A 1,153,433-nucleotide genomic window follows, 5' to 3' on the forward strand; every position below is an offset into this window, starting at 1 on the left:
GAAGGAGAATGCCAGCCACCATACGTAGAAGAAGGTATGGATGCACAGATGCTTAGTGTATTTAGTAGAGGGGTCATGGGAAGGGCATTTTAGGGTATTGGGCTTGAGTGAGTTACAAGAGGCTAAGAACACAATTCAGGGAAGAGAGAGAGATTGAAGCCCAAGAAACCCTGAAGGAGGTTAGGGGAAGGGAAACTATGGAGACACTTTCTATATGAGATACAAGGTGAAAGACGTCTATGAGTGAAGATAAAAGGCGATTAACAGGCGGAGAGGAAGGGACTTGCAAATCTTCCTGCGCAGTGGCTTCTGTTTTTCTGGCCATGACAGAATACTGAGTCAGCTCCTAATATAAATGAGGAGATTTAGCACAATCACTGGTCTGGAAAATGTTGATGGCCAGAGAAGGATAAATAAATTAATTGTGGCAGGAACAGTCCTCTGAGATTTTAAATCCAAATGTGTAGTTGATTCATTTAGTGAATATGTATTGAATACCTACTGTGTGCCTAGGTTAGGTGCTGTGTATACAGCAGAACAAGATAGACACATTTGCAGTTCTCAAGGAGTTCAGAGTCTTGCATGGTAAACAAGTATCAGAAAATTATTACATTACTTAATATTCATTGTAATGGTGAGAAAGATTCTTGCATACAAGAGTCACAATAGAAAGGACTTCTCTGAAGAAGTGTTAGGATACGACACGAAGGATGAGAAGGATTGGGCGTGGGTAGGGAGGCAGAGAAAGGAATGGGTGGAGATACCCAGGCAGGGGAATGCTGAGCAGAGGCCCTGGGGAAGGACTTGCTGGCAGGTGGTGGGCAGGGCTTCCCGCCCATCAGTGGTGTGGTGCCTCTAGTGGGCGACAGGTGTGTCGAATAGTCGTCTGTTCAGCTCTTATGTTGTTACCTCAAATTTGGCACATCTCCAGATGATTTTCTTTTGTATTTTTCTTTTCTTTTTAGCTGGGGGATAATTGTTTTACAGTGTTGTGTTGGTTTCTGCCATACAACAATGTGAATCAGCCCAAAGTATACGCATATCCCCTCCCTTTTGCATCTCCTTCCCACCACCCACCCCATCCCATCCCTATAGGCTGTCTCAAAGCACCAGGTTGAGCTCCCTGTGTTATACAGCAGCTTCCCACCGGCTATCTATTTTGCATATGGTGATACGTAGGTTTCAGTGCTACTCTCTCAATTTGGCCCACCCTCTTCTCCACATGTTTTTACATTTTGTGTGTTTATAGTCATTGAATTAATTTATTTATAAAATATATATTTGATAAAATGATGCTACATTTACCTGTGCTAATCTTAAAAATATTATAAACCAACCCACTGATAGTGTGTGAAATGTAAGTTTATCTTGGGGTTGCTTACCAAAAAACTGGGACAATTCTCTTATTTTAGGCAGCTCGTATCCAAGTCTATGCCCCAACCAGTAATGCTGAAGAAGCTGAAGTTGAACGATTCTATGAAGACCTACAAGACCTTTTAGAACTAACACCCACAAAAGATGTCCTTTTCAATATAGGGGACTGGAATGCAAAAGTAGAAAGTCAAGAAACACCTGGAGTAACAGGCAAATTTGGCCTTGGAATACGGAATGAAGCAGGGCAAAGACTAATAGAGTTTTGCCAAGAAAATGCACTGGTCATAACAAACACCCTCTTCCAACAACACAAGAGAAGACTCTATACATGGACATCACCAGATGGTCAACACTGAAATCAGACTGATTATATTCTTTGCAGCCAAAGATGGAGAAGCTCTATACAGTCAGCAAAAACAAGACCGGGAGCTGACTGTGGCTCAGACCATGAACTCCTTATTGCCAAATTAAGACTTAAATTGAAGAAAGTAGGGAAAACCACTAGACCATTCAGGTATGACCTAAATCAAATCCCTTATGATTATACAGTGGAAGTGAGAAATAGATTTAAGGGCCTAGATCTGATAGACAGAGTGCCTGATGAACTATGGACAGAGGTTTGTGACATTGTACAGGAGACAGGGATCAAGACCATCCCCATGGAAAGGAAATGCAAAAAAGCAAAATGGCTGTCTGAGGAGGCCTTACAAATAGCTGTGAAAAGAAGAGAAGCAAAAAGCAAAGGAGAAAAGGAATGATATAAACATCTGAATGCAGAGTCCCAAAGAATAGCAAGAAGAGATAAGAAAGCCTTCCTCAGCGATCAATGCAAAGAAATAAAGGAAAACAACAGAATGGGAAAGACTAGGGATCTCTTCAAGAAAATCAGAGATACCAAAGGAACATTTCATGCAAAGATGGGCTCGATAAAGGACAGAAATGGTAAGGACCTAACAGAAGCAGAAGATATTAAGAAGAGATGGCAAGAATACACAGAAGAACTGTACAAAAAAGATCTTCACGACCCAGATAATCACGATGGTGTGATCACTGACCTAGAGCCAGACATCCTGGAATGTGAAGTCAAGTGGGCCTTAGAAAGCATCACTATGAACAAAGCTAGTGGAGGTGATGGAATTCCAGTGGAGCTATTCCAAATCCTGAAAGATGATGCTGTGAAAGTGCTGCACTCAATATGCCAGCAAATTTGGAAAACTCAGCAGTGGCTACAGGACTGGAAAAGGTCAGTTTTCATTCCAATCTCAAAGAAAGGCACTTCCAAAGAATGCTCAAACTACCGCACAATTGCACTCATCTCACATGCTAGTGAAGTAATGCTCAAAATTCTCCAAGCCAGGCTTCAGCAATATGTGAACTGTGAAATTCCTGATGTTCAAGCTGGTTTTAGAAAAGGCAGAGGAACCAGAGATCAAATTGCCAACATCTGCTGGATCATGGAAAAAGCAAGAGAGTTCCAGAAAAGCATCTATTTCTGCTTTATTGACTATGCCAAAGCCTTTGACTGTGTGGATCACAATCAACTGTGGAAAATTCTGAAAGAGATGGGAATACCAGACCACCTGATCTGCCTCTTGAGAAATTTGTATGCAGGTCAGGAAGCAACAGTTTGAACTGGATATGGAACAACAGACTGGTTCCAAATAGGAAAAGGAGTTCGTCAAGGCTGTATATTGTCACCCTGTTTATTTAACTTCTATGCAGAGTACATCATGAGAAATGCTGGACTGGAAGAAACACAAGCTGGAATCAAGATCGCCAGGAGAAATATCAATAACCTCACATATGCAGATGACACCACCCTTATGGCAGAAAGTGAAGAGGAACTAAAAGGCCTCTTGATGAAAGTGAAAGTGGAGAGTGAAAAAGTTGGCTTAAAGTTCAACATTAAGAAAACTAAGATCATGGCATCTGGTCCCATCACTTTGTGGGAAATAGATGGGGAAACAGTGGAAACAGTGTCAGACTTTATTTTTCTGGGCTCCAAGATCACTACAAATGGCGACTGCAGCCATGAAATTAAAAGACGCTTACTCCTTGGAAGGAAAGTTATGACCAACCTAGACAGCATATTCAAAAGCAGAGACATTACTTTGCCAACAAAGGTTCGTCTAGTCAAGGTTATGGTGTTTCCTGTGGTCATTTATGGATGTGAGAATTGGCCTGTGAAGAAGGCTGAGCGCCGAAGAATTGATGCTTTTGAACTGTGGTGTTGGAGAAGACTCTTGAGAGTCCCTTGGACTGCAAGGAGATCCAACCAGTCCATTGTGAAGGAGATCAGCCCTGGGATTTCTTTGGAAGGAATGATGCTAAAGCTGAAACTCCAGTACTTTGGCCACCTCATGCGAAGAGCTGACTCATTGGAAAACACTCTGATGCTGGGAGGGATTGGGGGCAAGAGGAGAAGGGGACGACAGAGGATGAGATGGCTGGATGGCATCACTGACTCGATGGACGTGAGTCTTCGTGAACTCCGGGAGTTGGTGATGGACATGGAGGCCTGGCGTGCTGCGATTCATGGGGTCGCAAAGAGTTGGACACAACTGAGCGACTGATCTGATCTGATGAGGGAAAGTTTTCTCTCATTTCTTTTTTTTTTTAATTGAGTACTATCAGTACAATAGAATAAGACTGAGAGTAATTTCAAGTTATTTAATATTGAAGCAAAAGAATTCCAAGTGTAATATTCAGACAGACAGATTAAATAAGCAATTTAGAATATCATTCATAAAGTTCAGGCAAAAATAAACCAAATTAGTTCCTGGAGAAAACCGAAACTGTTGCCTGGAATTACCCAGCTCCACTGACTATATTTACTTTTTAGAATGCATATTTATCTACTTTCCCTCTATAAATGACACTTATTTAGAAAGAAGCAAAAACTTGGCATTGCTTTTGTCACCTGTGGCTTGTTAGACTTCTGTGAAAGCATATGTGTTTACCACTGTCTTAAATTGTTCGTTTGTGGTTACTTGATTTTATTGGAATTTTTAAAGCATACTTTTTTTTATTTGTGTAGAAAAAAATTCTTTTAATGTTCTATAAATTTCTGATGGTGATTTGTATTATCATTTACAAAAAGTACCTATTGTTTCAGGTCCTAAGTAAGCTTCATGCATAGAAAAGACCCCACTGCTCTTTCTTCTTGTACCCAAATGCAAACTTCTGGTGACCAGAAAGAGTGAAAAGCATCGAGTGTGTGTGTCCATGGTAATCTGCTGGCTGTGTGCAGGAAGTTACAGCAGCATTAAGCCATGAAAAGGATCAATTGTTTTTGTGAAAAACCCTCAAGATGTGCCTTGAATTCAAAGAATCAAGTTCATTATAATCGTAAACTACTTATTAATCTTTTTTTTAATCTGAAATGTCCTCAGTGGTCAGTGGTATTTTAAAGAGCAAAATGAAAAATATGATTAAAACCAAAAATTGTTGAAGATTGTGGAATGAAATTCTCAATGTTTTTCTCTTCCTGAAAAGTTTTTAGTGGACACTTGCTATACTTCTAAGCATGGAACGGAATGTAACGTGAGATTGATATCTTTCATTCATTTATTTGCTTATGTGCCAGACTGGTTTTACAGATGAGAACATCCCAGGGTTTTCTGCTAGGTTTCCCATAGATAATCTGGTGGACAGGGAATTAAGGGCAACGTGGTACGAGGGGCTGATTAAACTACATTAATTTCTGTTGGATGTTCCAGGGAAATGGGGGTGGGCTTTTCCCCTCTGGGGAGAGACAGCAAGGCCTGCTATGGCATCTCATTATACTGCATACCCGCTCCTGCTGACTGACGGGGCTCTGTGTGAGATGGAAAGCCGAGTCAAGGCATGGCATTACCACCCACTCCCCTGGCCTGGAACACTACCTCAGATCAGCACAGGCTCTCTGCTCGGTGGTGCGGGGACATCGCATCCTCCAGACATTGTACTACCTAGAGTTTTCAGGCAGACAGTGAGTGCTTAGCCTCAGGCTTCTAGCTCAGATCTTGAGAAAAGCCAAGCAGTGCTCCTTGCTCTCACTCCAGAGAGGCTTCTGAGAATTCTGCCCTTATAAGAAACATTTATTTAAATATTACATGAAGCAAAACATTTCAGTTAGTTGGAAGTACGTAGAGGTCAGTTAAAAGGCTTGTCAATTTCTGTAAGATATTTTTTCTGGGGTTAAAAGTGGTAGTTTAAAATAATGTATATTCCACATCCGCATCTCTATTCCTGCCCTGAAAATAGGTCCATCTGTATCATTTTTCTAGATTCCATATATATGTGTTAATATATGACACAGAGGGAAGGGGAGGGTGGGACTAATTGGGGATTAGGATTGACGTATACACTGCTAAGTCGCTTCAGTCGTGTCCGACTCTGTGTGACCCCATAGACGGCAGCCCACTATGCTCCTCTGTCCCTGGGATTCTCTAGGCAAGAACACTGGAGTGGGTTGCCATTTCCTTCTCCAGTGCATATAAGTGAAAAATGAAAGTGAAGTTGCTCAGTCGTGCCCGACTCTTAGCGACCCCATGGACTTCAGCCTACCAGGCTCCTCCGTCCATGGGATTTTCCAGGCAAGAGTACTAGAGTGGGTCGCCACTGCCTTCTCCAACATATACACTACCTTGTGTAAAATAAACAGTAAGAAACTGCTGTTTAGCACAGGGAGCTCAGGTTGGTGCTCTGTGATGACCTAGAGGGGTGGGATGAGGATGGGGGGTTGGGATGGGAGAGAGGTTCAGAAGGGAGGGGACATACATAAATATAGCTGTACACATTTGTTAAGAAACTACCACAACATTGAAAAGCAGTTAAACTCCAATTAAAAAATAAAAGTAAAATAATAATAATAATAAAGTAAAATAATGTATAGTTCAGCAGTTACTGTTTTCTTAGCTTGCCGGTGACCTTGAGTGACATGTTCAAGCACTTGAGGCATTATGCTGCTCCTTTGTAACCTCTTTGAAGAGCTTCTGTTTTAAGCTGTGCGTCCCTTAGTGTGTGGGGTTTAATGTGAATCCACTGACTATTAAATGAATTCTGCATGCACATTCCATTTGACACCACTGTGATGCAATGGGGCATTCTACAGAATTGGATTTTTAATAAGTAATTAAAATATATCCTTTGAAGCACAAATTATTTTAAAATCTCCCCAGTATTTTGATGAAAATCTTTAAAAATATAAATAGATTTTTCTACCTTTTCAAAAAGATTTTTCACATAATTTAACTTTTTAAATGATATATCAGTATTCTTATCTGTAGTAGTTTTTTAAAATGCTGTTAAAGAATGAGAGCCAGTTTTCCCATCATTAAGTAATTCATTTCTACTTTTGAGCTTGTCTTTCTGATTTTTAATGGTGGTATGGTCAACTTCCTCAACTATCTACTGTTAGTTTTTGATGATATTTGAATTTCTTGCCCCAGATTTTCTTCTTTATATTAGACACAGTTTCCTATATTAAATCCATTACTGTGGAATAGTTTTTGCAACTTACTTTCATCTGGATTCATGATAGTTACATGTATGTTGAAGATGCCAAAATAGGAACTTCAGGTATTGCTAATGTGATATAAAAGAATTATATGTCCTCGTTGGCTTTGAAGCTATTTCTGTAATCGTTCAGCTTTTTCTTTCTTTGGCTGTACCATGCAGCACACAGGATCCTGGTTCCCTGGGCAGGGATCAGATCTGTGCCCCCCCCACCCCACAGTGGAAGCACGGAAACTTAACCACTCAACCATGAGGGAGATTACACTGTTCTGCTTTTAAAGTGAATCAATGTCTGTTAAATTAAATTTTGTTTATTATTGACAGCTTAGTTCTCCTTTGGATCTTTTTCAGTTATATTAAGTATGTTATTGAGTAAATCTGACTATAAAACGTTGGTAGAAAATGTGTTCTTTTCCCTGTTTTGAAATTCAGTGGACATATTTCTGAAAATATCTTCATGTAAAACGACTTGCCACTCCCCATTTGTTGGCAAATTAAGTTTGTTGTTTTGCAAAAATATGTGTGTGTGTGTGTGTGTGTGTGTGTAATTTGATTGGAAGGACTGATGCTGAAGCTGAAGCTCCAATACTTTGGCCACCTGATGTGAAGCACCAACTCTGGAAAAGCACCAACTCTTGGAAAAGACTCTGATTCTGGGAAACGTTAAGGCCAGGAAGAGAATTGGCCGACAGAGGTTGGATGGCATCACCGATTCAATGCACATGGGTTTGAGTAAAATTCGGGAGATAGTGAAGGACAGGGAAGTCTGGTGTGCTGCAGTTCATGGGGTCACAAAGAGTCAGACACAACTTAGTGACTGAACAACAAAATGTTGATACTGATTATTATACCCACTTTATAGATATGGGAGTTGAGACTTAGAAACATTGACTTGCCCAAAGAGCTAATAAACAATCCAACAGTCATTTTCAGCAATATTAATTGACTAATGTCTCTCACGTGGAACATAAAAGAATGGACAGAGAAAATTCTTGCCCTCCACAGTTCATTAAATAACCACTGTTCGTTCTATAAAATAATGTGTCAATCAGCTTCAGTTTACTTCCCAGATGAAAACATAATTGCTTATGTTTATAAATACATTCAAATGAATAATTCCTTGGACTCCCAACCCCCATTACCAGTATAGGAGGGAGTTATTTTTCAGATAGAGGAACTGAGTCACTGAGGGGGCAAATGACTCTTCCAAAGGCCCACAGCTGGGAAGTTTAATAGCCAGGATTTAAATTCCTAGCTCTTCTGTCTCCATCTCTAGTTCTGATCTCTTCCTATTATGATACACAGTCTTTCAAAGTATATCACAAATGAAAACCAGCTCTTCAGTTTTGTGAGCAGCACCCTTTACTGGAGAAGCTGAGCTGTTGTAGGAGGCAAGTAGCTGTAAACTATATAACATGAATATAAAACCTTTTAGTGAAATATTGGTGCTAAATATAAAGGCCTAACATCTCTAAACATTTAGCCTTTGCCTTTTCATCTTATAATTTCTGTTCAATCAGTATGACCATTTAAAGAATAAATATGGGAGAAAAGAAGAGCATTATTTTTAATCAAAAGTTCATTGTTTATATTTATATATAAGAGTAGACTTGGAATGATTGTAGCATTTCTTTTACTCGTGGATCTGTTCAGTCACTCCTTTGTTCTCCTGTTTAAAACTCAAGACATCAATACAATAGCATTTACTTGAGCACCAAGTGGGTAGGGTATTATTTTATTTCCAAGGTTAAATCAATGTTTTGGCTAGATATATAGTAGGTTATCAGTTAAACACTTTCCACCAAAAATATTAGCCCTTAATGAAATCAGTGGCAAAAAGCCTAAACTTCAGGAAGGTGTGAAGTCAGGTGGATGTTTAAAAATGTATTGAAGAAAACGTAAATTCTATCTCAATATTTATATCTTCATGATATACATATATGAATCCCAAGGCCTAAATCTTTTTATAATAAACATCTTTTGTTTTCACATTGCAAAGATGCCACCCTTTATATGTTATAAGGTGTTTTTTTTAATTTAACGATCACTGTTGTCATATTAGATACCACAGGAAGGTGTTAATTATCTTGAGGTGGCCCAGTGGCCCAGTAACTCTAAGGCAAAATGCCAGCTGAGTCCTGGTTGCAATCCAGGTGGAAAACACTGCATTAACTTGTTCAGTGTCTTAACGTCCTTACAAACAGAATGATAAGCCTGGAGAGAAAACATATTTGTTCCAACTGAGTTAACTATTCCAAAATAAATATATCCAACCCCTGGCTAACCATTTGTGATTGTGTGTAAAAAGTAACTAATGAGCACTATTCTCCAAGGTTGTTAATTATCTTCTGAACAGGAATGCTTTTTAGATATTGTTCCTCTGAGTGCAGTAAACCTGGGTTATCTAGGCAACCTAATGAGCATCTTTGAGCATCTGCTGCTGCAGAGAGCTTTCAAGTTTCAGGCAGAAGTTAGGAAAAGCTTTTGCAGCAGCGGGCCAGTAAGACCCAGCGCTGTCGTTGGTGTGGAGCTGTCACCAGAGCAAGATTTGAAGATAAATGTGTTGGGACTGACGATTGATGTTGGTGGTTCCATGATATTCATGGAACCACCAAGTTCCATGGAGAATGTACATCTACAGGATAAAGATAAGAGAGTATAAGTGGGATGTTCTACAAAAAGTAGAGGCCTTGTAGGGGGAATAGGGCTGGGGGTGGTGTTCGTGAAAATATCAGGCAGAGGAAATCCAATAAAACTTATCTGCTAGCCAGATGGAGCATCCCTGTACTGTGCCAACCCATTGAGCCTGTAGGATTTGAGGAGTTTCACTAATATAAAATACATTTTATACAGTGAATAAGCTTTGTATAAAAAAAAGTTTTCCTTTTTTCCAAACCAGTGAAGTCAAAATGAAAAACGAAAATGAATTTTCAGTCAGTACTCTGGAAAGAAGTCAAGAAAATCTCTCTGTCTTGCCCAGATGTAACTACATAGTCAAATCAGTCAACACACTGGCAGCAGTTTTAACAGATGAACCACACCTATTTCAGAGTAGGTTGCCAACTCCAAGTTGCCAGATTTTCCCACTTAATGGATAGAGTCTATCTTTGGGCTTGATTTTATCTAAGCAAAAGGCGTTATTAGAAGTAAGACACAAATTTAAATAAGGCTCCTTCAAGGTCTACCCAAAAACAAATGATCCAGTCAGTCTGATAATTTTGGCCAATAAGATGATCCATGAGCTACTGTACTGCCTATTTTGCTATGGCTCTTGCTTTTAGTTTTCTTGGTAGCTGAAGTGCTCAGATTGCCTACCATGTGTAGACTTGGCTATACTTCACCTCAATATGTGGTTAACACTAGCATTAACACTAACTAATGCATTCAGGCTCTTGTGAATAAGGAGAAGATTTTTATTGTAAAATCCAAGATAAGCAATGAAAAAATGGGTTTCAAGCTTTTCCTTACCCCATCTTCAAAATATAGTTATATATTTGTCTTTAAGCAATTTTGCTGTAGAATTAGAAATATTATTTCAAAGTGCATATATACTTTTACATTTTTAAAATACTAACATACAAACTCATAAAATGTATGCAAAGCATATAAGAACTTATAAAAAAGTAAAAATCACTCCAAGTGTCACCACATGAGGAGATTTACATTTTTGAATATATGTAATAGTTTCAAAATGGCATCATAACTTGATAATGTTTTGTATCATGTGCATTTCTTCCCATCAGTAAGTATTTGGGAAACTTAATTGTAATGGAATCACATAATTTCATATTATGAACATTATGTAATTTATTTAGATTTCTTCCACTTTTTGAACATTAACATACTTTCCTATTGTTCACTGTTACTTTCAGTGCTTTGAACATCTTGGTACATGGCACTTTGTTCTCATCTCTGCTCATCATTTAAAATATATTCCTTGGAATAGAATTACTGTCTCAAAGGCTATGAAGTATTTTAAGAATCTTGTTAACTTTTGCCAGCTTACTTTCCGTAGAGTTTATACTAGTTCATACTTTCACCTGTGTGCAAAAGAACATCTCAAGTTATTTTGAGCATCATTGAATATTTTAAAAATTAAAATAATAAACCTTTGACTATTTGATAACTGAAAAATGATGTCTCAGTGTTATTTTAAATTCTGTTTTTTTGATAGTCTAATAGTTCTGTATAGCTTTAATAATTATTTTTGCATTTTAAAAATTTCTCTGCTCATGTATTTGCCTTTAGTGATTTGTAAGAATTCTATATGTTTGAAATATATCATTATATTTGTTGAATGTGTTTTAATGGGGTTTCCCAGGTAGCACTAGTGGTAAAGAACTGTCCTGCTAATTTAGGAGACAGTAAAAGACACAAGTTTGAGACCTGGATCAGGAAGATCCCCTGGAGGAGGGCATGGCAACCCACTCCAGAATTCTTGCCTGGAGAATCCCATGGACAGAAGAGCCTGGTGGGCTACAGTCCATAGGATCTCAAAGAGTCAGACGTGACTGAAGTGACTTACGATGCACACACGCAATCTATACTTATTGACAAACATGGAATGTTTTGGGCTTCCCTGGTGGCTCAGAAAGTAAAGAATCTGCCTGCAATGTAGAAGACCCAGGTTCGATCCCTGGGTCAGGAAGATCCTTTGGAGAAGAGGATGGCAACCCATTACAGTATTCTCGCCTGGAAAATTCCATGGACAGAAGAGCCTGGTTGGCTAACAGCCCATGGGGTCTCAAAAGAGTTGATCGTGACTTAGCTATAAAACAACAATGAACATTAGAATCATTTTGCCTATTAAAAATACCCCATTGAGACTGAACTGTTCATTAATAATATGGAGAGAACTGATAACTTTCCCCAAGTTCAATGTTCCCATTTAAGGATGTGGTAGACCTCTTTATTTATTCATATTTTTATATTAATAATAGTTCATCTCTTTATGCAGTTTTTGGTGTTTTACGCTTTTCATGGTAGATGTGAATGGAATCACATTTTATTCTCTGTTTGGCTATTTTAGGATGTCAGTTGTCGAGAATTTCCCACCAATCCTAATCCTTGAGCAACACAGCAGACATTCTTGCCCTACACCTAATTTTAGTAAGAGCACATGGGCATAAGACTTCATGACAGAACCATTATTTAGATTGTTGAATAATAACACACTGCTATTATACAGATAATATTATGAAAGTATGCTATGCTCTGCTTAGTCGCTCAGTCATGTCTAGCTCTTTGCAACCCCATGGACTCTAGCCCACCAAGCTCCTCTTATCCATGGGGATTCTCTAGGCAAGAATACTGGAGTAGGTTGCCGTACCCTCCAGGGGATGTTCCCAACCCAGGGATCGAACCCAGGTCTCCCACATTTCAGTCAGATTGTTTACCATATGAGCCACCAGGGAAGCCCATGAATACTGGACTGGGTAGCCCATCCCTTCTCCAGAGAAGCTTCCTGACCCAGAATCAAACCAGAATCTCCTGCATTCCAGGGGGATTCTTTACCAGCTGAGCTACCAGGGAAGTCCTTATAATAGTATACAATGGCATAATAATATAATAATACATAACCTATATGCAGTTAGGAAGCAACAGTTAGAACTGGACATGGAACAACAGACTGGTTCCAAATAGGAAAAGCAGTACATCAAGGCTGTATATTGTCACCCTGTTTATTTACTTATATGCAGAGTACATCATGAGAAACACTGGGCTGGAAGAAACACAAGCTGGAACCAAGATTGCTGTGAGAAATATCAATAACCTCAGATATGCAGATGACACCACCCTTATGGCAGAAAGTGAAAAGGAACTAAAAAGCCTCTTGATGAAAGTGAAAGTGGAGAGTGAAAAAGTTGGCTTAAAACTCAACATTCAGAAAATGAAGATCATGGCATCCGGTCCCATCACTTCATGGGAAATAGATGGGGAAACAGTGGAAACAGTGTCAGACTTCATTTTTTTGGGCTCCAAAATCACTGCACATGGTGACTGCAGCCATGAAATTAAAAGACGCTTACTCCTTGGAAGAAAGTTATGACCAACATAGATAGCATATTGAAAAGCAGAGACATTACTTTGCCAACAAAGTTCCGTCTAGTCAAGGCTGTGGTTTTTCCATTGGTCATGTATGGATGTGAGAGTTGGACTGTGAAGAAAGCTGAGTGCCGAAGAATTGATGCTTTTGAACTGTGGTATTAGAGAAGACTCTTGAGAGTCCCTTGGACCTCAGAGAGATCCAACCAGTCCATTCTGAAGGAGATCAGCCCTGGGATTTCTTTGGAAGGAATGATGCTGAAGCTGAAACTCCAGTACTTTGGCCACTTCATGTGAAGAGTTGACTCATTGGAAAAGACTCTGATGCTGGGAGGGATTGGGGACAGGAGGAGAAGGGGACGACAGAGGATGAGATGGCTGGAAGGCATCACTGACCTGATGGATGTGAGTCTGAGTGAACTCCAGGAGTTGGTGATGGACAGGGAGGCCTGGCGTGCTGCAATTCATGGGGTCGCAAAGAGTCGGACACGACTGAGCGACTGAACTGAACTGAACTGAACACAAATATAATAACATATTTTGTAATGTGATTAATTCATTTTTTATATACATTTTGCATACAGATTTTTGCATACTTTTAATATTATTTTTTGGAGTAGGAAATGGCAACCCACTCCAGAATTCTTACCCAGAGAATCCCCACAGACAGAGGAGCCTGGCGGGCTACAGTCCATGGGGGTCACAAAGAGTCAGACATGACTGAGCAACTAAGCACAATAGTTATCTTTCAGTTCAGTTCAGTTCAGTCGCTCAGTCGTGTCCGACTCTTTGTGACCCTATGAACCACAGCACACCAGGCCTCCCTGTCCATCGCCAACTCCTGAAATCCACCCAAACCCATGTTCATCTAGTCGGTGATGCCACCCAACCATCTCATCCTCGTCGTCCCCTTCTCCTCCTGCCCTCAATCTCTCCCAGCATCAGGGTCTTGTCAAATGAGTCAGCTCTTTGCATGAGGTGGCCAAAGTATTGGAATTTCAGCTTCAACATCAGTTCTTCCAATGAACACCCAGGACTGATACCCATGTTATTTCTATCTCTGTTCTTGTTATCACTGTTTCATCAACAACTGAGTTTTTCTCTTATACTAGAATAAATTCACTGTTAGTTATGGAGGTAAAACAAAGTATAATTATTGTAGTACTGTACAATAATAATGAGCTTGTTCCATTTTAGTGTTTTATTGGTGTTCTAGAAGAAGACTGATAGGAAAAAAAAGAAAGGAAGAAAGTGAAAGTGAAGTCGCTCAGTCGTGTCCGACTCTTGGCGACCCCGTGGACTGTAGCCTACCGGGCTCCTCCATCCATGAAAAGTGGCACTTAATTTCCTGCTCAACACCCTTACTCTATCTGAAATATTTCAGTCCCTCTCCCCAAGTCTTTCCTCATCAAAATCTATACTCAAAAGCTTTAGGTTCAAACTAGCTTAATGGAAAATTTTATCACTCATATCATTTAATCCTAAGGAATAAATTTTCCAAATCTAAATCAGCCTTTTATTTTAATATCAAAAAAATAGTGAATGCTTCAAGTGAACTATTATGGTGCTATAAAACCATATTTATTAACTTGAGACATGAATGATTATTATGTAGAAAAAGCAAGTAACTAAATAATGAAACAATGTAATTCAGTTAATGTAAAGTTATTATATTGCATAGCATAACATTTAAAAAACATATATAATGTACAGGATTGTAAATACTAGTTTATGGTGGAGATGGGATTACAGGTGATCTTTTAAATTAGTTTTGCTTAACTTTATTTTTTAAAATTTATCTGAAATAGGTATTACTATATGATCAAGATAAAATTATTAACATGTTTTCAACAGAAAATGCTTCAACTTTATGAATATAGATAAATCACATTAGGTAAACATATATAAGTATAAGAAAATATCCTGGTGACATTCCAAGACAAGCCTATGAATATTTTGAGTTTTCATTGAATAGGTTTGGTAGACATATTGCCAACATACAAACCCTCTCTGGAAGGTATACACAGTCCTCAGTGTCTAAGGAGCACTAAGATATAATTGCTCACCTCCAAACCCTTCCCTAGTCCTATGAAAAATTTGTATTTAATTGGACATCTGACTACGAAAACAAACATATGGAGGAAATGGCTCCCTCTGTTTTTCACATTGTCCATTAAGTTCAATCTTCCCATCTCTTTTTACAATTTACCAGTGCCTCAGGGATCTGCTTTGTCATCTCTTTAATCTTATCATTAAATAAAGAAGTCACCTGTACTCTAACAACATATTTTTCCAGAATTCTTATCTTTAATAATATGGATTCATGTGCCCTTCTATTTGGAGATAATCTGCAGTTTAAGTTTTAAAATGGTAAAAAGTACTTAAATTTATTTATTTTCGGTTCAGTTAAGTTCAGTCGCTCAGTCGTGTCCAACTCTTTGCGACCCCGTGAATCGCAGCACGCCAGGCCTCCCTGTCCATCACCAGCTCCCGGAGTTCACTCAGACTCAACGTCCATCGAGTCAGTGATGCCATCCAGCCATCTCATCCTCTGTCGTCCCCTTCTTCTCAGAGGCTAATTACAATATTGTATTGGTTTTGCCATACATCAACATGAATCCACCATGGGTGTACAGAACATAGGCAAAACACTCTCCGACATACATCACAGCAGGATCCTCTATGACCCACCTCCCAGAATATTGGAAATAAAAGCAAAATTAAACAAAAGGGATCTAATTAAAAGCTTCTTACTCTAAGCGATGCAGCCCGCAGCCGCTAATACAATTTTGTAAAGTTTAAAAATAAAAAAAAATAAAAAAAAAATAAAAGCTTCTGCACAACAAAATAAACTATAAGCAAGGTGAAAAGACAGCCTTCAGAATGGGAGAAAACAATAGCAAATGAAGCAACTGACAAACAACTAATCTCAAAAATATACAAGCAACTCCTGCAGCTCAATTCCAGAAAAATAAACAACCCAATCAAAAAATGGGCCAAAGAACTAAATAGACATTTCTCCAAAGAAGACATACAGATGGCTAACAAACACATGAAAAGATGCTCAACATCACTCATTATCAGAGAAATGCAAATCAAAACCACTATGAGGTACCATTTCACGCCAGTCAGAATGGCTGCGATCCAAAAGTCTACAAGCAATAAATGCTGGAGAGGGTGTGGAGAAAAGGGAATCCTCTTACACTGTTGGTGGGAATGCAAACTAGTACAGCCACTATGGAGAACAGTGTGGAGATTCCTTAAAAAACTGGAAATAGAACTGCCATATGACCCAGCAATCCCACTGCTGGGCATATACACTGAGGAAACCAGAATTGAAGGAGACACGTGTACCCCAATGTTCATCACAGTACTGTTTATAATAGCCAGGACATGGAAGCAACCTAGATGTCCATCAGCAGATGAATGGATAAAAAAGCACTTATATTTTTAAACCTCTGCAAAGGGGAGAAAACTAATGGTATTCTTTTTTTCTAACCCTGGAAAACAGTTGGAATTGGAAGATAGGTGGTTTGGAGGAGGTTATTGCAGCAATGAAATTAAAAGACACTTAACTCCTTGGAAGGAAAGTTATGACCAACCTAGATAAGCATATTCAAAAGCAGAGACATTACTTTGCCAACACAGGTCCGTCTAGTCAAGGCTATGGTTTTTCCAGTGGTCATGTATGGATGTGAGAGTTGGACTGTGAAGAAAGCTGAGCACCAAAGAATTGATGCTGTTGAACTGTGGTGTTAGAGAAGACTCTTGAGAGTCCCTTGGACTGCAAGGAGATCCAACCAGTCCATCCTAAAGGAGTTCAGTCCTGGGTGTTCATTGGAAGGACTGATGTTGAAGCTGAAACTCCAATACTTTGGCCACCTGATGCGAAGAGTTGACTCATTGGAAAAGATCCTGATGTTTTGAAAGATTGAGGGCAGGAGGAGAAGGGGACGACAGAGGATGAGATGGTTGGATGGCATCATCGACTCGATGGACATGGGTTTGGGTGGACTCCAGGAGTTGGTGATGTACAGGGAGGCCTGGCGTGCTGCAGTCCATAGGGTCGCAAAGAGTCAGACACGACTTGAGCAACTGAACTGAACTGAATATATGTGTATTTTTTAAAGTTACATCTGTAGTAATTAACAGTAAGTGCCATGTTTGAACTATAAATATGCACTAAACAAGTTACCTGAATTACCATAATTAATTAAATTATGTTTCACAAATGTCTTTGCATATATACTGGATACAAGTATATATTCCAGATAGGTAAAAATGGAGTATGTGGAAGTCGTTCAGTTGTCAGACTCTTTGAGACCCCATGGACTATACAGTCCATGGAATTCTCCAGGTCAGAATACTGGAGTGGGTAGCCTTTCCTCTTCTTCAGGGGATCTTCCCAACCCAGGGATCAAACCCAGGTCTCCTGCATTACAGATAGATTCTTTACTAGCTGAGCCACAGGGAAGCCCTAAAAAATGTGCTAACACAATTCAAAAGCAAACTAATAGTCAACATTGAATGACAGGAAAATGCCCGGTCAAGCCTGCCATGTATGGTATTATGATTTTATAGACTCTGTGGTGTACTCACGATATAGCAGATTTAATTCTGCTTGGAAAGTTTGCCTTGGTTGACTCATCAAGGTTTTGGTTTAGACCACTTGAGTCAAAAACTCAGCTTCCTTTACAAACAAAGGTATTGACAATAGAATATCTAAAGGAATAAAAGACTTTTGTAGCCAGATGATGTGTTCACAGCTGATTTTCTCCTTAAAGGAACTCATTTCTGATTTTACATTTTTTCTTCTCTGAGAGGGGATTGCTCTTCTTTTGTTTTGAGTAATTGATGGTTATGACTACCGTAACCATCAATCTTTATTATCATTGGTACGTCAGCCTTATCCATATCTGTCAATCACTCTGATAATCCTAGTCTGTTTATGGGCTTTCCCAGGTTCTTCTTCAAGTGGTCAGTAGCCACTGACCTATTTTCTTCTACCACCCTCTACCTCTTTCACTTGTTAGAAATATTTGTTTGTGCTTGTTTATTTAATATTTTTCTTTAAAGTATACTCAATATACAAAATATATTGAACACTTTCCAGTATGTCTTTCCTGTTTTGAAAGGAATTCTAGATAAGAGGAGAGTATAGGATGAAATCAAAAAGTGAAAATTGATGTGACTTTTGTATCATGGTGAGCTGTCACCAAAAATAAGTCCCTAGGGACCTATACAGCCCCCGCCCCCCATAGGATAGCCCAGCTGGCTGCCCAAATCCCTGGTTTGCCACTTCTTGGTGCCCAATGCCCTTCCTCTATATGATCCATTTTGGTCCCTCTCCCAAGTCTTTCCTCATCAAAGTCTATACTCAAAAGCTTTAAAGATTCATCTCTAAATTCTATTCCTTCTTTTCTACCTTTCCAGATTTCTCCCATCAACTGACTTCCTTTTCCCCCTCCTCTGAAGTTCCTTAGTGATATTTTTAAAGGCTGTGAAATATATTATCATTACCTTGGAAATTATCATTTACCTTGGAAAAGTCTACTTTGAGAAATCCAGTTTCAGAATCCCAGTCTTCAGATTTTTATCTGTGGCTGTTTTCTACCTGAAGTTTCTTTTTCTGCTTATGTGTTACTAAGTTGCTTCAGTCATGTTCAACTCTTTGAGACCATATGGACTGTAGCCTGCCAGGCTTCCCCTTCCATGGGAATCTCCAGGGGAGAATACTGGAGTGGGTTGCCATGCCCTCCTCCAGGGGACCTTCTCAACCCAGGGATCGAACCCGGGTCTCTAACGTCCCCTGCATTGGCAGGGGGGTTCTTTACCATTAGCACCACCTGGGAAGTCTTTTTCTGTGGACCACTCTTTCTTCTGTCATACATTTAGCCTCTTAATAGCATTTTGTTTGTGTGTGTGTGTGTGTGTGTTGTCAGAGCATGGCTGCTAGATTATATGGTAGAATTCAAGTGATGAATTGTTGATCAGCATAAAGCAGAGACTTTCTTTAGCCATTCAGGGCAAAATCAGAGGGATTTATATAGTTCAAAATACTTGTAGTGATATTTTATTTATTTTTTTGTAGTGATATTTTAATACAAAATGAGTACCTTGAGTTTTTCTTTGTTTAAAAAAATAAGCAAAAAATGCTGAATTTATATACATCTTCCCTCTAGTTGTTATCAAAACTTTGATTTCCATTATGTGGATCTAAAGAAAAGTAAAGGAATATGTGGCATATAAATGTTTGCAAAATATGTAAATGCTCACAATAAGTATAAGCTTGAATAGATTGAAGCAGTGACATTTAAAGTTACCTAAAAGCCTGGAGAATCCCAGGGACGGGGGAGCCTGGTGGGCTGCCGTCTATGGGGTCGCACAGAGTTGGACACGACTGAAACGACTTAGCAGTAGCAGCAGCAGCAAAATAGTATAAACCAAATTTCTCTCAATTTTGGTAGCCCCTTCATGAAGAATAATTTTTCAGGACAAATTTTAGTTACCTTTTAAAAAGGTTTACTAATGTTTATGTTCTTACTCTGCATCATGTGTACCAATCATTCTTGAAATTTATTTCTTAGTTTTATCCCTACAAAACACTCACACTGAAGCAGATGGAGCAAATACTTTTAAACAGAAAGAAACAAAATATACAAGCTAAAGAAGCTAAAACCCACAGAAACAAAAAGTAATTCTATATTTCATTATTTTAATTGATTTTAAAACATATAAGCACTTTGATAGACTCTACTTTATATAGGATTTACTGGTTTTCAAAGTATACAATGCAACAAAAAAAAGTGAACCTAGATTCTTTTTTTCTTGTTCATTGGAGCTATCACATCTCATCTATCAGACATCTAAGTAGAATTTTAAAAGTGGGGTACTCTCTCACGCCCAAGGACCATGTAATTAGCATATGAATGTGTAACGGATTGTTTGAAGTAACAATTAAGGGAACAATACATAAAGGAACTGAAGAGAGCTACCAACACCTGGGAATCTTGTATTGAAAAAAGCTTTCTTAACGTAAGTAATTAAAAACCAAGGACAAATGCTGATTGTGTAGCAGTAAAGCCCTCCAAGGAAAGCTAAAATCTGCTGATATTTTGCTGTCGTCCTTTAGCCTGAATCATTAAAACAAGAGCTTACTGTTTTTTTTTTTTTCAATGGAATACTTGTTAATTATAGGTTCTACATGGCATTTGGTCTTCTAAAATCACCAAAATGCATTTATATGTCAAAAATGTCTTTACATTTTAAAAAATATTTTTATTCAAAACATAAATGATGAGAATCTTTTCCCTATGGGCAGGGCAGAGTTTCAGAGGAAAATTCCAAGTGATGGCCAGGTCAGTTCAGATATATGGTCAATTCTCTTTATTTGCCCAAATAATTCCTGCTGGGAAATTCAACCCCAGTAAATTTTTTTTTTTATTTTGTTTCTCTTGAAGAGGTTCCTACTTAGGCAGAGAACTTAAGAGAATAACCACTAACTCCAGATTGTTAGGAACCCTTGATATTGGGGAAGACTTAGTGAGTAGGAGGCAGGAGCCATGGATTATTGTTTCCATTTTTTTCACTTTTTGCCGTACAAACCACTTAAATTTCCATTGAAAAGATTTGTCTTATCTCTAAAATAGGAATTTTTGTAGGCTGTTAAATTCTGAATCAAATGACCTTTGAGGTCCTCACATCTAGTTGTATGTATTCCTTGATCATGAAAAAACACTTGTCCCCAGAATTTAACCTTAAATGACTACCCTTTTATGGACAATGCTAAAAAATGTGTTATGAGCCTAATGTTTAATTTTTAAATAGAAAAGCAAATATATGCATGAATATTCAAAGCGGTATTTTTCATAATAGCCCCAAAGAGGATACAACCCAAGTATCCAACAGTTGATGAATGGATAAATAGAAAGTGGCATAGCCAACATCAAAACAAAAATTGTGGCATACAAAATGAAACAGGCAAACAAAACTGTATTCAAGGCAATTGCAGTAGGGCAAGAAGGCAGACCCGAATCTGAACTCAACTCTGATGAGGCCGAGAGGGTAAGGTGTTTTGAGAGCTAGGTTGATCCCAGTGTAAATGTAATTCAGGACATTGGAGAAAGTCATTGGCCATCTGCATTTGCTAGTTGGCTCCACCCAAAAGAAAAATAAGCCTATATCATTATGCAGAGGTAGTTTTTACAACTTGGAGCAAGACACCTTAATAGAAGTTAGTCTGCTACCCTCCCACAGAACGTGGGAGATAAGGGTGCTTATTTCCTTTGATAGTTTCTTTTCAGAGAGATGTTTTCCTTAGTTTTGATAAGTACAGTCCTAGTTGTAGAATGACATATGGGCTATTTAAAAAAATGTACTTCTCAAAGTAACAAAGAAAGAATGTATAAATGAAATGTTGGAAGAAATAGGAGGTCAGAAACATAGAGCTAGGACGTAGCCTGTCCTAAGTTTAGTCAAGCTGAGGGGAGCTTTAAGGCCATCTTGGACACGAACAATGGAATACTATTAGACAATAAAAAGGAATGAAGTATTACACTGCAGTATTTAAAGTGGATAACCAATAATGGCCTACTGTATAGCACATGCACCTGTTCTCAGTGTTGTATGGCAGCCTGGATGGGAGGGAAGTTTGGGGAGAATGGATACGTGTATGTGCCTGCATATGTGTTCACTCATGTCTGACTTTTTGCGCCCCATGGACTGGGGCCCGCCAGGCTCCTCTGTCCTTGGAGTTTTCCAGGCAAGAAATACTGGAGTGGGTTGCCATTTCCTACTCCAGGGGATCTTTCTGACCCAGGGATCAAACCCATGTCTCTTGTATCTTCTGCATTGGCAATTAGATTTCTTTATCAGCTGAGACACCAGAGAAACCCAGATACATGAATGAAAAGTGAAAGTGTTAGTCGCTCAGTCGTGTCCAACTCTTTGCGACTCCATGGACTGTCACCCACCAGGCTCTTCTGTTCATGGAATTCTCCACGCAAGAATACTGGAGTGGGTTGCCATTTCCTTCTCCAGGTGATATTCACCTGAAACTGTCACAACATTGTTAATCGACTATACTCCAATACAAAATAAAAAGTTTAAAAAAAGGAATGCAGGACTCATATATTCTACAACATGGATAAACCTTGAAAACATTAATTTGCTAAGTTAAAGAAGCCAGCCATAAAAATCCATGTATTACATGATTATGTATTTAGAAATATCTGGAATATCCAAATCTATAAATTAATGGAAGTCGAGGTGGGGTTGGGGGTGGCAGCTAAAGGTATGAGGTTTCTTTTGGGGGATAATAAAGATGCTTTAAAATTTTCTGTAGTGATGATTGTATAACTCTGAATATAGTAAGTGCCATTAAGTTGTACACTTTCCTGGGTGAATTGTAAGGTGCGTAAATCATATTTCAATAAAACCGTTATCAAAACAAATGTTTGTTGAAATGTGCTACATGGTCAATAGAATATTTACCTATATTTATGGGTAGAGAAATTTTTAAAACAATTTTTTTTGCTTTCTCCAAGCTAGGTTTTGGTTTTCAATAATCTATGGATTCAGAATGTGTATTTCTGTAAGATAGCCTGCTTTTAAGTTTTTGTAAAATTTTAGTATGTATTGATGTGTTCTGCTAATCAGATTGTGTATAACATGGAATTGAAGAAAAATAATTTCTGAAACGTGCTTGAGATATTTGCCTCCCTTAAATTGGGAACTGTCAAAAAAGAAAAAAACATCTGTGTAAAGAGAATAAGAGGAAATAAGAGTCTCTCTTCAAAACTGATGAGAAATACATATAATATGTATGCATATCTGCAGTATGGTATAAATAAATCCTTGTATTCAAATGAAAACCATATGGACAGAACCCCAATTTATGAATATGTAATGTTCCACATGTTCATTTGTAAACTAGCTATTTGCAGCCTTTTCTTTTTTTGGTCATGCCATGTGACTTACAGGATCTCAGTTCCCCAACCAGGGACTGAACTCACCACAGCAGTGAAAGCCCGGAATTCTAACCACCAGGCAACCAGGAAATTCCTGTAGCCTTTTCTACAGAAACAGTTTTGGCAACACTGATTAGCTTCCAAACCTAGCTCACAAAGATGTATTTTGCTCACAATGTAGCTGAAATGGCGTAGTAGTGTTAAGACAGGCTGGAATTAAGGGACAATCGCACGAAGAGGAGAATGGATCATAACGTCCCCGTTTCTTGGGTACAGGCATGACTCCAGGCAAAATTATGAACTATATAGAGTGAGCCTTTGGCTTCCATCCATTTTCCTTTCTGTAGCCCTTGCCCCATGTTCAAGAACTAGAGCTTCTCTCTCTAGGTCATGAAGAGTCCACTATTTTATGATGCCCCAAGCTTCCCACTGGATTATCGCCCTCAGGCATCATTGTTCCTCTAAGAGACAAATTCACTTACACTGTCTAACACAAGCTTTGTCCCGGCCAACATGCACGCGCACACGAGTGCGCACACACACACACATACACACACACACACACTGAAATTTCCATTTCTTCAAGACTATTAATTTTGTTGTGCCTTAGAAGTAAATTTTGAAAACATGGTAACCTCTGGATCTCCTAGAAGCATTTACAGATACAACTTGGGTTGTAACTTGAAAAGTATCACTGCTGCTGCTAAGTCACATCAGATGTGTTTGACTCTGTGTGACCCCATAGATGGCGGCCCACCAGGCTCCCATCCCTGGGATTCTCCAGGCAAGCATACTGGAGTGGGTTGCCATTTCCTTCTCCAGTGCATAAAAGTGAAAAGTGAAAGTGAAGTTGCTCAGTCCTGTCCAACTCTTTGTGACCCCATGGACTGTAGCCTACCAGGCTCCTCCGTCCATGGGATTTCCCAAGCAAGAGTACTGGAGTGGGGTGCCATTACCTTCTCCGACCATTCTATCTTGCTGCTGCTGCTGCTGCTGCTAAGTCGCTTCAGTCGTGTCCGACTCTGTGTGACCCCATAGACGGCAGCCCACCAGGCTCTGCTGTCCCTGGGATTCTCTAGTTAGTAGGATTTCGTGTATTCAATCGAGGGAATGGTAAGAAAAATCTAAAGATAGAATAGGCTGTCCTTTCTGACCCTAGTCGCTCTATGAGATGAAATCCTCTAGGTTGCTCATGCTTTTCACAGAATACCTTCTTTGTCTCTGCCTGAACTTCAGCAGTTTTAACATGTGCCCTGCTAAAAGTTACACTAATTTCCAGAAGAGGGATGGTGGAGTCTATAATGGTGGCAGTTGAAATTGTGAAGATGACGTAGAAAAGAATAATCGAGGACCGTTATTGTATGAATGGTGCTTTGGGCTTCTTATGTTTTTTAAAATTTGTACATATACATTTTTCTACACATTGATCAATTGGTTTTTTTTCTTGGTTGTAGATTGGATTTATGGATACTACAGACAACAGAGAAAACTTGTTGAAGAGATTGGTTGGTCCTATACAGGTAAATATATTAGAATATAATGAAATTCAATGAAAATTATCATTGTTTTTTGTATCTGCTCTTATATGTAAAAGAAAATTTTGTATCTCCACACATCATTTTAACTTAGCTATATGGGAATGCAATTAATCACTAAAAATATATCATATGCAAAATGATTTCTAGTGAATTTCCATTAGCAAATTGGCAGAATAGAGTATATTGATCTCAGACAGAGCTAGATTTGTATCTCAGATCCACACTAGCTATATCTCCTTGGGAAAAGTATGTACCCTAACTGAGTCTCAGTTTTCTCATCTGTGAAATGGAAGAGTTTTCTGAACATTAAATGGAGTTGACACAGTGCCTCCTTGTAAATAGAAAATTCTCAATAAACTTTATCAGCTATGCTTGTTATGATCACAGTTGTTGTTATGATTAATATTAACAAATAATGATGGTAGTCTTGCCTTCAAAAGGAGTTTCCTTCTGAATTAGTGCGCTGAGTTAATTGGAATCAGGGTTAAATGTGATTTTGTGTGATTACTGGACTTGAGTTAGAGCATCATTAATAGCTGATGTTGGCTTAAAATAATTCCATCAGAAATGATGATCAAAAACCTTAGGAAAGACGAGAAGCTCTAGGCCTGATTGGATGAGCTTGGGTGGACTCTGGAGGGAACAGAACATGCCTGATAACCATCTGAGATAGAGTTCAGTGGTAGAGTTGGGTACTCATTAGAGATAAGATTGGGTTAATAAATTGGAATCAAATTAAAAGACCTTTAACATGAATCTAGCCAATCTGTTTTATAGATGAAAGAGAGCAGCACCATGAATTTTGTAGTGAGGTATGCATTTTCTTTTTTTAATTCTTACTTTAAAAGTAGAAATTAAAAAAAAATTCATTCAAATACAAAGAAGAATATAAAACCACTGTTTACTCCCTCCAGGTATATCCACTAGAAAATTTGGTATATTCTTTTCAGGACAGTTTTTATTATATTATGTTTATATTATATTATTATATTATGTGTATATGCTTTTTACCTAGAGTTTTGCATCCAATTTATTCTAGTAATTATTTTTTTTAATTTTATTTTATTTTTAAACTTTACATAATTGTATTAGTTTTGCCAAATATCAAAATGAATCCGCCACAGGTATACATGTGTTCCCCATCCTGAACCCTCCTCCCTCCTATCTCCCCATTCCATCCCTCTGGGTTGTCCCAGTGCACTAGCCCCAAGCATCCAGTATCGTGCATCGAACCTGGACTGGCAACTCGTTTCATACATGATATTTTACATGTTTCAATGCCATTCTCCCATTTCCTTATTTTAGTGATAATCCCTATTGATCCTGGTACTTAGTGTCTGCCTAACAGTCTATAGGATAAATGTTTCATTTTTAATATTTGGATATTCAGGCTGTTATAAACAATGATAAATAGATGAATAGAAATGGTTTATATTTTTATCATTTTTATTAAAGAATCCTTGATATACCATTACTGAATAGAAAAAAACAAATGCTTTCAGAATTCTAGATACACATGACCTAGTTGGCCTCTAGAGAGCATGTATGTGCTTATGTATAAGTAAGTGACCACCCCACTGAATAAACCAGGATTTAAAGACTGTCATTTTGAAAATCTTCACTAATCTGATATGCTTAAAAAATGACATTTTAATTTTAATTTGTTCTGTTTGATTACTCTTGAAGTCAGGATTTTAATTTTTATTAGCTATTTATATCACCTTTTTGATGGAATGAGTTAAATTAGAACATAGAATAATCAAGATATACATTAAAGCAGGAAAAATTGAACAAATTAAGGCATGTCTAGCTTGTGACTTCTGTGCAGATGGGTGTGTGGTAGTTCTACATGACATTATATATAAAGACTTGCCTTTAATTTACCCATTTATAATTATGACCTATATATAAGGACATTCTTTTTATTATTAATTTTTTAATCTTGAGAAATACATAACAAAGATTCTCCATAACTTTGTGCCATTTTTAATTATTTAAATTTATTATTTTGTAAAGTTTTGTTTATGTTTTGCTATTATATATCCAAGGTAATGAACATTCTCGAATTCTATTTCCTTGAGCAATTGTTTTTTCAGAAAAAATAGACTTTAACAAAGAGAGAGTTGTTGGATCAAATTGCCAAGTGTTTTTAATATTGATATAATGGTCAAATTTTAGAAAATTGTTTTTCCCCACATTTTTATCCATTTCCTCACATTTTTACTCACACTTGTTTTAAAAATCTGGTCAACTTGATTGACAAAAAGTAAAATCCGATTTTTAATTTGCTTTTTTCTAAATATTTAATTTGTTGTTCAGAAACTAGAAACAAGAAATTAAAGTGTCTGACTCATTGCAGCTCATGCACTGAAGCACACCAGGCTTCCCTGTCCTTCACTATCTCCATGAATTTGCTTAAACTTGTGTCCATTGAGTCAATGATACCATCCAACCATCTCATCCTCTGTCAACCCCTTCTCCTCCTGCCCTCAATCTTTCCCAGCATCAGGGTCTTTTCCAGTGAGTTGGCTCATCACATCACTGGCCAAAGTATTGGAGCTTCAGCTTCAGCATCAGTCCTTCCAATGAATATTCAGGGTTGATTTCCTTTTGGATTAACTGGAATTGATGCTTTCAGATTGTGGTGCTGAGGAAGACTCTTGAGAGTCCCTTGGTCAACAAGGAGATCAAAGCAGTCAATTACTTAATTTCTTAAATTACTCCAAGTAACAGGGTTTAGGTTAGGGTTTTGGGAGGATGAATGGTAAATAAATACTGCCTGGGTAATGGTTAATTGAATAAGAATGGTAGACCTGAGTAACTGGTATTAAAAAAAAAAAAAAAGGACAATCCATTTATTTAACTTAGTTTCACTTTTGTTTTCAGTAAAAGGGTGTGTTATATTCTTTTTTAATAAATTTCTGTCTTAGTTTCTCTGGATTTGATTCCAGGACCTGCTTATAGTTTCAGATGAGGACATTTTACAGCTGCTTAGCTCAAGCTGAGTGCAGATTGAGTATTTTGTCTGAATTCATAGAATGTCAAAAAGAAAACAAATAAAAAAAAGCCTTTATCCAAATGAACACTTCTCTCCCAAGTAAATCATACCCAAGTCAAAAATTTTAAATATGGATTAATCAATGTTAAGTATATTATCTCTTTTTATTTTTAATATAATAATGGTTGGTAGTATTTTCAATTTCTATGCTTATTATGCCACCTGGAAAATGAAAAACTATGTGTGATAACTATAAAATTTCAGGATAAATTAGTTTTAAGAGTCTTAAATTTAATTGATGAACAGCTGAAGTAAATTGATTTTGACCACACTTAGTCCTAGTTTTGTTCATAATAGCTTATCTTGTTGAGCTGTTAGACTGTCTTCAATCTTGGAAGAAAAGACTTGCCCTTGAATGTATATATAGAATTCTATTCATAAAAGTTACTAAGAGCATCATAACATCTGCCTGTAAGAGAGCTCATTGCTTTACCATAAGCTATTTAAAAATGTCACATGGCACATCAAACATGATTTAAATAGAATCACTTAAGCTAAGATTGTTTCAGAAATATTATACAACTGCAATATGTGGAGAAACAATAAAAATCCATGTTGGCTGTCAGATGGATAGAGAAACAGTGGAAGAGGAGGAGAAGAGATTACTCTTTCAGTTGTGTTTTTTTTTAGCATAGACTATAAACAACTTTTCTATTCAGGATATATCCTATAATTACGCTGAGAAATGGCAGGGTTGGTAAAGACAGTGAACAGTCCCATTTTTAAAGTTATTACAAGAAGGTGAGCAAAGTTTATCACTCTGCAATGAAAGAGCGAATAGTAAATCTGAGAACGTCGGCACTAAAATCCAATTCTTTCCTTAGTAACTTCATTTCATGTAAGGATTTCAGAAAATGAATGTCCTTCTGTCTATTAATGATAACTTTTGTATTAACAATATCTATACAATGACAATTCAATTAAGAAAGAAAAACTAAGTCATTTGGTCTTTTTTTTTAATATATATCATGAACATGTAGCCCACAATGATCACGAGATTAAAATCTTCCCTCTGTTTGAGTTGTTAGACCTTATCACCTTAAGCAATGAGAAGATCATCAGAAATGAATGGACTTCCACTGCTTATTTCTTAGAAGTGATCACTATTGAAATGATTTCCTGGATTTTAAAATACATATATTCAGATGTTTCTTTTCACCATATTTTAAGACATCTTGAAACTGGAAATTGTATATTGATATATTTTCAAGTGTTCTTAAACCCAGAGAACTTTAAAGTTTTAGTTAAGAGGTTGCATTGGCAAAACAAGATTGCATTAGACCACACAGGAGTCACTACTGGACACCTGACTGAACACCTCAGAAGGAGGGAACCTCTGAATGCCAAACTGATTCTGCTTCCTCAAATAGAATATCCTGTCTAAATAGTATTTCCAACAAATATATAGACTAGAAGATACTACTTATGGAAAACAAAGGAACCATAATATAAGGGTGTGTATTGTGTGGTTTGGTGTTTGGCATTTATTTTTGGACATAGTTGGGTTTAGTAATTTTGCTTCTCTTAACCTAGGAGAAATAGGTAACTCAGAAAGAAAATTTAAATCTGTATTGAATAATGACTGATTTTTGACTCATTCGGTCATCTCTTTACATCTGGAATCTGAAAATTCTTTTAACATATGATGCTTTCCTCTGAATCATCGCTCCTTATCTTAGACTATTCATTTCTCATTTCCAACTTAAGAATGAAAAGGCACGTTCTAGAACTCTGTGTATAGAGTTGCCTCATTTTTGTAAAATATTATATATTTATATGACATAGAAGAGAAACCTGGAAGGTTATACACCACCCTGTTGGCAGTGGTTTACCCCTGAAGAAGGAGACTGTGGAGGGCCACTGGAGGCAGGAGACCTTCACCTCTTACTGTATGCTATTGTATCATGCTCATTTTTTAAACACGTATATTCTAGCAAAAGGTTTTCAACACGCTTCTGTTAGTTTTAGCTAAGAAGGGCAAAGTAGTTAGATAATGAGCCCAGCTTTGCATTTTCACCAGTCAGGATGTAGGGACTGTGCTGAGCTGAGGTGTGAGGCTGCAACAGATATCTAATCAGAACATGAGGACTTCCTGGTCACCCCTAACATTCAGACTGACCAGACTGTTTGCTCTGTATTTCAATTTTCTTTCAGTAAATAATTTTTAATAACACTCTGCCTAATTGTGCATGAATCAAATCAGTGTTTCACTTTGTGAAATCTCTTTGAACAATTACACTACAGATTGAGCAGATCCAGTCACTTGAACAGATCCAAGTGATCATTAGTTGGCAGTATGGCACCCCACTCCAGTACTCTTGCCTGGAAAATCCCATGGATGGAGGAGCCTGGAAGGCTGCAGTCCATGGGGTCACTGAGGGTTGGACACGACTGAACGACTTCACTTCACTTTTCACTTTCATGCATTGGAGAAGGAAATGGCAACCCACTCCAGTGTTCTTGCCTGGAGAATCTCAGGGATGGGGAAGCCTGGCTGGCTATAGAGCATTCTTTGGCATTGCCTTTCTTAGGGATTGGAATGAAAACTGACCTTTTCCAGTCCTGTGGCCACTGCTGAGTTTTCCAAATTTGCTGACTTATTGACTGCAGCACTTTCACAGCATCATCTTTCAGGATTTGAAATGACTCAACTGGAATTTCATCACCTCCACTAACTTTGTTCGTAGTGATGCTTCCTAAGGCCCACTTGACTTCACATTCCAAGATATCTCACACTAGGCGAGTGATCACACCACCGTGATTATCTGGGTCATAAAGATCTTTTTTATATAGTTCTTCTGTGTATTTTTGCCATCTCTTCTTAATATCTTCTGCTTCTGTTAGGTCCTTACCATTTCTGTCCTTTATTGAGCCCATCTTTGCATGAAATAGTCCTTTGGTATCTCTAATTTTCTTGAAGAGATCTCTAGCCTTTCCCATTCTATTGTTTTCCTCTATTTCTTTGCATTGATCACTGAGGAAGGCTTTCTTATCTCTCCTTGCTATTCTTTGGAACTCTGCATTCAAATGGGTATATCTTTTCTTTTCTCCTTTACTTTTGGCATCTTTTCTTTTCACAGCTATTTGTAAGGCCTCTTCAGACAACCATTTTGCTTTTTTGCATTTCTTCTTCTTGGGGATGGTCTTGATCCCTGTCTCCTGTACAATGTCATGAACCTCCATCCATAGTTCAGCAGTCAATCTGTCTATCAGATCTAGGCCCTTAAATCTATTTCTCACTTCCACTGTATAATCATAAGGGATTTGATTTAGGTCATACTTGAATGTTCTAGTGGTTTTCCCTACTTCTTCAATTTAAGTCTGAATTTGACAATAAGGAGTTCATGACTGAGCCACAGTCAGCTCCCAGTGTTGTTTTTGCTGACTGTATAGAGCTTCTCCATCTTTGGCTGCAAAGAATATAATCAATCTGATTTCAGTGTTGGCCATCTGGTGATGTCCATGTGTAGAGTCTTCTCTTGTGTTGTTGGAAGAGGGTGTTTGCTATGACCAATGCGTTCTCTTTGCAAAACTCTAGTAGCCTTTGCCCTGCTTCATTCTGTATTCCAAGGCCAAATTTGCCTGTTACCTCAGGTGTTTCTTGACTTGCTACTTTTACATTCCAGTCTCCTGTAATGAAAAGGACATCTTTTTTGGGTGTTAGTTCTAGAAAGCCTTATAGGTCTTCATAGAACTGTTCAACTTCAGCTTCTTCAGTGTTACTGGTTGGGGCATAGACTTGGATAACCGTGATATTGAATAGTTTGCCTTGGAGACGAACAGAGATCATTCTGTCATTTTTGAGATTGCATCCAAGTACTGCGTTTTGGACTCTTGTTGACTATGATGGCTGCTCCATTTCTTCTAAGGGATTCCTGCCCACAGTAGTGGATATAATGGTCATCTGAGTTAAATTTACCCATTCCAGTCCATTTTAGTTCGCTGATTCCTAAAATGTCGACATTTACTCTTGCCATCTCCTGTTTGATCACTTACAATTTGCCTTGATTCGTGAACTTAACATTCCAGGTTTCTATGCAATATTGCTCTTTACAGCATCGGACTTTGCTTCCATCACCAGTCACATCCACAACTGGGTGTTGTTTTTGCTTTGGCTCTTTCTCTTCCTTCTTTCTGGAGTTATTTCTCCACCGATCTCCAGTAGCATATTGGGCACCTACCAACCTGGGGATTTCATCTTTCAGTGTTCTATCTTTTTGCCTTTCATACTGTTCATGTGGTTCTCAAGGCAGGAATACTGAAGTGGTTTGCCATTCCCTTCTCTAGTGACCACATTTTGTCAGAACTCTCCACCATGACCCATCCGTCTTGGATGGCCCTACATGGCATGGCTCATAGTTTCATTGAGTTAGACAAGGCTGTGGTGCATGTGATTAGATTGTTTAGTTTTCTGTGATGGTGGTTTTCAGTCTGTCTGCCCTTGGATGGAGAAGGATAAGAGGCTTATGAAAGCTTTCTGATGGGATACACTGACTGAGGGGGAAACTGGGTCTTGTTCTGATGGGTGGGGCCATGCTCAATAAATCTTTAATCCAGTTTTCTGTTGATGGGTGGAGCTGTTTTCCTTCCCTGCCATTTACCTGGGGCCAAACTCTGGTGGAGGTAATGAACATAATGGTGACCTCCCTCAAAAGATCCCAGGCATGTACTGCTACAGTTTGTGCCCCCAACCCTGCAGCAGGCCACCACTGACCCATGCCTTTGCCGGAGACTCCCAGACACCCACAGGCAAGTCTCCTGTGGGGTCACTGTTCCTTTCTCCTGGGTTCTTGTGCACATGGTTCTGTTGTGTCCTCCAAGAGTCTCAGTCCTATATAAGTTCTGGAAGCTCTATAGTGGGGTTAATGGCAACCTTCTCCAAGAGGACTTAATCCATACCCACACCAAGAGCTCCTGTCCCTGCAGCAGACCACTGCCGACCTGTACCTCCACAGGAGATGCTCAATCACAGTTCTGTCTCAGTCTCTGTGGGGTCCCTGGGTCCTGGTGCACACAAGGTTTGTTTGAGCCCTCTGAGCTTCTCTGGCGGGAACGGGGTTTGATTCTAAATGCAAATTTGCCCCCCTACAGTCTTGCTGGGGCTTCTCCTTTGTCCTTGGACATGGGGTATCTGCTCCCAGCCGCTCCAGTGCCTACTGGCGTTTTTCTGACTTTGGCCGTGGGATATCTCCACCTGGCAGGTTCAGCAAAGCTCAGCCTCTACTCCTGACCTTGGACGTGGGGTAGTGGCACCTGGTATGTCCCTGCAATTTATTTCTGGCATGAGTGAATAAATCTGGGATGTGATAGTGTTTTCATTTTACAAGATGAAGTCACCTGCTCAGATTTAAAAACTGAGCAGAAGACTGGAAACTTGAATCTGGGGCTTGACTCCCAGTGCTCTTCTTGAGACTTCTTATGGCCACATCTGAGTCTTGTGTTTCAGTGATGTGGGTAACAACACAGAGCTGTTAGATCTCATAATTATCATGTAAATATGTTTTAAAATGCTGATTCCAAAGCCAGTGTGTTTGATATGGTCCTTTTTTTTTTTTTTTTTTTTGCTTTATGCATGTATCTTTTAAAATAATGTATTAAGAGCAGTCTCTTCTGAAAAGTGAAATTGTGGGGGCCTTTTATTTTCATCTCTGCTTGTCCATATCTTCCGGCCTGTCTACACTAAACATATATTTATTTTATAGCCGAGTTGGGGAAAGGGGGCTTAAAACGTCTAATTAATATAGTATAGAATAAATTTATTTAAATTAATTTTTTTTTAATTCTGTGTGTGACGAATGAGTTGTTTTGCATCACAGAAAGTCTTCTGCTTCATTGTCTGTCCTCATTTCATATAATGATCTAATAGTTTATGTGTCTGAGGGCCTTGTATCTGGGTCTCTTCCTAATTGACTGAAGCAGAACTTCTTTACTGATCAGTCAAGTCGGAAATACTGTGTTAATCGTTAATGTCCTTAAAAAGCAGGTAATAAATTTAGTGTGGAAATGGATACGATGCTCCTAGAAGGATAGGCATATCACGGTCCACTTGCATTTTACCCAAACTCGATCTAACCAGGATTCCAGGGAGGGCACTTAAAATCTCACACAATTGGATTTTCTTCTCTGCTGTAGTGCAGTATATTCACTTTGCATTCGTTTCACAGTCAGGATCATTATCCTAGCTCAGTGAGAATCAATTTCTCATAGTTGATTGTCTGAATCACTGCCAACTCAGTCACATTTTCTACATCATTTACCAGAAAGTATAGTTTTTTAAAACATCAGAACAATTTATGCAGGTAACCTGTAGCCTCACTCTGCCCTCAGATGTGCTTCAGAGCAGTCACCCGCTCCTGGAGCTCAAATGCTTCTGCAGATTGATTGACAGTGTTGCTGACCTGTAGATCAAAGGATCCCCCATTCCACTTCCCCATTTTCTAAGTGAGCTTCTATAGACATGAAAGAGTTCATTCTCTGTTGCGAGGAGAACAGTTCTTTAGAGTGCAGTGTCTATTGTTTCCTTTAGAAGAATAATTACATCTTTAGTTTCTGTGGATGTAGTGAAGAAAGCCAGTATGGGACGTGTGTATGGGGCTTTGGAGTAGATTTGAGGAGAAAATTCTGTGACTTTTAATTATTATCCTTTACCCCGCATGTGTGCATGTTTTGGTAAATTATAATAACTGTTCTACTACTTTCATTTATGGTGATTGAGGTTGCTTTTTTTATGCTTCAACACAAGAAAGAAGATTTGATTTAAAGTCTAAGTCATATTGACATGTTTTTATCCCATCAACATTTTTTAAAAGTAAATTGAGTGGAAAATTAAGTTTGGGCACATGATATAAATTCCACTAGTGTGTCTGACCTTTGTTTAATCATTTATGAGTTATCACTGCAAGATGTTTATATAGATTAGATACCACAGAGATCTAAGGAACCGTATTATCTGATCCTAATTAATATTTGACATTAAATAGTCTCATCACCTTCCAGTTTCCTAATGCTAAACATTAAATAGCAAGCAGCTGTTGGTCAGATAAGTGTTAAACTTTGTCAATTTTATACACACACACACACACACACACACACACACAAGTTTCTCGCCATATTTGGTCTGTGTTAGAATAGATTACAAGACATGATGAAATTCACACGTCTTAAGACTGTATGTTATAGGTTATTGCTAAAATTATCTGTTTAATAGTGTTAAGATTCTGGCTAAATTATCACAAATAGTTGTATATCATATAGTTGCTCACAGTATATGAATATCCATCAACTAAAAATAACCTTTTGTGACTATATGAAAGTTCTCCCTATTTAAATAACAAGAGCCAGACATCCTGGAATGTGAAGTCAAGTGGGCCTTAGAAAGCATCACTACGAACAAAGCTAGTGGAGGTGATGGAATTCCAGTTGAGCTATTTCAAATCCTGAAAGATGATGCTGTGAAAGTGCTGCAGTCAATATGCCAACAAATTTGGAAAACTCAGCAGTGGCCACAGGACTGGAAAAGGTCAGTTTTCATTCCAATCCCTAAGAAAGGCAATGCCAAAGAATGCTCAAACTACCACACAATTGCACTCCTCTCACATGCTAGTAAAGTAATGCTCAAAATTCTCCAAGCCAGGCTTCAGCAATATGTGGACTGTGAACTTCCTGATGTTCAAGCTGGTTTTAGAAAAGGCAGAGGAACCAGAGATCAAATTGTCAACATCCACTGGATCATGGAAAAAGCAAGGGAGTTCCAGAAAAGCATCTATTTCTGCTTTATTGACTATGCCAAAGCCTTTGACTGTGTGGATCACAATCAACTGTGGAAAATTCTGAAAGAAATGGGAATCCCAGACCACCTGATCTGCCTCTTGAGAAATTTGTATGCAGGTCAGGAAGCAACAGTTAGAACTGGACATGGAACAACAGACTGGTTCCAAATAGGAAAAGGAGTACGTCAAGGCTGTATATTGTCACCCTGTTTATTTAACTTATATGCAGAGTACATCATGAAAAACGCTGGACTGGAAGAAGCACAAGCTGGAATCAAGATTGCCGGGAGAAATATAAATACCTCAGATATGCAGATGACACCACTCTTATGGCAGAAAGTGAAGAGGAACTCAAAAGCCTCTTGATGAAAGTGAAAGTGGAGAGTGAAAAAGTTGGCTTAAAGCTCAACATTCAGAAAACGAAGATCATGGCATCCAGTCCCATCACTTTGTGGGAAATAGATGGGGAAACAGTGGAAACAGTGTCAGACTTTATTTTTGGGGCTCCAAAATCACTGCAGATGGTGCTTGCAGCCATGAAATTAAAAGACGCTTACTCCTTGGAAGGAAAGTTACGACCAACCTAGATAGCATATTCAAAAGCAGAGACATTACTTTGCCAACAAAGGTTCGTCTAGTCAAGGCTATGGTTTTTCCTGTGGTCATGTATGGATGTGAGAGTTGGACTGTGAAGAATACTGAGCGCCGAAGAATTAATGCTTTTGAACTGTGGTGTTGGAGAAGACTCTTGAGAGTCCCTTGGACTGCAAGGAGATCCAACCAGTCCATTCTAAAGGAGATCAGCCCTGGGATTTCTTTGGAAGGAATGATGCTAAAGCTGAAACTCTAGTACTTTGGCCACCTCATGCGAAGAGTTGACTCATTGGAAAAGACTCTGATGCTGGGAGGGATTGGGGGTAGGAGGAGAAGGGGACAACAGAGGATGAGATGACTGGATGGCATCACTGACCTGATGGATGTGAGTCTGAGTGAACTCCGGGAGTTGGTGATAGACAGGGAGGCCTGGCATGCTGCGATTCATGGGGTCGCAAAGAGTAGGACACCACTGAGCGACAGAACTGAACTGAACTGAAAAATAATAAAATGCTAGATTAGTATGGGATTCCATTTTCTTAATTGGGTTGTTCCTAAGCTTTTTTGATAACCCACTCAAGTATTCCTGCTTGGAGAATTCAGAGGATAGAGGAGCCTGGTGGACTATAGTCCCTGGGGTCACAAAGAGTTGGACATAATTGAGCGACTAACACTTTCACTAAGCTTTTACATTTTCCTCCTTTTTTGAAAATAAAATTGCCAAAGCAGAAATTATAATGATAAAACTTAATAGAAACATTAAACTGATAGCTAATAATATAAATCAGTGGTTTTTAACTTTGGTGTGCATCAGAATTACCTGAATATTGTGAAATTAATCTAAAATAGGATTGCTGGGTCTGAATTCCAGAATTTCTGATTCAGTAAATCTGAGGTAGAGGCTGTAAATTTAATACCCAGCAATTCTCCAGTGATTTTGCTGCTGTTGTTCTGGGGAACCTCATCCTGCCATTTCCAGAGTCTAGATCATTCTCTCCTTGTGTGGCCTTAATTTGGGGAATGAATGAATAATACAGTATACGAGAGAAAGCACATGTTTGAATACATTTATCCACGTGGAAGTGCTTTAGCTCTCTGGATGTGGTATATTCACTTGGAAGAATATTATTATTGCTTCTGTTTAACATATGAGAATATTCTAAATGTTATTTTCAAAACCTGCTGTCTGCATCAGTAAAGAGAGAAGATAAGCTTTTGAACAGTTGTTAACACAACTTCTGTTGATTTGCTTATTTAGACAGGGCATCTTTACCTGCCTGGCTGAGTCCAGTGAGAATCCCTCACTAGTGAGTCTGGCTGCAGGCCATCTTTATCTTGAATTACTCTAGACACATTTATCTCTAGTAATTGCCAAGGAAAGTTCTTTTTCATAACCTTTTAAAAATCATTTTCTTCCATGTCCTGGCTATTATAAACAGTGCTGCGATGAACATTGGGGTACACGTGTCTCTCTCAATTCTGGTTTCCTCAGTGTGTATGCCCAGCAGTGGAATTGCTGGGTCATAAGGCAGTTCTATTTCCAGTTTTTTAAGGAATCTCCACACTGTTCTCCATAGTGGCTGTACTAGTTTGCATTCCCACCAACGGTATAAGAGGGTTCCCTTTTCTCCATACCCTCTCCAGCATTTATTGCTTGTAGACTTTTGGATCGCAGCCATTCTGACTGGCATGAAATGGTACCTCATAGTGGTTTTGATTTGCATTTCTCTGATAATGAGTGATGTTGAGCATCTTTTCATGTGTTTGTTAGCCATCTGTATGTCTTCTTTGGAGAAATGTCTATTTAGTTCTTTGGCCCATTTTTTGACTGGGTCATTTATTTTTCTGGAATTGAGCTGTAGGAGTTGCTTGTATATTTTTGAGATTAGTTGTTTGTCAGTTGCTTCATTTGCTATTATTTTCTCCCATTCTGAAGGCTGTCTTTTCACTTTGCTTATAGTTATAATAGCCAGGACATGGAAGCAACCTAGATGTCCATCCCCAGATGAATGGATAAGAAAGCTGTGGTACATATACACAATGGAGTATTACTCAGCCATTAAAAAGAATACATTTGAATCAGTTCTAATGAGGTGGATGAAACTTTAGCCTATTATACAGAATGAAGTAAGCCAGAAAGAAAAACACCAATATAGTATACTAACGCATATATATGGAATTTAGAAAGATGGTAACAATAACCCTGCGTACGAGACAGCAAAAGAGACACTGATGTATAGAACAGTCTTTTGGACTCTGTGGGAGAGAGTGAGGGTGAGATGATTTGGGAGAATGGCATTGAAACATGTATAATATCATATATGAAACGAGTTGCCAGTCCAGGTTCGATGCATGATACTGGATGCTTGGGGCTGGTGCACTGGGATGACCCAGAGGGATGGTACAGGGAGGGAGGAGGGAGGAGGGTTCAGGATGGGGAACACGTGTATACCTGTGGCGGATTCATGTTGATATATGGCAAAACCAATACAATATAAAGTTAAAAAATAAAAAATAAGATAAATAAAAATCATTTTCTATTGACCTGGTTCCAAAACAGCCTGGGTTCTAATGCTATCCGAATGGTATTATTAGTTTCTGAATTCTTTTTTCTTTTCTTTTGACTTTCCAAATTCCAGTCTTGTAGTTCTCCTAATACTAGAGTAGGTTGCCATTTCTTACTCCAGGGCATCTTCCCAACCCAGGGATCAAACCCATGTCTCCTGTGTCTCATGCATTTTCTGGCTGATTCTTTATCACTGAACCATGTGCAAAGCACTAGTTCTCTTAAAGAAAAGTGAAAGTCGCTCAGTAGTGTCCGACTCTTTGCGTCCCCATGGACTGTAGCCTGCCAGGCTTGTCTGTCCATGGAATTCTCCAGACCAGAATACTGGAGTGTGTAGCTGTTCTCTTCTCTAGGGGATCTTCCCAGCCCAGGGATCGAACCCAGGTCTCCCGCATTGCGGGCAAATTCTTTACTGTCTGAGCCACCAAGGAAGCCAAGTTCTCCTAAACTATACTTCTAATAGCGATTTCCTCCTAAATATTTTGGCTGTTGGTAATGTAATTTAATGTCACCTTCACAACTTGACAAGTAAGATTGAAATTTTTCTGAATTTTTTTTTTTTTTTTTAGTAAATGTTATCCATTTCTTTCTTCAGTAGCTGTTTCAAAGTAAGTAACTCATATGTTTGTCACTTTTCAAGTCACTAATGGGAGCTCAGCTGATAAACAATCCACCTGCAATGTAGGAGACCCTGATTCATTTCCTGGGTCTGGAAGATCAATTGGAGAAGGGATAGGCTACATATCCCTTCTGATATTCTTGGGCTTCCCTGGTGGCTCAGACAGTAAAGAATCCGCTTGCAATGCAGGAGACCTGGGTTTGATCCCTGGGTTGAGAAGATCCCCTGGAGAAGGGAACAGCTACCCACTCTAGTATTCTGGCCTGGAGAATTCCATGCACAGAGGAGCCTGGCAGGCTATACAGTCAGTCCATGGGATCGCAAAGAGTCGGACATGACTAAGGGACTTTCACTTGCAATGTCAACCACACAGACTAAATGATTTTACTGCTATTTATACAAATTGTATTTTCCATCACTGGGCTGTATTTTGTTTGGAATTTAGTCTCTCATTCTTGGGAGGGGGCAATATTTTTGAAAGTTTTAATATTTGTCCATAGAAACTGAGGGAAAGAAAGCATCTGTCAGATCTCATTATCCCAGCAGAAAACTTGTTTGAAACTCTTACAGTGGATGATAGAGCCTTAACTTGCTAGACAGTCCACTTCATTCATTTATTCATTCATTCACCACATTTTAATTAAGCGCTGCTTATTTGGCAGCAGAAAACAAGCATCTCTAGGTAAAGGAAGTGACTCCTAGTGACTTAAACTTAATGTTGCATAAAGATGCCACCTCATTCATGAATATTGTGTACAGTCATTTTTAGTCTGTTATCCTCTGGACACTCTCCAGAATTATACAGATTAACTTTATTCAAGTAAATATGTGTGCATGTTCAGTCATGTCCGACTATTTGCTACCCTATGGACTGTAGTCTGTCAGGCTCCTCTTCCATGGGATGTTCCAGGCAGGAATACTGGAGCAGGTTGCCATTTCCTCCTCCAGGGGATCTTCCCGACCCAGGGATCACTGGTTGGGAACCCGAGTATCCTATATTGCAGGCAGATTGTTTACCCCTGAGGCACGTGCATTCAAGTAAATAAACAACAACAAAATTTGTAAGGACACGCCATGTCTTAATTTAAATAAATGTTAGTTTTGATAAGTTTTTTGAATGGAAAGTTTGGGGAAAACTTTTTTTGAAATTTCCTTTTGACTCAATTTTGCCCTTTGGCTTGGGAGGATTCATAATATTACCCCAGGTGATATAAAGTTTCAGTTAAGCCTTGCTTAGACTTAGTCAACGTTGGCAAGTCCTAAAAAACTACAGAACACAGTCTAGTTTTCACTAAGATCTATAACTAGGCTATCCACTGTTGCTTTGCATTCTGAAGCTCCCTTCATTCTCACCCTGGTGGCAGTGGGTCAAGTATAACATCTATATCCAAGTCCAGTGCAGAGAGAAGATATTCCCTCTTTTGTTAGCCATGGGATATCCCTCCTGGGTTAAAGACAGCTGCTTCTCTAGAACCCTGAGAGGAATGCTAGACTTAGTGACAGGGTCATTTTCTCAAAAGTTTGGAAGAAGCAGCTTATCATTCTGGTCAAATTCCAAGTACTTGCAGAATAGAATTCAGTAGGGATCATGTCCTGAGTATGGAGTCTCCTTTACTCATTTAACATTCTGCACCCCACCAACCATGCATGTACTATTAGATGTTGGTCAGGAATCTAGATGATTAGTGACAGAGAAGCCAGAGGAACACTCAGACTCCAGTCTGATTATGAGTGGCAAATACTTTTTAGAGGTCTTGAATTTGAAATGAGAATTTTCATCCTAGTCTGAGAAGTGGGGAAAGGACCTAGGATTACCTATAAATACCTAAGTAACTATTCATCAATATAGAGCCACTGTTCAGCAATCCGAAGATCTCCATATTCCTGGGCTTACATGATGAGGGAGAACATGAGTCTGTCAGGGAATTCAAAGCCTCCCTCCTGGGAACCTGTGGAACGTTGGAGTTGTTTCTGTCCTACGCTAACCCTAAAATCAGTTGCCATGGCTTTTAATCATTTCTTGGAAAAGAGACTGAACATAACAAGAAGCAGAAAAGTTGCACAGAGCCTCCTTTAGAAATGGTGTCATCCTCAAGATTTAAAGATATTCTCTTGGTATGGTTGCACGCTGAAAGACCACCTTAACCCAGCAGAGTAAAATGGGAAACAACCCTGAGTAGTGGTCCATTGGATTCATGTTCTTCAAGAGTCCCCAAATCCTAGTAGATAACTCAGTGTTTCCCGTATAGAACCTCATAACTTCCCTGGCAGTCCAGTGGTTAAGAGTCTGCCTTCCAATGCAGAGGATGTGGTTTGATCCCTTGTCAGGGAACTAAGATCCCACATGCAGCAGGGCACTTAAACCCCGGTGCAGCAACAAAAGATCCTGCATGCAACAATGAAGACCCAACACAGCCAAAAATAAATAAATAAATAAATATTAAAAAGGAGAACCCCTAGGACCTCTGAGAAATGGAAGAATCAGGTTTATCTTTACAAGCCAAATCAACTGTAAGAGTTAAGGGGGGCACTGAAAGGCTAAGGGAGCCTCGTGGAACAGATGATGCTATTCTTGAAGGGTTCCCAAAACTTCAGCCTGCAGTCTCAACCCTCAGCCTTGGCACACCCAGTGAGCACACCTCACTTACCAACTCTCTGGATACACAGACTGGCGTGGCCCTTCCTGAGATAGTAGGATTGATAGGGTGGGGAAGCAGTTACTGAAAGGGGATGGTTTGAGTCCACTCCCTTGAGTGTTGCCAGCCTGCCAAGAAAACATGATTTTCTCACTTTGTGAAGAGTCTAGTCTAACCTGTTTCAGCTTCATTCAGCTTTTTAGATGTTCATCCTGACTAATCCTAGTCTTTTTGTATTCTCCCTCAATCCCTATAATCTGACACACAGGTTGGCTTCTTCCTGGCCTCTTACCTGCCTATGTCTTGCTAACTTTGTGACTTACTGATCCCCACACCCTACCATCATGGAATTCAGAGTAGCTTATTTTTGCACTACAAATGTGATACTCTGGTTGCCTTGGTTAATTTATTCTTGAAGGGTGTTGGATTTCATAAGAGTGCATAATAACTGATATTTTTGTATACAGTTTTTCTTGTAAAAAGAAGACATAAAATTTAAGTAAAATTTATTTCAAGATTGAAGATGTCTCTATTTTTAAACATATTCAGAGTTACTTAACAAAATTGCCTTGGCAAGGGTGTAATTTAATCTAATTAAAAACCCTGTATTACTTTCACATCTCAACAGAATGATATCACAACACGTGTAAATATTACTTAACACAACTGCTTATAGATTATATATGTGTAGTTGCTAAGTCATGTCTGACTCTTTGCAACCCCATGGACTGTAGCCTGCCAGGCTCCCCTGTCCATGGGATTCTCCAGGCAAGAATACTGGAGTGGGTTGCCATTTCCTCCTCCAATATAATATATATGATATGAGATATTCTTATAGTAACACCCTAGTGTTTCTAAAATGGCTTAACGACTGCGCTAAGAAAACTGATGATATGAAGTTTTCGTTCAAGTAACATTACTGAGGAATACAGCTTTATTATATTTTACCCATGGTTAGTCAACTAGTTTGTTCTCTTTGATTTCATAATTTCTTACTTTTATATAACAAAACTGTTAAAATAGAAGAATTATCATTTAACAAAATAAGCCAGTTTTGGCTAACCAATGAAAGCAAAGTGCAACTTTTGTGGTCGTCTAAATTTTCAAATTTCTCGTATTTCTCCATTCCCTCAGAGACTGTGAAGCATGTGTGCTTTGACTCAAAGCAAGTCCCTGAAACTGCTCTTTGGGCACCATTTCTCCCAATAAACCACCTTAGACACCCTGCACGCAACTCCAGCCGCTACCCTGACCACCATCTTTTTTTCTCCACAGAACCTGCCTTTCAGGCACACCCCGTTCTTAGGAATTTACCAGTAATCTGCTCTTCTATGTATCAACCTTTCATCTAAAGCCTCATACGCAGCTATCTGTCCTTGACAACTTCATCTCTAAGTACTTGTTCTCAAATATTGTTTTCCTGATCTGATGAGCTGCACTTGGAGACAGGAATAGGAACTAGTGAGTTCACGGGAGCTCTCTCAGGGGAGATGTCACACTGTCTTTGTAGGATGAATCCTTGAAAGAATAATTTTGTAAGAACTGCAGGCACAATGTCAGTTTGTAAGGGAGATAATTTTGATCAGCAAGCCTTTTTATGCCTTTCAAATCATACCAGATAAAAGAATAGTTTCATTTTCATTAGAATAGAATATTTTGCTTGTTATCTCATGCTTTAGCAGCTTTCTAGAAGCCATAAATCAAGGAAGTTATGACTGCATTATAGTTTCTCTAAAATTTGTTGCTCTGTTTTAATGTGATGAGATTTGTATACTGAGATTAAAAACATGGGGGTCCATATACATTATTTGAGGCTTTGGTTGTAATAAAGAAAATTGTAATCAACCTTATTGTCCAAAAGTAGGGGGGTAAATAAACTGCACATGTCTGTGTGTGTGTAAAATAAGCTATCATATATCCATGCTATGGGATATTATCCAGTCACTTTTTAAAATGTGGCTTATACTGAATGATCTCCAACACATTATTGTTTAGAGGCAACAAGCAGGTCATATCGACATATGTAACATAATTCTCATTTATGTAGAAAAATAAGAAGATAAATGATTACAAATATGTGCTTATATACACAAATGTAAATGCATAAACAGAGAACTGGAGGTCTTCCTCTGTTTTTCCTCTTCCCTTCATTTCCCTTTTGTTGCATTTTTTCCTATTTCAGTCTTAAAGCCATTAGGATATAGCATTGTGTACTTACTGCTATATCTAAAATGGATAACCAACGGGGACCTACTGTATATCACTGGGAATTCTGCTTGATGTTATGAAGCAGCCTGGAGGGGAAGGGAGTTTGGAGGAAAATGGTTACATGTATATGTATGGCTGAGTCCCTTTGATGTCGCCATGAAACTATCACAACATTGTTAATAAGTTATACTCCAATATAAAATAAAAGGTGTTTTGTTTTCTGTTTTTTAAAAATCCATTGGGAGAGGGCAAGCAAAATAAAAGTTTGAGACAGTGGAATGATCAACCAAAGGTGGACTAACCAGGACAGTGTTAAGTGCAAAGAGGAGGGCATCCACTCAAGATGATGGTTTGGCCCAGGGAATCAGAGACCTGTTGGTTCAAAGAGAGTGTCATATAGGAATGTTGGATTCAACCAGCCATAGACTGGAAATATTCAGGAAAAAAAATCCAGAAAGTTCCAAAAAACAAAGCTTGGATTTGCCCAGGTGCTGGTAACTATTTACATAGCATTTACGTTGTATTTACAAATATTTGTGTGACATTTACATTGTATTCAACATCATGAGCCATCTAGACATGATTTTAAATGTATGGGAGGATGTATATTGGTTATATGCAAATATTACATCATTTTATGTAAGGGAGTTAAGTATCCATCAGCTGCAGTATATGAGAGGGTCCTGGAATCAGTCCCCCATGGATACTGGGGGATAATTTTATACCAACTAGTTAACAAGTCTTACATTTTTTAAAAAAAGGAATAGAAGGTGAAGAAGGTTATGGAGTTTTTTTTACAATTCATATGGGTTGCTCTTTACATTTAGAATATATGAAAATTTTACTTAATAGAAAAAAAAGGAAAGATATTATCACAGAGCCCACCAATATATGCCTATCAGAGCAGAAATGAGATTACACTAGTCTCAACTACTGCATTACCTCTAGTTTTAACTGAAAACAAAGATAGTTGAATTGGTAATTCTACATTGAATTTATAGAACCTTTTTCTATAGAAGCAATTTGGGTTAGAAAATAATGCATGGAGCCTCATAAATACATCATTTTATTTGAACTACCCTTTATTCAAGTATGCCAGAAATTCTAACTAAAATAAATGAAAGTAGGGTGTTGCAGTAAAAATCTATTTTGTAATTCTTTAAGATTCTGCTACTTAGCCTCTATTAGAATTTTGTTTGTGAGGCCAAATCCAGACAAAACTATAAATTGATCTGTCATGGTAGCATTACCATTCTGGATTTTAAATAAGTGTTTTCTTTTAATGCACATATTGAAATCTCTTACTGTGACAAACTGGGGCACATGAAATGGGGTTTCATGCTCCACTGAACTGAATTCTCTGCAGCTGTTTAGAGAGTTTTAGTGGATTTATTAATCTTAGTGACCCTGTTTCCCCTTACATTTGTGAAATACATACTGCTATACATTTTAGTTATTCAAAAATGTTAATTCATTGATCTATCTGCCTGCTTGAAAGAGCATTCATGAGAACTAAGAGAAATGATACATGCTAATAAATACAATAAAAAGAATAATTGTAAGTGATACTTACCAATTTGTGGTTCAGATGGTAAAGCGTCTGCCTACAATGCAGGAGACCCAGGTTCGATCCCTGGGTTGGGAAGATCCTCTGGAGAAGGAAATGGCAACCCACTCCAGTACTCTTGCCTGGAAAATCCCATGGATGGAGGAGCGTGGTCCATGGGGTCCATGGGGTCGCAAAGAGTCAGACACGACTGAGTGACTTCACTTGGTCTAGTCTCTATAGATACAACAATTAACAGAACAGATAAGGTACTTGCTCTGATTAGGTTTCCTTGCAATTAGGGAAAGAAAAACAAATAACAAGATAATGACAGAGTGTGGGAAGTATTTTCAAAAGAATAAGCAGTGATATGATAGGCAACAACCTAGCAGATGTGGGAGGGCCTTTCTAAGAGGGGGACGTTTCAGCTGAGATATGAAGGAAGAGAAGGAGACTGCCAGTGAGGAAGAGAATGTGAACGTGAAGTCGCTCAGTTGTGTCCGACTCTTTGTGACCCCATGGGATTTTCCAGGCAAGAGTACTGGAGTGGATTGCCATTGGAGGTCAGCTTTTCAAGCAGGAGTATGGTGAGTGCAAAGGAACTGGGACCAAAAAAAAAAAAAAGAGTAGTGTGATTGAGAGAGAGTGAAGTGTGATCATAAAATGGAGAGTACATAACCCATTATTTTGTGTTAACTACTACGCTAATGGTTTTCCCCGTACTAGCTCATAGTACTTAGTTCTAGGAGGCTCATGCTAATATGCTGCATATTTCCAGCTAGTAATACTGAGGAATAGAGAGGAAAAGAGTCTTGCCTATAAAATTAGTCATCCAATAGGGGACATGATTTTCACCAAGGAAATCTGGCTTCATAACCCACACTTCCAACATTATGCCATGTTATTTCCCAAAGAAAGCACCATACAATGTTAATTATAATTAGTATCACTTTTAATTATGATAAAGTTTTAGTTATCTCTTATAGGTTAGAAAACTCATCTATATTTCCATATTTCATTGCTTAAAGAACGTTGTGCCCTCTTGTAGATGCCAGGCTTTACAAAGAATGCAGACAAAGTAGAGACTGGAAGAAATCTTCTAGTTGGCTAAGAATCTTGATAGATGTGAAACAAGTGTGATCCTATCATTTAAAAGTTAAGACTCAGGAGACTGCAGGGTCAGGATCTGTGTATTTAGAGGGTCATCTTGTGGGAAAATAAACATTTTATATGGCCCCAAGTAGATGTAATTTGGAGAGAAATTGCATTTGGAGAGGAACTTATTTTGATAGAAGAAATGACTTTCTAATATTGAAAAAATAAGAAATTGGAATAAGCTATGCTGGAGGAGATAAAGAGACCCTAACATCAGAGATATTTAAGCCTAGGCAGAAAAATCTATTAAGGGTGATGTGGCAGTCGTCCCCAAACTTTTTGGCACCAGGGACTGGTTTCTTCGAAGCTAAATTTTCCAGGGATGGTGGAGGACGTGGTTTCGGGATGATTCAAGTGCATTGCATTACATGTGTTTATTTATTGTGCACTTTATTTCTATCTTTATCACATCAGCTCCACCTCAGCTCATCAGGCATTCGATCTCAGAGGTTGGGGATCCCTGGAGAGGATTCAAGCAATGGTGGGATAATTGAACTAGGCTGGGTTTTCCCATTCCTTATATTGTATGGTGGACAAGCCATAATCAGAAATCAGGATAGAAAACTTGACAGAGCATGGTGTAAAACCCAGATGCCAGATAATAAGTGAAGGAGCAAAGTAAGATCCCAAACAGGAGGGTTGTAATTAAAAACCAAATCACCGTTTCTTCTCTAGTATCAAAGGGAACTGGTGATCTGGCTTGGGCTAGAAAGCAGGAGTAATCCTGTCTTAGTGAGCACATGGTGCTCAGCTTTCTACATTTCAGAACCAATCATATCATCCCAGGGGAGAATGAACTCATGTATATGTATGGCTGAGTCCCTTTGCTGTCCACCTGCAGTTATCACAACTTTGTTAACTGGATACACTCCAGTATAAAATGAAACATTAAAAAAATATATATATATATAACCCTAGGGAATTGGCCATGTAAATATGTCTCTATTAAGTTACCTTTAATTCTCATTCCATTGATTGGTTTATCCATATGTCTTCTCCTTCTAGACCTTAGACTGACTGAAGAAAAACTTATGTTTGTGTTTTCAGCTCTAGAAGTATTGACAAAAAAATAGTCACTGAGACAATCAGTAGTAGACCCCCTACAAGTCCAGAGAATAGATCAGAAAAAGTCAAAGCTGGATTTAGAAACATAACATTTGTGGCCAGCATTCACTTTCCAACTACCCATCAAAGTCATAGACTTGTGTTTTTTAAACATGAAATCAGAAGACTAATTCATTAAATATATTTTTGATTTAGAAGATTAATGACTTAATGATTTAATGAAAGTCATGACGCATTGTGATGGAATTAGATCTTTGATCTGGAAGATTTTCTCCATTTGGTGTTCTAGAGATCTACCAAATGGAGTCACAGTGAATTAGTTGAAAATAAATATTTTGTGCTAAACCAATTTGTCAGTCTTTATAGAGATACTGTCTAGGGTCAGCTTCTTTGAAGCTCGCAACATTTTAAATAGATTTCTTAAAGAATCACAGTGACTCTTTGGAGCAGTCTACCACTGAGGAAAACATTTGCAATACCATTTGGTATTATTAGCATAACTTTTTAAAGTCTTGTCTTGAGGGAGTGGAAAATAGGGACTTATTTGAAGAGTTTTCCTAATGTGGCTGTCTTGAACACTTTTTAGAAATGTGGTGTATATTATTTGTTAATGGTGTATGCAAAGTCATGGATACCACATTAAACCGGAGCAAACAAAGACATTTGCTCTTCTGTACACGCATTGTTGATTTTTACCTCTTTCTTGATTTTGGCATTCCTCGGTTTTAATTAGTTGGAAATATCTAAAACAGATGTCAGCTGGGGCCCCCCAACTTTTCAAAGATCTAGCTTCTATTGGCTTAAAGGCCAGCCCTGCCGCTTCATCCGCTCAGGTTCTGACGGCTGTGTAAGTCCTGAGCCTTCTCCAGGAGTTTTGTAACTTCTCAAGGGGCTTCTCTCTGCTTCCTTTGCTCTCTCTCACTCTCTTTGCTCCAGCTTCCTGTCACACCATCTTTGTTTCATCTTGAAGTGGGGCAGGAACCTGCTCATTGGAAAAGAATCTATAGTAACTGAAAACACTGTTACACAATCTTTCACTGATCTGGACACAAGATATATTTGATTCCATGCAAATATATCCTTATTTTACATACAAGATAAAACCTTGAAGAATCAATTGATTAAAAATCAAATATAATTGACTTGCTTGACAGTTTTAATATTTTTTTCTTATTGGAGATTGATAATCCATTGGCAGAGACTCATATCATTTTAGTTAAAGCCTTTAGCCTTCTATGTGTATGCTTAAAGAGCAGGAGCACTTGCAAGTTTAATGGACTGCTGCAATAAATCTCTTTGTGGTATAAATTGATTACCACTTCATTTTATCTGAATTATAAATTACCATGTACTGGAATTAGTTATCTTCAAAAACTCTTATTTAAGCATCACTAAAAGATACATTAGAAAAAAAAAAAGAAAGAAAGAATCAGTGCTCAGACTTCTCTGTTTTCTGATGTTTCCTAACTTGAGACTAATTAAAAAAGTAAGTGGAGATTCAGAAAACAGAAAGGCAGCAGAAACACAGCAGTAGACTATGTGTTTCTCACTAGCTGTTTACAACAGCTTACAACAGTTTAATGTTTACAACATTAAAACAATTTATTGTAATTTATGAGTCAACTTTAAGATTTTTTTAAGCCAAGAATTAAATTTTCTATCTTTAAATAGAAATTTAGTTTTATTAGCACTTAACCACTTTTTTCTCACTTGAGGTTTTTAACTGGGGTAATGATGTTTCATCATCTATTTCTTTTATATTTCATAAGTTCTGTTAGCTTTCATTGGACAGTTTATTTCAAATTGTTAATGAAGAAAACAATTTTAGTTATCGTTATTTTATCCAAGTAAAATCCATATGTCTGTCTATATAGCCTTTACCTTGTTTGGAAGGGCCATGATATAATAACAAGACTGAGAAAGTTAAATTTATGCAAAAGGCAAACAGGCCTTCAACTCTTTGGGGGAATTTTTTTTTAAACTCTAACCCTTTCTGTTCTTTTCAGAAACCTTTCTGGTTTTATTTTGTTTTAAGAGCAATCAAAATGATTACTGATGTCACATAGTTTATTATTATTCAGCAGTCTAATGTTTGAAAAGTCTGGTATCATTAAATTATTCTTTATGTTGCTTTTGGTGAGACCAATGTTTTTATTGGCATTTTCCATTTTCTCATATATGGAATCATCAGGCTAAAATTTTTATATAATATTAGTTCCCTGAAACCGGCCACCATGATCTTCAAAGACCTGGAATCAATGGTGCCACTTTAGCCACAGCCACGGCAGAGCTTTGACTTGCAGAAGCATTCAGTTAGGGCTCCTTCATGCTATTCCCTGGGGTTATTGGGTCTGTGTGTATTTGTGCGTGCATGCTAAGTCGCTTCAGTCGTGTCCAACTCTTTGCAACCCTTTGGACTGTAACCTGTCAGGCTCCTCTGTCCATGGGATTCTCCAGGCAAGAATACTGGAGTGGGTTGCCATGCCCTCCTCCCGGGGATCTTCCTGATGCAGGGATTTAACCCACGTCTTTTATGTCTCCTGCATTGGTAGGCAGGTTCTTTACCACTAGCACCACCTGGGAAGCCCTATTGGGTCTATAGTGTAGACCGTAGAAAATTGTGGTTCTCCCTTCCCTGAAAGGAATGCCTAGTTGCATGGTGGCCATGGTGAATGACATGGGAGAGAATGACCTGGCAAGAGGTCCCTTGGGGGAATATAAACGGTTTCCTCTTGACTGGCGGCGTTGCGATCCTCAACCACCCAAGCCAGAGTCATTAAAGTGACCATTCACTACCCCACTGCTAATCAACTCCTCAGCCCTGAGATTTTTCCTCTCCCTCTTTCTCTGTCCCCCAGCTTAGATCCTAACTATTCTTCACCTGAACTGTTGCTCAGACTTTTAATTGACTTGCCATCAGTTTTGTCTCTTCAACTCTGTAACCGTAGTTACCTCCATGAAACTTACACATAACTTTTGCCATCTACAACTGAAATCTCTTCAATAGCCTCCTGGAAAAGTTCAAACCCTTTATCGAGGCATTTAGATCTTCAGTGTCTCCTCACCGTACTCAGTCCTGTCTCCTCTCTGCCTTGCCTTTTATGTATCAGCATATAAAATTTCTGGGTCTTTTTCTCAGATAACCATTCTTTCTCTCTCTCTTCTGAATTCATGTGATTCTATCTTCTTGGGTACCTTCAGCCCTGGATTTTTTCCCCACGTTTAATTTGATAATACTTGCCCATCATTTGGGCTTTCCTGGTGGTTCAGATTGTAAACAGTCTGCCTGCAATGTGGGAGACCTGGGTTCTATCCCTGGATTGGGAAGATCTCCTGGAGAAGGGAATGGCTACTCACTCCAGTACTCATAGCTGGAGAATTCCATGGTGAGAGGAGCCAGGTGGGCTACAGTCAATGGGGTTGCAGAGAGTCAGACATGACTGAGCGGACCCATCATTTAAGACTTATCTCAGGCAACTTGTCATTCAGGAAGCCTTCTTTGTCTCTTGTCCCATCTGGGTTAGCTACACCTCTTTTATGTCCCTGGAATATTCTATGCATATCTCTGCTATTATCCTTAGTAGACTGTATTATATTTAACAGCTGCTATGTCTTGGGTTCTCACTATAAAATGAGTTCTTTGATGAAGGATGCTGTTTTATTTGTCTTTGAATCTTTTGTACCAGGCGTTTATTCTGTCTCACACCAGGCACTCCATAAATATTTCATGAGTGAATAAATGAACAAGTAAAAGCTGTATTTAATGAAATTAAGTTTTGATGGGATTTGAAGATGATATAAAACAGAATTCTTAGCTGGACCAATGTATTTGTGATATTCATCCACAGCTTTTGTAATAAACATACAGAAAGGAGATGGTCTATATAGGAATTGAATCATAAACTTTGGTCTAATAGGCAGCATGTTCTGTAATCAAAACATTGAAACAACACTGTAGGAAAATTTTCAGAAGTTCCATTACAAATAAAGTGTTCGCTTGCTCCTTGGAAGTAAAGCTGTAACAAACCTTGTGCTTGCATGCTGTCACTTCAGTCCTGCCCAACTCTGTGCGACCCTATAGACTGCAGCCCGCCAGGGAATCTCCAGGCAAGAGTACTGGAGTGGGTTGCCTTGCCCTTCTCCAGGGTTTCCAACCTAGGGATCGAACCTGTGTCTCTTATGTCTTCTGCATTGGCAGGCAGGTTCTTTACCACTAGCACCACCTGGGAAGCCTTAGACAGTGTATTAAAAAGTAAAGACATCACTTTGGGAACAAAGATCCATGTAGTTAAAGCTATGGTTTTTCCAGTAGTCATGTATGGATGTGAGAGTTGGACCATAAAGAAGGCTGAGTGCCAAATAATTGATGTTTTTGAATTGTGGTGCTGGAGAAGACTCTTGAGAGTCTTTTGGACTGCAAAGAGATCAAACCAGTCAATCCTAAAGGAAATCAACCCTGAATATTCATTGGAAGGACTGATGCTGAAGCTGAAGCTCCAATCCTGTGGCCACCTGATGCGAAGAGCTGACTCATTGGAAAAGACCCTGATGCTGGGAAAGATTGAAGACAAAAAAAGAAAATGAAAGAGGATGAGATGGTTGGATGGCATCACTGACTCAACGGACATGAATTTGAGCAAACTCCAGGAGATAGTGGAGGACAGGGGAGCCAGGCATGCTGCTGTCCATGAGGTTGCAAAGAGTCGCACACTACTTAGTAACTGAACAGCAATTACAGATGGAAAGATCTCAGGTTATATCTGTGTCTCAGACTTCAACTCTGAATCCCTGATCCTCCTAGCAAAAGCAGGAAACAGAGCCTCAGTCATGCACCATACCAATAATAAGTATGTGGGCAATGCGCTGTGAGCACACATACGGCGGTGGTGTCACTCTCACCGCTGCTACCACGGTTCTCTATTGTGCTGTTTCCTTGCTGAAAGCGTTTGCTTCTTCATTTGTCAGAGAAGAGGAAGACTTAATGACCACAGAGGAGTTTACAGTGACTCTAAAGCAACTTTCACAGCCAATCTGTAAGAGTCTTTTCTCAAGGAGTAATTTCCAAGGATGTTTTGGAGTCTGTATTTGCCATCTCCCTGGTAATAGTCAGACTGCAGCAACAATGAAATCTTGCCCCATATCTCTCTCATCATTCCCTAGGTAGTTTGCCTGCCTTTCACTGAGGTCAGATAGTTAAGAGCAGATGCTATACTGAAGTCCTGTAGTTAATCAGTCGTCACTGCCTTCAGTCTCAATTCTGAATATTAAACACAATGGACTCATTTGGAGAGAATCAGGCAGATATAAAGGTCATAACATTAATCACTCACTCACTCACTTCAGTCACTCAGTCGTGTCCAACTCTTTGCGACCCCACGAACCTCAGCATGCCAGGCCTCCCTGTCCATCATCAACTCCTGGAGTCCACCCAAACCCATGTCCATCGAGTCGGTAATGCCGTCCAACCATCTCATCCTCTGTCATCCCCTTTTCCTCCTGCCCTCAATCTTTCAAAACATTAGGGTCTTTTCAAATGAGTCAGCTCTTCACATCAGGTGGCCAAAGTACTGAAGTTTCAGCTTCAACATCAGTCCTTCCAATGAACACCCAGGACTGATCTTCTTTAGAATGGACTGGTTGGATCTCCTTGCAGTCCAAGGGACTCTCAAGAGGCTTCTCCGACACCACAGTTCAAAAGCATCAATTCTTCGGTGCTCAGCTTTCTTCACAATCCAACTCTCACATCCATACATGACCACTGGAAAAACCATAGCCTTGACTAGACGGACCTTTATTGGCAAATAATGTCTCTGCTTTTTAATATGCTGTCTAGGTTGGTCATAGCTTTCCTTCCAAGGAGTAAGGGTCTTTTAATTTCATTGCTGCAAGCACCATCTGCAGTGATTTTGGAGAAATAAAAAGAAAAATAAAGTCAACCACTGTTTCCACTGTTTCCCCATCTATTTCCCATGAAGTGATAGGACCAGATGCCATGATCTTAGTTTTCTGAATGTTGAGCTTTAAGCCAACTTTTTCACTCTCCTCTTTCACTTTCATCAAGAGGCTTTTTAGTTCTTCTTTACTTTCTGCCATAAGGGTGGTGTCATCTGCATATCTGAGGTTATTGATATTTCTCCCAGCAATCTTGATTCCAGCTTGTGCTTCTTCCAGTCCAGTGTTTATCATGATGTACTCTGCATATAAGTTAAATAAGCAGGAGGACAATATACAGCCTTGACGTACTCCTTTTCCTATTTGGAACCAGTCTGTTGTTCCATGTCCAGTTCTAACTGTTGCTTCCTGACCTGCATACAGGTTTCTCAAGAGGCAGGTCAGGTGGTCTGGCATTCCCATCTCTTTCAGAATTTTCCACAGTTTATTGTGATCCACACAGTCAAAAGCTTTGTTGTAGTCAGTAAAGCAGAAATAGATGTTTTTCTGGAACTCTCTTGCTTTTTTGATGATCCAGAAGATGTTGGCAATTTGATCTCTTGCTCCTCTGCCTTTTCTAAAACCAGCTTGAACATCTGGAAGTTCGTGGTTCAGGCATTGCCGAAGCCTGGCTTGGAGAATTTGGGGCATTACTTTACTAGCGTGTAAGATAAGTGCATTACAGAGTTACCTAAAACCTAAACCGTTTCTTTCTTTTAGAGGTGATGGCTTTTTGGCAGGTGATGATAGAGCACAAAACCCCCTCATGGTTTCTGGGGATTGCTGAATTTCAGTGGTATTTTTCTGATTTTGATTAAGTATTTGATACCAGGCTATAGCAATGGAAACACTGCAATACTGGGCTTCACCATTTTGTAACAGTTCATTTTATAACAAAATGAAGGATGACAGATGACTCTGTGGTTGTAGCTGTTTAATGGCCTTTAAAAAAAAATTATGTTTCTACACATGTATACCTGTGGCGGATTCATTTAGATATTTGGCAAAACTAATACAGTTATGTAAAGTTTAAAAATAAAATAAAATTAAAAAAAAATTATGTTTCTATCCTCCACCAGATTTGAGACTGGGGGTTGGAAGGGAGCTTCAATACTCTTTATCCAGAGTCTCCAGTTCCCTGACCTTCTGTTAGTCCATCACACACATCCTACTGATCTCCATAGTGGGACTGCAACTCTTCTACTTGCTGCACTTGTCCACCAGGAATACTAATTTTCCAAAAACGAAAGCCCGCACGAGCACACTTTTCAGTGCTGCCTTGACAAGTTCGTGGTTGCCCGCACCAGTGGAGTCCTCAGTGTTTTCCATCAGTCTTGAATGTCCACAATTTCATTTTCCACCCGTTTCCTCAAGCCCATTATCTTTCTTGTATCTCTCCCACAGCCATTGTATCTTGGTTCCAGTTTTCCTGAGAAAATAAAGACAAGGGTGAAGGAAATTCATGCTATCTGCCAGCATATTTACATGTATTATCTCATTTAATTTGCCCAGTGTGCGAGAAAGAGATGATTATTCCTGTGACAGAGAAAGTAACTGAGCCTCAAGTGAACGGTGCCTATAAATGATGGCCGTGGGATCGAACCATAGTCGGCTCAACTGCCAACCTCTTTTCCTTCCATGGGATGAGATTCTACTCCACACCTGAAGCTCTGTGGTTTGAACCATCAGATTTTTTATTCCTCTATCTCTGCTGCTGCTAAGTCGCGTCAGTCGTGTTCGACTCTGTGCGACCCCATAGACGGCAGCCCACCAGGCTCCCCCATCCCTGGGATTCTCCAGGCAAGAACACTGGAGTGGGCTGCCATTTCCTTCTCCAATGCATGAAAGTGAAAAGTGAAAGTGAAGTCGCTCAGTCGTGTCCGACTCTAGCGACCCCACGGACTGCAGCCCACCAGGCTCCTCCATCCATGGGATTTTCCAGACAAGAGTACTGGAGTGGGCTGCCATTTCCTTCTCCAATGCATGAAAGTGAAAAGTGAAAGGGAAGTAGCTCAGTTGTGTCCGACTCTAGCGACCCCATGGACTGCAGCCTACCAGGCTCCTCCGTCCATGGGATTTTCCAGGCAAGAGTACGGGGAGTGGGGTGCCACTGCGCTTGCCTGCAAATCCATATTTCCTTGATTTTTTAAAAATGTTTCTTTTCCTCTCACAGGCTATAATCCTCCATCCATAGTTTACCTTCCTCCCTTAGGGAGACCTCAATCATGGACCTCACATTATTCAAGCTCCTTCTTGTAATAACTCTTTGACCTCTTTATATATGCATGCTTAAATTTCTGTCTTTAAAAAAAAGCATTCCTCATGCTTGCATCAGTCTTTGTATGCTGCCCTGTCTTCTTACTTCATAACAAGCTTTAAAAAACTCTTTTTTGATGCTACACTGTCATCTTAATTTAATCTTCTGCCTACTGTAGTCTAAATTTCAGATCCACCATTTCATTTAAATAGTTTTATTCTAGAAATACAGGATTTGGAGTTAAGAAATGACTCACTCCCATAGTTGTTCTTCAGTCATGACCCTGTGGGCTTTCTAATGTGTGTGATGTTTACTTTGGGATAATCTCTCATTGCTGTAACCATCCTTCTATGACTTTCAGGATAAGGTTTTCTTCTAAATTTGCAATTCTCCTTCAGGCCACTTATTCTTAATTTCTTTGGGTACTTCCTCCTTCCCTTGGACTCCCTAAATGTTAATACTCTTCACTGTCTTATCATTAACCTTCTTGCTTGTTAAGTTGAAGTATTTCATCCATGTTCATGGTTTTAAATTGTCCTCTCATGCTGTGTTCCCCAGTACCTGTCTGTGGTCCAGACTTCTTAACGGCTCTCAGATTCATATTTTTGATTGCCTGACCAACTTCCATGGAAATCTCAGGTGCAGTCTTTCCTCCCATCCATTCTCTCTATCGGTGGCACAGGTACCCTGATACACCCAGGTGTGTTCCAGTCAGGATCTTGGGAGTCATCCTTTGCCTCTCTCCCCTTTTCATTTCCCCGGTGGCTCAGATGGTAAGGAATCTGCCTGCAGTGCAGGAGATCTGCATTTGATCCCTGGGTCACAAAGATCCCCTGGAGAAGGGAATGGCTACCCACTCCAGTATTCTTCAGAGCCTGGAGAATTCCACAGACAGAGGACCTGGCAGGCTGCAGTCCGTGGGGTCGCAAAGTCGGACACGACTGAGCAGCTAACACTTGCACTTTCAGTTCTTTCTCACTTTCAAATAAAAATCATTTAAACATTCCTAAATCCTTGAAATGGCATCCTACTTTTAGTCTTCAATTCTATTGTGTTGGTTTGTACCCCGCACAATTTCCTGCCTTAATTTAATTCTTCTTTCCTTCTCTATAGGCTTCATTTCATTTTCAAATTAAAGCACTAGTTAATTGTGACTCGTTGTGAGTACCATTTTCCGTGTCCTGCACATTGATTCCATTTATACCCACCACATATTATCAGGTTGTGATTACTTATCTTCAGAGTAATAATACTCTACTGTGTCATTGTCCTCAGATCTTCTTCATCTTGTGTTTCTTTTTTTTTCTGTGGTCTGGAAAATCTTAAGTTGTTTATTACATTGTGCATGTGTGTGTGCTCAGTCGTGTCCTACTCATTGCCAACCCTATGTACTGTAGCCAGCCAGACTCCTCTGTCCATGGGATTTTCCAGGCAAGAATACCGGAGTGGGTTGCAATTTCCTCCTCCAGGGGATCTTCCTGACCCAGGGATGAAACCTGCAATTCCTTTGTCTCCTGCATTGCAGGTAGATTCTTTACCACTGAGCCATTATTACATTTTAGAGCAGTAATTTTTATTGTTATTATTCTCTGAGATTTTTGTTTATCTCAGATTTTTCCAAGCTAGTAAAGTTGACATGTATACACTGCTATATTTAAAATGGATAACCAACAAAGTCCTACTATATAGCACAGGGAACACTGCTCAGTGTTATGTGACAGCCTGGAAGGGAGGGGTTTTGGGGGAAAATGGATACATGTTAATATATGACTGAATCCCTTCACTGCTCACCTGAAATTATCACAACATTGGTATTTGGCTATTCAGTTTAGTTCAGTTCAGTCTCTCAGTCGTGTCCAACTCTTTGCGACCGCATGAACTGCAGCATGCCAGGCCTCCCTGTCCATCACCACCTCCCAGAGTTTACCCAAACTCATGTCCACTGAGTCGGTGATGCCATCCAACCATCTTATCCTCTGCTGTCCCCTTATCCTCCCGACTTCTATCTTTCCCAACATCAGGGTCTTTTCCACTGAGTCAGCTCTTCACATCAGGTGGCCAAAGTATTGGAGTTTCAGCTTCAGCATCAGTCCTGCCAATGAACACTCCAGACTGATCTCCTTTAAGATGGACTGGTTGGATCTCCTTGCAGTCCAAGGGAATCTCAAAAGTCTTCTCTAACACCACAGTTCAAAAGCATCAATTCTTCAGTGCTCAGCTTTCTTTATAGTCCAACTCTCACATCCATACATGACCACTGGAAAAACCATAGCCTTGACTAGACGGACCTTTGTTGACAAAGTAATGTCTCTGCTTTTTAATATGCTGTCTAGGTTGGTCGTAACTCTCCTTCCAAGGAGTAAGTGTTTTTTAATTTCATGGCTGCAGTCACCATCTGCAGTGATTTTGGAGCCGAAAAAAATAAAGTCTGCCACTGTTTCCATTGTTTCCCCATCTATTTCCCATGAAGTGATGGGACCGGATGCCATGATCTTAGTTTTCTGAATGTTAAGCTTTAGGCCAACTTTTTCACTCTCTTTCACTTTCATCAAGAGGCTCTTTAGTTCTTCTTCACTTTCTGCCATAAGGGTGGTGTCATCTGCATATCTGAGTTTATTGATATTTCTCCTGGCAATCTTGATTCCAGCTTGTGCTTCATGCAGCCCAGCATTTCTCATGATGTACTCTGCACATAAGTTAAGTAAGCAGCATGACAGTGTACAGCCTTGGCATACTCCTTTTCCTATTTGGAACCAGTCTGTTGTTCCAGTTCTAACTGTTGCTTCCTGACCTTCATACAGCTTTCTCAAGAGGCAGGTCAGGTGGTCTGGTATTCCCATCTCTTTCAGAATTTTCCACAGTTTGTTGTGATCCACACAGTCAAAGGCTTTGGCATAGTCAATAAAGCAGAAATAGATGTTTTCTGGAACTCTCTTGCTTTTTCCGTGATCCAGCGGATGTTAGCAATTTGATCTCTGGTTCCTCTGCCTTTTCTAAAACCAGCTTGAACATTTGGAAATTCACGGGTCACGTATTGCTGAAGCCTGGCTTGGAGAATTTTGAGCATTACTCTACTAGTGTGTGAGATGAGTGGAATTGTGTGGTCATTTGAACATCCTTTGTCATTGCCTTTCTTTGGGATTGGAATGAAAACTGACCTTTTCCAGTCCTGTGGCCACTGCTGAGTTTTCCAAATTTGCTGACATATTGAGTGCAGCACTTTTACAACATCATCTTTTAGGATTTGAAATAACTCAACTGGAATTCCATCACATCCACTAGCTTTGTTCGTAGTGATGCTTCCTAAGCATCACTAAGAATTGACTTCCCATTCCAGGATGTCTGGCTCTAGGTGAGTGATCACACCATTGTGATCATCTGGGTCATGAAGATCTTTTTTTGTACAGTTCTGTGTATTCTTGCCATCTCTTCTTAATATCTTCTGCTTCTGTTAGGTCCATACCATCTCTGTCCTTTATCGAGCCCATCTTTGCATGAAATGTTCCCTTGGTATCTCTAATTTTCTTGAAGAGATCTCTAGTCTTTCCCATTCTACTGTTTCCCTCTATTTCTTTGCACTGATCATTGAGGAAGGCTTTCTTTTCTCTCCTTGCTATTATTTGGAACTCTGAATTCCAATGGGTATATCTTTCCTTTTCTCCTTTGCTTTTTGCTTCTCTTCTAAAGAAGAAAAATTCATAAAATATTAGACAGTAACTTGGAAGTAAATTTCTAATCACTCCTTGTATTTATTTTTACTGAACATTAGCTAATAATCTTCTTTAATATCATAGTCCTTAAGGAAATCTTGTGCTAGCCTTTTCCTGTATAAATTGATAAGTACCTTCCCTGACATTTGTAACCCTCTGTCAGTTGGATGTATCTGCCAGGCTTGCAAAGCTTCTCTGCTGCCCTAATGTCAGCATCCCATAGGGCAGATGGAAAATGCCATCCTGACTAAACAACGTGTCATGCTGAAATTGTTTGCATTTTATCTGCTTTCAGCACATTTTTAATAGCAACCATAATTTATATTTGCCAACTGCTTTGATCTCTCTAGCTCCGGAAACCTCTCTTTAACCAAAACCATAAGCTGGCATGCCGATTTGTGCTTATAAAAATACATCCTCATTCTTCTTCTCAACGTGGAAAGTTACCTCGGACATCTTTCTTCCTTTGCTTTCAAATTATGTGAAGATATTTACTGGTGTGACATGAAATCACTCAATGACTGTTACTCAGTACTTTGGGAGTTTATTTTCTTATCTTTGAGGAAACCCACTTTCTAAAGTAGCTGATTATATCATCTGAAAAGTGTTTAAATACCTAAATATATTTATCCATTTTGCTGGAGTACAGTTATAGGCTATATTTTTATTGAAAGTAACACTGATTTACTTCATTTCTGTATTTAAATAAACTGAAATTTGAATCTGTGACATCTCACTGCTGATAACTTTGTGCTACTTCAGTGACTTACCCATTTAGCTTTTGGTGTATTTGTTAGTACCTATGAAGCAAGTCCAGTGTACTTTATAAAGCTTTGATTTATGGCATGTGGAATCTTGAGAGGAGTTTATTCAAAGCAGTTACTTGCATTAATGCCACAATCATTATTGTAGTCTACATTCTAATATTACATTTATATTTTCCTCTTAATAATATTTTATATGTAAATATGTAGAGGCACAAATGTTTTCTTACATCAAAATCTGGACTAGACAAGAAATCCATTAAGATTAAAAGCAGTATATGTTTTTCTTAACAATATCTTGATTTTTAAAGAATCAGTTCCAAGTCTTCTGTTATTCAAATCTTGTTAAATATCAGTAATTTATGGTAACCTCGAAAAGAAATAAACATTGGGATTTTAAATCATGTTTATATGAATTTCAGTGGATCTTTGCTGAATGCCTTATACTATATTTTAATTATTTTATTAACTTTTCTGATACTGGAAGATTAGACTCAAGAATCGTGCAAAAAAGAGGGGAACAATGATTTTTTTCCTTTGATTTTCATTTTCATCATTTTCTCACTTTTCAAATATTAAAAATATACATTGGTATTTTACTCACCCTTCTTTATTTTAAACTCTAGTTTTCCCCAGTTGATATTTTTATGCTGAAGACTGATGGAGTAATAAATACTTTCCTACACAAAATGTTTTTTAGAGTGTGTTCCTATTTAGAAGGTGTGTAGTACAAAGATATTGAAGTACAGGTAACTATAGATATTTTCTTGAACTATTGTTCATTCAGGAAATATTTATTTAGGCCTTAAGTGCCAGGTTCTAAGAAAGGTTCTGTGAAATTACAGTATGAGCAAGAAACAGAAGCATACTGTATTCCAAATAGATACAGGCTATCTTAGCCATTCAGGCTTCTACAACAAAATACCATAGACTGGTGGCTTATAAACAACAGAAGTTTTATTTGTCACAGTTCTGAAGAACCAAAGTCCAAGGTCAAGGCACCAGCAGACTTTGTATCTAGTGAGGGCTGCTTCTTAGATCACTGTTTTTTCACTGTAACCTCATATTTAGGAGGGGCAAGGGATCTCTCTGGGGTCTCTTTAATAAAGGCACTAATCCTTGATGTCAGTTAGAGCCCTTATGACCTAATCACCTCCTAAAGACCCCACCTCCAAAGGCTATCACATGGAGATTAGGATTCTAACATATAAATTTTGGAGGGATTTAAACATTCAGTCCATTGCACTAGGATTGGGCTTCCCTGGTGGCTCAGACAGAGAAGAGTCTGCCTGCAATGCTGAAGACCTGGGTTGATTCCCTATATCAGGAAGATCCCTTGGAGAAGGAAATGGCAATCCATTCTGGTACTCTTGCTTGGAAAATTCTATGGACAGGGGAGCCTGGCAAGCTATAGTCCATGCGGTTGCAAAGAGTCAGATACAACTGAGCAACTAACTTTATCAAATCAGATGAAGACACATAGAAGATGCCAGTGGAAGTGTCCACTCATTATGCAGCCTCCCTCTTCCTGCTCATCCTGCGTTCCTGCCAGTTCAACCTCTCTGATGAGGCAGCAGTGAGCTCCTTAGTGTTCCAAAGCCTCAGTGCCTCCCACTGGCCTCCCTAACTACATCTGATTACAGCCTGCCTTTCCGTCTCCCTCGGTAAAGAGGCATTCACTCCCTGCTCACTTCTCTCTGAGCATTGCCTGCACTTTTCTCCCATAGTGAGTTTGCTCAGGCTCATCACCCAAGCAGACATGCTCTCAGTTGCCCTCTGCCTTCTGGATTCTGTCCGTCCCTGAAAACCTGCATTGCATGCGTTGATAACCGTGTTTACCTTCTTTCATCCCATCTACTCCTTTATGCACTTGTCTTACTTTTTATTGAACACATTCCCAACCTTCTGGAATGAAAGAATAAACAAGGATCAAACAAACTTGAACTCATGCATATTTCCTACAGAGCCTACAATTGCTTTCCATTCTGCTTGGAATCAAGAGTGCATAGGATGTAAGTACTGGATATACTCGCTAGGTGTTCAAAGTTTATTGCCCAAGCACTTAATTTGTGTCTACCATGTGCCAGACTCAGAGTTTGGCGATAAGATATAGATGTGATAGATAAGTTGACAAACAACATACAGTCTGTGAAGTGCTCCAGTAGAGGTGAGCGCAGGAAATTCATAGGGGTAGCACTAATTCAGGTGAGTCAATGAATGCATGAAAGAATGGACGACTATGTGAATGAATAATTTAATTCTCCAGAGCTGTCATTTAGTAGTCTGCAGTCCTCCTGATGGGTGAATCACCGTGCTGATCTTCTGCTGCAATGACAATGCATATCCTAATTTCTTCCTTCACAACATTTGTTAATAACCCTCAAGTGATACAGTATAGTTCTAATGAATTCTGTACACCTGCTTTCTTGGATACATCATCCTGGCTTTAATTACTACATGGACTGCAGTCTCCAACTGCAAAATTAAAAACATTAATTTGGGAATTTTAAAAATAATATTGAAGCATAGGGTTAAATATTGCTTCATTATCAAAACAGCTAAAGTATATTTAATGCTTCTTTGATTTATAGTTCATCCTTGTGCACAATTTTAACACAATTTTCTTTTCCTGGATTTCTACTTATGAGTATCTGAAACATCCTTTTTTCAGAGTCCATTGCAAAAATAACATCAAGGTCTTATATTTTTGGACTTTTTCTGTTTTACAGCCTTTTCACTGAGAAATTTTCTTTTCCCTGTTCTAACTCTTTTGTCTTTTAATCATAGAAATTAAGGAGTCTTCCTAAACCTATGCTGTAGTTGGCATGATGAGCTAGTAGGTGATTTAAACTGAGTCCACACTCAGTGTAGTCATTTGATGCACTTCAGACATAATCCAGTGACTCGGGATCATATACTGTCAGACAACACCCAGTTTGGACATCAGATCTTTCTTGAGATCCTTTAGCAGAAGTTTAGTTGGGACTACTCAACAAAATTGTCATATAACAGACAGGTAGATGTGGCCTACAGTTGAATTTAGAAATGTTCTTTAGTTGGTCAGTTTTCTTTCTGTTTTTTTTTCTTATTTTCATCCTATGTTAGACCCCTGTGAGCTCAGACTAATAAAATGAAAGACATTTTATTTAAAATATATATTAAAAAAATGTTTTTAATATAACATTTTTTGTCTGATTCAGTCATTCAACAAACATTTATTGAATACCTACCATGTGCCAGGCTTTTCTCTAGATGCTAGAGTGTGGAAACAAATAAATAAACATAATTAGTATCTTGTGCTGTGCTGTGCTGGCGCTTCAGTGATGTCTGACTCTTTGCGACCCCATGAACTATAGCCCACCAAGCTCCTCTGTCTATGGGATTTTCCAGGCAAGAATACTGGAGTGGGTTGCCATGCCCTCCTCCAGGTGATCTTCCCCACCCAGGGGTCAAACCCACATCTCTTATGTCTCCTGCATTGGCAGGCAGATTCTTTACCACTAGCGCTACCTAGGAAGCCCCAGTTAGTAACTTAGGAGAAGAAAAATAAAATAAGGAGAAGTGATTGAGAATTGCTGAGGAAGGGAAGTGTATTTTATACAGATTGTTTAGAGAAAGCCTCTCTCTAAAGAGATGCATTTGGGAAGAGACCTGATCAGAAGAAGCCTTGCAGACAAATGGGGCAGAAGATTCCAGAAAGTGAGTGGCAGCAACTGGCAAGCCCCTAGGCTTCTCATGCTTAACGAACAGAAAAGAAGTCAGTATGGCTTGAATAGAGAGTCATCACCACAGAGTGGCAGAAAATGAGATCCGAGTGGATGTGACTGGTGACATCATACAGGGTCTGTCAGCCCTGGGAAAGAGTCTGTATATTTTATTCTAATATGAAAATGCATTGGAAGGACCTAAGTCAATGGCACCCCACTCCAGCACTCTTGCCTGGAAAATCCCATGGATGGAGGAGCCTGGTGGACCGCAGTCCATGGGGTCGCTAAGAGTCGGACATGACTGAGCGAATTCACTTTCACTTTTCACTTTCATGCATTGGAGAAGGAAATGGCAACCCACTCCAGTGTTCTTGCCTGGAGAATCCCAGGGACGGGGGAGCCTAATGGGCTGCCGTCCATGGGGTCCCACAGAGTCGGACACGACTGAAGTGACTTAGCAGCAGCAGCAGCAGCAGCAAGTCAAGGAGTTATGCGTAATCTAACATGTGCTTTAAAAGATGACTAGCTACAGATTGCATTATGCCACACAGCAAATTACTACAAATTTAGTAGCTTAACCTGTATTATCTCATGGTGGGCATGGGTCACTTTATTGTTGTTTAGTTGCTAAGTCATGTCCGACTCTTTGCAACCCCATGGATTGCAGCATGCCAGGTTTCCTTGTCTTTCACTGTCTCCCAGAGTTTGCTCAAACTAATGCCCATTGAGTCTATGATGCCATCCAACCATCTCATCCTCTGTTGCCCCCTTCTCCTCCTGCTCTCAATCTTTCCCAGCAACAGGGTCTTTTTCCAATGAGTCGGCTTTTCTCATCAGGTGGCCAAAGTATTGGAGCTTCAGCTTCAGCATCAGTCCTTCCAATAAATGTTCAAGGTTGATTTCCTTTAAGATTGACTGATTTGATCTCCTTGTTGTCCAAGGAGCTCTCAAGAGTATTCTTCACCACCACAGTTTGAAAACATCAATTCTTCAGTATTTAGCCTTCTTTATGGTCCAACTCTTACATCCATGACTACTGGATATGTCTAAGTCATTGTCAAAATTTAATGTGTATATGAATCTCCTGCAGATTGTGTTAAAATGCAGATTCTGACTTGGTGAAGCTGCAGTGGAGACCTGACTCTCCTAACAATCTCCTAGTTGATGGTGATGCTGCTTGTGGAACAGCAAGACTTCAGGCCAGGAATGAGGGTAGCTTGGACTAGGGCGCTAACAGTGGAGATGAGAAACGACCTAATTAAGGAAATATTTTGAAGGTAGATCCCAAAGGGCTTGCTGAGGAGGAAACAGAGGCATGAGGATGACTTCTGTGTTTATGAACGACAGTGAACATAGGAGGCACTAACTTGTAGGGCAGAAATCAAGTGTTCAGTTATGGATGTGCTAAGTTAGAATCCACATAAAGATGAGCACAAAATATTATGGACAAAACAGGTTATAAATCGTATTCAGTGTTACTAGGGACTTAAAACTTTGTGTTTCTATGCATCACAACTATCAGACTCTTCCTAAGTGTGCTCAGAATTTATTGTACTGTTTTTAAAAATTTAAGTAATAGGAAGAGCTTTATTGATTCATACCGCAGTTTCTCTCTCTCATTTCTCTTACAATGACATGAGTAAAACAAACAGTGCTTTCTTGTCTCCATGCCAATGTTCTTTACAGTGAAATTAACGTAGTATTTTTACTCAATTCTTTAAAGTTGTTCCTAGAAGCCAAAATGTGCATCACTGTGCATATTTAAAGCATATTGTATTCAAGCACTCTCTAAGCTTAGAGCTAAGATTTTAAAACAAAATAAGTTTTCAGCACCTATTATTGATTCTGGTGAATGCCTCACTAAGAGATGAATTGCCTAATTTTCCCAGGCTATGCAGGCAATTCCATGGTGTGATTAATTATTATTTCTTTCCTGGGTTAAATTATGCAAAATGAGCTTTAGCACACAATGACAGCTTGCGTGAAAGTCATCCTCACCGATTCCCTTATCCCAAAAAGATGGTATAGACTAGAGTTGTATGGATAGTATGTTTTCTTATAATTTCTCTGAATATCAATCGTCTAAAATCTTGGCCTTGCCCATACTCATGTTCAAAAAGAAAAGCATTTGAAAGGAAGAAGCTTAAAATGGTGTTGCTACCTTCTCTTTCATGGAATGGCTGCAGAAATGCTAGAGTTTAGCCAGAGAAAAGGTTGAGACTTGGATCTGCAACATTTCCTGTATTTTAATAAATGAACATTAAATAAGACATACCTATTCTTAGCACTGCATGGGTACTTAGCTCAGTTAATATCCAGTGAGGTAAGGTTATGAGAGATGGTTTATGGCTTCAGGTAGTGTTGAAATAAAGGCATTACAGGGCAATTTTGGTTGGACTGTTCATTCTATGGAACAGATGAAAATTCCCTTACAGTAAACAAAATTCTGGAAAGCCCTGTTTTATTTTTCTTCTTGTTAAACAATAACATCTGTTAAGTTTTATGACCAGAAAAAAAGAAAAGAGAGAGGGAAAAGAAAGAGATATTTCAAAGATAGCCCAGATGATTACGTTTATATAAATGAGACCCTGAGCAGATGGAAATTTGGGCTTCCCTGGTGGCTCAGATAGTAAAGAATCTGCCTGCAATGCAGGAGACTGGGGTTTGATCCCTGGGTCAGGAAGATCCCCTGGAGAAGGGAATGACTATCTACTCCAGTGTTCTTGCCTGGAGAATTTCATGGACAGAGGAGCCTGGCTGGCTACAGAGTGGGATTGCATGGGATTGCAGAGTCAGACACGACTGAGTGACTAACACACAACACACACACAGATGGAAATTAAACCAAATCAGTCAATGGCTGGGATGACATACAGTCTACAGCCTCCATCTTCACCCCATGGAGAGTGCTAAGGAAGTCAGATCATAATCTAACTCCTATCAACTGGACATGTTTTAATCTGGAACCCTGGGTTAGGACTAACATCTGATAAGACAAATGGATTTTATGTGGATTTGCAAGTGTGATGGCTAAACAAAGGTCTCGTTGACCCCTTGTCTTGTTCTTATGATGTATAATATTAAAACCCAGAATCTAAATCTAGGAATACAGTTGTTTCTCAGTATCAGAGAGGGATTGTTCCAGGATTCCTCCGGATACCAAAATTTGTGGATGTGCAAGTCCCTTATATAAAATGGTGTAGTATTTTCATATAACCTATATACAGGCTTCCATAGTCTTCAAATCATCTCTAGATTATTTATAATAGCTAATACAATGTGGCTCACATTGTACAGGAGACAGGGATCAAGATCATCCTCAAGAAAAAGGCAAAAAAGCAAAATGGCTCTCTGAGGAGGCCTTACAAATAGCTGTGAAAAGAAAAGAAGCAAAAAACAAAGGAGAAAAGGATAGATATTCCCATCTGAATGCAGAGTTCCAAAGAAGAGCAAGGAGACATAAGAAAGCCTTCCTCAATGATCAGTGCAAAGAAATAGAGGAAAACAATAGAATGGGAAAGACTAGAGATCTCTTCAAGAAAATTAGAGATTCCAAGGGAACATTTCATGCAAAGATGGGCTCGATAAAGGACAGAAATGGTATGGACCTAACAGAAGCAGAAGATATTAAGAAGAGGTGCCAAAAATACACAGAAGAACTGTACAAAAAAGATCTTTATGACCCAGATGATCACAATGGTGTGATTACTCACCTAGAGCCAGACATCCTGGAATGGGAAGTCAAGGGGGCTTAGGAAGCATCACTACAAACAAAGCTAGTGGAGGTGATGGAATTCCAGTTGAGCTATTCCAACTCCTGAAAGATGATGCTGTGAAAGTGCTGCACTCAATATGTCAGCAAATGTGGAAAACTCAGCAGTGGCCACAGGACTGGAAAAGGTCAGTTTTCATTCTAATCTCAAAGAAAGGCAATGACAAAGGATGTTCAAATGACCACACAATTCCACTCGTCTCACACACTAGTAAAGTAATGCTCAAAATTCTCCAAGCCAGGCTTCAACAATACGTGAACCATGAACTTCCAAATGTTCATGCTGGTTTTAGAAAAGGCAGAGGAGCAAGAGATCAAATTGCCAACATCTGCTGGATCACTGGAAAATGCAAGAGAGTTCCAAAAAAACATCAATTTCTGCTTTATTGACTATGCCAAAACCTTTGACTATGTAGATCACAACAAACTGTGGAAAATTCTGTAAGAGGTGGGAATACCAGACCACCTGATCTGCCTCTTGAGAAATCTGTATGCAGGTCAAGAGCAACAGTTAGAACTGGGCATGGAACAACAGACTGGTTCCAAATAGGAAAAGGAGTATGTCAGGGCTGTATATTATCACCCTGCTTATTTAACTTATATGCAAAGTACATCATGAGAAACGCTTGGCCTGATGAAGCACAAGCTGGAATCAAGATTGCCAGGAGAAATATCAATAAAGTCAGATATGCAGATGACACCACCCTTATGGCAGAAAGTGAAGAAGAACTAAAGAGCAGTTGATGAAAATGAAAGAGGGGAGTGAAAAAGTTGGCTTAAAGCTCAACATTCAGAAAAGTAAGATCATGGTCTCTGGTCCCATCACGTCATGGCAAATAGATGGGGAAACAATGGAAACAGTGGCAGATTTTAGTTTTGGGGGCTCCAAAATCACTGCAGATGGTGATTGCAGCCATGAAATTAAAAGACGCTTGCTCCTTGGAAGGAAAGTTATGACCAACCTAGACAGCATATTAAAAAGCAGAGACATTACTTTGTCAACAAAGGTCCATCTAGTCAAGGCTATCATTTTTCCAGTGGTCATGTATGGATGTGAAAGTTGGAGTATAAAGAAAGCTGAGCACCAAAGAATTGATGCTTTTGAACTGTGGTGTTGGAGAAGACTCTTGAGAGTCCCTTGGACTGCAAGGAGGTCCAACCAGTCCACCCTAAAGGAGATCAGTCCTGAGTGTTCATTGGAAGGACTCATGTTGAATCTGAAACTCCAATACTTTGGCCAGCTGATGCGAAAAACTGACTCGTTTGAAAAGGCCCTGATGCTGGGAAAGATTGAAGGCAGGAGTAGAAGGGGACGACAGAGGATGAGATGGCAGGATGGAATCACCAACTCAGTGGACATGAGTTTGAGTAAACTCCGTGAATTGGTGATGGACAGGGAGGCCTGGTGTGCTGCTGTCCATGGGGCTGGGGATCGCAAAGAGTCAGACATGACTGAGGGACTGAATTGAACTGAATAGAATGTAAATACTGTGTAAACAGTTGCATATACGATATAAATACTATGTAAATAGTTGTCAGCACTTGGCAAGTTAAAGTTTCCTTGGAACAGTCTGGAGTTTTTTCCCACATATTTTTGCTCTGAGGTTGGTTGAATTTGCAATTGTGGAACCCGTGAATACAGAGGACCAATTGTAATTGTTCTTAAAAATTGGTTTAAAGATTTTGCAGTTTTTCCCAATGTTGTATCTATTTTTATGTAACATTAACTACTTTATAAACATGAAATTTAGCTTTTGCATAGTTATTTAAAAACCAAACTTATTGCCATTTTTTCCTCTAGGAGCATTGAATCAAAAAAATTGGGGAAAGAAATATCCAACATGTAATAGCCCCAAACAGTCTCCTATCAATATTGATGAAGATCTTACACAAGTAAATGTGAATCTGAAGAAACTTAAATTTCAGGATTGGGATAAAACGTCTTTGGAAAACACATTCATTCATAACACTGGGAAAACAGGTAAAATACTTGCATTTTATTTCTGACTTTAATATGTTTATCAAACTTAGAGTGTGTTTAGATTATTTTCATTATATTTTTCTTTGAATGGCATATGTAGTATGAACTGGCTAGAAACTATGGGTACAAGAAATCAAATAGAAAATTGGAAATTTAGACCTTTTGAAATGTGTACAAACATTAAATAACCAAAGTCATAATATTCTCCAGTAATATAGCAATAAAGATGCCTCCACAGGAAGAGCTGATAAAGATAATATATAGCTAATTAACTTAATAACTCTATCGCTGGTTAATCACTTAGTCAATCAGGATTTCTTTCTCTTGGGCATTTTATTTGATCTTTTCTACTCAGTCGTATGTTATGTTCAATATTTGGATGTGAAAATATAATTGAATTTTAAGAAAGTATTGGCCCTTCTAGACAGAAAGTTTTAAATTATATACTATACTTAGGAAGCACTCTCTAATAAAGTCTTTTTTCTTAGTGCAAATATAATGCCATAAATATTCCAGTAAGCAACAAATAGAAATTTACAAAAGCGAACATTTTTTTCTGATGTTATATTTTAAATGAAATTGTATGTATGTCAACAAGTTATGTAAAAGCAAATATACTCATGGGAAAAAGATTAGAAAAAACATTCACTATAGCAGTAGCCATGTTGGGGTGATTTTATTGTAAGTGATATTTTTCTCTCTTTTCCATATTTTGCTAATATAATTATGTGAATATGGTAATTTAAATTCTGTGAAGGTAGGAATTTTTCTGGATCAGTGCTTGACAGATTATAAGCACTCAGTAAGTATTTGTTGAATGAATAATTTTATATGTTATAAGAGGCCTGGCGTGCTGTGGTTCATGGGGTCGCAAAGAGTCAGACACGACTGAGCGCCTGAACTGAACTGATAATGTATTATTAATTAAATATATAATAGTATATTGTCCTAAATGTTAGACATTTTAATTACCAGTTTTAGTGGGTGTTACAAAGAAGTAAAGCATGTAATCTCTGCTTCATTTTTCTTAGTGGAGTGTGGTCAAGCACTTGATCTTTAGAGCCATACTTTCTAGGTTCAATTCTGGCCATTTAAAGCACAATGTGGAACCTTGAGCAAGTTCTTTAACCTTGCTGTGACCAATTTCCTTATCTTGTAAAATAGGAATTGTAATGGTATCATCTTCCATTGTGTAGGATCAAATATTTAATACATGTAAAGTAGTGTAATGCCTGTCATGTCATAAGTGATAAATGAATGTTGACCATTATTGTTGTTGTTTGTTGCTATTGTTATTATTCATGAAAATGTATATCTCTAACTAGCTGTGTCTGCTGGAAAAAAAAATGCAGCCTAGAAATTATGTTTTACTCAGAAGTCTTTACACTGCGCAGTATGTTGGATTCAGTTCCAAATGCCAAAAGTGATTTCCACCTAATGAAACAAAGACTATTTAAATCTGACTGAGAGACATTGAAATCCTGCATTAAACTCTCAAGAGAATCATTAATCCCCAGATGACTCCTAAAATACAGACAGTAGATGGTATCTGCTAGGGATCTCTAGAGTTTAAGATTTTGAGACTTGCCAACGAGGGTTCAAACATGAGATGGCTGAAACCCCTTCAAAAGGAAAAGGTCTCCCACCTTCCTTGCCATAGTCTAGGACAGAAATTCTGAAGCTTGATGAAGCCTGAGGTGATGCTTGGAAACATAAGGAGATGGGACAAAAGCAGCAGCAGCTTGATAAGGAAGAGAAACAGGAACATGAGAAGGTTGGAGAAAAGACCTTTCCTTTCCAGTCTCCTGTTCTTCTCACTTTAACTGTCCCCTCACCACTATGTGAGGCATTAGGGAAGCAGGGTTTTGGACACCAAACAGAAAAAACGTAGGCTACCAGACAGACAGGGTAGGTGAACCGCCTGTCTCTTGCTTTAAGTGTTGTATGGCAGTTAAGGTCTTGGATTTATTTTACACTTGCGGCAATAGGATACATTAAGTATATTATGCAGTTACTAAGTTCAGCTTTCAAAATTGTAGCTTATTTTTTTAATTTATCAAATACATTATGTTCTTAATGTACCTTAATAGAAGAAAATTTAAACTTGTAATTTTTATTTTCAAAAACTTAGATGTCAATTTATTGGTTTTTTTTTTTCAAGTGGAAATTAATCTCACTAATGACTACCGTCTCAGTGGAGGGGTTTCAGAAACAGTGTTCAAAGCAAGCAAGATAGCTTTTCACTGGGGAAAATGCAATATGTCATCTGATGGATCAGAACATAGTTTAGAAGGGCAAAAATTTCCACTAGAGGTAAGTCAGTAGTCCCACTACTTACTATTTCATTTTCTAAGTCACTGGGATTTCATTTAACATATAATTTGATTCCTTTGTAATGTAACTTTGTAATTTATACAGTTATATTTTGTTTACTTGGTTAATATCTGCATTTCTCTCTGAACTGAGCTGTATAAGATCTATAGTTGATTTTCCACTTTCTAGTAATGCTGAGTGCCACATTATATTATAGATGATTAGTAAATATTGATGAGTGAATGGATGAATGAAATTCTTCCCATAGCCCACTAGGGAAAAAAGGGGGAAACTTCATCAATGTACTAAAAAATCAAGAAACTTCAAATTAAAGTGATAAAAAGTTTCAAATTTAAAATCAGCAAATAAATATAATGCATAGTAATATACAATGAAAAATGTGAACACTTTCGCACATGTCTGGAGAAGGTATAAATTGGCAAGACTTTCTGGGAAGCATTTCACTTGTTCTTATCAATAACTTTAGATGTTTTATTCTCAATACTTACATTTCAATTTATTGCAATTTAGTCTAAAGAATAATTAAGGACATACTCAAAAATTTGGAGGCAAAGACTTATTTACAATAATAAAAGTTGAAACAAAAGGAAATGATTACATTACAATGGATTATTATAGATCTTGTGAAAATTCTGTTTTAGAATGATTTATTTAACAGAAAAGGTTCATCATAAGATATGAATGCTTTTAAAAAGCAGAAGGTAAAATAGTATATACAGTGTTATTATTCTAAATTTTGTAAAGCGTGAAACTAATTAATGGCCGAGAGAGAGTACAGAGTCTAAGTCAAACTGACGAGGCTTGAATATTGGCTTCACATTTAGTTAGTAGGTACATGACATGACATTGTATGAATTATTTAATTTCCCTAAGCTTCTGTTTCTCGTCTGTGAAATTGACTTAATAGTAGTAACACTTCTCTATAGAGTTATTAGGAGGATTAAATGAAAGGTTGATCTATTACTATTGTAAAAATAATGGAAGGAAACCAAGAAAACATTAATTATAATTTTCTCTGGGTGATGGCATTATTACCTTTTCTTCTTTAAAATTCTCATATTTTCTAGATCACCTGTGTTAAAGTTGTATTTTTACTTTTATAATTCAAAGCATTTATTGATAATAAAAATAAAATGAGTTAGTTATTTAATATAGGATTAAAAAATAATGTGGATAAGCACATTCAAATGTGTGGCTTATAATTTCTTAAATATCCTTAAAAAAGTATATTTATCAAATCTTGTTTGTCAGAAATACGAAAATCAACTCATTAAACAGGTAACATTCTCAATTCTGAGAGTTTAGCTCTCTCACAGTACTCCTTAGAACAAAGGTGAAAATCAAGAAAACCCTAAAAATAACACAAGCCATGATTCAGTAAAATTGTACAGAATCTGTGTACTAAACCTCCTATATTTTTCTTATTTAGAAGCCCCTCAAATCATCCCTCAGAACTAAACCTCATATATTTTTCTTATTTAGAAGCCCCTCAAATCATCCCTCAGATGTCATTTGTTTGTTGTTTCTTTTTATTCAATTTGTAAACATTAATGGGTTTTATTTATTTACTTTTTTTTTTGCCAAACCATGTGCTTTGCAGAATCTTGGTTCTTCAAAGGGGATGGAACTGAAGCCCCCCGCAGTGAAAGCCCTGAATCCTAATTACTGGACCATCAGGGAACTCCCTGTTGTTTATTTTTTAAAACATTCACCATATAATTGTGCAAGCAGGAGCAACTATACTCCAAGAAAAAAAAATAATAATAATAAACTGTCTCTCCAGATTTTGGTTTCTTGAGTTGTGCTAAATTAAGTGATGGAAGTTTATTGAATAGCTAGGTCATTCTCAAATAAAATAATTTACTGAAACATTTAAAAAAAAATTGTGCAAGTGGAGAAACTAGAGGGTATCCTTGATTTGCTCTTTTTCCCTGGCCTCTCACATCCTATAATCATCTCCTTAGTTCTGCCCCTAAATGATGTGTGAGGTCAGAAAAAGTTTCCAGCCATCTTAGTCTCTTACTTGGATGTCCCTGAAGCTAGTTTCTCTCCAGTCTTAATCCTTCCACTGGCCACCCCTACCCCTTAGCCCTGCCCCCCCCGCCCCCATCAAGGACTTTCTATTGCCCTCTGGCCCAAACTGCTGGGACTACCTCACAGTCCTTCTTGCTGTGACCCCTGCCCACTTCTCCAGTCTCATATCTCTCTTCTCTTCTCACATGTGCTCAGCTGAAATCCTAACACTTTCAGTTTCCCACACTTCTCATACTTTCTTGCCTGTAGGCTTTTCCTAGCCAGACCCTCTGACTTGAACACACTTCTCTTCTGCCTTCTCATTTGCCAGCTTTAAAATCGTTCATGCTTCAGGGTGGCTGAAAGGTTTTGGTGACTACCCAAGACAGGAGACACTGCTTTCTTCTGCTTCACACCCACTATTTCTCTGATCGCAGCCCTCACTGCACATTAATCATCTCTGAGGGTTCTGTTCTTACCTTAGTTACATCTCTAAACTACCTGTATCTAATTTCCAAGCCCATGACACTAGGAACATCAACCTATCAGAGAGTGAAGGCTATCATAGATGTATGGACTGAAGTAGAAATCAACAAGGTGTCTCAGATAGGGAAGACTCTGCCTGCAGTGTGGGAGACCTGGGTTCAATCCTTGGGTCAGGAAGATCCCTAGAGAAGGAAATGGCTAACCACTCCAGTATTCTTGCCTGGGGAATTTCACAGACAGAGGAGCCTGGTGAACCCATGGGAGCCCATGGGATCACAGGGTCAGACACGACTGAGTGACTAACACACACACATAACCTCACAGCAGGAGGAGAGACTTGAAATAAGGAATTTAGGACTCCTTTGGTATTTTTTAGGTAGAAGCAGAGATTCCTTGAGGGTTTCACTCTTAGTAGAGCTCAAGACAGTAATATCCAAAACTGGTAACTCAGACCATCAAGTAAGTCACATCCATTCAAGGAAGGTTGAAACCATATTTGAAAGAATTCCATCAAAATAGTTAAAATAGCATCTGATTATTTATTTTACTTGGAAATTCCCTGATAGTCCAGGGAGTAGGACTTTGTACTTTCACTGCCAAGGATGAAGGTTCAGTCCCTGGTTGGAGAACTAAGATCCTGCAAACCACTCAAAGTACAGCCCAAAACATTAAAGTAAAATAAATTTATTACATTTGAAAATTGCTCAAAGGGGTAATTTCAGGTCTAGATCTGTTTAACTTCATATTTTGTTCTTTGTTGAAGGGTAATTGATAGTAAATGTAGCTTTGTATACATGTAATTAATAAAATATTTTGAAATTTTGCAAAATATAGAATTATATCATTTATAAAATGTCTCAAATTGAATTTATTGAACTGATAAATTATTTAATTATTTTATTGTCTTTTTGCTGAAGTTTTTGTGAAGTCTTTGTAATAAAGCCATCAATATTATGTTTATAGATGCAGATCTACTGCTTTGATGCAGACCGATTTTCAAGTTTTGAAGAAGCAATTAAAGGAAAAGGGAAGTTAAGAGCTTTATCCATTTTATTTGAGGTAATCATATGTGTGTATATATTCACATAGGGATTTAGCACTAACTTTTCAATCATGGGGAATATCAAAGCACATTTTTTTAACAAATAGAAGAGCTCACAAATGGAATGATAACTGGTCATCATTTCAAAGAGAACAACCTCTTACCTGGTATGTTTAAAAGGGGACTCTTACTCACAGACTTAGAGAACGAACTTATGGTTGCCAGCGGAGGGGTTGGGGGGAAGGGATAGTTAGGGATTTTGGAACGAACGTATACATTCTGCTGTGTTTAAAATGGATAACCAACAAGGACCTGCCCTGTTGCACATGGAACTCTGCTCTATGTTATGTGGCAGCCTGGATGGGAGGGGAGTTTGGGGGAGAATGGATACATGTATGTGTATGGCTGAGTCTCTTCACTGTTCACCTGAAACTCGCAACATTGTGCTATACACCAATACAAAATAGAAAGGTTTTTGTTGAAGGGCTCTTGTATTCCTTAGTTAGGAATGTCACTTCCAATCTCTATACTTGTACACTATGAGATTGGCCCATTTGCAGAGCATCAATGTGATACAGCAACGACTGTGAATAGTAACATTTTAAAATATTTTTTTCTTAATTGAAAATTGAAGTAATCAGGTGTTTGTTTTATTCATTCTTACTTTGCTGTGGGAAAAAAGTGTGCCTTTAGAGGACATTACTTTGGAATAGTTAAAATGGAATTCACTAATCGATACATGAATACCTAGTCAAATATTTTATACCATTTTTAGAATGTCATTCTTTCACAGGTTGGAATAGAAGAAAATTTGGACTACAAGGCAATTATAGATGGAGTGGAGAGAGTTAGTCGTTTTGGTAAGCTATCTGGAGAAATCTCTTTCTTCCAGATTTACTTTGGATTCGTATGAATTTGCAATGTTATTAAAATTGCTTGTACCAAGGAATAAGGAAAGATATTTGTAAACAGGAGAAATCTCTCACATCTGACCCTTGACAATTTATACATTTCTCACTGAAGAACAATTTAATCAGAAATTTTTGTCACAGAAAATCATAAAATGTTAATGTAAGTAGGAAGTTGAAGTTTTCTAATTTTATTATTGAAAATAATTTAATCACATTATGCATTTAAATGTATTTTTTTACTCTATGTCTGCTTCGTTCATCTATAAAAGACTCTAATGTGTGATCTGAAACCAGTTAATTTTAATAAAAATTATATTCTAAAGTGAAAAGGGAATTGTTACTCAAGTTCAAATTATTCCATGGTGGTTTCCTTGGTAAGTCCTTCGCTTTACCAATATAAGATTTTTTGGAGGGCAAATGCTTACATATAACAAGACACGTTGTGCTTTTATATTGTTCTGCTTCCCATCTCATAGATCTTGTAATTTGTCACAGCACATGCTTTTGACAATGTTGGCAGGAAACAGAAAACACATTATTTTATTTTTATTAAGTACCCACAAACAGGGTATTAATGTTGTCCTGAGTTATCAATAAAAAGAGGATTATTCCTCTTGGGAAAGCTGCAAAATTTGAAATCAGAAACACAACTCACAACTGATCGTTTTCTTGAAAGCAGAAGTCTGGACTAGGATTAATTCATCTTTGTCAATTTTATGTGAGAATCTGAATTAACCAATCTTTTCAGAAGTAGGGAATATGTGAGCTCCTACAGTGCAGCTTTCATTTTTTTTTGTTTTGAAAGGTATAGTCAAACACAGCATCAAGCTGTTAGTTATCTCCTTGCATCTACCCAGATTGTAAAATTTAACACTGAGTACCATAAGCCACACTTAATTTTTTCCTCATTTAGTCAGAAAGTGGAGTCTATGCAGACTGCGAGAAGGCAACTAGTTTGAAATCCTACACTTAAAATGATGTAAAATGTGAACATGAATGTTCCCAGGCCTTGCGCCAGGCTGTGGGGACCACAGAAGTGATGCTGACACTAGCTGTTAGTCCTGATTTGTGCACCTGTGACACTCGGACCACTTCCTTGAGGCCTCTTCAGTGTTTCTGGGGGACTGTAGGAGGGGATAGGACCTAAATCAAACCCCTCATGATTATACAGTGGAAGTGAGAAATAGATTTAAGGGTCTAGATCTGATAGATAGAGTGCCTGATGAACTATGGAATGAGGTTCGTGACATTGTACAGGAGACAGGGATCAAGACCATCCCCATGGAAAAGAACTGCAAAGCAAAATGGCTGTCTGGGGAGGCCTTACAAATAGCTGTGAAAAGAAGAGAAGCGAAAAGCAAAGGAGAAAAGGAAAGATATAAACATCTGAATGCAGAGTTCCACAGAATAGCAAGAAGATATAAGAAAGCCTTCTTCAGCGATCAATGCAAAGAAATAGAGGAAAACAACAGAATGGGAAAGACTAGGGATCTCTTCAAGAAAATCAGAGATGCCAAAGGAACATTTCATGCAAAGATGAGCTCGATAAAGGACAGAAATGGTATGGACCTAACAGAAGCAGAAGATATTAAGAAGAGATGGCAAGAATACACAGAAGAACTGTGCAAAAAAGATCTTCACGACCCAGATAATCACGATGGTGTGATCACTCACCTAGAGCCAGACATCCTGGAATGTGAAGTCAAGTGGGACTTAGAAAGCATCACTATGAACAAAGCTAGTGGAGGTGATGGAATTCCAGTTGCGCTATTCCAAGTCCTGAAAGATGATGCTGTGAAAGTGCTGCACTCAATATGCCAGCAAATTTGGAAAACTCAGCAGTGGCCACAGGACTGGAAAAGGTCAGTTTTCATTCCAATCCCAAAGAAAGGCAATGCCAAAGAATGCTCAAACTACCGCACAATTGCACTCATCTCACATGCTAGTAAAGTAATGGTCAAAATTCTCCAAGCCAGGCTTCAGCAATATGTGAACCGTGAACTTCCTGATGTTCAAGCTGGTTTTAGAAAAGGCAGAGGAACCAGAGATCAAATTGCCAACATCCGCTGGATCATGGAAAAAGCAAGAGAGTTCCAGAAAAGCATCTATTTCTGCTTTATTGACTATGCCAAAGCCTTTGACTGTGTGGATCACAATCAACTGTGGAAAATTCTGAAAGAGATGGGAATACCAGACCACCTGATCTGCCTCTTGAGAAATTTGTATGCAGGTCATGAAGCAACAGTTAGAACTGGATATGGAACAACAGACTGGTTCCAAATAGGAAAAGGAGTTCGTCAAGGCTGTATATTGTCACCCTGCTTATTTAACTTATATGCAGAGTACATCATGTGAAACGCTGGACTGGAAGAAACACAAGCTGGAATCAAGATTGCCAGGAGAAATATCAATAACCTCATATATGCAGATGACACCACTCTTATGGCAGAAAGTGAAGAGGAACTCAAAAGCCTCTTGATGAAAGTGAAAGTGGAGAGTGAAAAAGTTGGCTTAAAGCTCAACATTCAGAAAACGAAGATCGTGGCAACCGGTCCCACCACTTCATGGTAAATAGATGGGGAAACAGTGGAAACAGTGTCAGACTTTATTTTTCTGGGCTCCAAAATCGCTGCAGATGGTGACTGCAGCCATGAAATTAAAAGACGCTTACTCCTTGGAAGGAAAGTTATGACCAACCTAGATAGCATATTCAAAAGCAGAGACATTACTTTGCCAACAAAGGTTCATCTAGTCAAGGCTATGGTTTTTCCTGTGGTCATGTATGGATGTGAGAGTTGGACTGTGAAGAAGACTGAGCACCAAAGAATTGATGCTTTTGAACTGTGGTATTGGAGAAGCCTCTTGAGAGTCCCTTGGACTGCAAGGAGATCTAACCAGTGCATTCTGAAGATCAGCCCTGGGATTTCTTTGGAGGGATTGATGGTAAAGCTGAAACTCCAGTACTTTGGCCACCTCATGCGAAGAGTTGACTCATTGGAAAAGACTCTGATGCTGGGAGGGATTGTGGGCAGGAGGAGAAGGGGACAACAGAGGATGAGATGGCTGGATGGCATCACTGACTCAATGGACGTGAGTTTGAGTGAACTCCGGGAGTTGGCGATGGACAGGGAGGCCTGGCATGCTGCGATTCATGGGGTCGAAAAGAGTCGGACACGACTGAGCGACTGATCTGATCTGATCTAATAGGAGGGTATAGTACGAGCTTAGGAAATCAGTTTGCTCATGTTCTTGAACTAAACTTTCCTTTCTAATATCTACTGTCTGTAAGCCATTAAGGGGGATACTTGATCAGAACCTGTTGTATAATACCCTCCCTGGGAATATGGGTTTCCTGATAGCATCCTGAGTCTGTCCCGGCTCTTAATTCAGAAGCAGAACAAATGGTCCCCTGGGCTGTCTGGGAACACATACTTGTTTGCCCTCTGTTCCCCTCTCTGTCTTCTGTCTCTCTACCAGTGTACCAACTTCTTCCCTCCTTTTTTTTTTTTTAACCAAAAAATAAAATCCTCTACACCTATCAACTCATCTACTCAATATTTCCATATACTTAGCAAGAACACCTAAGCCCATACAACTGGTAAGTGGTAAAGCCAGGATTTAGAACCTGTCTGTGCAAAAAGATTGTTCCAATATATTGTAGAGATTTATAGTAGTTCTATATTTCCAAACACATATAAAACACCTGTCAATTTGATTGAAATAGTTGTGAAATATGATCTGTCCAAACTAAGCAAATTAAGTCCTCCCAGAGTTAAATGTTTCCATTTTGAGAATTCTTGGATTAAATTTAATCCTGTTTCAGAGTCTAGAAAGTCCCCCAGTGCCCAATAAGCAGAAGGCTTCCCAATATTGGCTGCCAGCCATCGCTGCTGGGAATTTGAAGGCAATGCTGGTCTTTAGACAGTGACTCAGAAACTGCAGCTAAACTCCCAAATCCTGCCACATATTCTTCATATAACGTGAGTTCCACAAAAACCAACATTTCCCAAACATCCTTCTGATTATAAAATCTGTCTTACCACAGTGTGAGCTGGTGGCTCAGTTCCTGTATTTTTCTCTAAGAGACAAGCCCATCTTTTCCCTTCCCTCTTTCTTGTGTTCTTTTCTTTCCCTTTCTTCGGTCACACTTGCTCTATGTTAGGCATTGCTCTCACATGGAGTGGTGAGAAATAGGGTATATAGCAATACAAAGATAACAATAGAAAGATAATGCATTAATCTTCCCCAAACAGAGCCCGTGCACACGCACACAAAAATTATTCATTGAAATCTTTCAAGTTGCAAGGAAGAGGTAACATCGTCACACCCAGGTAACATCGTCAGTGATTCTCAAATGGGAATTCTCATCAGATGACTTGTGTACAAAGGTCATCTGATTAGTCAAGTGATTAGGAAAGCATTCCTAATCACAAACGCAGCCCAGGAATTTGTATCTTGACAAATCCTTACCACCACCATCCTAAGTCTAATTATCCTAGGTGATGAATTGGTTTTAAGTATTAAATGGCTCTTTCCTTGCCCTGGACCTAGAAATGGTCTTTGTCTTTATCTCCCTCTCACTCTCCTCATCTTTCCCCCTCCTGCCATCAGCCTCCCTTGGAAGGAAGATCTGATTGGTTTATCACTGATTAAGAAAGAAGAGGATGACAGAGTGAATGACTGATCACAAATAGAGCAACACTGACTCATGTATGATTCTTGTTGAGCAATAGTGAGGTTATTCAGATGAAGTGCATGTTTTTGCAAGCCACGAGAAACCACCTTAGTCCAGTTTTCTTGTAAGGTGATGGTGGAATTAAAAAATACTACTGTGATTGCAAAGTCTTGTAATATTGGAAAGAAACTTAGGACATGCAGGTACATAATAAAAAAAATAAGGTAGAAAGTACTCAACATATTCATAACAGAGACTAGGTGAGTGGTGTGAGCTTCAGAGGCAGGAAGAATGGATTCTGTATAGGAATGAGAGAAGGAGGAATCACCTTTTTTTCTGATTCTTTCGCTTCTTCCTAACTTTTCCCCCCTTTTATTTCTTTCCCGATTTCACAAAAATTATCTACTTCACCATCCCTATTCAAATCTGATTTTCCTTTTCTGGCCTCTAGGTCTCCTGTTGTCAGTTTCATTTCCCACCTAAATTAGCAGGGAGTCAATTTCTGACTCCTTACTTAATTAGTGTTCTCCACCTCCATACTTCCACAAAACATTTGTAAAAGAAGTTTTTCCTTCATCAAAGGAAGAAATGTAGTCCACTGATGATTAAAAAGGAGGCTATTTAATCACAAATTTTCGAGATATCAAAAACATAAATTTGAAAATGTTTAAATATTCACATGTTTGAAATAGTTTCCTTAGTTTCTGAGAACTTGAATCTGAGTCTGAATTCTAAATAATCTTGTCTTGACATTGCAGGAGAGGAAAACATACTTTTAGAAGTTACTAATTAATCCTTTAAACCTAATGTAACCTGAATTTTCTAGTGGATTAAAACTAGATTTGGGTTGTACGTACACAGCACTATCAATTCAATCAACAGGTTTTTACTTCTAAGATTTAGTCTTAACTTCAGACTGGAAGAAGTTATCTATACTTTTATTAGCACTATCCCTCTTCCTGAGAAAAATTTCTGTATTACAGGAAAATTAATATTCAATAATTTAAATTTTGTGTGTGCTAGTGTGCTCAGTCGTGTCCAGCTCTTTGCAACCTCATGAACTGTAGCCCACCAGACTTCTCTGTCCCTGGAATTTTCCAGGCAAGAATACTAGAGCGGGTTGTCATTTTCCTACTCCAGAGGATCTTCCCGACCCAAGGATCAAACCCAGGTCTCTTGCATCTCCTGCATTAGCAGGCAGATTCTTTACCACTGAGTCACCTGGAAAGCCCAGTGGAAATAATTTTTTTCCATGAGGATGTGTCCAGTCTTCATATCGTGTAGAACTGTAATATACTGTTAAGGTCATCTGATCCAATTATTTCATTTTAAAAGGAGGACTGTGGGATTCACTAAGACTACAATCTTGCAAAGCCTTCACTCTACTTGAGGTTTTCAACCATGGCTGCATGTTTGAATCACCTAGGGATTCCTTTTAAAACATGTAGGCACACCTAGCCTAAAAAATGTAGATACCTAAGTCTGCTGCAGATGGGGTCTGGGACACTGGTATTTTTTTTTTTAATGCTCCCCAGATAATTCATATGGTACTATTCTGCACTGTGGCACCTCACTTAGACTAGATGAAATTAGCTTTGGGGACTATTTCTTAATGACCAAAATGTACAAAACAGAAAAGAAGACATGCACTTGGCTGGGTAAGAGTTAAGAGGATGGGAAAATAAGTTAGATACTGGTAAGCATGCCTGCGTGCATGCTCAGTCACTTCAGTCATGTCCAACTCTTTGCAACCCTGTGGACTGTAGCCAGCCAGGCTCCTCTGTCCGTGGGATCCTCTAGGCAAAAATACTGGACTGGGTTGCCATGCCGTCTTCCAGGGGATCTTCCCCCACCCAGGGATTGCAGGCAGATTCTTTACCTACTGAGCCACCTGGGAAGCTTCTGGGAAGCATATTGCTACCCATATGAGTGAGAACTGGTACACAGAGAGCTAAATGGCCAAGGCAGTGCCTTTGGTAAGAGCCATTTGAAAGATGCAAGATCAAAAATGGGACTTTTCAAGGAGACAGCTATAATTGGGTTGTTTCAAGGTTCCCAGACTTAGGAAAGCTCTACCAATTTTTTGTAGGAATTCTCTATTCTCGATTCAACTTATAAATAAAAAATCAATATTTTTATTATAAAATAATAATATTTTCATATATAAAATTTGAAATACATTTCCTATTCTTTGTCTTGCCTTTTTACTCTCTAAATGGTGACTGTTGACAAATAGACTGAGTATCAAGTAGATCATTTTTCCCTCTGTGAATAACACTTTTTGCAAGCTATTTCATAAATCTCAACCTATCCTACGATTATGAAGATAATTTTCTATGTTTTAGTCTAAAATCTTTATTGTTCTGTCCACATTTAGATCCAGACTCGACTTAGAATTGATTTGTGATTATGGTGTGAAGGAGGGAATAAAGATTCATGGTTTGCATAAGTATATCTGATTGATATAGCATGGTTTATTGAAAAGGCCATGCATTTCAACTATGTAATAATTTTTCCTGTTATAAGTCAAATAATCACATATGTGTGGATGTGGACTCTTTATTCTCTTCCATTGTTCTCTTAGTCCATCTTTGCCTTTTTTTCCTTTTTCTTACTTTATTGTAAGTAAAAAAAATGTCCTGGTCCTCCAGTTCAGTGTAAGAAATGGTGCTAGAAGATGTCCTTGTTTCTTTCTTTATCACTAGGGGAAAACCTTTCAGGAAGTCATCCTAAAATATGATGTTCATTATAGATAATTTTCATCAGAATATGGTTTTGTTTTCCAAAAGTTGATATTCAGTCTTATTGAATGATTTCCTGGTATCTCTTCATATGGCCATATGATTTCTGAATCTTTCATATGGAAAAATAATCTTTCCAGCATCTTGCCCATGTAAAGATAGAGCAACTAACACGATGTTGTGATATGTGCAAGAAAATTTAGAATTATGTCAGTTTTATCTCCATTTTAGTTATGTGTCTAAAATGTTCTTAAAATTTCAGTTCTGATTAAATACATACCAAAATAGATGTTTCAGTTGCATAGAGGCTTTGAACAGCTAAGTTCCAGGGTTAGGATTTCAGCTGAGGTGTATATGATTCCTTTGTAGGGAAGCAGGCTGCGTTGGATCCATTCACATTGCTGAACCTTCTGCCAAACTCAACTGACAAGTATTATACTTACAACGGCTCCCTGACATCTCCTCCCTGCACAGACACCGTTGACTGGATCATTTTTAAAGATACAGTTAGCATTTCTGAAAGCCAGGTAATCTTGGACGTTCAAACAAATGGAGTCATTTGAAGCAATTTAAAAAGAAATATTTTCTACAGAATATCTGTTTTAAAGCATTTGCTGATATGCCTTTGAAGCAAGTATGTTAAATTATAAGTTAAATTATCTTCTTTCCAGTTGGCTGTTTTCTGTGAAGTTCTTACAATGCAACAGTCTGGTTATGTCATGTTGATGGACTACTTACAAAATAATTTTCGAGAACAACAATACAAGTTCTCCAGGCAGGTGTTTTCCTCATATACCGGAAAGGAAGAGATTCATGAAGCAGGTGTGTACTGAAATATAATTTTTCTGTAAGTCCTATGAAATTCAGTGTTGTAGGAGGTAATTGTGGCATCATGGACAATATGCAAGACTTCGATTTTTGGAAATATTTTGATTATAGAGTTGTAGCCTTAGATAAGCTATTTAACTTCTCTGAATCTCAGTTGCCATATTTATAAAATGACAATTAAAAATATCTGTCCTGGGGACTTCCCTGGTGGTCCAGTGGTTAAGATTCTTCCCTGCAACATGCCAGGGAGCAGCTACACCCAGGCACAACTCGAGAGCCCATGCCACAAGGAAAGACCCCACACGATGTGACGAAGATCCAGCGTACCATAGTAAGACCCAACACAGCCAAATAAACAATACAATTGTGAATCATGTGCACACACTATGAAGAAAATCTGTTCCTCCTTCCATGAATAACACCATTTTGCAAGTAAGAAACATTTAGATTCAGGAAGGAAAGTCTTTTCCTAAAACATATAGTACTTGGTGGCAAAGCCACCTACACACCTCCAAATTCACTTTATGGCATTTGCTTGTGTAACAGCTCTAAGAGGGGAAAGAATAAGGGTGAGGTGTTCAGAGCTTGGGAAGATGGCTTCTTGTTGGGATGACTTGGGAATCTCCGTGGGAGAAGCACATTTGACCTGAGTCTTGACGTGTGTTGGGGTTTTAAAGAAGTACTCAACTGTGTGTTGGCAGCTCCCAGAGAGGCTAGTGCCTAGTAAGGACAGAAACCCAAGACACTGAATTATTAATGAATAAAAAGTGAGTCCTTTCCCCAGTTTCCTTCTTTGAAAGAAAAGAAGTTTGTCCTTGTCAAGCCCAGGCGATGGAGAGGAGGCAGAGGGAAAGGCTGCAGAGTGCCCTCTGGGTCTTTTGAAGCTGACACGGCAGTCAGAGGCCTTTCAAAGTGTCCAGAGGACACAGTCATCACGTCTACTGACTTGTTCTTTTCAGTTCACCGTGAGGGTGCGCTGGTTCATGAAAGAGTTGAAGTGGCCTCTGCTTTGGGGACTGAAAACCTTTCTAAGAACATGGTCTTCTTTGATCCCAGCCCCGTAATGAATTTTTGGCTGTGTATAATATTAATTCAATAATCGTCTGCTTTTGAAGATTAGGTATTAAAGCAGCATGTTTCTGTGGTTTCAAAGTAGTATTTGTGAGATTGTTTATCCTTTAACAACAACATAAACAAAGTACAACAGTAATGAATTGCTGTATTTACTGTGACATTGTTTCAAATTAATTGCTCCAAAGTGAGGAAATTTAATTATATTTCTACCAACAATACTAAATACTAAGACCTCCTGTGTGGTAAATAATCCCCAATTGATTAAAAAATAAATAAAGGGATCTAACCATCTCCTTTTCTGAAATACAAATGACCAAATAACAAAATATATACAATGTTTGGCCATGTATTAGTCATACTGTATTAGTTGTACGAGTTATTAGTTATATTGTATTAAAACTCTTCAGTGGCTCCCATGGGCTTTCCAGGTGGCTCACTGGTAAAGAATCTGCCTGCCCCAGTGCAGGAGAATCAAGAGACATGGGTTTCATCCCTGGGTCAGGAAGATCCCCTGAAGGAGGAAATGCAACCCACTCCAGTATTCTTGCTTAAAAAATTTCATGGACAGAGTAACCTGGAGAGCTACAGTCCATGGGGTCACAAAGAGTTGGACACGAATCAGTGACTGAGCGAGCACAGCACACAAAAGTGGCTCCCACTGCGTTTAGAATAAAATCCAAATTGTTTATCATAGTGTGGTAGGTCCTGTCTAGTACTTACTGGCCCCAGTGCTTACTCTTCCCCGGCCAACTTCCTTCCTTTATTCTGAACTCAGTGAGGTCCCTGAAGAGGGCAGACCACACTCTCCCAGGTTGCACCTAGACGCGCTTTTTCCTTCCCATGGCGTGTTCTTCCTTGCAGTCTTCCTTTGTTGTCTCCCCCTCATCCTCAAGACTCAAGTACATAAACAGTTGCCTCCGCCAAGGAGCCATGTCTGACCCTCCACCCAGCCCTACCAAGCCTGACGCTGGCCCAAGAAAGGACTGTGCATTTATGGAAGTGCTGAGCCCATAGGGTACCAGATAAATGATGCTCTTCTTCTGGAGGTGCAGTGTGCCAGGAGCTCCTACACGCTGTGCATCCAGACTTCCTAGCAGGTGCCGCGGTATGATACTCTGTTTATTTATCTGTCCCCACCACCACCCTCTGAAGGAAGTAACTAAGTCTTTTATCACTTTGCCTCGATTGCTGGGCGAAAGTAAAGCTCTCATTCATCAAATATTCACAAAATGAAGGAATTGATTTGTGTATAATAAAAGTATGGCAAGATATAGCTTGATGGGTGCTTCTTGCATCATTTAATGTGTAAACCCATATGAATGGATTTAATGTAGAATATTGGTTTTTCTTTTTTTTGAATTTTTAAAAAAATTTTGGCCATGCCTCATGGCATGTGGGATCTTATTCCCTGACCAGGGATCAAACCCGCATCCCCTTCCTTTGAAAACTCAGTGTCTTAACCACTGGAACACCAGGGAAGTCCCTATTTTCACAGTTAAGTGATTATGGCTAAAAGTAATAATAACAAAAGCAGTAATGGCTAACATATATCACATGAACCAGTGTGTTCAACCAGGCATTAGGCTTGTTTTTCTCATTTAGTTTGGGAAGCTGATATTAACTGGTTCACCCAAGTTCACAGAACTGTAAAAGGTTGGAGTCAGTATTTGTACCCTGATCTTCCTGATTCTGAAGACTTACAAAGCTCTCTCCACTATGCTTTATATTTATAAGGGAACATAATTTATCCTTGCATAATTTTATAATAAAAACTGATGACTTTAATAACAAAACTTTTTAAAAAACTTAGTATTGGCTTTTTTCAAAACCTAGAATGATGGTTGAATTCTTGCATTTTCCATCATGAGTATTTGCATTCAACAAGCACTTATTTTCCATGTGCATATTCCTATGATTTTTTTTTTTTCCTTAATGATACAGTATTGCCCTTTTACTTTCTGGAACTGAATTTGAAAATAAGAATTTAGGGTTGCATTTATGTTCAAGATTTAATCTTTATTAGATTTAATCTGAAAGTATGTTTTTATTACATGAACATTGTAAAAAAGGAAAAAATAGATAAGCACACAGAAGAAAATAAAAATCCCCTATAATGTTATTACCCAGAGATAACTGCTATGAGAATTTGGGGGAATATCTTTCTAGCCTTTCTCTTAAGTTAAAAATATATTATTATGTCTCACAAAAATGAGGCTGTATCATACTTCTTTGTTTTTTGATTTTGCATCACTGAATGATATAAAATATCATTAATACCATTCTTAATTTTATGTATAGTATCGTCATAGCAATTTATTAAGTTTGTCACCCAGCTTGGGACTTTCAGGTTATACTTATTTATTTTGCTATTTTAAATATCTAATGTCCTCATTTTGACCAAGAGAGAAGGAAAACGTGTCATGAAAATTGTTAGAATCCTACTCTTGGTAAATGCATGGTAGAAAAATATATTTTGCAAAATACATTGCAAGTAATTGCAAAAGCCATGTGAGGTCTGCATATCCATGTAAACTTCTTGAGGGGAGAGATCAAGCCTTATTTGTTGTTGTTTTTTTTTTTTTTGCATTCATAGGAAAACTCAATAAACATTTGTGAATGAATATTTTATCAGAACTCAGTCCTCTATTTTTGCATTTTTACATAGCATTGCTATTATTAAAAGGCATGCATTTTTGGCATCATGGAATGGGCGCTGGCTCTTCTAAGAATCACAGAATTTAGTAGAACCATTTGATCTTGAAGGAATTAGTAAAAATTGTCTTTTAGTTCATGAGAAATATATGTCAGTAACCACACAAACAGGAGGTGATCTCCAGCTTTGTCCCCTGCCTCCCAGGAGCCAATACCTGCCCGCTGCCCTCTCCTCCCACTAGCAAGACTCTGCCTCTAGAAGCCAGGGCCTCCTGCAGTGCAGTGGGAAGGGGCTGGGGCTTTAAAGCCCGGTCAACTTTTGGTTTCAAACCCCAGCGCAAATACTTATTAGTTACATGCTGCTGCTGCTGCTAAGTTGCTTCAGTCGGGTCCGACTCTGTGCGACCCCATGGACTGCAGCCCACCAGGCTCCCCCGTCCATGGGGATTCTCCATGCAAGAACACTGGAGTGGGTTGCCATTTCCTTCTCCAAGGCATGAAAGTGGAAAGTGAAAGTGAAGTCGCTCAGTCGTGTCTGACTCTTAGCGACCCCATGGACTGCAGCCTACCAGGCTCCTCCATCCATGGAATTTTCCAGGCAACAGTACTGGAGTGGGGTGCCATTGTCTTCTCCGTTAGAAGTCTTAATCACTGGATGGCCAGGGAAGTCCCAAGGTGGGCATTTTAAACTCATTTTATCAGTGAAGAGAATAAGGCTTAAAAAAATTAAATAACTTGACAATATTTGTATAATATAATATTGTTACATAATATTTATGTAACTAAATTAAATTTATGTAGCTAAATTAAATATTAGTTATGTAATATTTATGTAACTAAATACATAAATATTGTCAAGTTATTTAATCTTTTTAAGCCTCATTCTCTTCACTGATAAAACGAGTTTAACATGCGCACCTTGGGACTTCCCTGGCCATCCAGTGATTAAGACTTCGTGCTTCCACTGCAGGGGGCACAAGTGCACTAGCTGGTCAAGGAGCTAAAATCCTACAGGCCACAAGCCATGGCCAAAATACATATATATTTTTAATTTTTTAAAATGGCTACCTTGTAGGGTTGTTGTGAGGTTTAAATAAGTTAAAGATTGCAAGGCAGTCCAGTCCCTTGAACATAATATACTCCAGATCTGTAACTTCTATTAATACAGTGTGTGTGTGTATGTGTGTGTGTATACTCTTGTATACTCCAGATCCATAGCTTCTATTAATACCGTATGTGTGTGTGTGTTTACATATGTGCTCTTGTATGTGTGTGTGTGTGTGTGTGCGTGTGTGTGCAGCTGTATGTTTGTATATAGAGACAGAGAGCAAGCTATCACAAGTATAGGGTGCTATCCAAGTTTTCCATGTTTAAGGTTTTTATTTGTTAAGTAGAGTTATAAATGCACTTTAAATCTCATTTGCTAGCATTGTAATATACATAATGCAAACTTTAAAAAAACTATAAAATATGAAATGATTTTCAAGGAAGGGTAGCATGAAAAGCGTGTCTTCATAGCTTAATGTTATATTTGAGCTATGAGAAATTTTCTGTAATTTCCTGAGAAAATGTCACGATGAATTATGCATCAGAAGACCCACCTTCTTGAGAAGGTCAGTAGTTGTAAATAGCATTCATTAAGGTCACATGTACATTCATTTGTGCTCTAACTATATAGAGAAAAGCACAGGAAGATTATTTACTTCTTGGAAGATTGTATGTTATGAATTGAATGGTTGACAAAGTTACTGTGTATTCCTAGAGAAGACTGACTGACTGAGGTACAGTTTGAAAGTTTTTTTTTTTTTTTTTTTTTTTTTGGTTACTTATCTAAAGGGAATGGCGTGTAATCATTGAAAAGTACAAAGCAATAACAGATCATTTTTAGTTCTTATTTTTAACATTTGTGGCAATCTTTACATTAGTTTTGTTAACATCTGCTACTCCCTGAAGGGACATCACAACCTTAATACTGATTGTCTTCTGAGTCTGTCCCTCTTCGGGTTCTTCTCACAGTAGTCATTAAATTACCTGTCTCGATAATTTTTAAAATGAGGCTCATAAACCTCAAGCAAGAAGGTGGAGGATTTACTAGTGTGCACTCATGGAAGTACTTTGCCATGGGCTGTGTTCACCTGTACCAGACCTCAAGACAGTGGGAAATACTGGGTAAAAACCTAGGGACGTTCTCTCTGCCACTCCCCCAAAATCATCACCCGATCTTTTCACCTCCCTCTTCATTTTTATCCATGATCCATGGAGCTAAGACTGCACCATCTCCCCCAGGGCATGTGTCCCTTTCCCAAGGTGGGCACGTACAGCAGCAGAGGCAGAAGGGACCTTCTGTCTCCCTGGACCATCTGCACTGGCTTTAATGATGAGCTGGTCACGAGACTTGTCACAGTGAGAGTTGTCAGGTTCTCCTCCTTTGTGCTTTTCTTCACCTATTTCCTTTTCTTTTCCTACCTTTTTTTCTTGTTTCCTCATGACACTCAGTGCCTAGCCTATTAATCTTATGTGGACATTCCTGTGTAGGAGGTGTTCACTCTTCATAGCCATTCATTTAAGTAATGAGAAGGTGGAGGACTTTGTGAGCTATGTTTGTGAAGTTTTTACAATTTCTAGTGGGTACAAACCTATACTTTTGAAAAGCACAACCTAATTTGGCTAAATCACAGAATTTTTTTTACAGTTTATTTTGCCTTCCTCTGTAAATGGCATCTAGGATTTGGAAACTAAAAGCACCCATTACATTTAATGGCTTACTAAATTTAAGGGTGAGAGACTATCCTAGAAATGAGTTTCCTGAAGGCAAAGATGGTACCTCCTTTATTTGTATGTCCAAGAGTGCCTAGAGCCAAGCAGATGAGAAGTGAATATTAAAAACAAGTTTTTAATTAAGAACCTCTCATTCTTTATATGTGAGGATCCTTTGCAGTTGTGCTGAGTGCTCAGTCATGTCCAACTCTTTGAGGCCCCATGGACTGTAGCCCGCCAGACTCCTCTGTCCATTGAGTTTTCCAGGCGAGAATATTGGAGTGGGTTGTCATGCCCTCCTCCAGGAGATGGTCTGGACCCCGGGATTGAACCCACATCTCTTGTGTCTCCTGTATTGGCAGGCAGATTCTTTACTACTAGTGCCATCTGGGTTGCACTTATACTCAAGTATTGCTTGTATTCTGTGCAACTTGACAAGGACCCCAGCTTTGTCACAGCCTGGCTCATAGCCTCGAGCCTGCAGGAACCAGATTCTCCTTGGTCAGTGTTCCTTAAAGAATCAGTGACTATGATCCAGGTCACATGTAGCTCGTAGAAAGGAATCAGGGCATGTGATTCATTCCTAAAGAAGGAAATGGGACCGCAACATAGTTCTGGTAGGTAGGTTTATTTGCTCAGTCATGTCTGACTCTTGCGACCCCATGGACTATAGCGCACCAGGCTCCTCCGTCCATGGGATTCTCCAGCCAAGAATACTGGAGTAGGTTGCCATTTCCTTCTCCACAACATAGTACTGAGCTCCCTATAATCAAGGAAATTATATTTTTGTTACTCTTATTAATGTAGCTTGTAATTGGTGTCAGTATATGTTGATCTGGAAAGCCCTTCTTGATTTTTCAGTCCAGATAATATGTTTTATAAACTGTATGCCCTTCTAATAAGATAAACTAATTTTAATATGAAGAACAAGGGAAGCTTAGAAAACTTAGTGAAAATTAATAACTTACTTTGTAGTCAGTTTTACATCTGAAACATTACCCAGTTTTATGTCTGAACACCAAGTGGTGAATTAGCAAGATTGTTATTTAGGAGATAGGTAGGATGTCCTACCTTAGAAGAGTAACCTGTTGGCAAGGTCATAGACTATATATAGAAGTACTAGTCTTTCTCTTGAATACATTCTAAAGTATATATTTTTTTCTATAAAATTCTGTATTTCAGCATCTAAAAGATAAGCTTCAGCTATAGCTTATAATGTGTTACTAAGCTATGATTATCAATAAACAAAAGGAGTGTTTAAAAATAAGCTTCTAATTACAACATACATTTTAACTATTAAATTACTAATAAGCTTTTACAGATATATAAAGAAGAAAGTAAATGAATTAAAACCTGGTGGCAAAGAAATGTGATTTTCTTTTTAGAGTCCTATTTTATATTAATGCTGATTCTTAGAATTTGAAGTACCTGCTGATTTCTAATACTAAGGGGAGATAAACACAGACACCTGATCAAAATTCTTGCACTATTGAGGAAGCAGTCCTTTGTGTATTTTGAAGTCAGTAATTTTATATTTTTCTCCGATTTTTATGTTTTGTGTGCGTGCATAAAACTTTCATGCATTTTAAGATAGTTTCATCTTTGAGGAAAAGATAGTTCACTTTAAATCATTCTCACTCTATGCAAAGTGGGGTTGACTTTTGAACAAAATCTACAAATGATATTGTCCAAAATCACTTTCAGCCTTTTAAAAACAGACATGAGGTTCATCAGAAGCAAGACTAAGGCAATCTTGTGTCTCTAATGGTAAGTTAAGTGACCGCCTCATTTTTGAGACGATGTGATGGTCTTCTGCCATCTGGTGGACATTTGTAGAAATGTCACTAGATAGAGTAATGATGCAGTCTAGACCTAAATAGGAATACATTTTCTTATTCTGAATTCATGTTTTTTGATAATGAAAGAATTGTTCTCTTATTTCCAGAGGAACACTGCACCATATATCCCTGACCAACAAATAATATTATAATTTTAACAGTGAAAAGTTCTGTCTCTAACTCATATAAAGTTATTCCTATATTGATTTAAAGCATATATGTGTATATGTATTTACATTGCTTTGAGTCACTCCTGTACCATTGCATAGCATACATATGCTAAAATGTCTATTATTGAATACTGTATATAAAATGTTTCCATTTATAAGGTCAGTTGTTAGTTTTGGGTGCCCTCCTGTGTTCATGGGGAAAACTACAGCCCAGTAAAGACGGCTTTTTGGTCACATTCTCATGGTGCTGCCTGCGTGTTTCCATTGAGTCCTAGAAACAGTTTTGGTAGTGGTGATGATTGGTTGACTTCAATGGACTGTGTGGTCTCGTGTGGTGACTTTGTAACTTCAGGTATACCTTTAAAGCAAAGCCTGGATTCTGTGAGCATAGTGATTACTATTTGACCTTGGAGACCTTTCTCTCCCTCTCTTCCCCAAATCTCTCCAGCCTGGAAGATATTATATTTATTACTGTGCTTCATTAGCATGATATCAAGCATTTTAAATTTTTTGTTGTTCACAACTAGTTCAGATGATCACATTATGAATGTATTTCATAAAGTATCAGACTGCTCTTTCTGATGGGACTGCATTTTTGCCATGAGTTCCAGCACGGGCTTCAGTTCATTTTAAGAAGTCCCCAAACGAGTTTCAAAATATTTTTTCAGCTGAGACAGACATATCTTATAATTCTCTGAAATTAATTGCTTTATCTATTTATAAGGCCAATGTGGGACTTTTTTGTCAGCAGGTCTGAAAAATATTGAAATAATAGTTTCAGTTGTTCTCCTATGGTTTTCTGTGATAGGGAATTTTTAATTATTTCAAAGATTTACAAACAAGACCATCTTTTAGTTTTGAAATTCTCCTCATATGAGCTAAGCATATTTGTCAGATGCCAAATAAGAATAATAAAAACACCATAAACTTGAAGATATCCTTTGTTTATTTATGAAAATGAATTTGTATTCCCCATACATTTAAGACAGTTTTCTATGCAATATAGAAGTTAAAAAAAAATTCTGGTTATTATGCTTATAATCTACTCACAGAATAAAGATTGGCTTTCCAAGTGGCGCTAGTGGTAAAAAACCTGCCTGCCAATACAGGAGATGTGCATTAAATCCCTGGCTCGGGAAGATCCCCTGGAGAAGGGCATGGCGACCCACTCCAGTATTCTTGCCTGCAGAATCCCATGGACAGAGGAGCCTAGCAGGCTACAGTCATAGGGTCACAAGGAGTTGGACATGACTGAGCGACTTAGCATGCACACACAGAGGAGCAAAGACTTGTTCAGAAAAGAATAATATAAGAGAACATACAATTAATGCAATAATTGTGGTAAAACAAGACAGACAATTGAAAATGACACATATCAATCCAGCAGAGGTCAGAGTGTGCATAACAGAGAATACTGCACGTGGTAAAGACATTCTTTGAAGGTCAGACTTGAACAGAGGTAGGAGGTGTTGATTGAAAAAAAATGCACAAGCTAAAAGTCAAGAGTTATGGATTATTTGGTGGACATTCTGAGGACTTCAACCCTGGGAGACAGGACTCTCAGATCACATTGAGGGGCTGCTCTAAAGAAGCAAAGGGGGAGTCCGGATATGTAGGAGTTTTTGCATCAAAGACCACATAGTAGGAACACCAAAAGATTACTGTTAATTAGAGAAACCAGAACTCTCAAGGAAGTTAGCACTTTTCTGTGTATGGGAAGGTTCGAGAGTCTGGTCTCATTGAAATTGCTCCTTGGGTATAGACCTCAGCTACCTGGGGACCAGTTTCCTGTGTTTTCTCATCCTGAGTTTCCTCAGGGTACACCATTAGGGAGGCTCTAATGCGATGGCTTGATGGTTGTAACATCCTTTGTTTACTAGCCAGGCAGGCAGTCTTTTTCCTTCACAGTGGGGAATGGAAAAGTATTTCAGATACAGGAAATGGCATGGACAAAAGAGCCACAGTGGGAAAGTGTAACTTTTCAACCTCTATTAAAATACAGCAAAAATATTCATAGAATGTGTTTCACTTGTTAAGATTCTAGAGGGTGACAGTTGTGTCAATAACTGTACTTTTTTTTCCTCCGAAGTTTGTAGTTCAGAACCAGAAAATGTTCAAGCTGACCCAGAGAATTATACTAGCCTTCTCGTTACGTGGGAGAGACCTCGAGTAGTTTATGATACCATGATCGAGAAGTTTGCCGTTCTGTACCAGCAGTTGGAGGGAGAAGACCAAACCAAGCATGAGTTTTTGACAGATGGCTATCAAGATTTGGTAACTATAAGATCAATTGTTTCATGTATTGATAGCATTGTAGTAATTGTAGTTTAATATCTAGGATAAGAACTTACAAATGATTGTATATTGTTGCCTTTGATGACTTCAGGCTTTGTTTGAAGCTCTCTAGTGGGGAGAGAGGGATGCGGAAACTATATTTAATTATTCAAAATTTACAGTGATTAATACTAGGAAGTGAAAATGTAGTCGGTCAGTCATGTCTGACTTTTTGCGAATCCATGGACTATAGCCCGCCAGACTCCTCTGTCGATGGAATTCTCCAGGCAAGAATACTGGAGTGGGTAGCCATTCCCTTCTCCAGGGAATCTTTCAACCCAAAGATCGAATGTATGTCTCCTGCATTGCAGGTGGATCCTTTACCATCCAAGCCACCAAGCAAGCCCTAGGTTCTTACTAATATTTTTAATTATATGGAGACTACAACTCTGCCGATAATAATTTTCAGAAGACTTAGAACTGGATATCATCTAGTATAACCTTTCTTTACAAAGAAAAGGACTCAAAGAACAAATACTTTGTACTCTCACAGTTGGATGTGAGAGTTGGACCATAAAGAAGGCTGAGTGCCAAAGAATTAATGCTTCCGAATTGTGGTGCTGGAAAAGGCTCTTGAGAGCCTCTTGGACAGCAAGGAGATCAAACTAATCAATCCTCAAGGAAATCAATCCTGAATATTCATTGGAAGGACTGATGCTGAAGCTGAAACTCCAGTACTTTGGCCATCTGATGTGAAGAGCCAACTCATTGGAGAAGACCCTGATGCTGGGAAAGATTGAGGGCAGGAGGAGAAGGGGACAACAGAGGATGAGATGGTTGGATAGTATCACTGACTCAATGGACATGAGTTTGAGCAAGCCCTAGGAGGTTGTGAAGGATAGGGAAGCCTGGTGTGCTGCAGTCCATGTGGTCGCAGAGTCGGATATGACTTAGTGAAAGAACAACTTCCAGTTAGGGAAGGAATTGGGTCTAGAATATCAGTCCTGTGATACAGTTGTCTATTGTTTCCTCATCCTACTGTATCAGCACAAGGGAAATAGAGTAGAAAATAGTGTAGAGGTCTTGAAAGTCCTTTTCTTTGATTCAAATTTCCAAGTAACAAATGTGAAATCAATTGAGACAGAATTTTTGGGACACAAGGCAGGTAATCCTTAGGAAACGATGCATGTCTTCTTCCTGTCCACCCATGACAAGAATTAAAGAAAATAAAGTACAGATTCTGAGCATCTCAGTATTAACTTTTCCTCGGTGGTTGTGGTGTAATTGAGAAAATCCCATCTTGGTGTGGCTTAGGGAAGCCCCCAGTGCAGGTCCAGGACACTGAACTCTGAATACAGACAGCAGGAGTCCCTCAAGCCCTACGAGCCTGCATCTAAACAAAAACCGGTGTGGAAATCATATAAACAAAATGAGGAGATTTGTAACAACTTTTTAATTTAGATGTCTAGAACAAACACTGTGAATTGAGAAATTTTTAAGTGGAATTTATGAGAATATACTATTATTCATTTCATAATGATGTGAAGAAGGTAATAATTCTATTACTATCTGGTTTACATATTGTTAAGAAAAAGAAAGAAATTAGTTTTTCACATTTTGCTTCTTATAAATGCTACATGTTTGTCTAAAATAGTAATCCACACTTTTGGCTACTCATTTATGAATTTCATGAGTTTGAGTTAAAAAATGAAATTTTCTGAAACTAAATCTGATTTTTACAGAGCAAAAAAATAAATAAATAAAAGCATAGTTTACCAGTATCTTCCTAACTCACAAATATCACAAGCTCAGCCTGATAACATTGTGTAAAATTTTTTCTCAGGTTAATAAAATACAAAATTTTTTATTGACAAATGAGAAAATGTTTTCTAAGAAGAGATGTCTAGTATATTAGCACTCCTCTGAGAATGACAAATTTGTATAGTTATTGCCATCTTTTTTTTAGGGTGCTATTCTTAATAATTTACTACCCAATATGAGTTATGTTCTTCAAATAGTAGCCATATGCACTAATGGCTTATATGGAAAATATAGTGACCAGCTGATTGTGGACATGCCTTCTGATGACCCTGGTAAGTGCCCCCCTGATATACCTTATTAAATAAAGGAGGCTAGTTTAATTTCTGAATGCATTGGTGCTTTCTCTCTGACTTTATGTTCTTTGTCCAAAAGGCAAAGTGATTTCTTTTTTAGTCTGGATTATCAGGTAATTTTGTAAAGCGCAGAGCTCCTTTTTCATTTTCATTCAGCAGATATGGTATAGCACAATATGTGAATTTATTCTTAATACTGAAGTTTTCTATTTGTAAAATAAGAACTGCCAAACCTATTGTAATGTCTGTAGTGGTCGTCAATGAAAATAGCTAAGAAAATATAAAGACTTTGATTCTGAATAATGAAGAGTTTGTTTCATTTGTGTTTATTTCCTCCCTCTTTCAGCCCCCAAAGTATTTTGTAGTAAGTATGTACATGATTTAAGGATCATGTGAGGTACTTTGAAATACCTATACAAAGCATCTCAGGAGTTTGTCTTAGATATTTTCATCTATCTTTTATAAATTGGTGATGAGGGGGATCTTTCTTCTTAGGTTTGCCAGGTTTATTCCATAAAAGCAAGCAAAAAAGTTGTTTCTGATTGTATTTTATTTGCATGCATCTTTAAGTATTACAGGAAAATCTTTGATCTCAAAGCATATGCAATAATTGAAGGAGGTTCTGGCTATCATAATTGGACAGTTTACAAATGTACATAACTAAAGTCTGTCTTTTGTTAGTATAAGCAATTTTAAAGTAATAAATGAAATTATATAGTACATATACATGTATATGCATGTATACACACATACATGTCATGCATATGCATGTTCATAAATGTATACAAACACACATACACAAATGTAAATATTCTTTGGTCATCCCTATTATGAGGCTACTCTCTGAAATTTTCACAGGTTTTTAATAGCAGTGGTTACAAGTGATACTAATTGGAGCATGTTTCACTTTTATGTATAGAAGGAAATCTGATGTCTGTTGATTTTCCTTTGTGGTCTGTGTGCCATAGCAGGGTCTTGTTCATAACATCATAGTTCTTAACTAGTTGAGTTTTTAAGTTAAAGAATTTATCAGAACATTAGATGTTAGATTCTGGATCCTTCCAAGCCACAGGCCATAAAACTTGCCAAAGTATTTCCCAACTTAGAACATTTACAGCTAATGAATATTACTACTCTCATGATGGGCTTCCCTGGTAGTTCAGATGGTAAAGAATCCACCTACAATGCAGAAGACCTGGGTTCAATCCCTGCGTTAGGAAGATCCCCTGGAGGAGGGCATGGTAACCCACTCCAGTATTCTTGCCTGGAGAATCCCATGAACAGAGGAGCCTGGTGGACCACAGTCCATGGGGTTGCAAAGAGTCGAGACATGACTGAGCGACTAAGCACAGGACAGCACTCTCATAATGGCAATATCATTATTTACAAATAATATTATGACCTGCCTCATGTCTAGGTATAACCATCTTTCCTACTGTTTTTATTTAAAGTTATTTTGCAAAATCAGGTTATTTTTAAATGGAATGTGAGCTCTAAGTGTTATTGAAAGATGAGTATCAAATTAACTTACCATGGTTTCAGCTATACCATATGATGCTTTTCCATTGAATGTCATCCCTCACTGAAGTTCCACATATTGATCCATTCCAAAAATGACATCTTTAGCAGTGCACCGTTGACTTTGTTGGCCAGTATCACATGTGAATTGATTAAATATGGTGTATAAAAATCTCCTCTAGTCCTATTGTGTATTTTAGGTGATGAATTATATTAAAACCATTCGTTTCATTTTACTGTCTTGGTTTAATTATACCACTCTAATTTCTGAACATAGTACAATTTCCCAGTCAAAAAAAATAATTTAGCTATTTATGTTGTGCATTTTCTAACTCTTCCTTAAGAAAGGAATGGCAACCCACTCCAGTGTTCTTGCCTGGAGAATTCCAGGGACAGAAGAGCCTGGCGGGCTGCAGTCCATGGGGTTGCAAAGAGTCTGACATGACTGAACAACTAACACTTCTTACTCTAGCCACTACGATAAAAGTTTAGACTTTTTGAATTTTTTCTTTCTAATTTTTAAGAAAGAAACTTATTGCATATGGAAAAACAGATCAAATGTCTGTTATCTATAGATATAATTTCTGAGTGATCCTTTCAGACTGAGTCTATATTGGCACAAAGTACAAGTTCTTGTATCATTTGTAGCACTTTCACATTTGTACAAAATAGAAAGTATTATAACTTAATTTCTATTTATTCAAAGGGTCGGGACACCATTGAACTAATGAGATGCTAGCTTGGACACATCACTTAATCTCCATGGATGTCTCAGTGCCTTAGAGGATTTTGTACATTAATATGTTTTAGTAAAAGGTCATATTTGATTTGATATACTGGTATGATATTACTCTTAAAAATCAAGGGTTAAAATTTAGTTTATCCCTTAGTTATTCCAGAAAGTTCTTCGTTGAAGACCAATTTAGGCAAAGTTTCAGCTCTTCCTATTTTTATAAGGAAAATATTAGTTGTCTCCAGAACTCATTCTTTCTGATCAGGAAGACTACAATGGCATTTCAGTCCATATATTTTTAGTTCATTATTGAAATTACGTTATCTTAAATATTGTTTCTATAATAAATATATAGCAGTAAAAGTCTTGACAGCAGTACCGTCCTGTGGTTCAGTGTGATGGTTCCTACAAGATTTGTAAATTTTATGATTTATGTGGCTAATATAGATGTTAAGTGTCTTTTGAGTTTGCTGTTTATTTCATGGGTTTTACTAGTACCATTTTATCCTATTAATCATGTTGTTTCATTACCTAATGTTGTAATGTACCTTATTGACTTATTCTATCATTATTTTGGATAAGCTGTTTTCTAAAGACTGTACTATTTGTTGCTTCTGTTAAAAAGGAATGACAGAGGTCACGTATAATTGCCCTCATCCTTTCAGTCACAGATTTTAAATATTCTAATCAATATCTGTGAAGTAAAACCCAATCTTCCAAATTGTGCATTTAAAGTTGGCTAATTTAATTAATTTATTGCTTGTGCATTTTAATTATATTTGTTGTGTACAGCAGTATCACCATAGTGTCCATTAGATGTTATTATAAATTGCTATTTTAAAATTAACACATAAACTCATGTTCAGAAAAGAATTTAAACCTTGTCAAGGTTAAACTAAAGTGGACATTCTTTTTAAAAACTTTTTTATTTGGTTGTAGCTATAATTATGCTTATTTCTACAATATAGATGTAATTATTATATAGTTATAGAAGACATTATTTGAGTACATGTCTTAGGGTCTTGATAATCATATGTATTCAATTTAAATACATGGTGAATTAGATCAGTGCATTTTCCTGTTTTGTGTCCTTTTCATTTGTATAACAACTGTCTTTGTTAAATCACTATACATTGTCCTTGTTCAGCCTGTACCATACTACACTACAGGTAATGTTATATAATGATATTTAAAAATCACCCTTTAAAAAGATTGCAGTTTATATTGCTTTTGCCTTTTCGCATTGTGAAACTTGGCTTAAAACCTTTGAACAATTAAATAAGCCTTGCTTGCCTACCTACATCAGTGTTGCTTTTTTGTTTTGTGGAATGTTGAGTAACATGCTGTTTTAGAAAATCTAACAAAACCAGAATGACCCATAGGTTTTATTCTGTTATCCCATAAATGTGAATTTTAAGTGTTCAGTAAAAAAAAAATATTGACAATCTTCACTACTGGACTGTTTTTGCAGCCTTCTTGGAGTCTGTTTTGATGAAGTGAGAAGATTCTGTAAACCCCAGTAGTGCCTGAGCCAGACTGGTAACCACTAAAACGTTAGTTATTATTTGCAAGGAAGCAGCAGGCCAAAGGACTTCCCAGGTGGCTCAGTGGTAAAGAATCCACCTGCAATGGCAGGAGACAAGGATTCAATCTCTGTATCAGGAAGATCCTTTGGAGAAGGAAATGGAAACCCACTCCAGTATTCTTGCCTGGAGAAGTCCATGGATAGAGGAGCCTGGTGGGCTACAGTCCATGAGGTCGCAAATAGTCAGATATGACTTAGCAACTTAACAATAACAACAACAGCAGGCCAGTGGGGACCCATCCTGAGACCTTCGTCAGTCAGCAGTTAGGCCTTGAGTGCTGTGAACTTTCAGACCCAGGAGTATGGCTCAGATTCTCCAGGGAGTTAGAAGCAATCTTTTAAAATTATTTTATTTCAAAATTGTTCTGAGGAGTCTCAGCAGAAGACTTCTGGGTTATTTTGGGCAGGGCTCTTAAAGTATTCCTGGACAACACCAGTATTTCAGTCAATTCAAATGATCTGAGTCTAGTAGGAAATCACAAGGAAGATCCTTCAAAGTGGGTTTTTACATACCAACATGAAGGCACCCACACCTGATTCACCCATGAGTGTGCTATGAAATAAAGAGATCACAGGGCTTCTTGGACCTGTAGATTCTGTTCCTAGGGCCTGAGGGGGCCTAAAGGAAACTTCTTACTTCTTATTGTGGTAAACAGCAAAGCCAGTTATGGTAGAACTCGCTGATCCCAGTACTCATAGACAGTATGATTAAGTAGAATTATGTATTTTAGCTTAATGGGAATTATAACCTATATAGTTAAGTTATTCTCTGATTAAAGGATAACAATTAATCAAATGCAGTACACACAGAGTACTGAAAGAAAAAAATTGTCCTTAATGTGATAATTATATACACTCCACCCCAACCCTGACAATTAATAAGAGAATCACCTTTCGTCATTACAAGTATAAGTTAAATGAAGTTAGGCCCTTTTTAAAAAACACCTCTGTAAGCATGTTGAAGAGAATGGACTCTTATTGAGATGTTTTTCTGTAGCTTCTTAACAAAATAAAATCTAAAGTATAATATATGTGTGTATGCTGCTGCTGCTGCTCCTGCTGCTGCTGCTGCTGCTAAGTGGCTTCAGTCGTGTCCGACTCTGTATGATCCCACAGACGGCAGCCCATCAGGCTCCCCCATCCCTGGGATTCTCCAGGCAAGAACAGTGGAGTGGGTTGCCATTTCCTTCTCCAATGCATGAAAGGAAAAGTGAAAGTGAAGTCGCTCAGCCGTGTCCGACTCCTAGCAACCCCATGGACCCCAGCCCACCAGGCTCCTCCGTCCATGGGATTTTACAGGCGAGAGTACTATATATATATATATATATAAAAATATATATATATCTCAAAATAGTATTTGACTATGATTTGTCCTTATTAATATTAAAGTAATTTTAAAGTACATGAAAAGCTGTGACTCCATATAAAAATATTTTTAGTAAAATTATGTATTGTCTCATATGCTGAAATTGGAGATTTTTACATGCATGAACTTCTCTCATTGTAGTTTTTAGAAAATCATATTAAAGGTTCTTTTTATTTCTCTCTCACAGTTAAGTTGAATCCTGTTTTTAAATTCACATTATATTGGTTTCCTTGAAGGTTATAGAGACATAGTTGTATCAGACTATTGAAATCATTTTAATTTTAAAAAGTAAAGACTAAATAACATGAAAAACAGGGTGAGTAAGAGGTTTCACGGTGACAAAAATAGAAAAAGGAAAACACTAAAGATCCAAATGAAAGTTGTCAGATTCTTTCATGGTTAGTTTTAACAAGAAAATAATAATAATTGAGAGTTAAAATTTAAGATATGACTGTTTACAGTGACTATTTTCATTTTTATTGCACCAAAAATTGTTCAGGGTGAGTAACTTTAAAATACTTAACTAGTCAGTAGTATTAATTTTATCTAAAACCTCATGGGGGCTGGACTTCTATATTTTACTTGAATTCTCTTCTAAATAAAATTCAAACATATTACAGTATTTTATAGTTTTACATTTCTTAGTACCTAGAAGTTTTTTCATGAAAATAAACCCAATACAGTTTATATGATAAAGCAGGCCTGGATTTGGTAAATACTTAATGTTAGTTCCTTTATGCCTTTGAAAATTCTGTAGAACATGCATTTCCTTTGAGGATCTACAGAGGCATAAAAAAAAATAGAACATAAACAGCCTTAGGGTAGTGAAAAGCATAAACTTTGGAGATGGGATAGATTCTCTAAAATAATAGGAATAAGAAAGGTATCTTTGTAATAATGCTCAAGCCCTAATAGTTACCCTGACTTCTGTCTCCCTGATGCAGCTTGAAGAGTGAGGATAAGTGGTCCTCAAGCCCTTTGGTAACTTGGCAGAGGGCCTAGATTCCTTACTGGAGAGAGAGAACTATTAGTAGCTCCTCATCTTTTCTAACATTTACTGATGGGTCTTGTTTTAGGATTAAGCTATCCTTAGACTGGGCTTCCCTGGTAGTTCAGCTGGTAAAGAATCTGCCTGCAGTGCCAGAGACCCTGGTTCGATTCCTGGATCTGGAAGATCCCCTGGAAAAGGGATAGGCTACCCACTCCAGTATTCATGGGCTTCCCTGGTGGCTCAGATGGTAAAAAATCTGCCTGCAATGTGGGATACCTGGGTTTGATCCCTGGGTTGGGAAGATCCCCCTGGAGGAGGGCATGGCAACCCAGTCCAGTATTCTTGCCTGGAGAATCCCCATGGACAGGCTACAGTCCATGGGGTCGCAAAGAGTCAGACACAACTGAGCGACTAAGCACGACACAGCCACATGAAATATGCCGATTCTGTCCAGTTGGGAAAGTCAGACTTAAATGATCCTGGTCCTTACATTCCTTTCATAAGCAGTATTAGTTGTGTATCCCTGGGAAGAAGTCATGGGAATCACTCTGGTCTGTCCTTCCTGCTGCCAATCCAGGCTGGACCTGCTAGAAAACATTCTTGCTTCTACCTGGGGCAGCACCCTGTGTACAAATACGTATAAGCCCAAATCTGAAGAGTAAAAAGAACTATTTGGGACTTCCCTGGTGGGGCAGTAGTTAAGAATTTTCCTTCCAATCCAGGGAACGTGGGTTTGATCTCTGGTCCGGGAAGATTCCACATGCTTCTGAGCAAAGTCCATGTGAATAACTACCAAGTCCATGCTCTAGAGCCCATGCTCTGCAACAAGAGAAGTCCATGCAGCGCAACTATAGAGTAGCCTCTGCTCACCACAACTAGGGAAAGCCCCTCATGCAGCAACTGAGGACCCTGCACAGCCAAAAATTAATTTAAAAAAATAACTATTTGACCTTCAGTCAGAAGAAGACCTTAAGGAATAAGTAGTTGAATAAGAATATCTGTCACTTATCCCCTGGCATTTTCCCAACTATGCTTTTATCAGCAGTAAGTCTGCACTGATGAAAAATTACTTGGGTTTCTTTGCACCCAGTAATATCAGTCTCACTGTCTTCTTTTCCCTTCTTAGTTTCAATCATAGTTGGGGTGGAAATAGGGAAAGGAGTTGGAGTGGAGGATAGAGATCAAGATTTTGAGTGCAGTTTCCTGTACGTTTACATAGTGCTGTGTTATGTAATGTTCAGTAGTATTGGAAACTGAAATTTGAAATTTTCTTTGAGCAATTCTGTATTTTCCAAGCTAACAGTATTATTTTTTTTTCCTTTTCTCTTTCCATCCAAAAGTAGACCAATAAAGCTGAAATAGTTGAATAAAAATGTTAATAATTTTGTTTTTAATTTTGTAGAACTTGACCTCTTTCCCGAATTAATTGGAACTGAAGAAATAATCAAGGTATCATAGCTATTTTTTATTCAAGTGCTTAAATTAAAAAGTCTATTTTGAATTATTGGTTAGGTTTCAGATGTTGCATTAATAAAAAGTTCGTGTTGCATGCATGATTCATTGTTTGTAGAACTAGTTGCTGAGCTTTGTAGATTAATGTATAATTAATAACATGAGTTTTATGAAGAAGTTGGAAGACACTTTAATTGGTATAGTTTTTAAAAAGAGATAGAAAAGGTTTTTTGATAATTAGAAAAATGATGGACTAAAAATAATGATAGCTATGAACTGTAGTTGCAAATTGGAACTTTTTCATTTTCTAAATGTTTCTAACAAACTAAAGTAATATTTAAGCAATTCATAATGTTGCTACAGCTTATTTTTGACTAACTTAACCAGTGATTGATAGATTGATAATAAATGTGAACCAGAATATAAAGTATATATATTCTTTTGCCCATTTAATTTGATTATTTTTGTTTGGACTACGCATATTATAAAGTCTGTTGCCAGCACAAGGTCCTTTAAGTAAATGGGCCTTTAAGGATATTTATAAATTTTAACATTGTCGTAGGTTTTGAAATAGAGAGAAAATGACTGTTTGTATCTTATATTTCATCCTAAGCCCAAATATGCTATTCATCAGAACTGAGATAATATGTTAAATCCAGGTTTTCTATTGTTAATGGTAGTAGGAATGTGTCCATTAGTACATATATGTGTATGAGCTGATAACTTGTGAAAACGAATATTCTTATCTAGCTGTAAATAGTGGTTAGGTTGTGTTTTCACATGAACCGTTATCTCAGTGATTTTTTATCTTATGGCAATTCTCTCTTACAAAGGACTATTTTAGCAAAATGAGCAGTCCACATTTCATCAAGAGTTCACAATAGAATTCAGCTAAGCATATCTGTGTGTGTGTGTGATGTGTGTCAAACACCCTTCCAGTTGTAGACTGCAGACTTGTGTCCTCACATGGTGGAGAAGAGCAGAAGAAGCAACCTTTCATGACTCAATATAAAGGCACAAATCCCATTCATGGGGCTTCCACCTCTGGCCTCATTTAATACTAATGACTCCCAAAGGCCCCAATTCCTGAGACCGTCACTTTGAGAGGGTAGGGTTTCAGCATGTGAATTTAGAGGGGACACAAACACAGTTCATAACACTATTCACCTTCCTTGATTCATGCAGGAATGAATGATAGAAGTTGGCAAACACCTGGAATGTATCAGTAATGGTTTTAAGCCTGAATATGGGTTTCCCTGGTGGCTCAGTGGTAAAGAATATGCCTTCCAATGCAAGAGATGCAGGTTCAATCCCTGGGTTGGGAAGATGCCCTGGAGAGGGAAATGGCAACCCACTCCAGTATTCTTGCCTGGGCAATCCCATAGACTGAGAAGCCTGGCAGGTTACAGTCCATGGTGTCGCAAAAGAGTCAGACATGACTGAGCAAGTAAACAACAACAACAACAACAACAACGTGGAAATGAATAGTTTCGGGAATGTTCCTCAAGTTTTCTTCCAATAGGAATGCCTGACTTTGAAAGACAAACTATCTCCAGCACAATCAAGGCTTTTCAATAAAAAATTTTAATAGATATCATAAAGGATAACAGGTATGATCCATATCAAAACCATAGAGGAGGAAAGATTCACATAACTTAATCTTGGGAAACAGTGTCCATTAAAATATTTGTTTTTTCATATATATAAAGTAATCATAGAACATGAATCTTATGTTCTTCTTGAAACGTTGACATGAGACAGTATGACCCCATAGAGATGTACAAGACTTAGTTGGGTGGATTAATAAAAGGTCCATCATCTTCTTCAGATTCTAAGAATCTCACAGTGATGAAAGAGAAATTTGTGTTTTGTGTGTGTATAGTTTTTATTCCCCAAAAATGTAACAGAATAAAGGGTGACTGGCATTATGTTTTAAGAACAATGTTATAGAAGTCTACATAGCTTATAGTAGGAGGATAATAAAGGAGGTTTGTGTGGGATAATAAGCAAAGAGGAAGAGAAGCAATGGTATGTGGAATTTGAAAGAAAGTGTCAGATCAGGGACTTCTAGTCTCTGGTGGTCCAGTGGTTGAGACTCCGAGCTTCCAATGCAGGGGGCACGGATTCAATTCCTGGCCAGGGAACTAAGATCCCACATGCTGCACAATGAAGCAAAAAACAAATAAATAAATAAAAGTTCTAAAGAAAAGAAATTGTCAGAGGATATAGAGAAGATAGATGACATGTGTTTTGGGAACTTTATTGTGAAGAAAAGGGAAGAGGTAAAATGAATACTAGGCGTTGAAGTAGAGATGTTCCATTATGCTCCTTTTAAATACGAGAGATCTGGGTTTGAGCTGGTAAGAGTGATCCATTTAAGAAAGCAAAATTGAAAATACAAAGTGGAGGGAAATAGTTGTGTTCAATTCCTGAGAGGATGATAGAGAATGGATTAGAACACAAATGCAGAAATTAGAAAGGAAGTAGAACAACAACTCTGTTACAACAGGATGAGAAGAGCAGAGGTCGATTTGGTTGGTCCTGGTGGGTTTTGATGTTTTAATGCTAGGAAGAGTTGAGTTTTTTTCTGGTGGCTTCTACTACCTCTGTAATCAGGAAAACCATCTGCTGAGAATGAAGAGAGAAGAAAATGGAGGTTTGAATAGAGGAGAGCAAAGTTTAAATGTCTTGGTAGAGGGTAAGAGTGTGGTGTGATACCAGAAAACTGGCAAGTATCCAGATTTAGAAAAGTGAGAAAGAATTCAGAAACTACATATTGCTAAGGTTAACACTGATCCTCACCAAAACTGTATCAGATTATAAAGCAAATGTTTGTAAGAACTTCTAAGGAAAGAAGAGTGTTTTCCACCAAGAGTGAGTCGAAGCAAACTGTTCTTATTTCCTTTTGCGTGAAGTTTTGGGGCCTGAAGATGAGAGGAATATTTATTTAGGAAATTATGTGGTTAAATCTTCTAGTTGTCCTTGTGAACATGGCATCAATCAGAATGCAAAATTTTATCAAGGAATACTACTAGGGAGGAAATGGATCTGGAGAATCTAAAAGAATATCCATTTTAGCATTAATACAATCCAGAGCATTAAGGCTGACTCACTTCTCAGGGTTGTCGCATATGCCTTAAGATTAAAAAACAACTTTAAATCAACTGAATAATTAAGCTCTAGATAACAATGCAGTCATTAAGCTTGAAATCTTGTGTTTCATACATGTAGCTTTCCGTGTGTCTGAGACAAAAGCTCATGAGCACACATGACCTAAGATTCAGATTCTTTCTACTGATACTGGTCAGGTTCTCACTGACCAATTTGTATTTGGTCATTTTTTTCTTTTTTTCAAGGAGCGTGACCTTAAAAGATCTAATAGATGACATTGCTACCAAACTGACAAATTCATGTCCCATGTGAACAAAAAATATCATATCTTAATATGTTTGGCAATTCAATGTTTTAAACATATGATTAGACATATTATAATATATACAGTTTAAATAAAAAGAGACCATGGATTTTGGTTAACCTCTAGCCAGATCACTCCTGGGCCATCATAGTAACTAAGTGCTCATGAGAGACTGGGTCACCTGAATGGTATTTCTAAAGGAAACACAAAATTAAATGACTAGAACTAGGCCCATATTTTGACCAGTTGTTAAAAATGTCTGCCTAGGTTTAAGATGAACTCCTAGGGAAAAGTATTTAAAACAAAAACGAACAAAGCCAAAAACCTCTTCCAGTCTTGAAACTTTCCTGTTAGGATAGCTTTAAAATTGTGATGTATTCTGAATATATACAAATAGTCTGAATATACAACTACTTTGATCTTTTAAATAAGTTGTTTTATTGCCATTTTACATTACAAGAAGCTAATTATTATTTAGCTTGTTGCTAGATGAACTAAACAGAGAAATATAAACACAAGAAAATAAATACCATGTTAAATAACACTCTCAGTAAATAAATACCACTACACTGTGTCTTCTTTTCAAAGCTGTGATATCTATTAATTACTTCCATAAAGTAAAATTTTAAGAAGCAGCCATAAGTAAGATATTTTCCTTGAGTTGAATTACTGTCCCTCAAGGGTGGATAATACTGGTTACAAGATAGAGGCGTGTCTTCTAGAGGGGTGGTGCTTTATGAGAAGTTTCCAAAATCCCACAAGTGAAGAATCACAGTATAATGCAGTTTAAGATATTATTAAGATTTCATGGAAAAGGAAATGGCAACCCACTCCAATATTCTTGCCTGGAAAAGTCCATGGACAGAGGAGCCTGGAGGGCTGCAGTCCATGGGGTTACACGACTGAGCATGCATGTATGAGAAGGGTGGAGGGAGATAGGTTGGTAGCAATACACTGGTAGAACTAAAAAAAAAAAAAAAAAAAAAATTCACTTTTCTCTAATTTCCTTATATCCCATTAAATCTTACTTGCTTTTCAAAGGAAGAAGAGGGAAAGGACATGGAAGGAGACACTGTTGTGAATCCTGGTAGAGACGGTGCCACAAACCAGATTAGGAGAAAGGAACCCCAGATTCCTACCACAACAAATTACAACCGAGTGGGGACCAAATACAACGAGGCTAAGACTAACCGCTCCCCAGCAAGAGGAAGCGAGTTCTCTGGAAAGAGTGATATTCCCAACACATCTTTAGATTCCACTTTCCAGCCAGTCACTGAATTAGACCCAGAAAAAGACGTTCCTTCGACTTCACAGACTGTGACCCAGCCTCCCCCTCTCACTCTGGCAGGCACTTCAGCCTCTTCAAGTGACGGCTCTAAAACCATTCTCCGATTTCCACAGATGAACTTGTCCGGGACGGTGGAATATTCAGATACAGTTTCTACGACGGAATCGCAAGAGGTATCTACTGATATCAGTGAGGAAGAGAGTTTATTGACCAGTTTCAAGCTCGATCCAGGAGCGGATGATTCTTCTGGCTCCAGTCCCGCAGCAACTTCCGCTGTGCCGTTTGTCTCCGAGAACACCCCCCATGGCGATGTATTTCCTTCAGAACACCCAGAGTTCGTCACATACGATGTCTTTATCCCAGAATCTGCGAGAAATGCTTCAGAAGATTCAGCCTCCTCAGGTTCGGAAGAATCTCTCAAGGATCCTTCCGTAGATGGAAATGTGTGGTTTCCTAGTACGACAGACGTGACAACACTGCCCGATGTCGGGTCAGGTAGAGAGAGCCTTCTCCAGACTAATTACACCGGCGTGGATAGTGACGAATCTAAGACAACAGAATCCTCTCCTCCAGGCCCACTGCTGTCACGGGGTCCCTCGGTCTCAGATGTGCGAATGCCACAGTATTCTACCTTTGCGTACTTCCCCACTGAGGTGACACCTCACGCTTTTACTCCGTCCTCCGGACAACACCATTCGGTCCCCACCGTCAACGTGGTACACGCGCAGACAACTCAACCAGTGTACAATGGTGAGGCACCTCTCCAACCTCCCTACAGTAGTGAAGTCTTTCCTCTAGTCACCCCCTTGTTGCTTGACAACCAGACCCTCAACACTACCCCTGCTGCTTCAAGTAGTGATCGGGCCTTGCATGCTACACCTGTATTTCCCAGTGTCGGTGTGTCAGTCGAATCCATCCTGTCTTCTTATGATGGTGCGCCTTTGCTCTCGTTTTCCTCCGCTTCCTCCAGTAGTGAATTGCTTCACCGTGTGTATACGATCTCTCAGATCCTTCCGCAAGTTACTGCAGCTCTTGAGAGCGATCAGGGGTCCCTGCATGTTTCTCTGCCGGTGGCTGGGGGTGATTTGCTGTTAGAGCCCAGCCTTGCTCCGTATTCTGATGCCGTGTCGCATCAGATCACTACGCGTGCTGCTTCGGAGACCTTGGAATTTGGTGCTAGCAAGCCTGCTGTTCTTTATCAAACGCTTGTGTTTTCTCCAGCTGAAGCATCCAGCAGTGATGTCATGATGCATGCACGTTCTTCAGGGCCTGAACCTTCTTATGCCTTAACTAATGAGGAGGGCTCCCAACACCTCTTCAGGGTTTCTGACAGTTCTGTGGTACCTGGGCGTGATTCTGTTCAGGGTTCCTTATCTAGCAGCCCTAGTCACCACCTACCGATGCCCGAGTCTCCCTTAGTAACCCCAAGCGCATTGTTGCTGCAGCCCACTCAGGGGCTCTCTGGTGATGGGGAGTGGTCTGGAGCCTCCTCTGATAGTGAATTTTTTGTGCCTGACACAGACGGTCTGACAACCCTTAACATGTCTTCACCCGTTTCTGTAGCTGAATTTACATATCCAACCTCTATGTCTGGTGACGATAACAAGCTACTTTCTAAAAGTGACAGAATACACGGCGAGGAGACAGAACGGCACATTTCTTCTTTCAGTGACCTGGTTTACCCCTCTGAAAGCACAGTCATGCCTGACCTATATGATCGTGTAAATACATTGAATGCCTCTTTACAAGAATCCTCTGCCTCCACTTCTAGCCCAGAGGGCATCCTCCCAGAGCTTCTTGCTTTTACTGCCACTAAGGTATATGATCATGAGATTAGTCAAATTCCAGAAAATAACTTTCCGGTTCAGTCTTCACACGCTGTATCTCAAGCATTTGGTGACACTTCACTTAAACCTGCGCTTAGTGCACACTCAGAGCCAGCATCCTCTGACCCTACTTCTAGTGAAATGTTATCTCCTTCAACTCAGCTCTTAGTTTATGAGCCCTCAGCTTCTTTTAGTACTGAAGTATTGCTGCAACCTTCCTTTCAGGCTTCTGGTGTTGACTTGTTGCTTAAAACTGCTTTGCCAGCTGTGCCTAATGACCCAATAGTGGTTGAAACCCCCAAGGTTGATCACATTAGTTCTACAGTACCACATCTCATGGCATCCAATGCCGCTTCAAGGGAAAATACGCTGCACTCTCCATCTGTACCAATCTCTGATGTATCATCTACTCCTAATACGCATGCTGCTTCACTTCAAGTTTTAACCATTTCTTATGCAAGTGAGAAATATTCTGAACCACTTTTGCATAAAAGCAAAAGTTCCCACCAAACAGTACCTTCATTGTACAGTAATGATGAGTTGTTCCAAACTGCCAATTTGGAGCTTAACCAGGCCTTTCCTACACAAGGAAGGCATGCATTTGCTACTCCTGTTTTATCAGTTGCACCACCAGATACGCTTATAAATAAGCTTGTTTATTCTGATGAAGTCTTCACCTCCACCAAGGGCCCTGTCACCAATGAGGTATTGGCTGGTATTCCTACAGTTGTTTCTGATCCAGTTGTAACTGCTGATCCTTCTGTCCCTTTAGGAAATGTGTATGTTTCCATTTCAGCCATTTCTCCCAACAAGGATGGTTCTGTAACCACAACCAAGTTGCTGTTTCCTTCCAGAACAACTTCTGAGCCAATTCAAAGTGCCCGATCTGATGCCAGTTTGGTGGGTGGTGGTGACAGTGGTGATATTGATGATTACGGTGATGATGATTATGATGACAGAGATAAGGATGGCTTATCCATCAATAGGTGTATGTCATGCTTCTCCTATAGAGAATCACAGGAAAAGGTGATGAATGACTCAGACACCCAGCAGAACAGTTCTGTGGATCAGAATAACCCAATCTCATATGCACTATCTCAGAATTCTGAAGAAGGAAATAGAATCACAGGTGTCATATCAGACGATCAGACTGATATGGACAGAAGTCCTGATAAATCACCACCAACAAATGTGCCACCCCAGAAGCGCAATGATGGAAAACAGGAAAATGATGTTCAGACTCACAATACCCTGCTTCCTTTCAGTCCAGAATCTAACGCTTGGGCAGTTCTTACAAGTGATGAAGAGAGTGGATCAGGGCAAGGTGCCTCAGATAGCCTTAATGATAATGAGACTTCCACAGATTTCAGTTTTCCTGATATTAATGAAAAAGATGGTGATGGGGTACTGGAAACAGGTGACTCAGAAATAACTCCTGGATCCCCACAGTCCTCAACACCAACTATTACTAGCGGGCATTCAGAAGTGTTCAACATTTCAGAGGCAGGTTAGTTATGGATCCAAGGGATAGACTGAGGTGTGATGGCTTTCTGCCTCAAAAAAAAAAAAAAAAAAAGAAAGAAAAATCTTGGAAAGAGGTATTTGGTAAAATGGCCATCGTTTTTAAAAATCAGGATATTTATAAATCAATTTGCAGGTTTTAAAATTTGATTTTTTTCATTATTTCAAAGAAATACTCGATGTGTTTTCATCCTTAGATTAACTCTCTCCAAAACAGATAAAATGATTTCTATTGTCAATTTTTTCATATTCCACAAGATGCCTGTTATATGTGAGAGCAATTATGTGTATATAATACATTTTTAGTACACTGCTTTTTAAATAATAGATTGGAGTGTATTTTGGATGATTTTAGTTTTAATATTTGTGCATATTCTAAATTACATTGCCAACTAAATCTATCGAATTACAAACTCTGATATAATATGACATATGTGTCTCTCTCTGACCCACTCAGTGGAAAGCAATTAGATATTTTGGACATCCACATCAGATTGGGGACTTTAGAAAAAAGTTCTATTGCTATGTTTTGAAAGTTTAATGGTAAGATATTTTTTTAAGATTTAATTTTTTAAGAATGTCTCTTTGATTACCTTAACATTGCCTAAAGAGGGCAGTGTGAACTAACAAAATACCTTCTACTTTATACTTGTTGTTACATGCCTTTCTAAGAAGTTAGATAATGGCCATTAATATGCATAATATGTATAGGTATTGTATGACAAGGTGTACAACACAAGAACATTTTCTGTAGAAATGCATTTCATTTGTTCATGTATTTTATGCAAACTAATTTATAGCCAGATGTTTCTTCCAGCAGATTGCTTGCAGTATATATAATACAGATGTTTGCTTTAGATGCCGGGGGGTGGTGGGGGGTGGTGCAGAAAGGGGAAATTCAGTGCCATTAAGAATATGAAATACTAGATAATTTCATTGCCTTGATCTTAAGTTTTATAATTTGCTTTTACTACATTTTAAGGCATCTTTTTAAATGAACAATGAAAAATATTTAAATCTCAACAGCGAGTCAAAAAATAAAGTAACATCTTGCACTATCATTGTGTAAAAGTAGGTATTTAAAATCCAGAACATAGATACCAATCTTATTAGGATAGTTTTCCTCTTTGTTATTTCCTTTCCTTGAATGAGTTATGTACTTTTCCTTCAGCGCAGCAGCAATTAAAAGCGTGTACATTTTGATAGAGAAGTTTTTCTACATTCTGATTTGATACCTACTTAACGTTGCATTCCAGTTTTCAACACTTAAACTCTGTTATGTGAAAATAAGTATAATTCATGGGTCACCATATTCATTAGTATTGCCTTATATATGAATTGTTATCCGGCTTCAATTATAGTTCTTTTGGTTTTTTAATTTTTATTAGATTGATTTAAAAAGAAAACATCAGGAATGCATCCATTTTTCTATCTTATTTTATAGTGACATCATCTATATGTTATTGCTAGATTATTCTGTTATGAAAAGACTATATACTATAAAATGTCAAACCTGAAATTACTGACTAAAATTACTGCATTTTCTCTTCAATGCACTGATTAGATTTATTTAATTTGAGGATGTTTTCCTACTGATGAGGAGAAAACAATATGAATATAACATCTAAAAGCATCAAGTAATGTAATTGATGACATAAATAAGATCATATAGGGGAAAATTGTTGCCTGTTTTTAAAACATATCTAAAAAATCATATGTAGTTTGTCTTGTCCAATAATTGAAAATGCCTCTCTATCAAATGCATATAGACTAATTCTGAAACTTACCATTTTATTACCTATTTTTTAGAATGTAGAATAATTTATAAGACATGCTCCTCAAAATAATATAGATAAGACAGATATTAGTACCTGCAACTTATGAATGCGTAGACTGAGTCCTAAAGATACTAGACTGCTTGATCAAGGTCACACAGGAAGTTAATAAAAAAAACTAAGACTGGAAACATGTGTCATTGGTGTCTGTCTCTTAGAGACTACATTTTCATGATTGAGAACAGTAGAATATATATAAATATAAATAATGCTTAATTTGTAAACCAATATTATTCTTATTTCTTTATTTCCTAATCATTAGCACATTCTTGCCTTATTATTTAGGTAACTCATATATACTATGGAGCCATATACAAACATATTTTAGTGTCAACTAATGAATATAAAAAGCAGTATAACTAGTTGCTCTTCATTATAGTATACAAAGCAGCCAGTTGATTGTTTTTACTTTCATGTGGTAGCTCATATAAAATATTTAGGTTTCATTATATGTAATTATCTTGGCTTTATCATTCTAATTCCCTAATTAAAAGGTTTGTTTTAAAATCAGACATCCCAGAGAACTTACGAGTAAAGTCTACATACAAGATTCTGAGTGTATGCATGTGTGTGTATAATGTATGTATATAGTATGCATGACATATATATATATTGCGATTTGTTACATATTTCATGTTATATATCTGACATATGTATCACATATTTGATCAGACATATCTCATATATATGTATATACATACATCTATATAAATGAGATATGTACACATCTAAATACATATATATACACACATACAGCTATATGCCTACTGCAATGAATATTTGTGGTCATTGAAGACTAGTGAAATTATATAAACTCACTTTGTAGGTAAGTTAATGTACATCATTGGTTCTTAAAATTTAATGTGGATCAGAATCACCCAGAGGGTTTGTTAAAACATTGATTGCTGGGTTTTACCTACAGAGTTTCTTTTTCAGTAGATTTGGGATGGTTGAAGAAGGGCCCTAAATATACATTTCTAAGAAGTTTCAGGTGATGCCGATGCCACTATTCTGGGGGACCTACTTCAAGAATGACTGAAATAGATAATAATACTAACCTTCATTTGTAATTTCTAGGTACCAGAGACTTTGCTAAGTGGATTATTTCCTTTATTAACCACAAACTATTTCTATTGTAACAATAGAAAAAAAAATGGGAAGACAGTTGTGTATGAAACAAAATGCTTTCCTAAATTTCATAAAGCAATACCAGTGCATTCAAACTTAGGCTTCTGAATGAGTCTCCCCACAGTAGGTAATGACCAGAGTGTACGGTTAATATAATAGAAGGCGAAGTTTAGCCTTCTCTCATAAGAATATTAACTACAGCTCAAGGATCAACTGACTTACAATATTCCCACTTTTATACAGTTTCATTATTTCCAGTCACAACTTTGAATTCCATTTTTTTCTCACAAATGCTTCTGTAATTATAAAAATACACATCTTGGAATATTTGGTTGCAACTTATAATCCTTTGATGCATTTCCTATATGTGGATTAAATTCTTGACCCTTTCTGCATCACCTCTCTTTACAGAAGGAGTCTATTGTTTTAACTCTCAAGTTCTCTCCAGTTAGACATATTTCAGTGCTGTATTTATGAATCTGTGACTGTAAAATTTATCCTCAGATATTTTCCAGTAAATTGATAGTATTTTCAATTAAATTAATGCCCATTGTCTATACTAAGTCTATACTATACTATATATAAGTCTATATAAGTCTATACTATACTAAGAGTATAGTACTTAGTATACCAAGGTACTTTTATACCAGATGTACCATATATGTTGGAAGCAAGGTAGACTCTGATGAGGAATTTAAACTTAGTTACTCCAGAAATCCTACAGGTGGACAGGATAAGGACTGTTAGTTTGTAGCGGTGTCAGCTTGCAGCATCCTGTTAGGGTTCTGATGTACAATCATCTTGGTTTCCCACTGCAGTCACACCTCAAAGTAGAAGGGAGGAATTGTGACTAGTCTCTGACACTCTGAAGTTCTAAAACTTTTTTTAACAACTTAGAAAGATAGCTTTGTTTGCAGTGATTTTGAAGTTGTAGAACAAAAATGTACCTGATTTGTCACAAAAAAATAGTTATTTGCTATCTTCTAAAATAACCCAAGGACAGAATTTAGACTTTTTCATAATTTACACTTGCGTATTTAAAAAGAATACCTTAGATCTGTGCATTCCTTCAATTCACATGCAAAGGTATTTTTATTTTTGATAAAAACAGTTGACAATAAGGGAATTCAAAATGTCTAAATTTTAAATAGTTTTTTGGATTGAAGGGTTATCTTAATGTAAGAAGAGTTATCCTAAGAGTCTCTCTTTATGAAATTATTAATTGCTCCTAATTATTTACCTAACTGTGGGATGAAAAATATTTCCACTACAATTCATTTTGGGAAATCAAGATTATATATGGTGATTCAGTAAGTAGCATTGTTTTTCTGGATCATTTTTATTAAAAACTGAATAGTTTTTATTTTAATACTTTAGTTTCCCTTTTCACAAGCTTTTCAAAGCAATATTTTGCTTCCTGGTTACCAGCCTTTGTTGGATATTATAGTTCCTGAGCTCTGATAGCCTGACTTCCTTTTTTCTCTTTTTCTATGAGCTTGTTTGTTTGTGAAGTGTAATTGATCTGTAACACCATGTTAGTCCTTGTTGCCCAACATAGTAATTCGATACTTCTGAACATTTCAAATTGATCACCACAATAAGTCTATTACCATAAGGATATTGCATAATTATTGACTAAATTCCCCACACAGTATATTTCACACCTATGACTCATTTATTTTGCAACTGCCTTACTTTTAAGCTTTGGGTCAGAGAAATTTTAAAGGTAAGCAACAGCAAGAAGAATGCAGTTATTCGGTTGAAAAATGTTGTGCTTTTCCCTTAAGCTTAAATATCAACTTTCTCAATTTTCTCCGACTACAGAGGCCAGTAATAGTAGCCATGAGTCTCGTATTGGTCTAGCTGAGGGGCTGGAATCCGAGAAGAAGGCAGTTATACCCCTTGTGATCGTGTCGGCCCTGACTTTTATCTGTCTAGTGGTTCTTGTGGGTATTCTCATCTACTGGAGGTAAGTTGAATGTTTTGGATGTGTATTTCATAGAGCTCAGATTTTACTTTTGTTTTACCTGAATGTTCTGCAAAACATACTCTAAATTCACTGTACTTGAGAGCTACCACTAATTTATCCAGGTAACTCTGAGTAAGAAGAATTTGTGAATCCAAAGACATCATAATAAAAGATCTGACTATTCTTCACACTTCTGTCAAGCAATTAAAGGTAAAATGGAGGAACTTTGACTTCAGTTAATATTTAATACAGTATTTTGACAGTTTTACCTTCATGTTAATCTAATGAACATTCTGATGTTACCATAACCTCTAAGGTTCTCAGTTAAATGCTTGAGCTTTTATAACTTTAAAAGTTATTATTTTGGAAAACATGGTTTTTGATATAGTGAAAAATATTTTTATGGCAGTGGATTTTGTACAAGATACATATCAACTGCATGCTAATACAAAAAATGATAACCCATACACAAAAGTACAAATCAAGCATTAAAATAGAATACAATTTGAAGATAAAGTAAATGACTATATTAAGAGGAATGGGATTTTAAAATTCATTATTGTTTGCCTTGAGGATGAAATACAGCTTCATTCTTATCAATAACCTATTGAAACTTTTAAACGGCACGGAACATTGCACCTGACATAAACTTCTGATCCTACGGCAAACGGAACACAGTGCAAATTTATGTTTACTAGGGATGTAATACAAATCAGTATAACTGCTATACCCGTGTCTGTTGGGAAGCAAGGACTTTATGATGATATAAGGAAACCTATCTAAACCAAGAAAGGGCATAACTTAGTACTTTATCCTTTTGTTTTAAAAGAGAGTTTTGTTCAGAAGATTTATACTCCATTTCCTTTTGTTTAGCAACATCCATCTATAAGTTTATCATCACCACTCTTTGTGTTATTCCAAAATATCTTTTCTCAGTTTATTAAAAAATATTTAGTATGTTTGTTGACTGTTTCCCATGTGCTCAGTATTGTGTGAAATACTGTGGGAGCATATAAAAAAAGGAATGAATGGAGAGTCACCACTGTCAAGATGTTTATGCTTATTGAAGAGAAAGAGTTTTCAGTGAAAAATGTGTAAAATATTACACAGAAGTGTATGCATGGGAGCTTAAATCTCTCTTTTTTAATATAAATTTATTTATTTTAATTGGAGGCTAATTACTCGACAATATTGTATTGGTTTTGCCATACATCCACATGAATCCGCCATGGGTGTACACGTGTTCCCCATCCTGAACCCCCCTCCCACCTCTCTCCCCGTACCATCCCTCTGGGTCATCTCAGTGCACCAGCCCCAAGCATCCTGTATCATGCATAGAACCTGGACTGGCAATTCGTTTCATATATGATATTATACATGTTTCAATGCCATTCTCCCAAATCATCCCACCCTCTCCTTCTCCCACAGAGTCCAAAAGACTGTTCTGTACATCTGTGTCTCTTTTGCGGTCTCACATACAGGGTTATCATTACCATCTTTCTAAATTCCATATATAAGCATTAGTATACTGTATTGGTGTTTTTCTTTCTGGCTTACTTCACTCTGTATAATAGGCTCCAGTTTCATCCACCTCATTAGAACTGATACAAATGTATTCTTTTTAATGGCTGAGTAATACTCCATTGTGTATATGTACCACTGCTTTCTTATCCATTCATCTGCTGATGGACATCTAGGTTCCAAGTCCTGGCTATTATAAACAGTGCTGCGATGAACATTGGGGTCCATGTGTCTCTTTCAATTCTGGTTTCCTCAGTGTGTATGCCCAGTAGTGGGATTGCTGGGTCATAAGGCAGTTCTATTTCCAGTTTTTTAAGGAATCTCCACACTGTTCTCCATAGTGGCTGAACTAGTTTGCATTCCCACCAACAGTGTAAGAGGGCTCCCTTTTCTCCACATCCTCTCCAGCATTTATTGCTTGTAGACTTGTGGATCGCAGCCATTCTGACTGGCGTGAAATGGTACCTCACTGTGGTTCTGATTTGCATTTCTCTGATAATGAGTGATGTTGAGCATCTTTTCATGTGTTTGTTAGCCATCTGTATGTCTTCTTTGGAGAAATGTCTGTTTAGTTCTTTGGCCTATTTTTTGATTGGGTCGTTTATTTTTCTGGAATTGAGCTTCAGGAGTTGTTTTTATATTTTTGAGATTAGTTCTTTGTCAGTTGCTTCATTTGCTATTATTTTATCCCATTCTGAAGGCTGTCTTTTCACCTTGCTTATAGTTTCCTTTGTTGTGCAGAAGCTTTTAATTTTAATTAGGTCCTTTTTGTTTATTTTTGCTTTTATTTCCAATATTCTGGGAGGTAGGTCATAGAGGATCCTGCTGTGGTTTATGTTGGAGAGTGTTTTGCCTATGTTCTCCTCTAGGAGTTTTATAGTTTCTAGTCTATCATTTAGATCTGTAATCCATTTTGAGTTTATTTTTGTGTATGGTGTTAGAAAGTGTTCTAGTTTCATTCTTTTACAAGTGGTTGACCAGTTTTCCCAGCACCACTTGTTAAAGAGATTGTCTTTTCTCCATTGTATATTCTTGCCTCCTTTGTCAAAGATAAGGTGTCCATAGGTATGTGGATTTATCTCTGGGCTTTCTATTTTGTTCCATTGATCTATATTTCTGTCTTTGTGCCAGTACCATACTGTCTTGATGACTGTGGCTTTGTAGTAGAGCCTGAAGTCAGGCAGGTTGATTCCTCTAGTTCCATTCTTTCTCAAGATTGCTTTGGCTATTCGAGGTTTTTTGTATTTCCATACAAATTGTGAAATTATTTGTTCTAGCTCTGTGAAAAATACTGTTGGTAGCTTGATAGGGATTGCATTGAATCTATAGATTGCTTTGGGTAGTATACTCATTTTCTCTATATTGATTCTTCCAATCCATGAACACGGTATATTTCTCCGTCTATTAGTGTCCTCTTTTGGAGAAGCCAATGGCACCTCACTCCAGTACTCTTGCCTGGAAAATCCCACGGATGGAGGAGCCTGGTGGGCTGCAGCCCATGGGGTCGCTAAGAGTTGGCACGACTAAGTGACTTCACTTTCACTTTTCACTTTCATGCATTGGAGAAGGAAATATCAACCCACTCCAGTGTTCTTGCATGGAGAATCCCAGGGACGGGGGAGCCTGATGGGCTGCCGTCTATGGGGTCGCACAGAGTCGGACACGACTGAAGCAACTTAGCAGCAGCAGCAGTGTCCTCTTTGATTTCTTTCAACAGAGTTTTATAGTTTTCTATATATAGGTCTTTAGTTTCTTTAGGTAGATATATTCCTAAGTATTTTATTCTTTTCGTTGCAATGGTGAATGGAATTGTTTCCTTAATATCTCTTTCTATTTTCTCATTATTAGTGTATAGGAATGCAAGGGATTTCTGTGTGTCGATTTTATATCCTGCAACTTTACTGTATTCATTGATTAGCTCTAGTAATTTTCTGGTGGAGTCTTTAGGGTTTTCTATATAGAGAATCATGTCATCTGCAAATAGTGAGAGTTTTACTTCTTTTCCAATTTGGATTCCTTCTATTTATTTTTCTGCTCTGATTGCTGTGGCCAAAACTTCCAAAACTATGTTGAATAGTAGTGGTGAAAGTGGGCACCCATGTCTTGTTTCTGACTTTAGGGGAAATGCTTTCAATTTTTCACCATTGAGGATAAAGTTTGGTGTGGGTTTGTCATATATAGCTTTTATTATGTTGAGGTATGTTCCTTCTATTCCTGCTTTCTGGAGAGTTTTTATCATAAATGGATGTTGGATTTTGTCAAAGACTTTCTCTGCATCTATTGAGATGATCATATGGCTTTTATTTTTCAGTTTGTTAATGTGGTGTATTACATTGATTGATTTGCAGATATTGAAGAATCCTTGCATCCCTGGGATAAGGCCCACTTGGGCATGGTGTATGATCTTTTTAATGTGTTGTTAGATTCTGATTGCTAGAATTTTGTTAAGGATTTTTGCATCTATGTTCATCGGTGATATTGGCCTATAGTTTTCTTTTTTTGTGGCATCGTTGTCAGGTTTTGGTAGCTGAAATCTCTTAATGCTAAGAGTAGTCAGAGAAAAAAGGAGCTTGGTGGGCCAGAATGGACAGCATAAATGAGAAATGTTGAGCTTGAGCTGGATAGGATTCACAAAGAGGAACTAAAGGAGAAGGGTGTGCCAGGCAGGGTCCCCACAGGTAGGAAGGCTGGAAAGGAGGGATGAGCTGTGTGTGTCTGAGACTGTGGGGTTGGATCATCTAGCTGCATGTGGTTGTATATTGGTTGACTAAGGTAGACTGTTTCCATGAGCAGCCATATTTCATATCTGACTTCTTTTGAAGAACAGAGTAGACTGCAGACTATAGCAAACAGATCATGCTTTTGTTATCATGAATGGATTAGGAGTCTGTTGTGTCCATAACATCATGCAAACAAAACTGCTTTCTTTAATGATTCCTGTAATCACCAGTGCCTCTTTTGACAGAAGATTTCATGTTTAGCAGAGTACCACCAGCACAGTACCTAATGCATAAATGTCTGCTCAGCAAGAATTCATACTGCTTTTCTTCTTACTCCCCACGGGACTTGTTGGCCAGACTTCTTACCAACACTGATGTCCATGTTTGTTCAGATTACTGTTTTATATCTAAGCTAATTTTCCCTGCCAAGTCAGTTTTTGAAGTTAATGGGAATTGAAGTTAGACAAACTTAAAATAGGGTGGGAAATGAGATCATATTCTATTTCATAGTAAATAGTGTTAGAATAAATTTCAGTTAAAGTGTTAGATAGTTTATAGTTAAAAGGTTGAAGTAATTAGAATGAGTTTTTTAATGTTACTTAATATTCCAAGTTTATTTTCTACAAAATTGAAAATCAGTGCCTTATTTAATATGACTTGAGATTTCATGGTAAAGTCAAGCCTGGAGTGATTTATATCTTTTGTTATTAGTAGGCCATTCCATCCATACTTATGTGGATAAAAAAAGATGAAATTATAAGTTGGAAAACACTAATTTGACCTTCCTCCATGAAATGTTTCTGTTTTCCTTACAAATAACACATATAATTTGCGTACAGAGTGTTAGTTTAAAATATGAACACTCTTAGAGTTTTATGTATATATTTTATATCTAATTGGAGAAGGCAATGGCACCCCAGTCCAGTACTCTTGCCTGGAAAATCCCATGGACGGAGGAGCCTGGTGGGCTGCAGTCCATGGGGTCGCTAAGAGTCGGACACGACTGAGAGACTTCACTTTCACTTTTCACTTTCATGCATTGGAGAAGGAAATGGCAACCCACTCCAGTGTTCTTGCCTGGAGAATCCCAGGTACGGGGGAGCCTGGTGGGCTGCCGTCTATGGGGTCGCACAGAGTCAGACACGACTGAAGCGACTTAGCTTTATATCTAATAATCAAACATCCTGATAAAATTTGTTACTCTTACTTATCCGTTTACAAATTTAACATAACTGTCCAACTTACAGCCATTTGAAGTTAATTCACTCCCAAATGTAACTTTTTAAATCAGTGAGACGAATACACTAGGAGTACTGTTTGCTAAATTACAAAATGACAATGGTAGTGCATTCTTCAGGGTTTGTCTGAATTGTTCACATTCAAAGGTAGCTGCATTTCTGAGCAACATGATTTCATTCACCAATATGGAAACATTTTAGACCTTTGTGCAAACTAGAGCCGGTAGAAAGGTTTAAAAATCTAATGACATACCAACAAGAGTCTTAATAGTAACATTGTCCTTATAAGTTTTTCCAGTTTATATATTAAAACACTTTTCTAACCTAATTATTTAGGAGAAAAAATAATCACAAATGGTATGATAAATCCTCTCTTTTGCCTAATTTACCTAACTCAAAGTGGTCTCTTAGGTTTGGTATAAATCTTAAGAGAAAGCATGCCATAGCAGGAAGACAGAACAAATCAGAGACAATAAAATCTGGGTCTCTTTTCCAGTTCTGCCCAACATTTATTATATGTCTTTGGGCAAGTCACTCACCCATCTAGGAATTAGTGTCCTCTTTTTACTATTTGGGGGAGAGATTATCTTTTAGATTGGAGTCAGATTTTCTTCAGGGTTTCTGTGATGAATACAGCATAACGAATATTGTTTCGTATTTGTGTAAGGATCCAAAAACTGGAATAATAATTATACATTTCTAGCTTTTAATTCCAAATACTGTCATGAAAAGGTGTAAATTAAATAATCAGATTAACATTGATTGATAGGACCTATGTCTGCAAGTTTAAAACAGTCATCACTTTTTTCTTCATGGCTGAGTGATAATTAGCAGGAGACGTAGTTATCAACACTTAGCACATAGACGTGAAGACACTCACTGCTGATACAGAACAGATGGACCATAGATACCGAATCTTGTCATACATTAAATAATATGCCTTGAAATTATTTTCCAGATGTTTTAAGGTATAATTTACATGAGCCAAATCATAAGTTTCCAAGACACAAAATTATTTCCCTAAGAATAGCTTCAAAAAGTTCTTTTTAAAGATAACAAAGAGAAAATTTTGGAGAGCTTTTTTTAATAGTTAGAATCTGAAAAATACCAAAAATGTGTTCAAATAAACAGCACTCCATCAAAAGGAATATAGAACAGAATTTTCCTTAGGCACCCTTGTTCTGACTGGGGAGAGTGGGAAGAGAAGCAATATAATTTTTCTCTTGATATTAAATTTAAATTTGTGGGTCATTGGTAGCTACCATCCAGAATGGAGGACTCCCAGTGCCATGCTACCTTTTATATAGAATGTCACCTCCTAGGTAAGACTGTACCATAAAGAGTTCCTAAGCCACATACAGATGCTCTTCATCCAGAATGAATCCTGTACTGTTTTAATTGTTTCCTACTTTTAAGGTTATTGGTATGATTTATAAGATTCTTTTGTTACCTGTTAATACAAGTAACATTACTAGACCACTTATTTTCTAAAACCAACAAATATTTGATTACATAGCTGAAAAGAGGAGCTGGAATTTACTACAAGGAATATTAGCAACATCTTAAACCTTGGTACTGATATGTCTTAATTTGCCTTTTCCCATTGTAAGAGATGTTGCCTTCTTCCCATTCTCTCAGACACATCCTCCGTCTAGGCATCCATCCATCCATCCATCCACCCATCAATCCATCCTTCTCTAGCTGTATATTCTACCTCTTCCTCCCAAATGTTTTGAAATTTTAAGTTAGTCTCATTTGAGGCTCCAGTAGGCAAGAGAGTCTAGGATGCAGCTGTATACATTATAGTTGGTGGAATTCTACTGGAAATTCTACTGGAAATCCATCTAATCATTCAACATTTAATACCTATTGCACTCCTGGCATTGTATTTAAAATTGGGTCTACATAAATCAAAAGACATGGCCCCATCTTTAAAAAATATATATAATGAGGATAAAGGCCCAAAACAAATATACTACAAAATGATTACTTTTACCACCAATTAATTAAAATATTTAAAATAAATTGAAGGGCATTCTTGGATTAAGCATATTTTTTAAAGCAATCTTTTTAAACAAGAGTGTGAATGGACGTTTGTGTTCATTATAATAGAAACAGAAACTGGAGTGCAAGAATCTGCTTAAGAAATGAGAGGCTGTTTCACAGAGAAGATGCCACTGAGCTGTGTTTTGACAGGAAATATTTGCATGGCACATTAGTGACCGAGGCATTTTGGTCAGAAGAAGAACCATGTTTAAAGCAGGGAGAAGAAATAACTGAGTTCGAGCAGGCAAGACATGTTCAGTGATCTACAACATGTTTGTTATTGGACATAAACTTCAAGGAGAAAAGTCAAAAAAGGTTTGGCCCACAGATAGGTAGGGTTTAGGTATTTAAAGATTTGGACACTACAATCTAAAAATCTATAAGGTACAGAGCTAAAGCCAATATGTCAAAGTAACAGGGAGATAGGTTTGAGGCTCAATATAAGAAAAATATCAACAGTAAGAGGCGTTATATTGGAACAAGAGGGTCTCCTCTTTGGGTACCATTTGGAGATACTTACAAGGGATTGATTTTTGGGTTAGTATAAGAAATGTGTAGTAGCTAAAGATGATTCATAGAGAAGTAAGCTCCTTGTCACGGGAGGATTCAAACTGAATCCTTTTTATATGTCAGAGATGCTAGAGGAAGGACTCTGGTATTAGCTGTGATATTGCACTAGGTCCCTTAAGGTATTAAATATTTTACAACTTTAAGATTCATTGAAAAATAAAGAAAAGCCCTTTCAGCTGGCTTTTGCAACCATATTTTAAAGGAATCAAAGAGATTTTTAGTCCTGTGATCTTAAAAGCAAGTATCAAATCCAGTGTCTCCCTATCAGTGGGGCAGAAGATACTACATCTGTGGTTGCACAGATGACCCACACTTTCCTGAAGTTTCTGCTCCAGACTGGTGTCAGTTCTGCTCAGATGTGGATTTTCAATAGAGAAGAATCTTTATCTTGAGACCTGTGGCCCTCCTCTTTCCATTTCTCATTACTCTGCCAGACTTCTTCCACTGTTCAGGATATGAGCCTTGCTTGGGGCCTTTTTGCCCCACATCGCAGTTGATGGTACATGCACTTGTCTTCCTCCTACATCACCTCTTCCCTGTCGAAGACATTCGTGTGTTCTGTCAATTATCTGTACTCTCACAGGTTTGATTATGATTATACTATCACAGCAGATAGCTATTTTTTTTGCTGTGCACATCATTACCTTTGGATTTGTTTTTAAACTTGTGACATTAGAGTTATAAATAAACTATATAATTTTGTACTATTGATACCTATGGCAGTGAATTCATTGAACAAATATTCCAGGGCACCTATAACACGCCAGACATTATTATGAGGACTAACACTACATTAAGACCAAATGTCTTGCCTTTTGTTGGGCTTCACAGGTTGCTCAGTGGTAAAGAATCTGCCTGCCAGTGCAGGAGAAACAGGAGATGTGGCTTCAATCCTTGGGTCAGTAAGGTCCCCTGGAGAAGGAAATGGTAAACCACTCCAGTATTCTTGCCTGGAAAATTCCATGAACAGAGGAGCCTGATGGGCCACAGGTCATAGGGCTGCAAAGAGTCAGACACGACTGAGCATGCACATCTTTGCTTTTGGGGGACTTACATTCTGGTGAGGGAGGACCAACTAAAATTATGAACAATGAATAAACAAATATATAACTAAAGTATTTCAGAGAGTGATAAGTGCCATAAAACAAGCAAAAAAGGGGCAGAATAGTGACTTAGCCCAGAGGGGCTTATAGTTTTATTAATAGCTTAGGTGGTCAGAGGACTCTCAGAGGAAGTGGCATTTAAGCCAATGTGTGAGTGATGGGAAAGAGGCAAGTGGCCAGAGGGAACACCAAGAACCACGACCCTGGGGTAATATTGCAGGACTTCTTGGAAAGAGAAAGGGATGACCAGTGGGTTAGAGCCTAGTGGTTGCAGAAGAAGTAATGAGATGAGACTGCTGGTGGGGATATGGAGGGGGAACCAGGTCACAGAGGGTCTAACCGCCCTTGCTGAAATAATGGAATATCGTTCTTATTCCAGTGGGAAACCATTCAAGAATTTTATGCAGAGAACTGATTATTGATAGAAAATACCACAATTGAAGTGTGTCATATAAGAACAAATGTTAAAGTTCATTAGGATAAATATCTTGTTGCTTGGATTTTTCAAATGAAAAATGAGATTGGCACTTTCACTCAAACAGATCTTTCCATTTAAACTTAACCACTTATGAGTAATGCTTCAAATAAATTAAATGACCCACATCAAAGAGTGTCATTAGCAGTTTTAATTATCTACATTTTTTAATTAATGATAGTTTACATTAGTTTACAGCAGCAGTTGGTTCTTTGCTCTTCTCAATAGTTTACATGAGCTCTTACCAGATGTTACTCTTATTATCTAAATGAAAATAGATTCAGGTGACCTTGTAGGTCATAGTTGTGGTTGATTCCAAATATATTCATTCTCAAAACCCTCATCAAGGCTAGCATCTGTTGGAGAGAAAATCACTCCTGTTTTTGGTTACACGCTCATTATTTCTTCACTTCGTTTTGTCCTTACAACATTGTCACACTTGTAATATAAAGCTGTCTTTTTTCATCAAAATGTTACCATAGTGGAAATTCGCTTCTACCTGGTCATTCCTTGCTAACTTTTGCTAGCAGCTGAATAGCCTCAGAATGGCATGATCCTTTAAATATTGAGTGAAAAATAGCTTTGGATAGGCTATCTTTTCCACTCTGATCCTGTCCAAAGTGGCAGGACACTCTGGTATACAGCAACAGTAGAAGAGCAGCTAGGGTATTGAGCTATCCTACTCCTTGGCACCAACTGCAAGTTCAAGTGTTACCTTTGCTTATAGCATGTCTGATACCTGCTCGCTCTTCTGCATCCGGTACAGGTAAAACTGAGATAAATTTGGAGGCTGTAAAATTCTTTAATACCTGTGTTTTGTAAAAGTAGGTGATAGATTTCCACTTATGTTTTTTAATTCTGAAGATTTCTGTCATAATTTTTAAGCATCTCAGAAGTTGTCCATTCTTGTCCGTTCCAGCTAGTAGTATAAATTGCCTTCTTTTCTTTCCAGGAAATGTTTCCAGACTGCACATTTTTATTTAGAGGACAGTACGTCCCCTCGAGTAATATCCACACCTCCAACACCTATCTTTCCAATTTCAGGTAATAGCTTAAAGTGTGACCCGGAGTAGCTGGTAGATGTTAAATGAAAAGCATGATGTTGGAAGGTTTGTCCTTATTGAAGTACTTTGCAAATGCTATAATGTAGATTAGTAAATGTGTTGCCTAAAATATTATGTATCAGGCATTCAGGTTTTTAACTTGTTAATTTTGAATAGTCTTAACCATACAGGTGATGTGACAAAATAATTTATAGTTGTTCAGATTGTTATGTTCAGTTGTATGTTAAAGAACATAAATATTAATAGCAATAATATATTAGTAAGGAATAATGCTGACTTTCAGTCATTTCAATTACTTTAGTGGATATCTAAACACCAAAAGTCAGACTAAATCAATGCAGTAAGGATGGACAGGACAAAACCACAAAAATAAGAATAAACTTTAATTTCTTTCTGATTATCTGAGTGAATGTAGGAAAAGTTTTCTTAACTACATTAAGGGAAAATAAAGAAACTATATAATGGTGAAGGTAGAAAAGAAACATGAGCACAAAGAAAGTGTGGTTGCCGGAAATATGTGAAGTAAAAATGTCAGACGGTTGAATACCTGGGAAAGCATCAACTGCTTTATCAGAACTTACCTAGTTAACAATATTCAAGTATTAACAGGAGTCACTTTAAGACTCTCACTGACTCTGGAAATCACATTGTCACTAAGGTCGCAGACACTTGTTGAATTAACATTTTATAACATTTCAGGATGAAAAGTGGTAACAACAAAAAGTTGTCTAGAAATGTGGGAATTAAGGAAGAACAGGAGGACAGAGGATGATACAAGGACAAGGAGACCAGGGAAAGCAAAAGGAAACATTCCTCTCTGTGTCTTTGTACAGAAGTCTCTTTTTAAATTGTCTGAGATGCCATATGTTACTGCTTGAGGTGCACATTCTACAGGATGTTATCTTCTGAAGTCTCATGCAATTTAAAAAACAGAAGAATAAAACAGAAGCATTTTCATTGTAATTTTCAACAGACGTAGGAGTTAGACCTGTCTTGCTCTTTCACCTCTTTTATCAACTTTGTGTCTTTAACCACCACTGTTTTATTGGCTTTTCCAGTTTATATTAAAATTCTGTCCTTTCTTTTAGTACTGCACCATTTCTTATTAACATGCTTAGAATTTTTGAGACTGATTGCTCTCAGTTATCTGTTGGGTTTAGTTCCCTTCACTGTCAAACATACCTCTCCTACATACCCTGTCAGCATGGGTAAGCAAATTAACTCTAACATTATCTAAAGTCCAACACAGTTTATTATTAACAATAAATAAAATAATCCAAAATTGGGTTGTCCAGGAAATCCAGAACCCCCTGTTGGTGATCAAGGGCATCTCCTCCTTTCATCTGCTCAGCTCTCAAAGATGCACTCTTGAGCACCCCCAACATATGCATACGTTCATGTGAAATCAGAAAATAAAAAGATAAGCTAGTCTCACCTACTTGCAGACCAATTCGTAAAAGAAATTACTGGAAGACATGATAGCAAGTGAGAAGTAATCAATTTACTCATGGAAAGAGGTTAGCTCTGCTGAGGAATATCCATGGGTTTGACAGAGCTTAGGACTAATGATTTAGATGTGACAAGTTATTTCTGTTTTCTTATCTAATTATAAAAGCTACTTCCAGGCAAGATGCTTCTGTAGGTGTGAAGGTGGAATTACACCTTTGTCTAGTGTTTCTTAAGCTTAACTTGCTAATTCAATTTTAGTATTCAGGTACACTTATCTGAAAGAGAACAGATGGATTCTAATTTTTTTTTTAAATCAACAAATTCTTGGTAACTGAAGCTTAAAAGTATTAAATGGCCTAGATGCTGAACATCTGTTGATGTAAATAACTGTTTCTAGTGAAATGTGTTTGATGTTTCCTTGTCAGAGATATCACTTGTGAAGTTGCACACTGTGAACTAGTAATATGTTTAATCTAAGAAAGCCTTTCCAGGGGGGAAAAAAGAGAAAAAACAGAAACAGGTAAAAAAATTGGCCCCTTCACAATTAATTAACAGATCCAGTGACTTTGTTTACATAGCATTTTTTCAAGTTAGAATTCTTGAAATTTTACAGATTAAAAGTCCCAAAGGTTCTTGACAGTATACTTAATGAATAGTCTGCATATAAATGTTTTCTATTATTTATAGAGAAAAAGAAAAAATGTTTTCAAATGTAAACATCTGACAATTTAATGGAGAGACTCTAAACCATACAATTGTATAAAACTGAAATTGCACTGTATATTATGTTAAATCCATAGTAAAATTGAAAATATATTATTTCTGCATTTTTTTCCCCAGAATTGACAGGCAACTCCCACTCATGTTAAAGAAAATTACCCATAAAGCGATGCAGTCCATTGGGTGTTTTTTATAACTTAACATTGAAAATTAATTGTTTTCTCTTTAGTGTATGAAAGGAAAAGATTCCTGATGAAATCAGAATTCTAAAATGCAGGTTATGATTAATAGTAAATGTAGAGAAAATTGATAATTGTTGTTTATTGTTTCTCTGAACATAGATTCAGTTGAGATTATAGGAATAATTGAATTTTGAAGTTGTTTTAGAAGAAAGCTCTTTATAAATCCCCACAAATGAGAGGCACATTTATTTCTGTTGAGTTATCCTTTCAACTTAATTTTTTTTATTCACTTAGATGATGTTGGAGCAATTCCAATAAAGCACTTTCCAAAGCATGTTGCAGACTTACATGCAAGTAGTGGGTTTACTGAAGAATTTGAGGTATGATTTTAATATGTCTCTTTTAAACAGTATGGAAAATAGTAATTTTTTGAAATTCACCAATAGGCTATTTCTTGAATTGAAACCATTTCCATTCTAGTGAAATTATTATTTCCATAATCAGTTATGTGTTTAGGATATGTGTGATAGTTATATAATTTAGCAAATTGGTTTTCCATTTTAAAATTCAGTTGTACTAGTTGGAAAAACAAAACCATGTTTAATTCCCATAAAATCAGAACTATAGTATTCTTTTTTAAATCTGAATTGGTAACACTGATTCCTTTTAATTTTCTAAACCATATAGATTATAATAAACTAGTAAATTTCATAATTTTGAGCCAAAGTACATACAGACTCCTACCTGTAAGGATTACAACAGTGTAAATGCAAAAACGCTTATTATACAAGGCATAATAAATATTATCCAAGGTAAAGTCCCATCTTCTCAAGAAAATACGCATTTCTAAGAAACATTGGAACTTCACAATCACTGAAAATTTTTCTAGTAGTATTCTGTAAAACACTCTTAGATGGTAGGCACAGGGAAATTTACTGCAAATTTATCAAGGCCCACTGAATTATCAGTTAAGAAGATTTTTCAAAATAGTGTGCCCTCAGCCAACAGTTACCAGTAAAAACCACAGCATAAAGTCACCTTCGTTGAGCACTCCCTACATGTCAGTCATTGTACTAGATACGACTACAATCAACCTTCACCCAATTCTGGAAGTTATTTGTTTTTATATCTAATCATATTGATGAAAGCATCTTCAACAAAAGTTAATTATTAACAACTAATAAACAGCATGGGCTTCCCAGGTGGTGCCAGTAGTAAAGAACCAGTCTAAGAAATGTTGCGAAGATCCTCTGGAGAAGGAAATGGCAACCCACTCCGGTATCCTTACCAGGTGAATCCCATGGATAGAGGAGCCTGGAGGGCTACAATCCATAGCCTTGCAAAGAGTTGGACACCAGTGAATGGACTTAGCACCTATGAATGTGTAATCTCCATCTGCCTCACTCTTATGAGGATTTAGGATTGAAGGCATTTGGAGCTCACCTGGATAATATAGTATAATCTCCCTATCTCAAGTATCTTATCTTAGTACATAGCAGGGTGGGGCTTCCCAGGTGGCTCAGTGGTAAAGAATCTGCCTGCCAAGCAGGAGATGCAGGAAGTTCAGTTCAGTCGCTCAGTCCTGTCCAACTCTTTGCAACCCCATGAACCGCAGCATGCCAGGCCTTCCTGTCCATCACCAACTCCCACAGTTTACTCAAACTCATGTCCATTGACTCAGTGATGCCATCCAACCATCTCATCCTCTGTCATCCCCTTCTCCTCCTGCCCTCAGTCTTTCCCAGCATCAGGGTCTTTTCAGATGAGTTACCTCTTCATATCAGGTGGCCAAAAATTGGAATCTCAGCTTCAACATCAGTCCTTCCAATGAACACCCAGGATTGATCTCCTTTAGGATGGACTGGCTGGATCTCCTTGCAGTCCAAGGGACTCTCAAGAGTTTTCTCCAACACCACAGTTCAAAAGCATCAATTCTTCAGCGCTCAGCTTTCTTTATAATCCAACTCTCACATCCATACATGACTACTGGAAAAACCATAGCCTTGACTAGACAGACCTTTGTTGACAAAGTAATGTCTCTGTTTTTTAATATGCAGTCTAGGTTGGTCATAACTTTCCTTTCAAGGTAAGCGTCTTTTAATTTCATAGCTGCAGTCACCATCTGCAGTGATTTTGGAGCCCCCAAAAATAAAGTCAGCCACTGTTTCCCCATCTATTTGCCATGAAGTGATGAGACCAGATGCCATGATCTTAGTTTTCTGAATGTTGAGCTTGAAGCCAACTTTTTAACTCCCCTCTTTCACTTTCAACAAGAGGCTCTTTAATTCTTCTTCACTTTCTGCCATAAGGGTGGTGTCATCTGCATATCTGAGATTATTGATATTTCTCCAAGCAATCTTCATTCCAGCTTGTGATTCATCCAGCCCAGCATTTCTCATGATGTACTCGGCATGTAAGTTAAATAAGCAGGGTGACAATATACAGCCTTGACGTACTCCTTTTCCTATTTGGAACCAGTCTGTTTTTCCATGTCCAGTTCTAACTGTTGCTTCCGTCACCTGCATATAGGTTTCTCAAGAGGCAGGTCAGGTGGTCTGGTATTCCCATCTCTTTCAGAATTTTCCACAGTTTATTGTGATCCACACAGTCAAAGGCTTTGGCATAGTCAATAAAACAGAAATATAAGTTTTTCTGGAACTCTCTTGCTTTTTCCATGATCCAGCAGATGTTGGCAATTTGATCTCTGGTTCCTCTGCCTTTTCTAAAACCAGCTTGAACATCTGGAAGTTCACAGTTCACATATTGCTGAAGCCTGATTTGGAGAATTTTGAGCATTTCTTTACTAGCATGTGCTGATGCTGCTGCTAAGTTGCATCAGTCATGTCCGACTCTGTGTGACCCCATAAACGGCAGCCTACCAGGCTCCTCCATCCATGGTATTCTCCAGGCAAAAGTACTGGAGTGAGTTGCCATTGCCTTCTCCATACTAGCATGTGTGATGAATGCAATTGTGCGGTAGTTTGAGCATTCTTTGGCATTGCCTTTCTTAGGGATTGGAATGAAAACTGACCTTTTCCAGTCCTGTGACCACTGCTGAGTTTTCCAGATTTGCTGGTGTATTGAGTGCAGCACTTTCACAGCATCATCTCTGAGAATTTGAAATAGCTCAACTAGAATTCCATCACCTCCACTAGCTTTGTTTGTAGTGATGCTTCCTAAGGCCCACGTGACTTCACATTCCAGGATGTCTGGCTCTAGGTCAGTGATCACACAGTCATGATTATCTTGGTCGTGAAGATCTTTTTTGTACAGTTCTATATGTTCTTGCCACCTCTTCTTAATATCTTCTGCTTCTGTTAGGTCCATACTATTTCTGTCCTTTATTGAGCCCATCTTTGCATAAAATGTTCCCTTGGTATCTCTAATTTTCTTGAAGAGATCTCTAGTCTTTCCCATTCTATTGTTTTCCTCTATTTCTTTGCACTGATCACTGAAGGCTTTTTTATCTCTCCTTGCTATTCTTTGGCACTCTACATTCAGATGCTTATAGCTTTCCTTTTCTCCTTTGCTTTTCACTTATCTTCTTTTCACAGCTATTTGTAAGGCCCCCTCTGACAGCCATTTTGCCTTTTTGCATTTCTTTTTCTTAGGAATGGTCTTGATCCCTGTCTCCTGTACAATGTCATGAACCTCTGTCCATAGTTTATCAGGCACTCTATCTATCAGATCTAGTCCCTTAAATCTATTTCTCACCTACACTATATAATCATAAGGGATTTGATTTAGGTCATACCTGAATGGTCTAGTAGTTTTCCCCACTTTATTCAATTTAAGTCTGAATTTGGCCATAAGGAGTTCATGATCTGAGCTACAGTCAGCTCCCGGCCTCATTTTTGCTGACTGTATAGAGCTTGTCCATCTTTGGCTGCAAAGAATATAATCAATCTGAGTGTTGACCATCTGGTGATGTCCATGTGTAGAGTCTTCTCTTGTGTTGTTGGAAGAGGGTGTTTGCTATGACCACTGCGTTCTCTTGGCAAAACTCTATTAGCCTTTGCCCTGCTTCATTCTGTACTCCAAGGCCAGATTTGCCTGTTACTCCAGGTGTTTCTTGACTTCCTACTTTTTCATTTCAGTCCCCTATGATGAAAAGGACATCTTTTTTGGGTGTTAGTTCTAAAAGGTGTTGTAGGTCTTCATAGAACTGTTCAGCTTCTTCAGCATTACTGGTCAGGGCATAGACTTGGATTACCATGATATTGAATGGTTTGCCTTGGAAACAAACAGAGATCATTCTGTCGTTTTTGAGATTGCATCCAAGTACTGCATATTGGACTCTATTGTTGACTATGATGGCTACTCCATTTCTTCTAAGTGATTCCTGCCCACAGTAGTAGATACAATGGTCATCTGAGTTAAATTCATCTATTCCAGTCCATTTTAGTTCACTGATTCCTAGAATGTTGACGTTCACTCTTGCCATCTCCTATTTGATCACTTCCAATTTGCCTTGATTCATGGACCTAACATTCCAGGTTCCTATGCAGTATTGCTCTTTACAGCATCGGACCTTGCTTCCATCACCAGTCACATCCACAACTGTGTGTTGTTTTTGCTTTGGCTCCATCGCTTCATTCTTTCTGGAGTTATTTCTCCACTGATCTCCAGTAGCATATTGGGCACCTACCGACCTGGGAAGCTCATCTTTCAGTGTCCTGTCTTTTTGCCTTGAGAACCCCATGAACAGTATGAAAAGGCAAAAAAAAGGAGATGCAGGAAATATAGGTTCTATCTGCAGGTCAGGAAGATAGCCTAGAAAAAGAAATGGCAATCCATTCCAGTATTCTTGGCTGGGAAATCCCATGGACAAAGGAGACTAGCAGGCTGCAGTCCATAGGGTCCCAAAGAGTCACAATTGAGCATTCAAGCAAATAGCAGGGCTGGGATTGAAATCTAACACTCTTGTCCTTTCCATTCTAGAAATCAGGGGCTCCCCAGCCCAACCACAGCCTCTCCAAGTACTCAATCGACGTCCCTCTTTGAAGCCCTTTGATATCTGACCCTGATCAGAGGCTATACCACAGTACCTAATACACCCCGCAACTTCTTCCCATGAATCAGATCCCCAAGAGCATAGTTATGGAAGGAAAATGCCAGAGATTAGAAAGCTTTAAAAAAACCAAAGGAAAGATAAATGAAATATATGTTTTCACTAAATTAAAAACAGTAAAAGTCAGCTAATTTAATCTTAAAAGAAATCTAAGTCATAGCTATATTGAATAAGAAAGTACTATGAGGTGACTACTAAATAAAATGGAATAATATGAAGAATTATATTTTTAAAACATCAAATTATTTTTTCCTATCATAACAGAGGTTACTAGGTGGTGCAGTATGAACTTACAGAAACTATCAGGCATCGATCAAACAAAATCCTAGTTGCAAAAAGGAGAATATATTAAGGATGGGTCTAACATTCAAGATGTTAAAAACCATGAGGAAAAATAGACAATTTATTGTAAAAGTTGCTGATAGCATAAATACAAAAGTAGATACACAGTTTTCATAATTATAAAATCATAAATAATTTTAAATAGTATTAGGCAGTTCATGATGATTAAATTAATAAAATAGCCTTACACTTTTACTCAAAAAGTATATTCTTAATTCCATTGCTCTTAACTCACTGATTGAAGAAAGCTTTTTATTAACTTAATATGTAGCTTAATAATTCTGTACCTTTTAAGTGGGTCATATATTAAATTGTTTTTAAATCTAGAATCAGAATGACTTGCTGCACAAGAGGCCTTGGGATGCTTGTTTAGTAAAGGGCTGAGCCATTTTGCCAATGAATCAGATTTATATTTAGATTGTATATTTTCTCAAAAATTATAAGGCTTTCATGTTATTATCTTAATGTGTACTAAATAATTGAAAATTCCAAACTAATATATTTAGATAGACGATATCCCTTAGAAGGATTTTAATTCTTTTTAAAAGCTAAATGGCAGGAATAATTTTTCTCAACTCATTGAGGTTTTATTTTAATTAATAAGAAGTCTACTAATTAAGTGTGTAGAAAGTTATACTATTTAAATTTTATTTCCAAAGACATAATATATATGATAAAAAACTGTAGGAGATGTCTAATGTGTTGACAACTCTAAATCTGTTACAAACCACCTAATTAAGGACGCTGTTTAGTCTTAAAATTACTCAAAATCAACAACAAAAAAAGTATCACTAATTCAGTTTCAATTAATTCTATCATGATCAAATACAATTGTATTTGAATATTAGCAAATCTGACTCATATGTCAAAATGTATCATCAAATATGTGGTTTTTCTCATCAACATTTTAAAAATTCATCATATTATTATACCACTGTCCCCTTTTAAAAGTGTTATTTTTTCCTTTTACATGATTTTAAGGTTCCGAACTGTTAGAAATTTTGATTTGCATGCAACTGTTTGAAACATTCTGTTGTGTTAGTATTTGACAAATGTATTTATTGCATGATCATGGTTTTCCATTGTAAACCTAATATGAACACTTTTTTTTCTCATTTGTCGTGTGCTGTGGAATTTGATTTCTTTACTTTTTTGGCATTCATTCCCTCATTAGACACTGAAAGAGTTTTACCAGGTAAGGCATTATTTCACTGCATTTTCTTATAGCCAAGAAATAGTTGATATAACATGTAAAAATTTTTTTTTGATAGATTGTTTTGTTTGTTGTCTTCCTTAGTGTATTTTAAGGCACTTTGTTTGAAAGGATGTGTATTAAAATGTTACCCATGCAATTTCTTTACAGGAGGTGCAGAGCTGTACTGTTGATTTAGGTATCACAGCAGACAGCTCCAATCACCCCGACAATAAGCACAAGAACCGATACATAAATATTGTTGCCTGTAAGTATATCCTTCACTCAACTCTGACCTTATCATTGCAGTGCTTTTAATTCAGTGTCCTGAAGTTCTCTGACAGTGAACCTCAGTGAAGCTGTTTCAGGACCTTTGTATCAGGACATGAGACTTGTGTTAGATAATACATATCGTTTAACTACTCCAGCTTAAATGCAATTAATGGCATCTATTTCTTTTGAACAAAATAAACTCGTGTTTTAATCCAGTCCTTTCTTCAGACCTCATAGCCTGTAAATTTGTTCTTATGTTTTCTGTCATTGTTTCTATTCCGTTGTTCTATTTTCACTTGAGATCCCCATTATGTGAATTTACTAACCAAAAGGGATTTTCTTTAGACTCTTTTTTTTCCCCTAATGTTTCTGTTCCTCTCTTGCCATTCTCCCTGGGGGCTGATAAAAGGTTAGTTGGATTCTTTCTTTTTATTTCTTCTCTCCTTTTATTGCCCTTTTCTCCTCCATGAATAGGTGTCTGGCTCTTTTCTTTAGGGCAAGTATACCTATTTATTTTCCTATGAAATTATCATGTTTCTTCCATCTTCTTACAGCAGGTCTTGTTTACATCTGTTCCCTTTTATTTTCCTTTATATCCCCCTCATCTCTTGAAATCCATCTTCATTCTTCCCCAAAACTTCAACTTACTTCCTTTCTTATATATTCAGTAAGTCTTCCTAGATTTGTGTGAACATGGTGTTACAGCATGGTTGTTTAAATTCTGGTTCCATCCTAGTTTCTGGAATGGAAACTTTTATGATCACACTGCTAAGTAGTTTGCATAGATGTTGGGTTTTTTCCCTACAAGGTTTACACCAATTTTTCAATGTTGATAGAAGATTCTGCTTCATGTTTGGCCTCCTCAGTGGAAGCAACTGTCTTACTACATGTAAAAGCTCAGCTGTATTCAATTGCTTCTTAGAGTGAAGTGGTTGTTAGACCATTTCCTCTACAAGCTAAATAGAAAATGCATGGGTGCATGCTAAGTTGATTCAGTTGTGTCCAATGCTTTGCGACCCTATGGACTTTCATCCACCAGGCTCCTCTGTCCATGGGATTCTCCAGGCAGAAATACTGGAGTGGGTTGCCATACCCTCTTCCAGGGGATCTTCTCAACCCAGGGATAGAACCCATGACTTCTTCATTGCAGGCATATTCTTTACCACTGAGCCCCAGGGAAGCCCAAATAGAAAATCCCTACCAGTAATTAAGAAGGGAATGGAGATTAACATTTGTTGAACACCTACTATATGCCTGGCACTGTAAATCTGTTATTTCAACTGACTCATTTTGCTATATAGCAGAAACTAACAAAACACTGTAAATCAACTCCAGTAAATCATACTCCAATAAAAATTAATTTTAGGAAGCAACCTAGATGTCCATCAGCAGATGAATGGATAAGAAAGCTGTGGTACATATACACAATGGAGTATTACTCAGCCATTAAAAAGAATACATTTGAATCAGTTCTAATGAGGTGGATGAAACTGGAGCCTATTATATAGAGTGAAGTAAGCCAGAAAGAAAAACACCAATACAGTATACTAATGCTTATATATGGAATTTAGAAAGATGGTAATAATAACCCTGTATGAGAGACAGCAAAAGAGACACAGATGTACAGAACAGTCTTTTGGACTCTGTGGGAGAGAGAGAGGGTGGGATGATTTGGGAGAATGGCATTGAAACATGTATAATATCATATATGAAATGAATCGCCAGTCCAGGTTCTATGCATGATACAGGATGCTTGGGGCTGGTGCACTGGGATGACCCAGAGGGATGGTATGGGGAGGGAGATGGGAGGGGGGTTCAGGATGGAGAACATGTGTACACCCGTGGCGGATTCATGTCAATGTATGGCAAAACCAATACAATATTGTAAAGTAATTAACCTCCAATAAAATAAATTTATATTTTAAAAAAGAAAGAAAAAAATTAATTTAAAAATATTTTAAGTGAATTAAATAAATAAATCTGTTATTTCATTTCATCCCTGAAAGAACCTGGCAAGATAGGTAATAACATTTCTACTTTACAGATGAAGAAAAAAACCAGAAAGTTTACCAGTAAGACCCTTCAGCACCGAAATACAAAAATAGGTCAGCGTGGCATTGAAGCCATCTTTCCATGGTCACACATCTGTTTCTGTGTACATTTCCTGCATCTTTGTGAGCTGCAATATCACCAAAGTATTACTATTCCAGAATCTCTCATTTGGTCTGTATTCATTTCTTCATCCTTGAAAAAACTAGTCTGCCCAGGGAAACCACCAAGTGTCCTTCTAGTGATGCTTTGCTTTCTTATTAAGCAGTTCCTCCAAACATAGTTTCTCTGTAGAACTGAAGTTATTCCAAAACTCCTCATTTCAACACATTTAATTATGACCATGCACTATGTATAACTATGAGAAATGCTGGGCTGGAGGAAGCACAAGCTGAAATCAAGATTGCCAGGAGAAATATCAATAACCTCAGATATGCAGATGACACCACCCTTATGGCAGAAAGTGAAGAACTAAGAGCCTCTTGATGAAAGTGAAAGAGGGGAGTGAAAAAGTTGGCTTAAAGCTCAACATTCAGAAAATGAAGATCATGGCATCTGGTCCCATCACTTCATGGGAAATAGATGAGGAAACAGTGGAAACAGTGGCAGACTTTATTTTGCAGGGGGCTCCAAAATCACTGCAGATGGTGATTGTAGCCATGAAATTAAAAGACACTCCTTGGAAGGAAAGTTATGACCAACCTAGACAGCATATTCAAAAGCAGAGACATTTCTTTGCCAACAAAGGTCCATCTAGTCAAGGCTATGGTTTTTCCAATGGTCATGTATGGATGTGAGAGTTGAACTATAAAGAAAGCTGAGCGCTGAAGAATTGATGCTTTTGAACTGTGGTGTTGGAGAAGACTCTTGAGAGTCCCTTGGACTGCAAGGAGATCCAACCAGTCCATCCTAAAGGAGATCAGTCCTGAGTGTTCATTGGAAGGACTGATGTTGAAGCTGAAACTCCAATACTTTGGTCACCTGATGCAAAGAGCTGACTCATTGGAAAAGACCCTGATGCTGGGAAAGATTGAGGGCAGGAGGAGAAGGGGACGACAGAGGATGAGATGGTTGGAGGGCATCACCGACTCAATGGACATGAGTTTGGGTAATCTCCGGGAGTTGGTGGTAGACAGGGAGGCCTGGCGTGGTGCAGTGCATGGGGTTGCAAAGACTCAGACACGACTGAGTGACTGAACTATGTACAAGTTACCATGGTCTTCATGCCATCTTCACTGACAGTGCAGGATCCATGCCCTTCATTCTTGGCCAGTTGTTCTCCTGCCTCCCTTTGCAGTAGTTCCTCTTTGAGGTCTTCCCTTGAAAGAGCTGCCTGCTGTAACTAATCACAGAAACTCCCTGGAGCCCTCCTGCTTCCTTCTCTACTTTCTTTTACTCTGTCAGCCTCCTTTTCAAAGCATCCATGCTACCATCCTTCCTTAGCTTGTTCTCTCCCCTTCACTGGCTCTACAGTGTTCATAGCCCCAGTATCTACCTTTAGAAGCCCATCTAAAATGCCAAGTTTAGGAGTCAACCTCTATGAAAAGGTTTATTTTCATCCCAAACCAGTGTTCCCTTAGGACTCTGCACTTCTCTCTTGACACCCAAACATTCTTTTTTGTGTATATGTCCATTCCCACCTTCTATATTGGAAACCTTCCTGAAAGAAATGGTTTTTGTTGTCATCTATATTTATCTATGTTTTTGTCATCTTTGTATCTTCCAGAAGCCAACTAAAGTAAATGATGTTTGCTCTGGTTTCAATTGTATTTGATAAATGATCATGTAAATGTAAATGACCTTTATGCTGAAAAGCAGTTCATGATGTAGTGAAATACTTTCTTTTTCTATTACAGATGATCATAGTAGGGTTAAACTCGCACAACTTGCTGAAAAGGATGGCAAACTGACTGATTACATCAATGCCAATTATGTTGATGTAAGCATATTTAAAATAAAATTTATGAAAATTATATTAGATTGTGAATATATTATACCAGAGTATTGTACACATAATAGTGCTTAACATATATTATGTGAAAGATAAAAAATACAAATCAGCAGTAAGAGATCCCATGGCTAAAGGTTTTCAGATTGAATGGCACTCAAGCTCTGGTTTATTTCCTAGGTGAGAGAGGGAATTTGGGCTGAGAATGTACATGCAAGGTAGGATGTATGTATTCTGATAAGTTTGTAACTCCTTAAATTAAAAGGTGTAGGATCAGTGTTTGTTTGGCATTTCCATCCCATAGTCCCTACTGCAAAATTATGTAGATAGCAGATAATCAATAAATTTTGATTGCAAAGTTCCCACAGAAGAACTGGCTAAAAGGCAAACATGTGATTACTATACCAGTAACCAGCCTTTATAACCTTGGGCATGTATCGGGATACCCAGCTTTGTGAAACTTACTGGCGATCTCCAGGGGCTGTAGACCACTGAGTCACTTCCTGCTGTTTCCCGGTGGTCAGCTGAATGCCAGTGGAACTCGGTTATTTTCCTGACACTGACCTTACAGTCTAGTTGCCTTCAGGTTAATTCAAAGAAAAAAATAGTTAATTCAAAGAAAGAAAGTGAAAGTGAAGTTGCTCAGTCCGTTCTGACTTTTTGTGACCCCATGAGCTATGGCCTTTGAGGCTCCTCCATCCATGGAATTTTCCAGGCAAGAGTACTGGAGTGGGTTGCCGTTTCCTTTTCGAGGAAATCTTCCCTACCCAGGGATCAAACCTGGGTCTTCCGAGTTGCAAGCAGATCCTTTTACCATCTGACCCCCCAGGGAAGCTCCCTAATTCAAAGAAGTGAGCACCAAATATAAGTATCCAGTGGGTTTGTTTTAGGCAGTCACTTCAGGCTTCCATGTCTGTGAGTGTGTGCGTCAGACTGAATATGGGCTTTGGACTTGGAACTGGCTCTGAATTGCAACTCTGCCATTGGCTAACTGAAAGCTTGGAAAGCCACTTAACTCTTCTGAGCTTCAGCTTGCTTATCCCCAAATTAAGAATGATTCTTCCATTTTGCATGTAAATTATGGATTAGGGTTAATGTTTGTACACTTGGCCAACAGCAGGTAATAAGTGAAGATAGCTGTGAATGATTAGCATTGCTCAGGTCTACCATAAGGAGAAAACACCAAAGGTTTCCTGATTACAGACAACTGCGCCCTAATGCCTCAAACACATTTCAAAGCTGCACAATTAAGGACCAGATATTAAGCACAGTAAACAGACTTGGATTAAATGCACTAAGACTGGAGGTGCAAAGAACAATGGTTGTGTCAATGCAAAGAATATATATATATATACCATAGTTAAAGAAGAATTGTTGTCTTTGCTGTGCTAGTACATTTTTCTGGCTTTGAAGTATTTTTTTAATGGTTTTCTTTGATAGCAAAACTGTGCTGATCTTAGAAACTGAACAGGTAAAAATGGCATACAAATGTGTTAATGAGAAACATTTGTCATTTGTCTCTTCAGGGCTACAACAGACCAAAAGCTTACATTGCTGCCCAAGGCCCACTGAAATCCACAGCCGAAGATTTCTGGAGAATGATATGGGAGCATAATGTGGAAGTTATTGTCATGATAACGAACCTTGTGGAGAAAGGAAGGGTATGTAGGTTATCTTTTATGCCCTCCCCAAGATAGCGATTGGAAGTGCTTTAAGTTATTTGTGATTGAGTCAGCGTTAGGAAGCAGCAAAAGTTAGGAAAGCTCATCAGGATTTCTTTCTAGTAGATAAAACAGCTAAAGAGAAATGGTAGCATTGAAACATATACATTACCATATGTAAAATTGACAGCCAGTGGGAATTTGCTGTATGATGCAGGGAGCTCAACTGGGTGCTCTGTGATTACCCAGGAGGGTGGGATGGGGTGGGAGGTGGGAGGGAGGTTCAAAAGGGAAGGGACATGTGTATGCCTATGGCTAATTCACATTGATGCATGGAAGAAACCAACAAAAATATTTTAAAAGTTACCCTCCAATGATGAATAAATACATTTAAAATAAATAAATAAATAAATAAAAATAAAGGGAAACAGAGGTCAAATCTTCACTATATATTAAGCTATGGGTTATTTAAATGCATTCTTCATTCCATGAGAAAAAGCAAATGAGGTTCATTGAAAAGCTATGCAGAGTGAAGTAGATTTTAATTCACAGGAGCTGGATTCTAGTCCTGGCTTCACAGTGACTCAGGACATCTGGCCTCACTTTTCTCATCCTAAAGAGGGAGGAGTTTGGATCCATCATCTCAGGTCTTTCAGCCCCATAGCTCTCTCTTTTCTCTTCTCTACAACTAACTCACAGTCACTGAGAAAGGAAAGAAATTGTTTAGAAGAATAAGGGTGTCATGGTATCAGATCTTTACTGATTTCAGGGGTGACTTAGACTAAGCATTTGAAATATGAAAATAGCATTTTTCCTTTCTCTTTCACAGAGAAAGTGTGACCAGTACTGGCCTGTGGATGGCAGTGAAGAGTATGGGAACTTTCTGGTCACTCAAAAGAGTATTCAAGTGCTTGCTTATTATACTGTGAGGAATTTTACTCTAAGAAACACAAAGATCAAAAAGGTGAGTCCACACATGATGGATACCATCAATTGAATTCTACATCTCGGTCCATCATACCATCTTGTTTAAAGGGAACAAGTGATATAACCAAAACAGAGTAAAAATACATGTAAGTAAAAGCACTGAGAGTTCTTAATTGGGACTTCCCTGGTGGTCCAGTGGTTAAGAATCCATCTTCTAATACAACAGATGTGGGTGGGAACCCTGGCCAGGGAACTGAGATCCTACATGTCGTGGGGCAACTAAGCTCCCGCACTGCAGCTACTGAGCCCATGAGCCTGGGGTGCCTGCTCCACAAGAGAAGCCACCGCAATGAGAAGCCCATGCACCACCAAGAAGACCCAGCACAGTCAAAAAAGAAAAGAAAACTTCTTATCACAGCTACAGCTCCATCCCAAAGGTGTCTTCCAAACCTCTTAATCCCAGATGTGGCTTTGGCACCACATTCCCTGTAGTGCCAATAGTTTCAGTGAAACACGAACAACAGTTCTTGTGCCATATGATGACTGCACATCCAACTAAAATAGTGGAAACTGAGAAGGAGGAGGAAAAGAAAAAGAGCAAGTTATAAGTCAGAGTTCCTTAGAAAAACATATGTATGTTTATATAAATATATATGTATTTAGAGAGAGAGGTTTTTTTTTTTTTTTTTCTTTAAGAATTTATTCCAAGCTAGAAATTCAGGCAAGATTTCTACATTGCAGTCTTGAGAATACCTTCTTTTTCAGGAAACCTCAGTCTTTGCTCTCGAGTTCTTTAACTGATATTTCCGAGCCTCACCCACTTTACTGGAAGTCTTACTGGTTTAGATGTCAATCATATCTTAAAAAATACCTTGATGGTAACATTTGTTGTGACTGGTTTGACCAAGCTAGTGACCACCATTGCCTAACCAAGTTGATATGTGAAATTAACCATCACAAATGACGATGTACTTTTTTGAGCTTTGTTATGAACCACCAGCCGGAGAAGGCAATGGCAATCCACTCCAGTACTCTTGCCTGGAGAATCCCATGGACGGAGGAGCCTGGTAGGCTACAGTCCATGGGGTCGCTAAGAGTCAGACACGACTGAGCAACTTCACTTTCACTTTTCACTTTCATGCATTGGAGAAGGAAATGGCAACCCACTCCAGTTTTCTTGCCTGGAGAATCCCAGGGACAGAGGAGCCTGTTGGGCTGCCGTCTATGGGGTCACACAGAGTCCGACACGACTGACTCAACTTAGCAGCAGCAGCAGCAGCATGAACCACCAGCATCAAGCTCTGAATCCTAAGTTGATGTTTAAGGACCCCATTTGTGTGTGTTCCTGTAATTAGCTGATAGCTGTCTGGTCTCTCTTAGGGTTCCCAGAAAGGAAGACCCAGTGGGCGCGTGGTTACCCAGTACCACTACACTCAGTGGCCTGACATGGGAGTGCCTGAGTACTCGCTGCCCGTGCTAACCTTCGTGAGAAAGGCCTCGCGTGCCAAGCGCCACGCAGTAGGGCCTGTTGTTGTCCACTGCAGGTGAGTTTCAGCGCCGGGTTGTAAACCCATAGAATTGCTTATGCTAATAAAAAGGGAATCAGTGCAACAAAGGTTTTGCCAAAATGGAAATGATTTCACGAAGGGAGGGGCGTGAAATATTGGTCCCTAGGAAGTGAGTATGCCAGACTCAGAATTGGATTCCTGAATGTTTCAAAGCACCAGTTATTTCTATGATGTATATTATTCTATGTGATTGTGTAATTGGATTTCAACTTATGAAAGGTGTGAAGCAGGCAGAACAATGTCTTGTAATTAAACAAACATTTATTACAATATAGTGTGAGATAAAAATCCTTGAGATGCAACCCATGTTCCTAGGAGTTAATAGTCTATTGTAGACTTCATAAGCCAGGTTTATATTAGAAGAATCAAAGCCCACAAAATGTGAGGAATTCAGGAAAATACTTTTAATTTGTTTTTAAACAGTTTGGGGTCAAAACTCATATTCCTGAGTTCTTTCTAATACATCCTATTGAAAGCCCAGGTACTTCCAAGACAGGATGGATTAATAGAAATAATGATATTTCAAAGAAAGAGAAAAATGGATTAGAGGATTTAATTTAATATCTTTCAATTAAAACAAAAATAGCAGTTAATATTTACTGAGTGCTAACCACAAAAATCTAATTCGCTTCTACGTGGAGCACTTTTGTCAAAGCAGCATCTGTATTTTTACAGAAACAAGTGTTTTCCTTTGATATGCAGTGTATCTCACACATTCTAATTACCTATTTCAGGAGTTAGGCTCAGACAAAGTTTGAGAGATCTATCCTCAGGTTTTTTATCTGAGCCTGGAAGTTGAGGGAAACAGGAAGATGCAAGAAAAATAGCTCTGAAGGTCAGAGATTGTTTCCTGGTGAATGGAGGAGGCCCAGAGCATTTTGAGAGCAGCTGCTAATTCTTCACTGTAGTACTTCCTACTCGTCAGAGCGTTTGAAAGGAATCCGTGTCTCTGAATACTGTCCCTCTGCTAGAGGCTTTGAAGAAGTCGATAGATAATGGCCCTTTAGAAATGACTGAAGTTATGCTTTATTCCTCACCATCTCAGGGAAATGATATTCTCAGCTGAAAGCCTTCACAAACGCTTTCTTCCCATTAATGCAGAAACCTTTACAAACCTGTTTACCTGACAGTACCGACCTGGAGACCTTGTCTTTTCAGAGTTTGGAGAAGCTGATGTTTTCATTTTTCTCAAATTAAATGTCTGTTTGCTAGACTCTGATACATAATATTTTCATTGTATCATATAAGCTGAATAATAACTGTAATGATTGAACATAAAAAGTCTCCAACAGAAATGATCAGATTGCTTTGGAGTTTGACCTGTTGGCAAAAAAGAAAAGAGAAAACTTTGTTATTTGAAGCATTCTGCTTAACTCTTAAGCTGCTTACTTTGGGGACTGCTAAATTACCTACTAAGTGGCTTGGAAAAGGAAATTAATTTACAAGACAGCCAGTTGTGACCGATCGTCAAATGTACTTGATACTTGACGTTGAACGAGCTCTTTCTTTGTGTGCTCCTCAGTGCTGGAGTTGGAAGAACGGGCACATACATTGTGCTAGACAGCATGCTGCAGCAGATTCAACATGAAGGAACCGTCAATGTATTTGGCTTTTTAAAACACATTCGTTCACAAAGAAATTACTTGGTGCAAACTGAGGTATGATAAGGAGGATAATTTAATTTATAATTTAATTTATCTAAGGATTGGAAATGTCCCTAAATGCTGGATAGACCAGAGTCTGTATTACCAGATTCGTTAGTCCCATGGGGCACCCCTTGATAAAGTGCTATGAACTGGGTGGCTTAAAACAACAGAAATGTATCATCTCCTAGTTCTGGAGGATAGAAGTCCAAAATCAAGGTGTGGGCAGCAGGGCCATGCTCCCTCCACATCCTCTAAGGAAGGATCCTTCCATGTCTCTTCAAGTTTCTGATAGTCTCATATTTCCCTGGATTTATCAGCCTAACTCCAGTCTCTGCCTGTATCTTCACACGGCTGTCTTCCCCCTGTGTCTGTGTCCAAATTTCCCCTTTCTTATAAGGATGTCAGCCTACCTCATTTAACTAACGACATCTGCATCATCTCTGTTTACAAATAAGGTCACATTCTGAGGTACTAGGAGGTTAGGGTTTCAGCATATCTATTTCCTGTGTGTAGTGAGCAAATAGATTCATTCTCCTATTTAAATAATATGAATTATGCTCAAATTAGGGCTTTAATGCAGGAGACATAAGAGAGTCGGGTTTGATCCCTGGGTCGGGAAGATCCCCTGGAGGAGGAAATAGCAACTCACTCTGGTATTCTTGCCTGGAGAATCCCATGGACGGAGGAGCCAGGTGGGGTATAGTCTGTAGGGTCGCAAAGAGTTGGATACAACTGAAGCAATTTAGCGCACATGCATGCTCAAATTAAATTCTATTTTAAGCCCATTTCATTTGCCCATATGTGACACAGGACAAAGTCTCCATACCTGTGTTTTATTTTCACTATTTCTAAATAAAAATGGATTTAAATTGAAAACTATGGATGGCAGCTTGAAAACAATAAGAAACCTATGACTGAATGGCTTTGAAACCAATCAAACTTCAATCCATCAAGGAGATGACATTCTAGTTAGATAAGACCAGGGAAGAGTCCCATCCATGAAATAGAAGATAACTATTAAAAACGTATAGATAATTCTGCTGAATTACATTTAACTGGCTAAAAGGAAAACTGGAATGGACAGAAGGGAAAGACCCATCAGAAGTAGGGAAGTTAGTGCAAAATATGGAAGAGGGTCTCAGGTAAGACATTGCTTTGCCTCCCAAAATCTTCCAGTGGTCTCCTTCTCTAAATGTCAATGCACATGAAATAAAGAGATGAGAGTGGAAACAGTTGTGTTCTTTCTGTATTACTCCTTTTCCTCCATCTGACTTCCTGCCAGGACTGGTAAGCAACCTCTGTGAGTTCTCCCTCCCACTTTGTAAAACTCTTTGTCTGTCAATGAAAGATACTACTTTCAAAAAAAAAAAATTTAATTTGTTTTGTGTGCACTGGGTTTTAATTGTGGCATGGGGGATCTCAGTTACGGCCCTCAAACTCTTAGTTGCCACACGTGGGATCTAGTTCCCTGATCAAGGATTGAACCCAGGCCCTCTGCATTGGGCGTGCAGACCCCCATGGGTCTGGAATACCAGGGAAGTTCCAGGAAAATACTAGTTTTGTGCCGAGACACTTGGTGGCTCAGATGATAAAGAATCTGCCTGCAGTACAGGAGATTGGGCTCAATCCCTGGGTCAGGAAGATCTCCTGGAGAAGGAAATGGCTACCCACTCCAGCATTCTTGCTTGGAGAATCCCATGGACAGCAAAGGCTGGTGGTCTACAGTCCATGGGGTTGCGAAAAGTCAAACACAACTGAACGACTAACGCTTGCAAGAACTTTTCATGTATAGGGAGAGCCTATAGTGATGTTCCTGTTTGTCATTGTTTTGCCAGGAACAGTATGTCTTCATTCATGATGCGCTGGTAGAGGCCATACTCAGTAAAGAAACTGAGGTCCCAGACAGCCACATCCATGCCTATGTTAATGGGCTCCTCATTCCTGGACCAACTGGCAAAACAAAGCTAGAGAAACAATTCAAGGTGAGTTCTCTTCAGAGTCCCTCTCTCGGGTGTCACCATGGGTTGGCATGTTCCCGCATCTCCTCATTTGAGTGGACAAGGCCATGTGGACAGGCTCGGTATTCTGTTGGTCCAGTGGCTATACTGTGTTCTTTACAACCGGCCACAAAGCCACTTAGTAAATTTCAATGAGAACCTTAGAGTCGCAAGAGGGAAAGTTCCCAGAAACCCTAGAAATGCAGGCATTGTCCAGGAAACAGAGGGCACAGAGTAGAGCAGGATGAACAGGCAGAACTTCTAACACAGACAGTCTAAGTGCTCTTCTCACTTTAAGAAAACCAGACCACTTAACCACGAGTGCTGCGACTCCGGCTGTCTGTGCTGCTCCCTGGAAGAATCTGTCTCACTTGAAGCCTTGGACTAGAATAGGCCACCCCGTAAGAATAGCTTCTTCAACCCCAGTTTCTGCCTCCCACCCTGTCACAAGGCAGTCAGCTACACAAGGGGAGCATGCTTTGTTCAACATCCTACCTCCCACAACTTAACTTAGCTGTCTGACTTCCAGAAACCAGTGAGCAAAGAATTCAGAAAGCAGTTGTTATCAGACCTGCTGGTGGAGATAGGGAGATTAAAAGAGTTGTGGCTTTCCAGAGGAACGAAGGCTATGTTGTTTTATTGTCTATTATTCCTGTTGTTCAGTCACTCAGTCATGTCCGACTCTTTGCGACCCCATGGACTGCAGCATGCCAGGCTTCCCTGTCCTTTACTGTCTCCCAAAGTTTGCTCAAACTCATGTCCATTGAGTCGGTGATGCCATCAACTATCTCATTCTCTGTCGTCCCCTTCTCCTCTTGCCTTCAATCTTTCCCAGCATCAGGGTCTTTTCAAATGAGTCAGCTCTTCACATCAGGTGGCCAAAGGATTGGAGTTTCAGCTTCAGCATCAGTCCTTCCAATGAATATTCAGGGTTGATTTCCTTTAGGGTTGACTGTTTTGATCTCCTTGCTGCCTAAGGGACTCTCAAAAGTCTCCTCTACCACCACAGTTCAAAAGCATCACTTCTTTGGCGCTCAGTCTTCTTTATGGTCCAACTCTCACATTCATACATGACTTCTGGAAAAACCATAGCTTTGACTAATCAAATCATTGTCTCCAAAGTGGTGCCTCTGCCTTTTAATATACTGTCTAGATTTATCATAGCTTTTCTTCCAAGGAGTAAGCATCTTTTAATTTCATACCTGCAGTGATATTGGAGCCCAATAAAATAAAGTCTGTTACTGTTTCCATTGTTTCCCCATCTATTTTCCATGAAGTGATGGGACCAGCGCCATGATCTTAGTTTTTATTCCTATACCAACCTCTTACTTCCCTGGGTTGCTAGAGAAGCAGGGCCAGTTTCTTCTGAAGGAGTATCTCGGAAGAATTCAGGAAGCCCTGGAAAAACCCAGGAGAGTTAACAAACCTTGAGATTGAAGTTCTTTATCTTTCTTTTCTCCAGCTTACAACATAGAAGATGTAGTCATTATGAATTCCCTGACTTTCTGCCTTCTCATTCAGCATCTTTTGGGCTCTGGGAGGAGTAAGGGACAGGTTAGGTTTAGAACCTGAACTTAAAATCTGAAGAGAGGGAGACATACATGTTTATTCAGCTAAACTTATCTGAGTAGTTAATAAACAATTCAAGGAACAAAAGTGCTCAGTCCAGCTTCCAGAAACAGATAAGAAAGAAATATAAAGCATTAACAGGATGTTGCTAAGATGGCTTTTCTCTAAGTTAAAAAATACATATGTATTAGCCATTTCCAACATAATTTTCACTTAAATATGATTTACCCCTTACACAATTACCTAAAAGAATTTATATCACTTATACTGGGTAATTCAGGATCAGAATGAAAATATCAATTATGAAACAGAATCCATTTTAAAAAGATAGACATTTGACTGTTTCCTGTTAGCATCCTACCTAGGGAAATTTAGGGGTGTGTGCTTGTGTGTGTGTGTGTGTGTGTGTACACTGTCCTATAAACAACAGGTATTTATTCAGGTTTATCCAATGAAAAATATTCTTAAAGTGAAATTGCGTGTCTATGTATCCAACAAATATCTATCACAAATGTACCTCATGCCAGGCTTTTGTGTTTGATTCTGATTTTGAAATCTACATTGAAAAGTAAAGAACCAAAAATATTCAAAGCAATACTGAACAATAAGGAATAGAAATTTCTTGAACTATATGTGAAAGACCTTTTATGGAATGACAATGTTGAAAAACAGACAAATCAGCCAGAGGAACCATGTGCATGTGGAAATTGTTATGTGATAGATATGACATTAAACATTGGTGAAGAAAGAGGGACTGTAAGTATCAGTAAATGATACTGGGACAGTTTCCACGTGGAAACAAGTACAATTACGTATCTACCGTACCTCAAACACTGAAATTATTCAAGAAGGATTAAATTCTTAAAATGGAAATAGTTTTATAACTACTGTAAGAAAATATTGGAAAATGTATTTTGAGGACATGAAGGTAGAGAAGAACTTCTTAAATAAAAATGTAATTTACAAAGATCTTAAGGAAAAACAGTAATTCAGTTATAAATGTCTATTTGATAAAGAGAACAAGGACATTTGCAACTTTCTTAGTAGACTGTAGATTTACATTTAAGGCATCAAACCCCCGGCAAATTAATGAAAATGAAATATAAATATGAAAAGGCAATCATCAAAGAAGAAATAACTAAAATTCACAATTGCACTATAATTAAGAAAATGCTAATCAAAACCACACTATACTACTTTTCATCTGTTAGCCTGTCAAAAATTTAACACCAATGACTGCAAATTCTTTATAGAAACCCTCACGTATCTGCATATTAAGAAATATACAAGTGCTGTTCATTGCTACAAAGTTTGAAATAGCAACGTTGAAAGTAATGCAAACATTCACTAATTGCAGAATAGATAAATAGCAAGTAGATTATTTATGTGATGAAGTATTAAAATAATGAATGTGCTGTGCTTAGTTGCTCAGTCATGTCCGACGCTGCGACCCCATGGACTGTAGCCCACCAGGCTCCTCTGTCCATGGGGATTCTCCAGGTGAGAATCCTGGAGTGGGTTGTCATTCTCTCTCACATTGCAGGTGGACTCTTTAGTCGAATACACTAGGGAAGCCCAAAATAATGAATAAAAAACGATATGCATATATAAGGGCTTCCCTGGTGACTCAGTGGTAAAGAATCTGTCTGCCAATGCAGGAGATGTGGTTTTTATCCCTGGGTTCGGAAGATCCCTTGGAGAAGGAAATGGCAACCACTCTAGTATTCTTACCTGGAAAATCCAATGGACAGAGGGAGCCTGGCAGGCTACAGTCCATGGGGTCGCAAAGAGCTGGACACGACTTAGCAACTAAACAACAACATGTATGTATGTGTATATATATATATATATATACACACACACACACACACACACACACACACACACACGATGCAGTTTATCTCCAGCTGCAGTGTGAGATTCAAATAGAGAACATGGAGAGCACAAACCATAGAGGAAGGGTCCCAATGCTCAAAGTCAAACTAGGTATCAAGCTTTCCCTGCTTCTTCCATCCCTCCTGGAATAGAATATAAAACATAAATGTATCAGGGAGTCCCCTAAACAACTTTAATTCAAGGAATTCTTGGAAAATAAGTCAAATATCTTGTAGCTCAGTCGGTAAAGAATCTGCCTGCAGTGCAGGAGACCCGGGTTCGATCCCTGGGTTGGGAAGATCCCCTGGAGAAGGAAATGTCAACCCACTCCAGTATCCTTGCCTGGAAAATCTCATGGACAGAGGAGCCTGATGGGCTGCAGTCCATGGGGTTGCAAAGAGTCGGACACAACTAAACTAACTATCTTTGTTGAGTCACATGTGTAAATATGAGTATGAGTGTGTGAGTGTGTGTGTGTGGTTTAATATTTGAGTGGCTTAAACGAAATGATTTATATTTTCCCTTGACATTCTTTCTCAGCTCTTGAGTCAATCAAATATACAGCAGAGTGACTATTCTACAGCCCTAAAGCAATGCAACAGAGAAAAGAACAGAACGTCTTCCATCATCCCTGGTAAGCTATGTTGAACTTTGGAAGAAAAAGGAAAACCAACTTTTAAAATAATATTAATAGAAGCCTTGTAGGTAATTTAACAATATTTTTCCATCTTGGAACAAAAGCAATATACTCATTTAATTATGTCAGATAATATAACTTAACAAGGACTCAAACTTTGAGGGCAAAATACATAGAAAAATTAGCTAAAAAGTCAAAGACACTGAACTTGCAAAATGCAGCTATATTTTTCCATTTGAGGAGGTGGGAAGGAGGTATAGAACTAGAGCTTACTTGTTTATGATGAATGTTCTGTGTTCCCAGTGGAAAGATCCAGGGTTGGCATTTCATCCCTGAGTGGTGAAGGCGCAGACTACATCAATGCCTCCTACATCATGGTAAGTCAGAGAGCTACTGGGAAGACTGAGTGCAAGCTTATGTTGCCAGAACCAAAACAGGGTGGTCTGCCTGAATCAGTGACTGGCAAATACCACAGGTGGACACGAGTCAAATCTGATGACTGCAGGTTCGCAGCCCACAGCAGCAATGGAATCACAGCATTCCTTGGTGTTTTCATGTGTGCTGGGACTGGAGAACCCTCAGTCAATGCAACTGAGTAGATGCAGGAACCAAACTCACCATTCAGAACTGATGTTCAGTTCAGTTCAGTTGCTCAGTCGTGTCCGACTCTTTGCAACCCCATGAACTGCAGCATGCCAGGCCTCCCTGTCCATCACCAACTCCCAGAGTCCACTCAAACTCATGTCCATCGAGTCGGTGATGCCATCCAACCATCTCATCCCCTGTTGTCCCCTTCCCCGCCTGCCTTCAGTCTTTCCCAGCATCAGGGTCTTTTCAGATGAGTCAGTTCTTCGCATCAGTGGCCAAAGGATTGGAGTTTCAGCTTCAACGTGATGAATAGACACAAAACATCCACTTACCCATCTGAGTGGCTCCATTTCATTCACCAAAGCAAATTTCCTGCAGAACCAGGATACACCAGCATTAGCAAGTCCAGTCTCACTGACATCACTCCAGGTCTGCAGCACAGTTCTCACCCTGCAAACTGGGCTCATTTGGCGACTTAGATTTCTAAAGATTCAACACTTTCTGTCTGCATTTAGCTCTACTATGAGAGGAGTGAGTGCTTTAGTAGCTGTTTTTTGACCTTCATTTCCATTTCAGGCCAGTCCATCACAGAGCTTGCCTTCAGATGAGAGGGTCCTAACTCCCATGCCCAAATCACTATTCTATTTAACTAGAAAAGAAAATACTAAGGCATATCTATACAGGAAACAAGGAGATATATGTCGGTGGCATCTAAAAGGGTTTCCCTGGTGGCTCAGATGGTAAAGAGTCTGCTTGCAATGCAGGAGACATGGGTTCAATCCCTGGAGCAGGAAGATCCCTTGGAGAATGGAATGGCTACCCACTCCAGTATTCTTGCCTAAAAAATTCCATGGATTTTTGTGTATGGTGTTAGAAAGTGTTCTAGTTTCATTCTTTTACAAGTGGTTGACCAGATTTCCCAGCACCACTTGTTAAAGAGATTGTCTTTAATCCATTGTATATTCTTGCCTCCTTTGTCAAAGATAAGGTGTCCATATGTGCGTGGATTTATCTCTGGGCTTTCTGTTTTGTTCCATTGATCTGTATTTCTGTCTTTGTGCCAGTACCATACTGTCTTGATAACTGTGGCTTTGTAGTAGAGCCTGAAGTCAGGTAGGTTGATTCCTCCAGTTCCATTCTTCTTTCTCAAGATCGCTTTGGCTATTCGAGGTTTTTTGTATTTCCATACAAATTGTGAAATTATTTGTTCTAGCTCTGTGAAGAATGCTGTTGGTAGCTTGATAGGGATTGCATTGAATCTATAAATTGCTTTGGGTAGTATACTCATTTTCACTATATTGATTCTTCCAATCCATGAACATGGTATATTTCTCCATCTGTTAGTGTCCTCTTTGATTTCTTTCACCAGTGTTTTATAGTTTTCTATATATAGGTCTTTAGTTTCTTTAGGTAGATATATTCCTAAGTATTTTATTCTTTCCGTTGCAATGGTGAATGGAATTGTTTCCTTAATTTCTCTTTCTGTTTTCTCATTATTAGTGTATAGGAATGCAAGGGATTTCTGTGTGTTGATTTTATATCCTGCAACTTTACTATAGTCATTGATTAGCTCTAGTAATTTTCTGGTGGAGTCTTTAGGGTTTTCTATGTAGAGGATCATGTCATCTGCAAACAGTGAGAGCTTTACTTCTTCTTTTCCAATTTGGATTCCTTTTATTTCTTTTTCTGCTCTGATTGCTGTGGCCAAAACTTCCAAAACTATGTTGAATAGTAATGGTGAAAGTGGGCACCCTTGTCTTGTTCCTGACTTTAGAGGAAATGCTTTCAATTTTTCACCATTGAGGATAATGTTTGCTGTGGGTTTGTCATATATAGCTTTTATTATGTTGAGGTATGTTCCTTCTATTCCTGCTTTCTGGAGAGTTTTGATCATAAATGGATGTTGAATTTTGTCAAAGGCTTTCTCTGCATCTATTGAGATAATCATATGGTTTTTATTTTTCAATTTGTTAATGTGGTGTATTACATTGATTGATTTGCGGATATTGAAGAATCCTTGCATCCCTGGGATAAAGCCCACTTGGTCATGGTGTATGATCTTTTTAATGTGTTGTTGAATTCTGATTGCTAGAATTTTGTTAAGGATTTTTGCATCTATGTTCATCAGTGATATTGGCCTGTAGTTTTCTTTTTTTGTGGGATCTTTGTCAGGTTTTGGTATTAGGGTGATGGTGGCCTCATAGAATGAGTTTGGAAGTTTACCATCCTCTGCAATTTTCTGGAAGAGTTTGAGCAGGATAGGTGTTAGCTCTTCTCTTAATTTTTGGTAGAATTCAGCTGTGAAGCCGTCTGGACCTGGGCTTTTGTTTGCTGGAAGATTTTTGATTACAGTTTCAATTTCCGTGCTTGTGATGGGTCTGTTAAGATTTTCTATTTCTTCCTGGTTAAGTTTTGGAAAGTTGTACTTTTCTAAGAATTTGTCCATTTCTTCCACGTTGTCAATTTTATTGGCATATAATTGTTGATAGTACTCTCTTATGATCCTTTGTATTTCTGTGTTGTCTGTTGTGATCTCTCCATTTTCATTTCTAATTTTATTGATTTGATTTTTCTCCCTTTGTTTCTTGATGAGTCTGGCTAATGGTTTGTCAATTTTATTTATCCTTTCAAAGAACCAGATTTTGGTTTTGTTGATTTTTGCTATGGTCTCTTTTGTTTCTTTTGCATTTATTTCTGCTCTAATTTTTAAGATTTCTTTCCTTCTACTAACCCTGGGGTTCTTCATTTCTTCCTTTTCTAATTGCTTTAGATGTAGAGTTAGGTTATTTATTTGACTTTTTTCTTGTTTCTTGAGGTGTGCCTGTATTGCTATGAACTTTCCCCTTAGGACTGCTTTTACCGTGTCGCACAGGTTTTGGGTTGTTGTGTTTTCATTTTCATTCGTTTCTATGCAAATTTTGATTTCTTTTTTGATTTCTTCTGTGATTTGTTGGTTATTCAGCAGCGTGTTGTTCAGCCTCCATATGTTGGATTTTTTAATAGTTTTTCTCCTGTAATTGAGATCTAATCTTACTGCATTGTGGTCAGAAAAGATGCTTGGAATGATTTCAATTTTTTTGAATTTACCAAGGCTAGCTTTATGGCCCAGGATGTGATCTATCCTGGAGAAGGTTCCATGTGCGCTTGAGAAGAAGGTGAAATTCATTGTTTTGGGATGAAATGTCCTATAGATATCAATTAGGTCTAACTGGTCTATTGTATCGTTTAAAGTTTGTGTTTCCTTGTTAATTTTCTGTTTAGTTGATCTATCCATAGGTGTGAGTGGGGTATTAAAGTCTCCCACTATTATTGTGTTATTGTTAATTTCTTCTTTCATACTTGTTAGCATTTGTCTTACATACTGCGGTGCTCCCATGTTGGGTGCATATATATTTATAATTGTTATATCTTCTTCTTGGATTGATCCTTTGATCATTATGTAGTGACCATCTTTGTCTCTTTTCACAGTCTTTGTTTTAAAGTCTATTTTATCTGATATGAGTATTGCTACTCCTGCTTTCTTTTGGTCCCTATTTGCATGGAAAATCTTTTTCCAGCCCTTCACTTTCAGTCTGTATGTGTCCCCTGTTTTGAGGTGGGTCTCTTGTAGACAACATATGTAGGGGTCTTGTTTTTGTATCCATTCAGCCAGTCTTTGTCTTTTGGTTGGGGCATTCAACCCATTTACGTTTAAGGTAATTACTGATAAGTATGACCCCGTTGCCATTTACTTTATTGTTTTGGGTTCGAATTTATACACCATTTTTGTGTTTCCTGTCTAGAGAATATCCTTTAGTATCTGTTGGAGAGCTGGTTTGGTGGTGCAGAATTCTCTCAGCTTTTGCTTGTCTGAAAAGCTTTTGATTTCTCCTTCATACTTGAATGAGATCCTTGCTGGGTACAATAATCTGGGCTGTAGGTTATTTTCTTTCATCACTTTAAGTATGTCTTGCCATTCCCTCCTGGCTTGAAGAGTTTCTATTGAAAGATCAGCTGTTATCCTTATGGGTATTCCCTTGTGTGTTATTTGTTGTTTTTCCCTTGCTGCTTTTAATATTTGTTCTTTGTGTTTGATCTTTGTTAATTTGATTAATATGTGTCTTGGGGTGTTTCGCCTTGGGTTTATCCTGTTTGGGACTCTCTGGGTTTCTTGGACTTGGGTGATTATTTCCTTCCCCATTTTAGGGAAGTTTTCAACTATTATCTCCTCAAGTATTTTCTCATGGTCTTTCTTTTTGTCTTCTTCTTCTGGGACCCCTATGATTCGAATGTTGTAGCGTTTAATATTGTCCTGGAGGTCTCTGAGATTGTCCTCATTTCTTTTAATTCGTTTTTCTTTTGTCCTCTCTGATTCATTTATTTCTACCATTCTATCTTCTGATTTACTAATGGATTAAAGATCTCAATGTAAGACCAGAAACTATAAAACTCCTAGAGGAGAACAAAGGCAAAACACTCTCTGACATACATCACAGCAGGATCCTCTATGACCCACCTCCCAGAATATTGGAAATAAAAGCAAAAATAAACAAATGGGACCTAATTAACCTTAAAAGCTTCTGCACATCAAAGGAAACTATTAGCAAGGTGAAAAGACAGCCTTCAGAATGGGAGAAGATAATAGCAAATGAAGCAACTGACAAACAACTAATCTCGAGAATATACAAGCAACTCCTACAGCTCAACTCCAGAAAAATAAATGACCCAATCAAAACATGGGCCAAAGAACTAAATAGACATTTCTCCAAAGAAGACATCCAGATGGCTAACAAACACATGAAAAGATGCTCAACATCACTCATTATCAGAGAAATGCAAATCAAAACCACTATGAGGTACCATTTCACACCAGTCAGAATGGCTGCGATCCAAAAGTCTACAAGTAATAAATGCTGGAGAGGGTGTGGAGAAAAGGGAACCCTCTTCCACTGTTGGTGGGAATGCAAACTAGTACAGCCACTATGGAGAACAGTGTGGAGATTCCTTAAAAAACTGGAAATAGACCTGCCTTATGATCCAGCAATCCCACTGCTGGGCATACACACTGAGGAAACCAGAAGGGAAAGAGACACGTGTACCCCAATGTTCATCGCAGCACTGTTTATAATAGCCAGGACATGGAAGCAACCTAGATGTCCATCAGCAGATGAATGGATAAGAAAGCTATGGTACATATACACAATGGAGTATTATTCAGCCATTAAAAAGAATACATTTGAATCAGTTCTAATGAGATGGATGAAACTGGAGCCTATTATACAGAGTGAAGTAAGCCAGAAAGAAAAACACCAATACAGTATACTAACGCATATATATGGAATTTAGAAAGATGGTAACAATAACCCTGTGTACGAGACAGCAAAAGAGACACTGATGTATAGAACAGTCTTATGGACGCTGTGAGAGAGGGAGAGGGTGGGAAGATTTGGGAGAATGGCATTGAAACATGTAAAATATCATGTATGAAACGAGTTGCCAGTCCAGGTTCGAAGGACGATACTGGATGCTTGGGGCTGATGCACTGGGACGACCCAGAGGGATGGAATGGGGAGGGAGGAGGGAGGAGGGTTCAGGATGGGGAACACATGTATACCTGTGGCGGATTCATTTTGATATTTGGCAAAACTAATACAGTTATGTAAAGTTTAAAAATAAAATAAAATTAAAAAAAAAAAATTCCATGGACAGAGGAGTCTGGAGGGCTACAGTCCCTGGGGTCACAAAGAGTCGGACATGACGGAGTGACTAACACTTTCATTTTTAGGGCTTCCCAGGTGGCACAGTGGTAGAGAATCTGACTGCCAATGCAAGAGGTGCAGGAGTTATCTAAAAGCATGCCATACTTAAACAGGGGCTTCTTAATACTACAGGAAGCAGATGTTTTTCCTCAAAAATCGAGAATGGATTGAGAACAAATGTAAATATTGCTTTGTGTGTTAGTTAGATAAAAGGCTGTTCTTTTCAAGAAAATAATTAAATGTTGGCTACCTACAAAGCTTGCCACAGTACGTCTGAAGATTTGCAAAATAGGATGAATTTTTATCTACTTGGAATGATATGGGATATGGACTGAAGTTGCAGGATAGACTGGAAGTCCTTTCAAGGTCTTTTCCTGGGCTTCCCTGGTGCTCAGTGGTAAAGAATCCACCTGCCAATGCAGGAGACACAGGCTCAATCCCTGATCTGGGAAGATTCCATGTGCTGAGGGGCAGCTAAGCCCATGTGCCACAGCTATTGAGCGTAAGCTATAGAGCCTGGGAGCCCCAAACAACTGAGCCTACGTGGCACAGCTACTGAAGCCCGCAAGCCCTAGAGCTCGTGTTCCACAAGAGCGGCCACTGAAATGAGAAGCCCGTGCACCATAATTAGAGAGGAGCCCCCCACCCCCCCCCACCCCCCCGCTCACTGCAGGTAGACAGAAGCCCTCAAAACAGCAAAGACCCAGCAGGACCAGAAACAAATAAAATTATTGTTTTAAAGATCTTTTCGTACCCAAAGCATCTACAATTAACAAGAAAAACATTTAATTATGTACAACCTACTCATTCAAATCTGAATATATGAACTTAAAAGTTTTCTGCTTATCAAATAAGATTGTAACCAAAAGAAAGTAAGTTGAGTAGAATTCTACTTGATGAATAAATGAAGATAAAGCTTAAAAAAAGTAAAAAACATTCCATACTTCAAATGAGTCTATGGGAGCTAGAAATGGGATCTAAGAGATTCCATTGCAGAAGGAGCCATGGTTTTGGTAAGCAGCAGCATGGAAATCATGATTAATTCAATGGCACCAGCTTTTAGGTTTCTGCAGCAACATTTGCAAGGTGGCACCGCTAGTTCCTGGAGAATGAAATGGCAACCCACTCCAGTACCCTTTTCTGGAAAATCCCATGGACGGAGGAGCCTTGTATGCTACAGTCCATGGGGTCGCAAAGAGTCAGACACGACTGAGCAACTTCACTCACTCACTCACACCCCTAGTTCCTCTCTTGTAGAGGCAGTCAAGATGTAAAGTATCCTATTGCCAGTGGGTGTGAAATTTGGCATTGCCATTGGGACTTATGAAGTTTAAGAAATGCAGAGTTTCTAGATTTCTGTTCTATCTAGTGTGGGAGACATAGTCCACAAGCCATTTCGTTAAGTCTCTTCCTAGAAGAGATAACTGTGTGATAACATAAGATGATAACTTCTTCAGCTTCAGTTTAATTATGTATGAAGTGAAGCTCACATTCCCTTTCTCATAGTACTGCTGTGAGGAATAAAGAAGGAAAATGCTTAGCACTGTACCTGGCATATAGGATGGGTCCATAACATTGGCTATAATAATCACATTATTATTTACAGACACAATCTAAAAATAAAAAGACTAACATGACCATTAACCTATAACTGTTTCTTAAATATTTACAGTCATATGCCAAGGCTCTTTCTATCCTCTCTTTGATTATGTAGGGCTATTATCAGAGCAATGAATTCATCATCACCCAGCATCCCCTTCTCCACACCATCAAGGATTTCTGGAGGATGATATGGGACCATAATGCCCAGCTGGTTGTTATGCTTCCAGATGGTCAGAATATGGTAAGCCCTTCAGGTCACTTTTGGCACTTTCTTTTTAGAGTAGGTATCAAGGCACAACTACTCAAAAGTCCAGTACACAAAGTATTTTTTTCAACTAATAAACTAATATTGAAGTTGTACCTTGTCTTTTATTGGATCTGGTTTGAATGCAATATCTCAGGTCTGAAATTGTTGAATGACAGTTTTAAATAAAAGTAGGTTGAAATTAACTTAAGTATTTATTATGCTGCTTAGGGAATTAGAATTGCAATCATGAATGAAGTCAGTCCATATACTTCTACTTGCGTTTTTTAAATAAAACTTGTTAGGATATTTTAAGAGTAAATTTTGAGATTCAAAGAAAAATTTGAGTTGAATTTTCTACGCAACCTGTTAACTTTGTTTCACAGTCTGACTTAGACATTTTATTAAATCTAGAATCATCTTTGTCTTTTAATCCTCCAGGCAGAAGATGAATTTGTTTACTGGCCAAATAAAGATGAGCCTATAAATTGTGAGAGTTTTAAGGTCACTCTTATGGCTGAAGAACACAAATGTCTGTCTAACGAGGAAAAACTTATAATGCAAGATTTTATCCTAGAAGCTACACAGGTATGGACATAGTTTAAATGATAAACTTTTCATCTTTTTAAATATATGCCAGTTTAAAGATCTCTCCTAGAAATTAAAAGAAGGAATCTGATTTCTTATAAATTGAGGCAAATTACCCAAATAATAAATTTTACCTTACATGTTATTTTCATTTTTTTAAATCTTATAGAATCATTAAACAATTAGCCATCACTAAACTCCACCATCCTTGATTTCTACACACACAGGAAGTCAAAAATTTCTTCTTTACTCCAAAGCAGTTGCTGATAGAAGTTAAGTTGAAACTAAACAGAATAAAAACAAATAATTTTATTAATCCTAATTCTCATGTTTTAAGGCCAGTGTTTACCTTGTCTTCTCCTAAGTAAAATGGGAAAAATATTACCTACCAGTAAAAACAAGTTTACTGTCCTCTACTGATGTACAGGGGGTTGTTCAGTGAAGAACTGCTTTGAAAACATGCAGTGCAATGAATTAGGGTTTTACTAAACTCTTGATTGTCTACAGTTTGAATTCTTTGTCAATAATTATTTCTGTAATTACAGCATAGTTCATAAATTATTGTATGGCTCCTGTAAAAGACTAAAAGATGCTAATAATGATCAGTAAGGTATGTGAAATTTGGAGGACTTGCTCAATCAGAAAAAAATTAAATCATATTTTAGATGGTTTAAATGTTTCACTTTAATTCTGAAACTGGTAAAAAACATATAGGATATATAAGAAGATTCAGTATTTGCTAGAATATTTGGTTGACCAACACTTATAAAATTGATGATGCAAATACATTGTTTTCTAAATGTTTTATAGTTCTGCTTGAAATTGATGTTTCATATTATATTTTGTGAGTCGAGTCCAGTTTTATTGTTTCATGTGAATAGCCATTGTTCCAGCATCATTTATAGATCAACAATACCAGTTCAGTCATTAATCAGATTCCTGTATATGTATAATCCACTTTAGGAAACTGAGGATCAGAAGTTTAAGAGCGTTAAAGTCATTCAACCTGGTTTGGTCACTTAAGCAAGGGTTTGAACTGGGGCTAGAGTGGGACCCATGTCTCCATCCTCCTTGCCAGTACTTCCCACACTGTGTCATGCAATCATATTCTTGCCTTAGTTGAACCTGAGTAATGCTGCTATTTGAAGAAGTCTATGCTATCTTTTTCTTTTTTACTTCAAATACAGATGATTTACAATATTATATGTTACAGGTACACAATATAATGATTCATAATTTTTAAAGGAATGTCTGTGCAATTTTTAAAGCAAATTTTAAAACAGAAGATTTCTCTTTGTAAGTTTTTGTAAGTTTAATTTTATGGACACAACCACATCTCTGTTCATGATTTGATTGGCAATATAAAGTCCACCAACAAGGATTATTTTAGAATAAAAAAAAGGCCACATCTGTACACGGCAAATGTGGTGTCATGGTGATTTCTCCCTTCCATGATGACGGACGGGCTACAACGACTGCTACACTCCGTGTGTGACTTGGTTTCATCACCTTCCTGCAATTCCTGATTTTCACAGAAATAATTATTGACAAAGAATTCAAATTGGTGTCTTGTAGATAGTCAGGAGTTTAGTTTAAAGAAAAAAAAACAACCCTGGTTTGTTGCACTATGATTCAATGAATGGACTCCTGCACTCAGCATATGATTTGGTTTTATTGCATTCCTGTAGTTACTGATTTTCCTCAATTCATCTACTCACCACCCAATATGACACTTTTTAAAACACTGATTTTACCTCTTCTTGTAGGATGATTATGTACTTGAAGTGCGGCACTTTCAGTGTCCCAAATGGCCAAATCCAGACAGCCCCATTAGTAAAACTTTTGAACTTATAAGTATTATCAAAGAAGAAGCTGCCACCAGGGATGGGCCCATGATTGTTCATGATGAGTAAGTGCCACACCTTAAACCTCTTCACACCTGACATGCTCTGGGTGTGTGTATATTTCTGTTATCTTTGTACTAACCTAATATTTTGGACCCATGGTGAATTATTCAGCCAGGGTAGATTATTGCTTCTCATGGACATGATTAACACAGAATAGTTTGGGGGTTTTTTCCACTTAGAGCTCCTGCTGAAGGCAGAAGATGGGTGCAGGGTCATAGGCATTTGCTCTCGCATCCTATGCTAAGACAACTTTCTGTGATGAGTCAGTGTTTTAGAACCTGGATTTTTACAGATTCTAACCACGGAGACATTCCTCAGCCACTGACTTCATGGGACTGGAGTAAAATTGATATCATGATATCATTTTTATTTACCAGAAATAGAAATCTGTATCCAATTGATCTTTCCAGGTTTCTGTTGTAAACCAAAATGCATGTGCATATTACATATGATACTTAGATACTTATTTTATAATATATATTATTATTTAACCTCAGTCAGATTATTTTGATTTATGGCCAACCCATTCCATAGTATAACAAAACGAAATGTATAACCAAATACTTAATTTCTATAAAGTGCCTCATTACTAATATTGTGAACACTCCACAATGTTTCAAATTAAACCATAGTTCCATGGACAATAAAGTGAGGAGACAATATGTTAAAAATTTCAGTGTCCTTACTGCCAAGTTGTCAAGGCCACATGCTCTGTGAGTTCCAAATGTGAATGTTTGATGCATCTGAATGGAGTCTTTGTCCCTTCCATTTGCTTCCAGGCATGGAGGAGTGACAGCTGGAACTTTCTGTGCTCTGACGACCCTTATGCACCAACTTGAAAAAGAAAATTCCATGGATGTGTACCAGGTAGCCAAGATGATCAATTTGATGAGGCCAGGAGTCTTTGCCGACATTGTAAGTAACAAGACAGCGACTCAAGCTTTTCCTGTTAGAGCACCTGTTACTTTCTAGGGGCTACCAAAATCATTTTGTTGTGTACCTAAAAGAACACATTGATAACATTAAGTTTTCAAGCTGAATTATATTCCATTTGCAATCCATAGAACTGGAACTATAAACAATAAACATTTAAAGTTTATCTTCCAGAAAATTGATGGATCAAAAATTTTCAATTTCATTGTGTGCTTTTTTGTGAGACTTAGTATAATTCTGAAAAAATATCTTTAGTAGAAGCACCAACTAATCTGATTTATCTAACAAAATAAACAGTTTATTCCAGCGTTCAAGTTCTGCATAGCCTCAAAGAGCAGTCAGAAGATAGAATTCAATTGTTCGCTTTTTTATCAAGCCAAATTCATTTTCTAAACTTAAGAAGTAGCTAATTCTGAGAGTACTCTTTAAAAAAGAGAAAGACACTCATACAATCAAGAAAGAGCATAACACATCTGGAAAGATAAGTCTCAACTCTGAGAATAATTTGGAAGCTTTTATACTAGAAAAAAGGGCTAGAAAGACAATAGGGAACTTTGTGCATGCCCTAGTGGGAGAAGCTTAGGTGAATGCAGAAATCATAGGCTCCCTTCTAACTTTCTGGTCTGTATATGGAAGGGCCTTATAAAGGGTCCATCTTCAAAGCTCCAGCCCACACCAGCTGGTCAGAGAGCAGGGAAAGCCTTGTGCACACACACTTCAGAGGAGCCCTTGTTAAAAGTCTCATTCAGGCAAGGTGAGTTGTATGTGCCAAGCTTGTCATTTGAAATTGCTTTCTGGAGACTAAACTACACCCAAGTTTCACAAATGCATTTACTAAGACATGTGGTCCTAATGGTTTCCTACTGTGGTGCCAGCCATTAGCTCACAGCCTTTGCAACTGCCTTGCCCCCACCTCACCATCCCCAGGTTGGCATCTGAAAGAGAGCAACTCTTTATTCTTCTCTGTGTCTCTGAAACCAGAGCAGGACACATGCTCTCCTTTGCACCAAGCAGGACATAGGACTGCCCGGGCTGGTAGAGTGTGAAGAATACTGGGTAAACAGTGGGTCCTGTCAAAGGCCTGCATTCCCCTTGAATTCCCTGCTGACAGTGCAGTCCTGAGGTTTCATAACAACTGGAGAATGGAGAATGAATAACTCAGTGGGAATCAAGAGTCGAGTGCCAAAGGGCTTGCACACAAGTTGATAAATCAGTATTAGAACCTTATCACATCTCCTTCTGATTGATTCCATGACGTTTGAGTAGGAATGGAGTGCTTACCATTGGCAAATGTATATGGGCCAATGTTCTAGGTCCGTAAGGGTTGGCTAATTGTAGAGCTACTTTAAAATTTAATCAGAAGGAGACATTAATATGGATGGTGTACCTCTGCCAACCTCTGCCAATTATAACAGAGCCATTCACACAATGACCTTCCTTGGTCAGTGGCAAAGGATGACTGCAAACATGCCTTCTTTTTAAAATTGTATATCTTCACTGAGTTTCCTGTTTCCTACCACCTCTGTTCTCCAGGAGCAGTATCAGTTTCTCTACAAAGCAGTCCTCAGCCTTGTGAGCACAAGGCAGGAAGAGAACCCGTCCACCTCTCTGGACAGTAATGGCGCAGCATTGGCTGATGGAAATATAGCCGAGAGTTTAGAGTCTTTAGTTTGACATGGAAAGGGGTGAGAAGAGTCCACATGTGAGCCTTGCTTTCCTCTTCCTAAAATTAGACTGGAAAATCAGTTCAGTTCTGTTATCTGTTTACTTCACATCACCTGACAGTTACTACCATGACATAGGATTCTGCTGCCAAATTTACATCATTAACAATGTGTGCCTTTTTTGCAAAACTTCTTGTAATTCACTTATTGTGTTTAAACTAAAATGATTGAAATTGACAGTATTTCTAAGAATGGAATTGTGGTATCTTTTTTTCATATTGATTTTAACAGAAAATTTCAATTTACAGATACTAGAAATTCCCAACTAGAATCCCAAACAAAAAACATGTTTGTTTTTAGTGTCAAATTTTTAGCTGTATTTGTAGCAATCATCAGGTTTGCTAGAAATATAACTTTTAATATAGTATACTGTAAATAAAACACCCTGTTCCCTATGATAGTCAACATTTTACAACTGCATTATTCACCTAATGTAGAAATAATCTAATACTTACTGTAAATACTGCTCTAGCGTCTCCATGGACCAAATTTATATTTATAATTGTAGATTTTTATATTTTACTACTGAGTCAGTTTTCTAGTTCTGTGTAATTATTTAGTTTAATGATGCAGCTCATTATCTGGTCTTACTCTGTGAGTCTTCTTGATATTGTTTTGTGTTGTGATTAACTGCTTTAGCATGTAATTTTAACTTTTATGGAAAATAAAAATGCATTTGTTTTGAAGGAAGATGTTTTTATGAGAATAACACCTTACCTGACATTGTTTAAATGGTTTTTATCCAAGACATTGCAAAAATAAATATAAATATCACCATCAGTTTGTGTTTGCTTGTGGAGTATTGAGGCATATGTAGAAGAAAATTATGGATATGTTCCCTCTGAAATGATGGACATAAAACAAGGTTGATGGGATGGGACAGTGTGTAGAGTTGACTCCCAAACTGTGCAGTAAGGCCCACAGGAAACAGAATTGAACATCTGAGGACAGCAGAGCAGTGTGTATTAACACAGCACAAATACCCCTATTAAAGTATTTGGTTCTTGTTATTCACTCAGTCGTGTCTGACTGTGACCCCATAGACGGTAGCCCACCCAGCTCCTCTGTCCATGAAATTCTCCAGGCAAGAATACTGCAGTGGGTACCCATTCACTTCTCCAGGGGATATTCCCTACCCAGGGATCGAACCTGGATCTCCTGCATAGCAGGCAGATTCTTTACTGTTTGAGCCACCAGGAAGCTTCAAGTTAGGACTTAACTCTGTGTTTTGTATTTCTTGCTAATTAAGTAAAATTAAAAATGAGTGTTAGGACTAAAAGAAAATTGGAAATAGGAAGTTATTAGATTAGCTGCCAGTGACTAACAAATATTTCTTCAGAACAGGCAACTTTTCTCACTGGATCCTTTCCAGTAGAATTCAAGTCTGATCAATATATTTCCAATACAATCACCAAATGTAAACCATTGTAAAGAAGACTAATCTATACAAAAGATAAGACTAGCTACCTGCATGGCTATGCAAATTGTGCATTGCATCTACTGGGGAGCCAATCAAAGCACAGTACGGTTCAGTCGCTCAGTCGCTCAGTCGCTCAGTCGTGTCCGACTCTTTGCGACCCCATGAATCACAGCACGCCAGGCCTCCCTGTCCATCACCAACTCCCAGAGTTTATTCAAACTCATGTCCATCGAGTCAGTGATGCCATCCAGCTGTCTCATCCTCTGTCATCCCCTTCTCCTGCCCTCAATCCCTCCCAGCATCAGGGTCTTTTCCAATGAGTCAACTCTTCGCATGAGGTGGCCAAAGTATTTGAGTTTCACCTTCAGCATCAGTCCTTCCAATGAACACCCAGGACTGATCTCCTTTAGGATGGACTGGTTGGATCTCCTTGGAGTCCAAGGGACTCTCAAGAGTCTTCTCCAACACCACAGTTCAAAAGCATCAATTCTTCGGTGCTCAGCTTTCTTTATAGTCCAACTCTCATGTCCATACATGACCACAGACATTGAATATTGATTAGGATGTGGAGAAGGCAGTGGCAACCCACTCGAGTCCTCTTGCCTGGAAAATCCCATGGACAGAGGAGCCTGGTAGGCTGCAGTCCATGGGGTCGCTAGGAGTCAGACACGACTGAGTGACTTCACTTTCACTTTTCACTTTCATGCATTGGAGAAGGAAATGGCAACCCACTCCAGTATTCTTGCCTGGAGAATCCCAGGGACGGGGGAGCCTGGTGGGCTGCCGTCTATGGGGTCGCACAGAGTCGGACACAACTGAAGTGACTTAGCAGCAGCAGCAGTACTTAATACAATTAATATTTATTATAACATTATGATTAATATGACTTTTTCCATTAGACAATAAGTGTATTGTTCTTATTTACATATTTGATGACAATTTTTTGACAGAAGTACCTAGAAGGAGTACTTTTCTCTAATTCTCAAAAAGGCCTCATTTGGGCTAGTGGTGACCCTAACAACCCATGGTAAGGGTGGTTTTATAAATCAGAGTTCTTCCCAAATTTTATAAAGTATCCTGGGTTTTTCAATGCTGATCAAATTTCAGTAGTACGTCTTATCACTTTAGGCAAGTCATTTAACTTTGTGAGACATATTTTCTCTTCTGTAGTCAGAGCTGGCCTAATGATAATTTTGGTCTCTTCTCTATAACCACTTTACGACTCTCCTTATGGAGCAGATACATCCATGACTTGCCTGAGAGGCATGGATCCTTGAGTCTTCCAAATGTATCCAAAACATTGAAAAATATCTCCAAGCTAAAAATATCATTATCTTTAATGTAAATTTCAAGCAAATTGTTATTGAAAAGAGTATTGCAAAAAAAAAAAGAAAAACTAGTGTTTTTGAACATCTACTAGACATCAGGCTTTTACATTCTCTCAGACCCTTTATAACCATGCTATGGGTTATTGTTGTCCTCAATTTATGGAAAAGGAAAGAGCTTGTATGTGGTAGAAACAATCACATTGCTTCTCAGAGGAACTTCTAGTGTCTCATGAGTCTAGGACAAGGAAAACGGGAAATATAAATACCAGTTTTGTCTGGAGGCCAAAAAAGATAGAAAAATCCGGAAGATGTGAGCATTAAGCCTATCAAAAGCTTTAGACCAGGGATTCACAAATGTAGCTCAAGGGCTAAATGCTCATAATTGTAATCTATCCATCCACCCAGATCCTACCACCACCACCTTTACTACTAAAATCCTTGCTGGACAGCTTTAATTGGAGGATAATTGCTTTACAATGTTGTGTTGGTTTCTGCTGTACAACACAGATCAGTCATAACTCTCTCTCTCTCTCTCTCTCTATATATATATATATATAATGTATATCCCCTCCCTCTTGAACCTCCCCCCATTCCGCCTCTAAGTCATCGCAGAGCACTGAGCTGACTCCCTGTGCTACACAGCAACTTCCCACCAGCTATTTTACACACACATATATATATGTCAATATTACTCTCTCAATTTGTCCCAGCCTCTCCTTCCCTGGCTGTGTGCCCACAACTGTCCTCTACATTTGTGTCTCTATTCCTGTCTTGCAGATAGGTCCATCAGTACCATTTTTCTAGATTTCACCTGTATGCTTTAGTATATGACTTGTTATTGCGAGCCAATGCAGTGTTTCTATCTTCCTTTACTCAAGCTTACTGACGTTTCCTTTTCTAGCACTAGATCCCCCTCTTCAATCCTACCCCCTTATCACTTAAAGCCCAAACCGTTGCTATGTTCTCTTAGTGGGTTCCCCCTCCCACCCTAGTTCCCTGGATCCCATGTCATCTGAGTGCTCTTCCAGACTGCAAGCGGAATCAATGCAACACAGCCGTTGTTGATGTTCATTGCTCAGTCATGTCCGACTCTGTGACCCCCTGGACTGCAGCACGCCAGGCTTCCCTGTCCTTCACCATCTGCCGGAGCTTGCTCAAACTCATTGAGTCGGTGATGCCATCCAATCAGCTCGTCCTCTGTTGTCTCCTTCTCTTCCTGTCTTCTGTCTTTCCCAGCATCACAGTCTTTTCCAGTGAGTCAGCTCTTCACATCAGGTGGCCAAAGTATTGAAGCTTCAGCTTCAGCATCGGTCCTTCCAATGAATATTCAACACAAGCATTATCTCCTGATTATATTAAAATCAATGTTGTAATTAAAAAAAAAAACTGCCATAACAGATATGTCTTTACTTATTTATAGATTATTGATCTCTACATAATTATTTTTGACAAGTGGGACCAGGCCTTAATCAACTTTGATCCTTTTCAAATAGCATAGATATTTTCTCAACTGCCATATGTCCCAAGTATCATACCTGTTTATTTTGACAGCAGAATTAGTTTCATATGCCAGAATATGAGCACAGTCTCACAGAAGGTTTAATTTATATCCCTCAACATAAGCATTTTTCCTTCAAGGAGAAAAATAAAGTTTAATTTGTACAACTTGATAAATAATTCTCACCCCATACAATTCACACAAAGTGCACAGTTCAGCAGTTTTTAGTATAGTCACAGAGTAGTACCTCCATTACCACAAAATCAATTCTGTAACATTTTCATCATCAGCCTCCCCAAAACCCCAAATTCTTTAGCAGTCACTCCCACTTCTCCCCAACATCCCCCAGCCCTAGGCAACCACTAACCTACTTTCTCCATATAGAGATTTAACAATTCTGGACATTTCATACAAATCAAATCACACAATATGTGGCTTTTCCTGCCTGGCTTCTTTCACTTGAAGTTTATCCATGTCGTGGCATGTATTAGTACCCAATTTCTTTTTAATTGCTTAATAATATTCCATTGTCTGGATATGCCACATTTTGTTTATTTGATGGGTATTTGACTTGTTTTTATTTCTGGCTGTTATGAATAATGCCACTATAAACATCTGTTTACAAGTTGTGTGGATGCATTTTCATTTTTTCCTATAGCTAAGAGTGGAATTACTGGATAATATGGTGAAAGTGAAGTCACTCAGACGTGTCCAACTTTTTGCAACCCCACTGTAGCATACCAGGCTCCTCCGTCCATGGGACTTTCCAGGCAAAGGTACTGGAGTGGGTTGCCATTTCCTTCTCCAGAGGATCTTCCTGACCCAGGGATCGAACCCAGGTCTCCCACATTGCAGGCAGACACTGTGCTGCCTGAGCCACCAGGGAAGCCTCACCCTTCACCAGGGATAATATGGTAATTCTATGTTTAACCATTTGAGGAACTGCCAAACTGTTTCTCCAAGCAGCCATACCATTTTATATTTCCACCAGCAGTTTATGAGGATTCCAATTTCTCCACATTTTCACCAACACTTACTATTTTTTCACAATAGCTATCCAGGTGATGTTGAAGTGCTATCTCATTGTAGATTTAACTTCTATTTCCCTGATAGCTAACATGTGTTAAGCATCTTTTCATGTGCTCAGCGGTCTTTTGTGTATCTTCTTTTGAGAACTGTCAATTCCGATCCTTTATCCTTTTTTTTAAATTAGGCTCTTTGACTTTTTATTGAATACAATAGTTCTCTATCTATTCAAGTTCTTCTCTTACCTGACATATAATTTGCAACATTTTCTCATTCTCTGGGATGTCTTTTGCCTTTTTGATGGTATTATTAAAAGCACAGAAAGTTTTAATCACGATGATATCCAATTTATCTATTTTCTTCCTTTTGTTGCTCGTGCTTTGGTGTCATTTATTTCAGAAACCATTGTCTAATCCAAGGTCAGGAAGATTTACAGCTGTGATTTCATCTAAAAGTGTTACAGCGTTTGCTCTTATATTTGGGTATTTGGTCCATTTTAAGATAAGTTTTATATGTGCTGTGAGGTAGGGAGTCCAACTTTATTCTTTTGCATGTGGCTATCCAGTTGTTTCAGCACCATTTGATGAAAAGACTATTTTTCTCAACTGAATTAGCACCTTTTTCAAAAGTCAATAAGCATTATTTCTGAACTCTCATTCTATTCCTATTCTACACTTTTTTAAGAATTCTTTTCTTAATATCATTTTTGCTTTATTCATTGATACTGTGTACCAGTACAATCAGTTTTTGAATGTTAATCTTGTATCCTGCAACTGATGAACTCATGTATTAGATCTAATGTTTTCTTAGATTATTCTTTTGCATTTTCTATGTATAAGATTATACCATCTGCAAACAGAGATAGTTTTACATCTTTCTTTCTAATCTGGATGTCTTTTATTTCATTTTCTTGCCTAATTGTCCCATCTAGACCTACCAGTAAAAGCTGAATAGAAATGGCATGAGTGTACATCTCTCTCTTGTCCCTGATTTCAGGGGAGAATCCGTCAGTCTTTCATCATTGAGTATGATATTAGCTCTGGGTTTTTCATAGATACACTTTATCAGGTTAAAGAATTCCCTTCTATTCCTAGTTTGTTGAGTGCTTTTTATCACAAAAGGATGTTGAATTTGTTAGATTCTTTTCCTGTGCCTAATGAGCTGATCCTGTAGATTTTGATTTAATCTTACCTATTCCTTTTCTAAACATTAAAGAGGAAACTATCAGAAATGTAACTTTCTTAAATCATAATTTTACAAAAAGGCACAAAATAGCATTATTGCAAAAGCTTGTAGACAGGTAATCTAGAAACATTCAGCTGAATCAGTCTGAAAAACAAGAGCAAAACAAAAATAAAGCTGTGTGAAGAAATTTTCTTCTTACTAAAAAGATAAAACTTCACCTGCTAATTATAGGAAAATATATTCTTGTAAGAAAAAAAGTTGCATAATAAGTTAACAAGTAGTACAAGCATTATCATTTTTACATACACATGAAAAAAATACATGATAGAATTATTAAAGTTCTCTGATAATTACTGGCATCTCTCATAACAAATGTTTTCATATTAAAATAGAGATTTATATTTCAAAAACACCATTGTATTGACATATCAAAACATATCATGCTTTATGTTTTAAAATATCACATTAACAAGCATGTTTGCTGCACAGAAGTTCAGAGCTGTGTTGGCTGGGAAGATAAAAACAAAATATAATTCTCAATTATAGTTTGATTGTGCTCTGTGTAGTATACATAATGCCTTCTGCTTTAATTCGCTCCAATATTGGTCCATAGATCTCCTTTGAAAAGGGTCCCATCAGGCCTTTAGCTTGAATTTCACCTAGAAGAAAGTAAGTTTGAAGTTACCATTTGTGGTAAGAACAGTTAATTTCTACAGCAAGAATTACCATATAGCAGTAAACTCCAAGTTAATGAATTGTTGGCAGCCTAGGGATTTTTTTTTAATAGCAGCTTAAATATCTCTTACCAAATTATTACATAATCAACACACTGTAAGGAAAAGGGGTTCATGGATAGCACAGCTGAACTTAGGGGCTGAGTCTGATTTTATACACTTAACTGCATTAACTACCAGATCAGAGAAAAAAGTATAAGAAGAAAGAAAACTTGTAAACCTAACTGGTCTGATTTGCTGATGTCATTTTTGAACACCAACACAATGAAATTACCCCAATCTGAGGGAATTCCCTGGCAGTTCAGTGGTTAAGACTCCACACTTCCACTGCAGGAGGCATAGGTTCAATTCCCAGTCTGGGAACTTAGATCCTACATGCTGCACGGTGTGGCCAAAAAAATATATATATATATATGAAACCAATCTGGTAACTTGGGCACTGGCATCTGTTAGGATGGCTGAAAGAATAAATTTGGGTACTTTCCTTAAAGGCCATGATGACCTCATCCCACATCACTTCTTCACTGTAGTTCCTCAATAGCTAGTAGGTAGTTTAACTGGATATAGACTAACATTCCTGGTGGCTCAGTGTTAGAGAATCCACCTACCAGTGCAGGAGACACAGGTTTGATCTCTGGCCTGGGAAAATCCCCTGGAGAAGGATATAGCAAACCACTCCAGTATTCTTGCCTGGAAAATTCTACAGACAGGTGGGGGGGAGGGGGGGTGGGCTGCAGTCCATAGGGTCATGAAGAGTTGGACACAACTTAGCAACTAAACAACAGCAATATGCTACTATAGATATATCTTCTGTTTATTTCACATTTATATGCTTTGATGGTTTTTATTCCCTTCACACCTTTACAAGGACAAAATGAGGTGTTATATTCAGAGATAATGCTTACTGAAAGCATATATGACCTTAAGGAAAGTTGAAATTTGAATTCTTTTAGTTCAAAACATATACTGAGCATTGATAGTATGTTGTGATATGAGGATTAATAAAATATGGCTTATATTTTTGAAGATCTGGAAGTGACTACCCTTTACTATTTCAGTGTTACCACTCCTAAAATACAAAAAAGAAAAAAAGGAAAGAAAAGAAGGCAGTTAATATTCCCTGGGGACCCCTTCTATGTGATAGGAGGTTTATGTATTATTTCACTTTGGTGTCATCAACCCTATGAATCAGTGATGACAATTTCCCCACTTTACAGATGAAGGAACTCTGAGGCAGAGATTCTAAGTAACTGGCATTCCATCACTCAGCCGTCTTGGGGCTTACCTGGAACAGAAATCAGGTCTAACTCCAAAGCCCATAATTTTTACTCATCACAAGGTGATCTCCCAGTCAGCCAGAACTTGGATCTTCTGAACTGGCTCACTTTTAGTGAAAGCCAGTGTCACACTGAAGACTAATTATTTGATTAGTCTTGGTGTCATCCAGGTGTTGAATGACTTGGAGATAATATGGAGACAGACTTGGCCCTTAAACGAAAGAACTTACCATCAAGTAACATCTTGGCTGCCATAGCAGTGGGTAACCCCACAGTTTTAGCCATGGCTGAAAAACCATTGACATCCCCATAAACCACAAGATCAATAGTTTTATTTTCCAAATGTCCAGAAGGATGTCTGATTCCAAAGCTGTCTCTCATCACAATCATATCTTTCTCTCCAGGACCTTAAAATTAATAAATATACATTTGAAAATGTCATTATCATTACAACTCCAATACCATATTTCATCCCCCTGCTCCTCCCCTTCTGCTTTCAAGTTTTCCTTCCCATTATGTATATCCTTAAATAGTTAGATATACTGCTTTGTAGCCCAAGGAACAAATTAAAAATTCAAGGAAATGATAACTCTGACCAGATTCCCCTGTCCAGACTGGTCTCACTGTAACCCAGTTACAGACATGAGAGTACTTCTGGAAAGGCCATCCTCTCCTCCCCAGAGTGCTGCTTCAGCATTCCCTTAATGCGTCAAAAATTAAAAGCAAAACTAATAATGGTTTCCTTTGCCATATTTTCAAGTTCACTCTTACTTAGTAGTTCTCTTATTCTTCCCTCTGGAGAAATAGCCCTAGTGCTCTTTCCCTCATATCACGTTTGTCCATTCCCACTGTGTGACTCCTGCCCTCCAGTCTAATTCACTGGCTCTTAAGATCCTTCTGGGATGTTTAGCTCATAGCCCATGGCCTACCATAGGAAAGTTTCACGGCCAAATGCTTGGAGAGGGCATCCACGAGAGACTCGGCCTGAGGGACTTGTTCATCCCCGAGTAGGCCCAACCTGAGAAGAATAAGAGATGGCTGCGTTAATTCCAAGTCCTACATATACGCTCACCTGGGAAGCAGAAGGGAACACTCATTGGATTTCATCTTGAAAGGGCAGAATCATAAGATGACAGCTCAAGTTATAGGACTCCCAAGTTACTGTTAAATAATAACAGTAATGTTTTCACCTCTAGAATCATCCCCAGACTCTTCCATGAGTGCTGCCTGGAGCCAGACCTGACTCAGTCAGCGCGCACTGTTGCCAAGCTTCTGAGATTAACTTACAGGTTGGTTGTCCTGAAGGATACCAGCAGAATGTGTCAAGGCCAGGTGAATAAGTATTTTAAAGTAGTTAAAGAAGAGTGGGAGAATCTCCTAAAGGAGAGAAAAAATGCCCCACCTTTCTGGAAAACTGAGTAGTGATGTTTCTCAAAAATAAGTATTTCCCAAGTTATAATTGCCATTGAATTCCTCTCTCTACCTACTTTTTAATCCCATTATGAACATAGTATGTGGTAATCTCTCTACAACGGGCCAACATTAGAGCAGCAAATTCATCAAAGACAATGTGAAATGTCTGTTTCTATCCTGACCTTTCTTCGACTAGAAAGAACTAAGTGATCATTGATCCAGTGTTTTGCTCTAGGTTGACTGGTGCGTGCCTACCATTCGAGAGCCTCCAGCTGGGTTGTGTCTCCTCCCAGTTTCTTAAAGACAGCTTCCTTAAGCACATCACATTTGGAAGAGGATGAAATCCCAACTAGATCACAGAGGAGTTCTTTCTGATTAGAAAAACAAAGATACAACTTCTAAGTTCCAAATAGAATAAAAAATAAATTTAGAGATTATCCTAGGAAGACACGGGACCTCAAATTGTAAATTAGAGATCATTAGAAACAGTAAATTGTGGCGCACACATGTGCATACATATGTCTGCACACCTACACATCAATAAATGGATGGTATTTTAGCATGATATTTCAGCGATAAAAATGAGTCATAACACCAAATCAACACCAAAAGAGTAATATCATATTTGTGATCACTTTGCCTGCCTTTGCAGATCTTCTTCATCACCTTTCACCCATTATCCCTCGCCCTCCAGAAGTCTAGGATTTGGTATTCTTGTTTTGGCCAGGATAGAGTAAAAGGATCTTTGCTGTGGTTGCTAGTAGCAACCACGATTCTTTTGTAAGTTCAGGAAATGAGGGAGATTGTGCAGATAATAAAATCTCAAAGGAAGAACAGTTAAATGGTGGTCATAGCTTTTTTCACTTTCTAAACAAGACTTTCTCCAGGCTGTGCTCTAGATTAAAGATCAACAAGCTTGCTCGGCAAGGGAAGAAGGTGGACAAATGGGGAGAGTGGATATATATATATATATATACACTCATACACACACACACACTATATATACACTACCATGTGTAAAATATACCTAGCGGGAAGTTGCTATATAGCACAGGGAGCTGAGTTTGGTGCTCTGTGATGACCTGGGTGGGGGGATGGGGGTTGGTAGGGAGGGACAAGAGGGAGAGGATATATGTATACATGTAGCTGATTTACTTTGTTGTACAGCAGAAACTAACACAACACTGTAAGGCAATTATCCTCCAATTAAAAATCACAAACCTTCCCACAAAGAGGGAAAAAAAACAAACAAACTAGTTCACAGACCAAATTGAGATCACCATCTGGTTTTGTAAATAAAAACTTTTATTGAAACATAGTCATGCTCATTTTTTTATAAGCAGTCTGAACTGAGTAATCTGACAGAGACCATGTGACCCATAAAAGCCTTAAAAAGTTACAGTCTGGTCTTTGACCGAAAAAACAGTTTGCCAGCCCCTGTTCTAGACTGTAGCTGCCAAGATAAGGGGACCAGCCCCAAGAATGCTTGTACCAACCTTCCCAATCAAATTGCCTCAATATCAGATTCATTCCATGGATATTTATTCACTTCTGTCCAACAAGTTAATTTATGAAAGCTGAAACTTAGATTGAAAAAACTCTTATATACACAAAAAATGAGAATTTAAAAGCAACCAGCTAACAAGAATACCACAGCTTCACTGGGAGACTTATGGGATTAGCAGTACAGATTCTTATCTCCTTAGGACAGATTTCTGGCATCTCTATTGAAATATGGGCATGTTAATTTAAGTTGGACAACCAGTTGGTAACAAATTAATTCTTGGCAGTTAGTGGAAGCTTTATTTACATTCAGTTCCAAGTCTCCAGGGCTTCCCTGATAGCTCAGCTGGTAAAGAATCTGCCTGCAATGCAGGAGACCTGGGTTCGATCCCTCCGTTGGGAAGATCCCCTGGAGAAGGGAAAGGCTACCCACTCCAGTATTCTGGCCTGGAGAATTCCATGGACTGTATAGTCTACGGGGTCGCAAAGAGTCGGACACAACTGAGCGACTTTCACTCACTCACTCCAAGTCTCCAAAGTTCCTTCTAACCCTGAGACTGTAGGATTTAAATACAATACAGATATGTGCATAAACTCAGTACTTAAAAACTCAAACTCCTCATGGTTACAAATGGTCAAATGAAAGACCTAATTTGGGCATTGGGAATCAGTTCTGGAATACCACCAGGAGCTCTCCTGCCTTCCCAGGTTCAGGAGGCCCTAGTTTAACTCTCGTCAATGGGGCCAGCACTTAGACAAGCGGCAAAGCTCAGAGCCTAACGCAGAGGGCAAGCCCATTTCTGCTCAGGGCTGAGGGGGCAATCAAGTGGTACAAGCTGCCACAGGAAATAGGCCCCATGGGTCAGCCTCCATGTCCCCTCCATCCTCCCAAAACAGTGAAGGGAAAGGGGGCTTTGGAACTAGGACTTAACTTCCTGCACATATACCATAGGATGGGTTCTTGCTAGTCAAAACCCAGGTTCAAACCTGACCATTTCAGAAGGCATTTCTGAAGAGCAGCAGACAACGTGTAATTCCAGAGTCACTCACCCAGGTGAGCGGATTGGCATCAGGTTGAAGGGCAGGAAACGCATCTCTGTTTATGAGACCCAACTTCACAAATCCACTCAAAGCTTTGGCATACCCCTGTAATGAGAGTTGGTAAGCAACACATGAAAATGTCTTTAAAAATTTTTTTTAATTCTTTTGAAAAGAAGAACCTATCTTCATAGTTCATTTAGAAAACTGGCAGAAGATAGCCATTTGTATTGCTAGCATTGATGCAGCCACCCTTTGGTTCAAACCAAAATCAGTAGCGTAACAACCATTCCACTGGTTTACTTAAGAGAACAGGGTCTTTACTTTTTCTTGGTAACATGTGAGTGGTGCTTTTCTGACAGCATACAAGCAAATTTCCTCTTGTGTTACACACTCAAGTCAGCAGAATTATATTTAACAGAACAGTTGTCCTCTCTTTTATAATGGAAGAAGGAGCATGTAAGAATACCCCCAAAGCAGAAAATCCATTCTACTCCTTGAGTCATTATTCTAATGCAAATAAGGAGCAGGGGGAAAGGTAAGAATTTGAAATTTCTAAAATGTCACCACTGATAAAAATTCCTCATGTGTCCTTCATTCTTGTAGGACAGGCCAAAGTTCTTGGCATGAAACCCATGCCAATACACCCCTCCATCCTGACTCACTAATGATCTTCTCCACCACTCACATTCCCTAAATAAGCTGCTGGGCTCTTCCAGAGACATGGGCCTTGGTGCACACTGTGCCTATGCCTGGAATGTGGTAACACCTCTTTCTCACCTATGAAATGTTTACTCTTAAGACCCAGTTCAGTGCATCTGAACTCACCACTAGGTAAGTGGGCACTCCCTTCTGCTCTGGGTTCCTGCAGTATTTTGTGCATACCTCTACATGGCACTTAACACAAACTGTAATTCACTGTCTATTCAGCTGCTGAACTGAAGGCATAGAAAGTATGTGTGTCCTTCATCCCCATGCCTTCACCCCATTATCCATCATCCGGTATGCTAAAAACAAATGGCAGCATGCATGGATTCTGAATGATAATAAAGTGAAGGAAGATCATAATGTATGTTTCCTTGTGAGCAAATCATGGTGGGGGGAGGGTGCAATGAGAAAGTCAAAATAAGGGGCTTTATAGCCACTGCAGTTAGAGAGAGAGAAAGAGAGAGAGAATAGAAGGAAGAAGAGGAAGAAGAGAAAGGCAGGAAATTATTTCAGAAAGCAATAAAGTTATTAAGATATAGTTTCTGTTGCCATTGGATATTTCATCATTTAATGTGTGGATTTTCACATTTCTGAAAAGCTGTACCACCCAAACTGTTCAAAGGTTACTAATTAAAGAATTCACACTCATTTGCTCTAACCCAATGTAAATACAGTTCAAAGAGGAGAAACAAAACAGCAGTAATTCCAGCTTGCTTCTAGGATCTGATAAATGCTGGAGTGCTTTTCTTCCAAAATCTCAGATACTGAGACATGTCTGAGCCATTTCTCAATCTCAGAAATATATTTTTATGGTGACCTCTGGAGATGAATTTATTATGTGTATTCCTTTATCAGTAAGTCCTTAGCAAATTGCTGTGCTTAGGGCTGAGGCCACAGAGATGAAATATGCATTCCCCACCCATGAAGACACTATAGTCCAGGAGAAGGCTCAGATAAGACAAATGAATAAGGCCTGGTCCGTAGAGAGCAAAACCACGACCACTGGGGACTGCCCTACAGTGGGCTATCATAGCTGTGGGAGCACCAAGGAGAACTCACACAGATGTGGGGGAGGGGAGTCAAGGAGAGGAGTTAAGATCCCATGAGAAGGTGATATTAAGCTGGGTCTAGAAGGACTCATGTGATAAGCAGGTGCAGGGAAAAAGTCAAAGTCTCCCAATCATACTTGGGTGACAGGGTCTCATCTCTAACACTGGAAAGAGCATTCTGGCTACTTGAAGGGTTACTGACATTGCTCAGGGTGGTGGCGCTCATGAATATGAACTCTGGGAGCTGATTGTAGCTCAGATCATGAACTCCTTATTGCCAAATTCAGACTTAAATTGAAGAAAGTAGGGAAAACCACTAGACCATTTAGGTATGACCTAAATCAAATCCCTTATGATTATACAGTGGAAGTGAGAAATAGATTTAAGGGCCTAGATCTGATAGATAGAGTGCCTGAAGAATATGGAATGCAGTTCATGACATTGCACAGGAGACAGGGATCAAGACCATCCCCATGGAAATGAAATGCAAAAAAGCAAAATGGCTATCTGGGGAGGCCTTACAAATAGCTGTGAAAAGAAGAGAAGTGAAAAGCAAAGGAGAAAAGGAAAGATACAAGTATCTGAATGCAGAGTTCCAAAGAATACCAAGGAGAGATAAGAAAGCCTTCCTTAGCGATCAATGCAAAGAAATAGAGGAAAACAACAGAATGGGGAAGACTAGAGATCTCACCAAGAAAATTAGAGATACCAAGGGAACATTTCATGCAAAGCTGGGCTCGATAAAGGACAAAAATGGTATGGACCTAACAGAAGCAGAAGATATTAAGAACAGGTGGCAAGAATACACAGAAGAACTGTACAAAAAAGATCTTCATGACCCAAATAATCACGATGGTGTGATCACTCACCTAGAGCCAGACATCCTGGAATGTGAAGTCAAGGGGGCCTTAGAAAGCATCACTACAAACAAAGCTAGTGGAGGTGATGGAATTCCAGTTAAGCTATTTCAAATCCTGGAAGATGATGCTGTGAAAGTGCTGCACTCAATATGCCAGCAAATTTGGAAAACTCAGCAGTGACCACAGGACTTGAAAAGGTCAGTTTTCATTCCAATCCCAAAGAAAGGTCAGGAGGGGCCAACCTCGTCATTTAAGAATGAACTAAAGCTCTCAAGAATGTGTAGGGGTGAGAACCATCCCACCGAACCTGAGAGAATGAATGTTACAGAGTTCATATTCATGAGGGCCACCACCCTGAGCAATGTCAGTAACCCTTCAAGTAGCCAGAATGCTCTTTCCAGTGTTAGAGATGAGACCCTGTCACCCAAGTATGATTGGGAGACTTTGACTTTTTCCCTGCACCTGCTTATCACATGAGTCCTTCTAGACCCAGCTTAATATCACCTTCTCATGGGATCTTAACTCCTCTCCTTGACTCCCCTCCCCCACATCTGTGTGAGTTCTCCTTGGTGCTTCCACAGCTATGATAGCCCACCTGACCTGCCTCTTGAGAAACCCATATGCAGGTCAGGAAGCAACAGTTAGAACTGGACATGGAACAACAGACTGGTTGGAATAGGAGCACATCAAGGCTGTATATTGTCACCCTGCTTATTTAACTTCTATGCAGAGTACATCATGAGAAACGCTGGGCTGGAAGAAGCACAAGCTGGAATCAAGATTGCCGGGAGAAATATCAATAACCTCAGATATGCAGATGACACCACACTTATGGAAGAAAGTGAAGAGGAACTAAAATGCCTCTTGATGAAAGTGTAAGAGGAGAGTGAAAAAGTTGGCTTGAAGCTCAACATTCAAAAAACAAAGATCATGGCATCTGGTCCCATCACTTCATGGCAAATAGATGGGGAAACAGTGGAAACAGTGGCAGACTTTATTTTTTGGGGCTCCAAAATCACTGCAGATGGTGACTGCTGCCATGAAATTAAACGACACTTACTCCTTGGAAGAAAAGTTATGACCAACCCAGATAGCATATTGAAAAGCAGAGACATTACTTGGCCAACAAAGGTCTGTCTAGTCAAGGCTAAGTTTTTTCCAGTGGTCATGTATGGACGTGAGAGTTGGACTGTGAAGAAAGCTGAGTGCCGAAGAATTGATGCTTTTGAACTGTGGTGTTGGAGAAGACTCTTGAGAGTCCCTTGGACTGCAAGGAGATCCAACCAGTCCATTCTAAAGGAGATTAGTCCTGGGTGTTCATTGGAAGGACTGATGTTGAAGCTGAAACCCCAATACTTTGGCCACCTCATGCGAAGAGTTGACTCTTTGGAAAAGACCCTGACGTTGGGAGGGATTGGGGGCAGGAGGAGGAGACGACAGAGGATGAGATGGCTGGATGGCATCACCGACTGGATGGATATGAGTTTAGGTAAACTCTCGGAGTTGGTGATGGACAGGGAGGCCTGGCGTGCTGCAGTTCATGGGGTCCCAAAGAGTCGGACACTACTGAGTGAATGAACTGACTGAACTGACTGAACTGACTAACTGATCAGAAAGTCCTAACTTCTGAATCCCCTGAAAAAAATAGTCCCTACTTACTGTCTTAGAACAAGAGGTAAACAGAATCAAGAATCTGCCAGATCTGGGGAGGGCATGACTTCAATTTCCACTAGAATTTGTCCTGTGCCTAAAGGCTTATGAAACATCCATGTTTCTTCTATCTACTTAAGATGTTATCACTGACAATTCATTTAGTTCCCAGTGAGGAAATCATATTCATGAGAGCACAGGTACCAGGAAATCTCACAGGGCAGTGAGATCTGAAATCAGATCCCTAATTTTTAGAGATCTATGTATATTAGGTATGCTAGTAATAGAGGGTTGAATATGTACCCGTCATAATTCAGGGCCACTCAGGACCTCAAAGACCTCATGTAAATCTTTGCAAATGTAATTAGTTAAGGATCTCAGTATTTAGGGTGGGTCCTAAATACAGTGACTGGTGTCCTGGCAAGAAGATGACAGGACACAGTGACATAAGCAGGAGAAGATGATATGAAGATGGAGGCAGAGATGGGACCAGTACGTCTACAAGTTAAAGAACACGAAGAACTGCCTGCAATCACTGGAAGTGAGGCGAGAGTGGCACGAGAAGGTTTCTCCCTGGAAACCTCCAGAAGACACAAACCCTACACACATTCTGTTGAGAGGATACATTTCTGTTGTTAAAACTTTCATAGTAATTCATTATACAGCCCTAGGAAACCATTATACTGATTGTCTTAATCTGGTCACACTTGTAACTATTCTTCTGTGATTCAAAAATGTGTACTGGACATTTGTATTTATGGTCCTAGTATCTACACTCTATTTTGTGGCTAAAAAACATTTAAGATTTGCTCTGGGGAAGGTGACACTGACTACATTATCAGCTCTGGGGATGAAAAACAGGGGCCAAAGCTGATTGGCACCTTTTTTTGCACTGATCTCAGGGGCCCATGAGATTAAAAGTCTACTTCTGACTGTGAAGATGTAGTTTTTCATTCTCAGTGGATTTGAACCTAAGATCTGCTACCATCCTGCCATTCTGTGAGGCAGGGGACACAACCAAAGCTTGAAGGAAGAGCTGAGAGGTGGAGAGAAACCAAAGTCCCTGTGAGGTCACTGGACCCCCAAACCTGAGTACATCTGAAGCTGGCCCTTCACCTTCCCCAATTCTCATGAGTCAAAAACTCCATTTTTGCTCCAGCCGCGTTATCTCCTGAAACAATCAATCCAAAGAGTTCTCAGAAAACAGATTCCAATCTGGTTTATCATCTTAATTATTTTGATTATGAAGAAAAATTACATGCTTGCATTACTTACATCAAAACGGGCAACCTGTTCATCTCAAATAGAGCCACTTACCTTGTACCTCAGTGTCCCTCGTAATAAAGTGTGAGCAGATGGAATGCCATAAATCTCAGCATACTTCGTACTGTCTCTGTTAGGATAACCTTCCAAATTTAATCCAGGGAAATAATCCATGGGAGTGACTGCATCCAGAAAGGAGACACCTCCTACAGCATTCACAACCTGGGAACATTGAAAAGGCACATGTGGAGTGAAAACAGTGGATTCTCTCTTTGGACTTATCTTCACCCTTTGTATACAAAAAAAGAATTAGCTTTTACCAAAAAAAAAAAAAAGCAATAGGTGATTTGAAAAAAATAATGGCTTCCCTGGTGGCTCAGGTGGTAAGGAATCTACCTGCATTGCAAGAGACCTGGGTTCAATCCCTGGGTTGGGAAGATCCCCTGGAGGAGGGCATGCAACCCACTCCAGTATTCTTGCCTGGAGAATTCCATGGACAGAGGAGCCTTGTGGGTTACACAGTCCATGGGATTGCAAAGAGTCAGACACGACTGAGGAACCAACACTCACCCTGGTCAACACCCCATGTTCAGCCTGTTCCACTAATAACTTAATTCACAAGGGCATTGTTCTCCCAAGCTTTAAAATCTGACTTAAAGCATTTCATTTTTTACTAAGATCTTGTTTCTGATTTCCCCTAGCCCCTGGATAAGATGTCACTGGATTATGTCCCCTAGAGTTCTGTTTTTAAATAGGCACCACACTATACGAACAGATATTCAAGGTGCCTTCTGTGTTCACACAGAAATGGCCACATTCTCACTCTGTTCTTTCTCTTCACTCCCATCCCCTGTCTTGAATGCTCAGGTACCATTCACATCCATTCACACCTGGCATTTACAGAGCACCTGCTATGTGTGTGCCAGGATGTCACCTGGGAATAGGAGAGTGATGAATAAGACTCAGCTCCTGTCTCCACACAGTCCTTTCTTCACTGAACAAACCTTTACTTAATGTCCATCAAGATCCAGGAGCAGCACTGAGCAGCATAAGACATTCACAGCCTAGACCAGTCAACCAGCCTGTGGATGTCGGGAAAGGGAGTCGGGGAGACGCCCTCTCACAAGGACAATGCAATGAACACACAGTGAGACTCCAAAAAAAATAAATAATAAATAAATAAAAATGCTACCTCCTGATCTTACTGCTGGTGAGAAATCACAACACTGATCCCAAGCTCTTCTGGTGTCCTCTTTCCCACACCTCTCCCTGCATCACACACAATCAAGATGCAGTGAAGGATTTTTTTCCCTTTCATCTTGAATAAAGGGCTAATTTCTTCTTTCAACTTGTGAGGCAGGTGATCATCCCTGAGGTCATGGAAAACATTCTGGATGAATACAATCAGAACTGAGCATCTTGGAACTAGATTCGGTCCTGCTCCCACCCCTGGAAGTAATCTCTGACAACGTCTGAGAGCTTCACAAAACAACACTGTTCGAGGCAGCTGGCGATGGACCTTTGGATGGAGTCTGGGGAATTTGCTCAAAGGAGCTTTTGGCTAAACGTAATGCTTCGTGAGGTTTATTTGTAGGGAAGTTTGACGTGTGTCTTGGTATGAAGGGGGAAATGGAAACATATGCATATAGGACTGAAGTCTCAGGAGGAAATGGGCAGTTCTGACCTCAGAGTCAGGCCTGGTGGGGTCTCCGCAGTCAAAGGCTCACTTTAGGGGCTTCCCTGGTGGTCCTGTACTTAAGACTCTGCCCTGCCAATTCAGGGGGAAAGGGTTTGATCCCTGGATGGGGAACTAAGATTCCACATGCCATGAGGCATGGCTATTAAAAAAAAAAAAAAAGCCTCACTTTAAAGAGCATCAGTTCAGTTCAGTTCAGTCGCTCAGTCGTGTCCGACTCTTCGCGACCCCATGAATCACAGCATGCCAGGCCTCCCTGTCCATCACCAACTCCCGGAGTTCACTCAGACTCACGTCCATCAAGTCAGTGATGCCATCCAGCCATCTCATCCTCTGTCATCCCCTTCTCCTCCTGCCCCCAATCCCTCCCAGCATCAGAGTCTTTTCCAATGAGTCAACTCTTCGCATGAGGGGGCCAAAGTACTGGCGTTTCAGCTTCAGCATCATTCCCTCCAAAGAAATCCCAGGGCTGATCTCCTTCAGAATGGACTGGTTGGATCTCCTTGCAGTCCAAGGGACTCTCAAGAGTCTTCTCCAACACCACAGTTCAAAAGCATCAATTCTTCGGCACTCAGCCTTCTTCACAGTCCAACTCTCACATCCATACATGACCACAGGAAAAACCATAGCCTTGACTAGACAGACCTTTGTTGGCCAAGTAATGTCTCTGCTTTTGAATATGCTATCTAGGTTGGTCATAACTTTCTTTCCAAGGAGTAAGCGTCTTTTAATTTCATGGCTGCAGTCACCATCTGCAGTGATTTTGGAGCCCCCAAAAATAAAGTCTGCCACTGTTTCCACTGTTTCCCCATCTATTTGCCATGAAGTGGTGGGACCATATGGCATGATCTTCGTTTTCTGAATGTTGAGCTTTAAGCCAACTTTTTCATTCTCCTCTTACACTTTCATCAAGAGGCTTTTTAGTTCCTCTTCACTTTCTGCCATAATAGTGTTGTTATCTGCATATCTGAGGTTATTGATATTTCTCCCGGCAATCTTGATTCCAGCTTGTGCTTCTTCCAGCCCAGCGTTTCTCATGATGTACTCTGCATATAAGTTAAATAAGCAGCGTGACAATATACAGCCTTAACGTACTCCTTTTCCTAGCACCATCAAAAATTCCAAGAGGGAGAATCAGAAGGAAGTGAGGAATGCTTTTAGTTTAATTTTCTTGTGAAACTCTCCTGAACTTCACAGTAAACATTTCCCAAATGCACTTTTCTTTAAAGCAAACTTCTTCTATCAGGATTCTAAATTTTTTTTTAAGTCTAATAAATAGGCAAATGTTAACTTTTAGAGTCTTCTTACCTATCTCTCTTCTACAACCTATGACAATTCTAAAATTTGGTTACATGTTTGAAAGTTAGGGATTTTTAAGAAAAAGTCAATAAAGAGCACTATATTCCAGCACTGTACTAGTCAAAAATAAATCAGCTGGTTCCTAAGTCTGTCATGAGATCCTTATAAGGAAAATAGGGAAATATAAGCTGAATGGTAATGATCCATTTATTGATTGAAATGGAAGCAACTGGACCCCAACATTACTGGGTAATTTGGTATCAATTCAGAGTTGTATTTCTAGTGACCTATCATGGGATTCATTCAGAAGGCCTTTTCTGTATGACTTGGACAAGAAAGAAACATACTTATCTATTTGGCAGAGAATATGCATTTTTTTCTGACTCGACAATTACATCCAAGATCCACTTCCAGCAGAGACACTGGCTCATTACTCACGGCTGGTGTAGGCTGCTGTAAGTGCAAGACTTCCCTACATGTCACCCACACTGACATGTCTCCCAGCCACTGAGGACCACTGACAATAAGCTTGACTGCTAAACCAACAACACATTTAACACAAGCAGTATGCAGACAAGCATTTATGCAGGGCCCACTGCGTGCCAGGTGCCTTATATACATAACCTTTAATCCACACAGAAACCCATTTTTCAGAGGTGAAAACTGAGGCTGAGACAGTCACTCAGAGGCAGATTTAAACACAGGTCTATTTGAATTTCATTTCATGCAAAGATGGGCACAATAAAGGACAGAAATGGTAGGGACCTAACAGAAATAGAAGATATTAAGAAGAGGTGGCAAGAATACACAGAAGAACTATAAAAAAAAGATCTTCATGACCCAGACAACCACGATGGTGTGATCACTCATCTAGAGCCAGACATCCTGGAATACAAAGTCAAGTGGGCCTTAGAAAGCATCACTACAAACAAAGCTAGTGGGAAATTCCAGCTCAGCTATTTCAAATCCTAAAAGGTGATGTTGTGAAAGTGCTGCACTCAACATGCCAGCAAATTTGGAAACTCAGCAGTGACCACAGGACTGGAAAAGGTCAGTTTTCATTCTAATCCCAACGAAAGGCAATGCCAAAGAATGCTCAAACTACTGCACAATTGCACTGATCTAACACGCTAGCAAAGTAATGCTCAAAATTCTCCAAGCTAAGCTTCAATAGTACTTGAACTGTGATCTTCCAGATGGTCAAGCTGGATTTAGAAAAGGCAGAGGAACCAGAGATCACACTGCAAACATTTGTTGGATCATTGAAAAACCGAGAGAATTCCAGAAAAACATCTACTTCTGCTTTTGAATATGCCAAAGCCTTTGACTGTGTAGGTCAAAACAAACTGGAAAATTTTTAAAGAGATGGGAATACGAGACCACCTGACCTCCCTTCTGAGAAGTCTGTATGAAGGTTAGAAAGCAACAGTTAGAACTGAACATGGAACAACAGACTGGTTCCAAATCCAGAAAGGAGTACATCAATGCTTATATTGTCACCCTGCTTATTTAACTTATATGCAGAGTACATCATGAGAAATGCTGGACTGGATGAAGCACAAGTTGGAATCAAGATTGCTGGAAGAAATATCAATAACCTCAGATATGCAGATGACACCACCCTTATGGCAGAAAGCAAAGAACCAGAGTCTCTCAATGAAAGTGAAAGAGGAGAGTGAAAAAGCTGACTTAAAACTCAACATTCAAAAAACTAAGATCATGGCATCCGGTCCCATCACTTCATGGCAAATAGATGGGGAAACAATGGAAAAAGTGACAGACTTTATTTTGGGGTGCTCCAAAATCACTGCAGATGGTGACTGCAGCCATGAAATTAAAAGACGCTTGCTGCTTGTAAGAAAACCTATAACCAACTTAGCATTATTAAAAAGCAGAGACATTACTTTGCCAACAAAGGTCCATCTAGTCAAAGCTATGGTTTTTTCCACAGTCATGTATGTATGTGACAGTTGGACACAAAGAAAGCTGAGTGCTGAAAAATTGATGCTTTTGAGTTGCTGGTGTTGGAGAAGACTCTTGAGAGTCCCTTGCACTGCAAGGAGATCCAACCAGTCCATCCTAAAGGAAATCAGTCCTGGGTGTTCATTGGAAGGACTGACGCTGAAGCTGAAACTCCAATCCTTTGACCACCTGATGTGAAGAACTGACTCATTGGAAAAGACTCTGATGCTGGGAAAGATTGAAGGCAGGGGGAGAAGGGGATGACAGAGGATGAGATGGTTGGATGGCATTACCAACTCGATGGACATGAGTTTGGGCAAACTCCAGGAGTTGGTGATGGACAGCAAAGCCTGGCGTGCTGCAGTCCATGGGGTTGCAAAGAGTTGGATATGACTGAGCAACTGAACTAAACTGAAGTATTTGAATCCAACATCCGTGTTCTTTCTACTATACCATTTGTTGCTGTTGTTTAGTCACTAAATCGTGTTTGTCTTTTTTGTGACCTCATGGACTATAGCCCACCAGGCTCCTTTGTCCATGGAATTCTCCAGACAAGAAAGCGGAGTGGAAAGGTTTCCATTTCCTTCTCCAGGGCATCTTCCCGACCCAGGGATTAAATCCATATCTCCTACACTGGCAGATGGATTCTTTACCACTGAGGGATTCTATAGGGATTCTATACCCCTACTATACCGTGCTGCTGCTGCTGCTGCTAAGTCGCTTCAGTCATGGCCGACTCTGTGCGACCTCATAGATGCCAGCCCACCAGGCTCCCCCGACCCTGGGATTCTCCAGGCAAGAACACTGGAGTGGGTTACTATACCATACTCTCCCCTTAATGGTGCTCATTTGTGGATCAGTGTTTTGAGAAGGATATTGATGAACCAGGTATAGCATTCCTGATCATGCCACTGGTGATGCACCTGAAAATTACATTAAGAATGGCTGCAGGCAGTGGAGAGCTGCAACTACAATGGGGAGGCAGGGTGCTGAAATCAAGAGAGTGGCAGGCAATGGAAAAAGAGGCAGGAAACCCATCTCAAAGCTGTGTTTGCAGAACAAACACAATCCTTACTTATAGTATGTGTTTTGCTTGTGAGTGACTTGGAGAGGAGGCTGAAGGAGATGATGGCAAAGGTCTGCCACGTCACAACCAGATGCCATCAATGTTCCACCACCCATGGAGAGAAGACAACTCAGAGAAGACACAGTCACTGTCTCCAAATGTATGCAAGGAAATCAGATGTGTTGGAAACAGGATTAGAAGTTAGAAGTGAACAACAGTACTGGTAATAGAGCTCATGGCCCTACATCCTTGTGGTAATTTCCAGTGAGAAACATCTTAAATCTTAGGCTCCTCTCTGAGTTGCTGGAAAAGTTTAAGGTTTTGATTTCAAGCAGAAGCCAAAGAAGCCACCTGGCTCTGTCGTGATGATTCTGTGAATTATGTAAGACCTGCTCCATGGCAGAAGGTGATGGTGACGGACAGGATGGAGGGACAAGAGAGGCTTCAAGAAGTCTAACAATCCAGGTTAGGAGATAGACTGATGCACTTGAATCGCTGAGTGAATAATACAGCATCCGGGAAGTTCTTAGACACAGACAATCAAAGTGTGGGAGTTCAGACAAGAGAATAGCTAACAGGGCCTGGAGTGGTCAGGACAAGCTGCAGTCACAAGAGGAGACCTTGAGAAAAGTATCGTTTTAGCAAAGAAAAGAAAGGCATCGTGTTTTCTCTTGGTGTCCTCCACAGTGTCAGGGAGATGCAAAAAGCACTCCTCTTTTACAAAAGGAGTTCAGGATGAAAGGGGAAAACTTCAAATTCAACAAATACAACTTCTACTGCCTGAAAACAACTCTTGCTTTCCCTGAGTTCTCATCACCATTTATTTCTTTATGCAGCTAATATTTGCTGGGGACTTAAGACATGCCTGACAATCTGCTGTTAAGCAGAGTGTAATTTATATGACCTCACAAAGCCCGACTGCAAGAACCCTGCAAGGCTGGTATGATTATGCTTATCTTCAGGCAGGGAACCCAAAGCTCAGAGAGATGAAATGATGGCTTGAGTACTGCCCAGCCAGCAATGGCAGAGCTAGAGCACCATGCCAGGCCCCATGGCATCAGGCTCCCTGCCCTTTCTGTTGCACATATTGCTCTCCACTGACCTCCTTGCTATAATCTTTATCTGGCCATATAATCTTTATATAGCTTCCTGATAATAAGCATTTTGTGTGACTGTAGCAAGAATTCTTCTTGCATTCATATGTAAGTTTATACCAAGTGTGGGTCAGTCTCTGATCCACACAGCAGCAGGTGGAAGGGGCTGTTGACACACAACAGGAGATCGGCAGTGGTGTAGAAAAGGATGTGTGCCTGGTAGAATCTCAGACTGGGGCCCAAACCTTCATGATTTGTAGACCTGGGAAACTAGATGGAAACTTAGTGCCCACCATCGGGACACTGATGCCCAGTTGGCCTTTACAACTGCATGGTCTTTGGTGACACTCAGGGATATCAGCACTTGGACCAGAACCTAGGGGTCCTGTTTCATATCCTGAAACATGTGAATGTGTCTTTCCAGAATCAACATAAAGTGTCCTGCTTGCTCTGTTATGTTTTAAGTTCAGCTTTGGTCCTCTGGTCATTAAATCAGTTCATCTCAATTTCAGCTGCACATTAGAATCATTTGGGAGGTTTTTAAAGATCCCCAAGCCCAGGCAAATCAGAATCTCTGGGGAATGTAGCCCAGACATCTGTATTTTTAAAGTGCCTTGGCAATTCCAGTTTGTAGGCAAGGCTGGGAGCCACACTCATCATAGGTACAGAACCTAGTGGTTGATAATAACATTCACCCTAAGAAATTCTTTCAATTTACTTTTTTCACATGAAATACATTTAGATCACAGATACACTGAGAACTTATAATACCGCTGCCAGAATAATCTTTTTTAAGATCCACGTCTGATCACATAATTTGTCACTCCCTGTAGAGGTAGGACTAGCATGAGGTGAGTGAGGTGCTTGGGGCACAAAACATAAAGAGGAACCCTTGGTCCAGTTATATTTGTTCCCAACTGCGAGTCTTTCCTTACAGTCAAGAGCATAAAGTATCAAAGCAGATCAATGTGATTTGGACACTGGCAATCCCTGGTGGCTCAGATGGTAAAGAATCTGGTTGCAATGCAGGAGACCTGGGTTCGATCCCTGGGTTGGGAAGATCCCCTGGAGAAGAGAATGGCTACCCACTCCAGGATTCTGGCCTGGAGAACTCCATGGACAGAAGAGCCTGGGAAGCTACAGTCCATGCCAGGCTACAGTTCATGGGGTCACAAAGAGTTGGACACAACTGAGCAACTTTCACTAATGCCAATTGCCATCTCTAACTGAGGCTGAGTTAGCGCTTCTTATGCCTGTTTCTATCTTGGAAACCTCATCAGTTCAGTCGCTCAGTTGTGTCCGACTCTTTGCGACCCCATGAACTGCAGCACGCCAGGCCTCCCTGTCCATCACCAACTCCCGCAGTTTACCCAAACTCATGTCCATTGAGTCAGTGATGACATCTAACCATCTCATCCTCTTTCGTCCCTTTCTCCTCCTGACTTCAATCTTTCCCAACATCAGGGTCTTTTCAAATGAGTCAGTTCTTCATATCGGGTGGCCAAAATATTGGAGTTTCAACTTCAACATCAATCCTTCCGATGAACACTCAGGACTGATTTCCTTTAGGATGGACTGGTTGGATCTCTTTGAAGTCCAAGGGACTCTCAAGAGTCTTCTTCAACACCACAGTTCAAAAATATCAATTCTTCGGCGCTCAGCTTTCTTTATAGTCCAACTCTCACATCCATAAATGACCACTGGAAAAACTATAGCCTTGACTAGACAGACCTTTGTTGACAAAGTAATGTCTCTGCTTTTTAATATGCAGTCTGGGTTGGTCATAACTTTCCTTCTAAGGAGTAAGCATCTATTAATTTCATGGCTGCAATCACCATCTGCAGTGATTTTTGAGCCCCCCAAAATAAAGTCTGACACTGTTTCCACTGTTTCCCCATCTATTTGCATGAAGTGATGGGACTGGATGCCATGACCTTAGTTTTCTGAATGTTGAGCTTTTAAGCCAACTTCAGTATTCAGTATTTAAGCCACTTCAGTATTCTTGCCTTGAGAAGCCCATGAACAGTATGAAAAGGTAACCTTATAGCATTATTGTAAGAATTAGATGAAATTGACACTCAGCACAGTCATGAGTGGCAGTGTCTCTGCCAGGCTGGCACCTTCTTAACCCTCAAAGCTGAGTACATCTCTTCCTGCTAATTTTCCTCTTCCCAACCTCCTCACCAAAATCAAGTCAATTCCTCTTTCATCTGCGTCACTGTGACATGTTCGCATACTTTGGAACTTCTCTCATTGAATTATACCAATTTTTCCAGTGTCTGCCTTTCCTGCCATGAAGCTATCTGGTAAAAAAGGGGGTAAAAAGGCTTAGACCTGGATTTGAATCCCAGCTAAATGGCTGTGAACATTCTCTTTGAGCCACAGTTTCCTTATAGTAAAATGATGAAAACAGTACTAAACTCAGAGAGCTCTTACATTCTGCCACACAGCAGCTGGGAAAGAAATGTTAGTTTCTTTCCCTCACCCACCAAATTCTCCATCCCAAGAGCCACCCCATTCCAGTCATGAGTTCTCTGAGATCAGGAACTTCATTCAGCATGATAACCTTTAGTGCCTTGGCCCAAGTCTAGCACATAATAGGGACTCAGTAAACATTTGTCATGCTGAAATAAACTGCAAGATGACCAGCAGATACACATGCAGAGAAGCCGAGTGTTTAAACTGCAGAAACAACTTGCAAGAAGGCAAAGAGGAAAGAATGAGCTTTGCTGGGGATGGTGGGGAGAGCACACTGAAAAGAACAGAAAATACACGCCGGGAAACACTGCAGGAGGAGGAAATGAGGACAAGCGGCACAGCCAGCACTGAAGGGCCTTGGAATCAGGGAAAAGGATTTTGGATTTTCTTAGGCAGTTATTTTGGGTTTCTATCTCTAAAGCTTTGATGAGCCTCCTTCACCTTTCCATTGAGCAGGTAGGTAGCGGGCTGCATTATGTTCATCAGAACTCCCACTGGACTCCAGCTAAATTTGTATCTCAAAGGATTGTCTGAACATTCAGGAGCTGGAAGGCCACCGCAGTAGGAAACATAAGATTCAATCTGTAAAATAAAGAATCAGCAATAAGATAGAATAATCTATCCAAATAATTAAGTACAATGACACAAATCAAGTAAACTTGTTAGAGTTTCTCCTTTCTTAAAGTTACAAAGGCTTTCAAAAATACATCCTTAAAGCCAAACACCACTTAAGTCCATTATATTTATATATATATATTTTTTTAATCCTCTAGATACTGTGACTAACATTTTGCTCTATTAAAACTCCAACTGTTAGTTCAATTCTGCTTGATCATTGCCTCCTTTTAATTCAAATTATATATTTGATTATAATTTGGTTATGTGTGCATAATTATTCATACTGATTAATATGTTAATATAAAATATTGTTAATTATATGATACAGTTTAATTAATTAGAATTTTTATTTGATTATATACATATATAATCTATTTTAGGTTATATATAATCTGATTCATCACATTTTATGTCCAATAGCTCCTTCTTATGTATAAAAGATACTTTACATACCAACAGATTGATAATATTATAAAGAATTTTTCTCACTTTTAAAAGTCAAACCATACTACAGAATTTTCAAAGCAGTCTAAAGATCAAAAAGCAAAATATTTTTTGCTGTAATTTATGTCAAAGAGTATTCTGCTGATGTTTTCCTTTAGAAGTTTCATGGTTTCTGGTCTTACACTTAGGTCTCTAGTCTATTTTGGATGAAGTAGCAGTCTAAGTCTTTTATCAAACCAAAATATTATAGTAGCATCTATTTCTCTAAAAATTTATGCTAAGACTTGGACTGTTTTTAACTACACAAATATTTCTGCAGTTTCAAAATTATACTTGAAATTTCTAGTCACAGTATGAGTTAGAATGCAGCAGCTTTTTCTCAAAATAGACTGAAGACCCAAGTGTGAAACCAGAAACCATGAAACTCCTAAAGGAAACACAGGCAGAACACTCTTTGACACAAATTAGAGCCATATATATATATATTTGGATCCATCTGCCAGTGCAAAGGAAATAAAAGCAAAAATAAACAAATGAGACCTAATTAAAATTTAAAGCTTTTGCACAGTAGAGAAAACCATTGACAAAACAAATGACAATCTACTGAATGGGAGAAAGTATTTGTAAATGATATGACTAATAACACGTTAATACTTAAAATATATAAACAGCTCATTCAACCCAACATCAAAAAAACAAACAACCTGATTTAAAAATGGGCAGAAGGCCTGAACAGGCATTTTTCCAAAGAGGAAATGCAAACGGCCAACAGGCACATGGAAAGATGCTCAACATTGCTAATCATCAGGGAAATGCAAAGTAAATCACAATCAGAAATATCACCTCACACATGTCAGAGTAACTATCATCAATAAGAACAGAAATAACAAACGTTGGAGAGGATGTGAAGAAAAGGGAACCGTATACACTATTGGTGGGAAAGTATATTGGTACAGCTGCTGTGGAAAACAGCATGGATATTTCTCAAAAAACTAAAAATAGAATTACCATATTACATACCATATATATCACTCCTGGGTATATATCTGAAAAAAATACTAATTTAAAAAGATGCATGCATCCTAATGTTCATCACGGCATTATTTATAGTTGCCAAGATACAGAAGCACCTAAGTGTCCATCAACAGATGAATGGATAAATAAGATGGGGTATATGTATACAATGGAATACTACTCAGTGATAAAAATAATTAAATCTTGCCATTTGCAACAACATGGATGGACTTGTAGGGTATTATGCTAAGTGAAATAAGCAGACAGAGAAAGACTGCATGATATCACTTATATGTGGAATCTAAAAAAACTAGCAAATATAACAAAAAAGAAGCAGAGTCACAGATAAAAGAGAACCAACTAGTGGTTACCATTGGGGAAAGAGAAGCGGGGAGGTGCAGTAGAGGGGCAGGGTATTAAGAGGTACAAACTATTATGCATAAATAATACCTAGCACTGTTTATTGGATCACCACTGGTTTCATAATGTAAATACTATATATTGAACAAATTAAATGTCAAATTTTTTATTACCATAGTTCATATTACTAGTGGGGTTTTCAGGGGTTTAGAGATTTCTTTTTGGTTAACATTCAGTGCAAAAGTACTAGATGGTGTATAACTCTAGAATTGAGTTTTAAGGGATTCCCTAATATGTATACTATCTTTTTATCTGAAGTAATAAACTATGATTTTGAAAGTGCCTGAAAAAAAAAAAAGCTATAAGGAAATATTGTACAACAGAGGGAACATAGCCAACATTTTATAATAATTATAAGTGGAATACAACCTTTAAAAAATATAGCCGTTTCTTTAATCAAAGTTGTAGAAAAATTATTTCCGTACACAAAAATCTAGACCTCTTAATAATTTCCTAAATGGAACTTTGGGTGTCAATTGGGCTCACCGTGGCTCCCACTTCTTTGGCCTTATCTATTGTTTCCATTGCCAACATATGATCAAGACCAGGGTCCAATCCCAATTCGCCAATGACTGTGATGCCAGCATCTTCGACACTAAAAGAGGTAGAAAGAGAAAGAAGGAAACTTCGGATAGAAAAATTTAAAAATTCCATGGAGCTGCTGAAAACTGACTGACACTTACCTCTTTTCTAATTCTTTTAGCGCTGGGGTGATGTAGCTTGCAGTGATCATGTTAACTTTGCTTGCGATGCATGCCTTGGCCACAAGAGGATGCAATACATAAGGCAGTAAGCTTAAAAACAGAGGGAGAAACTCATCAGAACTTTCTTTTCCAACTCTCCTTCCAACACACCTTGACCTGCACTGAAGTGAAGCATCATGCTGATAATTCTCTCAGAGATGATCAATTACTCCTTGAAGACTATCGAATAAATTCATCCTGTTTTTGTATTTAAAGCTCTTCTCAATATGATCTTCAGTTCACCTTTCCATTTTTCCTCCCTTTATCTCCTTTATAAACTATAGAAGCTATTATAATTCTCCACTCACAGCCTTTACTTTTCCATTTCTGAAACTACTTTCACTATATTTTCCACTTAAAATTGTCCCTCACCTGCCCATCCCCATCCAGGTCAAACCTTCCTTAAAGAAAAGTCTGAAAAGGTACATCCTCCAGGAAACTTTCCCAGATTTTCCCAAATCCAGACCTTCCTCTGTATGCACTCAGCTATCCCTTTATAACATTTAATGGAATTTATTTTACTTATCCTTATATTTCTATGATTTTCTGTCTTGAGTTCCCTAATAAAAGATAAGGTTGCTATTCTTTTTACCTCCAAGTATTCCAAACGGCTGTCATTAAACTAAGTCAAGGTAATCCATACTACTACTACTACTAAGTCGCTTCAGTCGTGTCTGACTCTATGCGACCCCACAGATGGCAGCTCACCAGGCTCCGCCATCCCTGGGATTTTCCAGGCAAGAGTACTGGAGTGGATTGCCATTGCCTTCTCCGAAGGTAATCTATACGTTACATTAGAAAGGAGAGTCTAGGCAAGGCCAGAGGAGAAGGGGATGGCAACCCACTCCGGTCCTCTTGCCTGGAAAATCCCATGGACGGAGGAGCCTGGTAGGCTGCAGTTCATGGGGTCGCTAAGAGTCGGACACGACTGAACGACTTCACTTTCACTTTTCACTTTCATGCATTGGAGAAGGAAATGGCAACCCACTCCGGTGTTCTTGCCTGGAGAATCCCAGGGACGGTGGAGCCCGGCGGGGTACTGTCTATGGGATCGCACAGAGTTGGACACGACTGAAGCGACTTAGCAGCAGCAGCAACAGCAAGCAAGGCCAGAGAAGGAAATGAGTTTTAAGGGTATTGATTGTTGTAAAAGCTATCAAAACAGCTAAAAGTTTATGCACGCGTGCTACGTTGCTTCAGTTGTTTCCGACTCCTTGCGACGCTATGGACTGAAGCCCACCAGGCTCCTTTGTCCATAGGATTCTCCAGGCAAGAATGCTGGAGTATGATGTTTGGCAGAAATCAACAAAATTCTGTAAAGCAATTATCCTTCAATTTAAAAAATAGATAAATTAAAAAAAAAAAAAGAAAAGAAAAGAATGCTGGAGTGGGTTGCCATGCCCTCCTCCAGGGGATCTTCCCCACCCAGGGATGGCACCCGCATCTCTTACGTCTCCTGCATTGGCAGGTGGGTTCTTTATCACCTAAGAAGCCCTAAAAGTCTATATGGTGAGCAAAAACAGAAACTGTACTCAAAACTCAACTTTAAGTTTTCTAAGCATCTCGCTCAGATGTTTTACTTTGGTGCTGGGACTACACAATCACAAAAAAATGACTTTCCACAAATATTGATATATATTAGTATATTCATATTCTGCTGCTTCTGCTGCTAAGTCACTTCAGTCGTGTCCGATTCTGTGCAATCCCATAGACGGCAGCCCACCAGACTCCCCCATCCCTGGGATTCTCCAGGCAAGAACACTGGAGTGGGTTGCCATTTCCTTCTCCAATGCATGAAAGTGAAAAGTGAAAGTGAAGTCGCTCAGTCGTGTCCGACTCTTAGGGACCCCATGGACTGCAGCCTACCAGGCTCCTCCATCCATGGGATTTTCCAGGCAAGAGTACTGGAGTGGGGTGCCATTGCCTTCTCCATTCATATTCTATCCAAGGACTAATAAGCATCCTATCAGTCACATAACAATAAGTTCTACTAGCTTATTACCTATTTGGTAAAGCTATCTACACAGTATAATGAAAATATAAATACAAACTTATAAACATTATTATAGTGTATCACTGTTCTTGTTGCGTTCATCCTGTTTATTTCAGATTTTTTGCATTTCACATAAAATCAGACAATAAAATTACCTCTTAGGCACTTATCTCTCCTCAGGTTAACAGAACGGAGTACTGTTACTTAGATTTATTACCATGCAGAACAGAATTATGTACATATCTTGCCAATGACAATATGAAAACTCTTTATCTCTGTATTTCAGCTTTTTTAATCAAAAATAATTGTTACTGAATATAGTAACCTTTCAAAAGCCAATGTACCAAATATCTGCAAAACTCTTTGTTGGAAAAGTATTAACAGAAAATGTTCCATGGCATCATCTTAAGGGTTAAGTGAAGTGTTTCTTTTTTTGTCACATTCTTCACAATGAAAACTTGCCTGATCAAAATTTTATCAAGATCTAAGAATATTTTTTAAATTTTGGCATTATCAGCACTAATCACTAATAATCACTATATTAATCACTATAATCACTAATATGCTGAGAACTAGAACGATAGGACTTTGACTGGTGGTGCCTATATAAGACAAAGGGATTAGAATTCATAATTCGTTATGTATGTAAGACAGCATCTATTCACCAGCACATAACTCAATCCAAATAGTTGGAAATGCCAACACTTGTGCAAACATAGACAAAATATAAATCTAATTCTCAAAGTAATATATCAAACTCAATTATGACTTTTCATTAGCTCATTAAAAACTAAAATGCAAAATACAACCATAAGAACTTGACATATTATTACAAAATCTTGTGAAACATTCTCCATACATTTTACTTTGATAGCCCCTAACATTTTACATCAAAACATTCTTTCTCCAAATTAAAAAATAAAAAGGTATTTAAGAAACACTACAGGATAGCAATGTTTAACAGCATTTCCACTATTCAGCATAGAAACTCAATCAACTAAGAAAAATTAAATATAAAGCAGATTTTGCTAATGTTAAATCTTATTAAAGGTCACAAGTTCAATGAATTTTAAAATTTATACCTATTATTAGCTTATTGTCTGTGTCCATGATTTTGTCATATTTTGCTTCCAATTTTGTTCAAAATGTGTTTTATTATCTTTTCTTTTTTTAATCAAACAACAATTTTATATTTAGGTACCTATGTGTGGCAAAACAAATTCTCTTTATCAGTAGGCTACAATATTCCATTTTGAATAAGGGCTTGCTTTCATAATCATATCCTGAAAGACAAGGTCTATTGGTTATTAATAAATTTTTACTGAAAAATAATTAATGCACATTAAATTTTTATAAATTGAATAATGCTTTTGAGTGTTCAAAGTGATCCTATATGAAGAGATAATGTGAAAGTTCCACTTAGAATTACCTTTCATTGGGTCTGTTTTCCAAGCCCCCCTATCTTTTTTAAGGAGGACATCATAGAACTTCTCCCAAAGATATCATTTGAGTTGGAACTATGAAAGTGATATAATTATGAAAGAGCAGCTTAAGTTCCTTCTGTCTTCTAGGAAAAAAATATATTCTAGGAATAAACAGCTTATTCTCATCACTTTGGTAATTTCAAAATGAAGTATCTAATATCATGTAGCCCTATATCTAGAAGTTAGATCTCTATTTGTATTAGATAGTAATAAATTATATATTTCAAGGTCTGTTTCTCTGCTAAGGCTAAAAATGGTCACAGGGCTAAAGAATCTACTCACTCTAATTTAAGCTTTATAAGTCCAAAGGTTAAAATAGCCACCAAAATATGACTCATGAGTGCCTCATGACCCAGCAATTTCACTTCTAGGTAAATATCCAACAGAAATGCATATATATGGTAACCAAAAGACAAGGACTAAAGTGTTCATAGCAGCACAATTCATAATAGCCAAATTCTGGGAACAACCTAAACATCCATCACTAGTCAAATGGATAATAATAGTATATTCACATAATGGAACATTACACAGCAAAGAGAATAAACTACAGTTACAGACAACAACACAGAGGACTCTCACAGTCACAATACTGAATGAAAGAAGGCAGCCACAAAAGGGGGCACACTGAAAGATTTTGATTGTACAGAATGAAAAGTAGCAGAAATGCATCTCTATGTTAGAAGCCAGGACAGTGCTTACCCTTGAAGGATGGGACTAGTAATAAATAGAGGCACAAGGAGAGCTTCTTGGCTGCTATTATATTCTGTTTCTGATGTGAGTGATGGTTACATGCTGTGTTCACTTTGTGAAAATTTATGGAACTACCTAGCTCTGTGCACTTTCCCAGATGCACACTTCAATTTAAAAGTTTATTGAGAGAAGAGAAAAGGAGAAGAGACAGGAAGGAAGGATAGGGGGAGAAGGGGAAAGGAGAAGACAGAAGAGGAGCGAAACTAAAAAATAACAACGAGACATATGTCAATCATTTCTTGCTACATACTAACCTGATGACAAGATCCTGTGTTGCCACCAAGGAGCTCAACTTCTCTTCTTGTTTACCAACGTGCAGGCTAACAGGATTAATATTATATTTCTTGCCTAATTGTTCAATTTGATTCTTCATGTCAGAACCTGTTTCAAGAATTAAAAAGTCCAAGCTTTAGATTTCCTTTCAATAATCAGAGAGTAAAACACACTTTAACACCTCCAAAAATAATTTTTTGAAGTTTAGAAACAAGACTGTGATTTAAAATTCACAGAGTAACATGTTTTGAAACCAGTTTTACTTCTTCTTCTTTAAAAATCAGGGCTTATTTACCTACTGTGATTTCAATACTGTCATCTCTCAACAGGTATTCCAATACAGGCTCAGATACGTAACCAGATCCAAGAACCAAGACCTTCTTCTTGGTGCCCATTGAAAGTGACTGAGCATGTTCCCTATAAATAAAAGGAGGGGAGAAAATATTAACAAAAAATGTTTTAAATAAAACATTACTGTCCCCAAACCAAACTAAAACTTAGACTGTGAAGCAGGAGGCAGTCCGGAGGCGGTCCTAAGGTGGCGGAGGAATAAGGACGTGGAGACCACTTTCTGCCCCACAAATTCATCAAAAGAACATTTGAACGCTGAGTAAATTCCACAAAACAACTTCTGAATGCCAGCAGAGGTCATCAGACACCCAGAAAAGCAGCCCATTGTCTTCAAAAGGAGGTAGGAAAAAATAAAAATGATACAAAGAGAGACAAAAGAGATAGGGACAGAGATCCATCCTGGAAAGGGAGTCTTAAAAAAGAGAAAAGTTTCCAAACACCAGGAAACACTCTCACTGGTGAGTCTGTGGCGAGCCTTGGAACCTCAGAGGGCAACATAACTGGGAGGGAAAATAAATAAATAATTAAAACCCACAGATTACGTGCCCAACGGTAACTCCAGAGAAGTTACTGCTCTTCTCCAGCAGAGAAGCAGCGCAGACGCCCGCATCCGCCACTAGCAAGCGGGGGCTGGGCAGGGAGGTGTGGGCTGCATTGCTTAGAGTAAGGACTGCTCCTGAATGCCCCAAGGGCAATCTGAGGGAACTAACTTGAGATAGCAAACCAGACTGTGGGATAGCTACTCCAGGAAAAGCCCTAACCTAAGACACTGTCAGGCCCGCTCACAGAACAAAGGACTGAGAAGAGCTAGCCGGCCGTGGACTGGCCCATCCCCCACTGGAGACAGGCAGGCGGGGGCAGCCAGAACCAGAATGGGGCAATTGCAGCCCTGGAGAGGCATCATTCACCAAACTGCAAGCAGGCTTCATTGCTAACCAAGACTTCTTGGGATTCTGGACGGTCGACATTCACCTGAGAAGGTGCGCCAGTTGTACACCCAGAAAACCGAGCGGCAGGGACAGGGGAGGCAGTAAGTTGCAGCAACTGCGCTCGCCAAACACTGGTCACCTGAGCTGCTCTGACCTGGGAAGGGCACAAAATGCAGGCCCAACCGAGTCTGTGCCTTTGAGGACTACCCGAGTCCCTGAACCTGAGCGGCTTAGACCTGGGAAGTGCATACAACCCAGGGCCAGCCTCAGACAGTTCCCGGCAGAGCAACTTAGAGCCTGACCAGTATAGACAGGGAAAGCACAGACGCCATGAGCGGGGGCAAACCCAATGTGGCCGAGAGTCTGCGAGCACTCCCCACACATACCAGTGTTATTTGTTTGCAGCGTCCCTCCCTCCCCACAGCATGACTGAACAAGTGAGCCTAAAAAAGTGTCCACCACCGCCCCCCTTATGTCAGGGCAGAAATTAAACACTGAAGAGACTAGCAAACAGAAGCTAAAACAGAGGGAACCGCCTCAGAAGTGACAGACTGAGAAGTCTTGAGGCTACTGTAAGAATAAGACTGAAAACCAGAGGAAGGAGGCTTAAGTCCAAATCCTGAGAACACCAGAGAACTCCTGACTCCAGGGAACATTAATCGATAGGAGCTCTTCAAATGCCTCCATACCTACACTGAAACCAAGCACCACCCAAGGGCCAACAAGAGCAAGACATACCAAACAAATTCTCCAGCAACACAGGAACATAGCCCTGAGCTTCAATATACAGGCTGCCCAAAGTCACTCCAAACCCATTGACATCTCATAGCTCATTATTGGATACTTCATTGCACTCCAGAGAGAAGAAATCCAGCTCCACCCACCAGAACACCGACACAAGCTTCCCTAACCAGGAAATCTTGAAAAGCCACCCATCCAAGCCCACCCACCAAGAGGAAACTCCACAAAAAAGAGAACTCCACAAACTGCCAGAATACTGAAAGGCCATCCCAAATGCAGCAATATAAACAAGATGAAGAGGCAGAGAAATACCCAGCAGGTAAAGGAACAGAATAAATGCCCACCAAATCAAACAAAAGAGGAAGAGCTAGGGAATCTACCTGATAAGGAATTCTGAATAATGATAGTGAAAATGATCCAAAATCTTGAAAACAAAATGGAGTTACAGATAAATAGATTAGAGACAAGGATTGAGAAGATGCAAGAAAGGTTTAACAAGGACCTAGAAGAAATCAAAAAGAGTAAATATATAATGAATAATGCAATAAATGAGATCAAAAACACTCTGGAAGGAACCAACAGTAGAATAACAGAGGCAGAAGATAGGATAAGTGAGGTAGAAGATAGAATGGTAGAAATAAATGAAATAGAAAGTAAAAAAGAAAAATGAATTGACAATCTCAGAGACCTCTGGGACAATGTTAAACGCCCCAACATTCGAATCAGAGGAGTCCCAGAAGAAGAAGACAAAAAGAAAGACCATGAGAAAATACTTGAGGAGATAATAGTTGAAAACTTCCCTAAAATGGGGAAGGAAATAATCACCCAAGTCCAAGAAACCCAGAGAGTCCCAAACAGGATAAACCCAAGCCGAAACACCACAAGACAAATATTAATCAAATTAACAAAGATCAAACACAAAGAACAAATATTAAAAGCAGCAAGGGAAAAACAAAAAATAACACACAAGGGGATTCCCATAAGGATAACAGCTGATCTTTCAGTAGAAACTCTTCAGGCCAGAAGGGAATGGCAGGACATACTTAAAGTGATGAAAGAAAATAACCTACAGCCCAGATTACTGTACCTAGCAAGGATCTCATTCAAATATGAAGGAGAAATCAAAAGCATTACAGACAAGCAAAAGCTGAGAGAATTCAGCACCACCAAACCAGCTCTCCAACAAATGCTAAAGGATCTTCTCTAGACAGGGAACACAGAAAGGGTGTATAAACTCGAACCCAAACAATAAAGTAAATGGCAACGGGATCATACTTATCAATAATTACCTTAAATGTAAATGGGTTGAATTCCCCAACCAAAAGACAAAGACTGGCTGAATGGACACAAAAACAAGACCCCTATATATGTTGTCTACAAGAGACCCACCTTGAAACAAGGGACACATACAGACTGAAAGTGAAGGGCTGGAAAAAGATATTCCATGTAAATAGAGACCAAAAGAAAGCAGGAGTAGTAATACTCATATCAGATAAAATAGACTTTAAAACAAAGGCTGTGAAAAGAGACAAAGAAGGATACTACATAATGATCAAAGGATCAATCCAAGAAGATATAGCAATTATAAATATATATGCACCCAACATAGGAGCACTGCGATATGTAAGACAAATGCTAACAAGTATGAAAGCGGAAATTAACAGTAACACAATAATAGTGGGAGACTTTAATACCCCACTCACACCTATGGATAGATCAACTAAACAGAAAATTAACAAGGAAACACAAACTTTAAATGATACAATAGACCAGTGAGACCTAATTGATATCTATAGGACGTTTCACCCCAAAACAATGAATTTCACCTTTTTCTCAAGTGCACACAGAACCTTCTCCAGGATAGATCACATCCTGGGCCATAAATCTAGCCTTGGTAAATTCAAAAAAAATTTAAATCTTTCCAAGCATCTTTTCTGACCACAATGCAGTAAGATTAGATCTCAATTACAGGAGAAAAACTATTAAAAATTTCAACATATGGAGGCTGAACAACACGCTGCTGAATAACCAACAAATCACAGAAGAAATCAAAAAAGAAATCAAAATATGCATAGAAATGAATGAAAATGAAAACACAACAACCCAAAACCTGTGGGACACTGTAAAAGCAGTGCTAAGGGGAAGGTTCATAGCAATACAGGCATCCCTCAAGAAACAAGAAAAAAGTCAAATAAATAACTTAACTTTACAACTAAAGCAACTAGAAAAGGAAGAAATGAAGAACCCCAGGGTTAGTAGAAGGAAAGAAATCTTAAAAATTAGGGCAGATATAAATGCAAAAGAAACAAAAGAGACCATAGTAAAAATCAACAAAGCCAAAAGCTGGTTCTTTGACAGGATAAATAAAATTGGCAAACCATTAGCCAGACTCATCAAGAAACAAAGGGAGAAAAATCAAGTCAATAAAACTAGAAATGAAAATGGAGAGATCACAACAGACAACACAGAAATACAAAGGATCATAAGAAATTACTATCAGCAATTATATGCCAATAAAATGAACAACGTGGAAGAAATGGACAAATTTTTAGAAAAGTACAACTTTCCAAAACCAAACCAGGAAGAAGTAGAAAACCTTAACAGATCCATCACAAGCACGGAAATTGAAATTGTAATCAGAAATCTTCCAGCAAACAAAAGCCCAGGTCCATATGGCTTAACAACTAAATTCTACCAAAAATTTAGAGAAGAGCTAACACCTATCCTACTCAAACTCTTCCAGCAAATTGCAGAGGAAGGTAAACTTCCTAACTCATTCTATGAGGCCACCATCACCCTAATACCAAAACCTGACGAAGATGCCACAAAAAAAGAAAACTACAGGCCAATATCACTGATGAACATAGATGCAAAAATCCTTAACAAAATTCTAAGCAATCAGAATCCAACACATTAAAAAGATCATACATCATGACCAATTGGCTTTATCCCAGGGATGCAAGGATTCTTCAGTATCTGCAAATCAATCAATGCAATACACCACATTAACAAATTGAAAAATAAAAGCCATATGATCATCTCAATAGATGCAGAGAAAGCCTATGACAAAATTCAACATCCATTTATGATAAAAAAAAAAATACCCCTCCAGAAAGCAGGAATAGAGGAACATACCTCAACATAATAAAAGCTATACATGACAAACCCACAGCAAACATTATCCTTAATGGTGAAAAATTGAAAGCATTTCCCCTAAAGTCAGGAACAAGACAAGGGTGCCCCCTTTCACCACTACTATTCAACATAGTTTTGGAAGTTTTGGCCACAGCAATCAGAGCAGAAAAAGAAATAAAAGGAATCCAAATTGGAAAAGAAGAAGTAAAACTCTCACTATTTGCAGATGATGTGATCCTCTATATCAGTTCAGTTCAGTTCAGTCGCTCAGTCATGTCCAACTCTTTGTGACCCCATGATTTGCAGCATGCCAGGCCTCCCTGTCCATCACCAACTCCCGGAGTTCACTCAAACTCACATCCATCGAGTCGGTGATGCCTTCCAGCCATTCTCATCCTCTGTCGTCCCCTTCTCCTCCTGCTCCCAATCCCACCCAGCATCAGAGTCTTTTCCAGTGAGTCAGCTCTTCACATGAGGTGGCCAAAGTATTGGAGTTTCAGCTTTAGCATCAGTCCTTCAAAAGGACACCCAGGACTGATCTCCTTTAGAATCCACTGGTTGGATCTCCTTGCAGTCCAAGGGACTCTCAAGAGTCTTCTCCAACACCACAGTTCAAAAGCATCAATTCTTCGATGCTCAGCTTTCTTCACAGTCCAACTCTCACATCTGTACATGACTACTGGAAAAACCAAAGCCTTGACTAGATAGACCTTTGTTGGCAAATAATGTCTTTGCTTTTCAATATGCTATCTAGGTTGGTCATAACTTTCCTTCCAAGGAGTAAGCATCTTTTAATTTCATGGCTGCAATCACCATCTGCAGTGATTTTGGAGCCCAAAAAAATAAAGTCTGACACTGTTTCCCCAACTATTTGCCATGAAGTGATGGGACAAGATGCCAAGATCTTAGTTTTCTGAATGTTGAGCTTTAAGCAACTTTTTCACTCTCCTCTTTCACTTTCATCAAGAGGCTTTTTAGTTCCTCTTCACTTTCTGCCATATAGGAAACTCTAAAGACTCTACCAGGAAATTACTAGAGTTAATCAATGAATATAGTAAAGTTGCAGGATATAAAATCAATGCACAGAAATCCCTTGCATTCCTATACACTAATAATGAGAAAATAGAGAAATTAAGGAAACAATTCCATTCACCATTACAACAAAAAGAATAAAATACTTAGGAATATATGTACCTAAAGAAACTAAAGACCTATATATAGAAAACTATAAAACACTGGTGAAAGAAATCAAAGAGAACAGTAATAGATGGAGAGATACTGTGTTCATGGATCGGAAGAATCAATATAGTGAAAATGAGTATACTACCCAAAGTAATCTATAGATTCAATGCAATCCCTATCAAGCTACCAACGGTATTTTTCACAGAGCTAGAACAAATAATTTCACAATTTGTATGGAAATACAAAAAACCTCGAATAACCAAAGCTATCTTGAGAAAGAAGAATGGAACTGGAGGAATCAACCTGCCTGACTTCACGCTCTACTATAAAGCCACAGTCATCAAGACAGTATGGTACTGGCACAAAGACAGAAATACAGATCAATGGAACAAAATAGGAAGCCCAGAGATAAATCCACGTACCTATGGACACCTTATCTTTGACAAAGGAGGCAAGAATATACAATGGAGAAAAGACAATCTCTTTAACAAGTGGTGCTGGGAAAACTGGTCACCCACTTGTAAAAGAATGAAACTAGAACACTTTCTAACACCATACACAAAAATAAACTCAAAATGGATTAAAAATCTAAATGATAGACTAGAAACTATAAAACTCCTAGAGGAGAACATAGGCAAAACACTCTCTGACATAAATCACAGCAGGATCCTCTATGACCCACCTCCCAGAATATTGGAAATAAAAGCAAAAATAAACAAGTGGGGCCAAAATTAAAATTAAAAGCTTCTGCACAACAAAAGAAACTATAAGCAAGGTGAAAAGACAGCCTTCAGAGTGGGAGAAAATAACAGCAAATGAAGCAACTGACAAAGAATTAATCTCAAAAATATATAAGCAACTCCTGCAGCTCAACTTCAGAAAAATAAATGACCCAATCAAAAAAATGGGCCAAAGAACTAAACAGACATTTCTCCAAAGAAGATAAACAGATGGCTAACAAACACATGAAAAGATGCTCAACATCACTCATTATCAGAGAAATGCAAATCAAAACTGCAGTGAGGTACCATTTCACGCCAGTCAGAATGGCTGTGATCCAAAAGACTACAAGCAATAAATGCTGGAGAGGGTGTGGAGAAAAGGGAACCCTCTTACACTGTTGGTGGGAATGCAAACTAATACAACCACTATGGAGAACAGTGTGGAGATCCTTTAAAAACTGGAAATAGAACTGCCATACAACCCAGCAATCCCACTTCTGGGCATACACACTGAGGAAACCAGAATTGAAAGAGACATGTGTACCCCAATGTTCATCACAGCACTGTTTATAATAGCCAGGACATGGAAGCAACCTAGATGTCCATCAGCAGACAAATGGATAAGAAAGCTGTGGTACATATACACAATGGAGTATTACTCAACCATTAAAAAGAATACATTTGAATCAGTTCTAATGAGGTGGATGAAACCGGAGCCTATTATACAGAGTGAAGTAAGCCAGAAAGAAAAACACCAATACAGTATACTAACACATATATATGGAATTTAGAAAGATGGTAATGATAACCTTGTATGCGAGACAGCAAGAGACACAGATGTATAGAACAGTCTTTTGGACTCTGTGGGAGAGGGTAAGGGTGGGATGGTTTGGGAGAATGGCATTGAAACATGTATATTATCATATGTGAAATGAATTACCAGTCCAGGTTTGATGCATGATACAGGATGCTCGGGGCTGGTGCACTGGGATGACCCAGAGGGATGGTACGGGGAGGAAGGTGGGAAGGGGTTTCAGGATGGGGAACACATGTACACCCATGACGGATTCATGTCAATGTATGGCAAAACCAATACAATATTGTAAAGTAATTAGCCTCCAATTAAAATAAATAAATTTATATTAAATAAAACTTAGACTGTGAAGCAATCATTTCCCCCCCACATTTCTTACAATAAGAATCTCATCAGGAGTTCCCAATACCAACATTTTACATTAATTATTTTATATCCCATATAATGAACAATAGATCCAGACATCTTTGATAGGTATGAATTCCCAGTACCACTAGTGAGGTAGAAGTGTTGGACCAATGCCTGGCTGTTCACAACTGAGTCACTTGGTCTCACACTTTATCATTCTAGGGAAGGACATTGATTCAAAATCATGCTAGGGGCCTTTTATCAGAAACCTATTTACTCCTCACAACAATCTGAGGATACTACAATCTGAGCAGGAAGTTATTATCCATATTAGACACAGTCTTGTGATTTATCTTTCAGGTCACTTGAAACCAGTGAAAACCATTATTTTGTTTCTCTCTCTCTTTTTTTTTTTTCCCAAACTCTAAACTTTTTATTTTGTATTGGGATATAGCTGATTAACAACGTTGTGATTAAAAAAAAAAACAAAAAAACAAAGAAAAAACAATGTTGTGATAGTTTCAGGTGAACAATGAAGAAACTCAGCTATACATATACATGTATCCATTTTCCCCCAAACCCTTCTCCCATCCAGGCTGCCACATAACATTGAGCAGAGTTCCATGTACTACACAGTAGGTCTTTGTTGGTTTTGTTGGTTATCCCTTTTGAATATATCAATGTGTACATGACCTTACCAAATTCCCTAACTATCCCTTCCCTTTGGGAAACTGAATGTTCATTTTCTAAGTTTGTGAGTCTCTTTCTAAAACTATAATCTTGAAATCACAAATGGAATGGGTTAAATGTAGAAACCTAAGATGAGTCACTAGGCAGAACTCTAATTCTTGAATTTCTTTGTTGTTGGAATTTGTACTTGCCTGACAGTTAATGATTTGTCTTTCGTACAAACTCTGACCTCCAAGATAGTGACTAAGTCTTCTCCATCTTTATAAGCCCACTATTGCTCATTGCATTCTGTCTTAAAGATACTCATTAAAAGTCTTCTGAATCAAATTCCCAGATATCAATACAAAACCGTGGAAATGGTTTGGTGCCAGAGACTTAAGCAGAAGGCTCTGTTGCTGGAATCTTTTAGGCTAGGATGTCTCTCAAGCTTTAACCTTAATTTTATTTCACTTAATTTCATTAATTATAAGTAAATAAAAATAAATGTAAATATAAAATTCTCCCACCCCTCTTCACCCCCAACACTCCTATCACTGATGATGGGAGCTTTCATTTAACTTCCACCTCTATCCCATTTCACCTCCCAGAAGGAAGCACTATTATTGGCTATTATAGATCCTTTCTAATAACACCTTCTGTAGTTTGGGTATATGAAACACATTATTTTGATCTCTAAAAAGAAAATGTTCAAAATACATTTTAAAAAACATATTTCTAGATATTAATATTATCTGCCCCATCAGCAACCCCAACTGGTTAATAATTACTGTGCTAAATAAAGGGGCTTCCCTGGTGGCTCAGATGGTAAAAGAATTGCCTGCAATGTGGGAGACCTGGGTCAGGAAGATCCCTTGGAGGAGTGCATGGCAACCCATTCTGGCATTCTTGCTTGGAGAATCCCCATGAATAGAGAAGCCTGGCAAGGTACAGTCCATGGGGTTGTAAAGAATTGGACACAACTGAGCGACTAAGCACAGGACAAGGAATAAAGAGAACAAAACAATAAGGCAGGAATTCAAGGAAACTCTAATTTCCTTCCAAAATGCAATCTTCATTTTCAATCTCTTGGCACAAGATTCTACCTGGGAAGGAAGGCAGGAAGTCCTAGCAGTCACACCTGCTGCTACATGGAATATGGTGTATAAAGTGGGACTAGTCATGTTAGACATGTCATTGAGATTAGTCATGTAAGAAAGAGATCATCAGAATGAAAATCCAAAGATAAAACTATGAAAAACAAATATATGAAGTTTCCCCCAGAAGACACTCACCTATGGAGTTCTATAAACCAATTGCTTTTTCATTAAAAAAAAAAAATTATATACCCCTGGTTTCACGCCAGAATATTTCACTAACACACAAAAGTAAGTATAAGCTAACAAACACACATGGAAAAGGCATAACAATAATACTTGATCTTTTATTTACTTCTTATAGGTGGAATAACAGAGAGAAGATCAGGCAGTTTGTTTCTAATTTTCCCACTCTGGCTTCTCCTGAGAATTCAATGCATGGGTCATTTTGTTAAATGTGAATAGACCAATAGAGCAGGTATAAACACAGACCAAGTACAACCAGCTGGAGACCAGAACATTCCAATGTCGATGTTTATGTTTCCAATTTTGAGTAGTAACGCCAATTATGGAAACCAAGGCCTGAGCTAAGTATCTTCCTAAGAGAACTGTTCTCTCCAGTGGATTTGTCTCATTACTTTTTGACACTTTCCTCCTAATAAGAACCCCAGGGAAAACTGACCTCTCACCATTTTCTTTTTTCAGTACTTTTCTTAATTGCTAACCAAGAGTCCAGTTTGCTAAATATTATCCTAAGCAAAAGAGAATCCAAATCCTCAACTAGAAATCAATCTGAATGTGCCAAGGAAAGGGTTAGCTTGCTCATTTTCCTTTGAGAGAATAGTTGAGACATTACAATATGCAAAATGCTAGAGAAAGAACAGGGACTGAGCTTTTGAAGTTTTGCTTACCTACACACAAGTCTACATGGATATTAGAAAGCCAAAATGATGCTACAATACTGTTCAAAGGAAAATAATTCACATTGGTTTCAGCCAGTCACTTCATTTGAAATTCCTAATATTTACAGACATTAAAAAAAAATACATATTGCATAATCCTAGCATCAAGAACTCATATGGAAGCATTTAAAAAATACTCATGAGATCCAAGAATAAATGTATTAAACAAGAAGTTGTAAATGATGCTTACCTGTTCTCTCGGAGTTTCTGGATATATTTATACTTGTTAGACAGCATGCCGTTAGATGCAATCACTGCCTGAATATATATGATACAAGACAATTCTTTAGTCAGCACATTTAGTCCCACAATCATGGGCTCATGACTAACAGAGAAAAGAGAGAGTGACAGAGATGGAGAAAGACAGACAGGGAGGGAAAGAGGAAAAGGGATCAAGGAAAGTGTGGAAAAAATACATTCATGAAAAGAAATACTTTTCATAACTTACATCTCGCACCACAGGAGAAAAATTCTGACTTTCAAGAGGCTGTGTCGCATCTGATAGTATCTGAAAAGGAAATGAAATTGGAAAAAGATAAATGATGTTGCAAAGAAGGCGTCTTGCAATTTTATCTATATTAAAATATTAGTCAAAGGAAAAAAATGTTTAGAAAAGTTTTTTGAAAATCACTGAATTGTATAATTAATTGGCAAAAGGAGTCTTCTGCAAGCAATGAATTCTGCCCCCCAAAACATGTTTATTCAGTACAATTTCCAATTCCAAAACCTTAATCACATTTGCTTACTGGAAACACAAAAAACTTAGACTTCCCCACCAGTTAGATGTGTCATATTGAGTTTATGTTGTTTAGTCGCTCAGTCATGTCCAACTCTTTGCTACTCTTTGAACTGTAACCTGCCAGGCTCCTCTGTCCGTGGGAGTTTTCAGGCAAGAATACTGGAGTGGGTTGCCATTTCATTCTCCAGGGAATCTTCCTGACCTAGAGATCAAACCCTCATCTCCTGTGTCTCCTGCATTGCAGGTAGATTCTTTAACCCCTGAGACACCAGGGAAGCCTGTGTCAAGTTGAGCATGCTGGCAAATATCACCACAAGCTTTATCACCACAGTCCTCACTCTGAGGACCTCCATCCCATCCCAAAGGTTCAGCCTGTTCTATTAGCAATAGAAAATGGGGTATGCTACCATTGGGAGTCTCCCTCAGGTCAGCAATGGTTCCATATATAGACACATCAGCATTTCAGAAGTGTCAAGGAAAATGACTTGACCCAGTAGACTCAAAAAATCCTTCATACCCTGCCCATTATCTCACAAGCATGAGTCGATGGCCAGCAACAAAAGCCACACCTCATACTGACACCCCAGCATTCCAGTCCTTCGCATTTCCTCCAAGGCATCTAACTTTTGAATAGATGCCAAGGGGTAAAGATCTGATAAGTATGACTGCTTCTAAGGGGTGGGGCCTTAAGGCCAATGAGATAATCAAGACCCTACAGTACTCACCTAACTAAGAAAGTGTTAAATGTACCTACCGGATGCTGGCAGAACAGTATTTATTTACTGTATTAAATGAAATACAAAACTACTTTCATGTATCTAAAACATCAGATACCTAGGCTCACTATTCCTGGGAAAACAGCATTTAAAAAAAAAAAAAAAAAAAAGACAGGTATACATATTTATAAGCCAGGCATTCTTAGGGGAATCAATGAAACTGACACTTGGGGTCTTCCCACTGCCTCTTTCTCCCAGCTACCTTTAGAGTATTTCCTTCTCAAGCTGACTCCTCCACCTACCAACCCTGTCAACGAGGCAAGAGCCATTTATAGATAATAAAATGAGTTCATATCTCACTCAGTATATGGTTAAATCACTCAACTCCTATGTATCTTTTTACTCTCTCTCTCTGCTCTTCATCTCTAATACTATAGCCTTATGTAGGCCTTACTGGGACCATGGGAACTACCTCCCACATCTCTTCCCTCCATTTATCTCCAATCTGAAAAACAAATCTGATTGTTTGTATTTAAACAGGCTCCTGTGCTTGTTTAAAATAATTCAGTAGATCTCCATTGCCTTCGAGTTAGTCTCAAGCTCCCTCTATAGTCTGGCTCTGCCTCTCCTGCCTCAACCCCCGCATTGGCCTCACACCCAACACTCCAATCATGTGAACAGCCTGGAGCTGGGTATCCACATCACGTCCTCACCTGCCTCTTGGCCACACCATGTAGCCAACTCACACGTTACTCTGCTGCTTCCAACTCCTTCGCTTTGTTCTCCGAGATGCAGCTGAAGAACTGCCTTCTCTGTGAAGAGAAGCCTTTATCAAAGTGAAAGTCACTCAGTTGTGTCCACCTCTTTGCAACCCAATGGACAATACAGTCCATGGAATTCTCCAGCCCAGAATACTGGAGTGGGTAGCCTTTCCCTTCTCCAGGGGAATTCCCAGCCTAGGGATTGAACCCAGGTCTCCCACATTACAGGCGGATTTTTTACCAGTTGAGCCACAAGGGAAGCTTATCAAAACCTGCCCCCTAACAGACCTGGAAAGTAGGAACTGCACTTGGCATCTTGCTATAAGGCTACTAATTGTAAGATGGCAAATATTCAATAAATATATTAGTGGATACATGCAGTCTTTATTGAAAATTCAGAGCATTTTTTCCCCAAGAAACTAATAATTGTCACAAGTCCACCTACAGAGAGACAAATATCAAACAAAGACAAAAGGTTGCTTGGGGACTTCCCTGGTCGTCCAGTGGCTAAGACTCCCCCTCTCCCAATGCAGGGGGCCTGGATTCGATCCCTGCTCAGGGAACTAGATCCCACATGCCGTAACTAACAGTTCACCTGCCACAACTAAAGATCCTGCATGCCGCAACAAAGATCAAGATCCTTTGTGTCATAACTAAGACCTGAGACAGCCAAATAAATAAAATTAAAAAAAAAAAAAAAAAGGCTACTAAATTACTGCATTTAACTGTTTCCCTTGCTAGAATTCATCCAATACAAAACTGCAAGCACAGCCTCCTGAAGCATATGGTAGGTATTGTCACTTTCACATACAACACTTTTGAGGCTCATCACTCTTTTCTAAATTAATTTCAAGCTATTTTCCCAGTGTTAAGACCCCTTTTAACATGGAACCAATATATTTACCTTAATTCCATCTGATCTGACAGTACACAGAAACCTTATGTTAAATTAGCTCCCACCTTTGCTCCCCCATCTACATCACACAGTATGCCTCCTACTTCCACTTTCCCGACTTCCTCAACTGGACAGATCCTCTCCCTCCACAATGTCATTAGCATCTTCCTGTGACTATCACATTCCATCTTTCAGTAGAATTGCACACGTGTTTTATGCCCTTCTTGGACCTCATGCATCTATAGATCAGCAGCTGTGTTTAAATTCTCTTCATTTAGATGTCTGCCTTGTTCCAATAGACAATAAATATCTACTGAATTCAACTGAAACAAAACTTCCATATTGGTTCAAAAGGATATCCTATGCCCTGGAATGCTATAGGGTCTGTCACGTCAAAAAAGAAAATCAGGGGGAAACAGGACAGTGCATATACAGCTATATCTTGTTTTATTGTGGTTCAACTTACTGTCATTTACAGGTATTGATTTTTTTCTTCATTGAAGATTTGTGGCAACTTTGTATTGAGCAAGTCTATTGGTGCCCTTTTTCCAACAGATTTGTTCACTCTGTGTCTCTGTCTCACATTTTGGTAATTCTCACAATATTTCAAAATCATTATTTTTACTTTTGTTATGCTGATGTGTGATCAGTAATCTTTGACATTACTATTGCCAAAAAGATTATGACTCACTGAAGGCTCAGATGATGGTTAACATATTTTAGCAATATTCTTTTTCTTTTTTAAAATTGAACTATAGTTGATACGGGCTTCCCTGGTGGCTCAGTGGTAAAGAATCTGCCTGAAATGCAGGAGATGCATGTTCGATCCCAGGGTCTGGAAGATCTCTTGGAGGAGGGCATGGCAACCCACTTCAGTATTCTTACCTGGAGAATTCCATGGACAGAAAAGCCTGATGGGCTACAGTCCATGGGGTCACAAAGAATTGGATACAACTGAAGCAACTTAATTGGAGAAGGCACTGGCAACCCACTCCAGTACTCTTGCCTGGAAACTCCCATGGACAGAGGAGCCTAGTGGGCTGCAGTCCACGGAGGAGCCTGGTGGGCTGCAGTCCATGGGGTCGCTAAGAGTCAGACACAACTGAGTGACTTCACTTTCACTTTTCACTTTCATGCATTGGAGAAGGAAATGGCAACCCACTCCAGTGTTCTTGCCTGGAGAATCCCAGGGACGGGGGAGCCTGGTAGGCTGCCGTCTATGGGGTCGCACAGAGTCGGACACAACTGACGTGACTTAGCAGTAGCAGCAGCAGCAGAAGCAACTTAATACACACACATAGTTGATATATAATACTGTATTTCTTAATTAAGGTATGTATGTCATCTTTAGACCTATGGTTATTGTACACTTAACAGACTATAGTATAGTTTAAACATAACATATATGCACTGGGAAACCAAAAAATTTGTGTTACTCATTTTATTGTGATATTCATTTTATTGCAGTGGCCTGAAACTAAACCCCAGATATATCCAAGGTACTTTAAATATAGCTTCATACTGTTATCAAAAGAACATAGATAATATACTTAATTTTTTAGTGTCAAGCAGGTACACATATTATCAAGACTACACAGAGATAGTCATCAGTTTTCACATATGTCCAGTGCTGAGACTGATGCCTCCAAGACAATCCCACCACCCTGTTTGGAAGACCAATCTTCCAGAAAAAGAAATGGCCACCCACTCCAGCATTCTTGCCTGGAGAATCCCATGGACAGAGTAGCCTGGCAGGCTACAGTCCATGGGGTTGCAAAGAGTCGGACACGACTGAAGCAACTTGGCAGCAGGGACATATAAAAGGAAGAAGGTGTTAAAATTTAGAGAAGTTGGCTGTGTCAACAAATCTAAGCACTTTTCTTAGATGTAGCTGCCAATGTGGAAGCAGTGGCTGGGATGCTAAGCAGAGAGAAACTGAGAAGAGCTTGTGGCTGACCACAGGGTAAAAAAAAAACACTGGAGTTTAAGTTCAGCTGAAGGGGATCCTAATAAAGGCCAGATTTCCATTTGGGATCCTGAAGATTATATTCTAAATAAAGGGTCAACTGAAAAATGTAGTTCTCCAAAGGACCAAGACTCAGCTTTGGAATCACTTCCATTCTTAACTAAACGGAGGTGATTTTCTCCTAGCCTCCTTGCCAGAAACAAAGAAAATCTTCTCTGTGACACACACACCACCATCCAGAGCCTATTCAATAAAAAATAAACAGGCATATTAAATAATAAGAATGGACTAAAAACCAAGAAAAAGTAAAACAAAGAACATTAAACAGACCCAAGAAGTTCATTGGAAGTATCAGAAGTGTTTTTAAACTCTGATTCATATGTTCATAAAATAAAATTTTCCCATAAAAGGCACAGCTAATCCAGTTATAAGTCAAGACACTAGGTCCCTTTAGGAAGGAGAGTCGGGATAGTGCTGGGAGAGGCACAGGGGATTTCTGGGATGTTAACCTTGTTCTCAGAGAAGGCGATGACACCCCACTCCAGTACTCTTGCCTGGAAAATCCCATGGACGGAGGAGCCTGGTGGGCTGCCGTCTATGGGGTCGCACAGAGTCGGACACGACTGAAGGACTTAGCAGCAACCTTGTTCTAGTTTTCACCTTGTAGCATTCACCTGCATGTCTTTGTGATCATTTATCATGCTATATACTTAAGTATCACTTATCTGTGACCCTTTAATATTGTATACTATCATATAATGTAAAAAAATTGTATTTGTTCTTTAATAAAATTTTTTTTTTATTTAAGGACTTCCCCGGTGGTCCAGTGGCTAAGACTCCATGCTCCCAATGAAAAGGGTCTGAGTTTGATCCCTAGTCAGGAAACTAGCATAGAACATGCTGTGGGTGCAGCCAAAACAAAAAAAAAGAAAATTTCATTCAAATTTACTTAGCCCTCATCAGTTACATGGGCTAACTCTCAAACACACTTTACTAAGAATTTCATTGAATTGGCTTGTTTTTCTCCTAACATCTGTATGAGATCAACTGTACTCAATGAAAGGCAATTTTGACTAAGGACAATGAAAAACTGTGGTCTAAGGTCCAAGAAAAATAAACTTGTAATTGAAATTTTTAAGCATGATCATTTGTGAATTGAAAATGGCTAGTAGCAACTTCTTAGACGGTAAATGGTGTCAGAACAGCCAAACAAAATGACATTTCAAGAAATAACAGTCAAATCCTTTCATAAAGGCAAATTAGTATGCAACATTTTCCATAATTTGGCCTTAAAGGCTAAGCATTGCACAACAATGCATACCGGAAGGATTCGAAAAAATGAATTAAAGTCAAAAGCTAAGGCTTGCCTGGTGGCTTAGTGGTAGAGAAACCGTCTGCCAATACAAAAGACATGGGTTCAATCACTGGTCTGGGAAGATCCCACATGCCGTGGAGCAACTGAGCCCATGCACCACGGTTATTGAGCCTGTGCTCTAGAGCCAGGGAACAGCAACTATTGAACCCATGTGCCCTCAAACGCATGCTCCACGAGAGAAGCCACAGCAATAAGAAGCCTTCACACTGCAATGAAGAGGAGCCCCTGCTCGCTGCAACTAGAGAAAAGCCCTCACAGCAACCAAGACCCAGCACAGCAAAAAATAAATAAAATTATATTTTTTAAAAAAGGAAAGAAAGCCAAAGGCTCAGCAACAGCTCTTCTAGCTACTCCAAGACTCTGCTGGAGTCAAGTTGATCTAATCAATGCATTATGACTGACGGGTTCTATTTCAGGTAGGGACGAAGTGCTAACTATCCCTTCTATACAGCACAGCTATAAACTCTGGACAAAATACAAGCAAAACTAACTACATGACAGTTTCAGAGAATGAAGAAGAGCAGGCAGTTTAGGGAGAATGTCAAAACTCAGAAGAAATAATCAGTGCTGAAATTGAGCGTGCGGTCCTTTTGGGTATTGCCCTGAGGAGGGGCCGTGTGCTGTGAGGAAGTAGAATCAGGCAGCAAGCTCACTGACTTTCTGATCTAAGGGAACAGGAACGAAACCCTGGGCACCACAGCCTGCTCTAGAGTGTGAGCGGCAAATGCCAGAAATGACAGACTCAGATAAAAGTGAAGCCCAGCTTCCATGTCAGCTCTGGGCCGAGTCTGGAAGGACTGAGCATGTGCAGGTCAGACGACAAGCAGCCCAGAAAGGATGAAAAAGCTGAACTTTTACTTGAGATACCTGTCTCAGGTGAGACAGAGTTTTCAGTTTAAGTCTAGCCTCATTAATTGTCTGCTTAAAAAAAAAAAAGCCAAATAAACCAAACAAAATCAACACTTTACAGAGAAATGTAACAATCTGGAATTTCCACAGCATGAGTCTTCACTGTATCCACAATGTACTTCAAAATTATTCAGCTTAAGAAAATCAGAAAACTATGACCCGACTCATTCTCAGGGGAAAAGACAATCACTATATTTCAAGCTGAAGTTTACCCAGAATTTTGGAAATAACAGGTAGACCGTGGAGTGGCTTTTACAACTCTGCTCTATGTGATAAGGAAAACTACACTCAAGATAAATCAAAAGAAATTCTCAGGAGAAAAAAAAAAAGAAATTTTAGAACTGCAAAAAAGAAAATCTGAAACAAAAAACTCATGTAAAGGGCTAACAAAAGTTATTGATTCTTCAGGGAAATGATCCCAGAGGGAAATGAATGAGCATCCCTGCAAATAGTAAACATCTGGGTAAATTACTTTTAAAATATATATGTGCCTTTCAGCCACTTAGACATTTACGTTACAGAATGTTAGAACTGGAGGGACCATTAAGATTATGTATTATCAGGACTTCCCTAGTGGTCCAGTGGTTAAGAATCCGCCTGCCAATGAGGAAGACGGGGGTTTAATCCCTGGTTAGGGAAGATCCCACATGCCACAGAGCAGCTAAGCGCAAGCGCCACACCGAGAGAAGCCCACATGCCCTGGATCCTGTGCTCTGCAACGAGAGGAGCCACTGTAGTGACAAACCTGAGCACCCAACTAGAGAGTAGCCCCGCTCACTACAGCCAGAGAAAGCCGGCCCGCAGCGACAAAGAGCCAAAAAGTAAAAATAATAACGGCAAATACATTTTTAAAATATTTTTAACGATTAAATATCATTTTATAGGTAAAATATCCGAGGTGCAGAAAGCAAGTGAGTGCTTGACTCAAGGCCATAAAACAAGTTGACGTCTCCAGTAAAATTTGACATTTGTACTATCCTTTCTCAAGCTACTTTAACTCCTCAGAGTCAATTCCAGACACATCACAAGTCCAGCACCAGATGCGTCAGCAGCCCTTCTCAGCCTTCACTTCTTCGTGTGCCTCAGTTTTCTAATCAGTAAAATAGGTTGATAATGGTACCTACCTGAGAGGGTGATCATGAGTATTTAAAAATTAAAATATATAAAGTAATTTGGGGACATCCCTGGTGGCCCAGTGGTTAAGAGTCCACCTTGCAATACAGGGGATGTGGGTTCGATCCTTAGTTGGGGAACTACGATCTCACATGCCACACAGCAACTAGGCCCTTGAGCTGCAGCTAGACAGCTCGTATGCTGCAAGTGCTGAGCCTGGGCGCTCCAGAGCTGAGTGCCGCAACCAGAGGGCTGGTGCACTGCAACAAAGGATTCCCTTGATGCACCCAAGACCCGATGCAGCCAAATAAACAATCTGAACACTGTCTAGAACATAGTAAGTGCTGTACAATATTGTTTCCAACCATAATAATGCCTGCTACCTGCATTTTCTAAAGCCTGTTATATCTCCCTGCTGACATATTCCAGGAGGAAAAATAAAGGGTCAAAATAGAATAGTAAGTGAAAGAAGATAGACTGGAAGCTGCACGTATTCAGGCCACATTACCTATTGCCCCATCTTAGTTTGAGAGCTCCTGGGTGAAACTATGGATGAAAAGCACAAGAGCCACTCTTCAGACCTTTGGAACCTTGCCAGAGGCAGACAACCATCAGCAACAGAAATAAAGCATGATGGGTGTGAATGTTTAGGATAAATAATGAAACAAGAAAGCCTTTTTCTGACAGAGAAAGTGGAATTTAGATAACACAATACTGGGACTTCCTGGTAGTCCCATGACTAAGACTCTGCTCCCAAAGCAGGGGCCAGGATTCGATCCCTGCTCAGAGAACTAGATCCCACATGCCTGCAGCTAAAGATCCTGCATGCCACAACTAAGACCCGGCAGAGCCCAATAAATAAATAATAAAGGTAAATTATTTTTAAAAAAATAGATAAACCCAGTATTTCAACAATCACTGATCACAGTGAATAATACATGACTAGAACATAGGCTGTCATTTAACTAAGCATTACTGATTAAACTCCAACAAAATATTCCATTTCTGATTTTTCAAATCCATGGTGCAGTGGTAAAGAATCCTCCTGCCAGTGCAGGAGATACAGGAGACATGGCTTCAATCCCTGGGTCAGGAAGATCTTCTGGAGCAGGAAATGGCAACCCACCCCATTATTCTTGCCAGGAAAATCCCATGGACAGAAGACTCTGGTGGGCTACAATCCATAGGGTCAAAAAGAGTCAGACACAACTGAATGACTGAACGCACACATACACACACACACACATCCAGTCACAGTACAGTAAGAACGCCCTAGTATGAACTGATCTAGAAAGCAGAAGAAAAGTGGAAATAAAGTAAACCTCATCTCCAATGTCAGGAACATTCTTAATAAAGTATGCATAATGAGAGGCAAATGCAATTGTAATGAAGCATGATGGCAGTTACATAATAACATTTCCCATGAAACAAGTAAGAAGAATGGGTGAAATAAGAGTGTCAGTAAGTGCTTTGGGGAAGGGCTGGCATTTCATTTTACAACAGATTTCTTAGGTACAGAAGACCAGAATGCTCATAAGATCACTCCAAAGTTCTACTTAAAGCCACAGAGATGTTGCTGATGCTACCAGTCCACTTACCATTTCTTCAACATAAGGGTAAAGCATGTCTCCAAAGTATTCTGTAGATTCAATTGGAAGCTGTGCTGGCAAATTGTCAATGGAACACATCAGAATCCCAGAGCCTTCCACACTAGGAGAAGCAACATGTTTCATTCAGATGGACAAAATTTATGTGTAAGTTCTAACTTTTCCAGATGTCTGCTCTATTATATATTTGTAATTTTGTGCCATGGTATATAAGAAAATAAACAAGCCTTTTCAAATAAAACCTTTCCCTTCTTCAGCAACCCATTTTGAAATGCAGTACATACATACATGTGTGTGCATTTAAGTGCTCAAATTTGTATGTGGTTTTTCCACCAAGTTTTTAAATATATTTGAGCATATCTCTGGAAACTTGCATTGTTGTTGTTGTGCTCAGTCACTCAGTGTGGGTATTTTAGAGTAGCATATCAAAGGAAGTAAATGATATATTGTTATGTATCTCTCCCCATCTAACCGCTTTAGCAAACTCACCTGTCATGAATAATATGCTGATCTGCATCATACATGCAAAAGGGACGCTCTATGGTCGTACACTCAGTCATAAACTCAATGGATCCTCCTGTGTCCGCTGAAATGTCACATATTGCCACAAGTCTGTAAATAACATCAATACTTAGATGAGAGCATGGATCTCTGGAGTTTCCAACAGAATTAAAAATGAATAAAAATGAAAAGTGTTTAGAAATTTTTTAAAGTAGACGGCAAATATTTCTTAGGCTCTTAGCTCTTTTTCCTATGGCTCATTGTTCAGGAAACAGGTCTTCTGGGGTACAGAGAATCTTCCTGATAGGAGTTTTAGTCACCACAAGCAAAAAGAAAAAGAGGAAGACAGGAAACGAAAAGAGATGAAACAAAAAGGAAAAGTCCCTTCCCCATAAACACTGCTATATATAAAATAGATAACTAGTAAGGACTTATTGTACCATGGGAACTCTACTTATTACTCTGTAATGGCCTACAGGGAAAAGAACCTAAAAATGAGTGGATATAGATATATGTGGGCTTCCCTGGTGGCTCAGCAACAGAGAACCTGCCTGCAATGCAGAAGCCACAGGAGACGTGGGTCCAATCCCTGGGTCAGGAAGATCCCCTAGAGGAGGGCATGGCAGCCCACTCCAGTATTCTTGCCTGAAGAATCCCATGGACAGAGGAGCCTGGTGGGCTATAGTCCAGAGTCACAGAGTTGGACAGGACTGAAGTGACTTAGCACGTATGCACACATATGTATTGTATAACTGGTTCACTTGCTGTACACCTGATGCTAACACAACGTTGTAAATCAGCTATGCTTAGTCACTCAGTCACATCCGACTCTCTGCAACCCCATGGACTGTAGCCTGCCAGGCTCCTCTGTCCATGCAATTTTTTTTTCCAGACAAGAATACTGGAGTGGGCTGCCATTTCTTCCTCCAGGGGATTTTCTCGACCCAGGGATAGAACCCATGTCTCCTGTATCCTGCATTGCAGGCGGATCAACTATACTCAATAAAAAGATTTTTTTAAAAAAGCTTTCCTAGAGAAATCACTGACAACAGCCTAAAGCTGAACTACTTAGTTAACTTTAAACAACTTAGATTTTTCAATTGCACTACCTCCACCCTGCTTAGTACTGTATAATTTTACATGTTAATACATGGAAATCTCTGAAATTATGAACAAAAGTTTCAGCCCAGGATTAGAAATCCTTTAGAGGTTGACCACAATTTTCCTGCCCAGTCTCTAGTTTCCAACTGCCCATATAAACCCTATCCTAGGGCTAGACTATCCCACTCACTGTCTTAAATTGTGCTTTGGTGTTTCCATATTTATCAAACACCAACCCTGTGACTTGAAATCCTTGTTCTTACTCCTCTCTAAAGACTTTGCCAAGCCCACACCCCCTCCCACTTTCTTCTAAACTCCTCTGATGTTGATTGCTCCCAGCATTACCGTGGCATTTACCTGATGCCAGCTACATGCGTGAGGGTAACAGTCATATATTTTCTTTATCACTCAGCTTAGCACAGTGCCAGGAAGACCAGGTGCTCCACAAATATGTATGGATTACTTAATTTATTCAACATTAGTTATTATTTGAATGAAATTTGTACTTCAAACAACATACTGGATATCTGTGGTCAAGATAAATAGGGCCCTTATCCTTAAGGAGATTAAGTTCTAGTAAGGCAGGAAAAATCATAAATACAAGAAAATTTAAAATCATAAGCAAAAGAATTCCAGGGGAAAAAACAGTAGCAAACTGAGGAGAGATGGGAATGGGGAAGCAAGTACAGACCTCTCTGAGGAGTTTAATTTTGAGCTACATGTGGATTCATAGAAGTTAAGAGAACAGAATTTCAAGAAGGAGGGAAGGAAATAGACTCATAGACACAGAAAACAAATTTAGGGTTACCAATGGGCACAGCAGGTGAGGGAGGGATAAATTAGGAGTTTGGGATTAACAGATACACACTACTATATATAGAATAGATTTTTTAAAAAGGACCTACTGTATAGCACAGGGAACTATATTTAGTATCTTATTATAACCTATAATGGAAAAGATTCTGAAATAGAATATATATATATATATATACATATATATATATATATATATATATATATATATATATAACTGAATTACTGTGCTTACACCTGAAACTAACATGGCATTGTAAATCAACTATGCTTCAATAAAAAATAAACTGGCTGCCTAGGGCAAAAAGAAAGAAAGAAAGAAAAAGAAACCTTGTTATATCAGTTCTCCCTAACATGTTATCACAGAGTCCAGTGATCACTTAACACAGAAAACTAAATACAGATCACTTAAGTCCAGAACACTTCTTCTAACTTTGGGGATGTTGCTTTATACATACGTATAACTGAATTACTTTGCTGTACACTTGAAACTAACAACATTGTAAATCATTATACTTAAATTTTAAAAAAAAGAGACAGAGAGAGAGAAGGTTAACTGTCAAATATTGCCAGGATATTAAGTAACGTGGAAGAAGCACAAGCTGGAATCAAGATTGCCAGGAGAAATATCAATAACCTAAGATATGCAGATGACACCACCCTTATGGCAGAAAGTGAAGAGGAACTAAAAAGCCTCTTGATGAAAGGGAAAGAGGAGACTGAAAAAGTTGGCTTAAAGCTCAACATTCAGAAAACTAAGATCATGGCATCCAGTCCCATCACTTCATGGCAAATAGATGGGGAAACAGTGGAAACAGTGGCAGACTTTATTTTTGGGGGGCTCCAAAATCACTGCAGATGGTGATTGCAGCCATGAAATTAAAAGACGCTTGCTGCTTGGAAGGAAAGTTATGACCAACCTAGATAGCATATTCAAAAGCAGAGACATTACTTTGTCAACAAAGGTCCGTCTAGTCAAGGCTATGGTTTTCCCAGTAGTCATGTATGGATGTGAGAGTTGAACTGTGAATAAAGCTGAGCGCGGAAGAATTGATGCTTTTGAACTGTGGTGTTGGAGAAGACTCTTGAGAGTCCCTTGGACTACAAGGAGATCCAACCAGTCCATTCTAAAGGAGATCAGTCCTGGGTATTCATTGGAAGGACTGATGCTAAAGCTGAAACTCCAGTACTTTGGCCACCTCATGCGAAGAGTTGACTCATTGGAAAAGACTCTGATGCTGGGAGGGATTGGGGGCAGGAGGAGAAGGGGGGACGACAGAGGATGAGATGGCTGGATGGCATCACCAACTCGATGGACATGGTTTTGGGTGAACTCCGGGAGTTGGTGATGGACAGGGAGGCCTGGTGTGCTGCAATTCATGGGGGTCGCAAAGAGTCTGACACGACTGAGCGACTGAACTGAACTGAACTGAAGGCAGATAACCAGTTACTAACAGTCAAGTCCTGTGCTATTTGGATCCCTGTGTGATACCCTCCCAGCGGGCCTGCTGCTGAACACTGCTGTCATTGCTGAAGTCCTTACTTGTGTGGCAATGCAGGGCAGCCTTCAACACCAGCAACTGGGGACTTGCCTGGAGCCAGGAGACTCTGAGCATCTTGGCGGGTGAGTAGACGAGGGGTGTTCTGTTCCCAGTAGATCCCGTTAATTAAACAAGTTGTATAGGGTGCAATCTGGAAAGGAAATTCCAAGTTCAACAAGATAGGAAATAGCCCTTTTCGGTGCAGCGTGTTGAAAGAGAACTATCAGTAAAATTCATGAGAAACAACATTACCTCTAACTGACTTTGTTATTTGTGAAGTCAGTGGCTACATTTTGAAGCAAAGGCAATAAATATCCACCCAGATTTTGGTGGAGAACTACCTCATAGAAAAACATATGAACATAAATATAATCAATATCAGTGTTCTACAATATACTGCATAGCCGATAAAAGAGAAATAGAAATTTAAGCAACCAAGAGTTCTATTTCCAGCTCAGCCTCTAGTAGAGTATGATCTAAAGCATTCTACCTCAACTTCCCTGGGTTCTGTTTTCCTTACCTGCCAGATGGGGATAATACGTACCCCATTCCTCAATGGAATGCTGTGAAGATTAAATCAGATAACATCTGTAAGCTCCATGGACAAATGTGCTACATGCATGCATACATGATAACTAGGTCATTATAAGTTTTAGGATGCATCCAATCACCAATACTTCTGTGATTGGGGAAAAGAGAAGGGACGGAAATTTACTAGGTTCAAAATTTTTCAATTTGAAACTAGTTTTTATAATTCCTGTTTCTCAAGCATCTCAAGCATTCTCAAGGTGAAGGTAAAGGTCCTTCTTCTATAACATGCTCTACATGTTATAACACTGAATTTCATACCAAAATCTATAAATGCTATATTTGTTCACACATTTAAAATTATTTAAAACCTGCCTTTCCACAAGAGGTGCATGCATTTTTGTTGGCTGATTTTGAGGAGGACGAATGCATAACCAATGACTACAGAGCACACATATATTATCCCTTTTACAAGATGAGACCATTGTGTCCCCAGCAGAAGGATGTGAATTGGAAGTAGCTTTTATACAGTGGAGACCATACTATTTCACGCTGGTTCCCTGTAATCAAAATGTATTTCAAGATGGCTGGCAGAGATTATGATTGCAACTTGTGGTCATAGAAATGATGGACCAATGTTGAAATCAAAACTCATCCACATTGTGCTTTGTCCAAGTACTAACTCACGATAAATACAGAAAACAGTAACCCACAGGAAATGGTTTAGAGCTATTAGGCATGTGCAGACCTCAAGTAGAAGGAGTCAGTGAAGAAAAGGGTACACCCACAGAAGCCACAAAGTTACCAGGCAAAGGCCTCTCCAAACATCAATAAAAGCCAACAATTCCTAAGAACAACTCATAATACCCAAAGGACTCACAACAAATCAATACAGGGAACTGAAAAATCAAGGTACACATTCACAATTTCTTGCCTTAAAAACAGCCTAACTATAGTGTATCATGAGCAAGTGACTCAAAAGCTAGGTCTGATACTCACATCAGTATTAAAACGGCTAATGTAGCGCTCGGGGTATTTGTCATACTCTACAGGGTCATATACACCATCTGTTTTCCTGACAAGATGATGATGGCGACTTAACACTGTCCCGTACACTTTTCTCAGGTCTTGCAGAGGAGAAAGAAATTAGTAAAGTGGGTCACAAGTGATATAGGTTTATGATGATAAAATATTATAATGCACAAACTGTTAAAAACAGTCAAAGATACATACACAGTCACTCTCTCCTCCCCCCTCCTCACCTCCATTTTGGGAAACTTCTTTTAATTCATGTGGCTCCACATACTCACAAGGTAATTCATTGAAGATTTCTTGGGCTCCCTGTAAATAATGCATGAGTGAACATTTTAAAATCAATCGGAAAAGAGCCAATATGTTTTCCTCATTTCCTCAAAAGGTTCCAACTCACTTTCCCCACAGTTACAAGCTCTACCTGCCCTGCCCTGCAGCTGGGACCACAACAGGAAAGTACAGAGGAGCTTCTTGCATACGGCCTGCAAACCATTTAAACACCACTCATTGGAGGGGGGGCTTCCCAGGTGGCTCACTGGGTAAAAAAAACATTGCAGTACAGGAGACACAGGACATGTGGGTCCGCTCCCTGAGTCGGGAAGATCACCTGAAGGAGGCAACTGGAGGCAACTTACTCCAGTATTCTTGCCTGGAGAATCTCATGGACAGAGAAGGCTGGCAGGCTATGGCCCATCGGCTCACAAAGAGCTGGACACAATTGAAGGGACTGAGCACGCACGCATGCATGTTGGGCTTTAATTTTTTACTTAAAGTTATTCAGCACAGACACAAAAGTGTTTAGAATTGAGAGTACAATAAAAATATTTCTATTTAACTTTTGTTCCATTGCAGAAATTATTTGAAGTGGGGAAACTGTATTTCCTACCAAAAAAAAAAAAATCACATGGCTATCTCATAGTATACTATAGCGATGTCCTGTTTGTAAAACAGTCTCATGGAAGAAAGATCTATTTTACAATTATAAGTTTCTCTGCTGCTGCTGCTGCTGCTAAGTCGCTTCAGTCATGTCCGACTCTGTGTGACCCCATAGACAGCAGCCCACCAGGCTCCCCCGTCCCTGGGATTCTCCAGGCAAGAACACTGGAGTGGGTTGCCATTTCCTTCTCCAATGCATGAAAGTGAAAAGTGAAAATGAAGTCACTCAGTTGTGTCTGACTCTTAGCAACCCCATGGACTGCAGCCTACCAGGCTCCTCCATCCATGGGATTTTCCAGGCAAGAGTACTCGAGTGGGGTGCCATTGCCTTCTCTGATAAGTTTCTCTAGGGGATCACAAATGCATTCTCAAAACTACCCCAGAAGGAAGAAAATAACAGTTCTAGTCTTATTAGTTTGGAGAAGGCAATGGCACCCCACTCCAGAACTCCTGCCTGGAAAATCCCATGGATGGAGAAGCCATGGCTGCTCCCATGGCTGCGGTCCATGGGGTCACTAGAGTTGGACACGACTGAGCGACTTCACTTTCCCTTTTCACTTTCATGCATTGGAGAAGGAAATGGCAACCCACTCCAGTGTCCTTGCCTGGAGAATCCCAGGGACGGGGGAACCTTGTGGGCTGCCATCTCTAGGGTCACACAGAGTCGGACACGACTGAGGTGACTTAGCATAGCATAGCATAGCATAGTCTTATTAATTATAAGACTATATATATAGTTATAGGTTATAAGACTTATTACTTATGACATAATTATAGCTATAAGACTTATTCTAGTCTTGAATTAAGTTTCTTAGCATCTCATCTTGGGGTTACTTCTAAATTTTGGGACATCTCAGTGACTGAGGTAAAATAGAGCACCCTAAGAACAGAACTTTTCACTGCAAGGAATTATCTGTCTAAAAGGAAAACAAAAAGCATTCAAAGCCCCTGACCGCTTGGAATCAACTAAAAGCAAAGAGAGTAAGTTTGGACCAGTACTGTTCTTTACTACAGGAAAAGTTCATAGGTAAGAAAAGTACCAAGAATAGAATGCCCAGTCATGGAAAAGAAAGGCTCTGAAACATCAACAAAATGCCCACATCCTTCAGGTTAGTGCCCGAGTTCCATACTGCTTTACGGAAAGAAGACAATTGGAATTTACCTTAGATACATTACCAGTCCCTGTGAACACAAATGTTAAGGGCCCTATTGACTTCGGCATCAAACCCAGAGATATTTCATAGCCAGCATCGCGGACAGCTTGCACAGCCTGACCACTGTTCCTGTAGTTATGAGCCATGCCAATGTGCTGCAAACAAGCATATGTGATTCACATTAGTGGACCACCCATGACACGTTTCTATGTTTAAAATGTGACGTGCTTAAAAAAAAAAAATGAGACACAATAAACATCTCACCATAAAAGGTGTGTGATGTCCCAAAGCAAGGAGCCTTAAACCCATCCCATGAAGAATGTTGATTATCCCTGTTGCAGAATCAGACCGACAGAAAGACGGTTAGTTAGGAGAACTGGAAACTCTTCTCTCCGCCAGTTCTCCAACCTGCTCCATGCTCTGAGGAAGCACGGACCACAGCATCTCAGGTTTGGAAGGGGCCCTGGAAGTTATCTATCCATTCCCTCAAATTTCTGCCATCAAAAGTATTAACCCAGCTGCACCCCCCTCCTGTCCCCTCCACTTCCAATCCTGCTAAAATGGAGTGTGCCTCTTCTTCTCTAAGGTTAATCTTTCCACCTTTGCTCCAGATCCCATCCTTCCTGTCTCACTCAGGAATTTACTCTGGAATTATGTCCTCTTTCTAACCCTCTCTATTGGTTAATTCTTAACATTTAAACACACCTCCATTTCTCGGGTACCAAAAACAAATGAACATGTGGAAAACAAAGTCACCATTAACCTTATGACCCCTCCTCCCACCCTCAGCTATTTCAGTGACCTACACAGCTAAACTCGGTGGACACTTTGCAGACCTTGACTTACTTGTCAGAGGCATTTGGCAATGTGTACTTAGTCACTCAGTTGTGTCTGACTCTTTGTGACCCCATGGACTGTACCCAGCCAGGCTCCTCTGTCCATGGGGATTCTCCAGGCCAGAATACTGCAGTGGGTAGCCTTTCCCTTCTCCAGGGGATCTTCCCAACCCAGGGATCAAACCCAGGTCTCCTGCATTGCAGGCGGATTCTTTAGTCTGAGCCACCAGGGAAGCCCAAGAATACTGGAGTATGTAGACTATCCCTTCTCCAGGGGAACTTCCAGACCGAGGAATCATAATGGGGTCTCTTGCACTGCAGGCAGATTGTAGAGCTTCTTTTTGTTGGAACTCTCTTCCCTCAGCGTGCCTGGCTTGAACACACCATCACCCTAAATTTCTTCATGCTCCTCTTTGCATGCCTATTCTTTGTATATTAGTGTCCCCTGCCCCTTGCTTAACACTGTCACCCCCAGGATTTTGTTCTAGGCTCTCTTCTCTTCAATCTTTACATTTTTATTTTCCTGAGCTAAATTCATTCATTCCTAAATTTCAAGTATTCTCTGCATGCTGATGACTACAAGTCTGTATCTCTAACACAGATATTTTATTTCAAGACCCAGTCAACTACCTCATGGACTTCTCATTTTGGATGTCCTTCAATAGCAAAAACTTAGCATGCCCATAGTGAGGACCTCAGCATCCATTCTCCCCTTCTTCTTCCTCGGAAGAGAACTTTCCCTCTCCATATCTCTGACAAATTTTCTTTGATCTTTTTTCTGATGTTTACTTTTAAGGAATAATTTATACACTATAGATCACACCAATTTAAAGTCTAAACTTTGTTAACTGTTAACAAATGTACACACCCATATTCCCACCAACGTAATTAAGATATAGGCTACTCCCATCACCCAGTCAATCCTCCCCAAGCTTTGGTTCCGAACAACTGATTCTATTTCTGTCTGTGTAGCATAGTTTCTTCTATAGTCGCACACAAATGAAATTTTAAATATTTATTATTCTTTTGTCTGTCTACTCTTACTCAGAATAATGCTTTTGAGATTCATGCATACTTTATGTGTATAAGAAGTTTGCTTCTTTTTATTGCTGAGGAGTGTTCCATTCTATGGCTATACTGCAATTTATTTATCCATTCCTCTGCTGATTGCCTGGGCTATTATGAATGAAGCTACTACAAATAATTCTTTACCAATAATAATTTGCTTCTCTTGACAAATGCCTATAATTTATTTTGTACATTGATATTCAAGAATTTTATTTCTTCGTGAGTTGTGTCTTGCAAGGATTTACCTATTTTGTCAACGTTGTCGTATTTATTGGCCTATCCATAATATTTCCTTATCCTTTTAAAATCTGTGACGTATATAGTGATAATTCCTGTTGTACTCCTAATATTGCTTTTTTTAAAATGTGGCTTCTCTGTCTCTTTTCTTAAAAATTAATCTAACTGGACGTTTATAAAATTTACTGATTTTTTAAAAAATAACCAGCTTTTAGTTTTTGCTTTCTTCTTTTCTAATAAAAGGATTAAATGCTATAAATTTCCTTCTAAACAGCATTTTACCTGCATTCAACAAATTTTTGTGTGCTGTTTTAATTCTTCATTCAACTAAAAATATTTCCTAATTTTTTCTGTGAGGTCTTCTGCACTCATGGATTATTTTTAAAAACATGGTTTATCTTCCAAATATTGGAAATTTTCTAGATATCTTTGCATTATAATACCAAAATCAATTTTATTATAGTCAGAGCACATACTCTATGGTTTTTAAACTTTTGAATTTATTGAGGATTGTTTTGTGACCCAGCACATGGCCCATCTAGGCGGATGTTCCACATGACCTGAAAGGAATGTTTATTCTGTTCTGCAAGCTGCTAGGTGGAATGCTGGGTGCGCAAGAACTGTCACTGATGTCACGGTGGTTGATAGTGCTGTGTGTTCTGTTCCTTACAAATTTTCTGTCTACTTATTCTGACAATCACAGACCTTCAAGTAGTCTGCTGCTCCTGCTGCTGCTAAGTCACTTCAGTCATGTCCGACTCTGTGCGACTCCGTAGATGGCAGCCCACCAGGCTGCTCCGTCCCTGGGATACTCCAGGCAAGAGCACTGTAGTGGATTACCATTTCCTTCTCCAATGCATGAAAGTGAAAAGTGAAAGTGAAGTCGTGTCCGACTCGTAGCGACCCCATGGACTGCAGCCTACCAGGCTCCTCCATCCATGGGATTCTCCAGGCAAGAGCACTGGAGTGGGGTGCCATTGCCTTCTCCGATCTCACCTCTCCCATTTCACCCTTTCTTGCATCCATCAAATTTCTCATCACCAAACTGACCTCTCTTTCCAGCTCCCAAACAGAAAAATTCCAAGCCTATCCATAGCTGTTGTCCTTCTCTCTGTTCCTTTTCTTTATCTCTGTAATATGTGTAGTGTCTCATTTTAGTCCCCTGATATTCATCATCCTTACTCACACTCCCCCATATTTATTTTTATTGGTGGAAATGAACACTCCCATCCCCTTGCCACAGAAAAAACAGTTACTTTTCAGGCAAATTTAGAAAGTGAGCGATGTAGCAGCCTTGGATACCTACCTGCCACACCTGCCCACTGTCCGAATGCCACCACCCGTATTCCTCTATGATCCACCATTTTCTCATAATCAATAAGTCGGATTTCCTGAAGAAATGATAAAAAATGTCTAAATCATCCAGCTTAATTTCAATGGGTAGAACACATATATGAGCAAGTGGGTATTTCACATTTTTCCCTCTTATAAAATATATCTTGACTTGCTAACAGAAGTTACCATGAGGTACACCATGAAACACTTAGAAAATGCTGGGTCGCAAACCAAGGATAGGTTTGTGATGAGAAATGAAAGAATGCTCCTAGCGGGATGCTAATGTCCCTTGATGGCAGGCAATAAAATAACAAAGGCATGATATCTTTTAACTTTTAGCCCAGCACCATCAACCAATATTTCTACATAATGCCCCACTCATCCTCACATCCTTCCCTCTAGTCTCAAAAACAAGTCCTTCCTGAGACTAATCCCTGTGAGCTAGATCCCAGCTTTTTTCTGTGTCCTCCAAGACCACTCTTGAATTTATTCTCATTCTCGCATTGTCTCTCTTTACTGTGTTCCTTCCCCTCAGCCATTCTAAATATGCCCAAGTCTCCCTTATACCTTAAAAATGACAACAAAACACCCTCTCAAGTCCGTACACGCAAATCTATCTCATTCTCTCTCTTCCTCTTCTTCTCTCTCTTTCTGACTCTCTTAGTATCTCTTTCTCTTTCTCTCTGTTTTCTCTCTCCAGGCTTTCACGAGCAAGCTTTATTTAAAAAATAAAACAAACTGCTTGTTTTTCACTTCCTCATTTTCACTAAAATCATATCCTTCCCCTTTCCTTTCCTTCCAAGAAAAGGGAATCTTCCCTTTCTCTTGGAAATCCTCTATTAATTCATACTTAAAAGCTACTAACATATTGTAATTATAGAATGTCTTAAATACTCTATTTATTTCCTCAAAGATAATATAATTTTTACCATGTCCATGTATTTAAGAATATTTAATATTCATCCAACTCCAAGTAATTTGTTTCAAAAATGTTGCCCCAAAGCAGCCCTGCTGGGTCTCTTTTCATTAATTTTCTTGAAATGAACAAAAGTTCATACAACCCAAAAAAAAAGTTTCTGAAGTACTTTTTGAGGAGTTTATCTGCTTAACGTGAAACATTCTTATTATTTTCATTAATTAGTTTTTGAATTTGTTCTTTTGAAACACTACAAATTAACTGTACTCTCTGTTTAGTGAATTTGAAAATAGTAAGGATGTATTCTGGATACCTATATAAAATACATTTTCCTCTACTGCTTTTACTGTTCATGAAATTCTCCTGTCCTCTGCCTACTGTCAAATGCTAGTCTAGTTTCTAAGGGCCTAATATCTTTACTCCAGGACTTAGACCTTGGACTTCTCCATCCACACTTACTCCCTGCCCTCATCCAATCTCATGGCTTTAGATATCTTCTAGTCTCTGACAACTGTGTATCAGGAGGAGCTGGCTTCCTGAACTACAGATTCACATTCAATGGCCCACTCAGCTTCTTCCCTTCAATGTTTAATGGACAAATTAAACTCAACAGGCCCTAAACCCAACTCTCGATCCTTCCAAACAAGCCCGTTCCTCTGGCAGTGGCATCATCTCAATCTAAGGCAACTCCTTTAAGTTACTGAAACCAAAATCTGTTACGAGTCAGCCCTGACTCCTCTCTTTCTCCCATAGTCCACACTCGCTTCATCAGTGGCTCCTGTGGGCTCAGGCCTCTAAAATACACGCAGGTTTTGTCCATGAGTCACAGCCTCTGCTTCTGCCACCTCCGTGCAAGCCACCATCATCGGCAGCCTAGCATCTGGACTAGTCCAGACTAACAGTCTTATTAATTTTGTTCTCCTCCTCTCACTTCCAACTGTTATTCACATAGCAGGCAGAAAAAGCATCTTAGAATATGATTTTCTCTAATCCTCTACTCAAAAAGACTGTCAGGGCTTTGTATTACTATTCTCTTAGCTTAGCAGACTTTGCCCAGATGGATATGGCTTGACCCTTCATCGCCAAAGGTTTGCTCAGTTCCAACTTAGCAAGGAGGCTCTCTCTAGCCATCCTATTTAAACTAGCATTGTCATCTCCCCCAGTGCCCAGCACTCCTTTTTTTCTATTGTATCATATTTACCTCCATTACATATATCACCAAGCAATGTATGAGGTGTCATTTATTTATCATCTGTCTCCTTCCACTCAAATATAAGCTCTGTTCATTGCAGTAATCAGTGTCAGACACAGTGTAGGCACTTGGTAAATACTTGCTGAGTGAATACTCTGTAATTTAAATAGATGCTAGTTTTTCCACAGTATTAATAATCTCAAAAAAGTTTTTTTTTCCCTTATGAATATGTAAAAATAAATGTAAAAATAGTCTCCAGTCCAGTTCTGGTACTACAGAGCATCCTCAGTCAATTTGCTTCACCTCTCTGGGCTCCATCTGAAAAATTAGGGTGGTGGGTTGTATGATCCCTAAGGTTCTTTTCAGCTCTTAAATTCTACTCGGCTATATTTGACCAACTAACCTTATAAATTAATGATCATTTGGGACAAATGCTTCTATCATTCTTTGCATTTTAGAATACAAAAGGAATGAAATATGTTTGATTCTTCTTTTTATGACCCTGCCCTGCAGAGGAGCCCTAACAGCAGCAGAACTATTCAAGCACTATCTTACAGATCATCTTTCCTGTTGAGGTGAATAACATGATGTATTTCCTAGATGCTAAAAGAAAACTAAAACTCCACTTGACAGTTAAAAGCAAAAAAAAAAAAGTTTCAGTGTTAACATTTATGAATATTGCCCACTAAATACCTGTTTTAGGATCTCATCCAGCAAACCCATATTGGCCTCCTGAGCCTTTATTGTGTGGGAGAAGAATGCATAAGTCTTCTTGGGCATTAATTTTTCCTCTGGCGGTCTTTTAACTCCCAAAATTAGACAAGCTTCAGAAATATCCTCCTGGAGAATGCCACCAGCTTTGACATATTCCTGGGAATGCAATTTTGACTGAAAGTTATTCCCCTGATTTGTTGTATTCATATTTTCTTTACCAAATAAATTTAGCAGTTAAAGACACAAACTTTTGAAAGAATAAAACATAAGGAACAAATAATGGGAAAACGACTTCTAAAATTCTTACTTGCTGACTAAAGATGAATTTAACATGTTTGACTTTTGCAGCAAAAACAAAAATCAGAAAATTCAGCACATAATTTTATTTGAGAACAGTTGACTCATTGGAAAAGACTCTGATGCTGGGAGGGATTGGGGGCAGGAGGAGAAGGGGACGACAGAGGATGAGATGGCTGGATGGCATCACTGACACGATGGACGTGAGTCTGAGTGAACTCCGGGAGTTGGTGATGGACAGGGAGGCCTGGCGTGCTGCAATTCATGGGGTGACAAAGAGTTGGACACAACTGAGCAACTGAATCGAATTGAATAGCCACTAACACACTAGAACACGTGATTTAAATATACTTGTAAAATACATGTTTTTCAACAATGCTGTGAAACATGAAATGGTAATAGTAATTTATTGTTGTTATTGTTGTTTAGTCACTAAATTATGTCTGACTCTTTGCAATCCCACAGACAGGAGTCTGGCAGGCTCCTCTGTCTGCAGAATTTCCTAGGCAAGCATACTGGAGTGGGTTGCCATTTTCTTCTCCAGGGGATCCTCTTGATACAGGGATTGAACCCATGTCTCCTGCATTGGCAGGTGGATTCTTTATCACTGAGCCACCAGGGAAGCCCAGTAATTTATTTCTTTAGTATATTTTTAAAAGAAAGACATAAATCTGCAACATTTTCTTTTCTTTCTTTTTTGGGGAGTGGGGTTCAATTAGTATTTACTATTGTCCTACTCTGTATAGTGGATTGTGATAGAGATGAGATAAAACCCAAAGAAAGACAGACAAGCTTCCTCCTGTAAATGAGCTCACAAAATATTGTAGAAAGAATCAGAGGCACAATATATTAGGTTGAATTCAAAAGAATAGTATGATTATTCTTACTTAATATGAATAATCATTACTTAATGATAATTAGTATGATTATTAATAATCTAAATGATATATTAATTTAACAGATATTGAGATAACTCTCAATGGAAATACAGAAATTTAAGTTAATCTAAAAGGCTGAGTTGGATTTGGAGGAACAGAGATAGGAAATACAAGGTGGTAATACCAGTAAGAGGCATTGAAGAAACACATACAAATATTGAGATGGGAAAGTAAGGAGATGTTTAGGGCATAATAAGTGAATCAATTTAGAAAAGTAGATTGAATATCATCATTGTGAATATGAGCTTTATTAAATAAAAATTATAATCATTGATATTTATTAATAAATTACTGTATGCTTTGCTAAGCTCTTTGGGTGAATTATTTAATTCTCAAAACTCCCATGAGGTAGATGCTATTATTATCCCCATTTTATCAATGGGAAACCCGAGTCTTACACATTAAACTGAGATTTCATAACTAGTACATAGAGGCAACAAAGAATTATTTCAGATTTTTAAATAAAGGGGTAGCATAATCCCAGGGATGGGGGAGCCTGGTGGGTTGCCGTCTATGGGGTCGCACAGAGTCGGACACGACTGAAGTGACTTAGCAGCAGCATGATCCAGGCAGAATTTTTAAGGTATCAGAGGTGGCAGTTAAATAAAATGAAGATAAATTTAGTTAGGAATCTACTTGAAAGGAAAGCATAAATCTAGAGGAGAGACAGTAAAAGTAATAAACATGTTCATGTCTGGTTTCTCTGAAAACAATCTGCCCATTTATAGTAGACTGGTTAAATACATCATGATAAATCAGAGAGCAATAATAACAGAGTAATTACTACATAGACATTAAACAGAATGAAGCTGATTTCTATGAACTGACATAGATAGATTTCCAGGATATGCCTTCAGTTCAGTTCGGTTCAGTCACTCAGTCATGTCCAATTCTCTGTGACCCCACGGACTGCAGCACACCAGGTTTTGCTGTCCATCACCCTCTCCCAGAGGTTGCTCAAACTCCATCCATCGAGTCGGTGATGCCGTCAAACCATCTCATGCTCTGTCATCCCCTTCTCCTCCTGCCTTCAATCTTTCCCAGCATCAGGGGATATGCCAAAGAACAAAGCAAGGTGTGAAGGAGTATATACAGTATACAAGGTTCTGCATAAGATTAAAAGGAAAATAAGAAAACACATAACACACATTTTTGTAAGAAGAAACAGGAATGATAGATCAGAAACTAATGAAAACAGTAGCCTACAAGGTAGATAGGAATGGGATGGAGGGGATAAAGATAAGAGCAAGACTTCTCTGTGTTGCATCTTTTTATATGGTTTTAATCTTTACGGAGAAGGCAATGGCAGCCCACTCCAGTACTCCTGCCTGGAAAATCCCATGGGTGGAGAAGCCTGGTGGGCTGCGGTCCATGGGGTCGCTAAGAGTCAGACACGACTGAGCGACTTCACTTTCACTTTTCACTTTCATGCCTTGGAGAAGGAAATGGCAACCCACTCCAGTACTCTTGCCGGGAGAATCCCAGGGTCGGCGGAGCCTGGTGGGCTGCCGTCTATGGGATCGCACAGAGTCAGACACAACTGAAGCGACTTAGCAGCAGCAGCAGCAATCTTTAAAGGGGCTTCCCTTGTGGCTCAGCTGGTAAAGAAATCCCCTGCAATGCAGAAGACCCAGATTCGATCCCTGGGTTGGGAAGATCTCCTGGAGAAGGGAAAGGCTACCCACTCCAGTACTCTAGCCTAGAGAGTTCCATGGACTGTATAGCCCATGGGGTCGCAAAGAGTAGGACACGACTGAGCGACTTTCACTTTCACTAGGTGGCTCAGCACTTAAGAATTCACCTGCAATGCAGGAGATGTGAGTTCGATCCCTGGGTGGGGAAGATTCCCTGGAGAAGGAAATGGCAACCCAACCTAGTATTCTTGCCTAGGAAATCCCATAGACAGAGGAGCTAGAGGGCTACAGTCCATGGGGTCGCAAAAAGTCAGATACGATTTAATGACTGAAAAACAGCAACAACATCTTTAAAACTTATAAATATTTAACTTATTTAAAAAATAAAACTAAATCAAAAAGGATTTAAAAGCAAATGTTAAAATTTAATAGAAACAAAAACAAATAAATCCAACTGGATATCACATTGACATGTAGCCACACAGAAAAACTAGTTCAGATATGTTTTGAACACAGCATTCTGAATATTCTTTGTGAGATGCAGTCTAAAGACAAAAAAAAACATTCTTCTAAGAAATATTAAACTCCATTCAATGTCCTCTTACTGAGGACAGAGGATGAGATGGTTGGATGGCATCACTGACTCAGTGAACATGAATTTGAGTTGGTGATGGACAGGGAAGCCTAGCGTGCTGCAGTCCACGGGGTCGCAAAGAGTCAGATATGACCGAACTGAACATTATATTCATTTCAGGTATATACCAAAGTTAGTTTCAGGTGTATACATTGCAAAAGGATCACCACAATAAGCCTAGTTAACAATAAACCTAGTACTGTTCTAGATTAAAAGAACTAAAGATACATAATAATAAATTCAATGAACCTTATTTAAACCTTGCTTAAAATAAAAACCATAAAAGACATTAGGGACAAGGGGAAATTTGAAATGGGTATGTGTGATGATCTTGTGGAATTATTAATTTCTTAGGTGTGAAAATGAAACGACAGTTATGGTTATGTAGAAAGACTATTTATTCCTAGGAAATGCATACTGAAGCATTTAGAGATAAAGTGTCATTGTCTGCAACATATTTTCAAACGGCTCACAGAAGAAAAACCACATTCGCGTCTCTGAAGTAAAAATAAAAGTTAAATCTGTGTCCTAAGATTATGGTGAAGAATGAAGAGAATGATGAATGTGAGGTGACTGGCAAGGTTAGGACTCGTGAACAAACTCTTCGTAGTAAAGCATTTCCTGGAGACATCGGTCTTCCCAGTCCTAGAACCAGGGTCGCACATGAAAGAATGATGGGAAGGATGTCATCCCTAAACTGGAGAAAGCATGGAATAAGTGAAAATAATACTTATTGGCTAAATTCTGGCTCAAGAAAGTATTCTAACTAGAAGTCGCCTAACTATATAATCTCACTACAACCAAAGTAAAGAAATACTGCTGTGTGGTCCTTAACTGACAGTAGCAAACGTTTTGAGCTTCTCTGGTGGCTCAGACGGTAAAGAATCCACCTGTAATACGGAAGACCTGGGTTTGACCCCTGCATTGGGAAGATCCCCTGGAGGAGGGCACGGCAACCCACTCCAGCATTCTTGCCTGGAGAATCCTCATGGACAGAGAAGCCTGATGGGTCACAGAGTTGGACACAACTGAGCGACTAAGCAAAGCACAGCTAACATTTTATGTTCACTCAGATGCTCTGTAATTTTCATACATAGAGTCATTTCACTTTCACATATCTTTACAAATTGGAAATATTACCTTATCGTGAATGGCTCGCCGATTGGAAGGCTGTATTAAGACCTTGTACCCCAGGTTGGTGATCCCTTTGACGTGCCGGGGAGCCAGAGGAGCCCGCCTTTCCCAGGCATTCACATCTTCCCGCCTCAAGGCCATCACCGCCTTGTGGTGAAGCCCTCTGGAGAGGCTGGGGCTCAGCCTGCCCAGTTTGGTTCTGGACACTTGCAGCATCTTGAAATCTGGTGACTGTAAAGACATTGTAAGAGCAGGACAATGAAAGGCAGGAGGGCTCACAGGTCAGTTCTGGTCTCCTGAGAAATCTGTTGTAAAATCTAACCAACCCAGGTGGTAACACATTCCAGGTGGAGAAGGGAGAGGGAAAACCTGGATGACATTACAGTGTTCCTTTACCCAACCAAATCTGAACTTTCACAAACAAAAGTAAATCCAAAATTAAAAAACAAAGAGTCCCAAGCACTGACAGGACACTAATCAATATTCGCTGTGTCAAAATCATGTTTTTAAAAATATATGTTTTACCAAACCATACATTCAGCACAAAGGTTTTAAGCAAGTTAATCTACAAATACAGGAAGATCATTCATACCAATTTTAACAATGAAAAATTTAGAATCCTTTCATAATGTACAAGATCCTTGACAATCTAGCTCCAACCTCTTTCCAGTTTAATCTCTGATCATTTTCTAAACTGGTTCTACTCAGTGTGTTTTACAGCCTGTTGTCGGTCACTGAACTGCTTTTTACTGGTCCAGGATGAGATGTGTACAGAAATAGAAAGTAGGCACTTAGAAATCTCTATATGACAGGATCATTTTTTCTAGTAATTCATTGGCATTGAATTTTATAAAAGCATTGGTTCTGGCAGATTGGAAAACAAAACAAACATGTTTTTACCACAGGTGTTAGAAGCTGGAAAGCATGCCCCTAAACCCCTGCCCCTCCCGACACCCCTCAGCCTCACTTCGCTGACCCTGTTGTTGCTTTTCGCCTTTCCAACCTGTCCTCTACCCTACCACCCCTCCCTGCTATTACATTAAACCCAGACCTGTCTTAATCAGTTCTCTAACTGCTGTCCCAGATTATATAACTCTATTCATTTGTTCAATTAAGAAATATTTACAAGAGGCTTACTATGTGTCAACACAGAGTAAATTGTACAAAAAATTTTAAAGCATAAATACTAAACAGTTTTCAAATGGGAACATAAACTTAGTCACAGGTTATTTCAGATCATTTGGATGCTAAACCTTGCTTTTCTATGTTTAAGGTTGGCATCAAAATATAGATCTAAATGATATATCTTCTGGAAATTCCCTAGCATATAGCAAAATTCTTATGGAACACATTGCTGTTACATCAGACTGCAATCTCTAAACCAGACCCACCTTAAAGAGATGGAAGCTTTGTCCAAACAATGGAACATACAAGAAATTTCCTAGAGGCGAACTACTTATCACCCTAGATAGAAAATTTGTAGGATAACTCACAACACAGAGTAAAAGAATAAAGCAAACAGCAAGGAGTCCAGCTAAGAAGGCTTTAGAAGAAGAAGGGCAGGGAGAGAAAACACAGCACACAGCAAGTAAACAGTCTGATCATGAGGAGTTCAGGCTAACTTTTACTCAGGCCAAATACAGATGATCAGCATTTCCGTAAGACTGTTACATACTCTATCTAAGGCTTTGATTTATATATATATAGCTTTATTTTTAAACAGACTATGTTAACTCCAAGCCCATAACATTTATTCTCCCTCAAGCCAAAGGAAAATCGGCAATATTTCATAGAACTTGCAACCATATGTTTACGAATGAAATCAGTTCCAAAGACAAGTGATTTTTCTCAACATACTGACAAGCCCACAAACAGTCCCATCTTCCCAGCAGGGGTTTTATCTCACATACCATGGGTGACCAAGTGATCCTAATCTTCTATACTTAGTAGCAGTTCTTGGCACAAAGATTCAGAAACCTATCCAAGTAATTCAGTCTCTCTCCTCAGCCCAAGTTTGATTTAAAACCACAGCTTCCCCTTTCTCAGAAACACTCTTCTGCCTTCTCTTCCTCCATACCTCCTTTGTTTGGAGTTGGGGGTACGGTGTGGGAGGAGAGACACAGACATATACACTCAGGTAATATACACATACGTGTTTGCAAAGGCAGACTTTCCTGGGGAAGAGGAAACGAAAGTAGCAGAGGCTGACCTTCTCTGTTTTATTTAGGAAACTACTTTCACTTTCACTTTTTGTAGGGAATCCTTGAATCCCAATTCCCAACACTTTGTTTCTAAAGAAATAGAACAATAGTTACCACTGATTTAACATTATATGTCAAGCACTATGCTGAGCACTTTATAGACAGTATTTCATTTCCTCCTTGTGGCAGTCTTAAGCAGATACTATTATTCTCGTCATTTTACAGATGAAGCAACTGAAATGAAATCTGACTAGCGTGGTTGCTTTTAAGCCAGAGAAGAATCCCTACGTTAACAGTTAACGCTAGGGATTCTTTGCCAAAGCCTGCAAATGCATACCTCTTATATCCGACACATGTTACTCCTGCCAGCTCAATTCAGAAAGAAATCAGATCCATGTGGTATTGGCTATATGACCAGTTCCCCCACAGCATGGGGTGCCTCCATCAACCCCTTTCCTACATGTCACCAAAAATCCATCCTGAGCCCCGGCCAAGGTAAATTTTAAGTTTCTGGATGCTTAGTAAGGAGATGATTATAGAGAGTCTGATTATATCAGTAACTGCTTGAGCCTTGAACCTTGCTCTCAAGTATAGAACTTTCTGGGACCACCATTCATTTCATTCTCAGGTCATCAAGAAATATGTAACAGTGAGAATTTCTGAATTGCTCCAAGATAGAATATGCACAGAGTCGGACATGATTGAGCAACTGAACTGAACTGAGGGTATTATGACTCATTAGAAAAGACCCTGATGCTGGGAAAGATTGAAGGCAGGAGGAGAAGGGGACAACAGAGGATGAGATGGTTGGATGGCATCACTGACTTTATGGACATGAGTTTGAGCAAACTCTGGGAGATAGTGAAGGACAGGGAAGCCTGGCGTGCTGAAGTTCGTGGGGTCGCAAAGAGTTAGACAGGGCTGAGCAACTCAATAATAAAATACAAAACAGAGTTAGGCTTGCTAAGTTGCTTCAGTCGTGACCGACTCTGTGCGACCCCATAGACGGCAGCCCATCAGGTTCCTCTTTCCCTGGAATTCTCCAGGCAAGAATACTGGAGTGGGTTGCCATGTCCTTCTCCAATGCATGCATTCAGGCTAAGTCACTTCAGTGGTGTCCGACTCTGTGCGACCCTATGGACAGCAGCCCACCAGGCTCCTGTGTCCACAGGATTCTCTAGGCAAGAATACTGGAGTGTGTTGCCATTTCTTGGCCCCTTCTAATTTCTGTTGCTTTCATTGGGATATGTAAAAAGGATTACACGCTCTTTATTAAAGAAAATTTAAGGCCATATCATCTATCTCTAGCCCCCAATCAGAAATGTGCTCTTTGTCCATAAATTTTAGATCTTTGAAATAATTCCACTAGAATACAATCCAGTGACTCACACTAAAACCACCAAATCACAGGGTGAGATTTCTCAATGTCAAGTTGTTTGCATACAATCAGGCATACATTTTGGTTAAATTCAGAGTGACTAAGGATGGAGTAGCCTTCAGCTGACTAAAATAAATAAAGGGTGAGAAATGCAAATGATTTATACCCTCACTTCCAGTTTATTCAAAACATGCAAGTGTATTTAAAAAGCCACGATGGGACTTCCCTGGTGGTTCATTGGCTAAGACTCCAAGCTCCTACTGCAGGGGGCCCAGGTCTAACCCCTGGTCAGGGAACTAGACCCCACATGCCGCAACTAAAGATCCCACATGCCGCAAAGAAGATGGTAGATCCCATGTGCTGCAACAAAGACCTGGCCCAGCCAAATACATAAATATATTTTTTTTAATTAAAAAAATAAAAATAAAAGCCGTAGTTTCCCAGGAAGCCCTGATATAATAAAGGCAAGCAACTTCATGACCACGAGTCTTCACCCACACTACATATTTGGCATCCAGACCATAATGATCCTGAAGAGGTTCATAAGAGTTCCAAATTAACAGAACACCTAGTGATAGCCTAGAACTCCCCCAAGTACCTCCCAACCCCAAGGCTTGTTAGAACAAGACTTGAACATGAACATGAACAAGGCTTGAATGAGGCATGACCATGAGGCTTGAACGCCGTCCTCCATATACTTCTATTTCCTGTTGCATAGCTATATTCTTTTAATGTTAAACTGGTTCCAAAGTGAAAGTGAAAGTGAAAGTGAAGTCTCTCAGTCGTGTAGGACTCTTTGGGACCCCATGGAATATAGCCTGCAGGCTCCTCCATTCATCCATGGGATTTTCCAGGCAAGAGTACTGGAGTGGGTTGCCATTTCCTTCTCCAGGGGGATCTTCCCAATCCAGGGATCGAACCCGGTCTCCCATATTGTAGGCGGACGCTTTTACCGTCTGAGCCACCAGGGGAGTCCAGTTACAAAATAGTTAACTAGAAGTAAAAACAAGTAGACTTGGAGGGAGAGGCATATCTGTTAGTGTTAATTAACCTGATCTAAGATTATCATGTGTTCTCAAGTCTATCAACTACTCAAAGTCATCCAAAGATAATACCACCTACCAGTCTCCTGGTCTTTAGCCTACAAATGTAGCTTCACTGAGATGGAATGCAAAGTTAGTTCTGAATTGGAGTCTTATCCACAATGTTTATTTGCTTAATTTCTCTCTTTGTTAAACTCTATAAATTTTTTGAAGAAATGAATTGTTTTCCTCATCTCTATATTTCTAGTGACTTCCCTACAGGAGAACTTAAATATTTGGCGAAAGAATAAATAAATAAATGAGCAGATTTAAATGAATGTCATAAAGACCAGCAAAGCAAACAAAATAGACTCATGAATAAGAACAGGATTTCATATTTACCACTGGCCCAACAAGGCTCACAAAAGATCTAATCTCCTGTCAAGATCTCATAGATCAATGAATATTATGAAATACAAATAAAAATGGTATTAAAATCCAGATCTGGTTGCTGAGACATATAACTAGATATGGGACTCCTTCCTTGACTTCAATTTCATAATTCAGGCTGGAATATAATGCTAACATCCTTTTCAGCTTTAATATGCTGATTCTATTAAGTACAGTATATAGAGGATGAGATGGTTAGATGGCATCACTGATTCCGTGGACATGAATTTGAGCAAACTCCAGAGACAGTAAAGGACAGTCCATGGGGTCGCTAAAAGTCGGACACAACTGAGCAACTTCACTTTCACTTTTCAACTTTTATGCATTGGAGAAGGAAATGGCAACCCACTCCAATGTTTTTGCCTGGAGAATCTCAGGGACTGGGGAGCCTGGTGGGCTGCCGTCTGTGGGGTGCACAGAGTTGGACTCGACTGAAGCGACTTAGCAGCAGCAGCAGCATAGGGTTATTGAGAAGTTTATTTGCATTAATAGGCATAAAGTGCTGAGCATGTCATAAACACTCAGTAAATACTAAGCAAAAGGCTGCAAAGCTGCCCTCTCCTCAAAGGTAAACACAGCCATCCATGACCCCTGACAGTAGAACATCACTTTCCCTTCCTCTGGGTCACACTGTGGGGAGGCCTTCACAATGACTCTATGTTCATCCCTCCCTCTTCTTACTTCTTTAGAAAAAAAAATTTAAAAAGCCCAGTAAGCCTTCTCTTTACCTTCACCCTTCAGGCATGAGGGTTCAAGATAATAAGTTATCATTTTAATACTATAATTCATCAAATTTAAATTACTTTTTTTCACATTTTAGCATCCTTGAAAGGAGGATACATCTTATCATCGACTATATCTTAATTCTATGAATATGGTAATAACATTGTTGGTTACTTTCCATTCCAGATATACAGCATTTCTGTGATTCCATAAATTCCATAGAATTTTTTGTGGCCTCACCACAGAAACTTGTCACTGTTTGTAGTGTTATCTCTATGAGAAAATTAATACAAGAATATTTGGAAAAAATGAAAATTTTGTGTTAAATGGGATTGGTTACCCACCAAAGATTATTTCCAAAATCCTGCTAATGCTTGAGGACTGGTTAGTTATGGGATAAATTTTCAATTACAAATAAATCAGAGTTCTGATGATGCTCTCACCAATAACAAGCGAGGCTGATAACAAATAGGATTTTCTGGAGAATGGGAAAGTCACTTGGGGACATTGACTTAAACCTTTGTCCTCCTAGCTCATTTTGCAGAAGGGGCCACCACATTACACAGCTAGAACATTCTGTGGCCCACAGGTTCACTCCTCTTTATAGCAAAAAAGGGGGAGGGGGAGTGAGAGGAGTTCACAACACACATACATATATAGAAGCAGTCCACACCAAGTATCATGGTTGGTTTTTTGTTGTTGTTGTTGTTGTTTCAATATAGAGCATATGAAAGCCATATGTCAAAGTCGATGAGCGTTCACTCCTGTGCACAGCTAGGTCGCCCTAATCAATTACATTTTCACATCCGAATAACTGACGACCCACAACATCAAAAAATGTTCGTCTTCGTTCGAGTTATTAAACACACTCTTTCCCTCTCCCCACGCCACAAGCCACTTCCACTCTCCTAAAATCAGTACCTGGAAAGCATATTTCTTCCAGAAGTAGCCAGGGCATTTAGCCCCATTGAGTTAAACAGGGTATTTAACTGCTTCTAACCGCGCCCCCTCCGCGGGCGAATTCTCCCACTGACCCGCACAGCGCCTGCGGGGTCTCAGAAATTCAGGAAACGCTGATATCCAAACATTCAACTTCCGCACTTTTACTGTCTGTCAGAGGATGGAGGGGGATGGCCCCCATCCCAGAGAAACGTCAGGTCCACATGGGCATTGTGAATAAGTCTGTGATCCGAATTTGTTTAAGCAGGCCAGGGGCTGAAAAGGTCAACCAGTAACTGCGCCGAAAGAAAGCCTTGGGGGTGCGAGCGTGCTGGGCCGGAGGGGCGGTGCCCGCCGCCATCCGTCAGCCACCCGCCGCAGCCGTCTATCTAAATAAGCACACAGTCCAAGAATTAACAGAGGCTTTGTTCTACAACTTCAATACCAATTCTTTACTCCCCAGCAACCGCCACCCACCTCAGCCCTGGCCAAAAAAGAAATCCACATTGCCATCCCTTCTCCTGCCTATACAGCAATTCCGGGGCTACGCCCACTGCTCCCGACTTCCCACCCCTCGTCCGCAGGGAAACGCTCGGAGAGAGGCCTGGAGAGGAGGCCCGAACGCTCTTCACGCTCTTCCCCACTCTTGTCCCGGCAACGGCTGGCGTCCGCAGAGTTCCCGGGTCCCCAGCGCCGCAAGGAGGAGTAGGCAGAACACTCGCCCGCACCTCCCGGCGGATAGGCAGAGCCCCGCCAGCGATCTCCAAACTCATCTCACAGGCTGAGCCCACTGCCCATCAGCTCAGCTCCTCCTGGCACCTAACACGCCCTCACCTCGTCCTGTCCCAGCTGCCTTTGAGCTCCCGGGCCCTGGGAGGGGAAGCTCCAAATTCCGAGCCGAAATTGGGATGCAGGCTGTGAGGAGGAGATGTTTGCTCAACTTCTTAGGACGTCATGACTCCTCCTCCGCAGCCAATCAGCACCCGCCCTGAGGGAACAACCTTCTTCTCCTCCAATCGGCGGCGCTGCCAGGTACTAGTCATACCCTGCCCCAGCTCCACCCCGAAAATCTTTCTGCCTTTTCAGATCTCTGACCTACGTCTGTAGCCGGGGACCTCACGTCCTTCCAGAATGGTTATTGACCAAGTTTGTAACTGTCCGCAGCAGGGGACAGGCGGAGACGGTGAAGGATATAGTCCGAACATTACACGTTCAACAGATGGATGTATCTCCTTGGGGGAGGGCGCGGGGGGAGGGGGAGTAGTTTCAAACTCGTGTATATCACGCTCGTTTAGCAATATGCACTTCTCAAAACATTTTCACAGCCTCACAACAAAATTGCGAAGCCTGGTGACCGTTCTTAGAGCAGTTGTAGAGTCCAGCAAACGGAGACTGAGAAATTAAGTGTTGTGTGTCCACATTCAATGAATATTAATTTTCATTAATGAATTTAATAATTTCACATTGAACTTTATTCTTATAAATAGTGTGTAGGCCCAGAGGTTTTTCGCTCAAATCAATGAGATGATCAGAGTTGCGTGCTTAAGGGAATATGGTCTAGGTAGTGTATAGCAGGGATTTGAGTAAAAATGATAGTAAAAACTTTAAAAGGACAGTCAACACTACGGGTAAGGATGACAGGTTAGAGGAAGAACTGAAGCAAATTTGGTGTTTCAAGCTTGGCTAAGTGGTGATTAGGAAGTGGATGATACTGAGAACAGTGCAGAGAAACATAGCAGGAAGGAAAGGCTTTAGAGGAATGATTAGGAATATGATCTTGGCTATGTAAAGCTAAAGATGCAGAGGGAAAACTCAACTTCCAGAGAGGGCTCTAATTTTCTTCGTAATTGGAGATATGAGTGGAGTTTATAAAAATGTTATAGGTTCAATATTGTTGACATGAGCGTTTAAACCCAGATGTGGCAGGTATGAGAAAAGTACATGTTGGAGAAAATTTTCAAAACAGAAGAAAATATTACCCTCTGGCCACTGACACCCTAGGAAGACCACAGTTGGACTTCGTTTTTCAGCTTCGAGAGCTGCAGCTAGTCTTCACAAAAACGGATATTCTCCTGTCTTCCAGGGCCAATTATCCAGGACTTTCTTTTCTTTTCTTTTTTTGTCTGTACTGGGTCTTTGATGCCCACAGGCTTTTCTCTAGTTAAGGAGAGTGGGGCCTACTCTGTCGTTGAGGTACATGGGCTTCTTCTCTTGTTGCAAGCATGGGCCCTAGGGCTCTCGGACTTCAGTAGTTGAGGCACGAGGGCTCAGAAGTTGTGGCTCCTGGACTCTGGAGCACAGGCTCAATAGCTGTGGCACACAGGCTTAATTGCTCTGCAGCATGTGGGATCTTCCCAGACTAGGGATCAAACCCATGTCTCCTACACTGGCTGGCAGATTCTTTACCACTGAGCCACCAGGGAAGCCCTAGTCAGGGCTTTTAAAGAACACTGGACTTTGTCACATATGCATGAATTCTTAATACTCATTGGGTGTGGATATGCTATACTTAATCTTTCAGTCTCAGTTTGCTGAACTCTTTAACTGTTCTGAGCATTGTCTTCTGGCTTCACAGGCTTGTTATGAGGCTGTGAACATACTTTGGAAAGTGCATATCACTAAACAAATGTGATAGTCATGAGTTCAAAACTTTTTTCCAGGAGATACACACATCTGTTTAGTGTATCATGCCCAGACTCTTTTACCCACCGTCCTTCATACAATGTTTGAGTTCCTTCAAGATAGGGCCAAAATCAGCCATCTCAGCTTTATTTCGACAACAACACCAGCCTGAAAAGAATAGTGAACCACAATCTGTCCTTTGTTATCTCCTAAGGATTAAGAGCCTGGATCAGAATCCTTACTTTTCCTCCTCGAAGTATAAGTCAGGAATAAGCTACTTAGTTTTCAAAAAAAACCTAGGTTTCCTTATCTATTAATAGGAAAATAATAGGGACTACTTCAGGGGTTATTGTGGGGATATAAAATGAGATGATGTCCAAAGTGCTCTGCCAAGCATCTAGCTAAGAAACAGACAATTATTATTTATTTTCCCAAAGTCTCTTCTTGTCTGTTTGTCTTCAGTTCTCTGTTGTTTCAGTTAGGTAAATTAGGAGACATGAAGGGAGTGTATGCAGGGATAAAGGAGGGCAACAGATAAAACATGGTGATGCCCACTTGCTCCCCAGGACTAGAAACAGTGAGACACCTGTAGGCCTTAATAGGTCCAGAGGAAGAGACAGTTACCAGAACACAGAAAGAGCTCTACCTGGGCTGTTGCAGAAGCTATAGGGAAAGCCACCAGACAGTGATGACTTTTGACAGGAATGGAGATGCCTAAGGAATCAATAAGCCTGCCCAGAGAGGGATTTATCTAAAGCAAGGGTCAATAAACTCTTTTTTTTCTGTAAAGGACCAGAAAATTAATATTTTAGTCTTTGCAAGCCATTAAATCTCTGTCACAATTCACCAATTCTGACATTTGGAGATTAAAAGCAGCCACAGACAATACTTAAATGGATGAGCATGGCTGTGTGCCGATAAAACGTTATTTGTAAAAATTAACTGCAGGCTAGATTTGGACCCAGGGTCATAGTTTGCAGAACCCCAGCCCATAGAATGAATAACCCGACTTCCTTCTCCTGCCCTCCCACCTCCTGCTAGTGCTCTCTACAAATTTGACACAAGGAAAGCCAGAGGGCTGGTACAGAGCATAAAGGCCAACCCTTCAGGGACAGAGCAGGTACAGAGGAGACAGGAGTTCTAGAAGGTTCAAAGGAGCATATTCAACACAAAAGGTACTCAAGACATGCTTGTTGAAATGAATGATTGATCACCGTGAATTACCCTGCAAATGGTGGAACACTTATGGGAAAACTATCAAAACTGCATCCCTCAATGGGCACAGCCAGGAAAGGCTCCTAGATTGTGGTGATTCTGGAGCCTGTGATGCTCCATTAGCTCTCTCTGCTTTATTTTGAAATCCTGTGCACTTCTGACCTGGTAATGAAATATTAACCTGGCCGGAAAAAAAAAAAAAAAAAAATCCTTCCTTTGAATTCCAAACCATCACTCAGATGTTTATGGTGCTCAAGGATTTTGCAAAATAGGCACATGATAAATACTCATCCTTAAAATGGGAGAATTCAAAGGTTTTTCATCATAGTGACTGTTGTAATAAGTGTGACAGGTATCAGAAATTTCTTCACAATTGAGAGACAATAGATGCAAGAAAAACAAGGCTTGGATACACCTAAAGTGCTTCCAGAGGACTTCTGCGGTCAATCCTTCAGACTCCTTCAATAGGGGAGAACCCTTCTACCCATGTAGGGTGCTAGGTCAATACTCTTGAAATTGGAAAGCTGGATCTAGGCCACTCAAGTTGCCTCTCTTTCTCCACATTCTTTGACTTTCTTCCCTTGTTCCTTACTTTCGTTCTGTTCTTCCTGAGAGGCCATAAGGGTAGTAGTTAGGCATGTGAGCATTGCAGTGAGCCAGACCTAGATTTCATCCCTCCTTCACCAACTCTCTAGCAAGTCATTTTCCCATCAGGACATTGGGAAACATGATAATGTTCTCAAGAAGTTTAAGTGACGGACATACTCAATATGCATGAACTATTATTGAGATTTACTGTTTTACTCTGTTTCATGCACTCCTTTCTTTGTATTCAGAACTCATTCTCAATCTTATGTGAATTTTGCCATAAAAAGAAAAGAGGTGGACATTTGATCTGTTGATCTCTCAAGACTATATTTCTCACATGAACAGTAAATTTCACAGTATCACCTATATCACTCACCCTAATAAGATATTCAACTTATTATAAATAAATTTCTTACTGACAGAAAGTACCAAGTCTTATGTTGTTTAAAATAAGAAGTAGTTTAGGAAAGAAAAATATCTAAGTGACAATTACTATTGTTGCCTAACTCCCAAATTATCCTGGGAAGGAAATGTACCTCCTTTACCACCAAGGAATCTAAAAATCTGATTAGGTAAGATAAGAGCAGGAACCATCCACAGAAAAATCACAATTCCTGCAACAGTTTCTGGGTGAAAACAGTGATGTCCTAGGGGATTATATTTGCCCCCACCTTAGATGAATAAAGCAGATAAAACTACTTTTTATTTCACCTCCTCTGCCATTACCATTATCATTATTTCAGGAGCCTTCCTGAAAAAAAGAATTTTTAAGAAAATTTCAAGGCCTAGGATCAACATTTGTTGGTTTCACAAAATCCCCAAGAGTTCACAACATCCCTCAAGAGTTATGCATCAAGGCTTAACTCACTGGACAGGTTTGCTGCTCACCATCATCTGCTTAGTAATTGTTATTATAAGTCTACCATGATCTCTAAATTTCCAGTTCCACATCTCTGCATTTTATAAATTGAGTAACAATTATATGCTATGGTAATACAAGCAAGTACTGCATTTCGGACTATTTTGTTGACCATGATGGCTACTCCATTTCTTCTGAGGGATTCCTGCCCACAGTAGTAGATATAATGGTCATCTGAGTTAAATTCACCCATTCCAGTCCATTTTAGTTCGCTGATTCCTAGAATGTCGATGTTCACTCTTGCCATCTCTTGTTTGACCACTTTCAATTTGCCTTGATTCATGGACCTGACATTCCAGGTTCCTAGGCAATATTGCTCTTTACAGCATCGGACCTTGCTTTTATCACCAGTCACATCCACATCTGGGTATTGTTTTTGCTTTGGCTCCATCCCTTCATTCTTTCTGGAGTTATTTCTCCACTGATCTCCAGTAGCATATTGGGCACCTACTGACCTGGGGAGTTCCTCTTTCAGTATCCTATCATTTTGCCTTTTCATACTGTTCATGGGGTTCTAAAGGCAAGAATACTGAAGTGGTTTGCCATTCCCTTCTCCAGTGGACCACATTCTGTCAGACCTCTCCACCATGACCAACCCGTCTTGGGTGGCCCCATGGGCATGGCTTAGTTTCATTGAGTTAGACAAGGCTGTGGTCCTAGTGTAATCACAGATTACAATCTAGAAAACTAGATTGACTAGTTTTCTGTGAGTATGGTTTCAGTGTGTCTGCCCTCTGATGCCCTCTTGCAACACCTACCTTCTTACTTGGGTTCCTCTTACCTTGGACGTGGGGTATCTCTTCACGGCTGCTCCAGCAAAGCGCAGCCACTGCTCCTTACCTTGGATGAGGGATATCTCCTCACTGCCGCCCCTCCTGACCTTCAACGTGGAATAGCTCCTCTAGGTCCTCCTGCGCCCGTGCAGCCACCGCTCCTCGGACGTGGGATAGCTCGTCATGGCCGCCGCCCCTGACCTCCGACGGGGGTAGCTCCTCTCAGCAGTGCTAGGTGTGCTGGTCGCAATCTCAAAAACGACAGAACGATCTCTGTTCGTTTCCAAGCGAAACCATTCAATATCACAGTAATCCAAGTCTATGCCCCAACCAGTAACACTGAAGAAGCTGAAGTTGAACAGTTCTATGAAGACCTACAAGACCTTTTAGAACTTACACCCCCAAAATATGTCCTTTTCATTATAGGGGACTGGAATGCAAAAGTAGGAAGTCAGGAAACACCTGGAGTAACAGGCAAATTTGGCCTTGGAATACAGAATGAAGCAGGGCAAAGACTAATAGTGTTTTGCCAAGAAAATGCACTGGTCATAGCAAACACCTTCTTCCAACAACACAAGAGAAGACTCTATACATGGACATCACCAGATGGTCAACACCGAAATCAGATTGATTATATTCTTTGCAGCCAAAGATGGAGAAGCTCTATACAGTCAACAAAAACAAGACTGGGAGCTCACTGTGGCTCAGATCATGAACTCCTTATTGCCAAATTCAGACTTAAATGGAAGAAAGTAGGGAAAACCACTAGACCATTCAGGTATGACCTAAATCAAATCCCTTATGATTATACAGTGGAAGTGAGAAATAGATTTAAGGGACTAGATCTGATAGACAGAGTGCCTGATGAACTATGGACTGAGGTTCGTGACATTGTACAGGAGACAGGGATCAAGACCATCCCCATGGAAAAGAAATGCAAAAAAAGCAAAATGGCTGTCTGGGGAGGCCTTACAAATAGCTGTGAAAAGAAGAAAAGCAAAAAGCAAAGGAGAAAAGGAAAAATATAAGCATCTGAATGCAGAGTTCCAAAGAATAGCAAGGAGAGATAAGAAAGCCTTCCTCAGCAAACAATGCAAAGAAATAAAGGAAAACAACAAAATGGGAAAGACTAGAGATCTCTTCAACAAAATTAGAAATACCAAGGGAATATTTCATGCGAAGATGGGCTCGATAAAGGACAGAAATGGTATGGACCTAACAGAAGCAGAAGATATTAAGAAGAGGTGGCAAGAATACACAGAAGAACTGTACTAAAAAGATCTTCATGACCCAGATAATCATGATGGTGTGATCACTCACCTAGAGCCAGACATCCTGGAATGTGAAGTCAAGTGGGCCTTAGAAAGCATCACTTCGAACAAAGCTAGTGGAGGTGATGGAATGCCAGTGGAGCTATTTCAAATCCTGAAAGATGATGCTGTAAAAGTGCTGCACTCAATGTGTCAGCAAATTTGGAAAACTCAGCAGTGGCCACAGCACTGGAAAAGGTCAGTTTTCATTCCAATCCCAAAGAAAGGCAATGCCAAAGAATGCTCAAACTACTGCACAATTGCACTCATCTCACATGCTAGTAAAGTAATGCTCAAAATTCTCCAAGCCAGGCTTCAGCAATATGTGAACCGTGAACTTCCAGATGTTCAAGCTGGTTTTAGAAAAGGCAGAAGAACCAGAGACAAAATTGTCAACATCCGCTGGATCATCAAAAAAGCAAGAGAGTTCCAGAAAAACATCTATTTCTGCTTTATTGACTATGCCAGAGCCTTTGACTGTGTGGATCACAATAAACTGTGGGAAATTCTGAAAGAGATGGGAATACCAGACCACCTGACCTGCCTCTTGAGAAATTTGTATGCAGGTCAGGAAGCAACAGTTAGAACTGGACATGGAACAACAGACTGGTTCCAAATAGGAAAAGGAGTACGTCAAGGCTATATATTGTCACCCTGCTTATATAACGTCTATGCAGAGTACATCATGAGAAACGCTGGGCTGGAGGAAGCACAAGCTGGAATCAAGATTGCTGGGAAAAATATCAATAACCTCAGATATGCAGATGACACCACCCTTATGGCAGAAAGTGAAGGGGAACTTAAAAGCCTCTTGATGAAAGTGAAAGTGGAGAGTGAAAAAGTTGGCTTAAAGTTCAACATTCAGAAAACGAAGATCATGGCATCTGGTCCCATCACTTCATGGGAAATAGATGGGGAAACAGTGGGAACAGTGTCAGACTTTATTTTTATGAGCTCCAAAATCACTGCAGATGGTGACTGCAGCCATGAAATTAAAAGACGCTTACTCCTTGGAAGAAAAGTTATGACCATCCTAGATAGCATATTAAAAAGCAGAGACATTACTTTACCAACAAAGGTCTGTCTAGTTAAGCCTATGGTTTTTCCTGTGGTCATGTATGGATGTGAGAGTTGGACTGTGAAGAAGGCTGAGTGCTGAAGAATTGATGCTTTTGAACTGTAGTGTTGGAGAAGACTCTTGAGAGTCCCTTGGACTACAAGGAGATCCAACCAGTGCATTCTGAAGGAGATCAGCCCTGAGATTTCTTTGGAAGGAATGATGCTAAAGCTGAAACTCCAGAAGTTTGGCCACCTGATGGGAAGAGTTGACTCATTGGAAAAGACTCTGATACTGAGATTGGGGGTAGGAGGAGAAGGGGACGACAGAGGATGAGATGGCTGGATGGCATCACTGACTCGATGGACGTGAGTCTGAGTGAACTCTGGGAGTTGGTGATGGACAGGGAGGCCTGGCGTGCTGCGATTCATGGGGTCGCAAAGAGTCGGACATGACTGAGCGACTGAACTGAACTGAACTGAATACAAGCAAATCGGGGAAATGCAAATTTTGGAATATATTTTGGAATATATCTCCTTGGCAAATAATGAATCTAATATATTCAAATGTAACTAAAACATATTCAAAACAAGGAAGAAAAACCAGTGTTCCTCCTCTCAGCCTTGTTTGAATGAAAATCTCTGAAGAGAAGATCTCTTAAAGGACTGAGAAAAGATTGGAGAAAGGAGAAAGAATTTAAAGCAAAAAGAAAATACGAGTGCAGTTTTTCTGGAGTCATCATCAGTGTAATTGAGCTGGAGATAAACAGAAGGCCAAGATGAGGAGTTAAGAGGGTGAAGGTTTTCTCACTCTAGCCCTGGTTTGGGTTAGAGAAAGGATGAAACCAATCCTTTACTGCAGTCATCTCACTCAAGAGACAGGAAGAAGAAAAGAATATACATATTGTTTTCTGCAGTGTAAGAAGCAGCAGCTAGGAAAAAGAAACTCAGCATAGACAAGGTCACATCAGGAAGCAGGAAGTCAGGTGGAGAATGTATCCCTGACATTGAACTGACTCTCATGATCCTTGCCATCTGTATAGCTCCCCAGAAACAAACACAATAAAATTTGAAAGGGAGAAAGAACATCAAAGGAAGGAGCTCTCATTGAATGGTGTAATGTGGACATTGCCCATGACAGGCACAGGCTTGTCCATCATTCTCATTTATCATTGAATGACCTAAAACAAAACCAAGGCAAAAGCGTGAAAGACAAGAACTTGCTCCATAAAGAGATTATTTCCTGGGCCCATATATGCGGGCTAACTCCAAATATTTCTTAGCTACTTTGTAAACATAGTTTAAATAAACACAATCCCTACCCTAAGAGGCTAAATGCCCAGTGTCAAAGTTGTGTCAAGACAAATACCACAGCAATGAATAAACTCTTAGGAGTCTAAGACCTGTGCTCTGTCTGTGGAAACTTCCGGTGTCCACTGCCGGCTCTACACCCACTTGGGTCTGAGGGGATCTGTGCAGTTTTGTGAAAGAAATAGATTTAGACCAAGGATGAAACAGGAACAAAATGAGGAAGAGTGGAGAAAATAAGGATAAAGAATGAAGGGGGTAGAAAGTGAGACTCAGGAGCAGAAGGCTTAAGGCAAAGTTTACTCATTGGGCACAAGTCCAATGTGAGGGAGACCGGAGAATGAGTTGCCACAGAGAACAGAAAAGAAAGGGGTTTCAGGAACAACAAAGATAGCAAAGGCTGGGGGATGATACCCACATCTTAGAACACCTCTGTTGAATTTTAAGAAGGAATTAAGTTCAAGAAAACTTTCACTGCTAGAAACCACTTCTGCTTCTTTCCTGCCTCTTTCTAGGGCACAGGCTACCTGGCCTGCTTACATACTCAGCTTCTTGGCTGCCATGAAAGCTCCATGGCTGGCAGATGCCTGGCTGTGCCACCTGCGGAGCCCACAACAGGGAAATACCATCTCTCTTGTCAGGGAGGGAACTGCATTCCTAGCACCTAATGGAATTCAGAGTTTTTGTAGTGGATTGAATGGCACCCTCCTGCCCCAAAATTTATGTCCACCCAGAACCTTGAAATGTGACCTTATCTGGAAATAGAGTCTTTACAGATAAAAAGAAGGAAAGAATCAAAACAAGATCATACCTGATTCAGATGGCTTAAATCCATCACAATATGTCTTTAAAAGAAAAGGGTACAGGGGACTTTCCTGGTGGTCTAATGGCTAAGACTCTGGCTCCCAATGCAAGGGGGCCCAAGTTTGATCCCTGGTCAGGAAACTAGATCTCACATCTCACATGCCACAACTTAAAAAAAACCTCATGTGCCACAACTAAGACCTGGAACAACCAAACAAATTAAAAAGAAAAAAAGGAAACATTAAGGGAAGAAGCCATGACAAACAGAGGTGAAGTTCTAGTACTGCAAGCCAAGGAACCCCAGAAATGACCAGGAACTTGAAGAAGCAAGGAAGTATTCTCCCACAGTGCCTACGGAGGGACCACAGCCTGGTCAACACCTTGATAGCAGACTTCCGGTCTCTAGAGCTGCGAAGCAATAAATTTATGTTGCTCTAAGTCCCCTTGTCCCATCACTTCATGGCAAATAGTTGGGGAAAATGTGGAAACAGTGGCAGATCTTATTTTCTTGGGCTGCAAAATCACTGTGGATAGTGACTGCAGCCATGAAATTAAAAGATGCTTGCTCCTTGGAAGGAAAGCTATAAGAAATCTAGACAACGTATTAAAAAGCAGAGACATTACTTTGCCAACAAAGATCTGTATAGGCAAAGCTATAATTTTTCCAATAGTCATGTACAGATGTGAGAGTTGAATCATAAAGAAGGCTGCACACCGAAGAACTGATGCTTTTGAACTGTGGTGTTGGAGAAGACTCTTGAGGGTCTCTTGGTCAGCAAGGAGATCAAACCAGTCAATCCTAAAGGAAATCAACTTTGAATATTCATTGGAAGGACTGATGTTAAAGCTGAAACTCCAATACTTTGGCCACCTGATGTGAAGAACTGACTCATTGGAAAAGACCCTGATGCTGGGAAAGATTTAGGGCAAGAGGAGAAGGGGGTGACAGAGGATTAGATGGTTGGATAGCATCACCGACTCAATGAACATGAGCTTGAGCAAACTCATGGAGATAGTGAAGGACAGGGAAGCCTGGCACACTGTAGTTCATGGGTCACAAAGAGTCGGACACGACTTAGTGACTGAACAACAACAACCCTAGTCATTGCCACTTTGTTACAGAGGGCCTTGGGAACCTAGTACAGACTTAATTCATCAAACAGCCAGATTGTCCCCCAATATTATGGTGATTGCTCATGTATCACTGAGGACCCACACAAAAAAGTAAAATCGTGCAATGAATGAAGAAGGTAGAAACATACAATAACTGTATCGGCAGCAATTTAAATCAAGATCACTTCTTTAGATTGATCTTTCAAAGGTTGTTTGCTCTAAATGTCTAAAGAAGATGAAACTGAGCTACAGCTTCATTGTGAGCTCTAAAATCAACCTGAAATACAGGTACACTGAGACCGGTTGATTCTACTTTTAAAAGACATACGCCTATGGATTTTGAAGAAACGCCCTTATATCTGCATTTTCTACAGACTCATTAGCAAAAGTATTTTGCTTACAAAAATGCCTATATGAAAAGGTGCCAGAGTCCAGCTCCAGCAGCCAGGGATTCAACCTGAAGGGGTGAGTGGTGTCGGAGAGAGAGAAACTGAGGCAGCCTCTCAGTTTTCTTGGACTGCCTGTTTATTTCAAGCTTATGATTCTTTTTTATACTTTTACAAAAGCATTAGGTCAGAGGTTTGATATTTTTAGTTCCCATGGACCCAGATTTATTTTTCTCCAAAAATCATTGTTGCCCCTCAAAACAAGTTCCTTCCTCAGTGATTCTCGTATCTACTTTTTCTCATGTGTCCTTGTGAATACACTGTAACTCATGCTAATGTCTGGGCTGCATACCACATTCCTCAGTTTAATTCTTATCTTTCTAAGTCCTGTTTACCCCTAGTATCCTAAGCTCCCTATTTCTTAGAAAGGGCTTCTACCTAATAATATCTCTAAAGTCCCTAATTTCTATAAGCTATAGTAGAATATGCTAACATTACAGCAATCCTTAAATCTTTAGCTTCTAACTATTTTAATTATTCCTAAGCCCTAACTTCAGCAAACTCCTTTGCCATAAACTTTTCTCACAAAAGGGCTTCAGATAGCAATCCCTCCCATGGCCTCAAGCTGCGGCCTGTGTGCTCACCCTGGAACACTTTTTTGTAAAAGTCCTTGAACAAATGTCAGTGATTAACTTTATGAATTATTCTTTGAGCACAGCTGCAGAAGGCTTTATGCCTTCTCATGCTCCTCTCAAAAACAATAAGCACCTTAATATTCTCTTCAGTCAACTCAGCCCAAGGAAAGGGAAAAACAAGTCAGAATCACAAAGACTAACTTCTTCATTCTGGGTCCATGCCTACGGAACAAAGGGAGGGGGTTTAGGGCCGTGCCTCTATTTTGTCATAATGCCTGATGCAGCTCCCAACAAAAAGAGAATGGTGGAAACAAACATTTTTAATCACTCATCTCTGACAAGTCTTCTGTAACCCATGCTTCTTCATGAGGTAGATTGACAAAAAGCATATCAAAGTTTTCACTGGTGAGTACTATCTTGAAAATGGTAGTGTTGCTATTATTACATATGGTATACTGGGCACACTAGCCTGACAACATGAGTAAAAAGACAAGGATCACCCTCCAATGAAACAGATGACTAGCACCAAAAGGGAGGTCTTCATTGCAGGGCGTGGGCTTCTCACAGAGGCGGCTGCTCTTGTGGAGCACATGCCCTAGGCTCTCTGGCTCAGTGGTTGTGGTGCCTGGGCCTCGTGGCTCCTGGGAATGTGGAATATTCCTGGACCAGGATCGAACCCATGTCCCCTACTTTGACAGGTAAATTCTTAACTACAAGACCACCAGCTAAGGTGTAGGAACTGTTTTTAAATGAATCACTGAAGGGAGTTTCCAGGTCCCTTTCAGGAGAACCTGTTTTCCTCTCTAGATCTCTATAGGATACAATCCTGTAAACAAGCTGTAACTTGATTGCTTGTTTTCTGCCTGAAGCAATGAAACGATAACCCCAGAACGAGATGCATGGAATCAAAAAGGTAAACAGAATCTTGCCCATGAAAGACAATCATCTGGTCAGGCCAGCAGTGCCCAGATCCCCGTGTTAGAGACACAGGGACAGATCCAGATTTGGGGGGAGCCTGTTGGAATTTCTTAAATAAAAAAGACAAAATTATAAATTTAAAATTAAGTACAATAATGAATTCTTATTTATACTAAGAAAAGAATTCATGATGAATTATTAGGGGCTTGAAAATTCAGGTCTCATTCTTCTGAGATTTCTTCAGGCAATTTACCAAAAACATTTACACAGAAATACTTCCTGGTTTCAACTCTGGCTTCCCTTCTCTACTGGGAATAATCTCCAGTTCCCAGTCAAGCCCAGGACTCACAGGGCTCAAGTAAGGGAGGGGCCAAAGCTGAAACCGATTTTCTTGATGCTACATTCAATTCTGTAGAGAGGGTTATGTCCAGCTATAATCAGACTTCCCTGCACAGGACAGAATACACTGTCAGGCAATGACATGTGTATCTTATAAAAAAACAATAATAAATTGACATTTTTGGCTTTTGAGTTCAATCTGTACGAGTCAGTCCCTAAGATCCCAGAGTGCTGATAACAATGATGACAGCTTGAATGTGGAGATTCTTACAAATAATATCATCCTGAGAATCCGTGGTTGAGCAACTAATCACACACTATGTCTCGGACATCGCCAACAAGCACCACCAGCTCCATATATACAACTTAGCAAGAAATACTGGACTCTTCTCCTTCCTGGATATACACAAACACGCATACACTCCACCCACAATATACAGCTGACTCCTTTCTCTATGGACCAATTATGACCACAGTTTAGGAAGAATTTATATCTAATACAGTAGTTTCTCAACCTTGGCTGCTCATCAGATGCATAAGTAAGAAAAATCCTCTAATAAGAATGTGTACAAAACAGAGTTTAGAAAAAAAAGAATGACTGATTCCAATGGGCCAAGGGGTCAACTCTGAAACAAGGTCATAGCCATGCTGCTGTTCATGAAATGGAGACTGGAAGAGAGTTGTGCTTTTTAGAAAATAGGGAGTAAGGTTGCATGCATATCTAGTATGAGGTACCTACAGGATATACCCAGAAAAAGAAGTTTAGTAACCAAGTACTAGTTACATTCATACATGTCTTCAGCTCCTGGTAAGTTGTGAATCCCATGAAGTAAGATAATATATTTTACACACATTTATTTATAGCGTTGGTGTCCAACTCAGGACCTGCAGTATAAAAGGAATTCAATACATATTTGATGAATGGATGAAAAAACAAGCTAGTGTATGAAGTAAATGAACAGTGTTTGGTAATCTGTTCAAAAACTGTCATCAAAACCAGAGCTTTTCTGTGCACTTGCCAAGTCCCAAACAGAAATGAGAATTCTGATGCCTGAAGCCCTGAAGCCTGAAAATCCTGATTCATTTACTTTGTCCACTTGGCTAGCAGGTTCTTCCAGAGACTAACTTCACTTGGATTCTCACCTCCTTTACCCCACATGCCTATCAGTTAACACCACTACTTATTGCTATGATCTATAATGCTGACTGGTATTCATCTAGAATACCAACTGTTGTCTGTGCCCATATTCTCTGCATTCTCAGCTCTCTTCTCCTAGCCACGTTTTCTCCACCACTTGTAGGTGCATCCCACTGTCAACGGCTATCCTTATCAAGTCCCTCTCAATTTTTTTTCTTCCTTCCGTGGTATATTGTTGTACTAGCAGGAAAGAAATGGCAAACACAAAGACTGTAACTGAAAGAGTTCCATGAAAGAAGTATGGGCAAAGCTTAGTGAAACACTCAGGGATCATCAGCAAGAGTGGCAGATCATTGCTACTTCACAACCAAAGGGACAAAAATGGGAATAGTGTCTCCATAACCTAGAAAAGGTTTGGGACCATAGAAGAGGAACTGAAGGACCAAAGCTGTAGCTATAGAACACAGCCACTGCCACAACTCTGGCCAAGCAAAAGTAAAGGTGCAAAGGGAATAAGTAACCCAACGTGCTTTCCCTTTCACCTCCCAATACCCTGTTATTGTCTCCCTTTGGCCAAACCCAGCTAGAGGCCAAAGGACAAGGGAAGCCTGATAATGGAATCCAATAGAGGTCAGTGTCTGACACACAGAGGGTAAAGAGCATGGTATGGATCAAAGTGTGAGGTGGGGGTATGCAAACAGAGAATAAAGCATACGGTCCATTCATTTTGCTGCTCAGCTTTTACCCTTGACCTTTGCCTAAATGAAGACCTTGTGAACCCTGCACAGGAAATACACAAAATCTCATCAGCCGTAGTGTCATGGTTGAGTGATATCAGTTCTGTCATACTTCGAACCCCTGGAATCTAGACTGTGATGTTAGCCACCACTGACAGTCTTCATAAAATGTAAGAAGGAAAAAGAGGAAAGCAATTCACTTAAAACTGCTGGGAAAGCTTTTTGTAGTTGGCTACAAAACCAATAACAACAGCTTATGTGTTTTACCACTCATTCCTCTACTTTCTACCAGCATCTTGGCTGAACAGAATTCTTTATCTGGTGGAGTTACCCAAACATTTTTGCCTGCAAAATCTGAGTCCTTGGTGTTTCAGGTTTATTGAGCTATTGGAATTTTCCACTGACTAGTGTTTTGAACTGGGAATTCTAGACTTTATCTTTTAATGTACACTCTCCAGAGTACCCAGAAGTGTCCAGTCCATTCCACAATCCACCCCACGGTTGCCATATCAACTAAGTGGAAGACTATTTGGTCCCTCACTACTTTGTTCGCTCCCTGTACTCTATTACATACATGCGTGCTAAGTTACTTCAGTCATGTTCTACTCTTTGTGACCCCATTAACTGTAGCTGGCCAGGCTCCCCTGTCCATGGGATTCTCCAGGCAAGAATACTGGAGTGGGTTGCCATGCCCTCTTCCAGGGTATCTTCCCAACCCAGGGATCAAACCAGAGTCTTCTAAGTCTCCTGCATTGCAGACCGATTCTTTACTGCTGAGCCACTGGTGAAGCTCCATATTCCATCCCATGCCACCTTTAATGATAATTTGAGTAATGTGATGTTATTGTATCCCGTGTCCTCCCAATGAGGATGATATCTATGCATTCAAGTATGTGAATGTTGCAATGTGAGAATTCCATTTTGAGGATCACTCTTGAGACCAGCATAAGTCAGGGTCTCAGCCAGGGACTCTAACTCAGAGTCCCTTGATATATTTTTCCTGTACTCCAAACTTTGGCCAGAGTAGCTCATCAACCCAACTCAACATGAGATCTTAGGGCAAACCCTGGGAATGAAATCCATAGAGGTCAGCCTCCTGGGCCCAGATCAAGTAAGAAACCTGGAGAATGGATGTAATGTAGCACTCAGATAATAATCAGCATCTTGGTCACATCGACATTAAAAAGAAAAAAAAAAACTTATTTTTTTAAGTTATAACTCTTGAATTATAAAATTTAAGGTTGGGAAGAGTTTTTAAAGCATCTTTATGGAGCAAACATCAATATTTGTCCCTCTAAATCAATTAACATGAAAGACTAAATGAACGTGTGTATGTAAGACTCTCTGTTATAGAGGCTTGGTACCCTACTGTCTAAATCCACTTCTAAATGGAAAGATTACTTAGCAAATCCCAACATGCCTTGTAATTATTTTACTTTGATTATATTTTCCTTTTGAGGTTTAATGACTTTTAATAACATGCTGATGCAATTTTGTTAGAATCTATCAATTTTATAAATAATTTATTAAAATTATATTTAATATAATTATAACTGGAAATATTCTTCAATAATACTCTACTTGTTTGCCAATGTCATTTGGAGCAAACAAAATTACCAGAGCATATCTGGACATTTTTTTAAATTTCCTGGCACTAATGAATATTCAACTCTTATCCTTATGATAGTAACAGTCCTTGGAACTGACATTCTCTTTGTTGAATTTTTGTGACCTGTTGCTGCTGCTGCTGCTGCTGCTGCTAAGTCACTTCAGTCATGTCTGACTCTATGCTACCCCAGAGACGGCAGCCCACCAGGCTCCCCTGTCCCTGGGATTCTCCAGGCAAGAATGCTGGAGTGGGTTGCCATTTCCTTCTCCAATGCATGAAAGTGAAAAGTGAAAGTGAAGTCGCTCAATCGTGTCCGACCCTCAGCAACCCCACGGACTGCAGCTTTCCACGCTCCTCCGTCCAGGGGATTTTCCCAGGCAAGAGTACTGGAGTGGGGTGCCATTGCCTTCTCCGTGTGACCTGTTATGATGGCTTATAAAGTTGGGAATGATAGGTGTGAGTTATCCATGTAAATAAGGTTAAAATACAGTGTAATGTAAACACTAAGGAATATTTACAGTTGCTAATGAGTTTCAGTTGGAGAATTTATAGAGCTCTGCTACTGATGGATGGAAATTCAGTTTAACAGTACTGATTATACTTAGCCTTGAAATGGAGCAGAGAAGTGGGAAAGTAGAGAGATTGGAAAAAGTAATATTGGGAAAGGAGAAAGATATGTAATTGGAGGAGCTAAAGAATCACCAAAATAAAATCTTATTAAGACTCAGCATCCGGCTCCCCTGGTGGCTCAGTGGTAAAGGATCTGCCTGCTGATGCAGGATACACAAGTTCAATCCCTGGTTCAGGAAGATCCCAGATTCTACAGAGCAAGTAAGCCCATGCATGACTACTGAACCTGTGCTCTAAAGCCTGAGAGCCGTAATTACTGAGCCCACATGTTGCAGCTACTGAAGCCCACACACCGTAAATTCTGTGCTCTACAACAAGGGAAGCCACAGCAATAAAAAGCCCCCACACTACAACAAGAAAGTAGCCCCCACTTGCAGCAACTGGAGGAAAAACTCTCACAGCAAAAAAGACCCAGCACAGCCAAAAATAAATAAATAATGAAATCGGGAATTAAAAAAAAAAGTCTCAGCATCCTGGCTGAAGAACCATCATTTCCATTTAAATGATTTTATCTGTATAATCTAATGTGGACTTGGTTTAACCTTAAGATCTCCAGACTCAGATATAATGGAAAGCATGTAGATTTGTAGAAATACCCCAATATAAACTTCTAGGGATTTAAGCTCTTTCACTTTAATTCTTGTCATAGTATTCCTAACAATATTTTGATGGTTGGCTTATGTTACTTTCATTCCATGGAGAAGACTAATTCCTGTACTGATGTATTTAAAGCGGGAATATAGGAAAACTATACATAAACACAGATAGCTAATTCTTACATGAAATCAATGAGTTCCTAAATATTTTCTATAGGATATCAGTGAAAAATATGCAGCAAATGATCCTAAAGTACATGAAAACCATAATCTGAAAGGTTTCCATTAAATAAACAAACAAGTATGAACAACAGAGTAGTGAAAGTAGAGGTCAGAATCTAAGAATATAATATATACTTTAGAAAGTCTTAAAAGAGAAATACAATTCATATTTTATGACAAGAAAAATTTGAACATAAAAATTTTTTCTTGGTCCATTGGCCTCCTCTCCCTGCATCCACTGTGCGCTGTGTATCTCCCTTATGCATCAGCAAAACCTCCCCAGAGGCAGAAATACCTGCTCAACCATAAACAGCAACATTCTCCTAGCACCAATAAGATAATCCTTTAAAAGATAACATTCCTTCTTCATCTTATAAGGGGTCACAATGACCCACCTCTGTGTACTTACAGATCTAGGATTGTGTCAGCTGTCAAGAATATACCATTTAAAGTACAGCTCTCTTCTCAAAAAACTTATATCACTGTGCTTTGACCTCTAATGGACAGGACAGTTCTCAGAGTGCTCTGAGATGCTGTTCCTGGGTGTGTGCTCTGTCCTGTCCAACTCCTTGCAACACTATGAACTATAGCCCAACAGCCTCCTCTGTCCATGGGGTTTTCCAGGCAAGAATACTGGACTGGGTTGCCATTTCCTTCTCCAGGGATCTTCTGGACACAGGGATCAAATCCACTTCTCTTGCACTGCAGGCAGATTCTTTAGCTCTTGAATCACTAGGGCTTCCCACTGTTCCTGGGTTATAATCTTCAATTTGGCTTGAATAAAATTTTCCTCTTCTTTCTTAGATCAATCAGTTAAATTTTTATTGACACGAGAAATACATTTAAAATACAAATGTATACAGGGGTAAAATGCAAACAATGTGGTAATTATACGGTAATAAAATGGTAATCAGAAAAGTACCATCTTTGAACACCTACATGCCAGATATTGTGAAAAGTGTTAAATCTATGACAGCCCATGCAAGCCATACACTATCCCATGAGGTAGATATTAATAGTCACAATCAATTTGAGAAAACTCAGACTCAGAAAAGTTAAATGAAGACTCACAGATCCCTGCTGAGGAACTAAGCTTGGGTCCATTTCCTGGTGGACTCCAAAGCTCAAGCTCTTAACCACAATGCTGTTATTCTCAGAAAGAATAATTTGTGAATTTGAACCTGGATTAGTGATTAATTTTAGTAAGATGACTGCCTTTCTATACAATTTTCTATCCCAGAATTTGCCTGCTATAAGGTCCTGAAGCATGAAAGCTTTTATCTTCTCTGGGTGGCAGCCTCTCTCACCTTCAAAATCAATAGAAAATATAATCTGAATATACAAGATGATCTATTTATTTCCAAGGCTGTAGACGTCATGGTGTCTGAACAGAAAGAAATGGATAGATACAGGGTAGGGGAGAAGAAGAAGCTGTGTTTGCAATAGCCTCAAGGAATTATTTATAGATGGACCAACAGAGAAATTCAGTGCTGTCAATAAGGATCTTTGGAGAAAATGTAGGGAAAAAAGCAGAGGTGTTTGGCTTCTTCTGTGTAAAAACAGCAAATGGCGGATGACGCCGCTGATGCCACGGCAGTACCTGGAAGCCCCAGGGCCCTGGAGCACATTCCTGCCTTTTACACAGTGTGGTGTACACAGTGTGTGTTTTAAACCGTCCTGGGCTTCTCCTTAAACCTCCGCTTCTGGGAGGCTTGGGCACCTGTGTCCATGCCCGGGTCACAGCTGAGGCCAACGCTGCAAAGCTGGCAGAGGCAAGGCCAAGGACATGGACTGGCCTTGCCGCCCCCCACACCCAGCCATCCCACTCCTGCCACGTCACCAAGCTGGGCCACTTGGTCACGACATGAAGATCGAGTCCCTGGAGGAGATCTATTTCTTCTCTCTGCCGATCAAGGGATCTGAGATCACTGACTTTTTTCCCCAGGACATCCCTCAAGGAGAAGGTTTTGAAGAATATGCCTGTGCAAAAGCAGCCCTATGCTAGCCAGTAGACCAAGTTCAAGGCATTTGTTGCCATTGGGAATTACAAGGGACATGTCAGTTTTGGTGTCAAGTTCCCAAGGAGGTAACCACTAACATCTGTGGGGCCAGCACTCTGGCCAAGTTCTCCATTGTCAGTGTGCGACGAGGTTACTGGGGGAACAAGATCTGCAAGCCCCATATTGTCCCTTCCAAGGTAGCTGGTCACAGGAGCTGTGTGCTGGAACACCCACTCCCTGCCTGCGTCCAGGGGCTCCTGCCTGGTCTCAGCCCCTGTGCCCAAAAAGCTTCTACTGATGGTCGGAATTGACAGAGTGCCACACCTTTGTCAGGGGCTGCTCCACCATTCTGGGAAACTTGGCCAAGGCCACTTTTGATGCCATTTCCGATCTATAGTTATCTCACTCCTGATCTCTGGAAAGAGACAGTGTTCACCCAGTCTTGGTATTAGGAATTCACTGACCATCTTGCAGAGACCTGCACCAGAGTTTCCATGCAGAGGACCCAGGCTCCAACTGTAGCCACCACATACTTTTCTATGAGAAAAATAAAGTGTACACCCGTGGCGGATTCATGTTGATGTATGGCAAAAGCAATACAATATTGTAAAGTAATTAGCCTCCAATTAAAATTTTAAAAAAAATAAATAAATGGAAAAAAAATAAAGTGAATGAAACTTGTAAGAAAATAGAGAGAGAGAGAGAAAGAGATTTGAAGATTGCCAGTAGTGCACAAATGAAAGTAAAATTAGAGTTTTAAGAGGCAAAAGGGGTGGGGAGGTGGATGGGTAAAGCTCAGATCAAGTAACAGTTTGGGTCATACTTCGGACATATCAAATATGAAATGGTGAAGAGATGAAATACTTGAGAAGAAGGAGATTGGGGACCAGGAAAGTGGTTGGAGAAGTTGCGTAAAAACAAACCAATACTTTAATTTTGCCTAAATGAACATAATCAAGATGAGATGTGTGTAAAATAGAATAAAGTACTCACTGCTCATGGACTTCTCCATACCCCTTCACCCCCACCAAATCTGACATCCCCATCAGAAGGAGTATCTGCAGCACTTATCAAAATAGAAGAAGCGGGAAAGGGGGGAGGAGGAGAAGAAAAAGGAAAAGAAACATCACTAGATTCAAATTCAGAGGTTTGAGATAGTTCAGAAATAAAGGATGGGACAAGCCATCACAAGGTATGTTGTAGCTCTTGGCTGCCAGCTTCTCACACGTTTAACCCAAAAGCATTAAAAATCATTTTGAGGGATTTGCAGAGGAGTCCCATCACTCAGCAAGGATGGCTTTCTTCCCAGCCATTCATATCCATCTCACAGAGCCAGAGAAGAATTTGAAGAATAGTGGGCAAATGCTTCATCTCTTGCATCTCTACTGTTGCCCAGTGCTGTTGTTCAGTCACTCAGTCTTGTCTGACTCTTTGCGACCCCATGGACTGCAGCATGCCAGGCTTCCCTGTCCTTCACATTCTCCCAGAGTTTGCTCAAACTTACATCCATTGAGTCAGTGATGCCATCCAATCTCATCCTCTGTCATCCCCTTCTCCTCCTGCCTTCAATCTTTCCCAGCATCAGGGTCTTTTCCAGTGAGTCAGCTCTTCACATCAGGTGGCCAAAGTATTGGAGCTTCAGCTTCAGCATCAGTCCTTCCAAAGAATATTCAGGGTTGACTTCCTTTAGGATTCACTGGTTTGATCTCCTTGCTGTCCAAGGGACTCTCAAGAGTCTTCTCCAGCACCACGTTCCAAAGCATCAATTCTCTGGTTCTCCATAACTGTTCATTCTGAATCAACGAGAGGAAGCAGGAAAGAGGTGGCCTGTGTTCTGGCTACTGTTGCTGCTACAAAGATAGATAGATTTGTTTCAACATATGTATATTTAAAATGACATTAGCATGGCCAAACTATTACATGTATTATTAGCTCAAAAAATGGGGGAAAAAAAAAGAGATGAAAGTGGATAAATGGAATTTCCTTTTTGCTCTACTTCATTATGATTATCCAATTTGTCCAGGGTCTGATGTTTCCCTTGAGGCCTGATCATTAGTATTTATACTAGTTTGTGTGTGCTGTGCTCTGCTTAGTCACTCAGTCATGTCCAACGCTGAGATCCCATGGACTGTAGCCCACCAGGAACCTCTGTCCATGAGGATTCTCCAGGCAAGAATACTGGAGTGGGTTGCCATTTCCTCCTTCAGGGGATCTTCCCAACCCAAGGATTGAATCAGGGTTTCCTGCATTGAGGCAGATTCTATACCAGCTGAGCTACCAAGGAAGCCCTTATACTAGTTTACAGCTCGCACAATGAATGCATTCCACTGCCTTTGTGGATGGTGTACTAGTTTGCTAGGGCTTCCATAACAAAATACCACAAACTGGGTATTTTAACCAGAAATTAATTTTCTCACAATTCTAGAGGCTGAAAATCCAAGATCAAAATGTCAGCTCATTTGATTTCTCCTGAGGCCTCTTTCCTTGGTTTCCAGATGGCCAGCTTCTTACCACGTCCTTACAGATTTTTGCCTGCACACGTACATCGCTGCTATCTTTCTGTATGTCTAATCTTATCTTTCTATAAGGACACCACTTAAACCAGATTAGGGTCCACTTCACAAGCTCATTTTAACTTAATTATCATTTTGAATAATCTTTAAAGTTAGTCACATCTGAAGTTTAAGGGTTAAGGGCTTCAGCATGAATTTTGAGGTGGGAACAAAGTAACCTCTCAGTTCGGTTCAGTTGCTCAGTCATGTCTGACTCCTTGTGACCCCATGAATCGCAGCACGCCAGGCCTCCCTGTCCATCACCAACTCCCAGAGTTTACTCAAACTCATATCCATTGAGACGGTGATGTTATCCAGCCATCTCATCCTCTGTCGTCCCCTTCTCCTCCTGCCCCCAATCCCTCCCAGCATCAGAGTCTTTTCCAGTGAGTCAACTCTTCGCACGAGGTGGCCAAAGTATTGGCGTTTCAGCTTTAGCATCAGTCCTTCCAATGAACCCCAAGGATTGATCTCCTTTAGAATGGACTGATTGGATATCCTTGCAGTCCAAGGGACTCTAAGGAGTGTTCTCCAACACCATAGTTGAAAAGCATCAACTCTTTGGCACTTAGCTTTCTTCACAGTCCAAATCTCACATCCATACATGACCACATGACCATACATGTGGTCATGTATGGAAAAGGAAAAACCATAGCCTTGACTAGACAGATCTTTATTGGCAAAGTAATGTCTCTGCTTTTGAATATGCTATCTAGGTTGGTCATAACTTTCTTTCCAAGGAGTAAGTGTCTTTTAATTTCATGGCTGCAATCACCATCTGCAGTGATTTTGGAGCCCCCCAAAAATAAAGTCAGCCACTGTTTCCACTGTTTCCCCATCTATTTGCCATGAAGTGATGGGATCAGATGTCATGATCTTAGTTTTCTGAATGTTGAGCTTTAAGCCAACTTTTTCACTCTCCACTTTCACTTTCATCAAGAGGCTTTTGAGTTTCTCTTCACTTTCTGCCTAAAGGTGGTGTCATCTGCATATCTGAGGTTATTGATATTTCTCCCGGCAATCTTGATTCCAACTTGTGCTTCCTCCAGCCCAGTGTTTCTCATTATATACTCTGCATATAAGTTAAATAAGCAGGGTGACAATATACAGTCTTGACATACTCCTTTTCCTATTTGGAACCAGTCTGTTGTTTCATGTCCAGTTCTAACTGTTTCTTCCTGACCTGCATATAGGTTTCTCAAGAGGCAGGTCAGGTGGTCTGGTATGCCCATCTCTTGAAGAATTTTCCACAGTTTATTGTGATCCACACAGTCAAAGGCTCTGGCATAGAAATAAAGCAGAAATAGATGTTTTTCTGGAACTCTTGCTTTTTCAATGATCCAGCGGATGTTGACAATTTCATCTCTGGTTCCCCTGCCTTTTCTAAAACCAGCTTGAACATCTGGAAGTTCACAGTTCATGTATTGCTAAAGCCTGGCTTGGAGAATTTTGAGCATTACTTTACTAGTGTGTGAGATGAGTGCAATTGTGTGGTAGTTTGAGCATTCTTTGGCATTGCCTTTCTTTGGGATTGGAATGGAAACTGACCTTTTCAAGTCCTGTGGCCACTGCTGAGTTTTCCAAATTTGCTGGCAAATTGAGTGCAGCACTTTCACAGCATCATCTTTCAGGATTTGAAATAGCTCCACTGGAATTCCATCACCTCCACTAGCTTTGTTCGTAGTGATGCTTTCTAAGGCCCACTTGACTTCACATTCCAGGATGTCTGGCTCTAGGTGAGTGATCACACCATCGTGATTATCTGGGTTGTGAAGATCTTTTTCGTACAGTTCTTCTGTGTATTCTTGCCACCTCTTCTTAATATCTTCTGCTTCTGTTAGGTCCATACCATTTCTGTCTTTTATCTAGCCCATCTTTGCATGAAATGTTCCTTTGGTATCTCTAATTTACTTGGAGAGATCTCTAGTCTTCCCCATTCTGTTGTTTTCCTCTATTTCTTTGCATTGTTTGCTGAGGAAGGCTTTCTTACCTCTCCTTGGTATTCTTTGGAACTCTGCATTCAGATGCTTATATCTTTCCTTTTCTTCTTTGCTTTTCATTTCTTTCTTTTCACAGCTGTTTGTAAGGCCTCCTCAGACAGCCATTTTGCTTTTTTGCATTTCTTTTCCATGGGGATGGTCTTGATCCCTGTCTCCTGTACAATGTCACGAATCTCCGTCCATAGTTCATCAGGCATTCTGTCTATCAAATCTAGTCCCTTAAATCTATTTCTCACTTCCACTGTATAATCATAAGGGATTTGATTTAGGTCATACCTGAATGGTCTAGTGGTTTTCCCTACGTTCTTCAATTTAAGTCTGAATTTGGCAATAAGGAGTTCATGATCTGAGCCACAGTCAGCTCCTGGTCTTGTTTTTGCTGACTGTATAGAGCTTGTCTATCTTTGGCTGCAAAGAATATAATCAATCTGATTTTGGTGTTGATCATCTGGTGATGTCCATGTGTAGAGTCTTGTCTTGTGTTGTTTGAAGAGGGTGTTTGCTATGATGAGTGCATTCTCTTAGCAAAACTCTATTAGCTTTTGCCCTGCTTCATTCTGTACTCTAAGGCCAAATTTGCCTGTTACTCCAGGTGTTTCTTGACTTCCTACTTTTGCATTCCAGTCCCCTATAATGAAAAGGACATCTCTTTTGGGTGTTAGTTCTAAAAAGTCTTGTAGGTCTTCATAGAACCGTTCAACTTCAGCTTCTTCAGCGTTACTGGTTGGGGCATAGGCTTGGATTACTGTGATACTGAATGGTTTGCCTTGGAAATGAACAGAGATCATTCTGTTGTTTTTGAGATTGCATCCAAGTACTGCATTTCGGACTCTTTTGTTGACCATGAAGGCTACTCCATTTCTTCTATGGGATTTCTGCCCACAGTGGTAGATATAATGGTCATCTAAGTTAAATTCACCCATTCCAGTCCATTTTAGTTCACTGATTCCTAGAATGTCGACCTTCACTCTTGCCATCTGCTGTTTGACCACTTCCAATTTGCCTTGATTCATGGACCTAACATTCCAGGTTCCTATGCAATATTGCTCTTTACAGCATCAGACCTTGCTTCTATCACCAGTAATCTCTACAAGATGGTATATTTTTAATGTAACATCAGTTGTTACAGAATGCAAGTTGGTGAGCCCAACACCATGAGGCCAAACAAATCTAAATGTCCAAGTTTGGAGCAGAGAAAGATTTACTTCAGGGCCAAGCAATGACAATGAGTAGCTTGTGCTCAAAACAAAACCCAAACTCTACACTGGTTTTCAAAGGAGTGTTTTCACAGACAAAATTTGGGGTGAGAGTTGTTTGTTTCCACACTATTATTTCTTGACTATTTCTTCTTCGTTTTTCCATTTCCTCCCTTCCCTAATTAGTAACTTTTGGAATCTGCTCTTTAGAACTCAAGGAAGATCTGGGAGGCTGAAGCTTTTTTCCTATGAACTAAAAATGGTGGACATGGAAGGCTTTTGTACCTGGGAGGGTCTCACAGGGTCTGACTTAGTTTCAGTCCCTCCTTTTCTTTCATAATCCTCAGTCTTGAGGGAAACAGGTATTAGACAAGAAAGAAAATACTGTTTTGGACAGAGAGTTTAATTATAAAGATGGCAGAGGAACTCAGTTTCAATGCCAGGCTATAGTTACATCTCCTTTCCTTCTCCTCCTTGGCAAATTTTCAGAGTTAACTGACAGAAGTTTTTTTTGTTGTTGTTAAAGTTTGTGATGAAGTAGTCTAGTGACAATATATAATTTTCTGAACTCTCTTGGGATATGTTGATACCTATCAGAAATCACCTAGTCATAAAATTATTGGCATGGGGCTTTGACCGTGTAGATGGTAGAGAACCCTGGGGGAGGCACTTGGACTAGTAGAGAAGAAAAAAGGGGCAGCATGTGGTCTGAAACTAATAGGAGCCAATACAAGAGGAGGCTTGAAGTAAGATAAATAAGAGTGAGCCTGAAGAAGTTTCCAAATCAAAACACAGACAGCTGAAAAGGTATTCTTTCAGTTCTCATGACCACCAGCATGGATATACCTGGGGCATTTCAGAAGCAGAAGAAAAGTACATAGACATGGAAAGGAAGATTACATTGATGAGAAAGATAGTACAGAGGTAGAATCAATAGAACATTGAAAATGCCTGGAAAAGAGAGGAGCCAGAAATAGCAGAACTGGAAACAGTAGAATAGAAGGATAGTAACTAACACAGAGTAGGTGGAGTTGAAGTGTCGGGTTAGATAAATTGAATGCAATATTCCAGCAAGATATCTAAATGAGAGTGTATAGTAGGAACTTAGAAATTAAAGACTAGAGTTGTTAGAGCCTGCTGCTGCTGCTGCTGCTGCTAAGTCACTTCAGTCGTGTCCGACTCTGTGTGACCCCATAGATGGCAGCCCACCAGGCTCCCCCGTCCCTGGGATTCTCTAGGCAAGAACAATGGAGTGGATTGCCATTTCCTTCTCCAACGCATGAAAGTGAAAAGTGAAAGTGAAGTTGCTCAGTCGTGTCTGACTCCTAGTGACCCCATGGACTGCAGCCTACCAGGCTCTTCCATCCATGGGATTTTCCAGGCAAGAGTACTGGAGTAGGGTGCCATTGCCTTCTCCGTGTTAGAGACTAGAGTTGTTAAAGACTAGGTTAAAGCTCAGACAGGATTTGGTATTAGTAAGTATAAACAGTGAGGGAAACCACTAAACCATTCAGGTATGACCTAAATCAAACCCGTTATGATTATAACAGTTGAAGTGAGAAATAGATTTAAGGGACTAGATCTGATAGACAGAGTGCCTGATGAACTATGGATAGAGGTTTGTGACATTGTACAGGAGACAGGGATCAAGACCATCCCCATGGAAAAGAAATGCAAAAAAGCAAAATGGCTGTCTGAGGAGGCCTTACAAATAGCTGTTAAAAGAAGAGAAGCAAAAAGCAAAGGAGAAAAGGAAAGATATACCCATTTGAATGCAGAGTTCCAAAGAATAGCAAGGAAAGATAAGAAAACCTTCTTCAGTGATCAATGCAAGAAATAGAGGAAAACAATAGAATGGGAAAGACAAGAGATCTCTTCAAGAAAATTAGATATACCAAGGGAACATTTCATGCAAAGATGGGCTCGATAAAGGACAGAAATGGTATGGACCTAACAGAAGCAGAAGATATTAAGAAGAGGTGGCACAAATACACAGAAGAACTGAACAAAAAAGATCTTCACAAACCAGATAATCACGATGGTGTGATCACTCACCTAGAGCCAGACATCCTGGAATGTGAAGTCAAGTGGGCCTTAGAAAGCATCACTACGAACAAAGCTAGTGGAGGTGATGGAATTCCAGTTGAGCTATTTCAAATCCTGAAAGATGATGCTATGAAAGTGCTACACTCAATATGCCAGCAAATTTGGAAAACTCAGCAGTGGCCACAGGACTGGAAAAGGTCAGTTTCCATTCCAATCCCAAAGAAAGGCAATGCCAAAGAATGCTCAAACTACTGCACAATTGCACTCATCTCACATGCTAGTAAAGTAATGTTCAAAATTCTCCAAGCCAGGCTTCAGCAATATGTGAACTGTGAACTTCCAGATGTTCAAGCTGGTTTTAGAAAAGGCGGAGGAACCTGAGATCAAATTGCCAACATTCGGTGGATCATCAAAAAAGCAAGAGAGTTCCAGAAAAATATCTACTTCTGTTTGATTGACTATGCCAGAGCCTTTGACTGTGTGGATCACAATAAACTGTGGAAAATTCTGAATGAGATGTGAATACCAGACCACCTGAACTGCCTCTTGAGAAACCTGTATGCAGGTCAGGAAGCAACAGTTAGAACTGGACATGGAACAACAGACTGGTTCCAAATAGAAAAGGAGTTCGTCAAGGCTGTATATTGTCACCCTGCTTATTTAACTTATATGCAGAGTATATAATGAGAAACGCTGGGCTGGAAGAAGCACAAGCTGAAATCAAGATTGCTGGAAGAAATATCAATAACCTCAGATATGCAGATGACACCACCCTTATGGCAGAAAGTGAAGAGGAACTACAGAGCCTCTTGATGAAAGGAGGGAGAAAAAGTTGGCTTAAAGCTTAACATTCAGAAAATTAAGATCATGGCATCTGGTCCTGGCACTTCTTGGCAAATAGATGGGGAAACAGTGGAAAAAGTGGCTGACTTTATTTTTGGGGGGCTCCAAAATTACTGCAGATGGTGATTGCAGCCATGAAATTAAAAGACGCTTACTCCTAGAAAGGAAAGTTATGACCAATCTAGATAGCATATTAAAAAGCAGAGACATTACTTAGCCAACAAAGGTCCATCTAGTCAAAGCTATGGTTTTTCCAGCAGTCATGTATGGATGTGAGAGTTGGACTGTGAAGAAAGCTGAGAGCTTGAAGAATTGATGCTTTTGAAGTGTGGTGTTGGAGAAGACTCTTGAGAGTCCCTTGGTCTGGAAGGAGATCCAACCAGTCCATCCTAAAGGAGATCAGTCCTGGATGTTCACTGAAAGGACTGATGTTGAAGCAGAAACTCCAATCCTTTGGTCACCTGATGTGAAGAGCTGACTCATTGGAAAAGACCCTGTTGCTGGGAAAGATTGAGGGCAGGAGGAAAAGGGGACAAGAGAGGCTGAGTTGGTAGGATGGCATCACAGATTCAATGGACAGGAGTTTGAGTAGGCTCTGGGAGTTGGTGATGGACAGGGAGGCCTGGTGTGCTATGGTTCATGAGGTCGCAAAGAGTTGGACATAACTGAGTGACTGAACTGAACTGAAATATAGACAGCAAAAATGAGAGGATACATCTTGTATAGATTCAGACAACCACCACCACAATTAAGATAAAGAATAGTTATATCATCCTCAGAACTCCCTCCATGTTCATAACATCCTTTGTAGCAACATTGTGCTCCTGTGTCTAACCCCAAGCAATCACTGATTTGCTCTCTGTTGCTATTTTTTTATCTTTGCAGGAATGACTTCCCCAGTAGTCCAATAATTAAGACTCTGCCCTTCCAATGCAGGAGGTGTGGGTTCCATCCCTGGTTGAGGAACTAAGATCCCACATGCTGTGCAATGTAGCAAAAAACAAAAACAAAAAAAAAACCATACAAATGGAATCATATTGTATGCAATTTTGTGATAACCTTCTTCTAGTCAGCATTATACATTCAGAAAACATCTAAGTTGTAGAGTGTATCACTAGTTCATTCCATCTTATTGTTGCATAATATTCCATGGTATGTATGTACTACAGTTTATCCATTCACTCACTAAAGAACACTTCAGTGTTTTGACTCCTGGCAGTTTTGAATAGAGTTGCAAATATCTGTAGAGGTTTTTATGTTTTCATTTTACTACCTAGGAGTGGGATTGCTAGGTTTTAGGGAAATTTAACTTCTTAAGAAACTACCAGGACTTCCCTGGTGGTCTCGTGATTAAGAATCTGCCAGCTAAGGCAGGGGATATGTGTTTGATGCCTGGTCCAGGAAGATTCTGCATACCGTGGGGCAACTAAGTGCGTGCACTGCACCTGCGGAGCTCCAGAGCTGCAGCTACTGAAGCCTGCATGCCCTAGGGCCTGTGCTCGAAACGAGAGAAGCCATCGCAAAGAGAAGCTATCAACTGCAAATACAGAGTAGCCACCGTTTACTGCAACTAGAGAAAGCCTGCATGCAGCAACAAAGACCCAGCAGAAAGAAAAATAAACAAAAAAGTTTTAATTTAATAAGAAAAAAAACCTGATAATCTGTTTTCCAGAATGGCTCTACTGTGTTTTATTGTCACCAGTCCAGAAGAGGTCCAGTTACTCTGCATCAGCATTAGGACTTGGTATATTTACTCATCTTAATTTTAGGTATTCTGATTGAGTTACTATAGTGGTATTAAAATTGTGGTATTAATTTGTGTTTTTCTAGTGGCAAATGGTGTTGGATATCTTTTTATGTGCTATTTATTTGCCTTCTACATAAGCTCTTTAGTGAAGTGTCTTTTCAAGCATTTCCACATTTTTAATTGGGTTGTTTTCTCTTCACTTTTGAGATACTTTATGTATTCTGGTTATAAGTCCTCTGTAGAATATCTGAAGTGCAAATATTTTCTTTAAATCTATAACTTCTCTTTTTTTTCCCTGAAAAATGTCTACCACAGAGAAAAAGGTTTTAATTTTTATGAAATCTAATGTGTTAATATTTTTATTTTGTGGACTGTGCTTTTGATACCTTGTCCAGAATTCTTTGTTTAACCCCAGTCATGAAGACTTTTCCTAGGTTTACTACTAAACACTTGTAACACTCTTTTTTCCATATACCATGATGTACAGGTTAAAACACCAACCCACTCCAGCAGTATTCTTGCCTGGAGAATCCCATGGACAGGGGAGCCTGACAGCCTGCAGAGCATGGGGTCGTCAAAGAATCGGACACAACTGAAGTGACTAAATAACAATAACAACGGGTTAAAATGGTCTCCACCTGGGGTATTGTAAAACATAACTGTGCTTTCATCAGACAAAAGTCAAGATTTTGCTGAGAAGGGAGGTAAAGGGATTGTCTGGAGTATTTCTGAGCTTGTTGACAACAGAATATCAGTTGAAAGGAAGAGAGGAGCTGTCGTCAGGGGGAAGTTCAAGGAGGCCTGAGAAGGAGGCACAAGAACAATTAAACTGAACTGGATAAAGATGACAAAGTGGTGAAAACTAAACTAGAGGGTTTTCAGCAGCATTTTAGTTCCTGTAACTGGCCCCTCCTCACTTCTGGGGCTGCCTGGTGAGAGATGATATTATGAAAAATCAAATAGCTAAGCAAGAATTTATTGCCAGTTTTGTTAACAGGAGGGCAAGTATTCTGTATCTCCATGGTAAAAGATGGATGAGAAAGTCCAGTTTAGCTTTAAGTTGATTTGAGATCTTCTACATGGGAGGACGTTAAGGGAAGAAAAGGCAGGTAGAAGGTGGGTGGTTGTGCAGAGCATACATCTGATCACTAACCCAACCAGCAGCATGGATGAGAAGAAGTGGCCCTACCTCATCTACCCAGTCTTCTGCTTGTTGGGAAGACACTCCAATTTATCTAATTTTTGTTTAAATCCAACAGCATATCAAGCTTAACTGGTAGCTCAGACAGTAAAGAATTAGCCTGCAATTTAGGAAACCTGGGTTCCATCCCTGAGTCAAAAAGATCCTCTGGAGAAGTTAGTGGCTTCCCACTCCAGTATTGTTGCCTGAAGAACTCCATGGACAGAGGAACCTGGTGGGCTACAGTCCATGGGGTCACAAAGAGTCAGACACGATTGACTTAAAACTTTCACTTTCTTTCAACAGAGTGTCAGAAAGCTGAGTCTGTGCCACCAAAGGGCATTAATTTAGCACAGTGACTCAGGCTCCACTAAATCAGCCTACCACCCCCAACCCACCTGCCCTGCCCTGGCACCACTACCACCGCTACCACAACTGTGGAGAGGAATGCTTATGGGGTGGAAAAAAAGAAGGCCAGAGGACTCACTTCAAACTTCCTGGGAAGTTAAGTATGGAGTAAAGATGAGACCTAAGATGTAGTGAGTTTGGTATTGAGAGCCAAGGACCAGGAGTCATTGATGAGATAACCTCTGGTTAGATAGAAGGCAAGAACAAGATGCTGTCTGAATTACTTAGGAGATAGTCCCTAAAGAGAGCCACCAGGCTTCCATTTATGATACATCTTATTTGTTGCCTTGATCCATTTAAAGAACCTAGAAAACGACCAAATCTGGGGCTTAGACATCCACTTGAAGTCCTAAAGACACAGTGGCTGAGCTCTAGTCATATCAACCATGCCATGCCAAACACCCTAACTTTTCACCTGTTTTGTTTCTATGCCTCCCCACTCCCTAAGGTGAAACCCTGTATTAGCATTAACTGGTAGTAGGGCCCTAGTTTAACTCCCCCAGACTTTGCTTAATGGACTCCCTCCATTGCCTCCCCACAGATCTGTTTCAAACCATCTATTGAGAAAGGTAAGGAAAAAGACTTGCTCTAGCTTCAGAGGAGGTGGTCACAAGTTCACATCAATTTATGCCTCCCATAATTCTATTTGTTTCCTTTGCATTAAGTGTTCCAAGATAATAAATACCTCCATAGTAACAAAAGTCTGAAAATAAACTGTTACCTTGATTTTCACATTTTCAAAGAAAAATCCCTCAATGGCAACCAAACCAGAAGTCTCAGCAATGAACATGCAATAATGGTTACAAGGTGAACAGTGTTTTTTATTCCATTTTTTTAAACAATACCACTGAGTGATTCTCTTAGAAAGGGATTTAGATTGGATTAGGTGATTTTTTTTTCAGCTGTATAGCATGTTATTAGCAGTTAACTATGCAGTTACTTTTAAAAAATGTAGGTGATAAGTGACTTTGAAGAACATTTATTATATTGTGATACAAATGCTTTATAAATGCAGTTTTACTCTAAAACTTCCATCCTTTCTGTTTCTCTGGTTACAACTGTCAAAGTATTCTGAAAGAAAGAATGTGCATATCTGGGAAAAAAGTACAAAACATTTCAGACATAATAAATGTCTTACAGGCTTAATTCAAAGGACTACTGTGGCTGCACTTTTTTTTTTAAACCAATCCCCTTTTCTCTGTGCACAACGTATTCCAGGGACAACCTCCCTTGTACTGTGTGAAACCAGAAAACACTTTACAATAAGCTCTTAAAATTTGGAAAGACTCTACCTATCACCCACTCCACTACTCTTGCCTGGAAAATCCCATGGATGGAGAAGCCTGGTAGGCTGCAGTCCATGGGGTCGTTAAGAGTCTGACACAACTTCACTTTCACTTTCACTTTTCACTTTCATGCATTGGAGAAGGAAATGGCAACCCACTCCAGGGTTCTTGCCTGGAGAATCCCAGGGATGGGGAAGCCTGGTGGGCTGCCGTCTATGGGGTCGCACAGAGTCGGACACGACTGAAGTGACTTAGCAGCAGCAGCAGCAGCATACCTATCAACCATGAGAAAATTGAATAGGGCAGACAGCAAAGAGGAACAAAAGAGCCTCTTGATGAAGGTGAAAGAGGGAAGTGAAACAGTTGGCTTAGAATTCAACATTCAGAGAATGAAGATCATGGCATCTGGTCCCATCATTTCATGGCAAATAGATGGGGGGGAATGGAAACAGTGACAGATTTTATTTTCTTGCACTCCAAAATCACTTCTGACAGTGACAGCAGTGATGAAATCAAGACGTTTATTCTTCTTTGGAAGAAAAGCTATAACAAATCTAGACAGTGTATTAAAAAGCAGAGACATCACTTTGCTGACAAAGGCCTATACAGTCAAAGCTACCGTTTTTCCAGCAGTCATGTACCAATGTGAGAGTTATACCATGTACCATGTGAGAGTTGGATCATAAAGAAGCTGAGCATCAAAGAATTGATGCTTTTGAACTTTGGTGTTGAAGGAGACTCTTAAGAGTCCCCTGAACTGCAAGAAGATCAAACCAGTCAATCCTAAAGGAAATCAACCTGAATATTTTTTGGAAGGACTGATGCTGAAGCTGAAGCTCCAATATTTTGGCCACCTGATGCAAAGAGCTGACTCATTGGAAAAGACTCTAATGTTGGGAAAGATTGAAGGCTGGAGAAGGGGATGACAGAGGATGAGATGGTTGGATGGCATCATTGACTCAATGGACATGAATTTGAGCTAACTCCAGGAGATGGTGAAGGACAGGGAAGCCGGGCATGCTGCAGTCCATGGAGTCACAAAGAGTCGGACACAACTTAGCAACTGAACAACAATTGCAACTTAAGTTCTGGCAATTTTGAGGGTCTGAGATTCCCAGGGTTCAGCAGCGATATCTTTGTAAGAGTCCAGCTGAACACCTCATATTGAAAAGTTGTTGCTGAGCCTTGAACAACACGGGGATTCTTGGCCTCTGGAAGAGAGGAATTCAATCCGGGGCCAGTGACGAGGCTTGATTGCGCAGAGCTTTTCTGTGATAAAGTTTTATTGAAGTGTGTAAGAGATAGAGAAAGCTTCTGACATAGACATCAGAAGGGGGCAGAAAGAGTGCTCCCCCTGCTAGTCTTTAGCAGGAAGCTATATACCTACTGCTGCTGCTGCTAAGTCGCTTCAGTCGTGTCCCACTCTGTGCGACCCCATAGACGGCAGCCCCCCAGGCTCCCCCTGTCCCTGAGATTCTCCAGGCAAGAACACTGGAGTGGGTTGCCATTTCCTTCTCCAATATACCTACAGCAGGCTTCTAATTAGAGAAAGGAAATGTCTCAAAACTCAGAGAGTGGCACCACGCTCCTCACCCACAAGATGCCTTTTGAGATAATATTGGCACAAGGTGAGTCATTCCAGGCCACGAAACAACTGACATGAATCTTGAAGAAAGTCAGGTTTCTAAGCAAATACATTAACATAGCTCAAGAAAAACACTTCCATAAGAAAAACCACACTGGTTAGCTCAAGGTTTGAGAAAAGTTAAGTTCAGGTGGAACCAGGTGTTGTCATGGCAACACAGAATTTTAAAAGAAACCTCCTTTTAACTTTGTATAGAGAAGGGGGGAAAAAAATCTGGCACTTGTAGTTTGTTTCCTCCTGCCACTTAAGAGAGAGATAAAAGAAAGTCGGACACTTGCAGCCTATTTCTTCCATTTGGAGACCCCAGGCCTTCCTGCCTGTTACCCTCTCAATGTAAAATATGGGCATGTGCAAATCAATTCCTATAAACTGAGAGCTTCAGTGAGCTCAGCGTAAGTTCTGAAAGGACAGCTCCCTAAATGTCTACACTGGCTGGATTGGATATAACCTTAAAAATGAAATACTCACATTTATTTCAATGCTCTAGGCCTTGTGATTGTAGCTTAAGAGAGCCAAAAAATATCACTCCACTCTTCCCTACCCCCAAGAGATGCAGCAATCTAACAGAGACCAAACCATGATCCTTATTATCAATAAAAGATAGAAGGAGGATGTGGCTTAAATGTTCGACCTCAATGCATTTCCTCACACTTTGTCGCTATGTTAAATTTAGACCCTCTGTGGTGATGGGTGGAAACTGTCAATGGAAAAATTAATCAATCAGTCTAAGAAAGAAATGAGAAACGTTACTCAAGCCAAACTGAGGGTTATAACCTGAAAACGGCCTCCCAGAAAGTTCTGAGGACTGTCCCACCCGTTAGCAGTCAAGAGTCATTTATATAAGTTTTTTAAGACAGAGAGCTATACTTTAAATGATGTGTTTTTGAAAGTTTACATAATCCTAGATCTGTAAATATGAAGTGGTGGGTCACTGTGACTCCTTACAAGATCAAGAAGGAATGTTATCTTCTAAGGAGTTACCTTGTTGATGCTCAGAGAATGTCGCTCTTTATGGTTGATCAGGTATTTCTGCCGATGGGGAGGTTTGGTTGATGTATAATGCAGATACACAGTGCATGGTAGAGGGGAGAGAAGAGGCCAAAGAGCAGGAAAAAAATGTTTTGTTTAAATTTTTCTTGTCTTGCCATAAAATGTGAATTTCATTTCACAAAACTAAATTTTTGGTGGTGAGACTGTTGTAGCCACGCATTCTGGGAAACAAACTCACTCAGAAGGACAATGCAGATAGTGGAGTGCAGTTTATTACACCAGCGGGCCCAAGGCAGAGTCTCCTCTTAGCCAAGGACCCTGACCAGTTTTCCTGAAAACCTTATATACCCTAAGTGTACGTGCCCAAACCCACCTCCCCAAATTCCCTGAATCTAGTCTGAACAAAGGAAAAGAAAGATACAATCAAAGTTAACCCGTGATTCATATGACTTAAGCCTCCGTAGTTAACAGTGAACTATTATCAATAGGCCTGTGATCACACCCCAATAAGCATAATAGAATTTATGATTCTATTCGGTTACACAGATAATTAGGGTATTCTTTTAGGCAACAGAAAGTCTAGGTACGAGCCCTGGGGCTCTTCTATCCAGGGGGCCTGGTTTTCCAGTTGGTATGTCATTTCCATAGATACTGGGCATGTAGCTCAAAGTCCACAGTCCGGCCCAAGATGGAGTCCTGCTTTCAAGATGGAGCCTGTTCTGTCTGTTTCCTCCTTCATTCCCTCCTCTTGATGCTCTTAACTCATTCAGTTCAGTTCAGTTCAGTTGCTCAGTTGTGTCCGACTCTTTGCGACCCCATGAATCACAGCACGCCAGGCCTCCCTGTCCATCACCAACTCCCGGAATTCACTCAAACTCATGTCCATCAAGTCGGTGATGTCATCCAGCCATCTCATCCTCTGTCATCCCCTTCTCCCCCTGCCCCAAATCCCTCCCAGCATCAGAGTCTTTTCCAATGAGTCAACTCTTCTCATGAGGTGGCCAGAGTACTGGAGTTTCAGCTTTAGCATCATTCCTTCCAAAGAACACCCAGGACTGATTTCCTTTAGGATTGACTGGTTGGATCTCCTTGAAGTCCAAAGGACTCTCAAGAGCCTTCTTCAATACCACAATTCAAAAGCATCAATTCTTCGGCGCTCAGCTTTCTTCACAGTCCAACTCTCACATCCATACACGACTACTGGAAATACCATAGTTAACTCATAGTATGAGCATCATTCATAGGGATTTATTGCACCCTGACTCTCCGACCTCCAATTTGGGAGAACAACATCAACCTTTGGGTTACAAAGTTCATAATACATTGTAAAATAAAGGGTCCACAAAGCAGAACTATCAAGGCAACTATAACAATGGTAAATATAGTTTTCCTCCAATCACCCTTCACCCAAGATAGGACCAAAGTCCAAAAAGGAAGATTATCCTCAGACATAACTTTTACCTGACCTTTCATGTCATCTAGGGTGGCTGATATATAGCCAGATAAAACAGTAATATATACACATCATTCAACTTTAATTATAGCACAGGTCCCTCTTTGTACTGAAACTATGGTTAGTCGCAAGATGATACCAGCAAGTCCTTGAAGCAGCAGTTGATTGTAGAGCTTCATCTCTTTTTCTTCTTTAAGATGATCTTGGTTTCACGGGGATCAGTGGGGTCCTTTTGCGTAGTCTGCTCGGCGTGCCCTGGGTCTGCATGGTATATGCCCTCTTCACCCTCGTGTGGAGGATCCAGGGAGTGACACCTGCAACTTTAACTGCCACAGGGCTGGTCAGAGCAACAGGATATGGACCCTTCCCACGAGGGGCCAAGGAGTCGTCTTGCCCTTGACCACGCCTGATCCCCAGGCACAAATTCGTGAATCTGTTCCCCAAGGGGAAATGACACCCTTTCTTGCACAAACTTAGCTACCTGATTTATTACCTTACCCAGTTGTTCCATATGCTGTGAAATCTCATCTCCCCTTACCTGAGGTAAATTTGTTGACACCTGCTTTATTATGGGAGGGGGCCTCCCATACACAATTTTGTGTGGAGAAGAGCCATGGGACTGTGGGGTCATCCTGAGTTTGAGCAGAGCCATCAGAAACAAGTCCACCCAGGAACAGTCAGTCTCTAAGATCCACTTGGAGGGTGTCTCTTTAAGTGTCCTGTTGGTTCCTTCCACCATCCCAGAACTCTGGGGCCTATATGTTGTATGTAATTTCCACTTGATGTTTAAAGTTTTGCTTACTCGTTGTACTAAATCAGCTACAAAAGCTGGGCCATTGTCTGATCCAATGCTGGTAGGAAATCCAAATCTGGGAACTATCTCCCTAAGCAAGCACCGGGCTATTTCTGATGCTCTTTCAGTCTGTGTAAGAAAAGTTTCTACCCACCCCGAGAATGTACGTACTATGACCAGCAGGTAATGGTAGTGTCAGTGAGGTTTCATTTCAGTGAAGTCCACTTCCAGGTGTTCAAAGGGCAGTGTGCCTTTTAGCTGAATCCCGGAGGTTTCTGTCTGTGCCGAGAGGCAGCATTGACCTGTGAGCAGGCGGTGCAGTTCTGAGATTCTGTCCTGCATAGGGAAGAGAGGTGGGAAACCAATAAATATTTTCAAATTAGCTCTTCCAGTTTATCATGGCCTAGAGAGTCACTTGGTGTGTTTGGCTTACCAGAGTGGGTGCCAGCTCCTCTGGTACCAATAATTTGCCACTTGGCAATTCCCACCATCCCTTTTCAGTCTGGATGGCCCCTTCTGCTTTGGCTAGTTGGTTTTGGGCTTCAGTGTATTTTGGAGAGTCTAGCGTTAGCTCAAGTAGCTCCGCCAATATGAGAGCTTTAACAGGAGCTTCACTTGTCACCCCCAAGCCCTCAGCTGCTAGTGGTCTTATCTGCCAGTCTGTTCCCTGAGCCCGGGGGGAATCCTCTTTTTTACGTCCTCAGGAGTGTATGACTGCAACCCTTTCTGGTTCCCAGGCAGCATCTAATAGGGTCTTAATTTCTTCTTTATTTTTCATATCTTTTTCACTAGCTGTCAAAGACTTCTCTCCTTATACAGAGCCCTGTAGTGTGGCAAAAGCATACCTGGAGTCTGTGTAAATGTTTGTCTTCTTACCTTTTGACAGCTGGAGGGCCTGGATTAGAGCATATAGTTTGGCCATTGAGTGGAGCGAGCCTCAACGATGGTTTCTTCCATGACTACTGCATATCCCAACAGTCATTGTCCTTGTTTCACCAGGCTGGTGCCCTTGGTGTACAGGAGCAAATATGGGTCCGGGATTGGCTGGTCTCTCAAGTCAGGTCTGCTGGCATATTATCTTACAATAAGGTGAGGGGCCACCTTCTCCCACAAGAAAGAGAGTGGCCAGATTCAGGGCCTGACAAAGCTCAGTAGTAACATGGGGGTTCTCACATAACAGTCCCTGGTATTGAGTAATCCGGGATGTTGACAGCCATTTATGGGGGTCCCCTTGCAGGAGAGTATTGATCTGATGCGGGACTTTTACGAACAAATCTTGGTCCAAAGTCAGCTTGGTTGCCTCCCGGACCAGTAAGACAACTGCAGCAACTGCCCGTAAGCACCCCAGCCACTCAGTGGCAACATTGTCCAGCTGATTAGAGATAAGTCACTGGTCTGTCCCATGTCCCCATAGTCTGGAACAACACTCCCATAGCCACCTTGTCCTTTTCAGTCACGTAAAGAGCAAACAGCTAAGCAAGGTCTGGCAGGCCCAAGGTGGGTACTGACATACTTGTACCGGGTTTGAGTTCTATTACCAGTGGGACTTGTTTTGCAAGCCTGGGGGTGGTTGTCTTCCGCCCAGACCTCAGGGAATTGTTGAGTTAACTCTCTCTCTTGACTGTTTAGCCTGTCCGGTTTCCTTTCCGGGAGATTGTGCAACCTTCATTCATCTTGAGGGGTTACTGAGAGGAAGAGTAAATAGGTGGTTGAGCCCACTCAAACTGTGGGTCTTTCGTGGGGGGAAAGGTCACTTGTGCCCCCAATTTAGACAGCAAGCCTCTTCCTAAGAAAGGTACTGGGCATTCAGGGATGTATAAAAATTCATGAGTCACTTGGTGTCCCCCCATCTGACATTTTCAGGGTAGGCTAGAGACACAAAGGCTGCATTTATCACCATCTGAGAACCAGCAGCCTCTGGCTGGGTCTATTGGTGTATAAAGTCTATAGGCCTCGCACAGTCTTTCACAGAACTCAGAGGGTGATTCGCTTTCCCTTTGAATCACTTCAGAGGGTTTTGCGATACTCATAGCTTTTCGGGCCCCCTTCTTGAGACCTTGTAAAATAGTCACCCGATATCTCTCCAGGTGGCCCTTCCCTTCCTCTGCGTTACAGTCCCAGCTGGGCCTCTCATCAGGGGTGGCTAGTTCTACCCACCGCTGCGGGTTTGTAGTACCCTCAGGTGCCATTTCTCTTAACCATTTTCTGGCCTCAGTTAGGATCCTGTGTCTTTCCTCAGTGCTGACAAGGAAGACTAGTAGTTGGATTATGTCATCCTATGTCATCCTCAGGGCTGTAGGCTCGAAAAATAGTCTCTATTAGCCTAATCATGGCTTGTGGCTCCCCCGAGTATGGTGGAGGGTGTCTCTGCCAGTTTAATATATCCATAGAGGAAAATGGCTGGTAATAACAGGCTACAGGGGGCTGATGGTAGTGCCCCATGGGTCCTGAACTGGAGGCTGTTGTAGCTCTCTGAGGGGCATCTGTAGAGGGGTTCTTTCCCCCTGTTCCTTGGCAGAGCGCAGCCTCTGTCTAACTGCTGTGTTTTCTTCCCCCTTCCCGTCAGTACTCACTGGGAGAGGTGGATACAATCTAGGAGGTCCAGCTGAGGTGGAATTCTGGGGGCATTGACCAGAGGTCTCCATTGCTGGGATTGGAGACTACCAAAACGGCGGCTCTACGAACTCCGGGAGAGCTGATGGAAGAGCATTGGCTGCTGCAGGAACTTCACCTGGCCCTGGATCGGGCAGTAAGGTGGCCTCCTGTCCTGGTGGATCACTGGGAGGCAGGCGCATCATTATCCAGTATGGGGGAGGGGTCAGGTCATCCCCATCCAAATCCTGTAGAATTTCCCTTTTTATCATCAGTCAACTTTTGTGCCATTAATATTTTTCTCTTTCTCTTCTGAATAAAGAAACTTGTCCAAGTAGGAGGGTCTTCAGCTAACCCTAGCCATGAGGAAATATATGGATATTGATCCAGGTGTCCTGGTTCTCCTGTGACTACTGTATAGACTGCTTCCACTATTTTTAAGTTCATGGTGTTCTCTGGTGGTCATCCTACTTCCATAGGGGGCCATTCGACCTCACAGAGTATGTGGAGGCGGTTAGGCTTCATCTTCACCCCATAGTCTCCTCCAAATCTCTTCTTTAAATGTTTAATCATGCACTCCAATACAGTTGCCTTAGATTCACTTCCCCCTATCTTGCTTACCTTCTCGGACCTTCTACTTTTCCTTTTCGTTCTGTCTACGAAGTTCTCAGTACCCTACGTACTTCTGATATTTCCATTCAATGACACTTAAATTGCCATTCAGCCTCCTTCCTAATTGGGGTGAGAAGAGCCTTACCTGCCAGATCCCAGAGGGAGAAGGGGGGTCAGCGTGTCTTCACCTGCCCGTCAGCACAGCCGAACCAGAACACCTCATGATCCAAGCCTGTTTCTCCCTTAACTTTTAAAGTCCATTCTGCCTTGGTGGGCTTGATCAGGTGCGGATGAAAATACAGATGGGTTAAATATCCCACGTCCCAGCCATCTCCGGAAAAGCCAATTCGTACTCACTTATGTATCCCCCTCCTTCTAGCCTGACAATTCCGAGGGGGTCAAGAATTTCATAGCAGAGAGGACACCTCCTTGGGGAGGGCAGAATACAAGCACAAAAAAAACCAAGTTTCTTCTCCTAAAAATCCCCTAGCAATTGCTTGATAATAATTTTCCCCAAGATGGCATGGACACCACCTCCTAAATGACCTTCGCATATTTCCTTCCTAAGCCCTAACACGCTTGTCAACCTGTGTACCAAGCAATCGTTGCCACCTGGCTATTCCAGGCTCCTGTGGGTCTGTGCCCCTTCTAATCCCTCCCAGGGGGCTGATCAGGCCCCCTCTTCCACCCTACCGGGTGGGTTCCTCCTCACCTGAGCGCTCAGTTCCCCTGCTGCCGTCCACTACCTGCTAACATGAAAGGTCCGGGCATTGAGAAGCAGAATCCTTCCAGAAGGGTAAGGCGCCTTCCCCCCTCTAGGAGATTCGAGCTGGAAGGCCTCGGAGTAGTCCCAAATGGGACTTGTCTCCTCAAAGTGAGGAGTTTCCCCGCCCATGCACCAAATGTTGTAGCCACGCGTTCTGGGAAACAAACCCACTCAGAAGGACAATGTAGATAGTGGAGTGCAGTTTATTACACCAGCGGGCCCAAGGCAGAGTCTCCTCTTAGCCAAGGACCCTGACCAGTTTTCCTGAAAACCTTATATACCCTAAGTGTACGTGCCCAAACCCACCTCCCCAAATTCCCTGAATCTAGTCTGAACAAAGGAAAAGAAAGATACAATCAAAGTTAACCCATGATTCATATGACTTAAGCCTAGGTAGCTAACAGTGGACAATTATCAATAGGCCTGTGGTCATAAGCATAATAGAATTTATGATTCTATTCGGTTACACAGATAATTAGGGTACTCTTTTAGGCAACAGAAAGTCTAGGTACGAGCCTTGGGCTCTTCCATCCAGGGGGCCTGGTTTTCCAGTTGGTATGTCATTTCCATAGATACTGGGCATATAGCTCAAAGTCCACAGTCTGGCCCAAGATGGAGTCCTGCTTTCAAGATGGAGCCTGTTCTGTCTGCTTCCTCCTTCAAGACTACTGTAGTGTATACAAAAGCAGAAATATAGTGTTGAACACATGAAACTTATAGAATGTTCTAAACCAATTCTACTCCAATTTTTTTTTTTTAAGATATTCTCTAGAGCACAACAAAGGATCCATTGTACTGAGAGGTGAGACTGCACCTGGACACTTTGAGCGCCTCATGACACTGAATCAACAGGCAGAACAAGAAGACTAGAAGGTACTCTAGCAAGTAGTGCTAAAGGCTGATGCATCCTGAGAGAAGAGGGGGAAATTGAAATTATTAGTACACAGTGAGAGAAAAAATCCTCTGCTGCTGAGTCGCTTCAGTAGTGTCCGACTCTGTACGACCCCATAGACGGCAGCCCACCATGCTCCGCCGTCCCTGGGATTCTCCAGGCAAGAACACTGGTGTGGGTTGCCATTTCCTTCTCCAATGCATGAAAGTAAAAAGTGAAAGTGAAGCCGCTCAGTCGTGTCCGACTCTTAGCCACCCCATGGACTGCAGCCCACCAGGCTCCTCCATCCATGGGATTTTCTGGCAAGAGTACTGGAGTGGGGTGCCAAAATCCTCTAGGACACCTCTTTATTTTATCATATCCTGTGAATAAAAGGGGCTTCCCAGGTGGCTCAGTGGTAAAGAATCTGCCTGCCAATGAGGAAGACACAAGTTTAATCCCTGGGTTGGGAACATCCCCTGGAGTAGAAATGGGAACCCACTCCAGTATTCTTCCCATGGGCAGAGGAGCCTGGCCACAAAGAGCCAGACACGACTGAGCCACTGAACACGCACACACCCTGTGAGTAAAGTCCATGGAAAACAGCAACTATCAATTCAAGCAGAACTTGTAATGATTCAAACCCCTCAGAAATGCAATTTGGGATCACCTCACCAGGCAAAGATTCATGACAAGTTGAGATAAATTCTCAGGACAAATGAAATATGGAAGGGGTAGTGCATGGATGTCACCATAAATATTAGCTACAATCATGTGACCTGTTGCAAAAAGAGGACTGCAATAGCTATGAGTGTTTTTACTTATTTTTATGTGAATATTTTTGTTTTCTTACCTCTTTCACCCTTTATTATCTAACATAAGTTGTATGAATAGTAGAAAACTAAGTGTTTAAGTTAACAGGCTATGAAAGAGGGAGTGTAAATCAGATAGGAGAAGGATAAAGATCCAAAGACAAAAAAGAGACTTGCAGCCTCTCCTCAGAAAAGGGTTAGATGGTTTTTCAGTTATATGTGATAGAGTTACAGCAAGTGAGGTGGAAGTATGACTTTCTTATTGTCACAGTTTGAGATTAACTTTGCTTTAAGAAATGTATTTGCATGCCAAGTAAACAGGGATTGGACTGTGATGGTTTGTTAACTTAGGTAGGTTGAATAATGTATCCCAGAACTCTTTTTTGTGTAAGTTTTTGATTAGGGTGGGTCCCAATAGAGTCTTGTGAGAGACATGAGAGCAGAATGATATATGTATATATCTATCTGTATATGGATAGCTATAAATATATCTTTAAATATGTATATGGTTATTTATTATAAATAAATCTCTATATAAATATAGATATAGATCTTCTCATCCTGACTGTCTGAGCTGTGGGCTTCCAGATTCTGTATCAAATGTGATGACGATGATTTTGTATATACCTCTTAACCAGCTCCACAATTGTTTTATAAGGCCACTTCCTTGCAACAAATCCTTCTTAGGTATAGATACAGACATTGAAGGGTTCTGCCTTTCTAACTGAATCCTGATACATTTCAACAATGGAATCAACAGAATTTTCTGAACATACTGAGCTTAGACTACAAGAGGAAGAGAGGAAACAGGAATGGTTCCTAAGTTTTGGTCTCAGAAATTTAGAATGGAGCTGCCAGTTACTATGGAAGAGAAGGCTGAGACTGAACAGACCTAAGGGAGAAAATCAAGACTATGTTTCTAGTGATGTTATTTTTGAAATGCCTTCTAGATAGCTAGATGGAAGTGTCAGGTGACCATCTGGATGTACAAGTCTGAAGTGGTGAGAAGCCCCGAGATATGAGGGCTTCACTGAAGACAAAAATCTTTGGGAAGTCATCCAGTTTTTAAGTACCATAGATTACTTAACCCATGCAAATGGATAAAAGCACCTAGGGAGTGGATTTAAAGAAGAAAGGTGATCTGGGAATGGGAAAATGACAGAGGAAAAAGAGTTGGAAAAATGAAGAGGATCCACCAAAGGAAATTAAGAAGGAGCAACCAATGAGGTAGAGAAAGTAATGGCAAATGCTTCTGATAGATCAAGATAAATGAGGACCTAAATATTCCACAGGATTTAGGAATGCTTCTTCCCTGGTAGCTCAGCTGGTAAAGAAGGCAGGAGACTGCTGCTCAATTCCTGGATCAGGAAGATCCTCTGGAGAAGGGATAGACTACCCATCCAATATTTTTGGGTTTCCCTGGTGGCTCAGGCAGTAAAGAATTTGCCTGCAATGCGGGAGTCCTGGGTTTGATCCCTAGGTTGAGAAGATCCCCTGGAGTAGGAAATAGCAACCCACTCCAGCATTCTTGCCTGGGAAATCCCATGGACAAAGGAGCCTGGTGGACTACAATCCCTGGGGTCACAAAGAGTCAGACACAACTGAGACTAGGCACAGCACAAAGATTTAGGAATGGGGGGATCATTTCTAACTTTGAGTGGAACAACTCTGAGTACAGTCATGGGAATGAAAGTCTGTTATCATTGTTCATTCGCTCAGTCATGTCTGACTCTTTGTGACCCCATGGACTGTAGCACATCAGGCTTCCCTGTCCATCACCAACTCCTGGAGATTGCTCAAACTCATGTCTATTGAGCCTGTGATGCTATCCAACCATCTCATCCTCTGTCATCCCCTTCTCCTCCTACCTTCAATCTTTCCTAGCATCAGGGTCTTTTCTAGTGAGTCAGCTCTTTGCATCAAGTGGCCAAAGTATTGGAGCTTCAGCCTCAGCATCAGTCCTTCCAAGGAATATTCGAGATTGATTTCCTTTAAGACTGACTGGTTTGATCTCCTTACTGTCCAAGGGAATCTCAAGAGTCTTCTCCTTGAGCAGATTCATGGGAGAATGGGAGGAAGGGAAGTAAGTGTAAAGGCTATTAAGCACAGGTTCATATGCCTGGTACACAGTGAAGCCAAACAAACCAAACATCAGAGTTTGGAGGAGAGAAAAGTTTACTGAAGGGCCATGCAAAGAGAATGGGCAGCTCATGCTCAAGAAACACGAATTCTTAAATGTTTTTAGGGGAACTGTTTTTATAGGCAAATTTGAGGTGAGGGCTGCAAGATGTGTAATTTTTTCCTGATTGGTTGGTGGTGAGGTAACAGGGTGGCACTCCAGAAATCTTGTGCTCTGCCTGAAGTTACCATCCTCCACCCAGGTGGGGGCCTTAGTTTCTGCAAAGGAACTCAATGATATATTGTTAAGGTATATCTCTTGAGGAGAGATATACCTTAACAATATATCATTGAGTTCCTTTGCAGAAACCAGGACCCTGCTTTGTCTCTGCACTGTTGCTCTTGACTGTTCCTCCTGACTGTTCCTCCTTTGTTTCTGTTTAGGGAGGGCCCTTCCCTAATTAGTAACTGTTTGAATCTGCCCTTTGTAACTCAGGGAAGGTCTAGGAGGTGAAAACCTTTTCCTGCAGACAAAAAATGGGGGATGCAGGAAGATTTTGGAACCCTGGAGCCCACAGCATCCTGCTCAGTTTCACTACCTTTCCGAGAAATGTTGTTATCAACAGGAGCAGAGACATGGCAGAAGCCAGTGGAAGATGTGAGATCCAGAGAAACTTATTTTAGATGAGAAATATTACCATATGTTATATACTGATGTGAATAATAATTATTAAAAGAGAAGGGAAGACTTGCTATAGTGATATCCTTGGGAAAGTGAGAAGAAATGGAATTCAGGACACAAGAGGAGAGAGGGACTCAAATGGGACCATAAGCTGTTCATCTCCTTCAAGGGGTAGAAGAAAGTCACATGAGTTTGGGTATTGATACTTTAGTAGATTAGATAGTGGGATCCTGTGTAAATCCTTTGTTAATTACCTCATTTTCTTAGCAAGGAATAAAGCAGGGTCATTAACTGATCATGTAGTTTGGGGAGGGAAAGGTTGGAAATTTGATAATAGAAGAGAAGAATGAAGTGTTCACCAATGAGTAGAAGTGTGACAAGACTAGAAAAATGTGGTAGAATCACTGGGAAGCACTCAGGTCAGTCAGTTCAGTCGCTCAGTCATGTCCCACTCTCTGCAATCCCATGGACTGCAGCACGCCAGGCCTCCCTGTCCATCACCAACTCCCAGAGTTTACTCAAACTCATGTCCATTGAGTCAGGGATGCCATCCAACCATCTCATACTCTGTTGTCTCCTTCTCCTCCTACCTTCAATCTTTCCCAGCATCAGGGTCTTTTCCAATAAGTCAGTTCTTCACCTCAGGTGGCCAAAGGATTAGAACTTCAGCTTCAGCCTCAGTCCTTCCAATGAACATTCAGGGCTGATTTCCTTTAGGATGGACTAGTTGGATCTCCTTGCAGTCCAAGGGACTCTCAAGAGTCCTCTCCAACACCACAGTTCAAAAGCATCAATTCTTCAGTGCTCAGCTTTATTTATAGGTTAACTCTCACATCCATACATGACTGCTCGAAAAACCATAGCTTTGACTAGATGGACCTTTGTTGGCAAAGTAATGTCTCTGCTTTTTAATATGTTGTCTAGGTGGGTCATAGCTTTTCTTCCAAGGAGCAAGTGTATTTAGTTTCCTGGCTGTAGTCACCATCTGCAGTGATTTGGGAGCCCAAACAAATAAAGTCTCTCACTGTTTCCATTGTTTCCCCATTTATTTGCCATGAAGTGATGGGACCAGATGCCATGATCTTCGTTTTCTGAATGCTGAGTTTTAAGCTGGGTTTTCACTCTCCTCTTTCACTTTCATCAAGAGGCCCTTTAGTTCTTCTTTGCTTTCTGCCATAAGGGTGGTGTCATCTGCATATTTGAGGTTATTGATATTTCTCCCAGTGATCTTGATTCCATCTTGTGTTTCATCCAGCCTGGCATTTAACATGATGTACTCTGCATATTAGTTAAATAAGCAGGGTGACAATATACAGCCCTAATGCACTCCTTTCCTGATTTGGAGCCAGTCTGTCTTTCTATGTCCAGTTCCAACTGTTGCCTCTTTACCTGCATACAGATTTCTCAGGAGGTAGATCTCTTTAAGAATTTTCCAGTTTGTTGTGATCTACACAGTCAAAGGCTTTGGCATAGTCAATAAAGCAGAAGTAGATGTTTTTCTGATAGATGTTTTTCTTGAACTCTCTTGCTTTCTTGATGATCCAACGGATGTTGGCAATTTGATCTCTGGTTCCTCTGCCTTTCTAAATCCAGCTTGAACATCTGGAAGTTCACGGTTCACGTACTGTTGAAACCTGGCTTGGAGAATTTTGAGCATTACTTTACTAGCGTGTGAGATAAGTGCAATTGTGCAGTAGTTTGAACATTACTTGGCATTACCTTTATTTGAATTGGAATGAAAACTGACCATTTCAGGCCAGTGGCCACTGCTGAGTTTTCCAAGTTTTCTGATATGTTGTGTGCAGCACTTTCACAGCATCATCTTTTAGGATTTGAAATACCTCAATTGAAATTCCATCATCTCCACTAGCTTTGTTCATAGTGATGCTTCCTAAGGCCCTCTTTACTTCATATTCCAGGATGTCTGGAATATCCTGGATGATCACATCATTATGATTGCCTGGGCCATGAAGATATTTTTTGTATAGTTCTTCTGTGTATTGTTGCCACCTCTTCTTAATTAATATCTTCTGCTTCTGTTAGGTCCATACCATTTCTGTCCTTTATTGTACCCATCTTTGCATGAAATGTTCCCTTGGTATCTCTAGTTTTCTTGAAGAGATCTCTAGTCTTTCCCACTCTATTATTTTCCTCTATTTCTTTGTACTGATCACTGAGGAAGGCTTTCCTATCTCTCCTTGCTATTCTTTGGGACTCTGTATTCAAATGGGTATATCTTTCCTTTTCTCCTTTGCCTTTTGCTTCTCTTCTTTTCTCAGCTATTTGTAAGGCCTCCTCAGACAACCATTGCAACAAATGCAAAAAAGCATTTCTTTTTCTTGGGGATGGTCTTGATCACTGCTTACTGTACAATGTCATGAGCCTCCGTCCATAGTTCTTCAGGCACTCTCTCTATCAGATCTAATCCTTTGAATCTATTTATTACTTCCACTGTAAAGTAAGCAATTTGATTTAGGTCATAGCTGAATGATCTTGTGGTTTTCCCTACTTGCTTCAATTGCAGAAGACCTGGGTATGCCATGAGCCCTCTTGGAGGAGGTTGCCATTAACCCCACCATAGAGCCACCAGAACTGACATAGGACTGGGGAAACAGACTCTTGGAGGGCACAAACAAAAACTTTGTACACAACAGGACCCAGGAGAAAGGAGCAGTGACCCCACAAGAGACTGACACAAACTTGCCCTTGAGTGTCCAGGAGTCTCCAGCGGAGGGGTGGGTCAGCAGTGGCCTGCTGCAGGGTTGGGAGCACTGAGTGCACAGGACCTTTTGAAGGAGGTCTCCATTATCTTCATTACCTCCACCATAGTTTGGTCTCAGGTCAAACAACAGGAAGGGAACACAGCCCCACCCATCAACAGAAAATTGGATTAAATATTTACTGAGCATGGCCCTGCCCATCAGAAGAAGACCCAGTTTCCCCCTCAGTCAGTCTCTCCCATCAGAAAGCTTTGATAAGCCTTTTATGCTTATCCATCAGAGGGCAGACAGAATGAAAACAACCATCACAGAAAACTAACCAATCTGATCACATGGACCACAGCCTTGTCTAACTCAGTCAAACTATGAAGCATGCCATATGGGGCCACCCAAGACAGACACATCATGGTGGAGAGTTCTGACAAAATGTGGTCTGCTGGAGAAGGCAATGGCAAACCATTTCAGTGTTCTTGCCTTGAGAACCCCATGAACAGTATGAAAAGTCAAAAAGATATGACACTGAAAAATGAATTCCCCAGATCAGTAGGTGCCCAGTATGTTACTGGAGATCAGTGGAGAAATAACTCCAGAAAGAATGAAGAGACAGAGCCAAAGCAAAACCAACAGCCAGGTGTGGATATAACAGATGATAGAAGTAAACTGCAGTGCAGTAAAGAGCGATATTGCATAAGAACCTGGAATGTTAGGTCCTTGAATCAAGGCAAATTGGAAGTGATCAAACAGGAGATGGCAAGAGTGAACATAGACACTTCAGGAATCAGTGAACTAAAATGAACTGGAATGCGTGAATTTAACTCAGATGACCATGATATCTATTACCATGGGCAAGAATCCCTTAGAAGAAATGGAGTAGTCATCATAATCAACAATAGAGTCCAAAATGCAGTACTTGGATGCAATCTCAAAAATGACAGAATGATCTCTGTTTGTTTCCAAGGCAAGCCATTCAATATCACAGTAATTCAAGTCTATGCCCCGACCTGTAATGCTGAAGAAACTAAAACTGAATGGTTCTAATGAAAACCTACAAGACCTTCTAGAACTAACACCCCAAAAAGATGTCTTTTTCATTATAGGGGACTGGCATGCAAAAGTAGGAAGTCAAGAGATACCTGTAGTAACAGGCAAATTTGACCTTGGAGCACAAAATTAAGCAGGTCAAAGGCTAACAAACTTACAGACTTTTGCCAAGAGAACACACTAGTCATAGCAAACACCCTCTTCCAACAACACAAGAGAAGACTCTCTATATGGACATCACCAGAGGTCAATACTGAAATCAGACTGATTATATTCTCTGCAGCCAAAGATGGAGAAGCTCTATACAGTCAGCAAAAACAAGACCGGGAGCTGACTGTGGCTCAGATCATGAACTCCTTATTGCCAAATTCAGACTTAAATTGAAGAAAATGGGGTAGCAACAGCAATAGGGAAAACCATTAGACCATTGAGGTATGCCCTAAATCAAATCCCTTATGATTATACACTGGGAAGCACTGGAGCTTAGCAGATCTAAGTGAAGGACAGTGTTGATCTTAGTGTGCTGCCCTGTGGATAGAAGACCAAGACACAGCTCCTTTTTGCACAAGCAGATCTGAAAAAGAGAGAATGTGACAAGGCAGAGATAAGCAGATTCAATTCCAAAATGGATTAAGAATTTGTTACTGTTTTGTTCAGTCACTCAGTCATGTCCGACTATTTGCAACCCCATGGACTGCAGCACGCCAGGCTTCCCTATCTCCTGGATAGTGGATAGTCCTCCACTATCTCCTGGAGTTTGCTCAAATCCATGTCCAGTGAGTCTGTGATGCCAACCAACCATCTCATCCTCCATCATCCCCTTTTCCTCCTGCTTTCAAACTTTCCCAGCATCAGGGTCTTTCCCAAGGAGTCAGCTCTTCGCATCAGGTGGTCAAAGTATTGGAGCTTCAGCTTCAGTAACAGTCCTTCCAGTGAATATTCAGGGTTGATTTCCTTTAGGATTGATTGGTTTGACCTCCTTGCTGTCCAAGGGATTCTCAAGAGTGTTCTCCAGCACCATAGTTTGAAAGCATCAATTCTTCGGTGCTCTGCCTTCTTTGTGGTCCAACTCTCACATCCATACGTGACTATTGGAAAAGCCATAGCTTTGCCTATACACAGCTTTGTCAGCAAAGTGATGTCTCTGCTTTTTTAATACACTGTCCGGGTTTGTTGCAGCCTTTCTTCCAAGGAGCAAGTGTCTTTTAATTTCATGGCTGCAGTCACTGCCCACAGTGATTTTGGAGCCCAAGGAAATAAAATCTGTTTCTGCTGCCTCCAAATGTGAGTGGTGAAAAGAATCCCTTTGGGAGGACATAGAACTTCCAGTCAGCCCAGAATATACTAGCTGTTGGCCACGGTAGAAAAAGTTATGATTTCTGTCCAACAATAAAGCGGTCTCTGCCTGAGACCTTCAAATGACAAAAGCAAATGTTTGGGCATTTCAATGTAATCAAGTTATTGAAAGACAGCTAACAATGAAAACTGTTAGGATATATGTAAAACCAAAGGTGTAAAATGGTAGTTCATTTTATTGTGTATGTTCTGTTTATAGAAGAGTATATTGGTATTATTTTTGCACCAGATGTTTCATCAGGAATGGAACTTTCAGTAGATAAGAGAGTCAGAAGCAGAGTAAGACCCATTTACCTCATTTGCTTCATTTGCTTTCAAAGGTCAAGGGCAGAGAAAGCTAGGGATGAGAAGAGGAGAAGGGCAGCCATCAGAGGTTATGAGATGGAAGCTGCATGTTTAAGGCCAGAGATAGATGGAGTCAGGATCCTGGATGATTGTAGAATGACTGCTCTAAATTGCCTACTCAGACTTTAACATGAGAGAGATCTGTATCTCTGTCTTGTTTAAACTAGTTATTGCTGAATGTTTTTCAACAGCTGAACCTACAATACAAGTCCTAACCAGGTCATTGTGCTATAAATGAATGTCTCATTGAAAAAAAGGATTTTTAATACATATGGCTATAACTCAACCGGTCCTGGTACTTCAACAGAATGCATGTGTCAGCAGGCAGAGTCTCCTACACAATGAGGACTTTCACTCTTATTTTTGGCACCCGGGGAGAGGGGTTTCATATTTTTCCTATGGATGACCGAAAATTTCAGATTTCTGCAAGGCTCGTGTAACTTGAACTAAACATTTTAGAAAGATTTTCAAATTCACAAATATAAAGATTTTATTTAACAGTGCAATATAAAAATCTTTGTCTAATACAGTTGGTGCCAAAGTATAATATGCAAGTTAGATCTTTAAAAAATGTAAGCTTTCCAGCTCTTAGCCATAGTGTAGGAACATATTCCCATTTTATAAATGAAGCAACTCCAGAACATGTTTACCTTCTCTTAATTCAATATTTTTTCTATATTACATTATGCCATATTGCAGTTAAATGTACTTCCAAACTTATGCCATGTTTTTCTTTTATAGTTGCTGGTGTCTCTGTGGGTTACAGGAGATACTAAGGAACCAATTTAGTTTCAGCATGAAATTCTCCTCACAATTGCTCTTATGTGGCAATTCACAATTTTGCCACTAGATGGCACCAAATTTTATCTTTTAAAGTTGCTTTTTTTTTTTTCCCGTTGAAATTGATGCACAAGCAGTAAATATTTAAGTTGCAGAACTTAAATATTCATCAAAAACTAAATACTTCAATCAAGTAAAATCATACCCTAATCCTCTAGTCAACACTACAAAATAACATTTCTGCACCACATGTTTGTAACTGAAGAAACAAAATACGTGTACAAATGAACATAACAATTTAAACTTGGTGACTCAAAGCAAATTGTATGTAACAGCACCAGTGAGGGTTTAAACTTGCTATTACATTAATCCAAAGAAAACTGTTCAAACAAGCTAGGTCACAGCAAACTTGAAGAAACTTGCAATACAGACACAGAAAGCAATGCAAATATGCTCCAGAAACAAGAATTCAGATTGGGAAATACCCAAAGCTTATGATAACCACCTATTTTTCCCAACAGTCTGCTCTAGGAGCTCACTCCAGTGTTTCGTTCCTTTGGTGGATTTTCTCAATCTTGCTGTGGTCTATGAAGTCATCCTTTGATGTCCCCATCAAAGTGACCTTCTCTTAAAGGCAGTGAACCTTCAAGTTGCTCTTGGTTCATGTTTCCAATTTCCTCTGATGGTAATTTACACATCTAATCCACAATTGTACTTTAATCATTTTTCTATGTATGCGCATGTGTGTGCACGCATGCTCAGTGGTATCCTACTCTTTGCTACTCCATGGACTGTAGCTGCCAGGCTCCTCTGTTCATGAGATTTCCCAGGCAAGGATACTGGAGTGGGTTGCCATTTCCTCCTCCAGGGGATCTTCCTGACCCAGAGATCAAACCCACATTTCTTGTGTCTTCTGCATTGGCAGGCAGATTCTTTCTCACTGAGCCACCTGGGAAGCCCCTTTGCAATATGTATTAATATCAAATCATGCCTTAAAATTCCACAGTATTATATGTTAATTATATCTCAAGAAAGCCAGGGGGGAAAAGGTACTTTATCTACTGACGTTGGGCATATCATAAGCAGATGCCCACATACCGCCAAGAAAATAATATGCACAGAAGAAAGAGGAAAACTAGAAAAGGATGGTGCTTGAAAGACAAGAAAAAAGTCTTATAGGACAATTCCTTCCTTCCAGTTGCTCAAACCAGAAATACTTGGAATTATCCTTGACTCCTCTCTTTTTCTCATTGAATGTGTATTCAATTCAGTAGCAAACTCTTATTTTCTCTACCTTCAAAACACATACAAGTCTGCTGTGGTCTGAATGTTTGTATCTCCCTAAAATCTGTATGTTGAAATGTCCATTGTGATGATATTAGGAGGTGGGGTCTTAGAGAAGTGCTGAAGTCGTGAAGGCAGAGCCCTTATGAATGGGACCAGTGCTTTTATAAATCAAACAGACAAAGACTTTCCTGGTGGTCCAGTGGCTAAGATTCTCAGTGCAGGGGGCCTGGTCTCTATGCTTGGTCAGGAAACTAGATCCTACGTACTGTTCAACTGAGACCCAATGCAGTCAAATGAATAAATAAATATTAAAAAAAATAAATACATAAAATAAAACAAACAAAACCCACAAAGCTTCCTAACTTATTCTGCCATGTGAAGATACAGTGAGAAGTGTGCAACCCAGAGAAGACCTAGAAATGGAATTACTGAGTCATAGGGTAGAAGAGGGGCTTCCCTGGTGGTTCAAATGGTAAAGACTGCAATGCAAGAGACCTGGGTTTGACGCCTGGGTTGGGAAGATCCCCTGGAGTAGGGAATGGCTACCCACTCCAGTATTCTTGCCTGGAGAATCCAATGGACAGAGGAACCTGGTGGGCTACAGTCCATGGGGTCGCAAAGAGTCAGACGTGACTGAGCAACTAACACTTTCACACTTTCAGGGTGTGAGAGACATAAATTGGCGTCAGAGCCTTGCTTCTCATAGTTGCTACTTCCCTATATACCTTTTCCTAGGAGGAAAAGCTCCTAGGAGCTTCTCCTAGGAGCACCCCAGTTCTCTTGGGGTCTACATGGAGATCACAGTACCTTGATATGACCCTCATGTCCCCTGGCCACAGAACAGATGATCATTTCCACCTTGCAAATGTGAGAAATGAGTCTCAAAGAGCTCTAATAAGATTCCACACATTTAGTAAGTACATAAAATGAAAGTCAAACCTAAGTCTGCATGACTCCAAAGCTGTGTTCATTTTCCTATACTGCACCCTGACACAAATACAAAAAATTCTGAATATGGAAGCTAAGTGGATTTTCTAGGACTCAGCATCTTGACCCTGGTTGGATCTGTGTTGTTTTCTGAGCAGCAAGAGAGGGGGAAATCCCCACTCATCAAACATTGTGTGGCATCAAAATGTTCTGACTCCACAGGACCACACATCCATGCTTCCGGCTCTCTGGACATGGGTTTTGGTAATACTACAACATGGACTGAATGTTTTCTATTTTGTCTGGGTATTTAGGGGCTATAGAGACCAACAGAATCCGATTAAGTACATACAGTGTTCAAAGTGAGATGCTCTGATAATATTAGCATTTCTGATTCAAGGACTGAGGAAAACTGCTGTCAATAAAAGCATTCATTTATTTGGACCTGATAAAGCACTCAGATATTATTGATATTTATAAACCAGTATATGCTTGTAGTGATAAGGAAAAAAGAATGAGGTGGGTAATTTCCTTGAATTGTATGGAACATGTTTCAGTAGCAGATGTCTGTTTCCCTTTGGTACAATTCTCTCGTCTTACTCTTCTCTAGCCTTACTGAGGTCCAGAGCATACATAGCTTTTACATTCCTCACCAGATCCCCATCAGGTTCTCCAGTGGACAGTGCAACCCTAACAGAACATACTTGCCTGAAGCAAACCTGGGAATTAAGTCATGCTACCTTCTTTAAAGCATCTGTCTTTCCTGTTGTAATAAAACCAGTCAATAGCAATGGTGATGAAGAGGACGTGATAACAACAAACATACATTGAGCATCTATGCATACGCTCAGGCTCCATGGTCTATGGCCCATTTTTATCAAATGTTCTTAATGTCATCGGAGGTAGGTATTTTTTATTTTATTTTATTTTTAAACTTTACAAAATTGTATTAGTTTTGCCAAATATCAAAATGAATCCGCCACAGGTATACATGTGTTCCCCATGTATAGGTATTTTTATTACCCTTTCTTAAGGAAAAGGACACTGAGCTCCTAGGAACTGCCAAGGGAAGCGATAGGGCCACAACTCAAACGTTGATCAGACAGGTTCTTCACGCCCTTGTTCTCACAGGCCTCCTATGTAGTGGCAGCAAGCCAGAGGCCACCATAACTGATCCTTCTCTGGATTCCACATTCCATCACCCCTTCTACTTTACTCAGATTAGAACTTGCCAGTTCTGTGCCTTAGATCTTGGCTGGAAAATTTTATTAAGCAATCTCAAGGGCAAAAATGCCCTTGGTTTATGGACTCTAGTATCTATTTTAAAAACTATTATAGGGACTTCCTTGGTGGTCCAGTGGTTAAGACTCCACACTTCTACTGCAGGGGGCACAGTTTTGATTCCTTGTCAGGGAGCTAAGATCCCGCATGCTGTGTGGTGCAGCAAAATAAAATAAAATGTCATGACCATAATATTCAAAATGACATGACCTAAAAATACAAAATAAACACAATAATATGTCTTAATGTAATTGCCTTAATTCAAAGATGTTATTTCTTGAAGCAAGAGTTGCTGTGCTCTCTGGAAGGAGATGCTGGGCAGGCAGAGATTTCTAGATTTGCCCAAAAGATATTCCCAGTGAAAGGGAGGGAGCATCAGGGGGCACCAGAAGGAAGCCTCCACTGTGGATCCATCCTACTCCAGAACACTTCCTGTCATGCCTGCCTGCATGCTCAGTTGTGTCCCATTCTTTGCAACCCCATGGACATTAGCCCTCCAGACTCTTCTGTCCATGGAATTTTCCAGGCAAGAACACTGGAGTGGGCTGCTATTTCCTAGTCCAGGGCCTGACATGCCTAAACATTATCCAACTAGGCCTCAATCCTTCCAATAAACAAATTCTCTCTCTTTCTATTTTTGTTGTCCTTTTCAGGACTTCTCCCCAAGGAAATATGCTGAAACTCTAGGATCCACAATACAAGTTAGTCATAAGAAAGAAAATTTCTTCACATTGAATCTTGGGCTCCATTATCAACAATGAAACCTAAATTTCTAAGGATACTTTTAAAACTTATCCCAGTGCCTACCATTTCCTCCCCAAACTCCTCCCTAGTTTGCATGAATCAAACCTGGAACAGTTAGGCCTAGAAAGAGGAATGGACTTTTCGATTTCCCAAGAAATTAGCTGATAGTTTATTTTACTTGGTAAGCTTTCTTGCATGTTTTCCATGTCTGTATAATATTCCTATATGGTTACAAATCTTAGTTGAAATGAATAGAAAAAAAACTCAAACTAGCACAAGCCAAAAAGGTAACTAGGAAGTTCAAATGATGAACACACAGACAAAGCTAAATTCAGAGGCTCCAATGATGGCATCAACCTTGGTCTCTTCCCTCCATCTCTCAGTTTTGCTACCTTCTACTCTGGCTTTCTTCTCAGGCATTTTTTGTTTGCTTTCTATGAGATGACCCATTGGCAGCCTCAGGTTTAAATTTTGCTAATATAAAATTCATTCAAAGGTTTTCTTTTGCAATAACTCTAGCAAAAGTCTCAGAATTCAGCCTTCCTTGGTGCCTCAATGGTAAAGAATCCTCTTGCTAATGCAGGATACACAGGTTTGATCCCTGGTCCAGGAAGATCAGCCCATGAGCCACAACTATTGAGCCCAGGAACATCAACTACTGAAGCCTATGGGCACCAAGAGCCTGCAACAAGAGAAGACACTGCAATGAAAAGTCCACAAACTGGGCTCTTTAAAGAGCAGCCCCATCTCGTCATAACTAGAGAAAAGCCTGTGCAGCAATGAAGACCCTGCACAGCCAAAAATAAAAATTGAAATAAATTAGTTAATAAATAAAATTACTTTTCAAAAGTCTCAAAATTCACCTAACTAACCTGGGTTCCAAGCCCAGTTTTGAAGCCATCATAATAGTTGGAAAATGAAACTCTCCCAAAGACCAAGCCTGGGACATATATTCCTACTTCTAGGTAAACCCCAAGCCAGCACATGAATTGAGAGTCAGGTGGTCAAGTCCTCAAAGAGTAAGCAAAGGCGTTGGATGAAGTTTCCTATACCTTCTGTGTCTTAATCAGACCATAAGCTTATCGAGCAATGACTACATCCTATGATTATTTGTATTCCCCAGATAGAACTCAAAACAGTGCTATACATGAGAGCTCATAAATAGAATTTTATTTACCAAGTTTCTAGCTGCTTGAATACAATGGATTAAAAGGTGCCTTTATAATATATGGCAAAACCAATACAATATTGTAAAGTTAAAAAACAAAAATGCCTTTGTCAAAAGATGGTGACATCCTTCTACTCCCAAAACAAACAAACAAACCCATGAAATTAAAACAATGAAAAGGATTGCCAAGAGGCAGTTGAAAAGATGCTCAACAACACTAATTATTCGGTTCAGTTCAGTTCAGTGCTTAGTGTGTCCAACTCTTTGCGACCCCATGAATCCAGCATGCCAGGCCTCCCTGTAGTAATTGTTAGAGAAATGCAAATCAAAATCACGATGAGGTATCAACTCTTACCAGTGAGAATGGCCATCATGAAAAAAATCTACAAACAGTAAATGCTGGAGAGGGTGTGGAGAAAAGGGAATCCTGTTGTACCTTTGGTGGGAATGTAAATTGATACAGCCACCAAGGAGAACAGTGTGGAGGTTCCTTAAAAAACCACAAATAGAACTACCATATGATGCAGCAATCCCACTCCTGGGCATATACCTGGAGAAAACCATAATTAAAAAAAATACATGCACCCCAATGTTTATTGCAACATGTTTTTATGATAAATCAGAGACAGAGATACATATATAAATTTATACCTAAACAGTTGACTTTTGAACATCACAGGTTTGAACTGCATAGGTTCACTCATAAGCAAATTTTTTAAAAAATAAATATAACTATAGCACTATATAATCTGGGTTTAACTGAATGCTCAGAAGCAGAACCACAGATACGGAGGGCTGACTATAAAGTTATGTGTTGGTTGCTCAGTCATGTCTGACTCTTTGTGACCCCATGGACTGTAGCAAGTCAGGCTCCTCTGTCCACGAGATTTTCCAGGCCAGAATATCAGAGTAGGTTGCCATTTCCTCCTCCAGGGGATCTTCCCAACTCAGGGATCAAACCTGTGTCTCCTGCATTGCAGGCAGATTTTTTTACCCACAGAGCCATTGGGGAAGCCAGAATACTGGTGGGTTGCCGTGCCTTCCTCCAGGGGATCTTCCAACCCAGAGATCTAACCCAGGTCTCCCACATTGTAGACGGATTCTTAACCATCTGAACCACCAGGGGAGGCCATGTACGAAGTTATACATGGATATTTTTACAGCCTGGGGGCGTTGGTGCCCCTAACCCCACATTGTTTGAGATTATATATATATATATATATATATATATGCACATACATACAGGGCTTCCTGGATGGCTCGGTGCTAAAGAATCAGCCTGCCAGTGCAGGAGCCGCAGGAGACACGGGTTCAATCCCTGGGTTGCGAAGATCCTTTGGAGGAGGAGATGGCAACCCACTCCAGTATTTTTGCTTGAAAAATTCCATGGACAGAGGAGCCTGGCGGGTTACAGTCCATGGGGTCACAAAGAGTCAGACACGACTGAGCACACACACACAGACACACACCCCTCCAATTGGTTCTGTTTCTCTGGAGGACCCTAACACACTATCATTATTTCAAAATAATACATTAAAAAAAAATAAATATATGCTTGCATACTGAGCAAGTTTGGGTAGGTTTTTTTTTTTTTTTGCTTAAGTGTTGTTATTGTTCAGTCACCCAGTGGTGCCTGACTCTTCATGACCCATGGACTGCAGCACGCCAGGCCTCCCTGTCCCTCACCATCTCTCAGAGTTTGCCCAAGTTCATGTGCATTGCACCAGTGATGCTGTCCAACCGTCTCATCCTCTGTCGCCCTCTTCTCCTTAAGTTTTCCATGGAACAGCAATGTCAGCACTGTCCAGAATCTGAAACTGACAAAACTGCCCTGAAGCCCCAGTTCCTGCTCTGCCAGCAAATTTCTTAACCCACAACCCTCAGTTTCTCATCTGTAAAATGGACTTTATAATAGCTACTGCTCTAGGGATACTGTGAAAATTAAATGAGTCAACTCCTTTAAGCACACCACCCTGTGCCTGTAAAACTGTAAGTATTCAACATATTTAGTTACAGTTAAAATTATATTCATTCATAGTTAAGTATATTATATATCCATGCCCACATAATTTTTTATTTTTGTCATAGTTTTAAACCTGGTACAAATATAAAAAAATGTTATGGGGAGCTATTTTCAACCTCATTTTTGTGCTAGAAGATAATTTATGAAATCTTTCATGGGAAACCTTGGGAGCTTTAATTTTCTTCATTCTCTATTTCTCAGCATGCTGGAAAGTGTATTATGCCATTGGCTATTTAGTCTTGGAATTTCCTTCACACTGTTCTCAGGAAGTGTTGCCAAGGAGCAAAGATGAAAATCAGAATTGAGAGTCTTTCTTGTCCACATCCCACTGCTAGCTTCATCTCTGATGGCTGATCATATAAAAGACTAAAGTAAGTCTAAATCTGACCTTTGGTTTGCATGATCTTTTTATTGAAAAAAAAAAAAACAAAACATTATTTACTCAGATGGCAGCTGGGAGCCCAGAGCCCATGGCTTCTTACAGCATTTTCTAATACAGGCAATTTTCTGCCCTAGAAATAAGACATAAATGGACCAGATACTGGGATGACCAACGGTGGTGAGGGGTCAGAGAGGTATGACAGAAAACTAGGTAAAGGATAAAGACACAATTAAATGTCACTGACCAGTGTCACTATCATCAGAACATCAGATTTCCTGGGGGCATTATTTACATAATCAAATACTGAAAGCTGATTGGTTGAAGATGATCACCACTGGGTAAACTGACAGAGGAAAGAAAATTCAGGAGGTTTAAAATTCTTCATGTAACAAAAGAGACACTGATGTATAGATCAGTCTTATGGACCCTGTGGGAGACGGAGAGGGTGGGAAGATTTGGGAGAATGGCATTGAAACATGTATAATATCATGTATGAAACGAGTCCCCAGTCCAGGTTCAATGCACAATACTGGATGCTTGGGGCTGGTGCACTGGGACGACCCAGAGGGATGGTATGGGGAGGGAGGAGGGAGGAGGGTTCAGGATGGGGAACACAGGTATACCTGTGGCGGATTCATTTCGATATTTGGCAAAACTAATACAATATTGTAAAGTTTAAAAATAAAATTAAAAAAAAATAAATAAAATAAAATTCTTCATGTAAGTCAATCAGCTTATCAGTCCAAACCATTTTATGACTAAATTTTAAAAAACTGGAGTTAGAATTTGTATTTTTGTTTAAAACTTCAGACAAGAAATGCAAAATATTGATGAGATTTAAAATTAAGTAACTGTCAAAGAGTACATTCTAGGTAATTGAGGCAGAATTTTAAAGCTTCTGTCCGGAACACCAGGAGACTCTAACCAAAGGGATGAATTCTCTGATCAAAGAGGACAATTTGCCTTGAGAGTGGCCTGCAGCAAGAGCAGGGGTGTGATGTCTCAGCTCTAGTAGCGATTATTCCGTCATCCAGGTGTTTGAGATTTGCCACCTCTGATTTGTAAAAGTTGTTAGAGGTCCCCTAAAATCTGATTTACCACAGCTGATCTGAGTGTTATGGTCTTATTAAGGACCCAACTGTGGTCATTCTGGTTAAGCTGCCCTGGGCGCTGCCCCCAGAGCCCACTGAACAATGTCTCTGGACATGGATGACTCTTATTATTTCCTAATATTAGTCAGGACTCTTCTGATTGTGTGTGACAGGGCTCTTACTCCAACCAGCCTAAGGAATAAAAAGGAAATACATGGGATCATCCAACCATTAGAAACTAATGTTTACTTACTACTTGACCCACTTTCTCATTCTTTCCCCCTTTAATATATAAAATGTCAAAGTTGCTTGATTATTATTCACCAGAATTTTCTATAAATATATGGATTAATTACTTATCATTATGGCATACATTTAGTAAACTTAATAATGATAAAAACTATAGTAAAAGCCCTATAGTAAGCAACTGATCAAAGGGGATTAAAAAAAAGATCTCAAGTAATTGACTCAATTCAGTCCCTTGCCCATCCTAGGCTAATCACGGTGACTAGAGTTGGTACCTGTCATTCTGATTGGCTGTGTTCAAATCATGTGCTCCAATCATGTGCTTCCCAGATGGAGAGGGAGCTGCTAAAACAGACCTAAAAATGTTCAACTTTAAACATGGCTATCTTAAATGTGCCAGGCATTATAATTAAGATGAAAATAATTACTATGATTATACTTACATATATTTATATAAAATACAATAAATACATCATATAAAATATATATCAATTATTAAACATATTTATAATTATTCTATTATACCTATATTTATATTATAATATATAACAAATTATATATATATACTTATATGAATACTATAATTATAATTAATAAGCATTGTAGTTATAAGATTGCTTCTATCCCTTACCTCACTCCTCGAGAATTAGGTGTTATTCTTACTTTATAGAAAATAACACTGAGGATTCAAGAGTTTAAGTGGTTTCCCAGTCTCACTGCTGGTGAGTGGAGGTGTATGGGTTTGAACCCACACAGTCCAAGTTTCTGCTGGCCGCAGAGTCCCAGCCTTTTTTTCCTGATACTTCTTTATCTGGTAAACATCTGCAAGCCTCTGATCTTCAAATATTTGATTTTCCCCTTTTCTTAATGAAAGACTGAGTTCATTTTAGTAGTCAGATCTATCATTATTCAGGATATCATGGCAAGGAGGGAAGGCCTTCAATTACAGAAATGAGGAAACCAAAACACTAAGATGTTTAGTAAAGACTGGACTCTTTTGTCCTCTCAGCAGAACAACACAGAGCTGAGAGCTCACAGAGGCATGAAGAGGGTGTGATAGAAAGGGCCTCCCAACAGCAAGTCCAGGTTAGGGGTAGAACAGTCAATGGTAGTATGGTGGAATAGGTCTTGCTTTCCGATATAATTATTTGCCCAGCACATCCATTCTTGAACTAGCCTGTCCATATTTGTACCCTAGTTCACGCTGACATCAATAATATAGCTCAGATTCTATAAGGCAAAACAGCTCTAGTCTTTTCATTACCTAAGCTTCCCAAACTCATGACTGCTGAAAATGGAGTCAGCATACTGATAATTTGCATCTTGTGAATCAAAGAATTGATGCCCAGGGCATCATAAATAGCACAAGGAGTGGATAAATTCAACCAGAGCTTCCTTGTGGTCAGTCTTTCATCATAACACTGATGCTCATAAGACATGTGAAGGAGTTATTCTCTTATCAAAATTTTCCTTCAATTGTTGCTTCTATTAGCCAATTCTGAATTGGCCTTCCAGAGACGGAAGTATATTTTACTAAATGCTTGTATAGAGCTATAAATTTTATTCAAAATATATGCATAGTAAGGTGATAAATGACTTCCTTAGAAGTGCATCCAAATTAAATTAACATTAGGAGTGAAGTCTTCATTTTCAAGAGAATCCCACACAATCTACTGCTTTCCCCCTGCTGAGAGTGTTAATTTATTTTTTCTTAACTAGAAAACCATAAGAAGATCTCTCTTAGGACTGGGTTTTCTATTTATTAATTTCTTTCATTGATTCTAAGATACTTTAACAACAACTGGGCATCAATGGTTACAGTATTTTCAAGCTATTTAATGTAATGTCAGACAATATGTTTCATAGTAGAATCCCTTTGGAGTGTTAGGCAGTCTGCCTCCCTGTATAAAGCATCAAAGGACAGAGGCAAGTATTTATCACAGCCTCAGAAATCCAGTGATTGGTTGGAATTCTTTGTTCTACAACAAATAGAGATAAATGTTAATATTCCAAGCATTTTATTTAGAAACCAATTCAGGTGACCATGTCCAAAGAAAGTACTTAGTATTATTAGTGGTTGTCTATGACTTCTCCCTCTATTCACTTAGGAACTCAAAAACTCAGGAAAAACAGTACTGGCACTGCTCTGCTTGTCAAAGGTAATTTCTATTACAACTATTAAGTAAAAACACCTAGGTTAAGTGACTTAGCTATGTCCTCCATACCTAAGACTCCAATTCAAAAACTGTTTCTGCTCTAAAATTAACTTGCAGCTTTAAATATTGTCAGGGTAGGACAGTATAGCTGCACTGATCTTGGGCAAAAAACTTTGTTTCTCTGAATTTAGTTCTTATACATAAAGGACCTTTCTAGCTTACAGGATTATTGTAAAGATTTAATAAGATAGCAAATGCAAAATATTTAGTATACCTCCTAGCAAACAGTTGATGTTATATGGAACATAGCCCATAAAGGGCAATTTGAACCATTTAAAAAATTGAAAAAAATTATATAAATTAGTATCAAATTCTGGAATAGAGAATATGCAGATTGTTTTTACAAGAAAATTTCTCACTGAAGATGAACACATAAGTAAAGTCCACAAGTAATAAGTATATTGCTCAATAAATTTAAAAATATAAACACATCAAGTAACCAAATCAAGAAATAGAACATTACCAGTATTTCAAAAGCCTATTCCTGCATTATTTCTCCCAGTCTCTACCCCACTTTCAAGGTTAATCAGTATTCTGACTTCTGACACTCTATAATGGTTTTGTCCATCCTTCAACTTTATACAAATGGAATACATGGTATGTACTCTTGTGTCTGGCTTATTGCCTTTCAGTATTATTGAGATTAATTCCTGTTGTTGTGTGTATCACAGTACTTCATTTTCATTGCTCTGTTATATACATATACCACAATTTACTTTTCCATTCTAATGTTGATGGATTCTTGGAACTATTATATTATGAAATAATGCTATTATGAAGATTCCTAACATAGTATAATGAAAGTAAAGTTGCTTAGTCATGTCAGACTCTTTGCGACCCCATGGACTGTAGCCTACCAGCCTCCTCTGTCCATGGGACTTTTCAGGCAAGAGTACTAGATGGGTTGCTATTTCCTTCTCCAGGGGATCTTCCTGACCCAGGGATCAAACCCAGGTCTCCCGCATTGGAGGTAGACACTTTACCATCTGAGCCACCAGGGAAGTCACTAGTGATAGTATAGAATAGTGTTAAAATGGAAAAATTGAATTTTTCAATTAGAAAAAGCTATTAAAGCTTCTGAGATTATTTGAAAATTTTTATTAGGAATTTGAAGCACAGAATTGATTTAATCATAACAAGCTTGCCCTTTTTATTTTATCTCAAAAACGTAATGAACATTTGGAATTTCACCACCTAATGCAAGAACTGGAATAGTAATAGTAACTTACATTTACTACTACTAGTGATTAACAGCATGTTAAACATGATTGAAAACAAACTGAAGGACCAAAAAAAGAGAGTTTAGAATTTACCATAATGCCAAGGACCTACTGTATAACTCAATACCCTGTAATAATCTATAAGGGGAAAGAATCTGAAAAAATATACATATATAAGTGAATCACTTTGCTGTACACCTGAAACTAATACAAACCACAGGCAAGACTCAAGAAACTTAAAGAATTGGCGTTGTTCAGGCCACATATCAGAAACTACCAAAAGTGACTGAAAATAAGAGTGTAACTAACAACATTTGGAAGATGAAAGATAAGGAAAGAGCTAAGGGAAAATGTAAAATGCAAAATTTCCTATTTCTTTCCAAAAGGAATAGTATACCTTAAATTTGCCAAATTAAAAATTTGGAAAATTAGTTCCAAATTTTGGAATATTAATTCCAAAAATTTGGAATATAAAGTTATAAGGGTAAGAAGATGTATCAAAAGAAACCAAAAATTGTCAAAATTATAAAAAAAAAACTTGCACACATCAAGAAATTCATTTAGCAAAAGAAAAATTATGAAGTATTAATACTTAGCATGACAAAAATAAATAAATCTCAATATATTTGTTATAATAAATATAAACTGTAAATTCATCTGCTAAAAGAAAAAAAATTTATATTTGGTAAATTTTTTAAATTATATATTGTATGTAAGAGACACATCTAAAACAGTGTGATTCAAAGGCAAGTGTTCAAGTAAAAATTTTTTTCAGTGAACTATCAGAAAGAGAAATTAAGAAAACTACAATTTACAATTGCATCAAAAAGAATAAAATAGTTGGGAATAAACCAAGGAGATGAAAGATTTGTATACTGAAAACTGTAAGGTATTGACAAAAGAAATTGAAGAAGATGCAAATAGGTGGAAAGGTATTCCTTGCTTGTGATCCAAATTCTACCCAAAGTTAGCTACAGAATTAATTCAGTCCCTATCAAAATTCTAATGGCATTTTTCACAAAAATAGCAAAAAAAAAAAAAAAATCCTAAATTTAAATAGAACCAGAAAGTAATTTTGAGAAAGAAAACTGGAGGCATCACACCTCTTGATTTCAAACTATATTACAAAGTTATGGGCTTCCTGGTGGCTCAGATGGTAAAGAATCTGCCTGCAATGTGAGAGATCTGGGTTTGATCCCTGGGTCGGGAAGATCCCCTGGAGAAGGGAGTGCAACCCACTCCAGTATTCTTGCCTGGAGAATTCCATGGGCAGAGGAGCCTGGTGGACTACAGTCCATAGAGTCGCAAAGAGTCAGACATGACTGAGCAACTAACACTGTCCCTTTCTTCACAGTAATTAAAACAATATGGCATTGGTGTGAAGATAGATATATAGATAAATGAAACAGAATAGACAGCCCAGAGATAAATCCACGCATATATGGTCAGTTAATTTTCAACAAAGGAACAGAGGATATACAATGAGGAAAGGATAGTTTCTTCCTTTATAAATGATGTTGGGAAACCTGGACAGCCACAAGCAAAAGAAGGAAACCGGACCCCTATCTCACACCATACACAAAGATTAACTCAAAATGGATTAAAGACTTGAATGTAAGACTTGAAACTACAAAATTCTTGGAAGAAAACATAGGGGGTAAACTTCTTGACATTGGTCTTGGTGATAATTTTTTGGATTTGACACCAAAAGCAAAGCAACCAAAGCAAAAATAAACAAGTGAGACTGTATCTACTAAAAAGCATCTGCTCAGCAAAGGAAAACATTAAGAAAGTGAAAAGGTAAATTTTGGATGGGAGAAAATACTTACAATCCACATATCTGATAATGGTTAATATCCAAAATAGACAAAGGAACTCCTGCATCTGAAAAAAAAATAATGCAATTAAAAAATGGGCAGAAGACTTGACTAGACATTTTTTTCAAAGAGGACATACAAATGGACAATAGATACATGAAAAGGTTTCAACATCACTAATCATCAGGGAAATACGAATCAAAAGCATAATGATTATCACTTCTCATCTGTTAGGATGACTACTACACAAAACACAGGAAATAACAAATGCTCTCGAGCACTGTGGAGAAAAGCAAACCCTTGTACACTGGTGATAGGAAGACAAACTGCTATAGAGGTTCCCCAAGAAATTAAAAACAGAACCACCATAAGCATGTAATGAAAGTCACTCAGTCGTGTCTGACTTTTTGCGACCCCAAATGACTACACAGTCCATGGAATTCTCCAGGCCAGAATACTAGAGTGGTTAGCCTTTCCCTTCTCCAGGGCATCTTCAACCCACCATATGATCCAGCAATCCTACTTCTGAGCACGTATTCACAGGGAGCACAACCACTTTCCCAAAGAGATCTCTGTGTGGCCATGTTCGTTGGTAGCATTATTCACAATAGTCAAGGAATGGAAACTAAGTATCTATTAATGAATGAATGGATCAAGAAAATGTGGTGTGTTTTTACAATGTAGTATGCTGCTGCTGCTGCTAAGTCACTTCAGTCGTGTCCAACTCTGTGCGACCCCATAGAAGGCAGCCCACCAGGCTCCCCCGTCCCTGGGATTCTCCAGGCAAGAATACTGGAGTGGGTTGCCATTTCCTTCTCCAATACATGAAAGTGAAAAGTGAAAGTGAAGTCACTCAGTCGTGACTGACTCCTAGCGACCCGATGGACTGCAGCCTACCAGGCTCCTCCTTCCATGGGATTTGCCAGGCAAGAGTTCTGGAGTGGGTTGCCATTGCCTTCTCTACAATGTAGTATATTCAGTCATAAAAAAGAAAAATTTTATTTGCGACATGATACAACATGATTTATAAGAAATATATATTTGATCTTGGGACTTCCCTGGTGGTCCAGTGGCTAAGACTCCATGCTCCCAATGCAGGGGGCCTAGGTTTGATACCTGGTCAGGGAACTAGATCTTACAGGCCTCAACAAAGAGTTTGCATGACCCAACTAAAAAAGATCCTTCATGCTGCAACTAAGACCTGGTGCAGCCAAATAAATAAATAAAATAAACATCTTTTAAAAGAAATAAATAGTTGGTCTTCATCCCCATTCTGAGCATAGAGCTCCTAAAACCCTTGGAACTTCAGTGATGTTGCTCTTCAGTCGCCAAGTCGTGTCCAACTCTTTTCAACCCCATGGACACCAGGCTCCTCTGTCCTCTACTGTCTCCCAGAGTTTGCTCAAATTCATGTCCATTGAATCAGTGATGCTATATAAACATCTCATCCTCTGCTGCTGGCTTCTCCAGTGATGAGAGCAATTAAAGTGTCTTTTGTTATGTTAATGAGATCACTTTTGGATAGCTTGTTATCAGGGCACACACCATGTGATTGGAGACTGAGAAACTTTCAGCCCAACTCCCTTGACCTCTGGGAGGGGAGAGAACAGAGGCTGATTAACCACTGAAGTCTCTGTAATGAGGTCTCCATAAAAACCCCAAAGAACAGAGTTTGGAGAGCCTTCCAGTTGGCAAATTTGCGGTATTTGGGAAGAGTGATATACTCAAAGAGGGCATGGAAGCTACAAATCTTTTCCCCCTTCCTTGCCCTAAGTATCTCTTGACATGTGATCCTGTGCTTTATCCTTTTTGTAATAAACAGATAATCTGGTAAGTAAAATGTTTCTCTGAGTTGTGTTAGCCACTCTAGCAAATAAATGAAACCTAAGCAGTGGGTCAGAGGAGCTTCTAATCTATAGTCCATCAATCAGAAACACAGGTGACAAACTTGGACTTTTGATTGGCATCAAATGGGTTGGAGGTTGTGGGACGGGGGGTGGGGGGCAGTCTTCTAGGAGTGAGCCCTAAAGCTATGGAATCTGATGCTACCTCCAGGTAGATACCGTTAGAAGTGAGATGAATACTGCTGCTGCTGCTGCTAAGTCACTTCAGTCGTGTCCAACTCTGTGTGACCCCATAAACCCCACCAGGCTCCCCCATCCCTGGGATTCTCCAGGCAAGAACACTGGAGTAGGTTGCCATTCCCTTCTCCAATGCATGAAAGTGAAAAGTGAAAGGGAAGTCGCTCAGTCGTGTCTGACTTTTCGCAAGATGAATACTAGGACACTCAATTGATGCCTGAGAACTGCTTGATGTGAGGGAAAAAGCCCCCACACAGGAACTGGATGCACAACTGGACATGTCTGAACCAGGAGGGCTTTATGCTAAGTGAAATAAGCCAGGGAGAGAAAGGCAAACACTGTGTTGTCACTTATTTGTGAAACATGAAAGAAAGGAAGGAGGGAGGGAGAAAAGGAAGGAAGGGAAAATTCATAGAAGTAAAGAATACAAAAGGAGTTGCCGAAGGTGAAAATGAAAGTCACTCAGTGGAGTGGGTAGCCTTTCCCTTCTCCAGGGGATCTTCCCAACCCAAGGATTGAACCCAGGTCTTCTACATTGCAGGCTAATTCCTTACCAGCTGAGCCACAAGGGAAGCCGTGCCAGGGGTGGGGGTCAGGTAAATAGGGATCAGTTGGTAAAATGGTGCCAAGTTTCAGCAGTAAGAGGGATGCGGATCTAATGGATAACGTAGTTACATTGTTGATTATACTGTATTGTGTAACTGAAAGTTGCTAAGAGAGTAGAACTTAAATGTTTTCATTCAAAAAATCCCAAAAGGTAATTATGTGACGTGATAGATATGTTAATTAACTCAGTGGGGAGAGACCTTTCACAATGTATATGGATATCAGGTTATCATGTTGTATACTTTAAACGTATTACAATTTTGTGAATTCGGCCTCGATAAAGCTGAAAAATAAATATCTGTTTTACATAAATAAAATTATTGCTCACATTTACTAAATGTTATATCAGAAAAGTATGTAACATAGATAATACATTTAATTCTAAAAACAACCTCTGAGGCTTATTGGCCCCATTTTTATGCAAAAGGAGTTCCCTGGTGGCTCAGATGGTAAAGAATCTGCCTGCAAGGAGGGCTTCCCAGGCGGCAATAGTGGTAAACACCCCGTCTGCCAGTGCAGGAGACTTAAGAGACACTTAAGAGACACGGGTTCAATCCCTGGGTCCGGAAGATTCCCTGGAGTAGGAAAAGGCCACCCACTTCAGAACTCTTGCCTGGAGAATCCCACAGACAGGGAAGCCTGGAGGGCTACAGTTCATGGCATAACAAAGAGTCAGACAGGACTGAAGCAACTTTGCACACACAGATGCAGGAACTGAAGCATGAAGAGATTAAATAACTCAAAGTCACAGAACTGGTCATCAGAGGAGACAGGATTCCAATCCCAGTTTCTGGCTCTAGAGCTTCATTGCCTAGCAGCCCCATACTGTCTTAACTACAGTACAAAAAAAAAAAAGAACTTTTAAAACATGAATTTTTATATGTTTAAGACATTTTCCAGGAAAAATAAACTAGAAATTATGAAAATAATAGTTCCCTTTAAGTTAAGTGCCACATTATGGAAGAGATTTTTTCTTTGTTTCAATCTCTTTATTTTCGTTGTTGTTTATTTGAGGGAGGGCTAAAGACCATCATGCATCCAAAAGAATATATGAAACCTCTATTATGAAGCATAACAGTAAAATGAATCCCTGTGAATCACGATATTAAAAAGTATGTTTAGTCTCTCAGTTGTGTCTGACTCTTTGTGACCCCATGGACTGCAGCCCACCAGGTTCCTCTGTCCATGAGGATTCTCCAGGCAAGAACAGCAGAGTGGGTTGCTGTGTCCTCCTCCAGGGGATCTTCCCAACCCAGGGATTGAACCCAGGTCTTCTGCATTGCAAGCAGACTCTTTACCAGCTGAGCCACCAGGGAAGCCCAAGAATACTGGAGTGGGTAGCTTATTCCTTCTCTGGGGGATCTTCCTGACCCAGGAATCAAACCAGGGTCTCCTGCATTGGAGGTGGATTCTTTAGCAGAATTCTTTTATTTATTTCTGGCTGCGCTACAAGGGAAGCCCTAACAAACATTCCAATACTGTTACATTTAGACCTCTATTATAACTTCCTACTCATGTAAATGTAGTACTTTAATTTTTTAAGTAAAAAGTTCAACTAGAAGTGTTTGGATGATCAACAGTATCATTTTTCTCACTGGCAAAACCCACTAACATTTCCCAAGAAATAAAAATAGAATCTGGATACTAAAATCAAGTCTAACCAAGTCTAACCTCTTTTTTCTCTTTTCCTTTCTGGATAGTCTAGTTTCACTTGCTCATCGGGTGCTTGCTTCATGCACAGGCCACGCAGCCCACACTTCAGAGCAGAGTTCCTAGCATGAAATGGCTTCACCGACACCGGAGCTGGGCAGGCCGTGCGATGAAGCATTGCACACAACACTGCAATTCAAGATGGTGGGAGGCAGGCCATGTGCAGAGAGGCTGTGCCCTGGGCCAACCTGGCATTGCAGTCTTGAACCAGGTGCATCACACATGTGTCTGCACAAAATCAGCAAGGACCCAGTCTTTCCCCCTCCCTAAAAACAGCCCCACTCACAGCCTGCCTGGGGCTTCAGTAAGATCACACCTCTCCATTCTTTTTTTTTTTTTTTTTAATTGAAGCATAATTATGGACTTAATTATGGACATAATTATGGAAGCATAATTTACAGACTTTTGCTGTTTTCTGTCAAACCTCAGCATGAATCAGCCATAGGTATACATATATCCCCACCCTTTTGAACCTCCCTCCCATCTCCCTCCCCATCTCACCTCTCTAGGTTGATACAGAATCCCTGTTTGATTTTCCTGAGCCATACAGCAAATTCCTGTTGGCTATTTATTTTACATATGGTAATGTAAGTTTCCATGTTACTTTTTTCATACATTTCACCCTTTCCTCCTCTCTCCCAATGTCCATAAGTCTATTCTCTATGTCTGTTTCTCCACAGCTGCCCTGTAAATAAATTCTTCACTATCATTTTTCTAGATTCCATATATATGCATTAGAATATGATATTTTTCTTTATCTTTCTAACTTACTTCACTCTGTACAATAGGCACTCGTTTTCATCTGCCTCATTAGAACTGACTCAAATGCATTCCTTTTTATGGCTGAGTAATATTCCACTGTGTATATTGTATATGTACCATGACATCTTTATCCACTCATCTGCCAATGTACTTCTAGCTTGCTTCCATGTTCTATCTATTGTAAATAGTGCTGCAATGACCAATAGGATACATGTGTCTTTTTCAATTTTGGTTTCCTCAGGGTATATGCCTAGGAGTTGGATTGCTAGGTCACATCAGCTGGATCATCAAAAAAGCAAGATAGTTCCAGAAAAACATCTATTTCTGCTTTATTGACTATGCCAAAGCCTTTGACTGTGGGGATCACAATAAACTGTAGAACATTCTGAAAGAGATGGGAATACCAGACCACCTGATCTGCCTCCTGAGAAATCTGTATGCAGGTCAGGAAGCAACAGTTAGAACTGGACATGGAACAACAGACTGGTTCCAAATAGGAAAAGGAGTACGTCAAGGCTGTATATTGTCACCCTGCTTATTTAACTTTTATGCAGAGTACATCATGAGAAAGGCGGGCTGGAAGAAGCACAAGCTGGAATCAAGATTGCCGGGAGAAATATCAATAACCTCAGATATGCAGATGACACCACCCTTATGGCAGAAAGCCTCTTGATGAAAGTGAAAGTGGAGAGTGAAAAAATTGGCTTAAAGCTCAACATTCAGAAAACTAAGATCATGGCATCCAGCCCCATCACTTCATGGCAAATAGATGGGGAAACAGTGGAAACAGTGTCAGACTTTATTTTGGGGGGCTCCAAAATTACTGCAGATGGTGACTGCAGCCATGAAATAAAAAGACGCTTACTCTTTGGAAGGAAAGGTATGACCAACCTAGACAGCATATTAAAAAGCAGAGACATTACTTTGCCAACAAAGGTCTGTCTAGTCAAAGCTATGGTTTTTCCAGCAGTCATGTATGGATGTGAGAGTTGGACTATAAAGAAAGCTGAATGCCAAGGAATTGATGCTTTTTAACTGTGGTGTTGGAGAAGACTCTTGAGAGTCCCTTGGACTGCAAGGAGATCCAACTAGTCCACTTAAAGGAAATCAGCCCTGAATGTTTATTGGAAGGACTGGTGCTGAAGCTGAAACTCCAATATTTTGGCCACCTGATGCAAAGAGCTGACTCATTTGAAAAGACCCTGATGCTGGGAAATATTGAAGGCAAGAGGAGAAGGGGACGACAGAGGGTGAGATGGTTGGATGGCATCACCGACTCAATGGACATGAGTTTGAGTAAACTCCGGGAGTTAGTAATGGACAGGGAGGCCTGGCATGCTGCAGTCCATGATGTCACAGAGAGTCAGACACGACTGAGCGACTGAACTGAGCTGAACTGAACTGATGGTGGTTTTATTCGTAGTTTTTTAAGGAATCTCCATACTGTTTTCCATAGTGGCTGTATCAATTTACATTCCCACCAACAGTGCAAGAGTATTCCCTTTTCTCCACACCCTCTCTAGCATTTATTTTTTGTGGACTTTTTGATGATGGCCATTCTGACCAGTGTGAGGTAATATCTCATTGTAGTTTTGATTTACATTTCTCTAATAACGAGTGATGTTGACCATCTTTTCATGTGCTTGTTAGCCATCTGTATGTCTTCTTTGGAAAAATTTCTGTTTAGGTCTTTTTACCACTTTTTGATTGGGTTGTTTGTTTTTCTGATACTGAGTTGTATGAACTGCTTGCATATTTTGGAAATTAATCCTTTGTCAGTTGTTTCATTTGCTATTATTTTCTCCCATTCTGAGGGTTGTCTTTTCACCTTGCTTATAGTTTCCTTTGCTGTGCAAAAGCTTTTAAGTTTAATAAGGTTCCACTTGTTTACTTTTGTTTTTATTTCCATTACTCTAGGAGGTGGGTCATAGAGGGTCTTGCTTTCATTTCGGTGTTCTGCCTATGTGTTCCTCTAAGAGTTTTATAGTTTCTGGTCTTACATTTAGGTCTTTAATCCATTTTGAGTTTATGTTTGTGTATGGTATTAGGAAGTGTTCAAATTTCATTCTTTTACATGTAGCTATCCAGTTTCCCCAGCACCATTTATTGAAGAGTCTGTCTTTGCCCCATTGTATATTTTTGCCTCCTTTGTCAAAAATAAGGTACCCATATGTACATAGGTTTATTTCTGGGCTTTCTATCTTGTTCCATTCATGTATATTTCTGTTTTTGTTGCCAGAGCCATACTGACTTGATGACTGCAGCTTTGTAGTATAATCTGAAGTCAGAAAGGTTGATTCCTCCAGATTCATACTTCTTTCTCAAGACTGCTTTGGATATTCAGGGTCTTTTGCATTTCCATATGAATTGTGAAATTTTTTATTCTAGTTCTGTGAAAAATGCCATTGGTAATTTGATAGGGATCACATTGAATCTGGAGATTGCGTTTGGTAGTATAGTCATTTTCACAATACTGATTCTTCCTACCTAAGAACATGGACTATCTCTCCATCTGTTTATGTCATCTTTGATTTCTTTCATCAGCTCAGTTCAGTCACTCAGTCATGTCTGACTCTCTGTGACCGCATGGACTGCAGCATGCTAGGCCTCCCTGTCTATCTCCAACTCCTGGAGCTTACTCAGACTCATGTTCATTGAGTCAATGATGCCATCCAACCATCTCATCCTCTGTTGTCCCCTTCTCTTCCCACCTTCAATCTTTCCCAGCATCAGGGTCTATTCCAATGAGTCAGTTCTTCACATCAGTTGGCCAAATGATTGGAGTTTCAGCATCAGTCCTTCCAATGAATATTCAGGGCTGATTTCCTTTAGGATGGACTAGTTGGATCTCCTTGCAGTCCAAGGGACTCTCAAGAGTCTTCTCCAACACCACAGTTCAAAAGCATCAATTCCTTGGCATTCAGCTTTCTTTATAGGCCAACTCTCACATCCATACATAACTACTGGAAAAACCATAGCTTTGACTAGATGAATCTTTGTTGGCAAATTAATGTCTCTGCTTTTTAATGTGCTGTCTAGGTTGGTCATAGCTTTTCTTCCAAGGAGCAAGAATCTTTTAATTACCATTCACCATCTGCAGTGATTTTGGAGCCCCCAAAAATAAAGTCTGCCACTGTTTCCATTGTTTCCCCATCTATTTGCCATGAAGTGATGGGACCAGATGCCATGATCTTAGTTTTCTGAATGTTGAGTTTTAAGATAGTTTTTTCACTCTCCTCTTTCACTTTCATCCAGAGGCTCTTTAGTTCTTCTTCACTTTCTGCCATAAGAGTGGTGTCATCTGCATGTCTGAGGTCACTGATATTTCTCCTGCCAATCTGGATTCCATCTTGTGCTTCATCCAGTCCAGCATTTCTCATGATGCACTTTACATGTAAGTTAAATAAGCAGGGTGACAATATACAGCCTTGATATACTCCTTTTCCTATTTGAAACCAGTCTGTTGTTCCTTGTCCAGTTCTAACTGTTGCTTCCTGACTTGCATACAGATTTCTCTGGAGGCAGATCAGGTGGTGTGGTATTCCCATGTCTTTAAGAATTTTCAGTGTCATAATTTTCTCTGTACCGTTCTTTTGTCTCCTTAGGTAAGTTTATTCCTAGATATTTTATTTGTTTTGTTGCAATGGTGAATGGGATTGAGTCCTTAATTTCTCTTTTTTATTTTCCCTTGTTAGTATATAGAAATCCAAGTGATTTCCGTGTATTGATTTTATATCCTGAAACTTTCTAAATTCACTGATTAGGTCTAGAAATTTTCTGATACTGTCTTTAGGGTTTTCTATGCATAGTATCATGTCATCTGCAAACAGTGAGAGCTTTGCTTCTTCTTTTCTGATCTGGATTCCTTTTATTTCTTCTTCTTCTTTGATTGCTATAGCTATGACTTCTAGAACTATGTTGAATAATAGTGGTAAAAGTGGCACCCTTGTCTTGTTCCTTATCTTAGGGGGAATGCTTTCAGTTTTTCACCATTGAGAATAATGTTTGCTGTAGGATTATCATATATAGCCTTTACTATGTTGAGGTATGTTCCTTCTATGTCCATTTTTTGAAGAGTTTTAATCATAAATGGGTGCTGAATTTTGTCAAAGACTTTTTCTGTGTATACTGAGATTGTCATATGGCTTTTATTTCAATTTGTTAATATGATGTATCACATTGCTTGATTTGCATATACTGAAGAATCCTTGCATCCCTGGAAAAAATCAAACTTGATCACGGTGTGTGAGCTTTTTGAGGTGTTGCTGAATTCTGTTTGCTAAAATTTTGTTGAGGATTTTTGCATCTAAGTTCATCAGTGATATTGGCCTGCAGTTTTCTTTTTTTGTGTGTTGTCTTAGGCTGGATTTGGGAGTAGTAGGCTGGCTTTGGTATCAGGGTGATGGTGGCCTCGTAGAATGAATTTGGAAGTGGTCCTTCCTCTGCAATTTTTTGAAAGAGTTTTAGAAGGATAGGCATTAGCTCTTCTCTAAATGTTTGATAGAATTCTCCTGTGAAGCCATCTGGCCATGGGCTTTTGTTTTGGGGGAGATTTTCAATCACAGCTTCAATTTCAGTGCTTATAATTGGTTTGTTCATAATTTCTATTTCTTCTTGGTTCAGTCTTGGAAGATTGAACTTTTCTAAGAATCTGTCCATTTCTTCCAGGTTATGCATTTTATTGCCATATAGTTGTTCATAATAGTCTCTTGTAATCCTTTGTATTTCTGCATTGTCTATTGTAACCTCTCCTTTTTCATTTCTAATTTTGTTGATTTGATTCTTCTCTCTTTTTTTTCTTGATGAGTCTGGCTAAAGGTTTGTCAATGTTGTTACTCTTCTTAAAGAACCAGCTTTTAGTTTTGTTAATCTTTACTATTGTTTTTTCCATTTCTTTTTCATTTATTTCTGCTCAGATCTTTATGATTTCTTTCCTTCTACTAATTTTTGGGGGGCTTTTTGTTGTTGTTCTTCTTTTTCCACTTGTTTTAAGTGTGAATTTAGGTTGTATATTCATGTTTTTCTTGTTTCTTGACATAGGATTGTATTGCTATAAACTTCCCTCTTAGAACTGCTTTGCTGCATCCCATAGGTTTTGAATTGTCATGTTTTCATTATTTGTTTCTAGAAATTTTTTTATTTCCCTTTTGATTTTTTCAGTAACCTGTTGGTTATCTAGAAAAGTATTGTTTAGTCTCCATGTGTTTGTATTTTTTACACTTATTTTCCCCTGTAATTAACATCTAGTCTCATAGCATTGTGGTCAAGAAGATGCTTGATGCAACTTCAATTTTCTTAAATTTACTGAGGTTTGATTTGTGACCCAAGATGTGGTCTATCCTGGAGAATGTTCCATGTGCACTTGAGAAGAAGGTGTGTTCTTCTGCATTTGGATGGGATGTCCTGAAGATATCAATGAGATCCATCTCATCTAATGTATCATTTAAGACTTGTGTATCCTTATTAATTTTCTGTTTTGATGATCTGTCCATTGGTGTGAGTGGGGTGTTCAAGTCTCCTACTATTATTGTGTTACTGTCAATTTCTCCTTTTATGTTTGTCAGTGTTTGTCTTATGAATTGAGGTGCTCCTAAGTTGGGTGCATAGATATTTACAGTTATTATGTCTTCTTCTTGGATTGATCCCTTCATCATTATATAGTGTCCTTCCTTATCTCTTCTAATCTTCTTTATTTTAAGGTCTATTTTGTCTGATAAGAGGATTGCTACTCCAGCTTTCTTTTGCTTCTCATTTGCATGGAATATATTTTTCCATCCTCCTTTTTTCAGTCTATATGTGTCTTTAGATCTGAAGTGGGTTTCCTGTAGACAGCATATATATGGGTCTTGTTTTTGTACCCATTCAACCAGTCTGTGTCTTTTGGTTGGAGCATTTAATCCTTTTACATTTAAAGTAATTATTGATATATATGTTCCTATTGCCATTTTCTTAACTGTTTGTGGTTGATTTTGTAGATCTTTTTCTTCTCTTGTATTTCTTGACTGTATAAGTCCTTTTACATTTGTTGTAAAGCTGGTTTGGTGGTAATGAATTCTCTTAACTTTTGCTTGTCTGAAAAGCTTTTCATTTTTCTATCAATTTTTGAATGAGATCCTTGTGGGTACAGTAATCTTGGTTGTAGATTTTTCCCTTTCAGTATTTTAAATATATTCTGCCATTCTCTTCCGGCCTACAGAGTTTCTGCCGAAAGATCAGCTGATAAACATATGGGGTTTCCCTTGTATGTTACTTGTTGCTTTTCCCTTGCTGCTTTTTAATATTCTTGCTTTGTGTTTAGTCTTTGTTAGTTTGATTAGTATGTATCTTGGTGTGTTTCTCCTTGAGCTTATCTTGTATGGGACTCTGCACCTCTTGGACTTGATTGACTATTTCCTTTTTCATGTTGGGGAAATTTTCAACTATAATCTCTTCAAAAATTTTCTCATCCCCATCTTCTTCTCATAAACTTCTTCATCTGGGACCCCTATAATTCAAATATTGGTGCATTTAATATTGTCCCGGAGGTCTCTGAGATTATCCTCAGTTCTTTTCATTCTTTTTACTTTATTCTGCTCTTCAGAAGTTATTTCCACCATTTTATCTTCCAACTCTGATTCATTCTTCTGCTTTAGATATTCTGCTATTGATTCCTTCTAGAGTATTTTTAATTTCAGTAACTGTGTTGCTTGTCTCTGTGTGTTTATTCTTTAATTCTTCTAGGTCTTTGTTAATTGATTCTTGCATTTTTTCCATTCTGTTTTCAAGGTTTTTTTTTTTTTTTATCATTTTTATTAATCATTGTTCTGAATTGTTTTTCAGGTAGTTTGCCTATTTCCTCTTCATTTATTTGAACTTTTGTGTTTCTAGTTTGTTCCTTAATTTGTGTAGTATTTCTCTGCCTTTTCATTATTTTTTTTAAACTTATTGTGATTGAGGTCTCCTTTTCCCAGGCTTCCAGGTTGAATTCTTTCTTCCTTTTGGTTTCTGCCCTCCTAAGGTTGGTCCAGTGGTATGTGTAAGTTTTGTATAGAGTGAGATTTGTGCTGAGTATTTTTGTTTGTTTTTCCTCTGATGGGCAAGGCTGAGTGAGGTGGTTATCCTGTCTGCTGATAATTGGGTTTGTATTTTTGTTTCATTTGCTGTTTAGATAAGGCATCCTGTACAGGGTGCTTCTGGTGGTTGGGTGATGCAAGGTCTTGTATTCAAGTGGTTTCCTTTGTGTGAGTTCTCACTATTTGATACTCCCTAGGATTAGTTCTCCAGTGGTCTAGGGTCTTGGAGTCAGTGCTCCCACTCCAAAGGCTCAGGGCTTGATCTCTGGTCAGGAACAAAGATTCCACCAGAGATTTGTTATGGCATTAAGTGAGATTAAAACAAGTACCCAAAAATGAGAAACAAAAGAGAAACCCTGGACAAATGGCAGTTACAAAATCAGGCAAATAATAATCAAAATAATGGAATATATACATATACCCATAAGCAAAATCAAAACAGTCCAACAAAAGTAAAGTAGGGTAGATTGACCCAAGGAACAAAGGAAATCAAACATTATATCTACCAGTTAAGAACAAAACCAACTAAAGTACAAACTGAAAAACAAAACTAAAGCAAGGTGCCAAGTGGGGAATAAAGCAATGAAAACAAAACTAACAAATATGTTGAAAGGAAAGGAAAGAAAAAAAAGAAAGAAAGAATAGATATGCAAAGTTAAAGTAAAGAAGATTTATATACATCAAAGTTAACTGCAAAGGGAAAAGAACAGTAGGAAAAGCAAACAAAGGAATAAATGTAGAAAAAATAATAATAGGTTTTTAAAAATTGAAATTAAAATTAAAAAAAGAGAAGAGAAAAGAAGAAAAATAGAAAGAAGAAAGGGGGAAAAAAAAAAAAGGAAAACTCCACAGAACTGCAAAAGCACAATGTAGAGGCAGAGGTTTATAACAACAATAAAAAATGAGGAAAAAAAAGCTCAAAACCTTAAATAGATTTCATAGTGCCAATAAAATCAACAATTACAATTTGGGGGCAGGGAGGGAAGAAAAAAAAAAGAAAAAACTAAAAAAAATCCAAAAGAATCTACAGAAAAGTCAAAACATAAGAATAATAAATGTTTTTCTTGAGTCACTGCTCTTAGAGTTCTTTCCCTTGCTGGGAGTCACAGTCCACCTCACCTCCCTAGGATGCCCTCCAACACTGTGCTGGTCTCTGGACCTGCTGTGGGGGCAGCTCAGCTTCTAATCTGGTCCTACTCCTGTGTGTTCTTGCCTCCAATGTCCGCAGCTATCAGAATTAGTGTGTTTTCTTTTGTGGGAGCTCCCAATGTCCTTTTATATATTCCATAGACACAGAGTCTCCCCAGTTGATCGTGTGGATTTAATCTGCAGCTTGTACAGCTGGTGGAAGGTTTTGGGTCTTCTTCCTTAGCCACACTGTCCCTGGGTTTCAATTATGGTTTTATTTCCAGCTCTGCATGTGGGTTGTCCACTGGGGTTTGCTCCTGAGGCTGCCCTGGAGGACTTGGGTTTGCCCCAGTGAGGGCCAGGTGTGGAGGTGGTGCAGCTGCTTGGGTTGTAGGGGTTCTGGCAGCACCAGGTACTCAGGGGAGTTGGTGGCTAGGGCAGCAGAAAATACAGTGCTCTAGAAGGGTATGGCAACCAGGATTGGCCAATATGCTCCAGTATTCTTGCCTGGAGAACTCCCCTGACAGAGAAGTCTGGCAGGCCACATTATGGCCTTATCAGAATCTTTTTTCGAGCCTCTTGTAGCTGGTGATCAAAAGGCCTCTTTGACCAGTCTTTCTCTGTAGCTCCGCCTGTTCAGGCACGTAGAGGTCTCCCTTGCCTGGGGTCCTTCTCTATTGTTCGGTGCCAAGCACATAGAGGGGCCCCCCTGACTGGGGTCCTACCCTGTAGATTGCCATGTCAGACACTTAAAGGGCACCCTGGGTGGGATTCTACTCTCTAGTTCAGTGTGTCAGGCTTTTGATGGGCCAGCCTCTCTATTGTCCAGCTGCCGATGCTGGCACGTGGGGAGAGAGAGGCTATGGTGATGGCTCCACCCTCTACACGTGACTCAGCAGTATCGCCTTGCTTCCATGGCTGCCTGGCTTTCCTCCACAGGCATTTCCCGCCATAATCCCCTCCCTCCCATCCCCTCTATCTGTCTCTGCACATTCAACAGCAGCCCTCACCCTGGGATTGCTCCACAATCCCTAAACTCCAGCTCCCAGCCACTGCGCATTCCAGGGGACCTGTGTCCCTCTCCAGAGTTATGTATAGCTGTGGCAAGGACTGCCTGATTCTCATTTCATTTAGGCTGCCACAGATCAGCTCTTTCACTCTCAGCCTTAAATGTTTCTCCTCTGACTCAGACAGTTGCCCCACTGTGGGGATCGGAGCCCTGCTTCAGTTCCCCCACCTGCCAAGGGCAGGTCCAGTCCTACTAACACTCGTGTTTCCCCCATTAGTTCCTTCATCCTACCGAGTTTTGCGTGGTTCTATATATTCTTTTCTGCTGGTCAGGTACCCCTGTCCACTTTCAGCTGGTTTTCTGCATGCACTTCTGTGTCTGGAAGGTGTATTCCTGATGTATCCCTGGAGAGAGATGTACTCCACATCCACCTACTCCTCCACCATCTTGTTCTCTCCTCTTTTTTTTTAAGTAATTTTATTTATTTATTTATTTCTGGCTGCACTGGGTCTCCTCTGCTGCATGGGCTTTGCTCTAGTTGCAGCAGGGGAGGGCTACTCTCTAGTTGCGGTGCACCACATTGTGGTGCTTCTCTTGTGGAGCACGGGCTCTAGGGTGTGCAGGGTCAGGAGCTGTGTCACAGAGGCCCCATTGTTCAGTGACATGTGGGATCCTCCCAGGTCAGGGATCAAACCTGTGTCTCCTTCATTGGCAGGCAGATTCTTTACCATTGAGCCACCAGGGAAGCCCTCCTCTCCAATCTTTCACCAAAGAATTAAACATTTCTTTGCTTCTGAACCAACCTGGGTCTCCTTCTAATGGAGAGAGCAACACCAGGCAGAAGAACCCTTGTTGGGTACTGACTTGGGAAGGTCAGTAAGACTTTTGTCTTCTTTATACATTTCTAAATATTTTTTTAAGGAACCAGAGAGTAAAGTGGGGAGGTGAATCAGAATGTCACATTTTCAAAAATGTAGTGGCTTTGAGTTCCAGTCCCATCCAGAGATGCGACAGCACATGGAGCCTCTCAATGCCCTTGATTAAACCCATGTATACCTCACTCGAGGCAATGTGAAACACTGTTGAAATATCCATTGTAAGTTTATGTAACAGGTTATTTTACAACCTCTGAAAGGGAAGTGAATTCCAAAGGGGGAAAAAAGCTATTTTATGCAAGTACTTTGCTTAAAAATAATAAGTGTATGAAAAAAGCTACCCATGGCTAAACACTCTTATCACTATTAAGGATAGCATGAGAACTCATCTCCGCTGTTACAAGCAGCCTTTGTCACAGCACTCTTTGTCTCTGCCAGCATCACTTTTGGCTTAAAAAAAAAAAAAAAAGAAAAGAAAAAAGCACCTGAAAACCTTGAAACCCAACAATCATTCCGACATGATTCTGGGACAAACAAACAAGTATTGTTCAACTGCTCCATAAAAAGGTTAAGGACCTTTAATAACAACGTCAGCACATTGACGATTTTGTCAAAAGCTTTATTCTAATTCTGAACACACAGCAGAATAACTTGTGTCATTGGTGCTTTTAGGTGTTCTTTCAGAAACGTTTAAAACCTGGTAGCATACGAAATCTTAGCACTTAACGGACAAATTTCAATTCTTGAAAATGCTAGTTGCATGAAATAATGTTTTTTTTTTATTAGTAAATTGAGCACCAACAAAAATTTGGAAATAAATTCAAGTTTCTTAGAAATACATTTTATATAATATATCCTTTTCAAGTGATAGTTTGCTTCTTTCATTTGAACTGTTGAAGGGACAGCTCAGGAAATTGGATGTGAAGATGCTATCTGAAACACTACACACACACACACACACACACACACTCAAAACCTATTCTTTAACATAATCTTAGCACTGTTGGCACAGGTATGACTTGAGCAGGAGGATCTGAAAAATATGAGCCAATGTAAGCCATGTTTCTAAAATAATCTATATGTTAGATAGATAATCTGACACATTCCCTATTGCCCTCCTCCTAGCATATATCTACCGCCTTCACCTTCTCACCCCACATCTGCTTCTTGCTGCTTGGTAGCAGGGTAATATAGTGGCTAAGAGCTTGGACTTTGAAAGCAGACTTTTGGGAATCTAATCCTGACTCTGCAATTTACCACCCTTAGCTCTATGATGATGGATGAATTATATAACCTCTCTGTGCCTGTTTTGTCATATGGAAAACAGAGATAATTGTATTATTACAGATATTAAAGGTTCTGTTCAGTTCAGTCACTTAGTCATGTCTGACTCTTTGCAACCCCATGGACTACAGCATGCTAGGCCTCCTTGTCTATCTCCAACTCCTGGAGCTTACTCAGACTCACGTCCATTGAGTCAGTGATGCCATCCAACCACTTCATCCTCTGTCATTCCCTTTTCCTCCTGCTTTCAATCTTCCCCAGCATCAGGGTCTTTTCAAATGAGTCAGCTCTTCACATGAGGTGGCCAAAGGATTGGAGTTTCAGCTTTAGTATCATTCCTTCCAAAGAAATCCCAGGGCTGATCTCCTTCAGAATGGACTGGTTGGATCTCCTTGCAGTCCAAGGGACTCTCAAGAGTCTTCTCCAACACCACAGTTCAAAAGCATCAATTCTTCGGCGCTCAGCTTTCTTTATGGTCCAGCTCTCACATCCATACATGACTACTGGAAAATCCATAGTTTTGACTAGATGGACCTTTGTTGGCAAAGTAATGTCTCTGCTTTTTAATATGCTGTCTAGGTTGGTCATAACTTTCCTTCCAAGGCGTAAGCGTCTTTTAATTTCATGGCTGCAATCACCATTTGCAGTGATTTTGTGGCCCCCCAAAATAAAGTCTGCCACTGTTTCCAATGTTTCTCCATCTATTTGCCATGAAGTGATGGGACCAGATGCCATGATCTTAGTTTTCTGAATGTTGAGCTTTAAGCCAACTCTTTCACTCTCCTCTTCATTTTCATCAAGAGGCTCTTGAGTTCTTTTTCACTTTCTGCCATAAGGGTGGTGTCATCTGCATATCTGAGGTTATTGATATTTCTCCCAGTAATCTTGATCCCAGTCTATGCTTTATCCGGCCTGGCATTTTGCATGATTTACTCTGCATAGAAGTTAGATAAACAGGGTGACAGTATACAGTCTTGATGTACTCCTTTCCTAATTTGGAACCAGTCTGTTGTTGCATGTCCAGTTCTAACTGTTGCTCCTTGACCTGCATACAGGTCACTCCTGTCTCTCCCGTAATGACATATCCACTATTCCTGCTATCATCATGATCACAAGTTTATTAGGAAGAAAACGAACTTCTTTGGACTTCCCTGGTAGTCCAGTAGTTAAGAATCCACCTGCCAATGTAGGGGACACAGATTCGAACCCTGGTCTGGGAAGATTCCACATGCTGTGAGCCACCACTCCTGAAGCCCATGCACCCTAGAATCCTTGCTCCTCAACAAGAGACATCACCACAATGAGAAACCCATGCACCACAGCTAGAGAGTAGACTCTGCTCACAGCAAATAGAGAAAGCCCACGCACAGCAATGAAGACCCAGCACAGCCAAGGACAACTTTTTTTTCTTTCAGAGAAAACACAAATAACAGCACTCAGTTATTGCATTCAGAAACAAAATCTACCCCTACTCCAGAATATCCCTCTCATGGGTGTTCCTTTATATCCATCCTGGCCCTGACTCCATTTCTCAGTCTTTCTCTGGGTCCACATGCATTTCCTCAGACAACTACAGCTCTGTTTCTTTCAAGCTTCAGCTAGGTGTTGGGTTCTTTGGATTACTTTAAACTCACCACTTGTTCTCCACAGCCTTTAAAGTTTCCTTCATCACTGTAGTGCCATCCTGTCCTATGTCCCCAGTACCATCTATTCTAGGTGTCTGGATGAGCGAGAGATAAAGGCCAGAGAGGGTTGTTAGGTAATCGCCAACCATCTTTGGTAATAATTTTGTTTTCTTCCAATCAATCATAGATTGCACACCACCGTATTCGACCATATTCAACAGGGTTTTTGTTTTTTTTCCAATTCATACCATATTCTCTAACGGTGACCTACCACAGATGAACTTGTTGGTTACAACTTGTTAATTACAACACAGCTTAGTTCTACTTCTAACCTACACCCAGCTTAGTGACCAGGCCATCTCCTTCAACTCCCTCAGTAGAGAGAGACTCAAGGGGAGACGCTGAAAGAAATTTTTTTTAAAAATATTTATTCATTTATATTTAGTTATTTGACTGAGCCAGGTCTCAGTGGTAGCACACAGGGTCTTCCATCCAGGGATCAGAGCAAGGCCTCCCACATTGGGAGCAGGGAATCTTAGCCACTGAACCACCAAGGAAGTCCCTGAGAGACCTTTCTATTCCAGTTCACCAGGTTCGTTAAGACAACCTTAGGAGTGATGGGATTGAACTTTCTGCTTGCCTGTAAGTTCTAGGCCTGTAGAGAATTAAAGTAAACCAGGTCTTTGGATGGTACCTGATTCCATGAAGCATAGACAGTCCCTTTTCACAGGGGATTCTGATATGAATTCAATTAGAAGCTGCTTCTTCTGGGATCTGTTGTAGATCATCTTGAAACAATTTTAATGAAGTTTCCAATAAAAATCCAACAATACTATTCCTAACTTTAATCGACACTTCTAAGTGTTTAAAAGACTTTCAGATATTGAGGAGTTAATTAATTCAAACTCCTAAAGGAAGACCCTTAATAACACTTTAATAACAAGAAAACCTAGTAGACCACAAATCTCCCGATTAATTAATATGTAATATGGGAAATACATAATATGGGAAAAAATGTTACATATTTAGTAACAGAGTTTATTTTATGTTAACACATTATTGACGGGGGGATTTTCGCAGAAACTAATGCCTGTGGTCAGTGATTTGTTATGTAAGTGAATACTGAAATGTCTCCAGTCAATAATGTTTGGGAAAATGAACTCAAAGTCAGCAATGGAATGAAGCATAAATCTCCCAAAATTAGGTTATCACCTTCCAGCAAATGCTTCATATAACCTGAAATGCAACTCAGGCTCTTTCTTTGATAATTCTTGTTAAACAGGATGAAATGGGAAATGTTTAAATGAGCAATAAAACTTGAACTGTTGTAAATAGATATGTATGTATGTATGTACATATTTATACATATATTTAAAATGAGGGTAAAAATAAATTCAAGCAGTATTTTTTAACTGAGACTGAGTCCTTTTCGAGGTATCAAGACAAATAAATGCCAGAAGATTTTAATTGTAAGCTTTTATGACAATGCACGGACAAACAGCTGGTCTGACTGAATCGTGCCTTAATGGACTTGCTTGACAAGTAAACAGCGAGGTTTCCTGTAAAGTAGATACATCTTGCTGCTGCTGCTGCTGCTAAGTCACTTCAGTCGTGTCCGACTCTGTGTGACCCCATAGACGGCAGCCCACCAGGCTCCTCAGTCCCTGGGATTCTCCAGACAAGAACACTGGAGTGGGTTGCCATTTCCCTCTTAGACTTTCTGAAATTTTCTACTTATTATCAAAACTACTTTTTAACACTCTTTCCAGTTGCTCGTTTACTTTCCACACCATTGTACACAGCATAAGGAGGCAATATAATGCCAGTTTCCTGCCACTATTTCTTCATGCAGTGTAAAAACTGGCATTGAAAACAACTATATTTTATCCTGAATATAACAGCTTCACTTCTGTAGTCCAATTAGATAAGTCATGGTGTGTGATATAAGTTTTCCTGCTAATCGAATTGGTAACAATTAAACTGCATCAGTAGGCCTATTCCATATTACTTTAGAAGGTACCATCCAACTTAACCACACGTAATAGTGCTGTCCTGGAAAGGATTCTCAAAGACAAGGCTACTCTGGAATTACAGGACAGCTTGAAGCTTCCATCTGTCTGCCCTTCTGTATTCAATAACCACAGTCCTTGGGTTTCAGCCAGCTAACAAAAGACAATAGAGTGCCATCCTTCTTATTAGATTATGCTGTTGACAGTATGATAATCCATGTGCATGAGCGAGGCTGAAAGGACCATGAAGGAGCAGAATTTTCTATTCCCAGCAAGCCTGTGAAGAAAGTCATTTGAATTTTGGTAAAAGACACTGCCCTAAGAGCATCCTTAGCTGTCCTTCGGCGTCTGCACTGTTTAGATTGTATCCTCAGAACATCTGCTTTATTTGTTTGCGCCCTGGCCCCACCCCCACCCCGTGTTGTCAGCTTCTTGGAGGCAGAAAATCCAGTGTGCATTCCTCTGAGATCCCTAGGGAAGTGGTGATCTTCTCTGAACAGTAGGTAATCAATAAGGACTTGTTAGGCTAATTTGTTTGCCACTCCTGTTTGCCAACAGCTCACAGCTACTTCACATTGCTTGAATCAGTGCTTCAGTGAATCCCTTATGAGTCCTTGTAACAGTGTCACATAATGGAATAAAGCAGGGAACAGAGAATTCTAATACCTGGATTTTGGTCCAAATTTGCTGCTAACTTAGGTGTGGGAGATGCTCGGAAAAAATGCCTGTCCATGGGGCTTTCAGATTTTGGGTATCCTCCCACAAGCACCTTTAATGTAATCTTTTAAAAAGAGGCCTTTCCTAACTAGCTTAGTTAAAATTAACACCAGGGCCATCCCTGGTGGTCCCATGGTTAAGAGTCTGCCTTGCAATGCAGTGGACATGGGCTCAGGCCCTGGGTGGGGCACTAAGATCGCACGTACTACTAGAGAGTCCGGCACCACAGTGAAGACCCAGCATGTGGGGACTAGGACCCAGTGCAATCAAATAAATTAATTAATTAAAAAAAATTAAAACCACTACCAACTCCAATCCAGAAGCATTTCCCTTCGTCCTTCCTTTATTTTTCTTTGTAACATTTAATTCCATTTCACATATTAATTTATTTTTTACTACCTCCCCTCATTAGAATGGAATCTCCATGAAATCAGGAGCTTTCATCTCCTTTAACCAATGTATTTCCAATATTTGGGACAATGCATGAGTGATTGTAGGCATTCAATGAACATTTGTCAGTAAGCAATAAATAACTACATTTCACTCAAGAGGCAGAGACGGAATTAACAGATTGGGACTGGAACTAGGATCCATTGCTCTTTGTGGGCTCTTTTCCCAGAAGATAGGCTTCCCTGGCGGCTCAGATGGTAAAGAATCTGCCTGCAATGCAGGAGACCTGGGTTCAATCCCTGGGTCGGGAAGATCCCCTGAAGAAGGAAATGGCTACCCTCTCCAGTATTCTTGCCTGGAGAATTCCATGGACAGAGAAGCTCAGTCCACAGGGCCGCAAAGAGTTGGACACGACTAAGTGACTAACACTTTCACTTCCCAGAAGATAGGCTGTATATTTCAGCAAAGGAAGAGAACATATAATATTGCAAATTTTCTATCACAAGTCCCTGCTTGTTTAGAAATAATGCAAACCTACTCTTGTTTCTTCTGGACAATAGGGAGAAACTTTCCCTTTAGCATTTAGTTTAATAGAAAGTATCAAAAATAATGTGATGATTAGATTCCGGGTTACATAAAACATTTGCTGGAATTTGGCATCCCAGAGAAAGTTAACAAAAACAGATCATAATCACTCCTTTGGGAGACAATACTTCAACACATCAGAGACTCAACTGGAAGTTTCAAGAACCTCTGCTTGTAGTTCATCTCCAATTCTGAGGAGATAATGTCATCTCATGGCCCAGAATCCTTCAGTAATTGCAGAATCCCACCTTTAGGCAAAAGACTGGAAGCAGCAGTTAAACATCTCAGCATTGCTTAGTATCCTATTTGACAGGAAAAAAATGGATTGAAAAACTCTTTAGAATGTTACGTCTCTTGGTGCCCTGCAATTTTCCATTTTATCATCATTTGAACAAGTGAGAAAATAATGTAGTCCAGAGACAGACAGACAGAAGTGCTGTAAGAAAGAGCCTTGCAAAATTCTGGCAAGTATACATGATAATAATTCCTCCAGTCCTTCCCCAAAGGGTTCTATAGCCAGTTGTTTGGGTGATTGTTTACTGAGGAGAGAGAATGCAAAGTTTGTTTGTTGTTTTGTTTTTTCCTAGGACTCTTGGACAAATGGTCTGGGTTGAAGCTGATCTTCAGAGATCTGAAGTGCCATTAGACCCAGTTGCTAGAGTGGCAGAGTGGTAAAGAACCTGCCTGCCAATGCAGGACACTCAAGAGACATGGGTTTGATCCCTGGGCCAGGAATATCTCCTGGAGGAGGGAATGGCTACCCACTCCAGTATTCTTGCCTGGACAAAGTCCATGGATAGAGGAGCCTGGTGGGCTACAGTCCATGGGGGCACAAAGAGTCAGACACAACTGAAGGACTTAGCACAACACACACAGAACTAACATAGTAATTCTTTGACATGCAGGATAAAAATGATTGCAGAGAAGAACACCAGGTAGAAGCTTCTGAATCTTCCCTTTTTCTTGCTGACATAGTGGACAAAAAGCAAGAGACTTCCACTTGCAGTTAGAATACAGAAAATAACAAGAGACTACTGTTCCAACCCTATTGTCAACCAGCTGAAAAAGCTAACCTTCTGCAAAAAAAAAAAAAAAAAAAAAAAAACAACGAGAAAAAGCCATGACATTAAATCAGGTCTTATTTTTCATGACACTAAATCATGGCTTTATTTAACAACCAGAGAGCTGACGACACAAAGAAACCAAAGTAAACTAAAAAACATAGTAATGAGTTTCTTCCATCTCTTGCAGAGCAGAGGGAAGAGGTGGAAGGCACCCTTGGCAGTGGTAAAGAGTGACCAATTGAATCTTCAACAAGCTTCTGGTGGCAGCACGTGTAGATTGGAACCCTGAGGATCCCAAGCCAAGAGTGAATCTGTGCCTACCCCAATTTTCCTATAGGTTTTCACCCAGTACAGAGGGATGATACACAAAAAGATTGGTTACATGTAGGGGAGCCAAGAGAAATATCTCCTGAAGTGCTCTTCAACAACCCGAAAAGCCAGCAACTAGGCTTTAGAGCACAAAGATCTCCAGATATTTGGTAAAGGGGCAACCTTGGTGACTCAGACGTAAAGAATCTGCCTGCAATGCAGGAGACCCACATTTGATCCCTGGGCTGGGAAGATCCCCTGGAGAAGGGAATGGTTACCGACTCCAGTATTCTTACCTGGAGAATCCCCATGGATTCTGGGGAGCCTGGTGGGCTACAGCCTGTGGAGCCACAAAGAGTCGGACATGACTGAGTGATTAACACTTTAACTTTTCTTTCAGAAACGAAGCACTGCTGAAGAAAAGTTCTGATGTTGCCCCCCAAGATATTTAAACCAGAGGTGAATTGAATGTAAAGCTGCAACAAAGTTGAGATTCAGTTCAGTTACAGATGAGATTACCTTAGTGTTCTATACCAGTAGCCTGCCAGAAAAGATGGGATCATTATATCATTTACTTTAATGTCTACTGTTCTCTTACATGTATATGATATCTGACCATACAATCAAACTATGTAAGACACAAGAAGAAACAAAAAAATACCGTCCATGGCCAAGAGAGGAAAACAGTGAATAGAAGCAGATTAAGAGATATCTCAGGTCATAAAATACCCCATAATTATAACATAGTGATTTTAAAGTAACTATGATAAATGTTCAAAAGATTTAGTATAAAAGACATTGTGTATACATATATAGACAGAGAATGTTAGAAGAGAGATGGAACTGTAAACAAAAATTAAATAAAATCACTAGAAATTAAAAATATGAATCCAAATTAAGAATTCAAGCAATATTGGTCAATTAAGCATCAATAAAAGTAAATTAATTTAATTTTTTAAAAAAGAATTCAAGAAATAGTCTTAACAGCACACTGGGTACTACAGAGGAAAAATAAGTAAACTTAAATATGGTGGTGGTGGGTTAGTGGCTAAATCAAGCCCAACTCTTGTGACTCCATGGACTGTAGCCTGCCACGCTCCTCTGTCCATGGGGTTTTCCAGGCAAGAATACTGGGGTAGGTTGCCATTTTCTTCTCCAGGGGATCTTCCCGACCCTACACTGCATGCAGATTCTTTACCACTGAGCCACTAGGGAAGCCCCAAACTTGAAGATAAATCAATAAAAAATATTCGTATTAAAATGCAAAGAGAAAAAAGGTAAAAAATAAAACAGAGCATCTTAAACGTCTGGGACAATAAACATATAAATGGAGTCAAATATACATATAAATGGAGCACCAAAAATAAAAGAGTAAGAAAAGAAACAGAGGAAATATTCAAAGAAATAATGGTAATTTTTCTCTCAAATCATAAAATATATCAAATCATGGATCCAGGCAGTGTAGTGACCACAAGTCGAGTACAAAACACACACACACACACACACACACACACGTATAAGTTAAACTGCTGAAAAAATAGAGATAAAAAGAGGATCTGAAAAATCGGCCAAAAGGAAAAAGAAAAAAAAAACTGGTGTGGGTTATGACTTACTTCTCATCAGAAACAATAAAAAAAGCTAGTGAAAAGGACCAAAAGAGAATGAAAAGAAAAACTTTAAAATGCTGCAAGAAAAAAATTCCTAGCCTAAAATTCCATTTCCAGCAGAATTATCCTTCAAAAATGAAGATGAAATAAAGTCATTCTCATTAGTGACCACCTGAGGAATTTTGTCTCCAGTAGACCTTTACAAGAAACACTGAGAGAAGTTTCTCAGGCTAAAGGAAAATACTGTCAAATGGAGCACTGAATGAGGATGGGAAAGACAAAATAATATATATATGTATATATATAATTTACTTAAAAGACTTAATTATGAAAAACAATATCTGATAATACTGGGGTTATAGACTATACAAAAATAAAACCTAAAAGAATAAGAGAACATGTGTCAGGAGAAAGAATAAAAGCAGTTGTATTATTATACTTTTTCATGAGGTAATACAATGCTATTTGAAGGCACATTGTGAAGTGATAAAACATATTGTCATATTAATAGATGGTGAGAAAGTATTTGATATCTTAACAAATCGAAAAAATGTATTAATGATAAAAACTCTTAATCATGCTAGAAAGAGAAGGAAATTTCCTAGAGACGCAGAAGTAGAGAACAAATAAATGTATGGACACCAAGAAGGGGAAGGAGGAGTGGGGTGAACTGGGAGATCCTGGGATTGACATATATATACGCTGCTGCTGCTGCTGCTAAGTCGCTTCAGTCGTGTCCGACCCTGTGCGACCCCATAGATGGCAGCCCATCAGGCTCCCCCATCCCTGGGATTCTCCAGGCAAGAACACTGGAGTGGGTTGCCATTTCCTTCTCCAATGCATCAAAGTGAAAAGTGAAAGGGAAGTCGCTCAGTCATGTCGGACTCTTAGCGACCCCAGGGACTGCAGCCTACCAGGCTCCTCCATCCATGGGATTTTCCAGGCAAGAGTACTGGACTGGGGTGCCATTGGCTTCTCCCATATATGTACAAAATAGATAACTAATGAGAACCTACTGTATAGCACAGAGAACTCTGCTCAGTGCTCTGTAGTAACCTAAATAGGAAGGAAATCCAAAAAAGAGGGGATATATGTATATGTATAACTGACTCACTTTGCTGTACAGCAAAAACTAACACAACCTTGTAAAGAAACTATGACTCCAGTAATAATTAAAATTTTAAAAAAAGGGGATTTCCTTTTGATAAAGGACATCCATAAAGTACTATTGCTAATGCTAATGCTATACATAATATGAAACACTAACCTCTCTTTCACTAATACTGGGAATGTTGCAGGATGTCTGGTCTCACTTCTTCCATTCAATATTGTACAAGTTCTAGCCAATGTTTCAAAGCAAAAAAAAGAAACATGAAGGGCATAAAAATTAGAAGGAGGAAGCATAATCATCACTACTCTCAGTGAGTGAAAGTTGCTCAGTCGTGTTCGACTCTTTGCGACCCCATAGACTGTCCATGGAATTTTCTAGGCCAGAATACTGGAGTGGGTAGCCTTTCTCTTCTCCAGGGGATCTTCCCAACCCAAGAATCAAATCCAGGTCACTCCCATTGCAGGCGGATTCTTTACCAACTGAGCTATCAGAGAAGCCCACTACTCTCAAATAATGTGCAAATATACATAGAAAACCCAACTGTATCGTCCCAAAGTACTAATAAAATAAAATGCTAATAAATAATGCTATTAAAAATTACTACTACTAAGGAATTTATTAATTTGGTTGAATAAAAGGACAGGATGCAAAAATAGATTGTAATCCAAAACATTTTAAAATTACTTTTTAAAAATATAATTTGCAAGTCCATCAAAAACACCATATAACTAGGAATAAATCCAACAAACAATACAAAATATACCAACATTGGAAACTATTGATAGAAAGCATTACTGAAAGAAATTAAAGAAGACATATACAAATGAAAAGACATAACCCAATTATGGATTGAAGGATTCAATATCATAATATTTCCTCTCTCTCCAAATGCAATGCAATCCCAGTCAAAATTCCAGGAAGGAATTTTACAGAAATATACATACTGATTCTAAAATGTATACAAAAATGCAAAGGACCTACAATATCCAAAGCCATATTTTAAAAGAAGGACAAAGTAAAGAACTTATTCTGCCTGACTCATTGGCTTTATAGCTACAAAAATAAGACATTTATTAAATATTTAATTGGCCTAAGCATCAATGAATACACCAATGAAACAGAATAGAGTCCAGAAACAGATAAATACACGTATGGTCAATTCAGTGGGAAAAGGAAGTCTTTTTAACAAATGATTCTGGAAGGGGATAAGCATATGTAAAAAAATGGACCTCTACCCCTGAGCAGCCACACACAAAAATTAACTTGAGATAGATCATAGACCTAAATGTAAAAGCTAGATCCATAAAGCTTTTAGCAGAAAATATAGGCATATATCTTCATGAATTTGTAGTGGGAAAAGTTTTCTCAAATCTCAAAAAACATTCATCATAAAAGAAAAAATAATAGTTTAGATTTCATTAAATAAAAAAAGTTCAGCTCATCAAAGTCACCTTTAAAAATGAATAATCAGGCCATGGTATTCTGGGGATATGCTTTTAAAAAGAAATCATGGCCTTGCTATATTTTTAGCAACTACTACAAACCAACAAAAAAAGAAAAAAAATCCCCCCTTTTTTTTAAATGGGCAAAAGACTTGAATAGACACTTGATAATAGAAAATATAGGTATAGCCTATATTACAAGAAAAAGTGCTCAAAATCATTAATTATTAGGGGAATTCCCTGGTGGTCCAGTGGTCAGAACTCAGGGCTTTCACTGAGCGCCCAGGATCAATCCCTGGTGGGGAACTGAGATCCCCACAAGCTGTGTGGCATGGCCAGAAAAAAAAAAAAATCACTAATCACTGAAAGTGAAAGTGAAGTCACTCAGTCGCGTCCGACTCTTTGTGACCCCCTGGACTGTAGTACTGGAGTGGGTTGCCATTTTCTTCTCCAGGGGAATCTTCCTGACCCGGGGATCAAACCTGGCTTTCCCACATTGTAGGCAGATGCTTTACCGTCTGAGCCACCAGGGAATCCCACTAATTGTTCATTTCAGTTCAGTCACTCAGTCTTTGCGACCCTGAATTGCAGCACGCCAGGCCTCCCTTTCATCACCAACTCCCGGAGTTCACTCAAATTCACCACGTCCATCGAGTCGGTGATGCCATCCAGCCATCTCATCTTCTGTCGTCCCCTTCTCCTCCTGACCCCAATGCCTCCCAGCATCAGAGTCTTTTCCAATGAAGTCAACTCTTCGCATGAGATGGCCAAAGTACTGGAGTTTCAGCTTTAGCATCATTCCTTCCAAAGAACACCCAGGACTGCTCTCCTTTAGAACGGACTGGTTGGATCTCCTTGCAGTCCAAGGGACTCTCAAGAGTCTTCTCCAACACCACAGTTCAAAAGCATCAACTCTTCTGCCCTCAGCTTTCTTTATAGTCCAACTCTCACATCCATACATGACCACTGGAAAAACCATAGCCTTGACTAGATGGACCTTTGTTGGCAGAGTAATGTCTCTGCTTTTGAATATGCTATCTAGGTTGGTCATAACTTTCCTTCCAAGGAGTAAGCATCTTTTAATTTCATGGCTGCAATCACCATAAAGTCAAATTAAAACCACAATGAGGTACCATATCCCACCTGTTAGAATGGCTAAAGTCAAAAAGTATTCCGTTATCAAATTCTAATGAGAATGTGGATCAATTGATCCTTCCACATAGCACCAAGTGTGAGTGAAAAATTAGTAAAACCACTTTGGGGAATTGTTTGCAAAGTTTTCTAAAAGAGCTCTAAGTCTGGACATCCCTTGTGACATGCCATTGGCCACTCCACCAACGTTATCATGATAAGTAAAACAGAGGAGCAAAAGTAGCTAGTATGTTGAAAGTTTGGGTAAAGCACCTGTATTTTAGAAGATTTAAAATAGACCTTATGGGACTTCCTTGGTGGCTCAGTGGTAAAGAATCTGCCTGCCAATGCAGGAAGTTCAGTTCAGTCACTCAGTCATGTCCGACTCTTTGTGACCCCATGAACCAAAGAACGCCAGGCCTCCCTGTCCATCATCAACTCCCAGAGTTTACCCAAACTCATGTTTATTAAGTTGGTGATGCCATCCAGCCATCTCATCCTCTGTCATCCCCTTCTCCTCTTGCCTTCAATCTTTCCCAACATCAGGGTCTTTTCAAATGAGTCAGCTCTTTGCATCAGGTGGCCAAAATATTGGCGTTTCAGCTTCAACATCAGTCCTTCCAATGAACACCCAGGACTTATTTCCTTTAGGATGGACTGGTTGGATCTCCTTCCAGTCCAAGGGACTCTCAAGAGTCTTCTCCAACACCACAGTTAAAAAGCATCAATTCTTCTGTGCTCAGCTTTCTTTATAGTCCAACTCTCACATCTATACATGAGTATTGGAAAAACCATAGCTTTGACTAGACAGATCTTTGTTGACAAAGTAATGTCTCTGCTTTTTAATATGCTGTCTAGGTTGGTCATAACTTTCCTTCCAAGGAGTAAGTGTATTTTAATTTCATGGCTGCAGTCACCATCTGTAATGATTTCGGAACCTAAAAAAATAAAGTCAGCCACTGTTCTGTTTCTACTGTTTCCCCATCTATTTGCCATGAAGTGATGGGACCGATGCCATGACCTTAGTTTTCTGAATGTTGAGCTTTAAGTCAACTTTTTCACTCTCCTCTTTCACTTTCATCAAGAGGCTTTTGAGTTCCTCTTCACTTTCAGCCATAAGGGTGGTGTCATCTGCATATCTGAGGTGATTGATATTTCTCCCGGCAATCTTGATTCCAGCTTGTGCTTCATCCAGCCCAGTGTTTCTCATGATGTACTCTGCATATAAGTTAAATAAGCAGGGTGACAATATACAGCCTTGACGTACTCCTTTTCCTATTTGGAATCTATCTGTTGTAACACAAGTTCAATCCCTAATCTGGGAAGACCCCACATGCCTTGGGGCAACTAAGCCCAAGTGACACAACAATTGAGCCTGAGCTCTACAGCCCGGGAGCCACAACTACTGAAGCCTGCTCGCCCTGGAGCCTGTGTGCTCCCCAGCAAGAGAAGCCACCACAGTGAGCAGCCCCTGCACGACTACAGAGTAGCTCCCTCTCGCGTCAGCTAGAGAAGTTCTCTCACGGCAACGAAGATCCAGCATAGCCAAATTTCAATAAATTTCAATAAATAAATAAACCTTAAGAAGCCTCAGAAGTCAGCCACATCAGTAAAAGTTGTTTAAGATTTTAGTGGTCTGAGGTATGCCAGGATTATCACATGTTAGGTTCTGGAGACAGCACATTTCACACTTGCAAATGCTGCTCCAAACCATTTACTGGATGACATGGAAGGTTGACAGCTTTTAATAAGATCCAGAGAAGTAAGGGGCCCTGGGGCAGGATTAGGCTGTGGGACAAGCAACCCTGTCACTGGGCTGTATAAGCCAGCAGACCCTATGGTCCTAGAGGAATCCGTGATGGAAAAGATGTTGTGTGGATTTATGGCAAGCTGCTGTGGGAGAATCGAAATGTGAGACATGTACAGTTCTGGAGTAAGGCCATGGCATCCGCAGGAGAGAATGAGCGGGAACTAGATGGAAGTGGTGCATTAGGGATGGGGTCTGAGCAAGGCCAGAGGCACAGTTAGCAGTACCAGCAACGGCCCAGACGCCTGTGACATCCATTACTAGTGCAACGGTGCTTCCTGCTCAGCTCACACGTGTAGCTGAGTGCGAGCGTAGGCCCTGAGGACGGAGGTGACAAGAGGTCAAGCTGCAGTCGTAGATGAGTTGGCTCAGTACATACACGCAGGACAAAAACTGGCTGCAGTGCCACTCTCTCCTCACCTGGAGGGAGAGGAGGTGCCCGGAAGAAAGTGGCAACAGGAAAATCCTCCCGAAAAGCAGTCTTGCATGTGGGCTGCTCCTGGGGAAGAGGTGTTGGAAGGCTCAACCCCTCACCTCCATTCAGGACATCTCTGAAGACTGATCCCAGCTTCACAGCACACAGAGGGGTCGGGTGAGGCTTCTCTTGGACTGCGTTAACAGTCCAACCTCTCCCTCTGCCCGGTCCCGCTTCCCTCCCATCTTTATAGAGGTTATGCCCAAGAATACATCTCAAGTATCTCCAAGTCAGCCTGTTTCCCAGGAAACCCAACTTGCAAACAGTGGATTTAAAAAATCAGTGAGATAAGTCAGGCTTAAAAGTTCTACATTTAGAAAGTTTGTGGGAGGCAAGGAGGATTGTTTGTTCTGTTTGGAAACTTATCAATTTTGAAACTTTTTAAAAGTATTTATCTATTTATGACTGCGCTAGGTCCTTGTTGCTATGCACACTTTCTCTAGTTGAGGCAAGTGGGGGCTACTCTCTAGCTGTGGTTCGCAGGCTTCTCGTTGTGGTGGCTTCTTCTGTGGAGTATTGGCTCTAGGACACTCAGCATCAGTGGTTGCCGCTCACCGGCTCCAGAGCGCCGTCTCAGTAGTTGTGGCGCAGGCTTAGTTGCCCCATGACATGTGGAATCTTCCTAGATCAGGAGTCAACCTCTATCCCATGCACTGGCACGAGGACTCTGTACCACTGAACCACCAGGGAAGACTTTCAACTTGTTTTTTTAATTCTCTTATTTCTGATGGTGGAGACGTACACCTCGACTAGAGCTCTACTAGAATATGGGCTTGGTGAGCGTCCCAGCAGGACTGTCACTCCACTACCTGACAGTAGAGGGCGCTTTTGCCTGGAACATGTGAGAACAGATTTTTTTCTCACTACTTTTCTGCTGCAAGAGGAGGGTAGTTTCCCAAAGGCTTGCTGATGGAATTGAGAGTTCTCTAGTGATCTATCCATCTAAAGGCAAGGTGAATAGTTAATGTCCAGTACTGGGGGGAAAGTGCAGTATGGGAGCAGCCAAGCTTGGAGTATATTACTCAAAGGGCAAATATATATTTCTTTCCTCTTTTCCTTTATCAGAATTATTTTTTGGACATCAAGCACAGATAACTGCACTAACCATAATCCTAAATTCATAACAGGCTTCTATCAGTGATATGCAAAAAGCTCCTATTTATTTATTGTTCATTTGTCAGTTAATTGGTTTCAATAATATAATAAACAATTGTGAAATCACCATCTAAGAGAAAATTTAAATGATGACAACTCACAGCCACATGAGATCCTCACCCATCCTGTGTCCTTGCCTCTCACCTTGAAACTTGAGTTCATTGTTGTCTTTCTTTTTGATATAATATATTAAACTCAACTGTATTTATTAATAGCATAAAGTTTTGTTTGGTTGTCTTAAAACTTATAAAAGGATCTCTTTATTCATTTTTAGTGTATTATATGTCACAATGAAAAGGATTATTTAAAGGCGTCATGCAAGATGTAATCTCTGGGCACTTTTCACTTAAAATTATACTCCAAAAATTCACCTATGGATGAATTGTCATTTATGGCTATTGTCATATGTAGCTGTGTTCATTTATTTTGTTTACTGATTTCTTTTCTGTCTTAAAGATAATGTGAGAACTTCCCTGACAGTCGAGTAGTTAAGACTTTGCCTTCCAATGGAGGGGGTGAATGTTCCATCCCTGGTCAGGGTGCTAAGATCTCACATGCCTTGAGGCCAAAAAAGCAAAGCATAACACAGAAACAATATTGTAACAGACTTTAAAATATTGTACAGACTTTAAAAATGGTCCACATCAAAAAAAAATCTTAAAATAGATAATGTGTTAATTCTGAACAACACAAAAATCTCATCCATTTCTAGAAATGCATCTACAGACAACATCTTTGTCTGCCCCAGCATCCTCATTCACTTTCCTGTGGATCTCATATGTGCCCTGCTGCTTCTTTTTCCAACATGGATTTCAAGGAACCCTGGCATGGCTTGTTTAGTTTCAGGAGGAGGAGTGCTTGTTTTCCTAGAAAACCAGAGCAGAGAAATTCAAAATGCCTTTAATATAAAGCCACATTTGAATGCCCCTTGGGCCAACACATCAACCTTGTTCTTGTAGGTCCCTTAAGCCCACCTGAGACTTTACACCAGTTGAGCTGTTTGTAAAGATTCATTTGATTGGGTATAAAGAAATCTCCCGTGGTATTGAAAACACATCCCTCAGAGAATAAAGGACCAAGCTGTTGGGCATAATGAAAATCAAGTATTAAACATAAGCCCTACAGGCACTTCACACACCTGGAACAACAGCCTCATGGTTGGGAGAGACAATGACAGAAAACAAATCTCATGTGTATTCCAGATGGTTCCTAAGGCTCACAGACAAAAAACATTCGTTCCACCCCCTTTCAGAGCAGCTCCAATGAAAATGTCCTCCCACTCTCAGCGAAATAAAAAAAGTTAAGTGGTTAAATAAACCCCTGAGTTGTGACAGGTTATCTTTATCCTCCCAACTTGAATATGAACGTGAAGTCATCTTGCAGGAAGAAATGACAAACACCCAAACTACCACGATCACACTGACGTTCCCCAGTGGACACGATGACCAGCAGAACACACAGATCACGATGCTGAGATGGATACAGACAGGAGTTTAACATGTGCTGAGCCCCACGGCGCTGGACAGGCAAGGGGTAGGGAGAGAAATCCCTCGCTATGCGGAGTAATAGCAGTGAATGGTGCAGCCACATTTCTGCAGACAGAAAGAACGCAGTCCCACCATTCACAACAGCTTTTAAAAGAGCAAATATTTTCTATTCATTCTAAAGAAAATTATGTTTGTGAGACTGGCAAATTGTGTGGATGCAGATTCTCCAACCTGGTAATTAGCTCTGCTCCATTTCAATAAGTAAAGGTTTGGGGGGGATTATTCACATCCGAATCATTTTCACCGCTTTATATTTGCAGAATAGATTGGAACTGTCTGAATAAAAGACCTTCAACTCCTATTAACATTTTTGCATGCAGTTGAGGCTCTCCAGAAATTAAAAAGACAAACATTGGTAAATCAATAAAAGAAAACATTATTTTATTTCACCTTGGGCTCAGCCACCCACTGCTTAGCTTCTCTCCATCCTTGGAAATTTTTCTTTTGCGCTGACCCAGCTAGAATGTAGACAGGCGGTGAGGAGGCGAGGGTGAGGGAAGTAGGGGGAGCATGGAGGCCGAATGGAGCTGTTTGAACAAAGGTGAAACTTCATGGGGGGGCAGGAAGTGACTTCTTTGGCGGGATTGAAGGGTTCTCGTGTGGAAGCAGTTATAGAGCAGGCACTTTGTGGAGGAATTTGGATGTCACGATAACTGGAAGCCACAGAAGCCATGGAGGTGAGTGAGTGAGCGTGTTGGGGAGGGGAAATGGGTGTTGTCCAAGGACTTGGACTGATAAGGGATAACCATAAGTGGCAATGGACTATTAGAGTACTGTAGCAAAACCTGAAGGCTTTGTGTCAGATATACTGCAACTAAAACATTGTCTTAGCCTCTTCCTAACTCTGCCACCTTGGGCAAATTACTTATCTAAAGCAAAATTACCCCCTCTCCAAATGGGGATGATATTAACAATTCCTAATTCATGGGAGTGGTTGAGAGGATTCAATAAAATCATCTCCACAAAGTACTGGACACATTGTAAGGTTAAGTATAAATATTAGACACGATTGTTATTATCATCTTCAGTGTTATCATTGCTCTTTCAGGAAAATTAATTCTCCATGTGAGATGGGATGAGATGAGAAGTATCAAGATGATATTTATCAAAAGTACCAAAATGAGAAATATGCATCTACTACTGCGCACGGCTCTCATAGGGAGAACCCCATTTTTGGCAATGCTGTAAAGCAAGTAAGATACAGGCTGTTTTCATTTTGAACAGCCTTTACACATATACTTCTCAGAATAAAGAAATTCCTTATTAAAAATGTCCTTAGGGCAAAGTGAACTTCACCTCTTTAAATTGCAAACATTAAACACAGGTGAACTTCAACTTAAGTGTCTCTGTAGATTTTTTGTGGGGAAAAAGTTGGCCCAAGTCTAGAAAAAGAAAGAACTAACTTACATGTTTAAGGCAAGTTGGTGCAAAAAACACACAGTAATGGCTGCGTCAACCAGGGCATCACCTCCTTCCCTCGGGGAGGAGCAGGGGAGCTACAGATTGTAGCAGAAGGGGATTATGTTTTCTTTGTTTAGTTTCATAGGTCTGAGGCCAGAGAACACGACAATTCCATACCCACCTAGTGCCTCCAGTTTTCTTTTTATGAAAGGAATGAGGAAATTCAAAGGAACAGCCATGCTTATTTTCTAAATAGGCTACTTAAAAGTCAAGATTTATGTTACCTATTTAAGCGGGTGGCTGTGTGAGGCAGAGGAAAACTTATTGACATAGACATGGGGTAAGTGAGATCAGATTCCATCTCTTTATTTAGGGGGAGAGAGAGAGACAATGTACAACTTCATTTGTAAGAAAAAGAAAGGGTTTGAATTAGATGATCCAAAAGTTTCTCCCAGGTCTCAATTTCTGATTCTACATTAGCCATATTTTACACAGCAGGGTCTCTGAACTCCTCCAAACCAGATGTGATCTTTCCCTCCATTAAAAACCTGGAGAATTTCCCCTTCTTTTAGAATACTTGCTATGCTCCAGCTTGCATTATATTTAAGAGTATACCTGCCTATTTCTCCCTAATTGACTGTAAGATCCCTTAATGGAAGAGATATTTTTATTCATATTTGCATAAAACCAATAATGTTTAGAAAGAATTACACACTACAGCCAAGTGGGACTTAGTCCAAGTATCTAAGGCTGATCCAACATTAAAAAATCAATTAATGTAATCCACCATGCATGCGTGTGTGTTCAGTCAGGTCTAACTCTTTGCGACCCCATGGACTGTAGTCCGCAAGGCTCCTCTGTCCATGGGATTTCCCAGGCAAGAATACTGGAGTGGGTTGCCACTTCCTCTTCCAGCGGATCTTCCTGACCCAGGGATCAAACCCATGTCTCTTGCACCTCCTGTATTGGCAGGTGGATTCTTTACCACTGAGCCACCTGAGTAACCCCTGCAATCCCCCATGTCAATAGTCTAAAAGAGAAAATTATGTGATCATACCAGTTAATGCAGAAGGAGCATTTGGCAGTATCCAACACCAGTTAGTAATAACTCTCAGCAAACTAGGAATAGAGAAGAACTTACTCAACCTGATAAGTACTATCTTTAATAAATCTACAGCTAACATCAAATCTACTGATGAGCAACTGGATGCTTTACCCCTAAAACTGGGAACAAGGCAAGAATGTTCTGTTTTACCATTCTTCTTCAGTAATGTTCTAGAAGTCCTAGCTAATGCCTGGAACATCTTGCAGCGCCACTGTAAAAAAGTACTCAAATACACACACACAGGCATACACACACACATACACACACTGACAATAATGGGATTATGTGTCAAAAGGACCCAGGAGCCAACTGAAAGAAGTTCCAATTGGCTGAGACAATCTGAGCAAAAAATAAAGTGGTGTTTTATTATAACCCAAAGTATAAAATAAACATCCATCAGCCTATACTGATACATATATATATATGTATGTATGTGTGTGTGTGTGTATATATATATATATATATATATATATATATATATATATATGATTAAATAAATAAATAAATGGGGAAAAATAAATCTCTCATGCGGAAAATTTCCAAATAATTTATGTAGCTACTTTGCCTTCAGGGAGGTGGAACTCCCCAGCTGAAATTGAAACCAGTTGTGTACCGTGGCATTAATCCACTCAGTTTTGTGGTTTTCTTTAGCAGTACTTTAGCAAACTGTGTAGTAAGAGAGAAAACAGGAATATGAATTGATTCAAAGTTGAGGCTTGAAGTGGGGGTACAATGAAATAGAAGGAGACTAAGATGCTGAAAATGCTGACAAGCACGTGGCTGAAGTCATGCTGGCTGTAAAATGCTGAGGATCTGGCTGAAGAAGATCGCTGGAATTAATGAATGGCCTGAAGGATGAGGATGACTTTGTGTAAGAGCAAACTGACCAGGCAGACTTGTATTTTGACTATGGCAGGGGATGAGGAGTGAGAGAACAGCAGGATGGAATGGTCTTAAGGCTAAAATTTTAAGCAGGCTGGATGCAAGCTTGAGGGGTGTCAACCACTGAGCTCTCCCTATCCTGGATCCCCCACCAAGGAAGTTATCAATACGTCTGTAGTTTAGTGTCACAAATAGAAGGATAGTGAGAAACTACTTGGCTGTTTTTGAAAAGTTGCAATTGGGAACTTCCTATTTTCATCCACTTCTGAGAAACTGGATATTTCTTGAAAGCATTGGCAATGTCCATCATTGACTATGAGTCTGAGACTTTTTTCCTTCTACTTTATAGAGGTATGATTAACAAATAAAATCATACATATTTAGGTTATACAACATCATGTTTTGATAAACATATACATTGTGACATGATCTCTGCAATCAGGCTAACTCACATGTCCATCACCTGATATAGTAATTCTTTTTGTGTGTGGTGAGAAAAGGTGAGATCAACTCACTTAGTAAGTTTCAAGGATGTAATACACTAACTATAATCATCCCGTTGTATGTTATGTCTCCAGAACTTATTGTATCTTATAACTGAAAGTGTGTACCCTTTGACCAGCATTTCCATTTTCCACTCACTTTATAGCCTTGGTAATCACCATTCTCCTCTCTGTTAATATGAGTTCAAATTTTTTTTTTTCAGATTCCACAGATAAATGATATCATACAGTATTCATCTTTCCTTGACTGGATTATTTCATTTAGCATATTGTCCTCTGGCTTCATTCATGCCATTGCAAATGACAGAGTTTCCTTCTTTCAGGGCTGAGTAATATTCATATATATGCACATATATATAGGATCTTCTTTATTCATTCATCTATTGATGGACACTTAGGTTGTTTCTATATCTTGGCTGTTGGGAATAATATTGCAATGGACATAGGAGTGCAAATTTTTTTTGTGATAGTAGTTTCCATTTCTTTTAGACATATACCCAGAAGTGGGATTGCTGGATCACACGGTAGCTCTGTTAATTTTTTGAGGACCCTCCCATACTGGAGAGTTATCATGTTTGTCTTCGTGTTGAAGAGGCTAAGAGAACACCAGTGTGGGGGTTATGGAGCAAATGAGAGAGGATGTGGCAGACAATTTAGGTGTAATTATTTCACCTTTGATGTACTGGAGAAATATCTTAAGAAAGACAAAAAATAGCTGTTTAGAACTTTCAGAATGTGGGAATAAAGAGTTCAGAAGTCCTGTTCTCCAGCAAAACAACAATCGAACTGGTAAAAACTATATATTTTATATATGCTTATGTAACATATTATTAAATTATTATACTGTATATATTAAATTGGGTTTCCCATGTGACTCGGTAAAGAATCCGCCTGCCAAAGCAGGAGATGTGGGTTCGATCCTTGAGTTGGGAAGATCCCTTGGAGAAGGAAATGGCAACCCACTTGAATATTTTTGTCTGGAGAATTCCATGGACAGAAGGAGCCTGATGGGCCACAGCCCATAGGGTTACAAAGAGTATGACACAACTAAGCAACAACAAATACATTAAATTATATATGTATTCAGTTCAGTTTAGTTCAGTAGCTCAGTCACGTCTGACTCTGCAACCCCATGAATCGCAGCACGCCAGGCCTCCCTGTCCATCACCAACTCCCGGAGTTCACTCAGACTCACGTCCATCAAGTCAGTGATGCCATCCAGCCATCTCATCCTCTGTCGTCCCCTTCTCCTCCTGCCCCCAATCCCTCCCAGCATCAGAGTCTTTTCCAATGAGTCAACTCTTCGCATGAGGTGGCCAAAGTACTGGAGTTTCAGCTTTTGCATCATTCCTTCCAAAGAAATCCCAGGGCTGATCTCCTTCAGAATGGACTGGTTGGATCTCCTTGCAGTCCAAGGGACTCCCAGGAGTCTTCTCCAACACCACAGTTCAAAAGCATCAATTCTTCGGCGCTTAGCTTTCTTCACAGTCCAACTCTCACATCCATACACGACCACAGGAAAAACCATAGCCTTGACTAGAGGGAGCTTTGTTGGCAGAGTAATGTCTCTGCTTTTCAATATGCTATCTAGGTTGGTCATAACTTTTCTTCCAAGAAGTAAGCGTCTTTTAATTTCATGGCTGCAGTCACCATCTGCAGTGATTTTGGAGCCCAAAAAAATAGTCTGACGCTGTTTCCACTGTTTCCCCATCTATTTGCCATGAAGTGATGGGACCAGATGCCGTGATCTTGGTTTTCTGAATGTTGAGCTTTAAGCGAACTTTTTCACTCTCCTCTTTTACTTTGATCAAGAGGCTTTTTAGTTCCTCTTCACTTTTCTGCCATAAGGGTATATATGTATTACATATACATATATAGATATAGATACAAAATAATCACTTAAAATCTCTGGAAATTATTCTTAAGGGTACATGAGAAGTGCAGAAACATTCATTTAAGAAAATGAACCAAATCCTGTAATTATAGTGAGAGTCAGGGGTGGTTGAACCATGGCCCAGTTCTTTATCATCCTACGCTTAGCTCCACGATACAGAAGCTCAGTCCTGGATCCCTGGGTGCTCTATTGCAGGCAGATACAGTGAAGAAGATAAGTGTTACCCTCTCTCCCACCCCCATCCCCAGCTCCCAGTCTAAAGTACTGGTTTCCTCCTGGAAGGTGCAAGTTGCCTGTGCTTCTCATCCCCTTCTCCCAGGCCCAGGCTGCAGAAACTGGAGATTCCAGGCCCCAGAGTATGCACCCTCCCCCACGCAGCCCCCATCCATAGGGTAGAAGAGCTTCCCCAGGTGCAGCACGGCAGAGAATGCCAGGGATTGGGAGGTGGGGGAGAAAGTGAGTGAGCACCTGTAGGGGTGGGGTTTATTTTTGTGGGGACAAAATTGTTCTCAGCAGTTTTACTAATGATTACATAACCCTATGGATTCACTTTAAAAAATTAGAGTGTATGCTTTAGATGAGTATTTTATATAATATATAAATTATATTTTAATACAGTTGTTGAAGAAGTCAAACTGCTAGGCCCCCTCAGCTGTACTTTGACATTTTGCCAATGGCCCAGGCTGAGCAAAACTACACAAACCAATTTTTAAGAGTTAAGTGTTTACTCAGACATTTTTGAGGATGAAATTCACTGCATCCTCTCAGTGTCTTCTCTCTAGGAAGACCTACCCGTGGAAATTCCTACCGTGTCTCACTACCAGCGTAGTATATTTCTTCCCGACAAATCTTCCCATAGATACAGTCAATCACGACACTGATGAGTTCTCTCTTTTCATGTTTGCTTTTTGAATGCATAAAACAAAATTCGTGTCTCTGTGCCAGGAAACCCCTAAGATCTGGCTATAAGTTCCAGATACTAAACCTAATCCAGGCTTGATTTTATGTTTCCTGCCTCCATTTTCTCACCTGTTAGCTTTAAACTTTATTTTCTTATCATATGTGTGTATTTTAATAACCTATTTTTAATTGCTCCTGGAACAAAACAAAACAAAAAAATAGTTCCCAATACCCTTAAGGAAACCTTTCTTGGAATGTATTTCCAGCTAAATCAAATGAAAATTGTGAGGGTAATTCAGGTGGCCAAGTAGGAGGAAAATGTGTTTCATCACCAGGGTTCTCCTTTAAATGCTACTCTTCAACCTACTCTACCAGTCGTCATAGACTGTTGCTGTGGGGAAAGAAAGAAAGACCTTTTGTAACTCATTTTTTAAGGCTTTTTGATGAGCCTTGAACCTCTAATCTGGGAAAGCTTAGATGGATGGGTAGAATAAACACCCAAACGCCATTCTCTGAGAGGCCAACATGGGATTTCTGGCTGGGATTCATTGTTCTGAGATATTAGCAAAAGGACCCATGGCTGTGATGGAGTCAAGTGTCTAGCACAACGATGCCACTGGCAGCATCCTAGACAGAACCCTGGCTATGCCTTGCCTCCCTTTGTTTCTTTCTGAGTTCAGTGCAAAACTCTGTAACCCAAACTGTGAGCAATAGGATCTGTAAGCCAAATGAATCCTACTCAATAAATTCCTTTTCTTTTCAGATCTACAGATCCAGGTTTGTGGGCTCTTCTCAGAAATCTTGACTAGTACACAGGGCCACTCTCATTTTCTTTCTTTTTTTAATCAATTTTTATTGGAGTACTTGACTTACATCCGTTGGATCATCGAAAAACAAGAGCATTCCAGAAAAACATCTACTTCTGCTTTATTGACTATGTGGATCACCCAAAACTGTGGAAAATTCTTAAAGAGATGGGAATACCAGACCATCAGACCGGCCTCTTGAGAAACCTGTATGCAGGTCAGAAAGCTACAGTTAGAACTGGACATGGAACAGCAGGCTGGTTGCAAATCAACAGGAGTATGTCAAGGCTGTATATTGTCACCCTGCTTATTTAACTTATATGCAGAGTACATCATGAGAAATGCTGGGCTGGATGAAGCACAAGCTGGAATCAAGATTGCCACGAGAAATATCCATAACCTCAGATATGCAGATGACACCACCCTTATGGCAGAAAGTGAAGAAGAACTAAAGAGCCTCTTGATGAAAGTGAAAGAGGAAAGTGAAAAAGTTGGCTTAAACTCAACATTCAGAAAAGTAACATCATGGCATCCGGTCCCATCACTTCATGGCAAACAGATAGGGAAACAATGGAAGCAGTGAGAGACTTCATTTTTGGGGGCTCCAAAATCACTGCAGGTGGTGACTGCAGCCATGAAATTAAAAGATGTTTGCTCCTTGGAAGAAAAGTTATGACCAGCCTGGACAGCATTTTAAAAAGCAGAGACATTTTGGAGCTCCCCCCTCCAAATAAAGTCTGTCACTGTTTCCACTGTTTCCCCATCTATTTGCCATGAAGTGATGGAACCAGATGCCATTATCTTAGTTTTTGCAATGTTGAGTTTTAAGCCAACTTTTTCACTCTCCTCTGGAGTGTGAAATTCTTCAAGAGATGGGAATACCAGACCACCTGACCTGCCTCCTGAGAAATCTGAATGCAGGTCAGGAAGCAACAGTTAGAACTGGAAATGGAAGTTCCAAATAGGAAAAGGAGTACGTCAAGGCTGTGTATTGTCACCCTGCTTATTTAACTTTTATGCAGAGTACATCATGAGAAATGCTGGGCTGGATGAAGCACAAGCTGGAATCAAGATTGATGGGAGAAATATCAATAACCTCAGATATGCAGATAACACCACCCTTATGGCAGAAAGTGAAGAGGAACTAAAAAGCCTCTTGATGAAAGTGAAAGAGGAGAGTGAAAAAGTTGGCTTAAAGCTCAACATTCAGAAAACTAAGGTCATGGCATCGGTCCCATAATTTCATGGCAAATAGATGGGGAAAGAGTGGCTGACTTTATTTTTTGGGGCTCCAAAATCATTGCAGATGGTGATTATAGCCATGAAATTAAAAGATGCTTACTCCTTGGCAGGAAAGTTATGACCAACCTAGACAGCATATTAAAAAGCAGAGACATTACTTTGCCAACAAAGGTCCGTCTAGTCAAGGTTATGGTTTTTCTAGGAGTCATGTATGGATGTGAGAGTTGGACTATAAAGAAAGCTGAGTGCAGAAGAATTGATGCTTTTGAACTGTGGTGTTGGAGAAGACTTTTGAGAGTCCCTTGGACTGGAAGGAGATCCAACCAGTCCATCCTAAAGGAGATCAGTTCTGAATGTTCATTGGAAGGACTGATGTTGAAGCTGAAACTCCAATTCTTTGGCCATCTGATATGAAGAACTGACTCACTGGAAAAGACCCTGATGCTGGGAAAGATTGAAGGCAGGAGGAGAAGGGGATGACAGAGGATGAGATAGATGGTTGGATGGCATCACCGACTCAATGGATATGAGTTTGAGTAAACTCTGGGAGTTGGTGATGGACAGGGAGACCTGGTGAGCTGTGGTCCATGGGGTCACAAAGAGTCAGACATGACTGAGTAACTGAACTGAGCTGATATATAGGTATATATATACCTCTACCTCTTGAGCCTTCCTCCCCACTCCTATCCCACCCCTCAAGGTCATAACAGAGCACCAGGTTGGACTCCCTGTGTTATACAGCAGCTTCGCACTAGCTAGCTGTTTTTCACATAATAGTGTATATCTGTCAATGCTACTCTCTCAATTTGTCCTACCCTCTTCTTCCCCCACTGTGTCCATAACTCCATTCTCAAGGTCTGTGTCATCTCCACTCCATCCCTGCAAACAGGTTCATCAGTGCTATTTTTCTGGATTCCATATATATGCCTCAATATATGATATTTGTAAAACCTTGTTTTTTTTTTAAACTTAACTTTGTAAAATTCCAACCACATTCTAAAGTCCTTTCTCATTTTTTGATGATTTCATGGTTTTTATTATATGAACAAAGTACAGTAAATTTAACCTAGTTCTAAGCATAGATATTGGAGAAGGCAATGGCACCCCACTCCGGTACTCTTGCCTGGAATATCCCATGGATGGAGGAGCCTAGTAGGCTGCAGTCTATGAGGTAGCTAAGAGTTGGACATGACTGAGCAACTTCACTTTCCCTTTACACTTTCGTGCATTGGAGAAGGAAATGGCAACCCACTCCAGTGTTCTTGCCTGGAGAATCCCAGGGATGGGGGAGCCTGGTAGGAGGCTGTCTATGGGGTCGCACAGAGTTGGACACAACTGAAGCGACTTAGCAGCAGCAGCAGCAGGCATAGATATACAAGCTGTTTTCAGTCTTTCCTCTGATAAGTTCTACTGAAATAAATTATATAATAAGAATTTTCCAAATATGAGATAAAGTCATAGAAGTAGAATTGTGGTGTCAAAGGCAATGTGCAACCCATAATTGGAATGGTGTTGTCAAACTGCCCTCCACCCATATTGTATCAGTAGTAACTACCGCCAGTAATGCCTGAGTGCCTGTTTCCACAAACCTCACCAACAAAGTGAGCTAAATCTTTGCTAATCAGATAGGTGAAAATTGCTTCATTGAAGTTTTAATCTACAATTCTCTTAATACAGTGAGGTTGAACATATTCTGATGTTTACCAAACATTTGTATGTTCTTTTTAAAGAACTATTTCTATAAACACTTGTTAAGTACATCCTTTTCATAACAAATGTGTCAGGAACTCTCCTTCATACAGCAAGGATATTTGCTCTATGTTTGGTTTTTAAGTTGCAAACATTCTCCCAGTTTGTGATTTTCTTTTGACTTTGCTTCCTTTTTTTTTAGATGTGCATTTTTTTTCATATTTATGAGGTTAGTTTATACACATCTCTTTAATGTAGTCTGAATTTGTTGCCATACTTAGAAAGTTATCCTCACTACATGAGTATTAAAAAATATTCCATAATTTCTTCTATTTCTTTTATGGTTACATATTTTTCATATAAATATTTGTCCTTTTGCAATTTCCCTTGGTTAAGGCAGGAGGTATGAACCATATGTATTTTTTTCCATGACTACTCAGCTGCCTGTGTAAAACACAAAAAAAACCTGTGGAAAATTCTTCAGTTTAGTCGCTTGGTCATGTCTGACTCTTTGCAACCCCATGGACTGCAGCACACTAGGCCTCCCTGTCCATCACCAACTCCCAGAGTTTACTCAAACTCATGTTCATTAAGTCGGTGATGCCATCCAGCCATTTCATCCTCTGTTGTCCCCTTCTCCTCCTGCCCTCAATCTTTCCCAGCATCAGGGTCTTTTCCAGTGAGTCATTTCTTCACATCAGATGGCCAAAAGATTGGAGTTTCAGCTTCAGTATCAATCCTTCCAAGGAATATTTAGGACTGACTTCCTTTAGGATGGACTGGTTGGATCTCCTCGCAATCCAAGGGACTCTCAAGAGTCCTCTCCAATACCACAGTTCAAAAACATCAATTCTTCAGCACTCAGCTTTCTTTATAGTCCAAGTCTCACATTTACACATGAACTACTGGAAAAACCATAGCTTTGACTAGATGGATCTTTGTTGGCAAAGTAATGTCTCTGCTTTTTAATATGCCGTCTAGGTTGGTCATAGCTTTTCTTCCAAGGAGCAAGCGTTTTTTAATTTCATGGCTGCTGTCACCATCTGCAGTGATTTTGGAGCCCCCCCCCCCCAAAATAAAGTCTGACACCGTTTCCACTGTTTCCCCATCTATTTGCCATGAAGTGATGGGACCAGATGCCATGATCTTCATTTTCTGAATGCTGAGGTTTAAGCCAACTTTTTCACTTTCCTCTTTCACTTTCATCAAGAGGCTCTTTAGTTCTTCTTCAGTTTCTGCCATAAGGGTGGTGTCATCTGCATATCTGAGGTTATTGATATTTCTCCTGAAATCCTGATTCCAGCCTGTGTTTCATCCAGCCCAGCATTTCTCATGATGTACTCTGCATATAAGTTAAATAAGCAGGGTGACAATATACAGCCTTGACGTACTCCTTTCCTGATTTGGAACCAGTCTGTTGTTCCATGTCCAGTTCTAACTGTTGCTTCTTGACCTGAATATAGATTTCTCAGAGGCAGGTCAGGTGGTCTGGTATTTTCATCTCTTTAAGAATATTCCCTGAGAAGGAAATGGCAACCCACTCCAGTATTCTTGCCTAGAGAATCCCGTGCACAGAGGAGCCTGGTGGGTTGCTGTCCATAGGGTCGGACAGAGTCAGACACGGCTGAAGCAACTTAGCATGCATGCATGCCTTGGAGAAGGAAATGGCAACCTACTCCAGTATTCTTGCCTGGACAATCCTGTGGACAGAGGAGCCTGTTGGGCTGCTGTCTATGGGGTAGCACAGAGTTAGACACCACTGAAGCGACTTAGCAGCAGCAGCATCAAGAATATTCCAGTTTGCTGTGATCTACACAGTCAAAGGCTTTGGCGTAATTAATAAAGCCGATGTAGGTGTTTTTCTGGTATTCTCCTGCATTTTCGATGATTCAGCAGATGTTGGCAATTTGATCTCTGGTTCCTCCAGCTTTTCTAAATCCAGCTTGAACATTTGGAAGTTCACAGTTCACATACTGTTGAAGCCTGGCTTGGAGAATTTTGAGCATTACTTTACTAGCATGTGAGATGAGTGCAATTGTGTGGTAGTTTGAGCATTCTTTGACATTGCCTTTCTTTGGGATTGGAATGAAAACTGACTTTTTCCAGTCCTGTGGCCACTGCTGAGTTTTTCAAATGTGCTGGTGTAATGATTGCAGTGCTTTCACAACATCATTTTTTAGGATTTTAAATAGCTCCATTGGAATTCCATCACCTCCACTAGCTTTGTTCGTAGTGATGCTTCCTAAGGCCCACTTGACTTTGCATTCCAGGATGTCTGGCTCTAGGTGAGTGATCATACCATTGTGGTTGTCTGGGTCATGAAGATCTTTTTTGTATAGTTTTTCACTGTATTGTTGCCACCTCTTCTTAATATCTTCTGCTTCTGTTAGGTCCATACCATTTCTGTCCTTTATTGAGCCCATCTTTGCATGAAATGTTCCCTTGGTATCTCTAATTTTCTTGAAGAAATCTCTAGTCTTTCCCATTCTATTGTTTTCCTCTATTTCTTTGCATGGATCACTGAGGAAGGCTTCTTTATCTCTCCTTGCTATTCTTTGGAACTCTGCATTCAAATGGGTGTATCTTTTCTTTTCTCCTTTGCCTTTAGCATCTCTTCTTTTCTCAGCTATTTGTAAGATATATATGATGGATAACAACAATTATATGCATTGGATTTCTTAGGCATTGCAAATTTCTTTGTACTCACTGGGTGCTTACTAGCCTCATTTTCTTGCTGTAAAATTTCTTAGCCTGAAAATTTAATGTGATAGAAAAGTAAATGAGGAATTTAGCAAATCCATAAATGAAAGTGCTGGCAAAAACACTATGCACAAGAAAGACAAATCTATGTACAGAATATGTATCTCTTCCAGCCAAAAACAACGCACTGTCCTTCAAGAGGAAGGAGTCCAGTGTAATCAATGTACCAGCAGCTAGTCATCTGGTCCCATGGTACCATACCAGAGGCTCCTACATTAGGTCCTATATTAGCAAGGAGGTCTTTCATCCATTTAGATCATATCAGTCTTAGTGAAAGGGAAGTCTGTTGAGCCTACACACAATTTTCTGTTTTCCAAGATAAAATGTGAATTCCAGGAACATAAAAGAATATGAGTGTTAATTCTTATTGGATACCCAGACCCAAGCACTTTGAATGAATCAATGAAATAATGAATGAACACTGGTTTTGGTTTTGGTTTTCTTGGTACTGAGTGGCTACACAATGCTGAGGTTTCCCTTTTTTGTACTACTTTTCACTTAACCCTTGCATATATATATTTCTTCTGACTATCTCAAATATCTTAACCAATATAATCTTTCAATTGTCATTTACTCTCACATTTTGCTTCTTTGGAGAGTAGATTCAGTGGTTCTCTTCCTTTACATTCTCTTCCACAAACTGACAGTTATGTAATTGCTTTATTGTAGAATTATTTAATTCTACAAAATGTTTAAGGTTTTCTATTGTAATGGTATTAATGCTAGAATCAGACTAAAAAGAACAGCATAGACAATTAATGCTTTATTCAGATACACAAGTAACACTTTCAGGTGATAGGAATAGGAGTGTTTAGGGAGAAAATGTTTTATGATACAACTTACTGTAAAATATTTTTAAGTGAAAATTTAAATTTAATCAAAGTATTCAGGTTGTATAATATAGTATTGTTTATCATTATCCAGCTTCAACAAGGATTAATTCATGGCCAACGTTACTCATCTGTACTTATACCCCTTCCCTTCTCCTGCATTATTTTAAAGCAAATTCCCGATATCACTTCACTCTTAAATCATTGAATACAGTTCTAAAAGAACTGTTTTTTTTTTTTTTAAACAAAACCACTATTCTTTTTTCATATCTCAAAAAGTAAACATGATTTGTTAATTTTATTAAACAGAGTTCAAATTTCCAATTGTCTCAGATGTTACAAATGACTTTCATTTTTACAGTTTATTTAATTTGGGGTTGAAATAAGATTTATATGTAGCAATTGATTATTAATAGCACTATTTTAGCAACTGTTAAATAGCTATGTTAAAAACATGGCAACCATCTTTAAAATCTCTTTGGGGACTTACCTGGTGGTCCAGCAGTTAAGACTTCCCCTTCTTGCAACTCACAGGTTCAATCCCTGGTGGGGGAGCTAAGATCCTTCATGCCTTTGGGCCAAAAAGCTAAAACATAAAACAGAAGTAATATTGTAACAAATTCGAAAAAGACTTTTAAAAAAATGGTCCACATTAAAAAAAATTTTTTTTAATCTAAGTGATAGCTGTTTTCCTCCTTGCCCTCATCCTCTTCCTCCTTGCCCTCAGCCTTTCTACAGGTCCCCGTACCACTTGCTTCTCTTTTTCCGGCTCTCCCTCCCACTCTCTTACTATTGTTTGTTGAAGAAACTAGGCTGTTTGTTCTATAGAGGTTTCTTGCAAACTTTAGTTCTAGCCAAAATTTTAAAAAATGCAAATCTTACTCAGAAATTTGTGTAAACAATTTACATGTGTGGAATGTTTCACCAATTCCAGGTTTTGTTCACGTTTAACTGACAGATTACATTTCTACGTATGCGTGAGTGCTCAGTCACGTCCAAGTCTTTGCAACCCCGTGGACTGTAGCCCACCAAGCTCCTCTGTCCATGGGATTTCCCAGGCAAGAGTACTGAAACGGTTTGCCAGTTTCTCCTCCAGTTACATTTCTATGTGGGCTATGGTAACAATAACCCTGTGTACGAGACAGCAAAAGAGACACTGATGTATAGAACAGTCTTATGGACTCTGTGGGAGAGGGAGAGGGTGGGAAGATTTGGGAGAATGGCATTGAAACATGTAAAATATCATGTATGAAATGAGTTGCCAGTCCAGGTTCGATGCACGATACTGGATGCTTGGGGCTGGTGCACTGGGACGACCCAGAGGGATGGAATGGGGAGGGAGGAGGGAGGAGGGTTCGGGATGGGGAACATATGTAAACCTGTGGCGGATTCATTTTGATATTTGGCAAATCTAATACAGTTATGTAAAGTTTAAAAATAAAATAAAATTAAAAAAAAAAAAAAAAAAGAGATATCTCAATATTTGCTACTATGCTTCGAGGGTTCTGCATTGGTCTGAACTTTGATATTTCTCACATAAAAAAGTGTATATTATTGCTATCAAGAAGAAGAACATTCAATCAGACTGGAAATCTGTTCTTCTCTGGGGAATAGATTTGTAGCTTGAGTGAGGAACTGGTACATGATACTGTTTCTCCCTACTCCCATAGCTTTGTACCCATGAGAAACATTTGTTTGTTTGACAGCAAAATACTAGCCCTGGAGACTTGTATTGACAGAATTTTATTTCATCTTTATTTAGTAACTTGATCTTCATAAGACCAATAACAATATGATTTCATTTGACACCAATATCACCTTGGACTTGAACAGAAAATGTATATGGTTATTTGTGATATTTGAATGGTCAAATGCATGATGGATTTTGACTTTTCTTCAAAGTTCATTATGAGCAACATGTTACAATACAAGCAGAAAAAATACAATAGCAGAGGTAGCTTTTCCTATCAAGGTCATTTAAAAACCAAGCTTCCTCTTCTTTATTGCCTGGAGTAAGTAACCTATCCTGGCTTGAACTGGCAATTGCTTCAACACCAAGAGAATATTAATGACCAGTGGGTTGATGAATGTATCTGTTTTTAGTCTGCCTAGAGCTGGAATGGACATATGAATAGAGTTCTAGAAACAATGAAATCTATAATAAGGTATCTTATAATTGCAAATATGATTTATTTTTTGGTCTTTAATTAACCTAATGGAAACAAATTTCTTGTGTGAAAGTAACATGTGTTTTTGGCAAAAATATAGAAAAAGGCAATGTTTCCTGGGACCAGACAACAACTGCATATTCTTACCCACTGAGATTTAGGTTTGTGTTTAATTTTCATGCTTTTGAAAATATACTGTTTGTAACAGAGCAAGTCATGATCCCTTAAAATCAAAAACTTTATGCATCATAAAGGTTTTACCTATTAAAAGGGTTTATAAAGTGACAAAAAAAATGTTTCTATAAGAAATAAACCCTAATTTTGAATTTGAGATCATTTGTATTTTATACTATATATTTGGGGATAAATATTTTGCAAAGACAAAATGTTCCATTACAGTTATAACTTAGTCAATGCTTTGAGTTGTCCCCACATTTAACAAAATTATGATTTCTGACTTATCTGCCACTAACTAAGGGGCAACTGTTTAATACAGTGTTCACATTTCTGGAAATTAGATTCCATTGCACCTGTGGATTCATTCCTTTCACATTTAGAAAGAAGCAAAGTTCTACAAAAAACTCACTAAGTTGCAAACTTCACGAACAAATAACTGCTCTGATGAGCCCCTAAAAATCCTTCCATTTACTATTGAAAAATTGACACTTCAGTCCTAATCTTGCACAATAACAACTTGTTCTCAAACTAAATTTTTTAAAGTTGGAACATTTTATATCCTTTGAAAAGAGATTATTAGAAATCAGAATTTGGGATCTGGATTAAAATAAAATTTGTAGGTGTTAATTACTTATGTTATTAATTCCATTCTACATTGTGATTTCCCAAACTGAGCAAAACATAAGGCCCCAGATCAGTAACTTTCTAAAACTGGTTCCTGCAGTCTGATGGGCCACCTTTCCCTGTACCCAAAGTTATTAATAACTCCTGCTGAGAGTTGAAGATAAACCATTCCCCTCTGCAGATAATCAGAAGAATTTAGGAAGATAATCCTTCCTAAAGGAGAGAATTTGCTGGCTAAAGATAGTGGATTGAGATGTGAGTCAATTTGTGATGCATATCATTGGGGTGCCTATCTTATGAATGAACACAAACATTTATATAAGCACACACAAACACAAACATTCAGGTTAGATAGTGAAAGGGCACCTTTTAATATCTGTTGGAAGTGGGAGAACTGTAAGGTCTTCTATTGACTATTAGCTAAGTAGCCCTTTTCATCAATTTTCAACACCCCCTTCCCCAGCGGCCACCACTCCAACTAATCTCTAAGCTCATCCTGTCTTTAAAGAGATTCTCCTTGATGTTCAGTGAGTTCTAACAGCTTTGTCATAAATCAAAGTTCATCGATGATTCACCTCCTGACAAGTAGTTCTCCTGAGTGCTTAGTTTTGAGAATTTCCTTTTGGCTTCTCCTACTTAATCATCACTACTTCAGGCTACTGAAACCTGTGACCAGACAGACAAGGGTTCCATTGCCTGTCTTCTCTGGAATGGCTGCCCCATCCCAAATCAGACCTGCAAAAGGTCATTCAGATTACAATAACAGATCCTCTATACCTCGGCCCCCCTCAACAGACCAATTCTATCCTTCCCTAGAAGACTTCTTTTTCAACACAAGTCAAGGTACACTGGCAGGGGCTAAAAGATGGGAGGACCACTTATAAATACTTCCTAACTATAAGTGTTTTATGGCTTAGTAATTCTCCTCAAATATGCTCATTTTCTTTTCCACCAGTAAAACTGTGTAACCTTGAAAGTCTGGGAGAATTACATCCTGGTTTTGAGAATAAGTTCAAATACTTATTGAGAATAAATTCAAGAGGCAAAGGCCATTTTCTGCCCTTTATAATGACCTTTGACTTCATTCTGTGTACCTAAAGAGAACAAACGCTTTCAAGATTCGACTAAGCCACCTCGATATTCCCCCCAAGCTCCCTGGGGCTCAGGCAGCTGCTCTGAGGGAATGTGGCCAGCACCTCGGACAAGATTTTCCACTTGGCTGAGATATTCAACAGGAATGGCCGTTCTGCCAGCCTCGTAGATTCAGAATTTACCCACCTATGGAATTTCAAAACTCTCCATCTCTTTCTGAAGTTAAATCCAACAGGGATCTAGTCTCAGCAAAGGATAAGGGGAGGTGTGGGGAGGTCAAGAAAAGAGAAAGTTTGGGGTTCGATTTCTAGATTGCCGGATTGGGACTTCAGAGTCCCAGTGCCCCGGGGGCGATGGGGTGACTGATGAAGGGCGTGCGTCCCAGCTCAAGGGCTGGGAAGTCTAGACCCGACCTCTGCACGCGGAACCAGGAATTCCTTACTCTGGGAAGCTCTGCTGTCCACTCCGTGGCCGGAGTCTTGGGCTCCCCAACCCGAGAGGGGTTTCAGTGGAACTTGGCTAGGGTGTCCTGTGGGACCCGCTCACCCACTCGTCGGTGGTCGCCTCACCCAGGATGTCTACCACCTCTCTCACTCTTGGACCGCAGAGGAACCCCTCGGGTCGTCGGCTCTTGGATCCTGGAAGCCGTCAATCCTTCCACTACCTGGAAATGCAGGGCTCTGGTTGACAAGGAAATCGCCGTCTCGCCGGGAGGTGTCCCCTGCCTATCTTCCCTTCCTCCAGCCTGTCGTCTTTCGCCGCATTTCCTTCAGCGCCCCTCAAGACTCTCTTTGAGGCCTGATCAAAAATTTAAACTCCTTCCCCGAACCTCTCTTGCGACCGTCGAGGCACTAGGAGGGCCGGGAAGACCAACTTGCCCCGGTGCGGGAGGGGATCCTAAGCTCTTGGTGAGGATCCGCGGTGGGTTCTGCATCAAAGCCTGGCCTAGCCGGAGCGCCAGGCCGAGGGAGGGGCCGAGATGCACCCCGAGGCTCCCGGGGTTACAGGGACCCCTGCTGCCCACTCCCCCCACCCCCAGCCTCTCTCCCTAGATGTGGCCCCGCTGCAGCAGGATGGCTGGGCTGGGCTGCGGAGCTTGTCTGGCAGCTTCTACTGAGCAGCTAATAGTATAACAACCCGGCTTTGATAAATCTGAACTAATTACCCCTCTTAATTAAAGTCTTTAGCAGTTGTTTCACTGTTTTGGCAAGAAAACAGGAGAGACTTGCAGTTAGAAAACACCAGAGCCCGAGCTCACAGCGGAGCTGCTGATTAACACTTGAAGCATTTCAAGGACCTGGCACCCGCCACAGTTTGGTTTTCATCCACGTTTCCTCCTTGCATGGAGGTATATTCATCTACAAACATACATAGACACATAAAAACATGCAGGCTCCCTTTGCCAGCTGTGTACAAGTCAGTATGTGCCTTCAGGGTATGAACAAGAGATCCCCCATTTACAAGGCATCCTTGTAATCCTGTGTGAAGGTGCGTATTGCATGCACCTTCTAGATATGTTGTTCCCACTTAACTTTGCACCACAAACACATGTGATGGTCAAGGACAAAGATATGCTTCTGTTAGAAAGCCCACATCTTCTGTCTTTGAACTGAATCAAATTTCCTTACTTTACCAAAGTTGTAACAATTTGCTGTTATTTGGAGAGACTATTATTTGCTCTTGGTGAATTGTTTAGAACATTGGGCAGTACTAATCCATGGTTGAACATTTTAAAAAAGGAGAAGGCTGAGGGGGTCAGAATCAGTGATCTCTAGCTGAAAAACAGCAACAGAACCCTGAAGGTTGTTGATTAAATAAGCATGTTCCAAGGATTTATTTCCAACAGTCAATGAAGCAGTTTTCACGTGCAAGAATCAAAACCAAAATTTCAACTTCAAATTCATCCATTATGAACCACCCTTATCTAACGTGTATGTGTGCATATGTGCATGTGCGCTTATGAATGTGGCATGTGTCTTAACAGACACACACACATCTATGCGTGTATATATAACATACACACAGAGTTTGTTTTTGACCTCAGGGAAAGAAAATGGTAATAAACAATCGGCAGGCATCTCGAGATTGCAGAATCAACACAATGGGAATATATACAATAATAAAATTAAAACGGTTGCAGCAAGCCCGCGTAGGATAATACATATCTCAATAAATACAGCAGAAAATTTGTTTTAAAAAACAAAAGAAACAACATCTCTCCACCCGAGATGAAAGTCTTTCCAAATTAAAAAAAAAAATCAGAACACAAACAAACCCCCAAGTTTTCTCATAATTGTTAGTGCCTATATAGCATATAATACACGAAACCATGTAGCAGGTGCATGCAAGAGGCGAAAAGACCGGGGAATTCAGAGGCTTCTGGTTGGCGCTAACGCGTGGGGCCCAACATGCCCTGGGTTCTACAGACGAGTTTGGGTAGAGAGGTCCAGCTCTATTCCGCCAGCTGCTTCGGGAGTGAGGACCCCGGCTGGGGCGGGGAAGAGACTTTGGCCTTGATCACTGGTGGCCCGGATGGAGCCCAGGCTGCAGGGGCCCCGGGGGCGGCAGCGGCGGCGGCAGAGGCGGGAGCGTCGCGGGCCGCGGCGGCGGCTGGAGAGGTGGCGACGGGTCCGCACCTGGCTCCCCAGCCGACGGGCGCGGCAGCCCGAGGCCGCTGTCGTGTAGCTTCCGGACGTGCTTCTTGAGGTCAAAGTTCCGGCAGAAGCCCTTGCCGCACGTGGGGCAGGTGAAGGGCTTCTTGTCGTTGTGGGTGTGCATGTGGAACGTGAGGTTGTAAACCTGGTGGAAAGCCTTGTTGCAAATATTGCACTTGAATTGCTTCTCCCCGCTGTGGGTCAGCTTGTGGTTTTTGTAATTCCCTGCAACAGACAAACGACAGGGACGTGGACCTGAAAAGAGAGCTTGAAAAGGGAGAGGCAGACGATGGAAGGACCAGGAGGCGGGAGAAGAGGGGCCACAGATCCGACAGCCCCGGGCAGGACTTAGATGCCCACCTGCACTCGGCTCCCCGAAGTTATTTTTAAATATCGACAATGAGGTCGTTCCCGCCACATTTCAATACAATAGTTATTAATTCATTTCTATAAAACGAGAACAAGAGGTTAAAAAGAAATATCCCCTCTGTGTACGAGCCATGCCTTTGTCTAATCCCACTTACAGATAGGAGGTTGGAAAGGCAACGCAGGAGCTGGTAACTGGGTGCACTTAAAACACATCTTCTAAAACAGCCCCCAGAACTGAGGGCTTTCGGTAAGACTTACGCGAAAGACAACGCCTTCTGGGTTCCATACCTTTTTGATGAAATCCTTTGCCACAGAATTCACACACAAACGGTTTGTAGCCTGCGTGTATTCGGGTATGCGTGTTTAAAGTAGAACTTCTATTAAACGCTTTGCCACACTGGTTACATTTATGGGGTTTTTCCTAAGCGGAAAGAAGGAACAAGCAGAGAAGTGAAGCTACTTTGTTATTGAGTGGAGTCTGAAAAACTCAAAACACTGTCATGCTCTCCCTCATGCTTTTAAGCAGAACAAAGGTAAACAATACCGGCATTTCCCCTTCGTCCAGCCGGCACATTTCAAACAAACCTTAACTGTAGGGAGTTAAAAGTTTATCGGCCATTAAGACAAAAACAAAACCGTTCGGAAACAAACCAGGTGAAACTGACACAGTCGAACACACCTGGGTGTGAATGATCTTGTGTCTGCACAGGGTGCTGGCTTGCCTGAAGCCCTTTCCACACACTTTGCAAACGAAGGGTCTGGCTCCTGTGTGCACCGGCATGTGACGGGTTAAGTTATAGTGCGCGTTAAAGACCTTAAAATTAAACACAAGTACAACAGGTTAGCCCAAACAGCCCTTGGAGATCATCCCCGGGTAGAGGAAAGCGAAGGAGGTGACAACATTCTGACAAGTGTATACAAATAATTACAAAATAAATTCAGTAGGAAGGAAGGAAAGAAGACTCACCGCCCCCGCCCCCCGCCCCCCAGTACTTGCCTTTCCACACACTTCGCAAGTGAAAACTTTGGGCTTGGTGTTAGGAGAGCCTCGGCTGAAGTCAGAGGTTTTGAATGCTATTTTTTCCGACAGAAGCTGGGCGCTTTCTTTCATGTAGTGCTGCAGCTGAGCCTGAGACAAGTCTTTGAAAGCTACTCCCGAGGGGTACTTCTCCACCGCCGGGACCACCAGTTTATTCCTTTCGGCTAAATACGTTTTTGGCTGCGGGTGCAAAGGGGAACTGAGGAAGTAGGAGGCCACCGGGTGGATGTTGACGCCGGCCGCCGGGTGGCACGGGCCGTCACCTCGGTTCAGGTAGCACAGGGCGCCCATGGCGTGGAAGGAGGAATGGTTGACCACCCGCGGCCTTACCAACTTGTACTGCTGCAGCGGCAGCGCGTCGCGGGCCAGGTCACTCTTGAGACTCAGTGCGCAGTTGAGCAGGTCGCTGCAGCTGAACGCGGGCGCCGCGGGTGCTGAGGCCGGGGCCCCCGGAGCCTCGAGACTCGCCTTTCGGGGCTCCGCGCCCGTCATCCCCGCCTTGGGGTTCGTGTCGTACGCCACAGGCACGAAGGGGATCATGCAGGGGATCGAAGAGTTAAGATGCAGCGAGTGCTTGGGGTCCCCTTTGGGCACGGCTCCCTGCAGGAAGTGGGGGACGGGCAGGGCTTTGGGCTCGGGGGTGCGTGCCATGATTCTTTCGATGGAGAAAGCCAAGGGTTTGGAGGTGTTCATCACGTTGCCCCGGGTCGGAGCAGTCGCTAACATTTTGGCAGTCGCGTTGTGGCAGCTACTGTCCATGTCGGAGTCGCCAGCGTCCGTCGTCAGCCGGGGCCGGGTTGCGCCGTCGTTGCCTTGTTCCCTGCTTGTCACAGACCTGCGGAGAGGGGGACGGGCACCATCACCACCAGCAGCCTCTTCCTCCTCCTCCCCAGCATCACCAGCCGAACCTGCCTGCCCAGCCCAATGGACTCCTGCCAGCCCATCGCAGAGTTCTTGGCGCACCAACGACTCGGGGACAATCACTACTTATTTCTATCAATAGAAAGTGTTGTGTCAATAACGCAGCCAAGATCTCGCCAATCGTTAACTTCCAAGAGGAGAAGGTAAACTAGATAATTGCTCAATTCGCTTCCAACAGTCAACAGGAAAACTTTTTCCCCCACCTCGGCAGTCAGTGACTACTTTTCATTGGTGAGTGAGGTTCCCCCGCCCAGAAGAGGCGGGGGCGCTCTCCTCCGCGCGGCGGGCCCTCCCCTCAGCGCACACACTCTTCGGGCGCACACTTCGGTCTCCTCCGTCCGCCCCCCCTCCCCCGCTTTGCTTTTTCCTCTGTCTTTTTAATTCTCAATCTGCTTAACCAGGCTTTAGAGGCCAAGCAAATCTGAGATCAATTTTCTCGTTTAGCTCTAAATGACATCATCTAAAATCATTGTGCAAGGGCTAAATAAGGAAACAGACTCTAATTCAGGGGCAAACGCCAGGCTATATTTATCAAACGCCAGGCTCTAGAAAGCCACGGCCAGGAAGCCTCCGGCAGCGAAATCCTAGCCTTCCCCGCTTGGTTTCTCCGGGCCGGTGCTGGACCTGGGTGGGAGCCGCGCTTCCTCCTCCGCAGTCTCTCTCTTCCTCTGGGGCCCGGGACCGAGGGCTCCCGGAATCCCGAAGTCTCCGCGGCCCGAACCGACTCTGGACCCTTTGGAAGACGCCAGCAGGTAACTGGCCTCCCTAAATGCCTCTGAGAATTAAAGGCCTACCGGAGGCTTGTTTTATGTTTGTGGTTTTGTAAGTGCGATGCCACGACAAAAGCTTGGGAGAGACACACTCCATCCACAAAGTTAAGGAGGAGTTGCAGGGAATACGCGAGAGTCACACCAAAAGAAACTTCGGCTAGGACCGAGTCCACCCCCACCCCCCTCACACACAAATATACGCGCGCGCCCTCCCGGAACGAGTCTTTCTTTAAGTACCTACGCTCAACTAGAGCTCTCTCGGAGCATTTAAAATAACTGTTGGGCAGAGAAGGGGAACAATGTTATTGATTCCTCCTCCAATCTTCTGATTGCTGGTGTCCGTACGCCTCCCCAAAGAAGCACGGGCGACAACCAGGGTGAGTGTGCAGGGGGGCAAATGGGGGCGATGAGCATAGCGACCTGCCTGCGCTCCGGGAGTGGCCTTAGCCGCGCTTCCGCCTCGGAGAGAACGCTTGGAGACTATGTCCTGCAACGCCCCACTTCCAAGCATCCTCTGGGTGTGGCGTCTGGGCCAAAACTCCCCGGGAGTTGTTGCAGAGCGTAAGGAGTGTTCCCGGAAGACTCCAGGGCCAGCGACTCCGGCAGCGCGGGTTTTCACCGCTCAGGCGGGCCGCGGCCAGGAGCGTTCCGGGAGCAGCGGTGCGCACGATCCTGGTCCCTCCCCTTGGCCAGCCTGCGATCTTGCAGAGCTTAGCCTTGCGACCAGATGTGCTAGTTAGTGCCAGGCGTTTACTAGCCGCTGCACCGGGAGGATGTGGGAGCCGGGAGCCCGCGCCGAGAGGCAGAGGAACAGCGCAGAGATGCCAGCTCCCGGGTCTCGCGGCCTGCAAGCCCTTGTGAGTGGCCACCCGCAGCAGCCCAGGGTGCCATCTACCTGGTGAGTTACCCCGAATGGGTGCGTGTAGAACGGGTGGTGGCGGGTGCCAGACATCGGGCCAAGCGGGTGTGGGCGTCCTCTTCCGGTAGGAGCGATGGAAAGGGTCGGCGGTGGGAAGCCGGATGCAAGCAGACTAGAAACCCTGGAACTGTTGAGCCGCTGATCAATTACACACCGAATGCAAAGTTGGACCCCAAGAGGAGGAAATTGACCTCATATACTCCAAAATAGTCCCTTTTTCATACCCCATTGCCCAGAAGAAGCTAGGAGCCACTCCCTCTGTCTTTTGGGGGGGGATCTATCCCGCCTCTGCTCGGCGGGCCAAGGAGAGGGGAAACCTCGAGTCTGGGCTGGGAGAGCCGGAGATGCCCAGCCGCGAAACAGAGCAGCTGGATGGATGGGGGTGGGGGTGGGGTGGGGGAACCCGATTGCTAAGGAAATGGGGGAGGAGGCGTGAGTCTTATTGGAAGTTGAAGGTAGCCGAAGGCCCAGGTGGGAGGAAGGTCCAGATGCGACCGGCCTTAGCCACTAGGCCTGCAAGTGCCGGGTTTCAGGTCTCGAGGTGGCGCCGGGCTGCTGAGAGGACAAATACAGCGGTAGAGAAGTGCAGAATGGGGCGAGCGCAGAACGCGGGCCGGGGTTCTGGAAGAGGCACCACGCCCCCGGGGGCACTTTGGAGCGGTCCTTGACCCAAGCGTAGTCACCCAGGGTGTGCCCAGGCTGGAAACTGTCTTTCCGTTTGCTGTTGGGGCCGCCGAACTTGTGTCTTCTCCCCTGCTCAGACAAAGAGCGCCGGACGGCTGTGCTAAGGGAAAGTGGGGGTGGGGGTCCCACGACAGATGGATCGTGGGTAAGACTTTAATTGCTGCCTTTTGGGGGCGGATCAGGTTTCCTTTCCTACCTGCCGCTTCTCAACATCGAAAAATCCCCTTCCTGCTGCACGTCTCCGATGCAGTGCCAGTTTAAAGGAAAAAGCAAAGAAGCACGAAACTGCCCGACTCTGGAAAGCTTTGGAGCGCTTAGCTGACATGTACAACTCACCCGCTTCCAGAACGTTACCTGTCTCCTAGGCTGAATGCCACCAGTTTGTTTTACGTTTGTCGCGTGTCCCTCCCTCTTCTTCCCCTCCCCCACTCCCTCCTCCTTAACGGCAAAGAGCCTTGATTTGACCCCGGTAAATTTCTCCTTCATCGGACACTGAATTGTAAAGGAAAATTATTGGCTAAAGTATGTGTTTGGTAGGGTTAATATTTCAGTGGTTTGCTTTTCACTGGTCTCTTGAAGATCTGTCTTTTTGACAAGTGTTGTCTGAAAGTATAGTGTCATTTGAGTAACACAAATATCGCAAAGTAGCAATTATACCCGTCCTTTACTAGACTGGATCTTCCTTACCTTAAAGACTGAGGAGGTGCTTTATAAATCCAGGTCTTGTGATTCTAATACTCCTTGAATATTTTCCATTAAAAAAACTAACCTATATATTAATTTTTAAAAATCTCTATTAAGTTAGGGATCTCTGAAACAAAACGCACAAATTCAGCAAATTCTTCCATTTTATTAACAAATCTACCCAGTACTTTGGGTTTTTTCCAAGCACATTTGGAAAATAACAACAACAAAAACATCACCAATGAAAGCAGAGCTTATTTGACAAATTTAGAAGCTTCTAAAACAGTTCAACACTTTAAAATTGTTTGTTAAAAGAATGCAAAGGAGACCTGTTTGTTTTGTTAATGGCAAAATAGAAACTTGGTTTCTTTGGATTTTCTTGGAGAATCCTATAATCCCCCTTTGCTCACTAGAACTGACGATTAAGTATCCCTCCCCTTCCCAGCCACAGAAAAGCAGTATTCATTTGCCCTACTACTTTAAATCCTCATGGAAGGTGAATTTCAAATGGGTGGTTTATCTTGCATGAGATGTGGAAGCAGAAAAACCTTTGGTAGGAAGAAACCAGATAAAAAACTCTTAACTTAAGACTTTCTGAGAAAAGAAGAAAGAAGTTCTGTTTCGCAAAAGTAATTTAAAAGTTCTCTTCTGTTTTCTAGGGAATCTGATTTTCATCTCAATGCTTCCTAACCTGTGTTCTTGATATTTTTCAAGAACTTGCATAATTTTCACAGGCTTTTCATTTACGTACCTGTCACAAGGAAATGCCATTATGGGTCATGATTAGTGCAATCTGCAATAGAAGACAATATAATAGCGCCATCAGTTACCAAATAATCCACAGTCTTTAACCTCTTCTTCTTTGATGTCACAAAATACTGCTGAATATTTAAAAACTAAAAAGTAGACTGGGAAATATTATAATGTACTCATCCTCCTACCAAGTGCCCTATTTCATCCCCAGTCACATTTTTAAGGTTTTTAAGATTTTCAGGGCTTTCCAACATCTACCACCCCCACCTCTTCAGCAAAAGCAACTATCCAGTTTTCTTTTTGCTTCTTATTAGTTACTGAAAGCTAAAAAAGAGAGAAGAGATTAAGATGATGACCCCTTACACTTTCCCAGGCATTTAGATTCATCCCCACTTTTTTCCTATTTAATAAGTAGTACCAAGGGTAATAACATTCATAAATTCTCCTACAGTTTTGCTCAGTCTTTATCTCTGACTGGTCTTTTGTTATTTCTTGTGTGTGATGGAGGCGGGTGATGGAATAGGACACAAATAGGAAGGGTCTGCAGAGTTCAAGGAAAGAGCCTGTTGTGTTCCTCTGATTAGTTCAGGAATATGCTGTGAGAACTAACTTTCCAGGACATTAACAAATACACAGGCCAAGAGTTCAGATTTAAGGCTTCTACTTTTGCTTTAGGTTAGTTTGGTAGCAAATAAGGAATTCTTGCTAATTTCATATAGCACTTGAAAGGCAGTAAGTATCCCAGGTTAGGAGTATAGGAGGTTAGTTAGCTGGAAGACCCCTCCTTTCTTTTGAGGGAGGAGGGGTGGAGATAGGGCTTGTTTATCCCTAGGTCTTTGTTGTTACCCTTTTTTTCATATTAGGGTTTCCCTTAAACCAAATGAAATTACTCCTCTCAGAACAGCATTTGCATATTAGGTCAGTTTGTCAGAGTAAATGAAGAGCCCCAAAGGTGAGAGCTGGTAATGAGCTGGCAGGACACCTGCCCTGGGTTTGTTTCTGCCCTTCCACTAACGCTGGGCTTTTTCTCACCCGTTCCCACAGGCCTGTGAGGTGTTTTCCCTCCAGACTACCAGGCTGCAATTCAGGGTTGGACTTGATGGAAAATGAAGTTTATAAACAAGCAACCCAATTTCTCCAACATATTCGAGGAGCTGCCTAGAAGTTAAGCAACAACAACAACAACAAAAAAAAACAGCAAAGTTTTGCTGGTAATTTACAGCGATGTTACCGAAACCCGGCAAGTGAACAATGAGAAGAAGGATACCTCAAGTAGGCTCTCTTGTCCTACACTGGTAGTACGGTTATGCAATTTGCCGCTTGGCGTTTTGCCGAGTCGGCATATTTTTTTGAAGGTGCTTTTTTGGTCAAAATAAAAACTGTATTTAACACACAACGCGAACCTTTCCTTGATATTACGCACGAGGTTTAGAGCAGTTTTATTGTCCAAGTTTCTTCCTTATCTCTCACGAAATAAAAGTCGACAGTCACCATTCAAATAACACAGAGCAATGAACGAGCTTAGAAAACCGGAGAAGCAATCGAGGTAAATCAAAATCTTTGGGCGAGACAGAAATCTCTGAGAGTCGTTTATAAATTCAGTTACCTCCCTGGACCCCGGCCGTCCGAGCGCCCCGCGCCGACCTTCAGCGCTCGGGTGCCTGGGCCTCCATCACCGCCTTGACAGTGCCTTGGGGGTGCCTTGGCGCCCCCAGCCCCGGCCTCCGAAGGGGACTGCCTCCCGGTGGCGGTGGCGTGGGAGCTCGGGCGCCGGCCTCACTCCCGACATACAGGCCGGAGCTGAGCCAGGTGATAAAAGCCTGAAGTGAAACACAAAAGCGGACCCAACTCTCCCCGGCCGGACTCTCCACTCATTGGCTCTTGCTCAGAAGTCCCAAACAGTTCAAATGACGTTAGCGAGACCGAGGGCGACCGGGCTCCCCGCGGTGGCCTTGGAGAGGTCTGGGGGCGGTGGCTCCGGCCTCCAGGAGGGGGCTGGGAGCCCGGGGCCGCTCCGACCGCTCGACCCTCCCTCCCCGCCCGCCGCGCGGTGCCGATGCCAGTCTGGCCGACTCCGCAGCCCCGGCTCGGCTTCCTGGGTGCGGGGTCAGCCAGCGCCGCGCGGTCGCCGACCTGATCCCTCTGACCTCGGGCCCTGGGGACCACCACCAGCCCTGGGGGCCCCGCGGCCCCTCCCGGGCGTGATCACTCGCCTCCCTCTCCCCGCGCACCCCAGCGGATCCTGCAGCGGCTGCCCTCCCTCCGGGCCCCAAGGCTGCGAGAAGAAGTGGGGGGGGGGGTTCCAAAATCTCCAAAGGATTTCGGGAGGGGGAGGGGGTGCTGGATTGGGTTTAAAGACCACGTTAACAGATGGCAGAGAAATCGTGTTTGTAAAGTTTTTGAACAGAACATTTGCTAATAGACTTGCTTTGACGACTCAGAGTGTAACTGAAGGGTCATTGAATCTAGTTGTCAGGTGAAAGAAAACAGGCCTGACGCGGTGACACGCCCAAGAAGGAACTAGAACATCTTTTTTATTAGTTTTGCCCATCATTTTGAGTTTCCCGGAGAACACTTTCTTAAGCCAATTTTATATGGAGACGGTGGGGCGGGGGTATCTCTGAGTTCTCCCCCCAAAACCTTTCAGTCCATTGTCCTGTACTGCACTTTTGTAGCGCCCCCCCCCCCCCGGCCTGTCCCCACGAAGAGTCCCTTCGGGCCCTTTTGCTTGAGCTTAGAATGAGTTCGTGTCTTCTGACGGTCCTGGGGAATGCTAGGGAATTTTCCAACTAGATTCTCCTGTTTTAAGACAATTTCCTTCTACCTTCCCCTCTTGCCCTCACCCTCCAATTTGTCCTTTTATTCCGGGTCCTAAACTCTCCCTGTCAAGCCCCTCCTTTTTTCTCCCCTCTTCACAGGAGATGGGACGGCTGTCCACAAAGCACAATGCCCCCGCGGCCGCCTAAAGGTGGCTTCCCCAGTCCTGAAGCTGAGGAGTCGCTCAGCTACTGGCCGGCCCCCTTTTCTCAGTGGGGGCGGACGCTCTTCTGTGATCCCCGCCACCTCCCTCCCTAAGGCCTCTCTCAGACCAGATCCCACAGCTGTTGACCCTTTTCCAAGAGTTGAGCTGTAACACCCACGCCGGGAAGATCCCAAGATGAGGCTTGATCCATCCGTCATTAAGGAATCTGACAACTTTTACCATGTTAGGTTAAATCATTGCCTTCTTAGTTTGAACTCATTTGGAAGTCATTTTTCCTTTTCTCACCGTCTCTTCTTTAAGTTCAATTGAGCCTTTGAATTTAACGAATAGTGGGGCTGCTGCCCTCAGAGATTCCTCTCGGTCTCACAGAGGAAGAGGGTGCCGGAAACCCCGCGAAGCTAAGCCAGCCTCCCGCGTCCATGCGGACCTTGGCCGCAGAGAAACAGCATTCCACGAACCGCGGTGACCTCGACGGTCGGCTGACGTCCGGAACGCGGCCCTCCGCAGCTCCTGGGCCGGGTGGGCGGCTCTGATTCTCTGCAGATCCGCGAGGTCGAGGGCAGGGAGGCAAGCTGGGTCCGGGTAAAAAGCGGGAGGAAGAAACAAGGCTGTGAACCGTTCAAAGGCTGAATGGGGTCGGGTTCCTGCTGAAAGTGGAGGCGAGGGTGGAGGGGGGACCCTCTTCTGTCTAACCCTGTGATTCACAGCTTCTCAGAAATTTACATAATACAAGGGCGTCGATGTAAACCTAAAGGACAAAAATAATAATTCGACAGCACATATTCCGTTTTTCGCACCATGGGCCTGGATATGTTCCCGGTGTTGACACAGTCGCTGATTCTTTGAGCTTTTTGCTCAGGCGGGAGAGTAACTGAAGTTTCACAACCGTGTTGAAAGGCAAGGCAGAGAGGGAGGGAAAAAAAAGGAGAGAAATAGAGATTGGCTTTAGTGATGTTGATTTAGATTTCTCATTGATGGCAAAAGAGTTCTAAAAATTGAGAGCATATGCTGTGTTCAAAAGGCAGTAGACATGATAGTAATTGGGGTCCCTCATTTTCCAAAGGACCTGTTCCCCTCTTATTTGGCTAATGTAGGCCTTTTATTCATAAAGCAAATTCATTGCCCTTTAATATTAATATTAATAGGAAATTTCAATTTATTATTACCCTAGATAAGTGAAGGCCCCACTGTCATCGTGGCTCCAACTGACCAACATAAATGTAAGAGCCAAATGCAAAACACAGGAACTACAAAATATATGTAACTGCTGTCTTACCTTTTGGATTAGGTTATTTTCTTTCTGCATTTGAACTCAGATGTGCGTGTTCAGTGGCTCAGTGGTATCCACCCTTTGGGAGCCCATGGACTGCAGCCCACCAGGCTCCTCTGTCCATGGGATTCTCCAGGCAAGAATACTGGAGTAGGTAATCATTCCTTTTTCCAGGGGATCTTCCTGACCCAGGGATCAAACCCCTGCCTCCAGCATCTCCTTCACTGGAAGGTGGATTCTTTACCACTGGGGATTGTTACTGTTCAGTCTCTAAATTGTGTATGACTCTTGGCGACCCCATGGACTGCAGCATGCCAGGCCTCCCTGTACCTCACCATTTCCGGAGTTCACCGAAATTCAAATTCTGGAGCCCTACTGGAGGCATTTTCTTAATGATTCCCTGTCAACACGAGGCAAGGGAAAACCTAAGGACAAGGTTTGTGGGATCCCAGCATCCCCTTATTTTAGCAGGTGCTCTTTGGACTGGTCTATGCCTCCGCCAAGTGCTTCCCGCCAGGCAAGTCTAGTTGGTCTGTGGGTGAGCAGTGGCATGCTCCCCTCATGCCCAGTTGCTGAGGTGGTTGTCATTGGAAATTGGCAAGAGGAAAGGCCTTTTTTTTTCTCCCATCTCTGCCTTTCTGCATCTGACTGTTATTCCAGCCTCCCCTTTCTCTGCAAAACCTGTGTGCAAAGTTGGCCACATTCTCTAACATTCAGTCCAACCCATTAGCAGTTTACAGTTATTTTAATTTCTAGAGCTTTTAGTTAAACCTGTATAGGCAGGAACTTAAGAGGAGAAAACATCTACTTTTTCAAGTATGCAGTGAATTCTGCCTCCACTAAGCGCCCCCACCCCATTGCTGCCCCATAAAGGGTAAATAATAATCCTCTTTCCTTCTCTTTGTTTCTTTCTATCCTTTTATAACTAGTTTCTTCAATTAGCCATTGAAATTGAGAAACTTTCCTCCCCTCTAAGAAACTTCTTTGTAAGTACTCCTACCGATGTGTCCCAGACATTTTCAGGGCAGAAATAAATGATGCTAGTTTGGCGTCCTGCTTTGGCCTCCTAGCCCGGGAGTGCCAGCTTGGGGAGGGCCACACAGCTAGTGGACTCCTTGTTAACCAGAATGGATGGTGGCAGTTCCTCTTTGCCTTGAATTGTTTTTCTGTAAAATGGGACTAAATCAAAGCCCACTTTATTGTTGGGAGGCTTTGAGATTGAAAAGAGACTTCAAAATAAAACTACTTTGCATATGAAAGGCTATCCATCACCTTGTTAAAAAGTTAAGCTATAAACTTTTCCCAAATGTTTTTCAGACAACTGTATTTTAAAACAACTGTCCTGCTCAATGATTTGCTTTCTGGTTATAGACATGGAAATGCTAAAATACACTTGAAGAATCCCATTTGCTAAATTATTTTTTCACAACCTTGAGGACTTTCCTTATCCTTGGGGGCCTCCTCTTCCACATCCAGCCTTGAGTTCCCCAGAGGACAATTTCTTCTGTAGATGTGCGAATTAACCTTTCACAAAAGCCTTTTAAAAATCCCAATTTGATTAAAGCAGATTTCATCTCTTTAGAAGCTGCTATGCATTTCTAAAATGAATCAAATTTCTGATAGACTGTCCTAATTATATGAAAGAACACACCTAGCAATCACCCAATGTAACAAAACTGCACGGTTTGAATAAATGACTATAAGTAAGCTTCTTCAATATAGCAACTTTGACGTGTGTTTAAAAAATCACTACCCAGTTCTGGGTTTGTATGTGAGGGTTGGGGAGGGATGCTTAACAGAAGCCCTCCCCTGATACAATCTGCTGCTACCCTGGCATTTCTCTGTTTCACTTTTTGACTTTTTGAAATCGAGTCCTGTTGAGTTCTGACCTTTTACTAATATAACCCCTTTTAATGAATTTTTTTTTCTACCTCCCTACCAAAATCTCCTTCCGAAGTTACTATTAGCTTTGCTTCCTTGGCATTTTAAGAAAATACCCTTAACAACAAACTTCAGCATTTAAAGTTTTCTTTCTGGCAATCATACCCAAGAGAGGTGTTACCAGTTGGGTGTCAGAAAGGAGGTGGTGTTAAAAGGCAAACCAGGGACTTTCCTAGTGGTCCAATGGTTAGGAATCTGCTTTGCAACAATGCAGGGGTTCCATTCCCTGGTGGGAGAAATAAGATCCCACAGGCCAGGGAGCAAATAAGCCCACATGCCTCAACTGCTGAGCCCAGGTGCTATAACTGGAGAGTTCGTGGGTGGCAACAGAAAATCCTGCAAGATGCAACTAAGACCCGATGCAGATGAATAGATAAATAAATAATTATTTTAACAAAAGAGAGAGAAAAAAAAAGGTAAACTGGAATTGACAAAGTAGAAAAAGAACTTGACACACCACTTTCAGTTTTTCCAAAGGTGCATACCTTGTAGAGGCTTCATAAACAAGCCTGTGCCAGGGCCCAGGAAAGAGTGCCTGATTGTGCTTGAGTTTGAAATCAACTCTTCACTTCCTCTCAGACCAGAGAACCACTGATCCAAGGGATGGACAACACGAAAGGAGATTTCAGACAAATCTAGAAGACGATTATTGGCTGATTTATTTTTTAATCACACTGCAAATAAGCACACAAATAAAGCTAACTTGAATATAAAATGCAAAGTAGGGGAGATAAAAGTCACCGTGGCATTCCGGAGTGGGAAGTTGGAGGTGGGACCATGAAATCGTGTTCCCTAGGTCTGTAACTCAGAAAGCTGCAAGCAGGATATCTTAAAGGGCTGAGGGGACCGAGGAACATCCCTCCAGCATTAAAAAAAAAAAAAAAAAGCAGTTCTAGTCCCGGCACTTTGGTGAGTGATCGGTTTCTACCTCCTCAAGGCCACTGCGTGCCTGGCCCCGGCATCACCGGGGCTCGCGTCTCCCCCACCATGGGCATCCTGGTTTATGACCCTGGGCGCACCCTCGCCCCACGCAGGGTCTCCACGCTATTGGCGTTTTTCCAACAGTCTACAAGAACTGTCAGTTCAACGCTCGGGGCAAGACTCCATGCTGTCAGTCATCCTAAACGCTGCCGTTTATACTTGGCTACCAAGGCTGAGGTCACGAAGGCCGAGGTTGGGACGGCCTTTGACCTCCTCTGCCTCTCTCTTGATGCCGCTTCGCATTTTCCAAGCGCTTTCTGTGCGAGCATCTCTGGGCTGACTCAGGACGTCATTCTAGCCTCCTTAAACTTTGGAAAACATTAATGAACAGCAATTTGTCCTTGAAAGTCTCTTGAACTCAACCTACTGGGCACAGGCCGAGGCCTGGGATTCCTTGCTTGTGGTTTGACACCCCCAGATCGGAACCGTACAGTTCCGGAGGCCTTGGCCAACAATATACCCATGTGGACCCCAAGACACGTCTCCAGTGGCCTCCCCTCCCAACAGCGAGGCCGAGGGATGCTGGCGCTCTTTGGAGACAATCGAGTTGACCCACCCTGTCTCCTCCCCTTCTACCAGGCTGGCCGTATAAATAACCCTGGAACTGGACGGTTCTAGCCAGTCCATGGACATGCCAGGGACAGGGCTAAAGGTCCACCGAGACGACTGTGATCTGGAAGGACCCTGAGCCAACCCGGAGGAACTGGGCTGTGGGAGAGTGGTCGTGTATACTGGCAGAGCTGACCTCCTACAATTTTTTCTGAATCCACACCTACATTCAGAAATAGTTAATAGGGGGACTTCCCTGGCAGTCCATCCCTTGAGACTCTGCACTTTCACTGCAGTGGGCCCCGGGTTCAATCCCAGGTCAGGGAAATAAGATCCCACATCCCCTGTGGTATGGCCAAAAAAGAAATTAAAAAAAATTAACAATGGTCACAACTTCTTACATGCCTCTAACTCTCACAATCACCTTCTTTACAGAGAGTTTAAGTAACTTGCCTAAGGAGAAGAGCTTGGACGAGGGGACAACGTGTAGCTGTTGGGATTCAAATCCAGATTTTTCTAGCTCTAAGGTCAGTGGCTCTTAACGGTTTCCTAAAGCTGTGTCACGTGCATTCGCTTCTGGGCAGTTCTTTACACCGGGGTCTTTTTCACCTGGGGAAACACATCGCATTGTTGCCTAGCTTCCTTTCTCTAGGTACATACACTCCAGGGTCTCCTTCTCCCCTAAAACGGTCACGTATTGCACCCCGATTGGAGAAGGCGATGGCACTCCACTCCAGTACTCTTGCCTGGAAAATCCCATGGACGAGGAGCCTGGTAGGCTGCAGTCCATGGGGTTGCTAAGAGTCGGACACGACTGAGCGACTTCACTTTCACTTTTCACTTTCATGCATTGGAGAAGGAAATGGCAACCCATTCCAGTGTTCTTGCCTGGAGAATCCCAGGGACGGGGGAGCCTGGTGGGCTGCCGTCTCTGGGGTCGCACAGAGTCGGACACGACTGAAGTGACTTAGCAACAGCAATTGCACCCCGATAGAGGCTGTGGTTGACCCTCCCTGTGACTTCTGGATAACCCCGTTCTCAGAGCTTTGTGCTCACAGCGCCTCTGTTCTCTTCAAGTGTCTTACTTCAACCTTACAGAGATGAAGGCAGGTGCGCTCCGCAGCATCTTCCAGCCCAAACCGGGGTGCGGGTGGGGGTAGGGCACTTGGGAGCTGTCCCTGCTGCTGGGGTCTACCCCGCTCCTCTTTTCGTCTGCCAGGGCCCTAGGCTTGACTCCATCTGCAGCGAAATACCGGGGCCAAGTGAGCCGTCGGCCTTTCCAGAAGGTTCTTGCAGGTCCAGAGAGTCGTACTTGAAGGGAAAAGGAGACCCCCGCCCACGGCGTCTCCCTGCACAGCACCGGGGAAGGGGCGACATAGGGACTCAGCCCCACCCTTCCGAACACACTAGACCTCGGAGCCTCCGGCTGAGCCCGAGGCGGTGGGATGGGTGGAGGGTTGTCGGCCGGGCGGGGGATGCGGGGAAGGGCGAGCACAGAGGCTCCGGGGGCCAACGGACTACGCGATCTCCGGGCGAGTCGCCGCTCTGCTAGCGGCGCGTGAACAGTTCTCAGGAACATCGATCTGTCACCTCCCTTTAGGGATCCGGACCGGGAAATTTCCATCTTCTGTGTCGGGAGGAAGAAATAAAAGCGATCGAGCTCTTGCTCTAATTTCTTCCATCGGGCCTTTTACCAAAGGCGTGGCGGAAGGGTCTCTGGGAGGCCGGGCCTGGGGTCTCCGGGAGGCCGGGCCTGGGGTCTCCGCGGGCCTTCGCGGGGTGGCTGCCGGCGCGCCCCTCTTGCGGCAGAGGGAAGAGGTTTCAGGGTTCAGGAATGGCGATGGCTGACTGGCCGCTTTCCCACTAAGGGCACCTTCCTGGAGCTCAGGGACCCCCTCACCCTCAGTCGCCGCGGGGCCAGACCGGCTGTGCCCCTGGGGGCGCGGCAGGAGTCCCGAGTCGCTTTGCCCGCGTGCTTATTGCAAAAGTAGCAGGAAATCCTTTCTCCAGAGCGAGGGACAATGAACAAGAACTAAAGGGAATTCAAGTGGAAAAATCCGTGAATACAAGAACGACCCACAGCTGGAGCTGCGAGATTTCCATTAAGCTCTGTGTGGTTCTTTCCCTTTCCGGGAAAAAGGCATTATTATTATTATTATTATTATTATTATTATTATTATTCTCCAATAAGTGCTTGGAGAAACTTTCCCTCTAGATGTGTTATTTAATAAACCCATTCCGGCTGGATATTAGACTGTATTATTTATTTTCTCCTGTAACAGTCACCGAACTGTCCAAAGAAGGTTTTTTAATCCCCCCGCCCTTTCTCAAGAAGTTTAGGAAGGTAGAGAGATTCCTTTTAAGTTAAAAATTATTTTCATTTCAAAAATTGTGCTACATTTGTTAGATTTTCAATTAAATTCTTAATTAAAAAAAAACAACACTTGGCTTCCTTTTAATAGACAGATGCTTTGGCATTCACCTTCACAGTTACACACACCAATGAATAATAATATATGAAGTTATTTCAAGCAATCTGCAGTTATATTGAAGAGCATTTCTGGGCAAAAACCCCAAAATAACTTTTCATTCTTTTTCAGGGTAACTTTATAAATTTCTTTCCACACACCTTTCTGTGGCTCAAAGGTGAGTCCATACAGTCCTTACAAAACCGGGAGCATCTCCACTACCTGCCCTGACTGTTGTCCTCTCTGTGCAAGCCATGGAGACTGGAGTTGGGGAGGAAACTTTCAGAAATCTCCTGGGTGTAAAAGGTAAGAACACCCAAATTGGAGAGAAGCTACAAGAGGCTGACCAGCAAAGAAGGCTAGTGACCAGCAAAGAAGGTGACATAGGTCAGGTCAGCAGTGAGACCCTCCTGGTCCCAACTAATTTATTTCCCCTACAACACATGCTTTCCCCTTTATTTCTGAATTCTATCAGCTAGATAGTCCTTGAATATATATATGGCTAAGAGAGTGGGGTCATCATTCATTTTAGGACAAAATGTACCAATTACTCTTAGATATGCTGTTTCAAGGATTAGTTTGGTAGCTCAGTGGTAAAGAACCTGTCTGCCAGTGCCAGAGACTTGGGTTTGATCCCTGGGTCGGGAAGATCCCCTGGAGTAGGAAATGGCAGCCCACTCCAGTATTCTTGCCTGGGAAATCCCATGGACAGAGGAACCTGGTGGGCTATAGTCCACAGGGTCACAAAGAGTTGGACAAGGCTTAGCAACTGTGTGTGCTCAGTCATGTTTGACTCCTTGCAACCCTTAGGACTGTAACCCATCAGGGGAAGTTCCCGACCCAGGGATCGAATCCCCCTCTCTTGCTTCGCAGGCATATTGTTTACCAGACTTAGAGACTAAACAACAAACAAGGTGTGTCAAAGAAACAGGCATTTGACATAAAGGAAAAGAAGTGTGAATAATTTCCAAGTAGAGAGCAATCTGAGCTGTGCAGAGCTACCTTGGGGAGGGTACCACTGGGAATTTGAGGGTAGCATGACTGGACAGTCAAGGACTTGAAAAAAGGATAGTATTGGCATGATGGTGGACAAGAAAGGAAAGGACAGCATGCCAAGACAGACAGACTGCCTGTCAACATAGAGTGGGTCTCTAATCCAAGAAAGAAGAAATTTCCTGTCCTGTTTACCTTGTATTATAGGGTCTCCTAGCCCTAGGACCCAGCACTGAATGAATTTTAAAAAATTTAGAAATTACTTATGAATGAATGCTGACATATTTTTGAAAAAAAAAAATTCAAAGATAAATAGTAATTCAAAATTATAGCCAGAAAATATTTTGGAGGAAGAAAAAAATGTTGATTACATGTCAACTGCTAGTTAACATTATTTGCATTTCTAGTATTACTCATTATTAACACTAATTGATAATGTTAACTAGTAATACATGATATATGAGTATGTAGTCAACATTACCTTTGCTATGGAAATGTGCTGTCATAATAACTAGTTCTTTGAACAAGTGTGTGTCTACTAGGTGGAAAGCAGTGTTAATATCTCATATGCATTTGATTATAAATAAACAAAATAAAAACACAGAGCCAAACTGTTGAGATGTTTGTAATACTGCTAACATTTTTTTACTGCATTTAATTTATACAATCCTAATAAATACAGAGGTGGTTAGGGCCAAGCAGACTTCCACTGCCTGCAAGCTGTTACACTGAGAAGTAGAACATGGTATGTTGAAGGCAGCACGTTTATTACCCACACTTTGAGATTTTTTTTTTATACTTGAAAGAAGACATATTCAGAATGGAACAAGACACAAGTCCATTGGATAATCTAGTCTATATTTGGGTTTGGCAATCCTTTAAGCCCAGGAATACACCTGCAGACCAATTTGGAGTGCTAAGAGCCAAGGTTACACATCACAACAATGATAAATTGACTAGGAGACAAACCTTGCACATAAATGATAAACTGTCAAGTACGCCATTTTAACAAAGGTACGTAAGATGGGACCGGCACAGTGATTAGAAGTGGCTTATTCTCACAATGTTTTATCATGAGAAATACATATCTCACTTCACAACACAGGACATGACTTTGATGTTATTACAGAAAACAAAGGTCAAATCTTCTTCAAAAAAAGATTCATGTTCCAATCACAGAGCCAGCCAAAGGTCATCATTTTAGATCAAGCTACACAAAAAAAGGCTGTTTTTAAAAAAATACTTGCATTTTCTCCTTTAACTCTAATTCCACATTAACTTTTTAACAAGCATTTATATTTGATCCAAACAATCAGTGTAATTACAAGAACAGGTACAAAATAAAGTCAAGGTCCTCCTTCCTTCTGCAGAGCTTCGTGTCATCAGCCTTCTTCTTCTTCATCACTGTCTTTCATCGTGATGCCCTGAAGTCCTCCTCCTTCTGAAACAGAAGCTGTAGCCTCCTCTACCGTTAAACGTCTGTGTAGGGTGTCATAGGTCTTACTGTTCAGGGTGCCTTCCAGCACACCCTGCAGTCGGAAGTCCCTATAGGTTTTCTGGATGAAGGAGAGAGAAACCACTTAGATCCCTTACAGATCATATGTATGGATGTATATGTGTGCATGTGTGCTAAGTTGCTTGAGTTGTGTCTGACTCTCTGTGACCCAATGGACCGTAGCCTGCCAGGCTCTTCTATCCATGGGATTCTCCAGGCAAGAATACTGGAGTGGGTTGCCCTGTCCTCCTCCAGGGATTTTCCTGACTCAGGGATTGAACCTGCGTCTCTTATGTCTCTTGCATTGGCAGACAGGTTCTTTACCACTAGCGCCACCTGGGAAGCCCCTATGGATGTATATGTGTATGTCTAAATGTATATATACTCAGTTGGCATTTCAAAAATGATCTGGTACAATTCACTAATGGATTCAGATTGTAGCTGCCCATGCCAGTCATCCTGTAGGTGTAGTTCCAGGGAGAAAATGAAATGAGAGACTTCTGATAATGCTATTCAAACTAGAATTACTCTAAGTAGATCAAAATGTTGTGACTGTCAGATGACAAATGAGCTTTTTTAACCAAAATATTACTAACTGCACATTTACTATTTGAATAACCTGTAACAAAAGTAAAATGATAAATACTTATGTACATTTTCAATCTGAAGGAATTCTTAGTTTTTCAACTGAGGATTCAAAAATACATTTTATAAACTGCATTAGGTTTTGGGGTGTGTGTGGAGGGAAGAGGATTAATCCTATTATCACTAAAATAAGTCTGCATTTTTAGCATTTGTGAATTATAAAGTTTATTTATAGGTATACTGGGTAAAACTCTGTGAGCACCTAAATGTCCCTATGAATTTTGCCCTTCTGAAATTGCCTTGGAATGTGAAGTGCTAAATTCCAGCATTACGCTTCCTTTGGTTGGCTAATGAAAGACATATTTACACCTTTGTGAAACAGTAAATTATTTGGTGTATTATGTGTCAAAAATAGAACAAATACCATTTTATTGTTTATACAGTGCTTCTTAACAACAGAAATAACTACACAACTCTGATTTCTGTGGCTCTTAAGATATGTAAACTATAGAATTTTCCTCATTTTACTTTTCCCCTTAAGTGAGACTTTCTTCACATGTGACTTTTTTATGACTAAACAAGACTGGCATTTTATTATTGATTTTTAAAGTTGTAGTCAGTTGAATGGGGGATTCTATAGAAACACTTCCAAGGCCATTAAAATGCTGCTGCTGCTAAGTCACTTCAGTCGTGTCCGACTCTGTGCGACCCCATAGACAGCAGCCCACCAGGCTTCCCCGTCCTTGGGATTCTCCAGGCAAGAATACTGGAGTGGGTTGCCATTTCCTTCTCCAATGCATGAAAGTGAAAAGTGAAAGTGAAGTCGCTCAGTCATGTCTGACTCTGTGCGACCCCATGGACTGCAGCCTACCAGGCTCCTCCGTCCATGAGATTTTCCAGGCAAGAGTACTGGAGTGGGGTGCCATTGTCTTCTCCATTAAAATGCTAAATATCTTTAAAGTTTTTTTTTTCTGTCCTATGTTAGATTTAGAATACTAAACAGCCAGGTTTCAGTGGATTGTCCCAGAGTATCAGTACATATCCATTTGCCAGTTTTTTGTTCTAAATGATTGCTAAAAGTCACTTTTTTGGGAGTTGCAGTTAGTAGAAGAAAAAAGTCAAAGAAGAAGAAGGAATGTTGTACTTTCTGGCCCAATGTAACAACTCCAATAGCTGAAACATTATGGGATGCCTGATTTCACTCAACACAATTAGAAGGAAAATATAATATTCAGACAGTTGAGCTGAAAGTGCTTATTCACTTGAGGGCGGAAGTGCTGATGGATGGCATCTTAAGCCCCTGCATATACACACCTGGTCTATGAACTTCTGGGAAGGAGCAGAACCATTACCAGGTAGTGGGGTCATTGGTATTTTCACAGTTTATCTTCGTGTCATCTAAGATTTCATTTATGCCCTATGGTATCATTCACATTTCAGAAGTGATATTCTCTTGTCATAAATAAAATGCATATTTGAAAAGTCTACCACATGTCCAAAAAATAAACTGAACTGTGAGGAACACGGACTGTATCTGAGGTCAGCATCTCAACAGCAAAAAGAGTTTAGTGTTTTTTTTTTTCTTTAGATGACCAAAACGATTCTAATTTGATTTTAATATTTTATATTAAGACACATAAAACCTACCATCCTCATTGTCTCTTTCTAAACCATTCTGGGCCACTAGAGAAGCCCTCTAAACCATTAAACCTTATGATTACTATGGTGATATTTCACACCAAAGTTTATGTAATTTGCTCCAGAACCCACAAAGTAACTCTGTTAGGCCAATTTTGTCTAGAAAATCTGGTACTAGTTTACATAGTATTGCTACATAAGAGATTTTTCAAGCCTCTAACAATGGTCTAACAGGTTAAAAATATATCAAGCATACAAAATATTCATCTACAGATAAAGCATCTGAAATAAAGTATTATTGTTCCACTGACAATTATATACTGAGTTTGTGAGTCCTACTTTATTTTATTGGAATGGCTTTCTTTACATTTACTCTAATTATCAATAAGTTGGCTAGGACAGAGCTATAGTGTGGATTTGCCATATTAAAGGCTTTGTAGTTTGTATAAAATTGGATTCTGCTTCCTTATTTTATTAGGAAGTGATAAGCCATTAGGGGAACTGCAGGGCAGGAACCCTTGCAATCTCTCTCTTTCTCTTTTTTTTAGAATTCATAAAATGTTATTGACACGTAGAGATCCTCTGTGGCTGCCAAGAAGGTCTGCTTGGCTCTTACTTAAGACAAGTGCCTGCCGCGGGGTGCTGCTCACTTGTTGTCTTTTCTCCTGGTAAAAGAGGCAGCTCATTTATGTTAACTGCTTCAAAACGTCAAATGGCCTCTAGGGAGAACAGCAATCCATCAGCCATTTTATTTGAGAATTCTATTTTACCCTTTCCCAAATAAATCATTCTGATATTACAACTTTGTTAATTTCTTAGTCCTACATCTTCTGTGAAAATTTTATTGCAATTTGTTTTTTCTTAGTGAGCAACATGAATGAACCAATGGCTGTCTAGGTGTCTTTGTGGGGCAGAGTTGGTTATCATATACATTTTGATGGCATCCGGGTCTCCATGGGCACAGAAGAATGACAATGCTTGCGAGAACCAGGTTTCTAGGGTCTAGTAGCTGGGCTCCTGAGTAGAATGCACTACTCGGCTGTAACAGGCAGGTCCAGTCCATGTGATGTGGATGGAAGGACAGCCTACTCAGAGCCTGCACAACTCTGTATACGTGCTGTTTAATAGCTGTGTAAATTCACTGGAAAATGAACATTACAACTATATAGGTTCCAAAGAGTGATGAATCTATGTATGAAATTGGCTAGTGTCTGCTTATATTCAAAGTAGAAAAAAAATAACTAGAATACTAAATTAATTCATCCCAATTTTTATTGTAAAAATAATCACTTTTAATTATTAAATAAAACACTAGGACTTGATTAAATGCATCAGCCCAAGAAAGTATTGACTGAGTTTGGGGGCCTGCTTGTGAAAAATAATACCCGGAAAGTCAAACATATATACATGAAATTTTAATCTCATATTATCAGTCTTGATTGCTGGTAGCCATAATGAACACTATATTAAAATAAGATTAAAAAACAAGATAGATTGACTTAGAATAAAATGGAAATGTCACCCTATAATTAACAAAATTATTAATCATTTTTCCTGCTAACTATGTGAACATTAGAATAGGAACGACTTTGAAAGAAAAAATGATGGGTTAATAAAACATGAAGATTCTTATTCTAAAACCAAAAGCTTACCAACCTATCAACTAGTATCAGTTACCTGAGTTTGTAATTTCTGACATCCTGAATACAATATATATTAGCTTGAAAATATGGCTGATCCTAAGGGATATTAGCTGATCCTAAGCTAATCCTAATATTAGTCATATTATTGACTGCAGTCTTAACATGTACATATATTTAGAACATAAACACAGATTATTCTGATTCTCTTTTATGAAAAACAAACTTCATTTGAAAGCTCTCCAAGTCACATTTGTAGAAACAAGGAAGAAATCATAGAGGAGCTAAAGCAAATATGAACATATCGTGGTGTGTTTTCAGTTTTTTTGTAAAATAAATAACACCTGGTAAAAACTGTTCTAGATCAAAGGTAGTTTGTTGATTGAAACGGAATGTGTTTAGTGTATAAAAGTTACTGGATGGCTATAACTTTACTTGCTGTTTATGACTAATCATGATTGCTATCACTGTGACATCATAGGTCTGGTTCTGTTCTAGCAGATTTGCCAGTTTCTGACTTTAGAACTTTCGTCTTGGTGGGTACTTTAATCTATGATAACTTCTGTGTCTATGGTACAAAAGAATCTGCAATCTAATGAGACTGCAGGAACCAAGAGAATGGTGGAAAATATTTTAATATGAATAAAACTTTTAACAATGTGATACAATGGTTCTTCTCAAACTTTATCATCTATCAGAATCCTCTGGAGGGCTTGTTCATGTGCAGATGGCCAGGCGCCGCTCTCAGACACTCTGATTCAGTTGATCTGGGGTGAAGCCCAAGAATTTGCATGTCTAAGTTCTCAGGTGATGCTGGTAATGTTATATCAGGAATGACATTGTCAGAACCACTGCCTAGATGTGTGTATGTACACATACACATACGAATATACATACATATGTATATATGTGCATAAAGATACATGCAAATATATAGGCACACACACGTATATATAAATATATGAGAGTGAAGTGAAAGTGTTAGCCGTTCAGCTGTGCCTGACTCTTTGCGACCCCAAGGACTGTAGCCCAGAACTGCTGATTTGCAATAGCTTAGAGTTGTTTTGGGCCAAAATGTAGAATTTGTCTCAATTTTAAGAAAAAGTTATACCTGTGGTACATTCTGCATTTCTACTAGAATTTCTAAGGTGTGAAAAATCATGTGAGTTTTAAAGGTGTGAATAAGATATTATCTTAAAGTCCCTCCTAAGTATACTCTTGAAAAGCATAAGTCAAGACAGCCTTGGTGAACCGAGATTACATCCGTTGGTGGTTAGGGATGGTCCCCAATACTCACACTGATCCTCTCTCACATATTGGGGTATGCTTCCAAAAGAATTCAGGCTGTGACAATGTTTTACTTTCATATCAGGATATAACAAAAATAATGGAGATTCTCCTTGTCCTAGGGGCAAATATAATTAAAAATCCTTCTAATGATATATTAATAAATGTGAAGGAAATGTATGAGGAAAAAACACTGCTGTACCTAAGATAATTAATACAAAATTATTATGGACTTAGTACACTTAGGTAAATATGGTAGGGGCTTTATGTATATTATCTTAAAATGTGATTCCTTTATGGTAACAAAATACTTTTTACTAGTGGAAACACGATTTCGTGGTCTCACTGAAGATGGAATAAACAGCAGTGCATCATTGCCAGCAGTGATGTTTTTAAAGTACTTACATCCACTCGGTTCTATTAAATATGATTTTCTTATATGTCAGTATCCTGCCATTATTCTTTATAGCTTGGTGGGCAATTCACGTCTCAACACATTTTGTTTACCTTCACAATCTTGATGAGTGTCTTCAGTTGGTAAATATGAAGCTGAAGGTCTAATCTATCAGCCAGCCACACACAGATGACTTTCATGGAGCTGCTGTACCATTGCTGCAAAGAAGGATGGGGGCAGAAGGCAGGAAAACAAAACAAGAAAACAACCTCTGCAGTACTTATTTAACAGATTCGGTAATGAGGGGGTAATGAAACACTCCAAAATGACCACAGATAAGCACTTGAAATCAATAATGCTATAATTTTCTGTTAACAGAATTGTATGTTTTGCTAGAAAATCTGCTAAGTTGACCCAGGCTATTCTTTATATGAATTAACATTACAGTCTTTCAGCTGCAACATATTCATGGGAAACAGTATTTTTGCATTTGCAGCCTAGCAGCCTGCTTTGTAATTTATAGGTAACAATGGGTACTAAATACATAATATGGGAGTGAATGGACTGCCAAGCAGCAGGAAAAAAAATGGGTAAATTATTTTCAAAGGGAAATTTCCCATTAATCTCTAGGTTATGTAAAAATCAGTAGATGCCATAATGCATGTAGGCAATACCTAGAAACAGCATTTTAAAGGAGGGATAGCAAAAAACATCTTCAGTTTACTAACCTCTAATCCCCCAAAACACCTTTATCTATTACTGGTTGTTAAGGATTTGCCAAGATGGCTTAAAACCACCTAAAATAAAGATTTCAGATCTTAGAAAGGAATGTTATCAGGATGGAATTCTTGTGTCTTATAAGAATTACAAAAACACATGTCAGTTGACCAAATTTTAAAAGAAAACAATCTGTTTCATTTTGCAAGTGTTTTCGGAGGGTTCATGTTTTCTGTTTATGAAAACTCTCTTGGGAAAACTGAAATTCTCCTCTAATGTACTTTCTTGCTCCTATATAATGTCTGTGAGTATTGTAAAAGAAGAAATTTTGTTTCCATTTTCAAGAAAATGCAATCTGCCATTAGTGATGACATTTTAAGGGAATTGGTACTCATATGCCAGAGCTAGGTTTAGGTAATACTGTAAGAAAATAATGCTATTCATCCAGATAAGTGCGAGAAATATCAATGGCCACGCAGCATTTAGGAAGTGACGAAAGAGTTTTTGAGAGAGAAGGGATTTTGTGCCTTGCTTGAATATACAAAAACAGTGACACCACAGATCACATATGCATGTGCATATGTTAGGTATTCAAACAGAAAAAAATTCTTCATATTTCTTCCACAATAAAGCAGTAAATTCAAATTTCTAAAAGAAATCTCAAGCGATGTAAGTCTGAAATTCACCTGGACTTGTATTTTATAACATGTTCTAATAAAATTTAGTGTAAGGAATGGTAGTTTAAGCCTAATGTAAAAATGAATTGGTTTAAGATTTCATCAGGCTTGTTTCTTATAATCGGTAGATATACTGGACACACATGCATAAAATGAGATAAGCTATTTGAAAATGAATAACTGATCTATTGAATACTGTGATGTCAAATGGATGAATGACCATTCCAGTTTTTAAACTGTGAGATGGGCTAAGGTTTTTTTAAAAAGTGTTATTCATGTACCCAATTTTGCTTTTTCCTAATGATTACTTTCCTAACTTTCAGAACGTGTAAAGGTATCAGATACAAGTTTTATAAAACAAGATAATCCTAAATTCTTAAAAAATAAACTAATAAATTCAGTACTTCAGCTGACATATTAAATCTTAATAGATTAGTATCTGATATTTAAATCCTCTACTTTCTTATTTTAAATGATAGCCTCAACTTCTTGAGTTCTATTTTAATGCAAGCAAACACTCAGAGGTATTGGTGATGTTGAATATGAGTATACTCAAGTAACGTAACACTCTTACCTTGACTCCACTCTCCAAGTAACTTGAAAGCTAAAATGTAGCTGTAATGGTTATGACTCTTAAATTATAGCGCTTCTTCAAGGGGTAATTTAGTTGGGGGACAAAATATGATATATTGTACTAAGTTTATAACATACGCAATAATCTGGCTGTCAGACTATAAAGTTACTATATATGTGGTAGGTTGTATGAATTTGAGATAAATGAAAATACTTCCTTAAAATTACTCCTTATGCATCTTATGTTCTTAAAAAATCCACAGATAATTTAAAATTAATGTAACTTCATTTTTCTATTACATGTAAATGATACTTATGATTAAGTGATAATTGAAGGGACATCTAATATAACACAGAAACTTATTATTAATATACCTTCTGTAACACAATGCCAAAATTGTAATTTTAAAGAATAATAATTTGGAAATCAAATATCTAAAGTTAACTATAAAATCAGAGAAAAAGAATTAATGTTAATAAAATGCTTAAGCCACTTTATCATCATCTTGCTTTAAAGGCAATCAAATTATTCTACAAGGAACATTCTATAAGGGAAATGATTTCATCCACTAATCATGCATAATTTTAATTCCTAAGTCAAAGCATTTTGAAGAACTTCAGCGAAAGCAAGCAAATGAAGAGAAATAAGCAGCTTAGCTTAGAGTTTATGGTGTTATGAAGAATAAGCTAACAAACCAAAAAAAACCTCACTGGGACTGCTTCTTTCTTGTATACGGTGAAACACACACACACCCCCCCAAAATATGTCAGTAGCATTTCCCTATTTCTTGAGCTCGAATAGAAATGTTCTTCTTTTGGGTGGAGGATGATAGGTCCCATTTTTTTTTTTCCCATTTTGAGAAAAAATTCAAAGGTAAGTTAGCTTCATTCCCCTCACCCACCCACACACTCTACTGAAGCAAACCAATCCCCCAAAACAAAGAAAAAAAAAATTTGAAAGAGGTGAATGTGCAGTGAAGTGTGACTGTTAGAAAATGTGCTTTCAGTTTGGAAAAGTTAATTTTATAAAGCAACTTGGTTGACTATTCACTTTTCCCTTCAGGGGATGACAACGAAGGGGCGCTGGAGCCTGCACTCAAGTCATGGGTATGGCATTACTGCTTTATTCTCTGCTTGGTCTACTTAGGAATAAAGCAGTAAGTGTATATTCTGCACTCTTTTTTTCCCCCTCCATCAATCCATGCCAGCAGCCTACCACTTTAACAAAAAATATGTGGTTTTTTTTTTTTCTTTTTGTGGTTCATTCAACTCCTGTAAGGGCATGCATTACTCACTTCATTTTCTTGAGATATCTCTTTTAAAGCAAAAATAAAAGAAAAGGAAAGGCTAGGGTTGACTCTGTGAGACCCCTGTATTTATTCACACTTATTGTGCATGACTGTAGACTGGTAAATCATATTAGCGGCCCGTCTCCCCATCAAGCTGCTACTTGCTTTCCAGCCCTGGGAAGGTTCAACAAATCAACAGGAGCACGGAAAACAGAACATCAGTCTAATCTAGTGTTTAAGGTGAAGTTTTCAAACCCAATCTAAGAAGATCTTTAGAGCAAGCAACAAGCTGAAGGGCTCAGAAGGTGGTATTGACAATGAAAGAGTGTTGAAATATTGAGAAGCGCAGCACTTGTGCATTTTTAATAACAAGAGGGTCAACAAGGACACAGCTCCCTTAGTGCCAGGAGTTGCCACTGACTATGGAAATTGCCACACCAGGGCTATAAACGCTTGCAGTTCATCAGCTTTCTTAAACAGTTCATCAGCTTTCTTAAACACCCTGAACCCCCTCAGTGGACCTTTAGTCTTGAATTAACAAACCAAAGCAATGAAAGAGGGTGCATTCTGAATGGCTGGCATTGATCCCCAACTGTGTCAGCACTGCTACAGGCCCTGAAAAACTCTCCCCATTGTCAATAGAAATTGACAAACCTCGTCTCCTAAATAGTGCAGCTGAGCCGGGCGGGATCCACGCAGCTGTAAAGGGCGCTGCTCTTGGGGCCGGGGAGCACTAACAATGGAACAAGCATGAGCTCTTTGTCAGTCCCAGACTCGGCAATTTTCTAACAAGGATTAAAGTTGTTTCTCGGCAGTGCTGGTTGAAAAGAGATTTAGCAACACACCGTGCTTTCTTCATGCAAGTTAAAGAGAAGTAGTTAAGGAATTTCATTATTCCCTTGACTAGTGGAAATACAAAACAAATATATTAAATATGCGCGGCTCCCTTTTCCGTCTAATTTATAACATTTGGAGGCAAGAGGATTCAATGCAATATAACACTTCTTGCTTGGAAATAAGCACTCTTACCTTTATTTTGGAAGTTTTATATATTTTTCTTTTTAAGAAAGTCCAGCCGCTTGCCACCTGGAATGAGGTCTCAATACATACTAATGCACAATGTCTTCAGACCCTCTGGGGCTGATATTCCTAAATCTGAATCACAGGACCCCATAGGGTCCATGTATTACGGCGGCTTCGAGCAAATCATTTGTCATAATGCGGCTTCTGATGATGATGGCTGGGTAAAAATAAGTGCTTTGCTGGGGAACAAATCTGTGATCTATTTTCTGCTTAAGTGTTTAGCTTTTTTATTGATTATGAATTGGTACAACTAGTTGATATATTTTCATTCTTCTCCAGCTAGTCTCGTCTCAATAGGTGAACAACAGAGAAAAAAAAAAAAAACAACCCACAACCAATACTTTTTAGTGCCCCCAGATATGGAATGGCTAAATTTCCACAGTATGTATGTATTTCTTCATTTATTTCAAGAGAAGCTGTCTGTTTTTATCAGAGTCAAGTCACTGCGTTCTAGAAAATCTCATCTGAGGAAGTATGTACCTCTTAAATGTTAAGATGAATTGAATAAAAGAACAAATAACAGTTTTGAAAAGGTGAAGGTTTTGAAAAATCTGATAAATATAAAGCATCCTTTAAGATCATGTTGTGGCTTTAGAGGGCTACAAAATATTTAGAAAAGTGAATACCTTACAGTTTCACCAGTACATTAAAAAGTAAATATAAATGCTTCTTTATATATGGAGTGCTCCTTTGGTCCACAGTACATCTGTTTGACATAATTAAATTTGTAGTCACTCCCTTCTCATTTCTTAACACTAAAATGTACTTTTGGTGTAATAATTCCATCCTTCCCCCCTCTATTCAAGGCATCCCCCAGAAACAATTATATTTGGCTCCACAAAACAGATCCTCAAAGCACAAGCATTTTGAGAGTTCTAAAGTGTGGATTTTTTGTTGGTTTGGAATAGGATTAAGGGCTCTATTTAAGGAAAACTGAAACCAGTCTATTAGGTTTAGAATATAGGAAGTGTTCAACCCAGTCTACATCTATCAACCAGCTGGACCCAGAGGCATGCAGGAGGACTTAGTTGCTGAGGGCTGGTCGTGAACACACCAGAGAAGGACGTCATCAACACAGAAGCTTCGGGGGCTGAGTACACGGAAGTCCTGTGAGGCTACCATTTACCTGACTGAGCCTCTTGCTTTCTGTATGCCTCGGTTTTCTCATCTGGGATATGAAGGGCAGCTGAGATGAATCTAGCTTTACAATAAGATTCTTATACTCTCCAGAAATACTTTGAGATTAGATTTAACTATCAAAGGAAAGGGCGTGATTAGAAGCAATGCAGCTTGTGATTCCCCTAAAAATGAACAGAAGGGAAAAGCCAAATTGTCTTTTTTTTAAAATGCTGGTTAAATATAGCTTTGTTCATCCAAATATGCAACTCTCGAATTATAGATGTTTCTATTAGATGTTATTTTGTTTTAAATTTATTCATTTTGGCCTTTTAATGAAGAATAGATATTCTACAAAAATGAAACAATAAAGTATAAAGAAGAATAAATGGAATTTATTAAGAACTCTGAAGTATTATTACTATGTTTTATATTAATAATGCTACCTATATTATATAATATATAATAATAATCTGACTATAAAAGTATCCAGTGTTTTTTTTTTAAATGCCTCCATGGGAAGTTCAAGTGCATCAGTTCAATTTTCATTTGATTCTTATACCAACCGTGATGAGATGGTTCTTATTTTCATTTTGCATGGAAACTGAGCTCACAGAGGTAGAAAACTGAGTTTAGGTTAAATAATTTACTTATTTAAGTTTATATAAGTGGCAGGGTTAAGATTCATCTTATATCTATGCTTCAAAGTCTGTGCTCATGACTACTAGGTTATTCCATTTCCTTCTACAAAACAGTCTGTTTCATCAATGAGGTCTCTGCTTTTTTCAGAACAGTTTGGTATTTGTAGCAGACAACTAAGAAAATAGCTCTATCATTCCTGGTAATCATTCCTTCATGGTTATGATGCAGGATTATGAAATAATATAGGAGAAGCTTATTGTTCCAAAGAAGTCCATCACATTTTCTTACAAGTTAATGTAATCTACATTACCAAAGGTATTTGTACACCTGACAATGTAATTACACAATATAATAAATTTTTTGAAGAACCAGACTCTGTTAGGATAACTAACCAACTGGCTCTTGTGCTATGCATTTCCCACATGTTTTCTTCTTAAGTTCCGTATACTCGAATGCTTTTAAAGTGCCATATACTCTAAAACTTAGGAATGCTGAGAAAATCTTTTTTCACTGCAACAAAACAATGTGGAAAGAAGATCCTAGTTCATTCATGAAGGGATTCGATCTATATGTACAGTTTTCTTATTTTTTAAATACAGAACATAGAAGAACTTGACTCATGCTTTTTCCCCTTCTGTGTTCAATAAACTCACATTTAGGGCGATTTTCATTTTTTAGTTCAATGAAAGTGAAAGTGAAGTCACTCAGTCGTGCCCGACTCTTTGCGACCCTGTGGACTGTAGCCTACCAGGCTCCTCTGTCCATGGGATTCTCCAGGCAAGAATACTGGAGTGGGTTGCCATTTCCTTCTCCAGGGGATCTTCCCGACCCAGGGATCGAACCCAGATCTCCCACATTGCAGGCAGACGCTTTAACCTCTGAGCCACCAGGGAAGCTCTATGAGCTTCTATTAGTTTTATGAGGAAGACTGCAAAGCAGAGTTCATGAACACTATGGTGTCTGTTAAGAAGGAGAAAGTGTAAGAAGTGCAAACATGGGAGGTTTGGCATATAGTTGGTACCTAATAAATGCTTGTTGAATGATGAAACATTTTTCCTACTCTTGAAGTTCAGTACTTTTTTCCATTCTTTTTTAAAATGCATGAATGTAATAACTAATATGCTTCCAGATGCATTCAACCCTCTTCAATCATAAAATAGGGTAAGTTATATAATAGGGTAAGTTCCAGAAACTGGGGGTTGCACAAGCTTTTTTCCACTCACCTCTATTTTATTAACTCCCAAATTTCCTTTCTCCCAAAATATCCTGAAAGTAATATTACTTAACTAGCCTATCTATCCTCACACTACACAAAGAGCATTAAAATCAATACTATTCTTCATTCTTCATTATCATCAAGCAGCCAAGTGCCTTTGTAAATTTATTCTGCGGTTCTCTTCCTTGTGCTAAAACGGCCAGGGATTACAAAGTGAAAATTTCAAATCACCAGTTGTTTCCCTCTCCCCTACTTAATGACAAATGATGGAATGCATACTGGTTGGGCTAATCTTTTGACTAATCAATGGTTTGGCTGAACACAGTGGTCAACCCAGTTATAAGGGTATGTGTACTAGTGTGGGATGCAGACATAGAGTGTGAATGATTTATTTGGGGATAAGACCTGTTCATTTGGTTCAGTGACTCACTTTGAGTACTATACATAAAAGTTTGGTCAATATTGCATTTAAATCAATAATGTAGGATCTGGATAAAAATAAATTAGACTCCTGCAATTTCTATTGAATGGTACAAGTTTGAGATAAAACCTCAGTCTGAGAATGAACAGTTAGCCAGTCTTTTTGCTTCAGTTTCCTTATAAAAAATAGGGAAAAAGTATTCCAAAGGTCCTTTTCCAGAGTGTTGTAGGGACTGAAATAAACAGTTATCCCTCTGTCTCTGACTCATGGTGCACTCTCACAGGAAATGAGTGATCTGCTGCTCTGGTAGATACTGGATTTCTCTATACCTACAAGTTTTGGGTAAGTCAATCCCTCTCTTGGGACTTTTATCCCCACGTACATTTCTTTGGCCAGATTCATGACATTGACGACTCCGTTCAACCATCATTTCTCCTATGAAGCCAACACTATCTCTTACCAGGCAGAATTAGAAGCTCCCATATTTTCTGCCTTTAAATCTCTGTACATGTGTCTGTAGAAATACTGCAGAACGTGCTCTATATCTGCCTCAACAGGATGTGAGTATCTATAAGGCAGAAACCGAGTCTTTTTATTAATATCTCTAGACCTTAGCAGGATGTCCAGCACATAACATGTGTTACATATTTTTTGAGGGACTGAATGCTTCTAAAATATTTGGAGATATAATAGTGGCAGGGCAGCTTTTCAATAGACAAAGGATAATATCAGAGCCAGAGGAACTGTTGACTTGAATGAAACATTTCATTAATAGCAAAATAATTTAATGAATGCTAAAGTTGCAGGCATCACCAAAAAGTAAACAACTGCAATTGGCTAATGAAATTTAACACACGACTAAAACAGAACTGAAAATGTGACAGTCTAATTTCATTGTAGGAGATGAACTAAGTAAAGGAGAAAGTACTGTAAACTAATGAACCCCCCATGCCTAGGTACATATGAGAGTATCCACATATAGGAAATCAACACTTCACTGGAAGGACTGATGCTGAAGCTCCAATAATTTGGCCACCTGATATGAAGAGCCAACTCATTGGAAAAGACCCTGCTGCTGGGAAAGATTGAAGGCAGGAGGAGAAGGAGATGAAAGAGGATAAGATGGTTGGATGGCATCACTGACTCAATGGACATGAGTTTGAGAAAACTCCAGGAGATAGTGAAGGACAGGGAAGTCTGGAGTGCTGCAATTCATGGGATCGCAAAGAGTCAGACACAACTTAGCAACTGAAAGACAACAACACAACATATACATTCTTACACACAAGGATATGATAACATTATATGTGCTCAGAGGTTGATGTGCTCAGCTCCAGACTGGTTTTTCAGAGTCTCTCATGCATGCAGCGGACAACCTTTCTGGCATATGCTCAGGGGTATTAGTAGCTGTTCATGGAGGGTATCAAAGGCTGTGGGGCTACCTAGTGTGGTGCTGTCAGGGCTGCCTCGTGAGTTTTCACCACTAAAGGACATGTCCTGGGTGCCTTTAGTGCTTGCTGGTCTTGTGAGAGGTGTATAAAAAAGGCAGAGAACCGCCATGCTGTGGCACTGTGACTCAGACTTGAGTCTGAGTGAACATGAAGAGCCCTCCTGGGAGGTGGCATAAGCCTGGGTTTTCAGCAGAGAATCTCTGAAGGGTAGAGAGGGAGAGCGTGCCCTTGTTGCACCGTCATGGCATTTGATATTGTAAGCACTAGAGCTAGGCACAACTGTTGAATCAGCTCTACATCCTGGCAGGTTTCCAATCATCCACTTGCAACAGAGAGAAATAAAAACAAGTTAAAGATAATCACTATCTCCTATTTGAAAGCTTTCTAAATTTTAATTCTCCACGGTATACTATTTGAAAAAAACAACAACAATGTCTATTCAGTAGGTGAAAATGTGAAACATTTTAATGTAGAAGTTAACTTTTCCAAAAGACCCATTGACCATAAGAATGTAAGTTCCCTTATTAGAGCAGGAACTTGGTCTATCTTACCTAACATTGTATTCTCAGCCTCTAGCAGCAGTATGTGGCTTCGAGAAAGTAAATACTAGTTGTAATTCGAATCCTACCGAGTCATTGTGACAGAGATACTCAGAGATGTGGGACAAAACCAACGCCTGACCTTTTTTATTTTTTTGGCTGTGGAGCATGTGGGATCTTATTAATAGTTCCCTAACCAAGGACTGAACCTTTGTCATCTGCATTGCAAGTGTGGAGTCTTAACCACTGGGCCACCAGGGAAGTCTCTATGCTTAACCTTCCAGTCTCAATACTTACCACCATTTCTTACACATCCTAATTGAGAGATCAACTGGATTTGTTTTCTAGATCTTATGCACCCAAAACATGAAATGAACAATTTGACATTAATAAACATATATTTTATGTGTATAATATAGGCAGTAACTAAGGAGAAAGGAAAGGAAAATGAAGTCGCTCAGTTGTGTCTGACTCTTTGCGATCCCATGGACCGTAAGCTACCAGGCTCCTCTGTTCATGGGATTTTCTAGGCAAGAGTACTGGAGTGGGTTGCATTTCCTTCTCCAGAGGATCTTCCCGACTCATGGATTGAACCCAGGTCTCCCACGTTGCAGGCAGACACTGTACCATCTGAGCCACCAGGAAAGCCAGAACTAAGGAGAAAGTCAACAAGAAATGTGTGGAGTATATGGAGCCAAATTTATGAGGATCAGTAGAGCAAAAGTATGGGAAAACTTTCCATGAGAATGTATAAATAGGAAGGTGTACAGCCACATTCAAATACTACATCCTATTCCTGGCAAATAGAAGGGAAAACAATGGAAAGTAACAGACTTTATTTTGTTGGGCTCCAAAATCACTGCAGATGGTGACTGTAGCCATGAAATTAAGACACTTGCTCCTTGGGAGAAAAGCTATGACAAACATAGACAGTGTATTAAAAAGCAGAGATATCACTTTGCTGACAAAGGCCTGTCTAGTTAAAGCTATGGTTTCTCCAGTAGTCATGTATGGATGTGAGAGTTGGACCATAAAGAAGGCTGAGAGCCAAAGAACTGATGTTTTTAAACTGTGTGTTGAAGACTCTTGAGAGTCCCCTGGACTGCAAGGAGATCAAACCAGTCACTTCTAAAGGAAATCAGTCCTGAATATTCATTGGAAGGACTGATGCTGAAGCTGAAGCTCCAATAATTTGGCCACCTGATGAGAAGAACTGACTCATCTGAAAAGACCCTGCTACTGGGAAAGGTTGAAGGCAAGAGGAGAAGGGGGTGGCAGAAGATGCAATGGTTTGATGACATCACCGACTTGATGGACATGAGTTTGAGTAAGCTTCTGGGAGACGGTGAAGGACAGGGAAGCCTGGCGTGCTGCAGTCCATGCGGTCGCAAAGAGTCAGACAAGACTTAGTGACTGAACCACAATAACGAATTCCTGACTCTAAAAGCCTAAGCATGACACAGAGCATTTTGAGAAGATTCAAAGGACAGCCCCCCAAAAGATTAAAGGGCTAGAAAAGGGGCCTATGATGAAAAGTTGAGCAAATAGGGATTATTTATCCTGGAGTAGACAAGGATGACAGGTGTCTTACTAACAGTCTTCATATATAGGAAGGATTATTCCCTAGAGATGCTGGCTACCTACTTTTTGTTCTCCACTGAGAAGAAAAGGGGAAATGGGCTTAAAAAACAGCATGAAGAATTTAGGTGAGGTAAGGATTAGAACTTGCTTTATTTCAAATAAAACATTTTGCCCATTTTAAGAGAGTGAAATTTAGATGGTGTCTTACTTAGGGCTGGGCTGAGATCAAGAAATTGAGGGCTCTTGAGTTTAGGTAAGTACCTGTGAAAATTGTTTATAGAGTTTCCTTTCAATGAGTTTAACAAACACCCCGTTTTGCCACAATGATGTTGGTTTACTACAACAGCTGCTTCCTGACACAGACTTTGTTTTTAGTTGGACTTAGTCAACGGTGGCATTTTGGCTGCCACTCCTGTGCTCACTTGTGAATGGCACCCACCATGTAGATGAGGCTGCAGGGGAGGCTTGCAGAGGACGTGTTTGATGGAGGAGGAGATCAACAAGCCACCACAGAAAATGGCTTTAAAGCCATGTGTCATTTGCTTATGAAGTCGGGTTTGAAGAGAAGGAGAATGGTAGCCACCATTTCTATGAAAACATCACACTGGCCAACTGATGGCGATGGCTGGTCTCAGGGGAGCCCTGGGTAGTTTCATTAATAGGTCACTGGGAGCCAGCTGCAGTGCAAGTATGCAAAGCCACCGAGGAAAAGCCAGGCTGTGTGTGGAGAAGCAAGAGTTTCCAGACCATCATCCATGTGAAAGCAGCAAGCAATCAATACTAAATAACTTTTGAACTGCTCAACATGTTGCTTGTAATTATTTCAACTATCTTTGATAAAATCAGGAGGGGGAATATTCTGATTTCTTCCATGACTATTAAGTTACTGTCACTGGCTTGGGTGAATGAAAGCAAATACACATTTATGCATTTGATGTTTAGAAAAATTTCTTGAGGAAAATGCAAGTTTTGACATCTTCGGTTCATCAGAGAGAGTTTTACCATGGTGAAGTGATTTTAAGTGATCAACCCCAATTTTTTTTTCTCCTATTCAAGCAAAAACCTCAGATCAGTTCACAAGTGAGATTTTTTTTTTTTTTTTTAAATTCTGACCACAATTAAAGGTGAGTTAAGGCTCTGGTGGAAATCTAAAGAGCATCAGCAAAATCTGAGCACTGCTCAGCTTTTGAATTGCTTTTCTACTTTTTAGTTCTTTTAAATGGTTTTCTATGGCAGGAACATTTTTCTTAATTAGTCACAGCTAATTAGTGTTCTGGCATAGACAAGTAATCAGAAATGTCAGAGCTGCAAGGCTACATCTCCCTAATCCTTTGATAATAATTTAGCCTCCTGGGAGGGCCCCAAGCTGCGGTAAGTAGTGACTGACAATAAGGCAAAATTAGGTGGGCAGCAGACCATTAGGATAGAAAAATAAAAAGCACTACCCGATCCTGCTGAGCACCATCAGGCAACTAACTGCACTGCCAGATGAGGTGCCTGTTTAAGCCTGTGTTGTTAATTAGCCTGATTCTACCAGACCTGCCACATATGTCCAGGTGCCTCATGCAAAGATGTGTATTTCTGGGCATGTGCCAAATGACAATTGTGTCCCGTGATCACATTTCAAGAATCTAAGGGAGAAGTCCACATATTTCTTGAAGATTCTTTTGAATTATCAAAGAAATAAGATCAACCAGCTACAATACATTTTTTTTCTGGTGGAGTTTCTTTTAGGCAATTAGGCATGCTTAGCTCAGGTTTCTTAGGTCTTCATTCACCAACAGCTTAGATTCAAATGAGGGCCTTTGGCCGTGAGGAGCCGCGTCTGGACTTGCCAAAGTTATTCTGGCACACACTGTACATCTAAAGTAGATTCTTTCATAAATTCTTACACTTACAAATGATAACTCAATATTAAAATAAAGATGATTAACTAAAATGAATGAGACAGCTGTAATTTGAGAGCAGAGGTTTTGAAGAGAAATAAACTTGGCGGGGGGAAGCAGTTAAGGAGCAAGGTTTGTATGCCATTTACTAAAGCAGACATGACCATATATAGAACAAGTGTTGACTACAACTGTCTTAAAAGAGGTCAAACAACTTCTATGTGAGTACAAATACTGTGGATAAAATAAAGTGTGAACAAATACATATAATTACATTAAAAAACACCCCCTGGAAAACAGTATATTAAAGCTGCTAAATAAGAAATTGTTAAAATGTAGGAGAGGCGACATGCCAGTCCTATGAACATGGATAAGAAACAGTCAAGCTTCTGATCTACCTTTAGTGCACAGGGTGACCCCAGGGTATTAAACATAACAGTGGGTAGAAATAAATGATCTTAGTCTCAAGTACATCACTGAGCTTACATCATTCATCTTTTCTAGTGATGGAAAAGCAAAATAATGGTTAGGACATGAGAGTGAGAGCAACGTTTGATTTTGATTGTTGATAGGAAAATCATGGATGGGTCCAAGTTAATGTTTTATATTTGACTTCTTTTTACATAGAGACAACATTGAAGAGAAAATACTCTGTAATCAGAATCTATACTGATTTAGTGGTTCCCAGCCTTTTTGGCACCAGGGACTGGTTTTGTGGAAGACAATTTTTCTATGGACTAGGGAGGGGGGTACAGTTTTGGAATGATTCAAGAAGATTACATTTATTGTACCCTGTATTTCCATTGTTGTCACATCAGCTCCACCTCAGATCAGCAGGCACTAGATCCCTGAGGTTGGGGACCCTTGGATGTAACAACTTGTTTGTCACTTGAAAGTGAAATAACATTGAAAAGAGGAAAACTGTTATTTTAAAATCAACAGTCATATATGAGCAAATGTATCTATCATATTATGGAATTATAAGAAATGCAAGAAGGCAAAGAAGCCCTCTGGGTCTTACTGGGTTCCAGCTTTTGTTTATAATGAGGCTGATTACACATACAAAGAAATTCATCCAAGGAATATGACTGAAAAAGTAGATGGTCAGTTCTAATATATTCTACTGTCTATTAATAGCAGCCATTCTTACTCCTGTTTTGTGGATTTCAAGTATTTCTGGCAAACCAATGAAATAAATTTAATTTTTAAATAAGAATAGTAGCATCAATCTTACTGAGGATGAATAAATTCTTGAATCAAAAAGATTGGGCATGGGTGTGAAACACAGAACTCTAAAACTCTGAGTCCACAGTTTTTTTATTTGGGAGTCCAGAGATAAACAAGAGGTAGAAGTGCAAAATTAGTTTTATTTTGAAAAGCATATTCACTTGCAAGAGTTTCATTTTTTTCCCCCCTTACCATATCTTAAAATGGCCATGAAACTCTTTTCTTTTTTTGGAGTCCAGAGATAAACAAGAGGTAGAAGTGCAAAATTAGTTTTATTTTGTAAAGCATATTCACTTGCAAGAGTTTCATTTTTTTCCCCTCTTACCATATCTTAAAATGGCCATGAAACTCACTGACATTTTTGAAGTTAGTTTTACTTAAAATGCTTAGAGTTTCTTTACCAAAAAGAATCCTTTTCAAGGAAAGTCCTGAAAATTAATCCTTTACAAAGCACTATGTGGATGAATATCACTGATTAACTATCATTTAAAGGATTACTTTTAACTTTAGAAGACATCACAACACAATTAAAAAAAAAATCTCGTTGAGATGAAACTCCTCAACAATTAAATATTTAATCAGTTTATAACACAAGAGAATGCTTAATCTGCATGATTTACCAATTAAAGACTGCACCCTGATGTGTCTTCAGCAACATGAGAGCTAAAACAAAATTGTCTCAGAGGGTCTCAAGATGGGCAATGCCTTGTAAAGGCACAAACGTTTAGAGAGTTAGGTAGGTTTAGTGTCTCTCCCAGACAACGGGATGCACTTCTGTTGACCTCTACTAGCCTCAGCATTTGGGATATTCTTGGACATTGTAAGTGACCACAGAGGGCGCTCTTGTGAAAATTACTGTGAGCGTCAGTTTTGATTTCTGAAACTTCACGACTTTTCAGCCCAGAGACTCAAAGCTCTCTGGGAAAGTGTCCAGCCTCTCTGCTGACCCACGGGTACCTGGGGCAAGCTCTGTGTTTCCTGAAACCTGACAGCGTGAGAAGAAAACTCATAGGAGGCATTAAAAATGGGACTTGTGCTGCATGCTCAGTTGTATCTGACTCTCTGCAACCCTATGGACTATAGCCTGCCAGGCTCCTCCATCCATGGGATTTTAAAGGCAAGAATTCTGGAGTGGATTGCCATTCCCTTCTCCAAAAAAAGAAAAGCATTGCCATGGTTTTACATTGGAATCAGACAAGTTGTAAATGGCTTTGATTTGCTAGCATTTTTTAAACAGCTACTGACAATGATGTTTTATAAGTTGGGATAAGAGAGATTACCTCTAAAGCAGAACTTCTTCTGGTAAATCCATATTCTCTTCTGCTAGAGAACTTCCTTTAAATTTCACTGACTCAGATAAGACACAGTTTTTTAATGTGTCTTAAGGTAAATTTAACATGTGAGATTTTTTTTTCCCATTGGCTAAATTCAAAATACAATGATAATCACTAAGTTTAATTATTTTCTTTTTCAAAAGTATAGTCAAAGCTATGGTTTTTTTCCAGTAGTCATGTATGGATGTCATTGGAAAAGATCCTGATTCGGGGAAAGATTGAAGGCAAAAGAAGAAAGGGGTGGTAGAGGATGAGATGGTTAGACAGCATCTTGACTCACTGGACATAAATCTGAGCAAATTCCAGGAGATAGCAAAGGACAGGGAAGCCTGGCATGCTGCAGTACATGGGGTCACAGAGTTGGACATGACTTAGTGACCAAACAACAAAATAGTTGCTATGTAATATTATTTTAAGGCTTCCCAGGTGGCACTAGTGGCAAAGAACTCTCCTGCCAATGGAGGAGACATAAGAGATGTGGGTTCAGTGCTTGGGTTGGGAAGATCCCTTGGAGAAGAACATGGCAGTCCGCTCTAGTATCCTTGCCTAGAGAATCCCATTGACAGAGTAGCCTGGCAGGTTACACACCACAGGGTCGCAAAGAGTCAGACAAGACTGAAGCAACTTAACACACACAATATTGTATATTACAGGTGTACATGTAGTAACTTACAATTTTTAAAGGTTATACTACATTCAGGGAAGCCTGGCTGCTGCTGTCTATGGGGTCACCAAGAGTCAGACATAATGACTGAACAACAACAGATGCTATAAAATATTGGCTTTATTTCCCATGTTGTACAATATAAGCTACAAGAATATATTGTGCAATTCCGGGAATATTATATTCACATATAGATTTCAGTATGTGTATCACTTGACAAGCAAAGACAGCCTCTATTTAAGATATTCTGGTCATTCTGAAAGACTTAACATGAATATAGAATATACGGGTTCCAACTATTTTTCTACCTGTAGGATTCAGAACCATGGTGGTAGCTGTATAGAATATCAAATGACATTCCTTATGTAGAATCTCTTTTCTACTTATCTACTGTAACTGCTACTGCTTCTTGCTTTCACCTGGCCATCACAAAAACACTTTAGAACTGTCTGCTACTCCGGGGTACAAGACTTGGCATGCAAGCAACCCAGTAACTTTTGTCACCACTGCTGAAATTAAAACTATTTAAAATCTGGAGGGGATTTCAGAAACCATCTGGAGTTCTAGACCAACTTCTTTGGTTTACATGTGCTATCTATACTGAGTTTCAGACAGGTAACAGAACTTCTTGAAGTGCACTTATCCAGTCAATGGCAGAACTATGGCTAGAACTCAGGTTTCTAGATTCCTGGTCCAGTCCTCTTCCTCCAAACACTGTTTTATCATTTCAAATTCTGTAAATCTGAAGCTGTTGTTCAGTCACTCAGTCATGTCTGACTCTTTGCGCCCCATGGACTGTAGCACTCCAGGCTTCCCCGTCCTTCACCATCTCCCAGAGCTTGCTCAAACTCATGTCCACTGAGTTGGAAGTATGGTAGGCATAAGATGGACTTTGAAACTAGAGTGACACAATTTCAAAGTCTGATTTAGTATGTAACAAGTCTTTTATCATCTCTGGATGGGACATTTCTTAACCTGAAAATAAGGCTAGAATGGGGGTGGCAGCATCTACCCACATGGCTTCCCAGGTGGCACTAGTGGTAAAAGAACTCACTTGCAATGCAGGAGACAAAAGAGACACAGGTTCAATCCCTGGGTTGGGAAGATCCCATGGAGAAGGAAATGGCAACCCACTCCAGTATTCTTGTCAGAAGAATTCCATGGACAGAGGAGCCTGGTGGGCTACAGTAATAGGGTCACAAAGAGTAGAACCTGACTGAAGCGACTTGGCACGCATGCAAGCATCTACCCAGGTTAGAGATGATACAGGTCAAGAACCTAGCACCTTTCTTGGTACATGGAGGTGCCCTAGGAATAGCAGTGATGACAGGTAAGGCCACAGGTATAATTTTGACACTGAAAAAATTAGGAATCTATTGGGTTGGCCAAAAAGTTTGTTCGGTTTTAAGTAACAATAAAAGTCATATTTTTTCATTTTCACGATGAATTTTACTGAACAATGCATTCACTAACTGAACAACTTTTTGGCCAACCTAATGCCTTAGTCAAACCCAGTACCTTCTGTTAAATATGGTATCTGCCATCATTTACTGAACATTTTTCTGAAGTTATTTCTGTTTAAAACAGAAAGTGTTTTATAAGTTTAACTTGTGGAGCAAAGCAGAATGTCTTGATATCTGTTCTGATATTAATCATGATCTTCAAATGATACTTTAGTTTTAATACTTCAAGATTTGACCTAAAAGTCTAAGATTATCCTATTTATGGCCTTTTAGATAATATATATTTTAGTCACCTCCCTCTTTCACACATTGAAGAAACCAAAAAAACTTCCATAGAAGCTAAAACAATAATCACAGCAATGTAGGATGCTCAGAAAGAAGGGTGATGGCGTATGGCTGTGTGGGCTGCTCATGGACAATGATAGGAGGTACCATTCTCCTTCATGGTACAGCCCCAAAACAATGGACACAAATCTAGGGCAGTGCCCATCTTTTTGGACCTTAGTCAGTGGTACAATTATTTAAACAGAACCCTAAGGTATTTAGTCAGAAATATTAGGAACTATTATCAGGCTTCCCAGGTGGTGCCAGTGGTAAAGAACCTGTCACCCAATGCAGGAGACACAAGAGGTTTGAGCCCCTAGTCAGGAATATTCCCCCGGAGAAGGGAATGGCCACCCACTCCAGTATTCTTGCCTGGGAAATCCCATGGACAGAAGAGCCTGGAAGGCTACAGTCCATAGGGTTGCAAAGAGTCAGACACGACTGAGCACATATCTCCCTTCAAATTAGGAACTATTAAGATGCTTCATTAATCAAAAAGATTTTAAGACCAGGAACACCATGAGTAATTTATTATTACTCTTAGGACAAGTTTCACAGAATTTTCAGCAGTCTTTTCCATGCATGGGGCATCACGCAGAAAAAGATTCTTTAGTAAAACACCTGATTTCTTTTTTAAAGCATTGGTATTGGAGGCAGGATCAGTGCTTTGTAGAATAATTGATTTATATAGAAATATTAGTATATATTCTAAATGAAGCAAATTTCTTTTGGATAAAAAGCATATCCTTTATAAGGAATGAAGCTCTCTTTCTGTAGCCCCTGTACTCTTACCTGGGTTGGTTAAAACCCCTATATAATGGCTCACTGCTGTGTGTGTGCGTGTGTGTACACATTTTCCTTTGCATCTGAAGGTGGGAGGCTCCATTCCCTTACTTATTCAGGAAACACTTTAATTGGAATAGCAAAAGTTTGTCACTGATGCCTGAATAAAATTGTTCCTTTCAATCTTTATCTGTAATAGACTCAGGTTGCTAACAGTATTTATAGGGTCATTATTTTCAACTGCTTCTTGACACCTAACAATATTATTTTAAGCTACAGCCAAGTGGATTTCCAATAATTATATAATGTCTCTTGGTAATGATTTGTTGCTTAAGATACACATTCTACTTTACCTTTCAACACATACTTGATAACCTCTCATTTACTAACTGTAATTGAGGCAAATTCAGTCTTAGCTAATTAGGGGCTCTTAGTACCCCCTCATCTATGTTATTCTTGATGACCTATCAATAGAATTAGAGTCTACTTTTTTGTTTTTAATTACAGTAATACAAGTGTGCAACTTAAAATTATTAGAATGTTTAAGGACACTGTAACTATTTTACAAATAACAAGTCCAATGCCCTACTGGGGATATTCAAAATGACAAAAGCTTCACAACCAAAACAGAATGGTTTTTGGTTATGGGTTCCTTTTAGAAGCAAACCCAAGCCATGTCTGATGCTTAGGCATTGGAAGGAAAGCGCAATATACACCTACAGCCACGACAATAGAATAAGCACATCATTTTAATGTTGGCCTCTTGGCATCTACTTTAGTTAGCTCCCTTTGTTAACTGCTGCCATACAAAAGTCTCAAAAGAAGTTTGGTGAATGGACGGGAGTTGAAGTGGGAAATATTTTCATGAAGAAAGAAATTCTACCTCTGTTACAAACTGAGGATGAGTTCTGTAGTAAAAAGGTCACCAAGACAAAAAATTGAAGATGTTAAGAAATGTGTAACACACAGAGACACACACACACAGACATGCGTAGTGGGCTATTTGTAGAATGACTCTACCATTTTTTCAACACAGAAAATGTGCTTCCACTATACCAAGAAGAAACATAATGGGAATAACACAAACTCTTCTTTTCTGTTCAACAGTTTTGAAAATTACCACATAAGCAAAAAAAAGTAAAAGAGAACTTGGAAGTGAAACATATGCTCGTAAATTCAGAGCAACACCAAATGGAAGCAGAAGTTGCTAATACGGTTTCAGTATTTTGTAAAAGAGCCAGCTGGATGGATGATAATTTTTCTACCCCTGCAGGGCATCAAAGCTTTTCGGAAATCATTCTCTTCACACATATTAACACTTAGCTTATTAAAACAGATGATACTTTTATTGTAAAACAGCCCGGGTAGAGGCTAGAAACATAAAATACGAAAGAGAAGGCTCATTGTGACCACCCAACCTGACAAACAGCAAACACTGACATGACAGACCATGGTGGAGAGGATGACGTGGCAAGACCTCCTGTAACTGCCACAGCTGAAGTGTCACACGAGGCCTGTGAATTGCTGTTGTGAAAACATTTGCAGTAACTTGCATAATTAAATGAAACTGCCAGAAAAGCATTTCTAAAATGCAGAGAAGATGTACATAAATAAATACAGTTCAGAGCAAATATTACACGTCAGAATCAGCAATGGAATGGATTATGCAAAGTTATGTCATCAGCAAAGTACCATTTCCTTTGAACTGACTGCTGCCTAATTACAAATAAGTGACAACATTGTTATTGAAATGGACTGCTCTCTTAATGAAACTTGTGGATCAAGGCAGCTAAAACTACAACCTCCCCTTCCTAGGAGCTGCCATGCCTCTGTGAAGACCTCCATGAGACCAGAGCAGCATTCTAGCTGTTAGCAAACCTTAGTGCTGGAAAACAAGATGAAAAGGCACACTAACAGTGCAGGGGCAGATATCTGGCTTTACCGAGACTTATTTCTTTGTTTGCATGAAGAATATCATATTGACTTAAGAAAAACTTTTATAGTGGGGCCGAATATATTACAGTATGATTCTGTTTACAGATTGCAGCAAAGGCAATTGATGTAAGCTGTACACAATGGTAAACTGGATATCATCTTGCTTGCTAAAATGAACCTTCAAATGATTTTGAGATTCTCATTCTAATAGAGACAATTTCAAGTATAGGAAAAAAAATCTATTAAGACTTCTGTCAGCAGTCTAAGAAACAAAACAATAAACTATTAGCTGTGTAGAAGAAAAAAAAGGAAAGAAAAAGTGATTTGCAGACACAGCCTCAAAATGCAACTTTTCCCTTCGCAGTACATCTACAATGCCAGCTGGCTCTGGAAGAGTAGCTACTTACATCGAACAACTTTTCTATGTACATTTCCTCATTGACCTTTTCTCGAAGAATGTCTTGATTTTGCCGAACAAACATAATATAGGTATCTGCCAGATCCATTCCTGGTTTCTGTTGTGAGGAAAAAGCACGGGGAATAGAACAATATTAGGTTTTGATTGTGAAAATTTATTTAATCACCACCCTAGAAAAGCATTCATTATATTTCAAAAGTTACACTAGAAAAATATGCTTAAGATCAACAATTGTCGTCGTTCCGTTGCCTAGTCGTGTCCGACTCTTTGTGACCCTATGGACTGCAGCACTCCAGGCCTCTCTGTCCCTCACCGTCTCCTGAAGCTTGCCCAAGTTCATGCCCATTGCATCAGTAATTAAAGAAAAAAGATCAACAATGGACACCTTCAAACTCCATAATTGAAGTAAATAAAAGTTTATTATTGAGGTCTATAACTTGAGATCATAGTTATTGTTCATCATTTAAATGATTAGAAATATGTGGTTGTAAGATAGTAGATACCTTTTTTAAAAAATGGCTACCTTGCAAAGCCAATACGCTGAGTATAAATAGATAAGCTTTTCTAAAAATTCCCATAATCAATAATCATTTCTTAATTGCAACTACAACTTCTTTTTCATCATTTCTGGCTCATTTATCCATATATATATTTAAAAAATGTTAGCTTTCCTTGGGTTGCATTCCTCAACTACTATGGGTGTTCAAGGAATAGAAAATAAGTTTTCTTATTAGGAAGATATTGAACAAAAAACATTTAATGCATTACAAAATGAAATGCAAATCAAAATTTTGTGGGTTATCCATGGCTTCTGCTCATCCATGTTTATCAATACTACCTCAAGGACTTATTTTAGAAATGTGATAAGACTATGGATGAACTAGTCTCCCATGAAGAGCCAAAGGTGTGGACTAGCTAACTTTCCAAAGTTATCCAACATTTCACATCTTCTAATGTTAGATGAGACAGGGCAGTTAATAAAAGTCCTCCTTGCTATGGAATCTACAAAATCTGCACAAGGAGGGGACAGAACTCTGAATGGTTCCTAAGGAGTATTCCTTCTAAACTTATCTTTAGTTCTTTACAGAGTTTCACATAGCTTGACTAGATGATTTGTATACTCTATACCTGGAGTTGATTCATAGTCTGTACTGAGTTATTCATTTAATTAGAATAGGGCAATAATATGATGAAATGGTAAAACTGATGCCCAAATAAGTCAGTCAGTTGTGCATCATTTCATATGTGTAGGATGCACTTAAATAAGCCATCAATGGACTCTTCACAAAAGTAAATAACATAAGGAAATCAGGTGAAAGAGGATGTGAATCATTTAACTACTCAGGAAGATCCCCTGGAGAAGGAAATGGCAAACCACTCCAGTACCCTTGCCTGGAAAATCCCATGGATAGAGGAACCTGGTGGGCTGCAGTTCATGGGGTTTCAAAGAGCTGGGCATGACTGAGTTACTAACACACTGCAGGAAAGACAAGATATACCTCTGAGTGATGTTAGGACAGTGGTCATGCCTTTTCCTTAAATGAAAGACAGAAAGTTCTTATCACTTCTTTTTTTGGGGGGGAGGGATAATAGTTTATATACAATGATAAAACTGCGCATCTCTTAACGAGTGCACAGTGCAGACATTGGCATATCTCACTGATAAAAATTAATTTGACTTTTTGCTAATGAAGTTATTTCTGGGCAATGAAAATCCCAGGAAGTACTTACTGTTCTTATACTTAGCCTAAAGGGAAATTTATATCACATACACTGAAGGATACTTTCAAACATAACCTTGATATAACAAAATTCACGACCAGTTATAACCAGAAACAACTATTTATATAAACGTCTTTATTAATCTTTCCTTCAAGAGCATTCCTACACAATGCAGAAAATATATTCCAAACTTTCCAAACTCATTTTGCTGTTTTTCTACATAATTCTCACCAGCAATGTTTGAAAGTTTAAATAATTGCAAGGGTACTCAAGAGAAACCTAGGCGATTTTCTTCTTTGGGGGCAAGTGGTGTTATATTGAGATTTCCAGTGAAAAGGCAGGGTAATTTGTACAGGATTATTAGCTACTATTAACAGCTGAAGCCCATAAGATAAGGATCTCTCTCCGTGTCTCTCAAACTTTGTCAAAACACTAAAAATTAGTACATTCAGAAAACATACTGCTGCAGAATGAAAAGGACCGAATAATTTTCTATGTATGATAACAAGTCAGTTCCACCTGTGAGTTTCAGTCAAGTGCGTGGAAAGGAAATGCTATGATATGTATAATTCCAAGGCAGCAGGGTTTTGCCCATCTGGACTGAGAGTTAAAGAATAAACACAGGAGAGGCTTGCCTCCTCCACCATTTCTCCTCACCCCACCCCATTTTTATTTCTGCCTTTCAAAAGAGGAGTATGCTTATAAGTTTATACTAGTTAAACACTGGACCCATCAGACTCACTGGAAACTGAGTTATAGCCAGGTGAAATGGAGAATGATGCCTTTATACACCTGCCACAGACTCGGAAGGTAATTTTCTGTTTTCTTGATCACTTTTAAGATAACATTAGACATCATGAAACATTGTCCAAGAAAAACTTATCTTTTGCCACCTGAAACTAACAGACACTTTACAATTTAAGCCTAAAAGAAAACTCTGTGCTGTTCTCTTTGGCAGACCGAAGGGCTGTTAATACTGAAATGTGTAAGCTGAGACAGTTCTACAACTAAGAAAATTAGAATCCCTGGTTGGGGGTGTGAAGTAAGGCTCATTTAAGTTTATTTCAACAAATTAAGTGTCGTCTTTTTCTTCTTGAAATTACATTTTCTCCCCTTTGGCAAATTAAGCTCCGCTTGCCCAGTAAACACAACCTACAATTTTTACATTCCTCATTAGCATTATTTCTTCCTTTATCTTTGAGCTGTTTACCTATTCTTGAAACTGTGACATACGGGAATTTCACACCTAGTGAATATATTTTCATGTAGCTTGTGGCATGAGACTATAATCATTAAAAGAATATACACAAGTAAGAATAACTGCAACAGCTGGTGACATTTACCAATTAGAATTATAGTTCTTTAAAACACTTTATCGTTCCTTTGGTGTATGAAGGGTAATTATCTCTGATAAATTGCTGAAAAAGATATAATTTTCCTTTTAAACAGTTTCTACTTACAGTACAAATGTGTTTGGATAGAAGACATTATCGCTGGCTCAGTGCTCCTTCGTGCTAAGACTCTTGCTTTATGGCAGTAAAATTTACATACTTTGGAAGTCACTGTGTCTCATTCCATTAATACACATTATCTTATTAGGAAATAAAGTTTAGTTAGAAAACAAAAACTGAACACACTTGGTTCAGTTTTCACTTTCTGGTGCGTAAATGAAAGGCATGCATGCAGCCAGATAGAACACTGCTACGCATTTTGGTGCAAGTGGGTGTCCTCAATCTTATCAAAGGAACAGTCAGTTCAACTTCAACAGCTGCAGATTTGGATGAGTTTTTATCAAGAATATTACGTTCTAGAGAGGTACACTTAGAAATGTTTTCTATATCGGTAATTATCAGTTCAGTTGCTCAGTCGTGTCTGACTCTTTGCGACTCCATCGACTGCAGCATGCCAGGCTTCCCTGTCCATCACCAACTCCCAGAGCTTGCTCAAACTCTTGTCCATCGAGTCAGTGATGCCATCCAACCATCTCATCCTCTGTCATCCCCTTCTCCTCCTGCTTTCAATCTTTACAAGCAGCAGGGTCTTTTCCAATGAGTCAGTTCTTTGCATCAGGTGGCCAATGTATTGGAGTTTCATCTTCAGCATCAGTCCTTCCAATGAATATTCAGAACTGATTTCTGATTTCCTTTAGGATGCACTGGTTTGATCTTGCAGTCTAAGGGACTCTCAAGAGTCTTCAACACGGCAGTTCAAAAGCATCAACTCTTTGGTGCTTAGCTTTCTTTATAGTTCAACTCTCACATTCATACATGACTACTGGAAAAATCATAGCTTAGACTAGATGGACCTTTGTTGGCAAAGTAATTTGTAATTATAGTTTTCTTAACAAAGGAGAAAATAACGATTAAAGACCATATAGTAAGCACGCGCGTGTTACGTTGCTTCAGTTGGTTCCAACTCTTTGTGACCCTATGAACTATAGCCCACCAGGCTCTTCTGTCCATGGGATTCTTCAGGCAAGAATACTGGGTGGGTTGCCATGCCCTCCTCCAGGGGATCTTCCTGACTCAGGGATTTAACCCGTGTCTCTTACGTCTCTTGCATTTGCAGGAGGGTTCTTGACCACCAGTGCCATCTGGGAAGCCCTGTAGCAGCACATTATGTATAAAATACCGGGTCTTCTGCATTGCAGGCAGATTCTTTACCATCTGAGGCACCAGGAAAGCCCCAAATACCCCTAAAAGAGAGTCAATGTTGTTTTCCATTCTCCACTTAAAACTTTGAGATCCTCAGTTCACTAAGCACTAACTTCTCCATCTTGCTTTTTAGGGTAGTAATCTCTAAATCAAAATAAGACTTCCTGGATTACTTTTAAATTGATTCAGAAAAGAACAGAATGTGGCTAATGAAATGACAGTAAAAGGAAAAACATCTAAAAAATTCCCCCAGGGGCATAAAGAAATCAATACATATGGAAGGGAACAGAGTATGGAAAGGTGAGTTCCTCTGACTTGGGCCGCATAAGAAACAGAATACACCAGTGAGTGAATGTGTTTAAGTAAGGGTGCAGACTCCAGCAAATTTTCTTCCAGTGTTAATCACTAGTTAACTTAGTGAGATGAACATGCCGTTCAAAAAAAGAAAGAAAAAAATTCCTCGTTAATTATATGCTACAAATGCTCTTACTTCCTGCCGCTGCACCTAATTCCACAGGTGCAAGTCTCCACTTTCCTCATTCATGGGTAGGTGAGTGCAGTGCTGCAGACCTTTTTCACAGCTACAGATTTAGATACAGAAGAAGCCGCTTAACCTTCCACGGAAGGTTAACAATACACTATGCAAACACTGTCATGGTGTCTATTTAACAAGGAGACAAATTTTTAAATATACTATTCTCGTCTCAAAGATTAATAGAAGCTACAGTCTAATTGACTTAATTTGAAAGTGCACGTCTCATAACCTAGAAAAGCCTGCCTTGAAGAAACAATCAAGAGTGGAATTCTGATATCTTGATTTATGATAATCTGCCTGCTTCATAAATGAAATACCTGCACCTGGTCATTATTTTAATTTGCAAGAAAAATGGATCTTCTGAGATTTAAAACAATAGCATGTCTCTTCAATTTGAAGTTGTGGTAGGAAAAATTTACATTTCTATTCTGGCATTTCAGATTCAGGAAAAGTCTATGACTGATCATCGAAGAACACAGGACCTAATTGTACAAACACACAACTTATCCAAGGTACTTTAACAACAACATATTTTTTCTTTTATTGTTTAATTTGTTCCTTATTAGTTTGGAATTTATGAAGCAATTTCTATGTTTTATATTTGAGTGAAAATGCTCTTAAAATTAAGCTTCTCAAAAGTTTAGTTTTGGAGTAGTTTAAGAAGTTCAGTTCAGTCCAGTTCAGTCACTCAGTGTGTCTGACTCTTTGCGACCCGGTGAATTGCACGTTACGTACACTTAAATACTTAAAATAAAAAAAAAAAGTTTTGAGTATAGCTGTGATGATTATATGTAAAACATATATACACTTTTTTAACCAAATTTTCTAAAAACTAGAATAATTATACTGTATTCATTAATATAGAAAATCAAAAGGAAAGAAACCAAACTAAGGTCTTCAAATTAGATTTATTCCAACTTAAATATAAGCCCAGGATAAGGACTAATTCATAAAAAGGGGCAGAAGAAATGTAAATAATGGAAAAGTCATAAGGATATACAATTTTAGAGATTTTCTAATAACAGTTTATCTTAGTTTTTTAAAACAAATTATTTCCAGCAGCAGCCACAGACACCTTTCCCTTTGTTAAATGTAGAGCTATTCAAAATTCTATTAATTCACAGTATAATGCATTTTGAACCCAAATTAGGAAGTAGAAAATTCTGAATTAGATAATGGCATGCACATCCATTTGAAAACCTCTCTCAGACTTGGAGCATGTAACATGTATGTTTTAAGTATGTAATTTCATTCAGTCCCACATTCTAACGGAGAGGGTTCCATTACTCCAGGATCTTGCTCTGGATAAGGGTCTTCTGTTTGCTCCCTGTAAGCACAGTCAGTAAAAAAAGCAGATTCCTATCACAATGCTGTGAGAACATCTTACATCAGAATCTGCTATAATTAACACTCCTATAGTTTATGCAGTCATATTGTTCAAATTCTTAAAATTCACCTGAAAGCTTCACACTATTCCTTCTAAATAGTGACGTATTTTATGTGTTCATTGATTTAAGTGCTAGCACGATTAAACATTTTTGTTGTATCGTGGCAGAAAACCTTCCAAAGAGGAGGTTATTTTAAATATTAAAAGGAATATTGAATAGTAATTTAAAATAATAGCCCAAAGTACTCAAGGAAAAGAGGCAGGTTGATTTTCAACTGAGACTTATGGGCTTTATTTTCATCTTACTATGACTTTCCCACTTGAGGTCACGAGCGTATAGTATCTCTCTTGCTATTTCTGATTGATAAGATCACTAACGTCTCAAGAGTTTTGACGATTGGCTGCTGATACAGAGAGGAAAGTGTTAACATGTATGTCACACATTAGCTTTATACTATTATTTTCATTATTATATATGCTCAATATTATAATATTTCATTATTATGAGTAATAATTAGGGTGATTATGAATATATTAAATCTCCCATTTATAACACTGTTGTAACCTTTCCCCTGTCTATCTATAGTTGCTATGATGTCAACTACAGAAACTACACTGAGGACTTGAAGAAGTAAAATTTAAATGCTGTGGGTATTATTTCATTTCACCTTTAAAATTCAGATTGCCTGGGGTTGTGTTATTTGGCCCTAATTTGGAACCTTTCAGATTTTGGCCTAAAGGACGCATGAGGATGCTAGAATGTTAGGGTCCGGAGGCAGTTCATGGATTTACCTTCTGTAAGAAGAATGAGACAGACAAGAAAACCAAAGAAATAAAGATGAAAGCAGCAAAGCACTCTCCTAGGAAGCACAGAAGGCAACCTCCCCTGCTCCTCTAACGGCGAGACTCTCAGCCTGGTCCTGGTGCGATCTGCCTCTGCAGGTGAACACGTCCCAGTGGGCCCACGCACCATTCCCCGCGTTCTGCCTGCTCTCACTCTGACGTAAAGCACTGAGTGTTCCAGCGGCCTCATCTAAGTAACAAACAATGTCTGAACAAAGGAAGGAGGAAAGACACGTCTTGTCACTGAACTGACTGGCTGTACTTTTAAAAGTCATCACTGGCACATGCAAGGTGCTTGAGAGTCTAAAATAAAAAGAAAATAAATGCAAAGCAATCTAGTGTTTTTCACCCTGTGGAAAACAAATGGTTTTTCTTTTAGAAAATGGTCATGTTCTGAAGCAGAGGGTGCAGGGCAATGTATGGTGCAGGGAGCATCATTCCAGGTAGAAGCGAAGACAATCCTGTTTATATCAATAGTGTGTGACATTTATAAAGCACATAATATATGATTTTATTATTTTTATAATATATATTGATTTTATTATTTTTATAAACAAATACGTACTTTTATTATTATTTAATATTATCCACATTAACATGTGCATCAAATTCTCAAGAGAGCCTACGGAAGGAGGCAGCACAGGGATGACAGCATTATTGTCACTGCCCAGGTGGGGAGCCAGGGGTCAGCCTGCCAGTGAGGGGCAAAGGCGGGACTGGAACTGAGATCCCGGACTCCACACCAAGCCTGTTCAGTATAGTATGCTGTGTGCTTAGCCGCTCAGTCACGTGCGATTCTTTGCAACCCCATGGACTGTAGCCCACCAGGCTCCTCTGTCCATGGGACTTCCCAGGCAAGAGCGGTTGACTCCAGTGTGAACTGGAGTGGGTTGCCATTTCCTTCTCCAGGGAATCGTCCCAACCTGGGATTGAACCCATGTCTCTTCTGTTTCCTGCGTTGACAGGCAGGTTCTTTACCACTAGGACCACCTGGGAAGCCCACACAGTATAGAGCTGAATTCAAGTCACACTGTGGAGAACTGGAAGGTTAGAAATCTTTGGCAAGTGTTAGAGAGAGAAGGATTGAGAGAACTGTTAATGAAGATGGGAAAAAGATAAGCCATCTCCACCTTCTCAGGGAGGACCACCAGGATCAGGCAGCAGCGCTAAGCAGCCAATCCAGGGGGAGTTTCCTTGTCCTTGGTCACCGTCAACCCCATCTTGTCCTCCAGGTCTCTAGCTGTGTCACCTCACTGACTAGCACAGAGATCATATGTGATGTGTGTAACAGGCACTGTTCACACACACACCCATACCAAAATGCCCGATAACCTAACGACCTATAAAACAAAATTTCAGAATTGGAACTGGAAAGGGCTTTTACAAAAAATTCATTTGGTTCCATCCAGTCTCTGCTGTGGCAGGTGGGGTCTTCATTGCGGTGCGCGGACTCTCTAGTTGTGGTGCATGGGCTCACTTGCTGTGAGGTATGTGGGATCTCAGTTTCCTAACCTGGAATCGAACCTGTGTCCTTTGCATTGCCAGGCAGATTCTCAGCCTCTGGACCATTAAAGAAGCCCCAGAAAGGGCTTTTAAATGTCCCTTTAAATGTTAAATGTCATCTGGTTGTTTTCCCCACATAGTTCAGCAATCTGCAGTACCACACCTGGCAAAGAGTGGAGTTACTACTATAATATATCACCCTTGTAAAGAATTTTAGTTTCTTTTTTTTTTGTTCTTAGTACACTGATTTCAGTTCTGCCTCCCACTGGGTTTTAGTTACTGGTCCTTGTTCTGTCCTCTTGACTGATAAATATTGAGGCTTCCTCTTCTGCAAAATGGGAACTCCATACATTAAACAGGGCTCTCTTAGGTTTTTCCTCCCTCAAGAGTAATATCCTGATTCCCCCCCCCACTTTTTTTTCTCTATAAGCCATTATTTCCAGATTCCCTTAACTATGCTGGCTGCTCTCTACAATAGGAGGTAAACTAAAAAGTATATGTTGGTTTTAAAAGACTATTGATAGATTTGCCACATTAACAGATGTGAACAAGATAGTGTAGAACAAAATGATTATTTTTTTAGAATCTGGACACTAGATTTACTATAATCAATAATAATGTTGTATAATGACAGCTAACATTTATCAATCACTAATTTCATTCTAGGAAATCTTGAAAAGTGCTTAACATATTTGCAACAAGCCTAGAAGTGGTATAATTCTATTTCCATTTGATAAAGTAATTGGTGTTCACACAGGTATATGTGTGCTACGTGTTTAGTCGCTCGGTCATGTTTGCTGCTTTTGCAACCTCATGGACTGTAATCCGCCAGGCTCCTCAGTCTATGGAATTTTTCAGGCAAGAATGCTGGAGTGGGTTGCCATTTCCTCCTCCAGAGGATCTTCCCGACACAGGGATTGAACTGGGTTTCTTGTGTCTCCTGCACTGGCAAGTGGATTCTTTACCACTGCACCATCTGGGAAGCCCACACACAGGTATATGCCTATTTCCAAACACATCTAATTATAAACACTAAATATGTGCAGTTTTTAATATTTTTAATATATCATCAGTTTTTAATATTTTTAATATATCAGTTATGCCTCATAAAGCTGTAAAAAAAAAGAAACTGATACTCAAGATTATACAGATACTGAGCAAAGTGATACAGCAAAGGTTGAAACCAAGGCAGTCTGGCTACTGAGTTTGGTTTGTACTTTCTCTGTTGTGTTCCCTCCAAAGGTCCACACTACCTTGTGGTTTTGTTTTTAGTAGCTACCTTACATTACTGCCTCATACAATTTTTCATCCTACTTTCTAACACACATTGCTATCAGCTATATCTTCCCAACCTTATAGGGTGGCAATATGTCTTTTTGGGGGGAGATCCGCTGGATCATGGAAAAAGCAAGAGAGTTCCAGAAAAACATCTATTTCTGCTTTACTGACTATGCCAAAGGCTTTGACTGTGTGGATCACAATAAACTGTGGAAAATTCTGAAAGAGATGGGCATATCAGACCACCTGATCTGTCTCTTGAGAAATTTGTATGCAGGTCAGGAAGCAACAGTTAGAACTGGACATGGAACAACAGACTGGTTCCAAATAGGAAAAGGAGTTCGTCAAGGCTGTATATTGTCACCCTGTTTATTTAACTTCTATGCAGAGTACATCATGAGAAACGCTGGACTGGAAGAAGCACAAGCTGGAATCAAGATTGCCGGGAGAAATATCAATAACCTCAGATATGCAGATGACACCACCCGTATGGCAGAAAGTGAAAAGGAACTCAAAAGCCTCTTGATGAAAGTGAAAGTGGAGAGTGAAAAAGTTGGCTTAAAGCTCAACATTCAGAAAATGAAGATCATGGCATCCGGTCCTATCACTTCATGGGAAATAGATGGGGAAACAGCGGAAACAGTGTCAGACTTTATTTTTATGGGCTCCAAAATCACTGCAGATGGTGATTTCAGCCATGAAATTAAAAGACGCTTACTCCTTGGAAAGAAAGTTATGACCAACCTAGATAGCATATTGAAAAGCAGAGACATTACTTTGCCAACAAAGGTCCGTCTAGTCAAGGCTATGGTTTTTCCTGTGGTCATGTATGGATGTGAGAGTTGGACTGTGAAGAAGGCTGAGTGCCGAAGAATTGATGCTTTTGAACTGTGGTGTTGGAGAAGATTCCTGAGAGTCCCTTGGACTGCAAGGAGATCCAACCAGTCCATTCTTAAGGAGATCAGCCCTGGGATTTCTTTGGAAGGAATGATGCTAAAGTTGAAACTCCAGTACTTTGGCCACCTCATGAGAAGAGTTGACTCATTGGAAAGGACTCTGATGCTGGGAGGGATTGGGGGCAGGAGGAGAAGGGGACGACAGAGGATGAGATGGCTGGATGGCATCACTGACTCGATGGATGTGAGTCTGAGTCGATGGATGTGAGTCTGAGTCAACTCCGGGAGTTGGTGAGGGACAGGGAGGCCTGGTGTGCTGCGATTCATGGGGTCGCAGAGAGTCTGACATGACTGAGCGACTGATCTGATCTGATAGTTTTTGTTTTTTTATTTTTTATTTTTACACTTTACATAATTGTATTAGTTTTGCCAAATGTCAAAATGAATCTGCCACAGGTATACATGTGTTCCCCATCCTGAACCCTCCTCCCTCCCCATTCCATCCCTCTGGGTCGTCCCAGTGCACCAGTTTTAATATACTATCTAAATATTTTTTAATTAAAAAAATTTTATTGGAACAATAGAGACACAGATGTAGAGAATAAATGTTATGGACACCAAGGAGGGGTAGGAGGGGTGAGATGAATTGGGAGAGTGGGACTGACATATTTACACTATTATGTATAAAAGAGCTAACTCCTTCTCCAGGGGATCTTCCCAATCCAGGGATCGAACCCAGGTCTCCCCACTGCAGGTTCATTCTTTACCAGCTAGCCATGAGGGATGCTCAAGAATACTGGAGTGGCTAGCCTATCCCTTCTCCAGGGGATCTTCCTGACCCAGGAATTGAAAAGGGGTCGCCTGCATTGAAGACGGATTCTTTACCAACTGAGCTATCAGGAAAGTCCAACTAATGATAACCTACTGTATAGCACAGGGAACTCTACCCAATGCTCTGTGGTGACCTAAAGTGAAGTTGCTCAGTCATGTCCGACTCTTTGCAACCCCATGGACTGTAGCCTGCCAGGCTCCTTTGTCTATGGGATTCTTCAGGCGAGAATACTGGAGTGGGTTGCCATTTCCTTCTCTAGAGGATCTTCCCCACCCAGGAATCGAATCCGGGTCTCCTGCATTGAAGGCAGATTCTCTACCGAGTGAGCTATGAGGGAAGCCTCTTGTCTCCAGATTAGGGCTATTTAATCAAGAAAAAAATCTATCAAACCATCTGAAGGTCACTATTATCACCTTGACTAGGAAGACGAAGAGGAACTAAAAAGCCTCTTGATGAAAGTGAAAGTGGAGAGTGAAAAAGTTGGCTTAAAGTTCAACATTCAGAAAGCTAAGAACATGGCATCTGGTCCCATCACTTCACGGCAAATAGATGGGGAAACAGTGGAAACAGTGGCAGACTTTATTTTTTTGGGCTCTAAAATCACTGCAGATGGTGACTGCAGCCATGAAATTAAAAGATGCTTACGTAATCCTTGGAAGGAAAGTTATGACCAACCTAGATAGCATATTCAAAAGCAGAGACATTACTTTGCCAACAAAGGTTCGTCTAGTCAAGGCTATGGTTTTTCCTGTGGTCATGTATGGATGTGAGAGTTGGACTGTGAAGAAAGCTGAGTGCTGAAGAATTGATGCTTTTGAACCATGGTGTTGGAGAAGACTCTTGAGAGTCCCTTGGACTACAAGGAGATCCAACCAGTTCATTCTAAAGGAGATAAGTCCTGGGTGTTCGTTGGAAGGAATGATGCTAAAGCTGAAACTCCAGTACTTTGGCCACCTCATGCGAAAAGTTGACTCATTGGAAAAGACTCTGATGCTGAGAGGGATTGGGGGCAGGAGGAGAAGGGGACAACAGAGGATGAGATGGCTGGATGGCATCACTGACTCGATGGACATGAGTTTGAGTGATCTCCGGAAGTTGGTGATGGACAGGGAGGCCTGGCGTGCTGCAATTCATGGGGTCACAAAGAGTCGGACATGACTGAGCGACTGAACTGATTGACTGAGGAAGACATCATGGGGGGCCCTACTAGCATCTTTGCTAAGAAATAGGAGATAATAAAGTTTCTTTTTTTTCAGGAATATATTGATGATTTTTCTCTTATGTATGATTTTCTTTTATACAGAAGTATCATGAAAGTACAAAGATACATAAGACTATGTTCATAACATGCTATATTTAAATGACTAGATTTGAATAATTTTCTGTTATTGACACTTATACATCTTTAGCCTGTGCTATAAGGTATATCTGATAATCAAGTATGTTCCAGGAACACGAATTCCTCCTTCTCTTTTGCATTAGGAATACCACTTAATTGTATGGATATACCACTTCTTGTTTATCCATATGCTAGACTGAAAGACATTTTGGTTACTTTCAATTTTTGATGATTATGAATAAAGTTGCTATGAACACTTTTGCAGGTTTCATTGAGGATATATGTTTTCAGATCAGTTGAATAAATACCTAGGAGTGTAATCAGTGGGTTGCTAAAGCCTATATTTAGGTTTGTAAGAAACTGCCAAATAGTCTCCCAAAGTGGCTGTACAATTTTGCATTTCCACCAGCAACGAATGAGAATCCCTTTTGCACTGGATCTTTGTCAACATTTTGTTATTAACAGTGTTAAATTTTAGCCATACCAATAGGTATGTAATGGTATCTCATTGTTTTAATTTTCATTTCTCTAATGATTAATGATATTGAACATCTTTTCATTTGCCTATTTGATACCTATATGTCTTCACTGTAGTATCTGTTCTGATCTTTTGCCCACTTTTTTAATTGTGCTGTTTGTTTTCTTGAGTGTTAAGAGTTGTTTGTACATTTTACATAAAGTCCTTGAGCAAATATATGTCTGTAGCTTGTCTTTTTACTTCCTTAAAAGTGCAGTGTGCTGTGTGCTTAGTCGCTTAGTTGCATCTGATTCTTTGTGACCCCATGGACTGTACCCCGCCAGGCTCCTCTGTCAATGGGGATTCTCCAGGCAAGAATACTGGAGTGTGCCGGCATGCCCTCCTCCAGGGGATCTTCCCAACCCAGGGTCTCTTGCATTGCAGGCAGATTCTTCACCATCTGAGCCACCTATTAAGTCCAACTTACAATGTTTTTCTTTCATGGATGTTTTGGGGCTTGTATCTAAACTTAAGGTAGTATTTTCTCTTATGTTTTCTTCTATAAGTTTTATAGTTTGCATTCACAAGTAGGTTTTTAAATCAGTTGTGAGTTAATTTTTGTGAAAGAAAATTAACTGTTCTTTTTTCTCATAAGGTTCTCTGTAAAAGACTGCTTCAGAAAGGTATCTTGCTGGAGTTTTAGCATAAAAAAATAGTAACAGCTAACAGATCTCATAATTTTTGAAATAAAAGTTTATTTCCAGATCTAAGGGAGAAACTCTAGCAATCTATCATGGCCACACCACATCTATGGTTTAGTATGCTTTGCTGTGTGTGGCAACTTGATATAATAGTGACATTAGTAAGCTGGAATTCATTAGAGAGTGACTGGTATGAAGAAGAGTCTGAGTCCAATTGCTTATGGCTGTTTCCATGATATGTCTGTTTCCCTGATGTGAGAACTGACTCATTGGAAAAGACCCTGATGCTGGGCAAGATTGAAGGCGGGAGGAGACAGGGATGACAGAGGATGAGATGGTTGGATGGCACCACCGACTCAATGGACATGAATTTGAGTAAGCTCTGGGAGTTCGTAATGGACAGGGAAGCCTGGCGTGCTGCCGATTATGGGGTCGCAAAGAATCAGACACGACTGAGCAACTGAACTGAACTATTTCTCTCTCTCTTTTATTCCTAGACACTGAACAGCTTGCAAGCAGGACATATATATTTTCATTGTAGCCCAGAGTCTAGCACTTAGTGAGTGTTAAATAAGATTTAATCAACAAATTTAGTGAAGAAGTTGAGGATGTTTAATGTAGAAAATAAGAATTCCTTAGACAACAAATCCTTTTGAATAGCCATCATATCTCTTGGGAAGAGGATGCATGATAATTATTACCAAATATCTGAAGGGCTATCATGCAGAAAAGGAATTAGAACCAAAATAGAATTCACAGAAGTACAGAATTTCAACTCATTACACATAAGAGGAAGCTTCCTTATGGTGAGTCTACAATCACTGAAAAAATTAAAAGAGCTTGACTGAATCTTTTTGAGGGCTATTAGGTGAGGTGGTTTCTGCATTGAGAAGGAGCATGAATGAACCACTTTCCATGTCTTTCAACAATGAAGCTCTATGGGCTCTAACAGGTCTAGTACAGAGTCAAATTAAGAATTGCAAAAGCCCTAAGAACAGAAATAATTATGGTTTTCCATTCCATTTGTATTTAATAATTCAAAATTAGAAACAAAATCTATATTATAAAGTACTCATTAAGAACAATAAAGTGCATATGTTCCCATGATGACTTGTCCTTTTCTTCTTCAGATAGCAAACATAAACTATCCCCCTTACTGCTTCCTTTCTCTCTTTCGAGCTGCTTTGCAGGACCACACACATGTGATTGTTTTGCTTATTGCCCAGTACTGATTTTCTGATTCTAATACAAGACAAAGAGTATGCCAAAACTTCTTTGGGAATTATTTGTAAAACTAAAATCAAACAAAACCTACTCCCAAGAAACCCTAGGCAAAGATAGGAAAGTTCATGGCCTTTTCATTTCAAATGTTCATTTTTAATAACTATAGCATCGATAAATCTGGGGACTGTCTAATCCATAGTATAAAATGAAGTCATGCAATTTAAAAATAAGAGCCACCTACAACAGATATACAAAGCTTGCCAGCACTAAAAGTGCTAACATTTATAATAATGACTTAGAGATGGTAATGCTATTCAAGCACAGCCTGAATTAAAGATGAGAGGACTTATATTCCACTTAGTTTTAAATTTTATGTTTTTGTTTTTTCCATTGTGCTTTAACTCGGATATACATGCCAATACACATGATTCAACAGAATATCAGAGGCCTTGATCATATATATGGGATTACAGAATTTTAGGCAAAAACTTTGTTAATGATTGTCAACTTACAAATGCTGTACTAATTTGTTGATTATATTTATCCTGTAAATTTTTTTTCATTGTAGCTAAGTAAGTTTCTTAGTTTACTATCTTAATTTTTGAACAAATATACAGGTTATGCGTTATTTCCCAAGAATTCTGTGAGAAACCAAATGATAAGTAAGTCAACATTGATTTATTTATAACACTTCTGTATTTAGAAAACTAGTCCTCTGATTTAACTGATTCCTCTTGTTTGTTACTTAAACTCCTATAAGACACCTGTTAGAGCCTTCATGAAAAGGGAAGGAGAGTGAACTTTTGTCTATAAATAATGTGAGGCATTTTCTCCCTGATTCTGGAGCTACCCATGAGCTGGTATGTTCTCACGATGAACTGACCTCCATAAGCGTCCGCAAGTTACAACAGAAAAAGTGCACTGAAATAACCTTGCCAGGTTTTGCTATGAGGGCTAGTCCTCCCTTAAGAAAAATAAACTTCTCCCTGAGGGATTCACACTGGTTTAAAGATTTGAAATAAACCCATGCTGAACCATAAATACTTTTTTAGAAGAATTATATATAGTTTTTAAAAGCAAATAAAAAATACTTACTGGAACATCAACATATTTTGCAGCTGCTTTCACCTTAAGTGGAAAAGAGATAATTATGAGAATTATTTTCTTAACTTATAACTACTATGACAGCAGTCAAAAGACAGCAGAGAACTCATTCAAAATACTCACAGTGAACGACAGGATGGATGAAAAGAAAGTGCCTTCGTCATATCTTGAGAGCTTAGACAACACCCCTTCCAGCACTGAAACAAACTAGAATCCAGTTTACGGTTGAGTATTTAGGAAAGGACTGTACACACAAACATATAACAGGGCAAACAATTCTTGAACCAACTTCTACCATGGCACAAAAACCCCAAACGCACAAACTGACACCTAAGAGGTTGACTTGTGATGTTTATTATCTTATTTTGAAGATGAACTCTAAGGTCCTTTCACTTTTCAGGAAATAATATGTACATTTTTAAAGATAAAAGAACAATGTATAATAGGAGTCTGGTTACTATGTGTGAGATAATTTAAACCACTTAGTAAATAACTTTAAATCCCTGAGACTCTTCCTTAAAATAACTTTCAACTCCAGTATAGATGAGTTCTCATCACAAGGAAAAATATAACTATGAATGGGGATGGATGATGTTAAGTAGGCTTATTTTGGTAACCATTTTGAAATTCATACAGGTATCAAATCATTATGTTGTACACCTGCAACTAATATAATGTTGCATGTCAATAAGACCTCAAGAAAAAAATACAGATGTTTAGAAACAACAATGGTCAAGCGTTCAAATCCCATTCTATCATATATCACTTGACCATTCGCCAACTTTTTGTAACCACAGCAGAGGTTGAACGAAAAAGAGAACAGATAATGAAAAGGAGGTGTAACATCTGAGGCTCTTGTAGCACTAAAATGAAGCCTGATCCATTAGCTCGTGAGTATTCACCAAACAGCTCCAACTGGGACATGTAAGGATCAGCCCTGCTTTCAGAAGCTTACAAAGGAATCAGGAGCTCAAACAGAGACACACATGTCAAGGTACAATGGAAAGAGCACCAGGCTGAGAAAAGAAATCCTGATTCTGTTACTGACTGCAACGTGGGCTCCAGACAACCAGTGCACCAGTTCCCCCATCAGTCAAACAGTGTGTTTGTGCTGGGGGAGCAATATGGAATTTAAATTGTCCTAAGAATTTTACCTTTCTAAAACTTTCAGTTTCTATGAAATGAAAATTAAGATATATACATTATATATATATATATATATATATATATATATATACTGTAATGTAATTAAAAACGTGAAGCATTTTATTTCATTGAGTGGGAACATTAATATATGGCATGAAGATAAAGAGATGTTAATAAGGATCTCCTACCCTACATCTTTCCTTTTTAGAACTAAAATAATACGCACTGTTGAAAAATTATACTTTCCCAAAGGGAAAATACTGACAAGGTTTTTTAAATATGAAAAGGGAAATTAATGAAGGCTGGTTTTTGTTCACATAGCAGCTTCTTCAACAAAGTGATAATAGTTCCAGGGACACAGCTTATTGGTCTCTGGTGACCAGGGAACTCGCTGAGAGTGCACAGGAGATAATCTTTTCTCTATGGCTGGTCAATTACTGCAAAATAGTTTATGCAAAAGAAACAAAAACTTCCCTATAGGTTTCTCCATCACATCATTTGTGACATGATGTAAGAACACAGAAACAAATTCATGCAAACTGCTGACTAAAATTTTGTTTTTAAAGAACAAGAATTATGTATGGTTGGTTAGTTATCCTAGGGCACACAAACAGCAAATAATACAAAATTACAAATTGCTCACAACTAAAAGTCACTTGAGCACTTTCCTCCTGCTTGCTCAGATTTCTTACCAATCATAGCTGGCTAACTCAACTTGATGTGGTTGGCAAAGACCCAGAAGGCCAATTCTCCAGGGCTGTGTCAGATCAGGGGAAGGGAATTCCAAAGTTAATGGCCCTCTGTGGAAAATGCCTCATCTCTAGTAACTCAAATCCTGAGCGCTAGTGTGAACTGGGTGATCTCATCTGCCACGAGGAGAGCGACCATTGCTATGGTTACCAGACAACCTGAACCACTGAAGGCTCTAGCACAGCACCTGGTTCCTGGCGCCTGCAAGCAAGTACTTGCTTACACAGGTGAATGATGCTGAGGGGCTAGGCAAGGTAGGGGCCGACCTCGCATGGATTTAGAAGGTCTGAGGTCGAGTTGAAGCTCTGCCTACTCTTTGCCTGTGAGTTAAGAGGCTGGACATTCAGCTTCTCTAGCCTCAGTGCACTCATCAATAAAACGAGGAGGCGGACACTGCTCTGCCCACAAGGATGGGGTGAAGATCAACAGAGATGATTCAGATGAAGGGGCTGTGAAAACGGCAACACTCTAAGAGATGTAAAGAATGAATATTATTGGTATGATTAGCTAAATCACTAGGGAGTATATGTCTAAAAACCTACACATATTAAGTTACAAGTTAGTGCGGGTAACCTTGGGGTTGTTCAGTGGTAAGGAGAAATAATAAATTTGGTTATGAGAGAATGGGTCTTATTCAATGAAATGATATCTGTGGAGGCAGGATAGAGTTGACACCATAAGTCAGAAGACCCAGGTCGGAATACTATCTGCTTCAAGGTCTTGGGGCTGACGGTAGAGGAGGGAGGCTTTGGATACAGGTGGTCTGGCTCCAAAGCTCTGTTTTTTATCATCAAACTACAAAGTTGTAATAATTAAATGATATGACAATTATGTGGCTGGTAAAGAGTTGACTCATTGGAAAAGACTCTGATGCTGGGAGGGATTGGGGGCAAGAGGAGAAGGGGACGACAGAGGATGAGATGGCTGGATGGCATCACTGACTCGATGGACGTGAGTGAGTCTGAGTGAGCTCCGGGAGTTGGTGATGGACAGGGAGGCCTGGCGTGCTGCGATTCATGGGGTCACAAAGAGTAGGACACGACTGAGCAATTGAACTGAACTGAAATGAAATACTATTTCATTATTATTATTGAGCACCTAATATGGGAAATACAAAAAGAAGGAATCTTAGAACCTTCCCTCCAGGAACATACAAGCTAGCAGGATGAAAGAGATGTATACAGTTGGTCATGAGGCAAGGCAGGAAGTGAGGAGGGGCAAACAGTGTAACTTAAACTGACTTCCATCGGAGGACAGTGGGTAAGCTTCATTCACATGGTAGCTTGGGACCTGAGCAGGATAGCTGAAATGCAGTGGCTAAAACAACACTGGGAGAAGTCCATCAGCAGATGACCCGCAGGCAGAAGTTTCCCCACTGTGGCAGATGGCAGCCTGTCTAGCTTGTCCTTTCTTTAGAGTATGAAGCAGCACCAGGTCATACCCCATGAAGTCCAATGTGTGGATGGGTGGTCCTGCTGTACGCATGTCACAGAATTCTTGGCCTCCATTTTAACAACAGGGCAGAGTCTCTCCCTGGGATCCTTCCTACTCCAAATGGTCCTGGGGGAGGCCCCATACAGCAGGGACTCTAAGTGCTTACATGGCAGTGAGCAGTGACTGCCCCCCTGGGACCAACCAGGTGAGCCATATGGTTCCAACAGGAAGGTTTTCTTTGTCAAGGCACATGTGGTGGAAGAGTTACCTTAAAACCCCATATCTATTAACATCAACGTTGACTAACAGCGATATAGTTTCTACCTGGCTTTTAACTGTGTAAAGCTGCAAGAATCCAAAAAAATCCAGTTAAATGCTGGATTTAGTTGCTGTGTCTTTAACTGCTTCCTGTGAACCTTCTCTGTACAGCTCAGGGAGTATATAAATACTCACAGATTGCCTTGAGCTCTGTTCTCCTGAGACCGTCGGGTGGGAATGAAACCCTGTAATCTCTTTGTTTCCCTGCTCTTTATTGTGGATGTCATTTACTGGGTTTGTTGGAATAATACTAAGACCTAAACTCTGTCTGGGTGATTACCAACTCTGCCTCATCACGTACACCTCAGGGAAATTAAAGATGAAGGCACACTGAAGTGGCCGGTAGGATGAAACTTGCAGTGTGCCACATGGCATATGGGTTTAAATTTCCTGCTGGGTTCTAACAGGGTTTAAGAGTCATTCAGAGAAGGCAATGGCACCCCACTCCAGGACTCTTGCCTGGCAAATCCCATGGATGGAGGAGCCTGGTAGGCTGCAGTCCATGGGGTCGCTAGGAGTCGGACACAACTGAGTGACTTCACTTTCACTTTTCCCTTTCATGCATTGGAGAAGGAAATGGCAACCCACTCCAGTGTTCTTGCCTGGAGAATCCCAGGGATGGGGAAGCCTGGTGGGCTGCCACCTTGGGTTGCACAGAGTCGGACACGACTGAAGCGACTTAGCAGCAGCAGCAAGAGTCATTTTCTTATGTGTATATAAAGCTATGAAGACATGCCACAGCCAAAAATACATAAATAAACAAATCTAAAAAAAATACTTAATCAGGTTGAGTTAGGGTTGGGGGAGAAGATATTTTAATTATATCATCCAGACAGGTCAAATCTGTCTTCTGTCCCTCTTAAGGGAAATACAGGGGAAAATATTCTAGGTTATCAAGAAGAATAGGTCTTCATGTGTATGTGTATGTATATGTATTCATGGGCTTCCCAGGTGGCACTAGTGGTAAAGAATCCGCCTGCCAATGCAAGAGACCAGGGTTTGATTCCTGGGTTAAGAAGATCCCCTGGAGAAGGAAATGGCACCCCACTCCAGCATTCTTGCCTGGGAAATCCCATGGACAGAGGAGCCTGGCAGGTTGCAGTCCATGGGGTCACAAAGAGTTGGACATGACTTAGTGACTGAACAACCACCATCTAAGACATATTTTAAGACATTAAATATTGATATATCTCACAAACATCATAAAAGTATATATAAATATGTCACAGACATTATAAAAATGCTTGAAAAGTCCCTGCTAGGTGATCTCTGGGCTGTCTTCTAACTCTAGCACATCGTGTGTGCTATGCAACTTGAGAGCCTGGGCAGAAAAGATGCAGGCCTCTGAGGCCTCCACACAAAAACATATATAAGGATCTTTGCTTTAGACTGAGAAAAGGCTGTAGATATTTTTCTCATCCAATGCTCCTGCTTTTTTGATGAGGACACTGAGTCATGCAAGGAGACCCAGTTGGTAGCATGAAGCAGGAATCAAGTCTAGCTCTCCTGGACTCCCAGTTTGTCTGAGTTAATTCTAATATAAGCTATGACAAACCTAGATAGTGTATTAAAAAGCAGAGACATCACTTTGCCAACAAAGGTCTGTATACTCAAAGCTACAGTTTTTCCAGTAGTCATGTATGGATGTGAGAGTTGGACTATAAAGAAGGCTGAGCACTGAAGAATTGATGCTTTCGAACTGTGGTGTTGGAAAATACTCTTGAGAGTCCCTTGGACTTAACCAATCTTAAAGGAAATCAACACTGATTATTCATGTTCAGCAACAGTTGCTGAAGCTGAAGCTTCAATACTTTGGCCACCTGATGTGAAGAACTGACTCACTGAAAAGGACCCTGATGCTGGGAAAGATTGAGGGCAGGAGGAAAAGGGGACGACAGAGGATGAGATGGACTCAATGGACACGAGTCTGAGCAAACTCCACGAGATAGTGAAGGACAGGGAAGCCTGGCATGCTGTAGTCCACAGGGTGCTGAAGAGTTGGACACATGACTTAGTGACTGAACAACAACAACAATATAAGGTAGCAATAAATGTGGCATTTCTTGTATGCTTTCCTTGGCAAGATTTAATGTTCCTGCCTTCATTTTTTTTTTCTTGGTAAAAATTATCTAAGTCCTTTTCTGGCTAGAAACTTTTTCTTCAGCCACATTCACATAGCATTTGGGACCTTAGTTCCTCAACCAGGAACTGAACCCAAGTTCCCTGCATTGGAAGCACAGAGTATTAAACCCTGGACTGACAGGGAAGTCCCTAGAAGCTTTTGCTTTTGTTTTAAGGTGGTTTCCATTTCTCTACGTCTTCCTCAGGGGTCCCTGTAGATCACAGTTATAACACATAGGCCTGAAAATAGCAGTTACTGATAGAATCATTTCCAATAGCTGACATCTTATGATTACATCAGTATTTCAATCCCATATCCTTCCTCTGAATTCCAGCCCCAAACACCTAAATATCTGAATGTTCCCTTGGTATCTCCTCCTTCCAGTATTTCAGAAGCAGCTCAACTCCCAAATGGCTGATACTGATAATCACTGTCTTTTCCTCTAAATCTGTTCCTCTCCCAGGGCATCCTGCATCACTGAAAAACATCAACATCCATCTCCTGCTTCAGGCTATAAACCTAGATGAATCCTCAATGTTTTTCTTTCTCTCCCCACTACTAACCCCTTGTCTTAGTCTGCTCAGACTGCTGTAACAGAATGCCGTAGATGGGATGGCTTACAAACAACAATAATTTCTCATAGTCAGGAGGCTATAAGACCTTCTAGAACTAACAACAACAACAAAAAACTGTCCTTTTCATCATAGGGGACTGGAATGCAAAAGTAGGCAGTCAAGAGATACCTGGAGTAACAGGCAAGTTTGGCTTTGCAGTACAAAATGAAGCATGGAGAAGCCTAATAGAGTTTTGTCAAGAGAACACACTGGTCATAGCAAGCACCCTGTTTCAAAAAAAGCAAGAGATGACTCTACATATGCACATCACCAGATGGTCAATACAGAAATCACATTGATTACATTCTTTGCAGACGAAGATTGAGAAGCTCTGCTGCTGCTGCTAAGTCACTTCAGTTGTGTCCGACTCTGTGCGACCCCATAGACGGCAGCCAACCAGGCTCCTCCATCCCTGGGGTTCTCCAGGCAAGAACACCAGAGTGTGTTGCCATTTCCTTCTCTAGTGCATGAAAGTGAAAAGTGAAAGTGAAGTCGCTCAGTCGTGTCCGACTCTTAGCGACCCCATGGACTGTAGCCCACCAGGCCCCTCTGTCCATGGGATTTTCCAGGCAAGAGTACTGGAGTGGGGTGCCAAGACGTCAGCAAAAACAAGACTGGGAGCTGACTGTGGCTCAGATCATAACTCCTTATTGTCAAATTCAGACTTAAATTTAAGAAAGTAGGGAAAAGAACTAGACCATTAGGTATAACCTAAATTAAATCCCTTACAGTCATACAGTGGAAGTGACAAATAGATTCAAGGGATTAGATCTGTTAGACAGAGTGCCTGAAGAACTATGGACAGGGGTTCCTGACATTGTACAATAGGCAGTGATCAAGACCATCCCTAAGAAAAAGAAATGCAAAAAAGCAAAATGGTTGTCTGAGGAGGCCTTACAAATAGCTGAGAAGAGAAGAGAAGAGAAGCTAAAGGCAAAGGAGAAAAGGAAAGAAATATCTATCTGAATGCAGGGTTCCAAAGAATAGCAAGGAGAGATAAGAAAGCTATCCTCAGTGATCAATGCAAAGAAATAGAGGAAAACAATAGAATGGGAAAGACTAGAGATCTCTTCAAGAAAATTAGAGATACCAAGGGAACATTTCATGCAAAGATGGGCTTGATAAAGGACAAAAATAGTATAGAAGCAGAAGATATTAAGAGGTGGCAAGAATACACAGAATTATAGGAAAAAGATCTTCATGACCCAAATAACCACAGTGATGTGATCATTCACCTAGAGCAAGAGATCCTGGAGTGTGAAGTCAAGTGGGCCTTAGGAAGCATCACTACCAACAAAGCTAGCGGAAGTGATGGAATACCAGTTGAGTTATTTCAAATCCTAAAAGATGATGCTGTGAAAGTGCTGCACTCAATATGCCAGCAAAATTGGAAAACTCAGCAGTGGCCACAGGACTGGAAAAGCTCAGTCTTCATTCCAATCCCTAAGAAAGGCAATGCCAAAGAATGTTTGAACTACCACACAATTTAACTCATCTCACACACTAACAGAGTAATGCTCAAAACTCTCCAAGCCAGGCTTCAACAGTACATGAACTGAGAATGTCCAGATGCTCCAGTTGGATTTCGAAAAGGCAGAGGAACCAGAGATCAAATTTCTAACATCCTCTAGATCATAGAAAAAGCATGAGAATTCCAGAAAAACATCTACTTTTGCTTCATTGACTATGCTAAAGTCTTTCATTGGGTAGATCACAAGAAACTGTGGAAAATTCTTAAAAGAGATGGGAATACCAGACCACCTTACCTGCCTCCAGAGAAGCCTGTATGCAGGTCAAGAAGCAACAGTTAGAACTGGACATGGAATGATGGGCTGGTTCAAATTTGGGAAAGAATTATGTCAAGGCTGTATACTGTTACCCTGCTTATTTAACTTACATGCAGAGTACATCATGTGAAATGCTGGGCTGAATAAAACACAAGCTGGAATCAAGATTGCTGGGAGAAATATCAATAACCTCAGATATGCAGATGACACCACCCTTATGGCAGAAAGTGAAGAAGAACTAAAGAGCCTCTTGACGAAAGTGAAAGAGGAGGGTGAAAAAACTGGCCTAAAACTCGTCAACATTCAGAAAACTAAGATCATGGCATCTGGTCTCATCACTTCATGGCAAATAGATGGGGAAACAATGGAAACAGTGACAGACTTTATCTTCTTGGGCTCTAAAATCACTGCAGACGGTGACTGCAGCCAGGAAATTAAAAGACGCTTGCTCCTAGGAAGGAAAGCTATGACCAACCTGCTGCTGCTGCTGCTAAGTCACTTCAGTCATGTCCGACTCTGTGAGACCCCATAGACAGCAACCCACCAGGCTCCTCTCTCCCTGGGATTCTCCAGGCAAGAACACTGGAGTTGCCATTTCCTTCTCCAATGCATGCAAGTGAAAAGGGAAAGTGAAGTTGCTCAGTCATGTCCAACTCTTTGCAACCCCATGGACTGCAGCCTACAAGTCTCCTCTGTCCATGGAATTTTCTAGGCAAGAGTACTAGAGTGGGATGACCAACCTAGACAGCATATTAAAAAGCAGAGACGTTATTTTGCCAACAAAGATCCATATAGTCTAGTTCAGTTCAGTTCAGTCACTCAGTCGTGTCCTACTCTTTGCTACCCTGTGGACCGCAGCACGCCAGGCCTCCCTGTCCATCAACAACTCCCAGAGTTTACTCAAACTCATATCCATTGAGTCGGTGATGCCATCCTACCATCTCATCTTCTGTTGTCCCCTTCTCCTCCTGCCTTCAATCTTTCCCAGCATCAGGGTCTTTTCAAATGAGTCAGTTTGTTGCATCATGTGGCTAAAATATTGGAGTTTTAGCTTCAACATCAGTCCTTCCAATGAATATTCAGGGCTGATTTCCTTGCAGTCCAAGGGACTCTCAAGTGTCTTCTCCAACACCACAGTTCAAAAGCCTCAGTTCTTCAGTGCTCAGCTTTCTTTATGGGCCAACTCTCACATCCATACATGACTCCTGGAAAAACCATAGCTTTGACTAGGCAGACTTTTGTTGGCAAAGTAATGTCTCTGCTTTTTAATATGCTGTCTAGATTGATCATAGCTTTTCTCCAAGGAGCAAGCGTCTTTTAATTTCATGGCTGCAGTCACCATCTGCAGTGATTTTGGAGCCCTCAAAAATAAAGTCAGCCACTCTTTCCCCATCTATTTGCCATAAAGTGATGGGACCGGATGCCATGATCTTAGTTTTCTGAATGTTGAGTTTCAAGCCAACTTTTTCACTCTCCTCTTTCATCAGGAGGCTCTTTAGTTCCTCTTCACTTTCTGCCATAAGGGTGGTGTCATCTGAATATCTGAGGTTATTGATATTTCTCCCAGCAATCTTGATTCCAGCTTTTGCTTATTCCAGTCCTGCATTTCTCATGATGTACTCTGCATAAAAGTTAAATAAGCAGGGTGACAACATACAGCCTTGACATACTCTTTTCCCAATTTGGAACCAGTCTGTTCCATGTCCAGTTCTAATTGTTGCTTCTTGACCTGCATACAGATTTCTCAGGAGGCAGGTCAGGTGGTCTGGTATTCCCATCTCTTTTAAGAATCTTCCACAGTTTGTTGTGATCCACACAGTCAAAGTCTTTGGCATAGTCCATGAAGCAGATGTTTTTCTGGAACTCTCTTGGTTTTTTGATGATCCAATGGACGTTGGCAATTTGATCTCTGGTTCCTCTGCCTTTTCTAAAACCAGCTTGACACGGTTCATGTACTGTTGAAGCCTGGCTTGGAGAATTTTGAGCATCACTTGGCTAGAATGTGAGATGAGTGCAATCGTGTCATAGTTTGAGCATTCTTTGGCATTGCCTTTCTTTGGGATTGGAATGAAGACTGAGCTTTTCCAGTTCTGTGGCCACTGCTTAGTTTTGCAAATTTGCTAGCATATTGAGTGCAGCATTTTCACAGTTAGGATTTAAATAGCTTAATGTGAATTCCATCACCGACACTAGGTTTGTTTGTAGTGATGCTTCCTAAGGCCCACTTGACTTCACAATTCAGGATATCTCGCTTTAGGTGAGTAATCATACCATCGTGATTATCTGGGTTGTGAAGATCTTCTTTGTGAAGTTCTCTGTGTATTCTTGCCACCTCTTCTTAATATCTCTGCTTCTGTTAGGTCTTGCTCTGTGGTTTTGTGGTGCCTCATAATGACTGAAGGCAGCCCCCAAAAGAGGAGCCTTGTCAGGGGTTTATACTGACCTGCCAATGCCAAGAGATACCCAAGGTCCCTCCTAGGGGAGCAGCCAGAGGTGGGCAAAGTGTGTGGACTGAACTTTCCTTTCTTGGTCACCTTTTCCTGGACTCTTTGACCATTCTGTAATTGCAGGGGGAATCAGAACTACTAACATAATCTGTTGGATCATAGACTTTCAATGGACTTGTGATTCATGCCGTTACTATATACTTTTACTTAGACCCCAAGCTTGGCAGTCATGGAAGTGCCTAGCCTTGCTAGGAGTTACAAGTTACAATAGCATGTTTGGGAGCGAGGCAGAGCTCTAGCTCCAGGAAAGTCTCAAAGCTATGGTTTTTCCAGTAGTCACATATGGATGTCAGAGTTGGACCATAAAGAAAGCTGAGCGCCGAAGAATTGATGCTTTTGAACTGCGGTGTTGGGAAAGATTCTTGAGAGTCCCTTGGACTGCAAGGAGATTCGACCAGTCAAACCTAAAGGAAATCAGTCCTGAATATTCACTGGAAAGACCCATGCTGATCCCTAAACTCCATTCCTTTGGCCACCTGATGGAAAGAACTGACTTACTGGAAAAGACCCTGATGCTGGGAAAGACTGAAGGCAGAAAAAGGGGATGACAGAGGATGAGATGGTTGGATAGCATTACCAACTCGATGGACATGAGTTTGAGCAAGCTCCAGGAGATGGTGAAGGACAGGAAAGCCTGGTGTGCTGCAGTCCATAGGGTTGCAAAGAGTCGGACATGACTGAGTGACTGAACTGGAGGCTGAGAAGGCAGCAATCAAGGTGCTGGCAGATTTAATGTCTGATGAGGACCCACTTCATGGTTCACGTATGATATCTTCTGGCTGTGTTTTTACCTGGCAGAAAGGACTAGGGAGCTTTGTGGGGTGTTTTATATAAGGAAACTAATCCCATTTATGAGGGCTTTAACCTCATGACCTTATTACCTCTCGAGTGTACCACCTTCAAATACCACCACACTGAGGATTAGGTTTTAATATATGAATTGTGGGAGGACACAAACATTCAGTCTTTAGCACCCTACCCATTGTATATCTTAAATGTCTTTGGATTAGTCCAACAGAGACCAATGTTACAACCTCCTTCCTACTCCCTTTCAATCAGTTTGCTGTGCACAATCAAATGAATCATCTTATAATGCAAATAAATATGATTAATTCCCTACCGCTGCTCTCTGCCACTCCAACCCTTCAATGACTTCTCATTGCTTTTAGGATGAACACACTAAACTCCTCAGGCCCGTAGCTGGGCTTTGCAGCAAGATTCCATACTACCTCTCAGGGAGAGGAGTTTCCCTATATGCTGAGGGAACCGTCAGCGTATAGCTAAATGGGAAGTGGGAAAGTCACAGAAATGTACGGAATAAGTTCAAAAGAAAAGCATAGATGGAAAGTCAAGAATACCACCATTTAGCAGCTAGGTGGAGAGAACACAAGGATGGAAAGCTGAGATCTTTTCCAGGCATGAAAAATGGGTGTGTAGGTGGGACATATGCTGCTGAGTGTTACATGTGATTAACAGCCAATCATCTCAAAATATTTGTGAAGACATGTGGATAAGAATAGGATGCAGAAGCAGAATTGAAGAGAGGAGATAAAAAGAAGGATGTGTTACTTCTTATTCATCCATATGTAATAAACATATTTCTCAATATGCACAGACAACTTAAAGTATGGAACGAAACATTTAGGATATAAGGAATTCACTATTTTATTAATCTACTTTATATTGAATTAATATAATATTGAAATAATTAATATGGTATAAAAAGTCTAGGACAAATCTCTTAGAATTTGCTGTTCATAAAGATCATTAATGTAGAAGTTACATATTTTAATTTTCACAGTCTTTTGCTTTTTACTGATTTCCTGGAGATCTGGAATCAGCAAGTGCATTGGATTGGGAATCTGAAACTCAAAGCTTTGAATCTTGACACTTGCACTTATTAGGTGTGTGACTCTGGTTAGTTTACTCTGCTGGTTTGAAGAATAGATTCCTATCTGTGAAATAGGGTAAGCCCACCTATTTCCTAGGTGCTATGTATGCAGTTTGAATTAAATGATACATGTATAGTTACTCTTTCTCAGTATGTACTTCATAAATATCTCTCTTAAAAAATCATTTCTTCTTTGGTGAAAACAAATGGGAATACACTATCTTGCTAAGTTGCTTCAGTCGTGTCTGACTCTGTGCAACCCCATAGACAGCAGCCCACCAGGCTCCCCCGTCCCTGGGATTCTCCAGGCAAGAACACTGGAGTGGGTTGCCATTTCCTTCTCCAATGCATGAAAGTGAAAAGTGAAAGTGAAGTCACTCAGTCGTGTCCGACCTTCAGCAATCCCATGGACTTCAGCCTACCAGGCTCCTTCGTTCATGGGATTTTCCAGGCAAGAGTACTGGAGTGGGGTGCCATTGCCTTCTCCGTACACTATCTTAGGAGTTGTCTTATTTTTAAATATACTTTAGTCTTAAGGTAGTTTATATAGCCATCTAGGTGCAGGGTCATCAGAGCAGGGGTTCTCAAAGTCTGACTCAGGAACTCCTACAACACATGTATACCTGTGGCGGATTCATTTTGATATTTGGCAAAACTAATACAATTATGTAAAGTTTAAAAATAAAATAAAATTAAAAAAAAATCACCATGATGAATGGTTAAACATGCACAACCCTGTCCTTCTTCCAAAACTTCTGGAAAGCAGGACGTGGGCATCTGCATTTTAAAAAGCTCTCAGGCAATTTTTTGGCACGCTAGCATTTAAGGATTGTAAACAGAATTGTAATAATTTATCTTTGCATAATGATACAAAATTTACTATTTACTGTCATCTTTGTGCAAATAGCATTTTTAAATAAGATGGTTGCCCAAACTACCAAATGAATTTATTTTATACTTTTAAACTAAAGATTATTTAAAAGTGCTATTTGACTATAGGAGAAAGGATCCATAGAGAATAACTACAATCTAGAACTGATTGCTAAATATCATATTAATAGCTAGTTTCAATAGGCTATTTAAAATGAATTAAAATGAAAATTTCAATTCCTCAGTTGCACTAGCCACGTCTCAAGTGCTCTACACCCACATGTTACCATACTGGATGGTGCAGGATAAACATTTATATCATCACAGACAGTTCTAGAGGATGGTGCTGACCTCTGGGACACCATTTCCTGACTCAAATACACTAGTTTTGTGATTATCCAAATGCATTTCATATAGAAAAATTTAGGTTTCCTACTTTGCCAGAAACAAATGCAGAGATGATGTGCAGCCCTGCCTGCCTTTTCTGCACCCCCTCCTCCCCAAACCAAAACTAATTACAGTCTTTTTGCCTTGTTACCTATTTAAACCTTTATGAGCTGCATCTGTGTGAGTGCATGCTCAGTCATGCCTGACTCTTTGTGACCCCATGGGCTGCAGCCTGCCAAGCTCCTCTGTCCATGAGACTCTCCAGGCAAGAATACTGGAGTGGGTTGCCATTTCCTCCTCCAGGGGATCTTCCTGACCCAGGGATTGAACCCATGTTTCCTGCACTGGCAGGCAGATTCTTTACCACTGCGCCACCTGGTAAGCCCTATGAACTGCATGAAAAAAAAGTAAAGTGAAAATGTTAGTCACTCAGTCGTGTCTGACTCTTTGCAACCCTGTGGACTATAGCCTGCTAGGTTCCTTTGTCTATGGAATTCTCCAGTCAAGAATACTGGAGTGGGTAGACCTTTCCTTCCCCAGGGGATCTGGCAGATTCTTTATCTTCTGAGCCACCAGGGAAGCCCTTGCACTTCCAGTAGCTCCCTTTATGTATCATTCTCACGAAAGACAACTTCCACAGAAGAACTGTGCTGACAGTGAGGCTCCATCCGGATAAAATTTCCCTGGATGGCTCACAGGCAATGAAGGTGCTCTGTTAACTATGTCCCTTTGGCGGGCTGGTAGTATACTGCTGCTAAAAGCGACGGCTGGCTAGACTCCTGGGAGGGCAGGAACCTCCTGGTTCTTCCTCTAGGAGCTTCATTCTCCTGCGGTTCACCTCCTCCCCCACCTGCCAGAGGTTTTCCTGTTAACCCTTCTCCGTTGCCCTTGGTGAGTGTTGTCAGTGCGGGTGTTCATTTCTGGGGTGGAAGCCACCAGAGCAAGAGCAAATGGGAGGTGATGTTATTCCAAAATCATTTTTCTTAGTGACTTTTTTCCACCTGAAGACCTGCTACCAGAGAATTTGGAAAACCACGCAAAATAAATTCTAAGCAATCCTCCATACCCTCAAATTAACTATAATCCCACCACCCAGATAAAAGCTCTGTTGACATTCTCAGGTTTATCTATCTTTTCTGTATGTGATAACAATTCGGATCATAGTTTCCACTTCTAAATATTCAGCTTTTTTCCCATTTAACACTATATTATGAAACTTTAATATTCTAGTCTTTGAAAGCAAACTTTCTTAATATAGATGTCCTATAATTTACCACTGATCGCATGTTAGAGATTAAAGTTGATGCCAGTTTTTAATTAGAAATAATGTGACAACTATTAATGTATATAAATTTTGTGCATCTCTCTGAGTAGTATGAAAAAAATATAAAAAGGATTTTAGGTGAATGGGTATCAGTGTACTCGATAGAGTTCTAAACTATCTTCTAGAAAGTTTGTAGCCATTTATACCTTCATATACAGAACATGTGAGTGTACCATTTGACCTTTTCTAAAATCGAGTGATAGCTTAAAAACATCTGTGCTAATTTCTAGAAGAAAATATTATGTAAATTGTAGTTTTTTGGTATTGCTTAAATTCATGAGGCTTAACATTTTTCATGCTTATTGGGCATCTCTAGCTTTTCTTTTCTAAGCAACATGTACTTGGGGACTTCCCCGGTGGTCCAGTGGTAAAGAGTTTGTCTTCCAATGCAGGAAGTGTGAATTTGATCCCTGGTTGGGGAACTAAGAACCCACATACTTTGTGGCTAAAAAACCAAAACATAGAACAGAAGCAATCTTGTAGCAAATTCAATAAAGACCTTGAAAAAATAAACAGCATGTCCTGTGTCTGTTTACTGAATTGAAGGTGGGTTTTCCTTTGTATTTTTTTATTCTTTCACATTCTGTATACACTTCTAATTGTTTTATGAAGTCTAATCTGGGGTTCTTCAATCAAGTATCTGTTCTTATGAAAGTGCCCCTCAGGGACCCATCCGTCCTCCTTCCTCACTCTTTCAGCTCCCCAGGCTCTCAGGCTGTCCATCTCTTTTCCTATCAGCCCCTGATCTCAAATGTCACCTATGGCAGTCTGTTCCACCTTAGTGCTAGTGCTAGTCATTCAGTCGTGTCCGACTCTTTGCGACCCTATAGACAGTAGCCCACCAGGCTCCTCTGTCCATGAGGATTTTCCAGGCAAGAGTATTGGAGTGGGTTGCCATTCACTTCTCTACGGGATCTTCCTGACCCAGGGTTTGAACCCAGGTCTCCTGCATTGCAGGCAGATTTTTACCATCTGAGCCACCAGGGAAGCCCTTAGTGGAATTTTAAATGGAACACTCACTGATGCTTCATCACTACTTATACAACTCAAGGTCATAGCTTTTGTCAAAGATATCTGAAGGAAGTCGTGGGAGGCCTCTGAGTGGAGAACCTCAGACATCACCCTGTCAGCCTTCTTCGTCCAGCTGCCACCACAACCAACAAGCTAATTCCAAGAACCGATGGCCACTCAACTCATCCCTAGAGACAACCAGTAAGAGAATGCGAGTGTGAAAGGGTAAGGGGTTACTGGACAAGAGAGTTATTTCTAGAAGGACAACTGAAAAAAAAAAAAAAAGCCAAAATTAATCATAAACAAAAAACCCAAAAGTTACTGACAAAGAGCATTCATAATTTGATTCTAATTTTTCTTAAAATACGAACTTTTTCACATCTACCTTAAAGTTATTATTTCTCAATCAGGTATTTTGAAACCTAAGACACACATTTCTAAAAATTCAGAGTTGAAAATTATATAAAGAATACCTTACCTTTGAAACTAGGAGTGAAATGATTTCTTTTACAGTGTTGTCAATCAAATCATCTATTTTGGAATGGTACTGCTGCTAGATATTAAAAGACAAAGATGCATTAGCTAAAGTGGACACAAAACTTATTTATGTCATTAGGCATAAATGCTTTAAAGCTACTAGTTATGACATATCAGATTTACACAAAATGACCATTTTGCACCTTAGAAGAACAAAACCTTGAAAATGATCCACCAATCAACACTTTTTACATTGTGGGGTTTGAAAATTTTCCCATGTGCTCTGTTGAGTTAAGCAGCTAATGGGGTTATTATACAGATGAATTGAGTTCTTATTCTTATTCAGACAGAGGAATGTGAAGGATACTTTTTGTCTTCTCCTCTATAATTAAGGTGGCCGAGTATTTTTCTAAAGGGTTGGTTTAGCTGGAGAAGCAAAAAGACTGGAAAAAGATTTAATTAATACAGCATTTCATGTCTGACAACTCTCATTCATAAGTTATTTTAAATGTGCTCTAGAAATAAAATGAGCTCCCAATTGTTCTCGCTGAAAGGACCTTTTTGTCAGCATGGGGAGCCGCAGTTTATACAATTCTTACAATATGCTCAAGCAAGGGCAAAATTAAAATTTCATCAACAAAGGTGATAGATGGTAACAAATTAATAGGCCATAAAAGGTACAATGAAACAGCACTCACTCCCCATAGTTTTTTTTTACTGCTTCCTCATGAAAATGATGCCTTTAAGTAAATGCAAAAAAAAAAAGATGTATTTAAAATAAACCTGAAAGACTCTTTATTTTTTGCCTTCTTTAGAGACTACTAGAGAGTTCTCTTAAATTAGCAGGAGCTTTGGCTTCGGCGGCGTGTGAAGGCACATTCATTGAAACAGTAATTCTTCCTTTAGAAGCATTTATCTGACGGCTGATTGTCCGCAATAGCCACTTCACAGAAAATGTGACTTGTAAAGACTAACCCTATCTTGATGGTTCAAGGCTTCTTGGAACAGCTAACATAATGCATGGAGTAAAAGTACTCAGGTCAGTATAAACATTAGACCAACTTAACAGCTGCTGGTTGAATGGTTTCCAAAGATGTGAGTTTTTGAAAGCTATTTTTCCTTCTGAAAACATGTCTCAAAGTTTCCACACAGAACAAAACATCAACTTAGGTCTGTTCTGGAACACGCAGGAATGAGGTCCCCCCACAGGCTTTCAAAGCGACAAGCCATCATCTACCTGCATAAATAATGAAGAAAGGAGGCAAAATTTTGGAGCACAGGGATTATTTTCTTTTCCTGCTTGTGTGTGTGTGTATGCCTGTGTGTATATGTGTGTGTTGAGAAGAGGTCTTAAATTAAGCACACATATATGAACAGGGAACTTTCTAGGCATGTATTTTTCACTCAGGGAGAGAAAATACTAAGTGTCTATCTCCCCAAATTTGTACTCCCCAAAAGACAAACAGAATGGAAGCCTAGAGGGTGGATTCCTACTGCTGTAGATTTTTTTTTTTTTTTTTGCTTTCAGAACAGCTTGAAGAGAAGGAAAAGGAAAAACAAAACAACAAAACAAAGAAAAGCAAGGTAGAAGAGAAAGAGCTTGAAAAACCTGGCCTAAAACCCTGGCTGGTAGTTGAGATGACCAAGGATACCCCAGAGGTATAGGTACAAAAACATCACTTCCCTCTCCCCACTAACGCCCTCCTCCTAACTGAAACTGTTCCACTGACCAGGCAGTGGAGGAGCTTATGCAACTGAGCCCTGCCCGGCTCCCCCTCCACGCACTCTCTTTTCATATCCTTCTCTCTCCAGATTTGCGCCTGTGTAGCAGGAGGAAATAAAAATAGCAGACTGAGGCTTCTCTTTGGGGTAGAAGAGGAAAGGGATACAGGAGACGGGTTTCAAGCTACTCTCCTTCCTCTACACGGAAAGTGCTAGAAAACATTCAGAGTCACCTGAAGCTGCAAAGTTTCATCTTCTTGCACATGCCTTATCCTCAATGTTTATCTCTTTTTGCCATAACTTTCATTTTTAACTTTCATTTTTCATTTTTAACATTATTTTTAAAAAATAATGAAATGGCATCAGAAAGCTATTGGATATAGAACAGCAGAGCTTCTACACATTTGAATTTTGGGTTGCACTGATTTTTGGCAATTTCTTAAAATCAAGAGATGAGCCACTAAAGAGGTCATTTATATCCTTTTTATTGAAAGGCAGGGAAAAGCAGGCTCTAGGAGCCATCCAATTCTCCTATAATGCACACTTTTAGACTGCTGTTTTCTTTCATGTTCAATCCAGCCAAAAGCAGAGGGAGGGAAAGAGAGCAAGTTAAAAAGGAAGAAACAGGGTGGGAGGGAGGCTCAAGAGGAAGGGTACATGTGTATATTTATAGCTGATCTGCATCGCTGTACAGCAAGAACTAACATAATACTATAAGCTTTTGTAATAAATTATAATCAATTGTAATCAATTACACTCTGATTTAAAAAGTATTTAATTTAAAAAGAGGGGAAAAAAAGTATACATTTTAAATGTGTTAACTGGGTGGAGGGGGCAAACCTAAATAGTATAATGGTTGCTCAGTTGTTTTTTTTTTAATATGAGATTTTGGTGGTGCTAATAGTAAAGAACCTGCCTGCTGATGCAGGAGACACAAGAGAAGTGGGTTCAATCCCTGGGTTGGGAAAATCCCCTGGAGTAGGAAACGGGAATTCACTCCAATATTCTTGCCTGGAAAATTCCATGGACAGAAGAGGCTGGCAGGCTACAGTCAACGGGGCTGCAAAGAGTCGGCCATGACCGAGTGACCGAGCAGTAGTTTGCTACTGTCAATGTATCTGATCAGCTCTGACTTCACTGATACTAAATCTGAAAGCAGCTGGGAACTTCCAGAGTCTGCTCTAGCTGTACAGGTAGCAGATGTGGTCTAGGAGTACTCTGAGTGGAAATGTGGAGGTAGCTTCAGAATTCACATTTTACATACATACTCTGCAAAGAGAATAACCCAGAAATGCCACATATAGGTAACAGAAAGTTAGCTAGAAAAAAGTTATTCATTAGGGGATCCAGATAGTTTTCAAAGACAAATATAAACACACAAAGAGATCAAAACAGTTATGAACAGAATTTATCTGGAAACATGGACATTTCCTAAGCTAAAGTTGATAGGTTTTCATTTAGATTAGCAGGCCAAATTTTTGTTCAAAACCTGACAAGTTTTTGTCTGCAAAATAAAAACTTATAAAATTTCTATCAGAATATTTCAAGTTGGATCAATGATTCTACAAACTGGTACTTTCCAGATCATTCTTAGATGAATTCTTTCCACAACTGACCTCAAAAGTAAACTGTCGGTGCCCTGCTTCTCCATTAGGTGACTCTGCACTTGGATTAAGATGAACTTTGATGGTGACTGCAGCCCTAAAAGAAGCTTGCTCCTTGGAAGAAAAACTATGACCAACGTAGACAGCATATTAAGAAGCAGAGACATTACTTTGCCAACAAAGGTCCATCTAGTCAAAGCTATGATTTTTCTAGTAGTCATGGATGGATGTGAGAGTTGGACTATAAAGAAAGCTGAATGTCGAAGAACTGATGTTTTTGAACTGTGGTGTTGGAGAAGACTCTTGAGAGTCCTTTGGACTGCAAGATCAAACCAGTCAATCCTAAATTAAATCAGTTCTGAATATTCATTGGAAGGACTGATGCTGAAGCTCCAATACTTTGGCCATCTGATGTGAAGAACTGACTCATTGGAAAAGACCCTGATGCTGGGAAAAACTGAAGGTGGGCAGAGAAGGGGACGGCAGAGGATGAGATAGTTGGATGGCATCACCAACTAGATGGACATGAGTTTGAGTAAGCTCCGGGAGTTGGTGATAGACCGGGAAGCCTAGTGTGCTGCAGTCCATGGGTTGCAAAGAGTCAGACACGACTGAGTGACTGGACTGACTGAGGAATTTTTACTTTATGGAGCCCAGGGAATTCAGATCAGGCACGGGTCTGAAGTCCTGGCCCCTTTACACATGGGTAAATATCCTCATCTCACCTGACTGTTCTCATGCAGACATGTAAGAAATGAAGACTAGCCAAATGCCAGTGCAATCCAGTATTCTTAAAAATTTTGGTCCTTCTGCTGGGATGATTTTAAAGGTATTGGATTGCTAGGTCTGGAAATGGAAGTATTTTAAACAAATCCCACATATGTAAGGGTCCCTGAGTTGCTCCATTAATGTGTTTTCACTTTCAATGGATGGACCATGAGATACAGTGGGTCTGAGAGCATATGACTGCTGAAGGCCCATGCAGTCATCTGCTCTTTTGCAGGGATGGATAACGAGGATTTCTAAGCACTGGTGGTTTTCGGATCTCCACATCTGTCCCTGAGGGCCTGGCCTGAGATTGCTGACTCATTACACACAGCTGTCACAAGAGCAGATCATTCGATCACTAATTACTCCATTAAATGCTGTTCTGGGCTGTGGCTGAGAGTGTCTGCATCATCGTATGCCACATAAGAAAACAGCATCATAATTCAGAAGTCCAGAAGGGGCTTCACTGTGGGTAAGGAGTTGTTAAGCTTTTGTCTCAGCAATGATGATATGATAAATTTACTAGAGATTGTGCAGAGGTAATTCCCTTAAATCTAGAAAAAAATAAAATCTGCTAGGTTTACCTACATAGTATACTATATATCTTTATGAGTTTCCAAATTGTGTAATAATCTAGTTTTTTCAATAACTTTAATTTGTTGCTTGCTATACAATGGGGTCCTATACATGGGCTCACCTATGCATGTAATATATTCATCACTTTGCAATCATCCCCAAACTTGTCTTAAACACATACAGAGAGGAAAAGCCGGTACAATTACATGTATATATTTCCTGGAGATTAAAAGCAAAGTATAAAATACTTCTTGTGCACAGAAACTCTTGTTTACCACTTTTCAGGGTTGCTAATGGGTTTTACACCTGCCCATTTTGAAGTATATTAATTGTGTGAAAGTTGTGGGGAACTAATTGTCTCTGGTGAGAAGGTACAGGTGCAGACATAATGAACAACAGCAGATTACTCTTCAAAATCATCCACCTATTAATGTAAAGAATCATTTGACAATGCAACAATGTTTTGTCATTTGTGTGGGCGCCTGCTTTTCTTTCAGAGTACTGGAGTGAGTTGTTTCTTACAGGGGAGGATTTTTTTTAAATGGGGATAAGATTTTTAAAGCAGTGACAAAAAATCAGTGTGCTCATTCAACAAACATTTACTATGTATCTATTGTGTGTCAGGTACTGCAGCCTATGTGAAAACAAGAACAAATGGATAAATCCAGTATTAATGGAAGAGGCAAGAGGATTCCATAAACCTGATGAGAAATGGATGTGTGTATAAAGAGACAGACAATGTTCTCAAGCAGACAATAAAAGGTTTACATCTGGCTATAGAAAACCAAGGTGGTTATGAGCCATTGATAGCCAAGCCAGCTGCCTACTCATTCAGATTATTAGAGATAATAAATCACATTTCAAGAGATCAGAGAATGATAAAACTGAACACTCCATAACACGTATTAGCTCCTTACTTTGTCTGTAAGGTTGTATGCTGTGGTATTAGAAATACACTTTTCCTCCCTGAATTGCTCAAAGAATGAAATACGTGGATATGTGAACAAATTATGGCCAAATAGCTCATGTCTATCTCTTGGTTAAATAAGCATGACATTCAAAATAGTGGATCTTCTTATCCTCTTGTGTAGTATTGTGTGTGTGTGCTCAGCTGTGTCCGACTCATGGACTGTACTCAGGCACCTCTGTCCATGGAATTTCCCAGGAAAGAGTACTGGAGCAGGTTGCCATTTCCTCCATCAGGGTATCTTCCCAACCCAGAGACTGAACACATGCCTCTTGCATCTCCTGCACTGGCAGGTGGATTCTTTACTACTCATCACCTGGGAAACCTCTTATCCTCTTAGTGGTTACCTAAGCCCTTCTGCTTGGATTAGAGTTGTTAGCCAGTGAAGAGTTGGTTCTGAGTTTGACTCCCACGTATCAACTCTAAGAGTTGTAAGATTTAACGTATCCGTAGAGCACAGAAGCATTTGACTTATTAAAAAAATATTTATTTAATCTAGTCAATCCTGTAAGGTATGAAGGGTTTTCAAACAATGTTCCTCCAATCTGGGTGGTACCTCAAGAAGACCTGTGTGCGGAAGGGGAAAGGCTTCTGACACAGGTGGGCTGCTGTCTATGGGGTCGCAGAGAGTCGGACATGACTGAAGCAATTTAGCAGCAGCAGCATCAGCCCTTCCCTGAATCTGATGATGGTGCTATCCCAGACCATGAGTAGGAGGAAAGGCTGTTATCACAGTGGGCATATCCCTCACTGAAATTCACAACTGGGTTCTTCTGTATGGAGTGACCTTAGAGTGGTCTCTTGGTCCTCAAATTTACAGGCTACCCTGTATATATGCTATATGTCATCTATAGCCCCTAACTCTAAATTCTTTTAATATTATTAATGAAAGTATACACTACATATATATGCATCTTAAAAATGTTAACAATCACTCTGCTTCTGAATTCATTTAGAATTTAAAGAAGGGTGAATTCACTTGGTTTTAAATAATTTTATCTTAAAAAATTGTAAAATAGTCTGTGATTCTGCAGCTCAACAGGGAGGAAACATTCACTTTGACATTATTTAAGGTGAAAGTATTTACATGTGTTTTAATGCATCTTTGGGTATTGCTATGAAGTATTATACACATACACACCAACCAAAAACCTGAAAATGGAATTATATTATTTTAATTTGAAAAGATGAACATAAAAAAGGTACACTTACAAGAATAATAATTCAAATGAAATGTGTGTGTGTGTGTGTGTTTTAAATGAAACTTACCCACTGACTATCAAACTGGATCATGCCATGAGGGAAAATAAAACACGATGAAGGAGAACATAAGGGAAAATAAAGAAATGATGAAAAAGTAATTACAATGGGCAAAGATGCAACAAAATATTAACTTAAAGAGATAATCTAAGAAAAAGAGATCCATTTCACCCAATCACCACTCTCAACAAAAATAAAATCACGGGGTAAAATAAACTCTATTTCTGAATACAGAACCAAACAAAATAGAAATCAAAGTGAAACAATGGGGTATTCATTGAAAAAAGCAAAGACCAATTTTCCAGTGTATTTCTACTTGATCTTTTTTTTTTAAAAAGGAAACTTTTGTGTAAATAAAATATTTCATGGGCTATTTTCTGTGGCCTGTTTTTTGGATGCAAACTGGATACTCTATATTTGTATAAACAAAGCAAGTAGCTTTCTAGCTTTCTCATTTGCTTGTGAAAAGCAAGGTTTATGTAAATACACAACACCTAAGCCATTAAAAGGTATATCTGAAATTCAATGGCCACTTGTAAAATTTGGGGCAGTCTTTGTATTAAAAAGAAGAAACCGATAAGAGCAAAGGATAAAGGGGCATTCCATTATTATAATACAGGAAAGATAAAACACTTGTATGGGGAACTAGGTCTATTTCATCTAGTCAAGTCAGAAACTTCTGGAAACAGCATGTCCTTCTCTGCAAGGGCACCCTACATTACCACATGCGACATTCAATCCACTTACCTCCTGTCCTCCATCCAGGGCACAGAGCTTGGTGCTTTGCTTTTTGGCATCAACTAGCACATTAAACATCGTACACATAGAAGCTGGGATGCGCAAGTCAGTGGTTTTGCTTGCCTTTTGCAGCTTGAGTTCAAATGCGGTTCTTGTTCTATTCATTAAAACATGAATTCAGAGTAAGAAATCTGACATGTCCCCCCTGATTTGTAAAAGTGAAATCAACACTACAAGATGCTAATTTAAAACATGCAAATATGGAGTGTGGCATTGCCTGGGAGCTGGGAGGTGGGATGCTCTTCTTTTTAGGTGTCTTGCATGAAAGATCAGACTGTGATACTACCTGGATACTCACTCAGACAGTTAAGTGAAACCGTGAAGTTTTTCCATTCAAAGTACACACTAGGTGTCTGTGTGAGTATCCAAGTAGTATATTAAAGCAGAACAAATCCTCTGTGTGAGGGTTTACCAAATTAAGGACATGTTTGGGAAACACTAAAACACATAATTAATGTGCAACACAGAATATATAATTCTTTTATGTCACTTAGTTTCTCTTTCAAACACCTGAAGTTGCATTTAGGTTTTTTTTTTTTTTTTTTTTTTTTAAAGAAACTGCATAATAGGTGATTTGGAAATGGTTTTGCTAAAATGTCCAAAGAATATTCATAGATTTGATACATTAGAATCACAGATGCCAAAGCTGATATTTTTTAAACATAATCTAATTCATGACTTTGCTTTACAAAGCCATTAAACATGATTTTAAAGACAGAATTTTTCTTGCTTTGAAGATTTCAGTATTATCCAGTTGCTCCAACCAGAATTTGTTATTCCAATATGCTGCCTGCATTGCTCTTGTATATCTTATGAACAAAGGCAATGGGGAAAATAATGCTAATTAGGATGAAATGCTGATTTTGTAAAAAGTATTAAATACAATGAAAGCGCATGTGGAAGAATTCAAAGCCTCATAACTTATTTCTGGTTAAGTTCTGAAGAATGTAACTGGACACTTGGAACTCATCTGATGTGGATAGAGAATATCAGAAAACAGAACAATTGATAGCAATGATCATCATTGAAGTTTGCCACGCCATTTCACAGCACGTGAACATGGTATGTAATTCATAAAGTACTTAAGAGATCTCCTCCATATGTCTCAGGAAGCAGTGCCTTGGGGATTTAAAGTACAGCATTCCCAGAGATAACAATAAGCACAACAGAAAGGATTAACATGGGCATGGGTACTATGGCTGAGAGCAATGATTTATTGTTTAGTCACTAAGTTGTGTCCAACTCCTTGTGACTCCATGGACTGTAGCCCACCAGGTTCCTCTGTTCATGGGATTTTCCAGGCAAGAATACTGGAGTGAGTTGCATGCCCTCCTCCAGGGGATCTTCCCAACCCAGGGATGGAACCCGCTTCTCTGATGTCTCCTGCATTAGCAGGTGGGTTCTTTACCACCAGCGCCACCTGGGAAGCCCCACCGGCAATGGTTAGGAGACCTGAAAAAAAGTAGTGGGCAAATTGCATCAAGTACATTCATCTTCAGAGTTTAGGTCGAAGTACGTAATGTCCTTTAAATTTTGGAAAAGCTATACATATTGAAACCTTTCTTGTGATAGCTATGTAAAAGGTACTTGGTGAAATGTGGTATTTTGGGTGCTTGGCAGAGTAAGCAGCAACTTGAAAATATATGTCTACCTTTTGACACAGGCTTCTATCATGTCACTGGCCATTAGTTTAAGTCTTTGCTCTAAGTGATGGGCAAATTCTTGTTCTGGCCAGTGAAGATCAAAGACAAACATTTGCAGTGCATCAAGTTTCCAAAAAAGGTCTTCTGATGTTGCTGAACCATTGCTAGAAGAAAAAGGAAGAAGGAACATTGTGAACTTCCACTATTAGCTACATGGATCACCCATACATTATTATTATTATTTTTCTCTGTATCAATTGTTGTCAGTGAAAAAATGCTACATAAAACTTCTAATGATCAATATTTTCTTTGCTCAACCTCATAATTTTCCCTTTTCACTTCTTCTTAATGAATGAGGCAAGGCAAGGAGAACAAAATAGAAATACAGCAGTAAAGTTTCATAAAAAGGGGTCAAATAATGGGTAATGACCTTTACTAAAGAAAAAAATAAAATTATATATATAGGAACAGACAAATGTTCTTTACCAACCTCTAGGATAAACATAAAATGCATACTTTCTCCTAGAAATTCAAAGACGTATGTTTTATGCAAGAAAATCCATATGATGGCAACTACAAGCTTTACTCAACTCATGCATATATGCTTCTGTCATCATGATGGCTTCTGTTTGTCTTCATGTATGTTGCCTTCAGCGTTTAAATTTCTCAGTTTCAGGTAAAGGTGAAACAGGTACCGGGAAGGAAATAATAAAGTGGGTAGGGAAGCAAATCTTGCCTCTATTTTGAAATGCTTTGGACCTTTTCTTGCTCATAATTAAATCTTACTTACTACAAGGTATGGTCTAACAGAGAAAAGATATGCAAGGTGTTCTCAAGTTGGAGCAACAACATATATTTCAGGTCCTTCCATCTATCTAACCAAGAAGCCAAGGTCTGCTATGCCTTCACTACTATGGTAAAGGTTACTCTCCTGCTGCTGCTAAGTCGCTTCAGTCGTGTCCGACTCTGTGCGACCCCATAGACAGCAGCCCACCAGGCTCCCCCGTCCCTGGGATTCTCCAGGCAAGAACACTGGAGTGGGTTGCCATTTCCTTCTCCAATGCATGAAAGTGAAAAGTGAAAGTGAAGTTGCTCAGTCGTGTCCAACTCTTAGCAACCCCATGGACTGCAGCTTACCAGGCTCCTCCGTCCATGGGATTTTCCAGGCAAGAGCACTGGAGTGGGGTGCCATTGCCTTCTCCAAAGGTTACTCTAGGGACCATGTTTTCACACCATGCAAGGAGGTAATGTGTCAGAATATATAATATTTGGGCCAATGATAGTATTATTTACTTTCCATTAACCTAGTATACAGCCTAAGAGGAAAAGAGATGATTTGAAAATAACAGTCCTATGTATACTGCAACTTAATTATAAAAGAGAACAATAGAAAAAGAAACAAAAACTGCTGTATGATTCATTTCTGCTTAGCTTTCCAACATTTAACATATACTAACCTGAAATTTATATTTCAGGTGTGTAAAAGAAAAATTTTAAGATAAACTAATTTATCACAAGGGCACTGTGGAAAATTTTTATAAAGAAAAATTCTTTTAAATAACCACATTGTTTAGCTAAACATATCTTAATTAGTCAGCTTAAAAACAATCACCTCCTGCTCTGGCTAATTAAAGGCTTATTTCTATGCCCTTGCTCCCCCATAGCCTCAGCATCTCAGCTCCATCACCAATCTACTCTGCTCTCCTCCTCCCATTCTGCCAGTAATTCCTCATGATCTCCTCATCTAGCCAAGATGTCCTCAGAGTTAAATTCTCAAGGGAGCAATCACAGCAGAGCAGTGAACATTACTCATAGCACTTTCTTCACTTACTGTCTCCAAACCTTAATATTCAGTGCCCCAAAAGTATCATTAAACAAAAGAACCAGAGAACCATACTGACACTGCTATAAAAAAATAGTTTGAGAAAACACTATATTTAATTCATTTTGCCATTTATATAATAAAAATGAGTGAAAAAGATCATGAAGCAAAATCCTTTGATACAGTGTGCAGTTTGGTAGATTAGAAGAACTATGTTTTAAGAGTAATTGAATGTAATTGGCAAAGAAGCAAATTTATTTCTTATAATTTTTCAACAAAACAACAGCAACAAAACCCAACATTAAGAAAAAACCCCAAATAGTAAAGGTAGAATTCTAATAAAAATTGACTTTCTCATAATATGTGACAAACAAACCTTTATAGAGAGTATGGATATATGTTTTTTGTTCTTTGATCCTGTTACAGAATGATTCTAAATGATACATATGCTTAATTGGGAATGTAATTAAGGTAACAAGTGTTTGTTACAATTAAATAGATGAAAAATGTAAATAGGTTTTCTCTCAAGCTGGCATGTATAACCTGCAATTTATTCATAACTTTTTCATTTTAAAATTACTTCTGATTAGTGACCTATCCCTAAAAGTATTAATCACAGGTTAAAGAATCCGAATGTGAAAAATGGAGTGTGAGATAATTTCCTGAAAATGCCAGCAGTAACTTACCTTACTGGCATTCACTCCTAGAGCTAAAAAGGCCAGAATTGTATAGACAGGGAGAGATTTGGAGGAGCATCTATGAAGACGATTTACACACATGTGGGTTCAAAGCCTGTCATTTGCTGACTGTGAGCCACTGGCAAGTTCTGCCTTTTAACTTCTTGGTGACTTAGTTTCCTTAACAGGAAAAAGGGGAAAGTGATATTTACGTCACAGGGTTGTCACAAGGCTTAACCAAGATAAAGAATTTGGCCCTCTATCTCACTTAATGGTAGCTAATTTTCTTCTTTGAATTATTATTTTTTCTAGCTAACTTCATGTGAGATCTTGTGCAAAGCATGAGGTATTACTGAGTTCATTTCATTTCTGTGAGGCTCAAACTTTTGGAAACCATTCAGTTATGGGTAATAATGATGACTGGTGATAATGTAATAATAATTATGCTAATAACAATCATAACGTAGATTGTAGTTATATAGTAGTTATCATGCATGGAGACCCTAGGCTGTGCCAGGCTCTTTTCACAGTGTTTTTTTTTTTTTTTTTAATCCTCCCAAAACATCTTTAAATTAGATGTCATAACCATTTTAGAGTTGAGGAAACTGAGGTTAATGAAGACTTAACGATGAATAAGCTAAGCTAATGATGCATAGGGATCTAAAAGTAAGGCTGATCGATTTCAAAGCCCACGTCCTTTTCACTTTAATGACTCTCATTTACCAAATCTGCAATAGGGAGGCTTGTGACAATCTGGAGTTAATAAATATGGCTTGTAATGATATAAAGATTATTTAAAAATAACAAGATGCAACAAATGGTACATGAAAGGACAAAAGAAGACTTGCTGGTGCTGAGAAACAAGGGACAAACCCTTCTCTGCAACCTGCATGATTGTTTCTTTAAAGGTGAGACTAACATAAAAGCAGGAAAAGATTGTGTTCTTAAAACTGTTCTTACAAAGGTTTTTCTACATAGACAAGATAAATCACACAACTGGAGGCAACAAAGGATCCTGGACATACACAGAGCTAACCACACTGCTTGCCTGAATATGGAACACTCCGGTTATATCACTTACACTAGAGTCCCAACCTAGGGCACAAAATGACCCTGCCCCACAGATCACATATGAACATCAAAGCTGGGAGTACTTTTTTTTTTAAAAGAAAATCTATATTATGTATCATCAATATGCTAAGCTTAGCTTAATAGCTTCAAAAACTCAAACAAATAAAATCAAAACACAGTATTCCTCAACCAATGAAGATAAATGCCATGCAATCTAAACACATTTGCACAGAACACAGCCCAGGCCATGCACCAGCTAACACACCACCAGGAAAGAAGTGAGGGATACACACGTGGACTCATATAAAGAAGCCATCCACGAAGGAGTAGAAAAGCTAGGAATCTGTGGAAGATTAAGAGGCAGACTTGGAACTTTTGGAAGAGCTACATTGGGAAGACTGTTGGCGATATTCCTGTAAAGAAACAGACAACGTGGGAAGGGACCACCATAAGCAATAACTACAGATGGCCATGTGTAAAGTCAGAAGGGCAGGACAGAAGAGACAGGGGCTCTGTGGACACTATTGCAAGATACCTACTTGACAGGCTGCCATGTCTCTTGCTCAAAACCTCTGTGAATTGACTGAGCGATGGAGGACTCCATGAGATCCACGTAGCGGACAACCAAGGGCACAAAGATTTCTTGCAAGTGTTTATGAAATTTTCCATTACATAAAAGTGCTGAAATAGTCAAGCAGAAACAGAGTTTGTCAGAGGGCTTATAGCAGGCATCTGGAAAATACGGATGAAAAACTTTTCTGGAAAGAATATCACACAGAACCAATAAAATACAGAGAATAACGGGCTTTGTTCCTCATACGGGATATCATGCAATGAAAACTAACCAAGAAGTATAGTCACCATCTCCATATGGCTGTAAAAACCATAAATGTATCTCTATAAAATCTTCCTGGCAGGTGGTATGGTTTTATTTTCTAAAAGGATTAGCTCACAAGGCATTTGGCCACTTGTTGGAGATTCAAACGAACTGTGGGGTGCCCTAAAGATCTTGACACATGTAAATATGGCAATTAACCAGAGTTCTAATCTTCATGGGCTTCCCAGGTGGCTCTAGTGGTAAAGAACCCGCCTGCCAATCCAAGAGACATAAGAGATGGGGATTAGATCCCTGAGTCAGGAAGATCCAGGAGGGCATGGCAATCCACTTCAGTATTCTTGCCTGGGAATACTGGGAAAGTCCCTGTAGCTCAGATGGTAAAGAATCTGCCTGAAATGCAGGAGACCTAGGTTTGATCCCTCAGTCAGGAAGATCCCCTGGAGAAGGAAATGGCAACACACTCCAGTATTCTTGCCTGGGGAATTCCATGGATTGAGGAGCCTGGTGGGCTACAGTCCATGGGGTCGAAAAGTCAGACACGACTGAGCGACTAACATACATTCTTGCCTGGAGAGTCCCATGGACAGAAGAGTCTGGTGGGCGAGAGTCTAGGAGGTGGCAGGAGTCAGACACAACTGAAAAGATTTAGCATGTATACATAATCCCTGTGGTATGCTGTGTATCACAGAACTGCTGCTGCTGCTAAGTCGCTTCAGTCGTGTCGGACTCTGTGCGACCCCATAGATGGCAGCCCACCAGGCTCCCCTGTCCCTGGGATTCTCCAGGCAAGAACACTGGAGTGGGTTGCCATTTCCTTCTCCAATGTGTGAAAGTGAAAAGTGAAAAGTGAAGTCTCTCAGTCATGTCAGACTCTTCACGACCCCATGGACTGCAGCCTACAAGGCTCCTCCGTCCATGGGATTTTCCAGGCAAGTGTATTGGAGTGGGGTGCCATCGCCTTCTCCAATCACAGAACTAAACCTATTCAATTAAGTCTGCTTGCTTCTAAGAGATATACTAGTTTAACTCACCAGGAGGGTGACTGTGGCCTTGGGAATGTCTATTCCACTTTATGAACTTTTTAGTTATTTGTGAAATTTTTCTTAATCACTCACTTCTCCATGTGTGTAAGTAAAAAGAGTCAGCATATCACATGCATTTTTTAGTTGTCCATTAGTCTTTAGTGAATTGTGATGAAGTAATAGAACAAACATCCTACCTAATGCCATTGCAGGATACTACTAGGACAGGACTGCTGGACAAGATGCACTTTACCTCCACTAAGAGATGGCTGCTTTCTACGCATAGGTCATAACTGTTTTAGAATAGTCAGTGCTGTGGATGGAATGTCCATGTCCAAAATTCGTATGTTGAAATCCTAACTCCCATTCCCCAATGGCTCAGCATGTAAAATATCCACCCACAAAGCAGGAGACACAGAACACAGGTTCAATCTCTGGGTCTGGCAAATCCCCTGGAGAAGGAGTTGGCAACCCACTCCAGTAGTCTTGCCTGGAAAATCCTATGGACAGAGCAGTGCAGTGGGCTACAATCCTTGGGGTTGCAAAGAGTTGGACAGAACTGAGTGACTGAGGACAGTAAGCACATTAATATGATGGTATTAGGAGACGGGGTCTTTGGGAAGTGTTTAGGTCGAGGGCAGAGCCCTCAACAATAGGATCAGGACCCTTCTTAGAGACCCTAGAGACAATCCTTCGACCCTTTCACCGTGTAAAGTTACAGTGAGAAGATGGTTGGTGGTGAGCCAGGAAATCTAGCCCTCCCTAGACACTGAATCTGCTGGTGCTTTGATGTCAGACTTCCCAGCCTCCAGAACTGTAAGGAAGAAATTTCTGTGACTTATAAGCCACCCAGTGTGAGGTATTCTGTTGTGGTAACTGGAACTGACACAGTGTGTGCCCAAGTTGCACCATGAATGAAGAGAAATTCTGTAGGAAAGTAATGCCAAGCAACTGTCAACAAAGAATTTGTCACTTTTTAGATGATAGTACATATTTCTCAAGGGGACATCCTAAACTCAGTTGTGATTACTTTAAATAATCTTCAAAGTGAAAATGTATTCATTTAAAAAAATACTCTGTGGTTAGCAAAGGTATTTCTTAAGAGATGGTATTTTAACTGAGCCTAAAAAGAGAAGAGTGAACTGAACTGAACTGATGCTAAGTGAAATAAGTCAGACAGAGAAAGACAAATAGTATATAATATCATTACATGTGGAATCTTAAAAATGTACTTATCCAGTAGATAAAAAATACACAGACTCACAGATATAGAGGACAAAATAGTAGTTACCAGTAGGAAGGGGAAGAGGACTAAGAGGCGTGTGCATGCTAAATCGCTTCAGTCGTGTCCGATTCTTTGCGACCCCATGGACTGCAGCCCACCAGGCTCCTCTGTCCGTGGGATTCTCCAGGCAAGAATACTGGAGTGGGGTGCCATGTCCTACTCCAGGGAAGAGGTATAAACTACCAGGTACAACATAAGCTCCAGGGGAACAGAGACATTGACGCAGAGAACAGACTTGTGGACACAGTGCAGGAAGAGGAGGGCAGGATGAACTGAAAGAGTGCGGCATACATACACATTTCAGTGCATAAAACACACAGCTAGCAGGAGTTGTTGTTTAGCAAGGGGAGCTCTGTGATGACCTACAGGGGTAGGATGGGGGGTTGCAGGGAGGCTTAGGAGGGAAAGGACATGTGTACATTTATGGCTGTTTCTTGCTGTTGTATGGCAGAAAACAACACAACATTGTAAAACAATTACCCTCCAATAGAAAATAAAAGAGTATGCTCCAGTGATACCTTGCAAAACACAGGAAATATAGCCCACGTTTCATGGTAAAGATAAATGGAGTGTAACATTTAAAAATTGTTAACCACTACACGGTACACCCATGTATGTGTGTGCGTGTTCAGTCACTCAGTCATGTCTGACTCTTTGTGACCCCATGGACCACAGCCTGCCAGGCTCCTCTCTCCATGGAATTTTTCCAAGCAAGAATAATGAAGTGGGTTGCCATTTTCTACTCCAGGGGATCTTCCTGACCCAGGGATCAAACCTGTGTGTCTCGTGTCTCCTGCACTGGCAGGCTCATTCTTTACCACTACCACCACCTGGGAAGCCCTGTACATCTGTAATATATAATATTTTATGTCAACTATATTTCAATAAATAAAAGTGAACTAACACCGTGAAAATATTCAATGTGCTTATAATACACATTGAAAGGACAATTTCATGGACAATTTTACATGGCTGTACAGCTAGACTGTGTGCCTAAGCCTTCATTTATATGGCCTCTGAATAAAAAGAATAAAGAACCTTAGGCTTTGCATCTTGATGAAAGTGAAAGCAGCTCAGTCATGTCCGACTCTTTGCCACTCCATGGACTATACAGTCTATGGAATTCTAGGTCAGAATACTGGAGTGGGTAGCCTTTCCCTTCTCCAGGGGATCTTCTCAAGCCAGGGATCTAACCCAGGTCTCCCATATTGCAGGTGGATTCTTTAGCAGCTGAGACACAAGGAAGGCCCAAGAATATTGGAGTGGGTAGCCGATTGCTTCTTCAGCAGTTGCATCTTGATAGGTACTATTAAATAGCATCATTATTTTGAACTATACCAAAGCCAAAATACTGACTAATGTTAACAAATCATTTCACCTGCAAATGAGCAGTCTACCTCATCAGTTCAAATGCTACTTTACTACACATTTAGAGATTAGGTAAATTGGCTATTCAGCCATACTTAGTTTGTTAAGATGAAAACACACATAAGGAAAATCAGGCTCAGTTACTATTAAATGCTACAGTGATTCTAAGATTAAGTAGCAGTTGACTCAAATGTATTTCTGGCAAGAGCTCTCTCTTATGAAACAAATTTTACATCTACAAATGAGCACTTTACCTCATTAATTCAAATGCTACTTTACTGTACATTTAGAGATTAGATATGTTGGCTATTAAGTCATGCTTAGTTTGTTAAAATGAAGCACATAAGGAGAATCACACACGATTATTATGTTATTATTACATGTTATACTGATTCTAAGATTAAGTAGCAGTTGACTCAGATTATTTCTAGTAAGAGCTCTTTTTTTTTTATATATACTTGATAAGCACTGGATTCATTACCTTGTTAAACAAGCCTGTTTCTCGTCTCTTATTTTGATCCCAGGAATAAAAACAGATCATCCACCTGATCAATATACTGGCAACCTTGAAGTTGTACCAGAGGGCTTTCCTTCAGTTTCAACATCCAATTAGGAGTGAGAACCTGCATATTTTATATCCTTACTATCTTTCTAGCACATCTCATCCTTCTGTTCATCAACACTGCTGTTGTCCTAGGTCCAACCCTCTCATCTCCCGTCTTGGCTAATGCAGTAATTTCCTAACTGGTCTTAGGCACCTAATTTTCCTTCTGCCCATTCATCTTCTTAAAATCTCAAGCAGAGGAGTGTGCTAAAATATGAAACAAAGAATGTATCTCTTAAAGATTATAATTTTTAAATGGATCCTCAAGACAAACTTCAAAAGCCTTAGCATGAAATGAAAGCCATCTATGAGGTATCTTAATATGACCTCTCTGGCTCATTTTGGTTACCTGACTCCCTTACTTCCTGTAGTCCAGTCATGATGATTCTGATGGTTTAGTTCAAGTAGACACTTTCCCGTCTAAGTCTCTCTTGAAATGTTTCATTCTGTTGTCCTTTTGCCAAATTACTAGTTTCCTCTGTTTATTCTTCACCCTGCACAGGCTTCTACTGTGGTCCATGCTATACTTCTGTACTTGATGACGTATCTCTTTCTTCCTATAAGGGTGTAAGGTCCATGAAGAAGGGACTGTGTCTGTATTCTTAGTACTCAACAAAATCCCTGTCTCAGAGCAAGTGTTCAAATCTTTGTTGAATGAATGACTTGGATACTCTATGAAGACTACTATATAGTTATTACATTATTATTCTGTAGAAGAATGTATCAAGGCCTGTGTATCTTTTCATATTTTATATAAAATATACAGTACTAAATACTTTTATAAGAAATCCTATTTTTAGACCAGTATGTTCAATATTAGACCACTAAGGATTCTACTGGATATTCATTGTTGTTTAGTCATTAAGTTGTGTTTAACTCTTTGTGACCCCATAGACTGTAGCCTGGGCTTCCCCTGATGGCTCAGTAGTAAAGAATTCATGGGCAATACAGCAGCCAGAGGAGACACAGGTTTGACCCCTGGGTTGGGAAGATCCTCTAGGAGGGCATGGCAACCCACTCCAGTATCCTTGCCTGGAGAATCTCATGAACAGAGAAGCTTGGCGGGCGACAGTCCATACGGTCACAAAGAGTAGGATGTGACTGAAATGACTTCATGAACTGTAGCTCACCAGGCTCCTCTGTCCATAGGATTCTCCAGGCAAGAATACTGGAGTGGGTTGCCATTTCCTTCTCCAGGGGATATTCCTGACTCAGGGATCGAACATGTGTCTCCTGCTTGGCAGGTGGATTCTTTACCACTAAACCACCTGGGCAAGCTCCTCTACTGGATATAAATGTCAATTTTGTGTCTCTTATTTCATTATTATTATTCCTTTGGGCACGCTTGTAGGATCTTAATTGCCTGACCAGTGACCAAATCCGGGGTCCCAGCAATGGAAGCCTGGAATCCTAATCACTGGACCTCCAGGGAATTCTATGTTTATTATTTTAGTGAATGTACCAAAGGGAGTATTTCTTCTGTTCAATTATGACTTGACAGCAGACTATTACATCCTGCAGAATTAGGAGAAAATGGAGATTTCCCTTATTTCCTAAGTACGGTCACAAGTGTTGAATTCTGGCCAAAAGTTTGCTCACATTTTAGCAGAGCTTTCCTTTTTTATTAAAAATATCAAATTATAAACCCAAGTTCCAAAGTTTTAGAAAATTGGCAACTGGTAGTACTACTTCTTTAGTAAAAGGCAAGGAAGGATGAAGGGAGAGATGGTACAGAGGAGAGAAAGGAAGAGGAAAAATGAGAAGAAATGAAGAGAAAATACACATAGAAAGGTAAAGAGAGAGAGAGGACTCGGTTTCAAAAAGCAAGACTCCCTGGATACAGACGACACTATACTTGTGTATGTAAATGTATGCTCCTTTTCTCAGTTGCCCATATGCCAGTTTGCATCCCACTCCTATCAGACACTGTCAAAAGCCCTCTTAATACATAGCCCCAGGCATCAGAATGAGTGCGTCTATCTTCCCCATATGGTGTAATGAGGATGGGTTAGGATTTGGGACCGCCACCTGTCCAAATCAAGCCTTTACAAGGCATCCACTGCAACAGCTCATTGGAAGAGGCAGGTTCTCAACACGGCATCATTCAAGAGTGTCGTGACCTTATACCAGAGGTGTGGAAGTAGAAAGAACTGCTCAGAAGATTCTCACATAGTGGTTATAAGAACGTAAGTGGAGGACCAGCATCTACTTTGTTGATAAAAGTATTTTTTTCCAAAAGATTCCATGTTTTCCAAATACCACCTTGTTGAAAATAGGGAAGCATCAATGACATCAAGGCCAACAGTACAATTAGAAATGGCAAAAAAAAAGTAAAAGGCTTAAATAAAAGGTAAACTGGGGTGCAGATGTGCCCAATTATTTTGAGCATTAATTAATTAATTCCAATAATAAATTAGTGTTGATTATTTACATACCCCAAAGAGTCTTACATTTACAAAAGTACTCATCATAGGCTTTTAACAGTCAGATTTCAACAGAGAATTTAAACTTGATCCATTTAGTAACAATTACTAAGACAATAATCGCTGGAAAAATTAAGAATATGCAGATAAAGGAGTTCATGTATTGTGTTTAGGGTTCATGTATCTCCTTTAGGGAGAGGGGAAAGGCTACCCACTCCAGTATGCTGGCCTGGAGAATTCCATGGAGTCCATGGAATTCCATGGGGTAGTAAAGAGTCGGACTCAGCTAAGCAACTTTCACTTTCTTCTGTTGACAGAGCATATAACGGGATCCCCATCACAGGAAGTATGAATATGAAGTTCAGGAGAAAAGCCAGGAGGACTGTAGCCTAAAACAGCATTATAGAAAAATAAAACACACACACACAAAAGCAAACCAAATGTACTCCCCACTCAGATACAGGAACAGTACCCAACCAAGAGTCTGGGACATTAAGCAGCCACTCAGTAAATATGTGTTTACTGAACAAGTATCAGTAAAAATCCAACCCCTAAAGGAAACTCAGAGAGCATCCCACTGAAGTTTAAGTAAAATTTGGCAAAACTAATACAGTTATGTAAAGTTTAAAAATAAAATAAAATTAAAAAAAAAAAGAAAACTCTTCAGGTTTCATTCTCCATTAATTAAAAACATGATCAGCAATTTAATATAGTTTGGTAATATTTAATTTATACTATATTGGAATGAGAACCTCCTAAAACCACACCCAACCATCCCTTTCCTCTCAGTGCAGTTTCAAAAAAAATTATTTGTCTATTTGGCTGCTCCAGGTCTTAGTCATGGCAGGCAGTATCTTTTAGTTACAGCACATGGGATCCAGTTCCCTGACCAGGGATGGAACCTGGGTCCTCTGCATTAGGAGTGCAGAGTCTTAGCCATTAGACCACCAGAGTAGTTCAGGGCACTTGTTAAAAAGTCTCTCTCTCCCTAAAGATAGGAGGTTAGAAGGAGTGAGAGCACTGATGTTATAATGTTTATAATTTGGGGGGCAACAAATCCAACAAATCCAAGTTTAAAACTATAATTAAAAATGTCAGAGCACGTAGTACATATAATTGAATTGCAGCTTTATAATCGGTTGCTTTATACTTAGTAGTGCCCATAGTAGCGCCCATGGATGGGCATAGTAGTATATGCCCATCTCCATTAGATTATATCCTTTTCAAGGGCAGGAATTGTTTTTTATTTATGTACCAGTCATGTATGGATGTGAGAGTTGGACTGTGAAGAAGGCTGAGCGCCGAAGAATTGATGCTTTTGAACTGTGATATTGGAGAAGACTCTTGAGAGTCCCTTGGACTGTAAGGAGATCCAACCAGTCCATTCTGAAGGAGATCAGCCCTGGGATTTCTTTGGAAGGAATGATGCTAAAGCTGAAACTCCAGTACTTTGGCCACCTCATGTGAAGAGTTGACTCATTGGAAAAGACTCTGATGCTGGGAGGGATTGGGGGCAGGAGGAGAAGGGGACGACAGAGGATGAGATGGCTGGAAGGCATCACTGACCTGATGGATGTGAGTTTGAGTGAATTCCAGGAGTTGGTGATGGACAGGGAGGCCTGGCGTGCTGCGATTCATGGGGTCGCAAAGAGTCGGACACAACTGAGTGACTGATCTGATCTGATCTGATCTGACTGACTGAGAGTTGGTAAATCGTAGGCATTCAGACCCTATTTCTTATAGAATTAACTCAGGGAAAAACAAACTAATATAATCATTCAGCAACTTCTATTTTAGTCCTCAGTCATGTCCAACTCTTTTGGGACCCCATGGACTATAGCCTGCCAGGCTCCTCTGTCCAAGGGATTTTCCAGGAAAGAATACTGGAGTGGGTTGCCATCTCCTTCTTCAGGGGATCGTCCTGACCTAGGGATTGAACTGGTGCCTCCTGATTGGCAGGCAGATTCTTTACTACAGAGCTACCTGGGAACATTCAGCAAGGCTTAAGGCAAAAATAAACAGAAAGTCTTGTCTAGCAATTCTCATGCTGCCTTTCATGAGATTAGTATTAAAGCCAAATGGGAAGGTCTGGAATTTTACTCCAGTTACACGCAGCCTTCTGATCTTTGGGGTTATGTCCCTCAATACCGTCCTGGTAATGGAAACAATTGAATATGGCAGTAACACTAACTTCTAAGAAAATACACAAATAGATTAAAATTTAATGTCTACATGGAGTAAAGATTCTAGAGAAGAATTCAATATAAACAAAACTAGTGAGTCATTGCATTTACGCTCCTTTTACTATACTGATGGGTAAAACAAGTTGTGACACATAATTTTGAATTTAATCAACTTTGGGATCGGAGTCATTTTCGTATCTTAGTGGTCATTTCATCGTTTGTAAGAGCATTATAAATCTAAGTGGGCACACAGCCCTGCTATAATCTAGAAGTTACATTCAACTGTTCCTAGTAGATGCATGTACAGATCTATCTGTAAACACTAATTTGTGAATTTCAGACATACAGCTCATTTAAGCACTGAAGGAAGAATGACATGCACGTGCCAGCCCTCCATATTTCAAAGCTTGAAGATTAACCTAATATACAATATGGTGACCTAACAGTTCTTCATTTGAAAGAAATCTGAAAAATAATCTCTGATACAGCCGAAGTGTGAGAATAACCCAGCGGGATTTCCACCTCTTCATTTCTTAATGAGTTTTTTGATAATGAGAGGTGACTTTGCCAGTCACTCTGGGCTCTATTATGGCTAATTTGACTCCACTTCACTCTCCTTGTTAATTATTAACACTAGCCTTTTTATCCTCATGAGACCACATTCCAATTTTTCTTTTTTCGATTTTTATGAGCCCATCTTTATGAAGGTGAAAGTCTTGGAGAATAGGTTTTCACTTAGTGTAGAACCTGAACATTTATTATTCGTTTAGGCAGAGATGCCGTGACACTGATTATATAAGCACGGGTGTTCTTTGGGATGGCTTTAATGTGCTAGCAATGTGAAAAAGGCTGTTAATTAAAGAAGAAGCACCATGGTATTTTTCACCTGGGAATCAGTTCCCAATAGAATGGTCATTTGCCACTTGCTAGCATATCCACAGATTAAAAGGTGACTAGCTCCAAGGGTTTGCCTTTCAGTAGTCCTGAGAGGAATGATTTGTGCTATTTGCAGATGGCTTTCATTTATCAGCAGCAGTCACTAGCCCTACCTATTATCCACAGGACAATTGTGGAAAATAGCACACAAGGGCAGAGTCTATTTGTACCAGCTTCACAGTCATTCAGGATCATTCAACTATCATGCTAATTGCTTCATTATGAAAACATTTATTTTCACTAATTTTAATACATCTCTTTTTCAAAACTGTTTCCTTAGATACCATTTAAAGTGATTATCCATCTAATTAAGGCTTTAGTTGGGGAGAGTGCATCAGGATGGATGGAGGCAGGGCGGAGAGGCAAGCAGGAGTTCAGCCTTTTTTGGACAGAAATGAAGGAGCCCAAGTTTGTTTTCTTCATCAGTTCTGCTCTGGGAACCAGTGGATGAGCCTGTGAGGGGCAGGAGATTGGGGACAGTAGCTAAAATTGTGGTGCAGCTGGTACTCTTCCCTTGAGGAAAATCACGTTGCATCTCTAAGGATTCTCGAGTCTAAGACTTTCCCTAATCATGCACAACTGGAAGGAAACACACCTACCCCAGACACAATTCTTTGCTTCCCCTCCTTAAAACAGCAACCGAATTTGCTATCTTGAATCTCTTTCCCTCTAATTTGTTCAGTCCCTGGAATTCTTGTCATGGATGTTTTACAGTGGATGTGCTAAGATAATACTTTATCTGGTCCTTTCTGCATGCTTTAACTAACCTACTTCTTCTACCTCTATAATTCAAGGTCCTGATAAACATTTTATTAGACAGGAATATAAGTTTAAATGGGCTTCCCTGGTGGCACAGATGATAAAGAACGTGCCTGTGATCCTGAACACACTGGTTCGATCCCTGGGTCAGGAAGATACCCTGGAGAAGGAAATGGCAACCTATTCTGGTATTCTTGCCTGGAGAACTCCATGGACAGAGGAACCTGGTGGGCTATAGTCCATGGGGTCACAAAGAGTCAGCCATGACTGAGTGACTAACACTTTCACTTTCAAAAGCTTAAAGAATCTACTATCTTTAAAAATATTATCTTACTTTCTAATGTCCCCAGAATTGCATTTGTTATTGCAGACCAAGTGGTCAGGCTCCAACTCACTGCTGTACTGGTTTCCTGTCAGCAAGCTCTAGCTGAGGTACCTTACCTCCCAGGTACCTCGCCTCCTAGATGGAAAATGAAGATGTTTGCCTAAGATCCTCTCCACTCCCCTAAAGATAAACAATTATTTTTAAATATCAAAGCATAAATGTTTTCACAAAATAAAGATGGTAAACATCCAGTGCGAACAGCTAAACTATTCATTAAAAAACAAAGACAACTCAGCTAGAAAGCTTCTAAGCACAAATAAAGCACAAATTCTAACTAATATCTGTGTTAGAGGCACGTTAGTAATTTTTATTTTGGAAAAGCAGACATAAGTATGTGACATCATTAATAATAAATCACAACCATTTAAAATTTCTGTATAATTAGTGGTATGCTACTTGTGGGGTAACAGCTGCTGCTGCTGCTGCTAATTTGCTTCAGTCATGTCCAACTCTGTGTGACCCCATAGATGGCAGCCCACCGGGCTCCCCCATCCCTGGGATTCTCCAGGCAAGAACGCTGGAGTGGGTTGCCATTTCCTTCTCCAATGCATGAAAGTGAAAAGTGAAACTGAAGTCGCCCAGTCGTGTCTGACTCTTAGCGACCCCATGGACTGCAGCCTACCAGGCTCCTCCATCCATGGGATTTTCCAGGCAAGAGTACTGGAGTGGGTTGCCGTTGCCTTCTCTGGGGTAACAGCAAGCACTGCTATTCAACAAATTATCTCACCTAACAAGACTGGACAGTTCAGAGCAATCTGTTCCTATTTACCCCTGACTAGTTAAGGTTGAAATTAATTAGAATTTGGACTATAATTCTAATTGGGTCAATATGGTAAAAACTGTCATGCCATGGCAGTGATATAAGAATTTTTCTTTGGGGATGCAGTGGTAAAAGGGTAGAAATTTTATGTTTTTCCATAAGCTTTCCAAAAGGACAATTTGGGGGCAGCTTTAGGTTGACATTTAACATTTGAACTGAATTCACTAAACGACCATCTGAACATTTCAGAAATTTAATAAAACAAACACATGATTATTAATAATAATCTTCATTATTATTATATTCTTCATTATTATACTACAAGCAAAAAAATTTATGTCTTAGCAGCTAGTGAGATATTAATACTAAGCAGTCTTGGCTTTGGATGATAACTTGTGAGTTTGAGTTGAAAGTTACTGTGTTCTATTTCAATTCCCCAGACCACATCGTTTTCCCAATACCAAAAGGAAATTATGGCACAGGGGAACTTTTCTATTTACTTGACTACACAGAGGAGCTGTTTTTCTCTGAAATAATTGATGCTTTCTAAAATATGTTAATCACTGCAAAATCAAACCTAACTGCAAAATTGCCCCCCAAATGGACAGCACTCAAAAGAGATCATTAATAAGTGCTTCTGTGTGATTAAGTAACATGTATAAAAATGACAAAACACACTATGTTATGCATTTTATAGTAGCCAATATTATATAAATGGTTTAAACAGGAGAGGAATATGACATTCTTTTGAATTAAACATTTGGTTAAAAATCACATTCTCTTTTAAAAATCAATTTTTCCCTTTTAGTGTTTTTTTTTTTTTTGGACATTTTAAGAGATCTTAAAAATAAAATTTAAAAGATGTTAATTTATTGGCATCATAGCAGAGGTTGCCCAAGAAAATTTCTAAGAAATCTACAACATATTTTGTTTTCACAATAAATAAATTGCAATATATTGAATAAGTTAAATCATCTTTACTGTGAGCATTAATAAGTATTTTCATCTTAAAATAACCCTCTAATAAATTTAAATATGGTTGATTCTTGAATTTTCACGCAAGTGGAGAAAAGCAATGTTAGAAATAATCCTATACTTATTTATTTTCATTTAGGAACTTAATGCATAATATATTCATCATTTTTGGCAGCAGGTTTATTGCTATATATTTATCATAAGAAAATATTAAACCTGACTTGTAATTTCTTAGCAGAAAAAAATGATGATAAGTGGCTGGGAAAGAAGAAGGTTATTTGAAGTCTGCTAGCTGGAGAATCCCAGGGATGGGGGAGCCTGGTGGCCTGCTGTCTATGGGGTCACACAGAGTCGGACACGACTGAAGCGACTTAGCAGCAGCAGCAGCTGGCAGGAGGGAACTAAACTAGAACTTAAAAACTGGTTGAAGACAATTTGCAGAATAAATGATTCGCATATGGATAACTGGGTGTAGCAACTCCTAAGAGCAGACATTGTTGCTGAAACTGAAGTAGAAATTGTAGCTTAGTTCTTTGACTTATTAATAAGATGTTTTTTGAAATTAAATTGGATAAGAGAATGAATAAGATGGCTAAAGGAATCATGATTGAAATTTTAACTGATTAATATCTAAAATATTTGTTTAGCATTCATTATACATGAGTTATTGCCTTCTTTAATCCTCACCACCAATGACACTGCACGTACTATTATTTCTTTATTTTATAGATAAAGAACTTAAAGTTTACCAAGATTAAGTGATTGTCAAAGGTCAGGTAGCAACTAGCAGAGACAGATGTGAATCTGTTGGGCACTAAAGCCCATGTTATTAATTATTACCACATGATGCCCCTATTACTAAAACAAAGGTTCTTACCCTGATATCCAAAATACAGATGTCCATGGGGAGTCCAATATTACACACAATTTCATATCTATGTAGATGTTTTTTCCCAATAAAAGAGCTGTAGTTTTAGCATAGACTCAAAGGGATGAATAACCAAAGGAAGGTAAGAAATGATGGACTAGAGTAATGAACAAAATCAATAGAGTAATTAAAAAAAAAGATAAAAGTCCAAAAAACGATTTAAGTTTAAACCTAGAAATACAGAGTAGTGATATCCTGGAAAGAGAGAAGGAAAAAGATCTGAAGTTTTCAAAGACAGCAAGTGTGAACTGTATCACCAGTGTGACTAAGCTCCTGGGAGAGAGAGAGCAGTCATGGGCTGCAGGAAGACAAGGCAGAAGATGGGCAGCTCTTCTTGGGGCCTGGGTTACTCAAGTCATGTTGTGGGCACTGTGTTCTACTTAGCACCACACTCCAGAGCAATACTGAAAAATGGAGTAAGGTCTTTTGAGAGGAAGCTGATAAGAATGGTAATGGGCATGAAAATGCTAAAGCCTGAGGCCAAGGGTGGTGGCGGGGAGGAGCAACCCCACATCCAAGGAGCCGTGGCTGCGCGGGCGCAGGAGGGCCTAGAGGAGCTATCCCACATTGAAGGTCAGGAAGGGCAGTGGTGAGGAGATACCCCTCGTCCAAGGTAAGGAGCAATGGCTGCGCTTTGCTGGAGCAGCCGTGAAGAGATACCCCACGCCCAAGGTAAGAGGAACCCAAGTAAGACGGTAGGTGTTGCAAGAGGGCATCAGAGGGCAAACACACTGAAACCATACTCACAGAAAACTAGTCAATCTAATCACACTAGGACCACAGCCTTGTCTAACTCAATGAAACTCAGCCATGCCCGTGGGGCAACCCAAGACGGGCGGGTCATGGTGGAGAGATTTGACAGAATGTGGTCCACTGGAGAAGGGAATGGCAAACCACTTCAGTATTCTTGCCTTGAGAACTCCATGAACAGTATGAAATGGCAAAATGATAGGATACTGAAAGAGAAACTCCCCAGGTCAGTAGGTGCCCAATATGCTACTGGAGATCAGTGGAGAAATAACTCCAGAAAGAATGAAAGGATGGAGCCAAAGCAAAAACAATACCCAGCTGTGGATGTGACTGGTGATAGACGCAAGGTCCGATGCTGTAAAGAGCAATATTGCATAGGAACCTGGAATGTCAGGTCCATGAATCAAGGCAAATTGGAAGTGGTCAAACAAGAAATAGCAAGAGTGAATGTCGACATTCTAGGAATCAGCGAACTGAAATGGACTGGAATGGGTGAATTTAACTCAGATGACCATTATACCTACTACCTTGGGCAGGAATCCCTCAGAAGAAATGGAGTGGCCATCATGGTCAAAAAAAGAGTCCGAAATGCACTACTTGGATGCAATCTCAAAAACGACAGAATGATCTCTGTTCGTTTCCAAGGCAAACAATTCAATATCACAGTAATCCAAGTCTATGCCCCAACCAGTAATGCTGAAGAAGCTGAAGTGGAACAGTTCTAAGAAGACCTACAAGACCTTTTAGAACTAACACCCAAAAAAGATGTCCTTTTCATTATAGGGGACTGGAATGCAAAAAGTAGGAAGTCAAGAAACACTTGGAGTAACAGGCAAATTTGGCCTTGGAATATGGAATGAAGCAGGGCAAAGACTAATAGAGTTTTGCCAAGAAAATGCACTGGTCATAACAAACACCCTCTTCCAACAACACAAGAGAAAACTCTATACATGGACATCACCAGATGGTCAACACCGAAATCAGATTGATTATATTCTTTGCAGCCAAAGATGGAGAAGCTCTACACAGTCAGCAAAAAACAAGACCAGGAGCTGACTGTGGCTCAGACCATGAACTCCTTATTGCCAAATTCAGACTTAAATTGAAGAAAGTAGGGAAAACCACTAGACCATTCAGGTATGACCTAAATCAAATCCCTTATGATTATAAAGTGGAAGTGAGAAATAGATTTAAGGGCCTAGATCTGATAGAGTGCCTGATGAACTATGGAATGAGGTTCGTGACATTGTACAGGAGACAGGGATCAAGACCATCCCCATGGAAAAGAAATGCAAAAAAGCAAAATGGCTGTCTGGGGAGGCCTTACAAATAGCTGTGAAAAGAAGAGAAGAGAAAAGCAAAGGAGAAACAGAAAGATATAAACATCTGAATGCAGAGTTCCAAAGAATAGCAAGAAGAGATAAGAAAGCCTTCTTCAGCGATCAATGCAAAGAAATAGAAGAAAACAACAGAATGGGAAAGACTAGGGATCTCTTCAAGAAAATCAGAGATACCAAAGGAACATTTCATGCAAAGATGAGCTTGATAAAGGACAGAAATGGTATGGACCTAACAGAAGCAGAAGATATTAAGAAGAGATGGCAAGAATACACAGAAGAACTGTACAAAAAAGATCTTCACGACCCAGATAATTACGATGGTGTGATCACTGACCTAGAGCCAGACATCCTGGAGTGTGAAGTCAAGGGGGCCTTAGAAACCATCACTACGAACAAAGCTAGTGGAGGTGATGGAATTCCAGTGGAGCTATTCCAAATCCTGAAAGATGATGCTGTGAAAGTGCTGCACTCAATATGCCAGCAAATTTGGAAAACTCAGCCGTGGCCACAGGACTGGAAAAGGTCAGTTTTCATTCCAATCCCAAAGAAAGGCAATGCCAAAGAATGCTCAAACTACCGCACAATTGCACTCATCTCACATGCTAGTAAAGTAATGCTCAAAATTCTCCAAGCCAGGCTTCAGCAATATGTGAACCATGAATTTCCTGATGTTCAAGCTGGTTTTCGAAAAGGCAGAGGAACCAGAGATCAAATTGCCAACATCTGCTGGATCATGGAAAAAGCAAGAAAGTTCCAGAAAAACATCTATTTCTGCTTTATTGACTATGTCAAAGCCTTTGACTGTGTGGATCACAATAAACTGTGGAAAATTCTGAAAGAGATGGGAAAACCAGACCACCTCATCTGCCTCTTGAGAAATTTGTATGCAGGTCAGGAAGCAACAGTTAGAACTGGACATGGAACAACAGACTGGTTCCAAATAGGAAAAGGAGTTCGTCAAGGCTGTGTATTGTCACCCTGATTATTTAACTTCTATGCAGAGTACATCATGAGAAACGCTGGACTGGAAGAAACACAAGCTGGAATCAAGATTGCCAGGAGAAATATCAATAACCTCAGATATGCAGGTGACACCACCCTTATGGCAGAAAGTGAAGAGGAACTAAAAAGCCTCTTGATGAAAGTGAAAGTGGAGAGTGAAAAAGTTGGTTTAAAGCTCAACATTCAGAAAATGAAGATCATGGCATCCGGTCCCACCACTTCATGGGAAATAGATGGGGAAACAGTGTCAGACTTTATTTTTCTGGGCTCCAAAATCACTACAGATGGTGACTGCAGCCATGAAATTAAAAGACGCTTACTCCTTGGAAGGAAAGTTATGACCAACCTAGATAGCATATTGAAAAGCAGAGACATTACTTTGCCAACAAAGGTCCGTCTAGTCAAGGCTATGGTTTTTCCTGTGGTCATGTATGGATGTGAGAGTTGGACTGTGAAGAAGGCTGAGCGCTGAAGAATTGATGCTTTTGAACTGTGGTGTTGGAGAAGACTCCTGAGAGTCCCTTGGACTGCAAGGTGATCCAACTAGTCCATTCTGAAGGAGATCAGCCCTGGGATCTCTTTGGAGGGAATAATGCTAAAGCTGAAACTCCAGTACTTTGGCCACCTCATGCGAAGAGTTGACTCATTGGAAAGGACTCTGATGCTGGGAGGGATTGGGGGCAGGAGGAGCAGGGGATGACAGAGGATGAGATGGCTGGATGGCATCACTGACTCGATGGACGTGAGTCTCAGTGAACTCCGGGAGTTGGTGATGGACAGGGAGGCCTGGCATGCTGCGATTCATGGGGTCGCAAAGAGTCGGACACGACTGAGTGACTGATCTGATCTGAAATGACTGGGAATAATGGCTGGAGAAAGAACATATGCAACAAAAGAAGGACATTCTATTGACCTAACAGAATAAGTCAGAATCAGAGGTTAGGAGGACACAGAGTTCAACCTGGCTTAAAGTGAGAGGAATGTCCTGGAATAGGGAATTAGTGACTCCAAGACCACTACAAATGTAGAAGCAAAGGCTGTCAGTAGAAACCAAACTTAAGTTGAAGGGAAATTAAAAAAAATTAAATTTTCTAATGGAGTATAATTGCTTTGTAACATCACATTAGTTTCTGCTGTACAGAAAAGTGAATCAGATAATATGTATACATATACAACCTGCCTGTTGAGCCTCCCTCCTACCCCGTAGGTTATCACAGAGCACCAAGCTGAGCTCCTTGTGCTATAGAGCGGCTTCCCATTAGCTGTCTATTTTACACTTGGTGGTGTATATATGTCAATGCTACTCTCTCAATTCTTCCCACCCTCTCCTTGCCCTCCTGTGTCCACAAGTCTGTTTTCTGTGTCTGCATCTAAAAAATCATCATAGGAAAGGCCCACAGGAAACTATATGCTAAGAAATGCCTCCAAAATTTCAGATGAAAACCTGTGTCTATACAATCTGCTAGAAGACCACGGACCAGAATCATGATAAAAGTTATTACTGCATTGGAAAAAATGTCTCAGCAGAGAAACTGTATATTCTCTTTAATTTCTAAATGAGAGAGAGCAAGCCATACCACAGGGCAACATTACTATCATCTGTAGAACCGAATCTGTTCCGCAAGCATTAGCACACTGTGGATTAGCAGAAGCCTTGACATGGCAGGACATCTAGAATAGTAAGTTTCTAGGATGTATTTCAGGGATGTTAGCATTCTCAGGTACTTTAGAAATATTGATCTTTGAAGATTTTCTGATTCACAAGAATGAGAAGGTCCCTGTGCTATCAGTACTCCTGAAGGCAGGAGGGTAGGCATCAGAGCAACTTTGGGGGCCAGTGGAACAATGTGAGAGTGTTGCTGGTCTCCCATGGACCCCAGCCAGATATACCTGGGGAATGAGCAAATGTGTTACCTGGGTCGATCCTTGTTGAGCGAGTGCTAGAACTCTGTAAATACACACTCACACACACAACGTTCTCTCCTCTTCCTCATTTAACACACTAAAAGAAATGCAAATGCTTACCGTCATTTCTGAGGAAATTATTAAGCAGTTGGAAAAGAGGAAAACTGTCCCAGGAGTCTTGTGGTTGTGCTTCAAGTGCTGTATCCATATCCACCGTGAATAAAGCCCAAAATTTCTCTGCATGCTCCGCTAATAAATCAGGCCACCAGGCAAATGCCTGTAAACAAATAAAGAAATAATGTAAACATAGATTACTTGATAGAAACGCACTGTGAAATACTGTGAAATACTGTGAAATACTGTGAAATACTGTGAAAATGTGACTAAAAGTGAAATTGTAGAACATTATTGTAGAATGATACCAAATGTTTTAATATTTCTAGTCATAGAGAAAAATAATTGAAATAAATACACCAAAATATTCATAGTAGTTATGAATAAATTAAGACATACAAGGAATTTTTGTTTTACATATTTTTCAAATGTTTTAAATTGATGTGTTTTTAGAAATAAAATGTCATTTTGTATTTTAACTCTGTATTAGATTTCATGTTTATCAATACAAAATTTGCTTACTATTTAAATATATATCCATAAAATGATTTCTCATTTAAAGAATTACATTTTACTTGTAGTACTTTTTTATGAATCAAGAGTCTAATACTAAAACACACATTCAGACAGAGGGATTTCCGGTCCCTCCAGTGTAAATTAGGTCCCACTAGATAGGACCTAAAAACTCTCTGCTGTTTAAATGGATGAAAAGAATATTTACTTTTTAGGAAGTTCTCGAAAATAATGTGACCTGTCCATGGAAACTGGAAGCAGGCCCACCAACCAGCCCACCTATGGATCTGACCAGCCAGACTACCTAAAATATCTGGCTGAGCTGACTGGTGAAGGCCTTTCCTTGCTGAAGTCAGTCTGTAAAGAAAGGAGGAAGTGACAGTTTCTTCAAAGCACAACAATAATGCAAGACTACAAGAAATATGAAGAATCTAGAAACAGGACACCAAGCAAAAGAACAAAATAAAGCTCCCATAGCCAATTTCAAAGAAATAGAGACCTATAAAGTTTCTAAAAAAGTTCAAAAACTGTTTTAAAGCACTTTAGTGGGTTATAAGAGAGAGAGAAAAAAAAACCCAGATAACTAAATGAAATCAGGAAAATAATATAAGAAAAAAATGAGAAGTTCAACAAAGAGAACAATAAAAAAGAACCAATTATTAATCTGGAGCTGAAGAATACAATAACCAAAAAGTTTAAAGGGTAGCTTCAACAGCAGACTTGATCCAGTAGAAGAGTGAAGCAATGAACTTGAAAACAAATAATTTGAAATTATCTAGTCAGAGGAATGAAAAAAAAAGATCAAAAAAGACTGAAGAAAGCTTATGATATTTGTGGTACATCTTCAAGTGAACCAATCTGATATGTATTATTAGAGTCCCAGAAACAAAAAGAGACAGAAAACTTATTTAAGGAAATAATAACTGAAAACTTCCCAGATCTGGGGAATGAAGTGAACATACAAATTGATGAAGTCCAAAAGATCCAAGCTGGGTTGACTCATAGTGAGACATATTATAATTATAAAATGTCAAAAATTAAAGATAAAGAGAGGATTTTGAAAGCAGCAAGAGAAAAATGACTCATCATATAAAAAAATAAGGCTAATATTATCAGATTTCTCAGCAGAAACCCTGGAGGTTTGGAGGGAGTGGTAAGATACATCCAAAATACTAAAGAAAAACTGCTAACCAAGAATATCATACACAGCAAAACTGTCCTTTAACAATGAAGGCAAGATAATGACTTTCCCAGACTTAGTGAGTTTGTCACCACTAAACCTGCCTTATAGAAAAGTGTGAAAGAAAATTCTCCAAGTTGAAACAAAAGGATGCTAAATCTAACATAAATATGTATGAAAGTATAAATATCACTGGTAAAGGTAAATATATAGACAAATAATACTGTAATGCTGGTACATAAATAACTTTAAACTGTACTATAAAATCCAAAAGAGGAAAGTATTAATAATAACTATAACCATAAAAATTTGTTAAGGGATATATATTAGTACAGAAGAGGTAAAATTTGACACCAATAACATAAAGTGTATTCAGGAAGTAAAACTGCAGGGTTTTGTATGTGACTGGAGTTAAAAATTTAAAATAGATGGTGAAAAGATCTGAAGTCCAGCTGAAAGGTAAGTCTTATCTATCAATAATTTTAAATGTAAATGGATTAAACTCTTTACCAAAAGACACAGAGCGGCTGAATGGATAAAACCACAAGATACAACAATAAGGTTGCTTGCCTATGAGGAAGTCACTTTAAATTTAAGGACACACATAGGCTGAAATTGAAGGGGTATAAAAAATATTCCATGCAAATGAAAACCAAAAATGACCAGTAGTGGCTATACTTACATATGTTAACAATTACCACAAGAAACCAAAAGGTCATTACATAATGGAAAAGGGTCAATTCACCAGAAAACTAGGATAATTATGAATATATAAAGCATGCAAATGGTTGGAAAGATGCCCTGGAGGAGGGCATGGCAACCCACTCTAATATTCTTGCCTGAAATATCCCATGTACTGAGCAGCCTGGTGCGCTATAGTCCATAGGGTTGCAAAGACTCAAACATGACTGAGTGAATGAGCATGCATGCACATACATGGGATATAAAATCAGCGGATTCATTTTGATGTTTGGCAAAACTAATACAATTATGTAAAGTTTAAAAATAAAATAAAAAAAAATCATGTGCATTTCTGTATACACTAATAACAATCTGAAAAAAATTAGAAATCTAATTAGAAAATCTGAAATTAGAAATTAAGAAACAACAGAGTAAAAATTCCTAGAAATAAACCTAACAAAACAGGTAAAAGATTTGTAAACTACAAATTATAAAACACTGATGAAAGAAACTGAAGTAGTCGCAAATAAATGAAAACTACCCAGTGTCATGGATTGGAAGAGTTTATATTGTTAAAATGCCCATATTACCCCAAACAATCTACAGTTTCAACACAAACCCTATCAAAATTCCATTGAACTTTTTTTTTACAGGAATAGAAAAAAAATTCTAAAACTCATATGGAATCACAAATGACCTCACATAGCTAAAATAATGTTAGGAACAAAGCTGAAGACACCACACTTTCTAATATCAAAATAGGTATATTACTAAGCTGTGGTAATTAAATCAATCTTGCACTGACATCAGTACAGACACCTAGACCAATGACACAGAATACTGATCCCAGAAATGAACCCACACATACATGATCAACTAACCTTCAAAAAGGTTATATTCTTGAGGAATATAAAATGAGGAAAGATCAGTCCCTTCAATAAACAGTGCCAGAAAAACTGGATATTCACAAGCAAAATAATCAAACTGGACTATTGTTTTGCATCACATACAAAAATCAACTCAAAAAGCACCAAATACTTAATCTTAAGACATGAAACTATGAAACTCCTGGGAGAAAACACAGAGAAAAAGCTTCTTAGCTTTGCCTTGGCAATGGTTTCTCAGATATGACAACCAAAAGCACAGACAACATAAGCAAAAACAAGCAAATCATCAAACTAAAAACTTAATGAACAGCAAAGAAAACAATCAACAAGGAATGAGAGAAAATATTTGTAGGCCATATACAGGATAAAGGGCTAATATTCAAAATACATAATACATTCCTACAACTCAAAGCAAAAACAAAACAAAAGAAAAAATAAATAACATGACTAAAAGATGGACATAGGACCAAACGGACATTTTTCCAAAGAAGACCAACAAATGGTCAACAGGTATATGAAAAGGTTCTCAATATCACTAATCATCATTTGATTTTCAAGTGCAAATCAAAATCACAATGAGATATTACCTCATACCTGTTAGAGTGGCTATTACTTACAAAAGCAAAAGATAAGTTTTTTTGAGGTTGTAGAGGAAAGAGAACCCTTGTACACTGTTGATAGAAATGTAAATTGGTGCAGCCACTATGGAAAACAGTATGAAAGTTCCTTCAAAAATTAAAAATAGAACTCTCACATGATCCGTCAATCCCATCCTTGGGTATATTTCTAAAGGAATTGAAATAAGAATCTCAAAAGAGATATTTACAGTCACAGTCAATGCAGTACTATTCACAGTAGCTAAGACACAGAGGGCATGACAACTCACTCTAGTATTCCTGCCTGGAGAATCCCCATGGACAGAGCAGCCTGGTGGGCTACAGTCCTTAGGGTTGAAAAGAGTTGGACACAACCGAAGTGACTGAACATGCATGCAAGACACAGAAGTGAGCCATCACTTTGTTGACCAAGGTCTGTCTAGTCAAAGCTATGCTTTTTCCAGTGAGAGCTGGACCATAAAGAAAGCTGAGCGCCAAAGAATTTTTGCATTCAAATTGTGGTGCTGGAGAAGACTCTTGAGAGTCCACTGGACTGCAGGGAGATGAAACCAGTCAATCCTAAAAGAAATCAACCCTGACTATCCATTGGAAGGACTGACACTGAAGCTGAAGCTTCAATACTTCAGCCACCTGATTCGAAGACTTGACTCTTTAGAAAAACCCCTGATGCTGGGAAAGATTGAAGTCGGAGCAGAAGTGGGTGACAGAGGATGAGATGGTTGGATGGCATCACTGACTCAACAGACATGAGTTTGAGCAAACTCCAGGAGATGGTGAAGGAAAGGGAAGCCTGGGGTGCTGTAGTCCATGGGGTCACAGAGAGTTGGACATGACTTAGTGACTGAACAACAATAACAAAAGCCCACAAATGAATGACTGGAAAACAAAGTATGATAGGTACACACAATAAAATAATTTTCACCTGAAAAAAAGAAGGCAATCATGCCATTTGTAGCAACATGATTGAACCTGGAGGACATTATTTTAAGTAAAATTATCCAGACAAAGGACAAATACTTTACATAATCATACTTAATGATTTATATGAGGAATCTAAAATAGTCAGTTTCATAGAAGCAGAGAGTGGAATGGTCAGAGAGTGGACTGACTGGGGAAAGGATCTAAAAGGAGGGTATTCGTGAAAGTGTGGTGATGGTGGTACAAAGATTCAATTATATAAGGTGAACACATCCTAGAGGTCTACTAACAGCACGGTACCTACAACACTGCATTGTATACTTGACATTTTTCTTAGAAGGTATATCTTATTTTTAGTATTCTCATTATGTGCGTGTGTTAGTCACTCAGTTGTGTCTGACTCTTTGTGACCCCCGGACTGTAGTCCACCAGGCTCCTCTGTCCATGGAATTCTCCAGGCAAGAATATCGGAGTGGGCTGGCATTCCCTTCTGCAGGGGATCTTCCTGATCCAGGGATCAAACCTAGGTCTCCTGCATTGCAGGTAGATACTTTACTGTTTGAGCCATCAGAGAATACTCACACAAAAAATAATGTGAGCTTTTCTGGCTATAGTATCTCAGTTTTGTTTTAATCTGAATTTTTCTAATTTTGGATGAATTTAAAATGTTTTAGGGCTCTCTTTCGGAGAAGGCAATGGCACCCCACTCCAGTGTTCTTGCCTGGAGAATTCCAGGGACAGGGGAGCCTGGTGGGCTGCCGTCTATGGGGTTGCAGAGAGTCAGACATGACTGAAGTGACTTAGCAGCAGCAGCAGGGCTCTCTTTACACTGCTTTTAGTGAAATGTCTCTCAGGTCTCCCCCCCCTCTCCTTTTTAAATGTAGCTTTTGATAGCACTATAACTTTTTAACCAAGTAACTATAAAACTATCACACGCATTTGTGTGATACAGATATTTTTGTTATTCTTTCAATTAAAAATAACCTTAGATAAGTTTCATCATACTATACTCAGAGAAGTCCATACTTATTTTGAAGAACTTTCTAAGAACATATGAGATTTGTAGTTGCAAAACTCCATTAATTTCTTCCAATGAAAATTAAATTATAATAAAAAAAAGCCAAACCATAAACCAAAAAAAGTGGATTATAAGATATTGACATATTGAGTATTTTCTTAAAAACTTTTGCCACAGTAATAATGTTCAATATATTTATAAAAAATATTATTGTGTAACTAATTAGTAGGTGGAAAATGAAGAAAACAATAGTTAAATAAAAAGGGTGGTATGGCACAAATAACAGACTCTAGTGTTAGGGACATTTTAATGGTTGACTCCATGCATATAACTTTGACTTTGCTGTTACAAATATATGAATGTAAAAATCTGTTGGAAGCCATATATTTTATGTACATCAAGCTATTGCTCTTTGAAAATATTATATTTGAAATTTTTAAATTTAAATTTCTCTTAGAATGAGTTTATGACAATAATATAAATGCAAAAAAAAATAAAATAAAGTAGCAGACACAATTTCATTGCATGTATCTTGCTCCTGTCTTTTAGAGCTGTGTTAATGACACAGATAAGAAGAATTGGATTCTCTCCTCTGAGTACAGCAGGATAGAAATGCTAGGAAAAATGCAGTACTGCAAAGAGAAACATTTTCAAAGTCTCACTTCCAGTTCACAACCAATAGCTTTGTGAAAGGTTCAAATTAAGAAAATAACAGTCATGTTAGGTCACGACTGTCTCAAGACTGAGAAAAATTTCCAAAGCTCTTTTAAAAGTTAACTTGGAAGATAGAGCCATGATGGAGAATGTAAAGCAATGGAATATAATTTTCTTAAAAACAACACACACACACACACACACACACACACACACACACACAAAACAGCTTCAGGTTGGCAAGACTTTGCTATCGACTTGAAATTTTCATTATGTTTTACGGATGAATATATTTTATGTTTTAAACTGTATTTCTGATAATGTTATTCCTGCTGAACGTAAGACAATCTGTGATGGATACTGATTGTTCTCATGATTAGCTGAGAAAGCTTTAAGCAGCTACTGTCTTTGAAAATGAAAAGCAAGGGTTGCAGGCTGTTACCTTGAGAACACAGGGTCAGTTCTACCACCTGTCTGTCCCCTTCTGCATTTTGCCACCCCTCTGGGTGGCAGTCCTCCCACTCTGGGTTGGTAGTAAGAAGAGAGGCTGTATAATTTCCTACCTACACACCATTTCCTGGGGGTGGCTGAGGCTCCTCAGCATGAGGGGCGCCACCAGGGAGGGGAAAACCCTTCTCAGAAACGCGTTCATCTGTAGGGCACCAGTCAGAAGTCTTGGCCCTAAAGCTAAGCCACGAATTAGTGTAAATGAGACAGCAGGAGCAGAAAGCAACGTTTAACTTGATTAAGAAGAAAGTAAAACAAAACTTGATTGCAGTTCTTTAGCCATACTATTTCTATCAAAATTCTAACAATAGATAAATCTTGTATGGTGAGAAAGATATTTGTGGCTGATAATACTCTGAAAGCCATGTTTGTTTACTCAGTGAAGTTGGAAACAGTGGCAAGTAAGACTATCTCTGAAACTGGAAGAGTACTGAGCTTTTGAACTTGGTGAGACTTGAGTGCTCATGGACAAATCAGTTCGTGGATGGATTTCCACTTCCTCATCTGCAAATTGGCAGTAACAATACTTGTCCTAGCCTCCTCCAGGCTTGTGTGGAAAAGTCAAGGGATATTATCAGCAACACAAAAATGAGTCAAAATTCACACAAATCTTACAATGTTAGTTTTAGATGTTTTAAGAATAGTAATGTCCAATATGAATGGAATAGTTTCTATGTGCTGTTCAAAGACTTTCTGCACATTATTTTACTTAATCCTTTCAGGTAGATGGTACAATTATCCTTATTTTACAGGTTGCATGCTAAGTTGCTTAAGTTGTGTCTGACTCTTTACAACCCTATGGACTGTAGCCCACCAGGCTCCTCTGTCCATGGGTATCTCCAGGCAAGAATACTGGACTGGGTTGCCATGCTCTTCTCCAGAGGATCTTCCCAACCCAGGGGTTTTACAGGTTAGCAAAGTCAGAAAGATTAAGGAACTTGCCCAAAGTCATAAAATTAGTAACAGAGCAATACTTTGAATTTCAGGTCAGCTGGAGTTGTAGAGACCAAGCTCTTACATATATGGCCTCTTCTTAATCAACTCTATATAGAGCACACTGCCTTTCTGTCTTTCTAGTTTCTTAATCAACTACATATTTAGAAGCTGTCTATCTAGTTTCTTAATCAACTATATATATATAGCACACTGCCTTCCTGCTCATCTGTTTGTCTATCTAGTTCTGCAGATCAGACCAATGTTTTTGTCCTCTGAGGATGTTCTTGCCAGAACATCTATTATAGTCTTATTTTAAAAAATATCTTTTCATATTTCTTTGGGGTCTTAGTCTTTTTATTACTTTTACCCTCAAAATGCAGTAAACATTTCATATTTTACAACAACAAAAAAATGATGACTGCATAAATGAGCAAAAACAGCACATCTGATTTTGGAACGTATTACATGCTTCCTTCACACCCCAAAAAGATCAGTTTGTAATCTTGTATTTTGTGGATGATCCTAAAAGCTCTGGACACAGTTCAGTGTCTAGGGTATCATTACACCCCTCAACATACACATACAGTAACATGATGCTGAGAGGCCATATTCCAGAAATATTGAAGCTCTCTTGAGGAGCCAGTAGAATGGATTTGAACCTTCAGAGTGACACCTAAACTTATGCCAAAGGAATCATAGTTTTCTGCAACGCAATTCATGAAAATATCTCCCTAATTTTGTTCCTAGATGAATATAAATATACAAATAATCAAGTGAAACATGGAGCTGAAAATCCTTCAAAAGATATGTCAAGGTAAAGTGCTAGTCTTATTATTACATGTTTGTAAGCTAGTGACTAAAAAACATTTTCGGTAGGGTATTTGTGACCATGCAGTTTTGTCTGAGAGTCCTGCTGCAAGTGGAATTCTTCCTCTATAGCTCAGCCATATGAAAGTCACTTGCTGGTCATCTTTTTCCAAAAAGAGGGACATTTGTTGGACCACAGGCTAATCTAACCCTAAACCTAAACCCATCCTAAAAATGAAAGGTCGATTTATCTCACTGGCTATCCAGATATAGATGCTGTGTAATTAAGATGAACTCACCTGTTGAGATGACTGCAATTACTTAGTAGTGGGTAGTAAACACATCTTGTTTATGAATAAATCACTGGAAAGACTGATTCTAAAGCTGAAGCTCGAATACTTTGGCTACCTGATGTGAACAGGCAACTCATTAGAAAAGACCCTAATGCTGGGAAAGACTGCGGGTGAGAAGAGAAGGGGGCCACAGAGGATGAGATGGTTGGATGGCATCACCAACTCAATGGACATGAGTTTAAGCAAACTCTAGGAGATAGTGGAGGACAGGGAAGCCTGGTGCACTGCAGTTCATGGAGTCACAGAGTCGGACAGGATTTAGTGACTGAACAACAATAAGGATAAGGAATAAACAAAAACAATGGGAAACATTTTTAAAAATCAAACATCCTTTCTCTTTTTGTCAGAATCTATCCAGATGCATGGGCTTCCTTGGTGGCTCAGACAGGAAAGAATTGGCCTGCAATGCAGGAGACCGAGGTTCGATCCCTAGGTTGGGATGATCCCCTGGAGAATGGAACGGCTACCCACTCCAGTATTCTTGCCTGGAGAATGCTATGGACAGAAGAGCCTGGCAGGCTATAAGTTCATGGGGTTGCACAGAGTCAGACATGCCTGAGAGATTTTCACTCACTCACGCACATCCAGACACATAATCTGGCTCAGACACTGATATTTACGTGAATGACCATAATCACAAGTATGCGTGTCCACAATGAACTCCTCTCCCTGCACTCCTCTGCTGCTGGAACAGCCTGGGACCCAGTCAGCTGGAGAGCAGGATACGTCCACCATTCACAGTGAGCCAAGTGGCAAACACCGAATTACTGCCTGACATTTGCCTGACCTACAGTGTCACCAATATGGTGAACGATATCATATTTAAAATATTTTAGGGACCTTCAATTAAGATTCTGCTGCAACAATGAGTCGCAGAGTAATAACCTGAGCTGGGCTCATATCTATCACGCTGTCTCTCTCTCTCTGCCTCTTGCCTAGGGGATATTCCTGACCCTCCATCCCCATAGCCAAGTGCCAGGATCCACCAGGAAAGGAAGAGTCTGACAGGATTGAAAGGGACATCTCAGGCTTGCAGTGTAATCTTTCTCTCTGCATTTACATCCCTGCTATGATGCTGAGTGTCAAACCTGCCAGCAGAACTAAGACAAGAAGCCCATCCCAGCCACTCTACTGAAATTCAGAAATAACAATGTGGCTCCCTGGAAAGTGTAGAGTCTGGAGTCGGCCTGACTGTGTACCTCCGGCAAGTTTTCTCACCAGGAACGTGGTGCATGTGCGTGGAGGCGTGTGCTGGGGTGAGAGCCCAAGGCTTTCCAGAAGGCATCTGGAACTTGCTGCCTTTGTCAGAGTGAGAGGCCTTAGATGGACAGTGGTTGGATCAGTTTGTCTAAATTTCTGGTCAGACACAGTCTCGTCCCAGGAATGTGAAAGAGGGCTTTAAAAATTTTCTGGAAAGGAGCTTAAACTATCTTTCTCAAGAGAAAACACAGAAATTCGGAAGAAAAGCCTGAGGGGAGAGGTTGAGAGGCCCTCAGAGAGAAGGGAGGACTGTCTTAGAAGCAAGTTATTGTGAAAGATCTGAAGGACGTGAAACCTGCTCAACTGAGAAACTGCTGAAGGACAGAAACAACCTCTTGGCCCCGTGAAGTGAACCAGCCCTGAGGAGGGAAGGAGGAGGCGCTGACACACCGCCACTTGAAGGTGTCTCAGACAGAGGCGTTAACCTCCACCTAGGGAGCTGGGTTCTCTTTAGTGCAGTGAAGACAGTCTAGCCTGGACATCCATGGAAACTGTACAACCAAGACTGGTCCATTTAAATACATACAGTCTTTAATTTCAGCTTCCCTGGTAGCTCAGCTGGTAAAGAATCTGCCTGCAAGGCAGGAGACCCAGGTTCAATTCCTGGGTCAGAAAGATCTGCTGGAAAAGGGACAGGGTACCCACTCCAGTATTCTTGGGCTTCCCTGGTGGCTCAGCTGGTAAAGAATCTACTTGCCATTTAGGAGACTTGGGTTTGACTGATCCCCTGGAGAAGGGAATGGCTAATTCCAAGGAGAGGGATTAAGGTAGCTTTAAAACTATAACCCAAGTGGGTTCTATCTTATCTTCACATAAAAGAATTATTCCATGCTAGAAAAATGATGAAAACGATTCTACTCACCTCTCTTCCCTGAGGAATCCCAGGAATTTGGAAGCATTGTGGAATGAAGACATGCCATAGTGTCACAAAGCGTTTTAAAAAGAGGTCATTATAATACTTCTGTATTTTGGCATCTAGTTCAGTGATATTTATAAGTTTTGATTATGTCTGTTCAATAAAATCAACTTTATTTTTGTAGCTTAGAAAATAAGTAATACTTACATTTTAATTGTGTTTGGATATATTGTACTTTAACAAGCAGGTAGTGGTTGCAGGGAGTATTTAACATTATTTACACTTAAAAGACAGAAGAGTTATTATTTTCCTTATTAGTGTAGGAAGATTAAATGTAATTTTTGTGAAATGTAAATTACATGTACCTGTTTAGGTAAAATTGGATAGCCAATCAGAATTTTTTTTTTGAATTCAAAAAGGTCTAATATTCTGATGATAACGCCTTTTAACAAAAGACAAAGACAACACATACATACATTTTTATCATATAATCATTTTCATTGTAACACAGCAGTAGTACTAGCCTAGAAAAGCTCCTCCTGGGAATTCATTTCAAATTATTGAAGCAGCTGTTTCTTCAGTTTAAAATAAAATATCCATAACAAGTTCACACATGACAGATGCAAGGTAAAAACTAGATTCCATAGTGTGAGCTAAAAGCAGATGTTTTGAATGATCATATTTATAAGCAGATACAATACATCTTAGTTATCTATAGCAGGGCTCCATGAATATTCTTTTCTGAGAATTTGCTTAAAATGTACTTCCTATAGTTTCTTATATTTTTGAGGACTAGGCTTCATTAAATATAAATATTCTATAAATTCTTCTGTATCTGTTCTTTTTCCTTCTTGCTCATTTCACATACTTTCTCAAGAATAAAAGGATTGCTAGGGCACTGAAATTTATTACATTTACTTAATTTTATACATTTTCTTTACCTAATCCAAAGTCAGAAAACTCCTGTTTTTACAAAAAAATAAACTCATGGCTATTAGAAAGAATGACACTTTTAAATCTCAGAATAAGCAGCTTGCCTGATGAAATACCATTTTATATCTCTACTGAATGTCAATACATAATTAGAACCAGAACTTTCGAAAACTATTAAAAATGCAGAGTTAGTGAAAAATGAAAGAAAAGCTTGATGGTAAAAGTGAAACACTAGAGTTACCAGTGATGCAGTTATGAATGTCTTCAGTGCGATTTTGTTATTGTTCACTACTTCTCCTTGTGCACGTCGACTAACTTACATTTCTAAACTAAAGCCATCAGGATACAGGGAGAAAAGCTGGTGAGTGATCTGGCATCATTAGATGGGGGTCATGTCCCAGCTTTGCTTCTTGCTAGTTGTACACCTTTGGCAGATCTCATAAGCTCTTCCGTGTTCCGCACAGAAAGACAGTTGTCAGGTACAGATACTAAATTATAGACATACACAATTCCTTTGTAACATATAGGAGTTATATTTCCAGGAAAAGCACACACACTCAGTTTACTATAGATAAATGGCCAGGTGTGTATCAAAGGCTACGGACAGGCCACATCTTCAGTGCCATTCCCACTGTTGCAAAGCATTATGCGCGGCTTTATGTGACAGTTAAAACAAGTCATCACCTCTGCATGATGCTCTTCATTCTGCTGTAAGACTTCGATGCAGAGCTCCGCTAGATGAAGAACCTCTTCCAGCTTCCTCGCAGGAGTCGCCTGGTTCATGGTCTCTATATTAAAAACAAATCATAATCATGTTACCTTGAAAATAAAAAGCCAAGCAGATTCTAAAAGATGTAATGATGAGACCAGGGTGTTGAAACAGAATGAGAAAGCATATTTTTGAGAAATAAGAGAGACAAGAAATACAAATGAATACATTCTTTAAAACAAAAAAAACAACAAAAAAATCAGTTCACCAGATTGCAGAAAATACTTCACCCACAAAGCAATCACAGGAAACGGCAAGTGCTTTGCCATTTAACATATTAGAGCTAACAGGTGCATCAGCACATTAGATGCTCAACTTCTGCAACAAACAAGTTATAATTCTCCTCAAGGTCAGAGATACAAAGAAAAGCAGATACCACAGTCTTTTCCTTCTCTCGGTATTGTATTATCAATACAATACCATTCTCACCAGATGAGTCATTCCTGGCATTAGCGAAACCCAGGCTTTTTTGCTGCTATTTAAATTTCCAGCCTGAAATGTCTAAGGTTCATGTTGATCTTAAACTGAAGAAGTACAAAGTCACCTAAAACAACTCTGACAGGCTGCAATTAACTGATTTCCTCCCTTCCAACTGGGGAAGGGTGGGGAGCCGTTCTTTAAAGCTGAAGGTTCTTTTCGTATTACAGCAAACTAGTATGAAAAGGCCAGGCCACAAAGAGATTAAGTGCAGCTACCTGGAATTCAGAAGGCAAAGCAGTTGATTTCAGAGAGAAAATGAACTGGCAAAAATTAGAGGTGCCCTGTGTAATGAGATTGTTTCAAAATAGAGCTTTCAATAAGGATATTAAAGATAAACATTGTCTTAGATTTCTGGACTCTCTCTTTGCCCATATATAGAGATTGTAGGGAAGAAAAGGAAAATATTCAGATAAAGAGCTTTTTCTGAGGAACCTAAGGAGTCTTTTTTTGGGGGGTGGGGAGCAATAATCTAGTCCCTCAGCATCTCCCTATAACCTCAGCCTTAAATGTGGAGGAGACTTTCATTTGCTCTTAATTTGTCCCCAAGTGACATACAATGATGCAGTGAAACACAGCTTGTGGTTGGTGCTTGTTCATTAAACATTTATTATACACTCACTATAGGTTACAGTGTGATTCACATGGGGGTTCCCATCCTCCAACCCTGGTACCCATCCTCCTAAATTCCCCTGCAGGATGAAAGCCACTGGCCCTTTTGACAAGGATCAAAGAGTAGGTTGATTCTTCAGGAAAACAGTGAGCCAAACACCGCAGAGTGGAGTGTGCCTACAAGGATCTCGGCTGTGAAAAGTGGGAGGAAATACAAGACATGTCCCTGCTTTAAACAGCTCAGACTCCAAAAATCACTCCTGCTAGGACCCTCAGGCATCCATTATCCAATCTTCCCTCTGTTTCATGATCACTTCAACATCCTCACATAAAGGTGAAATCAAGGAGGCTCATGACTTTGCACAGCAGTCTACTCTACTTGGGAACAGTTCTAGCTCTGATGGTAAGGAAATGTAAGAATTTTGGAAACGGTGTCAAGCCAACAGAGGTGATGAAGGGGATGTGAGGAGAGACAGCTAAGAGCAGGTGCATGTGGGGGAATCAGTGGGAAGATAATCAGAAACTGAGGCAAGTCCTAAAGGAGAAACCAATGACCTCGGTAAGTAAAAGAAGCGTTTCTAGAAACGACAGAGACGTGGTGCATTTCAGAGGAAGGTGAGGATGCAGCTGGCTACAAATGTTATCGTTTGTTGAGAACCAAGGATGTGTCAGGTGCAGCACCAGGCACTTCTTATGTGTCATCATACTAATTTTCCCAACAACTTTAAGCCATTTGGCTATTTATTCATGTAAGTCATAGATGAAGAAACAAGCATGGAGAGATGAGATGAAACAGCTAATACATGGTAAAGGTGAGACCTAACTTAGCATGAGCTCTTACCATCTCTGCCCTGCACATGCCTGGATGGAGCAGAAATGTGCTGGGTTATGATGGCTGAGGAGCCTGAGATTAGATCATCCAGGCTTTAAGAAAATAAAAGACTTAGTAACTATATCCTATGGGGCTTCCCAGGTGGCACAGTGGTAAAGAATCTACCTGCAATGCAGGAGACATGGGTTCGATCCCTGGGTCAGGAAGAGCCCCTGGAGGATCAATGGCAATGCACTCCAATATTCATGCCTGGGAAATCCCATGGACAGAGGAGCCTGGTGGGCTACAGTCCATGGGGTCACAAAAGAGTCAGACATAACTGACCACACACACACACACACACACACACACACACACACATTACACAACTCTATGCTATAGGAAACTTGGAACGAATGTTTCTTCCCTGGGCTTTAGAATAAGTTAATTTTGGGAAAATGAATTTGTGACTGTGCAGAACAAGGAAGGACTGGTGGGGGCCAGGTCTAGTGTATGGAGAATGATTGGAAGATGGTAATGGGAACAGAAAAGAAAGAGGAAGGCGGAGGGACACTTTGAGGAGAGGATTTGCAAGCATTTGTGACTGGAAACTGCAAGCCAGAGAGGACAATGACCCTGAGGTCTGCAAACTGTGTGGCTGAGAATGAAGACGCATGGTTGATGAAACTACCAAACAGGTCTTTTTAGGTCACCCCACACATATTGGGAGTAATTACCATGTACATATAAAGTAAGCAAATTATTCTAAACTGAAAGGAAAGTTGTGCATTGTATTAAAATTTGCATCCACAAGGAGTTAGGTCATTTGGATGCTTCGAGCAGAAAACTACTCATCATTTAAGTCATAACTTTAATGTTACCTTAAGTGTGGGACATCCTCAGAGTTTTGAGGCTGAGTGACTTACTCCTCTCTCTGAGCTCTCCTACTAGAGGCTCATGAACCTGTTATTAGACTGGGCTCAGATCAGTGAGAAACTGGGTCTCAAGATCTTGTGCTCTTACTCTCTTGAATAGATGTTGGACCATGATGGGTACTTAATGAATGTTCACGAGAATGCAGTAGTATAATTTTGGGGAATGTACATGTTAAAAACAGAATCAATACACAAATTATTTCATTTCACTTTGTGTGGGATTGCAAATAGCTTTTGGTCACTCACACACCAAAGGTTGACGAGACAGAAGTCCACTGATAAAATGCAGCTGTGGTCTGAGGACACTGCTCAAAAATCAATGAAAGCTGTGTTCTTAAATTAGAGATTTTGGGGGGAAGAGTTTTCAAAATAATTTTGAAATTATTTTTTGGTTCTCAAAGAGCATATCACTTATATCCCTTAATTTTTCCATCTTTAGACTAAGGGTGTCATATGAAATTGAGGATTTCTAACCTTAGGTTTGAGGGAATCCTTGAACCCTTTAAAGTTATATGATAATTTTTGTGTATAGAGGCATTTTTTTTGGTAGTGAAGAGTCACGACTCTCAGATTCTCAAAGTAGTCCATGAGCCACACAAATGACAAAAATCACTGAACCATATACTTTCTGAGACTGCTTCCATCTAAGAGAGTCTAGGAGAAGGCAATGGCACCCCACTCCAGTACTCTTGCCTGGAAAACCCCATGGATGGAGGAGCTTGGTGGGCTGCAGTCCATGGGGTCGCTAAGAGTCGGACACGACTGAGCGACTTCACTTTCACTTTTCACTTTCATGCATTGGAGAAGGACATGGCAACCCACTCCAGTATTCTTGCCTGGAGAATCCCAGGGACGGGGAGCCTGGTGGGCTGCTGTCTATGGGGTCGCACAGAGTCGGACACGACTGAAGAGACTTAGCAGCAGCAGCAGCAGCAAGAGAGTCTAAGCTTCCTTTTGATTTGCGGCTTTACCTATATTGGGTTATATTATTTCAACTTCATGAGGAAAGGGAAAGGCAACAAAATGTAATTGTCTTGATCACAGAAGGGGAATTTATTTCTCCTACATACTTTAGAACATTATTTACTGAATCCCTAAAACCACTCTGCCAGTTAGGGAATCAGGACCCCCATTTCCAGATTAGGGAAAAGAGTCTTAGAGAGGTTAAAACAGTAGTAATACAATAACTTGAATTCTTTTCCACTCAATTCTCTGAATAGGATTAACATACACATATACACACTCAATATATATATATATATATATATATATATATATATACACACACACACACACATATAAATATATAAACTCAGTTTATTCAATATAAATAAACTTCTCAATAAACTCAGAAGTTTATTTAATATAAACTCATCCACCTTTATTTAATATAAACTTCTGAAATAGCTGAAAGTTTGAGATTATAAAGTCACCATATCCTTAGCCACAAGTAGGCAATAATGGAAAAGAACCAAGGAAGCTACCAGAAAACTTATTACGTGTGAATATGTCAAAACTAGCTTTTACATTTGACATTCTCTTAAGGAAAAACTCAGAGTACCTTGTGTTCTGCTGAAACTTAAAAACAGTCTGAAACATTTTCTTCTAGATTAAATTTACTGAGAGTCTCAAAACTTCGTACTTGAACATAATGGCCACTCTAACACTTTAAATAAATAGCATTTTTATCAAGCACACTATGTATGCCATCTCTGGCTGCCACTCATTTGACTACTGCCAAGAAGTTTAATGCATTTTGTAGTCAGAAGTCTATTAGATAACAAGGTTATCAATAGCACCATTAAAATTCTGAATACTGTGAATATTTGAGAAATCACCCTTAAAATGTCTACTTCCCTCTTTTTGTAACATTTCTACAGCATTATAGATGCCTGAATATTCTTCAAGCTTCAACATCAAGTTGCTGATAGTTGTAATACATTTGAAACAGTGATATTAAAAAAAATAGATACCTAAAGTAGCAAGATTTCTTGATGAATTTCAAAGTATTGCTCTTGGCTAAGATGGTTTTTCGTTCTGGAACACTTTTAGTTTTCTATGATAACACTTCTTGGCTCCTCAAAGCAATTCCTTTTAATTATGTGTTGTTGTTTAGTCACTGAGTCGTGTCTGGCTCTGTTGTGACCCCATGGACTGTAGTCCACCAGACTCCTCTGTTCACAGGATTTCCCGGGCAAGAAAACTGGAGTAGATTGCCATTTCCTTCTCCAGGGGATCTTCCTGAGCCAGGGACTGAACCCGTGTCTCCTGCATTGGCAGGCAGATTCTTTACTCCTGGGTCACCAAGGAAGCCCTTTAATTATGTAATCCCATGGAAGGAGGAGCCTGGTAGGTTACAGTCCATGGGGTCTCAAAGAGTCGGACACCACTGATTGGCTTCACTTCTGTACATTTAAGAGGGGCTTCCCAGGTGGCTCACTGGGAAAGCAGCTGCTGCCAATGCAGGAGACACAGGTTCTATCCCTGGCTCAGGAAGATCCCCTGGAGGAGGAAATGGCAACCCACTCCAACATTTTTGCCTGGAAAATCCGATGCACAAGGAGCCTGGTGGACTACAGTCCAAAGGGTTGCAAGAGTCAGACACAATTGAACATGTCATTTAAAAAGACAGCTTGACCACTGTGCATTAGTATGCTTTAACTCTGCTCCCCTGCTTCAAACAGGGTGCACATTCTCAGCATCCTTTCCTTGGCTGCCTCCCTCCCTGCCACTGCCTGTCAAAGTTCCTTGTGGATACACACTGATGCTTATGGTGAAGTTTGTAAGCAGACATGGGGAGAAGACTAGTCTAAAGATCATTTGGCCCATTTTTCTCCATATAAGATATACAGAGATTTGAAATGTATTTGACCTTAACTTTTAACAGACTGACTATATCTGTACTTGCAGCTAAAGAAGAAATAGAACTCAAGATGGTGTTGGATTGAGGACTACGGTGATAATCCCATCACAGTACTGCCTTGTCTTTCTCCTTTGCATCTAGATCATGACAACTAGCTGGTTCTTCACCATCCCCAGATTTTGTGGCCCTGAATTTGATTCAACAAAGCATATACTGTATGTAAGATATTGTATTAATAACTGAGGGGATAGAATGATGAACAGAACTTCTGCCTTCAATGAATTTATGTATCTCTTTCCCTAATCAGCTTATAAGGTAGAGGACAGAGCTGCATCCCATCCCTTTTTGGTCAATAAGTTCTACTAAAAAAGCTCTGACAGAGAGTGAATTAAATGTATTCACTATGCAGAAAGAAATAGGATCAAAGATGTATCAAAAAGAAGGCTTTTAACTGCTTGTGTATAATACATGGAGTTCTTCAGAATCAAATTATCCTCATGGTGGGTGTGTGTTTGAGTTCAGAAACTTTAGATCAGAGAACGTTAGCTGCAGGCTGAAACCGAAGTCGCCCATCTTTCCCCTTCTCCCATCTGAAGAAAAAGAACTCACTCACTCTCCTGTTGTTTCTCGTTCCCTCTAAAGGACAGAAATCAGATGAATGAGGAGAAAGCCCTGACATTCAGGGGGTAACTGAGGAGAGAAACTTGTACACCTGAAGAAGAGATGCTGGGAAAAATTGCAGGTCCTGGGGAGAAAAGGAAAAATAAAGAAATAAAAAGAGAAAGAGGAAAGATGGGGAGGAAATGGAGAAATGACCGTCATCTAGAGAAAGGCGTTAAAGGAAGGTGTACGGCTTGTTCCAAGTAAGGAGATGGGCAACACAGAAGCATCTACACGGGACACTGTGCAGACCCAGACAGGGAGCCTGCCTTGTGAGGTTCAGCTAAACAAGGAGGCTGGTCCAAGGGTACAACAACTGAGTTCTTCTACCTGAAATCCCACAGGTCATTCAGTAGAAAGGACTGTCAGCACCCTCCCTGTGGACTGCTGATCAGAAAAACTTATCTACCCACAGACCCCACTGAGAAATGGTGGAATGGATCCCTCTATTTCCTTGTGCCCCTCCTCCACCAAAGTATTGAGCTGGCCAAAAAGTTCATATGGGTTTCCATAACATTTTATGGAAAAATCCTAATGAACTTCTTGGCCATCTATTGGCCAACCCAAAAGATGGTGACTGCTCCTGTCACCCTCCTCACCCTCTTATAAAAATACAGGGTGGTATCATATTACGGACATATCACATTACGGACATAGGCTGCACACTGCTATGTACACATACATGCTTTATACCAACTAGATCAGAAATTGCTCCATCCGAGCTACCACCTCTATGTTAAATGCTTTTTTTCCATTCATACACCCTTTAGGTCAGCCCAGCTGGCTCAGGGAATTTCTACTGGCTCCCCAGCCTGTCTTAATTTGAATCTTAATTCTTGTCTGGGATCAGTGTTCCCCCTGTACATGTGATTCAGATGGAGAACACAATTGGAAAACGTAAATTTTATTGAGATTTTCTGACTTACCCTCTAGCTCCAGGCACAGCAACCTGGTAAGAGATACAGTGCCAGAGTCTAGTACAGCTAGGTCCTTGGGGGGTCCTACCCCTGGTCAGACCTCAATACTCATGGGCCTTTATATCTCAAGAGGGAAGGAGGGCAGGAGATCAAATACTTTCCCATTAAACAAAACAACTGCTCCTCCTCCCATCTGTCTGCCACTTTAGAGCTTATGACCACATGAGATGATTTGGGGGGAAATGCTCTCAACTTAGTGCCCTAGAGGGAAGAGAATACAACCGGCTGGAGAATCCCAGGGACGGGGGAGCCTGGTAGGCTGCCGTCCATGGGGTCACACAGAGTCGGACACGACTGAAGTGACTGAGCAGAGCAGAATCTAGGGGAGAGGTATTGCCCAAATCTGAACCCCACACTCCCAATCTGATCTATATCTGCTTAGGATACTACTCCCCCAAACTTGGCACTGTTAACTGTTGCAAAAGGATGGCTCATTACCGACTCTCTCTTGAACTGTCTTACTGCAACCTATTATGGTTCTATGAGTTCCAGACGGGCTTCCCTGGTGGCTCAGTAGTAAAGGACCTGCCTGCCAATATAGGAGATACGGGTTCAGTCCCTGGAAGATCCCCTGGAGGAGGAAATGACTACACTCCAGTATTCTTGCCTGGAGAATTCCATGGACAGAGGGGCCTGGTGGGCTACCTTCCATGGGGGTCACAACAACTCAGACAAGACCTAGCTAGCTACTGAGCATGTACGCACACACCCTAGGTGCCTAGACATAATACATAGCTCTAATCAATGAATTGGATGTCTTCAGTATAGGTCTATGATTCACAACTTCATCATGCACCAGAATCACCTGGAGGGCTTGTTGAAACACAGATTGATGACACCACCCCCAGAGTTTTAGATTAAGTAGCTCTCGAGTGGGGGTCAAATAATTCGCAGGTCCCAGGAGGTGCTGGTCTGGGGAATGCACTTTGACAACTATTAGTGTTTATGAAAAACAAAGATAACCTGTTGAAACTTCAAATTATTTCTTCCTTTACCTGCAGTTAAGCTACATGGTTACATAAATTTCATTTTAGAACAAAAAAATGACTTTATTCCGTAAAATCAGAACACACTATCCCTTTCTGTAATGTTATTCCAGATAGGATGAGGTATATTTTTGGACAATCCTTAGGTGAATGAAAATAATCTAGAATGCCTCCCTATAGCCATTTACAATCCCTGAAAATACCAATGCCACAGATGTTTGAAAACATTAGGTCTGTGGCTTCCTAATTCCAAGACTCCCTTTGGGGCCAACTTGTTTAATGACCCTGTCATTTAAAGCAACAGTTGCAGTTAATACCTCCTTGGAATTAATCATGCTAATGATATAGTGCTTTCCAATAATTGTCCTGTGGTCACAGATATATTAAATACTTTACCTGGACTGTCTTTCACATCAATAAATCCATTTTTAAGGAAATGGTTGGCTATAGAGCACAAGAGAATTGACACTGAACTATAGACAATGGCAGCCAAATTGGATCCAATTGAGCAACCTCCATAAGCCACAGCCAGTGATCTATGAGGGACAGGCCAGAAAAAGTCAGATATATTTGGAGGTAAATGTCAGTGACACTTGGTGAAACTTTCTTGAGGAGGAATATGGAGGTACTGTCTCCTCTGAAGATCTTTTTAAAAAAAAATTATCTTATTTTTTATTTATTTACTTAGCTGCTCTGGGTCTTAGCTGTGGCACACTGGGTCTTTGATCTTGGTTGCAGCATGCAGGATCTTTAGCTGTGACATGTGAACTCTGACTTGCTGCCTGTGGGATGCAGTTCCCGGACCAGGGATCAAACCCTGGCTCCCTGCACTGGAAGAATGGAGTCTTAGTCACCGAACTGCCAGGGAAATCCCTTTTCTTAAGATCTTAAAGTGAGGAATGTTGTGATGGAATTACAGATACAGGACTATTAAGATCCATACACAACCAGTTGAGTATTATTTAACATTTGTCACAGGCTTCTAATACGTGACTTTTAAGAGTGCAGAAACAGGGGAGTTGCCTGGTGGCCTACTGGTTTTGGGGTTTCACTGCTGTGGCCCCGATTCCATCTCTGGGCCAGGAACTGAGATCCCGCAAGCAGCAAAGTGGCCAAAAAAAAAAAAAAAAAAAAAAAGGCACGGAGAAACAGATACCCTCATTTGAGTTTTATTCAAGTTTAACTTAGTCCTTTTAGCTATTGAGACTCTGGCTTTCTTCAAATCTGTGAAACCAGAAGATCAAATATCTTAACCGAAATGAAAATTTGCAATGTTGCTGACTGCAGAGCCTATGAAGGCTTGAAAGAAAAGAGAAGAAAATTTTCTTGTGTGCGTATTTACTTTGGCCTGGTTAGCTCTCGCTAGAACTATGTGGCAGGATTCTAATGACAGCAGAATTTTTTTCCATTGGCAGTTCTGACAGCTAATAACTGTACAACAGGTGCTTTTCTAAAGACAAGTCTTCAGCCATGAAATTTATCTGTATCTTACATGCACACACATATCAATACATTCAGCAGCTGAAACTGAGAAATGGTCCCTTCCCTAGTTTTGTTTCTGCTTTATTGACTATGCCAAAGCCTTTGACTGTGTGGATCACAATAAACTGTGGAAAATTCTGAAAGAGATGGGAATACCAGACCACCTGATCTGCCTCTTGAGAAATTTGTATGCAGGTCAGGAAGCAACAGTTAGAACTGGACATGGAACAACAGACTGGTTCTAAATAGGAAAAGGAGTACGCCAAGGCTGTATATTGTCACCCCGTTTAACTTATATGCAGAGTACATCATGAGAAACGCTGGGCTGGATGAAGCACAAGCTGGAATCAAGATTGCCGGGAGAAATATCAATAACCTCAGATATGCAGATGACACCACCCTTATGGCAGAAAGTGAAGAGGAACTAAAAAGCCTCTTGATGAAAGTGAAAGTGGAGAGTGAAAAAGTTGGCTTAAAGCTCAGCATTCAGAAAAGGAAGATCATGGCATCTGGTCCCATCACTTCATGGGAAATAGATGGGGAAACAGTGGAAACAGTGTCAGACTTTATTTTTCTGGGCTCCAAAATCACTGCAGATGGTGACTGCAGCCATGAAATTAAAAGACGCTTACTCCTTGGAAGGAAAGTTATGACCAACCTAGATAGCATATTGAAAAGCAGAGACATTACTTTGCCAACAAAGGTCCGTCTAGTCAAGGCTATGGTTTTTCCTGTGGTCATGTATGGATGTGAGAGTTGGACTGTGAAGAAGGCTGAGCACAGAAGAATTGATGCCTTTGAACTGTGGTGTTGGAGAAGACTCTTGAGAGTCCCTTGGACTGCAAGGAGATCCAACCAGTCCATTCTGAAGGAGATCAGCCCTGGGATTTCTTTGGAAGGAATGATGCTAAAGCTGAAACTCCAGTACTTTGGCCACCTCATGCGAAGAGTTGACTCATTGGAAAAGACTCTGATGCTGGGAGGGATTGGGGGCAGGAGGAGAAGGGGACAACGGAGGATGAGATGGCTAGATGGCATTACTGACTCGATGGACGTGAGTCTCAGTGAACTCCGGGAGTTGGTAATGGGCAGGGAGGCCTGGCGTGCTGCGATTCATGGGGTCGCAAAGAGTTGGATACGACTGAGCGACTGATCTGATCTGATCTGGTTTTATTGCTCTTCACACACACACACACACATATGTATACACATATATATGTATGTGTATGTGTGTGTATGTGTACACACACACACACACACACACTACATACACACACACCATGGACTTCCCTTCCCTGATGGCTCACCAGATAAAGAATCCACTTGCAATGCAGGAGACAAAGGAGATGTGGATTTGATCCCTGGGTTGGGAAGATCCACTGGAGGAGGAAAATGTCAACCCACTCCTGTATTCTTGCCTGGAAAAATCCCATGGACAGAAGCCATGCGGGCTACAGTCTAAAGGGTCACAAAGAGTTGTACATGACTGAGCAAGTAAGCACACACATGTATATACCATATTTATTTCTCCTCAATATAACTCAGATTCAGAAACTGAAAACCATCAGAATAATCTCAATTATAGTAACTATCACACCAATACTAAATTATCATATAATTAAGGCCTGCTGCTGCTACTGCTGCTAAGTTGCTTCAGTTGTGTCCGATTCTGTGCGACCCCATAGATGGCAGCCCACCAGACTCCCCTGTCCCTGGGATTCTCCAGGCAAGAACACTGGAGTGGGTTGCCATTTCCTTCTCCAATGCATGAAAGTGAAAAGTCAAAGTGAAGTTGCTCAGTCGTGTCTGACCCTCAGTGACCCCATGGACTGCAGCCTTCCAGGCTCCTCCATCCGTGGGATTTTCCAATTAAGGCCTATAGCATCTTAAATTTCATGCCTAGTCCTTCCAGTCTTCTGATTGAAAGTGAAAGTGTTAAGTCACTCAGTTATGTCAGACTCTGAGACCCCATGGACTGTATCCTGCCAGGATCCTCTGTCCATGGAATTCTCCAGGCCAGAATATTGGAGAGGGTAGCCTTTCCTTCTCCAGGGGGTCTTCCCGACCCAGGGATCGAACCTGGGTCTCCTGCACTGAAGGCATATTCTTTACCATCTGTGCTACCAGGGAAGTCCCAAGAATAAAGGTAATCAGAAGCTATCTACCTAAAACAAACAGCCTTTCCATGGTCATTCATTACATTCCTACATAAGGGGAGTAACTGCATACCTCCGTACTCATCCTTCTCCTGGCCCTATACTCTTCTTTCCATTTTCTAGGAGAGTCTGCCTGTGAACAATGTGGGTTAGGTAGGCAGGATCCAGTGAGGCAATGGGGTGAAGATGGTTCGCTCAGCAATGAGCAAGGGCCAAGGAGAAAGGCATCTCAGAGGCTTGCCAGCTGGAAGACAAGCTGAAGGAGAAGAAATGAGAAGTTTTCTAGACACAGCAACCACAATTGAAGATTTGTAGCCTTGGATGCTAAGAAATTAGTGAAAAGATCCTTAAGATATGTTTTGTTTTGATGTTCACCATTTAAAAAAAAGTCTTTATTGACTGTTACAATATTGCTGTGCTTTATGTTTTGGGTTTCTGGCCACAAGCCATGTGAAATCTTAGCTCCTTATTCAGGGATTGAACCTGCACACCCTACTTTGGAAGGTGAAGTTTTAACCCTTGGACCACCAAGGAAGTCCCTAGTCAAAAGATTTTGATATCTGTCTGTATGTATGCATGTCTTTGTTTCCTTTGACACATAATCAAGATCTGTTAGGGCAGCCAGCCCATGCATTAGTGGTGATAATGTATCTGAAGCCATGATTTGGAAAAAGTCTAGTTGGGCAAGTCTATAGATCAACTGAAGACAGTACGGTTGGGCTTGGTGACCTCCTGAGCACGTCTACGGTTGCTTGCAACCTCCTGGGTCTGCCTGCCACCGTGAATGTGTGTGTACACTGATGTCTTAGGGATATTTTATAGGTTTCCCTTTTGAAAAAAAAAATCCAGAAATACAAATTCTTTGATTAGGTCTTTTAAATTGAGTGCTTGAAGCTATATGGCCACTTTGCTATGGGCTACAAGATATCTCCCTAATTTCCCAAACTAGTTATCTGTCTAAGGCTTTCAGCACTCACACACCCTGTTGAGAAATAAAGAGATGAAATCTGTCAGTTTGCATTACTCTGGTTTTGTCCAAGTGGAAAGACTTTTTAGTGCATCTAAACTACTCGGATTAACAAGGTGCCACAGGCGCCACACTGCTGCCTGTCACTTGGTTTGCCTGTTGACATGTGTTAGTAAATAAATAAGAGGGTCATCAATCAGCTGGTTTCAAAACCTGGACTTAGAGAATGATACATTTGACAGAATTGCTCAGGAAAGCTAGTTATTTCAAGACTACATTTATCTGTGAGCCACATTCGATACAAAAATAAAAAAAAAACACAAAACAATACACGACACACTGTCAAGTGAGCTGAATAAACTGACATCCTTTCTGAGACCTTCTAGGTAACAGGTGTTGAACACTTGTAATGAGATTTCCATGCATCTTCAGAGGAAGGGGATAAGATTCTAGCAAGAGCTGTTCAGAGTGTTACGGAGCACGGCCAAGGGAATAGTTCTCAGGGAGGAACGCTCTGAAGGAGACATTACATAAACGTTTTGTTTTCTCAGCAGGTGCTTATGTTCTAAGAATTTTTACAGAAGGCAAATATTCACCCAAGAAAAGCTTTTGGAAGGCTGTAACTTTTCCAGATTCTAAGGAATCTGGGGTATATTTAATTAAGTACTCCCAATGCCTTATCTTGGGCATTTACCTCATATTATTTTACAAATCTTCCTTTGAAATGTTGAGAGTCAATATGGTTCATGGAGCACTCAATGTAGCTTTTCAGAGTGTGTGAAGAATTTTTTTTTTCAAGCATAAATGGTTGATTAACAATTCTGCAGAGAAAAATGAAGTTACTAAACTGGAAATTTGGAAAACCGAGGAAGTGAAAATATAAAAATGTTGTCTGATGATAGTTAACAATAAAAAGAATTGAAGCATTTATAATAGTGGATGTTTTCTGTAATACTCTGATGTCTTAAATCTGTCTGGAGACCATGTTTTTTCTTAGAGACAGATTCAGTTTCTCTTAATCCATTTAGCTGCTGCTGCTGTTGTCTTTTTAACATTCCTGGAACAGCCTATCCTTCCAAAGTGATTTGTGGTCCCACTGTATTCTGGATGAAGCACATCAATCTCCCATTTATACACGCCTCTGTCTCTACATTCCTGTTCTGAGTATCTGGTTGATCCTGGGTTTTGGGGATTGTTTTATAAATTGTCTCAGTATGTGGCAAGGCAAGTGTCTATACTGTTTTGCTTTCACCTTAAGTTAATAAAGTTTTCCTGTACCCTGTATTCTTTTATTTACATTTTGAAGTAACTTTTATCAGTTTTCCCTAATATCCTGGAATTCTGATGGATGTTGCTGTGAAATTATAGATTAACTTGGGGGGCGAGTTTATATATTATTAAGTCATCTCTCTTAAGGACTTAGATTACTCGCTGTGACCTTTATTTAAATTTCAAAGTTTTCTTTATAGAAGTCTAGAAGTTCTGTATAGTCTGGCTGGATATCTTCGAGTTTGGTGGTTACTGTGAAAGGTACCTTATCTATCCATCTATCTACCTAGTAGAATGATGGTGCAAAGTAGTATTTCTGAGCATGGTCCATGAACCACTGTGGATCCCCAACACCTTTTGGGGGCCTGCATAGTCAAGAGTACTTTCATAATAAGATGTTTTGCCTTTAAATTCTGTTGACATTTAGACTAATGGTGCAAAAGCAGTAGTAGCTAAAACTTGTTACCTCACCATGAATCAAGGCTTAAGGTGCTCAATTATACTTCTCATGTATTCTTTATCCCTGTGTATTCAAGAAAAAAATGCTGGTTTTACACAGGAATGTCTGATGGGAGAGTAAACATGATTAATTTTATTGAATTTCTACCCTTGAGTATACCTTTAAAAAAAGATCATCTGTGACAAAATGAGAAATTTGTGTAAAGTGCTTTTGTAGACTGAAGCACAGTGACTGTCTTAGGGAAAAGTGTTTGGACTGTTTCAGTCCAAGGCTGAGCTAACTGCATTTTATTCTTTCACAGAGAACCATTTTTAGTTGAGAACTACTGACAAAGTTATGGTTATTCAGACTTGGAAATCTGGCAGATGTTTTCTGAAAAATGAAGAAAACCTGTCACTTTAAGGAAACGAAAGATAGCATTTGATACCAGTGATAAAATGGAAGCTTTCAAGTAAGGGCAGAATTTTAGAAAACATATCTGTCATGAGCTTGATAGCTTCCCAACACTTTTAGGCTTTTTTGATAAGTCAGGGGTGATACTGACAAGGGTGATTTTTTCAGTATTACATAATATTTGTTAATATTAAAAAGATCACAAGTCACTGCATATTTTTCAAGTGATCAATACTTGGTGTTAAAAATTACACAAGGTGAAAGATGTATTCAAAATACACGATAAATCAATGGAACTTAATGAAACATCAGGAAAAGTTTACTGATTTGCTTTCAGATTCCATATTTCAATTAACCTATAATAAACTTCCACTTGCTGAGAAAAAAACTCATATGAAAAGTTTACTAACATTTTTCAACTACAGTAAGTTTGAACACAGATTTTTTTTCCTGTCTTAACCAAAAAGAACACATTGCAATAGACTGAATGCAGAAGTATGTATGAGAATCTAGATGTTTTCAGTTAGGCAAGCAATTAAAAGAGATGTACAAAGAGGTAAGACACTGTTACACTTCTCACAACATAGTTTTTTGTTCATTTTGGACATTTTTTCTTTTCATAAAAATATTTTACGTTAACAAGTAATGGGTTTATGTTTATTTTAAAACATTTTATACGTTTGTTTTATATGTTTGTTTTGCATTAATTTTTAAGAGTATGCTGCTGCTACTGCTATGTCGTTTCAGTTGTGTCTGACTCTGTGCGACCCCATAGACGGCAGCCCACCAGGCTCCCCTGTCCCTGGGATTCTCCAGGCAAGAACACTGGAGAGGGTTGCAATTTCCTTCTCCAATGCAGGAAAGTGAAAAGTGAAAGTGAAGTCACTCAGTCGTGTCCGACTCTGTGCGACCCCATGGACTGCAGCCTACCAGGCTCCTCCATCCATGGGATTTTCCAGGCGAGTACTGGAGTGGGGTGTTTAAGAGGATAATAGGTCCAAAATTATAAAGTTTGAGGATCACTGGTGTAGAGAAAGGCAATTGATTTTAACAGGCTGACTTTATAACCTTGATGAACTCTAGTATATAATAAGTTCTATTTAGATCCTGTAGAATATTCTAGGGAAGATGATCATTTGCAAACAATGGTGGTTTTATCTCCTCTCTTTCCATTCTTTTGATTTACTTTTTTTCATTCCTCTTAGGTAGAGAGTCTGAGACTCAGTATTATGAAAAATTATCTCCTCTCTTTCCATTCTTTTGATTTACTTTTTTTCATTCCTCTTAGGTAGAGAGTCTGAGACTCAGTATTATGAAAAATTATAATGTATATATTTGTCTTATTTCTAATCCTAGAGAATGACTTTAAATTTTCTTCATTAAATATCCACTGTAGGTATTTTTCTATATGAATTTTACAAAGCTAAGGAATTCTTTCTAAGCTAATGGTCTAATCTTTTTAATGCCTAAGTGTTGAACTGTTTCACCCTTTTAAAAATATCTATTGAGGTCATATGATCTTTTTTTAGTTTTTGATGTTGAATCACTTTTATATATTTGAAACAAATCTCACTGATCATGATATGTTATTTTCCAAATATACTGTTGGATTCGTGAGCTAATATATCTAGGCATTTTATATATATATGCTTATAACAAAAAGGACCTATAATAATTCTCTCTTGTTCTATTGTCATTATCAGGCTTGGGAATCAAGATTATGCTTGTTTTATGAAGTGAACTTCCCTCATTTCCCATTTTATTGAACTTATTTTGGATAGGAATTATTTGTTCCTTAAAAGTTTGGTAGAATTTACCTCTAGAGATGGGGGAGCCTGGTGGGCTGCCATCTCTGGGGTCGCACCGAGTCGGACACGACTGAAGTGACTTAGCAGTAGCAGCAGTTGTTCTTAAGGATTTGGGGATGGGAGATTTTTGACAACTACTTCATTTTCTTTAAAACTTATGGCCATTTAAACTTTGTTTCTTGGGCTGATTTTACCAATATACAGCTTTTTGAGAAATGTATCAATTTCTGACTTTCAATTTTTGTGTTTGTTCACAATACTTTTCGAGTATTTTTTCTGTCATGTATCTCTAGTTCATTTTTATTTTCGTACTGTATTTATACGCATTTTTTCCTAAGTAGTCAGATAGAAGTCTATTTTACTATTTCTATTCTTTATAACACTTATATTTTTCTTTTGTATTGTCTACTTATTTCTCCTTTCTTGCTGCCCTCCTTCTAATCACCTAGGTCACTAGCAAGTTTTTCAGCTATATTCATCCTATATCCTGTTTTTCTTACAACCATATTATTTCATACCCAATATTTCCACTCAGTTTTTCACGACTGCTAGTCGCTGCATCATATTGCTAAGCATCTTCCTGTATTGCTTTGAGAATATTATACTCAGTTTAAATTCTTCCTCCACCAGTTCCAGATAATACATATTACTTATTGTCTTTACTAAGAGCTGCACTCCTTAGGGGTCTAGTAATTTTGGATTGAGAGCTCAAGATCATTTGGAAGTACAGAGAATGGGGTGATGGGTGGGCCTGTGCCCTTTGCAGGGACTTTGAAAGATGAGAATCTTAGTCTTTGGAGTAGAGAGTCTCAGGCAACACAGAACCAATACTGATAGATTCCCTTTCATACTAATCCATCAGGCAACTCCTATGGATAGGGATTCACCATTGATTTGTTAGATTTAAAGCAACAGCACTTGGTTAAAAGTCTCCTTACCTTTAGTTCACCAGGCTAGCAGGTTGGGATGCAGAAGAGTAAAGGGATGAGTGGGGGTGGCTCAGCTCTTTCCTGTTTTCATCAAGCTCTCACTGAATCACAGCTGAGCCCCTGTTCTGATAATACCACAGATCTTGGCCCCCTGACCTACTGCTACCAATCCCAATGACTAGAGGTAAGGCATTGGATGTCTCAAGGCAATGTGGTGGGAGGCAGGAGCAGAATTTAAAAGTTTCCCTCCCTCCCTCTCTCCTTCTGACCAGCCATACACCAGACTAGGGTAACTAACTCCCCACCAGACTGGTGAGACTGCAAGGCAATCTTCTTTGGGCCAAGTAGAGTGAAACTTCTTTGGGCAAAGTGGAACGAAAGTGAGTGAAACGAAGGTGAGATTATACCCTGCTCTTTGGATGGCAGCTGAAAGGAGGCAGAACTCAAGATAAGGTATTTTTTAGGGAGATACCAATGTTATAAAAGGAAGGTAAATAATGTAAAAGAATACAGAGGTACAAGTCACAGGAAAAAGAAGGGATATATGATGGAACAAAATACCTCCAGAAAGGGGTAGGTAGAAATGGGGTCAACATCACAGGTGGATGAGTTGGCCTTGAAGAGAAGATAACTCATCTCATCCCCTGATGATGCAGAAGAGAAGAGACAAGTGGGTGTGAGTAACAGGAAGTTTGCAGCTACAGAGCTAGAAAGCTGAGGCTTACTATGCCCTTTATAAGACTAAAAGGTATTGACTGCCCTTAAAAAATCTTAAATTTAGGTGTCATTGAGACTTAGGGTCATGTTCCTATGATAGCCTAATCCGGAAAGAGAACATTTTTCATGATTGACTCAGGTTTTCATACTTTTATATATGGAATACACTATGACTGTCTCTGAAACTGTCCTTATCTATTGCAATTCACACTTAGAATAAAATGATAACTGAAAAAGAGATGGATGACACATTGACAAAGAGACGGATGATCAAGGAAAAGTTCTGTTCACTTAGGTCACAAAAGACTTTATGGCATGACAAGTCATTCAGCACTGGCAATATTAACCCCAATATAAAGGCCAGAAGCCAAAAGCAGAGGGTAGCATGACAGTGCAGCCAACAGTTGCTTTAGATGGAGCAAAACATACTAATGCTTTCCCAGAACTAAAACGAAGGTCAATCAGAAAGGACATTAGAGGAATGCAGACCCAGGACTAATTTTAGAGGAGACAGGGCTAAGTGTCCTGAAATGTCTCCATGATGGACCTAGAGATTGTCATGCTGAGTGAAGGAAGTCAGACAGAGAAAGAGAAATATCATATGACATCCCTTCTATTTAGAATCGAAAAAGAAATGATACAATGAACTTATTTACAAAACAAAAACAGACTCACAGACTTAGGGAACAAACTTATGGGTGCCAGGGGGAAGAATGGGGAAAAGAGACAGTTGGGGCATTTGGGATGGACATGTACACACTGCTATATTCAAAAAAGATAACCAACAAGGACCTACTGTATAGCACAGAGAACTCTGCTCAATGTTACATGGCAGCCTGAATGGGAGGGGAGTTTGGGGGAGAATGGACATATGTATGTGTATGGCTGAGACCCTTTGCTGTCCTCCTGAAACTATTACAACATTGCTAACTAGCTGTTCAGTTCAGTCGCTCAGTTGTGTCCGACTCTTTGCAACCCCATGGACTGCAGCACACCAGTCGTCTCTGTCCATCACCAAATCCCAGAGTTTACTCAAACTCATGTCCATTGAGTCGGTGATGCCATCCAACCATCTCATCCTCTGTCCTCCCCTTCTCCTCCCGCCTTCAATCATTCCCAGCATCTTTTCAAATGAGTCAGTTCTTCGCATCAGGTGGCCAAAGTATTGGAGTTTCAGCTTCAGTATTCCAATATAAAATAAAAAGTTGAAAAGAAATGTCTCCATGCTTTGTCAGAACCCTTGTCCTTTGGTAACTAAAGCTGTGGATAAACAGTGGGTGCAGAGGTCCCAGGCGTGTTGAAAGCACTGCCACCATGCTGCCACTGGCATACAGGGGTGCACCTCAGGTCTTCATTTGACTTTTCACTTAGTTGGTTAGTGACCTGAGTGTACAGAGAGCTAATGAACCACTGTACCACACACTTGTACTCTGTCCTAAGCTGACGGAAGATACACACAGAACATTAAAGCTCTGTTGGACGTAAGCAAATCATGCCTTTGCTTGCCTCTTCTAGTCAATAATCCCTGCAATCCTGCCTGTTATGTTCCCAAACTGGCTTTGGATATATGGAACGAATCTGCCAACTTTGTCATCAGTTGGCTAACTGACATGAACACAAATTTTATATTGCTTATCTTGAGTGCCTAGTGAGTTGGTGCGAGAGAAAAGTTGGGGCAAATAAACATACTAGAAATCCTCATTTATTCCAGATCAGATGTGGAAATAGTCAAAATGAATTTATATTATTTGCATAATGCTTAAAAAAGAATATGGTCTTAATACCTTCTGTACATGCATCATATAGAATAAGGCTAATGGTGTGGCAAGGAGGTATGAAAGACATCAATATATTGACAAGAACATGCTGATAAAAATAGTTTAAAATTAACATTTCAATTGTATCATCCTAGCTGATAGAATCAAAGTAATTTACAGCTATCAGAAAACAATTATCTTCATAGGTAATTTAAATATTTTATTGACCACCTGAAAAATTCTCACAGCTTTTCCTTATATATAGTGCAAAAATGAATTTTAATTTGATCCCTATCTAGATAATCAGCGATACTAAATCAGGGTAGCTCAAAAAAAAAAAAAACCTTTACAGATTTATATGATTTTCTCAAATATTTTAAAGAAAATGACAACAGGTCATTCTGTTTTAGAGTTAGAAATTGTATCTATCAATTTGTCCCTAAACCATCAGTTGAAATCATCAGAAGTAGAAATGGTCACTGAGGGTTTTACTTTCAGGCCAAGATGCCAGAGTCTAAGTCACATTGTCCTAAAAGGCTGGACAGAAATTCTTCAATTCTTTAATTTTATTATTTTCAAGGCAAGGAATTTGGGCTTCCCTGGTGGCTAAGATGGTAAAAAAAATCTGCCTGCATGCAGGAAACCCAGATTCAATTCCTGGGTCAGGAAGATCCCCGGGAGAAGGGGGTAGCAACCCATTCCAGTATTCTTGCCTGTAGAATTTCATGGGCAGAGAAGACTGGCAGGCTACAGTCGATGGGATTGCAAAGGGTCAGACATGGCTGAGCAACTAATTGCATTTCTGCTTGTTTCTTTTAGTACACAAATTACCTCTTGAAAAGTGTTGTCAGGGTTTATGGGAATGCAAGATTTCAGGTCTATTACTTAGACATTCTAGCCTGAATTCATGGTAACACATAATCCTTCAAAAATTTTAAAATCAAATTTGTAAGGAAACTCAAAAAACTTTGATGATAGTAAACTGTTATGTTATCCTGGAAATAGTAGAAAGAAACTATTCATTAACAAAAAAATTTTCATCAACTCTGCAGTTTATATACCTACTTCTGTACACACATGTCCTTAAGTAGAATGTGCGTGCGTCCTAAGTTGCTTCAGTTGTGTCTGACTCTTTGTGACACCATGGACTCCTCTGTCCAGGAGATTCTCTGTCCATGGGATTCTCCAGGCAAGAATACTGGAGTGGGTTGCCATGCCCTCCTCCAGGGGATCTTCCACAACTAGTGATCAAACCTGCATCTCCAGGGGCTCCTGCACTGCAGGCAGATTCTTTACTGATTTCATATATTTATTATTTACCGTTCCACTTTGACAATGAAGTGCTAAATTAAAATGCCACCCAGATGGCAAACACATCCTAATGACGTAAGGAGAGCTGCAGTGCAACTTCCCCACTCAAAGAAAGCAAGCAGCCCTCTGGGAAAGCATGTCTCTCCTGTTCAACTGAGACCTTGAAAATGAGAGCACTAGGGGGTTAGAGCCGGGAACCTGGCAACAAGGGCCCAGACAGATCCTCACTGCACAAAGCCTCTGCGTGTTCATTCCATGCTACCTTCTGTTCAGGGCACCTCCACGTATTGAGATTTACAAGGAGCTTAGGTACCAAACTGATGTAAAACATCTCAGGTCAAGGCAAGCTCTAAGAAGAGGTCTTCCTCCTCTTTTATTGTAACTCACAAAATGTTATGTAGTTTTTAGGAGAAAGCAGAGATGGTTATTAGACATTTTATAGTTGTTTCTGTCCATTAAAAAAATTCCTTGAATTAAAGAACAAATGGATTCTTCTTTAAAAATAACTAATTTGCATCAATAAGGCATGGGATTAGAAAAACACACACACAATTAGAAACCTAGTTTCAGTATCATTTTCAACCTTGGATTATCAATAAAAATGATCCTCCTATTATACAAAAAGTTAGGGGTAAAATTAACCAAAGAGGAAACTAGCTGATTTGGTAACAGTGTAAATCTCAAACAACAACAACAAAAAATTGCTTTCTAGAAATTTCAAGTTCTTCAAATGAATTACAAATGTGTTCTCATAAAACTCATATAAGTAATTTCCAAGAAGGAAAGAAGGCATTTAGAGAGGGCTCATCTGTTTTATTTCATCTAATATAAAGTTGTAAAATTCCTTTTTCTCTTCAAATCTGTGCTGCCAATGGAAAATTTGAAGAATTCCCAAGAATGAAATTCTGAGTCAAACACTGAACATCATTCTAAATTATAGAAACAACTACTGAAACAGGTTAGATTACTAGCTGTAATTAATACAATTGCTGTCTGTAACTTCTGGCTTGTGTGATCCAAAGCCTCTTCACCACGCCTCCCCCAACCTCCACCCTAATAAAGGGCATGAAATTCTGGTTTAATTTTTCCAAATCTAATACAGTTATGTAAAGTTTAAAAATAAAATAAAATTAAAAAAAAAATAATTTTTCCAATCTTGTTATTTTAAATCACTAGTTCGTTTTTGCTCTATACTGTTAACTATTCAGGGGTTGGTTTGAATGACCTTTTGTAAGCCAGCTTGCTAGTTTACAGATATTCTCTCTACTGTAGAGTCTGATCACTGTGCCATAAACTCAATCATTTATTCAATAAAGTTTATATCGAGTAACAACGCACCAGGCATTTTCAGCACTAGAGATACAGCAGTTTTGAAATACACAAGCCCTGCCCTTGAAGGGGAGGGGCTAACATTCTGGGACAATAGCTGGATGAAATAACTCTCTTCCGTGTTAGATCATATGGGTTATAAAGAAAAATAGGGGAGAATCATTCGGGGTTGTAGAGAAGTGGCACATTTTAATTACATTCAACATTTGACACTTTAGAAGTGTCAGGGAAAATAAAGATTTAGTTTCTGGAGTCCTCTTAGCCTTCCACCAGAGACCTGTGCTGTCCAGTTCGGCAGCCACTGGTCACTGTGATATGGATGAGTAGCTACTTCTCACGGAGGTGTGCTGGCAGAGGAAAAGACCCACTGGATTTCAAAAACATCATAGGAAAAAAAGAATGTAAAATATTGTAATAACTGTGTATACTGAATATATTTTTTGTACGGTAGTATTTGGATATATTGGGTTAATAACCTATAATCTTAAAATTAATTTCACTGCTTTTTTAAATACCTCTTAAAAACAACTACCAAAGAATTTTAAGTTACAAATATGGCTTTCATTGTATGTCTATGGGAAGCAATGTTCCATTTCATATGTCCATTTTAACCACGTGCAAAATGGAGAGGAAGGAAGATGCAGGGAAAATATGAAAACAGCTTAATAGGTAGACAGTGGGTTCTAATCTTCCACTTACTAGCTATGTGACCAGAGACCAGCTCGTAGATAATTACCCCTCTGCTTCTGTTTTCTAAAAGGTAATAAAAGTAATATTTAAAATAAAAGTAATATTTACTGTAAAGAGAGGTTGTAAAGGATAAATGGATCCATGTAAAGTGCTTAGAATAGTGCCTAGCATGTAACTGTTTCCTCTTATTAAATATTATTTTTGGAAAAAGTGATTGTACAAATAACCCTTGGCTTTTGTGATGCATGTGAGTGGTTTCTCAGAAAATGTCATGACTTTGGATCAGACAGCCCTGGAGGCAGGGAAGCCAGAGGAAGAGCATGGAGGGGGCTATGGTGACTGAGGAACATGGGTGCAAATCTCAGGTCTGCTGAATTTTAATCGCAGCATGACCTCATGCAAGTTGCTGACTTCTTCTAAAGTCTCAGTTGCCTCATCTGTAAAATATTTATTTTGAAGAGCAGTTTAAGAAACTATTGAAGCAGTATAAATGAAAAACCCCTGGGGCAACAGGCAGGTCAATAGACGACAAAATGATGACAAACCCTGGATGAATTTTATTCTTTGCGTCGTACAAACTAACTAAGGATAATGATTATAATGCTCAAGAGAGTACTATTTCAAAGTTTTATCAAGCTTTTAAGCTCCTCCACATGCAACTGATACTCTCATTTTTACTCACTGTTAAAAGTACCTCCAAGAACATTTACTAAGCAACCCTGTTAACTTGCAACCCAATGAAACTAGAAGAATATAACTACATTTCTTAAAAACCTCTCTTTTGTTACTTCAGAACAGTTTTTCATGGAGGGTAACTTTCTCTTCCATTCACTTAAACTACTGAGACTATACCGATTTTTTTTTCTCTTTTCTAAGCAAGCATTTAAGTTTTAAAAAGTCTTTTTCCCAGAGTCTGCAGCCTAGACAGCTGAGAAATGGCAGGGATGTTAAACACAAGTGAAGGGAAGACTGACTTTTATCTGGTGGAAGTGAGTGCACAGGGGACAGCAAGTTTCACAAGTAGGGCAACTGCCTCTGCTCCATTCTTACCAAGGCGAACTGTGACCCCGTCTCATTTCACGGGGGCCGAAGCGTAGCCACTGTAGGTTGGGGATCAGGATACCTGACTCTAGTCCCAGCTGGCTGACTTGTTTACTCTATGGCAAATGGGAAAACCACTGACAACCCTGGAGTTCTTGTCTGCAAACTACGTAAAAACTATTTTCAACAGAAATGTGGGGGATAAAATGCTCTCAAAGGTTTTGAAAAAGTTTGTTAAAGAGCATGGGACTGTGGCTCTCACAATGGGCTGTCATGAGAAGGGAGGAGAGTCTCACATTCTTTTCCGAATTCATTTTTTTCTAAAGTGCACTTCAGCGATCATTGTAGGTGTGTTCTTTCCCCTTTTCTTCACTCTGAGTGTTTTGTTCCTGACACTTTCTGAGGTCAAATACTGGAAGAGAATTGAAGGTAGGAAAAAACAAAAATGAAATAGTGTCCTGAATGGAAAACTTCAGTTAAAAACAACCCAAGTAAACTTGTCTATAAGACCGCATGCAAAATTTGACTAAGATGAGAAAACTAGCATTAGAAAGGTCCATCACTTGTCTCAAGCACCTTTGTTTTCAGGTGGAACTAACTAATGGCCCATTTGTCTCTCTCCAAGTAGTGAGTATCTACTTTGTGTCATGGGCACAGTACTGGGTGTAGGAGACAAAACAGTGAACAATTTCAGTAGAGACATTGCCTGCAAGAATCTGAAGCAGAGATGGATGGGATGAACTCACAATGGCCCCTAATTAAATTAATTACAATGGGAAAAAGTGGTATGCACACACACAAAAGTAACAAAACCTTTAAAAAACCATAGAGACCTGGAGAAGAACTCTTTCCCAGCAATTTCTTGAGAATGGAGTTTTATAACCTCTGCTATGATGAACAACTTGTGAAGGTAAGAGCAGCTTACTTTTTATTTAACAGTATTATATGTTTTTAATCTCAGGTTATCTTCCGGGAATGATGAAAGGAAGATGGTCCTTTTTTCTAGTTGTAAGAGTCCTTCACATATTGGCGACAGCTCCAAATAAGATTAGTGTACATGCTTAAAACCTGATGCATAACATTAACACAGCCTAACATGTATTGCTTTGAACTCATATCAAAAAATATTACTGAACTTTTGCAGAGATAAATGGCCTGTATTTTCCCTACAAAGCATTAGCAATAGCTCCAACAAAAGTCAAAATCTTTTCGGTATCTTATTCAAAGTGATCAAACAAGACCCCTGAAAGGGAAAGAGCTATTCATCCATATCAAAACACAACACCACCAAGTTAGAAATAACGGCACATGCATGCACAAACATTTATTACCTGTTTCCTTTTCTGCTGGGCCTAAAACATAAGAGAAGAAAATTAAGGAGAAAAGCAAAGTCTATCCATGTCACTCACTTGCATAATGTAAAAGCAAAGAAATCAGCCCACTTCCAATTTCTAACTTAAAGTTGAGTTTGTTCTTGGTCTGATCCTAAGTATGAAGCAAAACTCTATTTTTGAAGATACAAAAAAAGAGGGGAAAGGGAGAAAATGAAAAGCATAAAAGTTTTCCTTTTCTAATAAGCATGCATTTTTTTTTGAAAAGAGACTGCTCAGCAGTCCTACCTGACAAGATTTCTAAGATCCCTTTTCTAGAATGTTCTGAGAGGGATGACTCCAGAAAGGAACAGGTGGGAGAATTCCCTGCTCCCACCCCACTGGACCCTATTTTAGGCTGTCCTCTAACACAGACTTGTTTTTGTTTGTGATTCAGAATAACCATTTCGTTCTGATCACATTGTTAATGTGTTTATTTAGCTGATTAATGAAAGAAGCCCATGGTTCTGCATAAATAAAAGAAAGTTTTTCATTTGTCCATATTAAAATGGACTCTACAACTAGAAAATAAATACAGAAATAAAATTAAAATTATATGGCATATTTTTTCAATATTGTTGGATAAGGTAATGGTCAAAAATATTAACTAAAATAGTTAAGACCAATGTTGGATAAGATAATGGTCAAAAATATTAACTAAAATAGTAAAAACCAAAAGGATTCTCAAAGTTTTTTTGTACAGGGTTCATAATATTTGGATAAAACAATACTGTGTTTGCTTAGGTTATCCACAAGTTTTTTCTCTTTGCCAAACTTGAAAGTTTTAGTATCTCTATTTTTATATAAATTCTTTCAATCCATGTTCACAAAACCCAAAATATTCCCAAAACATGAAAATTGTTTGGATGAGTATTGAAAATGTGAAAACCAATCTGTTTCTACTTTCCCCAAATGATCTAATATTCATCGCTTTTGCTTTAACACAACATGATATCATAATTAATGATGTTAAACTCGTAACTAAGGAGGTCTCATGTTGTTACTCTCGTGATATAATATTGGTTGCTATAGTGATGGGATGGCTTTTTTGTTAATCACTCAGGAGGTTGGTTATCACGTGCTCGTTAGAAAGCCTGATCAGGTTTGGAGAGAAAAAAGGATATAACACAGCCAATTATAATAATCTATTTCACCGTCCCAATTTTGATGAATCTATCATAATATCAACTAATAAACTTATAATTCATTAAGTACACTTTTATATTAGAAGTCATTAAATTTTTTTCTAATGGACAATTATTTTTTATTTTTAGAGATAACTATTTAACACCATAAACTTTTTCTTCCCTAAGTTAAAGCTACATGTATTACACAAGCTAGTTTTATGATAATTAGAGAATCTGAGGTCATTTCTATTGCTTTTAATTATATCAGTCAAAGGACGGTTAGATAAGAGCTGATTGTGTGACTTCGCCACAAATTTCAATCTATGTATTTCTAAGCATCTTAAACCTTAATGAAGAAAATGAATAATTATCCTTAATGAATAAAACCTGAAGAAAGAGAAAAAATGCACAATCCTCTCAAGAGATCTAATCTTTCAAATGCATCAGTATATTGTAAGCAATTAAAAGTTGCAAGAACATTCTATCAGTTTGTTTCAGCCCTCACCATAATCAACAAGTTTCCTCTTTTCTCTGAGAGATGCTGCAGAAGCGAAAATGAAATTATGTAACACTATACTGTTACAGACCAAGAATGAATACACTGCCCATCCTTTAAATGTTAGACATACTCACTGTAATGTCAAAAAATACAACCCATGAAAACACGTTTTGGTTTCTTCAAAACTCAAAATAAGAACAAAGGACAACTTAAGCACGAATCCCGGGTCTTTCATTCAAGCAGAGTCCCAGGAGGCATATTAAAGCAATGAATAGGAAAAAGCTCTTCAGTTCACCAGCTGAGATTTTAATGAGACATTTCCCTTTGCCATGGCACAGGTTTGTTCAGGGAAGGAAAGGACTTCTCACAGAAAATGCGGTTAATAGGCATTGTTGGCTCTCACGGCCACTTCAGCAATTGCTCACTGCACTGACCTTCTATTTTGGCGTATTCTGTGAGTCTCGTGTAATTGATCAAGGCAGCTTTCTCAAGACATTTTCTGACCACTTTTTTCACTTCTTCTGCTGGTATGGGAGTGGCAATATCTTTCATTAAAACCTAGAGAGAGAAAGAGAAAGACAGAGACTGTATAGAATATGAAAAGCAAGTACACAAATTGTCCTAAACGTTATTAGTAGGAAGGGGTCCTAGGTAACCTCGGGGGAGGCAATGAGTAGGCACTTCACAACTGCGCAGTAACCTCTCAGTCTTGGCTCCTCCTGTCTAAGCCTCATGTAAGGACATCAAAAACTCCCATAGGCCAAGCAACCATTCAGTGTGACTGTCACTCTTCCTCCAGGGAAACACAAAGCCACGAGGGCAGCTGTTTCAGATGAGGGTTACGGTGCTTGGGACGAAACTTTTGTCCTTGTGCAAAGTTTACCTTGTACATCCTTGATTTAAAAGCCTTAAATATTTGGAGCAATATGCATGAAAACACAAATTCCATTAAAATAAGCACTATTTACAGACTCTACAAAAATCAAGATCTCTACTCTTACTAATTTTACTTTATTTTGATCTGCTGGAGGCCGGGGAGGGGGGGGCAAAGGGGGGGACTTCTTTGTCTTAGTGAAATGAAAGGACTATTAAATGTCAAAACAAAAGGAAGCTTTCTGAAATTAAAAAAAAAAAAAACAATAAAAAACTGATTACTTTCCTAAATTATTATTATGGGTTCCTAAATTATACTTTTAGATTTTCCATTTACAAGTATTACTGTTGGCAAATGGAAAATGCAATTATATACAGAATTCAAAATATAACTCAGTTAAGTACTTTTATAATGACTCCTTGACAGTTTTACTTGAAACTTTCCTAGTGATAAAAAAACTGCTTACAGTAAGTTTTAATTATACAATTAGTCAAACTCTATCTTCCCTATAAGTAATGTGATTTTTCTTGCTTTGCTTCCATTCCAATTCTACAAGATACAGGTATAGTAAAATCTTAACATAAAGAAGACAATACTTTTGTAAATGTTCTTATTACTCTATCAGTCTTTCACTTTGAAAAAAATATTAAAAGAACATGAAGACATCCATTTCATGCTTCATTATATCATTCTATTTTGACCAGTCTTGGCACTAAGGATTTTATAATCTCGAATTCATTCAATTATTCTAGCACTGGTGCCCCTTGACAACATGTTTCCATCTTGTCAGGCAAGGTTTCCTTCTTAAAACAGCAAATTTTATCACTTAAAACTTCCCTTTCCTATCAAATTAAAATTTCTTCATATTCTCATATTAAAAATCTTTAACACACTGACATATATTCGGCACTTTAACTAGAACTGCACATTAGACTCTTTATTACCACACAGAAAAAATCCTTCTGCCTACAGTTAAAGCATTAACAGGCACTATTCTTTTTAATGTGATTACTACTAAAATTTAAGATTAGACTTTACTATTAGACTTTCCCCATGGTGCCAAGCTTTCAAATAACAGGAACAGCCTTAAAATGTTAAAATCAGGCAGTATTTCATAGTATCTAGAAGCTGGACACTGTCTGAGGTGTGTGTGGGGAAACTGAATCTCCTTTCCTGGAGAAGTACAGATAAAGGACTGGCAAGTGCAAAAGGGAGGCACAACATATGTTTCATGCTTCCTCTCCATGTTTATTCAAGGCATTGTAAGTATCGACAATTCACACACAGATTTTATTTTTCTAAGATGTCAGTAAGTACAGACATGAAAATGAAGAAATAGCCCTTACCATTTCCTCAATTCAGTAAGAGACATGATCAGTTACTATAATTGAAATAAAGGTCACTGTTCATTCTGCCACCTGTCAGTGTAGGGCATGAGGGCATCTCTGCTATTACTAACTCTTCCCTGCTGGGGGAAGGACAGTAGCTCTGTCATGGAAACCAGCACATAGCCAGGCTGCGCTGGGTACCCAGCATGGGATGCCGTTCTAAAAACCAAAGCTGCCTTTAAAGACTTCTGTCTCATCAACAATACCTTAATGCATAGGATGAAATGAAAACTATGAAAAGTCTGAGTTACATGCAGCTTTTAATATTATAAACATTCTAGTAAAATAATTATGACAATAATATTCACAGTGATCAAGGATAAGACAGAGATAGACAGCAACACTAATCTGTATTCCAAAGATCTCACTTCAGTCATCAGTTCTAGCTCTCCTCGCCTAAACCCTTAAATCACTGAACACTGTCTCCCCTTTTTGCTTTTTCAGTGAGGTGCGAATAAATAATGCATTACCTGGAATTCCTTGAGCAGAAAAATCAGTAAGAACAAGTGCTCTGAAGTCAACAAATCAAGACTAGAATAATCAAATCATGAGACAGAGATGATCGCTAGATACACTTCTTAATATGGATAAGGAATAAAACTTGTCCACATTACTCAACTGCTAGTTTCCAACTAGCATGTGAATAGTTTTATAGATAAATGAAATGATATTTCCCTTTCTCACCTAATCTACCACAAAAAAAAGCAGTGGAGAATATACTTTCATTAATAAGTGATTTTTAACATGGACATAAAGCCTTATTTGCTGTTTACTTTTCATATACTTATATAATTTCATGACTTCTATGATCATCAATTTCTGTCATTTGTGAATTCACTCAAAGTAACACATACATTGAATTGAAATAAATTTTGAGACAAATTGAGAATGAAAGAAATGATATGTGTGTGAATATTAAATGCTGAGAACTCTTACAGATATGAGGAATATGACAGGTAGGAGTACAAATAAGGGGGGATAATATAAGACAACTGTAAAGTCTGAGAAACAGATGATTATATTAAGCTGAAATAAAAAATGACTATATTTCCTGAGGGGGTGGGGAAGAGGTAGGAAAAATGGATATTACCAAAAGGATGCTATAAACTCAGGATGGCAGTGGTGTAGGCTTCAGAAAGGTTTTGGAGAAGAAAAGGAGGATATAGAAGAATTTGAATGTAGTAAGAAAAAGTGATAAACTGATGAAATGCAATAAACCTAGAAGATATCACACTCCTAAGGAATGGGGCCGGCGGCCTAGTTCAGTAACTATACAGCCATTGAGAAGGCAAATAGTACTTACAGAGTCATGTTCAAACATACCCTTTCAAGTAATGAAAGTGTTGCTTTCAGCGCACCCTCAGGTCGTCCAAAGGGAAAACAGTATCTTTTAAAAAAGGAACAAAAGAGTCAAACATGTAATATCCAAAAATGCTAAATAATTCCCTTTTCGATTACTTGGCATTAATTGGACAACAGTAAAACATGGTTAAAAGGGCACTGACCCATGCAGGAAATTTTTAACTGCTGAAATTTATATAGTCCCATGATTTAAATGTCTTAAAACGGTAAAGGTATAAACTGTGATGAAAAAGATTCTCAAGTTTCGGTGATACAGGTACATTGAAAAATACGGTAATCAAAGCGGATTCCCTAAGGTCCTATAAAGGAAACTTAAAATGCATTTCCTTCTCATTTCTTGTTTAAGTTTTGTTATTCAAACTCTGTGATAAAATAAAATGATTTCCCCCACTTCTTCGTGTATTTATGTGTGATTTTAAGATGGAAACCCACACCACATATCTAACTTCTGTGGGAAGCAAGGTCCCAGCTCCCCACCTTTCCTCGTATTTACCAGTCTCCGCTGGTTCACTGCATCGTCCCCCCACCCCACCCCTCCTGCCTTCTGCAGCTCTTTTGCCATTAGTCATTTATCCAAAGTATTTCTAGTCCCATGTAATCCTCATACACATGGATAACTGGAGGGCAGGCCATGTGGATATTCTGAAATGAGGGTCGGAGCTGGGAGGGTGCATGGGCTCCTCATAAGTCAGCTGCCACATGGTAAGGGCAGGTTTCCTGCTTTTTACAAGGGGTCCCTCTTAGGGTCACTTTCCACTTAGAGAGCACAGAATGTCAGCCATTCCATCCTGCAGGAGCGCCTCCCTTGGTCAGTTAGGTTCAGCAAAGCCTCCTTCCTTGATCTCTTCCACTCTCCACCCACCCCCGCGCCCCTCCCCCAGATCAAGTGCTTGAGGCAGCTGGGCTATCCTGGCGCCATTTTGCTCTGACTTAGACACCTTCAAACTAATAACTTGGAAAGTTTACCCATTTCCATGTCTTTTGCCATTCATTACCCAAGGGCTCAGTAGACATATTTTCTAAGGCATAATTATCATGGGAATGATTATTTTTCACACTGTAATTTGAAGAGGTTTCCCTCCAAAGCACAGAGAGTTTAAACTCAAGTTCTTTTTCTGGACCCAAATTTTACACGGAAAGACTGATTCCTCACAAAGAAGTAGTTGAATTTATATTCAGATTAGGTTTTAGTTTTGCGAAACTTTCATTGGTGTCAGATAAGTGCAAATAAGTGTCATATAAATCTAGCCACTCACATTTCTCTTTAGAATACTGTGCATTATTTTGTTTACTGTTAAAATTTTCCTTCATTTAATCTTGCCTCTCTGCACCCTCTTAACCCTTTGCCCCACCCATACATAAAAAATATCACCAATTTATTTTGACAGAGTTCCCTGCCCCCCACTCCCACCCCACTGGTGCTTTTCTTTTGAGTATTAGCAAATTAGGAAAGTAGCTTTAGTCATTTTGTATGCCATAAACCTTAATCCATGTTTAAATAAAACACAAATTGGGTTCTTGTAGTCCCCTCCTCCTGCTTAAAATCTTTTCAGTATATTTGCATAATCCACCCATTGTCTTTCCTATTGTTTATTTCCATTAACCTGTGGGTGACACATTTTATGAATGGAATGTTACTGATCCGAAGATTACATTTAGCATTTCAGGGCTCTGAGGTCCCACTGGGTATGTTCTGAATTAGCATTAGCTGCCCATGATGTGTAAATAATTTACCACATTTACAGAGTACAAGTAATCCTGAATCAATAAAATACAGAAAATAACTATACAGAAGCTTAATTAATCCTCACAAAACAAGTTTGAAAAGAAGGGAATCATTTTGTTCTGCTTTTCAGGATAAATATTTTGGGTTTTTACCACTTTGATAACTCTCTAATAGCTAAGCAAAGTGAAAAACACTCAATTATCAAATAAAATTCAACCAAGTTTAATACTTAATCTGAATAAATTAAAGTCACCCTGATTTTCACTTTAGTCAATTAATTACACAGATAAATGAGCCTGCATAGATCTGCCCAATGATTAAACTATTTCTTTTCTTTGAATTTTAAATTAAAAATTTAAATACAGTATCTATTTTTATCAAAGTTACATATGCACATAGCCTAAAAGGAAACTTCTTCTAAGGGGATTTTTATGAAAAACCTGTCTGTTTTTGTCAGTTCCATCCCACTTTTCAAGTAATTTCTCTAGGAAAACATGTTCTAAACTTTTAGCTGATTCTTTTGGTATTTAAATGTCATATCCCTGACCTACATGAAAACATTTCAAATTTTTAATTTTCCAGTTTTAGATATTATCCTACTAACTTCCCACAATGAGAGAGAAGTACTTAACTTAAAAAAATAGATTAAGAGGTATAAGTGATATAGAATGAACTACACATATTTATAAAGTATTCAATTTGATAAATTTTGACAATATGTATGCCTGGCATACATGTGTGAACCCATCACGACAACAAATGCAATATTCATATTCATGACCCCCAACGTTTCCTTCCAACACCTGGGGCCCAGGCAACTGCTCATTTACTGTCATTTAGTTTATATTTTCTTAATTCCACGTTAAGAGAAATCATACAGTATGAACTTTTTAGGTCTGATTTCTCTCAGCTGTTTTGATATCCTTTCATGCTATTGCAATGCATCAACGTTTCATTCCTTTTCATTTCTCAGAAGTAATCTAATACTTTTTTTTATCCATTCTTTGTTGATGGTCACCTGACTTGTTTCCATATTTGGCTATTATGAAAATGCTGGTATAAATATTCATATCAAAGTCTTTCTGTGGGTATATGCCATCACTTCTCTTGCGGAAGTACCTAAAAGTGGAATAGCTGGGTCATACCTTAGGTGTTTCATTTTTTAAAAATCACAAACTATCTTACAAAGTGAGTTGTATCATTTTATAGTTCTGTCAATCAGTGTGGCTTTAGGTTATAGTTCCCTAAAGAGTAATGATGTTGAGCATATTTTTATGTGCCTTTTCACCATCATACATCTTCAATGAAGTATCTGTCAAAACAACTTTCTATTGGGTTGTTTTATTTCTTATTGTTTTAAGAGTTATTTATGGGGAGTTCCCTGGTGACTGAGGAGTCTAGGCCTTTACTGCTGTGGCCTAGGTTCGATCCCTGGTCAGAGAACTGAAATTCTGCAAGTCATGTGGTGCAGCTTAAAAAAAAAAGTGCTATATATTATTGATAGAAGTCTTTTGAGGAATATGTATTGTATAAATATTTTCTCCCATTCTGAGATTCCCTTACAGCTTCTTTGGAAGATCAAAAGTTCTTAATGTTGATAAAATTCAAGGTAACATCTTTCCATTTATGAATCATTATTTCGGTGTTTCATTTAAGCATCTGTGCTTGGTCCAGTGACACAGATTTTGTTTTCTATGTCTATCCATCTTGAATTAAATTTTGGACCAAGTGTGAGCTATAGATCCAGGTTATTATTTTACATTGGGATATCCAATAGTCAGTTTCATGTGTTGAATAAAGTATACTTTGCAAATTATTTATACATTTGTTGAAAATCAGCTGACCATATGTATGTGAGTCTATTACTGGACTCTACACCACATTAATTATTGATTTTTGAGTACATATAGTCTTGCCTTGCTTTTGAACAAAAGTGGAAAACATTCTCCTTTTCTACCATTAAGTATGATGTTAGTTGTAGGTTTCCCATGATGCCTTTAACAGCTTAAACATATGGCATGCGGTAACACTAATTATTTTAATACTGTTGTTCACTAATTCTATCTTCAGTGTCATTTTCACTTTTGCTTGTATTTATTCTCTTAATTGGTTGTAGTTTACTATTTCTTTGTATGCTGAGAATGTTAGACTGGATGTTAGACACTGTTGCTTTACCATATTGGTGGCTGAAAACTTTTGTATTCCTTTAAATATTCTTGAATTTTGTTCTGGAAGGCAGTTAAATTACTTGAAAATAGTTTTATTATATGAATCTTGGTTTTAAACCTCCTTAGGAAAGACCATGACAGTGTTTATTCCAGGGCTAATTTTTTTTCCACTACTGAGGCAAAATCGTCTGTATTCTACCTGATGCTCATGATTTAGGCTTCTATTTTAGATACTAAAAACTGAAACTAGCCCTAGCTCTGTGTAAAGAAATCCCTTATAATCCTTTCCATGATTCTTTGTCCAACTTTGAACAGTTTCTTCACAGTGATGCACAGATCACTACTTAGCTGAAGACTCCAGGGGGACCCTCAGCAAATAGCTGCAGGTCTGTCTACTCTCTCCTTTAGAACTTTGAGTCGAAAACTCTGGCTGCCTTACACTTCCTGGACTCTCAGCTCTGTCTTCTCAAGTCAGGGTGTCACTGGGATCTGCCCAGATTCCTCCTTCCTGGATCATAATCTAGAAACACTGACTTGGTAGTGAAAGTCTCTCGGTCGTGTTCTACTCTTTGTGACCCCATGGACTATACAGTCCATGGAATTCTCCAGGCCAGAATACTAGAGTGGGTTCAGTTCAGTTCAGTTGCTCAGTGGTGTCCCACTCTTTGCAACCCCATGAACCACAGCACGCCAGGCCTCCCTGTCCATCACCAGCTCCTGGAGTCCACCCAAACCCATGTCCATTGAGTCAGTGATGCCATCCAACCATCTCATCCTCTGTTGTCCCCTTCTCCTCCTGCCTTCAATCTTTCCCAGTGTCAGGGTCTTTTCCAATGAGTCAGCTCTACTTATCAGGTGGTCAAACTTCTGGAGTTTCAGCTTCAACATCAGTCCTTCCAATGAACACCCAGGACTGATCTCCTTTAGGATGGACTGGTTGGATCTCCTTGTAGTCCAAGGGACTCTCAAGAGTCTTCTCCAACACCACAGTTCAAAAGCATCAATTCTTCTGCACTCAGCTTTCTTTATAGTACAACTCTCACATCCATACATGACCACTAAGGTAGGTAGCCTCTCCCTTTTCCAGGGGATCTTTTCAACCCAGGGATCAAACCCAGGTCTCCCACATTGCAGGTGGATTCTTTACCAGCTGAGATGGTATGCCCATCTCAGGGATGCCCAGGTGAAAGTGAAAGTCGCTCACTCATGTCTGACTCTTTTCGACCCAGGCCAGAATACTGGAGTGGGTAGCCTTCCCCTTCTCCAGGGGATCTTCCCAACGCAGGGATTGAACCCAGGTCTCCCGCATTGCAGGTGGATTCTTCACCAGCTGAGTCACAAGGGAAGTCCGTCTAGCTAGGGCAATTAAAGGGCCTCTTCATTGTCTCCCATCTCTTAGGAATCATTGTTATTCATTGTCTTACATTTACTAGCTTGAAAAGCATTTTTTCCCCCACATATTTGATCTTTAAAAAATAGTTTCAGGTGGAAGGTAAATATCATCCCATTATTCCATCTTGGATGTAAAGTTGCTTTTTTTAAAGCCCACTTTGTACCACCCTAAACATAATTTCAGTTCCTCCTACCCTTCTGATGCAGTTACATCATTTCTGTGGGTTAGATCTAAATTCACTATCTATGTTAATTATATAAATGTCCTGGATAACTGAGATGTATTTAATATGATTACTTTCCATGTGCCACTATTTTGTTTATAATTAATACTTTGCTAAATTTGTCTCTTTTAATTTTGTTTTTATATACTTAGTCTAATACAACTTCTCTCGTCATGTTAAAATATCTCCGTGGTCTGTCACTTTGACCTACTTGAAGAATTTTCTGACCTGCTTTGGTCAGAACTATTTCCTTTCTAGGCCCAACTCCACTTTGGGAGTCTCTACTAGCTACCACTATGAAGATTCCTTCCTCTCTCACATTGATTTCGTGTTGCAGGCATCTTAATTCTCCCTCTTTGTCTTGGTAAATTTCATTCTCCAGAAAGGAAATATGGGAAGCACATGTTTTCAAAGTATCATTATTTTATGATATCCTGAAAATATCATTATCCTACCACTACCCTTAATGGCTTCCCTCATGGCTAAGACAGTAAAACTTCTGCCTACAATGCGGGAGATCTGGGTTTGATCCCTGGGTGGGGAAGATCCCCTGGAGAAGGAAATGGCAACCCACTCCAATATTCTTGCCTGGAAAATCCCATGGACAAAGGAGCCTGGTAGGCTACAGTCCATGGGGTGGCAAAGAGTTGAACATGACTGAGCAAATTCACTTTCTTCTTTTCTTTCTACCCTTAATGGAGACATTTACTAGTATAGAATTTTAGGCTGGAAATAATTTTGTTCTCAAAATTGTGAAGTCACTGATGCATTGCTTTCTGAATATCAGTACTGCTCCTCCCATCAAAATGAAAGCTAAAGAAAAGGATCATTTAAAGAAATCTGTTCACTGCCTGGCACATAGTAGGCTTTAATAAGTTATTGTATGCGTCAATGTAATTTTTTAAGTTATCACATAAGGTGTTAATTTTAGATGAACCTGGGAGATACATATACAGGAACTTTCTGTCCTCTCTCTGCAATATTTCTATAAATATAATTTCAAAATAAAACATGAAATAAATGTACAAAACAAAAAACTGTTGTAGAGTAAATCAGTGTTGAGAAGTAATTTTGATTCTTGATTTTTTTGTGCTTGGGGATCCCCATTTTTATGTCCAAGATTGTGAAAATTCATAAGAACATACTCTAATGAGTGTCTATTTTAATTCATTGTGCTTGGTACTCAATGAACTCTTTTAACCTGAACACTTATGTCTCTTAATTCTGGAAAATTGTTTTGAATAACTTTATTGATAATTTCCTACCTTCAGCCTTAACTATTTCTGGAATTCCTATTATTTATGATGATGAAATCATGGGAGAAATATCAATAACCTCAGATATGCAGATGAAACCACCATTATGGCAGAAAGTGAAGAAGAACTAAAGAGCCTCTCGATGAAAGTGAAAGAGGAGAGTGAAAAAGTTGGCTTAAACCTCAACATTCAGAAAACTAAGATCATGGCATCCGGTCCCATCACTTCATGGCAAATAGATGGGGAAACAGTGGCTGACTTTATTTTTCTGGGCTCCAAAATCACTGCAGATGGTGACTTCAGCCATGAAATTAAAAGACGCTTACTCCTTGGAAGGAAAGTTATGACCAACCTACACAGCATATTAAAAAGCAGAGACATTACTTTGCCAACAAAGGTCCGTCTAGTCAAGGCTATGGTTTTTCCAGTGGTCATGTATGGATGTGAGAGTTGGACTGTGAAGAAAGCTGAGTGCAGAAGAATTGATGCTTTTGAAGTGTGGTGTTGGAGAAGACTCCTGAGAGTCCCTTGGACTGCAAGGAGATCCAACCAGTCCATCCTAAAGGAGATCAGTCCTGGGTGTTCATTGGAAGGACTGATGTTGAAGCTGAAACTCCAATCCTTTGGCCATCTGATGTGAAGAACTGACTCACTGGAAAAGACCCTGATGCTGGGAAAGATTGAAGGCAGGAGGAGAAGGGGACGACAGAGGATGAGATGGTTGGATGGCATCACTGACTCAATGGACATGGGTTTGAGTGGACTCCAGGAGTTGGTGATGGACAGGGAGGCCTGGCGTGCTGTGGTTCATGGGGTTGCAAAGAATCGACACCACTGAGTGACTGAACTGAACTGAATGATAATGAAATGCCTAAGCAGATGCTTCATTTTTCCTGTCTTCGTAGAGCTATCCCTCAGTATCTGTGGGGGATTGATTCCAGGACCCCAATGGATGTTAAAATCCACAGATACTCATTTCCTTTATATAAAATGGTGCAGTACAATCAGCCCTGTATACGTGCAGATTCAGCTAATCCAAATCGATCCAGCCAGGGATGTGAAACCTGAGGACAGGAAGGGCCAACTCTTTTCCTATTTTCCTATCCTTCTCACTCTCCTACTTTTTGGAAGGTTTCATTCACTTAATTTCTCAACAGTGTGTACGTATCGTTTGTGTCATCTGCATCAATTTCTAAGAGCTCTTATTTTTCCCTAAGATTTTTTTTTAAATCTTGTTTTTGTTTCATAAACACTCTATATTCTCAAATCTCTCCAAATATATTAATAATAGATCCCCACCACCTCCTCCACCATTTTTTCCCCCCATATAGTCTGTTTTTTTCCCCAAGTTGCTGTTTTGTATTACTTGTTTGGGCTTTGAGTCCTACAGTAAATGCTTTCCTCAAATATCTGAAGCCTTACCTTGGCTGTCTGATCATTTTCAAAACTGCATTATTAAATAACTGAACAGAAGCTATACACACCTAGGTGGATATGTGTAGACTATGGTCTTTGCTGACAGGGACTAGAGCTGAGCTGTTTTGTGGGAGTCTTTATTTTTCACAGCTTTAGGTCTTTTCTCTTGGGCTAGTCAGAGTCCCAGGGGAAGACACTTATAATATGTATGGAAGGTGTAAGCCTGTTTGCCTGCCTGCCGGCATTTTGGGTGCCAAGTGCGTGAGGTTGAAGGAGAAGGCTGTGATTCTCAAATTTCAGAATAAACATTTATTTAATCCCCACGTTTCTATATAATCCTGAATTCCAACTGCGCCTGTTTCCTCCCCTCCTCCACCTCACCCCAGGTACCCTCTAATTTTACCCTCTCTAGGGAAAAAACCTGCAGTGCTCTGCTAGGGAAGGGGAGGGGCAGCAGCCTAGCTGATGAGTTAGAAAAGAGATCTGGGGATCTAAGTGTCTTAAGCAGATTTACAGCAAATCGTCCTACTCTTAATTTTCAGGAGGGTTTACAGCAGGCAGTTCCAAATGTTTTGGCGATTGTATGACATAAATCAGATTGCTTCTTTCTTTTTCCCTACTTCCAGTTTATGATCCAGTTTTTCCTGGGTGGCTAAATTAGATACCACCCATTCATCTGACTTCCACATTTTAAACTTTTTTCCATTTTTTCCTCTTTTACTCTTGTCTTTGTAGGTTTCTATCTTCTGAAAAATACTGTTCTGTTGTTTTGGTTAGGTTCTGTTAGAAAGCTGAGCCAGACATGCATTTAACCTGCTGTCTTTAACCAGAAGTCCTGCATTTATGTTTAATTTAATTTGCCTTACTTTATCTGTGTCTTTGAAATTCATTTCTGAAACACAGTTGGGCCTGAATAAATTTTTTATGCAAGAGTTATTAATAGTACTCTGGTTACTTCTTTAGTGTGAGCTGATAAGTAATTTATGTTCTCTCTAAATTTTAATGTATTGATAAATGGCTAAGGAAGATCATTTGATAGAATCCTTAGGAAAATCTTCATGGATAATTTAAGTATGCTTCCAAATTTGTCTATATGGAAACCTAAAATTTCCTCTGTTTTATTTTAACCTCATTTCCTCTCATCCAGTTTTCTATGGACTCAGGAAAGACAAAACATAAAATTTATACCAACTCTAGATATATCAAAAGGGAATATTTTCAGCCCAAAATATCTAGAGCAGTTTGGTTTAGCTCTTATCTTTAGTATATCAAAGAAATAAAAATGAAAAAGAATTCGAGTACATCTTTACAGACTTTACACAGAAAAGTAGAGAAATAAAACTGAGAGAGAGAGGAAATGAATACAATAAATGATGTGGACAGTAGTCATTCTGCGGGCTCAGATGGTAAAGAATCTGCCTGCAATGCAGGAGACTTGGGTTTGATCCCTGGGTTGGAAAGATCCCCTGGAGAAGGAAATGGCAAGCCACTCCAGTATTTTTGTCTTGAAAAAGTCCCATGGACAGAGGAGCCTGGCAGGCTATAGTCCATGGGGTCGCAAAGAGTCGGACACAACTGAGCAACTGACACTTTCACACTTCACAACTCCTTTTGTGGTGGTAGGCTCCTTGGGGGGCTGGTTCTGACCAGGCTGACTCAATCATGGTGGTCCCATCGCTTGTCAGTGAGTAAGCACCTAGTGCATGGGCTTCCTCTGGCCCCTGGGCTGGGTTAAGGACCAGGCCTATGACCTATCTGGGGCAAATGAGATATGAGAGGTGGTTTGCCAGGATCTTCTAAGGCAACTTTCCATCTTAAGAGAGAATCACAGAAAGAGAGAGCCTCTACTAGCTTCCTTTTAAACCTCCATGTATAAATGTGAGGTCAGGAATTCCTGGTCTTGCTACCCATCTAGGGCTAAAGCTACCCCATGAAAAAAGACAGCCATGTGAGAAACACAAAGAAATGGAGCTCTGGCTGCTAACTTCAGCCTGTATTGAAGTTCACCTTATCTGAGAGCTGTGTGTAAGTGAACATATGCATCTATTTGTTTAAACCAATATGAGGTGGGATCTGTTACTTGCACATGAAAGCACTACAAGTAACCATGGAGACTTATACAGCTCCTGATACAGATATTCAACTGAATGGTGAGCTGTGTCTCAATAATGCCAACAACAGAACAACTACATACTTTCATTAAATGGCATACACAATGAATATAATGGTGTCTATACAACCTGAAAGATACTAATTTTGGCAGCAAATGCATAAATATCCTCTGCAAATGTGTTTTCTAATGTGAATTTATTGGCCTTTTGGACAGAATAATTCTCATAATTCTCCAATAATTCTGTCTCATGCATAGCATTTCTAAATACAGCACTGAATGTCTGACCCAGGCCCAATTATCATGAGAAAGTAAATCCTCCCTTATTCACTTACCTTATGTTGGTGGTACCAGCTCCAGCTGAAATCACTAATGCAGGGAAACAGATGAATAGTATATCCTATGATAATTTTTTCCTTCAGGATCATTTTAAAAAATCACAGAGTCTAAGGTTTTCATATTACAAATAAGGAAACTGAGACTCAGAGCAGCCATACACTGTTCACATGGTTAATACAGTGTTTTCAAACTGTTGAGGGCAATATTAACTAAATTTATTTTTCAATAAGTTCATACGAAATGATTCCAAATTACATATCCACAACATAACAGATGTGCTATAAGATACAATACATTGGCATGGCAGCATTTTACAGGATCTGATGATGAGAGTAATAGAAAAAAGGCATAATTCTGTTTTTGGCTGTTAAGTTCTATTAAGCCCTCTATAATCAGGGAAAAAAAGGAATATTATCAAGACATTTATCTTTCATCCTGCACGTTTCTTAGTGTCAGTACTTCAGTTTTTTGACTGAGAAACTGTGCCAGGTGCACTGTGGTCCTTATTCTCACAGAATGTAAATAAAAGGATAACTAAGGACTTAAGAAATATATGTCCTTAGTAGGTGATGGGTGACTAGGGCATAGTACAGATGATGAACAATAAAAGACTTCAGGTTTTCCACTCTCTGCTGGAATAAATGAGAAAGTCTCCTTGCCTGGTGATGCAGGAGGAGGGGGTAAACGTGCCCAGAGCTGACGGAACAGCTTATGCAAAGCTGAGAAGACAGTGTGAGCGGAATGGATATTGCAGGGAGTGGGGGCTACCTAATGAGTTGCGGAAATTGAAAAGGCAGGCTGAGAAGGAGACCACAGATGGAGGAATGTGTCGATCATACCTTGCAAGCAATGGAGGAGAAGCTAACTGATAGTACTTGAGCGGTAGTAGAACAACATAATCCACATTTGTAGGAGATTAGAAGATTGAGTGAATTAAGCAAGCAAACACTTGTACTAATGGAGTACATACCTGAAATGGCTTATCTGATTCTCTAAAAGGGAAGAGAGTCTTTCTTTTATCTCCTCAAATCTCTCTTTTTCTTCCACGGAAACAGTTCCAATTCCATCAGGCCTGAAAGAAAAAGTAGAATCAGTAATTTTAGTGATAGAAAATGAATATATTTTATATTTTTCTATTTCCCTGAAAAATCAAAATAATAAAGGAAAATGCACATTGGCTCACAGTATACATAAAGCTTATTATGTCTACAGTGAAATTTTATTGGAGGTGTTTGCAGTCGTTTGCTCCATATTTTGACCTGGAATGAATGGAAGGCATTTATTCTCTTTTAGAGAGCCTTCAAGGCAAAGGATAACAATAAATAGTTTGCAGATTCAGAAAACAATAACTAGTCCTTGAGAATGGCAATGAAAAGTGTTTTATAGTGATACCAAACAGTTGACCAATTAAATATCCTGAATGGAATTATTATAAAGAATATACTGAGTGTCAGCTAAAATGTCTTAACTGCTTCTCTTCCAAATAAAATTTGAGCTAATGTGAAATTAGAGATTTAATTTTAATTGCTATACAGAAAAGACATTTTGGATGCGTGTAGTGATTTATTGCTCTTTTTGTTTAAATATAAATTAAATATAAACATTTGAATGAAAACACACAGAGAAGAAAGTCTACCTATGTTTCAAGATTTTTGTGCTTAACCAAATAAGCTTATGAAATAAGGTGATGACCGAACAGAAGTATTCTTTTACTAAGAGATTAGAATTGAAAATATAAAATATACCTAATAGCATGGATTCAGAATTTATTCTGTATCAATTTAAGTATCTGGTAGTATAGCACTCATCTAAAATTTTCAATATGTGAATTTAACTGTCTTTGTTAAAAACACAGAAAAAGATACAGGACTTTTGCATTAACTTTACATATTTATACAATTCAACAAAATGAATCTTTCGCATTTCTTAGCACCAATCATTCTTTGTCCAATTAACTTATTTTTTTTAAGATTATATTTTAATTCCCAAAGACTTATCATTTGAACTTACTAATTTTTCATGTTTATGTATAAAATAGGTAGAAGTGAGAATTATGAAAAAAATGGATATTAAAAATAACTTTCCCAACAAGATTTGTATTTGTTGTTCCAATTGTTTTCTACAAAAGGATCTATGCATATGTGTGTGTGTGTATATTTTTGATACTTATAAACTAGTCAAGTAGGATAAAAGCAATTAATTCAAAGATTATATCTGAATCAGACTGGCTTAAAGACCTTCTATTCGTATCAGAAAAAACAGCTATCAGTAAAGTCTGAGAATTTTTTTCTAAAACAGAGTAAATAATTTATTATTTGAGAAAGTTGTATCCTGCTTGAATTTATATGTTGAAAATATTACCTACAATTATATTTCATTCTGATCCATTGAAATGCAGTTTGAAAGTTAACCAAAAAAAAAAAAAAAAAAAAAAAACCACTAATGGCAAAATATTGGTCTTTCAAAATTTTTAAGAAAGAAAAAAGAAAATCTGATTTTAAATTCTGGAGCAATGAACTATGAGCTAGCCTCAATGGTTTATAATAATTTAACACTGGATTTTTTCACATGTTTACTTTGGAGTTATTACTTATCGAGCAAATTACAGCACAAAACCCAGACTATAACCCAAGAATGACTATTACCAATGATCACAGAAGTTGAATTGGATAGTTTTATCTATATAATTCATTAATTTGGGAATGTGGGTAGACAAAAACTATTAACTACATTGTTATTATTAATACATAGCATAAAAACTCTTACCACCAACTTGTAGGTGATTATTTCACTAAATACACCTATGCAAACTTGATGAAAAAGAGCAAAGCCCTTATCTTTTTTGTTCTGATGACTGACACAGCCCTTGATCTGGCTCTCTGACGGATGCCACGTGATTATATTTGAGTGAATTTTACTGTTTGTTTCAACTATCCAAGGAGACTAACCCACAGTGATAGTATACGTCATCAGGTGATATGAAACTTCACTGGGGACATCGCCTACTGACTGAATGGAGCCAGGGGTTCAGTCAGCAAAGAGTGAGAAAAGTTAGTCAGGGGGATGTCGCTTGTGTCACCTTCTCTGAGATACAGACAGTTATTCATACTGAAGGGCTGTCATTTTACTGAGCTTATTACTAAGTTAGGTACACATCTGACAGGTTAAATACATTTTATATTTTGGACCTGCTCTTATTCACATGTCCTTATTTTAGTGTATATGTCAGTGAGTGAAAGTCACTCATGGATTGTAGCCTGCCAGAATCTTCTGTCCGTGGAATTCTCCAGGCAAGAATACTGGAGTGGGTAGGCATTCCCTTCTCCAGGGGAATCTTCCCAACCCAGGGATCAAACTCAGGTCTCCCACATTGCAAGTGGATTTTTTACCATCTGAGCTGCCAGGGAAGCCCAAGAATGCTGGAGTGGGTAACCTATCCCTTCTCCAGGGGATCTTCCCAACCCAGGGATCAAACTGGGGTCTCCTGCATTGCAAGCAGATTCTTTACCATCTGAGCTACAAGTGCAGACCCAATATACCAGACTATGTATACACCAATATACCAGACTATGTACTAAATATCAGGTGTATGAAGTGGCCTTCTATATCTAAAGTATTGAGGCTAAATGGCAACTTTGCTGTAGTCAAGCCTCAAAGTAACAACTCCTTCTAAAATTATTCTTCCCAGGAAATGCAAATACTTCTGTGTCATTAATATCTTCTTGTCATGATTGTTATTAAAACAAACACAGTAATGACCAATGCACTGGGTACTGTGCTGTTTTATATGTATAGTAACATAGGCTAAACACAGTAATCTTCTCCCTAGTCCCCAAGAGAGGAGACTATTGAGGCTCAGGGATGTTAGGTGACTTCCTTAAGGTCACACAGCTTGTAAGGACAGGATCCTGGACTTGGATCTAGGTCTCTTACATTCCAAATCTAGGGCTTTTAGTGCCCATGCATTATTGTCTTTCCTCTATTTTTTTTTTTTTTTGTTGCATCATGAGGCATGTGGGATCTTAGTTCCCCACCCAGGGATCGAACTTGTGCCTCCCGCAGTGGAAGCATGGATCCTTAACCACTGGACTTCCAGGGCAGTCCTTCCTCTATGTTTAAAAGAAAATACAGAGCAATAAAAGAAACCCCTAATAAAAAATGGAAGCTATATTTGAGAAGCAACAATGGTAGAACTTCTTTTCAGTTTCAGTTTCAGTTCAGTCGCTCAGTCGTGTCTGACTCTTTGCGACCCCATGAACCGCAGCACGCCAGGCCTCCCTGTCCATTACCAACTCCCGGAATTTACCCAAACCCATGTCCATTGAGTCAGTGATGCCATCCAACCATCTCATCCTCTGTCGTCCCCTTCTCCTCCTGCCCTCAATCTTTCCCAGAATCAGGGTCTTTTCCAATGAGTCAGCTCTTTGCATCAGGTGGCCAAAGTATTGGAGTTTCAGTCTCAGCATCAGTCCTTCCAATGAATATTCAGGACTGATCTCCTTTAGGATGGACTCATTGGATCTTCTTGCAATCCAAGGGACTCTCAAGAGTCTTCTCCATCACCACAGTTCAAAAGCATCAATTCTTCGGCGTTCCGCTTTCTTTATAGTCCAACTCTCACATTCATACATGACTACTGGAAAAACCATAGCCTTGCCTAGACAGACCTTTGTTGAGAAAGTAATGTCTCTGCTTTTTAATATGCTGTCTAGGTTGGTCATAAATTTCCTTCCAAGGAGTAAGCGTCTTTTAATTTCATGGCTGCAATCACCATCTGCAGTGATTTTAGAGCCCAGAAAAATAAAATCAGCCACTGTTTCCACTGCTTTCCCATCTATTTGCCATGAATTGATGGCCTGGATGCCATGAGCTTAGTTTTCTGAATGTTGAGCTTTAAGCCAACTTTTTCACTCTCCTCCTCCATCTTCATCAAGAGGCTCTTTAGTTCTTCACTTTCTGCCATAAGGGTGGTGTCATCTGCATATCTGAGTTTATTGATATTTCTCCCAGCAATCTTGATTCCAGCCTGTTCTTCCTCCAGCCCAGAGTTTCTCATGATGTACTCTGCATACAAGTTAAATAAGCAGGGTGACAATATACAGCCTTGACATACTCCTTTTCCTATTTGGAACCAGTCTGTTGTTCCATGTCCAGTTCTAACTGTTGCTTCCTGACCTGCATATAGGTTTCTCAAGATGCAGGTCAGGTGGTCTGGTATTCCCATCTCTTTCAGAATTTTCCAGTTTACTGTGATCTCCACAGTCAAAGGCTTTGGCATAGTCAATAAAGCAGAAATAGATGTTTTCCTGGAACTCTCTTGCTTTTTCAATGATCCATCAGATATCACCCTTATTTACATCATAAATTTTGTTACTTGTACAAGGCAGAGAGCTTAAATAGCACTACAATTTAAAACACCTACTATCACATCAGTAATTCAATTAAAACAGACATTAACAAAGGAAATCCTAAAATTCGCTCTTTCATACATTACAACATAGGTACTCACAGAAGCCTTGAGAGAGACTCAAACCAGTCATATTTATGAACATTTACCTAGTAGATTCAGGGTAAGGGGAGATTTAAAATACAATAGTTTTACAAGCTCAGTTTATAAATTAATTTGTCAGCTACATGTTCGAAACCTATTCAGAACTGACCACCCCGACCACTTCTGCTGCTCCCCTTGTTGCTGTCATTCATCACAGGCTCTCCCCTGAGTATGACTACAGCAAACACGGTCTCTCTCTTTCAGTCTTTTCTTTATCAGAGTATTGGCTGCATACTCCTGTGAGCCATTTTCAAGCAGGAGTCATATCCCTGCAGAGGTAACACTCATCGTAAAAGCCAAAAGCCCACTCTGCTCTTCTCTGCCTGCTCAAGGCTAGTCCCTCCACTGCAGCCATGCTGGCCTCCCTACCCCAGTTGTCAAACACAGGAAGCGCCCCGTGCCCCATGGCCTTTCATGTGAAGCTTCCACCGTGCAGGAGCCTTTCCCTAGGCACACCTGTGGCTTTCTCACTTCCTTCATTCTCATCTCTAGTGACATGACTCAGGATTAACGAGGTCATCTCTAACCACCCAATGTAAGAGTGTCATCTCCCATTGCCACAGGCATCTCTGTTGTTTGCCATTATATATTAGATGACTGATGTCGTCTAACATGTTATACATTTGTCTTCTCTGTGCTGTACTACTAATGCCCTGAACAGTAGTTGGCATATGGTTAACATTCAATATATAAATGCTAAAAATATGAATGAGTGCAACGAAGAATAGAAAATATCAGCTATATAGGATTATAAGAATTCATGAATTAATAATATCACATATATTATTATTACTTATTAGTATTAATATGGCATGCAGTATTTGGAATGTCTTAATTATATAACAGTAGGTAAAATAGGAAAATTTTGAAAAGCAAACTATCAGGAATTATAGTCAAGAATTCTGGGTAAAAAGATCTCTAACAAAATTTAATGTACATTTATACTAAGCAGAAAATTTTTAGTGTTTACCTAAACACTATTATTAGTAAAATGAAGTGCTTTAAATCTTAAGAAGAGATTTTTTTCCTGAGATAATAAAAGTAAAAATAACATTGCCTCTTTGACACTGACAATAATGATGTTAAAATGTGGTTATTTAAAATTCTAACAAAGAAGACCAGTTTTCTAATTCGAATGTTAACTGGGGTTTAACTCTCTGTTTCATGTATTAAAGTGGTTCCAATGAGAAGGAAGGGTATGCTCATGTACCAAGAGTTAATATATATTTTCATTTTTTTTCTGAGGTCTGTAGTTATTGAAGTTACATGATTTTAATAAAAATAGAGTGTTAGGAGAAATAAGTTTAAGATATGAATAAATTATAAAGCATAGTTCAATAGTAGACATACTTTTTAAAATAAAAGATACTGCCAAGTGAATTATGACGTAGAACTTCCTTCTGGTATTACATAAAAAGCGACGGAATGCCACAAGCAGTTGCGTCTATGTTAATTATTACCTGAAAGATTCTTAAAAAACAATCTTAGAACTTTCTGCCATTCATTCATGCTTAGTAGACTGATCTTACATCTGTCCATGGGTCATATTCTGTTTTCACAGAAGCCAATACATGTGCACATATGCATGCCTGTGTGTACACACACACACAGAACACCTTTTTTGAAGGGCAGATTCATCCAAAAAAATAGATCCTATACACATATTAAGGCCTGTAAAATTAATTTCACTCAATTCCTTCATGAACTAAGGGATTTTATATTTGTACTATCCATCAATCTGGCACATTAAGCACTTTAAAGCAAACAGAACCCTTTCTGTATATGTGACATCTTGTCGTGATTACCAATTCCTTCCATAATGAGTGCAACATAAACTCTAAGTGAGGTGGTGGTTTAGTCACTAAGTCCTATTTGACTCTTGCGACCCCATGGACTATAGCCCGCCAGGCTCCTCTGTCCATGGGATTTCCCAGGCAAGAATATTGGAGTGAATTGCCATTTTGTTCACCAGGGGATCTTCCCAATCCAGGTCTCCTGAATTACTGCAGTCTCCTGAATCGCAGGCCGATTCTTAACTGACTGAGCCAAGGTCTAAAGTGAGGCAGATGCTCTGAAAAGACAACTGCAGAACAAGAGTGATGTACAGTATTACTCATCCGTTTTCTATAATCTCTGATGGCCTTTGGGGTAGTTCAGGTAATAAATTAGTTTCCATGAAGGGAAAGGATGATTCCACTGTGTTTCAAGAAAGATCTGAGAGGAAAAGAGGACAGAACTGGGTTGCAGAGTTGGATATTTGAGCAGAAGAGAAAATATCACAGAGGTAAGTAAGTGAAGTTGTTCAGTCATGTCTGACTCTCTGCGACCCCTTGGACTGCAGCCTACCAAGCTCCTCTGTCCATGGGACTTTCCAGGCAATAGTACTGGAGTGGATTGCCATTTCCATCTCCAGTGAATCATCCCGACCCAGGGATCGAACCCGGGTCTCCCGCATTGTAGACAGACACTTTACAGTCTGAGCCACCAGGGAAGTCCTATCACAGAGGGGACCTGACTAAATGTTCAGACATGGACTAATCTGGTAGCTTCCCTTCCCTTGACAGGACAGCAAACAGTTTATGTGTTCTGTAGCCCTTTTCTCAGTATCATACAACATTTCAGAGGCCTGTAAGACCAATACAAATTCTGGCATTTTAATATCCATTTTATCTGCACAAATTTGAGTAACGATGATTTACCAGCTACCACCGTATTTTAAGGAGCAACAGTTCTGTGACAAACCCCAACAAAAAGGGTAAAACAGCCCATGTATTTTATTTTTGAATACCACAAATCATGAGAACTTGTTGGAGGTTCCGAGGGCAACCTTGAGGTCTGAGAAGGTTGACAGTAAAGGAATCGGTTTAATTTGCTGTAATGGTGCATCCGGAATTACTCAATCATGGGATCTTCCCACAATTACCACTTAAAAAACACCATTTGGGGATGAGGAGCATTTGTGCTATTAGTGAAAACCATAACATTTCTATGATTATTTTCTTTCTTTTTATAACTTTTTAAAACTTTATTTTTGGCTGTGCTGGCTCTTTGTTGCTGCACTCGGGCTTTCTCTAGTTGCAATGAGTGGGGGCGGCTCTCTAGTTGTGGTGCTCAGGCTTCTCATTGCAGGGGCTCTTCTTGTTGCAAAGTAAGGGCCCTAAGGCACATGGGCTTCAGTAGTTATGGCATGTGGCCTCAATAGCTGCAGCTCCCTGGCTCTACAGCACAGACTCAACATCTGAGGCACCTGCGCTTAGTTGCTCCAAGGCATGTGGGATCTTCCCAGACCAGGGGTTGAATCCACGTCTCCTGCACTGGCAGATGGATTCTTTATTACTGAGCCACAAGGTCAGGCCTATGGTTATTTCCTTAAGCACCTTCATCATCAGGACAGTGTCTAGATACTTAAAGGATAAATGTGCCCTTTGCTTTATAATCTCTAGCAGTGGGCATACCACCTGCACCAGAGTGCTTGGGAAATCTGTGGGTTGAATAAATACCCCAGGAATTAATGCTGCATAGAAAAGTCTGGTAAATTGATGAGATTTCCTTTCCCCTCCTCACACACCTCTTCCTTCCCCAATTCCTCAGGGAAGTTTGCTTATGTTGGCAGTTTGGTGGTTTGTGGTAAAAGATATTTTACAAGTACAGAGTAGGCAAATGATAAAGTTCATGGTGCCTCTGAGTTTCCTACTGGCTGCTTTTCACCTGGCCTCTCTGATGAGGGATATACGACATCCTGGTTTCCACCAGAGAGAGTGAGAAGGGGAGAGACACCTGGAGGGTGGTCTTTCTGAATTGTCAATTCTCCCTGCAGCACAGCAGGTGAAAGTCACTTTGTACTTCGTGTATTTCCCACCAATATCCATTTGTGAACAGAATGAAAAAAAAAAAAAGAAAGACACAGTGCGAGAATGAGAAATGGTAGAAGCTGAGGGAGAAAACAGTAACCTCTCATTTTTGTTCTCTAACCTATAATACCTCCTGTTGTTTCAGACAAAAGGATATATCACTTAGATGGCCATACAATACATAATCAGTGTTCTTTCACTTCCCCTGAAATTTTAAATATCTAGAAGCAGATATTAATTCTACACCTATACATTCACTGAAATAGACGAAACCAATTTTCTAGGTGCAAATATCTTGGAGATTAAATTTAAAAATCATATTCTCTTTTTCCAAACCCTCCTCCATCCTAATCCTTTCCATATTTGAATTTCCAACTTTATGCTATTTTCTTTGGAAGTTTTAGATACTTCTACAAAAAGAGCAGGAATTTGATATGCAATTTTGTGACTTAGTTTTTATGGTAAAGTAGTGATAGACAGGCAAGTAAAGGATAGTTATCAAGTATTTCATAACTGGTCTCTCCTAGAACCAAACTAAAATCATTATTGCACACAATTCTTGAGTTAAAGAAAAATAAAATATTGAGAGGATTTTAAAATAAAAATAAAGAGAATTAAGGTTAACAGTGTTCTCTGATATAAGTATTATATCTAATCAATACCTAATATTATTTTTAAAAATAACTTAAAAATTTTTTATATTAAAAAATTTTTTTTATAACTTTAAAATATTGTATTGATTTTGCCATATATCAAAATGAATCTGCCACAGGCATACATGTGTTCCCCATCCTGAACCCTCCTCCCTCCTCCCTCACCATATCATCCCTCTGGGTCATCCCAGTGCACCAGCCCCAAGCATCCAGTATCGTGCATTGAACCTAGACTGGCGACTCGTTTCATATATGATATTATACATGTTTCAATGCCATTCTCCCAAATCATCCCACCCTCTCCCTCTCCCACAGAGTCCAAAAGACTGTTCTATACATCAGTGTCTCTTTTGCTGACTCGCATACAGGGTTCTCATTACCATCTTTTAAATTCCATATATATGCGTTAGTATACTGTATTGGTGTTTTTCTTTCTGGCTTACTTCACTCTGTATAATAGGCTCCAGTTTCATCCACCTCATTAGAACTGATTCAAATGTATTCTTTTTAATGGCTGAGTAATACACCATTGTGTATATGTACCACAGCTTTCTTATCCATTCATCTGCTGATGGACATCTAGGTTGCTTCCATGTCCTGGCTATTCCAAACAGTGCTGCGATGAACATTGAGGTACACGTGTCTCTTTCAATTCTGGTTTCCTCTGTGTGTATGCCCAGAATTAGGATTGCTGGGTCGTATGGCAGTTCTATTTCCAGTTTTTAAAGGAATCTCCACATTGTTCTCTATAGTGGTTGTACTAGTTTGCATTCCCACCAACAGTGTAAGAGGGTTCCCTTTTCTCCACACCCTCTCCAGCATTTATTGCTTGTAGACTTTTGGATCACAGCCATTTTGACTGGCGTGAAATGGTACCTCATTGTGGTTTTGATTTGCATTTCTCTGATAATGAGTGATGTTGAGCATCTTTTCATGTGTTTGTTAGCCATCTGTATGTCTTCTTTGGAGAAATGTCTATTTAGTTCTTTGGCCCATTTTTTGATCGGGTCATTTATTTTTCTGGAATTGAGCTGTAGGAGTTGCTTGTATATTTTTGAGATTAGTTACTTGTCAGTTGCTTCACTTTTTTAAAAAATTAAAGAACTATATATACATCATAATTTGGGAGAATTCAGAAAAAAACAAAGACAAAAATTTTTGTAAATGCTCCAATCAGAAACAACTGATAATGCCATTTTGTAAATATAACCCAGTCTTCTTTCTATAAATCTATACATATACTACACATTCTGATGTATAATTTGATTCTTTTAATGAAGTATAAACATTTTCTCACATCATTTAAATATCCTAAGATATGCTTTTTAATGGAAGTATGGTATTTCATTATATGGATATACCACAATCTATTTATTCAATATTCCATTAGTAGAAATTTAGACTTTTTCCATTTTTTTATGACCATAAATACAGCTGCAGTAACCAATCTTACACTACATATTTTTAAGCTCTGATTGTTTCCATGGGATAAATTCCTGAAAGTATATTGTTGGGTTAAATGGTGCTATGGATCAAAATGCATTTCCCTAAAAATTCACAAGCTGTAGTGCCAACCCTCAATATTACTGTATTTGGAGACAGGTCTTTTAGGCAGTACTTAAGGTGGAATGAGGTCTTAGGGCTGGGACAGAAATCTGATTGGATTGGTTGCTTTGTTAAAGAGGAAGAATGAGTCTCTCTCTCTCTCTTCCATAAGAACACAGAGAGAAGGCAATCTGCAAATTAGGAAGAGGGTCTTCCTCAGAACCCAAGCACACTGGCATCCTGAACTCAGATTTATAGTCTCTGGAACTGTTAGAAAATACATTTCTGTTCTTTAAGCCATGTAGTCTATGATATATTGTCATGGTAGCCTGAGTTAAGACAAATAAGATGACATTTGCAGGCATTTGATATATATCGCAAAACTGCTTCTTAAGAAAGCACTTATCAGCTTACATTCTGACCCATAGCACATGGAATTATTAATTTCCCTCTGACCTTATCAACTGTGGTCTTTTATCATTTGTTATAATCACTTTCAATTATATATATATATATATGGGTTTTTCATTGTTTTAAGTCATTGATTTCTATGCAGCAAAATGACACAATATTGATGGTTATATGGGGTCTTTCCAAGGGCCAGAAAACTCACTGTAATTGGTTCATTAAGAACACTTAATTGTGAGCTGTATTTATGAAGTGTTCCAACATGTCACCTATAAAATCTGTAAATAGATGGTCCAATGTCATTCATTTAACTTACTCAACGAATATTTACTGAGTACTGGCCAGGTCCTGGTGACAAAATACAAAGCTAGCAGAAATGTCTCCTGCCTTAGCAGAGTTTATAATAGGGAAAGGCACAAAACAGAAAAATCAGACAGTAAGTGTACCTTACGTTAAGAAGGACATAAACACAAAGCTCTGTTGTAATTTGAATTTTAGGTAAGGATGTAGTTTGGGAATGATATTTAAGCAGAGATGCAATGGATGAGCAGCAGTTAATCAGGTGCTGCTTGAAACAGAAGGATTAGGGAGAAAAGCTCAGGAGGTTCTCCTTAGAGATATCCAAATATTTTTCTCAAAATGCAAGTTTTATCACATAATTTTTGCTCCTAGTAGGCTGACACGATACTCCAAAAATCCCTCTTCATTGTGAAGCACCTAAACACTGAATAAAAATATAGGTATACTATTAAGTGTTATGTTATACTTACAAAAAAGGAAAAAAATTTTCCTAAGGGCAGGAAAATAAAAAAATGAACTAGAAGCTGAAACTGAAGGGGGATGTGAACACCAGAGCTGCTTTAGAGGCAAATGTCAATTTCAAGGAGGTCTATGGCTATGTTCGGGGCTTCCCTGACACCTCAGACGGTAAAGAATCTGCCTGAAATGCAGGAGATTCCCATTTGATTCCTGGGTTGGGAATATCCGCTGGAGAAGGGATAAGCTACCCACTCCAGTATTCTTGGGCTTCCCTTGTGGCTCAGCTGGTAAAGAATCTGCCTGCAATGTGGGAGACCTGGGTTCGATCCCTGGGTTGGGAAGTTCCCCTGGAGAAGAGAAAGGCTACCAACTCCAGTATTCTGGCTTGGAGAATTCCATGGACTATACAGTCCAAGGGGTCACAAAGAGTCATACACAACTAAGCGACTTTCACTTTCATGGCTATATTCAAGGGGATGGATGCACCATGAGTCAGAGACCATCTCTACTGCTGCTGCTGCTGCTAAGTTGCTTCATTCGTGTCTGACTCTGTGTGACCCCATAGACGGCAGCCCACCAGGCTCCCCCGTCCCTGGGATTCTCCAGGCAAGAACACTGGAGTGGGTTGCCATTTCCTTCTCCAGTGCATGAAAGTGAAAAGTGAAAGTGAAGTTGCTCAGTTGTGTCCGACTCTTAGCAACCCCATGGACTGCAGCCCACCAGGCTCCTCTGTCCATGGGATTTTCCAGGCAAGAGTACTGGAGTGGGGTGCCATTGTCTTCTCCGAGAGACCATCTCTAGGGGCTGCTGAACCTGAGATGTTTGCAAAAAATGGGACGCTTGAATGGGCTATACCATCAGTGAAAGGATGGGCTAGAAAATAAATATCCTTGCAAAGGAGAGCAAACAAGGAAATCAGTCTGTTTCTAGCACATCCATAGACTGAATAAAAAGAGTCATTCCTGAGAATATGCCTGGGTACCTGGGTTTATGAATATGCTTCATAAACTGGGTACCACCCATGCAATCGAGGAATTTCTAAGATGAAAAATAAGAGAGCTCCTGTATCACTAAGTGAAAACAATAGCAAGTCCTTTTGGGAAGAAAGCATTCTCAACCTGGGCCTTGAATTAGAATTTCCTCAGATTAATCCAATATGTGCTTACTACAAAAAGTGTTAGCAGAATAAGCAAACAGTGACCATGGCAAAAACATCAGCAGAAACAACAGATAAACACACCTAGAAAATGGAAGTTAACAATTAATGAGTGGATCAAAAGGCAGATGTCACAGCTTATTGAGAAATGTGGAAGTAGAGTAAGGGTCAGAAAACTACAGCCCCCCACCTATCTCTGTGAATAAAATTTGTACAGATCACAAGCCACACTCATTCATTTACATACTGTCCATTGACTCCTTTTGCTCTACAGGAAGAGTAAAGTAACTGTGATAGACACCATATTGCCCATAAAGTCCAAAATATTTCCTATGTTTACTATCTGGCCCTTTATAGAAAAAATTTGCTGAGTTTTGAACTAGAAGATAGAACTAAATATATTACACAGAATGAAGCTAGAGAAATAAGTAGATAGAATATATATTAGACATATTCAGAGATATAGAAGATAAAATGCCTAATACATGGTTAATTGGCATTTAAGAGAGAGCAAGTTTAGAGGGAGACAATACTTAAAGAGATTACAATATTCCAGAACTGATGACAAGCATGGATCTTCATATCCCAATCAAGGTAAAATTCCACAAGAAATTTATACCTACCCAATATCAGGGCATGTGGATCAGAAATCCACAGAAATCCCAAACAGAATTCTTTAAAAAGAAATCCACATGTAGTCATACAACAGTTCATCCACAAAACATAAAAAATCAAAATAATCTTAAAAGTCTTAAGTTAAATTCCCCTTCAAAGAATGGTAATGAAGCCTTCTTAACAAAGGAAGTCAGAAGAAAATGGAGTGCTACCTTCAAAGTTTGGAGAGAAAATAACAAAGTAGAATGTATAACAAGCAAAATTTTCTTTCAAAAATGTCAATGAAACAAAGATGACTCCAAATAAAAATTCGTGATCTATAGGTATTCTATTTTAATAATATACTTTGGGAAAAATGTAATTTATAAATTGAAGCAAGTATTGAGTATAAAATAATAAAAGTAATAAAATAATGTCTAATGCTTAATATTAGAAAACAAGTAAGGATAAAATTAAACTACTAGACAGGATAAGGGTTTAAGTCACACACAAGTATTCTAAGGCCTCTGCACTCTCCACTCTCCAGAATGAGAGGAAATTTGCTGATTAGCATAAGATTTAAAATTTTAGCAATATACAAGGTAAAATCTCAAATGGTGAAAACTGTAAATGAGGAGGAAACAAAAAAAAAAGAAAATAACCTGTATGAAACAAAAAGGAGGCAATAAAGAAACAGAAAACTTAGACTCATGAGCCAAAAAGAGTCTCAAATAAAATGGTAGAAATGCATTTACTTATATCAATACATCTGATAATCGTAAATGAACTAAAATGATTAAAAATAGAAATTATTATACTAGATAGTTAAATCAGAATCTAGTTTGCTATTTATAAGACATAAGAGTACAGCAGTGTCAATACGACACTAAAAAAATAAACATATATCAGACAAATGCCAAAAGAAGGCTATGCTAATAACCATCTAAAGAAACTTTAATGTAAAATGCATTATTAATTATGAAAGGGGTCACTAAATCATGAGAATAATTGCCATTTGCCAAGATTTAATAATTTTTAAACCTGAAAGTACCTAATAAACAGCCTAAAATTAGAAAGCAAAAATCGGTAGAAGCAGAGGAAGAAACCACGACTGTAGGGGCAGCTTTCCATTCACCTTGGTTATAACCTTACAGATCAAGTACACAAAAAATCAGTAAGAGTTTGGAAGATTTGAACCACACAACTCCTGCTTGCCCCACCAAGCTACAAAATATATATATTTTTCAAGCAAGATGAAACATTTATAATATTTAACACATAATTGGCCATAAAGGAGTCTCTAGTTATGAAGAATCAATATCACATGGATTACATTCTCTGAACACAAAGAAATTAAGTTAGAAATCAATTTTCAAGTTTCTAACCAAAAGAGATTCACTTTTGTAGAAATTCTAAAATATACTTATAAATAACTCTGTGTCTAAGAAGAAATTATAATGGAAAGTTAGAATTACTTACAATGAATTTTAATCAGATACATTATCAAAATGCATATATGTAATAAAAGCAGTACTTAGTGGAAATTGAACCTTAAATACTTATTTTAGAAAAAGAAGAAAAGATGACTATTAATGAGTTAAATTTAGGAATTTAATTAGTTAATTTAGGAAGGTAGAAAAAAATAACCCAAGAAAGTAGAAGGAAGGAATAATAAACTTAAAGACAAAATTTAATGAAATGGTTGACTATAGAAGGGAGCACACAGGGGAACTTTTAGGGTGACAGAACTGGCACTAGGGTAGTGAATAGATGACTCAATGTATCTGTCAAAACTGACAGAACTGTAAGAACCATACAGCAAAAGAGTGAACTTTACTGTATCAGTCAGTCAGTTCAGTCAGTCGCTCAGTCGTGTCCGACTCTTTGCGACCCCATGAATAGCAGCACGCCAGGCCTCCCTGTCCATCACCAACTCCCGGAGTTCACTCAGACTCACGTCCATCGAGTCGGTGATGCCATCCAGCCATCTCATCCTCTGTCATCCCCTTCTCCTCCTGCCCCCAATCCCTCCCAGCATCAGAATCTTTTCCAATGAGTCAACTCTTCGCATGAGGTGGCCAAAGTACTGGAGTTTCAGCTTTAGCATCATTCCTTCCAAAGAACACCCAGGGCTGATCTCCTTCAGAATGGACTGTTTGGATCTCCTTGCAGTCCAAGGGACTCTCAGGAGTCTTCTTCAACACCACAGTTCAAGAGCATCAATTCTTCAGTGCTCAGCTTTCTTCACAGTCCAACTCTCACATCCATACATGACCACTGGAAAAACCATAGCCTTGACTAGACGGACCTTTGTTAGCAAAGTAATGTCTCTGCTTTTCAATATGCTATCTAGGTTGGTCATAACTTTCCTTCCAAGGAGTAAGCATCTTTTACATGGCTGCAGTCACCATCTGCAGTGATTTTGGAGCCCCCCAAAATAAAGTCTGACACTGTTTCCAGTGTTTCCCCATCTATTTCGCACGAAGTTCCTCAGTGTGTATTTAAAAGGCCCTCATTGCTAATTGTCTTTCTGCTTCTATACATGTAGCATCTGGGATAAAATCTGTCAGGTCAGCCACATGGTATAAATTTCACCTTGCTATGATATTTTATCTGCTTGCTCCCCTGTCCCAGAAGTGAGTCTCTAGATTCATAATGGGTGTGATATTTACACTTAATTTCTCTAAGTCATATATCAAAAGATCAGAATTAAGAAGTGGTAATGAAAATTCTCCATGAGACTATTTGAGGCAATTTTCTATGATTTGACTCCAAATGTGCACCCCTGTCTCTAAAATGAGAAGCAGGAAGTTGAGGCATGATTTCTGAAGTGACAGGTAAGGGGAAATGTTGTCTCTGAAGACGGAGGTATCCTGATACAATGATTTGACTGATACCCATGAAGGCTGTGTACTACTCTGTGGTATGATCTAGAATCCACTGCAGTCACGTTGTCCTCCCTGGACTTGAAAAGCTTGCAGAGCTGAGCTGGCCTTTGTCGGGTACACAGCAGCTCAAAGATGGCCCTACTGGATCACACAAGAGTCAGGGCCTCCTCTGCATTTCTCACATCAAACAGGGACACAAAAGCCCTCTGTGTTCTTGCTTTAGTTTCTCCACCCTCAGCCTGCTCACAAAACCAGGATGCCTAAGCCCGTACATCAGCCTAGAACTCTGCCCGACAGGCATTGTCTCTGAAAGTCTCTTTTCTCCTGGTCAACAGCCCTGCGTGGCGCCGAGGCTGCGGGTGGGGCCGTGTTCTTCATGGCCATGTGAGGCAAGCACGCTGCATCCTGCAGGAGTGGGTCGGTTTTCTGTCCTTGACTCACTTTTCTCTGTCTTCCTTTCCTTCTCTCTCTCTTCCTTGGGTCTTAGTACCAGCCAGATCTCTTCTGTTGAACTCTATTCTCTTACTCCTGAAACACTCAGAGTGCTATTCAGAGATGCTGGGTCTGCTGGGAATGCACACGCCTACGGTGCTGAGTGCCTTGTGACAGCATGGCTCCTGGAAATGGTTCAGAGCCAGACAGCACCGCTGTCGTTTGCGTCCATCCTGAACAAAAGACAGTCTTCCTTTTTTTTGAATTTTGGACAGAGGCAGGTTAGGTAATGAGCAAAGTGACTCTTTGAGGCTGTGTCTTGACAGAAGGAAAAATGATCACAAGAGAATCTGGCCAATGCTGTAGAAAAGTCAGACTTGATGTTGACGGTGTTTTTAATGGAAGTCTGGATAAATATCAGACACCACAGACAGGGATGAGAGAAGTTTATTTTCACAAGAGGAGGTTGCTAAAATCCAGAAACTTCTATCGGTGAAGAAATTAAGAGTGTAATTACATACACACTGAAATATTTCGAGTGAGCCTGCAGTGAAAGTGAAAGTCACTTAGTTGTGTCCAACTTTTTGCAACCCCATGGACTATACAGTCCATGGAATTCTCCCGGCCAGAATATGGAGTGGGTAGCCTTTCCCTTCTCCAGGGGAATCTTTCCAACCCAGGGATTGAACCAGGATCTCCTGCATTGCAGGCGGATTCTTTACCAGCTGAGCCACAAGTGAAGCCCAAGAATACTGGAGTGGGTAGCCTATCCCTTCTCCAGGGGATCTTCCTGACCCAGGAATTGAACCAGAGTCTCCTGCATTGCAGGCAGATTTTTACCAGCTGAGCTACCAGGGAAGCCCTGTATAACTTCTTATTTTTCACATTTTTTTTTTTCCTCTCACAATTCACATGCTTCTGGCTGGCTGACAAAGGGAAACATTAGAATAATGTCCAATCCATATTGATATTGTACTTTGTAATTACCCAGGATCTTCACCTTAGTGTTTCCCTTTTTCCATATGATAATGCCCAGTTTCAGAAAGATTAGATAATTTGCGCAACATGGCTCAGTTTGTAAGTTTCAGAGCCAAGGTTCAAGTAGAGCTCTTCTGCCTCTTATTTCTTTTACTGTGACAGCATGACATTTCTGAGTGACATTTGTTAGACTCCAAACATCATAGTAAGTATTATGTCTTTAAGGTTATCTTGGAACATTTTACCCTAAACTGAGGTTCAAATTTCCCTAAAACCTATACTCTTTCCTTTCTTTTTTCTTAAGATATATCTGACCTAAATGCTGAATCAGAAACTGACTACTGACTATTGAAACTGACTATTCTAAAACCTCACCCAGGGATACCTGCATATGTACACATTTTAACCTGGAAAATGGATTTAATGTGTAATGAAAAGTGAAAGTGTTAGTTATTCAGTTATGTCTCTCTGCAACCCCATGGATTGCAGCCTGCCAGACCCTTCTGTCCATGGAATTCTCCAGGCAAGAATATTGGAGTGGGTACCCATGCCCTTCTCCAGGGGATCTTCCTGACCCAAGGATTGAACCTGGGTCTTTGGCATTGCAGGCAGATTCTTTACAGTCTGGGCCACCAGGGAAGCCCTTAATGTGTAATAGTAAGTATAATATACGCGTGAACATATAAACATACCTTACATTTCACTTTACGGTGTACCACCATAAGAAAAACAATAGTTTATAGAATAGAAGTAACTATAGCAACCTGCAGATTCAAATCACGCTGCCTCCTATGTGGTGACAGGAGCTCCCAGTTACCTCAGCAACTTTCCATTAACATGTGTCTCAAACACATGCATTTTCGGGGGCACATTAGCTAAAATTTCCACTTAATGTTCTCACTTTAATTTCACCTTTCTGTGTTAATGACTAAAACATGCTGATCCTATTGTGCTTTCTGGGCTTGTCTATTTCACAGCAACCTTCTTGTCCTCTTACATTCCAGACTGCTGCCTAAACTTGGAGGCCTAGCTTTTGAAACCCATTGGTCAGGAGAAATTAAGATAGAGCCTGGAGAGAGAAGAGACCGTTTTTACTACAACAGCCCCTTACTTTGCCTATCAAACATTAGTCATCCGGTTATCCTGACTGTCTCATGCTTGCCCTGGCATCTCACCCAATCCCTCAAAGTTTGCTGAGTGCAGAGGGTTTAATTTGGGGTAACAGGAAAAGTGATTAAACTCTGTAGTTAGTGTTAGTCGCACAGTAGTGTCTGACTCCTTGCGACCCCATGAACTGTAGCCTGCCAGCCTCTTCTGTCCATGGGATTTCCCAGGAAAGAATACTGGAGTAGGGTAGCCATTCTCTTCTCAAGGGGATCTTCCCCACCCAGGGATCAAACTGAGGTCTCTCGCATTGCAGGCAGAGCCACCAGGGAAGTAAAAGGAAAAGACAAATGGAAGATGGATAGGCTGTTACTGGAAAAGACATTAACACAAATAATAAAGTCATTCATTCATTCATCAAACGTTTACTGAACACTTAGATTTTGTGCTCAGGTGTTACTTTTTGTTAGGCACTCTGCTAGGAGCTCAGAGAGGTATAGGAGCTGGCTTTATGAGATGATGGATTTAACTTTAAACATGGAGATTTTAAAGCAGCAGCAGAATAGTCAAGCTGCCAGTTGTAGATAGAGACCGATAGCTTAAGAGAATAATTTAGTTGGCATTATCTGTATAAAGAGAGGTCAGCATTAAAGCTGTGGAAAGTGGCAAGACCACAAAGGTAGAATTTTTCACTGAAGTAGAAAAAAATTTTCAGGACAAGAGAGCAAGTTCAAGGACAGATATAAAAACAAAATACCATGCTACACTTGGGGTCTAGAGAAATTATTAAAAAAGAAGTGGCAGAAAAAAAAAATAAAAAGAGGAGAGCTGAAATAGCTACATTGGGGAAAATGAGCAACCTTTACCAGAAGCACAGGGACTTATGAATTCCATAGCACTGACTTCCCCATGAGAGTAAAGAGGGAGGAGCTGGAGAAGGAGATCCGTTTCAAGTAAGCTCACCAACAAAGTGAGGAGCTGGGAGCCAAATGGGGGAAATGGTGAGAGGAGTTTTGTGGGGAAGATGAAGAGAACAATGGAAAGGTAGCTTGACAGGATAATCATACTTAGACAATGTAAACTATCCCTTAACATGCTTTTCTTTGGGGGGGCTCCAAAATCACTGCAGATGGTGACTGCAGCCATGAAATTAAAAGATGCTTGCTCCTTGGAAGAAAAGTTATGACCAAACTACACAGCATATTAAAAAGCAGAGATATTCCTTTGCCAATAAAGGTCCTTCTAGTTAAGGCTATGGTTTTTCCAGTAGTCATTTATGGATGTGAGAGTTGGACTGTACAGAAAGCTGAGTGCCAAAGAATTGATGTTTTTGAACTGTGGTGTTGGAGAAGATTCTTGAGTCCCTTGGACTGCAAGGGGATCCAACTAGTCTATCCTAAAGGAAATCATTCCTGAATATTCATTGGAAGGACTGATGCTGAAGCTGAAACTCCAATACTTTGGCCACTTGATGCGAAGAACTGACTCATTGGAAAAGACCCTGATGCTGGGAAAGATTGAAGGCAGGAAGAGAAGGGGATGACAGAGGATGAGATGGTTGGATGGCATCACGGGCTCAATGGACATGAGTTTGAGTCAACTCCGCGATTTGGTGATGGACAGGGAGGCCTGGCGTGCTGCAGTCCATGGGGTCACAAAGAACTAGACACGACTGAGCGACTGAACTGAACATTCTTTTCACCACTCCCAAGCCAGGCACTGTTCTAAGTGCTTGATGAATCTCTATCACAACAGGATTTCTGAGAGAGATACTATTCTATCTTTCTTAGAGACAGGTAAGTGGAGACACAACTAGATGAAGCAGCTTGCCCTCCCTCACATGGTTAGTGTTATTGTTCTGTTATGTTGTGAGGCTTAGGCTTGTGGGAAGAATGGAAATAAAATAGAGGGAGACAGGAACTTTCCTGGTGGTCTAGTTGGTTAGGAATCTGCCTTCCAATGCAGGGGATGTGGATTTGATCTCTGGTTGGAGAATTAAGATCCCACATGTCTGGGGGCAACCAAGCCCAAGTGTGTCAAAACTACTGAGCTTGCAACTAAGACCCGACACAGCCAAAACACACACACACACACATGTGTATATATATAAAGAAAATAAAGAGGTGATGATGAAAGAATGGCTGAGGCAAGGTACAATGATAAGAGCTACCTCCTTTACGGGAGGAGCCCCCGCTAGCAGAGTTTCCCTGGAAAGAGACTGGGAGAAGAGAGTAAATAATATAAAAGAAAGACCTAAGTTCAGAGATACATAGTTGTGGGGGCCTGCATTATATAATATTTTGCTATTTTGGTAAAACAAGAGGTGAGGTCACTGGCTCAGAGTGCTAAAAGGGGATACCTGTTCTTCAAGTGTGGATCAGCGAAGGGGCTGGGAGGAGACCTACATCAACCCATTATTTATTTTGCTTTATCAATGAACACATTCCACCATGGAAAAGCAAGAATCATTAGGTATTCACAAACCTGCCCACAAACCCTACCCAAACATATATATGCATTACAATAGAAATCCAGAGGACACTCAAGCTAGGCAGAGCCTAGTACTAGGCGGTGCGTAAGAACTAAAAGGCAACTTCTAATCTCACAGATACTCTGTGTTTCAAGTGGTTTTAATGGCAAAAAGAAACATAAAGTGCAGCCCACCTAAATCAACAGCATATTGATGTACATTTTTCCTTTGTGGGTTGTTTTTTTTTCCCTCTTGCAAGAAGTGTTTGCTATTTAAAATCTGTTACTAGGTGATGATGGCAAAGCACGTTTTTCTCTCTTCCCAAGTTCAACCCTCCACATTTCACTGTGTGTTTGCAAGTAAAAATACCTGTTGCCATGCACATGAGAGGCACAGAATGCAAAGCTGTAATGGAGCAGGGTTGGATCAATGACAGCACCGTTTTCCGAATGTTCCATTAGTTCTGTAAGGTAGCAGAGATGTCTGTGACAGCCCCTCACGCCGTAACGGGCACAGTACTCATCCAACACAAAGACCTGGCCAGGGCTAAACCATCCCTGCAAAAGGAAGAACAACAACAGAAAAAAATTATTATTTTTTCTGTACCAGAATTCACTTTTCTGCAGACACTGTTAGGTATTGTAAACAGAAAATGCGTTACAGTGTCTTTTGACAATTTTTTTTTCTATCAGCCGTATGGCAAAACCAATACAATATTGTAAAGTAATTAGCCTCCAATTAAAATAAATAAATTTAAATTAAAAAAAAAATAAAACAGCAAATGCCATCAATTTTGGAACTGGTTTGGGCCACTGACAGCTTAACACCATCCTCTCTTTACTGCCACAGCGAGGCAGGGGCAATCTGCTCTTCTCCTCTGTCACTCACAATTAGTCAAATTTATTCACGGCATCTAAAATGTGGGTTGCAAAGAATAACCTTCCAACAGACTTCAATCTCTATATGAATCAATTAAAAAGAAAATGGCAAAGCAGACCCAATAACTGAAATCACCTAGTTTCCAAAAGCACTGTATAAAGTGAACTGAGAGAATTTCAGTAAGTTTTAGCAGTGGTATTTAAATTATTATATTGGTATTTAAATAGTTTGGATATTGTTCTCACTCTACTGTCTTTCAGTGACAAATATAACAAAGTTAATGTCTTACAGCAGTAGTTTCTGGTTCTCTTGAAAAGAGATGTTAGGGTGGGTACATGAGCTTGGCTAACAAGAGAGGGCCAGGTTAGGGAGAGTCGCTTCACAAAGTATTTCAGTGGATTATATGGATTAATTCAAGATTAAAAAAGAGAAAGGGGGGGGAGGGAGAGGTTTCAAAAGGGGCAGTATAATCACGAAAGAGAAGAAAAAGAAGAGTGTTAAATGCAGAAAGATGAGATAAAAATAAAATGCACTAAAATTCAATAAAAATTTTTAAAAGAAGGAAGAGGAGAAAAAAATACTGGAATAATACTGTGGTGAAGGCACTGTACTAGACACACTGTATATATCTTTACTATTTAGAACTATCATGCATGCTAGTTATTATGATTCCATGTTATAGATACAGAAGCTGAAGTTGAGAGGTGTTCAGAGAATTGCTCAAGACCACAGTGCAAATCAGCTGCTGAGCCCTGTTAACATCCAGGGTCATCTCGAGCGCAAATGCTCTTTCTAACCACACCTGCCCTCAAGGTCCAGTTGAATACACTGTAGTGTTCTCCTCACACTCCATGTGGCCTGTGAGGTCATCCACATGGTCAAAATGACTTTCTGACATTTCAAGAACTAACCCCATGGAGTGGAATCCAAGAGGAAAGTGTTCCTGTTGATGATCAATCTATGTGTGCTTGTCCCTGGAAACACAGATGAGGGTTTTGTGATGACTTGTTTTTTTACTCTCTGTCTAATTATAAAGTTTGGGCTGGATTGGGTTTAAGCTACACAACTGCATGCTGAATAACAGGTACTTAATAGTAAGTCTATAAATGAATTAATGAACATCAGCATAATCATGGAAGTAAGTTATTCCATTTCTTCCTGTCTGTTGAAACATCTCTGATGAGCTTAGAGTATGTCAGGTCTAAAATCTTAAAGACAGAGTAACTGTATTGCATGCAGCTACCATGTTCAGTAGCCAAGAGACTAAGTGGTGATAGAAAAATGAAGATTCTGGCCAGAGGAATTTCAGAGGAATTGCCACCAACAAAATAAATCTTTGGATTTAAAGGCACAAGAGATTTTTAGGCTATAGTTCAATGCACACATTCTAAGGAGTCAAGGATTCCTTCCCTTCTAATTGTAAATTATACCTTGCATTCCAAATTTTGGCTGGTTTAAACAAAAAGTAGCAGTTTAGCTACTCTTAATGTGTTTTTTTTAATAAAGTAATTCCAATTATTTTTGGAGGGTTAGATGAAACTAAAGCTTTCCTCTGTTACACACAGCCATCATAATGTTGTGTATTACACGGTTACTCTCCCCTGTCACTTAGGTAGTCTTTGTAGGAATGAGAGAGAGACATGAATGGTATCACCATTTGGTGAGCAGAATTTAAACCTTAAAATGTCTGTATAGGTGTTAGTAAATACTATCAGAAGTTATTTTTTTAGTCTTTAGTAAAGCCTTCTATTTTCATTCCACCTCTCCAGAGGGACCAAGAAACCACAGTTCAGCGTCTGTTCGAGTCTTTTCTCCTGGCTATTGAGTGGCACAGCAGTGATCTTCAAGTGTATAATTTTCAAATTGGGAAGCAATTGATTGGAATCCTTTATCCCTAACTCCATCTATAGTTATTAAATGAGTCAGGGATAAAAGGCTGCCCCATAACAAGTATTTCTCACTTTAAAAAATCTCTCACTCTAACCTATAGGGGATGAGATAGGTTTGTACTTACCAAGCAAGAATAGGAATCATTCAGCCTATGATCCAAAGTCTGCCTCTGGAGTATTCTAAACAGGAAGGCATGGTCCAGCTTGCAGGGGTTCGCAGAAATAAACTCATCCATACCATGTTTCTGAAAACGGTCTGCATCTGTGAATTCAGAAAAGCATGAACCTTTATTTTTCTGGTTTAATAATAATAGAAAATGAGGTTTTTGAACAACACAAAATGAATGTCTCATAACAGATAAATACTTTGCACTACATAAAGTATGAGGCCACGAATTCAGCAAAAACCATAAAACACAATATTTTTTGTAGCCTAAATAAAAATGTCAGGGAAAAACCTGCCAATCAGTTGGAAGGAGGAAATTCTATTTTCATTCAAAGCTACTTCAAATATCTACCACAGAAATAATCCCATCCCACCCCAATATTAAGAAAAGTTGATACATTTTAAGTATATATTTACTGAGCTGGAAAACAGCCCAGGTCTATTCATAAAAAAAAAATAACAACGATGGCTAGAAGCCTGCTTTCCAAATGGCAAACTAGGGCAGAAATGAACACACTTGCTTCAGCTGGATCACTTCCAGCCTTTTTTTTGTAGGGAGCTTTTAATGGGACCAACTTTAATGTAGAAATGGCAATGAATGCTTCCAGGCTTCAAGTTTAAGAGACATGAAAAAGGGAACATCATGCTTGTGCAAATATGCAGACAAAGCACAACGTCCCAAATGGCACTTCAATCAAAGGCCCAAATTCATTGTTCTTCACAGATTGCATCTTTCAACGCCTGTAGACCCTGCGGGTTTATCAAAAGGCAAGCTTTTATGATTGCCTTCATTAATGGTATGTTTTGTCAAAGTCTTCAATGGTGAGTCCTTTACTAACGATAGAGACAGCGAGTCACACACCACCCCAAAGGAGTGCTGGGGTGTTACTACATTAGCTCCGTAAGAGATGTTGCGCATATTGGGCAAGCAACCAGCTATCAAGCTAAAAGTGGGCTCTCCTCACAATGGTCGGGCTAAGGCTCCATTGTTCCTTAAAATTCACAGAGAGATCTCATTTCTGGTCATCACAAGCAGCACAGTTCTAAATGTAAGCTAAATGTAGTTTTTAAAAACCTAGATGGTCCAACCCTAAAACTGCAATAGGAAAGGAGACAAAAGTTTATTGATTACACCCAATGATAGAGTCCAGCTCATAATAAAACTCAATATTGATCTGTGGACATGATGCTAACATAATCAGTCACATTTAGATATTTAGCCCAGATCATATTGATCCATGTCAAGTTCAACTTTCAGCCATATTTGTGGATGGAAGAAGTATATAATTCAAGCTGAAGGGTCTTCAGAATCACATGTTAAAAAAAAAAGATACAGAAACTAATTTATATCTCACATCAATGAAGGATATCAAAAGGTGAATGCAGCAAGGAAGCAATGAATGGCCACTCATCAATGATGTGAGGTATGAGGTTCTGTCCTTGGAGGAAGTGGCATATATATTCTTTTACATTTAATAATTGCTTATCTGAATGATTAAATACATTACATGTGGTAAATTAGAATTAGTTGCATTTAACACTGAGCTAAACTGCTTTTCCTGAACTGAGAAATGAGACAATCCATCTTCTCCTGTATTTATTCTTAAGTCTGATCACCTTTTAATATAGTTAAATATATGATAATGTGAAATTATCTCAAATGTGAAGGCAGAATATTGAAAACTGCAAGGCACCCATTATAAAATCAGATTTTATATTTTAAAGAATTTATCTTAGAATCTTCATCTCTCCATTTAAAAAAAAAGTTTTTAGCATCACCTTTAGGAAATTATAGTTTTAAAAAACATCTGCTGAATTTTATTCATTATTTCTTTCACCAGAGAAGGTCATAACAAGATGTTAAAAATAACACCCATTAATGGTTTACCTGTTGAGAACATGATATGCAGATATTTCAGAGAAAAAAAAATCCATAATTCCCCTTTTACTATAAAGGTTTATAGAAGGAAATTCTTATTTTAAAATAATAGGTGTACAGTCTTTAAATAAAATATACAAGTTCATGAAAAAATTGAGTCAATAGTTCATTTCTGTAATTAAATCATATTTTCAAAAATGAATTTATGAAGTATTTTTCTCATGAAATATAACTCATATATTATTTAATGTGATAAGCTTTTTCAAATTACACACATAAATGGATAAGTACTTTTCTAGCAAAAACTATTACCAGTAAAAATAATACTTACAATAACAATTTAAGCCACAAACAGACTATACATTGACAGTGAAAAAACATACAGGCAAACCTGCTAAAATTTTTATTAAAAAAAAGAAAAAAACCCTACAATCCCTCCAGGGCTATAAATTCGATGAAAGGGAAATGTTCTCTTAGGGATTATCCCATTTTCAAACACAGGCTGCAAAGACCCTGAGTATTTACTTCTTTTCTACTTCACTATTTACTTCTGTCTGATCAGCACAATTCAAAATATTTTATGCAAACATACTTCACCATGTACTACTTTACTATATTTCTTGAATTTATGAATAAAAATAAATTATAAAGGAGACAGTTTTGATCTTTCTGTAGGAAAACATTTCATTTTAAAATTCTCTCATGAACCAAAGTAAAAAAGGAAAATAGTTAGTTCATAGTTCAGTTGCTCAGTTGTGTCCGACTCTTTGCGACCACATAAATTGCAGCACGCCAGGCCTCCCTGTCCATCACCAACTCCTGGAGTTCACTCAAACTCATGTCCATTGAGTCGGTGACGCCATCCAGCCATCTCATCTTCTGCCGTCCTCTTCTCCTCCTGCCCCCAATCCCTCCCAGCATCACAGTCTTTTTCCAATGAGTCAACTCTTCACATGAGGTGGCCAAAGTACTGGAGTTTCAGCTTTAGCATCATTCCTTCCAAAGAACACCCAGGACTGATCTCCTTTAGAGTGGACTGGTTGGATCTCCTTGCAGTCCAGGGGACTCTCAGGAGTCTTCTCCAAAACCACAGTTCAAAAGCATCAATTCTTCAGCACTCAGCTTTCTTCACAGCCCAACTCTCACATCCATACATGACCACTGCAAAAACCATAGCCTTGACTACACAGACCTTTGTTGGCAAAGTAATGTCTCTGCTTTTGAATATGCTATCTCAGTCCAGTTCAGTTCAGTCCAGCTGCTCAGTCGTGTCCAACTCTGTGCAACCCCATGAACCGCAGCACGCCAGGCCTCCCTGTCCATCACCAACTCCTGGAGTTCACTCAGATTCACATCCATCGAGTCGGTGATGCCATCCAGCCATCTCATCCTCTGTCGTCCCCTTCTCCTCCTTCCTTCAATCCCTCCCAGCATCAGGGTGTTTTCCAATGAGTCAGCTCTTCACATCAGGTGGCTAAAGTACTGGAGTTTCAGCTTCAGCATCAGTCCTTCCAATAAACACCCAGGACTGATCTCCTTTAGGATGGACTGGTTGGATCTCCTTGCAGTCCAAGGGACTCTCGAGAGTCTTCTCCAACAACACAGTTCAAAAGCATCAATTCTTTGGTGCTCGGTTTTCTTCACAGTCCAACTCTCACATCCATACATGACCACTGGAAAAACCATAGCCTTGACTAGACTGACCTTTGTTGGCAAAGTAATGTCTCTGCTTTTTAATATGCTGTCTAGGTTAGTCATAACTTTCCTTCCAAGGAGTAAGCATCTTTTAATTTCATGGCTGCAATCACCATCTGCAGATCTAGCTAGTATTAAATATCTAGTTTCTTATTTTTATAAAATTATATTTTCCATATAGTTTTCTCTTGGTATAACATATCTTCAGTTAACTGTGGGGGTAACACAGAGTTATCAATTGGATTAAATGGAAATCATGCTTTCAATCAATTATGTAACCAAATCCAAGGCTTGGGAGGCTTGCTTTAAAACTGAGTTATACTTGATTCTCTTCAGTTAATGTTCATCATAACACCAAAGTATGGTAACTAGTCTTAAACAGAAAGTTAATCATGGCACTAATCAATTCTTCAAAGGTAGTTTAGTTTGTCTCCTGAAATAATATAAGGAAATTATCAAAAGAAACCAACGAGATATGAGATGAAACAATGTACTGTAAAGCTGTCATAAATTGTGATGATTAACCTCTGGACTAAGTACAGATGTTAGACATGGTAAATTGCATACTGGTGGAGAGTTTCTATGGTAACAGTTGGATACACACTCTAGCGTCTTTAGGTAGTACTGTCACCAGGTGTGGTAAAAGTGGATGGAATAAAACTCAAATTGAGAAAGATTACTATTTGCAATAGATTTAAGAAATGTTAGAGGCTTTATTTAAATGGGATCTGAAAATGTAAGTTTTTCATTAATAGCTGTAGGACGTCAAGAGAAAAGATTAATAAGTAGGCTCACAGTATCAATCTAAACAGTTAACACTGACTAGAAAATAGCTAGCATAGAAAACCCTGTGAGGTCTATTAGCAAGCTGGCAGATCCCACTATGCTGGGAGGGCTATTTGGTGGGAGCTGACCACAGTGAACCCAAACCCTAGGAAGGGCACCTAAGTCAGAGTTCAGAATGTGAGAAAGGAAAAAATTAATTGAAATGTTTCTCTTTCCTTTGCAACTAATTTTAAGGATGCTGAATGTTTTTCCTTTCTTTTCCTTTTTTTGTTGTTCCTGGTGTGAGAGAGATTAGGGATTAACAGAGCAAAGGGAAGGTAAAATAGAGTTGGGAGAAAGGGCAAGAAGAAGAGGAGGCCATTCATTTGCCTTTTAAGACCATTCTGTGCCCAGGTGTCCAGGCCTGGGACCCAGGTACCAAAAGGACTAGTAAGAGGGTGCTGCTAGCTGAGAGCTTGTCTCTTCTGCAAAATCTTGAGCTAAACGAAGTAGCAAATAAACCTTTGGAAATACAACAACTTGTTTTAGAATTACCCTTGTGTTTAGGGGTTTGCTTGTAGCTCCATTTACCACCTCCCACTCCAATTAAACTTTCCTTTTAGCTTCCAACCTTCATTAGCTTGAAGATTCACAGCAAGTTAAAAGTGACACAAAGAACTACCACTTCCCTTTTTATGGCACACATATAGCCTTTAATAGGGAGAGCTAATGTTTTAAAATTTTATGTAGATTTATCTAGTTGGTATGTTCCTGTATGTTTTATGCTGAAGACCTAAGAGAAAAAGTTGGTAGATACTGTTTCTAGAGGAGTCTGTTCATACCTCTTATTATTAACTCAAATAATTTTTTGGCCTATTTTGGTAAATACATTAAAAATGAATGTACAGATTTATATGTCTTACTTTCTGCAGTAGATAACAAATGATACTTTTACATGATGGCAATTTTAATCAACACATACAGACCTATAATCATAGTAAAGTAACATTTATTTTAAATAATCTATTCATCATATTTTACCAGTGAAGGGTGAAATTTAACTTACTAGGGTCAGTGAGGAGAAATTAGCTTAAAAAATTAAATATAAGTTTACAATCTGACTAAAGAATTTTTTAAAAATTTGGCTTAACATTGAAAGGACGTACTCAGGTTCATTTTTGACACTGATTTATTATTGAAAGTCAGCTATTACTGTATTGTATTAGATAACAAACACAATATATTATGTTTGTGCCAAAGTGAAAGGCAAATTTTTTTAAAAGGTGCTTGCATAATCTTTTGTTTGGGGATAACAATGAAGGGTAGTTTAACCAAACAACGTCTGGCAGTTTGGCAAAAGACAGTGCACAGTTTGAAGCAGAAAAACTGGATAGCATTCCTTCAGCCTTGCTTTAAGTCACTTTTTTCCTTAGAATTTCCATGTATCTTTGGCAAAACTAATACAATTATGTAAAGTTTAAAAATAAAATAAAATTTAAAAAAAAAGTCAATGAAACAGGGAAGTAGAACACATCCACTTATCAGATAAATCTATGAATACACACCATTATTTATATTTCAAAAAAGATAATAATGTTGTTCCTAATAAGTTAGATTTGATAATTATTATTTTGTTCTGACTATTCCTAACCATTCAGTATGGTTGGATTTAAAACTGAGCTTTTCTTTTTAAAGTTATAACATAGATACTTCAAAGAAAATTCAGGAAACAGAGGCAATGAATTAGCAATCAATCCCTCTAATTAAACTCATCCACTGTAAATATTTTAGGTATAATTCTACCTATATTAAAAAAATTTTAACAGTGACAATAATATCACATATATAATTTAGCATTTTCTCACTTAATGTTACAGAGCATTTTTGCAAGCTATAGTAACAATTTCATAGCAATTTCCCTTATGCTCACATGAATGAGAGATACTAGGTTGTTTTTACTTCCCTGTTGTGGCAAAAATAAGCATTTCTGTTTCCTAAGTGACAAGGTTACTGTAAATATTCCAGTTCTGCCTAGAAAGCAGTATCATGATACTGTAAATAAGATCATGATATTACTTGAAAAAATTTTATCAGTATAAAAATTTTAATATGGTAAAGCAAAAAAAAGTCATAAAAATACTTACCCTTACCAGCTATAGGCCAGCAAAGAAATGAAAAACATATTTAAATGGGTTAGAAACATTTATTTCTAGTCATTTTAATTTTATGTCATTTTCTCAGTTTCCACTAATGACTCTAGAAGTTGTCTTTCCAAGAGATGATCAAGAAAGAGAGAAAGGAATAATACGGAGGTCAAGGAAGAGAGGAAAATTAAGGCAAAACTACTCTCTGGATCAGTTCAATGGCATCTATGATAAAGGTCATGGTCAGTATCTCATTTAGATAAGACAGAAATACATTTTTCTTTCTTCTTTCCTTTCATTCTAAAGATAAAACATCAGGGTCTGTGAGTAAATAAAAAAAAAAACCTCAACACAACTGGAACAGTTTGGATTTTTAGAACAAATTTAGCTTTTTTAAAGCAAGTTAATCAAGGGGCTAAAAAATTCAGTTCCACTTAGGCTGATCAACACTCCCTTGATAGTACATTGCTATCCAATGGAAAGATTTTGCTGGGAAGACATTATATGGCTCTCTTACTAAACTGATTATCAGATCTTTTATTAAATCCATATCAGGAAGTTATGATTTTAATGTTCTTGACCCAGTGCTTCCCAACCACTTCTCTTTCCACTTTGTGTAAGATGGATGATATCCTTTATAATACAGGCTTCCCTGGTAGCTCAGTGCTAAAGAATTCACCTGCCAATGCAGGAGACATAGATTTGATTCCTGGGTTGGGAAGATCCCCTGGAGAAGGAAAGGGCAAACCACTCCAGGATTCTTGCCTGGGAAATCCCATGAAGAGAGGAGCCTGGCGGGCTACAGTCCATGGGGTTGCAAAATAGTTAGACATGACTTCATTATTGAACAACAACATCCTTTATAACACCAGTACATGTCTTGGGTATTCCTTATACTCAAGATGTGAAGGAAAAAATACTGGAACACAAGTGAATTAGGGAGACATTTTCATAAAAATAATTTCCAAGTCAATGCAACTTGGCAGTTCTTAAATGGTGGTAACCTTCCCCACCTTTGTCTCTGTCCCCTGGAACATTTGACAACATCTAGAGAAAATTCGGAGAAGGCAATGGCACCCCACTCCAGTACTCTTGCCTGGAAAATCCCATGGACGGAGGAGCCTGGTAGGCTGCAGTCCATGAGGTTGCGAGAGTCAGACACCACTGAGTGTCTTCACTTTCACTTTTCACTTTCATGCACTGGAGAGGGAAATGGCAGCCCACTCCAGTGTTCTTGCCTGGAGAACCCCAGGGACGGGGGAGCCTGGTGGGCTGCTTCTATGGGGTTGCACAGAGTTGGACACGACTGAAGCAACTTAGCAGCAGCAGCAGAGAAAATTTTGGTCATTAGACCTGGGACAGTGGAGTCAATTATTACAGGGATCTAGTGGGTAGGAGACAGGGAGGCTACTAATCATCCCATAATACACAGGACAGCCCTCCCCTCCGACCCCTGAAACAAAGAATTATCTAGCCCAAAATGACAGTCTTGCTGAGAAATACTGCTCTAACAAAGAAAACAATCACTCTGCTTCTGGTCAAAACAGTGTAATTAAAAGCAGATTAACCCTCCTACCTGAAACAACTAAAGAAAAAATCATTAAAAATACTTTTAAGAAAGTTCTCAAAATTTTGGATATCCGGCAACATAGCAGAGTAATTTCTGAGAGGCGGGGAAACCAATGAGATGAGCCTTTTAGCTGCCTCAGATTAATACCCAGAGAAACTTTCAAAGCGGTGGCTCTGGGAAGAAGAACTCAGGGAGAGCTAAGGGTCTCTCTGGGCTGAGAAGATGGGAGCTGACAGTTCAGGAAGGTCAAGGCTGCTGAAATTTGCAGGAAAGTTTATTATTTCTTCCCCCTACCCCACTCCTTATTCAAATGAATACTGACCACATCACTCAATGGAGGCAACAATATGAGGATGAGGAAGAATCCTCAAAGGATTAGAGGGGACAGTGCCCACATGCACAGAGACTAGAACAGTGCTTGTTTCCAACAGCCAGAAGGTAAAACTTCAATTTTCACTGCTCATCAGTTGGCATCCAGGTGGTGGTGTTTTAGTCACCAAGTCGCGTCCAACACTTGTGACTCCATGGACTGCAGCCCTCCAGGCTCCTCTGTTCATAGGATTTCCCAGCAAGAATACTGGAGTGGGTTGCCATTTCCTTCTCCAGGGGATCTTCCCAACCCAGGGATCAAACTTGGGTCCCCTGCATTGCAGGCAGATTTCTTTACCCACTGAGCCACCAGGAGAGCCCAGACTAGATGTTATTTGGCTCCACCTAAATGCTAAACCTGAAAGGATTAAATTACTTTTGAGTAATTTAACTACGTCTTAGAATAAAACTCAAGAATATTTTTGTGAAGAAAATTACACCAAAGTACATCATCATTAAATTGCTCAAAACCAGTGTTTAAGCGAAAGGTTTTAAAGCAGCTTGAGATGGGGGTGGGGAACAAACCACAACACACATTATGTACAGAGGAAGAAACAAAAATAATAACAAAATTTTTCATCAGGGAAGAAAAAAAGCAAGTTAGCAGAGAGCAGAGCAAAGTCTTTAAAGAACTGAAAGAAAAGCATCTTTCAAAATGAAGGTAAAACGAAGACGTTTTCATACATAAAAAAGCTAAAAGCTACACACATACTGCAAGAAAAGTCAAAGGACATCCTTCAGGACGTGAAATGTCTCAGTAAGTGAATAAAGACTGCTAGGAATGGTAACTACATGTTTGAGTATATAATATTTTCTCTTATTATTTACATTTCTTTAGAAGGTAATTGACTGTTCCAGGCATAATAATAATATCAATGCATTGTGGGATTTATAACATTTGTAGAAGTAAGATGCATGACCAGAATTGTACAGGAGCCAGGAAGGGAGATACAGAAGTCTACAGTTGTGAGGTCCATGTACTATGTATGAAGTACCATAATCGCTTGAAGATGGATCAGGTAAGTTTGAAGGTGTATGCTAAGAAGTCTAAAGCATGTAGGAATGGGTTGAGCTTAAATCCCATCTTTATTTGGCCTAAAGTGCCTTTGTTTAAGATGTCTAAATGTAATACTAATCGGTGTCTAAGCAGAACAGGAAGTAGTTATTTGATGCATGAAAAGTAAGAGAAGTCAGAATGTTGCTCCCCTGGAGATGAAGCTTGAGAATGAAGGGTGTTGAATGAAAAGTCACGATTTAAGCTTACAGTTAAAGACAAACTGATTTATTACATTACAGGAGAAAACAGAGAAGTTTTGGAAAGGAGTATAAGAAGTTAAAACATTTGGTTTAATGATTACTAAAGCTATGTTTGAAAATGTTTCTATCATTATTACATAATTTGCAATTAATTACTTGCAAATTAAAATGAATAATTTAGTTCTTAATGATTTAAATTAGCATACAGAAAGTGACATGAATATAAAGTTATTTAGAAAAAGAAAGTTGCCTTGATAACTTTTGTTTTCCCTACTTACATCAGAAAATAGGCCTGGTATTCTCTTGGTTTGTTAAGAACAACTCTAAAAAGCGACAGTTCATTGTTTCAGTGTTCTGGAATCTTATCAATGCCAATTTGATTTTGCAATATGCTTCCCATTTCAATAGAACATATAAGTTAAAATTACATTAAGTTTAAATAAAATTTCTCTTATGCTTTTGAGATTCCCAGAGATACCCCAAGGCCTGGCAAATTCATGACTGAAAACCACATGCACCATTTACTCCAGGTTTGTGTGAAAAGCTAGATAACTTATTCTATGACTACTAAAATGAAATATTTTTATTCAATTAGGAATCAGGTAATGATGCAAACTATAATACTGAGCAAATTTGACTCAATTTTATATCTTATTAAGGTTATTAATTGATAATCAAATTATTTTTCAACAAAACTTACAAAGTTGAGCATCTGCATGGAGACTTCCTCCTTTAGGATTCAGCTTCTGGGCTTGAATTGCAGGAATAGGTTTATATGACTGTCCAGTGGCCCTGTACATGGCTTGAACCCACAGTATTCTATCCTGTTCATCATCACTGGCAAATATTACAGTGTCTCCTTCTTTAACAGCATTGAAGAACATATGCCCACCCTGAAGGCCTGTGGAGGAAAAAAAAATTGTTAAAAATTCACACAGTTGGCAGATTTTAGCCTCTTTCATTAAATGGTCTCATGGAAAAGAACTGATCTGCTATTTGTAGCTCAATGCCTTTGAATCATATCCACAATTGAAAATTGAAGGGAAAATGATATGAGAAAGATTTATACTTCCATATCACCTTGGAAATTAAAAATAGCCTAGGAAACAGTTCATAACACAGCAGAGTTCTGCAACACACACAAGAATGCATAGCAAAGTCTGGTATTTCATGCCAGAGAAGACACTCCTTATTTGTTAGCACATTTCTCATTCTATATGTAGAAGACATATATGAAAACAATACAGCTAAGACTAAAATGATATTTACATTGTACAGTATTTTACTTTCGCAAAACTCTTTTACAGGGAAGATATTTTGGATTTTAAGTGATTTATTAGTGTATATAATCACTGACTCTTTTTTCATCTCTCTATATTAATTTCTTATTCTATTTATTAGCAGATACATATATTTCTTTTTTGTTGTTTAGTCGTGAAGTCATGTCCAACTCTTGCGACCCCATGACTGTAGCCCGCTCCTCTACTCATGGGATTTTCCCAGGCAAAAATACTGGAGTGGGTTTCCATTTCTGATCTTCCTGACCCAGAGATCAAACCTGCGTCTTCTTCATTGGCAGATGGATTCTTTAGCACTAAGACACCGGGGAAATCCATATATTTCTTTACCTTGCTGGTTAATTTTATTAATCTCCACATAATCATTCATTTACTCACTCATTCACTAATCTCAGACACTGAGTATCCAGTACTATACCCAGCATTAATACATTAGGAGGGAGGGAGAGAAATATAAGTATCCATTGTTGGGGAGAAAATTAGTAGAATATAATATATGGTAGTAATTCATTAGCCATTTCTTTGCCTATTTCTGTCTCTTGTACCTTTTTGCTTTTCAGTAAAGAAGTTTCTGCAAGCACTGCTGATACTTATCCTATAATTTCCAGATTATAGTATCTTTCAGATATTTCATCCTTTCACTAAGTTAACAGAGATGGTGAGTTATGGCTAAAACTAAGTAGCCTCATAAAGATATAATTTAAATCCCATCAAGTCTTATCTAGCTAGGTATATGAATGAAATATGTTCCATTTATGGAATGGAGTTTGAATGGAAAATAGACACAGGATATTTATGAGAATTTCATGAATACAGGAGAGGCATGACAAGTGATTCAACTAGGAATTACCTGGGTGGGGATCTGTGTAATCCACAGTGTATCCTTCAAGCTGCATTAATTCTTGTGGCTCAGACTTTTTTTCTCTATAACTGCACATAGCAAAGGTGTATTGGCTAACCTGCATGAGAAAAAAAGTTTACATATTGGTTGCATTAAATTTATCTTTTAGTTTTTTCTTTATCAGAAGACTGCCCAAGTTTAAAACCATAACATAAAATTTGCATATGTTATTAAATATTAGCATTTTTTAAAACCTTGCTCAGAGATTAAAGCACTTTTTGTTTATCCATCTACAGTTAGGTCTTTTATGCCTATGATCCAGCATTTCCCAAATTGATGAACTCCTGGCCAAAATTCTATGAACTATTAACAGAAGAGCCATTAAAAAACAGTCATATTAAATATAAATTGGGGACCATAAAACTTTTAGAGGAAAACACAAGCAGAACACCCTTGATATAAACCATAGCAATATATTTTTCAGATCTATCTCCTAGAGCAAAAGAAATGAAAGCAAAAATAAGCAAATGGGACCTAATTAAACTTACAAGGTTTCTCACAGCAAAGGAAACCATCTATCAACATGAAATGAAGACAATCTAGTGAACAGAAGAAGATATTTGCAAATGACCAATAAGGGATTTATATCCGACATATATAAATAGCTCATACAACTGAGTATCAAAAAACCAAGTCACCCTATTAAAAACATGGGCAGAAGACTTGAATAGACGTTTTTCCAGAGAAGACATAGAGATGGCCAATGGGCACATGAAAAGATGCTCAATACCTCTAGTCAATAGGGAACTGCAAAACAAAACCACAATGAGGCATCACTTCACACCTGTCAGAATGGCTAGTATCAAAAAGATCAGAAACGACAAGCGTTAGAGAGGATGTGAAGAAGAGCAACTCGTCTACACTGTTGCTGGTGCAGTCGCCATGGAAAGCAGCATGGAGGGTTCACAGAAAACTAAAGCTAGAACTACCATGTGACCCGAAATTCCACTCTTGGGTGTATATATATGGAAAAAAACAAACAAACAAAAAACCACTAGTTCAAAAGGATACATGCATCCTGATGTCCCTAGCAGCACAATTCTTTACTATTTCTAAGATGTATTACAACATAAAGAGAAGATTTAAGAAAATGTAGAGTGCGCTTTTTTTGGTAAACACTATTCATACATATGAACAGTAGTTATTATTGCAGAGTACAATTATAGGTCATTTAAAGTTTTTTTTTTTTTCCAGTGTTTATGAGTGAAGTCGCTCAGTTGTGTCCGATTTGTGACCCCAAGGACTGTAGCCTACCAGGCTCTTCCTTCCATGGGATTTTCCAGGCAAGAGTACTGGAGTGGGTTGCAGTTTCCTTCTCCATCACTGTTTATAGTTTTTCTCAAAGAATATGAATTACTTTATAAGATGACTTTTTCTAATTTGGGAAAACACCCAAAGCTAGGTTTGGGAATAGTGAATCTAATAACTTGAGACACTTATGGTTCTTGCTACTCTAAGATTGTTGACAATTCTGAAAAAGATGAGAATACCAGACCATCTGACCTGCCTCTTGAGAAATCTGTGTGCAGGTCAGGAAGCAACAGTTAGAACTGGACATGGAACAACAGACTGGTTCCAAATAGGGAAAGGAGTACGTCAAGGCTGATATTATCACCCTGCTTATTTAACTTCTACGCAGAGTACACCATGAGAAATGCTGGGCTGGAGGAAGCACAAGCTGGAATCAAGATTGCTGGGAGAAATTTCAATAACCTCAGATACGCAAATGACACCACCCTTATGGCAGAAAGTGAAGAACTAAAGAGCCTCTTGATGAAAGTGAAAGAGGAGAGTGAAAAAGTTGGCTTAAAACTCAACATTCAGAAAATGAAGATCATGGCATCTGGTCCCATCAGTTCATGGGAAACAGATGAGGAAACAGTGGAAACAGTGGCTGACTTAATTTTTCTGGGCTCCAAGATTGCTGCAGATAGTGATTGTAGCCAAGAACTGACCCACTCCTTGATAGACTAACGTCATAGAACGTATTGTAACCACAACTGGAAGTACATTTCAGAAGAAGAAATGTAGGACTTATCCACTCTGCCAAGGTGATCTATCCATAAAAATCATCTATTCAACCTCCATAAAAAAGAAAAAAGGTTTTTCTACATTAATATATGTCACCATCTCCCTGGGCTCTGCCTGATTAACTCTGGGCCTGGGTTTCTGACACACGGTGAGCAGTTCATTGTGGCCCAGTGTGACCTGCATCATTATCACTTCAAGGACTGTAAGGAGATGCAATCAGTCCATCCTAAAGGAGATCAGTCCTGGGTGTTCATTGGAAGGACTGATGTTGAACCTGAAACTCCAATACTTTGGCCACCTGATGTGAAGAGCTGACTTATTGGAAAAGACCCTGATGCTGGGAAAGACTGAAGGCAGGAGGAGAAGGAGATGACAGATGATGAGATGGTTGGATGGCATCACCGACTCGATGGACATGGCTTTGCATGGACTCTGGGAGTTGGTGATGGACAGGGAGGCCTGGCGTGCTGCAGTTCATGGGGTTGCAAAGAGTCGAACACGACTGAGCAACTGAACTGAACTGAACTTATAGATCACTAAATTTAGTTTCTCACCATAAGGTCATCAAAATGCTAAGAAAATTCAGGAAAAATAAAATGAAACAACAAATAATAAAGCAAAAAACAATTTGGGAAACAACTATTTAGGGAGTGATTATTCACATTTTAAAAGAAATTCTTAACCTTCTCAAAAACATGTGGTTCATATAAGTAATGGTATCTTTCTATATTTCATGCATTTCTACTTCAAGAAAAGAGATCAATATAATAAAATGTACTGCAAACTGAAAGCTGTTCAAACAAAAAACAGTAAGCAGCTTCAAAGCTGTAAAGGAACATAATAAAATGTATAACTTCATTCCAAATTCCAAATATTATTTACATGTGTATCAGATACATATTATATAATAACACATAGGGTTGTTGTATTTTTCAACATTACAGATTTACTTTTTGAGAGTACTGTCATAACATTCTACAAGGTATTTTTTTAATCAGTAAAAATTGACCAAGGGAACAAAATATTGTTACATTTGCTAGAATTACAGGTTTCAATTATGTGGTAAGGATTTTAAAATAATACATTGGAAACTAGAGACTATGATTTCTCACTAAATCAAGCAGCTACTCCCAGAGCTAAGCTTCACTGAAAAGGAAACATAAGATCATTCTCTGAAACATACTGCTAATGAGGGATGAGGGTTTTGAGCCCTTGAGAGTGCGATTTTAACTACAAAGTTCACAGATGTGGAAACTGATTTTCCTAAGGTCACCCAGAAACAGAACGCTATCTGGAATGGAGAACACAAGTTTCTACAATCTAGTAAGTAGTCCTTCCAATGTATCACATTAGAATTCACATTCTGGAACTTACAAACAACTGGATTTCCAAATAACAAGCTGTGCTCTGTGCGGTTAGCTGCTCAGTCATGTCCGACTCATTGCGACCCCTCGGACTATAGCCTGCCAGGCTTCTCTGTCCATGGGATTCTCCAGGCAAGAATACTGGAGTGAGTTGCCATGCCCTCTTCCAGGGGATTTTTCCCAACCCAGGGACTGAACCCAGGTCTCCCAGCATTACAGATAGATTCTTTACCATGTGAGCCACCATGGAAGCCCAAATAACAAGCTAATTGCCTCAAATTCTGGCAAAGCTACTATTTAAGATAGGTGTAAGACATTTACTTAGATATGTCTAAGAATCTATAATCAAAGACTACTAATGGTATGGGAGAGAGGAAAGCGAGTTGAGCAGCAAACAAGTTGAGGCATTATCTGTTTGTTATTTATCTTCTCTCAGGTATATATTTGATAAATCACCCTCATTTGTTTTATAGTAATGTTTATATCTGTAATTGATATAAAAGTATAATCCTTTCATATATTTAATCCTCCTCTTGAATTTAACTCAGTCTGAATTTAACACTGTCATCCTACTTTCTCTCTGTGTTTTAGCCTTTTGTCTGTGGATTCAGAAAAATAAATTTTCTGAATCACAGGAAAATCACATGTGGATTTTGGTTTTTATTCCATTCCAAGAATCTGTCACTAGGTCCATTTAAGTCATTTAAACTAAAAATTCATATATACATATATACATATGAATTTTACATTACATTACAATTATACATATGAATTTTATATATATATTTCTGTCTTCTGCTATATGGTCACTAAAAATTCCTTGGCATCCTATTTTTAATGTATACCATTTTACAAGTTTTCAAAGGCATCACTGACTCCATATTTTCTTTACCTACTGTAAGACAAACCTTTTTTTTTTTTACTGTATATAACTTACATACAGTATATAACTTCCTTATATAACTTTCACAAAATCTGGAGTTTACAATTTCACATATTGTTATAATTACTTAATTACTTCATAAGCCTGTAACCTATTATAGGAATAATTTTTCAAGTTTTTCTTTGAGTCAAAATATTTTGAAACAGTAATTTAGATGTAGCTATCTTTGTTTCTTAACATTATGCTCTTTAATTCTTCTATATTTTAAGTTTGACATTTCTAAGATACTACAACTCATTTACTCGATTCCTGGTCAGGAAGATTCCCTGGAGAAGGGATAGGCTACCCACTCCAGTATTCTCGGGCTTCCTTGGTAGCTTAGACAGTAAAGAATATGGGAGACCTGGGTTCGATCCCTGGGTTGGGAAGATGCCCTGGAGGAGGGCATGGCAACCCACCCCAGTATTTTTGCCTGGAGAATCCCAAGAGCAGAGGAGCATGGATGGGCTACAGTCCACGGGGTTGCAAAGAGTCGGACACAACTGAGCAACTAAGCACAGCCCTGCACACTGATTCACATTTTAAATATCAGAAATTCCCTTTAAATATTTTTAGGAAAGTGAATTGTGTATTTTCTGAATCCCATATTATAATTATAATATAGATTATAATATATATAACCTATAATATAATATAACCTATTATAACCCATATGGGTTATAATATATAACCCATATTATAATACTGGGTTTGGCCAAAAGGTTGGTTTAGCTTTTTCTGGTAAGATGTTGTTATAGAAAAACCTGAACGGTTTGGCCAACCCAATATTTTTTTCCAGTGCTTTTATTCATGAACAACTTCTTGGAGGTATACTGAATTCTCAAGTCGTACAATTTCCCATCAATTCTCTGCAGCTGTAACTCTACTGACTTCCCCAGTTCGGTGTTAAGGAGATATCCGAAGCAACATACACAACCTTAATTGAAAAAATATTTTGAAAGAAATGTTTAGATGAAAATCTGTTTTCACTAAACTTCCTGAAATGTGGGAAGTCTGTGTATCTGCAGACTAATATCTTTCAAATTTCACAAAATGTTTCTTTTGTTGTATTTTGTACTTTTATTCTGATTTCTGCTCTGTTCATCTGTTTTGTCCTCTTCTCTTCACACTTAGAAAAGCAGATTTTTGTTTTATTGGATACTTGCTTTCTTTCCTTAGTATCTGCCATTGTGAGCAGCTTTCAGTTCACACTTGACTCAGAAAAACATGAAAAATGATTCCTAAAATGTTACAGGTGTATGAAATAATTAATTATAACAATATGTAAAACCTAAACTTCAGATTTTGTGAAAGTTATATAAGGAAGTTATATACTGTATGCAAGTTACATTCAGTAAAGAAAAAAAAAAAGATTCGTCTTTCAGAAATGTTTCTTCTTCTATAGAACTGACTTTGAAGCAGTGGTCATTCTGTATGTGTGTGCATGCTCAGTTGCTCAGCTGTATCTGACCCATGCCAGGCTCCTCTGTCCATGGGATTTCCTTGGCTAGAATACTGGAGTAGGTGGCCATTTCCTTCTCCAGGGCATCTTCCTAACCCAGGGATCAAACCCGAGTCTCTATGTCTCCTGCATTGGCAGGTGGGTTCTTTATCACTGAGCCACCTGGGAAGCTCCTCATTCTGTACATCACTACCTAAAATGTGGGCATCAATTATCTGCTGTTTTTAGTTTTAATCCTTCTGATTTCTCTCAGAACTCTTTCATTAATCTCAGACAACTCCTCGTTTTTACAAACTTTTCAATACAGACCGTGTTTCTCATAAATTTAAAAAATAAAATCAATATATTTGATTTCAATATTATAGAATCTCTTCATAGGTCTCCCTTTGTCCCTCCTCCACCGCTTTTTAAATCTATCCTTGAAAAACAGATTTTTCAAAGTCTGCTATTTGCCAAATGATAGGAGAGCCTCATTGATTCCTTGTAGTTTCCCACTGAAGTAGTGACAGAATTCACCTCTTCAGCCTCAAGCTTGAAAGCAAGTAGAAACTAGCAGCTCTCTCTAACCCAATTTTCATTCTTTAGCAGGCATTTATGTAGCAATTTTTAAAAATTGGGGTACAGTTGCTCTACAATGTTGCATTGGTTTCTTCCCTAAAATGAAGTGTATCAGCTATATGTATACATATATTGCCTCCCTTTAGGACTTTCCTCCCCAATCCTACCCATCCAGTGATCGAGCTGAGCTCCCTGTGCTATACAGCGGATTTCCACTCGCTATCTGTTTTACACATGATAGTGAGGTTTTGACAGACATTCTTCCTGTTGCAACTGTATGGTTCTTTACAATCAGAGGCAAAACAATGTATTTTGAAAGTAACATGGTTTCCATCATTTTTTGTTTTCAGCATAACTGTAGAAGGCTCTAATTCTAAAGCCTTCTTGAATTAGCCTTCTAGTTATAAAATGACCAAATATTAAAAATAATAAGATATATCACTTTATGGGGCATCTAACTCAGGAATTAGAAAAAAATTTTGAGACAGTGAGAGATATCACTGTGACAAAGGTTCTGTTCCCATCTGCTTATTTAGATAAGCCAGGCTTCCCCGTGTTCACATTTTGGAACGTTATAAGAAAACATCTTGGAAATGCTCATATCTTGGAAAACAAAAAAGGAATTACTGTGAAATCCTTTCTCATTATAGAATAAGTCATTCACAGGTAAACTGGGAAGGGAAGCTATATCCAGCTCATTGACATAGGCATTTCCAGTCAAATTTAACCTTAATAATTATTCTTCAATTACTCATATGTTTTCATAAGCTGTGCGCTACTTATAATTGTAGTTATACTTCAATACAAAATACATTTGTAATACTTAAAGCCTTCTGGTCACAGGAATTTTTATTTACTCTTCCTCTTGTTTCATTTTTTATAATTAAAAACAATTATTTTTGGCTGTGCTGAGTCTCTGTTGCTGCTCAAGATTTGTTCGAGTTGCAGCAAGCAGGGGCTGCTCTCTAGTTCTGATGTGCAGGCTTCTCACTGTGGTGGATTCCCTTGTGGAGTACGGGCCCCAGGACGTGTGAGCTTCAGTAATTGCAGCACACACGCTTCAGAAGTTGTGGCTCCTGGGCTCTAGAATACAGACTCAGTAGTTGTGGCACAGGGGCTTAGTCACCCCACAGCATGTGGGATCTTCCAGGACCAGGGATTGAACCTGTGTCTCCTGCATTGGCAGGCAGAGTCTTCACCACTGCGCCACCAGGGAAGCCCTTGACTTTTATTTTTCTTCAGGTGAGGCAGTTTGACTGACTTGGTTTTTTCAAACAGAAGGACAAGGGGAAATAAATCTGGGAGTTTAGGAGAAAAAGATCTAGTAACAAAGATTTTTTAGGCAAAGGGGATTTTTGGCCTTCCTGTGTTATTCTTTATATTGGCTCTCTTTGCTCTCTGGATCTTTATTTGGCTTAAACAACAGAAATTTATTGTCTTGAAGTGCTAGAGGCTAGAAGCTGAACTATTAAGGGGTCAGCAGGTTGGTTCCTTCTAAGGGCTGTGAGGGTAATTTGCTCCTTGTCTTTCTCACTTGTAGTGGGTTGCTGGCAAGTTTTGGCACTCCTTGGCTTGTGGAGGTATCATATCCATCTCTGCCTTCATCTTCACTTGGCATTCCCCTGTGCGTGTATCTGCTTCCAAGCTCCCTCTTTTTTAACACGGGCACTAGTCACACTTGATTAGGGGCACACCCTTCTCTGGTATGACCTCATCTTGATTATGCACACAGTGCTATTTTCAAATAAGGTCATATTCTAAGGAACTGGGGTTTAGGACTCTCCAACACAGGAGAGTTTTTTACTCCAATTTTGCAGACATTTTTAATTGCAGAAAAGCGCGGTAGAGGGATCAGATTCTGATGCATAATGTGTGCTTAGTTGCTCAGTCGTGTCCCTTTGTGACCCCATGGACTGTAGACTGCCAGGCTCCTCTGTCCACGGGACTTCTCAGGCAAGAATACTGCAGCGCATTGCCATTTTCTCCTCCAGGTGATCTTCCTAACCCAGGGATCGAACCTGTGTCTCCTGTATTACAGGCAGATAAGCTAAGCCATCAGGGAAGCCCATTGATGCATAATACTTATTTCCTAAGAATAAAATTCTGTTGGGGATCAGTTATGGAAATAAGAATTCAAGGAGAAAAAGCTAATAGTATATAATTTGCAATGGTTCAGTTCAGTTCAGTTCAGTCGCTCAGTCATGTCTGACTCTTTGTGACCCCATGAACTGCAGCACACCAGGCTTCTCTGTCCATCACAACTCCCGGAGTTCACTCAAACTCAGGTCCATCGAGTTGGTGATGCCATCCAGCCATCTCCTCCTCTGTCGTCCCCTTCTCCTCCTGCCCCCCAATCCCTCCCAGCATCAGAGTCTTTGCCAATGAGTCAACTCTTCACATGAGGTGGCCAAAGTACTGGAGTTTCAGCTTTAGCATCATTCCTTCCAAAGGACACCCAGGACTGATCTTTAGAATGGACTGGTTGGATCTCCTTGCAGTCCAAGGGACTCCCAAGAGTCTTCTCCAACACCACAGTTCAAAAGCATCAATTCTTCAGCACTCAGCCTTCTTCACAGTCCAACTCTCACATCCATACATGACCACTGGAAAAACCATAGCCATGACTGGATGGACCTTTGTTGGCAAAGTAATGTCTCTGCTTTTCAATATGCTATCTAGGTTGGTTAGAGATGCACATAAAATCACAACAATATTCACATTCAATTGAGAATGTTTGTTATTGATTTAATGGTTTTATTATAGAAACTACCTCCATTGTAACTAAATTTATGATGAAAAGTTTACAGTGACCTACAGTTGTAAAATCTAGCAAATTAGCAAGACAGTTTGAAGCCTGATGGGCATGCTCCTATTTCTCTCTGGTGTTTTTTAGGAAGATGCATCTGGTTCTTCCTTGATACCTTTTAGAGATATGATAACTAGTATTTCATTTCTTACTAGTCAGAATGGCAAATAACTAACTGTAGTTCTATGTCCACTTTCAATTTTTATTATCTTCTTCCATGTGTAGTTTTCCCTGTTATTCATTCATTCAACAAATATTTATTGAATATTTACAGTGCATTTTTTCTAGGCCTTGAGTATACAATAATGTCCTTGGCATCAGAATAAGAAAAACAAAATAGAAAAATAATATCAATTCTCACATGGTGATATGGAGAAGACTGGATTACAGACAAACAATACCTACAACAATTTGGGCTGTTCTGAATGAGCTGTTTTGAAGAAAAATAAAACAGAGTAAAGAGTATGACAGGGAAGGGAGTCTATTTTTGATAAAGCATCCAGAAAAGGGCTCTCTGAAGACAATCATATTTCAATATTGGAAGTATTTTGATTGGAAGTGAAGGAGGATAAACCATGTTTAACAAATGAGTCTGCCATTTCAAATCTAGGTCCCACTTTCATTTCTCCCTCAATTACTTCTCCTTATTCTTTTCAGCTTCTGTTTGACAAGACCGGGGACATCTCACTCTAACCCTTGTATTGCTCAGCTAGATTTTTTATAAAACAGAGACAATAACATGTGTTCTACAGGTCTTTGAGAGCACTGTGTGCTGAGTTGGTTCAGTTGTGCCCAAATGTTTGCTGCCCAGTGGACTGTAGCCCCCCAGGCTCCTCTGTCCATGGGATTCTCCAGGCAAGAATACTGGAGTGGGCTGCCATTCCTTCCTCCAGGGGATTTTCCTGTCCCAGGGATCAAACCCACGTCTCTCATGTCTCCTGCATTGGCAGATGGGTTCCTTACCACTAGCACCACCTGGGAAGCCCTTGTGAGCACTGGAGATACTAATGCAGAATAGCTAGCACCATGCCTGCCTGATACGCAGTCGTCTCCCAATAAGTCAAATCCAGCTGTCAGGGATCCATCATCCCTCTCTCTCATGTGTCTTTCTAGAGTCATTTCATTGTGGGTTAGAGATACATTTTGTTCTGTAATAGGTAGGAAAGTGTGATGTCAGGATTGACCCCATTTTGAGGCTGTATGTTTCCAGGCTGGGAATGACTAAGGACTGTTGGCCTTCATGCCTCAGGCTTCTGCTTTCCAGCCTCACTGGGTTCTCCCCAACTTATATGTCTACTTCGCCCCAGGCTGATGGGTTGCTTCTTTCCATTAAAAAGATAGCGATCATGGTATTGAAAATACCTGTTGAATATTCAAATACATAAATGGACAAGAAATTGAGGATGAGAAGAAAAATCAGAGATGCCTCTAAATGTAGTTTAGATATTATTCCCTCTATTTCTAATGGATATTATCATGAATATATATTTTAATGTATATATTTTAAAAATGATTCTCTTAAAACAACAAAAGAGATTAATCTCTAAAGGTCTTTATACAAGTCATGTTCATGCTATCGTGCATTAAAGAGTCCAGGCTTGACATGCATAGCATACCTAAAGTGCTAAAAATGTGCTTGCTATTTAAGATCTAGCTTTAAAAACTGCCTGTCAAAAGGCTACTTGTTTTTCATATGCAGTGTAAAATGCTTACATCTATGTTGCTTTTTTCTTTATATAACTTGAAGTGCAGGTTTGGTTGCTGTTTTATGCTTTAAGTACTGTATTTCTAGCTAGCTTTAAATAACACGATTATTTCTTAACATAATGGACATGTTTAAGCACCAATTTCAAAATCTTTGGAGATACCAAGAAAAAAAAAATCCAAGCAAAAAAGCCGCCAGCTTCAGAAAAATCACCTACTTTTGACAACCATGGTGATTTAAGTAAGTATTAAACATATGTTTTATTTTGTACTTCTTTTAATATTGTTTAATATTTCAAAAGTCACCTAACAGTCCTGGAGTTTACCACAGATGATTGGGCCCTGAGGTTTAACGAAGAGCACAGATGGAAGGGAAACAAAATACCAACGACCAACAAAGCTGTCACTGATAATTAGGGAATCTGACCCAGGAGACAATTGAAAAAAGTGCCGTTTGGCTTTTCAATACTTTGGTTCAAGAAGCAAAAAAGTATGAACACCATCCTTTGACTCACTAGCTCCTGGTTCTGTTTCCGTAAAATGACACTGCATTTTATTCTTTTGATTCCTCTAATATCCCCAAGCACCTTCCACTTTTGCCTATTTCTTTTGTAAGGTCATGGTAAATCACCTTACTGAGGCAAACCCTACAATGAACCTGTAGCATAAGATCAAGTGAATCCTTCTGAACAGTGTCAACACCTTGTAGCTACTGGTTTGGCAGCCAGTATCCAGGGTGAGGGTACACTGGAGAAATCCCACTTGGAGATAACTTATTATCAGTTGGCACTAATCTTTAATATATGCTGTGCATGGGTGCTAAGTCGCTTCAGTTGTGTCCGACTCTTGTGACTCTATGGACTGCAGCCTGCCAGGCTCCTCTGTCCATGGGATTCTCCAGGCAAAAATTCTGGAGTGGGTTGCCATTTCCTTCTCCAGGGGATTTTTCTGACCCAGGGATCGAAGTGCGTCTCTTATGTCTCCTGCATTTGCAGGCGGGTTCTTTACCACTAGTGCCACCTGGGAAGCCCTAATATATGCTGCTGAAAGCTAAATGGTAGGGGCCAGGGGTTCCCCATGCTCCCTGTGCTTCCAGCTGAAGGCAGTCTGGCCCATCTCCACATGCCAGGGAATTAGATAGAAACAGGTGGTCGGACCTATTCTGATCTGGTATTTGTTTTCAGGGATAAGCTGACTTATAAGCTTATATAATATACTACATTGCGAATGAAAATCCATTCAGTGGAAAGACAGAGCCATGATAAACATTCAGTATCCTTAACCCAATCTATTCTTAATAACTCCATAAAGAATGGATTTGTTGAGAACTGGGGGATATAAATGTACTTTAATCTGAGGACAGAGTTAAATCAGGCTTTTTTGGCATCACAGGGCGCCTTAATTTGCTGGGGTCCCATGAGGTACCAGCATCTGATCTAGGAAACCTCCCATTTTATTTTCAACTGCCAACCTGTTCAACACCTGTCCGCGTCCACACATGTAAGTGCTAACGATGAGTTCTTAGAGACCACCGCATTCTGGTTTGTATGTTGGGTTCCTACTGCAGGGATCATGTTAACAGCTGGCAGCTTAGCAACTGCCACCGTCTAATTTCAGTAAAGATTAAGGCTTAAAAATCCTTAGCTGGAAATGTTCTTGGCAGAGGCCAAAGGTGCTGCTAGTTATTTAAAAAAAAAAAAAATCCCAGAGCTTAATTTAATCAAGGAAAATGAATATATTTTTCAAGATCATGATGGATTTGAAGGGAATATATATTTACTGTCTTGACCAAATGGCATAAAAAAGATTTAGCAATCAGTGTATAAATTAGAAAGAGGAAAGGCAGTCTTTTAAAAAACAGTGCTCAGAGTGACTCACATATATTCATCTACTGAACAAATATTTAGCCAGTTTCTACTCACAGTAGATTACAAGACAGACAAGGTCTTTATTTTCATGGAGCATATATTCTAGAAGGGATAAAGAGATAATTAGCAAATAAATATTTAAGGATGGATAACTCTGATCAGAGAAAAATGTTCTGAGAAATATAAAATTGGGTAATGTGACAGGGAGTCACTTCAGATTGCGTGGGCAAAAAAAGACCCATTTAAGGTGACATTTGACCTGATACCTAAGTGGGTAGGTAGAACAAACTAGTCATGGGGAAAATGTAAAAGCTAGAATAAATGTTCCGAATTTCTTTAGATGCTTAAGAAGCTAAGCAACAACCAAGTGGAAGAAAGGTGTGTGGTATGTTTAGTCACTAAGTCATGTCTGACCACATGAACTGCAGCAAAACCAGGCTTCCCAGTCCTCGGAAGAAAGGTAGGGAGATTTAATTCAAAGGCATATTTGCATAGAGATCACACTTTAAAAAGAAACTTATATTATTATATATTTGAGAGAGGAGGCTGGTGACCTGGAGGTGCTAAACCCCAGTTCTCGACGCTGCAATTAACCTGGACACAGAGCATTACAAGTCAAGCTGCTGCTCAGTGATAGGCGAGGACTCATCTGAGAGGAAGCTAGAGGCCACAATAGGGACAATATATAGGACTTTCCCTTGGTTATGGCCAGAGGTTTTCTAAGTGTAATAGGCAGTCATGGAAGAATTTACACAGAAAATTGGCAAAACCTGAGTTATGCTTCAAATAGATTATTCTGGCAATGTGAAGAATGGATTGTCAGGAGAATGGTGGAAAGTAGACCCAGAGAGAACAGCTGGGACTCTATTGTGAAAATCCATGTGAAGATAATAACGGTTTCAAATAGAATGATAGCAGAGAAGATGGAAAGAACTGAATGTAAGCAGGATACTATTCTGGCTGTAGATAAAATAGGATTTTCTGATTGACATGGGGTAATGAAAAAAAAGGGGACAAAAACGACACCATGGTTTTGGTTCAAGTATGCTCAAATATGGGCTTCCCCGATGGCTCAATGGTAAAGAATCTGCCTTCAATGCAGGAGATGCAGGTTTGATCCCTGGGTCAGGAAGATCCCCTGGACGAGGATAGTCCATAGGGTTGTAAAAAGTCAGATACACCTGCGCACACACGCACAGATGCTCAAATATAAATCAAGTTTATGTTTTATATAGGTTTGAGAAAGAACCCAAATTAAAGGTGAGATAATATTTACTTATCTTACATTTACCAGTCTTTATCATGCAGCAGGAACACTCCACATGTATGTGTAAAGATATATATGCATATGAATGCATGCATACATATAAATATAAACACATACAGCATTTTAAAGTTGAGTCTTATAAAACAATCAAGTCCATTAACATTCAATTCAGATAAATACGGTTACAATATTGCACATTCCTCATTCATAGGTCTTTACTCTTTCATGTAGGTGTGAGCTAGAAAAGAAGAGAAACAAATATTTTTCTATATGAACATACCAACGCAAATTTTAAAGGAACACAAGGTACATGGAAAAGAGGAATTTTGGCATTGGGATCATTTCCTGATCCTTATGAGATATTTCTTATCAAATTCAGCTCTACTCTCATTCTACTTTCTTTTATAATTTTAACTCTTGAGACATAGGTAAATGATCATTTCAATATATTTTAAAACTATTTTGAAGAGTAAATGCATTATTTCATTTACAGAAAACTTGATTATTACATAGGCTATCATAAAAAGGAAACTTAAAAAATTCTTTTCCTCTGAGATTTTTTTCCCACAGCCAAAACAATTTTCAATTTTCTTTCCTATGTGCATTTTGAAAGATAAAATAATACATGCAACTTGACTCATAATAACCATTAACTATATAAAAAAAGACAAATTAAAAAAAAAACTAAGTTTCAGTGAATATTTAAATATTCATGAGTCATCAAGTTTTATAAATCTTACTTCATATTGTAGGTATCTATGTCCTGGCTCAGCAATTTCATTTCTATAGGAATACTCTAACACACATGGATGAGCCCAGAGATCAAGCATATATATTCCAGCATCATTTGTTGATTAATGAAAGGAACTTAAATTTCTAAAAACAGGGAACTGTTACGTAAATTATTTTAAACTAAATTATGGAATCCAGTCATCCATTAAAAGGAATAAAGTGAATTTTTAGATACTGACATGGTAACTTGATGTTTTATTTTTTATTTATCTTAAATATTTGTTTTAATTAATTTATTTATTTAGCTGTGTCAGTCTTGGTGGCATGTGGGATCTTCAATCTTCATTGCAGCATGCAGGACCTAGTTCCCTGACCAGAGATTAAACCCAGGCCCCTTGCACTGGAAACGGAGTTTTAGTCAACTGGACCACAAGGGAAATCCCATAACACATTTTAAAAGCGGGTCAAAACAATTCAGAAAACAAATATATATGTGGATGATTCCATTAGGATTGGATTATACTGAAACAAGTTTAAAAGTTCAAACTACCAGCGGTGGCTGCTTGGCCACTGGGGGAAAAGACTGAAATCAGGGGGCCATGCTGGTAGGGGTTCTGATGAGGGCCACAGAGACTTCTGTATGGTTTGAGTTCATCCTACACTGAGCATGTCTTGGGTTTGTACATCTTAAATCAGTTTAAAACATAAAGCCAGAGAGACACTACCCCATGACTTTCTTGATTTGACAGCGGTATATCTATTCACTTCGCATTACTATTAGCAAACATCAGCTTATGTCCTAAGACTAAACCTAGATCATCTAATTTCCTGCAGTAGTGGCATTCTCAGATAATGTGACAGCAGTCTGCTGCAGGGTGTGCAGGGTATTTCAGATATCAATAGGCTGGTGCAGCCACTTCTTTAAGCTGAGAGCAGATTTTGATGGCGTCTCATTAAGAGAGTGGATCTCGTATGTTTCCAGCAGGTACAGACCACGTAGTGGCATGGCTGACTGTTTACATCCTGTGCCAGCTCAGCTGATATGTAATTAACATTATGCCTTGATAGCCTGCTGTTGTTTGCAGCAACTTCAAGTCATGATTCTGACACATCGACAATAAGCAGAGAACACTTTGATACGAGGCCAAAACAACAGAGATGTCTATCTACTTGTTTCCAGTAATGTCCCGCGGTAAGTGGGCTTCATGAGTGCGGGTCTCTTTATGCCATCACTCACTGGCCATTTCTTTAAGGTAGTAACACTGTTATGTACCTCATGAAATGAATGTTCCACAGTGATTATGCACATACCTGTTTGTCTTCAGATCAACTGTAGCTGTGTGCATTTATTTGATCATGGCACAGTGACAAAGGATATGGGAGCTTAGCCTCTAGAGACTGACAGAACTGGATCTGATCACCAGACGCTACCTACCACATACTAACTGTATCTGGCCAAATTATTAATATAAAACCTCTTTGTACATCAAGTTAATCTGTACAATGGGGATGATAATACCTATCCTCAAATCTTATTCTGAAGACTAAAAGAGATACTGTGTGGTAAAACAGTGCTTTGCATAAGTGCCTGCCATATTTGCATAATAAATATTAGATTACAGATAGCAATAGTTGTATTAATAGGTGAGTGCTTCAGAAATTTTTATATCACCACAAAATATGCAGCATCTGAGGGCATACAATTATTTGCAGAGGTATTAGCTGAATACAGATTTATGAAATAATTCAGTTTGCTTAAATTGTAGATACAAATATGGAATTTTAAAGCCATTAAATGGTTTATTACAATGAACTAAAACATACTAGTATCATAAGTACTTTACATCAATGATATTCTCCAAATGTAACACCAAAACACTAAATACGCTTAAAAAATTAATAAAAAACACATATAAGTTTAATAAAAACACATGTAAGCTTTGGGAAGATTTTTAACATATTCCTCAAAATCACTGTTCTTTCAGTTTGCCTTGGACCCAAATTTACCTTCATCAGAAACAAATGCAGCCTCAAAAAAAGCATGAAAAATCTTTTTTAATACTGTAAGCATACCGGCTTTAGAATGTAAATGGGGTCCAAAATTAATCTTACTTAGCTCAGTTAACACCCCACAATGATAACTAATTCATTTGCCCATTTTCAACTCTGATTTAAATGTTGATACAAGAGTCTCTGAAAAGTCTCTTCACCTCAGCAACTCTGCAAGTGTTCACTTTGAACAAATGAGACTCTCAATCAATTTTTATGAGCACAAATTCTTGGGCTGATGGCTAGACCTCCAGCTCCATCACTCAGATAATACACACTCACAAGTGGTGATGAGATTCACATTATCACCAGAGCACCATTCTGCCGACGGCAGCAGCAGACACAGCAGGGGCACGCTGTCCTCCTGAAACAACTCCCTCACCTTTCAATAGTGCAGCCCGCAGGTATGGATCCACAGGCCACGTGCCAACGGAATGAGCGCTATCCTAAAGATCCTAATAGAATGACCCACTTCTTCCCAACGAGTACTTCTTGCTGAATCTCCATACACACCCATCTTGATTTTGAAGTGTGTACATCCGTCTTCCCATTACATTTGGAATTGAAAGGATGATTCAATTATATTTAACACTTGAAAAAGTTGTCAGAGTACTGGCATGTAAATCTCAATACACTTGGGCATGGGATTCTCTGTGTGAATACGTGTATATACATATATTTGTATAAAGATACAATGCTTCCTTGGTGGCTCAGACAATAAAGAATCTGCCCGCAATGCAGGAGACCTGGGTTCAATTCCTGGGTCAGGAAGATCCCCTGGAGAAGGGAATGGCAACCCACTGCAGTATTCTTCCCTGGAGAATCCCATGGACAGAAAAGCCTAGTGGGCAACGTCTATGGGGTTGCAAAGAGTAGGACACAACTGAGTGACTAACACTTTCACAATACTTATCACATCAGATCAGATCAGATCAGTCGCTCAGTCATGTCCAACTCTTTGCGACCCCATGAATCGCAGCACGCCAGGCCTCCCTGTCCATCACCAACTCCAGGAGTTCACTCAGACTCACGTCCATCGAGTCAGTGATGCCATCCAGCCATCTCATCCTCTGTCATCCCCTTCTCCTCCTGCCCCCAATCCCTCCCAGCATCAGAGCCTTTTCCAATGAGTCAACTCATCGCATGAGGTGGCCAAAGTACTGGAGTTTCAGCTTCAGCATCATTCCTTCCAAAGAATATGACTTCAAATTTTAAGATGATATGTCAGGTAGAATACATCTGAATTCATGAAAGTTTGGTGGTGTTTATCCTAAATTTTAATTATGGAGTATAGAGGTTAACCTCCTTTGGTTTAAATTGAATGTTCTCATTAAAATGTTAAACATATTTTTGTTATATGGAGAATTTTCCAGCTCTCCAAAGACATGGTTAATGTTCTGTAAAGAACACTTAATGATCTCAAAGCACTGAAATTCTTTTTTTTGAATTTTTTTGAATAAAAGAAGAAAATTCTTTTATTTCTATAAGTCTCTTATGGGGTAATAATGAACATATATATGGTTGCTCTGTAACTTGATTCTTGTGATCATATATCAAAAAATAAGGTAGGGAGCAAAGGATTATCCTGAACTTTACCTGGCTTGAAGTATAAAGTGTCCATCTGAACTCTCAAAACTGATCTATTAAAGCCTAATTTTCATATTAAAACAATGTATATTAGAAACTCTTTTAGCCTACTGTTACTTTACTGGATCTCTACAGGATTCTTTCTTTAAAAATAATGAATATGATCCAGCAATCATGCTCCTTGGTATTTACCCAAAGAAGCTAGAAAGTTATGTTTACACAAAAACCCACACACAAATGTGTATAACAGCTCGATTCATAATTGCCAAAATTTGGAAGCAACCAAGATGTCATTCAGTAGGTGAACAGATAAACTGCTTCATTTGGACAATGGAATATTATTCAGTGCTAAAAAGAAATGAGGTTTTAAGCCATGGAAAAAACATGGAAAAACCTTAAATGAAATTCGTAAGTGAAAGAAGCTACTGAGTAACGGCTACACACTGCAAGACTCCAGCTGTGGTGTTCTGGAAAAGGCAAACCTGCGGTAAAAAGATCAGAGGTTGCCAAAGGTGGGAGGGTGAACAGGCAGAACAGAGAGGATTTTCAAGGGAGTGAAATGCTTTGTATGATATTACAGTAATAAATAGTATGCTTGTTCAAATACACAGATGTACAACACCAAAAGTGAAATCTAAGAAAAAGTATGGACTTTCGATGAAGATGATGTGTCGAGTGTAGTTCACCCTTGGTAACAAATGTACCATTCTGGTGAGATGTTGATAGTGGGGGAAGCTATGTGGGGACAGAGGATAGGTAGGAAATCTCTGTACCTTCCCTTAAATTTTGTTGTGAACCTACAACTGCTCTTAAAAAACCATATTGACTAATAGGTATGACATGTTGAAATCTGTGGTTACTGGGTGACATGCTCATGTGTTCCTATACTTATTTCCATCAGTTCAACTCTATGCTTACTAAGAATCAGTAGCGTTTGATTAGGCCAATAACATCAGCTACTGATCTTATGGGATGAGAACTTACGATATTTTGTGTAAATGCATGATATATGACCATGAAAAAGCAGCTGCAGTTTTTATGAAAAATCATTTGAATGCTTTGGAAAGATTTGACAAAGACAAGTCACTAACACAAACTTGCTAAATTAGACGTAGGTGAGAAAATCTATAAGTGGAAATAAAATAAAAATGTACAGAAAGATACGTGCTCAAACTGCCTAGTAAATGCATTTAAATTTTTGTGCCAGTGGCAAGAAATTAAGCCTAGAAACCAAAGAAGATGCCTTATAGGTGTGACTTTTGGAGGACAGACCATTGAGAACTCCCAACAGGGAGCCCTTACTCAAAGCAAATGTGTGGGTTTTATATAAAATATATTGTCTGTGTGTATGCAAATGTATGTGCATATTTTATTAATCTGGTTGACCAAATATTGGTTCTATTTACTTACTTATAAATTTTGTTATTATTTATTTTTGACTGCATTGCATGGCATGTGGTATCTTGGTTCTCTAACCAGGGATTGAACCAAGGGCCCTTGCAATGGAAGCCTGGAGTCTTAACCTCTGGACCACCGTGGGATTCTCAGTTCTATTTACAAAAGAAAAAGTTACACTTTACCCAGGCAGGGAAAAAAACCCACTTTTGATTAAAAATTTAAGCTTTCATGAAGTTACCATGCTATTATGGCACATCAATAAAATAATTGTATCCAGCAGTAGATAGATTACTTTATTTCTGGAAGATAGCAAATGATTTTCCTTCCTTGGGATATCACCATGTTAACCTGATCTAGTCTATACTTGCTTAATGCGTTGAGTAGGGCTTCCCTGGGGCTCAAGTGGTAAAGAAGTCACCTGCCAATGCTGGAGATGCAAGTTTGGGAAGATCCCTTGGAGGAGGAAATGGCAACCCACTCCAGCATTCTTGTCTGGGGAAATCCCATGGACAGACAGAGCCTGGGGGGATGCTACTGTACATGGGCTTGCAAAATAGTTCAGATATGACTTAGCAACTGAAGAACAACAATAATGTGTGGATAGGAATTGATAAGATTTTACAGACTGTTTTGTGTTAATGATACCAAGAGAGCTTCTCTTTTCATATATATTCATTGGGAATAAGACAGCTTGAATTTATCATGAACTGGAATGACTATTACTCAAAATTATTCTTTAAAGTAACTTTACTAAATGAGTATATTCTATGAGCAAAGGTCATTCATGATCAAACACCAAAACAAAACAAGAGTCTACTGAATTGTACATTGTAGTACTCTGCCTATATTCAGAATCCTATCTCAAACAAATCCACCAGTCAAGGCAATTAAAAAACCTGTACCTCTGAATAAGTGATATATATGATACACTTTTTTTAAAAGGCATGTTTTTATGAATTAAGTTTTATCTATAAAACATCAGAATAATGCAGTGGTTCTCAAGGTATGGTCTTGGGATCCTGGGGATCTTCAAAATCCTTTCAGGGGACTTGTGAGGTCAAAACCATTTTTAAAGTTATGTTTAAACATCTTTGCCCGTTTCACACTTACTCTCTCAAGAACATATAGTGGAGTTTTCCAGAGGCTAAATTTCACCTGAGACTGCAACAGATTGAAGGCAGAATCTGATTTGAAAATACAGCTGCATTCTATTTTTATTAAACCAGACATTGAAGAGGTGCACAAAAGCATAAAATAATGCCATTTAGTTCACTAAAATGTTTGGCTTGAAAAAAGAGCTATTTTAAATAAAAAGGTTAGTTGCATTGGAATGGCCTTACTACTTTCATTTTAAAATGAATAAATATTTTCTAAATTTCTCAGTTTTAATTTCTAATACAGTAGATACTGACAGAATAACCCAAATAAAAGTTTGATTGGCTTAGAGTGGTTATATGACAGGAAAAAAGTGTACTTACCTGAACAAGAACAAAGTAACGTTTTTTCCATCTTTTCCAAACCTTCTGCCCAAGGGCATACAGATATCTGGTAAGAAAAAAATATCTTATATGAATAATGGTGTGGTGCCACATAATCATATTTATTCCACAGGTATTTATTCTCGAAAGCAGCCTGCAAAGTTTAGTTCAACTGGAACCTGTGACAGCACACGACTTCGGTGTTACAAAATGACTGAGTCTGTTCTAAGGCTCTTGAAAGGGAATTGATATATGTGGCTTATCAATTTGTCAGTTCTCTCCACAAATTAAGCCAAGTTGGAAAGGATAATCAAAGAAGCAGTAGGAATTGTATTCTTACACATATTTCTCAGGAGAGACGTATGCTATGAATTGAGGCTAGGGTACCAGATGTTTCAGCTTGCAGGTGACAGAGGCTGAGGAGTGTGGCCTGGCAGGGAGCTGGCTGCAGAGTCCAGAACCCAGGATGAAGAGTCTCCTTCCAGCTGAGTGTCCCCAAGATGTGCCTGTACCAATCTCAGTTTCCAATTCCTTAACTATCAAATCAAAGAAGTATATGTGATGATTTCTAAGGTCCAAGCCCAGTAACTTGGAGATTTATCTGACTTATGTGAGCTTCTTAATGCAAAATTTCCTAACTATGAAACTCAGATACTAATGAAAGTGACATTGTATAGTTTAATAGTGGTTTCAACCAAGACTTCTGTTTAACTGTGCGTTGCTGTTAGTAACCTGAATTGAAATGATTCAAGTAGTTAATCACTGGAGAACAGAACTTTTGTTCTTACTGAATACACAGATGTAGGCTTAAGGATTGAGGAGGAAAGGGAAGAAATTAAATATTAATCAAGTATGAACATGTCATGGAGAGCTATTTAAAATTATATCCCATACCTCCCACAAAAGTGGAAAACATTTTAGAAGTTAAAAAGTATGGATTCATGTTGATGTATGGCAAAACCAATACAATACTGTAATTAGCCTTCAATTAAAATAAATAACTTTATATTAAAAAAGTATGACAGAGACCTAATTTTTAAAGTATGATTTTTCAATATTTTATCACAATTCCTTTTTCTGTAGTCAAGATTTAACATTATAGAGGGTATTCAAACTAATTTAAATTATATACAATTCTGAATGATTAAAAAAAACCCTTTAGCTAATAGTTTGTTGACGGTCTTAAAGTCTTTAGATTTCCTCTCGATTTTTAAAACTGAAATCTTAGCTTCAAATTTTAGCTTCTGTTTTATGAAAATAATTATCCTTTGCAAAAAAAAAGCAAACATACTTTTTGCCCCCTTTTAAAAAATATATGGGATATTGGCTAAGGGGTGCTGAAATGATGGGCTTCCTATTCACTGCTCATGGAGTGTAAAATAAGACCACCTTATTGTAGAATAAGACCACCTTATTGTAGAATACGGAGAAGGCAATGGCACCCCACTCCAGTACTCTTGCTTGGAAAATCCCATGGACAGAGGAGCCTGTTAGGCTGCAATCCATGGGGTCGCTAAGAGTCGGACACGACTGAGCGACTTCACTTTCACTTTTCACTTTCATGCATCGGAGAAGGAAATGGCAACCCGCTCCAGTGTTCTTGCCTGGAGAATCCCAGGGACAGGGGAGCCTGGTGGGCTGCCGTCTATGGGGTCACACAGAGTCGGAAATGACTGAAGTGACTTAGCATTGTAGAATAACATGACATGCAAAGATGCGCTCAATAAAGGATAGAAATGGTATGGACCTAACAGAAGTAGAAGATATTAAGAAGTGGCAAGAATACACAGAAGAACTGTACAAAAGACATCTTCATGACCCAGATAATCACAATGGTGTGATCACTTCACCTAGAGCCAGACATCCTGGAATGTGAAGTCAAGTGGGCCTCAGGAAGCATGACTACTAACAAAGCTAGTGGAGGTGATGGAACTCTCAAATCCTAAAAAGTGATGCTGTGAAAGTGCTGCACTCAATATGTCAGCAAATTTGAAAACTCAGCACTGGCCACAAGACTTGAAAAGGTCAGTTTTTATTACAATCCTAAAGAAAGGCAATGCCAAAGAATGCTCAAACTACCACACAATTGCACTCATCTCACACCCTAAGTAATGCTCAAAATTCTCCAAGCCAGGCTTCAACAATATGTGAACAGTGAAATTCCAGATGTTCAAGCTGGATTTAGAAAAGGCAGAGGAACCAGAGATCAAACTGCCAACACCTGCTGGATCATCAAAAAAGCAGGAGAGTTCCAGAAAAAAATTTATTTCTGCTTTATTGACTGCCAAAGCTTTTGACTGTGTGAATCACAATAAACTGAGGAAAATTCTGAAAGACATGGGAATACCAGACCACCTGACCTGCCTCTTGAGAAATCTGTGTGCAGGTCAGGAAGCAACAATTAGAACTGGATATGGAAAAACAGACTGCTTCCAAACAGGAAAAGGAGTACGTCAAGGCTGTATATTGTTACCCTGCTTATTTAACTTACATGCAGAATACATCATGAGAAATGCTGGGCTGGATGAAGCACAAGCTGGAATCAAGATTGCTGGGAGAAATATCAATAATCTCAGATATGCAGATGACACCACCCTTATGGCAGAAAGAGAAGAAGAACTAAAGAGCCTCTTGATGAAAGTGAAAGAGGAGAGTGAAAACCTGGCTTAAAACTCAGCATTCAGAAAACGAAGATCATGGCATCTGGTCCCATCACCTCATGGCAAATAGACGGAGAAACAGAGGAAACAGTGACAAGACTTTATTTTTTTGGACTCCAAAATCACTGCAGATGGTGACTGCAGCCATGAAAATAAAAGATGCTTGCTCCTTGGAAGAAAAGTTAAGACCAACCTAGACAGCATATTAAAAAGCAGAGACATTACTTTGCCAACAAAGGTCCATCTAGACAAAGCTATGGTTTTTCCAGTAGTCATGCATGGATGAGAGAGCTGGACCATAAAGAAAGCTGAGCACCGAAGAACTGATGCTTTTGAATTGTGGTGCTGGAGAAGACTCTTGAGAGTCCCTTGGAGTGCAAGGAGATTCAACCAGTCCATCCTAAAGGAAATCAGTCCTGAATATTCATTGGAAGGACTGGTGTTGAAGCTGAAGCTCCAATACTTTGGCCACCTGATGCAAAAAGCTGACTCACTGGAAAAGACCCTGATGCTGGGAAAGACTGAAGGCAGGAAGAGAAGGGGACAATAGAGGATGGCATCACCAACCTCATGGGCATGAGTTTGAGTAAACTCCAGGGGTTGGTGATGGACAGGGAGGCCTGATATGCTGCAGTCCATGGGGTCGCAAAGAGTCGGACATGACCGAGTGACTGAACTGAACTGATACAAAAATAGTCCCCCACTTGTTCATCATGGAATTAGGGAAACAGACACACACACGTATACATATGTTACATGGATATACAGAACAGTATTATTCATATTATTAAAAAAGGTAACAATGTCCAACAGTAGGTGAATTGTTTAATAAATGCTGGAAAACGCACATAAAGAAATATTATGCTGCCTCTGAAAAAATATTTTTGATAAAATTAATAACAAGGAATATCTCATGATATAATATTTTATGAAAAAAGTTTCAAAAACATATAAATACTTAAGAGATTTGAAATTTGTAAAAGAAATATATGAAATAGATATTTCAAAAATTTTAGTAATAGGGCCTTTGAATCGTGGGATTATGGAAGATTTAATTTTCCATCTTTATTTCCTGTATTTCTAAATTTTCAGGGAAAAAAAAACACACACACAAACAGAAATGGAGTGACTAAAAGTTGACATAAATCCTAGGCTCCTGCCTAGCAAACATCGCCAGTACTGCCCGAATCAATGATGTAGTTTCTCTCTCTCAGACACATTAGTTAACAGGAGTATTTTGCGAACTTCTATTTAGTTTTATAATACTCGGGATATCCTATCGTCTGCGCTTCTGAATGTAGTAGTGATGCAGTTAGAGACTATCAGAAACATCCGTCAGTACTCTTCTCACCTGCTCACTCTCCCCTCCTGATGGCCCCTGAAAACCCTCTGCCCCACCTTTGCTGCAGCCTCTAATTTCTCTTCTATGGTTCCAGTGATAGGTGTTGAGTTGCTCTCTTCCTGTCTTCCCCATGTAATTTTCCTCTTCTGAAAGGCACACACCCCAGTGCTTATTACAGGGTTAAGAGCAATGACCTCAAGAGCTATATATACTGTGGACATGACAGATGCTCTCTGTACAAATTCACCAGCAAGATGTGCAGCAAACAGCTGCCAAGGAGTCAAGAGGGCATTTGGAATAACTTCTGCCTGTGACCGCAGGCTGCTTCTTCAACGTGTCTCACTTAGCCTGCTGGTCAGACATAAGCGAAAGTGAATAGTGATTCACAAACCATCAACACCACAAGCAAGTGTAAGTCTGGCCTACAGCGAAGGTTCTGCATAAGGGATAATACTGTCAGCAGCAACTTCATTCAAAATGATGCCTCGACACATTCGAAATGAAAAGGCATGATCTCTGTGAAGAGAGAAAGCAAAAGGGTGGGTGGATGCACGTGGGTATATTGAAAGATGTTGTGAAGAATAGAATAAAAGACAATTCAAGATTGGAACCAAGGTAAGCATTTGAATGTTGGGCCTTGAGGCATTATGGGCTACTGTACTGTAAGAATTCAATAGAACATGCACGGAAGAAGTCACCACTGATCATACATTTCTAGAAAGGAATTCCTCATTAGAGTTTTCGTGGCAATATAAAAAAAAATTATATTCAACAGAAGTAAACATTTCTGCATAATGTAAATGTTACCAATGTTATGAGGGAAAAAGAAAATATGACAGTTTCTTCCTTTAGTTTTCCTTGTAGCCAGACAAAAATTTTACATAAGAAATGAACAGAAATAAAAGATGTCAGAAGCAATAACTGATACTAAATAAGAATACATTAAACTTAATTTCAAATCTAACTTTTTTCCTTATAATCATGCCTTCTAGAATTAGGTATCAATAATCATCATCTGGCTGCTTTTTTACTGGTATAAAATCAGATTCTTAGTATAAGAGACACATGTAAAGTTCAGGGGAGAATGAAAAAAAATGTTCACCAATGTCAATCAAGAGCAAAAAGTCACAACCCAAATAAGAATCAAGGAGTCAAAATGATTAGGTTGTCATTAAGAGTGATGCCAAAAAAAATGACATGGAAATTATAACAATGCTAAGTTTTTAAAAAGCTGTCATGTGAACTCATAGTGTATGTATGGCAAAAAAAAAAAAAAAATCCAGAAAGATATATCAAAATGTTACACCTGAAAATTAATACCTGGCTGATCAGATTAAGGATAAATTTCATTTTCTTCTTAATGTCTTTTTGCATTTCCACAATTTCTACATTAATCATGTCTTCATATTTTTTTTTGGTTACCGTTTAAGTAAGGTTTATTGTTAGTGTACTTAAAGCAAAATTCACCCATTTTAGATATATAATTTGATGAAAGTTGACATAGGAGGAATGTAACCACCACAATGAATTTATAGAACATCTCCACTCCTCACCCAAAGGTCTCTTTATGCCTTTTTATAATTAGTCTTCTCCTCACACCCCCAGCTCTGCAACCACTGATCTGACCTTAGAGTTCAGTTTTCCAGAAGGTCATGTAAGTGGAATTGTACACTATGCAGCCTTTTGTGTCTAGCATCTTTCACTTAGGAAAAAGTTTTTGAGATTCAGCTTTTGTCTGTATCAGGAGTTTATTCCTTCTTATTTCAATGTATGACCTCAATGTGTTTATCTTTCACCAGTTGGTAGACATTTGTTTCCACCTGTATGCTAAATGCTACGCTAAGTCACTTCAGTCGTGTCCGACTCTGTGCGACCCCATATGAGAGCATACTAAATCACTTCAGTCATGTCCAGCTCTTTGTGACTCCATGGACTATAGCCCGCCAGGCTTCCCCGTCCCTGGGATTCTCCAGGCAAAAACACTGAAGTGGGTTGCCATTTCCTTCTCCAGTGCATGAAAGTGAAAAGTGAAAGTGAAGTCGCTCAGTCGTGTCCGACCCTCAGCGACCCCATGGACCACAGCCTACCTTTATGGCTATCATAAATAAAGGCTGCTATAATCAGTAACATTTGGACTTTCCCAGTGGCCCAGTAGTTAAGAATCCACCTGCAATGCAGGAGCCGAAAGGAGATGCAGGCTTGATCCCTGGGTTGGGAAGACCTCCTGGAGGAGAGCATGGCAAACCACTCCAGTATACTTGCCTGGAGAATTCTATGGACAGAGGAGCCTGGCGGGCTGTAGTCCATGGAGTCACAAAGAGCTGGACATGACTGAAGTGATTTAATATGCTCTCATAACCATTCATATTTAAGACCTTGTGTGAGCACATATTTTCATTTCTCCAGAGTAAATATCTAGGATTGGGATTATTGAGTTATAGTGAAAATGTGTTTAACTATAGAAACTGCCAAATTGTTTTCCAAAGTGCTGTACAATTTTGCATTACCATTAACAATGCATGAGAACTCATCCTACTAACCTGCTCCCGGCATGCAGCACATGGGATCTTAGTTCCTAGACCAGGGATCAAACCTGTGCCCCCTACATTGGAAGCATGGAGTCTTAACCACTGCACCACCGGGGCAAGTCTCCTCATCTTGCTTTCATAATTAGGAAAAAAAAAACTTTTATTAAGGATTTGAAGGATGTGGACATTACATAAATAATACAGAAATAAATAATATTTATTCTGTAATATTCATTACAGAAATAAATAATATTTCTGCCATGATTAAGCTGAATTCCTAAAGACCAAAGATGAGGATGTCTTGTCACTTTATCTTGAGTACTGTGGCAGGCTCCTATAAGCTTTAATGGTTAAATGGGTTTTCTAGTTTTCAAAGCTTTTTCAAGTCTGGTATTTAAAGCAGTCTAAATTCTTTGAAGGTAGGTGGTCTTATCTGGGGATGACTGAAGTGTAGAGAGAGTAAGGAAAAAGGAGCCCAAATCATTTGAATACTTGATTATAATCAGGTAGTCCATTTATTAGAAAGCATCTATAAAAGTGAAAATGCATTCTCTTCAGACTCATCTTTATGCTGAGCACTACTGTTGAATTGAGAGTATGGTGTTTTGTTTTTAATGTTGAGTGTTAGGCTATTAATTATCTCTTTTATGGATAAAAATGCAGTAATTTTTTAATTTCAGAAAAATATACTAAAGTTACATTTAACATACGTTATATTAAGCAAAAAATTCATTTCATTACAGACATATGCTAAAGCTGAAACTCCAGTACTTTGGCCACCTCATGCAAAGAGTTGACTCATTGGAAAAGACTCTGATGCTGGGAGGGATTGGGGGCAGGAGGAGAAGGGGACGACAGAGGATGAGATGGCTGGATGGCATCACCGACTCGATGGACGTGAGTTTGAGTGAACTCTGGGAGTTGGTGATGGACTGGGAGGCCTGGCATGCTGCGATTCATGGGGTCACAAAGAGTCGGACAGACTGAGCGACTGAACTGAATGGAACTGAACACATATAGAAATGCTTAATTACTGAAAAATGAGTTCTTTTAGGGAGACTATATATACATCTATAATGAATTTTTAAAGAATTTATATACAATAGGTTGACTTGAGTTCAAATAGTCATAAAATATAAATTGATCATTCCTTAATGATTTAGAATAGGACCCTATAAGTATCTCAGGGTGATTACCATGAACATTAATTATAATTGTGCAGTTCTGTAAAAGGAGAAGGTACATCTGATAGGACTAAATCTATTCGACATACAGTGGCAATAGTGTTAATTAAATCCTTGAGAGTTATTTACTTGTCACTTATTTCTGCTTCATAAAAATAGTTTAGAACTTTCAAAAGTCTATTATTAATATTCCATTGCTATGTGAATCTGAACTCTGGAAAAATTCATTTTTTTAATGCTTTATGAAATCTGATTATACCCCAAAAAGGTATAGAGAATATTATCCAAGAGGTGTATTTGTCATCCAGGAGACAGACAGTACCTTGGCTGGTATACTACTCTTAGAGGGGCTGGGGTGGGGGCAGTGGATCTGCTCTGCAGTTGTATTCTCCCCAAATATTCTATAGCCCGTTGAGTCAATATTAGCTTCCTCTAAATACATGATTATCTCAAAAAAAAAAGTTAAGAGTATGTACATCAGACCTGCCAAACAATAGGCAAAATGGGAACAGACATTTAACTGGGTTCTATGTGACAATTTATATAATGTTACCCAATAAAATAAGTATCACACAGCAGGAGAGCAACATTCTTTAACGAATGAATTTTTTTCACCTTATTTAAAGAGGGTTTAAAGAGCAAAGCAAAAGCAAGTCTTTTGTTTAAGTTTTGGTGGGGCTTTAAACATTATTCATTTTCATCTACCTACAGAACTTGGTTTTAAACAAAACCATGTTTTCTCAGCCTGTTAAATAATCTCAGTTAGTAAGAAATGGATGAAGGGACTTCCTTGGTTGTTCAGTGGTTAGGACTCTGAGAATCTAATGCAGGGCATTCAGGCTGGACCTCTGGTTGGGGAACTAAGAGTCCACAAATTGCATGATGTGCCCTCCCAAAAAACCCGAAATGGATAGAAAAGGCACACATATCAGCAGTTTTCACAATCAGAGTCATACTGCATTCTCTTCAGTTCAGTTCAGTTGCTCAGTAGTGTCCAACTCTTTGCGACTCCATGAACTGCAGCACACCAGGCCTCCCTGTCCATCACCAACTCCCGGAGTTTACTCAAACTCATGTCCATCGAGTCGGTGATGCCATCCAGCCATCTCATTCTCTGTCGTCCCCTTCTCCTCTTGCCGCCAAACCCTCCCAGCATCAGAGTCTTTTCCAATGAGTCAACACTTCGCATGAGATGGCCAAAGTATTGGAGTTTCAGCTTCAGCATCAGTCCTTTCAATGAACACCCAGGACTGATCTCCTTTAGAATGGACTGAATGGATCTCCTTGCAGTCCAAGGGACTCTCAAGAGTCTTCTCCAACACCACAGTTCAAAAGCATCAATTCTTCAGCGCTCAGATTTCTTCACAGTCCAACTCTCACATTCATACATGACCACTGGAAAAACCATAGCCTTGACTAGAGGGACTTTTGTTGGCAAAGTAATGTCTCTGCTTTTGAATATGCTATCTAGGTTGGTCATAACTTTCCTTCCAAGGAGTAAGCGTCTTTTAATTTCATGGCTGCAGTCACCATCTGCAGTGATTTTGGAGCCAAAAAAAATAGTCTGACACTGTTTCCCCGTCTATTTCCCATGAAGTGATGGGACCAGATGCCATGATCTTCATTTTCTTAATGTTGAGGTTTAAGCCAACTTTTTCACTCTCCTCTTTTACTTTGATCAAGAGGCTTTTTAGTTCCTCTTCACTTTCTGCCATAAGGGTGGTGTCATCTGCATATCTGAGGTTATTGATATTTCTCCCGGCAATCTTGATTCCAGCTTGTGCTTCTTCCAGCCCAGAGTTTCTCATGATGTACTCTGCATAGAAGTTAAATAAGCAGGGTGACAATATACAGCCTTGACGTACTCCTTTTCCTATTTGGAACCAGTCTGTTGTTCCATGTCCTGTTCTAACTGTTGCTTCCTGACCTGCATATAGATTTCTCAAGAGGCAGGTCAGGTGGTCTGGTATTCCCATTTCTTTCATAATTTTCCACAGTTTATTGTGATCCACACAGTCAAAGGCTTTGGCATAGTCAATAAAGCAGAAGTAGATGTTTTTCTGGAACTCTCTTGCTTTTTCGATGATCCAGTGGATGTTGGCAATTTGATGTCTGGTTCTTCTGACTTTTCTAAAACCAGCTTAAACATGTGGAAGTTCACAGTTCATGTACTGCTGAAGCCTGGCTTGGAGAATTTTGAGCATTACTTTACTAGTGTGTGAGATGAGTGCAATTGTGCGGTAGTTTGAGCATTCTATGGCATTGCCTTTCTTTGGGACTAGAATGAAAACTGACCTTTTCCAGTCCTGTGGTCACTGCTGAGTTTTCCAAATTTGCTGGCATATTGAATGCAGCACTTTCACAGCATCATCTTTCAGGAGTTGGAATAGCTCAACTGGAATTCCATCACCTCCACTAGCTTTGTTCGTAGTGATGCTTTCTAAGGTTGACTTGACTTCACATTCCAAGATGTCTGGCTCTAGGGGAGTGATCACACCATCGTGATTATCTGGGTCATGAAGCTCTTTTTTGTACAGTTCTTCTGTGTATTGTTGCCACCTCTTCTTAATAGCACCTGCTTCTGTTAGGTCCATACCATTTCTGTCCTTTATCGAGCCCATCTTTGCATGAAATGTTCCCTTGGCATCTCTAATTTTCTTGAAAAGATCTCTAGTCTTTCCCATTCTGTTGTTTTCCTCTATTTCTTTGCATTGATCGCTGAGGAAGGCTTTCTTATCTCTCCTTGCTATTCTTTGGAACTCTGCATTCAGATGCTTATGTCTTTCCTTTTCTCCTTTGCTTTTCACTTCTCTTCTTTTCATAGCTATTTGTAAGGCCTCCCCAGACAGCCATTTTGCTTTTTTTGCATTCCTTTTTCATGGGATGGTCTTGATCCCTGTCTTCTGTACAATGTCACGAACCTCTGTCAATAGTTCATCAGGCACTCTATCTATCAGATCTAGTTGCTCCTCTTGGCCCACTGCATTCTCTAGTATTCTGCACTAGAGTATGGTGCTAGGGAAAAATTCCCTAATCAAAGTTAAATTTGATTCAAGATTATTATTTAAATAAGGATAAGAGATATATTCTATTGTGTGTAATATATTTGAAAAGCAAGTATTTCCAATGCTAATTTATACTAAAAATAACACTTTTTCCATTGAATATGTCCAATGTGTCACAATACTCATGTAAACTAGAGTATTTTTGGATTAGTTAAAAATTTAGAAAGATGGTAACAATAACCCTGTGTACGAGACAGCAAAAGAGACACTGATGTATAGATCAGTCTTATGGACTCTGTGGGAGAGGGAGAGGGTGGGGAGATTTGGGAGAATGGCATTGAAACATGTATAATATCATGTATGAAACGAGTCGGCAGTCCAGGTTCAATGCACGATACTGGATGCTTGGGGCTGGTGCACCGGGACGACCCAGAGGGAGGGTATGGGGAGGGAGGAGGGAGGAGGGTTCAGGATGGGGAACACAGGTATACCTGTGGTGGATTCATTTCAATATTTGGCAAAACTAATACAATATTGTAAAGTTTAAAAATAAAATTAAAAAAAATAACTGCTCAGATACTATTGTAAAGTGTTTGCTTTCATCAATAAACCCAACTTAAGTAAGGTATTAAGAAGCTGTTCCCTTTGAACAAAAAAATTGCCTGCTCAACTTTAAAATCTTCTCTGTTTACAAAGAAATGAGCAGCACTGACACAAAGCTCGGATTTAACATATAAGAATAAAGCCTTGAAACATTTGGTTTTATAAATCAGTGTACATACAGCAATAATCTTAAAGTATTAATTCCTCTTCTAGGACTATTTCTAATGAAGAATTCTATTTGCTTCCAAGAAACATAGGAATCAGCTAGGAAATAAGGCACAAAATGAACTAAATGTGTATCAATGCTTCATTCACCTATGATTTTTTTTTTTTGTATTTCTAACTATTCCTAGGTCATGCTCTACCCTCAAATATCAAAGCTAAGAGACAATGAACCTCAAGTCTGTTACTTGTGTACTTAAAATATGGTATGGACATGAAGATTATGTACCATGATAACCATGTTGTTAGGGAAAAATGTCAAGAAAAAAGAAAATAAAAAGAGTTTTGGTATAGTCAAACCTTTAAGTCAATATAGTTATTATCAACAAGGCAAACTGGTCATCATTTTCCATCCATTACAGCACAGTTATATATGAGAATCTCAATATTTAACATTAAAAATCATACAACCTCCATGGTCTCAACGTGATCCTTAAAAGCATTATCTGTTAACTTAAGAAGCCAGCTGGGACACAAACCACAGTTGTTCCTTAAAGTTTTCATTTGTGAATAAAGAAAAGCAGAGTCTTAATGAGATCCATCAGAATACTCTCTGATAACAGGAATAAAAACTTTTCTGTAGAGATATTTTGATCTTAACAGCATGTATTACTCTTAACAGCATGTATTACTAATAAAATGATCTCAACATATTTGTTGAGTAAAATGAAGTTTGGTAAAAATCATCTTCAAGCAAAACAAAAATCCACATAATTAAGAAGTTTATTTCTGCTGAATTTTCAAATAGATATTCATATTTTATCACATGTTCACATTGCAATGCCTATAAAAATAAATTATTTTAAATGCTTGTTTTTTCACACAGTACCCCTGTGAGTATTTAATAAAACAGATTTCCATATAACACTGTATGACTTGCCTTCCTTTAAGCCAGAAAACCTCTGAAACTAGTTTTACTAATAAATTAAGCCACTTTCTACAAATGCTATATATCATCTGCTAATATATATATATATATATAAAATCGGAAAAGTCAATGAAATTTCAAGTGCTCATTTGTTGATTACTTTTAAAAATTTAGATTTAACTTATCTACATAACACAATATGTCTGAATTACAATATACTCTATATTATTCTAGTAAAGAAATAGCCAATATTCTCTAACCATGCCATATTTGAAAAAGAAAATGGAATATTAAAAGAAAATACTGGAAAATGAAATCAAGAATTCATTTATCCAAACATTTTAAAATCACTTTATAAAACCTTTCTAACCAGAAAGTTGTTCAAAGAACACTTTAACATGCAAATTCTCCAGATGTATTACTAAATATTGTAGTTTAGTTTCAATTAGAGCAGTGGCAGACAGTTCTAAAAGAAAGGTGAATATGACGATTTATTTGCACTGAGTCCATGCTGTGGGAGTTCAGAATTTTACTTTATGATGAAAAATCATCACTAATGAATATTTGAGAAACATAATTGTATACAGAATCTGGGAATTATTTGGCACTTAAGGAAAAAAAAGACTGTTACTTTGGGCAGATCACTTATGACTCTAGCTTTTTATTCAAAGAAATGGAACAATCAATCTACATGTGGAATGATAAAGCCTATTCTTCTATGAGCCTTCATTTTTCAAGGAAAAATACAGAAAGAAAAAAAAATCAATATATAGAGTAGTTTAGTCCTGGAAAGGCCTTTCTTAAAGAGAAACCTCAGTCAAGGTTGAAAGAGCAATTAATGCAGGCTCAAAAATCTGGGCCATTCTGATAGAGTTCGGTTAACATGTGGCAGAAGTAATCATCCACTTGTGAAAATGATTTTCGGTTCATTCTCAAACACCTTTCAGACACTCATGATCCCATTTAACTGACAACAATACAGGCTATCCATGGGCACCACTGCATCTGATGTGAAACCAATAGGGACCAAACGCCCTCAGGCACTTTCAGTCATTCCCCACACGGTCTTTGCTTGCAGCTCCCACTCTGCTCCAGAATAAAAGGAATCTTCCTTCTTTCACTACATTCTTTCCTTTATTTAACCCCACAAGATTAAGTCTTTTTTTTTTTTTTTTTTTTTGGTTTTGTTTTCAGCTAAGCATGAGAAAAAGAAACTGATTCAAAACAACAGCGTGACCTGGGCATTAAGATACCTAGAAGTATATACTTGCCAGTTGGCTTTTATAAAACTTCTTGTCTTCTGGGAAGGAGAAAAAGGTGAGGAGGCCAGGGAAGGATCGTCATCAAACAAAACCATAGAACATTTTGAAGGAAATGATAAATGATAAATAAAAAAAAAACCTATTATTAAGTAAGAAGTTAAAATGTGTGTGCTATGTAAACAGGAAACTTGTAATAGCAGAGGAGTAAAATGCAGTTCATTTTCTGTATCACGTTTTGTAGAATCAGTAACATAAAAACTGCCTCTCTTTCTCCCTGAGGAGTCTCATCTCCTGTTAATTTCAGTTAAATCTGAGCTCATATCAGCATTATCAGATTAAGTCTAACAGTCTAAGATATAAAAGCTATCCTTTAAAAACTGGCTTATGGTTAGTCACTCATTTCTGTCTGACTCTTTGCGACTCCATGGACTGTAGGACAACCAGGCTCCTCTGTCCATGGAATTCTCCAGGCAAGAATACTGGAGTGGGTAGCCATTCCCTTCTCCAGGGATCTTCCCAACTCAGGGATCGAACCTGGGTATCCTGCATCTCAGGAGGATTCTTTACCATCTACACCAACACTGTACAAACTGGAAAATGAACACAGGCAAACTTCCAAGATGAGAAGACCTTATAATCATATCCCGCCCTTAGACAAGACATCAAGATCTACAAGTGACCACTCTGAAAGGAGGTGCTCTAAAATAAATGATAATGCACTGTCACCTAGAAACAAAAATGATCTGGGGAAATTTACCCAAGCAGTTCTACAAAAAGTAGTTTTAAATAGCTAAGTACAAGCTAAATCATTCTAGCTGTGCAGAGAAATCTTTTCTTATAGAGACAGTGTTTCCTGTTTTTTTGATAACTGACCATCAATACTCTTTTACATCTCAATTAGCAGAAAAAGTGCCCCAATACAGATGGTTTAATGGTTATCTCATCAATTCTGAAATTTAAAAAGTTATACAAATATGTTAGGCTCTTATTCTAATATACTCTACTACAGAGGGCATATTTTGTAGGCATAGTTTCATGCTTTTCCTCCATTTAAATGTATTTCAAATTACAATGCTTTTCTGTATGTGTGGAAACTTGACTGCCTTGTTAAAAGCTGAAGAAAACTAGTGAACTTACCAAGCTGATTATAAAATGTCTCAGAAGAGAGTAAGAGGAAAACGAATGTTACAAGAATGTACTGAGTAATCTATTCCTATCAGGCAAACTTGCTTAGAGTCAAGCCTATGCCTCCATCCCCTTGGAGGAGGGATACAGGCTGTGAGGATGTGACTCTCTAGGGGTCACGCTATAACACATTCCAAAGGGAACGATACTCTGCACCAGTTAGCAAAATACTTCTGGTGCACTTAATGATGAAAATGAAATAAATTACTTATGCACTCTTAGATATTTTTGTGACACAATCCATTCAACTTTCCTCTCCCTGAAAATGTAAATGGTTTGGTAATAATGAAACAAAAAGTTTTAGCAAAGGCTTTTATGCATGTATCATACTACATCTTATTTACTAGGGGAAATACTTTTCCATTGGGGGCAAAATACTCCTGCTGCTGCTGCTAAGTCGCTTCAGTCGTGTCCGAGTCTGTGCGACCCCATAGACGGCAGCCCACCAGGCTTCCCCATCCCTGGGATTCTCCAGGCAAGAACACTGGAGTGGGTTGCCATTTCCTTCTCCAGTGCATGAAAGTGAAAAGTGAAAGTGAAGTCGCTCAGTCGTGTCCGACTCTTAGCGACCCCATGGACTGCAGCCTACCAGGCTCCTCAGTCCATGGTATTTTCCAGGCAAGAGTACTGGAGTGGGGTGCCATTGCCTTCTCCGAAAATACTCCTAAAGCAATACAAAATGCTTTAACACTTTTAAACATTACATGCAACACGGGTAACCCTGAGTTAACATGGATATTGTAGCTCTCAGTATCCTCTCTTGTAAGTAGATATATCTGTTCTACCTACTTCATATTCAGCATAAATTCAATGAGATACAAACATAAAAATGACAATTTTTATAAACCATACACGCTCTGAAAAAAAAAATGATTGAGAAGATAATATGGGATTCAGTATTGTCCACTGTGTGAGTTTTGGGACATCTGGATAGAAAGTAGTACATGGAGACAAGAATGGATTTGGCGAGCAAATAAATGTGAGAAATACTGAGTTAAGCAAAGCTAACTGCTCTGTGTGTGAGGACTAGTAAAAGGCTGTTACAGACCTGGGAGATGGGATGCTGAAGAGTGGGGACAGGCTAGGGAGAACAGTGTAACTAGTGTCTCCAAAATTACTCTCTCATAGAAGACCATGGAGGAGTCATGTTCTCCAGTGCACACTTTGGGAAATTAGACGAGATGACTAGCGTCTTTAAACACTACAATCTTATAACTCAGTTTTTGCACTCTGTTTGGAATTAACTAATATCCTAATCAGGGCTCAATTGTGTCCAACTCTTTGCGACCCCATGGACTGTAGCCTACAAGGCTCCTCAGTCCATGGAATTTTCCAGGCAAGAGTACTGGAGTGGGTTAACATTTCCTTCTCCAGGGGATCTTCCTGACCCAGGATCGAACCCGGGTCTCCCGTATTGCAGGCAGATGCTTTACTGTCTGAGCCACCAGGGAAGTCCAATATCCTAATCATGATTACAAATATCCTCTTCATTTCTAATATTGTCTTACTTAGAATCTATAAACATTTGTATTTGGAAACAAAAAGTTTTCTGTAAAATTTGGGTCATAATCACCACGTTCTATTTGATTCCTGAAAGGTCTCTGCTTCTATAACATTATTCTCCAGTCTTAGTTAATGAGGACATTTTTGGAGGGCTCTAAAAATTTAGAAGACATACTGTGTATATCCATTTTTAAAGTAACTTTTCTTCACGTCAGCTATTTGCAAAGGTATTTGAATGCCTCCTGACACTCACATACCCCAACAGCCTTGTTCTACCTAAACTGTATCACTTTGAGCTTCACTTCTGTGTTTTGTGACCAGTCTCACCTGCCATCAAGGTGAGTTCTGGGTCAAGACTTGGACTGAGCAGTGAGATCCCTTCACTGTCCTGACAGCTCAACCTTGTACTTTGGCCTCAGCATCCTGTCCCTGCCCTGTTCCCTGGAGCTTACATGGTCGTGCTGATGTCACCCAATACTCTAAGCTGAAGATCCAGCTTTGCTCTTGTTCTCGCTCATCTTTCTCTGATACTCTGCTCTTGAATTCTGGTCTGATTAGGTGGGTGCAGACATTTCCATGATCTCTCACATCTGGAACATTCCTGTGCTGAGATCCTCTCATATTCTTCTTGGCTTTTCTGGGGACACCACCTACTCCTTTGTACTAATACTCTGACTTGTCACTGCTGCTCTGCTTGTCTGTGTGTTGGTTGTCTTACCCCATCAGTCCCACACATCTTACAATGTCATCGATTTCCAGCAATTTAAATTCATTTCATTCTTCCCTCTCAGGTTTCCAATTTCTTCTCATTCCTCAGAGTTCAACTATCACTTTCTCGGAGAAGCTCTCCCTGACGTCCCTAATGAGGTCAGATGCCTTCTTAGATGGATTAGGTGAGATGGAGACATTCCTTCCACGGCTCTGCCACAGCATACGGCACCGTGGACGAAAGTCTATTTCCAGCACAACACAGGAAGCTCCGTGGGGGTAAGGACCACATCCGTTACTACTCACCACCCTGTCATAGCACCATGACTTTATACCGCAGATATTTCATTAACGGTTTTGAAATGACTAAACAGCTACTTTTAGTCTTGCCATTAGGAATGATGATAAGAACCTAATAAAGAAAGTAAATCTCCAGCAAAAATTTATATAATATATACTGAGGTAAAAGAAAAAGTCTTAGGTAGACTTTGGATCTTCCAGGAAGTGGGTGGTTTTATATTTATTTAATCAAGAGTATTCAGCGTTTTAGCAGCAGGATTTCATCCTGATATTTAACTTAACATAGGAGCTCAGAACATAAAGGAAAGTGGAGTGGCTGCTGGAGAAGCAGGCACAAAGGTGCAAGAGTCCCAGCTTGTCCAAAAAGCCCATCATTCCTGAAAGGGACTCCTAGGGCTTCCGGCTGAAAATGGCTTCTAGGCCACAGTATCACAGGAACCTTTTAGTCAAACTCAATAAAATATATTCTGTCCAAAGATCTGAAAATATCACCAGATTTCTAACTACCACTAATATACACAGATTTTAACTTTCTGATACATAAACATGGGTGGGGTCTTGAGAAGGCTCAGTAATTCAGTAGCTCTTTCCTCTGCCTGAGTTTTGAACAAACTGGCTAAAGACAAAAAAAGCTGTTAAGAAAAGGCTAAAAGAGCACCTTCTCACTGATAAATACTGAAGAATCTGGCTTATTTCTGTAAGAGTGGGCTCCCTTATGAGGTTCGGTATTATATCAGACATACTTTCCCCACTCTGTCACAGGCAGTGCTGGTCAGGCCTAATGTGTCCACGTGGAGATCCTGCCCCCGACAGATCCAAATGGAAAGAGCTGAACTATGCACGCCCAGGCTCTGCTCTCAAACTAGTTAATTAGATGTATCAAAAAAAGGGGGGTAGAGAGAAGCCAGGAGTTTTACTGTTATGGATATTCCTTGCATGGAAGGAAATAATACGGGTACAGAATAAGAGCTTTTATAAAATAGAGATGAAAGAATTAAAATAATGAGACAGAAGGACACCAGAGAAAGACGGCGTGAGTGGGAAAATGAATGAGTCTCTTAAGTCTCCTTAACTTTTAACTGTTACGCGTTTGGTGTGCCCTTCACAATTTTTTCACCTGTAAAACAGAAATGCAATATTTGCCCTGATGAAAACAGGTGGTGTCATTACAAATACCTAGTTAAATGATGTATGCAAAGGGGCTTTTGAAATTACAAAGCACAGTGGAAATCAAGGCATCATCTTATTATAGGAGTAGTATAAACTGGAAAATATTTCAATTTAACTTTTTAAAAGACTCTTTGGAAAGCTTTGGGAAAGTGGCTATGAATTTTTCAGTTTTTTCCACTTTAAGAAAAAAACTTATAGAGTGGCACAAAAATTTAAGTATACATTTTCCTACAATGAAGGATAACTATGATATCACACAAGTTACGACAAAACGCCTAGCTCTTATTTGTGAGATAAAAGCAATATTTCTATAGAGTACATGTATTATGTGTCCCAGCTACTTAATTCCTTAGGTTGTTAAGAAATTGCCACTTATCCACCTACTAAAAAACCCTGGACTAACGTGAAAAAGTACACTTTGATGTTCAGTTTCACACTTGCATCTATGTGGAGGAGCATGAATAACAAAAGAAAGGCAACAGTAATAAGAGAGCCATGTACAATCAGGTTGGGATTCATTGGGCTACTCTTGTAAAATGGTTTTCCTTCTCCTTTAACTTAAAGCCTAATAATTCTATTTATTTCTATACTTGCTTATTCATAGGCAATGTTTTTGCCTGTGAATGCAGGATACAAAGAGAAATGAATCGAGATAGTCAGTAGGAGAAAAAAAACCAAAACACACCTCTGACATTTACAAAACATATTCAGAATTGAAAGTCTCAGGGGAACATGTATACAACCGTGGCGGATTCATGTTGTTGTATGGCAAAACCAATACAATATTGTAATTAGCCTCCAATTAAAATAAATAAATTAAAAAAAAGAAAGTCTCAGATATTTTTGGTTCAAATTGACCTTAGTGACATCTTTGATATTCATATAGTGTTAAACATTAAAGTTTTTCTATGTTAATTTGATAAAATGTCTTGACAAGTTTGATATGTCCAAAATGAACTACCACTTCACTTTCTAAAATTTTCTTACAATTAAAAAAATGTCTTGAAGATTACTTAATATTACTTAAATAACACTACCTTTATTATCAAGTTTTCTATTCAACAGATAAAAATAGTTCTTTTCTGGGGGATGCTTGCGCCATCTACTGGAGAACTATATTACTATTTTTGTCAAATGACAACTTGAACATCATTTCCAAAGGTACTTTGTGAAGTTACTTCCCTCTAAACTGCAACACTGGGACAAAATCTGGTCCTTTTCTTTCTTGCACGTGTCAGTACAGGAAATCAGTACTTTTCCCCGCACAATAACACAAACATACATTAGTTCAAGTAATTCGATATTCCCATCTTATTTTGACAGCTATTCGTCCACAGGCAAAAGTAGATGTGGGAGAGAGAAACACAGATGGAGAAAAGAGATTATATAACCCTTTTACTATTTATTTACAAAGTATACAAACATCTAATTTTAAATGAATATAAGCAGAGGTTCTCTCCCATTGAGCCATACAGCTATGGAATAAAGACTAGAATTGATAAATGAATTTGTAGAATGTCAAAATTATTTTAAAGAATTGAAACCATTCTAAAGGTATCTCTGGGTTTTTTCTTAATACATAACCACAATCATAATGAAATGGAGTGTAAAAGAAAAATCACTACACAAAAGACCATGATCTCTAAATAGCTTTTTCCTCTATTCTCTGTATGATGGCACCACCTAAAGCAGAAGAATTTAAGAGCTGTTCATTTTCAATTAAGAAGGCAGGCTATTTTTTTTCCTAGTAAAAGAAATGAGAATCTTGTTTGAAGGTCTGTATCATAATTACATCTCTGGATGTGGGATATGATTCAGTTACAGGCATATATATATCTGCTTTTTAGTGGGATGCTAACATAAATTACTCTAACTATAAATGATTAGAATCCAAATAATTTTTGATTTATGAGAAGCCCTTTTCTCTCCCTCTCTCTCTGTAATTAGAGGAAACAGACAAAAAATAGCCCCTCACTGCACAGACTGAAGACATAAGCTGGAGTTGGTACTCCTTGCTGCTGCTGCTGCTGCTGCTGCTAAGTCGCTTCAGTCGTGTCCGACTCTGTGCGACCCCATAGACGGCAGCCCACCAGGCTCCCCCGTCCCTGGGATTCTCCAGGCAAGAACACTGGAATGGGTTGCCATTTCCTTCTCCAATGCATGCAAGTGAAAAGTGAAAGTGAAGTCGCTCAATCATGTCCTACTCTTTGCAACCCCATGGTCTGCAGCCTACCAGGCTCCTCCGTCCATGGGATTTTCCAGGCAAGAGTATTGGAGTAGGGTGCCATTGCCTTCTCCGTGATTCTCCTTAGGAATAACTAATTTAATATTTTTGTGCATTTTAGGACAGAAGATATGTTCACCATAAACATTAACAAAAGGTAGAAAATACAATGAAAAGTGAACATGAACTACCATGGGAGTTCCTATAACTCAGAGAGTCTCAGATAGATGACCACGGTAAATACATGATCCTTGATCATCAAATAAAATTTAAATGTATTTATGAAACTCTAAAGAGAAATACAGAATTCTAGTAAACATTCAGATCAGATCAGATCAGTCGCTCAGTCGTGTCTCTTTGCGACCCCATGAATCGCAGCACGCCAGGCCTCCCAGTCCATCACCAACTCCCAGAGTTCACTCAGACTCACGTCCATCGAGTCAGTGATGCCATCCAGCCATCTCATCCTCTGTTGTCCCCTTCTCCTCCTGCCGCTAGTCCCTCCCAGCATCAGAGTCTTTTCCAATGAGTCAACTCTTCGCATGAGGTGGCCAAAGTACTGGAGTTTCAGCTTTAGCATCATTCCCTCCAAAGAAATCCCAGGGTTGATCTCCTTCAGAATGGACTGGTTGGATCTCCTTGCAGTCCAAGGGACTCTCAAGAGTCTTCTCCAACACCACAGTTCAAAAGCATCAATTCTTCAGCGCTCAGCTTTCTTCACAGTCCAACTCTCACATCCATACGTGACCACAGGGAAAACCATAGCCTTGACTAGACGGACCTTTGTTGGCAAAGTAATGTCTCTGCTTTTGAATATGCTATCTAGGTTGGTCATAACTTTCCTTCCAAGGAGTAAACATTAAGGTGATTTAATAAAGTCTGAAATTTTAAAATGTTTAAATAAGTTAATTTTGCTAGCATTCAGGTTAACCTTTTCAATCAACCTGAAATTAAAAAAAGTCAAAACCAAAACCAGAAAAAAGTAAGATAACAGATTATAATAGTACATCAGAACATATCCTGTCGTAGCCCACATCCTCCACTGAGATCCTTTGAATCAAGTAACTACTCCCATTGCATTTCATGATTGCTTTGTTTATAGCAGGTTATATTTTATTTTAGGGGATTTACTGAATTCCAGTCACCATGCTTTGCATTTTACATATATTACTTTAATACTCATTAATGATCCTATTAGGTAGGTAGAGTTATTGCTACAAACTACAGGAAACACACAGTTTATAACCAACTTCTGATTCTTTCAGTACTATAGAAACTATATATTAAGCACCACCTTTAAGTTTCAATTAGCAACACTCACTGAATATACTTTCTGACTTTGTTACAAGATTCACTTCAGAGTTGTAGTGAATTGTGAGAGAACAGGCCCCTGCTTCTATATACATGGAACGCTTCTCTTCACTCAAGGTTTAACCTTTCATGGAGAAGGTGGTCTTGAGCCCCAAAGAGTAATCTCAAGGCCAGTCCTTGTACACGGGGTGAAGTCCATTCTGTCCGAGTTGCTGAACTGGGTATGAACGGCAGGCTTTGTATTTTACATATATTACTTTGATTTGGAGAAAAGACTAAGGGCAGATGAGCCAGAGACCATGATGAGATGCCATCTAACTCAAGCCAGCTTTCTGGAGAGATCCCCTGGTATCCCAGGACAGCAGATAAACAGGTCAGAATCCACAGAATCATAGCAAGCTTTATGGGTACTTTCTTGTATTTTCTGTGATTACTTTCTTATTTGCAGGGCAGAAGCTCTGCCCTACTCTAGCTGACCAAAGAGAAATTAGGAAGAAAAGCCTATTATAGAAGAGAAAGAGAATGAGATGCAGGCAGGGCACGTCCGAGGTCTAGCGCAGCATGGAGAGAAGATGTAACAGAATCCCTTCAGGAGGGGAAAACTTGGTTCTGACCTCACAGTCCAGTCACCGTATCTCCAGAAGGTTCTCCTTCCTTCCTAAACCACTGGAGGGCTGGAGTTGTTCTTTTAAGGGCAGAGGTGTTCTCTCCAGGCAGTTTTCACTAACTCTCTGAGACAGAGGAACAAAATTAGCTTTTTACAAACAGAATTAGCATAGTGTCCCTACACTAATATAACATTTAGATAAGAATTCTGAAACTGGTCTCGAGCCTCAGTTCTTCCTAACTATAAACGGAGCTAATGACTGGCTTCTTGATTGCCTGAAACGGTTGAGGATCAAATGACCCAACCAAACCCAAGAGATATAATAGCTCTTACAATAAAGACAAAGACGCTATAAAGATGTAAAGAAATACTATTAGCAGTTTTATGTTAAAATCTAGGTCATGTCAAATGACCTAGGAGTTAAATTTGAGAAATCCCATTAATTGCCCTATTTATCTACATAATATAAAATGATTGATTAAAATTGATTTCTTTTTTTGGGGCGGATGAAAGTGGCTAATCTACTAACTGTTCTGATTCATATGGATCCAGCTGTATAATCACGAATGAAAAATAAATTTAATTCTTTAGAATTATTTATTGTTATAGGAGAGAAAACTTTCCTAAGAAACACATTTGCACAACATTTCAAACATATCTGATAAGTTAATTTTCAACATAACAATTTTTAACAGAAAATTTTAAAGTATACAAAAAATCACTTACTCTAATTCAGTGCTCCTTGAATGTTATTAGCAAGCAACAAAATCAGCATAGAGAGCTTGTGACAACACACACAGCTGGGCCCCATGCTCCAAGTTTCTGACTTAGTGCAGTTGGCCTGAAAATCTGTTTCTACAAGTTCTCAGGTGAGGCTGACGGTTCTCATACAGACAACACGCATTAACCACCGGTTAATCCACACCTATTCTGAAACTTGAACAAAAACTGCAGCCACCTCCAGTTGTAGATTCAAAAAGGTTCTTTACCTAAAAGTATATAATGGGTTACGGTTTCCTTACAGTAGCACTAGGAACACATTTTCTAACTGAAATAAACCTAACAAAATAACATTTTCCCCTTTTCCTCTTAAATTGGATCACAGTGCCCCCAAGTGGATAAAAATGTTACTAATAGGAAAGGAAAACAGTTCTTCACTGGGAGGGAATTGTGCTGTGTGTGTTAAGTTGCTCAGTCATGTCCGACTCTCTTTACACCCCATGGACTGTAGCCCACCAGGCTCCTCGATCCACAGGGATTCTCCAGACAAGAATACTGGAATAGGTTGCCATGCCCTCATCCAGGGCATCTTCCCAACCCACGGATCAAATCCAGGTCTCCTGCATTGCAGGTAGATTCTTTATTGTCCAAGTCACCAGGGAGGGCATTACCTGAATTTATCTTTATATTTCCAGAAGGCCCAACCTAATGCTTTTCCTAGGATATACTCAGTACATGGGTTAATGGAATGAATACCCACATGCACTTTAAAAAGGCTTACCACTCATGCTTTCAGTGTTTCATTTATAAAATGCTAATATTGGTCAAGTAATCCCCAAATCTCTTAGTTCTTAAATTCTATGCTGGCAGGAAGTAACCACAAAAACCTAATTAGAATCAAGTAGAAAGTAGAGAAATAACAGAAATACCAGCATTATTCTCTGCTCTCCATTCTCATCATCATATAGCTCCTCGAACTGGTGACGGAAGGCAATAAGTATTCACTTAAGGTTTAAAAAGAAAATACATGTATTTAAATGATTGAATATAATGCTAGGTGGTTAAAGGGGCTCTGGCTAACCAACCTGCCTCCCCAACACGGCTATGCATAGCACATCCTGGAGAAATTCTTTGGAAGAAAATGCAGCCTATAATTGATAGTATCTTTACAGACACTCCATAGAAATTTGTAGCACTATAATTCATTTACAAATCAACAGGATGGTATTTTTTTTTACTTCAGTGGGCACATATGAAACCAATAAAGAGGCCTTGGTCAATGCCATGAAAAGGATACTGCTGATAGGTTAAAGTTACTTGTGGCTTAAAGCAGGGGTCCCCAACCTCCGGAATCTAATGACTGATAATCTGAGGTGGAGCTGATACAATAATAATAAAACACACTATAACTGGAATGTGCTTGTATCATCCTGAAACCACTCCCCTGACCCTGGCCTGAGGAATAACTGTCTTCCATGAAAACCGGTCCCTGGTGCCAAAGAGGCTGGGGTGTGCTGGCTTAAAGGATTGATATTAAATCTTAATAATTTTCTTACATGCATGTATCTTTCTGCCTATCTCCCTCTCAGTTATTAGCATGTATTTATATACGTGTGTAACTCTGTCTCCTCACTTTTCATCATTCTCTTGATTTCAGAAAAGCGCCTCCTATTTCAAATGTATATCCACAGTCTCATAGTTTTATAAACTGCTCATGTAAATTCATTCTGCCTAAAAATAGGACAGAAATCCAAAGAAGGATGAATACAGGTTTGGTGGCATGATGCTGACATTGGCACATGCTCCAAGGGGGCTAACGCACACGTTTACCTCTTCGCATTTCCCCTGGCTTCCTTAAGTACATGTATTTCTCATATGAAATACACCTAAAGTCTCATGTTATTTCATGCCAATTAACAAATTGCTAACATGTCATGTTAATAAAAAAAGCAATTGACCTAAATAGAAGGGCTAATTAAATGGAGTAAGATAATTAAACGATTCTCAATATGTAATCAAAAATTATGGCTGGAAGTGTTTCACAACGTTGTCTTTTTGTTTTCAAGTATCTGACTATCTGCAAAATTCTAATCAGTGTATCCATATGCATAAAAGACAGATCCAGTGCAGATGTTAATTTGTTGCATGATAGAAATCAGGTGTTCAATTACAAATAATGGGGTGTATGAGAGAACACCCAAGACTTCCATTTAGCTGAACACATGCATCTTAACCAGCAAATGATTGCCGACCATTCATACTGGAATTAGCTACTAACATGCACCCAAGGCACATCACATTCAACTCCTTTATTATCTTCATTATATAATATTCACATCTCCAGCCCTGTGTGTTATCTAATTTGCCACTGATTTAGGAGTGTGAATATTTGGTGATCTAAATTCTCTTTATCGTACCTGAATTCTTTAAAAAGGATGCTTTTGATTTTTATCTAAACTCTAGAGCACTTTAACATGAGCAATTTTGTTTCCTCATATTACATTTTCAACAATCAAAACAATTTGCTTTTGTACTAAGGTAAATTTCTTGAACTAAGAATGTTCAAAGCTGTTAATATGTAAAGCCTATTTCAACAAAGCCCTCTCAACATGCTATCTAAACTTATTTTAGCAAAGTAACCACACAGAGGGGCCAAATAGATTCACTTGGCTAAACGATTTGCTTTTTTAATATAATTTACAACAAAGACACAGGCTTAAAATTTACTTATTAAGATATTCACCATGCCAAGCTCATAGACTGACACAATCCTGAAAGGATGTATAAATACCAGGCTGATGCTGAATTATGTCCTAAATCAAGACCCCTAATATTGAGAATTTGCAAATTGGTTATTCAAGAACTAGCAAGGCTATATACCTCTAAAACTTTTATGTCAGATAATCAGAGGAGACAAAGAAAAAGATATCTGATTAGATGGCAGAATAATAGCAGTGTACTTCAATGGAGACTTCATTGTTTTAAAAGACTATGGAGGAGGTTTTAAAAAAGGAAAGTGCATTAATTTTTAATTCTCTTCATTCTCTTAAAATCAGTTTCAAAATATGTGACTGTGTAAGGTCCCTAACTCATTAAGAAAATAAACAAATGCTATTTCTAAGTATGCGGCAACCAGCTAAGCCTCAACAGTTAAGAATGGTGAGGGATCATTTCTGTAACCAAGACTCAACAATTGTGGCCTGATGAGCCAAATCAGTGGAGAAGGAAATGGCAACCCACTCCAGTGTTCTTGCCTGGAGAATCCCAGGGACGGGGGAGCCTGGTGGGCTGTCGTCTCTGGGGTCGCACAGAGTTGGACACGACTGAAGCGACTTAGCAGCAGCAGCAGAGCCAAATCAGGCCTATAGATGAACTCTGAGAGCTCAGCATCACAAAAAACCAATTCTGAATTTCTTTCTGTAGGGCATGCTACCTTGATTCCATTAATCCTGACTATTTCACTCTTCATGACCTTATGCTTAATCAATCTACATTTCTGTTTGGCTTAATCATTTCATGTTTTGTTTCATGTTTCACACTTTGGGCCATAGGGTGCCTAGATATTTGGTCAAACATTATTTTAGGTGTTTCTGTGAGGATATTTTTGGATAAGAGTAACATTTAAATCAGCACACTGACTAGACTGCCTTCCCTAATATGGGTGGGCTTCATCCAATTAGTTGAAGACCTGGTTAGAACAAAATGCTAACCCTCCTCTGAGTAAGAGAGAATTCTGTCTGACAGCCTTCAAACTGGAACACTTTCAGACTGGGACACTGGCTTTTTCTGGTTGTACAGCAACTTCTAGCCTTTGGGACATTGATTCTGCAGACTTTGGAATTTCTAGTTTCCATAATCACATAAGCCAACTTCTTATGACAAATCTGCTACTGGTTCTTTTTCTCTGGAGAATGCTAATACAGATTTAGTTCTTCTAACACTGAGAAAAGGCAAGCCTGTCATTAAATAACAGCATTCAAGGCCTAGGCCCATTGTACAAGACAAGAAAAGGAGAGAGCAAAGACAGCAAATTAAGAGGAAAAACTGCCATTATTTGCAGATAACACAATCACCTACAGAAAAAAAAATATGACACAATAAACTATTAGAAAAAGAACTGATCAAGTCAGCTAGTTGTAATCAGTCGTCTGCTTCTATACCACAAAAGTGAAGGTAGAATGACAGACTACTTTCCACACAATACTGTGAAAAAACTTACTTGAAAAAACAAAGTTGGAGGCTTTCCTTATTACAACCTATCTAAATAGGAGCTCTATGTGGGTTAAAGACCTAAAGGTATAAGATAAATCTGTAAGTCTAAAAGAAGAAAATAAAGGAGATTATTTCTATGATTTAGGGGTAAAGGATACCTTTTAAATGACTCTAAAGCACAGATATGAACTTCCCCAGTGGCTCAGATGGTAAAGAATCTACCTGCCTTGCCAGAGACCCAGGTTTGATCCCTGAGTTGGGAAGATCCCCTGGAAGAGGGCATGGCAACCTACTTTAGTATTCTTGCCTGGAGAATTCCATGGACAGAGGAGCCTGATGGGCTACAGTCCATGGGGTCGCAAAGAGCTAGACATGAGTGAGCGACTAACACACATGTACACACACAAAGCACAAATATAGGAAGAAAATGGATGGATTTAAATATCAGGCATTTCTGTTCAACAAGGTTATTCAGCAGGTAAAAGAGATGGAGATGATATCTGGAATAGCAAAAACCACCAGAAGATTATCTACAAGTTATCTCCAGAAGATAAATGTGGCTACTTAAATTGATAAAAATTATATGGAATAAAAATGTTTGTTCTTCGATTCCACTGGTTGCATTTTTTAAGTGCTCAAAAGTCACAGTGGTACCCAAATTGTGATAAATGCTGAAACAAAAATAAAGAAAACACTTGAATACTCCAGAAATCTGAAAGCAAGTTAGAAATTCAATTTGGCAAATGAGATGAACATATGAATCACAAAAGCAGGAGCCTAACTAGCAAAAATGTGTGGGGAAAAGGTACTCAGACTTATTAATCAAATGAAACACCCCCACCCACTAATCAGAAAAAGCAAAAATCTGAAAGGTAAGTTTACTGGATAAGCATAAGGGCAAGTAGAATTGTAAACAGAGACAAATAATCTAGAAAGCAATCCTGGAATACTTAACAAAATTAAGTATGTGTATGTCTGATTCTTCATTATATATGGTGGAGAAATTCTGACACAGGCCTACTAGCGGACATGAACAAGGACAATCAGTGGGGTACTGTGTATGGAGATGGACTGGAGACAGTTTTGGGTGGTCATCATAAGAGAACTGCATAAGTAAAATGTAATAAATACTATGGAATGTACATAATATCAAGAAGCAGTGAGCTAGGAGAATATAAACATAATCATGTGTCTAGGCCTTAAAATAATGTTTAATGAAAACATAAGAAGTTGAATATCTTTAGCACAAAATACATAAATTTAAAACACATACACACACTAAATGTATTTTATAAAATTACCTAACATCAAAGGTACACTATCCAATATAGAATGGATACCTATGCAGGTAGGCACAGAAGAAGACACCAGGGAAAAAAGGGCTAGAAAGTAAAACAGCTGCTGATGGTGTGCAATGAAATGAGGAATATGAGAATGCAAATTTCTGCACCTCAAATTCTAGAGAGATAAATAATTGTTTAAACTCTTCTCAAGTACATGTCGTTTTAGGTGATTTTATTTTAACCAGAAAATTTTTAGATGTAATCTAGAATTTTAAGAGTCCACTGAACATGACATTTATAAGTTGATACTTTGGCCACCTGATGTGAAGAACTGACTCATTGAAAAAGACCCTGATGCTGGGAAAGATTGAAGGCAGGAGGAGAAGGGGATGACAGAGGATGAGATGGTTGGATGACATCACCGACTCAATGGAAATGATTTTGAGTGAACTCCGGGAGTTGGTGATGGAATAGGGAGGCCTGGCGTGCTGCAGTCCATGGGGTCACAAAGAGTTAGACACGACTGAGCAACTGAACTGAACTGAATGGAGTGTTAACAGATCATGTAATTTATATAATACTGACATCACTATTTACTGAAGATTTTCCCCAAAAGGCAATAAATGCCAAAACAAACAAACATCAAGAAATCTGAAAGCAATTTAGGAGCTCAACTTAGCGTTATACCAATTTATAAAACATGCTAAGCTTTAAAATATTATAAACTGTGTTAAAGTTCAATAATCAATCCAATAAAAAACGAACTTGTGGCAAATTAAAGAAACATTTCAAATTTTATGATTGTTAACCTTTCCTAACCACAGATCACTCTAACAAAGTCTGCTGTGGGTATGCTCTTGAATTTGGAACTAAATTTATATCTCAGCTCTTATAAATACTCAAAGTAATTATTTCAGAATGAATGTAGAATGACACTTTAATGAGTAATGCATCTCCTGGCAATTAAGATTATCTTGCTTCTCTTGGCAATTAAAATGGCAAGGCATATTATTAAGGTCCCATGATCCTTCATACCTCTTCCTGACAATTACCATAAGAAACATTAAAGGCAAGATCTCAGCTATAATCCATTCACTGAATATTTGGTAGCAGGGTAAACACTTTCTCCTCCTTGCCTAATAATTTTTCATTTCACTCATTACCCATCAATCATTAATGCAATTTGTGCTGTGTCTTACAAAGTTCAATTTTTCATTTTACATAACTTATTACAACCAATTGATTTTGTCGAAATCAAGTATAGGGATACTTTTAATTAAGAAATAATTTTAACCCGTTTATTCATGATATGACTCTAACAATCAGAATATTAAATACACAGAGTGACTGATGCTGGCAGAAAATGTTAGTGGTGGAATATGAGACATCGAAAATGACTGTAAATTGTATATATTAATATAACAAAGATACATGCCCAAAATTATTGATATGGCTGGTGGGGTCAGAGAATAAAGAGTTTTATTTTTAACTTTTAAATACCTAAGATTTTTTTCTCTACCCAGTTTCTTTACCACTTTAAAAAAAAGTTATTGAAGTATAGTTTGATTTATAATGTTGTGTTTATACCTAAGATTTTTTAAAAAGTGGTTTTATGAGGTAACTTTTATGTCCTTGATTCTCTTCTAATTCAAAGTTAAATATGTACTATTACAGTAATAGGAAAATAGTTACATAAATTAAATTTTTATATTATGTAATACTAGTTACATAAAATTAAAACACGGTATTCACATGTGTGTGAAACTTTTGAAAATGGTAAAGCACTATTAAATTTAAAGAACCTTTCATTCAGTAAGGAAAAAACCATGGTATTTAATTGCAAATTAGTGTGAATTAACTGTTTATGATAACAGCTAAAATGTACTGAATGTCAGTTGTGTGCCTGGCACTTTACCGATATTAACTCATGTAACCCTTGCAGCAACCCTGTGAAATAGGCGATTGCTATTCCACTTTACAAGTGAAGAACTGAGGCACAAGGAGGTTAACAAATTTACAGCAAGAGCACACTGTGATGGGGCGAGAGCCAGGCTGCACACTCCAGCCGCTCCAACAAAGCAGTACTGCTATGGCATTACACTGTCCTTTAGAAGCTTTCATTCTGCCTCAAAACGTTTCATCAATTATTCATACATTTCACTATAAACACACCTAACACTGTCACTCTCTCAGATATGCTTAGCAAATCTAACGGTTACACCTCTAAGTGAATAACATACGGCTGTCTATAACTAAGGACAAGTGTTGTTAAGTGTAAGCAGGTCCCGTCAAATGTCCATAACTGTGTCTTGCTTAGTGAAGTCGCTCAGTTGTGTCCAACTCTTTGCGACCCCATGGACTGTAGCCCACCAGGCTCCTCCATCCATGGAATTTTCTAGGCAAGAGTACTGGAGTGGGTTGCCATCTCCTTCTCCAGGGGATCTTCCCGACCCTGGGATCGAACCAGGGTCTCCCGCATTGCGGGTAGACGCTTTACCGTCTGAGTGTCTTGCTTAAGGTCAAGGCAAAAGACTAAACACAAGCAAGCATGTTTTCCTTTGAATAAAAAGGTATATTTGCGTCCAACGCAAAAAGAGGCAAGGTGGGGCCTGATAAGCTATCCATGTTCTCTGCCCTAGTATTTGCAACTGTAACATGACTTTCCGATTTTTTAAAATAGCAGTTTTACTCATTTCCAATCCTTATTTATTTCAGTGATTTCGTTTTGCCTTGGTCATCACAGGCTACATCAGTCTAGAAATTTGATCACTCAGGTTTGATCAATTTTCCTGTTATAGATTTTCACATTTCATAAGAGGGGTTGAGCCATTCTCATTCTTCTTAAATATATCATGTTTGTTTAGTTTACTAAATACTCACAAACACACAGTCCTCACAATTACTACCTACACGGACAATATTGTTCAGTCAACACACTGTTCTCAAGTAATCGTTATATCCCCATTCTTTCACTGACAGGACTGACCAATGAAAACTACACTCGCCCAATTTGGGCAATACCTTCGAAAAAGAGTAATAAACGAGCTTATTTTTAAAACTGTTTTGAATTATGATATAAGGGTTTTGGAAACAGTTGCAAACCACCAGTTAAAGGGATTCTGCGAACCACTTATTTATGATATGCTTTTAATTAGGTTGTAAAGTCATGGAAGAAGCAATTGATACCTGGTAGTCCATTACATTCTGTATATATGACTGTATTTTACCAGCTTCAGTAGTTTTCCATTTTACAGTTTTATTTTCTAGCCTATGCAATTAGTTTAATAGCTACTCTATTTCAGTGGGAGAAGTAATTACTTCTACTATATCTAATGTATCTTTCAGTGCTGGTTAATATCTCTTTTTAAGCATCAATAATTTTATAGCAAATTTAACCCTTTTATTCATTCTTTCATTCAAAAAGTTTGGCACATGGTAATCAATAAATCTGTACTGAATGACCGATTTGATGAAACTAAGCATGTATTCACTGGCTGGTCAAGCAATGGTAAATAATAAACTCCATTCTACAAGGAATTAATTTCAGCTGGAGGGACAAACAAAATTGTGGATGACTATTATTCTGTAACAGAGAATGTTCAGTGTACCTGGAACACAAATTTGGGAGACTGAAGTGAAAAGATGAGGAATATGAAGGAATTTTGCATTCGATCTTCATTTGAAAGTACATAAAATCAACCAGTTATCAGCATTTAAATCCTGTGGGAAATGTAATGAACCAGTTGTTCTAAGGATCCCTGCCTCAAGAGACAACAAAAAAGCTATAGATTTAAGACAAAAATGTAAGTGTAAGTAATAAAAGCCAGAAAAAAGAAAAGGACCTCACATAAAGCTGGAGAAGATATATGCTGGTACAACTATTGGTAAAACTTGTAGTATTGTCTTGTAAAGATAACCTGTGTATTCTCATCAGTTCGGCAATTTCACTCTTAGGTACACATTCAAGAGAAACTACATATGTGCAACAGGAGATAGAATAAGCACTGTCTCAAATAGGACAAATCTGGAAATCACACAAAGGTCTATTTGGATAAAATGGATAAATTATGTTTATAGATCAGCATATTCAGGAAATAGCATACATATAATTAAATATAAGGGCTTCTCAGGTGGCACAGGGGTAAAGAATCCACCTGCTAATGCAGGAGACACAGGATAGGGGTTTGATCCCTGGGTTGGGAAGATCTCCTGAAGGACGAAATGGCAACCCACTCTAGTACTCTTGCCTGGGAAATGCCATGGACAGAGAAGTCTGGTGGGCTCCAGTCCACGGGGCTGCAAAGAGTGAGACACAACTGAGCTTGCATGCTACATATACTAATTAATGTGGTATATGGGACAGGCCAAGAATTAAGACTAATCCAAATTTGTGTATCTAATATATATCAGAAGAGAGGAAAAAAAGTGAATAGGATTTTATAGCAAGACAACAGTGCATAGTATCAGTTAGCCTTTGCTGTGCAATATACCACACTCAAACTTAGCAACTTAAAACAAAAATCATTTATTATTTCTCATGAACACATAGTTAACTGAGCAATTCTACTGATCTGATCTGAGCTCAGCATGACCCACCCATGTGTTTTTACAAGCTGGCTAGTTGGTCTTGGTTCAATCATATGTCTGAGACCTTAGAACAATTGGGTTGATTCAGTTCTGTTCCTCTAGTGGTCTAGCCCACATGTGTCCTCATGATGAAGACAGAGGAAGACAGAAAGTGAAAATGCACAAATGCTTTTTTAAGCCTCTGCTTATGCCAAGTTTGCTACTGTCTCAAGGGCCAAAGTGAGTCACAGGACCAAGCCCAAAGCTGGAGGGGACAATGTAGATACAGGGCAAAGGGTGTGAATTTAGGGAGCCCATTTGTTGGGTCCACTTATGTAGTCAACCCACCACATAGACAATGCATTTTGTAAATAAATATCTCCTCCTTCAATGTAGCAAAGCTCAGGAGGTATGGCCAACTAAAGAGTTTTACATAAGGTCGTAAGGTCGGTCGGTCCTAGGCAGACAGAAGAGGGGTGCTTACCCTCCTGGGGCCTGGAGACTATGTTGAAAGGAAAATGGAGAGGAGGGCAGGCTAGAGGAACACCTTGTACTTAAAGAACACACTAGGGTAGACAATGGAGAAGGCAATGGCACCCCACTCCAGTACTCTTGCCTGGAAAATACCATGGACAGAGAAGCCTGGAAGGCTGTAGTCCATGGGGTCGCTGAGGGTCAGACACGACTGAGCGACTTCACTTTTACTTTTCACTTTCATGCATTGGAGAAGGAAATGGCAGCCCACTCCAGTGTTCTTGCCTGGAGAATCCCAGGGATGGGGGAGCCTGGTGGGCTGCCGTCTATGGGGTCGCACAGAGTCGGACACGACTGAAGTGACTTAGCAGCAGCAGGGTAGACAAGGGCTTCTACCCCACTCCCCACTTCAGATTCTGTGATATAACCTGGTGGGAGCGCTTCCCTGGCGGCTCAACCGGTAAAGAATCCTCCTGCAATGCAGGAGTCCTGGGTTTGATCCCTGGGTTGGGAAGATCCCCTGGAGAAGAGAACGGCTACCCACCTCAGTATTCTGGCCTGGAGAATTTCATGGACTGTATAGTCCATGGGGTCACAAAGAGTCGGACACGGCTGAGGAACTTTCACTTTCAACTTGGTGGGAGGGGTCCTGATGAAGCAGACAGAGGGCTGGAGCTGAGCTGGGCTTATAATTTCGTGGTGTAAAGGATTCAGAAATTCCCTCAAAACCAGAGTCATGGAGATGATGTGATGGGGACTACCCAAGTTTCTGCTCAAGGGCAAGTTAGATTAAGAAGCTATCTTTCTTGGGATGCCTGTACTAGCGTGGGAAAATGTGTAATGCAGAATCAGACTAGTAGGTTTTGTTAAGTGAAAAAGTGGACAAAATAGGATTGCCTTAGTAAAAGCGTATTCAGGGTACATGAACTGACTGATTTGGTTGAAGTTGTCGGGGGTGTTGGGTACAGAGAGGAAAAGAAGTTGTAAAGATGAGATGGGGCCAGGTTTTTGGACAATTTGAATGCTAGGCTAAAAGTGTGAATCTAATTCCACAGGCAATGGGGAGGCACTAGAAGATTTTTAGTAGTGACATTAAATTGTATTCCTAATTCCTGCATGTGTTGGAAAACAGGTAAAACAAGAAAATCAGTACAAAAGTCATTGAACAGGTTTCTATGTTGTTGCTGCTGTTAGGGCAGAGATTGCACTAGGGTTGGCAGAAGGAATGGATTTATCAGTGGGAAACACTACAGGGAAGCAGGAGCTTAACTACAATGAGTGAAGAAGGAGCAGTTAAAGACGAATATAAAGATCAGTCTAACTGGCAGAAAGGATAAGGCTCTCAATTCCACAAAGCTGGAAACAGCGGATATTCAAATTTTATGACTGCTATGCTCTTCTACTCAGGATTCTGGCCTGGAGAATTCCATGGACTGTATAGTCCGTGGGGTCACAAAGAGTTGGATACGACTGAGTGAATTTCACTTTTGTGCTCTTCTAATCTACTGTCACTGGAGAAGGCGATGGCACCTCACTCCAGCACTCTTGCCTGGAAAATCCCATGGACGGAGGAGCCTGGTGGGCAGCAGTCCATGGGGTCGCTAAGAGTCAGACAAGACTCAGTGACTTCACTTTCACTTTTCACTTTCCTGCACTGGATAAGGCAATGGCAACCCACTCCAGTGTTCTTGCCTGGAGAATCCCAGGGACGGGGGAGCCCCGTGGGCTGCCGTCTATGGGGTCGCATGGAGTCGGACACGACTGAAGCAACTTAGCAGCAGCAGCAGCAGCAATCTACTGTCAAAGAAAGTTAAAAAAATTTTTTTCAGAAGTTCTGATACACGAAATAAAGACGCTAAAAGATATTCATACTCCTATAAAGGTAATAAACATGGGGGAGGAAATGATTGACTGAGTTCTAATTTTCCACGGGTCTAAGGAGCCTTCATATTTTCTCGCCCACTCTCCTTCAGTAATTGACGAAACCCAGGCCAAAAAAGATGACTTACCCAAAGTCAGTGACAGAACTGAGACCAAAATACAGGTGTCTTGGCTCTTAAACTAGTTTCATTCTACATAACTATTATCGCACCATCCTCCATCTATGCCACAGTTCAGCTACATGTATCAGAGAAATGAACCAAAAATAGTTATCTTTAAATGTCCAAATTTTTCTTGACCTTCCACCATGCTCAGACCTTTAACAAGACCAAGACTTTTGTTTTATTAATTCAGTGTTAATATTTCCAAACTTCTGGATATATCCAAATAATAAAACATACCACAGTCTCAAGTACATAGTACAAGAATTTTATAGCAAGCCTTCAGTTAAGAGGAAACCATTCCATGATAATTATATATGCTGTTTATAAAATTTTATAGTATTCCTAAATAGTTTTCACTATACCTTTTTGAAAAGTGTCCCAAATTAATTAAGATAACCAATGTATATGATCTGTGGTTTCTGAAATAATGAAAAAGAGAGTTAATCTTCTACCCTTAGTTATTTGACCTAAAATACCATTGTTTAAGATGCCCAGATGTGAAACAAGCATGTCTAAAAGAAAAAAAAATTATTTGGTGCATGAACAGTAGAAAAAAATAATGTATGTTAAGATGTTACCCTCCTACAGAAAAATATTGTGTTGAATAGAAATACACAGTTTAAGGTTAAAGTTACAGACTAATTTGTCACAGGAGCAGAGAAGTTTGCAAAGGAGTATAACAATTATACATATAGTTTAATAATTATTAAAGCCATGTTTGAAAAAATTTCTAACGTTATAATTAATCACTAGTTATTTAAAATGAAACCATAGCTGAATGATTTTTATTAGTATATATAAAATGACATGAATTTTAAGGCAGTTGGCAAAATAAAGTTGGCTTTCTGACTTACTCTTATCATTCTACAATTACTAAATCAATGTACCACAGACAGACTTCTATTACATAAATCATATTTAGAAAAAGAATCAATCATTTTTTAAGAATCTAGCAAATGCTTTGTCAGAAGTTTTGGCAAGGCTATAAGGAGTAAGACTTCAATGAAAATAGGGTAAGCCAGAATGAGGTAGTAAATTGGGAACTGGGAATGCAAATAGACATATATATGTGTGTGTGTGTGTGTGCATATATATATTCAGATGAATGAAGGTCAGATGTCAAAATTTTAGACAAGGGCATATAGAAGCATATAGAAAAGTCATGCTAAAAGGTCAATTTAAAATGAGGAATCAATTTTCCCTGGGGAAAAAAAAAACAAAACAGACTTATCTTTTTTATAAGGTACCCTACAAGTAAATGCCACTTTGACAAAGATAAGATTTTCCTCCTTTTGGTCTTGGACTGTCCCCTAAATTACTCAAAGATCATAAACCTTAAATAAAAAAATAATGAAACTTTATTAGAGTACAGTCATTTCACTTTAGGAGCAAATGCCACACTTGAACATTAAGATTACAACTGCAAGGTTCCCTAAGCACCACACCACAGCCCCTGAATGCCTGGCTGGTCCTCTATACAGGGAAGACACAGCCAGCTTGGGGCTTATCCTGTTCTTCCTGCTTATCTGCTGTCTTGCCCCTGAAGCAAGCAATGGGAACAGGGCATTTTATACCTTTACGATGCAAATTAAGGAGTTTTATATATGACAATCTCAAAGTATTTCAAAATGTCTATTCATTTAATAAATGTTCCAACTGTCAAGCATGACTACACACAAAGTATGATGAGATCTATACGGCAGTGATTTGGCTGACAGTTTATCTTATCAGTTTTAACTGTGAAATAATTATTCTACAGTTATATAAAGTTTTCTTTTTTATTTTTAAGGTAAAAAAAAAATCAGCATCAAGCAGACATTTGTAGATTCTAGTCATAATGCTTCTACCTATTTGTGACAATTTAAGTTTCTTCTTTTTCCTTTTCAATTGTAGATTGGTCATAATAATCATTGCTTTATTAGTTCCACTTTATTTTGTCTTTCTTGTGGCTTAAAAAATAACATTTTAATTAGGAAAACATGATTTAATAAAAATGAGGATAGCAGTACTCAGATTTAATACTGTCACTCAGCCACTAGGCTATGCTAAAGGACAATCCATTTGTTCAAAAGCACTTCTGTTTTCCGGCCACCCAAAAAAAGCAGGAAAGTAAATTCTAAAGCTGAATGTAAATTACTTAACCATTTGAAACCTAGACTGAAATTCATTTAACAGATTTATATAAGGGTTTATGTAATTAGTTTATATGACATACTTCCAAAGAATAAATGTACCCAAATTTTATCACGTGTCATATAGTAATGTTTAGTAGGTTACCCAAATTAAATATCCATTTTCATTTGCATATAGTCAGTCCTGTACGGATGTGAGAGTTGGACTGTGAAGAAGGCTGAGCGCCGAAGAATTGATGCTTTTGAACTGTGGTGTTGGAGAAGACTCGTGAGAGTCCCTTGGACTGCAAGGAGATCCAACCAGTTCATCCTAAAGGAGATCAGTCCTGGGTGTTCATTGGAAGGACCATACTTTGGCCACCTCATGCGAAGAGTTGACTCACTGGAAAAGACCCTGATCCTGGGAGGGATTGGGGGCAGGAGGAGAAGAGGACGACAGAAGATGAGATGGCTGGATGGCATCACTGACTTGATGGACATGAAGGAGTCTGGGTGAACTCCGGGAGTTGGTGATGGACAGGGAGGCCTGGCGTGCTGTGATTCATGGGGTTGCAAGAGTTGGACATGAGGGAGCAACTGAACTGAGTCCTGTTTAAAAAAAACTATAATGTATAGACATGGGCTGATTACCAGAAACATGAGTTTTAGATTGGTTTTATTTTTCTTTTTGGTTCAAAAAAGATCATTTTAAAACACAACAGTTAAGGTCCAAACACCATTTACTTCATTTATTTTAGATATTCTTTTACATTAAATTATACACTATCCTCTAAATCACTTCTAAACCTTTAAAGTTCTTTAACTTAGGAATGTATTCATTACTTTTTCCTTAAAACACTAAGGAGCACACTATTATCACTTCCGTCACTATTCCTATTAATATTTTTGCTGGTTTACACATGGTGGGAAGTAATAGGGGTTCAAATGGGTCTAAGAAACTTATATAGTCAGGAACACATAAAATATAGATAACATTAATAAAAATATTTACATAGTGATAACAGGGCCATATACATATATTAAAAAAGGAGAATTCATGTTAAAACAGTTCATATAAGAGAGGGAAATTGATCACTGTTGTCCATACCATTAAAACAGAGAAAAGGTTTTTATGATGAATGTCCCAAAGATGTCTAGCTCTGAAAAGCTCTCCAAGCACAAAAAGCCATAACCCTCCAATTTATTGTTTGATTTGACAACTGTAAAGATAAATTTTTAAACTGTCTCTCTTTTAATTATTCATTATTCATCTGTTAATCATTCATTATAGGATTACTTATTGATAGAACATAATCCCGCCCAAAAGCAAAATGCTATTAATCTACTATTCCCATGTATGCCTACATTACCAATTTGGCATATGAAAGAGCACTAGAAAGAAAAAGGTTGGGTGACTTTTGCTTCTTCAATGTAATTAAGTTCAGTAAAATCCATCTATGAAGTACCAAAAAGAAAGGCGAATATGGTTGTGATAGCTATGATTATGCGTCAATTCATATTTTTCCATATATATTTAAACACAGGGTGATATTTGAACTGTTTAAAGCTGTTACCTCAGAGGCACTGAGAAACCTAGACAGGTGCTTGTGGCCTGCCCAGAGCGATAAATTACTATTACAGCAATGATGAAATTCTGGTTGATAATTATTATTATGTTCAATAATGGTCTTATATAGCCTTTTTGAATAACTATTAGGAAATACAATATTCTTAATTATGCTTCATAACATACCAACTAGCAGAACAACATCACCGATATTTTCATTTCTAGAATTTCTTTTTACATGCCATAAACTGCAGTTACCTGAATGTTTGGAAATGCTTGCCGGTATCTTTTAGTGAAAGTCAAGTGAAAGTGTTAGCTGCTCAGTCGTGTCCGACTTTTTCCAATCCCATGGACTGTAGCCTGCCAGGCTCCTCTGTTCATGGAATTTTCCAGGCAAGAATACTAGAGTGGGTTGCCATTCCCTTCTCCAAGGGATCTTCCCGACCCAGTGATCAAACCTGGGTCTCCCACACTGGGGTCAGATTCTTTACCATCTGAGTCACCAGGAAAGCCCTTAGTAAAGGTAAATCACGACAGTTCTTAAGTTTTGCAGATTACATTCAGAGACTATGATATATTCTCCTTAGTCATCTCCTTCATCTATAGTCTTGGGCAGTAGTCAACTCCAGAACCATTCTGGGGGTCCTAATTTAGCCAGAGGGCTCTAAGATATGATATCAATCAATTCTCCTTCATTGCAAAGGAATGATAAAAAGGGAATATACATATAAAGTCTTGAAAGGCAGGTGGATTGTCTCACCTGACTGGAATATTCCAGAGCAAGAAAATGCCAAGGATGTGAGAGCAGAACTTACTCTCCACAGGAGCTGAAGGCTTCAGAACCTGCCATGTGCTCAACTTCATATTCAGTTTGGTTCTTGGGACAATCTGAAGGTTCTAAGGGTATTCACCATGGTGCTGCCCATGTGTAAATCAGGGGCTATCTTGGTGTAGCAGTATACAGGTTCCCATTTCTTTTTTTAAATATATATATATTTATATATAAATATATTTTGGCTGCACTGGGTCTTAGTGACAGCATGTGGGATCTAGGAGGGATTGAACCTGGGTCCCCTGCATTGAGAACTCAGAATCTTAGCCACTGGACCACCAGGGAAGTCCCCAGGTTCCCATTTCTTGTGACATTATTCATCAAGAGACTGAATTCAGAAGAGTAGGGAATTAACTATAAGGTTTGAAACATAATGTGTTCCTTTATATCTCCCTCTAGTATCTATTACTCTGTAAGTATTTTAGAGCAGTAGTACTCTCTCTAGTCTAAGCACTCTCCAGAACCAAAATTGTCATGGTTAGCTAACGGCCCTTCCAGATCTCCTGCCCATGTACACCCTATGCCAGATGGCTGGACTGCCTTTCTTCCCCACTGCCCACCGGCTGAATTTATGCCTCAAGCTTCATCTCAAAAGTCAGCTGTCTTCTGAGACTTCCTTTGACCAGCTCCAGCAAGAATCAGGTATTATTTCCACCAGTTCCCACTCCTCTTTTATGGTGCTTATCACTCAGTATCATCATTATTTGTCTACAAGCCTGAACCCCTGGCTAGTCAGTTCCTTCAGGCCTGGGATGGTATCTCACTGAGGTTTGTTCTGGCTGACACAGAGGAAGGGCTCAATCCATGACTGCTTTGTAAATCAACAGTGAGCAGATAGATGGACGGGGGAAGAAAGAGCCCTAGGTTTTAAATCCCAGGAACTCTATCTGAGTCATAGTTACACTGAGCATCACTGCATTAAAGATACGATACTATGGGATATGTAAATTCTTGTTCTTTCTCAGAGCCTACCCACTGAGGTCTTTTTTGCCCAAATATGACTGGTTCTGACAAAGCATACGCTATTGCCTGCTAAAACCAAGGAAGCCATATGGTCCTTAGAGGCTCATCTCAGCTGCAGAAGGTACCTCTGGGTTGCCTCCTGCTCAGTCTAACTTTTCTCCCTAATGGTCATTTGAAGAATCCTTATCTTGTTGACTTACCAGTTAACTCTGGCACAATGTTAGTGATTTAGCTCCAAAACCAGCAGAGATGCCTCTTTGTACAAGAAGAAACAGAAACTGTTAGGTTTGTGGCTAAACTTTCAGTTCAGTTCAGTTCAGTGGCTCAGCTGTTTCCGACTCTTTGCAACCCCATGAACTCCAGCACACCAGGCTTCCCTGTCCATCACCAACTCCCAGAGTTTACTCAAATTCATCTCCATTGAGTCGAAGATGTCATCCAACCATCTCATTCTCTGTTGTCCCCTTCTCCTCCTGCCTTCAATCTTTCCCAGAATCAGGGTCTTTTCACATGAATCAGTTCTTTGCATCAGGTGGCCTAAGTATTGCAGTTTCAGCTTCAGCATCAGTCCTTCCAATGAACACCCAGGACTGATCTCCTTTAGGATGGACTGGTTGGATCTCCTTGCAGTCCAAGGGACTCTCAAGAGTCTTCTCCAACACCACAGTTCAAAATCAATTCTTTGGCCCTCTGCTTTCTTTATAGTCCAATTCTCACATCCATACATGACTACTGGAAAAACCATAGCCTTGACTAGGTGGACCTTTGTTGGCAAAGTAATGTCTCTGCTTTTTAATATGCTGTCTAGGTTGGTCATAGGTTTTCTTCCAAGGAGCAAGTGTCTTTTAATTTCATGGCTGCAGTCACCATCTGCAGTGATTTTGGAGCCCAAGAAAATAGTCTCTCACTGTTTCCCCATCTATTTGCCATGAAGTAATGGGACCAGATGCCATGATCTTAGTTTTCTGAATGTTGAATTTTAAGCCAACTTTTTCACTCTCCGCTTTCACTTTGATCAAGATTCTCTTTAGTTCTTCTAAGCATTCTGCCATAAGTGTGGTGTCATCTGCATGAGGTTATTGATATTTCTCACAGCAATGTTGATTCCAGTTTGTGCTTCAACCAGTCCAGCACATCTCATGATGTACTCTGCAACTAAACTTTAGTCATGAAAATCGTTCCATTTTTTTTTTTAATTTATTTATTATGGCTAGCACCCTAGGCTAGAATTTGGCTGTAGCGAGTCATAAAGCATTAAGCTGGGAAAAATCTGGGTTTAAATAAAGGCTCACTGAATTGTATTCATGAGTTTAGGCCTATTTCCTCATCAGCTACAAGGTAAAAAGGAACCTCAGAGATAAAAGCTGACACTGACCCATGGCAATCCCCAGGGGCCAGTCCCTGCACTATCCACAGGATCAGCTTCCTCCCATATTGATCTGGTTTCTCACTCACATACTGGATAAATACTCACAGCCTTCCCATCAAATCTTATACAGTCTCTTGGGTTATATGTGAACCAGCATTTAACTTTAGTCTATGTAAGTGTATTTCTGGTAATCTGAAAGCTAGGCGTGTTTCAACTATTACTGTATTTTGAAAAATATGTCTTCAATGTTACTTCCATACATCATTGTTCTTTATCCATGTAAATGATGTGTAATACCAGTGTAACCAAGTACCAATAATATGTTAGCATGCAAACAGTTACACTAACTAAATACTCATATATTTAGCTATAAAAATGTCTATACATTTAAAAAATTAAGTTAACCTAGAATGAAATTTGAGGCTTCCCTGATGGCTCAGATGGTAAAAAATTTGCCTCCAACGCAAGACACCAGGGTTTGATCCCTAGATCGGGATAGATCCCCTGGAGAAGGGAATGGCTACCCATTCTAATATCCTTGTCTGGAGAATTCCATGGACAGAGGAGCCTGGTGGGTTATAATCCATGGGGGTGCAAAGAGTTGGACACTAGTGAGCAACTAATGCTTTCACTTGCACCCTTTTCATGAATGTAATTTTGGTGGGGGGGAATTCCATGTGAATGCCCGATACTTTCTCTGAGGAAAATGACAAAAATGATACCATGAAATTCAGTAATTCAGAAGAAAAACCTCTTCAAGTACACACTCACCCACTATGTTTCATATGTGGTGGTTTATCCATTCGCACTGCCAATTTGATTTTTAAGTCAGAGTCCTGGCTATTTTTTGGAACTATCATTCGGTGCAACTCAGCTGATTTGGAGCTATTGGAAGTTGGGTATAATATCACCTGTAAGGAACAAAAAAGAACACATTTAGGTGTATAATACAGAACTTCTAAGGAGCAGAATTCAATCTTTTCTATACATTTTCCTGTCTGAAAAGTTGGAGTCGCACCTAAATGTGTTTGATAAATCATTTCACTCCCACCACAGCAAATGGGTTTTCAATAAAGACTCCTTTATTTTTTTTTGACAAATATGTGTTTTCATATTATCACATAATGAGTTTTCTTCCTGTGTCACTTCATAATGAATTAATAGCACAGCAGCTACATTGACTTGCAGTTGAAAAATACTTAATAGACACCTATACTTTCAAGACCACTCTAAGGAGTTCAGAAAGAAATGGTCTTTGAAATTACAGATAGCATGCTCAAAAAGCAAAACCAATTATTGGAAGTAGCAAACGTATACCTCATGTTTTAATATTTTCATTGCAAAGCAGTATTAAAGGAAATCAACTCAATTAGAGATGGGAAAGACGGATGACCACACATCCATCAATACCCAGGAAGCTTTTTCCTGACTACATGTTTTCAAAACTATAAAGATGATATTATGAGGACTCTAACAAAATAATTATTTTTCATAAAACTGCCAAACTATCAAGTCATTATTTCACAATCCCACAGTCCCACAGAGTCAACATGGGCAAGAAATGCTCTTCAGATGCTAGGTATCAATTAGATAAAAGAAAAAGTATTGTCCCCTTTTCACTCAGTCATGACACCTTTTAGACACAGCCTATATTCAAGTCTTAATGATTATTTTTAAATGGAATAAACATACGGAACTCAGGACATTATATTTTCAGCTATCCTTATTTTAAACTAACGTGAAAAAGTAAATAAACTTGAAGTTTCTAAGTAAATGGGAGAACCATAAACATGCTTAGGTATGATAAAATGTTTTTAAAGCACAACACGGCAACTGAATTTGGTGTACTCTGCAGAAAATAAAAAAATCTTCGTTTCCACATGTAAGTGAAAATATTCACGAAGAAATCTTCAGGCAAGGCTCTTTCTCCAAGAGAGACAACACAGTCATATCATAAAAGCTTCTCAAACTAGTCTCAACTTCCAAGTTGTTAAATGTATCTACTACCTTGAGACTTTTCTCTAGCCCATCCTAGAAGCCATAACCAGGTTCAGTCCAGCATTTCTACACTTGAGCATATGAAGGCTCAGCCAAGAGCAGATTACATGGCATTTGTGATGTTTTCAAAAATTATGATCAGATTCTAGAATTTATTCTTTTTGACTGTTGGAGTAGCCAATGGGATATTTTACAGAAACTTTAAACAAATGGTAAAGGAAAATGAGTTAAAGGTTCCTGGCTCAAACCAGCAGACAAAGGAATGTCATTTTTAATTCAGGCTGCTGCTGCTGCTGCTGCTGCGTCGCTTCAATCATGTCCGACTCTGTGCGACCCCATAGATGGCAGCCAACCAGGCTTCCCCTCCCTGGGATCCTCCAGGCAAGTACACTGGAGTGGGTTGCCATTTCCTTCTCCAATGCATGAAAGTGAAAAGTGAAAGTGAAGTCGCTCAGTCGTGTCCGACTCTAGCAACCCCATGAACTGCAGCCTACCAGGCTCCTCCGTCCATGGGATTTTCCAGGCAAGAGTACTGGAGTGGGATGCCATTGCCTTCTCCTTTTAACTCAAGAGATGATTCCAAAAAAGAAGCCAAGACTAAGACAGAGCTATACATCCTCTGTAGTTGTAACTGCTGTTTCCCTAGCAAGTCTGGAAAGCTTTTTCTATTTCTCCCTATCCCGTCTTTAAAAAATAAAAATTTGGCATGAACCACCTACAGACTTTATTCCTTTTAAATTCTTCTATGTTGATATGAAATTTGGTATTGTTCCAAACTCCAAACGTCTCATACAGGAAGAGAATATTTAAAACTTTTGACAATTTCTTATTCTTTAAACGCCAATAACAGGTTACTAAAAAGGTCCAAAAATAACTATTTGCAGTTGATTCCCAAATTAAGGATCATCTCAGTACTGAGCACCATCATCTCTGTCACATTTTAATTTTCTCATGAATATCTCTAACTGAAGTCAGTGGAAAGATTTATTGCTTATCTCTGTTCAATTAAACATTTAAGGGCTTACTATGTGAGGACACAAAGATGAAAGAATAAGTGAGGAGCTCATGGCTTCTTCCTATTGGAGCTAAAAACTCAGATGATATATGGTAATATCACTTCTTTCTACCGCCTTTCTATCCCTTGGGGTGCAGCAGTTTACTGATTTTGTTAGCCTCTAAGTTTATTCAACATCATTTGTTTGGTGTCTCTGCTCTATTACACATGTAGCTAATTTCCAGTGTTAAATTTCCTCCATTGAAATAACCTGGGATTTTCTGTTTTTCTGGGCACACTGTACTTACTAACTGGAGAAGGCAATGGCACCCCACTTCAGTACTCTCACTTGGAAAATCCCATGAACGGAGTTGCCTGGTGGGCTGCAGTCCATGGGGTCGCTAGGAGTCGGACACGACTGAGCAAATTCACTTTCACTTTTCACTTGTATGCACTGGAGAAGGAAATGGCAACCCACTCCAGTGTTCTTGCCTGGAGAATCCCAGGGACGGGGGAGCCTGGTGGGCTGCCGTATATGGGGTCGCACAGAGTTGGACACGACTGAAGTGACTTAGCAGCAGAAGCACTTACTAACGGTACGAACACTGTACTTAAGGTGCAAATACTCTCATGTGTAACAAATGAAGGCCCATGGATATGAAATCTACTGCTTCTAAAAATGGTACTGGTGAAGAAACTGTGAAATGGTGACCAGATTTCCAAGTAGAAAGTGATCATACTCCTTTACATGATTCAGCCATGGATGACAAGACAAAGAAGTTTCTAAATGTGCAGAGATCAAAGGGCCAGGGAGAATAAAGGATGAAAAAATTCTTTTTAAATGCACAATAATGCAATAATTTCAAATGCATAATAATCAAAAACTCCTGAATACTGCGAGGCATGGAGCCTTCACAGGGTTTGCCATGGCAGCATCTCATTGTTCTCATTGGACAAGTATTGCTCTGTATTTCCCACTTCACATTTGTTTTGAATGAGAAACTTAATTGCAACTTTCCTGCCCCCTAATAAGTTGCTATATATTAGATTTGTGCTTGGGCAGAGTGGGGAGGGGAGGGGGAACAGTAGGCAGTTAACATAAACCCTAGTTTATTGGTCACTAGGCTCCAAAGAGCCACAGCTAGATCTGATTGAGATGCTGGACTTTGGACTGGAAGTAAGGACAGGATGAAATTTTGGGCTGTTTCCCTTGAGTTGAACTGAAAGCATTCTATGGGTGGGAGAAAGGGTAACAATTGTTGTTGCCTTGGCTAGAGGGGTGAGCTATGACAGATCATCTAACTGTCCACCAGGATTCATGCTTTCACTAGTACAGAATTGGTACCAGGAAGCAGCTAGCCAGCCATATCTTCTAGCTCCCCTTGCATCTAAGTAGAAACACATGAAAGTTCCAGCTAAAGGAGTATGAAGACAAGTGGTAAGTCTTTTGGGGTAATGATGATTAAGATATAAGTATGCCTTATTCACTTATTTGCTAGCCAGAAGTAGAGGATTACAATGTTCTAGGAAATGAGACAGCTGTAAGAGGGTGGAAACTAGAGTCCTGAATCACCATATGGAGGAAATCTACCTCAGGAACACCCACAATAAATGCCTGAATAGTCACTGGAAGGACTGATGCTGAAGCTCCAATACTTTGGCCACCTGATGTGACTAGCCAACTCACTGGAAAAGACCCTGATGCTGGGAAAGATTGAGGGCAGGAGGAGAATGGGGTGACAGAGGATGAGCTGGTTGGATGACATCACTGACTCAGTGGACATGAATTTGAGCAAACTCTGGGAGACAGTGGAAGACAGAGGGGCCCGGTATGCAGCAGTCCATGAAGTCGAAAAGGGTCAGACACAACTAAGTGACTGAACAACAACAATTGTTTTAAAATTTTGAAATGTTGTCATTTGTTTGTTATAGCATATAGTAGTATACTAACATTACATTAACAGAGCTTTGCTGCATGAGACTTGCATATCTAGTTGAGTGCTTCAGGATTTTTATTTCATAAGTAGATAAGCAGTTCTTCTTCAATAGGACTTAGTTCATGTTCAGAGAGGGATGTCTGATGTTGCTGTACATAATTAAATAATTATGTACAATAATTAAAATATTTAGTATACATAACATTTTACTAATGATTCTTCTCATATTTTAGTTAAATCATGTGCTCACTTGCTCAGTTGTGTCCAACTCTTTGTGACCCCAAGGACTGTAGCCCACCAGGCTCCTCTGTCCATGGGATTTTCCAGGCAAGAAAACTGGAGTGGATTGCCCCTTCCTTCTGCAGTGGATCATCCCAACTCAGGGATTGAACCTGTGTCTCTTGTGTCTCCTGCATTGGCAGGCAGATTCTTTACCACTGAGCCATAAAGAAAGCCCAACAATTCTTCTCATATTTTAGTTAAATCATGCTGCTGCTGCTAAATCCCTTCAGTCGTGTCCGAATCTGTACAACCCCATAGACGGCAGCCCACCAGGCTCTCCCATCCCTGGGATTCTCCAGGCAAGAACACTGGAGTGGGTTGCCATTTCCTTCTCCAATACATGAAAGTAAAAAGTGAAAGTGAAGTTGCTCAGTCGTGTCCGACTCTTTGCGACCCCATGGACTGCAGCCTACCAGGCTCCTCCGTCCATGGGATATTCCAGGCAAGAGTACTGGAGTGGGGTGCCATTGCCTTCTCCAAGTTAAATCATAGCTCTGTACAAAATAGTTGGCTTCTCATATTATTTAGCAAAATAGCTTGTTCTTTGCTATTCATTTCTCTTAGCTTTTCTACACACATTTCTGTTTCTAGTCTTCTTAGTTTATTTTTATCACCAACACATGAAATGACTTGTTATTTAGCATAACACAACACATTTTACCATTTATTTTAAATATAAAGCCAATGTATCTTCTTCATAATAAAATGGAAACATTACTTTCCATCTTTGCTAAAGTGTAATGGAAAACAAAAAAGAAGTTTTATTCAGGCTTTGTTTAAAATTGTCAAATTTAATACTAAGGAAGATAAAGAAGTGTAAAAGCATATATACATAATATTTAGAGTAATATGGAGTTCAAAAGGATTTTCCTGTTAAAATATACTTGTACAAGCTGACATCTCTACATTTTTTCCTATTACATTAATTAATTAAAGCCAAGCCACATGCATCTGTACATATGCACATATTAGTGTACATATACACTAATGTGTATATGAATTCACACCTTAATATGTCCCTAAACTGTTTCAAAACCTGAAAAACTAAAAACTTGGGAAGGGGTTATCTCGAATAACTGAGAGGGAGCTAGGTAGGATCTGAGTGAGATGAAGAACTCACCATCTTTGCCCATAAATCTCTCAGTCCAGAGGAAGAAAAAAGACCACATGACCATAACAACTGCAATGCAGTCTTTGAGTAAAATAATAGTTACATATTTGATATGAATCGAGCTCAAAGGCAGGTGCAATTGACAAATTCTTGAAGGAATCAGAACAGACTTCATGGAAGAATCACCACTTCATTTTGGAGTCTAAAAGAACAGATATGATTTGCAAGAGAAAAACACAGAGGAGGGCCTGCTAAAGACAGGAGGCTGTTGGAACTGAACCACCCTTAGAGTGGCACCCTAAAACAGGCACATAGTCCCATCTTGATACTGACATTCATCCCACCACCTTTGGTTATTAAGCCCTGCCCCAAGCTTGACTGGTCAGCTCTTTGTTCTCTGGGACCTATGCTTAATCAGTTTACACTGTTTGTCACCAACAAAACGTCAACCGATACAGATGTTCATTACATTTTTTCTGCCATGTCAATTACTCTACTGTATCCAAAGGGAAGGAGAGGACCCTGTGGAACATTAACTTTTAAGGGTGAAGAAAAGAGAGAACTCCATAAGTAAGACCAGAGGTCAAGGAGGCAGAAGAAAAACCAGAAGGGTGGGATTTACTACATTTAAGGCAGCGAGTGTTTTGGGAAATAGGAAGTGGCCATCGATGCCAAGCACAGTGAGGATGGAAAGGCCATTATTGTTTGGTTTAAAAACAGAGAAGTCAATAGAAAGCCCAGAGATAAATCCACGCACATATGGACACCTTATCTTCGACAAAGGAGGCAAGAATATACAATGGATTAAAGACAATCTCTTTAACAAGTGGTGCTGGGAACTCTGGTCAACCACTTGTAAAAGAATGAAACTAGAACACTTTCTAACACCATACACAAAAATAAACTCAAAATGGATTAAAGATCTAAACGTAAGACCAGAAACTATAAAACTCCTAGAGGAGAACATAGGCAAAACACTCTCTGACATACATCACAGCAGGATCCTCTATGACCCACCTCCCAGAATATTGGAAATAAAAGCAAAAATAAACAAATGGGACCTAATTAACCTTAAAAGCTTCTGCACATCAAAGGAAACTATCAGCAAGGTGAAAAGACAGCCTTCAGAATGGGAGAAGATAATAGCAAATGAAGCAACTGACAAACAACTAATCTCGAGAATATACAAGCAACTCCTACAGCTCAACTCCAGAAAAATAAATGACCCAATCAAAAAATGGGCCAAAGAACTAAATAGACATTTCTCCAAAGAAGACATACAGATGGCTAACAAACACATGAAAAGATGCTCAACATCACTCATTATCAGAGAAATGCAAATCAAAACCACTATGAGGTACCATTTCACGCCAGTCAGAATGGCTGCAATCCAAAAGTCTACAAGTAATAAATGCTGGAGAGGGTGTGGAGAAAAGGGAACCCTCTTACACTGTTGGTGGGAATGCAAACTAGTGCAGCCACTATGGAGAACAGTGTGGAGATTCCTTAAAAAACTGGAAATAGACATGCCTTATGATCCAGCAATCCCACTGCTGGGCATACACACTGAGAAAACCAGAAGGGAAAGAGACACGAGTACCCCAATGTTCATCGCAGCACTGTTTATAATAGCCAGGACATGGAAGCAACCTAGATGTCCATCAGCAGATGAATGGATAAGAAAGCTGTGGTACATATACACAATGGAGTATTATTCAGCCATTAAAAAGAATACATTTGAATCAGTTCTAATGAGGTGGATGAAACTGGAGCCTATTATACAGAGTGAAGTAAGCCAGAAAGAAAAACACCAATACAGTATACTAACACATATATATGGAATTTAGAAAGATGGTAACAATAACCCTGTGTACGAGACAGCAAAAGAGACACTGATGTATAGAACAGTCTTATGGACTCTGTGGGAGAGGGAGAGGGTGGGAAGATTTGGGAGAATGGCATTGAAACATGTAAATATCATGTATGAAATGAGTTGCCAGTCCAGGTTCGATGCACGATACTGGATGCTTGGGGCTGGTGCACTGGGACGACCCAGAGGGATGGAATGGGGAGGGAGGAGGGAGGAGGGTTCAGGATGGGGAACACATGTATACCTGTGGCGGATTCATTTTGATATTTGGCAAATCTAATACAGTTATGTAAAGTTTAAAAATAAAATAAAATTTAAAAAAAAAAAAATAAAAAAAAAAAATAAAAACAGAGAAGTCACTAGAGACATCAACAAGAGAAATTTTAGGTGAGGCACAGTATAACGGTTTGAGGGATGAAATCAATTAGGGATGGGGGAAGACATCACTTAACTATTTCATGAACAAGATGGGACAAGATGAGCCAGATCACTTTGGATGGAAGGGACGTTGTGTGCAAAGGAAAGGGGGTGAGGATATGGCCATGTAGACTGAAGAGGGTAAGGAGATAGGAAGGTTGTACTGATAGGTGAGACTGGAAAGGAAGACTGGAGATAGACTGTAAAAGCATAAGTTTTGCTAAGGAGTTTGTATATTATCCCATAACACGTAGTCAAAAGATGCTTCTAAACCAGAGAATGACAATCAAAATGTTGTACTCTTGTGTAAAGAAAATTTCCACCTATCCAGCTGTATACATTCTGGAGAGGAGTCATGTGCAGTCAAGTGTCTAACATCCAGTTAAGAAATGAAATGGCCTTTAAAAATACATCTTTAAAACAGAGTTAGAAGGGACTGCAAATGCTTTTAGCTAGAATGTTTCAATTTGTGATTAGATTTTTTTTTTCCCCTGACAATCAGATGTCCTTGAGACATAGGGTGTTTTAAGGAAGTGTCCAAGGGGACGTCACTCCAGACAAGTAGAGCTATCTCTATGGGAAACCTTGACTTTGGGGGTTCAGTTGACATTTTTCTTTCTCCTTCAACTGAGAATATATTTTGCTGTTTAGCAAAGACTCATGATGACTATTCCTGGTGAACCTTTCAAGTACCTTGTTGAGAGCTTAGAAACTTGATAAAGTATGTACTGTGAAAGGACTAACTGGATTTACTTCATTTCAATAAATTTTTTAATTAGCACATGCTACTAACTAGCATATTTTCTCCAATATTCAAGTCCTATATTTTCAGTGTGTGAAGAAGATTTTTCCTAAGAAAAATTTACATCCTTAAGTAACATTTTCCAGTGTTTTAATACACTTGAGGTTGCTTAGTCTAAATTATTTCTCTTTTTATTTAATATCATTGCCTCCTATCCTACTTAGTTGAAACAAAGAGCAACCTGGTCACTTTCACAAGGGGTTTTTGTTTTTGTTTTTGGTTTTTTTTGCATATTGAAAGACTTGCATTAAGTCTGCAGTCAACTTATGGTCTATAGGCTAAATCCAGTTTCTTGTATTTTCAAGCTGGAAAGAATCCTGGAATTTACAACATAGAATTGGTCAAACCTGCAAGCTCTTAAAGAAGTGTGCCATTGACCTGACAGAAAATTACACATTTCCTTCCTTCTATATGGTACTTTTTTAGAATAGGAAAAGCCATTTTGAAAAATGAGTTAAACAAGAGAAAAAGAAAGTACTATCTGAACTAGGGGCTTCCCTGGTGGCTCAGACAGTAAAGAACCCACCTGCAATGCAGGAGACCAGGGTTTGATCCCTGGGTCAGGAAGATGCCCTGGAGGAAGGCATAGCTACCCACTCCAGTATTGTTGCCTGGAGAATCTCACGGGGTCTCAGAGAGACAGACACAATTGAGCAAATAAGCATGGACTATCTGAACTATGTGTTTTTTCTTGGCATTAGATTTTTTTTTTTTTTTTTAAAAAAGAGGTATATAAACTTTGGGAGAAGGCAATGGCACCCCACTCCAGTACTCTTGCCTGGCAAATCCCATGGACGGAGGAGCTTGGTGGGCTGCAGTCCATGGGGTCTCTAGGAGTCGGACACCACAGAGCAACTTCACTTTCACTTTCATGCATTGGAGAAGGAAATGGAAACCCACTCCAGTGTTCTTGCCTGGAGAATCCCAGGGACGGCGGAGCCTAGTGGGCTGCCGTCTATGGGGTCGCACAGAGTTGGACACGGCTGAAGCGACTTAGAAGCAGCATATAAGCTTTGATATTTGAATAATGGGGGTGGGGGAGACAGCATGGAAAACAAACATCAAGGTAGGTAAATTATTTTGAAATCTTTTCTGATATCACTACTTAATGAACGATTATATGAAGGGGCTCAAGTAATATATTTAGCAGAGTATGCACCTTGAGGGCAAGATCTCATAATGATAGAGTGGTTTCTAGGGTAATTTAAGCCAATATATTCAAGTAAGGCATTTTGTTTTTGACAAGTGTAGTTGATTTACAATATAGTGTTAACTTCAGACATACAGCATAGTGATTTGGTATTTTTGTAGATTCTTTTCTATTGTAGGTTATTATAAGAAAATGGCTATAAACTCCTTCTGTCCTAGAGTATATCCTTGTTGCTTATTTATGTTACATATAATAGCTTGTATCTTATCCCAATACCCCTAATTTGTCTCTCCCCTCCTCCTCTCCCTCTTGCTCACCCCTGGTTTGTTTCCTACATCTCTGAGTGTGTTTCTGTTTTGTATATAAACTAATTTGTACTTTTTTTTTTAGATTCCACATACAAGTGATATCATATAGCATTTGTCTTTTTCTGTCTGACTTATTTCACTAAGCATTATATTGTCTGGGTCTATCCTTACTGCTTCACATCCTAGATACTTACCAAGTATTTGTTGGAAAGATGGGTGGATACTTAGAGAAATGAGAAATAAAGATGCAAAATGCAAACTGATACCTCACTGTGGTGAAAAGAGAAAAAGGCTTGCCAACTAAATTACTGCCAAAACTTTATAACGGAAAATGCCAGTAGCAAATGCCAGAACTTGTATGCCACTTACTTGCCAGTCTCTAAAATATTTTGAAACTCTCATCTTCCCACTTTTCGACTGTAACAGGTAGAACAATTTGTTGTTATTGTTCAGTTGCTCAGTTGTGTCTGACTCTTTGCAACTTTATGGACTGCAGCATGCCTGCCTTCCCGGTCCTTCACTATTTCCCAGAGTTTGCTCAAACTCCTGTCCACCGAGTCAACGATGCCATCCAACCATCTCATCCTCTGTCACCTCTTCTCTTCCTGCCCTCAATCTTTCCCAGCATCAGGGTCTTTTCCAAGAAGTCTGCTCTTCACATCAGGTGGCCAAAGTACTAGAGCTTCAGCATCAGTCCTTCCAATGAATATTCAGGCTTGATTTCCTTTAGGGTTGACTGTTTTGATCTCCTTGCTGTCCAAGAAACTCTCAAGAGTCTTCTCTAACACCAAAGTTCAAAAGCATCTTCTTTGGCGCTCAGCCTTCTTTATGGTCCAACTCTACATCCATACATGACTACTGGAAAAACCTAAGCTTTGACTATATAAATCTTTGTCAGCAAAGTGATGTCTCTGCTTTTTAATATGCTGTCTAGGTTGGTCATAGCTTTTCTTCCAAGGAGCAAGTATCTTTTAATTTAGAATAATAGTCTCCCCAAAATGCCTAGTCCTAATCCCCAGAACCTGTGACTATGTTACTTCCCTGGCAAAGGGGAGTTGTGGTAACAGATGGAATTAAGGTCACTAATAATGGAAATAAGGCCTTAAGAAAGGGAGATTATACAAGTGGGCCCAATGCAATTACAAGGGTTCTCAGAGGTGGAAGACGACGAAAAAGGAGTGATGTAGCAATGTGATGTGAGCAACAATCAGCCATTGCTGGTTTTGGAAATGGAAGAGGGCCATGTATGAGCCAAATACAGGCAGCCTCTAAATGCTGGAAGAAGTAAAAAAAAAAAAAAACAAAAAAAAAACTACATTCTACCTTAGATCTTCTGGATAGGAACACAACCCTGCCAACAGGTTAATTTGAGCCCACCAAGATTCGCTTTGGACCAACACAACTCTAAGATAATAATTCTGTGCTGTTTTAAGGCATGAAGCTTTCCGTAATTTGTTGAAGTGGCAACAGGAAACCAATACACAAGTAATAAAAGCTATAATTTGATCATAACAACATAAAATTTACCTACTAGATTTCTTTAGCTAATTGTGTGACTCAAAGATTTTTACATATAGTTTTCTACCATTATGTGTGATTACTTTAACAAGATGGTTTTATGTATGTGATTATCTCTCTTACTTTCCTGAAGTATTCTGCTTGTATGAAATCTTTTGAAAAAAATGTTTCTCCCTTTGTGTTAAAGCTTTCGCTTATCATAAATCAAAAGAAAAACTTAAAAAGGATTCACAATGAGACAGATTTTGGTGGCTACTAGAATGAAGACCATCATGCCTATATTTTTAGCAAATGTCAAGTTCCACACACCCAAATGCTAAAGGATTACATCTTCCATTTCAAAGTCTTTCTTGAAGACTTTGAAAGATACAGTCAAATTTGTCATGGTATTTTCCATGGCTCAATTAAAGACACTGGCTTTAAATAATCTTCATATATCACTGTTATTGCTTGTAGGGTCTCAATTTCAAACTTCTCCTTGAGTGGAGCAATATATTCCATCACAGCTACGTCTGTCTTTAAGACTTAACTAGACAGCAAAGCATTATTATTAGTCTTGATTTATTCCCCTCAGCCATAAATTATGAATAGCAGTAACCTTTATATTTCCTTACCAATACAGTTTCTCTTAGAGGACTCTGCATGAGTAGCTTTATCTTGAGTGTTTCTTTTTTACTAGTCTGGTTATAATAATGCCTGGCATTTATAAAGAACCTTTCAACTCGGTGCCTCGAAACGCTTTGTGGAATTTAAATTAATTCTCACATCACCCTTAAAAGATAGGCATTGCTCTTGTTATGTAAATAACTTGACATTGAAGTTAAATGAATAGCCAAGGAAAATTACTTCAACATAACGATAGGCACTTTCAATTTTACTTCCCCTCCCCAACACATTCCCTTCATAATTTCACAAACTGTATAAGAACTAATTTAGCTTTGTTCTTACTCTTTGGTTATTAAGTACTATAAGAATTCTTAGAGTCAAACCAATTTTATTTCTGTCAATCCATACATACTATGGTGGGATAGGAAGGAGGAAGTTATGATAATGTCTATGCTTGGATTACTTCAGCTGCATCCTTAAACTGAAAACAATTATAGCTAAGGGTTTGGAAACTAATTTACAGATAAGTGTTGGTATTTATATTAAAAACCAACTGCCACCCTGAAGAATGAAGGTGAATTATTATTCTTCATTTGAATAAGATGTCAAAGCAAGGGCTGATAATTACAACCTCACAATCTGCCAAGATGATAAGATTCATGAAAACCTTCCTAATTTGTCATTCTATATGTATACAAACTAGAAAGAAGTCCTTTAAAGAATGGAAAAAAAGAAGATAGGACAATAGGAGGTTAAGAACTCTTGGTGTTATATTTTCACTTGTTCCAAAGAACTTCATGAATTCAGAGACATAGAAGACGGAAGTGGCGAGGAATAAAGGTCAAGGGAGAGAGCTTCAGTGATTTGTTCATGCCCTATTGTGTATTAAGGCAGAGCTAAAACCACAATTTACATCTTCTGGAAGCAGGTTTCAACTTTTCATTTTGTGATATTCAACAACCAATCTGAATGCTGGATCTTTGACCTAAAGACTTTATTTTTGACTCAAAATACATGTAATAAAAACTAGCAGGAGATAAAAGTACTCAGCTTTTTGGTATTAGTGCTAAAGACAATAAAATAGATGTTCCAAAGAAGCTTTGGGGGGTTCACTGGTGGCTCAGTGGTAAAGAATCCACCTGCCAATACAGGAGACATGGGATCAATCCCTGGGTTGGGAAGATCACCTGGAGAAGGCAACTAACTCCAGTATTCTTGCCTGGGAAATCTGAAGGACAGAGGAGCCTGGCAGGCTACAGTTCATGGGGTCGCAAAAGAGTCAGACGTGACTGAGCAAATGAACAATAGGCTTTGGATAGTTCCCAGATACAGTAACTAAAAGAACAGGTTAGGAACGAATGTGAGGATGTTTCAACCTGCTTCTTCAGTGTATTATAACTAGGAGATGGGCTGAACATCCTAGAATCTTACTTTTACAATTGAATCCAAATCATATATTATTCAGTTATTGCTGTTTAGGCTTATCACTTGGTTAGGGAGCCCAGGTGTTCAAGCAAAACCGACTCACTTTACTGTCTAACCACTCCAGTACTCTTGCCTGGAAAAACCCATGGATGGAGGAGCCTGGTAGGCTGCAGTCCATGGGGTCGCTAAGGGTCAGACATGACTGAGCGACTTCACGTTCACTTTTCACTTTCATGCATTGGAGAAGGAAATGGCAACCCACTCCAGTGTTCTTGCCTGAAGAATCCCAGGGACAGGGGAGCCTGGTGGGCTGCCATCTATCGGGTCGCACAGAGTCGGACACGACTGAGGCGACTTAGCAGCAGCAGCAATAGCACGCAAAGGTGAAATGAAACTGAAATTTCAGGAGATGGTTCATTTGTTCATTCAGCCTTTCAGCAGTAACTGGACATGTACTGTGCATCAGAAACTGTTAGATGCTGCTGCTGCTGCTAAGTCGCGTCAGTCGTGTCCGACTTTGTGTGACCCCATAGATGGCAGCCTAATAGGCTCCTCTGTCCTTGGGATTCTCCAGGCAAGAACACTGGAGTGGGTTGCCATTTCCTTCTCCAATGCATGCAAATGAAAAGTGAAAGGGAAGTCGCTCAGTCGTGTCCGACTCTTAGCGACCCCATGGACTGTAGCCTACCAGGCTCCTCCGTCCATGGGATTCTCCAGGCAAGAGTACTGGAGTGGGGTGCCATTGCCTTCTCTGAGACAGATGCTATTGCTGAAATAATAAGTCCTAGGCCTTACCTTCAATGGGAAATGGAGATATAATATTGCACAGCTCATAAACTACACATGAAATGTTTGTTATATTATCATTTTGAAGTTAGACTAAACTTAAAGCAACATTTAATAGTAATCAATAATAAGCAAACAAAGAAGAAAAATGGAACCAAAAAAATATTGTTAGTCTAAAAGAGAAAAAAAGGAGATATAAAGAACATGGAAGACAGAAAAAAAACCTAAATGACATTTAAACTTAATCATATCCATAATCATACTAAAATACATTTTAAATACTGATTGAAAGGCAGAGATGGTCAGATTGTATAAAAAATAAAGATTCAATCATATGTGGCTTTTAAATACAAAGAAACAAATATATTAAAGGATGTAAAAATATATAATATACTAACATTAGTTAAGAAGAAAGCTTGGATAGCTAAAATAAAGAAGATTTTAAAGCGAAGTATATTACCAGGTATTACAAGGCATAAATGAAATATAATACAAAGTTATTTCAGAGTGACAAAGTGGTCAATTAATGAAGAGGAATAGAAATCCTAAGTATTTATGCAGATAATATTTATCCTAAATATTTATGCATATAATATATCTTCAAAATAAGGGCATCAAAAAATAATAATAATAGGTCCATAATTATACTCAGGTTAATATCAATCTCTCAATAATTGCTTTTTAGAAAGTAGATCCCAAAATTAGTAAAGATTTGGATATTTGAACAACAACTTGAACTAATTGACATTTATAAAATTCTACTGAACACAAGAATATGCAGTTTGTTTGTTTTTTAAACTCTGAATGTGGAATATTCACAGGATAGACCATATTATAAGCTATAAACTAAGACTCAATAAATTTAAAAAGGATCCAACTTATATAAACTATATTCTCTAAGGCCAATAGACTTCAATTAGACATCAATTAGAAATCCATAACATAGAGAGCTCCAAAAAGCTCTCATATATGTGGAAACTAACACATTTCAAATAACCCATGGGTCAATGGAATCAAAATAAAACAATATTTTGAAGAGAATGAAAATGAGAAAAAAAATATAAAAAATTTTCTGGGCTGCTACTAAACTAGTATTTAGGGAATGGGGACTTAGAGCACTAAATGTCTAGATTATTGGGTTGGCCAGAAAGTTCATTTGCATATTAAGATATTGCAGAAAAATCAAAAAGGACTTTCTGGTCAACCCAACAGAAAAAAAAGATTTTTCTTAAATCACTGGATTCAGTTTAATAAAATGTATCACGAATTAAACTCAAAGTATATAGAAGAAACTATAAAGATTAGAGCCAAAATAGATTAAATAAAAAATAGCAGAAGGAATTTTATCAACTTGAGGAAAGGGATCTACCAAAAACCTACAACTAATGTTATATTTAATGTTCAAAGAGTCATTTTTTTCCCCCTAAGATCAAGAATTAGACTAGGATGTCCACTTTCACTATTTCTATTGTGTTAGAGGTTCAAATAAGTACAATAGGACAACCAAAATACATAAATAAAAGCATCCAGATTGCAAAGAAGTAAAATGATCTCTATTAGTAGACAAGAAAATTGTTTATGGAAACATTGTCCACCAAGATACCAGCAGAACTAGTTAGTGAGTTTACCAAGGTTACAGGATGCAAGATCAATATAGAAAAGTCAATTACATTTCAACATAATAACAATATCTAAATTGAAAAATTAAAACTAACAAAATAATGTCATTTAAGGTAGCAACAAAAATATGAAATACTCAGTGACAGATCTGGCAAAAGAAATGCAAGAAGATCTGTACACTGAAAACTATTAAGACATCACTATGGAGAACAAAATAAGACCTAAATAAATACTGTGTTCCTGGGTCAGAGAACTCAACTCTGTTAATCAATTACCAAATTGATATACAGACTCAATATGATCACAGTAAAAATCACAGTTGATTTTTTTTCCCCAGAAATCCCCCAAATGATTTTAAAATTCAGAGGGCAAAACAAAGGACCTATAATAGCCAAAACTATGCAAGAGTTGGAGAGAAAAAAAGAAAGAAACAGAGCTGGAGAACTATCACTACTTAATATAATAGACTTACGATAAAGTCAAGGTAATCATGGCAGTGTGCTACTGGCATTGAGATAGAAAACTAGATAAATGGAACGGAATACAGAGTCCGGAAGTGGACCCAACAAACATGTAGACAACTGATTTTCAACAAGTACTAAGAGAAGAAAGTCTTTACAATAAGTGGTACTAGAACTTGATACTCCTACACAAAAATGTGAACTCTGATTTATTAGTAGCTCTAGAAATAAAAACTAAAAAGATCAAAGAGCTAAATTTAAAAATATGAAACTATAAAACTTCTAGAAGAAAGCATAGGAAAATTTTGACCCGGGGTTAAGCAAAGATTTCTTACATATAGCAACAAAAGTACAAGCCATAAAAGGAAAAAAAAAAAAAGGACTTCATCAAAATTAAGACCGTCACTCTTTGAAACACACTGTTAACAAAATGAAAAGATGAGCTGAATTCTCAGAGAAAAATATTTTCAAATCATAATTCTGGTAAAAGATGCACAAACAACAGATTATTATGGTCTTTCCAAACTTAAGAAAACAGGCAATCCAACTAAAAATTGGAAAAATGTCTGAACGGATGCAAAGAATGACAAAGTAAATCATTATTACTTAAGTCATTACAAATGACAAGTACACATGCAAAAAAGATAACATGATTAGTACTAGTTGTTACAGAAGTATAAATTAAAACCATAATATGACACTATATCTATTAGAAATAAGGATTTGGTATAGTGTATAGGTTGAATACTTATTCTATCTGGGATCAAGGTTGCTGTTGTTAGCTGTTCAGTCATGTCCAACTCTTTGCAAGTCCATGGGCTGTGGCTCACCAAGCTCCTCTGTCCATGGAATACTCCAGGCAAGAATATTAGAGTGGGTAGCCATTCCCTTCTCCAGAGGATCTTCCTGATTTAGGAAACAAACCCAGATCTCCTGCATTGCAGGCAGATTCTTTACCGTTTCAGCCACTAGGGAAGTTTAACTCATTAGCTAAATGAGAAACTAGATAGGTTACTGGTCATGGATGCAGAAGCCCTAATGGAGGTGACTGTTGAAGATACAGGAGTAGAAATTTTGATGCAGAAGAGGGTCTGGACCCTGATTAAATAAAGATATCAAAAGATAGGAGAATGATAAAAAATGAAATGAGAACGATATAAAAAAATAAATAGAACCCACACAGTAGAGAAGTGTGCTATTTCAAGGGGACAGAGAGTAGTCAAAAAACACAGCAGAAAAAATATTAAAGATTTGATTGGACAATAAAATCCATAATCAATTTAAAGGGGTGATTTTAGTTTAATAGTAAGGATGGATGAGTTAGCAATGGATTAAAGGAAGACTAAGTAGTTAAAAAAAAGAAGTTAGTGCATTTCACCCATAAAATGTTCACTGAGGAAAACTTACGGAAAGTGATATGAAAGCTAAGGGGAAACCTGAGTAGGTTTGAGGGAGGCCTCTATTTTTCTGAGGAAACTGAAATGTCAACTGTAATCACCCACATGGACCCACTGTGGAGCATGTCTATTTATAACTTGCTCTTTCAGCACTGAGAAGGAAAGAAAATGCTTTCCTCTCACTTTACTGCGAAGATGATGGCCAACTCCTCAGAGAGGGTCTGAGGGAGACTCCCTAAGGAACAAGTGATTCACGTTATCAGTCTCCTTTCCAAGTCCGACTCAGGATGATTAAGTCTTCTTTAACACTTTACAGATTGTGATTAATGAGCCAGATGTAAGCTGCAAAGAAAAATATCTAGAAAGACTTTGCACCATACATGCCTGATCTCTGGCCCATCACCTGTCTGTGGTCCCTTTCCTGTCACTAGAATGGCTTCTGTGATATGACATCCAAGTCTTGTGACAAATGGCTACAGAAAAGGTACACGACTTGTTGTTTGTAGGACTTCCCAGCAAGAATACTGGAGTGGGTTGCCATTTTCTTCTTCAGGGGATCTTTCCAATCCAGGGATCGAACTCACATCTCCTGCACTGCAGGCAGATTCTTAATTGCTGAGCCACAAAGGAAGCCCCGTACCACTTGTTAGAACTACAAAAATAAAAGTTTACTTTGTATGGTGATGTTAGTTAGATATCTGTGAAATGCAAACAAATGTCCATTCCACTTTGCAGCAGATGATATTAATTTGCTGGCTAAAATAGCTGTCATCTAATATCACCTATTTTAATAAAATTGGATATCAAATTTTGCTTTCAAATGGTAAAATATCTATGATTATGATTTCATGAGCAGTTTCTCTAAAGCTGTTTTGATGCATATGTAGATGAATCAAATTTGTATAATGCTGGAAAGTTTAATCCTCAAATATAAACTTTGAGTGAAGGGAAGACCTAAAATGATTTTTAAGATTTTATAATTATTTGTGAAAACTAGGATTGTTAATTAGTCAATAAAACATCTGTAGTCTATTTGTGATTTACTGCTTTGCATGTTGCAATAAGAAGTTCTATGCTGCCTGTCTATAAACCCAGGCATTCAGAGGCATGATTTAAACTCTATAGGTCTTAACCAGTTCTATATATGGGGTGTAGTTAAATATCCTGAACTTAGCTAAAAATATGTTAGCTCTTGAACATTTTAACATAAATGAAGAACTCAGAGGGAACTCAGCTTGGAGAGTACTATATAAATGAGAATAATTAAAAAGGATATACTCTAGGAAAACAAGAGGGGCAAAAAAGAAAATTAGACCAATGAATTAGAGCTTCTGAAACAGTAATTATCCCCCAAGAAAACAGATGTTTGAACACACTGTATTGCTTCTCTCTTAAACAGAAATCATGCCTATTCTGATAATTCTTCAGATGGATCTCCTTCGATACATCAGAAAGCCACGTAAGAAACAAGTTGATGAAAAAAGCATATATATAAGCTAATTTCGGAGAAGGCAATGGCACCCCACTCCAGCGCTCTTGCCTGGAGAATCCCATGGACGGAGGAGCCTGGTGGGCTGCAGTCCGTGGGGTTGCTGGGAGTCAGACACGACTGAGCGACTTCACTTGCACTTTCATGCATTGGAGAAGGAAATGGTAACCCACTTCACTTCTTGCCTGGAGAATCCCAGGGACCAGGGAGCCTGGTGGGCTGCCATCTATGGGGTCGCACAGAGTCGGACACGACTGAAGCAACTTAGCAGCAGCAGCAGCATAAGCTAATTTGTACCTGTTACATTAAGATGTAACAAGACGTTTTAAAGATAATAGCTCATTTTAATGGAATAATCAATTGAGCAAAGCTAATTTATCTTAATATTTTAAATGTACCTGAACTTTCCATATAGTATTTACGTTTGTAAAACATGCATAATGATTGTCACTTTGAATTGTTAGGTTATGACTATCTCTATATTAAGGAATGTTGAATAAAAGTACAAATACTGAAATATCATTCATCAAATAAGAAAAAAAGGGCACTGTTCTAGCTCCACTGTACCATAAAGAAAATAGATTCTGATTTATATGCTTCTCTATCCTCAGGGAGGCAGAAGAACCAGTGCTCTCCTGTGTATACTGATGATGGGGTACCATGACCATGAGCTCCCAGTGTTTGCACAGATAATAGGTTCTTTTTGTAACAATTGTTGGAAAGAATGTGTTCATAGCAACACTTTTAAAACTAAAAAGTTGTCTGGGTAGAAACTTCAAAAACCCATTTTGGACTCAAGAACACCATTTAAGTTAAACAGTACCAAAGAAAACAATAATTCATCTTGAAAGACTCAACGGAAACTGAACTGCTCACAAATAGATGCCTTGTGGGATTATTTAGATTTTTATATGGTTATGTTATCTAAGCCTTGTTTTTAAAGTTTGAGGGGACAATAGATTATGATAAACCGTATATTTTTGGGTGCTTAACTGGTCCACTATTTACCTGCTTGCACATACCCATAATAAGAAAAATACCCTGTTGTGCCTCTAGGTAGTCCCTCAGCACCCGGTGGGAGGCTGGCCATCAATTCGGATGAAAAATCTCCTTATGCCACCTAGTTTCCATAAATAGGTATTCGCATCTGTCATCTGCTAACAAAATCTACATGCCAAGCATTTGCCAAAAACATAACCTTCAACTGCCTAATACCTATTTAAATTTCAGGTATCATTTCACAAAACTATGTGGTACAATAATTTTTTGGGTTTTTTGTTTGCTTGTATGTTTGTTTACTGAGTTACTAGTTCTCAACACTGGCTGCACATTAGTATCATTGATACTCTCCGTGCCAATGTTTGTCAACCATATATGCACATGACTAGCTCCTGAGAAGTGTTTAAATGCTCCTTTCTGGATTCATCCTAAACCAACTAAAACTGGGAGTCCAGAACTTGAATCTTTTCAAACACTCCCTGAACCATTCCCTGTGTGAACATAAAGTTGATATGCACCATCATAAATGAAAGTAATAAAAGCAGCCAAAGAGTACCCTAATTGTTTCAAATCACTGTATAAAATGATAGAAAATGACCAGACGGACCTTTGTTGGCAAAGTAATGTCTCTGCTTTTTGAATATGCTATCTAGGTTGGTCATAACTTTCCTTCCAAGGAGTAAGTGTCTTTTAATTTCATGGCTGCAGTCACCATCTGCAGTGATTTTGGAGCCCCCCAAAATAAAGTCGGACACTGTTTCCACTGTTTCCCCATATATTTCCCATGAAGTGATGGGACCAGATGCCATGATCTTCATTTTCTGAATGTTGAGCTTTAAGCCAACTTTTTCACTTTCCTCTTTCACTTTCATCAAGAGGCTCTTTAGTTCCTCTTCACTTTCTGCCATAAGGGTGGTGTCATCTGAGAGACTGATCTGATCTGATCTGATGAGAAATATGACAAGGTTGATGCAGAGAATAAAAAGGCTGACATAATGATGGAAGAAAATATATATATATTTCTATACATATACTATACATTTAGTGCAGACTACTAGATTCAAGCATTTTCAATTAGCTGTAAAAAAATGATGCTGTAATAGGAATTAGCAAAATTTTGTTTTCAAATAATATGGAAAGTTCATAGAGAATACATACTCATAGAAAATTGACTAGTTAACAGTTTTATCGAAAAAGCAAGGGAGTTCCAGAAAAACATCTATTTCTGCTTTATTGACTATACCAAAGCCTTTGACTGTGTGGATCACAAAAGACTGTGGAAAATTCTGAAAGAGATGGGAATACAAGACCACCTGACCTGCCTCTTAAGAAACATGTATGCAGGTCAGGAAGCAACAGTTACAACTGGACATGGAACAGCAGACTGGTTCCAAATAGGAAAAGGAGTACGTAAAGGCTGTATATTGTCACCCTGTTTATTTAACTTCTATGCAGAGTACATCATGAGAAACGCTGGGCTGGAAGAAGCACAAGCTGGAATCAAGATTGCTGGGAGAAATATCAATAACCTCAAGGCTATGGTTTTTCCAGTGGTCATGTATGGATGTGAGAGTTGGACTGTGAAGAAGGCTGAGCACTGAAGAATTGATGCTTTTCAACTGTGGTGTTGGAGAAGACTCTTGAGAGTCCCTTGGACTGCAAGGAGATCCAACCAGTCTATTCTAAAGGAGCTCAGCCCTGGGATTTCTTTGGAAGGAATGATGCTAAAGCTGAAACTCCAGTACTTTGGCCACCTCATGCAAAGAGTTGACTCATTGGAAAAGACTCTGATGCTGGGAGGGATTGGGGGCAGGAGGAGAAGGGGACGACAGAGGATGATATGGTTGGATGGCATCACTGACTTGATGGACGTGAATCTGAGTGAACTTTGGGAGTTGATGGACAGGGAGGCCTGGCATGCTGCAATTCATGGGGTCGCAAAGAGTCGGACACGACTGAGCAACTGAACGGAACGGATGCATGAAATGGCTTTAGCTTAAATAATATTCAGTCCTGCTTTAAGTCATGAAATTAAATTGGCCCATACTGACACCATGATTTATAAAAGTCACATTTCCTCATCCTATCAAACAGTATTTAATGATTATTTTAGGAAAGACTTTGGACTCAGAAAGCTCAAGTTCAAATCCAGATTCTTGCAATTGCTGAGTGGTCTTAACCTCTAATTATCATTCTTTAACTAAACATGGACATTACTCTCTTCTTCGAAGAGGATTAAATGGGATATGTGAATAGTAAGCAATCACATACAGCAACCAGTAAAGCAATATAATGGTAGAGAAGGAGAACTAGAAATGACAACAGTATGTGTATTTCACCTAGTTCAATTTACAGACAAGGGGTCAGAGATTCAGAGAGTAAATGCCTCCCAGATCATGCCGAATAAAAAGTCAACCTTACTTAGTATGGCAAAACTGATCTAATAAATCCTTCAGTGAGTTGTTTGGGTGAGAACTATTATCTGATAGATCTGTTGAAGGAAATCTCCATCATGACTGAATTTACAGATATTTTCAGTGATTTTTACCATTTAGAATATAAATAAGATATTTTACCTTTCTATTGCACTGGCTACTTTTAAATAAGGGCCTCCCAGGTGGCGCTAGTAGGAAAGAGCCTACCTACCAATGCAGAAGACTTAAGAGATGGAGGTTTTCTACCTGACTTCAGGCTCTACTACAAAGCCACAGTTATCAAGACAGTATGGTACTGGCACAAAGACAGAAATATAGATCAATGGAACAAAATAGAAAGCCCAGAGATAAATCCACGCACATATGGACACCTTATCTTCGACAAAGGAGGCAAGAATATACAATGGATTAAAGACAATCTCTTTAACAAGTGGTGCTGGGAACTCTGGTCAACCACTTGTAAAAGAATGAAACTAGAACACTTTCTAACATCATACACAAAAATAAACTCAAAATGGATTAAAGATCTAAACGTAAGACCAGAAACTATAAAACTCCTAGAGGAGAACATAGGCAAAACACTCTCTGACATACATCACAGCAGGATCCTCTATGACCCACCTCCCAGAATATTGGAAATAAAAGCAAAAATAAACAAATGGGACCTAATTAACCTTAAAAGCTTCTGCACATCAAAGGAAACTATTAGCAAGGTGAAAAGACAGCCTTCAGAATGGGAGAAGATAATAGCAAATGAAGCAACTGACAAACAACTAATCTCGAGAATATACAAGCAACTCCTACAGCTCAACTCCAGAAAAATAAATGACCCAATCAAAAAATGGGCCAAAGAACTAAATAGACATTTCTCCAAAGAAGACATCCAGATGGCTAACAAACACATGAAAAGATGCTCAACATCACTCATTATCAGAGAAATGCAAATCAAAACCACTATGAGGTACCATTTCACACCAGTCAGAATGGCTGCGATCCAAAAGTCTACAAGTAATAAATGCTGGAGAGGGTGTGGAGAAAAGGGAACCCTCTTACACTGTTGGTGGGAATGCAAACTAGTACAGCCACTATGGAGAACAGTGTGGAGATTCCTTAAAAAACTGGAAATAGAACTGCCTTATGATCCAGCAATCCCACTGCTGGGCATACACACTGAGGAAACCAGAAGGGAAAGAGACACATGTACCCCAATGTTCATCGCAGCACTGTTTATAATAGCCAGGACATGGAAGCCACCTAGATGTCCATCAGCAGATGAATGGATAAGAAAGCTATGGTACATATACACAATGGAGTATTATTCAGCCATTAAAAAGAATACATTTGAACCAGTTCTAATGAGGTGGATGAAACTGGAGCCTATTATACAGAGTGAAGTAAGCCAGAAAGAAAAACACCAATACAGTATACTAACGCATATATATGGAATTTAGAAAGATGGTAACAATAACCCTGTGTACGAGACAGCAAAAGAGACACTGATGTATAGAACAGTCTTATGGACTCTGTGGGAGAGGGAGAGGGTGGGAAGATTGGGGAGAATGGCATTGAAACATGTAAAATATCATGTATGAAATGAGTTGCCAGTCCAGGTTCGATGCACGATACTGGATGCTTGGGGCTGGTGCACTGGGACGACCCAGAGGGATGGAATGGGGAGGGAGGAGGGAGGAGGGTTCAGGATGGGGAACACATGTATACCTGTGGCGGATTAATTTTGATATTTGGCAAATCTAATACAGTTATGTAAAGTTTAAAAATAAAATAAAATTAAAAAAAAAAAAAAAAAAAAAGAGATGGAGGTTTGATCCCTGAGTCAGGAAGATCCCCTGGAAGAGGGCACAGCAACCCACTCCAGTATTCTTGCCTGGAGAATCCCACGGGTAGAGGAGCCTGGGGGGCTACCCTCCATAGGATCACAAAGAGTCAGACATGATTGAAGCAACTTAGCACAATTTTAAATAAAGTAATCAGACATACATCCTTATTGAGATACATTCTAAGGACAAAAAGAACTGCAAAGAAATACCATTACTTTGTAAGTTTTTTGTTGGTTGTGGTACTGGTACAGTATTTCTGGAACAAATTTGTATGTATTATAAAACAGAAAATATTAAATTTATATTGATGCTGCAGAGAACCTGTAAAGTCATGATTTAAAAAAATATTTATCCCTTAACCTGTTCATTTCTTGTTTCTCCCATTGTGGTTTGATGATTTTTCTTAGTAGTATGGTTCTGTTTCTTTCTTCTTAGTTTTTGGGTGTCTATTGTGGGTTTTAAATTTGTGAACAACATGAGGTTCACATATTTGCTTGTTTTAAACTAGGAGTCATTTAAGTTTAAACACACTCTAAAAGAGCCACATTTTTTACTTCCCTCCTCTACATGGTGCTTTGATGTCATATTTTAATTTTCACACTTATCCCTTTACAATTTATTATAGCTATAGTTGCTTTTATAATTTTTGCCTTTTAATCTCCATACTGGCTTAATGTAAGTGGTTGAACCTCAGTCCTTAGTATATATTTGCCTTTCCTAGTGGGATTTTCCTTATTCTATTGATGGCAGAATGTGAAGAGGAACTAAAGAGCCTCTTGACGAAAGTGAAAGAGGAAAGTGAAAAAGTTGGCTTAAAACTCAACATTCAAAAGACTAAGATCATAACATCCAGGCCCATCACTTCATGGCAAAGGATGGGAAAACAATGGAAACAGTAACAGACTTTACTTTTTGGGTTTCAAAATCACTGCAGATGGTGACTGCAGCCATGAAATTAAAAGATGCTTGCTCCTTGGAAGAAAAGCTATGACCAACCTAGACAGCATATTAAAGAACAGAGATGTTACTTTGCCAACAATGGTCCGTCTAGTCAAAGCTATGGCTTTTCCAGGAGTCGTGTATGGATGTGAGAGTTGGACCATAAGGAAAGCTGAGTGCCAAAGAATTGATGCTTTTGAACTGTGGTGTTGGAGAAGACTCTTGAGAGTCCCTTGGACTTCAAGGAGATCCAACCAGTCCATTCTAAAGGAAATCAGTCCCGAATATCCATTGGAAGAACTGATGCTGAAGCTGAAACTCCAATCCTTTGGCCACGTGATGTGAAGAACTGACTTATCTGAAAAGACCCTGATGCTGGGAAAGACTGAAGATGGGAAGAGAAGGGGACGACTGAGGATGAGATACTTAGATGGCATCACCGACTTTTGGATATGAATTTGAGCAAGCTCTGGGAGTTGGCTGATGGACAGGGAAGCCTGGCGTGCTGCAGACCATGGGGTCACAAAGAGTCAGAAACAACTGAGCGACTGAACTGATAGATTCCTATCTTAAAGACCCTTTAATATTTGTTAGAATAGGTTTACTACTAACAAACTCTCAGTTTTTGCTTGCCTGAGAAGTTCTTTATCTTTTCTATTCTAAATGATAATCTTGCTAGGAAGATATCCTAGGTTACAGGTTTCTCCCTTTCAGCACTTTGAATATACCACGTCACTCTCTTTTGGTTTGCAAAGTTTCTGCAGAGAAGATAGCCTTGTAGTGCTGCTGCTGCGCCTAAGTCGCTTCAGTCACGTCCGACCCTGATTCCCTTGTATTTGACGGTTTTGTCTTTCTGCATTTGTAATTCTTTATCTTTTGTCATTTTAATTATGATATGTCTTAGTGTGGGTCTGTTTGAGGTCACCAAGTTCGAAATCTGCTCTGCTTTCAATATCTGGATATTTATTTCCTTCCTCAAGTTTGGAAAGTTTACAACTACTGTTTCCTCAAATAAATTTTCGAACTCCTTTTCTCCTTTCCTTTCTGGGACCTCTATACTGCAAGTATTGGCAGGCTTAATGTTATCCCACAGATCTCAAACTGTTTTCATTAAAAAAAGAAATTTTTTTTTCTGCTGTTCTGATTGGGTGATATCCATTATTCTATCTTCCAGATGACTTATGTGTTTTTCTGTATCACTTAGTGCGCTTTTCATACTTTCATGTGTGATTTTTTAACTTCAGCTCTTGTATTCATTTCTGATTGTATCTTTTTTTCTATTTTCTAGTTTCCTGTTACCAGTTTCATTGAATGTATCTACCCTTTTCCCTAATTTAATTAACATTTTTATTACCAGTGCTTTGAATTCTTTATCTGGCAAGGTGTTTATTTCATTATTTGTTCAGAGGTTTTCTTCTGCTGTTTCAATGACAGCAATCCTTCTACCTCCTTTTGGTTAATTTTCTCTGCCGCTATGAATTTAGGTGAAAGTTACCTACTGTGGTCCTGAAGGAGTATTCTTACGTGGGAGAGTCCCTATGGAGATGTGCCCAATGCCTTTGGTAGGAGAGTTGGATTTGATGTGAACACAAGTCATGTCTTTGCTCAGGGTGTGCTGGCAGCCATGGCCTTGGTAGTGGGTGGGGCTGGAGTTGGCAGGGCAGAGCCAGGTGTGCGGCCGGTCCTCCCCTCTGCTCAGTGACCCTCGACAGCCTACGGGAAGAGAGGTCTGATCCCAAGTTGCTGCAGCAGAATCCCTGAGGGTGAGCCTGAGCTGGCTCTATTCCCTTTAAGGATGGCTTATTCTCTTTCTCTGTACTGGAAACCCATGCCCAACAGTGGGCAGTGCTGAAGCAAATGGGACACATAGTGGCCTCTATGCTCTTGTCTGCTTCAGACAGAGGCCCAAGCTTTCTCTGCTGTGCTGAGTGTGCACCCACAATTGTTTCCCTCACTCTGCTCAGACACAGTCTCAGGTGCAAATCCCTTTGTCGCTCACAGCTGATCACTGCTCCCAGCCTCTGCCGCCCTTGCCCTGTGGTGGAACAACAATGCGGGGCAGGGGAACCCATGTGGTCTTTCAGCACATATGGGGTGGTGAGTGGTGGTGGACTGTCTGCCACAGAGATCTAGGCTGCTTAACTAAATGCTCAACTATGGCCATCACCACCTCACCCAGGCCCTGCCCAGAACTTGGTAGCCTCTGCATCCCACACCTGAGTTTTCTCCCCAGTCGTGGCTGCTTCAGGTCCAGTGTCCTGGGAAACCTGGCAGCCTCCAGGACAGACCTCCCTCCACTCTGACTTGGGGGAGAAGCCAGTGCACTCCTGCTGCTCACAAGCTGAGTTTAGGGTTCCCAGAGTCTACGTGTTTGTCCCAGCAGTTCTCCAGCCAGCTGAGGGGGATCGCCTTCCCTGTTTAGGACGTCAGGACTAAGGTGTGTAATCTGTGGCTCTCACTGCACATTCCCTAGGGCAGGGGTCCAACTGTATTCTCGCTTCTTCTCTAAGTTCCTGTCCAGGGTCACAAGGCTCAACAGGATTGCTTTTCTTCTCTTCGTACTGGATGTTTGTATCTTTTCTACAGCCTTGGCTGTGCAGGAGTCCTTCTGCCAGTTTCCAGTTAGTTTTCAGTGAGAACTGTTGACATGGAGGTCTATTTTTGATGTGTTCAAACACATGTGCACTCCACATTCTCTTACTCCTCCATCTTGACTGATCTCCTGTAATGTACAGTTCTATGTGTTTAGGCAAATGCATACATCCATATACCCAATACCCAGTGTCACACATAAATACTGCTTCACCTTGAAAGATCCCTGAACACCATTTACAGACAACCACTTCCCCCTTGGGTCAATCCCCGGTCAATTCATCTATTTCCTGCTTCTACAGTATTGCCTCTTTTAGAACAAATCATACAATATGTTGTAAGTTTAAGTTTGTTGATCTGCATCCTTGTCAGCATTTGTTCTTGTCAGTTTCTTATATTACAGCCATTCAATGGTATCACCTTGTGTTATCAATCTATTTTAAGGGCTCTTTACTCATCTTTCAAATACCACACTAAATTTTAATTTAAAAACTTCACTCAGCCAAGATCCCCAGATACAGAATTATATAGACTACAGACTTCAGATGATGTAAGGCCTTTTTCTTCAAATTAAACTCTTTATGCTGTTTCTGAGTGTGGTGGTAGTGGTTCAGTTGCTAAGCTGTGTCCAACTCTTGGGACCCCACATGTAAAAGTAGATAAATATATAGAAAACATTACCAACAGCTCTACCATCCAGAGATGACTACCGTTTTCTTCTAATTGTGTGTGAGTGCATATATGGTCATGTCTAAAGACCCAAAGTTTTTTTTAATTAATTAACATGCTTTTGGCTGCACTGGGTCTTTGTTGCTGCATGCAGGCTTCTTACTGCAGCTGCTTCTCTTGTTGCAGAACATGGGCTCTAGAGAACTCAGGCTTCAATAGTTGTGGTTCATGGGCTTAGCTGTCCATGGCATGTGGAATCCTCCTGGATCAGGGATAAAACCCATGTCCCCTGAATTGGCAGGCAGACTCTTAAACCACTGGACCACCAGGGAAGTCCAAATTAATGCTATATTTAATATTCAAAGACTGAGTGTTTCTTCCCTAATATCAAGAATAAGACCAGAATGTCCACTTTCACTATATCCATTCACTGTAGTGGAGAATCTTGTAGATGCAATTGTTGTTAGTCGCTCATTGGTGTCTGACTCTTTGCGACCCCAGGTTCTGCAGCCTGTCAGACTCCTCTGTACATAGGATTCCCAGGCAAGAACACTAGAGTGGATTGCCATTCCCTTCTCCAGAGGATCTTCCCAACCCAGGGATCAAATCCAGGTCTCCTGCATCACAGGCAGATTCTTTACCATCTGAGTCATCAGGGAAGCCCAATAGATGCAATAAAACAGTCAAAATAAGTACAAGCATCTAGATTGGCAGGTGGATTCTTAACCACTGGACCACCAGGGAAGTCTGACCCAAAATTTAAAATCTGATTAGGTTTGAGGAAAGAAAGCCAAGCGTGAAGGAAGAATCATAGTAAACAAGGTGGGTGTAATAGGAGATAAATTTAGAGAGACCTGTTCAGGTGGAGTGGAGTTCTTCAATGTTGATTGTGTCCAATGTTGAGGCCTTGTTAAAAGAGACTGTGGCATCCTACCCACCAAATTTCTGATCCAGCAGAGAGAGATTTGGGCCTGAGAATCTGAATTTGCAACCATCTTCCAGGTGTTGCTGATGCTGCTGGTACAGGGTCCCTTTGAGAACCCTTCCTTGGGCATACCATACTACGATGAAGAGTCTGAGTTTTTTCTTCCAAATAGATGAGAAGACAGTGTAAGGTTTTAAAGACAGAATGATGTGCTTCTATGTTGAATTTTACATAGATAATAGTGGCTGAGGTGTGAAAGCTGAATCAGAGGGGACAGGATGACAAATGAGGAAGCAGTAAGTGGACTACTACTAGTGAGAAATTGTCTTGAATTAGAGTAGAGAAAATGTTAAAGTGTGAACCAACTCAGTATAAATTTAGGAAAAAGCTGACAGAACTTGCAAATAGACTGGATATTAGTCAAAGAAGAAGAAAAAAAGGGCAAGCTGAGGTCACTGCCTTGACAACAGCCTCTATGGAAGACTGGATGGGGTTGCTAATCAAAAGTTCTTATTTCAAAAATATTTAGTGTGCAATATCCATTAATACACTAGAAATACCAAATATGCAAGTTAGATATACAAATCTAAAGCTCCAAGGAAGACAATTTAAAAATGGGACGCCATTAACCCATGAACACATTTATAATCATGGAACCTACTGAGGTCATTAGTATAGATCAATGGCTTGAAGCAGGTCTGCTCCCAGGGGACACTTAGCAATGTCTGGAGACATTTCTTATCGACTTCACTTAAGAGCAGATGAGACAACTGGCATATATTGACCGGAGGTCAGGAATGCTACTCAAATATCATAAAATGCACAGGAGTGCTCCCAACAGCGAAGAATTATCTTCCTCAGAACATCAATAGTGCTGAGGTTGAGAAACTCTTATACAGATAGAAAAATTGGCTTTCGTGTATGATGGGAACACAGGAGTACAAGGCCTTTCTCAGATATACAAACAACTGGAAAATATACCACTTGTGCACATTATTTAGAAGTTGCATCAGTTCAGTTCAGTCACTCGCTAAATCATGTCTGACTCTTTGTGACCCCATGGACTGCAGCACGCCAGGCCTCCCAGTCCATCACCAACTCCCAGAGCCTACCCAAACTCATATCCATCGAGTTGGTGATGCCATCCAACCATCTCATCCTCTGTCATCCCCTTCTCCTCCTGCCCTCAATCTTTCCCAGCAACAACGTCTTTTCAAATTAGTCAGTTCTTCACATCAGGTGGCCACAGGATTGGAGTTTCAGCTTCAGCATCTGTCCTTCCAATGAAAATCCAGGACTGATTTTTTTAGGACTGACTGATTGGATCTCCTTGCAGTCAAAGGGATTCTCAAGAGACTTCCTGAACACCACAGTTCAACAGCATCAATTCTTCAGTACTCAGCTTTCTTTATAGTCCAACTTTCACATCCATACATGACTACAGGAAAAACCATAGCTTTGGCTAGACAGACTTTTGTTGGCAAAGTAATGTCTCTGCTTTTTAATATGCTATCTAGGTTGGTCATAACTTTCCTTCCAAGGAGTAAGTGTCTTTTAATTTCATGGCTGCAGTCACCATCTGCAGTGATTTTGGAGCCCCCCAAAATAAAGTCTCTCACTGTTTCCATTGCTTCCCCGTCTATTTGCCTGAAGTAATGGGAACAGAAGCAATGATCTTAGTTTTCTGAATGTTGAGTTTTAAGCCAGCTTTTTCACTCTCCTCTTTCACTTTCATCAAGAGGCCCTTTAGTTCCTGTTCACTTTCTGCCATAAGGGTGGTATCACCTGCATATCTGAGGTTATTGATATTTCTCCAGGCAATCTTGATTTCAGCTTGTCCTTCACCCAGTTCAGCATTTCACATAATGTACTCTGCATATAAGTTAAATAAGTAGGGTGACAATATACAGCCTTGATGTACTCCTTTCCCAATTGGGAACAAATCTGTTGTTACATGTCTAGTTCTAACTGTTGCTTCTGCATACAGATTTCTCAGGAGGCAGGTCAGGTGGTCTAGTATTCCCATCTCTTTAAAAATTTTTCACAGTTTGTTGTGACCATACAGTCAAAGGCTTTGGTCTAGTCAATAAAGCAGAAGTAGATGTTTTTCTTGAACTCTCTTGCTTTTCCAATGATCCAACAGATGTTGGCAATTTAATCTCTGGTTCCTTTGACTTTTCTAAATCCAGGTTTAACATCTGGAAGTTCATAGTTCATGTACTGTTGAAGGCTGGCTTGGAGAATTTTTTTTTTAATATTTTTTTAAATTTAATTAATTAATTTATTTTACTTTACAATATTGTATTGGTTTTGCCTTACATTGACTTGAATCTGCCATGAGTGTACATGTGTTCCCCATCCTGAACCCCCCTCCCACCTCCCTCCCCATCCTATCCTTCTGGGTCATCCCAGTGCACCAGCCCTGAGCACCCTGTATCATGCATCAAACCTGGACTGGCAATTTGTTTCACATATGATATTTTACATGTTTCAATGCCCTTCTCCCATATCATCCCATCCTCACCCTCTTCCACAGAGTCCAAAAGACTGTTCAATACATCTGTGTCTCTTTTGCTGTCTCGCATACAGGGTTATCATTACCTTCTTTTAAATTCCATATATATGTGTTAGTATACTGTATTGGTGTTTTTCTTTCTGGCTTGCTTCACTCTGTATAATAGGCTCCAGTTTCATCCACCTCATTAGAACTGATTCAAATGTATTCTTTTTAATGGCTGAGTACTACTCCATTGTGTATATGTACCACAGCTTTTTTATCCATTCATCTGCTGATGGACATCTAGGTTGCTTCCATGTCTGGCTATTATAAACAGTGCTGTGATGAATATTGGCGTACACGTGTTTCTTTCAATTCTGGTTTCCTTGGTGTGTATGCCCAGCAGTGGGATTGCTGGGTCATAAGGCAGTTCTATTTCCAGTTTTTTAAGGAATCTCCACACTGTTCTTCATAGTGGCTGTACTAGTTTGCATTCCCACCAACAGCGTAAGAGGGTTCCCTTTTCTCCACATCCTCTCCAGCATTTATTGCTTGTAGACTTTTGGATCGCAGCCATTCTGACTGGCATGAAATGGTACCTCATTGTGGTTTTGATTTGCATTTCTCTGATAATGAGTGATGTTGAGCATCTTTTCATATGTTTGTTTGGCTTGGAGAATTTTGAGCATTACTTTGCTAGCGTGTGAGATGAGTGCAATTGCATGGTAGTTTGAACATTCTTTGGCATTGCCTTTCTTTGGGATATGTATATGCAATTTATATATATACATATATATACACATATATATATATATCTGGAGAGCTGAAGAATAAATTAAATATACCTCAGGTTACATAATAGCATTAGACTTAAATGGCTGGTGCTATTAGACAGTGAAAACACAATAAGGGAATAAGGTAAAATGAATGTAACCATAATTTAAATGAAAAATTTGGCCAGTCAGAATGGCTGCGATCCAAAAGTCTACAAGTAATAAATGCTAGAGAGGATGTGGAGAAAAGGGAACACTCTTACACTGTTGGTGGGAATGCAAACTTGTACAGCCACTATGGAGAACAGTGTGGAGATTCCTTAAAAAACTGGAATCCCACTGCTGGGCATACACACCAAGGAAACCAGAATTGAAAGAGACACGTGTACCCCAGTATTCATCACAGCACTGTTTATAATAGCCGGACATGGAAGCAACCTAGATGTCCATCAGCGGATGAATGGATAAGAAAGCTGTGGTACATATACACAATGGAGTAGTACTCAGCCATTAAAAAGAATATATTTGAATCAGTTCTAATGAGGTGTATGAAACTGGAGCCTATTATACAGAGTGAAGTAAGCCAGAAAGAAAAACACCAATACAGTATACTAACGCATATATATGGAATTTAGAAAGATGGTAACAATAACCCTGTATACGAGACAGCAAAAGAGACACTGATGTATAGAACAGTCTTTTCGACTCTGTGGGAGAGGGAGAGGGTGAGATGATTTGGGAGAATGACACTGAAATATGTATAATATCATATATGAAACGAGTCGCCAGTACAGGTTCGATGCACGATACTGGATGCTTGGGGCTGGTGCACTGGGATGACCCAGAGGGATGGTATGGGAGGGAGGAGGGAGGAGGGTTCAGGATGGGGAACACATGTATGTCTGTGGCGGATTCATTTCGATATATGGCAGAACCAATACAATATTGTGAAGTTTAAAAATAAAATTAAATTAAAAACAACAACAACAGAAAAAAAGAAAATTACAACAGAACACGTCATTCAAAATTTTGAAAACTAATGATAGAGGGAAAATCTTTGAAGCACGTAATAGTTTTGATTATGAGTCTGCAGAATTTTATTCTATTTCATAGGCTTTATGGTCATATTATTATTTTATTTGCTTGAAAAAAAATAATCTGGAAGCACTTTGTAAAACACATCACACTTGAAAGAGACTGATTACAAGAACAAAAGGAAGGAGAGACAAATTGGGAGGTTGTGATCAACATAAACAAACAACTATATTTAGAAAAATAGCTAATAAAAACCTACTGAATAGCACAGGGAACTCTATTCAATACTTGGTAATGATCTATATGGGAATACTCTAAAAAGGAGGGGATTTATGTGTATGTGTAACTGATTCATATTGCTGTTCAGCAGAAACTAACACAACATTGTAAATCAACCATACTCCAATAAAATAATTAAAATAAGAATAAAGACTGTGAAAGAGATGATTACTAGCACAAATGCGAGTTAATGGTGATGTATATTGTCAGTAGAAATAAGAAAACATGCTCAGTTTCTTTAATAAAATCGTGTATATCATTTTAAAAAAAAAAAAGAAAAATTTGGACTCACAAATCCATCACACTATATGGAATCTCCAGGGCTCTTCTCTTAGATTATGCCACCTGTACACCTTTGTTGCATGAATAAATGCACAAATATACAAGCACATGAGTGAATGAACATTATGGTTTAGCTCTCTTAGGTAATTAAGAAATAGATGCAACAGGGAAACAGAAGAGGAAATATAGAATGTAAGTGCAGACTCACGATTTCTGGACTGTGGATAGAGATTCACAAAATCTCTAGAAATGAAAAGAAACTTCAAAGGTGGGTGTAGACCGAAAAGGAGGAAGATTCGAAATCAACAGCAATCCTAACTTTAAGGGGAAGAAAATCCAGTATATACACTAATCCTAGTGTCCTTCAACACGGAGCATCACAGCAGCAATCCACCATTACGAGAAATCCCTGAGAGAGATTTCTTGAGGCTTTATCCTCTGCAAAACACCTGTGAAAGCAGCGCTCAGGTCTGAGTGAAATAGAGCCACATTACAGAAGATAACTTTGTAGACGACTCATCTTCAGAAACAAGACTGCAGAAAATCTTTCACACAGAGAGGTGTTGAGAGCACAACATGTTAACATTCATGCTTTTACAGTCAGAAGATGCTGAGTATAAGTGAAAGAGACAGGAATTAGAGGGGGCTAGGAAGATCCCCTGGAGCGGGAAATGACAATCTACTCTGGTACCTTTGCCTGGAAAATTTCATGGACACAGAGGTCTGGCAGGCTGCAATCCATAATGTTGCAGAGTCAGACACGACTAAAGTGACTCAGCAATCATATTCTAGGTATGAGGAGGTGCCCATGGGGGGAAAAATAATTCTGTGTTAAAAGGTGTGTGACAAAAATCTTCACACAGAGAAGAATAGGTATAAGAGAGAAATACACTTGAGATATTCTTTAATCAGTCTAATCACAATATAAGGAACAGATGACTTCAAAGATAAAGAGGATGCTTTTAGTCCATGGACAGAAACGTTTAAATCAGGGTTACCATTCACCAAGAAGGACGAGTCGGTCCATACCACTCCCTTGCTGGCCAGTGAAGTACGTGGGACAGGAATGACTGTCAGTGACTATGACTTTATGTGTTTCCCTTACACACCCAAGACCTATCACAATACAGTCTAATTACAGCAATTATGTTTAGTAAATCAGAGATGTAAGCTGGGCTCATAGGAAATTACAAATAAATTACTAATGTAGTTCACACACTGCATGCTGGTCCACTTCAACTCTAAATCAAGAGAAGTTAAAACCGTGCTGCCTGGGACATGTGGCGCTGACCATAACTCACCCTTCCCAGCTCTTTATCTTCAAGAGCCAGGACGCCAGTGCTTTCTGTGAAGAGTTTTACTTTGACCACAGGCCGTGGATGAGTAGTGGTGAAGTCTCCTTGTGTTCCCCACCTGCAACAAAGTACCAAAGTTTCGATTTAAAATGCTGCATTAATTTTTGTCTTCCATATAGATGTGTCTCCTTAGAAGGCACATCAAGCAATACAGAATCTTTCGTGGCTCAGTGAGATTTTTATCTTCCCTTTTGATTCTGACAGGTGGCAGTCAAGAAAGAAAATAACAATAAGCTTTACAGCTTGTAATAATTATTCAGCTGGTCAAAAAATTAGCACATTAGACTATAAAACATAAGAATCTAGATGAAGGTAAGCATTAAAGAATATATATGTAACTGGGTCACTGTTGCACACCTTAAACTAACACAACATTATAAATCAACTATACTTCCATAAAAAAGCAAAGCATTGTAGATATAGCTATTGGTACCTATTTTATTAATTTAAATATAAATTACAATACCATCTTTATGGATGGCTGGGGAACATTTCTAGGGGTTTGAATATAAGAGGCAGTGTCTCAGAAACACCATTTTTTCATGTTGAAAATTTCACCCCATCTCTTCTTGTAAAGTCTTTACTAGACATTTATATTTTTAAAAGTGGAGGCAATTATCTTGTCATTTACTTCATATGATTTTTTAAGTTCATGTCAAAAGGAAAGAAATAAGCATCATAAAATATAGGAGTGTTTTGCCATTGATTTCCTAGTACACTCTCCAAAGAATAGAGTAAATCTGTCTATATCTGACTTTTCAAATCATCATAACAAAATAACTTGTTTCCTTGGTTTATCTTTTAATTAACAGCATCTCATCATTACCACATACCAACTCATTCTAGTCTGTTTACAAACTTAACTGGCATACACTTGATATTAAAAAAAATCTTATAAATGTTTCTCATATTTCTGATAGATGAGACATGAGATTTAGCACAGCATGAAGAAAATGCCATTGGGAAAAATAAGAGGAAGAAAGATGTACGACACAAAAGAAAGAGAAATTCAATGAAATAAAGATTCCTATTAAAAATAAATCACTAAATAAAAACACCAATCTCTTAAAAAAAAAAAAAGCAAGCAGTGGCACCATCTAAAGTTTACTTTATAAAACTTATTCAGAAAGCTGAAATACAGAAATAAAAAAAAAAACAAAACTGAGAAACGTATACCAAAATTGAATACTCACGATGTCTTCTCCTATCAATGCAATTTTAATTTTTAACACAGTGATGTATGTTCAGTAAAAGCAGAGGCTGTTTCAATGACTAAAGAAACTAGCATCAAAATGCTAGTTTGTTCTTCTGAAATTAACATAATACTTCAGAGGGAAGGAGGAGATCCATTAAGGATGGAAAACAACTTAATTTCTATCTTAGATTTCTAGAAAGGGATTTGCCAAGAATTTTTTTTTTTTTTTTTTTTTTTGCCATTTCATAGAATTGACAAGGTCTGAGATAAAGTTGAGCTAAAACAGGAATAAAAAATGAAAATAGATTCAGAATCAAAATAAGGAAGGACAGAATGATTTTCAGTTTAGAGTGAGGGGTCTTAAGCCTTAATACAGTCAGGCAATCTGAATGGTAACTCCAGAGTCGATTCCCATGACATATCCCTTTCTTTGTCGAGTATCATATGGCCAAATTTGGAAAACTAACTTTCTAAACAAAGTTCACCTTTTTTAAGTTCTATGTTTATGCATCATATTAGAGAATAAAATTTGTATGGCAGTAATCTTTTAAAATAATTAAAACCAGCTTCATATTATAAAATATTTATCTGTGTGTCTAACTTTTCCATGAGTACTTGAAAACTATTCTGCATTGCGGGTACAGTGTGATATATATGGATATAAGATCAAGGTTGCTACTGTGCTATTTAAATCTATTTTATCCTTGATGAGCTTTGGTATCCCTTATATAGCAGAATATAGGTATTCAGATCTCCTACCAAGACTGAAATTTTGACACTTGCTTTTATATTTTTGTCAACTTCTGGTGTCCTATTTGGTGATGTAAAGTGTTCAGTGAGGCATCACCGACTCAATGGACATAAGTTTGAGAGAGCTTTGGGAGTTGGTGATGGACAGGGAAGCCTGGCATGCTGTAGTCCATGGGGTTGCAGAGTCAGGCATGACTGAGCAACTGAACTGAACTGGAAATGTTAAATAGTAATCATATCCTTTAAGTATGAACAGTTTATTATTTTTCACAATCCCATGGTCTTGTTACTTCTCAATTACTAGACTTGTGTAAAAATAGAGAACTAACACTATGCTAGGAATAGTGATAAGGTAAAAACCAACTTATGCTATGCTAAGTCGCTTCAGTCGTGTCGACTCTGTGTGACCCCACAGACGGCAGCCCACCAGGCTCCCCCGTCCCTGGGATTCTCTAGGCAAGAACACTGGAGTGCGTTGCCATTTCCTTCTTCAATGCATGAAAGTGAAAAGTGAAAGTGAAAGTGAAGTCGCTCAGTTGTGTCCGACTCTTAGCGACCCCATGGACTGCAGCCTACCAGGCTCCTCCATCCATGGGGTTTTCCAAGCAAGAGTACTGGAGTGGGGTGCCATTGCCTTCTCCAAAAAACCAACTTAGAGAAGTCAAATAAGGAATCTAATCAACATATTGCAAGTAGAGACAGTAATTAGAAAACAAAGAGCTAAAATTTAATGGGAAATCACTGATAATATATATAACTTGGGAGGGAATCCAGGATATCTAGTCTCAAAATCAGTAACGCCAATAAAGACAGGAAATAGATGAATATCATAGGCCTGGAGGCAATCCATGAGGGTAGGTACATCTCCCTACAAACAAGGTATAGGAACTCTAAGTCCAGAGTATGGAGTGCTAATGGTCAACTCCTGTGAAATGAGGAAAGCTTAAATAACACGCTTTCAGGAAGGGAGAAGCCAAGGCACAAAGGTATCAGCAGATCCTAACTGTAACAGGCAGACGTCTACATTTTTAGAGGCATTCAACAACAACGAAAATGCAATTTTAAAAGGGTGCATAAATAAAAATACTGCAATGATAGTTCTCATAAATTCCAACATTCCAGGATATAAGCAAACTGGCACCACCTTGATAATTTCTCCATTGAAAAATAAAAGTTAAGAAGTTATGTACAGTTTAAAAATGCTGATGAATTCTATAACGAGTTAATGAAAAAATACAAAGTCTCCCTCCCTTTCCACCAAAAAAGGCAGCATGGAAGAAAGGAAAAAGATAATAGGCCTATTTTCAATATTCACCATGATACTTCCTTGCTTTCTACTTAATTGGCATGTTTAAACACTTTCAGGAATTAATACCAGTTATTATCGTCTTGCTATTTTCTCTGTATTATGTGATGAAAGAATACACTACCCTTGCTGTCAATTTGCTTTGACTCAAAATGCATTGCCTTTTCCTTCTATGAATGTATTATGTATGAGGACTCAGATTTCCAATCTAAATCTTCAAATGAATAAAATATCTACAAAGTATCTATGAGGACTGCAGGGTTTTGCAGCCATGAAAACTGGGTAAGTCATATACAAACTGAAATGACTGACATTATTATGTATTTGCTAATAAGCAGAGGCATTACTTTGCCAAAAAAGGTCCGTCTACTTAAGGCTATGGTTTTTCCAGTGGTCATGTATGGATGTGAGAGTTGGACTGTGAAGAAGGCTGAGTGTGGAAGTATTGATGCTTTTGAACTGTGGTTTTGGAGAAGACTCTTGAGAGTCCCTTGGACTGCAAGGAGATCCAACCAGTCCATTCTGAAGGAGATCAGCCCTGGGATTTCTTTGGAAGGAATGATGCTAAAGCTGAAACTCCAGTACTTTGGCCACCTCACGCACAGAAATGACTCATTGGAAAAGACTCTGATGCTGGGAGGGATTGGGGGCAGGAGGAGAAGGGGACGACAGAGGATGAGATGGCTGGATGGCATCACTGGCTCGATGGACGTGAATCTGAGTGAACTCTGGGAGTTGGTGATGGACAGGGAGGCCTTGCGTGCTGCGATTCATGGGGTTGCAAAGAGTCAGACATGACTGAGCGACTGAACTGAACTGAATAAATAAATATGCTGGAAATTTGTATCAGGAGCCAAAAAAATATGTTCAGTCTATTCACCCAGTAAGGCTATTTCTAGGAATGTATCCTAACAAAACAACCATGTGTAATTAAAAAAAAAAAGTATAAGCAGGAATGTATTCTACCATAGCATTATACATAAATAACAAAAGCAAGCAACCTAAATATCTAATATTAGGGGAAAGATTATGTAAATTATGTGACATCAACGAAAATTTTTGCTGCTATCTATGACAGTTATCAAGGTGATGTAAAACCATGCACGATGTATTAAAAAAGAGGGGACACAAAACTGAATCAGGTGTTGATGTATGGCAAAAACTATCACAATACTGCAAAGTAATTATCCTCCAGTTAAAATAAATCAATTTTAGAAACAGAATCAGGGCCTTTCATTCATTCAAAAAACTTACTGAGTACCTCTTGTGTGCCAGACATATTCTAGTGTCAGTAACCAAAGTCTAACCTCTTAAAAAATACACTCTAATAGAAGATTATAGACATAAATAATTTTATTATTATATTCTGTAGTATATGTCTCCACTCTTGCTCTGCATTCTCAACAGCTAGATACCTCCCATGGTCTCTTAAAGTAGCTAGAGAACTAGATTTATATTGTGATCTGAAAGAATTCTCAAAAGTTAATAGTGTATTTGTTTTAAAGTACATTGAAAACCATAAGTAGTAAAATAGTTATGTCAAAAAAGTACTCAAATCCCTTAACTCAAAATTCGTATTCATTGTGAATACATAATGCACTGTGTTACAGAAGCTAAGAACTTGAAAGCAGTCTCAATCTATATTTTTCATCTATAACCAGTAGTAATGAATTAAAAATATATGTAATCTCAAAATTATTTCATCCATCAACTACCTTTTCATCTTTTCATCTATCCGACGATGTGACTGGAATTGGAAAAGGTAGCAGGCATTCAAAAAAAAAAAAAATCAAGACGACAGATCTCGTATTAAATGAACTCAGACTAATAGGGGAGATAAACATATAAACTCAAATGTAAACAATAAACCAAATCATATAGAACTGAACAGGGGTCTATAAAGTGCACTTTTAAATTACTTCTGGGGTCAAGCACTGTCTTTTTACTGGTCACCTGCATTTCTGGCTTGCCTTTTTATTACCATTGTCTGTTTCTCTCCTAGGCAATTTTTAAAAACTCTTTGTATGATGGACATTAACTGTTGCCATACATATGGCAAATATTTTCATACTTGGTTATTTTCTACTTAACCCATGTATGGCTTTTTAAAATGCACAGTTTCAAAATATTAGGTAGCCAATTCTGTTGATCTAATTTATAGTTTTTGACATTAACATCCTACTTAAAATTTTTCTTCTTAAAGATTATATAAAATTTAACCTACATTTCTGTCATACATTTCCACTGTTTAAATCTTCAATTTGTCTGAAACGCAATAGTAATACTAAAATGGCAGTTTCACTTTTCTTTTTATTCCAATATCACTTGGTTTAGAAATCAAATATATTTATTATTATATAAGGTTGAGTTTGGTTTTAAAGTTTCTATCCTAAAAATCTCTCTCTTAATTGTGCTAACAAAACAATAGTTTCATTAGAGCGTCACAGGATATCTGTTAGAACAAAAAGAATATAGACATTTTCAAATTATATTTGAACTTTGAAATTATATTTAAGAAAAAGAAAAGTCTCCATTAATTAAAATCTATTCCAATATTTCTTGGTAAAGACTTAAACTTTTTTCACATTCCACATAGGTCTTACACATTGCTTACTGAACTCATCTCACAGTACAGCTGATCCCTGAACAGCATGAGGGTTAATCCCCATATAATTATGGTTGGCCTTCGTATCTAGCTCCTCTTCATCTGTGGATCCAACCAACCACTGACTGCGAAGCACCGTAGGATTTACTACTGAAAAATATCCACATGTAAGTGGACCCATACAGTTCAAATTCATGCTATTCAAGGGTCAACTGTATTTCTTATTTTGCGATTCTAAGGAATCTTTTTCCTTTATGTTGTCTGACTATTGGTGTCATATAAGAAAGTTATAAACTCCTTTTTCAAACAGTTTCACTTTATTTTCAATCTAGTGACTGTTTTTCCAAATGATGTCGTCACGAAATTAACATTAGTTCTATTGCAAAAGTTGAGTTATTAATATAATTAAAAATGACATAATTCTATGCTATACATTGCTAACTTTAAAACAGAAACATTAAATAAGGGTTCAATTACAGAGGTAAAGGTGAGCCTTAAAGAATTATATGTAATTCTTAAGCTGTTTTATGCTGAACTTACTTTACAAAACAGTCAAAGTATAGATAAATTAGCATTCTCATAATTTTGGCATTTTAAGATTAAAATAATGTAATATTTACCCAACAATCTTTGCCTACATAAAAGTTTCTGTTCATAACTTAAGCATGAAAGTATCAGATATTTGGTAGCTTTGACTTAAACACCATCGTGGAAAGTAAAAAATGTTTCCAAGTTTTCTGCAATTGACTTCAAATAGGTCTGAGGTCTCTTTCTGCTGTCCTACAGGGAATTTGCCCAAGAAAATGGATTTGGATTATTTTACTCCTATTTGGTGATAAGGTAGGTATCACTCCTCACATACTCCAAGGATCAAAAAGGAATAAAGATGCTTGAGAATGGGATGCAAAGAAAGAGACAAGGGAGAAAGAAATTATGGGTTAAGAAGTGAACAGCAATAGAGAAAAAGGGTAGAGAGGAGGAGAAAAGAGAGAAGGATTAAAAAAGACCAATCTGGAAAGGAGAGCGTTAGAGTACTCTGAATCTTAACCCATTTTTGCACATGATCTTTGATCCTTCTTTTAAAGACCACTTACAGTCTAAAATGCTGTGCCATGCTGTGCTTAGTTGCTCGGCTGTGTCCAGCTCTTTGGGACCCCATGGACTGTTGCCCGCCAGGCTCCTCTGTCCATGGGGATTCTCTAGGCAAGAATACTGGAGTGGGTAACCTATCCCTTCTCCAGGGGATCTCCGTGACTCAGGAATTGAACCAGGGTCTCCTGCATTGCAGGCGGATTCTTTACCAGTGGAGCTACCAGGGAAGCTGACACACTACAAATCTTAATAATAGAAATGAAAAACATCCTTTAAAGTAACTAAGTTTTATCACTCTAAGTTTTGAGAGGATCTTTCAAAAACATCACACTAAAACTTTTTATAATGATAAAAAGACAATACAAAATTATCTGTTTCTTCAACATGACAAAGAAGAAATCTTGGGGTGTATGTTGCAATTTAAGGTAGAACAATATTTGGCAATGGCTTTGGGTGGGTAATGATCACTTTCATAAAGAAAGAAAAATGCTACAGCCTTCACCTTCATTCTCACTTTTACCATCTGTAGGATTTTTCCCTTCAAAGGACAACTCCATTTTAGTGCTCTCAAGATTGCTAAAGCCTCAAGGAAAACAGGATCTCAAAAGTCTGCATTTCATTTATGAAGTATTCAATGCCATTAAACTTCCATATCCAGAGTACAGAGAATCATTATATTTGTACCATTTTCTTCTGAACAAGTCAAACAAGCATGTTAGCACAAAATCAGGTTTCAGAAAAGAAAGAAGATATAATCTCTCATAAGCATTTTTCGTTTTCTCCCTCATAGCAGGGTAGTCCAGAGGCATTACCTTGAGGCATCTAATTTCAAAGAGAACTATTTGTCACGTCACGCATTACAATTTTACTTGGTGAAGACAGGACAAAAAATAAGTTTTATAAAACAGAAATCAAGATTTTTAAGAGCCTACATAGAGAAAGACAAACTAAATAATTGATACAGAAGATAAATTAAAGCATAAAATCTGTTATACACATACAAATCCTTAGAAAGAGGTTTAAATAATAAAATGCAATGGTGTATAAATGAGAACATATTGCATAAACCACTAGTCACCTACAGATATTTATCAATATATGTTCATACTGCTCTCATACCTGTACCTTTGAAACTTGTGAGACCATCATCTGATTTTGTCCTGTTTTTTGATATGAAAATAAAAGGTGAATGTGTTATATGAACTGGAATCAGAAAAAAACTGTTTAAAATGTCATAGAATTAATGTATTGTCCTTTAAAGATAAAAGGAAATTTAAACTATTATACTGCTTCCAACTACTAGGTTATAAGTATCACCAATCAGTACAGCATATTGTTATTAGTAAGTTGGAATGTCCATCAGTTACTGGTATGACTGATCCTTGACCACCACAAGGGATGGGGTGCTGACCCTCTGTGAAGTCACAAATCCAAGTATAGTTTATAGTCAGCCCTTCTTATACAGGCATCTGTTTCTGTTATTCAGTTGCTAAGTCATGCTTGATTCTTTGCGACCCCATGAACTGCAGCGTACCAGACTTCTCGGTTCTTCATTATCTCTTGGAGTTGGTTCAAACTCATGCCCATTGAGTTGGTGACGCCATCCAACCATCTCGTTTGTCACCCTCTTCTCCTGCACTTAATCTTTCCCAGCATCAGAGCCTTTTCTAATGAGCCAGCTCTTCAAATCAGGTGGCCCAAGTATTGGAGCTTCAGCATCAGCATCAGCCTTTCCAATGAATATTCAGGGTTGATTTCCTTTAAGATGGACTGGTTTGATCCCCTTGCTGTCCAGGGGACTCTCAAGTCTTCACCAGCACCACAATTCTACAGCATCAGCTCTTCGGTACTCAGCCTTCTTTATGGTCCAACTCTCACATCTGTGGATTTGACCTACTCAAATCAACAAATTCACATGTAAGTGGACCTGCACTGTTCAGACCCATGTTGTTCAAGGGTCAGCTGGAACTCACTTTACCAGATCTTCCCATGATTAATCTCTAATTTGCTAGAACTTCAAGCAGGGGTTAATGTTCTTTGGGGCTAAACATACCGGCATGAAATGTTTTGAAAATTTATACGTATTTTTAATGTGAAAGCCCTGGAATTGCTAGGGTAATACAATGTTAGTGCATCCCATTCTTAGTGACTTAACATTTGAAAGCAAACACTCATCAGTTGTTTCTAGCTGCTCCAAAGGTAAAAGACTCTTGGCTGTGTCTCTGAGCAGCGGGTTGAAAGGGAAACATCAGACTGAATCATCTACAAAGGCCTGTTTTAGTTTTCGAAAAAGTCCTCTTGGGCTCTGTTTGCAGATAAAATTATTATTATTTTTTTCCATTCCTAAATGACTCTTTTAGGTGAAATGAAAATATTTTCCAAGTGCCGAGTAGTTGGGGAGCCAGGGGAGAAGACTCTGAATTACACCAACATCTCAGATTCCAGAGAGGACTGGAGTCAGCTGGGACCATTTCTGATGGGGATTGAGAAGACAGCCAAAAGCACCAAGCGCTCAACAAGGGCACGATGTATGGTGCGGAAACAAAAGTGGATTTAAATAAAGTAAGCGAAATATGGCAGGATCCAAACCGGCCCCAGGAGCATCAGATGAGGACTTGTGCTCCAGACTGTGCTCTACAGCCCAGAGGTGACATCACAGGCGATTCAGGAGGAACCTGGCAAGCAGCTGGATCTGGTAATTTTCACAGACCATAGTTGCTGCTGACTCTTGATGCTTCTAGATCCTATGAGACCTACCCTGTGTCACTCAGCAAGAGAAACCCCCATTTATTGACTTCTGATGGCCAGTGATTACTCAGTTTTGTGATATTCTCCAACTTAAATGAAAAACAGACATGCTTTTAAAAATTAAGGACATTTAAATTGATTTTTTAAAGAAATGTTGGATACTTATGAGATAGTGGGAACTCCGTTAAGGTTTCAAAAGAGTGAAAGTGACTTATGTTTTTCCCTGTAACTTGCCAAGTTGGCACTTGATGAGACATTTTAATAATGAAACTAATTCTTGCTTCCCTTGTGCAACCTCGAGAATGATATTTAATAAGCACCCAGTATGCCCATTATAGGGATGAATGTTAAAAATACAAAGATGAAAGAAAACAGACTCTGGCCTCAGGGACTTACCTTGTGGGGGAAAAAGAAGCATTAGACAGATAGTATTCTTCTGATTAAAGGCACCCACTGGCTTTCACATTAAGACCATAGTCTCCCACCTATGCCATTACCCTTCTATGTTTATGATTTGTCTAAGGAACCACAGTGAGACCCCTTACCACAACCACCACTGGGCACTGGACATAACAAGACCACATTACACATTCAAGAGAGAAGATGATGATGTGTTAAAAAAAATACAGACTTTGTAATCTAAGAGGACTGGGTGTCAATAGTTGAGTTAATCAGGTATGTCAAACTTTTGAGGATCCATTCTCTTCTTTAGAAAGTAGGAATGAGTCTTCCCTGCCAAGGGTTCAGAAGAGTGAATGAAGTTAAAAAGAAAACATCTATCATAATGTCTGGAAAACTAGAAGGGCATATGAAATAAATGATTGTTCCCAATTCACCTGGGAACCCAATTCTCCTGATAGGAGGACAGAGGTCCAAATGACTAATTCCTGACTGATTTCTCACACTGGTGGGCAAGCAGCTGGACAGTGATCTCACATTCTCTTTTTAGCGGAAAGCAGCAGCAAATATATCAAGTACAAAATAAGACAGGTCCTGAAAACCCTCTAGGTTTTATCCATATTAGGTGGTAACAACATGGGTTTTGCTAATAGCTCTTTGACTTCTGGGAAGTTCATCTGTGTTGACCAGAAAACATGGCTGATGCATGTTTTGCTTTCTGTGCTCCTTCATCAGTGAGAGTTCAGTTTGGTTCAATTCAGTCACTCGGTCGTGTCCGGCTACTTGCGACCGCATGAACTGCAGCACTCCAGGCCTCCCTGTCCATCACCAACTCCCGGAGTCCACCTAAACCCATGTCCATTGAGTCAGTGATGCCATCCAACCATCTCATCCTTTGTCGTCCCCTTCTCCTCCTGCCCTCAATCTTTCCCAGCATCAGGGTCTTTTCAAATGAGTCAGCTCTTTTCATCAGGTGGCCAAAGTATTGGAGTTTCATTTTCATCATCAGTCCTTCCAATGAACACCCAGGACTGATCTTCAGAATGGACTGGTTGGATCTCCTTGCAGTCCAAGGGACTCTCAAGAGTCTTCTCCAACACCACAGTTCAAAAGTATCAATTCTTCTGCACTCAGCTTTCTTTATAGTCCAACTCTCACATCCACACATGACCACTGGAAAAACCATAGCCTTGACTAGTGGGACCTTTGTTGGCAAAGTAATGTCTCTGCTTTTGAATATGCTATCTAGGTTGGTCATAACTTTCCTTCCAAGGAGTAAGTGTCTTTTAATTTCATGGCTGCAGTCACCATTTGCAGTGATTCTGGAGCCCAGAAAAATAAAGTCTGACACTGTTTCCACTGTTTCCCCATCTATTTCCCATGAAGTGGTGGGACCAGATGCCATGATCTTTGTTTTCTGAATGTTGAGCTTTAAGCCAACTTTTTCACTCTCCACTTTCACTTTCATCAAGAGGCTTTTGAGTTCCTCTTCACTTTCTGCCATAAGGGTGGTGTCACCTGCATATCTGAGGTTATTGATATTTCTCCCAGCAATCTTGATTCCAGCTTGTGTTTCTTCCAGCCCAGAGTTTCTCATGATGTACTCTGCATATAAATAAGCAGGGTGACTCTGCATATAAATAAGCAGCTGTATAAATATACAGCCTTGACGAACTCCTTTTCCTATTTGGAACCAGTCTGTTGTTCCATGTCCAGTTCTAACTGTTGCTTCCTGACCTGCATACAAATTTCTCAAGAGGCAGATCAGCTGGTCTGATATTCCCATCTCTTTCAGAATTGTCCACAGTTTATTGTGATCCACACAATCAAAGGCTTTGGCATAGTCAATAAAGCAGAAATAGATGTTTTTCTGGAACTCTCTTGCTTTTTCCATGATCCAGCAGATGTTGGCAATTTGATCTCTGGTTCCTCTGGCTTTTCGAAAACCAGTTTGAACATCAGGAAGTTCATGGTTCACATATTGCTGAAGCCTGGCTTGGAGAATTTTGAGCATTACTTTACTAGCCTGTGAGATATGGTGGAGGTAATTACTGTTTTTCACTTGCTACGTCATGTCTGACTCTTTGTGACCCCATGGACTGCAGCATGCCAGGCTTTCCTATCCTTCTCTATCTCCCAGAGTTTGCTCAAATTCATGTTCATTGATTTAGCAATGCTATCTATCTCATTCCCTGTCACCTTCTTCTTTTGCTTTTAATCCTTCCCAACATCAGAGATTTTTCCCAATGCTCTTCACATCAGGTGACCCAAGTATTGGAACTTTGGCTTCAAATATTCCGAGTTGACTGGTTTGATGCCTTTACTTGTCTTTCTGCTGAGAACTCAAGAGTTACTTTCTCAAAAAGACTTCCCTAACCATCTCCATCTGCAGCACAGGACAATCCCCCAAAGAAGTAAGATTACTGTGTCATTTATTTTGCCTAGGATCATATTCCTTTTCTACAAAGCAGTTACTTACTTTGTAATTATATGTTCCTGGATGTTTCCTTGTTAAGGTATATCTCTGCTTTAGATTTCAAGTGCCATTGCTATAGCCATTTTTAAAATTAATATTTTTTATGTATAGTTGATTTACTAGCTATCTCTGATTTTAATAATTTCAAATCCAGTGCCTGTGTGATACTTAGTGCTCAGTAACTCTCTGTTGCATGAATGATACCATATGCTTTATTCTAACCACTCTTCAAAGAACCAGGAAGTAAGTCAGCAGTTGAATAACCAAGTTTGGTCTACAGTATATTTTGCTGGGCTATACTGTTGTCTCTTGGTGTCTGTGAGAGATGAGTCCCAGTGTGTCCGTCAGATACCAGAATCCGTGGATGCTCAAGCCCCTCGTATAAAATTATTCAGGTAGAGTCGACACGCTTGGTATCTGGTGGGTTCCACATCTGCTGATTCTACCAACTTAGGATCTAGCGCGATTGGCTGAAGCTGTGGACATGGAACCCGTGGTTGTGAGGGGATGACTTACATAGATGGAGAATTAAGATCGGGAGCTGTGCTTCTTTAATTACTCCCACATCGGACAACTGGACAATTTACATGTACCAGAGCCTAGACCAGACTTCCAGTGATATAAACAAAAACATGGAAAATATTTCACGTTTACAGACAGACAGTTCTACGGATAAGGCAGCCAATGCCAAGTGGAAGGGGATGTTGTTAATCACCTGAGTCTGAAAGCCATTTTTGTATTTAAAGCATAACATTACATTTAACTAAAATATCATCAGTAATTTTAATATATTTATAATGTTTCAGAGCAATTCTCAAACAAGTGGATGTCCATATATCAGAATTGTTGAGACTGATAAACAACACATGTACCTTTTTAAAGTATTTACCTAAGATTACTGTTCATTTCTTAATCTCTGTCTCAGTAAACTGTGAAGATATGGAACTTTCTTTAGCCAAAAATTTTTAATGAGTGACAGGTGTGTTTTAGCAATTTATTCAATAAAAATTTCATTTATTTTTTGAGAGCTGAAATTTATTTAAGCTCTTTTTGGAGCTTGGACAAAACAATTTTGTAGTATTTTACCACTTGTCTTTTTGGGCACACATTTCTTATCCTGTCATCATTGCACCTGTGCCCAACTTAAGGACAGAATTATTATAGAATACATCATAAGAATTAAAAGCTACCTGACTGCTTAAGCAGCAATCACAGTTTTATCTATGAGGTGAATCTGAGACAGTATTTACTGAAATAAAAATGAAATCCTGAGGAAAGTCTATTTGTGTGCGTGCTCAGTGGTATTCAGACTCTTTGTGACCTGATGGACTATAGCCTGCCAGGCTCCTTTGTCTATGGGACTTTCCCGGCAAGAATACTGGAATGGGTTGCCATTTCCTACTCCAGGGGATCTTCCTTACCTGGGATCAAAACCCCATCTCCTGTGTCTCCTGCATTGACAGGTGGATTCTTCACCACTGTGCCACCTGGGTCTATTTTGTACATATTATAAAACCAAATACTAATTTAAAATCAGAAAACACTTTGTTTCCAGTTTCCTTTTGAAGACTTCACAAACATTAACCAATGAAATCATGTCTGATATGTTTATAACTTCAGAAGAATCACAAAATTTAATTGTGGATTATATTTCAAATTCAACCAGCTAAAGACACATTTGTCATGTTTGTTTTCAATGAAAGCATACAGAAGTTGGGGCTTCCCCAGTGGCTTAACTGATAAAGAACCTGTCTGCCAGTGCCAGAGACATAAGAGATGTGGGTTCAATCCCTGGGTCAGGAAGATCCTCTGGAGGAGGGCATGGCAACCCACTCCATTATTCTTGTCTGGAGAATCGCATGGATAGATGAGCCTGGAAGGCTATGGTCCATAGGGTTGCTCAGAATCAGACATGAGTGAAGCAACTTAGTATGCACACATAAAGAACTTGTGTAAAGACATATTTCACATATTTTCAAGGGAATAATATGGTTTTAGAAAATGAAATATGATCTGGGTCCTCTGACCACCAAAATCATATATTTACAAAACAGGTGGAATTCAGTTGCCTGGTTGGATATTTCATTATTTTGGAATTGCAGCTTTCTTCTTAAATAACTATATGTATGTAAATTTCGTGGTTGCCTCATTAATCCTTATTTACATATGCAAAATTAGAAGTAAACAATGTGGGTGGCAAACTTTTAAGTGAAAACAAGCACAGTTGTGTCTGGTTAAACAAAAATATTCTACCTTGTTACAAAAATGTCTTTTTGAAAACTGCCCATGTGCTTTAAAAAATTACTATAATAGCTTTAAAGAACTTTACAATTCCAGCTTAAATTTAAGGAGGATTTTCTTCAAGAAACTTCATTTAATTTTTAGAGGAGATTTTAATTTTATATAATGCTTCTGTTGCTGCACAAATATTCTGGATACGCAAGATGGGATGTCAGTGTTGTGCTATTTGCAATTTGTGAAGATCTGGGCCACAGAAGGTCACTGGTACAGTGTCATTTAGCAGACTGTATTTCACTGTACAGTGAGTGGAAATTAGGATGACAACTGGCTCCTAGCTGCTTTTAAGTCTGTTCAGACTCTGGTTCAACACTTGCAAGCACGAATACTAGGTGGTTGTCAGTTTTATAAGCATATCTAATTTATGTTAATCAGTAGTCTCCTTATAGATTACTCTCATGGTTCAACAGAATTTTGTTGCTAATCATTTGAGGTCAAAGGCTTCATCGGCTACAGGTCAAGCACTGAGCCAGACACACTGGAAAAGCAAAGCTGAATAAGACCTGACCTCTGCCTTTAGGGAACTCATAATTAGGTGGTAGCAGAGAGGCAACTACAACACAGAACGAGAGTTCCAGACTATGTGGTTGCTGTTCAGTTGCTAAGTCATGTCCGACTCTTTGCGCCCCCATGGACCGCACCACACCAGGTTCCTCTGCTCTCCTCTATCTCCCAGAGTTTGCTCAAATTCATGTCCACTGAGTTGGTGATGCTATCTAGCCATCTTATCCTCTGCCACCCCTTTCTCCTTTGGCCTTCAATCTTTTCCAGTACCAGGGACATTTCCAATGAGTTGGTTCCTTGTATCAGGTGGCCAAAGTAATGGAGCTTCAACATCAGTCCTTCCAATGAATGTTTGGGGTTGATTTCCTTTAAGATTGACTGGTTTGATCTCCTTGATGTCCAAGGGACTCTCAAGAGTCTTCTCCAGCACCACAATTTGAAAGCATCAGTTCTTTGGCACTCAGCTTTCCTTATGGCCCAACTTTCACATCTGTACATGAATATTGGAAAAACTATAGCTTTGACTATATGGACCTTTGTCAGCAAAGTGATTTCTCTGTTTTTTAAAATGCTGCCTAGGTGTGTCTAGCTTTTCTTCCAAGGAGCAAGCATCTTTTAATTTCAGTCCACAGTGATTTTGGAACCCAAGAAAATTAAATGTCATTGTTTCCACTTTTCCCTCATCTATTTGCCATGAAGTGATGCAGTAGCCCTCACAGTCAACAAAAGGCTGAAATGCAGTACTTGGGTGCAATCTCAAAAATGACAGAATGATCTTGGCTTGTTTCTAGGAAAACCATTCTATATCATAGTTTTCCAAGTCTATGCCCCAAACACTAATGCGGAAGAAGATGAAGTCAAACCATTCTGAAGTCGCTCAGTTGTATCCAACTCTTTGTGACCCCGTGGACTGTAGCTACCAGGCTTCTCCATCTATGGGATTCTCCAGGCAAGAATACTGGAGTGGGTTACCATTTCCTTCTCCAGGGGATCTTTCCGACCCAGATTTCGAACCTGGGTCTCCCGCATTGGAGGCAGATGCTTTAGCCTCTGAGCCACCAGGGAAGCCCACAAGGCCTAGAACTAACACCAAAAAAAAAAAAAAAAAAAAAAATGTCCTTTTCATCATAGGGGATTGGAATGCAAAAGTAGGAAGTCAAGAGATACCTGGAGTAACAAGCAAGTTTGGCCTTGGGGTACAAAATGAAGCAGGGCAAAAATCTAACACAGTTCCATCAAGGGAACACATTGGTCATAGCAAACGCCCTCTTCCAACAACACAAGAGACTATACATGGACATCACCAGATGGTCAATATCAAAATCAGATTGATTATATTCTTTGCAGCAGAAGATGGAAATGCTCTATACAGTTAGCAAAAACAAGACCTGGAGCTGAGTGTAGCTCAGATCATCAGATCATCAGCTCCTTATTGCAAAATTCAGGCTTACATTGAAGAAAGTAGGGAAAACCACTAGGCCATTCAGGTAGGACCTAAATCAAATCCCTTATGATTATACAGTGGAGGTGATGAATAGATATCAGGGATCAGATCTGGTAGACAGAGTGCAAGAAGGCAAAGCGGTTGTCTGAGGAGGCCTTAAAAATAGCTGAGAAAAGAAGAGAAGTGAAAGGCAAATGAAAAAAGAAAAGATATACCCATCTGAATGCAGAGTTCCAGAGCAACTGCAAGGAGAGATAAGAAAGCCTTCTTTTGTGAACAATGAATCTGTTTCCTATCTAATAAAAGAGTGATATTTTCTACTGTGAAATTCTTGCTCATTCATGCCATATGGATAAATATTTCTAGATCAGATTAATTATCCTCCTTGTAATATGTCTTAATTTACATAAGTGATGCTATAAAACTGTGAATAATTTTGATCAATTTAGAAGAATGTGCTGTGAAGTATTACATCTTTGGATTGCTTTAAAGAAAAGGATGAGTATAAAATGGATGTAAATTTTTTGCCCAGGCCATCAGAAGCTACATGATAGAAAGAAAATGAAACAACACATGCAGTAGCTAAGTAAAGGAATTAACCTCTCTGTGAACAGAAAGAGCAGCCCTGTGGAGTCAAACTAACAAAGCCAAGCTCAGCTTGGTGTAAACAAGCGTTCTCTTTCTAAAGATACCACCAACTGAGGAAAAATAGCAAAGGTCACTGGCTAGGTTGGGGACCTTTTCTGAAAAACCAAACCATGAAACATTCACAGATATGCCCAGGGATATTAACAATGAAAATTTAATGTAATCACTCATCTCTCTGATGATGAGAGAAACAGGTCCATCTGTCAGTACGTCTCATCACAAAAGTGATTCATCAACATTAAGCCCACAAACCTGCTCTGAGCCTTCCAGAAATAGTTACTTCTGCAATTTTAATGAGTTTTCATTAGAAATCAAGACCCTTACTTTAAGCCATTAACCATTCTAGTCCTACTACAAGTAGAGTGTGTGCTTAAGCAAGGAGCTCAAATAAATATTGAAGTCCACCAAGTTCCTGCTATGACATGAATTCACTTGAAGTCAAACTTAGAAAAAAGCATGTGTCTGTCCTCGTCCCAACTTGCCAAGGGTTTTATATACTGAAGAACTCATGAGTCTTTCCCCTAGAAGTTTACTCTGGAGCTTTCTCCTAGAATCGAGTATTTGCAATGAAATAACATGAGGAGGTAACCTGAAACACTGATATTTGTAAAGAAAGTAATTGGACGAAAATGTTTTGAATTTTTAGATGGAACCCACAGGAAAACTTGTTTGACACTGACAGAAATGTTAGCTACTGATATTATGTTAATAAAAACTTAAGTTGTTACTTTAGAACCTGGTTTTCAAATGTGGAAGACAAAAGGTTAAGTTTTTACAACTCTAAGATTATATATTCCTGGGCTTCCCTGGTGGCTCAGACAGTAAAGAATCTGCCTGCAAAGCAGGAGACCCAGGTTTGATCCCTGGTGGGGAAGATTCCCTGGAGAAGGGAATGGCAACCCACCTCAGTATTTTTGCGCAGAGAATCCCATGGACAGAGGAGCCTGGTGGGCTCCAGTCCTGGTGTAGCCTGGTGGGTTTGCAAAGAGTCAGACAGGACTGAGCAACAAACACTTTCACTTTTCACTTTCAAGATTATACTCATAGTAAATAGTTTAACTTTTTTTCTAGACATCTATCCTATTTAAACATGAAGTAATACAGCATATGAACAGAAGAAAAATGCTTAAGAATTTGTCTCTGCCACTCTTGCAGTTATGTAAAACTTGCGATTCCCCCCCTCCACATTCAAATATTAAAATCTTTTGAAGATTTCTATGAGAATTTGCCAATTTCAATATGATCCAAATGTTGCCATCTGCCAGCAAAGCTATATTACGGCAAGGAGAGGAAAATTAAAAATTAGAACACAGTGAGAGTTTCACAAAGTTGCTTCAGGTAAAAATTTGCTATTTCATAAGCCAAAGTATCAAATCTTTGCCAGCCAAATTCATCGTGCACTTTGCGTAACAAGGAAATTTGTGCCAGGATAATGATAGCATTAAAATTAATAATTTACTAATGAACTAACTAAAATTTAAAAATTGGCTAATACTTCACTTCTCTTTTGCCAAACTTACTGGTTTCTTTGGTCATTTTAAGTCAATGAGATTTGCTTTAAGAACAAGAGAAATTTTAGAATAGACTTCTTTCTTCATCTTTCAAAACTCTCTTTAAATGATATTACGTCAGTATCTTTGATGCAGTATTTCCAGAGCTGATACTTTTGAGAAGATGGAAAGTACAAAACAAACAACCCCCAAAAGTTTACATAAGACTTATTGTTTCTATGAGGTAAAAGAAAACTTAAGGGAAAACACTGTCACATCTTCCAGATAACAGAGCTTCCATACATTAAGAGTTCTTTTTAAATTTCAGAAAGAAGCAAAAATACTATGAACAATGGGTCTCATTCAGTAAAAGTTATCTGATAATTATCAATACTTTAGAAGATTTAAGTGTCTACTTTCTTCTATACAGAAAGCCTTAGAATTGTAATTTAAAAAATACATGAAATTAAAAATAATCAACTTATAATTAATCTTACTAAATAATTAGTGACAAAGTATCTTTTAAGTAACATTTAATGAAGAAAGCCAGTCATGAATAAAACTTACCTTAGTAGGGGAAAACAAATGTCACTTAGGAAGTATGAGCAGGAATTTCTTAAATTGACAAACCTTTAGTTAGACTATGTTCTATAAAGAGAGACTCAAAATTAGAAATGAAAAAAGGACATTACAACTGATGTCACAGGGATTAAAAAGAGTCAAATGAGACCACTAGGAACAATTATACACCAACAAACTGGATAGCCTAGAAGAGATGGACAAAGTTCCTAGAAACATACAATGTACTAAGACCAATTCATGAAGAAACAGAAAATCTGATAGACTTATAACTGGCAAGGAGATTGAATCAGTAATCAAAAACTTCCCCCCAAAAAGCCCAGAATCAGATGGATTCACTGGTGAATTATACCACAATTTTAAGGAGAATTAATGATAATTATTTTTCCAACTCTTCCAAAAATTTGAAGACAACACCCTGAAGCTCACTTTAAAAGGCCAGCATTATCCAGATGCCAAAGCCACACAAAGACAGAACAAGCACAAGAAAAGACTGTGTATGCTCAGTGGGTTCTGACTCTTTGCAACCCCATGGACTGCAGAATGCCAGGATCCTCTGTCTATGGGATTTCCCAGGCAAAAACACTGAAATGGGTTACCATTTTCTTCTCCAGGGGATCTTTCCAATCTTCCTAACCCAGGGAATGAACCCATGTCTCTTACATCTCCTAAATCTCCTGATTGGCAGGCAGGTTCTTCACTACTAGTGCCACCTGGGAAGCCCACAATGAAAGCAACTACAGGTAAATATCACCTATGTATACTGATACAAAAGTCCTCACAACTTACCAGTGACACACATTCAACAGGATGTGAAAAGGTCATAATACACTCCAGGACAAAGTGAGGTTTCTTCCTGTGCCTGACATATACAAATCAATGTGACATACCATATTAACAGAACGAAGGCTAAAAATCACCTGATCATCAAACCAGAGGCAGAAAAAAATCTTGACAAAATTCAGCATCCTTTTATGATAAAAGACTGACAAACTAAGAATAAAAGGAATTTATTCAATATGATAAGACCATTTATGACAAACTCACAGCTAATATCATACTCAATGGAGAAAAACAGAAAACTTTTCCTCTAAGATCAGGAACAAGGCAAGGCTGTCCATTTTTACCACTTTTATTCAACATAATAACGAAAATTCTACCCAGAGCAATTAGGGAAAAGAAGGAATTTTATAAGCATACAAGTTGGAAAGGGAGAAGTAAAATTATCCAGATGACATTACCTTATCTGTAGAAAACACTAAAGAGTACACAAAAACTCTTGTAACTAATAAATTCAATAAATCTGCAGAATACATAATCAACATACAAAAAAACCAATTGCATTTCTGTACAATAAAAAATGAACTAACCAAAGAAGTTAAGAAAACAATCCCACTAAGAATAGTGCCAAAAGGAACAAAGTATTAAGGAATAAACTTAACTAAGGATATGAAAGACTTACAGAAGGAAAATGATATGAAACTGATGAAAGAATTTAAAGATGACAAAAAATAAATTGGAAGAGACTCCATGTTCATGGATTGGAAAAATCAACATTATTAAAATGTTCATACTAACCAAAGCAATCTACAAATTCTATCAAAATTCCAGTGGTAATATTTTGAACAGAAATAGAAAAAAAAATTCTAAAATTCAAGCAGAACCACAAAAGGCCTTAAATAGCCAAAGCAACCTTGAGTAAAAAAAGAAAAAAGCTGGAGGCATAACACCTTTTGATTTCAAAACACATAACAAAGTTACAGTAATCAAAACAGTATGGTACTGACATAAAAACAGAAATATACACCAATGGAACAGAACAGAGAACCCCCAAATCACTTCAGTTCAGTTCAGTCGCTCAGTCGTGTCTGACTCTTTGTGACCACATGGACTGCAGCATGCCAGGCTTCTCTGTCCATCACTAACTCCCAGAGCTTGATCAAACACATGTCTATCGAGTCAATGATGCCATCCAAGCATCTCATCCTCTGTCGTCCCCTTCACCTTCTGTCTTCAATCTTTCCCAGCATCAGGGTCTTTACCAAGGAGTCAGTTCTTCACATCAGGTGGCCAAAGTATTGGAGTTTCAGCTTCAGCATCTGTCCTTGCAATGAATATTCAGGACTTATTTCCTTTAGAATGGACTGGTTGGATCTCCTCGCAGTCCAAGGGACTGTCAAGAGTCTTCTCCAACACCACAGTTCAAAAGCATCAATTCTTTGGCACTCAGCTTTCTTTATAGTCCAACTCTCACATCCATACATGACTACTGGAAAAACCATAGCTAGATGGACCTTTATAGGCAATGTCTCTGCTTTTTAGTATGCTGTCTAGGTTGGTCAGAGCTTTTCTTCCAAGGAGCAAGTTTCTTTTAATTTCATGGCTGCAGTCACCATCTGCAGTGATTTGGAACCACCCCAAAATAAAGTCTGTCATTTATGGGTTTTCATAAATGAGAAAAACAATGTTTCCATTGTTTCCCCATCTATTCGCCATGAAGCCATGATCTCAGTTTTCTGACCGTTGAGTTTTAAGCCAGGTTTTTCACTCTCCTCTTTCACTTTCATCAAGAGGCTCTTTAGTACTTCTTTGCTTTCTGCCATAAGGGTGGTGTCATCTGCATATCTGAGGTTATTGATATTTCTCCTGGAAGTCTTCATTTCAGCTTGTGCTTCATCCAGTACAGCATTTTGCACGATATACTCTGCATATAAGTTAAATAAACAGGGTGACAATATACGGCTTTGATGTACTCATTTCCCGATTTGGAACCAGTCTGTTGCTCCATGTCTGGTTTTAACTGTTGCTTCTTGAGCTGCATACAGATTTCTCAGGAGGCAGGTCAGGTGGTCTGGTATTCCCATCTCTTTCAGAATTTTCCACAGTTTGTTGTTATCCACACAGTCAAAGGCTTTGGCATAGTTAGTAAAGCACAAGTAGATGTTTTTCTGGAACTTTCTTGTTTTTTTGATGATCCAATGGATGTTGGCAATTTGATCTCTGGTTCCTCGGCCTTTTCTAAATCCAGCTTGTGGAATGAAAACCACAATCACAGAAAACTAATCAAACCGATCACATGGACCACAGCCTTGTCTAACTCAATGGAACTATGAACCATGCTGTGCAGGGCCATTGAAGATGGATGGGTCATGGTGGAGTGTTCTGACAAGACTTGGTCCACTGGAGAGGAAATGGCAAACCACTTCAGTATTCTTGCCTTGAGAACCCCATGAACAGTATGAAAAATCCCCCAAATAAACTCCTACATATATAATCTACTGACATTTCAAAAAGGTATCGAGTATACATAATGTAGAAAAGGTAGTCTCTTCAACAAGTAGTCCTGGGGAAACTGGATATTCACATGCAACAGAATAAAACTGGAACCTTCTCTTACACCATATACACAAAAATAAAATGAAAATGGATTAAGGACTTAAATATAAAAAGTCTGAATTTAAACAACTCCTGGAAGAAAACATAAGGAAGAAGTTTCATGACACTGACCTAGGTAATGATTTATTAGATATGAGACTAAAAGTATTAATATAAGCAACAAAGCAAAAATAGCCAACTAGGACTACATCAAACTGGAAAAAAAACCCTGCTGCAAAACAAAGAAAACAATCAACAGAGTGAAAAGGCAACCTATGGAATAGGAGAAAATATTTACAAACACTGTGTCTGATAATGTGATAATGTGTTAATGTCTAAAACATAGAAGAATCTCATATAACTCAGAAGGAAAAAAACAAGTACCTTGACTAGAAAATGGGCAAAGGACATAAATAGCCATTTCTTCCAAGAAATTATACAAATGGCCAAAAGGTATATTAAAGTCTGCTCAACATTAGTAATCCTTAGGGAAAAACAAATCAAAACCCAATGAGACATCACCCCACACCTGTTATGACGGCTATTATCTTTAGATAGATAGATAGATAGATAGATAGATAGATAGATAGATAGATAAATATATAAAACAAGTACTGGTGAGGATGTGGAGAAGTTGGAACTCATGGAACACTGATGGTGGGAATAAAAAATAATGCAGTTGCTATAGAAAGCAGTATGGAGGTTTCTCAAAAAAATTAAAAACAAAGTTACTATATGACCCAATACCATCCCACGTCTTGGCATATATATGCAAGTGTGTGTGTAAATCAGAATTTGAAAGCGACATTATACTCCCATGTTCACTGCAGCATTATTCACAACAGTTAAAATATGGAACAACCTAAATGATTATCAATGGATGGATGGATAAAGATGCTACTGAGGAAAACACAGGCAATACACTCTTTGACATGAATTGCAGCATGATTCTCTCTGACCCATATCCTAGATTAATGGAAACAAAAACAAAATAAATGGGACCTAATAAAATTTAACAGCTTTTGCACAGCAAAGGAAACTATAAACAAAATGTAAAGACAGTACTCAGAATGAGAGAAAATAACTGCAAATGAAGCAACTGACAAAGGATTAATCTCCAAAATAATAATCAGCTCATATAGCTCAACATCAGAAAAACAAACAACCCAATCAAAAAATGGGCAGAAGACCTAAACAGACATTTCTCCAAAGAAGATATGCAGATACCCAACAAACACATAAAAAGATACTCAGCATCACTCATTGTTCAGTTCAGTCGCTCAGTCGTGCCCGACTCTTTGCGACCCCATGAATCGTAGCACGCCAGGCCTCCCTGTCCATCACCAACTCCCGGAGTTCACTCAAACTCATGTGCATCGAGTCGGTGATGCCATCTAGCCATCTCATCCTCTGCCGTCCCCTTCTCCTCCTGCCCCCAATTCCTCCCAGCATCAGAGTCTTTTCCAATGAGTCAGCTCTTCGCATGAGGTGGCCAAAGTACTGGAGTTTCAGCTTTAGCATTATTCCTTCCAAAGAACACCCGGGACTGATCTCCTTTAGAATGGACTGGTTGGATCTCCTTGCAGTCCAAGGGACTCTCAAGAGTCTTCTCCAACACCACAGTTCAAAAGCATCGATTCTTCAGTGCTCAGCCTTCTTCACAGTCCAACTCTCACATCCATACATGACCACAGGAAAAACCATAGCCGTGACTAGATGGACCTTTGTTGGCAAAGTAATGTCCCTGGTTTTGAATATGCTATCTAGGTTGGTCATAACTTTCCTTCCAAGGAGTAAGCATCTTTTAATTTCATGGCTGCAGTCACCATCTGCAGTGATTTTGGAGCCCAAAAAAATAAAGTCTGACACTGTTTCCACTCATTGTTAGAGAAATGCAAATCAAAACTACAATGAGGTATCACCTCACACCAGTAAGAATGTCCATCAAAAAATCTACAAACAATAAATGCTAGAGACCATGTGTAGAAAAGGAATTCTCCCGTACTACTGGTGGGAATGTAAACTAATAGGAAAACAGTATGGAGATGCCTTAAAAAACTAGAACTAAATCTACCATACGACCCAGAAATCCCACTACTGGGCATATAACCTGAGAAAACCACAATTCTAAAAGACACATGTACCCCAGTGTTCACTGTAGCAATATTTACAACAGCCAGGACATGGAATTAACCTAGATGTCCATCAATAGATGAATGGGCAAAGAAGCTGTCGTACATATATACAATGGAATATTACTCAGCCATAAAAAGGAAGGAATTTGAGTCAGCTCTAGTGAAGCAGATGAACCTAGAGCCTCTTATTCAGAGTTAAGTAAATCAGAAAGGGAATGACAAGTACTGTATATTAATGCATATATATATATATATGTATGAACTCTAGGAAAAGGGTTCTGATGAACCTAGTGGAGAATGGACTTGTTCACCAAGTGAGGGGGGAAGGAGAGGGTGGGATGAAGGGAGGAAGTAGCGCTGACATACATACACTACCATGCGTAAACAGATATAGTCAATGGGAAGTTGCTATATAACACAGGAGTCCAGCCTGGCACTCTGTGATAATCCAGAGGGGTGGGATAGAGGGAGAGGAGGGAAGTATATATACTTCTCTCAAGAGGGAGGGAGGAGATATGTATATAATTATGGCTGATTCGCATTGCTTTATGGCAGAAACCAACACAACACTGTAAAGCAATTTTCTGCCAACTAAAAAAGTAAAAATTAAAATCTCCATCCCCCCATGAAAAAAATGAAATCTGGCCATATGTGACAACAAGGATGAACCCTGAAGGCATTATGTTAAGTTAAATTAGTCACAGAAGGACAAATAGTACATGATCCCACTTACATGAGGTATCTAACAGTCAAATTCATAGAAATAGGGAGTAGAATGGTAACTGTCAGGTCTGGAGTGAAATGGAGATGGAGGTGCTGCTCAACAGCTACAAATTTTCATTTCAGTATAAATTCTACAGATCAGCTGAATGACATTTTGCCTGTAGTCAATAGTACTGTATTGGGCACTCAAAATTCGTTAAGAGGATAGATCTCATATTTTTTGTGTGTGTATTTTTAGAATAAAAACTAATTGTTACTTGCAAAGAATCTCAGTCTTGATCTCATTACAACTATTGCAATGATATCTTATACATTACTCAACTTAAAAAAATCTCCACATAATAATGTGTGTATATAGGTATATATGTTATCAATACATAAACACACACATTATGGATATTACTCCCAAACCCCAAAACTCCTTTCTATGAAGGAGTATATAACTAGTCATTCAGTTCAGTTCAATCGCTCAGTCATGGCCAACTCTTTGCGAACCCATGAATTGCAGAATGCCAGGCCTCCCTGTCCATCACCAACCCCCAGAGTTCACCCAAACTCATGTCCGTTGAGTTGGTGATGCCATCCAGCCATCTCATCCTCCGTCGTCCCCTTCTCCTCCTGCCCCCAATCCCTCCCAGCATTAGAGTCTTTTCCAATGAGTCAATTCTTCACATGAGGTGGCCAACGTATTGGAGTTTCAGCTTCAGCATCAGTCCTTCCAATGAACACCCAGGACTGATCTCCTTTAGGATGGACTGGTTGGATCTCCTTGCAGTCCAAGGGACTCTCAAGAGTCTTCTCCAACACCACAGTTCAAAAGCATCAATTCTTCGGCACTCAGCTTTCTTCACAGTCCAACTCTCACATCCATACATGACCACTGGAAAAACCATAGCCTTGACTAGACGGACCTTTGTTGGCAAAGTAGTGTCTCTGCTTTTCAATATGCTGTCTAGGTTGGTCATAACTTTCCTTCCGAGGAGTAAGCGTCTTTTAATTTCATGGCTGCAATCACCATCTGCAGTGATTTTGGAGCCCCCCAAAATAAAGTCTGACATTAGGATGAACATAAAATATTAAATATAATATGCTGAATTGTGTTTATGTGTTTATACTATATTTATGTATTATACTATGCTTAAGTAAAAAATGCTAATGAAGAAGAGAGTGTGCTGAGATCAGCCTGGGGGCAAAACCTACACCGAGTTCAACTGATCTTTGAATATTATCCACATTTCTTTGGGCAGAGAAAGGCAGGGGAAAGCACCCTGTTCTCACACAGAGGCAGGCCAGTATTGCATTTCTGACCCTGACTCACCGAGGGTCCCCCTGTCACCAAGGCCATTTGAATGCTCTAATTTGCAGAAATAGCCATCTGTATTCTTTCTTACCAGGACATTTTTACCACCTGTTTTAGATTTCCCTGTATCTGAAACAATCCAGGTAATATAAATTGCACTGATTTTAGGATTACCCTTTCTTTTATGGCTCCACATGTCAATTGTAGTGGGAGTCCCTGGCTGAATTTCTATTCCACAGCTCTAGTACACGTCACAGCTGAGTGCCCCACACATAATGTATTAATATGGTGCCAACATAGAAGACACGGTTGCAAAATTATCATCAACAGTAGTGGGACGCTCAGCTGCACAGAGCTGGTGATCCTTTGACAGCTGTGCTTTACCAGAGCAGATATAAATCTTCGATGGCATCAACTGAGAAACAAATCCAATGCTGGTAGCAAACATGTGACAACTGAAGAATGCTGTCCATTCGTGATTGACACTGGGGCATTATTCACGTTGAAAACTACCTCCTTTTGATGGAAACTAACTCATATCTTACCAAAAAAAAATGGTCATAGGATTCGTATCAGATAAATTTAACATGACAAAGAAAACACCCAAGCCAAAAATCAGATGGAACTCAGCGGACCAAAACATATTTGGCTTCAAAATATGTTTGTTCATGTTGTCAAGAGCATTGAATCTTTTTTCAACTATGAGCCCCCTCCTTGAGATTCTTGACTTTAAAACAGGGTGCTAAGAGAAAAGGTTTAAAGAAAGTAGAAAATGAACACAAGGTTAAAGAAACTGAAAATGAACAGAACAAAGGCTAAAACAGAGAACAGTGAGTATATGGGGTGAGACAAAAGCAGAAGAAAATGGGCAAGTGTTCCTATGCACAGTAGGTCAATTATTCACAATATAATCCTTCATACAGGCACCACCGTTCCCATTTTGAGGCTTTCCCGGTGGTTCAGTGGTAAAGAATCCCCTCAGTTTATGCAGGAGACATGGGTTCAATCCCTGGGTTGGGAAGATTCCCTGGAGAAGGGAATCACTACCCACTCCAGTATTCTTGCCTGGAGAATTCTATGGACAGAGCAGCCTGGCAGTCCATGGAGTCACAAAGAGTAGGATGTGACTGAGCAAGCATAGATGTCCCCATTCTACCAATGAAGAAACACCTCACAGACGAAAATAACTAGCCATGATGAGATGGTTAATCTGTGGCAATGCTGAGATCTACACTCTGATCTGTCTCATTCTTTGGTTTACAGCCATGTTGTCCTCATATAGATCACCTTGAAATTAACATTTTAAAATCCTAAAATTTGAATTTTTAAATATCCTACTTTCTTGCCAATTTATCTAATTTCTATGTATTTCTATTTTTAAATATTATAAATTCTGCTCATTAAAAAAAAAAATCAGCTTATTTTACCACTTCACACCAAATGCCATGCAGTTAAATGTAAAATGTCTTTCTTACTTATGGATATTATCATTCTTCTATTTTTAAAATTGTTTTGTTCACAGCAATGTCTAGGTAGTGATTACTGTGCACATGTCTTTTCCCTGGTGGCTCAGACAGTAAAGAATCTGCCTGCAATGTGGGAGACCTGGGTACGATCCCTGGGTTGGGAAGATCCCCTGGAGGAGCTAATGGCAACCCACTCCAGTATTCTTGCCTGGAATCTCCCCATGGACAGAGGAATCTGGCAGGCTACAGTCCATGGAGTCGCAGAGTTTGACACCACTGAACAAGTAAGCACACAGTCTTAAGATGTGTAGTCTTAAGATGCTCATCTGGTCTCCATGAAGATATGTATCAGTGGAATTGAGCCCCAGGGATATCTCCTTGGCCGCTGGTCAGTACTACAGATTTAAGTATAGGAACAGTTAAGAATAAAGGCATCTCTTCTGACTGTCTGAGCTCAGCAGCCTAAGTCTGTAGCACGGCAACAGTAAAGTCTTCTAACCTCAGGACTCAGTCTGGCTCCAAAACACTGCATGTTCTAGAAAAGCAGCCTTCAAAGTTTGTCTCATGTACTTCCTAAAATAATTTTGAAAAATTATGTACCCTCTTCACACATTTTTAAATTGACATATAGAAATTTTAAATATAAATTTAAAGAGTTGCAAAGGGTATGATTTCTGGTGTGTTGGAAACACTGACATTTAACATGAAGCAGTGATATCATTTTTAAGTGGATTCAAGGGAATTTATCACAAAAAATGATTTCATCACCATCCATTAAAAAACATCTCTATAATTCTTCTTTAACAAAAAATTTGATATTGTTTTTTTGCTTTGAATTTTTACTTTGATTCTATTTATTCCTCATAAATTTAGAATTTTACCCTACTATATTTTAATGCTTGACAATAAACTACCACACAAGTACACTCATCTCATATGCTAGCAAAGTAATGCTTAAAATTCTCCAAGCCAGGCTTCAACAGTATGTGAACTATGAACTTATAGACGTTCAAGCTGGATTTAGAAAAGGCAGAGGAACCAGAGATCAAATTGCCAACATCTGTTGGATCATCGAAAAAGCAAGTGAGTTTCAGAAAAATATCTACTTCTGCTTTAGTGACTATGCCAAAGCTTTGACAGTGTGGATCACAACAAACTGTGGAAAATTCTGAAACAGATGGGAATACTGGACCAACTGACCTGCCTCTTGAGAAATCTGTATGTAGATCAAGAAGCACAGTTAGAACTGGACATGGAACAACAGACTGGTTCCAAATCAGGAAAGGAGTACGTCAAGGCTGTATATTGTCACCCTGCTTATTTAACTTATATATGCAGAGTATATCATGCAAAATGCCGGGCTGGATGGAGCACAAGCTGGAATCAAGACTGCCAGGAGAAATACCAATAATCTCAGATTTGCAGATGACACCACTCTTATGGCAGAAAGTGAAGAACTGAAGAGCCTTTTGATGAAAGTGAAAGAGGAGAGTGGAAACATTGGCTTAAAACTCAATATTCTGAACACTAAGATTATGGCATCCAGTCCCATCACTTAATGGCAAATAGATGGGGAAACAATGGAAACAGTGAGATACTATTTTTTTTTTTTTTTGGGCTCCAAAATCACTGCAGACAGTGACTGCAGCCATGAAATTAAAAGACGCTTGCTCCTTAGAAGAAAAGCTATGACCAACCTAGACAGCATACTAAAAAGCAGAGAGATTACTTTGCTGACAAAGGTCCATTTAGTCAAAGCTATGTTGTCATGTATGGATGTGAGAGTTGGACCATGAAGAAAGCTAAGCACCAAAGAATTGATGCTTTTGAACGGTGGTATTGGAAAAGACTCCTGAGAGTCTCTTGGACTGCAAGGAGATCCAACCTGTTTATCCTCAAGGAAATCAGTCCTGAATATTCGTTGGAAGGACTGATGCTAAAGCTGAAACTCCAATCCTTTGGCTACCTGAGGCTAAGAACTGACTCATTGGAAAAGACCCTGATGCTGGGAAAGATTGAAGGCGGGAAGAGAGGGGGATGACAAGAGGATGAGATGATTAGATGGCATCACCGACTTGATGGATATGAATTTGAGTCAACTCCAAGACTGGTGATGGACAGGGAGGCCTGGCGTGCTGCAGTCCATGCGGTCACAAAGAGTCAGACACAACTGAACTGAACATTTTATTGATGCTTTTATAATTATCTGATGCAAACAGCTGACTCATTGGAAAAGTCCCTGATGCTGGAAAAGATGGAAGGCAGGAGAAGAGGGCAACAGAGGATAAGATGGCTGGATGGCCACACTGATTCAATGGACATGAACTTGGGTGAACTCTGGGAAACGATGAGTGACAGAGAAGCCTGGTGTGTTGCAGTCCACAGGGTCATGAAGAGTCAAACATGACTTGGTGATTGAACAACAACATAATTAGCTGTTGTCCAGTCACCCAGTCACATCCAAATTTTAAAAATTATCTGTACCTACCTATATATAAATATGTATATAAACTTTAATTTTCTCTGATCATAAAGCCCTACACGTTGTGGGGGGAGAGAGAGGAAGGAGGGAATGAATGAACGTATTTCCTTCTGGAATATAACTCAACATTATAAAAGCCCACAGATTCATCAGTTCAGTTCAGTCGCTCAGTCGTGTCCGACTCTTTGTGACTCCATGGACTTTCAATTCAGTTCAGTCGCTCAGTCGTGTCCAACTCTTTGCGACCCCATGAATCGCAGCAGACCAGGCCTCTCTGTCCATCACCAACTCCCGGAGTTCACTCAGACTCACGTCCATCAAGTCGGTGATGCCATCCAGCCATCTCATCCTCTGCCGTCCCCTTCTCCTCCTGTCCCCAATCCCTCCCAGCATCAGAGTCTTTTCCAATGAGTCAACTCTTTGCATGAGGCGGCCAAAGTACTGGAGTTTCAGCTTTAGCATCATTCCTTCCAAAGAAAGCCCAGGGCTGATCTCCTTCAGAATGGACTGGTTGGATGTCCTTGCAGTCCATGGGACTCTCAAGAGTCTTCTCCAACGCCACAGTTCAAAAGCATCAGTTCTTCGGCGCTCAGCTTTCTTCACAGTCCAACTCTCACATCCATACATGACCACTGGAAACACCATAGAATTAAAAGACACTTACTCCTTGGAAGGAAAGTTATGTCCAACCTAGATAGCATATTACAAAGCAGAGACATTACTTTGCCAACAAAGGTCCGTCTAGTCAAGGCTATGGTGTTTCCAGTGGTCACAGATTCATAGTTAGCAGCAAAAAACTGAAAGCTTTTCCTCTAAGATTGAGAAGAAGATAAGGGCATCTACCACTTTTAATCAACATAATACTAGAGGTCCTATCCATAATAAAAATGAAAAAGGCAAGAAAAGTGAAAAGCATGAAAACCAGAAAGGAAAAAGTAAAACTGTTGGCATATGACATAATCTCTTCAATAAATGTGCTGAGAAACCTAGATATCCATGTGCAGATGGTACATCTTACACCACACACAAACTCAACTAAAAATGGAGGAAAGACTTATAAACAAGACATAAAATCATAAAACTCCTAAAAGAAAACATAAGGGAAAGTCTCCTTGACATTAGTCTACGCAATGACTTCTTAGATATGACACTAAAAGCACAAGCTGCAAAAACGCAAAAATAGCCAAGGAGGACTGCATCAAACTAAAAGTATCTGCACAGCAAAGGAAACAATCAACAGACTGAAAAGGCAATCTATGCAATGGGAGGAAATATTTGCAAACTGTATCTCTGATAATGAGGCCATATCCAAAATATAAAGAACTTGTATAACTCAATGGCAAAAGGAAAAAACCTAATCAGAAAATAGGCAAAGAACAGAAATAGATATTTCTCCAAAGAAGATACACAAATGGCTAACAGATATATGAAAAGATGCTCAACATCAGTAATCAGGAAAGTGCAATTCAAAACCACAATGAGATGTCACATTACACGTGTAAGGATGGCTATTATCTACATAACAAAAGAAAACAAGTGACTGTAAGGATGCGAAAAAGCTGGAACCCTCCTAACATTGTTCATATGTAAAAAAATGATGTAGTTGCTATGGAGAACATTACTGAGGTTTGTCAAAAATTAACAGTAGATCAACCAAATGATCCAGCAATCCCAGTTCTGAGTATATACTCAGGGATATAAAATCTCCATCTTGAAGAGATAGTTGTACTCCTATGTTTGTTGCATTGGAAGGACTGATGCTGAAGCTCCAGTACTTTTGGACACCTGATGTGAAGAGCTGACTCACTGAGAAAGACCCTAATGCTGGGAAAGATTGAGGACAGGAGGAGAAGGACATGACTCAAAGGACATGAGCCTGTGCAAACTCCGGGAGATAGTGAAAGACAAGGGAAGCCTGGCGTGCTACAGTCCATTGGGTCCTAAAGAGTCAGACACGACTAACACATGTTCATTGCAGTATTATTCACAGCAGCCAACATAGGGAAACAAGTACCCATCTATAGAAAGAATATGTGTCATTCATACAACAGAATATTACACAGCCTTACAAAAGAAGGAAGTCCTGTCATTTGCAATAGCATGGAAATATTGAATGCTTGGAAGACATTACATTAAGTGAAATAAGCCAGACACAAAAAGACAAATAGTGTATTATCTCACTTATATGTGGAATCTTAAACAAAAAATCTAACTCATAATGACAGATAGAATGTTGGTTACCAACAGCCTGGGAGGTGGAGGAAAAGGAAAGATACTGACCAAAGGGTATGAATTTTGAGTTATGAAAGGGTCAAGTACAGCATGGTGACTAATAATACTGTGTATACTTGAAATTTCTTAAGACCAGATCAAGGGTTCTCACCACACTCACACACAAAGGTGACTATGGGAGGTGATGAATATGTGAAATGATTACCATAGTCAGGTCAATTTAAAATGTTTGTACATAACGGGAATCACATCGGACACCTTAAATGCATACAAAATTTGTCAAAAATAAAAATCAAAGTAAAATTCCTTCTAAATTTAGTTTATTACAATTACTATTCAAGTGATCCAAAAGAAGTATGACAAATGAATATTAACAAATATGAAAAGTAAAAATATTCATTAGACATGCATGTCTTAATGAAATGCAGAGAGCTATTTTTCCTATTATTTCATGTATATACAAATGATTGTAGCTTAATTCTACACTGAGACAGTTCAACATCAATTTTAACCCAAGTTTTCCTTCTTTCCTAAAATTTCTAAGAAAATAAGTAGATGGGGCATTATTACAGCACTATCAATTTGTCCCCTTCATATTTGAATGTACAAAAATACAGTGATTGATAAGCAAAAACTATTTTTCAATCATCCAGCAGTTTAAAACTTGAATAAATCCATCAACTTTGTTGAAAGCAGAGAAATAGAAGACATGTAATTTGCAGGAGGATTTATTATATCATTGGTCAACTGTTTTCTCAAAACTACCAGGAACATTAATTTTTTTTGCTTTTTGGATGGTGATGTGGAGGTTTTCCACTCTAGGAAAAACATCATGGTAAGATTCAAGTTGGATGAGAGGTGAACCTTTCTTTTGTAAAGTTAAAGAAAGAAGTCTGAAAAGTGGGTTGAGAGAGAACTTGCATTTAGCAGGCTCTTCCCTGAAAAGAAGGGCTTCAGGGAGCAGTACTTATGAACTAGAAGAATCATATACCAATTCTGTTAAAGCTGAACTTGTGCCTCTGTATCCCTTGGCAAGTCCTCTTGTTTACCCAAGTGGTTCCTCATATCAGGGTAGCCAGGGTAACAAAGATCTGAAAGTGCTTTTGAATTCCAGCCTCAATATGGCACACAGAAGCAGAAGAACTGGTCCTTTAAAGAGAATATGTTTCCCAAGGAACTTCTAGATAAATGGGAGCTTGGGGTGTGAGAATGAGGACTGGATATCCTGTTAATCTGGGTAGGTGCTGGCTCAAGAGTTTTACTCTGATACCTACTGAGAGACTGTATTTTTTAAAATAATCTAAATAGTAGAGAAAACATTTTAATTAGATTACAGACCACAAATGGGCCATATTATCTGTGGCTGGTGCTAGACAAGAACGAGGAGGTATCAAGCCTTTGTATTGAAGGAACTTCCATTTTATTAAAGGTAAAGCGGAAATCGCTCAGTCGTCTCCAACTCTTTGTGACCCCATGGACTGCAGCCCTGCCCCAGGCTCCTCTGTCCATGGGATTCTCCATACAAGAATACTGGAGTGGGTAGCCATTCTCTTCTCCAGGGGATCTTCCTGACCCAGGGATCAAACCTAGGTCTCCAATTTACTGTGTTGGCCTAAAAGTTCATTTGGGTTTTTTCATTAACATCTTATGGAGAAAGCTGAATGAAATTTTGTTGTTGTCCAGTCACTAAGTTGTGTCTGATTCTTGATCCCATGGACTGCAGCACGCCAGGCTGCTCTGCTGCTGCTGCTAAGTCGCTTCAGTCGTGTCCAACTCTGTGCGACCCCATAGACGGCAGCCCAACAGGCTCCCCCATCCCTGGGATTCTCCAGGCAAGAACACTGGAATGGGTTGCCATTTCCTTCCCCAATGCATGAAAGTGAAAAGTGAAAGTGAAGTCGCTCAGTCATGTCCGACTCTTTGTGACCCCATGGACTGCAGCCTACCAGGCTCCTCCTTCCATGGGATTTTCCAGGCAAGAGTACCAGAGTGGGTTGCCATTGCCTTCTCTGGCCAGGCTGCTCTATCCTCTACTAACTCTGGGGTTTGCTCAGATTGATGTCCATTGAGCTGGTGATGCTATCTAACCATCTCATCCACTGCCGCCCTCTTTCTCCCTTCAGGCCAACCCAATATGTGAGCCATCTGCTGAGAAAACTAGATTCAAGCAGGAAGAGGACTTGTGGGTAACATTATTAAAGCAGTGGTTCAGGGGAAGAGGAAAGAAGGTGGCTACACAATGCATTATTCTAGAAAGGAAAAGTGTGAGGTCAGAAGTTCTGGGCAGCAGCGGGTGTTTCTCCAAGGAACTGCACCAGAGAAAAGTTAAATGTGGACATTTTCCATGATAGAAGGCATCTACTAACCAAGAGAGGACCACAGAGAGCACTTATATATTAATACAATGGCATTTTGCCCCTTCACCTCTTCCCTCCTCCAGCCTACCCAAAATTGGTAGAAAAGAACATACGAGCAGGCAATAACAAAATGCAAGTGAGGAACAGACAACAGTACCCTTTCCCCAGGACAGGTTTCTGGGCATGCTGGGAGGAAAGAAAGGAAAAGAATGTGACAGTGAAAGCGTTAGTCGTTCAGTCATGTCTGACTCTTTGCGATCCCATGTTCTGTAGCCCACCAGATTCCTCTGTGAATGGAATTCTCCAGGCAAGAATACTGGAGTGGGTAGCCATTTACCTCTCCAGGGCATCTTTCTGACCCAGGGATTGAACCCGGGTCCCTGCATTGCAGGCAGATGCTTTACCATCTGAGCCACTGGGGAAGCCACCAAGGGAAATCTTACCCTTTTGAAATGGGTAGGTTTTGATTTCAAGTGATAGGAAAATTTGAACACCTAAACATGTTATTTGACACCTGAAAAGTGGTTCAGAGTGTAAAGCATCTGCTTGCAATGCAGGAGACCCAGGTTTCATCTCTGGGTTGGCAAGATACCCTGGAGAAGGAAATGACAACCCACTCCAGTATTCTTGCCTGGAGAATTCCATGGACAGAGGAGCCTGGTGGGCTACAACCCATGGGGTCGCAAAAAGCTGGACACAATCAAGCAACTAACACTCTCACTTTCAAATACGTTATTGGACACCTGAAAATGGGCAGCAAAGCTCTGGTTTCTGCTAAGATCTCTCCCACTAGAACAGGAGGGTATTTCTGGAGCACATTTGAGAGCAGTACCATGAGAGAAGTTGTTTGCTACTTACACTCTGTGAAATGTTTTCCACTCAATAAATTGGCTACATAGATCAAATGATGATGAAAACAGCTCCAAAACATTGCTCTGGAAGAAAGTCAAGGATTATAAGGGGAAGTCAGGGGCTTCCCTGATAGCTCAGTTGGTAAAGAATCTGCCTGCAATGCAGGAGACCCCAGTTTGATTCCTGGGTCAGGAAGATCCCCTGGAGAAGGGATAGACTACCCACCCCAGTATTCTTGGGCTTTCCTTGTGGCTCAGCTGGTAAAAAAAAAATCCACCTGCAATGCAGGAGACCTGGGTTCGATCCCTAGGTTGGGAAGATCCCCTGGAGAAGGGAAAGACTACCCACTCCAGTATTCTGGCCTAGAGAATTCCACGGACTGTGTAGTCCATGGGGTCGCAGAGAGTTGGACATGACTGAGCAACTTTCACTTTCTTTTCACTTTTACTTACAAACTGTAAATCCCTCGTCGAGATGTTGAGACTCACAGACACACACTTTCTCCTGAACTCTCTCAATGCTCTTTTCCATTAGTGCTTTTCAGCAAGCATCTGGAATCTTAATCCATCATGCTTTCCCTCTAATTCAGATGCCACCAATGATCAGGATCCACACATTAGCTTCTTTTACTTCCAAATAAACTCTCAATGAATGTAATTTCTGTATTTGGCCAATGCCTGTCTCTTTAGGCTTCATTTTCTTCTGCACTAGTAGCATGAGTTTTACAAAAATGTTATTTCTTGCAGATTTATTTAAGAGGAGAGAATATCGTATTTTTAAAGATGAAAATGAGAAAAATGAAATGTGTGTGGTTTGTGTTTTCTTTTTGATGCATTAAGAATAGGCATAATTTTGACAGATGATTTTAAAATGTAGTATATTCTATCTTTCGTCAGCAAGAGTAGCTAGATAATGAATAACACTTCAAAACTAATTTTGGCCTTAGTAGATACTAAAATGGAAACAACTATGTTTTTTTGAAAAAATATGGTTACCTTTCTCTTGGTTTATTTTTATTTAATCTCTCTTAAACCTGTGTCCCAGTAGCTTGTCATTCTGTTAAGCTTCCCATAAGTGGCAATAATCTTTCAATAGTTTGACAGATTATTATAATTCTGGTTCAGAATTTAAAGTTTCCAGAAGCAAGTACTGAAGTCTGCGTTTCCCATCATTTCCATGAGGTAGAAGAATGTTCTGTTCCAATAAGCATAAATATATTTGTCTAATGACACAACTCAATAGCTTTTCTTACTGTTCCTTGCCTTTCTATTTTATTATTTTCTTTGATGGGGGTCAGGGACAGAGACCTATTAACCTTCAAGTGTCTTTAATAAGACAGTACCACCGGATGAGAGAGAGAGAGGGTATTGCAAAAAACAGTGCTGCTTCCCAGGATCTTTTCTGTGTGTGGCAAGAACATTTAACAAGAGATCTACCCCTTAAAGAACTTTTAGGAGAACAATACAGTATTGTTAACTATGGGCACAACTACAGACAGCAAATCTCTTGAATTTTAGTCACCTTGCATATTTGAAACATTATACTGGTTGCATTGGAGAAGGAAAAGGCAACCCACTCCAGTACTCTTGCTTGGAGAATCCCATACACAGAGGAGCCTGGTGGGCTACAGTCCATGGGGTCACAAAGAGGTGGACACGACTGAAGTGGCTTAGCATGCACTCCTTGAAAAGTAACTTCCCATTCCCAGCTCCCAGCAGTTCCTGATTTGTTTTTTAAAATGAATTTCCTTGCATTTATTTCCCCAGAACCAAGATCTACCTTGGCCTTCCATAGGGTATCATTTGCTCTTATGTTTTACGCACTCGAAGAATGCTCATTGTCTGTAGGGAAATTGTGTAAGTGTGTAAAGATCACCACATATGAAGAGATTGGTGACCACTACATGACAACAAGAAGTCACTTCCTGTTCCTTCCAGCATCAGCCTGTTGTCTGACTATCTCTCTACTTCTGTTCAGATGGTATCATTAAGGGTATGGGCTAAAACTGAAATAATGAAATGTCTCAAAATGGTAAAAAGCTATCAAAGTGGAGCAATAATGCTGTACGTTATTGCAGAGAACCAAACTTTCCCAGGTTCACTGAGAGACTATGAAACGACGAATTTTCTCGACTGACGATACCATTTGTCTACATTCCCTCATCTCTATTAAAAAAGAAAACAAAGGTAAAAATAAAGCTTCAATAGATGACTACCACTCTTCATGAATCAGACTTGTCTATAAACATCATTTTTATTAGATCCCAGGTTCCATATTCTAAGTTATGTACCAACCTCACACGCTGTTTTCTACCTAATTGCTGGCAGGAAATTTGAATTACAGGAATGAAATAGGCAATGGCTAGAAATCCTGATTACATTTATTTGAAATATGGACTAAATAAGGCACTTTACTATCAGACAGAAGGATGAATCGATCTCCAACAAAGCACAAATTGTTGAAACAGTAAAATTTAGAAAAATTGTCGGAGGCATAATTCACTATTATGATGGAGGAGATGAATCCCTTTCCTGTTGAGTAAGATGAATTCAAGATAAAAGTAACCACATTGCTGAAAAGCTGCAGTTGGTCAGCATTTAGGAGATACATTCTTAAGGAAATTTGTGCTGGGAACAATAATCAACACATCCTTTAGTTCTTACAAATTAACTCAGAATTCATGAGGAAATGCGCATAAGATATTTCAACCAAATTTCCCTGTGGTAAGAGTAATAAAAGGGACTGTCTGTGCATTAAGTCGCTTTAGTCATGTCTAATTCTTTGCAACCCTGTGGACTGCAGCCCACCAGGCTCGTCTTTCCATGGGATTCTCCAGGTAGGAATACTGGAGTGGGTTGCTATTTCCTCCTCCAGGAGATCTTCCTGATTCAGGGACCAAACCTGGGTCTCATAAATCTCCTGCGCTGGCAGGTTGGATGTTTACCACTAGTGCCACCTGGGAAGCCCCCAACAAAATAGTACTGAAGGCTTACTGTAATATTTTCTAACTCACAAACATTTTAATTCATTTAAAGTGTCCATGTGTAATTTTCCTTGTATAGCATCTCTTTATGAATACAATCTGAATTTATTAGAAATTAAATGGGAAGCATTTTTTGAAAATTTTACTATTTGTGGCACAAGTTATTGTTAAAATAACTATATAAAAATTAACTCATTTCATTGAACAAATATTTAAGTATCAAATTAACTCATTTCACTGAACAAATATTTAAGTATCAATTAAATACACTTTGTAGAGATTATGCCAAGAGAAAAAAAAGCCAGATACAAAAGACTATATTTTGCATATCATTTATATGAAATGTTCAGAAAAAAAATTATAGAGCTAGAAAGCATATGAGTGGTTTCCTGGAACTGAGTAAGACTGCAAATGGGAATGAAGTAATTTTGTGAAATAATGTGTTCTGAAACTGAATTGTGATGATAGCACAAGTGTATAAATTTATTAAAAATCATCTAAGTTTCAATAAAAGAAGAGCCACCAGGGAAGTTTTATGTATAAATTATACATCAGTAAAACTTGAAAAAAAAAAAGATTCTTTAAAAACATCATGGTATTGAGCATCTAAGGGCCTTTGCACTCCCTTAAGAACTCATGGAGTACTAGAGTAGGGTAGTGTTTATGAACTCTCCAAATTAATATGCTAACACTGTAATCCCCAATGTGATTTTACTTGGAGGCAGGGCCTCTGGGAGGTAATTGGGCTCAGATGAGGTCATGTGGGGAGAGACCCATGAAAATATGGCTGTCCTTTAAGAGGATGAAGAGAAATGAGATGGTTCTCTTCACTATGTGAAGACACAGCAAGAAGGCAGCCGTCTGTAAAGCAGGTTTTCACTAAGAACCTAACCTAGCAGGGCTATCATGGTTCATTATGTAATCAGAATTAGTAATCACAAAAGACCTACAGACAAAAATCCAACCCCTGATGGTCCTGTTGGTAATTCTACCAAACACATATATGATAATTAATACCAATTTTTCATACCCTTCCAAGAAGTTTTTATGAGGCCAATATAAACCCAGACAGAAGTCACCAAAGAAGGGGTACTACAGACCAGTCTCTTAAGAACATAGATTTTAAAAATCCTCAACAAGATACTAGAACACTTAATCCAGTAACAAAAAGAATTACATATCATGACCAAGTGGCAATTACATCAGAAATGCAAGGTTGGTTTAACACCCCCAATACCATATAATGCAATGTACCATACTGATAGAATAAAAGGCAAATATCACATGATCATCTCAACAGAAGCAAAGAAGACAACTGACAAAGTCTAACACTCTTTCATGGAAAAAAAATCCACTCAAACTAGCAATAGAAAAGAGTTTCGTCAAACAGATAAGGGGTATCTATTAAAAAGGCACAGCTAACATCATGTTTAATGATGAAAGACTATGCTTTTCCCCTATAATCAAGAATGAAAGAATGTACATTCTTGCTATGTCGATCTAACCTTGTACTGAATGAGCTAGGGCAATTACGCAAAAAATTAAAAAGAATTCAGATTGGACAATAAGAAGTAAAAGAACCATTATTTGCAAAGGTCATGTTAAATAGAGAAAAGTCTAAGAAATCCAGTAAAAATTATTAGAATAAACAAGTTCAGTAAGGGTGCATCATATGGAAGTAACATATAAAAATCAACTATTTCTATACACTTGCAATAAATAATTCAAAAATAAATTTAAATGAACAATTCCATTAATAATGACATCAAAAAGAATAAAATACTAGAAATAAACTTAACCAAAGAAGTAAAAAACATATCTTGAAAACTACAAAACACTGTGGAAAAAAATTATAGATTCAGAAATGCAAAGACATCCCATGTTCCTCAGTAGGAAGACTTAATATTGTTAAGATGGCAATACGCTCCAAATTGACCCCAGGTCCATTACGATTCCTATCTGAATCTTAGCTGGTGATATTTACAAAGTTTTTGCAGAAATTGACAGTGATCCTAAAACTAATATGGAAAATCAGAATAGCCAAAATAATCCTGAAAAAGAATGTATTTGGAAGACACACGCACCTGATTTTAAAACTTAATACAAAGCAATGGTAAACAAGATAATCTGATACCAGCATAAGAATAAACATATAGATGTATCATTGGAATAATTTTGAGATTGAGAGTACATAAATAAACCCATATATCTATGGTCAAATGATTTCCAAAAGGGCACCAAGAATACTGAAAGCACAAGTAGTTTCTTCAATAAATGGTGTTGGGACAACTGGATTGTCATACACAAGAGAAGGAAGTTATACCCTACATGAAAAGTGAAGTAGCTCAGTCGTGTCTGACTCTTTGCGACCCCGTGGACTGTAGCCTACCAGGCTCCTCCCTCCATGGGATTCTCCAGGCAAGACTACTGGAGTGGGTTGCCACTTCCTTCTCCAGGGGATCTTCCCAACCCAGGGATCGAACTCTGGTCTCCTGCATTGCAGGCAGATGCTTTAAACTCTGAGCCACCAGGGAAGCCCTACATACCCTACATACTATGTACCAAAATTAGCTTAAAATGGATCAATCACCTAAATATAAAAGCTGAAATATAGAAAGATGGTAACAATAACCCTGTGTACGAGACAGCAAAAGAGACACTGATGTATAGAACAGTCTTATGGACTCTGTGGGAGAGGGAGAGGGTGGGAAGATTTGGGAGAATGGCATTGAAACATGTAAATATCATGTATGAAATGAGTTGCCAGTCCAGGTTCGATGCACGATACTGGATGCTTGGGGCTGGTGCACTGGGACGACCCAGAGGGATGGAATGGGGAGGGAGGAGGGAGGAGGGTTCAGGATGGGGAACACATGTATACCTGTGGCGGATTCATTTTGATATTTGGCAAATCTAATACAGTTATGTAAAGTTTAAAAATAAAATAAAATTAAAAAAAAAATAATAAAATAAAATAAAATTAAATTAAAAAAAATAAAAAATGAAATCTTTCTTAAAAAAAAAAAAAAAAAAAACTGCTTATCTGTGTTTTCCAACTGTAGACTAATTTGCATTTTCTAGATTATATAAAATTGGTATGTACTGCTTTAAAAAAAAAAAAAAAAAGCTGAAATCATGACAGTGTAGGCAAAAAAACACAGGAATAAATAAATGTATGTGACCTTGGATTTGGCACTAGATTCTAAGATTTAACACCAAAAGCATAGGCAACAAAAACTAGATACAACTTATGCTTCAAAAGATTTTTACCAACAAAGTAAAAAGACAATGCATGAATGGAAGAAAACATTTGCAAATCATATATATATATATGTATATATATACATATATATATACATATATATATATATATATATATATATAAAGGGTCTAGTATCTCAGTGATCAGTGCAAAAAAATAGAGGAAAACTATAGAATGAGAAAGACTAGAGATCTCTTCAAGAAAATTAGAGACACCAAGGGAATATTTCAGGCAAAGATGAGCTCAATAAAAGACAGAAATGGTAGGGACCTAACAGAGCAGAAGATATCAAGAAGAGGTGGCAAGAATACACAGAAGAACTGTACAAAAAAGATCTTCTTGACCCAGATAATCACGACGGTGTGATCACTCACCTAGAGCCAGACATCCTGGAATGTGACATCAAGTAGACCTTAGGAAAAGCATCACTATGAACAAAGCGAGTGGAGGGGATGGAATTCCAGTTGAGCTATTTCAAATCCTAAAAGATGATGCTGTGAAAGTGCTGCACTCAATATGCCAGCACATTTGGAAAACTCAGCAGTGGCCACAGGACTGGAAAAGGTCAGTTTTCATTCCAAACCCTAAGAAAGGCAATGCTAAAGAATGCTCAAACTACCACACAATGGGACTCATCTCACATGCTAGCAAAGTAATGTTCAATATTCTCCAAGCCAGGAGAAGACTCTTGAGAGTACCGTGGACTGCAAGGAGATCCAACTAGTCCATCCCAAAGGACGTCAGTCCTGGGTGTTCATTGGAAGGACTGATGTTGAAGCTGAAACTCCAATATGTTGGCCACCTGATGAGAAGACCTGACTCATTTGAAAAGAAACTGATGCTGGGAAAGATTGAGGGCAGGAGGAGAAGGGGACGACAGAGGATGAGATGGTTGGATGGCATCGCCGACTCGATGGATATGGGTTTGGGTGAACTCTGGGACTTGGTGATGGACAGGGAGGCCTGGCGTGTTGCGGTACATGGGATCACAAAGAGTCGGACATGACTGAGTGATTGAACTGAACTGAGGCTTCAACAGTATGTGAACCGTGAACTTCCAGATGTTCAAGCTGGAATTAGAAAAGGCAGAGGAACCAGGGATCAAACTGCCAACATCTGCTGGATCATCGAAGAAGCAACCGAGTTCCAGAAAAACATCTATTTCTGCTTTATTGACTATGCCAAAGCTTTTGACTGTGTGGATCACAATAAACTGTGGAAATTCCTCAAGAGATGGGAATACCAGATCACCTGACCTGCCTCTTGAGAAGTCTGTATGTAGGTCAAGAAGCAACAGTTAAAACTTGACGTGGGACAACAAACTGGTTCCAAATAGAAAAAGGAGTACGTCAAGGCTGTATATTGTCACCATTCTTATTTAAATTATATGAAGAGTACACTGAGTAACGCTGGGCTGCATGAAGCACAAGCTGGAAATAAGACTGCCAGGAGAAATATCAATAAACCCCGATATGCAGATGACACCACCCTTATGGCAGAAAGTGAAGAACTAAAGAGCCTCTTGATGAAAGTGAAAGAGGAGAGTGAAAAAGTTGGCTTAAAACTCAACATTCAGAAAACAAAGGTCATGGCATCCGGTCTCATCACTTCATGGCAATAGATGAAGAAATAGTGGGAATAGTGGCAGACTTTATTTTCTTGGGCTCTAAAATCACTGCAGATGGTGACTGCAGCTATGAAATAAAAAGATGCTTACTCCTTGGAAGAAAAGTTATGACCAACCTAGACAGCAATATTAAAGAGCAGAGACATTACTTTGCCAACAAAAGTCCATCTAGTCAAGGCTATGGTTTTTCCAGTAGTCATGTATGGATGTGAGAGTTGGACTATAAAGAAAGCTGAGTGCAGAAGAATTGATGCTTTTGAACTGAGGTGTTGGAGAAGACTCTTGAGACTCCCTTTGGACTGCAAGGAGATCCAACCAGTCCATCTTAAAGCAAATCAGTCCTGAATATTCATTGGAAGGACTGATGTTGAAGCTGAAACTCCAATCCTTTGGCCACCTGATTCGAAGAGCTGACTCGTTTGAAAAGACCGTGATGCTGGGAAAGATTGAAGGCAGGAGCAGAAGGGGACAACAGAGGATGAGATGGTTGGATGGCATCATTGACCCAATGGACATGAGTTTGCTTAAACTCCGAGAGTTGCTGATGGACAGGGAGGCCTCACGTGCTGCAGTCCATGGGGACATGACTGAGCGACTGAACTGACTGAATTGAACTGATCTAGTATATAAACAGCTCTTTCAAGCTAATAACCAAAGGGCAAACAACTCAAAAAATAGCCAAGAATTTGAATAGACATTTCTTTCTCTAAAGATGGCTAATACAGGATATGAAAAGATGCTCAAGATCATTAATCATTCAGTTCAGTTCAGTTTAGTCACTCAGTCATGTCTGACTCTTTGCGACCTTATGAAGCACAGCATGCCAGGCCTCCCTGTCCATTACCAACTCCCAGATTTCACCCAAAGTCATATGCATCGAGTCGGTGATGCCATCCAGCCATCTCATCCTCTGTCGTCCTCTTCTTCTCCTGCCCCCAATCCCTCCCAGCAACAGGATCTTTTCCAATGAGTCAAGTCTTCACATGAGGTGGCCAAAGTATTGGGAGTTTCAGCTTTAGCATCAGCCCTTCCAAAGAACACCCAGGATTGGTCTCCTATAGAATGGACTGGTTGGATCTCCTTGCAGTTCAAGGGACTTTCGAGAGTCTTCTCCAGCACCACAGTTCAAAAGCATCAATTCTTCGGCACTCAGCTTTCTTCACAGTCCAACTCTCATCAGAGAAGAGCAAATCAAAACCACAAAGTACTACTTAACTCTTACTAGGACCGCTATATACTTATATTTTTAAAAGGCCAAACAACAAGCACTGGTGAGCATATGAAGAAATTTAACTCTTCATTGCTGGTGGGAAAGTAAAATGGCACACTGTGAAAAGGCATTTTGATGGATCATCAAAAACCTGAATGATATATCATTCAGCAATTCCATTCCTAGCTATATATACCCAAAAGAACTGAAAACAGGAACTCCAATGGATATTTGTATACCAGATTTACTTGAAGCATTAGCCACAGTAGCCAAAAGGTAGAAACAACACAAGTGTCATTAGCCTACATGGATAAACTAAATTTGGCATATACATACAATGGAATACCATTCATCCATAGAAAGGAATGAAGTCCTGACACATGCCACAAGACGGATGAACACTGAAAAACATGCTAAGTGAAAGAAGCCAGTCACAAAAGAACACATATTATATGACATTTACATGAAATGTCCTGAACAGGCGAATCTATAGAGACAGAAAGCCAGTAAGTAGTTGGTTGTGCTGAGGTGATTTGAGGTTGATATGTAAAAGTAAAGGGTTTCTTGGGACTACCTTGGTGGTCCAGTGGTTAAGACCTCAAGTCTCCACTGCAGGAGGCATGGGTTCAATCCCTAGTAGTGGAACTGGAAAAGGTCAGTTTTCATTCCATTCCCAAAGAAAGGAAAGGCCAAAGAATGTTCAAACTATTGCACAATTGCACTAATCCCACATGCTAGCAAAGTAATGCTCAAAATTCTCCAAGCCAGGCTTCAACAGTATGTGAACCATGAACTTCCAGATGTTCAAGCTGTATTTAGAAAAGGCAGAGGAACCAGAGATCAAATTGCCAACACCTGTTGTATCATCGAAAAAGCACGAGAGTTCCAGAAAAACATCTGTTTTTGCTTTAGTGACTAAGCTAAAGCCTTTGACTGTGGGGATCACAATAAACTGTGGAAATTTCTGAAAGTGATGGGAATACCACAGCACCTCACCTGCTTCCTGAGAAATCTGTATGCAGGTCAGGAAGCAACAGTTAGAACTGGCCATGGAACAACAGACTGGTTCCAAATTGCTAAAGGAATAAGCCAAGGCTGTATATTGTCACCCTGCTTATTTAACTTATATGCAGAGTACATCATGCAAAATGCCAGGCTGGCTGAAGCACAAGCTGGAATCAAGATTGCCAGGAGAAATATCAATAACCTCAGATAAATAGGTGATACCACCCTTGTGGCAGAGAGTGATGGCAGAGAGTGAAGAACTAAAGAGCCTCTTGATGAAAGTGAAAGAGGACAGTGAAAAAGCTGGCTTAAAACTCAACATTCAGAAGACTAAGATCATGACATCAGGTCCCATCACTGGATAGCAAATAGGGCAAACAGTGGACACAATGAGACTTTATTTTTTGGGCTCCAAATTCACTGCAGATGGTGACTGAAGTGAAGTGAAGTGAAGTCACTCAGTCGTGTTTGACCCTTTGTGACCCCATGGAGTGTAGCCCGCCAGGCTCCTCTGTCCATGGGATTCTCCAGGCAAGAATACTGGAGTGGGTTACCATTTCCTTCTCCAGGGGATCTTCCCGACCCAGGGATTGAACCCAGGTCTCCCGCATCGGAGGCAGACGCTTTAACCTGTGAGCCACCAGGGAACAGCCATGTAATTAAAAGACACTTGCTTCTTGGAAGAAAAACTATGACCAACATAGACTGCATATTGAAAAGCAGAGACTTGGCCAACAACAGTCTGTCCAGTCTAAGCTATGGTTTTATCAGTTGTCATGTGTGGATGTGAGTTCAGTTCAGTTCAGTCACTCAGTCATGACCGACTCTTTGTGACCCATGGAATGCAGCATTCCAGGCCTCCCTGTCCATCAGCAACTTCCAGAGTTTACTCAAACTCATGTCCACTGAGTCGGTGATGCCATCCAACCATCTCATCCTCTGTTGTCCCGTTCTCCTTTATAGTCCAACTCTCACATCCTTACATGACTACTGGAAAAACCATAGCTTTGACTAGATGGACCTTTGTTGGCAAAGTAATGTCTCTGCTTTTTAATATGCTGTCTAGGCTGGTCATAACTTCCCTGCCAAGGAGTAACAGTCTTTTAATTTTTGGCTGCATTCACCATCTGCAATGATTTTGGAGATCAAAAAAAATGTATGTGAGAGTTGGATCATAAAGTAAGCTGAGCGCGGAAGAATTGATGCTTTTGAACTGTGGTGTTGGAGAAGACTCTTGAGAGTCCCTTGGACTGCAAGAAGATCCAACCAGTCCATCCTAAAGGAAATCAGTCCTGAATATTCACTGGAAGGACTGATCCTGAAGCTGAAACTCTGCCACCTGATTCGAAGAACTAACTCACTGGAAAAGACCCTTATGCTGGGAAAGATTGCAGGCAGGAGGCAAAAGGGATGAAAGAGAATGAGATGGTTGGATGGCGTCACCGACTTGATGCATATAGGTTTGGGTGAACTCCGGGACTTGGTGATAGACAGGGAGGCCTGGCGTGCTGCAGTCCATGGGGTTGCAAAGAGTTGGACAGAACTGAGTGACTGAACTGAAGGAAAACTAAGATCCAACAGGCCACACAGTATGGTCAAGTAATAAAAAATAAATAAAGCTTTTAAAAAAGAGATTTTCTTTTCGAGGTGATGAGTATGCTTTAAAATTGACAGCGGTTGCATAACACTGTGAATATAGTTAAACAGCTAGTATTTTAAAACAAATACCAAACCTCTCTCTTGACTCCATACGCCCTCCTAGAAATGGTTCCAATCTCCCTTTCCATCTCACATAGCCTCTTCCTGAGAGGTTTTAACCTCTTAAAAAGCTGTTTATCCCCCTTATTTTCACTTCATTGTCATATCAGAAATCAATTCTATTTGGCTGCAGGAATAAATACAACACCCTTTAATATTTACTATGACAAGGCATAAAAGTAAGCTCAGGCACACAAATTAGTAAATTCTGGCTGAGTGTCTACTAGGTACTAGGATATAAGACTGATAGGACAAGAGTTCTGTTCAAACGGAGAGAGAAGCGACTTTACTGGTGGTCCAGTGGCTAAGACTCCACACATCCAATGCAGGGGGCTTGGATTCTATCCCTGCTTGGGGAACTACACTTCACATGCAACAACTAGTAGTTTGTGTGCTGTTGCTGCTGCTGCTAAGTCGCTTCAGTCATGTCTGACTCTGTGCGACCCCATAGATGGCTGGGATTCTCCAGGCAAGAACACTGGAGTGGGTTGCCATTTCCTTCTCCGAAGCATGAAAGTGAAAAGTGAAAGAGAAGTCACTCAGTCATGTCCGACTCTTCGAGACCCCATGGACTGCAGCCCACCAGGCTCCTCTATCCATGGGAATAGTTTGTGTGCTGCAACTGAAAAAAAAAAAAAAAATATATATATATATATATATATATCTCCATCCTGCACACTGCAGTGAAGATTGAAGATCCTTATCTGCCTCAACCAAGGCCTGGTGCAGCCAAAGAAGTTTTTTTTTTTTTTTTTTTTTTTTCCCAAAATAGACAGAGGAAGGGAAACAATACAAAATACACAGATGAGAAACCATTAATTTAAAAATTATAAAGTGATGAGTCAGAAAATATCCACTTAGCAATGGGTTATCTAAAGGAACGAATTGTGCTCAGCAAATGATTATTTCTCAATACTAAAGATCCAATTTAAAAAGATAAGAGGGAAAGTCACTGCAGGCAGAGGAAAAAGCAAGTGCCATGACGAGAGAAGGTTGAGAGATAAGAGGAACTTCATGAGGTCCAGGGAGGTGGAAGAGTGACTGACCAGAGGAACAGAGGGGTAAGGTGAGGTCCCGGAGGTAAGGAGAGACTGGCCAGGGATAGACCTGTAGGGTTTTGTAAGGCAAGATGAGAAGTTTCAGCTTGCTTCTTCTCAATCCTCTAACACTCTATGCACATCTGCTCTGTTGCTCTTAATCTTCTGAGTACCTCCTTTGACTCCCTCTGCTCTAAGAAAAATCAAAGTTTCCTATTCATCTCTGTCTATGCAGCGCCTAGCCAGGGATTAGCCAGAAGCTCAGAAGGTGAGGTTTCCTGAATGAAGACTCCACATATGGACACCATAATAAGGCAAAAATGCCAAGTCCTGTAAAGAAATTCTGAATGAAATTTAAATAGAATAAAAAATGTTATTGAAAGGCAGTGTGCAGATTAAGGCCAGGGGATCTTCATTTGAATTTTTCTGGCCAATGTAAGGTTATTTCTACCAGAGGTTGTGATGTGTTGCAAGTTTGAAATCAGTTAAACAGAACATCTTCCAAACTTAATTACACTCATTCCCAGCATTTGAAACATAAAACTGCCAGCAGTGAACAGCATTAGCATCTCCAGTGACTGCTTGGTAGTCATGAACTGGTTCTTTAACTCAAGCCTACTCACTGGAGCATCCCAAGACATCACCCACAACATCTACCTCAGCACCGCCACTGAAATGGAAAAGCTATAGATTATATTATATTACTAGTAACTGAAATAGAATTGAGCACTACCTTTTAAATAACACATGATAACACATGCTTTCCTTACGAATGACTGACAAACATTTAATTGCCTAATAATTAGTTTCACATATGCATGCTGGATTTTCTGTTTGCACTACACAGGGGATTCTGCTATAGCTCTAATTACAGCCTCATTATTCAGAAAGGCACACACTGATTATAACACAGTTGAGACAAAGGTAGCCAAGTAACAGTTTCAGAGTGCAAAACCACACAATTCTGCAAATCGATAAGGCACGTTTCTTTGGGAGGGAAGGAAAACACATTGTTTTCCCAGCGGGCTTACTGTGGCCTTGAGGCTTCCGCCTGGTCTGTCTGCAGTTTCTCTCCTCCTTCCACTTCCATTGTACAGTAAACAACTCGATTGGGAGCGACTGACCTCAAACCTTGCACTTCCATTATGACAATCTAAAGACAAGAAAAATGTTTCACAGATTTGTCAAATTGACAACATTTAGCAACAGAGACAGCAGCATGAACTACAATGAGAGAGGCCAATTGATATAATTATCTGACAATCTCAATGGTATTTTATCTTCTTTATAATCCATCTTTATTCATGGACGGTATAGTACATAACGTTTTGAAAAAGTCAGGTATCTGAAGATGCATCTCCTACCAGCAATTAAGTTAAAGTCTCTAGATATGAGCCACAATGAAGTGAGATAAACACTCAGATCCTACAAAACAATTTTGGCAGGTCTGCGTGAGGTAAAGCAGAATGATGAAAATTCAGTAAATGTGTTACAAGAATACAGGTTGATTCCACATAAGGTGACTGGTAGGCACTGTCACCATCACACCAATTCACAGATAATCACACCAATTCACAGATAATCAATACATGGCATCAGAAAATGTCTATACTCATTTATATGACTATCAGCATTTACAAAAGAATTTTCTTTATGGCCAATGTATATCTTATGAAAGTATAAAAAATATAACTTGCCAAGAATATCTTACTATTAACCAGACAAGGGAAACTATTTTCCCAATCCATTAATTTGATAAAGTCTATTGGAAAAGAGTAGAAAGACTGATATTAGCTTATATATTCGTAACTCCTGGGGAGAAGGAAAACATACTTTTCAAGTGTGCTTTTTATCTTTGTATAAAAGCCTGCCAATCTTAAAATATTGTAACCTAACATTCTCACTGGATATACATATAAAATATGAATACTGCTGAATATTATTTACTATAGCCTTTTAAAAATATTTGCATTATGAATTTTCCTAAATTCTCAACATCCATAAAATATATTCAATGGCATTCTTTGAATATATTTATTCATTGAAAAATACATATATTTTATTGATCTCCTGTTGTATATGTACAAACAAGATTAATAGCATTCATGCCATGTAGCTACCAAAATATCCACTAAAAATGAATGTATCATTTACTGATTTTTTAAATACATTACTAAATCAGTATACCTTTTGTTGAGTTATGATATGAACCTTGAGGCAAAAAGTCTCAAAGAAACAAATCATCTTAATAGAACTTTTTTCCTTTTAGTTCTGGTACAAGATTTTTTTGTAAATACAAAAACCTACTGTTTTGTTTTTCCATAAAAAACATATTGGGAAACTGATCACCAAAAATACAAGTCAAATTCAGAAGCATTTTCTTCCCTCAGCCACGGCTTTTATCATTTTGTCACACGGAAATGCATACCAACATATGAATAAAAATAAACACAATGAAAACAGACTATGAGAATGAATAGATAATAGTAACAGTGTTCACAGCTGCTCTAACACTCAAGGAAGCTGAGGTGAAGTGCTAAACATGAAACAGAATTGAGTACACTAGATAAATCTAGAAATCTTGATGGCATGAGTTCACATTGTATCTGTCTTGCATCTCTTTCCATTGAGTGCAAGAGAGAACAAAGGAAGCATCTGCTTACCATTATTTCCGTTACCGCTACTACAAGCTATGCTATAAACAGGGCAACCTAAACCAGATGACTGTGAAACAGTCTTCTGCCCCTCCAAACAATACTCCCTTCTGTGTTGGGAACATTCTCTCCTGCAGGACCGCCACTTTCAAAAGATGTAACTTCTATTGTGAATCCATGCACGCGTGCCTGCTTAGATTCTCAGTTGTGTCCGACTCTTTGTGACCTCATGTAGCCCGCCAGGCTCCTCTGTCCATGGGATTCTCCAGGCAAGAATGGAGACTGGGTTCCCATGCCCTCGTCCAGGGCATCTTCCCTACCCAGGGATAGAACCTGCATCTCCCGTGTCTCCTGCATTGCAGGCAGATTCTTTACCCGCTGAGACACTGGGGAAGCCCACACATATAAGTAAATAAAACAACAATATTCTGCAGATCTGACTTTCAAAAGGAATTCGAAAAGCACCGCTAGTTTCAATTATGAAGGATAAAAGCAGCTAAGAATTCCATGGACCATCATCTCCTCTAACTTTAGCTAACTGTTTCAACCAATTCCCAGCAAAACTTGATAATGAAACTGCAGAAAATAAAACTGATCCGCGTCAGTCTTCTCTTCCCATTTCTCTAGATGAATGATGTAATAAGGATAAGACAAAATTATTCTAGAAGCATAAAGAAGGGAAGAATGTACAAAATATGAAATAGCATGTTTCTGAATAAGACATTGTCCATCCACAGAGTTATGTGGCAACTCAGGCATGTTCAGGTTGCAGTAAGAGGAAGCTGAGCAGTCTGGTGAATAGGGGACCATAAATGTACCTCCAGATACAGAGGAGGTCATGGGGTCTGCTGCCCTATTACCAACAAAAACAGTGTGAAAATCAACTATATTCATGCCACTTACACTATTTCCCTTACAACATACAGACTCATAACTTCCTGGATAAGTATTTTCCTAACTTCACTTGACTATTTAACTTTGACATACCACTGTATAGGTTAGTGTTTTGTGAGTTAGCTTGTCGTTTGCTTTATAATTCTCTCTGAAAACTTCATGAATGAAGAGACCTAAAAGTAATCTTGTGAGGCCAATGGCTGATTTTTGATACCATTAAAGTCCCTAACTCAAAAAACAGTTATTGCATCAACTGAGTGGCCAGGTACTCTTTCAGAAGGCTCTTACCTCAGTAAGCAAAAACAGAAGGAAAAAAGACTTGCTAAATGTTAACTTCCTAAAGTTTACATTTTAGAAAAGAAAACTGGATAATGAATAAGATAATAAATAACTGAATTTTATGTTAGGTGCTGTGGTGGGAGACAGGATGAGTGAGTAGAAATTTTACAGAGATGATAAAATTGAAGCAGTGTTTCAAATCTGCCCTTATTCTTTAGACTGGGACTTCTGTTTCTACGAGAAAAAAAATTCCTTCTCCGTTGAACAGACTCAACCTGACGGATGAAATGTGAAACCCTTAAAATGGATTAACTGCTTGCCTTTCTGAGTTTTCTCAGGCTGAAATCTGGTGTCTGAAGAGGGAAGCCTAGATAATGGTGAAGGATAATTATTCAGTTTAGCTAGGCAAAGGTCAGAAGCCCTGGGGCTGGAGGAGGTACCTAGTCCATTCCCTCCAGAGTTCCACAGACAAGCATGGTGTAGTCTGCCCTTGAAAGTGACCTCAACTTGTTCTGAGACACAACTCCTATTTAAAATACTGTAGGCACTATGGAACATATCTGTACTATGCTATGACAGGAAAATATCTGTCTTACACAGACACAGTAACAGAGCATGTCAAAATAATTATAAAAATATGGAAGCTTCTTAGACCATGGCTAAATGAAGTTTTAACTCATATTATCCTCCTAACACCATTTTATTGTTAACTGAACAGCCCTGTTGAACACACTGGCAATAAAGCACAGACTAACAATTCATAGAAAAATGAACTCATGAGCATAATTTTGTTTTCAAAAGGGAGAGAGAATTCACAAAAGCTAATTATTTACAATGGTGTAAGATTTTTAAACAATAGAGAAAAGAGAATGTGTTTGGAACTGTTTTCAGTTCTGCATGCTTACAGAAATAATGGTATGCTTAAACATTACAAAAATAATTTGCTTTTCAAATTATTTTTATCATTAATGAATTTAAATGCCAAACTCTTGGTAGGAAAAGTTAGACTGTCATTAAATGGCTGATTTTGTTTTGTACAAAACCTTAAGAAAAAAAGGAGTTGGCACTTTTCATTTAAGTCCATAGGAAACCTGACTCAGGAATGAATGGGAAATTTTATACCTGAGATACTACTTAGGTTCAGATTAAACATTCTTAGGTTATGAGGTTAAAGAGATTGAGAAGAAACCCAGGAGCAAAGCTACTTGGCAAAGTTATTAGCTAATCCCGGAACTGAGTTTGGAGTCAGAAGAAAATCTCCTATTTCTACTCTGACGCTGAATTTAACCTATTAACTTACAAAGGAAAGGTTAGGCTAGAAGTTAAAAAAGAGAGGCAGTTGTCTTCTCTGTAAACCTGAATTTCAAGTTGAATAAGTGGAGGAAGGAACAGAAGCAGACATTTGCTTTTTCTGCCACAAAGGTAACAAGCCAAGTGTAATTATAAACAAATAAATCTAAAACTGTACCTTCTAAGACTACATACTTTGCTTTGTTAATTAGCAGACTCAAATAGCAATAGTGGGCCCCAGCAGAGAAAGAATAGTACAATGCAAGAAGAGAGCTACAAGCTTTAATTTTTGAGAGGCTATAAATTTAAGCTAGATATTTCGAGCATATGTGTGGATGTTGTGTAAAAACCTATATACAGAGATGAGCAGTGAGGAAATGCATCATGAAAAATATCCACAGAGAGCAGCAGCAGTCTGTGATCAGTTATCTTTGGTTTCCAGTGCTTTGTATACATGGGATGAATTGTGCAGTCTTGGGGAACACAATTTTAAATGAACAACATTAATACTTGCTTTGTTAAAAAAAGAATTTTACTGTACCTATAAGGAAACTGCAAGTCCCAGAAAGGAGGAAGTCTTTACTTCTCATCATCTATAGTACTCAATATTAGACATTCAGTTCAGTTCAGTTGCTCAGTCATGTCTGACTCTTTGTGACCCTATGGGCTGCAGCCTGCCAGGCCGCCCTGTCCATCACCAACCCCTTGAGTTTATTCAAATTCATGTCCAGTGAATCAGTGATGCCATCCAACTATCTCATCCTCTGTTGTCCCCTTCTTCTCCTGCCCTCAATCTTTCCCAGCATCAGGGTCTTTGCAAATGAGTCAGCTCTCTGCATCAGGTCGCCAAAGTATTAGAGTTTCAGCTTCAACATAAGTCCTTCCAATGAACACTCAGGACTGATCTCCTTCAGAATAAACTGGTTGGATCTCCTTGCAGTCTAAGGGACTCTGAAGAGTCTTCTCCAACACCACAGTTCAAAAGCATCAATTCTTCGGCATTCAGCTTTCTTTATAGTCCAACTCACACATCCAGACATGACTACTGGAAAAACCATAGCCTTGACTAGATAGACCTTTGTTGGCCAAGTAATGTCTCTGCTTTTCAATATGCTGTATAGGTTGGTCATAACTTTTTTTCTAAGAAGTAAGCATCTTTTGTAATATTATACATTATAGCTGGTTTATGTGATCTGATTCTCATAGTCAAAGTAGATTAACAACAAGAATAACCAAAAGCTCGAAAGGAGTTTTCAAACTACAGAGAATTCAATTATATATTTTAAATCCTATTTCTACTCAAGTGTGTTTCAGTACTTCTTTTACCAATAAACTTACACTGGCCTCACTGGGACCAAGCGACCTGCCTCAAAGCTTATATTATTTTATTATCTAACTGGTTCCAAATAGGAAAAAGAGTATGTCAAGGGTATTGTCACCCTGCTTGTTTAACTTATATGCAGAGACATCGTGAGAAATGCTGGGCTGGAGGAAGCACAAGCTGGAATCAAGATTGCCGGGAGAAATATCAATAACCTCAGATATGCAGATGACACCACCCTTATGGCAAAAAGTGAAGAAGAACTAAAGAGCCTCTTGATGAAAGTGAAAGAGGAGAGTGAAAAAGTTGGCTTAAAGCTCAACATTCAGAAAACTAAGATCATGGCATCTGGTCCCATCACCTCATGGGAAATAAATGGGGAAACAGTGGCTGACTTTATTTGAGTTCCAAAATCACTGCAGATGGTAACTGCAGCCATGAAATTAAAAGACGCTTACTCCTTGGAAGGAAAGTTATGACCAACCTAGATAGCATATGAAAAAGCAGAGACATTACTTGGCCAACAAAGGTCTATCTAGTCAAGGCTATGGTTTTTTTCAGTGGTCATGTATGGATGTGAGAGTTGGACTGTGAAGAAAGCTGAGTGCTGAAGAACTGATGCTTTTGAACTGTGGTGTTGGAGAAGACTCCTGAGAGTCCCTTGGACTGCAAGGAAATCCAACCAGTCCATCCTAAAGGAGACCAGTCCTAGGTGTTCACTAGAAGGACTAATGCTGAAGCTGAAACTCCAATACTTTGGCCACCTGAATCAAAGAGCTGACTAATTTGAAAAGACTCTGATGCTGGGAAAGATTGAGGGCTGGAGGAGAAGGGGATGACAGATGATGAGATGGTTGGATGGCATCACTGACTTGATGGACATGGGTTTGGGTGAACTCCGGGAGTTGGTGATGGACAGGGAGGCCTGGCATGCTGTGGTTCATGGGGTCGCAGAGTTGGACACAACTGAGCAACTGAACTGAACCCTTATACAACTGTTATGTTTAAAGGACAATTTGCATTAATTTGCATTCACAATCTGATTGTCTAGCCAATGAAGAATAATTTAACCTCTTTAAAATATATCATGGTGCTTTAAATGTGAAATGTTATCACAAAGGTCAGCAGAAATTATCCTGCAGCCTCGTTTACGCTGTCAGAAGTGAACGTGGGATAAAGGCACTTACCTCCAAGGTGAATGACAGCACCACGTCGGACTTTGACAGCTGAATCTCAGTCTCATCCCCTATGTCCAAAAAGGCAGAGTTCTGGGAACGTTTTAATTTTTGCAATTTAAATTCTGGACCACCTTTTGAAACTGGAAGACTCTCCAAATTGGCCATTAGCAAATTCACTGAAGACCGCAACTCTTCTATATACACGCTCTCCATTTCTTTTGCTATAAACTTGGGGAATCTTCTTTCCTTGAAAATAATTATTAAAATAACAATGTCACACCAGTCAGATCTCAATTTCATCATAAAACACTATATTATGTACATATACTTGACTGTCTCAGAAACTGTGACACTAAATATAATGCATTTACCTGATCCTTTAGTCTCCAGGCTTTAAAAGCCTTGTGCTGTGTGCACAGACGCTCAGTCATGTCTGACTCTTTGTGATCCCATGGACTGTAGCCTGCCAGGCTCCTCTGTTCATGGGGATTCTCCAGGCAAGAATACTGGAGTGGGTTGTCATGCCCTCCCCTTCAGAGGATCTTCCCATTCCAGGGAACGAACCCACAACTCTCACATTGCAGGTGGATTCTTTACTGTCTGAGGGATGGAATGGGATGATAGCTGTACAAAATGGGCAGGGGAATGATGGCCTAAAGCAGCCGTCATTCAGATGACTGCTTAATGCTCCAGAAAATCAATGCCTTTACTACCGTTTTCTTTGGCATCATTTAAACCGCAACCTAAGACATCCTCATCTCCAGGGTGAATGGAACATGTCCAGAGCATGTTCATCAACCCGTACCTCATCTGACTCTCTCACCCCAGTTTGTCCATGAGGTGGCAAGGAACATCTGGCACCACCTCATGAGTCAGTCCCAGAGCCTCAAACCACCTGTTTTCCTTTCCTCCCAACCTAACCTTGACATATTTCTTTTAAAATAATTTACATATAATCAATATTAAAACTTCAAATGTATTATCATAGTTATTAAATATCTATATCCATTATTAATTTTCCCAAGGAAGCTTCTTAAGTGGCCTTTTAATATTCCTCTATAGTTTGAAGCAACTAGTAAATAAGTTGCTTACTTACTCCCACATAGTTTAAGTTTGCATCCTCAGAAAAAAACACACAGTTACTCAGTAATGTAATAACTTGGTTTCTTTTGGGGATGGGGGTGGGGAATAGCATTTGGATAGTTTTTCAATACATGCAAAAGAGAAAAAAATAAAGTATAAAAGCATTTTTACATTTGGGAACTGATTTTAAAAGCCATCATAAAAAGCAGCCAAAACTCAGATATTAGGCAAAAAGGTGAGAGAACAGGTCCTTTCAACACCATATGTGAGCAAAGACCATCCAAGGCTCATGCAGGGTAAATGTCCCTAGTTTAATTTACTGTTTGTAGCCTGCCAGGCTCCTCTGTCCATGGAATTCTCCAGGCCAGAATACTGGAGTGGGTAGATGCTCCCTTCTCCAGGGGATCTTCCCAACCCAGGGATGGAACCCAGGTCTCCCACATTGCAGGTGGATTCTTTATCACCTGAGCCAGCAAGGAAGCCCCCCATGTACTGTTTACTACTGATATAAGATCCCAGATGGCTGAAGCTACATGTTGTTACTTTGTAGAATTTTGCCTGGTGATGATATAAGTAATGTGTGTTTGGTGAGTAAGACAATCCAATGATTATAGTTTTAAATCCGTGTTGGAAATTAGTCACTTTTATTGGGTTTTACTTGGATCTTAACTTTGCCTAAAAACACCTACTTTTCAAATGCTCTTCAGACTACATTCTAATATCTAACTAGTTTGCTCATTAATTATACACTGAGTACAATCATTGTTTATTCATTTTATATTTGTATGACCATCAGAGTTTTGCCTTTTAGAAATATTTTAGGAAAGTAAAAGGCAGATACATCATGTGTTTCACAGTTTCGATGTACTGGTTATTTTCCCTAAATTTTCAAAGTGTTATTTCATGGAAAATGTAATATCAGCACATGAAAAAAAATCTATTCTTATGTAGCTTTCATTAAAAATACTTCAAGGAAGAGACTGGCAGAAATCACCTCGACTGTATCAGCATTTTCAAACTTTACAGGAAATAGACTATACTAGATTTTCTTTTTCTCTCTGGGGGAATAAAAACAACAACTCTGTTTTAAAGCTTTGAGGTTTGTTGATAGTATTTCTTAAACTTTATTTAGCCTGCTTATGTTGCCTCTTTCTTGGAAACAAAATCAAATGTACATATTAAATTTGATCTTTTAAATTAGAACAGCATCAGAAATAGCACTATTCTGTAGCTTAACTGTGAGTTGTTCCTATAAACCATTTTAGTGTTCTAATTTGGTCTTCTGTACAGCTTAGCTCATTACCAGCCCTAACACATTATGTACATTAAAAAAATCTGCTCCATAAAATTTCCATTATTCAAATTTAGTCACTGTTTAAGGGCTCTTCACTTTCCAGTAGATGAAGCATGGATCAGTGGTAGGATGAAGACAGTGACAACCGTCAGACTGTGGAAAGATCTGAAGAGAGGTACAAATGGATTCCCTGACAAACGCGGCATGAGCAAAAAAATGGGTCAAATATGATTCCAAGCCCTTACACCTGATGTACTAGAAAGACAGTACTGCCAAGAACTGGCCTACCATGATCACTTGCCTGGAAATTGTCAACACCCTCCTTCACTCCCACATTCCCGACTCCATCTTCTCTGCTTTATTTTCTAAATAGCAAATGATCACCTTCCATAATTTTGTTACATAGCATGTTTGCTGCTTATTGCGAGTCTCTCCCAAATAAAATGTAAGCTCTCTGAGGACATGGAAGGGATACTTTTGTCTGATGTTATCCTAAGACAACTACACCTATCTGGATGTATCCCAAATGCCTAAAAGAGCACCTGATTATTTTAATAAGGTATTCAATATTTATCCACTGAATTTAAGAACAGAGAAATTCAGGTTCCAAAAGGTTAGATAAGTTGTTCATGTTATATATCCAGGAAACACAAACACGGATTTGGTCCACAGGTCTTTCTGGCCCAGTCCACCACATTTTTTCTATCACTACTTCCTAATTATGCCTTGGCTAAAAGGCATAATTTTAGCCAAAGTCAATGTATACATATGGCTGATTCACGTTGTTGTACAGCACAAACACAACATTGCAAAGCAATTATATTCCAATAAAAAATGATAAGAAAAAAGAAACAACAAAAAAATTTATATCCCTTGAAACAGATTTCTGCCCTGTGGATTTAATGTTATTGTATTGTGTTGTGAAGTGTACTAGTTGCTGCTGTTCTATTGCTAACTCTTTGTGACCCCATGGACTGCAGCACCACTCTCTCCTGGAGTTTGCTCAAACTCATGTCCATTGAGTCAGTGATGCCATCCAACCATCTCATGTTCTGTCACCCCCTTTACCTCCTGCCCTCAACTTTTCTGACATCAGGGTCTTTTCCAATGAGTTGGCTCTTTGTATAAGGTGGCCAAAGTATTAGAACTTCAGCTTCAGCATCAGTCCTTCCAATGAATATTCAGGGTTGATTTCCTTTATGATTGACTGGCTTGATATCCTTGTTACAGTTTGCCCAGGACTGTGCAGGAAGAACAGATTCAAACCTCCACTCAGATCTTTAAAACACTAGTTCTCATTGTTCCATGTGGATTTCCTGTAATAAAAGGTACCAAGTGTGATGATTGATTGCCCACTTAAAACTATGAATAAACCATGTTTCTGGATTTATGAGACTGAAGAGGCATCAGGGCCTAGAAAAACAAACCCAAGCTCTGGAGTCCAAAGACCAATGTCTGAGGTCTTTTATTAAGTAATGTTGGCTAAACTTCAATCTCCTTGTCTATAAAATAAATTCATTATATCACCTGCCCTTGTGGGTTCAAAGGATTATGGTAAAGATCTAAGACAACAAGGTCAGTAAATTATAATTAGCCTTATATTTTAGGAAGGTGGCTTCAATTTGGTGAAACAAAGTAGAAAGCAATTAAACATCTATTTACCAAAAGACATTATATTTTGAGGTTTTTTTTCATTCCAATCCCATTGGCTTCAATTCCTTCCTTCTTCATGCTTTTTCTATTTTATCAACATTTCTGATGGAATCAGTACGGTCCCCTCAAAGAGAAGCTTCTGGTGTGCATCACTGACCTCGCTCCTCTGACTCAGCTCCGAGGTTGTACAAACACATTCTTCTCCACAGACATGAACTTGAGAATACATCCCAGGCTCTCCATCCTACTCTGGACCCCTCTGGAAATTCATCTAAATTATCACATACCCAGCCAGACCCTTGGAGAAGAACTTGGGATAGTGTGAACAGCTCAGGTACAATCTAAATACAAGGAGACAACTCAGAAATGCAGAGCACAGGGCCAGAGTCCTGCCCACAGTGCCAGGCACATCTCTCTGCATTCTCTCTTAGCCTCAGTTCTTCAAAAAAAGCAATGCCCTTCTGGACAGCTTCCAACACAGGTTAGGATTTGAGGGAAAGCATTTTTCTCCCAAGGTTTTCCCAATGGCTCAGTGATTAAGAATCGGCCCGAAATGCAGGAGATCCAAGTTCAATCTCTGGGTCTGCAAGAGCCCCTGGAGAAGGAAATGGCAATCCACTCCAGTATTCTTGCCTGGAGAATCCCATGGACAGAGGAACCTGGTGGGCTATAGTTCAAGGGGTTGCAAAAAGAGTTGAACATGACTTTGTGACTAAACAACAATTTTTCTTCCTAAAGCTTCCAAAACCCTCAAGCTACTTGATTTCTAGCCAATAAATTCCACATTTGAATCTCTGGAATCATGTAGTGACTCTCCAGGTAAGCAGAAGATAGTAACAAGGTGTGTTGTCCTTTCAATCTCTGCCCTTTGTATGAATTTAACTCCTTAGCCCCTAATTCATATCACTATCCCATGTCTTCATTTGGAGAATCCTCATGCATCTCTTGGCTTGGCTCTCACAACATATTGCCATCTCTGTTACCCAACTTCTTTTTTCTCTGTTTTTCTATTTATCTCCAATTTCTCAATGATTTCTCTACTTTTTAATTGAATAGACATTTATATAATACAACATTAGCTGTCTTAAAATTTACATATTAATAAATATATTTTTCTTTGAAAAACACAAAACATTAATTGTCAAATGCAGTGTGGGACAAATCCTCTTAACTGCTGGTAAAGTTCACTGTCTTGATTTGGGGACTTCCCTGGTAGCTTAGACGGTAAAACGTCTGTCTACAATGCGGGAGACCTGGGTTCGATCCCTGGGTCAGGAAGATCCCCTGGAGAAGGAAATGGCAATCCACTCCAGTACTATTGCCTGGAAAATCCCATGGACAGAGGAACCTGGTAGGCTACAGTCCATGGGGTCGCAAAGAGTCGAACACGACTGAGCAACTTCACTTTGCTTTCACTATATAGGGTGTACACACATTTATCAAGCTGTAAACTAAAGATCTACGTACTTTGCTATATACATACACATTGTGCCTTAATTTTTAAAATGAAAAAATTCCGAATAGACAGGACTCTTCAGAAAGACAGAGACAGAATCAGAGGGAAAAGGGGGAGAAAGGAGAGTAAGAGTCTCCTTTATTATGTTTGAATAAAACATATTCAAAGTTTTCATTTAGTAGAAGAGAAAAGGAAAAACAAAATCTTATTCTCAGACCCAAAGCATTACAACCTCAAGTCTCTTTTAAGGGACTAGAATTTTACTTTTACCACTGAAGTAAATTAATGCATCAATTTATTAGAGAATGATTTAGACAAAGAGTCCTCAGTATTAAAAACAAGCACAGCTTTTGTTTGAAATCTATTTTTGTTCACAGAAACACAGTGACTGTATAAATAAAAGTAAATAAAATATTGTATTTGATATATCCTGAGATTCTGTACTACAAACCTCAAATTATATTTTTCACCCATTCAAATATTAGTTGACACCACTGTGGGCCAAACACTGTGCCAGATACTTTGGGAGGTATCACATGATTTTTCAGGGAGGACGGTATTCTCTCTGATTATATTATGCTTAGTGCAATATTAAACTTCTAAGTCTGGCAGTTTGAGAAATTTGGGCATTGCTTTAAGAATAATCTACAAAAGTTATTATTGAATTTAAACATCTCATATAAAGATGGATATGTAAAATAAATAATATACTCCATTTAGATAATATGCATTCATGAATCTGAGCTTAAGAGATATGCAGGGAAACAAGAAAATGATAAAATTACACTGGCTTTGTCTATACATAACTTTCAGCTTACAGAAATCTAAGTACAGAAAGAAATGTGGTTCAGTGTATCAAAGTTAACAATTTACCTTTGCCATTTTCTCAGCCAACTGCAAACGGCCATCAAGTTCCCTTCTGATCTGGGCTGCTTGTTCATCTGCATTATCCAACTTAAAAATAAAACAGAAAATCACACGTACATGATTACTTAATGGCAGTGACCTACAGATTAAAGAAACACTAAAATGACTCCAAAAAGACTTTATAAGTCTTCTCAGCTACCTATTGAGAACACAGAAAAATTGTTTAATTAGATTGACAGTATAATTAAATTTCTTGGACACTTTTTACCATGATTTGCTCACAAAAAAAAAGGTAATAAATCTCTAAGGTTAATAGTTCAGCTTACCAAAAACTCTAATTATAATAATCCTTTGCCAAACATATCCCCAACAAATCTAAGCCAAGAAGTCCTTGTTTCCTTGAGGATGCATGAAGTTGTCATTAAGTTTATTCAGTTCAGTTCATTCTTCTGCCTCCATTAATGTCAGTCTTGAACAGTTCCAAATAGATAAATCTCTTTTTCTTTCAAATTCCCAGAGTGCATTTCTGGAGAGTGAGATACTAATGTTTCACTATTTTCCTTGCTCTTTCAAAAAATATTTCCTTTGTATAATAAGTTTCTGTTAGTGCTAAACTATCAAAGTACTATTTGATTGACTGCTACCACTTTCTACCATTTAAATCTTCATATGCTCCTCATTCTAGTACCAACAGGCTCATACTGCCAAGAAATCCTTTTACAGGCTGGCACCACATTAGAATTCCATTCTCTCATTCTAAATTTGATTGAAAGCTTAGCATGCTAGCCTCATTTTTAAAGATATTTCCATCTACATGGAAAATAACTTCTCCACTGAAATAATCCTTAACTTTTTTCTATAACTTCCTTTAACTTTTGCTCATGATTCCTTTTATCTCTTTATTGGTTCCTTATAAAACCTCTTCCTGTGAGCAATGCACAGTGTGGGAGGCACTGGGTGGGTGACAGATATGGATCAGACTGATGCTTCTCTCCATTTTAATTCATTCCCTTCTCTCACTTCAATCATCAAGAAGCCTAGACCTCACAGTACAACCATACTTTAGGAAAAGTCCATCTAAAAATTGGATTAGTACTGAGTACAACATTAGACATCCAGGATAATACAGACTAACTTGTCCATTTGCTGAAGAACTACATATAAACCATGCTACATTTAAAAGGAAAAAAAAAAAAAAAGGACCTTAAAAAGAAAAATTCTGAACAAAATGAGTAGGTCAGTAGGATGGTCCTGTCAGAAGGCACTATATGAAAAGTCAAGAAGAAGGAAAGATGCTCTAGTAAGAGGGCACCAAACATCTGGATGAGATCAGACATTGGTGTGGGGAATGGATTGGGGCAGGGGGAAAAGGGAAGGGTAATGAGAGGTGGGGCTGGAGAAACGGGGCTTCTTTAAACACCTGAGCCAAATAAAGGAGTTTGGAATTGGTTCATAACACATTGGAAATTCACCAAGAGATTTTAAGCAGAACTTCATAAGTGTCTGTCTCCATCAAAAACAACAGGCAAGATGCACATAAAGATTTTTATCTGTCTGTCCATTCATCTATCTAATTTGTTCATTTAACAGATCTGGGGTTACCTTTCTGAAAAATGTTTCTAAGTTGATTTTAAAAAACTAAGTTCATTTAAAAATGAGATTAACAATAGGATTTTCCTAAACTAAATCCTTGCTATAAAGGAGTTTCTATGTCATCTCAAAAATGAATATACTTTTTATTTAAATTAATATTCATAATTAAACAAGTTTCTCTTCACTGTGTCTAAAGTCAAAATGATTTACATTAAAAACTGATATAATTATTATGGAAAAGAAAATGTGATAACTGTCTATTCCAGGTAACCAAAATCATGGTCCTAAAAACAAAAATTTTGTTTAAGAAAAAAATTAAAAACAAAATTTTGTTTAACTACAGTAGCTCAAATACAGTAAACATAATATGAGATATCTTCTCATCTTTGCTTAAATGCTGATAAATATTTTTCCACAAAGAAACAAAATGGTTCCTCGCATGTAAAGTGTAAGAGTTCTGCCAAGAAATAGCATTTAACATCTTAAAATCTTAGAAATCCTACAAATTTCACCACAAAATATTATTTAACATCTTGATCTCTATCTTTATATTAACAGCTCTTACCTAATTTTAAATGGAGTTGTTTGAGTCACTTTTGGGGTTTATCAGTGCTTTCTGAGAGTTTTCCATTACTTTCAAAAAATAGTAATGCCTTGGACTTTTCTTGTGGTCCAGTGGTTAAGAGTACACCCTGCAATGCAGGGGACACTGGTTCGATCCCTGGTTGGGAAACTAAGATTCCGCACACCACAACTACTGAGAGAGTCCCTGCACCGCAGTGAAAGACCCTGTATAACACAATGAAGGTCACACGTGCTGCAACCAAAACCCGAGGCAGGCAATAAATACAATCAAAAAATGTTAATGCCTTAACTGCATTTGTCTGAAAAAACACAAAGAAAAGCAGAGCACTGCTATACTAAACTGTCTTTTAATAGCAGTCTCAGAGACAGAAACGATACTAACTTTGATGACTACAGTGTTATTTTGTGAAACTAGAAAAACATATTTCCAAACATGTTAAAAAAACAAACAGGAAAAGCTAATACAATACAGACAACACATGTTAGACAGAATTCAAGGAGGTATTACTAAATCAGCTGGTTGAATTTTTTAAATAAGAATTTTAGTTTACCATTCTATGTTCCATATGGTTTGTCTTTGAGTATTATCTTTGTTTTTCATAACAGGAAAGTTTATATAATTTTTATGAATGGTTTTTTAAAGGTTGATTTCTCAGTTGAGATAACTGTAGTTTCACGTGCAGTTGTAAGAAATAATTGAGAGATATCCATTGTATTGTCCAGTTTTCCCCATGGCAGCATCTTATAAAACCAGACCATCATATACAACCAGAATACCGACTGACACTGTCATCCAGCGTATTCTAGTTTCCTTAGTTTCATGCACAGGTATCTGTGTGTATTGACTTCTATGCAGTTTATCATGCATCTAGGTTTGTACGGTCACCATCACGGTCAAGGCACTGATCAGCTTTAACACCATATTTTGCCCTTTTATAAACACATCCATCTCCCCCAATCCAATCCCAGACCGTTTAGCTTCAACAATGTACCTCATTTTCAGAATTTTCAAAACTAAATTTAATACGGCAACAAAATTTCCTTTTAGTTTCCATTATTGTATTGGAGATGTGCTCCCATGAGAAATTAACATTTATTAACACTGCCTTGGGGCCATAGACCTCTTTAATCCACATGTTCACTTCCTTGGTCCTTTCCTCAAAGCCCATAGCCATAAATAGCCATTTATTCACTGATAACCCTCAAGTATGTATCTATAACTCCAACCTCTCACCAGGGTCCCAGTCTTTTATTTTCAACTGCCTACCAGACTTTATTTTCTTGGACTCCAAAATCACTGAAGATGGTGACTGCAGTCATAAAATTAAAATACGCTTGCTCCTTGGAAAAAAAGCTAGACAGTGTATTAAAAAAAGCTAGACAGTGTATTAAAAAGCAGAGATATCACTTTGCTGACAAAGGTCCATATAATAAAAGCTATGGTTTTTCTAGTAGTCATGTACAGATGTGAGAGTTGGACCATAAAGAAGGCTGAGTGCTGAAGAACTGATGCTTTTGAACTGTGGTGCTGGAGAAGACTCTTGAGAGTCCCTTGGACTGCAAGGAGATCAAACCAGCCAACTCACTGGAAAAGACACTGATGCTGGGAAAGAGCGAGGGCAGGAGGAGAAGGGTGTGACAGAGATGAGATGGTTGGATGGCATCATTGACTCAGTATACATGAATTTGAGGAAACTCCAGGAGATAGTGAAGGACATGGAGGCCTGGTGTGCTGCAGTCCATGGGGTCATAAAGAGTTAGACGTGACTGAGCAACTGAACCACCACCTACCATTTCAATTTGCATGAAGACAAGTCACACTGCATTTAAAATACCCCAAACAGAATCTTGCTTTCCAGCTTCCCACCCCAATCACTCCTTTCATGAGTAATACCATGTCATATAATTGGCATGCCTAATAACCATGTGTTCAAGCCCAAAGTCGATGTGTCGTATGTAATCTCTCTTTCCTTCACAACCCACAACCATCCAACTACTGTCATGTAGTGAAACCTAGAACCACTTCAAGTCCATTTCAGTTGGCCAATACAGTTGTGTACATCATTATGATGAGAATATTATTTTTCTTTCCTGAAAACTTGGTTTTACACACTATCTCCTCTCCTCCTTCTCTTCAAACAAAAAAGGAGAAAAAAAGCCCAAACTGATACTTCAGTAGATGTGGAACATCACATTTTTAAATGCTGGTGAGGCATCCATCTCTAGTGTCTGATTTGGACTCTCAGATCAAGACAATGAGGATAATTTGTGGAGTGTGGAGTTGGTGGCTGGGGCCAAAGACAAGTCTTCACTATACAAAGGTATATTTTAATTTCTTTTTCTTTTCCTTTAGATTCCTGATTTCAATGCTTTATATGACAACTGACTACTTATACCTCCCAGATGTCTTTTCCTGGTACACTATATTCTTCAGGTCTTTACAGAGGGTCATTTAACCCTGACCATAAAAGATTCCCATACATATCTTGACTCTGTGCAATACCTCCAATGTCTATCATACAGAACATTTTCAGTTCAGTTCAGTCGCTCAGTCATGTACGACTCTTTGCGACCCCATGAATCGCAGCATGCCAGGCCTCCCTGTCCATCACCAATTCCTGGAGTTCACTGAGACTCACGTCCATTGAGTCAGTGATGCCATCCAGCCATCTCATCCTCTGTTGTCCCCTTCTCCTCCTGCTCCCAATCCCTCCCCGCGTCAGAGTCTTTTCCAATGAGTCAACTCTTCACATGAGGTGGCCAAAGTACTGGAGTTTCAGCTTTAGCATCATTCCTTCCAAAGAACACCCAGGGCTGATCTCCTTCAGAATGGACTGGTTGGATCTCCTTGCAGTCCAAGACTCTCAAGAGTCTTCTCCAACACCACAGTTTTGATTCAAAAGCATCAATTCTTCGGTGCTCAGCCTTCTTCAGTCCAGCTCTCACATCCATACATGACCACAGGAAAAACCATAGCCTTGACTAGACGAACCTTTGTTGGCAAAGTAATGTCTCTGCTTTTGAATATGCTATCTAGGTTGGTCATAACTTTCCTTCCAAGGAGTAAGCGTCTTTTAATTTCATGGCTGAAATCACCATCTGCAGTGATTTTGGAGCCCCCAAAAATAAAGTCTGACACTGTTTCCACTGTTTCCCCATCTATTTACCATGAAGTGATGGGACCGGATGCCATGATCTTCATTTTTTGAATGTTGAGCTTTAAGCCAACTTCTTCAGTCTCCACTTTCACTTTCATCAAGAGGCTTTTGAGTTCCTCTTCACTTTCTGCCATAAGAGTAGTGTCATCTGCATATCTGAGGTTATTGATATTTCTCTTGGTGTACTCTGCATATAAGTTAAATAAGCAGGGTGACAATATACAGCCTTGACGTACTCCTTTTCCTATTTGGAACCAGTCTGTTGTTCCATGGCCAGTTCTAACTGTTGCTTCCTGACCTGCATACAGATTTCTCAAGAGGCAGATCAGGTGGTCTGGTATTCCCATCTCTTTCAGAATTTTCCACAGTTTATTGTGATCCACACAGTCAAAGGCTTTGGTATAGTCAATAAAGCAGAAATAGATGTTTTTCTGGAACTCTCTTGCTTTCTCAATGATCCAGCAGATGTTGGCAATTTGATCTCTGGTTCCTCTGCCTTTTCTAAAACCAGCTTGAACATCAGGAAGTTCACGGTTCACATATTGCTGAAGCCTGGCTTGGAGAATTTTAAGCATTACTTTACTAGCATGTGAGATGAGTGCAATTGTGCGGTAGTTTGAGCATTCTCTGGCATTGCCTTTCTTTGGGATTGGAATGACAATGGACCTTTTCCAGTCCTGTGGCCACTGCTGAGTTTTCCAAATTTGCTGGCATATTGAGTGCAGCACTTTCACAGCATCATCTTCCAGGATTTGAAATAGCTCCACTGGAATTCCATTACCTCCACTAGCTTTGTTCGTAGTGATGCTTTCTAAGGCCCACTTGACTTCACATTCCAGGATGTCTGGCTCTATCTAGGTCAGTGATCACACCATCATGATTATCTGGGTTGTGAAGATCTTTTTTGTACAATCCTTCTGTGTATTCTTGCCATCTCTTCTTAATATCTTCTGCTTCTGTTAGGTCCATACCATTTCTGTCCCTTATCGAGCCCATCTTTGCATGAAATGTTCCCTTGGTATCTCTAATTTTCTTGAAGAGATCCCTAGTCTTTCCCATTCTGTTGTTTTCCTCTATTTCTTTGCACTGATTGCTGAAGAAGGCTTTCTTATCTCTTCTTGCTATTCTTTGGAACTCTGCATTCAGATGCTTATATCTTTCCTTTTCTCCTTTGCTTTTTGCTTCTCTTCTTTTCATAGCTATTTGTAAGGCCTCCCCAGACAGCCATTTTGGTTTTTTTTTGCATTTCTTTTCCATGGGGATGGTCTTGATCCCTGTCTCCTGTACAATGTCACGAACCTCATTCCATAGTTCATCAGGCACTCTATCTATCAGATCTAGGCCCTTAAATCTATTTCTCACTTCCACTGTATAATCATAAGGGATTTGATTTAGGTCATATCTGAATGGTCTAGTGGTTTTCCCTACTTTCTTCAATTTCAGTCTGAATTTGGCAATAAGGAGTTCATGATCTGAGACACAGTCAGCTCCTGGTCTTGTTTTTGCTGACTGTATAGAGCTTCTCCATATTTGGCTGCAAAGAATATAATCAATCTGATTTTTGTGTTCACCATCTGGTGATGTCCATGTATAGAGTCTTCTCTTGTGTTGTTGGAAGAGGGTGTTTGTTATGACCAGTGCATTTTCTTGGCAAAACTATTAGTCTTTGCCCTGCTTCATTCCGTATTCCAAAGCCAAATTTGCCTGTTACTCCAGATGTTTCTTGACTTCCTACTTTTGCATTCCAGTCCCCTATAATGAAAAGGACATCTTTTTTGGGTGTTAGTTCTAAAAGGTCTTGTAGGTCTTCATAGAACCGTTCAACTTGAGCTTCTTCAGCGTTACTGGTTGGGGCATAGACTTGGATTACTGTGATATTGAATGATTTGCCTTTTTACCACTTCAATATTCAAAATATTTCACTGTCTTGACAAATATTTAGTACTTTTATTTTCTTTCTATTCATTACATGGGAATTAGAAGCCTGGTGGGCTGCTGTCTATGGGGTCACACAGAGTCGGACACGACTGAAGTGACTTAGCAACAACAACTGTTTCTACATTCAGAATTCTCTTCGCTAAGATGTTCCTAACCTGGACCATCAGGAGTCTGAACCATCCAAGTTGGGAACAAAATTTGGAGAGGTATGCATTTTTTTTTCTTGAGGAATTGTCTGAATTTCAGAGCTTACCCAAAGGGGTGGTTAACTCAAAAGACATAAAGAACCATGGCTCTAGGAGAATCTTCTTCATAGAAGTCTCTATTCATTTGTTCTAGAAGAGGCTGCATGACTTTTCAAACATTAGCAATAGAAAATGGTCACCTCATATGTACACATTATCAATCTTACTCTTTCAGAGATGTGTTAAATTCTTCGTGAAAGGACAACGGCTCCAGAAATTACATAAGCTCTGAAAAATTCTGACTGAATGATCCACGGATTACTTTACCAACTGTTGTTTGCTCTACACCTACTATACAGCAAGTACTACTGCAGGCTCTTCAGTAGCTACAGAAGTAGTGGCTTTCTATGAGTTCACACTTCATATTGAAAACAGTTTTAAAAAAGAGTATTTAAAACAGAATAGAACTGCCACAAGAAACTACTGATCAAGGACTGTGGGAATTCAGTGATGGAAGATATGTCTTTCTGGTTGATAATATCAAAAAGGATTGCTACAGTGGAAATGCAGGTCAGGAAGCAACAGTTAGAACTGGACATGGAACAACAGACTGGTTCCAAATAGGAAAAGGAGTACGTCAAGGCTGTATACTGTCACCCTGCTTATTTAACTTATATGCAGAGTACATCATGAGAAACGCTGGGCTGGAAGAAACACAAGCTGGAATCAAGATTGCAGGGAGAAATATCACTAACCTCAGATATGCAGATGACATCATCCTTATGGCAGAAAGTGAAGAAGAACTAAAGAGCCTCTTGATGAAGGTGAAAGAGGAGAGTGAAAATGTTGGCTTAAAGCTCAACATTCAGAAAATGAAGATCATGGCATCTGGCCCCATCACTTCATGGGAAATAGATGGGGAAACAGTGTCAGACTTTATTTTTTTGGGCTCCAAAATCATTGCAGATGGTGACTGCAGCCATGAAATTAAAAAACGCTTACTCCTTGGAAGGAAAGTTATGACCAATCTAGATAGCATATTAAAAAGCAGAGACATTACTTTGCCAACAAAGGTCCGTCTAGTCAAGGCTATGGTTTTTCCTGTGGTCATGTATGGATGTGAGAGTTGGACTGTGAAGAAAGCTGAGCGCCAAAGAATTGATGCTTTTGAACTGTGGTGTTGGAGAAGACTCTTGAGAGTCCCTTGGACTGCAAGAAGATCCAACCAGTCCATTCTGAAGGAGATGGGTCCTGGGTGTCCTTTGGAAGGAATGATGCTAAAGCTGAAACTCCAGTACTTTGGCCACCTCATGTGAAGAGTTGACTCATTGGAAAAGACTCTGATGCTGGAAGGGATTGGGGGCAGAAGGAGAAGGGGATGACACAGGATGAGATGGCTGGATGGCATCACCAACTCGATGGACGTGAGTTTGAGTGAACTCCGGGAATTGGTGATGGACAGGGAGGCCTGGTGTGCTGCAATTCATGGGGTCACAAAGAGTCAGACATGATTGAGCGACTGAACTAAACAATGGAAATATTGAAAATGAACTTTGAGGATAGAAAACATGGATTAGTCTTGACTTGCATCTCTCAAATCCTGGGCTCTCTGGGGCCCAGTCCCCTCAAGTTCCATTGAAGCAGTTTGAGAAGAGGTCCTACAAATCAGCGAATCTCCCTTTGCAGAAGTCCTCAGGAAGACGCAAAGACTTCGCTGGAAGACAACTATTTTATAGGTAAGAAAAGTTTAAACAGCATGAGAATAATCTTACAAAGTTTCACCCAACAGCTTCATTTTATAGTACTAATAAGTGATATCATTCTAATGCTTTAAAAGTTGCAAACATCAAACACTTGAATTCATTAAATTTGCTCATATCTTCAAGGAAAAAAAAGTCTTTTATAAAAAGTACTTTTCATAGCACTGTTTAGCATCATTGCCCTCTATGATTAATCTATTTTTGAGAGCCAGGATAATTGTCTTCACATTAATATTGTCAATCACTAAAAAGAAGGATTAATAGCTGTGTTTTTCCATAATGATGTCTTTGTACATGCTAACCCTAGTCAATCATGCCCTTCTTTCTCCCACTGGAAAAAAAATTAGTTTTTTCTGAGTCCCCAGTCAAATTATGGCACATCTCTTTTCAAACAAATTATGTTATTTTCTTGTAATATTCATCTTCAGCTTTTAGTATGAAAAATACAAGTAGACTAGGATTTGCACTGCTATATACACTTAATGTTTTCTCTGAGATTAATTCTTTTGCTGGTTATTCTATTTATATTATCTATATATCTGGAGATATAGAGAAGTAATTGACATAATCATAACACTGATTCCAAAAGGATACTCTACCCAACAATTTATTATATGATTTTCCTTTTTCTGTTTTTTCATACAATTTTCTAATAGCCCAATGATTTATTTGACAGTGCCTAATATGCATGGATTTTGTAACGTAGCTGAAAAACCCTGATCAAAAGTTAAAGTATTAGCAAATTCATTTACTTTATCAACAGATCTGTTAATTTCTTGCCATTACTTGGATCAAATTATTTATCATGAAGATGGTGTGCTACTCCACCTCACTGATTGCTCCTGCTGTTTTCTTTCATTCTCTTCACCCCTTCATTCTCTCAGCCCTTGCTGCTAAGTCACTTCAGTCGTGTCCGACTCTGTGCGACCCCATAGACGGCAGCCCACTAGGCTCCGCCGTCCCTGGGATTCTCCAGGCAAGAACACTGGAGTGGGTTGCCATTTCCTTCTCCAATGCATGAAAGTGAAAAGTGAAAGTGAAGTCGCTCAGTTGTGTCCAACTCCTAGCGACCCCATGGACTGTAGCCCACCAGGCTCCTCTGTCCATGGGAGTTTGCAGGCAAGAGTACTCAAGTGGGGTGCAAGGGCCTTCTCCGCTCTCAGCCCTTAAGCACACACAATTGGTTCTTAGCTATTGTCTGTAGTTGTTTCTCAATACAATGTTGCAAGTTAGCACATAGCTCTGCCCTTTCTCCCAAGTCCCAGCTCTTCATCTTCCGTTGATGGCAAGGTCTTTACTTTCAGGCATCCAACAATGGCCTCAACTAAGACTGAATTGCCCTTCTTTACAGTCTACTCTTTATCATGGCTCCCCTACTTCCACATATGATTCTCACTACTGTCGATCAGGCTAACAGCTTAGAAAAGAAGTCGAGGAGTAAAGGGCAGGTGATGGAAGGATGCGGGTAAGTGAACAGGGATAAATGGATATGAATGAACCAATGATACCCAGATAGCTTGGCTTAGTTTTCAGGTCCACCCTATCTTGTACCAATCTCACTTTTTAACCTCCCAGACAGTTACATTATCTATACAAATTCGTTTGCCCATTATACACAAAAAACACTACATTTTCCCAACCATGTAATTTGCTTGTGTTTCTCCTGCCTGGGTTGCTCTTCTTACCTTCGCTGCCCAGATCCATCTCCAGATCTTCTGCGAAGATGACCTACCTACCTACTGAGTAACAAAGCAGGAATTGCCTGATGACATCTCTCTCATAGTTGTCTTCTAATTGTTCAGCTTCTCAGGTATTTATGAACTCTACCTCACACTGCAACATATGACACTTGTTAGCTCATCCTATCACCCTGACAAGAGGCCTAAACCAATCCATCTCCAATGGTGGGATTCAAGTAACTACTCGCAGTTCTAACATACAATAAATACAGAGAATAATACCACCTGTATTTGTAAGGTTTTTGGACCCTAACATCCCTCCAGATTGACTCATCTTTCATGAAGCTGCTGCTGCTGCTAAGTCGTGGCAGTCGTGTCCGACCCTGTGCGACCCCATAGACGGCAGCCCAACAGGCTCCCCCGTCCGTGGGATTCTCCAGGCAAGAACACTGGAGTGGGTTGCCATTTCCTTCTCCAATGCATGGAAGTGAAAAGTGAAAGTTAAGTCGCTCAGTCATGTCCAACTCTTAGCGACCCCATGGACTATAGCCTACCAGGCTCCTCCGTCCATGGGATTTTCCAGGCAAGAGTACTGGAGTGGGGTGCCGTTGCCTTCTCCATTTCATGAAGCATCCTCCTTCAAAAAAAGAAACAACAAAAAATCTTCCTCCCTGCTATTCTGATCATTGACAATTAACCAGCAACTACAAGGTAACTAAAACTCTTTGTGCAATTTCATACAACAAAAAGAATATAAGGAAATGAAGTTATTCCCATACTCTGGAGAGCAATCCATTGCCTGTATGATGTTATGTATGAATCAGGTAGCACTCTCTTGCTGGAGGCAAAGCTTTTAGAGAACACTCTTATATCTACTTTCTAAATTATGTATAAGGAACCTGACTCAGAAATAGCAGTTCTGCCATGGATTCTTGTAGCACAGTTCTAAGAGTCTTAAAAATGAATTTCCCAAACTACACTTCCATGTCATTACTACTTAAAAGTAGAAGAAAGATGAATGAGTTAATTAGATATAAAATTGCCCTATGTGATCTGAACTAAACTATATTAAATAATGGATCAAAAAGTTCAAAAGTAAGAACATAAGGAATTTAACCTCAAACATAAAAACCAGAGGACTCTGATAGCCTGGAGAATAGTCATATATATATTCTCTAAAATGGTAGGTAGAACTTTGCAAATTTTTACACATCATGAAATTTTCTTTAGTATTCCATCTGTTATTAACATTTTCTCTTCTAGACAGAAGTCATGAGCTTACATTTTCAAGCAATTATTTACCAACTACACTTCCCTCAATAAAATAAGTAAATATACATTCACATTGATGAAATAACAATGAAATAGATTTTAGCAGTAAGTAAAATAACACAGACACTATCAGCGATTTTAGAGAACTCTGCAGTACAGTTTATAACTTTAGTCTCACCAGGACTAATAAGAGTAAATTTATACAGCACTCTATGTCAGAAACCAATCTAAGCATTCGTAAACATTACTGCATTGAAACCTCAGAGCAACCATATGGAATAGTTGTTATCATTATCCCAGTTTAATGATGAAAAATCTGAAGCACAGATAGGTTTAAGCAGTTTTCTAGGGTAAAGGTCACACAGTTAATACTTGGAAAGGCCAGGGTCTGAATCCTGTAGTTTGACCTGAGGGTTCAATGTAACCACCACTTACTCCTTTCAAGACACCTCACTCCCAGCTTTCACTCTGTTGGTCACTTGCCATGAGTCCCCCAACAGGAGACACATGAAATATTACAGTATAATTAATAGTACAAAGATTCAAATATTTTCATATGTTCAAGTTGTTATAATGCAATAAAAGAGGTGTGTATAGCTATGTTAGCTTCCCTGGTGGCTCAGAGATAAGAAAACCTTAAGTAAACAATGCAAAGAAATGGAGGAAAACAACAGAATGGTAAAGACAAGAGATTTTTTCAAGAAAATCAGATACCAAGGGAACATTTCATGCACAGATGGCCACAATAAAGGACAGAAACAGCAAGGATCTAACAGAAGCAGAAGAGATTAAGAAGAAATGGCAAGTACAAAAAAGGTCTTAATAACCCAGATAACTACTGTGGTGTGATCACTCACCTAGAGCCAGTCATCCTGGAGCGTGACGTCAAGTGAACCTTAGGAAGAATTACTACAAACAAAGCTAGAGGAGGTGATGGAATTCTAGCTGAGCCATTTCAAATTCTAAAAGATGATGCTGTTAAAGTGCTTCATTCCATATGCCAGCGAATCTGGAAAACTCAACAGTGGCCACAGGACTGGAAAAAGTCAGTTTTCATTCCAATCCCAAAAAAGGGCAATGCCCAAGATTATTGAAACCACCACACAATTGCACTCATTTGACACACTAGCAAGGTCATGTTTAAAATCCTGTAAACCAGACTTCAACAGTATGTAAACCAAGAACTTTCATATATACAAGCTGGATTTAGAAAAGGCAGAGGAACCAGAGATCAAATTGCCAACATCCGTTGGATCATTGAAAAGGAATGAGAGTTCCAGAAAAACATCTACTTCTGCTTCATTGATTATGCTAAATCCTTTGTGTGTATCAGAACAAACTGTAGAAAATTCTGACAGAGATGGGATTACCAGACCACCTTACTTGCAGGTGTATGCAAACTTGTATGCAGGTCAAGAAGCAACAGTTAGAACTGGACTTGGAACAATGGACTGATTCAAAATTGGGAAAGGAGTACATCAAGACTGTATATTGTCACTCTGTTGTTTAACTTATATGCAGAGTTTATCATGCAAAATGCTGGGCTCAATGAATCACAAGCTGGAATCAAGACTGCCAGGAGAAATATCAACAACCTCAGATAGGCAGATGACACCACTTTAATGGCAGAAAGCAAAGAGGAACTAAAGAACCTCTTGATGAGGCTGAAGTTGAGAGTGAAAAGGTTGGCTTAAAACTCAACATTCAAAAACTAAGATCATGGCAACCAGTCCTATTACTTCATGGCAAATAGATGGGCAAACGTGGAAACAGCGACAGCCTTTATTTTCTTGGGCTCCAAAATCACTGCAGATGGTGATTGCAGCCATGAAATTAAAAGACATTTGCTCCTTGGAAGAAAAGCTATGATAAACCTAGACAGTGTATTTAAAAAGCAGAGACATTACTTTGCCAACAAGGTCTGTCTAGCCAAAGCTATGGTTTTTCCAGTAGTCATGTATGGATGTGAGAGTTGGATCATATAGAAGGCTAAGCACCGAAGAATTGATGCTTTTGAATTGTGGTGTTGGAGAAGACTGCTGAGAGTCCCTTGGACAATCCTAAAGGAAATCAACCCTGAATTCTCATTGGAAGGAATGATGCTGAAGCTGAAACTCCAATAATTTGGTCACTTGGTGGGGAGAGTTGACTCATTGGAAACAACCCTGATGGTAGGAAAGATTGAGGGCAGGAGGAGAAGGGGGCGACGGAGGATGAGATGGTTGGATGGCATCACAACTCAATGGACATGAGTTTGAACAAATTCTGGGAGACAGTGAAGGACAGGGAAGCCTTGTATGCTGCAGTCTATGGGGCTGCAAAGAGTCAGACACAGTAATGACTGAACAAGAACTGGTGGCTCAGACAGTAAAGAATCTGCCAATAATGCGGGAGACCTGGGTTTGATCCCTGGGTCAGGAAGATCCCCTGGAAAAAGGAATGGCTACCCACTCCAGCAGTCTTGCCTGGAAAATTCCATGGACTGAACAGACTGGAAGGCTACAATCCCTGGGGTCGCAGAGAGTCGGACCAGACTAAGCAACTAACACTAATACACATGAGTATGATAGGGAACTGTATATTCCTCATGGAATTTCCCCACCTCTTGTGATATTTAAGAAAAGTGAGTGAGGGCAAGATTTGTGGAAGTGGAATTTGTCTTGCATTTTCAAGAATGGAGAAGAAGGATTACAAGTGAAAAGAGTAAAATGAGACAAAATGAAAAGTCAAGACAATACAGGGTGTTAATGAGGAACAGGGAGTGACTTGGCTTACGTTGCAGAGGAGATATGTAAAGAATAGTTACAGGGGGAGAACCTGGGAAAAAATCTAAGAAGGCCAGGTGGGGGCCAGATGAACACCACAGATGATGAACGCTTGGCCAGGGGTGAATCTCATTCTGCTCATAGCCACCATATTTTTTCCCTATTCAAAGCTGGATCATGAAGAGAACAGGTTGGTGAAAAGTGAAAGTCGCTCAGTCATGTCTGACTTTTTGCTACACCATGGACTGTAGCTCACCAGCCTCCTCTGTCCATGGGATTCTCCAGGCAAGAATACTGGAGTGGGTTGCCATTTCTTTCTCCAGGGGTTTTTCATGGTCTGGGGGATTGAACTTGGGTCTCCTGCATTGCAGGCAGATTCTTTACTGTCTGAGCCATGGGTTATGATGAAAACAGGATGACACTTCAATAATATTAATCTGGCAAAAAGATACATAGGATTGGAAGAGGGAAGCAGGTGAAAAGTTACTGTCATGCTACATATAAGAGGTACTGAAGCTTCCAGCTATGGGGATGGATGTGGAATTAAGACAGGAACAGACAATACAACACAGAGAGAAAATAACAGTGCCAGTCCATTGTCTGGACTGAAGGCAGTAAAAAAGGAGCAGCTCCTGGTTATGAGTTGGAAAGATGAATATACATAAGTAGAACCAGGTTTGAGATGAGAAAAAAATAGCATTTTGAATCTACCGATTTTGAGAAGTTTCAGATACAGAAGTCTGCCACAAAAAGAGTAGAAAGAAGAGCTGATCCATGTGAACAGGGTGAAAGAAAGTGATATTCAAAATAAGCATAGTGAAATAAAAAAATCACTGCAATACTTTCAGTGCAACAGTCCTAACACCATCTGATTTCTCAAACAAACAAACAAGGTAGCAAGTCTATTTATATTTTTCAAACACTGTTCCTCTTGGTACCATACCATGTACATAGTAAGTTCACACACGTCTGATGAGGCTTCATAAAACAAGATATAAAGGCCATTCATCTGGAGACATTCACATCAGAATCATGAAAACACTTAGCAAATAGGATACAACATCATTTTTATACATTTAAAAAGAAGCCTTTCTACCAGTCTGTAACAAATATTAATAGCTAGAAACATCACTGTTACCCATTACACAAGGAAAATCTTACTAAGATAATGATAAACTGGCCCTGTTCTATCTAAAGTGATTAGGGTAAATGGAGGTATTTCATCTCTTTCTGGTCTTAAGCAGAGGATTCAGGATATCATGACCCCAATAATCAGCTAAAAGTATTAAATTCACAAAATACTCTTTGTAAGCATACATCAATCCCTTTTCTTTAGCTTTTTCAAGTTTCATTTTTTAAAAAAGTGCTTTGTAAGAACAAGTTTTCCTGACTACCTACCAGAAGAAATCAAGGTTCTGTGGTCCTTATATTTCTAAAAATCTGAAAGCAATAGACAACTAACAGTCAAGTCTGATGCTATAAGCCTGACACATAGCAAGCACTCAGTAAATTGTTTTCTTTTAATAAAATGATTCAATATACTAGATAGCAGGAATTTCTTGACTAATATTCTTCACTGCTAGCTGATTCCCTGAAGTTTTCATGGTTCTTCTCTTAATCCACTCCAATTAGGTTTGCTCCCCAACACTCTAGATAAGCTTCCCATGTCAACAATGTCTTCCATTTGATAAACTCAGGGGTCACTTTGTTGTCATGTGGCATGGGTAACCACTCTCCTTGAAATGTCTTTCCGTGACTTTCCTGACACCACCTTTTCTGGTTTCCTCCTCCACCTCTGGCTCTTTCCCCTTTGTGCAGCCTCTAAATCCTGGTGCCCGTAGGCTTCTGTCCTGAGCCCCCCTTTTTTTGGAGGTCCAAATTCTACCAATATGATTTCATCATGTCTCATGACTTAAAATCCTACCTTTATCAAAATGATTTCCAAATCTTTATCTCCAGCTCTGATCTCTTGTTTAAATTTCAGGCTTCAACTACCACCTACCATCATGGACACCTAACATTCTGATTTCATCAGGTACACAATGGAATGCTTGATTTTCCCCCCACATATGCCTCCACCCCACAACATTGCTCCATAGGAAGAGGGACCGCCATATACAGATAGCCTGGATCAGTATCTGAACAGAATGGGTACTATGTTGAAAGAAACCTGAATCAGCGATGCCCCTATCAGACCAGGGTTAATATAAATGCTGTGTCAGATAAATATAGACAATGTAAATGGAAGAGAGCCATTAAAGCATACTATTTTTTCTATAAAATGTGAGGGAGAAGAATAGGTAGACAGTACCCATAGTTCTTGAGAATAGTATGTCTTAAACTACAGACTCAAGTTGGTCCCATTTTCTGCTTGAATTCCTGGGCTTTCATCATATCCCTTCTAAGACAAGGGCTTCTCAGGTGGTGCAGTGGTAAAGAATCTGCCTGCCAATCCAGGAAATGTGTGTTTGATTCCTGGGTTGGGAAGATCTCCTGGAGGAAGAAATGGCACCCCTCTCTAGTATTCTTGTCTGGAAAATTCCATGACAGAGGAGCTTGGAGGGCTACAGTCCATGGGGTTGCAAAGAGATGGACACAACTGAGCATGCACAGGTGCCTTAAGGCGAGCAGGTGGTCGAGTGCTCTGACTCAGGTTAAAGCTCCAAGTGCGGGAACAGAGGAGGATTCTGAAGCCCAATACAGGGTATGGATCCAAGAGAATATGAAGAGAGATGCCCAAGTGAAATCCAATTGTCTAGAAACTTCATAAGCCAACAGAGGAAAACAGGAGCACAGTAGGGCAAGAAGCAGAGCCTCAAATCTACTCAAATGATTAACATGTAGGTCATGTTCCACTTTTGTCTCTAGCAATGCTGGCCATGCCCACAAGTCAGGTGAGACAGGGGATGGGCCACAGGCAACCCATTCTTTAGAACACAGAGAACGATCTTTGCAGAATCTCAACTCGCTCCTGTCATTTCCTTTGCTCACAGACCAACAGTGTTCCCTATTATGTGATAATCCCAAGCTCTTCCAACTAGCATACAAGGTCCTTAATATTCATGTCCTTTCCTAACTCTGTAGCCTCATCTGTTAGTTCAGCAAGACACAAACCCCACAGATACCAAGCCATTTCATTCTCCTCGTGCCTCTGTGCATGTCGTTTTCCTCCAGCTCACTAAATTTCTGTGCAGCTTCCAAAATTCAGGAACTGTCCTCCTAAGAACCTTCACTGAAGCTCCAAAAGAAGACTGAGTTTCCATTCCTCCAAATCCTTTCTTCTTCTGGGCACACAGCTAGACTCTTTCCCAGCCTACTCTACAGTTAGATGTGACCATGGCATGAAGTCCTCAAATGAACTGTCAGGTCCCCAGGGGTCCTTGGGTCTCAGCCATCACACGGGAAAGCTGTTACAAAACAGACACTAGGCCCCACGTCCACAGGCTGTTTCACTGAGTCTGAAGTGGGGCTCAGGAATCCAGTGGCTTTTAAAGCTCCTCAGGCCATTCGAACGTGGAGGGGAGGAGCACTAAAGAAATCCATGCAGACCATCCAGTACCAAATTAAGATACTGCCATCCACGTGCTCACATTCTGCCTCATAAATAACCTCAGAGACACACTGATTAACTATACCACTCATCCTTTTTCGTTTACATACCTGTCTCCTGACCACACCAAACACTGTGAGGAAAAGAATAAAATCTTGTCATTTTACCTTGAGTGAAAGGATAAAATCTTGTCATTTTTGTATCTTCATTGTCAACTGGTATTTTTAGAAGGAATTCAACAAGCGTTTTTGAGTGTATAAAAGAAATATGTTTATCACATATTTCATTTTAATTTTGATAGGATATTTCATTAACATATTTTCATGAAAAATTGAGAACAGCATTCATATTATACTTGGAACAATAGATTCATATAATTTTTTATTCATGAATAGATGAAAACAGGTCACAAAGCGCATTGGCAAATACACTTTTCCCTTCTATTACTATTACAAAAATGCCTTATCTCTGTAGATTTCTGTTGTCTTATCATTTAAAATAATGTGGAAATATTGGAATAAAATCTTAATTTCAACAGGCTAGATCAAGGTAAAGAATAAAAGACTAAAAATAATGCACAGAATGTCTGATGGTAGGCTATATTTTTATCTGATGAGATTTGGGAGAAAGCAAAAGGAAATTAAAACATTTTAGGAGAAATCTTACTTAGAAATATTTTTATGTAGCTCCTCTACACATGAGTGAAAGTGACAGTCACTCAATCATGTCCTGACTCTTTGTGACCCCTTGGACTATAGCCCACCAGGCTCCTCTGTCCATGGGGATTCTGCAGGCAAGAATTCTGGAGTGGGTTGCCATTCCCTTCTCCAGGGGATCTTCCCAACCCAGGGATTGAACCTGGGTCTCCCTCATTGCAGGTAGATTCTTTACCATCTGAGCCACTGTATACACAGAGGCCAAAGATTAGAAAAAAATAATAATAATACAAGTCAAATGAAGCAACACTGATAAAAGCTATAAATTGATTTAAGAATATAATACAGTAGTATTCACAATTTTTAAGCCTTAATTTTTAGAGAAGAAATTGATTCAGTATTATTAACCAAACTCAAATTCATTTAACGGAAATCAGATTCATCAACTTATATCATGATACCTTGACTTTTAAAAGTGAATATGTATATAAACTTTATAGCTATTCCAATTATTAAATTCAGGATTTCAAAAGTCAGGTATTATAAGATCCAATCGGTCTCAAGGTCTTCAGTTGCTTCTTGCTGTTTCCTAAAACATGACAATTGCCATTTAATGACATTCACTTGAATATTTCCCTCAAGCATTTTGAGATTTAAAATTACACTCACAAGGAAAGATATACCTTGCTAACAGTCATTTCCTCAACTTTATTTTCCTATCTAGCAAATGACTGTTATCAAATGTAATTGTCTCTATAGAATGTGCTTTTCTATATTTGCCAAAGTAGACAAATTATGTTAAAATGTATTATCAGCCACATGCTACTAGTTGAGAAAAAAGATGACAGTGGCGAAAGGCAGATATCAATTTCCTCTGAGAATGCACGTCTCTATTTTCCCTTTACAACCTTGAGAGTGGGTCTTCAGAACAGAATGCCTCATGGTTTCTGCACTTTCAAACGAAGACTCTCACAATGAGAGATGCAAGAGGCATTGCAACTGCCTCTGTTGATTATTTTATTTTTTAATTTCTAGACCTGAAGTGCTTAATCTCCAAAGCTGAGAATTCTTAGTGAAAGGAAATCATAAGATCGAACACAATACTTGTTAACTATTCATAAATATTCCTGTTTATTCCTTACAAACATCCAAACAATTCAGGAGTATTACTTTACACAGTTCTTAAGAGTCTGCAGGATATAAGGAACTTGGAGGAGGAGTGGGGGGCTGTATTTAAAGGGAAAGATTTCAGTTAACTTTGCTTTGACTCTTGGGTAAACATGGGTGAGACTTTCTGCAGTGAATGGAATGAGATTATGAAAGATTAATGAAGATTGCCTTTGGCAGAAAAGATCAGGATTTAGATGGCTGTAAAATTCAGTTAATTAATCCTCTTAAAATACAGAGGTAGAAGAGGGAGAATGACAGCCTGTATATGGGACTGTGTATTCCACTGCTCAGACTCTGCTTATTTTCATTTAGGAGTGTGTCTCTGCAATCTACAACAGCCTTACTCACAAGTGCTAATATCACCTTAAACCACAGCCCCGACCCCTCCTTATGCTAGCAGCTCCCCGTGGCGCCAGGGTCTGCTTACATCTCCATACCTGCACATGTTCCCCCCTCCCCCAGAATACACAGCATCTTCTTGTCCTCCTGACCCTCTTTCATGACACACCTGAAGATTACACAGTCCTCCCCAACCTGGCATCTTCAACCTCAAGAAGGTGTATCAGGGACTGACCACATCATTGAGGCATGTACAGCAGTGCTTTTCTTTTCTTTTAAATGAAAGCTAGCAAATGACTAGATCTCATTTCTATGTTCCCATCTGTATTCCCTACAGGATTACACAGAATGGGTTAACTAATTGATTTGAACAAACCGCACCTTCCTTTGTCATATTTTTAAATAATCTTTAAAAAGCATTTCATTTCTGTTCAAAGAAAGGCAGCTGATTCATTACTAGTACCACTTACACAACAGTATTTTAATTCAAAAATAGGTGATTAAAAGGATAAAAATTATACCCAAGACTATAAAACACACAGCTTTAATATCAACTAGCTTCATTTTCCCAAAACTATAACTGTATTTACTTGAAGTCCACTGCATTTCCTTAGAGTTACCCTGAAATTAAACCTTCTACTGACAGACTGGGCTTCTTTCACCCTTGTTACTTTAATACCCTGATTCAAGTAAATGACGGCTAATGGTGTCAGATTGTGGTATTGTTATGTTGCTCATTGCTGAATGTACACTTTGTGCTCTTTTCCATCTTTTTTCCTTAGCATTTTGTGCTCCAGTGCAAACACGATATTCTCAAACCAAAGAATCCAAAATCTGACAGTTTTAATAGCACAATCACTCATCTATGTCATATGTGGGTTGTTCTTATGCTTTATTTCTGATACAATGTAAATAATTTTTCTTTTGATTATCTCTGGTTTCATAACTTAATTATGATATGAGAGTTTCTTTTATGCCTTCATTCTGAATTTATTAAGTTCTTGGCTTTGACTGGAAGTCATAGAAACACCTATGTTTTTTCAGAAGATGGCTTCCTATTTTTCCATTCTAGATGCAATTCCCAGGGCTCTGGGACAAGGGTTATAAAACCATGTGGGGTTCTTGCTGGCTGTGTCTCTCATTCATATCCCTTCCTTCCCAAGTCCCCAGGGGCTGTCTGGCTGTAGACTTCCTGCATGTCCTAGCAGAATAGCTTCCTATTCTGAACTTCTGACCCTGAAGCAACAACACGTCTTTGAGATCTCCTAGGAGGGCACTCCTAGGAGCATTACTGACTCAATGGACATGAACCTGAACAAACTCCGGGATATGGTGAAGGTCAGGGAAGCCTGGCATGCTGCAGTCCATGGGGTCACAAAGAACTGGACACGACTGAGAGACTGAACAACAACAAGGAGGATGCTGTTGGCAAAAACAAGGGGTCAGACAAGGGTAAATAAATACAGAAGCAAGAGTGTTACACTTAGCAAGAGCCTCAGAGCCTTTCTTGAGACCCAGGCAAAGTGGAGAAAATTCCACCGATGTATACCTGGAGCCAGGTGCCAGCCACTCAGCTAGCTTTAGACCCTCTCTGCTTCTCCAAGCCCTGCTCTCTGGATTTCTCTCCTCACATCATTCCTTTCCTATACTGGGCAGGCTATTTTCTGTGGTTTCTATAATCTTTTCTTTTTTGAATTCTGTTGAAAGACAACAAAGGAACAGATAAGATAGATTGGTTCTTGACGGGGAAAAAAAAGAATCTCAGCTGTTTTTCTCAACAATCCATTTTCCTCATTTCCAAAAAGTGATTGTTATTCCAAAGGAAAGCTCTTTGCTTATGTATGAGTATTTTTGTAATTTAAGTTAATCAAAAAATCTTTAAGCTTTTCTTTCAAATCTTAGAAGTGCAGAGAACTCCAATTTCAGCTCAGACATGTAAAGAGCTTGGAAGATGTCATCCTTCTTGTCCTTACAATAAGAGTTGGAGAAGCTGAAAAGCAATGACTTTTCTTCACTTATGGAGAACTGAGGTTTGGGGGCAAACCACTAACCCAATATCTGGAAACACAGGCAAAACAGAGAGATACTACATTTAGAGCAGAAGTCAATGGATGCCAGAAATATAGAATCATTTATCTGACAAGTAATTTTGGGCAAATAACTAGAAGCTGAGGGCCGAGAGTGAGAAACTCCTGGGGTTGTAACCATAAGGGAGCTTCCATGATTTCCTGGGCTTTCTTCCAGTAACCTCATCAAATTCTCATGATAAGGATCCAAGAAGGTTTCACATGTGGACCTGGCAGGGAGAGGGAAAGAAAAGCCATTGTTATACCTTCCTGATTCTTCTCCCTAACAAAGGGGGAAAGACTTGGCTAGAGGAAAATATGGAAAAACAAATCCCAGCTAGAGGAGGAGGAGGCTGCCCTCTCTAGTCCTCTGCAGTCTTTCTGTCACGTCTATAGCAAATAATAACAAAAAACCCAGTGTGAACAGGGTCAAGATTTCAAGAAAATACATAGTGATGGTTCAGCTAGGGAAGGAGATAAAGGGATGTAGAAAGAGGAAAAACAATATTCATGGACAAAGGATAGAAACATCTGTGAAGTTTACTGTGCTGAGATACTGTTGTTGTTGTTCAGTCCCTAAGTTGGGTCTAGCTCTTTGTGACCCCATGGACTGCAGCCCACCTGGCTCCTCTATCCTCCTCTATTCCCCAGACTTTCCTCAAATTCATGTCCATTGAGTCAGTGATGCCATTCAACTACCTCATCCTCTGTTGCCCCCTTCCTCTTTTTGCCTTCTATCTTTCCCAGAATTGGGGTCTTTTCTTGTGACATAGATCCTCTGAAAGACTGAGACTTTATCAAAATGTAGAACAAACACACTCCCTTTTCCCCAACACCTTACCACACTACCAGTGGCTCCAGAATAACATCTGACCATGCCTAAAAGAGCTGCAAGATGCACTCTGAAGAGGAATACTTAGGGAAGACCAAGTCAAGACAAGAGACAAAGGCAAGGGCACTAGAAGAATTTAAAGCTTCTTATACCTGTGGCTACAACAAATATTAAACACAACCAACCTCCCAGTCAGACTAACATAAGTGCTGACACTAAAGGCAAATATATCACAGCATGTATTACCTGATACTACACGTCTGGCTTTCAACAAAATGTTACAAAGCATGTCAAAAGGCAAAAAAGAAAAAAGAACAGTCTGTGGAGATAAATCATGCCTCCAAACCAGATTAAGATGTGACACAGATGTAGTTAAGAAACATGGAATTTAAGTAACTGTAATGCAAAAAGGCAAAATGGCTGTCTGAGGAGGCCTCACAAATAGCTGTGAAAAGAAGAGAAGCGAAAAGCAAAGGAGAAAAGGAATGATACACCCATTTGAATGCAGAGTTCCAAAGAATAGCAAGAAGAGATAAGAAAGCCTTCCTCAGTGATCAATGTAAAGAGACAGAGGGAAAAAAAGAATGGGAAAGACTAGAGATCTCTTCAAGATAATTAGAGACACCAAGGGAACATTTCATGCAAAGATAGGCTCAATAAAGGACAGAAATGGTAGGGACCTAACAGAAGCACAAGATATTATGAGGAGGTGGCAAGAATACACAGAAGAATTGTACAAAAAAAGATCTTCACGACCCAGATAATCACAACGGTGTGATCACTCACCTAGAGCCAGACATCCTGGAATGTGAAGTCAAGTGGGCCTTAGAAAGCATCACTACAAACAAAGCTAGTGGAGGTGATGGAATTCCAGTTGAGCCATTACAAATCCTAAAAGATGATGCTGTGAAAGTGCTGCACTCAATATGCCAGCAAATTTGGAAAACTCAGCAGTGGCCACAGGACTGGAAAAGGTCAGTTTTCATTCCAATCCCAGAGAAAGGCAATGCCAAAGAATGCTCAAACTACTGCACAATTGCACTCATCTCACACGCTAGTATAGTAATGGTCAAAATTCTGCAAGCCAGGCTTCAGCAGTACACGAACCGTGAACTTCCAGATGTTCAAGCTGGCTTTAGAAAAGGCAGAGGAACCAGAGATCAAATTGCCAACATCCGCTGGATCATCGAAAAAGCAAGAGAGTTCCAGAAAAAACATCTATTTCTGCTTTATTGACTATGCTAAAGCCTTTGGCTGTGTGGATCACAATAAACTGTGGGAAATTCTGAAGGAGATGGGAATACCAGACCACCTGATCTGCCTCTTGAGAAACCTATATGCACGTCAGGAAGCAACAGTTAGAACTGGCCATGGAACAACAGACTGGTTCCAAATAGGAAAAGGAGTATGTCAAGGCTGTATATTGTCACCTTGCTTATTTAACTTATATGCAGAGTACATCATGAGAAACACTGGGCTGGAGGCAGCACAAGCTGGAATCAAGACTGCTGGGAGAAATATAACTAACCTCAGATATGCAGATGACACCACCCTTGTGGCAGAAAGTGAAGAGGAACTAAAGAGACTCTTGATTAAAGTGAAAGAGGAGAGTGAAAAAAACTAAGACCATGGCATCTGGTCCCATCACTTCACGGCAAATAGATGGAGAAACAGTGGAAACAGTGGCTGAGTTTATTTTTCTGGGATCCAAAATTACTGCAGATGGTGAATGCAGCCATGAAATTAAAAGATGCTTACTCCTTGGAAGGAAAGTTATGTCCAACCTAGATAGCATATTAAAAAGCAGAGACATTACTTGGCCAACAAAGGTCTGTCTAGTCAAGGCTATGGTTTTTCCAGTGCTCATGTATGGATGTGAGAGTTGGACTATAAAGAAAGCTGAATGCCAAGGAATTGATGCTTTTGAACTGCGGTGTTGGAGAAGACTCCTGAGAGTCCCTTGGACTCCAAGGAGATCCAACCAGTCCATCCTAAAGGAGATCAGTTCTGGGTGTTCATTGGTAGGACTGATGTTGAAGCTGAAACTCCAATACTTTGGCCACCTGATGCGAAGAGCTGACTCATTTGAAAAGACCCTGATGCTGGGAAAGATTGAGGGCAGGAGGAGAAGGGGATGACAGAGGATGAGACGGTTGGATGGCATCACTGACTCAATGGATATGGGTTTGGGTGGCCTCTGGGAGTTGGTGATGGACAGGGAGGCCTGGCATGCCTGGGGTCGCAGCGAGTCAAATTGAAGACTCTAATGGAAAAAGTTGAAACCATGCAGCTGAGTAATATAAGTAGGGAGATGGAAACTCTAAGAAAAGAGTCAAGAGGAAATGCTAGAAATCAAAATCACTGGCAAAACAATGCCTTCCTGCAGATTCTTTCTTTAGAATCAGAATTCTTATGAAGAAACAATCAGCGAACCTGAAGGTCAGCTGCAACTTTCCTCTCTGAAATGCGAAGAGCAAAAGAAATAAAAAGCAAAGCAAAAACAAAACACACACACACACACAAAACAGAACATTCCAGAACTATGAGGAGTAACATAGCTAGATATAAAAAAAGATAACTAAAATACTAGCAGGAGAAGGTAAAGATAGGATATAAGGAACATCTGAAGTTAATAATGGATGAGAAATTTCCAAATTTAATGACAGACACCAACCCTCAAATTCAGAAAGCTGAAACAAACTCCAAGGAAGAAAAATATTAAAAACTCATACCTAGGCAGGCATATCATATTCAAGCTACAAAAAACTAAGATAGGGAGAAAATATTAAAGGAAGCCAGAGGACAAAAACAAACAGAAACACAAAAACAAAACATCTTACTTAGAATCAAGTATAAGAGCTTCATCAAATTTCTCAGAAACCACACAAGCAAGACAATGGAATAAAATCCTGAGTGTTAAAAGAAAAAAAAAAAAAAAAAAAGCTGGTAAGTCTATATCTAGGGAAATTATCCTTTAAACATAAAGGAGGAAGAGACTTTATCAGAAAAACAAAAACTGGGTGAATTCATTATCAGTAGTCATGCCTTTCAATAAATGTTAAGTTTTTCTGATAAGGAAAATGATGCAGGTCAGAAACTTTTACATGAAGAAAGAAAAGTGTCAGAGAAGGAATAAATGAAGGTGAAATTATATATGTGTGTATCTTTTATTTTTATTATTCTTAGTTGATGTAAAAGTTATCTGTTAAAAGCAATAGTAGTAACCATATGATGGGTGAATAGAACATACTATAGGTGAAATAAATGACAGAAATTTCAGAAGGAATGGGAGTGAGGAATTGAGAATTCTCTACTATGGGAGAACTCTACTACACTTGAAGCCCTATAGTGTTATTTGAAGATGAGCTTGCTGCTAAGTCACTTCAGTCGTGTCCGACTCTCTGCGACCCCATAGATGGCAGCCCACCAGGCTCCGCCATCCCTGGGATTCTCCAAGCAAGACTACTGGAGTGGGTTGCCATTTCCTTCTCCAATGCAGGAAAGTGAAAAGTGAAAGTGAAGTCGCTCAGTCGTGTCCGACTCTTAGCGACCCCATGGACTGCAGCCTACCAGGCTCCTCCGTCCAAGGGATTTTCCATAGATTATGTTAAAATGCATATTGTAAAACCAAGGGCAATCACTAAAGACACTTTAAAAGGATAGGCAGTACATCAAAATAGGCTATAAAATGGAACAACACAAAAATCCAGTTAAAATTAGAGAAGGCAACAAAAAGAGGGGAGACAAAGAACAAACACAAAAAAGTGCCAGCGCTTACAAGTAAGACTGGAATTTGATCCAATTCCATCACTTTAAATACAATGGTTGAAACACACCCATTAAAAGACAGGTTGTCAGACTGGATTAAAAACAAAAACAAGTAGTAGTGTGCTGTTTATAAGAAATCCACTTTAAACAAAGGATCATAGGCTAAAAGTAACATAGGCTAAAAGTAAACAGATGGAGGAAGATACACCATGCTAACCTTAACCTAAAGAAAGTTAAAGTATACTCAGCCATGAAAAGGAATGAAAGAGTGCCATGTGCAGAGACGTGGATGGACCTAGAGACTGTCAAACAGAGTGAAGTGAGGTCAGAAAAAAAAAAGACTGTATAATATCGTTTATATGTGGAATCTAGAAAAATGGTACACATGAAGTTTCTTGCAAAATAGAAGGAAGATTCACAGATGTAGAAAACAAACTTATGGATACCAAAGAGGGACGTTGGGGGGTCGGGGGTAGGATGAACTGGGAGATTGGGACTGACACACGTACACTGCTATGCATAAAATATACAACTAATGAGAACCTACTGCATAGCACAGGGAACTCTAGTCAATGCTCTGTGGTGACTAAATGGGAAGGAAATTTTAAAAGAGGGCATATGTATGCATATAACTGACTTTGCTGTACAGCAGAAACTAACTCAACACTGTAAAGCAACTATACTCCAAGAAAGATTTTTAAAAGAGAAAGCTGAAGAAGCCATATGAGTTTGAGACAAAGCAGACTTTGGAAAAAAGAAAAAAGATTATCAAGGACAAAACTGGAGTTTATATGAAGGGGTTAATTTCACAAAAATACATAAAATGCTAAATGTATGAACTTAAAAAGCATCAAGATACAGGAGGTTAAATACCAATGCTAAATGTATGAACTTAAAAAACATCAAGATACAGGAGGTTAAATACCAGTAGAACTGAAGGTAAAAAATACATGTATTATTATAGATGGAGATTTAAACTAGAAGTATGTTCCAGACCATAGAGGACAGAAACCAGGGGGTCAAAAGTTAAAACCCTTACTGTAGAAGTCATCTGCAAAAGTAAGCAGAAGATTAAATTTAACACATCTTGAATCAATTTAAACTCACAGGTCCACAGGAATTTATGTGATGACCCTGTAAAATTCAGGATAAATTCTAAATCATTTGTAATAATGGATTTTAGAGGCCTATCTGCTCTATTAAGACTTCAGTACATAGAGAACAAATATTTTATTTGGTTTAGATTGGTTTCCCCAACACCTAGCAAAGTTTTTGACTTGAATAGTTGGTAAACATCTACTGAATGTCTAAAGCTGACTCTTACTAATAAATTATGTTCATCAATATTTAACTATACAAGTGAGTTACTGTTTCATTAAAAATACAAAGTCCCAGTTGTGCTTCTTTTACAATGGAAGATTTTAGCTTTACAGGCATCCTCCAATATTATCAAAACCACCACCTGGTTTAATAACAAGTGAAAACAATTACAGTGAATGCATGAATTGTTCACAGGGTTAAGGTTCCACATTGCTTGTCTATTAATTAACTCTGCTAATTTATTCACTGGAAATGATTCACAAATTAGTAATGCAAAGTAAATGACACATATAGAATACAGAAATTGAGAAGATTTGCAAAAAGATTTAAAATAAATGTAAACATATGTACATTATAGAAGTATCACTCTTAATGAACACACAAATTTTAAAATGCCAGAATTTTGTCAACTTAAATTGTTTATTAGGGTACAGTTCAATCATTTATACCACTAAAATAAGCAGACAAAATACAACTATGGAAGGCACACATTTAGACAAATCATAGGCTCTAAAGATGAAAGACATGGAGCAAACTGGACATTTTATTCAATTTTTGATATTCATGATTAAAATAACAACTGAAGAGCAAATATATTATTTATTCTGTCACTACTAAATTATGATATTTAGCAACCTTCTTCAATTCATTCTATCTGGCTGCGTTAAGGAAGGAAAATTTTGAAATTTCAGTCACTGCCATACATCTCTGAAGATGAGTATCATAACTTTACGAAAAATTATTTTGCAGTGAGGAATACCTATTTATTATAAATTGCCAAGCTTCTTCAGATAACAAATGATTTTCACTTTACTATTCAGGGCATGCCCCATATATACCCAATAGGTACAAATCTGATGGTCTAAGATAGGGCACATGAGAACAATTACTTGTTGAATAAAATGCACAGATATTCTTCTTCTCCTATCAAATAAGTCTTTAAAGCTTCTTCCAAATGTCATTATCTGACTTATTGAAATTCAGTTTCACTCAAATTTTCAAACAAAGTGATGAGAGAACGTAAAGTACTTCTTTATAGGCTTGCAAACACTTGGTATTCATTTTCTGAGTCAGACAGCAGAATAGGAAATAGCATAATCACTTACCTGACATGCATTATAAAGAAGTTGGTGTTCTAGTTTTTTAATCCCCAAAATCTGTTGAAACATTTCATAGAGTTGTTCCTTGCTCAGAATAAGTTCAGACACAGCACTCAGGGCCATTCTGTTTGGCGGTTTACACAAGTCCTCTTCACCCCTGTAAATGGCATCATACTTGGCTATCCAGGAGCTCAGCACTGTCTCTTTGCTCAAACCATCGATTTCTGGCAAACTCCGCACACGTTTTTCTATATTTTTCTTAAACACCTCTCTGAAGTCATTGGCAGAACATCCTCCACTTTGAACCATTCTGGCCACTCGATCACTCTTGAGAAAAACCTGAAAACAAAACAAAAAATAAATAAAAAATAAAAACCCACTTACAATTAGGTGGGGCCACTAACACCAACTGCTTTTAGCAATCCAAGAGTTATGACACCAAACATTCTTCAGTGGTTCAAATGTTTTGTAAAACATGCCAACTCATGACAAAATGCAGGCTCCAAATCATCTCTCTTAAAATGCTGAAATATTTAGGAGAAAAAACAATGAGTTTTGAGGACCTCCTAAGATGATCCATCCTTGACTTAACAGACTCCCCACATGAAGGTCATGTGGGGGGATCTCTGCAACTGATACCCTTAAGAGTTGATTGAGAAGGTAATTGGAGAGATGACCCAGCTTATCTATCTGTACTTGGGAGTTCTGAGTAGTTCTTCAGTAAGGAGAAGGTTTGAGAAACTGAAAGCTATCAGTGTCGTAAGTCTAGTATCTAAGTCAATATCCTCTGGGTACAATCATTAATCACCACCCCTGTACAGATGGGGGTGGGGTACACCTGTTCCCATCCATGACTTCACCAGCTCCCCAATTTCTCATACACTTCTCACAGCTGCGAAGAATTCACGATGGAAAAGCAAAATCTAAGAAATGTCTAGCTGTCCATGAATGCCAGGTAAGAGATAAAATACAATGACAACTAGGGAGAGAGACACTTTTGAAATGGGTAGGAAGAGATGGGTGACAAGTAGTAAGGTCATCCTGTGTGGGAGACATCAGACTTGGCCTCATATCTCTCCTTTCTTATAAGTCAAAGACCCAATTATCAACAAACATCAGTCAGGATTCATGAAACATTGATTCCGTTATTAATATTCCTATGAATCCTCTATAGGTCACAAGAGACTGATTTCATTCCTGTTTTCTTCCTATAATAACAAAATATTCTTCCAAAGAGCCTGCTGGACTATTTAACATAGCCCCCATGAGTTCCATCAGTTGCTAAGACTTCTGGAACACACGTTATATCAAACATTTTCCTAAGAACTGACTCAGGATTACCAACATGCTCCTAAATCAAGACCCCACTCCCTGTTCTCTGCTACTGCCATGTCTGTCTGCATGCGGGCCAGCAGCACACACAGTCCATGCAAAGCAGCCCCAACGACTGCCATCTGAGCTACCATGTCCTAAACCTTGGCCCCACTTGATTTCTCCCTTTTTCAGACCATTTGTACAAAATGCTGTTTCCTATCTTTGCTCATTGGCCAGGGGGTATTCCTGACTTGAATATTTTGGTTGACTAAATTAGGATGACATCACTGACTCAATGGACGTGAGTTTGAGTGAACTCCGGGAGTTGGTGATGGACAGGGAGGCTTGGCGTGCTGCAATTCATGGGGTCGCAAAGAGTTGGAGAGGACTGAGTGACTGAACTGAACTGAACTTACTAACTTATGGCAGACAGTGAAGAGGAACTGAAGAACCTCTTGGTAAGGGGAAAGAGAAGAGTGAAAAAGCTGGCTTAAAACTCAATATTCAAAATACTAAGATCATGGCATCCGGTCCCATTGCTTCATGGCAAACAGATGGGGAAAAAGTGGAAACAATGACAGGCTTTATTTTCTTGAGCTCCAAAATCACTGCAGACAGTCCCTGCAGCCATGAAATTAAAGAAGCCTGCTCCTTGGAAGTAAAGCTATGACAAAACTAGACAGCATATTTAAAAGCAGAGACATTACTTTGCCAGCAAAGATCTGTCTAGTCAAAGCTATGGTTTTTCCAGTAGTCATGTATGGATGTGAGAGTTGGACCATAAAGAAGGCTGAGTGCCAAAGAACGGGTGCTTTTGAACTATGGTGTTGGAGAAGACTCTTGAGAGTTCCTTGGACTGCAAGGAGATCCAATCAGTTAATCCTAAAGGAAAACAATCCTGAATATTCCTCAGAAGGACTGATGCTGAAGCTGAAACTCCAATACTTTGGCCACCTGATGTGAAGAGCTGATTCTTTAGAAAAGATCCTGATGCTGGGAAAGATTGAAAGCAGAAGGAGAAGCGGACAACAGAGGACAAGATGGTTGGATGGAATCACCGACTCAATGGACATGAGTTTGAGCAAACTCTGGGAAATGATGAAGGACAGAGAAGCCTGGCATGCTGCAGTCCATGGAGTTGCAAAGAGTAGGACATGACTGAACAACTGAACAACAGCTTATAAGGGTTGTGAATTTTATAGCAGGCAAACATACGACACATATACACAATGTTTCCTCTTTTTTTTTTTTTTTTTTAACCAGCTATGGCCCAATTATGGTTAATTCTTAAGCCACAGGTATAAGAAGAGTGCATTTATTTAGATCAAGGAAAATAAAATTAAGATACTTAACAGTATATTTTACCTAAAAATGCCTTTAACTATTATACATCTAAATACACCGGGGTGTCTCCATCTCTTTTCTCCTCCTCCTCTAACTGCACTGCCAGTGGCAACCCACTGCTTTCCAGTCTGGCCTTCTATGGCCCTGCCTCTGGCAGCTGGCACAATTTTAGAGGGTGCTGGAGGGACACTGGAGGAAGAGGGCTCTAGTTCTTAATTCTTTTCATCTACCTACAGGAACATGGTACCATCCTTGGGGCAGCTTCTCTGCAGACCCCAAGGCTGGCTTAGAGAGGCACCCCTCCCCCTGGCAGGTTCCTGGGCATTTGTGTAGTGTGGCACTGCAGGAGGCAGACTCCAGTGGGTCCCACTGGTACAATACGGCAGTGAATGTCTGTGTAGGACACACCACATCTCCTCCAGTGAGATGTGGCCCCCAGCCTTTGGGATGAAGGGAATGGGACCCTCCTCCAGATCTGTTGCTTCCTTGGGGGCTCTGCTGCCTGTGTCTGCTACTCCTATATTCTTGCATTTTCTTTACCCACTGTAGCAATTCTCTCATTGTTTATAATACATTTTCCTGTTCAATTATTGTGTGGTTTCTATCTCCAGATTGCACCATGATACAGAAATACTGAAATGTTACATGGAAGACTACTTCTAAGGGGAAGATATTTGAAATCGAAACAATTTTTTAAAATGTAGTAATCATATAAAGCTGGAATGGCAAGATATTTTTAAAGTACAACATAAATACCTTATGACTGGCTTCAGAAAAACATTTAATTACTTTGATATCTAATGCTTTTAGCTGGCAGGGGTTTCAGTTTTTTTTTTTTTCCTCCAATCTCTTCTGCTTAACAGTTAGTACTAAATTCTACCAAGCCACCAAACAGTGTTTCTGAAGCAAGGGCACTGATGAACTTAGGTTTATAAAGTCTTAATTTCCCCTATAAAACGATACCTACACTCATACTGACTCAATCCAATTTCATGTTACTGAATCAACATTTCCTAAGTGGTAACAATGTGTCAGGCATTTTGCTGAGAGTTGGGGACACAAAGTGAACCAAAGACCTTGCTCTCAAACAGCTGGTAACACCTGAGAGAGAGAGAGGACACACAGAAGCCTAGAGGACTAAAGCTACGCAAAGGGAGGGAAGAGGAGGAGGTTATAAACTCTGTTATCTGGGGGGCAAGCTTGGGGAGGAGGGAGAAACAGGAAAAGGGCCTATGATCTGAATGACCTGTGGGTTGAGTAAGGAGAAAAAGGAGACATTTCAGAAAGATACAACATAAAAAGCAAAGAAGTATAAAATCACAAGACCTTTTGAGGGAAATACAAGAATTTCTATACTTCAGAAATGTTAAATATAAGGGTGAAGGGAGCAGAAGTTGTGCCAATCACACCAACAGAGACCAGATGGCCGGATGCAGTTTGTGCCAAGCCAGGAATCTGAGCTCTGCCAGAGGGTCAGGATGATGGTTGGGTATCCTCGTTGCTCAAACACTGAGAAGCACAGTTTAGACAAACGATTGGTGGTGACAATCAGCCAGAACAGAGATTGGGATCAGCTACCAAGAGAGCACAGGAGACCAGGCAAAAAGCACTAAGGCCTTGATCTAGGGCAAGCATCGTGGGCTAGAGAGAGAGGCAGAAGGGAGACAATTAACACATCGTGATGAGTTCTAGGACGTGTAAAGGCAAGGAAAACACGACGATTCAGTTTTTACTGGGGTGTCTGGATTCCACTAGCCACAGATGAATACAGGCAGAACAACATGTGGAGGGCAGGGGTTGCAGATGGTGATGGGTAGATGGGCGGGGGCATGGTCATTGATTATTAGTTTAGTTTTGATAATGGCCAGCTTTGAAAACCAAATAAAACAGTATCAAAGTATGGAACAAAACTCTCTGAAATACCTACATTTACAAACTGGGCAGAAGAATGGGATTGAGGGGAAGGCGGGTAGTGTTACAGAAAAAGATGGAAAAAAATATGACACGTCAGCAGTCAGGAGAGAGAGAATCAAGTACCACAAAGACTGGCAGAGATTTGTCTCTACCACCGTCAAGTCACCTGTGGCAGAGAAGACAGTTAAAGAGTAGGGAGTGATCTTCAGCAGGAGACGACACCTTGTAACCAAGTTAAGACAGCAAATATAAACTGTCCTTCTAGAAAACGTGGGTGAAAAGGAAAATGAGAGGGAGGGGAAAAGCTGAAACTGGGAAATGACATATAGGCAGTGAGGGAGACCAATCAGGAAACAAGGGCGGTGTGAGGTCTGGACGACAGAGAACAGTGAAGTATGTCACTTGTGAGACTAGTATATGGAAGCCTGCCATGCGCTCTCCCATCCTTGCCCAGGGTGGTTGGGGCTGGATGTAAGATGCTCTGAGGCAAGGAACCGAGGTTCTCCGTCTAATAGTCCCCTGCAGGCAGCCCAGAACCAAGGGACTGGGCTGGAAAACAAATTCTTTAGCCCAGTTGAGCCACAGCATAAGTGTGGTCTCCATGGACAGCTTGATGGCAACTTCACGAGAGACTCATGAGCTCTCCTTACACATCCCACTGAACCCTTAAGCTCTCCTTACACATCCCACTGAACCCTTAATTTAACAAACTTTGAGTGGGATTCATGACTTTCCCATTATTTGCTCACCTTCTGCCCGTCTGCTTCAGTGAGCAGCAATACCTCCCCCTCCCTTCTGGAGAGACCTGAAAACTCTTCTCAACTCCACCATCTCCTCCATGTTTATTTCCCAACATACACCTTTTCACTGAACCCTGCTGACCCTACCCCCCCCAAATCCTTCTAAAATCCCTCCTTACCTCTTCATGCCCCTCACTGAGACTAAAGGTAGCTGCCTCTTAATTGGCCTTCCTGCTTTGGAAATTTTCCTGACAGCCACTCTCTACTCTGATCTTCCCCAAGCTGTGCTCTTCACTGATAAAAAAAAAAAAAAAAAAAAAAGGTTATTTTTAGTCTGATCATTTAAATTTTTATCTAGCTTAAAAATTCTTCTCTGACTTGCCACCAAAAGTCATCAGCAAGGCCTTTGAGGTCCTACACTTCAACGGGTCCCAAACTACCTACCACTCTGGCTTCATTGCAAATGGCTCTGTCACTCAGTCTCCATACCCTGCCTCCACCATCTTTCCTTCAAACTCTTCCCATTATTCATCTCACAACCCCCAAGTCACCTCTAAGCCGCTCTCCAGATCCCCACTAATGCCTTGAATCATCCATAACCTATATTGTTTGTATGCAATCCTAGCACCCTTTCTTTTTCCTTCAAAGTCACTTTGTAACTGTAATATGTAATTGTAAATTCTATTATATTTTACTCACATGAGGCTAAGTTCCATGAACCCAAATACAGTTTCACTCACCATTGTATTTGTGGCACTTAGTACTGTGTTGGCCAAAAAGTTAATTCAGGGTTTTCCCATAAAATCTTACTTTTTGGCCAACCTAATACCAAGGCAAGCACTTACAGAGTATCCACTGAATGAGAGAATGAGGGGAGAATAAACAGTTTGGATGGTTAAACTAATAATTCAATATTTCCCCTCCATGCAACTGTATAATTTAAATAGTTAACCAGTATGGTTTACTGAGTTTCAGTTATATTTACAGAAGAAAGAAGTATAGGAAATGGACCCTGTCGATATGATGGGAGAAGGAAAAACATCTCAGGGAAAGAGGCACAATAAGTGATGTCACAGAGAACCAGTTCAGTGAGAAAAATAAGATGTATGCTGTCTAAAAACCATACTATTGTCTAATTCTCAACCTGTGCTGTTTTTGCAGAAATGATAGCTTAAAATTTTTCAGATGTTGTAAGTTATGAAACTGTAACAATGATAGGTTTAGTCTCATTAGGTTGCAACTATCTTGATTCCTGTGTCCTTTCATAATAACACTTATCAAGTTAAAGGCAGGTAAAGTGTGATCCCGTGCCGAGGCCAGTCCCAGATGCTCGTCTCTGTGTCTACGGTGCCTTCCTCTCTAATGAAATTCTGTCTGAAGAACATGTAACTGGGGGCTATCCTGGCACAGAAGTGGCTTCAGGAATTTAGTTTACAAACACACCCACTGATAAGCAGATTTTGTCTCCCCAGAGCTCTTAGTATATTATCTCCTTTCATCCTCATCATTCCTGTGCCTTATTTCACTATCAGTCTCTTTGACAGATCAAGTGGGTAGGCAGAGAAGTGACTAGCTAAAAATCACAAAGTTACTGGGAGAATAGAGACTGAATCCCCACCTTTGGAATTTAAAAGCAACATCCCTTTGCTTTTTCTTCTTTCCCACTCTTCCACCCGACTGTACCCCTCCTCCTCCTACCAAGGGTTCACCCTGAGAGCCATATAGTATGCTGGGTGCTGGCCAACACTTATGGAATTACCAACCAGTGATCTCCTTCTGAAAAAGCCACTGAACACACCAATTCAGCATGGCGGGGTGGGGGTGGAGGTGTGATGGTCCTGACATCAGAAAGCTAACACCGTACGCATGCTGCCTTTCTCCACATCTTAGGGACTTTTAACTTGTACATGGGTCCTCTGATCACCACCAACTGCCACCCTTTCCATTCACCTGCTAAGTTTGTAGACCAGAGAAGTTACTATCTTCAAGTCATGGTGAACTAACAACAAAATTGAAATGTGGTGACTGCAACAAGCAGCTATATCTGCAAAGGCTAAGTCTGCTCAGCTGTCCAAATAAAACTTCAAATACACTTTTTTTTTTTACAAAAGTACTTATTGTTCACATATTGCTTTTGATCTGAAACATGCATTGCTTCTTGATTCAAAAGGATTGTATAATGATGAGAAAAACATTATCTGCTTGCCAAATCATTGTGGCTATCTCTGAGATGGTTCCTGGGAAGGCTGCCAACATGTTTTCAGCCAGAAAAACACTGAGAAAGAACAAGAGCCCAACTTACAAGAGATGCCTTTTTCTCCTTAATAATAACAAAGAAAACACTGTTTAATAATTTCAATAACCTATGTAGCCCGTGGATAAACCTTCTTAAACTATTTTTCAGGTGTTATCAAATCCATGATTAATTTTTTTGGTAAAAGGGATGAATTTAATTTTACTAGATATCAAGTAATTCCCAGTTTTCCAGTATTAATACCATTATTTCTTATCAGGTCACATCTCATGCCTAAAGCTAGTTGACAGATTATTCCCTGTTGGCACTATATAATTTCAGGCATACCATCCATCCAAGTCTCCCTCAAACTATCTTTCCAGCATTCTCTTCCACTGCTCCCAAAAACATACTTTCTGTTTCAATAAAGAAAAATACTTAACCTCCAACAGTCTCCACCCCAATAGCACATCCATTTGTTCCATAAATATTTAACAAAACATACTCCATGCTGGGCAATGTGCTCAGTGCTGGGGATTTACTGGTGAGCAAAATGGTATAGGTTTGCTGCCTTCACAGAACTTATAGTGGAAGAAACAAACGACAGAAACTAAAATGACTGTGGAATGATGAATGTTACTGAGAACTGAGCATTTTGGGCATGATGAGAGTTTGTAGCAAGGCTGTGAATCTACTGGAGGAAGTCACAGATCTTCCCTGAGGAGGTGAATGAGGGGTGAAGACAAAGAAGAAATCAGTTGAGACGTGAGGGGAGATCAAGGGAGAGTGGGGTGAGTGGGACACAGCTGGTCTCAGTGGGCTTTGGTGAAGGGAATGAACCTACAGTGATGAGAGAGAAGGGACTATAAGTCCTCAAAAGGTGTCTAGTCTTTATCCCCAGAGCATGGACTGCCATCCAAATGCTCAAGTCAGGAAGTCACATGAGAAAGACTGCATTTGAAAACAGCTGAAATTTATTCCAGGGTCTTTATTTATATTAACCTTGAAACATAAAGTAGGTGGTGGTATCTATTTTAAAGGTAAGAAACTAAAGCACAGAGAGGTAAAGACACTTGTCTGAGGTCACACAGCCAAACTGTAGAGGACTGAAAATTTAAGCCTAGACCATGCAATCAAATGTGATGATTTATCAACTTATGGCTCATTAAACTGAAGGGGAAAAAGTAAGGAGCAGACAGAATGAAGAGAATCAGGCAGAATATACTCCTGCCACTCTTTCCTGCTCTGTGAAGCTGTCCACAGTTTATGCCACATGTTCATTCTGGGCCTTCTTGCTGCTGCTGCTGCTGCTGCTGCTGAGTCGCTTCAGTCGTATCCGACTCTGCGCAACCCCATAGACGGCAGCCGACTAGGCTCCCCCATCCCTGGGATTCTCCAGGAAAGAACGCTGGAGTGAGTTGTCATTTCCTTCTCCAATGCATGAAAGTGAAAAGTGAAAGTGAAGTCGCTCAGTTGTGTCTGACTCTTCGCGACCCCATGGACTGCAGCCTACCAGGCTCCTCTGCCCATGGGATTTTCCAGGCAAGAGTATTGGAGTGGCTGGGCCTTCTTAGCGTTGTCCATTCTCTCTGAAGGTAGGAAACATACCTGTTCTCCAGTGAGCAAATTCTGTACAGCATCATTATATCTCTCTCCTGCTTAGACTATGAACTTCTTTAGAACCACACCTTTAAAAATCCTCTGTAAGGTATGGTATCATTTGATAGGCAAATTTTGAAGAAAATAATGAGGTCCCTGTAGTCCTAATGGATTTTGGAAAGTTATTAAATCCAAATGGGGGTGTTTTGACCAGTGTGGGATGAAGTTTTCACTGATTCAATGTAAAGAAATGAACACTGAAAGTAATTTTAATAAAGCTCAATTTATTCCATATATTATTTGTAGAAATCATAGATACAAATCACTTCTCTGTAATACAGTGCTGTTAACAGTAGATGGTGGGTTAGTTTTGTTTTGTAGTGGCTCATGACCTTTCTTGGCAAAAAATATTTGACCTCGGTGGTTTTTCCTTTCTTCCTTTCTGATCCATGAATTTTCAAGGTTTAGAAATCACTCCTTTAACCAATCCCATTCCCTTCAAAGATGTTAAGAAACTGTAACTTAAAACTGACAGGAGGGAGGAGGGTTCAGGATGGGGAACACATGTATACCTGTGGCGGATTCATTTTGATATTTGGCAAAACTAATACAATTATGTAAAGTTTAAAAATAAAATAAAATTAAAAAAAAAAACTGACAGCAAACTTAAAAAAATACCTATATATATATATATATCTATATATAAATAAGTGTAAGTGATATGTCTAGACCTTTATAAACTGGGAAGCAGATGCTCTCAAAAGATCCTGCCTTATAACTTACCTAAATTCCTTATATCAACTCTTAAAGCCCTTAAAGCAGATCTAAACCCCTTAAACTACCAAAGGCTTCTCACTTTGTCTGCAGTAGGAATTGAGATGACTTTGCATTCAGATGAACTTAAATGTGATTTGAAAAGTATAAAAAAACTCTTTTTTTGGGGGAAAAAATATGCATGCTATTCCTGTCATCAATATTACAAATTTTTATAAAGCTTTTTTCTTCTAATATGAGCTAATAGCAGATCCTTTAGTATTCCTTTATAGGTATTTTCCAGCTCAATGATTAGTTTAAATCTCCCTAAGCTGATGAAGAAAATCTCCTTAACCCTGTAACTATAGAGCAGGAAATGAAGTCTACCAAGTCACTCAATCCAAGCACAAATAAAAACAGAGAAGCATGATGACTGACTACTAGCTGGGCTTCTGATCTGTACAGACTGAAAGTCTAAAGGGCAAAAAGGTCAACTCCTATATGCATATATACAGTGAAAGAAAGGCATCACCCTCCCACTTTCCAACCCATTCCCTCACTCTTCCCGTTTCATTCAACGTTTCACAGTATTATAGAAAATTAAAGAAAACTTTGAAAGCTCCTTAAAGAAGGTTGAGCACTGAAGACTGACACTTTCGAATTGTAGTGCTAGAGAAAACTCTTGAGAGTCCCTTGGACAACAAGGAGATCCAATCATTCAATCCTAAAAGAAATCAGTCCTGAATATTCATTGGAAGGACTAATTCTGAAGCTGAAGCTCCAATGCTTTGGGCACCTAATGCAAAGAACTGACTCATTGGAAAAGACCCTGATGTTGGGAAAGATTGAAGGCAGGAGGAGAAGGGGATGACAGAAGAAGAGATGGTTAGATGGCATCACCTACTCAACGGACATGAGTCTGAGCAAACTCCAGGAGATAGTGAAAGACAGGGAAGCCTGGAGTGCTGCAGTCCATGGGGTCACAAAGGGTTGGACATGACTGAGTGACTCAACAGCAGCAGCAAGTTCACAGGTTGAGGTGCTTTATTCTGCCTATATTATGGAGAGGTTTGCTTGTTTGGAGATTTTTTTTTCCCTGTATTATAATGATATAGAAAATAAATTTTTAAAATGTGTATTACTTTACAGTTTAAGTATCTAATATTCAGTAAATCCTTAAAATCATTTCTTTCCATTGTATGGAAGAAAATGTGGTTTCCAGGTTTACAATATTCCAACTTTGTGTAGTGCTTCTTATCTCATCCTCATGTCTGCTGCACTGCTCTTGGCCATGAAAGAATGTACCAAAACCCAAAAGGAAATCAGACCTGAGTGTCCAAAGTGTGACCCAAGCTGAGAGACTGAGCTGTACTGCATCAGTTTCCTCGCTGGAGGAATAGGAATAAATATCACTTTTTCTCACACAGTTTTTTGAGTATTACATGAAATAATACAGTAAAATGTGCTCTTAATCAGTTATGCAAACTGTGAATCTGTGGACCTATGCAAGCACCCGAATCATTACCTGTTCCTTAAGAAGTAGAGAACATGTCTTTAGAAACTTGCAGTGATGAGACATTGCCCTTTCATTCCTGTACCCTATTTTATACCAACATCATGTTACAAAAATGTGCAAACATATGGAAAACAGAAGAAAGTCTGTAGCGGTTTGAAAATCACTGATTTAACCAATCCCATTACCAAATGTGAAGAAACCGTAAGTTAAAATAAACAGCAAACATTCTCTTTTGTTCTGAAATTTACTTCCTGCCCTGTTTTCACAAATAACATTTTTTAAATTAATTTATTTTTTATTGAAGGATAATTGCTTTACAGAATTTTGCTGTTTTCTGTCAAACTTCAACAAGAATCAGTTTTTCTTTCATGTAACTATCTGTCTTCTCCACTGACTTAAATTATTTTCATTATATATTTCAGAGTTAGTGAAATACACGATCTTGTGTTTTAACAAAATAATCCACAATGGATTGAAAATAATATGAGTCCTTTGCTGCAGATACATCATCAAGAAAGTTTTCTGAGAAGATGTTGACACAGAAATTGGGAGAAGATATTTCTAAGAATCAAATTATATTTTCCACAAGACTATCAGTGCACTGGAAAATAAGCTACTGCCCTTTCAAACGGCAGCTAAGAAAACATGAATCTTGAGGACTGCAAGTCATTTACTCTTGATGAGCCAAGAGCCTACACGCAGACGAAGTTCCAAAACTAAGAAAGAATTTCTGGAAAGTAAATCAATCTTAAAAGCAAACATTGAAACGAGTTGCCAGTCCAGGTTTGATGCACGATACTGGATGCTTGGGGCTGGTGCACTGGGACTACCCAGAGGGATGGAATGGGGAGGGAGGAGGGAGGAGGGTTCAGGATGGGGAACACATGTATACCTGTGGCGGATTCATTTTGATATTTGGCAAAACTAATACAGTTATGTAAAGTTTAAAAATAAAATAAAATTAAAAAAAAAAAAAGGCAAACATTCTTTAAGTCAAAGAAAAATGAACCCCACACCTTTAGAACCACATCTCCCTGGCAAGTAACGACTCTAAATAAAAACGTGTTGGATGAGTTCTGCAGTTTGTACTGTGTAATTATTTGTTTTTCCACCAGATGGCAACTATGGGTGGAATAATGATATTTTTTAATCTCAGAATGTCATTTTCAGGATTGCGCAAGACTTCAAAGGTATAAATCCAATCACCCTTTCAGAGCTTGAATTCTCTCACGACCGTGGCCACCATCATTAAAACGACATCCAAACCACCAAACTCCTTAAGGGAAGAGAAACCCCCAGTTCATGGGGGGACAATAACCTGTGTGTGCATGCTTGCTAAGCCAATTCAGCTGTGTCACTCTGTGAGACCCCATGGTCTTTAGCTCGCCAGGCTCCTCTGTCCATGGAATTCTCCAGGCAAGAATACTGGAGTGGGTTGCCATTTCCTCCTCCAGGGGATCTTCCCGACCCAGGGATCAAACCCAGGTCTCTTGTCTCCTGCATTGGCAGGCAGGTTCTTTACTAGTGCCACCTGGGAAGCTCAACCTGTCTATGGACAGGACCAACTACCGGAAAGTCCTTTGTTTCCACAGGTAGCTGTCACTTTCTCACCTACTTCTTACCTCTGTGATAGTAGAGGCTATCTAAATTCTCCCCAAGGCCATTCTTCAGGTTTTAACAGCAGCTAATGCTGTCTTCTGGAGAAGGCAATGGCACCCCACTCCAGTACTCTGGCCTGGAAAATCCCATGGATGGAGGAGCCTGGTAGGCTGCAGTCCATGGGGTCGCTAAGAGTTGGACATGACTGAGCGACTTCCCTTTCACTTTTCACTTTCATGCATTGGAGAAGGAAATGGCAACCCACTCCAGTGTTCTTGCCTGGAGAATCCCAGGGACGGGGGAGCCTGGTCGGCTGCTGTCTATGGGGTTGCACAGAGTCGGACATGACTGAAGCGACTTAGCAGCAGCAGCAACACTGTCTTCAGCCTTCCAGGTTAAACACTCCTGAGGTGACAGGGGCTCTCCTGGCACACACTCCACTTTTCTTTCTTTTAGCATGGGACCCTTGTTCCTTTCAGCCCTCTGCCCAAGTAGTCATCTTCTTGACAAAACCTCTATTTAAAACTGCCAACTCTGCCTCTGACAATTCCATCCTATTTTGTTTTCCTACACAGCACTTACAATTATTCAATAAATTATATTTATTATAATTTCTTTCCAGTAGAAAGAAAGCTCTGAGGGCGCTGGGTTTACTCATCCCTGTGTTTCCAGGGCAAATCAATATTTAATGAATGCATGCATGAAATGCTTCACCAATGAATATGCCATATGAGAAAAATATATTAATGCAAATGGACAGCAATTCTAGTTACAGAAGCAATGCTTCTATTAACGCAGTGTGTTGTGTGTTAGTCATTCAGTCCTGTCTGACTCTTTGCAACCCCATGGACTGTAGCCCCATCAGGCTTCTCTGTCCAAGGAATTCTCCAGGTAAGAATACTGGAGTGGGTAGCCATTCCCTTCCTGACCCAGAGATTGCACCCTGGTCTCTTGCATTGCAGGGACATTCTTTACTGTCTGAGTCACCAGGGAGGTCCATTAATGCACTAGGAAAGGCCAAGCACCTTGAGATGAACTGCTTAGATGCTCAATGACTCGTCTTGTACTTACTTTCAGCTACAATTTTGAAGACACTGACTCTCCCTCCAGTGTTTGTGAAGCTGGTTTTATGGTCCCAAACCTAAGAATTTATGTTTCTTTTCTGAATTCCATGTACATCCCACTGTTTTCATATGTTATTTTCAGACCATTAGTGAATGAAAGAAAGTGAAAAGTGAGCTCCTCCGTCTATCCATGGGATTTTCCAGGCAAGGGTACTGGAGTGGGTTGCCATTTCCTTCTCCAGGGGGATCTTCCCAACCCAGGGATTGATCCCTGCTCTTCTGCATTGTAGGCAGATGTTTTTACCCTCTGAGCCACCAGTGAAGTCCAGGATTTAGTGAATAGGTGGTGTGAAATACTATCCTTTCCAATGTGGGCTGCCTAGTCCAGTGCATGGACTCCCCAAGCTGTTTCAGCTTCTCATTTTCCTAACCTTTACTGTGAAATTAATAAGCTGCTATCTACTATCTATTCATTTCCTTACAACTCTCTTCGCAATGTGAGAGTGGTGGTAAAGAAGCCAGAACTGGAAAAGGAAAGGAGCAAGCATTAATGCACAAGCTATGCATAAAATCTGAGAGCAGCAGCACCTGAAATGCACCTAAACATGTGTCTTGGAAAATTTAACAACTTTTATTTGTGCAAGGTTTTAAAATTTACGATTATTTTCATTTACATTATTTCTATCTGATTACAACTGTGTGATGCATCCGTTTCTGAGAATGAACTGACCCTCTGAGACAGGAGAGGTTCTTAAACTTGAATGTCCATCAGAATCAAATAGAAGACTTGCTAAAATAGATTCTGGGTCCCCCAGAGTTTAGGTCTGCAGTGGGGCCTGAGACTGTGTAGTTCCAACAACTATATGAGTTCAGGTGAAGCTCATGCTGCTGGTCTGAGGACCACTGTTCCGAGATGTTCTGCCCTGGGGCAAGGATATGAGTGTGCAGGTCATCGAGTGGAAAAGCATGATGTTCTTTTCAATAGGGCAAGTGTGCTTCCAAGGCCCAAACTTCTAAAACAAACTGATGTTATTAGGAGAATTATAAAAATTTCTTTTTTGTCCCTTTCCAACTTCAGAGGAAAGGAAAGGTATGGAAAACCCCTCTGACTAAAGTTTTTACATGAGGGAATGACTCGTTTTCAGCATCAGTACCTCTAATTGGGAGTGGCCATTCCTAGAGCTTAATTTTGCTTTTTCACTCAATCAGATATACCCTTCCCACACCCTCGTCTACCCACACGCCTCTTGCCTAATTACATCTCATGAGTTACTACTTTAACCCCCTCCTGTTAGCACTTTCAGGCCCTATAGTTAAGATTTTTCTTCTAAGGCCCAATCCTTTAAGTCCTCAACATTAGACTCACCTAAACATGTTCCCCATTACTTAAAAACTAGCTTTTCAAGCCACCTGTAGTGTAGTGGTAAAGATCAGGAGCTGTGGAACCAGACTGAGTTCAAATACAGGCTCTGCCACATACTGACTGTTTAACTTTGGGCAAGTTACTTAGCCTGGCTGGGCCTCAGTTTCCTCATCTAAAGAATGGGGGTATTGATAACACCTACCTCAGAGTTACTGTTAGGATTAGTGGGTTTCTACCTGTGAAGCTTATATAATGGTAAGTGTACTGTAGCTCTTGTTATCACTACCACCCTCATCATCATTTTGACAATCATCAACTTTACTCAGGCTGTCACACATTTTTGAGAGAAAAAGGCCTATTACTACAACTTTGCAAATGGAGATAGGGGTTCAAAGTAGTAACATTAAATTTCATTTAATAGTAAATTACAATTAATGTGAAAGTAAACAGATGAATTCTGATTAATAAATTACTACAATTAAGCACTTAGCATATATCATGTCTTTTGCTGTATTTTACCTTAATTAGCACAGACCTATACTTTGAGTCATGTAGTAAAGCACCTGTAAGTTCTTTGGGTTCCTCAAATTGTGCATACTAAAAATTGGAACTCCCCTTCTACCCTAAACTTGCTTCATCTAACTATATTTTCTACCTCAGTGAATGATATCACCTCCTATAGGCCCAGGTCAGAAACCAAGGAGTCATGCTTAACTCTTCACTCCTCCTCAACTCCTTCTAGACCACCCCCTTCTCTTTTGCATTCACTCTGCAGGTTGCTAAACTGCAGATGAAAATTACGGGTAGAGGTTAAGTTTTGAAATCACTGCTACTTTGGTCAGTAAGAAATGAAGTAGAAAATTCCCATCAGCAAATAAAATCAAAGAATATTATCTGGGACATGACCCACCTTTGATTCATCTCACCCAATTCACCTGCTGTTTTTGTTCATATTTTCACCTTATCAACTCCTGGGTTATTACAACCACCTCCAAAATTCCCGTTCTTCATTTTCCGTAACCAAAATTCTACATGACACTCAAACTTCTTTAAAATACACTGTTGTTCACTGTTTCTTCCATGAGAATGTCCTCTTCCACACTGAGCAGTTCCATTTCAAATGTTATTTCCTTATTTAAGAGTTCCTTGCTTCTCTAGTTGAAATCCACTCCTCCATACACCCAGAAATCTTTATCAATTTCTCTCCATGAAATGTAATCCTTTATAACTTGATATTTAGATGTTTATCTACATATTTTCAGGAAAATGACAGTAAGTAAATCTGAAGGAATCAGAGGATGAAATTGGGAACCCAACTAACATAAAGGCCTTTTGGAACAGCCTTATTTTTGGCAGTGGTTTTCAAACTTGTCTGCACGTTGGAAACACCTGGGTACCCAGTACCAAGGCCCTATCCCAGAGGTCTTGGGTACAGTCAGGGTACTGAGCATTTTAAAAACTCTCCAGGAGGTTCTGATGTGTAACCATGGCTAAGAAGTACTGGTCTATGGAGGAATAGAAATAGCTGAGATTAATATAAGAATTTTTAAACAGAAGTAAAGATCTGGTGGATATCAACAGAGACAAATCAGGGTAGGCGAATGATACTATAGAAAAAAAGTGTGGAAAACAAGAAATTCGGTATCACTTGGTACACAGAATAAGACTGAAATGTCTTACAACTGGTTCTAGGCTGAAGCTGGAGAAGATAAGATGGGATGAGAAAGCATGGTTACGGGCAACTCTGCTTGGGATGAGAACAAAGAGCAAATGGTAGGAAGGTCAAGAGGATTCAGAGAAAGAATGCTGAAGAAGTCGCCGTTAAGTTGGGAAGTTTTTAGAACTGACAGAACTTATGTGGCAGCAATGAAAGTGGAAGTGTTAGTCGCTCTGTCTTATCTGACTCTGTGACCTCATGGACTGTAGCTGGCCAGGCTCCTCTATTTATGGAATTCTTCAGGCAAGAATACTGGAGTGGGTAGCCATTGCCTTCTCCAGTGGCTCTTCCCAATCCAGGGATAGAACCTGGGTCTCCTGCATTGCAGGCAGAGTCTCTACCATCTGAGCCACCAAAGAAGCAGCAACAGTGCTGCTGAATTAGGAGATAAATGTTACTAATGTAGGAACGTCCCCAAATCAGTTACCCTGGGCATCAACAATGAGAAGAAAAATTCCTACCAGCAGCTGAAATCAAAGAAAACATCTTAGAGGCCTGACAAAAATGACAGCATAATTGTAAAGACAGATATTATAAGCTGTGGTGTCGCTATTAAAAAAAAAGGGACATTTTGTTTGTGAGGTTATGATGATATTTGAGCTTAATATATACATTAAGGAGATCAAACCAGCCAATCCTAAAGACAATCAGTCCTGAATATTCATTGGAAGACTGATGCTGAAGCTCCAATACTTCGGCTTCCTGATTCGAAGAGTGGACTCATTAGAAAAGACTCTGATGCTGGGAAAGATTGAAGGTGGGAGGAGAAGGTGATGACAGAGGATGAGAGGGTTGGATGGCATCACCGACTCAATGGGTATGAGCAAGCTCTGGGAGATGGTGAAGAACAGGGAAGTCTGGTGTACCTCAGTCCATTGCATCACAAAGAGTTGGACACGACTGAGCAACTAAACAACAAATATACACTGAAGTATTATAAAATGTGCAAGTGTTGTAGAGTGTAAAATGTACATACAACTCTAACACCCGTGCCCAGGGACCAGATCATGTCTCTAACTTAAAGTACATTACTCAATCTCTCTTCTCCCCCCCAAATTCTTAGTTTAGAAAACTAGGTATGCATATTTCTGTATTAATAATTATAATAACCCATAATCCTTATTTTTCATTACTAAGCACTAATCATTAAAAAAAAAGAAGTACAAAAACCAAATAAATTCTAAACTACAAAAACTAGTGCTCACGGTAAATGATGGAGCAGGAACATGAAGCTGCCATTAAATGGACTTCACAGTATCAATGTGTGAAGGCTTCCTCTTTAACGCTTCTTCAAAGTCTGATCCTTTCTCCCACTTGTTCATGCAAGCTGCTTCAAAAACCAGTGAGTTGTGTGATAGGAGAAAACACTTTATATACTATGCTTAAATACCATCAGAAATGCCAGATCCTGGCTCACTAAATCCTTTGAAATACATTACTGTAAATATTATGGCTGACCAACATCTCTCTATAGGATGACTAGAGTAAATCTATAGCCAAGAAACAGGGATACATACTATAAACATACTGTGCCTTTGAATATGAGGCAACACTTATGATTTACTGTATAGGTAAACTTACCTGTAGCTTCACTCAATCAGTGGTCAAGTGCTTTAGAATCATTTTCATGTCAGTAAACATTAAGTCCAAGTTATCCCCATAATAAACAAACAAGTGTCATTTTTATAAGGAGTGTCAAACCCCTACCTAGTGAGGTGAGCATGGGGAATCAATTACCAGAGAAATGCAAAAATATATACAAAGGAGGAATGCAAGGCAAATTCATATGACATTGGTATTAGGGGCAAAATAATTCATATTATGGTCCCACGCCATTATGGTAAAATACATTTGCATCACTAGGTATAAGAGAAAACGTGTAGCCCAAAGAATAGGTATAAAAAACTATTACAATGAATAATACCTGACATTTGACACAGCAGTGCTATTTCCAGGTTCTGGTTATTAAACCCAGAGTAAAAGTGGTTTATTGATCTGTTTACAGCATTCTAAAGACAAGGATTAAAACTGCTGTTTTGTTCTGACATACGAAACAGCTAGGCAAAGAACTCGGGCCGCTCGCTTCCTGCCACCTGGTAGGCACTAAAGCAATCATAGCTCCCGAGTTCCCTGATGGGACCTTTTCCTTCTGTTTCAAACAGACTCTAACTATCCTCTAATGAACATCTGTTGAAAATCTCAAATCAAGATCATAAGCACATTGTGTTCAATGTTTGATGTCCACATTAACAAATAAATGCTTGATTATAAAAGCATATTCATGCCAATTTCTCACACAAGAAGGTAAATCAGATCTAAAATGGACAATAATGAATCAAGTGGAGGCATGGGAGAGAAAGGAGAAAATGTGTGTAGTGGAAAGATGGACAAGACAATTGTCAGTATCAGTGTGAAGAGCAAACAACAAATTTCCCAAGTGTTTGGTCTAACATGGAATACACACTCCACATGAATTTGCCAAGAGTACACAGAACGATAATGACCTGAGAACCCTGGTTCTGGGGACTGAAAGCACCTGGCCATCTGCTTAGATTTGTTCTGTGTCTCAGTTCTCTCTGGTCTTAGAGGAGTGTACTTCTTCCTTTAAACAGTCTTCCTTGGCATTGCAGTTAGAATCAACTACTGCCTTCCTGCCTGGCTGTGCATTCCAATATTGATAGCACACAACAACTCACAAAATTCCTCTTAATAGAGCTCTCTCTAGGGTCGTACAAGAATTCAAATCCCCATGTCAGCCTTGGAGAGTTCAAGGCTCTTAAGTAAAATTATCCATGCTAAATTGTGATACTGAATCCTGCCTGGGCTAAAAATTAAATTTTTGTTTCATCAAAGTGATTTGGGATGAAAATTTTCAGGATTAAGTTTCCACTATTTTCTGTGATTTAGATAAACAGTCCAGTTTTTTCAGATTAACACATAATAATTACATTATTCAAAAAATAATTATTCATTTACTCAAATATTTGAGTCAGGCGTCGTGCTGGATCCTGGGAATACAGAGTGAACAAAACTAACAATCCCAGCAAGTCATTAATAACTTCTACATTCTAGTACTTATCTACAAAATAATGACATAGTTACAGTGTTTTAATGACAAAAAATTAACTAGGGAGTGGGGTAGGGCATAAGTGAAACAAATACACTATGACTAACCACAGCAATTCTTTATTTAAGTCTTTCTATACATTATGAACATGTAACAATTATGATTAGCAATACTCGGTGCTGAAATATCTGCTATTCCCTTAAAGAGTGCTGGTATTTTAACTCTAAAATTCCTATCACCGTATATACACAGATCACATAAAATATACTAATGGCTTGAACAGAATTATGTGTCAAAACAGTACAATTCCATACAGCAAAATTTTCACACCAAGAATGAAGAGAACACAGCACAAAGACTTTCAAGTTAGCATATTGTACTAAAAATATCAAAAGATAAATTTTATTCTCCCTAGCTTATAAAAGCTCATTTATGTTTTTCAAATTCCATTGATAGTTTCTGTACTATAAGGAACATGTAAATATATTAACAATTTTCCTACCAAAATAAAGCCCAATATATATGCAAAAAAATTCAGGAATAAATTTTGTCCTTGGTTGGGAATTCCCTGGCAGTCCAGAGGTTAGGACTTAGTACTTTCACTGTGGTGGCCCGAGTTCAATCTCTGGTCAGGGAACTAAGATCCTGCAAGCCACATGGGGTGACCAAAAAGTTAAAAAAAAAAAATTCATGTGCACACAGAAATAAACATAAATACTCACAGGAGCAACATACACTGACAAAAAAATTACATTTAGTAAAGGTGAGAAACAGGAAAAACAAAAACAAAAAAACCCTGCTAGGGCTTTTTCTTTTTTCTGAGACTTGACAAATGCAGAAAATTACCAAAGTAACAACAACAAAAAAGACACGAAAATCACACCTTGGACAAACTGCTTGTCAGTATTTAGGACCTGATTTCACAAACAGGTTTAATTCACTTCCTTGAAGGCCATGCTGTCAAGGCGGAGGATGGATGTCCGCTGCTACTGAATTAGACTGGCCGACGTCCTGAGAAGGAAGGGGCTCCTCCTCCTCCACGTGTGTCACTTTATCTGACCTTCCTGAAGGAGGAAGTTCATTATTTGTGCCCTCTTCACTAGATGACAGGATATCAGCCAATTCGTTGGACATTAGAACTTGCAAAGACTCTGTTCCATCTTCAACATCCATCTGAATCCCCAAAGCTTTAAGAATATCACATTTGCACATGGGGCATGTCCCATGGGCTAAGATCCAGGGGTCAATGCAATTCTTGTGGAAAAAATGTTTACAGGTCAGAACACGAATTGTATCGTTAGGCTTATAGAGTTCAAAGCAAACTATGCAGCTATCTCCATTGCCGCTTACTTCCTCGTCCCCCTCTTTCAGTACCCGAACCTGAAGCTGGCCAAATGCTTTCTTGAGATCATTTGTTAACCGCTGCCACCTCCGGTTCTGAACCCTTGCTACCCACAGTCTTCGAATATGATAAAAGATGAAATACACTAACGTAGCGGTTGTGACAATCACAAAAGAGACAAAATAGTGATTCATCCAGATGATGTGTTTTCTTCCCACCTCAATCGTGACGGTCACATGAACGCCCTTCTGAATTAAATGCAAAATCTCCATGCCTTTTAAGTTACCAATCATCACCACAACGATGTCTTCAAATATCTGATGAGACATGGGAAAGACCTGATTGCCAGTTCCTGGAAAGTTATAGATGATCACTCCACTGGCTCCATTCTCCACCGCCACCTTGATCTTCTGGGTGAAGGTACAGCCTCCCCGTTCGACAAGAGCGAGCCATGTCTGCGAGTTCTTCAGCTTCCTGAAACTGGTATTGGGGCTGCAGGCATTTTGCGTTTTTCCCTCTGGAGGCACGATGACTCCTGCCACTCTCTTCAAAGTGGAGCTTCTTCCAAACACGCCAGTCTCCCCCAACTCTGACAACATGCGATTCCCAACATGAAATGATATGTTCATGTAAGCAGTCCAAACAGCGCTGGTTCTGCCACAGTGCTGGCTAAGCAGCCAAAGGAAGCTGAATTTCATGAGCCAGGAAGAGGCAGCATTGTTTCTCTGAGTGCCAACCTTGAGTAGATGCATCTCTCTCTCTGCTTAAGTGACTGAAGAACCAACCCAACAAAAGGATGTGGCTTCCACATCTGTTGATGATCAGTGTAAACTATTAAAATGAAAAATACCTTCTGGGTGAAAACAAGTTCCACTGTCTTCCAGCATGTTTTTGTAAGAAATTCTTAAAGAAGTCTTAGGAGTTTCGGATTTTTTTTTTTTTTTGAGAGAGAGAAAGAGGAAAACTTTAGATTGAAAAAAAAAATCCCAGTCTCACTACTGTAACTCTAGATACTGTTTACTGTTGGGTGATATGATTATGACATAAAAGACAACACAGCCAATTAGGTAAGAGCTTACAGCATGCTGTATATTTATTGGTTGAATGCCTTGAATGTTGCTATGGGTAATTTCAATGTTACCGGACAGATTCAGCCCTTGAGTTACATGTTATGATACCAGGTATCACATTAAAATAAAAAATATAAAAATTATTTAATGCATGAATTTTAAAACCTGAATACATATGCAAGAAAAGCCATACAATTAACACTTTCCTTCACAATCAGTGAAGTAAATATCTGTTACAAAACGCCAAGTTTTAACCATGAATGTTAATTAAAAATTAGCACTATGACCAGATATGAGTAGAAGTGGTGAATAACACTGTTTTTAACTCACGTTTTCACCATACAATATATAATTTTAATCTAGCATGTAAAATTTTGAACTTTATTTAACAAACCTTGCTCAGAAGTTTGTTGGATCCATTTGGTTTTAATTTTTAAAAGCAGGGTATCCCATTCAATTTCTTCAGCCTCACTACCCTCACTTTTGGCAGCACTAAAGACAGAAAAGACCAATGTCATTTCTCTGCAGACCTTGACATCTGTTAGTAGCTTAACAATATTTTGAGGAAAGAGGAGGACAAGTGTAGGGGAAAAGATTAAATAGAGCAATATTGGTTTACCACAGTTTACTCTGAACAAAAATGTAGCTATAGATTTTAGAAAGACAAACTTTGAGGTCCTCAAATTTAACCTCTGACATCAGTGACTGTTAAAGGTCATCAAATCTTTTAACAAAATGTTTGCCTAAATCAGCAAACATCCTTGGTGGAAGACCCCACATACACTGTTAGTTCTGCCTGTATTTTTGCTACACTGAGGCCAAGAGCACAATATAACTTCAAAGCCAAAAGAATGACATGTGAACTAACAGGCATGGGCACTCACTGGTACTGCCATACACTTTCTTGGGAGAATTGCTCAGTGGTTCTTATTCACCAGCTAGGAAGCCAAAGCCAAGAATTTTAACCTTGTACATAAATGTCTCTGACCTCTATGCATAGGGTACTAACAGATACTTCAGGTTCCGTCTTGCCAGAACTACAGAAGCTGCTGCTGCTGCTAAGTCACTTCAGTCGTGTTCAACTCTGTGTGACCCCATAGACGGCAGCCCACCGGGCTCCCCCGTCCCTGGGATTCTCCAGGCAAGAACACTGGAGTGGGTTGCCATTTCCTTCTCCAATGCATGAAAGTGAAAAGTGAAAGTGAAGTCGCTCAGTCGTGTCTGACTCTAGCGACCCCATGGACTGCAGCCTACCAGGCTCCTCCATCCATGGGATTTTCCAGGCCAGAGTACTGGAGTGGGGTGCCATTGCCTTCTCCTAGTGTATTCTTATAAAATATCAATTAGCAACATGACAACCTGAAATAGGAAAGACAAAGGAGAAAAGATTTCTTATGGGCCCATCAAAAAGTAGCATTAAAAGAAAAACACTGATGTGACACCTTCAGCTCACAGTGGTCTATCCCAAAGGCCGTTAATCTGATTTCCACACACCCACTCTTCAAAACAGACAGTGAGGTACACAGTGTGTTCACTCACAAAGTGCCACTTGAGTTGGACATCAATGCTTTTGCATATTATCCAGAGATTTTAATCAAAGCAACAAAACCCACATCTGTAGGCCTCTTATCATTACACAGATATCTATCAGAAGAAAAAAAAAAAGGTAAGAGATACAATTTTGAAAAGCAACTGAATAAAATTTTACTTCTGTTTTAGGTCTATGTTTTCAAAATGTCCCAAATAAAGACATACTGCTGCTGCTAAGTCACTTCAGTCGTGTCCGACTCTGGGCGACCCCAGAGACAGCAGCCACCAGGCTCCCCCGTCCCTGGGATTCCCCAGCCAAGAACACTGGAGTGGGTTGCCATTTCCTTCTCCAATGCATGAAAGTGAAAAGTGAAAGTAAGTCGCTCAGTCCCATTTAGTATTTCCTAGAGTCAATTCTAGAAGGAAAACCTACAACCATAGTTGATACATTATGCTAGGGTTTAAAGGGGTCTGGCAAACAAAGATACATTTTTTAAAATATATAATGCTGCCCTAAATGAGGCTTATAATAATTTAAAATATTTTTAGATATATAACCAAAAGTGCTGGCATCTAAAATAATTATTCAGAACACATTTCCTTCCCAGTCAGTAGATTTGGCAACCAGATTTCCTGGGTATTAATAAAATTAACTGTGAAAAATTAAATCAAGATCTCAGCCTTTAATTAAGTTTACTGAACAGAAGTATTATTAGATACCAAATATTAAACATATGGAAGCAAAGTATAAAAATTAGTATAGCGAAAGAGACACTGATGTATAGAACAGTCTTATGGACTCTGTGGGAGAGGGAGAGGGTGGGAAGATTTGGGAGAATGGCATTGAAACATGTAAAATATCATGTATGAAACGAGTTGCCAGTCCAGGTTCGATGCATGATACTGGATGCTTGGGGCTGGTGCACTGGGACGACCCAGAGGGATGGAATGGGGAGGGAGGAGGGAGGAGGGTTCAGGATGGGGAACACATGTATACCTGTGGCGGATTCATTTTGATATTTGGCAAAACTAATACAGTTATGTAAAGTCTAAAAATAAAATAAAATTAAAAAAAAAAAGAAAAAAATTAGTATAAAGAAACTTTAAAATATTATGACTAATTCTCCATGGCATCAATATCACAATCATTGTAATTTGAAAATCAAGGCTTAACGTATACTAAAGCCCTTACTTAGATAAGGACAAAAATGTATAACAAAACATTAGAAAAACAAGTTCAAATAGCTGGACATGATACGGAGTTTTATTTTTAAAACCAAATTTCACCCTCTTTAGTACTTGTGTAGAGAAGTTGCAGTTGAATTTTCTCTCTACATAAAGTGCTAAAAGAGAATTCATCTTAACTTTAATCACTGGAAAGACTCAGTTACGTCTTCAGGAGATCCCCTGGGTTTCTTAAGTTTGCAGAATGTCACACTTGCACATGGGGCATGTCCTATGGGTTAAAAGCCAAGGGTCGATGCATGCCTTGTGGAAAATATGCTTGCAAGTTAAAATACGTACTACATCTTGAGGCTTGTAAATGTCAAAGCAAACAACACAATTGTCTTCATCTGGCTCTAGCTCCTTGTCCCCTTCTTGGAGCACTCGCAGTTGAAGCTTCCCAATGGCTTTCCTCACATCTGCCTTCAGCTGCCTTTGCCTCCTGGTGGAAAAATTGGGCCCTCGAGGTCTCCAGGCACAGTACAGGAACAGGTATGCCACGGTGGCGGTCAGGAAGGTGAATAGAGACATGACGTAATGGCTCAGCCAGGGCATGTGCATTCTCCCCACTTCAATGATGATCTTCACATAGACTCCTTTCTGAATCAAGTGCAACAGTTCCATGCCTTTCAGGTTGCCTATCATCACAGCAACTATATTTTCTGTTCCCTGGTGAGACATGGGGAATACCTTGTTGCCTGTACCTGGGTAGTTATAGATGATCACCCCATTTGCTCCCTTCTCTGCGGCCACGTTGATTTTGCGTGTGAAGGTACAGCCACCCCGTTCAATGAGGGCCAGCCAAGGGTCTGCTTGCCCAGGCCTGCTGAAGTTTGTCATAGGGTTACAAGCATTCTGATTCCATCCTTCGGGAAGTACCACCACACCAGACACCCTTTCCAGAGGAGAATGATTCCCGAACACTCCACTCTCTCCCAATTCTGATATGAGGCGACTTCCTACCTGAAATGTTATATTCAGGTGGGCTGTCCAAATGGCTTTTCCTTTTGAGTCAGGAAGGCTTAGTAGTAGAAAGATGCCAAGCCTCCACAGTCGAGATGAAGCAGAACTGTGAGCTGAAGAAGTAATTTTAAGTAGGCTCATTCCTTCATTTGCCTATTAACAGACAAATGTGAAAAACACAACAGCATCCGTTGTGGAAGAAAGTTAGGAAGTTAGCTTCAAGGGTTGGTAGGAGATAATTAAAGTACAGGACTGGAAAAGGTCTGCATGGATCAAAGATATCTTGCTCCTTCCAGCATTTTTATTTTTGGTAGATTATCTTTCTCATAATGAAACAGAATAACAGGATTTGTTATTAGCACAATGTGATTTCAAGAAAACTGTGACTTCCTAATGGGGGAAATTGTGACATCAGAACCAGTTAAGCCAATCCAAGAGTTTATATGAATGCACTGCATACTGAAATCCTATTGGCCAAAAAGCTAGGCAGCCATGACTCATGACATATGCTAATATGAATAAACTCTAAAGCAAAAAACAGATAATTTTTTAAATACCTGAGTTTCTTTCCTAGTTCTGGAGAGACTGAAAGCTGTCTAAACACTTTTTGCTCATTGTTTTCCCATCTGTGAGGCAAAATAGAAATCATTCATATATGACTGTATGTTTCTGGCCAGTCATCAGTTCTCAGGTATGGTTTTATGCTACCCAATATGCCAGTCAGTCCGTGGGAAGCAGAAACAAATCATTCCCTCTGTCTTGCAACATTAAATGCTCATCCCAGGCCTAAAGATTCAATATGCTGCTGCTGCTGCTGCTGGGGGATGTAAACTGACATTTATTAACACTGACAAAATAAAGCCTTATCAAGAAGACAGTTATCATCATATCAGAGGCTGTTAAACATGCAATTATTTAACAACTGAAGACAGGATTTTAAAAACAATGCAATTTAGCTTGCTAAAGATCAGTTGCTGATCTTGAAAGCTGAAGGAATTTAAGCGGTAGCTATATTTTAGCTCAAGACATCTCAAATCTAAAGGCTCATCATATGGTTGAAAAGACCAATTTGAAAAACTTAGTATTAATAATTCATTGTCTCTTTCTCATTGTATGATGAACTGCTTAGGCAATGGCAGCCAGAACGTCCCCCCTCTCTTAAGACAAACGCACTGGTAAGAAACAATTTTTTACCCCCAACATAGCAGTTCTCAAGTGGGGGATAATTTTGTCTCCCAAGAAATATTTGGCTGTTTCTGGAGACACTCTCGATTGTCACAGTGTGAGAGTACTACTGCATCCAGTGCGTAGAGGACGGGGATACTGCTGGATATTCTACAAGCCACAAAACAGCCCTGAGCAGGAAGTAATTACCTGACCCAAAATGTCAATAACAGCCTTGGGAGGGAGAACTCATCCCCAAATTCACCTGTCCCTGAGAAATCAGGTCCGAGCTCTTATCATGAAGTTTATAATTGGCAATACATCCAATAAGGAGGAGTCCCCAACCTGTCTCCCTCCCCTGATCTCTTTGAGATTGAAACAGCGGACACTTGCACAAATGCCTATGATCCTATGAAGCCTGATACAAAACTGCATCCATTTTATCAGGACCAGGTCCAGGGGTCTTCTATCCTGGGGCCAGGATGTCTGAACACGACAGAAGGGAAGTTGGGCAGTGGGGGTGGGGGGAGGAGAGGAAAACAGATGACTAATGTTAATTTCTGACTATTAGACCATTTATTCAATATCTAACCTTTCTATCTTTTTAACATCCAAGAATTAAAGAGGCTTTCATTAGCCTGCCTGCAAAGTTCAACCAAAGGAGACTGAAATACACAAAGGTGGGCTCATTCCATGCTCCAAATATCCCTGCCTGCCCTTCCATGTTGCCACCCTACGTCTAAGTATAGTAAGTTGATTTTTCTCATCTACAGGCTCATTTCATTATCCCCCAGGCCAGCTACTGTTGTTCCAGGTTTCAATGGGAAGAATGACAGATCACATTCAGAGGCACAAAGAGACTGTTCTCACATCTCTCCATAGAAGAGCAAGGCAATTTTATTTTCCAGAAACCTAACTAAACTTCCTTCAATGTCTCCTTGGGTAGCAGTGCTTTAGCAAACCCACACTGAATGGACCCACTGGTAACCAGGGTAGAATTATCATGTTTGGCTCAGGTTAACCATGATTTATCCTGCTATGGAAAATCCCTTCCCTGATTGAGCACATGGCAGGAAGGAACATAAAGTCAGTCAGTGTCCTGCCACCAAAGGGAACGGGTACCAACTGGAAGGTGAGTAGCTAAACAAAGTTCCTGAGATTTACCCAGCGGAATTATACCTATATAACCACTAACCATGATAAATGTATTATTCACTATACACAAGGTACTGATGTGAGCCAGAGCCTATGTCACCAGGGACACAGCACCATTGTTCTCAGAGGGTCATCATCTAGGTGGAAGAAGAGAGTTGTACACCAATTAGGTACATGCATGTATATGTCCTAATTTCTAGGTTCCAAATAAGTTCAAGAAGTTTATAATTTTCATTAACCTGATGGAGAGAAATCACCTGATCTCTATCCCTCCACTATTCATCAACCTGTCAAGAATGATCAAACATCCAGAAATCTCAACTTTGATAAGAAAAATAGCTAAATACTATCTGGGCAATACTGTGTGGATGTATCTCTAAATGCAGAGGATACTGAAAAAGCTTCAATAAACTACCTCACAAGTTGCTTTATCCAAGTATTATCAGAGATCTCTAGGAATCCACAAAACACACTGGATTTGATTTTAATCTCAAGAATAACAACTGGATAGGGTTTCTGTCGAAGAAGGCAATGGCACCCTACTCCAGTACTCTTGCCTGGAGAATCCCAGGGACGGAGGAGCCTGGTAGGCTGCAGTCCATGGGGTCGCTAAGAGTCGGACACGACTGAGCAACTTCACTTTCACGCATTGGAGAAGGAAATGGCAACCCACTCCAGTGTTCTTGCCTGGAGAATCCCAGGGACGGGGGAGCCTGGTGGGCTGCCGTCTATGGGGTCGCACAGAGTCGGACATAACTGAAGCGACTTAACAGCAGCAGCAGCAGGGTTTCTGTGAGTAATTAAATGCATCATAATGGGATTTAGCAGGAACAGAATACTGATTCTAAGTAGACTAAGAACAAGAAAAAGTGAGTAAGGCTAATGATAAATACTTTCTGAAAGAGGTATCTTTATTTCTAAAGAATTCTAACAGTAAATTATTTTAAGATGTTATTACATTTGATTGCAAATTGGTAAATCCTTACATTTTTTTCAAAATTTCTCCCATAAATTAATCACTACTGCCACATATTCTCTCAGACACATGCAACAAAATTTTTTTCACATACAAATACATTTTCTACTTATTTCTGAACACAGGAAAGAGCTCTGAATATGCTAAAATGGAATACGGTAAATTTAAAAACTAATATATGAGCTTTTGAATTACATTGACAGTCACACACTATACTAGGGGGCAGATACAGATGTGTGAAAGTTACAAAATTTACTCCTACTCCTCACTCACTGGAAACTTGGGCAAACTCCAGGAGATGGTGAGGGACAGAGAAGCCTGGCATGCTGCAGTCCATGGAGTCACAAAAATCAAACACAACTTGGTGACTGAACAACAGAAACGCCTCATTCAGTATTCTTTATATTAAACAATATAATAATTTTCAATATCACTAAAAGCTCTGGTAACTAAATATATAAGAAAGAACAGCCAAAACAGACATTTTAAATTACCATCTCACTAGCCATCACTTCTTCACTATGTAAGCCAGGATCACTATTCTCAATTATCTGCACTCCTAACAGTGAGATGCATGAGAAAGGGGTAACTTGTCTAAGAGCTTCCAGGAGCCCATAGCTCCAAGAAGCCTTTATAACATTAAAGGGGATTCTCACTAGCGTTTCTCAAACACCTAACACAGCACCTGCGTCAAAAGAGTTTGTTTGAAAGAATGATCAACATGGTCAGCTTTACCACATGTGAGTGAGTACTGTTCACTGGCTTCATCGTCATCATTCCACAGTCTAGAATTTGGCAACAGCATCTAATCTCCAGCAATATTTTGCTCACCTTGAATTCATTCTGTTGCCAGAGCAACCTATCAAAAAAAGTAATGAAGTTCACGATGGCATTCCTATTTGTCTAAAACCTTGGATGGTTCTGTGTATCCAAAGGATAACATCCAAGCTTCTAGAAACTTCAACAGACACTTCTCCAGTCTGGTCCTCTCTCCTTCAATTCAACCTCATTTTCCACTATTATCAGCCTGAAATGTATGCTTCTTCAACTCACAGGGCTTACAGGTTCCTGGGCTCCTATTGCAGCACTCATTTTATGGAGACGTTAGACAGACTTTTTGTTCCTTTTATGAAACTGTACCTACAGTAGGAACACTAATTACAAAATGGGCCTAAGTACTTCCCTCCTGATGATGCCTTTGCAATGTTACTTGCCAGGTCCTTCATCAGGAGGTGGAATTTATTTCTACACCTCTTGAAGCTGGATAGATTGGCGACTCAAATTGGTGAACAGACTGGCACAGATGTGATGATGTGCCAGTTCCAAGCCTAAGCCTCAAAGGCTTTGCGCTCCCTCCCTTCCCTCTTGAAATCCTGCTATCCTCTAGCACAGAAGGCTAGCCTGATAGAGGAGGGCACAAGTGTACCAGCTGAGGCGACCTAGGTAACCCACAGATGGACAAATATGTGCGAACACCCACGATGAGCAGAGATGTCTCCCTAATGCTGAGGTGATGGCACAAATACGACTGAATCCAGCTGAGACCACTTGCTGAGCCCATCTAGACTCCTGAGCAGTGACAGACACTGACCTTTTAAAAAGTAGTTTATAAAAAAACACTGCCCTTGAACAGAGATGCAGACATAGAGAACAGAGTTGTGGACACACCGGGAGAAGGAGAGGGTGGGATGAATTCAGAGCGCAAGCACTGATGGAAAAATGACCATGTGTGAAACAGACAGCTAGTGGGAAGCTGCCGTATAACACAGGGAGCTCCACCTGGCGCTCTGTGATGAGGAGACGGTGGGGAGGGGAGGGAGGTTCAAGGAGGGGACACATGTATACTGATTCACACTGTTGTATGGCAGAAACCAAAATTGCAAAGCAGTAATTCTCCAATTAAAAATGAAAAAAATCACTGCCCTTACATTGAGCTTTTAGATAGCAACTGATATACTTCCCTCTACAAAATGCTCTTCTCTATTAATCTCATGGTATGGGACTAAATCTTACTCCCATTTTTTTCAATACTCAGCTTCTGGCATATCATAGGTTCTCAATGAAGGTTAATTAAATTGCCAATGTCTTATCCTCCAGATTCTAACCTGTAATATTACTCACACAATAAGGCTGATCCAGTTAATTTTATCTTCGTAAGGGTGATCATTTAGTTCAAGCAACAGAATAGTTAAATACACATAATGTGGTTAACCTTTAATTCTTCTCCAGATTGAACACTCATAAAACAGAATTTCTTATAGCCATATCTGAGTGCTAAGATAAATGAGCATTTGGAATATAACCAAATTCATTTATACTTTAACAGGCAGAAATCAACCTACATAAATTATACTTTCTTCCACATTCTGAATTAAAACATTTGAACACCAAATTGAGAACAACTTTTATTTCTCAGTCAATCTACTAAGTTAGAGGACAGAATGACAATCAACAAAGAGAAACACATTACTAGTAGTTTGGAAAGTAGTTGGGGGAAAAGCCTCACACCACAGCCTGTGCATTAAGAGGGCAGAAAAAGGAGCTGAACATCCTTAAGAACAAGATTAAGGACAGTAATTGGTGATACTGTTATCTTTCTCTGAGCCTAGGGGAAAAAATACATTTTAATATTAACTCAATCATTTAGACTCAATTTTTGTTCCAAGGGGTGGAGAAGAGGCAATATACTCAAAGCAGGGTAGGGGGCGGGTACAGAATCTTTTTAATAACCACAAGAACTTTCCCTGTTCTATTAACGGACAATTTTGCTCCTATAGTTAAGAATCACTGAGGATGAGGAGCCTGCTTTTGGAGCTCTGTTGTTTCAAAGTTGCCCTAAAACCATGAAGAAGACTGGAGACCTTCTTAGGCTGCTATCGGTCATCAAAGGCCTGTATAAGCTTTGTCTTTCTAAGACCAGTTCCCCGGAGTGCGGTTAACTCAGAGTGAGCTCTCAGCAGTCAGAAATAGCAAGGCAGTGGTGTTTAAGAGGATTTTCCCCCTTAGATCCCTTAAGTTTTTCCAATTCACAGGTCACAAACCCTTACTTATTTATTAGGGAATTTAATCCCTCCTGGGAGACAGCAGAGAAGAATAAAAACAGCAATAGAGTCATCACACTAGCAGAAACGGTACTAAAGCACAAGGCTACGTGAAACAGATCCGCCACGAAACCCTGTCTTTGCCATGTGCTAGCTGTGTAAGCTAAGTCACCCTGAGACTTGGCTGTCTTGTGTGTAAGATGGGGGAGTAATACTTGCCTTCCTGGCCATGCTGAGTATCAGATGATCCATTTCACATCTCTTTGTAATTCACCAAGCACACTGCTAGCATGGTGGGAGTTCAATAAAAGGGTCCTCTCCCCATTCCCCATTTGATGAAGGCTCTTTCCTGTTTTCTACCTAGGAACATTCTGTCATCCTTCAAGACTGACCCCAGGGACTTCTCTGGTGGTCCAGAGGTTAAGAATCCTCCTTGAAATGCAGGGAACATAGGTTCGATCCCTGGTCAGGGAACTAAGATCCCACAAGCTTCGGAGCAACTAAGCCCATGAGCTTCACCTACTAAGCCGGCGCTCTCAAGTCTGCATGTCAGAACTAGGGTGTCCATGTACTGTAATTAAAGATCCCACACGCCACAATGAAGAACCCACATGCTGCAACTGAGACCCAACACAGCCAAAATGAATGAATCAATCAATGTTAAAACAAAACCAATGATCCCCATCTTTTTTGCAGTCACTCCAGTTGAAATATCCTGCTCCTATTCTTTCTGTGGGTTTCCCAGGTAGCTCAGCTGGTAAAGAATCCTCCTGCAATGCAGGAGACCCCGGTTCAATTCCTGGGTCTGGAAGTTCCCCTAGAGAAGGGATAAGCTACCCACTCCACTATTCTTGGGCCTCCCTGGTGGCTCAGACAGTAAAGCATCCACCTGCAATGTAGGAGACCTGGGTTCGATGCCTGGGTTGGGAAAATCTCCTGGAGGAGGGCATGGCGACCCACTCTAGTATTCTTGCCTGGAGAGTCCCCATGGACAGAGGAACCTGGTGGGCTACAGTCCGTGGGGTCACAAAGAGTCAGACATGACTGAGAGACTAAGCATATTCTTTCTGCACCTACTTGACATTCATTTAATTTTGCTATATGTTACATAGTGTAGTTGGACGCTTTATGTTGGCTATACTTTGGATGTAGAATGTCTCGAGAGGGGCAGTGTCCTCTTACTTCTCTAAACTCTGTTTCCCCACCTTGTCCCAACACCAACACAGTGCAATTTGCTCAAGGTACCCAACAAATGTTTGATTTTTCAAGCACTTATTCTTCAAAACATTAAGACTTATCAGCAGCTTTTGGCAACCTCTGTATTATACAGTCATCCATTAAAAAAAAAAATAGAACAGGCAATGATTTGACATGTCTTCCCTCCGCTAGGAATTACTTTGACAACTGTTGTCCAGAAAAAGGTTTATTTAATATCGCAGGATCAGAGGCCATCTGTCTCACATTTTCTCTCCAAAAGTCAAGAATAAATTCCATCCACATCTCTGAATCTGAAAAAATGATACAAAAAGGGAGTAATATACAGCCATAAAGTAACAACTATTTCTAATATATAAGCAACTTGACCCTACAAATTTTTAAATGCTCCTTTAATTATCTTTTGTATATCAAGATATATACACACACACATATATACTTATATAAATATGTATCAGGTTGTAAGCCAAATAGATATTATCTAAAGAAAAGTACCAGATTTTGTTCATTTTGGTACTTCAAAGAAGGCCCTATTATCATATTAGCAGTAACAGTTAAAGCAAAAAGTTTCTAAGTGCAACTGTCTATCTCAACAACCCATAGACCTTCTCTTCCCAGCTCAAGACACACTCAGATCCTGCAAACCCAGAAACCACCTGCTACTGCTGCTAAGTCACTTCAGTCATGTCCGACTCTGTGTGACCCCATAGACGGCAGCCACCAGGCTCCCCCGTCCCTGGGATTCTCCAGGCAAGAAACACTGGAGTGGGTTGCCATTTCCTTCTTCAATGCATGAAAGTGAAAAGTGAAAGTGAAGTCGCTCAGTCATGTCCAACACTTAGCAGCCTACCAGGCTCCTCCATCCATGGGATTTTCCAAGCAAAGTACTGGAGTGGGGTGCCATTGCCTTCTCCGAGAAACCACCTAACCCAATACAAATTATATTCTGTCTACTCTGAACTGTCTCTGGCTTTTTATCATTAAAAAGTTTTGCATTTATGGTTACCAGGATATATAATATATGTACCTTTTAAAGTAAAAATAAGTGCTAGCTACATTTTAAAGAAATAAATAGTATTTTCTTCATTTTCTACATCCTTTCTTAGGAAATTATATACTATATGGGTATATTTTTATGCAGGTGTTGAAAACATTAACTCTTACCTCTAATAAAGGCTTTTTGATTCTCAATTCTAAGTTCTTTGAGGGTAGGATTTTATTATATTTGTTTGTCTTCCTTCAGAGCCTAGCACACTGATTTGTATAAAATCAAGTACTGATCTGATTTTTCATAGTAAAAGTGATTCTCTGGCATAAGAGCTTGGCACTGCCTGTTCTTCACATATGCTCCAGGAGGACAATCCAAGAACCATCTACTCAATATCTACATTATTCTTTCATTCATTCATGCAAATATTTATCAAGAACTGACTTATGTGCACAGTTCTGGGTACCAGAGGAGTGATTAAAAAAAAACCCCATTTTGGGGAATTTCCTGGTGGTCCAGTGGTTAGGACTCAGCACTTCCACTGGAGGATGTTAGGGTACCCAGATCCCACATGCTGCACTGCGTGGAGGGAAAAAAACAACTTTTTTTTTTTAATATATTCATGAATCAATTGTTTCTGTGTATCCAGGAATTCAAAGATGAAGTCAAGGTTGTACCTCACTCAAGAACTCTGATGTGACAAATAAGTAATGTAAACTAAGTGGCAGAGAGGTATGATAGGAAAAATCCTGCCCACCGATAGAGCAGTGTATTCACACACAGCCAAATACCCTATGCTAAGGTACCACATTCTCTAGTGTGTTTCATGCAGTTGATGATAAAGCAGCCCAAATGGCACATCTGATCACAAAGCTTCTTTGACTCGGGTTCATGAAGCTCATGGAGCTGTGACATTTTTATATTTAAGAACAAGTCTTTGTTTCATATCACATTTCATAGTATTAGATAGTTCTCATTAGTTTTAACACGAATAGGAATTGTTACATTTCACATGTGGTGGTTTAGTTACTAAGTTGTATCTGACTCTTGTGACCCCATGGACTGTAGCCTGCCAGGCTCCTCAGTCCATGGGATTCTCCAGGCAACAAAACTGGAGTGGGTTGCCATGTCCTTCTCTAGGGGATCTTCCCGACCCAGGAATCAAACCCGGGTCTCCTGCACTGCAGGCAGATTCTTTACTGACTGAGCTATGCGGGAAGCTTCAGGTTTAGTTAATTACACAGGTTTAGTTAATTCTGAAGCCAAGCTTCCCAGGTTTGAATCCTGTGCTTATACTAGTTCTGCAGCATTGAACAGATTACTTGAAATTATGTGCCCTGGCTTCTTTACTTGTCAAATAGGGAAAGAAGCAGCACCCACCTTTTAGAACTCTTATGAGGATTAAATGAAAAAAATGTACAGTATCTAAAGCATTTAGAACACTGCTCAGTTCAACATACAGTCCAATATGTGTTACCACCACTATCACCATCTTTACCTTATAGTCTTAATTCACTTATTTTATGAGATAAGAATGATAGGGTCTTTAAGGGATTTTCACAATCCTTTAATTCTAATAAGTCTCTATGGACATAAAATATTCAGTATCATTTTTTCCATATATAACATATATAACTGCTGATCAATTTTTGTGCATGTTAATATCTCCAGCTAAACAACTAATAAGTGATTGCCCATTACAGAAAGTGTTTCATGACTCATAAAGGATACATGCAAATATAGCTGGATTATGATTATCATCATCTTAATGTATATGCCAACTTCAGAAAAATAGCTTTTGTTCCTTCACACCCACAAACCTCCCATAAAAACAAGATCAAAACAAGAATTTGATTAGCTCTCCTGGCATGATTTTTTCCATTTGATACAGATTATACTAACAGGTTATACAGGCAGGAAAACTATATGACTGATTTCATATAACTCAAGAGGAAAAGTCATACAGTCTATCCAAAAATACATGTGACAACCTCTTAACCTGTAAGTATATAAAGAGGAGATGGAATTCACCATTCCTTTCTTCTCTACAACTTTTGAGTTGTTGATACATGATATAAGTTTTTAACTTGATTTTTCTCCATCTCTCTTATCCATGGACTGAAGAACGGATGTTGTGTTAGCAAGTGTGAAAACATTTTGTAGTATATCCTTAAAGCTCCTGGGTGATCAGATGCACTATCAATGAGCAGTTAGCATCTTGAAAGGAATTTTCTGAGCAGTAGGTCTCAACATTAGGCTTAAAATATTCAGTAAACCATGTTGTAAACACATGTGCTGTCATTGAGGCTTTGTCATTCCATTTACGGAGCACAAGTAAAGTAGATTTAGCATAATTCTTAAGGACCAGGGATTTTCAGAATGGTAAATGAACATGAGCTTCAACTGAAAGTCACCAGCTGCATTAGTCCTAACAAGAGATCCAGCCAGTTCTCTGAATCTAGGCACTGACTTCTCCTCTCTAGCTATGAAAGTCCTAGATAGCATCACATTCTGACATAAGGCTGTTGTACTATGTTGAACATTTGTTGTTTCGTGTAGCCACCTTCATTGTCTGAGAGAGACTTTTGGTCTCTATCTAGGATAACGAATGGTCTGCCATAGCTTCTACATCAGCACTGGCTGCTTTCACCTGGCACCGCTGGGGAGATGGCTTCTTTCCTTCATCCTCATGAACCAATCTCTGCTGGCTTCAACCTCTTCTTCTGTAACTTCCTCACCTCTCCTAGCCCTCACTGAATTAAAGAGAGTTAGTGCCTATTTCTGGCTTAGGTTTTGGCTTAAGGGGATGTTGTGGGTAGTTTGATCTTCTGTCCAGACCACTTTCTCCTGTCAGCAAGGCTGTTTTGCTTTCTCATCCTTCATAACAATGAGTGATACACTGGAGTAGCATTTTTGATATCCTTCAAGAACTTTTTATTTGAATTCACAACTTAGCCAACTGTTTGGTTCAAGAGTCCAGCTTTTGGCCTATCCTGGTTTTCAATATGCCTTCTTCATTAAGCTTAATCACACCTTGTTTTGATTTAAAATGAGCAAAGGGTAACTCTTCCTTTCATTGAATACTTAGAGACTACTGTGGAGTGAAGTGAAGTGAAAGTCACTCAGTCATGTCCGACTCTTTGTGACACCATGGACTGTACAGTCAGTCCATGGAATTATCCAGGTCAGGATATTGGAGTAGCCTTTCCCTTCTCCAGGGGATCTTCCCAGACCAGGGATTGAACCCAGGTGTCCCACATTGCAGTAGGATTCTTTACCAGCTGAGCTATCAGGGAAGTGCAGGGGTTTTTAATTGGCCTAATTTCAACATTGGTGTTTCCCAAGGAATAGGGAGGCCATTTTTGTTACATTAATAAAATGATATGATTATTCTCTTTTACCTCTTAATATGATCGGTGATATTAAGTTTTTCTAATACTGAATCATTCACACACTCATAGGATAAAACACATTTCATCCTGATGTGTATCACTAAAATTTAATATTTTATTAAGGATTCATGCAGCTACAGGCTTTTCTGTGACTCAGACAGTAAAGTAGCCACCTACAATGCAGGAGACTTGGGTTTGATCCATGGGTCGGAAAGATCCCCTGGAGAAGGGAATGGCAACCCACTCCAGTATTCTTGACTGGAGAATGCTATGGACAGAGGAGCCTGGCAGGCTACAGTCCTTGGGATTGCAAAGAGTTAGACACAACTAAGCAACTAACACACACATGTACCCACATAAAATGAGACTGGTCTTTAGTTTTTTATTACATTTTCCAAATTTGGTTATTTGCAAAAATATACTAGCTTCAAACAAGCTTTCTCTTCCTAACTTCTGAGACAACTCTTAGATGTTAACTTTCCTTGAAGGTTTGGTAAAACTATTTGAGCTTAGTCTCTTTTGGTAGTACAGACTGGATTATCACTTCACTATCTTAATGGATAACAGTTCAGGTTTCTTATTTCTTCTTGGGTCAATTGTTTAAGTTTCCTAATCTACGGCATAGCATTATTGAAAGTTATTTTACAATTTTTAAATTATTCTATCTGTAGTTAATTTTCATTTTATATTCCTAATTGTATTTGTACATTTTTTCCCACTGATCTTGGTAGCATTTGTCTCAGTAAGTCTCCTCATATAACTGACTTTTTTTTTAATTTTATTTTATTTTTAAACTTTACATAATTGTATTAGTTTTGCCAAATATCAAAATGAATCCGCCACAGGTATATATGTGTTCCCCATCCTGAACCCTCCTCCTTCCTCCCTCCCCATACCATCCCTCTGGGTCATCCCAGTGCACCAGCCCCAAGCATCCAGTATCGTGCATCGAACCTGGACTGGCAACTCATTTCATACATGATATTTTACATGTTTCAATGCCATTCTCCCAAATCTTCTCACCCTCTCCCTCTCCCACAGAGTCCATAAGACTGTTCTGTACATCACAGAGTGAAGTAAGCCAGAAAGAAAAACACCAATACAGTATACTAGTGCATATATATGGAATTTAGAAAGATGGTAATGATAACCCTGTGTACGAGACAGCAAAAGAGACACTGATGTATAACTGACCCTTGAAGTAATTCTGTTTCTTTACTTTCTAAAAATTTCTATTTTATTTTTATGTCTTTTCACTTCTCATAAGTTGGTGAACACCCAGGCTGAGACAGCAATAGTTCTCTCAGACAATGGTCTATTCAGCAAACACTATAGCAAAGACTGAAGAGTGTAAGTTTAAAAAGGTAAACCAACAGCCTTGCTTTTGGCTTCACCAAGATGCTAGTCCGTTCACAGGACTGTTCTGAATTTATGATCTATGAGCCTAAACACCCCCATCCAGAGGCTAACTGTGGCACTATGAATTTACCAAGTCCGGGTGGTGGACGAACCGACCTATACACATCCTCTCTGAAATGGCATGAGACTGCACCTCCTTCCTCACAAGGGTGACTGCCCCTGTTACTATGTTCTATCTGAGGTTCTTATTCTCTTCCATCCCATACCAAACCTCTTAACCTTTCATCTCTCCAGTGCTGAATAGCCAGGAGTTCTCTCTAGTGACTGGACACCACTCTTAAGTGAGGACATGTTACTGGACTACCTCCCGACTGCCACTTAGGACTGGTCAGTCCTCATAACTTTCTGCTGGAGGTTTCTCTCTCCTGAGCCAAACTGGTGGGGGGCGATTTGAACTTCTGGACAAGCCCCGTGAATCAAGTTTGGCTCCTCAATAAGTCACAGAAGATTTCTGTTCCCTGAAATTTCAAAGCAGCAAATATTGTTCTGCTGACATCTAGAAGACATGAAAGGATTCTCTTCCACACACCTTGTTGTTTAGTCGCTAAGTCGTGTCCAACTCTTTGAGAATCCATGGACTGTAGCACAGCAGGCCTCCCTGTCCTTCACTATCTCCTGGAGTTTGTTCAAACTCATGCTTGAACAAACCTTGAGTTGTTCAAACTCATCACCTTGAGTTGGTGATGCCATCTAACTACCTCATCCTCTGTCATTCCCTTCTCCTCCTGCTCTCAATCTTATCCAGCATCAGGGACTTTTCTACACACCTATTCCAAGAAAAATGCCAGTGTCCTTCCATGCCTGTGGACCAAGGCTAACTGCATGGCCCACATGCAATTCAAAGAGTTCATGCTCCTTTCAAGATCTGGAGTCCAGTGTTGGTCCTGCATCTAAAAAAAAGAGTTGCTTTCCCAAGGACGAAACCAGCTATGATCATCTGCTGTGGTCAAAATTCTCCAGCATCTAAGGCTTAAAAATGAACACAATCTGTGAGAAAAAGCAAGCAAGCTGTATGACTGTAAAAACCAACCACAATACAAAGTTCTAAAATAAAAGTCGCACATGTTCTGCTCTTAGTAAGTTACTGTTGAAGCTTAAAGTCTGCCCTGGTCCTAATACAAACTTCAACAAAAACATATGATTGGGCTCCCCTAGATTTTACAAAGGGCCATAGGCTTTTACACACAATTCAACATGAGACACCCTAAGAATTATTTTTTTCCCAAAAGTTTGCAGCAAACTCATTTGAGGCAAAAAACCTGACCTGTAATAGTTACAGTCTATTTATAATCATTTAGTGCCCAAAGGAAGTCAAATGGAGTTTAGTCTTTACTTGGAATTTGCACATGCCTTCACCATACCAGAACAAAAATAATGGTTCAAATACTGACAATCTCCAAACATATTTATTGGACCTGACCTTCAATACATCAACAAAATTTGCCACTAAAGGAAACTTTGTAGCTAACTGGCAAAACAAAGACCCATTCAGTTCAGTTCAGTCGCTCAGTTGTGTCCGACTCTTTGTGACCCCATGAATTGCAGCACGCCAGGCCTCCCTGTCCATCACCAACTCCCGGAGTTCACCCAGACTCACGTCCATCGAGTCAGTGATGCCATCCAGCCATCTCATCCTCTGTCGTCCCCTTCTCCTCCTGTCCCCAATCCCTCCCAGCATCAGAGTCTTTTCCAATGAGTCAACTCTTCACATGAGGTGGCCAAAGTACTGGAGTTTCAGCTTTAGCATCATTCCTTCCAAAGAACACCCAGGGCTGATCTCCTTCAGAATGGACTGGTTGGATCTCCTTGCAGTCCAAGACTCTCAAGAGTCTTCTCCAACACCACAGTTCAAAAGCATCAATTCTTCGCTGCTCAGCCTTCTTCACAGTCCAACTCTCACATCCATACATGACCACAGGAAAAACCATAGCCTTGACTAGATGAACCTTTGTTGGCAAAGTAATGTCTCTGATTTTGAATATGCTATCTAGGTTGGACATAACTTTCCTTCCAAGGAGTAAGTGTCTTTTAATTTCATGGCTGCAATCACCAACTGCAGTGATTTTGGAGCCCAGAAAAACAAAGTCTGACACTGTTTCCCCATCTATTTCCCATGCAGTGATGGGACCAGATGCCATGATCTTCATTTTCTGAATGTTGAGCTTTAAGCCAACTTTTTCAGTCTCCACTTTCACTTTTATCAAGAGGCTTTTGAGTTCCTCTTCACTTTCTGCCATAAGGGTGGTGTCATCTGCATATCTGAGGTTCTTGATATTTCTCCCGGCAATCTTGATTCCAGCTTGTGTTTCTTCCAGTCCAGTGTTTCTCATGATGTACTCTGCATATAAGTTAAATAAGCAGGGTGACAATATACAGCCTTGACGTACTCCTTTTCCTATTTGGAACCAGTCTGTTGTTCCATGTCCAGTTCTAACTGTTGCTTCCTGAACTGCATATAGGTTTCTCAAGAGGCAGGTCAGGTGGTCTGGTATTCCCATCTCTTTCAGAATTTCCCACAGGTTATTGTGATCCACACAGTCAAAGGCTTTGGCATAGTCAATAAAGCAGAAATAGATGTTTTTCTGGAACTCTCTTGCTTTTTCGATGATCCAGCGGATGTTGGCAATTTGATCTCTGGTTCCTCTGCCTTTTCTAAAACCAGCTTGAACATCAGGAAGTTCACGGTTCACATATTGCTGAAGCCTGGCTTGGAGAATTTTAAGCATTACTTTACTAGCGTGTGAGATGAGTGCAATTGTGCGGTAGTTTGAGCATTCTTTGGCATTGCCTTTCTTTGGGATTGGAATGAAAACTGACCTTTTCCAGTCCTGTGGCCACTGCTGAGTTTTCCAAATTTGCTGGCATATTGAGTGCAGCACTTTCATAGCATCATCTTTCAGGATTTGGAATAGCTCAACTGGAATGCCATCACCTCCACTAGCTTTGTTTGTAGTGATGCTTTCTAAGGCCCACTTGACTTCACATTCCAGGATGTCTGGCTCTAGGTGAGTGATCACACCATCATGATTATATGGGTCATGAAGATTTTTGTACAGTTCTTCTGTGTATTCTTGCCATCTCTTCTTAATATCTTCTGCTTCTGTTAGGTCCATACCATTTCTGTCCTTTATTGAGCCCATCTTTGCATGAAATGTCCCTTTGGTATTTCTGATTTTCTTGAAGAGATCTCTAGTCTTTCCCATTCTGTTGTTTTCCTCTATTTCTTTGCATTGATCCCTGAGGAAGGCTTTCTTATCTCTCCTTGCTATTCTTTGGAACTCTGCATTCAGATGCTTATATCTTTCCTTTTCTCCTTTGCTTTTCGCTTCTCTTCTTTTCACAGCTATTTGTAAGGCCTCCCCAGACAGCCATATTGCTTTTTTGCATTTCTTTTCCATGGGGATGGTCTTGATCCCTGTCTCCTGTACAATGTCACGAACCTCATTCCATAGTTCATCAGACACTCTGTATATCAGATCTAGGCCCTTAAATCTATTTCTCACTTCCACTGTATAATCATAAGGGATTTGATTTAGGTCATACCTGAATGGTCTAGTGGTTTTCCCTACTTTCTTCAATTTAAGTCTGAATTTGGCAATAAGGAGTTCATGATCTGAGCCACAGTCAGCTCCTGGTCTTGTTTTTGCTAGTACAAATAATCTTTCCCAATATTATCTACTCTATACACTCACACTTTTGAATTCAGAATATGACTGATCCCAACCTTATTCTTATATCTGGCATTACATTGTGCATGAGTGCTCAGTAGTGTCCGACTCTGTGACCCCATGGACTGTAGCCCACCAGGCTCCTCTGTCCATGGAATTTTCCAGGCAAGAATACTGGAGTGCATTGCCATTTCCTACCCCAGGAGATCTTCCTGACCCAGGGACTGAACTCACATCTTCTGCATTGGCAGGCGGGTTCTGTACCACTGTGCCACCTGGGAAGCCCATATTTGGCATAACCTATCACTTTTTTACCATTTTGCATCAATTTTCCAAACAGGCTTGTCAGAACCCAATTAAACACTTTTCTCCTTTACTCAGTTTTGTCCCTCCAAGCAAGAGAGAATGACAGATATCTAGTAGCAATGCCTGAATAGTCTGGCAACTTCAAAAATGTGTAAATTGAAGGTACCAAGGCATAAAAACCGCCCACAAATAGTTCTCACCAACAAGATTAAATTTTGAATAAACAAAATATTCAATGGGTAAGACCACATAAAATTTTACAAAAATAAGTCATATTAACATTTAAAAAGCAGAACCTTTTTCTCCCAATAAATATTAGCTACAAACACAAAATGGCAATCCACTCCAGTGTTCTCGCCTGGAGAATCCCATGGATGGAGGGGCCTGGTGGGCTACAGTCTATGGGGTTGCGAACAGTTGGACATGACTAAGCAACTCACACACACACACACACACACAAACACTTTACAGATAATACTGCTCAGATTTTCCACCAGAAATTTATCTTGCAAATGAAGAGGTGGCAACTTTCATACCCAAAAGTTAATAGTAATAATGAAGTGTTTAAGATTGGGGGGAGAAAATGACTGTCTACTGTAGAAAATCTTATACAACATTTGGCAACTGCAATCTTTCCAAGCCTTTCATCTCTTAGTTGAAGAGGCCTTAAATTTAAGAATGCCCTGGAGAGGGCATAATCATTTTCCCCATGAAGTAAAATTACTGGGCAGAAAATACTAAAATACTACTTCATAATCTCACCACAGCAGTATACCCCACATTTTTTACTTTAAAAAAAGACAATATTTAGTGTTTGCTAAATAGAAGCTTTGTATGTGCAGTTGATATGACTGTCATTAAGCAATTCAACCATTACACTTTTTTTTTGGTAGGCATTCAATGGAACAGAATTTTAATTCTGCTATGTTTTACTGATAGCATTCCTAACAAGTCTGGCTATACATTGATACTTATACACTACTAACTTGAGAGCTTTTTCCTTCTCTTCCATCCTGCACATAAAACAATTATATTCAGATGGCTAAATGCTGATTTAAAAGCAAATCCCAATTACATATCAACTATACTTCAATAAAAATAAATAATAACAATAAAAAATCTCAGCAATTACTCTGATCTATTACACCACCATTGGTAGAGAAGTCCTACCATTACCTTTTAATCTGACTACTCAAAGCACTTCCTATCAACACTCTCCATTACATTTCTACATAGTTAGAATCCCAGGGATGGCGGAGCCTGGTGAGCTGCTCTCTATGGGGTCGCACAGAGTCGGACATGACTGAAGCGACTCAGCAGCAACAGCAGACATTTTTTGACATGGAAAAATCATGGTGAGGGGGGAGTAAGGAGAGAAGGAAAAGAGGGGAGGAAGGTGAAAAGAAGGAAGTGAAAAGGGAGGAGGAAGGAAGGGTTGTGGAAGGAGAGAGAAAGATGGAAGAAGAATGAGGGAGAGGTGGAGAGAGGAGGGAGGGGGACTAGGCAAGTTACCTGGAGGATGTAGCCAGCGGGCTCAGTCTTACAGGACAGATAGAGTAGATGGCAGGAACATTTACTTTTAACTTCTGTTGTAGTGTAGTTTCTTTAAAATGTTGTGTTAGTTTCCGTTTTACAGCAAAGCGAATCAATTATACATATACATAGTTAGTGTTAGTTGCTCACTTGTGCCCAACTCTTTGAGACCCCATGGACTGTAGCCCATCAGGGCTCTGTCTGTGGAGTTCTCCAGGCAAGAATACTGGAGTGGGTTGCCATTTCCTTCTCCAGGGGACCTTCCCGATCCAGGGATAGAACCTGGGTCACTTGCACTGCAGGCAGATTCTTTACTGACTGAGCCACCAGGGAAGCCATACATATACATGTATCCCCTCTTTTTGTTTTCCTTCCCATTTAGGTCACCACAGAGCACTGAGTAGAGTTCCCTGTGTTATACAGTAGGTTCTCATTGGTTATGTATTTCATACATAGTAGTAGTGTATACATGTCAATCCTAATCTCCCAATTAATTCCATCCCCCTTCCCTCCGTGTGTCCATACATTTGTTCTCTATGTCTGTGCCTCTGTTTCTACTTTGCAAACAGGTTCATCTGTGTAATTTCTTAGATTCTCTCTCTATATATATACATTAATATACAATATTTATTTTTCTCTGGGCACATATATACAATGGAATATTATTCAGCCATAAAAAGGAACTAAATTGTGCCTTTCATAGAGACGTGGATGGACCTAGAAATTGTCACACACAGTGAAGTAAGGCAAGAGCCTTTGAAAAAAAAGTCACAGAATAATGAAAAGCAAGATGTGTATAATATATTCAGGTAATCACATTTCCCCCGCCATCACTTACCAGTCAAGTATATATGAGGAAGTTGAATCAAACAAGGTGCTGTAATATATTTGGGTACTTCCAGGATTCAAAGGTTGACATCCCAAACATCCACAATGTGAGAGTATTAGAAGGTAGGGTATTTGGAAGTGTTTAAGTCATGAGAGTAGAGTCCTCACAAACAGTATCAGAGGTCTTATAAAAAAGCCTCCATGCAGCTCCCTAGCCCTGCAGCCATGCCAGGACACAGAGGGCAAGTGCCGTCTATGAGCCAGGAAACAGGTCCTCACCAGACACCACACTGCATCCACCAGAACCATGATCTTGGACTTCCCAGAATCCAGAACTGAGAAATCTGGTTTCTTATAAGTCACCCAATTTGATGATTTGTTAAAGCAGCCTGAATGGACTAAGACACAAAGGTCTAAATGTTCACAAGGAACTTACCGTACATGTAAAATCTGAGCATCACAACACAACACTCAGGGAGAAAACACTTCAGAGCAGAGAGGCTGATGCAGTGACCATGGACGACATCTCAGAAACAATGCAAGGACCAAGAACTCTGCCAGCTGGCCTGGTGTAACAGGGAATAGAGAATGAAACGAACCTGTTTCTCAATCAGAGGAAAACAATCTAAGGTCATGGTAGACTCTTTCTGCTTTCTCCAAGCCTGCAACATTTGTGTTATGATCACTTGCCAATTATTATTTCAATAATAAACCTTTCAGGAATGGTTACCTTATGCCATTACAAGTGTACACAACTTTGAAGAGCCATGAAAAGGACAAATCAAAATATCAATCTCTCCATGTTATTCAGACTCTCAGCTCTCTTTGTACTCCTGCTAGTCATGAGCAAGTTGGGATTCAAGTGCAGGAGGAAGCAACCTCCACAACCCCCCCACTTCATGGCGCCCCAAGGGGCCAGTCTGGGTGCTGAGAGCTCTGCAAAGCAGGGCAGGAAGAGGAAGGGAAAGGAGGAAAGGGAGGCAGAAGGAAGAGAAGGGACAAGGGAGTCGGGGAGAGAAGACGCCAGCCTGATGGGTGTGTGGAACTCTGCATGGAGGGGAGCAAGTTGCAAGCCCCCTAACACAGCCCTTCTCTGCTCTCTCACTTGCTCTCTCACTTCCAAAGAAGAAAGGCCAGATTCACACCTAGCCTATCATGTGTGAGTGCACCAAAGTATGAAAAGGAGCCAGTTTTCAAAAAAAACAAAGGCTACCAGGCACAGGGAGAAAGAGGAAGGCTGGTCTCCCTTATCCCTTCCCAGTATGCCTGGAACACAGGTTAAGTATATTTAATCTCTTTCCCTTTGAATGCCCCTACATATTCATTTGTGATTGCCACTAGCTTAATACCTTCTGTCCATGCTACACTATCAGACCTGCACATAATTTTATGAGAAACAAAGGTAAGCTAGGAAGGAAATTAAATTCCTCTATATGACAGAAACTTTTAGAACAGAGAACAAAGTTGTCAAGCACAAATCTTAATCTCAGCAATTTATAGAGGATTAAATATATTCCAGTGTGACAAATACGTCACAAAAGTAGAAAAATCATTACTTACTGCTTCATCAAAACATGTAGAGATTAAAGGCTATTGGAGAAGCCACATAATAATAATAATAGCAGTTCACATTAAGCATTGTGCTTAGCAACCTAAATTCATTACTTGTTTTAATCAACAATCCTGAGAAGTAGGTACATTATCATCTGTATTAAAGATGAAGAAAATGAAGAGTAGCAATATCAAGTTCCCTGGTCACTCAGTGGTGAAGAATCTCCCTGCAATGCAGGAGATGCAGGTTCAATCCCTGGGTCGGGAAGATACCCTGGAGAAGGAAATGGCAACGCACTCCAGTAATCTTGCCTGGAGAATCCCATGGACAGAGGAGCCTAACAGGCTACAATCCATGGGGTCACAAAGAGTAGGACACAAATTAGCGACTAACAACAACAAGATCCAGTTCCAGAGTCTCACAGATAAGAAGTGTTAGGGTTGGAATTCCAACACGGATAGAAACGACTTTGTTCCGCTTGTTTCCCCCTTGTGTTTAAACTCATCTCCTCTATGATGAAGCTTCACAGGTCCTTTAAGTCAGAGGTAGCTAACCATTTCTGTAGCATGAATTTTTAGCATTTTGGTAAAGTCTATGACTACCTTCTCAGAATAACGCTTTTAACAGCATAAAAGTAATTCATAGGAGTATGAAGGAATGTAGTTTTAGTGCAGTTATAAAAATGTTTTTAAAAACAAATTTGTGCTGTAGCAATTTATGTGCATCTTTCAGAAGTCATCAGCAAGATGTAATAAGGGATTTAAGAGTACCAGATTCAGTGGAGTTCATGTATATAAATAGTATTTCAAGACAGCTGCAATAAAATTCATGATATCAAAATATACCAATTTTGATTGGTGATAAAGACAACAGATACTGCTAGAACTACTCTGGTTTACTGCCTATATTCCTAATTCTAAGACAGTGCTAAATTTCAGTCAGAGGCTAGTGAAAATTAAAGCTGTCATGTTTGCCCATCGGAGTTCACAGATTTTCTGAATTCCACTCAGATTAAGAACATCAGCTGTATACTGCAACTCATCACTTTCTCTCTGAAACCAGCCCTGTTCCTCTTGTAGAGCTCATCTTGGTCCCTCCTCACACCATGGCTAGAATGTTGGGAATGTGCCTTAATCCTTAAGGGACTATCATCTTCCTTAGGAGCAAGGGATGACCCTCGTACCTGGGGGTACCACCAGCACCTCATGCAGAAGGGATGGCTGAAAGTTTATGGTACACATGTATACAAATATGACATTATACTTTCAGCTAAAAATAGTAGGCACCTACTGAACAGCTTACATTTTTAAGAAACAGCTGTCCTCCTCCAGGATGCCAATTCTTACCTCACTAGCTCAATCACTTTTAACTAAAACTCCCATCTCAAACCAGGATTTGGATGCAAAAGAGGGGCACCTCTTTATGAAAACAAGATTCTCCATTCTAGGAGTTCCTCCAGTGACCAAAAAAAAAAAAAAAAAGAGTTGTTTCAACTGTAAAATGGTAAATATTCAGGACTATGTCTTAGCGTGTTTTATGGGGGTACCAAATGAAAACAGGTCTTTCAACAAGTATTCTGAAGGTGTTACATAAGCTAAACCAAAACTGTACTAAGGAACTGACGATCGATGACTATCTGAGATAATCACAGTCTTGCATATTTTACCTGTTTATTTTCAAGGCTCTAAACATTTTTATGGCTATGCGAGAGAAAAGCTTTAAATATACACCTTTAAATATAAAAGGTGAGTCCAGCACCCACTGGGACTGTACTAACAAGGGTACATATGGTCCCTCTAGAGATTTTACCACTGAAACCAAAGACAAGACAAAAATCTTTAAAGACAGAAGTTCAACAGGAAAAAAAAAAAAAAAAAAAAAAGGCAGAAGAAATATCTTTGACTAAGTGAAGTGCTAGTTGCTCAGCTGTGTCCGACTCTTTGCAACCCCATGGACTGCAGCCCACCAGGCTCTTCTGTCCAAGGAGTTCTCCAGGCAAGAATACTGGAGAGGGTAGCCATTTCCTTCTACAGACGACCTTCCTGACCCAGGGATCGAACCTGTATCTCTGCTGCATTGCAGGCAGATTCTTTATTGTCTGAGCCACCAGATACTTAACAGTGACATTTAAATAAGCAAGAAAGTTCATAATTCTTTCAGGGTCATAAAGTCAAGGAAATAAGAATATTTACCCTGAAAACTTTTATAAACTGAACAATGCTCAAAGTAACAAATGAAAAATTTAATCCTAAAATTAGAAAGTTTGATACCAAAAAAAAAAAATCCATATAAAATATCATTTGCCTAATACAGTTCTTCAAAGAAATTTTACTTAACCTTATGGTTACAAGAAAATTTAAAATAAATGAAACTAAGCAACTTCTTGAAGATGTTTAAAGTTAAAGAGCATTTCCCCTTTTAATTAAAGAAATCTTATAAGAAGTAATCTGTGACCAAACAGCTTACTCATCAGGAAGCCGAAGCGTGACTGCTCAGAAGAGATCCTGGAATCACCAACCTAGCACTTTCCCTGAAGGATACCGCTGTGCTCTGAATTTATTCAAAGAGCCAAGAGTCTATGAAGGGCCAGGTATGTCGAAACTTCCTGAATCATGGTGTCAGAAAGGCTTGTAGCACAGCACTGAAATATGCACCAGATATGGTAAACCCTACCTTGGCTATACGGAGACCCACCCTTGAGCATCTGCCCACTGGATTTGAGGATTATAGAATGAGACAATGAAGTAAGATTGAGGATTACAGAATGAGACAATGACGTGCTTCTGCCCTTTGTGGTGACCTTGTTTGGATTTAATTTCCATATCGTCAGCCAAACTTGAAATCTGTACTAGGTCGACTAACCCATGATCCACTGTAAAGATACAATACCCTTATATAAAAACATAGATGCAGAAGAAAAGATTTAGTTAACAAAGGACTAAAACATGTCCTGAGCCACAAAAATTCACTCCATGGGCTTGGGAAAAAAAAAAAATCTCAATTTCTGCTGAAAATACATGAAGCAAGAAGAAAAAAAATGCTCCAACAAGATTTCCTTAGCTATCTCAAACAACAAATTTCTACAATCTATAGATCAGGTCTTCACAAAATGGACAGCATCAAGAATGCAGGCAAGTCTACAAAACACAGACAGGCAGCAAAAAAGCAAGCTACCCTAAATAGAAACAGGACTCTCAGACATTTTCAAATACTTGATTTGAAATGCCATCCTTAGAATTTAAGGAAATGTGATGTGAAACAAGATGGCTAATATCAAAAATAACAAACACAATGTGATCTGCAGAGCTGCAAGAAAATTTAAACCCTCACTTCTCATTACTGGTTACTGGATTTCATGTGTGAACACAATGACCTTTCTTCATACCCTCCTGACACAGGATGCCAATCCTGGTTTACTTAGCGATCATCAATTCACTCTGAAAAAATAGCCTTTTTCATGGTATTTTTTTTTCCAGAGTTCAAAAGAAATTTCAACAGGTCAAACAGCCCTTGGAATATGAACAGTAAATCTTTCCCTCCCAAAATAAAGTGCTAACAAAAAGCTGACACCAAAATATTGAAATGCAAACCTTACCAGCCCTGCTTCCTCTATCTTGGCATACACAAAAAACTAAGACCCTTGGGTGGTATTTTTTAATTTAAAAAAGGTAGTTACAAAAAACAAAGCAAGAGAGACTTAAAAGACTCAGTTTTCACAAATCAACTGTTAAACAACTGTATTTATTTTTTAAATAGATATTAAAGGACAGGGCATAAAGTCAGGGAAAGAAAGTAGGTAGAAGAAAAGGAATGGTGTGAAACTGAGTGCTGGTGGTGTGAAGCTGGTAGGGCTTCCCTGGTGGCTCAGTGGCGAAGAATCTGCCTACAGTGCAGGAAACCGGGTTCAGTCCCTGGGTTGGGAAGATCCCCTCAAGGAGGGCATGGCAACCCACTCCAGTATTCTTGCCTAGAGAATCTCATGGACAGAATCTCATGGGCTGCAAGCTGCAGTCCATAGGGTCACATAGAGTTGGTCACCACTGAAGTGACTAAGCAGCAGCAGCAAATACGAAGCTGAGGCAGCCACTCCCAATTTCTTTGCAAGAACTGATGCTTTTGAACTGTGGTGTTGGAGAAGACTCTTGAGAGTCCCTTGGACTGCAGGGAGATCCAACCAGTCCATTCTGAAGGAGATCAGCCCTGGGATTTCTTTGGAAGGAATGATGTAAAGCTGAAACTCCAGTACTTTGGCCACCTCATGGGAAGAGTTGACTCATTGGAAAAGACTCTGATGCTGGGAGGGGTTGGGGGCAGGAGGAGAAGGGGACGACAGAGGATGAGATGGCTGGATGGTATCACTGACTCGATGGATGTGAGTCTGAGTGAACTCCGGGAGTTGGTGATGGACAGGGAGGCCTGGTGTGCTGTGATTCATGGGGTCGCAAAGAGTCGGACATGACTGAGTGAGTGAACTGACTGATTCTACTCTGAGAGTTACTAATCCAAGAAGGGTTGTAGATGGAATGAGGGGAGGATGAAAAGCATGATGCAAACCACTGTCATGAATAATTTATGAAGAAAATAAAATTGAAAGGAAATGTGGTGCAGTCTCTACTTGGAATATGAACATGTCTTTCATTCTACCAGAACAGGAAACAAATGAGTATCAGAGGGAAGGTAACTTAACAAAACTGCAAAATGGGGGGTGGGGGTGGGGTAGGCTCTGAAAATAACTGCCGTATAAAAAGGGATTAACATTCATCTTAATGTATGAAGAACACTTGTAAATCAGTATTTAAAAGATGAACATCCAAATGGACAAAAAGGACTTGAACAGATAATTCAGAAAGATATAAATACGAATGACTGGTATGGAAATGCTGAACTTTGCTAACAGTAAAATAAAAATCAGTTGGCATTTATTTTATGATAATACCAAATATGAAAAGAGGAAAAAAAAATAGCACTCTCATATGCTGTTACGGTAGCAAAAACTGTTAATACTTTTGAGAACAATTTGGTAATCTGTATAAGAGTTTAAGGAATATTTATCTTCCATCATCCAGGAATACCACTTGCAGAAATTTATCAAAGATGAATTTATGTAAGAATACAAATGACCATCTCAACACTTATTTTAACACTTTAAGAAAACTTAAGTGTCTAAAAATAAAATTGAGACTCAGGCAGACAATGGTCTATTACACAGCTACTTAAAATCATACTCGTGGAGAATATTTAAAAAATGCTCATGACATACGTTAAAAAAAAAAAAAAAACTGAAGTAATTCCAGTTTCACATATACAAAAGAGAAACAACAAACTGAGTTGTCTATAGGCTTTGGAATAATAAGGCATTATTTAATGTCCTCTATTAATATTTTAGGGCTTCTCCAGTTGTTCAGACAGTAAAGAATCTGCCTGCAATGCAGGAGAAATGAAGTGAAGTCGCTCAGTCATGTCCAACTCTGCGACCCCATGGACTGTAGCCCACCAGGCTCCTCCATCCATGGGATTCTCCAGGCAAGAATATTGGAGGGGGTTGCCATTTCCTTCACCAGGGGATCTTCCTGATCCAGGGATCAAACCCAGGTCTCCCGCATTGCTTTAACATCTGAGCCACCAGGGAAGCCCAATTCCCTGGTTGGGAAGTCCCCTGGAGAAAGGAGTGGCTACCCACTCCAGTATACTTCCCTGGAGAAGTCCATGGATAGAGGAGCCTGGTGGGCTATATTCCATACAGTTGCAGAGAGCTGGACAAAACTGAGCAACTAACACTGCCCTTCTTAACAGTGATTATTTTTAGAGCAGTTTTAGCATTGCATAAACTTCCTCTTTAATGTTTTAAAAATTCTCTTAACAATCATATTATACAATACATCTATTAAAATGTTCTTAAAGTGTTATTAATGTAGAAAACATCTGAATCCCAGAATAAAGTGTTTCAAAATGAAAATATACAATAAAAGTGCCAAGTTCAGTTCAGTTCAGTTGCTCAGTCGTGTCCAACTCTTTGCGACCCCGTGAATCGCAGCACACCAGGCCTCTCTGTCCATCATCAACTCCCGGAGTTTACCCAAACTCATGTGCATCCAGTTGGTGATGCCATCCAGCCATCTCATCCTCTGTTGTCCCCCTCTCCTCCTGCCCCCAATCCCTCCCAGCATCAGGGTCTTTTCCAATGAGCCAACTCTTTGCATGAGGTGGCCAAAGTACTGGAGTTTCAGCTCAGCATCAGTCCTTCCAACAAACACCCAGGACTGATCTCCCTTAGAATGGACTGGTTGGATCTCCTTGCAGTCCAAGGGACTCTCAAGAGTCTTCAACACCACAGTTCAAAAGCATCAATTCTTCAGCACTCAGCCTTCACAGTCCAATTCTCACATCCATACATGACCACAGGAAAAACCATAGCCTTGACTAGACGAACCTTTGTTGGCAAAGTAATGTCTCTGCTTTTGAATATGCTATCTAGGTTGGTCATAACTTTCCTTCCAAGGAGTAAGCGTCTTTTAATTTCATGGCTGCAATCACCATCTGCAGTGATTTTGGAGCCCAGAAAAATAAAGTCTGACACTGTTTCCCCATCTATTTCCCATGAAGTGATGGCACCAGATGCCATGATCCTAGTTTTCTGAATGTCGAACTTTAAGCCAACTTTTTCACTTTCCTCTTTCACTTTCATCAAGAGGCTTTTTAGTTCCTGTTCACTTTCTGCCATAAGGGTGGTATCATCTGCATATCTGAGGTTATGGATATTTCTCCTGGCAATCTTGATTCCAGCTTGTTCTTCTTCCAGCCCCGCGTTTCTCATGATGCACTCTGCATATAAGTTAAATAAGCAGGGTGAAAATATACAGCCTTGACATACACCTTTTCCTATTTGGAACCAGTCTGTTGTTCCATGTCCAGTTCTCACTGTTGCTTCCTGACCTGCATACAGGTTTCTCAAGAGGCAGGTGAGGTGGTCTGGTATTCCAATCTCTTTCAGAATTTTCCAGAGTTTATTGTGATCCACACAGTGAAAGCCTTCGGCACAGTGAAAAAAACAGAAATAGATGTTTTTCTGGAACTGTACAAAAAAGATCTTTATGACCAAGATAATCACGTTAGTGTGATCACCAACCTAGAGCCAGACATCCTGGACTGCGAAGTCAAGTGGGCCTTAGAAAGCATCACTACAAACAAAGCTAGTGGAGGTGATGGAATTCCAGTTGAGCTATTCCAAATCCTAAAAGATGATGCTGTGAAAGTGCTGCACTCAATATGCCAGCAAATTTGGAAAACTCAGCAGTGGCCACAGGACTGGAAAAGGTCAGTTTTCATTCCAATCCCAAAGAAAGGCAATGCCAAAGAATGTTCAAACTACTGCACAATTGCACTCATCTCTCACGTTAGTACAGTAATGCTCAAAATTCTCCAAGCTAGGCTTCAGCAATACATGAACTGTAAACTTCCAGATGTTCAAGCTAGTTTTAGAAAAGGCAGAGGAACCAGAGATCAAATTGCCAACATCTGCTGGATCATCAAAAAGGCAAGAGTTCTAGAAAAACATCTATTTCTTCTTTACTGAGTATGCCAAAGCCTTTGACTGTGTGGATCACAATGTATTGTGGAAAAAGTGCCAAAAATAGGGCTTAATATTTTGGGATGAAAATGAGTAATTTTTCCTTTAACATGAGATTTGTAATTTCACACTTAAGAGTGTTTTTTTCCCTTACAGAAGGAATTCCCATTTGTATCATCATAGAAGTAGAAAATCTGAAAAGCAAGTGGTTGTCATGGTAATGATGGGGGCAAGACTTATTTTAATACTACTTTGGTAATTTTTAAAGATTAAACACTTATAACTCTCATCCACTCTGAGGAACCAGAAGAGAACATAAATTAATGGAAGTAATCTGAAAAATACACATCCTTTCCAAAAAGTTGTTGAAGGGCTTCCCTGATAGCTCAGTTGGTAAGTAATCACCTGCAATACAGGACACCCCGGTTTGATCCCTGAGTCAGGAAGATCCCCCTGGAGAAGGGATAGGCTACCCACTCCAGTATTCTTGGGCTTCCCTTGTGGCTCAGCTGGTAAAGGATCCACCTACAATGTGGGAGACCTGGGTTCAATCCCTGGGTTGGGAAGATCCCCTGCAGAAGGGAAAGGCTACCCACTGCAGTATTCTTGTCTGGAAAATTCCATGGACTATATAGTCCATGGGGTTGCAAAGAGTCAGACATGACTGAGCAACTTTCACTCACTGACTTCTGAAAAGTTGTAAACAAAGCTAACCCAACAAAAAGGTGGGGCAGAAGACTATAACATTCATTTTTGGCACAGTAATAGAACTTGAATGTTTGTTACACTAAAAGCAGCTAGTAAGCAATTATATGCTGTCTTTCGGAAATCCAAAAAGGAAAGGCCATTTTCTTTTCCATCTATCTGTTATAAATCATACTGTCACTGGTTACATTTGGGTGAAGTCCACCTGAATTTTGTAAACAGAAGCCAATATCTGATGGGAAAAACAACTTGGAAAGTAACATACTACAATAAACCTATGTTTATCCATCCACAGAATCAGCTGAAGTCTCCTAAATGGAAAAACAGAACAGGGGAAAAAGATATGGCTAGGAAAAAAAAATACTTGTAGAACTACTCTCCACTTTATGTCTTCCTCCACACAGTGAGTTACTTTGGGGGTCAGGTGAGCTTGAAGAAAAAAAAAGAAAACTTCTATAAAGAAAAGAAGATGAAGGTACTACAGAATCAAATAGTAATTAGCAGTTATAAAATTATCAAGATTGTTACTGCTAACTTTTATTAAGCAACTGAGTATGTACCTGCCATTTCTTTCTTCTTTTCCTATTGTGATTCCTCTCTATCATCAAGTATGCCCAGTTAGGTGGTTTAGACACTTGGGTCCACATTTTTCCCCTAACAATGCTACTAACTATGAAGAAAAAGACTGAATTAATTTCAAAATCAAATTTCTTTATTATTCTTATTATATTATAGGGTGATATTCAAACCAGAATATTTCATGCAAAGATGGGCAAAATAAAGGACAGAAATGGGATGGACCTAGCAGAATTAGAAGACATTAAGAAGAGGTGGCAAGAAAACATAGAAGAAATATACAAAAAGATATTCATGACCCAGATAATCACAGTGGTGTGATCACTCACCTAGAGCCAGACATCCTGGAATGCAAAGTCAAGTGGGCCTTAGGAAGCATCACTATGAACAAAGCTAATGGAGGTGATAGAACCCCCGTTGAGCTATTTCAAATTCTAAAAGATGATGCTGTGAAAGTGCTGCATTCAATAAGCCAGCAAATTTGGAAAACTCAGCAGTGGCCACAGGACTGGAAAAGGTCAGTTTTTATTCCAATCCCAAAGAAAGACAATGCCAAAGAATACTCAAACTACCACACAATTGCACTCATCTCACATGCTAGCAAAGTGATGCTCAAAATTCTCCAAGCCAGGCTTCAACAGTACATGAACTGTGAACTCCCAGATGTTCAAGCTGGTTTTAGAAAAGGCAGAGAAACCAGAGATCAAATTGCCAACATCTGCTGCATCATCAAAAAAGCAAGAGAGTTCCAGAAAAACATCTATTTCTGCTTTACTGACTATGCCAAAGCCTTTGACTATATGGATCACAACAAATTATGGAAAATTTTTTGAAGAGATGGGAATACCAGACACCTGACCTGCCTCCTGAGAAATCTGTATGCGAGTCAAGAAGCAACAGTTAGAACTGGACAGGGAACAGTAGACTGGTTCCAAATCGGAAAAGGAGTACGTCAAGGCTGTATATTGTCACCCTGCTTATTTATCTTGTATGCAGAGTACATCATGAGAAAGGCTGGGCTGGAAGAAACACAAACTGAAATCAAGATTGCTGGGAGAAATATCAATAACCTCAGATATGCAGATGACACCACCCTTATGGCAGAAAGTGAAGAAGAACTCAAGAGCCTCTTGTTGAAAGTGAAAAAGGAGAGTGAAAAAGTTGGCTTAAAGCTTAACATTCAGAAAAGTAAGATCATGTCATCACTTCATGGCAAGTAGATGGGGAAACAGTGGAAACAGTGACAGACTATTTTGGGGGGCTCCAGAATCACTGCAGATGGTGACTGCATCCATGAATTTAAAAGACGCTTACTCCTTGGAAGGAAAGTTATGACCAACCTATACAGCATTTTAAAAAGCAGAGACATTACTTTGCCAACAAAGGTCCATCTAGTCACAGCTATGTTTTTTCCAATAGTAATGTATGGATGTGAGAGTTGGCCTATAAAGAAAGGTAAGAATTGATGCTTTTAAACTGTGATGTTGGAGAATTCTCTTGAGAGTCCCTTGGACTGGAAGGAGATCCAACAAGTCCATCCTAAAGGAAATCAGTCCTGAATATTCTTTGGAAGGACTGATGCTGAAGAGGAAATGCCAATACTCTGGCCACCTGATGCGAAAAACTGACTCATTTAAAAGACCCTGATGCTGGGAAAGATTGTAGGTGGGAGGAGAAGGGGACGACAGGAGATGAGATGGCTGGATGGCATCACCAACTCAATGGACATGAGTTTGAGTAAACTCCAGGAGTTGGTGAGAACGGGGAAGCCTGGCATGCTGCAGTCCATGGGGTCACAGAGAGTTGGATACAACTGAGTGAATGAACTGAACAGAACTGATTCAAATCAAAGTTAAGACATCCGATAAAAATGGGTGAGACAGAAACAGCACTGTCATATAAAAATTATCTACACAGTAAATGCTGTATTTAATAATATTCATGACAAATATTCAATACTGACACAGATATACAAAAACACAGGAATATACACCCAAGAAGGCACCACATATTGAAAACCTAGAAGGACTGAATCCTGTCATGATCTAGTTGAAATTACTTTGGTCAAATAATGTGGAGAAAAAGAAATATCTTGAGTTGCCCAGCAAGATGACACCTATTAAAGAGTCGTAAATTAAACCAAATATTCCAAGGTACAACCAATTCAAGAAGAGATAAATGATTCTTTATTGTCTATATAAAATACAGACATACAACCAAGATGGAAAAGACTATACATAAAATCACTAAAGCAATAACATTTATAAAGCTAAAAAAGTTAATAACAAGCAGACTTTAGGAAACTTGTAAGCCCTCAGTATTAAGAAATATTTTCAATATAATTGATAATTCACATTTACCAGGGTTTCCACACATATGGATATATTCCCACCCATACATATCTTCATGGTTAAAAATGGCCATCACAACTAACAAAAATCTAATATATTAGAAACGCACCACTGATAGACTGTTGAAAAGAGCTCTCTACCGCAAACATGTAACATCTCTGAAAAGACAGATTTTGAAATATAGAAGCCAAAAAAGACAATAAAATCAAAGAATACTAAGTTAGAAATAACATAAGCCCAACCATGCTTCTGAAGCATTGGCCATCTTTGAGAAAGCACAAAACCATGAAACTGAAATCTCAATAGGAAGAAATCCCATGGCAGTATTGAAGTAATACTTTAAAATATTATAAAGAAAAAACAAAATACATAATTTTTACACAGAGAAGTAAGTGCTATGATACTCATCCACTTAGTCAACAAGTCAACCTGTTTAAAGCATTTGTGTGCCATAATAAGTGCTATATTTGTGGAATAAGATGATAACCAGGATAGAAATGTTTCCTTCATGGAACATATATTGTAGAAGTCATTAAGATCTAGGTCAACATGTTTCTCAAAATATAGAGTAAATCAAAATTATCCTGGTGCAAGTTCAAAATTCTGATGTCCATCCCCAGAAATTCTGATTCAATAGGTATTGAACAGAACTCAAGATCTGTTTTTAATAAGCTTTAATGGAAAGAGAGATGTTTTAGCTCTGCTACTAATAGGTAGCAGCTTTGGGCACTGGTCACTTATCCTCGTTTCTAAGATGGGAATGAAGTGAAATGAAGTCAGCATCGCACAGTTGTGTCCGACTCTTTGTGACCCCATGGACTAGTCCATGGAATTTTCCAGGCCAGAATACTGGAGTGGGTAGCCTTTCCTTTCTCCAGGGGATCTTCCCAACCCAGGGATCAAACCCAGGTCTTCCGCATTGTAGGTATATTCTTTACCAGCTGAGCCACAAGGGAAGCTGAAGAATACTGGAGTGGGTAGCCTATCCCTTCTCCAGCAGATCTTCCTGACCCAGGAATAGAACCAGCATCTCTTGCATTACAGGTGAATTCTTTACCAACTGAGCTATCAGGGAAGCCCAAGATTGGAATAATTCTGCTTAAAAGGTTTACTCTAAAGAATAAAGACATTTTTGAAGTGTTTTGCACAGTACCTGACACAAGTGTATTCAAAATGGCACCATGAAAGTCAGAAAATCTGGATTCACACTGAACTAAGAAGCCTACCAAATATATAACACTGGAAAAGGCACTGAACCTCTGTGAGCTTCAGTTTCTATTTATGTAATTTGTGGGTAATAATGCCACTGATTAACACAAAGTTACTAGAAGAAAAAAATAATATTTTGGTAAGCTATAAGAAATACTACACAGAGGTAATTATAGTAGAGGCTACCAGCAGTTTTTTTTAATTTTACTGATGTATATATAGTTGATTACAATGTTGTATTTCATTTCTACTACACAGTAAAATGACTCAGTTACATGTATATATATTATTTCCCATTGCAGTTTACCACAGGATAATGAATACAGTTTCCTGTGCTATACAGTACAATCTTGTTGTTTTTATATACTAGTTTATACCTGCTAATCTCACACTTTCATTCCTTACTCCCCCCACCTGATCTCTCCCCTTGTACTTTATGTCTGAATCTGTTTTTGTTTCCTAGATATGTTCATTTGTGTTGTGTTTTGGATTCCACATATAAGTGGTAGCACATGGTTTGTGTCTTTTTCTTTCTGACTTCACTCGAGACTACCGGCATTCTTAGTCATGGCAAAGTATTATGAAAATATAATCCTTGAAAAAGAGGGGAAAGTCTTATGTGAGAAAAATTGAAAAAAAGGTTTTTTTTTTTACCTTATTTTCCCAACAAAGGGCTTCCCTGGTAGCTCAGCTGGTAAAGAATCCACCTGCAATGCAGGAGACCGTGGTTCTATTCCTGGGTCAGGAAGATCCACTGGAGATAGGATAGGCTACCCATCCTATTATTCTTGGACTTCCCTGCAGGTTCAGATGGTAAAGAATCCACCTGCAAAGTGGAGGACCTGGGTTTGATCCCAGGGTTGGGAAGACCCCTGGAGAGGGGAACGGCTACCCATTCCACTATTCTGGCCTGGAAAATTGCATGGACAGAAGAGCCTGGCGGGCTACAGTCTATGGAGTCGCAAAGAGTCGGACATGACTGAGCGACTTTCACTTTCCCAACAAAATGTCCTTAATCCATTCAAGAGTTTGAGTACAGAATGTGTACCACCTGGGAAATGGTAACCCTCCAAATGTAAATCAGGAATATAGACTCCATACACATTAATAATACAAATCTTAATTCCTATGAGAACTCCACAAAGCCAAGTTGGATATAGTTTCACAAGCCAACAGTTGCTGGAAATACTACCCAAAGAAAAGAAAACCCTTGATTACTTAGTTCACTACTTAAGCATTACTACTGTATAAGCCACCAGGGAAGCCCAATGACATAAACAGAAACACAAGCTCACAGAGGGTCAATGACTTGTGTGGTGTTACATATTTAGTATACACATGAGTGTGATATGAAGCCACATTTTGTGACTTTCTAGTAGGCTGGTTGTTTCCCAGCAGCCATTTTGAATACACCTCTTCAGCATTTACATCTCTTTCTGCAACAATCGCTGGAGAAGGCAATGGCACCCCACTCCAGTACTCTTGCCTAGAAAATCCCATGGACGGAGGAGCCTGGTAGACTGCAGTCCATGGGGTCGCTAGGAGTCGGACATGACTGTATAACTTTCAAGTAGACAACCTGAGTGACTTCACTTTTTTCACTTTTCACTTACATACATTGGAGAAGGAAATGGCAAGCCACTCCAGTGTTCTTGCCTGGAGAATCCCAGGGATGGGGGAGCCTGGTAGGCTGCCGTCTCTGGGGTCACACAGAATCAGACACGATTGAAGCGACTTAGCAGCTGTAACAATCGCAGCCAAGCAATCATCTAATTCCGTTGGTCGGCAATCTACCAGTTGAAAGGAAATCGCCTGGAAAGCTTTTAAAAGGTGTAGAAAAGGTATTTAAAAGGTATCCTGAAATTCTGATTCAGTGTGCCCAGGAGAGGGCCCTGGGACCCATCTATGCAAAATGCCTCCCAGGAAACTGTGACGTGAGCCAGAACCTGGTCGCCTGTGATGCTGTGCTCTCCAGTCCACTCAGTATGTTGGCTGTGCAACCAAACTCCAATGATGTGAGGCTAAAATCTTGCCCACTTCAGTTTCCACGTTAGGCCTAGTTTTTTATTCTTGGGGCCACACACAACACAAGCCTAATCTGTCTCCAGGCCCTTCAGGTGACTTATATGATGTTTCACGACCCTAAATTTATCCACATCTTTTCATTTATATTTAGTACCCAGAAGAGAGCACAATTCTCATTTAGAAACCAATGATGGGCTTCCCTGGTGGTACAGTGGTTAAGAATCTGCCTTACAATACAAGAGACATGGGGTCAATCTCTGGTCTGGGACAATCCCACGTGCCATGGGGCTACTCAACCTGTGCACCACAATGATTGAGCCTGTGCTCTAGAGCCCCCTCATGCCGCAACTGCTGAAGCCCAAACACCTTAGAAGCCGTTCTCTGCAACAAGAGACACCACTGCAATGAGACCTCACACCGCAACTACAGAAACCCCACACAGCAATGAAGACCCACCACAGCCAAAAATAAATATTAAAAAAAAAAACCAATGATGATACTCCTTCATTAAAGGAATAATATTCTCATTAACACAGTTTAAGTGTGCCTTTTACTAAACTGACAACAACATATTATGCTTACTTCTTTGTAATGCCCTTACTAAAAATACTTACTTTGGAATATATTTATTTTGGAGCAATTTTAGGTTTACACAAAAGTTGCACATGTAGTACAAACAGCATCCATGGACCCCTCACCCAGCTTGTTTTCCAAATGTTAACACATACAGTACCACAGTACATCTACCTGAACCAAAAATGAGTTTTCTTAATTACATCTTTTCCCAGAAATTACTTTCCTCAACACCTTTCTTTCATTCTAAACAGACTTTGACTTTTGTTTCATTTTATGATGCAAGTATAGGCCCTTACATTTCCTCTATTAAGATTCATAGCCATGATTTCATCTTGCAAGACTTTGACACAAAGACTCAAACCTTGAGTTTTACAAGATAGAATGTAATGCCTTATACTTGTTAAGATATTCTGAGTCAAGGTCCAAATAGACAGCATCTACTATTGCCTCTAGATTCATGCCACACAGTGATCTGGTAAGCAACACTTCTATACTTTTATCTTGTGCAACAGGTTTGGGCTTGAGTAAGACAGAGGAACCAGGGATCAAACTGCCGACATTCGATGGATCATTGAAAAAGCAAGAGAGTTCCAGAAAAACATCTATTTCTGCTTTATTGACTATGCCAAAGACATTGACTGTGTGGATCACAATAAACTGAGGAAAATTCTGAAAGAGATGGAAATACCAGACCACCTCACCCGCCTCTTGAGAAAGCTGTATGCAGGTCAGGAAGCAACAGCTAGAACTGGACATGGAACAACAGACTGGTTCCAAATAGGAAAAGGAGTATGTCAAGGCTGTATACTGTCACCCTGCTTATTTAACTTATATGCAGAGTCCATCATGAGAAACGCTGGGCTGGAGGAAGCACAAGCTGGAATCAACATTGCCAGGAGAAATATCAATAACCTCAGATATGCAGATGACACCACCCTTATGGCAGAAAGTGAAGAAGAACTAAAGAGCCTCTTGATGAAAGTGAAAGAGGAGAGTGAAAAAGTTGGCTTAAAGCTCAACATTCAGAAAACTAGGATCATGGCATCTGGTCCCATCACTTCATGGCCGATAGATGGGGAAACGGTGGAAACAGTGTCCGACTTTATTTTTCTGGGCTCCAAAATCACTGCAGATGGTGATTGCAGCCATGAAATTAAAAGACGTTTACTCCTTGGAAGGAAAGTTATGACCAACCTAGACAGCATATTTGGAGAAGGCAATGGCAATCCTGTGGATGGAGGAGCCTTGTAGGCTGCAGTCCCTGGGGTCTCTAAGAGTTGGACACGACTGAGCGACTTCACTTTCACTTTTTACTTTCATGCATTGGAGAAGGAAATGGCAACCCACTCTAGTATTTTGGCCTGGAGAATCCCAGGGACAGGAGAGCCTGGTGGGCTGCTGGCTATGGGGTCGCACAGAGTCGGACATGACTGAAGCGACAGCAGCAGCAGCAGCAGACAGCATATTGAAAAGCAGAGACATTACTTTGCCAATAAAGGTCCGTCTAGTCAGGCTATGGTTTTTCCAGTGGTCATGTATGGATGTGAGAGTTGGACTGTGAAGAAAGCTGAGCACTGAAGAATTGATGCTTTTGAACTGTGGTGTTGGAGAGTCCCTTGGACTGCAAGGAGATCCAACCAGTCCATTCTAAAGGAGATCAGTCCTGGGTGTTTATTGGAAGGACTGATGCTGAAGCTGAAACTCCAATACTTTGGCCACCTGATGCAAAGAGCTGACTCATTGGAAAAGACGCTGATGCTGGGAGGGATTGAGGGCAGAAGGAGAAGGGGATGACAGAGGATGAGATGGTTGGATGGCATCATCAACTCAATGGACATGGGTTTGGGTGGACTACAGGAGTTGGTGATGGACAGGGAGGCCTGGCGTGCTGTGGTTCATGGGGTCGCAAAGAGTCGCACATAAACCTCTCTAGAGTTGCATTAAGCAACTTCTGAGGCACACACACCATCAATTAATCACTAACCTCAGAAATCTGTACATCCAGTTACTCTGTTATTCTTGCAAAGATATTTCCCTACCTCAGAAAAGTTCAGACACATTGTACCTCTACATTTTTCATCTGTACTAGCCTAATATGGCTTTGTGTGTTGTTCTTCAGTAGAGAGGTGTAGTTATGTGCATGGTGGAAGAAGTCCATGCCCAAAATGAGTCTGAAGTCCTTAGGGAAAAAAAGGAAACTATCTTAACAACTACTGGCCATTCACTGAAGCAATTAATGACCCTGTGTGAAAACTGATGCCCATAGGAAGTCCACAGAGAATTCCTGATGAGTCACAAGCTAAAATCAGAAGAAAGAGAAAGTTGGGATTGTAGTATTTCTCTGTCAAGAAAAGAGTTCCATTCATCCTCATAAAATTAGTTACTGGCTTTAATTATTACAAAAAGTTTAGTGAACAGAATGGCTCATGTACTATTAGCAAGTAATATTTAAGGGCTTATTAACTGCTATTTAAGATAGGAATTTACTATTGAGATTCTGATTAAAAAGGATAAATTAGACATGCGGACCCACAGATAGCTAAGCTCAGCTCTATCAATCAGTGCCAGATTTTTCTAAACAGCTTAGTTCTCCACAAAAGATCTGAATAATTTCCAATTCTGTTTATCTCTCAAAACCAGGCTGTGGAATTAGTTTTTAAATTGCAAAAGAGAATCAACAATGCTTTCAAGGAAGGCTGCAAACTCACAGCCTTCCTATTATACGTGTGAGCTTCTTAAAACGGGAAGCCATTAAAAACATCTTTTAAAAGGCATCAGAATGCCAGAAACAAAGCTCTTCAAACTCACCTCATAGTAACTCCGAACCGCATTGCAAAATGCTTCGTCAGCTACAATCTGGGTTTCCCCATTGAGGAAGGCCTGGAACCGTTCTTTCAGTAACTGCAACTGCTGCTTGTTAAGCTGTAAGAAAAAAAGAAGGGGGGGAGGGAATCAAATTAAAAAAAAACTGGCTAATCCATGACACATAATGCTTTTTAAGAGTTATATTTGCCACGTGTGTCTAAGACGCGATACTCAAAATTCACTTATGGGTCAATTTTTAAAAGCTTGTAAGTTACTGCCCCCGGAGAAGGCAATGGAACCCCACTTCATTACTCTTGCTTGGAGAATCCCATGGACGGAGGAGCCTGGTAGGCTGCAGTCCATGGGGTCGCTAAGAGTTGGACACGACTGAGCAACTTCACTTTCACCTTTCACTTTCATGCATTGGAAAAGGAAATGGCAACCCACTCCAGCGTTCTTGCCTGGAGAATCCCAGGGATGGAGGAGCCTGGTGGGCTGCCATCTATGGGGTCACACAGAGTCGGACAGGACTGAAGCGACTTAGCAGCAGTAGCAGCAGCAAGTTACTGCCCCACGAACTTTGGAATACCTGATACTGAAAACGGAATCCAAATTTCTGCCCCAAACAGCATTTTTGTGATTACTACACTCCAATCTCTTTGCAGAGAAAGGGGAAAAAATCTCAAATTCAAATGAGAACTGCCTGCCAGCTGTCCTGAACAGAGGGCAGAGGGATAAGACTTCTTGGAGGTGAGTGGACAACCAACAGCTCTGAACAGGACAGGAAAGACAGAGGCTCAGAGAAAGAATTCTCTAGAAAGGACATCTGTTGGATGCTAAAAGCTTGGATTATCATGAAAAAACACACCTCAGTGCTTGAGCTGAGATAAAGGGATGATGAGGAGGGGAACAGAGGCAATGGGGGCAGTGAGTGCATCTCCAGGCAGGCTAGGGGAAGTCAGTGACTCAGGGAGAGGAGTTTAAGTGTACAACCACGTTTGCTCACCTGGAGCTATCTACCACGGTTACGGAGGGTATGTTAGACACGGACCATGACTTACTAACCACATCTACTAGTCATCAACTACAAGCAGAAGCAGCTATTTCATTTCTACAGCTCCCTGCAAAACCGAGAGTGAGGAGCCCCTTATTGAAAAAAACTAATTTCAAGACAGCCGCAAAAGAGCGTTCAACCCGGCATGGGACCCTTCTAAGCAGGAGCCCGTGTGGCCGCTCTAAACACAGCTCACACACACATAAAAAACATATACATACATATATATATATACATATATGTATGTATATATATTTAAAGCTTAACTGGAGACAGAATATAGTCTTGCAGAGAAAACAACAAATCCTGAGATATATAGGGACAAGAAAGGGAGTGATCTCTCCATTTCAGTCATCCTCATCGGACTGTTAAAAGAATTCAGCCCAGTTCTGGATTCTATGGAGAGTTGTGAAGCATTTGGAATTGTGCCAAAGACAAAATGATTAAAGGATTAGAAAGACTAAACAAACTGGGATGATTTGGCTTCGTAAAGAAGGCTGATATGAAGTAAGTTTAAAACTGTTCAAAAGGCTTGTTAAAATGCCATTCAAATTGGAGAGACATGCTCTTTCAAAACATGGATTTTATTTAGGAGTCTAACAAACAAGACAGCCTGTGAAAAAAACCACTGCTGGTAGAAACAAATTGATAAAGAAGTGTCCTATTGTGGTCCAGTGTAAAAAACCTCTTGCCCTGAGCAGTGGAGAGAGAAGCTGCTGCTACTGCTAAGTCGCTTCAGTCATGTCCAACTCTGTGCAACCCCATAGAGGGCAGCCCACCAGGCTCCCCCATCCCTGGGATTCTCCAGGCAAGAACACTGGAGTGGGTTGCCCTTTCCTTCTCCAATGCATGAAAGTGAAAAGTGAAAGTGAAGTCGCTCAGTCCTGTCCTACTCTCAGTGACCCCATGGACTGCAGCCTACCAGGCTCCTCCGTCCATGGGATTTTCCAGGCAGGAGTACTGGAGTGGGGTGCCATTGCTTCTCCAATGCATAAAAGAGAAAAGTGAAAGTGAGCATTCCATTTTTCAGGTTATCTTCTTCATTTTAGGGAAAGCTAAACCAAGCTGGAAAGCAGGAATATCAACATCATATTACATTCTCCATTTCTATATAATGTACAGAGAATGAAAGGAGGTACCTTGTGTGTGTGTGTGTGTACTAGCAAGGCAAATTAAGCCCATGCCTTTCCTTCTCTAAACACAGTTCACCAAAGGGACCAGATGGAAGAAGGATAGCAATTGCTGAGAGCGAGACCACTGATAGCACTCTAGTTGCCAAGCACTGGGAACCGCCAAGGAGGGCTTCAATTTGCAAACCAAGTGTCCAGGTATTCAGAAAATAGTGGAAAGGGACTCGGGACGGATGATAACGACCTGGAGAGGATGTCAATGATCATTTGTCCCATCTCCCTTGTTTGAGAAATAAATATTATTCAAAACCTAGAAACTGGGGCATCTTTATTCAGTTTTCTTCTATCAGAGGCATTTGTTCTGTAGGAACTCCTTTAAATCTCTGCAATTTCTAGTTTGCCAGTGTTTAGGTTTAGTCATTGTTGCGATGAGTTATGTTCTGGTGATTATGACATGGAACATTCCTGAATACAAATGGAGAGAAGGAGATTTGCATCTTCTTAGAAACTCTTAACAATGCTCATGTCCTTCACAAAACATGCCAGAGCATTAGGTTTCAACTTTTTTATAGATAAAAATTACTGCAGTTACATTTAAGACATAAAATGATAGCTATATTATAACAATATACGAACAGTCAATCAGAGGATACTTTATTAGCACAGAGAAAAGGTCTACAATTCCATATAAAAGAGATATGGAGGAAAAAAGGCAATTTAAAATCTATCAGTGGGAAGGCAGAAAGCAGAGTTTCCAAAAAGCTATTTGCATTATCAAAATAAACTGTATTATAAATCAATAGATAGAGACCAATGTAAGAGACCCAAGAAATAGATTCAAATACAACTAGAAGTATACTATAAAATACTTTTATGGCACCTCAAATCAGTAGTAAAAGATGGTTTCTTCAATCAATGGTGTTAGAATAACTAGGTAGCCATGCAGAAAAAATTAAATTGAACCATAACACAAGGTTACAGCCCAAATGAATTACCTGTAATTTCTTATACCATAAAGGTATAAAGAAATGGGAGAATTCCTTTAAACACTGATATGAGAAGGTTTTTTTTAAACCATGAATCAAAATCTACAGGTCCTAAATTTAACTGCATAAACATTAAAAATAAATTAAAAATAAATTGTGGTAATCATTTTTCCACATAGATATGTGTCAAATAATTACATTATATACTTAAACTTACAAAATATTATAGGTCAATTATATCTTTTTTAAATAAATAAATTTAGCATTAACAAAATCACTGAGGGAAAAAAAGGCCAGGAAAAAAATACTTGCAACTCATATCCTAAAGAACTAATTTTCAAACACACATATCTTGGAAATTGACAAGAGTCTAACCTATAAGACAACAGAAATATAGACTAAATGGATACACTCAGAGAAATGAATCAAGTTATGAAAGCATGCCTAACAATTTACATTTTTCTTTTTCCAACTGAAGTCTACATGAGAGCAGAAGGATTCGGGAAGATGATGGAATAGGAAGCACCAGAAATCTGTCTCCCACCTAAACAACAACTGCATTGGCAGTATGTGTCTGATGTAAATATTTTGGAACTCTGGAATCCCTTTAAGGCTTTCAACATGACAAGGAAGCCTTGAGTTAAAACTGTAGTTAATTTTAACCAATTTCAGCTCTGCACAGTAGCACTTCCCACCCCCTCAAGACCCATAGTATCTTAAAATTTAAAAAAAGCGAACAACCCAATTTTTCATAAGTTACTGTTTTCAGTCACTAAGTCATGTTTGACTCTTTGCAACCCCATAACTGCAGCACGCAGGGCTGCCCTGTCCTCCACTATCTCCTGGAGTTTGCTCAAATTCATGTCCATTGAGTAGGTGATGCTATTTAACTATCTCATCCTCTGTTGCCCCTTTCTCCATTTGCCTCGATCTCTCTGATCATCAAGGTCTTTTCCAATGAGTCAGCTCTTCACATCAGGTAACCAAATTATTGGAGCTTCAGCATCAGTCCTTGCAATGAATAATCAGGATTGATTTCCTTCAGGATTGACTGGTTTGATCTCCTTGCAGTCCAGGGGACTCTCAAGACTCTTCTCAAGGATCACAGTTCAAAAGCATCAATTCTTCAGTGCTCAGCCTTCTTTATGGTCCAACTCTCACATGTGTACATGACTACTGGAAAAACCATAGCTCTGACTATACAGACCTTTGTCAGCAAACTGATATCTCTATTTTTTAATGCTCTGTCTCAGTCTGTCATAGCATTCCTTCTAAGGAGCAAGCATCTTAATTTCATGGCTGCAGTCACCATCCACAATGATTTTGGAGTCCAAAAAAAAAAAAAAAAATCTGTCCCTGTTTCCACTTTTTTCCCCTTTATTCGCCATGAAGGGATGGGACTGGATGCCATGATCTTAGTTTTTTGAATGTGAGTTTTGAGCCAGCTTTTTCACTTTCCTCTTTCATGCTCATCAAGAAGCTCTTTAGTTCCTCCTCACTTTCTGCCATGTAAATAACACTACATCCAAATAGTGGTAATCCTATTAGCTTTATGAAAAAAAAATATGACCAAGTTCTCCTATGTACTGATATGAAAAGATCTTCAAAATATCTTAGGAAAGGAAACAATATAGAAAAGTACATAAAATAAGCCACCACTCCCATTTTTATTCTGAAAAATCAGAACATATATTTGCTTCCATACATGGAAACTATGGAAGAAGGATGTCCTTGGACACTGGACATATGGAGAATAAGGATGAAAAAAATTTTCAACTTGTATCATTTTATTCATTTTAAGTTTTAAATCACAGGATACTTTTTATATACTCAAATTTTAATTTTCTTTTTAAATTAAGTTTTAATAGCCACTTTACACATTTTTAAACTCAGAACAATTATAACCCCCTGCACATTGTTTAAATCAGATCATCCTGCAGAAAGGCTGAACAAACCAATTGACTTTTTTCATTTCTCCTTTCAGGTATAAGATTTGAACTTTACTGTATATCCCCCACACCTTTTTTTTTTTTTTTTTTTAATTTCAAGGTTGAGAACTTCAAAGAAACAGAAAAAGCTGTAACAATCATGGTACTCAACAGTCTGCTTAATGCATTACCATATCAAATAGTTGCTCAGTTTCCATTTGAGCCTATTAAAACTAAAATAGACACACACATACACACACTACCTTTATACCTCACTATGAAACTCATTTTAATTTTAGACAGCTATGAAGGAAAAACTGTGGTGTTGGAGAAGACTCTTGAGAGTCCCTTGGACTGCAAGGAGATCCAATCCGTCCATCCTAAAGGTAATGAGTCCTGAATATTCATTGGAAGGACTGATGCTGAAGCTGAAACTCCAATACTTTGGCCACCTGATACGAAGAGCTGACTCATTTGAAAAGACCCTGATGCTGGGAAAGATTGAGGGCAGGAGGAGAAGGGATGACAGAGGAAAAGATGGTTGGATGGCATCACCAACTCAATGGACATGAGTTTGAGCAAGCTCCAGGAGTTGGTGATGGACAGGGAAGCCTGGCTTGCTGCAGCCCATGGGGTCACAAAGAGATGGATATGACTGAGCGACTGAACTGAACTGATGAAGGAAAAAAAACCTGGTTCCCTATGCCTTTCATAAATCCTAGTTCTATACTATCTAAGACCAAACATACTAAATATTACTTCTTTTCTTCAATACAGGCATTCAGGAACTTGGAGACAGGTACTAGAATAAACTTTAGAATAAACTTCTATTCTAGAATTAAACTCTAGAACAAACTTTCCCAGTTCCCTCCAACATCCTAAGAGTACTCTTCAGTTTGTCTGTAAATTAAGCATTACCTAGTTAAGCAAAACTTACTTACATAATACTAAATATAAGACAGCACTCTGAACACCACAACATCATGACACTCATTAGAACAGCAATGTCCCTTCTCAAATATACTCAATAGACTGATCACAATTATCCTAGGGTCGTGTGGCCAACACAGACAAGTGGGAGAAACACTTCCCACATTCTAAGCACTCTGTGTCTATTAGTTCAAACTAAAACAAGTGAACTCCTCCTGGCAGTCACATCAACTGACTCATATATCATGCTTATAATCAACAAAAATTCTAAAATATTCTTATGTGTGTTTCATCAAGCCATGTTTCATCTTAACTCCATTTACTTGATCCATTGATCCAGTTGAATTTTTTTCTTTAGGATTGATTCCTTCACCCCATGACCAAAGAACCCTCCCAGTTGTTATAACACTAACATAATAAGATGTTATCTGCAGTCTTCAGATAATTATAAAAATCAGTTCAGAATTAAGCAAAGGGGGAAACCTGGCATATGCATACCTCCTATTTGACATAATCGATTAACATTTTGGAGGGCAGCCAGTTTTATTTGTCAGCCTATATTTTAGTTTCATCCATGTCTGTCTTCACACTAGTCTATTTACTAAAAAAATGAATATTTTTCTAAAGTAAAAAAAAAATTGACCACCTGAAATTATTTAATGGGAATTTAGAAGAGCTTTTTATATGAAACTAAACTAGAACATAAATATCCTTGCTAGAAATCAGCCTTATATAAAGAACACTTAACATACTAACAGTAACAGCTAAGTTTTATAAATCTGGGCTGGCAGTGATAATTTATTCATAATAATGGTGGCCTCAGAAAAAATACTTGTAGAGTTCGGCGATGGTATATGTTCCTTAGAGTGTTGGGGTTTTTTGGTTTGTTTTTTAGGTTTTATTTTTCTCCCTGTTCCAATTATATCCTAGTCTTTTCATTCTAAGTCATGACCAACTGAAGGATTAGCCCGAATCCTGGCTACAGCTGGAGCCCAACCATTATGCTACTCAGGAACTGGACAGCCACCACTGTGTGAGCTTGCCTTGACCTGCAGTCCTCATTATGAGTGTTAACACTCATGGCAGGCACTGCATGACCTCCTGGTGAGTGAAGGAGACCAGCAGCAGACTCTACAGCAGACTGGCAGGTGACCAGTGGCGGGGGTGGGGGGTGGCAGTGGGTTGGTGTGCACAAAAAATCTTAAATAAAGTATAAAAACACTCTTCAAGGAGGTAAAGAGTTTATTCCATGCAAAGATGGTCTCAGAAATGCACAAAGGCATAGCTTTAACTCCCGTTAATGAAATGAAGGAAAAGATATTAGCTGGAGATTATGGGACAGGTTTTGCTTTTTCCTTTGCTATGGACACTCTGCCAAAAATATTTGCTTAAAACCACTGGAAAAATAGCCGTCTATGTTTTTGAAACAGACTTCCCCAAACTGCCTGTCAGAACAGAGTAACAAAGGAGTTCCAGCCCATCTCATACATTATACAATCCTGTAGGAGTCACTGCTATTAACAATTTCCTATCCAAAATCACTGCAGATGGTGACTGCATCCATGAAATTAAAAGATGCTTACTCCTTGGAAGGAAAGTTATGACCAACCTAGACAGCATATTAGAAGGCAGAGACATTACTTTGTCAACAAAGGTCCATCTAGTCAAGGCTATGGTTTTTCCAGTAGTCATGTATGGATGTGAGAGTTGGACTATAAAGAAAGCTGAGTGCCAAAGAACGGATGCTTTTGAACTGTGGTGTTGGAGAAGACTTTTGAGAGTCCCTTCGACTGTAAGGAGATCCAACCAGTCCATCCTACAGGAAATCAGCCCTGAATATTCATTGGAAGGTCTGATGTTGAAGCTGAAACTCCAATCCTGGGGCCACCTGAGATGAAGAACTGACTCACTGGAAAAAACCCTGATGCTGGGAAAGATTGAAGGCAGGAGGAAAAGGGGAAGACTGAGGATGAGATGGTTGGATGGCATCACCGACTCAATGGACATGAGTTTGGGTAAGCTCCAGGAATTGGTGATAGACAGGGAGGCCTGGCATGCTGCAGTCCATGGGGTCACAAAGAGTCGGACACGACTGAGCGACTGAACTGAACCAAATGACTTCTCACTCTGTTCTATCACTGCAGGTATTTCAGACATGTGAATACGTGAATATGCCCAACTAAGACTACAAATACCATCCTCACCTGACAATGGGCATAGTCAAGTGACCAAATGAAAGCCCATGAGATGTAGGCAAAACTGTGTGTGACTTCTAGGAAACCATAAAGAATAGCTGAAGCAAGCCCCTCCTTGCCTCTTTCCTCTGTTTCCACTGGCTGAAATTGGACCTGCTAACTAGAACTGTCACTTAGCCCAAGATGATGGTGAAGCAATAAGATAAAAAGAGCCTAAGACCCTCCCCAATGCGGAGCAGTCACTACAACCCAGGACTGCCACCTCCCAACTTCCTTTTATACAAAAAAGAAATGAACATCTCTATGAATAGATTGGGATTCCCAGGTGGCACCAGTGGTGAAGAACCTATCTGCCAATGCAGGAGATGTAAGAGATGCGAGTTCAATCCCTGGGTCAGGAAGATCCCTTGGAAGAGTGAATGCAACCCATTCCAGTATTCTTGCCTGGAGAACCCCTCGGACAGAGGAGCCTAGCAGGCCACAGTCCACAGGATTGCAAAGAGTCAGACATGACTGAAGTAACTTAGCACACACACACAAACAGATCACTCTTTTGGGGGAGTGGGGGTAGGATAACTGGTCATATGGCTGAACCAAATCCTAACTGCTAGAAATCTCAATGACATGCCCCATCAAGAAGGCAATGCCCTAGCACTACCATCCCTGGCTAGTAAAGCTTATCCTGATTCACTCTAAACCAAAATATTCTTTCCATATGCTATATTATATGAAAAACTCCTCATTCAGTGAACTTGCCCCAGTGAACAGTGAATACCAGACTCCAAGTGCCTGAGGCAGCCTAAAAATAAAGTTATTTGGACAGACAGTTGTACTGGTCCCACAGTTATTGAAACGGGGAACTTTTAAAAGCCCCAGGTTTGCAAATACTGCTTTAACATATTTTATAATAGCACGTATACTAAGTGATGAGTACAGAGTAGAAAAATCCATTGCATCGTGGACAATGGGCCCCAGGTGAGGCTTACCAAGCTGCTAAATATGACTTCTACCCACACTCTCACTGACCTCCTAGTCAAATTCAAACCCCGGCAAGATTACAAGTCATTATAGGGGATGGTCTTGGGGGAGGGGAGCTTCTAGTAAACATGGAAACTAGGAAAGTTAAATCCATGATTTTATGAATTTCCTTGCTGCATTATACTGAGCACATTTCACATATCTCATTAAATCCCCCTAAATCTTCTAGGAAATTCATTCTCATTTCACAAATGAGGAAGTTAAGCATCTTGCCTAATTGCACATCTAGGAAGATATGGAGCAAAATCTCAACCATTATCCTGATCTAAAGGGTACATTCTTTCCAACCTCCATATTATCCTGTTTCCCTCATAGCCACATTTTTTTCCCAATAAGAAGTATGTCATTCCTGTATGTATTCACTTATTAAAAGTCCCCTCTACACTAAAAGCAATTTGAGGATGAGAACAGCACTAATTACTTACTAAAATAGTGCCTCAAACCACCACAACGGATGAGAAAATAGCCTATCATAGTTATCGTCACTCACTTCATCAATTAACAAGGTTATATATGACTTGGAACTATGACAAATCTAGACACCATATTAAAAAGAAGAGACATGACTTTGCTGACAAAGGTCCGTATAGTCAAAGCTATGGTTTTTCCTGTAGTCATGTACAGATGTGAGAGTTGGATCATAAAGAAGGCTGAGTACCGAAGAATTGATGCTTTCGAACTGTGGTGCTGGGGAAGACTCTCGAGAGTCCTTTGGACAGCAGTGTGATCAAAACAGTCAATCCTAAAGGAAGTAAACCCTGAATATTCATTGGAAGGACTGATGCTGAAGCTCCAATAATTTGGTTACCTGATGTGAAGAGCCAACTCATTGGAAAAGACCCTGATGCTGGGAAAGACTGAGGGCAGGAGGAGAAAGGGGGTGACAGAGGATGAAATGGATGAATGGCATCATCAATTCAATGGACATGAGTTTGAGCGAATTCAAAGAGATGGTGAAGGACACGGAATCCTGGTGTGCTGCAGTCCATGGGGTCACACAACGAGTTGGACACCACTTAGCAACTGAACAACAATATATAATGAGCCACTAGAGTGAGTAATTTGGAGAAGGCAATGGCACCGCACTCCAGTACTCTTGCCTGGAAAATCCCATGGATGGAGGAGCCTGATAGGCTGCAGTCCATGGGGTCACTAAGAGTTGGACACGACTGAGCGACTTCACTTTCACTTTTCACTTTCATGCATTGGAGAAGGAAATGGCAACCCATTCCAGTGTTCTTGCCTGGAGAATCCCAGGGATGGGGGAGCCTGCTGGGCTGCTGTGTATGGGGTCGCACAGAGTTGGATATGACTGAAGTGACTTAGCAGCAGTAGCAGCAGAGTGAGTAATTAAGAGCACAAGCTCTAGCTTAAGACTGCTGTCGGTATTCAGGATACTCCACAATCTGTAGGGTCTTCCACAGGTCACTTCTAATGGTCCCCATTTTAACATAAGCTCATCAAAAGCAAAACCAAAGGCAATGATTACTTTTGTGTGTCAGCTTGACTGGACCAGGGGATGCCCAGATGGCTGCCAGTTATTTCTGAGTGTATATCACTCAGTGTTTCTAGAAGAGATTAGCATTTGATTCAGTAGACCAGATAAAGAGATCCACCCTCACTAATGTGGGCAGAAATCATGTAATTCATTGAAGACTGAATACAGTGAAATAGGCTAAGGAAAGGCAAACTCTTTCCTTGAGCTGATAGGTCCATCTTTTCTGGCCCATGGACTTTGGAGCTCCTGGTTCTTGGGGTCTTTGGACTCAAGATTGAAGATACCACATTCCTTCCTCACTTTTCCAGCTTGCAGAGGCCAGACTATGGGACATTCTGGCCTTCATACTGCTTGAACCAATTCCTGTATTATATTTACACATATAATCTGCTATTGGGCCTGTTTCTCTAGAAAACTCTAATACACCAATCACCACAAATAATAACAGCTTTAGTAATCTGGTGCAATCAAGCAATTTAGAGATGACTGGGGTCATGTATGGATGTGAAACTTGGATTGTAAAGAAAGCTGAGCGCTGAAAAATTGATGCTTTTGAACTGTGGTGTTGGAGAAGACTCTTGAGAGTCCCTTGGACTGCAAGGAGATCCAACCAGTCCATTCTAAGGGAGATCAGTCCTGGATGTTCATTGGAAGGACTGATGCTGAAGCTGAAACTCCAATACTTTGGCCACATCATTCGAAGAGTTGACTCATTGGAAAAGACCCTGATGCTGGGAGGGATTGGGGGCAGGAGGAGAAGGGGATGACAGAGGATGAGATGGCTGGATGGCATCACCGACTCAATGGACATGAGTTTGGGTGAACTCTGGAAGTTGGTGACGGACAGGGAGGCCTGGCATGCTGCAATTCATGGGGTCGCAGAGTCAGACATGACTGAGCAACTGAACTAAACCGAACTGGGGGCTGGAGGTAGGGAGCAGGGTAGAAAGTTCAAAGAGAAACCTTAGGACCCACTCTGAGATGTTCTTACTCTAATGAAAAGTCTCTCCCTCCCCCATTAAGGTCTGACAAAAATCAACAAGGCTTCCTCAAAAATCCAATTTTGGAGGTTTACTATGGAAAAATAGTAGGAATAGGAAATAGTTCAGGGTAAATTTTGCTACCTTATAGTCCGACAAAGTTTGAACAGTCTGCCATGAGCCATCTTTCCAACTCTAGCCAATGGTTTCCTACAAATAACACTAGTGAATTATGTCAAGACACATCATAAAGGAACTGCCTTTTTGAGACAATTTAATTTCCCCCTGACCAAAACTATTGTGTAATTTAATACCCAGTACCTTATACTAGCTGACTACTTATACATAGCAAGCACATTACAAGGATTCTAACCTCATTACAAGGATTACTTTAAACTTTTTATCAAGGTGGGTTACTTGTTTAAAATTGGAGGAAACAGACTCAGAGAAGTGAATAAAGTGGTCCAATTCATACAATTTGGGGGCAGAGACAGGTACATTCACTGGCAAACCTTGGGGTTTCTTCTGGAACTCCCCAAATCCCATTCTTCATACTCATGTCAAGACAGGGCTATCAGAGGCTAGGAAAGCCAAGAATGATTTGATCAGACTGAAGAGGCAAGGAAAAGCTCCTCGTTTTCCCCTTTACCTCAAAACATCTCATCATTCTCCTCCACATTACTGAGCATTTGAATACACTTCCCTCTGCCTGGAATATCGTTTCATCCTTTATGAACATAACTCAGATGAAACCTCCCAGAAATCATCTTCCTTCTGCTCCCCCCATATTAAGTCATCCCATCCTCTCTGTCCCTTTTGCACCTCATACACACACGTATCATTTGCTTCACATGGCTTTCTCCTTGCTAAGGGGTAGACTCCTTAAACAGCAATGGCAGTTACCTCTATACGTCCCCTTTCCCCACTAAGGAAAATGTTTATTGATTATGAATTTATCTAGAGGGGAAGAAAATCCAGAGTGGAAGAAAATATTACCATTCACTACTGCTTTTCTGGAAATGTATCCTATCACAACCATGACAGAAGACACTGGCGGAGATAAAACTGAATGAGGAAGAGGGAACAAACAGTCTTAGAAAAGAATTCCAATAAGTGTGTCCAATAAGTTCGTGGCCAGACTTGGTGAGGCATGAAGGAAGGCAAAGGGTTTCTTTGTCAAGCTGTAATGTGAGTGGTTCTGTTTTGCAGAGGATATTGTTCTCAGGCGGGAAGAACTTTGTGCCTGAGAACCATCTGGTATTTCATCGCAAAGTTTCATATGCTGAAGACATATTTGCAAGAAACAGTGATTTTACACTCATTTTAAAGAATTCAGACAGGCTCAGCAGTAGACACAGGATGGCCTAACAGCTCAGACACACTGACCAGCTCCAAGACACAGAATGGCCTTTTTCAGTAGATAGTAAGTAGTCTGAGATAGTTTCTTTTGAAAGAAGAAAACATGATATAAATTTGCTTTCCCCAGAAATGTTTGCAGTTTTACTTTCTTTCTAAAGGAGGGGTGTCATGGATGAGAAATGGCTCTCTGTAAAGAAGACAAGACAGACTAGCAAGGAAGGTAAGGGATTTTCAGCTTGTCATCTTTGTGAACCCATCCTTCTGACATAAGTACACATAGTAGACTCTATTAAGAAAAATATTAAGTCTACTCCATTAATTTGGTGAGGGTGCGTTTGACTGAAAGCTGAAGAAGCCCCAACTCAAAACAGCCTGTTAAACAATAAGAAGGATTATTATCACATATCTCAACAAGTCCAAAGGTGAGAGGGTTCCAGAGTCAGTTAACTTGGTGACTCCATAAACTCACAGAGGACCCAAACCTTGTCAGTAAGTCTGTATCCCCCTTGTGTTTGCTTGTTCACAGATTTATTGTCTCCAAAGAAATGTATGTCAAATCTATGCAAGGCATCTTCATGCAACAATAAGGAAGAATGGAAGAAAATATTTCCATTCTGAAAAAGAGACAGAGGGAGAAGAAAAGATTTTCCCCCACAGGTCACAGGCCAGAAATGATTCATGCATCCATTCCTAAAGAACTCACTAAAGGAAAGTAAAGGAAATATTATGGCTGACCAATGAAAAGTCACTCAGAGACAAGAAGAAACCAGTCAATCCTGTTTTAAAAAAACAGGAACCATGTATCTGAATAAAATCAAAATCTGTTAAGGAAGAAGAGTAGATAGAGGACAGCTACCATGTGGTCAACTAGCTCTGCTGTCTGTCCTGACCTTTCCAATAAGGAGACCTGAATCAAAAACCCCATAAAAAATAATCAACTAACATCTCATAATGCCTAACACAATTTCCCTCAGTTCAGTTGCTCAGTGGTGTCCGACTCTTTGCGACCCCATGAACTGCAACACGCCAGGCCTCCCTGTCCATCACTAACTCCCGGAGTTTACCCAAACTCATGTCCATCAAGTCGGTGATGCCATCCAGCCTAAGAAATAACAAAATTCTGTCTCTACCTAGGACAGAAATCTTAGCTGCAACAACTTTAAAAATGTCAAATAAACTAAATCATACTGATTATTGCATTTATACTATGTACTTGGGGACAAAAATGCAAGGGTTACATTACTCCCTTAACAATGAAGATTATCTCACATTTCCTTAACTTTATAAAATTTAGCCAGCAAAAAAATGCCATACTACCTATAAGCCATCATACATATTGGCAAACTCAAGGATCTGTGAAGATTAAACAGATAAAAACCCTCTTCAAGATTAACATTAAAATAACTGAACCACCTAGACTAACATAATATAAATATTTGCTTTAGATTTTTGGATTCTAAAAGCAACTCTGAATTCAAATACAAAAGACTGCTCCTAGGTAAAGGCAAATGCTTAGCACATCTGTTCACCAAGTGAGGTCAAAAAAAGAGAACATAGTGATTTTCTGCTTAAGAAAGTGAAGTTGCTCAGTCATGTCCGACTCTCTGCCACCTCATGGCCTGTAGCCTACCAGTCTCCTCCATCCATGGGATTTTCCAGGCAAAATACTGGAGTGGGTTGCCATTTCCTTCTCCAGGAGATCTTCCCGACCCAGGTACTGAACCTGAGTCTCCAGCATTATAGGCAGATGCTTTACAGTCTGAGCCACCAGGGAAGTCCATTTCTGCTTAAGAGGGAACAACAAAATAAGTGTCCATTCTATCACAAAGTTAGCTTTCAAGTAATTAATACACACACACACACAGAGGAAGTTTCAACAACGGCAGAGAGTGTAAAGGCCCTGAGCTCACCTCCTCTCATAGGCACACCAAAATTATAACTATTTATAGAACAACTGGGGACAGGCCCCACCCACCAGTGGCTCAACACCCACTCTGGGACATCCATGCCCTGCAGTCAGATGTCAGCACATGGCTCTGCTCACTAGTGGGTGGGCACCAACCCCAGAATCGCCTGTACCCCAACTCTGCCCTCCAGTGAGCCAGCACTAGTCTCAGGAACCCCCAGGGTTTCCCAATCAGCCATCTCATGAACTAATTCACCCATCAGGTGGCAGCCTTAGAACAAGGCAGGATCTAACAGCCAACCAAACCAGGAGCTAGCCATGTCCTCCCAGACAACCTACAGTGGTCAGCCTGTCATAACAGAAGGACCCACACAGCCCACTTAGAAGGCAACCCTGGAGCATATGGCTCTAGGAATTAGAGGGTAATGCGCTGCTGGGACTCATAGGATGTCTCCTACAAAACTGTGCTTCTCCAAGACCAGGAAATATAACCAACTTTCCAGATACACAGAAATAAAAAAAACAAGCTAGGCAAAACGAGGCAACAGATGTCCAGGTCCCAAATGAAGAAACAAGAACTAAGTGAGGTAGACACAGGCAATCTACCCAAGAAAGAGTTCAAGGTAACGGTTGTAAAGACGATTGAAGAACAAAGGAGAAGAAAGGATGAGCAGGGCATGAAAGGTAGGGGAAAAAAATTTTTTTTAACAAAGAGAAAATATAAAGGACAACCAAACAGATGAAAAACACAATAAATGAAGCGGAAAAGACACTAGAAGGAATCAGCAGTAAACTAAATGACAAAGGAATAGATCAGTGAGCTGGAAGACAGTGAAGGAAATCACTGAAGCTGAACAGAACAAAATAAAAAAGGAAACTAAAAACAAATGAGGGCTATTTGAGACTGCAGGGACAACATCAAATGTACCAATATTCATGTTATAGGGGTTCTAAATGGAAAAGAAAGAAAGGGGTAGAGAACATATTTAAAGACATAATAGCTGGAAATCTCCTTAACTTGGAAAAGGAAATAGACATCCAAGTCCAGAAAGCACGGAGTCCCAAAGAGATTAGCCAAAGAGGGCTATACCAAGACACACTGTGATTAACACAACAAACACATTTCTTGTAAAGCTGACTGGGTGGTGCTGCTGAACTCTTTCAGCTTTTGCTTGGCTATATGGTTTTGATCTCTCGATCAAACTCAGTGAGGGCCTTGCTGAGTAGAGTCATCTTAATGCAGGTTTTCCTTCTCATCACTTTAAATATACAGTGTTACTCCCTTCTGGCCTGCAGAATTTCTGCTGAAAAGTCAGCTTATGGGAGTTACCTTGTTTGCAACTTATTATTTTTCCTTGCTACTTTTAATATGTTTTCTTTAAAAATAAAAATAAAATAAAATTTAAAAAAAAATAAAAAATAAAAACTAAATTATAAAAAAAAAAAATAAAGCAACATGCTCTAAATATAAAAAAAAAATATATAAAATAAAAATGAAAAGATCTGAAAAGACATTTTTCCAAAGATGACACACAAATGGCCAATAGGCATATGCAAATTTGCTCAGTATCACTAATCAGAGAAACGCAAAGTAAAACCACATTGAGCTATCACCTCACACCCGTCAATGGTTATCATCAAAAAGATCGTCATTAATAAATGTTAGTGAGGATACAGAGAAGAGTAAATCTTTGTGCACTGTTGGTGAGAATGTAAACTGGCACAAGCACTATGAAAAACAGTATAAAGGTTCCTCAGTAAACTAAAAGCAGAACTACCATACGAACCAGCAATTCCACTCCTGGGTATACATCTAGGAAAAAAAAGAAATCAGGAATTCAAAAGGATACATGCACCCCAATATTCACAGCAGTATTATTAACAATAACCAAGATATGGAAGCAACCTGCCCATTAACAGAGGGATGGAGAAAGGAGATGTGGTATATACACAATGGAATACTACTCAGCCATAAAAATGAAATTCTGCCATTTGCAACAACATGGACAGACCTAGAGAGTATCATGCTTAGCGAAAAAAGTCTGAGAAAGACAAATATTGTATATTATCAGCTATATGTAGAATCTAAAAAACTAATGAATATAACAAAAAGAAACAGAGTACAGATGTAGAGGATAAAAAACCTAGTGATTACTAGTGGGACAGGGAAGTGGAGAAGGGCAGGACAGATAACAAGATTAAGAAGTACAAACTACTAATTGTAAAATAAGCTAAAAGGATATATTGTCCAGCACAGGGACTTATAGCCAATATCTGCAGTATAAAGTCTAAAAATTAAGAATCACTACATTACACACTTGAATATACTATAAATATATCTCAATAAAAATTTAATGTCTTCATTTCAGATCAAAAACAGGTATTTTAAAATAAAGCCTGCTCTTGGGGCTAGTTAAGCTGAACAGCTAGCTGTTTTGTGTTCCACTTCATCTGAGCAGGGTACCTTGTCCTCCTTCCAGACTGTGGGCTTCCAAGGTGTGTGTGCACTTGTGCGTGCTCAGTCGCTTCACCTGTGTCAGACTGTTGGCAACACTAGGGACTGTACCCTGCTAGGCTCCTCTCTCCATAAGATATGTCAGGCAAGAATACTAGAGAGGACAGCCATTTCCTTCACCAGGGGATCCTCTCAACCCCAGGACTGAACCTTTGTCTCCTGTGTCTCATGCACTGCAGGTGGATTCTTTTATCCATTGAGTCACCTGGGAAGCCCTAGGATTCCAAGGTAGGGCTGCCAAGCTAAACACAGGAGGTCCCATTAAATTTCAATTTCAGATAAATAGGTAATGATTAAACATTTACATTAAACATTTCAGATAGATTTTACTATACCATGAAATATTTGGAACATACTTGCAAATAAAAATTATCCATTATTTACCTAAAATTAAAATGTAACTAATCATCCTATATTTCATTTGTAGTATAGCTTTTGATCTTAACTCTAAGTCTTTGATAATATCTTTCTTTTAGTCATCAGGTTGTCTGTTTCTGTCTAGTTATCTTTGCCTCTTCGGACTTGATAATGTCTTGGGACATTGGTACTTGATAGTCCCAGTCACGTCCAACTTCTTAATCTTTTCAGTGCTGCCTGAAAAGGAAACTCAGAGGAAATTTCCACAGCAGAGCTCAAGCTGCTGTGCAAGACTAAATCCAGGCAAACAGATGAGATGCCACAAAGAGGCAAGTCTGGTTATTTCCCTATAATAAAAAACCATCAAGTTTCCCAGATCTGGCTAATCATAAACTTTGAGAAGCTTTTTCAAAAATGTACATACTGAATACCTAACCTACACCGACTATTTCCAAATTCTGAATAGAGGGACCTCCTGGAAAGCTATTCAGTTTTTAAGCTCTGAAGGGGCTGATGTTCAGCTAGGTTAGAGATTTGCTGAACCTGGTATTCATTAGTTAAACAAATCTACTCAACTAAATCAAATGGTAGGAAGGTATCAATGAATTGATTTAGATGTCTATGGCATAATACTTGGCTACAAACTTAAGAATTTTAATTTTTGACCCACCTAAGATGGAATGATAGATACACATGATACACAGGATAGGACTGAAAGAAATTTTTAAATTAGGCTTTTACCCATGACAAAAAAATTAGAGCAGATTCATCCTCTGGTTAGTGTGATGATAAATCGTATTTTACGATATAAGCGCTTCTTAGGTGTTACATCCTGCCTGCTATAAAAACTTAGAAACGATGACATCTGAAGCAAACTTCTCACTTAGGACAACCTAACCTTAACTTGTCTGGATCTTACAGAAACTGGTGAGTTTACACTAAACATATAAGCTTAAAAAAAAAAAAAAGAATATAGAGAAATTAAAGCAATTTGAACAAACACAGAAAGGCTCTGGTTACACAAACAGAACAAACCTCCAAATACAACAAAAACCGCAGGGGTGGAGCCGAATTACTGCAGAGGCCGCTCACCGGTGACCAGATGTCCCATGTATCACCACACAATACACGGTTTAAAGAGAGAGTCTAAAATTATACTAAACATACATAAATAAAGACTTGTAAACAGTGAAATGCTGTGTCATTCTGGTTATGGCCTATGCGTTTTGCTCCTGAAACTCTGTCACCTGGTACAGGGGCTTTTGGTTCCACTCCATCTGCTGCCCACCTACTGGGAGACACAGAGCCAAGCCAGCTTAAAGGAGAGTCCTTATTCACTTCATTAATATTTAGAAATACTATCAGTTCCATTTTATAGAAGAAAACTTAAAATCACAAAACAGATGTCCAAGAAAACTCAAAAGGAATTCAAGATGCCAAAAACTAAAAGATATTCTAGGATGTGAATATATAGAACAGAAAACTTAAATATTTTGTGCTACAATGGATCTGAATTATTTTTTTTTCATACTGAAGAAATTATCCTAGGGTTAGTTTCTTTTCAGTTAATTTCTCTCATGAAAATCCTGTTAACAAATACCACTGATCCTATATCTATTTACATTGCTAAGTTACAGAACCACCCAAATTTGTTTTTGTAGCAAAGAACAGCACATTCCACACTTTCCAAAACAACTTTCTGAAGTCCTGAGTATGACAAATTCCTGAAATGTATCTGAATATCACAGTGAAATTTAGCTACAAAGGGAGGTGAATAAATATAACATCAATACAAGAAATCAATATATTAACAATCACAAATATAATTTAGCATCAAAATCATTAGTATATCTCAAGGAATTACATGAGGTTATCAAAGTGAAAAATTGGTGGGTAAATTTTAAACAATTTAAAAACTTCCATGAGACCGTTTTGTGGTTCATCACATCTTCCAAATATTAGTCACTCGCCCTATTCTTTGTCATTATAGAATGCAGACAGTTTGGTAGGCAAATACTTTGGAGTATAGTACTGTTGGCAGGACCCCTCTCTTGTAAATATTCCTGCAGTATGTTAGTATGTAAACCCATCAGTCCCTTACAACACAAAAGCAGCATAAATGCAGGAGAGGGTGTGGAACAAAGGGAACCCTCTTACCCTGTTGGTGGGAATACAAACTGGTGAATAGAAGCGCCATATGACCCAGCAATCCCACTCCTAGGCATACACCCTGAGGAAACCAGAATTGAAAGAGACACATGTATCCCAATGTTCACTGCAACACTATTTACAATAGCTAGGACATGGAAGCAACATAGATGTCCATTGGCAGACGAATGGATAAGGTAGTCATGGAACATATACACAATGGAACATTACTCAGCTATAAAAAGGAAAGGAACACATCTGAGTCAGTTCTAATGAGGTAGATGAATCTGGAGCCTATTATACAGAGTGAAGCCAGAAAGAGAAAGAAAATACTGTATATTAATGCATAAATATGGAATTTAGAAAGACAGTACCAACGATTCTACATGCAGGGCAGCAAAAGAGACATAGATGTAAAGAAAAGACTTTTGGATTCAGTGGGGCCTAAAGCCTTAAATGGTGCTTGCTTCTCTATTACTGCATCACCCTACAATTTTCTAAATGCATGCAAACAGGAAACTAAACTTTAGAGCATTAATTGTCTCAACTTTTTAACATTTCTTCATATACACAGCAAATGAGCGATTCAACAAATTGAGAACCTTCTATATTCCAAGTACTGCGACAATGATAGGGAAGACAAGAAAGAAATGCCTACTCTCAAACAATAGAGAGATTTTATTTGGGGGGTGGGGGAAATCCTCATTTTCTAATACTTTGTAAAATAACCTAATACTTTGAATGAAATGTTCGAATACAGTTATGGTTGAAGAAAGCAGAATTTTTTCTTCCTATGGTCTTGGATTATAATATAGCATGTTAGCTAATAGCAATGGCCGTCAAAAATGATGAATAATTTAAAATATACTCAGTTGAGTACATACAAACACAAATGCTTGCATGAATTTGTGGACGTATATACACCCCTACCCATCTACTGGGGGTTATATTTTACACGGTGGAGCATTCCAACCAATGTACTGCAGGTGGCCCTTTTTGTTATTCTTAACCACTATTCAAACCACTATTTAAACTGCTGGATCATATTTAAATATTATTTCAATAGCTCAACTTTCTTAATGAAGTAACTGTCATTTTGGCAGATAAAACTTGATGCAGAGCAGTCCTCATCAAGTGCTGGACAGTCAGTTCAGTTCAGTCACTCAGTCGTGTCCGACTCTTTGCGACCCCATGAATCGCAGCACGCCAGGCCTCCCTGTCCATCACCAACTCCCGGAGTTCACTCAAACTCACATCCATCGAGTCGGTGATGCCATCCAGCCATCTCATCCTCTGTCGTCCCCTTCTCCTCTTGCCCTCAATCCCTCCCAGCATCAGAGTCTTTTCCACTGAGTCAACTCTTTGCATGAGGTGGCCAAAGTACTGGAGTTTCAGCTTTAGCATCATTCCTTCCAAAGAAGACCCAGGACCGACCTCCTTTAGAATGGACTGGTTGGATCTACTTACAGTCCAACGGACTCTCAAGAGTCTTCTCCAACACCACACTTCAAAAGCATCAATTCAGTAATACACAAATCTCTCTCTCTGCGTGTGTCGGACTCTATGACCCCATGGACTCCCTGACCTCTGGCTAAATCTGTCAGTAAAACAAATTTAGTCACAATCCTTTCATAATCAAAAAGTGTTCAGTATACACATAAAAAGTGCTTAGTTCTCATTTCATTTAATTTGCTTCTCTTTCACAATCTTTCCTTCTAACAAATAAAGATGTTACGATTGCTACATCATTATTATTGTTTAATATTGTCTTCATCGTTATTTCCTTCTTATTTTAGTACTTCTAAGTTGAGTTTGTGTGAATTTTATCAACTTTATTATCTATAACTGGTAATAATAAAGTGAAAACAAATTGACTCAAGGGAATTGGACAACGTGAAAAATGTTTGCTTTTAAAATAATAAATGCAATTTACTTAAAAGGACTAAGCAAAAGAATCTTGAAAGTTTTGAAATACATATTTAAAAATTTTAATCTTATGCTTATAATATCTGTATCATGGGAATTTCTAAATTTTAACTACTGAATTAGATAAAATTCATACCTCAGTTCAGTCGCTCAGTCGTGTCCGACTCTTTGCGACCCCATGAATTGCAGCATGCCAGGCCTCCCTGTCCATCACCAACTCCCAGAGTTCACTCAGACTCACATCCATCGAGTCAGTGTGATGCCATCCAGCCATCTCATCCTCTGTCATCCCCTTCTCCTCCTGCCCCCAATCCCTCCCAGCATCAGAGTCTTTTCCAATGAGTCAACTCTTCGCATGAGGTGGCCTCAGTACGTCCTAATCCTATTTTAAATTTTTTGAATAGGCTGTTTTACACACTCTTCAGGAAACAGGTTTCATTTTTGTAAATCAATTTTCTAAATTCCTCACAGCTCAGTCTCCTTCAAAAGTTTGTATTCAAATAGATTTTTATGGATCTGTTTCCACTAAAAAGCACTCTTTAAATAAAGACTGTCCTCTCATGATAGTTTTGCCACTAATTAGGCAATATGATGAGGACAATACAAAATCTAGATTTGTGTACTATTAACAATTTTCTGCAAAAAAAAAAAATGTCTCATGTGAACATTATCAAGTTAAGCAAAAAAACCAAGCTAATCATGCTGATACCTTTACATAATACATCCATCTTAAATACTAAAAACCTATGAATTTTAATAGCTTAGCAACAATTTCACGAGCTAGGTTACAGGACTATCATACTGAACTCATGGACTCAAGGTCATGCAAATAAGAGCTAAAATCAAATCTCTCACCAAAACCTATTTCATCAGCTTACACATATGATCAATACCATGTCATGAATACGGTATTGTATGGACACTGTATTGTATAAGGGATGAATGAAGCAAAGGATAATGGAAAGGTGCCAGTTGTCAAAATTCTTAGTAGAAACAAAGATGTCAGATGACAGAGACAACACAAATGCAAATTATTTTATCAAAAGAACTCCCATTATATATTAGTGAATACCCAGTCATGAAAAATATTTTATAAAAAATTAAGTCACTGAGAAGTAATGTTTGGAATAACACTACTTGCTTTGTAGAGAAATATACAAAATACTGGGTATAAAATATATTGTGCGGTAGAATAAAACCATGAAATCAATAAGACATTACACAAACAAGGCCTATGTTTATGTTCTACACTGACAGGAATATGCAAAGGCTTTGACACCAAGAGTTGATTCTGAAAACATTTCAATTAACACATCGTTTTCTTCCAAACAAGGCTTCCTATAGAAGATCGCCTGGATTCTACATGAAATTATGTTAGCAAAAGAGTGAATATAATATAATTCAAGCTGCATTGTCCCATCTGTTTTCAGCTTTTATGTGAAGAAACAGGATCAGTGCATCGTTTGTTGCCTACCATACTGTACTAATGGTACAAAAAAGTTTAGTAATGAATTTTAAGCTGAAAGTATTTTTATCTTTAAGAAAATTATTAATGCTTTATTTTCATTTTGTGGATTTGTTGCTGGATGTGAATGGATTTAAAAGATGACTAACTTAATGGACACTACAGAACCAGAATGAACTAACTGAAAATTATAAGGAGTCCATAAAAATAGCTCAGTGCATACTGACAAGGTCGATGGTTTCAAAATAAAAAAGCAAAGTCAGAAAGTGAGTTTAAAACAAGTCCCTATTACTCTGCCAACAAAGGTTCATCTAGTCAAGGCTATGGTTTTTACAGTAGTCATGTAAGGATGTGAGAGTTGGACTCTAAAGAAAGCTGAGCACCAAAGAATTGATGCTTTTGAACTGTGGTGTTGGAGAAGACTCTTGAGAGTCCCTTGGACTGCAAGGAGATCCAACCAGTCCATTCGGAAGGAGATCAGTCCTGTGTGTTCTTTGGAAGGAATGATGCTGAAGCTGAAATTCCAATACCACCTGATGGCCACCTGATGCGACGAGCTGTCTCATTTGAAAAGACCCTGATGCTGGGAAAGATTGAAGGCAGGAGGAGAAGCGGACAACAGAGGATGAGATGGTTGGATGGCATCACTGAATCAATGGACCTGAGTTTGGGTAAACTCCAGGAGTTGGTGATGGACAGGGAGGCCTGGCATGCTGCCGTTCATGGGATCACAAAGAGTCAGACACGACTGAGTGACTGAACTGAACTGAAGCCCTGTTCAGCTGCTATCATTTGTATCTGAATACCGCAAAACAGCATCTAAGTAAACTTAGAAAAGTGAAGTGACTCAGTCGTGTCCGACTCTTTGCGACCCCCATGGACTGTAGCATGCCAGGCTCCTCCATCCATGGAATTTTCCTGGCAAGGATACTGGAGTGGGTTGCCATTTCCTTCTCCAAGTATGTTTAAGGAATAATTTTGAAATTCCTGATCTAAGGAAGTTTATTTATATTACAAAAGAAACTTGTACATTTGTTAATAAATGATTTGGTTTTTAAATATTTATACCTTTAATATATAACTGAGTTTCCAAACACTTGCAAATAGTCTCATATCAGAACGATATATGATCAAGTCATAGGTTCTTTCATCAAACGCCATTCAGGTACCCCAATCCCCTCCAGCTGGTGCCTCACAGTGCGGTACCCACAGTCCTGTCAGCCTGAACACCTCCAGGGAATACCCTCTGTGCTGAATAAATGTGAGCAGTACCTCCTGGAATCATGCTGCAAAGCAGCGCGTCCCCCTACCCCTTTCTTCCTCTTTCCATATATTTGTATGTGTGCTCAGTTTCTTAGTTGTGTCCAACCTTTTCCAACCCCGTGTGCTGTAGCCCACCAGGGTATACTGTCCATGGCATTTTCCAGGCAAGTATACTGGAGTGGGCTGCTATTTCCTTCTCCAATGTTTATATGTATGTATGTATTATAAATGTCCTGTTTTAGTGTGTTTCAGCACACTGGTGGGAAAGCTCTGAAACATGGCCAAGGGGCAGTATTTTGAAACCCTGCTGTTCAGCTTCTGTTAGCCTAAGTTAAACAATTATTTTTGAAAGTGCTCTCTGTGGCAACACAGGAAGGGGATAGCAATGCCCTGGTTGAGGCTCACTTGGCCAAATTCAGAATTCCAGTTCCTGGTTTAGATGGTTTGTAGTAATTTATAATTCTAGATAATCCTGACATACATGCCCCAAGAAATTGGCTGAAATTTCAAAGGATTCAACAGTTCTTTTATATAACACTCTTTTTTTGGACATTCAATCTCTAGTTGCATGTTTTAAAAGTAACTAACAACTACTAAGTACTTGGATGTGTATGTGCTGAGTGGCTTCAGCCGTGTCTGATTCTCTGTGACCCTAAGGACTGTAGCTGCCAGGCTCCACTGTCCATGGGATTCTACAGGCAAGAATACTGGAGTACCCACTATCCTCCTCCAGGGGATCTTCCTGCCCCAGGAATCAAAGCCAAGTCTCTTACGTCTCCTGCATTGGCAGGTGGGTACTTTACCACTAGTGCCACCTGGAAGACCCCATGAGGTACTTGCAGGTTAGGAGAAATAAATTATAACTGAAGGAAAAAAGAAAACCCCACAGGTAGCTATTACTCACATCATACTGCTGACACAGAGTAGAAATCCATTTTAAAAGTTTTTATAAAAGGTTATCTAGGCCAGATTCTGTTAGCCTGCCCATCTTCCTGAGTATATTGACATAGTTCAGAGAGAAAAAGACTGACAGAAGTATGAGGTACAAGTGCAGTCATGATTTCCCAAAATGATTGCTTTTCCTACTTAAAATGCTAAAGTTTAAAAAAAAAATCACATGACACTTAAAACCAAACATTTTTCCAAGAGAGAAGCATAAAATCTGTTCTTAAAAACAAATGGAACCCAAAGAAGATACACCTGCTTCCCTTTATACTTTGTTAATAACTTCCTTGTAGTGTTTATACACTTGGATTATAATCTCAGTTGTTTAGGTACATGTAAAAGCACCCTAAGTGAGGTGAAGTTGCTCAGTCGTGCCCGACTCTTTGCGACCCCATGGACAGTAGCCTGCACCAAGCTCCTCCGTCCATGGGATTTTCCAGGCAAGAGTACTGGAGTGGGTTGCCATTTCCTTCTCCAGGGAACGTTCCCGACCCAGGGATCAAACCCAGGTCTCCCGCATTGTAGACAGACGCTTTACCGTCTGAGCCACCAGGGAAGTCCTCAAAAAGCACCCTAAATCCATGAAATTAGGAGTTGCTTTTGGTCAAGAACAGCCAGGGCTTATTGATTTTTATAGTGTGTGGTGGTGGTGGTTTGATCGCCAAGTCATCGCTAAGTACAATTCTTTGCGACCCCATGGACTGTAACCTGCATGACTCCTCTGTCCATTGGATTCTCCAGGCAAGAATACTGGAGTGGGTTGCTGTTTCTTTCTCAATTTATAGGGTGTGTCACCTCTCAAATAAATGAATTCGGAGTAAGCAACCTTAGAAAAGGGTCAGATTGCAAATAAAGCAAACATTTTAGACGATGAAGTAAAATATACTTAAAAAATGCTTTCTGAGCATTCACATTAAGACTTGTAAATGTTTTCATATGTATTTCAATGACCACAGAGGTGAGACAGTAAATGCAATTTCACATTTGATTTTGAAAGCCTCTTCTACTGGAGTAAAACACAAGGACTGTAAAATAATGTTTTTGTGATGTATCCCAAGTAGTGAAATCAACAGCCTGATTTGAGTAGCAATGACATGAATTTTAGTATCTATGTCTCTTAAAAGGATTTCCTACTCAAAATATGCCAAGTTATCTCCTCCTCCAGGGGATCTTACCGACCCAGGGATGAATCCACGTCTCTTATGTCTCATGCACTGGCACGTGAATTTTTCACCACTAGCACCACCTGGGAAGCCCTTTTAAAAGGGGGCATCACATCAAATCATCTTTTGTTGTTGTTTAGTTGTTAAGACATGTCCTACTTTTTGCAACCCATGCACTGCTGCCCACCAGGCTCCCCCTGTCCTTCACCATTTCCCGGAGTTTGCTCAAACTCATGTCCACTGAGTTAATGACGCTATACTATCATCTCATCCTCTGTCACCCCCTTCTCCTCCTGCCCTCAATCTTCCCAGCACCAGCGTCTTTTCAAATGAGTCAGTTTTTCATATCAGGTGGCCAATGTACTGGAGCTTCAGCTTCAGCATCAGTCCTTCCAATGAATTTTCAGGATTGATTTCCTTTAGGATTGACTGGTTTGATCTCCTTGCAGTCCAAGTGACTCTCAAGAGTTTCCAACAACACAGTTCAAAAGCATCAGTTCTTTAGTGCTCAGTTTTCTTTATGGTCCAGCTCTCACATCCATATACGACTACTGGAAAAAACCGTAGCTGTGACTATATGGAACCTTTGTCATCAAAGTGAGGCCTCTGCTCTTTAATATGCTGTCTAGGTTTGTCAGAGCTTTCCTTCCAAGGAACATCTTAATTTCATGGCTACAGTCATTGTCTGCAGTAATTTTGAAGCTCAAGAAAATAAGATCTGTCACCGTTTCCACTTTTTTCCCCTTCTATTTGTCATGAAGTTACGGGACCGGATGCCATGATCTTAGTTTTATGAGTGTTGAGTTTTAAGTCAGCTCTTAAAATAGTATATGAAATCAGACATGCAGGGACATGGGGCAAAAGCTTCTTAAATTCAACAGAAGGTAGGATTTGCATGTTTACTGACCTTTTGCTAAGCAATCTTCAGAGCTGATGCTAAGCCACCCTTCAGAGTGAGAAAGGAGTTCAATTATTTCTTTTTTATACCATGAAAGCCTTTGGGATTAAAAAAAAGTGATAGCTACAAACCATCAGTGTTTCTTAAACCAATCTTTATCAACAGAGTTGGGGCAGTGGGATGGCCAGAAAAATAAAAAGGCACTAAAGTTAACACATTTAAAGAGTGCTTTTGTTGGAAAGAAAATTTTTACTTTTCACAAACTAACAATAGTTTATAAGAACTTCCCTATTTCAGGGGGGAAGATCCAGGAGATTTTAAAAGAAAAATAACAGGTTAAGGAATTCAGATAGTTTTAAAGGAGGAAACCATTATTTCCACAAAGACAAAAAATTCACTATTTTTTCACCCGATGGATTATCACAGTCTATATAGTCTTCCAAGGTACTGCCAAAACCAATGTGGAGCTTGTCTCATTTAGGTTTGATTACTGTCTGAAAATGAAGATCTAGTGACATAATAAGTTAGGGTTCTTACTGAGTAAAAGGTTTCCCAACTGGCTCAGTGGTAAAGAATCCACCCACCTAAGTAAGAGATGCAGAAGACGTGGGTTCAAGCACTGGCTTAGGAAGATTCCCCTGGAAAGGGAAATGGCAACCCATTCCAGTTTTCATGCCTGGGAAATGCCATGGACAGAGCCTAGTGGGCTACAATTCATGGGGTCGCGAAGAATCAGACATACATAGCACCAACGCTTGAGCACACATGCAAAGTCATGAACAGTTATTTTATTGAAAAGGCATACATTCTTACAAGTTATAAAGCATATGTCAGTGGACAAAAAGCAGGATTAAAACAAAAGACAAAGTATGGATTGAAATGCAAAGGTTAAAAAACAAAATGAAATAACATTTTAATAAAGTTACATTTCTGATTTTTCAAAAGTACAAATGGAAAAGAATTACTAACTTGGTACATTTCATTAAGCAAATCACATTGCAGATTAAAGGAAAATGATAGGGATATCGCTCCTCAAATCTTAGAAAGTTGGGGTTTCACTGCAAAAAGGCTTTTGAAACTCCTAGATTCTGTAGAAGAGCTTAATTTCATTCGAGTACACAGTCATTACACTGATTTATAGAGGGCTTTAATGATTTTAATGGATAACTGATTATTCAGAAATGAGACTGTAGAAATGCAGAATTCCTTCATGCCTAGACCTTTGCTATTAATCTGATTGTCACCATTTCTGAAGAAAGCTACTTATCTTTGTAATTTGATATTAGTATTATTTTGCCTAATTATATTCAACTGATATGGCAAACATTTAAGGCTAGTAGCAAATGAAAAAATAAAAATCTAGACTGGATTAATGCCTAAAGTGAGCTTATAAAGAGAAGATAACACATATGAATCTTTCTCCAACTAATTCAGAATTTGTCACAAGATTGATTTGTGTGTATATCTGTATAATTGGCAAATATATGAATACAGGTAGATATGTACAGTGAATAACTTCATAGAGAGAACATAATAGAATCAGTATGTATATGCATATTGTGTATTTAAGTATCTACAGGTATATTTGGGAGGATCCCCTGGAGAAAGGAATGGAAACCCACACCAAAATTCTTACCTAGAAAATTCCATGGACAGGGAGCCTGGTGGGCTACAGTCCCTGGAGTGGCAAAGAGTCAGACACCACTGAGCAACTAACACCTTTCACTTTCACAGGTGTATATATATGCTATGTAATTATGAATTTGTATAATTAATCAGCAGTATATAAAATGTATTATTAAGCAAACAAGTCATCATTCTCAGTTGTACCTGTAAATACATAGATATTTTGATAAGATATAATTACATATACTCAACCAAGGATTCCCAGAGAGGTAAGGGTCTCTAACATAAAATAAAATAAAAACAAACAGAAAAAGGCAGTTTGGAAGAAACAGACTATGGAGAAAGACAACAAATCTATCCCTAATACTACCTGAAAAATAAAAGATCCAACATGAAAGAACATAAAGCTATTAAAAAAATTCAGCAAAAAATGCTCGTGAAAAATACGATAGCAGAGATGAAGTACTCCACAGGGAGGCTGGGGGGAAAAAATTCAAAAACTCCCCGAGAAAGCAGAGAAAAAGAGATACAAAACACAGAAGTGACAGCTGGAGGACTAGCTAAGCAGCCAGGCTAATTGGAAATCCAGACAAAGAGCAGGGAAAGCTGAAAAGCAAATGAACAGATAATTTTTAATTCAAGAAAATCTCCCAAGAAGGAAATTTATGAATTTCCAGATTGAGGCTGAGTTCCCAGCACAAAGGTGAAATAAACAGGAAACAAACACATCACTGTAATAAAGAGAGGAGGAATTAGAATGCCTTCAGACTCTTCACTAGCAACTTTGACAACTGAGCCAGGGCTTCAAAAATTTCCAGGAAACTGATTATTTAAAATTCTTTACCCAGTCATCCTATCAACTGAGTGGGTGAGTAAAAAGGACATTTTTCAGTGTTTAAGAATTTCAAAAATATTCCTCCCATGCACCACCATCTCTCAAGAAGCTTTTGGAAGATGAGCTTCATCAAAAGGAGATTCTGTCCCGAGAAAGGGAAGGACAAGGTCATAAAAAACAGAAGCTTCAACTAGGAAGGTGGAGAAAACTTAGGATATGAGAGATGCATGAGCCACAGAAAGCACCCCTGCCCAGACTGGAGCACCGCAACTCAAAGGGCAGATCTGTTAAGGGTTGTCATCACAATGCACTTTGCTCTCACACCTTCTTTTTAATCTGATGATGCTATGAGAGAATATGTCCTGACCTAACAAAGGAAAGACAAAGAAAAACACAGGAAATCTAGATTGCAGGAAAAATGACTCAGAAGAGGCAAACTGAATAACTAGAACAGCAGCAAAGGAAGGTTCTAGGAAGGAAGACCTAGGAGACTGCCTAGGTCTTAGGCAGAGCAATCAGGCCAGTTAGTAAGATGGAGGTCTCCAGAGATTAAACCACAAAAAGTAAAAGGGATGTCCTGAACATGGATCAACTTTGTAGAGAGCAGTGTTGAGGGGCTTTCGGATCGTGGGGGAAAATGTGCAATTGGTAAAGTGAAAACTAAGAAACAAACAAATCACCACTGGCTTCAGGAGAAAGAAAAGGAAATATAATTGTACTACATAACTCCCAGTGGTGAACAGTATTGGCATTTACATAATATATAGTGATTTGAGAATAAAGTTTCACACAACTCTATGGGAAGAGTGAAAAGAGGGAAGGGAAACTTAGGAGATGGACGGGTACCAGCACTAAGCCCTACACCTTGATGATAGGAAATCAACAAATAAGGGCCCAAACTCATCAATACACCACTACTGACAACAGCAACATTATTTAGAAATACAGGCTTAATTAACTGTCAGAAGAGGGAGGAACAAAAATGGTTCTGAATGTTATGCAGATAGACAGAGATAACACTGTGCAATACCACACCTATATTCAAAAAGCACCTTATCACCAAGATCCAAACTGTAAACTCCATCCATGAGAGGAAAGGGGTTTTGTCCATTTTTATTCACTGTGCCTGGTATATGATGGCCCTAGCAACTACGAATGAGCTCTGGAGAACTCTGTTTGAAAACACCAAAGGGGTTCTATTCAATACTGACATGGAAAATACACACTAAAAGTATAAATAATAACTATTAAAGCAGGAAAAGCAAGGTTTTCAAAATTACTTTATATGAAATGAGATTGAGTGTAGCCAAATATTATGAATATGTATTTATTTCATCAGTATATCTAAAGATCCAGAGTTCCCTCTCCCTGGTGTACCCCCTCATGACCCCTCCCACACTTTGCTTCATTCAAGCTGCTTCTAAGACAGCTCAGCTAAGATAATACATTTCCCAGGATACCTTCTCCGATTCCCAAGTCTGGAAATCTTATCCTAGGTGTTCCTACAGAAGCCTATTCATATCCCTCAGTTCAGTTGTTCAGTCGTGTCTCTTTGCAACCCCATGGACTGCAGCACACCAGGCCTCCCAGTCCAACACCAATCCCTAGAGTCCACCCAAACTCATGTCCGTTGAGTCAGTGATGCCATCCAACCATCTCATCCTCTGTCATCCCCTTCTCCTCCTGCCTTCAATCTTTCCCAGCATCAGGGTCTTTTCCAAGGAGTCAGTTTTTCGTATCAGGTGGCTTAAGGATTGGAATTTCAGCTTCAGTCCTTCCAATGAATATTCAGGACCGATTTCCTTAAGGATGGACTGGCTGGATCTCCCTGCAGTTCAAGGGACTCTCAAGAGTCTTCTCCAACACCCTTCAAAAGTGTAAATTATTTGGTGCTCAGCTTTCTTTATAGTCCAACTCTCACATCCATACATGACTACTGGAAAAACCATAGCTTTGACTAGACGGACCTTTGTTGGCAAAGTAATGTCTCTGCTTTTTATGCGGTCTAGGTTGGTCATAACTTTTCTTCCAAGGAGCAAGTGTCTTTTAATTTCATAGCGGCAGTCACCATCTGCAGTGATTTTGGAGCCCCCAAAAATAAAGTCCGTCACTGTTTCCACTGTTTCCCCATCTATTTGCCATGAAGTATTCATATTTCTATCAGAACATAAAATACACCAATTTCCTGGTTTTTACTCTCTTGCATTAGACAATAAGATCTTGATTACAGTAACTCTATCCTATTTATAATTGTATCCTAGGCAACCAACATGGTAATCATAAACACATACATTCTGATTAACAAATACATTTGTTCATTAATTTAAGTAATATTTATTTAGCACCTACTATGTGCTAGGCACTTTCTAGGCACTGGAAATAAAATTGTAAAAAGAAAAAATAGTCTACCATCGTGAAGCTTACATTTTACATAGAGAAACAGAAAGATGTGGGAAAAAAGGGCTCCTCAGTATCTGTGGAGGATTGGTTTCAGGAAACCCCCAGATATCAGAATCTGCAGAAGGTCAAGTTCCTTATATTAAATGGGGTAGTACACTCAAGGCTTCCTAGGTGGCACAGTGGTAGAGAATCCCTCTGCCAATGCAGGAGACACTAGAGACAGGGGTTAATCCCTGGGTTGTGAAGATCCACTGGAGTAGGGAATGGCAACCCACTCCAGTATTCTTGCCTGGAAAATTCCATGGACAGAGGAGCCTAGAGAGCTACAATCCACGGGGCCACAAAGAGCTGGACATGACTGAGCACATATCAACACAAGTACAGTTAGCCCTCCACATTCCTGGATTCAGAGGGCTGGCTGTATATATGTATTTGTATAAAACACAGTGGAAGGATGCTGCTTGGTGTTATTAAGCAGGGTCAACAGATAAAAAGAGATAGGACAGAGTACTATTTAGAATGATGACCGAAGGAAGGATTAAGAGTAGAGGTCTAAATGGAAAAGTCACTTAAATCAACGGCAAGACTATTCCAGGAAGGAGAATAACCAAACAGCACAGCCCAGAAAAGACAATGTACTGGATGCATTCGAGGCAGGCATAGGCATGCCACTCACTGGTTAAACCGAGTGCACAAAATAATTTCACCCCATCAAAGCCTTATTTTCCCCATTGACACAATCTGGAGTCTATTAAACTAAAAGCAACACTTGCCACCTAGACTCCATCCTACTACGTGGTTTCATGGCTTCATGGCTTCTTCACCTCCTTCCACAACCCAGCCTGGGGCAGATGGCTGGCCAAGTGTGCCGGCTTTCTGAGACATACAGAGTCCCTCACTGACTCTGTCTCTCATGAATCTAATCCAAACAGAGGGGCTCATCTGACACTGATGGATTATACCAGTTGAAGGCTACATGTTCTGGCATGTAACGGAGTTCACGTGCTCCAAACAGTACACTGGCCAGATCAGGATTTAGAAGGCTCACAGTTAGATTTTACTCCAGCAAAAAGTCAGGGCTCAAATTAAAATTATATCAAGTAGGATCTCAATTTCTCTAAATCAAGGATTTTTAGTTCAAGCCTAATAGTATATATAATTCTCCCTCCTCACGGACAACTGATTACAGTGGCCAAAGAATTCTAGTCACTTTACATGGCTTACTTCTGACCTGTGTTAAAAATAATAATAAACCCAGGAAGCTAAGGATGGAGAGCGAGTACCTAGAAGAGCGCCCAGAAGATATAAGAATCTAAATATCCAATTAGCACCTAGATAAGTGACTGCTAGCTACTCCCTGGTTGGGGGAGAGGGGCCAGGGGGCAGGAGCAGGGAGGAACCCACGGATCAGTAGTACCCAAACTCTCTTTCTACAGCATCCACTTCAATATCTATTTAAAGCAAAGCTGTCTTGGATATTTCTAAAACTAAATACAGGAGATCAAACCAGCCCTGGGTGTTCACTGGAAGGAATGATGCTAAAGCTGAGACTCCAGTACTTTGGCCACCTCATGTGAAGAGTTGACTCATTGGAAAAGACTGATGCTGGGAGGGATTGGGGGCAGGAAGAAAAGGGGATGACAGAGGATGAGATGGCTGGATGGCATCGCCAACTTGATGGACATGAGTTTGAGTGAACTCTGGGAGTTGGTGATGGACAACGAGGCCTGGAGTGCTGCGATTCATGGGGTCACAAAGAGTCGGACACGACTGAGCAACTGAACTGAAAACTAAATACAAATACTCTCTGTTAGAGATATAAAGTGCCATCTATGTAAAGAAAGGTATCAAATAACAATAAAAATGATCATAGTTGAGGCAACAGCTATCAACTGAGAGCCCAGAATGTGCTCTGCTACCTGAAACGTAAACCCACTTTCTCACGCAAATGAACCTACAGGGTAACCCTTATTGTCTCCAATTTACAGCTGAGAAGGCATACTCCAGCTAGCTGATGTTTCCAAGGATAACTAAAGAGCTGGATGGGTGTGGAGCTAATCCCAGGTGTTTGTCTTCTGGGCTCATTTTCTCTATCTCTTACGAAGGTAAACCAACAATATGAAGGTTTTTTGAAATGATCTGAACCGCTGTCACGTAAATGCAAAAGAGTCTTTGTCATCCAGCTGTAATTTAGAAATATTTTATAAAGATTTCAGAGTATTCTTGTATCTCATCATTTTAACCAGCATGTCATTTGGCTCACTCTTCTCAAACAAACCCAGTAATTTCTCTTACGTGTCCCATAGACCATGCTCACTGGGCCACGGGGTAGGGAAACAAGACAGACTGTTCATTCCTTTCCCTTTCAATATACAGACAGATTCAGCTAAGAAAAAAACATGCCCTTTAACACCAAGGTAATTTTGAAAAGCCATCCCGCTAACACCTTTTCTTAGGTGTTAGCAAGGGTATGTGCCAGTGCAAGAAAATAAATCTCAAGCAAGAAAGGGTTATTTCAAAAGCTTTTAAAAGGGCTTTTCGGAACATTGAGATGTGGCAGAAGGTTCTTCGGCAGATGATATATCCCAGCTAACATGATAGGGAATGACAGGTAAACTCAGGTCCTATTGATGGAGCTGAAGCTAAAACCTCACTCCCCCGTTTGCTGGTTATTGGAAAAGGAACACCCCTCTTCTCTCTACAGCTCCCTTTCTTATCTGGAAAGTGGAGATAATAGTAGTCTCTACTTCCCAGGACTGACATAAGAATGAAGTGAACTAATACATATAAAGTACAAAAGACAAATGTCTGGCATTTATTGACTACCTAATTAAAAAAAAAATAGTAATTAGCCCCTAGACAATGTAAGAAAAGATGCGGGAAAAGGCTACCTGCTGCAGCAGGTTTTCAATGCTTGTCAAACATAGACTGTTTTCAAGAAGAACTTTTAGAAGTTTGATTTAATGGGTTTTTAAACATGCCTTTGATGTCATTTTAACTCTTTTCTTAGACAGTTAAGACATCTTTCTGTATTGAATGTTTCCCAGGTTTCCATGCTAAACAGCGCTCTCATCTTCAAGACTCTTGTGACAAAGATATTATCCCCATTTCATACATAGGAAACTGTGGACTTAGAAGTTAGGGCACTGCCCGTGCCAACAAATGATACAGCCGGGATTCCAAACTTGAACGTCTGTTTGATTCTCGAGTTTATGCTTTTAAACATTATGTTACCCTAACCCTCTCTTTCCTTGGAGACCATGGCTGTGCCAACCACAGTGCTTTTCAGGAAAGTTTAACTTCCCAGTTGGAGAGGGATTACCGTGTGGTTATTTCTAAAAGGAAAAGTGGATAGTTGAGAGAGACATTCAAAAGTGTGCAGTTAGACCAACAAAGGCTTCAATTCTACACAGCTGGCACATCCATTGTGCCTTTTTCTTATTCCCTCTGCCTTACCTCTAGACAGTGTGGTGTGTAAATAATTTTAGTAACTGTAAATTAGTCATGGACATTCCAAATCATCTAACTCCAACTACCTTTAGGAAAATACGATGGTGGAAGCTATTATTGATTGAAAGAACTTCCAGATTTTCAGATATTCATGCAATGATAGTTAAAAGAGGTGAAGGAAACATTTCCTAATAGAACTTCAATAATCTGTACTGCAAAGCTTCTGGTATTCTGATACCCTTACTGGAACTAATCTGTTGCCTCTTGTTTTCTTATGTCACTGGGGAGACATAAGCTTACATTGCTTTTTGCTCACAAATCTAGAAAATAACTAAAGACTGGGGGGCAGAGAAAGCTTTTACTATGTACAGCTTTTCTTAAAGTCTGTAGCCAGCTGTCCATCACAAATTAACAAAGGAAATGTGATAATTACAGTCAAACTTGTCTCTTAATAAAGGATGGTTTAAAGCAGGCACCTTCAAGAGTCTCTATTGCCGACCTGGCTGAGTGAAACAAGCACCTGACAGATTAGTCACAGAAACAGGTGATACTGGCAAGCCCAAATCTAGAGGCATGACCTTCATTTGCTAGTCAATGTTCTAGCATGCTTGAGTAGTGAGGGTGAAGGTATAACACAAGGATTGAGTTACCCGTATCGGAAATATGTAACAAATCGTTATAAGTCTAAGGAAAACAGAAATTTTTAAAATTCCTACTTTGTTCCCATGGGCTTCCCAGGTGGCTCAGTGGTAAAGAATCCACCTGCCAATGTAGGAGTTGCAGGTTCAATCCCTGGGTCACTGGAAAGATCCCCCAGAGGAGGAAATGGCAACCCATTCCAGTATTCTTGCCTGCAAAATTCCATGGACAGAGGAGCCTAGTGGGCTACAGTCCATGGGGTCGCAAAAAGTCAGACATGACTTAGGGACAGAGCACACATGCACTTTGTTCCTATAACTATTTAAAATATTTTAAAACCAAATATAGGATCCAAATAGACAGCTACTTAATCCTAAGGTCAAATAAAAGGGAACCTGAAAGGTTTCTGAAGTAGCTAACCCACTGGTCCTTCACTACTGATCTTTAAAACAGTATCAGTCACAGAGAATTGTGATTGTTTTTACATTGAAAACAAAATGCCAAAAAAAAGGACAAAGTAATGTTTTCCGTTCTGCAAAAAGAAATAAACTGCATGCTATTTTTAAGGTTTCTGCTTAGATGTGAAGAAAATCATATTGTGGATAATTATGTAAGTAATAACAGTTCCTTTGGAAGCCATATGTTTAGACTTATAAGCAAATATTTTGCCTTTTATGTGTTGTATTTCAGTACTGAATAGCCCAAAGATCTCATGAATATAAAGTCACAAGAGCACAGAAGATGTACTTTATTCTAAAAAGAAAACCCAAATGAGGAATGACAACCAAGCTGCAAAGCACAGAGCTTATGATGGGAAAATGTAGATAACCTGAAAGACAGCATATGCTGCTAAGTACCACTATCAAAAAAAGTCACAGCTGCCATAAGTATATATTTCCAGATTACAGCAAGGCTGCCATTCAAACTGTACTGTCAAATTGAATCTACTTTTAATATGAGATACATACCGCATACTTACTGGAGACCTCAGTAGGTAACTGAGTGAGACATCTAATGTGACTTTCTGCTTTCTGATTAGCACTGCCCTTCAGACAATTCAGCTTAGTTTTATGATTCCTGGATAGATGACACTTAGCTCTGTCCTTCTGCCAACAAATGGTTTTAAAATTCATAGGTCAAAAAAACTAGAGTCCAAATCTCACTCTCCCCCTTTTGATGAGGCTTTGGCAGCATCTCTTTTCCCATCAAAGCCTTTGACTGTGTGGATCACAATAAACTGTGGAAAATTCTGAAAGAGATGGGAATACCAGACCACCTGACCTGCCTCTTGAGAAATCTGTATGCAGGTCAGGAAGCAACAGTTAGAACTGGACATGGAACAACAGACTGGTTCCAAATAGGAAAAGGAGTACATCAAGGCTATATATTGTCATCCTGCTTGTTTAACTTATATGCAGAGTACATCATGAGAAATGCTAGACTGGAAGAAACACAAGCTGGAATCAAGACTGCCAGGAGAATATCAATAACCTCAGATATGCAGATGACACCACCCTTATGGCAGAAAGTGAAGAGGAACTCAAAAGCCTCTTGATGAAAGTGAAAGTGGGGAGTGAAAAAGTTGGCTTAAAGCTCAACATTCAGAAAACGAAGATCATGGCATCTGGTCCCATCACTTCATGGGAAATAGATGGGGAAACAGTGTCAGACTTTATATTTTTGGGCTCCAAAATCACTGCAGATGGTGACTGCAGCCATGAAATTAAAAGATGCTTACTCCTTGGAAGGAAGGTTATGACCAACCTAGATAGCATATTCAAAAGCAGAGACATTACTTTGCCAACAAAGGTCTGTCTAGTTAAGGCTATGGTTTTTCCTGTGGTCATATATGGATGTGAGAGTTGGACTGTGAAGAAGGCTGAGCACCGAAGAACTGATGCTTTTGAACTGTGGTGTTGGAGAAGACTCTTGAGAGTCCCTTGGACTACAAGGAGATCCAACCAGTCCATACTGAAGGAGATCAGCCCTGGGATTTCTTTGGAAGGAATGATGCTAAAGCTGAAACTCCAGTACTTTGGCCACCTCATGCGAAGAGCGGACTCACTGGAAAAGACTCTGATGCTGGGAGGGATTGGGGGCAGGAGGAGAAGGGGATGACCAAGGATGAGATGGCTGGACGGCATCACTGACTTGATGGACATGAGTCTGAGTGAACTCCAGGAGTTGGTGATGGACAGGGAGGCCTGGCATGCTGCGATTCATGGGGTCGCAAAGAGTCGGACATGACTGAGCGACTGAACTGAACTGAACTGTTCCCATCTGTGACATGGCAGAGCTCTCCATACCTTGCGGAAGTAGCCCTGGGATCCACAGCTCCCAGTGGCACAATTCTGAGGACTCCTTGACATCTCCAGGCCACAGTGTCCATGCTATTCCTCAACTCTTATCACTTTGTTCATTCAAAACCCATCATACCTTACAGTGACAATTCTCTGCCCTACAAAAACCCCTTCCTCCTCTAAATCTTTTATACATGAAGCCTAATTTTCTTGAAATACTATCAGTCCCTCTGCCAGAGGTCAATATCGTTAATGGTCTCTAAGATAAAATAAAAACTTCCTAATCACAGACTTCAAAATACTAATGGTTTCAAATATCCTTATCTTGTTCAGGGACTCTATGGTATAAAATAAATGGTTTGAGCTTCACAGTGAGACACATGTGGGTCTAAACTTGATACTTGTTAACTGGGTAACCTGGAACAAGTAATTTAACATCAGAGGCTGTTAAATCATTTTTTTCCTCCTCTAAAACAGGGATAGTAATGGAAATCTCAATTGGCTCTTTTAAGAGTAAAATTATCATAATTGTCACGCGCTGTGTTAAGTCATTTCAGTTGTGTCCGACTCTTTGCAATCCTATGGACTGTAGCCCACCAGGCTCCTCTGTCCATGGAATTCTCCAGGAAAGGATACTGGAGTGGGTTTCCATTTCTTCCTCCAAGGATCTTCCCCACTGAGAGATTGAACCTGTGTCTCTTATGTCTACTGCATTGGCAGGTGGGTTCTTTACCACTATCATCAGCCGGGAAGACCTGTTAAGCACATTTATATGTCAGATAGTTTTCTAAGCACTTGCATAATTAACTCACTTAATCTGCAAGGCTACCCAGGAAATGGGAAATAGTATCCGTTTTACAAATCAGGAAATTGAAGCACAGAACTGATGAGACAAGAAGTGGAATTCAGGGTTTTCTGCAGAACTCTGAACCCTCGGAGAGGCGCCTTGCCTCACTCAGTGAGAATGCCATGTGTAACAAGTCTGCACACAGTGCCAGCCACACAAGGAGATGCGCATTTCTTTTCCTTCTTTCCTATCCATCTTTAAATCACCCTACATCATGGAGATGGTGAAATGAATTTAATAATTTAAGTGTGAAAATAAAACACTGTTATAGAAAGTTTACTTAAAATAGGAGAGACTAAGAGAGTCCTCTAGGGAAAAAGAAAACAAGATTCACCCTAAAGGAAGAGAAGGCTTTCTTAGTGGCTCAGTGGTAAAGAATTCACCTGCCAATGCAGTATTCAATCCCTGGGTCAGGAAGATCCCCTGGAGAAAGAAATGGCAACCCACTCCAGTATTCTTGTCTGGGAAACCTCATGGACAGAGGAGCCAGGTGAGTTACAGTTCTTGGAGTCACAGAAGAGTTGGATATAACTTAGCAACGAAACAATAACAAAAGAGAATTAGGCGAACATTATGGCAAATGACAAAGCAACCTACTCCAAGGCAAATACTCACACACACAGTATCCATTCCACAGGACCACTGGTCCCACACTACGGACTGAACGTGGCAGCAGCTGGAAATTCTGAAATTGTGGTCAAGGCAAATTTTCGCTTTATGCACATTTGAATTAGGGAGTTTTTGCAAGTATTCATACTAAGGCCCAACCCCAGGGATTAATGTAACCGGCCTGGGGCAGAGCCCAATCCTAAAAGATGATGCTGTTCCCGTGTGCACTCAATATGTCAGCAAACTTAGAAAACTCAGCAGTGGCCACAGAAGTAGAAACAGTCAGCTTTCATTCTAATCCCAAAGAAAAGCAATGTCAAAGAATGCTGTGCTCCTTTCACACATTAGCAAGGTAATGCTCAAAATTCATCAAGCTAGGCCTCAGTAGTACGTGAACCAAAAACTTCCAGATGTACAAGCTGGATTTAGAAATGGCAGAGAAACCAGAGACGAAACTGTCAACAACCACTAGATCCTAGAAAAAGCAAGGGGATTCCAAAATAAAACATCTATTTCTGCTTCACTGACTATACTGAAGCCTTTTTAATTTAAGGAGATGGGAATACCAGACCACCTTTCCTGTCTCCTGAGAAACCTGCTTCTTGTCTTGCACGCAAGAGTTAGAACAGGACATGGAACAATGGACTGGTTCCAAATTGGGAAAGGAGTATTTCAAGACTGCATATTGTCCCCCTGCTTATTTAACTTCTATGCAGAGTACATCATATGAAATGCCAGGCTGGATGAAGCACAAGCTGGAATCAAGACTGGGGAGATATATCAATAACCTCAGATATGCAGATGACACCACCCTTATGGCAGAAAGCAAAGAGGAACTAAACGGTCTCTTGATGAAAGTTAAAGAGAAGAGTGACTTAAAACTCAACATTCAGAAAAAGAAGATCATGGCATCCAGTCCCATCATTGCATGGCAAATTTTATTTTCTTGGGCTCCAAAATCACTGCAGATGGTGACTGCAGCTGTGAAATGAAAAGATACTTGCTCCTTGGAAGAAAAGCTATGACAAACCCAGACAGTGAATTTTAAAAGCAGAGACATTATTTGGCTGACAAAAGTCCATCTAGTCAAAACTGTTGTTTTTCCAGGAGTCAGAACATGAGAGTTGGACCATAAAAAAGGCTGAGCATAAAGAAGGCAGAAGAACTGATACTTTTGAACTGGAGTGTTGGAGAAGACTCTTCAGAGTCCCTTGGAACTGCAAGGAGATCAAATCCAGTCAATCCTAAGGGAAATCACTCCTGAATATTCATAGGAAGGACTGATGCTGAAGCTTCAATATTTTGGCCATCTAGTGTGAAGAGCTGACTCATTGGAAAAGACCTTTTTGCTGGGAAAGATTGAAGGCAGGAGGAGAAGGGGATGACAGAGGATGAGATGGTTGGATGGCATCATCAACTCAATGGATAAGAGTTTGAGCAAACTCTGAGAGATGGTGAAGGACAGGGAAACCTGCTGTGCTGCAGTCCATGGGGTCACAAAGAGTCAGACAGGACTTAGAGACTGAAAAACAACACATTTTGGAAAATCAGTGAATCAACTTCAGTAGTATAGTGAAATAGTTTTCCATGAAGGTTAGGTCATATTTCTTCAAGAATAGTTTAAGACACAAATTTGATTATTACGTCACTTCAACAGGTCAAACTTTTGGAAACCATATAATGATCTTGTGTGTGTGTTCAGTCACTCAATGGTATCTAACTCTTTGCCACCCATGGATGTAACCCACTAGGCTCCTCTGAAAGAAAGGGAAGTAAAAGTTGCAGTCACGTCCAACTCTTTATGACCCCATGGACTATAGCCTGCCAGGCTCCTCTGTCCATGGAACTCTCCAGGCAAGAATCCTGGAGTGGGTAGGCGTTCCCTTCTCCAGGGTATTTTCCTGACCCAGGGACTGAATCCAGGTCTCCCGCATTGCAGGCAGACTCTTTACCGTCTGACCTACGAGGGAATTCTCTACCATCTGAGCTGCCAGCCACTCTGTGCATGGGATTTTCCAGGCAAGAATACTGAAGTGGGTTGCCATTTCCTACTTCAGGGGATCTTCTGAAACCAGGGATCAAACCTGGGTCTCTTGCATTGCAGGCAAATTCTTTACCACCTGGCCATCTGAGAAGCCCCCTATAATGATCTTAACATGTTTCAGTTCAGTTCAGTTCAGTTGCTCAGTCATATCCAACTCTTTGCGACCCCATGAATTGCAGCATGCCAGGCCTCCCTGTCCATCACCAACTCCCGGAGTTCACTCAGACTCATGTCCATCGAGTCAGTGATGCCATCCAGCCATCTCATCCTCTGTCGTCCTCTTCTCCTCCTGCCCCCAATCCCTCCCAGCATCAGAGTCTTTTTCCAATGAGTCAGCTCTTCGCATGAGGTGGCCAAAGTACTGGAGTTTCAGCTTTAGCATCATTCCTTCCAATGAAATCCCAGGGCTGATCTCCTTCAGAATGGACTGGTTGAGTCCATTCTGGTTGAGTCTTCTCCAACACCACACTTCAAAAGCATCAATTCTTTGGCGCTTAGCTTAATATATGCTAAAAAAAGGTTTTTGTCAAATTCATGGACTGATTTTCTTTAATTAAATAAATCTTAAGAGTCACATTACAACCTTTCTCTCAAAACAGTAAGTATTCCTTCAGTGAAAATTTGAGAATATCCCATTAAAAGTCATACAACAAAAGAATCACTCATAAGAATATCACTTTACTTTGATATTACTTTCCATCTGGGAAATCTGAGCTAATTGAATAACTAAATTAAATGATAAATAAGGGAGTTCAGGAAATCCAATAGATAGAATCAAAACGTCCCCTCAAAAAAAAAAAAAAACACTCAAGCTTTCCTAAATCACAAAGATAATTTTCAGTGTAATAGAAAATTCCTCTGGTAAATATAATCACAAACTAAAACAGGAAAAAAAAAATGTAAGGGTCGAAGACCTATATAGGGACCACAAGCTTTTACTAACAGATTTTTAGGAAAGTCTAAATAATTGGAGAAACATACCATTTGTTTCTGGATGGGAAGGCGAATGCCAGTTCTTCACAAATCCACATGCAAAATTAATAAAAATCCAGTACAGACAAGATCCTTAAACCATAAAAAGGTATAAGAAAACAACGGTAGAAATCGAGGCTCTTGACAGAGAACAACTTTCCAGGCAAAGGAAATAAGAATCAATGATTTTTAATGTACAAGATATATGTCAAAACAGATACTAAGGAAAATTAAAAAGCAAACAAACTGAAAGAAAACTGCATCACATGAAATAGGCAAAAGTTAACTTCTAGAATTAGAACTGAAATAGAGGATATGAACAACTCATATAAATTAATACTTTTAAGTGCTCAACTGCTCTATTAATAAAAAAGAATACTAAATTGTAAGTTTTTTGATTAGATTAAAAATTTCAAAATTGTGATGTTTGATGCTGGAAAGGACGTGGAGGTATGGAAGCTTTTAAACATTTGTGATGAGTATGAAAACAGGCAGAGCATTTCTGAAAAGCTAGTTGGCCTAAGCCTCACTCATTATTTATTCTATTTATGCAGCTCCTCTTCTAAAATAAATCAGCCCCAATAATTCAAAAATCATTGCTCATTTACTGAGCACTATTAGTGACAGCACTAAATTGTTGATATTAAAAAAAAAAATGAAGACTGAACTTTAAGGCTATCTATTTTAATAGGAAAATAAAGATAAATCCATAACTTTATTACTGTACATTAAACCATGAAAGAAGACTGAAGAAGGTACCTCGGACACAAGATGAACAAACAGAATCCAGACCAAAAGTTTGGGAAAGGATTCTGCTGACAAAACATTTCTATATATTTACACACATGCTAAATGCTACACAATGAACAAATATTACTTTTACTAGCATTGCTTTAATATCTGCAAAAGGTTAGCATACAAAATTTAATTTTCTTTTCTACTTGTAGCAAACCAAAATTTCTATGACTGTACTTCCAACTCCTTTTCTTAGGCAGTTTCCTTAAATTACTTTATACATTTTAGAGGAACGAAGACAGATCTCACTAGTTGTGCTCTGACTTCTAGGGTTCACATTTTGTGAAAACCTGTTTGCTGTGCATGCTATATAGATTAAACTTCTGGCTGCTTAGTTTTGTTTGGTGCAAACTCTGAATATTACAGGTCAGGTTTTTTTTAGTGAAAGGTGTGGAAAAGAGACAGCCAGAAAGAAAAAAAAAATCAATGTAGTTCACAGATACTGAATTAAAGTCGCATAAACATTTTAAGATTTTAAAAGAGAAAACTTTTCAATTTCACTTAATTTCAACCACTGCCTATTGAAATAAGTATTCATCTCTCTAAGAGTAGGTCTGAGTTACTGAAAGTTGTTTTCTGAAGATAAAAAATTAACTTTCTAAATTTTTTGATCTTTCTATAAAATTCAAAAACACAGTGGAAACATACTAACTGACAAAAAATTCATCAAGCCAATTTATTTCCTTCAAAGTGAAAGAGCTATATTTTCTTTTCTAAAAATGGAACAATGTGTGAGCACAGGCTTATATTTAGCAATAAGAACCAGAACCATTTCCAAGGGAAATGGTTTAGTTTAGACTCCCTAGTTTCCAGGCCTAAATTCATTTATTTTCAGGTCATTTTGTTTGATAAAAGCAGAGGCTAAAAATTTTCTATCGACTATGGTCTATCCACTTACCATAACCTTTGCCTCAGAGCATGTCTCTCATCATTCCCACAGTTTAATTTCCTGTTTCATATTCTCTTTGATCCCCAAGTTAGAAGAATGTTAATTTCTGTTATAATTTTTTTTTGTCCCAAACTTCTAATTTAAGTGGATTTAAGCAAGCAAATAAAGACTGAACTGTTTCTACTCTAATATGTATTGAAATGTCCTTTGAAGTCTACTATATTTAATGCTTTAAACTGTTCCATGGACACTTAATTTATGTTACTTTTTAAATATGGTACATGTACCTCTATACATATTCAATATATATACTTACTCCAGCTTTTAGAGGCTGATAGGCAAATATAAATTTCGGGAGATTTGATGAGTTGTTAAATTTTGAAAGAACTGGTTCAAGTCTCTCAACTATGACTTAAAATACTAAATAACCTACAGTATTCTAGGAGTTTCCATCTTATATATTCAGTTGCTGTGTTGTTTTGCATTATAAAAGTTTGATGACAATTATACTCAGTCTCATTATACTACTACTTTTTACCTAGGTATGATATAAAAAATTAAACAGTACAGCACAATGTCTGTGACGAGTCTGAGATTTCACTCTATCTGCAAGCTAACGAATTCTGGCGCAAGACATGAGACTCCTGGATCAAAGATAAAGGATGTTATTATTCACAACACAGAAGGCGGCATTAGCTTCATGTTCTCGTGGGTCCTTCTTGCCCTCAAACCCCAAAGGGGTAACACAAGGTGGCTCAACGGGATGCTGCACACACAGCGGGTTTGTATTACAGCTGAAGAATCCTGCAGTTTAAGGAATGTCATTTTCTCTTTGTTTTTAAAGATGCTACCAGAACATCTACCCAAACTTTCTTCCAGAGAGAGGCAATTTATTACTCTGGTTAGAAAATAAATCTGTTCCCCGTGTCAGAAGGAGATACAGTATTTTAAGAAAAAGATGCAGTGTGTCTTTCTTATTAGTGGTTATCCTTTTTTTAGCATATCTGAACCCACGTTTGCTTATCACCATCAAGAATTAATACTATATATGATCTTTTCCCCTAATAAAACACAATAGTAAACAAGGTTTTCACTTCCATTCCAGATCAACATAAACTTTACTGACAGTAGATTCCTGATGTTCTTTCCAACAGGACAGCTTGTACATTTTGAAAATCCTTCCCTAGCTGCATTAAGATTCACAACCTTCTTATGAACAGATATTAAACTTAATTGTAAATTTTTACTAGCCTCAGTTTTCATTACTATTTCTTCCATTCCACTTCTTTCCTCATTAGGATTTTTTTTTAACTAGTGCTTTTTCCAAGTTCAAATTTTTTTTTCCCTCTAGTTTTTAACTGTAGAGGAACATATAGTTGCAAGGACTGTAAAACAATTTTCCTCCTATTGAAATGGTCTCATTTCAGCTACTGTTGTGTGACAACCACAGACTTCTCCATGCACGGAAGAAGAATTAATTTTCATGCTCGCTGGTCTTCAGCTGGAACAGCTCTGCTCAGGTTGGGGTGGACCAGGGTGGTGAGTGTTCTACTGGTCTCATGCTGGGGCCAGGCTCAACGGACAGACGCTACTAAGACACAGTCTCCTCATGCTGGAGTCCGTAACTCTCAGTGGGCCAACCCCAGCTCGACGGCACACGTCAAACCTCTGCTTATGTTACACCCACTAAAACAAGTCAAAAGGCCAAGCTGAAGTGAACAGGCAGGACTACACTATGCCCCGAGTGAGCAGAGAGGAGAGTGAGCATTTGCTAGACAACAACCTAAATACTCATCTACAATATGCAACTGAATAAAGGCTCCTTGGTTCCCTTCCCCCTCTCCTGGCCCCAGTAACAATTCCTTCCAGGTCTTCAAGATCCAAGGCTCAAGGAAAGCAAAGCCCACTGTGGCCAATCTCCCATTCACTCTATCATCAGTCTTCAGTGAGGAGTCATACGTGCAGAATTTGTTGATACGTGTCCAAAGCCTTCATTTTACCACCCGACGCACACCTTCCTATGATGCTCCAATATCCTGGTGCTCAAACTAAAGACTTAAGTCTTCAGGGTGAAATGCATCCACTGACCGGTTACTCACTTGACAGTCCCATCCAGTGCACCTGCTGACTAAATGGCCAGTCAACATCTCCCTTTATCTGATCCTATCTGCTGTGGAACTGCTACAAATTCCTCAATGTCTCAGGCTACTTGGTGGCATCCTTCCATGTTTTCCAGCAGTACTGCCAAGTTTTTAAATTTTTAGATATTTGTTGGTCCTTTCAATGTTTTGGGGAGAAAAAAGTGTGTAGGCTCAACTTATCTTGACATTGGAAGTCCAAAAGAGACTATGATAATTTTAATTCATTTCTGTATACATTACATAATTTTACATAAATACATGAATATCACAACCATTTTTTTTTCTTTTCTGTTTGATTCCACACTACTGCCTCATCAGCCTTCTCTTTACATACTGAGTCTTATAACCAACCTCTGAGCACCACCTCCATGCCACCCTGCCCCTAAGTGAGAACTGATAACGTTTGGACTATTTTTCCCTATACTCATAATGCCTTAGATGCAAATATGCACACAACTACATGAACTGCACATGAAGGTATTTTAAATCATGGTTGTTTTTGGTTTTACAAAAATGGGCAATTGTATAGTTTTTGGTAGGCTGTATTTCTCACTCAACTGTACCTCCAGGGAAACCTCCCCTCCTCCAAGAAATCTGGTTGAAGCTCTAAGCCATTCTTTTAGGGGCTGAACAACAGTCCACGATATAGGGCTTCACTGTAATTTACATGGCCATCCCCTCTCTGACAGCATTTACACTGTCTCCAGCTTTATGACATTGCAAATAATATACCAAAACCCATTCTTATGCATATATCCTTACTTAACACTGTTTTGACTCTACCAAGTAGACTCCCATGTGTGTGAATGCTGAGTTAAAAGGTACATTTAATTTTAATAGATTTTGAAAGATCACTCTAGAAGTGATCCAAGACTAACCCTTCTAGCCACACCAGTGAAACAAAGCATTAGTAGAAAGCAGTATTTTTACCACTTTGATTTTCATCTTTTCATAAATGTGTTCATTTCAACTTGGTCTTCTCTGAACTGCATTTATTTCTTTATCCATTATCCTGTTGTCTTTCTTGTCTTTTAAGTAAAAGAATTTTCCACAGGATTGCTACAGATACCTTACCATCTGTGCCATATTTGCAGAGGGTGGTGACTTTTGACATTATGGTATCTGCTGCTACTCAGAAGAGAATTCATGAAGTCAAATGTTCTTTTCTGTATTTCTAGTCTTGGTTAAGGAGGTCTCCTCTACTTCTAGGCTTCTATTTTTTATATTATGTCTTATCCCCTTTGTGCCTTATTTTATTCTAATACACAAGAGAATTCACATCTCCTTTGACTATGCCAGTACCATTCAATAATCTAGCCTTTCATACTTTCATAATGAATCATCACTATCCTATGTGAAATTTTGTAAAATATATTTCTAGATTTCACTTTGTTCCACTGACTTAACTATTCTTAATACTATATTGATAATTTATAGTACTGGATTTAGAGATATTCCAACTTGAGTAGCCAGTTTCCTCCTCAGTAAGTTTTCTATTCTCAAGCACTTATTTTTCTATATAAACTGTATAATTATTTCTTCCAATCAAAAAAAAAAAAAAAAAAACAAAAACCCAGCAGGATAGGATCTGAAGTGAAAAGGCTTTTAAGTCTGTATATTTTGAATGACTTGATATTTACATACTGAAGCCATTGAACCTTTCATCTAAGGACAAGAAATGTCAATCTATTTGTTCAGATTTGATTTTATGTTAGAATTATAATTTTCGTCTCACGTCTTAGGTTTATCTTGTTGACTTTATTACTAACTCCACTTTTGTCTTTCTTCCAAATTATTTGCATTTCTAGATGTTTAGTTCAAAGAAAAACTATTAACTTTAGTACATTTAACTTAATTCTAGCAACCTTATCAAATACTTTAACTACACTCTTCAGTTTCCTAGGTAAAAAATAACATCTATTAGCATAAAGATAATCTTCTCTTTCAATACCTTTGCAGGATATTTTGCTACTAAAATTTACTAAAATCTTCCAGAACATGTTAAATACACTATGACTAAATAACTTGGTTGATACTAAAACAACACTCAGTTCAGTTGCTCAGTCGTGTCCGACTCTTTGCCACCCCATGGACTGCAGCACGCCAGGCTTCCCTGTCCATCACCACCTCCCAGAGCTTGCTCAAACTCATGTCTACTGAGTTGGTGATATTTATTCTAAACTTTAAGGACTGGCTTCAAGTTTGTTTCTTTCTATTCCTATTTTAATTTTAATTGGAAATGACTGAAGAAGTCATTGCATATCAATAGATGCTTTTCCTATACCTTTTGTATTGGGCCATCCACACCAAATGTGCTGATATAATCAATTATGTGCAAGGATTTTCTGTTCAAGTCATTTCTTCATTTGCTGTTTTATATTTTAAACTGATGTTTCTTGGTGCATCTATGTTTTTAACTTACCCTCAAAGTAAACTTGCATTTTCACTCTGTCCTAGCCTCTTTCCCTAATATTAATACTGCTCTCTTAATATATTTTGCATTTCCTAGTAACATTTTAATCCATCTCTGTATTTCAAACATTCTTGTAGACATATCAACAACAAAGCAATAAATAGCACCTAGTTGGGTTTGCTTTTCTAAGCCAGTTTCATGGCTTTTGAGTTTATAACTGAATTTGTTCATTCTTAATATAATGACTGGTATTTTAGTCATTTTATTCCTTAAATTATTTTGTATTTCAGTCAGTTTATATTGCTATTTTTGTTCCATTTCCTTATTTTTGAGGGGCTGGTCAAGTTATTTTCTCCCTCATTGGTTTAGAAATTCTGCTATACTCTTCCATCTGATGAGTAGTCATCTTCCTTTTTCCTATTCTCATAATCAGATGACAATTCTTTGGAAACAAGATTACAAATACTCTGTTTAAGAAACTGAGTTTGTCAACTATAATCCTCTGTTTACCCTCTTTTATCCTCTAGTAAGTTCGCTCGTATTTTTCTCCTCATTCTCCTAAAATCTTTTCAGAAAGCTTCTCCTCTGCCCACCACTTCCACCACTTAGGGTGTCTGATGAAGTTTATTTTTACATTTTTAGAGAGGCTTACTGTGTCCTGGGGCTTCCCTGGTAGCTCAGTTGGTAAAGAATCTTCCTGACAATGCAGGAAACCCTGGTTGGATTCCTGGGATGGAGAATATCCCTGGAGAAGGGATAGGCTACCCACTCCAGTATGCTTGGGCTTCCCTGGTGGCTCAGTGGGTAAAGAATCCACCTGTAAAAGCGGAAGACCTGAGTTCAATCTCTGGGTCAGGAAGATCCCCTAGAGAAGAAACTTGCAACCCACTCCAGTATCCTTGCCTGGAAAATCCCATGGACAGAGGAGCCTGGTTGGCTGTAGTACACAGGATCACAAAGAGTTGGGCATGACTGAGCAATTAACACTGTGTCCTTATTTTGCACTAGATTACAAATCCCCGGACAGCTATCTCCATCCATTGAGGTTTAATTTCTTGGTATCTTGAGTACTTATAATGTTAAGGTTTACTGTGAATACTTCCTTACCTTTTCCCATCTTGAAATCTATTCTAATTCATTTACTATTTGGTTAGCATCTGTTCTTAGGTGGGGCAGGTGAGTGATACTCTGAATTCCTGCATAGACTCAAGTATCTTTCTTTTAACCTAGGCAGGTAAATGATGTAGGCTGGAAGTAAAATTCTTGAATTGTGGTACGTTTCTCTCAATAATGTATAGATACCCCTATCTCATCTCTTTCTAACTCCCTGGCAGATGAAAAAACCATGGCCAGCTAGAAGCCACCTTGCACCATTATCTTAAAGTTGATTTTTTTTTCTTGTATCTGTATGGCTGGGATTTCCCAGGTGGCACTAGTGGTAAAGAACCCATCTGCCAATGCAGGAGACATAATGAGACATGGGTCCGATCCCTGGGTTGGGAAGATCCACTGGAAGAGGCCATAGCAACCCACTCTAGTGGTCTTACCTGGAGAATCCCATGGACAGAGGAACCTGGAGGGCTACCGCCCACAGGGTCGCAAAGAGTCAGACACAACTGAAGTGATTTAGTACACACTCAGTGGCTTAGATGGTAAAGAATACACCTGCAGTGCGGGAGACCTGGATTCGAATCCTGGATTGGGTAGATCCCCTGGAGGAGAGCATGGCAACCTGCTCCAGTATTCTTGCCTGGAGAATCCCATGGACAGAGGAACATGGTGGGCTACAGTTCATGGGTTGCGAGAGTTAGACGTGACTGAGAGACTAAACACAGCAGAGTACATATGGATAGATAAAATGGGAATTTTGTCAGAATATATGTAAACCTTTCTCATCAGGTGAGCCTAGACCTTACTGAGCCCTTTCAGTTTGCAGGCCCAGTTCTCTAGCTCAGGTCAGGAAGATTGTCCCCTATTATGTAATTATCTCCTTTCCCATTTATGTGCCTTACTAACAACGCTAACTCCAATTAGTTTCACTTACAGTCTCAAATCTACTCTCCAACTCTCACTTTTGTCTTCATGATTTCTATTTTAGCTTTTCATATCTTTCCTTTATGTTTTGAGATTTTTTGCACTGAATCTTCCAGATACTGAATCAGGTCTCAACAGTGACCAACCAACCTCCCTCTCCTTTATTTGGAAACCATTTAATTGGGAATTCATGATTAAGATTTTTAGATGCCACAGTTAAATCTACCTCATTTCATTTGTTTTGATTTTCCTCTCTCCAGCTACAGGTCTTCTGCAGATTGCTCTTTCGGTTCCAGTCTGATATAGGATCTCTAATTTGCACATTAGATTCACCTGGGTGGTGGGAAGTTTAAGACTCCTAGGGACCTATGCCTAATTTAAATGAGAATTGACAGAAGTACTTAGGCATCAGTACTTATGTAAATTCCCCAGTAAAAATCCAGCTAAGAGACTAAAACCCTAATGCTATTCCGAATTTCACTCATTCCAGCTCTTGCAGAGACAGCAAAGGGAAGCCTCTTTGTTCTCAGGTCTACTTGTCCTCTCTTGGGCTCAGGAGCTTGGGTGACTCAATCCAGACATTTAGCTTCTTCTTGGATATTTGGGGAGTCAAATATCCAGCACCCTATTTTTCAACTGAAGTTAAGCTGATTTACAACATGTTAGTTTCAAGTGCACAGCAAAGTGATTCAGTTATACACTTTATATGTTATATATGTATCTACTTTTTCAGATTCTCTTCCCATATAGGTGAGCACAAAATCTTGAGTATAGTTCTCTTTGCTATATAGTAGCTCCTTGTTGTTTATCTATTACACATAGTAGTGTGTATATGCTACTCCCAAATTCCTAATTTCCCCCTCTCACCCTTATGTTTCCCCTTCGGTAAGCATTAATTTACTATTTCTGTGCTGTACATAAGTTCATTTGTATCTTTTTTTTTTTTTAGATTCCACATATAAGTGGTATCATATGATATTTGTCTTTGTCTGACTTACTTCACTTAGTATAATCATTTCCAGGCCCATCCATGTTGCCACAAATAGATTTAATTCTTTTTTATGCCTGAGTAGTATTCCATTTTATAGACATACACCCCCCCACATCTTTATTACCCATTCATCTGTTGATGGACATTAAGGTTGCTTCCGTATCTTGGCTATTGCAAGCGGTGCTGCAATGAACACTGGAGTGTATGTATCCTTTCAAATTATGGTATTCTCTGGATACATGCCCAGAAGTGGGACTACAGGATCATGTGTTAGCTCAATTTTTAGTTTAAGGGAACCTCCATACTGTCCTCCATAGTGACTGTACCAATTTACATTCCCACCAACAGTATAGGAGGGTTCCCTTTTCTCCATATCCTCTACAGGATAAAACATCCAGAAATAAATACATGCAGCTATGGTCAATTAATCTATGGTCAATTAATCTATGTCAAAGGAGGCAAAAATACACAATACAGTGCAGCAGACAGTCTCTTCAGTAAGTGGTGCTGAGAAAACTGGACAGCTACATGTAGAAGAATGAAATTAGAACATTCTCTAATACCATACACAGAAACAAACTCTAAATGGATTAAAGACCTAAATAAGACCAGATACTATAAAACTCCTAGAGGAAAACCTAGGCAGGACACTGACATAAATCACAGCAAGATCTTTTTTGACCCATCACACAATGAGAATAAAAACAAAAACACAAAAATTGAACCTAATTAAATTTAAAAGGTTTTACACAGCAAAGTAAGCCATAAACAAAGTGAAAAGACAACCTACAGAATGGGAGAAAATAATTGCAAAGGATGCAAGAGACAAGATATTAATCTCCACAATAAACAGCTCATACAGCGCAATATTTAAAAAAAAAAAAAGAAAACAATCCAAAAGAGGACAGAATATATAGACATGTCTTTGTAGATGACATACAGATGGCCAAAGACACAGATAAAGATGTTCAAAATCACTAAGTTACTAGCGAGATGTAAATAAAAACTACAATAAAGTATCATTTCACATCAGTCAGAATGGTCATCAAAAAGTCTACAGATAATAAATCCAACACAATTTCATACCCCTACTTCCAGGATTTCTGAAGACAAGGTTTTCTTCCTAAGATATGCCTCTTTGGTGCTCTTTATTCTGGGGTTCCAACACTGTTCTTCCAGCAAGCCCCCCATCCCCAAACACATGACCGATTTCCCTTCCTTGAAGCCCCACCTGGCACAAGGTCTCCTTTAACCCAGTTGTTTCTAAGTCCTCCTGGGTCAGAAGAGTCAAGTAACAAGGCTCCAGAAGAAATAAACCTTATCTTTTAGAAGGGATCATATCCCTTTGATCTTTTGTCTCCATCTCTATGCTGCTGCTAAGTCACTTCAGTCGTGTCCGACTCTGTGTGACCCCCATAGACTGCAGCCTATCAGGCTCCTCTGTCCATGGATTTTCCAGGCAAGAGTACTGGAGTGGGGTGCCATTGCCTTCTCCGGTCCATCTCTATAGTCAATATCTAACTACAGTTTTTATTCCTGTATGTGGTAAATTAGCATCACTGGGTGACAGATGAGAGGAAGAACTGCAAGTCTGCTAATAATGAGCATAAGAATGCCAAGAGTAAATTTCAAAGGGGAGGGCAGAGGATCAAGCAGTCAAGAGACTGTGAGAACGGACTGATAATGCCTAAAGTCAACATTATTTACAGACACATACAAATCGATAAGCAATATATTTATAGATTAGGTTTACACAAGGATGTTCATCTGGAGGTGACTGAACAAGGACTGACATTCAGTTCAGTCCCTCAGTTGTGTCCGACTCTTTGCGACCCCATGAACCACAGCACGCCAGGCCTCCCTGTCCATCACCAATTGCCAGAGTCTACCCAAACCCATGTCCACTGAGTCAGTGATGCCATCCAGCCATCTCATCCTCTGTCGTCCCCTTCTCCTCCTGCCCCCAATCCCTCCCAGCATCAGGGTCTTTTCCAATGAGTCAGCTCTTTGCATCAGGCGGCTGAAGTATTGGAGTTTCAGCTTCAGCATCAGTCCTTCCAATGAACACCCAGGACTGATCTCATTTAGGATGGACTGGTGGCATCTCCTTGCAGTCCAAGGGACTCTCAAGAGTCTTCTCCAACACCACAGTTCAAAAGCATCAATTCTTTGGCGCTCAGCTTTCTTTATAGTCAAACTCTCACATCCATACATGACCACTGGAAAAACCATAGCCTTGACTAGATGGACCTTAGTTGACAAAGTAATATCTCTGCTTTTTAATATGCTATCTAGGTTGGTCATAACTTTCCCTTCAAGGATTAAGCGTCTTTTGATTTCATGGCTGCAATCACCACCTGCAGTGATTCTATCTCTATTATTTGTCAATTTGGGAAATTTTGACTGTAAGGATTTATCAAGAACTTTTGATAGATTTATCAGTGAGTGTATGGTACTGTCTAGGTAAGAAACATATAGCACAACTTTTGTGAATAATTTTCCCTTCCAATTTGAGATGTAAGTGCTTCCACTAAGGGTGATAGTCAACAATATGATGTTATATTCAAGACAGGATTCCAACCGCTACTTTCAGAGCTCTGGCCTTACATGAAAAAGGCAAAAGGCAATGAAGCATCACCAAACTCAATTTTTTCCTTCTATAAAAGTGGTTTTCCAACATGTTTTGGCCACTTTTTTCCCCAAAAGTGTTTAAATAAAAGTTCACACTGGAAAACAGAACCTTGTTTATGACCCAGTGCTCCCAGCCCCATCCATTCTCCCCAATTGAAACAGAGTTCCTTAGGAATGAAGCCTTTATTTTTCTCAGAGCTATATTACCATTGCTAGAGAAAGCAGGTCTAGTTTAATATTTAAGAATTAAGCCCCCTAAGAATATGAAGGACTAGTTAGAAACCACCATTCTTGACTCTTTTGCGTAAATAGTCTCTGGGTAAATCATTCCAGAAAAAACTTTAAGCAGAAGAACAGGCCATGCTCTACCAGTTGAGTGATTTGAGACAAAATATCTCACCTTCCTGCATTTCACAAGGGTTTTACAACGTGCCTCCCCTCAAAAAAAAAAAAAAAATCTGAAAGTCTGGTCACTTGTGTTTCAGCCCATTTGACAGCAAAGTATTGAGAACTTGTGCATACACTTCCTTGCATGCCACGTCACTTCAGTCGTGTTTGACTCTTTGCAAACCCATGGACTTATAGCCCACCAGGCTCCTCTGTCCATGGAATTCTCCAGGCAAGAATACTGGAGTGGGTTTCCATGTCCTCCTCCAGGGGATTTTCCTGATCCAGGGATAGAACTCATGTCTCTTAAGTCTCCTGCACTGGCAAGCAGGTTCTTCACCACTAGTGCCACCAGGGAAGCCACACTTCCATGGGGCACTGCAGAAAGGACTATAAAAACCCCAGGACTATCAGCTATTTAATCCTTATTACAAAACTTTCGGAATGATGTACACACTCTGAAAATTGACAGTTGAACTCTCATCTCTGAGCCCAGACTTTGAGCCCAATGTGAGGCCCAAACTCCAGATGACTGAAGATTTATTACAGTTCAAACAGACATTTGGAAACAGCCAATTAATCATCACCAGCTGTGTGTCCCCAAGACAGGTGGTTCAGCTCTTCAATGCTAACTATAGCACACTGTAACAATTTGCTTCCACATCCATCTCCTCCAATAGAGACGGGCTCTGCAAAGAAAGTGATGTTGTGTTCATATTAGTAATTAATTGAAGCACCTAGTACATTGCACAGCTCATTACAGGCTTCCACTTACTTGTCTGAGACAGGGAAATGGGAGGATATACAAGCCAAGAGAAGTAACTGCATTCCAGGAAATCTTCTGGTCCCAGCAGGTAGGACAACTTTCTGGAATATCTTAAGTCATTTGGCTGATTTTATTTTCCTGGGCTCCAAAATCACTGCAGATGGTGACTGCAGCCATGAAATTAAAAGACATTTGCTCCTTGGAAGGAAAGCTATGGCAAACCTAGACAGCATATTAAAGAGCAGAAACATCGCTTGCCAACAAAGGTCCATCTAGTCCAAGCTATGGTTTTTCCAGTAGTCATGTGCAGATGTGAGAGCTGGACCATAAAAAAGGCTGAAGGCTGAAGAATTGATGCTTTCGAATTGTGGGGCTGAAGAAGACTCTTGAGAGTCCCTTGACTCAAGATCAAACCAATCAATCCTAAAGGAAATCAACCCTGAATATTCATTGGAAGGACTGATGCTGAAGTGGAAGTTCCAATACTATGGCCACCTGATGCGAACAGCCAACTCACTGGAAAAGACCCTGATGCTGGGAAAGATAGAAGGCAAAGAAAGGAAAGGGTGGCAGAGGATGAGATGGTTAGATAGCACCACCAACTCAATGAACATGAATTTGAGCAAACTCTGGGAGATACTGGAGGACAGGAAACCCTGATGTGCTGTAGTCCATGGGGTCACAAATTGCTGGATATGACTTAGTGATTGAATTGACTAAACACACTCAAAGACTGGATGGCATAGATGCTCTACACATGGCACAGCAAGCTACAGGAGACTAAGCAGCACTCACTCACTCAAAGAAAGGAAAAATATGCCCAGTCATTCATCAGGTTGGAGTAACAGACAGGAGGCTATATTTTTGTCAAGGACATTCTTCTTCCTCATGGAGAAACCTCATTCTCTAAAATCAAACTATCAGGAACTTTGCTGCTTGAAACTCTAGTTATAATGAAGCCTTTCCTTCTTGCCTGGAAGATGTAAGTTGTTCTTCAAACAGAAGTCACCTTGATTTACAGCCCCGGTGCAGAGTTTCTGAAAGAGGCTTCTGGATACAACATTCCAAACTGCTCTCAACTTTGTTGTTTCCTAGGAAATAGGACCATGGTCCACTTTGCAGGCATGTTGACCCATTTCAGACACAGTCCTGTTCTGCGTTGAACCTATCAAAATGTTACTTCATTTAAATTTCACCTGAATTCCCTCATCCTCCAAAATTCTGTAACTCTATTTTCCTTTCATTGGGAGGAAGACCATGAATGGTTCCTCTAGTGTGTGGTCACCCTCACTGCAGTGAGTCAATGATCTGGTTGGACTAGAGCTATGTCCCAGATGATCTTAGGCTAAGAGGGCTAAGGCAAGATTTTTACGAAGTCTTGTGGTAACCACCCTTTCCATGATTCAGGATGACTTTAGACTCAAGCAAACCCTTGTGCAATGAAACTAGTTTACTGAGATGTCACCTGTGTTCAGTCAGGCTTAAGTGGACTTGTCCTCCCCATAGGACCTAAGTCCTCAACCAGTCACCAGGGTTGTGCAAATGCCTGCTGCAGCAGAAGCAGTTCATTACTTCCCTTTTACTAACCCTTACTGTTTCCAAAACTCAGAACACCTTGGCTCCTATCAGACATTGACCATGAAGGAGACAACAATACCTTCCCTCTCCAACTCTTGGTCCCAGCAGCTCAGCATCCATGAGTTCTCAGAGAGGGAAAGTCTCAGATGGTAGAGGCGATGATAATAGTTCTCTTGGACCTCAGCTTGGCTGCACTCGTTACCACGTGAGGAAGGATGGTAAGGACGTGAGGTAGGAGATTTCACTATTAGGGTATCATTCATACTGGAAGGAATGCCAACGACAGGACCTAGATAATATTCAGGGCTTAAGTGTTTTTATAACCTCTTCCTCATCTGTCAGAAAGGAAGGCATACTGCTTTACTACCCAACTTCCCCAAGGCCTGAACATTTCAAGGAAGGTTTAGCCTCTAATTGGTTCGTTGACTCCAAAGGCCCAGTAATTAGAAGTGAGAGCTCCTATTTAATTGCCTCAACCACTTTATCTTGACTTTGGAAAACACTCAAGAGAAAAAAGGTCTTGCAGGGGATAACTGCTAAGGAATACAAAAAGCTCAGCCACTTACTAGAAGTATGACATCCTAACCTCAAAATGTCTCTAGTCTTCCAGCCCAGAGGACATCAGTACTAACCCATCCCCCTCCCACAGAAACCAAATAGTCATAACAGTATGCTCTAAGAAGTTAACTTACAGCTAAAGATACCTAAAGATAAATGTGTACATTCAACAAATGCCTTCAAAGGTTATTTGCATATAAAACCTAGAGGCCAAAAGGAAAACACTGATAATTTGACTGTATAAAACTTTAAAATGTGTGAGGACAAAAAATAAAAACACCATTTAGAAAGGCAAAAATGTGCAGAGAAGTATCTGCAGTGCTAGGAGGTAAAGAAGGATCTTCCTTAACAAAGAATATTCAGTTCACAGGAAAGGAAACAGAAATGGTACTTACCCATTTTCCTACAAAAATAAACTACAGTTGAAGGTAGAATGCTAAAGGAAGACAAAGTCTACATGTTCACATAGTGGGAAGGTTTGAGGAGAGAAACACAGGTCCCATTATCTAAGTTTGCAAATGAAAAAGCTGTGGATTAAAAAGAGAAAAACCTGTCACTGTGGATGAGTTTTTCCTCAAATGGGATTTTATCAAAGTTCTTATAACCCAAGACAATACTAATAGTTCCTTGTCCAATTTAACTTTTGAAAATGAAGACTTTATATAGAAATGAATTCAAAACAGGAACTGTAAGACTTTAAAATATCAAAGGCATATAAAGATCAAACTAGCACTTATGAATAAAACATCCATCTTAATCCACAGGAAATTGTTTTTTAAAATAAGTATCTAAATCTAGTACTCACATCCCTCAGTCACTCTTCAAATTATAGCTCATGAACACCATTCGGGTCTGAAATTTGTTTCAAGATGGCTCTTAAAGATTTCCTAATGCATGACTAGTTCTGCCTAATTGAGTCAATACTTTTAAGTTCACAGGCATATAATCCAAGCTTTAGTGGACTCAAGCTCTCACAGTCCATCTTTATAACATTTCCTAGCCATCAAGTCTTAACATTAAACGCCAGGAATAGTAACTATGAGAAAGTACATAAGGAAATGGCAGCACCTAAAATAAAAAAGCAAGCATTTTAATTCAGAGTTCAATATGTAGTATGCCCCCAGTGCCTATACAGGTGCAATTCTCCCAGATGTCTGAGTTACATTTTCTTCTGCACTGCAGACCACGATGGACCAAGCAAAATCAGTTGTAGGAGACAATGCTGATGGGGAAAGAAAGAATACAAATGACCAATCTGTAATGTATGTATAAGGTTCAGATGCTGAAGTTCTTACCTGTACTTGTTTTATACAAGAAATTCTCTTAGGCAGTAAACAGTGTCTAACTTCTAGACTTTATACTACAGAAAGAAACACTGAGGAAACCAGAGATGAAACAAGATGGGGTTCTTTATAGACATTCACACACACACACAACAATCAGTTCTTAAACCTTAACTATTCTTGGTTCTTCTTTCAAACATTCTCATCTTCCTTGGGTCACTTTATTTGACTCTCAATGTGAACTAAAACTTGAGTTTGTCATGAACCGGGAAAGGACAAAGAGCACACAGGGATATACAGCAGCAGAGCAATGGATAGCAGCTGCCAGGTTAACAGCAGCTTTTCAAACCATCTGAAGACAGACTACACAGGATGCCATTAACAAGTAAATATGATTTACCAACTTAAACATTATTCCATTGCTATTTAATTATTCTAAGCATAGCAAGACAGAATGAAAAACATTTTTTTTTTTAACAAGAACAGTCTGTCTTGGAAGTTTTTCAGTTTGAGAGTAAATTTTAAATTTTTTTGAAATGTACTCAATCTAATTATAATCCATAATCTAAAATGTTTGTGCAAAGTTAAAGACATGAGTATTAAGATTACCGAATAGGTTGATTAAATCACAAATGCAAAATTTTCATTAAAATAAATGATTCATATGCATCTAATTGTGTCTCAAAATCATCACTGGTAAAGAAAATACATTTTATATTAATGTTGATGCCTTAAAGGTAACTAAATCATATAGGAAAGTCAGTCTGTAAACAGACCAATTCCCACGTACCACATTTGCTTTCTGTGTTGAATACTAAAAAGGAAGGAACCTGAAACAAAAGGCAGACTTATTGTCTGCCAATCAAATGAACACACTATACCAAGGAAGATTTAATTTTCAAGCACATCTTTTGGTAAACAGACATGATTATTCTGATAACACCAGTTCAGTTGCTCAGTCGTGTCTGACTCTTTGTGACTCCATGGACTGCAGCATGCCAGACTTTCCTGTCCATCACCAACTCGCAGAATTACTCAAATTCATGTCCATCAAGTCAATGATGCCATCCAACCATCTCATCCTCTGTCGTCCCCTTCTCCTCCCACCTTCAATCTTTCCCAACATCAGGGTCTTTTCCAATGAGTCAGTTCTTTGCATCAGGTGGCCAAAGTATTGGGGTTTCAGCTTCAACATCAGTCCTTCCAATGAACACCCAGGACTGATCTCCTTTAGGATGGACTGGTTGGATCTCCTTGCAGTCCAAGGGATTCTCAAGAGTCTTCTCCAACACCACAGTTCAAAAGCATCAATTCTTTGCTGCTCAGCTTTCTTTATGGTCCAACTCTCACATCCACACGTGACTACTGGAAAAACCATAGCTTTGACTACACGGACCCTTGTCAAAACATAAAAGCTAGTGTAGAAAAACATACCGTTTTAAACTAACTTTAACTGTTAAAAATGCAACAGTCTTTAAAAGAAGCACTCTTACGATTCTCAAAAGTATTTAATGGCACGGCGTTTTGAATTTTAAGTAAATTAGATATGATGATCTTTCAAATAGTCTATTTTCTTTAGAAAGCAGAGAAAGTGAACCAATTACATGATGGTCTGTCTTAATAGGAACAAAGTGAACAAATAAAGGTAGATGGCTCACCCCACACCAGGAAACAACTAACAGCAAGCATCTGGTTTCTCAAGATCAACTGTTTACCTAATAGCAGCCTGCCTCTGTTAGCTTCTAGTCCAATACGCCATGGATAGGATCTGAGCAGTTCTAATGTGATTCATGTACAAACTAGAATATTCCTACTGGATTGTTTTTAAGTGAATTCTGAGTGCAGAGGAAGAAATGTAAACAACTCTACCTTTCAGTCATACCATTACATGTGCTAAAATTCTCCCTTAAAAAAAAAAGAGCTCTCAAGCTCCTTATGATTTTACAAGGTTTCCCCCATCTGTACTTCACTGATTAAAACTCCTCAGTCCATCCCACCTATCTGTGACCTTTGAACATTATGCTTTGAAGTTCAAACCCAGAATTCTCATTTTTACAATCCCTTCAAGTACATCTACAAAAGCACTCTAACACTATGGGGAAGCGCTAACCAAAGAGTTCTCTTTCCTTCCCTAATTATTTAATTACCAAGGGAAAAAGAAAAACAGAAAAAGATCCTATAAAACTCCTCAAACACATCATCTTGCTTTTTGACACTACCATCCCTGCCTGCCCAGGGCTGTAGCTCACCTAGTCCTGGGTCAAAGTAAAAATGCCCTCCTTGATGAAAAGTCAAAATAAGCATATACACTTTCCCATAGACTAACCAGATTATTTAAGATGTGACATACTAGTTGAAACAATGCAATTCTTTAATTTAACCTGGAAACACACCTAGCAAGAGGATATTTACCGCTTGTTTACATCAACCTGTACATATATTCTCTATTATCTCAAATACTGCAAAGCCAACCAAAGACTAGTCTTCACAAAGCCTACTTTTACTATAGTTTCAATGTGTAACAGAAGAGTCTTTCTAACTAATAACTTAATGAAGATCTTATTAAAATCACTACAGGAAACTGGGCTTCCCTGGTGGCTCAGATAGTAAAGAACCTGCCTGCAGTGCGGGAGACCCAACTTTGATCCCTGGGTGGAGAAGATTCCCCTGGAGTAGGGAATGGCTATCCACTCCTGTATTCTTGCCTGGAGAATTCCATGGACAGAGAAGCCTGGTGAGCCACAGTCCATAGGTTTGCAAAGAGTGGGACACGACTGAGTGACTAACACTTTCACACGAAGTTACCACTGCTTTCATCACAGGTTTTTTTGGACTTGATTGTAGAGACCTCTGTTTTATTATAAACTGTACTTCATGAAGTGCTTGTCCCCAGGAGGAAAATAAAAGAACAATACTATGAGTAGAATGTTTGAGGCTTCCCAAGTTTGTAGATTATTTATGCAAATTTGCCTAATTTGCTCAATTGTTCCAAGACCCAGCATGGGGAAGGGGAGAAAACTCCCTTTGCAGAAGGCACTTGTTAACAGTTACTATGGATGGCTAGGTGTGACCCAGTGAAGACCCCTATACCCATGGCAAGGAAGACATCACCTGCCCAGGTGTACCTCACATTTAGAAAATGGTCTTCCATTGTGAAAATACTATTTCATGTTCACTCATTCACAGGGTACATAAATCACAAATGGCTTTACAAGCATCTTAAACAGATTCAAATTTGTTAACTTCCTACCATCCAAGAATACTGAACTTTCCCTTTAAATGCCAGCTTTGAGATATTGCCAATTTATCTAAGACTATTACCTACAAAATTGGTGACTAAATAGTGCAAGAAATCAAACACAAGACACATTCTTTTCTTTTTTTCCTTTGATTAACAGACTTGCATTTTAAATGAGTACAGCTCATTAAGATACAATATATGCTGCTGCTGCTAAGTCGCTTCAGTTCTGTCCAACTCTGTGCGACCCCATAGACGGCAGCCCACCAGGCTCCCCCATCCCTGGGATTCTCCATGCAAGAACACTGGAGTGGGTTGCCATTTCCTTCTCCGATGTATGCAAGTGAAAACTGAAAGTGAAGCTGCTTAGTCGTGTCTGACTCCTAGTGACCCCATGGACTGCAGCCTACCAGGCTCCCCCGCCCCTGGGATTCTCCAGGCAAGAACACTGGAGTGGGTTGCCATTTCCTTCTCCAATGCATGAGAGTGAAAAGTGAAAGTGAAGTCACTCAGTCGTGTCGGACTCTTTGCGATCCCATGGACTGCAGCCCACCAGGCCCCTCCGTCCATGGGATTTTCCAGGCAAGAGTACTGGAGTGGGGTGCCATCGCCCTCTCTGAAGATACAATATATAATTAAACCTAAAGAATTAAAAAGAGAACCAAATGCAAGCCTAAAATCTATGTAAGAGCCAAAAAGGAGTCCGGACAAGGCGATTAAAATATTAACAGTGCATTTTCCAACTAGTGAATATATACTACCAACTGAATCTTAAATAGGTAGTTGTTTGCTTTGTCTTATGGAGGATTTGGTTCACAGCTCTCTCAGTCAACACATTTACTGATGATAGGAGAAAAAATTTACTGAAACACAAAATCAAGAGGTGAAATGACATCTTGGTTGTGTCCTTTAGAAGCTTCAGGAAGACTTCAGAACGGATGTGTCTAGATCCTCATCAGTATAACTCCTCTCAGTCAGTTATCCCCGGAGGTACACAATACTATATGCAAACGGTGCTCCATAAATGGCATATACACAGAACATTATTATTTACTGTTGAGGCCAATACCTGGAAAATATTATGCATTCAATAATACATGAATACATCAAGTCATAATACTAGTTTTATTCCTACCAGAAATTTGATTCACAATGTAAATATTATTTATGAAATGTTGGAAATTTAACACACCTCAAGATTTTCAAAGTAAAGAGCACAGAGTGTTCAACCTAACAACTTGTCAAACCAAATTAGAGAAAAACTTTTACCTCACAGATAATATGCTTTTTTCCCCACAACACCCATATAACCTTTACAAACACTGATCGAGTTCCAAAGCAGTGATTCTTGAACTTTAACATTCATAGGAATCATCCTGGAGTCTTTTTAAAATTCAGAATCTGAATCAGGAGACACAGATGGGGCCTGAGAGTCTGAGTTTTTAATAAGCTCCCAGATGATAACAATGCTGCCCAAATCCACTAAGGTTTATGCCAGGAACGCATAGGTGGTCTAACATGGAAAAGATGTCTGAATAATCTGTTACATAAGCAGATTAAAGGGCAAAAGTCATGTCATCATATTAATGTTTGAAAAGATTCAATCTACCCTCTGCTATCAAAAATACTAACAAGTAAGGAACAGTGTTCAAGATAGGTGCTTCATTTAGTAGAGTATCAAAGTATATCTAGCACAAAATCCCACATATAATAGTTAATAGTAAAATATTAGATATGTTCCCATTTGATCAGGAAAAAGACAAAGACAACTATTATCACTGCTGCTTATAAGACACATACTGGATGCTTTAAATGCAATAAAATGAAAATGTTAATCAAAAAATGTACATAGGGAAGGAAGAAAAGTTTTAGTTAACTAAAAAATTGTATAGCGGTTTACATGTAAACACTAAAAGAATCAATTTAGTAACTATTATAAGACTCCAGTAAGAATTAAAATGTAAAACATACAATTAACTAAAAATCTCCAGAAAAAAAGTTTAAAAGTCTAAAAATTGTCACAGTATGAAAAAAAAATCCACCTTTTAAAGAAATCCTTGAAGGACAAAAAAAAAAAATAAACTGAATAAATGGAGTAAAAATTTGTGTCTATTATGGAAGAATCTATACTGTAAATAAGTAAAATACCTCCCAAATTACCCTATAAATGCTTAAAAAAAACTGGCTTTTTAAAACTGACACTCTATCTACAGTTCACGTTCAACAAGAAAAAACGAAACAGATGATAAAAGATCTTTAACTTTCTCCAATATGCTGAGTACGTTCCTGCCTCAGGGTCTTTGCACATCCCACTCTTTTGTCTCAAATGTTGTACTCTTAAGTCCTCTCACTCACTAAATCTCAGCTCAAAAATGCCTTTTTTTGTCTAATGTAAGTATGCACATGTGCCCAGATGCACCCCAGGTGTAGGTCTGTCCCACTGTGAATCTCAAACCCTAACCATGTCAGTCTGTCCACCTGCCCACTGCCTGGCACCCTGACCAGAACATGAGGTCCACCAGTGCAGGAATCCTGTCTCTTTAAGTCTCCAGGGACTGACTGGCATGATACCTGACAGGCAGGCTTGTTGTTCTTTTTTTTTTTTTTTTTTTTAAAGACTCTAAACAAGTTCCTTGAAACAGTTTCATTTTTCACTACTCTCAGCCATATGAAAGTCTCAGTTCAGTCATTCAGTTGTGTCCAACTCTTTGCAACCCCATGGACTGAAGCATGCCAGGCTTTCCTGTCCATTACCAACTCCCAGAGTTTACTCAAATTCATGTCCATCAACTTGGTGATGCCATCCAACCATCTCAACCTCTTGTCATCCCCTTTCTCTTCCTGCCGTCAATCTTTCCCAGCGTCAGGGTCTTTTCCAATGAGTCATTTCTTCACATCAGGTGGTCAAAGTACTGGAGTTTCAGCTTCAGCATCAGTCCTTCCAGTGAACATCCAGGACTGATTTATTTTAGGATGGATTGGTTGGATCTCCTTGCAGTCCAAGGGACTCTCAAGAGTCTTCTCCAACACCACAGTTCAAAAGCATCAATTCTTTAGCACTCAGCCTTCTTTACAGTCCAACTCTCACATCCATTCATGACTACTGGAAAAACCATAGCTTTGACTAGATGAACCACTGTTGGCAAATTAATGTCCCTGCTTTTTAATACACTGCCTAGTTTTGCCATAACTTTTCTTCCAAGGAGCAAGCGTCTTTTAATTTCATGGTTGCAGTCACCATCTGCAGTGATTTTGGAGCCCAAGAAAATAAATTTCCACTTTTCCCCATCTATTTGCCATGAAGGGACGGGACCAAATGCCATAATCTTAATTTTCTGAATGTGGAGTTTTAAGCCAGCTATTTCACTGTCCTCTTTCACCCTCACCAAGAGGCTCTTTTAGTTCCTCTTTGTTTTCTGCCATAAGTTAGTCAACCAAATATTCAAGTCAGGAATCCCCCCTAGCCAATGAGTAAAGATAGGAAACAGGACGTCAGCATAACTGATGTTCTTCTAAGAAGAGAAAACTCGTGACCTTGTTTTTAAATGACTTCTTATAAGCCAAACAAGGCCTATCTATAAATTGTGATTTGGATAGAAGTATGGAAGACTTCACAACATGGAAGACTATCATGTTGCATTTTCACAACCACAAGTATAAACTATGTACTAGTTATACTTTTATTCTTTCAGGAAAATAGTTTTGATAAACATCCAGCATCTCTGAAATACTATGCAGATGAATGACAATTTTAGAATCATGATGAGTTGTGTTTAAAGACAAAAGATCACCCAGTTTTACCATTTTCATAGAATATTTTCTTTGATAGCATTCAAAGGAAATACCAAGGATTTTGGACTAACCAGAGTATGTGGTACCAAGACAATGAAACAGAAAATATTTAAGCCTTTCTTAAACTCCTTATTATCATGAATGGCAATTATTACTCTCAATCATAGAGAGAAAGGCCCTCAGGGCACAATATACCATAAAAGGTCTGTTTCTCTAGATTTCCTGGATTGCTCTCCAGATTTTCTAGATTGACACATTTTTTACGTTCTCTAGCTCCTGCCTTGAAGTCAACCACCAGTTTTCATTCTAATCACTATGCTGTCTGTAGAATCTCTTACCCTCACCTATTTGCTATTATTAACATCATACACTTAAAACAAAAAGCTAGGCCACCGAGTTTGTTAGAACCCCATGAGAAACAATGAATAACCTCTGGGGATTAGAAAGGAACATTCTTATCAAACACAAGCTCTGTACCTCAGTGGGAGGACCTGGTTAGGACCCGTCGTTAGGAACAGGTTGTTGTCGTTCAGTCACTAAGTCCTGCCTGACTCTCTGTGATCCCATGGACAGCAGCACACCAGGCTTCCCCGTCCTCCTCTATCTCCTGAAATTTGCTCAAGTTCATATCCATTGATGCTATGATGATCAATGGATCATCATAGCATGCTATGGACTAGCAATAGGTTATCCAGTTAATATTAGTGCTGTGGGTCTTATCTTCCATTATTAACTACAAGTTCCTCAAGGGCAAAAACCATAGGGTATCTCCTTGTGTTCCCAAAGCTACCACTCAGCAGAGTGCTTTGACTAACAATGAAAGAATTCTCAGACACTTATTACTTCCTTTATACTTTACATAGTTTAGGTCCAGATGGGTTAAGACTCATTTGATCTTTGTAGAAACAAAGATCAAAACTCTCCACCACGTATGAGCTTGCAAGCTAAATTGTAGTGCTTCTAAATCTTTTACCCTGCCATGTCACTTAAACACCTTTCCCAATTATGAGTCAAGCCATCAGACTTGTACCCGGGACAGGTATGAGGAGAAGTCACACTGAGGTTCTCAGAACTCTGAAGGACTAGTGAAAGTCCAACAGCGACGACCTGACAACACAGCGGTCACCAGGAAAATGTGTGCCCTGTAACTCAAAGAATCCCAACCCCCAACAACAGAGGAAAGGGAAAATATGCAAACTTAGTTAAGTCGCTCAGTCACGTCTGACTCTTTGCGACCCCATGGACTGTAGCCCACCAGGCTCCTCCGTCCATGGGATTCTCCAGGCAAGAATACGGGAGTGGGTTGCCATTTCCTTCTCCAGGGGATCTGCCTGACCCAAGGATTGAACCCAGGTCTCCCGCATTGGAGGCAGACACTTGAACCTCTGAGCCACCAGGTCCTCAAAGATAGTACTAATTTCCTACCAGTGCTTAAGCTTCAATAGCGTGATAAAAGGAGACACACTGACCTGTGACACTAGTGTTTTATGGATGTTTTATGCAGTTTTAAAGTGTCTTCTCCAACAAAACAGTAGTTTCTCATTTAAGTAGGAGTCATGCCTTTTCAGCTCTATTAACACTTGTATTAGCACTCTGGATATGCAAACCTTGGCTGCATGATCACTTCTGAAAGTAGTAAGAAGAGCTACTAACTGTAGCATCTTCAGGTTTTTGGATATTCCTGCTGTGGTCAACTCACCAGATGAGACTTGGGCTGTCAGAAGCTATTCATAATGAAGATCACTTACAAAATTATACTGAAGCTATAAAAACTGATTCTACATCAATGTTTTCTTATTTCTGCGGCTGTACAAGATTAGTGTTCTCTTTTGAGTGAATAAATAACTTTGGTGATGATCTTAGTTTTATGCTGAAACAAAGCTGCTTAGAACGAGCAATAAAAAAGTGTGACCTGTTATTTTTTCCCTTTTCCTGCACCCAAACTAAAAAAGGACACATCTGACAATGTTCTGATTGGGAAATAAAGGCCAGAATCTAGGATTTATTGCCCAGTCAATTCCTCCTCTAGTAGCTTCATTCTACTGGCAAGGACAGTTAGTGGATTTGTAAATGCTACTTTAACACTGACTTAAATAACTTAATATGCCTAGATATACAACTTGATCATCCAGAGTCCTGTCATCTATTAACCACCCTAATCATTTTCTCTTTCTCTCACAGCTTACCATAAAGAAGCCTGAAATAGTCTAATACGGCAATCTCAGTACACATAATAAAGATCAAATCCTGAGTTACTTAAGATTAGCACAAAGAATTTTTGCCAAACCTACTCCCTTACATAATCCTTCCCTCTGTGGTATTCATAACTGTATTCAAGTCTAGAAACAAATATGTTAGTTTAGCCTATGATCTGAATATGGGGAATATTAGAACCAAAGAAGTCAGCTGAAAGTTTTTTTTTTTTTTTTTAATGATTTCCTCCAAAAATTTACAGACAGTATTAGTTTCTAGGAGAGGGAGAATTTAACCATCTGTCAATCTATCACTCCTTGGCTCCAGATCCACCCTTCTTTGCCTGTCCTTAAAGACAGCTGAACACTGGGAAGCATTCCTCCTTTGCACTAAAGGTGATGTTAAGCTCTGTCTGTGGTAAAGGCCAGAGGAACACTGCAGAAAGAAGGAGCTTTCTCTCCCTAATTCAAACATGCCTGCCTTGGCTGAAAAGACTCTGAGGCTGGGAAAGATTGAGAGCAAGAGGAGAAGGGGACGACAGAGGATGAGATAGTTGGATGGCATCATTGACTCAACGGACATGAGTTTGAGCAAGCTCCAGGAGATAGACAAGGACAGGGAAGCATAGTATGCTGCGGTCCATGGGGTTGCAAAGAGTTGGACACGACTTAGCGACTGAACAACAAAAGCGCCTTCTGGGTACTATCACTGAGCAATAAACAGCAAGCATACGGGAGGCACGCAGCACTCCAGCCCATACCTGAAGCCACAGAACCTCAGTGAGACCACAGATCCACCCTGGCCCCGTAAGCACAGCACCATGGCCCCGACACTGCACACCCCAGTGCTTTGCCCTACTCAGCCCATGATCAGGTTCCCAGCCTGAATCTCTCTGTGCATCCACCCACAAGTCTGGGTCCACCCGAGCTCCTGAGAGGTGTTGCCTATCTACCAGTCTCAAGCTGCCTTTCAGCTGGAGAAGTTTCCTGCTTGCCTGGCAATGGTGAACCAGCTCTGGCATGGACAACTCTGTCAACTTCTGACACCCAATGGGCTGCATCCATAGCTCCTAGAAGGAGGTCTGAATCTCAGCCTTAGAAAAGGGGCTCCCTTTCTAAGTTCACTCCTGCCCTGGTTTATTAGCTTGCAAGGGCTGCCATAACATACATAGATTATGTGGCTTCAACAGCACTCATTTCCTCAGTTCTAGTAGCTAGCAGCTCAGTTTCTTCTCAGACCTCCCTCCTTACCTTACAGAAGGCCACTCTCATACTGCGTCCTCACAGTCTTTCCTGTGTGTATACGCTACTGGCTCTATGCACTCATCTCCCACTGTAAGGACACAGACCAAATTGGATTTGAGCACATCATAACAGCCTCATTTTAATTTAATCACCTCTTTAAAAGGTATCCAGATAGTCACATTCTTAGGTACTGCAGGTTAGAAGTTCAACACATGAATTTGGAGAAGTTCAGAGACAATGCAGCCCATAATATTTGGGGGTGTGAAACTTGTTAGCTCCACAGTTGTGTCCCACTCTTTGTGACCCCATGGATTGTAGCCCACCAGGCTGCTCTGTCCGTGGGATTTTTCAAGCAAGAATACTGGAGTGGGTTGCCATGCCTTCCTTCCAGGGGATTTTCCCAACCCAGGGATTCAACCTGGGTCTCCTGCATTGCAGGCAGATTCTTTACCATCTGAGCCACAACAGAAGCATAAAACATATCAAATTCAGATAGCTCTGAAAAGAGGCAAACTATCCATCTGACATCTTTTGTTGCTCTAGCATTTGCCTCAATAATGTTCTACAGGTCAACAAATTATAAGATACTGGATGAGTCTGTGGACAGCAGTATTTAAAGACCTCAGTCTTGGCACTAGGGATACTACACTCATTTGGTTATTGTTTCTATGCTTGTTCAGTAGAAAGAGGAAAGAGTAGAAACTAGGGGCTTATCTACCTTTAGTTTCATGTAGAGATATATATATATACACACACACATATATATGTATGTATGTATGTGTACATATGCAGGCCAATTCATTCTGATAATTCTAATTTAAGTTTAGGACTATGGTTGCTTATCTTAATAGGAGAGGACACTGGCAGGTTTCTGGGTACCTGGCAAGGCCTTATCGCCTTGTCACCAAGACAAGGGCACTTGCCTTTAATAATTAATTAATCTCCATATTTATTCCATGTGGTTTTCTGAATGCATATTAAATATATGCTATTTCATAACATGAAAAATGCTTAAAATTGCAACATTAAAAAGATGGCAATGTCTTAAGATAAAAATATGCTCCCTCACATCCTAGTATAAAACAGCTTTTTAATATGGTATTTTAAAGTACCCACAATAAGAACTATCAAGCCATGAAAAGACATGGAAAATCTTATTGCTAAGTGGTTTTTTAAATAGCAAGATAATTTTTTCCTAAGAACATTTTATTACATTGCACTGTGCTAATAAGCAGGACTAACTACTGATTGGGGAGAAAATTTGCTAAATTCATCTTTTATTTATCTACTCAGTCATTTAAATCATTTGCTGGTACTTTTTCCTTTTCTAAGATTCTAGTGTTCTTGGTCCCCAGTTAATTGGAGAGTTCACTGATTGCTTTCCCTCCCGTGTATTTCAAGGAACTCAGTAAACTGAAGTCCCGAAAGATGACATATTCTATTTGTAACAGTAGCTTACTCAGTGGTTTCTTAAGCAAATCAATTCCTCATGTATAAGATGGAAATCATGTATACATGGAGGTTACACGTTGAAAAGCATTATTCTAAAGGATTTTCATGGCACTGATAAAAAATAGAACTTCAAAAAATGGAAAGAGCATTTACTTCTAGTTAGCTACAGATGCCAGAGAAGGCGATGGCACCCCACTCCAGTACTCTTGCCTGAAGAATCCCATGGATGGAGGAGCCTGGTAGGCTGCAGTCCATGGGGTCACTAAGAGTCTGGGCACGGCTCAGCGACTTCACTTTCAGTTTTCACTTTCATGCACTGGAGAAGGAAATGGCAACCCACTCCAGTGTTCTTGCCTGGAGAATCCCAGGGACAGAGGAGCCTAGTGGGCTGCTGTCTATGGGGTCGGCACAGAGTTGGACATGACTGAAGCGACTTAGCAGCAGCAGCAGCTACAGATGCAAAGCTTAGAATAGATGCTAAAAGCTCAAAGTCTATGAGATAATAAATGTTCTAGTAAACGAAAAAGAAAACTAGTGTAAAAAGAACTTTCTAACATGGGAATTACAAGTTAAAACACTTTAACAGAAAACACTTTATTGAACATAAAGTGTTAAAACACTTTAACAAGTTTAATACATTAACATAAGTTAAAACACTTATGATAAGGCACTGGCCCTATCTTCATGATCTCTCTACAGCACCTACTGCATAGCATTTACACATTCCGTATTTTAGTGCTTACTCTCTTCCACGTATTACAGTAAATTCAAAACTAAAAATAAAACCTAATTCTATCAACATTACTATAGTTGTTTTTAAAGTACAGTGCCCTCTAACAGTGAAGTTACACAGCCAATGCTATGGTTTGATGCACCCTGGAAAGTTACTTGCAGTTGCCTCTCAATGTACTGTTTGTCATAAAGTTAGAATTCACATACTTTGGGGGGTTATACCCACGTGGAATGCAACAGGGAAAGCTATGATAAAAGGACCAATGGGCAAAGGTCTATCACTGCCCATTCTTCTTTGCCCACAGATTTCAAAGCAACATATGCCAGAAAAAACTTTAAAAGTCAATGTTATTCATTACCTTAGAGAAACAAGCAAGCTGATTATGTCTTTATACCACCAAGTGACTTTTGACCCTTCCTGCAAGATGTAAATCAATAACCTGCATTTACATTTATTTTCTATTCTTCCCACTTCCAACTTAAAGACATACTTAAAACAAAATCAAGAAACACGTTCATTTTCTATACAAGTATTTTAGACTTACCTATATTAAAAGTCTAATTATAATGCTTAATTATGCTAATTTGTAATGATTACATTTAAGTCTTTTTGCTAGTGTTATTGTGAAATTAAAACTCATCATTTCAAATTATTTATTAACCAAAATGGAGTTCTTATAGTTCTCTAGTCAGAAAACACTCAGAACCATCTTCACTTGTAAATTACCTTGCTTGCTTATGCCTTATCAAAGTGCAGAAATTGTCTTAGAAACTGCATTTCATCATAAAATGTTGAACTTAAGTAAATACCTGGGAGTGCATGGTGGCCTCAAAGGGGCATTCTGACAATGTCACTACATGGTTGTTGTTGCTCAGTCTCTAACTCCGGTCCAACTCTTTGCAACCTCCATGGACTGTAGCATGCCAGGCTTCCCTGTCCTTCCCTGTCCCTGTCCCATGTCCCCAAGTTTGCTCAGATTCATGCCTACTGAATCAATGATTTCTAATCATCTCATTCTCTGCTCCTCCTCCTTCTGCCTTCAATCTTTCCCAGCATCAGGGTCTTTTCTCAAGTGTCAACTCTTCCCATCAGGTGGCCAAAGTACAATGAATATATTCAGGGTTGATTTCCTTTTGGACTGACTGCTTTGATCTCCATACTATGCAGGGGACTCTCAAGAGACTTCTTCAGCAAGACAGTTTGAAAGAATCAATTCTTCGGTGCTCAGCCTTCTTTATGGTCCAACTCTCACATCCATACATGACTACTGGAAAAACATTAGCTTTGACTATATGGACCTTTGCCAGCCAAGTGATGTCTTTGCTTTTTAATACCATACAGTTCTGAAGAACAGCCTCGTCTCAACTACTTTTTAGTATTTTAATTGGTAACACCATTTTTAGTATAGCACAAAAAGCACAATGGGTATTGGGAAATACTGGGTTGGCCAATATGCTCGTTTGGCTTTGGGAAAACGAACATTTTGGCCAACCCAATACTTAAGGAATAGTTACAGCTGCATTAGCTTTTAACACTTCCTTAATGATAGCTAGGGAGAAGTGAGATCTGACCCAGTTTTAAAAGTAGTATTTTCTTCCATGCAAACTTTCAATTAATATTTTTTAGATTCACAACAGGATTGAGTAGAAGGAACAGATCTCCCATACACCCTGGTCCCAACATACACAGCATCAGTTTCAACATCCTTCAGAGTGGTAATGTTTGTTACAATTGTAAGCCTATACTGCCACATCAAAATCAGCCAAACCTCAGTTTACCTTAGGGTTCATTCTTGGTGTTGTCTCTGGGTCTGGACAAACACATAATGACATGTATCTATAATGATGGTATTAATATCACACAGAGATTTTCACTACCCTAAAAATCTTCTCTTCTCTGTCCATTCATCATTCTCCCCTCTCCTAACCCCTGACAACCACTGATCATTTTACTTGCTCTATAGTTTTGCCTTTAACAGAATTTCATAGTTGGAATCACACAGAAGCGTTTTCAGATGCATAGTAATATAAATTTACTTACGTTCAGTTCAGTCATTCAGTTGTGTCTGACTCTCTGCAACCCCATGAATCTCAGCACGCCAGGCCTCCCTGTCCATCACCAACTCCCAGAGTTCACACAAACTCATGTCCATTGAGTCAGTGATGCCATCCAGTCATCTCATCCTCTGTCATCCTCTTCTCCTCCCAATCCCACCCAGCATCAGGATCTTTTCCAATGAGTCAACTCTTCGCATGAGGCGGCCAAAGTATTAGAGTTTCAGCTTTAGCATCAGTCCTTCCAAAGAATACCAAGGGCTGATCTCCTTTAGAAAGGACTGGTTGGATCTCCTTGTAGTCCAAGGAACTCTCAAGTCTTCTCCAACACCACAGTTCAAAAGCATCAATTCTTCGGTGCTCAGCCTTCTTCACAGTCCAACTCTCACATCCATACATGACCAATGGATAAACCATAGCCTTGACTAGACGGACCTTTGTTGGCAAAGTAATGTCTCTGCTTTTCAATATGCTATCTAGGTTGGTCCTAACTTTCCTTCCAAGGAGCAAGCGTCTTTTAATTTCATGGCTGCAATCACCATCTGCAGTGATTTTGGAGCCCCCTCAAACAAAGTCTGACACTGTTTCCACTGTTTCCCCATCTATTTTCCATGAAGTGAGGAGACCGGATGCCATGATCTTCGTTTTCTGAATGTTGAGCTTTAAGCCAACATTTTCACTCTCCTCTTTCACTTTCATCAAGAGGCTTTTAGTTCCTCTTCACTTTCTGCCATAAGGGTGGTGTCATCTGCATATCTGAGGTTATTGATATTTCTCCCAGCAATCTTAATTCTAGCTTGTGCTTCTTCCAGCCCAGCGTTTCTCATGATGTACTCTGCATATACATTTACTGAGTAATGCATTTAAAGGCCTCTTTTACTTAATAATATGCATTTAAAGTTCTATCTTAGTCATGGCCTGACACTTCACTTTTTTTAAAGCACTGAATAATATTTCATTGTCTGGATGTACCACAGATTATATATCTATTCACTTACTAAGGCCATCTTGATTGCTTCCAAATTTTGGAAATTATGATAAAGCTGTTACAAATATCCGCAAGCAGGTTCCTATGTGAACGAAAGTTTCTGGGTCAAGACCAAGGAAAACAATTGCTGGACTGTATGATAAGAGTATGCTTAGTTTTGTAAGTAATTGCCAAACTATCATCCAAAGTGGGCTATACCATTCACCCTTCCACTAGGAAGGAGACTTGTATTAGGCAGAAGGTATAAGCAAAATGACGACATGAAACCTTCTCAGAGAAGCCCAAAACGAATGCAGACTTTTGAAACAAATACTCTAATAACCATCTTAACTGCATAAATATAACAGTAAAAATTATAAAATCTACAATATAGGGGTTGGCAAATATTTTCCATGACCTGTGCATTAAGACAGATATTCTAATATATAAATGTTTAAAAATCAGAAGTATATTGCTCGTGACATGTCAGAATTATATTGAATTAAAATTAGTGTAGACAGTTTTATTGGAATACTGCCAAACCCATTCATTCATGTACTATGAATGCTATGTAGTACATACTATGACACAAGAGTAGTTGATACCAAGATACCATGGGCCCATGAAGCTGCAAGTATTTTCTATACATATATGTACTTAAACATATATGTAAAATGAGCCACAGTCTTGTCTAACTCAATAAAACTATTGCCATGCCATGTAGGGCCACCCAAGACAGCTTATGGTGGAGAGTTCTGACAAAGAGTGGTCCACTGGAGAAGGCAATGGATAGCCACTTCAGTATTTTTGCCTTGAGAACCCCATGAACAGTACAAAAAGGAAAAAAAGATATGACACTGAAAGATGAACTCCCCAGGTCCATACGTGCCCAATACGCTACTGGAGAAGAGTGGAGAAATAACACCATAAAGAATGAAAAGACGGAGCTAAAGTGAAAACAACACCCAGTTGTGGATGTGACTGGTGATGGAAGTAAAGTCTAATGCTGTAAATAACAATACTACATAGGAACCTGGAATGTTACATCCATGGATCAAGGTAAATTGGAAGTGGTCAAACAGGAAATGGCAAGTGTGAACATTGACATTTTAGGAATCAGTGAACTAAAATGGATTGAAATGGGTGAACTGAACTCAGATGACCATTACATCTACTATTGTGGGCAAGAATCCCTTAGAAGAAATGGAGTAGCCATCAGAGTCGACAAAAGAGTCTGAAATGGGGACTTGGATATTGTCTCAAAAATGACAGAATGATCTCTATTCATTTCCAAGGCAAACCATTCAATATCACAGTAATCCAAGTCTATCCCCTGACCAGTAAAGCTGAAGAAGCTGAAGTTTAATGGTTCTATGAAGACCTACTAGACCTTCTAGAACTAACACCCAAAGAAGATGTCCTTTTCATCATAGGGGACTGGTATGCAAAAGTAGGAAGTCCGGAGTTACCTGGAGTAACAGGCAAATTTAGCCTTGGAGTACAAAATGAAGCAGGGCAAAGGCTAAGAGAGTTTTTCCAAAAGAACGCACTGGTCATAGGAAACACACTCTTCCAACAACACAAGAGAAGACTCTACACATGGACATCAACAGTTGGTCAATAATGAAATCAGACTGATAGTATTCTTTGCAGCTAAAGACGGACAAGCTCTATACAATCAGCAAAAACAAGACTGGGAGCTGACTGTGGCTCAGATTATGAACTCCTTATTGACAAATTCAGACAAATTGAAGAAAGTAGGGAAAACCACTAGACCATTCAGGTATGACCTAAATCAAATCCCTTATGATTATACAGTGGAAGTGAGAAATAGATTCAAGGGATTAGAACTGATAGACAGAGAGCTGAAGAACTACGGACGGAGGTTCTTCACACTGTACAGGAAACAGTGATCAAGACCATCCCCAAGAGAAAGAAATGCAAAAGGGCAGAAGAGTTGTCTGAGGAGGCCTTACAAATGGTTGAGAATAAAAAAAGGATTGAAAGGCAAAGGAGAAAAGGAAAGATATACCCATATGAATGCAGAGTTCCAAAGAATAGCAAGGAGAGATAAGAAAGCCTTCCGCAGTGATCAATGCAAAGAGACAGAGGAAAACAATAAAATGCAAAAGACTAGAGATCTCTTCAAGAAAATTAGTGATACCAAGAGAACCTTTCATGCAAAGATGGGCACAATACAGGACAGAAATGGTATGAACCTAACAGAAGCAGAAGATATTAAGAAGAGGTGGCAAGGATATACAGAAGAACTGTACAAAAAAGATCTTCATGAACCGGATAACTACAGTGGTGTGATCACTCACCTAGAGCCAGACATCCTGGAATATGAAGTCAAATGGGCCTTAGAAAGCATCACTATGAACAAAGCTAGTTGAAGGTGATGAAATTCCAGTTGAGCTATTTCAAATCCTAGAAGATGATGCTGTGAAAGTGCTGGACTCAATATGCCAGCAAATTTGGAATACTCAGCAGTGGCCACAGGACTGCAAAAGGTCAGTTTTCATTCCAATCCTAAAGAAAGGCAATGCCAAAGAATGCTCAAACTACTGCACAATTGCACTCCTCTCACATGCTAGTAAAGTAATGCTCAAAATTCTCCAAGCCAGGCTTCAGCAATATGTGAACCGTGGACTTCCTGATGTTCAAGCTGGTTTTAGAAAAGGCAGAGGAACCAGAGAATAAATTGCCAACATCTGTTGGATCATCCAAAAAGCAAGCGAGTTCCAGAAAAACATCTATTTCTGCTTTATTGACTACACCAAAGCCTTTGACTGTGTAAATCACAACAAACTGTAGAAAATTCTTCAAGAGATGGGAATACCGGACCACCTGATCTGCCTTTTGAGAAATCTGTATTCAGGTCAAGAAACAACAGTTAGAACTGGACATGGAACAACAGACTGGTTCCAAATCAGGACAGGAGTACGTCAAGGTTGTATACTGTCACTCTGCTTATTTAACTTATATGCAGAGTATATCATGGCTGGAAGACTCACTAGCTGGAATCAAGACTGTCAGGAGAAATATCAATAACCTCAGATATGCAGATGACAATCACCCTTATGGCAGAAAGTGAAGAAGAACTAAAGAGCCTCTTGATGAAAGTGAAAGAGGAGAGTGAAAAAGTTGGCTTAAAGCTCAACATTCAGAAAACAAAGATCATGGCATCCGGTCCCATCACTTCATGACAACTAGATGGGGAAACAATGGAAATAGTGGCAGACTTTATTTTGGGGGGCTCCAAAATCACTGCAGATGGTGATGGCAGGCATGAAATTAAAAGATGCTTTCTTCTTGGAAGGAAAGTTATGACCAACCTAGATAGCATATTGAAAAGCAGAGACATTACTTTGCCAACAAAGGTCCAACTAGCTATGTTTTTTCCAGTGGTCATGTATGGACGTGAGAGTTGGACTATAAAGAAAGCTGAGTGCAAAAGAATTGATGCTTTTTAGCTGTGGTGTTGGGGAAGACTCTTGAGAGTCCCTTGGACTGAAGGGAGATCCAACCAGCCCATTGTAAAGGAAATCAGTCCTGAATATTCATTGGAAGGACTGATGCTGAAGCTCCAGTACTTTGGCCGCCTGATGTGAAGAACTGACTCATCTGAAAAGACCCTGATCCCAGCAAAGACTGAAGGCAGGAGGAGAAGGCGATGACAGCAGATGAGATGGTTGGATGGCATTGCCAACTCAATAGACATGAGTTTGAGCACGTTTTGGGAGATGGTGATGGACAGGGAAGTCTGGTGTGCTCCAGTCCATGGGGTCGCAAAGAGTCAGATGGGACTGAACTGAACTGAATGTACTAAAACAAATTGAATCTATTATTGTGTGATTTTGAAAATAGTATTATGTTCATAATAAAAGAAACTGAATCAATAAACAATGTCAATTACGAACTAGAACTGCTGTTTAACTAAGTTTGTTACATTCTATTTTTCTAGAAACCTCCTTTGGACACTTTTAATTAAAGGGATACATACTGTAAGGGCTTTCCTGGTGGCTCAGTGATAAAGAATACACCTGCCGATGTAAAAGACTCAGGTTTGATCCCTGGGTTGGGAAGATCCCCTGGAGAAGAAAATGGCAACCCATTCCAGTTTTCTTGCCAGGAAAATTCCATGGACAGAAGAGCCCGGTAAGCTATAGCCTATGGAGTTGCAAAGAGTGGGACATGACTAAAAAGCCACTAAGCCGAAATACGCTGTAACAGGCTAGGTGGGAATACTTCCTAGGTCAGTCCCACAGAGCTCTTACACAAAGCTCAAAATTCAAATTAGAAAGCATGAAAGGGGGAAAAAAAATGAAGCAGGCAGTTTTCTGTGCAAAAGCCAAGACATAGTTAAGATATAAATGAGGCTAAATAAAGAGACTGTCTGCACAGACTTTGCAACACAACTACAAGAAATAAAGTGATTTGGGTACGTCACTCTCACAACTCATTAAATTATTCTACATGGAGCATATGGTTTGCTTTCCTAATCAAAACTATAATTGAGTTGATCTGCAAAAGTTCACCTACTGGTGATGCAACTCCTAACAAACCTAAAATGCCAGCTAATTCCCTTCTAGCAAGAGATGTGCTCAAGGTCCCATGTAATGCCCAAACTCATGAAGGTGTTCAAATGATTTTGCTTTGACCTCACATCTGGAAAAACTGACAAGGTAACTTTGAAAAGCTGTACCCCAGAAAAGTTCAACTGCAATTTGTAACAAAAGATCTAAACATTAACCCTCATTTAGAAGTCAACGAAACTGTGATTCTAAAAGTTATTCTCCATGTTTGGCTGGAGCAAGAAGCAGTAAAGGAGGGTGGAAGTATGGAGAAATACAACAAATAAACAGCCATAGCTAATCATGAAATAGTCTCCCAAATCATGGACTGTTCCAGACAACCATTAGACTGTGATGAGAGTAATACAGAGTAAGTCTGTATGAGTTCCCACATGATAACAGTCAATCATTACCTCTAAACTAGCAACCATTAATAGAAAAATGTTTCCTTTTAATTCCAAAGTAGCTCCAGTTGAAATTATTTAGCTTAGAAATTAACTGAGTTATTGTTAGCAGAAAGAAAAGATGAAGTTCTACTTTCCCAAAGGTTAAAATTTAAATTTAATAAATTTTAAATCAAGGAGTGTGCTCCTCCAAAATCCAATCCTTATCAAGTACAGAAAACATCTGATGCTCATCTCAAATTTCACACAGATTTGATCACTGGGTTGGGAAGATCCCCTGGAGAAGGAAACAGCAACCCACTCCAATATTCTTGTAGGGAAAAGTCCATGGACAGAGGAGCCTGGTGGGCTACAGTCTGTGGAGTTGTAACAGAGTTAGACACGACTTAACAACAAACAACATCACCATCCCATTCTAGGGAGAAAAACTCCCCTTGCCTCAGTTTCCCCATCCACAAAATGGGTAGACTAGAACCTAACTCAAGTATTAAATGACAATGTGTATACAGTGTTTAATATCTTAGCATATTAGATGATTAGTAGGTCATTTCCGGAGAAGAAAATGGCAATCCACTCCAGTATTCTTACCTACAGAATCCCGTGGACAGAGGAGCCTGCTGGGCTGCTATCCACAGGGTCACACAGAGTCGGACACAACTGAAGCGACTTAGCATGCATGTAAGCACTGGAGAAGGAAATGGCAACCCACTCCAGTGTTCTTGCCTAGAGAATCCCAGGGACAGAGTAGCCCAGTGGGCTGCCGTCTATGGGGTCTCACAGAGTCGGACACGACTTTAGCGACTTAGCAGCAGCAGCAGCAGCAGGTCATTTCCACTATAAAGTCTCAATACTGGGAATGAAAAGGTAGCCAAATCAGGTAATAAAAATTTTAATTAGGTATAGTTTCTCATAGCTTTAATTGCGGTATTCAATATGTCAGCAAATTTGGAAAACTCAGCAGTGGCCACGGGACTGGAAAAGGTCAAGTTTTCATTCTAATCCCTAAGAAAGGCAATGCCAAAGAATGGTCAAACTACCACACAATTGCACTCATCTCACACGCTAGTAAAGTAATGCTCAAAATTCTCCAAGCCAGGCTTCAGCAATACATGAACCATGAACTTCCAGATGTTCAAACTGGTTTTAGAAAAGGCAGAGGAACCAGAGAACAAATTGCCAACATCAGCTGGATCATGGAAAAAGCAACAGAGTTCCAGAAAAACGTCTACTTCTCATTTATTGAATATGCCAAAGCCTTTGAGTGTGGATCACAGTAAACTGTGGAAATTCTGAAAGAGATGGGAATACCAGACCACCTGACCTGCCTCTTTAGAAACCTGTATGCAGGTCAGGAAGCAACAGTTAGAACTGGACATGGAACAACAGAGTGGTTCCAAATAGGAAAAGGAGTACGTCAAGGTTGTATACTATCACCCTACTTATTTAACTTACATGCAGAGTACATCATGAGAAACGCTGGGCTGGAAGAAGCACAAGCTGGAATCAAGATTGCCAGGAGAAATATCAATAAGCTCAGATATGCAGATGACACCACCCTTATGGCAGAAAGTGAAGAACTAAAGAGCCTCTTGATGAAGTGAAAGAGGAGAGTGAAAAAGTTGGCTTAAAGCTCAACATTCAGAAAACTAAGATCATGGCAGCCAGTCCCATCACTTCATGGGAAATAGATGGGGAAATTGTGGAAATAGTGGCTGACTTTATTTTGGGGGGCACCAAGATTACTGAAGATGGTGAACGTAGCCATGAAATTAAAAGACACTTACTCCTTGGAAGGAAAGTTATGACCAAGCTAGACAGCATATTAAAAAACAGAGACATTACTTTGTCAACAAAGGTCCATCTAGTCAAGGCTATGGTTTTTCCAGTGGTCATGTATGGATGTGAGAGTTGGACTATAAAGAAAGCTGAGCGCTGAAGAATTGATGCTTTTGAACTGTGGTGTTTAAGAAACTCTGGAGAGTCCGTTGGACTGCAAGGAGATCCAACCAGTCCATCCTAAAGGAGATCAGTCCTGGGTATTCATTGGAAGGACTGATGTTGATGCTGAAACTCCAATACTTTGGCCACCTGATGCGAAGAGCTGAGTCATTTGAGAAGACCTTGATAATAGAAAAGATTGAGGGCAGGAGGAGAAGGGGACGACAGAGGATAAGATGGTTGGTTGGACCGACTCAATGGACATGAGTTAGAATAAGCTGAGAGTTGGTGATGATCAGGGAGGGCTGGCATGCTGCAGTCCATGGGGTCACAAAGAGTCAGACCTGACTGAACTGAACTGAACCCAATAGAGTGCTTCTAACTGATATGCATATAAATCTTCTGAGGATCTTGCTAAAACACCAATTCTAATTCAGTAGGCTTTTGGTGGAGCTAGAAATTCCAAATTTCTAACAAGCTTTGATCCTCCTGCCTGTCCATGATCTTTAAGTAACAGGATTCTGTAACTGAGTATGGATGGAGACTGGCTGCAATTAGAAGGGCTATTTTGGCTGTAAGGAACAGAGACTCCACCGAGTCCATTCCAGAAATTTAAAGCATAACCTGGAATAGACCTAACTGGAGCTGGGCCTCTGGGATAGTCTCTTTCCCATCTGCACCTAGTTCCATTCTTCTCTTTCTCCCCTTCTCCCCAGGTCCCTACTCACCATCTACTCCAGTAGGTTTCATACTGCGGGTACAGGTGGTAGATCTATGTTTTTAAAAAGCTCTCTGGGGGTTCTACTGGACCTGCCTCAGCAGGGCAGGTAACAAGCTCAGGCAAAAGGCATCAGAGTTACCCAATCTCAACCTCCAAGTGGGCTTCCCTCGTAGCTTAGCTGGTAAAGACCTCCTGGAGAAGGAAATGGCTACCCACTCCAGTATTCTGGCCTGGAGAATTCCATAAACAGAGGAGCCTGGCAGGCTACAGTCCATGGGGTCTCAAACCTCCTGCTCCTTATTCTTCAGGTAAACGAATTACTCTGAACTTTCCTGGTCCCTTAAGGATTAGTACCCTTTGTTTAACATAAACATTAGGAAACAGTGACAATAATAAAGGCAGCGATGAAAACTGAGTGTATCTATGTATCATTCAACTCTCACAGCAACCAACCCAAGGTAAATATTTTTACCATCCTCACTTCATTGCCAAGAAGACTGAAACTTAAGAGAGGTTAAGAAGTTTGAGCAAGGTCACAGAGCTAACAGGAGCAGAGGCCCACCTGGTTATGATACCCATGCTCTTTACAACACCCTGAAACAGCTCTTGCCCAGGAACGGTGACTCTGAACTCACAGGCAATGTCTGAGTACTGTTGTCCTCAAAGCTTTGCCAGGTGAGAAATATAAAACGGAATTTTGCCACTGACAGTGATGAATGCCCTTTTTTTTTTTTACATTTACTTATTTATTTGGCTTCTCTCAGTGTTAGTTGCAGAGAAGGCAATGGCACCCCACTCCAGGACTCTTGCCTGGAAAATCCCACGGACGGAGGAGCCTGGTGGGCTGCAGTCCATGGGGTCACTGAGAGTCGGACAGGACTGAGTGACTTAGCAGCAGCAGTGTTAGTTGTGGCATGAGGAATCTAGTTCCCGGACCAGGGATCAAACTCGGGTCCCCTGCATTGGGAACATGGAGTCTTAGCCACTGGATCACCAGAAATCCCAGAAATGACCTTTTAAATTACAGATTACATGTACCTGCATAAGTTTAAGGACTATTTGCACTTATTTCCTCTTTTGCCTTTGGTCTAATGAGCTTCATTCACTTTTCAGTTAGTAGCTCTTACAAATCAAGATTAGCCCTTATTCTGACACATAACAAAATTTCTTAACCTGTCTGGGTATTTTGACTTTGTTCCTGATGTCTTTGGTCATGTACCAGCTTCTGGGGTTCGAATCTGGCACTGGAATGTTTTTCTCCACTCCTAAGTGTTTATACTATTTCATTTTCAGTATTTACAATTTATTCTGAATTTGGAATTTATTCTTGTGTATTATGTGAGGAACAAATCTAATTTTATATTTCCATATGGCTATCCAATTGTTCCAACACTATTTATTAAAGTCTATCTTTCCACGCTGATTTGATATGCCATCTTTTTCAGATACTAAATTTTGACTATTAAAACCATATAATGTAGGTGGAATCCAATAGCCAAAACAGTCAAGATGCCCTTTCAAGACTGATTTAAAAGTTCAAGGTGGAAAAATAAATAGCAAGAACAGCCAGGAAAAGCACAGTTATTTCATAAACAGGAAGGCAGTCCAGCCATAGCAGATATTAAATGTTTTATAACATCTTCAGAATTAATTCTGGAAATAATACAAATATGTTCACACTTGATCCAGAAATCCTGTCTTTAGTATATTCTAAAACACACTGGCAAGAATACAAAACAACCCAAGCACAAAGATATTGTGTCATTACTTGTAAGAGCAAACAAATATGGTTCATCCATGCAACCCACTGATGGAGGTCTGAGCTCCCTACAGAGACCAGTCTACATACAGTGATCAACAAAGGCTGCTAAGCGAAAAGCATAGTGCAGAATAACATTCCCATGATTCTTCCTGAGTGGGCATGGGGGACGCAAAATTAATGGAAAATATGTTTCTCTAAAGGAACAATACAAGGATAAAACAAAAACTATTAACATGGTTACCTACAGCAAGAGGGAGGGCCCAGGGTTGGAAACAAGACTTCTATGAATATTACCTTACTATACACTTTCAACTTTGGAAACAAAATTTCTATTTTGAATCATTAACTTATTTTTAATTAAAATTTTTACTGAGTTAAACACAACATCACAGTTACAAGAAATAATACAAAGAGATCTAATGCCCACTTTGCCAGTTTGCTCCCATGGTAACATTTTGCAAAACCATCCTATGGTATCACAACCAATGCTTTAACAGATAATCCATCTATCTTATTTACTTTTGCCAGGTTTTATGTGTGCATAGTAAGTTGTACCTGATTTTATCATCTGCGAAGGTTCCTACATCCATCCTGTAGACACAAAACACATAAGGATTTGTCATGTCACCAGTTTACACATCACCCATATCCTTTCTGGGCTTTCCTGATGGCTCAGTTGGTAAAGAATCCACCTGAAATGCAGGAGACACCAGTTCGATTCCAGGGTTGGGAAGATCCACTGCAGAAGGGATAGGCTACCCATTCCAGTATTCTTGGACTTCCCTTGTGGCTCAGCTGGTAAAGAATCCACCTGCAATTCGGGAGACCTGGGTTCAATCCCTGGGTTGGGAAGATCCCCTGGAGGAGGGAAATGCTACCCACTCCAGTATTCGGGCCTGGAGAATTCCGTAGACTGAATAGTCCATGGGGTCACAAAGAGTCAGATACAACTAAGCAACTTTAACTTTCATATCCTTTCTGCCACTCCTCACCTGGTCCCTAACCCCCTTACAAGCTAATCTGTCCATGATTTCTAAGACTGTGTCATTTCAAAATGCTATACAGTACTTTTCCTTCTTGGAAGATTGAGTAGACATACTTTTCCCACCATTAAATACAACTGAAAATATCTGCTATCATATATAAAACAAGCATAAGACTGGTAAAGAGAAAACAGCAGACAGGATAGAAGCTATGCAAACCAAGGAAGGACATGGGGGTTGTATCTGCCACCTCATATATCCCTGACTTGGAGATGAAGATGTAGGAGACCTAGAAACACCAACAGGCCCAAGTGAAAAAATTAGTAAAAAGGGCTTCTCTCATCTCACATGCTAGTAAAGTAATGCTCAAAATTCTCCAAGCCAGGCTTCAGCAATACGTGAACCACGAACTTCCAGATGTTCAAGTTCAAACTCCAGTACTTTGGCCACCTCATGCGAAGAGTTGACTCATTGGAAAAGACTCTGATGCTGGGAGGGATTGGGGGCAGGAGGAGAAGGGGACGACAGAGGATGAGATGGCTGGATGGCATCACCAACTCGATGGACATGAGTTTGAGTGAACTCCAGGAGTTGGTGATGGACAGGGAGGCCTGGCGTGCTGCGATTCATGGAGTGGCAAAGAGTCGGACACGACTGAGTGACTGAACTGAACTGATGCAGCCTAAGGACCAGGAAATGTGCACCATAACAAAAATGAAAACACTTAGGTAACAGCCTCTCTATTCCACCAGTCACCACAGAAAACCTTTACCCCTACCCCCTCATGCCAGCAAAGAAAAAGTGCAAACCTAGAATTCCACCCTCTTTAGAAGAACAATGTTCCTTGTGCCCCTGCCTGGGTGATGCCAAAGAAGGCCAAGTAGAGAGTCAAGATTATTATGCCCACTATGCAGTAACAGGCACCCCTACCTTCTGTCTCAGTGGAGGCAATATGGGAGCTTGCACTTTAGCCCCCAACACAATAAGGTGGGCCCCTCCTCCTCCAAGGTAGGGGCAGAAAAGGCCTAGTGGAGACTAAGGACTTTTACCATCAACCAGTGGGAAGCACTATGCAGTCCATGGTGAGGGAGAAACTGAGGCAGAAATCCCAGCAGTAAATAAGAATCCCCTCCTCCTTGTCAACTGAGGAACCTGGACTTACATCTCCACTGGCAGTAATGAGGCAGGATCCCTCTCTCCCACCACAGCCCCATCAGAAACAGTTAATACAAAGGTTAAACAACATCCAGAGTCTCTTAACATGATACAAAAATATCTAAGTTTCAATAGAAAAAAAAAAAAAAAGCATAGCCAAAAACCAGGAAGATCTCATAGATACCAAATACTGAAATGACATGTTAGACTTACCAAACAAAGATTTTTAGAGCAGCCAACATAAAAGTACTTCAAGGAACATTTGTGACTACGTGTAAAATACATGGGGAAAAAATAGAAAGCCTAAATGACATGGGAAGTCTAGGAAAGAAAGAAAACCCATAGGAAAAAAATAGAAAACCTCAAAGACATGGGAAGTCTAGAAAGGAAAGACAAAAAAGAGAAATTTTAGCAATGAAATATATAGTAACCAGAATTTAAAACTCCACAGATGGACTCAAAGGCAGAATGGAGGGGACGGAGCAAAGAATCGGTGAACTGGAAGACAGCAGAAAATACCAAAGAAAATACTGGAAGAAAAACGTAGTGACCTGTGGGACTGTAACCATCTAACGTTCATTGGAATCACAGAAGCAGAGGAGAAACAAGAGTGGGTCTGAAAAAGTACTAGAAGAAATAATGGCTAAAAACTCTGAATTTTCCATCAGACAAAGTTACAAATTCAAGCAGCTGAGAAGATCCTATGTTGAAGAACCCCAGAGAAATCCATGCCAAGGCACAACATAATTAAAATTCTGAAATCTAACAGTAAACAAACAAAAAAAGCAGCTGAGAAAAATGATGCCTTACCTATAGGGGGGAAAAATGATTTCTCATCAGAAAATAAGGAGGTCAGAAGAGGCACAGTGTTATACAAGTGCTGAAACAAAAACTGTCAACCTACAATCTTACAACACAATAGCCTCAGAAGATAAAGAAAAATCAGGGATTCCCTGGTGGCTCAGTGGGAAAGAATCTGCCTGCCAGTGAAAGAGATGCAGGTTCGATCCCTGGGTCAGGAAGATCCCCTGGAGAAGGAAATGGCAACCCACTCCAGGATTCTTGCTTGGAAAATTCCATGGACAGAGGAGCCTGGTGGGCTACAGTCCATGAAGTTGCAAAGAGTTGGACACGACTAAGTTACTGAGCACACACGCACATATCTCTGGTGGATTTATCCCTTTTATCATTAGTTAACATCCCATTAACAACTTTTCTTCATTTTGGAATCTAAGTCTTCGGGTACTGACATGTCATTTCTATTATTTTCTTTTTATTAATGATAACATGGTATAATTTTTCCATCCTTTTACTTTCAACTTACCCACAGGCACAGAATTTGAAGTGCATTTCTTGTAAGCAGCGTATACTTTTTTTATCCACTATGCCGAACCCTGCAAATGGTTGGTATAGAATCTAATTTTAAAGTAATTGCTATGTCAGTGCTTAAGTCTGTCCTGTTATTTGTTTCATACTTGTTTTCTTCATTCCTCTGATCTTAAGCGGTTTCTCTTTTGCCTTCCTTCAGGTTACTTGAAGTTTGTTTTTGTTTTTTTTTAGAATTCCTTGATTTCTTCAGTGTGCTCTGGGTATTATATATATGAATTGCAACAATTTACTGATTCCAACATTTTGTCACCTCCAGCCTGGAGATCTCCCTTTCATTTAGGTCCTTTGGCCTCCCCCACTTTTAAGTATCATTGTTTTACAAACAGATGTGATCACTTGTTTCAATCATCAAGTGTTTAAGTCATGAGGAAATGTTTAGTCTCCTGTATGCACTCATTATGATGTTTTGTCTTCCTTCCTGAAGCACCAAGATTCCTGCTTACATTACTTCCTCTCTGTTTGAAGAACTTTAGCCAGTCTTTGACCAAAAGTCAGTTAAACAACTAGTTCTTCATTTTTCTTCATCTTAGAAGGTTCTTATTTCCCTTTATCTTTCCAGAACGATAAAACTTGTAGTAGATAGTTCTGTTTTTACTAGCACTTGAAAATATTCCAAGCTGTAGGTCAAGATATGCTATCCAGGCTGCAAGTAAGATATGCTAAGAGCGGTTGGTCTTTGGTTGGATGCACGGGACACAAGACACTTGCCACTGTGCTGTTCCAATTTTGTTCACCTAACTACATTTTAGAGTTTCCCCTGGGTTGTCTCCTATACCATCTTTTCTAGAACTAAAGTGTACAAAAAATTTAAATAGTTCTTAAGTGTCCATCTCCAAACCACCACTTTAACGGCAAAAAAATATGATAATGGTGTATTGTGTCCTTCCTCAAGAACACGGCCATTACAACCTTGAGAGTCCAGCTGAAGGCCAGGTGCAGTAACACCTAGGTACTCCCCTGGTCAGAGAGCACTGTCCTCCACTCTCTCTAACCTGATTGATTTCACCCACATTTTAAGGTTATGTATGCAATTTATATTACTTGTATTCATCAATTTTAACATGTTTTATTTTTCTTCAACACAGAGAAATTCAAAAGCAAAACTTAAGTTTTCTTCCCTTCACATGCTAAAGAGATACTAGATCAAATTTGTTAACAATGTTTTTCAAAGCAAAAGAAATCTTCTGAACAACATTATAAAACCAGCCTCCCAGATTCCTGCCCTTGCATGCAAAAGCCACACTGAAAACTATCTTTTAAACTATTCTGTGAATGAAGAATGATGGTTAAACTGGTAAATAAAGCTATCTTCATCATAGCTCAAGAAGAGCCACATTTTCAACTATGTAAAAACTGTGACATACAGCAAGAACACTTATGAATCTGTAAAACAAGGCATTCTATACAACAATCCATTATACTTCATAGCAGTGAACGTAATAGTGTAAAATAGTACCAATAGGAACTATTATCCCTATTTCAAAGTAAGAACACTTTCAACACAGAAATGTTAACCAGCATGCTCAAGGTCACACCATAGCAAGAAGCAGAATCACTATTTAAATCCAGGCAGGCAGTTTTCAGAGTCCCTGGCTCCTAACCTAACACTACACTGCAGAAACACTCCAGTCCTGAGAAATAAAAGAAGTCACAAGATTGTCTACTGCAAGACTAAAAAGGTCAAGTAAATATAAAATCTGTAAGATTCTATTCTAAGTGAAATAAGGACAAATAGCATTCATTCACTGACACTGCTATAGAAACAGCATAAAATCAAAACTTTCTTATTCTGATGCTGCTAAAATCAGTGGATGTAAACAATCACACAGATTTCAAAAGATCTGCAAAGATGACAAACAATTCAGGATAATACGCAGCCGTTTAAAAGTAAGCAAGCACTAAACACTGAAATAAACTAAAAAGAAATTTAATTGCTCCCATATACAGTGCATTATCAGAGGACAACCAACCAACCAAATAGGCTTAATAGATTTTTTTTTCAATAATTTCCATTTTTTTCATTTGTAATAACTGCAAAAAATCTGCACCTGGAAACTGAGGAATCTTCAATTTTTATCTAATAGGTTAGTCAGGAAAAAAAAAAAAAAAAAAAAACACAAGAAAAGCTAAAGATCACAAGGCAAAAGACTTGTAGATGGCAAAAGTAAAAAAAAAAAATTTTATTTCCAAGTTCAATAAATATCCTCTTTAGTTATAAAATAACTTCATTTATTTAAAAAGTCATTTGATGTTTTCTAAGTTTCAGCTATAACACAATGAAGCTCAAAAGAATGTAGTTCTAAAATGTCATCAGTAAAAGAAAGCAATCTGGACTTTCACTGGACAGAACTTATAATAATAATAAAGAACCAGAAGATTTAAATGAAAATAGAAAAATTCAACATCAGCAAGGTTTTGTTTATATGTTTTTTTTTTTTAATGAAGAAATTAACATTTAAGCTACTCTAAAAGAAATTCAGAAGCTGGAAGAAATACCAGGCAAAACTCAATGTTCTAATAAGAAGTAGAAAGCAGGCCTCATCCCTCGCCTCCAGTAAGATCAATTGGAGCTGTTATTTGGCTCCTCTGACTGTAAAAGGGAAACCAAATTCAATATTACACAATTAAGAAAGGTTTGGAGCCTGGGAGACTACAGTCCACATAGTCACAAAAAGAGTCGGACATGCCTTAGTGACTAATTAACAACATGCAACTCAGACACGTATTACATCATCACCTCGAGCAACAAAATATGATGCCTTACTGGTGTTACTTGGGGTTCCCCCCAGCAATAAAATAGACATGTAACTCTGCCATCCATACCTGGAAAACAAACATCCCTATCTCCAAAATCCTAAGTATCTTCAATCACAGATTTTCATCAGAACTTAGTATCAAATTTGTATTTCAAAGGAATATATACAGATAAAGCTCATTTTTTAAAGTAAAAAAGACTTAAGATCTGGGAGTTACATGCCCAAGTAGGGAAGTACTTCTACAATTCCTGCTGGAATGAGGATGGGTGTGGCTGTTGGTTTACATTAAGTCCCTGGGATTGCTGCCAATAAAATGTCAGTCACAAACTTCACTAATTTTCCACCTCAGCACCAGGCAAAGTCTGAACTTCTCAGAAAACCCACTCTCACACTAAGCAATTTCGCCGAAGATCAAAGATCCCTTTTTACCTGACAAAGTGCTGGACAAAGAGGTTGGTAAGAGGGCACCAAACAGAAGAAAAGCATACGCTGGGATTACCACTGTAGCTCTCAAATATTAAGAGACTGAAGTTTGTAATAAATGATAACCTTTCCCTTTCAAAACTAATCCCTTTCAAAACTAATGAAAATCTGTCTAGGAAAACGGAAATGCTAACAGAATACAAAGAAAGCTATATTTAATCATTCCAAAGATAAAAAGATGGTTCCATTCTGGCTAGAGATCATGAATGTAACAAACTATGCTATAAAATACTCACTGTAGTGTACAGGGTTGCTTATGTACGTGTGTATATTTCCTTTACTCTGAAGTCATTCAAAACTGCTGTGTGCTTATTTGCTTCAGTGGACTCCGACTCTTTGTGACCCCATGGACTGTAGCTTGCAGGCTCGCCTGTCCATGGGGACTCTCCACATAAGAATACTATAGTGGGTTGCCATGCCCTCCTCCTCCAGGGGATCTTCCCAACCCTGGGATCAAACCCAGGTCTCCTGTACTGCAGGCAAATTCTTTACCATCTGAGCCACTAGTAAAACTACTTACTATGTAAGTAGTCAAGCATAGTTAAAATATATACATGAAATATTGGTTCTGTCTTTCATGGAATTCTAGTCAGGGCCAGTGGAGGATGAGAGGTAAATAATATCATTCCCTTGAAAACATCTACAAGTCACTTTCTGAAAAATACTTTGGCAAAGCTATTATTTGCAAGATCATGGTCTTAAATAAAACAAAGTTAGACTAATATAAAAAGTAAAAAAATCACCTATGTTTGCATACATGCAATTACTAAATAAAAGTGTAAACTTAGAAAAGAATCCTGAATCACCATTTAGAAATCTGGTCTTGCATGTGGGCCCGTTGCCTGCACCACTCGCCAAAGCAAATGTGACACACATGGTTGTGAAAGCCTATTTACCCATAAGTTAATCTTATCCTACCACAAATGTCCAGAAGTCATTTGAAGACGTAAGGACATGCTTCTCTGAGTCTAGTCTTCCATCTGAATTAAGGGAACATAAATAAACCTCTTCCTGTGTTACTAGAAATCTACCAGCATAAGCCATGGGGGATGGACAGCAGTATTATTGTCTGGTCTCAGCTGCCATTTAAAGACCAGTGAAGTAATCACCACATATGTAAAAGAATAGATGTTAAAATGCTGCTATATATCCAAAACCACAGCTAAACTGTAGAAGAAATCACAGTACAATGTGGAAACCACCATATTGTAGCTGAGACCATAAACATAGCTGAGACATAAACCACCACTCAAAGTCCCCTTTTCCATGAAATTATACAATTTTGATAATGAGAATGACAGTTGAATTTTAAAGATAATTTGGGCTTCCCTGATAGCTCAGTTTGTAAAGAATCCGCCTGCAATGCAGGAGACCCCAGTTCGATTCCTGGGTCGGGAAGATCCGCTGAAGAAGGGATAGGCTACCCACTCCAGTATTCTGGACTAGAGAATTCCATGGACTGGAAGGAATGATGCTAAAGCTGAAATTCCAGTACTTTGGCCACCTCATGCGAAGAGTTGACTCATTGGAAAAGACTCTGATGCTGGCAGGGATTGGGGGCAGGAGGAGAAGGGGATGACAAAGGATGAGATGGCTGGATGGCATCACTGACTTGATGGACTTGAGTCTGAGTGAACTCCGGGAGTTGGTGATGGACAGGGAGGCCTGGTGTGCTGCGATTCATGGGGTCGCAAAGAGTCGGACACAACAGAGCGACTGATCTGATCTGATAGTCCATGGGGTCGCAAAGAGTCAGACATACTGAGAGACTTTAACTCGCAATTCACTTTGGACAATAAAATACTATGATATCATAATAGTGGATATATGTCATTTCACATTTGTCCAAATCCAGTGAATGCAAAACACAGAGAAGGAACCCTATGGTAAACTATGGACTTTAGAATGACTATGTGTCAATGTAGGCTCACAGTTAACAAACGTACCACCTTAATGGTGAGGCATGTGTATGAGTAGAGGGTATTCGGGAAATCTCTGAACCTTCCCCTCACCTCAGTTTTGCTGTGAACCTAACACTACTCAAAAAAAAAAAAGTCTTAATTAAAAAAAAAAAAAAAACAGTTTAGTTAACTGAAATAATGCATTTTCCTTCTCAGCTTATGATGGCAGTATGGTATTACAGAATGGCTACTGCTGCTGCTGCTGCTAAGTCGCTTCAGTCTGTGCGACCCCAGGGATGGCAGCCCACCAAGCTCCCCCGTCCCTGGGATTCACCAGGCAAGAACACAGAATGGCAGTAGGGTACTATTTCCTATCAAAAAATGGGGTAAACAATCCAGAAAGTTGTCTATGCACAATTCCTAGTAACATTTTCATTTATTTCCTTCCAACTTCTGTTCTGTCCATAACACTTTTATTTTACTTAACTGTACTCATGAGATCCTACTTTATTAGCAACATGACAGGATCCAAAATCTTTGCTAATAGATGAAAATGTATCTAGTTTTTTTTCAATGTGTTAATTCCTACTGAAATTGACCATTTTCCACTATACTAAAATTAAATTGGGAATTCAAGGAACAATTATTGATATGTATCATGCTTTAAGTACTAAAGTGAACAATTTTAAGGAACAAAACATTAAAAGTATTTTCCACTTCTTAGTTACTGGTACTCAAAGACATTTCCCTTAAAAATTTTGCTTCAAGAGCTAAAAGGAATTTTTTTACAGAATAGTTAGAGTTAACAATAAGTCCTTGATCCATTCATGGCCTTAAAATTACATGATGTAAGAAGTGCTGTAAAAATTCAAGAAATATCAGATTAGAGTGCTCTGGGAAGATTTCGGATGGCAAACAGCTTTTAGCTGGTTCTTAAAGAACAAGGAAGGTTTGAACCTGTGGGGGGGGGGGGGCGGGCGGGGAAGACAACCAGGAAGCAGAGAATAACTTGACAAACAGGTTAGGCTAAAAACAATACTTATAAACTATTCAGGGAAGTGTGCCCTTGAAGATAACAGCCAAGATAGCCCTAGAAGAACAGAGATGACAGCAATATGACAGAAATAGGTGACATATTTGAGGTAGAAAAACTAAACAGACATTTACTGAAAAGTGAAGGTCTAACCCTTGGGAAATTACCCTAAAGAGTTGAAGAATCCAAAGTGCTGCTAAAAAATAAAAAGAAAGGAAGGAAAGAAAAACAGAAGAGCCATCAAAGCTTCACAAACGCAACTCATTTGTGGAATTAGAGTAGGGTGGAGTAGAGTGGAATTAAGGGCTTCCCTTAAGGGAAGTGGTAAAGAATCCGCCTGCCAATGCAAGAGAAGCAGGTTCAATCCCTGGATCAAGAAGAGCCCCTGGAGAAGGAAAAGGCAACCCACTCTAGTATTCTGGCCTGGGAAATCCCATGGACAGAGGAGTCTGGCAGGCTACAGTCCATGCGATAGCAAAGAGTCGGACATAAATTAGTGAGTAAAGAAGCAGCAAGTGAGGAACCAGTTTTAAGTTTCTCCTGCTACATAGGGCAGGAGAACATCAACTGAGAAGACACCAGTGGATTTATGGATTTAGTGGTAAAGACATTCAAGAACGCAATGTCTATAGGAAGGGCAAGCTGAGATACCTTGCAGATTTTGTGCTTCATCTTTTTCTGAAAAAGATGAGAACACACCCAAGTTCCCCATTAGCTAACATGAAAATATACAGGGAAGTGAAAGAAAAAAAAAAATCAACAAATCCATTTTCGAAAGAGTGGTCAGGTTGGTCTCAGACAAAAGGTTACATCTGAGCCAGACCTTGAGGTGGTAAAGGAATGAGACATGATGCATCTGGGGAGGAGCCTCTCAGGGCACTGGCACGTGAGGCAGTACAAAGAGGCCAATGGTGAGTGGAAAAGAACGGGAGGCAGAGATTCCTAAGGCACAAAATCAAAGGGCCAACACCTCGGAGGTCACTCTAAGCACTTCAGTTTTTCTTCTGTGAATATTAGGGAGCCACTGGAGAGTTTGGAGAAGAATGAAAAACCATCTAAGGCAGAGACCTCAGCCAAGAAAGAACACTTCAGTGACTGGACCTATTCCTATAGTGCTTTCTGTGTTTAACAGTCTTGAACTTGCATTCACTATGCTGGCTAAATTTGTACTGAGGTCTGCACTAGACTCCACAGTGTATGTGCCATGAACCAGAATAAGGCTAGGCCCAGGGTAGCAAGAATCACCTGGTTCTATCAACTCAAATGAGGGTAGCCTTTCCGGTTACCTGGAAGTACACAAAACCAGAAGTACACAAATACCGTATCTCCAAGTATAACATAACATGGAAAAAATTATGAAGCACTTTTCTATAGATAGGCAAGAATTAATTATCAGTGTAAGCAATTTCAATTTTAAAGGAAAAAACCAACCAAGAAATAGAACTATATTTTTATAAATTTTACATTATGGGAAAACAAATACCTTAAGTGTTAGAATGCATGTTACCTTTGATTTTACATTTTGGCAAGATACAAAATAAAGACAACAAATGGAAGACTTAGGCTCTTCCATCATGTCTACTTGAGCTGATAAGAAATGAAAATTACCTAATCCCTCCATTTGTTCAATAGCAATACTGCATGTGAAAATGAATTTATACATAGTATTAGATTTGATATAAAACAGATTATCTTACATCTTATACTATTATTCACTTTCTGCATAGACCATTTTTCAAGGATAAACAATTCAGTTGTAGTAAAGATAATTAACAGCATCCAGTTTATAAAAGTACCAATAAAAATTTCACTAATCAATTTGATTTTATTTACAATAAAGATTATAACACTGTGTTTTGTCAGCCAAGAGATTAAATATTTATCACATGTTTACATAGGTATATATGTGCCAGGCTTGTCTTATTTGTATAATACATTTACTCTGATAACTGTAGATCCACTTTCCAGTTGTAATATTGACCATCTCCGCCACCACCCCACATCATCTCCAACCATCACTAAATATTTTAAAATAACACCAGTACAAGCATTAAAAGGAAATTTATTCTTAATTCTGGATAAAAGACATACAATTGCATATATAATCTAGCATGGCATTCTACAAAAATGGCACTGAAAAGAAAAATCCACAGTCACCATCTTCCAGATTCCTCTGGTTTTCTTTGCTTCACTCTGTTCTGTTCTACTGTATATCAAAGTAGAGAGCAGGCTCAAGGCAGCCAAAGTGATACCAAAACTCCTTAAGGGAGAGACGTAAACAACAGAGATTCCCTGGACTAGCCTATCTGAGAATGTAACACTAGCAGGCATGCTGAATCGCTTCAGTGTGTCTGACCTTTGTGACCCTATGGACCATAGCCCACCAGGCTCCTCTATCTGTGGGATTCTCCAGGCAAGAATAGTGGAGTGGGTTGTCATGCCCTCCTCCAGGGTATCTTCCCAACCCAGTGAATAAACCTGTGTCTCTTATGTCTCCTGCATTGGCAGGTGGGTTCTTTACCACTAGCACCACATGGGAAGCCAACAATAGCATACATAAGACTAATAAAAGTTACCCCCAAAAAGCCACATACCACACACAGAGGCAGCTTCCAACTTAAGGGCGGTTTTGCTACTGTGCAAAATATCTAGGGGAAAAAATGATAAAACAATTTTCCCATTATTTTTAAAATTAAGATATTTTAAAAATAGAAGTTGATAAACATGGTTAAATGTATTATACCCAAGTTAAAACATACTTCATCAGGGAAAACTGCAGAACTTCTCTTCAAATATATCAGCTTCAAAAAGAAGTCTACTACCATCATTAATACTCCTTTGAAAATTCTCATTACTATGCTATGAAAGATGTACCAGAGTAAGAAATAACATAAATGACTATTATTCGCAGACATAATATCTACAGAATAATGGCAAAATGGACAGTATTTAGTGAAGCCATGTACACAGTAAAAACTGCATTCTTGTATACCAGCAAGTAGGTAGACATCACTGGTGGCTCAATGGCAAAGAACCTGCCTGCTAAGCAGGAAACGCGGGTTTAATCGCTGGGTTGGAAAGATGCCCTGAAGAAGGAAATTGCAACACTATTCTTGCCTGAGAAATCCCATGGAAAGAGGAGCCTGGCAGGCTACATTCCATGGGGTCACAAAGAGTTGGACACAACTAAGCAACTAAACAAGGCCGACATCACACAAAACACACAAGACCAAGAAAAATGATAAAATACGGAGTAAGATTTGCAATAAACAGAATTATGCAACATTATGAGAGTGTACGAAATAATGCAAATGAATGTCCCTTTATGAAAAAACCTGAATATCCAAAATGTCAATTATTTCAGTTAATTCTATATTTTCTGGAATATTAATCAACTATCAATAAAAATTTAATTTCAAAGAATAAATGTTATCTAATACTCTCAGCCCTGGGATTTCTTTGGAAGGAATGATGCTAAAGCTGAAACTCCAGTACTTTGGCCACCTCATGCGAAGAGTTGACTCATTGGAAGGGACTCTGGTGCTGGGAGGGATTGTGGGCAGGAGGAAAGGGGGACGACAGAGGATGAGATGGCTGGATGGCATCACTGACTCGATGGACGTGAGTATGAGTGAACTCCAGGAGTTGGTGATGGACAGGGAGGCCTGGCATGCTGCGATTCATGGGGTCGCAAAGAATTGGACACGACTGAGTGACTAAACTGAACTGAACTGAATACTCTACAAGAAAAATGAAAGAGATAAGCCAGTATATCCCTACTTGATACATTTATTACAAATTGCAATATTGTAGGCAGATCCTTTATCAACTGAGCTCTGAGCAAAGCCTTATTACAAATTAACAGTCATTAAAACCCAAGCTCACTACCATAAAATTGGAAAAGCAAACCTAATTATATAAAATTTAATATGATACATTTGATATTAAACTAAAAGATTGGGAAGAATTACATGATTATGTAGATATCACCATAGAAAATTTTCCATTTAAATCTACACCTCATAGAAAAACACATTTTCTTTTAAATCATTTTATCAAAATAGAGATAGAAATGAAAACTGAGTATTTATTAGGTTTTTGAAGGAATATTAATTTCCTTCAAGCTTTGCTGCAAGCAGCTGGTGAAAATAAAAGAGAAGATCCAAAGATCTGAATGTACAAAAAAAACCAACTATCCTCTCTGCACACCATAAAATAGCCCAAAAAATTGACCTGGATTCCCGTCTATCCCTTCTAAAACCATCATAATAAGGAAGAACTGAATAACCTCAGCCAGAGTCAACTAAACCCAAATTTAAAGAGCGTAATTCCTATTAAGTGGTACCCAGAGGGCTTCCCAAGTGGTGCTAGTGGTAAAGAACCCACCTGCTAATACAGGAGACCTAAGAGACTGGTCTCCTAGTTCAAAAGAACTGGGTTTGATCCCTGGGTTGAGAAGATCCCCTGGAGGAAGAGACGGCAACCCACTCCAGTGTTCTTGCCTAGAAAATCCCATGGACAAAGGAGCTTGGAAGGCTGCAGTCCATAGGGTTGCACAGAGTCAGACACAACTGAAGCAACTTAGTATGCACACATGATACGCAGAATGTTCTTCTAAGCAAAATATCCAGTATAACCAATACATCAGTCAGGGCCACACACACAAGAGATATAACACTCAGAATGAGATAATATGAGGAGGACTTATTTACAAAAGGGTGATTGACAAGGAGGGGGTGTAAGGGAACCAAGGGATGGTACCCTGACCTGTGCCAGCAGCCCTGGAGCTCTTACCTCCCCCAGGCTGAACAGGTAGCTGGGAAGCAGCAGTTGCTGTAACCCATGGGATTATCACACACTTGGTTATTTTGTGCAGAGCAGTGAATTTCAGCTAAGACATACTATTTCCTCCAGATGACCTTCATGGGGAGACAGAGAATGAATGCTTAGATGTCTTTCCTCCCTCTACCTTCTGCCAGGTTCCCATGGGCCAGACTCCAACCCGAAGCTGGGGGGCACACGTCCACACAGGTCAGCCCCTGGGGCAGAGAGCAGACTGGAGAAGAGTAGAAGGTGGGTCTAGGAGAGCAAAGGAAAGAAATCTGGTGTAGCAGGGTAAACCCACACTCACGACCTCTCTTCTGCTTAAAGCTCTGCTTTGCAGCTTTGTTCTTGCCAGTTTCAGGCCTTGCCTTGAAACCCAGTGAAAGGCCCCTGATAACATGAAGGCTTTCCCTTGTCCTCTTTAGCTTTGATGCTTAACATCAAAATAATCACAACAACTAGAAATATGATAATATGGGAAAGTCAATTAAGCTCATTACTAAGTCCAATGTAGACAATGCTAATAACGTGGCATATGAAAAATAAAGCACATCCTTTATATGTTAAGGTTATGTGAATATATACATTAAAATGAAAAGAAAGAAAGCTGATATGTTGATAGTGTTATGTCAACATACTCTCTAGAGGTTCAAAGGCCATTGTACAAACAAATACAGATAGAGGCATAAAGGGGGAAAAAGAAAAGGAGGAAAGGAAACACTTGTCTACATTATCCAATAAGGGCCTGGGGAATGCTTAGTTTGAAAACAATCATAATTTTGCTCTACAGACGATTAAGAGGAAATAAGCTAGAGAGACTGCTAAGCTTTTTAGTAACCACCACACCAGGGAAGTTTTTTAAAAGGGAACCACAATCAGGGGCAGAAATGAAAAACACAGCTATCACATTTGAGTGTGGAAAAAGGCACAAAGGAAAACAATGCCTTCATTTCATATGACTAAGGTACTTACGAGATTATGTTGATTTTTAGAAACGGCTAACGATACTGTAGTTGGAAAAACAAAAGGCTTCATTAAAGGAACGATGCTTTCTGTGAATACCAGATGACTCATTTCTGAATGAATTCCGCTAGGCAAAAGACTGTACTCATTCAGTAAACAAGATATTTTTCTTCCATACCAGAACACACAGAAGAAACTTACCCTCAATATATAAGGATGGAGAGAGGATGAAAGCCACCCACTTATATACATGTATCTGCCATAACGGAAAGAGCTATTAAAAAAAATGTTAAGTTTAGAAGGAATATAAATAGTCTGATAGTACGGCTATAAGGTTTTGACCTATGAAATGTCACTTTCTACTGTCAACAAGTTACAACACAAAGAGATGACAAACTTGAGATGTCCTACTGATTAACAACAGTATCTGGTAGCTTCAGGTGAAGGCCTCCAAAGACCTTTGGTTGTTAGGTAAATTGACTCAGATCTAGTGAACTACCTCCTCTAACCAGATATGACCCTCTTTCAAAAGGAACAGGATATCATCTCCCTTTGGAATCTTTGTCTTGAGAAAAGAAAACAGAGCTAGAAGAATCTGGCTCCCTGATTTCAGTTCAGTCCAGTCGCTCAGTCGTGTCCCACTCCTTGTGACCCCATGGACAGCAGCACTCCAGGCTTCCATGTCCATCACCAACTCCTGGAGCTTACTCAAACTCATGTCCATAGAGTCAGTGATGCCATCTAACCATCAGATCCCTGACTTCAAACTATACTACAAAGCTACAGTGATCAAAACACTACTGTTTTGGCACAAAGACTTAGAGATCAATGGAACAGGATAAAAAAAAAAGCCCAGAAATAAACCCACATAACTATGGTCAATAAGGGAGACAAGAACATATATTGGAGACAAGACAATCTCTTCAATAAATGGTGCTGGGAAAACTGGATAGCTACCTGTAAAACAGTGAAATTAGAACATTCTCTAACACCACATTCAAATGGATTGAAGACCTAAATGTAAGACCAGAATATAGAACTTCTGGAAGAAAACACAGGCAGGATGCTCTGATATAAATCACAGAAGTTCTTTTTGGATCCGTCTACTGGAGTAAAGAAAGAAAAAACAAATGGAACTTAATTAAACTTAAAAGCTTCTGCACAATGAAGAAAACCATAAAGAAAATGAAAAGACAACCCACCAAATGGTAGAAAATACTTCCAAATGATGTGACCAACAAGGAATTAATCTCTAAAATATATAAACACTTCACATAGCTCAATATAAAAAGAAAAAAAAACTCAATCCAAAAAAAAAAAAATGGGCAGAAGATTGAAATAGGCATTTCTCCAAAGACAACATACAGATGGCCAAGAGACAAATGAAAATATGCTCAGTATCACTAATTATTAGAGAAATGCAAGTCAGAAGTACAGTAAGATACCACCTCACACCTGTCAAAATGGCCATCACCAAAAAGTCTACAAAAAAAAAAAAAAAAATGCTGCAGAGGGTATGGAGAAAAGAGAACCCTCCTACACTGTTGGTAGGAATGTAATTTGGTATAGCCACTAATGGAGAAAAGCTTGAAGGTTCCTTAAAAAACTAAAAAATAGAGCCATATGATCCAGCAATCCCATTTCTGGTCATACACCTGAAGAAATGATAATTGACAAGATACATGAACCTCAATGTTCACACTATTTACAACAGCAAAGACACGAAGCAACCTAAATGTCCATTGACAGAGGAATGGATAAAGAAGGTGTGGCACATATATACAATGGAATACTACTCAGCCACTAAAAAGAACAAAATGATGCCGTTGGCAGCAACATGAAGAGGCCTAAAGATTATCACACTGAGTGAAGTGAGTCAGAGAAAGAAAAATATCAATGATAGCACTTATATATTGAATATTAAAAAAAATGATACAAATGAACTTATTTACAGAACAGTAACAGACTCAGAGACTTAAGAAGAAACCTATGGTTAATAATGAGGAAGGGCGGGGGATAAATTAGGTGGTTGGGGTTAACATATACACATTACTATATATAAAACTGATTATCAAAGACCTACTGTAGAGCACAGGGAACTCTACTCAATATTCTATCAGAGCCTAAGTGGGAAAAAAATCTGAAAAGGAATAGATGTGTATTTGTTTAACTGAATTACATTGCTGTACACCTGAAACTAACACAACATTGTTGCAACTATACACCAATATAAAATAAAAATTAAAAAAAAACTGCACCTCTGCTTATAACACTATTAGCTTCCGACCCTTCCAAGGGGCTTAGTTTGAATCAGCCTAGGCTTCAAGAGCCAGTGAGTCCCAACAAAATGCCCAGATTACACTAGTCTCAGATTCAACTCTGCTTTGTCTGCATTCCTGAACTTGAGGAAATCCACCACCATTCACCATCAGTCAATCCAAAACATGGCAGTCACCGTAAATCCCTATCTTTTTCTTACACTCATCCAATCCATGATCAAATCCTATTCATCCTGTCAACACGGTAAATCTTTAATCTACCTACTCAGCAACTACTTTAGTTCAGGTGGTCATGTTTTTGCCAGGACTTCCCCAGATACTCACCTTGCCTTCCTCTCATCTATCTTCCTTTTTTTTTGCCCAAAAGAATCTTTCTAAAAGCACTCACCTGATCTTGCTATACTTCTCTCTTTAAAACTCTTCACTAGATCTCATTTTACAGGATAAAGCCCAAAGTCCTGCAAAAGGCTCTGCATATCTAGTTCCCATCTGTCAAGTTTCATCTCTTATATTTGCTTAACAAGTGAATAAAACCTTTTATCCATACAGACAGCACATTTTAGATACATAGATTACCCAGAAATCTTACCAGAACATAAAAGCCTTAGACAGAACAATGCGCCAGCCTACAAGTGGAACAAGAAAGGATAGAGAAGTCATCTCTCATTGTGACTGATGTTAGAATCACCTACAGAGCTTAGAAAAAGGCCAAGCTCCAGAGTTCTGATTCACTTGGTCTGGATGAAGCTTTTCTTAAAGGCTTATCAGATGACACTAATGTGAAACCATGGTTGTGAACTATGGGGCAGCAAAAATGTTTGTCTCCTTCTCCAGCCCTGCCTTGAGTGAGAAATGAAGGAAGCCGCATGGATTTCTCACACTGACTACATCCTAGTACTCTTCCACTGAAGAGCTGAGAGCTACTAAACAGAACAGTATTTTGTATCCCTTCTTGCCAGATTGGCTCAGACAGTAAAGAATCTGCCTATAATGCAGGAGACTTGGGTTTGATCTCTGGGTCAGGAATATTCCCCTGGAGAAGGAAACTGCCACTCACTCTAGTATTCTTGCCTGGAGAATTCCATGGACAGACAGCCTGGTGGGCTACATACAGTTCATGGGGTCACAAAGAGTTGGACACAACTGGGCCACCTTCATTCTTGCCAGAAGTACTACAGTACCATTCTTCCTGGCTCAGCTACCAGATGGACATTATCTTGCCACCCTCAGTCACTGGTGTTCTACAGGACCAACAAGACAGTTTCAAACAGTGTAGGTATCCAAGGACAGTTCTATTGTTTATCATCAGGTATGAATGGAAGACACCGAAAAAACATTTTTTTTCACCCACAGGCCCTATAGATCCCACTGTGGATTCTGACTTCATATAAATAAGGGCAAGAGAGGCAAAAATCAGTTTATTCAGAAAAAAAGAACACACACATGGTCTGTCTGCCCTATTCATAGCAGGTCCTTTCGAGAATTCCTTTGTCCTGGCCAGAGGCAATGCCATGTGCATCCCACGTGAATCTTTCACACTTTTATCACACTTCTCAGCACACCTGCCCTAAGCTAGGTCAGAGTTTCCCTCTCCAAGGGATCCAGAACCACCTCTTCTAGTCAGTCTGTTGGTAGGCAGTTTAATAACATGTCAAGTCCAAGGCTGTATCATAGTCTTAGGCATGAAGAAACTGAGCGTATCAAACTGCAATACCAAGAATGAGACCAGAGACAAATGGGAGAGGTCATACAGCCCCAGACAGAAAAATAAATCTGGCTGTCTTTGTTCCTAAGAGTTTCCAGTTCGCAAGTCAAGGCTTTCAAGAGGCCTGGCTGATTACCCTGCCCTTGAGTACTTTGAGACATTTCCCTTATAATAATATCACTACCCCTTTTGTTTCTTAGCTCCTTCAAGTAGATTTTATTACTTGCAGCTAAAAAACATCTTGACCAGGACACCTTTAGTCCAGCTTGATCTGCTGAATGCAGTACTTGGCAGAATCAAAGATTATGCCCAGCATAAATTAGGGAGGACCCTACTCAAAAATACAAATTGTATCAGTGAATTGGAGGTTGCAAGTTAACAGGAGACAGAAGCAGAAAAGGCCTCGGTTGTTAAATGCAGTTAACATTTTGGAAGTGAAGAGAACAAGGCCAAAGTTTGAAACAGAAAATAAGTGATGGGTGAAAAGAGCTGAAGACACAGATTTTGAAAACGCTGGAGAAAGTTCTTACGGTCACAACTAACAGTTAGTCAGGTTATACTCAACTATTCTGACTTCAGATTTAATGTCTGTTCCACTATATGACATCTTTCGCGTGGTAAAGCCCCACCGAGAAGTGACACACGATTATGGAGAGCTGGAGCCTGAGCTGTAACCAAGTCTACAGTGCAGCTGCCATGCTTGGCCAGATGGTTCTAACAAAGGCCTATTGTTTTCAGGAACTGAAAGCAACAGACTATAAAGATGTTACTAGAAGCATCACAGAGAGGCAAGAGAAGGGAAGGAACTGTAAGATTTTACACCTCAAGGGAGAGGGATTAGGGAGACGGCCATAGTTTTGGCAACCAAGAAGAGTGGGTATAGAGAGAAAACAAGAACTAAGCTTTTCTTGCACACAAATATGTATCGATTAGCTTTGACTGTGTAACAAGTCATCTCAAAACAGTAGCTAAGGAACAATCCTGTAATGGCTCACAATTCTGTGGACTAACAATTTGGGCAGCTGAATGGTTCTGCTGTTCCTATCTGGACTGATTCTTATACTAGTCAGCTTGAGCTATGTTATACACTGCTGTAAAACTTAAGGGACTTAAACGAGAAATATTATTCCTCATAACCCTATGAACCAAATGTACAGTTTTTCTGGTCTGGATCAACCCAGCTGTGACCGGATTATTTGGTAAAATCCTATTGGACAAAGACAGTCACATGCACAAGGCCATCATGTGGTAGCAGAAGGAACTTCTTCCCAGTGCCCACACACTGGGAGTGTGACTGCGTGTTTTAAGGAAAAAACCTCAATCTACACTGGACGCCTAAGTATAAATCAATCCATACCTAAGACTTAAGGGACTTCTCTGGCAGTCCAGTGGTTAAGGCTCTACTTCCACTGCAGGGGGCTGGGGTTCAATCCCTGGTTAGGGAACTAAGATCCCACATGCGACATGGTGTGGCCAAAATGTATAAATTTGAAAAACCTAAAAAAGGAAAAATTGTAAATATACACACCCACCCACCCTATCCTGGAACCCCACTCACCCTATCCTGGACTATCCTGAAACCACTAGCTCTGCTCCTTTCTAGAAGTCACTGCCTCACCACACAAAACTTTAACCCTAGAAGTGCTTCTAATGTAACATATAACCTACCTTATCCAGATTTTAGCTCTAATGTCAAAGTTTAAATTTCTACAGCAGAACTCACTACTGGAGAGAAAAGTAAATACTATTATCAAGAATATGATGTGTACTTGAGACACTGACGTGTAGAGGGCCTTGGACTCATCTGGTTTCAGGGACATTCTCACACTGAGAGTCACGGGGGTCCTCACCCACCTCTTCCTGCCCCAAGGCAGCTCCCCAACAGGTAAGCCCCAGCCAAAAGACAGGATCAGAGGGTCTCTAAGGTGGCCATATCCTACTTTCATTGAGAGATAGTTTGGAAATCTGTGGGGTTATTTGTGGTTGTCCCAGTGATGAGGGGTACAGCTAGCATTAGGTAAGAGGAACTTAGAGTTACCAGATGATCTGCCACATTAAGGACACTCTGGGGCTTCAAGCATCTTCCAGGACATTCTTGTTAACAGAAAATTCACCTACTATTTGAGCCTAACACTAAGCCAGCTTTATATAAATGAAGTATTTTTGCATGGTTTTAATATACAGTTTTTCAGAAATACAGATCAGATCAGATGCTCAGTCGTGTTCGACTCTTTGCGACCCCATGAATCACAGCACACCAGGCCTCCCTGTCCATCACCAACTCCTGGAGTTCACTCAGATTCGTCCAGCGAGTCAGCGATGCTATCCAGCCATCTCATCCTCTGTCGTCCCCTTCTCCTCCTGCCCCCAATCCCTCCCAGCATCACAGTCTTTTCCAATGAGTCAACTCTTTGCATGAGGTGGCCAAAGTACTGGAGTTTCAGCTTTAGCATCATTCCTTCCAAAGAAATCCCAGGGCTGATCGCCTTCAGAATGGACTGGTTGGATCTCCTTGCAGTCCAAGGGACTCTCACGAGTCTTCTCCAACACCACAGTTCAAAAGCATCCATTCTTCGGCGCTCAGCCTTCTTCACAGTCCAACTCTCACATCCATACATGACCACAGGAAAAACCATAGCCTTGACTAGACGGACCTTTGTTGGCAAAGTAATGTCTCTGTTTTTCAATATGCTATCTAGGTTAGTCATAACTTTCCTTCCAAGGAGTAAGCGTCTTTTAATTTCATGGCTGCAGTCACCATCTGCAGTGATTTTGGAGCCCAGAAAAATAAAGTCTGACACTGTTTCCACTGTTTTCCCATCTATTTCCCATGAAGTGATGGGACCAGATGCCATGATCTTCGTTTTCCGAATGTTGAGCTTTAAGCCAACTTTTTCACTCTCCCCTTTCACCTTCAGCAAGAGGCTTTTTAGTTCCTCTTCACTTTCTGCCATAAGGGTGGTATCATCTGCATATCTGAGGTTATTGATATTTCTCCCAGCAGTCTTGATTCCAGCTTGTGTTTCTTCCAGTCCAGTGTTTCTCATGATGTACTCTGCATGTAAGTTAAATAAACAGGGTGACAATATACAGCCTTGACGTACTCCTTTTCCTATTTGGAACCAGTCTGTTGTTCCATGGCCAGTTCTAACTGTTGCTTCCTGACCTGCATACAAATTTCTCAAGAGGCAGATCAGGTGGTCTGGTATTCCCATCTCTTTCAGAATTTTCCACAGTTTATTGTGATCCACACAGTCAAAGGCTTTGGCATAGTCAATAAAGCAGAAATAGATGTTTTTCTGGAACTCTCTTGCTTTTTCCATGATCCAGCGGATGTTGGCAATTTGATCTCTGGTTCCTCTGCCTTTCAGAAATACAACCACTATGCAAATCCATGAAAGGCAGTATTCTGTTCTACAAGAAAATTTATCAGTGATTATCTGCTGGCTCGGAAAATCGTGTTACTGGCCACAATACTGGAATCAACAATAGCACATAGTTATAGCAGTCTGCACTGGTGATTGCCAAACAGTCCTTCAATTTAAATATGAAATGCATCCGTTTTAAATGTTGTCTTCAGGGTAGTTATGCCCAAGTTAACTGAATACTGATTTACACATTACTTTCTAAAATCATTTGTACTTCTTTATGCTATAGATAGGCTATCACATTGATTTATAATGTATTATATTGATTTATATTATATAATTATATTTTACATTTATTTAAATATGCTTAAATAATTAAATATTATAGATCATCTAATAATTCTATTTCAGGATAGAAATGGTGTTAATGTAAGTTGTTTTTTAAAAAGGGAGCACTAGTCCTACTAGTAGACTTAGTAAGTGATTCAATGTTCTCACTTTTTATTTTAAGTGTCTGCTTTAAAAAAAAAAAAAAGTCTGCATACTAGTTCGTCAATATTACTTTTTAGTTACTTTCTTTAGAAATTTAGGTTCTAATCATTCACATATTTGGAAGGTATTTCCTTCTGCCCTCATGGCTCAAGAAGAATTCTCATCATTGCCCTATATTCCATGGTCCCTAAGCCTCCAGAGAGCAACTACAATAGCCCATGGCAAATAAAGTCACTACTCAGCCATTGAAAGCAGAAAGCTATCATGAGAATCAGGCTTAGCTTATACAGGACAGAGGTACTTCCCAGGGGACAGAAGACAAGGAACAGGGATGAAGATCATCAGCTTACTCACTACCCCACATTAATGGGTTTTGCATTAGCATCAAAAAACCAAAAATAATTTCCAAAAAAAACTGTTTTTTTTTAAAGATTCTTCTTAAAAAGAGGTACATGAATCAAAGACTAGCAGGGGCTAGGACATGTAGTCTTAAGTTTCATCTCTGATTCTCGAATGTGTCCTTAGTTAAACTCTTGTGTGTGTGTGCTCAGTTGCGTCTGACTCTTTGCAACCCCATGGACTGTGGCCTGCCAGGCTTATCTGTGGAATTTTCCAGGCAAGAAATACTGGAGTGGGTTGCCATTTCCTACTCTAAGGGATCTAAAAGAGCTTTAAGTTATTCAGCTGCAGATCTGGCATATACACACATATATACATACCTTGGTCTGAAATCATGAAACAAGTTGTGTCCAGATAATAAAGTGATACCCTTTGGAGAGGGAAACAATGAAGGAGACAAAGCTAGTACTCGATACAAAGGATGTGTGTGTGTATATTAGTCACTCAGTTGTGTCCAACTCTTTGGGACTGCATGTACTGTAGCCTGCCAGGCTCCTCTCTCCATGGAATTGTCCAGGCAAGAATATTGGAGTGGGTTGCCATTTCTTTCTCCAAAGGATCTTCCCAACCCAGGGATCAAACCTGGGTCTCCTGCATTGCATACTAATTCTTTACTATCTGGGCAGTTGGTAAAGAATCCGCCTGCAATGCAGGAAACCCTGGTTCAATTCCTGGGTTGGGAAGATCTGCTGGAGAAGGGATAGGCTACCCACTCCAGTATTCTTGGGCTTCCCTTGTGGCTCAGCTGGTATATAATCTGCCTGCAATGCAGAAGACCTGGGTTCGATCCCTGGGTTGGGAAGATCCCCTGAAGAAAGGAAAGGCTACCCACTCCAGTATTCTGGCTTAGAGAATTCCATGGACTGTACAGCCCATGGGGTTGCAAAGAGTCAGACATGATTATCCAGGAAAAGTCATGGTACCCAGATGTTTAAAGAGACAAAAGTATTGCACATCATGGTAGTTAAAATATCAAAGGAGACAACTGGAGTATGTATGTATTTGAAAAACTCAGGAGTAAGGAAATATGGTGAGTTCCCATATTGGGCTTCCCTAGTGGCTCAGATGGTAAAGAATCCTCCTGCAATGCAGGAGACCTGGGTTCGATCCTTGGGTTGGGAAGATCCCCGGAGAAGGGAAGGGCTACCCACTCCAGTATTCTTGCTTGGAGAAGTCCCATGGACAGAGGAACCTGGTGGGCTACAGTTTGTGGGGTCACAAAGAGTCAGACATGACTGAGCGACTTTATGTATCTGCAGGAATTTCACAATTAAGTTTTTGGAACATTTACTGTAAAGCAAGGTAATAAATGGCCAGCACTGCATCTTACATATTCCATTTAGTCATATTAAAGTTCTGAGGATGTTCAAATATTAAGTGATAAAGGTACCATAAAATCTAGTAAGCAAAGTTTATTCACCCCTACTCTAAGGAATAAAAGTTATAAAGGAATAAAAAGATATAAAATTGATTTAACAACCTCGTGGAAGAAAAATTGCTTCATACGCTAAAAAGATAGTATACTGAATTTAGCCTAAAGCAAAAGGTATAAATCTCTCAAATACCAATGAAAATAGTTAATATTTTATAAATGTTGAGAATTTTTTAATATAAATTTATGTATTTTAATTGAAGGCTAGTTACTTTAGAATATTGTATTGGTTTTGCCATACATCAACATGAATCCACCATGGGTATACACGTGTTCCCCATCCTGAACCCCCCGCCCACCTCCCTCCCCGTTCCATCCCTCTGGGTCATCCCAGTGCACCAGCCCCAAGCATCCTGTATCATACATCATACCTGGACTGGTGATTTGTTTCATATATGATATTATACATGTTTCAATGCCATTCTCCCAAATCATCCCACCCTCTCCCTCTGCCACAGAGTCCAAAAGACTGTTCTATATATCTGTGTCTCTTTTGCTATCTTGCATACAGGGTTATCGTTACCAGCTTTCTAAATTCCATATATATGTGTTAGTATAGTATATTGGTGTTTTTCTTTCTGGCTTACTTCACTCTGTATAATAGGCTCTAGTTTCATCTTGATAGGTATACTTTGTAAATCTCAAAGGTAAACTGAGTTTGTTGTTCAGTCACTCAGTCGTGTCTGACTCTTTGGCAACTCCATGGACTGCAGCCTGCCAGGCTCCTCTGTCCTTAGGATTTTTCAGGCAAGAAAACTGGAGTGGGTTGACATTTCCTTTTCCAAGGGATCTGCCTGACCCAGTGATCAAACTCATATCTCCTGCATTGCAGGCATATTCATTACTACTGAGCCACCTGGGAAGCCCAAGTTAGAGGTAAAAAGAAACAGGAAACCTATCAGGAGGGGTTTGAAATGCCACATCAAGTTTTTAAATCAGCTATGTATATTCAGAAATTCAGCCCAAGAATCATTATAGAAGGGAACTGTGATATAACTTGTGAAACAGACTCTGCTGGTAGCCCTTCAAATACATAGCCAGTACATACCAGTGACTTACATCTTGGTAAGGAACAGCAAGATCAGATAGGCTGAATGCAATAAAAAATGAGGTCCCAAGACACAGAACACAAAAAACACGAAAGGTGATGCAATGATTAATTTTACATGTCGACTTGACTGGGCTCAGAAAAGGCTAATAAGATGTATTCCAGGTGTGTCTGTGAGGGTGCTTCCCAAAGACATTAGCATTTGAACCAGGAGACTGGGTAAAGACTGTCCTCACCACTGCTGCTGGGCATTGGATCCCAGTCCACTGAGGATTCAAGGAGAATAAAGGTGAAAAACAAATTTGCTCTCTGTACCTGTGCTGCGATACCCATCGTTTTCCTGCCTTTGGACATCAGAGTTCTTGGTCTTTCGGTCTCAGACACACACCAGCAGCCCCTCAATTCTCAGGCTTTCAGACGTAGAAGTACATCTCCAGCTCTGCCTGATGCTCAGGTGACTAGCATGCTGCAGTTTGAGGACCACTATTCTAAAGACCAGAACTTAAGTCTCTCTTCTCCATTATTCCACATATTCACCTCTTCTAATCTAGTTCACTCACCTCCTACCAGAAGGTGTCTATGATAAACTCCTTTCAAACTCTGATGGATCTTTTACTTTCTTCAATAATTATGTATACAACTCTATCTTTTCTCATTTTATTGCACTTACTGTTTTTACATCATTCTACTTGCTTGAAAAATGGCCAACACATACTCAGATTGACTTAAAAATTTTTCTTCTCTTCATTGAATCATTAACAACAACCCTATAGGAAAGAAACTCTCATTTTGCCAATTTAACACACGGGAAAACACTTTCAAAAATACTTTTGCTTCAACTCACACTGCCAGAAATGAGTAAAATTATATTCAAACTCAGACAGCATTATCAGTTATTGCTCTTAAGTATTATTTACTTAATCTCCTTGAAGCAAGTTTTGCTTACCAATACAGAAAGGAAGCCAACAGCATGTTCATGGCATGGAACAGGAGTAGCTGCAGGGAGTGGTAAAGGCTTTAAGTGCTGATTAAGGGGATTTCCCTGGTGGCTCAGCTAAAAGGTGCCTAGAGAACAGAAGTATAGCTGGGAATAGAAGGTAACTACTGTGGTCCAGTGCTCCAGGGTAATTTGCCATGAGATGATCTCAGAGTACCAACTATAAATTGGCACTTGCCATCTACCTCCTCAAAAATTAACTCATGTGCTTCTGCAGCTGCTGACCTTCAATACCTCCTGAAAGGAGTGCAGAGTAAAGGGCAGAAATGAGGCATGCTAGCACCAAAGAATTGATGCTTTTGAACTGTGGCGTTGGAGAAGACTCTTGAGAGTCCCTTGGACTGCAAGGAGATCCAACCAGTCCATCCCAAAGGAGATCAGTCCTGGGTGTTCATTGGAAGGACTGATGCTGAGGCTAAAACTCCAATACTTTGGCCACCTCTTGCGAAGAGCTGAGTCATTGGAAAAGACCCTGATGCTGGGAGGGATTGGGGGCAGGAGGAGAAGGGGACAACAGAGGATGAGATGGCTGGATGGCATCACCAACTAAATGCACATGAGTTTGGGTGAACTCCGGGAGTTGGTGATGGACAGGGAGGCCTGACGTGCTGCAATTCATGGGGTCACAAAGAGTTGGACACGACTGAGCGACTGAACTGAACTGATGCTTGGGGTTGTCAGGGGGAATTGTCAAGATACTGAGGTATTTTCACGATTCAATTTCACAAGCCCAATTCTTGTATCTCCTCCCATCTAGAAAAGTACTAAAATCCTTCATGGTGATGACTGTGCCTCGTAACTAGGCAGAAACCTTCTGGAAAAATATGTACTTGATGGCATTTACTCTCCCTTCACCAAAACCACATATATACTGACCTGCCCCCCTAACCTCCCCCCTGATCTTTGGAGCAGTTTCTCAAAGGTGCTGTCTCCCAGGCTGCAGTTCTCATTTTGCCTCAAAAAAAGCTCAGTCATAACTTGTGCATTTTTTAAATTGACATCAGAATACCTCAGTATTCGCCTAAAGCTAGGCTCTGGTTTTACAGACATCCCAGAAGAGCAATGCCTTTATTCTTCAGCCCAGTAGCTAGCATGACTAAGACAGAAGTCCCTGCTGAGGTTGTGTGCCAGGACAAGCCCTTCCTCAGACAGAGCCCACAGACACCGAGTCACTGATGGGTCAAAGAGGACAAGGGAGTCTGAATGTCTCCTCAGTTTACACAGAAAGAGAGCAAAGGACTGAAAGTTTCCTTTCAAGCTGGCAAACACCTGTGCAACCTCAGAGAACGGAGACCCTGTGTCTATAGGCTATCATGCACCCGGTCTATGCTCTGCTTTCCTCCGAGGGGAGCCAGGGCTCCCCAAGGCTCAAGTGAAAAAGTCCAAGTGTTGGTTGCTCAGTTGTGTCCAAGTCTTTGGGACACCATGGACTGTAGCCTGCAAGGCTCCTCTGTCCATGAAATTCTCCAGGCAAGAATACTGGAGTGGGCAACCATTCCCTTCTCCAGGGGATCTTCCCGACTCAGAGATTGAACCCGGGTCTCCTGCATTGCAAGTGGATTCTTTACCATCTGAGCCACCAGGGAAGCCACCAGGGAACCAAGGCTCAAAGGTCTTCAAGATCAGATTCAGAAACCCAGCTCTACCACGTCTCACAGAAGCCAAGTCCTGAGTGCCCTTTGTTCTCTCTGCCCTCCACAGCACTTTGTTTTACTCTGAGATCACTGCAAGTTAAAATATTTCCAAGTTAACAGGCCATATACTCTGCATCGGTGTCTAAAATGTGATGCTCTTACTTTTCCTTCAAGAGTTTGACACACCAAGGCAACCAGCAGCTTCAAGCAAGCCACACTAGACAAACTCAGAAGCGGTGGATGGTGGAAAAGAGAAACTACATCTAGGAAATCTGGAGAGTTATACCCAGAAGTTACGGAGGGGGAGAATATATCACCCCAAAAATATGCTTCTTTGGCATAAGGATTATCTCAAGCTGATTTTTTTAAGAAATAGCAGAATCTTCTGAAAACCAAGTAGAAGTTACCCTTCTGAAAGACATATTTATAAGGGAAATTTCCAATTGCAAAAGGGTGTCTCCTTCTCTATTGCAGGAAATAAGGAGGGGATCAGGTTTCTGAAACTCTTACCAATGAGTTTATCATTGAGTTATCAATGGATAAAGCAACTAACTTAAATCTAAGTAATAACCATCCCCTTGTATACTGTGCTTTGCCTGAAAATCTCCCATAACTGGCTTCCCTCCCTCAAGTGTGTTTTGTCTTCAGATGGAAATGATATTTAAGACAGCAGCTTGGGTCATTTCAGGGCGTGACTCGGGGAGTTTTCTGGAGTCTTTTCCATGTATATAGGAAGCATGAAAAAATGAAAGTGTTAATTGCTCAGTCGTGTTCGACTCTTTGCAACCCCATGGACTGTAGCCCGCCATGCTCCTCTGTCCATGTCCATAGGAAGTATACGTGATATCAAAACTTCTGTTTGCTTTTCTCCTGTTAATCTGTCTTTTATTACATGGACTGTCTCAGCCAAGAACCTAGAAGGGTAGAAGGAAAATTATTTTTCCTCCCCTACACTGTGTTTCTGAAGAATTCACAGGGAAAAAAAAAAAATGCTTATTCCAAAGTCTCTTACAACAGCTTTTCATGTTCTATTAAGAGTTTCAATGCAAGAGCATGGAATCTGCTTTCCAAAGTCCCAGTCAGGTTAACAAATAATTATTAAATCTTTCACAACCTTCTGCATCTACAGTTTTCATTTGAAGGCTAAGAAAGAAATTCAGTCTAAACTCCATCTCCTTACTAAGCTATCTAGAGACAATGCAGAAGTTCGTATTTCTATCAGTGATTAACAAGTGTGTTAGTTGCCCATTTTTTTCATAAGCACAAATCCAGCTTGTGTTTATCAAATTCTGGAAAAGCTCTGTTTACAAAGTACGTTAGTGCATTCTGAGGTTCTCAATCTGTAAAATATCTGGGGGAAAACTTATTTTCATTACGTTTAATCTGCTTAGTCAAAGAATATCTAAAACAAGTTTAGTCTGCATTTTACTAAGCCTCTTTAAAAGTACACTTAGAGCACAGATGAATCCTAACAGCTTGACTATTTGTATTCAGGACAGGCAGAAATGCCATTGCTATAGATTTCCAAGGAAGTTTCCTGGTAAAAATTTCAGATTTCATGAACCTCAGAGCTCTTCAAACTCTGCCTGCCCTCCCCTCTACCTGCCCCTTTCACAGGTAGTCTTCCTGGATAGACTGGCGGCTAGTGGGAACTGAGGGGGAGAATGAATACTAAGGAGGGAAAGTTCAGGGTATTTCTACCCCCATTTCCTCTCCTGCAGGTAGCACCCCCAGCAGTCACATTTCCTTTGTTGTTTGTATATATATATTTTATTGATGGATAGTGGACTTTCAATGTTTCAGGTGTGCAGTAAGGTGATTCAGCTTTATATATACATATATTATTGAAATTATTTTCCATTATAGGTTATTGCAAGATATTGACTATAGTTCCCTATGCTGTACAGTAAACCTTTGCCGCTTGTTGCATATCTCTTAACTAGGAATCTAGCATTCTATTCATGCCAAGTCAAATAAGTGGAATCAAAATGTCAATTTTTTAGTTAGGTAAAAATTCACAAGCTTTCTAAAATAAGCCTTTATCAAATGTAGCAGAAAAGCTTTTGTATACATACAGATAAATAATATGTATAATATATATATATTTTAGCAAACCACATCTCCTTTATTGTTCCACCTGCTGCGGGCAACCCAAGATCCTGAGCTCTGCTCTCACCAGGCAGCTCCTCTGCCTCAGTCCAGCCCCCAGCAGGCAGCTCCCTTCCCCGGCTCCAAATACACACCAATTCCTTCCTGTTTCCCTTTAGCCCAAGGGACAGGAGCAGCTTCCTGGAGTTGGTGACCACTGCACTGCATGACACATCCACTTGTGCTCTTCTGGCTTTCCCATACTTCCAGGGTTCCCTCTACTCAGTTCCCACCATTAAACCGCTTGGGGGTCACTGTATTCCTAACTGGATCCTGACCAGTGAACTCCTACATCAAAAGATACACAAATGTTCCTATTGTGTTAAAATCGTGACAGTATCATGTATCATCCTGCATGATCCACACCGTTCATATCAAATCCGTCCCAAGGAAATCAGGCTGGAGGGATGGCAGGGAAGAAGGAAGAAATGGGAGAGACAGGAGACAAGGGGACTTACGGTGGGGGGAAGAAGAGGTGGAGGGCAGGCACTGGGCATCAGGTTTCATGCTTTGTAAGCGTTTTCCTATAGCTTAAGGGAGAAACCCCAGAGGTGCCTCCTGGCACACAGCTCTGGTAGACCACTCCACTGCAGTCCTTCCGGAGAGCCTGCTACTATCAGTCAACACAACTGAGCTCCAGGCACTCTGATGCAATGTTCTAGGAGCTGCCAGAAATGAGGGGCTTGCTTTCTTTCACCAGGTCCGTGCTTTGCATGTAACATATAATAACTGGAAAGTCAGGAGAGGATGCATATGCATAGCAAAGGGAGAGAAACTCAAGCCATTAAGGTGTCAAGACAAAGCCACCACCCACGTTTGCTACAGAACATCAAACAAGCACCCCACACCACCACACTGCTCAGCCATGCTGGCACAGGCACGCTCCACACAATCAAGGGCCCAGAACTCCCATGAGCAACCTTGGGGCCAAAGCTTATTATCACTGCAGATAAAAGAATATGCATCAACAACTGCAAAAAATTTAGCTGAATGTGCAGAGAGCGACAAGTTCCATAGCAAAACACTTAAGATTATATTGTGTTGCATAAGTGTTTGGTATGAAGGGAATGCTGAATTGACCCTGGGGAAGACAGGTACCCTCTGAAGAGAGTACTGAACAGAGAACTCTGGCTTTAGCACTCCAGCTATTAGTCACCACTTTGTTTAATTCAAAAAAAGGAATCATGTCCTTGAAAATCATGGTACAAAAGAGACATCACTATATTTATACAAAGTCTAAAAAAATTAGATAATGTTTATTGACTTGTTATATATGAAAATATAACTCATATAAATATAACCTATAAAAGCTCTGAATGACTTAAAAGCCTTTCTCCCTAGAGAGGAAGTAGTTGGTTGTGGAGTCTGAAAGCTTTTTCAAGTGTGACTTTGATCCCCATCTGCTTGAAATCAGGGCAGGAGAGGAAGACTGATAGGAAAACAAGCATGATGCTAGAGAAAGAGGTTGTGAATTTCATGCAGGGGATCACTTTCTTATTGGTGTAAGTAGTATTCCTTAGCAGTATTCTGCCTGGATGCTAGCCTAGCCCTCCTCTCAAAGTCGTGGAGAGGGAGAAAGGAAGGCAGCCATCATTGGAAGTGAGTTACTAGACACATTTTATTTAGTCCTAACAATCTATTTCATCAGATACAAAAAGGTATATAGAGGGTGATTGAAAAATGTGGTTATTGTCATATCTGATAAATCACAGACTGGAATTCCACTTCCAAATGTGGACAAAGGACCCTACCACTAACAAGATAAGCATACTGAAGAGAATTCTGAGGGCAATGAAGAACAGTAAACTGAACCAGAATGATGGGATGTCATGAGAGTTTGGCCTTATAGTTGGAAGGTACGGAGGGGGGTCCTTGCAAAGAAAAACCTTGAAACAGGAATTTGAAGTCCTTTAGTTACAAGATTGAATGTGAAGCAAATGCAGACTGCATCTACCTTTGTCCCTAAATCCTGAGAACTTCTGAAATCTTCATGCTATTTTCCATTCCATAAAAGCCTTTTTTACAAACATGACTAAAATATATATTTGTATTCTGCTCTCTTGTTGGCAGACTGTCAGTGGCTTAACTCCCATTCCAAAGCCCTCTCTCTCTGCTTTTCTCCAGCAGAGATCAGTAAGAAAAAAATTACTATCCCAGCCTTATTTATAGCTACAGTTTGCCAATAAGGTATAGAAAGAAGTCAAGATGGAGAGGGATACTCCTCTCCTGAATAAAGTCTCTCCACAGCTCCTCCTTCTTTCCTGAAATAAATACCAGACCTGCAGGTAGCTGCAACCATGAAGGCAAAAGCCTCATGCCAGGGATGGAGTCCTTTGGACAGCAAGAAGAGCAAACCAGTCAATCCTAAAGCAGATTAACCCTGAATATTCACTGAAAGGACTGACGCTGAAGCCAAAGTTCCAATACTTTGGCCACCTGGTGCAAAGAGCCGACTTACTGGAAAACACCCTGATGCTGGGTAAGATTGAAGGCAGGAGGAGTAGGAGGCAACAGAGGATGAGATGGTTGGATGGCATTACTAACTCAACAGACATAGAGCAAACTCTGAGAGATAGTGAAGGGCAGGAAACCCTGGCATGCTGCAGTCCTTGGGGTTGCAGAGAGTCAGACAGGACTGAGCGACTGAACAACAAAGGATGGAAGAGCAGCAAGCAAAAGGAGGCTGCACGATGATGGCATCTGAGCCACCAACCCAGCCAACACGTCTTGTAAAGTGAGCTAAGTAAGTCCAGTGGTTTAAGCTATTAGGTGTTCTGTTCAGGGCCAAGATAATCTTCACAGGACTACACCCAAACCTTTCTCCTGTTTCTCATCTTGGTAATGGCTCCTCATCCCACAAGTGGCACCAGCAAGATCCGAAGAATCTTTAAATCCTCCTCATCCAATCAGTTTCTACCTGTTTGCTTCTCATTCTACTTCTTACACATCTTTTACAACCCTCCTGTTGTAAAAGGAAGGTTTTACATCTTTACCTTCACCACTTTCATGCTCTCCTAGACTAAAGAAACATTACCAAACTCCTCTCCCTATCACCAACCTGCTAATCTTCTTACAAATACAAACCTTAGACTTTTCAGACACACCAACATGAGTTCTTGGCCCTTAGCTTGCCTCAAGAGCCTTCACAATATGGGGCTCAATGATGCCTGAAAAACACATGAAAAGTGAGCATCTTAACATTAAAAAATAAAACAAAAAAACAAGTCACCATGTGTGTCAAATATACAAAGCTCTCTAACTATGGAGCAATAGTAAGGACTAGATGTCTGTTAAAAAAAATTTAAAGACAATGTTCAAAGTCAGCAAGGACACAGTGAGATAAGTGTATTTGTTATAAACTATTCATAGGAATATGTGTGTACATTTGTTCAAGAATTATTCAACACATTACAAATCTCAATATGTGCATTCTTTATTCTCATACTAGAAACATTGTGAAATCCTTCCCTCATCCCATAAGATACACGCAGATGCTCATCACAGCATAAATGTTATGATATGTATTTAAGGAAAGAGTACACAACTGTTAAAAAGTATTAAGAGAAGCGTTTTGAATAGGAAAGTGTTCAGGATCTAGTGCTTCTTTTTCAGGAAAAGGCAAGGTACCAAACTGTGTTTATAGCATCATCAACAGGGGAAAACAGAAGTGTGAAGGAGAAGGATGAACTGCTCAGGACTCATTGCCATTACCCTCTGGGTAAAGCATAAGTACTTCAGCCCAGTTTATGTTTCTGGACTTTATTATAAGCACATATTTCTATATTCAGAATATAAAAAATTCTGGAAATTGATAAGTAATAGAGAAAAAGACAGTAAAAGTTGAAACAGTAAAACAGAAACCTGGGTTGAGCTATTTTAAATGACAACTTTCCCTAGCCAGATTCAGAATGAGAAGAACTGGGTACAGGTGCCCCCCAGAGCAGGCACTTAGAATCGAGATCAATAACCTCCTTTGCAGTTTGACAGACTCTATTACAGTTTATGTGAATTCAGAATTCCAATTATGAGGTCCTGACATTTTTAGATTTCCTATTCAGTTTCCCACACAATCCCCACAAACTTCCCTTTAAAGCCACTGCTGAAGATGACAAAAATGCTCCAAGTTATCTTATGTCAGGTTTTCACTCTAGACAGTAAAGTTCCAGGGGCATGTGATTTGACCCACGTACTCGTGACTTCAGTATAACCTAATAAGAGAGTTTTAAATAAGAGCTCTTATCCCAGGGACAGGGGAGCCTGGTGGGCTACCGTCTACAGGGTGGCACAGAGTCGGACACAACGGAAGCGACTTAGCAGCAGCAGCAGACCAGAAACAGCAGTTCTAATCTTGCAAGGAAAAAAAAAAAAGACAACTTAGGAAGTGCCTGAGTAAAGATCCAAGGGTTTGGAGACAGAGATCTGAGTTAGAACTCAAACACCATCATTTACAAACTGAATGACCTTAAGCAGATTGCTTACATTCTCTGAGCAAATATAGAAAAAGAAGTAAGAGGAGCTCAAACTTCAAACACTTAAAAATGCCATTTAATCCTTCTCATTTCTTTCAAAAACCATCATGAGTGTTATCCCTTTTTAACCTTCATGCTCTGAAGAACAATATCTCAGCACCTGGTAAACATTAATATTTCAGGCACATTATGTACAGTTGACATTTTAGACTATATATTTTTGTGAAGATCGAGATTATTCTGCTGTAAGGACTCTGAACAGCAATATATAATTCAGGAATTAATGAAAACATTGGCCTGGTAAAGTCCCTGGTGAAGGAAAAAAACCCAAGTCAAAAGTGTAGTACTTTAGCAAATACGCTGAAGAAGAGCCATCTTTAATGAGAATACAAGAAGCTGGTTTGCAAAAAGTGTAAATGTTCTCATTGTCAGTCACTTGGACCTTGGTTGGGGAAAAAACACAGATGGTACTCCCTACTGAAACCATTATATATTGATATGGTCAGGGAGCAGGGCCTGGGGGTCTTGCTCTACAAAAAGAACCAACTTCTGCCAAAAAGTTACTAATGAAATTCAGGCCTCTCTCTCTGACCTTAACACTTACTTCATAAGTTAATTCCCCTCATTACTCCCTTATTGGTTTTGTCCTAAAACTGCTTAAAATATTCAACTTAACCTGGTTTTAGCTGAAAATTTATACTATTTTGCATTAAAGAAAATATCCCAAACTCTTGGACTGCAAGGAGATCAAACCAGTCAATCCTAAAGGGAAGCAGTCCTGAACATCCATTGGAAGGACTGATGCTGAAGCTGAAACTCCAATATTTTGGCCACCTGATGCGAAGAGCTAACTCATTTGAAAAGACCCTGATGCTGGGAAAGATTGAAGGCAGGAGGAGTAGGGGATGACAGAAGATGAGATGGATGGATGACATCACCAACTGGATGCACATGAGTTCGAGCAAGCTCCGGGAGTTGGCGATGGACAGGGAAGCCTGGCGGGCTGCAGTCCATGGGATCACAAAGAGTTGGACACGACTGAGCGACTGAACTGACTGACTGAAGTCATATACATACACACACAGACAGGTTAAAATGAGCTGGATAACTAATTAGGTGAGAACCTTTCATTTTATTCTTATCTTTACCATTACGTGAATGCCTATAGGCAAAAATGCTGAATGAGAACATTTCTTTTGAAAATTCCTTTCTACAGCCAGATGTTTATATTTCATCATATCAAGGTCATTTTAGGATCTTTGGGCCTTATTCCCGTTAACAGATTCATTAATGCACAGGAGAGTCAAACATAAAACGAAGTTATAGAAAATTATATAATAAGGAATATGCACAAAATATAAATACTGTCATGTTCTTTGATTCTCTTGAATTTTATATTACTCTGTGTTCCTGAAGTAAAGCCAAGAGGCAGATGAAAAGAAAGTCACTTGTTTGTTAATCACAATCTCAAGATTATGATTAGAAAATGCATCCAAATAGAATGCTTTAAATGTTCTAGTAAAGACAGCAGGAAGATTAAGAAGCTGTCTCAACCTAAAGGTAAACAAACACCACCCTTTACTGCCTAGCCTCCCTACCTTTCAAGTTCACAAAATATAAGAATGTCCAAGAGTTGAAAGATACACTCCTACAGCCATATTGAGAGTAAATAAGTACCCAGCACAATAAATTCTTTAAAAGCTAAAAAGACTGTTATAACATTTTAGAATCCCCTCAAAATAAAGAACAGTAGAAGCATATGAGACAGGGAAAAAATGGGTCATGTGAAAATGAAGCCAGACTTCAAACTTTTCATTAGCAACACCTGTGAAGCAATGCCTTTAAAGGTCTGAGGGAAAATGATTTCATCCCAGACTTCTATGGCCAGCCCATTTCTCCATCACAATAAAGATAACTACAGACTTGTATGGATTTGAAAAATTTATCACACTCTTTCTTACATAGGTGCAAGTGGAAAAGGTTCAAACAAAAAGTGTCACCAAATCAAAAGAACAATGAAAGGAGAATGACAATGCAGCCTGCTGTCCAAACACCAGTTCAGATTAGAGAACCCCAGAGGAAGACCACACGAGGGACAGATCTGGGGTGAACCGGAGAGAGAGAGATGAATGTTCTGCGGAATCGTGACTCTCAAAGCTAATCAGACACAACATTCCCTGTGCTGGCTGTTCCCCTTCACCCTCCAGGCTTATTTACCCTTACCATCTACTCTGCCCGGTGCCTTGGGGCCCCAGTGACTCACACCAGCAAGCACTTGTGCTCCCCACCTTCTTTCTGGGTTTCCTCTCCGGTGAAGGACCAGCATCAGAGGAATCGGAAGGATGGAAGACAAAGACAAGGGAGAGTCACACTTCTAGCTCTCTCCATGCCAGGCATAGTCTCAGTGACTAGAGGCTATCCACAGCCTCAGTTAGACAGCCTTCCTCCTGCCCTTGGAGGCCCAGGGGTAGTAAGGGCTTCATCGTTCCCTTCACTGGCTCCCTTAAATCTGTCAGACTCTCTCATTTGTGAACTGCCCCTTGGAGTGCAATCGCTCTCTCCTGCTGGGCACTAACTGATAGAGTCCTATAACTGCAAATGACAACAGAACAATCATCCTTTTGCTCTGCAGCAATGAAATTTATACCTAGGTTATATTATCTGCAGAGATGTTTTCAAAAGTATAAACATCCTAACTGGAACAGAAACAATAAAATATCAATAACTGAAATAACACGGCTATTAGTATGTAAATGTTTAGGCAGAGCTGGTCTACAAGACAGTGAATGTATGCATCTAGCCTTATAAAATGAAGAAGTCAGAATTTAAGGGAAGTCAGGCAATATTTAACTGAAAGATGTCAAAAAAACAAAGAACAGTGTTGACATTTTGAAATGAGGGCTAAATAGTTTTTATATACAGACCCATAAAATCAAAGAGAATGTGACAACTGAAAATGAAGGCTGACACAAGCATTGTGTATTGCTAACACAATATCAGAAGCATCGCTGCTGTTGGTGACATTTTTCAAAATGGTGAGCAAGTCTCAGGAAAGTTCCTACTGGAGTCCAATCTTCCTTCAATTTACTCAGATCTTGTAGTTCTAGAAAAATAATTTATTAAACCCATGCAAAAAAATACTTTGCATTTTGAAATGAAGAGTTATGCTCTAGGCTCAAATAAGTATAAACCAGCTTTACCTTACAGAAATGTGCAACTGGGCATTCAAATGTCATGTATGATAGACAACACAGCATGCATTCCAGGATTTCTAGGATCCCTGGAGCCCACCCACTAAACAGCAGTGACAACCCCCTAATCACTGAGAAAACCGAAAAACACTACATTTTCTTTAAATGTCTGCCACGCATTATTACCATCCCTGCTGATAAGCTCCGCTTATAATATGAAACAACTTAAGGAAGCACTGAAGGGAGACAAGATGGGTAGAGAAGAAAAGACTCCAAAAAAAATAATTTTATAAGAAATGCAATCAAGTGTATTATGGGGTTTCACAGTGAAAAACAGTCTTGATGATGTCAACTCCATTAAGCAGCCTTGAATTTCTAGAAGCAACTACTCAAAGAGCAGAGAACTTAATGATTCTTACAAAATGTGAAATAAGATTAGCAACCTGGGGAGGTTATTTTCCTTACAGAAAAAGTCTGGATGCTGGTGCTGCTGGCAACGGTTTCAGAATCAAGTGTGCCTTACCCCACATCTCAAATTCCCTTAGTGTTTTCCTCAGCCACAAGAGCATTGTCTCCTGTCTCCTACCCCAGAACCATGTGACATGGCCACAAAGGTCTCCAGGGAAGCTAGGTTAGAACTGTAGCAAAGAGGAGGAAATGAACAGCAAGTAATTAACACTAACAGCAGGAACAGTACAGCTATAAAGGCTATAGATGGAAAACTGAGAAATAGAGGGATGAGTGTATTACATAAATTAAAAAGGCTAATTGTAGATATGATGTGGATACAACGGAGATTATTTGTTGCTGCTGTTCAGTTGCCAAGTCATATCTGACTCTTTGTGACCCCAGGGACTGTGGTCTGCCAGGCTTCTCTGTCCTCCACTATCTCCCAGAGTTTGCTCTAAGTCATGTCCATTGAATCCGTGATGCCATCTAACCATCTCATCCTCTGCTGCAGAGACTATAACCAAAATCAAGTCACATAAAATTAGCACAAACATGACAGAAGTTTGTTTCTCTGAGATCTGAGCATGTGGCAGCTCTTCCTTGCAAAGTTATGAGGGCCCCAGTTTCCCCAGACATGATGCTCTGCGATTCTCAACAAGTAGCAATTATGTCCTCCTCATCCACAGGGCTGATTGAGTGGCTGATTTGGGAATTCCAGCCTGTGGGAAAAAGGGAGAATGTGTCCCTCTTCTGGGAAAGGCCCAGAAGGTTTGCAGAGATTACCTCTATTCTTACCGCTCTTGCCTGAACTTAGTCTTCTGGCTCTATCCAGCCACCAGAAGCCGGTACAGAGAAAAGACCCCCAACCCCCCACTTTTCTTTTTTTTAACCATTTGGCTGCATCTCTCAGCTTGTGGGATCTTAGTTTCCCAACCAGGAATGGAACCCTGGCACAGCAATCAAAGTGGCACATTGCATCTAACAACTGGACCACGGGGGGATTCCCTGCTTGTTCTCCTGATGGCCACTGACAACCCTAACTATTCCTGGCAACAATCTGTCTGCCACATACTTGCTTCCAGTCTGCCAAGACTCACTGTCTGCTCTTCTCAGCAAATCTCAGCTACTCCTGGCCTGACTTTCTGAATTCTGTAAGGACAAAGACACTGCCTGTGTAATTTCTCCTGAAGACCTATGGTCTCATGGGACCCAGTCCCGTTCTCCTGTGTGAGAAATAAAGTCAACATTCCCCTGGGCTGTGTTCTTGTCCAACACTCTCTGAAGATAATCATGCTCAATCCCACGGTTAGCCAAAAAAAAAAAGAACAACATGAGAAAAGGTAGCCATGCACCTAGCTAAGAAGTCTGTGGACTTATTGGGGTCAACTATCAGAAACCAATAATGGTAAATAACCACATCCCATCTAGAAGCAAGTGAGCCAGGTGCTTGCAGGTGAGCTCCACCTCTCTGACTTCCTCCCCACCCTTATACAGAAAGGAATGGCTGACATTTTAGGAGGCTGGAGGAGGAAAAAGTGGTTTGTACATCTTAATCCAATGTATAAAAGGATGCACCAGAAGAATTAAAAACATCAGAGTGAAGAGTCAAAGGGTGCCCATGGCGACTGTAACTGGGGTTGGGGAAGAGTGGGAAAGGAGACTGCTTTTTATTGTAAGTTTTGAAAGGCTTGGATTTTTAACCACATGAACAAATTTACTTAAACAGATACAACACCTTATAATTTTCAAAATAACACTACTTCTGTATTGTCCATTTTAATATAATCATAAACTTTAAAAATGGTGAGCAAATACTACCAATATCTTCTACTCCCCTTTAGGCTACCACCTTCTTCAAACCGGAACCACTGCCAGACCTCCACTCTTGCCTTGACAGTCTGTTCTCAAGGCTGGACGACCTCGAGGCATGGTCTTAAATTCTGCATAAATGATGGTCCCTGGGACTGTGCAATGCAGTGGCACTGGCTATTCTCAGATACAGACTGTTTTAGAATGTGAATCAGATCACTTGCTGAACCTGCTCAGTTCTCAACAGCTTCACACCTCACTTAAATTCTGACCTTACCATGGCCCAAGCAGGGCTCCCCAACCTCCAGGCCATGGAAGAGTACCTCTTGTCAGATCAGCGACAGCATTCTAAAGTGCACAATAAAGGCAAGGCGCCTGGATCATCCGGAAACCATTCCCCCGACCCGCTACCAAAAATCTGTCTTCCACGAAATCGGTTCCTGGTGCCAAAGAGGTTGGGGACCACTGGCCTAAAAGAACTTACACAAGCTGACCCATGCCAACTTCTCCAGACTCATCACTTCCTACTCGCCCTCTCTCAATTCCACCTTAGCCACCCTAGACCTCAAGCTGGTCTTCATAAGACAAGTTTATTCCCCGGCAAGGCTGTTTGCACTTGCTGTGATTGCCATCTGGATGTCCTTCTCCCTTCTACGCCCCCATCATAAAGTGGCTCAGTCCTTCACTTCATTCAAGTGCTGCTCAACCACTGTTGGCTCCTTAGAGGCACTCCTTGCCCACCCTACCCGAAATAGCTGCCAATGCCTCCATCCCTCCCCACAGTCAATATCCCTTAATATGAACATACACATGTTAATGATCTGTCTCCTCTACTATAATACAAGTCTCATGGGAGCTGTCCTGTCTACACCTGTACTCTCAATGCCTAAATTTGGGCCTAGCATACAGTATCTGTTCAAACATAGCCTCGGTATTTGACAGCTAAATGAAATACACTTTACAGAATGAAAATTCCTTACTGAATGAAAATTACGAGAAAGGAAACTCTGCAGATCTACTCCACACCAGGTAATGTGCTAAGGACTTTTCAGAAATTTTATGTAATCTTCACAGCATCTTACTGAGCAATTATGACTCATTTTACAGATAGTGTTAGTCACTCAGTTGTGTCTGACTCTTTGTAACCCCAAGGACTGTAGCCCACCAGGCTCCTCTGTCCATGGAATTCTCCAGGCAAGAATACTGCAGTGGGTTGGCATTTCCTTCTCCAGAGGATCTTCCCCACCCAGGGATTGAAAGCAGGTCTCTAGCATCGCAGGCCGACTCTTTACCGACTGAGCCACCAGGGAAGCCTCATTTTACAGATAAGGAGACAGCAATTTAGAGGATGAGGAAAGGCTGAACCCCACTCCTCTCAGACAAGGTTCCCATAAACATGACAGACACCGGAAGTGGGAAAGTAAAAGAAAGAGGAAGGGGACAACAGGGGAGAGATAAATTACCATCAGGCTAAAAAATATTACCAGCCTGATTTCATCCTACTTTTTAACTATGTATTTGGCTGTGCCAGGTCTTAGTTGTGCCATGTGGGATCCAGTCCATTGAACAGGGATCAAACCTGGGCCTCCTGCATTTGGAGTTCAAAATCCTAACCCCTGGACCACCATGGAAGTCCTCTATCCCACTTTCTACACATTCCAGCCTTTGCACAAATTCTGAGATCATTTCATTCAAAACAGATGAACAGCTAAACTAAGTACCCAACTAATGTCAAAGATTTACTAGTTGCAGCATATTTCGTGATCTGTATTTATCTCTCCCCTGTTGTCCCCTTCTTCTTTCTTTTACTTTCCCACTTCTGGTATCTGTCATGTTTATGGGAACCTTGTCTGAGAGAAGTGGGGTTCAGCCTTTCCTCATCCTCTCAATTGCTGTCTCCTTATCTGTAAAATGAGGCTTCCCTGGTGGCTCAGTGGTTCCATATTTGAAATCTAGGTTTATCACTAATAATTTTCATTTCACTTCTATAAAACAAAAGCACAAATACATATGCATGTACACGTACACATTTATATTTGTACAGTGTCCCGCACAAAAGAGTCTATGCAAACACTGAACCTTTTGTGTGGCAAAGTCACTGTGTTACCACTCAAGCTGTTCATCAGATGTGAATTCAGCATACAAACTATAGTTTAGAAATCAACATTTGAGAAACTGGGCTGTGAAATTCAGCTTCTGAGTTGCAATACTGCAGTCATCTCCATACTGCTAAATTAAATTAACATTTTCAATCCCTATCTTATTACACTTGACCTCTGAACATCCGATCATCATTTCCTACCTCTTTCTATTGGACTAGCTCTTCTTAGGTTCTGTGACAAAGGTCATCCTAACTTTCTTATAGACCTGGCTGTTCCTTCTTCATTTCCTTTGCCAATTCAATCTTCCCTCCTATCTTTTCAATCCTGAAGTTCTTTAAGACTAAGTCATTAAAACCTCTTTACTGGATTCTATTTCGGCCACAGCCATGCCCATGACTTCGATTACTACCCACAGGACAGTTTTCAAGTCTACCTTTTGAAACCAAATCTTTCCCTGAACTCCAAACGACTGTCCTTTGATCTCTACTTATTTGAAGGACCACAGATTCCACACCTCACGGATTAGATGTATATTGGATTAAACCATACATCCTCCATCTCACATATGTGTAAGGAAATAAAAGGGAAAAATAAAATCGAAAGCCTAGGATTCTAGGACGTGGTGATCAAACTCGTGAAATTCTTATGGGATTTTACACTCAAATCACAAAATTTTTCATAATTAGACAGTTCATCCTCCCCTTCTGTCATTTTAGGTGTGTTGTTCTAATATGTAAAAGCAGCGTGACCATGGGTGAAGCCGAGATGGAATAACAAGAATGTGCTTTATCTCGGTCTCCTTACTTAACCACTGCCCAACAACATACGCAATCCTTCTGGTTAAGGAAACCAGAGCTCGCAAATGTAGGTTAGATTCATCCTGTTATATTTCAGAACTGCTCTTGATGACATTCAGTACTTTGTAAGCCTTTTGACTACAGTAGCATTTTAGTCTTCGGCATTTTTCTAGAGAACCAAAATACATTCTCACCTCCTTAAATAAGATTTGGAATATATTTCCCTAAATTTGTTAAAATAGTAAGAATACAGGTTTCATGGCAGAATTTAATTTTTCCCATCTTCCAATGAAATATACAGATCCATAAAATTTGTAAAAACACTGCAGACTAAATATAAAAGGAAAGCCTGATTTTCAGAGGAATGTCCACTAGCTTCAAAATCCATGAAGAAAACTGGAGACACAGCCTCTTAAAACAAGTGTGCTCTGCCCAGTGAATCAAAACATTAAGCACAACCATAAGGAAGGCAAAGTTGCTCATGTCCAACTCTTTGCGACCCTATGGACTATATAGTCCATGGAATTCTCCAGGCCAGGATACTGGAGTGGGGTAGCCTTTCCCTTCTCCAGGGGATCTTCCTAATCCAGGGATCGAACCCAGGCCTCACACTGCAGGCAGATTCTATACCAGTTGAGCCACCAAGGAAGCCCATAAGGAAGACAAAAAAAGATTTATATCATGTCACTCTACCTGTCCTTAGCTCCAGAATAGGAGAGCTGAAATGCCACACAGCAAATACAAAATAAAAGGCAAAGGAAACAAAACATTAAAAATAGAAAATAAGATTAAATATATCATAGTGGCAATGATCAAAAATGTTTAAAACATTTTTATAAAAAGCAAAGACTAGGTAAAAATTGTAATAATTTTTAATACAAAATAACCTCAAAATGTGTACATACATACATGTGTGTGTCCATTTGTTTAGTCGCTTAGTCATGTCCAACTCTTTGCAACCCCATGGACTATACCCTGCCAGGTTCCTCTGTCCACGGGGATTCTTCAGGCAAACACACTGGAGTGAGTTGCCATGCCCTCCTCCAGGGGATCTTCCCAACCCAGGAATCGAACCCAGGTCTCCTGCATTGCAGTCAGGTTCTTTACTGACTTAGCCACCAGGGAAGCCCACATATATACATACATATGCAAATAATGTGTATACAAATGCTTATAAGTATATATAGGTCAATGTATGAGTGTGGATGTGTATGTATTAAGGATACCTACAATATATCTGATAAACTCTTCAAAAGAAAGTTGTTTCAATGCTAAAATTGGATAAAACATTGAATAGAAATTTTATTCAACACACTATGAATCAAAGGGAGTTACTTTTCACTGGTAATAGTATAAAAATTCCTAAGTATATAAAGAATCCAACATTAAAATTCATGAATACTTCTAGAAATGCAAGATAAATTGAAAATACAGTCAACCCTGGAACAATGCTGGGCTTAGGGGCACTGACCCTTGGCACAGTAGAAAATCAGCACATTATTATAGACAGCACTCCAACTCTCCATTCCTCCATATCCGAGGTTCTGCATAGGCCAATGGTAAATCAGGTAGTACAGTAGTATTTACTACTGAAAAAACTGTGTACAGATGGGGCCTGTGCAGTTCAAACCCATGTTGTTCAAGGGTCAGCTGTCCACATAATTATAGGATAATTCAGTTACCGCAAAGATGACCGGATAGGAAGGGTTACTACAGTAATGCTGATTTAGATATAAAACTTTACATCTTAAAGTCCGACTATATATATACTAATTTGTAATGTAAAAATACTAGTTAGATACAGTGAAATAGCCCAGTGAGCCACACTGACAGCATAATAAAAGTAGAAATATCCTTAGAAGAAAAGCTATGATCAATCTAGACAGCATGTTAAAAGCCAGAGACATTACTTTGTCAACAAAGATCCGTCTAGTCAAAGCTATGGTTTTTTCAGTAGTCATGTATGGATGTGAGAGTTGGACTATAAAGAAAGCTGAGCGCTGAAGAATTGATGCTTTTGAACTGTGGTATTGGAGAAGACTCTTGAGAGTCCCTTGGACTGCAAGGAGATCCAACCAGTCCATCCTAAAGGAGATCAGTCCTGGGTGTTCACTGGAAGGACTGATGCTGAAGATGAGACTCCAATACTTTGGCCACCTGGATGCAAAGAACTGACTCATTTGAAAAGACCCTGATGCTAGAAATATTGAAGGCAGGAGAAGGGGACAACAGAGGATGAGATGGTTGGATGGCATAACCAACTGGATGGACATGAGTTTGAGCAAGCTCTGGGAGTTGGTGATGGACAGGGAAGCCTGGCGTGCTGCAGTCCATGGTGTCACAAAGAGTTGGACACAAATGAGTGACTGAACTGAACACCTTAGTAATGAAAATAAAGCTTAATCAAAAGTTAGGCTTCAAGAATAGCTGAGCTATTTGGGGAAAAAAGCAAAGTCAACTCCTTGATTCAAACTTTAATTCAAAATGGGAAATTGATTATCTAAGAACATAAATGAGAAATAAGTTTTTAAGAAACTTAAAGATCAATTGAACTATATCTAAAAACAAAATGAAACGCAGACTACATAAACAGTCTCCCCAAAGGAATACTATCTTCAACATACTGATGAAGGGGACACATTAATAAGTAAAACCATGATCTCAATAGAAAAGTGGGAAAAGGATATCAGATCATATACATTCATCACCCCCCAAGCAATCAGAAATGAGCAAATTAAGTATCATCTCAGCTATCAGATTGAGAAAGATGGCCTTTTAATTATTCATACCCTTTGCCCCAGTAACATTCTCATCATAAAAATTCATTACTAACTTGGAGGTTATAAAATGAAAATATTCAAACCATAAAGTTTACAAAGTGATGTGATAAAATCTCAAGAAGCAAAGCAAAGCATCAATGATGCTCTACAAAGTCAAAGTCTCCCAAATGCAAACCAAAGACTTAAGTTACACAGTGTGAGGAAAATGGAGGCTTTCCTTACCTGTCCACCTAATGTTATAATTTTGGAAAAGAGTACAAAAATAAAGACACTCTCAGCTAAGTCCTTAGTTTGTAATTACTTCACTTAAAACAATTACTTGAGAATGTTTCCTGAAGTTTACTTTTTGAAAAACCCATATACATTCTTAGTACACACACTGAAGAAAAATGCCACCCACTAATGGAGAGTCCCATGGACGGAGGAGCCTGGTAGGCTGCAGTCCATGGGGTCGCTGAGGGTCAGACATGACTGAGCGACTTCACTTTCACTTTTCACTTTCATGCATTGGAGAAGGAAATGGCAACCCACTCCAGTGTTCTTGCCTGGAGAATTCCAGGGATGGGGGAGCCTGGTGGGCTGCCGTCTATGGGGTCGCACAGAGTCGGACAGGACTGAAGTGACTCAGCAGCAGCAGCAATGATCTCCTAGGAGCAAATCGTTGTGAAATTCACTCAGGCATTCATGCTCAGTTGCTCAGTCATGTCCAACTCTTTGCAACCCCATGGATTGTGGCCTTCCTCTGTCCATAGAATTTTCCAGGCAAGAATACTGCAGTGGGTTGCCATTTCCCACTCCAGGGAATCTTCCTGACCCAGCAATCTTACCTGCATCTCTTGTGTCTCCTGCATTGGAAGGCGGGTTCTATCCCAGTGAGCCAACTGGGAAGCAGTTAGTCATTGCTCAGTGTCAACTCCAACTTAAGGTTTCACTATATTCTGTTTTCCAGTTCATTTTTTAATAAAAAACACTCAGGTTTACCCTGCTGTATTTTCTGTTGTGAACCTGGCAATCTATCCATAATTTTGTAATAAATAAATTATACAACTGTTAATGCAGTTTAATGGTCTACAGCATTTCATCATATTAAAGACCTTTTAAAAGTCCAAATATGCACTGCCCTCCTACTATTGATTCAGTAAAGTCTAAAATACTGATGTGTTTTTTGTTCCTTGCTTACAGCATCCCTATTACCTTTTCCTTCATGTGTAATATGGGTTTAATTACTGAGCAATCTAACTCACTACTGCAAATAACTTCACCTTGCCCAGGTGACACAGACACAAGCTGTAAGTCATTTCCCTGTAGTTTCCCTTTAAAACAGGGCATCGCGTGTCTGATGGTACATTGGAATCACCTGGAAAGCTTTATGACTATAACCCCAGAGACGGATTCAATTAGTCTGCAGTACAATCTGAATAACAGGATTGTTTAAAAAGCTCTCCAGTTGATTCTAGCGTGCAGCTAAGGAGAAGAATCCCAAGTTTTGCTTTTTTGTTTTTGTAAAGAAAGGAAATTGTATCTTTCTGCCTTTCCATAAAGAAGGCTGAACGCCAAAGAATTGATGCTTTTGAGCTGCGGTGTTGAAGAAGACTCTTGAGAGTCCCTTGGACCACAAGGAGATCAAACCAGTCAATCCTAAAGGAAATCAATCCCGAATATTCATTAGAAGGACTGATGCTGAAGCTTTAATACTTTGGCCACCTGACACAAAGGGCCAACTCATTGGAAAAGACCCTCATGCTGGGAAAGATTGAAGTCAGGAGACAGGGACGACAGAGGACAAGAGAGTTGGATGTTACCATTGAGTCAATGGACATGGGTTTGAGCAAGCTCCAGGCAATGGTGAAGGACATGGAAGGCTGGCATGATGCAGTCCATGGGGCTGCAAAGAGTCAGACATGACTGAACAACAACAATAAGGAAATCATATCAAAATATATAAGTCACTTAAACACTGGTCCTAAAAAAATGTTATAGATTTGGGACAGTTTCATGATTTGATTTTTGAATACTGTTAAAACCTTGGGACTATATCATCTAATGATATCATTAGGTTTTTTTTCCCTAGGCTAAAAACTGAAATGGCAGTAACACATGACAATGAGACCCACCCTCTTTCCCAAAAAAGGCCTAATTTGAAATGCATAAAAAGCAGCACAATAACTCAAGAGGCTTGTCTCATAGAAAATTATAACTGATGGGATTTTCCATTCATAATTCCCATACTTAATAACCTGGCAACTGGCTTTAATTCTGTTTTGAAGGTCTTTAATGACTTTACAAACTATGCTATTTATCTTGTGAGTGTAGAAATGGAGGAAACTGCTTCCATTCAAAACTGAAGAGGGGACACACACAATATTTTATTTCACTTTATAAGCAATCAATGTATATCAGAGATTACTGCTGATTTCATTTTTGAAAGAAGCAAACTCCAACATCACTCAATCCATTTGAGTTCTCATTAGCACAATTCATTCCACCAAATTAAGTGCTGCGGTCCCAAGATACCCTCTGGAGGGATAGATGAATCAGTTGAAACCAGTGGCACTTTTTTCTCTGAGATACTGTGTAAGTCCAGTCCAAGGCTTCACTTTAATGTGTGGTTTCCTACTTACTCCCCATAGGACAATGTACTCCCTATTATTAAAAGCAGCAAAAACAACATAACCCATCCCTTCTGTGTTTGCCCCATAAAGAACCAAAGCCTGAGTAGTAAAGCATGAATTATCCCAATTCCCTGAGAGGCTGGGCTTTTTAGACTATCACCGTATCTCCTGGAACCCTGCAAGCAAGAAAGGCACCTCATGGGGCTTCCACACTGCCTGTCCCCCTGGATTTGGTAGTGGCATTGGGAAAACCCCTGTGAAGTCATTAGTTATACAGCAGCAGGTATTATCATTTTCATGGCTTTCTTTAGAGACGGTGGGGTAACTCTCCTGGTGGTCCAATGGCTAAAGACTCCATGCTCCCAATGCAGGGGGCCTGGGTTCAATCCCTGGTCAGGGCACTATGGAGGGTAGGGTGAGTCCAAGAGATCTCAAAACATGTTTAGGAAGATTAATTTCCAAGAAGAGAAGTCGACTCTTTCCCTCTATATTCTTTCTGCCACCCTATACCTCACTGAGGTATATCGGTGATAAAGAATCTGTCTGTCAAAGCAAGAGATGCAAGAGACTGGAGTTTAATCCCTGGATCAGGAAGATTCCCTAGAGGAAGAAAATGGAAACCCACTCCAGTATTCTTGCTTGGAAATTTCCAAGGACAGAGGAGCCAGGCAGGCTATAGTCCATGGGGTCGGAAAGAGTTGGCAATGACTAAGCCCACACACCTCACTAGGTCTTTGAAACATGGACTAAACCTGATACTTCATGTCTCCAACAAGCGTTTACTAGGTTCTTATACCCTAGGCCTCAGTCGTATCTTAGGTCCTGCAGATGGCACAACACAGCACTAAGGCACAATGACATCTAGCGTAACGTATGTGATTCCTGGAGTTTATAAATCTAGCTTTTTTTCCCCCCCCCCATAAAATTGGCTCTTTCCCCAAGCTTGGATATCATCTAAGCAGTGAGAAACGGTTTTGTTTTGTTTAAGCCACAAAAATATTCCCATTTCCAAAGAGGGCTAAAAGCAGCCACTTATTGCAGCCTGACACTCACATGTGAGACATGTAGGCAAGAACCCACCGTGTGTCACTCCACCCAATACTATTTCCCCATGATGCTCTCTCCTTGATCAGTTTTACCAAAGGAGATTACTTCCCCACCATCTGCGATTTCACACTATTTGTATACATTTCTCAAACTTAATTAGTGTGGAAAATTATGCAAAGTGGTGGGAGTGATTACATAAGGAGGTTTAAGGAGTTTAGTAAGATTACAGGGACACATAAAAATGCAAAGAACATGGGTATATGAATCCCATGGAGAGTTATCAGGTACCATTTTAATCTTTTAAATTCCCTCTTCATTATTTCTAGTTTAAGATAGTTGGCTTTAGTATCTGTCACTAAATTTAATAATGAAAAATCAACTTACTGACTATAAACTTATGGAGTGGACAACTAAAACTTCACATACACACCTGAAATTTCTTATAAATTGAGACCTGCAATCTGTAAGCCCCCAGTTATGGAATGTGCTTAACCTCTTCTATGGCGGTCATTATATTCATCAGATTCTCCCCTACCTTTTAACAACTATGGACTGTATTTTTCCTTTAGGGTCTCAATGTTTTCCAAAGACAACCTGCCTTTATGAAGTAAAAACTGATGTCCAAAGACAAATTGCCTTTATTAAGTAATAACTGTTAATAGCTTTATCTGTTATTGTTTCCTACTTTCAACACTGATTCCACCTTTAACCAATGATCTGGAATCATCCAAGGTTCATCATTATCTGTTAATGGATGGAGCAAAGATTATGTAAATAAGCAGAGACTGAAGCATTAGCCACAACTGAAGTCATTCTGCCACTGGCTGCTTGTTACTTCACATTCGTATCATGTGCAAACCATTTAGGTAGTGTGACCACCTCGTGAAAGTTTCGTCAATGTCTATACACTCACTTCCAGAATTTTCTGTAAAGTCCTAAGTTAGACTGGTATAAGCCAACCACCATTATTATTCTAAGCTGAAACTTACAAGCCAAAAGCAAAGATAGCCATGTTTAAGTCAACTGAGTTTAATGCCACTACGATTTTTCAATTCACGGATACAACCTCTTGATAGCTTTGTGGGCCATTTTAGCCAAGTAGGAAAACAAAAATCACTGCAGCTCAGTTGGTTCACAGAAACTCAACCTAATAGCAAGAGAGCTTTGACCGCCAGAATAAGGCTTCTACCATCCTGTGATTAGTTTTCTTCTTCTAAAGATGAGGACCCTTTCAGATCTCAATTTCTGTTTCTAAATTCTCAAGTTAGGAGGAGTAAGCAGCAATATGCACTTCAATGACAACAATTTAAGCCATTAAATCCTTTTACTAGATGTTTGACTACCTCAAGATACAGAATAAAAATATACAATGGATTAGTGATTTTGCAATTATCCTGGTACTTCTTTTATATAACCCAACTGTATAATTCAAGACAAAGTTTTGGGCATTAATTATTGGCTTGAGCATCAAATTCACAGGAATACAGTTAAATTCTCATTTCATTTTGTCCTAGGAGGGAATCCAACTGCCAAGAATTACTCCAGCTCCCTTCAGCAAGCAACATACTTAAAAGAAAAAGTGTGGGGCTTGTTGAATAAGGGAAAACACTTAAGTTGTTTCGGGGCCTCCCCCCCTTAAAAATAAGAATACTTTGCAAAACTTCATCTGACAGCATTCAATGCTCAATATCTGGGAAACAAATTTCCAAGTGTTCTTGCACAGAGCACAGACAGAGTTCTGCTTCTTTTTCTGCTGTTTGTAATTCTTTTTGATGACGTCTGAATGATGTTATAAAAAATTATTTCCTCAGCGGTATTGTGACTGCACCTGTTTGCCAATTCAAATAATTTCTGGAAAAACATTCTATTTAAACAAGGAGTCAGAGAAATCTGTACTATTTGAACAAGCAAGGGAGTGTTTGTTTTATTAACAAAATGCAACGAGTATGCACGGTAAGAATCAGCTACCAGCAAGTGACTTTTTGCAAAAGCATCTTCAGTGATAATATTCCAGATAGGAATAGTCTCTTAGTTTCATTACACATTATTTTTATACTTTAATACCAAAAATAAGGTTAAATGCAATATGAATGGAAGTACTGGAGACTGGATGATAGTCATAAACTTAATATGACTAAACAACATACATCAAAATTTAGGAATAATTTTAGAGTAGTTACTCAAGTTGAAAGTCACTTGACCTACAGAGCTGAGAGGCAGTGAGTGACTGCAGTGCAACCCAATGCAAGCAAAAGAGAACAGTGTGGTCCTCACCTGAGAGCAGAATGGAAGGCTCCAAGAACTCCATGGGACACTGCCTCCAAACTGACCTCAGGAATGGTGGCTCTGATCATGCCAGTTGTTTAGGGAATAGGAAATGTTACTCAAATACGTCTCCAAAATGAGAGGCCTGTCCGGATCCCAAGGTTTTTTTTCCCCAGCTCTAGCATTCTGTGACTGAGTTACCCAGAGGGTTAGGCACCTGAAGGGTCTGGGTAATTAGCCTCCAGGTGTACAGAATCATCCCATAAGCATGCCCAGAGAGTGATTCAAGACAGCTGCTTGGTTTAGGCTTGTTTTAGAGAAGCTGGGTAAATGGGGGTGAAGGGTAATGGGGAGACCGCATTTATTCTGAAATACAGCTTTCCACAAGTCAACTCAGAAGTGCTCCAAATTTCTAAGAAATGCCTCACATTCTGAGGTTAATGCTTCAGAAAACAAATCTCTGTGCAACCAGGCATGCTCTGGGCAAATTACAGTCTCTCTGGGTCTTCATATCCTGTCCCAAGCTAAGGCGACTGGTGAAGATTTCCAGCGAACCTCTAGGTTCACACTCTGTTAATGAGGGTTTCTTAGTTTCTATCAAAAACATATACCCAATTAGGGCAATTTGAGTCATTACTTTTGTCTGCTACAAAATTAGACTCCTGGGGGTCTTGTTTCAAAACTAAAGTTGGCATGCATTTCACCCGAAACAAATGCCTTACCTCTTTGGGAATGGCGGTGTGTGTAGTACGTTGTTTTGAAGTGGTCATGAACCAATCCTATTTTTCATCAATAGCGCGTTTCATTAAGGCCTGCCGGGACTAGTAATTACTAACCCACAGCCACTCTCCAACCTGCACACTATTCCGCCTTAGGATTTGATGTCCTAGTTGCACAGCAGTACAGGAAAACTTGTCAGGTTAGGTTTGTTTTGGGGAACATTTCTACACCTTCTCCCTAGAGAAGACTTCCCTCTTGCTCAGATCCCACACTCATCCAGATCCAGGGTAAAGCCCTGCTCTAGCAGAACTAAGTGGACAAGAATGCACCACCGCTGTTTTGAAATTAAAGTTGATAGGAGTTGCGTCCGGATCCGGCCGGGGCCGAGCCCGCCGGGTGCAGCAGCCGCACCTCCGGGCCGGTATCGGCCCCATGGATGCCAAACTGACCGCTTCTGCCAACCGTGGGGGAGAAGGCGAGTCCGCGGCAGCCCGATACCCGGCGGGCTGAAGAACTGTACCCCTCGACACACACACACACACAACCCCAAAAATTCCTTTGCCCTCCAAGAGTAACAAAAACACAGTTTCCTGCAGAAGGACAGCGGGCAGGGGCCCCAGAGTTCTACCAGGAGAAAAGCCCAGGGAGGAAGAAGTGGAGGTTGGAAACGCCGGGTCCTGCAAGCAACTCACCTTCTGCTGTCTCCGGGCCATATCGGTGGGCTGCTTGGCATTGAAGGGGTACGCGATGCACCTCACGACGAAAACGTACAGCTGCAGACGGATCCTCCGCTCCTGCTCCTCGTCCAGCTGCCGTTCAGGTTCGTCTCGCCCCTCGCTCAGCATCGAGGGGCTCGGGCTCACGGGTCTGGCCGCGCCGCCACCTGCGCGCCCCGCCGCGTCCCGCCGCCCTTCCCGAGCCGGGGCCGGCGGCGCTCGCTGCGAGCCGCCGGCCGCCACCAGCACATCGCGGCTCTCCTCTTCCAGCCCCTCGTCCGACTCCTCTTCGCTAGAAGACGGGTCCAGCATGGTGCTCCGGACGCCCTGCCGCGGGATCCGCGGCCCCCCAGGCGCCTCACTCTCGGCGGCTGCGCCCGCAGGTCTGCACGAGCTGAGCGGCTGGCAGCTGCTGCGGCAGAACGAAAGGGAAACTGACCGAGGCTTTCCGGACACGTCGAGTTGGACCCAGGAGTGTTTCCTACCACCAGGGCGAAAGGGAGGGCGGGGGCCGCCCGGATTAAATAGGCGGAGTTAGCGCCGGGAGTGAGCCCGAGCGCCTAGTGAACTGCTCAGCGGGCCGGGGCCCCGCCGCCCTCTTGGTTCCTCAACCTTCGCCGGCCGAGGCGCGGCCGCCCGAGCGCCCCGGCGCAGGTGGGGAACCTGTGGCGCCTACAACAAGCAACACGTGGAATGGAATGTTGAGGAGCGGGCGCGGGGCCGCAGAGTGCGCGTGCGCGCGCCGCCGCCGCGACCCGGGCAGAGTGCTTGGGTGCCAGGCGGGCGGTTCGCAAAGATACAGAGGCGCTCAGCTTAGTGGTTCTGCGTGCGCCGACCTGGGATCTTTAGATGGCCGTGACCTCACCATCACCACCTTTCTTTTCTTCCGCAAGATTTCTGAGGCACAGGCGGACAGGGAGCCAGGAGAGCTGCCCCCTTCTACCTCCCCAGGTGAGGGGAACGGCCGTAAGGGGCGTCTCCGACCTGAAATTGATACCTAGGATTGAACCCCAGAGCGGAAAAGTGCGGCCGGAGCCGTTTACCTCCAAATAACGTTGGGAAGAGACTTTATAAAGTCTCTTGCTCTGCTGCTGTCCGATGCTATGGTGAAGTCCATATTGTAAAAGTCAGAGAAATGTTCTTGAAAAGAAAAGCAAAAACAAAACGCGAGAGGCTTTCTTTTTAAACCGTCTTTATTCCTGTAGATGCATGAGCAAGATCGGTTTTGTATTTGCGAAATGGCAGTCTGATTCAGCTCTATAATAATCACATAGCTTGATTATTTTCTGGGTGGGGATGCATTTGACTCAAGACAGGTTGTGCAGTGTAGACATTTATTTAGTAAATATTTGGGCGCACGCCGGGTGTCCAGTGCTGTTAGCGTTTGGAAGAGCCCGCAGCGCATGGAAGCACACACTTGGTCACTGTTGGTTCCGGCCTCAAGTGGGCATCTCGTTGCAGCACCCGAAGCCTGTCTTATCTGCGCAGATTTCTCAGTCCCGGTGTTAGAACCGCCTAGGAATTTCTTTCTGTGATTTTTCCGGTGTTCTTAATCCGGACGAAGAAGGAAATAGGGAAAACAGTGCCTTCAACTCAAGGTGCAGTGTGCAGTGGCCAAATTGGCGGGGAAGCAACTGAAGCTCAGGGCAGTTACCACCGGGCAGGTAAAACTTCCGGCTCTGAGCTTGTCTACCCCGTGGCCAAATAGGAGCTTTTGGTTTTTGCAGCCACTTCCACAGTTAGGTACCCATGAGAGAGACTTTCCTTCAGCATTTACCCATAGTCTCCTTAGACGTAGAAAAACAAAGAGGCATTTACTCTTGGGGAAACTTGCCTATTTATCAATCCTTGATGACGCCCACAGTGATAAAAGATGTTTCCTGAGGGTGTGACACCTCAGGTGCTCAGCTGGCTAAGCTCCAACTGCCAAGAAACACAAATCTCAAAAACTGATTATTTAAAGACAGTGTTTCATTTTTGGCAGGGTAAATCATAAATAACAAGCTTATTCATTTAAGTTATAGTGTCTAATGCTGTATACATTACATTTGGTAAAGTTTTGTACATGTGCTTGGCGAATAATGTCACCAAAGTAGCCTTTTGAGATAGGTGATGAGGATTATTATTCACAGTGCTTTGTACCAGGTACTACTCTAAGCCCTTTACAAACCTGATCCCATTTATTTTTAGTTCCATTGTACAGATAAGGATCCTGAGACTTAGACAACCCTTTCATGCAGAACCAACAACTAATAAAACAAGGACACAACATACTGAATCTTTTCTAGTTCCAAATAGTAGCTTTTATTATAATTTGTCTAATTATAAATTAGTATATTAAATATATGATGTTTATTAAATGGATAACAAGAATTTAATTCCTAGGCACACACAAGTGTAATTTATATAGAGCAGCTTTATTGCCCTTCCTTTTCTTTCCAAGGAAAGGTATTTTTTTGTTTCCTTTATTAGTTAGTTAACATTGCTTGATGTTATAGCTTATTATTCTCTTCCTATTAAAAAATGGTTATTGAATTAAAGATTCTCCAAGCCTTGGAAATCCCACTGGAAAATACCTAATAATTTGTAGAATAACATACAATGTCTATAAAGATGAAAATGGCTTAAAGGGCATAAATTAAAGAAATATCTAAAACAACAAAGAGAAAGTTTAAGAATTTAATTAATGAAACTTATATTGGGTAAGAAACTAACATTGTTAAAACTATGCAGGGTATATTTAGAAGAACCAGAGATAGTCTTTAGAAAATTTCAGGTTAGAGAATGACAGAGGAGAAAACGTTCATTGAAAAAAAAACAGAAAATAAATATTAGAACTGTAATCCAGTGATAGGTCTGATAACCTGGGAGATAATGGTAATACAGAGAAAAAGTATCTTATTCAAGTTTGAGTAAGGGAAGGCTTCCCGTATGCTTGATAGATGTTTTGAAGAATGATTTATAGCTATTGGAGTGAGGGCACTATAGACCATGCAACCACATTTGCAAAGGTATGAAATTGTTTTCCACCTCTGGAGAACTGCAAACTAGCATGCCCTAAATAAAGGCTACATATGAAGATGGGGAAGATGAGGCTAGAGAGCAGACAGAGGCAAATTCAGACTTGAGCAGAAGGACAGTGGGCGGATGTCCATGCCCTTGTATACCATGCTTTGGAATTTAAACTATGTCCTGAAGAAAATGGGAATACACACAAAGTAAACAGTAAGGTACAACACGAGGTGATCTGCAACTCTTAAGAGTCAATCTGGAGCAATACAAGGGCAGTAAAACAAGATGCAGGATACCATTGAGATTAGTTACTAAAGAAATCTGGGACAGATACAATGAGGGCTTGAATTTAAGATGGAAATGAGCAAGGGAGGAAAGCCTAAGAGATGGACAAAGGAATTAAGGGAACATGTATGAGATGCTGAGGAAGAGGGTCAAGTGTAGACTATGATTCCCAGGATATGACAAACTGAGAAGAGATGAAATATGAACTTCTAAGGGACATGTAGGTACAGAGAAATATCAGGTTTTGAGGAGCTTATCGGAGTGCTCCTAGACCCATTTGGAAATGCAAACCTGTTACTCACACCTGGGCAATGAAATCATCAGCATGTTGGTGGTAGTTGAAGCTGCATGTATGGATGATGAGGTCCAGAAAACACATTCATGGTGAGAAGGTGGCCAATGATGCATCTATGAGGAACCCTCCCTACCTCTCCTCCAAAATAGAGATGGTTTGAAGAAAAGGAATCTGAAAAGAAAACCTGATTATTAAGAATAAACAGAGCCCTAATAATTTTTAATTAACATTTCCAACTCTGTGCTTACACTAATGTTCTTGCCAAATTTCTACCTTAAATATTACCTTTTCAGGTAATTATAACATCAGTTGATGCTCTGGGATAATTGAATAAATGATGCCTAACATAAGACTATGATTGCTTTATGCCATTTCATAAATACACAAAATACACTGTAGTCAATGATTCATTTTTATTTTTGTCAAGGCGAGCATAAAAACAAATGGAAGTTATACTGCTTTTTAATGAAACACTTATAATGCTAGGATAAGATGGATGTACAGTAATAAAATAGAATATCAAATGTGTTTTGGAAACGATATTTAAGGAAACAGGTGTGTGACCTGAATAGCTATAGGTGGTCTGTTTTCTAGTTGAGAATTTATTTGTGCATTTGACCTGAAAGAAAGGTATTAACTCTTTCAAGTCACAGATGAAATCATAATTTCACTGAACAGACATTTTGAGGGCACCCACTCTAGGCTATGCACTATTCTGAGTAGATAGAAACAGTAAAATTTAGTCCCTGAGGGGGTGCATGTGAAACAGATATGAACAAAATAAGAAGTTATGGTAATATATGCTACTGTGGTAATAGAGAAAAAATTCACAAAATATTCCTTAAATCTATGATTTTTTGTAGTTATAGCTAAAATTATATTACAACAGACAGAGGAATCTTTTTCAGGTCAAATGGAAGGACCAGTTTCATAAATATGTATGAGAAAAATGTCAACTCACAAACCTAGCTAATAAAAAGGTATGCATTTGTAAAAGTGAGATAAAATAACACATTTTTTGAAACTTTTAAGATGAGTATATCTTATGAGGCAGTAATCCTCCTGGCAACTTCATTGAAATCCCTCTACTTACTTTGCTTTTCCTTTTTCTTTTTTCCAGCTTTTTCTTTTCCACCTTTCAAGTTAGAATTTGAATCCTAGCAAAGATTGTTCTGTGACATCCCCCCCCCCACTTTTTACAAATAAAGGATAGAAATATATGCAGATGATCAGCACAAATTGATCAGAAAAATTAGTAGTCCATACTGTTACACATGCAAGATACAGTTAAACTTTTGTTGTGAAGATTAAATAAGATAATATATCCAAAGTACTAAAAGATTATCCAGTATAGAGTAAATGGGCTTCCCTGTGACTCAGATGGTAAAAAATTCGCCTGTAATCCTCAAGACCTGGGTTCAATCCCTGGGTTGGGAAGATCCCCTGGGGGAGGAAATGGCAACCCACTCCAGTATTCCTGCCTGGAGAATCCCCATGGACAGAGGAGCCTGGTAGGCTACAGCTCAGGGGTCACAAAGAGTCGGACAGAACTGAGTGCCTAAGCGGCAGCATAGAGTAAATGCCAAGTACTTTATTGTTATTGTAATTACTTTATTATGTAGCTCACTTTGTAGAACCAAGAAATAAATTGTAGATAAATGAGTAAATGATTCAATGCATTTATTTATTGATTTTTTTAACATAGCTTATAGTTTGTATGTCTAAATTATTTGCCTTGAAACAACCGAACTAAAAGAACTTCCAAATATGGTAAGGGGTTTTACTAAAATCTTAAAGATTTCATAATTTTTATAAGAAGGTTTGAGCCCACAATAAGAAGTTACTTTCTTTCTGTTCCTATTCAATCTGTCAGCATTCAACAATAATTGATTACAGTTCCATTTTTTTAATTTCCATTTTATAAGAAATTTGGAGGAGGTAACAGAAATGAGCTTGTTGTAAAGTACAGGGAATAAAGAAAGGTAAAAGCATATTGTGACCTATGGGCCCAAAATGTCATGAAAAAAGTTTTGCATTAATTCAAGATGTATAATATATGTGATGATAATTAAGATCTCCTAGAGAAGCAGGTACTTATCCTACAAGAATGTGTTTGTGTTTTAAATGTTAATAGAGATACAAACTATTTTGTGGGAATGGATAAAATCTAGTAATTATGTTCATAAATGGATAAAGCAATAAATGGAAATTTTTTCCCTCTAGCTTTCACAGTTTTTTTTTTCACTTTTATTGACTTTGTTGTTAAACACATTTTCTGCTAGTCAATGCAATTTATTGAGTGCCTAGACTATATTAAGCACTGTACTAGGACACTGTAAAGAAAGCATTGTGTTGATTGGCCAGGAATTCAACCAGTGTCTCCAGGGATGAAGATTCTAGTCCTACCAAAAAAAAAATACTTTTAACTGTTTCAACAATAATGCTCAAGAAAATTAAATTGAAATCAAGTTTTTAACCAGAGAAAATTATAAGGGATAGTCTACTGATATTGAGCAGGGAGAGTAAGAATATGTCTTTATTAACTATTTACTATTACCATGGTCTCTAACAGTGACCAGATGTTCCAGCTGGTTTTAGAAAAAGCAGAGGAGCCAGAGATCAAATTACCAACAAATGCTGGATCATCGCAAAAGCAAGAGAATCTCGGAAAAACATCTATTTCAGCTTTATTGACTATGCCAAAGCCTTTGTGTGGATCACAATAAACTGTGGAAATTTTGAAAGAGATGGGAATACCAGACCACCTGACCTGCCTCTTGAGACCCCTGTATGCAGGTCAAGAAGCTGCAGTTAGAACTGGACATGGAACAACAGATTCTTTCCAAATAGGAAAAGGAGTATGTCAAGGCTGTATATTGTCACCCTGCTTATTTAACTTATATGCAGAGTACATCATGAGAAACACTGGGCTGGAAGAAACACAAGCTGGAATCAAGATTGCCAGGAGCAATATCAATAACCTCATGGCAGAAAGTGAAGAGGAACTCAAAAGCCTCTTGATGAAAGTGAAAGTGGAGAGTGAAAAAGTTGGCTTAAAGCTCAACATTCAGAAAACAAAGATCATGGCATCCAGTCCCATCACTTCATGGGAAATAGAAGGGGAAACAGTGGAAACAGTGACTGACTTTATTTTGGGGGGCTCCAAAATCACTGCAGATGGTGATTGCAGCCATGAAATTAAAAGACGCTTACTCCTTGGAAGGAAAGTTGTAACCAACCTAGACTGTATATTAAAAAGCACAGACATTACTTTGCCAACAAAGGTCCATCTAGTCAAGGCTATCGTTTTTCCAGTAGTCATGTATGGATGTGAGACTGGATTCTAAAGAAAACTGAGCGCTGAAGAATTGATGCTTTTGAACTGCAGTGTTGGAGAAGACTCTTGAGAGTCCCTTGGACTGCAAGGAGATCCACCAGTCCATCCTAAAGGAGATCAGTCCTGGGTGTTCACTGGAAGGACTGATGTTGAAGCTGAAACTCCAATACTTTGGCCACACGATGCAAAGAGCCAACTCATTTGAAAAAACCCTGATGCTGGGAAAGATTGAAGGAAGGAGGAGAAGGGGACAATGGAGGATGAGACGGTTGGATAGCATCACCAACTCAATGGACATGAGTTTGGGTGAACTCAGGGAGTTGGTGATGGACAGGGAGGCCTGGCATACTGTGGTCCATGGAGTCACAAGGAGTCAGACAAGCCTGAGCGACTGAACTGAACTGAACTAACAGTGATTAACACGTTTGTTTTCAGGTATGAGAACCATTTACCCTCTTAAAAGTTATTAAGGTTCCCAAAGATCTCTTGGTTATGTAGGTTAAATTTATTAGTATTTCTAATATTAGAAAGATAAAACTAAAGAAATTTAGAAATGACTATTAATTCATTTAATAATAATAACCTGTTATATAACATGTTACATATTTTATGAAAAAAACACTATATTTATAAAATAAAAAGGCGGGAATAATTGTGTTAGTTTACACTACAGAAATCTCTTTAATGTCTGGTTTGCATGTGTTTCTACATTCTTCTATCTACTTCTATACTCAATCTGTTGCAATATATTGCTTTGTTTCAAAAAGATGAAAAATAACCATGGATATGTGGTTGAAAAGGAAGGAGTTGAGTATTTCAATAGCCTTTTCACACAATGGTGGATATTCTTCTTTGATATTAAACCAAAACTAAATGAGTGGTAGTTTCTTTAAGATTAGTTGCAATGTGGAATGTACAACCACATAAATAAATTTTTCTTACTCTATGGTTCTAAAAAATCCATTAGTCTATCTTGAACTTTGAATGGATCTTTTACTGATACATAATTTCATACTATCATTGGTCATTTGGAAAACACTGGTTCATTGGGCAATGTAGACTGTCAAAAAGTTGACACATTTAATTTTATTATATAGTATTCAACAATTTACATTTGTCAATAATCTCATCAAAAGGTCATTAACTACTGGAAAAATGTCTGTTTACTTTGGCAGATAACCTTTTACAAAATTCTAGTTTCCACTTGAAAGCTTGAATTTATCATTTGGACAACAAAAGGTGTCAGCTGTTTTCCTCAAAGTGAAAAGCTAATCACACTCATTTGAGAAAGTGTCTGCCAAATATCTAACTATTTATAATTTGTTTGTTGAGTTGTTCTCACAAGTAAAAACAGTGTTCCATGAAAAAAGTGGATAGCTCGGCTTGCAACTCAAACAGTTCTCTAGACACCATCGTACTTCATTATATGAAAGTGAATGTCACTCAGTTGTGTCTGACTGTTCATGACCCCATGGACTAAACAGTCCATGGAATTCTCCAGGCCAGAATACTGGAGTGGGTAGCCTTTCCCTTCTCCAGGGAATCTTCCCAACCCAGGTACTGAACCCAGGTTTCCCACGTTGCAGGCAGATTCTTTACCAGCTCAGCCACCAGGGAAGCCATTCATTATATAGCAAAAGTGTTTTATGTATACTTCTCATTCCATATCACCTTACTTTTTAAATGTGTACCCAAGGATTGAGGTTTTTTTAAATCAATATTTTTTTACTTCTTAATCAGAAATATTCATAAGTGAATCTGGCTTTTTTTTTTTCTGTGAGTGTATGACAGTGAACACAATGATTACTAGTTGATTTTGGTGCTAAAGCTCTAGCAGGAATCCACTATTTCTACTGCACCATACATTTTTTTTTTTTTTTGACTGTTTTGACATTGCATTGAGAATCCTTAGTCTTCAAGGTTTGGTCTCCAATTTTACTATTGCAGCTCACTCATTTTTTTACTCAGCGATTACTTAACTCTCAAATATTCTTCTTTCCTCCCAATTTAAGGACAAAGTACTGCTGCTAAGTTGCTTCAGTCGTGTCCAAGTCTGTGCGACTCCATAGACGGCAGCCCACCAGGCTCCCCCGTCCTTGGGATTCTCCATGCAAGAACACTGGAGTGGGTTGCCATTTCCTTCTCCAATCCATGAAAGTGAAAAGTGAAAGTGAAGTCACTCAATCGTGTCTGACCCTCAGCGACCCCATGGACTGCAGCCTACCTGGCTCCTCCATCCATGGGATTTTCCAGGCAAGAGTACTGGAGTGGGGTGCCATTGCCTTCTCCGAAGGACAAAGTGAGTATTACACTATGTAGAGCAGATAAATCCATCCCATGGATCTTATTACAGTGAAAGGTATAGGTTGTGAAAATATTTTCATTTCTATTTTAAATTCTCAGATATCTAAATTTTTCATGAATTTTTATCAAATATGCCCTTAAAAAATAAAACATTGTATTAAGTTAGGAAGACGGTTTTAGGATACCAATAAAATAACTTTTATATTATGATAATTCTGCAGTTGATAACATGAAAAATTAATTTAACATCTACTGTTAATGTAGAGTCTTGGATCTGAATTTAAATATAATACTACTATTATAAATCTATTAATTCTCCCTGGTTTACTTATTAAGCTATAAACTACTTATCCACATCTCAGAAGTGAACATAAAAATATATATATGGTGTAGTTAGAATTTTTTAACTTTATGTTGCATTTTTCTATTAATATGGATATCCAGGAATAACTTAATTTGTTACATCAATTCATTTACATTTGAAGCACAATTTAGAAATTTAGAGTCTAGTCTCAATGACAGAAAACTATTCATAACAGGACATTATTGGAACTTGTAGTACTCCATGAGGATAAAACCAAAAATTCTTTATTGTTGTAGTATCATATAATACATCTCACTCTAAAGTAAATATCATGAAAATAAAATGTGTATAAAAATAAACTAACAAGAACTTTTTTATTTACACTGGTCTTTTAGTATAATTTAGTTGTGGGAGAAAATGAGTTAAAGCCCAATAGGAGTGTGTGTGTGTGTGTGTGTGTGTGTATAAAAGTTATGTATCATTTCTACCACAAGAAAACTTTGCATTTTTGTGATAAAGCTCCTCGGTTTTACTTGTCAGTATTACATCTTAAGGAAAGAAATATTAAAATAAGGAGAATAATATTTAAAATCATAGAGCATGGATGAGCTCCAGGGAGTCCAAAAGTCCCTAAAATTGTGTGCAAAATGTGTTTTATATATGAACTTTTTGAAGAAGAGAGACTTCAAAGCTTTTATCATGAAGGTCAAGACACCAAAAAGTCAAGAACCACGGAATCTGTGTTTTGGGTCAGCATAGAGTACTTTTACACGATATTAACTGGGTAAATCATGTAGAGCCTTAAGTCTTTGTGATAGCTAAAGTGAGCTAAGTATTAAGGATATGAACCATATACTTATAATTCCACCTTAATAATTAATAGGGGAGCTTTGTTCATCAATTTTTCTATAATCTCCTTAAAATGGTTGTGTTTTATATTAAAATGATTATTAGGAAGTGTTTATTCAAAAATATCTGTACCTAAAATTGGAACAAAATAATGGACATAAATTATTTATGAAAACATTTAAATGCTGCTGCTGCTGCTGCTAAGTCGCTTCAGTCGTGTCCGATTCTGTGTGACCACATAGACGGCAGCCCACCAGGCTCCCCCGTCCCTGGGATTCTCCAGGCAAGAACACTGGAGTGGGTTGCCATTTCCTTCTCCAATGCGTGAAAGTGAAGTTGCTCAGTCGTGTCTGACTCTTTACGACCCCATGGACTGCAGCCTACCTGGCTCCTCCATCCGTGGGATTTTCCAGGCAAGAGTACTGGAGTGGGGTGCCATCGCCTTCTCCGATTTAAATGCTAGATAAATATAAGGAGAGTTTATTACCAGTTCTGTAGTATCAGGAGGTAGTTAAATAGGTTTATTATCATACCTAAATTTTTTATCACTCTCTAAAAAGTGTGGTTCATGTATTTATAAGAATATATCTTTGCAAGGTGATAATAGGTGATGTCCCAGGGTCATTTAGAGACTGACAGTATTCTGAGCTACATGTCTTATTTCACAAAGCTATGAATTTGTATTGTGATGATGGTTTATTTTTCTTCTTCAAATTCTGAATTCTGACAGGAAAAAAGAATTTCAAATCTCTTTATTTACCATGCCATCACAAACACACACATTCATACCTGCATGCCCACATACACATTCAAGTTATTTAATATTGCATCCCTTATCCTTGTTACAGTAAAATATTCTCCTCCTACAATTATTTTACTAATAAAGCTTTTCTGTTCTCAAACTCAAAAGATTTTTATATTTCCAAAATTTAAAAATATAGATATATCCATAAGATGGTGCTGTATCTTTAATTTGATGAGATAGTTGAATGCTAAAATATGTCTATTACATATGCAGTTAAAAGACTAGGTTATAGAGTTTGATCTTTAAAGAGTCTTATGCTGTAAAAATGTCAGTATAAGTATAATTAGAATCTTTACATAATTATTTTTCATATATCACAGAATGTTAAAGCCTCTTTGCCCAGATTTAGTTGCCAACCATAGGTGAAAAAAAAATAACTGAAATTCTCATTTCAACTAACATTTTCTGAACAGCCACTTCACACATACTACATATGACAAATGAAACGGTTGAATTATATACAGTATCAATTTCTACCAAGGTCAATAAGAGTCTTTAAAAGTCCTTTGAAACATCCAATTTGATGGAAATTAAAAATGACATTGCATGCAAGAACTTCCTTTCAAATGTTGAGAAACTGTAGGGGAATTAACTCAATCATTTTCTCTACCTAGTACGATTATATACCTAGTGAGGGAAAAGTAATTTAAGATATGCTAATTATAGAATGTATTTCTGATTCAGGCTGATGCAGTCAGGAGAGGTAATATTTCATATCCCATTTAATTATCACTTATAAACAGATTTAATAAACAGAGTGTTTAAAATTGGTTATAGGGTATTTTATTTTTAAGATGAACAATCTTATGCCAAAGGAATAGAAACCATTGCAGTGGAGGTGACAAAGTAACAAGGGCAAATGTGGAGTCAGGAAGGTTGATACGGGTGAATCCAAGACAAGAACCAAGTCTTCATTACATAAGCACATGAAAATCTCTAATAAAATATTTACTGCTATGATTTGGGGGCATATTTAATTTTATAGATGTGCTTTTCTAGCAACTGCTTAAAATGTTCTCTTCCTTTGAACAGTGTCATCTTCTGTATTACACCATTATTACATCTCTTAATTCAAGCTGATGCAGTAGTTTTGCAGAAAACGCAAATTAGTCATTATGAAGTACTGATAAACAGAGAATCCCCTATAGCATTATATTACAAGATAGCAAAATCTATTGACCAGTTATTATTAAGAATTATACATTTAGGTTAAAATTTTCTGTCAACGAAATATCAAAATATGCTATTGTCTTAAAGAGCTATAAAATAATTCCAATAAATTATGAATTTCTTAGAAATATGTAATACCAGACTCGTAGGGGCATTTTTACCTTTTCAAAAACTTCCCAGAATTTCACTTTCTTAATTTTTCTTGATATATAGATTTTCTTATATTAAAACATAGAATCCAAATAATATTGGCATTTATGTAAATAAAGTAATACAATAAAACTTACATTCGTATGATCTAAAATTTTAAAAATTAAGAAACTAAGATCAAGTAATGTTGTTGACAGTCATTTTCATTAAGATAATCTATCAGCCCCTATCAATGAAATATTTTTCCTCTCAGTTGACATAGTGTTGATTATACAATGATACATAATAAACATTTATGTTGATGGCATCTTCCCAGAATGCTTTCTTTGAAATAGTATTCAGTGGGGAGAAATAGTATTATGATGTAAAAGCTAGTGAGCATTAAAAAGATAGAGAAAATAAATGTTACTTATAAGTTTTGTTTGCATGTTCATTTTGAAAATAGGACCAACTGCATCTGTTGGTAAAGTAATACCTGGTCAAGGGCTTCAAAAGAAATCAAAGAGAGGATAAAAGTCTCTATAGGGAGAGACTAAAGGTACCACACGGCAAGGGCTATGTGCAGGAAATCTTTTGCTGTTAAAAGACCATAAAAGGGACCTTCCTTGGTTGTCCAGGGGCTAAGACTGTGGGCTCCTAATGCAGGGGGCCCAGGTTCGATCCCTGGTCAGGGAACTAGATCCCACAGGCCCCAACTAAAGATTCCACATGCCATGATGAAGATCGAAGATCCTGTGGGCTGCAGTTGAGACCTGGCACCTTCCAATAAATAAATATTTTTTAAAAAATAAAAGACCATGAAGAATGCTAAGAAGGCAACAATGGACAGAGTTCTATTATGACAATCCCCACAGCTTAATTAATGGATATTTGTTAAGAATTCACTCTGAGAAAGGCACTGTGAAAGTAGAATAATGAGCAAAAAATACACAATTTCTCTCTCTTGGAACCTTAAGTATAGGGTGAAGATAGACATTAAAAACCCATACACATAAATATATAATTACATACTGAAATAATAGTGTTAAAGTAGACGCACTGGGTACAATGAGACCATATGACCAAAAGGTATGACTTAGAAGGCAGAGGGATGGGGGAAGCAGCTGGTGCTTGAGCAGAGATCTTCAGGGTAAGTGTGAGTTAGAAAGTCTTTATTACGTGTCTGGGATTTGCTTCAAAATTATCTGAGGTGGAAAGTCGCTTAGTCATCCCGCCTCTTTGCAACCCCATGGACTATACCATCCACAGAATTCTCCAGGCCAGGATACTAGAGTGGGTAACCTTCCCCTTCTCCAAGGGATCTTCCCAACCCAGGGATCCAACCAAGGTCTCCCACGTTGCAGGCAGATTCTTTACCAGCTGAACCACCAGGAAAGCCCAAGAATACTGGAGTGGGTAGCCTATTCCTTCTCCAGAGGATTTTCCTGACCCAGGAGGTAGGGGGAGTGATACCATAGATGAAATAAGATGAGACATGTATTATTAATATGAATGTTAGACCATTTCAATAAAAAGCACTTTATGTGTTTATATGTAATAAATATATATTTTTATATAGTTATTATATAGTATTTCAGGCAGAAGGTGGAACATATTTGAAAACCTTGAGGCAAGAAGGAGTTTGGTTTGTTCTAAATGCCAGAAAGAAGGCCAGGGTGGCTGCAGTTCATAGAAGTGAAGCCAGATAAAATAGAGTGCTGTAGGCCATCCTAAAGGTGTTGACCTTTATCCGAAGAGCAATGAAAGGTGTTAGGCACCAGGGTTATATTCACATGTTTTATTTTTTACAATAAAAATCACCCAGGTTGTACTACAGAGATTAGAGTATGGCAAGAGTAGGCGAGGGTAATGGAAATGAAGAAAAGGAAGTGACTGGAAAGAAATAGAGGAAGTACAACTGAAATAGCTTGAACATCTTGAAGATATTAGGCAAAGATGAGAGAAAAGTGTTAAGAAATTCTCCCAAATTTTGTAGTTTGTGCAGCACTCAGCTTAAGAAATTCTTTTAATTGAAAATTTTTTGTTTTTATCAGATTTCAAAACTAACATTTTCAACTTGCTATTGTTTTCATACCGCAGAATCCTGAGCCGTTCTATCCCTTTTGTCTCTTTTATAAGATTGAAGTCACTGCAAGGGGCTTGCCTGGTAGCTTAGTTGGTAAAGAATCCGCCTGCAATGCAGGAGACCCTGGTTCAATTCCTGGGTTAGGAAGACCCCTGGAGGAGGGCCTGGCAACCCACTCCAGTATTCTTGTCTGGAGAATCCGCATGGACAGAGGAGCCTGGCGGGCTACAGTCCATGGGGTCGCAAACAGATGGACACAACTTAGTGACTAAGCACAATCAATATTGATATGAGCTTCCCTCTTAGCTTGGTTGGTAAAGAATCTGTCTGCAATGGGCTTCCCTCATGCCTCAGTTGGTAAAGAATCTGGCTGCAGTGCATGAGACCCAGGTTCAATTCCTGGGTCGGGAACATCCCCTGGAGAAGGAAATGGCAATCCACTCCAGTATTCTTGCCTGGAGAATCCCATGGACGGAGGAACCTGGCAGGCTACAGTCCATGGGGCTGCAACAGTGGGACATGACTTGGCGTCTAAACCACTACCTCAATCTCTACAAGAGTGCTAAATTCTTTCTATTTAGTTTCTATTTCATCTAGAGTGTGGAGACTAAAATTAGGTAAACTTTTGTGAGTAGAATAAAACCAACTTTTTTGCTGGGGGAGAGGGGAGTATAATTGCTTTACAATGCTTTGTTAGTTTCTACTATACAACAAAGTGAATCCGTCATATGTATACATATTTCCTGTCCCTCTTAAACTGCCCTGCATGGCTCCATCCCACACCTCTAGGTCCCCTCAGAGCACTGAGCTAAGCTCCCTGTGCTATACAGCAACTTCCCATTAGCTATCTATTTTACGCATGGTAGTGTATATATGTCAATCCTAATCTCCCAGTTCGTCCCACCATCCTCTTCCTGCCCTGTGATCATATGTCCATTCTCTATGTCTGTGTCTCTATTCCAGGGAAGGAATAAAACCAACTTTAATACTTTGGATCCTGTCAAGGAATCCAGGATATCAGTTATATTTGTATTTCTGATGTTTATTTCCCTCCTGTCATCTTCCATCATTTCAAAGAATTATAAATATATGGCCTTCGCACAGATACAATAAATTTTGGATGAATAAAACAAAGAAATCATTATGATGAAAATTTACAGCCAAAATGAGAAGATTGATCTTTTTCTTCCTTTCTGTCAATACTCATAATAATGACACCAATAGATTTAATCACATTCCTAATTCATATGGACAGGAGGGCAGAAATGGTTCAGGATTGGCTATTAAAAGATTTTAGCTTAGACAGAAAGTTTCATCCAAAATCCTCACTGGAGAATATCTGTCACAGGATGAAACACTCACTACAGTGAAGGATACTTAGGTGAAATTTATTGCTTCCAGACTGTTAGTTTCATGTTGGTGATGCAATACTGTTCAAATGTTCCTGTTTAATATTTTAACAGGAAAGTTTGGAGCTGATGTAACTCTTTATCTACATCACCAAAAATTTTTTCAGGAAATCATGGGAGAAGTTTTGGGACAAAAAGGCAGCCTATGTTACAATAGAAAGTAGAAAAACCTAAATGGCACCTCTAAACCTTGAATTTCTCTGTGATTTGGTATGAGGAACAAACTTCCTCCTAACCTGAACCCAAACTAACCATTATCTTGGCCTGAATCCTAAGTGAATAAAATGTGAAATGTATTAAAAAGGAGACATCTCATTTGGCTATATCTTGCTTTATGGTAATCAGAGAAGGAAAAAGGATAAATGAACATTTTCTTCCTATCATAGTGACCTAGCTTTGGAATTCACTAGCTCCTTTGGTTGTTTTCTGAATTATCTGTATTTTAAAATAAAACTCAATTTTTAAACTGCAGAAAATATATTAAATTCAAATATTTTCCCTTTAATAAAACACTCTTTGGAGCAAAAGGCATCCTGTTAGAAGACTGCAGCAACATTCTCATTAGTGTTAGGATTTATACAATGTCAGTCTGGGTACCATTAGTTGGGTAGTAGAGGTCAGAAATGACATCTTCTGTATGTTCCATATGGGTCAATTGCTATAAGAGCAAGGGACTTCCTTGACATTTTTTTCCTGCTCTTGTCAAGAATAGAAATTAATTACTCCCCTTATAATAAACATGCTTTATGTCTTTGTTAGTTATGAACTGAGAATGTTGTTTGCAAAGAATTTACTTCAATTTATTTTAACAAATGTACTTACACTTATGACAACAGGCATTGAGATTCTGCAGGAAACAAAATAGACTTAAAGGCAATACTACAGTTTCCATAACACTTTTAACATGTTCAAAGAGCTTTGACAGCGATCACTTTATTTTTCACAATAGTCTTTCAAGGAAAATACAGAGAGATTAAACGATTTGCCAAGATCTAGTTATTTAATTGATGAAATTTTCTCTTAATTCCTGATTTATTTTACTTTCTCCTGAGTTATGGACCTTTGCTTTGTCCTCCAACTAATTATCTTTACCTGAACATTTGAAAAGAATTCATTATTTCTTGTACAGGTAGAAGTATGATAGAGATTCTGTACCCATATTGTCAGTGTTCAAATTCTTTCTGCCACTCACTTAGGTGGCTGAATAACAAACCACCAAAACCCCCTGGAGAAAACAACAGTCAGCCATTCTCCCTCACCTTTCTTGTGTTGTTGGAAGAGGGTGTTTGCTATGACCAGTTTGTTCTGTTGGCAAACACCCTCTTCCAACAACTCGTGAGAAGATGCTACACATGGACATCACCAGATGGTCAATACCAAAATCAGATTGATTATATTCTTTGCAGCCAAAGATGGAGAAGCTCCATATAGTCAGCAAAAACAAGACCAGGAGCTGACTGTGACTCAGATCATGAACTCCTTATTGCCAAATTCAGACTTAATTTGAAGAAAGTAGGGAAAACCACTAGACCATTCAGGTATGACCTAAATCAAATCCCTTACGATTATACAGTAGAAGTGACAAATAGATTCAAGGGATCAGATCTGATAGACAGAGCACCTGAGGAACTATGGATGGAGGATTGTGACATTGTACAGGAGACAGGGATGAAGACCATCTCCAAGAAAAAGAAATGAAAAACAGGAAAATGGCTGTCTGAGGGGGCCTTAAAATAGCTGTGAAAAGAGAAGCAAAAAGCAAAGGAGAAAAGGAAAAATATACCCATTTGAATGCAGAGTTCCAAAGAATAGCAAGGAGAGATAAGAAAGCCTTCCTCACTAATCAGTCCAAAGAAATAGAGGAAAACAATAGAATGGGAAAGACTAGAGATCTCTTCAAGAAAATGAGAGATACCAAGGGAACATTTCATGCAAAGATGGGCTCGATTAAGGACAGAAATGGTGTGGACCTAACAGAAGCAGAAGATATAAAGAACAGGTGGCAAGAATACACAGAAGAACTGTACAAAAAATATCTTCATGACCCAGATAATCACAATAATGTGATCACTCAGCTAGAACCAGACATCCTGGAATGTGAAGTCAAGTAGGCCTTAGGAAGCATCACTCGAACTAAGCTCGTGGAGGTGATGGAATTCCAGTTGAGCTATTTCAAATCCTAAAAAGATGATGCTGTGAATGTGCTGTACTCAATATGCCAGCAAGTTTGGAAAATTCAGCAGTGGCCACAGGACTGGAAAAGGTCAGTTTTCTTTCCAATCCCAAAGAAAGACAATGCCAAAGAATGCTCAAACTACAAGACAATTGCACTCATCTCACAGGCTAGCAAAGTAATGCTCAAAATTCTGCAAGACAGGCTTCAACAGTATGTAAACTGTGAACTTTCAGATGTTCAAGATGGTTTTAGAAAAGGCAGAGGAACCAGAGATCAAATTGCCAACATCTGCTGGATCATCAAAAAAGCAAGAGAGTTCCAGAAAAACATCTATTTCTGCTTTATTGACTATGCCAGAGCCTTGGACTGTGTGGATCACAATAAACTGTGGAGAATTCTGAAAGAGATGGGAATACTAGACCACCTGACCTGCCTTTTGAGAAACCTGTATGCCGGTCAGGAAGCAACAATTAGAACTGGACATGGAACAACAGACCGGTTTCAAATCAGGACAGAAGTATGTGTAGGCTGTACATTGTCACCCTGCTTATTTAACTTACATGCAGAGTATATCATGAGAAATGCTGGGCTGGAAGAAGCACAAGCTGGAATCAAGATTGCCAGAAGAAATATCAATAACCTCAGATATGCAGATGACACCACCCTTATGGCAGAAAGTGAAGAGGAACTAAAGAGCCTCTTGATTAAAATGAAAGGGAGAGTGAACAAGTTGGCTTAAAGCTCAACATTCAGAAAACTAAGATCGTGGCATCTGGTCCCATCACTTCATGGCAAATAGATGGGGAAATAGTAACAGACTTTATTTTTTTGGGCTCCAAAATCCCTGCAGATGGTGATTGCAACCATGAAATTAAAAGACTCTTGCTCCTTGGAAGAAGAGTTATGACTAACCTAGACAGCATTTTAAAAAGCAGAGACATTATTTCACCAACAAAGGTCTGCCTAGTCAAGGCTATGGTTTTTCCAGTAGTCATATATGGATGTGAAAGTTGGACTGTAAAGAAAGCTGAACGCCAAAGAATTGATGCTTCAAACTGTGGTGTTGGAGAAGACTCTTGCGAGTCCCTTGGACTGCAAGGAGATGCAACCAGTCCATCCTTAAGGAAATCAGTCTGAATATTCATTGGAAGGACTGATGCTGAAGCTGAAACTCTAATACTTTGGCCACCTGATGCAGAGAACTGACTCATTTGAAAGGACCCTGATGCTGGGAAAGATTGAAGGCGGGAGGAGAAGGGGACGACAGAGCATGAGATGGTTGGATAGCATCACTGACTCAATGGACATGAGTTTGGGTATACTCTGGGAGTTGGTGATGGACTGGGAGGCCTGTTGTGCTGCATTCCATGGGGTCGCTTTGAGTCAGACACGACTGAACAACTGTACTGAACTGATTCTCACCTCTCTGTGGGTTACCTGATCCAGGCTGGGCTGTGCTCCAAATTACAGGTCAGTTCCAGGTCCATTCCACTTGTCTTTCATCCTCTTTGGACCAGGAGGCTATCCTAGGGCGTGTTCGCCTCATACCTAAAGCAGGGACATAAGAAGTAAAGCCCTCCACGCATGCATATTTCAACCTGTTCTTGTGTTATGTCTGCTAGCATCCCATTGGCCAAAGCAAATCACACAGCCAAGCCCAAAGTCTAAGCAAAGGGACCAGGAAGTACACTCCACAGCCAATCACATGACCAACCCAAAGATCAGTGGATGGAACAGTGATGGTAAGGGAGGGTGAATATTTTTGAACCATAATTTAATCTACCATGGTGGCCTTAACATTTGTTGCCTTAATTTCTCTCTTTGTAAAGCTTCCCTAAGGATGCTGTGAGAATTCAATAAAGCAGTGAGGATGCTTAGCTAAGGGTGAGTATTAGGCAAACAGTAGACACTGCCTGTTTCAATATGTCTCTTCTTATTTAATGGAATCCTACCTCCAGGCCTTTCATAGCCATCCCATTTCCTCTAATATTCATTCTTTTTCTTTTGTGCAGTCCAAGACAGTTTGCACTTGGGTGTGGCTAGCTCTAGTAACCAAATCAATAAATGACTTCTCTATAGGGAAGATCTCTCAGGCAAGCTGTACAGGTTTCCCTTCTTTATTTAAGGCACACCTCACCATTGAGCTTTCTGATCCAGATGAGCCTCCTAACATCCAAAATCCAGATTAATGAGGTAAATATCCTTTTTTATACTCTAAATTTTCTGTGATGAATGTTTCTTTTTCAAAACAAGGCAAAAAGTACTATAATAAAGATAAACTAATTCAAGCAATACCATCTCTATGAAGTTTTCTCTAACTTCTCTTTTCTCTGTGATTGTCAATATATATTTTCTTAACCCTTATTATAGCAGTGACTAGATTGTATGTGACATTTTTACTCCTAGTTCTTAAAATGAAATCTTCTAGGAAATGGTTTCTTATTCTTGTCTCTTTCCTAACACAGTACATGATACAAAGAAATGATCCATAATTTTCATTTAATAAAATTAGGGAGAAGCCAGCAATGGAACAGAACAAAAGATCACTGATTTCACTTCTGACTCAACTTCAAAAGTGATGTTTAGTAAAAGTCTGCTGTATGTAAACTACACCTCAATAAAACTTAGTTTTGAAAAAAGATTCCCCAAAGACAAAGGATAAATGCCATATGGAGTATTAACCGTTTCCTGGCAGATGATGATATTTATTATAAAATATGTACAAAATAATATTGCTGAACATTTTAAAATTGAGCTTTGGTTAGTACTAGAAAATCAGCATTGTGAAAAATATAAACGGTAGCACAAAAATAATCTTTTCAATAATTGGTGCTAGATTAACTCAATACCCATACAAAAAATAAGTATCAACCATCATCTCCTATCATACACAAATATTAAGTCAAATTGATGGTACACCTAATAGAGAAGCTAAATCTATAAAAATTTCTAGACAAGCAAAATCTTCCTGACATTAAATTATGTAAACATTTCTCAGATTAGAGGCAAAAAAGTAAATCATAAAAGAAAAAATGATAAATAGGTTTCCACCAAAATTAAAAACATTTTCCCATACAAAGACACTATTCATATTGGAAAAAAATTTAGCAATAACACACATATCTGGCAAAGGACTTGGACCCAACATATATAATGGACTTATACAACTCATTAATAAATGAAATAATACAACATAAAAATAGGCAAGAGATTTGAATAGATATTCCATAGAAGAGGATATATGAATAGCAAGTGAACACATGAAAAGATACTCAACATCATTAACCATTAAGAAAATTTAGATTAAAACCACAATAAGACAACACTATATAACCACATCCTGGAATGTGAAGTCAAGTGGGCCTTAGGAAGCATCACTACGAACAAAGCTAGTAGAGGGGATGGAATTCCAGTTGAGCTATTTCAAATCCTAAAAGATGATGCTGTGAAAGTGCTGCACTCAATATGCTAGCAAATTTGGAAAACTCAGCAGGGGCCACTGGACTGGAAAAGGTCAGTTTTCATTAGAATCCCAGAGAAAATCAAACTACCGCACAATTGCACTCATATCACACGCTGGTAAAGTAATGCTCAAAATTCTCCAAGCCAGGCTTCAACAATATGTGAACCGTGAACTTCCTGATGTTCAAGCTGGTTTTAGAAAAGGCAGAGGAACCAGAGATCAAATTGCCAACATCTGCTGGATCATAGAAAAAGCAAGAGAGTTCCAGAAAAACATCTATTTCTGCTTTATTGACTATGCTAAAGCCTTTGACTGTGTGGATCACAATAAACTGTGGAAAATTCTGAAAGAGATGGGAATACTAGACCACCTGACCTGCCTCTTGAGAAACCTGTATGCAGGTCAGGAAGCAACAATTAGAACTGGACATGGAACAACAGACTGGTTCCAAATAGGAAAAGGAGTACGTCAAGGCTGTATATTGTTACCCTGCTTATTTAACTTATATGCAGAGTACATCATGAGAAATGCTGGGCTGGAAGAAGCACAAGCTGGAATCAAGATTGCCGGGAGAAATATCAATAATCTCAGATATGCAGATGATACCACCCTTATGGCAGAAAGTGAAGAAGAACTAAAGAGCCTCTTGATGAAAGTGAAGGTGGAGAATGAGAAAGCTGGCTTAAAGCTCAACATTCAGAAAATGAAGATCATGGCATCTGGTCCCATCACTTCATGGGAAATAGATGGGGAAACAGTGGAAACAGTGGCTGCCTTTATTTTTTGGGGCTCCAAAATCTCTGCAGATGGTGATTGCAGCCATGAAATTAAAAGACTTACTCCTTGGAAGGAAAGTTATGACCAACCTAGATAGCATATTCAAAAACAGAGATATTACTTTGCCAACAAAGGTCCATCTAGTCAAGGCTATGGTTTTTCCAGTGGTCATGTATGGATGTGAGAGTTGGACTATAAAGAAAGCTGAGTGCCGAAGAATCGATGCTTTTGAACTGTGGTGTTGTAGAAGACTCTTGAGAGTCCCTTGGACTGCAAGGAGATCCAACCAGTCCATCCTAAAGGAGATCAGTCCTGGGTGTTCATTGGAAGGACTGATGTTGATGCTGAAACTCCAATACTTTGGCCACCTGATGTGGAATGCTGACTCCTTTGAAAAGACCGTGATGCTGGGAAAGATTGAGAGCAGGAGGAGAAGGGGACAACAGAGGATGAGATGGTTGGATGGCATCACTGACTCGGTGGACATGAGTTTGGGTAAACTCCGGGAGTTGGTGATGGACAGGGAAGCCTGGTGTGCTGTGGTTCATGGGGTTGCAAACAGCTGGACACGACTGAGTGACTGAACTGTATTAAACTGATATACCCGTTTGAATTAAAGTTAAAAAGACTAACAACAGCAATGCTTGGAGAGAATGTGGAACTCATGAAACTTATATTTCACTGATGGGAATGTGAAATGGTGCAACCACTTTGAAAAATTATTTGACAGTTTCTAATACAGTTAGACATATAAGGTTAACGTGCCTGCATGCTAAATCACTTAAGTCATATCCAACTCCTTGCAACCCCATGGACTGTAGCCAGCCAAACACCTCTCTCCATGGAAATCTCCAGGCAAGAATACTGGAGTGGGTTGCCATTCCCTTCTCCAGAGGATCTTCCTGACGTAGGGATTGAACCCAAGTGTCTGAAACGTCTCTTGCATTGGTAGGACGTTTTTTTACCACTATGGCCCATGGAAAACCCATAAGGTTACTGTATGACCATTCGTAAGTTACCCTAAAAGAATGAGAACTTGTGTCCACACAAAGACTAGTATATGAATGGTCAGATCAGCATTATTCATGATAGTTAAAACCTGGAAGCTATCCAATTGTTTATTGGGTAGTGAATGGATTTTTTTTTTAAGTGGTGAATTGATATAATTGAATATTCCTCAGTAATAAAAAGGAATAAACTCCTGATACATGCAACATGAATCAATCTCAAAAATATTATTATGGGTGAAAGAAGCCAGACACAAAAAGTACATATGTATCTATTAAAATTAAAATTTTAGAAATTGCAAACTAATCTATCAGTACAGAAGGCAAATCAATGGTTGCCTGGAGCCAGGAGCAGAGAGAAAAATAAATTGCATGGGGCCATGGGGAATATTTGGGGGGTTATTAAAGCATTCCATATCTTGATGTGTAGCAGTAGTTTATCAGATACATATATATGTCAAAGCTCAAGAATTTTATCATTAATATGCAGTTCATCATTTATAAATTATAGCTCTATAAAGTTGATTTTAAAGATAAAAGGCTTCCAAAAGGCATGGGATGGAATGACCTATAGAGAATTAACATTTTATTGGCAGATAATTTATTAAAAAATAGAAAAAAAAAGTAATACTGCTGAATATCTGAAAAAAATTCTTTAGTGCTTAAAAAATCAACATTTCACAGATCTTGGAGGGTCACATAATCAAATTATTTTATACATTATTTTTATCCTGCTTTCTGAGTCTATGAATTCTTCCTCCTGCCTCATCTCTACTCTACTCCCCCTACTTCCTTAGCTGAACAGATGGATATTGTTTCCCTTCTTCTCTCCTCTCTCCTTATTTCTCTCTTCTTCCTATGTTGAAAAAAGATCTTTTATTTTAGGCAACGCTGATTACACAAAAGGATTAATTTGAGGGAGGAGGGAGAATATTTTCAGGTGTAAAAATACAATATAATATTAACAGTAGTGCTTGTAATTCCATTAAATTGGAAGTACTGGCTAAAACAAACAAACAAACAAGGATTAAATATTTCACATGCAGTCGTGAGAGTTCAGGGAAAGTACTCCCAAGTCATGGCACAGTATAAGTGCTTACAAAAGCTCATGAAATTCAGACCTAATTGAATTGATCTCTGAGGAGACTGTTGCTGCTTTGTAGTTGCTATCCTCTCACAATTGGCACACTTGAATCTGCAAATTGATCTTACACTTTGTTTTTTCTTTCCTAAATATGACATTTACAAAGAACAGAGTAGGGTTTATGAGTCTGTTTCCAAAATAAACTCAATTTTTCTGTAGTCCAAGAAAAAATCACACCTAAACTTTGTTACAGGACAATTTCTATAAGTTCCAACTAATTTAATTTTTTCAATTTGATTTCGGAGGGCTAATACTAAAGAGCTATAATGTAGTCAAGTGAGATTCTTTGGAATTCTGAAGGAATCTGTATATTTGGGGATTTTTTTTTTCACTAGAAGCATTGGCATTTATATAATTAAATTTTCCTATGGCAAATATATACCTACACATATTTCCACCACATTCACGAACTTTCAAGAGCTGAAACTAGGAAGAAAAATTAAAGAGTTAGTGGGACAATACCAAATAACCAGCATTTTTAGTTAATGGTCAGTTTTCCAAATCTTTCATAATCCTGACCTATCCACAATGATATCTTGCTTAAAAATATGGGAAAATTTGCAGCATTTTGAATGTACCACAAAATATTATTAACATTTTTCCCTGTCACTGCCAACTCTTTATTTGAATTTTAGAGTTTGTATAATAATATAGACACTTGCTAATAACCTGAAGATAGTCATCAGTGAATTCAAATGATGAGTTGAAGACTAACTAGAAATATAAAACTTGCTTTCCTGCAAACAGACAGCCTATGAACAATAGAGTACAATCCTGGCATGAGTGCATCTTGTTGATACTGTTAATTTTCAGCGGTAAAATGATCTGGAATTTTTCCAAAGTTAAGTCCCTAGCTCTCCCTTTAGTAACAAAATTCCATTATTATTTGAAATGTGATATCTAATCATACTGGAAGTAAAAAATTTAAGGGGCTAATAATATCAATAGTAATAATAACAACTAAAGTTACACCCCCTGGAGAAGGAAATGGCAACCCACTCCAGTATTCTTGCCTGGAAAACCCCATGGATGGAGAAGCCTGGTGGGCTACAGTCCATGGAGTCACAAAGAGTCAGACACGACTGAGTGACTTCCCTTTCCCTAAAGTTACACCCAGAAGCATTGCCATCTACATAAAGGTGAATATGTGCATTATAACCCAGCATTTTACTAAGACCTTAATATGAATTTTCTTACTGAGTTTGTACAAACTCCCACGAAGTAGTTTCTATTATTATGTCAAATTTGCAGCTAAAGAAATTGAGACTTGGAGATGTTAGGTAACTTCTTCAAGGTAGTACTAATTGTAAAGAATCTGCCTACCAATGTAGGAGACAAAAGAGAAGCAGGTTTAATCCTTAAGTCAAGAAGATCCTCTGGAAGAGAAAAAAGGAGGAGGAATAAGTATTTTTGCCTGAAAAACTCCATGGACAAGAAAAGCCTGGCAGGCAACAATTCATGGCCTCTCTCAGGCTACACAAAGAGTCTGACATGACTGAACAACTGAACACACACACACACACATCTAAAAAAGACCCAGGGTTGAGGAACAAATGCCTTCATTCTCACTCTCTCTCAAGGCTGTTCAGTTAGTACACAGCTGAGCTGAAATTTGAATATAGATAGTCTACCTGCAGAATACAGTCTCTTAATACCGCACAATTGCACTCATCTCACATGCTAGTAAAGTAATGCTTAAAATTCTCCAAGCCAGGCTTCAGCAATATGTGAACCATGAACTTCCAGATGTTCAAGCTGGTTTTAGAAAAGGCAGAGGAACCAGAGATCAAATTGCCAACATCCGCTGGTTCATCAAAAAAGCAAGAGAGTTCCAGAAAAACATTTATTTCTGCTTTATTGACTATTTCAAAGCCTTTGACTGTATGGATCACAATAAACTGTGGAAAATTCTGAAAGAGATGGGAATACCAGACCACCTGACCTGCCTCTAGAGAAACCTGTATGCAGGTCAGGAAGCAACAGTTAGAACTGGACATGGAACAATAGACTGGTTCCAAATAGGAAAAGGAGTATGTCAAGGCTGTATATTGTCACCCTGCTTATTTAACTTATATGCAGAGTACATCATGAGAAACACTGGGCTGGAGGAAGCACAAACTGGAATCAAGACTGCTGGGAGAAATAGCAATAAGCTCAGATATGCAGATGACACCACCCTTATGGCAGAAAGTGAAGAGGAACTAAAGAGCCTCTTGATGAAAGTGAAAGAGAAGAGTGAGAAAGTTGGCTTAAAGCTAACAAAGATCATGGCATCTGGTCCCATCACTTCATGGGAAATAGATGGGGAACAGTGGAAACAGTGTCAGACTTTATTTTTTTGGGCTCCAAAATCACCACAGATGGTGACTGCAGCCATGAAATTAAAGGACGCTTACTCCTTGGAAGGAAAGTTATGACCAACCTAGATAGCATATTCAAAAGCAGAGACATGAGTTTGCCAACAGAGGTCCGTCTAGTCAAGGCTATGGTTTTTCCAGTGGTCATGTATGGATGTGAGAGTTGGACTATGAAGAAAGCTGGGCACCAAAGAATTGATGCTTTTGAACTGTGGTGTTGGAGAAGACTCCTGAGAGTCCCTTGGACTGCAAGGAGATGCAACCAATCCATCCTAAAGGAGATCAGTCCTGGGTGTTCATTGGAAGGACTGATGTTGATGCTGAAACTCCAGTACTTTGGCCACCTGATGTGAAGAGCTGACTCATTTGAAAAGACCATGATGCTGATAAAGATTGAGGGCAGGAGGAGAAGGGGACAACAGAGGATGAGATGGTTGGATGGCATCACCGACTCAATGGACGTGAGTTTGGGTGAACTCTGGGAGTTGGTGATGGACATGGAGGCCTGGTGTGCTGTGGTTCATGGGGTCACAAAGAGTCGGACACAACTGAATGACTGAGACGAACTGAATTGAATACCATGACTTGCAACTATTTGAAGTATATAGAGGAGTGAAAGGTAACTATTCCTAATCTTTAAGTAGAATGGCATAAACTAGGCACCTTCCTTAGAAGATGTTAATAACCAGGGGTACAAGAAACATACTAATTGCATGTGTGTCAGGTTTTATAGCAGGCTCTAAAGTCCAAAATTCTATAATATTGGGAGTCTATTATTGAAGACTACACAGACTAGCAAAGGAGGCAGCTATATAAAAAGTTAAAAATTTTGTAAATACAATGTTAAAACAGAGGTAAAGAGAACAAAAGAATTAAGGCAAGTACTTACCTTCCCTCTTGGCTTTGTATTAACATATTTTTTTACAACGTCACGGTATTTGCTACATTATTATTTTTAATAACATTTAATAAGCAACTACTTCCTTCTCTATAATAGTCTCAAGTATTTTAATGTACCATTATTTTTCTCATTCATTGCAATTTTGTTTTCATTTTCTTTCTTAGGTTAATTTTTATTTATTTTTTTTGTTATTAATTATTTCATAGTTTTTTTTTTTTTAAACCTCAAACACTGTATTAGTTTTGCCAAACATCAAAACGAATCCGCCACAGGTATACATGTGCTCCCCATCCTGAACCCTCCTCCCTCCTTCCTCCCCACACCATCCCTCTGGGTCATCCCAGTGCACCAGCCCCAAGCATCCAGTATCGTGCATCGAACCTGGACTGGCAACTCGTTTCATACATGATATTACACATGTTTCAATCCCATTCTCCCAAATCTTCCCACCCTCTCCCTCTCCCACAGACTCCATAAGACTGTTCTATACATCAGTGTCTCTTTTGCTGTCTCGTACACAGGGTTATTGTTACCATCTTTCTAAATTCCATATATATGCGTTAGTATACTGTATTGGTGTTTTTCTTTCTGGCTTACTTCACTCTGTATAATAGGCTCCAGTTTCATCCACCTCGTTAGAACTGATTCAAATGTGTTCTTTTAATGGCTGAGTAGTACTCCATTGTGTATATGTACCACAGCTTTCTTATCCATTCATCTGCTGATGGACATCTAGGTTGCTTCCATGTCCTGGCTATTATAAACAGTGCTGCGATGAACATTGGGGTACACGTGTCTCTTTCCCTTCTGGTTTCCTCAGTGTGTATGCCCAGCAGTGAGATTGCTGGATCATAAGGCAGTTCTATTTTCAGTTTTTTAAGGAATCTCCACACTGTTCTCCATAGTGCCTGTACTAGTTTGCATTCCCACCAACAGTGTAAGAGGGTTCGTTTTTCTCCACACCCTCTCCAGCATTTATTGCTTGTAGACTTTTGGATCGCAGCCATTCTGACTGGTGTGAAATGGTACCTCATAGTGGTTTTGATTTGCATTTCTCTGATAATGAGTGATGTTGAGCATCTTTTCATGTGTTTGTTAGCCACCTGTATGTCTTCTTTGGAGAAATGTCTATTTAGTTCTTTGGCCCATTTTTTGATTGGGTCATTTATTTTTCTGGAGTTGAGCTGTAGGAGTTGCTTGTATATTTTTGAGATTAGTTGTTTGTCAGTTGCTTCATTTGCTATTATTTTCTCCCATTCTGAAGGCTGTCTTTTCACCTTGCTAATAGTTTCCTTTGATGTGCAGAAGCTTTTAAGGTTAATTAGGTCCCATTTGTTTATTTTTGCTTTTATTTCCAATATTCTGGGAGGTGGGTCATAGAGGATCCTGCTGTGATGTATGTCAGAGAGTGTTTTGCCTATGTTCTCCTCTAGGAGTTTTATAGTTTCTGGTCTTATGTTTAGATCTTTAATCCATTTTGAGTTCATTTTTGTGTACGGTGTTAGAAAGTGGTCTAGTTTCATTCTTTTACAAGTGGTTGACCAGTTTTCCCAGCACCACTTGTTAAACAGATTGTCTTTAATCCATTGTATATTCTTGCCTCCTTTGTCAAAGATAAGGTGTCCATATGTGCGTGGATTTATCTCTGGGCTTTCTATTTTGTTCCATTGGTCTATATTTCTGTCTTTGTGACAGTACCATACTGTCTTGATAACTGTGGCTTTGTAGTAGAGCCTGAAGTCAGGTAGGTTGATTCCTCCAGTTCCATTCTTCTTTCTCAAGATCGCTTTGGCTATTTGAGGTTTTTTGTATTTCCATACAAATTGTGAAATTATTTGTTCTAGCTCTGTGAAGAATGCTGTTGGTAGCTTGATAGGGATTGCATTGAATCTATAAATTGCTTTGGGTAGTATACTCATTTTCACTATATTGATTCTTCCAATCCATGAACACGGTATACTTCTCCATCTATTAGTGTCCTCTTTGATTTCTTTCACCAGTGTTTTATAGTTTTCTATATATAGGTCTTTAGTTTCTTTAGGTAGATATATTCCTAAGTATTTTATTCTTTCCGTTGCAATGGTGAATGGAATTGTTTCCTTAATTTCTCTTTCTGTTTTCTCATTATTAGTGTATAGGAATGCAAGGGATTTCTGTGTGTTGATTTTATATCCTGCAACTTTACTGTAGTCATTGATTAGTTCTAGTAATTTTCTGGTGGAGTCTTTAGAGTTTTCTATGTAGAGGATAATGTCATCTGCAGATAGTGAGAGTTTTACTTCTTCTTTTCCAATTTGGATTCCTTTTATTTCTTTTTCTGCTCTGATTGCTGTGGCCAAAACCTCCAAAACTATGTTGAATAGTAATGGTGAAAGTGGGCACCCTTGTCTTGTTCCTGACTTTAGAGGAAATGCTTTCAATTTTTCACCATTGAGGATAATGTTTGCTGTGGGTTTGTCATATATAGCTTTTATTATGTTGAGGTATGTTCCTTCTATTCCTGCTTTCTGGAGAGTTTTTATCATAAATGGATGTTGAATTTTGTCAAAGGCTTTCTCTGCATCTATTGAGATAATCATATGGTTTTTATTTTTCAATTTGTTAATGTGGTGTATTACATTGATTGATTTGCAGATATTGAAGAATCCTTGCATCCCTGGGATAAAGCCCACTTGGTCATGGTGTATGATCTTTTTAATGTGGTGTTGGATTCTGATTGCTAGAATTTTGTTAAGGATTTTTGCATCTATGTTCATCAGTGATATTGGCCTGTAGTTTTCTTTTTTTGTGGGATCTTTGTCAGGTTTTGGTATTAGGGTGATGGTGGCCTCATAGAATGAGTTTGGAAGTTTACCTTCCTCTGCAATTTTCTGGAAGAGTTTGAGCAGGATAGGTGTTAGCTCTTCTCTAAATTTTTGGTAGAATTCAGCTGTGAAGCCGTCTGGACCTGGGCTTTTGTTTGCTGGAAGATTTTTGATTACAGTTTCAATTTCCATGCTTGTGATGGGTCTGTTAAGATTTTCTATTTCTTCCTGGTCGAGTTTTGGAAAGTTGTAGTTTTCTAAGAATTTGTCCATTTCTTCCACGTTGTCCATTTTATTGGCATATAATTGTTGATAAGAGTCTCTTATGATCCTTTGTATTTCTGTGTTGTCTGTTGTGATCTCTCCATTTTCATTTCTAATTTTATTGATTTGATTTTTCTCCCTTTGTTTCTTGATGAGTCTGGCTAATGGTTTGTCAATTTTATTTATCCTTTCAAAGAACCAGCTTTTGGCTTTGTTGATTTTTGCTATGGTCTCTTTTGTTTCTTTTGCATTTATTTCTGCTCTAATTTTTAAGATTTCTTTCCTTCTACTAACCCTGGGGTTCTTCATTTCTTCCTTTTCTAGTTGCTTTAGGTGTAGAGTTAGGTTATTTATTTGACTTTTTTCTTGTTTCTTGAGGTGTGCCTGTATTGCTATGAACTTTCCCCTTAGGACTGCTTTTACAGTGTCCCACAGGTTAATTTTTAAATATAGAGATTGTTAAAATTTTTTTCAATTTATTTTCTAATTGTATTCCATTTCAAATTATGATGTCCAAAATTCTTAGCCATTTTTCAACTGAAACCAACTAAAACTATTGACTGCAACCAAGAGGAACCAATAATATGTTCACTAGACTTCTATTTATATTTTTACCATAAAAGCTAATCATTTTTTGTTATTTTATTTCAGGTTAGGGTATCTTCAGTATAGTAGTTTTCTAGTGGAAATAACACATTTGAATTTCCACATATTTTCACAACGGATACAGGTTTGGTTGAAGCTACAAATTAATCAGATAGAGATTCTGGTTTATTGTCCCACAGCTTGAATGGTGCTTTTCCTCCTATTAGGAAAAAACTCTCTCTTCCTCAAGACAAGTACAGACAAGTGTAGCAGTAAACACACAAGTCCAGGGCAATTGTGAAGGTAAATGACACTCCCTGGAGCTGTGCATGACCAACCAGAGACCCTGGCCCTGAGAGAGACCCCATCACTGCTTCTCTTCATTTCAGTGAACTTTTTCTGACTGCACCTGGCCATTCTGGAAAAGAACTGAAGTAATCAGACATGGTTATTTGAATTTTTTGCAAATGAGAACCAGGATTACTAAAGCAAGATAAGAAAATAATTTGATATTTTACTGTCCAGGGCATGTCAATTTCTACTGCGTGCCAGTGAATCCTCCTATTTGTCAGAGTCTTGCTGTTTAAACAATTTAAACCCAAATTTCTCCTCCTGTCTTGATGTTTGAATGTAGCATTTCAACACCCTCTAAGACAACATGAAATGAAATTACATTTTAACTGCTAAATATAATTTAGCTACTTAAATCACAAAATTTTATTATTTTTTTATGAAATCACATTTTTTATGATGTGATCATATGAGTAATTTAATGGAAAGCATCGTGTTCTCTGTATATAATTGCTGATTAGCACTGGAAAGAATAAGACAAAATAGATGATAAGATCTTAATTACAAGTTCTTCCACTTGAAGAATAACTAAAAATCAGATGGGTTTGTTTGGAGGTAGAGATGGGGATTTTATTTTAAGTGCTTTATTTTTAAGTGAAATTTATGAACTTTTATTGGAGAAGGCAATGGCACCCCACTCCAGTACTCCTGCCTGGAGAATCCCAGGGACAGGGGAGCCTGGTGGGCTGCCATCTATGGGGTCGCACAGAGTCGAACATGACTGAAGTGACTTAGCAGCAGTAGCAGCAGCAGCAGCAGCAGCAGCAGCATCTGCATATCTGAGGTTATTGATATTTCTTCCGGCAATCTTGATTTCAGCTTGTGCTTCCTCCAGCCCAGCGTTTCTCATGATGTACTCTGCATATAAGTTAAATAAGCAGGGTAACAATATACAGCCTTGACATACTCCTTTCCCTATTTGGAACCAGTCTGTTCCATGTCCAGTTCTAACTGTTGCTTCCTGACCTGCATACAGGTTTCTCAAGAGGCAGGTGAGGTGGTCTGATATTTCCATCTCTTTCAGAATTTTCCAAAGTTTATTGTGATCCACACAGTTAAAGGCTTTTGCATAGTCAATAAAGAAGAAATAGCTGTTTTTCTGGAACTCTCTTGCTTTTTCAATGATCCAGTGGATGTTGGCAATTTGATCTCACTTTGCTTAATTTCCATTAAAACTTTTAATGGAACAAGAAGATTTTGAAGAAAGTCTATGAACTAATTATGCTTGCCATTTTCAAATGCCCATTTTTTGTACATTTGTTGTTTTTCACTTTTGATGAGTATGACTAACAATGATTATATGTTTTATACACTTCAAGACTAAAGTTGGGATAAGGCTTTGAGATTAATAGACTATTCATCTAGTGCCTTTTTTCTTACAAAACATGGGAACTAGGGATGAGATTAAAATGTAACTAGCTACTATTTTCATAAATATTTTAGTTTTTGGATGATATTGAGGTGAATAATTGAATATTAATTTTTTGAATAATAAAATTTAGTTATGGGCATACCTCCCTAATGTGTCATATTCAAAATTTAAGCTAGTCTAAAAATCAGGGACTCGAAAACTAAAAAGTTTCCTAGTAAACAGTGATTTAAAAACAGATTATTTATCTAGAATCAAAATTAAGTACCTCAAATTTCAAGTGAACATAAATCTCAGTGATTTTACATCTTAAGGAATTTATAGTGTCCAACCCACTCCAGTGTTCTTGCCTGGAGAATCCCAGGGATGGGGGAGCCTGATGGGCTGCCGTCTCTGGGGTCGCACAGAGTCGGACACGACTGAAGCGACTTAGCAGCAGCTGCAGCAGCAGCCTAGTGAAATACATCCATAGTGTTAGGTTGTACATAGTCCAGAAAAAGGATGATATACTGAAGATAAGCTGCTCTGAGAAAATGTGCCAGCATATTTAGAGGCTATATGACAAAATGAGCATGGGAAGAGTAAGTAGAAATGAGAGCTTGTTATTAGAACTTCAAGCAAAGGGATCCAAGTGTGTTATCTAGTTAAAAGATTATCTAGCTCAAGATAATCAATGGTATCTTGAAATTTCCAAGAAAATTGTTTCTTTCAGTTTCTATGCTACCTAAGAACTGTTGTTGTTGTTCAGCCATTAAGCTGTGTCTGACTCTCTGCCACTCCATGGACTGCAACACGCCAGACTTCCCTGTCCTTCACCATCTCCTAGAGTTTGCTCAAACTCATGTCCATCGAGTCAGTGAAGCATGTGAATATTTAACAATAATTTTCAAGAACTAAAATTGTCAGAGATACATACAATAAAACCTCCATAAATCACAGAGTATCAGGCTCCCCAAATGGTGAAGTTGTTGACTTAAAGAACAAAAATGAAAGCTCTACACTATTGTAGATGGGGAGCAGTGAACCCTAATGCTAAGGTCAAAATAAAGAGGATTTTTTGGTGTTTTCCATCTGCTGTCTACCAAGCTCTGTGTCTGAGAGATGTTAAAACAGGGACACTGGAACATAATGTTGTAGTTGTTTTCTTAATTCCTTAATAGAATACCTGTTCCTTTCTACCTTAAAGAATTCACAGAAACAGAGTTGAAGCCTTCCTAATAAGTACCTCTTTTTAGTCTAAAGCCTAGAGCAAGACCCGAATAGACGGCATTTATTTTAACATTTAGCAACTCTTGCTAGGGAGTCAACTTTTTCTGCTGCTAAGTCACCTCAGTCGTGTCCGACTCTGTGCGACCCCATAGACGGCAGCCCACCAGGCTCCCCCGTCCCTGGGATTCTCCAGGCAAGAACACTGGAGTGGGTTGCCATTTCCTTCTTATTTCTGAAGAAATTTTGCATGTCTAAAGGAATTCACTAGGGAAGGCTGTTGGTTGTTTGTTGTGTCCTCAAAGAATAGCATTAATTTTAGCAATTCATCAGGAATTGGAGGTTGGTCTCAGGTTTTCAAACCTGAAATCTTGATAGCATCTTAACAATGGGCTCTTGTTTGAGAGAGTGATGACAATAATCAAACTCATAGAGACTGATGTGTGTAATCAAATGTTTGTTATTCTATAATGAGAAGAATAATCTTGCAAATCAAAACTCCTGCACCTATTTAATGCATTAAACTCAGACTTTTTAGGGACAACCATTTATAATAAAGAATTTGTAACAAGCATAAAATCAAAGCAAAGGGAGTTATATCAGAAAAACATAATCAGAAACAAAATCCTCCTGTCTTGGAGAACTTCACCACAAAGGTAGAAAAGAAAGAAAGCCATTTTATTATTGAATAAGCATTCATCAACAATGTGATGCACATCACAGGCAATGTGCTAATGAGATTGCAAAAATGAAAACAATTTTCTCCCTTCACTGTAGCCAAGTGGGCATGATGCATTACATACTTGTTCTCAAGGTGTACAGTAAGTTCTTCAGTAAAAAACTTAGCACCACGTGTCACACAGAGTTCATCTTCAATTCACTTGGTAATTGTGGTGACCAGCAGTGGCAGCGAATTGGCCTTATCCAAAGAAAAATAAACTTCTCATGTTTATGACAGGAGGTAGTTTTGCAACTTGAAATGAAGCTCCCACTGAAGTTAGGCCACGATTCTCCCACAGAAGCTGGGAGATAGGGATGCTATCTTCCTTGATTAGTACAATTCCAAGACATGAGCCCTAGGTCCTTGAGAAAAACATTCTTGGGTCTTTAAGCTGGCAAGAAGCTAATTTTTAACTTTTGAAAAGACTTATGAGGGAGTGGTGGGAGGACAAGTTATGATAGCAAAGCCAGAAGACACTGACCTCACCTTTTCCCACGGGTACACCAAAGTTGCAACTATCCAAAATAGCTGGGCAACTATCCACAATAGCACTCTGAAGACTAGCAGAAAAGATCTTCTACAGCTAAAAAGATAAAGACAGAACCACAGTTAGATGGGGTAAGAGAGGTGAAGACATAGTACAGTCAAGAACCATACCACCAGGTAGGTGATCTATAAGCAAGAGAATGACTATAATTGTAGAGCTTCTCCCAAGGAGTGAGAGATCCAAGCTCCACATTGGGTCCCATAGCAGGAAGATGAGCCCCAAGAATGTCTGGCTTTAAAAGCCAATGAAACATATTTTCAGGAGAGAAACAGGGCTGTGGGAAATGGAGATCTGACTCATAAAGGGCACACAAAAATCTCACACACTCTGGGACTCTCAGCAGAAGCAGTACTTTGAAAAGAACATGGATCAGACCCACTTACTGATCTTGGAGAACCTCCTGGAGAGGTAGGAGGCAATTGAAACTCAGCCTGGGGATGTAGAGTCTGGCAGTAGCTAGCTGGGAGAGTGCATGCCACCACAAGGACACTGGAGCTGATGAGCACCATTTTGAAATCCTCTCTCTAATTTATTAGTGCCAGAACTGGCCCTGCCTACAAGCCTGTGGGCACCAGTCCTGGGATGCCCTAAGCCAGGCGGGGCGGGTAGCTAGGCAGGGACACAGCCTCACCCACCAGTAGGCCAGCTGTCCTAGGTCCCCCTGAGCCCATAGCTGTCTGTGGACTTAGTCCCACCACCAGAGGAACCCAGGATGCAGGAACATCCAACAGTGGGCTGACATAACCCCAGGACCCCTGGGGCTGCCTGCAGCTGGCTGTTGGACCCAGTCCTACCTAACAGAGGGCCAGCACTAGCCCTGGGGTCACCTGGATCTTGGCTCTGCCCACCTGCCAGTTGACATCAAAACTGAGACCCCCAGTGCCCCTTAGCCAAGGATCCTGGGTTCATCAGGGCCTATCAGTGTGCTGACAATAGCCCTGGGTCTCCCTGGGCTTCAGAACTACTGACAGGTGGGCTGGAACCAGCTCCAGGACCCTTCCTCTTGTAGCCTGAAACCCCAGGATCTGGCCTGCCTGTCAGTGGACTGGCACTAGCCCCAGGACCTGGCCCTATACACTGATAGGTGGGAACTACTCCAGGACTCCTGGCCACTGTTGGGCTCTGATCCCACCTAACAGCAATCAAAAGGTATAAACTTCCAGTTTAAAGATAAATAAGTATTAAGGATGTAATGTATAACATGACTAAGGTAATTAACAGTGCTGGACACTGTAAATGAAAATCATTAAGAGAGTAAATTTTTTTTTTTACTTTATTTTTTTTTAATTTTATTTTATTTTTAAACTTTACATAATTGTATTAGTTTTGCCAAATATCAAAATGAATCCTCCACAGGTATACATGTGCTCCCCATCCTGAACCCTTCTCCCTCCTACCTCCCCATACCATCCCTCTGGGTCGTCCCAGTGCACCAGCCCCAAGCATCCAGTATCGTGCATTGAACCTGGACTGGCAACTCGTTTCATACATGATATTTTACATGTTTCAATGCTATTCTCCCAAATCTTCCCACCCTCTCCCTCTCCCACAGAGTCCATAAGACTGTTCTATACAACAGTGTCTCTTTTGCTGTCTCGTATACAGGGTTATTGTTACCATCTTTCTAAATTCCATATATATGCGTTAGTATACTGTATTGGTGTTTTTCTTTCTGGCTTACTTCACTCTGTATAATAGGCTCCAGTTTCATCCACCTCATTAGAACTGATTCAAATGTATTCTTTTTAATGGCTGAGTAATACTCCATTGTGTATATGTACCACAGCTTTCTTATCCATTCATCTGCTGATGGACATCTAGGTTGCTTCCATGTCCTGGCTATAGTTCTCATCAGAAGAAAAATAAAACTTTTGAATTGCTTTAATGTATCTATATGAGCTTGTTGGAGGAGTGTGTAATTTCCTCGGTTCTGTCTCATCGCAACAAAAATTTGAACCAATGTACGGACCGGTGTTACAGCCCTGTGTAATTTCCTCAGATGGACCATTGTAACAGCTGTGTTACAGCTCAGTTTTATTGGAAAGCAAAGGAAAATACATCCTCGATGTGTGACGGTTGCTGCTGCTAAGTCACTTCAGTCGTGTCCAACTCTGTGTGACCCCATAGATGGCAGCACATCAGGCTCCCCTGTTCCTGGGATTCTCCAGGCAAGAACATTGGAGTGGGTTGCCATTTCCTTCTCCAATGCATGAAAGTGAAAAGTGAAAGTGAAGTCACTGAGTCGGGTCCGACCCTCCGCGACCCCATGGACTGCAGCCTACCAGGCTCCTCCATCCATGGGATTTTCCAGGCAGGAGTACTGGAGTGGGGTGCCATTGCCTTCTCCGTGTGTGAGGGTGGGTTGACCCAAAAGATGCGAAGAGAAGCCCTGGCCCAATTTTGGCTCCTCTTTTTATACATTTTGTTCTCCTCCCCCTGGACCTGCCCTATGTAAATTGGACTAGCCAGGAGTGCTGTTTGTTTTACCTGAGCTCCTCACTCTGGTCCTCGGACCTTCCTTTGTTCTATTTTCACGGGCTTTTCCCTTCTGTCTTTTAGCCACTGCCATTCTGGACTCCTTTTTCCTGTTCTGCCTAACAAGATGATAAATGTTTACTCTACCTATTGTGGTAACTATTCCATAATGTATGTAAGTCAAACCATTAGGCTGTACACTTTAAACTTACACAGTGCTGTATGTCATTATATCTCAATAAAACATATTGGGAAAAGAAGACATATACTGTATTTTGTATCTGTGAACAGTAATGGATATTACCTAGACTTATTGTGGTGATAATTTTTCAATACAGTCATCCTTGGGTATCCTGGGGATTGGTTCCAATGAATTGCAAACTCCAGGGATATTCAAGTTCCTTATATAAAATGGCACAGTATTTGCATATAACATACACATCTTCCTGTATACTTTATTTTTTATTTTTTTTAAGGGAAAGAACAGTTTGTATACTTTAAATCACCTACAGATTACTTATAATAGCTAATATAATGTAAATGCTACATAAGTAGCCATAAATACATAAGTCGTTCGCAGAGCATGGCAAATTCAAGTTTTGCTTTTCTCAACTTTCTGGAATGTTTTTTCAAATATTTTTGAGCCTCAGAAATGTGGAACCCATTGAAGTGGAGGGTAGAATATACATACAAATATCAAACCATTATGCTATATACCTGAAGCTAATATGATGCTGTTGATTAAAAAATACATGCAACCTAAAAGTTGAGAGTTAGGTTTTATTCTATGGGAATGTTATGACTCTAGCCTGGAAGACAGTATCTCAGGTGACCCCAAGAGAGCTGACTCTGAGGAAGCAGAGGAGGAGCCAGGCTACATACAAGTTTGCAGCAAGGAGCAGGTAATCTGAATATTAAAATATTACTGTTAATTAAGAGAAAACTAAATCTCACATGTATGGGAAGAGGAAAGCATCTGGGTTTGCTGAAATCATACCTTTCATGTGCATCTAGTTATCTGGGGCCAATCCTGCTCTCTTTATTGTTCACATATGAATTCCTTATTTACCATGAGAGAAGGCAAATGTGGTGGATGGTTACCTCTCACATCCCCCAGCTCCTCAGCTCTTATTGAGGAGGAAGTAGCTGATGGCTTCCAAATAGCTGGCTTTGTTTCACCTGGGCTCAGAAATTTATGTTTGGAAAAGACTAGCTTACTTGTGGCAATGGCAACCCACTCCAGTACTCTTGCCTGGAAAATCCCATGGATGGAGGAGCCTGGCAGGCTGCAGTCCATGGGGTCGCTAAGAGTCGAACACGACTGAGTGACTTCACTTTCACTTTTCACTTTCATGCATTGGAGGAGGAAATGGCAACCCACTCCAGTGTTCTTGCCTGGAGAATCCCAGGGATGATGGAGCCTGGTGGGCTGCCGTCTATGGGGTCACACAGAGTCGGACACGACTGAAGTGACTTAGCAGCAGCAGCTTACTGGTAGAGCATAGAGTGGAAAATATTTCATTTCACAAGGTCAAATATATCTATAGGTCAAATAGGTCAAATATATCCAATTTTAAAAAAATTACAAAAATGAAAAGACATACATTTTGAAAAGGAGAGAACTTATAAACTTTAGTGTAATTACCCTAGGAAAAGGGAAGAAAGAAAAGTTCTTATTTACAATAGGAAGAATTAAGCCTCCTATTATTGATTTGTGTTGGTCCTCAAAGGTAGAATATTCCAGTATTAAATTTGCCTCAGACTTGCTTTGACCAGATTCCTTTTCCTCTGGATGTTCGGATTTTCACTTCCTTCCTTTGTTTCCCCCACCTCCCTACCAGCAAACTCATTTCTTCATTCATTAATACATTCTTCCTTTAAATAACTTGCTTTTTCTTTCAATCAGGTTACAATTAGCCAGGGGAACCATTCAATCTCTTGGAGGCAAATTTGCTCATTGCTGCTTAATATGTTGATTTCAAAGTTTAGCTCTTAAAGCAAACTCATTTCCCCTCCCTCCAAGTTTTTGAGAGGCACTCGGTGTAGCTCTCCATAGAAAATCTAACAACCTGAGTTTACCTGGAGGAGTATCCTTGGAGCTGTCGCTCGGCAACTATTGTTGATTGATTGAGAAGCCTAATTAAATGAAAAGCTAGCATGCTTTCATTCCAGTTCAACTGGATTCTGTTTTAAGCCGGGGACTGGCAATTACAGGAATGGCTTCCATTTCCCTTTGTTGTTAAGGAAACTGGCAGAATTAAGCAATCAATGTCATTACCAAAACAATGACTATATCTAAAATAGAGACATTCCAACTGGCTTGTGAATCGTTTATTCAGCCTCTTGAGATTTACCTGCACTTGTATAATCACTTTGTTATGAAAATCGAGAATAGAAAAAAATCCCCAGGTTTAACTAGGACTAGCGACCTATTCGACTTCTCTTTTCCAATATGTACATCCAGCTAATTTATTACCATGTTCCTTGCTGTGGGTTCCGTTATTGCCTTTGGCACTGTGAGGCATACTTAAATTAACATGAAACCTTTGCCTCAGTTCCCTGAGGGTTTCATTGGACCAAAATTACCTTTGGAGGCAGCTCTGCTGATCTGTGTCCACTGATTTAATAAGGAACAATCACCATTCTTTAAGAGTAAGAAACTTTCGGCTGCTAAGTTAGTTGTGCTGCTTGCTTCTGAGGCATCTTCCTCCAAATAAAATCGTAAACTGCTAGCTTTAAACAGCTCCTAAATTAGTAAACAAATATTCTATTTCTGCTAGATATTCTAGTAAGACAATTTTTACAAGACTACTACCAAATGCACTTATGGATTTAGAAATGAGAGCCAGTTTGCTCTTTATGTCAAAATTTCATACACTCCACCACATACTAAAGAATAAAAGCTGCAACTCCGCAATATTCTTTCGGCATTTTTTTTATAGACTTTCCCTCATTTGGTTTACTTGATTTTTATGAAGTAAAATCTGAGATTTAAATGTGACAGAGGTGTTTCACAGGGAACATAGCACTCCCTTTTTGGAGATCACAAAAGGTCATGGTCTCAAAGTGAAATGACAGGGGAATCATAAGATCAAAGAGAACTGAGAATGGATCCATGTCTGCCAATAACCAGATCTGTGAGTTGTGTTATTTATCTATTTGAGCCCTAATCGCATCATTTCCTCATACATAAGTTTTAGCGGGTGGTCACTACATACAATACTGCCATGTGGTTTATAATAGAGTGTTACAGAGAACATACAAAATAGCTGTCACATAGTATATGTTTAATAAAGGGTTATTATTATTATCTTTCTATCCAGGGCTCTAAAGCATCCTTTTTAGAGTTCACTGAGAAAATGACAATTATCATTTGCTTGATTCTATTCTCCTGGACTCTAATGCATGATTACTGTACTTCGTGTTAGTGCGACATGTTTTCATGAGCTCTAATCTATTCCTAACACATCATCCTTTTCTTGTAAAAGCATCCAAGTCACGTGTTAGTCAGGTCAGAGAAATAATCCCATCAAAATATGAATCTAGACTTCCATAAAAAATTTTCCTTATATATTTGTCATTAAATAGTACAGCTCTGATTTTACCAAACCTTAATATCAGACAATAAAATTGTTCCCATGGCATATATGTGACTCATAATTGGGAAGCCTGCCATATTAAAAATATCCATTTCTTAAAAAGAAAAAGGAAAAATGAGTTTTTGTAATTAAAAATCTTGAAAGATCAAGAAGCATAGAATTTTGATAGTGATAGAGTTTTTGATACTGTAGATCTTAGCTTATTCAATTCTTTCTCTCCTTGACCTTCCCCTCCATTTTTAGAACGAGAAAACTTGTTTACCTAGGTACTAAATAATTCTGTTGTGATATTGCTAAGACCAAAGCTAAGATTCCTCACACTTCATTATATCACGGTGGTCATTTTCTTTTTTGTATGTACATACAGAGTTTCAAGTAGAAGAGATAATAAATGGCAGATTTTCAAAACTTAAATCTTAATTCCCGTTTTTCTGTGCTTATACAGATTTTGAAAATAGTGGGATGGCTATTTTCTGCTTTTGCCTCAAAAGGTATCATTCTTCTGGTAAGAGAACAATCGTTCCTAAGGTCATCATTCTAGCCCTCTATTTGTTTCACGTGATGAGATGGATTGAATCCCCTTAACAAAAGTTGAATGAGTGAAATAATGAAATAAGCTGTATTTTATTAATCAGCAGAGCATCTACACATTTTAAAAACAGCAGTACATAGATGGAGAAGGCATATTGTTTATTCTGTTCTAAAGATAATTTTGAGTGTGTATATGTATTTTTGGCCTCAAGTTTCCCAAAGACTCTCAGTGGTAGTGCCAAACAAATGGTATTTTCAAGATACTGAAAAGCAGCAGAAGGCATTTTGCAGAGCATTTTGTACAAAGTAAACAATAAGGACTGGAAGGAGCACAGATGGAAACTTGGGATCCCCTAGTGTCCTCGTGTACTATGGTGTTCCCTAGAATTAATGGAACATTATAGCATTTTCACCCAGGCAGGATCATCCGTTGTTCACTTCTGTAATGATTGAAGTTGATCCTCTTTGTCAGTCAGAAAGTCTTAATGAGCTGAGGTGGTGGCTGAAGACAAAGGCAATACTGATTGAATAGTGTGGAAGGAAGTCATGTACACCAACTAAGGTCTAGTGATTATTTGTAGAAATGAAAATGGTACTTAGAGTATTAATCAAGTTTTATTTCCCCCATTTCATCTAGTATTTTATATAGGGTTTGTGGCTGGTGATTATTTTTAGAATTTAGTTGATAAATTATAAAATATAAAAATAGCACTGTAACTGCATGGTGATGGGTACCCGCTAGACTTATTCCATTGTTCATTATGCAATATATACAAATATCAAATTATTATGTTGTATGCCTGAAACTAACATAATGTTATACGTTAATCATATCTTAATTTAAAAAACAACAAAATCATCATTGTGAGTAATCCTAAGGAGGAGAGCACATGACCTAGGAATCAGAAATTGGAGTTGGAGGCAATAACTAATAAAATTTATGTATTGTGCCTTTTTTGGAAGTGTGGGAGAAAGAATTTTCCTCCATCCTTACAAGGTTCTTTCAGCTGATCTAATAATCAATTGGCATGAGACAGATTAACTGGAAAAAAAAAATTATGTCAAGACAGAAGCATAAAATGAGGTAGGTATGCCATCCTGAACCAAGGAATGGGGAAAGGGCCTGGGGTTTCAAAGAGGAGGAAGGCAATTCACAGGACAATAAAAAGATCAAATGCATAATAATTTGATGTTTGCCCTGAAATACAGATAGGTCACTCAGATAAAATTTGTCTCTGGTAATAATTCTCATTCTGCAAAAGACTCCCCAAATTCTTCTAAGTAGTTACAGGAGAAACAAGTTTCACTTGAGCCCACAGGGTCTTGATTTCCTTTAGCTCATGGCAATCATGATTGCACATGCCAAAGTGGCACTTTAGGGGGAGGCTTTTTCTGAACCTGTTTAGGGAGGAAATGAGCATATTTTATTTTGCTTTGCTTTTGTTGAAGCAGCATTCTTCTGCTGGGGTGAGAGAACGAATATTTGGATGTCTAGCACACTGAGGTTGGGCAATCAAGGGATGAGATTTAGAGGATATTCATTAGATGGAGCTGTCCAACATCTCTGAACATTCTTCTTACTTTTTGGCCATTTTCTACATTGTAAATTAAGCCTTTCCAAGAAGTAAATACATTCACATTCCCAGATTTACTTTATTCTAGGGTACAGGCATGTGGTATACATGTCTAGATTGAAAGATATTTTTCCACAGTTTTCTGGCTTTCAGGATAATTGTCATTCCTTTTTAAGATAATTTTTCTATCTCTTGCTGCTTAAATTTTGAGTGTATGTATATAGGTGTCTGTTGGTGTTTTGTATTTCGTTACACTTGAAGTGTGTGTTGGTTTTTATTTATCCTCATTTGGATTTCTTGTGGTTCTTCAAACTGAACATTCTAATTTTTCATCAGCTTTAGTAAATGATGAACTGTTACCTTTTCCAATATGAGTTTTCCCTTTCTATTGTATCCTTCTGAAATACTATTTTATATACATTGTGTGTGTGTGTTAGTCACTCAGTCATGTCCGATGCTTTGCGACACCATGGACTGTCAGCCGCCAAGGCTCCTCTGTTCATGGGATTCTCCAGGCAAGAATGCTGGAGTGAGTAGCCATGCCCTTCTCCAGGGAGACTTCCTGATCCAGGGATTGGACCTGGGTCTCCAGCATTGCAGGCAGATTCTTTACCATCTGAGCCACCAGGGAAGCCCCCATTTTCTATACATTAGCACATGTCATTTTACTGTCTGCATCTTTTAATTGCTGCTATTTGTCTTCTGATTTTATCAAGTTTCTTTGGATCTGTCTTCCAGTTATCTCATTATTCCTCATTTCTCTTTAATTAACTGCTTAGTGCTTCCATTCAGGTTTGCTAAGGCAAATATGATTGGATTATAACAGACATTTTAAAAATACACAAATCAACACATCTTAAGCTATTAAGAGTAGCTTACTGTGTTTTCGGAGAAGGCAATGGCACCCCACTCCAGTACTCCTGCCTGGAAAATCCCATGGATGGAGGAGCCTGGAAGGCTGCAGTCCATAGGGTTGCTGAGGGTCGGACACGACTGAGCGACTTCACTTTCACTTTTCACTTTCATGCATTGGAGAAGGAAATGGCAACCCACTCCAGTGTTCTTGCCTGGAGAATCCCAGGGACAGGGGAGCCTGGTGTGCTGCCGTCTATGGGGTTGCACAGAGTCGGACACGGCTGAAGCGACTTAGCAGCAGCAGCAATGTGTTTTCACAAAGTGAACACATGCACATACTCTGCACTTTACCAGGATCTCAGGGCCTCTTTATGCTGCATCAAGCCTCTCTTCCCATTACAAGGGCAATCAATATGCTGACTAAAAAGAACTGGTTAGTTTTGTCTGGTTTTTTCTTTTTCTTTTTGACTTTTTATGAATGGAATCTTAGCATATATTCTCTTTTAACAATATAGCAATATATTTAGACTGTTGCATGAAGTTGTAATTTGATCATTGTCATTGTTCTGTAGTGTTCCTTTAAAAAATAATACCACAATTTATTTATCAATTTTATTGCAAATAGACATTTATATTTGTCCAATTTAGGGCTACTAAAACAGCACTGCTATGAATAATTCTTATATATGTTCTTCATATTAACATTCATAACATGGTGGCTACATATCAAGGAATAGAAGCTTGATAATGTGTGTGTAAATTTCACATTAGTAGGTATTGCCAAACAGTTTTTCCAAGTGGTAACATCGCTACTGCACTGTATGACAGCTTCAGTTGTTCCGCATCCTTGTCATCTTAGTCTGTTCTTTTCATGTTGACATTTAAAATTGAACATATTTTTATACATTTATTAGTCATTTCAATTTCCTCTTTTTGTAATGCCTGTTTTAGTTTATGGCTTGATTTTCTCTTGGGTTATCTGTCTTTATACAGATAACCCTAACCTAACCCTCATTTTTTTTTTTGAGTTCCTAAATATTTGAGTTCCTAAATATCTTAGATACAAGCCCTTGACAGTTAGACAAACTGAAAATATCATTCACCAGTAATGCTTTCATATCATATAATGGTATCTTTTGATGATGATTACAAGTTCTTAATTTTAATGCAGTCCAACAAATCCATTTTTTAATTGCTACTGCTCTTTGTGTGCAATATTAAGAAGTATTTGTCTATCCCCAAATACTAAAGATACTGTCCTCTATTTTTTTCTATTTGCTTTATTTATTTACCTTTCACATTTGCCTTTGATACATCTATTTAATTTTTATATAGTTTATGAAGTAGGAAGTTAAGGGCTTTTAAAAATTTTATATAGATATCCAATTATTCAGAACAATTTATTGAAAAACTATTCATTTCCCACTGAATTGCTGTGGTGCTAATGGCTATTTGATTCCCCTGTTCCATTTATTTTCCCTTGTACAATGCCACATTTTTAATTATTGTGGCATGATAATAAATCTTGAAATAATATAGTGAAAGTTCTCCAAGTTCCTTTGCTTCAAGTTTGTCTTGTCTATTCGTTTCTTTGAGTTTTTATGTGACTCTTAAAAACACCTTGCCAGTTTACACCCTGACAAACACTCACACACCTTTCTACACTTTTGGATGGTATTGCCTTAAAATCATGGTTGATTTGGGGAGGACTGACATCCTAAAAATATTGTCTCCCAAACTATAAATATGGTGAATGCCATGCTTAATTTTTTCTTAATAAAGTTTTAAAATTTTCATCATAGAGGTCTTTCACAGTTTATGTTAGATTTAATTTTAGGTATTTGATGTTGTTGTAAATGATTTTGATTTAACATTTTACTTTCTACTGATTCACTGCCAGAAGATAAAATTGATATTTGTTTACTAACCTTGTTAATCCTGCAACTTTGCAAAACTCATTTATTAGTTCTAATAGTTTTTGTATATGTTTTATCTGGATTAACAAATATATACACATATGTCATGTGCAAATAAACAGTTTTGCTCCCTCTTTTTTGATCTTTGTATCTTTTATTTCTTTTACTTGTCTTTTTATACATGCCAGGACCTCTAGTACAGTGCTGAATAACAGTGGTGAGAGTAGGCATTTGAATCTTATCCCTGACTTCACATTGAAGCATTTACTTTTTCTAATAGTTTTTGCAATATTTGCAATATTTCCAATAAATTTGCAATATTAGTTATGGGGTTTTCATACTGCTGCTACTGCTAAGTCACTTCAGTCATGTCCGACTCTGTGCGACCCCATAGACGGCGGCCCACCAGGCTTCCCCCTTCCCTGGGGTTCTCCAGGCAAGAACACTGGAGTGGGTTGCCATTGCCTTCTCCAATACATGAAAGTGAAAAGTGAAAGTGAAGTCGCTCAGTCATGTCCAACCCTCAGCGACCCCATGGACTGCAGCCTACCGGGCTCCTCCGTCCATAGGATTTTCCAGGCAAGAGTACTGGAGTGGAGTGCCATTGCCTTCTCCGTGGGGTTTTCATAGACAATCATTATAAGTTTAAGAACATTCCTTTCTGGTCCCAGTATGCTAAGATTTTTTAAAAATCACGAGTAGGTGTTGAACTTTATCAAATACCTTTTTCACATCTCTTAAAATTATCATTTTTTTTCTCCTTCATCCTGTTAAGGTAGAAAATACATTAATTAATTTTTAATGCATTCCTGGGATAAACCCCAGTTAGTTATGATGCATTATTCTTCTCATATAAGCCTATATTTGATTTAACAACTTTTAAAAGGATTTTTTCATCTACATTTGCAAGGGAGTGGTCTATACTTTAATTGTTTTGTAATATCTATGTTGGTATAAAGTATATGGAAAATATTTACTCTTCTGCTCTTTTAAAGAGTCTATCTAAAATTGATTAATATTATTTCTTGCCTAAATACTTGGGAATTGTCACTAGTGAAGTTTTTGAAGAATGTAATTTTATTTTATTAAAGTAATTGATTCAATTTCTTCAATAGATTTAGGAGTATTTAGTTTTTAATTTTTTTATGAATAATTGTATATATTTAAGGAATACAATGGATGTTTTGATATATGCATACATTGTGAAATTATTACCATAATCAAAGCAATTAACATCATATCCATCATTAATACATCCATCATCTCACATAGTTACCATTTAATTTTTGACTTTCTGGTCTTACACTCATTTTGGTACTACTAGAATTCAATGCGAACAAAAAGTTATCAACTTATTTTTTCATTTTTATTCAACTGAAACCTGCTACATTGCTTCTAAATTCACAAACTTGATTATAGTTAGGGCTAAACAAAGCTAATTAAAAGACTTTTAGTAGGACACAGGCTGCCAAAATAGCAAATTTTCCCTGAATTTTTTCATTTATCTATTGAGCAGTTCCTATGATTTCTCTACAGAGTTATTCATTCATTTTGAAAGTATTTTTAGACTGTGTATTTTGCATCAACATAAAATCAAGAAGCAAAATAAAATGTACTTTTACCATAGTTACTTGTTATTAAGTCATCTTGTTTCTGTTTTAAACCGACTCTTTTATACTCTGCCTTGTCTTACTAGGGCCGGGGCTCTGCAAATCACTTCTCTGTTTTGACGATTGTCTCCTTGTCTTTGGAGACTGGAGCAGAAATGGGGGCATGTTCTTTCCTATCTTGCTTCTTGTGACTGTCAACATCACCTGAGCAATGATTTTTCACCTTGGCAGTAGGTACAGCAGCAGTTGGTTCTAGTTTCTACATCTCCCCAGATTAAGCAATCTGCTTCATTTTGCCTTCTCCGGGAGACCAGCACCAGCTGGCTGGCATCCTATCCTTGCATATCTGAATCTCAGCTCCTTGACATCTATCCTCTAGGATTGTGAATTACAAGCTCCAGCCAGACAGTCTGTCCTCAAACTACTTGTTTTTCTAGGATTCCCACTCTCTTCTTTCTGTCATCTCAGCTCTAGGGGTGGTAGCTTCCTCTATCATACTCCTCCTGCTGCTAAGTCACTTCAGTCATGTCCGACTCTGTGCGACCCCATCGACAGCAGCCCACCAGGCTCCCCCGTCCCTGGGATTCTCCAGGTAAGAACACTGGAGTGGGTTGCCATTTCTTTCTCCAATGCATGAAAGTGAAAAGTGAAAGTGAAGTCGCTCAGTCATGTCTGACTCTGTGCGACCCCATGGACTGTAGCCCACCAGGCTCCTCCATCCATGGGATTTTCCAGGCAAGCGTACTGGAGTGGGGTGCCATTGCCTTCTCCGTACCATACTCCAGTGTTCCTTTACTCATCTTTCAGCTCTCCACTATCTTTTAAGTCAATTCCTTCTGTTACATTCTCTTATTCAAATAGTTGGTATGATTCCTATTTTCTTAACTGATAGACCATTTCTTAACTTATGGTTTTTCTTTGCAAGTAACAAAAACTCACTTAAACTAGGTGAAGAACAAAATAGACTATAGTGGAATATAGATTTTTTCCTGGAATCCTGGAACAGGAAGTACAATCAGGCCTGATCAGCTTTAGAAAACAGCCTGAAACTAAGATTAGTCGTTTTTTTCTTTCTGGTACGTCTTCTCTACTCTTTCTTCACCTTCTTTCTCTCTTAGTAAATTTATTTTCTCTACCTTTTTATATAACACACCTGCTTTGGGGTCAATATGAATTCCAGTTTCCAGAAGAGGAGGAAACCTTGAGTGGCTTTGTTTGCACAATATCCACATTTGGTAACAGCAGCATTAGCCATTATAAATACAGTAGCTGGGCTCTACCACCTGGGTGAAGAAGAATAATTGTCAGAGATGAGGACAATACACTGAGTGTATGGCTTAAAGAGTTTCTAATATATTTTCTAATTTTCTTTCATTAAAAAGGATCACAACTTGAGATCTTTTGGGAGGGGCATGATATATTTAAGGTATATTCCATTTGTATATAATAATTATTAGATTACTTAAAAAAACTTGAAGTACATGTTCATTGAACAAAATTATAAATATAGATGAACCAAAGTAAAAAACAAAAAAGATGTTACACAAATTCCCACCACACAGGTATGTATTCCCCAAATAACATCTATTTATATTTATATGCATAGATATTTATATTCTTTTAAAAATGATTTTTTTCACATTAGCAATTTTAAATAATTTTACATGCCAACAAATACGTTTCATCAGCAAATATGTAAACATCATTTTAAAAGGCTGAAAGTGAAAGTGTTAGTAGCCCACCAGGCTCCTCTGTCCATGGAATTCTCCAGGCAGGAATACTGAAGTGAGTTGCCATTTCTGTCTACAGGGGATCTTCCCAACCAGGGATCGGACCAGGTCTCATGCATTGCAGGCAGATTCTTTACCATCTGAGCCTTTAAAAGGCTATCCAATAATTTATGACATAGTTACTCACCCAGATTATTTACAGAGTTTAACACGGCTACATTTTTGCGGATTCATTATTTCTTCAGAATAGCTTTATTGGGAGAGGTATTTCTGACTTAATAAACATGTATTTCAAGTTATTTGGTATGTATTTTTAAATTGCCAGTAAGTTTGTGTACATATTTATCATCCAGTTGCCAAGAAGGCTGTATCAATTACCATTCCCTCCATCGATGTAAGGCATACCTGTTTTTTTCTCAGTGCAGTTGTTGTCTCAACTTTTAAAATATGACAAATTGAGGTAGAAACTTCACATTGCTGTCTTAAAGTACATTTTATTTTTAAAAACTTAGTGGAAAATTTTTAACATTTGTTGGTTCTGTGTGCATGCATTGCTTCCTTTCTATAGTTGTTCTTTACTTGAGTAATTCGTAACAGTTGAAAAGAGTTTATTAAATTTCCATTTTAGGTTTTAGTGTTTGATTCTTGGACCTACCAATTAAGTTCATATTACATTTATTTTGTAAGTACCATTGAAATTTCAGTTAATTTTCCTGCCTCCTCCTCTCAGCCTTCTATTTTATTTTTTTAAAAAGTCTGTAACTGAAATATAGACCTCACAGGGCTTCCCTGGTGGCTCAGATGGTAAAGTGTCTGCCTGCAATGTGGGAGACCCAGGTTCCATCCTTGGGTTGGGAAGATCCCCTGGAGAAGGAAATGGCAACCCTCTCCAGTACTCTTGCCTGGAAAATTCCATGGACAGAGGAGCCTGGTAGGCTACAGTCCAAGGGGTCACAAAGAGTTGGACACAACTGAGTGACTTCACTTTATGACTGAAATAAGTGTTCATTAGCCTATCCGGAATTGCATATAAATCTGCTTTAATTTGGTTGAAAGCTAAAACACAGTTTTCTTAATAAATATCACTAAAAATAATAAATTCATGAAAAGATGAATTGAATACGTTATAAAACTTACCTACTTAAGATTCCATGAACTATGCATATTTACTAAGTTGATTACAAGGTGAGGTAGTGACTGAGTGATAACAACTTAAAACTTCATTTATTCTAAGCATCATATTTGAACTTTAGTAGAGTAATGGATATGAAATGTTTTAATTTTAAAAGAGTAGAAAGGTCATGCAATGAAGGAATAAATGGGGCACTTATATATTCTCTATAGTTCAAATATCATCAGCAGTTATTCACCAACCTTACCTGCAGGTGACAATTCAGTAAGGAACTGCCTAAGCCATAAACATAGAAGATGAAAACAAACATAAATAAAAGCAAAGTAAAATTCTGTAGAACATAAAATAACAGATTAAACTTACAGTTAAAAGAATTCAACATGCAAGGGAAACACTTAAGCTCTTGCTATTACTGGAAGATTATTGTACAGTTGTAATTCACATGGTTTGTAGTCATTAGATTCTAATATTTAGATTCATATCACATGATCTCTAGTAATTTGCAGCTCTTTTACCATTTCCCAAGTACATATGGGAGAGATGACATGAATGAGAAATTTTTTTTTAGCTTTATGGACTTCTTAGGGGAAAATCACCCTGAAGCATTCTAGTTGTCTTTTGTTACATATCTGTCAAATTTTTGTTATAGTAAACAGCAGAAGAATTGTGTATATTAATGTTTAATATGTAAAACATATCCTGATGCTACTTGAAGAACTCTGGGTCTATAGTGCTGTCAAAGGCTCTGATTTATTTCTTACAGGGATTTGACTAATTGTGAAATAACCTCAGAACTCAATGAGAATGAAGTCAGGGAAGGCCTGAGGCCAGTATTGATTCCATGGAGAATGGTGACTTGATGATATAACATAGGGAACAAAACATATTGCTCCATTAGGGAGGAACCTGCATGAGTCAAGTATATGTTTGAGGATGATGTCAGCAGTGTGGCTGGCTAAGACTCTCGTTATATCCCTCGCCCTCAACAACCACAACCTGGTATCAATCCACAGATCAAAGTGCCTTTGTCTGTGCACTCCAGCCGTGGCCTGTGAACTGGCTCCAGCCCCTCTTTACTGCAGTTTGGGAGTTCCTGGAGAACAGTGTCTTGGACCAGTCACGGATGGATGAGAGAGTTTTTGTTTTCTAGGTTTCTAGTGGAGAAGTTCAGCACACCACTGGAGAAAAACAATGTAAGTCTGGAAGCATTATAGAGGATAGGAGGAAATTTACCTGGCTCACTCCCTAGACCCCATGCCAAACCCTGCCAAAATTGGCACAGATTAGGGCCAAGTGGGAACTTCCTGATCCATGATTTCTCCAATGGGGGAATGTAGAGGCATGAGTGAGACACAAGCTTCATAGAGCACTGAGTCAGAAGCTGCAGGACAGGAGGGAGAAAATGAGGGAGGGAGAAGAAGAGAGAGGACTCTCAGAGGGCAGTAAGGAGACTTGGGTGCTACTGACTCCACCAGGAACCCCACACACAAGGCCCTGGAATACCCCACCCACAGATCCCCCAACTGGCCCTTGAGCACCCTCAGGGCTCATTAAAGACAATGTGGTTTCCATTGTATTTACTATATGTCTGCACTGTTTGAAAAAACAGTGTATATGTGGAATGTACACCACTGTATGATGTTCACCAGTTGCCATTATTTTCAATAAACAGCTCAGAAATCATGTTAGTTAGTTCCTAAATTTCTGACTTGACCACTATGGATTCATTGAGCACTAATGTTTAGTGAATACTTAAAATGGGTAAAAGATTTGCTGGGTTTGTGAGAATCTAAATATGTCTAAGGAGATCAGTCCTGGGTGTTCTTTGGAAGGAATGATGCTAAAGCTGAAACTCCAATACTTTGGCCACCTCATGCAAAGAGTTGACTCATTGGAAAAGACTCTGATGCTGGGAGGGATTGGGGGCAGGAAAAGAAGGGGACGACAGAGGATGAGATGGCTGGACGGCATCACCGACTCGATGGACATGAGTCTGAGTGAACTCTGGGAGTTGGTGATGGACAGGGAGGCCTGGCGTGCTGTGATTCATGGGGTCACAAAGAGTTGGACATGACTGAGCGACTGAACTGAACTGAACTGAACTGTACTGAAAACCAAGATTAGACTAAAGTAAAATCATGGATTATAAAACCCAGGGTTCAAAACTAATATTCTGATAGCCTAATACAGAAGCAGACTGTAGATGACTCTGATTTAGTAGATTAGACCTTTTCTCAATCTTTCATTTTACCTCAATATATAGTAAGAAACACAGAGGTAAGAACACCTTTCTTATGTATCTCTTGTACATCAGTGAGTCTCTACGCTTTACTGGCCTAAAGATGGATTAAAAGAGTTTCCCTAAACCACTTTGATTTGGAGTAACCTCATTGATTGTTTCCTTCCTGACATTACTTTGTGAAATTAGATTGGGACACATTTTCCCCTAAAGAGCTCTACATCCACAAATGTTTCCGATTGCATGAAACTATTCAGAGTGTGAAGGGTCATCATGCAGAGAAAAGTGTCTGGCTAATCCATATTGCCATAAATGACAGAATAAGAGAATATGAGTTTAAATTGAAAGAGAAGAAGGGATTTGGCTTGCCTATGGGGAAGGTTTTATTATTTAAAACCCCTGTCTTAAAGTAGCAGGAGTCTCCTGTTAATAATAAGAGCCAAGAGCTCCTTGAAACTTACTATGTGTCAGGCTCTGGCTTAAACTCTTCACCAATGTTGGCTCATTGATTATTTGCAGCAGTCCTGTGAAACAGATACTGTTATTATCACTGCTTTAGAGATAGGGAAGAGTTAGGATTATAAACCTGGGAGAGCAGGGGGAAGAGAGAAAAAAATATCTATGCTCTCAACCACTCTGTTATTGGGCTCCTGTGCTATCTTAGTTCTTAATCAACTCTAGTTTCTTTCATGCTCAGCATTTCTGATCTTTTCTCCAGTGCCCATCTTCCCATCTTGCTGACAAACATTGCTTCTCCAAATCCTATATGCTGAATCACCTAGTTTTAATTAAACCTTCTATAATATTTTAGGAGTATTACCCATTTAATCTTCTAGGTCCAGTTACATGTAGAGGAGAGATCACCTCTACTGCTTCCTAACAAACAATTCATAAGTTTTATATGACTACCTAGCAGCAAAATTTCCCGCTGATGTTTTATAAACACTTACCCTTTAAACAGAAGTAATCGATTAAAAAGTATTGCAGGAAAAGCTTGGTAATGAAAATATCTAACCATACACATAAGAAGACAAATCATTATGTTTAAGTTCTTTATAAAAGAAATGGTCTATTCTTGTTAGGCAAAGTTTTTTTTTCTTTTTTTTCCTAACACTTGACACAACCTAATACTGAAGGCTTAGACAGGTTTAGTTAAATGAACTTAATTTCTCATTAGTTAGTTAAGGATCATGGTGTGTTACCTCCTAGTATGAACCCTCATTTCCAGCTATCATTTAGTTGTGCTTTGCATTATTTTCCATGCTACCATCTGTCACCGGGCTACGATCTCATCAAGTTTCCAAGTCCATCTGGATGGAGTCTTCTAATGGCCCCCATTCTAACAGCATCTAACAGTTTAGAAGTGCTGATGATGGTGAATTATGGCCACTTTGCACAGAATCATTTCTGATATATAATTTTTTTCTAATCTTGATGTGATAGGTAACATCTAACACCCCCCCCCTTTATTTCTCTCTTCTCTTTCTATGGGTATCTAAAGTGTTTCTGTGGAGAAGACAATGGCACCCCACTCCAGTACTCTTGCCTGGAAAATCCCATGGATGGAGGAGCCTGGTGGGCTACAGTCCATGGGGTTGCACAGAGTCGGACACGACTGAGCTACTTCACTTTCACTTTTCACTTAAATGCACTGGAGAAGGGAATGGCAACCCACTCCAGTGTTCTTGCCTGGAGAATCCTAGGGACGGGGGAGCCTGGTGGGCTGTTGTCTATGGGGTCGCACAGAGTCGGACATGACTGAAGCGACTTAGCAGCAGCAGCAGCAGCAGCAGCAAAGTGTTTCTGATTCCTATTCTGAAGTGTTTAAAGAATCTTGGGCAAGATTATATGACAAAATTAAATTCTGAATAACTTCAATTGAATTCTGGACAAAGCAAAGCACACCAAGGAAACATCAAATCCTGAGTCTTCTCTATTAGGAATTCCTCAAAGTATGGCCCTCTACTATCTTCATCAGCTTCATCAAAGCACTGGAGGTGCTTTTTAAAAATGGACACCGTTGTTTCCCTCTAGATCTATTCAATAAAAACATCCAGGCACTGTGGATCGACATCCACATTTTAAATAAACACTACAGGTTAATCTTACATATTCATGTTTGAGAACTGATGTTTTGTTATTTAGACAGCACCTACCTCCAGAAGCAATAAAGCCAGAGAGGAATGGTGGGTATGTATAGCTTTCAGACCCTTTCTAAGGAAATGAGTTTCTGTTTAAGAGACCATGGTTTATGCCAGGTGCATAAAATTAAATAGATACAGCACCCAGGGATTCAGCCACAGATAGCCTGCATAAAGTAAATTTATATGGTTTGGACATACGGTATGCCATCTGCTACTGAGATAGCTTGGTACAAAACTCAGCCCAATTGGGGTGTTCCATATTGGATAACCTCATTAATGGGAGGCTGCCTCAATAAGAGGTGGGTTTCTAGGCCTCAGTCTGAAATATCCTGAGTGAAAACGGGCCTTTGTTCTGGTTCTTCATGGACTTCAATGTTACGATGCACTTCTGAATAAATATAGCTGCTGTGATGGGTTTCCATGCTTTTTTACGTTCTAGGGTATCTTTATAATAACCTAATATCTAATTTGTCTTTCCCTTGCAACCTCAGAGAGCTTAGCAAAGAATTCATATAAAAAATCATTTAATAGTTGCCATTCAGTACCAACAAAAGGAGAGAGATCATCAGTAACAGAAACAAGGCAATATTCATTTTATTAGAAATATTGTACTTTCTAATAATGTCTGCTCTCTCCTAATAGTAAAAGAGGAAAACTATGAAACCAGAAACCTAATTTGTGTGAAAACAAAATCTTGATAATAAACACCTGGACATTTTTTACTGAGTATGCTTACTGGGCATTTATTTGAAATTTTGATTTTTTTCCAGGAGATGTGTATAGGTCTGGGGCTCAGATGCCAGTTAATTGAAAGTTACTCAATGAAAGCAGCATTAGTGTAGAAGTTTGAAGAGGACTCCTCCTTGCCTCCTCTCTCTTAGAATTCTTAAGATGAGGAAAATAAGTGAAAATAATAAACAAACTTAAGCTATGTCAAGGCTATATTGAGTTTTTAGATTGACAGTAGAAATAACAAAGTGGAAGAAAAATGTTCAAGAAAGAAAAGCTTCCCTTCAGTTGGAAGTCTCTATAACTTTACTTAACCTCATAATGTCAACTAGCAAAAGAAAGGAGCACTTCTTAAATCTTTCCATTTCTTCCAAACCCGAGATTGCATGGTATCAATGATATTTCAATTTGGGATTTATATGTGTAGGTTTTTAAGACTTTGTTAATGTGAATGTAGCTTGCTATTGAACTGGAAAATTGCTATAGTCTGGAAAATTATGTTTCATAATTGAGATTACTGAGTATACAGCATAATTTAGTACCAAAATCATGATATTTATTGTTAAATATTCAGTAATCCAAAATGCATGACTGTGATCTAGTGCAATACTGCATACTCAAGAATACAGTTAAAACAAAAGTTTATAAGAATGACAAAGCCAATCAAGGTGAAGGAATATATAATTTTCTACCATGTTCAGCTTTCTTTCTACTCCTGAGGTGCCCTTCTGGGCAAACATCATTGATTGTGGCTCCTAATCTTTTTTCACTCGCCCACAACTCCCAGTACCATAATGATAAGCCAGCTGTTCTCCAGGGACATACCTATTATTCATGCACCCGCCTGTCCTCAACTTTGTCCCTATGCTTGTGCTTCCTGCTTTCTCTTTTGTTGTTGTATCTGTCCTCCATCACTTCCTGTCCTGCTATATGCAAACATGTGGAGGTATGGCTTCTGTTCCTTATGTACCCAAATTGTATGCTTTTAGTGGGTTGGCCAAATAGTTCAGTTGGGTTTTTCTATAATGTCGTACAGAAAAGCCTGAATGAACTTTCTGGCCAATCCAATACTTTCTCTGTCCGTTTTATCTTGATCAAACAAAATATTCCTGTAGTCACTTCCTACTTTTTTCAAATTTTGTAGTTCTTTATTGGGATTTCCACTGTTTCCATTTTACAGAAAACATTTCAATTAAAAAGTAACCAGACATACCTAAATCAGTGTATATTCTTATCCTCCTTTCTCCATATTTGACAATACTGCCTGGTTTGACTTTTTTCTTGTTTCTCCATTTATCTCTTTAAGTTTCTTGTTTCTCCATTTATCTCTTTAAGTTTCTTCTTTGTTGGCTCCTTTTGCATAATCCCCTTTAATTTGATTAAAATCCTTTCTGGAGGACTATTTCCTTGGGATCCTAAGTACCTCTAAGAGCTCCTTATGTTTCAAATATATATCTATCTTATATTCATAGGCACCTCTCAAACTGCATTACATCTCTCTGACTTCTCTATTTCTGAAATTTATCTTACCATCCTCTAAGAAAATTTTAGTTTTCAAGCTTAAATTCACTTGAAGAAGCAGCGCTCTCACCTTTCATGTCCATGGTTCCCCTGCTGCCTGTTTGTTCCTGAAATCTAAAAATTTGGACTTTTTTTCAGCTTTGTGCCCCAGTCACAACACCTTCCTGATAATTTAATTTAATCCAACAATTCCTTTGTGTTCTATTCCCAAATCCCCTGTCTAGGCCCTAGTTATTTCATGCTTGGACTCATTCCATAAAACCTTATTGACATTTGCTGGGAATGATTCTGGGCATTACAGAGCCAAAGGAATGAACATGTCACAGTCTCTGTTCTCAGAGTTCTCAAAGTAATGGGGAATGGTAGTAGAACTTTAAAATTTTCTTTGTGAGAAAGATTCCATTTCAAATTGCCAGCAACATATTGACTTAATTGGAGGTAGTAAGCTGACTTGGAGCAGCGTTTACTTGCTCTAAAAGAATAATTTCAACAGTCTGCCTTGTTTGCATTGATTTAACACAAGGCACTACACATTGCTCTGGGAATACATGGTAAAGCAGCTTAAAGTAGTCACTCTTTTCTATTACTGTGATTTCAGAGAAGAGAACATTAAAGAAGAGGCTGGAAAATTTGGTTAGGAGGCCATGTGTCCCCTGGGAGCAAGGAGATCAAGATATCAACCCTGCATTTGGGGTGTTCAACATTCTTAGAACTTCTCTGATTGATTGGTATAATTCCAATTAAGGCTTTCTGGCAGGAAAGGACATAGATTAGCCATTTCAGTTTGCCTGGGACTGAGAGGTTCTCAGGACACAGGATGGTTAGTGCCAAAACTGAGAAAGTCCAGGGCAAACTAGAATGAAGGGATCATGGAGTGCTCTTCAAAGGGAAGGGTAGGTCTGGACTGTTATCCAACTTCACCGCTAGGGCCAACAAATGCAAGTCTCTTCAGGGGTCCAGGCAGGTAAAGTAAATATGTACAGCTACTGCTTATAAGATTCAAGAAAAGGTATAATTTGTAGAGAGGGTGAAGGTGTTAATTGCTCAGTCATGTCTGACTCTGAGACCCCATGGATGGTAACCTTCCATGTAGCCCTCCTCTGTCCATGGAATTCTCTAGGCAAGAGTACTGGAGTGGGTTGCCATGCTCTCCTCCAGGGGATTTTCCTGACTCAGGGATCAAACTCAAGTTTCCTGCATTGCAGGCAGATTCTTTACTATCTGAGTCACCAGTGAAGCCCAACTGGAGGTGCTTGTAGAGAAGCACATACCTGCTATGTTAGCTTGCTAGAACTGCCTTAGCTAAGTGCCACAGACTGGGTGGCATAAATAGCATACCTTTACTGTCTCAACATTCTGGAGGCTAGAAGTTCAGAATCAAGGTGTCAGGTGGGTTGATTCCTTCTGTGTGCTGTGAGGGAAGAATCTGTTCTAGGCCTCTCTCCCGGGTATGGTTGGATGACATCACCAGCTTGATGGACATAAGTTTGAGCAAGCTCCAGAAGTTGGTGATGGACAGGGAAGCCTGGTGTGCTGCAGTCCATGGGGTCGCAGAATCAGACACGACTGAGCAACTGAACTGATCTGAACCCTGACTTGTAAGTGGCCATCTTCTCCCTGTTTCTTCACTTTGTTATTGAATGCAAGTGAGTCCAAATGATATTAAAATGTTGGAGTCTGGAGTAAAGAAAGGTTTCATGATGTTCCTGTAAACCTCCACCAAAACCAATGTTACTGTTATTCTCTGGTCTAATAAGAAAGGGCAAGATCCCAAGACTTGAATTTTGCCCTCCAAGGTCCAGGTCCTGGCTGAGAGGAGGGGATTTACTCATGCCCAGGAGTATTTTTCCAGCACCCAGTCCGAGTCTTTCTGCCAGTTCCAAGGCCCAGCTAAAGAGGCAGATTTCAGGGCCTTCAGGGCCAGGCCTCCAGACCCTGCCCAGCCATCACCACTGAGAGAACCAGGCACCCAGGACCCAGCCAAGCTTCTCAGGCTGCCCAAAGTGGGCTGGGTCCCTCTGATCACAACCCATGGAGACCAATCCCACCTTTAAGGCACAGAGGTGGGGATGGGAGAGAAGTTTACCACTGATTCAAGGCCTGAGCACGGCCAGCCATGGCCGGGGCTCTGGAGTTCTGTGGGACACAGCCTTCAGCCTGCCCCCAAACCCTCCAGCTTACCTGCCAACTGAAGACTAGAGGGCTCAAAGGGCCCCTGGGAGAAGGCAGCAATCCTTCTCTCACCGCGCTCTCCTCCTCGAGGACCACCTACTATTGGCTAATGGTCTCAAGGTCTTGCAGTCTCCTGGTCTTGCAGTCTCCCAGTCTTATGCTGTCTTGAGATAATGATCTCAGGATAACAGCCAAGGGCTAAAGGCTGCAGGCCTGACCTGCCCCTTTGCAATAAGGGAACCAGTCATATTGCCTGGGGGCCCAAACTAATGACCTTAATTTAGGTCTTGATTACTTCTTGATTAACTTGATTACTTCTCTAAAGACTGTATCTCCAAAACAAATATTATATGTTAATGAATATGTATGGAATCTAGAAAGATGGTACTGATGAAACTATTTATTTGCAGGGCAGTGATGGAGATGCAGACATATGAACAAGGAGAGGGTGTGGCGAATGGAGAGAGAAGCATGGAAACATATGTACCGCCTAAAGGAAATCAGTCCTGAATAATCACTGGAAGGACTGGTGCTGAAGCCGAAATTCCAATACTTTGGCCACCTGATGCGAAGAACTGACTAATTGGAAAAGACCCTGATGCTGGGAATGACTAAAGGTGGGAGAAGGGGATGACAGAGGACGAGATAGTTGGATGGCATCACCGACTCAATGGACATGAGTTTGAGCAAGCTCTGGGAGTTGGTGATGGACAGGGAAGCCTGGTGTGCTGCAGTCCATGGGGTTGCAAAGAGTTGGACACGATTGAGCGACTGAACTGAACTGAACCATATGTAAAATAGATAGCCAGTGGAAATTTGCTGTGTGACTCCAGAGCTCAAACCAGTACTGTGTGACAACCTAGAGGTGTGGGGTGGGGTGAGGTGAGAGGTGGGAGGGAGATTCAAGAGGGACAGGACATATGTATACCCATGGCTAATTCATGTTGGTGTATGACAGAAACCAACACAGTATTGCAAAGTAATTATCCATCAATTAAAAATAAAAAGATCATATCTCCAAATGAGGTCACATTCTGAGGTACCAATGATTAGGACTTCAACCTATGGATTTGGGGGTACAGAATTCAATACCTGCCATTCATAATAAACAACATTTAAGTGTGATGGCAAATCAAAACCATTCTGCATCTTGTGTGGCTAACAGTTTCTTGCCACTGTCCTAGACCAGTTGAGAACTGAGATTCCAGCACAGTTGTGGCTGCAGTTAGAAGGACTTCTGGACTAAGCCACCTTCGAGTAGTAGCATTCTTCAAAAAACAATGACTCAGTCGGTAAGTACAATCTTCAGTTGTAATTCTTCAGTTATTAGCTTGTGAGCTCGAGCTTTCCTTAAGAATAATAATGCTGCTGTGAGAATTGGATGAGATATGTTTCACCATACTGGTGGGTAAGGACGTGTTAACAGTGCAAGATGAGTTATTTTCAATAACAATAGTGTACACGTGTTAACAGAAGCAATGACAGAAGAAAACTACTATGTACAAAGGAAATAAGGAAACAATTAACTCCTCTAGCACTTTCTCTGGCATTTGGACTCAAGAATGGTCCCTATATATATATATATATATATAATTTCCCCCCTATATCTGTGTAACAAATCACCACAAACGTAGAGATTTAAGCCATACTCATTTATTAGCCACAGTTCTGTAAGTCAGAAGTCTGACTGCAGCAAGACTGGATTCTCTGCTCAGGGTCTCAGAGACTGGAATCCAGGTGTTGACCAGGCTGGGCTCTCATCTGGACGCTCTGGGGAAGAATCTGCTTCTGACCTCATTAGAGCTGTTGGCAGAATTCAGTGCCTTTCAGCTATAGGACTGATTTCCTGTTTCCTTGCCAGTAATTGACCAGAGGGCCTCGTTCAACTTTTTAATTCACTCTCTTTCTCACATGGCCCCTCTATCTTCGTACCAGTAATGGCATGTCAGGTCTTTCTCATGCTTTCCACTTTGCTTTCCTCTTCTGCTTTTAAAGGACTGATGTTAGACTCAGCTGGATAATCCAGAACACTGTATCTTAAGGTCAATCAACTAATTAATAACCTAAGGTCAACTAATTAGTAACCTTAATTTCATTGCAAAGCCCTTTTGACACACAACATGATGTATTTATAAGCATAATATTTTATCATATTTGCAGTCCCTGGTGTTAGGAAAAGAAATCTTGGGGGAATACTTTTAGAATTCTTTCTACTAGAGCCCCTTTGGGATAAGCAAGCCTCTGGGGCTCTTGGATAGTTCAGGGGATGCAGGTCCAAAGAGAGATATGAGAGACTTGACCCTCTGGGAATGTGGTTGCTCAAGTGATTGTCTTCAATATTAAAAAGAGATCACTTACTCAATTCATTAATTCAAAAGTATTTATTGATTACCTATTAGGGGCCAGGCCTCTTCTAGGTACCAGAGACTGAATCAGGGGGATAATGTCAGGCAAACAGATATCTATTAGAATAAGACATAGTTGGGTGCTATCAGGACTTTGGGTTTTACTCTAGCTATTAAGGCACTATTAAAATAGTTTAATAGTGCATTAAACTATTGGAGAGTTTAATGCACTGAGTGTTACAATCAGACTTAAAATTTAAAAGACACAAGCTGAATTTCCCCTTCCAGGAAGATGAAGCTTATGTGCTTTTTTCCCTCTATTCCTCCTATTAAGTACAAATGAAAAATCCTAAACTTTATATATAAAATAAATATAAGAATTCCATCAAAGGTGGAAATAAGGCTGTCTAGGGACCTTGGTACTTAAGGAATAACATAGTGGTGAATTCTCTAGGTTTTATATTTGTCTTATGGATCCCAAACTTAAAGAATCAGTGACCTGGAAATGCTAACAGGCACAGATAATGATAACTCCAACAAAATCTGTTTCAGCTCATCAAAGTACCAGGAAAGAGGTATGCCAGCAAGACAGAAAACTTGTGGATAATAACTGTTCTACTCCAACTAAACATCATGGGGAAAAGCTATGGTTTCGTCCTCCTTCCTCTTACAACAGCAAACGCCTGGAACTCTGCTATTGTCATGCTGTAAGGAGGCGTTCCAGTTCCCTGGCTGGGGTAGTGTCAGAGGAGGCTAAGCAGGGAGTGAGGACTTTCATTTCCAGGAGTAATGAGAATAAGACATCCCACCCCAGGGTGTCAGTGGAGACTTCATGGGTGAAATAGATTCCACAGCACCCAGCAATAAAGAGGCACTCATTCCTTTCCCTGCTGGGATACTCAGAGGAGGCCTAGTGGACAGTAATGACTTTCATCCCTGTTTGTTGGTATTGAGGTTGCCCCTTCCATGGTATCAGCAGAAGCCATGTGGGAGGTTCCTACTGCTCCCAGGCAGAGATGTGGACCATATGAACATCCTATACAATAGCACATTGATCTGTTACATTGACGACATCATGCTCATTGGACAGAATGAGCAAGAGGCTAGCTTGCTGGAAGCATTAATAAGGCACATACTCTCCAGAGTATAGGAGATAAATCCAATGAAGATTAAGAAACTTGGTATATCATAAAGTTTTTAGGGGTCCAGTTGCTTCCTGTTGGGATAGGAGTTGAATAATATGGATGCACAGGTCTACAAACCAAGGGATAGAAGCAGGGTTGGCTGCACTGACTCCAATGACCTGCTGGAAGATTTTCTGCCTCCCATCTCAACTCTAGTCTCTACAAAGTAATAAGTCCTGGTCCCCAAATGATGGTTACTGTTTCTGCAAGACACAACAAAGGTCTCACTGAGCTATAACCATGGCTACCATTTGAGCACTTTGGATTCCTTGTGTTTTTGGACAAGCAGAGAAGGGTAGCCAACATCTTAGCGGGGATAATTGACTCTGATCAGAAGGAGGAAGGGGAACTGCAGTTACACAGTACAGGCAGGTAGGAATAATTACGGGACCTTGTTGGTCCACTTGGATACCTCCTGACTTTTGGATTATAAATGAACAAAGGACACTATCTATGCCTAAAAGTATATGCAAACAGGGGTCCAGAACTGTTAGGAAGAAGGTATATGTCACACTACTAGATAAGAAGAACTGTCAAGAGGATGAGTAAGGGTGAAAAAAATTTAGACTAAATAGTGGGGAAAGAAGATATTGAGTACCAGCTTCAGACAGAAGACCAACTTCAGTGATGAGGGCTAGAGTTCATTCCACTAATAAGTTTTCTATCAAGGGAAGAGGCTCACCAGACCCATAGAAGATCTTCTCTTGAATGTATATGAAGAAATGTGTCTGCACAGTGTGGTGGGTGGACTGTTGAAGTCATGGAGATGAAACACTCTGGTTTGCTTCAAGAGACAACCTGCCAGAAGGAGTGCAGTGAGCTGACAGCCTCCAGCTGTAGCACCTTCAGGATCTGCTACAACATTCAGACTCAGGCCATGCTCTTCCAGGGAGCTCCCAGCCCATAACTGAGCATCCTGGGGTATGAGGGCCTGACTATGTGGCCAAATAAGGGACTCCTCTATAGGAAACCTTTGGCTAAACTTCCCTATGGGGCTAACCAGGACTTTCTCAAGCTGACTCATAGTAGGAGGCTTGATCTACCAGTCTCCCCTCACAGATGTCAGATCTGAATTATGGTCTGAAGCTTTCCTTGTCTATTCCTGTTTCCTTTCTCCTTAAGTTTTCTCAAGGAATATCCTTGTTAATTCTTTTGCATTTCCAACTGTGTATTAGTGTATGCTTTCTAAATGATTGAAACTCCATCCATGCTCTTAAGGTCTCCTGAATCCTTACCTAGTCTATTGTATAAAAATCAAACCCCCTCCCCCCAATTGTCCTTGACAAATAGGATTAATAACCCCAGATGGAGCTGTAACATGTGTTGCCTGTTGGTTCAGCTGTATATGTACTTCAACATGGCCAGGTGGCACTCTCAGCTTCCAATTTAATGGAACAATTGTTGTGTCCCCTTATGGAAGCACACATATCTTGAGAACTAAGATTATTAAACTGTCAGACTACAAAGTTGTGATGATGAAAAGCAAAACTTTTTCTGGAGGGTCATTAGGGGTAATAGTGAGAGGAACCAATCTCATTTTTACCTAATGATTTCGGGACCTAGGAATCCTTGCTGTAAGGAAATCCCCACCATATACCGATCACTGTTTAGAGCATTACCTCATGCTAGAAGATATTAGCTATGTCCACGATGCTTTGTCACCTGGCTGGCACTGTAACTGAGTCATCCAAAGTCCATTACACTATAGTATGAGGCCAACTCTGTGGATTCCATTAGCATAAGCCATTGATGAAATTTGTTTGCTTTAAAATGAGTTCCTTGGTCAGGAGCAATGCTGTGTGGAATACCACAGTGATGAATAGGATTTTTGTAAATCTTTGGATGGTGTTTCTGTCAAAATAGTGCATGCAGAGAAGGAAAATACATTTTCAGAATAGGTGTCTGTCCAAACGGGAACAAAATACCTCCTTTTCCACAGGTGCCATATTTCCTAGGGAATTTTGCTATTTCAGGGAATCAGTCTTGGTTGTTGCTACTGACAGGCTGGGAACCCAAAAGTAGTAGAGACATATTGGCTTTGGGGAGTAAAAGTTCATAAAACTGAGTGAAAACATAACCTCCATTCCTGCTGTCATGACCCCTTTATTGGCAAGGTTGGAGTGGTTTTCAAGAGTCTGACTGACATCTACAGAGTGATTTATCTGCTCCATTTGATCATTAAATTTCTCTTCTGCTGAAGTTATTCATTCACGTGATTTTACATATGATATAAATATCCTTTAGCCTTATCTGGTGGCTCAGTGGTAAAGAACTTGCCTGCCAATACAGGAGACATGGGCTTGATCCCAGGGTCAGGAAGATCCCCTGAAGGAGGAATGGTAACCCTACTCCAGTATTCTTGCTTGGAGAATCCCATAGACAGAGGAGACTAACTGGCCACAGTCCATGGGGTAACAAAGAGGCAGACACCACATAGCAACTAAACATCAACATAAATATCCTTACACTCCATGCTCATTCAAAGAGATCACTATCTCATCCCCAGGCATTCTTGCCATCAATTTTCTAACTGTGTTTCTTCCAAATTTTTGACAGCTAGCCAAACCATTACCATTGCCTATAAGCCAATGTAGATACATGGATTAGACTATCTTTCCAGGCAAAATGAAAAATGAAAAGTACTATTCTAAATCCTGCCAAATGGGAGAATTTCCTTTCACTCTTGTACTTCAGGGTTACCCATGCAATGGAGTTTCAGAGCTGCAACTCTTCCATTTGGCTGGTTCCAGTGTAGCCTGCCAAACCATCTGAATATTTTCTTCATCATTTGGTTGTTGTGAACTTCCCATGAGGCTGAGATAAAGATGTGGCTCCAGTAGGAGTTACAGGAATCTGAGTCATTTGCTATTTGTATTTTGGGACCTATCTAATTCTCATCTCCTTTATACTACTTTTTCCTGATGAGGATTGTTTCTGTGCACATTCAACTTTCTGACTCAAAGGTCAGACACCTTCCCATTCAGCACGGGCAACTTAGAAAATATGGCAACCTGAGGGTGAATGATCAACCATTCAGTCTCTATTTACCCTCACTGGCAAGTCATAAGATTTTTTTTTTTTTTAGGAAAATTGTTATCTGCAGATGATAACATTTGTTGTTGTTCAGTCACTAAGTTGTGTCTGACTCTTTGTGACCCCATGAATTGTAGCACACCAGGCTCCCTTGTTTTTCACTCTCTCCCAAAGTTTGCTCAAACTCATGTTCATTGAGTTGGTGATGTTATTTAACCATCTCATCCTCTGTCGCCCCCTTCTCCTGTTGCTTTCAATCTTTCCCAGCATCAGGGTCCTTTCCAATGAGTCAGCTCTCTGCATCAGGTGGCCAAAGTATTGGAGTTTCAGCTTCAGCAACAGTCCTCCCAGTGAACATTCAGGGTTGATTTCCTTTAGGATTGACTGGTTGCCCTAAAATCTGAAATATCTGTGATGTATTTTAATTACAGGGTCTGACCAAAGATTCCATATAGCATTCCTATCTGCCACAAACATTTGAAACACAGATGGATCTGCTGGGTTGTATGACCAAGTGGCAGAACAATTTGCACAGCAGCCTGGAACCATTGCTGAGCTATCTTTTGCTCTGGACCCACTTCCCATTTAAACTTGCAGCCGGGGGCTTCCCTGGTTGCTCGGTGGTTAAGAATCCATCTGCCAATGCAGGAGACATTGAATGCAGGAGAATTCAGTCCCTGATCTGGGAAGATCCCACATGCTGCAGAGCAACCAAGCCCATGCACCACAACTATTGAGCCTGTGCTCTAGAGCTCAGGAGCCACAACTACTGAAGCTTGCATGTCCTAGAGCCCACACTCTGCAACAAAAGAAATCACTGCAATGAGAAGCTGTGCACCCCAACTAGGGAGTAGCCTCCACTTGTTGCAACTAGAGAAAAGTCCATGCAGTAGTGAAGACCCAGCATAGCCATAAATAAATAAATAAAATTAAACGAAACAAAAACAAACAAAAAATGTGAAGCCCTTCTGGTTTCTCGGTAGATGATTTGGAACATTACACTCCAATAAAATATACAATACCACCAAGAGATACAGAGAATCTAATTAGCCTCTTTCTTCGTAGCTAAAGAGGACTTCTCACCATGGAAGGCTATACCAACATGTCCCAGACTATTGGACTCCCAGAAATTTCACTGAATTGTCCACCCCTGAATTTTCCTGGGTGATATTTCCTACTCTCTGATCCTCATGTGACATACTAAGGTTTCTACTTCCTGCTTACCAGGAGGGTCCAATCAATGTGATAGCATTGCTTTAAATCAGCATTATATACTATGGGATAGATAGGTTTTCAAAGTCCCTGAAAACTAAATACAATGGGGATGGAGAGTTGAAAGCAAGCTACTCTTGATGGTTTCTAAGAAGTATAGAAAAAAGACATGACCAATTCAACACCCGTATACCACATTGAATGCAGAGAATCTATTTCAATAGCAGCATTTCCCACTCTGTTAATCCTGGCCTCCAGAAGACTTCAAAGATACTTGTGCTCCCTGCCCTTACTGTGCTTCTCAAAGCCTTTATGAAAGAGACACCCTCCAGACCTTCCCTAGGGACATAATTAGAAGATGGGTGATTAAAAATCACCAAAGCATTCCAATTACCTTAAATATTTGATACCTTTCACTAAAAGATAGTAGCTTAGTTCTGATTTTTCAGCCCCAGTTAGCACAAACCATATTTGATTCTAAATCTTAGGCAAGCAATCAAACCAGCCAATCCAGGCTACTTTGTTTAATGCCTTTAATTCAAATTTTCTGGTAATTCCTCTTGTATCAATAAATTTGGCTTCATCCAATATTGCCTTCCTTCTACATGATTCTAGCCCCTGAGAATGCATTATGATGAGTATTCCCCAGGCTTCGGTTAATGAATATTGGCAAAGTCTTACAATATTGTGTGTACTACTTCCTCTTCCTTTGTGCCTAACATCTTGGATCTTAATAAAATTATATGTCAGGAGTAACAAGAAGAGGAAGATTAAAATTTCCCTGCTAGAAAACTCTCTTGGAAAGATCATTATTGGTTCTTTCGGTGAGAAGAGTCTAGCCTCTTTAGACAGCAAGAAAGGGCTGCTTCCACTGGCAAAGGTGGCAAAGCAGAATTTGGAAGTTCAAGCTCCCCAGTTTCTCTAGAATTAATCCAGTTGCTCTCATTCCCATTTTCATGGTTCTCATTCTTTTCCAATCAATGCTTCAACTTTAATGTAAGAGGATATATGGCTGTGAATTCCACACACATTATCATTTAGCTGCCTGCAGGATTGGACTTTAGGTTTGTTTTTAGAAATGTTCAGTTCAGTTCAGTTCAGTCGCTCAGTCGTGTCCAACTCTTTGTGACCCCATGAATTGCAGCACGCCAGGCCTCCCTGTCCATCACCAACTCCCGGAGTTGACCCAAACTCATGTCCATCGAGTCGGTGATGCCATCCAGCCATCTCATCCTCTGTTGTCCCCTTCTCCTCCTGCCCCCAATCCCTCTCAGCATCAAAGTCTTTTCCAATGAGTCAACTCTTCACATGAGGTGGCCAAAGTATTGGAGTTTCAGCTTTAGCATCAGTCCTTCCAAAGAACACCCAGGACTGATCTTTAGAATGGACTGGTTGGATCTCCTTGCAGTCCAAGGGACTGTTAAGAGTCTTCTCCAGCCCCACAGTTCAAAAGCATCAATTCTTCGGTGCTCAGCTTTCTTCACAATCCAACTTTCACATCCATACATGACCACTGAAAAAACCATAGCCTTGACTAGATGGACCTTTGTTGGCAAAGTAATGTCTCTGCTTTTGAATATGCTATCTAGGTTGGTCATAACTTTCCTTCCAAGGAGTAAGTGTCTTTTAATTTCATGGCTGCAGTCACCATCTGCAGTAATTTTGGAGCCCCCAAAAATAAAGTCTGACATTAAATATCAACCATTTTGCTATACAACCTAAGGAAACATGCTGATTCATTCTTTTGATCTTGAGCTGGGAATTTAAAGCTCTGAGCAGAACAGCTAGGCTCTAAGAAAGGACAGAGGCTCTACTTATTCTGCAGTTATGTGTGAAGCTATACCCAATACCCAGTTAAGCTAATTTTCTCAGCATTACCTTTTAAAAAACTTTATTGGAGCACAGTTGATTTATAAAGTTGTGTTAGTTTCAGGTGTACCTCAAAGTGATTCAGTTATACATTTACATATATTCATTCATTTTCAGATTCTTTCCCGCTATAGGTTATTACAGAATATTGAGTATAGTTTCCTGTATCATATAGCAAGTCCTTGTTGGTTATCTATTTTAAATACTAGTGTGTGTATGTTAATCCCAAACTCCTAACTTGTCTCCCTCCCACAGCCCAGTTTTCCCCTTTGGTAACCATAAATTTGTTTATAAAATCTGTGAGTATGTTTCCATTTTGTAAATAAGTTCATTTGTATCATATTTTAGATTCTGCATGTAAGTTGATGGCAGGTATAATCATCAAGCTGTACATTGCATCCCTATTCTTTTTTAAAAAAGTATAATTTACTTACAATATTATTTTAGTTTCAGGTACACAACATAGTGATTTGAAATTTTTATACTTTTGAAAATGATCCTTATGATAAATCTGGTTACTGTCTCTCATTACACAAAGTTATTACAATATTATTGACTATATTTCCTATTTTGTATATTACAAATGTCACTGGGAGGTGATATTCACCTTATAACCTGAAGTTTGTGCCTCTTAGTTTCCCTCACCTGTTTCATGTTCTTCCATCCCTCACCCCTATGGCAATCAATAGTTTGTTCTTTGTATTTATGAGTCTATTTCTGTTTTGTTATGTTTGTTCATTTGTGTTTTTTTTTTTTTGTAGATTCTACACATAAGTGAAGAATTATTTGTCTTCCTCTGTTTGACTCATTTCACTTAGCGTAATACCCTCTAGATCGATTCATATTGTCACAAATGGCAAGATATCACTCTTTTTATGGCTGAGCAGTTTTCCATTGAAATATATGTACTGCATCTTCTTTATGCATTGGTTTATTGATGTGCACTTGGGTTGCTTCCATATCTTGGCTGTTGTAAATAATGCTCAATGAACATAGGGTTGCATATATCTTTTTGAATTAGTGTTCTTGTTTTCTTTGGAAAAATACTCAAGTAAAATTGCTGGGACATATGGTGTATGCTAAGTTGCTTCAGTCATGTTCAACTCTTTGCAGCCCTATGGACTTTAGCCTGCCAGACTCCTCTGTCCATGGGATTCCCCAGGCAAGAATACTAGAGTGAGTTGCCATGCCCTTCTCCTGGGGATATTCGCAATAAAAGGATCGAACCTGTGTCTCTTACATCTCCTGCATTGGCAGGTGGATTTTTTACCACTGGTGCCACCTGGGAAGACCTTGGGTCATATGGTGGTTCTATTTTTAATTTTTTGAGAAACTTCCTTACTGTTTTTCATAATGACTATACCAATTTTAAGTATGTTCTTATATTCAGATATCATTTGAACAATGAGTAATAATGTAACTCTGTTCTATTAATCATTGTTTCCACACTATTTTCATTTTTATACTGGACTGAAAGCTATGTTACTCTTTGGAGAATATGGCTAAACTTTCTATTTATCACATGTCACAATTATTTCCAGGATACTGAAAGTTTGGGAGTTATTTTCCCAATGGTGGTATCATGATGATGAATATTATTTAATTATTATCTCTAGAACAGATTTCAGGGACTTCCTATAAATTTAGTTATGTGATTTTGGGGCCTTCTACAAAACGTCCCAGTGTTGGCAAATGCTAACCAAGCCTCCTGCCGCTCCCCAAACCCTGAGCATTTTCTATGAAGACTCTGAATCAAGTTTTTGGATTCTTATGTAGACTTAAATTGGATGAGCTGGGTAAGAGAAGCATCTGGCTTTAACTTCTATTTTTCTGAAATTCTACCAGAGGGATTTTTATAATGATTCTGTTTAACCTCATTTTCATTTGTCAGTGTCAGCCTCTTCTGTGGGAGTCTTAAGTTTACCTTCTGTGACCTGCTGGTAGTTTAGCAGAGCTAAAAATATAAAAATACCTTTCTAGGCTTTAGTGGCGGTTAACATCTTTACTAAATAAACCCTATATGCATGCTCTCTAATGCTCAAATTCCCATCTTGCTTAACTATCAGGTTCACCCAGATAGAGTCAGTCTATAGTTTTTACAGTTTTTGAAAAAGAAGCTGCTCTAACTTCTTGCCTTTTCAAAGTTTTTTCAGGTTAGTGCTGCATTTTTACACTGTGGACAACGATGAAGATTCTTTAGCTTTAGGCCAAGGTGTTTGTATGTAACTTGATATGGAACGGAACAGTAAGATACTATAAACTGCTGCATTGATAAAATAGTACTAAATATAGTTTCATCTTTTCTGTTCTGAGAAATCACTCAGATCTTTAGACAGACTGCTATTTGTTCATCAACATCCTCTTCTTCTATATGAATGGAGTTTTCAGGGGACCGTATGGCCAACCAATCAGCCTCCTTTAAATGTATATGCGGCCATTCTGAGTTAGTCTTTACAAAGATGTAGCACCGTAGCACTTACAGAGAAGGAGCTTTCGTTCTTTTGGTCTCTTCCTTCATCCTGCTATGTGGACAGGATGTGGACAGGGTGGTGAGGCATCTTTGAACCTCTAGCTGCTCCAGGGATGGAAGAGGAACAAGAAACATGAGACTCTCCTGGATCACTTGTAATATAAATTTTAGAGGAGAAAAAAGTAAACCTTACCCGTGGATTCTTTACCGACTGAGCTACCAAGGAAGCACTGTCTAATAGCCAAGTCCATCTGCTTTAATATGTGTAAATAACTATTCCTTAGCATGGAATGTCCCCTATGAAGAACAATACAAACTGTGAATATAATAGTTTGTAGTTTAGTACAAAGAAAATGGCCTCTTATAGCCTCTTTTTGCATGTTACTTACAGCAATGACAACTATAGATACAGTTGAATGTGTGCTGCATAATTTCCCCATACCCTGTTTCCCAAAGATTTTCGTTCTTGTACCACCCTCAGAATACTTGCCATACCCATGTCCACTTTTGATATTACTTATTTAACAAGTAACATTTTGTTTAAATTGACTTCTTATAGTGGATATAAATAGAAAATTAATATGACTTGGAGTTAAGAGGGCAATTATAAAAATAACTGGACTAAAATACTAAAAAAAATTATAGACTCTGATTTTGTTTCTTATCAATAAATAAAATATAGCAATGATCAGAAAAAAATGTTGAATCATGGGGTACCAGATGTATTCTAGCTTGTAGTATAGTTCTGTTCCTGTGTCAGTTTCTTGCTTTGAAAATAGATAAGAAGATAGGCAACTGCTTGAAGACTTGAAGTCTTTGCTACCTGACATATCTCCTTATATTTTTGCTTTTGAGCTAGGCATCAAATATTTAAAAAAAATAACTTCAGTAACTCTTCCAACTCCCAAGAGTTGACATCATGACCTCCTTGGGGTAAAGTCTGAAATGAACATCAGGAGCAAACTGGTTAAGCCTGAATGGACATTTAACCTTGGACATGAAAATAATAAGCCTCATTAAAGAACACGATGAAAAGAGAGGGGGTCATTTTACAAGCAAATACAGATTTGCTTAATTTGAATGGTTTCTGATTACAGAGCAATCTTTTCAAACGTCTGAGGTTCTTCTTTGGGAACTGTAGGCACACAATGATGCATTTCTGAAGAAATGGTGTGTAAATGTCCTGCCTAACAAAGTGGCAGCTTACAAGTGCTGCCTATGAAAGCAAGCACAGTGTGGACAGATGTCATGGGAGCTTCCCAAAAGGAATTCTCGTATGCTCCAGGTCGTCAAGAAAAGGTTGATAATTTTACTGGCATTCATTTGCCATTAACAGGAACTTTAGCATGTTCTGAAGCATTTTCAACATCCATAGTACATCTTATGAACATTTCTAGTTGTAACTGAAAACTTTGCATTGACACAAAAAACAACAAGTAGGAGTTTCATTTGTTCAGTTCTCCTTTTAGCACTCAATATTTGGTGTCCCTTAGGCAGGAATCTTGAAAAAAATTCTTCTCTCTTTTCATTCTAAAGGACAACTGGATGAATTCACCTGGATTTGAACAACACCATGATGCTTCCCTGTTTCAAAGATTAGGCAGTGTGTCAGATAGCAGAATCTTCACCACAATCGATTTCCTTTTTCTTTCAGCATCACAGATAGACCTTCTTTCCCGTTCTTTAAGTGTAGCAGATACAGCTGAGTTCCAGCCAAATGGAAGGCAGAAGGGTTATATGTCATTTTCAGACTGGTGCAGAAGGGGCAACTGTGTGATTTTCCCTGTTTTCTCTCTCCTTCTGTCAGCCAAATGGCTTTGGAGAATTCAGTGGAAGCCTATGAGTTTCTAACAGATGGTGGGACTACAGAATGTATAAAGCCTTTGTTCCTGAACGACTTCATGGAGCAAATCGGCTCCCATCCCCAGCCTCTGCTGTTTGGACTTCCTGTGAGTAAAGAAATACACTTTTATTGTGTTAACCCACTGAGGTTATCCACGAATGAAGGCAGGTTGATCTGACCTACTACCAATAATTTGCAGAAACCAGTAATCAAGAAACCAAGCACCATACTCGGAGAGTTGGAGAACTCAGGTTTATTATGCTGGTGGACTCAGAGGAATTAACACTCTAAACTCTGAGCCCCTGAACAAAGGGGTTACAGAATTTTTATAGACAGACTATAGTGGGCAACACTAGCTGTTAATTGGCTGGTTTAAACTAAGGGGTTTTGCACGCACAGGAACAGCAGTCAAGATAGGGAGGGGAATACCTGACCTTTACATGGACAGGCATGATTAAGCAGGTTTTCAGGGGCTGGGCAATTGCAAAGAGCAGGACAAGGGTGAGTGAGATAAGCTCCAGTTCCTAGTATTATAAGTCCCCACTTTCTGAGACTACGTGACCTACATGATCCAGACTTTGCAAGGAGCAAGTTGAGTTTCAGAGGCAGAACGAGCAGGAGGTTATGTAAAATTTTAACTTTTCCTCTTCAATACCAGATGATAATTCTAAAGCTGAAGTGGAGAGAGTGACCATTTAAAGCAAGGCACCTACTTGACAGATGCTTTTGTGGTCCTGCCAACACACAGCCCCATTGCTGCTCCAAGTGGGCAGGAAGGAGAGTGCTGCCCTCTCCTAACACTGCTCTAGGACTTCAGTATCAGCATCTCCAGGCATCATCTCAAGATTTCCAGAGTAAAGTCTAGGTTAACATAACCCAACATTCTTCTTTTATAGGTGAAAAAAAGTTGAGACTAGAATATTTAAATGATTTGCTCAAAATTACTTAATCATTAGGGCTTCCCTGATAGCTCAGTTGGTAAAGAATCTGCCTGCAATGCAGGAGACCCTGGTTCGATTCCTGGGTCCAGAAGATCCACTGGAGAAGGGATAGGCTTATCTACTCCAGTATTCTTGGGCTTCCTTTGTGGCTCAGCGTGTAAAGAATCTGCCTGCAATGAGGGAGACCTTGGTTCGATCCCTTGGTTGGGAAGATCCCCTGGAGAGTGGGAAAGGCTACCAATTCCAGTATTCTGGCCTGGAGAATTCCAGTATTCTGGCCTGGAGAATTCCATGGACTGTATGGTCCATGGGGTTGCAAAAAGTCAGACACAATTGAGTGACTTTCACTTCACCTCACTTAATTATTCAGTGAGGACTGTAAACTAGGTCCCCAACTTGTCATCAAGGTAATTCATATTTATAGGTCATTAAAAGCAGTTCTATTCTGAAATGCATGAAGATAATTACGAGCTATAAGTTCAAGGAACTAGTTTGTGATTTTAGGCATGTCAGTATGTGTAGATTAAAAGTAGATGAAGAATGGTCTCGAATTTTTAGCTGCTCTTCTATTGAGAAGTAGACTCTAAATCTCCTCCCTTTGAATTGGGCTGGCCTTTTCAAGTTGTTTGACCAAGAGAATATAGAAGAAGGAATTTCTAAGATTAAGATATAAAAATCCTTGAAGTTTCACTAGGTTCTCTTGGAACACACTCAGGTGCTATTTTTTTCTTGAATACTTTTTAAAAAATATTCAAGTAATACAGAGAAGTACAAGGGAAAAATATTTTTGTGAATAAAGGTGAACAACTTGTAAATCACTATTTCACAACTTGGAAATCACTATTTTAACTTTAGGTGAATATCACTCCAAACAATACACAGGTAACTGGGGGGGAAAGGGTGATTTAAAGGGTTAAAATATTTATGAAAGGATAGATTCATAGATAGTTATATGGAAAACATTCCATATACTTGAAGGCAAGAAATTAAGCTAAGGATAAAATTTGAAGTTATGTGTTGTTTTTTTTTAACATCAGAACTTTGTAGAACTTCACTGACTTCTTTTGTTATTAAACAATTTTCTTCCCCTTATGGTGACATGTGAGAGTGTGTGTTTGGAGTAACTGAAGAACTCTCTTTTTAAGACTTTATTTTTTTAGAGCAGTTTTAGGTTTGTATCAAAATTAAAAATAATGTAGAGAGATTTCCCATATACTTCCTGCTCCCATGCATGCATCAGTTTAGTTCAGTTCAGTTTAGTCGCTCAGTCGTGTCCAACTCTTTGTGACCCTATGAATTGCAGCATACCAGGCCTCCCTGTCTCTCACCAACTCCCGGAGTTCATTCAAACTCATGTCCATCGAGTTGGTGATGCCATCCATCCATCTCATCGTCTGTCGTCCCCTTTTCCTCCTGCCCCAATCCCTCCCAGCATCAGAGTCTTTTCCAATGAGTCAACTCTTCACATGAGGTGGCCAAAGTACTGGAGTTTCAGCTTTAGCATCATTCCTTCCAAAGAACACCCAGGGCTGATCTCTTTTAGAATGGACTGGTTGGATCTCCTTGCAGTCCAAGGGATTCTCAAGAGTCTTCTCCAACACCATAGTTCAAAAGCATCAATTCTTCGGTGCTCAGCTTTCTTCACAGTCCAACTCTCACATCCATACATGACTATTGGAAAAAACCATAGCCTTGACTAGATGGGCCTTTGTTGGCAAAGTAATGTCTCTGCTTTTGAATATGCTATCTAGGTTGGTCATAACTTTCCTTCCAAGGAGAAAGGAACTCTATTTTTGAAGTACACAGTTTAACCAGAACATATTTATATAGATAATCCTACATTCAATTTTTTCTTAGGTTACAATGTACTCATTTGATCTATGTACTTGGATTTTCATTTCAGGGAAATTATTCTTCAGACCTCTACTTTTAGCAATGCAATATATGTATTATGTTTTAGCTAATTATTTTAATTCCTTTTTCACCTTTTGCATTTATTGGGATTATCTCAAGCTTTTCTTCTGTATAATTAATAGATTTTCAGCCACGTCAATTTTGTTCCTTGCTGATTTCAAGTTAGTGATTAGCTCTGAAGTAATGTTATTTCTTAAGCCATTTATATAACTGCTTTATCATCTTTTTTTATTTTATTTTTTATTGAATTACTGTTCATATGTTATTTTTCTATGGTTCAGAACACTTTGGGGAGCTTTTCTTTACCTCAGATAATGTTTTCTTCCATATAAGGTTCTTCATCTGTCTTTACATGCTTTGTCCTCATCCCTCTTTTTCTCTCATTCTCTCTCTAATATCTTTGCTTGTTTTTTCTTTGTGGTTGTTTTTTGCTCTTTTCCCTCAGCTTACTGATATTTAATATGGGCAGTTGTATCCAGATTCTCAATGTTTTGATATAAAGTGGTTGGGTTTGTTTTTGGCAGCCTTAGCACTTTGCTTAAGACTGATTTATCTTCTGCTTGAAGACTGGGGATGTATTTTATCTCCTTTGTGAAACTTGAAATATATGTGTGAGCTGGAGACTTCTTCACAGGACTTGAGAGCTGAGTTCTTACTTAATATTTTGTTCACAACTCACTCCTATCTTTGTAGAGTCTACACTATTTAGTTCAAGGTTTGTTGTATTTTCAAGAGACAATGGTTTCAAGCTTTAGATTGTTCCCTTGTTTTGAAATTAACCCCTAGACCACGTGATCCATAATAATTCTTTCTGCCTCTTCTGAGCTTCTAAAACCCTGATGTCAATCATTGTTTCTTCTACTCTCAAAGCTTTCCTCTGCTCCACCAACTTTATAGTACATTTCTCTCTATATTGATCATATTAGTGAGAATTCTTACAATTTCATCAAATTTACTTTTTCCAAAACAAATTCAATAATATTTCTTGGAGTTCAGAGGTATATAAAAAAACCCCTAGAATTTTCTGTTTTTTTCTTTAATTGTAATGGGTTTGTAATTTTTGATTGTTGTTTAATTTGCATTTGGGAGCAGGAGATCTTGTAATCCAGTTTTGCTTTGTTACTGTTAAAAAGACTTTTGACAACACTTTTGAAACAGTATTGTCAATCTGGAACTGATTTAGAAGAAAACAATGGAGATAATAAAGTGATTCAAAACTTTGACAGCTAAGAAACACTTTAAAAATGTCATTTAAAAAGGAACAGAAGATCTTTATTTACGGAAGACTCAGACACAATCAGTCATTATTAAAAGCTTTGTTTTAGTGCAATGAATAGTTTTAATGTGTGTGACCCCAGAGACAGGAGAAGTATCAGTGGGTTGAAATCACAAGGGAACTGATTTCAAATTGATTCAGTGCAGACACTTCAAAAATAAAAGCATGACTACCTCTGGGTCTTAGCTCTTGTTTTTCACTTTCTTGAAACTTCCTAATCCTGTTGTATCTGTTGGAGGCACTGCATTATTCTCATCAATCCATAGGGATTTTCCAGATCCTCCTATTATTATTTTAATATCTCCTACATCTATTCTCCCACTGTATTGTTGAACTATCAAAGTGTACATAAAAGCAAATGTAGTTTTGCAATTATTTGTATTTTTGTTTCTTACATAAAATATTTTGTCCACCTTAGTGCCTAATTCAGGCTTCCCAGGTGGCTCACTAGTAAGAATCTGTCTGCAATACAGGAGGTGCAGGAGATGTAGGTTTGATCCCTGAGTCAGGAAAATCCCCTGGAGTAGGAAATGGCAAACCATTCCAGTATTTTTGCCTGGAAAATTGCATGGATATGGGAGCCTGGTGGGCTACAGCCCATGGGGTTGCAAAGAATCAAGCACTTCTGGGCAGGCACACAGAGTGCCTAATATAGGGTCTTAAATAAAGAGGAGATGATCAGCAATTTTGACTGAATTATATATTTAAAACATATTTAGGTCCCTTTACAGATTATTGAATTAGTTCTAACACAGTTGTCCTATTAATAAAATTTAAATTTACTGCTAGCCTCTCTAGGTATCCTAAAGTATGATTTACTCAATGAAAAAAATTTACCTGGTTATATTCCCACTTCTCTGAAAATGTATTCTTTAGAAATTTCACAAGATAATTGGATATACAACAATCATACAATCTATTGGGTATAATCAAATTAAAAAAAGATAACATCCTCTAGTATGGCATTATATTGAATACAAGTAGATATTTGGCAGTATTTCAGTCCTTAGTTTTTTATGTTTTAACAGACTGCAAATCTCATCTTTGCTTAAACTTAGAGGATTTTAAAATTCTCTGTAAGAACATATCATAGAAAGAAACCAATTTGAACGCCTTTCTATCCCTCTACTAACCTTCATAATTAATGAAGTCTTTCATTATTTAAATAAGTATGCTGAAGCCATTTGTCTGAACTAGCAGCTACATATTAAACTGAATTATTCATAGTTTTGAGTGGGCAATATTTAAGAATTTATATATGCCGTACATTTAAGTGTTGCTAATATATTTTTAAAACAAGGTACTTAGCTGCAATTTCAGTTCTTAATTAGTATGTCATTTGATACTATTAGAATGAAAGCCTTTATAATGAATTATCATATTTTGCTTTAATAACTGAGCATTGAATACAAATTTTAACAATCCAATTTACACATTTTCCTGCTTGTATTCATGACTAATCCCAATCTCTGCCCTCTTCATGGACACCCTTTCTTATTCTTCTCTGTTGATCCCCCATATTTTGACTGCATCACTTCTTAGTGCTTCAAGCTTAGGTCTAATTGTCCCCAAACGTCACTGGCTATTTTTCTGTGGAAGTTCTCTTCTCCTCCTCCTCCCTCCCCCTTCCTAGTCTTCCCTCTCCACTCCTCCTTGTCTTCCTCTTCCTCCTCATCTTCCTTCGTCTACTTCCCCACTTTCTTCTTTGTTCTGTTTTTGCGGACGATAAGAGGAGCAGAATCGAGCAGATCCCCTAAATGTGCCTCTGTGTGTCAGTCCTTCTGTGTGTTTGTCAATCTTTCCACGTTGCATGTTTCTGATGATTAAGGGAAGAGAAGTAAGAATTAGAGGAAGAAAGATAAGACAAGGAGGAAAAGCAGTGTAGAGTATCAAGAAGAGTGGAGGGACAGATATGGAAAGTTGGAGGCAAGGGAAACAAAATTTGGAAAGGGGCTATAGGAAAAGATAAAGTTGGTGTTCAAAGGGAGATCCAACTGTTCTGATAAAATATAGGCAGAAGTGGAATGGAAGCTGGCAACCAACTCCTCCTTCCCATTTCAAATCTTTGTAGATTTTTAGTATTTTCTTTTCTATCACATTCAGTTTTCTATCTCTCTGACTTCTTTTTCTTTATTTTATAAAATGAAGCAAGAAAACCCTAAGAAAACACACACACCACAGACATAAAAACAGTTTGTCATGCTTCAAAAGCTCTCTAAATCCAAGTCTGCAGTGACTGGTGCCCATTTACTCCTACTACACCATGTACAGCAGGCTGCATCCACAGATTCAAGGAGATTGCTGTTCAGTTGCTAAGTCATGTCTGACTTTACAACCCCGGGGACTGCAGCATGCCAGGCTTCCCTGTCCTTCACTATCTCCTGAAGTTTGTTCAAACTCATGTTCATTGGGTTCATGCCATTCAATCATCTCATCCTCTGTCTCCCCCTCCTCCTCCTGCCCTCAATCTTTCCCAGCATCAGGGAGATATAATATAAACTTATTAATAATTTTCTTTTTAGGCTTTTAATTATCTGTAGTACCTTTAAACAAGACTCAATTACAGATTGTTAGTACTCACAGTTTCATAAGACAGAATTTAACATTCTCATTTTGGTTTGACAAGACATCTTATGCTTGCTTTTTCCTCCTCTCTTAATGGTAAGCAAAAACTGTTTTTCTTAATGTTCGTTGTGACTTCAGCTTGGTTAATCCAGTTTAAACAAGTAGGGTTCCATTCTTATTGCATCCTTCCTTCCTTCCCCTTGGATGATTTCTTCCTGACATGGTAGAGAGCTTCCTAGTCCCTTGGCACAGAAGAAATAGGTATTATTTCCTGAGGGAGAGGCTGTAGCAACTTCTAGTGTTTACATACCAATGCATCACATTGTATATAAATACAAACTGTAATAATCCACATAAACACAAGGACCTTTACAAACTCGTAGAGCTGTTTATTCAAAATGACCGAAATATGTATTTTTAGATGGCTAAATATTTTACTCATAGTCCTGCCTTTAGTTTATAATCATTTTCTCCTGTCCCATCCCTCCCCTGTGTAGATGGGGAAAGACTAGGGAGACATTTTCCACTAAGAATGCAAATATTGACAATAAATTTTAAAGTGTCTATCTGAGGTTTTAATAATGACTGCTATGTGCAGTCTGAAGCACAAGCTAAATAGGTGATCAGCAATGGTTGAATGCAGCACAGGAGGGACAATATTAGGAAATATTGTTGTGTTATATAATCTTCCTGCTACACTTTGAGAAAAGCAAATTCTAGCTGGAGAACAAAATCCAAGCACCAGAGCAAAAGTTAATCTCAGTTTTCGCATGTAAAATATTCATGTTTTAGTGAAAGGTAAGTTCTTATCTGTACTTTCCTCCTGGCCTTCCCTGTCTCCAAGATGTTTTATCTTTGAAATTAGCGTCTGTTTTAAGAATGAAAGAACAATCACTTTGCAAAAACCCTTCTTACATGGTTTATCTCCTGAAATGATCAGCTCCGCGGGGCCCTTCAGTTCGTGGAGATTTTATGTGTCTCATGCAAATCAACCTGTAACCCGGGCAACAGTGCAGCCATCCTGGGCTGTGCTATTATAAGGTGAGCATTGGAAGACATTCAGCTTCACAGCTCCCCTTGGAAAGAGCTCACAGGGCATGGAACCAGAGGCCACGAAACTGCTGGTACTCCTCTGACCAACACCAGACCAGACTATGAGGAGAACAGGCTAGGAAAATGGATTGTAATCCAAATGTGTTGTATTACTGTTTAACCTGAAAATCAAATCATTGACTTGAGGATGAGAGTTTTTAGCTCCTGATGGGGGCAAGGAGGATAGCATACATGGAACATCTTGGGGTATTAAGACATCATCTTAGGGTGAAGGATAGGGTAGAGACAAAAAGGTATGGAGAAGAAAATATACAGATGACTACTAATAGGTACATGAAAAGCTGTTCAACTCACTAATTATGAGAGAAATGCAAATCAAAGCTACGATGAGATATCACTTCTCACAGGTCATTTCTCACTTCTCAGAATGGCCATTATTTAAAAAAAAAAAATCCACAAATAACAAATACTGCAGAGGCTAAGGAGAAAAGGGAACCCTCTTACACTGTTGGTGAGTGTGTGTGAAGTCACTCAGTCGTGTCCGACTCTTTGTGACCCCATGGACTTAGCCCACCAGGCTCCTCTGTCCATGGAATTTTTTAGGCAAGAGTACTGGAGTGGGTTGCCATTTCCTTCTCCAGGGGATCTTCCTGACCCAGGGATTGAACCTGGGTCTCCCGCATTGTAGGCAGATGCTTTACCATCTGAGCTACCATGGAAGCCCACACTGTTGGTAGAAACGTAAATTGGTGCAGCCACTATGGAAAACAGCATGGAGTTTCCTTAAAAGACTAAAAGTAGAGCCACCATATGACCTAGCAATCCCACTCTTAAGCATATATCTGGATAAAACTATAATTTTAAAATTATATGAATTTTATATGAATTTATGAAATTTTAAAATTATATGAATTTTAAAATTATATGAACATTGCACCCCAATGTTCATAGCAGCACTGTTTACAATAGACAAGATATGGAAGAAACCTATCCATCATATCCATCAACTGATGAATGGATAAAGAATGTGTGGAATGGAATACTGCTGCTAAGTCACTTCAGTTGTGTCCGACTCTGTGCAACCCCATAGATGGCAGCCCTGGGATTCTCCAGGCAAGAACACTGGAGTGGGTTGCCATTTCCTTCTCCAGTGCATGAAAATGAAAAGTAAAAGTGAAGTCACTCAGTCGTGTCTGACTCTTCGCGACCCCATAGACTGAAGCCTACCAGGCTTCTCCGTCCATGGGATTTTCCAGGCAAGAGTACTGGAGTGGGTTGCCATTGCCTTCTCCAGAATGGAATACTACTCAGCCATAAAAAGGAATGAAATAATGCCATTTGCAGCACAATGAATGGACCTAGAGATTATTATACTAAGTAAAATCAGTAAGAAAGAGAAAGACAAATACCATATGATATCACTTATGTGTGGAATCTAAAATAAGCTAAAAAGAAAAAAGCACTTCATTATGACTAGTGCATCTGAGTTTTCTTATTAAAAATGCAATTAGGTTGTTACTTTCTTTTTAATAGACAACACAAAAACATTCTAGATAAAAGTATAATTTGGTTTATACCTCTAGCTAAAGGCATTCTAAAACTATACTGTCTCCACAAAAGATTAAAAAATTGAACTGCTTATATGATCCAGCAATCCCACTTCTGGATGTTTTCCCAAAAGAATTGAAATTAGGATCTTGAAGAGATATCAGCACTCCTATGTTCATTACTCATAATGGCCACAATATAGACACAACATATGTTCCATCTACAGATGAATGGATAAAGGAAATGTGGTGTATACAAACAATAAAATAGTATTCAGTCTTAAAAAAGAAGGAAAACCTGTCATTTGTGATAACATGGACTGGCCTGAAGGACATTATGCTAAGTTGCTAAGTGAAATAAATCAGACATAGAAAGACCAATAGCTTATGATTTCATCTACATATGGAAATCTAAAATGAACAAACTGATAGAAGTAAGAAATAGAAAGGTGGTTACCAGGATCTGGGGGGAGAGGAAAATGGGGGAGGTGGTGGTCAAATGGTACAAAGTCTCAGTTATGCAAGATAAGTAAGTTCTGGCCATATAGCATAGGGCCGAAAACTTATCGACATTATTTTATACACAAAATTTTCTGTGGGGATAGAGCTTATGTTATGTTCTTATCACACACGCAAAAACAATGATAATAATAATGATAAGGGGAGCATGGGAAACTTTAGGAGGTTGAATGAATATGGCTATATTTATGGCCTTGTTGATGATACCAGGGGTATACACTTACCTTAAAACTCATCAAGCTATACATAATGTATATAAATATTTAAATACATACCACTTTTTACATGTCAATCACACCTCAAAAAGTGGTTTAGAAAGAAAATAAAATACTTAGAAATGCTTTTTTCTGGAAAAGATTTGCTGATCTCTGCTTAAGGGCACTCATTTACCAACCTCAATGTTCTTTTTTTTTTTTTTTAATTTTATTTTATTTTTTAAACTTTACATAATTGTATTAGTTTTGCCAAATATCAAAATGAATCTGCCACAGGTATACATGTGTTCCCCATCCTGAACCCTCCTCCCTCCTCCCTCCCCATTCCATCCCTCTGGGTCGTCCCAGTGCACCAGCCCCAAGCATCCAGTATCGTGCATCGAACCTGGACTGGCAACTCGTTTCATACATGATATTTTACATGTTTCATGCCATTCTCCCAAATCTTCCCACCCTCTCCCTCTCTCTCAGAGTCCATAAGACTGTTCTATACATCAGTGACTCTTTTGCTGTCTCGTACACAGGGTTATTGTTACCATCTTTCTAAATTCCATATATATGCGTTAGTATACTGTATTGGTGTTTTTCTTTCTGGCTTACTTCACTCTGTATAATAGGCTCCAGTTTCATCCACCTCATTAGAACTGATTCAAATGTATTCTTTTTAATGGCTGAGTAATACTCCATTGTGTATATGTACCACAGCTTTCTTATCCATTCATCTGCTGATGGACATCTAGGTTGCTTCCATGTCCTGGCTATTATAAACAGTGCTGCGATGAACATTGGGGTACACGTGTCTCTTTCCCTTCTGGTTTCCTCAGTGTGTATGCCCAGCAGTGGGATTGCTGGATCATAAGGCAGTTCTATTTCCAGTTTTTTAAGGAATCTCCACACTTCTCCATAGTGGCTGTACTAGTTTGCATTCCCACCAACAGTGTAAGAGGGTTCCCTTTTGTCCACACCCTCTCCAGCATTTATTACTTGTAGACTTTTGGATCGCAGCCATTCTGACTGGTGTGAAATGGTACCTCATAGTGGTTTTGATTTGCATTTCTCTGATAATGAGTGATGTTGAGCATCTTTTCATGTGTTTGTTAGCCATCTGTATGTCTTCTTTGGAGAAATGTCTATTTAGTTCTTTGGCCCATTTTTTGAGTGGGTCATTTATTTTTCTGGAGTTGAGCTGTAGGAGTTGCTTGTATATTCTCGAGATTAGTTGTTTGTCAGTTGCTTCATTTGCTATTATCTTCTCCCATTCTGAAGGCTGTCTTTTCACCTTGCTAATAGTTTCCTTTGATGTGCAGAAGCTTTTAAGGTTAATTAGGTCCCATTTGTTTATTTTTGCTTTTATTTCCAATATTCTGGGAGGTGGGTCATAGAGGATCCTGCTGTGATGTATGTCAGAGAGTGTTTTGCCTATGTTCTCCTCTAGGAGTTTTATAGTTTCTGGTCTTACGTTTAGATCTTTAATCCATTTTGAGTTTATTTTTGTGTATGGTGTTAGAAAGTGTTCTATCAATGTTCTTCTAAATCATTTGGAATACTTTTTAAAAAATGTAGCTTCCTGGGTTCCATCCTTGAAATATTAATTCAGTGAATCTATAGAGGCCTAGGAATTAGCATTTTAGACACTCCCATCAAATAGTGCTGATTCAGATAGTCTTGAGCCAAACATTAAGAAACACTGCCTGAGGGTCAGCGATGAAAACTCAAGAGGTAGTTTGCAGGAAAATTCAAAGAGCTCTCTACAGTCTTATCAGCCCTTTCCCCCAAATTAAAATCAAGCCTTGGTGCTTTTCGTCTTTCGCACAAAGGACAAAGTTCTCCTCATTAGAAACTCTCACTTTCTTGTAAAGCAAATACATTTCCACTGAAGTATGTAGCCCTGGATATTTCACAAAGAAGCTCTCGAAGCAGATTCCATCTGAGACATATTCTCCAGAGGTTTCAGCAATGATTCTACCCTCTGTCAGTCATGTCTTCATGAATAAATTTTGATTTGTTCCTCCTCATATAATTTTACCTGCCTTGAAATAATTCCTTTAAAAAGATTATCTCTTATCCTTGAATAATTTTCTAAAGGAAATTATCCAGGCGAAAAATAAAGAAAATACATGTTTGCTACCAGCTTTTCACTAAAATTTACTATAAGGTGAATTCAATATTAAGTTTCTTCTATTTATACTTTGAGAAAGGAAATTATAATTTAACCAGCACCCAGGCAGCTCCTGGTATTTAATATTTTATTGTTAAGCATCACATTGATCATGCCTTGATCATCAGCAATGATTAGCTAGTAATAAAAAAATGCTGATTAGGATGAGAAATTGTAAGAGAATGTATTCTAATACTGTTTCCCTAATAATTCTGATCCAAGAAATCCCATGAAATTTGGTTAAAAGTGCACATTGTAGCAGCTTCTCCAGGAAACTCTGATTTGTTAGTCTGGAATTGTTCCCAGAAATCTTTCTTTAAAGAAGCTAGGTCATCGACCTTCTAATCAAGAAGCTAGCTACTTGATCTTCTTTAGATCAAGTAAGGTCAGAGGACATTGCTACAAGGTTAGATCTTCCTGATCGGTGGTCATGATTATAGGCTTTTTTTCTTAACATTTAGGAACTATAGAAAAGGAAGAAGGGCTGTGTTCTTCAGGCCTCACATTGTGGATGCTTCTGATTTCTTCTTTACATAGATTCCTGCCTCTGGTAAAAGGATAGAGATGCTTGATTTAAATCTGTTCCATCACCTTGGTTCTTTGACTGGTGTTTAACCATTCTTGGCTTAGATACACTGAATCCTTAGATGGGTCAGTTCTGTTTTATACAGCCGTTATTTTAGCCTCCTTGCAAAAAATATATCCCTGACCTCCCCCACTCTGCCCATTTTATATATTCCCATCCTTGTGATTACTAAGTTGATGTGTTAGTAGAAAGAATTTGATGCATAATACACTTCTCTCTATAGACACATGTGCTGTGCTCCGTCACTTTGGTCATATCCTACTCTTTGTGACCCCATGGACTGTAGCCTGTCAGGCTCCTCTGTCCTTGGGGATTCTTCAGGAAAGAATACTGGAGTGGGTTGCCATGCCCTCCTCCAGGGGAATCTTCCTAACTGAGGTCTCCCACATTGCAGGCAGATTCTTTACCATCTGAGCCACCAGGGAAGCCTACAGGCACATAAATAGAAAAATAAAATTTGTGATGAGTGTTTGGTACAGTAGATAATTTTCAAACTGAGGTGAGGGAGATTCCACATGGTAGTTTTTAAAATTTCATTTTATTTATTTTTGGCTACCCTGGGCCTTTGTTGCTGCACACGGTCTTTCTCTAGTTGTGGGGAGCAGGGGCTGCTCTCTGGTTGTGGTGTGCAGGCTTCTCTCGTTGCAGAGCACAGACTCTAGGGCAGGCAGCTTTCAGTAGCTGCAGCACTCAGGCTCAGTAGCTGCAACTCCAGGGCTTTAGAGCTCAGGCTCAGGAGTTGTGGTGTGTGGGGTTAGTTGTCCCTGGGCATGTGGAATCTTCCCAGAGTAGGGTTTGAATAGTGTTCCCTGCATTGGCGGGCAGATTCCTAACCACTGGACCACCAGGGAAGTGCTCCAGATGGTGTACCAGAATCAAGAAAGGGGTACACAGTTCGAAAATACTCTCAATATTAGAATATGATTTTTTATTTGTAAAAAATAAAGTTTTAAAATTTATTTTATAAATAAAAATGATTTCTGTGCCTTTCATATCAGCTGAAAGTGCAACAGATAATTTTTGACTGGTGGAGATATGCAGAAGATAAAGTGATTTTTAGCAAGAGATCTCCTTCTAGAGGAAATATGAGAGTGAAAATTTAATTTTAACAAAAGAAGATATTTAAAATCAAAAAATTTTAAATCTAGGATAGACAGCTTCTAATAATTCCTTTCAATGTTAAGGTTATGTGATTTTTCAAACATTCAGAATCTCTTGTTTGTTTTTTTTTCTAAATAGTATACTAATCCCTTTCCTGCATTTCATTCTTCCTACATGCATGTTTGACTGTAGTATACATAGAGTTAAGAAGGAAAAACCTTGATGTTCTGCTTGATTCTAGAATGTAGGAAGCAGGAAAAAAAAAAAAAAAAGCCATGCTCCCATCTATCAATGGGAAAAGCTGGATAAATGACAAAGTTGTAACTTTCTCTGAACTTATCAGAGAACTACAGATACAAGGAAACTGAAAAATCTAAACTGATGGAGGGACAACTTCCTCCAAAGAGAGAAGGAATGTGTGGAATGGATCACTTGTGCAGAGCAAGGCAGGAAGAGATGCCAGCCGCCATTCTTATACCCTGACAGTACAAATGGCACAGCTGTCTCCAGACACAAATGTTACTTACCTCAGCCTCTACAAGGCTACGCAAGATGTCTGGCCTTCAATAAAAAATTACAAAACACACAAGAAAAATGAAATCATTATCAAGAGACAAAGAAATGACCCAAATGTTGGAAGTATTGGACAGGGAACTTCAATTGCCGTTTAACAATAAACTTTGACTTAAAAACACTTTTAGATTTACAAAAGAGTTGCAAAGATAGAACAAAGAATGTGAATACCTGTTTTCCCTGATTGTTTATTAGGATATATAGGGAACATGTATACACCTGTTGGAAAGAAAGAAAGAAAGGGAAGTCGCTCAGTCGTGTCCAACTCTTTGTGACCCCATGGACTGTAGCCCACCAGGCTCCTCCATCCATGGGATTTTCCAAGTGAAAGTACTGGAGTGGGTTGCCATTTCCTTCTCCTGGGGATCTTCCCCACCCAGGAATCAAACCCAGGTCTCCTGCATCGTAGGCAGATGCTTTACCATCTGAGCCACCAGGGAAACTAAGGGTCTAATGTTAATGATGCACTACTATTAACTAACTTCTGAAGCTTATTCAGATTTCACTAGTTTTTCCTTAATGGTTTTTTTTTTTTTTTTTTCCTGTTCCAGGATCTTACCCACAATAGCACATTGAATTTACTCATTATGCTGTCTTGGTCTCCTCTGGTCTGTGACAATTTCTCCAACTTTCTGATAAACTGGACAGTTTTGAGGAGTACTGGTTGAATATTTTGTAGACTGTCCCTGGACTTGGGCTTGTCTATGATGTTTTTCTCATGGTTAGACTAGAGTTTTAGGAGGAACATCACAAAGTTTAAGTGTGGTTCTCACTTTTTTATAACAAGGGCCCATACTATCAACATGCCTTATTGATGAGATTAGCCTTGATCACTTGGCCTATGTAATATTTTTCAGGGCTCAGTTGTTTAGCTTTTTACTTGCTGTTGGGACAGAATATCAACTTTCAATCTCCTTACATGTGGAAGAGAAAACTGGAAGTTCCCATTTTATTTTTCTAGAAAATAATTTATTTCATCTTTATTTTAAAACTGTTTGCTTAGAGTTTTGCAAATGGTCTCATAATTTTTATTAAAAAGTTCTTATGTTTTAGTGATTACTTCTTTTTTGCTATTTAAAATTTTGTATAATTTTGTCTTTCCTTTTATTTCTAGATTAAGTTAGCTAGTGATCCGTGTACTGTGTTAAAATTGTCAACTAACAGTTTTCAACTTTATAAGCATTGCTACTGCTGCTGCTAAGTCGCTTCAGTCGTGTCCGGCTCTGTGCGACCCCATAGACGGCAGCCCACCAGGCTCCCCTGTCCCTGGGATTCTCCAGGCAAGAACACTGGAGTGGGTTGCCATTTCCTTCTCCGATGCATGAAAGTGAAAAGTGAAAGTGAAGTCACTCAGTCGTGTCCGACCCTCAGCGACCCCATGGACCGCAGCCTTCCAGGCTCCTCCATCCATGGGATTTTCCAGGCAAGAGTACTGGAGTGGGGTGCCATTGCCTTCTCCTTATAAACATTACTGTGTATAATATATAACCAAAAAAAAATGTACTGTGCAGCACAGGGAATTATATGCAATATTTTGTAATAATCTACAAGGGAAAAGAATCTGAAAAGGAATATATATGTGTGTGTGTGTGTGTGTGTGTGTGTGTACATATATATAATATCTGACCATGCCTCTAAGTGGATATAAAAGGGAAATTCCTTTTATTGAAGAACATATATATTCTTCAATAAAAAAGAAATGGACTCATACTACTGAAACTGACACAAAGACAAATGAGGTTGAGGTGAGCATAAGCATGCATGTTAATTAAATAATCAAGATGTCAGGGAAATTTCACCCTAAACTCAAACTATATGATCTTAAGTCTGGGTAGAGACAACTGGGACTGAGAAAGAAGATGGGAGAAATGAACCTCATAGAAATCAATATGTTAATATTTATCAAGTATCAAAAGCATGATGATAACCTCAGCTGCACAGTAGCCTTGCAGTCTCTCGTCTGTGTCTCAGGGGATGCTCTCAGAATGCAACAAAGGTGGCAGAGCAGTTGGTGTGGGTATCAGACACTTGTCCTAATATCCAGGACCTTTCCTGAAAGTGTTGCCATGCTATACTCATGTATGTCATGGATCCTCTTCTTACTTGTACCCATATTTTAGGACCTATAAATTTTCCTTTTATGTCCACTTAGAGGCATAGTCAGAGACTATCATAATATAAAATGCCAAATCATAATAATGAATGAGCAAGAGAATATAGAGGAAAAACTGGAGGGATTTGTATGACCTTGTGACAAATCTCTCAGATGATAGCTTGAAGGACTTATCAATAGGACTAGAAAGCTTCAAGTTGGTTGACCAAACATGCCCTGTCCCACTGTGGGCAGACCTGGAATAATATCATCAAGTTCAAATCTCTTACCTATTTTTTCTCTACTTACCTATTTTTGTTTGTTTGTTTGTTAGTTTATTTTGAGACATGTTTTATTTCTCATTCTGAGTAACATGTTACAATCTGGACTTTGTCTAGACATTAATCTTGAGGTTTTATGGGAGCACATTCTACCCACCCTTTTTCTGGTTAATTCTTAGGTTCCTACATTTAGAGCAGAGGTAGGGAGCAAAGTTGATTTCTTGATTTATCCTTCAGAAGACAGTCTTATTTCTAAGTTCTTGGAGTGGATCTCATTCAAACCATCAAATACTGACAACACCAATCTGCCAATATTCTCAAGAAATATCTACCTACGCGCTCTATCTTTAGACTTTAAGAATGAGGGCTTGTGAAACTTATCTTCCCTCTAATTTTAAACTTAAATTTTAAGATCTATTTTTTCCTGCAAATGCAAGTGATTATTCCCAGTCATTTTGACTATATCTTGGCTGTGTTTCACTTATTAAATTAGCATATTTTAATAAATGTTAATCTTAAAAAATCTAACATTTAAATCTTAGTTTAAGATTTAAAGGAAAATTTCAGTCATGATATAGGATTTATCTTTTATCTAACAAAAGTGACCTGTCATTTTTGATATATTCTATCTAAAAAAAATATTTGAAGAAACTTGGCTCTGCAAAAAATATAGTTTATATAATTATATCTTTGCCACCAAACTAGCAAAAAGTCAATTCACACTTAGTATCAATTTTGTAAGCTTTATTAAAAATAGAACATAATCCTAAACAAGTGTTGTTTGGGAAGTTTGAGATATAGCTAAAAGATGGTGAATGAATCTCAAGGATTCTCTTAAAAGCTCTGTCTAGGAAAATCAAAGATGATGCTTTTCCCCCTCCTATTAGGAAGCATTTTGACATTATGAATAGTCACAGGAATAAGTTATCTGGTACTGATTGTAAAATATATTGTAGATACTCCTGGGGGCTTTATGGGAAAGTTTCCCAACTCTCTCCCCTAATATGTGTTTCTAGAATTGAAGTAAATCTGGATAATTTTTTTTAAAGATTTACAATTCCAGGTATGTTATGATTGGTTTTTGACTACAATACTTCTCATGCTGTTACCTTTGATGGTCTTTATTTCTCTTCTGCACCTTTAGCTTTATCAAGAACAATTTTGGAAAGAACTGGACATAGTTTATGATAGAAATGCAAGAACAATGGGGGCTTCATAGGTGGCTTAGTGGTAAAGAATCTACCTGGTCAATGCAGGAGACCAGGAGATGAAGATCCAATCCCTGGGTCAGGAAGATCTCCTGGAGTAAGAAATGGTAACCCACTCCAGTATTCTTGCCTGGTAAATTCCACAGACAGTCTGGTGGGCTATAGTCCATGGGGTCGTAGAGTCAGATACAACTGAGCTTGCACACGCACAAGAACAATGAGGACCATTAACACAAGGACAGTGACACCTTTAACAAAGTATAAACACAAACACCAAATGGGAAAAAGAGCAGAACGCAGAGTTCTACTCATGAGTAGAAACTGAAACTTATTGTGCTCAAGTCCAAAATTTAAGGTCACTCTGTCTGGATTCAAGTAAAGGGAATCATGAAAACTGTGGTGGCGGTAAAACAAAGGATAATCAGAGGCAAGCCTTTACCTTGGCCTTTGGTTTAGTTCCTTCTGAGAAAGGAATTCATCTCAGGGTCGATTTATAAGGAGAATGTAATACACAGCACCTGATAATCTCAGAAAACGTAGGGGCATTTAACATCTTATTGACTTTTATGTCTCCTGTAACAATTTGATTGAATAGACAGCTCAGAAGAAACAAGTTTTTATCCAACCTTGCCTTCAAACATGTACCAGAGAGCATCATTTCTCACCTCTTCTGAGTATTATAGATTCCACAGGTTCCTAAGAATAGCTCCATTTTGATTTATAGTATGAAACTGTAAATCAACAAGTAGAAAGCTGGAAACTTTAGAAGCATGCAGGAACTAAACAACATATACCTGAACAACAAATGGATCAAAGAAGGAATCAAAAAGGAAATTAAGAAATATCTTGAAACAAATGAAAATGAAAACACAATGACCAAAATCTATGGGATGCTGCAACAGCAGTTCTTAAAGGGAAATTCACAGTGATGAATGTATATGTTTATGAAAAAGAGCAACGCTAAATAAATAACCTAACTTTACATCTCACAGAGCTAGGAACAGAACAAACTAAGCTCAAAGTAAGTAGAAAGAAAGTCATAACAAAGATCAGCATGGAAATAAATGAAATAGAGATTAGAAATATAATAGAAAAGATCAGCAAAACTATTAGCTGCTTTTTGAAAGATAAAATTGACAAACCCAAGGGAAGAAAAGACATGAACGAAATCAGAAATGAAAGAGGAGACACTACAAATGACATCACAGAGTCACACAGGCTCATAAGAGATTACTATGAACAATTACATGCCCAAAATTACGTAACCTGGAAGAAATGAATAAATTTCTAGAAACATAAAAGTATCCAAAACTGAACCATGAAGAAAGAGAAAATATGAACAGATCAATAATGATTAAGAAGATTAAATCAGTAATTAAAAACCTCTCAACAAGAAAAAACCAAAGACCAGATGATTTTACCGGTGAAGCTTATCAAACATTTAAAGAATTAACACTAATCTTTCTTGAACTCTTCTAAAAAAATTAAAGAAGAGGAAACACTTTCCAAGTAATTTTATGAAGCTAGCTTATACTGATACTGAAGCTAGACAAGAACACTGATGCACACAAATGTTGAAACCCTCAACCAAATATAAGCAAATCAAGTTCATCAGTACATTGAATGGCTCAAACACCACAATGAGGAGGAATTTATCCCTAGATACAAGGATGATTCAGCATGCACAAATCAATAAATGTGATATTAATAGAATGAAAGATAAAAATCAAATGATCATCTCAGCAGGTGCTATGAATAATGAGTGTTATATGGGATAGCCCCCTGGTGACTGCTAATTTAAGCTCTCAACGGTGTCTTTGTTCTTGCTCCAAACACCTCTGTTATTCTTTGTAAAGTATCTCCCTATTAAATCCTAACCATCTTTTTCCAAATTAAAACTCTTCAAGCCTTTAAAACTTACCTCTTGGTTTCCATCCCTTTTCCTTTAATTCTTAGGTCTGGTATTAGCTAACGGTATGAACTTAGGTAATTCACATGACTTTTGTAGCTCTGTTTCCCAGGATTGGATTATCATGACCTACCTTGTCCAGTTGAAAATGATTAAATACATGTGGAAGCTCTTTGTGAACTATTAGGTGCTACAACGATAAGGGGAGGTTGTTATTTCTGTGTCTTCATTTTATTTTATTAATTTCTGGATCCCTTCCACTGACTCTTATATCTCCACCTCATGCATATCCTGGATACCTTTTTCATTGCATCTTCTTCCGAAGAAGACAGTGAAAGTATTACAGATATTTAAGAGCTTCTAGAAGAATATCTCTGTATTTGATAGTTGGGAGCAGAGGAAGGCTTTTATTTTGTCCATTTTCTCTACTTACATATATATGAGGAATACAGTTTCTTTTAATTTTCTGAGACTTTAGAACATGCAATATGTGGATACAAATGACCAATACCAATCAGTCAAATCTCAGTTGATTTTTTGTCCCACTTGTTCTGGTAGGTTCCCAAACTCTAGCAACACACCAGCCCACCAGTCTCCTAAGCATTCTTGGGGGTCTCTGATCAGATAACACAAAGTTGATTTCTACCTTCTACTTTTCTTTTTTCTACCCAGTGCCATTTCATCTGGTTATGACTCTGCTCAATTGACATTACTGCATTCACTGGGTTCTGTCCCACTTTCTGCTACAGTTGAACCACTGGGCTTTGGGAAATGCCAAATGCAGCAGCAGAAATGTTACTGAGACATATCAGATGGAACAGAGTCTTTGGAAAGAGTTCTTTCAATTTGTACTTACATTTCACACCCTTGGTTTCAAATATGAATTCAAGAGATGATGAGACAAATCAGAGTGATAGACCCAAGACCAGGTCAGAATTTCCATTTCCTTCCAGGACTAAGCCTTCTTTTGTAGTCAAACTTGAGATACCTACTTTCTTAAGTCTTCTCATGGCAGAACCAGAAGTTCAGTTCACCAGACATCCCTAATATGTATGAGGTGAACAAAGTGTATTCTTAACTCTGACATCAGAAAGCTTTAGGAGATGAAGCTGTCCTTAGGAACAATATCTGGATAAGTGCCAGAGCTTATGGAAGCTGAGACTCAAAGGTCAGTGAGCCGTCAGTTACCAATTTTGTTGCTGGTGGGTGAGGGTGGAGAGGAAAGAAAGAAGGAGATAGATGCCATAAGGGTAAGCTAAGACTTGGTCCTACAAAGATAAGAGTATGGGAGAAACCTGTGGGATTGGGGAAGCTGAAAAGGACTTAAGTCCTAAAGGTGATTTTAACTAGATTCCTGCGTAGTTCCTATATTCTTGTCCATTTGGAAAGAACTTTAGACTGTCAGAGAGCAAAGAAGATTATAGAAGGCTTTAAGCCAATGTCACTCAGATTTTATGAAGAGGAGTTCCTGCTGACATCTGGGTTACACATGGAAGAAAACCAGCTAAGCCTCAATCTGGGAATATTTCTAGAAATTTCATACTGTCTTGTAGTACACTAAAGAGGCAAGAATCCAGCCAATAGAAACTGTGTGTGTGTGTGCGCGTGTGTGCACACACGTGTGTGTGCTTAGTTGCTCAGTCGTGTCTGTCTCCTGTGACCCCATGGACTGTAGCCTGCCAGACTCCTCTATCCACAGAATTTTCTAGGCAAGAATACTTGAATTGGTTGCTGATTCCTACGCCAGGGAATCAACCGGTCAAATTAAATTGCCAATATTTGAACAAATTCCAAGATGAACCTAGATTGGGTAAGTCATCTCCTTTTCTGGGAAAAGTGTAATGTCTTAACAAATGAAAATGAAAGAGTTAAAATTTGATTTGAGTATTAAAAGCATAAAGCCATTAAAAAGAATACATTTGAATCAGTTCTAATGAGGTGGATGAAACTGGAGCCTATTGTACAGAGTGAAGTAAGCCAGAAAGAAAAACACCAATACAGTATACTAACGCATATATATGGAATTTAGAAAGATGGTAACAATAACCCTGTGTATGAGACAGCAAAAGAGACACTGATGTATAGAACAGTCTTATGGAGTCTGTGGGAGAGGGAGAGGGTGGGAAGATTTGGGAGAATGGCATTGAAACATGTAAAATATCATGTATGAAACGAGTTGCCAGTCCAGGTTCGATGCACAATACTGGATGCTTGGGGCTGGTGCACTGGGACGACCCAGAGGGATGGAATGGGGAGGGAGGAGGGAGGAGGGTTCAGGATGGGGAACACATGTATACCTGTGGCGGACTCATTTTGATATTTGGCAAAACTAATACAATTATGTAAAGTTTAAAAATAAAATGAAATTAAAAAAAAATAAAAGCATAAAGGAAGAGACACAAATTTGGAAGAGACACAAATAAGGAAAGTCATATTATAGGATAAAAGTTCAGAAGCAGCAGAGAGAGATATTCAAGATCTTTTCCTGACTAAAGTAGGGAAGGTAAATTAAGAGGTTAGTATGGAAAACATTGAGGGTATGGGCAATAAGCTTTTATAGGGAAGAAACTCATATTAGTAACTGAAGAATTGGCAGTCATAGACTAGGTCAAATAAAAACAAAATGGGGACACCATGATTTCGGGTCTCTTGTGTTGAATATACCAGGAGAAAGATCCCAGAGATAGAGAGGTAGGGGAAGCCATGGGAGAGTTTGCACCAACCTGGGGGTTGTGGACAGGAGAAGGGAGCAGTGGCACAGAACAGAAGAGCTTGGTTGTTTGGAGATAGATGGCTGTGGGCAAAGAGAATGAGGCTGATATTTATGGTTTCTCATTGTCACACAGGGGATTGTCAAAATCCTGCCAGTTGGGTTATTGGTCTTAGTTGTATCAGTGCAAAAGCTCATTTGCGCAGAGGTCTTATCCGCTATGCCTCAGGCAGCTTCTAGGCTCCAGCACCTTGCCTTTAAAACTCTTTTCAGTTTGGCACTGCTCAGCATTAGTAAAGTAGAATGAATAGAGACTAATGCATAGATGATAGCTTCCCAGGCCCAGAACCAGGACTCTTTATTAAATAGGACATCCAATATGGAGAGGAGCATGGTCAGAAAGTAAAAGGTGAACAAGATGAGGAAGATGGCAAGGGACCTCAGGGCGGCAGAGTGAGCTTCCAGGCTGGAGTTGGAGCAGCCTGTGTGAAGGTCTTTCATCTGCTTCAGATGTCGGGATAATAAGGCCATGAGCAAGATTGTGGAGGCCAGGAACATGAGGAAAGGAATAACCAACACAACTACTTTGTACAGTGTGGTAAAATCCCACAGGAACGCCTCAAGTCTCTCAAGCATGGTGCTGTTTCTAGGGAAATGCTTCATGGAGATGAATATCAATGTAATAACTAGTAGCTGGAAAGATGGTAGATGCACAAGAAATCAGCAGAGAGCCCAGCAACAGCCGAGGAACCCATCTCACAATTCTCCACTTCAGCCAGAGGAAGATGGGGTGGCTGAAGAAGGAGACTTTGACACAGTAGAAGACAGCAAGCAAGCTGGTTAACCAGAAGGAAAGGATGTTAGTAAATTCCCAGATGATTCCAAAATACCAAAAATTGTAATTAGGGTAGAAGTGGGAGCCAAAGTTGTACAGCATCGATGACCACAGTTGACAGAAGCGGCAGATGCCCAGGCTGGTGAGAATCATGTCCACAGGTGGCAGCCTTTGAGTCTGCACCCACTCTCTGCCCAGCGCTACAACAATCAGGCTGCTCTGCCCAGTTATTGTCAAGAACTCGAGCATATAGATGATCATGAAGAAGACAGAGAGTTGGCTGGTTGTCATCCTTCTATTTCCAAGAAACTTCCTGGGCATGTACTCAGAATCTCTGCCACAGTTTCCAGTTTGGGACTGGGTTCCTGGCCCCATTAGTGTTTCACTCAAGAAAATACTTCCCTCCTGATGCAAATTTTCCCTGGCTCATTTTTGACTGCCATTTTCCTAGCTGCAGGATTTGCTTATGCTTTGCTTGCTGGTTTGTTATCAGGCCTGGATGCAGGGAAATGTGGTTGGAATGTGGACTCTTGCTTCTGAGGTGATTTGATTATTCCCATGTAAGACATCCCTATTTCATAATCATGCTGTTTATATCTTTGGAGGTGTCTTTAGCTTATTTCTCCATCATTTCAATAGCATAGTCTCATTCTTTATACCTAAAACTTGAACTACAGGAAAGATAAAGTCTTCTCTGTCCATTCATGTCCCGGTAATATTTCTAGTCTGCTCACTGAGTGCTGTAACAAGGTCAACTTCAAAAACCCCGCCTCCCCAGCTTCTGCAGCTGCTGGGCACAGATGCCACAATCAAAGTTTCAACCTCTCTAATGTGTGCATTCAGTCACTCAGTCATGTCTGAGCCTTTGTGACCCATGGAGTGTAGTCCTCCAGGCCCCTCTTTCTGTGGGATTTCCCAGGCAAGAATACTGGAGTGGGTTGCCACTTCCTTCTCCAGGGGATCTTCCTAATCCAGGGGTGGAACCTAGGTCTCCTGCTTGGCAGGAGGATTCTTTATCACTGAGCCACCTGGGAAGTCATTGAATCTATGTAAGAAACAATAAAGAAAATCTTTGCTGTGAGAGTCCACCCAAGAAATTGCAGGAAGCTGAGATCTTCAAGTCTCCTTCTCTAAGATGGGCAATTTTCTTCGCTGCCCATTGGACTTCTTAACTCAGAGAAATCACCGCACAGTGCCCACTCACTCGCTAAAATTGAGAGGTGGCTTCCTTGGCTATTGTTTTGCTGATTCCAGTACCTTGAGCTCAGGTTTTATATATCTTTAGGATATATAAAAGCTATATATATATATCCATTTGTTCCATTATCATCACTGTTTTTTTTTTTTTCCTTATGTGGTGAGGCTGTTTGTCACTGCTCCCACTGCTCAAGATGAATTGAAAGAGGGTCCTCTTACCACGAGTAAAACAATTTTTAAACTTGATATCTACTGAAGGGAGCAGCCTAAAGGATTTGCTCTCTTTGTTCGTTTGTTTCTGTAGTTATTGTCATCGAGCTTCCCCTTCCCTGACCAGCCTGTGGAAACAAAGGGAATTGCTGATGAGCATGACTGCGAATGTCCCTGACTCTGGTATAATCTGGTTTCTGTGAAATTGTAACTCGCTGTAAAGTCCCCACTAGATATTTCTGGAGGTGACTCCTGTGGGCTCGCAATCGAGTTTGACCCCAGGGGATGCAGGATGGGCTGCTCTGCCAGGCACCTGCTGAGGGTAGCCTCCTGGCGGTGCTTCCCTGTCCAGCTGTGGGGCCAGCTTTGGGCTGCACCACCTCTAGCTTGTGCTTTTGCTGCTCAGAACTCCACCCCTAAAGGCCGTGAGGCTGAGGGACCTAGCGGGCTGTCTGTGGGGGAGCAGCCCAGTATTCACGCTGAGCTGTTTAAGGAAACTTGGAAGCTTCACTCTGCCCTTCTATCTTTGTAGTCTCACTGGAAGCAAATTTGATTTGCAGCTGTCCAAACAGCTACAATGGTGGCTCAGACAGTACAGAGTCTGCCTGCTAGGCAGGAGCCCTGGGTTAGATTCCTGGGTTGGGAATATTTCCTGGAGAAGGGAATGGCAACCCACTCCAATACTCTTGCCTAGAACGTCCCTTGGACAGAGGATCCTGGCGAGCTAAAGTCCACTGGGTCGCAAAGAGTCGGACACGACTGAGTGACTAACTCTTTCACTTTCAAACAACAACAGTAGCACCCACTTGAGGCAAGCTCTTTTTCTATCAAGAGTCTAGGCCCACATTCCAAGTATTCAATGTTGCTACTGTGGAACTGAATGGCTGGTGGAGGGTGGCACCTTGGAATATGAAGACAGTAATTGAAAACCTCAGAGATTCATGTTGATTATGGCAGAAACCACCACAATATTGTGAAGTAATTATCTTACAATTAAAAATAAACTAAAAAAAAAGAAGAAAATCCAGTTTCTCTAGGCTATTAGTTTATAAATCTATCCTTTTCCTGTTGAATTTCCTTAGCACCTTTATTGAAAAATATAAATGTTGGTTTACATGGAGTCTCTAGTCTTCTCAACTTACCTATGTGTATAAATGTTCACCAGGCTTCCTCAGTGGCTCAGTAGTTAAGAGGCTGTCTGTACTGCAGGAGATGTGGGTTCAATCCCAGGGTTGGAAAGTTCACCTGGAGAAGGAAAGGGAAATTTACTCCAGTATTCTTGCAAGGAAAATCCCATGGGCAGAAGAGCCTGCTGGGTTACAGTTCATGGGGTGAGTGGCTGAGGACACATAAATGTTCACCAATACAATTTAAAAAAAAAAGAAAACCTCAGAGACAAAAAGAGCCTTATAAGCAGGGAACTTGTGAATTTGTAGTCTTTTGATACTATTTTGGACAACCGATAAACTACACATTGGGCTTCCCTGGTGGCTCAGGGATATAGAATCCACCTGCCAATGCAAGAGATGTGGGTTCAATCCCTGAGTCAGGAAGATCCCATGGAGAAGGAAATGACAAGCCACTCCAGTATTCTTGCCTGGAAAGTCTCATGGACAGAGGAGCCCGGTGGGCTACGGTTCATCGGGTCACAAAAGAATCGGACTCGACTTAGTGACTAAACAACACAGAGACATCAAGACTACACATTACTTCTAAATATCTAAATATTTAGGAATCCATAGCTATGTAGGCAGATCAAAAAATGAATTTAGAAAATAAGTTCTGGAAAACTACACCAGGTAGACACCAAATATTTAATTAGCCCCTTCAAAATTGAGAGGATAATTCTGATAATTACAGTTGACAAAGGAGACAAAATGAAAGTCATCGACCCTATGTGTGATAAGCACCAAGTCTGTATGCACTTTTAGTCATTCAAGGAAGAAAAAAGCAGAAGTAATCCAATATGAACCTTAGCATCCTTGAACATAAAACGAGAAACCACTGATGCAAAGGTAGACTATACTTAAAAATTACACTAGGAAACAGAATATTAGAAAGCATCTGATCTACATGCTTAACAAAATGAAAGAAGCAGGAAATTTTAAAAGGGAGATGACAAAACAACAGTTTGCAATTAAAAGGTGAATTTTGGTTGACATGGATCCAGATATAAGAGGGGAGAAAGATGAGAGAAAAAATGATGGTAAGTGAAATATGCAACAAAAGCATTACCATCTGTTTTCTTCCCTAGATACACCAGGCAGATTGCCTTCTGTATACACTGCCTTATTCTGAGAACCCGCAGGACCCAGGACTACTGAACTCCACAGGGGTACTCTCTATAATGATAGTGACCACTCAAGTAACCCAGATTCCCTTTGTGCAAGCTTGAATGTGATACATATAAAGTGAGTCCCTAAGTGGTGGTTGAGGTTCCCTGGAGTTAGCAGTTCAAAGGCTGGCTCTTTTCTTGTGTGTGCATGTGAATCCTGCCAAGTAAACTCTGGAATCAGCAACTAGAACACGGCAGCCCCTACTAGGTACTTAGAAAACAGCTGTTGAATGCAGGATGAATACAAGGAGAGCAGAGCATGCGTCCTACTGTATCACAAGAGCAAAGGCCTTGAAAATCATAAAACCAACCTCCCAGCATAATCGAGAAATGCACACATGTGATTACAATCTTATGTCATTCGAATTATTGAAACTGACAAAAGATGCTAAATCGGCAGCTAGTTTTTAGGGAAACACTTGTGGCTTGGGCATTTAATTTGAACTAATGCATCAAAATTGAATGGGACAAAAGGTGATTATAAGTTCCCCGTAGATGACTTTGTGGACAGTGGTTCCCATGATCAGCAGGTCTGTGAATGCACATTTATTGATCAGTGTTTGGACCAGTGGGAATGTCAAAAGGACCCCAAGTTAATACAATATGAACTCAACAATGTGACTGCCACAATGTGAATACAATGTGGTAGTTTATTTACATTTTAACGTCTTCCTCCCAGAATATTCATATCCTAATGCCCCAAACCTGTGAATATGTTACTGTCTGTGGCAAAAGGGACTGCAGATGTGAATAAGTTAAGGACGCTAAAATAGGGAGATTATCCCAGGAAACCTGGGTGGGCCCAATGTAATTACAAAGGTCTTTATAAGAGGAGGCTTTGGACTTCCCTGGTGGCTCAGATGGTAAAGTGTCTGTCTATAATGTGAGAGACCTGGGTTCAATCCCTGGGTTGGGAAGATTCCCTGGAGAAGGAAATGGCAACCCACTCTAGTACTCTTGCCTTGAAAATCCCATGGACGGAGGAGTTTGGTGCAGGCTACTATCCATGGGGTCGCAAAGAGTAGGGCACGACTGAGCGACTTCACTTTCACTTTACTTTCAAGAGGAGGCAGGAGGGTAAAATCAGAGGAGACGATGCAATCGGAGAAACCAGAGTCCTGAGTCAAAGAATCCAGGGGAAGCTTCTTTTCAGTCTGCTTAGTCTCATTTTTCCCAGGATGTATTTATTCTGGGGAGGAAGATTGCATCCATCCTTGAAGGCTGTGGGAGACATGATTTTGTTCTCATCTTAAAATGAAGAGCACACTTTTGTTTACCTGTCTCCCCTCTTCCCCTTCCTAAAAAATAGGACTCCTTTCCTCATAGGCTTGTCATGAAGTTTCACCTTTGACCCTTGTTAAAGCAATACCAAATCAGATCCCCCAAAGGTTGAATCAGATGTTCCCCAATTAGCCAAATACATTTTCTTCCTTGTGTTACTGGCATTTGGGAAAAGTCAGAATTGAATTTTTCTGGTGTGGCAATGGTTCCCGAAGGGTCAGCATTTGAAAAGAATATTTAATAATAACTAATGTGGTCTAAGCATAGGATCCAAATTCATTCTCTCTTCTATTTCGAATTCTGCCACCAACCTGTGCAGCCTGAAGCAAGTTCATTTTTTTTTCTCTGCTTTTTATCACATTCTTTAAATAAGAATCAGAGCATTAATTTGTTTAGTCTTCAATTTATTGAATGTACACATTACTGAAATCCTGGGAGCATGTACCTGGTCAACTGGCAAATTGCAAATTATAGAAGCTACAAGAACTTTAATTTAATACTAAAATGATCCCATCCAAAGGCCTTAGGCAAAATTCTGACAAAAAGGAGTTAAAGACCATCCTCGCCATCAACAGCAAGACGACTGATTCAGGTGATATAACTGCGCTCACCACTGCCTCCGCTTTCATCGCTCTTCCCATGCACTGGCCGTGATGCTTTAGAACACTTCAAGACTCAAGAAAAAAAAAAAAAAACCTCAAGGTGCAGAGCCTCTGGTGGTCTGAGATAATGTGCAGGAGAATAACTCTCTCCTGCTCCTGTTACATTCAATTCAGTTCAGTTCAGTTCAGTCACATCAATTAGAGGGGAACAAAAGCCAAGCACACCTCCAGAGCCTCAGAGTTGCTTTGTCTCTCTCCCTAGGACATAGCACAACTCCACGAGACTAGGTGGGGTTAAGGCATAAAGATTAAGTACCATCCTCAGAGACACTCCTCTATTACAGGGTCTAAAGCCAAGATTCCTTGGATTAACAGTATTAGAATCTCTTGGAGAATAGTTAGAAATGCAAATTCGTGAACTCTACCCACACATACTAAATCAGAGAGTCTGGGAGTAGGGCCCAACAATCTGAATTTTAACCAGCCTGCTTAGTGATTTTGATGCTTCATACAGCTTGAGAATCATTGATTAAAAACACTTCATGTCTGGGACTTCCCTGGGGGCCAGTGGTTAAGACTCTGCACTTGCACTGCAGGGTTCAATCCCGCTCAGGGAACTTCCAAGTGCTATGCTGTGTGATATGACCAAAAAATAAAAATATAAATAGAGAAAACATAAACAGGTCATGCCTGCTTTCTTCTAACCTGGGGAGTACTCAGGGTAATAGGGTTTAGGAATGGGCTACCCCATGGCTACTCCTCTAGAAACTCCAGTTAAATAGACTGACTTCAATGGAAGGTACCACGTTGCCCCAAGCTGAGACTTTCTCAACATATAAAAGAAGTGAAGTCTTTGATTTGGTTTTTAATAAATGCTATCCCACTGTGAAAATTTTCTTGTTCTAGTTTTGGGGCAGCATATGATTTTCAAAGGTTGAAAAGAGAGGTTCTGGAATAAATCTTTAGTAAAAATATGTGGTAATGGGAAGTGAGAGGTAGGTTGGCTACAGGAGAGCTGTAAGAACCCTCCACTTGGTTACCTTCTGGATCTTTCTCAACTACAGCTACAAGGTCAGTAACTCATCAGCCACCACTAGGTGCACATCGTGGTGCCATCCTCAAGGATCCCTTGGGTGGTCTGGACCACCAGAGGATCTGATTAGGAAAAAACAACAACAACAGGGAAAGTGAAATGGGCAAGATGGAAAGACAGGAAGATAAAGAAAAAAGGAGTGAGAACTGAAGAGAAAGAGGACATGCATTCTCAAATCTACTGCCTTTGTTCCATTTTAGAATTAGGAGCTGTTCACAGGCTGTCTAGACCCTATTTGTAGAGGTAAGAAAGGACTATATTCCTGGAGTTTGCAAACAAGCATTTCTCAAGGATAAAGAGGTTAACCACATGTGACTATCCTGCTGGGAGCAGCCACTTTCACCCATGCTCATAAATTCATACATTTTTAAAAGATCAATAATAGCAAGCTTTTGTATGGTGTGAATGACCTAGTAGAGGAGGGAAGTTGATTTCAGGAGAGAGATAAAGAGAGAGAATTAAAAATTCTGGAGCTTTGTTTTTAGTAAGCAAGAGGTGGTATGATTTGGTCAAGTAGAAGAGTTGGTTTTGCTCTATGAAAGGATATTTTCCCCCAGAAGCAAGAGGAAAAGAAGTGTACACATGGTGATAATATGTAGAAGTTCCGTTCTTATTATGCCTACCTGCCCCCCTCCCCCACACCCCCCCACCCCCGCCCCAGTGAAGTAGGAAGCAAGGTTCCCTGATTTTAGAATGAAGAGGGGACCAAAATGTTGGAATTTATTTACTTATTTTTTATTTATTTATTTTTTTGGCCACACCACGTGGCATGTGGGGTCTTGGTTCCCCAACCAGGGATTGCACTTGCCTTGCTCCCTGCATGGGAAGCCCAGGGCCTTAACCACTTAGCCATCAGGGAAGTCCTAAATGTTGGAATTTAAAGACAGAGGCTAATTTGTGCAGTAGATACTAGGAGTCAGAGACACCTTTCAGAACTCTAGAGGGCAGTATTTGCATAGACTAGTCAGTGAGGAGCTGTGGCATCCATGGTTATGAAAATGTGCTCCTCATGTTTCCTGCTGCTGAGAGCGTAATGGACTGGTGGCCCCACTTCCGGGTCCTCAATCACGTTTGCAAGAAGAGCCATGCTTCCCATGGGCTGCACTCACCCAGTGATGGAGTGTGGCAGCAGTAAAAGGAGGAATCGTGCAGATTCATTCCTGTGAGATGAGGGACTCCTCAATTGTGACTTTGGCTCAAGGACACTCTTTATTCAAGCCAGAACTTTCTTAGAACCGCCCTGCAGTCTAAAATGGAGAAGGCAATGGCACCCCACTCCAGTACTCTTGCCTGGAAAATCCCATGGACAGAGGAGCCTGGTAGGCTGCAGTCCATGGGGTCGCTAAGAGTCGGACACGACTAAGCGACTTCACTTTCACTTTTAACTTTCATGCATTGGAGAAGGAAATGGCAACCCACTCCAGTGTTCTTGCCTGGAGAATCCCAGGGATGGCGGAGCCTGGCAGGAGGCCGTCTATGAGGTTGCACAGAGTCGGATATGACTGAAGTGACTTAGCAGTAGCAGCAGCAGCAGCAGTCTAAGAAGCTTACTACATAACCCTCTTTCTTCCCTCTACCCCTTCACAGAGGTCAAGACTCTTCTCAGTCTGGATTCTATCTTTGTCTTCTCCAGCTTCATCTACTTTTTGTTTCACAGACATTTCTCCAATAAATCTCTTGCGCATCTAATACTATTTTTGAGTCTGCTCTTTGGAAGTCTGAACTAATTTATAAGTGGTACAAGGAATGGTATGAGAAACAGGTCATCAAGTTGGGGTTTGGGCTGACTCACTCATATCCAAACAGGCAAACAGAACCTCAATATGAGGGTTATTTAGGGCACAGATCCCGGGGTCGGGGAGATCCCCTGGAGAAGGAAATGACAACCCACTCCAGTGTTCTTGCCTGGAAAATTTCATGGACAGAGGAACCTGGTAGGCTCCATGGGGTTGCAAAGAGTTGGACACGACTAAACTTGCACAAACACTAGGGCACAGATAGTCCCTGGCAGGATATGGTAGCCTGGATGCTAAAGATTTCACTAGTTGTGAAATAAGTTAGACAGAGAAAGACAAATATTGTATAACATATGTGAAATCTAAAAAAGCCGACTTCATGGAAATAAGAATAGAATGGTGGTTGCCAGGGGTTGAGGGGCGAGGAAAATGGGGCTATGTTGGTGAAAGCAGATAAATGTCCAACTCCAAGATGGATAAGTTCTGGAGACCTAACATACAGCATGCTGACTATAATTAACAACACTGTATTATATACTTGACAGTTGCTAAGAGACTAGATCTTAAATGTATCACCAGAAAGAGAATGGTAATTGTGTGAGGGGATAAAAGGGTTAATTAACCTTATTGTGGTGATCATTTTATGATATACACTTGTATCAATGGCACCCCACTGCAGTATTCTTGCCTGGAAAATTCCATGGATGGAGGAGCCTGGTTGGCTACTGTCCATGGAGTCGCAAAGAGTCGGACACGACTGAGCGACTTCACTTTCTACTATTACTATCTACACCTTAACTTAGATACATGTTTATAATATTTCAATAAGGCTGGAAAAAATAATAGATTCACTCCTCAGATGAAAAGATCAGTCAACTCGAAGAAATAACAATAGAATATACCTGAAACCAAGCTCAGAGAGAATAAAAGCTAAGCCAAAGAGAGAGAGAAAACAATGCTATAGAACAATTTCCCATAACCTAATATACATGCACCTGGAGTCCTTGAAGGAGATGAGGTGGGGGAGAGGGGAATGAACAGAGAAATATTTGAAGATGTCTTAAAAAAAAAAAGAAAAGAACAATAGTAGTCTCTGTAGAAAAGTGGAAAATAAAATCTAATACATCCAAACGATGAAATATTATTCACTGCTAAAAATAAATGCACTATTAAGTCATGAAAAGAAATTAAGAAACCCTAAATGGATATTAAAAGCTCAACATTCAGAAAACTAAGATCATGGCATCTGGTCTCATCACTTCATGGCAAATAGACAGGGAAACAGGGGAAACAGTGGCTGACTTTATTTTTGGGGGCTCCAAAATCACTGCAGATGGTGACTGCAGCCATGAAATTAAAAAACGCTTACTCCTTGGAAGGAAAGTTATGACCAACCTAGATAGCATATTAAAAAGCAGAGACATTACTTTGCCAACAAAGGTCCGTCTAGTCAAGGCTATGGTTTTTCCAGTAGTCATGTATGGATGTCAGAGTTGGACTCTAAAGAAAGCTGAGCACTGAAGAATTGTTGCTTTTGAACTGTGGTGTTGGAGAAGACCCTTGAGAGTCCCTTGGACTGCAAGGAGATCCAACCAGTCCATCCTAAAGCAGATCAGTCCTGGGTGTTCATTGGAAGGACTGATGTTGAAGCTGAAACTCCAATCCTTTGGCCTCCTGCTGCAAAGAGCTGACTCACTTGAAAAGACCCTGATGCTGGGCGAGATTGAGGGCAGGAGGAGAAGGGGACGACAGAGGATGAGATGGTTGGATGGCATCACTGACTCAATGGACATGAGTTTGGGTAAACCGCAGGAGTTGGTGATGGACAGGGAGGCCTGGCATGTTGTGGTTCATGGGGTCGCAAAGAGTCAGACATGACTGAGCAACTGAACTGAACTGAAATGGATATTACTAAGTGAAAGAAATTAATCTGAAAAAGCTACATAGTCTGTAATTCCAATTGTATGACATTCTGAAAAAGGCAAAATGATGGCAGATCAGCAATTATCAGAGGTTGGGGGAGTATGGAGAATTTTTAGGGCAATGAAACTATTCTGTATGATATTCTAATGGTAGATACATGTCATTGTACATTTGGCAAAACCTACAGAATATATATCACTCCAAGTCAACCTTGATGCAAGTTAAGAACTTTGGATGGTGTAGATTCACTGATTGTAACAAATGTTACTCTGGAGCAGGCTGTTGACAGTGGGGGAGGCTGTCCATGTCGGGGGGCTGGGATGGTGGGGTGACAAGAGGTTACAGGAACTTTGTGCTTTCTGTTCAATTTTTATGTGAAACCTAAAACTCCTCTAAAAAGTAAAATCCATTAAAAGGATAATGGTCAGAAAATTTTCCAAATTCATAAAAATTGTAAACTTACAGATCTAAGAATTTTGATGAACTCTAAACAAAAGAAACATGAAGATAATTATGCCAAAGCTTATAATAATGAAATTACTTAAAACCAGCACTAAAGAGAAAACATAGTAGCCAGGGGGAAATGATGAATTAAATAGAGAAGAAAACTAAGCATGATGAAAGACTTCCTGTAGGAAACAATGAAATCCAGAAAGTAGTGGGGCAAAATTTTAATGCCCTGAAAGAAAATTAAAAACTTTCAACCATAAAGTCTATAACCATAGAAAAATATCTTTTAAAATTTCAGATAAAATAAGTACTTTTTCAGACATGTGAAAGCTGAAAGAATTTGTCATTAGCTGACTGACCAGATCCAGTGCTGGCATTAACATGGAGAAATTGGAGCTCTTCTGTATTATTAGTGGGAATGTGAAATGATGTTTTCTGAACACTTGGAAAACAGTTTGGCAGTTTCTTTACAAAGTTAAGCATACACCTACCATGTTGTTTGCTGTTCAGTCACTCAGTCATGTCCAACTCTTTGCAACCCCATGGACTGCAGCATTCCAGGCTTCCCTGTCCCTCACTGTCTCCCAGAGTTTGCTCAACTTCACATCTATTGAGTTGGTCATGCTATCTAACCATCTCATTCTCTGATGCTCCCCAAAAGAAGCGACTTCACTTTGCCAACAAAGGTCCATAAGTCAAAGCTATGGTTTTTCCAGCAGTCATGTACAGATGTGAAAGTTGGACCATAAAGAAGGCTGAGCATCAAAGCATTGATGCTTTTGAAATGTGGCCCTTGAGAAGACTCATGAGAGTTCCTTGGACAGCAAGAAAATCAATCCATGTAACCCTAAAGGAAATCAACCCTGAATATTCACTGGAAGCACAAATGTTGAAGCTGAAACTCCAACACTTTGGCCACCTGATGCGAAGAGCCAGCTCATTGGAAAAGACCTTGATGCTGGGAAAGATTGAGGTCAGGAGAAGGGGATGACAGAGGATGAGATGGTTAGATTATTGACTCAATGGACATGAGTTTGAGCTAACTCGGGGAGATAATGAAGGACAAGGAAGCCTGGCGTGCTGCAGTCCATGGGGTTGCGAAGAGCCAGGCACGACTCAGTGACAGAACAACAACACAGCAAGGGGAGCAATTAGCCTTATGGCCATGGCTCCCCAACCCCCAACCCGAGGTAGGGACTCTGGCTGAGAAGAGCCTCTCTTAAGGCCACAAGTGGTAGTAGCATCCTAAGAGCCAAAAGGTCATATGGGCTGGTGCCTCTCACTCCTATTTTGTTCTTTGGAGCAAAATGAATTGGTTTTCTCTTCAAGAGTCTGGTTTGATGAATATTCAGTGTGGCTGGATTGGGATAAATGATCCTCAACCACTTCCTCATTCCTCTAGGTAATCAAGCCATCTGGAAGAATTACGTGGCAATTCTTACATTTCAATTTATCGTCTTTGAACCTCCCATCAGTAGAGAAGCTGCAAGCTTGCTCCTTGGGCAATTACCTCCATGGCCCTGAATGGCAATGCCAGCTTTTCATTTGTTCATGGCAAAAATGTTGGAGTCACTGCTTATTCTTTTATTTCATATCTCACATCCCATCCATTAGCAAATACAGGTATTCGAAGCCTATCACTTCTTATTACCTTTGCTACTAATATTCTGGAGCAAGCTGCCATCCTTCCTTACCTCAAGAATGCTGCAATAGCCTTTCTACCATTTCTGACTCTACTGTTGCCATCCACTATTTCTTCTCAACACAGTGTCCAGAGTGATCTATTAAAAACGTAAGTCCTACTGTGTTACTCCTCTGCACAAAATCCTCCAATAGCTTCTCATATTATAATGGTCTACAAGACCTTACAAGGTTTTTTGCCTGAGTGATGATTATATAACTATTCACTGTAATTTACAATATATATATATAATTGCATATAATATATATTATATATTTCTCTATTCATGTTTTATATTTCACAATAAAAAGAGCTTTTAAAGGAACATTTTAAAAATCTAATAGGAATGTTGATAACAATTAACATCAAATCTAGGGAAATTTGTCTGGAAAGAGATCATCTAGGGTGGACCACAGCTCTGAAAATTGGAGAGAAAAGATTAAATAATACTAATGCATATTATGGAATGTAGAAAGATGGTAATGCTAACCCTGTATGCGAGACAGCAAAAGAGACACAGATGTATAGAATAGTCTTTTGGACTCTGTGGGAGAGGGAGAGGGTGGGATGATTTGGGAGAATGGCATTGAAACATGTATAATATCATATATGAAATGAATCACCAGTCCAAGTTCGATGCATGATACTGGATGCTTGGGGCTGGTGCACTGGGACAACCCAGAGGGATGGTACGGGGAGGGAGGTGGGAGGGGGGCTCAGGATGGGGAACACATGTATACCTGTGGCAGATTCATGTTGATGTATGGCAAAACCAATACAATATTGTGAAGTAATTAACCTCCAATTAAAATAAATAAATTTATATTAAAAATAAATAAAATAAAACAAATAAGGCATTGAAATATAAACTGCAAAAAAAAAAAAAAAAAAAAAGACTCTACAAGAATTTTTCTTTTTCCAACCCCATCATTTCTCTGACTATGCAGGCTCCATCTTCAGAATCTCTTGGGGTCTTTTCATCATTATTCCCAGTCCCATTTAATTACTTCTCCTTTTCCTCTTCTTCCTCCTCCTCCACTCTCCCCACCTTCTTCTGGTTTCTAGTTTTTTGTCTCAACTTCTCCTGATCTTTACTCAGATATCCCCCTCAACAAGGAGACTTTATTTATCCTTTTTATTTAAGATTGCAATTTCTTTTTCCTTAGCTTCATTGGAAAAGACCCTGATGCTGGAAAGGATTGAAGGCAGGAGGAGAAGGGGACGACAGAGGTGGTTGGATGGCATCACTGACTTGATGGACATTAGTTTAAGCAAGCTCTGGGAGTTGGTTATGGACAGAGAAGCCTGGCGTGCTGCAGTCCATGGAGTCTCAAAGAGTCAGACATGACTGAACGACTGAACTGAATTGAACCGAAGCCCTATTTCACCAGTGCTATCCTACCTTCGGGCTTCCTTGGTGGCTCAGCTGGTAAAGAATGTGCCTGCAGTGTGAGAGATCTGGGTTCAATCTCTGGGTTGGGAAGATCCCCTGGAGATGGGAACAGCTACTCATTCCAGTATTCTGGCCTGGAGAATTCCATGGACTGTGTAGTTCATGTGGTTGCAAAGAGTTGGACATGACTGAACAACTTTCATTCATCCCCTCTTTCTTCCTTTTTTCTCATGGTACATCTTCCCAACTGATATTCCGTATACTAAATTACTTGCTTCATGTCTGCTCTCTGCACCAGAATGGAAGTGTCCTGATGACAGAAACTTTGTTTTAGGCACAGCTGTATTCCCAGTGCCCACAGCAGCGGTGGGTTCAGAATAAGCCCGGTGAATATTTCCTTGAATGATCTATTGAATTTTGCTAATGCTGGTTTTGGAGAAGGCAATGGCCACCCACTCCAGTACTCTTGCCTGGAAAATCCCATGGACGGAGGAGCCTGGTGGGCTACAGTCCATGGGGTCGTAAAGAGTCGGACACAACTGAGAGACTTCTTTCACTTTTCACTTTTGTGCATTGGAGAAGGAAATGGCAACCCACTCCAGTGTTCTTGCCTGGAGAATCCCAGGGATGGCAGAGCCTGGTGGGCTGCTGTCTATGGGGTCGCACAGAGTTGGACACGACTGAAGCGACTTAGCAGCAGCAGCAGCAGCAATGCTGGTTTAAGCGTAACTCCTCAGAAATATTTTCTCATCACAGAGGACCCTATGAAGGAATGTGTATTGGAAATATACCTCATGTTGGGGAAATAATTAAACACAAATGCTAAACAGTATTGAAACCATAAGGATCTTTTCATGGAGATAACCAGCATCAGCATTTACACAGCTGAAAGTTGCCACTGGGGGCAGTTTGGCCTTGTGTCTGCAGAATGTACCCTTTGATGAGTTATTTCACGGAGCAATAGTTCAAGATCTCATTTCACCAAAGAGATAAATTTGTAAATAGTATTAGAAGTCAAAAGGAGAGGTGGTGAGGAAAATAAAGGGAGTACTTGACAAAAATGTCAGGTGGGTATAATAACTCTGTGATTATGAAATACGATAAGAAACAATATGCTGCTGCTTTGAATATCCTCAAAGAATAGATCTGTACAAGATGTTCTTTTCCTCTTTTGTTGTCATGTGCTAAAATAGCAGATTTCTTCAAATTACTCTGGAATGCAATGACCTGACGAGAGAATGTTTATCAGAGGAGAAGTCCACTCATCTCTCACCTCCCCTGCTTACCTCCGTCTTTTCTTTCAGATGCCCTCACCCAGTTGGGGTTGGCTTTCAGTACCTTTATTTTCATCCATTGTATGGGCTCCACTTCCCTGGTGACTTCTTTCTGAGCCTTTCAGTACATCTTTTGCCACCATCCTGACTTGCCCATCGGTAGCAGTGCTCTTTGATGACCTTTCTGTGCCTAAGCTCCCATGTCTAGGTTTTAGGTTACTTCATGGCTCAACACCAACATTTTCCCTCCTTTATCCTTTTGATTCAATTTTCCTTCCTACTCTTTTTTTTTTTTAAATTCATTTATTTATTTTTATTTTGGGCTGTGCTGGGTCTTCGTTGCTGTGCAGGCTCTTCTCTAGTTCTGGCGAGGGGGGTTGCTCTCCAGTTTGTGGTACACGGACTTCTGATTGCACTGGTTTCTCTAGGGCACCTGGACTCAGTACTACGGCTCCCAGGCTCTTGAGCACAGGCTCAAGAGTTGTGGCACACCACTTTAGTTGCTCTAAGGCATACACTGAGCCACCAGGGAAGCCCCTCTCCTTCTCTTGATTTTTCAATTAACAATAGAGCCTAACAAAATCTTTGTAAAGGACATTATTTATTGATCCTATGTCTTGATCCTTTTATGCAGCTCAGGAAAATGGATTTTTCTCTCCTCACTGAGACTCTGCTCCTCATGTTACCCCTTCATCTCATCCTGTCCTACTTTCTTCAGAGTTATTTTCATATTTTTTCCTCTCCCTTACCAATATTATCATTCTGTCTCATCAGGCTTTTTATACCCTTAAACATTCTCAACATTCCCAGGTGACAAAATCAAAACAAACAAAAACTAAATGATCAGAATCAAAATTGCACAAAATCCTGCTAGTCCTTGTAGCCTTTTTTCAACCCATAATGTTTTAATGCAAAACTTCAGAGTGTAGACTTGCCCAATTTCTGTTTTCTATTTCTGCTCATATGTTATGATCTATTTCTTCCTGAACAATTTGCCTCCAAACCAGTCACAAGTATATCATCCATTACTTTCTATTATTCTGTCCCTAATTATTTAGCAACACCTTCTTTCTGCAAGGGTCTATGTTAGGCAGTGTGGAGGCTGGATTAGACAATAAGCACACTAATTTACTCAAGATTGCATCTCAGTACACAGCTTAGGTTATTTACTGAGTGCTGGTTAGAAAATGAGCGGAAAAAGGAAATTGGACATAAAAAGCAGAAGGTAAGGGAAGTAAGAATTGTACATAGAAGTAGCACAAGAGACACGCGCTAACATTTAGTGAAGAAGGCCATAGTATAGTGAGAAAAGAATTCCCTGGTCAGATGAACTGGGTTAAAGTTTTGGCTTCCCCACTTAATAGCTCTGTGACTTTGGCCAAATTGCATACCTCCTTAAATTTGTTTTCTATAAAATGGAAAGAAAACTACTTACAGTCTCATCAAAAGGTTGGCTTGAGGGTTTAAAAAAAAGTCCATGTAAAAAATTTAGTTCATTGCCTAGAACTTAATAAATGCTCAATAAATGTCAATTATCTTTACTGTCAAATGGTACCAAAGACACAGGTGACACTGTCAGAGATGAGAAGGGGGAAAAGATTAAAATTTAATTTTTCAAATATTCTTTTGTTTTAAGGAATTTGAAATACTGTGTGTGGTGCTACAAAGCTTATTTTAATATGATTTATGTCTGTAGTGCATATTGTCTACTGTATTCTTTATGCTTTTAAAGCTATATATTTTAAAATTTGTGGAAAAGACTGCTATTAGAAAACAGGGAAATATCAATTTCCCTCTTCCTCTGTAGTAACAGAATTAGCTGGTTACATTGTAGTCTAGTTAAAAGACTACATTTCCCAAACTCCTTTGCAACTACATGTAACCAGATAACCAAGTTCTGGCCAAAGAGATGTTAAGTACACATGACATATGAAGTTTCAAGGAGTCCTCCCCTTTTTCCATCTTGTTGCCTGGACTGTGGATATGAGAGCTGGAGCTCCAGCAACCACACTGAATCATAAATCAGACCACTAAGAATTTGGAGGCATCAGGTACAAGAACCCTGGATCCCTGATGGCTATGGAGTTGCTATTGTTTCCATTGACAGCCAGCTTTTAGGATTCTTTTGTGAGAAAAATAAATTTCTATTTTCCTTAAGATGAGATTATTTTCTTGTTATTTTTGTCATGGTTGTTACATGATGACACAGACTACTTTTCAGTTACCTTCCTTTGATAATATATTTTAAGTTTCTCTATTTTACTTGCATTTCTTATCTAAGATTTTCTAAAACATACTCACAAAGTGTAGTAGGCACTCCAAATGAATTGAATTACATTTTTATTTTCAGAAAAATTTCTTTTAATTAGTATTATAACGTTCTACTAATTTGGTAACACAATCTCATTATCTTCTATTTTACATTAATCCATTCATTACCCTGGTAAGAAACAAACATGCAAATAATAGTTTTGCTAAGTGGAAAGGTAGACCAGTGGGTGGTTAATCATCCATTGGAGAGAATAGGGAAAGAATAGCATTGTTAAGAGGGATTTAGAAAAACATTGCTTTCTTCAAAGAGTAACTTGAAAATGGGCTAGTTATTTTAGTGTGGACTTTGCCATGAGAGGTGAAAAATATTGAAAAAGGGATGTTTGTGTTCAGGTGTTTCAATCACGATGTGGGAAGACTGTCTCCTTTAGAAGTGATTGTAGTGTATAAATAAGAGGCTGACACAGAGAGAACATAGTAATCAAGATTTAATAAGCACAGGTCACAAAGCCAGGGTAAGTCATTGAGGCTGAATTTGGAAGATGAACAACACAGACCTGTAACCATGGAAACACAATGGGCCAAGGATAATTCTAAACCTCTGATCAGTTTTTATTTAGTATTAAATGCCACTTGGAAAAGAAGGAAAATAAAGTGCTGAGGATACCCATACATACACTTCACAAACCTTTTTAAAGCCAAATAAGCAGAGAGTTATTGAATGTTTGCCGTGACTAAAGGCAGATTCATATGCCAATACTTGCCTAATCAGACACAAGAGAAATGCCAGGACTAGCACAGTTTTTATTCTTTTGTTAGTAAAAAGGTAGAGAATCAAAGTTACTAAAGGCATGTGGCCAGTTATGTGAAGTGATTGATAGAAATAAAACAATGTGAACATTTATAGACTGTTTAGTCTGTAACACTGAAAAAAGGGCCATAAATGTTACTAAATTTCAAGGTAATTCATTTCATTCAATTAACAGCCATCTATTGGCATCTTGTATGTACACAGGACTGCAGTTAGCAACCACAGCCTGCTTGAGAGTTGTGATGGGGATAAAGTGCAGAGTCAGGAGGCATGTGAAGATGACCTTTGGAAAATAAAATGCTTCTCACTGATGTCTTGGTACTCAAGCTCAATATTACATAAAGAAAATCTTCCAGATTCTCATCACAATATATTTATCCTTATTTTATACACAATTGAGTTAAATCCGAATTTCTAGTTACCAGGCACCTAGCAGATTAGAAGTAAAATCCAAGAAGGAACAAAACCCCTACAATGGTCACTTTGTCACTGGTAAGGATGACAAGAATGACTCTTCAGTCCATGATTGTTGAATAACAACAAAGTAAGAGACTGGAAAACATTTTTAAAAGGGATGATGAAAATCTTGAGGATATAAATTGCAGTGTCTGAATTTAGGTTTTGATGACTCTATTGAACTCATCAGCCATCAAAGTAAAATATAATAATATTATATGATATATAATAGAGAATCAGAGAAGGCAATGGCACCCCACTCCAGTACTTTTGCCTGGAAAATCCCATGGACGGAGGAGCCTGGTAGGCTGCAGTCCATGGGGTCGCTAAGAGTCGGGCATGACAGAGCGACTTCACTTTCACTTTTCACTTTCATGCATTGGAGAAGGAAATGGCAACCCACTCCAGTGTTCTTGCCTGGAGAATCCCAGGGGTGGGGGAGCCTGGTGGGCTGCCATCTATGGGGTCGCACAGAGTTGGACACGACTGAAGTGACTTAGCATAGAATAATAGAGAATAATGTGTTGGGTATAGCATAAGTCCTCTTGGAGGATGTTGCCATTAACCCCACCATAGAGCCACCAGAACTTACACAGGTCTGGGGAAACAGACTCTTGGAGGGCACAAACAGAACCTTGTGTACACAGGGACCCAGGAGAAAGGAGCAGTGACCTCACGAGAGACTGACCCAGACTTGCCCATGAGTGTTCAGGAGTCTCTGGTGGAGGCATGGGTGGGTGGTGGCCTGCCGCAGGGTTGGGAGCACTGAGTGTAGCAGTGCTTGCATGGGACCATTTGAAGGAGGTCACCATTATCTTCATTACCTCCACCATAGTTTGGTCCCAGATAAATAACAGGGAGGGAATACAGCCCCACCCATCAAGAGAAAATTGGATTAATGATTTACTGAGTATGGCTCTACCCACCAGAACAAGACCCAGTTTTCCCCTAAGTCAGTCACCCCCATCAGGAAGCTTCCATAAGCCTTTTATCCTTATCCCTCAGAGGGCAGACAGAATGAAAACCACAATCACAGAAAACTAACCAGTCTGATCACATGGACCACAGCCTTGTCTAACTCAATGAAACTATGAGCCATGCCATGTAAGGCCAACCAAGACAGACAGATCATGGTGGAGAGTTCTGATTAAACATGGTCCACTGGAGAAGGGAATGGCAAACCACTTCAGTATTCTTGCCTTGAGAACCTCATGAACAGTATGAAAAGGAAAAAAGATAGGACACTGAAAGATGAACTCCCCAGGTCCATAAGTGCACAATATGTTACTAGAGATCAGTGGAGAAATAACTCCAGAAAGAATGAAGAGATGGACTCAAAGCAAAAACAATATCCAGTTGTGGATGTGACTGGTGATAGAAGTAAAGTCTGATGCTGTAGAGAGCAATATTTCTAAGGAACCTGGAATGTTAGGTCCATGAATCAAGGCAAATTGGAAGTGGTCAAACAGGAGATGGTAGGAGTGAATGGTGACATTTCAGGAATCAGCAAACTAAAATGGACTGGAATGGGTGAATTTAACTCAGATGACCATTATATCTACTACTGTGGGAAAGAATGCCTTAGAGGAAATGGAGTAGCCCTCAAAGTCAGTCTGAAATGCAGTACTTGGATGCAATCTCAAAATCGACAGAATGATCTCTGTTTGTTTCCAATGCAAACCATTCAATATCAAGGTAATCCAAGTCTATGCCGTCACCAGTAATGCTGAAGAAGCTGAACAGTTCTATGAAGACCTACAAGACCTTTTAGAACTAACACCAAAAAAAGATGTCCTTTTCATTATAGGGGACTGGAATGCAAAACTAGGAAGTCAAGAAACACCTAGAGTAACAGGGAAATTTGGCCTTGGAGTACAGAATGAAGCAGGGCAAAGGCTAATAGAGTTTTGCCAAGAGAACGCACTGGTCAAAGCAAAAACCCTCTTCCAACAACACAAGAGAAGACTCTACACATGGACATCACCAGATGGTCTACACCGAAATCAGATTGATTATATTCTTTGCAGCCAAAGTTGGAGAAGCTCTATACAGTCAGCAAAAATGAGCCCGGGAGCTGACTGTGGCTCAGATCATGAACTCCTTATTGCCAAATTCAGACTGAAATTGAAGAAAGTGGGGAAAACCACTAGACCATTCAGGCATGACCTAAATCAAATCCCTTACGATTATACAGTAGAAGTGACAAGTAGATTCAAGGGATTAGATCTAATAGACAGAGTGCCTGAAGAACTATGGACAGAGGTTTGTGACATTGTACAGGAGGCAGGGATCAAGACCATCTCCAAGAAAAAGAAATACAAAAGGCAAAATAGTTGTAAGAGGAGGCCTTAAAAATAGCTGTGAAAAGAAGAGAAGCAGGCAAAGGAGAAAAGTAAAGATATACCATTTGAATGCAGAGTTCCAAAGAATAACAAGGAGAGATAAAAAAGCTTTCCTCAGTGATCAGTGAAAAGATAGAGGAAAGCAATAGAATGGGAAAGACTAGAGATCTCTTCAAGAAAATTAGTGATACCAAGGGAACATTTCATGCAAAGATGGGTTCAATACAGGACAGAGATTGTAGGGACCTAACAGAAGCAGAAGATATTAAGAAGAGGTGGCAAGAATACACAGAACTGTACAAAAAAGAACTTTGCGACCCAGATAATCACAATGGTGTGATCACTCACCTAGAGCTAGACATCCTGGAATGTGAAGTGAAGTGGACCTTAGGAAGCATCATTATGAACAAAGCTAGTGGAGGTGATGGACTTCCAGTTGAGCTATTTAAAATCCTAAAAGATGATGCTGTGAAAGTGCTGCAATGTATATGTCAGCAAATTTGGAAAACTCAGCAGTGGCCACAGGACTGGAAAAGGTCAGTTTTCATTCCAATCCCAAAGAAAGGCAATGACAAAGAATGCTCAAACTACTGCACAATTGCACTCATCTCACACACTAGCAAAGTAACACTCAAAATTCTCCAAGCCAGGCTTCAGTAGTACGCAAAACAATGAAATTCCAAATGTTTAGGCTGGATTTAGAAAAAGCAGAGGAACCAGAGATCAAATTTCAAATGTATGTTGGATCATGAAAAATGTAAGAGAATACCAGAAAAACATCTACTTCTGCTTTATTGACTACACAGAAGCCTTTGACTGTGTGGATCACAGTAAACTGTTTAAAATCCTTAAAAAGATGGGAATCCAGACCACCTGACTTGCCTTCTGAGAAATCTGTATGTAGGTCAAGAAGAAACAGTTAAAATTGGACATGGAACAAGAGACTGGTTCCAAATTGGGAAAGGAGTACGTCAAGGCTGTATGTTGTCACCCTGTTTATTTCACTTATATACAGAGTACATGATGAGAAACACTGGGCAGGATGAAGCAGAAACCAGAATCAAGATAGCTGGGAGAAATATCAATAACCTCAGATATGCAGATGACACCACACTTATGGTAGAAAGCAAAGAAGAACTAAAGAGTGTCTTGATGAAAGTGAAAGAAGAGAGTGAAAAAGTTGGCTTAATGCTCAACATTCAGAAAATTAAGATCATTGCATCTGGTCCCATCACTTCATGACAAATAGATGGAAGAACAATGAAAACAGTGAAAGATTTTATTTTCTTGGGTTCCAAAATCACTGCAGATGATGACTGCAGCCATAAAATTAAAAGATGCTTGCTCCTTGAAAGAAAAGTTATGACCAATATAGACAGCATATTAAAAAGGAGAGACATTACTTTGTCAACAAAGATCAGTTTAATCAAAGTTATGATTTTTCCAGTAGTCATGTATGGATGTAGAGTTGAACTGCAAAGAAAGCTGAGTGCCAAAGAACTGATGGTTTTGAACTGTGGTGTTGGGGAACACTCTTGAGAGTCCCTTGGACTACAAGGAGATCCAACCAGTCCATCCTAAAGGAAATCAGTCCTGAATATTCATTGGAACAACAGATGCTGAAGCTGAAACTCCAATCCTTTGGCCACCTGATGCAAAGAGCTGACTCATTTGAAAAGATGCTGGGAAAGATTGAAGGCAGGAGGAGAAGGGGATTACAGAGCATGAGATGGTTGGATGGCATCACCAACTCGATAGAAAGAGTTTGAATAAGCTTTGGGAGTTATTGATGAACAGGAAGGCCCGGTGTACTGCAGTCCATGTGCTCACAAAGAGTCGGACACAACTGAGTGACTGAACTGAACTGAATAATTGTTGATAACTGACATTTATTGAGCTCTTATTATGTGTTAGGCACTGGTTAGGCATTTTTAATACATTTATTATCTCATTTAATCCTTGATACAACTATTTCCTATAGATATTATCCTTGCCCCTATTGTACAGATGAGAAAGATCTCAGATATTTTGATTAATCTGCAATAGATTGGTAAGCTTTGAGGGGCTGAAATGTGATTCAAACTCTGGTCTCTGGGATTGCAGTCTATGCTTTTAAAATATCTTTTTGTCACCCTTCACTATCCTATCAGTTCAGTTCAGTCACTCAGTCATGTCTGACTCTTTGCGACCCCATGAACCGCAGCACACCAGGACTCCCTATCCATCATCAACTCCCGGAGTCTACCCAAACGCATGTCCATCAAGTCAGTGATGCCATCCAACCATCTCATCCTCTGTTGTCCCCTTCTCCTCCTGCCCTCAATCTTTACCAGCATCACTGTCTGTTCAAATGAGTCAGCTCTTCGCATCAGGTGGCCAAACTATTGGAGTTTCAGCTTCAACATCAGTCCTACCAATGAACACTCAGGACTGATCTCCTTTAGGATGGACTGGTTGGATCTCCTTGCAGTCCAAGGGACTCTCAAGAGCCTTCTCCAACACCACAGTTTCAAAAGCATCAATTCTTAGGGGCTCAGCTTTCTTTGTAGTCCAACTCTCACATCCATACATGACCACTGGAAAAACCATAGCCTTGACTAGGCGGACCTTTGTTGGCAAAGTAATGTTTCTGCTTTTTAATATGCTGTCTAGGCTGGTCATAACTTTCCTTCCAAGGAGTAAGCATCTTTTAATTTCATGGCTGCAATCACCATCTGCAGCAATCTTGGAGCCCAGAAAAATAAAGTCAGCCAGTGTTTCCACTGTTTCCCCATCTATTTGCCATGAAGTGATGGTATCAGATGCCATGATCTTAGTTTTCTGCATGTTGAGTTTTAAGCCAACTTTTTCACTCTCCTCTTTCACTTTCATCAAGAGGCTCTTTAGTTCTTCTTCACTTTCTGCCATAAGGGTGGTGTTATCTGCATATCTGAGCTTATTGATATTTCTCCCAGCAACCTTGATTCCAGCTTGTGCTTCGTCCAGCCCAATGTTTCTCATGATGTACTCTGCATATAAGTGAAATAAACAGGGTGACAATATACAGCCTTGACGTACTCCTTTCCCTATTTGGAACCAGTCTGTTGTTCCATGTCCAGTTCAAACTGTTGCTTCCTGATCTGCATACAGGTTTCTCAAGAGGCAGGTCAGGTGGTCTGGTATTCCCATCTCTTGAAGAATTTTCCACAGTTTATTGTGATCCACACAGTCAAAGGCTTTGGCATAGTCAAGAAAGCAGAAATAGATGTTTTTCTGGAACTCGCTTGATTTTTCTATGATCCAGCAGATGTTGGCAATTTGATCTCTGGTTCCTCTGCCTTTTCTAAACATCTGGTAGTTCACGGATCATGTATTGCTGAAGCCTGGCTTGGAGAATTTTGAGCATTACTTTACTAGCATGTGAGATGAGTGCAATTGTGCAGTAGTTTGAGCATTCTTTGGCATTGCCTTTCTTTGGGATTGGAATGAAAACTGACCTTTTCGAGTCCTGTGGCCACTGCTGAATTTTCCAAATTTGCTGATGTATTGAGTGCAGCACTTTCACAGTGTCATCTTTCAGGATTTGAAATAGCTCAACTGGAATTCCATCACCTCCACTAGCTTTGTTCGTAGTGATGCTTCCTCAGGCCCACTTGACTTCACATTCCAGGCTGTCTGGCTCTAAGTGAGTGATCATACCATCGTGATTATCTTTTTTGTACAGTTCTTCTGTGTATTCTTGCCACCTCTTCTTAATATCTTCTTATTCTGTTAGGTCCCTACCATTTCTGTCCTGTATTGAACCCATCTTTGCATGAAATGTTCCCTTGGTATCTCTAATTTTCTTGAAGAGATCTCTAGTCTTTCCCATTCTATTGTTTTTCTCTATTTCTTTGCATTTATCCTATGCTGCTTATCAAAAGAAAAAAAGTTATTTTGAAACTATTTTCTTTTATCTAGAAGAAAATTGAGGTAATCAAGTTTTTTTTTTGCAATAGCTATATTTATTGAAAATTTAGCTTATGCTAGACACTGAATTACAGTTATCATTTCATTCACTAGCACAGCTCTAGCAGGGCAGCACTATTAGTATTCCTATTCAACTGCTCAAGAAACTAGTCTTAGAGATGTGCTCACTCATTCACAGTCATGCAACTTTTAGTTAGCAGAGTGAGGTTAGTGGGATCCAAATTAGTGGAATCTAGAACCAGATATTCCTATTTGCAGAGCAGAGGGTCTGTGGCTGGATGGAGAAACATGGGTTCTCTCCTCCACCTGAATTCAGAATTCAATCTTAGTTTCTCTCAGTTTTTTCCACTTATCTCTTTATTTTTTTCACATAGGAATTTCCTTGCATTACATTCCTTGCATATTTAATCCTGCTGATATTGATTTCTCAGAGAATCTAGACAAGCAGAAAGTGGAATGTTATTTTGAATTAGTTAGTAAGTACTGGTGGGTTAGTGGCTCAATGGTAAAGAATCTGCTGCAATTCAGGAGATGGAGGTTCAAGCCCTGGGTCGGAAAGATCCCCTGGAGAAGGAAATGGCAACCCACTCCAGTATTCTTGTCTGGGAAATCCTGTGGACAGAGAAGCCTGGTGGGCTACAGTCCATGGGGTTGCAAAGAGTTGGACAAGACTTAGTGACTGAACAACGATAACGATAGGTACTGAAAAGTGTAAGTTGACCGATTCCTTTAACAGAATTCCATTCCGTGGCATCCAAACGCATCCATCTCATTGTTTATATTTAAAAATCAATTCAATCAGACCTACCTGAAGTAAGGTGTCATCCCATTTTGGCCAAGTCCTAAAAGAAGATGGTACAGAGCATTGCAAGGTACGCATTGCAAGGTACTGAGTGATTCCAAAGCAGTATTCTGCCACTGGAGTTGGTCCAGGTGTACCTGCCTGGGCGCTCTACTCAGTGTCTGTGAAGTAGAGGCTGGAGACTGTAGGATGTATGGTCTCCATGTCCTTTCTGTTTCACAAGGAAAGCCTGAAAAGTACTGGTTGTTTCCTTTCCCAATCAATTATTTAGTGTGACTCTATCCTAGGTTCTGGCCAGTTTTCCCACCTGTCTGAGTGTTGGGAGATGCTTTGACAATATTTTTCTGTTTTCATGTCTATTATAGCAGGCAAGCATGATTCTGCTAAGCTAAGAGCTTAGCTAATAGCTGAGACCTAGTTAAGATTCTGCTTAGCTAATAGATAAGACCTATTTTAACATCAATATGATTTGAAGTACAGTAGTCCTCATGAAAAAAAAAAAAGGAAGGATTTAGTTTTCATGGGGCTATGCTGCTATAGAGACCTTAAATTCACTTGGAGAGCTAATGATCTTTGAGTCTATGTGTCTCCAAATATGTGAGTGAAATCTATCTCTTCTGTTGATGGAAGACCTATGATTTTATTCAATTGGGTAGTAACCACAGATGGGCCTCAGATTTTTGTCAAGCATTTTATATGTTCATCAATGTAGAATGGGCTAGGGTAAGAGAGCCCGAAGAATATAGCCAAATGCCAGGCAGATTGTCCTACACGGAGAGGGTAAATGGCATATATAATTTGAATCTGAGAGGAAGAAAATACTGACTCCACAAAAGATAAGACAACTCACACTAACAGTGGACCAGGCTGCCATAAACAAGATGGAATGTTTCCTGGCATTGCTTTTAAGAAGAATCCAGAGAATTTGATATGTTGTGGAAAAGATTTATGGATAGAGTTACAGACTTGGCTATAAGAATTTTCTAACTTTTAGAGGCTATTTTTCAATGATCAGAACAGTAGTATTTTATTTTAAGAATGAAGAGTAGTAGACTTAGTTATATATTATTTTATTTTAATTAGAAAAAAATAGTTTGGAGAGTAAAAATCAATGACTGCTTTAGTCAAAGTTTTGATTCTTCTTAATGAAGATTTGCCTTGATAAAGATACTTGAAGTCTCTTACATTTCCTCATTGGTCATATCTTCTAGCTATGTACTTCTTGAATTCCTTGTGAGGTCAAGTTAGATAATACACATATATGAAGCCTACATGTGAAACCCCTTTGTACTGCTGAAACTGCTAGACTATCATTTACTTCCTGTTATTACTACTTTTGTTATAATCTTTTTTATTCATCATGTAATAGGACCTTTCTCTACTCTTGCAACCACCCTAAAAGATTTCAGTTCAGTTCAGTTCAGTCGCTCAGTTGTGTCCAACTCTTTGAGACCCAATGGACTGCAGCACACCAGGCCTCCCTGTCCATCACAAACTCCCGGAGCTTACTCAAACTCATGTCCATCAAGTTGGTGATGCCATCCAACCATCTCATTCTCTGTTGTCCCCTTCTCCTCCTGCCTTCAATCTTTCCCATCATCAGGGTCTTTGCCAGTGAATCAGCTCTTTGGATCAGGTGGCCAAAGGATTGGAGTTTCAGCTTCAGCATCAGTGCTTCCAATGAACATTCAGGACTGAGTTCCTTTAGGATGCACTGGTTGCATCTCCTTACAGTCCAAGGGACTCTCAAGAGTCTTCTCCAACACCACAGTTCAGAAGCATCAAGTCTTCGGTGCTCAGCTTTCTTCACAGTCCAACTCTCACATCCATACATGAGTACTAGAAAAATCATAGCTTTGATTAGACCAACTTTTGTTGACAAAGTAACATCTCTGCTTTTTAATATGCTGTCTGGGTTGGTCATAGCTTTTCTTCCAAGAAACAAGTGTCTTTTAATTTCATGACTGCAGTCACCATCTACACTGATTTTGGAGCCCAAAAGAATAAAGTCTCTCACTGTTTCCATTGTTTCCCTGTCTATTTGCTATGAAGTGATGGGACCGGATGTCATGATCTTAGTTTTCTGAATGTTGAACTTTAAGCCAACTTTTTCACTCTTCTCTTTCACTTTCATCAAGAGACTCTAGTTCTTTGCTTTCTGCCATAAGGGTGGTGTCATCTGCATATCTGAGGTTATTGATATTTCTCCCAGCAACCTTGATTCCAGCTTGCACTTCATCCAGCCCAGCATTTCATATGATGTACTCTGCATATAATTTAAATAAGCAGGGTGACAATACACACCCTTGACATACTCCTATCCTGATTTGGAACCAGTCTGTTGTTCCATGTCCAGTTTTAACTGTTGCTTTTTGACATGCATACAGATTTCTCAAGAGGCAGGTCAGGTGGTCTGATATTCCCATCTCTTGAAGAATTTTCCACAGTTTGTTGTGACCCACACAGCCAAGGTTTCGATGGAGTCAATAAAGCAGAAGTAGATGTTTTTCTGGTATTCTCTTGCTTTTTTTAATGATCCAGTGAATGTTGGCAATTTGATTTCTGGTTCCTCTGGCTTTTCTAAATCCAGCTTGAACATCTGGAAATTCATGGTTCATGTACTGTTGAAGGCTGGCTTGGTGAATTTTGAGCATTACTTTGCTAGTGTGTGACAATAGTCCTAAGAGGATTATTCATTCCTATTTCATAATTTAGAAATGAGACTAGATGCAGGTTAAATTACTAGTCATATCTAAACCCAGAATAGGATATAGACCTTCTTCCCAGCATAAAAATTAAGATGCTCTTCTCAGGCAAAGGAGACATTTCTATGAGCTTCTTCATTCAACTTATTGTACTTGAAATTGATTTTCAGGATTACTGATGGCTGCTGTGTAATTTGATCAGCAAATGGGTGAAAGCTGAAAAATGACAGAGAAGTAATGGGACTGAAATTAAGGGGTCAACTCACAGGGAAAAAGTAGAGAGTATTTGTAAATTGTACAAAATAAAGTGGCTTCTGAGTAATACTGAGTGAGTTCAACTACTTGATGAGCAATTATGGAATGGTGTATCACTTAATTTGATGTAGATTTTATCAGAGTTTAAGCTGTCTCTCAAAAGGTTAGATTTTCAATTTCTCCAGTGGGTAAAGGAAAAATTTCCTTTCATTAACTGCAGATATTTTTCTATCCACTTTTTGTGAAGGATTGAAAATTTGAGAATGAAAGTAAAAGACACATTCTCTATTTCCTGGCTGTTGGAAGTAGAAAAAGAAAATAGAAGGCAGAAGGAACAATAAACCCAAAAAAAGATCTTACAAGTTCTGCCAAAAGCACATACCAAAAAAAAAAAAAAAAAAAACCCTTTGAAAACAAAACAAAAAACCAAGAAAGATTACCTGAGCTGCTAGGAATATTTACCACATTAAAAAAAAAAATGCAGTCATTATTATTAATGAACTACAGAATGTGAAGCACCCAAATGACCATTAAGATGTGGTTAACTCAGAGAGGTCTGGACATGTCGTCTCTGAGGTGAGAGAATACACGCAGATATAAAGAATGGCTCCATTTCCTGAACTACCGTAATTTTTGGATGATAAATTTCCCTTTCACAAGAAATGAAAACTCTCACAATGGAGGTAAATGGAAAACAAAAAAATTACAGCTTCTGTGTAGGATTATTTTCATGAGATTGTCACGGCAGTTATATTTTTTTTCTCTAGAGTATTAATTTACCTTTTAAGGTAAACAGGACAGTAATTGAAAAAGAAACATATAAGTCACCAAAGGAGAAATGTTGAAAGGAGTAGGGTAATTGATGGATATATTTTTTAAAACAGAAATGTCAAGAGTTTGTCTGTTGATATTATAATCATGACCATAATAAGTGATTTTTATTTAATGGGCAATTGCTTAGACAAAGAATATTAAAAGGTTTTTTTGGAAGGGTATGCAATATTCAGCAAATTTTGTTATTCTACTAATAACATTTGCCCTTGAGGACCCTGGATTACAGATTAAGAAAATTGATTTATAAGGCATGTTTACCAGCAAACAAGGGCTTCTCTGGTGGCTCAGGTGGCAAAGAATCTACTGGCAATGCAGGAGATATGGGTCTGACCCCTGAAGAAGGGAATGGCTATACATGCCAGTATTCTTGCCTGGAGAATTCTGTGGACAGAGGAGCCTGGAGGGGTACAGTCCATGGGATCACAGAGCTGGACACAACTGAGCGACTAACACATTTCACCAGCAAACAAACATTCCAAGTGGACAAAAGCAAAGGAAGTACCACTGGGAAAAAGACTGCCCCTAAATGAAGCTACCTTTTTTTTCTTTCTGGAATTAAAAGAATCCCAAACAACTCTTCTTTATTCTATTTCTCTTAACTTTTTCTGATCTTCTATAAATGTTGGCAAGCTTCTGAAAAGTCCCAGAGAAAATATCTGAGCTCTAATCTGACCAAGAGGGTGGAGATCGTTCTAATTTTTTCTCATTTTGCGATCTCTTTTAGTAGTCCTGTGTTCAAGTCCTAATTTCTCTGAATATTGTTCCCAGCTACACCAAGATGTTTAAATTCATTGTCAGCTGGGAAGGACCTCTAATCTCAGAGATAGCAAAATACTTAGTGCATTTGTTTAAATGCATTACAGGCTGATTCAGATGCAAATGAAGATGCATAGGTGGGTAAAATTTATTTGTGTGTGTGTGTGAAACAGAGAAAAATTTATTGCAGGGCCACACAAGGAGACAGGTGTTCAAGCTCCCTGAAAGCTAAAACTTAACTTTTCATACCAAGTTGTCTTGCCATACACACTGAGTCAGCTTCTTATGCAGATTCTTTCTCCAGCCTCCTGTTCTCCTCTTCCTTTAGAGTGTCCCCTGACTTCTCTAGGCTTCTGTCACCCTTACAGGGTCCATCTTTATCCCAGAGGCAAGTTTCAACATCTTTGGGGTAAGGGTCACTGTCAGGTCCTATGGCTAGATCATGATGGGTTCTCATCATCTCTCAAAGCAAGAGCTTCTTCTTTCCAGTCTACTCAGAATGGACCATCTACAATATACACATTCAGTCGTGTCTCAGGGTAACAGTTTATTAAATGAACAAAGTATCTGCATACTGAAGCCCCTTGATCACAGTAAGAAGCAAGAAAGGAACAACGGGTCTAATCATTCATTCTCCTGACATCTCCTTATCCCAATGCACACTTTTTTTTTTTTTAAGATTTTTTTTTTTTAATGTGGATCATTTTTGAAGTCTTTTATTGAATTTGTTACAATATTGTTTCTGTTTTATGTTTTGGTTTTTTGGCCATGTGGGACGTGGGATCTTAGCTTCCTGACCAGGGATTGAACACATACACCTTGCTTGGAAAGCAAAGTCTTAACTGGACCACCAGGGAAGCCCCCCCTTCCCCAACCCCAATGCATATTTAAAGGGGCTTTGTGATGCCATCCTAATGTTGACCTGGAATTGTTTAGGCAAATGGTAGACTACTTTTTTCCAAGTTGATATCAACTGGAAAATAAACTACTGTAATTTGCCATACCTTCTGAAGGATGGAGAGAAACATTGGGCCAACCTAATATTAAAGATATCCTGTCAATTCAGTTACAAACTGATCAGTCTTGCTCCTTATAACCATGGCAGAAACTCTAATCTTATAAAATTTGGCATCTTGTTTTATTTTCACTGCTTACTAGCTCTGGTTTTTTTGTTGCTTCTTTAAAATAAATGACAAAACATTACTTCCCACCAGCTTCACTGGATGGTTGTGAGGATCATGTGAGATGTCTAAGAAAGTGCTTTGAAAAGTGCAAAAAAACAAAAAACAAAAAACTTTTGTGCCATTGTGGAGTAGCATGGTTTCAAAATAAGAGTTCGAATGATATTTTCCTCTTTTTAATCTAGTAGGTTGAGTGCCAGGGACTACTATGGTAATGCACCCAGTATTTAATCCCCTTATTTTCTTTCTGACTGATCTAAGATTTAGTTGGGATAATAACATGCACAACTGAAAAATCACATTCCCAGGATTTTTTTTTTTTGCAGAAATGGGCAGCCACATGTAGACAATTTTTTTTTGTTTTTTAACATGTCACCATTTTGATTACCCAGGTACAGATAGAAGTTAATGGCTAGGATCTGGGGGAAGTCCTAAAAGAGTGACTAAACTCAGCTGGCCTGTGGCCTTGGTCATCTCCTCTTGTTTTTCTTTTGTGGATTGTGAATACTTTAGTTAGAAAAATGGTGGCCATTTTATGGCCTTGCCGTATGACTTTAAGGCTGGATACCATCAGAAAGCATAGATCAGTGGAAAAGCTTGGGGTGCCTGGGTCATTGTTCATATACTGGAGCTGAGTCATCCAGCCCAGGAATACCCAGCTCCAGGTCAGTTGTGCTACCTGGGGAAAAAAAAATCTCTATCTTGTTGAATCCAATTTTTCATGTATTTGTTATTCATAATCAGGGTAGATTTGAACAGGAGCCAGATTATTATATCTATAGTTTCTATTATTTGATTTTAAGTACCCATATACCTACTAGCAATATTTGATATTTATATTGACATTGCACAGGTATCTTACATGTCCCACTGGCATTTGACTCTACTGTGCAACTCATCCTTCTCACAAAAAACTCTCTCTTATACTTTATTTTTCAACGCAGTGAAAGGCATCATTATTCTCTTCATCAATGAAGCCAAAATGTGGGTGTATCCTTTTACTTCCTTGGACATATTAATGATACTTTCTTGTTAGCAATTCTCAACTTTGCATTTGGACTTTATCTTTTATGCAGCTGCTACTGAGCCTTGTAAACTGCATTTAATTTGCTAGTTTAAAAGTCTAGATAAACAACAAAATCCTACTGTATAGCACAGAGAACTATATTCAATATATCCTATGATAAACCATTATGGAAAAAATATTAAAAAAGAATTATGTATATGGATAACCGAATCACTTTACTGTACAGCAGAAATTAACACAGAATTGTAAATCAACTATACCTCATTAAAAAACATTGGAAAAAAGTCTTAACTAGCTCCTTATTATCTAGACAGAAGTATGTCTCTATTTTTCCCTTTTCATGGAACACATGGAAAATTATCTTGGGGCAAATGGATGAGATGATTTGTCCACAGTTATTTCGTTGCACCCTCAGACACCCCAGAGCTGAGTTGTTCTTGGAACGGGTGCCTGGAATAGAGTCAGCCTATGAATTGGACATTGTTTGGGAAACTTTGATTTAGAAGATACAAAGTCAAGATACCTACACATGTCATATAAAGCTCACCCAGTCTTTGCCTTCCCTTCCAGCCTTATCCAAGCTTCATTCCTTTTCTGCTCTTTCCCTTACCCTTGGTAGTCTATGATTATACACACATACACATATGATGTATTACACATGTGTCACAAATATAGATATATGATGTATTAGTATTATATGTGTGTAAATATACATGCATATGTGTATGCTGCTGCTGCTGCTAAGTCGCTTCAGTCGTGTCCGACTCTGTGCGACCCCAGAGATGGCAGCCCACCAGGCTCCCCCGTCCCTGGGATTCTCCAAGCAAGAACACTGGAGTGGGTTGCCATTTGTATACATGCATACTAATATATGTGTGTGTTTCTATCTCTATCTCTGTCTCTATAGCTTTTTTCCTCTGGTTATTCTGAATTTTTTCATGGAACATACCAGATGTTTTCATCCTCTGGCCTCTACCTTCTCACGTCATCCCCTCTCCAAAACTGCATGTTGAATATCAACTCATCCTTTCAGACTCAAGTGATGTCCCCTTTGTGAAGTCTTTCCTTCTCTCTCCAAAGTAATTGATCTTTTCTTGTGTGTGTCCATTGATCCTTGTTAACACTTCTGTAACACTTCACTGCCTTTTTGTTAACATATTGTTCTCCTTGTACAAGGCTATAGAAAAATAGAAGTCAAAGGCCATGAAATATTCATGGCTGTGCCCAGTAACTATTTACAACAGTGCCCTGGCTCATGATAGATACATGTCAATAAATATTTATCAAGTAGTTTGTTGACTTAAATAAATACTTTGAGAAAATGTTCAGAAAAATTATTAGACCATATTTATATATCCTACTGACAGAAAAATTTCCCATTTACCTTGCTTAAGATTTTAGTACTAGTAAAAATAAAAGCCCCAGAATTTTTTCCTTGACAATTATACTCTATGGACTGTGGCTAATTTTGAAGACAGATGCTACATTTAAAATAAGTCTTGAATAATTTTGGCTTTACCACTCTGGTTATAGATATAGTCTGTAAACTTAAGACTTCAAACCACCTGGCTCTTGCATAATAAAACAGATGTTTTTCTTGCTTGAAGATCTATGCGTCCCTGGTATTTCTTGACCATTATGAACTTTTCCAATGACACTTTGCAAATATAATTTGGCAGTGCTCTAACATCTAAAGCCTACCTCAAAAATGATGATGACTCGACAATCAGAGTAAAAAGCAAGGAGAATTTGATAATCCACAGAAACATCTGCATGTTGAGTTAATTAATTTTTATACAATCGGTGGGAAACAGTAATTTTCTTTTCCCCTTCCCCCTCCATAGTTTTTTAAAAACACATTTTCAACAAATTTACTACACCTCAAGTACTCCTGCTCATTAAGACAAGAATGTTTACATCCCTAAGGAACAAGTGGGTTCGTTATGTTAAGGTAGAGATACCTTCCATGGATTTGCTATTCTCCTAAGTGGATTTGCCATTAAAGAAGTTTATTGTTGGAAGGAAATTGACTGCACCTATCAAAATTTAAAATGTACCCAGCAGTTCCACTTTGTATGTGAAATGTATGTACAAGGATCTTCATGAAAACATTGCATGTGCTTGCAAGAATTGGAAAATAACTAAATGTCCTTCACTGGGAGCTGATTAAGAACATTATGGCATATCCACTTTTACATGGACTAATATAAAAATAGCATGCATATCATAATAACTCTAGGTTATGATATTTAGTGAAGGGACAAGAGTGTGTATAGTATGCTGTTATTTATATAAAAAATCAGAGTATTTATGTTTAGTTTTCAAATTAGAACACTTCTATAGAGACATATACAAGAAATAGGTTAAAGTATTAGCTTGGAGTCAGGGGCGGGGCGGTGGGGGTTGTAACTATGGATGAGAAAAGAGATTGAGATTTATCCTTCACTGTTTATATTTTACCTTTTGAATATCCTACCAAGTGAATACATTATGTATCAGAAAAAAACCCATCAAGAATATATTTCAAAGAAAACATGTTTTTGGTTCAAAAGCAATGCTATATTATTCTTGTATACCATATATCAATAACAAGGTCTCAACATAGAGATTTTATGTCAAAAGATGAGGACCACAGAAGTTATCTCTGAATAGTTACTAGCCAAGAGTCTGTGCTCTTGTATAAGCAGAGTGCCTATTTTTAAAGAAAGTTCTAAATCTCCATAGCTTTATCAATTCTGCAAATTTGGAATATAGCATATGGTCTTTTATATATATATATATATATATATATATATATATATATTCTTCCCAAGCTAGATATTATCTTCAAGTCAGTGACTTTATTTTTATTTTTTTAATGCATCAAAATACCCGGCAAGAGTTTCTTATATATGACAGGAGGCCAAAAATGTATTTATTGATTGTACAGGAAAGAGATTAGTAATAGGGCTTAGCACCTTTAGTAATCCTTACCTCAGGCTGTGTGAAATCAAAATGTCATATTTTATTTCAGTGCCTGCAAATAAAAACTTAGCATGTGCCACCTTTTTAGCAACTGAGTGATCTTAGAGAGTTATTAGCTATTAACTGGGTTTATGGAGTGTACACCTCAAATAGGCCTCTAGATATATTCATAAAACTATGAAATAAAGATGAAATTGTTGCTCTTAAGGTTTGTAACCAAGTCATCTAGAGGCACTTCATAAAAGCAGGTATTGGGTGTAATCACACTTGGACACCTACTGCTACTAAACTAGCTTAGCAAGAGAAATGCTCCTCTTATTTTAATGAGCTTATCTTCCTAACATCCTGTCATTACTCTTCATCCTATAGAGGTTTTTCTTTTGCTAACGTACTGAAAAATTTGAAAACTCTCAGTAAAGGCTTGCTGAAGAAATGAATATGTACCAGCTACTCTACCTGTGACTTAGAGGTTCAGCAAGACTTTTGGGTAGAGTCTAAAGGGACTGATCTGAGTGGGTTGTGTGTGTGCAGCCTTCTGTTTATGACATTAAAAGAGAAAGTACTGGAAGGACTCAGGTAGCAGGAAAAGAAAAGGAGAAGAGGAGGAGACAGTGGCCTACATGTCTCCAGCCAAAAGTTCTATGGGAGAAAGGATATGCACAGTGAAGGATATCCATTTTCAGGAAGAGCATATGAACTGGCTGAGCCACAGCACGGTGAGAATATTAGTGTCCAGTGGTCCTACTGGTCCTTCTTAGGGAAGGTTTTTGGAGAAGGCAATGGCACCCCACTCCAGTACTCTTGCCTGGAAGATCCCATGGACGGAGGAGCCTGGTAGGCTGCAGTCCATGGGGTCGCCAAGAGTCAGACACAACTGAGCGACTTCACTTTCACTTTTCACTTTCATGCATTGAAGAAGGAAATGGCAACCCACTCCAGTGTTCTTGCCTGGAGAATCCCAGGGACGGGGAGCCTGGTGGGCTGCCGTCTATGGGGTCGCACAGGGTTGGACATGACAAGCGAATTAGTAGTAGCAGGGAAGGTTTTAAGGGGAAGAAATGTGGTGGGGAAGGAGTGATGTCTTACAGAATTAGACTGGAGAACATATGTGATTCATGGGAATCTCCAAAGTAATTATCGGGAATCTGCATGGCTAAAGTTTGAGTTAATGGGACAATAAGAGCGAAATGAGATATTACCATTACTCTGTCTCTATCAAAATCATAGGTCTGGCTTTTATAAATTAATGTAGATAAGTCATACTCAAACTTACATGACTGAATTTGATAAGGAAATATCATTATGGGCAAATATTCATAACATGGGAGCTGTTTCTTTTTTTTTTTTCCTGGACTAAAAATATTAGCCTGTTATTTTGACATGAGATCAGGATAAGCTTTCTATTGTTCACAAGTTTTAAAGCTCATGATGTTTTAATATCATTTTTGTGACTAAACTTCATAGTGTTTCCCTACAAAGAATGTCTTTGTGTTCATAGGAACAGATGCAGTGAAAAGAGATCTTGAGTTTTTCTAGGTTCTTCTATTAAAAAACACTGCTCCTACCCAAGTTCTTAGCACCTTAGGAAAAGGTGAAAGCCAAAAGTTTCGGTTTCAGTTAAGACAATGGAATTCTTTATTTAAACTTCAACAATGACCTTCAGAGAAGGCAATGGCACCCCACTCCAGTACTCTTGCCTGGAGAATCCCATGGACGGAGGAGCCTGGTGGGCTACAGTCCATGGGGTCGCACAGAGTCGGACACGACTGAGCTACTTCACTTTCACTTTTCACTTTCATGCATTGGAGAAGGAAATGGCAACCCACTCCAGTGTTCTTGCCTGGAGAATCCCAGAGACGGGGAAGCCTGGTGGGCTGCTGTCTCTGGGGTCGCACAGAGTCGGACACGACTGAAGCGACTTAGCAGCAGCTGCAGCAGCAACAATGACCTTATTAGCATAACACATTTTTGTAATTTTATAATAGTTGATAGTTAATCAGTTCCTCAATACAGACAAAAGCTTTAAAAAATACTATGTATGCACACATTATTTAAGCTGTGTGTATATATTCCTTCATTTACAACCTGGGAATATATAACATTTACAATCTATCCTGAGATCTTGGGTAAAATCCTCTTTACAATGTGAAAGGAGTTGCTTTCAAAGCATTGTTGTATTTTTCTTATTTAACCACCAGGCATTTAATGTTTGCTTGAATCATCGAAAAATTTATTTCAGACAGCAACTGACATTTTCTCATATTAAAAAAATAAATCCTTGAGTTGACAGACATCCAACAGTAGAAGGGAAAGCTTGAGCTGACAGTTGCTTCCTCGCACAGGCTTTTAATTACAGAGTCAGCATGCGAGCTTCAGAAGCCTCCAGGAGTTGGTAGCTAACATTGACTGGCGTTCAATTCATTGCTAGAACAGTAACAGGAAGAAGTGTGGCAATTACTGTGTTTCAGTGGGAACATGGAGAGTATATATCTGCTCTGTGTCCAGGACTCTTAATTTCATATAGAAAGAGAAAAAAGAGACTATCATCTATTTAACTTTATCAGAAAATGAGCTGTTTTCCCATAATTAAAATTGCTTTAAATAATTCAGGCTTAGAATTTATTCACTGTAATATTTAACCATTTAAATATTTAAATCACATCTTTTAATGCACATTAATATTTTCCTGTCTTCTTAAGCCCATTATTTTAAACAAAAAATAAACTTCTCTTATGCAACTCAGTGATAAATTTTAACTGTTTCAGTTTTACTGTGAACACAGTGAGACCCTATTTTTCTAGCTCTGGGTCTTATATCAGCTGTTCTTTCTCAACATCAGCATCTAGCACAACAGTCTGGCCATTCTTTCCAAAATATTGTTTTTTTCTGTGATCTAGGGACACAGATGACCAAATTTGTTAAATTAAAAAAAAAAATTTCTTCATCATTGTAAATCAATGGAGTTTTATCTATGACTCAAAAGAGGACTTTTCCTGTGGAGTCAAAGATTTTATTATTGCCATTTTTACTAATCAATTCCCCCAATATTTATAGAGCATCTATTATGTGCCAGGTGTTGGGTAGGTTGCCAGAAATGTGACCTTTGGCTGAGCAAAATGCAACTGAATTCAAATACTTTGGAAAGTAGGGTGTATGGGTTTTGATATTTCTGCCCAGGCCTTCCACACCTCCAAGCCTGATTCTTCTCTCTTGGTTCTTAAGATTGTCTATCTTCTTCTGCACCAGCAGAGGATCAGATGTCCCATTCTGGAATCAGAAGCATAGTGTATTCTGTGGCTTGTCACCCTTTACAAGGCTTTAGATTCTACAGGCTAAAGTCCTAAGCTGACCATATAAAGAGCTCTGGTCCAGATCGCCATCTAAGGAAGCTTGTCTGTGAGTTTCACATCTAAAGTAAGATGGCTCATTCTTAGTTTCTTTGTTAAGTTTCCTGTCCCCATATGCTTGGTCAAAAATAAAGGCCCTGCATGAATTTGGGTGGGCCAAATTTAAGAAAATGTATAGGAATAGCAAACATATGGAAAGAAAGAAGGGATTTTTTAACATCCGTTAGCCTTAAATCCTCTATGGACTCAAAAGATACAAACTAATCCCATGGACAGAGGAGCATGGTGGGCTATAGTCCATGGGGTCGAAGAGTCACACACAACTGAACACATACACAGAGGAGTCTATGTGTGGTCACCAAAAAACAGTAAAGATAAAGCAATGTACAAACTGACACCTAGTCTTACAGTTTCTCCTGACTCTTCAGTGTTCCCTTTGAGGAAAAAAAATCAGTGGTCAGTCGGTCAAATCTTGGTTCATTTTGAAGCTCTGCACGCAGGCACACTAAGTCGCTCCAGTTGTATCAGACTTTTTGCGAACCTTTCGGACTGTAGCCTGCCGGGCTCTTCTGTCCATAAGATTCTCCAGGCAAGAACACTGGAATGGGTTGCCACTCCCTCCTCCAGGGGATCTTCCCAACCCAAGGATTGAAACCGAGTCTGTTACGTCTCCTGCATTGAGTTCTTTACCACTAGCACCACCTGGGAAGCCCTTTAGCCCTGCATCAGTGCGTGCTCACTCGCTTTTGTCGTGTCCTACTCTTTGTGACCACATGGACTGCAACCTGCCAGGCTCCTCTGTCCATGGGGATTTTCCAGGCAAGAATACTGGAGTGGGTTGTCATGCCCTCCTCCTGGAGATCTTCCCAACCCAGGGATCAAACTCAGGTCTCCTGCATTGCAAGAGGATTCTTTACTGTTTGAGCCACCGGGGAAGCCCAACTCTCTTGTCCAATTAAATTAAAATCTTTTGTTTCCTCTACTATTATCAAAAGGAAAACAAAAACCCTTCCCAGGTGACCTAATTAATGTATGGCACTGAGTTTGATTGATCTAAAAGGCACAACAATGAATAGACATTGCTTTTGCAAAGTCCCATTCCACACAGGCATCTGGTATTCTAGTTAATCTGATTTCTGAGACAATGTCACTTAAGCAGAAAGTTGGAGCAAACGTGATTTAAAATAATCTTTGGAAAATTTGTAATTCAAAGGCAACATGTTAGGGACACACTTTTCCTCCAAATGGGCTAATCACAGCCATAAGATGTGAAAAGAATGTGTCATGCTTTGACATTTCAACAATGGCTATTAATCATAGACATATTTTTCTACTAAAATTTCCATTTAAATACTGTTTGTTAATGATAATTTTTGGAAGTCTATTCATGTGTAACCTAACAGTGAAAATAGTTCATAGACTATCTTGAATTATACACCAAATTGAAAAAGCTCTTACTAAAAATAATCTGGAACAGAGAAGATATTGTGCAAGACACTAAAAATGTATGCTTTGGAAAGGAAACTAGGTGAGCTAGTTTCTACCTATTTTGACTTTTTTTTTCTTTACAAAGTTTTCATGTAATAAAAGGATAATTTACTTTTAAAAAATATCAGGAAATAAGAAAGCTACATTAGTTCCTTTTGACAAATATGGAAACTTTAAATGAAAGCGTTATAACTTTCTCCTCCAGGGTGTCTTGAATTTCCTAGAGAATAAAATTTTAAAACCATTTGAATTGAGAAAAAATCACTTTCAAAATGACTGAAATTGAGAGACAGTCAGTTTCTTGGTTCTTTAGAGAAATCTGTAATGTAACCTTAAATTTTTTTTTTTTAAAAAAGATGACATTATGAAGCATCAGAATTCTTTTTACAATAATTTATTTCCTTTCTGATCAATTTTTGAGCACTGTTCTGGATAAAATTAAAGTGGTTTCATACATTGAAGAAAAATTTTGTCTGAGTGCATTCCAGAGTTTTTCATATGAACAATAGTGTCTCAGAATCTTTAAAGTTGCAAGGAAGAGATGTGCTCGGGTTAACCTAGCAATGAGGCTTTATCTACAGACAAATAGGGGAGAGTGCCAACACAGGAAATAGCAACCCACTTCAGTGTTCTTGCCTGGAGAATCTCAGGGACGGGGGAGCCTGGTGGGCTGCTGTCTATGGGGTTGCACAGAGTCAGACACAACTGAAGCGACTTAGCAGCCAACACAGGATGTCATCCCAGGCAGGTGAATAGCTATCCTGAGGCCACTGCATCCAGTCGACCATCATTTCTGGTACAGAAATGAGTCACAGAGCCCTGGCTAACTAACCTTCAGGGAGCCTGGACCCACAGAAGGTGCCTTCATAACCATGGAACCTCATTGCCTCTGCCAAGTCTCAGGGAACCAGAATCAGAGAACAGGAGAGCCTCCAGGGAGCCTAAGAAAGCCTAGGTCTAGAAGTGAACTGTGAAATCCACTTGGGTGCCAGGACACCAACTGTGAAACTTTAGAATTTAGTTTTAGATCTTTACACTTATCTTGTGTATTTCCCTTATCTAATTTCCTGAAAGCATTACTTTTGCAGTAAATAAAAAAGAAGAGAAAGTAGTTACTTTACAAATATGCTGTTATAAGCCACAGTTGAATGAGGAGAAAATATTCCCTATCAGGACCATCTGGGGTGGCCTCAAGGCAGAAGGAGTGATTGGGTTTCTCCATATTTCCTGAAAGGTCAATAAGAATAGTCTTTACACTTGACTCAAAATGGCCAAAATCTAAACTCTGCTTCACACATTGAAGCTGGGGAATTCCAAGGAGGCTGCTTTTTTCCTCCTTTTCTTCTTTCCTCCCTCCCTCCTTTCTTTCCTTTTTTCTTTCTTTCCATGAAACCCAGCCCAAGCAGAAGGTAGTTTCTCCTACCAGGGCAAGAACTTGTTGCAGGAGGATGGCTTACAGGTTGGCTAGGGCTCTAAGGAGGAGTCCTAAAAAGAAAGAAAGCAAATGGAAGAAGCAAATCAGGCCTTAAAAAGGATTGTGTGGAAAGAGAAATGGATCAATTTTTGACTACCTATATCCAAAAGTATCTGGAGAAGGGATAGGGTACCTGTTCCAGTATTCTTGGGCTTCCCTGGTGGCTCAGATGGTAAAGAATCCACCTGCAATGCAAGAGACCTTGGTTTGATCCCTGGGTTGGTAAGATCCCCTGGAGGATGGCATGGCAACCTGCTCCAGTATTCTTGCCTGGAGTATCCCATTGAACAGAGGAGCCTGGTGGGCTACAGTCCATGGGGTCGCAAAGAGTCAGACACGACAGAGCAACTAAGCACACAGCACATTCAAAAGTAGAAATATAAGGAAAAATATTTAGATAGATCTCTGTGGAGTGTCAGGCTTTCCTGGTGGCTCAGACAGTAAACAATCAGCCTGCAATGCAGGAGACCTGGGTTTGATCCCTGGGTTGGGAAGATGCCCTGCAGAAGGAAATAGTAACCCACTCCACTATTCTTACCTGGAGAATTCCATGGACAGAAGAGCCAGGCAGGCTATGGTCCATGAGGTTGCAGAGATGCGTGAGCGACTAACTCTTTCTGTGGTGTGTATATATGTGTTTTGCTGATGTGTCAACGCCATGTCTCGTGGTCATATTAAAATCTAAGATCTTTTATTTGCTTTGCCTCTCTACAACTCTGATCAAATTGGTAGCCTCTAACATCACATTTTGCAGGCTGCTTGATTTTCGGTTTTAAAAGAATAGAAGGCAACCACCTGAGAACAAGAGGGAGATTATGGAAGCATATCTAGAACAGGAATTACAACCCTTGTGATAAGGCAATGTCTGGAATTAAATGTATTAGAGAACTGAAGAGGGAACCAAACCACTTGTAATCAACAGGACTTTGTCACGCTTTTTAAATGTAAAAAACACAATGAAAATATTCCGAATGGTGTACTCATTTGGATAATCATCAAAACCTTTACATAGACCTCATCTTTGGTCTTTAATTTTTCTGGCTCTCTTTCTTCTCATATATATACCTGAGTCTCTTTAGAAACATAATGGTCTTATGAAGTTTGTTCTGTTTTCATTAAAGGCTCAGCTGCCACTGTGGATCCTAAAGCAATTCCTGAGGATGTATGTGGGGGAAACTTGGGTTGAACTGTATACTGATATGTTAAGAAATGAGATTTGTCAGTTCCTGGTCTCTAATTGACGATCTTCTCATTTCTTCCTAAATACACATAAAAGTTGTATTTCAAATTTTCTGGTCTGATTTTCCCACACACAGCTGAGTTAGATTTAGGCAGTTTTATGTGAGATATCCAAAGTGAAAGATGTAAGAAGTTTTACTTCAGACTTGTAGGCTGGAAACACGTTTTTATCTTTCCTTCCCCCCACACACAATTTATTTAGGAATTAGAGTCCCTCCCAGAAATTGAATCGAGGTCTCTGACACTCATTATTACACTGGAACCTTGTCAGTAGCTGAGACCATCCCATAGAGACTCAGCTGCCAAGGTTTGGTTAACACTGCTCTAAGTTGTATACTACCAGGAATTTCACAGGTATCATCACTGTGTCAGGTCTGAGGCAAGAGGGCATTGTTTCATGCTTAGAAAATGCTGAATTGTAACAGTGTCTGCAGACTTTGGGGGTTAAACAGAGACTTAGGTTAATGGGATGGTCTGCAGGATCCAGCATTAGGAAATAATTATGTCCACTTTTATTCTTGTAGCAGGATGCTCTTCAGTCACAGAGGAGAAAGCAAGGAGTTAGTTACCGAGTTCACATGTTGAAATCATACCTGCGTGTCTACAGAAAGGTCAGAACGTGTTCTGCCTAGGCTTAGGGGGAATTGACAGGCGTCCAGTCAACCAGGTGTTGTAAAGTGCAGTTTAGTAAAACTGAAATATCTGCATTAAGCCAGTGTGGGTCTCAGAGATGACCCGGAGTTCCTACCAAACTTAGATATTCCTCAGACCCTCTGAATTCTGGCTACAAGTAAAGTTACCAATGAAGTATAAACATAAAAGCAACGCCTCAGACTAAACTGGCCATTATGACCAGAGCTTTGGTGTGAACTTGAGGGCAGAGGTGAGGCAGACACAAGGAGGGACACTGAAGCCAGGCCCTTCAGCCAGACACTGAAGCAAGTGCTGGGTGAGCAGAGAGGTAGGCTCTTCCCCAGGTGACTACCCCCTCATTATCCAGCATCTGAGTCCTACCATGTACCCCCAAATTTGCTTTCTTAATAAAGGAACGTTTTCCAAATGAGATCATTGATAGCACTTCAGCAAGAGCTCTTTGGCACTCGCAGACCTCAGTGTGATTGAGACATTCAGAATTAAATCCAGAAACACCGAGACTTCAGGGAGGAAATATCTCTTCATCCCATGCCCAATTTGTCCAAGCTGCAGTAAGAAAGGAACACTGATGGCAGAGTGCAGTCATGAGGATAAAAAAAGGTAAATACCCTGTTATCCTTCTCAGAAGAAGTTGGACCCATGGGGCAGCAGGAAAAGAGAATTCAATTCTGAGGTTGCTGTGTTGGTTTTTGGATAGTTACCAGAATTCCATCTTAATGTCATGCTGGTTCTAAACACACACATGTACATACACACTCAAATATGGACCATATATACCTGTATTCATACCTATGTATGTTGGACATCTGTACAGCAATACAGATTATATATGTTGCCATATATAATAGCATATTATTTAATATTTATCAAAACTGGATAGTTTTCAAGGTAACAGAAAAGAATTTATTCCTTCATGTTTTTCAACAAATATTCACTGAACACTCACAGTGATTCAGATACTGTTTTGGGTGGTAGGAATATGTCAGATAAAGTCCTTCTTCACCTGGAATCTATTTTTCAAGCTTGGAGAGACATAAAGTAAACAAGTAACAGTACAACTAATCCTGAGTAATAATAATTGATATGAAGAAATTAAAACAGAGCAATATACCCAAGACTGTCTGGAGTGAACTGGGCAGGTTAGATAAGACCTTGCACAACAAACTTTTATTGAATTCAGAGTCCAATCATACAAATGTCTCGAGGAGACAAGAAGATATGCAAAAAGTCTGAGGCAGCATTGAGCTTGGCATGTTTCAGGAACTGGGGGAAGGCTTTGGAGAGCAGGAAATTAGCGAGAAAGTTGAGGTAAAAGAGGTTGGAAAAATCAAGCCATTCACATTTCGTAGACAATTATAAAGAGGAAGGATTCTATTCTCACAGCCATTAGAAGCTACTGGTGAACTTAGGGAGGGGAGTGATATGTTCTTATTTATGTTTTAACAAGTACGTTCTTCTAGGCATTGCACAAATAGCGTAGAAAGAGTGGAATCAGGGAGATAGCCTTTGGAGTTTCAGAACCACCGAATGAGAGGGGTTTGAGAAACATTTTGGGCATTCTATTATATATGCAAAACAAATGTAAGAGCAAGCCTTTTCAAGTTCAAGGTGATCATCTTATAATGGAACTGTCTATTCACAGGAAGAATCCAGAGTCTCTATAGCATTCATCCTCAAAGGCACTGAAGTACACAATAAAAAATTATTGAGCATGCAAAGAAGCAAAAAGACATGACTCAAAATCAAGGGGGAAAAAGTCATTAATGCTCCACCCCTCCAAGACAGGCCACACATTGGATTTAGCAGGCACATATTTTAAAGTAAGCTTACCAAAAAAATATGGAAACTGTATTCAAATGACTAAAGAAAAGTATTTTCTTCATAAGGGAACAAAGAGGAGGACAAATGGAGAAAGTAGCATTGACAGATATACACTATCAAGTGTAAAATAGATGGTGAGAATTTGTTATATAACACAGGGAGTCCAGCCTGGTGCTCTGTGATAGGTGTGGGGTGAGGGGAGGGGAGGGAGGCTCAAGAGAGAGGGGGTATATGTATAATTATGACTGGTTTGTGTTGTTGTATGATAGAAACCAACACAACTTTGTAAAACAATTTTTCTCCAATTAAAAAAAATTAAAAAAGGAAATCTCAGCAGGGACATGAAATCTATAAAAAAATTACAAATCCTAACAATGCAAAGTACAGTACCTCAAATGGAAAATTCATTGGCTAGAATTAGCAGAAGATTTAGGGGAGTGGAAGATGAATTAGAGACCTTGAAGGTATAGCAATAAACATTTTCCAGTCAGAAAAATACCAAGAAAAAGATTGGAGAAAAATGAATTGTCCTTCAGGGATTTGTGAGACAACAGCCAATAATTTGACATACGTGTTCCTGAAGTATCAGGATAAAAAAATGAGAATAGGGACTTCTGTAGTGGTCCAGTGGCTGAGACACTGAGCTTCCAAGGCAAGCGGCCTGAGTTCAACGCCTGGTGGGGGAACTAGATCCCATGAACCACAATTGAGAGTTTGCATGGTGCAACTAAATGAGCCTGCATGCTGCAACGAAGACTGAGTGCAGCCAAATACATAAATAAACAAAAATAAATAGTAAAATAATAAAATGGGATTAGGTAGGAGAAAATACTTGAAGACAATGACCCAAAGTCCTCAACCTTGATGAAATCCTGAAAATGGAAGTCCAGTGATGTCGAGCAAGATATTCTTCCAGCTACTGATTCAACAATATGTATCGAATGCTTATTCATTTACTATTTATCAAGTACTTTCTGCGTTGGGCAAGAGGGAATATACATCTAAATATGGCACAGTTTCCACCATGTTTAACAGTCTAGATCTGTGATACCCAGTTCCCAAACCACTAGTCACCTGTGACGGTTAAGCACGTACTTGAAATGTGATAGGAGGATGGATTGTATAACATGATGAAGTGGCAATATTTTGGATTAAATAAAATATATGATAGAAATTCATCCCACCTGTTTCTATTTCCTTAAACTATATGAGTAGAAAATTTTAAATTACACATGTAGCTTGCACCATATATGTATTAGAACTGTTCTAGGTGATCATAATCTAGTTGCTAAAATAGGGTCCATAGGGGCTTCCCAAGTGACTCAGTGGTAAAGAATCTGCCTGCCAAAGTAGGAGATGCAGGTTCAATCCCTGGGTCAGGAAGATCCCCTGGAGAAAGAAAATGGTAATCCACTCCAATACTCTTGCCTGGGAAATCCCATGGACAGAAGAGCCTGGCAGGCTACAGTCCATGGGGTCGCAAAGAGTCGGACACGACTTAGTGACTAAACAACAAATGAAAAATAGAGTCCATATGTATATATATACTAAGTAGCTTAAGTTTCAACTTAGATGCACTGGGACTAGATACTTTTTGTTAGCATCTTTTATTTTACAGTTGTTGTTCAGTATCATTTTTAATTATTACTGTTTTGCTTTCTTTTGAAGTTTAATTTGTGATTCTCCAGAGGAAGCAGAAACATAGTAGGTATAGAAAATATCTCTCATCAATCATTAACAACAGATCATTCTGAATTCAGTAGGAGAACCCATTTGGGGTTTTAAGGTTATCAGTCTGGACAACTTCAGGTCTTTATCTCATGAGCCACATTAATAAAAGGAGGTATGATTTGGTCTGCTTAGTATGTATTTCAGATGGTTCCTTCAAATACAAAATGAGGAACATTAAAAAATTTTAAAAACTCAAATGTTATATACAATGGAACCTACTTAACGTAGTTTGAAATAGAGTAGACTTTATGTTTTACTCACTGAACATCCTTTTTAACTTTTATTTGGTAGACATTAACCTAAGGGGAAAGCATTTTGCCTCTAGCTTTTAAAAACTGTCCAATAAAACATTTTTAATTGAGTTAGGTTTCATAGGTATTCATTATTACACTGTTAAATTAAAGAGGAACTCTTAAAGAGAAGGAGAAGGCAATGGCATCCCACTCCAGTACTCTTCCCTGGAAAATCCCATGGATGGAGGAGCCTGGTAGGCTGTAGTCCATGGGATTGCGAAGAGTCGGACACGACTGAGCAACTTCACTTTCACTTTTCACTTTCATGCATTGGAGAAGGAAATGGCAACCCACTCCAGTGTTCTTGCCTGGAGAATCCCAGGGACAGGGGAGCCTGGTGGGCTGCCGTCTATGGGGTCGCATGGAGTCAGACACGACTGAAGCAACTTAGCAGCATTAAAGAGAAAATAGTGAAGTGACTGATTTACTCATTGGAGCGTGTGCTATATGCGGAACAGTACATTAGACACCACAGTTGACACAATCTGTGTGATTCTTGCCCTGAAGGAACTAATAGTCCTGGGTATGGTTATTTTCTTTGTAGGGTTAGATTTTCTCCTTCCCAGATGCTCTGCTAAAGTTTGGTCTTTGATCTTGTAGATTCCAACTTTTAAAAACTGCAGAGCAGTAAGTTCTTTGTTTGGAAGCTTCCTCTTTTGCCTCCTCAGATATGACTCAGATGAAGTCATATGACTCAGATATGTCCATTCTCGGATGAAGCTGTGGGTTAGCAAGTTAGTCCCAAAGGGCAGTGGGGCTGCGGAAGCTAGGAGGTGGTGAGATGGCTCAAAGAAAGAGGGTTCTTGAAATCTATCAGAAGTGGTGAGGGCTAAAAAGGCTCATGCTGATGATTTGCATAATGACTAAGATTTCCTGGTGTTCATAGCTTGTCAAACTATGAGATATTCGGGAAACCATCACTGCAGATCTTGCTGCCCCTGGCAAGATAACAAGGTCAAACTTTCACTAAGATGCCTTTGTTGAGAATATTTGTTCAAAGAGACACTCGGTTTCTATCTCTGCAGCACGCTTTGGTCCAGATAGTGTCTATTTCCAGGAAGACATGTATTTATAAAGGGCACTGCAAATCTGCTGCTGTAATACCCAGAACTATGAAGAGTGTTCCAAAAGGTGAACAGGGTAGGGGAAATCTATAAGGAAACTATCTAAATAGGATTAGAAATTGAGCTGCCCTAGAATCAAAGTGTTACATAAAAGACATCCATGTAAAGCTGGGTGGGAAAAATGAGCAAAGGTATCTTTCTCTTACACTCCTAAATTTTCAACAAAAAAGACCAAGGTCATGTAAAATAGAATTAAAATCATATAGGCTAGAAACTAAGAAGTATCATCCATGTGACAGAAACATCAAAGGAATTCTACTGGATATAAATGCTAACTATACTTGGTTATTCTGAGAAACAATGACATCAGTGGAAGGAAATAAAGGGGACACTTTAAGAAAACACCCACACTTCCTGAGGAGCAGACGCTATATGGACTCTAATTAGCCAGTATTACACACTCATATTTGGAAACAGAAGCACCGAAGTCCCAAGTTTAATTACACCAAGGAAGCAGTTTGAATGTAGGTAGCATCACACAGAAAGTGTGGGCTAAGGAACAGCTAAATAACTGAAGAAAAAGCCTGCTGTACATCTGCACAGTGGAATATTATTCAGCAACAAAAAGGGGTGGATTACTGATACACAGTACAAGGTGGATGAAAGCCAAAAACATTGTCTGAAGTGAAAGACGTCAGAGGCAAGATACTATCTCTGGTACTTCCATTTATATGAAATGTCTAGAAAATCCAAATCTCCAGAGGTGTAAAGCAGATGAATGTCTACCTGCAGTGGCATTTAGGATGAAAACTGACTGACAACCTGCAAAAGTTATCTTTTGGAAATGATGGGAATGTTCTCAAGCTGGATTGTGATTATGGTTGTGCAGTACTGTAAATTAACTAAAAATTATTTTATCATACACTTAAAACAGTTCGACTTTATGATCTATAACAGCCAGCCCCAAATATCTGCTCAGCAGTTGAAGCATTTTCTTCAGAAGAGATGGCCATTATCTTAACTATCCCAGAAATGTTAAGACTTGAGTTAAGAATAAATGTGGGAAATTAGAGTTTTCAAACTGTTGATGACTTAGAGCGGTGGGATGGAGGCTCAAGGGGGAGAATGTATATATGTGTGTGTGTGTGTGTGTGTGTGTATACTTATGACTGATTCACTTTGTTGTATGGCAGAAACCAATACAGCATCATAAAACAATTATCCTCCAATTAAAATTTTTTTTTAAAAGTTGCAGTCTGGTTCACTTAACTCAATTGAGTAGCCAAACATGTGCCAAAGGAGCATAATCTCCTCTCAAAATTCATGGAGTGTGAGGGAAATGGGGTGACATCAGTCTATTAATGAATTAAAAATTTAAGTTGTAAGATAAATAAGTTCTTGTGATATAACGTGCAGCTTGATGACTACAGTGAGTGAACAAAACTGTATTGTGTACTCAAAAGAGAAGATTTCAAATGTTCTCACCACACACACAGCACACACACACATACACACACACAGAGGTAACTATGTAAGATGATGGAGACACTAACTAGTACTATGTGGTCATCATTTCACAATATATACATATATCAAATCATCACCTTGGATACCTTAAATTTACACAGTGTTACATGTCAAATGTATCTCAATAAAGCTCAGAAAAGAAAACGAGAAAGCACATAGGAATTCTAAGAAACCACATTTCTTAGAAGAAAGCAGTTCAGTGAATGCTTGGCTCTGAACTATTTCCTAGAGAAGTAGCAATTACAGCAATATTCTAATCTTGAGATTGGGTTATTTTTGATGACTGATGATAGTAGCAAAAATATGATGAGGCACAATTTGTGTGTGTATGGGTGATTAATCCAAACGGCCTTGAGGGTGAGTGTTAGGAAATCAAGATTCGACCATGGCGAAGTGAGCTTCTTTCTAACATGCTTGCTTATGTGACAATAAGTATGATTAGAAATACACAGGGAGATTTATCTACAGAAAACTGTTCTTTTAAAAACTGTTCTTTAAAAGTTCTTTTGTTTGTTGGGACTGATGTTCCCAGTTACAGTGATGAGAGTTGATTTCCACTTGGAAGGAATTCATTTCAGTTTCCATTAAGCAGCTTAGAGCCTGGTTCAAAATGCAGTTAATTTTATTATATGATGCTTTCTGGCTTCCGGGTGCCTAAAGAAACTCAAACTGTGTTTAAAGAGCAAGATATTAAATAAACTCCTCAACTTAAAAAATGTCAAGGGTGTGAGTTGCGAATGAAAATCAAAGTCCTTAATTTTTTATAAGAAACTTTATTCTGATGTACAAAAGTGGAGAGAAGCTAGCAACTTCATCACTGCACATTATTAAAAAGAAGCACAGGGTCCAAGGATTCTTTTACATGTCTGTGCATAAACCAAGTGCCCAGAAACTAATTACTGTTTCTTCAGGTCATTTAAACCACATATGTGACTCGATTTTATGAAAGTGAGTATTATGTTTTAATCACAATAGTTGGGAAGACTGGAAAATTTTGCTGGCATCATGGAGTTTTCAACATGTGCTTGGTGGAGATCCAACTTAGAGGAGCAACTTCTCCCAGTGAGGTCATTCTTTGACCAAACCTTCTTGTGTGAAGTTAAAAAGAGTCCATTATCCACTACATTTTGTTTTGCCAAAAATTATACGGTGGAGACATTCTAGTTCAGTAGTACCTAAAATGGCCTGGGCGTTCAGTCACTTCAGTCCTATCCGACTCTTTGTGACCCTATGGATGAAAGCCTGCCAGACTCCTCTGTCCATGGGATTCTCCAGGCAAGAATATTGGAGTGGGTTGCAGGCCCTCCTCCAGGGGATCTTCCCAACCCAGGGATCAAACCCACGGTCTCTTACATCTCTGCATTGGCAGGCGGTTCTTTACCACTAGAACTACCTTGGAAGTCCCATTTATCATCTATGGCTGTGTTGTGGCTCAGTCATGTCTTATTCTTTGAAGCCTCATGGACTGTAACCTGCCAGACTCCTCTGTCCATGGAATTCTCCAGGCAAGAATACTGGAGTGGCTTGCCATTTCCTTTTCCACAGGATCTTCCCAACCCAGGAATCGAATCCAGGGCTCCCACATTGCAGGCAGATCCTTTACTGTCTGAACCACCAAGTATGGGTGCCTATTAGCAAACACAGATGGCATAATCACAGAGAAAAATATTTATTTGCAAACTGAGGAATAACTCAATGGCTCCAGACATTGCATTAACCAAACTTTCCTGCGATGTCCTCCAATACCCTTCCATAATTTCACCTCATCGCTTAAAAACTCTCCTGCCTTTTGTTTCAGTAGCAATGAATTCAGACTCAGATCTGGCCTTGTGCAACTGTTTTAATAGCTTTGAATAAAATCTTCCTTATGTGTTTAATTTGACTCGCAGAAATTTTGCTTTGACGCCCAAATGTGAATGTCTGTGTAGGTATGAAATCCTCTTTTGTTCCTATAAGTTGCTTCATAGAACTAGTGTGGTTAACAGGTGTTTTCCTGGAGGGTGGGGACAGGGTGAGTGAAGGGAAACTTGGGATGAAAATTTTCAAGACAATGTATCTTCTCTGAGAGGTGAAAGTGAAAATTGCTCAGTCAAGTCCAACTCTTTGCAACCCCATGGACTATACAGTCAATGGAATTCTCCAGACCAGAATATTGGAGTGGGTAGCCTTTCCCTTCCCCAGGGGGTCTTCCCAACCCAGGGATCAAACTCAGGTCTCCTGCATTGCAGACAAGTTCTTTACAACTGAGTTATCAGGGAAGCCTCTCTGAGAGGTAAGTATGATACAAGGTTGAGGTTTACAGAAGTCTTTCCTCTGGCTTATCTCAAACTACTTCTGATTCATTCATTACTTTTAAAAAGACCAACCTTCATCTTCCTAGTGCAGACACTCCATCTCCATCTCGAAGTTCAAATATGATGTTAACATGCATATCAAGGGTTAGGCAGGGGTGGAGCATGGGAGCCCCTGTTGCTTAGGCTGCTACAGAAGGGAATTCCTCAACTTTTGAGTAATTCACTAAATGCTTACATGCTCCATAAGAATTCTTATGTTGATAACCTATTGGTGTTTAGAATCATATCTAACAAACATTAAAAATATTGTTTTCAAAACTATTTATTGATAGTACCTTATATCTCTATAATACCTAATCACTTAGAAAATATTTTATATAAACATTATTTCATAACTACTACCCACCCATATGTTTTTATATTTATTCCATCAACATATAATTTTGTGTAATTATTAAGTGCCAGATGAAACCATATAACTACATACTTATAAATGTATTTTTAGATTGAGGAAATTGAAAGTAAGGGAGACTAAATGAATAGTTCAACATCACAAAATAAGAATTTTTAGATCTAGGGCTTACACCCAGTGAGTAAAATGAATCCAGCACCCTTCTCACTCTTTTTAGGTTTGGAAAGGTGTTTTATTCCAGCAGTGCAAATGACCAAGACCTTTTTTAGTTTGAGCTGTAAAGTGTGAGGGTTTTTCCCCCCTGAAAAATAAATCTCTGTCTTGTAGGTGGGAAGGCCAGCTCAGGAACTAGAGAAATATTGTGATATCTGTATTTTATCATTGCTAGAAGGAGAGGAAGTAGAAGAAAGAGCTAAGTCAGGTATATAATGTCAACTTGTATCACCTTAACGATGCATATATGTGTCTAAAATGATGTAACCACCACTTCTTTGTGCCTTGGAAGATCAGCTTCAGTTAAAACTTATGCTGTCATTTGTTAAGTGCTTTCTTCTGAAAAGCTTACACTATCCAAAAACTAGTTAATTTTCTAATTTTTATACCATTATGTTGTGAGAATAGTGGTGCAGGGAATTAAAATTATGTGGACAATGTCAGAAAAAGTGTGACACAGAAGAGATGTGTCTGTACACAGAAACTAATTTAAATACATTTGAATTCAGTCAAAACAGCAAATAACAGTGGTAATACTAATATTAAAACTTTACTATGTTAATTATTTATTATATTAATTATGTATTCAACTTGTTCTTTTAGAGAATCCCATCATGTTTCATTAGGATATAGTTGCAATTGACTTTCCTTGCAATATTTATATAGTGTGAGCAAGGAAGCACTGGCATATACATTAGTCAGGATAAGATAGGTTATACAGTGATAAAACATTAGCCATGAATTCCAGTGGTTTAATACAATAAAAGTTTATTTCTGTATCATGTCACATGTTCAGAACTAGACAGAGGCAGGCTCTGCTCCACAAAGTCACAACAAATCTCTCCTACAAGGGGCATTGACATTTCAACATGAGGTTTCAGTTTGTTGCAGGAGAGGAAGAGGATGACTGGAGAATTGCCCAGAGAGGTTTTTACTCCTTCATCCTGGACATGACACAGTCCTTTCCATGCACATTTCTTTGGTCAAGACCAGTCACTCTGATGCCCCTAGCTGCAGGAACTCCTAGGAAGTTTAGTTTCCCATGTGTCCAGGAAGGAAGGAGAGCTGAGTATGTAGTATTTATCTCAGCATGTTTGTGAAACTCACAGCATGTATGATGGGATCTGAAAGTAGAGAAGATAGAAAAAATATGTAAAATAATAGTTTGAATAAAAGAAACCACAACTAGCTGCTCAACACTGTGTCTAATTCTGCCTAGATCAAAGTATTTGTTTATCCATCTATCTTTCTACATGTTGCTTATACATCATAAATCACTTCTTTACATATTGTATTATTCAGGATTCTTCAGAGAAACAAAATAAATAAGATGTATATATAACTTGGAAATAAATTTATTTTAAGGAATTGGCTCATGTGTTTATTGAGTTTGGCAAATCTAAAATCCGCAGGTGGGCTGGCAGGCTAGAGACCGAGAGAAGAGCTGATACAGCAGTTCAGATGCACAGGTCATCTGCTGTAGAATTCCCTCTTGCTCAAAAGAGGTCAGTCTTTTGCTCTATTTAGAACGTCACCTGATTGGATGAGGCCCACCCACACATTAGAAAGCAATCTTCTTTATTCAAAGTTCCAATTTAAATGTTACTTTCATCCAAAAACACTCTTATAGACATATCCAGAAAAAATATTTATCCACAGATTGGGACTCTGTGGTCCAGCCAAGCTGACATATAAAATTAACTATGACCCATTCTCAAGTATACCTCCACCCACCAGCTATGAGAACAAGGATGATGGACTTGCCTTTACAACCAATAACCTCAGCATGAAATATTCTTTTATAGCCACATTCAGATATATAGTTCCTTAAGAATCATCAAACGTTTTCATAATAATCCCTTCAGAATTCCTGCAAAATGTTTTGCTTTCAAACGTAAAGTTTTGAAATGAAGTCTAGTGAAATCTAAAACCTATTGGCATTGTTTTATCTTGATTAGTAAATTTCTTTACAATATCTGCTTTCTTGGAGGATTCTAATTTCTAAACCATTACAGTTTGCCAGTCCAGGTTCGATGCACGATACTGGATGCTTGGGGCTGGTGCACTGGGACGACCCAGAGGGATGGTATGGGGAGGGAGGAGGGAGGAGGGTTCAGGATGGGGAACACATGTTTACCTGTGGTGGATTCATTTTGATATTTGGCAAAACTAATACAATTATGTAAAGTTTAAAAATAAAATAAAATTAAAAAAAATAAAAATAAAAATTTTTCCTTAGAGTTTCATTAAAGCATAAAAATATTCTACCCATCAAAATAAAAATTTAAAATGTGTGTTAAAACTAGATTCCTTTCTGTGCTAAGAATTAGGGTCTTAGAATTCAATAGCATACTGAAAAGTAGGAAGAAAAATTTTTCCTGAAAAATAGTCATCCAGCTTTTATAAGCAGAAGAAAGGAAGGGAAGATCAACTACCACATAGAAAACTGCATGAGATACATTTTTTCAGCACTTTTTCTTTTGTAATGAACACTAGTAAAGCTCACTGAATTGATAAAAGCAGCATAATCAAGTTATCACCTATTTCTAGAGCACTGGATCAGGATTAACAAGATAATGTTGGTAAATTGCTTTCAGAATCTCAGGTAAAGGGCACTGAGTAAGAAAGTAGTTGGCCAAGTACTGATTAAAATACATTCACACACATACACACACAAACATATACAAACACTGATATGTATGTGTGTGTCATAATGGGTGCTACATGTCCTTATGTTATCTGAAATAAAGATTTGCAACCTTGGCGGTATTGACATTTTAGGTTGAATAGAGTGTTGTGGAGGTTGCTCTGCGCATTGTGGAAAGTTTAGCAGCATCCCAGATCTCTATCCAATAGATGCCAGGGGCATTCTTTACTCTAGTTGTGACAACCAAAAATGTCTCCAGATGTTGCCAAATGTCCCCTGGAGGGCAAAAATCACCTCTAATCTAGAACCACTGCCTTAGAGGTCAAGACAGAACTAAAGTGAGGGTGTTTCAATATGACACAATTCATAAATCTGACTAAAAGGAGACTTTCACATTTAAAGGAGAGTAAAATCGTTGATATTTAAGGTGATAGTTTAAAGAGGACTTTTTTTTTTAACTTTATAAGCTGCCTCAAAAAAAAAAAAAAAAAAGAGAGAGAGAGAGAGAAAAAAATGAGATAATTTCAAACAAAATAGGTGGAGGAATTGCTCTTTTGATTAGCTGTCATTTTGCTTAAGCCAGTGTGCTATTAGAACAGGAGCAGACAAATAGACCAACGGAACAGGACAGAAAGCCTAGAAATACACATGGACACAGAACATTCCTAACATTAGTGGGGCCTGAGGTTGCAAATGGAAGCCCATACTAGTTATCCATCCACCAGATTGGTTTATTGTTAAGTATTAACTGTTGCAAAGAATGAGAGGGAAATTATCAGTAATAATTTGGAGTTGAAATTGATGTAACTACTTTCAAGGATCCTTGGCAACATGTAGTAAAGATGAAGATGGTCATATAGCACTAAACATCTACAGAAAAGAAATTTTCACACAAGTGCACAAACATTGCAAATGTTCTCGATGTTGATCAGTGGAGGAAATACAAATACTTCATGGTATGGTCAAACAAAGAATCTACATTCATAAAAATGAATGAAATGCATGTAATATTAGGTTATGCTTTGAATATATATATATAATATTAAGGAAATATGTAAATTGAATAAAAGTATATATTTGTGGACAAATTATGAGCCAATTTCAAATCATGTTTTTCTAGGCATTAAAATTGATTTCTAAAACTTTGAGGTGGCAGATTTTTATTAGTTTGAATAGCACGAGGAAATGAGAAAAGAAAATTAAATAATTTTTGAAAACTAAACAACAGCTTTTCCTTTGCTCAATAAAATTAGTGAAATTTTACTGTTTATGGACACCTCAAGGCACATAGCCGTTTGGCAAAAACTGAGAAATTGACAAAATTTAGAATTAAACTTTTATTCAATACAATGCTTATATTCTTTAAATTTATGAAGATTATATCTTTAGAAAAACTACCCTTGAAAACAGCATTTTACTTGAAAAAAAGGACTGTTTTGCTTCATTTCCATTGCTGGAATCTCTGTCCTCTGCACAGTTTCTAGGGCAGGGAAATCACTCCATGATTGCTGCAGGAAAAAATGAGCAGTGTAGGGCTTCCTTGATGGCTCACTGGAAGAATCCGCTTGCCAGTGCAGGAGACATGGGTTCTATTCCTGATCCAGGAAGATTTCACATGCCGCAGAGCAACTAAGCCCATATGCCACAATTATTGAGCCTGTGCTCTAGAGGTTGGGAGCCATAACTACTGAGCCCACAGGCCCTAGAGCCCATGCTGTAGAACAAGAGAAGTCACTGTAATGAGAATCCCATGCACTGCAACTAGAGGGCAGCCCTTGTTCTCCACAACTAGAGCAAAGCCCCTGCAGCAATGAAAACCCAGCACAAGCAGTAAATAAATAAATAAAATCATTAAAAAAAAGGATGAGCAGTGTATTTCAGTTACTATTATACAAATGCCTGACAGCTAGCTGTTATACCCAGGTGGCTGTAATGCAACATTTTTGGTCATAAATTATTTTACCTTTTTGTCAATATGATCAGTAAAAAGTATTCTATTTGCTTTTAAATATAAAAATTTAAACCATATTTTGTTATAACAGCCACTCTGATCTCTGTAATTATTTATCTTCTATGCTACAGTCTATGGGGTTGACAAAAGAGTTGGACACGACTTAGCAACTAAACAACAACAACAAAATTAGGTTGATATTGTCTATAATTGCAATTACATGTATACATAATTAAATATAAGTCAGCGGTTCTTAGCCTTGGGTAATTTTGCCTGTGTAGGGGCATTTCACAAAGTTCAGAGATATTTTTGGTTGCCACAAGGGAGGGCATTAGCTACTGGGATCTAGACAGTAGATCTAGAGGGTGTGCCGGACATACCCACAACACACAGGACAGCTCCTCACACACATGCACAAAACACTTAGCTGAACTAAAACGTCAACCATATAGTTTTTGAGAACCCTGATTTGAAGCTCTATACAGTCAGCAAAAACAAGACCCAGAGCTGACTGTGGCTCAGATCATGAACTCCTGATTGCCAAATTCAGACTTAAATTGAAGAAACTAGGAAAAACCACTAGATCATTCAGGTATGACCTAAATCAAATCCCTTATGATTGTACTGTGGAAGTAAGAATTAGATTCAAGGGATTAGATCTGATAGACAGAGTGCCTGAAGAACTATGGACAGAGGTTCATGACATTGTAGAGGAGGCAGGGATCAACACCATCCCCAAGAAAAAGAAATGCAAAAAGGCAAAATGGTTGTCTGAGGAGGCCTTACAAATATCTGTGAAAAGAAGAGAAGTGAAAGGCAAAGGAGAAAAGGAAAGATATACCCATCTGAATGCAGAATTCCAAAGAAGAGCAAGGAGAGATAAGAAAGTCTTCCTCAGTGACCAGTGCAAAGAAATAGAGGAAAACAATAGAATGGGAAAGACTAGAGATCTCTTTAAGAAAATTAATGATACCAAGGGAACATTTCATGCAAAGATGGGCAGAAATAGTATGGACCTAGCAAAATCAGAAGATATTAAGAAGAGGTGGCAAGAACACACAAACTATACAAAAAAGATCTATCTTCACGATCAAGATAATCATGATGGTGTGATCACTCACCTAGAGCCAGACATTCTTGAATGCAAAGTCAAGTGGGCCTTAGGAAGCATCACTACAAACAAAGCTAGTGGAGGTGATTCCAGTTGAGGTATCTCAAATCCAAAAAGACGATGCTGTGAAAGTGCTGCACTCAGTATGCCAGCAAATTTGGAAAACTCAGCAGTGGCCACAGGACTGGAAAAGGTCGGTTTTCATTTCAATCCCAAAGAAAGTCAATGCCAAAGAATGCTCCAACTACCACAGAATTGCACTCATCTCACACAATAGCAAAGTAATGCTCAAAATTCTCCAAGCCAGGCTTTAACAGTACATGAACCATGGACTTCCAGATGTTCAAGCTGGATTTAGAAAAGGCAGAGGAACCAGAGATCAAACTGCCAATATCCATTGGATCATCGAAAATGCAAGGGAGTTCCAGAAAAACATCCACTTCTGCTTTATTGACAATGCCAAAGCCTTTGACTATGTGCATCACAATAAACTGTGGAAAATCCTTAAAAAGATAGGAATTCCAGACCACCTGAACTGCCTCTTGAGAAATCTATATGCAGTTCAAGAAGCAACAGTTAGAACTCTTAGGACAGTTAGGACACAGAACAGTTAGGACACGGAACAGACTGGTTCCAAATCAGGAAAGGAGTATGTCAAGGCTGTATATTGTCACCCTGCTTATTTAACTTATATGCAGAGTACATCATGAGAAACGCTGGGCTGGAAGAAGCACAAGCTAGAATCAAGATTGCCTGGAGAAATATCAATAAGCTGAGATATGCAGATGACACCACCCTTATGGCAGAAAGCAAAGAAGAACTAAAGAGTCTCTTGATGAAAGTGAAAGAGGAGAGTGGAAAAGTTGACTTAAAACTCAACATGCAGAAAACTAAGATCATGGCATCTGGCCCCATCACTTTATGGCAAATGGATGGGGAAACAGTGGAAACAATGACAGACTTTATTTTGGTAGGCTCCAAAATCACTGCAGATGGTGCCTGCAACCATGAAATTAAAAGACATTTGTTCCTTGGAGAAGACTCTTGAGAATCCCTGGACTGCAAGGAGATTCAACCAGTCCATCCTAAAGGAGATCAGTCCTGGGTGTTCATTGGAAGGACTGATGTTGAAGCTGAAACTCCAATACTTTGGTCACCTGATGCGAAGAGCTGACTCATTTGAAAATACCCTGATGCTGGGAAAGATTGAGGGCAGGAGGAAAAGGGGACGACAGAGGATGAGATGGTTGGATGGCATCACCGACTCAATGGACATGGGTTTGGGTAGACTCTGGGAGTTGGTGATGGACAGGGAGGTCTGGAGTGCTGTGGTTCATGGGGTGGCAAAGAGTAGGACACAACGGAGCAACTGAACTACTGCTCCTTGGAAGAAAAGTTATAACCAACCTAGATAGCATATTAAAAAGCAGAGACATTACTTTGTTAACATAGGTCAGTCTAATCAAAGCTATGGTTTTTCCAGTAGTCATGTATGGATGTGAGAGTTGGACTATAAAGAAAGCTGAGCACCAAAGAATTGATGCTTTTGAACTGTGGTGTTGGAGAAGACTCTTGAGAGTCCCTTGGACTGCAAGGAGATCCAATTAGTCCATCCTAAAGGAAATCAGTCCCTAATATTCATCGAAGGAATTATGCTGAAGCTGAAACTCCAGTACTTTGGTCACCTGATGTGAAGAACTGACTCATTAGAAAAGACTCTGAAAATAGTAATTGAAGTGTGGGAGGAGAAGGGGACAACAGAGGATGAGATGATTGGTGGCATTACTGACTCAATGGACATGAGTTTGAGTAAACTCCAGGAGTTGGTGATGGATAGGGAGGTCTGGCGTGCTGCAGTCCATGGGGTCAGAAAGTTGGACACAACTGAGCAACTGAACTGATTTATACTGAATGGAGAGGAAGGCCATTCAAAGATGATTTACTAAACTAATTCTTCAAAGTGAGCAGATGTGTAACAAAGAACAGGGTCTCCTCAAAGAAGAAATTCTAAAGCATGTCATTGGCTGCATGTTTTATTTTACTTCTTCTCTTCATTAATGGTTGGTGGAGGGGCCCCTGCCTCTTCACTTAGCTGTACAAGCCCGGATGTGGGACAGATCCTGGCTGAAAGCAAACATTTATTTTTACATTGATCTGAAAAAAGGAGTTCTTGCCCATGATAGAGAAGACCAAGAGTAAGCTGGAAGAATTTGACTCACCCTTCACTGTTCACATGAAACTCACAACATTGTTGAAAAGCTATACCCCAATACAAAATTAAAAGTTCAAAAGAACCAAAAAAGAAGAGAATTTGACTCAAAAGAGAGTTAAGGGACTTCCCTGGTGGTCCAGTGGTTAAGGCTTCGCCTTCTCATGCAGGGCTTGTGGGTTCCATCTCTGGTTGGGGAGCTAAGATCTCACATGTCTCGTGGCCAAAAAAGCAAAATGTGAAACAGTAAAACAAAAGCAATATTGTAACAAATTTAATAAAGACTTTAAAAATGGCCCACATGAAAAAATGAAAGGTTAAAACCCTGGACTTGGTGGTTCTGCAACCAATAGACACATCATGTAGTTTAACAAAGAAAGGCAAGTACATGGTTACCAACATTAGGAAACAGTCCCCTGATGGAGATATCAGTTTTCAGGAAAGCACAATAAAGCCAGATCCTGTCTCCACAGAATGTATGAGGACTATATACGTAATTTGCCCTCATCTATTTGAACGTGAACAAAAGCCATTAAGTAAGCACACAAAGGCAGTGAATATAGCATTAGTAAACAGCATCAAATGAATACAGAAGAAAATAATAAAAAATATCATGAGGACTATTTATAATCTTCTATAGTCAATGGGACAATACTTTAAGTATATTAAAGGCCAAATAATTAAATTATGCTTTATTGACTTTGAATTTTTTCATAGTCTATGCAAATAATAACTGAAATTATGTTAATCTAATACACTGTGGCGATCTTAATCTTAACCAAAAGGGCAAGAGGAAAATGATGAAAACTTGTTTATAACTAGCCCTGTGGACATTGAGTCTGAACTGAATTAAATTTTCCACTTTTAACAAATTGGGAAGACAAACATCAGATGTATCTCACCGTAGGGAGAAAGTGAAGTGTTGTTATGATTTATTGGGAAATAAAATATCCACATCTCATATATATGAGCAAGCGTGAGTACGTGTATATCCCCTAGAACCATGCCTTGCTACACAATAAACACTAAGTATGAGACACTGTTTTTATTAATGCTAAATCCCAATCCGACTTTAAGTCTAATAAGTATTTTGTGACTAACCAAATAAAAGAAGCATAAGTGCAGTCTTCTCAGTCCAGAAGTATCCATGTTGTTGATTCTACACATTAGGGGAAAATATCTGGGGGAAAACCTATTTACCTATAAGAGGACTATATTTTTCTGAGATACCAGTAAGAGCAATACACAACGGTTATTCTTCATGTCCAGCAAATGCTATTCAACCAACCTCTTTTCAGTCAGAAAAAGCATAGGCAATCTGAATATGAACAGAAATCTGAGTAAGAAAAATCAATGATACATGCCATTTTCCAGGAAGAACAGATGGAATGACAGTTTTTAGCCATGTTGAGATGAGCAAAGGGAGGTGTGTGCTGATTATGGTGAATTGGTGGAATGTTGTATGGAATTTCACAGAAAGAGTAGCTCAGCTGAAAAGTGTTTGTTCTGCTGATAATGACATCAATAACATAAAACCAGCATGGAACCTATAAGAATAAAACTGTAGAGGCTGATTAAAGTGCATAAAATGAGATCTGAGCAAATATAGTACAAAAGAAAATGCATATTGAATATAATCACAGATCAGATAGGAGCAATAAATGCTGAGAGCATAAACCTGTTTCTGGCAAATAACATATAGAACATATATAGCACACACAACCACATAATATGCAATTCATGTTGCATTAAAATTTATTAGAAGTGCTTTTAAAATTTCTAAATGTGGAGTTATTTTGAATTACCTCTTTGTTATTAGCTACTTATTTTATGGCCTTGTGGTTAGAATACATTGTCTAAAATTAAGTTTTTGTAATTTGTTCAAATTTGTTTTGTGAACTAGCTTATGATCAATTCATAAAAACAAAAAAGAGAGCTAGAGCATAGGTACAAATACCATAGACAAAATAACAAGGATAATGTTAAAAACTTTATTCCAATAATTTTTAAAACTAAAGCAAAAGTCACTCATAACAAACTTTTAAAAATTTGATTTGATTTATAACATTAAAACATCCCTGTACCTACCACATAGATTCTACCATTAATGTTTTAGTCCACTTGCTTTATATTAACTGGAAATCTTATTGGATAGAAGGGTGAACAGACATATGTGGTAAAGCAAGTAGACTAAAACATTAATGGTAGAATCTATGTGGTAGGTACAGGGATGTTCACTAAAACTCTTTCAGCTTTGCTGTTTATTTGGCAATTTTCATAATAAAATTTTGGAAGAAAATTCTAAATATGTAGCAAATTTTTCTGATTCTTAGAAGAATGACAATCAATGTTTAATATAAATGATTCCAGAGAATAGAAAAAGTAGAAAAGATACTCAACTCATGTAATATGAGTAATATAACCTAATAAAATTGGACAAAGATAAAAAGAAAAAAATTATACACTAATTTTATGTTGCTTATGTGAGCATTGCTGCAAAACATAAGAGAATAGCTCTATGGCATTGTGGGCAGGGATGTTTTTCTTAAGGAAGTTGCATAGAGTATATCCATAAGGATCAAAAAAGGCAAAAAAGCACCACTGCTAAAGGAAAGAGCACATTTTACTATATTAAAATTGACAATTTCATTCAGAGATAATACACCATGAAAAGCTTTTTAAGTTTCCAACCAGAAGGATTATTATTTAAATAATTATTAGAAATGCAAAAAAGAAATATTAGGAAATTGGGGAAAATACAGTTACAGACAATTCAAAGAACATGAAATCCCAAGGGCTAAAATGTATATGAAAAAATGCTCAGCCTCACAACACAAGAGGGAAATGTTAATGTAACATCAAGATAAAATTTCTATGTGAATGGAAAGCATTGAAATGTCTAACAATAAATGTTGACAAAGATGTGAGAGAATAGAAAATTTCATACATGGCTATTGGGAGAATAAATGACTATAGCCACTTTTGAAAGCAACTAGGTGATATCTAGTAAAACTGGACATGTTTACACTCTCAGTTCAGTTCAGTCGCTCAGTCATGTCCAACTCTTTGCGACCCCATGAACCGCAGCACGCCAGGCCTCCCTGTCCATCACCAACTCCCAGAGTCCACCCAAACCCATGTCCATTGAGTTGGTGATCCCATCCAGCCATCTCATCCTCTGTCGTCCCCTTCTCCTCCTGCCCTCAATCCTTCCCAGCATCAGGGTCTTTTCCAATGAGTCAGCTCTTTGCATCAGGTGACCAAAGTATTCGAGTTTCAGGTTAATAGGATAATAGCTTTGCAATATTGTGTTGGTTTTGCCATACATCAACATGAATAAGCCATAGTTATTTATATGCCTTCCTTCTTGAATCTGCCTCCTAGCATCCCACCCATCTAGATTATTACAGAGCCTAGTTTGAGTTCCTTGGGTCATAACAGCAAATTCCCATTTGGCTATCTATTTTGCAACAGTAGTGCATATGTTTCCATATTACTCTCTCCATTCATCCCAGTCTCTTCTTCCTCCCCCACCTCTGTGTTCTTAAGTCTGTTCTCTATGTCTGAGTGCTCTGCAAATAGGTTCATCAGTACTGTCTTTCTAGATTCCATATATATGCATTAATATATGATATTTGTTTTCCTCTTTCTGACTTACTTTACTCTGTATAATAGGCTCCAGATTCATCCATTTCATTAGAATTGACTCAAATGAGTTCCTTTTTATGGCTGAGTGATAGTCCATTGTATATATGCAGCACAGCTTCTTTATCCATTCATCTGTGGATGGACATTTAGGTTGCTTCCATGTCCTAGTTATTGTAAGTAATGCTGCAATGAACATTGGGGCACATGTGTCTTTTTCACTTTTGGTTCCCTCCAGGTATATACTGAGTAGTGGGATTGCTGGGTCATATGGTAGTTTTATTCCTAGGTTTTGAAGAACTCTTCATACTGGCTTCCATAATGGCTGTATCAATTTACATTCCCACCAACAGAGAAGAGGATTCTCTTTTCTCCATACCTTCTCCAGCATTTATTGTTTGTAGATTTATTGATGATAGCTATTCTGGAAAGTGTGAGGTGATATCTCATTGTAGATTTGATTTGCATTTCTCTGTTAATGAGCGATGTAGTTAGGGGGGCTTTAGTTGCTTATTTCTTTGGGGAAAATATATGGAACAAATATTTAAAACAATTTAATTATTAATTAATTAATTAAGTTCTTAAGCTTTAACATTTGCACAATAGGTCCATGGGATGGTGGATACACTATTGTTGTTAATAGTACTTTTCTATATGTTTGGAGTATTTCATAATTAAAAATTTTAAATAGATAAAATTGATATATATGGAATGTATAACACTACAATGAACATAAGGGTGCATATATCTTTTAGAATTTTGTTCTTTACCTTCCTAACCTTAAATCAGATAATCATACTAAGTACGGGAAAGCCTGGCATGCTGCAGTCCATGGGGTTGCAATGAGTCAGACACGACTGTGTGACAGAACAGCAACAACTTTGACAATAAAAGTAAATGTAAAGAATTTTGATAATATTTAGATAAAACTGTGCAAAAATCTTACTGCACTTTTTACATAAGTCTCTTTTAACCTTACTTCCCCACTCAGGCTTCCACAACTCTACTCATATGATCATACCTGGTAATATCTTCAATAAAGTTAACTGATCAATGAATGAAATTTTCATATTAAAGATCTCTATGAGCTCATATTTTCCCCAAAAGTGAAAATGTGGACTAAATGGTCTTTTCCAGAATATCATTGTTGATTTTTAACATTTTCCCCTAAGAAAGACAGTAATATATATTACAGTGATGCATTTTCATGAAGAAATCCTAGAACCCATCACAAGGTCTTGCTTTGGGTTTATGTTTTGTTCAATGGGTTAAATCATCCCACAGCTAATTCTAACCTCTGAGAAACAGGAAACAACTGAGTAAAGGTCCACATAGTCAAGGCTGTGGTTTTTCCAGTAGTCATGTCTGGATGTGAGAGCTGGACCATAATGAAGTCTGTGCATTGAAGAATTGATGCTTTTGAATTGTGGTGTTGGAGGAGACTCTTGACAGTCCCTTGGACAGCAGAGAGATCAAACCAGTCAATTCTATAGGAAGTCAACCCTGAATATTCATTGGAAAGACTGATGCTGAAGTTGAAGCTCCAACAGTTTGACCACTTGATGCGAAGACCTGGCTCATTGGAAAAGACCCTGATGCTGAGAAAGATTAAGAGTAGGAGGAGAAGGGGACGACAGAGTTCAAGATGGTTGGATGACATCACCAACTTAATGGACATAAGTTTTAGCAAACTCTAGGAGACAGTGAAGGACAGGGAAGTCTGGCGTGGTGCAGTCCATGGGATCGCAGAGAGTCAGACATGACTGAGCAACTAAACAACAACAAAAGGGAAATAGCTGGTTTTCCAACTCTTCTGAGAATTTTTAAACTTACCTTTACAGGAATTCAGAACAATATTTGGAGAGACAGAGAGTGTGATTAAATTGTCATTTGTTATATTTTTTTTTAAGAGAGCTGAAAAAAGGGATTATAAATTGTCAACAAGAAAGTATTGAATCTCCTGACTCACAAGCTGACATTTCTTCATGGTGAAGAGTTAGAAGATATACTGGTGATGATTGCTTTGATAATTCTGATATTGTGGCTTTGTCTCTTAGGGGACACTTAATCAGACTCCAATAAAAGTTAACAATATGAAAATTCCTTGAGAACATGCAATTATAGTGTGATGCATCTTTCAATTCACACACTGACATTCTGAGTGTTTTAAAAAGGTACTCCATCAGCCATTCAGAGAGTAGAAATGAAAAACAGATGGATTGTAAAGAATAAAAACAGGAAGAGAAAAATGAGGCTCAGTATCACTCTGCTTCTGCAGAGCACTGTTTGCATCCCTTCAGTTCACCAAAGCTCAGGTGTAGACGGAAAGTGATGCCTGTACCTCTAGAATCAATCTGTCAACAGCATCTGCCATCCCAATCTCCATCTCCACATTTGCTGTCTTTTTTTAACCATAATTTACTCTTATTAGAGAGAGGCTTTAGAAGACTGTAAGAAATATTTACAGCTACTCCACAAAACTCTTAACACTTAGTTAATGCCAAACATCACCAATGCTGAAGAGTCCCTCAAATTACACCTGACCAACTTGTGTTACTAGAGACACTAAGAATCCTACTGGAACTAAGATCTTTCTTCAAAAACTTGAGATATAATGCATTTGGAACTGAGATATTAAAAGAACCCAGCTCAGGGAAATAAAAGATGGAAGGCTGTACTTTGTAATTAGCAATTAATAAACAAGGCTGATCATCCAGGAAAACGTCTGCAAACCTTGAAACTTTCTACAGTCTTCATTATGTTTTCTCCATTGATGTAGACAAAGGACAGGGGTACACTAAATATTTGCATCCTGAGTTGAAGAGGAGGTTTTAAAGACACTAGGCACCCTAGGAGAAGGAAATGGCAACCCACTCCAGTGTTCTTGCCTGGAGAATCCCAGGGACGGGGGAGCCTGGTGGGCTGCCGTCTATGGGGTCGCACAGAGTCGGACACGACTGAAGCGACTTAGCAGGCACCCTACTGTCTATGGAATAACATTTTAAATACTCTTAATAGGTATGAGTTTTTCCTTTCTGTCTTGACACTCAAAAACATATATTTTGATTGGGTTTAAAAAGCATTCTCACCACACACATACACAACAGGCGCATACACATGCACAAGCAAAGTTAACTACATGAGGTAATAAATGTGCTAATTATCTTGACCTTGGTAATCATTCCACAAAGTATATGAAAATCAACTCATCACACTGTACACTTTAAAAATGTATCTTTTTAAGTTAAGCTTTTTTACCTTGACATAATTACTTTGTCTATTTAACGTGTCAAATTGGATAAACTATGCTGGCTCTGTCTTGTCACTAAATTATATCTAAATTTGAAGTCTACTTTAAACTTCTTTGAATACTCTTACTGTATCCACAGAACCACCTAACTACAGATTCAGTATCCATGTTTGGCAAATAGATTCAGAGGCAGCTGCACAAGATGGAATAGCATATTATAGCAACCAGTACTTGATTGTTTAGTTATCATGCCTGCTTTCCATATAGGTTTTCCATATAGGTTTTTTTCAGAATAAACATGAAGGATTGCTAGTTTAAAATACTCTTTCTTGAAAGCTTGCTTTACATTTTGTAGAGTACTTTACTATCACATTTTAAAAGGTAAGCTACTAGAAGTGTTCAAAAGTGTTTTAGGGAATTGTATAGAGGTTTTTTGTTTGTTTTTGTTTTTTTTTTTTTTTTTTTTTTTGCTTATATTATTTAGTCAACTGAATATATGAAGATTAAAAAAAACAGATAGGATGTAGAATGTAAATCATGGCCAATGAGACTTCTCTTCCTGTGGGAAGACTGAAGTTCTTTACAACCACACAGTTCTGGCTTTGAAAAATAAATGAGGAAGTAAATATGAGTAACACTGGCCTTCTGGAATGTATTAACTGTAAAGCTGGCTTTAATATGAAGTGTAAATTGTCTAGCACATTAAATCTCAAATACAGCCGCAACCACAGTTGCCGTAATACAAACTGTCAAATTCCAGTTCTGAGGAAGAATTCTGACCCTTTTCAAATTGTGAGGAGGACCCATGAGGAGGTTCTATATGAAGGACGTTCAGGGCATCCCAAAGCAACGTCCCAGATACCTGAGGACAGAACTATTCATACCCAGTAGACCCCCCCAACTCTGGAAAATGGCCAGTATATCCCAACTCTGACCGGAAGCAATTACTTTCCCAGTTGACATGGAGAATAAAAGTTTATGGAGAGGAATGTCAAGGACTGTAGTAAAAATGACTTCCCAAAACCCTGAGGAATAACCTGCCATTATTTATTATTCATTTAACATTTGTTAGATGAACCACAAAAAGTCTTTTTACTGAGAAGATAAAGCATTCCTGTTCGACCATAGCTTCTGTCAGAGACTTGCCTCCTCAGGTGGAACTAACTTGGAGGTTGACTTATTTTTCTAAACAATTTTTCCAAGATTTAAATCTCTACATCCCCTAATTCTTTTTACATAAAACAAGAAACTATATTTGTCCTAAGGTACTTTCAAATATGGCCATGAAATCTTGTGTTCTAAATTAAAATAATAATTTAAAATTATATCAGGAGGAGGAGCTAAGATGGCGGAGGAGTAGGACCGGAGAACACTTTCTCCCCAACAAATTCATCAAAGGAACATTTAAACGCCAAGTAAATTCCACAAAACAACTTCTGAATGGTGGCAGAGGACATCAGGCACCCAGAAAAGCAACCCAAGTCTTCGAAAGGAGGTAGGAAAAAATATAAAAGACAAAAAAAGAAACAAAAGAGGGAGGGACAGAGTTCCATCCCAAGAAGGGAGTCTTAAAAAGAGGGAAGTTTCCAAACACCAGGAAACCTTCTCACTGCTGAATCTGTGCCGAGCCTTGGAAGCACAGAAGGCAACATAACAGGGAGGAAAAATAAATAAACAATTAAAACCTGCAGATTACGAGCCCTACAGCAACTCCCGCAGTGGAGAAGCAGCGCAGATGCCTGCACAGGCCACTAGCAAGCAGGGGCTGGGCAGGGAGGCGCGGCGTGGGCTGCATCGCTTAGAGTAAGGATCTGGCCTGAATACCCTGAGTGCTATCTGAGTGAAATAATTTGGGCTAGCAAACCAGACTGTGGGATATCTACCACGCGAAAAGTCAGCCCTAACCTAACACACCACCAGACCCGCGCACGGAACAAAGGACAGAACAGAGATAGCCGGCTGCAGACCATCCCCCTCCAGTGACAGGCAGCCAGAGCCGGAAGGGAGCAATCGCAGCCCCAGAGAGACATTATCTATAAAACTGTAAGCAGGCTTTTTTGCTAACTAAGACTTCTTGGGGCTCTGGACAGTCAACATCCGCCTGAGAAGGTGCTCTGGTTGTACACCCAGATAACCGAGCCGTGGGGAGGCGATAAGTCGCAGCAATTGCGCGCACCAAACACCTCATCACCTGAGCTGCTCGGACCTGGAAGAGCACAAAACGCAGGCCCAACCGAGTCTGCGCCTCTGAGGACTTCCCGAGTGCCTGAACCTGAGCGACTTGGACCCGGGAGGTGCAAGCAGCCCAGGGCCGGCCACGGATGGTTCCCGGGGGAGCAACCTAGAGTCTGAGCAGTGTGGGCAGGGAAGCTACATGCGCCGTGAGTGGGGGCAGACCCAGTGTGGCTGAGGCACTGCAAGCACACACCAGTGTTATTTGTTTGCAGCGTCCCCCCCTCCCCACAGCGCGACTGAACAAGTGAGCCTAAAAAAAAAAAAAAAAAAAAAAAAAAAAAAGTGTCCACCACCATCCCCTTTGCGTCAGAGCGGAAACCAGACACTGAAGAGACCAGCAAACAGAAGAAGCTATAACAGAGGGAACCGCCTTGGAAGCTACAGGCAATAGATTAAACCCTGTGATGTTTTATCAATGGTGCTGTATAGAAGGAGAAGTTTTGAAACTACTGTAAAAATAAAACCAATAACTGGAAGCAGGAGGCTTAAGTCCAAACCCTGACTCCAGGGAACTCCTGACTCCAGGGATCATTAATTGACAGGAGCTCATCAAATGCCTCCATACATACACTGAAACCAAGCACCACACAAGAGCCAACAAGTTCCAGGGCAAGACATACCAAGCAAATTCTCCAGCAACACAGGAACATAGCCCTGAGCTCCAAGATACAGGCTGCCCAAAGTCACCCCAAAACCACAGACATCTCATAACTCATTACTGGACACCTCATTGCACTCCAGAGAGAAGAAATCCAGCTCCACCCACCAGAACACCGACACAAGCTTCCCTAACCAAGAAACCTTGACAAGCCACCTGTACAAACCCACACACAGTGAGGAAATGCCACAATAAAGAGAACTCCACAAACTGTAAGAATACAGAAAGGACACCCCAAACTCAGCAATTTAAACAAGATGAAGACACAGAGGAATTCCCAGGAAATAAAGGAACAGGATAAATGCCCACCAAACCAAACAAAAGATAAAGAGATAGGGAATCTACCTGATAAAGAATTCTGAATAATGATAGTGAAATTGATCCAAAATCTTGAACTCAAAATGGAATCACAGATAAATAGCCTGGAGACAAGGATTGAGAAGATGCAAGAAAGGTTTAACAAGGACCTAGAAGAAATAAAAAAGAGTCAATATATAATGAATAATGCAATAAATGAAATAAAAAACACTCTGGAGGCAACAAATAGTAGAATAACAGAGGCAGAAGATAGGATTAGTGAATTAGAATGGTAGAAATAAATGAATCAGAGAGGACAAAAGAAAAACGAATTAAAAGAAATGAGGACAATCTCAGAGACCTCCAGGGCAATATTAAACGCTACAACATTAGAATCATAGGGGTCCCAGAAGAAGAAGACAAAAAGAAAGACCATAAGAAAATACTTGAGGAGATAATAGTTGAAAACTTCCCTAAAATGGGGAAGGAAATAATCACCCAAGTCCAAGAAACCCAGAGAGTCCCAAACAGGATAAACCCAAGATGAAACACCCCAAGACACATATTAATCAAATTAACAAAGATCAAACACAGAGAACAAATATTAAAAGCAGCAAGGGGAAAACAACAAATAACACACAAGGGGATTCCCATAAGGATAACAGCTGATCTTTCAATAGAAACTCTTCAGGCCAGGAAGGAATGGCAAGACATACTTAAAGTGATGAAAGAAAATAACCTACAGCCCAGATTATTGTACCCAGCAAGGATCTCATTCAAATATGAAGGAGAAATCAAAAGGTTTACAGACAAGCAAAAGCTGAGAGAATTCAGCACCAGCAAACCAGCTCTCCAACAAATACTAAAGGATATTCTCTAGACAGGAAACACAAAAACGGTGTATAAATTTGAACCCAAAACAATAAAGTAAATGGCAACGGGATCATACTTATCAATAATTACCTTAAACGTAAATGGGTTGAATGCCCCAACCAAAAGACAAAGACTGGCTGAATGGATACAAAAACAAGACCCCTGCATATGCTGTCTACAAGAGACCCACCTCAAAACAGGGGACACATACAGACTGAAAGTGAAGGGCTGGAAAAAGATTTTCTATGCAAACAGGGACCAAAAGAAAGCAGGAGTAGCAATACTCATATCAGATAAAATAGACTTTAAAACAAAGGCTGTGAAAAGAGACAAAGACGGTCACTACATAATGATCAAAGGATCAATCCAAGAAGAAGATATAACAATTATAAATATATATGCACCCAACACGGGAGCACCGCAATATGTAAGACAAATGCTAACAAGTATGAAAGGAGAAATTAACAATAACACAATAATAGTGGGAGACTTTAATACCCCACTCACACCTATGGATAGATCAACTAAACAGAAAATTAACAAGGAAACACAAACTTTAAACGATACAATAGACCAGTTAGACCTAATTGATATCTATAGGACATTTCATCCCAAAACAATGAATTTCACCTTTTTCTCAAGCACACATGGAACCTTCTCCAGGATAGATCATATCCTAGGCAATAAATCTAGCCTTGATAAATTAAAAAAAATTGAAATCATTCCAAGCATCTTTTCTGACCACAATGCAGTAAGATTAGATCTCAATTACAGGAGAAAAACTATTAAAAATTCCAACATATGGAGGCTGAAAAACACGCTGCTGAATAACCAACAAATCACAGAAGAAATCAAAAAAGAAATCAAAATTTGCATAGAAACTAATGAAATGAAAACACAACAACCCAAAACCTGTGGGACACTGTAAAAGCAGTCCTCAGGGGAAAGTTCATAGCAATACAGGCATACCTCAAGAAACAAGAAAAAAGTCAAATAAATAACTTAACTCTACACCTAAAGCAACTAGAAAAGGAAGAAATGAAGAACCCCAGGGTTAGTAGAAGGAAAGAAATCTTAAAAATTAGGGCAGAAATAAATGCAAAAGAAACAAAAGAGACAATAGCAAAAATCAACAAAGCCAAAGGCTGGTTCTTTGAAAGGATAAATAAAATTGACAAACCATTAGCCAGACTCATCAAGAAACAAAGGGAGAAAAATCAAATCAATAAAATTAGAAATGAAAATGGAGAGATCACAACAGACAACACAGAAATACAAAGGATCATAAGAGACTACTACCAGCAATTATATGCCAATAAAATGGACAATGTGGAAGAAATGGGCAAATTCTTAGAAAAGTACAACTTTCCAAAACTGGACCAGAAAGAAATAGAAAATCTTAACAGACCCATCACAAGCACGGAAATTGAAACTGTAATCAAAAATCTTCCAGCAAACAAAAGCCCAGGTCCAGACGGCTTCACAGCTGAATTCTACCAAAAATTTAGAGAAGAGATAACACCTATCCTACTCAAACTCTTTCAGAAAATTGCAGAGGAAGGTAAACTTCCAAACACATTCTATGAGGCCACCATCACCCTAATACCAAAACCTGACAAAGATCCCACAAAAAAAGAAAACTACAGGCCAATATCACTGATGAACATAGATGCAAAAATCCTTAACAAAATTCTAGCTATCAGAATCCAACAACACATTAAAAAGATCATACACCATGACCAAGTGGGCTTTAACCCAGGGATGCAAGGATTCTTCAGTATCCGCAAATCAATCAATGTAATACACCACATTAACAAATTGAAAAATAAAAACCATATGATTATCTCAATAGATGCAGAGAAAGCCTTTGACAAAATTCAACATCCATTTATGATAAAAACTCTCCAGAAAGCAGGAATAGAAGGAACATACCTCAACATAATAAAAACTATATATGACAAACCCACAGCAAACATTATCCTCAATGGTGAAAAATTGAAAGCATTTCCTCTCAAGTCAGGAACAAGACAAGGGTGCCCACTTTCACCATTACTATTCAACATAGTTTTGGAAGTTTTGGCCACAGCAATCAGAGCAGAAAAAGAAATAAAAGGAATCCAAATTGGAAAAGAAGAAGTAAAACTCTCACTGTTTGCAGATAACATGATCCTCTAGATAGAAAACCCTAAAGACTCCACCAGAAAATTACTAGAACTAATCAATGATTATAGTAAAGTTGCAGGATATAAAATCAACACACAGAAATCCCTTGCATTCCTATACACTAATAATGAGAAAACAGAAAGAGAAATTAAGGAAACAATTCCATTCACCATTGCAACGGAAAGAATAAAATACTTAGGAATATATCTACCTAAAGAAACTAAAGACCTATATATAGAAAACTATAAAACACTGGTGAAAGAAATCAAGGAGGACACTAACAGATGGAGAAATATACCATGTTCATGGATTGGAAGAATCAATATAGTGAAAATGAGTATACTACCCAAAGCAATCTATAGATTCAATGCAATCCCTATCAAGCTACCAACGGCATTCTTCACAGAGCTAGAACAAATAATTTCACAATTTGTATGGAAATACCAAAAACATCGAATAGCCAAAGCTATCTTGAGAAAGAAGAATGGAACTGGAGGAATCAACCTGCCTGACTTCAGGCTCTAATACAAAGCCACAGTCATCAAGACAGTATGGTACTGGCACAAAGACAGAAATATAGATCAATGGAACAAAATAGAAAGCCCAGAGATAAATCCACGCACATTGGACAGCTTATCTTTGACAAAGGAGGCAAGAATATACAATGGATTAAAGACAATCTCTTTAACAAGTGGTGCTGGGAAATCTGGTCAACCACTTGTAAAAGAATGAAACTAGAACACTTTCTAACACCATACACAAAAATAAACTCAAAATGGATTAAAGATCTAAACGTAAGGCCAGAAACTATAAAACTCCTAGAGGAGAACATAGGCAAAACACTCTCCGACATACATCACAGCAGGATCCTCTATGACCCACCTCCCAGAATATTGGAAATAAAAGCAAAAATAAACAAATGGGACCTAATTAACCTTAAAAGCTTCTGCACATCAAAGGAAACTATTAGCAAGGTGAAAAGACAGCCTTCAGAATGGGAGAAGATAATAGCAAATGAAGCAACTGACAAACAACTAATCTCAAAAATATACAAGCAACACCTACAGCTCAACTCCAGAAAAATAAATGACCCAATCAAAAAATGGGCCAAAGAACTAAATAGACATTTCTCCAAAGAAGACATACAGATGGCTAACAAACACATGAAAAGATGCTCAACATCACTCATTATCAGAGAAATGCAAATCAAAACCACTATGAGGTACCATTTCACGCCAGTCAGAATGGCTGCGATCCAAAAGTCTACAAGCAATAAATGCTGGAGAGGGTGTGGAGAAACAGGAACCCTCTTACACTGTTGGTGGGAATGCAAACTAGTACAGCCACTATGGAGAACAGTGTGGAGATTCCTTAAAAAACTGAAAATAGAACTGCCTTATGATCCAGCAATCTCACTGCTGGGCATACACACTGAAGAAACCAGAAGGGAAAGAGACACGTGTACCCCAATGTTCATCGCAGCACTGTTTATAATAGCCAGGACATGGAAGCAACTTAGATGTCCATCAGCAGATGAATGGATAAGAAAGCTGTGGTACATATACACAATGGAGTACTACTCAGCCATTAAAAAGAACACATTTGAACCAGTTCTAATGAGGTGGATGAAACTGGAGCCTATTTTACAGAGTGAAGTAAGCCAGAAAGAAAAATACCAATACAGTAAACTAACACATATATATGGAGTTTAGAAAGATGGTAACAATAACCCTGTGTACGAGACAGCAAAAGAGACACTGATGTATAGAACATTCTTTTGGACTCTGTGGGAGAGGGAGAAGGTGAGATGATTTGGAAGAATGGCATTGAAATACGTATAATATCATATATGAATGAGTCGCCAGTCCAGGTTCGATGCACGATACTGGATGCTTGGGGCTAGTGCACTGGGACGACCCAGAGGGATGGTATGGGGAGGGAGGAGGGAGGAAGGTTCAGGATGGGGAACACATGTATACCTGTGGCAGATGCATTTCGATATTTGGCAAAACCAATACAATATTGTAAAGTTTAAAAATAAAATAAAATTAAAAAAAAATTTCACCCTCTAAGACACTTATACAAACCACTGGACCAACCTTAGAGGGCAGAAACCAAAAGGAAGAAAGAATTCAACATTGAAGCCTGGGAAAAGGAGACCTCAAAAACAATAAGTTAAAAAAATAATGAAAAGGCAGAGAAATACTACAGAAATAGAGGAACAAACTAGAAACACAGAAGTCCAAATGAATGAAGAGGAAATAGGCAAACTACCTGAAAAAGAATTCAGAATAATGATAATAAAGATGATCAAAAACCTTGAAAGCAAAATGGAGAAAATACAAGACTCAATTAATAAACTTAGAAGAATTGAAGAATAAACATGCAGAGACAAACAACACAATTACTGAAATTAAAAATACTCTAGAAGGAATCAATAGCAGAATATCTGAAGCAAAAGAACAAATCAGTGAGCTGGAAGATAAAATGGTGGAAATAACTTCTGAGGAGCAGAATAAAATAAAAAGAATGAAAAGAATGGAGGATAGTCTCAGATACCTCAGAGAAAATATCAAATGCACCAACATTTGAATTATAGGGGTCCCAGAAGAAGAAGAGGAAATGAAAGGACATGAGAAAAAAATTTTTTTTAATTTTATTTTATTTTTAAACTTTACATAACTGTATTAGTTTTGCCAAATATCAAAATGAATCCGCCACAGGTATACATGTGTTGAAGAGATTATAGTTGAAAATTTCCCCAACATGTAAAAGGAAATAGTCAATCAAGTCCAAGAGGCACAAAGAGTCCCATACAGGATAAAACCAAGGAGAAACACGCCAAAGCACATACTAAACAAACTAACAAAGACTAAACACAAAAAAGAAAATTAAAAGCAGCAAGGGAGAAGCAACAAGTAACATACAAGGGAAACCCCATACGCTTAACAGCTGATCTTTCAGCAGAAATGCTGCAGGCCATAGGGAATGGCAAGGTATATTTAAAGTGCTGAAAGGCAACAATCTACAATGAAGATTACTTTACCTGGGAAGGATCTCATTCAAAACTGATGGAGAAATAAAAAGTTTTTCAAACAAGCAGAAGTTAAGATAATTCAGTACCACCAAACTGGCTTTACAACAAATGTTAAATGGACTTATATAGTCAAGAAATACAAGAGAAGAAAAAAGATCTACAAAATCAACCCCAAACAATTAAGAAAATGGCAATAGGAATACATATATCAATAATTACTTTAAATGTAAATGGATTAAATGCTCCAACCAAAAGACACAGACTGGCTGAATGGATACAAAAACAAGACCCATATATATGTTGTCTACAAGAAACCCACTTTAGACCTCAAGACATATATAGATGGAAAATGAGAGGATGGAAAAATACATTCCATGCAAATGGGAAGCAAAAGAAAGCTGGAGTAGCAATCTTCATATCAGACAAAACAGACATTAAAATAAAGAAGATTACAAGAGATAAGGAGGGAATGATCAATGATCAATCCAAGAGGAAGATATAGCAATTGTAAATATCTAGTCACCCAACATAGGAGCACCTCAATACATAAGACAAACACTAACAGACATAAAAGGAGACATTGACAGTAACACAATAATAGTAGGAGACTTTAATGTCCCACTCACACCAATGGACAGATCATCAAACCAGAAAATTAATAAGGAAACACAAATCTTAAATGATACATTAGATGAGATGGATGTCATTGATATCTTCAGGACATTCCATTCAAATGCAGAAGAATACACCTTCTTCTCAATTGCACATGGAACATTCTCCAGGATAGACCACATCTTGGGTCACAAATCAAACCTCAGGAAATTTAAGAAAATTGAAATTGTATCAAGCATCTTCTCAGACCACAACACTATGAGACTAGGTATCAATTACAAGGAAAAAAACTGTAAGAAACACAAACACATGGAGATTGAACAACACCTTTCTAAATAACCAACAGGTTATTGAAGAAATCAAAAGGGAAATAAAAAAATTTCTAGAAACAAATGATAATGAAAACACGACAACTCAAAACCTATGGGATGCAGCAAAGCAGTTCTAAGAGGGAAGTTTATAGCAATACAATCCTACCTCAAGAAACAAGAAAAACATCGAAAAGACAACATAACTTGACACCTAAAACAACTGGAAAAAGAACAAAAATGCCCCAAAATTAGTAGAAGGAAAGAAATCATAAAGATCAGAGCAGAAATAAATGAAAAAGAAATAAACAATAGTAAAGATTAATAAAACTAAAAGCTGTTTCTTTGAGACGATAAACAAACCTGACAAACTTTTAGCCAGACTCATCAAGAAAAAAAGAGAGAAGAATCAAATCAACAAAATTAGAAATGAAAAAGGAGAGGTTACAACAGGCAATGCAGAAATACAAAGGATTATAAGAGACTATTATGAACAACTATATGGCAATAAATTGGATAACCTGGAAGAAATGGACAGATTCATAGAAAAGTTCAATCTTCCAAGACTGAACCAGGAAGAAATAGCAATTATGAATATCCCAATTACAAGCACTGAAATTGAAGCTGTGAGCAAAACTCTCCCAAAAAACAAAAGCCCAGGACCAGATGGCTTCATAGGAGAATTCTACCAAATATTTAGAGAAGAGTTAATGCCTATCTTTCTAAAACTTTTCAAAAATTGCAGAGGAAGGAACACTTCCAAACTCATTCTATGAGGCCACCATCACCCTGATACCAAAATCAGACAAAGACAAGACAAGGAAATAAAACTACAGGCCAATATTACTGATGAACACAGATTTAAAAATCCTCAACAAAATTTTAGCAAACAGAATTCAGCAACACATCAAAAAGCTCATACACCATGATCAAGTTGGGTTTATTCCAGGAATGCAAGGATTCTTCAGTATACGCAAATAAACCAATGTGATACACCATATTAGCAAACTGAAAAAGAAAAACCACATGATACTTTCAATAGATCCAGAAAAAGCCTATGACAAAATTTAGCACCCATTTATGATTAAAACTCTTCAAAAAATGGTCATAGAAGAAACCTACCTCAACATAGTAAAGGCCACATATGATAAGCCTACAGCAAACATTATTCTCAATGGTGAAAAACTGAAAGCATTCCCCATTAGATCAGGAGCAAGACAAGGGTGTCCTCTTTCACCACTGTTATTCAACATAGTTCTGGGAGTCCTAGCTACAGCAATCAGAGAAGAAAAAAAAAAGGCAATCAAATCAGAAAAGAAGAAGCAAAGCTCTCACAGTTTGCAAATGACATGATACTGTACATAGAAAACCCTAAAGATACTATCAGAAAATTACTGGAGCTAATCAGTGAATTTAGCAAAGTTGCAGTACACAAAATCAGTACACATAAATCACTTGCATTTCTACATACTAACAATGAAAAATCAGAAAAAGAAATTAAGGAATCAATCCCATTTACCATTACAACAAAAAGAATTAAATATCTAGGAATAAACTTACCTAAGGAGACAAAAGAACTGTACACAGAAAATTATAAGACATTGATGAAAGAAATAAAAATTTCATAAACAGATGGAGAGATATTCCATGTTCCTGGGTAGGAAGAATCAGTATTGTGAAGATGACTATGCTATCAAATGTAACCTATGGATTCAATGTGATTCCTATCAAACTGGCAATGGCATTTTTCACAGAACTAGAACCAAAAATTTCACAATTCATATGGAAACACAAAAGACCCTGAATAGCCAAAGCAGTCTTGAGAAAGAAGAATAAAGCTGGAGGAATCAACCTTCCTGACTTCAAATTATACTACAAAGCTGCAGTCATCAAAACAGTATGGTTCTGACACAAAAACAGAAATGTAGACCAATGGAACAAGATAGAAAGCCAAGAAATAAACCCATGCACTTATGGGTACCTTATTCTGACAAAGGAGGCAAGAATATACAATGGGGCAAAGACAGTTTCTTCAATAAATGGTGCTGGGAAAACTGGAGAGCTACACGTGAAAGAATGAAATTAGCACACTTCCTAACACCATACACAAAGATAAACTCAAAATGGATTAAAGACCTAAATGTAAGCCCAGAGACTATAAAACTCTTAGAGGAAAACATAGGCAGAACACTTGATGACATAAATCAAAGCAAGATCCTCTATGATCCCCCCACACCACCCAGAGTAATGGAAACAAAAACAAAAGTAAACAAGTGGGGCCCAGTTAAACTTAAAAGCAAAGGAAACTATAAGCAAGGTGAAAAGACAACCCTCAGAATGGGAAAAAATAATAGCAAATGAAACAACTGACAAAGGATTCATTTCCAAAATATATAGGCAGCAGATATAACTCAATACCAGGAAAACAACCCAATCAAAAAGTGGGAAAATACCTAAACAGACATTTCTCCAAAGAAGACATACAGATGGCTAACAAAACACATGAAGGGATGCTCAGCATCGCTCATTATTAGAGAAATGAAATCAAAACCCCAAAGAGATAGCACCTCACACCAGTCAGAACAGCCATCATCAGAAGTCTAGAAATAATAAGTGCTCGAGAGGGTGTGGAGAAAAGGGAATGCTGTTGCACTGTTGGTGGGAATGTAAATTGGCAGGGCCACTATGGAAGATGGTATGGAGATTCCTTAAAAAACTAGGAATAAAACCACCATATGACCCAGCAATCCCACTCCTAGGTATATACACTCAGAAAACCAGGGTTGAAAAAGACAGGTGTATCCCACAGTTTACTGCAGCACTATTTACAATAGGTAGAGCATGAAAGCAACCTAGACGTCCATTGAATGGATAAAGAAGTTGTGGTGCATATACAGAAAAGAATATTACTCAGCCATAAGATGGAACACATTTGAGTCAGTTCTGATGAGGTGGATGAACCTAGAACCCATTATACAGAGTGAAGTGAGTCAGAAAGAGAAAGATAAATATCACATTCTACCACACATATACGGAATCTAGAAAAATGGTTCTGAAGAATTTATTTACAGGGCAGCAATGGAGAAACAGACATAGAGAATAGACTTATGGACATTGTCAGAGGGGAGGAGAGGGTAAGATGTATGGAAAGAGTAACATGGAAACTTACAAACCATATGTAAAATAGATGGCCAACAGGAATTTGCTGTATGGCTCAGGAAACTCAAACAGGGGCTCTGTATCAACCTAGAGGGGTGGGATGGGGAGAGAGACAGGAGGGAGATTCAAAAGGGAGGGGATATACATATACCTGGGATTTCTTTGGAAGTAATGATGCTAAAGCTGAAACTCCAGTACTTTGGCCACCTCATGCGAAGAGTTGACTCATTGGAAAAGACTCTGATGCTGGGAGGGATTTGGGGCAAGAGGAGAAGGGGACAACAGAGGATGAGATGGCTGGATGGCATCACTGACTTGATGGACGTGAGTCTGAATGAACTCTGGGAGTTGGTGATGGACAGGGAGGCCTGGTGTGCTGCGATTCATGGGGTCTCAAAGAGTCGGACACGACTGAGTGACTGATCTGATCTGATCTGATCTGATGGCTGATTCATGTTGAGTTTGACAGAAAACAATAAAGTTCTGTAAAGCAATTATACTTCAATAAAAAAATAAAAAATAAATTATATCATTAGTTCATCTGTCAATGGACATGTAGCTTGCTTGCATGTATTGACCATTGTAAATAGCACTGCCATGAACATTGGGGTGTGTGTATCTTTTCAAATTACAGTTTTCTCCAAATGGATAAAGAAGATGTGGTATATTTATACAATGAAATATTACTCAGGCATAAAAAAGAATGCAAAGATACCATTTGCAGCAGCATGCATGGACCTATACAATATCATACCAAGTGAAGTAAGACAAAGACAAATATCATATATTGTTTGTACGTGGAACTTTTAAAAAATGATACAAATAAACTTACTTACAAAACAGAAATAGATTCATAGACATAGAAAACAATTTTATGGTTACCAAAGGAGAACAATGTGGGAGAGATAAATTAGGATTTTGGGATTACCATATACACTCTACTGGGGCTTCCCAGGTGGCTCAGTGGTAAAGAATCTGCCTGCCAATGCAGGAGATGTGAGTTCAATCCCTGGGTTGGGAAGATCCCCTGGAGGAGGAAATGGCAACCCATTCCAGTATTCCTGCCTGGAAAATTCCATGGACAAAGGAATCTGATGGGCTACAGCCTATGGGATTGCAGAGCATGCATGCATACACACTACTCTGTATAAAATAGATAAACAAGGACATACTGTATTTAAGCACTCCCTTAGCCTTAGAGCTTTGGTATACTTTAAACTCTGAGCCTTTACACAGGCAAAACAATAACAGTTTGCACCCCACTCCAGTACTGTTGCCTGGAAAATCCCATGGGTGGAGGAGCCTGGTAGGCTGCCTTCCATGGGGTCGCTAAGAGTCGGACATGACTGAGCGACTTCACTTTCACTTTTCACTTTCATGCATTGGAGAAGGAAATGGCAACCCACTCCAGTGTTCTTGCCTGGAGAGTCCCAGGGACGGGGGAGCCTGGTACACTGCAGTCCATGGGGTCGCCCAGAGTCAGACACAACTGAAGCAACTTAGTAGTAGTAGTTATTAAACAAAATCAACGACCTTTAGTTAGTCCTGAAGGACTATAGGTAGTATTCTGAGCCATACTCTATGAGCTGTTTTGCAGATACTGAAGCCCCTACCAGGTGGAGAAAGATGAACACATTGTAGCTATGACAGAAGCTTTTCTGTTTCATATAATCTGAGAACTGGTCTCAAAAAATGGGAATTAATCCTAGAACTGAAGATTAACTGTACTTGAAACAATCAAGGTGACACTGATCAGACCACGACATTACTGATTTTGAGATGATTCTCAGAGCTGACTATTCTTCTCTGCCCTCTCCCTCTGCCAATACACCCTTGCTGCTGCTGCTAAGTCGCTTCAGTCGTGTCCGACTCTGTGCAATCCCATAGACGGCAGCCCACCAGGCTCCCCATCCCTGGGATTCTCTAGGCAAGAGTACTGGAGTGGGGTGCCATTTCCTTCTCCAGTGCGTGAAAGTGAAAAGTGAAAGTGAAGTCGCTCAGCAGTGTTCGACTCTTAACGACC

At 39.3% G+C, this 1,153,433-nt stretch overlaps 6 protein-coding genes, 2 long non-coding RNA genes and 1 pseudogene across 27 annotated transcripts; 3 read left to right on the plus strand and 6 right to left on the minus strand.

The window, feature by feature from the left end:
• Positions 1–23,513: 23,513 nt before the first annotated feature.
• PTPRZ1 (protein tyrosine phosphatase receptor type Z1) lies at positions 23,514–168,182 on the plus strand. Its single transcript, XM_055589381.1, has 31 exons — positions 23,514–23,574; positions 24,341–24,406; positions 69,583–69,762; positions 71,924–72,075; positions 75,559–75,654; positions 76,431–76,497; positions 84,334–84,491; positions 84,636–84,786; positions 95,373–95,557; positions 97,524–97,650; positions 105,267–105,313; positions 107,302–107,304; positions 109,773–113,352; positions 118,154–118,298; positions 128,924–129,015; positions 131,681–131,766; positions 137,974–137,994; positions 138,163–138,259; positions 142,170–142,252; positions 143,788–143,922; positions 144,752–144,886; positions 146,230–146,393; positions 147,940–148,075; positions 149,899–150,045; positions 154,045–154,138; positions 154,445–154,518; positions 162,182–162,310; positions 162,755–162,901; positions 164,668–164,810; positions 165,588–165,723; positions 167,275–168,182. The coding sequence occupies exons 1-31, from the start codon at positions 23,514–23,516 to the stop codon at positions 167,413–167,415; spliced, it is 6,978 nt and encodes a 2,325-aa protein (XP_055445356.1). The 3' UTR covers positions 167,416–168,182.
• Positions 168,183–170,824: 2,642 nt separating this feature from the next.
• Positions 170,825–249,982, minus strand: AASS (aminoadipate-semialdehyde synthase). 5 transcript variants are annotated; one of them, XM_055590792.1, is made up of 24 exons: positions 249,871–249,982; positions 242,330–242,554; positions 237,666–237,842; positions 234,836–234,920; positions 231,653–231,720; positions 231,397–231,543; positions 229,529–229,607; positions 229,266–229,393; positions 227,741–227,889; positions 224,272–224,394; positions 223,774–223,885; positions 214,150–214,209; positions 213,892–213,959; positions 203,050–203,171; positions 202,736–202,862; positions 198,192–198,302; positions 197,995–198,103; positions 195,454–195,594; positions 185,472–185,639; positions 179,900–179,995; positions 177,602–177,717; positions 176,863–176,951; positions 176,164–176,340; positions 170,830–174,581 (listed from the first exon to the last, which is right to left on the minus strand). In XM_055590792.1, exons 2-24 carry the CDS (start codon positions 242,537–242,539, stop codon positions 174,463–174,465), a joined length of 2,781 nt encoding a protein of 926 aa, XP_055446767.1. In that variant the 5' UTR covers positions 242,540–242,554; positions 249,871–249,982; the 3' UTR covers positions 170,830–174,462. The 5 variants fall into 5 exon arrangements, with proteins under 5 accessions (XP_055446770.1, XP_055446771.1, XP_055446767.1 ...); XM_055590791.1 differs by lacking the exon at positions 249,871–249,982 and adding an exon at positions 244,234–249,863; XM_055590794.1 differs by lacking the exon at positions 249,871–249,982 and adding an exon at positions 243,715–244,212.
• Positions 249,983–269,520: 19,538 nt separating this feature from the next.
• On the plus strand, positions 269,521–287,700 carry LOC129658360 (40S ribosomal protein S2-like; annotated as a pseudogene).
• An 82,858-nt stretch (positions 287,701–370,558) lies between these two features.
• On the minus strand, positions 370,559–373,565 carry FEZF1 (FEZ family zinc finger 1). Of its 2 annotated transcripts, XM_055589509.1 has the most exons (5): positions 373,137–373,565; positions 372,765–372,986; positions 372,447–372,581; positions 372,056–372,188; positions 370,559–371,623 (listed from the first exon to the last, which is right to left on the minus strand). In XM_055589509.1, the coding sequence occupies exons 1-5, from the start codon at positions 373,563–373,565 to the stop codon at positions 371,262–371,264; spliced, it is 1,281 nt and encodes a 426-aa protein (XP_055445484.1). In that variant the 3' UTR covers positions 370,559–371,261. The 2 variants fall into 2 exon arrangements, with proteins under 2 accessions (XP_055445484.1, XP_055445483.1); XM_055589508.1 differs by having other exon boundaries at positions 372,765–373,565.
• Positions 373,566–389,342: 15,777 nt separating this feature from the next.
• Positions 389,343–973,408, minus strand: CADPS2 (calcium dependent secretion activator 2). Of its 14 annotated transcripts, none has more exons than XM_055590798.1 (29): positions 972,825–973,346; positions 833,958–834,071; positions 768,558–768,890; positions 738,822–738,902; positions 732,472–732,708; positions 725,878–725,999; positions 675,455–675,566; positions 639,491–639,630; positions 595,896–595,962; positions 574,619–574,727; positions 573,171–573,371; positions 562,751–562,887; positions 560,227–560,414; positions 538,439–538,540; positions 526,799–526,862; positions 523,648–523,771; positions 521,549–521,569; positions 495,503–495,606; positions 482,705–482,861; positions 463,661–463,802; positions 459,560–459,715; positions 457,858–458,005; positions 457,120–457,134; positions 450,215–450,286; positions 433,699–433,782; positions 433,567–433,599; positions 417,090–417,197; positions 395,875–395,979; positions 389,343–390,278 (listed from the first exon to the last, which is right to left on the minus strand). In XM_055590798.1, exons 1-29 carry the CDS (start codon positions 973,158–973,160, stop codon positions 390,105–390,107), a joined length of 3,786 nt encoding a protein of 1,261 aa, XP_055446773.1. In that variant the 5' UTR covers positions 973,161–973,346; the 3' UTR covers positions 389,343–390,104. The 14 variants fall into 14 exon arrangements, with proteins under 14 accessions (XP_055446773.1, XP_055446772.1, XP_055446780.1 ...); XM_055590797.1 differs by having other exon boundaries at positions 450,215–450,289; XM_055590805.1 differs by lacking the exon at positions 972,825–973,346 and adding an exon at positions 972,135–972,782 and having other exon boundaries at positions 450,215–450,289.
• LOC129659448 (uncharacterized) lies at positions 571,324–613,359 on the plus strand. 2 transcript variants are annotated; one of them, XR_008718079.1, is made up of 5 exons: positions 571,324–571,970; positions 572,118–572,232; positions 572,935–573,000; positions 609,502–609,624; positions 613,075–613,359. It is a non-coding gene; the product is annotated as an uncharacterized LOC129659448 (long non-coding RNA). The 2 variants fall into 2 exon arrangements; XR_008718080.1 differs by lacking the exons at positions 572,118–572,232; positions 572,935–573,000.
• Positions 788,880–790,873, minus strand: RNF133 (ring finger protein 133). The gene has a single exon (XM_055590811.1). The coding sequence runs from the start codon at positions 790,866–790,868 to the stop codon at positions 789,735–789,737; it is 1,134 nt and encodes a 377-aa protein (XP_055446786.1). The 5' UTR covers positions 790,869–790,873; the 3' UTR covers positions 788,880–789,734.
• On the minus strand, positions 918,754–972,126 carry LOC129659446 (uncharacterized). Its single transcript, XR_008718078.1, has 2 exons — positions 971,422–972,126; positions 918,754–919,712 (listed from the first exon to the last, which is right to left on the minus strand). It is a non-coding gene; the product is annotated as an uncharacterized LOC129659446 (long non-coding RNA).
• A 96,153-nt stretch (positions 973,409–1,069,561) lies between the features above and the next one.
• Positions 1,069,562–1,070,462, minus strand: TAS2R16 (taste 2 receptor member 16). Its single transcript, XM_055589510.1, is given in 2 exon segments — positions 1,069,562–1,070,009; positions 1,070,011–1,070,462. Coding segments are annotated over 2 exon segments (900 nt in total).
• Between the last annotated feature and the right edge of the window lie 82,971 nt (positions 1,070,463–1,153,433).

This window comes from Bubalus kerabau, chromosome 8, assembly GCF_029407905.1.
Source record: "Bubalus kerabau isolate K-KA32 ecotype Philippines breed swamp buffalo chromosome 8, PCC_UOA_SB_1v2, whole genome shotgun sequence".
Classification (NCBI taxonomy): Eukaryota; Metazoa; Chordata; class Mammalia; order Artiodactyla; family Bovidae; genus Bubalus; species Bubalus kerabau.

Coding starts and splice junctions, on each gene's coding strand:
- CADPS2 (XM_055590797.1), bottom strand. CDS start 973,160: ATGCTGGACCCGTCTTCTAGCGAAGAGGAGTCGGACGAGGGGCTGGAA. Junction 523,772..526,798: donor CACTTTCATTACTTGAAAGG/GTATGTTTGAAC, acceptor TTCTCTCTCTAG/GTTTTAATGAAAGATATTGC. Junction 417,198..433,566: donor CAAAATATGTTGATGTTCCA/GTAAGTATTTTT, acceptor TCCTCACAACAG/AAACCAGGAATGGATCTGGC.
- AASS (XM_055590791.1), bottom strand. Junction 234,921..237,665: donor TGGATGAGATCCTAAAACAG/GTATTTAGTGGG, acceptor TCATTTCTTCAG/GAAATCCGACTTATTGATTA. Junction 203,172..213,891: donor CAGAAACTCCGAGAGAACAG/GTAAGCATCATT, acceptor TTTTATTTATAG/GGAACATGCTCAGTCACTTT.
- PTPRZ1 (XM_055589381.1), top strand. CDS start 23,514: ATGGTAACCTCTGGATCTCCTAGAAGCATTTACAGATACAACTTGGGT. Junction 95,558..97,523: donor CAGATGGCTATCAAGATTTG/GTAACTATAAGA, acceptor TCTTTTTTTTAG/GGTGCTATTCTTAATAATTT. Junction 131,767..137,973: donor GGTTTACTGAAGAATTTGAG/GTATGATTTTAA, acceptor TTCCCTCATTAG/ACACTGAAAGAGTTTTACCA.
- FEZF1 (XM_055589508.1), bottom strand. CDS start 373,565: ATGGACAGTAGCTGCCACAACGCGACTGCCAAAATGTTAGCGACTGCT. Junction 372,582..372,764: donor CTTGCGAAGTGTGTGGAAAG/GCAAGTACTGGG, acceptor TTTAATTTTAAG/GTCTTTAACGCGCACTATAA. Junction 371,624..372,055: donor CAAAGGATTTCATCAAAAAG/GTATGGAACCCA, acceptor TGTCTGTTGCAG/GGAATTACAAAAACCACAAG.
- RNF133 (XM_055590811.1), bottom strand. CDS start 790,868: ATGCATCTACTCAAGGTTGGCACTCAGAGAAACAATGCTGCCTCTTCC.